Source organism: Cervus elaphus, chromosome 27, assembly GCF_910594005.1.
Source record: "Cervus elaphus chromosome 27, mCerEla1.1, whole genome shotgun sequence".
NCBI classification, from domain to species: domain Eukaryota; kingdom Metazoa; phylum Chordata; class Mammalia; order Artiodactyla; family Cervidae; genus Cervus; species Cervus elaphus.
Genome location: NC_057841.1, coordinates 23,395,456 through 24,288,724, shown reverse-complemented (window position 1 = coordinate 24,288,724; position 893,269 = coordinate 23,395,456). Strand labels below are relative to the sequence as shown.

At 45.2% G+C, this 893,269-nt stretch overlaps 3 protein-coding genes, 1 non-coding gene and 1 pseudogene across 55 annotated transcripts; 2 read left to right on the top strand and 3 right to left on the bottom strand.

Moving 5' to 3' along the window:
* Positions 1–9,323: 9,323 nt before the first annotated feature.
* Positions 9,324–69,661, bottom strand: TPGS2 (tubulin polyglutamylase complex subunit 2). The gene is made up of 7 exons (XM_043889182.1): positions 69,344–69,661; positions 48,875–48,954; positions 26,889–26,976; positions 24,797–24,925; positions 14,108–14,221; positions 12,465–12,625; positions 9,324–11,165 (listed from the first exon to the last, which is right to left on the bottom strand). The coding sequence occupies exons 1-7, from the start codon at positions 69,423–69,425 to the stop codon at positions 10,935–10,937; spliced, it is 885 nt and encodes a 294-aa protein (XP_043745117.1). The 5' UTR covers positions 69,426–69,661; the 3' UTR covers positions 9,324–10,934.
* KIAA1328 (KIAA1328 ortholog) lies at positions 69,588–510,410 on the top strand. Of its 3 annotated transcripts, XM_043889124.1 has the most exons (13): positions 69,588–69,888; positions 76,174–76,209; positions 76,927–77,069; positions 84,882–84,976; positions 144,541–144,656; positions 241,562–241,689; positions 337,023–337,696; positions 343,178–343,285; positions 397,549–397,730; positions 426,684–426,792; positions 482,273–482,466; positions 502,806–502,862; positions 510,296–510,410. In XM_043889124.1, the coding sequence occupies exons 1-12, from the start codon at positions 69,588–69,590 to the stop codon at positions 502,841–502,843; spliced, it is 2,124 nt and encodes a 707-aa protein (XP_043745059.1). In that variant the 3' UTR covers positions 502,844–502,862; positions 510,296–510,410. The 3 variants fall into 3 exon arrangements, with proteins under 3 accessions (XP_043745059.1, XP_043745060.1, XP_043745061.1); XM_043889126.1 differs by lacking the exons at positions 69,588–69,888; positions 76,174–76,209 and adding an exon at positions 74,870–75,003; XM_043889125.1 differs by lacking the exons at positions 502,806–502,862; positions 510,296–510,410 and having other exon boundaries at positions 482,273–482,947.
* On the top strand, positions 98,213–99,298 carry LOC122684790 (annotated as a pseudogene).
* On the bottom strand, positions 474,024–474,096 carry TRNAE-CUC. Its single transcript has one exon. It is a non-coding gene; the product is annotated as a tRNA-Glu (tRNA).
* On the bottom strand, positions 506,440–820,043 carry CELF4 (CUGBP Elav-like family member 4). Of its 50 annotated transcripts, none has more exons than XM_043889174.1 (14): positions 819,494–820,043; positions 739,133–739,215; positions 581,531–581,609; positions 538,236–538,364; positions 537,570–537,649; positions 537,002–537,145; positions 536,079–536,226; positions 534,170–534,319; positions 529,804–529,869; positions 527,751–527,834; positions 522,735–522,818; positions 517,882–517,960; positions 517,301–517,472; positions 506,440–508,625 (listed from the first exon to the last, which is right to left on the bottom strand). In XM_043889174.1, the coding sequence occupies exons 1-14, from the start codon at positions 819,777–819,779 to the stop codon at positions 508,599–508,601; spliced, it is 1,611 nt and encodes a 536-aa protein (XP_043745109.1). In that variant the 5' UTR covers positions 819,780–820,043; the 3' UTR covers positions 506,440–508,598. The 50 variants fall into 50 exon arrangements, with proteins under 50 accessions (XP_043745109.1, XP_043745110.1, XP_043745112.1 ...); XM_043889175.1 differs by having other exon boundaries at positions 527,751–527,831; XM_043889177.1 differs by having other exon boundaries at positions 581,561–581,609.
* Between the last annotated feature and the right edge of the window lie 73,226 nt (positions 820,044–893,269).

The window sequence follows — 893,269 nt, the reverse complement described above, 5'->3', positions numbered from 1 at the left end:
CCTCTGAAGAACCTCCACCTCCGAAAACAGGGGACGGTCAACAACTGCCATTGCTCAGTAGTGTCGGACTCTTTGCAACCCCATGAACTGTAGCCCACCAGGCTCCTCTGTCTATGGGATTCTCCAGGCAAGAATACTGAAGTGGGTTGCCATTCCCTTTTCCAGGGGATCTTCCCAACCCAGGGATTAAACCCAGGTCTCCCACACTGCAGGCAGATTCTTTACCGTCTGAGCCACCAGGGAAGCCCAGTATTCAAGGGGGTGGTGTCAAAAGATGGTCAGGTCACCAATTCTATCAGTGTCTCATCTCCAGAACCTCTGTGACCCTGTGTTCCTGAATCTGAGAAGGTATCATGTAGAGACAGGATGCAGTCGTGTGGTCTGAAGCGCTGAAGATAATATATTCACCCCACTGGCCTTTGTGACTGTGCCCAGCCCCGCCCCCCAACCTTCTGTGTCTCCACTCTCTGGGAGACAGGGAGCTCTTTCAAACAGGCATTTGTCAAATAATACGTGAGTACCCCAGAGAGCCTAGAACCTGCAAAAGTTAGGTTTGTGTATTCCAGACAGCTGAGTTTATTTAATCACTTTATTGAAAAGGGTGCATAGGGTATTAATGTTTATTTCCTTATGGTTCTAAATAACGTGTATTATATTCCACATGTGGTTTAATGGTTTGTCAAAGCCTCAGCCTGGAATATGAACATGGAGTTTCTGTATCACTGGGGATCATGATGGGCAAAGAAAAGGAAGATGAATTTTTTTCCCACACATTTAATGAACAAATATTTTGATGCCCTTCCAAGGGTCCCTGGTGTTCCGCTGAGAGTTACTGCTGTAGAATAAAAGGTCACATTTGGAAAGAAGTGACTGAATAAATCTAATGTTAATTTTAATTTTATTTTATGGATTAAAATATTCTCAGAGGGAGCAAGCTAAGTCATAATTTCTTGGTTACAGCGAGGTAAAGAAGGCCTCCTTTTACTGGAAATTGGTTAGTAGTTTGCAGTGAATCTGAGTGATTTTCTTCTGTAGTTCATTTCCTCTTCTTGTCACCATTCATTCTGTCTGCCTCTACTGGTGTTTTTAATTCAAGAAGTTAAATTTTTCTTAAAGACTTTTGAGAAGCATTAAAGTGAATAGTACTTTGCAGTGTGAGATGTTGCTAATCGTGCTGGTCATCACTATATGTATTCTTGTGCCTATTTCTTAATCTGGGTTGAAATTACAAAATTGCTGGTAAAGAAAGGCAAATATCTTTCTTTTAAAGATACCTGTGTTTTAGTTTCTTTGGGGTCTTGAGGGTTTTTTTTTTTTTTTTCTATTTAAGAAATAACTTACTGAGAAGGTTTAAAGTGGAGGGGAGGGTGCACAAAGATGTAACATGCTTATGGATGGGAAGAATACTATGAAAATTACTATACCATTATGCTCAGGCAATCTACAGATTCAGTGCAGTCTCTATCAAAATACCAATAATGTTTTCACAGTAGTAGAACAAATAATTCTAAAATTTTATGGGAACACAAATGACACTGAATAGCCAAAATGAACAAGAGAAAAAACAAAGTTAGAGGCATCATAGTCTGTGATTTCAAACTATACTACAAAGCTATGGTCATCAATGGTGTGGCACCATTACGAAACAGACACATAGATCAATGGTACAGAATAGAGAGCCCACAGATAACCTCACACTTACATTATCCATCCGTGACAAAGGAGGCAAGAATATACAATGGGGAAGATACAGCCTCTTAGATAGTGTTGGAAAAATGGACTGCTATGTGCAGAAGAATCAACCTGGCCTACTCTCACACCATACACAGAAGTAAGCTTACGGTGGATTAAAGAGTTACATGTCAGGCCTGAAACCACAAAGCGTCTAGAAGAAAACATAGGCAGTGTGCTGTTTGTCATCAGTCTTGGCAATATTGATTTTTTTTTTTTTTTTTTTTGCTCAGGCAAAGGAAACAAAAAATAAATGGGACTACACGAAATTAAAAAGCTTTTGCACATTGAGAGAAACTATACCCAAAATGAAAAGACCACTTACAGCGTGGGAGAAGACATTTGCAAGCAATATATCTGATGAGGGGTTAATATCCAAAATATCCAAAGAATGTCTATAACTCAATGTGGGAAAAGAAAACTTGATTAAAAAATGGACAGAGGGCCTGAATAGACATTTTTCCAAAGAAAACATATAGATGGCCAACAGGCATCTGAAAAGATGCTCAACATCATTAATCATCAGAGAATTGCAAATTAAAGCTACAATAAAATGTGTTGGAATGGTTATTATAAAATACAAGACAACAAATAACAAGTGTTGGGGAAAATGTGGAGAAAAGGGGAACTTCGTTGGTGGGAATGTACATTGGTATAGCCACTATGGAAAACAGTATATAGGCTCCTCAAAAAGATTAAAAAGAGAACTATGATATAATCTAGCAATTCCACTCATAGGTATTCATCTGAAGAAAGCAAAAACACTAATCAGAAAAGACATATGCACCCCTATTTTTATTGCAGTATTATTTATAATAGCCCAAATTGGAAGCAACCTAAGTGCCCATCAGTAGATGAATGAATAAAAAGATGTGATATATATGTGCACACACACTGAGTGGTGTATTAGTCATAAAAAGATGAAATCTTGCCATTCTGACAACAGGGATGGAACTAGAGAATATTATGTTAAGTAAAATTAGAGAATGACAAAAACTGTATGATTTTACTTGTATATGGAATCTAAAAATGAAAACAAACAAACATAATAAAACAGAAACAGATTCACAGATATAGAGAAAACAGGTGGTTGCCTGAGAGGTGGGGGTGGGGGAAGGAGAGAAATGGGAGAGGGAAATTAGGAGGTTCAAACTTCCAGTTATAAAATAAATGAGTCACAGCTATGAAATGTACAGAGTGGGGAATATAGTCAATTACATAATATTTCTTTTACAGTGACAGATGGTAACTAGACTTATCATGGTGATATTTTGAAATGTATAGAAACATTGAATGGCTATATTGTATACTAGGAGCTAACATGAAGTCATAGTTCAATTATACTTTAAAACAAACTCTCGGAGAAAGAGGTCAGATTTGTGGTTACCAGACGCAGCAGGTGAGGGGAGGAGGAATTGGATGAAGGTATTCAAAAGGTACAAAGTTTCAATTATAAGATAAGTAAGTACTAGGAGTGTAATATACATGATAAATATGGTTAACACTGCTGTATGCTATATATAAGGTTGTTTGGAGAGTAAATCCTAGAAGTTCTTGTCACAGAAATACTTTTTTCTGTTTCTTTAATTTTGCATCTACATGAAATGGGTGTGATTAAACTTACTGTGTAATCATTTCATGATGTATGTAAAATCAAATCATTGGACTGTATACCTTAAACATATACAGGGCTATATGTCAATTATATCTCAGTAAAACTGGAAGAAAAGATGCTCCACCGAGGCCGAGCACAACGCGTGACAGATATGGCATGAATCCACCAGAGGTAAGCGGACACCTTCTGTCCCTGTCTCAGCAGCAGGTCTCTTGGACCGAGACAGGTCCCTGCAGCACCTGGACTATTCACCTGGCCCCGCTAAGCAGAGGCCCAGGCTTTTGCTCTATCACAAAAAAATCCAGAAAGCTCATTTCCCTTCAGAGACTCCTTGACAGCTTCTGCCTAGCGGGACTTTCAACACTGCTCTGCTTTGTGGGAGGGGGTTCCACTGGGTGACAGTCATATGCTTCTGGGCAGGGCTGTGGGCTAGGAAACAGAAACAGTCATCCTTCCCAAAAAAATGTCTGAATCAAGTACACAGTGGAATAATTGTATTTTTGTAAACCCCAAGTTTCAAGTAAGAATCTGAAAGGTAGCTGTATAGAGAGATGGCTGCCTGGGGACGCTTTTGGAGCTGCTGTATCCAGCCCCTGAGAAACAGGTGTCCTTGATGGTATGCTGGTTGAGGTCGTTTTGACTGGAGCTCAGCACACACCTTGAGTGGTAGACCTGGCTACAGAATTAGAGTGATTTAGTCAACATCAGAGAGCTTCCCGGCTCAGAAGATTAGCTATGAGATTGAAAGTGACAATCCCACTTCTGACAAGACACATCTTTGGGCTTCCCTTGTGGCTCAGATGATAACCCACCTGCAATGCAGGAGACCCAGGTTCGATCCCTGGGTCAGGAAGATCTCCTGGAGAAGGGAATGGCAACCCACTTTCATGGACAGAAGAGCCTGGTGGGCTCATAGTCCCTGAGGTTGCAAAGAGTCAGAGATGACAGAGTGACTAACACAATACACGTTTCCCCGGTATAAACCACCCTCAGAAATGCAGTCTCAGTGGAGGAAAATGGGTTCTAATCCAACAGCCTGTCGGTATGTGGTATGAAAAAAAAGCTTTTCTCTCTCTCTGTGGATGAAAAACTTGTTCTCAAGTTTGTAAAGGTTATGAAAATTTAAACAACTTCCTAAATTAACATCAGAAAATAGAACGTCACCTTTGGGTGAAAGTAAACTTTAGAAGCTTGTGTTTATAGAAAAATGTTGAAGGTGATCTCCCAGTGTTTCAGTGGCCAAAAACATGCTTTGTGAAGACAGTAATTAAGGCCTCAGCAGTCTGTTTTAGAATCACATGTTTAAAGGAAAATAGCATTTCTCATTAAGTGATTCAGTAAGCATATATTCTATCAATAAAATCCCAGCCCTCCGTCTTGAACCTGTGTGGACACGGTCCTGAGCCACCTGTGGGAGCAGGTGTGCCTCAGAAGCCCCCAGACATTGAAACACAGACCCTCAAGTCCAGTCGAGAGCTCCATCTCACCCAAGGGGTGGCCTCGCTTAAAAAGAACATTCACACACACACACACAAAAATAACATTCACAAGTGTTGAGTTGGGAACTGGAGCCTTGGCAAAGGTAAGCTGTTTCTCCAGAGGCTTAATCTTGTCCTCACTTCGCAGTTTTGTCTTGAGGGATGAGGTCTCTCCCTCTGTTGGCCTGGAAATGTCCTGAGGGTTGTTTGGGTTCCTGCTCTGGTGGATCTCCAAGATACTCTTTCTACTGCGAGAAAAGAAAGAGGCAACTGATCCCCAGAGGAAAAGCAGGTGATCTGAGAAATGTCACTTCTCAAGTGGTTACTTGTGAGCTCAGCAGCGTTTCTCAGTCAGGCCCACCTGCTCCCAGGGAGGGCGGAAGAGACGAAGTGCTTTAAGGTGCAGGCTAAACATCTTTTGCTATTAAAATTTTTTTTAAAAAAGATGCAGGAAACCTGTTCTTTCACATTCTGCAGCTTTCCACGCTGGAGACACTGTACAGCCCTAGAAACTGAGCTGCTTTGGGGCCTTTGTCTCCAATGTGGGGGGAAGCCCAGAACCCACAGAGGCCGATCTGCAGCCAGGACTGCGGGCCCTTGTGGGGGAAAGCCCAGAACCCACACAGGCCATTCTGCAGCCAGGACTGTGGGCCCTTTTCCAAGGTACATAGTGACATGCTGACTCATCCTGGGCTTGCCCTGTGAGCCAGAGGTTGTAAAAAGAATCTTTAAAGTGTTAAAGGATGCTGTATCTTAGAAAAGTATCTGAAGTTGAGTAAATGTCCCTGTTCTTTGTTGAATATGGTGGTGGTGGTGGTTTAATTGCCAAGTTGTGTCCAACTCTTGTGATCCCATGGATATATAGTCCATCAGGCTCCTCTGTCCATGTGATTCTCCAGGCAAGAATACTGGAGTGGGTTGCCATTTGACCTTCCCAACCCAGGGGTCAAACCCACATCCCCTGCACTGCAAGCAGATTCTTTACCATTGAGCCCCCAGGGAAACTCTTTGTTGAATATAACATGTTACAAAAGGCCTTTGCGGCAGTTATTCTGAGAATTGTGAAAATAAGCCATGCATAGTCCAAGACAGGGTTGCCCAACAGAACATTCTGTGATGATGGAAATGTTCTATCTCTGCCCTATTCAAATGGCAGCTACTAGACATACATGATACAGAACACTTGGAATATGACAAGAGCAGAATTTTGAAGTTTAATGGCTATCTGTGGCTAGTCACAACTGTACTGGACATCACAGGTCTGAAAGAACACATATTGTTATGTACTTGTTGCTGTTTATTCATCCTGTATAAAGTTTTTCATGTGAAATTGTGTATAAAATTGCTTTGAGGTAGTGTTCATCAAGACCTTAAGATCAGTGTTTAAGAAGCTATGTTCATTGCCTGCCTACATTGTGTTCTGAGCCTTGTGGGGCCCTGTCCTTGGTGGAGACTTCTGTGATTGGCATTCACTGCCATCCATCAAATACTCACTCTTCTCTCCCAACACATCCCACCTAGATGATGCACCGTCTCCTCGGCAGAGACCACATCAGGCCTGTGTGTGTGACCCAGGGATGTATGCCATGGCTGAGCACACATCTCCAACAGCCAAATCCACCCTGTAATAAAGCTTTACAAAGCACCACTTCACTTCTTGTGTTGTTTTCGCCATGGCCCTCACTACTGCATTCAGGCCCGCTCTCAATAGATATTATCTATGTGAGATGAACTGGTTGGCTGTTGGTAAGTGCTGCATTTACCAGAGTGCGTACTGGTCAAGGCTCAGGTGCTGGGTGCCGTAGGAAATGTACGGATGTGTAACCACAAAGATCCCACTTCTGAAACCACAAGGGACACTGATAAACAAGATTTCCGAGTCACAGCCAGTGGGTGCAAGAGGCAGGCTAGGAGATGTGGTTTGGATGTCAAGACATGGGCATATAAGCAACATATTTCATTGTGACAGAGGCTTCTGAAAGAGGTGGTTTCTGAGCTGGATGCGGATGTCCTGCCTCTAAAACACAGCAGTGGTTGCATTTTGAGAGTTTAAATGAATATATAAGCGTTTCCACAGCTTTTTTCCCCTCATTATTGGGTAGTCTGTTTCTGTTGGGTCTATCCTGGATGTAAGTATGTGGCAGCTCCTAATGCAGCACACAACTGTGAACTAATTGATTTTAAGTGTAATCTACTACTGTTTCATTTGGCTCCACACGAAGCAGCATGGTTGGCAGTGGTAACCCTCTGTCCCAACAACCACTGAGGACACAGGAAACAAGGCAAGACGATCAGGTTAACGGAGTGGTTCGGGTGTGAAGCGCTCCCCTGGAGTGGGCTCTCCTTGAGGACTCAGCTTCTCAGATGCTCCGAGGTGGAGGCGGACTGGAGCTGGACCTGGGGAGGAAGACGTGAGATGGCTGGCCAGCACTGCAGGTTGGAAACTACAGGTGTAAAGTCACAGAAGGGGGAACCACACTGGTGTTTTGGAAGGAAAGTGAGAGGGGCAGTAGGCAGAGGCTGGCTCGTACAACGCTAACGGCTACAAAGGTTGCAGCCACGTCACACTGGAGGAAGGGACCAGCCTCTGTGTTCTCACCTGCGTATTTAATCTTCACGATAACTCCGTAATGAAGGCTGATGCGTTAACCAGAGAATGCTTGGTGGTAAGACAGAATCCCGTCTGGGTTGGCTTAAGCCAAAGAAGGAAATTCATCACAGCATCCCAGTTTCAACTGGTCCTCACCCAGTGTCATCAACTCTGGTCAAGGAGGCAGAGTTAACTACACAAATGTGGCTACTGGGGACATTGTACAATATGTCTCCTGAACAGAAAGGTTAATACGTGTTGTAATCCCTAGAGCAACTGCTAAAACAGAATGCAAAGAAGTATAACTTAAAAACCAACAACTAAGTTAAAAATGGAATTATTTAAAAACTAAAGGAGTAAAGAACGGGTATAGATAAACTATGGTTGATCATAGGTCGGTCGTTGTTGAAACCAGGTGATGGATAGATGGGGATTCATTATACTATTCTTTGTAAATGTTTAAAACTCTTCATGATAAAAAGCTTTTAAAATGGATGTATTTCAAACAGAAACTAAAAGGTCCCATGGTTCTCCTGTTCCAATCACTGTGTACGAGTCACTGGACTGAAAATATTTTGAGTTCTCCACGCAATGAAAGCAAAACCACCCAGACCCATTAAGTAGAAAGTTTGACAGTCTGTGAACATTATTGTCATCATTGTGGTTGATTTAAAGTCCTGATGCTTGGAATCTTTCCTCGCAATTTTGATTTTGGCGGTCTGGAGGAGACCTGGGCATCTTGTATTCTGTACCCAACCCCAGTGACGCTGATGCATGCCCACATTTGGGGAGGACAGCTTCAAGAGGTGTTCTGTGGATTAGCCTCTGCAAGCTGCCCCTTGTCGTGCCTGTCCTTGGCCTGGGTACCTCCCTGCCTCAGGACGTGAGCAGCACGATGATGTGGCATTTCATGTACAACCTGAGCTACATCAGTGCCTCGTGAAGCATCCTGCTTTTATTCCCATTCTGTGATTCCAGCACAGACTCTTTTTCCTGGGCGGGTGATTTATAGAAGTGCCTACTGCCATTTTAATTGCTTTAGTTTCAAAATATTAACATCCTGGTGAGCTTTTCCCCCATGTAATCCTCTTAACCTGTTGTCTGGAGTCTTTCACCAGGAGTGCTCCCTTCCTCCTTCACCAGGGCCAGCTTCACGTGTGTGTGATCTGTACAGTCATGCAAGGCCCCCGCACTCAGACGGTCTCACTTTTGGTTTAACGCTCTCCTGACACTGCCTTGAAATTCCTTGTTTTGTCTTTGAACTGTGTAAGTCAAGGTATGGTGAGACAAAAGTGTGTACACGTGAGCAGAGGAGATACGTGCAATGTGTTTGTCCCGTTCTTACCACTTTTCACTTACAGCCTTTGTGATTCCCAGGAGAACAGAATTCCAGTGGGCCTACCATACAGGAAGAGATTCAGAGTTTAAGGCAAGTTTGTCATGTCTACAGCTGAGAAGGTAAGGACACGAGGCCCCAGAGGTCGTGCTTTCTATCTGAAACAGATTTCATTCAAATACACAGAGAGGGTAATGGCATTCTAAGAACCGTGAGTGACCATGGAACCCATACCTTTCCCTTCCTACTCATGTTACTTTCCTGTAATAGCCAGCCACTTACACTGAAATGAGGACACGGAAGAAAAGGAAAACCGAGGGCAGCTCCTAATTTCTCTTTCCTGCAGTCCTTCCTTACTCCCCGCTAAGTTGAGACTGTGTACATATCAAAGAGTGAAATAAAGGTTGAGCTAGTTGTGTGTTGTTTCCACTGTTTTGGTAAGAATGAGACATATATATACATACAACAGATATGAAATAATTGTGTGATTTTGCTTTCTGAATGTGAATTAAATGCTGTTATAGTGACATTTAAAACTGCAATAGCCCAAAAGTAGAAAGATGAATGATAAAATTGTAATAATTTAAAACTTTAATTTTTCCTGGAATAGCATTGGGTATCAAACAAAAAAATCTGTAACAAGTTGTGAGAAGAAAGGGAAAACATTTTCGTGCTTTTCGTGGTAATGCCTACTGGAATTTTGGAGATAGGGCCCCACACCCTAATTCTGCACTGGGCCCTGTGTATTAGGAGCCAGCCTTGCTCTTAACTGGTCTGCCCCTCCTGAGGCGGTCTCAAACCTCCCCACAGTGGAAGCCGCTTCTGTCTGCAAGCCCTCTGGGGACTCCAGCTGATTGTCGCGGGCCTGAAGGGCACCGTGGCTTTGGTGGCTCCCCTGCTGCTTCATTTGTGAAATTCAGAATTGGACCAGGACTGATGCAAAATAATTCAGGGGCTCCAAAAGCACTAGGATACCCACCACATTGGCAGACAACACAAATTCTCAGTCCCCTTCTAGCCTGGACTTGGGGAAGCAGCCAAATGCTGGGCTCTCTCATCTGGCACTGCTGGTTCTCCCTCTGATGAGTTCTGGAAGAAAAATACTGCGGAAGACTAACTATTATCCTTGTCACCTGGGCTCCTCTCTGCCCTCTTCTGCCACTCTGTGAACTGCTGAGCAGCTGTGAGTAGGCAGAGCAGGTGGAAGCTCCTGCCAACAGCGACTGATTCCATCCAAACTCTTCACAAAGAATCCTGGCAAAGCAATGCTTGGGAGGCCGTGTTTTCATGGTACAGTAGAATCACTTCTTAAAACAATGTGAGAAAGATAATTTTGGCAAATGTGCAAATATCACATCACAAAACTGGAAACAAGAAACTTTACAGAAAACTGATGAAGATGAAAAAATATATAAAATTGAAAATGAGCAAAGCAAGATCTGCTTGTGGGGAAGGATATAAAAAACATAAAAATGTATCTTCAGGATTTTACGAGGAACATTATAACCCATCGAACTATGAGTGTTTAATATTCTCTAACAAAAATGAGCTGATCTGAGTAAGGGTAATGCAAAAATATTGTAATGTAGTGCTACCCAACAGAACTTTGTGTGATGATACAAATGTTTCATCAAAATACAGAATCCATTAGCCACATGAATATATTATACCCAATGTGGCTAATAAAACTCAATTTTTAATATGGCTTAAATTTAGCGGCTTTAAAAGTGGCTACCAACTTGAACAGCATCGTTCTAGTGCCTCCTAGGTCAAAACCAGTGGTTTCTTTGGGGAACCTCTGTAACTACTGCTGACGGGTGGCGGGGGGTTGGGGTAGAAAGAAAAGATAGCTCTTAACAGATCTACTTAGTCACCTACATAAAAGCTTGCATTCCTCACAGCTCCCAGGAGCAGTAGACGGCACAACCTGCTGTAATGGGTATGCAGGAAGGATTCTTGGGGAGACCTGAGTATGCCCTTCCAACTCCTGGCTCAGGCCAATGGGAGTAAAAGGCCTAGGATTCTGTCATTCAGATGGGGAGAGGAATCGCGTCTCAGCCTTTTGGCTGAGATCAAGTGCAGACGGAGAGAGGACTGTGGTTCCACACACAGACTCTGAGGTTGGGCCATGCCCGGGGCATCTGTGCATGGACGTCACCACTGTGGGGAGGCAGAGGGGGATGCTCATTTCCGGACAGGGTTTCCAGACCCAGAGGAGGATTTGGAGGTGGAAGCAGGACCTGAGGGCCCTTTCTGGCCACCTGCAGGCTGAGCAGGCCCTTTCTTCTTGGGGATTATGGTCTTGTTCTTGCTCTTGAACACTTTGCTAGGATCCAGCTTGTTCACAAAGGAGTCTGTCTCTTCAGTGAGGAGGTTTGTGTTGTAGGTGATGGGTTTATACATGTTGAACCATTGCTGAAAGGCAGAGTTGGGAGAGACGGTCACAATTCAAAGGAGACAAGCATGTGCTCATGTTCTTTAGTGGAGATAGAGGGGTAGAGAGCTGGGGAGATGAGGCAGAGAGTAAAAGTTTTCATGAAAAACTGCCTCTAAAATCTATCAGCACTTCCTTTGGGTAAAAAGGAAGACACACATTGCTTTATGGGGTCTTATAAATGGACCTTTAAATAGAGCAGGATGAGGATGAAGAATCTGAGTAAATGTGCTTCCTTCTAACGTAGTGAGCCCTGAGCCTGGGATACTAGGTCCCCAAGGTACAGGGTATAGTGTCCTTCTAACACCGGTCTCTGCCCCTCGGGTGGATTGAGTAGCATCCTTCCCATGGGGAAAGAGCAGACCAAGACCAGAGCCGGCTCTGCTGAGGGAAGCTGCCTGCTCTCTTCCTGGGCAGCTGAAGGCAAAGGGCATCTACACTTATTGATGTTCATTGATAATAACCACCCGCTATGTTGCCTGGATGATGTCATTATCATGTGCCATTTGAGCAAGGTGAGGTCCCCTTGATGAATACATACAGGGAACTGAGTCCCTCATTTTTTGCCACCTGGGCAAAAGTTCTTCTTGACACACCTGGTGTTCTCAAACAAGGCAGTCTATCAGCATTATCTGACATCTGTATGTTTAAAATGGTATCTAGGTCTATAGTATAAATGAGGCACATCCATATTTTGAAATACCAAATATCAATGCAAGAGACAGCTCTCTATATATGGATAGGGAATGAGCTCCAATGTGCAATTAAGTGAAAAGAAGGTGCAGAACAATGTGAACAGTGTCACACTTGTGACTTAGGAAAAAAGAACCCCAAACTGTATGCGTGAGTGCTTTCCATCCAGCAACATAGCTCAGTGAGGGCACAGGAGACACCAACAGCGGCTGCTGGTGGGGAAGTGGATGGACAAGGAGCCAGAGAATAAGAGACTGATTGTTCTTTGTTCTTGTGTGCGTGTACTGTGTATCCAAAACCAGCCATCAAACCTAAGCCCTGCCCCCTCCCCAGTTCATTAGAAATTAAAACTCCCCAGATGAGTCTGAGGACTAGCCAAGGCTGGGAACCACTTAACTAGATTAGCATGAAGTGCTGTTGTCCACCTGAATTGGAAGCACCTACTTTGTTTATTGAAAATGCAGGTTCCTGGGCTCTACCCAGATCTGCAGAATCAGATGAAGAAGTTGGGACTCTGCAACTTAGGCATTTCCTCAGAAGATTCTGATACGTTTTGCAGTTTGAGGTGACAGGGAGTCCTCCCTTACCTTGGCCTGCGGGCTGACGCCGTAGCTGGTGAAGGCGTACTGCCACTGGGGCAGGCCCAGGTGGGTGATGAGCAGGCGGTAATAGGCAGTGAAGGTGTCTGTGAGAAAATGCCAGTATAGCGCTCTGTCCAGGAACCAGATCTCAGTGTCCTGTGCTAGTCCTGAAAGAGCAGACAGAAGACATAAAGGGACGGATTAACACTTTTTTCCTTTTATCTATAAAGTCAACATCTACTCATGGTTAAAACAAATTTCAACAGTAAAAGGAATGTAAAAGTTCCCATTTTCCCCTTCCAACCTCCCAGCTCCGTTCTCCAGTGGCCACTGTCAAGGCTTCTCTGATATTCTTTTACAAGTTCTTGATCAGTCAGTCAACTGACCTATCGCTGGGCCCTGGCCATCCGTGCCCTCAGGCTGCCTAAGGAGCGCTGATTTCCTGTGTGGACGCGACGCTTCCCTTCCCCCAACAGCTACAGGCTGTGGGCTCAGCCTTCCTGATGGAGACACTCTGAGGAGCCCTGGCTTTCTCAGGAGGTCTGAGAAGGCTCCCCTCTCCTGGGACTCTTGCCTGTGCAGTGGTGTGCTGTGCTGGTGGAGCTGAAGCACTGCTCTATCAGCTCCTGCCTCACACGTGCTTCTGCCCATCCATCCTTACTGCTGTGGAGGTCTCTCCTAGCTCATTTCCTCATCTCTCCTCTCTAATGGCATCCGTCCTCCAGTAGCCTCCTCTTCCAGTTCTACTCGTGGTCACATTTTCACTTGAATCCTGCCGTATTTGTGCTAAATAACCTTGACTCCCCCCATACTTCCACAGAATGGCCAAACTCCCTCACCTGGCTTTCAGGACTCGGCACAAAGGGCTTCTGGCATCATCTCCCCTCATCCCCAAGATGAACCCAGTGGCCAATGAACTAAAATTACCTGTCATTTCCCTCAAATCAGTTGCAGTGTTCCACGGCATGGCTGTTACCCATCTCTGCGTGGATGCCCTCTTTTGCCCCACCCTCACCACCCGTATCTCATTCCAACCAATATTTCAAGATGCAGCTCAAAGCTGCTTCACAAAGACTCCTCCAGCAGGAGATGGTCTCTGCTCCCCCCGGAAGTAAATCCTGGTGTGTCTTCTCACCCCTTGCAGGCAGAGAGGTACCTGAAGAGGGCTGCACCTTGTCCACCTCTGGACTGAACTGCTGTCAGGGGTGGCCTATGTCCAGTGGCAGCCACTGCACAGGAGGTCAGAGCCTTTTTCCCTCTTAGACTGAGGTTTAGTAATTCAGGTTTTTATTGCTGTTAAACTGCCTCCATAAAGAAGTATAAGACAGTGCTTTTCCTGGACGCTTTTCTAACACATGAACCAGCTAGAGGAGTTATTAACAGAGTAACTATTTATTTTACTTTTTATTCACTTATTATCCTAATCTTATTACTCTGCAGTAACTTGCAAATGACAGTACCTTAAAAAGACTTAATGGACCTGGAGGGAGGATGCTCAGAGAGGACCTAAGGGGCTTTCTCTTGGCGTCTACCTGAGACCCTGCAGCATCTCAGGTCAGGGAGGAGCATGTCTTCTGTGGGATGGCTGGAGAGCAAGGTCAGCCAAGGCCATTCCCAGACTACAGAACTGCGCCTGCCATGATTCTTACCTGGTTTCCCTCTTTTGTAGACAAGGCAAACCTTCCCATTCCCGTTGCAAGGATCCAACTCAAATATCACGCTGCGAGAATCAAAGTGAGGCTTCTCTGGCTGGTTCTCACTGGCTGCAAATCCAGAAGTTAATGGTAATGTTTAAACACACTCAGCTCAAACATACTTACTCATCCAGCTTTGCTAGGATGAAAAAAACAGAGAGGGAAAAAAACCTTATCTCAAACCTATTCTTAACTCTCATTTTCAAATGTGGACCAGTGTATTGTCCACTCTAAATGCCCTGGGTCTTGTTCTTGGTCTAAGTCTTCTGTCAGGGCCCTGCTGTTACCGACAGACAGTGTCAAAGAATCCAGGGGTAGGTGCCATGAGGACAACAAAGTGAACTTCCTGGGACGCGTGAAGTCAGAGGAATTGGAACAATTTCTTTTTCCCCAGATAACTGCTTTCCCCTCATTTATAGCACTTTATGATCTTTTGATTAGAATCTTGTTTCTTATGTCTAAAATGTATATTTGCAGTTATGACCCTATTAAAGTATTTTGTGTCTATGCCTTTTGTCAATTATTGACTATACAACATTCGGCAAATTATGCAATGTCTGAGTTCCTTATATTACTTGTTTTTAAGAAGTGATAATGTGTACCTAATAGAGTTTTCGTGAGGACTGTCAGAAATTTTATATAAAGCCCATACTCAATAAATATTAGTTACTGTCATTAATTAATAACAGCATTAGTTAAGGACATGAGTCCTAGGGTCGCTCAGAAGATAAAGAATCTGCCTGCAATGCTGGAGACCCAGGTTTGATTCCTAGGTTGGGAAGATCCCCTGGAGGAGGAAATGGCAACCCACTCCAGTACTCTTGTCTGGAGAATCCCATGGACAGAGGACCTTGGTGGGCTACAGTCCACGGGGTCACAAAGAGTTGGACATGACTGAGCGACTAAGCACACGTAAGCATAATATAATTGTGTGTGTGCTCACTTGTGTCTGACTCTCTGTGACCCCATGGACTATAGCCCACCAAGGTCCTCTGTCCATGGGATTCTCTGGACAAGAATACTGGAGTGGGTTGCCATTTCCTCCTCCAGGGGATCTTCCCAACCCAGAGGTCAAATCCTTGTCTTGTGCATTGGCAGGCAGATTCTTTACCACTGAACCACCAGGGAAGCCCATATTATAATTATAACATTATAATTAATGCTAAGTCTGGCTCTGTTAGAAATACCTGCCTAGAAACCAAATATCATGGTGTAACAGAAAGAAGATGAATTCTTAGAAATGCAAGCACCAGAAGCCTCTCCTGCTTCTTTCATTACAGCAATTATGCATAAAGATTAGTATTAGTCACTGGGTGGAGAAGGTCTACAAACCTAGGAGAGATTGGATAAACAGAGTATATAGTGTCTGTGATCTGCACATACACCTGTGTGTGTGGGCACAGGCACTCAGTCGTAGTCGACTCTCTGCAACCCCATGGACTTTAGCCTGCCAGGCTCCTCTGTCTATGGAATTTTCCAGACAAGAATACTGGAGTGGGTTGCCATTTCCTTCTCCAACCTATGTATATATAATTTTATATAAGTGCATTAGTATTTACATTTTTAACTAAAAAGGTTTTTCTTTTTTAAAACATGGCTTTCCTCATCTTATATGGTCCTAGACACACATATAGGTATACATCTAAATTTTTTCAAGATTGTTTATTATATAAAAATTGGATACCATACAGGTTACCTAAATCTCACCTTCTATATAACAGTACCATGTGGAAAGCCCTCTAAGGTTTGTAATTCTAATGTGTTAATGGCTGCCTGACTCAAAGTGGGTGCCCCCTAATTTACCCTGCCAGTCCTCTACTGATAGGCATTCACCCAACATTATTCTGCTGCAAATGCTACAGTAATCATCTCTGTACACATCCTTTTGATCAAGTACTTTTGTTACGTGGACAGACACCCACACAGTAGAACGGACATTGCTAGACTGCTTTTTGAAAAGGCCTTTGTTTTTGAAAGAATTTGGAATGTCTGAAAGGGGTTTAGCATTCTAGGTTGACACTTTTTTCCTCTGAGTATTTTATCTTTTTTTTAACCAATTGAATTTGCTTAAAGAACACTTTTATTTTTCTATGTATCTATTTTTTCCTCTGGTCTAGCAGTATGAATATTATCATAACTTTTTAAAATTGGCATATACTTGATTTACAATGCTGTTAGTTTCAGCTGTACAGCACAGTGAATCAGTTAAATATTACCCTCTCTTCTTTAGATTCTTTTACCATATATGTCATTACGGAATACTGATTGTTTCCTGTGCTGAACAATAGGTCCTTATTAGTCATCTGTTTTATACATAGTAGTGTGTGTCAATCCAAGCTCCCAATTTATCCTTCCACTCCCCAGTATTTCATTTTGACTGAATTGTTTCCAATGAGAAATATGCCATTATCCTCATCTTTTTCCTTTGTATGGAACTGTCTCTTCCCATTAACAGCTTTGAAGATCTTCTCTTCATCCCTGATTTTGAACGATTTGATTATGTTTCTTACTATTATTTCTTCATGTTTCTTATTCCCAGCTTGTTGAGCTTCTTAGATACGGTTTAAGTCTCCAAGAAATTGGTATAGTTTTGAGCCACCATTTCTTGAAATATTATTTGCTAGCCCAATTACAGGGACTCCAGTTAGACATATACCATTTGCTGTCCCTCAGTTAACTGATGTTCTTTTCATTAAAAGAATTTTTTAATTTTTTTGTGTTATTTTGGATTGTCTACTGTTATATCTTTAAGTTCTCCAGTCTTTTCTTTAGCAATGTCTAAGTTATTGTTAGTCCCATCCAGTGTATTTTTCATCTCAGACACTAGTTTCATCTATAAAAGGTAAGTTTGGATTTCTTTTTTCCTAACTGCTATGTCTGTATAAATTTTTGAACATATTGAATATAGTGATGACTGTTTTAAAGTCTGTATCTGCTGATTCTAAACGGTGTCTCAAATCTGGATTGGTTTCAACTAATCAGTTTTTCTCTTCCTCACGGTTATTTTTTTCCTTCTTTTTTGCATGCCTGCTAATCTTTGGATGCCAGAAATTGTTACTTTTGCATTGTTGAGTGCTTTATATTTTTATATTTCTACAAATATCATTAAGCTTTGTTCTGTGATAGTTAAATGACGTGAAAACAGATACTTTTGGGTCGTAGTATTTGTCAGGCAGAACCCAAGACAGTATTTAACCTAGGGCTATCTTTGCCCCCATTCCTGAGGCGGGACCCTCCAGAGTACTCTACCTGGGGTAAGCTGTGAGGTGTTTCAGCCCGGCTGGTACAAACAGGCATTAGGCCTGGTCCTGTGTGAGCACCAGGCGCTGTTCCCGCTCATCACCTGGGGCCGTCTTGTCCCTGGGCCTCGGGCAGTATCTTCACATGCGGTGCTCATCAGTTCTCTGCTGAATACTGGAGGAGGGTCCTCAGCAGTTCTCTATATAGCTCGTTCCTCCCCGTTACTCAGTCCTGTGAGCTGTCTTCACCCAGCTGGGCTCTTAGTTCTCTCTTCCTAGTTAACAGGTGCAACAGGCTCTGCTTGGTTTCGTTCTCAATGCCGTCAGCCGGAAACTTTCAGATAATAAGCTAGGGGCCACCTCATTTGTTTCCCATCATTCAGAACTCATCATCCTTCCCTGCATGATGCTATCTTGAAATCCATTGTTTTACTTTTTTTTACATTTGTTTTTGTTTTTTGTTTCAGGTGGGAAGCTTGGTCTCTGCTATTTCATCTTGGATGAAATCAAAAGTTCAGACTGTAGGCTCCTACCAAGTTTTAGCAGCCCTGACTGATGCTATCTGGGGTTTACCCTCAGGCAAAAAGTTACAAAAATAGGAAAATCATTCAGTGTGATTCCCTTCTACCATTTGTAGATGCCACTCCAGTTTCTGCTTATATCTGGTTACTCTCTAGTCCTTTTAAGTAATTATCTTAAAAATTTCCTCAGAGTTTAGAGTATTATTTGCACAAGTCCTGATCTGTTTGAAAGATAGTATGCCTTATGACCAGAATCATAAGGTCAAATCTACAATGTCCCTGTTACTAGTTCTTTGTTGAATTTTTAGTTTTATCTTCATTTGCACATTAGCACATTGTCTTATAGCTTGTGCCTAATAATTTCATCCGTGGGAGTACCAGTGGATCTCCTCCTGTTACATTATTGGTGCTAGTTCTTCTTCATGGTGTTGTGTTTATTCATGTGCCTGGTTCATATTCAGGAGGATTATTTTTGAAAAATTGTTTATAAAAACAATGGGGTCTAGGATAATGTTTTCTTCTTTTAGGGAAGAAGTTTGCTTTTATATGAGTTTTATATTGAGATATAATTCATCTACCATACCATTTACTCATTTGAAGTGTACAAGTCAATGGTTTTGAGTGTACGGACTGAGCTTTGCAACCATTGACACAGTCACTTTTCCCAACATTTCCTTAGAGTGAATGTGTGTGAGTGAATGCCAGGCCCCCTAGGATATTCATACTGGAATCAAATTAGTCCAATTTGGGGATTTAACATTTTCTGGGGTGCACGTGTGACTTACACCTGGACTTCAGTCCATGTGAAAAGTGGTTATTTCTGGTTCATCATGTCTCCTAAGGTACAGCTCCCCCCGTGCTAACTGAAAGGATAGGGTAGCTTTTATGGGTGCTCTAGTTTGTAGGTCCTACACTCCGTTTTATTCTCCTAGTCTCATATATGGGTCCAATTCTCAGCCTTTCATAGCCTCATTGCTTCTTTTGAAAAGGATAGTGTATCCTAGGCAAGAGCAAGCCCAAACATTGAGCCTCTTCCCTGGATTTCTGTCTTCTTCTGCATGTTAATCTAGTGCTACCTCATCATCTTATTAGCTCTTTGGTGATTTTTGTGTGTTGCCTGACTTTTCAGTTGTCTTCAGCAAGAAGGCTGCTCTGAATTACCTATCTGCCTTCACCAGGAGGTCTCTTCATCAGCCTAAGTATGCTCCTGAAAATAATACATAGGTGAGCTTTGCTTTTTATATCAATCTGATAGTCTCTGCTTTTTAAAAGGGAAATTCAATTCCAGCACACTTAATAAAATGATCAATCTGTTTTATTTTATTCCTCTTAATGTTCTGTTGCCTGTTTTATAATGTTTCTTTTCCCTTTTTCTTACTTTTACTCATGTGATTCAACACTACCTTTATTAGGTTAGAGATTCTAAAGTAATCTTTTATTCCTTTAGTGGTTATCTTCCTTTTTGTTATGCTTGCATGACTGGATTCATACGATTCTACCTTTATTTGAAAATAATAGGCCATTGTTTCTCTAACCAAGTGTGGTAAGCAGAATTCTAAGATGGCCCCCAAGAGTCCTACTCCTTGATATACACACCTTGTATAACCTCCTCCCCTGAGAGTAGTCAGGACCTGTAACAAAGGAGTGATCATTCTCTTGATTAGGTGACATTATGAGACTACTGTAGCAGACAGCTGACTGACAAGCAAGCTACCATGTTGTCAATCATGTGGCAGTCTCGGTGAGCTGAGAGTGACACCGGACCAACAACCAACAAGAAAACAAGGACCAAGTCCCACAGCTGCAAGGAACTGCGTAAGGTCAACCACCAGTGAGCCTGGAAGAGGCCCCTATCCTCAGGCGGATTCACAGCACCAGCTGACACCTTGATTTTAGCCTGTTAAGACTCTAAGCAGAGGACTCTACTAATCTGTACCTGAATTTTTAACTCATGAAAACTGTTAGATAAGAAATGTGTAGTGTTTCAAGTCAGTAAATTTGTGGTAATCTGTTATACAGGAAAAGAAAACCAAGACACTAAAGACACTCTGTTTTCCCCAAAGTGTACTATTTCTTTCCTCCAGTAGGATGAGACCTTCCACTTTCTACTTCTTTTCCTCTTTGTCCTATACTTTCTACTGTAAGGACTCTCTGGAACATTCTTTGTATTAATGCTAGGGCTACTGTAACAAAGTACCACATACTGAAAGGCTTGAAGAGAAATTTGTTGTCCCATGCCTCTGGAGGCTGCAGATCCAGGTCAAGGTTGGTTTCTCTTGAGGGCTGTGGAGAAGAGTCTGTTCTGTGTCTCTCCCCTAGTTCCTGGTAGTTTGCTCGCAACTTTTATTTTTATGTTTATGCTTTCCTTGGTATGTAAAAGCAGGACTCCATCTCTGTCTTCATCTTTACATGACTTTCTTATGTACCTATATTTCCCAATTTCCCCTATTAAAAGGTTGCCAGTCATACTGGATTAGGGCTCCACCTGACTCCAGTATGACCTCACCCCAACTACTTAGATCTATTAATATAATGACCCTATTTCCAAATAAGGGCACAGTCTGAGGTAGTGAGGTTAGGACTTTAACATGAATATTTGACACAATTTAACCCATAACGCTTTTATATCTTGCTTTTGTCCTATTTTTTAGGTTTAGCTGAGACAGTCCATTTAAACATATTCCATGCACTATGTATGTCTCTTTTCCAAGAGTTCTTATGTAAAAGTTGTATACAGTCCTGAATTTTGTTGTTCAGTTGCTCAGTTGTGTCCGACTCTTTGCGACGCCATGGACTTCCCTGTCCTTCACCATCACCCAGAGCTTGCTCAAACTCATGTCCATTAAGTCGATGATGCCATACAACCATCTCATCCCCTGTTGTTCCCTTCTCCTCCTGCCTTCAATCTTTCCCAACATCAGGTTCTTTTCTAATAAGGCAGTTCTTTGCATCAGTTGGCCAAAGTATTGGAGTTCAGCTTCGGCATCAGTCCTTCCAATGAATATTCAGGGTTAATTTCTTTTAGGACTGACTGGTTGTATCTCCATGCAGTCCAAGGGACTCTCAAGAGTCTTCTCCAAAACCACAGTTCAAAACCATCAATTCTTCAGTGTTCAGCCTTCTTTATAGTCCAACTCTCACATCCATACATGACTACTGGAAAAACTATAGCTTTGACTAGACTGACCTTAGTCAGCAAAGTAATATCTCTGCTTTTTAATATGCTGTCTAGGTTTGTCATAGCTTTTCTTCCACAGAGCAAATGTCTTTTAATTTCTTGGCTGCAGTTACCATCTTCAGTGATTTTGGAGCCCAAGAAAATAAAGTCTCTTACTGTTTCCACTGTTTCCCCATCTATTTGCCATGAAGTGATGTGACCAGATGCCATGATCTTAAGTTTGAATGTTGAATTTTAAACCAGCTTTTTTACTCTCCTCTTTCATCTTCATCAAGAGGTGCTTTAGATCCTCTTTGCTTTCTGCCATAAGAGTGGTGCCATCTGCGTATCTGAGGTTATTGATATTTCTCCCAGCAATCTTGATTCCAGCTTGTGCTTCATCCAGACCAGCATTTTGTATGATGTACTCTGCATATTTAAAAGCAGAGACATTACTTTGCCAACAAAGGTCTGTCTAGTCAAGGCTATGGTTTTTCCAGTGGTCATGTATGGATGTGAGAGTTGGACAGTGAAGAAAGCTGAATGCCAAAGAATTGATGCTTTTGAACTGTGGTGTTGGAGAAGACTCTTGAGAGTCCCTTGGACTGCAAGAAGATGCAACCAGTCCATCCTAAAGGAGATCAGTCCTGGGTGTTCATTGGAAGGACTGATGTTGAAGCTGAAACTCCAATACTTTGGCCACCTCATGCAAAGAGTTGACTCATTAGAAAAGACCCTAATGCTGGGAAGGATTGGGGGCAGGAGGAGAAGGGGATGACAGGATGAGATGGCTGGATGGCATCACCGACTCGATGGGCATGGGTTTGGGTAGACTCTGGGAGTTGGTGATGGACAGGGAGGCCTGGTGTGCTGCGATTCATGGGGTCACAAAGAGTTGGTCACAATTGAGTGACTGAACTGAACTGAACTCTGCATATAAGTTAAATAAGTGGGGTGACAGTATGCAGCCTTGATGTACTCCTTTTCCAATTTGGAACCAGTCTGTTACCCCATGTCTGATTCTAACTGTTGCTTCCTTGACCTGCATACAGGTTTCTTGGGAGGCAGGTAAGGTGGTCTGGTGGTAAGGTTATGTTCCTGAACAGTAACATTTAATTTAGTCTTCTTTTTTTAGTCTTAATTTACATATTTCTTTATTCAGGCTGTGCTGGGTTGTCACTGCTGTGCTTGGGTTTTCTCCAGCAGCAACGCACAGACTCCCAGTTGCAGTCAGTGGCTTCCATTGTGGCGGAGCACAGACTCTAAAGCGTGCAGTTCAGTAGTTGTGGCTTGCAGGTCTAGAGCATGGGTTCAGTAGTTGTGGTACACACGCCTAGCTGCCCCATGGCCTGTGGGATCTTCCCTGTCCATGAATCAAACCCGTGTCCCCTGAATTGCAAGTCAGACTTAACCACTGGACCACCAGGGAAGCCCAGTCTCTTTCATAGGAGGTTCACTAATGTCTTGTTTCCTTTCCTCTTTATAGAGCCACATCTAGAGATCTCCATTCCATTCCATTTGTCTTCAGGTTAGAGTATTTATGTTCTTGAAGTTTTACACAAACTTTAATATTCTTTTAATAATCTGAGAGCTGTATTTGGTCTATATATATAGGACTCTTGATTTTCACTCCTTTTCTCTCAACCTGTTTATGCTTTATCTTTCTTACTATCTTCTAGTTTTCAACTGTTGCAGGTAAGAAGACTGATGTCAGTCTGATTATTCTCTCTCTATAAGTTATTTTTGCCTAGAAGCTTGTGATTTTTTTTTCTGCATCATGTAATGTCTAGGTTTCTGTTTTCTCCTGAATTCAATTGGAGTCCAGGAGAGCCCTTTCAATCTGAAGATTGAATAATACAAATTTTCCTTTATTATTGCTTATTTGTTATTCCTTTTGCATTTATTCTTTTTCCCTTTATTAAGCACCTAGAATTCCACTGGAAGGTCACCTGATTGTATTTTCCGTTTCTCTTATCCTTCCACTTTTCCTGTCATTTCTCATATTAAAATGTATTTTATCTGTGCTTTTAGATATTCTTGCACTTGCTTTTTCAGGCTATTAACTGAGGTCTCAATATTTATACTCTTATTCAACTCATCTAGTCAGTTGTTTTTTATTTTTTTCTATAGGAAATGTTTGTGCTGTCTTAAATGTCAAAGTGTTCTTATTCTTATTTTTATTTAGGTGTTCATCAGTGTCCTCTAGCAGTGTTACTTCTCTGGTTGTATATTCTAATATTTCTTCCTGATTGTCCTCTTTCTAACTGCTAAGTCTCCTGAGGAAAGTCAGCATTTTTAAATTTAATGAAACTTAGAGTTGTTGAACTGTATGATAAAGCATGAACCCAGAAGGTGCCAGAAGCCCAAGTGACTTTTAGCTCCATGAATACGTAGGACAATGTGGTCTCTACCCCAGCTCAAGTCCTATGCTGAGGTCCCATGAAATCATTTCTGTCATTTAGTCTACTGCTGCCTATCAGCCTCAAGGGCAGGGTACACCCATTCCCCTTATTTACCAGCCTCTTTGCCTTTGAGGGAGTAGAGAGCCCCAATATACACACACAAAGAAAATGTGACCTTTTTCCCACTCATGAGGATTCCATACATTTCTGAGTGCAGGTTCTTCTCAGGGCCCAAAACTTTCCAGTCTCAGCCCCTGGATTCCTCTTCTGATTATCCAGCTGCTTGTCCAGTTGAAGGAGAAAGACTATCATCAGTTCTGTCAGAACTTCGATGCACTCCAAGGCATTAGTACTAGAGATGCTATAGTTATCTACTGAATATTCATTCTCCCTTTTAGAACTCCAGTTCTACTCCAATTCAATTTGAAGAGGCACTACTACACAGCTAAAAATACTTACCTCCTCAAATTCCCTTGCAGGGATGGGTAACCTTCTGACTCTATTCTGGCCAATGGCTATTGGGAGGGGCTTCTGAGAAAACTACCATTTTCCTGACAAAAAAGGAAATATTCTGCCAAGAGACAGTTATTTTGCCCTTTACTCTTCTTTTTCCTGCCTGGAACACAGACTTGAAGCTTGGAGGTAGAACTGACATTCTTCAACCATGAGAATGAAAACCAAACCCGAAGGCTGGTGTGCCAGGAATCCAGAGACTTTATCATCGAGTTTCTCAAGCAACTACACCAGCCTAGTTCCAGATTCTTATTAAGAGAAAAATAAACTCCTCTTTAGTTTAAACATTGTAATGGGGGTCTGTTATATGCAGCCAAACACAATTCTGACTGAAGAAGTCCTCACTTATACATAATTGATTATAGCTTTAGCAGCCATTTGAATTTAAGCCATTTCAATCAGAAGTGGCCAAGAGCCTGAAGGGAGACAGGAAGCTGCACTTAGATTGCCACGGTCCCTGAAACGTCTCAACACTGAAATGTGGGCTGAAGTTTAATCCATAACATTCATTCACTTATCAGAATTCATTAACTGTCTACTATGCGGCAGGGACTGCAGTGGGTACTGGATACAAAACAAAGACCCCAACCCTGGCATTTTCTTGATGAAAATTTCCTTTTTTGACACAGGCTGTTTTTATTTGTTTGTTTGTTTTTAACCTTACTCCATGGTTCAGAGAAGCCATGAGTGGGAAGGTTTTGAGTTTAGGGGAACAAGTTACAATGCTACAATGTCTTTCTATTATTTTCAATATTATAAAATGGAAACAAGCAGGTTGATTTGTAACTCAAAGCAGAAGTTCCCCCAGTTACCTTCTTGTATATCGTCCTCCAGGTCTGCCAGAGTTGGTGCGTTAGGAAGTGAGTACATGGAAGACTGGTTGAGTTGAGTCAGTTTTGAGATGCTGTTAATTGCCATGCTGCCCAATGGAATGGTATGTTCTATGGGAATGTTAACAAAAAGAATTAAATGGAATAATAAGCTAGTTACCATGGTCAACCAAAGGGCATCTGCTTGACTAACTTAAGACCAGTTATTATTTGATCCCAGGGCTGAGGAATTGAATGGAAAGTGGAAAAAAGAGAATCAATGTACTACATGCTCTGAAGCACCAGACTTTCATCTTTTATGCAAAAAAAAACACAAAAACAGCTGGGGCCTTGAGTGAAGAGTCCCCACTGCATGTGTTAGGGTGGAGCACCAAAGTAGATTTTAAGAGAGGATTCTCAAAAAGAACTGTGAATTTTAGGGTTGGAGCCTGTTTGAAGATCAAAGGACTGAAAAATATTTTTGCTCCCATCATCCAGAATGAAGGATTATACTTTCCAAAGTAACAGTTTTAATTATATAACTGACCACTTCTACCCTTCTTGTCATAAGCTTTCACTGTGGAAACTATCTCCCCCTTTACTTGTCATTTTTTACTCAGTGGAGCAAATTTTCTTGAAAGCCTTCTTGCTTAGTTCCAGTTTTCTGTGATTCATGTGCACAAAAAAGATGATCTATTTTTCTTATCTGTCATACAGAATCTTCATAATACAGGTGCTGGGCATGGGGTGGTGCACTAAGACTTGGACATATGACTGCTAAAATACTGGAATGACTGAAGCTGGTGTGTAGCCTGGAATGTCCAAGAAGAAGAGACCACTAAGGAAGGAGGTAAACATCAGAAGCTGCCGGTGCTAGGTTTTCTGTTAATGATTTTGGCCATCCAGTAAAAAATGGGTATGGCAATGGGGATGAGGATAAGAAAATAGGTTGGGAGGATTAAGTTAGAAAAAGTATTAATAATGAATAGGGACTCATAAAACCTTCATGAAATGTTTCTTTTCTGAAGTAGGCTTCTGAAAGGGTTAGCCTGTCTCTCTGATGTGGGCAAGGGAGGATCTGACAGTCACTCCAGCCTCTGGCCACTGTCTTTTGGTGACACCATGGTTTCTAGACCATCAGAGGTAATGATTCTAAGTTCACGTTAAATGCTTAGGAGTAAGTTATAAAGTGTGCCTCTGGTCAGCTGAGAGAGAAACAGGAAGGTTTGGAGAATCACCAAAAAAGTGAACTCAGGAGGTAGAGGCAGTGAAGGGTCAGTTCTGTAGATCTGCTGGGCTGCAGAAACTACTCATCCTAGTGGCAGCAAGAAGAGGTGCAGGGTGATTCCCAAGGACCAAAGCAGATCTGGGGATGTGGCTGGAGTCTGGAGATTATAAAGTCCTCTTAAGGACAGAGAAGTCTGTGTCAGGAATGAGCTGTACCCCAGTGGCTAGATCAGGATTTCCCAGCCTATGAAATGTTACTAGTGCTTTCACCTAAATGTGTAGCACTGACCTTCATGCCTGCATAATGCCTGAATCTCTTACATGTACCAAGTTTTGAGTCCCCACATCTACACCAGAAGTGTTTATCCTGGAAGTATTAAATACCAGGATGATAACCTGTGAACTGAGGTGGCGGATAACTTAGACTGGGGAGATGTGAGGGAGAGGTCAGAGCCCTGCGATCTCCAGCCTGCTAGGAATGAAGGGAGGAGCCCCTCTTATGACCACCAGAGACTGTCATTGCAGCTCACCCTGAGGAGACAGCTCCAAAGCGGACTCCTCCAAGGCTTTAATTTCAAGGTAGCTCAGGATTTTTGTGTAGTGCTTAATTTTTCCCAACATCTCAGGCCAATAGGAAGCCTCTAACTTTAGCTTCTGGTTAGGTACTGGGCAGACCCTGGCACAGGGGCCACAGAGGTGGTGGGTGAGGCAATGATGGCACAGGTTACTGCTGGGAGATGATCACAGCGTCTGGATACCCCCATACACTGTCCACATTCAGACTCCTGAGTTGTAAAGGCCCCCAGAATCGTTTCCCCTAAGCTCTCAGCCAGGGAAGTGTTCCTTCACAGCAAGAAGGCTGACTCACCATCCAGCTTCACATTCCACGTCATGTGGAAGCCGTTGGTCATCAGGTAAAAGTTCTTCAGATCCTCAGGCAGCACACAGTTATTCTTCTAGAACCACAGAGCAGCTGAGTGTTAGGTCAGGGCTGAAGGAGGGTGTAGGGCTATGCCTCAAAGCATGTGGGAACTATTTCAGATCCCTAAAACTGAGTAATTACCTCTAAAACTGGAGAATTCTGGGATGAGATGGCCACAAAGCAGGCTCCTCGACTCATGTCACTGACACACAATCTACAGCTATATACTGAACAATAATTTCCTTTGAGAGAAACCCAGAAACTAGCTGAGTGACTCCTGTTTACCAAATTGAAAGTCTGTGTGCCCAACGCACAGTGAGGCCCATCAATACTAAAACATTAGAGAAAGATTACAGATTCATTAAGGAGATGGGTGGCTCATGGCCTAAGAATCCCACAGTTTCTGAAAGCTTTCAGTAGCCCCTTTAAAAGCAAAAGGTGAGGGCTGGGCGTGGTGAGTTGTTGCAGACTTCTTGTTCAGATCCTTGCTTCCTGAGGTCAGGTCATGATCAGATAATGATGTCCCTGTTAATCTCTACCAGATGAATGTTCTGTCCTGACCAGAAAGGGCAAAGTTGCAAGGCACAACTTTCACCCTCCAAGGTCCCAGTCCTGGCTAAGAGGAGGCAGATCTCAGCTGGCAGCTCCTCAGGGCCAGGTTCCCGCCCAGCTGTCATCCCTGAGGAAGCCAGGCACCCAACCCAACTGGCCCTCAGTCTCCTCAGGCTGCCCAAATGGGGAGACCAGGTCTCAGACTGTGACAGACGGTCACTGCTAGTAGATAGCAGAGACAGCATGTGGGAAGAGGGTTACTGCTGCCTCAAGGCCGGGGCCAGGGCTAGTAGAGAGCCTTACCGAGGGCTCTGGAGCCCTGCAGGACGTAGCCCCTAGTCTGTTTCCTGGGCCCTTCAGCTCACCCGCTGGCCCAAGGCTGGGTGAGCTGGAGGGCCTCTGGAAGGCGGCCTGAATCTGCCTCTTACCTCACTCTCCACCTGATGACCACCACGCTACTGATCACTGACTGAACTACTTCCCCAGTGGCCCCTCACTGACAGTTACCAGTGGGCAGGGCCTACTGTGGTGCTGACCAATAGCTGAGCAGGACAACTAACGGTCTCTCACTGACAGTTGGTTGTGGGCGGGACCCACGGAAACACCGAGCAACGGCTGAGCAAGGCCTGCGGCCCAGTAACAGGGTGCAGAGCAATGAGGCCCAGCATGGCCACCTGCTAAGGGCCGTGCTCATCCTGCGCTGTTACATACCCACTGGGTGAACACGAAGAAACTTATACTGAAGTGGGTATGCGAGGCTGATCACAGTCTCACCCTAAAATCCACTCTTGGAAGGGTAACACACAACCAGAGAGGAACTCACAACCCCTAGATTCTCCCTGAGCAAAGGGTTTGGACCCTGCATGTGACACCTCAATTTTTAAGACTTCTACGTGAGAGATGGGCCTCCATAAATCTAGCTCTGAACGCCAGTTGGGCTTGGATCCAAGAGACCCACACGGCCACAGTGAGCTAAGAACAGTTTTCAGTGGGCTGCTATGGACTGTGGCAGCGGGATGGATGAGCACTGCCCTTAGCAGGCAGCCCCTGCTGTCTCATTGCCCCACACTGCAGCGAGGCAGCAGGCATTGGTCAGACCTCACTGCTGCCTCAGCGGGCACCCCCCACCCCAAGCAACCAACCGTCAGTGAGTGACCGTTAGGGAAGCGATTCCAGTCACCTTTCTCCCCTTTTGCTTTTAAAGGGGCTTGCTGAAAGTTTTCAGTAACTTTGGGGTCTTGAGGCGTGAGCCATCCATCTCCTTGTATGAATCTGTAATAAACCGTTCTCTGTTCCAAACTTGAATATTTTAGTACGGATGGGCCTCACTCTGCATCGGGCACACACACTTGTGATTCAGTAACATTACTATGGATATACCCCCAGGGTCTAGTGCAGAGACAGTAGAACTAAAATGCCCAGTCTTTTCCTTAAAGAAGCCTATTTGCTTATCTTAAAAGCTTTGGCCTGAGGAGCAGGCTTCTAATTTTAGCACGCATTAAGATGCCAACTGTAATCCTCTCCAGAGACCAGAGAGGCCAGTGGGCACCATACCATCTTCATGCTCTCCTTCTGCCTCACGGATATCTTCTGGAAAGGAGCTTATACACATGCCTGGCACCCCAGGGGCTGCCCAGGGGACACACTTGACTGCCTGGCTCTGCTGGCCAACACAGCTTATGTTCCCAGGTCCCAAAGGGCTCTAATAAACAAGCTATCCCACCAGGGCACAGGGCAGAGGCAGCAGATTGAAATACCCTGTATTTCTGTGAAAAGAGCCTGTTTGGAGATCTTAACTGCAGCCTCAAGTTTATAATTTAACATCTACGAGCCAACTAAAACCCTCTCCAGAGACTGCAGAGGCCAGTGGGGGCCACCTTTGCACTCTCTCTCTGTACTGCCCCAGGTCACCAGTGTTTCCAGGAAGGAGGCTGTGCAAACCTCTGGTGCTCCAGCTTTTGTGGCTGCTGCTCACAGGACACATCCCTTGATAACTGGCTGTGGTGAGCAGCAAGGCTTGTGTTCATGGGTGCAACAGGATGGTAGCAAACAAAGAAAAAACAGTTCTTAACATGCTATCCACCTAGGGCTCAGTGCAGAGGCAGCAGACAGAATGCCCTCTCTTAGTTCTCCCCTGAAAGAGGGCGTACGTGCATATTGTAAGCTACTGTTTGAGTGCCCAGTTTCCAATGAGCCTGCATCAAGGTGCTGAAATTCTCTTCTTTGGGACACTGACAGGTCATATTATACCCTCAACTACTGGGAGCCACTAAGAGCAAAGTAGGCTGAACATTCAGAAAGGTCTGATAGACAACCAAGAACCAGGGCAGGATTAAAAAGGTTCATCTCTTACATAAGGTCACTCTACTTCTTCAAGACTGGCTGTTGTAGCTAATGCATTGAAATCAACAGAGTGTCAAGAAAAATGAAGAAACAGATAAATGTGTTCCCAGTGAAAGAATTAGATAAAACCCCAAGAAAAAACCTAATGAAATTAAGATAAGTAATTTAAAGATGCTCACAGACATCAGGGGGACAATACATGAAGAAAGTGAGAATTTCAACAAAAAGAAAATACTAAGCAGAAATCACAGAGGTGAATAATATAACAACTGAGCTGAAAAATTCAATAAAGGCATTCAACAGCAGACTAGATGAAGTGAAATAAAGGATCAGTGAACTAGAAGACCGGGTACTGGAATTCATCTAATCAGATCAGCTTTAAACAAAAAACAAAGAGCAAGAGTGAATAGAGTTTAAGAGATTATAGAACAACATAAAGCTGATCAATACTATACACCTTTATAGGGCTATCAGAAGAAGAGAGAATGGGGCAGAAAGTTTATTTGAAGAAATAGTGGCTGAAAATTTCCCTAAAGTGGGGAAGGAAACAGATCCAGGAATCCCAGAGAGTTCCAAAAAAGAAGAATCCAAAGAGACATTATAACTAAGTTTTCAAAACTTAATGACAAGGGAGCCCCCATAAAGCTGTCAGGAGATTTCTAGGCAGAAACTTAGGCAGGCCACAAGATGGTGGCACAATATATTCAATGTGCTTGAAGAGAAAAGAAAATGTGCCAACCAGGAATATTCTACCTGGAAAAGCTGTCCTTCAGAAATTAAGGAGAAATAAAGTTTTCTATACAAGCAAAAGCTGAGGGAGTTTATCACCACTAGACCTGCTTTACAGTGAACACCACCAGCTTTACAGCTTTACAAGTGAACATTTGAATGCAGAGTCCCAAAGAACAGCAAGGAGAGATAAGAAAGCCTTCCGCACTGATCAGTGCAAACAAATAGAGGAAAATAATAGAATGGGAAAGACTAGAGATCTCTTCAAGATGATAAGAGATACCAAGGGAACATTTCATGCAAAGATGGGTTCAATAAAGGACAGAAATGGTATAGGCCTAACAGAAGCAGAAGATATTAAGAAGAGGTGGCAAGAATACACAGAAGAACTGTACAAAGAAGATCTTCATGACCCAGATAATCACGATGGTGTGATCACTCACCTAGAGCCAGACATTCTGGAATATGAAGTCAAGTGGGCCTTAGAAAGCATCACTATGAACAAAGCTAGTGGATGTGATGGAATTCCAGCTGAGCTATTTCAAATCCTAAAAGATGATGCCATGAAAGTGCTGCACTCAATATGCCAGCAAATTTGGAAAAGTCAGCAGTGGCCACATGACTGGAAAAGGTCAGTTTTCATTCCAATCCCAAAGAAAGGCAATGCTAAAGAATGCTCAAACAACAACACAATTGCACTCATCTCACATGCTAGTAAAGTAATGCTCAAACTCCTCCAAGCCAGGCTTCAGCAATATGTGAACCGTGAACTTCCAGAACTTTAGAAAAGGCAGAGGAACCAGAGATCAAATTGCCAATGTCCACTGGATCATCGAAAAAGCAAGAGAGTTCCAGAAAAACATCTATTTCTGCTTTATTGACTATGCCAAACCCTTCGACTGTGTGGATCACAATAAACTGTGGAAGATTCTGCAAGAGGTGGGAATACCAGACCACCTGACCTGCCTCTTGAGAAATCTGTATGCAGGTCAGGAAGCAACAGTTAGAACTGGACATGGAACAACAAGACTGGTTCCAAATCGGGAAAGGAATACGTCAAGGCTGTATATTGTCACCCTGCTTATTTAACTTGTATGCAGAGTACATCATGAGAAAACGCTGGGCTGTAAGAAGCACAAGCTGGAATCAAGATTGCTGGGAGAAATATCAATAACCTCAGATATGCAGGTGACACCACTCTTATGGCAGAAAATGAAGAAGAACTAAAGAGCCTCTTGATGAAAGTGAAAGAGGAGAGTGAAAAAGTTGGCTTAAAACTCAACATTCAGAAAACTAAGATCATGGCATCTGGTTCTATCACTTCATGGCAAATAGATGGGCAAACAGTGGAAACAGTGGCTGACTATTTTGGGGGCTCCAAAATCACTGCAGATGGTGACTGCAGCCATGAAATTAAAAGATGCATACTCCTTGGAAGAAAAGTTATGACCAACCTAGACAGCATATTAAAAAGCAGAGACATGACTGCCAACAAAGGTCGGTCTAGGCAAGGCTATGGTTTTTCTAGTGGTCATGTATGGATGTGAGAGTTGGACTATAAAGAAAGCTGAGTGCCAAAGAATTGATGCTTTTGAACTGTGGTGTTGGAGAAGACTCTTGAGAGTCCCATGGACTACAAGGAGATCCAACCAGTCCATCCTAAAGGATATCAGTCCTGAGTATTCATTGGAAGGACTGATGTTGAAGCTGAAACTCCAATACTTTGGCCACCTGATGCGAAGAGTTGACTCATTTGAAAAGACCCTGATGCTAGGAAAGATTGAAGGCAGGAGGAGAAGGGGACGACATAGGATGACATGGTTGGATTGCATCACCGACTCGATGGACATGAGTTTTGATAAACTACGGGAGTTGGTGATGGACAGGGAGGCCTGGTGTGCTGTGGTCCATGGGGTCGCAGAGAGTTGGACATGACTGAGTGACTGAATTGAACTTAATTGAACAACAAATATTAAAGGGTCTTCTTTCAAGTGAAACAAAAGGGTGATAATTGGTAACAGGAAAAAATATGACAGTATAAATCTCACAGGCAAAAGTTAAAGTATAGTTAAATTCAGAATAATGTTGTCAGGGCAGTGGGTTAATCACTGAAAGACAAAGCATGAAGATTAAAAGACAAAGCAGAAAACAACCACCGTAAAGGTACTAAAGGTGGTGCTTGTGGGAAAGAACCCACCTGCCAATGCAGGAGATATAAGAGATGTGGGTTCAATCCCTCGGTTGGGAAGATCCTCTAGAGGAGGAAATGGCAACCCACGCCAATATTTTTGCCTACAGAATCCCCATGAACAGAGGAGCCTGGTGGGCTACAGTCCACAGGGTCAAAAAGAGTTGGACACGACTGAAGTGACTGAGCACGCACACACAGGACACTTAGAAGCACTAAAACACACTATAGTTTAGTGGTAAAAGTAACTATAACTACAATAATTTGTTAACAGATCCACAAGATGAAAAAATGTAAATTGTGACATCTTTTTAAATGTGTGGTGGGGAAAGTAAAACCGTAAAGCTTTAAAATGCATTCAAACAAGTGGTGATCAGTTTAGATTGCTACATTTAAATATAAGCCTCATGAGGACCACAAAGAAAAAACCTATAGCAGACACAAAAAAGATAAAGAGAAAGGAGTCTAAGCACTCCATTACAGAAAATCATCAAATCACAAAGGAAGAAAGCAAGAGAAGGAACAAAATACAAAAGAATTATAAAATAGCTAGAAAACAATGAACAAAATAGCAGTAAGGCAGTACCTATCAACAATTATTTCAAATGCAAATGAAATAAATTCTACAATCAAAAAACAAAGAGTGACTGAATGAATACGAAAGGAGGCCAAGTTATGGAACTATGTTTTCTACAAGAGATTCACTTCAGATGTAATAACACATAAACTAAAAGTGAAGGGATGGATGTAAATGGAAATCAGAACAGACTTTTGAACTCTGTGGGAGAATGTGAGGGTGGGATATTTCAAAAGAACAGCATGTATACTATTTATGGTGAAACAGATCACCAGCCCAGGTGGGATGCATGAGACAAGTGCTCGGGCCTGGTGCACTGGGAAGACCCAGAGGAATCGGGTGGAGAGGGAGGTGGGAGGGGGGATTGGGATGGGGAATACGTGTAAATCTATGGCTGATTCATATCAATGTATGACAAAAAAAAAAAATAAAAAAAATAAAAAATAAAAAAAAACCTAAAAAACAAAAAAAACAAAAAAAACAAAGAAAGCTGGGATAGTTATACAAGAGTCCTACAAGAGACAAAGAGGGGCAGTATAAAGGGGTCAATCCAACAACAGGATATAGAATTTATAAATATTTATGCCTCCAAGACAGATAAAGCAAATATTAACAGACCTAAAGGGGAAACAGCAACACAATGGAACAATGGATATAAAGACATGTTAGACTAGATTGACATTACATTTACAGAATATTCTATTGAAAATCAGCAGAATCTAGATTCTCTCAAGTGTACATGGAATAGTTATAACAGATCACATGTTAGACCAGAAAACTATTAACAAAATTAAGACTGACATCATATTGAGTATCTTTTCTGTCCACAGTGGTATGAAACTAGACTCAGTTATAGGAAGGAAACAGGAAAATTCACAAAAATGTAGAAATTAAAAAACATGCCACTGAATAACCAATGGTCAAGGAAGAAATCAAAAAGGAAATTTTTAAAAAATATCCTGAGACAAATAAAAGTGGAAATACAATACACTAAAGCTTACGGGATGCTGCAAAAACAGTGCTAGAAGGGAATTCATAACAGCAAGTGCCTGTATCAGGAAATAGGAAAGTTCTCAAGCGAACAGTGCAACTTTACCCTTCAAGGAACCAGAGGAAAAAGGGATAAACTGAGACCAAAACTAGTACAAGTCGCCAGTACTGAGTGACTGTCACTCTCTCTTTTACTTTCACTGGTAGCCTAGTGGTTAAAAATCCACCTTTCAATGCTGGGGACATGGGTTCAATCCTTGGTTGGCGAACTAAGATCTCACATATGAAATCTTAGCCACTCAGTCGTGTCCAACTCTTTGTGACCCCATTGTGTGTAGCCTGCCAGGCTCCTCTGTCCATGGAATCCTCGAGGCAAGAATACTGGAGTGAGTAGCCATTCCTTTCTCCAGGGGATCTTCCCAATCCAGGGATCAAACCTGGGTCTCCTGCACTGACAGGCAGATTCTTTACTATCTGAGCCACTGGGGAAGCTCAGGATCCCACAGGCCATGGGGCAACAGCCTGTGCACTGCGACGGCAGAGCCCACGGGCCTCACCTAGAGAGCCCGTGAGCGGCAGCTACAGAGCCCATGCGCCGCGCTGAAAGATCCCACGCATCTCAGCTAAGACCTGATGCAGCCAGAACACAAACACACACTAAAAACAGCATATGATCATCTCAATAGAGGTCAAAAAAGCATTTCACAAAATTAAACATCCAGTCATGATTAAAAAAAAAACAAAAAGCCTCTCAACGTGAGGTAGAGAGGAAACATAAGTTAGCCTACAGGAAACATCATATTGATGGGTTAAAAGCTGAAAGCTGTTCCACTAAGATCAGGAAGACAAGGATGGCCATTCCTGCTAAGTTTATTCAACACAATATTGCAAATCCCAAGCAGAGAAATTAGGCAATAAAAAGAAACAAAAAGCATCCAAATCAGAAAAGAAGTAACATCATTACTATTGGCAGATGACATGGTATTACATAGAGAAATTCCTAAAGACTCCCCCAAAAAACTTTTAAAACAACAAATGAATTAAGTAAAGCTGCAGGGTACCAAATCAATATAAAAATTTTGTTGCTTTTCTACCAAGAATAACCACCTATCAGAAAGAGAAATTAAGAAAACAATCTTATTGACAACTGCATCAAAAAGAATGAAATACTTAGGGATAAGTTTCACCAAGGAGCTGAAAGACCTGCACACTTAAAACCTACAGGAACATGTAAGAGAGACCCTCTAGTTTTGATGATGCTATAACAAAGCAATCACTTCTGTAAATTTCAGAACCATGCTCATAACTTATTTCCTGAAACAAATTATTGGATCAGTGAGAACTGATTAAAGTAAAAAGTATATACTTCTAGAGATTTAATGAAATGAATTGAATAGTTCTAAAAGTTCTTAAAAAGAAGCACAATAGAATATAAACAAATATTTCATATGAATAGCAAATCATCCAAAAAAGCTGTGATTCCTTTCAGGAGGTACTAGGAGCACCCATTAAATTTTAAGTAACTCACACCTCTGCATGCATCTGGCCAGTCTTTTCTAGCCAATCAAACTACTGAACACAGAAGGATGAGTTCTCTAATTACTTTTCTTTCTTCTTGTCATGTTTATACATGCAGAGGGGCAATTTCCAAACTTTCTGCTTACTGGACCCTTTTGAGATGTGATACTGAACACTGCTTGTATCAGGTTTGTTTAGGTCACACTGTCAGTCAATTCCAGGTACCCAATGTGTGAAGAAGTTGAGTGTAACAGGACGACCTGAATTTATTTCCCAATTCTGCAACAAGCTGAGTGACCTTGACTGTCAAACTCTGTGAATCCAGGTTTAAGAATAATCTCTAAGATTGAGTCTATAAAAGACTGGAGGTGGGAGAAGTTAGGAATCTGGCAGGAAGAGAGAAGACTAGGTAATAAGGGTAATTACTATGGTTTCAGGGTACAGTATCTTGAAGATATGTGAGAGGCAAGCTTCAAAAGCTTGCAGGTAATTTTAAGCAATATTTTTAAATTATTAAGAAAAAAAATAAATTATTAAGAACACAATAGCTTCCTTGGTGGCTCAGTGGTAAAGAATATGCAATGCAGGAGACGTGGGTTCAATCCCTGGGTCAGGAAGATCCCCTGGAGAAGGAAATGGCAACCCAGTACAGGATTCTTGCCTGGGAAATCCCAGGGACACAGGAGCCTGGTGGGCTACAGTCCATGGGGTCACAAAAGAGTCAGACACAACTTAGTGACTAAACAACAATACAAGAGCTGTCATTTTAAAGAAACAGGATTTTCATTTTCTTGATCTAAGAACTAAAACATGCATTCTGATCATTTTTGGTTTTTTTTCTCTCTTCACCATCAAGTTCTCAATTTCAGAGATGGGTAACATAAAGAATTCTCTGACTCCTTGCACTAAACATTTTTTTCCTGCTTAGTAAGTTATTTCAAGTTTACGGCTTTCTCCTAATGCCTCCAGTATTGCACACTGTCTGTGCTTTCTGAGACAAAAGTGTGCATGCAAAACAGCTTTCTCCTGACCCATGGCACCCTAGTACAGGAAGTCGATAGTTATCAGTATTCTGACAAAGTTCTTGCTCCTTCTGTCATCCCCAGAGGTCAGCATCCAATATGAGATGCTGGTCACTAGTGCCATCTAGTGGTGGACACAAGGAACCTACTTCTCAACCCAGATTCCGTAAGATCCCCTCTGAGAAGGTCTGGGGGCATTGTTCACCTTAAAGTTCTGCTGGAGAATTTCAATAGTAGTGACTATAACACACAGTATTTATTTCACTCAAAAAAGAAATTTATTATGCTAATACTTTAAAAACTTACTCAAAATTCATAAAAATAGAAAAAAAACCAGTGAAATAAAGAGTTTAAAACATCTAAAATACTCACATAAATAAGCAAAATGTCAAGCAGACCAAGTTCAGAGAAACAGTGAACACGCTCTCGTTTTCACAGCAATCACTGTGGCCTCAGCTGGGCCGCCTCCTTGCTGTGGACCTCACCCCTGGCAGCCCAAGTGGCGGGTCCTGCAGTACTTCCAGCCCTTCCTTCTGAGCGCGGCTTCCAGGGCGGAAGCCACCTTTATTTTTACTTAAAACATTTAAAAAAAATTTTTGTTAATAAATTTATTAATTACATCATTCTTTATTTTAAGAGTGTTTTATCATGAGCAGTGGGATATAGAAGACTGACCTAATTATCATTGCTTTCTCTCTTCATGCTTGGCTGAGTAACTGAAGTCTCCAGTTGCTTCAGTGAGGGCAGATGAAGGAGAAAAACAGGAAAGAGCCTGCAGATGTCAACCATTCCACATGGCGGAGGCTGGCTGTGGGAGGGACAGGTGTGTTCTGTGGACACGGGGCTGAGCTGCAGGGGCATCACGTGTGGGTGGCTCCTGTGCCCTGGCCGGCAGCTCAGAGATACTGCCGTTTTCACTTCTCTCCTGCACAATGTGGGAAGAGACTGCTCTTCTGCAGGGAGCAATCTACTCACTTCAGAAGGGTTCTCTTGCCAGATTTAGGGTCAGTCTCTATTTTTAGGGGATGAAAAAGAAGGGGAAGGAGAAAGACTGGCAGAAAGCAAATGGCAGTCGAAGTGTAAGGATGAGAGAGGATCCGAGAGAAAGTCAGGAAGGGAGAGAAACTCTGCTGACCAGTATGTGAAGTAAGAGTGGCATCCCCACGGGACTGCAATCTCCCTTTATCCCAGTGATGACTCGGTTACATAATTCCCAGCTTCTGATTTTTTTCCCGCCTCCTGAGGAGGCTATTTACAATAATTTCTTTAAGCTCTGCTAGAAAGTCCACCACAAGCTGTGTTACTGCTTCATCATCTGGACGGACTGAGCCACTCTGATGTTTTGGGAGTCACCAGCTTGATTCCTGGAGCCTTCCTGAGCACTGCCTGAGCCCGTCTATGGCCTCCTGCTCACTTGCTGTACGTCTGAGAATCCTGTGCCCCATCGTTCCCTGTCTTCCAGAGGCCACTTCACTAGGAGGTGGGGGCGGCCAGGGACGGAGGATCAGTTCAGCAAAGAGCCACAGCCAGAACATGGAAATCATTGTTTCTGTAGGTGCTTATCCGCAGTGGGCAGACTCCTGTGAGTCCATGTGCAACAGAGGCAGACGAAGGGCTGCCTAGAATGGCCACTGAGAGGAGCACTGAGACCTACCTGGAAACCTGAGGCAGGGACGCCTGCACCTACTGAAACTCCTCCAGGGGGAAGGGCTGTGGAAGGATGGGGTGAGATCCCGGAGAACTCTCCACTGCATTCTCAAACTCCTTCCTAAGGAGAGGGGGAGGCCTGGTTAACCAGAACCTGTTGTCTTGGTGGCTGGGGTATCCAAGCTTGGGGACAGAGCTGAGTTGCTGAAGACTCAGAGGAGAGGCAGCCACTCTCTCCACACAACCATCAGTCTCCCTCTCAAAATACACGTAAGGCTGAAAGTTTTATTTTTGTCCTTAGTTTTGAAGAGATGGGGAAGACCCTCTCAGGCAGTTGCCGATCTGGAGGGAGGAAGAGAGGCACTGGAGAGCGGGAGGGGACTTAGCTGTCACAGGAGAACTTCGGGGGCAGAGTGAGCGCACAGTGTGAGGGGCCATCGTGACAAGCTGCTGCAGGCTGCTCTCTCCCATCTGGGATGCTGACAATGCATTCAGAGCAGGGGCATGTGAGGGCCACGTCTGCAAGAAGGTTCAGAACCCACCCTGCAGACTGTAGAAAAAGTGAGGCTAAAAAGAGAGGGGATGATGTTCTGCCAAACTGTTTGGTCTCCTGGGCCATAGTTTCATCATTAGTAAACTGAATTTTTATCTGGAAATTGAAAAGTCTAACCAATCAAGAATTGTACTGCACTCTGGAACTATGAAGTGTCACTGAAATATTTAAAAACAGAACTCTCCTGACCCTGGGATGCTATGAGAATTGAGGCAGACGCCTTCACAGTGCACAAAAGATGAAAAGCTTGGTGCAGACATTCCACGAACTACCATCATTATAAAAGGCAGATTGCAGGCACAGGGAATGTGAATCATAAAACTGCACAAAACCAAGCAGATTGAAACTACTGTTTAAAGAACAACAACAACAAAAAAGTGAGATACATTAAAATAAAAAGAGGAGGTTGTCCATTTTTTTTTCTAATTTTAGGAGTCTGCAGCAGGTATAGATAGCCGTTTAGAGTTTAGTTTTAACATTTTCTTCCTACATTTGCAGCAAATAATCATGAAATATTAGAAGTGGATGAATCTTTCTATAACACTAGCTCTAAACAAGACGGCAGAGTAAAAGGATATGGAACTCACCTCCTTCCACAAGTACATCAAAAATACATCTGCAAATGGAACAGTTCTCACAGCACCCCTGCTGAACACTACCAGAAGACCTCACACCCCTGAGAGGACATAAAAGAGCCCCATGTAACCAGGTAAGAAAAAAGAAAAGAGAAGGGGAGCAGGATGGGACCTGCACCCCTGGCGGGGGGAGTGTGGGGGAAGAGGAAAGGTTCCCACAGGATGAAGCCACTTAAGCAGCAGGGAGAGGAGCCGGGACAGAGAGCGAGCTTCAGAGGCTCAGAGGAGAACCCAGCAATCAGGCTGCGAGAGGCAGGACAGAGCAAGACTTGCAGAGGGCCCGCACCACTGCCTGCATGCCCTAGCCTGAGACGCAGGTCTGCTGGTGTGAGTGGGGCTGGCACTGGAACCTGGGGAGTAGAGAACAGATATGGGAAGGGGACTGCTGCTGGCTGTGCAGAGATAGCCTGAAACGGCTGGAGTGTGGTACAGCTGCAACCGGAGGTGTTCACGGAAGAAACCCAGGTGGGCAACAGAAGCAAAGCGCCACTGTTAAGTGGAGCATGAGGTGGGGGGCGAGGCTGGCATTGTAGCCTCTTTCTCTGTGTACTGGCCCCGCTTCTGCGGGCCCTGTGAGAACATGTCTTCCTAGCTGCTGCCTCAGGGGTTCCTGCCTCCAAAGGCTCTTGTGGCCCAGTCACCATTTCGGGGGTGCTGGGAGTAAATGCCAGCAGGTTGCCCACTCGCAGAGGTGGGGCTAAAACCATAGCTGAGCCTCAGAGGCCATGAAACTTGGGAAGTAGGGCTGAAATCTAACCCTGTGGTTGTGCAAGCCACAACCTTACACTCTGCCACTGGCTTTGTAAACTCAGTGCCTGTAGGACATCAGAGTGGACACTGGGTGTGTCCATGGCTGGAACGGGTGTGGCATCAGCAGTCATGGGCTTTGTGGGCATGTGCCCTGGGGACTGGGCTGGGCCAGGGTCTGCGCTGCCTTTGTAGCTCCTGCTGTGGTCCAGATGAGTGATGGATGTGGTCCCGGGACCTGACTCTGGTTGAGCTGCACTGGAGGTCCTGTGGAAACAATGCCTGGGGGACCCCAGGGCCGGTTGCTGGCATTCCCAAGGTTGAGATGGGGCCCAGGGCAGTGCTGGCAACAGTGTACTTTGTAAGGCGGCAGAGCAGGTGTCAGGTGACACAGCAAAGTGCACTCACGTGGAGAACAGCTCTGGCTCTTCTCCCAGTGCGAGGGCTCCAATCCCATCCACCTCCCCCAAGAGCTCAGGAACGGATCTGGGGCTTCCACTCCAACAGCGGGAGAACAGACCCAGCTCCCGACAGGGCGGCAACAACCACAGAGCAAGGAGGAAGCCCTGATCAATAACCAGGGCAGGCTCTGGCCGCCACATCACCAGTCACTCCTCCTATCAGGGTGACAGTGGCCAGCATACACTGAGGAAAGAGGCAACAGGAATCAACACCAAAAACAGCTCTCACATCAAAAAGTATTAAACCTACACAGGCTACATAGGGATGCTCCTCCATAAAAATAGCCCTCCAAGACCACAATAGATAATTGTTTCTCCTAAACTCATATAGCAAGAGAAATATAAGTAAAATGAAGTAGAGGAACCACTCTCGAATAAAAGATCAAGAGAATTCCCCTGAAGGAACAAGCAATGAAACAGACCTCTTCTTTCTAATAGACAACGAGTTCAAAAAGGAGATAATAAAAATACTGAAGAAGTTAAGAAGGACTATCGAGAGAAATGCACATTACTGTAAAAGGAAACTAGAAACTATAAGGAGGAGCCAAGAAAAATTAGAAAATTCACTCACTGAGACAAAAGCTGAGCTAAAGGTAATGAAAAGCTGAATGAATAATGCATAAGAATGAATAAATGATCTGGGAGATAGAATAATGGAAATCACCCAGTCAGAACAGCAGACAGAAAGCCAAATTTAAAAAAATGAAAGCAATATAAGAGACCTACGGGATAATACAAAGTATGCCAATGTACACACGATAGGAATCCCAGAAGGAGAAGATAAAGAAAAGGGGATTGAAAGCATATCTGAACAAAGTGTGACTGAAGACACCCCAAACACAAAGAAGGAAACAATATCCAGGTACGAGCAGCACAGAGGGTCCCGAACAAGGGGATGCAAGCAGACCTCCACCAAGACATGATAAAGACGGCCGAAGATGAAGGCACAGTTCTAAAGGCAGCGAGAGAAACACAAAGAGTTAATTACAAGGGAACCCCAACAGGGCTACCAGCTGATTTCTCTACAGAAACAGCTGCAGGCCAAAAGGGAGTGGGGCAAGATATATTCAAAGTCCTGAAAGGGAAAAATCTGCAATCTAGAATCCTCTGCCCAACAAGATTATCATTTAGAATAGAAAGAGAGATTAAGGATTTCTTAGATAAGCAAAAATTCAAAGACTATAGCAATACTAAACCTATCTTAAATGAAATATTAAAAGATTTTCTCTAAATAGAGAAAGTAGTAAGAATCTACAGGAAAGAGTAAATCACTTAAATAAGCCAGTACACTGATTTTAAAAATAAAAAATTTCTGTGAAAGTGATAAACATAAAGAACAGCAAAAGGATGAATATGAAGATGTAAAAGAGGGTCAAAATCATAAAATGTGGGAAATAAGAGTAAGAAAATGTAGATCTTTTTTTTCCAAGAATGTGTTTGAGTCTATATGACTACAAGTTTAAGGCAAGTAAGTACAAGGAGTTAACAAACTTGAAAACAGGGTAACCACAAAGCAAAAACATACAATGCATTCACAAACACCAAAGAGAAGAGAACAAAAGTGTAAAACAAAAGAAAATCATACAACTACAAAAGAAAAAACAGAAAGGGACAAAGAAGAAATATAAAATCAGGAAAATTTAAATATAAAATATGAAAACATGAAAATAGGGTTTAATATGGCAATAAATACATATCTATCAATAACTACCTTAAATGTCAATGGGCTAAATGCTCCAGTCAAAAGACACAGAGTGGCATATTAAATAAAAAAATAAGAGACTACAATATGCTGTCCACAAGAGACCCACTTTAGGGCAAACGACAAACACAGACTGAAGTGAGGGGAAGAAAAAAGACATCTTGTGCAAATGGAAATTACAAGAAAGCGAGGGTCATAAAACTCCTATCAGGAAAAATTGACTTTAGATCAAAGGCTACAGAGAAAGATAAAGAAAGACACTATATAAAGATAAAAGGATCGATACAAGGATAGGATATCATACTCGTTAACATGTATGCACCCAACCTATGTACTGTACGCTCATGCTCAGTCATGTCCGACTCCTTGCACACCCAATATGATGTTGCTGCTCAGTCTCCAACTTGTGTCCGGCTCTTCGTGACCCCACAGACTGCAGCACACCAGGCTTCTCTGTCCCTCACCATCTCCCAGAGTGTGCCCAAGTTCATGTCCAATGAATCAGTGATGCCATCCAACCATCTCATCCTGTCACCCTCTTTTCCTTCTGCCTTCAATCTTTCCCAGCATCAGGGTCTTTTCCAATGAATCAGCTGTTTGCCTCAGGCAGCCAAAGTATTGGAGCTTCAGCTTCAGCATCAGTCCTTTCAAAGAGTATTCAGGGTTGATTTCCTTTAAGATTAACTGTTTTGATCTCCTTGCTGTCCAAGGGACTCTCAAGAGTCTTCTCCAGCACCACAGTTTGAAAGCATCAATTCCTTAGTGTTCTGCCTTCTTTACTGTCCAGCTCTCACATCTGTACATGACTACTACAAAGACCAAAGCCTTGACTATAAGGACCTTTGTCAGCAAAGTCATGTCTTTGCTTTGTCACACAATGTCTAGGTTTGTCATAGCTTTCTTGCCAAGAAGCAATCATCTTATAATTTCATGGCTATACTCATCATCTGCAGTAATTTTAGCACCTAAACACCAAATATAGAAGCACCCAAATACATAAAAATACTAACAGATTTAAAGGGAGAAGTTGATGGCAATACAATAATACTACGGAACTTTAACACCCTACTCACATCAATGGACAGATCTTTGAGACAGAAACTCAACAAGGTAACAGAGATCCTAAATGACAAAATAGAACAGTTATATTTAGTTTATATTTCCAGGACATTTCATTAAAAAAAAGCAGAATGCACATTCTTTTCAAGTGCACATGGAACATTCTCTAGGACTGATTACACCCTAGGGCACAAAAGAAGCTTCAACAAATTTAAGAGTATAGAAATTATTTCAAGTATCTTTTCTGACCACAATGGTATGAAACCAGAACTCAACCACAGAAAAAGAAATGAGAAAAAAAAAAGTTATATGGAGACTAAACAATATGCTATTTAAAAACCTACAGGTCAACAATTAAAGAAGAAATTAAAAAAAAATAACTTGAGGCAAGTGACAATGAAAACACAACTATACAAAATCTATGGGGTGCAGCAAAAGCAGTTCTTAGAGGGAATTTCATATCAATACAGGACTTTAAGAAACAAGAAAAATCTCCAACAACCTAATCCACCACCTAAAAGAACTAGTTAAAGAAGAACAAACAAAACTTAAAGTCAGCAGAAGGAAGGAAATAATATCAGAGAGGAAATAGAGATTAAAAAACAATAGAAAAAAATCAGTAGAAACCAAAGAGCTGGTTCTTTGAAAGGTTAAGCAAAACTGACAAATATTTGGCCAGGGTCACCAAGAAGAAAAGAGAGAAGATTCAAATAGTGAAAATAAGAAATGATACATCAGAAAGACAAAAAACTATAAGAGAACATTTATATGTCAATTATATGAACACTATATGTCAACAAATTTGGCAACCTAGAAGAAATGAACAACTTTCTAGAAACACACAGCCCACCAAAACTGAATCAAGAGGAAACAGGTGACTTGAAAAGACCAATCACTAGAAATGAAATAGAGTCTGTAATTAAAAAAACAAAAAACAAAAAACTCCCTACAAGAAAGTCCAGGGCCAGATGGTTTCACAAGCTAGTTTTACCAAACATGCAAGGAAGAACTTACATAGATCCTTCTCAAACTGCCAAAAGATCAAAGAGGAAGGAACACTCCAAAGACATTCTAGGAAGTCACCATCACCTGATACCAAAACCAGACAAAAGGTAGTACAAAAAGAAAATTATAAGCCAATATCTTTGATGAATATAAATGCAAAAATTCTCAATAACATATTAGCAAACCAGATCCAGTAATACATAAAAAAGATCATATATCACAACAAAGTTGGGTTCATGCAAGGATTAAATCATACAAGGATGGTTCACCATATGCAAATGAATCAATGTGATATCCTACACAGTAAAAGGAAAGATAAAAACCACACAATCATCTCAATAGATGAAAAAAAGCATTCAATGAAATTAAATACCCATTCATGATAAAAATTCTTACCAAAGTGGGTACAGAGGGAACATATTTCAACATAATAAAAGCTATTTACAACAAACCCATGGCTAGTACTATACTCAACAGTGAAAACCTGAAAGCATTCCCACTAAATTCTAGAAGACAAGGATTCCTATTCTCACTACTTCTATTCAACACAGTATTGGAAATCCTAGCCAGAGCAATCAGACAAGGAAAAGAATTAAAATTCACACTGGTGCTTGTGAAGTCACTTCAGTCATGTCTGACTCTCTGCGACTCTATGGACTGTAGCCTGCCAGGCTCCTCTGTCCATGGGATTCTTCAGGCTGGAATACTGGGGTGTGTTGCCATGCCCTCCTCCGGGGAATCTTCCTGACCCAGGGATCAAACCTGCATCTCTCACATCTTGTGTTGGCAGGTGGGTTCTTTATCACTAGTGCCAGAAGCCCATTTCAAATTGATAAGGGAGGGATAAAATTGTCATTATATGCAGATGGCATGATACTATATACAGAAAACCCTAAAGACCACACAAAACAAGACTGGAATTGATAAACAAATTCAGCAAGGTAGCAGGACACAGGAATCAGTTGCATTTCTTTAAACAGACAATAAAATATCAGAGAAAGGAATGTAAACAGTCCCTTTGAAAGTCACATCCAAAAAAAAAAAAAATACTTAGGAATAGCCTCATCAAGAAAGTGAAAGACTTATATGCTGAGAACTACAAAACATTAGTGAAGGAAACTGAAGATGATTCAAAAAACTGCAAAGTTATCCCATACTCTTGGTTTAGAAGAATTAATATGGTTAGAATGGCTATACTACCCAAGTGCAATACACAGATCCAATCTGATCTCTATCAAATTACCCAAGACATTTTTCACAGTGCAAGAACAAATAGTTCTAAAATTTATATGGAACCATAAAAGATTCAGAATTGCCAAAGCAATCCTAAGGAAAAAGAGCAAAGCAAGAGGCATAGCCCTTCTAGACTTCAGACAATACTAAAAAGGTACAGTAATCAAAGCAATGTGAGACTGGCACAAACACAGACACATGGATCAATGGAATAGAATAGAGAGCCCAGAAATAAACTACACACCTCAGATAATTAATCTTTGATAAGGGAGGCAAGACTATAAAATGGGGAAAGACAGTCTCTTCAGCAAGCAGTGTTGGAGAAATGGAACAACCAGCTGCATGTAAATCTGTGAAGTTAGGATACACCCTCAGATCATACACAAAAATAACTCAAAATGGCTTACTGACTTAAAACTGTAAGACACGACATAACAAAACTCCTAGAAGAGAATATAGGCAAAACATTCTCTGAATAAATCATACCAATGTTTTCTGAGGTGTCCCCAGGCAAAAATAAACAAATGAGACCTAATCAAATTTAAAAGTTTTTGCCTAGCAAAGAATACCATAAACAAAAGGAAAAGACAACCTAGGTACAAACTGGGAGAAAACATTTGCAAATTCTGCGACCAACAAGGGCTAAATTCCAAAACATACAAAGAGCTCACACAGCTCAATAACTACAACAACAACAACAAAACCCAGGGACTTCCCTGGTGGTCTGAGATAGTTAAGAATCTGCCTGCCAATGCACAGGACATAGGTTCCACCCTTGGTCTGGGAAGATGCCACGTGCCTCAGAGCAACTGGGCCCGTGCACCACAGCTACTGAGGCCGCGCGCTGCAATCACTGCGAAGCTTCCCCCAACTCACTGTGTCTGAAGAAAATGGCCCATTGGCTGTCTCAGTTAGTTAGAAATCTATTTCTCTCGTGCATACTATACCCTTTAATTCTTCCAGTTTGCTGACGGCTATTTATCCAGCTCTACATCTGTAATCTCCTCAATGTCACTCTAAGCTAACTGGGAACTCAAAAAAGTTGCATTGTCCAGGAGGCAGATTAGTTCCCAGTGTCACTAGATATAAAAAGCAGTCATGGAAGGCATGCTACAAATGAATAAACCAAGATATCATAAGTAAAACTGGAAAAATGCACCAAGTCATCTTAGAGAATTCTGGGAAATATCTGGTATAAGACACAAGAAGACTATGCCTCAAAAACTACCTCAATAAATAAGTGACATAATATGACACAGCTTTAATGGTGTTCCACCCCAGAAAATGCATTCCTGTCCTCTCATCCTCCCATCCTGACCTATGAACCTGGGTTTCTAAGCTAGGAATCTCCTCTTCAGCAGACAGAAAAACTTAATGTTCTCATTCTTACTGAGTTTCAAGGCAGTTCTCCCTAAAGGCCTGACTCAAACCTTTTAAGAATCAGAAGGAATGTAATCCACGAAGTCTACAGGCCTGGCTGGCATAGCCACAGCTGTACCAGCACCATCAGCTAGTAAGAACTTAACAGTAGACATTGCTCTGGAATTTCGTTTTCTCTTAGGTACTGTGAGTAAAAATGGGAGCGGGAGCTGAGTGAGTCCATGCTAAGAGCTGAGGTGCTGCTGAGCAGAGGTCATGGAGAAAAACCTTAGTTACCAACTACTGATATGCCAGTGAAACCACTGCTCAGCCCTGGGAGGGTAGGAGCTCTTCGCAGGGACTGACCATGCCCATATTCCTGGGGGCTGCTTGGCTGGCGAGGGCAAGGCTGCCATGGTGTTGCCCTCTGTAGGAGGGGTAGTCTGGTAGAGCAGAAAGGGCGTGTGCTTAGGGGCAGACAATCCAGGCTCTGCTACTTGGTGGCTATGTGGCCCAGGACAGAGTCTTTGACCTCTCTGACCCTCAGATTTTTCATCTATAACACAGAGATAGCGACACTGATCTTGCCGGGGTTATTATGAGGATTAAATGAAATAATTCACCTGATACGGCAGCAGCACTCACTCAGTGACAAGGTGACCTAGTCAGATCCCTTTGCTGCTTGCTACTCAGCCACAGTTACTTTCCAAAGCAGAAATCTGACTTCTCTACTTAAAGCATTTCGGTGGCTTCCCTTGGTAAATGGAAAGAACAAAGTCCTGATGATCTGAGAAGCCCTGAATGTCCTGGTCCTGTCCACCTCTCTCCTCCATTCTCCTGTGCCCTAGACACGCGGACCCTATTTATGCCCTCAAAAGTGTAATCCTTCCTATCCTGAAGCCTTCACACAGACTCAAAGCATCTTCTTCACATATCTCATCTATCCGGTTAACAACTTCTCATAACTTCTTTGGGAAAAATATTCCTCAACCTCCAGACTAGGTCAGGCCTCCTGACAATGCTCCCTTAACCTCTCTTTTACAGAGCTTGATCTGCCTTGTAATTATACTTGGGATGACTTATACTATGTCTCAGACAAGATCAAGAGGTAGGAAACTGTGTTCTTTATTGATTACCCCGAATCTCTAGGTCTCAACATCAAGCACAATGCCTGGCCCATTTTATGAGCTTAAATCTTTTACTGAATAAATGAATGAATCAAAGTTCAGAGGAGGGTTGGAAAGCATTTGCTATTAATCTGGTTAGTACTTCTCTGCAACACTTAACCACGTTCTGCCCAGCATGCTTATTAATATTTAATTCCTTCTTTCCTAGGTGGATTTTCAGCTTTGTTGTGTATATATACAACTTCAAATGTTCCACTGCCTCCTTAAGACAGGCTCAGAGGAGATGCTCCGTGTTGGAGAGATGGCATGGAATGGAAGGGAGTGTTAAACGCCCTGAACAGAAACAGAGAGAAAGATGAACTCTAACTTGAAGGTGGCTGTGGCCTGAGATAAGAAAAAGTTTCTTGTCCACTCTTTCCTTCTCAGGGGCATTTAAGTTGACCACTCATTGTTGGGAGGTGAGGATTCAACAGGGTGACACTTACTTGTTCCCATGAAGAAATCATATGACGTTCAGCAGGTAGTTTTTCTATGATGGTCACCTCTGTCACACCTGGGGATGATTCTGAAGAGGAAGCAGAGAGTAGAGTAGTTGGTCCATTCTCACATATTTCTACCAGAAAGGGTAATGAACTGTTGAAGTCTGCTCTAGGAATACCAGATCCCTCTGAGGAGCATTTGTTACCCCTGTAATAAAAGCAGCTGGTCCCTCAAAAGCAGTCGGTTCCATAAGCTAAGACCATGTAGTCTTCTAGTGATAATTATGCCAGTATCCTTTTCACATATCAAAGTTTTCCTCAAGTTTTCAGAAGAGTCAAATCTTGGGATGCAGCAACAGCCCAATACACTAGCTAAGAAATCGGGACTCCACCATCCTAGTCACGCTTTATGCACTCACCAGCTGTGTGACCTTAGAGGAGTGCTCACTTCCATCTGCGTTCAGTAAGACAAGAATTACAACAATACTTTCCTCAATAAGTGAAGTAAAAACAGCAATGAAGAAACAGAAGAGGACACAGAAATGAAGATACTTTGTAAAAGTAAAAAGTACCATATACACAATTTTTCTTCTGCCTTCTGTTCAAGGTTCTTTCTAACGTGCTGGGAAGCACGGTACTGTGGTAGAAAACCAGTGAGCTTCAAGCCATTTGACCTGGGGTGATTCCTTGCTATGCACCCTGACTGGTTAGGATGGAAGACACTGTTTTATCCCTTTAAGGGTGGTCTCATTTGGCACTGTTCCACCAAAACTAAGACAGTAGATAATAAATGCCATTACTCAATTTTACAGCAAGGACACCGAGGTTGAGAGGTTAAACCACAAAGCCAATCCTCTGACTCCAAGTATGGGTCTAGTTGAAAAATGAAGAATACGTTCAAAAGTCACTACATGCCCCCTGGCATAGCCCGTTACAGCAATTATCCTACGCAAATGCAGAGTCTAACTTTAATTAGTCTTGGCAACCCACCACCCACCTGCAATAGGACTGAAGAATACAGAATTCTTGGCCTACAACACAGCTGGTTACAGAGGGATGTCATCTGACAATACTCAGCGCAATCTAAGGCCTAGGGCTACAAGAGGACACACACATAATGTAAATACCTGACATTAAGTTTTGCTGAGGCATCCATTTCAAATACATTCATCTTGAATAAACAAATTGCCAGTTGTATGACACAGTTACTAACTAAACAACTAGATGAGGAATGAGGCCACCCCCCACTCACGAAGTTCCCCTTTTAGAAAGCCCTGGGTAACCTGGATAACTGACTACTTGAATGAGCCACCTTTTCCCTTCAGGTGTCCTAATTCCCCCTCTGAAGTTTTAAATCCACCAATAAAGTGTAAACCTGCAGAACCCTAGAGACCCAACTCTGGGGCCCTAACAAAGGCAAAGACCCTCTGGCTGTGTGGCTGTGGGCATACCATGTACCCTCCAGGACCTGTGTATAATAAAAAAATTTTTTTCAAGGTTCCCCAGTGATTGCTGCGGTGTATCTTCAGTCATAACAAAAGCCACAATGTTTGGTCCAATCACATCAGCTTCAGTCCAGGAAATGTCTGTGGGGCTCGTCCAAGTAGTACAGGCCTAGATGAGTGCCTCAGGTCTTCCTAGCCGACAGCAACAGTATCAGTAAGTAGGCTGAGGGAGACACAAACACACCACTCTTCAGCTTGTAACAGACCTATGTGGAAGGGCTACAGGCTGAGACAGAACTGCTGTGATGTAGCACAGATGACAACATATCATTTTTAATCTTTGTACATCTCCAGGATAGGACAACATGCTGACTCTAAAAACTTTCATGTAACAAGTTGCTTGGGAAGTACCCACTGCAGAGACTCTGCTATCTAAAATTTCAGCACTGATAAGGAGGAGGTATGGGGGTGAGGAAGACAGGGACACACAATAAATCCCACTTCTATAATGCTGTATTTCTGGGAACTGCTGTAAGTTATTTCACTGACAACAATCATGTGAAGCAGGCATCAGTACTTTATTTTAAAGATAAGGAAACAGGTTCTGTGATGTTAAATTAATCATTTCACAGAACTAAACCTCTGATCACAGGTGCAGGTAGCAAGCCTGATGTTTTCTCTACTGTATTGCCTTAGTAGTTAATTCCAACATGAGGGAAAGTTTTCTTCACACCACCAAGCAATTCTCAGACATCAGCTGAATGTTCTACAATTCAACTCAATCCTGACTCTACCAGGAGAAAGCCTCAGATCCCACAGGTTAAGAGCTTATTCCCACAAGCCTGCCCTTACTCCAGATGCTAACTGTAGGTCTAGGTTGTTATCTGTGCTTCTGACAGACTGGCTATAAATCAGGAGTTCCTATGATCTTTCCCTTGGGTTTGATGAGTTTGATACAGGGGCTCACAGAACTCAGGAAACCCATTTACTCACTGGAATACTGGTTTATTTTGAAGGCTATTACAGATCAACAGGGAGATAAGATGTGTGGGGCTGGGTCCTGAACAAAGGGGCTTCTGTCCTTGTCGAGTTTGGGGCCTGGCACAGTGGCATGAGGAAGTGTCTGGTTAACAGACTGGAAGCTCCCTGCACTCTCTCCTTTTGGTTTTTTATGGCGACTTCATTACACAAGCATGCTTGACTAAATAACTGGCCATTGGCAGATGACTCAACCTCCAGACTTTCTCCCCTCCATGTAAATCAGGTGGGGGAGTGAAAGTTCCAACCCTCTAATCCTGGTTGGTTCCTTTGGGAACTGGCCCCATCTTTAGGTTACACAAGGGCTTTCCAAAAAGTCACCTCATTAACAAAAGGCACCTTCTTTCATCAATTAGGAAATTCCAGCGGTTTTAGGAACACTGTGCCTGAAACAGTGACAAAGTCTAAATATATATTATAAAACATAATACCACAGATAACCAAAAACATCATAAGGATATTTAGAAATAATAGCAATAACAAGCTGTGTTTGGTTTATTATTAATAATATGTGACTTGAGAAGTAGTATCTGACTCAGTTCAGATGTTCAGTTGTGTCTGACTCTTTGCCTCCCTGTCCGTCACCAACTCCAGGAGCTCACTCAAACTCATGTTCATTGAGTCGGTGATGCCATCCAGCCATCTCATCCTCTGTCATTCCCTTCTCCTCCTGCCTTCATTCTTCCAAGCATCAGGGTCTTTTCCAATGAGTCAGTTCTTCGCATCAGGTGGCCAAAGTATTGGAGCTTCAGCTTCAGCATCAGTCCTTCCAATGAATATCAGGAATGATTTCCTTTAGGATGAACTGGTTGGATCTCCTTGCAGTCCAAGGGACTCTTAAGAGTCTTCTCCAACACCACAGTTCAAAAGCATCAATTCTTCAGCACTCAAGCTTTCTTTTTGTTCCAACTCTCACATCCATACATGACTACTGGAAAAACCATAGCTTTGACTATACACACCTTTGTGAGTAAAGTAATGTCTCTGCTTTTTTATATGCTGTCTAGGTCGGTCATAGCTTTTCTTCCAAGGAGCAAGTGTCTTTTAATTTCAAGGCTGCAGTCATCATCTGCAGTGATTTCGGAGCCCAGGAAAATAAAGTCTCTTACTGTTTCCATTGTTTCCCCATCTATTTGCCATGAAGTGATGGGACCAGATGCCATGATTTTAGTTTTTTGAATGTTGAGTTTTAATCCAGCCTTTTCACTCTGCTCTTTCACTTTCACCAAGAGGCTTTTTAGTTCTTCTTTGCTTTCTGCCATAAGGGTGGTGTCATCTGCAGAGTCCCCAAGATGATAGCTAACAGTGAATGATGTTGGATTCGTGATCTCCAAAGAAGAAGATTTAGCTTCAGGATCAGGTACCAGGCTTGATCACTCAAAGCTTTTGTGTGGCACAAGTTTTATTATAGTGAAAAAGGACAGAAAAAGCTTCTGACATAGACGTCAGAAGGGGGAGAGAGACTGTTCCACTCAGGTTCTTGTTAAGAAGAAAAAAATGTCCTTGAGCAAGATGCATTGTTATTATATAATCATTAGTACAGAGTTTAAGGAAAAACAAAAACATACCCTTGAGCAAGAGGAGTTTTGCTGTGTTATCATTAGCTCTGGACTTAAAGAAAATAATGTCTTATGTGACTAAGACAAAACAATGTAGAAAAAAAAGTTCGTCCTTTTCTCCTCGAGAGCCCCTTACCCCTTTCTCCTTCTCGAGGGCCCTGGACTCCTTATCAACCTACTTAAGAATTAACTCTCTCATTCCCCGCTTCTTTTTCTAGGAGAACACGGCTGCCAAGGGAAAAGGGGTATTGCTCTCATTCTGCAGCTACTTCCTGCTGGCCAGGGGCACAGGCCCTAAATTGTTCTGGCAGCGTATTCTCCTTACCCTCATATTGAGGGTCTCTGATCCAGGGACCCCAAGTATAGTTGGAGGAGGTTGTGGCATTCATAGGAGCTTAACAACCATTTGTAACATAAAAGCTTTCAGACTGTTAGAAACAAACCCCATTATACAGTTACCGATGTAAGGCAAAAGAGTCATTAAACCAAGTTAAAATATAATCAAAATTAAAAGTCACATTATGTTCATAGTTAAGGTACAATGTGTTATACCAGTCCATTTTAAGATTGTTAGATGTCATCAGATCAAGAAGAGGTGTCACATATGATTGTTGCTGGTGAAGGAATTCACAGAGTTGAAGAAGAAAGTCCTTTCCTTGAAACACAGAAACCCACCATGGGAAGCTTTCAACTAATGAAAAGGGGAGTGCTGCACAGACTCAGCAATCAGACATAGACAATTCTACTCTCCTGCCTTTGTGACCAATGACAAGCATTTATGAGCTGCCTGGCTGGAACAGTCCATATGGCAGAGTATGAAATGAAATACTGAATGAAGAAAGTCAGGTCTTCAGACACAGCATAGTTTGCTCTAGATACCTATGGCATGCCACGGATGAATACTCTCTGTAGTAACTTACTCCAAAGTTGGGTGCTATCACTTTCTTCCTTCTCTGCCACCCATAGAAGTTCCCTATTGAGAGGTGAAGTCTATTTCTCTGCCTCTGTGAAGAGAGGTTAACAGGGGTTAGCCTGTCACTTCCCTGACCAATAAAATATGGCAAAGAGACATCATGCAAGTTCTAGACTTCAAGACGGCTGGCAGTTCCTGTTTCCTCTCTTTCTGCTCTGAGCGATCACAAACTGAATCCAAGCTACGCTTCTGGACAAAGAGGCCATGCTGGGGAACCTTGAGGAGCCAGATATGTGAGTGCTGAAGCCATACTGGACTTCCAGTCGAGTTGAGCCTAAAGGTAATTCCAGCCCTAGCTGCAATCTATTGCAAACGCCTGAGATGCGAAATGCAGACAGTCCCACCTAAGCCCAGTCAGCCCACAGCACTGGGAGAGAGACTAAATTGCTGTTTCAACCCACTGTTTTGGGGTGGTTTGTTACCCAGGAATAAATAACTGGAACTCACTCCCTGTAGAAAACAGTTTCTGAGTCAACAATCTCAGATATTTAATGAGGATCTGGTATGTCCTCAGCTTGGGAAAAATTTCTGCCAGAGATTAGGAATTTAAGGAGATACTATCTCAAGAAATTCATTGCCTGGTTAGACAAACATGAATCAACAGTGAAAACTTCAAGATAATAATATTACATATTAACTTGGGTAATATAGTGACCCTGTGGGTCACAGGAATTACAGTTGGAGAGAGGTAGATAAAGACTGGAAAAGTGATGGAAATGCCATAAACTATGCATAGCTAATCTGGGCCCTGAAGGATGGCACGGCCGTTCCTGCAGACTGGCTTGATTAATACCTACTCCTGCTCCTTCCTAGCGTGCTTTCCTGTATTTTATTGACTGCTGGCTAAAGACTACATTTCCCAGATTCCACTGAAGCTAGGCGCCCTCTGGAGGCCAAGTTTTCTGCAGGGAAACCCGCTGGCATAAAACCTGGAAGGAAAGAAGGAGCAGGTGAGGTAGAGGGGTAAGTAGGGAGATGGGCTCTTTTTACAAGCATAGTTGCAAAGGTATTTGATCTTATGGGATTGAGAGTTGTAGTGTGGCAGAAGCAGCAGCAATTTCTCAATTCTACAGCTTCCTAGCTGCAGGGATGCCCCATTTAGCATCCCCTTTTCACAGTTTGGTTGGTTCTCAGCCTAGAATCTGCTCTGTTTAATCTCCCAATGATTCTATAGGCTAACGCCTCTTAAGTCCTTCCTGCCTTAACTAGCTAGAGAGTATTTCTAGCCTTTAACAAGCTATGTATTCTATGGTCTGCCACTAACAATCCTGATAGATAAGAGTTTGCATTTGCGGGTTCACCTTCAGGACAAATCAATGTGTGCAGATCAGAGGAAATGGTCATTAATATGACTTAAAAATTGTGGCCATAGAGCCAGACAAAAAGTAGTAGAGGTTCTGGAACCCAAGATTCCAAAGTCGTTAAAGGTCTTTAGAGACAGAAAAGAAAACTTAAGTCTATATAAGATTATTCAAAGAACAAGAGTTTATAACACAAATCAAGAATTAGGTAAAGATAATAATACATGATGCTAGGGCTTGAAGGTGAGGCACCTGGAGGGCTTGGGGGTGGGCATGTAGAGTGGAGTAGACTGTACATGGCCAACCTGAGGTTCTTTAGAAGGACCAGCTTGTAGGGTTCATCTCTGACTGATGCTGGGAATCTGGCCTCTGCATGTATTCTACGTTGATAAGGTTGTTTTGTCAATCTGCCTAAACCACTGAAAATCTGCTTTCCTTTTGAGAGTCTAAAATTTGCATGGTGTCATGGGCAAAGCTCATAATTCCCAGGAAATAAATAAAATAGAATCTGAATAATAAGATAAAGTCTAACTTTTTTTTCCCTTTGGCCTTGGTCTAGTTTCATTACTTATAGGATACCATGTGCAGAGATCTTGTACCTAGCCCTTCAGATCACAGTTCCTCTTGCAAGGTAACTGCACCTAACACTTTAGCTTGCCTCCCACATCAGGTTCGGGTTTTGCTAAGTTCTAAGGGAACAGAGTAGTTATCCCCTGGAAAGTCGATTCAAGTTCAGGCTATGCTTTTAGACAACCCAGTGGTTACCCTAAAACCTGTCACACACTAACCCCTGCCACCCTGCTACCCACAGGATCGGGGTCCCTGGAGCAGGATCATATAGAAATCATAGACATGATCTATTCCAGTTGCCCCAACTGAAGAAGTTAGCCTCTCACAGATGGGAACAGTTTTATGAGAGGGGGGGAAGTCTGGTGGATATGCAGAACTTCCCAGACCCAAGTCACAGAAGTGAGATGCTACCCCTGGGGCTCCTGCCCCAGGAGAGGAGTTGACAGTCCTCACCTGAGCCTTTCAGCATGGGACAGGGAAAATCCTAAATGTTTACAGATTCCCGGTATGCATATGCCATCCTACCCACACATGGGGCCATTTGGAAGGAAGGAGGTGTGCTTACTGCAGAGAATAAATGTGTGAAATGTGGCTTAAGCATACTGAAGTTCTTAGAAGGAGTACAGCTTCCAAAACGGACGGCAGTGATTCATTGCAGGCCTCATACAAAGGGAATACAGAGGTAAAAAAGGGAAACAAAGCGAATACAACTGCCAAAAGGGCGGCCCAGAGCCTGCAACTCGGCGACCACCCCTCATGCCTCAAAGGTGAGATCCACGCAGTCATTCCCCAATCTACAGAAAGGAAGACTTAGATAAAGACTGAAAACTGGGCTTCAGCAGAGATCTAGAGGACCGTGGTGGCTAGCTAACGAGCACAGGCAACACTTGTTTTCCCAAACTGCAGCCTGTCAAGCCATCAGGAAGGTTCAAGACTCACCACAGGAGGGAGGTCCTAAATAATTGGTCAGTTGAGCTCATGGTTAACTCCAGGTATTAAAACTACAATCAGCTGGATAGATGAGACATGCCCAGCTGCACAATGAACACAACTCCCCAGACCAGACCCTCCAGAGCCCCTAGATAAGGGCCATTCAGACCAGAGGGACATTTCCTGGAGAAGACTGGCAGATTGATTTCACTGTCATGGCAAGAGTACTGGGCATTTTCAGGGATCTCCTGGCACTAGAAAACACAATTTCTGGGTGGACACAAGCATTCCCTGCTAGAACTGAAATGACAGCTGACGTGGCTAAGGCATTACCAAAGATATAATCCCCAGGTTGGGGCTCCCAGGATCCCTGCAAAGAAATAATGGTCCAGCATTTGTGTCTCAAGCGATGATGGAAATGCATGCCCTGGGCATAAAATGGACCTTGTACTCAGTCTGGAGACCCTCCCCACCCAAACTGTCAAAGAGAGATCCAATCAGACCCTGAAATGGGCCTTAGCCAAGGTATGTCAGGAAACTCAAGAAAACTGGCCCTAGTCTGCATGTGGTTAGCCCCAGGGGATAAATTAAAATTAAGTGTATTTGAACTTGTAACACACACACATAGTATACCCATTTCCCAATCCCAAGAGTAGGGACACCTTAACTCTGCTGAAATGGAATAACTCAAGTATGCCCCCCAGGTAGGAGAAACCATGAAAACTCTCACAGAAGATGGTGACCAGGTGCCCGCACCCACTGGCCTGGCCCTCCACCTCTTCCAGCCAGGAGCCTGGGTGAACCAAAAAATCTCAAAAACCAGCTCATGCCTAAGTAGAACAGACTCTTCTTGGTGAGCCCTAACCACTCACTCTGCCTTGATGTTGTAGGCATCACTTCACGGGGACACTGTACTTGAGGGAAGAGGCCCCCAAGCCCCAACCTGTAGAGAGACAACCTGGGGCAATGGCCCCCTTGATGACTCGTGATGCTAAGACCTGAAGCTTCTCTTCTAAAAAACAATCAAAGCATGACTAGGGAGATACAGCCCCAGCAGTGAGCCTCGACATCAGGGCACACTTGGCCATAGGCAGAAAACCAAGATACTTACATTTTTAGGAAAAATCTGACATGTGACCATTATTCTTTTGTCATCTGACACATAACCACTGTTCTCTTCAGCCATTTATCTTACATTGTCTGAAGTCATTTGCCTCCAAAAGTAATAAAGCAGGCTGGGACCTAGGACCCTTTGCTGCAGTGCTGCAATGTTTGTACCTGGACACACTGCTCCCTGAGCAACAAAATACATAGAAACTATACAGGACTAAAAACAACTGTGTGCATGTGCATTTGGGGCAAACTCTAAACAGAAGATACAGAGTCCAAAAAAACTCAATTGCCACTTTTGAAGTTGTTTGTTGTTTAGTCACCAAGTGTGTCTGAGTCTCCAAGTTGCTGAGTCGTGCTGGACTCTTCCGGGACCCCATGGACTGTAGACCTCCACAGAGAGGGTGCAACCAGCACTGAGATCTGAAGGGCAAAGTGGGGCAGCCTGGTGAGTACTCCACTCACCCTCCCCAACCAGAACCCTACAAAGCAGCCCCGCCCCTGGCTGTGGGAGAGAGTTAGACTCTGGAGTGTGAGCTGGCTTCTTTCCATTCTTCACCAAGTGTGTCTGAGTCTCCAAGTTGCTGAGTCGTGCTGGACTCTTCCGGGACCCCATGGACTGTAGACCTCCACAGAGAGGGTGCAACCAGCACTGAGATCTGAAGGGCAAAGTGGGGCAGCCTGGTGAGTACTCCACTCACCCTCCCCAACCAGAACCCTACAAAGCAGCCCCGCCCCTGGCTGTGGGAGAGAGTTAGACTCTGGAGTGTGAGCTGGCTTCTTTCCATTCTTTGATCAAATAAAACTTTCCTTTGCTTCTGAACCAAACTCGGTCTCATCCTACTGGCTCTAATGATACTGGGCAGGAAGACCCTTTTTGGGGCCCAACTTGAAAGGGTTGGTAACAACAAAAGGCTGATTGTTTTGCCTACATGAGTGGCCCCCAATAAAACCCCTAGAATTTGGGTCTTAGGCCAGCTTCCTTGGGCAGAAACACTGCACACATATTGTAGCATTTCACCACTTGAAGAAGGAGTGTACTCTATGTGACCACTCACTGGTGGGAAAATTTCAGAAGCTGATACATGGCTTCCTCTGGATACTACCTGATATGTCAAAGGTCAGATTTCCAGGGTCCAACTGATTGACAATAAATTATAGCTGGGAGTCCTGTGTCTTGTGAGTCCTTTTAATGAATCATTGAGACTTGTGGACAGTTGTGAGACACCAGAAACATGTATCCACCTCTTCATTTTAAATGTTTTATTTGTTTTAGTTATGTTTTGGAAAATAGCAAATAGCTGGGTTTTGTGAGCCAGATTTAAAATCTTTTTCTATTACTAGGTGACTTAAGCTCATTCATATTTATTTTTACAAGGAATATGTTTGGTCTCAGTCTTATCATTATATTTTGTAATTACACATATTATATTACACTTGTTATGTTTCTTTTTGAAATGTGTATCGTTTGCTCTTTTCTTTAAAATATTTTGAGGAACGGACTGCTTTCTATTGCTTCATGATAAACTACCACAAATTAGCAACTTTAAACAGCACCCAGGTCACAGTTCTGTAGCTCATAAATCTGGCACAGCATGACTGGTCTCTCTGCTGAGGCTGAAATAATTGATCTATATTTCTATCCGTCCAGGCAAACCGACTGCTCAAGTGTCAGCTGATATATTCTCCTTGGGTGCTCCAGGTCATCTTCCATTCCTGTTACTGGCAGAATTCAACTCCTTGTGGTTGTAGGAATGAAGTCTTCAGTCCTTGCCTGCTGTCAGCTGGGGACATTTTCAGCCTTCAGAGGCCTTTATGATATACTTTATCATGAGTTCTCATCCATCTTCAAGCCAGCAACAGCATAACAAATCTTTTTCATGCTTCAAATCTCTTCGACTTCCTCTTCTGTTAATAGCTTGTTGTAAAGTGCTCATGGAGTTAAGGATAATCTCCCTTTTTGCTATTTCACACAACAAATCACAGGTGTTATACTTCAGGAAATCTTGAAGGGCTATTTTTGAGATTCCTTTTATAAAAAAAATAGCCTTACTGAGATATAATTCCACACCATAAAGTGTTCACCCCACTGAAATGTATACTTCAGTGATTTTTAGTATGTTCACAAAGTTGTGCATCCTTTCCTGAAAAAGTAACCTTGTACCATCCTCCATTCCCCACTCCAAGCATTCTGGCAGTTTACTTTACATCTGTACATACTATAGATCATATAAGTGAAATCATAAAACACATGGCCTTTGTAACTCTTTTAATTAGTTTTCAAGGTTAATCTATATTGTAGCATGGATCAGTACTGTATTTCTTTTATTTGCCAACATTTTCTATTGTATGGACATACCACATTTTTCAGATCCATTCATCAGTTGATGGACACATGGATTGTTTCTACTTTATTACAAATAATGCTTCTGAGAATATTTGTGTACACGTTTTTGCATGTGAATATTTTCATTTCTCTTGGGTATATATCCAGAAGTGAAATTGCTGGGTCATATGGTAACTAGCTTTTTGAGGAAGTGTCAAACTGCTTTCCAAAGTGGCAGTGCCATTTTACATTCCCACCTATAGTGAATGAATATTTCAGTTTCTCCAATTCCTTGCCAAGACTTAGGTTTATTTATTTATTAAGCAGGCATCCTAGAGGGTGTGAAGTGGTATTTGGATTGGATTATTTGATGTTTTTGTTAAGTCATATGAGTTCTTAAGAGATTTCATCCATAAACCCCTTATCACATATGTGATTTGCAGTCTCTCCCTTTCTGTGGAGTCTTTTCACTTTCTTGATGGTATCTTTAAAAGCACAAGCATTTTAAATATTGATGAACCATGATTTAGCTATTTTTTTTTTTTTTTTGTTTCTTGTACTTCTGGTGTTAGATCCAGGAATCTACTGCCTAATCCAAAGTCATTAAAAAACCAATTCAAGGCCTATGTTTTAGCACATACATTTAATCTAAGATCCATTTTGAGTTAATTTTTGTATCTGAATTGAGGTTGGGGTCCAATTTCGGTCTTTTGTATGTGCCTATCCAGTTATAAAATATGTTGAAAAGACATTTTCCCTCATTGAGTTAGTTATTTAGATATCCCTGTTGAAAATCACAGGGCCATCCTATTCCACTGATCTATACTTCTATCTTTATACCACTGCCCCAGTGAAAACTACTGTAGATTTGGAGTAAATTTATTGTAGTAATATATACATTAATATCTGCCATGTTAACTATTTTAAAGTGTACAGTTAAGTACACTTGACATTGTTATATAATTATCACCACTATTCATCTACAGAACATTTTCATTATTCCAAGTGTAGTAAACTTTCAAATAGTGAAGTTTAAGCCCGCTAACTTTTGTACCTCTTTTCCAACTTGTTTTGGCTATTCTGGGTCTCCATTTTCAATTTTAGGACTGGGTTATTTGTCAATATCGGAGAGAGAAGCAGTTGACATTTTCATAGGGATTGTAAATTTAATCAATTTTCAGTGTATGGGATTCTAGGAATATTAAGACTTCCAAACTATAAACATGTATTCCAGTTTGTTTAGATGTTCTTTAATTTCTTGACATAATGTGTGTGTAGTAGTCAGTGTACAAGTCATGCACTTCTGTTAATTTATTCATTTATGCCTTACTTCTGTTAATTTAACTCTATACTAAGTATTTTACTGTTTTGACCCAATTGTAAATTGAATTGTTTTTATATGTTTATTTTTGGACTGTTCATTGCTAACCTATAGGGTGTTTGTTTTTTTTTTGTGGATTTCTTAGGACTTTTTTTTTTTTTTTAATACATGGAGCATGTTATCTGCAAATAGCTCTTCACTTCTTTCCTTCCCACTTGTATGTTTTTATTTCATTCTCTTGCTTAACTGCCCTGACTAGAATCACAGTAAAATGCTGAATAGAAGTGATAAGAGGGGAGTTCTTATTTTGCAGAAAAGAGAGAATACAGCATACCCGAGACTGCAATATTTAGAGACATCTGCTTGTAAGGTTGGTCTTTGGTTGGCATCTGGGAACTTGGATTTCAAGAGGATTTCTACCATTCCCTGGTAAGAGTAGCCCACTGTACCCACCTGTTATTGCAGACAATATGGTTTATGCTGAACACCTGCTTTCCTCTGGGAGTCTCAAATTTGGTACATATTAGGTAGAGGGTGTCTACATAATGGATTTCCAATAAAAGGTATGGACTGGGTCACATGAGCTTCCCTAGTAGACAACATTTCAGAGGTAGTGTCACATGTAGCTGGAATAATTAAGGGTGTCCCATGTGATTTCACCAAGAGAAGACTCTTGAAAACTTATATCTGGCTTACTTAATGTCCCCACATGTGCCTTTCCCCTTGCTTCTACTGTAATAAATCACAACACGACTGCCTCTCAAGTCTTATAACTTCAACTTGGTGTGGTGCTGGCGATCCCATGAACATTTGTCTTGTTCCTGATTTTACTGAGAAAGTATCCAGTTTCTCACCATTAAGTAAATGTTGGCTGTGGGTTCTTCATAGATACCCTTCATCAGCTTGAGGAAGTTTGATTTTTGCTTTTATGTTTTCATTCTATCTCACAATTCAGGTATGTTCTGTCATCAGAGAACATACCTTGTATGATATAAATTCTTCAGAATTTATTTTGGCTTGTTTAATGATCTAACATATGGTTTATTCTTGAGGTTACTCCATGTATCCTTGAGAAGAATTTTTTATTAGACTGTTTTTGATAGTGTTCTACAGATGTCTGTTAGGTAGAGTCAATTTAGTGTTGCTTAAGTTTACTAGTTCCTTGTTGACTTTCTGCCCAGCTGTTTTATCGACTGTTGTTAAGTAAGGTATCCTCTGAGACTATTATTGTTGAATTATCTATTTCTCCTTTCAACACTGTCAGTTTTTGCTTCATATATTTTGGACCTTCATAGGTACATATATGATAATTGTTTTGTTTTCCTGGGCATTGATACTTGTTATCATTATGAACTGTCCTCATTTGTTTCAAATAATGAATTTTGTTTTCAAGTTTATTTTATCTTATGTTAGCATAGCCACTCAAGCTCCACTTTGAGTTCGATTTGCATGGTATATTCCAGCCCCGCCCCCCATTTTCAGTTTTAACCTGTTTGTGTCTTTAAATACAAAATGTGTTTCTTGTAGACTAGGTATATTTCAATCATGTTTTTGCTTTTCTAAAATCGGATATCAATCTCTGCCTTCTCATTGAAGTGTTCAGTCCATTTACATTACATGTAACTACTGATAAGGTTAGGATTTATTTCTGCCACTATGTTATTTCTTTCTGAGTCCTCACCAGCAATGTTTTCAGAATTGCTATAGTCAATTTCTAATATCAGTCTGTTAATGGTGATTTATTAGACTTTCCTCTATCAAATTTCTGAAAATTCTTCCAGCTTCCACTCATTTCCCAGTTTCAAAGATGCTTCCACATAGGTATATGTCACAGGAGAACCCATTTCCAGGTAACAAAATATATACATTAGTTTACTATGCTGCATAAGAAACTACCATAAATATAGTGGTGGTTAAGATGGAGGACACTATCCTCTTGATGGCCATCAGCTAGGGGGCTGCTCTCAGCTCCTACAGACTAGTCGCAGTTCCTTGCCACTGGTCCTCTCATAGGATCTCTCACAACATGGCAGCTTAGCTTTTCAAAGTCAGGAGGAAATTCATCTGACTTCTACATTCTCTTATAGAATGCCATGCTGATTATGTCAGGCTACCTAGGATAATGTCCCTTTCACGTCAGAGTTAACTGATTAGGTACTTTAATTACATACACAAAAACCCTTTGCCTTTGTCATATAATGTAACCTAAGCCATGGCATGACATCCCTCCTTTTGACAGGTCCTGCCCATTCTCAAGAGTAAAGGAAGCACTAGGTACAGGTAGCACTAAACATCACCATGGACACCAGCAGACGGTCAATGCTGAAATCAGACTGATTATACTCTTTGCAGCCAAAGATGGAGAGGCTCTATACAGGCAGCAAAAACAAGACCGGGGGCTGACTGTGGCTCAGACCAGGAACTCCTTATTGCAAAATTCAGACTTAAATTGAAGAAAGTAGGGAAAACCACTAGACCATTCAGGTATGACCTAAATTAAATCCCTTAGGATTACATAGTAGAAGTGAGAAATAGATTCAGGGGATTAGATCTCATAGACAGAGTGCCTGAAGAACTATGGATGGAGGTTTGTGACATTGTACAGGAGGCAGGGATCAAGATGATCCCCAAGAAAAAGAAATGTAAAAAGGCAAAATGGCTGTCTGAGGAGTCCTTACAAAGAGCTGTGAAAATAAGAGAAGCAAAAGTCAAAGGAGAAAAAAAAAAGATATTCCCATTTGAATGCAGAATTCCAAAGAATAGCAAGTAGAGATAAGAAAGCCTTCCTCACTGATCAATGCAGAGAAATAGAGGAAAACAATAGAATGGGAAACACTAGAGATATCTTCAAGAAAATTAGAGATACCAAGGAAATGTTTCATGCAAAGATGGGCTCATTAAAGGACAGAAATGGGATGGACCTAACAGAAGCAGAAGATATTAAGAAGAGGTGGCAAGAATACACAGAAGAACTATAAAAAAAAGATCTTTATGACCCAGATAATCATGATGGTGTGGTCACTCACCTAGAGTCAGACATCTTGGAATGCGAAGTCAAGTGGGCCTTAGGAAGATGCTTAGGAAGCATCTCTATGAACAAAGCTAGTGGAGGTGATGGAATTCCAGCTGAGCTAATTCAAGTACTAAAAGATGATACTGTGAAAGTGCTGCACTCAATATGCCAGCAAATTTGGAAAACTCAGCAGTGGACACAGGACTGGAAAAGGTCAGTTTTCATTCCAATCCCAAAGAAAGGCAATGCCAAAGAATGCTCAAACTACCGCACAATTGCATATATCTCACATGCTAGCAAAGTAATGCTCAAATTTCTTTAAGCCAGGCTTTAACAGTACGTGAACTGTGAACTTCCAGATGTTCAAGCTGGTTTTAGAAAAGCCAGAGGAACCAGAGATCAAATTGCCAACATCCGCTGGATCATCGAGAGAAGCAACAGAGTTCCAGAAAAACATCTACTTTTGCTTTATTGATTAGGCAAAACCCGTTGACTGTGTGATCACAACAAAATGTGGAAAAATTCTTCAAGAGATGGGAATGCCAGACTACCTAATCTGCCTCCTGAGAAACAGGTATGCAAGTCAGGAAGCAACATTTAGAACCAGATATGGAACAATAGATTGGTTCCAAATAGGGAAAGGAGTATGTCAAGGCTGTATCTTGTCACCCTGTTTATTTAACTTATATGCAGAGTACAGCATGAGAAATGCTGGGCTGGATGAAGCACAAGCTGGAATCAAGATTGTTGGGAGAAATATCAATAACCTCAGATATGCAGATGACACCACCCTTATGGCAGAAAGCGAAGATGAACTGAAGAGTCTTTTGATTAAAATTAAAGAGGAGAGTGAAAAAGTTGGCTTAAAACTCAACATTCAGAAAACTAAGATCCTGGCATCTGGTTTCATCACTTCTTGGCAAATAGATGGGGAAACAATGGAAACAATGAGAGACTTTTTTTCTGGGCTCCAAAATTACTGCAGATAGTGACTGCAGCCATGAAATTAAGACGCTTGCTCCTTGGATGAAAAATTATGACCAACCAAACAGCATTTGAAAAAGCGAAGTATTACTTTGCCAACAAAGGTCCGTCTAGTCAAAGCTATGGTTTTTCCAGTAGGCATGTATATATGTGAGAGTTGGACTATATCTGAGCACCGAAGAATTGATGCTTTTGAACGGTGGTGTTGGAGAAGACTCTTGAGAGTCCCTTGGACTGCAAGGAGATCCAACCAGTCAATTGTAAATGAAATCAGTCCTGAATATTCATTGGAAGGACTGATGCTGAAGCTGAAACTCCAACACTTTGGCCACCTGATGGGAAGAAGTGGCTCATTTGAAAAGACCCTGATCCTAGGAAAGATTGAAGGCGGGAGGAGAAAAGGACGACAGAGGATGAGATGGTTGCATGGCATTACCAAATCAATGGACATGAGTTTGAGTAAACTCTGGGAGTTGGTGATGGACAGGGAGGCCTGGAGTGCTGCAGTCCATGGGGTCACAAAGAGTCGGACATAACTGAGTGACTGAAGTGAACTGAACTGAGAACTGGAGGTCATCTTAGAAATTTGCCCACTAGTTACTCTATAGTTACATCCTTTTAAACATCCTTTTGTCATAACAGAAAATAACTGGTACATCATTCTTAAACTCTCCTCCCACCTTTGGTTTAGTCTTATGTGCATGTATTTATGTATGTTTGTGTGTATTAGTCTGTATGAAAATAATGCTCAGCAGAAGTCTTTTTGCAGAAGGTTCCCCAATCTATATTTGATAAAATCTGTCCTCTAGTAGATTCCTCAGGATGGGTTCATGGGTGGAGAATTTCCTAAGTTCTTTTATTTGACAGACAGTTTGGATAGATATTAAATCCTGGGCTCACGTGTTCTTTCACTGAATTTTCTATACTTGTTCATGTATTTTAATTTTGTTTAGAGTTTAAAGTTTTCTTCTACTTCAGTTCTTTTTTGGGAAGAGTCTTCCTCAGTTGTCTGTTTGACATTTTATTTCCTGATTCCTGCATTAATTCTCTATGGGTTTTACTTTTCTCTCCTTCATTTTGCAATAGGGTGTCATTTAAAAAGATTTCTAGGTTAGTGACACTAGTTTCTCATTTCTGTTGGTTGTTGCAGCTAGCCTCTTTGGCTAGAATCATTTCTGGGTCTGTTTGCTTGCCAAGGATTCTTCTGATGGTGAGAGAGTGGGGCAGGAAAAATTATGGTCTGGTCCTATGGTTTGTTGCTTTTTCTCTTTTTAATCTGTTACTTTGCACATTTGGTATTCTCTGTCTTTAAGTAACACTGAGAGTTTGGTTTTGGATAAAAATGTAGTTGCAGAGTTATTGCATATATTTTTGGAAGGAGATTTTTGGGAGGTTGCTTACCATATACCCATCACTGACTTCAGCTGCTTTGCTTTAAAAAATCCTCTTAATATATTGTCTTTTCAAACAAGAAAGAAATGTGAAAACATACAGGCATACTCGTTTTACCGTGCTTTGCTTTATTGTGCTTCTCAGATATTGCTTTCTTTTTTTATTTTACAAATTGAAGATTTGTGGCAACCTTGCATTGTTAGATAATGGTTAGTATTTTCCAGCAGTTAAGTATTTTAAAGTTAAGATATGTACATTTTTTAGACATAATGCTATTGCACACTTTAATAGAGTGTAAACATAACTTTTATACACAGTGGAAACCAAAAATTTGTGAGACTCACTTTATTAGGATATTCATTTTACTGCAGTGGTCTAGATCCTAATTCCCAACATCTCTGAGGTATGTCTGCAAATGATTTTCGACTTGTGATTACTAACTTGAAATTATTAGGTTTTGACTACATTTATAAATAGACTGCTTACAGGAGGCTAGACTTCCTATAAATTTAATTACCAGAGTTGTTTAATTCCTTAGGTAGGTTTTAACTTGTAACTGTTAGCAGTTTGCCAGACATCTGAAATACATAATAGAATATATTAAATGCATCAATGAAATTTAAAATATTTATAGACATTTAATTATTTAGGCCTTTAAATCAAACTGACAGTTTAAGGGACATTTAGTTAGCTTGACTTGAGTAGATTAAACATTTATTAAAAGGAAATAATTTATTTAGAGAAAATTTTCTAGATTTATAAAGACACTAATGAAATTGAAGCTCCAATACTTTGGCCACTTGATGCAAAGACAGTGAATGTTGGGAAAGATTGAGGGCAGGAGGAGAAGGGCTAGAGAGGATGAGATGGTTGGATAACGTCATCATCTCAACGGACAGGAGTCTGAGCAAACTCTGGAAGACAATGAAGGACAAGGAGCCTGGAATGCTGCAGTCTGTGGGGTCACAAGGAGTCGGATGTGACTAAGTGACAGAACAACAACAATGAAGTGTGTCTGTGGTACAGCAAGACCTGCCTAAGTCCAGAAGTACAAGAAGCAATAGGGCAGAAGTCTGGGTAAGAATAAGGAGACAAGATATGAGTGGTCTCGGTGATTAGCTCTCTCTTCGCCCGACACTCTAATTTCATTTCTAAAACTTATCGCTTCTCCCAAACACATCAGGATGTTTCACACCTCATTTACTGTTTTAGGCACCGAGGAATATCAATTCAGTCACTCAGTCGTGTCCCACTCTTTGCGACCCCATGAACCGCAGCATGCCAGGCCTCCCTGTCCATCACCAACTCCGGGAGTTTACCCAAACTCATGTCCATTGGGTCGGTGATGCCATCCAACTGAGGAATATAGGGAAGAATAATACAAAGATCCTAATCTCATGGACTTCAACTACAGAAAAGAGACAAATTAAAACAAACAAATAAATACATAATTTCAAACAGTGGCAAGACCATGAGGATTAAAAAAAAGTAGGATAAAGGAAGACAGTGATAGGGAACGGTGTTACTGGAACTGTATTCTGGGAAGGCTCCTCCGAGGTTGTGATATTTAATCAGAGATCTGAATGAAGTCAGAGAAAGACATTCAGAGGAAGAGAATTTCAGATGGAAGGTCTAGTAAATTGCAAAAGCCTTGACGTGGGAACAAGCTTGGTGGGTTTATGGTACAACAAGGAGGCGACTGTGACAAAAGCAGAGTGAAAGTAAAGTCAGAAAGACAGCTGAGCGTAAATTATAGGAGACTGGTGTGTCATGACACAAAATCTAGATTTTTTTATGAATGCCAAAGGAAGGTATTGAAATGTACTATTTGGCCTGCTTAGACTGCCTTTCTCCTCCTCGGTTATCTGGCTAACTTCCACTTGTCTTTCAAAATCAGCATCATCTCCTGTGGGACATATTATCTCCAGATAATATGAATCGCCTCCTTCTGTGTGCTACCTCTGAGCAATAACGAATGACTGAACTGTGTGTGTGTCTCATTTCATTGCAGAGTAGCTCTAAAATTTAACGTAGTAGTAGGTAGTAAAGAAAGGTTCCATAAAGGAAAACCACCCATTCAACGGTGCAAACCTTCACTTCTCTGGACCAATTCAGGTACCATTCACACGGAGGCGCATGGGAACCGGTTGCCCTGGGAGGTCGACTGTAACATTTTCCCACCTCTCTCTTGCCACCTGAGGCCAAGAAGGCTTCTCAGGACAGCCAGCCTCCCACTGTCAGGGGCCTGCTGTTTCCCCTTAGCACATCTATTCCCGCATCCTTCTTGGGCCCTGTGGTGGGATTTCGGATGGGGTGACCTTCGGGCTTCGCGTCTCTGCATCCACACTCCCGGCAAACGCTTCCGTGGCCCAGTCAACGCACCTTCTAAACAACGGGACTTAACAGCCGCGATGTCCACTGGCCTAGACAGTCCAGCTCCCGCCGCGCCTCCGTGGCACACCCTTCATCCCGCAGTCGCCCTCACGCCCCACCCCCCGCCCCGCCCCACTCACCTAGGATGCGAGTGACCCCCAAGGTCAGCTTCTCCAGGTGCGGCTTGCTGCTGCCCAGCAGCGGGGGCGGCGTCTCCTCCATGTCTCGCGTCCCGGCTCCGCGTGCGGCCGGGGAAGGGGAGGGGACCGGGCGGGGGAGCGGGGCGGGCCGGAGGGCCGGACACCGCCCGGGAGGCGCGGCCGTCAAGTTCGCGGCATGCCGGGACTTGTAGTGCTCGGCGCCTGAGAGGGCTACGGGACGGAGATGAGGGGCCCGGGCTGCTCGGGCGGTAGTAGTCCCCCGAGGAGCTTGTTCCCGCTGCCCCGGCGGGTGCTCCACGCCACGCCGCCGGGACCCAGCGACCCCTCCGGCCGGACCGTCCCGCCCCGCCGGGGCCGGCCGCGCAAGCGGGGGCGGACCTCTATGTCGTGTGGCCAATCCGGACCGGGCCTGGGGGCCGGGGCGGGGCGGCCCCGGCGCGACGCCCCGAGTGGCGGTTGTTTCAAGATGGCGGACGTGGCGGGCCCCTCCCGCCCGGGCGCGGCGGCGTTCTGGAGCCGGGACTGTATCCTTTGCCCGCCTGACAGGGGGCGCCGGCGCCTTCCCCGGGGCGAGCGGTCGCGAGGGACTCGAAGCAGAGGGGAGAAGTTCGCTGCGGACCCCGGGGGCGGGGCCGTGCTGTCGGGCCGCCGGGCAGTCCCCTTGCTTGGGTATTAGGTGGCAGAGAGCCTGCACTGTTTCTCCAGGCTGGAGTTCTAGACGTGGGCACTCGACCCAAGCTGTTTCCCTGCCCTCCTTGGCGGTGAGCTCCGGAAAGACGGCCTAGAGTCGGGGGCTGGAAGGGGCCCTCTGCCTGAGGCGACCTCCGGCCGGCCGGGTCTGTGCGGAGTGAGCTTCTGGAGGAGGGCATGGTGCTGTTTGGTCCAGGATCTTTTCGTCTTGGTTTAGGAGTATCCCTGGCCTGCGCTGTTAGGAGCAAGTCAGGACCTCGTCGGACTTTAAAGCCTGGCAGTGACGATGTATTTTCATACTTAGATCTTCAGAGAATCGTGGGACTTGTTTTCACACGGACGTGATCTGGTGATGCTGATGATGGAATCAGATGCGATGCAGATTTTAGGGCCTGGGAGTAGTGTTGATTTGTATGTAGGTGGCGGGTCGCCGCTAGCAGGGTTGAATCAGTTCTTGGATAGTTTTATGGTAGAGAAGCGGTGGCGCTTTTATCCTTGGAGTAATGAGATGTGTGACAAAACCGGTTCTTTTCCTTGCGTTAGGTACACTGTTCCAGATTGATCTTTGGCCCTGGTAACTTGCTTCATGTTCCAGGAGAGTTACCTGGAAGGAGGGCATTCAGTGTGTTGGATACCCACGGAGGCAAGCCTTTTTGTCTGTTTGCTAGGATTGGCCATAGCATTGTTAGAGGCATTGCTGTTAACTTCTGAATCGTTCTTTGCAGGTTCTCCTTAGCTAGTCAGTAAAACTTAAGAAGTTATATTATCAGTTCCCCTTGTTGGATTACTAAGATTAAAGTGTCATGCCTTGAAGAGTGGGGTATTTTTGCATTTCTTGCTGCTGAGCGTTTGGTGTTATGGACTTTCTAAGCATTATTACCATTTGTGTATGAGAGGTTGGTGAGCATCAAGTGAAATCGTGATCCTACACTGTGGATAAAAAGCACACTGATACACTGTGAAAATTAAATATTTTTTTCTTTACCTGTCAGGAGAATATGTGCATCGGGAGCAACTGGACTGAATTAGAAGTAAGGAAATTGGGATGAGTCTTTCTCGTGAAACATTGCCTCTGCAATGTTAGAATTTTCTGATAGAGATATATGAAGATTATTAACTTACAATGTGCTTCTTCAATGTAATCATTTCCATAACCATCTATGTGGCTTTCGTTATTATTCCTTAACTTTCTGTATAACCAATGCTATTGTGCTGATACGAAATGTATAAGGATAGTGTTCTGATATATAGTAGAATGTATGTGGGGTGTGGATAGGGGAGACAGTTTGTTGCAGTGGGTATGATTAAGTTAATAGGTGTGTAAACAGAATCTATGCTCTTGGTCTTAGCAGCCTTGTACTTAATTATTTATGTAATCATATTACTCCGTATTTCATATAGATATCATATAGCCTTCCTTTTCTCTTACATTCTCCCTGACTGTAAAAATTAACGTAAAATACTCATCTTTGCAGTGAAAGTGAGGAGTTGAAGTTATTTGGGGAAAATGGTGGTGATTACGTTCTGTAGAAATTCAGATGTTTGAAAGGAATTTCAAGGTTACCAGTATCACCTGTTTCCCCTCCCTATTCCACATAATGACCAATTAATATCCAGCCTTAAATATTTTCATGTTAAATTTCTGTAGGACTTGAAAGCAATGTCATATATGAATTTGTTACTGAATCTTTGCTAAAAAACATAATTATGAATCATTTGATTTGGTCATGTGTCTTTTGATCTTTCTGTAAAAAAATTTTTATTGAAATGTCTTTTGATCTTGATCTCTTTTCTCATTACACTGATGACTTCCCAGACCACCCCTGAAGTTCTTATAGTTAGAACTTTCAATAGAAAAATGCCAAAAAGTATATACCTGTAATCTGGTATTCTTTTCACACTATTCAGAGATTTTCAGTGCCTCACCTAAACAATTGGAGAAGTATGATTGAGAGATTTCCATTCCTAGATGTTTCTATCATGTGAGGACAGGTCATCTCTGACTGAAGGTCACCTTTTCATATTGTTGTTTTTATGAGTTGTGTATCTCCTGCACAGTATGATTCAGCAGTGCTATTTTGCACAAGGTATTTCTTTATACCCAGTGTGTAAACAGTGATATGCCATGTTGTCATTTTATGGCTTAAATCTACAAGTGAAATATACCCACTTTGGCCATAAACTGCTTTCCTTCTTCATTATAGCCCTTGGTAATATCAAAAGAAATTAATATTTCTGCAGTATCTAAATTTGATTGCTGAAGTGCACTTAAGTGTATTATCTTTAGCAGTATTATGAACTTGATATTAACAAATATGAACTATAAAGGACCTGGTCAAAGCATTGCAGTAGCTATAATCTCTGCCATTGAGTTTTCAATTAAATAGGGACTTTATGTTGATGTTAAAATAACATCAGTTCAGTTCAGTTGCTCAATTGTGTCCGACTCTTTGCGACCCCATGGACTGCAGCACACCAGGCCTCCCTGTCTGTCACCAACTCCCGGAGTTTACTCAAACTCATGTCCATTGAATTGGTGATGTCATCCAACCATCTCATCCTCTGTCGTCCCCTTCTCCTTCCACCTTCAATTTTTCCCAGCATCAGGGTCATTTCAGATGAGTCAGTTCTTCGCATCAGGTGGCCAAAGTATTGGAGTTTCAGCTTCAGCATCAGTCCTTCCAAAGAATATTCAGGACTGATTTCCCTTAGGATGGACTGGTTGAATCTCCTTTGCTGTCCAAAGGACTCTCAAGAGTCTTCTCCAACACCATAGTTCAAAAGCATCAATGCTTCAGCACTCAGCTTTCTTTATAGTACAACTCTCACATCCATACATGACTGCTGGAAAAACCATATATGTCAGGAAAATCATTATGGTTAGTAATGATGATACACATATTGCTGATAAGTGATTCATACTCACAAGGTTATCACAGAATGGGAAGTACCAAGTTTATTTTCTTCACATCCTGTTGCTCTAGAATAGGTATATTTATTTCTCCCTACCACTTCTGGCTTGGGTTTCTGCTTGCCACTTTAATTTCGGAAGCTTGGGTGTTAAAGACTCTTTATAACTTGCTGTACTTACCCTATTGAGGCACTTCTAGATGAACCAAGTGGAACTAAGGTGACACAGAGAACACGATAAGAGGTCCAAATTGTGTCTCTTTAACTTTCCCATGAAATATACATTTGTTGGGAATTGGTATTTGAAGAAGGTAAATATTTGGGTTCTCAAAAATAATGAGGTGAAGACAGATTACAAACAATTAGAAAATATAGGTTGGATGGAGGCAATTTCAAATATTTTGTCTTATTTATAAAAATTTCTGTTAAGGTCAGTTTATTTAGTGGTCTTATATTTGAAAAAGAAATTTGGTGTGGGTGTAACTAGTAGGGTTTGTCTGCATATTTTGCATAGGACAAAGAGAGAAAGACAGCATTGAGAGTTGTTGGACAGTGCCTCATGGGATTAAAGAAATACCAATTTAATTCGTTCCTAGATGGTTTATTATGATCCAGGCATTCTTTGATCTTAGAGATACAACATTGAACAAAACAATGCAGATTTTCACTGGCTTCGTGCTTACATGTTAGTGAAATGAAATTAGTTCATGAATAAGTAAAATAATATTATATGATTATGGGTGCTATGGAGAAAAATAAAGCAGGAAGAGAGGGTAGCTGTTAATGTCATGGGGGTCTTTTGTGTTTTGATAACTGTTGCTTTGTAGTGTTTTGAAACCAGGAATTGTGATGCCTCCAGCTTTGTTGTTCTTTCTCAAGATTGCTTTGACTAATTAAGGTCTTTTGTGGTTCCATCCAAATTTTAGGATTGCTTATTTTACAATATTTCTGTGAAAAATGACATTGGAATTTTGCTTTGAATCTGTAGATTGCTTTATGGACATTTTAGCAATACTCTTTTAATTCATGAACATGAATTTCTTTCATTTTTCTTCAGTTTCTTTCGTCAGTGTCTTATACTTTTCAGGGTACAGGTCTCTTACCTCTTTTGTTAAATTTTCTAGATTTTTTTACTCTTTTTTTGATGCAATTTTAAATTGGATTTTTTCCTCCTAATTTGTCTTCCTGATGGTTATTCTTGTATAGATTTTTATTTATTGATTTTGTATTCTGCAACTTCTGTTTATCAGCAATCTGAATGTGATTATTCTAATAGTTTTTCAGTAGAATCTTTAGTGTTTTCTGTATGTAATATCATGTCCTCTGCAAATGCATGTTTGTCAAAGGCTTCTATAGTTTGTTTTTCTTAAAGGAATAGGAAGCAAAGTTATTAGCTTAGAGTAAAGATGGGGGAAATGGTATCAGGTTGGAGGAGGAAAGAGAAAGTATAAAATATTTGATGAGCTTCTGAGTTGAGCAGACTCCTTTGTGGATGATCTAGAGAAGTGTAGTATGTTTTCCAGGACTCAGTTATGTCAGCTTTCCATAGGTCATCCTTGGAGATGGAGAATATTCTGCAAATCCATCCCTCTTTTATATTTTAACTGAGGGCTCTGTCACATGGAGCTTGTCCTGAGTCATCTTGAAATTTTTCCCCTCTGTACTTTTTCCCATGTGTGTATTTCCAACAGCAAATAATTAAACAGTTACTGAGGAGTCCCAGAGGATGTGAAAAATGAATCTGCTGCTAAAGAGTCTGCACAATTTCAGCTTGTAAAGCTTTTGTTTTGGATTGGGTGTCAGTGAATTTAGAAATGCTCCACTCCAGTCAGTATTAGTTACAGTCAATTTCCTTGGACTAGTAGGTCTAATATTTTGTTTGTTTACTTGTCTTATATGCCTCCTGAAATTTTCTGTGCTCATCCCTGATGTCTGAGGAAGTTTAAAGTTTTTAGAGGCACTAGGTACCAGCCAAAGTCTTGAAGCTGGGACAGTGCATATGCTGCTGAGGAGTTCTGAACCACCTAGCAAGTCAGACAGTAAGCACCACCATTGTGTTCCTTAGTTTCCTCCGGGATTCTAGGCATTTCCAGTCAACATTTCTTGAAAAGATTCCATTTCTAGAATTGGTTCTAAACTGAAATATATTGGCTTTCTAACATGTTTTATCCACTGTTTTATTCCTGTCTGCTCCCAGGAGGAAATAGTTAATATTTGATTTGTCTACAAATTTTGGAAAACACAGTATTTCATAAAGTAATACAAAACTTTGGACTTTTCTATGTCATTTGAAAAATAATTGTTTAGACACCTGCTTCCTGTATGTGTAATAGAAGGTTATCAAATGGTAGACATACCTGGATTTAAATCTAGTTCTGAATAACATTTTATTTCTGAAAAGTAAACTTTATTATATTGGTTCCCTTTCTATATCGGTGTTCGGCTCAGCTGGTAAAGAATCCGCCTGCATTGCAGGAGACCTGGGTTCGATCCCTGGGTTGGGAAGATCCCCTGGAGAAGGGAATAGCTACCCACTCCAGTACTCTGGCCTGAAGAATTTCATAGACTGTATAGTCCATGGGGTCGCAAAGAGCTGGATACGACTGAGTGACTTTCACCCTTTCAAAATTTCTCCTTTTGAAATTCGAAATAGTTCTTTTTTGTCTTAAATTTCTTCCACTTGTTAAATAGTAGGGCTTCTTGAGACATTTCATGAATGTACTGTGGAAGAATAAAAAATATTTTTGTGTTTGCATAATTGAGCTGCTCTTAAACAGTATTTGTTCTTCAAAGCTAAAACTCATTTTGAAATTACGTATTCATGCCTCAGATAACTTGTCAGTTCACCAAAGATGAGCACGATGGAGTGTTTAACTCCTTGTTTAGAAAAGGAAAGAAAATGAGAGGAAACTACAGCAGAATTTATAGTGCTGGGTATGTCATTTGGGAATAAGCATGGATAAAACTTTAATGGAACAAGGCATTCCAGCATTTTTACAAAGCAGATAGTTGTGAATATATAAAGATGAACTTTAAAAGATTATTAATTTTGCTACATTTAATTACATTACTTCCTAGTTTTGTTTTTAAAAGCTAGTTACAAACTTCTAGCTCAAAAGAAATTGCAAATTACAGCAGAAGTACAGAACAACAGCATTTGGATGTTGGATAATCTTTTCTAGTATTTTCCTTTATGCCTTCCTGCATAGTTTCTGATGAAGAACAGTCAGTAGTGTATGTTCCAGGTATGATTTTCTATATTAATTTGGTAAACTTCTTTGCTTCTTAAGAGTTAGAAGAAAATAAAACATTAGGACAACTTTGTAGGTATAAGTAGATGCAGAACAGTTCATCAGAACCTAGTTTTTTTTTTCTTTTTTTAATATTTGGTGTGACCCCACTAAGATTTGAAATATTGCCTTATTTTAGGATCTGGCTGGCAAGTCAGCTTTTGATGAATTTATAGAATACTTCGTTCATGGATTAGCAGATTCTTTTGTTACTTTTCATGTTCAAATAATAGTCTAAATTTTATATTTCAAAGAAAATGTATAAACTTCATGACGTAGGGTTTATGTAACAGACTTTGAAGTTTACTGGTTGTTATGAGATGAGTTGTAAAACTGAACCATTGGAGGCACATCTAATTAGGTGAAAATTCAGATTTTTAGTTTCCAATAAGTTAAGGTACATATGGCATGTTGTAGTTTATTGGTTTTAATGTGATTTACAAATGTTCACATCCCCTTTAAAAAATATTTCAGTTGAATCTCTAATGCATTCACAACACAGTCTTTTCATGACTCGTTATTTAGTGCCAGAGCCTGAAAATTAAGTTTATAAAGAGATTTGCCTATCAGGTGCCATACAGTAGAGGGTATCAAGGAAAAGGTTGCTAGGGGGAGGGTTTAAAAGAATGAAAAGATATAATTTTGAAATCTTGTTTTGATGGAAATCCTTAGGAATTTCTACAGAAGGAAATATCAGGTCAAGACACAAGATGCTGAATCCAAAAGCTGATGTTAAAGTCAAGACCTCCAGGGTGACTGCTGCTCCAGTCTCCATGGAGTCTTTAAAAGGTGCAGGAGATTCAGTTGATGAACAGGTCAGTAATTTCTTTTTTTCTGTTTTATTTTTTTCCTTATTCTCCAATCTTTATAAACACTGGCCAATGAGTCATTTTTCTGTGCTGGCCAATGACTGATAGGTCAGTGTGGAAGAGTCCTTGAAAGAACATTAGGTGATCTACAAGTATTTTGAAAAGATACAGAGGATTCAGGGATGCTTTATTAATATTTAGTATGAATATAAAGTATATATATTACTCAAAGCTTTTGTTACAGAATGTTCAGGCTTACTTTAAGCCTAAGTTAAGAAGCGTTTATTGTTTTCATAAGTTTCAGAAAACTTACATCCTGATCTGTGTGGTGTTAGTAAATCAAATTGACAGCAGTTTTTTAAATTTTATTAGGTATTCTTTATGATTTTTGTTCATGTAAATATGTTAGTTGATAAATAATCCTTTGCATATAAGAAAACGCTTTGTTAAAATTAGCATATATTATTATTATTATTTCCTTCACTTGTCAAATACTATCATGAAGACTTTATTTTTATCGCTCAGTCATTTATTTCTCCCTTGTCTGTCTTTGCCTCTCTAACAGTGTCTCTACATTCCTTTGGTACGTGCCCTGTCTAGTTCGTTTATTTTACTTTGCATGTGTGCTAAGTCACTTCAGTCATGTCCGACTCTTTGCAACCCTATGGACTGTAGCCTGCCAGGCTCCTCTGTCCATGGGATTCTCCAGCCAAGAATATACGAGTAGGTTGCCATTTCCTTCCCTGTTATTTTACTTTATATTTTGTCTTCTCAACCAGAGGTTAAGTCAGGGTTTGACAGTCTATGAGTTGTAGGCATCTGCTTTTCCCTGTTTTGTGAGTCAAGTGTTACTGGAACACAGCCTTTCTCTTAACATTCTTTTAATGTCATCTTACTGCTGCTTTCGTATTACAGTGTCAGAGGTGCTGTAAAGATGTATGCCTACAAAGCCAAAATCCTTTACTATTGAACTCTTTATAAAAAAATGTTTTTAAAAAAAAAAATGTTTTACAGTACCTGGTTTATGTTCTTGAGGAAATGTTCAGTGTCTAGTTTTGTTACTTGTTACTCTTGACCCTTGAACAACACAGGTGTTAGGGGTGTTGAACCCCATGCAGTCAAATATCTGCATATAATTTTTGACTCCTCCAAAACTTCTCTAGTAACTTACTGTTGAATGAAAGCTTTGCTGATAACATAGTTTACACATATTTTGAGTTTATATGTATATATACATGTATTTTACACATTCATGACACGCCTAACTTTTTCCTTAATTTATTTTTATATATTTCTTTAGGGTGTGTGGTTCATTTACAAGTTTTTTCAAATTGTCTTAAATCTCCAACAAGTTTTCCAGTGTATTTATTGAAAAAAATCTGCTTATAAGTAGACCTGTGCAGTTCAGACTCACGTTGTTAAGGGTCAACTTAACACGTTGGGTCAACTTATCACGTTTAGTTATCTACAGGATTTAACTGTGATTAGCTCAAATCTTGCATGGGCTTCCCAGGTGGCTCAGTGGATAAAGAATCCACCTACCAATTTTGAACTGTGGTGTTGGAGAAGACTCTTGAGAGTCCCTTGGGCTGCAAGGAGATCCAACCAGTACATCCTAAAGGAGATCAGTCCTGGGTATTCACTGGAAGGACTGATGCTGAAGCTGAAACTCCAATACGTTGTCCACCTCATGCGAAGAGTTGACTCATTGGAAAAGACCCTGATGCTGGGAGGGATTGGGGGCAGGAGGAGAATGGGACGACAGAGGATGAGATGGCTGAATGGCGTCACCGACTTGATGGACATGAGTTTGGGTAAACTCCAGGAGTTGATGATGGACAGGGAGGCCTGGCGTGCTGCAATTCATGGGGTCGCAAAGAGTCGGACATGACTGAGCAACTGAACTGAACCAATGCATGAGATGCAGGAGATGTGGGTTCAGTCCCTGGGTTGGGAAGATTCACTGGAGGAGGAACTGGCAACCCACTCCATTATTCTTGCCTGGAAAATCTCATAAACAGAGGAGCCTGGCAGACTGCAGTCCATGGTGTCACAAGGACATGACTGAGCTCAAAAGTCCTGTTATGTTGCTTATATCCGCAGTATATCCACTTCACAAAAGCTGTTCCCCATTAATCTCAGCTGCTGACAACCGCTAACCTGCTTTTAATCCCTGAATATTTGTCTGTTCTGAATATTTCGTATAAATGAAATAATGTACTTTATGGTCTTTTGTGACTGGCTTCTTTCACTTCAAGGTTCATCTATGTTGTATCATGAATCATTGCTTCATTCCTTTCTATGGCTCAGTGCATGTTTTGTTTAACCACCAGTTGAAGGACATTTGGATTGTTACACTTTTTGGCTAATATGAATATGCTCCATCAGCATTCATGCACAGATTTTTGTATGGATTTCTGTTTTCAATTTTCATGGGTATATATCTAGAAGTAGAATTGCTGGGGCATGTAGTAATTCTGTTTAAGCTTTTGATGTACTGCCAAAGTAGCTATACTGTTTTACATTCTACTAGCAATGTATGAGAATTCTAGATTCTCCACGTTCTCACCAACGCTTTATATCCATTTTTTTTGTTTATAATTGTAGTAAATTTGAAGTGGTATCTCATGGTTTTGATTTGTATTTTCCTAATGGCCAGTAGTGGACTTCACTGGTAGCTCAGATGGTAAATAATCCACCTGCAATGCAGGAGACCCAGGTTCGATCCCTGAGTGGGAAAGATCCCCTGGAGAGGGGAATGGCAACCCACTCCAGTATTCTTGCATGGAGAATTCCATGGACACAGGAGCCTGGTGAGCTACAGTCCATGGGGTTGCAAAGAGTCGGACATAGCTGAGTGACTAAACACACACACACACACACACACACACACACACACACGCACGCACGCACGCACGCACGCACGCACGCACGCCAGTAATGATCATCTGTTTATGTGCTTCTTGGCCATTTGTATGTGTTCTTCTTATTGATGAGTTGTAAGAAGTTATTTATAAATTCCACCTCTGAGTCTCTTATCAGATACGTTATTTGCAAATATTTTCTCCCATTCTGTGGGTTGTTTTTTTTCACTTTTTTATTGGTGTCCTTTGAAGCTTAAATGTTTTAAATTTTGATGAAGTTCAGCTTACCAATGTTTTTCTTTTATTGTCTGTGCTTTGCTGTCGTGTCTAAGAAATCATTACCTAAACCAAGTTCTCAAAGATTTATACCAGTATCTAAGAGCTTTGTACTTTTAGATATTACATCTAAGTTTTGATCCATTTTGATTTACTTTCTGTAGATGGTGTGGGTAGTGACCCAGCTTTATTCTTTTGCATGTGGATGTCCTCTTGTCCCAGTATCATTTGTTGCAAAGACTATTCTTTCTTTGTCTTGCCACCCTTGTTGAAAAATCTTTTAATCATAAATGTAAGTGTCTATTTCTGTAATCTCAGTTCTATTCCATTGATCTGTATTTCTGTTTTAATGCCAATACCACTCTGTTTTAATATATTGTAGCTTGGCAGAAGGCTTGGAATCAGAAAGTGTAAATAGTCCAAGTTCTTCTTTTTCAAGGTTGTTTTGGCTATAATGGGTCCTTTGCATTTCCATAGGAATTATGGAATCAGCTTGCCAGTTTCTGCAGAAAGTCAGCTTGGGATTTTGGTAGCAATTGTGTTGACTCTTTTTAAAAAAAAGTTGAAAAATACAGTTGATTTACAATAATGTGTTAGTTTCAGGTATACATCAAAGTGATTCAGTTTTACATATATGTGTTTATAATTATGTATGTGTGTATATATATACATATATTTTCTTTTTAGATTCTTTTCCCTTATAGATTTTTGTAAAATATTGAGTCTAGTTCCCTGTGCTATACAGTAGGCTCTTATTGGTTATCTATTTTATATATAATACTCTGTATATGTTAATCCCATAAATTAAGTGATTGGGAATCTTTTTTTTTATTTTAATTTTTTATACAACTTTAAAGGTTACTTTCCACTTACAGTTATTACAATATATTGTCTGTATTTCCCGTATTGTACAGTACATCCTTGAGCCTTGCACCCCATAGTTTGTATCTCCTACTCTGCTACCCCTACCTTGTGTTAAATCTTTAGATCAATTTGGCGAGTACTCTCAGCTTTATAATATTGTCTTCTAGACCTTGAATATGGTGTGTAAGTTGTCTATTTATTTATATCTTTAATTTCTTACAGTGATGTTTTGTTGTTTTCAGTGTACATGCCAAATTTATTTTCAAGTTTTAAGTATTTTATACTTTGTGATGCTACTATTAATGAAATCGTTTTCTTAATTTCATTTTTGGATTTTTGACTGCTAGAAACATAGTTGATTTTTTATCCTGTAACCTTTCTAAATTCATTGATTAGTTCTAATCTAATAGCTTTTTGGTGATTTTCTTACAATTTCTTATATACAAGATTATGCCATCTGTGAATAGAGATAGTTTTATATTTGCCTTTTCAGTTCGGATTCCTTTTATTTCAGTTGTCTCGTAAAGAGATTTAAAAATGTGACAAACCTTATTCCAAATCGTTTTTTCATACTGATAGTCTTTTGGTTCAGTACCGATTATTGAGGGAACCATTCATTTCTGCATTGAATTGCCATGATGCTATTATAAATCAAGGAGAGACTTAAGATTTCACTACAAGTCTGGCATCTGTGAGAGGAGAAGGAAAGAAAGATTGACAGGGAAGAGGCTCAGACTTCCTTGCAGTCTGAGATAATATATGAGAGATGTATTATTCTTCCCTTATTATAGCATAGCATCTTATTTGGTAATCTCTAATTTTGTGTTTATCATTCTGTTGTTTCTCTTTATCAGAGGTTGACAAACTATTTCTGTAAAAGGCCAGATGGTAAATGTTTAGCCTTTGTGAGACACATGGCCTCTGTCTTAATTATTTAATTCTACCATGATAGTGTGGAAAGTGCCATATGTATGTCAGTGTATAAATGAATATGCATGGCTGTGTTTTAATAAACTTTTTTTTCCAAAAATAAGCTTTGAGCCAGATTTAGCTTGCAGTCATAGTTTATCAACTGCTGTCCTATATGGTGTAAACACGTATTTGTTTTTCAAACAATGGTGGTGGTGTAGTCACTAAGTTGTGTCCACCTCTTGCAACCCTGATGGAGTGTGGCCCACCAGGCTCCTCCGTCCATGGGATTTTCCAGGCAAGAATACTGGAGTGGGTTGCCATTTCCTTCTCCAGGGGATCTTTCCCAATCCAGGGATTGAACCCACGTCTCTTGCATTGCAGGAGGTCTCTTCTCAGCCACCAGGGAATCCCATAGTTTTAAGTATATTTCCAAGTTTTTATGAACGTTCTCATCATATTGTCTGATTTGGTTTTTTTTCATTCAGTATTATGTTTCTGAGGTTTATTTATGCTGCATGTTGTCATATTTAGTTTCTTTTCACTGATATTTCAATCAGGGTTTACTCAGTTATTTCAACTGAGAGTATGTTTAGTATATAAAAATTTGTTAAACTGGTGCTGGAGAACTGAAAGGCAAAAAGGGCCACACTAATTTATCATGTAGGTAATAACAGCAAGACACAACCACCATCTCTAGAGTTGGGAAAACAGAACAAATCGGAATTATTAAAACCTCGAAACTTGGAGGAGGGGCCACTTAGAGCTGAAATTTGGACCTTTGATGATGGGGAACTAGCCTAAGGGGTATTGCTGTCTCCAAGGAGACGTGACAGGCTGGTTCTGTGAGGCCTGGAAGAATCACCAACTGGAATGGGTTGTTCTTGCCAGGGTGAGGATCTCTGGCAGGGCCAACACTGAGAGAGACAGAAAGCAATAGAAAGGAATGTGTCCTTTCTTCCTCTCAGAGCCTCTCCTTCTCCCTGTTGGTAGAGCTTCATAGAGAACAGGCTTCCCTGGTGGTTCAGATGGTAAAGAATCTGCCTGCAATGCGGGAGACCTGTGTTCAGTCCCTGGGTTGGCAAGATCCCCTGGAGGAGGGCATGGCAACCCACTCCAGTATTCTTGCCTGGAGATTTCCCATGGACTGGAAAGCCTGGCGGGCTGTAAGTCCATGGGCTCACAAAGAGCTGGACATGACTGAGCGACTAAGCACAGCATAATAGAGAATGATGTGGCAAAGGAGAATTGAGGTTTCCAGAGCCTCAGCCTCACAAAACAAAGCAGGGTGGGGTGGGTTTGAAGATGGATTAATGTCAACTAACAATCAGTAGCTGCAGAATTCCATTGTATAAACATACCACTGTTTAACTTTGGTTGACAAACATTTGTGTTTTCAGGTTTTTGCCTGAACACAATGCTGCTGAAGTTCTTGCCTATTTGCAAGAGTTTCTCTTTTTTGTTTACTGAAATCTCTTAATGGGTTTTCAGCGATTTTTCCCTTTGTCAAATCCAGTGACTCCTTTTAATATTCTGTTTTTTGATTATTACCACTGTTAACCCCACATTCTTCTTAAAACTTTTTTCTCCTACAATATTGTATGCTTATGATCCTCCTTTTGTCTTTTAAGTTACCAGTTTTAATTTATTTTCTTGGATTAGGAGTTGATTTTTAAAAACTAGTATTTTTTTCTTAATTTTAAGGAAAATTTTAAAACATAGAAAAATATAAAGAAAATAATAAAAATCTAAACATTATGGATAGCAGCATATGGCTGAATTTTAAATTTTTATGTTTTTCTCTGACTTGAGATCCAGACCCACATTTCCAGCTTCCTGCCTAAACATTTCCTCATGAATGTCCTCCTGGCATCTCAAACTGACCATATCTAAAATCTAAAACCAAATTCATTTAATGTTTTTTTTTTTTTTTTTTTTTTTACCATGTCTTGTTTCCCATTTCCTTTTTCTCGCTTATCTTTCCCATCTTTGGCTAACAGTGCTTCCAGGATCCATTTTAGGGGTCTTGGATTATTCTTGGCCACGTGAAGTAATTGGACTGATTTACTTTGTGGTTGCATAACTGCCAATGCCAAAGATTATTTTTTTAAGCATTCCTTTTATGTGTTAACTGCGGGTACCTTGTGAATTCCTAGATTTCATGGCTTTAAAGGTCCCTCTTTGATGTTCATGTACTAGGAGAACTTTTTATAGTTTAAGAGGTAGGATAGTACAGTGGGTAAGAACATAGACTGTGGAATCAATGCTTGAATCTTGGTTTTGCTACTTAACTGCTATATTCCTAGGCAATATATGTACCCTCACTATAGAATAGGAATAATATCTACCTAATAGCATTGTGGTGAAAATGAAATGTATTAATAAGCATAAAATACTTAGAATATTCCTAATAACACTAGATATAACGTTACCTAGTATTACTATTACTCTTTGATCTAATACCCTTTGGAATGAACCTTGGGATATATTGAGAGCTTAGAGACTGGTGTCTCTGCTGCCAGCCTTAGTATACCTTCAAGCAGCCATGGGACTGTGGTGTCAGAAGGGATCTCAGTATCTTCCATTAGGTGTTTGTTTCTGTGACATTCACCAAGGGAAAGTTGTTTCCTTATTATTCCCTAATACTTAAGCAGGCACATTTGTGCCTGTGAGTTCTTACTCTCTGCTTTTCCTGTGTAAATTTCATGATGTCCCCTGGTGGACAGCCGTTCCTTAACCTGTTTTGAGCTCACAGTAGGTTTAAATGAAATAGATAGTCTTCTAACAAATAAAAGAGATCCAAGAAATTTCATCTCCTGTGCTAATTTTAAGAAATTTCTTGAAAAGTCTTGAAAATTGTTTTTTGTGAAAGTTAATCAGAATGATTTTTGTTTGTTTGTTTTAGAGTTTCTGCAGGGGAGAAATAAAGAGTGCATCACTGAAGGATTTGTGTCTTGAAGACAAAAGACGCATTGCAAACTTAATTAAAGAACTGGCCAGGTGAGACAAAGCCTTATATGAAGTGTATTAGTATGTGAGAGAGAATATTTTTTTGAAAATAGAAAATTAAAAATATGTTCTGATGTCATCCTGTCATTGGTCTTATGGGAACAAAGACTTTTAGAAAAAATAATATTCTGTGGTGCCAAAAAGAAAAGTAGAACACACACACACACACACACACACACACACACACACACACACACACACAAACATAAAATGGAAAAGAAATAAACAGCAGAACAAACACTCTCCAATTTGTGTTTTCTGGTTTATTCAATTTCCCAGTTGTTTCATAGAAATATCTGCAGCGGTCATGTATCAAGAGGGAACATTTTGAAACTTAGCTCTTCTGTTGATGTAGGTTGATATTGTTGTAATCAGAGGCATAGCAGTTACTTTTGGTTTTGCTTTAGCATCTGAAATGGAAGAGAACATTCATTTTATTGTCATCTTTCACAAGAATACTTGTCAGTTTGCTAACTTCTGATAGTTTCAAATAAGGGGTTTTCAATTTTGAGAGAGTTCTTAGCTGTTTGGATGTATTATTCCAGTTTATTAATGATGTGTTTGAAGCATATTTACTTTGTATAATTTTTTCTTAACATACATGTCACGCTTTGAGATCTTAATAAATGAAGATGTTTGTATATATAAAATATAAATATATCTATAATATAAATTATAAAAGTTAAGTTTAGAGGAAGGCCATACCTAAACATTGATAAAATAGTACTAATTTTTATCATTGAATTGTATGTTTGAATATAGTAGGTCTTTTTCTTCTTTCTTTTTTTTTAATTAAAGATAGCTACATGAAATGTTTCATCTTAAGGCCTTAATAATGTTTGTAAAGGATGTTCTAGATAGACTGAAGTTAAAAATTACCTTATTAAATCATAGAATCACAGGTATAAAAGACAAAAACAGTGATATTTGGGGGATTAGATTACAGAGTATGAGAATTCAAAGTACTGCCTTAGTCTGAATTTGATATGCCACTTGATTAAGCAGTAACCTCTTTAACTGGAATTCTTTGACTATTCTGCTCCCTGAAGTAGACTTTTCATTATCTCAAGTAGTGTTTTTTATAATGAGAAAACGTTTGATTCTTAAACATTTAATTTATGATCATCTTACAAGGCATTTTTTTTCCTTTTTTTTTTTTTTTTTACCATGGAGAGGGATGTGAATGTCCTTGCAGCTATTACAATTAGTTTGACATCATATGTTAATAGTCCTGAATTGCCTTATTGGAGAAGGAAATGGCAACCCACTTCGGTATTATTGCCTGGAGAATCCCAGGGACAGAGGAGCCTGGTGGGCTGCTGTCTATGGGGTTGCCCAGAGTCAGACATTACTGAAGCGACTTAGCAGCTGCAGCAGCAGCATTGCCTTATTGTTCTGATACATGTTCAGCTTCCAGGCTTAGAGAACACTTGACATCTTAGAGCATATTGTTTAGGTTTCAGTAAACTTCTGCTTTCTAGCAAAGTGTAAAATTCTTGGTAGAGTCTCAGTGTGTTAGTACAAGATTACTACAAATTTGACTGCTAAAAATCCCCATTACCACGATCAGTTCAATTCAGTCGATGAGTCATGTCCAACTCTTTGCGACCCTATGGACTGCATCCAGGCTTCCCAGTCCAGCACCAACTCCTGAAGCTTGCTAAAACTCATGTCCATCAAGTCAGTGATGCCATCCAACCATCTCGTCCTCTGTCGTCCCCTTCTCCTCCTGCCCTCAGTAGTTCCCAGCATTAGGGTCTTTTCCAGTGTGTCAGTTCTTCGCATTAGGTGGCCACAGTATTGGAGTTTCAGCTTTAACATCAGTCCTTCCAATGAATATTCAGGACAGATTTCCTTTGATTTGATTGGTTTGATTTCCTTGCTGTTCAAGGAACTCTCAAGAGTCTTCTCCAATACCACAGTTCAAAAGCATCAATTCTTCAGCGCTCAGCTTTCTTTATGGTCCAACTCTCATATCCATACATGACTACTGGAAAAACCATATCTTTGACTAAATGGACCTTTGTCAGCAAAGTATTATTATTATTATTATCTCTGCTTCTTAATATGCTGTCTAGGTTGATCATAGCTATTAATTTCATGGTTGCAGTCACCACCTGCAGTGATTTTGGAGCCCAAGAAAATAAAGTCTCTCACTGTTTCCATTGTTTCCCCATCATTTTGCCATGAAGTGTTGGGACCAGATGCCCTGATCTTAGTTTTTTGAATGTTGAGTTTTAAGCCAACTTTTTCACTCTCGTCTTTCACTTTCATCAAGAGGCTGTTCCATTCCTCTTTGCTAATTACCATAAGGGTGGTATCATCCGCATATCTGAGGTTATTGATATTTGTCCCAGCAATCTTGATTCCAGCTTGTACTTCAGCCAGCCCGACATTTCACATGATGTGCTCTGCATATAAGTTAAATAAGTAGGGTGACAATATGCAGCCTTGACATACTCCTTTCCCAATTTGGAACCAATCTGTTGTTCCATGTCCAGTTCTAACTGTTGCTTCTTGACCTGCATACAGCTTTCTCAGGAGGCAGGTAAGGTGTTCTGGTATTCTCATCTCTTTAAGAATTTTCCACAGTTTGTTGTGATCCACACAGTCAAAGGCTTTGGCATAGTGTATAAAGCAGAAGTAGACGTTTCTCTGGAATTTCTTGCTGTTTCTATGATCCAGTGGATGTTGGCAATTTGATCCCTGGCTCCTCTTTCTTTTCTAAATTCAGCTTGAACATCTGAACATTCTCAGTTCAAGTGCTGTTGAAGCCTGGCTTGAAGAATTTTGAGCATTACTTTGCTAGCATGTGAAATGAATGCAATTGTGTGGTAGTTTGAACATTCTGTGGCTTTGCCTTTCTTTGGGATTCAAATGAAAACTGACTTTTTCCAGTCCTTTAGCCACTGCTGAGTTTTCCAAGTTTGCTGGCACATTGAGTGCAGCACTTTCACAGTATCACATTTTAGTACTTGAAATAGCTCAGCTGGAATTCTATCACCTCCACTAGCTTTGTTCATAGTAGATGATTCAAAAGGCCCACTTGACTTTGGACTCCAGGATGTCTGGTTCTCATTGTGATTATCTGGGTCATGAAGATCTTTTTTGTATAGTTCTTCTGTATTCTTGCCACCTTTTCTCAATATCTTCTGCTTCTGTTAGGTCCATAGCATTACTGTCCTTTACTGTGCCCATCTTTGCATGAAATGTTCCCTTGGTATCTCGAATTTTCTTGAAGGGACCCCTAGTCTTTCCAATTCTATTGTTTTCCTCTATTTCTTTACATTGATTATTTAGGAAGACTTTCTTGTCTCTCCTTGCTATTCTTTGGAACTCTGCGTTCAGATGGGTGTATTTTTCTTTATCTCCTTTGCATTTAGGCTTTCTTCTTTTCTCAGCTATTTGTAAGTCCTCCTCAGAGAACCATGTTGCCTTTTTGCATTTCTTTTTCTTGGAGATGGTTTTCATCACTGCCTCCTGTACAATGTCACGAACCTCTGTCCATAGTTCTTCAGGCATTCTCTCACATCTTATCCTGTGAATCTATTTCTCACTTCCACTGTATTATTGTAGGAATATGATTTAAGTCATACCTGAATGGTCTAGTGGTTTCTCCCTACTCTCTTCAATTTAATTCTGAATTTTGCAATAAGGAGTTCATGATCTGAGGCACAGTAAGCTCCCAGTCTTGTTTTTCCTGACTGTATAGAGCTTCTCCATCTTTGGCTGTAAAGAATATAATCAATCTCATTTCGGTGTTGACCATCTGGTGACGTCCATGTGTAGAGTCTTCTCTCTTTTTTTTTTTTTTCCTTTTTTTTTTTTTATTATGATTTTTTTTTCCAGTGGGTTTGTCATACATTGATATGAATCAGCCATGGATTTACATGTATTCCCAATCCCGATCCCCCCTCCCACCTCCCTCTCCACCCGATTCCTCTGGGTCTTCCCAGTGCACCAGGCCGGAGCACTTGTCTCGTGCATCCCACCTGGGCTGGTGATCTGTTTCACCATAGATAGTATATATGCTGTTCTTTTGAAATATCCCACCCTCACCTTCTCCCACAGAGTTCAAAAGTCTGTTCTATATTTCTGTGTCTCTTTTTCTGTTTTGCATATAGGGTTATCGTTATCACCTTTCTAAATTCCATATATATGTGTTAGTATGCTGTAATGTTCTTTACCTTTCTGGCTTACTTCACTCTGTATAATGGGCTCCAGTTTCATCCATCTCATTAGGACTGGTTCAAATGAATTCTTTTTAATGGCTGAGTAATATTCCATGGTGTATATGTACCACAGCTTCCTTATCCATTCATCTGCTGATGGGCATCTAGGTTGCTTCCATGTCCTGGCTATTATAAACAGTGCTGCGATGAACATTGGGGTGCACGTGTCTCTTTCAGATCTGGTTTCCTCAGTGTGTATGCCCAGAAGTGGGATTGCTGGGTCATATGGCAGTTCTATTTCCAGTTTTTTAAGAAATCTCCACACTGTTTTCCATAGCGGCTGTACTAGTTTGCATTCCCACCAACAGTGTAAGAGGGTTCCCTTTTCTCCACACCCTCTCCAGCATTTATTGCTTGTAGACTTTTGGATAGCAGCCATCCTGACTGGTGTGTAATGGTACCTCATTGTAGTTTTGATTTGCATTTCTCTAATAATGAGTGATGTTGAGCATCTTTTCATGTGTTTGTTAGCCATCTGTATGTCTTCTTTGGAGAAATGTCTGTTTAGTTCTTTGGCCCATTTTTTGATTGGGTCATTTATATTTCTGGAATTGAGCTGCAGGAGTTGCTTGTATATTTTTGAGATTAATCCTTTGTCTGTTTCTTCATTTGCTATTATTTTCTCCCAATCTGAGGGCTGTCTTTTCACCTTACTTATAGTTTCCTTTGTAGTGCAAAAGCTTTTAAGTTTCATTAGGTCCCATTTGTTTATTTTTGCTTTTATTTCCAATATTCTGGGAGGTGGGTCATAGAGGATCTTGCTGTGATTTATGTCGGAGAGTGTTTTGCCTATGTTCTCCTCTAGGAGTTTTATAGTTTCTGGTCTGACATTTAGATCTTTAATCCATTTTGAGTTTATTTTTGTGTATGGTGTTAGAAAGTGTTCTAGTTTCATTCTTTTACAAGTGGTTGACCAGTTTTCCCAGCACCACTTGTTAAAGAGGTTGTCTTTTTTCCATTGTATATCCTTGCCTCCTTTGTCAAAGATAAGGTGTCCATAGGTCCGTAGATTTATCTCTGGGCTTTCTATTCTGTTCCATTGATCTATATTTCTGTCTTTGTGCCAGTACCATACTGTCTTGATGACTGTGGCTTTGTAGTAGAGTCTGAAGTCAGGCAGGTTGATTCCTCCAGTTCCATTCTTCTTTCTCAAGATTACTTTGGCTATTCGAGGTTTTTTGTATTTCCATACAAATTGTGAAATTCTTTGGTCTAGTTCTGTGAAAAATACCGTTGGTAGCTTGATAGGGATTGCATTGAATCTATAGACTGCTTTGGGTAGAATAGCCATTTTGACTATATTGATTCTTCCAATCCATGAACACGGTATGTTTCTCCATCTGTTTGTATCCTCTTTGATTTCTTTCATCAGTGTTTTATAGTTTTCTATGTATAGGTCTTTTGTTTCTTTAGGTAGATATACTCCTAAGTATTTTATTCTTTTTGTTGCAATGGTGAATGGTATTGTTTCCTTAATTTCTCTTTCTGTTTTTTCATTGTTAGTATATAGGAATGCAAGGGATTTCTGTGTGTTAATTTTATATCCTGCAACTTTACTGTATTCATTGATTAGTTCTAGTAATTTTCTGGTAGAGTCTTTAGGGTTTTCTATATAGAGGATCATGTCATCTGCAAACAGTGAGAGTTTTACTTCTTCTTTTCCTATCTGGATTCCTTTTACTTCTTTTTCTGCTCTGATTGCTCTGGCCAGAACTTCCAACACTATGTTGAATAGTAGTGGTGAGAGTGGGCACCCTTGTCTTGTTCCTGATTTCAGGGGAAATGCCTTCAATTTTTCACCATTGAGGGTGATGCTTGCTGTGGGTTTGTCATATATAGCTTTTATTATGTTGAGGTATGTTCCATCTATTCCTGCTTTTTGGAGAGTTTTAATCATAAATGAGTGTTGAATTTTGTCAAAGGCTTTCTCTGCGTCTATTGAGATAATCATATGGTTTTTATCTTTCAATTTGTTAATGTGGTGTATTACATTGATTGATTTGCGGATATTAAAGAATCCTTGCATTCCTGGGATAAAGCCCACTTGGTCATGGTGTATGATTTTTTTAATATGTTGTTGGATTCTGTTTGCTAGAATTTTGTTAAGGATTTTTGCATCTATGTTCATCAGTGATATTGGCCTGTAGTTTTCTTTTTTTGTGGCATCTTTGTCTGGTTTTGGAATTAGGGTGATGGTGGCCTCATAGAATGAGTTTGGAAGCTTACCTTCATCTGCAATTTTCTGGAAGAGTTTGAGTAAGATAGGTGTTAGCTCTTCTCTAAATTTTTGGTAGAATTCAGCTGTGAAGCCATCTGGTCCTGGGCTTTTGTTTGCTGGCAGATTTTTGATGACAGTTTTGATTTCCTTGCTTGTGATGGGTCTGTTAAGATCTTCTATTTCTTCCTGGTTCAGTTTTGGAAAGTTATACTTTTCTAAGAATTTTTCCATTTCATCCAAGTTGTCCATTTTATTGGCATAGAGCTGCTGGTAGTAGTCTCTTATGATCCTTTGTATTTCAGTGTTGTCTGTTGTGATCTCTCCATTTTCATTTCTAATTTTGTTAATTTGGTTCTTCTCTCTTTGTTTCTTAATGAGTCTTGCTAATGGCTTGTCAATTTTGTTTATTTTTTCAAAAAACCAGCTTTTAGCTTTGTTGATTTTTGCTATGGTCTCTTTAGTTTCTTTTGCATTTATTTCTGCCCTGATTTTTAAGATTTCTTTCCTTCTGCTAACCCTGGGGTTCTGCATTTCTTCCTTCTCTCGTTGCTTTAGGTGTAGAGTTAGGTTATTTATTTGGTTTTTTTCTTGTTTCTTGATGTAAGCCTGTAATGCTATGAACCTTCCCCTTAGCACTGCTTTTACAGTGTCCCATAGGTTTTGGGTTGTTGTGTTTTCATTTTCATTCATTTCTATACATATTTTGATTTCTTTTTTGATTTCTTCTATGATTTGTTGGTTATTCAGAAGTGTGTTATTTAGCCTCCACATGTTTGAATTTTTAACAATTTTTTTCCTGTAATTGAGATCTAATCTTACTGCACTGTGGTCAGAAAAGATGACTGGAATGATTTCAATTTTTTTGAATTTTCCAAGACCAGATTTATGGCCCAGGATGTGATCTATTCTGGAGAATGTTCCGTGTGCACTTGAGAAAAAGGTGAAGTTGATTGTTTTGGGGTGAAATGTCCTATAGATATCAATTAGGTCTAGCTGGTCCATTGTGTCATTTAAGGTTTGTGTTTCCTTGTTAATTTTCTGTTTAGTTGATCTATCCATAGTTGTGAGTGGGGTATTAAAGTCTCCCACTATTATTGTGTTACTATTAATTTCCTCTTTCATACTCGTTAGTGTTTGCCGCACATATTGCGGTGCTCCTATGTTGGGTGCATATATATTTATAATTGTTATATCTTCTTCTTGGATTGATCCTTTGATCATTATGTAGTGTCCTTCTTTGTCTCTTTTCACATCCTTTATTTGAAAGTCTATTTTATCTGATATGAGTATTGCGACTCCTGCTTTCTTTTGGTCTCCGTTTGCATGAAATATTTTTTTCCAGCCCTTCACTTTCAGTCTGTATGTGTCCCTTGTTTTGAGGTGGGTCTCTTGTAGACAGCATATATAGGGGTCTTGTTTTTGTATCCATTCAGCCAATCTTTGTCTTTTGGTTGGGGTATTCAACCCATTTACATTTAGGGTAATTATTGATAGGTGTGGTCCCGTTGCCATTTACTTTGTTGTTTTGGGTTCACGTTTATACAACCTTTCTGCATTTCCTGTCTAGAGAAGATCCTTTAGCATTTGTTGAAGAGCTGGTTTGGTGGTGCTGAATTCTCTCAGCTTTTGCTTATCTGTAAAGCTTTTGAATTCTCCTTCATATCTGAATGAGATCCTTGCTGGATACAGTAATCTAGGTTGTAGGTTATTCTCTTTCATTACTTTCAGTATGTCCTGCCATTCCCTTCTGGCCTGGAGGGTTTCTACCGATAGATCAGCTGTTATCCTTATGGGAATCCCTTTGTGTGTTATTTGTTGTTTTTCCCTTGCTGCTTTTAATATTTGTTCTTTGTGTTTGATCTTTGTTAGTTTGATTAATATGTGTCTTGGGGTGTTTCGCCTTGGGTTTATCCTGTTTGGGACTCTCTGGGTTTCTTGGAGTTGGGTGGCTATTTCCTTCCCCATTTTAGGGAAGTTTTCAGCTATTATCTCCTCGAGTGTTTTCTCATGGCCTTTCTTTTTGTCTTCTTCTTCTGGAACTCCTATGATTCGAATGTTGGGGCGTTTCACATTGTCCCAGAGGTCCCTGAGGTTGTCCTCATTTCTTTTGATCCTTTTTTCTTTTTTCCTCTCTGCTTCATTTATTTCCACCATTTTATCTTCTATCTCACTTATGCTATCTTCTGCTTCCGTTATTCTACTCTTGGTTGCCTCCAAAGTGTTTTTGATCTCATTCATTGCATTATTCATTTTTAATTGACTCTTTTTTATTTCTTCTAGGTCTTTATTAAACAGTTCTTGAATCTTTTCAATCTTTGTCTCCAGGCTATTTATCTGTAACTCCATTTTGTTTTCAAGATTTTGGATCATTTTTATTATCATTATTCTAAATTCTTTATCAGGTAGATTCCCTATCTCCTCCTCTTTTGTTTGACTTGGTGGGCATTTTTCATGTTCCTTTACCTGTTGGGTATTTGTTTGCCTTTTCATCTTGTTTAGATTGCTGTATCTGGAGTGGGCTTTCTGTATTCTGGAGGTCTGTGGTTCCTTTTTGTTGTGGAGAATTAACCCAGTGGGTGGGGTTAGATGATTGGCTTGTCAAGATTTCCTGGTTAGGGAAGCGTGCATCAGTGTACTGGTGCGTGGAACTTGATTTCTTCTCTTTGGAGAGCAATGGAGTGCCCAGTAATGAGTTTTGAGATGGGTCTATGTGTTAGGTGTGACTTTGGGCAGCCTGTATGTTGATGTTCAGGGCTATGTTCCTGCGTTGCTGGAGAATTTGCGTGGTATGTCTTGCTCTAAAACTTATTGGCTCTTGGGTGGTGGTTGGTTTCAGTGTAGGTATGAAGGCTTTTGGACAGTCACTTATTACTTAAAGTTCCATGTAGTCAGGAGTTTTCTGGTGTTCTCAGGTTTTGGGCTTAAGTCTCCTGCCACTGGATTTCAGTTTTATTCTTCCTGTAGTCTCAGGACTTCTCCAACTATACAGCCCTGATAAGAAAACTTCTAGGTTAATGGCTAAAAGATTCTCCCCCGTTAGGGACACCCAGAGAGGTTCACAGAGTTACATGAAGAAGAGGAGAGGGAGGAGGGAGATAGAGATGAGCAGGAGGAGAAAAAGGGGGACTCAAGAGGAGAGAGACAGATCTACGCAGCTGTCTGTTCCCAGAGTGTTCTCCGTGGCCCAGTCACCTACAAAGATTCACAGAATTGAATTGGGAAGAGAAGGGGAAAGGAGGAAATAGAGGTGTTCTGAGGTAGAAAACAGAGAGTCAAGATTGGGAGAGAATAATCTTCGGTTTAAAAATAGGGCTTCTCTTCTTTTTTTTTTTTTTTTGTAAGGTTATAGTGTATTGAAAATGAAAATTAAGGAGTAGTAGAGGAGTACTAGAGGACTTTAAAAGAAATAAGAGAAAAAGAAAAATAGAAAATAGAAGAGAAAAAGGAAAGAAAAAAAGGAAGAAAAAAGAAAAAAAAGAAAAAAGAAAGAAAGAAAAAAAAAAAATTTTTTTCCCCCTAATTAAAAAATCGTAAAAGTCTATGGAAATGAAAGTTAAGGAGTAATGGGGGAGTAATAGGGGATTTTAAGGAAAATAAAAGAGAAAAAATAAAAAATAAAAAATAGAAAAAAAGAAAAAAAAAAAGAGAAAAAAGTAAAATTGTATCTAGGAGTTTCTCTGGAGCTGTTGTGGTCAGTGTGGGTTCGGCTCAGTTTCAGATAGCTCCTCGTTCCAGCTTACGCTTCTCGATATCTACAGGCCCCTTCCGGTGTAGTCAATGTTTCCTAGAGGGATTTTAATCTGTTGCACCAGTCCCTTCTGAAGCGGTTCCCTTTGTTTATTTGGCTTCTGTTTGCCGGTCTCTTCAGAGCCTCATTTCCGCCCTGACACAGGCCGGCGGAGGTGGACTCTTACTCAGGTAGCTAGTTCCGTCGCGCTGCCGGGAGTGGCTGGCGCTATGGGGACGGGCTTGCGCCGCTGGGTCGGGCTGGCGCTGCCGGGAGGGGTTGACGCCGCTTTCTCCGTCTGCGCTGCTCAGGCTCCCGGCTGTTCTATATGGAGCGCGCCCCGCGCTGCGCGAGGTTCCAGCCCTCGGGTGTTCCACAAAAGCGCGGAAGGAAAAGCTGCGCCTGCTCTCTGTGCCTTCCCCGTCAGAGCGGTCCAGGCAGCCAGGGGCTTGGTGGGCGCACTCTACCCAGGTGTGGCGCGCCCACTCCCTTCCACGGACCCAGTCTCAGTTTCCGCTGGCGCCAGTCGCGTGCCTGCGCCTTCTGCCCTCCGCGTCCCCAGCCCCAGTCCCCGCCCGCGCCGGTCGGGTGCTGCGCCCTGTGTCTCGCCGCGACCTTCCCCTCCCCCCTGCCTCCTGCCTCCGGCGGGGCTGGGCCGGTCCGCAGCCTGCGAGCTCCTCTCTGGACCCTCTTGGTCTCTGTGTTCTGCGAGCGGCCGGCAGTGTGTTCGGGCCGGTTAATTTTCTCTCTCTCTTTTGGTCTCCCACAGTTCAAGTTGGCAACTCACAGAAGCTCCCTCCGATTTTCCTCAGGGCACTCAGGCCCGGACCCTACCCCAAGCAATGCCGCCTAAGAGTTCCCGGGACGGATCTCCGTCCTTAGCTCTTTTGTCTCACTTTTTATCTTTTATATTTTGTCCTACCTCCTTTCGAAGACAATGGGCTGCTTTTCTGGGCGCCTGATGACCTCAGCTAGCGATCAGAAGTTGTTTCGCGAAGTTTGCTCTGTGTTCAGTTATTCTTTTGATGAATTTGTAGGAGAGAAAGTGGTCTCCCCGTCCTACTCCTCCGCCATCTTGGCTCCTCCCCGAGTCTTCTCTTAATGTTGTTGGAAGACGGTGTTTGCTATGACCAGTGCATTCTCTTGGCAAAACTCTGTTAACCTTTGCCCTGCTTCGTTTTGTACTTCAAGGCCAAACTTGCCTGTTACTCCAGGTATCTCTTGACTTCCTACTTTTGCATTCCCGTCTCCTTTGATGACAAGGACATCTTTTTTTTTTTTTTTTGGGGGTTAGTTCTAGAAGGTCTTGTTGGTCATCATAGAACTGTTCAACTTAGGCATTACTGGTTGGGGTATAGACTTGGATTACTGTGATATTGAATGGTTTGCTTTGGAAACAAACAGAGATCCTTCTGTCATTTTTGAGATTGCACCCAAGTACTGCATTTCAAACTCTTTTGCTGGCTATGAGGGCTATTCCATTTCCTCTAAGGGATTCTCACCCACAGTAGTAGAGCGCAGTTGTGCAGTAGTTTGAGCATTCTTTGGCATTGCCTTTCTTTGGGATTGGAATGAAAACTGACCTTTTCCAGTCCTGTGGCCACTGCTGAGTTTTCCAAATTTGCTGACATATTCAGTGCAGCACTTTCACAGCATCATCTTTTAGGATTTGAAATAGCTCAACTGGAATTCCATCACCTCCACTAGCTTTGTTTGTAGTGATGCTTCCTAAGGCCCACTTGAATTCACATTCCAGGATGTCTGGCTCCGGGTGATTGATCACACCATCGTTATTAATTGGGTCATGAAGATTTTTTTGTACAGTTCTTATATTTTTTTTTTCCAGTTCTTATATGTTAAGTGTTTATTTTTTATAAAAAAAAATCTACCAAGCTGGTTCCCAATATGGTTTTGCTATTTCACAGTCCCACTAGGAACGTATGAGCATTCCACCATTCTGCATATTCAATAACTCTTAGTATTGTCATTTCTCTAAATTTTGATGATTCTAATGAGTATAGTGATATCTCCTTGTGGGATTAATTTGTGTTCCTTCAGTGATTAATGTGTTCATTGGCCAGTTTTCTTTTGTTAAGTGTCTGTTCACATCTTTTGCCTTTTTTTTACCCACTTACCCTCTTCCTTCTTGATAGTGAAGTATTAGAGTTTTTTATATATTCTAGATGTAAGTTGTCAAGAATTTGGTTTTCCCCCCATCCTGCAGCTTGCTTTTTAATTCTCTTACTATTTTCTTTTGAAAAGCAATTTTTAAAAATTTTGCTCAACTTTCATTTATCAATTTTTCTTTTGTGATTCATGTTTTTAGTGTTACATGTAAGAAACCTTTGCCATCCCATGGTGGCAAAATGTTTTTCCTATATCTTTTTGCAGAGTTAGCCTCAGCCTCCTTGTCAAAAACCAGTTGACCATATATGCATGATCTCTTTCTGGGCACTTTATTTTATTCCATTGACGTGTACCCTTATGCCAATACTATACTAACTTAATTATTGTTATTTTTTCAGTTAAGTCTTGAAATCTCATTGATTTTTTTTTGTTTGTTTTGAAAATTATTTGGGCTCTTTGAGGTCCTTTGCATGCCACTAAATTTTAGAGTCAGCTTATTAATTACTAAAAGAAAATTGTCTTCTGGAATTTTGTGTGAAGTATATGGAATTTGAGCTTCCTGGATAGCTCGTTTGGTAAAGAATATGCCTGCAAAGCAGGAGACCCCTGTTCAATTCCTGGGTCAGGAAAACCCACAGGAGAAGGGATAGGCTGTCCACTCCGGTATTCCTGGGCTTCCCTTGTGGCTCATCTGGTAAAGAATCTGCCTGCAATGTGGGAGACTTGGGTTCAGGCCCTGGGTTGGGAAGATCCCCTGGAGAAGGGAAAGGTTACCCACTCCAGTGTTCTGGCCTGGAGAATTCTGTGAACTTTATAGTCCATGAGGTTGCAAAGAGTTGGACATGACTGAGTGACTGAGGTAAATATGAAATTTATTTCAGGGAAGATCCAGGGAAGCCAGTGGCTCAGTGGTAAAGAAGCTACCTGCCTGAGGCGCCCTTGCAGCATCTCATGCAAGTGGGTCATGGCCGGCCCTGTGGGGGGCGCAAGGCCCAGGGCCCTGGACCTGCTTCGGGCTCTGCCTCGTGTGAGCCTGGCTAACTTGAGGCTGAACCCAGGCTCCAGGAAACTGGAAAGACGACGAAGAGGTCAGAGAAGAGGTAGGAAGTGTGGCAGGGGCCACAAGGGAGAACGTCAGAGAGGAACCTGGCCCCGGCTGGGCTTTGAAGGAGGCCAGACTCCATTTTACCTTCGAATCCCAAAACACGGGTTTAATGAAGGACACAGCTTCAGAGGCCAGTATCAGCCTTTGAGTCTCAACAGGCTTCAGTACCTGATTGACTTGGGCCGTGTTTATCCCACACAACCTATTGACTTAACTCAGCTGGTCAATGGGCGAGGTGTTACCATCCAGCCATCTAAAAGGGACTATGGAGTCCAGCTGGTAGAGAAGGGCGCTGACACCTTTAAGGCAAAAGTTAACATCGAAGTTCAGCTAGCTCCTGAGCTGGCCATCGCCGTCATCAAGCTGAATGGGGGTGTCGTCACGACCGCCTTCTAAGACCAGTGAAGCCTGGAAATTCTGTGCAAACCCATCCCATTCTTTCTCCGTGGGCAACCCATTCCCAGGCAGATGCTCCCCCCACAAGGCACTAGTGCCCTACTACACTGATGCGAGAAACCGAGGCTACCTGGCGGATCCCGCTGGATTTCCTGAAGCAAGACTGGAGCTCGCCAAGAAGTACGGCTGTATTTTACCCAACATCACTAAAGACGAACTTCAAAATGCTCAGTACTCGGAAGGATCCACGGCAGATTTTCTTTGGTCTGGCTCCAGGATGGGTGGTGAACATGGCAGACAAGAAGATTCTGAAACCTACGGATGAAAAGCTGCTTGAGTACTACAGCTCCTGAGCTCCGTCCAGGGGAGTCAGTGGTAGGAGGGCACTGGAAGGGGCGGTGACACGTGTTTCCCATTGCATTGGCTCAGTTTATGGTTCTGCGACGGATGATGTTGTCTGTGTAATCACGTCTTTTTTTTTTTTTTTTTAATCAAAATTGAAAATACAGTAAGCAAGGAAAAAAGAAGCTACCTGCTGATGCAGGAGTGCAGGAGTCAGAGGTTCGATCTCTGGTTCGGGAAGATCCTCTGGAGGAGGAAATGGCAGCCCATTCCAGTATTCTTGCCTGGCGAATGACATGAACAGAGGATCCTGGTGGGCTACAGTTCATGGGGTTGTACAGAGTTGGACACGACTGAGTGACTGAGCATGCATGCATATGGAATTTGCGGATCAAAGTGAGAAAAATTGACATACACTGAGTCTTCTAATCTGTGAATGTGTCATGTCTCCATTGTTTTTTTAAATTTTCATTTATTTTTTCCTGCATGATTTGTAGTTTTCAGGTACGGGTATAAAATATGCTCTTATTTTATAGTATTTATTCTTAAGTATCTTATGTTTTTGATACTACTATAAATCATGTAATTTTAATTTTATATTATACTGTATGCTTAATTTCATTTCTAATTTGAAAGCAACAGAATTGAGCTTTTAATATTGACTTGGTATCCTTCAACTTCTTAAAATTCACTTGTTATAGTAGTTTTTTTGCAGAGTGTTTTGTATTTTCCACATTAAGCATCATGTCGTCTACTTATCTAAACAGTTTTTTCGTTCCAACCGATAGGTACTTTGCTTTCTTTTCTTGCTCTTTGGCATTGGCTGGGACCTCCAGGACAATGCTAAATGAAAGTGAGAAGAGGGACATCTTTGCCTTCTTTTTCTTATCTTACCCCTTTCACTGTTAAGTACAATGTAGGCTGTTGGTTTTCTGTAGATGTTCTTCATCACGTTGAGGAGGTTTATTTTTGTTCCTAGTTTGGTGAGGATTTTTTTTTTTTTGTCATAAATTGGAGTAGAATGTGTCAAATGATTTTTGTTCGTGTACTATGCTGATAACATGTCTTTTCTTTTTTCCTCTATTACTGTGATAAAATACGTTGGTTTTTGAGTGTTTAAGTTACCTTGCTTTCCTGGTCTAAGCCTCATTTGGTCATGGTGGTTTTTGGTTTTCTTTTTTCTGTGTTACTGAATTTGATTTACTAATATCTTATTAAAGATTTTTGTATCATGAGAAATGCTAGTAGTTTTCATGAAATGCCATCATGTATTTATTAAATTTTATGTTTTTTTTTAAATTTTATGTTTTGATTATGGTAAAATGCACAGAAATTTTACCATCTTAACCATTTTTAAGTGTACAATTCAGTATTATTAAAGATATTCACATTGTTGTTCAGCCAGTCTCCAGAACATTTTTCATCTTGCAAAACGAAAGCTCTATGCCCGTTAAAATTCCCCAGTGCCCCCCTCTGCCTGCCCATGGCAATCACCATTCTACTTATTCTGTCTGTGAGTTTTACTATTCTAGTACCATATTGTGGTAAAATACATATAATATAAAACTGACCTCTAGAGACATTTGTTGTTGTTGTTCTTTAGTCACTAGGTTCTGTCCAACTCTTTGCAACCCCATGGACTTCAGCACACCAGGCTTCCCTGTCCTTCACTGTCTCCCTAAGTTTGCTTAAAATTAGGTCCTTTGAGTCAGTTATGCCATCCAGCCATCTCATCCTCTGTCGTCCCATTCTCCTCTTGCCCTCAATCTTTCCCAGCATCAAGGTCTTTTCCAGTGAGTCAGCTGTTTGCATCAGGTGGCCAAAAGTATTGGAGCTTTAGCTTCAGCACCAGTCCTTCCAATGAATATTCAGGGTTGATTTCCTTTAGGATTGACTGGTTTGATCTCCTTGTTGTTCAAGGTACTTTCAAGAGTCTTCTCCAGCACCACAGTTCAAATGCATCAGTTCTTTGGCGCTCAACCTTCTTTATGGTCTAGCTCTCACATCCATACATGACTACTGGAAAAACCATAGTTTTAACTAGACAGACCTTTTTCAACAACGTGATGTCTCTGCTTTTTAATACACTCTCTAAGTTTGTCATACTTTTTCTTCCAAGGAGCAAGTGTCTTTTAATTTTGTGGCTGCATTCACTATACACATTGATTTTGGAGCCAAGAAAATGAAATCTGACACTGTTTCCACATTTTCCCCATCTATTTGCCATGAAGTGATAGGACCAGATGTCATGATCTTTGTTTTTTGAATGTTGAGTTTCAAGCCATCTTTTTCACTCTCCTCTTTCACCTTCATCCAGAGGCTCTTTAGTTTCTCTTCACTTTCTGCCATTAGAGTGGTGTCATCTCTGTATCTGAGGTGTTGATTTTTTTCTGGGCAAATCTTGATTACAGTTTATGAAGAGATATTTAGTACACTCACAGTTTTGCACAGCCACCACTTTTAAGCTCTAGAACATTTTCACCCTAAAGGAAACTGTACCCATTAAGCAGTTGTTCCCCATTCTCACTTTCACCCTAACCCCTGACAGTAGCTAATCAGTTTTCTGTCCATATTGATTTGCTGACTCCTGATATTTAACTGGATTCATACAATGTGTGGCTTTTTGTGTCTGATTTCTTTCACTTAGCATACTATTTTCAATGTTGGCTGAAAAATACTTCATTGTATAGATACATCATATTTTGTTTCTCCATTCATTTGTAGACATTTGGGTTTCTACCTTTTGGCTTTTGCGAGTAGTGCTACTATGAATGTGTGCTAAGTCACTTCAGTCGTGTCTGACTCTTAGCGACCTCATGGACATAGCCCTCCAGGTTCCTCTGTCCATGGGATTCTCCAGGTAAGAGTACTGGAGTGGGTTGCCATTTCCTCCTCCAGGGGAATCTTCCCAACCCAGGGATCAAACCTATGTCTCTTACATCTCCTGCATTTGCATACGGATTCTTTACCACTGGCACCATCTGGGAAGTGCCACTGCTATGAATATTCATGTACAATTTTTGTTTGAACACGTTTCAGTTATTTTGGTTATACATCCAGGGGTGGAATTGCTAGGTCTTAGTTATTCTGTGTTGAACTTTTTGGGGAACTACCAATCTTTTGGCCAACAGTGAATAGGAACTGAAGAGCCTCTTAGTGAAGGTGAAAGAGGAGAGTGAAAAAACTGGCTTAAAACTCAGCATTCAAAAAACTGAGATCATGGCATCCGGTCCCATCACTACATGGAAAATAGATGGGTAAACAAAATGGAAACAGTGACAGACTATTTTCGTGAGCTCCAAAATCACTGTAGGTAGTGACTTGCAGCCATGAAATTAAAAGATGCTTGCTCCTTGGAAGAAAAGCTATGACCAACCTAGACAGCATATTAAGAAACAGAGACATTACTTTGCTGACAAAGGTTCATTTAGTCAAAGCTATGGTTTTTTCCAGTAGTCATGTATTGATATGAGAGTTGGACTATAAAGAGAGCTGAGTGCCAAAGAAGTGATGGTGTTGAACTGTGATGTTGGAGAAGACTCTTGAGAGTCCCTTGAACTGCACGGAGAGCCAACCAGTCCATCATAAAGGAAATGAGTCCTCAGTATTCATTGGAAGGACTGATGCTGAAGCTGAAGCTACAATACTGTAGCCACCTGATACAAAGAACTGATTCATCGGAAAAGACCCTGATGCTGGGCAAGATTGAAGGCAGGAGGAGAAGGGGATGACAGATGGTTCAGTGGTATCACCAACTCAATGGACATGAGTTTGAGTAAACTCCACGAGTTGGTGATGGACAGGGAAGTCTTGCGTGCTGCAGTTCATGGGGTTGCAAATAGTCCGACACTACTGAGCAACTGAACTGAACCACTTTAACAATGTACAAAGATTCCAATGTCTCTACATCCCCACCGACACCTGTTGTATTTCATTTTTTTGAATATAACCATCCTGGTAGGTATAAAGTGGCATCTTATTTGTGATTTTGATTGCCGTTTTTCTAGTGGCTAATGATGTCACCATTTGCATGTCTTCTTTGGAGAAATATCTATTCAAGTCCTTTGCCCACTTTTTAATTGGATTATCTATTGTTTTGCTGTAATAATTTTATATATTATGGTTTTTAAAAAAAATTTTTTTTATTATTATTATTTTTTTTTCCAGTGGGTTTGTCATACATTGATATGAATCAGCCATGGATTTACATGTATTATATTATGGTTTTTTTAAAAATAATTTTTATTTGGCCATACCATACGACATGCAGGATCTTAGTTCCCTGACCAGGGTTTAAATCCATTATCCCTGCATTGGAAATTCAGAATCTTAATCATTGAACCACCAAGGAAGTCCTTAAATCTCTCTTCTTTTTTAATGTAGGCATTTACAGCTGTGAATATCCCTCTGAGCATTGCTTTTGCTACCCCCTATAGGTTTTGGTATGTTTACTTTTCATTTTCATTTCATCTCAAAGTACTTTCTAATTTTCTTTCTTGTTTTTTATTTTGCCCATTTGTTGAGTGTGTTATTTAATTTCCATATATTTATGAATTTCCATTTTTCTTTTCCTTGATTTTTAGCTTTATTCTATTGTACTGGAGAGAATACTTTGTATTCCTTTAATCCTGTTTAAATGTATTGGGGTTTGTATTTTGACCTAACATATGTTAATATGTAGTCAGTATGTTAGTCATATGTTAATATGTAGTCAATATAGATTGAAGGCAGGAGGAGAAAGGGATACAGAGGACCAGAAGGGGACAACAGAGGATGAAATGGTTGGATGGCATCACTGACTCGATGGATATGAGTTTGAGCAAGCTCCAGGAGTTAGTGATGGATAGGGAGGCCTGGCATGCTGCTGTCCATGCAGTTGCAAAGAGTTGGACACCACTGAGCAACTGATCTGAACTGAACTGATGATTATCTTGGAGGATGCTCCATGTGTACTTGAAAAAAACATGTTGATTCAACTGTTGTTTGGTGGAGTGTTTTCTATATGTCTTTCAGATCTAGTTAGTTTATAGTGTTGTTCAAGTCCTCTCTTTGCATTGGTGATTTTTCACTTCAATGTTCTGTCCATTGAAAGTAGATTATTGAAGTCTCCACCTAGTATTGTAAAACTGTCTATTTTTCTCTTCAATTATGTCCATGTTTTCTTTATATATTTTGGGGGCTCTGATGTTCGGTATTTTTACTTTTATACTTTTTATATATTCTTAAGAAATTGACCCATTTATCAATCTATGGCATCTGTCTCTTTGTCTTGTAACGTTTTTTTTTTTTTTTGAAGGTTTATTTTGGCTGATGTTAGTAAAAAAAAAAAGAGAAAGTCATTTCTCTTTTGGTTACTATTTGCATGTTATTTGCATGAAATAGCTTTTTTCCATATTTTAGCTTTTGTCTTTTGATTTAAAGTGAGTCACTTGTAGACAACATACAGTTGAATTATTGGTTTTTTTTATAATCCATTTGCCAACCTCTATTTTCATTTGATGAATATAATTCACTTATATTTAAAATAATTTTTTGTAAGGAAGTACCATTTTGCTTTACACATATGGATATGTATGTGTATATGCATGTGAGTATATATACATACATATATGTATATATATATGCAGGCATACTTCAGACTTATTGCAGGGTCCAGACCATCACAGTAAAGCAAGTATCATAATAAAGTGAGTTACAAAAACTTTTTGGTTTCCCCGTGCACATAAAAGTTATATTTATACTATACTACAGTCTGTTAAGTGTGCAATAGCATTGTGTCTTAAAAGAATGTATATACCTTAATTTAAAAATACTTTATTGTTAAAAATGCTAACCATCATCTGAACTTTCGGTAAGTCATAATTTTTTGCTGGTGAAGGATTTTAGCACAGTGTTGATGCCTTCTGACTTCAGGGTGGTGGTCACTGAAGATTGGAGTGGATATACCAATTCTTAAAGTAAGACAGCAATGAAGTTTGCTGCATCAGTTGACTCTTCCTTCTACTGTGCTGATTTCTCTGTAATGTAGCATGCAGTGCTGTTTGATAGCATTTTTTGCATGTAGAACTTCTTTGAAAATTGAAATCAGTCCTTGTTTCAAACGCTTCTCCACTTTATCAACTAAGTTTAGATAATATTTTAAACCCTTTGTTGGCATTTTAACAGTCGTCACAGTAACTTTACCAGAAATGTATTCCATCTCAAGAAATCACTTTCTTTGCTCATTCATAAGAAGCAGTTCTTTTTCCTTGAAAATTCAATCATGAAATTGTAGCAACTAACTCACGTCTGTAGGCTGCTTTCTGCTTATAGTTCTCTTGCTGTTTCTACCACATGTGCAGTTGCTTTCTTTACTGAAGTCTTGAACCCTGCAAAGTCATCCTTGAAGGTTAGCATCAGCTTCTTCCAAATTCCTGCTAATGTTGATACTTTACACAAATGTTCTTAATGACACTTTAAGAGTGAATCCTTCACAGGTTTTCATTTACTTTTCCCGGATCCATTGAAGAAATCACTGTCTTTGGCAACTTTCAAAATGTAATTTTTAAATAGTAAAACTTGGAAATTGAAATGACTCCTTACTGCAAAATAAATGTTGTGTTAGCAGGCATGAAAACAACACTAATCTTTGTATATCTCCATCAGAACTTCTGGGTCACCAATCTTATTATCAATGAGCAGTAATATTTTGAAAGAAATCTTTTTTGGAGCAGTAGTAAATCTCAACAGTGAGCTTAAAATATTTAGTTAACATTATAAACAGATGCGCTGTCATTCAGGCTTTATTGATACATTTATAGAGTGCAGGCAGAGATTTAGCACAATCCTTAGGGGCCCTAGGGATTTCAGAATAGAAAATAAGAATTGTCTTCAACTTCAGGCCACCACCTGCATTACCCTGTAATAAGAGTCAGACTGTCGTTTGAAGCTTTGAAGCCAGGCATTGACTTCTCCTCTTAAGCTATTTGAACTCTGGACCATAGAGAAGGCTGAGTGCCAAAGAATTGATGCTTTCAAATTGTGGTGCTGGAGAAGACTCTTGAGAGTTCCTTGGACAGCAAGGAGATCAAACCAGTCAATCCTAAAGGAAATCAACCCTGAATATTCATTGGAAGGACTGGTGCTGAAGCTGAACTTCCAGTACTTTGGCCACCTGATGCAAAGAGCTGACTCATTGGAAGAGACACTGATGCTGGCAAAGATTGAGGGCAGGAGGAGGAAGGGGCGACAGAGGATGAGATGGTTGGATGGCATCACCAACTCAGTGGACATGAGTTTGAGCAAGCTCTGGGAGATGGTGAAGGACAGGGAAGCCTGAAGGACACACCTGAAGGACAGGGTGTGCTGCAGTTCATGGGGTCGCAGAGTCAGACACTGCTTAGCTACTGAACAACAAGTGCGGTATCACAACCAGAAAATTGATACTGATAGAATTCATCAGCCTTGTATAGATTTCACATGTACTTGTTCAGTTCTGTGCAGCTTTGTACCGCAGGTGTAGATTTGTATACCATCTCTGTAATCAAGATACAAAACAGTTTTGTTATAAGTCACTCATGCTGTCTTTTTATAAACTTGTATGCTTCCTTTCCTATCACTTTCTCCTTCCCTAATCCCTAGCAACCATTGATTTACTCTCCATTTCTATATTTTGTCATTTCAAGAATGCTATATAAATGGAATCATAAACAGTATGTAACCTTTGAGATTGGCTTTTTTCCATTTATTGTAGTTCTTTTTAAATCCATCCAGGTTGTTGCCTGTATTAATAGTTTGTTTCTTTTATTCCTGAATAATATTCCATGCTGTGAATGTACTACATTTTATTTAAGCATTTTGCATGTTAAAGGATTGTTTTCAGCTTTTTACTGTTACAAATGAAACTGTGAATTTTTATGTATAGGTTTTTGTGTGAGCATAGTATTTTCATTTTCTTGGAGTAGTGTGTCATAAATGCATGTTTAAGTTTTGTCAGAAACTGCTGAACTATTTTCGAGAAGAATTTACCATTTTACATTCCCACCAACAGTGCAGGAGAGATTTGCATCCACTGCATTTTTGCCAACGTTTGTTGTAATTATTTTACAAATATGTAATATATTTTATATTATAGCCATTCTGATAGCTATTTAGTGTTATCCATTTGTGGTTTTAATTTGCATTTTTCTGATGTTTATTGATGTTGGATATTGCTTCATGTGCTTATTTGTCGTCTTCAGAGAAATATCTGTTCATCCTTTTTGCCCATTTCTTGTGGACTGTTTGTTTGTTTTTTTTTAATTGCTGAGTTTTAAGAATTCTTTGTGTGTCCTTTATATAGGCCCTCTGTTGGATTTGTAGTTTGCGAATACCTTTCAGTAGCCTGTAGGTTGTCTTTTCATCCCTTTCACAGGGCTGTTCATAGAGCAAACATTTTTTATTTTAACTAGGTCTGGTTTTTCAGTTTTTTTCTTTTTGTGGACCATGCTGTTATTTTAAAGACTAAGAACTCTTTGCCTAGCCTTACTATCTGAAGATGTTCTGCTGTTTTTTTTTTTTTTTTCTGTAAGTTTTGTATTTTGTTTTAAATGCATGATCCATTTTGTATTAATTTCTGTATAAGGTATGAGGCTTAGGTTGCAATTTCTTTTTCTTTTACCTACTGATGTTCAATTGTTACAGCACCATTTGTTAAAGTATTTTTTATACCTTTGTCAGAAATCAGCTGGACACATTTGCATATGTCTCTTTCTCAATTCTCTTTCCTGGCCCACTGATCTATGTCTCTATCCTTCTTCCAATTGTCTTAATTTCTCTTGCTGTATAGTAAGCTTTAATATTGGATAGAGTGATTCATCCTACTTCATTCCCTTTCAAAATTATTTTAGCTCTTCTAGTTCTGTGCCTTTTCATGATAATTTTTGAATAAGATTGTAAATGTCTGTTTAAAATCTCTGCTAGTATTTTAATAGCTGCTACATTAAGACTATAGATCAATTTTGGGAAGAATGGACATCTTTACTATGTTGAATCTTCCAGGCTATGAATATGGCAGGACTCTCCATTTACTTAGCTCTTTGATTTCTTGCATCAGCATTTTATAGTTTTCAGGATATAAATCATATATGTGTTTTCTCACACTTATATCTAAGTAATTAATTTTCTTTGGAGCAATTATAGATAGTATTATGGTTTAAATTTTTATTTTCAGATTTGTTATTTCATATATGTTTGCTCTTTAAAATATGATTGAAATTTGTGTTTATCTTTATTCCCGGAGCCTTGCTGAACTCACTAGTTCTGGAGGTTTTACTGTTGATTCTTTGGGACAGTGACAGGCATGTTATTTGCAGATAGGGATAGTTTCACTGCTTTCTTTCGAATGTGTATGCTTTTTCTTACCTTATGATCCTGTCTAGGACTTCCAGTGATATGTGAATAGGAGTGTTAAGAGAGGATATATTTACTATGTTCCTGATTTTATGTGGAATGCATTCAAGTCTGTCATCATTGTGTGATGTTAGATATAGGTTGAAGAAGTTTCCCTCAATGCTGGGTTTTGACTATGATTGCCTACTTGGTTTTGTGAAATACTTTTTCTGCCTCAGTATCATATGAGCTTTCTTTAGCTGTTGATTTGGTGGCTTATATTAATTCATTTTTAAATGTTGGGCATGCCTTGTATGCTTGTCATAAACCTCACTTCTTATAATTGTTTTCTATATTGCTAGGCCTGCTTTTGTAGTATTGTGTTTGAAATTTTTATTTATTTATTTATTGGCCATGCATGGCTTGTGGGATCTTAGTTCCCTAACCAGGGGTGGAACCTGGGCCCCAGCAGGTAAAGCAGTTAAAGCAGTCCTAGCCATTGGACCACCAGGGAATTGCCTGTTTGGAATTTTTACATCAAAGTTTCTAAGGGATATTGGACTGCAGTTTTCTCTCTGTCTCTCTCTCTTTTTTTTTTAATTGCATTAGTCTGGTTTTAGTATCCTGGTAATGCTAGCCTTATAAAATGAGTTAGAAGTATTCCCTCCTTTTCAGTTTTCCAGGAGAAATTGTTTGAAATTGGTGTTAGCTATTCTTTAATTATTTAGTAGAATTCTCCAGTGAAACCATCTGGGCCTAGATATTCCTTTTTAAAGAGCTTTTTAATTACAACTTCAATTTGTTTAATGGTTACAAGATTATTTAAGTTGTCTGTTTTGTCTTGGTTGAGTTTTGGGAGTATGAGGCTTTTGAGAATTGTTCCATTTCTTCTAATTTATGTCATCATAAAGTTGTTAGTAGCACTTCCTTGTTATCTTTGTAATGACTGCAGGGTCTGTAGTGCACCATTACTTGTAGTACTTGTACATTCTGTCTTTTATTTTTGTTAAGTCTTGCTAGGTTTGTCAGTATTAGTGATTTTTTTTTCCCCAGAGAACCAGGTTTTTGTTTCATTGATTGTTCTCTATTTTTCGTGTTTTCAATTTTATTGAGTTTTTTGCTCTTATCTGTTATTTTCTTACATCTTGTTATTTTATATTTATTTGTTCTTTTCTGGTTTCTTAAAATAGGAACCTGATACTGTTTTTTCAGTAGTCTAATATTTAGTCTCTCTTGTTACTGCTCTCAATGCATCTCACATATTCATTTTCATTCCCTTTTGTGTATTTTTAAAAATTATTTCATTTGAGACTTCCTCTTTGACTCAAGGATTTTTTGAACTGTTGTGTAATTTCCAAACATTTGGAGGTTTTACTGTTGTCTTTCTATTATTGATTTCTAGTTTGGTTCTCTTATGCTAAGTGAAAAGTTTAAAAAAATTTTTTGAGGTTTGTCTCATGGCCCAAGATATGGTTGATCTTGGTGGGTGTTCATGAACGCTTGAAAAAAATGTGTGTAATTATATTCCTAGTTGATATTGAAAAGCCTGGTTTGTATTATCTTTAGTATGTTTCCTTATTTTGTCTAACCGTTCTGTATGTAATCCTCCATCTCTGCACTGCTCCCTCTGCTACACAGAAGCTGCTTCATCCTGCCGGAACTTGGACTCTGTTTCCGTCCACCAGTCTCCCTCTCGTGGACCCCCTTTCTCTCTGCTTGTATTCCAGCACACCAGTCCAAGCTGAACTCCACCTGGTGCGGAGTTCTTCTTCACTCCACTTCATGTCCTCTTCACTCCACTCTGGTTCTGACTCTCCTTGTTGGGACGTTGCCACTTCTTGGATGTCCTCTCCTCTTTCCTCTGATGAGGCTTTGATACCCCACACCAAGCCACCCCTTTGCAGTCTCGTCCTCCTTACCTTTCTCTGGCTCTGACCTCCACGTGTTGGTCCTCTCCATTGTGTGGAGGCCCTCTCCGTCACCTTAGGCTCTTGCATTTCACCAGCCTGTGCCTTCTTGAGGATGACCCTTCTCACTCTGCCTGGGCTTGGGTACTGCCCTCCGGGCTGCTTTCTGACTGTGCATCCTTCTCATTCTCCTTGGGTTGTGATAACCTACTTCAGGTTAAGCCTTTGTGTGGATGCTCTCTTCACCCTGTGTCCTCTACACCAGCACCAATCCCTGGTATAGACCACTCTTCACCATACTAGGACTCTGAATCTTGATGCTGGATCACTTCCACTCCGTTGGAAGGATACCCACCTCAAACACTTAGGCTCTGATACACATGCTGGGCTACCCCTCCACGTGGCTGCTCTTCTCACCTTATTGAGCCTGTGCTTACCCTGCCTTGTTGGCACACTGCTCAGCTAGCTTGGCCACTGATATCCCGCTGGGCAGTCCTTCTCTGCACTTCTTGACCTTACTTAGAGGATTCTGACTCTGCCCTGTGTTGTGGTTTTAGGACTTAATTGTTTAGGAAGAAAAGGAAAGTTGAAAATGAAGAGGAGAAATAGGAAATGAAAGCTCAGCATTCACTTTAGAAGAGAAATAAGTTTTCTCTTTGAATAAAGGACATTTAGATGTTATATTTATATACTTTGCTTTTCAACTTGTGTCCCTTAAAATATAACAAGAACTCTGATTCTTTTGTGTTCTGCCTACCTTGCCTTTTTTTTTAAACTAATATGCTTTTGAATAAATAGAGAAGAATGAAAAAGTATTACTAAAAGGTTATTAGGAGGCCGAAGTCTTGAAAGTTGTTTTCATTCATGTTTTTTCAATGAAAATTAGGTATAAAGAATGGAGAGGTTGTTTCAATTGTGATAAATGTCAAGTCAAATGGGAAAAGCACTGGAAGATTTAGAAAATCTTACGTATTCATATGTTATATTCAAGTATAGCATGCTTAAGAATTTTAGCCACTATGCAAGTCTATGAACATTGTTTTGGAGAGAAGTCACTGGGTGCTTAGTATACAATGTTGACCATTAGCAAGCATATTTTCATAGTTCTGTAATGCTCATGAACTCTCAGTACAACATACAAAGCAAGTAGTGTGTTTTCAATTAGAGTGACATTCAATATAAGGGCAAAATGATAGCTGTAGCTTTTTTTTTTGGTTTAATTATATAGTTTATTTGATGCTTATATTTGTTAACGAACATGCATGCATGTATGTTGAGTCATTTCTGACTCTTTTGCGACCCCATAGACTGTAGCCCACTTGGCTCCTCTGTCTGTGGAATTTTCCAGGCAAGAATACTGGAGTGGGTTGCCATTTCCTACTCCAGGGGATCTTCCTGACCCAGGAATTTTGCATCTCCTACAATGGCAGGAGCTTTTTTTTTTTTAATGTTTCCTTTGAGATGAAAAGTATTCTTACAAAAGCATAGCCTTTTTAAATAAAAACATGGCCTTGACTTTAGCAGTATAAGTAGGAAAACCAAATGTATCCAGATTCCAAGACTGACTTACCTGTATCTTGGAGGAGTTCATTGAGAATCTGGCTGTGAGGTCCCTTTTAGTCGGTATCTTCATTGGTGTTATGTGTGCTCTCGTGCATATGATATCAAAAAGATTTCTGCATGATTTATTGTTGTTTCTAAATGAAAATAAATGTTAATAGGAGGTATAAATAAAATTCAGAATTGGTATGAGAGGTTGCAAAATGGTTTCATTCAAACAGGATAGAAGACTGGTGACAAGTACTGGTTATTAAATGTCCGGGATAAAAATAAATTAGAAATTCATTTTGGAGAATGGCTTACTGGTTAAGCCTAGTGGAATTAATGGAAAAAAAACAAACATGGTTCTTAGTTAAATTTAACCTAAACATGAGCAAGCAATATTATGCTGTTTGGCAAGAAAACAAATAGATAAAAGCACTTGGTATGAGTTTTTAATCTATAGATGCCATCTTAATAATCTGTATGTGCTCAGAGAACTTTTTCATTTCTGTTAACTATGCTGATAAAATAATCGAATACAGATACAAATCAAAATTTGCAAGCTAATGGATAATACATACTGCAGAGATAAGTTAGGAATATTATGTTATTTAGTTTGTAGAAGAGAGTATAAAAGATAACTTTATACATAGGTTTCAAGTAAATGAAGGTATTTCCCTGAGGTGTCCAGCATTGATTTACATTTGCAGAAGGATAAGCGGAATATTGATTAATCTTTGTAAGAGATATTAGGCTAGAGAAAAGTCTTTTTGTTGAAGATTGCTGAATTGAGTAACCTCAGAAAGTCTTACAATAAAATTAATGAATTGTTTTAATGGATGGAAAAAGTTGTATCATTTATAGAGAGTTGAAAAATGAATGGCTCTGCAAAATATTGTAGTTTGTGCTGAAAGATGGTGACAGTTCCTTGTTTATGCATTTGCATTTTTTTTTTACTGAGATTTCTAAGGTGAGGAGGGGTACCACAGACTAATGCACAAAGTGTATTATAGCTTATTCCTTAAAGGAAAGAGAAAGTTTTAAAATACTCTAGGCCACAACTGCAGTCTTTGATGTATATGAGCCATATTCTAAGACGCCTTAAAAACCTCCACTATTTCATGTCCTGAGCCCACACTGTCAAAGAATGCATTGTTCCCTAGTGAATACTTGTGCACTAACTCATTTGAGGACAGAGTTCTTTTTTAAGCTCAGATACTCTGATTTTTCCCAGAGGACAGTTTGCTGTTTCTACTTGACATTTCTTAGAAGAAAAATAGAAAGTGTAGCACCATTAGTTTCCACTGTAAAATGAGTAGATCATCATTATTTTATATTTATTCTGGTCTTTTATTTTTTAAAACCAATCATAACTTTTTCGTTCATAATTAAAAGTACATTACAGTCCAATATGAAAGGTAGATTTTAATTTTTCAGTGACTCAGTTTTTTGTTTTCCCATTTGAAGCCTTTATGGATTTAGAAGGGTATAAAAAGAATTTAGGGGCTTCCCTGGTGGCTCAGATAGTAAAGAATCTGTCTGCAATGTGAGAGATGCAGGTTCAATCCCTGGGTCAGGAAGATCCCCTGGAGAAGGGCAGGGCAACGCACTCCAGTATTCTTTTATTCTTTATTTTTTTTATTGGAAGATCATTGCTTTACAGAATGTTGTGGTTTCCTGTCATCCATCAATAAGAGTCAGCCATAGTTACGCCTGTGTCCCCTCCCTCCTGAGCCTCCCTCCCACCTCCCTCCCCATCCCACCCTTCCAGATTGTCCCAGAGCCCCTGAGTCATACAGCTAATTCCCACGACTGTCTATTTTACATGTGGTATTGTAAACTTCTGTTACTCTCTCCATACATCTCATCCTCTCACTTCTCCCCTACCCCCATGTCCATAGGTCTGTTCTCTGTGTCTGTTTCTTCATTGTTGGCCTGAAAATAAATTTGTCAGTACCATCTTTTTAGATTCCATATATTTGCATAAGTATATTAAGAATCCACCTGCAATGCGGGAGACCTGGGTTCAGTCCCTGGGTTGGGAAAATCCCCTGGAGAAGCGGACAGCTACCACTCCAGTATTCCGGCCTGGAAGATTCCATGGACTGTATAGTCCATGGGGTTGCAAAGAGTTGGACCCAACTGAGTGACTTTCATGATATTTTTATGTCTCTTTCTGAGTTACTTCTTTCTTCTTACTTTATATAATAAGCTCTAGGTTCATCTACCTCATTAGAACTGACTCAAATGTGTTCCTTTTTTGGCTGAGTGGTATTCCATTGTGTATATGTACCACAGCTTCTTTATCCATTCATCTATCTATGGACATCCAGGTTGGTTCCATGTTCTAGCTATTGTAAATAGTGCTGCAGTGAACATTGGGGTACATGTGTCTTTTTCAATTTTGGTTTGCTCATGGTATATGCCTAGGAGTGGTATTGCTGGGTCATCCGGTGGTTTTATTCCTAGCATTTTAAGGAATCTCCATACTCTCTTCCATAGTGGCTGTATCAGTTTACCGTTCCCACCAGCAATGCAAGAGTGTTCCCTTTTCTTCCACACCCTCTCCAGCATTTATTGTTTGTAGACTTTTTGATGATAGCCATTCTGACTGGTATGAGGTGGTATCTCATTGTAGTTTTGATTTGCATTTCTCTGATAATGAGCGATGTTGAGCATCTTTTCATGTGTGTGTTAGCCACCTGTATGTCTTCTTTGGAGAAGGTTTTTTTTTAGGTCTTTTCCCCACTTTTTGATTGGGCTGTTTTTTTTTTTTTTTCTGATATTGACTTATGAGCTGCTTATATAGTTTGGAAATTAATTCTTTATCAGTTGTTTCATTTACTACTATTTTCTCACATTCTCAGGGTTGTCTTCTCACCTTGTTTGTAGTTTCCTTTGCTATGCAAAAGCCGTTGAGTTTAATTAGGTCCCAGTTGTTTCTTTTTGTTTTTATTTCCATTTTTCTTGGAAGTGAGTCATAGGAGATCTTGCTTTGATTTATGTCATTGAGTGTTCTGCCTGTTTTTTCCTCTTAAGAGTTTTATAGTTTTTGGTCTTACATTTAGGTCTTTAATCCATAATCCATTTTGAGTTTCTCTTTGTGTAATGGGGTTAGGAAATGTTCTAATTTCATTCTTTTACATGCAGCTGTCCAATTTTCCCAGCACCACTTATTGAAGGGGACATCTTTGTCCCATTATATATATTCTTGCCTCCATGTCAAAAATAAGGTAACCATAGATGTGTGGGTTTATCTCTGGGTTCTCTGTCTTGCTCCATTGGTCTATATTTCTGTTTTTGTGTCTGTACCATACTGTCTTGATGACTGTAGTTTTGTAGTATAGTCTGAAGTCAGGAAGGTTGATTCCTCCAGCTCCATTCTTGTTTCTCAAGACTGCTTTGGCTATTCAGGGTCTTTTGTGTTTCCATATGAATTGTGAAATTTTTTGTTCTAGTTCTGTGAAAAATGCCATTGGTAGTTTAATAGGAATTGCACTGTATCTGTAGATTGCATTTGGTAGTATAGTCATTTTCACAGTATTGATTCTTCCTACCCAGGAACATGGAATATCTTTCCATCCGTTTATGTCATCTTTGATTTCTTTCATCAATGTCTTGTAATTTTCCATATACATGTCTTTTGTCTCCTTAGGTAGGTTTATTCCTAGATATTTTATTCTTTTTGTTGCAATGGTGAATGGGATTGATTCCTTAATTTCTCTTTTTGACTTTTCATTGTTAGTATATAGGAATGGAAACAGTTTCTGTGTATTGACCTTGTATTCCATGAATATGCTAATTTCACTGATTGCCTCTAGTAATTTTCTGATAGTTTTTTGGGGGTTTTTTATGTATAGTATCATGTCATCTGCAAACAGTGAGAGATTTACATCTTCTTTTCTGATCTGGATTCCTTTTGTTTCTTTTTCTTCTCTAATTGCTATAGCTAGGACTTCCAAAACTATGTTCAATAATGGTGAGAGTGAACACCCTTGTCTTGTTCCTGTTCTTAGAGGGAATGCTTTTAGTTTTTCACCATTGAGAATAATGTTTGCTGTAGGCTTATCATATATGGCCATCACTATGTTGAGGTAGATTCCTTCTATGCTCTGTTTTTGAAGTATTTTTTATCGTAAATGGGTGCTGAATTTTGTTGAATGCTTTTTCTGCATCTGTTGAGATGATCATACGGTTTTTATCTTTCAATTTGTTAATGTGGTGTATCACATTGATTAATTTGCATGTATTGAAGAATCCTTGCATCCCTGGAATAAACTGGACTTGATGATGGTGTATGAGCCTTTTAATGTGTTTTAAAATTCTGTTTGCTAGAATTTTGTTGAGGATGTTTACATCTGTGATCCTCAGTGATTCAGTTCAGTTCAGTCGCTAGGTCATGTCTGATTTTTTGCGACCCCATAGATGCCAGGCTTCCCTGTCCATCATCTACTCCAGAAGCTTGCTCAAACTCACGTCCATCGAATTGGGGATGCCATCCAACCATCTCATCCTCTGTCATCCCCTTCTCCTCCTGCCTTCAATCTTGCCCAGTATCAGGCTCTTTTCCAATGAATCAGTTCTTCACATCAGGTGGCCAAAGTATTGAAGTTTTATCTTCAGCGTCAGTCCTTCCTATGAATACTCAGGACTGATTTCCTTTGGGATTGGCTGGTTTGATCTCTTTGCAGTCCAAGGGACTCTCAAGAGTCTTCTCCAACACTACAGTTCAAAACCATCAGTTTTTGGGTGCTCAGATTTCTTTATGGTCCAACTCTCACATCCAGACATGACTACTGGAAAAACCATAGCTTTGACTAGATGGACCTTTGTTGGCAAAGTAATGTCACTGCTTTTTAATATGCTGTCTAGGTTGGTCATAACTTTTCTTCCAAGGAGCAATTGTCTTTTAATTTCATGGCTGCAGTCACCATCAGCAGTGATTTTGGAGCCCCCCAAAATAAAGTCTCTCACTGTTTCCGTTGTTTCCCCATCAATTTGCCATGAAATGATGGGACTGGATGCCATGGCCTTAGTTTTCTGAATATTGAGTTTTAAGCCAACTTTTTCACTTTGCTCTTTCACTTTCATCAAGAGGCTCTTCAGTTCTTCTTTGCTTTCTGCCGTAAGGGTGGTGTCATCTGCGTATCTGCAGTTATTGATATTTCTTCTGGCAGTCTTGATTCCAGCTTGTGTTTCATCCAGCCTGGCATTTTGCATGATATATTCTGAATATAAGTTAAATAAGCAGGGTGACAGTATACAGCCTTGAAGTACTTCTTTTCCGATTTGGAATCAGTCTGTTGTTCCATGTCCAGTTCTAACTGTTGCTTCTTGACCTGCATACAGCTTTCTCAGGAGGCAGGTAAGGTGTTCTGGCATTCCCATCTCTCTAAAAATTTTCCACAGTTTGTTGTGATCCACATAGTTGAAGCCTTTGGTATAGTCAATAAAGCAGAAGTAGATGTTTTTATGGAACTCTCTTGCTTTTCTCGATGAGCCAAGGGTTGTTGGCAGTTTGATCTCTGGTTCCTCTGGCTTTTCTAAATCCAGCTTGAACATCTCTGGAAGTTCACGAAGCCTGGCTTGAAGAATGAGCATTACTTTGCTCGCGTGTGAGATGAGTTCAATTGTGTGGGAATTTGAACATTCTTTGGCATTGCCTTTCTTCAGGATTGGGATGAAAACTGACATTTTCCAGTCCTGTGGCCACTGCTGAGTTTTCCAAATTTGCTGGCATATTGAGTGTGGCACTTTTGTAGCATCATATTTTAGGATTTGAAATAGCTCAACTGGAATTCCATCACCTCCACTAGCTTTGTTCATAGTGATGCTTCCTAAAACTCACTTAACTTTGCATTCCCAGATGTCTGGCTCTCGGTGAGTGATTACACCATCATGGTTATCTGGGTCATGCAGATCATTTTTACATAGTTCTGTGTGTTCTTGCCACCTCTTCTTAATATCTTGTTCTTCTGTCAGGTCCATACCATTTCTGTCCTTTACTGTGCCCATCTTTGCATGAAATGTTCCCTTGGTATCTTTAATTTTCTTGAAGAGATCTTTAGTCTTTCTCATTCTATTGTTTTCCTCTGTTTTTTTCAAATTGATCACTCTGGAAGGTTTTCTCATCTCCTTGCTATTCTTTGGAATTCTGCATTCAAATGGGTATATCTTTGCTTTACTCCTTTGCTTTTGGCTTCTCTTCTTTTCTCAGCTATTTGTAAGGCCTCGTCAGACAACCATTTTTCCTCTTTGCATTTCTTTTTCTTGGGGATGGTCTTGATCACTACCTCCTGTACAATGTCTTGAACCTTCGTGCATAGTTCTCCAGGCACTCTATCAGACTTAATCCCTTGAACCTACTTTTCACTGTCACTGTATAATCATAAGTGATTTGATTTAGGTCATACCTGAATGGTCTAGGGGTTTTCCCTACTTTCTTTAATTTAAGTCTGAATGTGGCAATAAGGAGTTCATGATCTGAGCCACAGTCAGCTCCCAGTCTTGTTTTTGCTGACTGTATAGAACTTCTCCATCTTTAGCTGCGAAGAATATAATCAGTCTGATTTCGGTATTGACCATCTGGTGACGTCCATGTGTAGAGTCATCTCCTGTGTTGTTGGATGAGGGTGTTTGCTATGACCAGTGTGTTCTCTTGGAAAAACTCTATTAAGCTTTGCCCTGCTTCATTTTTGTACTTCAAGGCCAAACTTGCCTGTTATGCCAGATATCTCTTGACTTCCTACTTTTACATTCTAGTCCCCTGTGATTAAAAGGACATCTTTTGGGGGTGTTAGTTCCAGACGGTCTTGTAGGTCTTGATAGAACCATTCAGCTTCAGCTTCTTCAGCATTATTGGTTGGGGCATAGACTTGGATTACTGTGATATTGAATGGTTTGCCTTGGAAACGAATGAAGATCATTCTGTCATTTTTGAGATTGCATCCAGTACTGCATTTCAGACTCTTGTTGACTATCAGGGCTACTCCATTTCTTCTAAGGGATTTTTGCCCACAGTAGTAGATATAGTCGTCATCTGAATTAAATTTGCTCATTCCAGTCCAGTTTATTTCACTGATTCCTAAAATCTTGATGTTCACTCTTGCCATCTCCTGTTTGACCACTTCCAGTTTACCTTGATTCATGGACCTAACACTCCAAGTTCCTATGCAGTATTGTTCTTTACTGCATCGGACTTTACTCCCACCACCAGTGACATCCACAACTGGGTGTTGTTTTTGCTTTGGCTCCATCTCTTCATTCTTTCTCTTCAGTGATATTGGCCTGTCATTTTCTTTTTTTGTTTTATCTTTGCCTGATTTTGGTATCAGAATGATTGTGGCCTCAGAGAATGAGTTTCGAAGTGTTCTTTCCTGTGCAGTTTTTTGGAAGAGTTTCAGAAAAATGGGCATTAGCTCTTCTGTAGATGTTTGATAGAATTCCCCTGTGAAGCCGTCTCATCCTGGGCTTTTGTTTTTTCTGAGATTTTTGATCATAGTTTCGATTTCAATGTTTGTAATTGAGTTTTTCATAATTTCTGTTTCTTCCTGGTTCATTCTTGGGAGGTTGAACTTTTCTAAGGATCTGTCCTTTTCATCAAGGTTGTCCATTTAATTAACATATAGTTGCTCATATTATTCTCTCGTGATGCTTTGTGTTTCTGTGTTGTCTATTGTAACCTCTCCTTTTTCATTTCTAATTTTGTTGATTTGATTTTTCTCCCTTTTTTTCTTGATGAGTCTGGCTAGTGGTTTGTCAGTTTTTTTAATCTTCTCATAGAACCAGCTTTTAGTTTTATTAATCTTTGCTGTTGTTTTCTTCATTTTCTTTTCATATCTTTCTGCTCTGATCTTTATGATTTATTTCCTGCTGCTGACTCGGGGTTGTTTTGTTCTTTTTTTCAGCTGCTTTAGATGTAGACTTAGGTTGTCTGTTCAGTGCTTTTCTTGTTTCTTGAGGTAGGATTGTATCACTATAAATTTCCCTCTGAGAACTGCTTTTGCTGAATCCCATCCCTTTTGGGTCATCATGTTTTCATTGTCATTTGTTTCTAGGAATCTTTTGATTTCCCTTCTTATTTCTTCAGTAACCTCTTTGTTATTTAGTAATGGATTGTTTAATCTCCATGAGTTTGGTTTTTTTTTTCCCCCTGTAGTTCATATCTAGCCTCATCCCATTGTGGTCAGAGAAGATTCTTGATACTATTTCAATTTTCTTAAATTTACTCAGGCTTGATTTATGGCCCAATATGTGGTATATCCTGAAGAATGTTCCATGTGCGCTTGAGAAGAAAGTGTATTCTTCTCCTTTTGGATGGAAAGTCCTGAAGATAACAATAATTACCTTAAATGTAAAGGGATTAGATGCACCAACCAAGTGATACAGACTGGCTGAATGGGTACAAAATCAAGGTCCATATATATGCTGCCTACAAGCGACCCACTTCAGACCTAGAGACACATACAGACAGAAGGTAAAAGAATGGAAAAAGATATTCCATGTGAATAGAAACCAAAAGAGAACCAGAGTGACAATCCTTATTTCAGAAAAAATAGACTTTAAAATAAAGAATATTATGAAAGACAAAGAAAGACACTACATAATGACCAAGGGATCAATCCAAGAAGAAGACATAACAATTGTAAATATTTATGCATAGAAGCATAACATAGAAGCAACTCAATACATAAGGCAAACATTTACAGGGATAAGAGGGGAAAATCCAGAGTAACACAACAATAGTAAGGGTATTTATCACCCCACTCACACTAATGGACAGTTCATCAAGACAGAGAATCATACACACATACACACAAATAGAATTTATAATAGGTTATATAGTAAATTTCAAAAAAAGAAATAAGGAATTCTTAAGTTGCTTTAGGTAGAAAGGCATTCTCTAAACTTTAGTGTATCTTGATGCTGTAAATCAGTTAGTATTTCAAGATAAATTCTCAGATTGTGGATTCTGAGATGTGCAATTGAAAGAATATTTTTTGAGTGCCTCGCGTGCTCTCAACAGTCTTTCTCTTTGTTCTGGCCAGAAACAACTTACTAAAAGAGGTTATTTTTTCTGTAGCATTTACTTTTTTTTCCTTCTTTTTGACCTCTGGAAATGTGTACAGTGCCATATGAATGTGGCCAAGCTTGTCTGATCCTGCTGAATATACTCAGAATTATGCCTGCTTGACCTGCGTAGAATTTTGCTTGGGTCACAGTTTGCTTATAGAAAGTTGAAAGGCCACAATTGTTGGTATATGTGATACGTATGTATATGCTGTTGCTTTTTGGTCTTTTTACCCATGGGTTATACATATGCTGATTATTTTCTTTCATAGTTTATTTTTATATTATATGCCTCTTGAAATGGATTCAGATTTATTAGATCTTAATAGGAGAAAGAAAATCATTGAGTTAAGGGAAGAGTGAAGAGCATAGGTTACCATAAATTCTTATATTAAGATTTTACTAGGTTGCTGTCTCAAAATTGGAACTATAGTTTGAAATAAACCATTTGAGTTTTGATATTATCAGGGTAGTGCTTTATAACTGAGGGTTATATTAATTATGTGGGTTTTTTAAACTTTTAACTTTAAACTTTTAAACGTTTTATTTTAATTACATGGCTTTTATTGAAAGCAGTTGTTGAGTATTTGCTACATGATAATCTACTTTTGCAAAGCATTTGTGGAAGAGATAATCAGTTTTTGTCATAATATGTTATACTTCATTTTTTCTAGTACTTTTGAAAGTAGTTGCTTAAGACACAACAAAGGAACTGGATAATATTGAGTGATACTGTATGCTAGCTCTTACAGAGCCAGAAATTACATCTTTATTCACTCCATGGTATATCATGCCCTTTAATTTTAATATATTGAATAATTAAACAACTGTTAAAACTATCATCATGTTACAAAAAAGCTGCAATAAAATAAAATCCCTGTTTGACACTCCCCCTCATTCCCCATACACATACTGTTTATGTTTGGATAGAGTTTGTTTATTTTTAACTTTTCATTTTGAAATTATTTATGACTTAGAAAAATGTTGCAAAGGTAGGATTTCCATATATACTTTACTCCTCTTTCCATACTATTAACATTTGCATTACCATAGTACAGTTATCAATACTAAGAAATAAACAGTAGTGCAATACTATCAACTGAAATATAGACTTTATTCGCATTTCACCAATGTCATGTCACTGACAGCATTTTTCTGATCCAATATTCAGTTCACTGTGTTAGTCACTCAGTCATCTCTGGCTCTTTGTGACCCCATGGACTGTAGCCCACCAGGCTCCTTTGTCCATGGAATACTCCAGGCAAGAATACTGGAGTAGGTTGACATTCACTTCTCCAGGGGATCTTCCCCACCAAGGAATCAAACCCTGGCCTCCTGCACTGTAGGCAGATTCTTTACCATCTGAGCTACTAGGGAAGCCTCATTCAGTAGCTCACATAACATTTAGTATCTCACATCATATTTAGTTGTCACATCTCCTTAGTCTTCTCTAATCTGTGATAGTTCTTTGATCCTTCATAACCTTGACACTAATCAGATATTTTGTTCATTGTCTTTCAATATGGATTTGTCTAGTGTTTTCTCTTTATTAGATTCACATTATGCATTTTTTGCAAAAATACCAGAGAAGTGATGTGCCTTTCCAGTATGTCATAGCAGGGGCTACCTGAAATTGATATGTCTTTTTCCTGATGATACTAACCTTGATCACTTGATTAAGGACTGATGCTGAAGCTGAAACTCCAATACTTTGGTTACCTGATGTGAAGGACTGACTCATTTGAAAAGACCCTGATGCTGGGAAAGATTGAAGGCGGGAGGAGAAGGGAACAACAGAGGATGAGATGGCTGGATGGCATCACCGGCTCGATGGACATGAGTTTGAGTAAGCTCCAGGAATTGGTGATGGACAGGGAGGCCTGGCATGCTGCAGTCCATGGGGTCACAAAGAGTCGACACGACTGAGTGACTGAACTGAACTTGATTAAGGTGGCTTCTGCCAGGTTTTTCCACTGTTAAGTTTTTCTCTTTTTAAATTAATACTAAGTTAAATAAGGAGGTCATTAGACTTAGCAGACTTTAATGCCTCAGTAGCCTAAATAAGCTAACCAAAACGTATATGTATCAGTGCTTTAATGTTAAGAAATCAAAACTTAAGGGCAACACATCACAAACAGCCACCTAGGCTTTCCTAAATAAAGCAGTTGCTTACACTATAGCCAAGAAAATACTCCCCTTGCTTGGCTTCTAACTCCTCTCTATAAAAATCTCTTTCCTAGCTCCTGTGGGTAATGTAATAATGCCTCAGTTTATTTCTCAACATTAATAAATATCATAGTTTCATGGGTTATTGTCTAAACTTATTTATTTTGTTGTTAAAATTGTTTCAGCTTTGAAAATTGGGAGATGTTAGGAGAATAATAAGAGTTTTCAAAAATAAATTGAGACATATTATATTTTTAAGACTTTATTTGAGCAAAAATCCAATAGGGAAGCCCTAAACTGAAAGTGGTGAGGAGACCTTTATGCTCAAGAGTGAGGGGAGAGACTTTATTATAGAGCAGACTCAGAAGCAAAGCAAGGTAGATGTTTGACTGGCTGTAACTTAGTGGTGGTGGTTTAGTTACTAAGTCGTGTCCGACTCTTGCAACCCCATGGACAGAAGAGCCTGGAAGACTATAGTGCATAGGATTATCCAGGCAAGAATACTGGAGTGGGTTGCCATTTCCTTCTCCAGGGGATCTTCCCAACCCAGGAATTGAACCCTGGTCTCCTGTATCATAGGCGGATTCTTTACCAAATGAGCTACATGACTGTAGCTTAAGTGGTTGCCTTATTTTGGAGAAAGTAGATGGCTGTTTGTGATAGAGTGTCGTTAGATTTTGATTTCTTCACCTTGAGGCATTATAGGCATAGGTTTAGCTTGCTTAAGTAGGCTGCTAAGGTACTAGAAGCACCTCAGTCGAATGGCCTCCTTGGTTAATTTATTTAACAGGAGACAAACCAGATATATAAATATGTTTAAATAATTGCAAAGCTAAGTGTAAATGGCTGTAGAGATTGTTGCTCCCAACCTTACACTTAAAAATAAGGTGGAACAAAATGCAAGCTCTGGACATTTCTTAAAACAGAGCTCAATTTAACCAACTAACTCAAAATCTCCAGAGAGACGCAGGCCTACAGGAAAAGATGAGATCTGAGCATTAGCTTATATGGGCAGACGCCTCTGAAAATGGGTGAGAACATTTCAGTTACATAGGCAGCAAATTGGGAGAGGCCAGATGTGGGCAGGTTAGAATGGGGAGCCTCCTTTGGCAGCAAATATAGGAGCAGCTTGGGCTCTTTTGCAGAATTTCTCCACAGGCCCCACGTGATGAGAGCTCTGTTGACCTATCCCTCTTGGCACAGGCCCCGGAGGAGGAACAGCAGTTGTTATGGAAAGGGTACAGAATATTTCCTGGATCCTTCTCCTGTATCTTTTCTATGTAGCAATAACCATAAGTTTAGGAAGAGGGATTCCTTAAAATACAGTCCTTATGATACTGGTAAAAACCACTGAAGCTGGGGATAGGCAGAAAATAACTTGGGGGCAGGACAGGGTTACATGCTGATCTCAGAACTATGGAAAAGAGACAGAGACACTTCTAAGACTCAGGTATGCAGGGTCTGATTAGCACAAGCCTAATCCGAATAATAGAGAACACCCCTCCAATAATAGAGACTCACATGTCTAGACTAATAAGTATCTAATAAAAGTAACAATTCAGTACTAATGAGAACTTCACAAGATACAGACCCCTCTAGAAGGGAAGACCAAAAGCTAAGCATGGAGCAGACATTGCAGAAAACATGTGGTCCACCTGAGGGGGTGTATCCCTAGAGAAATTTGAAGCCTGTGGTATACTGAGGGTAACCACGGCAACAGTAAACCTTAAACCTGCCTAACGTGATTAAATAAACACAACCCCTATGCTAAACACCTAGCCAAAGGAAAAGCCTGCCCATTACCAAGCATAGAGATTATTTGCCTCAGTCTCTACTGTCTATTGCAGATATCCAGATACCAATAAAACTGTGAGTATATGAAAAGGCAAGATAAAGCATCATGTTGGAAAGAGATAAAGCAACAGAAGAAGCAGATGCAGGTGGAATGATCTGAGGACTTCAAAATGACTGATTAATATGTAAAAATCTGTATTAGTTATCTATGGCTGCCTAACATAATCATAAAATTTTAGCAGTTTAGAATACTAGTAAGCTTCCTAGAGGCCCTATTTTGTGAGAGGATTTGTGAGAACCAGTCTTAATCTCTTTAAAGTGCTTTTTGTTTGACTCTATTGAGGCATCAACTTTGATTTTTCTGAGGTCTTAAACAGAAGTTATTACCTTGGCTTTATCTCCAGAGCTTGTTTTTCCTGGCAGTGTCCTGGTTTTTCAGTCTACTAAGATAACATTTAATTTTAGCAGTTTTGCTCTCTGGAGAGGCTGGGCGTTTTTGAAACTATGAAAATCCTGCCTCATTTTTGTTTAAATAGCCTTTCCTTCAGTGTCTCTCTCTCTCTTCTCCCAGTTTACTGTAAACACAAGGAAGAAGCCAGCTAGCACTTTGAACACTTTACTTGGAAGTCTCCTTAGGTAGATCAGTTACTCAGTTTATTAGGCACATTTCCTCCTTTCCCTATTTCTAAGGTTGGTAAACTTTCTGCCATCACATGTCTTACTTTCTCTTCCTGCAGTTTCGAGGTATGTCTCTTTGGGGCTGAGTTTCTAGAGGCCTCGCTTAGTTTTTTTTTTTTCCAAAGGCCTTTCCACATGGTAGATTACAACTTGGCAACTGGCTTCTATCAGAGTGAGCCAAAGTAATCAAAAACAAAAATCACTATATTTTGGTAACCTAATTTCAGAAGTTATATTTAGTCAGTTTTAATAGTCACCAGGTCAGCCCATACTCAAGGGGAGGGAATTAAAGAATAACAAGACGCAGGTATTACTGGGACCCATTTTAGAGGCTGGCTACCACAGTAACATTGTGATTTTCCTAAATTTACTTGTTCTAATATATTGTCTGTGATTCTTTAATATTTTTACATATACAGTCATATCACTGACACATAAAATTTTACCTGTTCCCAATCTGTATGCATTTTATTATATTTTCTTTAATGATTGCACTGGCTATGACCTCTAGTCATTATTGAGCAGAGGTAGTAATAGTTGACACTCCTGACTTATTCCTGAAGTACAAGGAAAGGGACAAAGTGGTTTTTTTTCATCCTTACAGATATGTATGTATGAGATGATATATGTAGATAAACATATGTATTTTTGTACATATACATATGTATATACGATATGATATATGAGAAAAGAAGAGAAAAGGCAAAGAAGAAAGGGAAAGATATACCCAACTGAATGCAGAGTTCTATATAATATCGAGGAGAGATACAAAAACCATTTTAAGTGAACAATGCAAGGAAATAGAGGAAAACAATAGAATGGGAAAGACTAGAGATCTCTTTAGGAACATTGGAGATACCAAGAAAACGTTTCATGCAAAGATGGGCACAATAAAGGACAGAAATGGCAAGGGCCTAACAGAAGCAGAGGAGATTAAGAAGAGGTGGCAAGAATACACAGAAGAACTATATTATAGTGTATTATACTTGTTTATCCAATAGTCATGTACAGATGTGAGAGTTGGACCATAAAGAAGGCTGAGTGCTGAAGATTTGATGCTTTTGAATTGTGGTGCTGTAGAAGACTCAAGAGTCCCTTGGACTGCAAGGAGATCAAACCAGTCAGTTCAGTTCAGTTGCTCAGTCGTGTCCAACTCTTTGCGACTCCATGAACTGCAGCACGCCAGGCCTCCATGTCCATCACCAACTCGCAGATTCTATCCAAATTCATGTCCATTGAGTCAATGATGCCATCCAACTATCTCATCCTCTGTCGTCCCCTTCTCCTCCTGCCCTCAATCTTTCCCAGCATCAGGGTCTTTTCAAATGAGTCAGTTCTTCGCATCAGGAGGCCAAAGTATTGGAGTTTCAACTTTAACATCAGTCCTTCCAGTGAATACCCAGGGCTGATCTCCTTTAGCGTGGACTGGTTGAATCTCCTTGCAGTCCAAGGGACTCTCTCAAGAGTCTTCTCCAACACCACAGTTCAAAAGCATCAATTTTTCTGCGCTCAGCTTTCTTTGTAGTCCAACTCTCACATCCCTACATGACTACTGGAGAAATAGCCTTGACTAGACGGACCTTTCTTGACAAAGTAATGTCTCTGCTTTTTAATATGCTGTCTAGGTTGGTCATAACTTTCCTTCCAAGGAGCAAGTGTCTTTTAATTTCATGGCTGTAGTCACCATCTGCAGTGATTTTGGAGCCCAGAAAAATAAAGTCAGCCACTGTTTCCACTGTTTCCCCATCTATTTGCCATGAAGTGATGGGACCAGATGCCATGATCTTAGTTTTCTGAATTTGAGCTTTAAGCCAACTTTTTCACTCTCCTCTTTCACTTTCATCAAGAGGCTCCTTAGTTCTTCAGTTTCTGCCATAAGGATGATGTCATCTGCATATCTGAGGTTATTGATATTTCTCCTGGCAATCTTGATTCCAACTTGTGCTTCATCCAGCCCAGCGTTTCTCATGATGTACTCTGCATATAAGTTAAATAAGCAGGGTGACAATATACAGCCTTGACATACTCCTTTTCCTATTTGGAACCAGTCTGTTGTTCCATGTCCAGTTCTAACTGTTGCTCCTTGACCTGCATATGGATTTCTCAAGAGGCAGGTCAGGTGGTCTGGTATTCCCATCTCTTTCAGAATTTTACAGTTTATTGTGATCCATACAGTCAAAGGCTTTGGCCTAGTCAATAAAGCAGTAATAGATGTTTTTCTGGAACTCTCTTGCTTTTTTGATGATCCAGCGAATGTTGGCAATTTGATCTCTGATTCCTCTGTCTTTTCTAAAACCAGCTTTAACATCTGGAAGTTGATGGTTCACGTACCGCTGAAGCCTGGCTTGGAGAATTTTGAGTGTTACAAACCAGTCAACCCTAACAGAAATCAACCCTGAATATTCATTGGAAGGGCTAATGCTGAAGCTCAATACTTCGGCCACCTGATAAGAAGAGCTGACTCACTGGAAAAGACCCTGATGCTAGGAAAGATTGAAGGCATAAGGAGAAGTGGGCAGCAGAAGATGAGATGGTTAGATAGCATTACTGATTATGGACTTGAGTTTGAGCAAAGTCCAGGAGATAATGAAGGACAGGGAAGCCTGGTGTGCTGCAGTTCATGCGGTCGCAAAGAGTTGGACGTGACTTAGCAACTGAACAACAACAGATATGGTTTTTTATGGGTATTCCTTATTAGAATGAAGACATTTCTTTAGTTCCTAATTGTAGAAGAGTTTTTATGCCTTTTTTTCATTTAGAGATGATCATGTAAGATTTCTCCTTTATTCTGTTATATATCATATTGCCTCTTATGCTTTGTTCCTTGGAAAATGTGTTTTAGGTCTTTTAAAAGATGAATTTTTATTAATTTTCTCTCTACCTAATCTTTCATCTTGTATTCAGATTCATTTTTGTCATTTCCATTTTTGATGTCTAACTATTCTATTAATTTTAGAGGAAATCATGTCTTCTACCTTTTATCTCAGATTTCTTAGTTCACCTAGAGTCTTTAACCACTTATACTTGAAGGGAAAGAAAGTCATTCCTTAATAGGAATAGAATATGCAGTTCAATTCTCATTTACTTTTTTAAAGTCAAACTCTCTTTTTAATTAATTGCTTATTTATTTTTGGTTGTGCTGGGTCTTCACTGCAGCGTGCGGGCTTTCTCTAATTGCAGTGAGCGTGGGTTACTCTTTGTTGTGATGCGTGAGCTTCTCATTACGATGCCGTCTCTTGTTGTGGGGCACAAGCTGTAGTCTCACGGGGTTCGGGAATTGCAGTACCTGGGCACAGTAGTTGCATCTTGTGGGCTGTAGAGCACATGTTCAGTAGTTGTGGTGCTCGGGCTTAGTTGCAACACCTATGGCATGTGGAGTCTCACCGGCCCAGAAATCGAACCCATGTCCCCTGAATTGGCAGGTGTATTCATAACCTGTTGGTCCTTTAATGGACCAGAACCTGGTGGTCTGGAGTCGAGGATGAGAGAGTGAAAGAAGGAAAGAGGCTAATATTCCCTGGGTTATGTAGCCAGCTTTCGCGCTCCAGGGAATCAGCCAGAAGTAGAGGGTTAGAGAGAGAGAGAGAGATGAAGAAAGAAAGAAATACACGGGGACCCAAGTTCTGATGGAGCAAAGGTGTTTTATTGAATTCTGTAAGAGTATATATACCAGTGACTTCTTTAGATAAAGATCAAGAGACCAGACTTTACAAGTTTACAAAGGAAGCAAGGAGCAATAGAGGCCATAAGGGCAAGAGGTGATCCATATGAAAAGAGGGTCATAAATAGTTAGTTTTCACTGTATGGAAAAGCTAATGAAGGAAATCCTATGCAAGCATCCCATCTCTTTGATCTCTGTCCTGCTCCTCTTGTCTGACATGGACTGATAAGGAACAGAGGGCTCAAGAGAGATAGGAAACAGCACACAGGAAGCCTCCTGTTAAATGCTTCCTGACATTAACCACTGGACCACCAGGGAAATCTTGATTCTTTTTAAGATTTTCTGTTTTTTCACTTTTTAAAATTGAGGTATTGTCTGTACAATATTGTATGTTTCAAATGTACAACATAGTGATTCACAATTTTAATGGTTATATTCTCTTTATTGTATTACGATATATTACCTATAATTCCTTGTGTTGTGCAGTATATCTTTGTAGCTTATTTATTTTAAAAATAGTTTGTATTTCTAAATCCTTTACCCCTTGTTTGCCCTTCCTCCCTCCCCTCACCCCTTCCCTTTCTTCACTGGTAACCACTAGTTTTAGATTCCACATGTAAGGTGATATCATACAGTATTTGTCATATTCTGGTTTATTTCACTTAGAATAATATCTTCCAAATCTGTTTATGTTGTTGGAAATGGCAAAGTTGCATTCTTTTTTATGTCTGAATAGTGTTCCATTTTGATAGTCAAGTGATAATATAGACTGTCACTTTCACTTTTTTCATACATATTTACCATGTCTTATTTATGCATTCTGGATGCTTAAGTTGCTCCCATATCTTGGCATTTGTAAATAGAACTTCAATAAACACTGAGGTGCATGTATCTTTTCAAATTGGTGTTTTTGGTTTTTTTCGGATATATACTCAGGAGTGGATTTATTGGGTTATATGGTAGCTCTGTTTTTAGTATTTTGAGAAACCTTTATAGTTTTTGCACAGTAACTACACCAATTTACATTTCTGCCAGCAGTCTATGAAGGTTCCCTTTTCTCGATAACTTTTGTTACTTGTTTTCTTTTCAAAGATAGCCATTCTGAAAAGTGTGATATCTTACTGTGGCTTAAATTTGCATTTCCCTGATAATCAACAATGTTTAGAATCTTTTCTATGTGCCTCTTGGCCATCTGTATGTCTTCTTTGGAAAAATGTCTATTCAGATCTCCTGCCCTTTTTTTAATCATTTTTTTTTTTATGTTGTATGAGCTTTTTATATATTTTGATTATTAACCCCTTATCAGGTATATCATTTGTAAATATTTTCTCCCATTCAGTGAACTGTCTTTTTATTTTGTGGATGGTTTCCTTTGCTGTGCAAAAGCTTTTAAGTTTAATTAGATCGCATTTGTTTATTTTTGCTTTTGTTTCTTTTGTTTTAGAGGATAGATCCATAAATATTGTTAGGATATATGCCAAAGAGTTTGTGGCTATATTTTCTTCTAGGAGTTTTATGGTCTCCAGTATTACATATAGGACTTTAATCCATTTTGAGTTTATTTTTGTATATGGTGTTAGAAAATGTTCTAATTTCTTTGTTTTGCATGTAGTTGCCTAGTTTTCCTAGATCCATTTACTGAAGAGACTGATTTTTATCCTTTGTTTATTCTTGCTTCCTTTGTTGTAGATTAACTGACCGTAAGTGCATAGGTTTATTTATCGACTCTTTATTCTGTTGCATTGGTCTGTGTGTATTTGTTTCTTCGAGCCCCACTCTGTTTTGGTTAGTGTAGCTTTGTATTAATAGTATAGTCTGAAGTAAGAGTGCGTGTTGCCTCCAGCTCTGCTCTTTCTCAAGATTGTTTTGGCTATTCAAGGTCTTTTGTGTTTCCTTACAGTTTTTTAAGTTATTTGTTCTAGTTCTTTGAAAACGCCCTCTGTATTTTGATAGGGATTGCATTGAATCTGTAAAGTGCCTTGGGTAGTACAGTCATTTTAGCAATATTAATTCTTCCAGTCCGTGAACATGGCATATCTTTCCATTTGTCTGTGTTGTCCTCAATTTCTCTCATCAGTATCTTACGGTGTTTTGAGTACAGAAACCGTTTTGTTGTTTTTGTTGCTCAGTCCTGTCCAACTCTTTGTAACCCCGTGGACTGTAGCCCACCAGGCCCCTCTGTCCGTGGGGTTTCTCAGGCAAGAAGACTGGCATGGGTTGCCATTCCCAGGGAAGGTCACATCCCTGGGATCTTCCTGACTCAGGGATCACACCCGCGTCTCCTGCCTTGGCAGGCGAATTCTTTACCACTGACTGAGCCACCAGGGAAGCCCCATTTTGCCTCTTAGGTTGGTTTATTCCTGCTCTTTAAAAATCTCTTGATGCAGTTGTAAATGGGAGTTTCTCCTTATTTTCTCTTTCTGATTGTTTTTTGTGTATAGAAATGTGACATATTTTGGAATATTATTTTTGTATGCTGCAGCTTTACTGAACTCATTGATGCACTCTGGTACTTTTTTGGTGATGTCTTTCGAATTTTCTATATATTTTCATGTCATCTAGTTTTACTTCTTCCCAATTTAGATTCCTCTGATTTCTTTTTCTATTTTTTTTCTAGTGTATTCACAGAGTTGTACAGTCATTACCAAAATCAATTTTATAACATTCTCATTATATCAGAATCCATGTACCCATTATATCCTATACCCATTAGCAGTCATTCTCACTTCTTACCAACCTTGCTGGCCTTAGACAGCCACTCTAGGTTTGTTTAGACAACAGAACTCACTGAGTTTTTGTCTCAGTGAATTTGCCTATTCTGGGTATTTCTTATAAATGGAATTATACAATACATATAATATGTTGTTGTTCAGTCGCTAAGTCGTCTCCAACTCTGTGACCCCATGAACTGCAGCACACCAGGCCTCCCTGTCCTTCACCATCTCCCTGAGTTTGCTCAGACTCCTGTGCATTGAGTTGGTGATGCCATCCAACCATCTCATCCTCTGTTGTCCGTTCTCCTCCTGCCCTCAGTCTTTCCCAGCATCAGGGTTTTTTCCAGTGAGGCAGCTCTTCGCATCAGCTGGCCAAAGTATTGGAGCTTCAGCTTCAGCATCAGTCCTTCCATTGAATATTCAGGGTTGATTTCCACTGGGATTGACTGGTTTGATCTCCTTGCTGTCCAACAGACTCTCAAGAGTCATCTCCAACACCACAATTTGAAAACATCAGTTCTTCAGTACTCAGCCTTCTTCATGGTCCAACTCTCACATCCATACATGACTACTGGAGAAACCATAACTTTGGCTATACAGATAATATATGTGTAATATATAGTCTTTTTAAACTACTTTAACTTAGGATGATGACTTCAAGATTTATTCCTGTGGCAGCATGTATTGGTACCCATTTCTATTTATTGCCAAATAATATTAAATTTCATAGACAGTGCCACATTTAACTTATCTATTCATTTGTTGATGGCATTTGGGTTATTTGTACTTTCTGATTTTTATGGGTAATGCTGCTGTGATCATGTATATATAAGTTTTTCTGTGGACATAAGTTTTGTCTCTGTTGGGTATATATCTAGGAATGCTGGTTGAAATAGTAGCTCTTTATTTAACTTTTTGAAGAACTGCCAGACTATTTTCCAGAGTGGCTGCACTGTTTTCCATTTCCACCAGAAATCTATGAAGATTTTCATCTGTCCTCTTACCTGATAGTGTTGAACGTCTTTCCATGTGCTTTTGCCTATTTGTATATCTTCTTTGAAGATGTATCTATTCAGATCCTTTCAAATTGGGTTGTCTTCTTATTTTTGGCTTCTCAGTGTTCTTTATTTACAAGTCCTTTATCAGATATATTATTTGCAAAACTTTGATCCCATTCTTTGCATTGTTTTTTAATTCTGATAAAGTCCAATTTATTTATTTTGTTGTTGTTGTTGTTGCTTGTGTTTTTGGTGTTATATCAAAGAAACCAGTGCCTAATTTAAGGTCATGAAGATTTATGCCTATGTTTTCTTATAAGAGTTTATAGTTTTTGCTCTCACATTTTGGTCTTTAATTCATTTAGAGTTAATTTTTGTAAGTGATTTGAGTTATAGGGGCCCAGATTTATTTTTTTGCATGTGTACAGAAAGTTGTCCCTATACTACATGTTTTTTTTTTTTTTTTGACAGATTTTTTTTTCCTGATTTTTTTCTTTTCATTTTTTTTATTTTTTTTTTTATTTTTTTGTCATACATTGATATGAATCAGCCATGGATTTACACTTATTCCCCATCCCGATTCCCCCTCCCACCTCCCTCTCCACCCGATTCCTCTGGGTCTTCCCAGTGCACCAGGCCCGAGCACTTGTCTCATGCATCCCACCTGGGCTGGTGATCTGTTTCACCATAGATAGTATACATGTTGTTCTTTTGAAATATCCCACCCTCACATTCTCCCACAGGGTTCAAAAGTCTGTTCTGTATTTCTGTGTCTCTTTTTCTGTTTTGCATATAGGGTTATCGTTACCATCTTTCTAAATTCCATATATATGTGTTAGTATGCTGTAATGTTCTTTATCTTTCTGGCTTACTTCACTCTGTATAAGGGGCTCCAGTTTCATCCATCTCATTAGGACTGGTTCAAATGAATTCTTTTTAACAGCTGAGTAATATTCCATGGTGTATATGTACCACAGCTTCGTTATCCATTCATCTGCTGATGGGCATCTAGGTTGCTTCCATGTCCTGGCTATTATAAACAGTGCTGCGATGAACATTGGGGTGCACGTGTCTCTTTCAGATCTGGTTTCCTCAGTGTGTATGCCCAGAAGTGGGATTGCTGGGTCATATGGCAGTTCTATTTCCAGTTTTTTAAGAAATCTCCACACTGTTTTCCATAGCGGCTGTACTAGTTTGCATTCCCACCAACAGTGTAAGAGGGTTCCCTTTTCTCCACACCCTCTCCAGCATTTATTGCTTGTAGACTTTTGGATAGCAGCCATCCTGACTGGCGAGTAATGGTACCTCATTGTGGTTTTGATTTGCATTTCTCTAATAATGAGTGATGTTGAACATCTTTTCATGTGTTTGTTAGCCATCTGTATGTCTTCTTTGGAGAAATGTCTGTTTAGTTCTTTGGCCCATTTTTTGATTGGGTCATTTATTTTTCTGGAATTGAGCTGCAGGAGTTGCTTGTATATTTTTGAGATTAATCCTTTGTCTGTTTCTTCATTTGCTATTATTTTCTCCCAATCTGAGGGCTGTCTTTTCACCTTACTTATAGTTTCCTTTGTAGTGCAAAAGCTTTTAAGTTTCATTAGGTCCCATTTGTTTATTTTTGCTTTTATTTCCAATATTCTGGGAGGTGGGTCATAGAGGATCTTGCTGTGATTTATGTCGGAGAGTGTTTTGCCTATGTTCTCCTCTAGGAGTTTTATAGTTTCTGGTCTGACATTTAGATCTTTAATCCATTTTGAGTTTATTTTTGTGTATGGTGTTAGAAAGTGTTCTAGTTTCATTCTTATACAAGTGGTTGACCAGTTTTCCCAGCACCACTTGTTAAAGAGGTTGTCTTTTTTCCATTGTATATCCTTGCCTCCTTTGTCAAAGATAAGGTGTCCATAGGTCCGTAGATTTATCTCTGGGCTTTCTGTTCTGTTCCATTGATCTATATTTCTGTCTTTGTGCCAGTACCATACTGTCTTGATGACTGTGGCTTTGTAGTAGAGTCTGAAGTCAGGCAGGTTGATTCCTCCAGTTCCATTCTTCTTTCTCAAGATTACTTTGGCTATTCGAGGTTTTTTGTATTTCCATACAAATTGTGAAATTCTTTGGTCTAGTTCTGTGAAAAATACCGTTGGTAACTTGATGGGGATTGCATTGAATCTATAGATTGCTTTAGGTAGAATAGCCATTTTGACTATATTGATTCTTCCAATCCATGAACACGGTATGTTTCTCCATCTGTTTGTATCCTCTTTGATTTCTTTCATCAGTGTTTTATAGTTTTCTATGTATAGGTCTTTTGTTTCTTTAGGTAGATATACTCCTAAGTATTTTATTCTTTTTGTTGCAATGGTGAATGGTATTGTTTCTTTAATTTCTCTTTCTGTTTTTTCATTGTTAGTATATAGGAATGCAAGGGATTTCTGTGTGTTAATTTTATATCCTGCAACTTTGCTATATTCATTGATTAGCTCTAGTAATTTTCTGGTAGAGTCTTTAGGGTTTTCTATGTAGAGGATCATGTCATCTGCAAACAGTGAGAGTTTCACTTCTTCTTTTCCTATCTGGATTCCTTTTACTTCTTTTTCTGCTCTGATTGCTCTGGCCAAAACTTCCAACACTATGTTGAATAGTAGTGGTGAGAGTGGGCACCCTTGTCTTGTTCCTGATTTCAGGGGAAATGCTTTCAATTTTTCACCATTGAGGGTGATGCTTGCTGTGGGTTTGTCATATATAGCTTTTATTATGTTGAGGTATGTTCCTTCTATTCCTGCTTTTTGGAGAGTTTTAATCATAAATGAGTGTTGAATTTTGTCAAAGGCTTTCTCTGCATCTATTGAGATAATCATATGGTTTTTATCTTTCAATTTGTTAATGTGGTGTATTACATTGATTGATTTGCGGATAATAAAGAATCCTTGCATTCCTGGGATAAAGCCCACTTGGTCATGGTGTATGATTTTTTTAATATGTTGTTGGATTCTGTTTGCTAGAATTTTGTTAAGGATTTTTGCATCTATGTTCATCAGTGATATTGGCCTGTAGTTTTCTTTTTTTGTGGCATCTTTGTCTGGTTTTGGAATTAGGGTGATGGTGGCCTCATAGAATGAGTTTGGAAGCTTACCTTCATCTGCAATTTTCTGGAAGAGTTTGAGTAAGATAGGTGTTAGCTCTTCTCTAAATTTTTGGTAGAATTCAGCTGTGAAGCCATCTGGTCCTGGGCTTTTGTTTGCTGGCAGATTTTTGATGACAGTTTTGATTTCCTTGCTTGTGATGGGTCTGTTAAGATCTTCTATTTCTTCCTGGTTCAGTTTTGGAAAGTTATACTTTTCTAAGAATTTTTCCATTTCATCCAAGTTGTCCATTTTATTGGCATAGAGCTGCTGGTAGTAGTCTCTTATGATCCTTTGTATTTCAGTGTTGTCTGTTGTGATCTCTCCATTTTCATTTCTAATTTTGTTAATTTGGTTCTTCTCTCTTTGTTTCTTAATGAGTCTTGCTAATGGTTTGTCAATTTCGTTTATTTTTTCAAAAAACCAGCTTTTAGCTTTGTTGATTTTTGCTATGGTCTCTTTAGTTTCTTTTGCATTTATTTCTGCCCTGATTTTTAAGATTTCTTTCCTTCTGCTAACCCTGGGGTTCTGCATTTCTTCCTTCTCTCGTTGCTTTAGGTGTACAGTTAGGTTATTTATTTGGTTTTTTTCTTGTTTCTTGATGTAAGCCTGTAATGCTATGAACCTTCCCCTTAGCACTGCTTTTACAGTGTCCCATAGGTTTTGGGTTGTTGTGTTTTCATTTTCATTCATTTCTATACATATTTTGATTTCTTTTTTGATTTCTTCTATGATTTGTTGGTTATTCAGAAGCGTGTTATTTAGCCTCCACATGTTTGAATTTTTAACAATTTTTTTCCTGTAATTGAGATCTAATCTTACTGCACTGTGGTCAGAAAAGATGACTGGAATGATTTCAATTTTTTTGAATTTTCCAAGACCAGATTTATGGCCCAGGATGTGATCTATTTTGGAGAAGGTTCCGTGTGCACCTGAGAAAAAGGTGAAGTTGATTGTTTTGGGGTGAAATGTCCTATAGATATCAATTAGGTCTAGCTGGTCCATTGTGTCATTTAAGGTTTGTGTTTCCTTGTTAATTTTCTGTTTAGTTGATCTATCCATAGTTGTGAGTGGGGTATTAAAGTCTCCCACTATTATTGTGTTACTATTAATTTCCTCTTTCATACTCGTTAGTGTTTGCCGTACATATTGCGGTGCTCCTATGTTGGGTGCATATATATTTATAATTGTTATATCTTCTTCTTGGATTGATCCTTTGATCATTATATAGTGTCCTTCTTTGTCTCTTTTCACAGCTTTTATTTGAAAGTCTATTTTATCTGATATGAGTATTGCGACTCCTGCTTTCTTTTGGTCTCCATTTGCATGAAATATTTTTTTTCCAGCCCTTCACTTTTAGTCTGTATGTGTCTCTTGCTTTGAGGTGGGTCTCTTGTAGACAGCATATATAGGGGTCTTGTTTTTGTATCCATTCAGCCAATCTTTGTCTTTTGGTTGGGGTATTCAACCCATTTACATTTAGGGTAATTATTGATAGGTGTGGTCCCGTTGCCATTTACTTTGTTGTTTTGGGTTCACGTTTATACAACCTTTCTGCATTTCCTGTCTAGAGAAGATCCTTTAGCATTTGTTGAAGAGCTGGTTTGGTGGTGCTGAATTCTCTCAGCTTTTGCTTATCTGTAAAGCTTCTGAATTCTCCTTCATATCTGAATGAGATCCTTGCTGGGTACAGTAATCTAGGTTGTAGGTTATTCTCTTTCATTACTTTCAGGACGTCCTGCCATTCCCTTCTGGCCTGGAGGGTTTCTATTGATAGATCAGCTGTTATCCTTATGGGAATCCCTTTGTGTGTTATTTGTTGTTTTTCCCTTGCTGCTTTTAATATTTGTTCTTTGTGTTTGATCTTTGTTAGTTTGATTAATATGTGTCTTGGGGTGTTTCGCCTTGGGTTTATCCTGTTTGGGACTCTCTGGGTTTCTTGGAGTTGGGTGGCTATTTCCTTCCCCATTTTAGGGAAGTTTTCAGCTATTATCTCCTCGAGTATTTTCTCATGGCCTTTCTTTTTGTCTTCTTCTGGAACTCCTATGATTCGAATGTTGGGGCGTTTCACATTGTCCCAGAGGTCCCTGAGGTTGTCCTCATTTCTTTTGATCCTTTTTTCTTTTTTCCTCTCTGCTTCATTTATTTCCACCATTTTATCTTCTATCTCACTTATGCTATCTTCTGCTTCCGTTAGTCTACTCTTGGTTCCCTCCAAAGTGTTTTTGATCTCATTCATTGCATTATTCATTTTTAATTGACTCTTTTTTATTTCTTCTAGGTCTTTATTAAACAGTTCTTGAATCTTTTCAATCTTTGTCTCCAGGCTATTTATCTGTAACTCCATTTTGTTTTCAAGATTTTGGATCATTTTTATTATCATTATTTTAAATTCTTTTTCAGGTAGATTCCCTATCTCCTCCTGTTTTGTTTGACTTGGTGGGCATTTTTCATGTTCCTTTACCTGTTGGGTGTTTCTTTGCCTTTTCATCTTGTTTAGATTGCTGTGTCTGGAGTGGGCTTTCTGTATTCTGGAGGTCTGTGGTTCCTTTTTATTGTGGAGGATTTACCCCGTGGGTGGGGTTAGACGATTGGCTTGTCAAGGTTTTCTGGTTAGTGAAGCTTGCGTCAGTGTACTGGTGGGTGCAATTTGATTTCTTCTCTTTGGAGAGCAATGGAGTGCCCAGTAATGAGTTTTGAGATGGGTCTATGTGTTAGGTGTGTCCTTGGGCAGCCTGTATGTTGACGTTCACGGCTATGTTCCTGCGTTGCTGGAGAATTTGCGTGGTATGTCTTGCTCTAAAACTTATTGGCTCTTGGGTGGTGGTTGGTTTCAGTGTAGGTATGGAGGCTTTTGGACAGTCACTTATTACTTAAAGTTCCATGTAGTCAGGAGTTTTCTGGTGTTCTCAGGTTTTGGGCTTAAGTCTCCTGCCACTGGATTTCAGTTTTATTCTTCCTGTAGTCTCAGGACTTCTCCAACTATACAGCACTGATAAGAAAACTTCTAGGTTAATGGCTAAAAGATTCTCCCCCGTTAGTGACGCCCAGAGAGGTTCACAGAGTTACATGAAGAAGAGGAGAGGGAGGAGGGAGATAGAGATGAGCAGGAGGAGAAAAAGGGGGACTCAAGAGGAGAGAGACAGATCTACGCAGCTGTCTGTTCCCAGAGTGTTCTCCGTAGCCCAGTCACCTACAAAGATTCACAGAATTGGATTGGGAAGAGAAGGGGAAAGGAGGAAATAGAGGTGTTCTGAGGTAGAAAACAGAGAGTCAAGATTGGGAGAGAATAATCTTCGGTTTAAAAATAGGGCTTCTCTTCTTTTTTTTTTTTTTGTAAGGTTATAGTGCATTGAAAATGAAAATTAAGGAGTAGTAGAGGAGTACTAGAGGACTTTAAAAGAAATAAGAGAAAAAGAAAAATAGAAAATAAAAGAGAAAAAGGAAAGGAAAAAAAAAGAAGAAGAAAAAAAAAAGAAAGAAAGAAAGAAAAAAAAATTTTTTTTTTTTTTCCCTAGTTAAAAAAATCGTAAAAATCTCCTTTCAAAGACAATGGGCTGCTTTTCTGGGCGCCTGATGACCTCAGCTAGCGATCAGAAGTTGTTTTGCAAAGTTTGCTCTGCATTCAGTTATTCTTTTGATGAATTTGTAGGAGAGAAAGTGGTCTCCCCTTCCTACTCCTCCGCCATCTTGGCTCCTCCCTATACTACATGTTGAAAAGACAATTCTTTCTCTTTGATTTTCTTGGTACTCTGATTGAAAATTCAGTTTACTATAAAAGTGTTTATGTTCTGTATATCTATATGTCTGTTCTTAATGACAGTACTGCAGTCTCTTGATTATTGCAATTTTGAAGTAAGTTTTAAAATTGGCAAGTATGAAATTCCCATGTTTTTCTCCTTTTTCAGGAATATTTTAGGTATTCTGAGTCACTTTCATTTCTCTATGAGCTTTAGGATTGGATCAATTTGTCAATTTCTGCAGATAATCCTGCTGAGATTTTAATAGAGATTGAGTTGAATTTGAAGACTGATGTGCGGAATATTGCCATCTTATCAATATAAAGTCTTCCAGTCATGAACGTGTCTTTCCAGCTTTATAGGTGTTTAATTTCTTTTCACCATATTTTTATATTTTTCAGTAGACACATCTTCCTTCTTCTCTTGAATTTATCCCTTTGTGTTTTATTTTTCTTGATGCAAATATTCAAGAAATTTTTTCCTTAATTTTTTGGGAGGTTGTTTATTGCCTGTGTATAAACATATAATTGACTTTGTATATTAATCTTTTATCCTGTAACCTCACTGAACTCCTTTCTTAGCTCTAATAGTTTTTAAGTGGATATTTTAGATTTTCTGTATATAAAATCATGTCATATAAAATAGAAATGGTTTGAATTCTTCCTTTATAATCTAGACACCTTTTCTATCTTTTCCCTACTGAATTGCTGACTATAATCTCTTAATATAAAGTAGAATTGAAGTAGTAGGAGCAGACATTTCTTGATTTGTTTGTGATCATAGGAGAAAAGTGCAGTCTTTTATGTACATGTGTGTATGCGTATGTATGTGTATATGTATGTATTTAGTGATGGAAGCCCTTCTTTTACACCATGCATTTACATTTGCTCAAAAACAATATATCCCTTTCTCTGCTAGGTATCCTGTGAAATCTAGGATATCTCATCTCTAAATTTTACCCACTAAGTTAATACTGAGAATTTATGAAATGTAACCAGCATTCTCTGCTTTGAAATGTGAGATATCAATCAGGGAAAGAAATTTATTTGATTGACCATTGCATGAGCCTTAACTAATTCTCTTTGGGTTAGAAACTTTACTGCCTTCACCTTGTCTTTCATATTAGTGTGAAAGTACCTTTTCATGGAGTTCCTGGAAGACACTGGGGGTGTATAAAACCATAAAGTAAATCTCTTTCTTGAACATTAGTTTTACTAAAAAGTAAAGAATAGATGAACATGGGGAAACTTTTTATATTAAAACAGAAAAGATTGTTTTATTGAGTAAAATAAAAAAATTATTTAGGGATGTTTAAGCTAAAACATAAGGCTTCAAAGAAATTGAGGCCTTTTGGCATGGTTTTCAGCCCAACCATGCAAGTCTTAAGTGTATGAATTCTCTGTTCTTATTAGATAAAAGAAGTACAATTTGTGGACGTTATTGAGAAATATTCTGGGACATTAAACAAATGTTGAAATGGTGATTTCTTACTTTATGAACAGACTATTGTCCTTCTTGTGAATAATTAACAAACCAACACTGGGAATATCCTCTTGTCCAGAGTTTTTAACTTTTCTATCCCTGTTAGTCAAATATTTCCCTTTGTTGTGTGTATTTACATTCTTGTTTTGTTAACTAGCTTATTGCTATACTCTAAATTAGATAGAAGATTAGGTATTTTTATGTTACTTTGTGGCCTGAGAATGCTTTGATAAAAAATGTAGGTCATGATACTGGATAATTTCTCATGTATACACCTCATGGGAAATATTGAACATAAATTAAACGAGAAGACATATTCTAGAGTGGATGTAAAATCTTGAGTTTGTTTTATTGGCAAGCCCTCAGCATTTAAGACTGTATTAATATAGTTGCTCTTATTAACTATGCTAATAGGCCACAGAGAAGCCATGCATATCTTTAGATAGGCCTACAGAAGTGTTGGCTTTTGTGCTTAACACAGCTTGTTAATTTTATAGCCTTCCAGAACATAATAATCACTAATGGGTAGTCTGATCATAGTGCATAAGAGAAAAGATTTTATTTTTTTTTAAAAAAGCTCTGTTTGAATAGTGTAGCAACAATATTTTTAAACATCTCTGGAAACTAAATTTAGAAAAGAGTGGTTTTTCTAGATAGAGTATTTTAAGTTTTGGGGAAACCTCATCATAGCCACTGGCATTATGAAATATATGTACAATCATTTTTTGCCCTTAGTGATCCCTATAGTTTTCATGGATTTTCTTTACATTCAGCAAAGGGAGTAAGTAAATGTTGAGGTAGATGTTCTGACCTAGCAGGCTCTAGACATATTTTGTGAATTTACTTTGATGTTAGGTCAATGCGATAGTGGACTTTTTTTTTTTTTTTTTTTTTACTTTTTTTATGACCTTGGAAGCCTTGCTTTCTTGAAGAAACAAATCTGTGGTCATTCCTCATATTTCTGTGGCTTTTATGAATGGGATTGAAATGACAGTGGACCATTGTGAGGTTCCTTTTGGATATCTCATAACTGGGTAAAGTTACTATGATTATTTTTTCCTATATTAGGTATTTGGCTAATATTTTTTAGTAAGCAAATGAAAATAAATGTTCTCTTACCTACTTAAGGATTTTCCTCCTCAGCCTTATCTTCAAGATCTTACCAATCTAAAGGGAGAGATTTGTCCACATATTTTCTCACCTTGAAAGTGTTTATTTATTCTCTGCTTACAGTATATAGCAGTACCTATTTCATCTTTATTTTATGCATAATTCTACAGATTCATCACTTGTTTTGTTTTATATTAACCTCATGCTAAATTTTGCATTTTTACAGTTTATAATGTCTCTTATCCTTTGACACTGCCTCTTTCAGCCTTTGACTATGGCTTTTGCATAGATTACAGTGTTTTATGCCTTGTACCCAACCAAATGTTTGATGACTTCTTTTTTATTTCTTTGCAAATGCCCTCCATGTTTGTAAAGGACATATATAATTTCAGTATATTTATAGTATAGTGAAAGAAATTATAGAACTTAAGCTGGAAAGAATTTTTTTTTTGAAAGAATTTTTAAAATTGTCTAGTCTAGCTTTTTTTGCTTACAAGTGGGAATATTGATACTCAGAGAAATAAGCATACTTTGCCACAGTCACTATATATATGTGGTTTTCTGATTTACAGTTTGGGGGTGTATTTGATTTGGAACAGTTTCCTACAAAGGTATTTCAGGAACTGGTTGATAGATTGAAGAGGAGTGATTTGGATGGTAGAATTAATTAATGGTTCAAATGTTTGACAGTTTTAGAAAAAACTTAGAGGCAGTGGAAAATTACTGTGAAACATGTTAGTGCAAATGTGGTTGAGAATACTGACAGGAAAAGGGAAGGCATTGTAAAAAGATGGCAACAAGAGAGGCAGGATAACCTGAAACCAGAGTATAAATCCTCTGTGTATATATGTATTTGTTCTTTGTTTAGTTTTCTGGATTCCTTGTAATTATATCAGTACTAGAGATTATCCTCTTAGAAAGAAGGTCCTGAGTCCCATTCATGAGCCTAGTAGTATGCTACATGTAAATGATAGGAGTTGGGAAAATGATTTGAATGTCATGATAAGCAAGAGAAAATAAATCTATTTTTTTAAAACATTGTATGCCACGCACTTTCACACAAATGAATTCAAAGATGCAGTCAACTCTTGAACATTCAGAATTTTAATTTTCCTTCTGTTATCTCACTGATCTTATCGCCGTCTAGTCACAAAGGAGAGGCTGTGGGGTCCATGTTATTCAGAAGCTGTTCTGGTAGAACACAGGCGACGGAAGAGATAAACTTAGATGCTCAGAGAAAAGATTTGGGTTCCCTGTGGATTTCACTTACCCATATCCCAGTGTAATCTTATAGGTTAAAATGTATTGTACTCTTTTTGGAGAATTAATCACCAGTAACATAAATTCAGAACCAACATTTCTGTTCATAGAGTAACATGAAAATTAAGGTTGTCCTCTGTTAAGGTAAGTTTTAATGTTGTTGTTGTTTAGGTTTTTTTTTTTTTTTTGGTTGGGATGCTTTTCAGAGTTAAGCATTAAAGATACATATTTTTGGTCAGTGTTATTAACGTCACAATCCTTTTTGAACTAAGAATAAATGTGCAGACCTTTTTTATGTTAATTCCATTTAAAAATTCCAGTCCAGTCATTTATATGTTACTGAGGATTGCAGGATATAGTACCAGGAGATAGTAAAATTGCCCATGCATATTTAGTGAAATATTTAAGTGATATATATGTTGTTTATTTTATTGTTAGGATTTAAATAGAAGTATGGAAAAAATCTAAATCAATATAAATTGTGCCTATTTGATAATGAAGAGATGGAATCTTTGTATTAAATATTTTTCTGTCCTGGATCATAATTGGGAACCCATAAAGTATAGGACTTTCTATATTTAAGACAGTTCTGACTATTGCAAAAAATTCTTAATGTAAAAATCACATACACATTTTATTACAAAGGTTTGGAAGATTCCCTTCTGAAAGGTTAATTTGAGAAGAAATTTTAAAGACATAAAGTATCCCCGAAAAAACCAGCACACTTCTGGAAGAAACCTAGTTTTGGTAAACCACAGCTGTCGGCACATATTTTATTTTATTCTCATGGGCATTTTCTTTTCATTTACATTTCTTTCAGAGTAAGTGAGGAAAAGGAAGTGACAGAAGAAAGACTCAAAGCTGAGCAGGAATCATTTGAGAAGAAGATCAGGCAGTTGGAAGAACAGAATGAATTGATCATCAAAGAAAGGGAAGATATCCTTTTTGAAAGTCCTCTTTTTTAACATTCAGAAAGTTTGACTCTTTCATGAAGAAAACGTAAACTCCAGAGAAATAATTGTTCTAATTTATAACTGAGTGTAAATCTGCATGGGCTGCCATTTCGCGGTAATCAGAACGGCACTTGGCAGCATGTGGTGAGGCTCCCTTTGTGCTTGATGCAGCCGCCCAGCTGTTCCCCTGCTGCTATACGGTGGAGCACGCATTTGTCAACTCAGAGAGACAGTCAGGAACCTGGGCATTAACATGTAGTGCTGGAACTTTATTAAATTCTGGTCCACTACTGTAATTGAGCCCAAAACATCTTTGTCTTTAGTACTCTTTCTGGCTAAAGCTTTGACAGTTCTAAGGCATTCTACTCTAGTGTCGTTAAAAAAAAATCCGTTGTAGGTTATAGATGTTGTAATTGATAGATATTTATACTGCAGCATAATACCACCAAACTGTTTTCATGGAAGGGAAACTATTGGGTGTAGAATTAGAGGGGTGTGTGAGTGTAAATACGTATGATTGCGTTATTTGTAAGAAAATAAAGTAAAAACTGAAGTTTTATCTTAAGGATTGTACTTTAAGGGATATATGAGTTGAAATAAGTATATTGCTGAAATTGTTTTGACTGGGTACAATTGCTTATCTTTGGGTGTTTTTGCACTGATAATTGTCAAAAAAGAGAAGTGATTGTCCCTAAAGTTAGGATCCTGGATCTGCCAGGGTATGTGAATTCCTGAAGGAACCATTGTTCTTATTGTCAGTATCATAATTTATGTGATTTTAATAATTATTTTGAAGATTCTTTGAGTGTCAAAAATGATCACATATTGACAGTAACTATACCTTTGTGAAAACAAGGCAAAGAGAAGTATGAAGATAAATTAACTCACTGGGTAAAAATGCACAAAAAGTAACTATTAAAACTGAGATCTGAAGTTGCATTTTTCAAACAGTGGGAATGTGTGATTGCGCAAAGATTAATAAAATCAGAATTCTCCAATTTGATTTGTGGAGTAGGACATTTGTTAGTTTTATGGGCCCCCTCAGTTCAAAGGAGTACTTTTCCAGTTATATTTGTTCTTTGGTACTTGGGTGATCTTGAGCCTTCGCTTTTCTTTGCTCTCATCGACTCTATCGGCCCGGTTGTCAACTCTCAGGCAGTCCCCCGTTGGTGATTTTCATCTTGATGCTTTTTTCTTTTGATTGAAACAGCACTGTTTAGTCAGAATTTACAACTGTGCTCAGTCAGTGTTAATCTTTCACTCTGCAAAAGGAGTAGTGACTCAGGACCCTAGCACATTCAAGAAAAGGTAGACCAGGAGTGCTTTTATGTGTAACGGAAGCTCGCTTTATAGGTCTGTTACTTTGCATGTAACAGTTCTGAAGATAAGTGGCCACTGGCATTGCTGTAGTGGCTTAAAGTTTTCAGTGATGGGTCTATAGAGTTCTCTTAGTTTCTTCAAATGATTGTGGGATTACAGGTTGCAAGATGGTTGCTCCAATTTCAGTTATTATGTCTGCATTAAGGCAGAAAAAAAAAAGGAAGGAAGCCGTTCTGGTAGTTGTGACTCCCTGTTCATTTTTAGAACACATGCAGTCTTTGTCAGGGCATTTCCCCCTACGCTGCCACCCAGCAGTCTTTCATGAGACATTTGTTGTCCTGAACTTTATCATGTGGGCATGCTAATCTGCAGGGGAGGCTGAGAAAGTGAGCATTCAGCTTGTCCAATTTATACAGTGGGAGGCAGCAGGGAAGGGGGTTGGAAATGAAGTCAGCCTTCAACTCTGGTAGCAAAAGTAGGGGAGATTAAAATCACTTTTTGTATACGGAGGAGGTGGTGATACCTTGATCTTCCTGGGAGGAAAAAAAAAGTATTGTGTCCAGTGGAACTGGGCTGAGAAATGAGATGAGAGATGAAAGAGATCACAGACAAGTTAGAAAGCCTGGCTACAGTTAGAATGGGACCTTGTTTATCTGGTGCTAGCCTAACAAAAAAAAAATGTGTGGCTATATGGTAAAGCACAGTTTAACTTTGGTGAACTATTACAATTAGCACTCTCTGGGTCAAGATTAATTGTTTGTAATATCGAAGCAGTCTACATTCAGCATGATTATGGACAGAATAATTTCTTCTGTCAGGCTGAATATTAAGATATGCTCAGGTGATTGTAGTGACACAGTATTTCCTTTTTTTCTTAGCACGTAGGTCAACCCACTGCCATGGGCCAAATCTGTCAGGTGCCAGCTAAGTGCAGCCACACACATTCGTTTATATATCTTCCATGGCCGTGCTTCCACTGCAGCTGCAAGTGGTGCAGTTGCAATAAAGATCTTGTGACCTGAAATATTTACTATCTAACCCTTTACAGAAAAGTTTGCTTACTCCGATCTAAATTGTAAGATTAAAAAGTAAAGGAAAATACAGTCAAAGACTTAGACATGAGTCATATTAGACCTATTTTGATAAAAGATTGATAAAGATTGATAAAAGATTGATTGATCTTTTTGATAAAAAGATTTGACTTGAGTATTATTATTGTGAGTGAAGATTGGAGTAAATGTTAGACCATGTTCAAAAATTAAAATAGTTTAGTGTAATTGGTTTAAGATTTTTTCGAATCACCTAAAGATAAGTGGTATTTGTGGAATTTGTCAAAGAAAAGAGAAAGGAAGATACGATTAAAAAACAGTGAGATCCATGTCTTTTTTCCCAAGTAGATTGCTCAGGTATGAATCTCCTTTACCAGTATAAACCTGTCAAAGGTTAATATAGGTGATTTTACTGTACATAAAACTCTGTAAAACTTAGAAACATAAAACAAGGATATAATTTAAAACCATATAATTTTAACTACAGATACATTTACCTATCATACATGAATGATTCAGATTCACATACATGAAATGAGATAATTTCAAATTATTTTAAAACCTTTTTCTGCATGAGGAACTATATGGATTCTGATTTTTGGCATTTTAATGATGTGTTATCCTAATTTATGGGGTTCTTTTGTTGTAAAAGTCCTAATAATAGGATTTATTGATTAATTATATGAACCCAGACCAGTCCCTTAGTAGAAAAGAGTGATGCTATTTTACATGTTTTCATTTGGATCAAACTTTTGAAGGATTTGTTCTTATGCTAATTAGAGAATTTATTACTAAAACATAAATACTCTTAGTAGTTTTCAGTCTTTGAACAAAGAAAACTTGTTTCCTGAGAAATTAGCTATGTAAATGAATATTTCATTTACAAAGTCTAGCAATCTGATGAACCTAGGAGATTTTTCCCTAACTAAATGTGTATGAATGGGGAGGTAAATCTGAAAAGGACAGAATAATTTGTCCAACAGGAATAATTCTGAAACATGTTAGCATGTAATAGTGTAAGACACAGAGGATGTAGCCATTATAAATGTTGATTAATATTTGAGCTGATTGTAATTCCAGAATATATGTCTCAGGTCAGGATGGTATCAAAAGCTTACAGAAGGAAAGTAAAGGCTGATGTTTGCTGACTTCCCTCTTTTAACTGACAGAGCAAGGGAAGTGACAGACAAGAAAGCACAATGGGCTTTAGAGTCAAAATTGTTTTAATACTGATGAACTGTCTGACCTTGGGAAAGCTACTGAACGTTTCTGACTGTTTTTTCATCTATAATATATGGATAGCTAATAATGCCTTTTTTTGCAGGCTTGTTGAAATTTGGTAGGTTCTTTATGTGTGTAAAGAATCTAGCAGTGTTTCTTACTTTGGAATCTGAAACAAAGATAGCAGTTTTCCTTATTACTATGATTAATTTAGATGAGGAGTGAGTTAACCTAGCTCCTTTGTTTTTCAACTCTTCCTTTCTTCAGTCGGTTTTGGATGGTTTTCATTTGGTTAAGCAGATGCTTAGGCTGCTTAGAGGCCCAGTAGGAGAGTGAAAGGACTTCCCTGGTGGCTCATAGAGTAAACAGTCTGCCTGCAATTCAGGAGACCTGGGTTCAGTTCCTGGGTCAGGAAGATCCCCTGGAGAAGGTAGCGGCTACCCACTGTAGTATCTTTGCCTGAAGAATTCCACATCCATGGACAGAGGAGCCTTGTGGGCTAGTCTGTGGGGTCACAGAGACTCAGACACAACTGAGCGACTAACACTTTTGGTTTTTCAGGAGAGTGAAATCAATGTGCTTTGTCTTCTGTTTCTATGAAGGAGGAAATCTTTCTCTCTCATTTATACCAGTTGGGTGCTTATCAAGGGCAAATCAGGTTTTACTTCCCTCTCCCAGAAACCAGACTGACAGGAGTGTTTGTTTTCTTTTCTTTCTGATCTGTTCCATTATCTCTCTGACTGAGACTTGGTCAATTGAAGAGGTTTAGAGGTACTTAGAGCTTAGATCCTTGAGCCCACTATATCAGAGGTCATTTTAAAAACCTTGCTCTGGGAAGAAAGAGTTTTAAAGGAACCAACCTTAACCTTTTTGAGGAATATTTTAGAATGAGCCAAAGATCTTAGTATATCTGTTGAAATTAGGCTAGAGAAAACTCACAAGAATTTCATCTAATTTTGTAAAAAGAAATCATTTATTTGAATAGCAGTAATATTTCAGAGATATTCAAAGCTTTCTATTTAACTATATGCATCTCTGCTACATGAGCCAGACTACCACGATCTGATAGACTTTTGCCAAGAATAACAACCATACGGTAGGAAATTCTATCACAGATCTGGTGCAGAGGTCTTGAGTAGGTAGGATAATAAATGGAAATAAGTTTCATAAGAAAGGAAATGAACTTCAAAAGAAAGGGTTAGTCTTCTTTTTCTAATTAAAATTTCTGGTCCTTCATAAGAAAAGGCAGGAGTTTCTCCAGTCTTAGAAACAGTTTGGGGAGAATTAAAAATGTAAACTTAGTGAAGATGCCTGTAGGCAGAGGAGAGGGTATTTTGGTGCCTGGCAGTGTGGTTGTGGCATATGAATATAGCAAAGTGTGTTGCCAGACACCTTATCATAAGCTTTGATGAATCTTGGCCTTTTGAATAAATATTGTTTTTTTTTATGTTTACAAATTGAATTATGGTGATAGGATGTATTTGGCATACTTGGATAAAGTCAGTTAATTCCATTTAGCAAGCCCTAGGCAATATTGCTTTACTAATCTAATAACTATCTCTAATACTGTGTAAGTTGTACTTTTGGGGGCTTTTTTATTTGCTCTGTGGTGCTGTATAACTTTAGCAGGTTTTGGACCATTATTATTGTATATTATCAGGATAATATTGTCATTGTAAATCATAATAACAGATTAAATAACCCTTTACCATTGTATTAAGAAGAAATAAGCATGCTTAAGGAAAGAACTAGTTATTACTAGTGTTATTGTTGCCTGAGCTGTTCTTGAATATTATTTTGTTCTCTTAAAAATACTTAGATATTAATGCTAACTGAAGGGAGAAATTGATGATAAATGTTTGCAGAAAGTAAAAAACTATATAAAATTTTATCTATGTACTTCACTTCAATAAGCCTTTAGAGTTTAAGTTACTCTGTTATACTACTATACTACACTACTCTGTAGTGAGTTATATTTACACATTACTTTTCTGGACTCATCCAAGATGAAAGTAAAAAGAAATACTCCTTACCTACTCTGGTCCCCTAAATAATGCACTTTTCTCACATGAAAATTCTTGAGGCTATCACACGTATAATATTAAACTCATTGTCTGGGATCTAGTTTGTAAGTCCATTAAAAGCAGAAAATTAGAAGTAGGGAAAGAAGCTACAGTGAGGATATTGAAGCTGACAGAGTTAGCTATTAAAACTATTAAAAACCATATAAAAACTGAAAATGTACAGCAATCTAGAACTTCTCCCCACCTAGATGTATCTCAAGACCATCCTGTATGAAATGCAGCACACTGCTTAAAATTTGTAATTCTGTTACAAATTTGATGCCTGATTCTGAGGCATCAAAATAATGGCAAATTGTTTTTATCCCATTACCTTTTTTGTGTATGTCTAGTACTTCTATTAGTAAGATGTCTTACATTTGTGTATGGGCTTCCTTGGTGGAAGCCCATAGAGGGTAAAGGATCTGCCCACGATGCGGGAGACCTGGGTTTGATCCCTGGGTCGGGAAGATCACCTGGAGAAGGAAATGGCATCCCACTCCAGTACTCTTGCCTGGAGAATCCCATGGACAGAGAAGCCGGGCAGGCTACAGTCCATGGGGTCGCAAAGAATTGGACACAACTGAGCGACTTTCACTTTGACTTTTCTATTTACAGAGCACTGAAACTTATACTTTTTAATCTTCACAATAACCTGGTTAAGATAGGTGAATCTGATGCTCTTTTCCGTTTTTTTACAGATAAAGGTACAGCCCATTGTAGGGTTAAGAGTGAAATCTTAATGACAGGAAATATCTTTACATCAAATTATTTCTGTAGCTGTGAACAATGCAAATAACAATAGGCCTTACTTTTCTAGCCTGGTTTATAGTTAAAGCAAAATTTTATTTAAAAAATTGTAATATAAGAGGGATGGGATGGGGAGAGAGGCGGGAGAGGGAGTCGGGATGGGGAACACATGTAAATCCATGGCTGATTCATGTCAATGTATGGCAAAACCCACTACAGTATTGTAATTAGCCTCCAACTAATAAAAATAAATGAAAAAAATAAAAAATAAAAAGAAACAACAACAAACAAACAAACAAAAATTGTAATATATTTTACAGTGCTTTTTTTCCAAAGTTGGTTTAAAAAAAAAATGGCAGCGGGCTGGGGGTGCTTGGCGGAGTACATACTAGAGTGTAACCTAATTATTCAGAAATCCAGATATGTGGGATGTTCCTGAGATTCACTTGTATTTTGGCTTTTCTATTCAGTCACCAAGTCTTTATCATTTTCCCTCTGAAATATTACTCTTAACCCACTGTCTTTAAAAAAAAAATTGTTAGGGTAGAATTGATAGGCAGTATTGTGTTAGTTTCAGGTGTATAACAAATCAAATCTGTTACCCACTGTTTTTTAGCTTCTTTTCCTATATAGGCCATTATAGAGTATTGAGTTGAGTTCCCTGTGCTATACAGTAGCTCCTTAGTAGTTATCTTTTTTTTTGATATAAATTTATTTGGCTGCATCAGGTCTTGATTGTGGCAGGTGGGATATCCGTTGCATCATGTGGGATCTTTTGTTGCAGATGCACAGACTCTAGCTGTGGTGCACCGGCTGAGCAGTTGCAACGCAAAGGCTCTCCAGGTGTGGCACGCGGGCTCTAGAGCACACTGGCTCAGCAGTTTTAGTGCAAGGGCTCAGCCGCTCTGCAGCATGTGGGGTTCTAGCTCGCTGACCGGGAATTGAGCCTGCATCCCCTGTGTTGCAAGGCAGATTCTTAACCACTGGACCACCAGGGAAGTCCTAGTTGTCTGTATATAGCAGTGTGTATATGTCAGTGCCAACCTTCCAGTCTATCCCTACCCCATCCCCCAACCCCACCCCGTAACCATAGGTTTATTTTTTATATCTGTAACTCTATTTTTGTTTTGTAGATAAGTTCATTTCTAGCCTTTTTTTTTTTTTTTTTAAGATTCCACATATAAGCAATATCATGATATTTGTTTGACTTCACACAGAATGAGGATTTCTAGGTTCATCCTTGATGCTGCAACTGGCATTATTTTGTTCTTTTTATAGCTGAGTAATATTACATTGTATATGTGGATAAAGAAGGTGTGATTGTCTTTTGCTGTTTTCACTGACACATCACTGCATTCTTGTGTAGTATCCTTTGGCCCATCTCCATTATCTTCCGCTGTCCTTTGATTGACTTCATTTTACCACTGTTGCCAGGTTAATCTTTCTTAAGGACTATTTTTATTACATCACTTGGCTTTTTAATAACTTGCCTTGGCTTCTTATGGCCTAAAGTATCAAATATATATTCTTAACTTTGACATTAAAGCCCTCTGTTTCAGATGCCATGTAATATATGTTATCTTCACTTTTATGACTTGTGTGGCACCTACGTACTAGATAGGAAAAACTCACTGTTTTTTTTTTTTTTTCCCCCGCTTACTGCAGTGTGTATTTCTTTGTCATTGTTCCTTTTGCTAGCTTTCTTTAAGACTTTAGGACTTTTTTTATGAAAAATTTTTAGCAGTATTTGACTCTTAGATCTCTTTAACTATTCATACCTATGCCAACAGCCTTGGGCATCTGAGGTGTTCTTTCAGCAGTGCTGGATTTTGAATAAGAAAGTTGACGTCAGTCTTGGGCCAGCTACTTTATCCCTTTCTGACTCTACTGCAGTCGCTGAGTGCAAGAGCATTTCAATTTCATTTTAGAAGAATAATTTGCAGTTGCTTTAGACTTGAATAGTAGAGAAGCGAAGGCTTTGAAGAAAAGAAGATACTGTCTAGCCAAAGGGGATCTATATTTGAAAAAATGTTTTTTGGTTTGTTTTAAGGCTGGAAAAGAATGTGAAGTATATTTATATGTTGAAACAAATGTGCTAGGACATGATTAAGATCTGCTTTCCATCTCATAGTACCTTTTCTGATTTTTAGTTTTTCTTTCTGTGAAAATGAAACAAGTCTTAAAGAAATCTTGATAAATTTATCTAACTGTTAAGCTTATATGCTTTGGAGTACTGAAATATGAGATTGTGCTTTTCAGCCACTTGCCCTCTATTTTGGGCTTAGCAAGGTTTATTTGTTTATGTATGTTTGTATTTGTTATTTTTGTATTTGCTATGGACTGACTTGTGTCCCTCTAAAAATACATGTGTTGAAGCCCTAACCCCCTGATGTAGCCACCTGGAGACGGGTTTTCAGGGGGTGAGTGAGGGCTTCCCTGGTGGCTCAGATGGTAAAGAATCAGCCTGCCCTGCAGGAAACCAAGGTTCGATCCTCGATTCGGGATGATCCCCTGGAGGAGGGCGTGGCGAGCCTCTCTAGTATTCTTGGCTGAAGAATTCCGTGGACAGAGGAGCTTGGTGAGTTACAGTCCATGGACTTGCAAAGAGTCTAACACTGCTGAGTTACTAACACCTCACTAAGGTTAAATGATGTCTATATGAATGGGCTGTAACCCAGTAGGACCCTAGCCTTATAAGAAGAGAAGGGGATCTCTCTCCCTCCCCTCTTCCCATCCCCCACAGGTGAGGACACAGTGGCCATCTGAAAACCAGAAGGGGGCTGTCACCAGAAACCAAATCCTATGGGACCTTGATTGGATTTTCTAGCCTTTAGAATGGTGAGAAAATAAATTTCACCCAGTCTGTGGTATTTTGTCATGGCAGCCTGAGCAGATTTAGATAGTATTTAATATGTCCTTAGTTCTTCAATATTTTTATTCTATGTATATGTTGAAAAATCCTTTTGGTGTACCCTTGAAGGGTACACTAAATTTCTAAATAATTAGTACGTTTTCGGATGTCGTTCTCTGGTAATTTTCTCTTATTTTGGGGGCTTCCCTGGTGGCTAAGATGGTAAAGAATCTGCCTGGAATGCGGCAGACCCGGGTCCAGTCTCTTGGTCGGGAAGATCCCCTGGAGAAGGGAATGGCAGCCTACTCCAGTATTCTTGCCTGGAGAATTCCATGGAGTGGCTGCCAGGCAGGCTACAGTCCATGGGGTTGCAGAGAGTCAGACATAACTAGTTCTTTGGTATTTTTATTCTGTGTATATATCAAAAAAACCCTTTTGGCTTATCTGTAGAAGGGTACACTCAATTTCTAAATAATTGATATGTTTTCAGATATCATTCTCTGATAATTTTCTCTTATTTTTAATCTCCTGGTTGGATATTAATGCACTTTGAACAGTAATTTTTAAAGTATTATTTTGTAGTTTTTAATGAGATTTGCTTTTAAAGAGTTTTTGACCTTACTGTTTGAGATCCTTTTAACGTCTGTGGTGTACTATTTTATAATCAAAACAGCTTTACTTTCCAGGTTTGGTTTGTATAGTGTTTTGGTTTCTTTGACTTGCTGAAGGCTCTAGGTATGAAGCCTGAGCCCCTCCATAGAGCGATTTCTGTGTTGCTTTGTGTGGGTGACACTGGGGTTCAGATAGATGTGCCTTGGGGCTTCTAAAGAGCCTGAGTGCCTGAAGTAGTCACTTGTTTTTGATGCCCATGTGTAAATAAGCTAAGCAGACTGAAATTCAAAAATACTGATTTTCTACATTTCTGTTTAATTTTTTTTAGTATTAGTTCTATACTGGGTAAAAGATACTAAATCTGTTTGGCATAACTTAAAATTACTTTGGGAAGTTTCACCAGTTCTTGCATGAAGAAATAGGCTTTCTATAAATCAATTGCATAATAATTATTGTTGTGGAGAGTTCATTATTTCCTTTAGCCTTTTACATTACTCATCTTCTTTAAAGGACTGTTCTGACGTAATCTCTTTGGCTAAATCCATTTGCCATACCACAGCTTGTAATTGCTTTAGATTTGAAGAATATGATGAATGGCTTTATTATTCACCAATAGCAAATTGTCTTTCTTAGTGTTCTTAACCTCAGTGAGGCCTTCACTTTCAAATAGTTAAATGATTAAATGATTCAGATGGTACTATTCTCACCTCTGGTAGAGACTTACATAATAGCATTTCCACTTTTAGTTTTATTGTCATGTCCAAGATTTTACATTTCCAGCACTTTAATTGTTCAGATGTAGTAAATATAGTTACGGTATAGTCATGTAATGAAAAGAAAATTAACTGAATATCTGAAATCAATCTCCTAATACATAAGATGGTAAGGATTGTCAGTTTCTCCTGATTTCATTATGTTTTGTTAATAGAGAACTCCCAGGCTATTCAGCTGTTTTCCTGAATGCTCAGGCTGGTGAAAAATGGAGAAAGAATCCTTTCTATCAGAAGTCTTACACAGTCCTTGAATTTCTAAATAAATATGACCTAGAAAATGCAAATATCTAAAGATAATACTGATTTATCTTCCAGTTGGTGTTCTAGTTGGTCAGTTTTTCAAATAGTAGTTATAATGTGTGTGTCATTTTTTGGCCATCCCTTTAAAAGACCTTAATCTACACAAAGGCCGTTAAACACAGGAAAAATGGCAATAAGAAGAGGAGAATACAAGAAAGAAATGAAACCAGTAGAAAAGAAGGTTAGAAGGAAATAATAGGAATTATCCTAATGAGAAATTTGCACTAGAGAAAGTTTGACAGTTGAGAAGAGAGCCTAGCGATATGCTGATAGAAGTGAACAGTTATTAGTGCCAGGAAAAGCTGCCAAACATCTACCTCTGCCTCACATAATAACCCCAAGGTATATCTACCTCTGCCTCACATGACAACCCCAAGGTGTCAGTGCTCCAGACTGAGAGCGCAGGGAGTAGTTTAACACTCTGGAGGCAAAGGGAAGAGGAAGTTTTAGTGTGATGGTAGGTGTAATCATTTAGAGATAGCACAGCCTTTATAAGTATCTTCTCAACATAGTATTATGCAGTAGTCTGAGATGGCTTTTTAAATGAAAAATCTATGTGAAAAATGCTTTTGTAAACTTCTGTCTAGTTAATTAGAAATTGGATGTCTCAAATATGAGTTATCTCAGTATGTGACATAACAAAAACACTAGGATTTTGGAAAGAACACCAAAATCATGAAATCATGACTTCATTTTTGCCTTTAAACTAGATATATGACCTTGGATAAACTAACCTCTGCAAGTCTGAATTTTATCATGTTTAACATGTTAATAACATCTGAACTCTTTTCCAAAAAAGGTGATCAAGACTATGAAAATTCTATAAAAATTTAAAGTCTACAAAAATATTTTCTCGCTCTGAAAAGTTTTATAATGTACAAATGAATATGAAGATAATATATGATTATTTTATTCTTTATTCCCTCACACATTTAAAAATGTTATCATTTCAAGCATTCTGTGAATTTTAATGAACCTCTTTTTGTACCAAGGCAAATGCTATTATGATTCTTTTTCAAGTTATATTGAAAATATATAAAAATATATATTTTACTTCATATTTTATTTTTTATTGAACTAATACAGATTTGTAGCATTGTATGTCTTATATTTGCAATATTGTACTTCTACTTCTGTATATGTTGCAGTGTGCTCATCACCAAAAGTTTATTTTCCATCATCACCGTACAGTTGATCCCCTTTGCCTGTTTTACCCTTCCTCTCCAGGAACCAGTACTCTTATTCTCTATATCTACATGTCTGTTTTTTGTTTAGTTTGGTTTGTTCATTTATTTGTTCTTTATTGGTTTTTTATGTTCCACATATAAGTAACATCACATGGTATTTTCCTTTCCCTATCTGATTTATTTCACTTAGGATATATCTGTCTATCTATCTATATATATATATTTCATATTTTCTTTATCTAGTCATTTGTTAATGGATACTAGGTTGTTTCCATATCTTGGCTATTGTAAATAATGCTGGAATGAACCTAAGGGTGTAGGTATCTTTTTGAATTCTGTTATCATATTCTTTGGATAAATAGGCAGAAGTGGACTACCTGGATCATATATGAAGAATCTCCATCCTGTCTTCCATAGTGGCTTTACCAGTTTATGTTTCCACTAACAGTTTATGAAGGTTCTTTTTTTTTCCCGCATCCTTCCAACACTTGTTATTTGATTTTGTTCAGTTACTAAGTCATGTCTGACTCTTTGCGACCCCATGGACTGTAGCACGCTAGGCTTCCTTGTCCTTCACTATCTCCTGGAATTTGCTCAAACTCATGTCCACTGAGTCAGTGATGCCATACAACCATCTCATCCTGTTGAAAGGTTGTTGCTGAGCTGTGAAGGTCGCCGGGATTCTTGGGCTCCGCAGGATAAGAATTCAGTCTGGGGCCGGTGACGACATTTGATCACTCAGTGCTTTTGTGTAATAAAGTTTTATTAAAGTGTAAAAGAGATAGAGGAAACTTCTGACATAGACATGAGAAGGGGGCAGAAAGAGTGCCCCCTGCTAGTCTTTAGCCAGATGTTATATAGCTACTAGCAGGCTGGTGATTAGAGAAAGGAAACGTCTCAGAACTCAAGAGACGGGCACCAGGCCGCTCACCCACAGCATGCGTTTTGGGATAACATGGCACAAGGTGGGTTGTCCTGGGCCATAAAATGACTGACATGAATCTTGAAGAAAGGCAGGTTTCCAAGCAAATACATAGTCTCATTAAGATAACTTAAGAGAATATTTGCATGAGTAAAACATACTGGTTTGTCAAGTCACTTTTGAGTCTTAGGCAGAACCAACTTGCAGACAGAGTCTAGGATAAATACATAGTTTATTAACATAGCTTAAGAAAAACATTTCCATAAGAAAAATGCGTTGGTTAGCTCAAGGTTCGAGAAAAGTTCAGGTGAAACCAGGTGTCCTTATGGCAACACAGAATTTTAAAAGAAGCCTCTTTTTAAATGTGCATAGAGAAGGGGGAAAAATCTAACACTTGTATTTTGTTTCCTCCTGCTGTTTAAGAGAGAGATAAAAAGTGTCTGACACTTGCAGCCTATTTCCTCCCTTGGAAGAGCCCTGCCCTTCCTGCCTGTTACCCTCTCACTGTGTTGCCCTCTTCTCCTCCTGCCCTCAATATTTCCCTGCTTTAGGTAATGAGGACATTTTGGTAATGTTAATTCTTCCAGTCTAGGAGCATGAAATATCAGTTTCTTTCAATAATGTCTTAGAATTTTCAGTGTGCAAATCATTCACCTCCTTGGTTAAATTTATTCCTAAGTATTTTATTACATTTTTTGCAATTATAAATGCTGTTGTTTTCTTAAGTTTTCTTTCATCTAGCTCATTGTTAGCATTTAGAAATACAGTAGATTTATGTATGTTGCTTTTGTGATCCTGCAACTTTACTGTATTCATTTATTATTTCTAATAGTTTTGTTGAAGTCTTTAGGATTTTCTATATATAAAGTCATTTCATCTGCAAATAGTGACAGTTTAACATCTTCCCTTCCAGCTTGGGCAGCTTTTATTTCTTTCTTGCCTAATGGCTCTGGCTAGGACTGTCAATAATATGTTGAATAGGAGTGATGAAAGTGGGCATTGTTGTCTTATTTCTTATCTTAGAGGAAATGCTTTCAGTTTTTCACCATTGAGTATGATGGATTTGTTATATATGGCCTTTATTATATTGAGATGCATCCCTCTATATCTAGTTTATTGAGTTTTTATTATAAATATGTGTTAGATATTGTCAGATGTTTTTCCTGTATCTATTGTGATGATCATATGATTTTTATCCTTTGTTTTGTTAATGTGGTGTGTCATTTTGATTTGTGGGTGTTGAACCATCCTTGTGTCCTTGGAATGAATCTCACTTTATTATGGCACATGATCTTTTTGATGTGTTGTTGAATTCAGTTCACTAATAGTTTGTTGAGTATTTTCGCATCTATGGTCATCAGATGTAGTGGCCTGTAATTTTCTTTTTTGTGTTGTCTCTGTCTGGTTTTCTCAGAGTAATGTCAGCCTCATAAGATGAGTTAGGAAGTATTCTCTTCTTCTCAATTTTTTTTTTCTTTTGGAATAGTTTGAGAAGAATAGGTACTAAGTCTTTGAATGTTTGATAGAATTCATCTGTGAAGTGACTGGACTTCTTTGGAGTGGTGAGCTTTTTGGTTACTGTTTCAGTCCCTACTAGTGATTGATCTATTCAGATTTTCTATTTCTTCATTTTTCAGTCTTTGCAAGGTTGTATGATTCTGAGAATTTATCCATCTCTTCTGGGTCATTCAGTTTGTTGATGTGTAGCTGTCCATGATATTATTTTATAATCTGTTGTATTTCTGTGGTATCTACTGTTGGTTTTCTTCTTTGGCTTCTGATTTTAAGGGCCTTCACTCTTTTTTTTTTCTCAGTTTAGTGTAGCTAACAGGTTTGTCAGTTTTGTTTATATTCTCAAAGAACCAGCTTGCTTCATTGATCTTTTCTACTGTCTATTTAGTCTCTACTTCATTTATACCTGCTCTGATATTTATTATTTTCTTCCTTCTATTAACTTTGGACTTCAGTTTTTTTCTTCCTTTCCTGGTTTCTTTAGAAGTGAGCTTAGATTGTCTATTTGAGATTTTTCTTATTTCTTGAAGTAGCCCTGTTTCACTATAAATTTCCCTCTTAGTACCACTTTTACTGTATCTCATAGATTTTGATATGTCATATTTTCATTTTTGCTTGTCTCCAGGTAATGTTTGGTTTCTCCTTTGATTACTTCATTGATTCAATAGTTGTTCAGTAGCATGTTGTTCAATCCCCACATGTTTGTGATTTCTCTAGTTTTCTTCTTGTGGCTGATTTCTAGTTTCATTCCATTGTGAACAAGAAATATGTTTAATACAATCATCTTATTAAATTTATTGAGACATGTTTTTATCCTAGTATATAGTATATCCTTGAGAAAGTTCCATGTGTACTTGAGAGGAACTGTCTTCTGCTGCATTTGAGTGGAATGTTCTAACAGATGTATAGAATCCATCTAGTCTAGTGTTCCATTTAAGGCCTGGGTTTCCTTGTTGACTTTCTGTTTGGATGATCTATCCATGGAGGTGAGTGGGTTGTTATAGTCCCCTACTATTATTGTGTTGCTGTCAGTTTTTCCCTTTAGAATTGGTAATAATTGTTTTATACATTTTGGTTCGCCTTTGTTAAGTGCATATATATTAGTCACTCAATGTTTTCTCAATGAATTGGCCCCTTTGTTACTATACACCATCCATTTTTTGTGTCTTATTTCCATTTTTGACTTGAATTCTATTTTGCTAACGTGAGTATGGCAACACTTGCTTCTTTTGGCTGCTGTTTGTTTGGAGTATCATCTTCCCTTCCTTCACTTTTATCCTTTGTTTGTCCTTAGAACTGACATGTGTCTCCTGGAGGCATCATAGAGTTGGGTCTTGTTTTTAAATCTGTTGAGCCACTCTGTGTCTTTTGATTGATGAATTCAATTCATTTCCATTTAGGGTGATTTTGATAGATGAGGACTTAATACTGCCTCTTTATCTTTTGTTTAATGGTTGTTCTGTATCTCCGTTGTTTCTTTTCCCTTGTATTTCTGACTGCCAGTTTGGTTTGGTGATTTTCTACATTTTTTTTTTTTAGTTTCCTCTTTTTTTTATATTTGTGCCTGTATATATATGTTTTATGATTGACCTGAAGTTTGTATAACATGTCTCATGTTTAAAATAGTCCTTATTCTGCTGATAGCATCTTGTCTTTATTTACCTATGGGAGTTCCATTCTTTTCCACTTTTATGTTTTTGTTGTCTTAAATTATCCCTTTTTATGTTGTGAGTTTGTTACCAAATGGAGATAGCTATAGTCATTCTTTTACTCTCTTTTTTTTTCCATTAATTTTTATATTTTAATAAAATCTTTAAAAGTTATTCTGATAGTTTCAATTTTCAGGTTCTGTTTATCACCTTGCTCAACATTTTATGTATTTTTCCTGTTTTGTTTCTGCTAGAAGAGCTCCTGTAAACATCTCTTGTAAGACAGGTGTAGTGTTGATGACCTCCTTCAGCTTTATTTGTCTGACAGAGTCTTTATTTCTCCTTCATATCTGAATGACAGTTTTTCTGAATCTTGGGTGACAAGTTTTATCTTGCAGTATTTTGAGAGTGTCATTTGTTCCCTCCTGGCCCATAGGATTTCTGCTAAGAAATCTGCTGATAGCCTAATGGGGGTTTCCTTGTAGGTTATCATCGTTTTTTCCCTGGCTTCCTTTTAAATTCTTTGTCATTGACTTTTGACAATTTTAATATTAAATCTCTAGTAGAAGATCTCTTTGCATTGAGGTAATTAGGTGTTTTCTTAGCTTCATGGACTTGTATGTCCATTTTCTTCCCCAAGTCTGGGAAGTTCTTTAAATAAACTCTCCTCCCTTCCCCTTCTCTTCTTCTGGGATACTCAGTTATCCTAATGTTGCCCTTCCTGCAAAATGAACAGCTCTGTAGGATTTCCTCATTTATTTTTTTAAGTGTTATTTCTCTTTCCTTTTCCATTTGTATCATTTCTGTATTTCTATCTTCCAGCTCACTGATCCTCTCTTTTATGTAGTCTGCTCTATTTCTAGTGCTTTCTGGTAACATTCTTAATCTTGTTGTGGTGTTCTTCAGCTTAAGAATTTGTTTGATTGATTCTTGTTTTGATTCTTCTTTATAGTTTCAATCTCATTGGTAAAGTATTCCTCTTATTAATTAGTTGTTAATTAATTAGAACTCATTAAGCTGCCTTTCTGAGTTTTCTTGTTGAACTTATTCGTGACAGCTATTTTGAATTCTCTGTCAATTAGATCTCATCATTCCGTAACTCAAGTTTGGTTTCTGGAGAATTGGCGCTTTCTTTTTATGGTGTGGTGTTACTATGGTTCTTCATGTTGCTTGAATTGTTCCTCTGCCTTCTCATTTATATTAACTGACAAGTTAGGAGTTAGTTTCCTTTCTTTTGTTTTCTGGTAGGTGGCACTATCACACAAGCTCTTGGCTTCTCTACCTCCACTGCCTTTATATTTTAGAGTGGCAATTTGCAGCCTCCACCATCTCTGTAAGAGGTATGGCTCCTTGCCTTCATTATTGCTTCTTGTGCCACCAGGGTTGTTGCTGCCTTGCTTCTTCCAGAGCCACTGTGATCCGTCAGAATGGTGGGCTCTTTGCTTGAGTGATGTGACAGGCTCTGCTGTGAGGTGAGGGGTGCAATGATGAGGCAACTGGGGTTGCGCCACGTTCATGGTTGTAAAGCTTGTGAATTCCACCATTGTAGATGTGGGGGCAGAGGCTGGAGTCGTGGGCACCTCAGCACTGGAGGGGCAGGGTCCCAGGCCGCAGCCCACTGCTGCCCAGTTACCTGCAGCCGTGGGCGCTGGCGCAGTTTGGTGGCCACAGTCGTGTGCACCACCTTCCCCGCTGGTGCTGGGTTCCCTGTACCTGTGGGCCTTGCTGCCATAGTCAGAGGGCCAGGACTGCAGGCACCGTCTCTGCTGTTCCCTTGGTTCTGCCTGCTCTATGTGTTTCAGCTCACCCGCTTTTTGATGTCCACATGTACAGAGTTATCCAGCATCCTGTTCTATTGGGCAGAGGCACCTTTGTTGAGTTGTGGATGTTTACTGGTTGTAGATTAAAGTGGGGGAACAAAGGTAGTTTTTCATTCTGCCATGCTTCTGAAATCATTCTATTTAATAAAGCTTTCAAAAATTGCCTTTTATTTCAAATGCTGTCTTCTACTTGAAGTTTTTGTTGTTGTTGTTGTTTATCTTTAGAGTTCTTATTCAAATCTCTGTTACCCAGAGTGGCTAGGTTTCTAGTTTTTGAAGAGTATAGTTTTTGAGCAAAATATTTTTTGATCATATGGGTGAGCATCCTTTAAAATTTTTAAAGCAATTTTAAGGAAGCTTGTTTCTACGAGAAATCAGGTAGGAATTACTAAGGAATCTCATGTTCTGACAAGGTGTAGAAGAGATCACAAGGAAAGAAGTGTAGAAACAAAGCTGAAAAGGCTAGCATTGGATGGAGCGTACTTAAGGATGTTTTATGAATCTGTGTCATGATTAATCTGCCTTGTATATAACAAGAAACATCAAGTTAACAGTAACCAAAACAAAGTATATGTTTGTTTATTTTTCATGTAAAAGACATCCGAGTTTTGGCAACTTGAGGCAGATATGATGACTCCATAAATTTTGGGGGAGCTGGATTTTTTTTTTTTAATTTTTTTATTAGTTGGAGGCTAATTACTTCACAACATTTCAGTGGGTTTTGTCATACATTGATATGAATCAGCCATAGATTTACACTTATTCCCCATCCCGATCCCCCCTCCCACCTCCCTCTCCACCCGATTCCTCTGGGTCTTCCCAGTGTACCAGGCCCGAGCACTTGTCTCATGCATCCCACCTGGGCTGGTGATCTGTTTCACCATAGATAGTATACATGCTGTTCTTTTGAAACATCCCACCCTCACCTTCTCCCACAGAGTTCAAAAGTCTGTTCTGTATATCTGTGTCTCTTTTTCTGTCTTGCATATAGGGTTATCGTTACCATCTTTCTAAATTCCATATATATGTGTTAGTATGCTGTAATGTTCTTTATCTTTCTGGCTTACTTCACTCTGTATAAGGGGCTCCAGTTTCATCCATCTCATTAGGACTGGTTCAAATGAATTCTTTTTGACGGCTGAGTAATATTCCATGGTGTATATGTACCACAGCTTCCTTATCCATTCATCTGCTGATGGGCATCTAGGTTGCTTCCATGTCCTGGCTATTATAAACAGTGCTGCGATGAACATTGGGGTGCACGTGTCTCTTTCAGATCTGGTTTCCTCAGTGTGTATGCCCAGAAGTGGGATTGCTGGGTCATATGGCAGTTCTATTTCCAGTTTTTTAAGAAATCTCCACACTGTTTTCCATAGTGGCTGTACTAGTTTGCATTCCCACCAACAGTGTAAGAGGGTTGCCTTTTCTCCACACCCTCTCCAGCATTTATTGCTTGTAGACTTTTGGATAGCAGCCATCCTGACTGGTGTGTAATGGTACCTCATTGTGGTTTTGATTTGCATTTCTCTAATAATGAGTGATGTTGAGCACCTTTTCATGTGTTTGTTAGCCATCTGTATGTCTTCTTTGGAGAAATGTCTGTTTAGTTCTTTGGCCCATTTTTTGATTGGGTCATTTATTTTTCTGGAATTGAGCTGCAGGAGTTGCTTGTATATTTTTGAGATTAATCCTTTGTCTGTTTCTTCATTTGCTATTATTTTCTCCCAATCTGAGGGCTGTCTTTTCACCTTACTTATAGTTTCCTTTGTAGTGCAAAAGCTTTTAAGTTTCATTAGATCCCATTTGTTTATTTTTGCTTTTATTTCCAATATTCTGGGAGGTGGGTCATAGAGGATCTTGCTGTGATTTATGTCGGAGAGTGTTTTGCCTATGTTCTCCTCTAGGAGTTTTATAGTTTCTGGTCTGACATTTAGATCTTTAATCCATTTTGAGTTTATTTTTGTGTATGGTGTTAGAAAGTGTTCTAGTTTCATTCTTTTACAAGTGGTTGACCAGTTATCCCAGCACCACTTGTTAAAGAGGTTGTCTTTTTTCCATTGTATATCCTTGCCTCCTTTGTCAAAGATAAGGTGTCCATAGGTTCATGGATTTATCTCTGGGCTTTCTATTCTGTTCCATTGATCTATATTTCTGTCTTTGTGCCAGTACCATACTGTCTTGATGACTGTGGCTTTGTAGTAGAGTCTGAAGTCAGGCAGGTTGATTCCTCCAGTTCCATTCTTCTTTCTCAAGATTACTTTGGCTATTCGAGGTTTTTTGTATTTCCATACAAATTGTGAAATTCTTTGCTCTAGTTCTGTGAAAAATACCGTTGGTAGCTTGATAGGGATTGCATTGAATCTATAGACTGCTTTGGGTAGAATAGCCATTTTGACTATATTGATTCTTCCAATCCATGAACACGGTATGTTTCTCCATCTGTTTGTATCCTCTTTGATTTCTTTCATCAGTGTTTTATAGTTTTCTATGTATAGGTCTTTTGTTTCTTTAGGTAGATATACTCCTAAGTATTTTATTCTTTTTGTTGCAATGGTGAATGGTATTGTTTCCTTAATTTCTCTTTCTTTTTTTCATTGTTAGTATATAGGAATGCAAGGGATTTCTGTGTGTTAATTTTATATCCTGCAACTTTACTATATTCATTGATTAGTTCTAGTAATTATCTCGTAGAGTCTTTAGGGTTTTCTATGTAGAGGATCATGTCATCTGCAAACAGTGAGAGTTTCACTTCTTCTTTTCCTATCTGGATTCCTTTTACTTCTTTGTCTGCTCTGATTGCTGTGGCCAGAACTTCCAACACTATGTTGAATAGTAGTGGTGAGAGTGGGCACCCTTGTCTTGTTCCTGATTTCAGGGGAAATGCCTTCAATTTTTCACCATTGAGGGTGATGCTTGCTGTGGGTTTGTCATATATAGCTTTTATTATGTTGAGGTATGTTCCATCTATTCCTGCTTTTTGGAGAGTTTTAATCATAAATGAGTGTTGAATTTTGTCAAAGGCTTTCTCTGCATCTATTGAGATAATCATATGGTTTTTATCTTTCAATTTGTTAATGTGGTGTATTACATTGATTGATTTGCGGATATTGAAGAATCCTTGCATTCCTGGGATAAAGCCCACTTGGTCGTGGTGTATGATTTTTTTAATATGTTGTTGGATTCTGTTTGCTAGAATTTTGTTAAGGATTTTTGCATCTATGTTCATCAGTGATATTGGCCTGTAGTTTTCTTTTTTTGTGGCATCTTTGTCTGATTTTGGAATTAGGGTGATGGTGGCCTCATAAAATGAGTTTGGAAGTTTACCTTCTTCTGCAATTTTCTGGAAGAGTTTGAGTAAGGTAGGTGTTAGCTCTTCTCTAAATTTTTGGTAGAATTCAGCTGTGAAGCCATCTGGTCCTGGGCTTTTGTTTGCTGGCAGATTTTTGATTACAGTTTCGATTTCCTTGCCTGTGATGGGTCTGTTAAGATCTTCTATTTCTTCCTGGTTCAGTTTTGGAAAGTTATACTTTTCTAAGAATTTTTCCATTTCATCCAAGTTGTCCATTTTATTGGCATAGAGCTGCTGGTAGTAGTCTCTTATGATCCTTTGTATTTCAGTGTTGTCTGTTGTGATCTCTCCATTTTCATTTCTAATTTTGTTAATTTGGTTCTTCTCTCTTTGTTTCTTAATGAGTCTTGCTAATGGCTTGTCAATTTTGTTTATTTTTTCAAAAAACCAGCTTTTAGCTTTGTTGATTTTTGCTATGGTCTCTTTAGTTTCTTTTGCATTTATTTCTGCCCTGATTTTTAAGATTTCTTTCCTTCTGCTAACCCTGGGGTTCTTCATTTCTTCCTTCTCTAATTGCTTTAGGTGTACAGTTAGGTTATTTATTTGGCTTTTTTCTTGTTTCTTGATGTAAGCCTGTAATGCTATGAACCTTCCCCTTAGCACTGCTTTTACAGTGTCCCATAGGTTTTGGGTTCTTGTGTTTTCATTTTCATTCATTTCTATACATATTTTGATTTCTTCTATGATTTGTTGGTTATTCAGAAGTGTGTTATTTAGCCTCCAGGTGTTTGAATTTTTAACAATTTTTTTCCTGTAATTGAGATCTAATCTTACTGCACTGTGGTCAGAAAAGATGACTGGAATGATTTCAATTTTTTTGAATTTTCCAAGACCAGATTTATGGCCCAGGATGTGATCTATTCTGGAGAAGGTTCCGTGTGCACTTGAGAAAAAGGTGAAGTTGATTGTTTTGGGGTGAAATGTCCTATAGATATCAATTAGGTCTAGCTGGTCCATTGTGTCATTTAAAGTTTGTGTTTCCTTGTTAATTTTCTGTTTAGTTGATCTATCCATAGTTGTGAGTGGGGTATTAAAGTCTCCCACTATTATTGTGTTACTATTAATTTCCTCTTTCATACTCGTTAGTGTTTGCCGTACATATTGCGGTGCTCCTATGTTGGGTGCATATATATTTATAATTGTTATATCTTCTTCTTGGATTGATCCTTTGATCATTATGTAGTGTCCTTCTTTGTCTCTTTTCACAGCTTTTATTTGAAAGTCTATTTTATCTGATATGAGTATTGCGACTCCTGCTTTCTTTTGGTCTCCATTTGCATGAAATATTTTTTTCCAGCCCTTCACTTTTAGTCTGTATGTGTCTCTTGTTTTGAGGTGGGTCTCTTGTAGACAGCATATATAGGGGTCTTGTTTTTGTATCCATTCAGCCAATCTTTGTCTTTTGGTTGGGGCATTCAACCCATTTACATTTAGGGTAATTATTGATAGGTGTGGTCCCGTTGCCATTTACTTTGTTGTTTTGGGTTCACGTTTATACAACCTTTCTGCATTTCCTGTCTAGAGAAGATCCTTTAGCATTTGTTGAAGAGCTGGTTTGGTGGTGCTGAATTCTCTCAGCTTTTGCTTGTCTGTAAAGCTTTTGAGTTCTCCTTCATATCTGAATGAGATCCTTGCTGGGTACAGTAATCTAGGTTGTAGGTTATTCTCTTTCATTACTTTCAGGACGTCCTGCCATTCCCTTCTGGCCTGGAGGGTTTCTATTGATAGATCAGCTGTTATCCTTATGGGAATCCCTTTGTGTGTTATTTGTTGTTTTTCCCTTGCTGCTTTTAATATTTGTTCTTTGTGTTTGATCTTTGTTAGATTGATTAATATGTGTCTTGGGGTGTTTCGCCTTGGGTTTATCCTGTTTGGGACTCTCTGGGTTTCTTGGAGTTGGCTGGCTATTTCCTTCCCCATTTTAGGGAAGTTTTCAGCTATCATCTCCTCAAGTATTTTCTCATGGTCTTTCTTTTTGTCTTCTTCTTCTGGAACTCCTATGATTCGAATGTTGGGGCGTTTCACATTGTCCCAGAGGTCCCTGAGGTTGTCCTCATTTCTTTTGATCCTTTTTTCTTTTTTCCTCTCTGCTTCATTTATTTCCACCATTTTATCTTCTACCTCACTTATCCTATCTTCTGCTTCCGTTATTCTACTCTTGGTTGCCTCCAAAGTGTTTTTGATCTCATTCATTGCATTATTCATTTTTAATTGACTCTTTTTTATTTCTTCTAGGTCTTTATTAAACAATTCTTGTATCTTTTCAATCTTTGTCTCCAGGCTATTTATCTGTAACTCCATTTTGTTTTCAAGATTTTGGATCATTTTTATTATCATTATTCTAAATTCTTTTTCAGGTAGATTCCCTATCTCCTCCTCTTTTGTTTGACTTGGTGGGCATTTTTCATGTTCCTTTACCTGTTGGGTATTTCTTTACCTTTTCATCTTGTTTAGATTGCTGTGTCTGGAGTGGGCTTTCTGTATTCCGGAGGTCTGTGGTTCCTTTTTATTGTGGAGGATTCACCCAGTGGGTGGGGTTAGACGATTGGCTTGTCAAGGTTTCCCGGTTAGGGAAGCTTGCGTCAGTGTACTGGTGCGTGGAACTTGATTTCTTCTCTTTGGAGAGCAATGGAGTGCCCAGTAATGAGTTTTGAGATGGGTCTATGTGTTAGGTGTGACCTTGGGCAGCCTGTATGTTGACATTCGGGGCTATGTTCCTGTGTTGCTGGAGAATTTGCGTGGTATGTCTTGCTCTAAAACTTACTGGCTCTTGGGTGGTGGTTGGTTTCAGTGTAGGTATGGAGGCTTTTGGACGGTCACTTATTACTTAAAGTTCCATGTAGTCAGGAGTTTTCTGGTGTTCTCAGGTTTTGGGCTTAAGTTTCCTGCCTCTGGATTTCAGTTTTATTCTTCCTGTAGTCTCAGGACTTCTCCAACTATACAGCACTGATAAGAAAACTTCTAGGTTAATGGCTAAAAGATTCTCCCCCGTTAGTGACGCCCAGAGAGGTTCACAGAATTACATGAACAGGACAAAAGGGAGGAGGGAGATAGAGATGAGCAGGAGGAGAAAAAGGGGGACTCAAGAGGAGAGAGACAGATCTACGCAGCTGTCTGTTCCCAGAGTGTTCTCCGTGGCCCAGTCACCTACAAAGATTCACAGAATTGGATTGGGAAGAGAAAGGGAAAGGAGGAAATAGAGGTGTTCTGAGGTAGAAAACAGAGAGTCAAGATTGGGAGAGAATAATCTTCGGTTTAAAGATAGGGCTTCTCTTTTTTTTTTTTTTGTAAGGTTATAGTGTAGTGAAAATGAAAATGAAGAGTAGTAGAGGAGTACTAGAGGACTTTAAAAGAAATAAGAGAAAAAGAAAAATAGAAAATAAAAGAGAAAACGGAAAGAAGAAGAAAAGAAGAAAAAAGAAAGAAAAAGAAAAAAAAAAGAAAAAAAAAACAAAAAAAAGAAAGAAAGAAAAAAAAAAATTTTTTTTCCCCCTAATTAAAAAAATCGTAAAAATCTATGAAAATGAAAGTTAAGGAGTAATGGGGGAGTAATAGGGAATTTTAAAGGAAAATAAAAGAGAAAAAATAAAAAAGAAAAAATATAAAAAGAAAAAAAAATTTTTTTTTCCTTACTTAGAAAAAAAAAGTAAAAATATATCTAGGAATTTCTCTGGAGCTGTTGCGGTCAGTGTGGGTTCGGCTCAGTTTCAGATAGCTCCTCGTTCCAGCTTACACTTCTCGATATCTACAGGGCCCTTCCGGTGAAGTCGGTGTTTTCTGCAGGGATTTTAATCTGTTGCACCAGTCCCTTCTGAATCGGTTCCCTTTGTTTATTTGGCTTCTGTTTGCCGGTCTCTTCAGAGCCTCATTTCCGCCCTGACACAGGCGGGCGGAGGTGGACTCTTATTCAGTTAGCTAGTTCTGTTGCGCTGCTGGGAGGGGCTGACGCTGCGGGGATGGGCTGGCGCTGCGGGGCGGGGCTGACGCTGCGGGGAGGGGCTGGCCCTGCGGGGGCGGGCTGGCGCTGCCGGGAGGGGCTGACGCTGCTTTCTCCGTCTGCGCTGCTCAGGCTCCCGTCTGTTCTATATGGAGCGCGCCCCGCGCTGCGCTAGGTTCTAGCCCTCGGGTGTTACACAAAAGCGCGGAAGGAAAAGCTGCGCCTGCTCTCTGTGCCTTTCCCGTCAGAGCGGTCCAGGCAGCCAGGGGCTTGATGGGCGCGCTATCCCCAGGTGTGGCGCGCCCACTCCCTTCCGCGGACCCAGTCTCAGTTTCCGCTGGCGCCAGTCGGGTGCGCGCGCCTTCCGCCCTCCGCGTCCCCAGCCCCAGTCCCCGCCCGCGCCGGTCGGGTGCCTGCGCCCTGTGTCTCACCGCGACCTTCCCCTCCCCCCTGCCTCCTGCCTCCGGCGGTGCTGTGCCGGTCCGCAGCCTGCGAGCTCTTCTCGGGACCCTCTCCATCCCTTTGTTCTGCGAGCGGCCGGCAGTGTGTTCGGGCCGGTTAATTTTCTCTCTCTCTTTTGGTCTCCCACAGTTCAAGTTGGCACCTCACAGAAGCTCCCTCCGATTGTCCTCAGGGCACTCAGGCCCGGACCCCAGCCCAAGCAAGGCCGCCTAAGACTCCCTTCCCGGGACGGGTCTCCGTCCCTAGCTCTTTTGTCTCACTTTTTATCTTTTATATTTTGTCCTACCTCCCTTCGAAGACAATGGTCTGCTTTTCTGGGCTCCTGATGACCTCAGCTAGCGATCAGAAGCTGTTTTGTGAAGTTTGCTCTGCATTCAGTTATTCTTTCGATGAATTTGTAGGAGAGAAAGTGGTCTCCCCGTCCTACTCCTCCGCCATCTTGGCTCCTCCTCGGAGCTAGATTTTTTTATCTTGGCATTCTAAGTTTCAGCCATCACGTGCACATTCTAATCACAGGATGGAGTGTTATTAATAATTTTGAAAGGTTTGTTCTCAATTTAAATTTCAGTTTTCAATGTTGGATTTGGAAATACAGCTGATTTCTGTATATTGGCTTTATATCTTTTGACCTTGCTGAATTCTGATTTGTTAATTGTTGTATTACAGATTCCTTTGGATTTTATATGCAAACAGTTATGTCACCTGTAAATGAAAGCGATTAGTTTTTTTGGCTACTCTGTCTGCCTTTTATTTGTTTTTTTTGCATTACTGCAGCACCCCCAGCTAGATATTTAATAGAAGTGATGAGTGAGAACATCCTGGTCTTGTTCTACATATTAGTGGGAAATATTAATACATCCTTAAGATTGACTTAGCTATAAATAGCTATAGGATTTTAATAGATGCTATTTATCATACTGAGGAGTTTCCATTTTATGTCTAGTTTCCTAAAGTTTCTTTTTTTTTTCATTTTTAAGTTGTGAATGGATATTGATTATTCATAGCCCTTGACATTTGATTACATATTTATTTATTGTGTGTTTCCCTCATGGGAAATCATTTTTGTCTTGTGCACTATTGTGCATTGAGAATTTTGTATAATACTTAGTACTCTGTATGTACTCAAAAGAAAAAATACTTGTTACATGAACAAATTGTTAAACATCTGTGAGTTACTTGATCAGACTCTGAAGAGAAAACTTGTACTTTACTGTCAAAACTGCACGATCATAGCACTCTACCACCACCTGGTGATAGTGTATCTAAATTGCAGTAAAAGCTTGGGAGGTGAATAAACTTATGAGAACTGAAACTGCAAATGATGGACTGATGTGACAGTTACAATTTCAAATAAATAAATATTCATTATGTATAGCAATACTGTCTCTGAGATTTAGCAAATATTTTTCACATTTGGTAGGTGTTAAAGTATTTTCTCTTTTCCTGGATGCTAGGAAAGGATGAAGGATCAGCTTAATTACTTATGTTAAAGACACAAAATAAATTGTGAAAGTTGACACGAGTGGGGGGGAGCAAAGGCATTTCTGTATTTGCATTCATGCCCTGTCAGCATTCCCTTGCTCTTAGATGTTAGCCAACCTGAATTTTAAACAACAGGGATTTTCCAGCTTGTTAATCTCTTGCACTAAATATTTAATATATTGCAACAAAATCCACCTAATGGCCAAGAAGGAAACTTTAGGTTTGTTTTTAAATATCCAATCCAACTAATTCTGTAGAAATTGCAGAATTCACTGAGATGTAAATGTAGAACTGAGTGGGATTTATCTCTTTTATTATGCGGCATCTTGGAATGAAACTGTCTATCCTGTATGCTGTATGATTGACCAGTGTGTATTTTCTCTCCTTAGGCTCCCTTCAAAAAGAAGAACCATGTGCCACGTATATTTTGATACATTTTTAAATGCACTTCAAATATTAAAACTTTCTTATTGATGTTAAATGGTCAGTTTTGTAAAGTACTGATATTTTGGAATAAAAGTTAGCCCTTTTTATGATCAGAATACCCTAGGGTGATAGTTTTGGGAGTACTGTTTTAGTAATAAAGATTATAGTGTGGATAAGTTCCCTACAAGGCCCCATGATGGTAATACCCCAAGATTTTGTCGTTAAAGAAAACTGCTGAGAGGCAATAATTTTTTTTTGTATGTGTCCCGTTTTCATTAATGCATGGTAATTGATGGAGTTGCAGTGACTTGTAGCAGTAATGAGTTCTAAACATAATAATGCACTCTTTTCTAATAAGTGAGCACTGCTGGGGTTTAAAAGCATACTAAATCAGTTGCTTTAGTATGAATTTATTAGTTTTTTTCAGCATTAGCTTTAATAGTAGTTATTTACATAAGCGTACATCCCATTAACCGCCATCAGGGCTGGAAAACATGCTGAACTGTTCATATTTTCATATAATTATTGAACATAATGGTTTCATTTGCATTTCTAAACAGTGATGTTTCTGTCAGCCTTGGAAATAGTGTCTTTACACAGTCCCTATTTCACATCCACTTATTTGACATCGTTAAATTTTATGCTAATGTGCTTCCCTAGAATATCATCAGTGGGACAGATGCTAGTGCTTTAATATACAAATCAGGGATGCTTTTCCATCCTCCACATGGCAGAGCAAGTTTTTAAAATCTGCACTTTTAGATATAGAGTCTGTCTCCATAGAAATAGGTCTATGAAGTAAAATTTTTAGGGTTAAATGTTATAATCTGATTTTCTCTTCAAAATACTTCATTATGAATAGCTATTTACCTAAGTTTAGTTTTGTTATCTTGAATGAGGCAACGAGTCTTAGTAAAGATCTTGTTGCATGTGAATATTTAGAATTCTGTTTCTGAAATATTAATCTTCAGATGCATGCTTTTCAGTGCCTTTGAATATATCAGGCCACAGCATTAGTTTGGAAGTATTCCCTATGTTTTTCTTCCTTTGGTTTCTGAACCTAGATTGTAATATCTCATGGTGGAAGCTGTTATGTTAATGCTGTTGGGTATCTAAGCTTTTTGAATGCACCTAGAAACTGTTCAGTGTAAAAAATTGTCATGTGGTGGGAGCAGAGTACAGGGTAGGATGCCGAAAGCATGTCAGTGAAGTCACAGAACAAATAATTGAAAGGACAGGTTTTCTGGAGAAACTCAGTGCCTTTTGGACATCTGTACATTCTATTAGCTTTTGTTTCTCCAACGTCGTGGATGCTTTTGTGAATTTTGTCAGTTGGATGACTGGAAAAGCTTAAACGAGCAACCAACTAAAGGATTGTTTTGGGAGTTGATTCAGGTCTTCTTGGGACCACCACTTTTGGGGTTTTTTCCCAGCACCTTCTTTTCATGTGTTCTTACAGCTCAGGGCAGCATTTTACTGTTGACGCTTAGTTGGACCTGCGGTGCCAGAGCTGACTCTGCAAAGTTCAAAATGCAAGGCTGGCATTCTGGCAAGATAGGCTAAAGAAACAGTTTTAAGAGCTCTTGCCCCAAATTACTTGCTAAAAATATTTTAGAACTGATAGAGCATAAAACTGATGCAGCATAAAAGGATTATTTGCATATAAATGTTATTTGGCTTACCAGGTCAGGAGGCAACTGAAATTTTTGTAAGGACTTCTGTTCTTTGGGGAATTTCCAGGGAAGAAATATGATAAGGGTTGTGAAGAAACTACTAAAGAGGTTGAATTTCATAGCTGAACTTTTTAATGAATTTCCTGTACTGTATCTTAAAATAGTCTGAGATTAGTCCTTCTCACAGTGATGGAATCCTTTAAACTACGGTATTAAAAACATTGGTCATGCTCTTCTATCTAAGTTGCTAGGTAGACATTGTATGTGAAAACTTTTAGAAAGTTCTTAAAATCTAGTCTTATTTTAAGCAAGGCAATATTTTCAACTATTTGTAAAGCTGTTTTTATGATTGCATTCTTCAGGAGGGAAGCTTCTTTTGGTGGGGTGCAGTTTTTCACAAAACTAAAAAAATACATTCCCTGTCACCAAAAAATATTATTTATCTTTTTCCTCCCTGTTCTCATTTCTCTCTGTTTGATGGCAGGAGGTTTAACATCAAAAGGAAAATTTCGTCTGCCTATTCAGTTTTAAAGTGTCCTGGTATTTAACTGGACCACTTGCCCCTGAGCATCTCTTTTGCTATAGAACTTTACTACCGTCAGTGTAGCAAAGGAGGTGACTGGTGTCTGAGTCCTGGCTTCAGAAGGATAGAAGATTTCTAAATGCTGTGTTGGGACACTCTGTAGGTTTCTTATAAAGTTAAAAATTTGAGACAAAGTCAGGTATTTTCCATAATGTGCCAGCAAGTAAGAGGATATTACCTGTTTGGTTTTACTTATTTTCTCTTTAATGGCTCTGGGAGCACAGTTACCACTACCTTTTAGAAATGGTGCAAGTACTTTGAAATAAACGTCGAGCACTGTGGGATGCTGATTGCCATGTGTTCTGCAAAGCTGCAGGGACTTTTTGGCATCTGCTGTGTTGCACCTGTTTAAGGAAACTTTGGGCTTCCCCAGTGACTCAGCAGTAAAGAATCTGCCTGAGATGCAGGGGATGTGGGAGACGCAGGTTTGATCCCTGGGTCAGGAAGATCCCCTGGAGAAGGAAATGGCAACCTACTCCAGTATTCTTGCCTGGGAAATTCCACGGAGAAAGGAGCCTGGCGGGCTTCAGTCCATGGGGTCGCAGAGTGTCGGAAACAACTGAGCAACTGAACACACACAGTTCGGTTCAGTTCAGTTGCTCAGTCATGTCCAACTCTTTGCGACCCCATGAACCGCGGCATGCCAGGCCTCCCTGTCCATCACCAACTCCCGGAGTCCACCCAAATCCATGTCCATTGACTCAGTGATGCCATCCAACCATCTCATCCTCTGTTGTCCCCTTCTCCTGCCCTCAATCTTTCCCAGCATCAGGGTCTTTGCAAATGAGTCAGCTCTTCGCATCAGGTGGCCAAAGTATTGGAGTTTCAGCTTCCACATCAGTCCTTCCAATGAACACCCAGGACTGATCTCCTTTAGGATGGACTGGTTGGACCTCCTTGCAGTCCAAAGGACTCTCAAGAGTCTTCTCCAACACCACAGTTAAAAAGCATCAATTCTTTGGCGCTCACTTTTCTTTATAGTCCAACTCTCACATCCATACATGACTACTGGAAAAACCATAGCCTTGACTAGATGGACCTTTGTTGGCAAAGTAATGTCTCTGCTTTTTAATATGCTGTCTAAGTTGGTCATAACTTTCCTTCCAAGGAGTAAGCGTCTTTTAATTTCATGGTTGCAATCACCCAGAAAAATAAAGTCAGCCACTGTTTCCACAAGGAAACTTTAATTTAAGGTATTTGATTTTTCAATTCACATATTTTATTTTTCCATTGCTAGATAGGGTAGTAATTACTCTTAAAATTGTCTAGCCTGACATATATATTTACAAACATATATCTGTTCATTGCTCCTCAAATGATTAGTTCTAATATTTGAGGACACAGGAGGAATGTTGGGAATACTTGAAAATTAATGCCTTATTTAATTAAAAAAATTAACCTATTTTTCCTGACTTTAAAAACAATACATGTACATTATGGAATATCAGAATATTGCTTCATTCTTGATTTCATCAGTGTGGCATATTTTTGTTTTCCTAGTTCATCATTTAATCATCACTTGAGTAGCTGAATGGTTGCAAGTAGGTCTAATCTGACATTAAGTGAAAGCATTTTTCAGATCTCTTGCCTTTAATTTTGTATCAGTTATGTTTTATTTAAGGCAAAATATTAAACATGTTTTAAACACAACAGAAAAGTCAGCCAAAAGATATTTAATGGTATATAGTTACAGTAATGCTTGCCAGTTCAATTGTGTAATGTATTTGCAGAAGTTCTCTGCTCAGCTCTGTGGTTCTGCTTTCAAGTGAGGAGGGTGAGGGATGACCCAAAAGAAAGAAAAATCTGCAATTGATATGATTTTAAGGGAAATATTGGGAAAAGAAAATTTCTGTGCTTTATTAAGCCAAGTGGTTAGATAGCTCTGGGATGTGTATAATTAACTCCAAAACTTCAGGTTCCTTCTCTGAAAAGTGAGACTCATAATGCTATTTATTTTGAAGAGTTGTTTTGAAGATTAAATGAAATAGTGCATGTGAGTAGCCACATTAATCACTCAAACACTGTTATGTAATCTGTCGTTTACTTCCTTGAAGTGGGCAATGCTAAAGTGGCCCTGCTTTGCTTCACTCGCTTTCCTCTCATCTTGTAGTCCCTTGCTGCTACAAGCTCACTCCGTGGATTTGTAGTGTCAGCGTCACCTACAACACCTGGGAATATGTTAGAAACGCAGAGTCTTAGACTTCATGCTAGATTTTATTTTTTCAGAATCCACATTTTCATGAGATCCCTGTATGGTAGAGCAGTGTTTGTACTAATTTCTTGCAGTAAGAAATGTTGAGCAGTGGAGAAATTAAAGCTTTCACTTTATTTTCTAAGTTCTCACTTTCCATTTTATAGCTTTGGGTAGTGAAGAAATGTGTGTATGAGAGGAGTGCATTGTATTAACTTGTATCATGCTGCTCTTAGGTGTGTTATTCTGCAAGTGTCAGATATGTACTGTAAAGCTTCTCTATGCCTATTGATTTTTTATGTACCTATTTTATCAATTATTGAGAAAGAGGAATTGAAATTTCTGAGTATAATTGTGGATTTATCCATTTCTCCTTGAAGTTCTATCAGTTTTTGCTTCACATATTTGAAAGATCTGTTTTTAGTTGCGTATAGTTGGAGATGGTTATTTCTTCCTGATAAACTGACCCCTTTATCATTGTGACATAACTTGCTTTATTCCTGGTAATATCTTTGCTCTGAAATCTACACTGACTGTGGTAGCTTAGTCAGTGTAGCTTCTTTTGATTAGTGTTACCATGGTATGTCTTTTTGTATCCTTTAACTTTTAACCTAATTCTGTCTTTATACTTAAAGCACATTTCTTGTAGCCAACACATAGGTGACTCTTGCTTTTTAATCCAATCTGACATCTATACCTTTTGTTAGAGAATTTAAACCATTTACATTTTGTGGTTCTTGATATGTTGCTTTTGTGTTTATCATTTTGCAGTTTGTCTTGTTTGGTCTTTGTCCCTCTTTTCCTTTTATCCTGCCTTCTTTTGGATTAATTGAATATTAAAAATTTTTATCTCCTTTCTTGGCTTATCACTTTGTTCTTCTTGGTATTTAATGGTTACTCTAAGAAGCATATGGGCGTCCCTGGTAGATAATCCACCTGCAATGCAGGAGACGCCAGTTCAGTTCCTGGGTCAGAAAGATCTGCTGGAAAAAGGATAGGCTTACCCACTCCAGTATTCTTGAGCTTCCCTGGTGGCTCAGCTGGTAAAGAATCTGCCTGCAACGCAGGAGACTTGGGTTCAATCCCTGGTTTGGGCAGAAACTCTGGAGAAGGGAACAGCTACCCACTCCATTATTCTGGCCTGGAGAATTCCATGGATGTCCATGGGGTCTCAAAGAGTCTGACAGAGGTGAGTGACTTTCACTCACACTAAGAAGTATATATTCACCTAACTAATAGCAGTCGACTTTCCAGTGATGGAGTCTACCATTTTAACTACCTTACAATAGTATAATACTATTTCTTACTCCCTGATCTTTGTGCAGCTGTCAAGATACATTTTAATTTTATCCTTATACCTTACTCTTTTTGTTAGACAATCAGTTATCTTTAAGAAGGTTTATATAATAAGAAAATATACATTTACCTGTGTAATTATCACTACCAGTGCTCTTTGTGTATTCCCTACCACTTCCTCCTGCTTGATAAACTTCCATTGACATTTATTATTTGCCTGAAGGCAAAAGGAGAAAGGAGAGGCAGAGGATAAGATGGTTAGATAGTATCACCAACTCAGTGGACATGAATTTGAGCAAATTCCAGGAGATAGTGAAGGACAAAGGAGCCTTGGTGGGCTACAGTCCATGGGGTCACAAAGAGTCGGACACCTATGAGTGACTAACACTTTCACTTCACTTAATACTCCATTGCTTTTTATCTCTTAATGGTACTTAATTGCATGGCAGTACCACGGTTTGTTAATCTACTCGTATATTAAAGGATGTATTGGTTGCTTCCATTTTTGGGTGATTATGAGTAAAGCTGTTATAAACATTCATGTTCAAGTTTTGTGTGAACACAAGTTTTCAAATCAATTAGGTAAACACCTGGGAGAATGTTTGTTGGATTGAATGGTAAAACTAGATTTGTAAGATACTGCCAAGTTCTCTCCCTTAAGTGGCTGCAACATTTTAAATTCCCACCAACAATGAATTAGAGTTACTCTTGCTCTGCATTCTCACCAGCTGTTGTTATTTTCAGTGTTCTGGCATTTAGCCATCCTAAAAGATACGCAGTTATAGCTCACTGTGGTTTTTAATTTGCCTTTCCTTAATGGCATTTGATTTTAATCATGTCTTCATATGTTAATTTGCCACCTGTCTATGTTCTTTGGTGAGGTGTCTGGTAATATCTGTTGCCTATTTTTAAATTGGATTTTTTTAAATTTTTGAGTTTTAAGAACTTTATATATATTCTGGATACAAGTCCCTTACCAGGCATGTGATTTGCAAATTTTTTTTTCTCAGTCTTTGTCTTGTCTTCTCATTTGCTTGCTGTGTCTTTAGCAGAGCAAAATTTTTTAATTTTGGTGAATTCCACTTTTATCAGTTTTTTTTCTTGCATAGTTCATGCTCTTGATATTGTATCTAAAAACTCATCAGCAAGTCCAAGGTTATGCATAGTTTTTCCTATGTGTTCCTTAAAATGTTTTATTACTTTGTATTTGACAGTTAGAGCTATAATCAATTTTGAGTTAACTTTTATAGGGTGTAAAGTCTCTGTCCTGGTTCAGTTTTTTATTCACTTGTTTCAGCACCATTTGTTAGGAAGGCTGTCTTTTTACTAGTGTGTTTCCTTTGCCCCTTTGTAAAAAATTAGTCAACTATTTTTGTGTCAGTCTGTTTCTAGGCTCTTTCTGTTCTGTTGATTTATGTATCTGTTCTTTCACCAATTCGGACAGTCTAGATCACTGCAGCTTTACAGTAAATATTGAAATCCTATAAGGACAACTTTATTTTTCATTTTCAGAATTATTTTGGCTCTTCTAGTTACTTTGTTTATCAATATCAATTTAGAATCGCCTTGTTGATATTTACAAAAATGCTTACTGGGATTTTAATTGGGGTTGTATTGAATGAATGTATCAGACTAGAGAGAATCTGCATCTTAATATTATTGAATCATCCAATTCATGAACATGGTACATCCCTCAATTCATTTAGATCTTTTATATTTCTTCTGTGAATTTGTAGTTTTTCATCTACAGATCTTACACATATTTTGTTAAGATTTCACCCAAGTAATTTAAAAATATTAATTGATGTTATTTAAATTTTTCAGATTTTGCTTTTTAGTTGCCAATATAAAGGAATTCAGTTAACTTTAGTATGTATGTTGTCTCTGGGTCCTGTGACTGCTAAACTTACTTACCAATTTTATGAAGTTTATTGTAGATTTTTTGGAATTTTTTTTACTTAGGTGATTGTGTTGTCTGAAAATAAAGACAGTTTCATTTTTTCCTTTCTAATGTATATGCTTTTTTCCTTGCTATCTAGCACTAAGTAGAACTTCTAATATGATGTTTAATAAAAATGATGCTAAAGGACATTATTGCCTTGTTCCCAGTCTTAATGGGAAAGCATTTAATTTCTCACCATGAATTATGATTTTAACTGTAGGTTATACATGGGTACCCTTTAATTAGGTTAAAGAAATTTTCTTTTATTCCTACTTTGCTGGTCCTTATCACAAATTGATGTTGAATTTTGTCAAAAGTTGTTTGTGTGTCAATTGATAGGATCGTGTAGTTTTGCAGATTTATCCTGTTAATGTGGTGAGTTACGTTGTTGTTTAGTCTCTCAGTTGTGTCTGACTCTCTTGCCACCACATGAACCAATTTTTGTTTTTCTCTCTGTGTTACCTCAGTGTGACTTTGTACAGAAAAGTCTAGAGTATTTCGCCTGCTTTTTAAAATTTCTTTGTTTTCTTGTAGAGCAAGCCATCTGCGCTCTAAAACATCTAGTCAAGAAACACAAACCCAAATAAATTATATGAGCCTGTGTAGTATAGTGGTTAAAAAAAATACATTTTGGATTCTACACAAGGACATGTTCCATTTTAGCTGTATGAATTTTATCAAGTTATTTTTTAAGCTTCATTTTCTCCATCCATATTCCATGAATATGTAACATTCTACTTCATATGGTTCCTGAGAAGGTTATATGTGATAATGGATGCATATAAAGGCTTAGCATAATGCTTGGTACATATCGAGTTGGCCAAAAAATTCATTCAGGTTTTTCTGTATGATGTTATGGAAAAACCCAAATGAACTTTTTGGCCAATCTGATAGTATAAGCACTCAGAAAAAGCTCCTTGATGCTGATGATGATACCATTATCATCATTGTCATTAGTTTTAATTACTGCTACTGCTATTAAATATTTCACTGAGAATAGGAAAATATCGTTTTTGAAGACCTTATAAAAATATTTTTTTTTGCTTTATACATTTTAGAATTTAATTTCTTAAATTGTAGTAGATTACTGCTAAGACCTTGAAATACTCTTTTCCCTTTAAATCTCTCTTAATCTTGTAGTTGGGCTTCCCTCGTGGCTCAGTGGTAAAGAACCCATCTGCCAATGCCAGAGAAGTGGGTTTGATCCCTGGGTTGGTAAGATCCCCTGGAGTAGGAAATGGCAACCCATTTCAGCATTCTTGTCTGGGAAAGCCCAATGGCAGAGGAACCTGGTGGGCTACAGTCCATTGGGTCACAAAGGAGTTGGACACGACTTAGTTACTGAACAAAAGCAACAATCTTATAGGTAAATCTTTGTTTTAATGAATTCTTTAAAATATTCACATTCATTTTCTGTTGCTGCTGTAACAAATTATTAGTGGGCTAAAATCAAGGTATCAGCATGGCTTAGATCCTTCTGGAGTTTCTTGGGGATACTCCTTTGTTTGTATTTTCTTCTCCAACTTCTAGAGTCTGCCAGTATTCCTTGGCTTCTGACTGTGTCATTCCAACCTATTTTTCTGTCATTGTATCTCATTCTCTGACTCCTTTTTCCTCTCTTTTATAAGAACCCCTGTGATTACATTGGGCATGCCCAGATAATTCAGGATAAATCTTCCCATCTCAGAATTCTTGAATTAATCAGATTTGCAGAGTCACTTTTTCCAGGTAATGTATTTAACGTATTCACAGATTATAGAATTAGGACATAGAAATTTGAATGTACCCTTATTCTACCTACTATCCTCAACATTCTGGCCCCCAGAGATTCATGACTGTACCATATGAAAATATATTTACGTCATCCCAACATTCTCAAAATCTCAACACATTACAGTATCAACTCAAAGTCCAAAATTTCTTCTAAATCTTATCGTGTAAATTAGGCATAGGAGAGGCTTTGGGTATAGTTTTTTTCTAACATACTGTTCTACCATCTGTGAACTTGTAACACTCAAGAAATAAGTTGTCAGCTCTCAAAAGACAATCATAGGGCAAGATGAAAATTAGACTGTCTCTCAAAAATATAGGAAATGGAAAGAGACTTGGAATTACCAGGTTCAGGCAGTTTTGAAATCCTGTCTGGCAAGTTCCATTAGCCTTCAATGCTAGGGACAAAAACATCCTCTTTGATTTGAGGCTCCACCCTTATGCACTCATGTCTCTGCCCTTAGTATCACCCTTCCTTTTTCACGAAGGGTAGTGCATGTTTTCAGCTGAGTAGCTTCATTAGGCTGTGTCCAGCCTGTGTTGTTTTGAGAATCCAGAACCTTCTTTTATTTTGTCTTCTCTCTGTCCTTTTCAGTAAGTTGGCAGTGTTTCTGTTCATATGGCAGTCTCAAGAACCTGTGTGTTTCCTGTGTATGTCTTGGGGATTCATTCTATTAGACCAGAGGTTTCTCCACATATCTTTCCTGTGTGATCCCATCTCTGTACCTGGATTCTACTTCAGTGACTGCAGGAGTCCAGAGTCACATGCATACTCTCTTCTAAGATCCCTCTGTTTAACTGAATACTATGACTTTTTGATCCTCCCAAGGCACCACCAAAATGTTGCCCATCCATGTGTTTGAGTAGACTCCTCTTTGCTATTTAATGTAACATTTTCAAGGTTTTGGGGATTAGAATGTGGACATCTTTCTGCTGCTGAAGCATTATTATGCCTACCATAGTATTGTGTTTCAATTTTTTAAAAGTCCAGGAACATTGATAATAACATGGTATGTGTGTGTGTGTGTGTGTACGAAAGTGAAAGTGAAGTCGCTCAGTCGTGTCCGACTCATTGCGACCTCATGGACTGTAGCCTACCCGACTGCTCCGTCCGTGGAATTCTCCAGGCAAGAATACAGGAGTGGGTTGCCATTTCCTCCTCCAGCGGATTTTCCTGACCCAGGGATTGAACTGGGGTCTCCCGCATTGCAGGCAGACACTTTAACCTCTGAGCCACCAGGGAAGCCCATATTTATATATATATATATATATATATATATATATACCTACAAATATATATATGTATATACATACTTGCAATCAAATCATGTCATGTCATGATAGCTGTTATTCAGTAGTGCAGTAAATATATTTTGGGTCTGTTATCTTGGGCTTCTGGCCCCAGTTAGATTCATTTTTTAACACAATGGAAATAACTTCGTCTCTGCCCATCTATACTTCTAGTCCAAATTAAAGGGTACAGTTCTACTTTCCTGTGACATTTAAGCATGAATTTGCTTTATCTGAATTTAAAATATTTGTATAAGTTACTTAGGGTGCACATGATTTATTTAACTACATTTTAGGCTTTTAAGTTTAAACTGTTGTTTTCATGTGTCTTAATTTAGCTTTCTTTTTGCTTTATCTGGTACTGTACTCAGTAGAATAAATTCTCATTGAAAGACTCGCTTTTTTTTTTTTTTTTTTGCCTCACTACATGACATGTGGGACCCTACTTTCCCAACTAGGGATTGAGCCTGCTTCCTCCTCACTGGAAGCACAGTCTCAACCATTGGATTCCCAGGGAAAACCTGAAAAACTTATATTTTTATACTTAGTTTCAAATTTGTTTTAATTTATCTAAGCTTCATCAAATGTTATTTTCCAAAATTTTATGACATAATCCAAAAATGCCACCAAATATTTTAAAGCCTCCCATTAGTCAGTCTGATTTTGTAAACATCTGGCAAGTTTTTGTTTTCTTTTCTGGTGCATTTCTTTCCTTTAGCACTGGTTACCATTGTTTTACCAACAATGAAATATATTTTTAGTACTTAATATCTTTTCAGCAGCTAATGCATTTTCAGCCTTTAATCCTACTTTGAAATATTAAGTTATTACTTGGTAGTAGATGTTCACTGCAGTGATTTGAGGGAGAGTAGTTGTAACCATTTTTAAAGAGTGCAATAAGGTTGCATGTAATCAATTATTATTTTCTATAAGCATTTGTTACTGCTACAAACTTTAAGAACAGTTTCTTAGTTTCATGTGCATAGAGTTGGGAAGCAATTTGTCATTTTTATGATTGTAAACACTGTGTATGACTATTCTCAGCCTTTTTTCCTACCAGGCTGATAATATCTAATATATTTAATCATTTCTATGATGTGACTTTGAGAAGTAAAAGAAAGTAGCCAGGTATCAAGATTACCTATGGTGATAAGAATGAATAATGGATAGATGGACAAGAATAGTGACTCCTTATTATATTATTTTTATAACTCAGAAAAGTGAAACTCACAGAAGTTATCTAATTTGCCTGAGGTCAGTCAATTAGTTAGTATTCCAGCTGGGTTTGGATCCGACGCTTGCTGAATCCAATTTACCAGAGACACTTTTAATACTAAAGAAGCAGTTGGTTTTGAGATAAGAAATTTAAAAGGTAACATAGTTTTATGTATTGTAGTGAAATAAGGTGTTCCAGTCAGTTGTAATTTTATGTGTATATACATATTTTATTTTCCATGACTCAAAAAAAATAATGTGTAAGTAGGCGTTCCTCTATATTTCCAGAGTTACTACAAAAGATTAATGTTTCAGTGGCAGTCTTTGCCATATGGTCAGCTACAGATCATAATATTCCCATTATATACTAATAGTCACTTAGTACATTAAGTGCCTAAAAGTCAGTTTTACATGGTTTCAAATACTTTATTGACTTATTTTTGTTTATGCTCTGTCAATTTATCTTTGTATTAGTTGACTCCATGTTATATAGCCATCTTATCCTGAAATAAGTCTTCTCTTTAGTTAACCCATTTTCTTTCTTTTTATTTATTCATGCTATTGTCTATTTTATATTCTACAACAATGTTTATTCTGTATCAAGCTAAGTCTCTCCCCTACTAAAAAGAATTAATCCTCCCTAACTTATATTATTACAAAAAAAGGTCTGACCCAGATAATCACAGTGGTATGGTCCCTTACCTAGAGCCAGCCATCCTGGAGTGTGAAGTCAAGTGGTCCTTAGGAAGCATGGCTATGAACAAAGCTAGTGGAGGTGATGGAATTCCAACTGAGCTATTTCAAATCCTAAAAATGTGCTGTTAAAAAATTGCACTCAATATGCCAGCAAATTTGGAAAATTCAGCAGTGGCCACAGGACTGAAAAAGGTCAGTTCTCATTCCAGTTCCAAAGAAGGGCAATGCCAAAGAATGTTCAAATACCTCAAAACTGCACTCATTTCACATGCTAGCCAGGTAATAGTCAAAACTCTTCAAGCTAGGCTTCAACAATATGTGAACCAAGAACTTCCAGATGTACAAGCTCGATTTAGAAAAGGCAGAGGAACCAGAGATCAAATTGTTGGATCATAGAAAAAGCAAGAGAATTCCAGAAAAACATCTACTTCTGCTTCATTGATTATGCTAAAGCCTTTGTGTGAATCACAACAAACTGGAAAATTATGAAAGAAATGGGAATACCAAACCACTTTACCTGTCTCCTGAGAAACTTGTATATAGGTCAGGAAGCAGCAGTTAGAATCAGACGTGGAACAATGAACTGGTTCAAAATTGGGAAGGGAGTACGTCAAGGGTCTGTATTATCACCCTGCTTATTTAACTTATATTGAAAAGTACATCATGCAAAATGCCAGGCTGGGTGAAGCACAAGATGGAATCTAAGTTGCTGGGAGAAATATTAGTAACATCAGATATGCAGATGACACCACCCTAATGGTAGAAAGTGCAGAGGAACTAAAGAGCCTCTTGATGAAGGCTGAAACAGAAGAGTGAAAAAGCTGGTTTAAAACTCAACATTCAGAAAACAAAAGTTGTGGCATCTGGTCCTATCACTTCATGGCAAATAGATGGGGAAACAACGGAAACAGTGGCAGACTATTTTCTTGGGCTCCAAAATCACTGCAAATGGTGATTTGCAGTCATGAAATTAAAAGACACTTGTTCCTTGGGAGAAAAGCTATGACAAACCTAGACAGTATATTAAAAAGCAGAGACATCACTTTGCTGACAAAGGTCTGTCTGGTCAAAGCTATGGTTTTTCCAGTAGTCATGTACAGATATGAGAGTTAGACCATAAAGAAGGCTGAGTGCCAAAGAATTGATGCTTGCAAACTGTGGTGCTGGAGAAGACTCTTGAGAATCCCTTGGACAACAGGGAGATCAAACCAGTCAATAACAAAGGAAATCAATCCTGGATATTCAGGGTTGGAAGGGCTGATGCTGACTGAAGGTTCAATACTTTGGCCACCTAATGTGAAGAGCCAACTCATTGGAAAAGATGCTGATGCTGGGAAAGATTGAGGGCAGAAGGAGAAGGGGACGACAGAGGATGAGATGGTTGGATGGCATCACTGACTCAGTGGACATGAGTTTGAGCAGACTCTGGGACATGGAGGACAGGAAAGCCTGACATGCTGTAGTCCATGCGTCCCAAAGAGTCAGAAACGACTGAGCCACTGAACAACAGAAAACTCACACTATTAGGAGATGTTTTTGCCTTATTTTAAAATATTTTATTAGTTGCTTATATATGCAGAGTTGTGTGTACTTATAAATATTTTTGCATGAAAATAGTTCTGCAGTTTGTTTTCAAGTACATATTTATTTTTTACTCATTCCTGTACAGATTTTCACATATATATTTAACTTATCAAAAATTTGAAGTTAATATCCTTTTTCTTCATTCTTCACCAATAGAACACATTAATTCTACTAACTGCTCTCCCGTTTATATGTTGTCATTGTTACATATTTGAAATCTAGGGTTTTTTTTAAAGCTTCTTTGAGTTACAGCTTAATAATATCTCCACAAATTGTTTCTTCCATCTGAGACTTTCTACCTTTGTAACTTACCTTCTGTTTTGAGTATGTTGTTTACCGTTTCTTTTTGTTAGGATTTCCTGGTGTTTATTCACAGTTTTGTCTTCAGATGTTCTTATTTTATCTTCATTCTCAAAATGCTCATTTACAGATACATTTTGTCAGCTCGTTGAACATACCATTCCACTGTCTTCAGTTTTCATTTTGTTCTCATAGAGTTGTCTTTTTTGCATAATTCTCAGTTCTCCTTTATCTGTTTTTTTCTGTGACTTCTTTGTGATAACTCTAGGTGTGAATTTCTACTTATTCTGCTTAAGATTCATTTGTTATCTTAAGCTTATAGCTTTTCTTTTCCTTGCTAGCAAAAAAGGTTTTGCTAACAAAAATTTCCTAGTGGAAATTCATTATTTCTCTAGGTATTGCTGTTGCTCCTTTCTTTGATTCTTTGCCTTCAAGAAACTTAGTAGATTTATTTTAGATCACTTCATTCCATGCTTCCTATCCTTTCATCTCTCTTCATATTATTGTTTCTCTATGCAGCGTTCTGGCTTTTTCAGGTTTTTCCCGAAATCTATTTGTCTCTTTATTTCTGTCTAAGTTACTACGTTAAATAGATTAACTGAAAATTTAAATTTCAGTCATTGTATTTTTGCAGCTAAAAAGTATTACTAGATCCTCAAGTCTTTTCAGGTATAATTGCTTTCTCTCCTCTGTGTTTCTCCTCTATGTTTTCTCTCCTCTCCTTTATACTTTCATCTTTTTTTTCCATTAGGAATGTTAAATAGGTTTTGTTTTACATTCCATGAGAAATTATTTCAAAATGTGAAACCTTTGTAAGCCTGTATCTGCTGTCTGTTGTTTTGCTGATTCTTAACTCTTGGTGTTTGTTGCTGTTACTGAATTTGGAGCTATAAATTACTTACTTGCTTTGTAGTTTTATTTTGGGGAACTCTTTGAGGTTTGTTTGTGATCAAGTTAGGTTTTTCCAATATAGATTTGGGTTTGTTTTCAGCTCTCTTTTGGGTGCTCTCTATAATCTGGAGTTTCATCTTACACCAGCTGAGTAGTATAAATTTTCGCTGAAAATGTACAAGAAGGTTGCCTCATGATAACAAACTATTTGGTTGATCCTGTAGAGTCAGTTGAGCTTTTCATTTTCATGCCATAGTATCTTTAGAGTATAATGCAAATGTATTATAATACGAAAAAAGAAATATAAGAAACAAAGGCTGCTCAGTTGAGTTTGTCTCTTTCTTTGTGTGCCAAAGCTTGTAAGTGTGTATTCCATAAGGAAAGGCATTTTGATGAGACAACCAAAAATCTTGGACATAATTATGAAAGAGAAGGTTAGGTGTTATCTTTAAACTCTAATACTTTATCTTCATAAAAATCTCACGAAATCTTTTAAATTTCATGAACTGCTTAAATTTCTGGAACTTTAAATTGTTTTAAACTTTAAATTTAAACTCTTTAAATTTCTGGAACTGCTTAAATGAATTTAAAATGTTACAGGATACAAAATGTCTATCACAATGAACAATTGAAACTGAAATTTAAAAAATAACATTATTTATAATATCTTCTCCACAAATGAAACAGGTATTAAGTATATGCAGGATCTATATGCTACCAACTACAAAATACTGACACAAAAAATCAGAAGGAAACCTAAATAAATGGATTGACCAACCATATTAATGGAGTAGAAGATTCAGCATAGTGAAGATGTTAAATATCCTGGAATTACAGATTGCTATCAAAATCCCAGCAAAATTCTTTGCAGATCAGAGACAGGGAAATTCTAATATTTTATGTGGAGAGCTAAAGGAGCTGGAATATCTAAAACAAATTTTTAAAAAAGGACTTCCACTACCCAGTTTAGCTAGAGTAATCTAGTACATTAGTGGCAGAAGGTCAGATCCATAGATCAGTAGATCAGAGTAAAACTAGACGTGCACAGTATGAACAGTGATTTTTGACAGAGGTGCAGTAGTGACCTTAGTTAGGGAAAGAGTTCTTTGATATGACACCAAAATCATCCATAAAAGAATATATGATTAATTAGACTTTATTAAAAAATTATCTGTGCAACACACTAATAAAGAGAATGAAAAAAAATACAATAGACTGGGGAAAACATTTGAAAGTCACATATCCAGCAAAGGGGGATATATAGTATTCAGACTATATAAAGCCATATCAAAATCTAACAATAAGAACATTTTTTAAAGGTTAAAGATTTGAATTGAAGTATCTTTTTCCTCTATCTTTTTGAGTTCTCAACTGGTACCACTATAACTAAAGCCAGATTAACAAAAGAAAAACATACAGATTTATTTAGCATTCAGTTCAGTTCAGTTCAGTTCAGTCACTCAGTCGTGTCCGACCCTTTTCGACCCCACGAATCGCAGCACGCCAGGCCTCGCTGTCTATCACCAACTCTCGAAGTTTACTCAAACTCATGTCTGTCGAGTCAGTTATGCCATCCAACCATCTCATCCTCTGTCGTCCCCTTCTCCTCCTGCCCCCAATCCCTCCCAGCATCAGGGTTTTTTCCAATGAGTCAACTCTTTGCATGAGGTGGCCAAAGTACTGGAGTTTCAGCTTCAGCTTCAGTCCTTCCAGTGAACACCCAGGACTGATCTCCTTTAGGATGGACTGGTTGGATCTCCTTGCAGTCCAAGGGACTCTCAAGAGTCTTCTCCAACACCACAGTTCAAAAGCATCAATTTTTCAGCGCTCAGCTTTCTTCACAGTCCAACTCTCACATCCATACATGACCACTGGAAAAACCATAGCCTTGACCAGATGGACCTTTGTTGGCAAAGTAATGTCTCTGCTTTTTAATATGCTATCTAGGTTGGTCATAACTTTCCTTTGAAGGAGTAAGTGTCTTTTAATTTCATGGTTGCAATCACCACCTGCAGTGATTTTGGAGCCCAGAAAAATAAAGTCTGACACTGCTTCCACTGTTTCCCCATCTATTTCCCATGAAGTGATGAGACCAGATGCCATGATCTTAGTTTTCTGGGTGTTGAGCTTTAAGCCAACTTTTTCACTCTCCTCTTTCACTTTCATCAAGAGGCTTTTTAGTTCCTCTTCACTTTCTGCCATAAGGTTGGTGTCATCTGCATATCTGAGGTTATTGATATTTCTCCCGGCAATCTTGATTCCAGCTTGTGCTTCTTCCAGCCCAGCATTTCTCATGATGTACTCTGCATATAAGTTAAGTAAGCAGGGTGACAATATACAGCCTTGACGTACTCCTTTTCCTATTTGGAACCAGTCTGTTGTTCCATGTCCAGTTCTAACTGTTGCTTCCTGACCTGCATACAGGTTTCTCAAGAGGCAGGTCAGGTGGTCTGGTATTCCCATCTCTTTCAGAATTTTCCACAGTTTATTGTGATCCACACAGTCAAAGGCTTTGGCATAGTCAGTAAAGCAGAAATAGATGTTTTTCTGGAACTCTCTTGCTTTTTCGATGATCCAGCGGATGTTGGCAATTTGATCTCTGGTTCCTCTGCCTTTTCTAAAACCAGCTTGAACATCTGGAAGTTCACGGTTCACGTATTGCTGAAGCCTGGCTTGGAAAATTTTGAGCATTACTTTAGTAGCATGTGAGAAGAGTGCAATTGTGTGGTAGTTTCAGCATTCTTTGGCATTGCCTTTCTTTGGGATTGGAATGAAAACTGACCTTTTCCAGTCCTGTGGCTACTGCTGAGTTTTCCAAATTTGCTGGCATATTGAGTGCAGCAGTTTCACAGCATCGTCTTTCAGGATTTGAAATAGCTCAACTGGAATTCCATCACCTCCACTAGCTTTGTTCATAGTGATGGTTCCTAAGGCCCACCTGACTTCACATTCCAGGATGTCTGGCTCTAGGTGAGTGATCACACCATCGTGATTATCTGGGTCGTGAAGACCTTTTTTGTACAGTTCTTCTGTGTATTCTTGCCACCTCTTCTTAATATCTTCTGCTTCTGTTAGGTCCATACCATTTCTGTCTTTTATCAAGCCCATCTTTCCATGAAATGTTCCCTTGATATCTCTAATTTTCTTGAAGAGATCTCTAGTCTTTCCCATTCTGTTTTTTTCCTCTATTTCTTTGCATTGAGTGCTGAGGAAGGCTTTCTTACCACTCCTTGCTATTCTTTGGAACTCTGCATTCAAATAGGAATATCTTTCCTTTTCTCCTTTGCTTTTTGCTTCTCTTCTTTTCACAGCTATTTGTAAGGCCTCCTTAGACAGCCATTTTGCTTTTTTTGCATTTCTTTTCCATGGGGATGGTCTTGATCCCTGTCTCCTGTACAATGTCATGAACCTCCGTCCATAGTTCATCAGACATTCTGTCTATCAGATCTAGTCCCTTAAATCTATTTCTCACTTCCACTATAATCGTAAGGGATTTGATATAGGTCATACCTGAACGGTCTAGTGGTTTTCCGTACTTTCTTCAATTTAAGTCTGAATTTGGCAGTAAGGAGTTCATGTTCTGAGTGTTAGTTTTATACAATGTAGGTGCCTTCCTCAAGACATGAAGACCTGCAGAAATGATTAAACTTGATTGTTTTTATTCTTGGTTTGGTGAAGTGTGGAAAGTCTTGGTAAAATGTGATAGAACAGAGTTGTACCAAGTGTAGCAAACTGGGGGAAATCTAGCAAGGCCTCTTTGTTCAGGTTGTGTTCTGTGGTCCCTCATCTTTGGAGATAAGGCTGCGCCTTTTCTCTCCCTCTAGGTATAAGAAAGGCACTTTTCACACAAGGTGACCTGCTTCAGGGGAATGTCGAAAAGTTGTTCCTGTGCATTTCATATCTCAGATTCATTCAGTTTGAAATATTCAGTATGTCAGGGTGCCACATTTGAGGGCAACATGTCTTGAACACCATGTCAGACACATCACCAAAGATAGCATACAAGCGGCAAGTAAACACATGAAAAGATGTTCAGCATTTTTGCTCACTAGGAAGATGCAAATTAAAACCACAGTGAGTACCATTTCACACCTACTTGAATGGGTAAAATTTAAAAATACTGACAAGTCAGTGGTCTCAGTGATGCAGAGGAACTGGAATTCTCAAAAATTGCTGGTGGTTATATTTTGCTCACTAGGAAGATGCAAATTAAAACCACAGTGAGTACCATTTCACACCTACTTGAATGGGTAAAATTTAAAAATACTGACAAGTCAGTGGTCTCAGTGATGCAGAGGAACTGGAATTCTCAAAAATTGCTGGTGGTTATGCAAATGGTATAGCCATTTTAGAAAACATTTGGCAGTTTTTTATAAAGTTACACATAATTTTATGTATGTCTCAGCAATCCTATTTTTAGACATTCCCAGAGAAATGCAAACTTACAGCATAAAATCTCATATGTAAATGAATTGTTGTTCTGTCACTCAGTCGTGTGTGACTCTGCGACTCCATGGACTGCAGCTGGCCAGGCTTCCCTGTCCTTACCATCTCCCAGGTTTGCACAAAGTTGTGTCCATCACGTTGATGATGCCATCAGCCATCTCATCCTCTGTTGCCTGCTTCTCCTCCTGCCTTCAGTCTTTCCCAGCATCAGGGTCTTTTCCAGTGAGTCAGCTCTTCGCATCAGGTGGCCTAAGTACTGGGGCTTCAACTTCAGCATCAGTCCTTTCATGGGATCTTCTGGGTTGATTTCCTTTAGGGTTGACTGGTTTGATCTCTTTGAAGTTCAAGGGACTCTCAAGAGTATTCTGCAACAACACAGTTCAGATGAATAGAGCAGCACTATTCATAACTGTCAAAAACTGGAAGCAACTCAAATACATTTCAAGGAGTCAATGCATTTGCAAACCATTTGGTGGAATTATTATTCAGCAATAAAAAGAACACACCATTGTTATACACAAATCTCAAAGCAGTGCTAATCTGTGATTGCATGACCCACAGTTCAAGGACATGGAGTTCTGCTGTAACAGTGAGTAGTTACTGGATGAGTCCTTTCCTGCCATAGTTCTTAGTTTAGATAACTAACTCTTCAGATAGCATGGAATTACTCAGTCCTTTTATTGTAGGAAAGGACAAAAAAGGAAAAGTAAGCAACTTTAAATAGGGAGCTCTGAACTTTTTATGTGAAGTGCTTAAATACATGAGTATACATTCTGTGAAGATAGTTCATGAGTGTATTAGGTAAGCTCTGTTTCTGTTTTGTGGACCCTGTGACGCGTGTCGAGTCAGGCGTACTTGCTGCTGATAAAATCTAAGATCGGTGTGAGACATCTTTACCTACCTGTTGGTCATAGAAGTATTCTGCCGGGTGTTCTTGTAAAAGTTGTACAGCTTTGGCTTTTATGTCTGAGCTAAGAAATTATCTTGATATAAAATTATATATATGCTCTGAGATAGGGATTATGGTAGGTTTCTTTCTGTATAGCTGTACTGTTGTTTCAACCCCATTTATGGATAAATTTCTCTTTACCCACTGTTGCTGTGTCATCTTTGCTGATGATAAATATTTATTTCTGGACTCTGTGTGAGGTATTTTTTTTTTTTATGCTGGTACAACTCTATATTGAATACTGTAGCTTTATAGTAAATGTCCAAATAAATAAAGTAATAAAAATCCTTCATTTAGTTTTTTATCAAGATTGTTTTGGTTATTCTAGGCCTTTCCATTTCTATATAAATTTCAGAATCAGCCTAACATTTTTTATTTAAAAAAGAAAACTTTGCAGGGATTATGACTGGGAGACTTGAATCCATAAATTAGTTTGCAGAAAATTGACATCTTAATATTGTCTTCCGTCTCTGAAAATATTAACATCTCTTCATTTATTCTTTTATTTTTCTCACCAGTGTTTTAAAGCTCTCAGTGTAAAGGTATTGCATGCCTTATGCCAAATGTATTCCTGAGTACTTTGTTTTTTGACCCTGTGATACATGGACTTGTTTTTTTTTTTTTTATTTTGTTTTTTGTTTCCCAGTTTGCAGTTAGCAAAGAAAAACATAATTGATATTTGTCTATTGATTTTGTATACTGAGACCTTCTTCAGTTGATTTAATGGTACTAACAGGTTGATTTCTTGGCATGGTCTACCTAAATAGTCTGTGGTTTACAAATGGAAGTAGTTCTTCCCTACCAGTTTGTATGCCTTTAATTTTTCTTATAGTTTATTTTCCTGGCGGGACATTCAGTACTCTGTTGAATAGAACAGACATTCTTCCTTTTTTCCCGGTATTAGTGAGAACATTCAATCTTTCGTTATATACTATGGTGTTAGCTATGAGCTTTTCATAGATTTCTTATCAGGTTGAGTAACTCCTAGTCCTCGTTTTCTAACTTTTTTTTATTGTAAATGGATATCAAACTATACTGGAGGCTTATTTTGCATTTACTAGATTGTATCATATAGTGTTTGTCTTTTCCTCAGTTAGTATGGTGAATTTCATTGATTGATTTTTCAAATATAAGTTTGAAATGTATTCCTGGAACAATTCTTAGCTGATCATGATGTAGTATCTTTTTAAAGATTCCTGGATTGAAGATACCTAGGATTTTTATTGTAAATGTATGGAGTATATTGTTCTGTAATTTTTTAAAATACTTTTTTAAGTTTTGGTGTGTGGTTATAGAAATCTAATACAGTGGCTAGGGAAATATCCTTCATCCTCTCTTTCCCCAGAAAGTTTTTGTAAGATTGATTTTATTTATTCCTTCCATCACTGATGGAATTCACCAGTGAAGCTTTCTAGCCTGAAGTTGTCTTTATTGAAATTAATAAAAAATTTAATTCCTTTGATATATTAAAAGCTATTTATATTTTTTAATCTATCTTGTTTTAGTTTTTATCAGTTGTGTTTTTAAGGAGTTTCCTTTTTATCTCTGTTGTTGCATTCCTCAGCATACATAGTTCATAATATTCCATTACTCTTTTAGTTCAGTTCTTTAAAGGTGTTACTCTATTTTCTTTTGACTTACATTGTTTCTGATAAGAAGTAAGTTATGATTTGTATCCTTTTTTACTTGCATGTAATTTTTCTTTTCCTTTCTCTCTTTTCAAAGTAGTTTTACTCTGCTGTGTCTAGGTATGACTTGCCTTCCTACATGGAGTTCACTGAGTTTCTTGAACCTCATTTGTATTTTTATATTTACGTTTCTATTTTTCAATTATTGGAGAAATTTTCAACCATTATTTTTTCAAAAAGGTTTTCTTTCACTTTTCTTATCCTGGGACTTCAATTTACTTATTTGTGTATCTCCTAATAGTATTTCATAGTTCACTGAATCTATGTTAATTTTTTAACTCATTTTTTCTTTCTGCGTTTTAGATGAATGTGTGTTAGTCACTCAGTTGTGTCTGACTCTTTGTGACCACATGAACTATAGCCCACCAGGCTCCTCTGTTCATAGAATTCTCCAGGCAAGAATACTGGAGTGGGTTGTTATTTAATAGGTATAGACATGACTGAGCGACTTCACTTTGACTTTTCACTTTTATGCATTGGAGAAGGAAATGGCAACCCACTCCAGTGTTCTTGCCTGGAGAATCCCAGGGATGGGGTCGCACAGAATCGGACATGACTGAAGTGACTTAGCAGTAGCAGTAATATGTCTTAAAGCTCACTGACTCATTCTTCTGACATTTCTAATTTGTTTTTTAATGCCCAGTGAAATTTTAATTTCAGAGACTGAAATTTTCAATTCTAATACATCTGTTTTGTAATTTTTTTATTTTCTCCTCCTTTGTACAGATTTCCTCATCTGTTTGTTCATTATGAATATAGTCATAGCAGCTACTTTAAATCCATGTCAGATAACTCTAATGTCTGGTCATGTTAGGGTCAGATCTGCAATGATTACCTTTATTGGCCACATTTTAATGTAATTTTGGGTTATCTCCTTCATATTGTGAATGATATATTGTGGACAGGTTGTATTCTGTTGTATTCCTCTAGAGAGTTTTGAATTTTGTTTTGTTTTGCCTAAACTCTCTTTTTCACACTGGACAGTAGATGAAATCTTTGCTCAGTTTGTCTTGTCCTCACTAGGCTGCTTGGATACTATATGTGTAGTTTAGCTGTCAGCCCAGAGATTTAAGCATAGTTTAATACATAGAATTTGTATACTTCCTTTCTCCTTCCTAGAATATTCCTCCTCAGTTTCCAGCTGCCATTGTCATCCTTAATTCTTTTGTCTAACTTAACAGCAACTAAGACTGTTTTTTCAAAATCCAGCCATTTTGCTGAGCATCTACTGGAAGTTAAACTCTGGTGTGAAAGTGAAGTGGCTCAGTCGTGTCTGACTCTTTGCAACCCCATGGACAGTAGCCTACCAGGTTCCACCGTCCATGGGATTTTCCAGGCAAGAATACTGGAATGGGTTGCCATTTCCTTCTCCAGGAGATCGTCCCAACCCAGGGATTGAACCCGGGTCTCCCGCATTGTAGGCAGATGCTTTACCGTCTGAGCCACCAGGGAAGTCCCTACACTCTGATAAAAAGCCTTAAAAACAGGAAATTCACCCATTATTCTCATTTGCTTTTTCCAGATGGCAGTTCTCTTCCAGTTTTCCTTCTGGTTAACCTCTAGTGCCTTGAAATAGCTGTTTATATATTATATATAAATATATTATATTTATATTATATATAATATATAAATATATGTATAAATATAAATAAATATATAAAATATAATATATAATATATATTATATATATATTTATGTATGTATATAAAGTATGTATAGTATCTTGACATCTGAGATAGTTGTTTAATATATATAGATACACACACACGCATATATATATATGTATATGTGTAGTATCTTGACATCTGGAACTTTAAATTGTTATCTGTAGGAGGGTTGGTTCAAATCAAACTACTTCACCATTATAGAAAATGGGATTTTCTTTTATTAAGACTTATATAACATCTATAGTGATACCTTTTATTCCTTGTTAGTAATTAGTGTTTTTTCATTTTCCTACTAGTCTTGCAAAGATCTTATCAATTTAAATAATGTTCAGAAAGCCAACAATTGGCATTCTTAATTTTTCTTAATGTCTGTTTTCTATTTTCTTGATTTCTGTTCTTATATTTATTCTTTCCCTCCACTGACTTTGGTCTTAATTTCTTAATCATTTTCTAGCACCTTAAGGTGGAAACTGAGATCATTGTTTTTAAGCCTTCCTTCATTTTTAGCATAAGCATTTAAATACACTGATATCTATCTAAGCTCTGATTTACCTGCATGCCACAAATTGTGAAATTCTGTATTTGCATTATCATTGGGTTTGAAATGTGTTTTTAAAAGTTTCTCTTTTTTTGACATGTGAGTTATTTAAAAGTATATTGTTATATTTTCTATTTCTTTATGCTCTATATAATTTTACCCTTTAAAATGTAATGAGACTTACATGGGCATACCTCATTTTACTACACTTTGCTTTATTGCACTTCACAAGTACTGCATTTTTTTTTTTTTTAAATTGAAATTTTGTGGTAAGTCTGCATTGAGCAAGTCTATCAGTGCTGGTTTTCCACCATCATTTGCTCATTTAATCTCTCTGTGTCACATTTGATAATTCTCATAGTATTTCAACCTTTTTTTTATTATTGTCATATTTGTTATGGTGACCTGTGATCTTTAATTCTACTACTATGACTTGTTGGAGGCTCAGATGATGGTCAACATTTTTTCGCAACAAAGTATGCTTTAATTTGTATAGTTAACATTGTTTCTTTTAAGATATAATGCTCTTGCACTTAATAGGCTACAGTATAGTGTTAACATAACTTTCATATGAAACGGGAAACTAAAAAGTTTGTTGAGCTTGCTTTATTGCATTAATTTGTTTTATTGTGGTGGTCTGGAACCAAACTCCCAGTATCTCTGAGGTGTACCTACAGCCCAGTATGTGGTGTATGTTGGAGAACATTCTGTGCATTTGTAAGAATGTATATTTTACATTTGTTGAAGTAATGTTTCATAAATTTAATTGTCAGTTGGATCAAGGTGCTTGATGGTATCATTTGAAGCAGTGTTACTTGGTATATATACCTTTATTATTGTTATATGTGCATGCTGTTTTTCTCCTCTTACTATGAAAATGTCTGTATCGGTGGTAGTACTTCTCTTGAAAGCTGTTTTATTTGATATTGATATGGTCACAACTCTTTTAAACTTACTGTTTGCATAACATATCTTATGTTATGTTCATTCTATCTGTTACTTTTATTTCCAGTGTGTCTCTTATATGCACATATAGTTGGGTATTCTTTTATTTAGTCTAACAATCTCTGTATTTTAGTCATGTGTGCTTAGTCTATTCTATTGATTTATTTAATGGTAAGGTTGAATTTAGGTGTTCCACTGTACTATTTGTTTATTCTTTGTTATAGTTGTGTTTTGTCTCTGAAGCAGCTTTCTTGTCTTATTTTGAGTTAGTTGAATATTCAGCCTGTTATATTGCTTCCTCTATTGGCATTTTAGCTTTATCACTTTACATTATTGTTTAAGTTACTCTAAGAATTACAATATGAAGTTTAAATTATCAAAAGCTACATAGAGTCAGTATTGTTCTATATCTTGTCAAAGGAACCTCGCAAAAGTAGAATAACATTTACACTCTACTTGTGAACCTTAGTTTTAGTTTTTGAGATCACAAAAAGTTTTAGTCTTTGTTCAGACACTAAAACAAGTTATTTGGAAGCGGGTGATGTTTTTCAGTTCTTGCTTTGAAGTTTCATTGGAGTATGTGTCTATCAGTCTTTATTATAGGGTTAAGTTAGACCCATTATTAAGGCGTCACCTCTCTGAGGACCCTGTCAAATGCCTTTTGTGTTACATAGTTTCTGTACTCTGACTGATGGGAATGCTGCCTGTTTTCATCCCTGTAGGGTTTCTATGTGGTTCCCTGTTAAGACTTAGTAGATTGCTTTTTCATTGGTTCAGATATAGTAAGCTGGCCTGTGAATGACCTTCTGAAATGATTACATCTAAAATGTTTACATTTGGACCTGTTGAGGTAATATTTCTTCCTTTTATGCATGCCTTTGTAAAAGGGAACAGTTTCTTTTTAGCTCAGTAGAAGTCTAAATAAGTTAGACTGTTACATGTTTAATGGTGACCACAAGTGTTGAGTTAATGAGCATATGACTATACTCAGGTTTCATCCTTTAAGTCTGTTAGGTTGGAAATGTATTTCTCATAATAGATTATTTCCGAAGCAATTTACACATTGCTCTGAAAGGAGTCTTGTTTCCTTTTGGTTTGGTTATCATAATTCTACTCTTAATGTTTGCATAGCATTGTAATATATAGATATGTTAATGCATTTACAGATTGATTGTTGGACATTTTTCATACTCCCTTGTTTATTCTTGTGTGTGTAAATTATTTTGAAAGAATATCCTGTTGTCATGCCTACCCCCACATACCTCATGAGGTAAAACTCATCTGATATTTTTGCACTCTTCTTTGACCTCTTTCTTTTTGTTCCCTGTTACAGATTTTTTGCTGTTTAAGTGCTATTTGGTGAACATACTTTTGTTATCTTGGTTTAAAGTGTATGTTTAACATTTAGATATAGAACTTTGTTACAGTGAAAGAAACTATATTAAGTCTTGGAATACCATTCTTAACCTTTTTTTTTTAGTAGAGTTAGTGCTTCCTCTATGTCAAAGAGTAATGTAGAAATTTATAGCTGAGTTTTTTTTTTCCCCCTCTTACCTTACTTTTCATTTCTAAACACTCAAGAGCCAGAGAAGAAATTCATATGGAAATTAGAAAGTATTTTGAACTTAATGAAAATAAAAACACAGTGTATTAAAATCACTTGGATGCGGTTAAAGCAATACTTAGAGGGGAATTTTTAGCAATGAACACCTACTTTAGCAAAGAAGAAGAGTCTCAAGTTAGTAACCTCAGCCTTCACTTTAAAGTAGAAGAAGAAAAACAAATGAAATGAGAACTTTTCTGGAGAAATAGTATAGTAGAGATCAAGAAGGAAATCAATGAAAGAGAAAAGCAATAGATAAAAATTAGTGAAGCCAACATGGTTCTTTGAGAAGGCAATGAAATTGGTAAAACTTTATTCATACTGTTGATCAGGCAAGAAAGAGAAGACATTACAAAATCTATAATGAGATAGGTCTCATTTCTACAGATTCTACAGATATTAAAAGAATAGTAAGAAGCAACTTTGTGCGTTAAATTTGACATCTTACAGATGCCCATCAGCAGATGAATGGATAAGGAAGCTGTGGTACATACACACCATGGAATATTACTCAGCCATTAAAAAGAATTCATTTGAATCAGTTCTAATGGGATGGATGAAACTGGAGCCCCTTATACAGAGTGAAGTAAGCCAGAAAGATAAAGAACATTACAGCATACTAACACATATATATGGAATTTAGAAAGATGGTAACGATAACCCTATATGCAAAACAGAAAAAGAGACACAGAAATACAGAACAGACTTTTGAACTCTGTGGGAGAAGGTGAGGGTAGGATGTTTCGAAAGAACAGCATGTATATTATCTATGGTGAAACAGATCACCAGCCCAGGTGGGATGCATGAGACAAGTGCTTGGGCCTGGTGCACTGGGAAGACCCAGAGGAATCGGGTGGAGAGGGAGGTGGGAGGGGGGATCGGGATGGGGAATACGTGTAACTCTATGGCTGATTCATATCAATGTATGACAAAACCCACTGAAATGTTGTGAAGTAATTAGCCTCCAGCTAATAAAAAATAAATAAATAAAAAGCAAAGGAAAAAAAAAAAAAGAAAAATCTCAGGGAGACAACATAAACTTATGCCTAAAGCAACTAGAGAAAGAAGAACAGACAAAACCCAAATCTAGCAGAAGGGAAGGAATCATAAAGATATAAATGAAATAGAAATGAAGAAAATAGTAGCAAACATCAAAAGCTGATTCTTTGAAAAGATAAATAAAATTGGTAAACCTTTAGCCAGACTCATCAAGAAAAAAGGGAAAGGAGCCAAATCAATCAAGTTAGAAATGAAAAATAAATTGCAACCAACACCACAGAAATACAAAGGACCCCAAGAGACTACTATAGGCAACTATGTTATTCAGTTGCTAAGTTGTATCTGACCCTTTGTGAGCTCATCTACTGCAACAGGCCAGGCTCCCCTATCCTTCACTATCTAATGAAGTTTGCTCAGATTCATGTCAATAGAATTGGTGATAGCATCTAACCATCTCATCCTCTGCTGCCCCCTTCAACTTTTGCCTTCAGTCTTCCCAGCATCAGGGGCTTTTCCAGTGAGTGAACTTGCCACATCGGGTGGCCAAAGTATTGGAGCTTCAGCTTCAGTATCAGTCCTTCCAATGAATATTCAGGGTTGATTTCCTTTAGGATTGACTGGTTTGTTCTCCTTGCTGTCCAAGGGTCTCTCAAGAACCTTCCCCAGCACCACAATTTGAAAGCATCAGCCTTCTTTATGGTCCAGCTCTCACATCCGGACATGACTACTGGAAAAACCATAGCTTTGATTATGGAAAAACCAGACATTTGTTGGCAAAATGATGTCTCTGCTTTTTAACATGCTGTTTAGGTTTGTCATACCTTTCCTTCCAAGGAGCTAATGTCTTTTAATCTCATGGCTGCAGTCACTGTCCACAGTGATTTTGGAGGCCAAGAAAATAAAATCTGTCACAGCTTCCACTTTTCCCCCATTCTGTTTGCCATGTTGTGGTGGGACTGGATCCCGTGATCTTAGTTTTTTGAATGTTAAGTTTTAAGCCAGCTTATTCACTCTCCTCTTTCACCTTCACTGAGGGGTTCTTTAGTTCCTCTTCACTTTCTGACATTAGAGTGGTATCATCTGCATATCTGGCGCTTCCCAGGTGGTGCTAGTGGTAAAGAACCCACCTGCCAATGTAAATAGATATAAGAGATGCAGGTTCAGTCCCTGGGTTGGGAAGATCACCGGAAGGAAGGCATAGCAACCCACTCTAGTATTCTTGCCTGGAGAATCCCATGGACAGAGAAGCCTGGTGGGCTATAGTCCATAGGGTCACAAAGTAAGAGTCGGAGAAGACTGGAGAGACTTAGCATGCATGCATGCATCTGCATACCTGAGGTTGTTGATATTTCTTCTTGCAATCTTGATTTCAGCTTGTGATTTACCAGCACAGCATTTTGCATGATGCACTCTGCATGTAAGTTAAATAAGCAGAGTGACAATATAAGCCTTGTTGTATTCCTTTCCCTATTTTGAACCAGTCTGTTGTTCCATGTCCGGTTCTAGTTGTTACTTCTAAAATGGATAGCCTAGAAAGTGAAGTGAAAGCGAAAGTTGCTCAGTCGTGTCCTACTCTGTGTGACCGCATGGACTGTACAGTCAATGAAATTCTCCAGGCCAGAATACTGGTATAGGTAGTCTTTCCCTTTTCCAGGGGATATTCCCAACCTAGAGAACGAACCCAGGTTTCCCGCAAAATGGATAAATTCTTAAAATGGTACAGTCTCCCAAGACTGAACCAGGAAGAAATAGAAAATATGAGCAAACCAGTTACAGGTACTGATATTGAACCATAATTTAAATACTGCCAACAAACAAAAGTCCAGGACCAGCTGACTTCACAGGTAGGAATTCCACCAAGCTCTATATCTATAATATTTTTAGAAATGAACTTGTAGTTTAAAACTCTTACAGAGTTTTAAAGTCTTGAAGTCTTATTAGTTCAATCAGACAAGAAAAGAAAATGTATACATATTAGGAAAGAAGACATAAAAAGCTGTCTTTGTTCAAAGATGACATGAATGTCCCTGTAGAAAATTCTGAAGAATCTACCCCCAGATTCCTGTAATCTAATAGCAAGGTTATACGATACAAGGTTACTGTGTGAAAGTCCATTGCTTTCTATATACCAGCAATGAGAATTGAATTAGAAAATTGAATTAGCAATTAAAATCATTTGAAAAGGCAAGAGAATTCCAGAAAAAAATCTGCTTCATATATGATAAAGCCTTTGATCATGTGGATCACAACAAACTGTGGAAAATTCTTAGAGAGATGGAAATACCAGACCACTTTACCTGCCTCCTGAGAAATCTTTATGCAAATCAGGATGCAACAGTTAGAATCAGACATGGAACAACAGACTGGTTCCAAATTGGGGAAGGAGTTTATCAAGACTGTATGTTGTCACCCTGTTTATTTAACTTCTGTGTCGAGTCAGGTCAGTTCAGTCGCTCATTCTGACTCTTTGTGAGCCCGTGGACTGTAGCGTGCCAGGCTTCCCTGTCCACCAATTCCTGGAGCTTGCTCAAACTCATGTCCATCGAGTCGGTGATGCCATTCCAGCCATCTCATCCTCTGTCGTCCCCTTCTCCTCCTGCCCTCAATCTTTCCCAGCATCAGGGTCTTTTCCAAGGAGTCAGTTCTTTCTATCAGGTGGCCAGAGTATTGAAGTTTCAGCTTCATCATCTGTCCTTCCAATGAATATTCAGGACTGATTTCCTTTAGGATTGACTGGTTTGATCTCCTTGCAGTCCAAGGGATTCTCAAGAGTCTTCTCCAACACCACAGTTCAAAAGCATCAATTCATTGGCACTCAGCTTTCTTCACAGTACAACTCTCACATCCATATATGACTACTGGAAAACCCATAGCCTTGACTATATGGACCTTTGTCGATGCAGAGTACATCATGGAAGTGCCAGGTTGGATGAAGCACACGCCAGAATCAAGATTGCTGGGAGAAATATCAATAACCTCAGATATGCAGATAACACCACCCTTATGGCAGAAAGTGAAGAGGAACTAAAGAGCCTCTTGATGAAGGTGAAAGAGTAGAGTGAAAAAGCTGGCTTAAAACTCAACGTTCAAAAACATGAAGATCCTGGCATCGAGTCCCATCACTTCATGGCAAATAGATGGGGAAACAGTGGAAATAGTGAGAGACTTTATTTTCTTGAGCTCCAAAATCATACTCCAGATGATGACTGCAGCCATGAAATTAAAAGACATTTGATCCTTGAAAGACAAGCTGTAACAAACCTAGACAGCATATTAAAAAGCAGAGACATTGTTTTGCCAGCAAAGGTCCGACTAGTCAAAGCTATGGTTTTTCCAGTAGTCATGTGTGGATGTGAGAGTTGGACCATAAAAAAGGTTGAGCGCCAAAGAATTGATGATTTTGAACTGTGGTGTTGGAGAAGACTCTTGATAGTCCCTTGGACTGTAAGGAGATCAAACCAGTCAATTGTAAAGGAAATCAGTCCTGAATGTTCATTGGAAGGACTGATGCTGAAGCTGAAACTCTCATACTTTGGCCACCTGATGGGAAGAACTCACTCATTAGAACTGACCCTGATTCTGGGAAAGATTGAAGGCAGGAGAAGAAGGGGGTGACAGAGGACGAGATGGTTGGACTGATTTCCTTTAGGATGTCATTTCTGATTCAATGGACATGAATTCGAGCATGCTCTGGGAGATGCTGCATGCCAGGGAAGCCTGGCATGCTGCAGTCCATGGGGTCGCAGAGTTGGAAATGACTAAGCAACTGAACAACAACAGTAACAATAATCAATATGTTCATGACTAGAGAAAAAGAGAAATAGAAAGAAATGCATTCCTAGATATAAGTCTAACAAAATACATACAAGATCTAAGTGAAGAAAACCGTGAAATTCTGATGAGCACAAGCAAAGGAGAACTTAAAAAACAGAGGTTCTGTGTTCAGCTATGAAGACAATATTTTGGAGAAGTTGGTTCTCCCCAGTTTGGTCTATAGAGTCAATGCAATCTCAGTTAAAAACCGAGCAGGTTATTTTTTGTGTGTTTACAAACTGATTCTAAGGTTTATGCAAGGTGAAAGACCCAGAAGAGCAAACATGTTATTGAAGAAGAATAAGTTGTAAGACTGATGCTATCCAAATTCAAGACTTAACTAACTATAAAATTATTGTAATCAAGAGATTGTAGCATTGGCAATAGATAAATAGATCAGCGAAACTAATGAGAATGCCTAGAAATAGGTTCACACAAATATGGTGATCTGATGTTTGACAAAGGAACAAAGACAGTTCAGTGGAGAAAAGATAGTCTTTGCAATAAATGGTACTGAAACTACTGGAGAGCCACATGCAAAGAAATGAATCTAGACATAAACTTTTTATCTTTTATAAAAATAATGGGTCATACACCTAAATATAAAATGCAAAACAGCAAAACTTCTAGAAGATAGGAGAAAATCTATGTAATCTTTGGTTGCATGGCAAGTTTTAAGATATAACACCAAAAGCATAATTCATTAAAGGAAAATCATTAACTGGGACTTTATTAAAATTTAAAACTTCTCCGTAAAAGACACTGTTAAGAGAATGAAAGGACCTGATAAAGGACTTAAACCCAGAGTGTATAAAGAACTCTTAAAACTCAACATTCAGAAAACTAAGATCGTGGCATCCAGTCCCATCACTTCATGGGAAATAGATGGGGAAACAGTGGAAACAGTGACTGACTTTATTTTTTGGGGCTCCAAAATCACTGCAGATGGTGATTGCAACCATGAAATTAAAAGACAGTTACTCCTTGGAAGGAAAGTTATGACCAACCTAGACAGCATATTAAAAAGCAGAGACATTACTTTGCCAACAAAGGTCCGTCTAGTCAAGGCTATGGTTTTTCCAGTGGTCATATATGGATATAAAGAAAGCTGAGCACCGAACAATTGATGCTTTTGAACTGTGGTGTTGGAGAAGACTCTTGAGAGTGCCTTGGACTGCAAGGAGATCCAACCAATGCATCCTGAAGGAGATCAGTCCTGGGTGTTCATTGGACAGACTGATGCTGAAGCTGAAACTCCAATACTTTGGCCATCTGATGCGAAGAGGTGACTTATTTGAAAAGACCCTGATGCTGGGAGGGATTGGGGGCAGGAGGCAAAGGGGATGACAGAGGATAAGATGGTTGGATGGCATCACCGACTCAATGGACATGAATTTGGGTAAACTCTGGGATTTGGTGATGGACAGGCAGGCCTGGCATGCTGCCATTCATGGGGTCGCAAAGAGTCGGACACGACTGAGCGACTGAACTGAACTGAAGAAAACTAAGGACTCAACCTTAAATAATGGCAAAAGATACAAACCAGCACCTCACCAAAGAAGATACAGTGGTGGTAAATAAGCATATATGGAAAGATGCTCAATATTTTATGTCATTAGGTAGTTGCAAGTGTAAACATAAACAAATACTATTACACACCTATTAAAATGGTTAAAATCTAAAACACTGATAGTACCAAGTGCCAATGAGGATGGGAGCAACAAGAACTGTTGCTGGTAGGAATGCAATATGGTACAGCCTCTTTGGAATATAGTTTGGCAGTTTCTTAGAAAGCTAAGCATAGTGTTAAAATGTGGTTCAACAATCATATCCTTGCTATTCACTTGAATGAATTGAAAGCCTATATCCACACAGAAACCACTTCCCAACACTTGAACGCAACCAAAAGTTGTTCAGTGGGCAGATAGATAAACAAATTGTGGCATATTCATGCAGTGGAACATCACTCATTGATAAAAGAAATGCGCTGTCAGGCCTTAAAAAGACATGGAAAAACTTTACATACGTATTGCCCAGTGATAGAAATCAATCTGAAAAGGTTACATACTGTGTGATTCCAAATATATGCGTCTGGAAAATACACAACTGTAGAGACAGTAAAAATATCAATAATTTCCAGGGACTTGGCTTTGAGAAGGAGGGAAGGATGAATAGATGGAGCATAGGGGATTTTTAGGGCAGTGAAACTCTTCTGTATGATGATAAAATGGTGGATAGATGATGTTATGCATTTGTTAAGTCCCATAGAACTGTACAACACAAAGAGTGAACTCTAATGTAAACTATTAATCTTAGTTAGAAATAATGTGTTAAGATTTGTTCGTAGATGTAGCAATGTACCACACTAATGCAACCTGTTAATACTACGTTAATAGGGGAAACTTGAAAGGGAGGCTGTGTAGAAGAGCTCTCTGAACTTTCTGCTCAATTTTTCTATAAACTTTAAAATTTCTCTAAAAGATAAAGTCTATTAACTAAGGGAGAAAAAACTTCCCATAAAGAAAATTTCAAGCCCAAATGGCTTCACTGGTGAACAATGCCAAGTATGTAAGGAAAAAACACTGCTAGTGTCTATTGACGGCCCCCAGTATCACACTGTGTTGGGTGTCCCCAAGATCACCCCCAGGTTTAGTGATTTGCTAGATGGATCCACAGGACCCAGAAGTCATACTCATACCTACATTTTTTTAAAAACAGCAAACTATACAAAAGCAAAAGCAGTATGTATAAGTATTATCTACCAGGGAATCTTGCTTGATTCTAATAATCTAGGGTTTTTACTGGGATCACTGTAGTTACTGAAAGTAAGTATTCACTATAAACCATGTTGTTTGCACCAACTGTCTAGACAAATCAAATTGGTACAGTGCAGTTCAAGGCTCCAAATGTGCAAAACAACTTTTTTAGAACATTCTAAGAGTTCAGTTCCCAAGAGCCAGTCACAAAATCAGACACTTCTGGAAGTGTACAAGATTTGAGCAAATTAAGCCTGTACATGTTCCTACACAAGCTTTTTCTGAAATTTTTTCTAGAAGCTCCCAAATTATTACTTACATTATCCTGATAGGAAAGCCTGATGAAGATACTACAAGAAAAGTAAATTTCAAGCCAGTATTCCTTGTTATTAACATAGATGCAATAATTCTCAACAGAATATTTGCAGATTAAATCAAATAATATAGAATATATGTAATTATCATGACTAATTTTTTTCTAGAATGCAAGATTTATTTAAGATTCCAAAATCAGTCATTGTAATTCACCATATTAACCAAAACAAAACAACTATATGATTATCTCATTATCATATCATATCATATCTCATTATCTCATTATCACATCATATAATATGATTATATGATTATCTCAATAGGTAGAGAAAAAATATGACAGAATTCAACATCCCTGTCCTATAAATGCCTCTGCCAACTATAAACAGAATTTCATTAACCTCTTCTAGGGTATTAATGAAAAATTGGCACTCATACTTAAGTGGGAAGACTTTATACTTTTCCACTTAAGATTAGAAACAGCCTGGAAGTTGGAAGTAGAACTCCTGATCATCATTTTAAGTTCATTTATGATTCTTTACTTTCATATTTGTATGGAACTTGCACAGTTCAATGCAACAAATACATTTTTGGGAGCAGGATACTATTATATCATCCATATGTTGTTTTTTTTTTCCTCCTGGTATTTTGGTATCATTTGTTGCATTTAATTTTATATTTATATAGGCATTGTGAATAATGGGATAAGACAGAATAAAAGTAATGTATTAGAAACTTTTGAGTAATTTTGGTTTTGCTCTGTGAAACTCGCTGAAAGATATTAATGTCTTTTTGGTTTAAAACTCTTCTGAGTATAACCAAATTTTTTTTGGCTTAAAACTCTTCTGAGTATAACGAAATTTTTTAAGTGGTCATGTTATGATTCTTAAGTTTAGTTTGATTTAAGAGGAGAAGTGGTGCAAGATTAAAATAATGATAGGTGACTGTAGTGTTTTGAGTAAGAGTGAACCATATTTAACATTTATGGTACTTGGTTTCAAAATGTTTAAAACATTTTTTTTTTCTCCTGTAGGTATTGGTCCCCTAAAGAGACAGGGACCCAGGAGATGGCTCAGGTATTTTTGGATAAGTTAAATACGTTGTGAATGTGTTCAGTTTGACTTGCATGTAGGTCTTTTGGAATATGTCCATTTACCAAAATAGTAAATGGAAATTTGCCTATAAGACTCAGGTGAAAAGTCAGAGTTGTATATATATGCTTGTGTGCGTGCTAGGTGGCTTCAGTGATTTCTGACTCTTTGCAACTCCATGGACTGTAGCCCGCCAGGCTCCTCTGTCCATGGGATTCTCCGGACAAGAATCCTGGAGTGGGTTGCCATGCCCTCCTCCAGGGGATCTTCCTGACCCAGGGATCAAACCCATGTCTCTTATGTCTCCTGCATTGCAGACAGCTTCTTTACCATCTGAGCCATCAGGGAAGCCCTTCATAACACATACACATACATACACACAGTGGCGCTAGTGGTAAAGAACCCTCCTGTCAATGCAGGAGACCCAGGTTCAGTAAAGATAATACAAGAAAAGTAAATTGCAAGCCAGTATCCCTTGTTTTTAGTCCCTCTGGTGGGACTTCACAGAGCGGAGAAGAGGCTCACTAGGGATTAATGAAGATTTATCAGAGGAATTGACTCTTGACTTGGATCTTAAAGCACAAAAGACTTTATCTAGTAGAGAAGGCAAAAGAGAGAATGTTAGACAAAAGGAAAAGCACGTGAAAAAGCATCGAGATGTAAACAGGTGTGGCATTGTTCAGAGACTAGTATTGGTGGATACTTACAGTATAGCACTTATTAATCAGCTTGCAGTTGTTTATCCTAGTGAACAGTGATTTTCTTATTAAATGTTTAAATGTTCTTAAACTTTTTCTATAAAATGTTTACTTTTTCTGTTCCTCAGTGCCTTGCACAGTATTTAACACATAACAGATACTGAGTAAATATTTCTTGAAAGAATGACCATAATATGCACAATATGATAAATGGTACTTCTTTTGGGAAGGAGGGTTGCAAGAGTTGATGAGACAAAGAAGACTTCGTATAAAAAAAGTCATTGCATTGAGACTTGAAAGATGAATAGAAAATTACCATGCCAGCAAGTAAAGGGCTAAAGAAAGATAAAGGAATTCTGGACAGAGGGACATATCCCAAGATACAGAGATACAGAGAACATAAAGAGTCGCCCTCTGTAAAATGGAAGCCGCTAGCTACATGTGACAATGTAAATTTAAATTAATTATAATTGAATAAAATAAAAAACTCAGTACCTTAGTCACCATGTCGTATTTTAAATTGCCAATTACCCACATGTGACCAGTAGTGTATAGGATGACTACAGAACATACACATCATCACAGAAAGTTCTGTTGGATAGCACTGTCATTATGTGTTTAAGAAACTTCAGGAGTTTGATTTACTGAAAGTACGGGTTGCAGCGGTAAAGTGGAAGTTGTAAAGCAAAGTGGAAGGAAATGATGCTGGAAGGATAACCTTAGTTCAGATCACTGAGGGTCTTGAGTTGCAAAGGCCTTTGGACTTACCCTGTGGGATATCAGCTTGGGGGCAGGAGGGTGCTCTCAGTGTTCGGTTTTGATAATTGAGGGTAGGGCCTGGTAAACTGATCTGCTTGGTGTGGTGAAAGAATCTTTTCAGCAGCAAGACAAAAGATAGATTAAAGGGTGAAATTAGTGTTCAGAAGCTTACTGTGTAGTAGAGCAGGAGTTCAGGTGGGAGAGATGCTAAAATCTGAGCTACATCAGAGGTGATGAGGATAGACAGAAGGAGACAGACTTGATAGCTATTTAGAGGTAGAGTAGGGATGATGATTTGTTGCAGAGCCAACAGAATCTGAGTGACTCTGATTTCTGGATTAGGCATGGGTAGATAGATGGGATAGGTAGATTGGATAGGAGATATATGGGAAAAAGCAAGTTTTAAAAACATAGAAAGATTATGACTTTAATTTTAGCCACACTAACTTTGAATATAAGTTCAAGCTAATTAAAAAAAGAGTCTAGAGTTGGGAATATAATTTAGGACCAGACATGTGCTTCTGGGAGTCAGAATATAATTGAAGCTTAGACTTTGGGTGAGATTGCCCAGAAAGAACATATAACATGAAGAGAGGTAAAAGTCACAGTCAGACCCTAACTCTTATTAGCTGTAAAAAGATAGGACCTTAGAATGAGAATGAGAAGGAATAGCTAGAGACAAAGGAATAGTCTTAATAAAGAGTGTGTCAGAAGAAGCTGAAGGAAGATAGCATTTCAAAAGAATTACTTGTACAGAGAAGTCATGTAGGAGAACCATACAATATATATTGAATTTGTTGAAGAGAAATACGTGTAGAGTTTCCTAGGCATTTTCATATTCATTCCTGTATTGTTAGAAATTATAATACCCTGAACTACCATGTGAATTCAGATCTTCATTTGAGGTAAATTTGTAAAGGTCTTAGAAGTAACAGAACAGCTATGGTAACTTCAGCCACATAGTAAGTTCCCCTTACTTCATCTGTAAGATGATAATACACTATGGTGTTTTAACTATTATGAAGGTCAAGTGAGAGAATAAGAGAAAAAGTGTCTTATAAACCCTAAAATTAACTTTTTTTTAAGTTTACAGAATTGTGGTTACTTTTAGGTGAAACCTATGTTTAATTAAAGGTTAAGAAGATGGGAGGGAGGATTTTAGGTGAAGCCAGAAGACATAAAGACATATGATGATAGAATGTTAGAAATTCTAGAGGGCCAGTTAGAACTGTATGAACAGTAGAGTTATGAGCCAGGAAAGAGTAGGCCTGGGCTGAGCAAGGAAAAGAAATAGAATATTTGTGATTAGCAGACCATTTGATTGATACCTTTTTCCTGGGCAAATCTAGACACTAAAAAGGTTTGAAGCTGTTTCTGTACTCTACAAACAGATCACTCTTCCTTAGATATGTTCATACTAGTTACAGTAGTTACAATTTAGCCTGCTTGAAAAAAAAATTGACTCAACACATTTCTTACAAATGATTTCTTTGAAATAGTTGTGAAGGTTATCTGGTTTTCCTTCTCCTGTTTCTTCATCCCTTTGATTTCTTCTCCTTTTAATAGTTTTCTGAACCCCTTTTTCTCTTGTTTTAGTTGTTCTCTGAAACCCTCATCCTTTGTAGCTTTTGAGGGCAGGTCTTCTGGGTGTGGAGTTTCCTAGGCATTTTCACATTCATTTTACCATGAGGTGAGCTCCTTGTTCCAAGACATTCTGTTTTCTGGGGTCTAACTGATTGGATAGAAGGATAGATTATCTGAGAAATTATTATAATCTGATCAAGAATAATTGAAATTCTTATTTTAGCATATCTGGTTAGTATGGTTCTTTGGCCTCTAGAGATGTAAATTCTGGCAGATCTAGTAGAAAACAGTACGCAGTGTCTTTGCATTGTTAATAGGAAAGAGGAACACCAGTTTCACTCGCTTGCTTTTCTTTTTTCCACCCTGCTCACCCTCTACGCTGAAGGAGAAGAGAGGAGAAGGGGACAGAAGGAAGAAGGCAGATGGACGCACTGTGGTTGTACAGTGATGAACATACTAAGTCCTGTTCTGTATTCCTTCATTCAGCGCATCCCTTGGATGATCTTCTTTCCTATGGTTAATGTTATACAGATGCTAGGCAAAATTATTACTCAGCTGTGACACTTTAAATTTGTTTCTTTTCTTTTCACTGAAAAGTGGACTAGGAACTTGTTCCTTGACATTAAGAGAGTGAAATCTCAGCTAAAAACATGTACTTTGTCTAATCATTTTACCCCATATTAAATAATAATGTAAATATAAATTCATCAAATGGGGGAGAAGAGACAATGCTTTCTTACAGAAGGATTTCAAATAATAAATGTAGTTACTCCTTCTTTCAAAAGGTGGAGCTTAATTTCCATCCTCTGCTCCTAAGATACTCTCATTTATTTGCATTTCAGAGAATAGGGGATGAAAGGGAAAAGTAACCTCGCAGTGGAGAAACAGCAAGCACTACCTTAACCAAGCGATGGCGGCTCACACCAGCAGTCTTGCGGCTCTCAGATAGCCCTGCTGGGGTCGGGTGAGATTGGCGCCTGCTGCCTCTGCGGTATGCTTTTCCAGAGTCCATCATCCCATTGCAGCAATGAGAAAAGCGTTCAACAAGCCCAAACTGGAAGCTGGCCACTGTGCCTCAAAATATTCAAAGTCACAGAAAACAAGGGAACTGTTACAAACTACAGAAAATTCAGGAGATAACTCAATGTACCCTGAATAGGACTGTGGAATAGAAGAAGGACATGAATGGAAAAATTAGTGAAATTTGATTAAACTCAGGAGTTTAGTTAATAGTAATGTAACAATGTTGAATTCTTAGGTGTGCCAAATACACTACAGTGATATAAGATATTAACAATAAGGAAAACTGGATGAGAGGTGTTGGGGAACTCTAGTAACTTTTGGCAAATCTAAGATTATTCTAAAATAAAGCTTATTAAAAATAAATTGATCATAATGCTGTGGCAGAATTGCTGCCTGAAGACTGCCTGCTGTGAGCAGAGACAATTTAGAAATAGTAATAACTTCCCCCTTGATACTGTTATGTTCACTGCCCTTTAAAGGAGAGAACTAGTCTCTAAAGGGAGTGCCCTTGTAGGGACAAGTAGGTACGGTTCAGCACCAACAGTTCATGCAGTACATTTAAAGTCCAGATTGCTTCTTGCCCAGAAGTATTTACCTAATTCAGGAGGAATTGTATAAACTAGGCTAACATTCATGGCCAACCCCAGTATGATAGAAGAAGTTACTCTTCTTCCTTCCATTAGTGTTGCTTTTAGGAGCACAGATGGGGCAAGATATATATGGTAGTGGTACTCATGATGTATTAATTATGGTTGTTTATAGTACCATCATGGGATGGAGATAAAGGTCTTGACCAAAACAGAATGATGGAGTGATTAAGAGTATGGACCCTGGTGCCATACTGCTGGGACCCAAACCCTGATGCCACAGATTTTAACTGTGTGATCCTGAGGAATTTATTTAACTTCTTTGTATCTCAGTTTCTTCATCTGTAAAATAAAGTGTTAAATGTACCTCATTTAATATCTTCAGTATTAATTTAAGGTATTAAAGGGGTATTAAATCTAGAACAGTGTCTGACATGTAATAAGTACTCAGTAAGTGTTAGTTATTCCTGTTGTTTTATTACTTGTAACTGTCAAGCCACCGTGTGGAATATAACTGCCATGATATGCTTTTTAAAATACTTTAAAATGATTTTTTTCCTGCTTTCTTCAAAATTTTCCTTTGGCTTTGATTTTTAGCAATTTGACTATGATATGTGTAGAGAGGGGTGTGTGTGTGTGTGTCTCTGTGTGTGTATGTGTTTGTGTGCGTGTGTATCTGTGTATGTGTGTATGTTTATCCTGCTTGGAGTTGTTTGAGCATATTTTGTGTGTGGTTATGCCTATGACCTTGGAGAAGGCAATGGCACCCCACTCCAGTACTCTTGCCTGGAGAATCCCATGGATGGAAGAGCCTGGTAGGCTGCAGTCCATGGGGTTGAGAAGAGTCAGACATGACTGAGCGACTTCACTTTCACTTTTCACTTTTATGCGTTGGAGAAGGAAATGGCAACCTACTCCAGTGTCCTTGCCTGGAGAATCCCAGGGACAGAGAAGCCTGGTGGGCAACAGGCCATAAGGTCACCAAGAGTCTGACATAACTAAAGTGACTGAGCATGCACACACCACCTTTATTAAAATTTTATTTTAATATTTCAGGTGTTCTTTTTTTTCCTTTTTCATTTATTTATTTATTTATTTTTTCTTTTTCATTTATTAGTTGGAGGCTAATTACTTTACAGTATTATGGTGGTTTTTGCCATACATTGACATGAATCAGCCATGGATTTACATGTGTTCCCCATCCTGATCCCCAGTCCCACCTCCCTCCCCATCCCATCCCTCTGGGTCTTCCCAGTGCACCAGCCCTGAGCACTTGTCTCATGCATCCAGCCTGGGCTGGTGATCTGTTTCACACTTGATAATATACATGTTTCAATGCTATTCTCTCAGATCATCCCACCCTCACCTTCTCCCACAGAGTTTAAAAGTCTGTTCTGTACATCTGTGTCTCTTTTTCTGTTTTGCATATAGGGTTATCGTTACCATCTTTTTAAATTCCATATATATGCGTTAGTATATTGTATTGGTGTTTATCTTTCTGGCTTACTTCACTCTATATAATGGGCTCCAGTTTCATCCATCTCATTTAATTTTTCAGGTGTTCTTTATCTGCCTTTCATAATGACCACCACTTCCTTTGAGTTCTGTGTCCTGTCTCTCCTTAAAGAGGCTTGTCACCCTTTGGAATTCACTTCACCTGATTATCTTGTGACCTGAACTCTGATGGGCCCAAAATAGTTCTACAGATTCCCTGGCTCTTTCTCACTGTTAGTGTGGGAGCAACATTCTCTTGAAACTTCCTGCATTCCAAGCAGAGTGGACCTCCCTTATAATCATGATACATCTTTTGTACAGGAGTTAAATAGTTCTAAGAAAAAATACTTCATATATAGAATTGCCTTTTCTAACTTTGAATCTAATAGTAGTAGGTTTTAAAATAGTAGTAGCAATGCTGAAATGAATGGATGGGAGCTTATTTTTAATAGGCAAGGTGAGTCCCACAAAGAGATGTTACAAAGTATGCTGTGTGATGAGGTGAGCTGTGCGCCAAGATACTTTGAGTCTGTGGTGTTAAAAGAGTAGACCGCCTATTGTACTCTGCCTGTAGATATGGAATCCACTTTATAATTAGTGTTCTACAGATTATTACATCAGATCAAAGCAATGGCAAATCAATTTTTCTTTAGTTCTCCTATTTTAAATATAGGATGAATACAAAAGATGCCATTCAAAATGAATCTGAATATTATGGTAGAGTTTCAATGTTATAATAGTTCCGTAGCAACTCACAATAATTGCTAGTATTAAAGTAAAAAAAAAAAACTTCTTTCCAAAGTTGGGACCCTACACTTCACCAGAGTTATCAGTTTTGCTATCTCATGCCTTTATGTTTATGCCATTATGTGTATTTCCCCATTGATTGTACATACTGTCACATGGATTTTTCTTTCCAACATGAATCCAATGAAAAAGCAAAAAAAAAAAAAAAGAAGACAAAGAAAAGAAAAAACAAATCTAGGACTTGGATTTGTAAAGACAGTTCAAGACATCTTGACCTTTTCCTCTGCAAGTGTTAAGAGGACTTCTGATTCTGGTTGGCTTCACTCTTTAGGTAGCTTAGCCTGATGACACATTTGAAGATTTGTTTTTCTCTGACTTTCAGAATTGTGAAATACTCATTTATTCTCTAGATTTTGTTTTAAACCAGAAATAAAGTAGTAAATAATTTTCTGTTTTGCAGTGTTTTTGTTGTTCTTTGCTTTAGGGAATCTATACTATGATATAAATTTTTGAAGATTACCCAGCCTACCTATTTTATTCTTTTAAATTGTAGTTTTAACATGTAACAGTTTACTCACACTTTTATATATTCTATAAGAATGGCTTTTCTCCTTAGAATTCTACCTTGCATATTATATTACACAGAAAGTGTGATGTATAATTTAAGAAAATCAGTTATAAAAAATTTAAACCATATGCATTTAAAAGTAAGGCCCCTTTCCCTACTTTATATCCACGATATAACTGTTCTATCAGTTTATTTTACCAGGGGAACATATGAGAAAATATATATAGTATGAACAAAAGTAAGTTTTATTGAAAATGAGCTTATGATTATAATCTTATTATCTTTATGAACTGGACCATATTAGGTACCTTAGTGACCATAAACATTTATAATAATCTTTTGATTTTCATTAAAAAGTTTGCAATTTTATTCAAGTATTTCTATGACTGACATTTATTGTAATTACCTAACTTCTGGTGACTCAGGCAGTAAAGAATCCACCTGCAATGCAGAAGACTCGGGTTTGATCCTTGGATCAGGGAGATACCCTGGAGAAGAGAATGTTAACCCACTCCAGTATTCTTGCCTGGAGGATTCCATGGATGGAGGAGCCTGGTGGACTACAGTCTGGGATCACAAAGAGTGGGACACGATTGAGCTACTGATACTTTCACTTTCAAAGCCCTGAAAGGGAAATTAAATTCAACAGTGAATGTGGGAAAGTAGCCCCACAGCATATTCTGAAGCACTTGCTCTGACATCAGAAACAGGAACAAAGCTGAGGTGCTCTGTCTTATGTGAGTTTTGCCTGCAGAATTACTAGAAGATGAAAACTGTTAATGATATTGGAACTGGTTTCAGATTCTACTTTTTAATCAGTATATAAAAATGATCAAAGTATGTTCACCCTTGGATTTTCAGCACTCGAGTATATATGTTTTATGTCTGCATTAGGTATTTTAATGCCCTTTTCATTTGCCTTTTGACCTCAGAGGGACAGATGTCTAGACTTCAGTATAGAGCATCAGGACCTCAGTAAAAAATTGAGGGTACAAGAATAAGAAAGAAAAACGAAGCAGGATTTCTTTAATTTGGCCAATTTTATTTATTTTCTAGAGTGGAGATGAAGTGATGGATAAATAGAGTCTCTTCTTTGTTCTTCCAGCTTTGCAGGATTTTCCTAATCTCTGTGTTTAAGTCATTTTGTTTGATACAGCTTTTGATTGCCGGCATGCTAAGTCACTTCAGTCATGTCTGACTCTTTGCCAGCTTTTGCTAGGCTCCTTTATCCATGGGATTCTCTAGGGAAGAATAATGGAGTGGGCTGCCATGCCCTCCTCCAGGGGATCTTCCTGACCCAGGGATGGAACCCCCATCTCTTAAGTCTTCTGCATTAGCAAGTGGGTTCTTTACCACCAGTGCCCTCTGGGAAGCCCTAGTTTTTTATTAGAGTCCCATAATTACCCTTCTCTGCCACTGATATTCGTGTTTCTGCCCACAAACAAGGGATCATTCCATTGCCATGATGATTAGTGATGTTTAGCACCTCTTTGTGTACTTGTTGGCCATTTGTATATCTTTTGAAAAGGTCTGTTTAGGCTCTTACAAATAGCTGTGAAAAGAAGAGAAGCAAAAAGCAAAAGAGAAAAGGAAAGATATTCCCATTTGAATGCAGAGTTCCAAAGAATAGCAAGGAGAGATAAGAAAGCCTTTCTCAGCGATCAATGCAAAGAAATAGAGGAAAACAACAGAATGGGAAAGACTAGAGATCTCTTCAAGAAAATTAGAGATATCAAGGGAACATTTCATGGAAAGATGGGCTTGATAAAGGACAGAAATGGTATGGACCTAACAGAAGCAGAAGATATTAAGAAGCAGTGGCAAGGATACACAGAAGGACTGTACAGAAAAGATTTTCATGACCCAGATAATCATGATGGTGTGATCTAGAGCCAGACATCCTGCAATGTGAAGTCAGGTAGGCTCTAGAAAGCATCATTATGAACAAAGCTAGTGGAGGTGATGGAATTCCAGTTGAGCTATTTCAGATCCTGAAAGATGATGCTGTGAAACTGCTGCACTCAATATGCCAACAAATTTGGAAAACTCAGCAGTGGCCACAGGACTTGAAAAGGTTAGTTTTCATTGCAATCCCAAAGAAAGGCAATGCCAAAGAATGCTCAAACTACCGCACAATTGCACTCATCTCACACGCTACTAAAGTAATGCTAAAAATTCTCCAAGCCAGGCTTCAGCAATACGTGAACCGAGAACTTCCAGATGTTCAAGCTTATTTTAGAAGAGGCAGAGGAACCAGAGATCAAATTACCGACATCTGCTGGATCATCGAAAAAGCAAGAGAGTTCCAGAAAAACATCTATTTCTGCTTTATTGAGTAGGCCAAAGCCTTTGACTGTGTGGATCACAATAAACTGTGGAAGATTCTGAAAGAGATGGGAATACCAGACCACCTGACCCACCTCTTGGGAAACCTGTATGCAGGTCAGGAAGCAACAGTTAGAACTGGACATGGAACAACAGACTGGTTCCAAATAGGAAAAGGAGTACGTCAAGGCTATATATTGTCACCCTGCTTATTTAACTTATATGCAGAGTACATCATAAGAAATGCTGGGCTAGAAGAAGCACAAGCTGAAATCAAGATTGCTGGGAGAAATATCAATAACCTCAGATATGCAGGTGACACCACGCTTATGGCAGAAAGTGAAGAGGAACTAAAAAGCTGCTTGATGAAAGTGAAAGAGGAGAGTGAAAATGTTGGCTTAAAGCTCAACATTCAGAAAACTAAGATCATGGCATCTGGTCCCATCACTTCATGGGAAATAGATGGGGAAACAGTGGAAGCAGTGTCAGACTTTATTTTTCTGGGCTCCAAAATCACTGCAAATGGTAATTGCAGCCATGAAATTAAAAGACGCTTACTCCTTGGAAGGAAAGTTATGACCAACCTAGATAGCATATTAAAAAGCAGAGACATTACTTTGTCAACAAAGGTTCATCTAGTCAAGGCTATGGTTTTTCCAGTCGTCATGTATGGATGTGAAAGCTGGACTGTGAAGAAAGCTGAGCGCTGAAAAATTGATGCTTTTGAACTGTGGTGTTATAGAAGTCTCTTGAGAGTCCCTTGGACTGCAAGGAGATCCAACCAGTCCATCCTAAAGGAGATCAGTCCTGGGTGTTCACTGGAAGGAGTGATGCTGAAGCTGAAACTCCAATACTTCGGCCACCTCATCCCAAGAGTTGACTCATTTGAAAAGACCCTGATGCTGGGAGGGATTGGGGGCAGGAGGAGAAGGGGACAACAGAGGATGAGATGGCTGGATGGTGTCACCGACTCAATGGACATGAGTTTGAGTAAACTCTGGGAGTTGGTGATGGACAGGGAGGCCTGGCGTGCTGCGATTCATGGGGTCGCAAAGAGTCAGATACGACTGAGCGACTGAACTGAACTGAACTAATTCAGGTTCTTTGCCTATTTTTTAATTGTGTATTTGTTGTGGTTATTGAATTGTATGAGTTCTTGGTTTTTTTTCGTTTTTTTTTTTTTATGTTAACCCATTATTGAGTATGTGGTTCACAGATATTTTCTCCTATCTCATAGGTTGCCTTTTAATTTTGTTGATGGTTTCTTTTGCTGTGCAGAAGGTTTTTAAGTCTGGTAGAGTCTTGAGTTTTTTGGTTTTGTGTTTGGTCCAAAACATCATTGCCAAGACCAATGTCAGGAAGCTTATCTCTGTGTTTTCTCCCAGGAATTTTATGGTTTCAGGTTATAGTCAAGTCTTTAATCCATTTTGAGTTGGTTTTTGTGTGTAGTGTAAGATAGTGGTTCAGTTTGATTCTTTTGTATGTGGCTCTCCAGTGTCCCCAACACCATTTATTGAAGAAACTGTCCTCTTCCCATGTATATTCTTGGCTCTTCTATCATAAATTAACTGACCATATATTCATGAGTTTATTTCTGGACACTATTCTGTTCCATTGATCTGTGTGTCTTTTTTTTTTTTTTTAATATTTATTTATTTGGGGCTGCACTGTCTTTGTTGCTGCACGCAAACTCTTTCTAGTTACAACGATTGGGGGCTACTCTCTAGTTGGTGGTATGTGGACTTCTGATTGTGGTGGCTTCTTTTGTTGAGAAGCACAGACGCTATAGAGCATGGACCAGTAGTTGTTGCACATGGTCTTAGTTGCCCCAAAGCATGTAGGATCTTAGTTCCCAGATCAGGAATTGACTGTATGTCCCCTGCATTTGCAGGTGGATTCTCAACCACTGGACCACCACTGAAGTCCCTGTGTGTTTGGTTTTATGCCAGTACCATACTCTTTTGATTATGATACCTTTCTAATATAGTTTGAAATCAAGGAGCACAATGCCTTCAGCTTTGTTCATCTTTCTCAAGATTGTTTTGGCTATTTGGGGTCTTTTGTGGTTCCATACAGATTTTAAGATTGTTTTATTTCTGTGCAAAATGCCATTGAAAGTTTGATAGGGATTGCACTGAATCTACAGCTTGCTTGGGGCAATATGGACATTTTAACCATATTAATTGTTTCAGTCTATGAAATGGAATACTTTCCATTTATTTGTGTCTTCATTTTCTTTCATCAGTGTCTTATAGTTTTCAGTATACAGACCTTTCACCTTTTTGATTAAAAATATTCCTAAGTGTTTTATTCTTTTTTCATGCTATAGTAAATGCAGTTATTTTTTCTTAATTTCTCTTTTTGATAGTTTGTTGGTATTGTGCAGAAATGCAACAGGTTTTTGTATATTGATTTTGTATCCTGTAACTTTACTGAACTTATTTGTTAGTTCTTACATTTTTTTGGTGACACCTTTAGAATTTTGCTTCTTCCTTTCTGATTTGGATGCCTTTTACAGTTAGCTCTCATATCCATGGGGGATTAGTTCCAGAATCCCTGTAGATAACATCGATGCTCAAGTCCCTTATATACGACAGTATAATTGACCCTCTATTCTCATATATAGAACCTGTGGCTATGGAGGACCATCTATATTTCATTTTCTTACCTGATTGCTCTGGCTGTCACTTCCAGTGGTAATTTGTTTGTTTTTTTTTATTTAATAAATCAGTGAAAGTAACAATATGGAAGCTTAGGGAAAGGAAAAGTAAATGTTATTGCAATATGATAAAGTAAATCTGTGATAACTATGTGCTTTTATTTAATGTTAGTCCAAGTTAGTTTCTCTTAAAATCCAAGGAAATTTGCAGCCATAGTTTTTCTAGTTCTCAGCTAAGCTCTTTGCAAACTACAGCCTGCAGGTCAAATCCAGACTACACCCGCTTTTGTTTATTAAGCATGTTTGGAACACAGCCATGCTTATTTGGTTACATATTCTCTGTGGCTACTTTTACACTGTAATGGCTCACAAAATATGAAATACTATCTGGACCTTTAGAAGAAGTTTGCCAAAGTTGACATGGAAATTATCCACCCTAAATGAAATCTCTAGGTCCAAACAGTCTCCCTTTTCTGTCTTAATCTGTTGTGCTTTTATTACCTACCATAATTTCTTTTGTTTTTCCTCTCTTGCTGATTCTGATGTTTAATACTGCTTATATGTGGAATTCCAACTTTTCAGTTGAAGAATTTGTACCCTTATCTTTCTGAGGAAAGCAAACCATTATAGTTCTCTTGGTAAATTAGGAGGAAATTTACTTTTGTTTTACTTTTGCATTTATGCTTATGTTTAAACTTTATTGGCCAGTCTGTCTGCCTGAGCATGCATATCTTCTTCCTTGCTGCATTTTCCTGTATTCTGCTCACCAGTTCCCTTTTCCCACTTATCCAGACTTGAAGTCCCTTACTAAAAACTGCAAATTTGGAGCTTCTTTGGTATAAGCCTTTTAGTTTATATTTTAAGGAAAAGGGCAGCTGCCCACTTGTGAATAGATACCCAGATAACTCCATCTTTGCCATTCCAGGTAGCATATGACCATCTGATGCATTATGTTATCTGGAACCATATAGTTGATTAGCTGGGATTTTCATTTTAGTTTGTTATGGTTTTGTTATGGACTTGTAAGAAACAGATCAAAGAAAGAGGAAAACTTCTGACTGGGAGAGAAAGAAGTCCTAGAGCTTTAATGCATGGTGTGGTGAATTTAGATAACAAAGCTGTATTATAATTATTAACTTGGCCAAGAGAATAGATCTTAGTTATTCTCACCACAAAGAAGAAATAATCGTTATCTGACATGATAGAGGTGCTAAGTCTCGCTATAAGGCAATCATATTACAATATATGTAAAGGTATCAAATTAACATTTTTTGTACACCTTAAATGTATACAGTGTAATATGTCACACTTACTTTAGTTAAAAAATAAAAGTGTGCACACACACACACAGTAGAGAAAGTGGAGTCTCAGCACTTTGCAGCCCCTTGTCCCCATGAAGCAGCCAGGCTAGTCTGTGTCAAATGCATACTATATGTGCCTATTTAGATGTCAGTGGAGATAGCTGAGAGAACAGGGAACATTTTACCAGAGAATTTCTGGGTGCTTGGCACTTATTACGTGGCAATATACATATATTAATGGGTTACACACTGGTTTTCAGTAGAAATCTGTGATAAATAACCCTATCATAGCAGGTCTTATAAAGGCACCATCATTAAACCATTTCTTCTGCAGGTTGTAAGTCACTGTAACCAGGACACTCAGTTTAGTGCTTTATTATACAATTGAGGAAGAAACATTAACTCTCTGTCTTTTTTTAAATGTTTGTCTAATGAAATATATACGTCCCAGGTATATGACATAGCATGAGTTGCTAAGGTGTTTATTGTACACACATGCTGTTTTACACACGTAAATGAAAAAACAGTCTTATATTTTATATATAAAAACTTATGTATATATAACATCCTGCCCTTTTAGGAATTAATATTTAGTCATATTTTATCTCATTTATCTTTTGTGGTCATTCTCTCTATTGTTATCCATTGTGATCCAAGCAGATTGTGTTCTAATAAAGTTAGAAAGACTAACAAAATAGCAGCAGTTTTTTTTTTTTTTTTGGTAAATAAGTGTTCCAGTTAATTCACTGTAAAAGACCTATACTTTGGTGGCAGGAAGGTGGTTTTTCTTAACTCTACAGAAGTGCAGAATAGGTGGAGGTGGAGCCTGGGCCTTTGTCAGAGTGGTTCACACCATTGCTTCTCAGACTGTAGCATGTGTCAGTCACCTGTGTGGCCTGAGAAAATGCAGACTGACCCACATCTGGGAGGGTCTTGGGATTTTCCATTTCTTAAAAGCTCTCAGTTGATTCCAGTGCAGTGGTATCAGCTGAAATACCAGATATGGTTGTCAAGGCAGAGCAGTGGCACAAATTATTTGGTATGATTAATAGCTTGAATAGGAAAAATGGCAGAATGTGTGTGTGTGTGTATGCATAATAAATTTTGTGTTACATATGTATATAAAATTTTCCCCTTCTGATTTCTTAATAATGGTTTATAACAGAGAAGAGAGCCTTTCTAAAAGGAAATAGAAGTTAGTAATACTCCCATGAAAATAAACACATAAAACATGTTTTTAAGTTACAAAACTTAGATAATTACTTATGATTACTCTTGTCCTATACACAAATATAGTAGAGGCATGCATTTTACTATTTATGATACAGTTCTGCTAAAAGACATACATGTTCCTAAAAATCACACTGCAAAATCATACCTCCAAAACCACACTTATGGGAAAAAATTACATTTAGAGGTACAACACTCAAAAAGTTCATCAGTGCAACCCTTTTTTATAGTTAATAAATGCATAAATATGTCTCTGTGTTAGTTACTCATTCATACCTGACTCTTTGTGACCCTATAGACTACAGCCTGCTAGGCTCCTCTGTCCGTGGAATTCTCCAGGTAAGAACACTGGAGTGCGTAGTCATTCCCTTCTCCATGGGATCATCGCAATTCAGGGATTGAACCCAGGTCTCCTGCATTACAGGCAGATTCTTTATCGTCTGAGCCACCAGGGAAGCCCAAAATGCATAAATACTACAATAAATGTGGCACTTTACCTTGAAAATACCTGAAGTATGCTAGTGGAAGATCCCCTAGAGGAGGGCTTAGCAACTCACTCCAGTGTTCTTGCTGGGAAAACCCCATGGACAGAGGAGCCTAGCGGGCTGCAGTGCGTGGGGCCACAAAGAGTCGACCAGTCAGGTGTGACTGAGCAGCCAGTGCTGGTGAAAGTGGACACTGAAAGGGACTGTAGCTTCTGAGGTATGGTCAAGTGGTCGGAGAACAGTGCTGAGATTGGATGGAAACTTTTAACACTAGATGTGGGTGGGTGTGGCCATAACGCTGGGTTAACTGCCTTGGCTGGTAGATGTTTGGGGCATGAGGCATGTTGGTGTGTTTTTGTGTATTTCTAGTTGGCTGCCATTTTCTCCCTGCATCTAGCGTTTCTCATGGGTGAGAGTCACCTTGTGCTTAAGTTATTTTCAAATACATAAAATGCGGTGAAACAAATCTGTGTGTCCAGAACAAGCGTCAGAACCAACAGTATATAACGTTTGACACTTTTCTTGGAGAAATAAAACTTTTTATTTTATTGCAATTCAGTTGCACAGTCACCAGGGGGAGTAGTAGGTTCACATTTCGCAGCAGCACTGACCAGTGCTTTTCTTAGTTTTGCAGCTGCACATATGGTAGATTATTATCATTTTATGGTTACAGTTATAAGCAATTTGGTAGAAAACGACAGCTAAATTATGCAGTGTTACTTTTATTTGTTTTAATTTTGTAATCTAAATATATATATATTTTTAATGAGGAAACAAAAGGCAGAATAATTTTTAGTACTAGGAGTAGCCCTTCCTGTGTCTTAGTCGTGTGCCACCCCGTGGAGCTAGCATTTCGTTTTTAACAGATTTCTTGTGTATGATAGAAAGTGAAGCATATAGCTGAGAGGTTATGTTTGTATTCTGGGGCGTGAATGTTTTCAGCAACATTATCATAACTCTTACTGCTTATTAAAAAGGAGATTTTGCTGGCAGTTGGATTGAAAAATACATAAATTTAAAAATCTTCTACCATTTCCTAGAGCTAGAACAGTCTCAGATTTTATTCCAGGAGCCATCTCTAGAAATGATGCCAAAGCACATGTACTTCCCTGAACCCCATCAGAATTTGGTGCTACTTGGAGTGCCTGCTGGTTACAGGCATCATGGCCCATCTACGTCTATACATATAGCCCTTTTTTTAATTGAAGGGATGTGCCAGACAAAAGATGTGCAGAGTGCCTTCCTTGGTTGTTTGGGACTTGTGTATGCAAAGGGAATGTGAGATAATTGATACTTCACACCTGTGTGAAAGGCCAGAGTGGAGAGTCATTGCTTTTAAGTCATTTTAAAACAGTTGTTGCACAAGTGGTATAGATGGCCCTAGAAAACAGTTTGTTTGGGGGTTATAAAACTGAGTATTACTGTCATCTTATTGATGCTAGTTGTAAATAAAGAAGAAATTTTACATTGATGGATAACATAGTCCTTAATTTTATTCAATGTGATTTCTTTTTGTTGTCTGTGGTACCCTAACTTACTTCACTTGCAGTATAGCATGTCATTTTGGGTTCATTTCAAAGTGTAATCAAGTCAGGAACTGATTATGCACTATTATTGTTTAGTAAATTTAGTATATTGTTTATTGTTAGTATATTGTTTAGTAAATTTCATGTTTCCTTCACATGAAACTGTTGTGTATTAGCATTTTGAAATAAAAAGTGACAGCATTCAACAACAATGTGATGGCGCTCTACCTGAGAGTGGGATGAAAGCTTTTGGAGCATATTGACTTTGGTTACTTAAATTAAAAACTCAGCATTATGATTTGAAAATATTGAATGTGATTTGAGAAATTAGGGGTTTAACAATTGTCTTACCTACATTTTATAAAACATATAGGGTCAAATATGTGCATGCACTCTGCTGCTATAGAACCTTAGTCACTTTGCTGGACTAGTTGAAAAACAGAAACTTGGGGATCACCAGCATATATATTGTATTTGAGCTATGGTTTTATATAAGGTCATGGGAAAAGGTGTAGTAAATAGGTTCCAGGACATTATCCTAAGGAATATTTGCATTTAATGGGGATAAAGTAAGGGCAAGTCACTGAAAGAGATTTTAAAAGGAGTAACTGATAAAGAAAAAGCTGAATGGGTTAATAACTCAGAGACCAGAAGAGGGGAAAAGTGGCCAGCAAGGAAGATAAAATCAGGCTGTTATACTTGTTGTTGTTGTTCAGTTGCTGAGCCGTGTCTGACTCTTTGCGACCCCATAGACTGCAGCACGCCAGATTCCTCTGTCTTCCACTATCTCCTGGAGTTTGCTCAAATTCATGTCCATTGAGTCATTTTTATATTTAGCAATTAATAAATTAGAGGATATGTGTCAAGAACACAGTATAAATAAAATGACAGGACAGGAAAACATGGTTTTAGGCCAGAATTGAAATGGACATAAGAATTAGAGATAATGATTATGGATTAAGTTTTTAGTGTTTTGGTAATGCTAATTAGCTCCTCAGGAAGAAAGTTTTATGTGAGGAGGGAGTTTCTTATGATGCACTTAGTTGAAGGCTTATGAGAGGGAGCCAGAATCTGTTGAGATCATGAGAAAGACAGTATAATTAATAGAACTTGAATCATATAGAAGAGGGTGCAGTTAGAAATATAGGTGGAGAAATTTGTCTTAGAAAGCATTCCTTCATTCACTCATTCATTCAGCATTTATTGGATGCAAAGACATGAGGGGATGATGTATTGAGATGAAAGCTGGGAATGTTTAACAAGGTCATGTTGGCCATCTGCCTTTTCAGTGAAATAGGATGTACTTAAAAATGAGTAAATTGATTGCTTGCAGATGCAGTTGCTTAAGGTATTACCATTCCATTGTGAGTCTTTTTAAATCCACATCAGACAATGTTATAATTTGTGTTTCAGCTGTCAAACATAATTCAGAAAATTTAAGAGGGGAAAGGAAAGTCTGTTTATCCATATTTGTATTCTTTCTGTTCTTCCTTCTTGATGTTCCAAAATTCTTTCCTAGTTAGAAAATCTGTAGCCACTCTTTCAGAATAGATATAAATTGTCTTAGTTGTCTTTTGTCTGAGAATTTCTTGATTTCTCCTGCATTTCTGAAGGATATTTTTGTTGGACACAGGATTCTGGGGTGGACAGTCCTTTTCTTTCAGCATGTGAAAAATGGGCCACTTCCTTCTGGCCTTCATATTTTGTGGTGAAAATCAACCATCATTCATTTTTTTCTTTAAATGAGGTTGCTTCTCTCCTGCTTTTAAGAGTTTTCTTTGTCTTTAGTTTTCAAAAGTTTGACTATAATGTGTCTTGGCATGGATTTGGGGGAGTTTATCTGGTTTGGGGTTTGCTTGACTTCTTGACTGTAGGTTTACAGTTCTTGCCAAATTTGGGGAATTTTCAGGTGTCAGTTCTTCACATATTTTTTCCAGCTCCACCCTCTTTCCGATATCTTTCTGGGACTCAGTGGCAGGAATGCTGGATCTTTTACTGTAGTCTCCTCAGATTCCTGAGGCTCTGCTCATTTTCTTTTTCTGTTTGTTTTCTCTTTGGTATTCAAACTGGGTAAGGTATTGTTCTGTCTTCAGCTTCACTAATTCTTTCCTATGTCCACTCCTTTCTCTTGTTGAGCCCATCCAGGAAGCTTTTTATTCTGGATTTTATATTTTTCAGTTCTTAAATTTCCATTTGATTGTTCTTTATATTTTCTGTTTCTTTACTGAGACTTTTTTCATTTGTTTTAAGCATGTTTGTAATTGCTTGTTGAAGCATTTCATGATTACACTTTTAAAATCTGTATCATTTCAGTACTGGCATCTGTTGGTTGTCTTTTCTAATTTAGGTTTAGATTATCCAGATTCTTGGTATTACAAATGATTTTTAACTGTGTTCCAGACATTTTGGGTAGGTATTATGTTGTGGTCTTATTTATATGATCTCTTTTAGCAGACTTTTTCTGACATCACAGCAGTGGTGAGAGAGGAGACTCCACCTCATAACTTTTAGGTGAAGGTGGAGGTTCAGGGTCTCTACTCAGCCTCATCAGGGTGAGGTGGGCACTTAATTACTGCTGGGTAAGGGATAGATGTTCAGCAGTGTACTAGAGCTCTGCTCATGCCGCCCTAGCTGTGGACAGGGGCTTCCCAATCGGCCTCCACTGTTACTGCTGATATGTCGTGAAATTCTTGGCTTTGTATTCAGCTTCCTCTGACATCACCCCAGCAGGGAGGGATCTCTCATTAAAGGTAGATGGGAGTGGAACTTCAAGCCAAGAGATCTCTGTTAGTAATCATGAGGATGAAGAAGTTGGGGAGGGAGTCATTAACGTCAGTCTTCCCCATTCAGTCTTCTCTGACCCCTCTCCAGCAGAGAGGGATGGGGCAGAGGCTCCTCCGTCCATGGGATTCTCCAGGCAAGAATACTGGAGTGGGTTGACGTTTCCTTCTCCAGGGGATCTTCCCGACCCAGGGATCGAACCCAGGTCTCGCGCGTTGCAGGTGGCTCCGAGGTTAAAGTGTCTGCCTGCAATGCGGGAGACGTTGGTTCGATCCCTGGGTCGGGAAGATCCCCTGGAGAAGGAAATGTCAACCCACTCCAGTATTCTTGCCTGGAGAATCCCATGGACGGAGGAGCCTGGAAGGCTACAGTCCACGGGGTCGCAAAGAGTCGGACATGACTGAGCGACTTCACTTTCAGTTTCACTTTCACTTATGTTTATATTGTATATCATGACCATACTTTTAACTATACTTAATGAGACAAATAGGGTAAATTTTGCTTACTTCATCTTGTCTGGAATTAGAAATCTCATTGTACTTTAATTTTACTCTTAAAAAATGTTTTTTCTGGCTATGAACATTGACTTAATTTTTGGAACATATCCTGTTATATTTTGATGCTTTGTGTGTGTGCTGCTAAGTTGCTTCAGTCATGTCGACTCTGCGATGCTGTGACCATAACCCGCCAGGCTCCTCTGTGCATGGGATTTTCCAGGCAAGAATACTGGAGTAGGTTGCCATGCCCTCCTCCAGGGGATCTTCCCAACGCAGGGATTGAACCCACATCTCTTATGTCTCCTGCATTGCAGGCAGGTTCTTTACCACTGGTGCCACCTGGGAAGCCCATTTAGATGCTTTACCTTTGTCCATAAGATGGTATATCCCCTTCCAGTGCAGACATGGGTGAATTGATTTATCTAAGACTGATTTTTCAAAAATAAAAGATCACTACTAGACGGACTGAATATATAAAGCTTCTGCCTCCTAGTGGAATTGCTTAAAATAGTCAAAGAATTGAATAGAAATCATTGGCTCTTCAGCTCATTACTTTTGAAGTTTATGGTAGCTTCAGTTCTCTGTTGTTAAGCATATGTAGGTAAAATCCTAGGTCTCAGGGATTGTTCTTTTAAATGTGTCCTCTTGGATTAATTTATTTAGTGGTCAATATTGTTAAAAAATAGTAAATCAGAAACTTGACTCCTTGATTTTATTGACACTATAAAACTTTTCTCCTTGAATATTTTGGGCTATTTCTCTATAACTTCTTGAATGGAGGGTCAAGCAAATAATCTGGTTCTTTACCAGTTTTTAAAATGCCATTCTGCTAAACAGTTCACATAAGCTCAATTATATTAGGAACCAGTGAAGTGAAGTTGTTCATAAAACGCTTTATTACCCTGAGTCTTTGCAGCATTTGCTGGGTTTAGATAATAAACCTGCACATAGAAGTTACTTAATTTTTCTCTGTGCAATAATTTACATTTGTGAGCAGTAGCCCTAGTAATTTTCAAAGAGGGAAGAAATGAGATGTTCCTACTACTTTTTCCAATTTAACCTTAAAATGTTAGATGTGATTCCATTCTATAAGAACTCTCCTTTTTTACTCTAGTCATGAATACTATTAATATTCTATGGAAATCATTTGATTTTTACTTTGAGTTATTGTATTAGTCATATTTTCATACTACATTAAAAAGTGCTTGCATCTTTGGTGAGGGTGCTCATCCCCAAGGCCATAGCTAATGGTCTACAATGTTAAACTGAGTTCAGAAGTTATACTGCAGACTTAAGTCTTAAAAATGGGGATGGATATCTGTTTAAAAGTAGAAGAGACAAAATGTGGTTGTTCATTTTTTTTCTGTGGACTTTCCTACAATATAAATTCTTAGTCCCTACAGATAATACTTGCTAATTGTTATGACTTCAGTAGTCAGCCACAGTAGAAATGTATTTCTGTATAGTTTTTTCCCAAAACAAAAGTGAAAGTGTTAGTCGCTCAGTTGTATCTGACTCTTTCCGATCCCATGGACTATACCCCACCAAGTTCCTCTGTCCGTGGGATTTCCCAGGCAAGAATACTGAAACAATTGACCAAAAAGAGAAAAAGCATCATGTTGTAAGGATAGATTAAAGAGAAGAAGCACAGAAGTTGAATACTGTATTACACTTCAACGTAAAGAAGGAGTCTGGGAGGGTCTTGGAGATGATATGCACAGTGTGGTCCCTGGACCACCGATAGCATCCCTTAGAAGCTTGTTAGAAATGTAGAACCTTAGGCCCTACCTCAGATCTTCTGAATCAGTATCTGCTTTCTAACAAGATTCACAGGTGATTCCTGTGTACAATACTTTAATCCAAACCTCAGCTCACTGGCAGAGTGACTAACCTTGGGTAAGTATTTAGCCATTCTGGGCTGAAAATTTATTTGTAAAATAAGACTACTAATAGTAGTTTGTTTTTTGTCTTTTGATGATGGTTAAATATGACAATTTCTTTAAAGCACTTAGAAGTGTCCCACACGCCAGCAGAGGTTATACTGAGGTATCAGTTTTTCTTTTACCAACAAATCTGTTTTCATTTGCAAAAATTGTCATTGAGTGCCAAGCTAGATATATAATTTGGACCTCAGTGTTTATCTCGGGAAATGTCTTCAGATATTCTAATTCAGGTATCTATTCCTGGTTGTAAGCATTTAATTGTGCAATAGGTGATGGTGGTCTGTCTGACTCTTATAAAAGAACTTAATGAGGACCTGAAAAAGGGAGAGATGAGAAGCACAAAGCTGATGTGAGCTGGAAGATGAACTGTGTAAGGGAAGCGTAGTGCCCCTGGATTACTCCGTGTGGAAAAGAGATTTAAGGGACCTCCTACAGTCATTTTACATCCACTCAGAAGTGGATGATCTTACACAGCAGCATAAATAGTTCAAGCAGACAAATAAAGACATATGAAGAGAGAGAGGCGTGTCATATATATTGATGTTGATAGTTCATGAAGGGTTTTAATTTAATGACAAGAACAAAACTCCTCTTCTTGAAAGTAGGGAGCAGAATGAGATGACTTCTTTCTAAGGTGCTTTTAGCCTATTCGCTTCAGTCTAGGGAGCTTAGTGTGCAAATCCTTTTCAGTGGTCTGTGTTGTCAGGAATTTACCCCTTTGGAAATTTGAAATTTTCAAGTGTTCATCATTGTTACCATAGTTTGCCTTATTAAAGTAGCTTCTGGTGAGGGGAGGGGTGTGATAACAACCTTTTTTTCTACAGTTCTAGGCTGGCTTCTATTGGAGAAGGCAATGGCAACCCACTCCAGTACTTTTGCCTGGAAAATCCCATGGACAGAGGAGCCTGGTAGGCCGCAGTCCATGGGGTCGCAAAGAGTTGGACACGACTGAGCAACGTCACTTTCACTTTTCACTTTCATGCATTGGAGAAGGAAATGGCAACCTACTCCAGTGTTCTCGCCTGGAAAATCCCAGGGACGGCGGAGCCTGGTGGGCTACCGTCTATGGGTTGCAGAGTCGGACATGACTGAAGCGACTTAGCAGCAGCAGCAGCAGCAGGCTGGCTCCTATAACTCAAGAAAGGTTGTATTGATTTAAAGCAACCTTTCAAATGGCTGCTTTAAATACTTACCCTGCAGGTCTAGTTGCAACATGGAACCTTTACACAAAAGATATGTTTTAAGCAGGTTAGAAGAAAGATAAAATGTGTGACTTTCACTAGAAATGTTTTTGCAACCTTGTCTTTAACATTTACCATGATTTCTTGAAAAAACATATATCCTTAGAGGAATATGTGGAAAGGAAACTGGTATTAAGAAATTAAAATTCTAAGCAACCTAGTACATTGATAGCCTGCTTTTTAAGGTATCTGCATATGAACTTTTAAATAAGTTTTAAAGTTGGAGAAATAAATTTTGGGTCTTCATTTACGTAACTGATTTTCTGAAAAACCTCAGAGTTCAGTGATCTGAGCAAAGACATGATATAAAGACTCTTAGTTCCAAGTCTTTCTCTGCCGCATTTTCTGTGACTCTACAAGAAATAAGGTAAAGACTATAATGCTAAGAAAACTCCCATAAAGCTAGTTATTAATGTATACTCTAATTAGATATCTTTTAATGGCTTGAGTTTCTCAAACTGAACAAGTAGAGTCCAGAAGAAAATGGGTGAGGCATTTGACTCTTTTTTTACTTGTAAGTGTCCATAACATTGAGTTTTCCCCTGTTTGATTTGGAGATTTATTTCCCTTCCTAACAGGTTACTACTGTCAGGAAATTGAAAAACACTGTGGCCATGCACCTAACTTGCCATGAATTTCTCTTTTAATTAGATGGAAAATTTCAGACTTGTATCAGTGCCCCAGCACAGATCACAATTTAGTAAAAGGGTATCAATATTCGTGTGAAATTCTTGTCTGGCTCTGCTAGTCAGCTCATCTTGGTATCAGTTTTCCTTTTACCAATAAATCTGTTTTCATTTGCAAAAATTGTCATTGAGTGTCAAACTAGATATGTAATTTGGACTTCAGTGTTTATCTAGGGAAATGTGCCCCTTTTTTGGAAAAGGGAAATAAGGTAATGATTGTAGACTGAGAAATATAACATGGTCAGAAACCATATTTGCTTCAAGATATGAAAATCTTGTGATGTCAGAACAATTTAAAGTTTTTAATAAATTTGTATTTTTAGATGTCTTCTTGGCTACAGACCACACAGCCTATCTTTGGTTTGTTTTGATTCCAATCCAAACCTCACATGAAATCGAGGCCCTCCTTTACTCCTTTACTTTTATGCCTTTATTCATTCCTCTAACATTTTTAAAATGACTGCTATGTACTAGAGAGATAGCAAGATTAATATACTATGATTTCAGAAACACACAGGCCACTTTGAGGGATAGTAATATAATCATATAGTTTTAGCTATATCTATTTACTGTAATAAAAGTACTTAACTCTGCCTGAAGTTCAAAATTAGAAGGAAAAGGTGACATAAAGCTAAGTTTGAAAGGATAAGGAGGAACTTCGTAGAATTGGAATCAGGCAAAGCATTTTAAGCAGAATATATAGTATGTGCTGTCTTTATGTATTAAATAGTATGTTGGGGTACATAGTGAAGGGAGTCCCTGCCATAGTGAAGATCTTTGAGTTCTAGATTCCCTTGAAAGCTTGTGACTAATGGATGGCACAAGGTGACCCTGAGTAAAACAGCTCTTTCTTTCCAGGATCTTCTCTCTGAAGTGAAATAGAATCTGTCAAAACAGTGGGGGAAGTTGTGAACAGACTTATATTCTGGTGAGAGTCAATGTAGCTGCCTTAACATCATCTTTAATGGGTGTGGCCTCTGCAGCATTGCCCAGTTGTACACATCTTTTTATCAGTCCCTCTTCTCTGCCTGCCTTTTAGATATTGTTGTTACATTGGCCTTCTTCTCTTAATTTGAACATTTCTTTCTCCAAGAGGGTTTTCCTGGTTCCTCAGTTATTTGGGTCCCCTTAGGAAGTACTTGCATAGGACTACATTAATGTTCTTGCTGTTGCTTTCATTATTTGTTATCTTAACTATGTGCTTGCTTACCTGCCCTCCTCGTTGGATGACAAGCTCCCTGCAGAAGACAGTGTCGGTCTTATTCATCACTGTATGTCTAGTACCTGGCACAGTCTGGGGTATTAATGTACTCAGTAAATATTGTCCAATAAATATTTATTGAGCACCTGTTATGTAGGCTAAGAAATTCAGCAGTAAACAAAACAAGTATTCCTGCCCTCATGGTGCTTATTTGTTGAATGAATGAAAGAAGGAACAAGCAAACAAAACTGAATCCTTTCCTAGACAGTGTTAAACACTCTCATGTCTTTGGCCATCACATACAAAATGGTTAACTCCCAAATCTCTGTTTATGTTGAGCTGTCTTCTCTCAATTCCAGGTCCAGGGCTTCAAGTGTCCCAGCTGGCCATCTCAGCGAATTGCTCCCCAAACATCTCCAACTCAGTATGTCTAAAGCTCCACCCCTTCCCCCATACCTTTTGTTTGTTCTTCATTCCCTATCTTGATAAATGGAACTGTGTATCATACAACTTTCTACTCAATTCATAAGTTGATTTTGTCTTAAATTTCCCTCTTCAGCCAAATCCCCACCATTTCTTACCATTGTTACTTTGATTCAGACCCCTCTCATCTGTTGCTTTAGACTGTTGTAGCCAGTTCTTAACTGATTGCCTTCATTCCATCTTCAAGCCCTCCAATCCACCATTCACATTCCTACTAAAGGGATCTTTACAACATACAGATTGGTTGCAAGATGTCAATGGGTTCCATAAAAATAAAATTCAAATAACTTAGTATAACATTCAAGAGCTGGCCCCTGTTTGTCTCTGCAGCCTCTTCACTCATTCTCCTTACTCTCAACCAGTCAGCCACGCATGCCGTCATATTTGCAGTTCCCTTAATGTGCAAATTGGTTTCATTTCTCTATCCTTTGCTCCGGATGACCTTTCAGCCAAGGGTACTCTCCTTCCTTCCTACCCTGTGCATCTGTAAACTCCTTTTCCAGAATTCGTTTCATTTAATGTAACGAAAGAACACAGTGAAGATTTTTTTTTACAACTTTTTATTATGACAGTTTTCAAATATATCAGTTCAGTCACTCAGGTGTCTGCGACTCTTTGCAACCCCATGGACTGCAGCACACCAGGCTTCCGTGTCCGTCACCAGCTCATTGAGCCTGCTCAAACTCATGTCCATGGCATCATCCAGTCGGTGATGCTGTCCATCCATCACATCCTCTGTCGTCCTCTTCTCCTCCTGCCCTCAATATTTCACAGCATCAGGGTCTTTTCCAGTGAGCCGGTTCTTCACATCAGATTGCCAAAATATTGGAGCTTCAGCTTCAGCATTGGTCCTCCCAATGAATATTCAGGACTGATTTCCTTTAGGATTGACTGGTTGATCTCCTTGCAGTCCAAGGGACTCCTAAGAGTCTTCCCCAACACCACAGTTCAAAAGCATCAATTCTTCGGCGCTCAGCCTTCTCAATGGTCCAACTCGCAATACATGCCTACCAGAAAAACCATAGCTTTGACTAAATGGACCTCTGTCGGCAAAGTAATGTCTCTGTCGGCAAAGTAATGCCTCTGCCTTTTAATATGCTGTCTAGGTTTGTCATAGCTTTAAAGTTATGGAGCAATCTGCCATGCTTCCAGTTTTCCCCTTTTATTTGCAATGAAGTGATGTGATCAGATGCCATAATCTTAGTTTTTTGAATGTTTTAAGTTTTAAGCCAGCTTTTTCACTCCTCTTTCACTTTCATCAAGAGGCTCTTTAGTTCCTTTTCACTTTCTGCCATGAGGGTGGTGTCATCTGCATTTCTTACAAGGGATTCTTGCCCACGTTAGTAGAGATAATGGTCATCTGAATTAAATTTGCCCATTCCAGTCCATTTTAGTTCGCTGATTCCTAAAATGAGACGTTCACTCTTGCCATCTCCTGTTTGACCACTTCCAGTTTACCTTGCTTAATTCATGGACCTAACATTCCAGGTTCCTATGCAATATTGTTCTTTGCAGCATCGGACCACCAGTCATATCCACAGCTGGGTGTTGTTTTCGCTTTGGCTCCATCTCTTCATTGTTTCTGGAGTTATTTCTCCACTCTTCTCCAGTAGCATATTGGGCACCTACCAACCTATTTCATATATATAGAAAGGTTAACAAACTCGTGCAGTGAACCACCCTATACCTGCTCCCTAGATTCCACACTTGTTGACATTTTGCTCTTTTTGCTTCGCCTCCTCATATATGTATTTATATATGTCTATATATATATGTACACAAATCTATGTACATATTTATGTTTTATTTCTATTATATATTTATATAAATAAATTTACTTACAGATATAAAATTTATTTTGCACTTTTTCTTCCCTAAAGTGGTAGCTGCTATATGTCACCCTAAATATTTCACACTCATAAGAATAATATTTCTCTTTATAAACAATATTATAAACCACCTAAGAAAATAAGCAGTAATTCTATAGCTTTTCCTGAGTCTATATTCCAATTCTCCTAATTGTCCCAAGAATGTCTTTTATAGCTATTTCTCTTGCTGAGCCAAAATTCAGTCTGATTGATGGGTTGTATTTGGTTGTGTCTTTGATCTTTTAATCTAGAATAGTCCTTCCCTCTTTCTTCCACATGACTTGACTTTTTGAAGAGTTCAATTCAAGTGCTTTGCAAAATCTCCCACATTGTGGATTTGTCTGATTGTTTGCATGTGGTGTAACTTATTCCTTTGTTTCTTTCAATTTCTGTTAAATGGAAGTTAGATTTCAGATTTGGTTGGATTCAAGTAAAGCATACTTGGCAAAATTATTTCTTAGGTGATGTTGCCTGGTTCAGACACTAGGAAGTACATAATTTCTGCTTTTTTTACTACTAGTAATCCTAAATTAATTTACTTTGTTTAGGTGATCACTACCAAATTTTACCATTTAAAGGTCATTTTCTTCTTTGCTGTAAATAATTAATCTTAACACCATATGAATTTCTTATTTATTAACCTTTTACCTACTGATTTTAGTATCAACTAATGAACCTCACCTGAATTAAGTTATTACATTGGGGATTACAAAAATGGTGATTTTTAAAATTTGACCATTCCTTCTATATAATTAGCATTTTTCTGTAAAGGACTTTAATTTTTTCCCCTTTCATTCTTTTCTTCTTTTGTGAAGTATCACAGTAGACTGGTGGATTTTTGTTTACTTAATTTGCTACTAATGAGTCATTCTTTCTGATACTCAGTTTATCCCAGATTTGGCCAAAAAGCCCCAGCTGAGAGGGACTGAGAGTCTCCTTTAGATCTGCTGCTATTTCTCTTGATATGCCCTCATCTATTTGTTTTAAACACTTTCTTGCATTAGAATAAGGGTTTAAAGATTACTTTGTACTTTCCCTGTCCCAGCCATTGAAATCAGCCTTTTTTCTAAGGAGTCTTGGTTCCCTAAAAAGGAGTTGTTTAAATATATATATATATATATATATATATATATATTTTTTTTTTTTTCTGTTTTGTCCTCTCCTGGAGACCTTCTTCATTTCATTTTGTATTAGATCAGGAATTACATAGTAAACCACCAGATTCAGGTGTCCTAGACATCTGAGGCAAGGATGGGATGGGGTAATGGGAGTGGTCTCCGCTGCACCAGAAGAATTCTTCCAGTTTAAGACAGTTGCTTAGGCAACATGCTAGTAGCATATGCTGTCTTCTGGTCCTTCTCCTTCCACCCTTTTCTCTCGCAGAATTTTTTTATCTTTCATTTCTCTATTCATTTGCCTCAATCTCTAGTTTTAGTATTTTTCTATATAATGCGTTTTGGGGGTTAAAGGCTTTAAGCTTTGCAAAATCACCATTTCCAGCAGCTGTTTCAGCAAATTAATTTGATGTTTAGGTTTTGATATGATAGTGCTTAATATTAATTTATTTTTCTGTTGGGAGGCTTTATTTCTTTGATGAGATCGTGAGGACTGCTGTTTCTCTCAGTTCTTAAATCACAGTTGAGCAGACCTGCAGTGCTGGGTTCACATCATGGTTGGTCCGCACCTTCCCTTAGGTTGAATTTCATCCATCTGTTGCATTCTGCCCTGTCTGTTGGCCAGGACTGAGTTAAATATGTCTTCTTTCTCGGTATCTCCCCTCCCCCCACCATCAGTTAAGAATGCATTTTACCCACATTTTCCTCACATAAATCTCTCTCTACAGATGGAGGATTGTAGTCCCATTGTGCTCAGGAGGAAGGAGAATTACTGTTTTGCATGTACATATATTTTGGATTTTACAGGAAAGGGGAGGGCATTTCAAAATCTGGTAAATCAATACAGATATAAAAAATTGATAAAGTTAGGACTGCCTGTTTTATATTCTGCCACATAGCATGTATTTAAATGAATTTGCCTATAATTTGCCTTCAAATGCTGACATTTAACTCTTAGGCTGTATAATTGTGCTAACTTTTTCACAAATAAAATTCATATTCTGTGTCCAGGCTAATATGTTCATCTACTATAAACATTATTGCCTATGGTAACAGCTAGAATAAAAAAATTCTTTTTATATACACCATATAGCTGGCAGAGACTCTTGGGACCACCACAAATCATTCCTGTGTTTTTGAGACTGCCGAGAAAAAGTGTGGGAATGTAAAACCAACCTGGTTTGATGTAGATTGACTTTGAAAGGATATTAGCTTATTTAGACCACTGTTCATTGTGTCATTGTTGTTTTTTAAGATGCTGAGTGTTAAACATTCTCTTCTATTTAATATATTCTTTAGCTTAGTAACCAGCCTTTCATTATGAACCAGCTCCTATCCTACAAGTCATCTCTGGCTCCTTTTTTGTTAAAGGTTAATAATAAGAATAATGAAGCAATTGGTTATTTATGCAGTCAGGATTGGCAGAAATTATTAGAATAGGAATCTGCCCAGGAGCAATGATTAGGTTATGAAAATGTTAAGAAGAATACTGAAGCCAGTCACCATTTTTGACATTTAAGAAATACTATTCCCACCCTTAATCATGATGGCCTGTTATAAAGGTATTTATACAGACTAATCTCATTGGACAGTAATTTTATATCAATAGCATTCATAATTAGGTGTTGAAGGGAGACTCAGAAATGATCTGAAAGAAAAATGGGCCTGGGGAAGAAATTACCACAATGAGAAGTAGGGAACAGAGAACTCACCCTTGAATAAAATTACCTGTCTCCCAGATACCTGATCTATGAGTTTGAGTATCTTCTTCTTGAGTATTTTGCAAGTTTGAGAAGCTGTGGGAGAGAGTAACCCCAGGTTAGGTTGCCGTGTTCTACATGCTAGACTGTAAAACACGTATATGGGAAAAATTTTTTCTGATGTTGCTTTTATTAATGAAGTATTGACTTAACTGACATACAAAACCAAAGAGAGCCAAATCTAATTATAATATTATGTTTAGTATAGTTAGAACTTTCTATGTAAATTAGGCAGTGATTGCTTTGACCAAAACAGTTTCATCACTTCTACTCTGAATTTTTTGTTAACAGCTTTATTGAGTTATAATTCACATACAATAAAAATCACCTGTTTGCAGTATACAGTTCAGTGGTTTGAGTATATTCCCAAAGGTGTGCAAAGACAATTATCTAATTCCAAATCATGTTCATTACCTCCCCCACAAAACTTATACCCATCAGCAGTTTGCTTCCTATTTTCCTTCTTCATCTTTTGTAACCACTAATATACTTTCTGCCTATATGGAATTGCCTATTATGGACATTTATCTCCCTGCCCTTTAACACATATAATGAGTATTTCAGAAAATTAGAGAAGGGGGCAGGAAATAAACATGGATAAATATAGCTCTTATTTGTGATCTGGTATACTTAAAATTGGTAAAGAATCTGTCTGCCAATGCAGGGGATGCAAGAGACATGTGTTCGATCCCTGGATCTGGAAGATCCCCTGGAGTAGAAAATGGCAACCCACTCCAGTATTCTTGCCTGGAAAATTCTATAGACAGAAGAGTTGGGCGGGCTTCAATCCATGGGGTCACTTCCACATGACTGAGTGACTTAGCACACACAAATACACACACATACTTGGAATTAAGTTTTCTTTTCCCTGGCTCATTGGAAGGTATATTTTAAACAGCAACCGTAGCATACATAAAATATGTAGCCTTTTGTGTCTTACTTCTTTAGCATATAGTGTATTCAGGGTTCATTCATACAGTAGCATGTAGTAATACTTTGTTTCTTTTATGATTGAAAAATATTTCATTTTATAGGTGTACCACATTTTGTTTATCCATTTATCACTTGATTAGACATTTGAGTTGTTTTTACTTTTTCACTGTTATGAATAATGCCACTTTGAATATTCATGTACAAGTTTTTGATGTGAACCTATATTTTCAGTTCTCTTGGAGAATTGGAGTGGAATTGCTGGGTCTTACAGAAACACTGTGTCTAATTTTTTGAGACATTGCTAAATTATTTTCCAATGCAGCAGCTTTGTACATTCCTCTCAGCTATGTAGGAGGGTTCTGATTTCATCATATTCTTGCCAGCACTTGTTATTGTCAGTCTTTTTGATGATAGCCATCCTAGTAAATGCAAAGTGGTATCTCAGTATGGTTTTGATTTCCATTTCCTAGTGGTTAGTGGCTAATAATGTAAAGCATCCTTGCTTACACTGCTTAGACATTTGTATATTTTCTTTTGGGAAATGTCACAGTCCTTTGCCCGTTTTTAATTAGGTGATAGTTTTTATTGTTGAGTTACGTAACACCTTCATGGCCTTCCCAGGTGGCAATAGTGGTAAGGAACTGCCTGGCAATGCGGGAGATGTAAGAGATGCAGGTTCCATCCCTGCGTCGGGAAGATCCCCTGGACGAGGACATGGCAACCCACTCCAGTATTCTAGGCTTGGAGAATCCCATGGACAGAGGAGCCTGGCAGGCTAGAGTTCATGGGGTCACAAAGACTCGGATATGACTGAAGCAACTTAGCATGCACATACACATAACATCTTCATATTTATGGATACCAGACCTTTACCATTTGTTCAGTTCAGTTCAGTTCAGTCGCTCAGTTGTGTCTGACTCTTTGAGACCCCATGATGATTTGCAAATATTTTCTATCATTCTAGATGTTGTCTCTTCAATTTCCTAATAGTGTCCTTTGAAGCACAGAGTTTTAAATTTTTAACTCCAATTTATTTATTTATTCTTCGTTGCTGTGCTTTTAGGTGACATTGCCTAAACCACAGTCACAAAGATTTTGCGTTTATGAAGCTTATAGTTTTAGCTATTACATTTAGGTCAGTGATCCATTTTCAGTTAGTTTTATTTATGGTGTGAGGTGGGGGGCCAACTCTTTTTTGCATATGCTTGCATTTGTTCTTACTTATTCAAATTTAAAGATTTGAGAAAGAAATATTTAAATAGGAAGAACACTGTTACTCTCTGGAACAATATTGTGTCACGACTTTGAGGGGCACGTGTGCTGCGTTCATCTGAGGACTGCACTCACCTGCACTCTCACCAAGTATGGCTGCATTTCTGCCTCTGTGTTGTTTGTTGAAATCTGAAATACTACCCTGCTGGATGCAGTTTAAATCCATTTATTAGTTTTTTCCCTTAATTTGCAATCTCACCTCTTCAGTTACAATATAAAGAATGCCAAGAACTTCTAAGTCTCTATCAGAAGTATCTGTCAGAACAGCAGGAGAAGCTCACTATGTCTGTCTCGGAACTTGGTGCTGCTAAAATGCAGGAACAACAGGTAAGTGTCTTACTTCCTACCTTGTTCTTTGATGGATCAACCAGATGTCAGAAGAGTCATTTGGCCTTTTACTTTAATTGTCTCACTGTATACAGTGTCTTTAGATGTGCGATTACAGTGTGTGACTGAGGTGGTTTAATCTACTTCCCTGTTTCCTTTTCCTCTCCTGTTCTGGGGCCCAGAGGTTAGGAATGATTTCTTGACCAGGCTCTGCATCAGAAGGGAAGCTCCTGGTTGTATGGAAGCACAGCAGGAGTGATAAAGACAACCCAGTGTTCTGTTACTTAGTGACAATCAGGTGGGCTCTTTTTTTACCCATAAACCTCTTCTAATTCATGTTCAGAGTTTTAGCATAATAAAAGTGTCTTGGTGACTTGTAAAAGCTTTAATTAGAGAAACTGGAATAGTTAATGTGATTTAGTATTTGTATATACTTATTAATCACATAAGTATATATGAGTGTGCATTAACATTTGTATACCTACTATCAAATAGTATATATTACCTAGCTAAATGAAAGTTCAGATTCCTGCCAGCTGTGATGTGAAACAAGCTCTGAAGATCTGCTTCTTTCTCTCTAGCAAGTGACACCAGATGTCTTTTTCACATCCAAATGAATTTAAATCTTCAAATGGATGAGGATACCTTTTGTATTAAAACACTGTAGGAAAAAAGCTCTGTGTATAGTAGGGTCAAAGTCACTCATTTTAGTATTAAGACATTGATAATGTACCCATTGTCAGTGTAGATTCCATCCTGGTTATGGCTCAGTAGGTTGAGCACAGCTACTTTATTACTAATTCTTCATTATCCAGGTTCATTTTCCATTTATGCACGGATGGACAACTTTCAGAAGGATCATCCTGTGTTTTCTGTTAAATTGTACAGGTTCAGGTTCTGTATTGATTGCAAGGATAATCCTTTCCCTTTGACTAGTAACAAGTCCTGAGTGGTTTTCTGTAATCCTTATAAGTTTTATTCAACCTAAAGACACCTGTCTCAGGTGGGTTAACAGTTTTGGTCAAGAAAACTCCAGTTTTGAACCTCAGGTTTCGACATGCCTGCCTGCGTGCTGAGTCACTTCAGTTGTGTCCGACTTTTTGCGACCCCTGTGGACTATAGCCTGCCAGGCTCCTCTGTCCATGGGATTCTCTAAGCAGGAATACTGGAGTGGGTTTCCATTTCCTTCTGGCGATCTTCCCGACCCAGGGATGGAACCTGCATCTCATGCTTCCCTTGCTTCGGCAGGCAGGTTCGTTACCACTAGTGACACCTAGGAAGCAAGTAAAAAGAAAGAATAATAACTTTGCTGAAATGTGGTATATCTTAGACTTTTAATATACCCCCCCTTTTTTGAAGTCTACAATATTTATAAGAAAAAACCAAAGTATGAGCAGTTTATTTGTATTCTAACTTTTGAAAAATTTTCTTTGGTTCTGTTTCCTGAAAACTTAGGCTATAAAATGAGGCAGAGAAGGTAGCAGCTAATGTTTGTCTGGATTTGTTTTGCCACTTTACAAAAGGGCAGGTGTATTTTAAGGTGGCCCTTGTCTATTGCTCTCATGAGTGGGCTAGAGAAAACTGTAGCATGAAGTTCAGACTTCTGAGCTCTGCTTTTGCATTTCCACTCCCTCCCTGTCCATGACATAGGTGTTACAGGGCACAGAAACATTGACCAGGGTATTGGAGGAAAGGCAGAGGGACTTTCCAATCGCCAGTAGTTAAGGATACAGACTGAAGGAGGAAATGGCAACCCACTCCAGTATTCTTGCCTGGAGAATCTCATGGACAGAGGAGCCTGGTGGGATACAGTCCATGGGGTCACAAAGAGTCGGACACGACTAAGTGACTAACACACACAAATATAGAGACTGAGAGTCAAGAAATAGTCATTAGGAGACTCTAAAGACATCTAGATTAAGGAGGCCCAGCCCTTATTCTGTATACTTCTGGAAAGAGGAGAGTGAAAAAGCTGGCTTAAAACTCAACTTTCAAAAAACTAAGATCATGGCATCGGGTCCCATCACCTCAAGGCAAATAGATAAGGGAACAGTGGAAACAGTAACAGACTTTATTTTCTTGGGCTCCAAAATTACTGCAGATGGTGACTGCAGCCATGAAATTAAAAGACACTTGCTCCTTGGAAGAAAAGCTATGACCAACCTAGACAGCATGTTAAAAAGCAGAGACATTACTTTGCCAACAAAGGTCCATCTAGTCAAAGCTGTGGTTTTTCCAGTAGTCGTGTATGGATGTGAGAGAGTTAGACCATAAAGAAAGCTGAGCACTGAAGAACTGATGCTTTTGAATTGTACTGGAGAAGACTCTTGAGAGTCCCTTGGACTGCAAGGAGATCAAACCAGTCAATCCCAAAGGAAATCAGTCCTGAATATTCATTGAAGGACTGATGCTAAAGGTGAAACTCCAATATTTTGGCCACCTGATGGGAAGAACTGACTCATTGGAAAAGACCCTGATGCTGGGCAAGATTGAAGGCAGGAGGAGAAGGGGACGATAGAGGATGAGATGGTTGGATGGCATCCTGGACTTAATGGACATGAGTTTGAGCGAGCTCCGGGAGTTGGTGATGGATAGAGAAGCCTGGCATGCTGCAGTCCATGGGGTCACAAAGAGCTGACATGACTGAGCGACTAACCTGAAGTGAACTGAAAATGAGGCGGGAGGGAGTAAAACTTCCTCAAGGAATAGTGTTTTATGTTTAAACTAGTGATTCTTGGATGTTTCCCTAGCAGCCAGTCATAGTTAACACTGCCTCTCTTACTTAACCTTAAACTTGAGGAACAAAACTGAAAAAAAAAACAAAAACCACAAATATTATAAATTGTTGGTCAAGGGTATAGAGAAAGTATATTCTCAAAAGGAGATACTTTTGAATTTTCCTTTTAACTTTATCATGAGAAAATTTTAAAACCGTGTTTTCAGGAAGTGCCCGGTGGTCATACCACTTGTAGGCTCTACTGTTTGAACCTGGAGGGGAAAATAAGTTTCCTTTTGAACTCCATGTGGCAGTTGTCACCTATATTACCTGATTGTTCTTTGTGACAGGCTTCTTTTAGCTAAACCAAGGTAAGCACTTTCTCACTCAACGTCTTGGAACCTGGGTGAATTTGGTGGACAAGTCTACTTGCTGTCCGTAAGGGCATCATTCATTGTGAGCACTCTGAGTGAGGATGTGCTGACGTTAGATGTCCTCTTTATGTGCTCACAAATAGACTGCTCATCTCTATCATAGAACCATTCTTATTCTTTTGTAATCACTGTTCATTCATCCATCTCTTTCACCAAGCTTTTTTGAAAACAAATGTCCTGTTGGTTTTTGTACACACAGAGACTAATATATTTTAGCTTAATAAATACTTAATTTTATTTAACAAAATTTAATATGGTACATGCTATGTACTGGTACTGTTTTTAGGTCTTTCAGTTCAGTTCAGTTCAGTTGCTCAGTCGTGGCATTTGCTGTAAAGCTGGTTTGGTGGAGCTCTTCAACAAATGGTAAAGGATCTTCTCTGGACAGGAAACACAAAACGGGTGTTTAACTCGAATGCAAAATAACAAAGTAAATGGCAACGGGGTCATCAGTTCAGTTCAGTCGCTCAGTCGTGTCCGACTCTTTTCGACCCCATGAATAGCAGCATGCCAGGCCTCCCTGTTCATCACCAACTCCCGGAGTTTACTCAAACTCTTGCCCATCAAGTCGGTGATGCCATCCAGCCGTCTTATCCTCTGTTGTCCCCTTCTCCTCCTGCCCCCAATCCCTCCCAGCATCAGGGTCTTTTCCAATGAGTCAACTCTCCGCATGAGGTGGCCGAAGTATTGGAGTTTCAGCTTCAGCATCAGTCCTTCCAATGAACACCCAGGACTGAGCTCCTTTAGGATGGACTGGTTGGATCTCCTTGCAGTTTTAGCTCTTAACGTACATTAAAACATTTAGTCCCTCAGTAGCCCAGTGAAGTTTTTTACAGAGGAGGAGCCCGAGGCAGAGCAGGAGATTTGTCCAAGTCATTTAGGTAGCAAGTTGGGAAATCAAGCAGCTGCTGTTTAGTTACTAAATTTTGTCTAACTCTTTGCAACACCATGGACTATAGCCCGCCAGGCTCCACTGTCTGTGGGATTTCCCAGGCAAGAATACTGGAGAGGGTTGCCATTTCCTTCTCCAGGGAATCTTCCCAACCCAGGGATTGAACTCATGTTTCTTGCCTGGCAGGCAGAATCTTTAACACTGAACCACCCGGGAAGCCCTGGGAAATCAAGATATGAACCCAAACAACCTGACTCTGTATTTTCTTGAGAGAAAGACAAGAACAACTTGAGATAGCTAAAAAATATATATGTATAGAAAATTTCCTTTAAATGCCCTTGTTTCTACAACTAACCCTCTTTTGGGTCTTAATCTGAAATCCAGTTTTTTGAACACCAGAGCACAAATCTACTAGAGATGGTGAGAAACACTGTTTGATTTTTCTGTGAGTAGCCATAATGTTAGGTAGACATAAAATTTTATTTGTTCTCAAAGTAAGGTTTTTTTAAACTCATGTTTAGATTTTGTGATGGAGGTGCAGCAATTCATTTTTCATGAGACGTTCATTTGACTTTAAGAGACTTTTTCAGTTTCTTCTTTGTGTTGGTTGCCATGTGGCTCAAGTTGCTTATTATAGGTTTTGTGTATAGTTTTATTAAATCTGCAGTTCTTAAGAAGAATGCCCTAGCTTATGGTTTTCTTTTTACTTCTGCCATTTGGTTGAAAAGAAGTTGCTCCATTTACAAAGTAAATTTTTTCCTTGCTTTTCCCCAGTCTTCTTTCTTTCTTTGCCTCAAAGATGAATTTACATTCTCCATTCATCTTGTAATTTATTCAGCCTTACAAATTCTTCACTGTGGAATCTAGAAAGATGTTTCACTTACTCTATTTAGACTGAGACACCTCACTGATGTGTGTCTGTTACTACATTTCCTGATCCTTAAGAAACAGTACTTAACAAATATAACATTGGTGCTTGGACATGGGAGGATCCAGTAACTGTAGTTTTGATCAGTGTACATTTTAGAATATAGCTGTTCTTATCACAGGTGAGTGTTAATTTCTTTTTCTATGAATCTGAACTTAATGTCACCTTAAACTATGATGCTTATAACTTCTATTTTAATCTTTTTATAAAGATATTTATTTGTATCTATTTGACTGTGCTGGGTCTTAGTTGCAGCAGGTGGGACCTTTAGTTGTGGCATGTGGGATCTAGTTCTCTTACCAAGATTTCAACCCAAGCCGCTTGCATCAGGAGCATGGAGTCTTAGGCACTGGACCACCAGGGAAGTCCTCTATTTTAATCTTATTTGATAAGCTGTATGATTTCAGGAATGGCATAGTATTTCCACAGAACTCTTTATATTAAAACCTAGGCTGCATGTTGAGTAGCTTTTCCCACTGAAGTTTGAAAATGTTCCTATGCAAGATTGCCTTACTGTTTTTCTCAACTCTTCATTTTTTTGCCAAGTGGGTATTAAAAGGTAGATTTAGAATCATCTTGAGATTTCTCCCTTTTCTACCAAATGGATAAAGTCTCCATTACTTTTTAGCCATGGGCAGTGGATATTAATGAATCTCTGTTGTTCTGATCTGGTAAAGGGCCTTTTATAGAAATTTTTCCCATGATTACTTGTTCTGTGTTTCTCTATTTAGGTCTGGGTCATGGACTAGACAGAATCTGAACCATAATAAAGATAAATCACTGCTGAGTGCATGTTTAATTGTTTCTGTGTTTCTATTACAGCTGTCTCTACAGTTTGTTAAAAGAGTTTTATAGCATTTGGGACCACAATGTCTTGAGACAACTTCTTATACTGTGATTATTTTCATATATTCTTTTGGTTAAAATTTTTTGTTTAACTACCACATATAGGCATGCAGTAATAAAGCTCCTTACCATTCTTCTTCTTCTAGTACCTTCTATCTGATTTACTTATGTATTTTAATATGTAATATTTATTTTATTTCTGTCTATACTAAGATATCTTTGAATTTGTTATATAAGCCCAGATTTTCTTGGTAGTCCAGAAGTGTCACCACACTTCTAACTGACAAAGAAGCCAAATCAAAAATGTCATGCTCTTTGGATATCTGTTACATGTTTGACTCAAGTGTACTACAGAAGTCTTCATGGAATAAAAGATTTGTAGATAGAAAAAAGATGTGATTAACAGCTAACTTCTCATCAGAAACAGTAGAAGAAAGAGGCAGTGGGATGGTGTATTCAAAGAGTTGAAGGGGAAAAAAACTGGCAATCAAGTAAAACTATCCTTCAACAATGAAAGTGACAATAAGACTTTCCTAAATAAATAAAGACAGAGAGAATTTATTGCTGGCTTACCTGCCTTACAATAAATACTAATAGAAGTCTGTTCAGATGAAAGAAAATGACATAGACAGTAACTCAAATTCACATAGAGAAATAGAACACTGCTAAAAGTAATTATATATCTTTCTTTTCTTAAATAGACAACATAAAAGTCACCTGAATAAAACAACAATTATAAAACTGTATTGTTGAGCTTATAAGATATAAATCTTTGTGTGTGTGTGTATGTGTGTGTACTTGCACACAGGGAAGAAGAAGGGAGCTCTGTTGGAGGAAATTTTCTCTGTATTACTGGAATAAGACCGTCTCTATTCATTGACAACATAATCTTATATGTAGAAAATCTTAAGAAATCCATACACACACACCACGCAAACTGATAGAATAAATGAGTTCAGCTGGTTTGCATGATACAAGATTAGTATGCAAGTCTGTTTCTATTTACTATCAATGAACAATTCTAAAATGTATGTATTTAAGAAAAGCAGTGCAACAAAACACTGAAAATAATAAAGAATTGCTAAGAGAAATTAGAGATCTAAGATACTATTCCATGTTCATGGACTGCAGACTCAATGCTATTAAGATGGTAATTTTCCCCAAATTAGTTTATAGGTTTGTTGCAAACTCCAGCAGATTGCTTTTTCACAGAAATTGATGATGATCCTAAAATTTATATGGAAATGCACAGGGACACTAATAGAAATAATTCGTGAAAGAACAGCAAAGTATAAGATCACTGTTTCTAACTTTAATCTTTACTCTAAAGGTACAGTATGTAGATAGAATTTTAACTTGATTTGCATGTCTTTTGACCCCTGATGAAGTGGCTTCACTCCCATGTTGTGTTATGTTATTCAGTTCAGTTCAGTCACTCAGTAGTGTCCAACTCTTTGCTACCCCATGAACCGCAGCACGCCAGGCCTCCCTGTCCATCACCAACTGCTGGAGTCTACCCAGACCCATGTTCAATGAGTCGGTGATGCCATCCAACCATCTCATCCTCTGCCGTCCCCTTCTCCTTCCCAGCATCAGGGTCTTCTCAAATGAGTCAACTCTTCCCATGAGGTGGACAAAGTACTGGAGTTTCAGCTTCAGCATCAGTCCCTCCAGTGAACACCGAGGACTGATCTCCTTTAGGATGGACTGGTTGGATCTTCTTGCAGTCCAGGGGACTCTCAAGAGTCTTCTCCAACACCACAGTTCAAAAGAATCAATTCTTCGGTGCTCAGCTTTCTTTATAGTCCAACTCTCACATCCGTACATGACTACTGGAGAAACCATAGCCTTGACTAGATGGACCTTGGCTGACAAAATAATGTCTCTGTTTTTTAATATGCTGTCTAGGTTGGTCATAGCTTTCCTTCCAAGGAGTAAGCGTCTTTTAATTTCATGGCTGCCGTCAACATCAACAGTGATTTTGGAGCCGAAAAAAATAAAGTCAGTCACTGTTTCCACTGTTTCCCCATCTATTTGACATGAAGTGATGGGACCAGATGTCATGATGTTAGTTTTCTGAATGTTGAGCTTTAAGCCAACTTTTTCACTCTCCTCTTTCATTTTCACCAATAAGCTTTTTAGTTCTTCACTTTCTGCCATAAGGGTGGTATCATCTGCATATCTGAGGTTATTGATATTTCTCCTGGCAATCTTGATTCCAGCTTTTGCTTCCTCCAGCCCAGCATTTCTCATGATGTACTCTGCCTATAAGTTAAATAAACAGGGTGATAGTATCCAGCCTTTATGTACTCCTTTTCCTATTTGGAACCAGTCTGTTGTTCCATGTCCAGTTCTAACTGTTGCTTCCTGACCTGCATACAGGTTTCTCAAGAGTCAGGTCAGGTGGTCTGGTATTCCCATCTCCTTCAGAATTTTCCACAGTTTATTGTGATCCACACAGTCGAAGGCTTTGGCATAGTCAATAAATAGATGTTTTTGTCATCTATTGTCTGATAGTCTATGACTATTGTCAATAAATAGTCCAGAAATAGATGTTTTTCTGGAACTCTCTTGCTTTTTCAATGATCCAGCAGATGTTGGCAATTTGCTCTCTGGTTCCTCTGCCTTTTCTAAAACCAGCTTGAACATCTGGAAGTTCACGGTTCACGTATTTCTGAAGCCTGGCTTGGAGAATTTTGAGAATTACTTTACTAGCGCGTGAGATGAGTGCACTTGTGTGGTAGTTTGAGCATTCTTTGGGATTGCCTTTCTTAGGGATTGGAATGAAAACTGATCTTTTCCAGTCCTGTGGCCACTGCTGAGTTTTCCATATTTGCTGACATATTGAGTGCAGCACTTTCATAGCATCATCTTTTAGGATTTGAAATAGCTCAACTGGAGTTCCATCACCTGCACTAGCTTTCTTCATAGTGATGCTTCCTAAGGCCCACTTTACTTCACATTCTAGGGTGTCTGGCTCTAGGTGAGTGTGAGTGATCACACCATCATGATTATCTGGGTTATGAAGATCTTTTGTTACAGTTCTTCTGTGTATTCTTGCCACCTCTTCTTAATATCTTCTGCTTCTGTTAGGTCCATACCATTTCTGTCCTTTATCGAGCCCATCTTTGCATTGGTATCTTGGTATCTCTAATTTTCTTGAAGAGATGTCTAGTCTTTCCCATTCTGTTTTTTTCCTCTATTTCTTTGCATTGATCCCTGAGGAAGGCTTTCTTATCTCTCTTTGCTATTCTTTGGAGCTCTGCATTCAAATGGGTATGTCTTTCCTTTTCTCCTTTGCTTTTTGCTTCTCTTCTTTTCACAGCTATTTGTAAGGCCTCCTCAGACAGCCATTTTGCTTTTTTGCATTCCTTTTTCTCGGGCATGGTCTTGATTCCTGTCTTCCTGTGCAATGTCACGAACCTCCATCCATAGTTCCATCAGGCACTCTATCAGATCTAGTCCCTTAAATCTTTTTGTTACTTCAACTGTATAGTCATAAGGGATTTGATTTCGGTCATACCTGAATGCTGTAATGGTTTTCCCCACTTTCTTCAGTTTAAGTCTGAATGTGGCAATAAGGAGTTCGTGATCTGAGCCGCAGTCAGCTCCCAGTCTTGTTTTTGCTGACTGTATAGAGCTTCTCCATCTTTGGCTTCAAAGAATATAATCAATCTGATTTCGGTGTTGACCGTCTGGTGATGTCCACGTGTAGAGTCTTCTCTTGTGTTTGTCAAAGGGGGTATTTTCTATGACCAGTGCGTTCCTTTGGCAGAACTCTTATTAGCCTTTGCCCTGCTTCATTCTGTACTCCAAGGCCAAATTTGCCTGTTACTCCAGGTGTTTCTTGACTTCCTCCTTTTGCTTTCCAGTTCCCTATAATGAAAAGGGCATCTTTTGGGGGCATTATAGTAAAAAGGAGATTATCTAGGTGCCCTTAACCTAATTACATGAGAAAAACGAGGGTTTTCCCCAGCCAGGAGCAAAAGAGAAAGTCAGAGAGTTTTGAAGCATAAGAATGGTATTCAACATATCATTGCTGGCTTTGAAGATTGAAAGGATTAGAAGCTGAGAATTGTCTCTGACCAATAGCAAGGAAATAGTGACTTAAGTCTTGCCACCACAAGCAACTGTATTCTGTCAACAACCTGGGCTTGGAAGCAAGTTCTTCATCAGATATTTCCAGTTAGAGCTTAGCCTAGCTGACACCTTGATTTCAGTGTTGTGAGAAATTAAGCAAAGAATCTAGTCAAACTTGCTTGCACTGCTGACCTGTAGAACTGTGAGGTAGTAAATTTGTTTTATTGTAAATTGCTGTTTGTGGTAATTTGTTATACAGAAATAGAAAACTTCAGTATCCAAGAATGTAGTACTGCCATAAAGATGGACATTTAGATCAATGGTACAGAATTGTGGATTCAGAAATAAACTCTAGCAATTATGGTCAGTTGATTTTCAACAAAGGTGCCAACACAATCCAATGGGTATAAAATAATCTTTTCAACAGGCATCAATAGGACAATTGGACATGTGCAGAAAAGGTGAATTTAAACCCTTCACACCACGCACAAAAATTAACTTCAACATTATTTGAACATTGAAGACACCTTTTTCTAAACCTAACTTCATATATTGATCTTTCTCGGTGTCAGATTTTGTTCTTCAGGTGCATATTCTTTATGCATATTACAATGACCACCTGAACTTCAGTATTGGTCACAGTATTTCAATTAGTCTTATGTAATTAATAGTAACCAGAAGTACTGCCTTTAATTAAGAAGAATAAAGTATTGCTTTTATGGTACATGAAATCTTTAATAAGAAAAAAAACAAAAAGCAGTGAATGTTCTAGTATTCAAGTAACTATAAAAATCAAGAGATCTTAAAATAGTGCCTGAAGCTTTGCTTTTTGGAACCATAATATTAAGACCATTTTGAAATGTCTGGATATCTTGCTGGTAAATTCACTGTGCTTGTAGGATTGATTGCCAGATCACTTTAACAGCTGTACCCTTAAGTCAATAAACAATGCTAGTCAATAAAATATATACTCTTGATAGCCAAGGAAACAGAATAAGAAATACTACCCTTGACAGATGGGTGAACCTAATAAATCTGGTATTATATCAGTTATGTTGCAAAGATTCTTGGTTTAAGGGAAATTAATATTAAAAGTGTTTGTAGGATTTATTTTGACATAGATTTATTTAAAATGTGGTCCTGTGGTATGAATCATCATAGCAAAGGTCGTGGGTGCAGGCACGGCTGTGTGGTCTGCATGTAGCATACTGTGCTATGTGAATTTTGAATCCTAAGATGACTATGCCTATTGAATTTTTGTGTCACTATGGGGATTGAGCTAAGCAAACAATTAGAAAGCCAATTCCTGTGTCTCCCACCACCATCAATCAGATACATTCTTAAGCCCAGTAAATAGAATTTCAGGTTATCTGCTATTGTAATGTCCTTCACCTAGGAAGTAAACTTAAAATTTGATGATTTAAACTTGTATTTATTGTAGAAAAATAGATGATACAAAGAATGTGAGAGAGACTGACCAAAGAAAGTAATGCTTTACCAAAATGCAGAAGAATTAGCTGAATATAAATGAGGATAACTCTAATAAAGATGAGAATTCTCAACTCTAGTGGGGAACATGAAGCATGAAGATTCACACTTACTGTCCCTGACTCATCATATATTATCTGGTCTGGAAAGAGTAAGCTCTATCACTGTGAGAGATCAGAACCCTAAGTATAGTGAAAAGGCAAAACCACACAGACAGTAAAATGATCTGTAGTTGCCTGCAGTCAGGGAGACGGAAGGCGGGGATATAACCAGAACATTTGTCAAAATCCATAGAGCTGTGTAACACAGAGACACAAAGAGTGAACCCTAATGCACACTGTTGATTTTCTGGACTTTAGGTAATAATAACTTATCACTATTGACTAATAAATTGTAACAAATCCATGGGACTTCCCCGGTGGTCCAGTGACTAAAATTCCTTGTTCCCAATGCAGGGGACCTAGGTTCAATCCCTGGTCAGGGAATTAGATCCCACATGCCACAACTAAGATCTGGTACAGCCAAATAAATAAATAAAATTTTTAAATAAATTGTAATTTAAATAAATTGTAGCAAATTTATTGCACTAATGGAAGATGTTAAGAAATCAGGGAAACCATGAGGAGAAGTGAGGGAATAAATGAGAATTATCTGTTCAATTTTTAAGCCTAAAACTGCTCTTTAAAAGTCTGTTAATTTAAAATGTACAATGAAAGTAAAGTACATAGTTTAAGTTACTCTGAAGTTATTTGCTACCAAGATTTATTTTCTATTTTAAACAAACTACCTTCTCTGAAATATTGATTGGAATACCACAAGTGAGCTGAGCTAACCGTATAACATCTGTATTTTAGGCAATTTAGTTTTACATATTTAATAAGTCATTTAATTAATGTAACCAGACTTTCAGATACACCTACTCTAAAGATGATGTATTAGTCATCTATTCTCTGTAACAAATTACTTCAAAAGATAGCAGCTTAAAACACACTTATTATCACACAGTTTCTGTGGCTCAGAATTCCAGTCAAGTCTTGGCTGCTTCCTTTGCTTCAAGGTCTCCTGCAGGCTACAGTAAAGGTGTTGACAGCCTGGTTGAGGATCCACTTCCCATGCTCACATGTAGTTGCAAAGAATCAGTTCCTTGTGGGCTATTGAACTGCAGGCCTCAGTTTCTACCTGACTCCTGACTGGAGGCCAACCTCAGTTCCTTGCCATGTAGACCTCTCCACTGTGGCTGTTGGTTTCATCAAAACAGGTAAGCCAAGAAGGCATTAGCATCTACTAACAAGACAGAAGTTCCTGTTTTTTACAGTATAACCTAATTGTAGGAGTGACATTTTATCACCCTTGCTGTAATAGAAGCAAGTCACGCCCCTGTCTGTGTGCAGGGGCGATGTTCACACACAAGGACACGAGTTGCAGGGGACGGGCTGCGATCACTGGGGCCATCTGAGAAGCCGCCTGCTACAGGAGAAATTAAGCAAATGGTATGCCATAGTGGGATTTGAGTATCTGGAAATGAGTTAAATTCTCAGGACATATTTCTCTAGTTAAGTCTACTTTGTTTTATGGAAATTTATATCTTTATTTTCTGTTTTCTAGATACTTGATTTCTCTGGTGTTTAAGCACAGTTGACCCTTGAACAATGTGAAAATTAGATTTTTAAAAAATTTTATTTGAGTCATATCAGAACTTAAAGGCAGAGACCCCCAAATCAGCTGGTTTTTCCTCGTTAGGCTGGAGCAGAGTTTAAACCAGGGCAGGGCCACTCCAGCCTGGCCACATCCTACTCTCTCTACATTCTGGTCCCAAGTTTGTTTGGTTGCAAACTGTGCTAAACCCCCACAAGGTTGAAAATCTGCATATAAATTTTGACTTCCTAAAAAACTTAACTGCTAATAATAGCCCACTGTTGACCTTTAACTGATAGCATAAACAGCTGAATAGGACATATTTTGTATATTTATTACATACCATATTCTTATAACAAAGGAAGCTAGAGAAAAGAAAATACTATTGATGAAATCTTAAAAAGAGAAAGTACATGTATAGTACTGTAATATCAATACTGTAAGTTTACATCTGTTTACAAGATGAATTGGCTATCATTCAGTTCGTATATCAGCATTGTCTTATATAATACAAAACACTGTAGATGTTACATATATATAAACACTAGCACTAGACATCAAAATGAAAAGATGTGAAAAAGAAATTGATCAGGTTTAACAACTCATCCATTTTTCATGAAGAAGCAACAGTGTGATTGTTTATGGTAGTCTAGTGTAATTGTTAATGATTGCTTCGTGGTTGCCTAGTCTATACACCAAAGAATGAATCATTGTCAAATAAAATTCTTATTGCATACAGTATTACAGTCATCTTCATAATACAATATTGAAAATATTGTTACTTTTAAAAATATTTACCTTACATTGACATGAATCAGCCATGGATTTACATGTGTTCCCCATCCTGAACCCCCCTCCCACCTCCCTCCCCATCCCATCCCTCTGGGTCATCCCAGTGCACCAGCCCCGAGCACTTGTCTCATGCATCCAACCTGGACTGGCGATCTGTTTCACACTTGATAATATACATGCAATGTATGGCAAAAACCACTACAATATTGTAAAGTAATTAGCCTCCAACTAATAAAAATAATTGGGGGAAAAATAAATAAAATAAAAATATTTACCTATGATAATAGACTGATAACACAGTTTCTTGAATTATGAGAGACAGTAATATTCTGTGAAAGCAAAATTATAAGATAGTGAGAAAACTGACACATTATTAATTTTATATTAAATATCACACACCTTATGCCTATGTGAGGAAAGGCTATCCAACACAAGTCTTGCACATGATATTCTGTATAATGAAAACTTAGGGGATTATGATGATGACCCAAAAAGGTCTCACACAGTGCTCACTGAACAATTATTTGATTTTCACATGAGCATACCCACACACACCCCAGATTGCTTTGTTTATTAACTCTGATGATTATTTACTATTTGTTAAGTGAAAGTGGATCATCATAAAGGTGTTCACCCTTGTTGTCTTCCTGTTGGCTAGGCTGAGGAGGAGGAGGTGGAGGGGTTGTCCTGCTATCTCAGGTGGTGGAGGTGGAAAAGACGGAGGAGGTGGAAGGGGACTCAGGTGGTGGAGGTGAAAAAGACGGAGGAGGTGGAAGGGGAGGCAGGAGAAGCAGGCAGACTCAGTATAACTTTAAGGAATTATATCCTAATTTTTTTTTTTGCTTTTTCATTTCTCTAAAAATGTTCCTATACAGTACTAATTCTTCTACTCTTTGCATTCGTTTCAGTGTCTGAATAATAGAATGGTCCATGTCATAAAATAAGTTAAAAGCACTCTTGAATAGTTTGAACCCTTCTGCCCGATTGTCTAATGCAATCTGTTTTCTGGCACTGTTTCTTCTATATCTTCTTACTCATCCTCTGATTCTGACACAACTGATCTTCATCAAATTGTCTTCTGTTAATCCCTCTGGTGCAGTGTCTGTTATTTCTTGAATTTTTCCAAGATCTTTGTCTTAAAACCCTTCATCCCCACTCCCCCCACCCCTGATATCCACAGTCTCTTTTATGATTTTCTTGATTGGCTCTGTCATGAAGCCTGTGAAATCATGTACAACATCTGAACAGTTTTCTCCAGCAGGCATTTACTATTGCAGGCCTGATGACTTTTAGGACTTTTTCTGTAACAATGATGGCATCTTCAATGGGGTAATCCTTCTAGACTTTCATAGTCTTCTATCAGGGTTCACTTCCATAATCTTGACAAGCCTTTTCATAGAGTACTGTATGGGATGAGCCCTAAAGGTCCTTATGACCTCCTGATCTAGAGACTGAATTAGAGATGTTCACCTGTATTTGGGGGCAAATAGACTACTTCAGTGGCTTCACTATTGAACTTGTAGGGTTCTGAGTGGCCAGAGGCATTGTCCAACATCCAAAGAACTTTAAAAGGCAGTCCATTACTGGCAAGATACTTCCTGAGGTCAGGGACCAAGCATCAATGGAACCAGTCCAGAAAAGAGTTCTCATCCAGGTCTTCTTGTTGTGCACCCTAAAGACTGGCAGCTGGTGTTTATCTTTTCTCTTCAAGGCCCAGGAGTTAGCAACTTTATAGATAAGTGCAGTCTGGATCAAACACCCCACTACCATTTGCACAAAACAATAGTGTTAGCTTTTTCCTTCCTGCCTTAACTCCAGGTGCTCACTTTTCTTCCTTACTAATAGATGTCTTTTCTGGCATTTTTTCTAGAATAGGGCACTTTCATCTGCATTAGAAACCTGCTCAGGCAGATATCCTTTCTCCGCAATGATTTCTTTAATGGCATCTGGGAGCTCGTCTGCTCCCTTTTCGATGATAGAAGCTGCTTCTCCTGTTATCTTGACATTTTTCACACCAACCGTCTTTCTAAAGTTATCAAACCATCCTTTGCTGTCATTAAATTCTCCAGTTTTAGATCTTTCACCTTCCTTTTGCTTAAAGTTGTCATATAATGAGTTATTTTTTTAAAAAATCATCTTAGAGTCTATTGGTATGCCTTTCTTATAACCATCCTGCAACTACATAAAAGCTGCATTTTCAGTATGAGATAAAAAGGTATTTCACAAAAAGCATGAGGTTTTTGCGTCTGCTGGAATAGCTGTGGCAATGACTTTACAAATTTCCTTTTTCTTTTTTACAATGGTCCTTAACGCTAGATTCATTTATTCTATAATGGTGGATAGCCGCAGCTGCAGACCTCAATTTAAGGTGCATATCAAGCAATTCAACTTTTTCTGGTAGTGTCATGACTTTTCTCTGCTTCTTGGGACCACTTCTGGGATCATTAGTAGCATTTTGTATGGGTCCCATGGAGTTATTCAAGGTTTACAGTATTGCACTAAACATGATGAAAAATACATGAGAACCACAAGAGATCACTTTTTTACTAAAAGTTCCACAGTTTACTGGAGAGACAAACTGCTCATGCAGAGATGATGAGCCTCACATGGTGTTCTAAGCAGACACTCGTACTTGTAACACTGGAGCACATCGCAGTAGCATTAGGAGGTGACTGTGAAATTATTACAGTAATACACATATACAGTTGATTTATGCAGTTATGATTTAAAACTGAACCTTACAATTGTTTACATTTCTCTCAACTGTGATTGGTGCCATGTACAGTATGTTTGTGTATTTTGATAAATTTTATCAAATTTTTTATCAAATCAAATTTTTTTAATTTGATAAAATTGTGATACATTTTAATGTTTTGTGATAGAAATGTATATTTCATGGTAGTGAATGATAAACTAGTATCTACATATATTTTATGCATTCATGACATACCTTTTTCTTAATTTTTTTTTGTATTTCTAGGCTATGTGTTTCCTCTGTTTTGTCAAATTGTTGCAATTCTTGAACATTTTTTCCAGTATATTTATTGAAAAAAATCCACATAGAGGTGAACCTGTGTAGCTCAAATCCATATTTGTCAAAGGTCAACTGTATATGAATTTTGTGTTGAAGATGCTGTCATGGTAGCTGACCAGTCTGTGGAATGAATTATTCTTACCAGGTTTTAAATATTTTACTTTGCTGTATATTTTACCTGTTATTATCATTGCCTTTTTATTATTTACTGGGACACCTACACAAATTATTATAGACCAGTTGATACCAGTGTGAGAGAAAGGATCAGCCTCTGTATACTCTGTTAAAAGTCATGGGTACCTACTCCAAATCTTCAAATCAGGCTGAATATAATACTAATAAATAATTATTTGGTGACATACTACAAGAACATGCTAGTTGAAAGCCAAGTCAGTATAATAGACATGTATTTATTATTGTCTTAATGTTAATTGTTTCAAGTCACATTGATAATTGATAGTGGGTGTACAGTTTTATATATACTTGCATATTCCACAAATATTTTTTCAAACCAGAAAATCTATTGACAAATGCAGTCTAGACATTATTGTCTGGTTTTTGACTTGAAGAAATATGTTTTATACTAGTAGATTATAGAGTTGAAATGAAATCTGAAAAGTGTTTAAACTGATAATAACATTAACTTTGTATGTTCTCTACATTAAGTATGATTGGAATACAATGGTTAAAATGCATTGAACAAATTTAGGTTCATGATCACTCTTTTAGGAGCCAGTAATGTGTGTCCTTATATTTGACTCCTTATTTGACATTGATTCCCCATCCTAGATCTCAGAAGGCTATTATGTTGTTCATTTATTTCAAATAACTTTGGCTCTAAGACTGTGCCACCTGGAACAGACCATCATGTGCTGGGAATCTAGTACTCAACAGATTGTCTCGGTATTTCATGATTCTACTTATATGAGGTTTCTAAAATTGTGAAATTCTTAAAAACAGTGCAGTGGTGGATGCCAGGGGCTGGAAAGGGGGAAAGGGGATTTACTTTTCAATGAATATAGAGTTTTACTTTTACAGGATGAAAAAGTTCTAGAGATCTGTTATATAGCAGTGTATATGGTTAACATTACTGTACATAGATTTGAAATGGTTAAGATGGTAAATTTTATGTTGGTGATTTTGACAATTAAAAATAGTCTCAGCCAAAGTGTGAATGCATGTTAACTCATGCAGTAGAATGACTTAATATAGAAACACTTCTATTGTATGTATAAGCAGCTATGTTGGTAGTACTTGATTTTGCAGAGTTAATATCAACATGCTGAGATAAGAAATGGAATGGGATCTAGACCAGTCTTTAATACTACATTGATATCTTTCTGATATCTTTTAAATATCAGTCTGAACTCTTTCAACCTAAGCTGTTGATCAAAGAGCCTTTCTAAGCTGGAAGGACTTCCCAAGTGGTAAAGAACCCACCTAAGGAGACTAAGAGACACAGGTTCAATCCCTGGGTCGGGAAAATCCCCTGGAGGAGGGCATGGCAACTCACTCCAGTATTCTTGTCTGGAGAATCCCGAGGACAGAGGAGCCTGGCGGGCTATGGTCCATAGGGTCACAGAGAGTTGCACACGACTGAAGCAGTTTAGCATGCACTAGCTGGAAGAAGTCCTAAATACACTGCCACGCATTTTGTATGGGAATACTGAAATTCATATATCAGATATTACTGACCAACCAATTTGACAGACACTGTGCAGGAGGCTTCCCTAGTGGCTCAGAGGGTAAAGCATCTGCCTGCAGTGCAGGTAGACCTAGGTTCAATCCCTGGGTGGGGAAGATCCCCTGGAGAAGGAAATGGTACCCACTCCACTTATTCTTGCCTGGAGAATCCCATGGACGGAGAAGCCTGGTAGGCTACAGTCCATGGGGTCGCAAAGAGTTGGACATGATTGAACGACTTCACTTCCCTTTGTGCAGGTGAATACTAAAATATAATGTCTGATTGCTTCTGTTTATGGAGTCAAACCTTCTTATAACTTAATCTTCTTTCAGGTGCCTTTTAGCTGAATTAAATTTCAAGTACTTTTGCCACCTGATTTTTACAGTTTTTATTATTCAGTAGATGTTGTTATTTATTCCCTTAATTATTGACTTTTTTGAACCTTTGCTAGCCTGTTTGTTGCTTTTTTTTTCAAATTAATGTGATTTTTGAGCCTTAGTTTATTATTTGATTAATCCTGTAGTTATAGTAATAATGCTTGCTGTCTGATTAGAGATTTTAATGTTTAAGTCTATAAAGATTAATTTCCTTATATGAGAGAAAGAAACCTGAAACAGTAGGTAAAGATGAAATTATTTGACAAATGTTTATAGAGCATCTACTATGTGCTCACTGTTCTGAGTTCTCTGGGTATACAACCTACCCTCAAGGACCTTATAATCTCAAAGACAGTTCAACAAAAGAAAAAAATTAAATTTTTGAAATTTCAGATAATGACAAGTGCTTTGTGTTAAGTGATTGGGCAGGGAATACATAACTGAACCTTCTGAGAACATCAAAACATAAAAAGTAAAGCTGAGATACAAGATGGCTGTGTAAATGAAATAAAAAACAGTAAGAAGAAAATTGCATAAACAAGTCATGAGACTGTTAGATGACATCTCCAAATAGTTAACTGCAGGCAGAAAAGACATGACTGTCACAAAAACTAGGGCAATAGAAGAGAGTTTGTGCAGAAGTCACAGGTGACTGAGAAGAGCTGCGAAGAGTCATCCAGTTCACTCACCTCTTTTCTGAAGCCATATCTATGTAGCTGTCAGCTCATTTCAATAATTGTTGTGGCCATTGCATTCCCTTTTATTGTAACATCTCTCTGGTCCCTTACTAAACTTTCTCCATTACTGTTCATTATTTCTTGTTTCTGTCTCTTTTCCCCTTTCATTCTTTGACTTCTCCTTATTTCCTTTGAAATATCTAGATGCTTTTCAAGTTCTGATCCCTCTCTCAGGCTCTTCTTTCCACCTTCCCATCAGTCTTCCTACTCATGCAGAGAAACTCACATTGTTTATATCAGTTGCAGATGGAAGGCTTGCTAAGTAGAGGTTTTCACCTGTGACTATATGACAGAATTACTTAAATAACTGTTTCATTAACTCCACTGCTGTTATTTTGATGCCACACTCTCTTGGGGTGGCAATCCCTGACATTTTTCACTTCTTGGTTTCTCTTTAGTTAAGAGTCATTTTCTGTATCCACTTTTATAATCACATAATTTAAGAATCTACTCTTATACAGTGTAGAGTTGTGAATAAACAACTGGTTTACATCCTGCTGTTACTTGTTACACTGCTGCTGCTGCTGCTGCTGCTGCTGCTACGTCACTTCAGTTGTGTCCGACTCTGTGCGACCCCATAGACGGCAGCCCACCAGGCTCCCCTGTCCCTGGGATTCTCCAGGCAAGAACAGTGGAGTGGGTTGCCATTTCCTTCTCCAATGTATGAAAGTGAAAAGTGAAAGTGAAGTCGCTCAGTTGTGTCCGACCCTTAGCGACCCCATGGACTGCAATCCACCAGGCTCCTCCGTCCATGGGATTTTCCAGGCCAAGAGTACTGGAGTGGGGTGCCATTGCCTTCTCCCCTGTTACACTGAGGTGACCTCATAATCTTTATCATAATCCCAGTAGCCACTATTAGTCAATCATTCTGAGTTGACACAAAACTTTTTTATCATTCCTGGTTTAATGATCTTCCTAGGGATTCCAGACAGGATAGAATAACTGGAACTGAACATATGCACTTACCTTAAATAAATGACTGGACAGGATATATTCTACAAAAGGTTTTCAAAGTATTGAACATCAGACTGAAGTAGAGCAATCCCTAGAAGAGGAGAAACAAACTAGATGAACAATACAGTTGCCTGGGGATGCTACCTAGAGAGAGATTCCAACTGGCAAGGCAGAGAGGGAAACTCAAGCAGAGACTGGTGGTCTCCTTGAGCTGGGAGGGTGAAGAGGCCAAGACAGAGTGAATACTAGAGAGGTGGGGCAGAATACTAGCAAGGTGAGAGCTGCAGTTTGAGAGTGCTCCAGAGATCAGCAGAGAGCCTCAAGTTTTAAATTAAATAATGATCAATATGTAAGTAAGAGAAAACCTAACAAGTCTGGGGAAAGAACTGCCAAAAGAAAGAACAGTCCTTGGAACTTATGTTAGGCTGAAAATAGATCCTGTTTCTATCAGCCACATTGGCATCAGGTACAGTGCTCAGAAGGGTGTTGCCCCAGTAGATGGGCCGGAACAACCCTAGACTAAAAGGATTCTTTTGTTGTGTTATACCTAATGAAGCTTAAAAGTAATAGCTGATAGGATCAGACTGTTTACAGGTAGGTTAACTATATCCAGAACAAAGCATAAGCACATTTGTAGCTCAAGTATAAATACAAAAATATCCAACAATCAAAAAGGTAAAAGACACAGTGTTTTACATCCAAAAAAAAAAAGGCCATCCCTGTAAAGAAGGAGGAGAATGTCACCCAAAATGGGATAAAAGCAACCTAGCAATGACAGAGACAATGGAATTAATAGACAAAGACACTAAACAAAAATTGCATGTTTTCAAGAAGTAGAGGAAATATGAGCACATTAAATAGAAACAATACTTATGTTTTAAAGTCTCAAATGAGACTTATAAAGATGAAAACTGGAATTTCTATAATGAAAAATACATTGAAAGGGATTAACAGTGAATTTAACGTTGCAGAAGGAAGGATCAGTAAAATGAGGACATATAGCAATATAAATACCCAAAATGAAACAGAGACAAAAAAAGACAGAAAAGGAATAGAGCATATGTGAGCTGTAGAACAACTTCAAGCAGTCTAAGATATGTGAAACTGAAGTTTCCAAATGAAGTTAAGGAGAAAAGAAAATAAATATTTTAAGAAATATGATCCTGATTTTTCCAGTATGATGTATATTATAAACCCATGGATGTAACCAGATGAATGAATTCAAATCACAAGAAACATAGAGAAAGCTCTATCAAATCAAATAATCAAATTGCTTAAAATCAAGCCAGTGATAAAGAAAATTTCATAAAAACAGCCAGAAGGTTAAAACACTACATAAAGAGGAATAAAGATTCGAGCAGATTTTTTTGTCAGAGAAAAAGTGGGAAAATAGTGAAACTATCTTTAACTTACTGAAAGAAAAAAATGTCAAGCTAGAATTTTATACTGAACAAAACATATCTTTCAAAAATGAAGGTGAAATGCTCTTTCCAATTATAATAGCTCAAAAAATTGTTCACCCACAAACCTGCATTATAAGACATATTAAAGAAAGTCTTTTAGACCAGAATAAATGATACTGGGTAGAGATATGGATTTATACTAGTAATGAACACTATAAATGGTAGCTTTGTGAGCAAATATAAAAATAATTTTCTTCATTTTGTGTTACTCAGTCATGTCTGACTCTTTACAACCCCATAGACTGTAGCCCATAAGGCTCCTCTGTCCATGGAAGGCTGCAGGCAAGAATACTGAGTGAGTTGCCATTTCCTTCTCTAGGGGATCTTCCTGACCCAGGAATGGAACCCAGGTCCCCTGCATTGAAGGCAGATTTTTTTACCATCTGAGCTACAGGCAAATCATATTATTTATTTGTTTAAAAGACCATTTTACTCATTTAAGAAAAGTAATATAATGTGGGGCTTATAAGGTACATAGAAGCAAAATATTTAACAGTAGTACAAAGACTGAGTGAGGATTTGTAAGATTTCTTATATGATGTCTGAAATGGCATAATATCATATATGACAAACCCACAGCAAGCATTACCCTCAATGGTGAAAAATTGAAAGCATTTCCCCTAAAATCAGGAACAAGACAAGGGTGCCCACTCTCACCACTACTATTCAACATAGTTTTGGAAGTTTTGGCCACAGCAATCAGAGCAGAAAAAGAAGTAAAAGGAATCCAGATAGGAAAAGAAGAAGTGAAACTCTCACTGTTTGCAGATGACATGATCCTCTACATAGAAAACCCTAAAGACTCTACCAGAAAATTACTAGAGCTAATCAGCGAATATAGTAAAGTTGCAGGACATAAAATTAACACATAGAAATCCCTTGCATTCCTATACACTAACAATGAGAAAACAGAAAGAGAAATTAAGGAAACAATACCATTCACCATTGCAACAAAAAGAATAAAATACTTAGGAGTATATCTACCTAAAGAAACAAAGGACCTATACATAGAAAACTATAAAACACTGATGAAAGAAATCAAAGAGGACACAAACAGATGGAGAAAAATACCATGCTTATGGATTGGAAGAATCAATATTGTCAAAATGGCTATACTACCCAAAGCAATCTATAGATTCAATGCAATCCCTACTAAGCTACCAGTGGTATTTTTCACAGAACTAGAACAAATAATTTCACAATTTATATGGAAATACAAAAAACCTCAAATAGCCAAAGTAATCTTGAGAAAGAAGAATGGAACTGGAGGAATCAACCTGCCTGACTTCAGACTATACTACAAAGCCACAGTCATCAAGACAGTATGGTACTGGCACAAAGAGAGAAATATAGATCAATGGAACAGAATAGAAAGCCCAGAGATAAATCCATGAACCTGTGGGCACCTTATCTTCAACAAAGGAGGCAAGGATATACAATGGAAAAAAGACAACCTCTTTAACAAATGGTGCTGGGAAAACTGGTCAACCACTTGTAAAAGAATGAAACTAGAACACTTTCTAACACTGTCCACAAAAATAAACTCAAAATGGATTAAAGATCTAAATGTAAGACCAGAAACTATAAAACTCCTAGAGGAGAACATAGGCAAAACACTCTCTGACATAAATCACAGCAGGATCCTCTATGACCCACCTCCCAGAATAATGGAAATAAAAGCAAAAATAAACAAATGGGACCTAATGAAACTTAAAAGCTTTTGCACAACAAAGGAAACTGTAAGCAAGGTGAAAAGGCAGCCCTCAGATTGGGAGAAAATAATAGCAAACGAAGCAACAGACAAAGGATTAATCTAAAAAATATACAAGCAACTCCTGCACCTCAATTCCAGGAAAATAAATGACCCAATCAAAAAATGGGCCAAAGAACAAAACAGACATTTCTCCAAAGAAGACATACAGATGGCTAACAAACACATGAAAAGATGCTCAACATCACTAATTATCAGAGAAATGCAAATCAAAACCACAATGAGGTACCATTACACGCCAGTCAGGATGGCTGCTATCCAGAAGTCTACAAGCAATAAATGCTGGAGAGGGTGTGGAGAAAAGGGAACCCTCTTACACTGTTGGTGGGAATGCAAACTAGTACAGCCGCTATGGAGAACAGTGTGGAGATTTCTTAAAAAACTGGAAATAGAACTGCCATATGACCCAGCAATCCCACTCCTGGGCATACACACCGAGGAAACCAGATATGAAAGAGACACATGTACCCTAATGTTCATCGCAGCAGTGTTTATAATAGCCAGGACATGGAAGCAACCTAGATGCCCATCAGCAGACGAATGGATAAGAAAGCTATGGTACATATACACCATGGAATATTACTCAGCCATTAAAAAGAATTCATTTGAATCAGTTCTAATGGGATGGATGAAACTGGAGCCCATTATACAGAGTGAAGTAAGCCAGAAAGATAAAGACCATTACAGTATACTAACACATATATATGGAATTTAGAAAGATGGTAGTGATAACCCTATATGAAAACAGAAAAAGAGACACAGATGTACAGAACAGACTCTTGGACTCTGTGGGAGAAGGCGAGGGTAGGATGTTTCGAGAGAACAGCATCGAGACATATATATTATCTAGGGTGAAACAGATCACCAGCCCAGGCTGGGTGCATGAGACAAGTGCTCGGGCCTGGTGCACTGGGAAGACCCAGAGGGATAAGGTAGAGAGGGAAGGGAGAGGGAGGATCGGGATGGGGAATACATGTAAATCCATGGCTGATTCATGTCACTGTATGACAAAAACCACTACAATATTGTAGAGTAATTAGCCTCCAACTAATAAAAATAAATGAAAAAAATGGCATAATATCTCTTGAAGGTAGGCTATGATAGGTCAAAGATATATGTTAGGAACTCTAAATCAATCCCCGAAATAATACAATGACCATTATAGCTAATAAGTCAACAAAGTAGATCAAGTGGCATCATGAGATAGTGACAGTTTAGGAATAAGGCAGGGTTATTTTTTTTCACCTCTGTTCAGCTTTGTATTGGCGGGTCTAGCCAGTGCAATAAGTCATGAAAAAGACATAGAGAATGTAAAAGAGCTAAAACTATCTTTACTTGAAGATGTCATGCTCAAAATGTAAGTCTGCATAAACCATAAGTATGCTATCAGACTTTCTATGTAATTCCAAAAAAAAGGGGGTTGGGGACTACTAGAAGTTATATGAGTTTAGGAAGTTTGCAAAGTACAAATCAATTTATGGAAACCAATTATATAGCGTTTATATGAGGTATTGAGGGTAGTGAAAATCACAGAGATAAGGAATAGAGTTGTTGCCAGGGGCTGTGGGGTGGGGAAATGGGAGGCTGTTGTTTAATGCACATATAGTTTTAGTTTTACAAAATGAAAACAACTATGAATATGGATGGTTGACAGTTGAGCAACATTATGAATGTATTTAATACCACCAAACTCTGCACTTAAAAATGATTAAGATGGAAAATCTTATGTGCATTTTACCAAGATAAAGTTTTAAAAATCAACTATGTGTCTGCATTTTAACAGAAAAGTAAGATGTTAAAACTTAAAAACATTTTAAGTTTTTAAATTGTAAAACTATTTTATAATACCATCAGAATATATGAAATTCTTAGGGATAAATGTGACCTGTACTCTAGCAACTGCCCTGCAAAAGATTAGCACCCCATACTTTGAAAGACATACTGTGCTTGTGGATCAGAAACCAATATTGTTAATATGTCAACTCTCCCCGAAGTGACCTATAAAGTCAGCTGATACCAGCTGAAATTCCAGCAGGCTTTTCTTATAGAAATCAACAGCTGAGTCAAAAATTCATCTTACAGTAATTAAGACAGTGTGGTAATGTAAAGATAAACAGATCAGTGGATCAGAACACACCCATTCAGGGACTTCCCTGGTTGTCCAGTGGTTAAGACTCCACGCTTCCATTGCAGGGGGCTGGGATTCAACCCCTGGTCAGGGAACTAGGACCCTACATGCAATATGCCCCTCCTCAAAAAAGCAGTAATAGGAGAAAAAAAAAATACAGCATCCAGAATTAGACCTACTTATCTATTATACCTCAGCTTAAATGTAAAATCCAAAGCTATAAAACTTCTAGAAGAAACCATTAAAAAAAAACAAAAAAAAAAAAACTTTTTCTCATTGAGTTAAGGAATAATGTCTTAGAATCAATACCACAAGCATGATTTATGAAAGAAAAATTGATAAATTGTCCTTCATCAAAAGTAAAAACTAGTCTTCTAAAAGTACTTTGGAGAGGATGAAAATACAAATCACAGACTCTAGGAAAATATTTATAAGTCACATATCTGATATCCAAAGTATATGACGAACTCTTAAAACTCAACGTTAGGGAAAGGAACTAAGAGTCTAGCCCTTTACTGCTTGTAGATCTTTGTTGTTGGTTTTCAAAGGGAGAGAGAATGGGGAAGAAAATGCAAGTGAATTTTTTCCATATTTACCCTGTTTAAAATATCTTCAATACTATGGCATTTTGTCTCCTATGTTTTGTCTCTTATATTACAATGAGGTAATAGGTTGTCTTTAGTTTCTGTATATCTTACCATTTAGATTTAGAGCTCAGTGTTGGGGACCACTTAGCACTGACTTCCAGCTGCTAATGCTACCCTAGTCTCTACTCCAGAAATCTCTATCCACTCACTTTTCTTAGACTACCAAGGAGTTTCTTTCAAAGTATTCATAAAATGCCATGACTTTGTCCAGGCCCATAGAGTGAGCCAGTGGTAGTAAAGACTTAACCCAGACTTGGTCATCTGAAGGTCAGTGCCCTTTTTGTTTTACTCCAACTGCTTGGTTGAAATGAGTCTAGGGTTCTAATTTTTGCTCTTCCTATTCAGTTATGTGAACTTGATTCAGTCATTTAATTTCTCTGATCTTCCATTTTCTCAGATGGAAAATGAGAAAGTAGATTGAAAGAGAGGTAAGATTCTAAGGCTTTTCATTCTTTCTATTATTTTCTTATCCTTCAGTTCTTCTTCATGTTTCCTGCCCTTTGCTCAGCAATTTTCTCCCCTCTTTTCTCTTTTTACCACCAGTGAGCTCTCCTTGTGAGTCAAGTTGTGTAAAAGTTGTCATTATTGAGTGACATGTGTACCTCACAAACTCTTAGATTTCTCCTGAGCATTCCTCGCTGACTGTAGCCCTATTTTCATGTCTTCCCACCAGCAGGATGTCCCTACAGTTCTGTTTTTTTCTGTTTCTAAAGCACACCATACTCTAAAACTGAAAATCAATTTTTATCATTGTCATCTTGAACATACCCAGCTAGAAAACTTACTTCTAAATTTGCACAGGCAGAAACAGTTGTCTTCTCATTTTTTTACTCCCTGAGATTTCTCTTATTCAAGGGTAGTTATTTAATGACAAGTCTGCCCTTTTCTATAGCTCCAAAGTAATCGTTGGAAAAAATTGCATTTCTTTAGAACATTTTTCTTTTTTTTTTTTTAACTTTTTTTTCTTTTTACATTTCTTTTTAAGTGAAGGATAATTGCTTTACAGAATTTTGTTATTTTCTGCCAAATATCACCATGAATCAGCCATAGGTATACATATGTCCCCTCCCTTTTGAACCTCCCTCCTATCCCCCTCCCCATCCCACCCTCTAGGTTGTTACAGAGCCCCTGTTTGAGTTCCCTGAGTCATGCAGCAAATTCCCATTGGCTCTGTTTTACATATAGTAAGTTTCCATGTTACTTTCTCCAAACATCTTACCCCTTCCTTCCTCCCCCTCCACCCAGCCATGTCCTTAAGTCTGTTTGAGCACTGATGGAATTGTATGGTTGAGGGAAGGGTGCATGGCAGGACTGCACAGTTTTAGTCCTAGTGAGGAAAAAACTAGCTGTGGAGGTGCTGAGTACAAGAGTAGCTGTAACCTTGTTTTTATATTGCCCTGTAATCCTGATGCTCTTCATCTTCAACTCACACTGCCACTTTGTCATTCTTCTACATTTATATTAACCCGATTTGGTTGTGCATCATCATTTCTCAGGAATTTTCTTGCACAGAAGCTTAAATCACTAACCATGCACTTTCGCTTAAATAGAAGCCACTTTTCAAAATGTAAAACAGGACGTTTCCATTTGTGGCTAGGAGGTGTAGTTGGAAAGCCTGTGGCTGCTTTAATTCTGGTACTTTTCTTTCATGAATCTGATGTCCGTGTGAGAACACTTCCACACCATCCAGCCTTCTCCAACTTCCTTACCCTCTTCTCCCCTTCCACACAATCAGGCCTAACATTTCTAGCTAGCTTGGGACTGTGTTAATAAACCAGCCATTACTTCATTTTTAAATAATATCACCATATATGCATGGGTGCATGCTCAGTTGCTTTCAGTTCAGTTCAGTCGCTCAGTTGTGTCCGACTCTGCAACCCCATGAATCGCAGCACGGCAGGCCTCCCTGTCCATCACAAACTCCCAGAGTTTACCCAAACTCATGTCCATCGAGTCAGTGATGCCATCCAGCCATCACATCCTCTGTCATCCCCTTCTCCTGCCCCCAATCCTTCCCAGCATCAGGGTCTTTTCTAATGAGTCAACTCTTCGCATGAGGTGGCCAAAGTATTGGAGTTTCAGCTTCAGCATCAGTCGCTCCAGTGAACACCCAGGACTGATCTCCTAGGATGGACTGGTTGGATCTCCTTGCAGTCCAAGGGACTCTCAAGAGTCTTCTGCAACACCACAGTTCAAAATCATCAATTCTTCGGTGCTCAGCTTTCTTCACAGTACAACTCTCACATCCATACATGAAAAGGGAACCCTCTTACACTGTTGGTGGGAATGCAAAACTAGTACAGCCGCTATGGAAAACAGTGTGGAGATTTCTTAAAAAACTGGAAATAGAACTGCCATATGACCCAGCAATCCCACTCCTGGGCATACACACTGAGGAAACCAGATCTGAAAGAGACACATGCACCCCAATGTTCATCGCAGCACTGTTTATAATAGCCAGGACATGGAAGCAACCTAGATGCCCATCAGCAGATGAATGGATAAGGAAGCTGTGGTACATATACACCATGGAATATTACTCAGCCGTTAAAAAGAATTCATTTGAACCAGTCCTAATGAGATGGATGAAACTGGAGCCCCTTATACAGAGTGAAGTAAGCCAGAAAGATAAAGAACATTACAGCATACCAATACATATATATGGAATTTAGAAAGATGGTAACGATAACCCTATATGCAAAACAGAAAAAGAGACACAGATATACAGAACAGACTTTTGAACTCTGTGGGAGAATGTGAGGGTGGGATATTTCAAAAGAACAGCATGTGTACTATCTATGGTGAAACAGATCACCAGCCCAGGTGGGATGCATGAGACAAGTGCTCGGGCCTGGTGCACTGGGAAGACCCAGAGGAATCGGGTGGAGAGGGAGGTGGGAGGGGGGATCGGGATGGGGAATACGTGTAAATCTATGGCTGATTCATATCAATGTATGACAAAACCCACTGAAATGTTGTGAAGTAATTAGCCTCCAACTAATAAAAAAAAAAATAAAAAAATAAAAGAAAAAAAAAGAAATAAAAATAAATAAATAAATAAATAAAACCATAGCCTTGACTAGATGGACCTTTGTTGGCAAAGTAATGTCTCTGCTTTTTAATATGCTATCTAGGTTGGTCATAACTTAAAACATAAAAGGTCCTAACTTAAAACATAACATAAAAGGAGTAAGCATCTTTTAATTTCATGGCTGCAATCACCATCTGCAGTGATTTTGGAGCCCAGAAAAATAAAGTCTGACACTGCTTCAACTGTTTCCCCATCTATTTCCCATGAAGTGATGGGACCAGATGCCATGATCTTAGTTTTCTGAATGTTGAGTTTTAAGCCAACTTTTTCACTCTCCTCTTTCACTTTCATCAAGGGGCTTTTTAGTTCCTCTTCACTTTCTGCCACAAGAGTGGTGTCATCTGCATATCTGAGGTTATTGATATTTCTCCCAGCAATCTTGATTTCAGCTTGTGCTTCTTCCAGCCCAGCGTTTCTCATGATGCACTCTGCATATAAGTTAAATAAGCAGTGGTGAATGGTATTGTTTCCTTAATTTCTCTTTCTGTTTTTTCATTGTTAGTATATAGGAATGCAAGGGATTTCTGTGTGTTAATTTTATATCCTGCAACTTTACTATATTCATTGATTAGTTCTAGTAATTTTCTGGTAGAGTCTTTAGGGTTTTCTATGTAGAGGATCATGTCATCTGCAAACAGTGAGAGTTTCACTTCTTCTTTTCCTATCTGGATTCCTTTTACTTCTTTTTCTGCTCTGATTGCTGTGGCCAAAACTTCCAACACTATGTTGAACAGTAGTGGTGACAGTGGGCACCCTTGTCTTGTTCCTGATTTCAGGGGGAATGCTTTCAATTTTTCACCATTGAGGGTGATGCTTGCTGTGGGTTTGTCATATATGGCTTTTATAATGTTGAGGTATGTTCCTTCTATTCCTGCTTTTTGGAGAGTTTTAATCATAAATGAGTGTTGAATTTTGTCAAAGGCTTTCTCTGCATCTATTGAGATAATCATATGGTTTTTATCTTTCAATTTGTTAATGTGGTGTATTACGTTGATTGATTTGCGGATATTGAAGAATCCTTGCATTCCTGGGATAAAGCCCACTTGGTCGTGGTGTATGATTTTTTTAATATGTTGTTGGATTCTGTTTGCTAGAATTTTGTTAAGGATTTTTGCATCTATGTTCATCAGTGATATTGGCCTGTAGTTTTCTTTTTTTGTGGCATCTTTGTCTGGTTTTGGAATTAGGGTGATGGTGGCCAGCAATCCCAATTTTGGGCACACACACTGAGGAAACCAGATCTGAAAGAGACACGTGCACCCCAATGTTCATTGCAGCACTGTTTATAATAGCCAGGACATGGAAGCAACCTAGATGCCCATCAGCAGATGAATGGATAAGGAAGCTGTGGTACATATACACCATGGAATATTACTCAGCTGTCAAAAAGAATTCATTTGAACCAGTCCTAATGAGATGGATGAAACTGGAGCCCATTATACAGAGTGAAGTAAGCCAGAAAGATAAAGAACATTACAGCATACTAACACATATATATGGAATTTAGAAAGATGGTAATGATAACCCTATATGCAAAACAGAAAAAGAGACACAGAAATACAGAACAGACTTTTGAACTCTGTGGGAGAATGTGAGGGTGGGATGTTTCAAAAGAACAGCATGTATACTATCTATGGTGAAACAGATCACCAGCCCAGGTGGGATGCATGAGACAAGTGCTCGGGCCTGGTGCACTGGGAAGACCCAGAGGAGTCGGGTGAAGAGGGAGGTGGGAGGGGGGATCGGGATGGGGAATAAGTGTAAATCTATGGCTGATTCATATCAATGTATGACAAAACCCACTGAAATGTTGTGAAGTAATTAGCCTCCAACTAATAAAAAAATTAAAAAAAAAAAAAAAATAAGCAGGGTGACAATATATAGCCTTGACGTACTCCTTTTCCTATTGGGAACCAGTCTGTTCCATGTCCAGTTCTAATTGTTGCTTCCTGACCTGCATACAGGTTTCTCAAGGGGCAGGTCAGGTGTTCTGGTATTCCCATCTTTTAGAATTTTCCGCAGTTTATTGTGATCCACACAGTCAAAGACTTTGGCATAGTCAATAAAGCAGAAATAGATGTTTTTCTGGAACTCTCTTGCTTTTTCGATGATCCAGCGGATGTTGGCAATTTGATCTCTGGTTCCTCTGCCTTTTCTAAAACCAGCTTGAACATCTGGAAGTTCACGGTTCACATATTGCTGAAGCCTGGCTTGGACAATTTTGAGCATTGCTTTACTCGCGTGTGAGATGAGTGCACTTGTGTGGTAGTTTGAGCATTCTTTGGCATTGCCTTTCTTTGGGATTAGAATGAAAACTGATCTTTTCCAGTCCTGTGGCCACTGCTGAGTTTTCCATATTTGCTGATATATTGAGTGCAGCACTTTCACAGCATCATCTTTCAGGATTTGAAATAGCTCAACTGGAAGTCTATCACCTCCACTAGCTTGTTCGTAGTGATGCTTTCTAAGGCCCACTTGACTTCACATTCTAAGATGTCTGGCTCTAGGTGAGTGATGAAACCATCATGATTATCTGGGTCATGAAGATCTTTTTTGTACAGTTCTTCTGTGTATTCTTGCCACCTCTTCTTAATATCTTCTGCTTCTGTTAGGTCCATACCATTTCTGTCCATTATTGAGCCCATCTTTGCATGAAATGTTCCCTTGGTATCTCTAATTTTCTTGAAGAGATCTCTAGTCTTTCCCATTCTGTTGTTTTACTCTATTTCTTCGCACTGATCACTGAGTAAGGCTTTCTTATCTCTCCTGGCTATTCTTTGGACCTCTGCATTCAAATGGGTATGTCTTTCCTTTTCTCCTTTGCTTTTTGCTTCTCTTCACAGCTATTTGTAAGGCCTCCTCAGACAGCCATTTTGCCTTTTTGCGTTTCTTTTCCATGAGAATGGTCTTGATCCCTGTCTCTTGTACAATGTCATGAACCTCCATCCATAGTTCATCTTGTCTATCAGATCTAGTCAGTTGCTTTAGTTGTGTCCAACTCTTGGCAGCCCTATGGACTGTAGCCCGCCAGGCTCCTCTCTCTATGGGATTCTCCAGGTAAGAATACTGGAGTGGGTTGCCATTTCCTCCTCCAGGGGATCTTCCCCACCCAAGGATTGAATGCACATCACCAGTGCCTCCTGTATTTCAAGCAGATTCTTTACCACTGAGCTACTTCCTATATTCCCAGATATAGGAATTCTCATACTTAATAAGAACTTACTTTAACTAAATAATTAAGAACAGTAATGAATTGCTGAATTTTATATTTTTATGGGAAGAATAGACTTTCATGAGTCTATTTCAGTGATAGAAATAAATAGATAGGCAGATACATATATACCTATATACTTGGGTAGTTGGGGAGGAAGGGTTGTTATTTACAGTAAAATTTTACAAGGCCCACTGGTAAATGTGATAGGAGTGCTTAAATGGGAAAGTCATTAGTTTGAAACCATTATAGAAAAGATTGCATCAAGCAAGAGTTATCAGTGGCTGCTAAATCTAGAGCACAATGAAGAGGAGCAGGATATTTTCATGGTCTTTAAGTGTCTCCCCTAAGACTGCTTATTAATTGTAAGGAAGAAAAAGAAAAGATAACAGTAATTACACCACATGGAGAGATCGTGTCTCCAGGTGTTCAACTCTGAGAACACGTCACCTATTCAGTATTCTCTGCAAAAGCCCACAACCTGAATCTAAATCTTAAGGAAACATCAAACAGAAAATGACAAACTTTCTTCTAAATAAAGGAGGGAAGGGACTGTATATTTCAAAAATGGAAATGTCATAAAAGACAAAGGTGATGGTAGTCTTTCAGATTAAAGAAGAATTAAGAGATGAAAACTAAATGAAGTGTCTGACCATGTTGGGAGGTGTATAGTTCAAGGATATTATTAGATAAACTGATAAAATTATGTGGCTGATGGGTTAGATAAAAATTTGTGACATTGATAACTGTATTGTAGTTACACATGTAAGAAAATTCTTGTTTTTAAGAACTGCTCAGTGAAGTATTTAGGGATAAATGGTCATGATATATATGTTACTCTCAAATACTTCATAAAATATTACATATGTATGGATGTAAATACTTGAATCCATGAATGATAAAGAAAATGAGGTATAATGTAAACTGTGTAAATCTGGGTAAAGGGCATATAAGTGTTAATGTACTTTATTTTTACACTTTTTTATCATTTAATATCATTTCCTTTTTTCTGTTACTCATTTTCTCTTTTTCGAGATGTATTGACATGAAATATAAATTTTAAATGTACAGCATAATGATTTGATATATGTATGTGTTACAAAATGATTACTGCATTAAGTTTAATTGATATCATCACCTCACATAGTTACACTTTTTTTCTTATTATAAGAAATTTTAGCACCTACTCTCTTAGCAGCTTTCAAATATATGGTATGGGATTGTTAACCATATTATGTTATACATTACAACTTCAGAACTTACTAATCTTGTAACTGGAAGTTTTTCCCTTTTGACCACCTTCACCCAAATGATAGTTTATAAATAACTTTTACAATTTAAAAAAAATGTTTAAGACTAATTAAAGCCTTTGTCTATCTCAGAATTAATGACCAATCTCATATCTTTTATAGAAATAATAATTTTAAAGTCCTATGACATGGCTACTTTAAATATTCTATTTATTTTTGCAACTATGATTTTTATATGTATCTTAAATATATGCTTACTGTTTTTCATGATAGAAAACCTCTGGGCTAGACACATCCTGGAATATAAGTAAAACAAACACAGCCTGAGAAATGAGTTGTGAATCCAAGTACCCTATTTACTAGAACAAGTGGAACAGCTGGAGCAGTTCTGTGCCATGGAACTGTCTGTGCTAGCGGAACTGTTCTTAGTGTGCATTTTCCAACATGGTAACACATAATGAGCGTGGCTGTGGAGCACTCGAGCTGTGGGTCAGTTCTGTTCAGTCGCTCAGTCATGTCCAACTCTTTGTGACCCCATTGACTGCAGCACTTCAGTCTTCCCTGTCCATCACCAACCCACAGGGCTTGCTCAAACTCATGTCCATTGAGTCAGTGATGCCATCCAACCATCTCATCCTCTGTCCTCCTGCCCTCAATCTTTCCTAGCATCAAGGTCTTTTCTAAGGAGTCAGTTCTTTGCATCAGGTGGCCATTAAGTATGGGAGTTTAAACTGCAGCATCAGTCCTTCCAGTGAATATTCAGGACTGATTTCCTTTACGATTGACTGGTTTGATCTCCTTGCAGTCCAAGGGACTCTCAAAAGTCTTCTCCAGCACCCCAGTTCAAAAGCTTCAATTCTTCACACTCAGTTTTCTTTATAGTCCAACTCTCACATCAACATATGACCACTGGAAAAACCACAGCTTTGACTAGATGGATCTTTGTCAGCAAAGTAATGTCTCTGGTTTTTAATATGCTGTCTAGGTTGGTCATAACTTTCCTTCCAAGGAGCAAGCGTCTTTTAATTTCATGACTGCAGTCACCATTTGCAGTGATTTTGGAGCCCAAGTAAATAAAGTCTGTCACTGTTTCCACTGTTTCCCCGTCTATTTGCTGTGAAGTGATGGGACCAGATGCCATGATCTTAGCTTTCTGAATGTTGAGCTTTAACCCAGCTTTTTCACTCTCCTCTTTCATTTTTATCAAGAGGCTCTTCAGTTCTCCTTCACTTTCTGCCTTAAGGGTGGTGTCATCTGCATATCTGAGGTTGTTATTTTTCCCACCAGTCTTGATTCCAGCTTGTGTTTCATCCAGCCTGGCATTTCTCATGATGTCCTCTGCATAGAAGTCAAATAAGCAGGGTGACAAGTACAGCTTTGATGTACTCTTTTCCCAATTTGGAACCAGTTCATTGTTCCATGTATGGTTTTAACTGTTGCTTCTTGACCCGCATACAGATTTCTCAGGAGGCAGGTAGTATGCTCTGGTATTTCATCTCTTTAAGAATTTTCCATAGTTTGTTGTGATCCACACAGTCAATAGCTTTGGCATAGTCAGTAAAGCAGAAGTAGATGTTTTTCTGGAACTCTTGCCTTTTTTGTTATCCAGAGGATGTTGGCAATTTGATCCTCTGCCTTTTCTAAATCCAGCTTGAGCATCTGGAAGTTCACAGGTCACATACTGTTGAAGCCTGGCTTGGAGAATTTTAAGCATTACTTCTGCTAGCATGTGAGATGAGTGCAATTGTGTGGTAGTTTGAACATTTCTTTGGCGTTGTTTTTCTTTGGGATTGAAGTGAAAACACCTTTTCCAGTCCTGTGGCCACTGCTGAAATGTGGGTAATGAAACTGAACTGTTAATTTTAATTAGTGTAATTTCAATAGACACACATGGCTAGTGACTACCATAGTAAGTAGTGCCATTTGGGTGTGGTGATTAATACCTTGATATGAGAAGTTTATAAGTTCCCATAATCAATAAGCTGATTATTTAAAGAGATGAGCTAGCCATGGTTGGGCCTAACTAGCTTAAGTAAGATCTGTCCTTTTCAGAAAGATTCTTTGATGTTATTGCCTATGTTTTAACTATACTAGTAAAAATTTAGTGTTGAATAATAATGAATCAAACCCAATGAAACCTGCAGTGTCAAAATTAAGTGTAATTATTGCAGTTCTGCATTTTACAATTTATAGCATTTGCCACCGAAAACCCAAAGTAGATGCAAGACTTCTGTTTTACTGACTTACTCTGATTAAGAGACTTACTGGATACATGGGGATATAAAAGAGGAAAGAAGAGAAGTAAAGATGGATTGTTGGATGGACAAGAAAACAATGCCAGGTATTCTATTCTAAATACTGCAGGAGGGTTACATTAAGTCTCTTTTATCAAATGTGAACAGACCTGATGTTATCTAAGGTTCCTTCCAGCTCTAACTTCTGTGATGCTAAATCGTAAGACTACTGAGCAGGAGGAGATCTCTGAGACTAGAGCAGTCAGATTAATTTAGGATTTGGAGTTCAGTGTTTGACTGGTTTTGTTATATGATTGTAATCCCCAAACCATATGAATGATTTCTGTATTGCTAAGTACATTTATTTCATTTCAAACAGGGTATTCATTAAAAGAAAGCTCTGATAAATACTGTACTCTCTAGAGTACGGTATCTTCCTGGTTACTTTGATAGCTTTTTAAAAAGTGATTGAGATGCTTTTTAATACACTACTTATAAAGGCAGTATGTTGAGAGAATAAGCTAGAAGGAAATATAAAGATAACTTGTGTGTTTTCTGAATACAGCACTCTAAGCACTGAAACTTCTCAGTCTGTTGTTCCTGTCTTTTACTGTGTATCAGTAAGACCTTTCATTGGCATTGGGAGTAACACTGTTCTAGTTGTGATGTGAAAAGCTCAGCTTCTCTGTTCACAGATGCCAAATTGAATCTTGGAGACAGAGTTTCAGGTGAAATAGAAAGAGATAGCTTTATTACTTTCCCAGTCAAAAGGGGAACACAGTAGGCTAACCCCTTAAAAACTGAGCCCCCCTCCCTTGTGAATAGGGAGAGCTTATATAGTCAGGCAGGGGAATGTGATAAAGGATAAAGGCAGTAATACTCTTGCATCCCTTCTTTCTTCTGCACAGTTTCAAAAGGGTAGGGTTGCTGACAAGATTAGAGTGTGTGCAGGATCTTAAGGTCTCCTAATCTTGATGAACATCCCTGGCCCCTTTATCCTGCCTCAGGTAGTTTCCTGACTATTCCTCCTTTGTGGGAGTTCTGTTTTGCCCCTTGGAACTCAGGTCATGGAAACTGGAGTCTTGGCTGTAAGAAATGGGGGATAAAAAGGCCTCCATGTCGAGGAACCCCACAGGACCCTGCTTGGCATCAGGAGGACGTACTAGACTCCACATATGGTCCTATTCACAGCTGAGATTTATTGCAATGAAAGGATACAGAGCAGACTCTACAAAGGGAAAAGGTAAATGGTGTGAAGTCTGGAGAAAATCATGTACAACCTTAAAAGAATTTTGTCAAAGTGGAGTCACACCAGATGTACTTGTTACCTGAAAACTGGGTTCACCTCTTGGTGGGTCTCAAGCAAGTAAACAAAATGAAGCCAGACATCAGGCGAAGGGAAGGTTTATTTTTACTTGCAGCGACTAGGAAGAACATTAGGAATTTTTCCCAAAGCAGTGTCTCCCTGAACAGCAGAATAGGAGAAGTTTTAAGCTTAGAGTACATCACGTTTTTAAAGCAATTTTGTTTTGTTTTGTTTTTTAACTTTCCTTTAAAGTTCTAGTTGCCTGGTCTCATTGGGGTCAAAACAAATTCTCCAGCTCTGATTCAGTTTTATCTTTTCCCCTATAATATATTTAACTCTCTTGCTTTTTCAGTGATCTGGAGGATGTTGGCAATTTGATCTCTGGTTCCTCTGCCTTTTCTAAAACCAGCTTGAACATCTGGAATTTCACGGTTCACATACTCCTGAAGCCTGGCTTGGAGAATTTTGAGCATTATTTTAGTAGTGTGTGAGATGAATGCAATTGTGCGGTAGTTTGAGCATTCTCTGGCGTTGCCTTTCTTTGGGATTGGAATGAAAACTGATCTTTTCCAGCCCTGTGGCCACTGCTGAGTTTTCCATATTTGTTGATATATTGAGTGCAGCACTTTCACAGCATCGTCTTTCAGGATTTGAAATAGCTCAACTGGAATTCTATCACCTCCGCTAGCTTTGTTCGTAGTGATGTTTCCTAAGGCCCACTTGACTTCACATTCTAAGATGTCTGGCTCTAAGTGAGTGATCACACCATCATGATTATCTGGGTCATGAAAATCTTTTCTGTACAGTTCTTCTGTGTATTCTTGCCACCTCTTCTTAGTATCTTCTGCTCCTGTTAGGTCCATACCATTTCTGTCCTTTATTGAGCCCATCTTTGCATGAAATGTTCCCTTGGTATCTCTGATTTTCTTGAAGAGATCTCTAGTCTTTCCCATTCTGTTGTTTTCCTCTATTTCTTTGCATTGATCGCTGACGAAGGCTTTCTTATCTCTCCTGGCTATTCTTTGGAACTCTGCATTCAGATGGGTATGTCTTTCCTTTTCTCCTTTGCTTTTTGCTTCTCTTCTTTTCACAGCTGTTTGCAAGGCCTCCTCAGACAGCCATTTTGCTTTTTTGCATTCCTTTTTCTTGGGGATGGTCTTGATCCCTGTCTCTTGTACAATGTCATGAACCTCCGTCCGTAGTTCATCAGGCACTCTGTCTATCAGATCTAGTCCCTTAAATCTATTTCTCACTTCCATTGTATAGTCATAAGGGATTTTATTTAGCTTATACCTGAATGGTCTAGTGGTTTTCCCCACTTTCTTCAATTTAAGTCTGAATTTGGTAATAAGGAGTTCATGGTCTGAGCCACAGTCAGCTCCCAGTCTTGTTTTTGCTGACTGTATAGAGCGTCTCCATCTTTGGCTACAAAGAATATAAGCAATCTGATTTCATAGGTGTTCATTGGAAGGACTGATGTTGAAGCTGAAACTCCAGTACTTTGGCCACCTGATGCGAAGAGCTGACTCATTTGAAAAGACCCTGATGCTGGGAAAGATTGAAGGCAGGAGGAGAAGGGGACGACAGAGGATGAGATGCTTGAATGGCATCACCGACTCAATTAACATGAGTTTGGGTAAACTCCAGGAGTTGGTGATGGACAGGGAGGCCTGACGTGCTGCAGTCCATAGGGTCACCAAGAGTTGGACACGACTGAGCAACTGAACTGAACTGAAGGAAAACTTTAAAGGAGGTAGTATAAGTGAGCTGAATTGTATATCTTTCATAGTGAGGAATATACTGTATCTTCCTTAACCTGTAGCTGTGATTGAAGAAATAGAGGTCTATACATGTAATTTAAAAGTTGTGGAGTTTAAAGTTTGACTGAATAACTAAAGTCATAAATAGAGCAGAAAGTTTATGTCTGAGGAGTGCAATTGGTAGTAGGGATCAGAGATGTTTTTATTTTTCATTTTACTTCCTATAACTTGGTATTTTTAGTAATACCCAGTATTTCTCATGCCTGAACTAATACCAGTCAGCCTACTTTTGAATTAGGTTTGGCTTTGTTCATGCTAAATCAGTTACTGAATCATCCAGCTATTACTTTTCAACATCCAAAGTTTTACCGGTATTTTCTAATATTTTTATCCCAGTGTGCCTGTGCCTTTTTGTATTCCTCTCCTGCCATTCCTTTACTGTTCAATCCACCAACTTTAATCAAAGCCCTGGTTTTATTTTTATATGTGTCAAATAAAAATCTATTCCAGTATAGAAGAATCACTGATACATTAGCAAAACAACAACATGAAGTGACAGCTCTTAAAATGAAAAGTGCACATATGATGAAGCTGCTTTGTTGGTAGTTCTGATAAACATTTTGTGAACTTTTGTTCAAAAGATTTCCTTAAAATGTACCTTTCTCCTATTTTTCCTTTGTTGGACTATAAGAAAGTTCTCCCTTATCTAGTGGTTTTCAGTGAAATTAAATTTACTTTTCTCTAGTTTATCTTTACTCAAAGTAAAATGTATAACATCTACAGAAGGCAGGAGAATTCCTTATTGTTTCAGAAGTTGGATGATGGTGATAATAACAGTGGCTATTATGTATTGATCATTTGTGTGTAATTTGTTTTATAAACACTATCTTTTATTAATCCTCAAAATACCATAAGTAATTATTATCTACTCCTTTTCATAAATGATGAAATAACTTTTCTAAGGTTAAGTAATTTGCCCAAAGTTAAACAGTTAGTGTTGGAGACGTTATCAGATAACTCTAAAATTCATTCTTTTCCCACTTTCCCACTTTATTAAATTCATACCTATTTTAATAACAACAATAGCCAGTACTCATATAGTACATACTTCATACTAGATTCTATATTAGAGTTCTAGCATTAACATTTGCAGACTGAGAAAAGCCCAAGAATTTTCTCTGAAGTAGCGCCTTTATTTTTCTGTACTCATTGATGTTTCTAATTCCAAGAGGGATTATAATATATATTTCATTCAGCTTTAACTAAACCAGGAGGCTGAAGAGAGCATTCATTACCTTGGCAAGGTTTTAGGAGAAAAATCCTATGTCTAGAGTTAGATATTCAGATCTATTCAAGCCCTGTCTGTGTCTAACCTGGACTAACACACTTGGATGTGCCTTCCTGTTAGGTCTGTGACACGGTGGGACATTCAGATATGAGGAAGCCACTCTGGGATTCCTGGTTGATGCTTTTACTTTCCAGTATTAAATTCCTTGCTTCTTATTAAGGTTGTCCCCTTATTCCCTTACTCCCTCTCCCAAAAAGTTGCTTTAAAAAGAAGAATAATAGAAGTATTTTGGTCTCTTTCTTCAGTTTTACCCAGTGACAGTCTGACTTTATAAATTCAGACACTTGGCCATGAAAAATTCCTGTTTAACCCTGATTATTTTAACACTTTTGATTTAGGAAAAAATTTAATTTCCCTTTATTTTTTGTTTTTATTAAGATTTTGTGATTTGTGCAGCTGGTTCCTCTGGACCTTCATAGAAGCGTCTACTTCTGTGACTTATAAAAGACATTTTAGAAAGTTTATACTCCTGCCACATTGAGGAAAGCCCACTATTAGAACTAAAAACTGGGCAAAAATACAAAAGTAACTATTTAAGTAATCAAAATCCGACAGTTAAAACCTAAAGGGGCAACCAGTTCAAGGGTGAGTTAAATTAAAACTTGAAGGGGGAACCAGTTTGTGGGTCAGTTTCCTAGTGTTTTATTTTATTTTGTTCCTTGTTTCCCTGTGGTTTTTCCCCTAGTCATAGAGATGGACAACAGTGGCTCTGGAAGTTAAAACTGATATAAGCCTCGTTTTTCTATCCAGAGAAATCAAGAAAATGGGTCCTCATTTGAATAGTTTGAGGGAGAATCTTTACGTTTTTCCTGCATTTCTCAGCTTTGTTCCTAAGACCCAGTTGCAAAGCTGCAGCTATAGTAGAGGTACTACAAAAGACACCCTGTCTTTCTTGCCAAATAACCCAGGAAAAGTTACCTCTGTGATGAAAACACTGGGGGAAAAGTCATAAAAAAAGAGAGCTGGGTAGGGCGTCCCCTCATTTGTGACCATCCAGCACACGTGCTAGTTTGTGCGTGTCACACAGACCCGCAGCAGCACGGCACGGCGTTTAAGTGGAGTGCAGTGAGAACTACTCCTCAGAGGAGACGAGAGGGAGCTTGTCTGCATCAGGCTGACCTGACTGCCTGTCAAAACAAGTTCTCTAGCAGATTATGAAAGGGCAAAGGATTGATAGTCAAACAGCATAACATTTAAAATGTCGGGGGTATAATTCAGAATTACGCTACCTACAAAACCCCAGGAAATTATAACCAGTTCTCAAGGGAAAGGACAATAGATATCAACCCTAAAGTGACCCAGATTTTGAAATTATCAGGAGGAGACTTTGAAACAGCTTCTATAGCAATTCTCCATGGCACACATGTAAACACTTTGAATGGATAAGAGTTCTCAGTAGAGAAATAGAAACTGTTAATAACAACCAAGTGAAAATTTTGGAACCGAACAATAGAATGTGTGAAATTCAAGTTCACTGGGTGGGCTCATTAACATAAGGTAGTGACAGAAGAAAAAAGTTGTTAAACCTAAATTTTCAATAGAAATTATTCAGTTTTTAAAACAGAAGAAAATTTTGGAGAAAAAGAAATGAATAGAGCCTTGAAACCTAATTTATTCCCAGAAGGAAGACAAATAATACATAAGAAAAGCTGGAAAGAATGACTGATTCGTTTTTTTTTTTTTTTTTTGCCTCTTCAATTGGAAGGTCTATTTATTTATTTTTTTCCCAATTATTTTTATTAGTTGGAGGCTAATTACTTTACAATATTGTAGTGGTTTTTGCCATACATTGACATGAATCAGCCATGGATTTACATGTGTTGCTCATCCTGATCACCCCTCCCACCTCCCTCCCCATCCCATCCCTCTGGGTCATCCCAGTGCACTTGTCTCATGCATCCAACCTGGACTGGCTATCTGTTTCACACTTGATAGTATACTTGTTTCAATGCTGTTCTCTCAGATCATCCCACCCTTGCCTTCTCCCACAGAGTCCAAAAGTCTGTTCTATACATCTGTGTCTCTTTTTCTGTCTTGCATATAGGGTTATCGTTACCATCTTTCTAAATTCCATATATATGTGTTAGTATACTGTATTGGTGTTTATCTTTCTGGCTTACTTCACTCTGTACAATGGGCTCCAGTTTTATCCATCTCATTAGAACTGATTCAAATGTATTCTTTTTAATGGCTGAGTAATATTCCATTGTGTATATGTACCACAGCTTTCTTATCCATTTGTCTGCTCATGGGCATCTAGGTTGCTTCCATGTCCTGGCTATTATAAACAGTGCTGCAATGAACATTGGTGTACACATGTCTCTTTCAGATCTGGTTTCCTTGGTGTGTATGCCCAGCAGTGGGATTGCTGGGTCATATGGCAGTTCTATTTCCAGTTTTTTAAGAAATCTCCATACTCTTCTCCATAGTTGTTGTACTAGTTTGCATTCCCACCAACAGTGTAAGAGGGTTCCCTTTTCTCCGCACCCTCTCCAGAATTTATTGCTTGTAGACTTTCGGATAGCAGCCAGAATGACTGATTCTTAAGGAAGAAAAAAGAATAAGCCTTATGTAAGATACAAATCAGGGTAAACTTTTTTTTAAAATCTTGGGATTTTAAAGGTTATACTTTGCAAGGATATACTCAAGAATGTCAGTTTGCACAAAACTGTCTTGAAAATAAAGTACTGAAACATTTTCTCTCATAGAGATTGCTAGTTGCCCACCTATTATCTATTAGTCCTTATTTCTTCTTAAATGAATGCCAGTCTTATTGAGAGTAACAGTGTCTCTGGATAAAATCTGTACTACTCAGCCTCTTTTGCAGTGGGGTGGTCCTGAGATCCAGTTCTGGCCAGTGAGACATAAATAGAAGTTGTCTCATGGGGCACAACAATTTCCTTCTAAGAAATGCCCTTAAGAGAGCCAGGGGGTAGGGTTGGGTGAGAATAAAGCAGGCTCCACTGTCTGCTGCACTCTTTTTTTTTTTTTTAATTGTTTATTTTAATTGGAGGATAATTACTTTATAATACTGTGGGTTTTGCCATACATTGACATGAAGCAGCCATGGGTGCACATGTGTCCCCTCATCCTGAACCCCCTTCCTACCTCCCTCCCCACCCCATCCCTCTGGGTTGTCCCAGAGCACTGGCTTTCAATGCCCTGTTCATTTCATTGAACTTGGACTGGTTATCTATTTTACATATTGTAATACACACGTTTCAGTGCTATTCTCTCATATCTTCCCACCCTTGCCTTCTCCCACAGAGTCTGTTCTTTACATCTGTGTCTCTTTTGCTGCCTTGCATATAGGGTCGTCATTACCATCTTTCTAAATTCCATATATATGCGTTAATACACTGTATTGGTGTTTCTCTTTCTGACTTACCTCACTTTGTATAATAGGCTCCAGTTTCATCCACCTCATTAGAACTGACTCAAATGTGTTCCTTTTTATGGCTGAGAATTATTCCATTGTATGTGTGTACCACAACTTCCTTATCCATTTGTCTGCCGATGGACATCTAGGTTGCTTCCGTGTCCTAGCTATTGTAAACAATGCTGCAATGAGCATTGAGGTACATGTTTCTCTTTCAGTTCCGGTTTTCTCAGTGTGTATGCCCAGCAGTGGGATTGCTGGTCATATGGCAGTTCTACTTACAGTTTTTTAAGGAATCTCTGCACCATTCTCCATAGTGGCTGTACTAGTTTGCATCCCCACCAACAGTGTTCCCTTTTCCCCACGCCCTCTCCAGCATTGTTTGTAGACTTTTTGATTGCGGCCATTCTGACCAGCATGAGATGATACCGCGTTGTGGTTTTGATTTGCATTTCTGTAACTCAGATGGTAAAGAATCCGCCTGCAATGCAGGAGACCCGGTTTGATTCCTGGCCGGGTAGATCCGCTGGAGCAGGGATAGGCTATCGGCTCCAGTGTTCTTGGGCTTCCCTGGTGGCTCAGCTAGTAAAAAATCTGCCTGCAATACAGGAGACCTGGGTTCGATCCCTGGGTTGGGAAGATCCCCTGGAGAAGGGAATGGCTACCCAATCCAGTATTCTGGCCTGGAGAATTCCATGTACTGTCACAAAGTCCATGGGGTCACAAAGAGTTGGACCTGACTGAGTGAATTTCACTTCACTTCAATGATGAGTGATGTTGAGCATCTTTTCATGTGTTTATTAGTCATCTACATGTCTTCTTTGGAGAAATGTCTGTTTAGTTCTTTGGCCCACTTTTTTGATTGGGTTGTTCATTTTTCTGGTATTGAGCTTATGACCTCCTTGTTATTTTGGAGATTAATTCTTTGTCAGTTGTTTCATGTGTTATTATTTTCTCCCATTCTGAAGGCCGCCTTTTTGCTTTGCTTATAGTTTGCTTCATTGTGCTGCACTGTTTTTTTATGCCTCTTTTTATCCTGTGTCCAGTCTCTTTTCACTATGATAGCAGTTCTCAACCAGGAGTGATTTTGACCCCCAGGGGAAATTTGAGTGTCTGGAAACATCTTTGGTTGTTATAACTGACAGTTGCTAATAGTGTCTAGTAGGTGGAGGCCATAGATATTGGTAAACATCCTATAGTAGACAGGACAGTCTCCCACAACAAAGAATCATCTTGTCCAGACGTCAAGAGGTCAAGCTGAGAAGTTTTGCTTTATAGAATGCTGACCTGATGTTGAGATTGAAGAGCCATTTTGTGAGTAGAAGGTAACAAGTCCATGCTGAACCAAACTCTAGAAGGAACTGAAGCCCTGATGACAGCGCACAGTGCTATATCACAGCCACAGACTGTTTCTTCCAGAGGCCTCGTACAAGAAAGAGAAAACACCTAACTTATTTAAGCTAATGGACCTCTCTTTCTCTTACACATTTAATAACTGATAGAGTATTTATTTAGAAATTGTTAGCCATAAAAACTAGGGCAACTAAAATATAAATAGTCTTGAAGAGGTCTCAGGCATTGAAGAGAATAGGAAAAAAGCTTAGCATGGAATACCTGGGAAAAGAGGTGTAGAAAGTACACGTGGTGAGTAGAATCCAAAAATCTGGGAAATGTCAGAATTATTGTTATAATTTTGCCTGTTGTTGAAAAACTAAAGCTATCTTTAAAGGCATTGTGCTAGAATTTGGTCACCTGAACTTCCACTCTATCTGTAGTTAGCTTGGATCACAAAGGGACTTAACTGCTTTAGTCTCTATTGCCTGGGGCTTCAGTTCCATTCAAGGAAAAGTAATGGGGGTTAAGCGCTGTATTCACTGTGGAAGGATAAGAGGTAGCCATTGGTTGAGCTCTTTGGGACCTTTTCTGATTATGGCGGCAACATCAAAGCTAAAACATCATTTCTAGCCTTGGAGCTCAATTAAAATGATGCTGTCATTTGAGATCATGCCACACTATCTAAGGAACTAAAGCTGTTTGTTCTGAACAAAAAGAGGATAGAGGTATAGTAACAGTTGCTGGAAACAAAAAATGGAAAATTCAACATAAAAAAGCCCCTAACCATGAAATTGCTTCATGTTCTCAAGAAGATGGTATTTCTTTGCTTTAGAAATGTTTGTTTGAAACTGTCACAGAGTAATGCCATACTCACCTATATAGGAACCCTTTAAGTAGCCATCTTTGGGATGCAGGAAGCTTAGGGCACTTGTAAATTTATACTTGTGACAGCCTGATTCTCACTGCAGAATTCTAGGTGTGAAAGTGTTAGTCGCTCAGTCATGTCTGACTCTTTGAGACCCCATGGACTGTAGCCCACCAGGCTCCTCTGTCCCTGGAATTCTTCACGCAAGAATACTGGAGTGGATTACCATGCCCTCCTTCAGGGAATCTTCCCAACCCAGGAATGGAACCCAGGTCTTCTACATTGCAGATGGATTCTTTACTATCTGAACCACCAGAGAAGCTTAAAAACACCCTCAAATATTCTAATCTATCCTCTTAGTATTGTGGGAAATTCTGTGTCAGTAAAAGATATAGATTTTACCCTATAGTCTGTGTCTAAAGATTTTAAAAGATTTAGATCTGTATCTAAGGGTTTCAATCTAATGAAGCTAACAGCAAACAAAACTGGGTCTGTACACTGTCGTCTCAAAATTAGTGTGATTGGGCTTCCCTGGTGGCTCAGACGGTAAAGAATCTGCCTGCATTGCGGGAGACCTGGATTCCATGACTGGGTTGGGAAGATCCCCTGAAGGAGGGCATGGCAACCCACTGCAGTATTCTTGCCTGGAGAATCCCCATGGACAGAGGAGCCTGGTGGGCTATAGTCCATGGGATCGCAAAGAGTAGGACACAACTGAGCAACTAACCACAGCACAGCACAAAATTAAATTCTCAATTTCCCTTCCAAACCTGTAATTCTCTCATTTGTCTAGCTCAGTAAATGGCATTCCTGTTCCTTCTGTTTCTCAGGGGAAAAAAATATTTGAAGTCATAATTCACATTTCTCTTTTTCTCTCACCCCACATCCACTTGCAACCCATTCTAAATATATCCCAATGACTACCACTGCTTACCACCTTCACTGTTCCCACCCTGGTTCAGGTCCAATTTTCACCAGGATTACCTCCTAGATTTTTACCCAATTGAAACGAAAACCTATATTCACATGAAAACCTACATTTGAATGTTTACGATTTATTAAAAACTGAAGACAATCCACATGGCTCTACTCAGCAAAAAAAAAGACTGAAGTGCTGTTGAACACACTACATGCATGAATCGCCAATGCATCATGCTAAGTGAAAGAAGCCAGACTGAAACTGTGAGTGCATTTGTATGACATTCTGAAGAGGAAAACTACAGAGACAGAAACAGTTTGAGAATTTGTAGGGCTGACTACAAAGCACAAGGAGCTTTTTTGGTATGATGGAAATTTCTTGATTTATTATAGTGGTTACCCAACTGTACTCATTTCTTAAAACTTGAAGAACTGTAGGCTTAAGAAGAGTGAATCTTACTGTATGTAAATTATATCTTAATTTAGAAAAAAATGAATTATCTGTCTGTAATAGCAAAAGACTCTTATTCAGAGTTCTGTATGGGAAACAGAAACCACTTAAGATATTTTAAGCAAGAAGGAATTTTATACTAGGAATAAAAGCTTTGATAAGGCTTAAGAAGTAGGTTTATGTTGGACTTCTGGTGATGACTTCAGGATAGTATAGAACTAGTGTACTTGGAGCGTGACCCTTTGAGACCATCCCTGGAACTGCGCTGGAATCAGAAACATTGCATCTACTGCAGTGGTCTCTGGACACCCAGGAAACCACAGAACAGACTCTTACCAATGAGACCGAGGGGTTAGGGAGGCAGGTCAACCAGCCATTGGTGCTTCTGCTCCTGCCACTGCTGCTTCTTAGCCCCAAAAGACTGAAAAACGTTCCCTATTTTGTTACTGCTGGAGAGAATTTTCATGTCTTCACCATTGTCCTTGCCAGCAGAGACAAACAAAATCATGTGAAATAAGCAGAACCTAATTGACATCTAGAGCCCTGACTAATAGAAGGGAATATGTAGCTTCTCACAGTTAACAATAAATGGAGGGTGAAGTAAGCCATGCCTCAGTGGTCAGCACAATGTCTAAGCTTCCATCAGTAAGGGACTGTTTAATGAATTACGGTGTGTTATACAGGAGATGGAGGATTGACCCAGGTGGCAGTTATTCTGGAAGCTGCAGTATGTAATTGCACTGTTGAATTTTGGTTAATAAATTCTGGTGATTTAAGTATAGAACTCTTAAATCTATACTGAAGTCAGTATATTGCAGTTTCTATAATCCTACTTTTAAATTTGTGTTGCAAATATTGCTGTCTCTTGAAAATAGTTAAAATAACTTCTCTTTTTCAAAATTAACTTCAAAGGTTACAGGACAAGTTAAGCTTCCTAATACCCAGAATGCCATACATAAATTTAGAAAACAAAGAGTTTTTTTTAAATGGCAAAAAATATAGAGGAGATCTTTAATAACTTTTTACATGAGAGAAATCAACTACAGATAAAGGATTAAGTTTATATAGAATACATAGTAGAACACAGCCTTCTCTCTTGACTGTGAAACCCAAGTGCTGCCTTCCAAGTGGTGTGAGGTCACTGTTCTTAGAGGTGTGCCCTGATGTCCCCTCACATGTTGCCTTCTGGATAGCTGGTGTATGTACATGCTCCTGTGTGTACATACACCCTCCAGAATGGGTTTGAGTAGACTCATTGCAAACTTAAAGCTCCAGGGCAAAGTATTTTAGTTTGTGAACACAAGCCTGTTAAGTTCTGCCCTCTTTCACCCCCACAGAATAAAGTTCAAATTAAAAAGTATCTTTAAGTAAAAAATAAGCTGTTTTATTTTAAAGTGTAGGAGCAATGAGATGAGAGTGAATTGCCTCCAAAGCTAAATGGCCAGACTTCCTTTAATAGAGTTTAATTATTTTTATAGTTTTTCCCAAATGAGGACTCACAATAGCCATTTTAAGTAACCTAAAGCAGCTCTTTCATCTTCATTGCAAGCTTCAGACCCTAAACAAAGCATGAAGCGGGGTAGTGCACTGTTAAATTTTCAAATTGGATTTTTCATTATGTTTTATGATAACTTTTTATTTTTATCAAGTTGCATCTTGGCCTTCTGTTTAGACTCAGGAAGATTTATGGCAAATGATCTGGGTGCTTATTTGGACAAACAATTGCAATAAATCAGTTTACTGTTTCAATAAAATGTTATTAATAGAACACATTATTCTGTTCAATATTATGTTATCTTTAAAATTAAGCAGAACATTAGTGGCAGTGAAACTAGTTTCAATCAATACATTCCTGTAATGAAACCTATTGTATAAGGAACTTTTCTTTTTGAGGAGGAAAAATGTCCTTAGTACAACTACCAACTTCTGACTCTAGAGGTGTCATTTCATAGCTTCTAAAAGATCCTATTTGGTAGGATTTCTTTGTGTTTGTTTTGGTGTTAAGATAGTTTCCTGAAAGTTACCTTACAGCAGTTAAAGCATAAATGTTCCTTAAATGCTTTTTTTGTTTTTAATTGAAGAATTTAGTTGGCCCTTGACCTAGTAGGGACTCACTCAGGTGTGTGCCTCAATGAAATTGATGTCAGAACTGCTTTTGACACTCAGCACCGTTTCTCTTCTAATGGTATAGAATTTCTGGTTAAATTTCTTATTGGAGTAGACTCTTGAGAGTACCTTGGACTACAGGGAGATCAAACCAGTCAATCCTAAAGGAAAACAACCTTGAATGTTCGATGGAAGGACTGATGCTAAAGCTGAAACTCCAATACTTTGGCCACATAATGCGAAGAGCCGGCTCATTGGAAAAGACCCTGATGCTGAGAAAGATCGAAGGCGAGAAAAGGGGGCAGCAGAGAATGAGATGGTTAGATCACATCAGTGACTCAATGGACATGAATTTGAGATAGTAAAAGACAGGGTAGCCTGGTGTGCTGCAGTCCATGGGGTTGCAAAGAGTCAGACACGACTTAGCAACTGAAGCAACAACAATAGATTTCAATTTTTCAAAATGCATATAATGATGAGAATTTACTAGGAGTGAGCCATAAAGGGTGATCTTTAATCACCCACTGTACTTGCTGTTGAAATTTTAGAATGATGGCTTTAAAATGAAAGGTGCCTAAGTCTCAGGCTGGTACTGCAGTCTTAGGACACCACTGTCCAGAGGTTGGCACGTTGTTTCTGCTGCTGTGTCCTGTTTAGAGAGCAAAGTGCCTGGGAGAAGGCTGCTATTTAATAATGCCATGGAAAATTAGAGACCTTTGGATGTTAAATTGCATGTATTTTCCAGAGGAAATCTCCTAAGAGACACTTTATGCTTTCACTTGGTTCGTAGTACTATCATCACGTGGCAGTTTAAGGAGTGTGGAGACTTGTCAGAGTTCCAAGTTTACTCCTTTACTTCTGTCACTTTGTATTTTTAATCTGAATGTAAGAAATAGAGAGTATCCTGGTGTGGTTTTTTTCTCATTAAATTAAATTATTGTTTTGGGAGATGATAGTTAAGATGAAAAAATAGTTATGAAAATCTAAGCCATCCTACATATTCTACCGGCTTAGGATAACGTTTCCATAGCCCATCAGGCACATAATTTGATCATGTTGCTGTATGACTCTCTTAGTAAACAAGTGAATTCTGAGTCCTTTGAATACCTCTGCTAACATTTGATAAAGTCACACTCTCTTCCTCCTGTAATCTAAAGGCAGATGGTTACCATACTTTTTTATACCAGTGGGAGACTACTTAAAATCTTCGTTGTGGTAAAGCATAAGGTAGCAAAGAGTTCACTGAATTCTGGTATTTACCTCTCTTAGTTCTACCTCAAACCCTTTAGATGTTACATTTCTGATGAAAGATTTTTTGTGTTTGACTCTGAATACCTGGGAACCTCTGGGCTTTACTGGTCTACAGCTGACAGTGATTGTGTGTGGAGATTTTGGCAGTGGGTGTCAAAGAGAGGTGACCATTTGGTTGTCTCTGATTGTCTTGTTTTCCCCTACAGTTTAACATTATCTGTTTGTGAGGTTATCTGTAGTTTTGTTTTTCTAGTAATAGTTTTATCTGGCTTGGTATTAAGGTAATTCTGACTTCATTAAATGAGTTGGAAATTGTTTCTTCGTTTTTCTATTTTCTACTTTTTTGGTAGAAATTTCTTTAATTGACGTGGTACAGTTTCTTTACGTGGAACTATTAAGATGTTCTCTTTTTTCTTCCATCAGTTTTGGTAATTTCTGTCTTTTAAGGAATTTCTACATGTCGTAAGTTGTCATATAAGTAGCATGAAGTTGTTCATTTCTTTATAACTTGGTAGTGTCTGTGGCATCTACATCTGTGTGCTTGTTTTTCATTTTTTATTTTGATGATTTGTATCTTTTCTTCTTAATCAATCTTACTGATTTTTTTTAACAGAAGAGCTTTTACTAGATTCTCTTTATTACTTGTTTTCTATATCATTTATTTCTTATGTTTGTTTTTCCTTCTACTTAGTTCAGCTTTAGTTTGCGTTTCTTTTTCTGACTTCCAAGATTGGCATTTAGATTGTTGGTTTGGAACTTTATTCTTTTCAAATATAAGCATCTTTTTAAAGTTATGTTTCCCTCTGAGAATGCCTTTACCTGTATCCCACACTTTTTATGTTGTAAAGTTTTTTTTCCTGAAATATTTTCTAATTCTCTTTGAACACTTTATAATCATTTATAAATTTTTCTTAATTTCAAATATTTTCAGATTTCTCAGATAGCTTTCTGAGGAAAATGGACTCTCCACAATTTCAGTGTCGAAATTATTGAGACTTGTTTTATAACATCTGTGATATGGACTCTCTTGCTAAATATTTATCTGCATGTAAAAATAAAAGCCGAGCACCGAAAAATTGATGCTTTTGAACTGTGGTGATGGCGAAGACTCTTGAGAGTCCCTTGGACTGCAAGGAGATCCAACGAGTCCATCCTAAAGGAGATCAGTCCTGGGTGTTCATTGGAAGGACTGATGCTGAAGCTTTAACTCCAATACTTTGGCCACCTCATGCGAAGAGCTGACTCATTGGAAAAGACCCTGATGCTGGGAGGGATTGGGGGCAGGAGAAGAAGGGGACGACAGAGGATGAGATGGCTGGATGGCATCACCGACCCGATGGACATGAATTTGGGTGAACTCCAGGAGCTGGTGATGGACAGGGAGGCCTGGCGTCCTACGATTCGTGGGGTTGCAGAGAGTTGGACACGACTGAGTGACTGAACTGAACTGAACTGAACTGAACTGAAAAACAACCTAATCTTCAATTATTGAGTGGAATATTCAAAATGTAGCAATTGGGTTAATGTTTTTACTAGTATTTGTTTAGGTCTTCTATATACTCACTGATTTTTAGTGAGCTTTTTCCATTGTTGACTGAGAGCTTTGAAAGCCCCAGGTGTGATTGTGGATTTGTTCATTTCTCTTTTTATTTTTACCCATCTCTCCTTCACATGTTTTGAGTTTCTGTTATCAGATGCCTTTACGTTTAGGTTTATAATGTGTTCTTGGTGCCTTAAGCTATTCCATATTGAAACATGTTCTTTATCCCTGATAATATTACTTGTTCTGAAATACTTTGTATGATATTAATATAGCCACTCATCTTTCTTGTAATTAGTATTTGTATAGTGTATTCTTTTCCATCCTTCTGCTTTTTCTTATATTTGTCTTTGAAGTAAGATTCTCATACGTAGCATATAGCTGGACTTATCCTATCTTACAATCTCTGAGTTTTCATAGGACTATTAGTGACTGTGCTCAAATCTAACATCTTGTAATTTGCTTTCTATTTTTCACCATTTTTTCTTTAGTTTTTCCTGCCTTCTTTTGATTAAATAGTTTTAGCATTATCTCCACTTGGGGCTCTTTTTTTTTTTTTTCTTTTTTGCCTCTTTGATCAGGTCTTTATTCATAATTAGCTGTATAAAATGATTTGACCCTTATGGAATGCACAATATAAGTTCATTCAGCAGACTGCTTTTTTCTGTGGTCGGTTTCTTTTCTGTGGGCTTCTACTCAGCTGGTGGTTTTTTGGTCACTTGCCATTTTAGCCCACAAAAGGCCTCTCCTGCTTCCTAGTACCAGCAGCCTTCTTTCCTTCCTTCTCCACCACAGGTTTCTTCCCTGGAACCCTCTTCTCATCTGATTTGGCTGCTGACACTGCCGCTGCCTTATCCATTCAGAGTTTGTGATTCTTGTCCTGGGGAAGAATGGTGTTCCATCCAGCATGTGGTCTTTGCATATGGGTTTAGCGTCAGCATGATTCTTAAGTTTTTCAGGGGATTCTTCTTCAGGACTCTGGGATGAATCTTCTTGTGTGCCGTGTGCTCTTTGGATCTCTGGGCTTTTCAAGATTCTGCTGAGGTCTGTATTGAGCATCTTGTGCATGGAAAGGTTGTGGTTACTCTTGAGAGAGGCAGCTTCACACCAAGTGCCATACACTTCATCTAACTTGTGAAAAATATTTTCAGTTCAAATGTAGAAACATCTCACATACTCATGAGGAGTAAGTTTCAAAATGTTCAGTTTGTATACTGTATTGGTGTTTATCTTTCTGGCTAACTTCACTCTGTATAATGGGCTCCAGTTTCATCCATCTCATTAGAACTGATTCAAATGAATTCTTTTTAATGGCTGAGTAATAGTCCATGGTGTATATGTACCACTAGTGCATATATATGGAATTTAGAAAGATGGTAACAATAACCCTATATGCAAAACAGAAATAGAGACACAGATGTACAGAACAGAATTTTGGACTCTGTGGGAGAAGGCGAGGGTGGGATGTTTCGAGAGAACAGCATCGAAACATGTATATTATCTAGGGTGAAACAGATCACCAGCCCAGGCTGGATGCATGAGACAAGTGCTTGGGCCTGGTGCACTGGGAAGACCCAGAGGAATTGGGTGGAGAGGGAGGTAGGAGGGGGGATTGGAATGGGAATACATGTAAATCCATGGCTGATTCATGTCAATGTATGACAAAAACCACTACAATACTGTAAAGTAATTAGCCTCCAACTAATAAAAATAAATGAAAAAAAAAATGTTCAGTTTGCTTACATTAAATAGAGTGATTCCAGGCATGTTTCTGACAGCCTCGATAATACCCTTATCCTCATTATAGATGACGTGGGGTCTGCTATACTAGAGATGATGACAGACTCTCATTTGGCTTTGCCAGCTCTCATTAACTGTGAAGCATAGACCATTATGATACCATTCCAGGCCTTAAATTTCTAAAGAAGCATAACAGCCTCCTTAGTCGTCTTGTAGCCTTAAGCGTTATCTTCAGCCACCAAAGGAACTTCAGGAATGACCTCAATTTGATAACTTTTAGACATAACCAGCAAAATGGTAAGGCCGAGGCAGCCAGGGCAGAGCAGATGGCATATCACTTCTGTGTTTTGTTTGCTCTGTGATGCTGATGTTGTCAGGTTCTGGTTGGCGCAAATATGTGGCCCCATGATACCTATTTCCAAAAGCAACCCCAGCCAGAACAGTGAGTCCCACTGCCTCGAACTCTGGGAATTGGAGCCACAGCCCAGCCAGCACCCAAAGACTCAGCAGTGGTTTGATGACCTGCTAATTCACTGACAGTGTAGGGTTGTCTGTTGTTTTGTGCAAGTTGATGTGAACAAAATTCACAATATCTAGTCTAATGAGAGCCTTGAACACAGCAGGTGAAGTGACATTTTTGCCAGATGACTTCCTTTTCAGAGAACTCTGGTTATCAAGAGATGAGCACATGCCATGGCAGGGAGAGGAGAAGGCCTCCACGGGGAATGCTTGGGCTCTTTGTTTTAGATACATTTTAAATAAGAAAAAAAAATGCTTATATTTTTATTTCTGGAAGTTTGTTTCCAAGTTTCTGTCTAGTATTGTTTATACCTGAAGATATATGTTTATTTGTTTGTTTGTTCATGGCCATATAGATTACTGGTAATAAATTCTTTTATCTATCTGAAAATATCTATTTCACTTTCAATTTTTAAAGGAAATTTTTATACAGTTCTGGCTTACCCAGGTGTTTTTGTTTTCTCTTCACCACTTTAAAAATATTCCATAATTTCTTCTGGTTGGCTTTTTTTTTTTTTTTTTTCAGTTTTAAAATTCTTAGCTTATATTTGATTCTTAACATGTCATCCAAAGATAAGCAGGCTTAGCTGGGGTGCAGGTACTTAGGTTTTTTTTTTTTTTTTTTTTATTAGTTGGAGGCTAATTACTTCACAACACTTCAGTGGGTTTTGTCATACATTGATATGAATCAGCCATAGATTTACACGTATTCCCCATCCCTATCCCCCCTCCCACCTCCCTCTCCACCCGATTCCCCTGGGTCTTCCCAGTGCACCAGGCCCGAGCACTTGTCTCATGCATCCCACCTGGGCTGGTGATCTGTTTCACCATAGATAGTATACACGCTGTTTTTTTTTTAATGAGATTTTAAAATAAGATTCCTTTATTCTCTTTCTTTGTCTGTCATGTGTTTTTTTACTGTTCCTACTCAAAAGCTATCTGTCACTAGTTTTTAGCAAGTTGATAATGCTGCTCCTTGGTGCTCTTTGTGTTTCTCTGCTTGGGAGTTACCAATTTAGGTTTGTAATTTTTCATCCATTGACTGTCATTTGGTTATTACTTGTATCTTTCTTTTGTCATTATGTTAATGTTTTTCTTTAAAACCAAAACAATGTTGTGCTTATTTATAATAGATTATTAAAAAGTGTCGTGTGCTAATTTCATCATTTGTTGTTTGCATTCTTTTTCTGTTAATTGACTAATCAAATTTCATCATATATCTTATAATCTTTTATTGGTTGTTCATTGGTATATATGTTACATTAATGAGTATTTTGTTGTCTTCCTTTACAGAATGTCCTAGCAGACATTTAAGTTATTGGTAGATCTTGACTTTTTAGATGAGTATTTTGTTGTCTTCCTTTACAGAATGTCCTAGCAGACATTTAAGTTATTGGTAGATCTTGACTTTTTAGAAGCTTATGTTTAGTTTTATTAGGACTAGTCTGTAGTCTGGTCTTTTTTCTCTAGCAACTGTTTTAGCTCTTTCTGTTAGCTCTTTCTGTGTTCTCAGTAGGACTGAGTGAGTGTCCTGGGATCAGCTATGACTAGTCAAAACTTGTACATCTCCCTGTTCTGTGTGACTTCTGGAAATTGTTTTGCTTACAACTCCCTTGTTGTTCTTATCCCAGGCTATTGCAGTTTCATTCTGCCCATGTGCCGTCTTGGCATTCAGCAAAAACTCAAATGTGCAGATTACTCCGCTATTTTCCTGAGCAGCTCTCTCTCCTCCGGTACTTTGTTTTGTAACTTCTGGCAACCTCAGCCTCCCTGAACTCTGACCTCTGTTTTCATAACTCACCAAGACTTTTGTGTTCTGCTTCAGACTCCCCTCCCTGCCACATAGTCTAGAATGTTTGTCCAAACAGAAATCCAGGGACATTGTATGGCTTAGCTCATTTATTTCCTTTTTCAGAGATCGTATACCTTTACTACCTGTTGTCCAATGTCTGAAAACAGTTGTTTTATATATTTTCTCTACTTTATAGTGGATAGGTAAGTGTATCCCCTTCTGTAATACCCCATAATGGAATTTTTTATGGAAACTATCTTTTAAATGTAGTTTTTAGATTTAGCATGCAAATTTAATGGCATTCTTAAGAAAACAAAGAGGCTTTATGGAGGGAGAAAATATATTGTGAGTGTAATAATATAAGTGCACAGTTAACAAAAACATGTAGGAGATACAGTATTGAATGGCTTTTGCTCTTTTAAAGAAGGTAAGAATTTAACCTCATGGACCAAAAATATACTTAAATGAGAAAATTTAAGGGAAGAGAAGCTACATTTTTGTCAGATTTATTGTAACTTGTAATTAAAGAGAGCCCGAATGGATGTATAATAGGAACCTTGTGAAGAATACTTATTTTGAGGGTCCATAATAATAAAAGGGTATAGAGATTTAAATAAGAACTACAGAAATATAAATATTTCCTAAAGTCTTGGCTTTCAGGCTAGAAACCAAATTTCATGGTTTTGACTCTAGATGCAGTTACTTTGGGCATGTCTTTTAGCTTTATTAACATATCCTTATAGGAATTATATTTAACTCAACAAAAATAAACTCTGACTTCACCCACTAAAAGATTCTCTTATCATATATTTCATGTGCCTTCATGATGCAATGCTTTGTGAAAATCTGTTAATCCCTGAAAGGACAGAGAAATGAAATGTAGTTATGGATAGGACAGTAATCCTCTGTATCCCAAAGGTTTGTGTCTCTTGTAATAAATAGATCTGATCTTAAAAGCAAATTCAGATGAGTATGAAAGTGGAAAATTCAATCAACATTGTTGAACAAAAGAGCTGAAGCAGGTACATCTGATACTGTGCTGGGCTAAAAATGCTGAAAAGTAGTTGCTACAAAATAAGAATAAAGGGGACTGCAACAGAAGTGAAAAGAACTCCAAGTATATTTTCCTCTGTTAGTTATATAAGTAGACCAGAGGGAGGCTTTAAGGAAAAGATAATTTATGAACAGAAGGTACCTACTGTAATGGAAGTGAATTATTCCAATATTCACAAAAAGAAGATCAATGATTGATGCTTAACCAGTCATGGAGAAAGAAGCCAGAGCAGGAAAGGAAAATCTGTGTGGCCCACTGAATGAAGTAAGGAAATGGAAAACATCTGAACACTCTGTCGGCTTTAAAAAGGGCACAATGTGAAAGCTGCGAGTTAAGTTCTATTCGGGGCAAAATGAGGACCGCAGCCTGAGAGACGACGGCACCTCAGATAGCTCTGAGAAACTGCCCTGAAGAAGCAGAGCGGAAGGTCAGTATATATGAGATTTTGATGAAGGGGGAGTACATGCAGTCAAGCACATACTTTTCCAAAAGATTTCTGGTAATCTCATGAAGATTTTGCCAGTCACAAGGAACAGGCATCACCATGAAGTATTTTTAGTGTTTTTCTAGATACAGGGAGCTACAAGAATTGGGCTTATTAACTCTCTCCTGAAAATATCTAACTATCTGAAGATGTTTCCTGCCAGTTTTTCCCCTAGCACAGAGGGACTCATTACTACCCTCCACCCTGAACTGCTTTCAGGGAGTATTGAAGGCCAGCAGTTATAGCAGCTTGTGATTTAATCCTTGTAGAGGTAAATGACAAGTGCCAATTTGTAGTTGACACCTCACTCCCCACAGCCAGTGGAATCCATTCATGAAATCAGGAGACACTTGCTAGCACATTGGTTCTCAAAATGTGTCTCCTAGACCAGCAGCATCAACATCACTGGGGATATTTTGTAAAAATGCACATCCTTAGGACCCAACTCACACCTACTGAATTGGCAACTCTGGCAGTGGGGCCCAGGGATCTGAATTTTTTAAAAATATTTTATTATTTATTTGATTGTGCTGGGTCTTAGTTGCAGCACACGGGACCTTTCATCTTCATTGTGGCATGCAGGATCTTTAGTTGCAGCACATGAACTCTTTCTTGTGGCACGTGGGATCTAGTTTCCTGTCCAGAGATAGAACCCAGATCTCCTGCATTGGGAGCTCAGAGTCTTAGCTACTGGACCATAAGGGAAGTCCCAAAAATATACATTTTAATAAGCCCTCCAAGTGATTTTTGTGGTGGTGAAGAAGACTCTTGAGAGTTCCTTGGACTGCAAGATGAAACCAGTCAATTGTAAGAAAATCAACTCTGAATATTCATTGGAAGGACTGATGCTGATGCTGAAGCTCTGATACTTTGCCACCGAATGCGAAAGGCTGACGCATTGGGAAAGACCCTGATGCTGGGAAAGATTGAAGGCAAAAGGGGAAGGGGTCGGCAGAGGATGAGATGGTTGACAGTATCACCGACTCAATGGGTAGAATTTGAGCAAACTCTTGGAGCCAGTAGAGGACCGAGGAGCCTGGTGTGCTGGAGTCCATGGGGTCCCAAAGAGTTGGACTCAACCTAGTGACTGAACAGCAACAGCAGCCAGGTTCTTCTTATGAACTGTAAGGTTTGAGGATTTCAGTGCTCATGTAATAGAAATAAATGTCTTCTGTTGATCAAACTTCTAGTGAGTCCTAGGTCATGCAGTGTTTTATAAATTTGTTGTTCAGCAGCTCAGTCATGTCTGACTCTTTGGAACCCCGTGGACTGCAGCATGCCAGGTTTCCCTGTCCTTCACCATCTCCCAGAGTTTGCTCAAATTCATGTGCAGTGAGTCCGTGATGCCATCCAACCATCCCATCCTCTGTCATCCCTTCTCCTCCTGTCTTCAGTCTTTCCAAGCATCAAGTTCTTTTCCAATGAGTTGGACCTTCCCATCAAAATATTGGAGCTTCAGCTTCAACACCAGTCCTTCCAGTGAATATTCATGGTTCATTTCCTTTAGGATTGACTGGTTTGATCTCCTTGCTGTCCAAAGGACTCTTAAGAGTCCTCCATCACCACAGTTCAAAAGCATCAATTCTTTGGCTCTCAGTCTTCTTTATGGTTCAACTCTTACAACCATGTGTGACTACTGGAAAAAACATAGCTTTAACTGTATGGACCTTTGTAATGTTTCTGCTTTTTAATATGCTGTCTAGGTTGGTCATAGCTTTTCTTCCAAGGAGCAAACATCTTTTAATTTCATGGCTGCAGTCACTGTCCCCAGTGATTTTGGAACTCAAGAAATTAGTCTGTCACTGTTTCCATTGTTTCCCCATCTATTTGCCATGAAGTGATGGGACTGGATGCCATGATTTTAGGTTTTTGAATGTTGAGTTTTAAGCCAGCTTTTTCACTCTCCTCTTTGACCTTCCTCAAGAGGCCCTTTCATTCCTCTTCGCTTTCTGCCATCAGGATGGTGTCATCTGCATATCTGAGGCTGTTGATATTTTCCCCAGCAATCTTGATTCCAGCTTGAGCTTCATCCAGCCCAACATTTCACATGACGTACTTTGCATGTAAGTCAAATAAGCAGGGTGACAATATATAGCCTTGACGTAATCTTTTCCCAATTTGGAACCAGTCCGTTGTTCTATATCCAATTCTAACTGTTGCTCCTTGACCTGTATACAGGTTTCTCAGAAGGCAGGTAAGGTGCCCTGGCATTCCCATCTCTTTAAGAATTTTCCACAGTTTGTTGTGATCCACACAGTCAAAGGCTTTGGCATAGTCAGTGAAGCAGAAGGAGATGTTTTTCTGGAATTCTCTTGCTTTTTCTATGATCAACAGATGTTGACAATTTGATCCCAGGTTCCTCTGCCTTTTCTAAATCCAGCTTGTACATCTGGACATTCTCAGTTCACATACTGTTGAAGCCTAGCTTGAAGGAATTTGAGCATTGCCTTGCTAGCATGTGAAGTGAGTGCAGTTGTGCGGTAGTTTGAACATTCTTTGACACTGCCCTTCTTTGGGATTGGAATGAAGACTAATCTTGTCTAGTCCTGTGGCCACTGCTGAGTTTTATAAGTACATCTTCCTAAATTATCCTCTTGGTATAGATAGGTTAGAAATATCTTCTGTTTGAAGAAATAATGAGTGTGCCTAATCACACAAGTACTAGAAAACAAGAAAGTCTGTAAGATGGAGACTGACAAGCCTCTTTCTTTGTCATCATTTTTAGCCATTGTTGTGTACTTTTTTATGATTTTTCTGTGTAGATAGATTTAAACTAATTTTAATTTTAGAGTGAGATAATCAAATATACAAATTTTTGCACAAAGATGCGTCCTTCAAGCTTAAAGTAATTTTTAAAAACCCATTTGAACTGTACTAAAGTGATTTTTTTTTTTACTATAGTTTTTCTGGTTTTAAATGTTACTCTTTCTTTCCTCTCTTCTCTACTCTTCCCTGCTCCTCTCTGTGCCCCCTACTTCTCCATAACACCTCAGCTTTCTCCCCTTCCCTTTCCCTCCGAGTATGCCTTCAGAGAAAAGAGATTTTGTGTATAGAGAGAGGTTTGGCTTTATGAATATTAGGAAGGTCTTATGTTAATGAATGTTTCTATTTTCTTAATAGCACCCTGCCCCCCCCCAAAAAAAAAATTCTCAGTCTGTTTCATAAGCACTTGATTACAGATATGTTTGATGCTGCCTAACAATTTTGCTTAGAAAGCTACCCTGTGACAGAAGCCACACTTGATCAGAGTGGTTTCTGGAGAACATAAAAAGGTAATATTGTTTGTGACAACTTTGGAAAATGCCTTTCTTGTGGGCTGAAGTCGGCTACTTTAGCAGTCTTTCATAACCAAGTTAACAAACATGTACAGTTGTTCATTTATTTTTCTAAGAAATACATTAAATATCTTATGGACTAGTAACCATACTTTACACTGGATACCCATTGCACCAACCTGAAAAGTATTAAGTGGGAGAAGAACTCTAACTATGATTAATATTTTATTAGTGCAGCAAGATTTGCAGGTTCAGTCGTTTTTCTCAAGAAGCAGATTGCCTTGTCCTTCTCTCTAAGAGAAAGTTTTTATTCAGAGATTAGTCAAAATGCATGGACTGTGATGTCATTTAAATCACTAGATGGTTCAGTTCAGTTCAGTTCACTCGCTCAGTCATGTCCGACTCTTTGTGACCCCATGAATCGCAGCACACCAGGCCTCCCTGTCTACCACCAACTCCCGGAGTTCACTCAAACTCATGTCCATCGAGTCGGTAACGCCCTCCAGCCATCTCATCCTCTGTCATCCTCTTCTCCTCCTGCCCTCAATCCCTCCCAGCATCAGGGTCTTTTCCAATGAGTCAACTCTTCGCATGAGGTGACCAAAGTATTGGAATTTCAGCTTCAGCATCAGTCCTTCCAATGAACACCCAGGACTTATCTCCTTTAGGATGGACTGGTTGGATCTCCTTGCAGTCCAGGGGACTCTCAAGAGTCTTCTCCAACACCACAGTCCAAAAGCATCAATTCTTTGGCACTCAGCTTTCTTCACAGTCCAACTCTCAGGGAGAAACCATAGCCTTGACTAGATGGACCTTTGTTGGTAAAGTAATGTCTCTGCTTTTTAATATGCTGTCTAGATTGGTCATAACTTTCCTTCCAAGGAGTAAGTGTCTTTTAATTTCATGGCTGCAATCACCATCTGCAGTGATTTTGGAGCCCAGAAAAATAAAGTCTGGTTAGGACTTAGCTAATATGCTTGATTGACCTGGATGCTGTCTCTGCTACTAAAGTTGTGCCAGTCTTCCTCGGTGAGACTGAGGGGTGGATGCCCATTACATACAGTTCATTTGGACACATGGACCATGTTGAACAGATGATGGCAGGCATAGACATTCCATGCAATTTGACTTGATCGGTACTTGTTGAGATATATAGAAACATGAAGATTATTGCCAGTAGGCCAGTCTCTGCTAATAGGCACGTGCTCTGTGTAATTGGAATCATCACCCAGGGTCACCACCTGGTTAAGATGCCTGAGTTCTCTCCCTTCTATCTCACAGGAAAATTGCTCAGAGAATTCAGCTTTGTGTTGTTGCTATACGTACCTCTTCCCTCCTATCCGCAGCAGCATTTTAGGACAGGCTTCAGTGATCAGGGCTTCTCCTACTTTTTAGACTTTGTCTAGATTAAAGAGCTGATTTAAACTTTTGTGCTCTGTAGACTGTTTCCATCTAAAATAATCATCCTAATTATGACCTCAGTAAAAAAATGTCCAAAAATTTTCAGTATACAATAAGTCATAATGATTTCCAGACCTTAAAAAAACTATTATAAACTTTCCATAATTAATTTTTCATTTGAATATTGATTGTTACTCCCTCTTAGCGGAGAAGAAAGCAACATCTGACCCACTATTTGAAATGCTTGTTTTTCTTCTTTTTTCTTATAGCTAACTTTACCTCTTTCTACCTATTTTCTACAAATTGTACTGTTTACTAGTTACATATTGCCATAAGCATTTAGGACTTTGTGCAATAAATCTCTCCCAAATCAAATTACTTTTCAGCCAATAGGCTCTAAAGGCCTATCAACATGATAAGTTGAATTTTGGCTCTCCCATATTAATGACATGTTTCTGTCATAGCAAAATCAAACTTGCAAAGATGACAGAAATCTTGACACAAGTAAAGATGTGGAAAGGGTACATTGAGCCTCTGTCACTTACCCCAATTATTCGTCATCAAATAGCCCTATTTTTAGTCTTATGCTACTTATAAAATGACAGATGACCTTGTCATTTGTTTCTAATTCGTCTCTTTCCACTAAAAGGTGCCTTTTCATTACAGCAAGCTCTTTATATTCCTGATGACTCCAGTACTTAGGTCAGTACTACAGTACCTAGATCAGTGCTTTGTCCATGGTATGCATTCAGAGAGGGTAAGGGTAAGGTGAAGTCGCTCAGTCGTGTCCAACTCTTTGCATCCCCACGGACTGCAGCCTACCAGGCTCTTCCATCCATGGGATTTTCCAGGCAAGAGTACTGGCGTGGGTTGCCATTTCCTTTTCCAGAGGATCTTCCCGACCCAGGGATCGAACCCAGGTCTCCCGCATTGTAAGCAGATGCTTTACCGTCTGAGCCACCAGGGAAGTCTGCATTCAGTGAATGGTAGTTAATAAATTAATGTTGTATTTTTATTATAAAATTCACCCATTTTAAGTGTACTATTTGATGATATTAATAAATTAATAGAGTGTACAACCATCCAGTGTACATCTGGAGTATACAACAGTCCAGTTTTATGACCAGCATTGGTCCGTTAAGGACCATGCCTGCTAGAGGCTCCCTCAGGCCTAGTTGCAGCCATTCTTATTACTACCTTCAGGCCTAGGCAACAACTAATCTGCTTTCTGTTTTATGCATTTGCCTTTTCTGGACACCTCATATAAATAGGGTCATACAGTAGAGAGCTATTTGGATTAAGTTTCTTTGCCTTAGCATTTTCTTGAGGTTCATCCATGTTGGAACATGTTATCAGTAGTTTGCTTTTTTATTGCTGAATAGTATTCCATCTTATAGATAACATCACATTTGGTTTCATAATTCACCAGTTAATAGGTCCACCAGCAACTGTTCTCTCTCTCTCTTTTTTTGGCTTGCTTTAAACACAGGAATATCTTTACTCTGCCTTCATTGTGAAGAATAGATAAGAAATTCTTGGTTGACAGTTAATTTCTTTTGGGACTTTGTGCCATTCCATTGCCTTTTTGCTCGGTTTTTGATGACCTGTTAGTTGTTAAGTGTATTCTCTTTTTTTTTTCCTGCTATCTTTCCATTTATTTGTGTCTTCCTCAATCTCTTTGTTTTTGTTAAATATATTCTTGTTCCCTACATGTAATGAGTCAACCCCCTTCCTTCTTTGAAGATTTTCTTTTTCCTTGACTTTAAATAACTTGACCATAACTTGTGTAAGTGTAGATTTTTTATGTCTGTCCTTGGAATTTGTTGAGCTTCTCGGAGGTGAAGATTAATATTTTTCATCAAAAAGATATTTGACTCATTTTTTCAAATATTTTTCTCCCCCTGCCCCCCATTCCTCTTTTCTCTCTTTCTGGGACTACCATTTAATGTAAGTAGATAATCCTGAAAGTGTGACAGTGTTAGTCACTCAGTCGTATCTGACTCTTTGTGACCCCACAGACTGTAGTCTGCAAGGCTCCTCTGTCCATGGAATTCTCCAGGCAAGAATACTGGAGTGGGTATTCTTCAGGTGATCTTCCTGACCCAGGGATCAAACCTGGGTCTCCTACATTGCAAGCAGATTCTTTACCATCTGAGCCACCAGGGGAGTCCTAGTTCCCCACTGTTAAATCTTCTCCTTTTTTCCCCTGGGCTTCAGATAAGATTATCTCTATTGATCTACTTTTAAGTTTAGTTTTCTTTCTTTAGCTACTTTGCATCTGCTGAGGAGCCCTTCTATTAAATTTTTTATTTAGCTTATTACACTTTTCAATTCCAGTATTTCCATTTGGTTTTTTCATATATATATTTTCCCTCTGACATTATCCATTTGTTGTCAATATTCTACTTTCCTTTAATGCTTTAAACATATTTCATTTTAGGTCTTTCAACATTTATAATAGCTCTTTTGACTTCTTTTTAAGTCCAATATTTCAGCTTCCTCAGAGACAATTGTTTTGTTTTGTTTTGTTTTGTTTTCTTAGCATGGGTAACCCTTTTGATAGCTTATAGTGAACGGTGTCGGATTCGTGATCTCCGAAGATTTAGCTTTGGGAACAGGGACCAGGCTTGATCACTCAAAAGGTTTTGTGTGGCAGAAGTTTTATTACAGTAAAAAAAAAGGACAGAGAAAGCTTCTGACATAGACATCAGAAGGAGGATGAAGAGTATCCCACCTGCTAGTCTTAGCAAGGGAGCTATATACTTTTTCAATTGGCTATTAGCAAAAAATCAAAAGAATGTCTCAAGGTTGTAAAGGTCTTACCGGACCCACTCCCTCAACATACACTTTAAGATGACAGGATTAGTCAGAAGGTTCTTAAGGAGAAACTTGTCCTCAATCAGGATACACTGTTGTTATGTAATCATTAGTACAGAGTTTAGGGAAAAACATATCCATGAGCAAGATGAGTTGTTTTGTTGTGTAATCAATAGCTCTGGGGTTAAAGAAAAAAATGTTTTATATGATTAAGATGAAGGAATGTAGAAAAATTGATTTGGCCTTTTCTCCTCCTCAAGAACCCCAGCCCCCTTTCTCCCCCTCAAGGGCCCTGGACTCCTTATCAACCACCTAAGAGTTAACTAACCACCTAAGAGTTAACTCTCTCACTTTCCTGTTTCTTTGCAGTTCTTGTAGTTTCTTCATTTAAAACTGGATGTTTTATATAACATATTGTAGCAAATCTGGCTTCTTGAAGGTTATTTTTGCTGCTGTCTTTTTGTTTGCTTTGTGACTCACCTGTGTTACTTTTGTTGGCTGCATCTCTCCTGCGTGTGTGCCATTGGGGACAGTGGTGAGTCCACACAGTTATCAAATAGCTAATGATTGTTGACACATGTGCTCAAATACAGAGTCAGCATGGCTTCCACCCCTTGCTAATGGATCTGTTTGTGAGTCGGGAATCCTTTACACTCTGCTATACCTTTTCATGTTGCTATTTCCTGAGCTAATAGTAATGTAAATTCATGCACTGTAACATTTCAAGCATTTTGCTTCCTAACTTCATATAAAACTCTATATAACATTCACTTTTAAAGAAGAGAAGATTTCCTAGACATACCATTATTCAGTTATAAAGTATCCTTTTCATCTTTAAAATATATAGCAGTAGTCCCTGAATTTGTGAACTTTGTGAGACAGATAAAGTGATAGTTGGAAGCATTAAGTCAGCCATAACTAGCATGAAAGGGAGCCATTTCTACATGGATTTGGTGATTCACATTGAAGGTCATTGTATACTGATAGTGCTTTCTCTTTGTCAAGAAGGTTACTTTTGGTTATTTTGGTGTTTGGCCTTCAGTTCCTTCAGTTTTAGGCTGTGTCCTTTGTGACTTTGCAGCACTTAGTTATATCAGCCATAGACTGATATTGTGCAGATTGTCTCTGATGGTCCTCAGTGTGGATTCCTTTATAGTTATTTTGCTCAGGGGATGGCACATTCTCTTGTTTCTTTCCAAATACTTTATTATATCAGTCTGCTCCTCAATACTTGAAACTTTGCTTTTGCATGTACTGCTTGATGTTTTTGAGCCTGGATGCTTAGACATTTGGGGGATGTTAATTGTTTTCTTATATTGATAAGTCCACAATATATTAACAAAAGGATAGCGAAGCACAGCATTGTAATGTTACACCCTTGGGGAATTGAGGTAACTGGTGGTGGTTTCAGGTGTGTGCATTTTATAAATTCCTATGTGTCTCAGTTCAGCTAGGTATAGTTTTCTGTGTTCAGATATGGGTTTCAAAAAAAGAACTGTTCAGAAGCGAACATGAAATTTGCATAGATTATTCCCTAATATATAAATTATGTTGGGACAAAGCAAACTTTCCCCAAAAAGTATTATAACAGATTGGCTGTATTCTGGATCAGCAGTCCCCAACATTTTTGGCACCAGGGACTGGTTTCATGGAAGACAATTTTCCCATGATCTCGGGGAGTGGGGGGTGATGGTGTTGGGATGATTCTCATAAGGAGTGTGCAGCCTGGATCCCTCACATGTGCAGTTCACAGTAGGGTTCATGCTCCTATGAGAATCTGTTGCCTCAGCTGATCTTACAGGAGGCGTCGGAGCTCAGGCAGTAAAGCGAGTGATGCAAAGCAGCTGTAAGTACAGATGAAGCTTCTCTCACTTGCTTGCCGCTCACCTCCTGCTGTGTGGCCCAGTTCCTAACAGGCCACAGACCAGTGGTCAGTGGCCCAATGGTTGGAGACCCCTGTTCTAGATGATTTGGATCAGGACTTCCTAAATAAACTGTCTGTGATTAAAGGAACCAGTTTTCATTATTTTTGTTCATCTCTATGGACTAAAAAACTTTTAAAACTTAATAAAAATTAAATACTATACAATGAAATGTGACATAAAATTTTTCTTTAAAGTTTCAATAGACATAAATTATATTTTAGTAAACATAATCTGAACAGACACAACATAAGTTTTTCTTAAAAATTCATCAAAAGTGTGTGTACAGATGATTAAGAGAATGACTATTATGTCACTTTTTCTTGTTTGCAGTCATAACATTAAAAAATGTATGTGTGAAAGTACAGTTTCCATACTTACTTTGAATGAGTGCCAGCTATATCAATAATACTGTTAATTTTGAAAGTTTTCATTATTAATATGATGTATAAGCTTACTCCTTCATTCATAACCTATGCAGTCTTATTTGCAGAGGCAATATGATACTCACAGGTAACAATATGTATTTAAATTCTTTCTGTTTTCTTTTCTTAACACGCAGAGAAATAGCACATAATACTGCTAGGAATGGAAGAAAAGATTTTAAAGCATTTTCAATAGGCTTAGATTATTCATCCCTAACTTTTAACTTTTTGTCCAGAACAAAGAAAGTGGTGGTATATTTCCTTGATCTTTAACCAGTTTCAACAATTTTTTAAAACTATAGTTAAATTGAAATTCTTTCAGTTAAAGAAATGGATTTTCTAAGTATACATGGATCTTCTTTTGATGGAAAATAAAATTTGAAACATCTAATTTGAGAAAAGTTCAATGTTAATTTTTCACAGATATGCAGTATCACAATCATCATAAATAAATTTTATTGAAGATATGGAATATGATATAATCCCTAGTGACATTGCTCTTCCCAAGTACTGCCATTCATTTTTGCTCTTCAGTCCAATCTGCCATTGAAGACCATGTTGGGTTTCTACTTTGCAAGGAAGTAGTAAAAATCAGTTAAAAAAAAATAATAACCAGCAATATCAGTAAAATAAGCTAGATTGTGAGTAGCTGTGAAAAGAAGAGACATGAAAAGTAAAGGAGAAAAGGAAAGATATACCCATTTGAGTGCAAAGTTCCAAAGAATAGCAAGGAGAGATAAGAAAGCCTTCCTCAGCGATCAGTGCAAAGAAATAGAGGAAAACAACAGAATGGGGAAGACTGGAGATCTCTTCAAGAACATTAGAGATACCAAGAGAACATTTCATGCAAAGATGGGCACAATAAAGGACAGACATGGTATGAACCTAACAGAAGCAGAAGATATTAACAAGAGGTGGCAAGAATACACAGAAGAGCTGTATAAGAAAGATCTTCATGACCCAGATAATCATGATGCTGTGATCACTCACCTAGAGCCAGCCAGACATTCTGGAGTGCAAAGTCAAGTGGGCCTTAAGAAGAATCGCTGTGAACAAAGCTAGAGGACGTGATGGAATTCCATTTGAGCTATTTCAAATCCTAAAAGATGATGCTGTGAAAGTGCTGCACTCACTATGCCAGCAAATATGGAAAACTCAGCAGTGGCCACAGGACTAGGAAAGGTCAGTTTTCATTCCAATCCCAAAGAAAGGCAATGCCAAAGAATGCTCAAGCTACCGCACAATTGCACTCATCTCACACGCTAGTAAAGTAGTGCTCAAAATTCTCCAAGGCAGTCTTCAATAGTACGTGAACTTCCATATATTCAAGCTGGATTTATAAAAGGCAGAGGAACCAGAGATCAAATTGCCAACATCCGTTGGATCATTGAAAAAGCAAGAGAGTTCAGAAAAACATTTCTTTCTCCTTTATTGACTCTGCCAAAACCTTTGACTGTGTGGATCACAACAAACTGTGAAAAATTCTTCAAGAGATGGGAATACCAGACCACCTGACCTGCCTCTTGAAAGTCGCATGAAATAGCCGGTGTCCAGTTTAGTTAGAGGAGCCCACTAATAACCCGTGTGTGCTGTGCCGTGCTCCGTTGCTCAGTCATGTCCAGCTCTTTGCAACACCATGAACTGTAGCCCGCCAGGCTCCTCTGTCCATGGGGGTTCTCCAGGCAAGAACACTGGAGTGGGTAGCTGTTCTCTTCTCCCAGGAATCTTCCCAGCCCAGGGATCAAACCCAGGTCTCCCACAATGCAGGCGGGAGCCACCAGGGAAGGGAAAATGTATCTCATGTACTATTTGGGACATATGTATACTAAAAAGTTATTTGTTTGTTTATCTGAATTTCAAATTTAATTAGGAGTCCTGTATTTTTTTAAAATTGTGTTTATTTGGCTATTCTGGGTCTTCGGTGCTGCTCGGACTTGCTCTAGTTGTGGTGAGCAGGGGCTACTCTCTAGTTGTGGTGTGGGAGCTTCTCATTGCAGTGGCTTTTCTTGTTGTGGAGCATGGACTCTAGGGCACTTAGGCTTCAGTAGCTGTAGCACACAAGCTCAGCAGTTGTGGCTCTTGGGCTTAGTTGCTCTGCAGCATCTGGGATCTTCCTGGATCAGGGATGGAACCCATTTCTCCTGCATTGGTAGGCAGATTATTTACCACTGGACCACCAGGGAACTAGGAGTCCTGTATTTTTATTTACTAAAAATAGTTTAGCAAATATGAAGACTATATTTTGCCTACTATATAGATGCATAGATTACCTCATATTTTCTTCAGAATTTTAGTTTTTGTTTTTATGTTTAGGTCCATAGTTCCTTATGAGTTAATTTTTGTGTGTGGAGTGATGTAAGGGTTGAAATTTTATTCTTTCCTTATGGCTCTTCTGTGGCCCAGGATCGTTTGTTGAATATGCTGTCTTTTCCCCCATTGAGTTACCTTCCTCCTTGTGATAGACACACACTAAGGTGACCACCGATGTAAAATATCCTTGTACAGTTCCTTCCTTTTGAATGGGAGTGGAACTTGTGACTGGCATCCAGCCAACAGAATGTGACAAAGGTCAAAGAATTTTGCAGATTTAAGGCTCCAAATTGGTTGATCTGAATTAATCAAAAAGGAGAGCCTGAGTAGCCTGATTTAACCAAGCAGAAGTCCTTAAAAGAGAGAGAGAGCCCTCTCTGTAAAGAACTTTGTCCTGCTGGACCAAAAGAAGCAAGCCTCCATGGATTCTACAACTGCAAGGATGTGAATCTGCCAACAACTACATGAGTCTGAAAGAGAACTGCAAGCCTCATATTTGACTATGGCCAATACTTTAATTGCAGCCTTTTAGGATTCTCAGCAGAGCACCCAGTTAACAGAAGCTAGGAGATAATGAGTATATGTTGTTTTAAACATCTAACTCTGTGTTAATCTGTTGCACATTAGAAAGCAAATACAGTATGTTTGTCAAAAGACAATAGATCACATATATGTGAATCCATTTCTGGACTTATTACTGTTTTCCAGTTCTCTCTCTAATCCTAATGCCAGTGCCACAATGCCTTCAATACATAGCTTTATAATAAATTCTGAAATTAAGCAGTATAAGTCCTTCAGCTTTATTCTTTGTCTTTGAAATTGTTTTTGCTGTTCTAGTTCCATTGAATTTCCATATAGATTTTAGATTAAACTTGTCAACATCTACTAATGAATATACTGGGATTTCATTGAAACTGTAAATCAATTTGGGAAAAACTGACACCTTAACTGTATTGAGTCTTTTGATCCGTGGATATAATCTCTCCATATATTCAGGTCTTCTTCAATTTTTCTCAGTAGTACTTTTTAATTTTCATGGTATGATAATGTACATATTTTGTTAAACTTCTCTCTAAATTATTTCACATCTGAGATTTTACTGAAAATAGTATTGTTTCTTTAACTTCTAAAATTGATTATTTTCTAGCATAGAAATATACCTTATTTGTGTATATTGTCTTTATTCCCTTGCTAAACTATGATTTTCTCCATATATGATCATGCTGTCTTTATATATTGGCAGTTTTATTTCCTAATTTCCAAACTCTGTGCCATTCATTCATTTTCCTTATTGCACTGGCTAGGATCTCTAATACAGTGCTGACGAGATGCAAAGAGATGTGCTAAGAGTGGGCATTTTTGGTTTTTTTTCCCAATCTCATCTGACATGCATTATTTCTTTCATCATTAAGTCTGATTGTAGCTATGGATTTTGTGGAAGTACCCTTTACCGAATTAAGGAAATTTCTTTCTTATAGTTTGCTGAATGGTTGTTGAGTTTTCTCAAATTCTTTTTTTGCTTCTATCAATGTGATCATTTAATTATCTTTTTTTCCTATTAGAATAGTGGGTTGATTTTCAATTGTTAGGCCCATCTACCTTTTCTAAGTTCCATTTGGTCATTTATATTATTCTTTTTTATTGTTATATTTAACTTGGTAACATTTTAATAAGAATTTTTGCATTCATGTTCTTAAAGGATATTGGTTTATAGCTTTCTATATTAAAGCTTTTTATAATGTCTTTAGTTTTTTTATCAGCCACACAAAGTTGCCCATGTTCCTCTTTCCTCTATCTTGTGAACGAACTTGTGTAGGTTGGCATTACTTTTTACTTAAATTTTGAGAGAATTTGTCAATAAAACCATCTGAGCCTGAAGTTATCTTTTTGAGAAGTTTTTAGTTACAAATTCAATTTGTTTAATTGATTTAGAGCAAATAAGTGTTCTGTTTTCTCCTGATCTGTTTTGGCAATTTGTGTCCTTAAAGCAATTTGTTTACCTAGGTTGTCAAATTTATTGGCATGAAGTTATTCATATTTGTTTGCTATCTTTTTAATGACTTGGATGTGTAGTGGTATCTCTCATTTCTAATACTATAGTTTTTCTCTCTTGATCAGTCTATGGAAAGTTTCACCTTTTCAAAGAATTTGCTCTTGTTTTCATTTTTTATCTATCTGTTATACTTCATTCATTTCTGCTCTGATCTTTATTATTTCTGTCCTGATTGCTATAGGTTTAGTATATTCTTCTTTTTCTAGCTTCCTAAAATGGAAACTCATGTTATTGATTTGAGATCTTTCTTGTTTTCCAAAATAGGTGTTTAGGGCTATAAATTTCCCTCTATACACCATTTTAAGTGCATCCCCTAAACTTTGATGTCTTATGTGTTCATTTTCATTCAGTTTAAAATACTTTCTAATTTCCTTTATGGGTTCTTAAACCCTTATACTATTTAGAAGTGTATTGCTGAATTTTAAAATAATTGGTGATTTTCCAGATAGCTTTCTGTTATTGATTTCTTATTTAGCTTATTTGTCTCAATGTCGGTTCTTTTTGTTTTGTTGAAACTTGTTTTTATTGGTTCAATGTATAAGTTATATTGGTATTTTTTTCAAGCATACTTCAAATGAATATGAATTAGGTTGAATTAGTTGATAGTCGGACTTCCCAGGTGGTAAAGAACCTATCTGCCAATGCAGGAGTCTTGAGAGATGTGGGTTTGGTCCCTGGGTTGAGAAGATCCCTTGGGGTAGGAAACGGCAATTCACTCCAATATTCTTGCCTGGAAAATCCCATGGACAGAGAGGAGGCTGGTGGGCTACAATCCATAGTGGGGCTACAAAGAGTTGGACACCGCTGAGCAACTGAGCACAGAATTGATAGTCTCATTTGTCTTTGATAACCGTATTGATTTTTTGTCTTCTTCCTCTATCACTTACTGAGAGTGTTGAAATCTCTAACTTCTATTGTTTGTTTTCTATTTTGCGATTTTATTTTTGTCATTTTTCCTTCTTATTTTAAAACTCTGTTACTAGGTGCATACTCCTTTGGATTGCTTTGATACTTTGATGAACTGAACTCATTATCATTATGAGAAGTCTGCATTTTTCCCTAGCGGTTTTATTGTTCTCAAGTCTACTTTGTCTAGCATTCACAAAACCATTCCAACTTTCTTTTTACTTGAGTTTGAATGGTACACCCTTTTCTATTAAGTTTACTTTTAATCTTTCCCTGTCTTTATATTTTGTATGAGTTTCTTGTAGACAACATATAGTGCAGTCTTGCTTTTTTAATCCAGTCCAAGAACCTTGTTCTTTGATTTGGAGCATTTAAGTTCATTTACATTTGTTATAGTAATTATTGATATGTATAGTAAATATTGATATGTATCAATATTGATATTGATATGATTTCTCTCTGCCCTATCTGTACTTTTTCTTTTTGTTCTTTTCCTTTAGGTTAATTTTTTATGCTTTAGGATTTATCTCCAATATTGACTTATTAGCTGTACTTCTATATTTTGTTTTCCAGTGGTTCTAAGTTTTACCATGTTCACCTTTAACTTACTACATTTTACTTTATGTATTTATTATTACACTCAACAATGTATTAGGCACCAAGTGTTTAATCGTTTGATCATGTCCAGTTCTTTGCGATGCCATGGACTATAACCCCCCAGAATCCTATGTCCATGGAATTTCCAGGCAAGAATATTGGAGTGGGTAGCCATTCCCTTCTCCAGTGGATCTTCCCAACCCAGGGACTGAACCTGGGTCTACATTGCAGGTGAATTCTTTACTATCTGACCCACCAGGGAAGCCCATTCTACTTTTCAAATACTGTTATTCCATGTTATATATATAAACCTTATGTCAGGATGCTTCTTTCCTTGTGCTATTGTTGTGAAACATTTTGCTTCTACATATACTTAAAATGCATTATATTACTACTGCATTGCAGCTGCTGCAAAGTCACTTCAGTCATGTCTAGCTCTGTGCGACCCAATAGACGGCAGCCCACCAGGCTCTGCCGTCCCTGGGATTCTCCAGGCAAGAACTCTGGAGTGGGTTGCCATTTCCTTCTCCAATGCATGAAAGGGAAAAGTGAAAGTGAAGTCGCTCAGCCGTGTCCGACTCTTAGCGACCCCATGGACTGCAGCCTACCAGGCTCCTCTGTTCATGGGAGTTTCCAGGCAAGAGTACTGGAGTGGGGTGCCATTGCCTTCTCCTACTACTGCATTAAGCAATCGATTATCTCTTAAAGAGATCAATTAATGAGAAAGGAAAGCCTTTTATATTATCTTAGTGATCATTTGCTCTAAGTTACTAATTGTACCATTTTAATTTTCTTCCAGTTGATTCAGATTTCTCTTTGGTGTAATTTTCCTGTGTTGAAAAACTTTGACATTTCATGTAGTACAGGTTTGCTGTCAGTGAATTATCATAGCTTTTGTTTTACTGAGGAATGAAAAATCATTTCCTCTTCATTTCTGAAAGATATTTTTACTGGATGTAGAATTTTAGGTTGACAGTTTTATTAGCTCTTTGTCACCTTTCCTTTTGGCTTGCATGATTTCTAGTAAGAAGTCTACCATAATTAATGTTCTGTAAGTAATGTTTCCTTTTTCTGTGGTTACTACTGAGTTTTTTTTTTTCTTTTCACTAGTTTTCAGTTGTTTTATTATGATGTGCATTGATGTGCTAGTGCTAAGTCACTTCAGTCATGTCTGACTCTTTGAGACCCCATGGACTGTAGCCTGCCAGGCTCCTCCATCCATGGGATTTTCCAGGCAAGAATACTGGAGTGGGTTGCCATTTCCTTCTCCAGAGGATCTTCTCCACCCAGGGATTGAACCCAGGTCTCCAACATTGAGGGCAGACTCCTTACTGTCTAAGCCACCAGGGAAGAACTGGAATGGTGGGCTTCAACGGCCATCTCCAGGGGATCTTCCTGACCCCGGATCAAACGCACGTCTCTTACATCTTCTGCATTGGCAGGCGGGTTTTTGACAACCTGTAGCACCTGGGTATGGTTGTTTTAATATTTTTCCCATACAGGCTTTATTGAACTTCTTCATCAAATTTGAAAAAATTTAAGCCACTATTCCTTCAAGACAATTTTCTATTGTCCCACCCCCACCCCCATTGTTTATTTCTGATACTCCAGTAAGTATAATTGTGTATACATGCATGCATACATACATGCATGTGTATAGATGGAAATACAAATACATAAAAACATTAGGTGGTTTGATATTTTACAAATATTCCAGTATTCTGTTTCTTTCTCTTCTCCCCTCTCCCCTCTCTCTCACTGACCCACTTATCTTCTTTCTCTCTCTGCTTCATTTTGGATAGTTTGTCATTCTATATCTTCATGATCACAGACCTTTTCTTGTGTGGGTATCTAGTATATTAATTTGATGAAGTGAAAATTTCATTTGATACATTGTATTTGTCTTCTCTAGAAATTCCATGTTTAAAAAATATTTTTTTTACATTTCTCTCATGTTTCCCATGATATCTTTGAATGTATTTGTAATAACTCATTTAAGTTCTCCTTTTTGGGCTTCACAGGTAGCACTAGTGGTAAAGAACCTGCCTGCCAATGCAGGAGATGTAAGAGATGCAGGTTTGATCCCTCAGTTAGAGAAGGAAATGGAAACCTACTCCAGTATTCTTGCCTGGAAAATCCCAGGGACAGAGGAGCCTGGCAGGCTACAATCTACAGGGTCACAAAGAATTGGGCATGATTGAATCGACCTAGTATGCAAGGTCCATTTTAAATAATTCCATCAGTTATCCTTTAGTTCAGTTCAGTCACTCAGTCGTGTCCAACTCTTTGCAGCCCCATGGACTGCAGCACGCCAGGCTTCCCTGTCCATCACCAACTTCTGGAACCTTCATGTCCATCAGTTGGTGATGCCATCCAAACATCTTATCCTCTGCCATCCCCTTTTCCTCCTGCTTTCAATCTTTCCCAGCATCAGAGTCTTTTCAGATGAGTCAGTTCTTCGCATCAGGTGACCAAAATATTGGAGCTTCAGCTTCAGCATCAGTCCTTCCAATGAATATGCAGGACTGATTTCCTTTAGGATGGACCGGTTGGATCTCCTTGCGGTCTAAGGGACTCTCAAGAGTTTTTTCAAACACCACAGTTCAAAAGCATCAGTTCTTCAGCACTCAGCTTTCTTTATGGTCCAACTCTCACATCCATATATGACTACTGGAAAAGCCATAGCTTTGACTAGACGGACTTTTGTTGGCAAAGTAATGTCTCTGCTTTTAACATGCTGTCTAGGTTGGTCTTAGCTTTTCTTCCAAGCAGCAAGTGTCTTTTAATTTCATGACTGCAGTCAACATCTGCAGTGATTTTGGAGCCCAAGAAAAGAAAGTCTGTCACTGTCTCCACTGTTTCCCCATCTATTAGACATAAAGTGAGGGGACCGGATGCCATGATCTTAGTTTTTTGAATGTTGAGTTTTAAGCCAGCTTTTTTACTCTCCTCTTTCACTTTCATCAAGAGTCTCTTTAGTTCTCCTTCACTTTCTGCCATAAGGGTGGTATCATCTGCTTATCTGAGGTTATTGATATTTCTCCCAGAAATCTTGATTCCAGCTTATGCTTTATCCTGCCGAGCATTTTGCATGATGTACTCTGTATGTAAGTTAAATAAGCAAGCCGGTGATATACAGCTTTGATGTACTTCTTTCCCAATTTGGAACCAGTCCATTGTCCAATGGCTGGTTCTTACTGTTGCTTCTTGACCTGCATACAGATTTCTCAGGAGGCAGGTAAGACGGTCTGGCATTCCCATCTCTTTTAGAATTTTCTACAGTTTGTTGTGATCCACACAGTCAAAGGCCTTGGAGTAGTCAATAAAGTAGAAGTAGGTAATTTTCTGGAATTCTCTTGCTTTATCTATGATCCAGCGGATGTTGGCAATTTGATCTCTGATTCCTCTGCCTTTTCTAAATCCAGCTTGAACATCTGGAATTTCTTGGTGCATGTACTGTTGAAGCCTAGCTTGGAGAATTTGGGACATTACTTTGCTAGCATGTGAGATAAGTGCAGTTGTGCAGCAGTTTGAACCTTCTTTGGCATTGCCTTTCTTTGGGATTGGAATGAAAACTGACCTTTCAGTTTTCTCTACTGATTGATTTTCTCCTGGTTATGGGTCACATTTTTGTTTCTTCATTTGTCTAAGAATTTAATGTCATACATTATGAATTTTCCATTGTCTCCATACTGAATTTGGTTGTGTTCTTTTGCAAAGTATTGAGGTTTGTTCTGGACAGCAGTAAGTTTGTTTTAAGATTAGTTTGATTAGTTCAGGGCCTACATCTAAGCTGTTTTAAAGTAATTCTATGATGCTGTGAAAGTGCTGCACTCAATATGCCAGCAAATTTGGAAAACTCAGCAGTGGACACAGGACTGGAAAAGATCAGTTTTCATTCCAGTCCCTAAGAAAGGCAAACCCAAAGAATGCTTAAACCACCGCACAATTACACTCATCTCACACGCTAGTAAAATAATGCTCAAAATTCCCCAAGCCAGGCTTCAGCAATACGTGAACCGTGAACTTCCAGATGTTCAAGCTGGTTTTAGAAAAGGCAGAGGAACCAGAGAGCAAATTGCCAACATCTGCTGGATCATCGAAAAAGCAAGAGAGTTCCAGAAAAACATCTATTTCTGCTTTATTGACTATGCCATACAAAGCCTTCGACTGTGTGGATCACAATAAACTGTGGAAAATTCTGAAAGAGATGGGAATACCAGACCACCTGACCTGCCTCTTGAGAAACCTGTATGCAGGTCAGGAAGCAACAGTTAGAACTGGACATGGAACAACAGACTGGTTCCAAATAGGAAAAGGAGTACGTCAAGGCTGTATATTGTCACCCTGCTTATTTAATTTATGTGCAGAGTACATCATGAGAAATGCTGGGCTGGAAGAAGCACAAGCTGGAATTAAGATTGCTGGGAGAAATATCAATAACCTCAGATATGCAGATGACACCACCCTTATGGCAGAAAGTGAAGAGGAATAAAAAGCCTCTTGATGAAAGTGAAAGAGGAGAGTGAAAAAGTTGGCTTAAAGCTCAACATTCAGAAAACAAAGATCATGGCATCTGGTCCCAAAACCTCATGGGAAATAGATGGGGAGACAGTGGAAACAGTGTCAGACTTTATTTTTTTGGGCTCCAAAATCACTGCAGATGGTGATTGCAGCCATGAAATTAAAAGACACTTGCTCCTTGGAAGGAAAGTTATGACCAACCTAGATAGCATATTAAAAAGTAGAGACATTACTTTGCCAACAAAGGTCATCTGGTCAAGGCTATGGTTTCTCCAGTGGTCATGTATGGATGTGAGAGTTGGGCTGTGAAGAAAGCTGAGCGCTGAAAAATTGACACTTTTGAACTGTGGGGTATTGGAGAAGACTCTTGAGAGTCCCTTGGACTGCAAGGAGATCCAACCAGTCCATCCTGAAGGAGATAAGTCCTGGGTGTTCATTGGAAGGACTGATGCTAAAGCTGAAACTCCAATACTCTGGCCACCTCATGAGAAGAGCTGACTCATTGGAAAAGACCCTGATGCTGGGAGGGATTGGGGGCAGGAGAAGAAGGGGACGACAGAGGATGAGATGGCTGGATGGCATCCCCGACTCGATGGGCGTGAGTTTGAGTAAACTCCGGGAGTCAGTGATGGACAGGGAGGCCCGGCGTGCTGCGATTCGTGGGGTCGCAAAGAGTTGGACACGACTGAGCGACCGAGCTGAACTGAACTGAACTGATGGTGTGGCCCCTTTGTGATATGTTTTGAGTGCTTGTTGTATTCATGAGACTCTCTAGTCTGGTATGAATTCTGCCTCACTTGTTTTGTGAATTATTCTTTTTGCAGATCTCCACAATTATTCTTTCTCTGGAGTTCCTCATGAGTTTTCATTCTTCACATGCACAGATTGGTATTCAGCCAAAGACTCAAGGAGACCCTCATGCTCTCTTGGGTACATAGTCCCTCAACTGCTAGCCATTTCTGCCTTGCCCAACTCTAGTCTCTGACTCCTCAAGTCAGTAAGATTGTTCGGCTCCATTTGTGTTCTTTCTTCTCTGTGATGCAATTCATAAGTTCCTTCCAGCAGGAGACCTAGGCTATTGTTGAATTCCCTGAATTTTGATTCTTTTCTCTGAGACGTCACATTTCTTTTCTCTCTGCTACTTGTTTCCTACTCTCTGTAATGGGTTTTTCCTACATTTTATCAGTTTTTCTTATTTAAGTTTGGAGGTTAGTTTCTGACCTACTCAGAACTGGAAGCAAAAATCTGTCGCTTTCCAATCTATAGATTCAATGCAATCCCTGTCAAGTTACCAACGGTATTTTTCACAGAACTAGAACAAATAATTCCACAATTTGTATGGAAATACAAAAAATTTGAATAGCCAAAGCAATCTTGAGAAAGAAGAATGGAACTGGAGGAATCAACCTGCCTGACTTCAGGCTCTACTACAAAGCCATAGTCATCAAGACAGTATGGTACTGGCAGAAAGACAGAAATATAGATCAATGGAACAGAATAGAAAGCCCAGAGATAAATCCACGAACCTATGGACACCTTATCTTCGACAAAGGAGGTAAGGATATAGTGGAAAAAAGACAACCTCTTTAACAAGTGGTGCTGGGAAAACTGGTCAACCACTTGTAAAAGAATGAAACTAGAACACTTTCTAACACCATACACAAAAATAAACTCAAAATGGATTAAAGATCTAAATGTAAGACCAGAAACTGTAAAACTCCTAGAGGAGAACATAGGCGAAACACTCTCTGACATAAATCACAGCAAGATCCTCTATGACCCACCTCCCAGAATATTGGAAATAAAAGCAAAAATAAACAAATGGGACCTAATGAAACTTAAAAGCTTTTGCACAACAAAGGAAACTATAAGCAAGGAGAAAAGACAGCCTTCAGAATAGGAGAAAATAATAACAAATGAAGCAACAGGCAAAGTATTAATCTCAGAAATATACAAGCAACTCCTGCAGCTCAATTCCAGAAAAATAAATGACCCAATCAAAAAATGGGCCAAAGAACTAAACAGACATTTCTCCAAAGAAGACATACAGATGGCTAACAAACACATGAAAAGATGCTCAACATCACTCATTTCAGAGAAATGCAAATCAAAACCACAATGAGGTACCATTACACACCAGTCAGGATGGCTGCTATCCAGAAGTCTACAAGCAACAAATGCTGGAGAGGGTGTGGAAAAAAGGGAACCCTCTTACACTGTTGGTGAGAATGCAAACTAGTACAGCCGCTATGGAGAACAGTGTGGAGATTCCTTAAAAAACTGGAAATAGAACTGCCATATGACCCAGCAATCCCACTCCTGGGCATACACACCAAGGAAACCAGATCTGAAAGAGACACGTGTACCCCAATGTTCATCGCAGCACCGTTTATAATAACCAGGACATGGAAGCAACCTAGATGCCCATGAGCAGACAAATGGATAAGAAAGCTGTGGTACATATACACAATGGAATATTACTCAGCCATTAAAAAGAATACATTTGAATCAGTTCTAATGAGATGGATAAAACTGGAGCCCATTATACAGAGTGAAGCAAGCCAGAAAGATAAACACCAATACAGTATATTAACGCATATATATGGAATTTAAAAAGTTGGTAACAATAACCCTATATGCAAGACAGAAAAAGAGACACAGATGTATAGAATAGACTTTTGGACTCTGTGGGAGAAGGCGAGGGTGGGATGATCTTAGAGAACAGCATTGAAACAAGTATACTATCAACTGTGAAACAGCTCGCCAGTCCAGGCTGGATGCATGAGACAAGTGCTCTGGGCTGGTGCACTGGGAAGACCCGGAGGGATGGGATGGGGAGGGAGGTAGGACGGGTGATCAGGATGGGGAACACATGTAAATCCATGGCTGATTCATGTCAATGTATGGCAAAAACCACTACAATATTGTAAAGTAATTAGCCTTCAACTAATAAAAATAAATGAAAAAAAAATCTGTCGCTTTCATTTGTAGTATTTTTTCTAGGTAATAGAATTATTCTAAATTTAAAAATCATTTGTAAGTTTTATTATTGTCTCCTTGAAGATAAAGTGCCTGTTTTTCTGTTGGCTTTTCAGAATTTTTTATTTTTTATTTGATTTTGAGCAGTTTTACTATGATGTGCTCTGTGGATGGATTTTTGCATTCTCTGTATTTATTCTCCTTTGGATTCACACTACTTTTTCAATTTTTGGCTTGATAGCAGCTTCAAAAAATTCTCTGCATTCTCTCTTCAAATATTCTCCATTCTCTCTTCTCCTTCTAATATTATAATTATATTTATTTTAGGCTTTTGTCATCCTATTTTACAAACTTGCTGAGATGTTCTGTCCCACATACCCTGTACACGCTCACATATACCTTTATCATGAATGAACTCCAATCTGTCTTCCAAAATTTAGTCTAAATGTCCCATCTTTTATGAAAATTACCAACTTGCCCTTCCCCTACTAATGACGAAAGTAACCTCATTAATGATCCTCATCTCTTTGCAATGACAATCTTATCACAAGAAATATTTTCCTCCTTAGCCAAAATTTGGGGGCCATGAATGTTGAGACTCTTACCAAGCTTTGTACTCCTGGAAGCTAGGGCAGTAACTCACAGATACTTCCAGATCTTCATCCTCCCCACTCACTCCAATTGCTAGCCTATACCTTTGGGTAAAATTATAGAGCAGGAGGAGGATGATAATACCTAATATCTTTATCCATAGCATTTTGTTTATAAATACTCTTCCTTCTATTGTTAAACAAATACAGCTTTAGCTGCAAAGGTTTTGTTTATTCCCATGTATCTCACATTTAATGACTTTTAAGAAATTGGGGAATAAGTGTAAATCTATGACTGATTCATATCAATGTATGACAAAACCCACTGAAATGTTGTGAAGTAATTAGCCTCCAACTAATAAAAAAATTAAAAAAAAAAAAAAGAAATTGGTCATTCTTTTCAAAATGTATCCTAACCTTTTCTTCTCATTTAGCACTAGAGCAGCACTCAAAAGCATGGAAGAAAAGGGAAATAAGTTTAAGTATTTTTAAAAATAGTTCTAGAACTGTATTTGTTTGAGAGTATCTTTTACACATTGCAGCACACCATTAATAGAAAAAAGATTGGGGAAAACACAAGTAAGTTTCCATTTTTGAAAACCGTGCTTGTCCAAAATTTTCATAAATCTTTCTTCTGAACCTAATGTTGTCTTTCTCAAAATATGTCAGCCTTGTTTATGACATGAAAGTCAATTATGTCAAGACTGATTTTTTTTTTTAATAACTCAAAGTAAGATTCCTGAGGCAGTTGCCTTTTATTCAGGTATTATCGCTTATAACCAGTCTGTTTGCCTATCCCTAATAGGGGTTGATACGGCACACGTCCTGTAGTCTTTCAGTATAGATTCTTGTTTTAAAACCTTTTCATGGAACAGTAGTACAGTGATCTGCTTCAAGTTTAAACTTTCATCTCAAAAGCAAAAGGTGCTCTTGTTATTTACTGTTTCACAGCGTGTGTGTGCTAAGTCAGTTCAGTTGTGTCCGACTCTGCAACTCTGAACTGTAGTCACCAGGCTCCTGTGTCCGTGGGGTTCTCCAGGCAAGAATACTGGAGTGGGTTGCCATTTTCTCCTCCAGGGGATCTTCCCAACCCCAGAATGGAACCTGCCTCTTTTATGTCTCCTGCATTGGAAGACAGGTTCTTTACACTAGCACCACCTGTTTCACAGATCCAAACCAAATAGACATCGAGATCCCTATTTTTGCTGACTCTCTATAATGTTGGAATTTTCCCTGCACTTATAGATATTGGAAAAAAGTACTTATGTAAAAAGTAAGTGGCTCCTGCAACAACTACAACACATTTTATAGTAGGTAAAACTAAGTTATCAAATTCCTTAGGATACAAGTTAGGTCATTGAGCTGATGCTGCTCCTGCTTCCTGCATATTTGTGTGTTCCACAAATATTTATTACTTTAAGTATCTTTTATTTATAAAGACCAGTGTCATTGAAATATGAGATTGAAAGTAATATTGCCACTCTCCTCAAGTTCTGTACAATGTACTGGGGATGGCGAAAGTATATGCAAAGAATATTTGTCAAGCACCTATTATCTCTTACTGAGATATAGCAATGAACAATAGTAATGTATCTTTTGAGGTCATTGCCCTCAAAGATTTCATTGTTTCCACAAGGAGAAGTGTACATTCTTACACATTACAAAGGAACACAGAGATGAGAAAACAACTAATTATGATGGAGCAGGATGAAATAAATACAATAAGGGACTGAACACAGTAGTCCTGGGGTGTCTCCTAGGGAAGGCACAGCTCATGTGAGCTGGGGAAACGGAACTATAGTGGAAGGAAGTGGTACTAAGCCAGCCTTAAAACATGAGTAGAATTTCAAAGCTTAGGAAAAGGAGTTAGGACATTTGAGTACCAGGAAATTGTATCACTAATTTTATCTTTTATTAATTCCTAAGTGAAATCTTTTCTCATGATTTTTTACAATAAACTAAAATAACTAGTAAAAAGTGTACTGAACTTTTAGAAGTTGGGATTTGGTACTATATAATTAGAGGACTGGTTGTTGTTCAGTTGCTCAGTCATGTCTGACTCTGTTACCCCATGGACTACATACAGCTCACCAGAACTCCCTGTCCCTCACCATCTCCCAGAGCTTGCTCAAACTCATGTCCATCGAGTCAGTGATGCCATCCACCCACCTCATCCTCTGTCGTCCCCTTGTCCTCCTGCCTTCAGTCTTTACCAGCATCAGGGTCTTTTCCAATGAGTCAGCTCTTTGCATCAGTTCAGTTCAGTTCAGTCGCTCAGTCGTGTCTGACTCTCTGCGACCCCATGGACTGAAGCAGGCCAGGCTTCCCTGTTCGTCACCAGCTCCCAGAGCTTGCTCCAGCTCATGTCCATTGAGTCAGTGATGCCATCCAACCATCTCATCCTCTGTCGTCCCCTTCTCCTCCTGTCTTCAATCTTCCCCAGCATCAGGGTCTTTTCTAAAGAGTCGGTTCTTCGCATCAAGTGGCCAAAGTATTGAAGCTTCAGCTTCAGTATCAGTCCTTCCAATGAATATTCAGGGTTGATTTTCTTTAGGATTGACAGGTTTGATATCCTTGCTGTCCAAGGGACTCTCAAGAGTCTTCTCCAGCACCACAGTTGGAAAGCATCAGTTCTTCAGCGCTCAGCCATTTTTATTGCCCAGTTCTCACATCTGTACATGACTACTGTAAAAAACACAGCTTTAACTAGACAGACCTTTATCAGCAAAGTAATGTCTCTGCTTTTTAATATGTTGTCTAGGTTTCTCATTTCTTTTCTTCTAAGGAGTAAGTGTCTTTTAATTTCATGACCGTAGTCACTGTCCACAGTGATTTTGGAGCCCAAGAAAATGAAGTCTGTCACTGTTTCCATTGTTTCCCCATCTGTTTGCCATGAAGTGATGGGACCGGATGCCATGATCTTAGTTTTTTGAATGTTGAATAGTTTTTTGAATTAAAGTAGTAAGAATTCTAAAAAATCTTGAGTTCCCAAAGAAGGCTTGCCCTCTTAAAACTCAAATCTCTGCAGTTTGGTAGTTCCTTGTGCATTCAGAAATCGTTGGATTTTTTAAACATTTTTGATATGTAGATGTTTATATGGAGGGAAAAATGAATGTGGAAGACCCTAATCTTTAGTAAAAGGACTGTGATTTACTTCGAGAAATCTTAATATAACAAAGAGCCTGGTTTTACCTCCCTCTTATTTCCTACAAATAAACTATAGTTAATATTTCTTGATATTTCATAAATGCTCTTTTTTAAGATAGTTATTTTCTAGTCTCAAAAATACAACACAAATGCTTTTTCCCTCAACCAACAACATAAATGCATTCTGCCTTTCCCTAAAGGGACAGTTGATCATGTTCAAATAGTATTTTTATATTTTCTAGACAGTGTGTTAGGAATTTTTTGTTAAAGCTTTCCTTCGTTTGATGCAAACTAGTCTTTTTTGGTCTTTTAAAAGAAGAAAATGTACACTGAAACATCTACCTGCATGCTGTTTTTGTTTCCATTTTTGAGCCTGACTGTTACGGAAGGGGTGGATGAGAGGACAGTGAATGCGCCAGGGGAGGTCTATTAGCAGCCCCGGGTACTCTGTCTAAAGGTAATAATGCCAGTGGGTGGGGCAAGACGATAGTTGGTGTAAGCTCTAATAGACCATTTTCTTGTGCTGCATCCCTCACTGAAATCAAGTACCGTGGGCTTTATTATTCACTATGTCTTATTTTCATTTTGTACCTGTGAAGATTATCCTCACCACTTCTAATTTGTCTCATTTTCTCTATAAAACTATTTTGCCTGTTTTCTGATCTTTACTAAGTAATTAAAACTAGCCTTGTGCATGTTTCCTCTTGTAGATTAAGAAAGCCATGTACAAAACTGCTTTTTTTTTTTCTTTTAGTGATTAATATCATATATGTGGAAGTGATTTGAATTGGTACTACTGTGATGTATTCCTATGATGAATGTTTGTCCCATCCCATCAAAATATTTAGGACTCACCTCACAACCGTATTTTTGTCTTATTCAATATTATTTGTTTCTCTCCCAGATTGAGTGAGCAGATTGATAAATTTAGTTGCTGATGTAAATTCTTGAGCATATGAGCCAAATACAGCAGTAGTGTTAAGACAGAATTTGCTAGGAAAATTAGAACCAAGGGGCATTTAGTAACTTTGCAGTATGTCTGTTGGTTGATAAGTGAACATGTACTGACAGGTACAATTTCTCATCTATCTTTTTCTTTTCTTTCATTCCCTTGGGGTATAGCAACCCAATCCTTGGGTTTTTCAGCCCCTAAAGATGGCATAAACTATAGAGATCATCAAACTCAACCATTTTATTAACATTTAAAATTATCTAAGAGATGTAAAATGGTTTACCAATAATAATAGAACTCCTAAGTAGCAGTGCTGGAATTCTAATCAAGGTCTTTTGACCTCAAGTATACTGTCAATTATTCTGTGCTCTCTATTCATTTTTATAGCAAGTCAACACATGCCAGCTTTGAAAAAATGCAGTAATGATTAAAGAGTATGGGGTTTAGCCTTTTCTGAGTCTGATAATTACTATTAAAAATTTTGCCAGGCCCATGGTGTAGATAGTGAAGACCAGGGAAGCCTAGAGTCCTGCAGTCCATGGAGTTGCAAAGAGGTGGACACGACTGAGTGGCTGAACAACACATGGTGTATCCTAAGTATTGGTTCAGCGTTTGGTATCTGTTGCTAGTATTTTGTCTTTCGTACAATCTTATGTGCCTATCTTCTTGTAAATCTCATAATTATTGACTTTAATGCCTTTCAGATTCAATAATCCTAGGTTGTGCCACAGTCCCTATGGGAACTAGAATAGTTATTAGAGCCTTGCAAATGTGTTTGACTGCCACATTCTGTTATTTTTCTCTTCCACTGATGGCCTGCAGCTTCAGCGGCTGTGCAGTGGAAAAGCTTAAACCTCGAGGGCCCATTAGATTTAACTTGTTTACTGCGTTGATATCTATATGTTAAATGACAAGAGAGTTCAGGTTATTGAATAATTTAAAATTCAGCTCTAATTGGTGTCATATGACCTGGAAAAGGCCATGGATGACGCCAGGAGCATGCTGAGAATTTCTTATAAATAATTCATCAATTAGATGATTCATTTGCCTGGATGTCTTGCTAAATGCAAAAGTTTGTAAGTTATAACTGATGATATAACACCTGTAAGTATTTAGTTCATAACGCTAGAAGGTAATCTACCTTGATGATCTTCTAGCAGAATCTGCCAGTGTAGGAGAGTTAATTGCACTGGGGAGAAGGAACATTTATTTGGGATGAGACTTTGGCAAACCATACAGTGCAGCTGTTGCATTACGTAGCTTCTGTCAGCTTGACAACTGGTTCTTGTAAGCTCACTAAAAATGCAGCAAGTCGTTCTGTGCCTTACTCCATATTAACTCCAAATGTTCTGGATAATACAGTGACCTGCCCCTCACACAGTAGTTTAAGTTTAGAAATATTTCGCTTCCGGATTTCTGATTTCATCATAAAATGAAGAACAAAGGGGGAAATTCTGAAGTTACAAAATGATTTTTATTCTTATAAGGCTATCAGTGAGAATATGAGGTTTGTTAATAGGGTGTTTGCTAGGATAGTAAATTATTATTTACCATTAGAGAAATGAATACCAATAAGATCTGTTGGTACTGTTGGCTAATCCTGTGGTTAACAACTCATAAATGCATTCTAAGTAATCTCTTCCTAATTATGCAAAGTAAGTAACAACCTGTTGCAGGAAATAATTATTGCAGTTTAGTTTGCCTCTCTCCTTATGGCTCATAGCAAAGATTGGCTGAGCTCGTAAAAATGATTTGGGCATATTTATAAAACATGACTGTTTACTTTTTGATGCTATTTTCATGAAATAATACTGTAGTTTTTATTTTTTATTATGTGAGAACACAGGAAAGCCCTAGATTATCCTAGGAATGTATATATTCATGTATGTACAACACATCTGTGTATGCTTTCATGCATGTATACAAGGTCACATCATAAATGTTTGTTAAAAAGACATCCTTTATTTTCTATGAAGTCTTTAAAAAATATCTGTCACATTTTAACAAGGGATCTTAAAGAAAACGCAACTCAGAAATTTACCAATCTTCAGTATCAGAAAATTCTTAGTATCTCATATAAGTCTGTCACACTATTTTTAAACCTTATACATTTCTCATTGGTGTTTTTTTTATCTACTCATTGACTTGTGTCTACCCAAGTTAAGGCACATTATGCTTCTACTCTGTTGTAAGCCAAGTGTTGCCAGCATTTTCTCCTCATCTTTCTTTTGTGCTGTGAATCCCTCAGCATGCCTTGTCAAAGATTTTATTGGCTTCATTTCTGCCACATCTAGAGTCTAAAGATGTAGCCAAGATTGTGGTACATTTTGTATAAGACAAATCCTAATATGCTACTATTTTAAACTTACTGTTTTCCATAGATCATTTTCTGTCTAAACTTTTTTTTTAATTTATACGACGTGTTTTTCCTAAGTATATGCTTCTACATGGTTTTCTGCTAAATATCATCCCATTCATTTCTCTTGTTATAATTTTATTTAATTATTGGCTGTGCTGATCTTCACTGGTGCACGAATTTACCATTGTGGCTTCTCTTGTTGCTGAGCACAGGCTGTAGGCACTGAGGCTTCAGTGATTGTGGCTCACAGGCTCCAGAGCACTTGGGCTTCAAGTAATTGCAGGCCCAGGAGTTGTGGCACACAGGCTTAGTTGTTCCACAGCATGTGGGATCTTCCCAGACCAGGGATCGAACCCGTGTCCCCTGCATTGACAGGTGGATTCTTAACTGCTGGACCACCAGGGAAGTCCCTGTTTATTTCTGAGTAAGCAGTCGATCCAACTCATTTTCATCACACAGAAAACATATAAATAGATAGCATGTCCCAAGTCATATTGTTTAGTTTGTTTAGTTTTGAGCATATCCCAGGATATTCATAGACTCCTTTAATTGGAAGAGTACTCAACATAATTATCAAGTTCAGTTGGCAAACCATGGCATGCCAGATCTAGCCAACTGCATTGTTTTGTACAACTCACAAACTAAGAATGGTTTTAACTTTTTAAGTGGTTAGAGGAAAAAAAACTATTTCCTGAAATGAGAAAATTACATGAAATTCAAATTTCAGCATCCACAAATAAGGTTTTTCTGGAATAGCTGTTGATTTCACAGTACAAAAGCAGTATGTACTGCAAAGTTTAAAATGTTAGGTGTCTGACCGTTTGCAGAAGAAACTTGCTGACCCCTGCTATATAGCTATGAGAATATAGCCACATGCAGCACCATATATGAACTTGACAAATATAATGCTGGGTGAAAGAAATTAAACAAAAAAGAATGTATATCATATGATTTTATTTATACTTCAAAAATAACCAAGTACAACTGAACTCTACTATATATTTCAGCAGAGAAGTGTTAAAGCAAAGGAGAAATTCTCATAAAAGTCAAGATAATCATTCCCTGTTTTGGCAAGAGAGGTAGAGAGTGGTGATGGCTCAGGTCATCAGAGGTCTTCTGCGTACGGAAGGGTCATCTTCTGTTACATTGGGCATTGCCTTGTGATTATTCACTAAGCTGATCTTATTTGTTTTGTGTACTTCTATGTTTATGGTATTTCATACTAAAGAAATGTTTTAAAATCTACAACAGGAAGTAATGTGTAAGTATTTGGAGTAAGTCTCAGGGTTTACAGTGAGACATAGCCCCATGTCTGATGTAGAGTATTGACATGAGCTTGGAAAAGTTGTGTTGATTCCTTGAACTTCATTTTCTCATGAGTAAAATGCCAATTAATACCTTACAAAATTGCTGTTAAGAATAATAGGTTAAATATGTAAAACGTTTAATTTAGTGTATGGTAAACTCTGAGTTGAAAACAGCCAAAGTGACAGTGTGTTCTGGGAGCATGTTCTGCATTTAGTGTTCAGTGAAGGTGATCAGTTAGAGCTAAGTAGGCTTATCAGAAATAGTTTGCATGAAATTGTCTTCTCCAACCTTCATTTTTCATTTCTCATTTTCAGTCCTTTAAGAATTACTTTGAATTATTTAAATATATTGGTTCCAACAATAACTTCATAAAAGAAGATATCCAAATGACCAGCAAGCATATGTTCATTAATATCATTACATATCAGGGAAATGGAAAATAAAGCCATTATGATATTTCAGTACACATACATCAGATAGACTAAAAATGAAACACACTAGCAAGTATTACTGTGTATGTGAAGTAACTGCAACTCTCTTAATTTGCTGATGGGGATGTGAAACAGAATGATCACTTTAGAAAACTTATTGGCTGTTTCTAACAAAGTTAAATATGTGCTACATGACTTCAAAGAACAGAGAGTATTGTATGAGAATATTCATAGTGGCTTTATTTTTAATAGTCCTAGGCTGGTAAAAACCTAATCCAGTAAAAAGAATGGGTAAACAAATTTTGCTTAGTTCATACAATGAAGTACTATGCAGCAATGAGAAAAGAATAAATTATTGATATACAAAGCAACATAGAAAATACTCAAATATTATATTGAGCTTAAGAAGCCAGGTACAAAAGAGTAGCAGGCAGTATAATTCCATTTATATTGAAGTTCAGCATAGGTAAAACTAATCTGTGATCATAAGAGTCAGAATATGGTTGCTCCTGGGAGTGTGAGGATGTGATATTGACTAGAAAGGACACAAAGGAACTTTCTAGGATGGTGGAATTGTTCTATAATTTGATCTGGGTGATGATTACATGGGTAAATGCAAGTAAAGATCTATGCATTTTATTATGCATGTTATGCCTTCATTTTTTTTTAAAAAAACCTAATGGTTTTTAAGTTAGTGTTATATATCTGAAAAATTCATATAAAAACCATATGCTAGAGACAGCAGTTTGGGATTCATTGTTAGTTTAAACCTTAGTTAAGAGAAGTTATATTTGTAAATATATAGAAAGCATGAAGCAGAAAGAAAAATACATCTGTTTCATTTAGGCCCACTGGGACTTGCATGTGTTCCAGAGGCAATGTTTTTCAACTCCACTAATAAAATAATTTCTTATATTCATATTCCAACAGGAAGTTTTATTTCTTTTCTCTTCTTCCTTAGTAGCTCGTGATTCAGCCTAATCATGGATTGTGATTTTCTTCTCTTTAGTTACTGTGACCTGTAACCCAATTTGAATTTTTCTCCTAAGCTGATACAGTAAGCCCAGAGTTATTGAGAATGTACTTGCTGTGTGCAAGCCCCAGTGCTATACATATACATATACACCTCCTGCCTTCAGAATTTGTTGTGGCAGGGAAGTCAGTGATCATAACAGTAGTAGTCCTAGGAAACTTTTTAAAAATATGAACTTTATATTAAGCGCTGTCCAAAGCACTTTGTATATGAATTATCTAATCATCACAACAACCCTAAGAGACAGGGCAAGATGTTAGTGTAAGGCTGACATACTTTGTATGAATGAGAAAAATGGAGAATCTCTCCGTTATCTCAAGAAGTTCAACTCTGGCCCTACTGAAAACCTCACTATAGCAAAATAAAGATTGATAACTGATTTCATTCTCTTTTAAGACGATTTAGAGATAATCTGTTGTAACTGAACATGCCCTAGGGTGATCTCACCCCCAACACACACACATACATACGCACATGCACCACAATATTCTGCCTGAAAGAAGTTTGGGTAAATAGAAGGTTTGTGTTTCCTTTTTGTAAATTAGTACCCTTATAGATAAACACTCTTGATAACTGCTCATCTGTCTCACCACAGTGTTCAGTTTTGATGTAGGTGCTATTTTTAATCCTTATTTTACTGTTGAGGAACCTGAGGCTCGGGTAAGTTGAATAATATTCTATATAGTTTTTTATTGCTGTATAACAAGTTACTACAAACCTAGCAGCTTAAAACAGCACACATTTGCAGCCTCATAGTTTCTGTGGGTCTGTGAGTCTGGCACAGCTTAGCTGGATCCTATGCTCAGGGTCTTAGAAGGCTGCAGTCAAGGTGTCATTTGGGCTGTATTCAGCGGGGAGCTCTAGGTCCTCTTCCAAACTCACAACGTTTTTCACAGAATTTATTTTCTTGTATGTGTGTGGTAGATGCCTTGTTTTCTTGCTCCCTGTTGCCTGGAAACTGCCTTCTGCTCCCGAGGTCATTGCCATATGAGCCCGTTCATAAGCCCTCCCACCCTGTATATAATGGTTTGCCTCTGCTGATCCCAACCCCCCATTCCTTCACTCCCCTATGTCTGTTTTCCCTTGGCAACCACAAGTCTGCTCTCTATACTTGTGAGTCTGGGATTCTCTTCAGCTCAGTTCAGTACCTCAGTCATGTCTGACTCTTTGCAGCCCCAGGGACTACACCACGCCAGACTTCACCAACTCCCGGAACTTGTTCAAACTCATGTCCATCGAGTCCATGTTGCCATCCAACCATCGCATCCTCTGTCGTCCCCTTCTCCTCCTGCCTTCAATCGTACCCAGCATCAGGGTCTTTTCCAGTGAATCAGTTCTTCGCATCAGGTGGCCAAAGTATTGGAGCTTCAGCACCAGTCCATCCAATGACTATTCAGGGCTGAGTCTGGGGCTAGCAGAGGCAAATCTTACATATAGAATGGGCAAAAACAAGTTCCTACCTTCTAGCACAGGGAAGTATATTCAATATCCTGTGACAAAACATAATGGAAAAGAATATGAAAAGGAGTATTGGCTTTCATATTCTTTTCCATTATGTTTTGTCATAAATGAGTCACTTTGTAGTACAGAAGAAATTAACACACATTGTAAATCAACTATAGTTCAATAAAATCTACCAAAAAACAAAAAAACCCTCCCATGACACAATAGCTTATTTCTTCAAGACCAGCAGGAGAATCACTGACCTTGGAGAGAGCACCAGAGCGGCTATGAAAGGGCTTACATGAGTAGGTCTGGCCCACATGAAATCATCTTCCTTTTTGTTAATTCAGAGTTAGCTGGTAAGGACCTTAGTTATATATGTAAAGTCTATTTTGGCATGTATGTAACATAACCACAGGATTGATCACTGATCATATTCACAAGTTCTACCCTGCTCAAGGCGAGGAGATAATACAGGGTGGGGACACCAAGATGATGGAGATCTTGGGGACCATCTTAGAATTTGCTTAGTGATACGCACAGTTCCCTAGCAGGTAATTGGCAAAGCAGTGTTGTCTTTGAGCAAAGCACGCATGGAAATCTTCACATCGAAGTGCCTCTCAAAAACATAGATGCTAACTACCAAAAAAAAAAGTTGTTTTAGAAATCTTCCAAATACCGATCCTTTGTGAATAATGTAACAATCAGCACCATTAAAGTAAGTGTAAGCTTTGTTAGTACCTAAGAATGCACATAATATAAATAATGTTAAGGAACAAAAACATGAATAAAAAATACTACATACATGGTATCTACTGTTATATTAATGATACGTGGATTAGAAAATATATGATGATGTAAAATAGTTGATTTATGTTTCTGGACTCAAAACATTTATCTGTCATTTTAAAAGTATAACCTTTAAAAAGTCAATTTATCATACAGAGTAGCAGATGGTAAACATTTCTGCTGACAGTAAGTGCTGCAGAAGTTCAGAATAGGGGAGATTAATGTGGACTAGAGTTCTTCCTTAGGTGTAAAATAAGGTTAATTTTTTATGAGGTAGTTTATCATAAATTTTGCCCCAGAACTAGTTCCTTTTATGTAGTTTGTCATCTGCTCAGTATACAAGATTGCATGCCTTCTATGAAGAGACCCAGGTCATCTCCACATATGTGGCTGATTTTCATTTAAATAGAACTCCTTTAACATTGTTTTAGAACCTCACTTGAAAGCTTGAGTCATTGTACTAGCCCTCTTTCATTATAGGCTAGGAAACATGGCATTGCTATATATCTGTTAGTTGATACTTTTTACCAATTAGTTCTTCATTTTCAACTATTGCAAAATAAATTGGTGGGATTTTTCCCCCCATCTCTGCTAGGGATCTCGATTATTCATTCTTCCTATATCTCTAGAATACATAACCATCTCAACTGTTTATGAGTTAGTCCTTATTTTAAAAGTTGTGGCAAACTGAATAATGGCCTTCCAAATACGTCCATGTCCTTTTTCCTGGAACCTGTGAATGTCACTTTATATGGCACGGAGGCTCTGTATGACAAGAGACTTTACAGATGCCATTCAGGAACTTAAGATGATGAAATGATCCAGGAGTCCATGGGTAAACCTGATGTGATCAGCATGGTCCTTACAGGAGGGACAGAGGAGGAGTCTAACGGCCCACGGTGCAGACCAGTGGTTCTCAGAGTTTGGCCCCAGGTTGGCAGCACCACCCAGGAGCTTGTTAACAGTGCACATTTTTCGGCTCTACTCTAGAGTTACTGAGCTGAAAACTCTAGGGAGTGAGCCAAGCAATTCACATTTAACAAGCCCTCCAGGTGATTCTGATTCGTGCTAAAGTTTGAGCATCATTGCTAAAAACTCAGTTTTGCTCTCCCAGTAGAACAAGCTTGAGGCTAAAATGCTGGGGAAGCTCACTCTATCGGCTTGTCAAAGGTAATTTGTGACTGCTTCCTTTCCGCCTGACTTCTGTCAGACTGTAATCACTTGAACAGCCTAATTGAGAAATCACTTATGTTTATAGCTGAAATTGAATATGTTTTATATTTAAATAACTACTTTTGATTAGAATCATATTTTGTGGAAAGTGGTTGGTTTTATCTGTGTACTGTAAAGATGTTTATAAAAACTCATGAAATTTCTAGCAGTAACTAACATCCTATTCAGTATAAGGTGAAATGTTTTACATCAACTCTCATGCTGTGTAATGGCCAATCAAAAGGTATTTAAGGTGGCTGAATGGATTTCTTGGCTTAGTATTCAAAATTAAACATTTTAAGACATTAACATTTAATGTTTTTCTTCTTCTCAAAGTAGATGTTATATAACTCTTATTATTTGCAACTCCTGAAGTCTTGCTTAAGCAGTGAGTGGCAACACTTTCTTTTTCTCTTCTTTGTGAATTTACTGAAATATAGATTGTTTGAAAATGAGTTTAGCCTTGTGGCACATATCTGTTTAGCTGTGAATACTATCTTTATTAAGAAGACAAAAACACAGCTTTGTCTTGGTAAACATGTGTCACTGATTTCTGAAGAGTCAAAAGAACTCCCTCTATTGTGCTCTTATTTGACAAGTTATCTTGTGGTTCCTTTTAGGTATCCAATAGGAAAAGCACTCTCCCGTCTACATCTATGGAACTGGATGGTTCCTACTTAAGTGTAGCCAAACCACAGATCCACACTCAAACCAAGCAGAGGCCTAAGTCTGCAAATCAGGACTCAGCTTTGGAATCCCTTGTGGAATTTAGGAATAATTCTTTGAAACCAGCAACCCTTCATTATTCCAAAGAGGATATGAGCAAGGTGCCCTCAGAGACCAGAGCAAGTAATTACAGATCCCCAGGGAAAAAACTAGCAGACGCAGTCCCAACAGAGAAAGCCCCTCCCAAAGAACTGAAGATGAAGGAATGCCAGCACCTTCAGACTCCTCCGTCTAGTCAGTGTTGTGGCCATGGACTTTCTGAAAATGCAGATCATGTTCACGAGAGCCATCCAACAAACATGGGCCCTCAGCATTCTAAGACACACCTGGACTCATGCAGGTTTTGTGGGCTTTCCTGGGCGTCTATGATGCATGGCCACGGGGCACTGCCACCTAATGAAAATGATGTCAGAAAGCAGCTCTCCGAAGATAGAAGGCAGCAACTTATGCTTCAGAAAATGGAGCTGGAAATTGAAAAGGAGCGCCTTCAGCATCTGTTGGCCCAGCAGGAGACAAAACTTCTCCTGAAACAGCAGCAGCTTCATCAGTCTCGACTGGACTATAACTGGTGAGTTCTGTCTGTTTTTTCAGCTATACCTGTAGTTGGGAGAATACAGTATAAAATGACAGCTGGGTTACTCTAACAGATGTAGGAACAGAAGTTCCTCAGAATCTTGGTTTGCTCAAGATGCATAGCAGCTATGACTTACAAATAAATTGCAGTCTTTTGGGAAAGAACTGAAAGATTACCTTGTCTTCCAAAATGTTAGCTTAGAATATCTACTTCTCACCTGTCCAGTGTAGTTTTGGCTGGATTCTAAAGACAGTATTTTTCAACAATGTTACCATTACACAAAATACTTTGTTATTTGATGTCATTGTAGAGAATATTAAGCATTAAGTAAAAACTTAAAGTTTTAGGATGTAAAATGAGACTCACTGTGACTAGGTTTCATCATCCCATATAACAAAGAGAACCTGCTAAATTCAACCTTTTCTGGTTACGAAGCATAACCTGTTCAATAGCCAATTATTATACACCTTCCCACATTTAAACTGCTCTTCCTCTGACAATTTTTCCCTAAGAACAATGTTTTAAAAGCTAAAGCCCTATTTAATATCATGTCGTGTTCATTATAGTTTTACATACAAAGTCAAAGTTTGTTATCTTAATTTCAAAATAGTAATAGATCAAATGCAATTGTATTTAAACATAAAAAAATATGGCATTTATGTCTTTTTATAAGTAAATTTCAAGGAAAGGGTGTGTGTATCTGTGTGTGTGTGTGTGTGTGTATCCCTGCCATTTTCTTGGTCAAGCATACCTTTTCCCCTTTGTACACATTCTTAGACATGTTGATCCTTGGACACCTAGTATTAGTGTTATTTTCTTTTACTTCTTGGAGTTAGTTGTCTTTGACTTTCAGATCCTGCTCCATGTTTTTAAATCCTCATGTCTTTGAAAGTTCAGTCTTACTTGTTTTCTTCAGTGCAGTGCCGACTTCCCTGGGAAGCAAACATGATCTTCCCCTTTCTCCTCCTTTATGATCAATTTTATTCTTCACTGTTGAACCTGGAGGCTTTTAAAGTAAGTGAAAATGAAGCCTCTTGTAACAAGATTGTCACCAAAGGCTGAAATGTTGCTGCAGTTTTATGACCCCAATCTCTGATTCTCCAGTTAACGTGTAGTTTCTCCTGAGAACTTCATTCTACAAACATTTATTGAATGTCTATGTTATGTGAGGAATGGTTCTAGGTAGTTGAGATAGGTAAAAGAATTAAATGCAGACTTTAAAGAGATCACAGTCTAGCAGGGGAGAATGGATAATTTTATGTTAGGCATCATGTTCATTTGAACAGCATTGTATATTCAAGTAATGCTCCTTAATGATAATAAAGTGCTTGTTGTTCTCTTGATCACCCTAGCTTAGATGAAAGCACCATGAAACACAAATTTTGAACAAGTTTTGTGTATAGAGATTTCTTAAAACTTTTTATTTTGAAATAATTGCAGATTGATAGGAGTTGCAAAAATAGTACAGAGATTCTATGTGGCCTTCACCCGGTTTCTCCCAACAGCTACATTTTATACAAACATAATATATTGTCAAAGCTAGTAAATTAACATTGGTACAATGTGTGTGTGTGTGTTTCTGTGTCACTTTATCACATGTGAATTTGTGTAACCACCTCCACAGTCAAAATGCAGAACTATTTCAGCACCACCAAGATTTCATTTGTACTATGCTGGGATTTTTTTGTTTTGTTTTTTAATTTTGTATTGGAGCATGGTTGATTAACAATGTGTTAGTTTTAGGTGTATAGGAAAGTAATACACATACAGATGTGTATTTTCTTTTTCAAATTATTTTCCTGATTAGATTATTACTGTGTCCTCATCTGTTTTTAATATGTGTTATTTATATATTTGGTTGGTTGCACTGGCTCTTTGGGATTCCCTGGTGGCTCAGATGGTAAACAGTATTCTTGCCTGGAAAATCCCTCGGATGGAGGAGCCTGGTGGGCTACAGTCCATAGGATCGCGAACAGTCAGACACCACCGAGTGACTACACTTATTTTTTGGACTTCCCTGGTAGCTCAGATGGTAAAACATCTGCCTGTAATGCAGGAGACCCGGGTTCCATCCCTGGGTCGGGAAGATCCCCTGGAGAAGGAAATGCAACCCACTCCAGTATTCTTGTCTGGAGAATTCCATGGACCGAGGAGCCTGGTGGGCTACAGTCCATGGGGTTGCAAAGAGTTGGACACAGCTGAGTGACTTCACTCACTGGCTCTTCAGTTGTGGCACATGAGGTCTTCCATCTTTGAGTGATGTGAGGCATCCTTAGTTGCAGCATCTGAACTGTTAGTTGCAGCATGCAAATTCTTGGTTGTGGCATTCTGGTTTCCTGACCAGAAATGGAACCTGGGCTTCCTCTATTGGGATCGTGGAGTCTTAGCCACTGGACCACCAGGGAGGTCCCTGAACTATGCTGTTAGAGTCACTCTTCGCCCCCATCTGTGCCTAACCCTGGGATCTCCTAATCTTTTGTCTATTTCTAGATTGTTATTATTTTAAGGATTTTATGTAAATGGAATTATGCATAATATTGAATTTTGATATTGGCTTTTCTCATTCAGCATAATGCTAAGATCCATCTAGATTGTTACGTATATTATACCTTTTGACTTCTGAGTACTATTCCATGATATAGATATACCATGGTTTGTTTAACCATTTATCTATTAGACAGTTTCCTTGTTTTCAGTTTTTTTCAGTTACAAATAGAGCTTCCATGTACATTCTTATACAAGTTTTTGTGTGGCCTAAGTTTTTTGTTTCTACAAGTGAGAACTAGGAGTATGATTGCTAAATCATATAAGAGATCATATTTAGCTTTTACTCATTTAGTTTACAACACAGGAGACCCAGGTTCGATCCCTGGGTCAGGAAGATCCTCTGGAGAAGGAAATGGCAACCCACTCCAGTACTTTTGCCTGGAAAATCCCAAGGATGGAGAAGTGTGGTAGGCTATAGTCCATGGGGTCTCAAAGAGTCAGACACGATTGAGTGACTTCACTTTCATTTAGTTTAAAATACTTCTCCTACCAGTAACATGAGAAAGATCATTTCTCCACACCCTTGTCAGCATTTGATTGTGTCACAAATTTTTATTTGATGTGTTCTGCGTCTGTGTGTAGTGATATTTCATTGTCATTTTAGTTTGCATTTTCCTTATGGCTAGTGATATTCAATATCCTTTCATTTGCTAGTTTGCCCTTCTTCCATTCTTTTTAGTATCGCTTGTCATAGTCTAGCTGGATTGTTTGAATTGTTTTCCTGTTGAGTTTTGAGAATTCTTTATATATTCAAAAGATATAAGTCCTTTGTCAGACAGGTAGGTGGATTTGCAAGTAATTTCTCCTAGTCTCTTTTCTTTTCAATCTCAAAAGGATCTTTCACAAAACAAAAGTTTTTAATTTTGATAACAGTTCATTTTTTATTTTTATTCCTTTTAGATTGCATGAAGTTTTTATGATGTCCATTGCATTTTGTTAAGTATCTTTTATGGGATAATTGACATGGTTGTTTGACTTTTTCTTTTTTAGCCTGCCAATACAGTGGATTGCATTGATTGATTTTATATATATATATATATTGACCTAGCCTTATATCCCTGGAATAAATCTCCTGGGTTATAGTGTATAATACTTTCTATGCATTCAGTTCAATTTAGTCACTCAGTCATGTCTGACTCTTTGTGACCCCATGGACTGCAGCACACCAGGCTTCCCTATCCATCACCAACTCCCGGAGCTTACTCAAACTCATGTCCATCGAGTCAGTGATGCCATCCAACCTCTGTTGTCTCATCCTCTGTTGTCCCCTTCTCCTGTCTTCAGTCTTTACCAGCATCAGAGTATTTTCCAATGAGTCAGTTCTTCCCATCAGTTGGCAAAAGTATTGGAGTTTCAGGTTTAGCATCAGTCCTTCCAATGAATTTTCAGGACTGATTTCCTTTAGGATGAACTGGTTTGATCTCCTTGCAGTCCAAGGGACTCTCAAGAGTCTTCTCCAACACCACAGCTCAAAAGCATCAATTCTTCAGCACTCAGCTTTCTTTATAGCCCAACTCTCACATCCATACATGACTATTGGAAAAACCATGGCTTTGACTAGATGGACCTTTGTCGACAAGTAATGTGCATTAACAATTTCTTTTTACTAATATTTTGTTGAGAATATTTACATCAATATTTCTGAGGTCTGTAGTTTTATTTTTTCATACTTTCTTTGTCTGGTTTTGGTATCAAAGTAATTGTTGTTCAGTCATGACTGACTCTTTGCAACCCCATGGACTACAGCATGCCAGGCTTCCCTGTCCTTCACCAACTCCCAAAGCTTGTTCAAACTCATGTCCATTGAGTCAATGATGCCATCCAATGATCTCGTCCTCTGTCGTCCCCTTCTCCTCTTGCCTTCAATCTTTCCCAGCATCAGGGTCTTTTCCAGTGAGTCAACTCATTGTCATCTCTCAACACACAAAGATATTACATAATTATTGACTATATTCCCCACACTGTGCATTTCATAGCCATGAGTCATTTATTTTGCAACTGAAAATTTCTACCTCAGTCTCCCACACCTCTTTCTCACCTCCCATGACCCTTCTCTCCTCTGTTCTCTATGTCTGTGACTCTGTTTCTGTTTAGTTATGTTTGTTCTTTTGTGTTTTTTTTGTGAAATCATACAGTATTTATCTTTCTCTGTATGACTTATTTCACTTAACATAATACTCTCCAAGTCCATCCATGTTGTTACAGATGGCAGATTTTATTCTTTTTATGGATAATACTCTGTTGTATACATATACTACATCTTCTTTATCCATTCGCCTATTGATGGACACTTATGTTGCTTCCATATCTTGGCTATTCGAGTAAATAATGCTGCAGTGAAAACAGGGATGCATATATCTTTTCTAATTGGTGTTTTCGGTTTCTTCAGATAAATACCAGGAGTGGGATTGCTAGATCATATAGTAGTTATATTTTTAATTAATTGAGGAATCTCTTGATTTACTGAAGAGTCACTATACTGTTTTCCATAGCAGCTGCACCAATTTACTTTCCCTGCAGCAGTGCACAAGTATTCCCTTTTCTTCACATCCTTACCAGCACTTGTTTTCTTTTTCACAGTGACCCTTCTGACAGGTATGAGGTGGTATCTCAGTGTGGTTTTATTCTCATTTCCCTAGTGATTAGTGATGTTAAGCGTCTTCCATGTGCCATCTGTATGTCTTCTTTGAACAAATGTCTATTCAGATCCTCTGCTCTTTTTTAACCTGGTGGTTTGGTGTTTTATTGCAGAATTGTATGCTTGTACTGTTTTGATGACTGTAGCTTATAATAGAGTTTGAATCAGAAAATGTAATGCTCCCATCTTTGTTCTTCTTTCTCAAAGTTTAGCTATTCAGGCTCTTTTGTGGGTCCATACAGATTTTAAGATTGTTTGGTCTATTTCTATGTCTAAATTTATTTTTACAGGTTAAGGACTCAAGCTGTATTTAAGTCAAGAGAACTGGTTGCTAATAAAGAGATTACTAAACCTCGAGAGCTCAGTCTGGATGTGAATGGGAGTGGCTCTGGACCAAGGTAAATTTGGGCGGTTGGTGAAGGCACACTATATAGGACACAGATCTTAAGGATATGCTTGGTATATATTTATAGCTTCATACTGGTGAATCTAGTTTTCTGATCACATGTATAAATATATTCACATTATAAAACTTTGAAAAATATTGATAAGTGTAAAGAAGAAAATAAAAATCTTTCATAATCCTTCCATTCAGAGACAGTCCTTTGAACCCTTTTTCCCATTCTGTCTCTTTTATGACATTATTTTCTATGTTACAGTAGGGATTATGCTTGTACAGAATTTATTTTTTGCTTTTTTCAGTGTATCATAATTTCTGATGTCCTTTTTAATGAAAAACTTGATGTTAATTCATATAACAAATATTTATTGTGTGACAGCTATTACTCAGTATTTATCAATTAACCTGTTACTAGATAATATAGGCTTTTAAGTCTCAAAGAGTTGGACATGACTGAGTGACTTTTACTTTCACTTTCATTATAGATTACGTTTTGAAGAAAATTTCTGTAAATACATTTCTTACCTTATCTCCACCTATTTCCTGGGCATAGATTTCTGTAAGCAGAACTACTAGCTTAAAGTACATGTGAATCCTTTTAAAATTCATGATTCACATTGCCAAATGGCTTTTCATGAAAGTTAAATCAACTCAAACTCCCAAACCAGTGTTTAAGAATGCTATTTTCATGAAATATAAAGAATTTTTGGCCATTATTTTTTCAAATGCATTTTTTTTCCTTATTCTCTTTATCCTCTCCTTTTGGAACTCTGTTTACATGTATATTACCATAGATCTTTAGTTATTGTCCCACAGATTGCTAACTCTCTGCTAACTTTTTAAAACCTATTTTTCTTTATTCGTATTGAATAATTTCTATTGATCTGTCCTCAAATTCATCAATGCTTTTGTTGTTTCTGATTTGCTTGTAAGCCCATACAGAGATCTTTTTGTTTTTTTAATTTTGGATACTGGATTTTTTGGGTTTAGAATTTCCATTTGTATGTTTGTTATACTTTCTATGTTAAATTTTTCTATTTTATTCATTACAGGTGTATTTGTTCCTTAAACTCTTTGTCTGCTAATTCTAACACCTGGTTCATCTTGAGGTTTGTCTCCATTGATTGAATTTTCTTTGAGTTGGTCATGTTTTCCAGTTTCTTTATATGTTTAGTAATTTTGGATCATTTCCTGGTCATTGTGAATAACTCTAGAATTCAGTTATATAGGCATATCTCATTTTTTATGCTTCACTTCATCATGCTTCACAAATAATTTTATATTTTACAAATTGAAGACTTTTGGCAATCTTGCATCAAGCAAGTCTTTCAGCACCATTTTTCCAACAGCATCCATCACTTTGTGTCTCTGTGTTACATTTTGCTCATTCTTACAATGTTGCTAACATTGTTACTGTTTTTCTTGCTAATAGTAGTAGTATTATATTTGTTATAGTGCTCAGTGAACTTAGACTTTACTATTGCAAAAGAATTATGACTTGCTGAAATCTCAGATAATGACTAACTTAGCATCTTTTTAGCTATAAAGTACTTTTTAATTAAAGCTTGTCATTTTTTTAGATGTATGCTACTGCACATTTAGTACACTAACAGAATGTAAACATAATTTTTATATGCACCAGGAAACCAAAATATTTGTCTGACTCCATTTTTTGCAATATTGACTTTATTGTGGTGGTCTGGAACCCAAACTGCAATGTCTTCAAGTATGCCTGTATTTATCTGAACAATGATAATATTTTGTGTACGTGTGGGCAGTTAATTTAACTGAACTCCAATCCAAGTTCTGTGTCCCTGGAGTAAGTGGTGATAATAATCACCGTTGAGTTATTTTAACTTTAATTGCGATGCTTGAGTCTGCCCTGATCATGGGCTTCCCTCGGAGCACAGCTGGTGAAGAATCCACCTGCAATGTGGGAGACCTGTGTTCGATCCCTGGTTGGGAGGATCCCCTGGAGAAGGGAACCAGCTACCCACTCCAGTACCTGGCCTGGAAAATTCCATGGTCTGTATAGTCCAGTCCAGTTCAGTTCAGTTCAGTCGCTCAGTCGTGTCCGACTCTTTGCGACCCCATGAATTGCAGCACGCCGGGCCTCCCTGTCCATCACCAACTCCCGGAGTTTACTCAAACTCATGTCCATTGAATCGGTGATGCCATCCAGCCATCTCATCCTCTGTTGCCCCCTTCTCTTCCTGCCCCCAATCCCTCCCAGCATCAGGGTCTTTTCCAATGAGTCAACTCTTGGTTGTTGACTCTTCAACAATGAGGTGGCCAAAGTATTGGAGTTTCAGCTTCAGCATCAGTCCTTCCAATGAACACCCAGGACTTATCTCCTTTAGGATGGACTGGTTGGATCTCCTTGCAGTCCGAGGGACTCTCAAGAGTCTTCTCCAACACCACAGTTCAAAAACATCAATTCTTTGGCACTCAGCTTTCTTCACAGTCCAATTCTCATATCCATGCATGACCGTTAGAAACACCATAGCCTTGACTAGACGAACCTTTGTTGGCAAAGTAATGTCTCTGCTTTTTAATATGCTGTCTAGGTTGGTCATAAGTTCCCTTCCAAGGAGTAAGCGTCTTTTAATTTCATGGCTGCAATCACCATCTGCAGTGATTTTGGAGCCCCAAAAAATAAAGTCTGACACTGTTTCCACTGTCTCCCCATCTATTTCCCATGAGGTGATGGGACCAGATGCCATGAACTTACTTTTCTGAATGTTGAGCTTTAAGCCAACTTTTTCACTCTTTCATTTTCATTTCACTCTTTCATTTTCACCAAGAGGCTTTTTAGTTCCTCTTCACTTTCTGACATAAGGGTGGTATCATCTGCATATCTGAGATTATTGATATTTCTCCCGGCAATCTTGATTCTAAATTGTGCTTCTTACGGCCCAGTGTTTCTCATGATGTACTCTGCATATACGTTAAATAAGCAGGGTGACAAAATACAGCCTTGACATACTCCTTTTCCTATTTGGAACCAGTCTGTTGTTCGATGTCCAGTTCTAACTGTTGCTTCCAGACCTGTATATAGGTTTCTCAAGAGGTGAGTCAGGTGGTCTGATATGCCCATCTCTTTCAGAATTTTCCATAGTTTATTGTGATCCACACAATCAAAGGCTTTGGCATAGTCAATAAAGCAGAAATATCTATTTTTTTTCTGGAACTCTCTTGCTTTTTCGATGATCCAGCAGATGTTGGCAATTTGATCTCTGGTTCCTCTGCCTTTTCTAAAACCAGCTTGAACATCTGGAAGTTCACGGTTCACGTATTGCTGAAGCCTGGCTTGGAGAATTTTTAGCATTACTTTAGTAGCGTGTGAGATGAGTGCAATTGTATGGTAGTTTGAGCATTCTTTGGCATTGCCTTTCTTAGGGATTGGAATGAAAACTGAACTTTTCCAGTCCTGTGGCCACTGCTGAGTTTTCCAAATTTGCTGGCATATTGGGTGCAGCACTTTCACAGCATCATCTTTCAGGATTTGAATAGTCCATGGGGTTGCAAAAAGTTGGACAAGACTAAGAGACTTTCACTTTCATTTTTCAGGATGCTTGAGTCTGCTCTGATCATGTATAAGTTCAGGGGTTAGCCTGAACGGGCAAGATTGTTACATAGAATTTAAGGCTTTCCTATTTCTCTCCTCTCCAAGATTTTTCACTTTTTAGCTCCTTTTGTCTCTATACTTTTGTCTCCTATACTCTATCCTCTCGTTCTTTAAGCCTGCTTTCAGCTAAAAACCATTAAAAAACTTGGAAACTCACCCAGAGCCACTGTTTTCTTTCAAGTGCTGCTCCTCTGGCAGCTTCTGCCTGCTGCTGGCCACACCGCTTTTCAGTATGTTCGTTATTTTTTTCCTCCCAGGTTGTCTAGTTGTTACATGTAGGAGATTTGGCCCTGTAGAAGCTCCTCAACCATTATCAGGAGCAGAACCAAATTCTCGTTTTTGCACAGTTTGCTATAATTAATTTTTTCAGTTGTAAAATATACGTAAAATTTGCCATCTCACCCATTTTTTAGTTTACTGTTCATTAATAGTAAACATATTTATATGTTGCTCCCAAACTTCTAATTTCTCTCTCCTCGGCACGTTCCCCTTTGGTGATCATAAGTTTGTTTTCTACGTCTGTGACTCTATTTCTGTTTTGTAAATAAGTTCATTTGTGTCATTTTTTTAGATTCCATATATAAGTAATATCATAGGATATTTGTTCCTCTCTAACTGTCTTCACTCAGCATGATAATCTCTAGGTCCCTCAATGTTGCTGCAAGTGGCATTATTTTATTCTTTTTTATGGCTGAGTAATACTCTGGTGTGTGTGTGTGAGAGAGAAAGAGAGACTGTGATGCGGTATATAGTAGACATCTTTATCAATCCATCTGTCAGTGGGCATTTGGATGGCTTCCATGTCTTGGCCATTGTAAACAGTGCTACAGTGAGTATTGGGGTACATGTATCCTTTCTTTTCTGTACTGTTAATATCACTTCTAATTTTTAAATTTTTATTGGAGTATAGCTGATTTACATTATTGTGGTAGTTTGAGGTGTACAGCAAAGTAAATCAGTTACACCTGTACATACATCCCATGTCGGCCACTGCGGAGTGTTGAATAGAGTTCCCTGTGCTATGCAGTGGGTCCTTATCAGTTACCTATTTTATATACAAAGCAGGTGTGTATATGTCAGTCCCAGTCTCCCAGTTTCTCACACCCTGCTCTTACCCACTGATAACCGTAAGTGTGTTTTCTGCATCTGTCACTTATTTCTGTTTTGTAGATAAGTTCATTTGTATCCTTTTTATAGATTCCACCTATCAGTGATATCATATGCTATTTGTCTCTTTTTGCCTGACTTACTTCACTCAGTATAACAATCTCTAGGTGCATCCATGTTGCTGCAAATGGCATTATTTTGTCTTTTTTATGCCTGAGTAATGTGTCATTGTATATATGTATCACGTCATCTTTATCCATTCCTCTGTTGGTGGACATTTAGGTTGCTTCCAAGTCCTGGCTATTGTAAATAGAGTGCTGTGATGAACATTGGGGTGCATGTATTGTTTTGAATTATGGTTTTCTCTGGGTATATGCCCAGGAGTGGGATAGATTGCTGGGTCATATGGTAGCTCTCTTTTTAGATATATATACATATAGTCATCTTTCTTAAATTTCATGATTACATTAGAAACTGACATGGATTTCTTTAAGACATGCAGATTCTCACAGGCACCTGCTTTCCACTTTTGAGGATGATAAAGAGGTCAATATCTTAATGTTAATACATCAATTTTTCACCGGATAGGAAACCTGAAAGGTCTCCTTTGTCACAGAATATACAATGGTCTTCTTCAGAGAAATGTCTGTTTATATCTGCCCATTTGTTGATTGGGTTCGTTTTTGATATTGAGCTGTATGAGTTCTTTGTATAGTTTTGGAGATTTATCCCTTGTCAGTTGCTTGCAAATATTCTCTCCCATCCTGTATGTTGCCTTTTCTGATTTCCTTTGCTGTGCAGAAGCTTTTGGGTTTAATTAAGTCCCATTTGTTTATTTTTATTTTTATTTTCATTACTTTAGGAGAGAGATCCAGAAAGATATTGCTATAATCTATATCAGAGCATGTTCTGCCTATGTTTTCCTCTAAGAGTTTATCTTGTCCAGCCTTGCATTTATACCATTGTATATTCTGGTCTCCTTTGTCACAGATTCGTTCTCCCTAGGTGCATGGGTTTATTTCTGGGCTTTCTATCTTGTTCCATTGATCTATATTTCTGTTTTTGTGCCAGCACCAAACTGTCTTGATTACTGTAGCTTTGTAGTATAGTCCAAAACCCAGAAGTCTGATTTCTCCAGCTCCATTTTTCTTTGTCAAGGTTGCTTTGGCTATTTGAGGTCTTTTGTGTTTCCATACAAATTATAAAAATTTTTTGTTCTAGTTCTCTGAAAATTGCCATTGGTAATTTAACAAGAATTGCCTTGACTCTTAGATTTCCTAGAGTGGGATGGCCACTTTAATGACCCTGAGTCTTCCAACCAGAGAATTTTATATCTTTCCATCTGTTTAGTCATCTTCGATTTCTTTCATCAGCATCTTACAGTTTTCAGAGTACAGGTCTTTTTTTCCCTTAAATAGGTTTATTTTCAGGCATTTTATCTTTTTTGATGTGATGGGAAATGAAATCATTTCCTTAATTTCCCTTTCTGGCCTTTCATATATAGAAATGCTACATGTTTTTGTGTATTAATTTTATATCCTGCAACTTTACCAAATTCATTGATGAGGTCTAGTAGCCAGCTCTTTGGAAAAGACCTTGATGTGGAGAAAGACTGAAGGCAAAAGGAGAAGGGGGCAGCAGAGGATGAGATGGTTAGATAGTATCACTGACTAAATGGACATGAACTTGAGCAAACTCCAGGAGATAGTGAAGGACAGGGAAGCCTGACGTGCTGCAATCCTTGGGGTTGCAAAGAGTTGGACATGACTTGGCAACTGAACAGCAGCTTTCTGGCAACATCTTCTCCGATTGCTGTGGCTAGGACTTGCAGAACTATGTTGAATAAAAGTGGTGAGAGTGGGCATCCTTGTCTTTTTCCTGATCTTAGGGAAAGTGCTTTCAGCTTTTCATCATTGAGTATGATGTTGGCTGTGGGTTCTATTATGGCTTCTGTTATGTTGACATAGGTTCCCAATATTTGTCTTTTTGTGGCTTGCTGTAGTTTAATTTTATTTTATTATTGTTGAAATCAAGCATGTACATAGTTTAAAAAGTCAGTTGTTTAAGAAGGCTTATGCAGAAATAGTGGGGTGCTCTACCATTCATGGGGTCGCAAAGAGTCGGACGTGACTGAGTGACTGAACTGAACTGAACTACCACTCCTTCTTACTCTCAGTGTCCACTCATTAGAGATAAAAGTTTTCACTGCTTTGGATTTTTTTAATCTATTTATTCTAATATTTATATCCATATTTTAAAATATCAGACTAAAGCAGGCAGTAAGTATTGACTTTCTGCTATGAAAGATGAATTAGTTAGCTCTCACAGGTAACGATCTACATGCCGTCTCCCTCTTTTCTCCTTTTTCCCTCCATTCCTTCTTCTCTCTCCTTCACTCTTTTCCCCTTCCTCTCTCTCTCTCACATACATACCCACACACATGCTATTTCTTTTGTCCACTCAGTATAGCTATATCACAATTTGTTTGCCATAAAATTATAGATATTTTCTATATACCTGAGCCAGCTACTTTGCAGTTATTAAATTTAATTTTTATATAATTGTTTTTCCAGAGTTTAGAAATGCTTTAATTTTCCATGCACTCATTCATTTATTAATCCACTGAAATATTCATAATATTTCTCACTATATTCTAGGCACTTTCAAGACTTTGGGGTAATATAACAGTAAACAAAACACCAAAATTTCTGGCCTTAGAAGTGTTGTGTCTTTCCATTCCCGAATTTACCCAGAATGTATAATTATCTGAATATATTCAGATGTATCAGTTATTCTATCATATCTCTTTATTTTTTTTAATATTTCCTCTTGGGCCCTTCCATAGTTCTGCTCTATTCCGAACTGGTTTTTCTCTAAGCTTGTTGTTTAGAGATTTCATCCTGAAATTTTCCTTATCCATTATCCTGGAAGTTTTCTTAACTGTTCTGTACTATATTCCTCTTTTGCTGGTTCACATGTCCACTTTTTGGTTTATACTCGTCTTCGTTAATCGTGTCCTTCAATAGCTGACAAGGAGTACAGAGGCAACAATTTTTTGAGACTTCCTACCTCTAGAAAATGCCTTACATCTTTCTTCACATTTAATGTATAGTTTAGCTGCATGCAGAATTCTTGGTTGGTAATTAATGTTCCTCCAAGGAGATTGAAGGTTATATTCTATTATCTTCTAGTTTCTAGTATTACCATTAAGAGTTGGTGCAGTTTGATTCTCTATCTTTTTTATGTGACCTATTCTTCACTGTTCTCCATGGACACTATTAAAATCTTATCTTTCTTTGCATTATTCTAAAAGTTAATGCTGATGTGTGTCAGTTGGGCCTTTTTTCATTTGTTACACTATTAGCCAGATGTTGAATCTCTTGGAGTCGCTCATTTTATTTTTTTCTCTTTTATTTTATACTTTCTAAAAGACTTCTTGAAGTTTATTTTTTTATCTTTATGTTAAATTTTTTGTACTATTATTTCCAAGAACATTTTGTTACCGAAATTAAAAAAAAAATAAAACCCATCCATCTTGCAATGTCTTTTCTTATCTCTGAGGATTTTAATAGTTCTTAAAATTTCTTTTTCTTCTAAGGATCATTGTGTCTATTTTCAACAAGTTCAGGTTTCCTTTTTCCGCATATGTCTGATGATCCAGTTATATTTGCAAACAAAACAGTGGAAAGCTATTGAAAGTTCTCAGTATATATAAGCAGGGCTTGTCAACTGATGGACTTCAAGCCAGCTTAAAACTCAGCATTTAAAAAACTAAGATCATGGCATCCAGTCCCATCACTTCATGGCAAATAAATGGAGAAAAAGTGAAAAAAGTGACAGATTTTTTTTTCTTGGGATCTGAAATCAATGCACATAGTGACTGTACCCACAAAATTAAAAGATGCTTACTTCTTGGAAGAAAAGTTATGACGAACATAGACAACATAGTAAAAAGTAGAGACATCATTTTGTCAACAGAGGTCCCAATAGTCAAAGCTGTGGTTTTTCCAGTAGTCATGTACATATGTGAGAGTTGGACCATGATGAAGGCTGAGCACCGAAGAATTGATGCTTTCAAATTAAGAGTTCCTTGGACAACAAGAAGATCAAACAAGTCAATCCTAAAGGAAATCAACCCTGAATATTCATTGGAAGGACTGATGTTGAAGCTCCAATACTTTGGCCACCTGCTGTGACAAGCCGACTCCTTGGAAAAGACCCTGATGCTGGGAAAGATTGAGGGCAGGAGGAGAAGTGGGCGACAGAGGAGGATGAGATGGTTGGATGGCATCACCAGCTCAAAGGACGTGAGTCTGAGCAAACTCTGGGAGATACTGAAGGACAGGGAAACCTGGCGTGCTGTAGTCCATGGGGTCACCAAGGGTGGACGTGACTTAGCAACTGAACAACAGCAACACCAACCATTTAGCCAGCAAATACTTCAGTTTTGATTTTTCAAATTGATTGAGTTTGAACTTACATGTCTGATTTCTGGGCTTTTAAAATATTGCAATATCTCTTTATTTGTTGTCCTTTCCTCTTTATTTTTCTATAACCTCATTATTTTGTGTCTCTCTTTTTTTGTCCTTTTACAATTATTTGAGAGATGTCAGAAAAGAGTAGAGGTTTATTTTCAATCAACCATGTAAATTGGCTCTCCAATGTTGATTTGTATAGTTAAGGAATATTTGGGAGTTTAATAGAAAGATGGAATCCTATTGTAATTTTCAATTATTCAGTAATCAGTTAAGATGAATGTTTTCTACATATTTATTAACACTGTGTTTCTTTGTAGAATTTTTATTTCCTATCTCTGTATTTTCTGTGTAGGGGTTTTATATTTCTTCTTTAGTTGATGTGTAAGAACTTTTATTATATTTGTTTTTAACTTAAAATAATTCCATACTTATTCTTAGTGCTACTCGTGTTTACCTATATCTTCATATATTTACTTGCTTGCTGTGGTAGGAAAAGTATATAAAATGCCAGTAAGTCCAAAGAAAATAAAACATACCCATGATATCATCTAGAGGTAATCCTAGTATGTAGCTTCTAGGTCTTATTTTTTAAAGTATGTGATGCGTGTTTATATTATACATTTTGTCTTATAATTCACCTTATTTTTAGTTAAATGTTACCTAAATTTCAAAAGAACAGCACTTTTCCTATTAAAAGTAAAACATCCAAAGACACATTAAGAAAAAAGCAGTCATCTTTCATTCACTATCCTGTTCCCTATCCTGGTTGTCTTGGTAGAATTAGTCTTAGCACTCTAGTGTTGATTGTTCATAAAAAAGGTATACCTTTTTTATGCTTACATGTATTAATATGTGTGCTGTGCTAAAAATCATTTCAGTCATGTCTGACTTTTTGCAACCCTATGAACTGCAGCCGGCCAGGCTCCTCTGTCCTTGGGATTCTCCAGGCAAGAATACTGCAGTGGTTTGCCTGTACTCTCCTCCAGGGGATCTTCCCAACCTGGGAATCGAACCCACATCTCTTATGTCTCCTACATTGGCAGACAAGTTCTTTACCTCTAGCACCACCTGGGAAACCTGTTTTAATATATATAGCATCTATGTACATTGAGATCAAACTGAACTCATTACTTATTAGTCTTTTTTAATTCCACTTAATGATGCGCAGAGTCGGACCCGACTGAAGCGACTTAGCAGCAGTAGCAGCAATGATACTTTAATGGACATTTGTCAGATTCTTAGAGTTTTTGTAAAACTGTGGTAAGCAGAATAATTGTCCTCCAAAAACATCTGTGTTCTAATCTCTGGAAGCTCTGAATATAATACCTTACATAGCAAAGGGACTTTGCAGGTATGATGGATGGAATAGACTTTGAAAGATGGAGATTATCCTGGGTTATCTGGGTAGGCTGCTCATTCTAATCACATGAGTTCCGAAAAATAAAAAACCTTTCCTTACTGTATCAGAGAGATAAGACGAAAGGAGGAGGAGAGGTTTGAAGCTTGAGAATCACTTGGCCTGCCCTTGTTGGCTCTGAAGATGGAGGAACATTGTGTGACCAGCCAAGGATTGCAAGGACCAGCCAAGGAAGCTTGGAACAGTCCTCATCTGATAACCCACAAGGAAATAGGGATCCCAGTCCTCAAACTACAAAGAAAAAGGTTCTGCCAGAAACCTGAGTGAGCAAGGAAATAGATCCTCCCCTACAACCTGCAGAAAGGAACATAACCCTGCTGACACCTTGGTGTTAGACCTGTGTCGCACAGGTCTGTCTGTAGTCAGACCTACAGAATTATAGAATAATACATTTGTGTTGAGTCAGTAAACTTGCAGTTTGTTATAGTGGTAAGAGAAAGCTAATACAAATCCTAACTTATTTCCTATAAATGGGTAATAGTTCATGGCTTCTGTAGACACTGTAACTTTTTCAGCACTTCTATTGTTGAACATTCAGATTATTTCAAATTCTTTACCAGTGCACAGAGTGCTATAATAAGCATGGCTGTACTTAGACTCTTTGTTCTGGTCCTTTTATTTTTTTAGGGTAAATCTCCAAAAACAAAATTGCTAGGTCAAAGGCTATTGTTACATAAGTGTATTTTATGTAATGTACAATTATAAATTATAATAATCCATGTCAACTAAGATCATGGCATCCAGTCTCATCACTTCATGCCAAATAATGGGGAAACAATGGAAACAGTGACAGACTTTATTTTCTTGGGCTCCAAAATCACTGCAGATGGTGACTACAGCCATGAAATTAAAAGATGCTTGCTCCTTGAAAGAAAAACTATGACAAACCTAGACAGCATATTAAAAAGCAGAGATTATTCTGCTGACAAAGGTCCATATAGTCAAAGCTATGGTTTTTCCAGTAGTCATATATGGATGTGAAGCGATAACCAAGGCTAAACACCGAAGAATTGATGCTTTTGAACTGTGGTGTTGAGAAGACTCTAGAGAGTCCCTTGAGCTGAAAGGAGATCAAACCAGTCAATCCTAAAGGAAGTCAATCTTGAATATTCATTGGAAGGACTGATGCTGAAGCTCCAATACTTTGGCCACCTGATGCGAAGAACTGACTCATTGGAAAAGGCTCTGATGCTGGGAAAGATAGAAGGCAGGAGGAGAAGGGGCAACAGAGGACGAAATGGTTGGATGGCATCAACCAACTTGATAGATAGGAATTTGAGCAAGCTCCAGGAGATGTTGAAGGAAAGGGAAGCCTGATGTGTTGCAATCCATGGGGTCGCAAATATTCAGACACGACTGAGCTACTGAACAGCAAATGCCAACTTTTTTTTTTCCGAAAGGTTGTAGCAGTTGATACTCACACTTGCAATTTATGAAAGTGTTCATTACTGCTCTCTAGGTAGGTGTAGTGAATGCTTTGGAAACTAGTGCTTCAGTCTAAGAGATGGGCATGTTTTAAAGTTTAGATGTATCTGGGCATGCATGTCCTACATTCAAGTATTTATGACAAAAAAATAAGGAAAGACTATGCACTGCTTCCAAAAAAATCTTTCCTAATATGCCTTTAATAAGACCGTAGATCTTTTAAGATCTTAATACACTGCCTAAAAATTTGAAGAAACTCTGGCAATGGTTTCAGAAGTCTGACTCATTGGAAAACCAAGAATTCTCATTCAACAGTCCTTAAATTATCTAATCTACTATGAGATTAAAAGAAGTATAGGCAATGAGTTCATTTGTCTCCTTGATTCACTTGGCTGTAGAAATGATGTTGTCTCCACTAGTCCCAGAAAGAGTTGGAGGTGAGTCAAGGGAGAATTGCATACAGCCTTGAGCCACCTTTCCATTAGGTTGGTAGGAAGGTAATTGTGATTTCACACCATGAATTTTAAATCATTTTAACTACGCTCAAACACATCTTTATTAATCAAAATAGGAACCATTACAACCAACACAGTTTTGCCAACAAGAAATATGTTTATTTCTGTAGTGTAAAAATCCATCTTCAGGATTCAACAAACTCTTGGAAAGCATTTTCTGCCTCTTGCTGGTTGCAGAAGCATTTTGCCTGCAAAAAGTTGTTGAGATGCTTGGCGAAGTGGTAGTCGGTTGGCAAGAGATCAGGTGAATATGGCAGACGAGGCAAAACTTTGTAGCCCAATTTGTTCGGCTTTAAAGCATTGGTCATGTAACATACTGTCATGGAGAAGAATTGGGTCCATTCTGTTGACCAATGTCAGCTGCAGTCACTGCAGTTTTCAGTGCATCTCATCGATTTGCTGAGCATACTTCTCAGAGGTAATGGTTTTTCCGGGATTCAAAAAAGCTGTAGTAGATCAGACAGGCATCAGACCACCAAACAGTGACCATGACCTTTATTTGGTGCAAGTTCAGCTTTGGGAAGTGCTTTGGAGCTTCTTCTGTATCCAGCCACTGAGCTGGTCATTGCCAGTTGTCGTGTAAAACACACTTAGCTTTGCACATCACAATCCAATCAAGAAATGGTCCATTGTTGTGTAAAATAAGAGAAGATGACACTTCCAAACAACAATTTATTTTGATTTTTGGTCAGCTCATGAAGCACCCACTTACCAAGTTTTTCACCTTTCCAGTTTGCTTCAAATGCTGAATAACCATAGAATAGTTGATGTTGAGTTCTTTGGCAACTTCTCGTGTATATTTAAGAGGATCAGCTTCAGTGATGGCTCTCAGTTGGTCGTTGTCAACTTCCAATGGACAGCCTCTATGCTCCTTATCTTCAAGATTCTTCTCTCCTTTGCAAAACTTTTTGAACCACCACTGCATTGTACACGTGTTAGCATTTCCTGGGCCAAATGCATTGTTGATGTTGCAAGTTGTCTCCGCTGCTTTACAGCCTATTTTGAACTCGAATAAAAAAGTTGCTTGAATTTGCTTTTTGCTACATCATTTCTTTAATCTAAAATAAATATAAAATAAACAGCAAGTAATAAATCATTAGCAAAAAAACATAAACCAAGAAATGCACATTAAAATGATGTATAACGTAACCACATTTATTTAAGAATGTAGTCCATTATCAAATGGCAAAGTTCAACAATGTAAAACTGCAATTACCTTTGCACCAACCTAATAGGGTGATTTAAACAAAAATGTCTGCTGACTTTAAAAATGTAATCAAGAAGTGTTATGGGAAATGACCTTCTTTCTACCTTGCAGGCTCTTTGATTTTGCCAGCAGAACTCCCTAGATAAAATTTAATTTTAAGCTGAATTTTCTTTATTTGGAAATTTAAATTATCTTAAGTATAAAAATATTCTGTGTATTTAAAGTATTAAACTTACTCAAGTGAGGCATTAAAAATTTGGAACTAAAATAAATGAGATAATGAGAAAGTGAAAAACATATTTTTTATAATTAACAGCTCATTTTGAGTTAATTATATACCATTACCAAAATGTAATTGCAATTTATTTTCTATTATCTGTGGAAAAAATCACAGTCAAGGGAGCTTACATTGCTGCTTTCCTGCATAAATGGTATAGAATGAGAATAAATAAATATGTGAGGACTTAATGATAAATAAGAGCAAATAGCAGAGCACAGCTGAGCTGAACCATTGGAAGATAACTATCACATGAAAGATGTTAATGACTTAAAAAGTCACAAGCAGTTCTGATTGCATATAGGTTCTCTGGTTTGATTTTAGTTTGCTTGATGTTTTTGTTGACTATGCAAAGATGACCCTTATAAAGGAACATTTTTTGTAATTCTGCAGATTTCTAAAAATCTTACCATTTTTGTATGTTGATATAACAGTGAGTAACTCAACAAAAAATTTATTAAATACCTGCTATTTTTTAAAAAAATCTGACTTTGCTAAATACTGTAGGAAATATAAGAAGCCCCTAGTAGTAGAGTAAGGCAAATATATAAATATTTATCATCTATAAAGAATCTCTGCTCAGTCATTCAGTCATGTCTGACTCTTTGTGGCCCCATGGACTGTAGCCTGCCAGGCCCCTCTGTCCATGGAATTTTCCAGGCAAGAATGTTGGACCAGGTTGCCATTTCCTACTAAAAGAGCTTTATAAAAGAAATACAAAAAAGTTAAGAAAAAGGTTTTTGGAAGTGGTAATGTTTAAGATAAGTCTTAAAATATAGGACAGAATTGTGGTAGGCTGTGGAATATCTATAGGTGTTTGTGTATGTTGTGGGGGTGTGTGTGTGTTTCTGAGGGGAGAAGACAGGGAAAGAGTCTCAGGAGAGGAGGGCAGTCCCAAGTCGGGCACAGCATCAGACATGCTTCAGTGTGACACTTTAGGAGTTAGGGAAAGTGAGACAAATGATTACATTAGTAAATTAGATGAAAGGGTTTAAATATCAAACTGAGGAATTTGGACCTGTATGATTGGAATAATTTTAAAAAAGTAATGAAAAAGAACTGATTTTTTGACAAAAATGATAAAGCTGATTTTGAAGACCAGTGGAATAAGAATGAAGAATTCCAAGTTTTGTCTTTCCAGTAATTAGCCATGTGACTTTAAAGATCGTGCTGTGTGCCTCACCCTCCTTGCTTATGAATGAGAGTTAACTTGATTTTTATTAAGTTTCCCATCTCTAACACTGCTGGGAAGAGTACAAATTGCTGGAGCCGCTTTGGCGGTCAGCTTGGCAATGCCAGTTCACAGTTATTTTTTACTGTGAATGCTGATTGGAATAGCAACTCCCCTTCTGATTATCTTCCCCTACCTTCTAACTTTTCTTCATTTCTTTGCTCTTTGTAACTCATAGATAACCTGTTGGCCTAAAGAATTGCTTGTACAAAAAAAGAGTGTTTCTCTGATTTCTCTTTGAAAACCCTTCAACAACATTACTGACTAACGTGGATGGGAATTACTGTCATCTTCCTTAGGCACATTAGAGAAAATCAGTAAAACTGTAAAATAGGACTCAGAGGTACCACAGTATAAAGCAAAGCTAAACTAAAATGAGAAAAATTGTCCTATTAGTTGAATGTTCCACAGCTTTGAAAATAGAGAAATTTTCAGGGATTAGTGATCTTCCTGTCCTCTTTCAATTTTTTTTCTTTTTTGAGCTGTAAAATGAAAATCTGTTTCCTCTTCAGTACTTTCCTCTAGACCCACACATTTTAATCTTTTAAGATCCTTTGCCTTTTTGATAAATGTAAAAATCATCACTTAAAATCACTATATGACCCAGCAGTTCCACTCCTGGGTAACGTACATTCACACAAAGACTTCTGTGTGACTGCTCAGGGCAACATTATTCAGAATAGCCAAAAAGTTAAAACAAGCTGAATGTCCCGCAGCTGGTGAACAGGCCAGCAAATGTCATGGATCCATTCAATGTAATATTTGACAATAAAAAAGGGGCAAAATACTGTTACACTCTACAGCAAGGATGAACCTTGCAAACGTTAACTGAAAGAAGGCTGTCACAAAGACCACAGATTGTGTCTTTCCATTTATACGAAATGTCCAGAAAAGGCAAATCTATAAATAAAGAATATGAATTAATGATTACCTTGTATGGGTGGTGAGAATGGGGATGAACAGCAAAAACCATGAGGTTGCTTTTGGGGGTTGGGAGCTATTATAAAATTAGATTGTAGGGATGGTTGCACTTAGTAAGTGCACCTACTAAACATACTAAGAAGTACTTTAAATGGGTGAAATTTTATAGTTTGTTTATCTCACTAGAACTTCAAAAAAGTGTCTTCTTTTTTTAGTATTTATGCAATACTCAAAGATAACTAAGAATAAAAGAAATTGTACAAAGCTTTGCTTTGATGCTTTCAGACTGCATCAGCCTTTCTCTCTTGTTCCTCAAGACTTTTCTTTCCATTTACCCCTTCCTACAGTTGGGAATTGTTTTTAAAACTTAATTCTCTAAGGTGACATCCCATTCTGTATTTATAACAGGTAAAATTATATGACAAGCAGGAGCAAATACTATTCAAATCCTATTTATGAGACGTAGTCCTTGGTGAATGACAGTTTTATTTTTAAAAACTATAAAGAGCCAACAATTTTAGGAGATAAATTTGATCAATATATAACTTATTAAATCAAGTTTTCTTTTGCCTTAATTTTAAGCATTATGGGATGGAAGCATGTCTTCAATATGGTGCCTGTTCCGTCTATGCCTTACCATGTGTCTTTGCCTTATCATGACCTCACATAACCTTCAAAAGCTAACCTCTCATATTCCATACTAGGGCACCTCCCTTCTCTTCCCTTGGTACAGACAGGTTTTCAAAAGATAGCTAATAGATGGAAACATAAGGCTGCTTAGATTTCTCCCAAGCTATTGTCTACACATGCTTTGTTACTTTGCAGATTAATGGCACTCAAATGTGAAAAGACAAACATTTGCCCACTGTACATGGTATAACATAACCTTATTATTTCTTCATGTGTAGTATATACATGTTCTTGGCTCTGGATCATTTTTAAATCACATTTATCATCTTTGTACATTTGTGATAATAAATATTTTCTGAACTGGAAAGGCATAGATTTTTCAGTGTTAGTTAATGGGGCTTCATAGCATTTTCCCAAGGTCTGGTTTACATGTACATGGTGGTAGAGGATAGAGAGCAACGTCTATAGAAATTAGAAAAATCTCCTAAAGAATATTGCCTCTACTACTGGTTAAATACAGGGAGCTGAATAATAAATTGCACAAATGTTTATACTTCATCAGCTGCACAGAAATGAATAAAATGGTGATTTTTCATCTTTCACTCTAAGGTACTTACAGAAAGCTCTGGGAAAGTAATTTTCTCCCAGCCAACAATATTAGCAGGATTGGGGAGTTAGAAGTTTCAGTGCAGTTTGCTTTGACAACCTCATTCCCAGATTTGTTTGGAATAAGAGCTGTTTGATTTCTTTTTAGACAGTAACTGCCTATCCTGTTCCAATCTGAAACATATGGGTGCTTGTCACAATATGGAACAGAGGTGACATCTTGGAGAGTGAACATTGTTTCCCAGAAAAAAGAAAAGCAGTAGTCTTAGAGGTGCCAGTTGGTTTAAAAAAATCATTTATTTTTTAGCATTTTTTACAAACCCCATTAAATAGAGATTAGTATGAGGCCTACAACTGCAGACTTAATTATCATGTCAGATCTTTTATAGAATACAAATGACTGTTTCTGGATCACTCAGTTCAGTTGCTCAGTCACATCCAACTTTTTGTGACTCCATGGACTACAGCATGCCAGGCCTTCCTATCCATCACCAACTCCTGGAGCTTACTCAAACTCATGTCCATCAAGTCAGTGATGCCATCCAACCATCTCTTCCTCTGTCATCCCCTTCTCCTCCTACACTCAATATTACCCAGCAACAGGGTCTTTTCTAAGGAGTCAGTTCTTCATATCAGGTGGCCAAAGTACTGGAGTTTCAGTTTCAGCATCAGTCCTTCCAATGAATATTCAGGACTGATGTCTTTTAGGATGGACTGGTTGGATCTCCTTGCAGTTCAAGGGACTCTCAAGAGTCTTCTCCAATACCACAGTTCAAAAGCATCAATTCTTTGGCACTCTGCTTTCTTTTTGGTCCAGCTCCCACATCCATACATGACTATGGGAAGAACCATAGCTTTGACTATATGGACTGTTGTTGGCAAAGTAATGTCTTTGCTTTTTAATATGCTGTCTAAGTTGGTCATAGCTTTTCTTCCAAGGAACAAGCATATTTTAATTTCATGGCTGCAGTCACTGTCTGCAGTGATTTTGGAGCCCAAGAAGAGTCTGTCACTGTTTCCATTGTTTCCCCATCTATTTGCCATGAAGTGATGGGACTGAATGCCATGATCTTCGTTTTTTGAATGTTGAGTTTTAAGCCAACTTTTTCACTCTCCTCTTCCACTTTCATCAAGAAGCTCTTTAGTTACTCTTCACTTTCTGCCATAAGGGTGGTGCCATCTGTATATCTGAGGTTGGTGATATTTCTCCCGTCAATCTTGATTCCAGCTTGTGCTTCATCCAGCCTGGCATTTCGCACGATGTACTCTGCATATAAGTTAAATAAACAAGGTGACATTATACAGCTTGACGTACTCCTTTCCCAATTTGGAACCAGTCTGTTGCCCCATGTCCAGTTCTAATTGTTGCTGCTTGACCTTCATACAGATTTCTCAGAAGTCAGGTCAGGTATTCCGTTATTCCCATCTCTTTAAGAATTTCCAGTTTGTTGTGATCCACACCTTCAAAGCTTTAGCATAGTCAGTAAAGCAGAAGTAGATGTTTTTCTGGAATTCTGTTGCGTTTTCAATGATCCAGCAGATGTTGGCAATTTGATCTATGGTTCCTCTGCTTTTTCTAAATCCAGCTTGAACATCTAGGAGTTCTCAGTTCATGTCTGTCAAAGCCTAGCTTGGAGAATTTTGATCATTACTTTGCTAGTGTGTGAGATGAGTGCAATTGGGTGGTAGTTTGAACATTCTTTGGCATTGCCTTTCTTTGGGATTAGAATGAAAACTGACCTTTTCCAGTCCTGTGACCACTGCTGACTTTTCCAAATTTGCTGGCGTATTGATTGCAGTGCTTTCACAGCATCATCTTTTAGGATTTGAAATAGCTCAAATGGAATTCCATCACGTCCTCTAGCTTTGTTCATGGTGATTCTTCTTAAGGCCCACTTGACTTTGCACTCCAGAATGTCTGGCTCTAGGTGAGTGATCACACCATCATGGTTATCTGGGTCATGAAGACCTTTTCTGTACAGTGCTTCTGTGTATTCTTGCTACCTCTTCTTAGTATCTTCTGCTTCTGTTGGGTCCATACCATTTCTGTCCTTTATTGTGCCTATCTTTGCATGAAATGTTCCCTTGGTATCTCTTAATTTTCTTGAAGAAATCTCTAGTCTTCCCCATTCTGTTGTTTTCCTCTATTTCTTTGCATTGATCACTGAGGAAGGCTTTCTTATTTCTCCTTGTTATTCTTTGGAGTTCTGCATTCAGATGGATATATCTTTCCTTTTCTCCTTTACCTTTCACTTCTCTTCTTTTCTCAGCTATTTGTAAGGCCTCCTCAGACAACCATTTTGCCTTTTTGCATTTCTTTTTCTTGGGGATGGTTTTGATCACTGCCTCCAGTACAGTGTCACAAACCTCCATCCATAGTTCTTCAGGCACTCTATCAGATCTAATCCCTTAAATCTATTTGTCACTTCCACTGTATAATCATAAGGGATTTGATTTAGGTCATACCTGAATGGTCTAGTAGTTTTCCCTACTTTCTTCAATCTAAGTCTGAATTTGGCAAAAAGGAGTTCATGATCTAAGCCATAGTCAGCTCCCAGCCTTGTTTTTGCTGACTGTTTAGAGCTTCTCCATCTTCGGCTGCAAAGAATATAATCAATCTGATTTCAGTATTGACCATCTGGTGATATTCATGTGTAGAGTCTCTTTGTGTTGCTGGAAGATTGTGCTTACTATGACCAGTGCATTTTCTTGGCAAAACTATTAGCCTTATGACCCAATTGATAAAATGTATCCAGGCCTTGATTCCATGTTTCTTTCTACAAGTATTAAATATATAAGCCTTTTCTGTGAAAAGAATCTGTAAATATATTGTCGCGTTTCATTTGTACAACTGAAGTATTTGCATATAAGTTATTTTACACTGGGAACAGGGAGTAAGAACTAAGACAGAAATGGATAGAAACCAAAAGCATTTCCCAAAAACATCACGTTGACGTATAATGCTTTTATATGCCTGCAAAAGAGAGGAAGCAGCAGGATTAAGACAAGTGATTGTTGGATCCGTTTATTTATTCTTATTTTCAGAAGTCCCAAGAGTTCTCTTTGAAAGGATATAAAGTTTTTAGGTGCCATAAAAATTTTTAATTTTTAACACAGTTTCAGTTGGCTTTTCTAAGTGCCTGGATATAGTTTAAAAAGTGATTTTTGGATTCAGAACAATTGGATATGCACAGAACAAACACATATAAATGCAAAAGTTTAAAAATCAAAGCATTCTTTCATTTGTGGAAGTGTGTCCATAGGAACTCCTAGATAGGTATGGTAACAGGCAGGTGTGGAGGGGGGGCGGGTAGGTATTTGAAGGGAAGATGAAAAGAAATAAGGACTGTGTTTCTGAGCATACGTTTTGATCATAAAGGGTCTGAGAATGTGGTTGTGATCTTAATTATTCTGTGGTGGTTTGCAGTAGGTGGATGCCTTTCTCAGAAGAAAAGGCTATTTCATATGAAACGGTGCTAATTGATAACCCTAAAGTGAAAATTTTTTATGTTGAACTCAACTCGTTTGATTTCCTCATTGCTCCTGTGGTGAAGAGGACTGATTTCTGTGTTGCTTTTGCTGTTTGGCATGCTCTCTTTTGGTAAGTAGTGTGTACAAGCCTTAACCCTATAACCTTGAATCTGAACCCTTGGCTACTTGGTGGAAAGAGAATCTTTCTTTGTTGTATCATGTTGGATGGTAAAGGATTGTATCGGTCAGGGTCAACCAGAGAAGCAGAACCAGTATGCGATGAACTGCACAGGTTGGCTAGGCCAAGTCTGAAGTCAAGAAGGCAGGCTGTCAGGAAGGGCAAGCTGGAACTCTCAGGTAAGGGCTGAATCTTCTGTCCACAGTGGGGACATTTTTCTTTTTCAGGAAACTTTGGCTCTGCTTGGAAGACTTCTCAAGAAACTGAATCAGGGCCATCTAGATTACCTAAGATTTAATGGATTTTAATCACATCAGTAAAATACCTTAGTTTAGTGATTAATGAACTGGAAACTGTAGCCTAGCCAAGTTGACATATAAAAAAAGACCGTTGTAGTCCACCCCTTGTCAACTTGGCACCTATACTCATCTTAAATTGTACTTAATCTCTAAATAGAGATAATAGAAAAAGCATACTCCCACCTAACATGATAAAACCCTCCCCAATACAACTGAAAACATCCTTTCCCCAGAAGCGGAGTGAAGTTCTTGGGTCATGGTCACGCTTCTCCATGACATCCTTTCATTTCAATGCTGTAATGTAAAATTAATTATTATTAATGCATCTTATGTTAGATAATAAAGAGATAAAATAGAAAAGTCAAAAAATTAGGTTAATATATGTACAGAAAGATACTTCCCAAAAAGGAAGAAATACTCTTAACTATTACAGTCCTCATTTCTGCAGCTGACCACATGGATATAGCTGACATTTATAACTACTTTCCTCTACTACCCATTCCATAATTCCCTTTGCTGTCAGCAAACACTTCAGCTAATCATGGCTCTTTGTCTGATGCAGTGACCCAAACTTTCACTCCTGAAGAGGTGGGCCATTAACAGTCATGCCTGAACTGGATTTCTGTCACCTGCCATTGACTTCTCATCATAGGATACTCTAAGGGACTTCCTGCATTCCAAACAGATTCCTCTTCTCCACTGTGTAATAGCAACTCATTTCCCTCTCAGTTGTTCAGTCCCTAAGTCGTGTCTCATTCTTTGTGACCCTATGGACTGGAGCACACCAGGTTTCTCTGTCCTTCACCATCTCCTACAGTTTGCTCAAACTCATGTCCACTGAGTCGGTGATGCCATCCAACTGTCTCATCCTGAGCCACCCTCTCCTCCTCATGTACTCAGTCTTTCCCAGCATCAGGTTTTTTTGATCTTTCCCAGCATCAGTCTTTTCCAGTGAGTCAGTTCTCCACATCAGGTGACCAAAGTGTTGAAGCTTTAGCTTCAGCATCAGTGCTTCCAATGAATATTCAGGGTTGATTTCATTTAGGATTGACTGGTTTGATCTTCTTGCTGTCCAAGGGACTCTCGAGAGTCTTTTCTAGTACCACAGTTCAAAAGCATTAGTTCTTCAGCACTCAGCCTTTAAGACATGGGAATGCCAGATCACCTTACCTGCCTCCTGAGAAACCTGTATGCAGGTCAAGAAGCAACAGTTAGAACCGGATATGGAACAATGGATTATTTACAAATTGGGAAAGGAGTACATCAAGGCTGTATATTGTCATCCTGCTTAATTAACTTATATGCAGAGTATATCATAGGAAATGCTGGGCAGGATGAATCACAAACTGGAATCAAGATTGCCAGGAGAAATATCAACCACTTCAGATATGCAGATGATACCACTCTAATAACAGAAAGTGAAGAGGAACTAAAGAGCCTCTTGATGAAGGTGAAAGAGGAGAGTGGAAAAGCTAGCTTAAAACTCAGCTTTCATAAAGCTAAGATTATGGGATTCAGCCCATCACTTCATGGAAAATAGGTGGGGAAAAGTGGGAAAAGTGGCAGATTTGATTTTCTTCTGCTCCAAAATCACTGCAGCTAGTGACTGCAGCCACGGAACTAAAAGTGCTTCCTTCTTGGAGAGAAGGAGCAAGAAACCTAAACAGCATGTTAAAAAGTAGAGATACCATTTTGTGGACAAAGGTCAGTCTAGTCAAAGCTATGGTTTTTCCAGAAGTACATTATGATCAATTCCCCTAGCCTATACAGTAATCCCATAGCTCACAGGCATGAGGAGCCCAGAGTGGGGGGGTGGCAGTGTCATCCTCCAGATCAGTGGGGTCACAGCTGTGTCACCTGGTGGAAACACTCCTGACTTTGGAACAAAGACTCCTAGACCAGTAGACCATGGGGAAAGGAAGCAGAAAAATCGCTGATGGATCACTTGGGGCGATAGTGAGTGTAACGACTTCCAGTCTGTCCTTTCCTGGACCTGTGAATCATGGCTGCGGGAGAAACAGCACCACATATTGGATACTGATTAAAAGCATATTTAGAGCATTCTAGAGGACCTTTCTCCATCCTGACAAGGTATTGCCTTCTAGCCAGTGCTGTTGCTGAGTCATTAAAGGCCATTTCATTGTTCTTCGGGATAGTGGGGGATGTGCTAAGACAAGTGAATTCCATAGGCATGAGCATATTGAAGCACTTAATTTGCTGTGAAGTAAGTCCCTTTATCAGAGGCAATGCTGTTGTGTAAAATATCGTGCTGCTGGATAAGACATTCTGTGGGTCCATGAATGGTAATTTTGGTGTAAGTATTGTGGGCACAGAAGACAAATCCATAGCCAGAGTAAATGTCTATTCCTGTAAGATGCATCTCCAGCCCCATGGCAGGTACTAATACTAGGTATCTACAACCTATAAATTGAAAAAAGTCAGAGGGAGAAATTAAACCTAAACAAAGGCATAAGGCTAGAATGAATGCTGTGGTAATAGAGTCTGAGATGTTAGTATATATACATGTTTATGTATTGTCTTAGTCTGTTCAGGCTGCCATAAATACCAAAGACTGGGTGGCTTAAATGAAAGAAATATATTTTCTCACAGTTCTAGAAGCTGGAAATGTGAAATCAGCATCCGCACGTTCAGGTTCTGGTGAGCACCACAATAAGTGTAGTTACAGTGTCTCCATACATAGTTACTAACTAGATTCCCCATACTGTATATTTTATACCTGTGCCTCATTTATTTTGCAACTGGAAGCTTGTACTTGTTAATCTCCCTCATCCATTTCTTCTACCTGCCTTTGACAACCACCTGTTTGTTCTCTGTATCTACATAATATAGATTACTTCTTTATTCAGTCATCTATTAATGGGCACTTGGGTTTAACATATCTTGGCTACTGTAAATAGTGCTGTAGTGGACATAGGGGTGCATGTATCTGTTTAAATAGTGTTTTCGTTTTCTTCATATATATACCCAGAAGTGTAATTGGTTGTTTATATAGTAGCTCTATTTTCAGTTTATTGAAGAATCTCCACACTGTTTTTCATAGCAGCATCACCAATTTGTATTCCCACCAATACCATAAGTGTTCCCTTTTCTGCACATCCTTGCCAACACTTGTTATTTGTCATCTTCTGTTAATAGCCATCCTGATAGGTGTGACATGCAGTGTCTTTGTGGTTTTGATTTGCATTTCCATGTTGAGCATCTTTTTATTTGCCTACTGGCCATTTGTGTGTTTCTTTGGAATGATGTCTATTCAGGTCTTCTGCCCACTTTTTAATTGGGTTGTTTTTTTATGTTGAGTCATGTGAGTTCTTTGTGTATTTTGGATATTAACTCCTTATCAGCTATTCATTTGCAGATATCTTCTTCCATCCTGTAGGTGACCTTTTCATTTTATTGATAGTTTTCTTCTCTGTCCAAAAGGTTTTCAGTTTGATATAATCCCATTTGTTTATTTTTGCTTTTATTTCCTGTGCCTGAGGGCAAATATCAAAAAAAAAAAAAAAATATTGGTAGTATTGTTGTCAAAGAGCATACTCTCTGTGTTTTCTTCTAGAAGTTTTATTATTTGGGGTCTTACATTTAAGTCTTTAATCCATTGTGAATTTATTTTTGTGCATGGTGTGAAAAGTATCATCCACTTTGTTTCTTTGACCATGTTGTTGTTTAGTCGCTAAGTCATGTCTGATTCTTGCTACCCCATGGACTGTAGCCCGCTAGGCTCTCTGTTCATGGGATTTCCCAGGCAAAAATACCAGAGTGGGTGGCCATTTCTTTCTACAGGGGATCTTCCCGAGCCAGGGATCGAACCCACATCTCCTGCATTGGTGGGCAGATTCTTTACCAATGAGCCACTGGGGAAGCCCTCTTTGGCATGTAGCTGTTCAGTTTCCCCAACATTTTGTACTGAAGAGGCTTTTCCCCATTGTGTGTCCTTGTCTTCTATGTCATAGGTTAATTGCCCATATTAATATGGGTCCATTTCTGGGCTCTCTATTCTATTCCAGTGGTCTATGTGTCTTTGAAACTTTACTGGAAATCTAAAAGCCTTCCAAAATAAAAACTATATTTTTAAAAACAGGAAAGTATAAAGACATAATAACAAGCAAATGAAACACAGAAAACATAGTTTTTTTAGAAGATTAATCTTGATTTTAAAATGTATTCACTAGTCTGTGACTTAGTGTGATCTCATAGTTGCTGCACTACTACAGCAATAAGAAATGACGGGATTGTAAAGAGAACTTCAGTGCACTGAATCTCAATGACACCCAGTAAAATATCCTCCATAGAATATTAACTTCAAGTGTTTTATTTTTTTATTTGCTTTTTGTTTCCTTATAAAATGATACACAGGAATTACTTTGGCTAAGCTAGAATGGGAAAAAAAATGGGTTTATTGCTCATGGAAGATGAGAAAGATGAGTAATTATTTTGAATTCCTTGTGGTTTGGTGTAAGGTTATATAATCCTTATTCTTTGTTAATGAAGTGAAGGGCAAAAATGCTGGATGGTGCAAGAAAGTAATGGTTTTATTAAAGAAATCAAAAGGTCTTGTAGTTCATCCAGAGAACCAGCCAGGAAACTCATAAAGAGAACCAGAAAAGGCTCTAGTTCTACATGAAAGTGAAATTTTTACCCACGAGATAGTTTACTACTCTGATAAACTGCAGAAATTTTGCTCTATTTGTCTTTCAGTCATAAGTGTTTTATGTGAAAACAGGTGTCTTTGAGGAAAAAGTGGAAAAGGATACCATTTTAAACTCCACCTCAGCAGAAAGGTTGATGCTTTCCTAGAAAAAAAAAATGAAGAAACTTAATATAAAAGGAATCTGGAAGTGCAAGACTGTGAGCAAGTGGGTAGATTTTAGAAATTTCAGGCTTTCTTAATGGGAAAAGCACTGTCAGGTAGGTGGCAAATAGAAAAATATGTCGCTATAAACAGAAAAAAGAGTCTATAGTCTACATACTTATACAATATAACTTGTACCTTTTTAAGGTTAAAATATATGTTTTAGAATTGGAAGAAATCAGTATTTTTATACACCATTTTTTTTTCCACATGAGCCAGATAATCAACATTCTTATCTTGGCTTTCCTATGGGGATTTTTAAAATTTATTATTACTTTTTATTGAAGTATAGTTGATATATAATATTCTATGTTATACATGTACTATATAATGGTTCATAATTTTTAAGGTTATGCTCCATTTAGAGTTTAAAATATTTGCTGTTCCCTGTTGTGCAGTGTATCCTTAAAGCTTAATGTATACAAAATAGTTTGTCCTCCTTAGTCCTCTACCCCATGCTCCTACTCTCCCCACTAGTAATTGCTGATTTGTTCTCTATATATGTGAGTCTTTTTCTTTTTCATAATATTCACTAGTTTGTTGTATTTTTTAGTTTCTGCATATATGTGATATTTTGTCTTTTTCTGACTTATTTCACTAAGCATAATACTCTGAGTCCATCAACGTCACAGATGGCAAAATTTCATTCTTTTTTACAGTTGACTAGTTTCCATTATGTGTGTATATATATGTGTGTGGGTATATATATATATCACACACACACATATACATACATACCACATCTTTATCCATTATCTGTCAACAGGTGACACTTAGGTTGATTCCATATCTTGGCAATTTTGTGAACAATGCTGCTATGAACATTGGATGCATGAATCTTTTTAAAGTAGTATTTTTGTTTCTTTCAGATACATACCCAGGAGTGGAATTGCTGAGTCATATAGTAATTGTTTTTATTTTTTTGATAAAGAAGTTGTGCTCTTGAAAAGTCATAAGTAAATAATAAAAACCAGACTATGAAGATGAAATTTCACAGTTTTAGAGTTTAAAGAAACTGTAGAGGCAAAATCCAAGTCTCATTTTATCAATGTGTAATCTAAAGGAAAAGAAGAAATTCAATTATCATTAGGGACATGCCCAACAATTTTAAATCACAAAAACAGTAAAGAAAACGTTTTAAGTTCTAGCAGAATCAAGAAAATCTACTATTGTCTTTTATGAGAATAGAGTTCATCAGGTATTTCATGATTCTCTTATACCCATGTGGAGACATGTAGGCCTGACATACTTCATAAGAAAGAAGTATGCCATCATTAAAACCTCTGTCTATATCGTTATTTAAAAAAAAAAAAAACCTGTTGAGACTCTTTGAATCAAATTATGCATCTAAGTGTGAAAATATGACTATAGGTCAGATTTAAGAGAAAAGGAACTCTCACTTGTTGTTACACTAGAGAGCATTTGGATAAAATCAAAGAGAAAGGACCACTGGAAATTTTATTTCACTCTTAAGAAGTCTTCTTGACTGCCTCTTATTAGCGTTTCATATCCTAAAAGGAGATGAAGACAATCATAGAGTTGACACATTCATCCTACTTCTGACAAATGAAAAATTGATAATAATTAAAGGTGTAACCAAAGGTTAAGAAAGGCAAAGAAAAGAGAAGCATGATCTTCTGAGCTGAGAGTCAAAAGGGTAAGAGTTGAAAGAGCTGTGAAACTCAAAGTATAATTCTAACCATGCAAGCATAAATTAATTGAATAATTTAGAGAGGATTCTTCAGATCATCACTGCAAAAATAGAAGATATGTTTGAAGAGTAAGGTTTAAGACGATTTCAAAGAAAAGCAGGAAACTGTCGAACATACTAGAGCCAAAATAGGTTTAGGATTTTAAAACATGTCATGGATAAATGGAGTGACTGATTTGATACTGTTTAAAGGATTAAGTGCAAACCAAGAACAGCCTTATTATTTAGGACCTATGATGTGTTAGGAGCTTCCCTGGTTGCTCAGACTATAAAGAATCTGCCTGCAATGCAGGAGACCCATGTTCAATCTCTGGGTCAGGAAGATTCCCTGGAGAAGGGAATGGCAACCCACTCCAGTATACTTGCCTGGAGAATCCCGTGAAGAGAGGACCCTGGTGGGCTATAGTCCACAGAGTCGCAAAGAGGCACAACTGAGTGACTAACACACATGATGTGTTAACACTCTACCATGTGATTATTTTTCTTCTCAAGATGAATTATCTTTGGTCTATAAAGAGTTGAACAATGATTGGTACATGAAAACTGAAGCAAAAGATAGGTGAGGAGTTTACATATATACTTTGATATTGACATATTAAAATCAACTCTTCTAGCTTAGTTTATCTGCATCTCAGGATAATAACAATCACTCTAAGTAAGAATATTTGTTGGTAACCTTGAAGATTTATGGAAAACTGTGGAGGTACCAGGAGGATAGATGGTTAAACTTCATTAAGAAAAGGAAATTTAGAGAGTGAATTCTGCATATTAGATGCCAATGAACTAGATATTGATTCTGAACATGTTTCTTAATTATAAAATGATTTATGATCTAAGAAATTGGATTGAATATGTGGTTACTACTCTCTCCTACAGAATGCCACTAAGATGACAAAATAAGATGTTTGAGAAACCCAAGCTTAGGCATTTTCAAATGCATTTGTGCTCTGTTGCTCAAAACCAAAACTGCATAAACCACCTTGACTTTATTTCCCTTTTTTCTTCACCCTCCATATCTAGTTCACTAATAAATATTGTTGACCCTACTTCTAGAATCATCCATTTTTCAGTCCTCTGCTGAGAACCCTGTACTGGCTTCTGATCATATTGAAACACAGACCCAAGCTCTGCCAGGCACTCCATGACGCGGCCCTTGCATGCCTCTCGGAGGTCATTGTACAGAGCTGTCCCTCTGCCCAGGATATTCCGGCCACAGTGGCCTTTCAGTTTCTCTAACATGCTAAGCTGATTTTCATGCCAGACCCTTTGTTTACTCTGCCTGGACTGGTCTGTCACTAGATTCTTACATGATTAACTTATTATTCATCAAGGAAAAAGCAGTCAGCTGTCACTTCTCATTTTGTATATTGGCAGAAATTAAAGAATGATAACACCCATGCCTGTAGGGCTGCAAGGAAAGTGACAAAATGCATGTATCTGTTGAAAATATAAATTATTTTGTAGGCCAGACTTACTCCACACTTAAAATTGTACATGTAGAACTGAATGAAGGTAAAAAGTGCAACATATAAAAACTAGTGGGATGCAGATAAAACAGTATGATGCTGTTAAAGTGCTGCACTCAATATGCCAGCAAATTTGGAAAACTCAGCAGTGGCTACAGGACTGGAAAAGGTCAGTTTTCATTCCAATCCCAAAGAAGGGCAGTGCCAGTGAATGTTCAAACTACCGCACAATTGCACTCATTTCACATGCTACCAAAGTAATGCTCAAAATTCTCCAAGTCAGGCTTCAACAGTACATGAACCGAGAACGCCCAGATGTTCAGGCTGGATACAGAAAAGGCAGAGGAACCAGAGATCAAATTGCAAACATTCATTGGATCGTAGGAAAAGCAAGATAATTCCAGAAAAACATCTACTTCTGCTTTATTGACTACAGTAAAGCCTTTGTGTGGATCACAATAACCTATGGTGCCATGAAATTAAAAGATGCTTGTTCCTTGGAAGAAAAGCTATGACAAACCTAGACAGAATGTTAAAAAACAGAGACATTACTTGCTGACAGAGATCTGTCTAGTCAAAGCTATGGTTTTTCCAGTAGTCATGTGTGGATGTGAGAGTTGGACCATAAAGAAGGCTGAGAGCTGAAGAACTGAGCACCACTTTCGAACTGTGGTGTTGGAGAAAGCTCCTGAGAGTCCTCAGACTGCAAGGAGACAAAACCAGTCAATCCTAAAGGAAATCAACCCTGAATATTGACTAGAAGGACTGATGCTGAAGCTGAAGCTCCAATACTTTGGCCACCTGACGTGAAGAGCTGACTTATTAAAAAAGAGCCTGCTGCTGGGAAAGATTGAAGGCAGGAGGAGAAGGGAACAACAGCGGACAAGATGGTTGGATGACATCCCTGACTCAGTGGACATGGATTTAAGCAAGCTCAGCAAGATGGTGAAGGACAGGGAAGCCTGGCGTGCTGCAGTCCATGGGGTCGCAAAGTCAGACACAACTGAGTGACTGAACAACAAAGAGGGAATCTTATAGATGTTAGTCCTCTTCATGGAGCTATGGGTACTGAAGTCCATGTTATAACAGAAATAATGGAAGAAGCAAAGGATATTTAACCCCATCCTATTAAACCACCATTTTTGTGGATGGGGCTCAGGCATCTCCGTTTCTGGAAAGCTCCCAGCAGATTCAGATGTCTGGTTTTAGAACCAACTAGACAGAACCCTTTCTGTGTTCAAGTGGTGCCTATCGTGTGAATTACTTCAGAATTCCTACATGTTCTACTATACTATAAATGATGTACAGTAAACATTTTATTATTATGCTATTGTCTTTATCTCTAGCAAATAGTTCTTATGTATTTTTATGGCCACTGGAAATTCCGAGTTATGTCAGAATTGCCTTTGTTTTCCAGAGCAGGTGTGTGCCAAAGGTGGCTGAGTAGTGCTCTCTGAAGTCAGTCTTTCGAGCCGTCTTCTCATCCCTTGATTTTGTGCTTGCAGAGCCTTTGAGTAGTGTGAAGGGAGCTCACATCTCTAACTGAATGAACTAAGAGACATAATAAGCTGTCATGATTTGTTTTTCATGACCAAGTAGCTATTATATATTCATAGTTAGCAACTCCCCGCTCCAGCCTCTCACTTTTCTTCAACAAGCAGTTCAGTGTGACACGTAGCAGTGAAGTTTTTGATGAAACACACTGCACAGAAGCCTTTTTGCCAAACAGCACAACTCAACAGAGACTAGTTTTCAATTTAACAGAATTTTAGAACTATGGTTCATCTGGTAACCATACAGTAATGCCAATAGCAATAAACGTTATTTGGGAAAAGCATGCGAAGGACTTTGTGTAAATTATATGTAACTATTAACATTAAGGTAGCATGATTGATTTCTTTAAATGAGTCATATTGAGGTAGTTAAAGGCTTTCATTTTATCCTTATACTCTGGGACTTTTCATACTGTTGGAGGGTTCTGGGTCAAATGGGTGCTAGGCCATGGCCCATACAAACTATAATAAAACCACAATTTTATAGCTCAAAGCTGGCTGCTCTAATTATGGGTCCTTTTAACTGTTTTCTTTAAACCTCTCTAAAATGCTATATTTTTCTTTTTGCCCAGCTTTCTATTTATTACATTCTCATTTATTTCAGCGGGTGATGGTTCTATGAATAGTACCCACTGGCAAAAAAAAAAGGAGGGATTTCAAAATTGTTATTCATTTACCCAGAGCTTCCTGCTATCAGTGGCTATGAGCCAGTTCTAAGACCCCTGTGGTGAAGAATGGTGTGTATATACTTACAGTCATATTAAGTGTATGAAAACATAAAAGATCTTGTAGTATGCTGATGTGCCCGGGATTTTTATAGAAAATTTGTTGATTCTAAATCTCACATTACCAGTTTGGTTGTCTCATTATATAACCATAATCAAAGCCTTAGAGGGAGATGCTTTGTTCTGTTTGTCCAAGGAGATGAGGAAGCCTTTGATGACCTCTTGCTAATTGATATTACTCAACAGTCAGATCCCAAACACATGATTCTGTAAATGCCAGAAAATGGGTTATTTTTGTGATGATTGCTGATCAGGCGAGGTTAATGTGAGTTTCTTAAATGAGTAAAAGTGAAGGGCAGTTTGGAATTGGAACTCCTGATGAATTCTCAAGGTGTTTATTGGAAGGCAAGCTTACTTCAATAAATGGAGAATAGGAATTCTCTTTAATGTAAATGATAGAGTCTGATCTCGGAAATTTTGGATGATATTTTTGAAGTTTGTCACAAAACTTTTGTTGAGAATGCAGGGACTAGGCTCCTTTTAATCATGCTGTTATCAGTGATAAGAGCCAGAAGACTTCCTGCTTTACCCTCAGACTGAAATTCATGAGCTTCCTTTGGTTAGCTGCACATTCACAGAAACTTGATTTCCTATAGCCCAGACCTGGAAATCACACAAAGGTGTGCTAAGTCCACACAATGGAAAACTACTCAGAAATAAAAAGGAATGAAATATTGATACACACAAAAGCTTAAGTGAATCTCAAAGATGTGCTGAATTAAGGAAGCCATAAAAAAAAAAAAAAACTGAATCTTAAAAAAAAAAACTGAATCTAAAAAAAAAACCTGAATCTTATTTGATTTTTTGTACATGGCATTCAGTAAAAAACAAAGCAATAGTGATAGAGAATATACCAGCTGTTGCCAGAGTTAGGTTAGGGGTGGGGAAAGTGACTGCATGTGAATTTCATAGTAGAGGGAGTTTTTTAGCGTGCTAGAACAATTTTGTTTCTTCATTGTGGTGATGGTTTAAAGAATCCACACGTGTGTTAAGAGTCATAGAATAATATACCATACCCACAAAGGTCAATTTTACTGTATACTAAGTTTTTTCATTAAAAATTTTTGCAGGAAACTTTTTCCTGCCATTGATTCTCTAGAATCTTCCATATTGATGCTAGAAGAGCATGTTGGTAATTATTTCCATGAACTCATCATTTATCATGCTACACAGAGTAGCAGTTCTCAAGTATTCTGATCTCAGGACTCCTTTACAACCATATACTTTATGGAGTTCCCCAAAGAACTTTTATGTATATTAAATTCATTTAATGTGGGTTATATTTATTACTGTACTAGAAATAAAAGCATAAAAATAAACATTCATTTAAAATAATAATAATAGTAAGTAAACTCATTGCATATAAAAAATGTATTTTCCACAGCAAAAAAAATTTAGTGCAAAAAGTATCATTGCTTTACATTTTTGCACATCTCTTTAACGTTTAGCTGTTTTCTCACTGCATTCAGTATGCTGTGATGTCACATGTCAGGTATTCTCACTGTACCCTCGTGAGAGAATGAAAGTGAAAAAGATAGATAATATCTTAGTATTTGCGAAAATAATTTTTACGTTCTCAGACCATACTTTTAGAACCACTGCTTTAGAGATAACAGAAACGTGAACTTGTCCTCACCCTGCATCTTTAGTAATACTCTGGTCACCATTAGACCTTGTGTTTTTTTAAAGAAATATTTTCAACCACAGTCCTTAATTGGTCACCATAAGGTTTTTTGACATTTCTGATAAATTTATTGATCTTTAGTACCTTGGATTGGATTGGTCTATTTTAAAATTTTGTATTCACAGCTCACTGGCAAGATTTTTTGGCATACTATAAATGTGTCCTCCTTTTCTCATCTTATACCAGATTTTGAAGGTTTTTAAGTGCATGCTTTGATGAAATTATGGATTATAGATCAAGAAATGACTACAAATGGTCCACAAGCCAAGAAAGAGGTAGCAGTGAACTAACTCAGAGTTCTGTTGTTTTCATTCCACAAATGTCTTCCAATGATAACTGTCTCTTCAGTAGATGTGTGTTGGACCTCTTCTCCGATGTCCACCCCCATAGATTGAATGCATTGCTGGAGGTGCAGAAAAGAGAAGAACATGGTAACTGCCCTTAGGAAACGGATTGTGTAATGGGCAGTCTATGTTTCTTCGTTTATATTAAACTGACATTTTCATCCTCCCAACTGTCAGTCTTCTTTTACATATTTCTAAAAAGTTAAAAAATGCACATTCCACATTAAAATGTGCATTAATTAGCTTCAAGAGCTATTTTCCTTATTGAAGGCCACAGAGAAATTCTGAAGGCATTTCTAAGATCACTGCAACAGAACTCTAAATTAGTGGTTTGGTAATGGATACAGCACAGTGTTCTATTTAGCACAGCTTCATCACCATTCTCTTTTTCTTCACTCTCTCTCAGTTCTTGCTGCTTCTGGGAAGAATAAAAATGAACATCTTATAATTAATAAAATTCCAGCTACATTCCCTTTGGTGAGGGAGCAAATTGTAATCTAGTGACATCTTCAAGTACAAGCATACCTTCACTAAAAATGAGGTCTGCCCTAATTTCTAATTATATGGTGAGTGAAAGTTGCTCAGTCGTGTTTGACTCTTTGTGACTCCATGGACTATACAGTCCATGGGATACTCTAGGCCAGAATACTGGAGTGGGTAGTCTTTCCCTCCTCCAGAGGATCTTCCCAACCCAGGGATCAAACCCAGGTCTCCCGCATTGCAGGTGGATTCTTTACCAAATGAGCCACAAGAGAAGCCCAATTTCTAAATATATGGTGAAGATCCCATATTTGTGTGAAACACTGACCTCTCTCCAGAGTTCTAAGTTTAAAACCCATCAGGCATAACCACTTCATGGTCCAGTAGTGTATCTCAGACCCACATAGCTCCTGCATCAGTGCCTCGTTCACATTCCCATCCTATTTTCTCAACAATTTCACAGTATCAATACTTCTCAGACATTTTTGGGCTCTTTCTCTATATGTTTAAAGATCCTTCAATAGAAAACAACAAAAACTGCTCATCTTTGCCTTGCCATTGAACCACTGCCTTATCTTTTTCCAAACATCTTTAATAGCATAATCTACATGGTCTATGCTTCTGCTTCCTCATTTTCCATTTAGTCCTCTTCTACTGAATCATGGTCATGAGTATCCTCCTAATTCCCAAATCTTTTTACTTGTTTTCATTCCTCATCCTACTTGACTTCTCAGTACCTAGCTTCACTGCCAACCTTTCTGACATCTCTTTCAGTCCCTTGCTTTCTTTATACTATTTGTTCTTTCTCTGCTTTTCTCCCTTTTGGAAACTCTCTCCCTATTGCTTTTGCGTCCCCACTCCCATAGAGTATTTTACTTTTCCTTTGCCTCTACCTACTGTTTAAGTAGTGACAATTCCATTCTCTTCCCTTCAATCAGTATTATTTCTCACTGTGGGAAGTTTAATTCATTCAAGTGACTTTAGATCATATTTCTATGCTGATAACTCTAAAATCTTTATCTTAGGTCTCAGCTTTTCCCTCCTGAGGCCCAAAACTGTCCTTATAATTGCACGATAAAGTTATCTGGCCCAAATGACATAGGGTCCCTCAAATTCAAGGTTTTCAAACTATTTATCTCTCCCACTACACCAATGACCTACTCTTTCTCCATCATTTTCAGTAATTATACCATCCATTTATTTAGCTAGTCTGTAATAACTTATTGAGAAGTTACAATGTACTAGATGTTGCTCTATTTTAAATGCTTCATTTAATTATAATAGAAATAATGATAATAAATGCGGTTGATAACATTTATGTAGTACTTATGTGCTGAGTACACCTTTGTGTATCTTACGTGTTAATTCATTTAATCCTCACAACAATCCTACACACTGTTACTTACCTCATTTTAGAAATGAGGCGATTCAGCTCAGTAACTTTAGTAACTTATTTAACAACTCTATCAGATAAATAGCTGTAGAGTGGCCAGTGCTGTGTGACCAAAGCTAGTATACTAAACTACTAAACTGTGCTAACCAGGGCCAGACCCTCTCTCTCTTACGCCATACAGATCTAAATTACGTGTTTTCTGCTTGCAAATTATTTATTGTCTTCTAGACATCTTTATTCTACCAAACATACCTAAGGGATTTGATATCCTTCCATAAGTAAATTCTATATGAGGATGGCTACATCTTTTGGAACCAGGGACCAAGCCAGTGCCTTTTGTATGTCCTAGGTTGCTCAGTCATGTCTGACTCTTTGCAACCCCATGGACTGCAGCACACGAGGCTTCCCTGTCCTTCACCATGTCCCAGAGCTTGCTCAAACTCATGTCCATTGAGTCGGTGATGCCATCCAAACATCTTGTCTTCTGTCATCCCCTTCTCCTCCTGCCTTCAGTCTTTCCCAGGATCAGGGTCTTCTCTAATGAGTCGGCTCTTCACATCAGGTGGCCAGAGTATTAGAGCTTCAGCTTCAGCATCAGTCTTTCTAATGAATATTCGGGGTTGATTACCTTTAGCATTGACTGGTTTGGTCTCCTTGCAGTCCAAGGAACTCTCAAGAGTCTTCTCCAGCACCATAGCTCAAAAGCATCAATTCTTTGGCACTCAGCCTTCTTTATGGTCCAACTCTCACATCCTTACATGACTATAGGAAAAACCATAGCTTTGATTATATGGACTGGCAAACTGATGTCTCTGCTTTTTAATATGCTATCTAGGTTGGTCATAGCTTTTCTTTCAAGGAGTAAGCATATTTTAATTTTGTGGCTGCAGTCACCATCTGCAGTCATTTTGGAGCCCAAGAAAAGAAAGTCTCTCACTGTTTTCACATTTTCCCCATCTATTTGCCATGAAGTGATGGGACCAGATGTGATGATCTTCATTTTCTGAATGTTGAGTTTTAAGCCAGCTTTTTCACTCTCCTCTTTCACTTTGATCAAGAAGCTCCTTAGTTCCTCTTCACTTTCTGCCATCAGAGTGGTATCATCTGCATATCTGAGGTTACTAATACTTCTCCCAGCCATCTTGATTCCAGCTTGTGCTTCATCCAGCCTGGCATTTTGCATGATGTACTCTGCATATACGTTAAATAAGCAGGGTGACAATATACAGCCTTGATGTACTCCTTTCCCGATTTGGAACCAGTTCATTGTTGCATGTCCGGTTCTAACTGTTGCTTCTTGACCTGCATACAGATTTCTCAGGAGGCAGATAAGCTGTTTTGGTATTCTCAGTATATGTGTGAGTGTGTGTATGCTGTATAGTATATGCTGTTAAATTATCTTTTCTTTTAACTGTCTTCTTACCTCATCTGATTCATGACCCCTCACTCCCTTCTTGGAAGCTTCTTGTTATTTTTCAGCTCCCTGTGAAAAGTGAAAGTGAAAATCACTCATTGTGTTGGGACTCTTTGCAACCCCATGGACTATTCTTCAGGCCAGAATACTGGAGTGGGTAGCCTTTCTCTTTTCCAGGGGATCTTCCCAACCCAGGGATTGAACCCATATCTCCCACACTGCAGGTGGATTCTTACCAGCTGAGCCACCAGGGAAGCTCAAGAATACTGGAGTGGGTAACCTTTCCCTTCTCCAGTGTATCTTCCCAACCTAGGAATCGAACCAGGGTCTCCTGCATTGCAGGCAGATTCTTTACCAACTGAGCTATCAGGAAAGCACTTCGCTTATACTGCTAACATAACATCTGCCATTGTATGCTCATTGTTGAGCTAGCTGTCTCTTCTTGTTTACCTGTAAATATTCAAGGATGTAGTCACTTATTCCCTCGTGTACTTCCATACTCAAACACAACTGACACACAGTAGGCTCTCAGATAATATTTACTTGATGTATGGAAATAAAATTTGTACTGTGATTTTGGAGTGGTAACATAAAGATCTGACAGTATATCAAATACTTCATTTTTGTAAATTTATTCTTTTAACTATTTGGTTTCAAAATATTTTGTTCATTGACAAGTCCGTCTCTGGGGAATATGACAATTTAATTGCGACATTGAGGAAAATTATTTTTAAGAGTTATAAGCATTAGGGTTATATGCCATCTGGCTTCACATTCATTGGTAGCCAAGTATGCAGAGAAATGTTAACTAGAAATTCACAAAATAAGAAACCATGAATTCTTCCTTTGGAAATAGCAGGTGGAATTAAATTATATCTTACTGGACCTCCTTTTGCTACTCCTGTTTCAGAATCATTTACCACATCAGTGGATCCATAATATTCCATTTACAGACCAAGCAGACCATTTTTGCTGGATTGATTCATTGAGATGAACAGCTGAAACAAGTTAAAAATCCATCATCACATCCCTGCATAATTTTAAAATGAATTTAGTTGATATTAAACAGACATTTGTTTTTATTGTCTCAAAGATTAGACTTTTCCTCTAGTAAAGCAGAATAATGTATCTATATGGTGTTCTAACTTGAACAGTACATAAAGATTAGTAAATAAGGCCCCATTAAAAATACTTATAATGTAAGTAACATGAGTCCCAGTAGCATTTCTAATGTCCATTAATGCTTATTCTGAGGATCAGAGCTCATTTTACTGAGCCATTTAGTCAAACCGTGTGATTATTTAGAAAGTTAATTCATGCATACTAAAATCTAGCTTAAGTAATTCAGAGGGTAGGAGGTAAAACTCTATAGAGACGATAGTCCTTTTTGTTATTTAATGATCAGCCATAATTAACTTGCAAATTTGAAATAATTAGAACAAATTAAAGGTATTTAACTTTGCCTCCCTAAAGAAAAATTCAAATTGCACCAAATGCAGCTTTAAATTATTCAAATCTCAGAGGTCTCGGCTAGATTTTTTTTTATAATGCCTTTTCTATGATGAGAATACCAATCTGCTTTTTGTCAGAAGGCATCCTATCAAGTAATTGTTCTTTGTGTTTAATAAGTGACAGCTCTTCTTCTTTGTAAAAGTATTCCAGTCTCTCAAGACTACATCAGCATTTCCGTGGCATTTTAATTCAATAAAACAAAAGGTTAATGTTTTTCTGCTTTTTAAGGAATGCAAATACAAGTGGTATTCAATTGGTCCTGAATGACATTTAAAATTTACTATTGAAGTTCAGGCAGACTATCGCGATATTAGATTTGGGAAAAATAGAAAGAAAAGTTCAAGGAGTATTGGATTACTAGAATTTTACTGAACTTGAAGAACTGAAAATGTGTTTTTCTTTCCCCATCCTAAATTGGAGCTACTCAGAGTTTCCCATCTAGTATTTTATAAGATTGAAATATGGAGATATAATTCAATAAAATCTTAATAACTTAAGAATGACTTATACAGTGTGACAGTCCTAAATGCTATGAGTTTAGGCATTTGCTATCTTGATTTTGAGCATTTTACCATCACTTTAACAGCTCCAACAGATACCAGTTAAGAACAGCAGAGAATTATTTCTAGTAATTTCATCATATCAGTGAATGATGTCTTATATTAGACAGAGACCCTCAGTGAATTTTGTTCACATTTTATCTGGACTGTGTGAGAAACACTGATTATCTGACAGTTAGGTTTTGGCTTTCTGGTCTCTCACACAGAAAATGAATGGTCCGAAATGTGTGCACAGTGAGTGGTTCTTCAGCTTAGTACCGGATTCTATGTAGGTTTGAAAACAAAATATAGTTTATAATTTTGATATTATCTCAGCATATCTATGGAAAAGTTTCTTTGGTAATTCTTTTGCTGTTTTAACTTTATTTTTTATCAACTTTAAGTATACATTTAATTAAAATGTACGAGAAGTTTGTGTTGTAACAAATGAATATACCTGTGTAACAGCCCAATTAATATAAAAAGTATCCATTGTTCCAGAGAGTACTTTGCTCTACTTTCCAGTAAGCCCCTCACAAACCCCTGACTCAATGATCTAATTTCTGTCACTTAAGACAGCTTTGCATGTTCTAAATTTTCATACAAATGATATCATACAGTATGCGTATATTTGGCATCTTTTACTCACTGTATGTTTTGGAGATCTTTGCTTGTTGCTGCATATTTCGTTAGTCCATTACTTTTTTAATTCCTGAGTAGCAGTGCATTGTATAAGTACCCCACAACAAGTTTATCAATTCATTTGTTGATGGACATTTACATTGTTTCCAGATTTGGGCAGAAAACAGAAAATCTGAACTTCTGTAAACATTTGTGTGCAAGTCCTTTATAGACATATTTTCTTTCTCTTAAGTAACCAGATAGGGATAGAATGTATAATATTCTAAGTTTATTCTTAACTATACTTGAAACCCCCAAACTGTTTTATAAAGTTGTATAAATTTGCAGTCTTAACCACCAAAGTATCAGAATTCTATTTACATCATGTCATTGCCAGGACTTGATATAGTCAGACTTTTTTATTTCAACCATTTTGGTGGCTGTTAAATGGTACCTTATTGTGTTTTAATATGCAGTTCTCTGATTACTAATGATGATGACCATATTTTTTGTGTGTATGTGTGTAATAAAGTTTTATTAAAGTATAAAGGAGATAGAGAAAGCTTCTGACATAGGCATCAAAAGGGGTAGAAAGAGTACCTGCTTGCTAATGTTAGCAGTGGAGTTATATACTCTCCAATGAATCCAAAGAATGTGAAGACCATATTTTAATGTTGCTTTTGGCCATTCGTTTATCTTCTTTTGGAATGTATCTATTAAGATCTTTCAATCCTTTTTTTAATTGGGTAAATAATCACTGAACATAGAACTCTTTGCATATTTTGAATCAGATGTGTTTTGTGAATATTTTCTCCCAGTGTGTAACTTGTTCATTTATTTCCTTAATAGTCTTTTGAAGAGCAAGACGTTTTTCTTGATGAAGGTTGAAAAGATATTTTTCTTTGTTTTCTTACAGAAGTTGTGGGTGGTGTAATGTAGGACTCAAGGTTCATTCTTTCTCTACACAGATATACCATTATTCTAATACCATTTGTTGAAAAAAAGGCTATTTTTTTCTTCATTGAATTGCCTTATGCCTTTTCAAAATCAGTTGAATATGTACACCAGTGATCACACATTTATGGATTTCTATTTCATTGATCTACATGTCCAGTCTTCTGGCCATGTCACACAGTCTGAATTACTTTAACATTATAGAACATCTTGAAATAAATTGTCTTCCAACTTATTTTTCTTATTAAAAATTATTTTAATAAGAAAATTCTTAATTATTTAATAATAATTTTCTTTTAAGAAGAAAATTCTTAATTATTTTTTAGCTATTTCGGTTTTTTTCTTTACATTTTAGATTTAGTTTATTGATTTCTATTAAGGAAGTGAAATTGTGATTGGATCAATTTAGGAGAATTGATATCCTAAAAATATTGTTTTCTAATCCGTAAGCATGGTATATCTCTAAGTTTATTTAGATTTTTAAAAATTTACCTCAGTTATATAGTTTTCAGTGTAACAATCTTGCACCTTTTTCATTGAATTTATTAGTAGTATATAGAAAGAGCATTGCATTGTTAATATTTACTTTATATACTACAGTCTTGCTAACTGCACACACTCTAGCAGAGCTTGCTTGTTTTCTTTGTTTGTTTCGTAGGTTTCATAGGATTTTCAGGTTCATAGTCAGGTGAACGGCCATAACAACAGCTTTCAGGCTTTCCAAGCTTCATGCTTTTCGTTTCTTATTTTTAACTTGCTGTGTTGGCTAGAACTTTTAATTCAGTATTGAAGAGAAGTGATTAAAGAAGACATCCTTGCTTTGTGCTCAAGGAAAAGGCATTCATTTATTCACCAGTTAATATAATGTTAAATATAGATTTTTGATAGTTGTTCTTTATCAGATTAAAGTAAGCTCCATTTTTTTAATTTGAACATTTTTATAATTCTTGATGCTATTACCAAGTAACACTCCAGAAGGGTTGTATCCGTTAACTGTAGGACTAGTAATGTATGGCTAAATATGTATGTAATAGTAACATATAACTGAATTTTCATGGTAAATAAGTTCCCTAGTTTGCTTAGTTTTTATTTTCTCAAAGGCTTTTCTTACATTTAATGATATAATCATATGGCTTTGCATCTTTATTCTTTTTTTTTCCCTTTATTTATTTATTTATTTTTTCAGTGGGTTTTGTCATACATTGATATGAATCAGCCAATCTTTATTCTTTTAATGTGACAATTTACATGGATTTCTAATGTTAAGCCAACATTTTATTTTAGAAAAATACTCATTTGGCCATTATGTAGTACCTTTTATATATTGCTGCATTTGATGTGCAATTATTTTGTTGAGGATTTTTGTGTCTATGTTCACAAGGGATACCAGTTTGTAATATTACTTTATTGTAATAACTTAATAAGCTTTTGGTATCACATATTGATATGAAATGAGTTGAGAAGAGTTCCCTCCTCTTTTAGTTACTGAAAGCTTGTATAAAATTAGTAATATTTCTTCCTTAAATATGATAAAAGATATCAGTTATCTGATCAGCTTTCTTTGTAGGGATGTTTTGATTATGAATTCAGTTCTTTTAATAGATATGAGACTATTCATATATTTCCTGTTTCTTCTTGAGTCAGTTTTAACAAGTTGTTTCTTTCAAGAGATGCGTGCATTTCATTTCATCTTAATTATTGAATATGGTGGCATAAAGTTGTTCATGAGATAGCCTTAATATTCTTTTACTATCTGTACCATCTGCAGTGATATCCCCTCTCTGGTTGATGGTATTCATAAGTTTTTTTTCTTTTTCTTAGTTTGTCTTGGATTAGGAGTTTTATCGGTTTTGTGACTTTCAAAGGACTGGCTTTTATGTTTTTATTGTTGTCTATTTCATAGATTTCTACTCTTCATTGTTTCCTTTTTTCTACTTGCCTTCTATCTAGTTTGCTCTTATTTTTCTAGCTGTGTAAAATGGAATCATTGACTTTTTTTTGGCCATGCTTTGTGACATGCAGAATCTTAGTTCCCTGACCATGGATCGAACCCATGCCTCTGCTTTGGGAGCATGAAATCTTAACCACCAGATCACCAGGAAAGTCCCATTATGTCACTGACTTTAAACTTTTCTTCTTTTCTAGAAAAAGGATTTAAGCACTTACTTTCTGTATCTCTCAAATCTTAATAGGTTGTATTTTTGTTGTCACTTATTTCAAAATGCATATTAATTTCTCTTGTGAATTTTTGACCCATGAGTTATTTGGAGTATGTTAGAAAACTTCCAAATACTTCATACTTTTCTAGATATCTTGTATATTGGTTTTAATTTAGCTCCATTATAGTTCCATATTCTATAGGTGTTTATCCTTTTGAAATGTATTGAATTTTATTTTATGACTCAGCATCTGATTTGTCTTGGTCATATTCCAAGTGTACCTTTAAACATTTATAGTCTATTGAGTTATAATGTTCTGTACATGAAAATTAAACTGATGAGTAATGTTATTCAGATTTTCTGTAGCCTACTAAATTTTTTCCCTGTTTCTGTCAGTTGTTGACAAGGAGAGGGTAAAATCTCTAACTATAATGGTGCATTTCTCTACCTTTTCCTTCCTCTTATGAGTTTTCTATGTGTATTTTGAAACTGTTTTAGATAATGCATATTACTTGGGAATGCTATGTATATCTGATGATTTGTCCCTTTAATCACGATGAAATATTTTAATGATGAAATATTTCTCTTATCTTTGGTTCTACTCTTTTTCTTAACGTCTACTTTATTTGAGATCATACACCACTCTAGCCTTCCATGTGTACTATTCGCTTGGCTTACCTCCTTCCATCCTCTGTGTCAGCCTATTTACCCTTATACATTTGAAGTATGACTCTTATAAACAATATGTGGCTTGGGTTTTGCATTTTTCTGTAGCCTAACAATCTTCCTTCTATTTGATGTGAGTGTTTAATTCACTTTAATTATTGATACTATTGGATTTCCTTCCTGCTAATATCTATTCTCTGTTCCTCTGTTTTTCCTTTTCTACTTTTTTGGGGAGGAGAAAGGGAGAATAGTAATCTTTTTCCATTTTTAAACAATTTCTCTATTATTTCATTAGCTATAGCTCTTTGATTTCCTTTAGTGACTTCTATAGGGATTATAATATGCTTTCCTAACATATGAAGAATTGATGCTTTTGAACTATGGTGTTGGAGAAGACTCTTGAGAGTCCCTTGGACTGCAGGGAGATCCAACCAGTCCATCTTAAAGGAGATCAGTCCTGGGTGTTCATTGGAAGGACTGATGCTGAAGCTGAAACTCCAGTACTTTGGCCACCTCATGCGAAGAGTTGATTCATTGGAAAAGACCCTGATGCCGGGAGGGATTGGGGGCAGGAGGAGAAGGGGGCGACAGAGGATGAGATGGCTGGATGGCATCACCGACTCGATGGGCATGAGTTTGAGTAAACTCCGGGAGTTGGTGATGGACAGGGAGGCCTGGCGTGCTGGGATTCATGGGGTCGCAAAGAGTCGGACACGACTGAGCGACTGGGCTGAACTGAACATATTAAAGTCTATATAATACTAACATTGTGTCATTTTATGTAGACTAAAGAACTTTTGTATTATATATTTACCTCTCCATTCTTTGTGATATTATTGTCATATATATTACAGCTCAGTGTATTATAAATTCTCTTCTTTAAGCATGCATTTACCTTTTGATGGGGCTTCCCCAGTGGCGCTCGTGATAAAGAACCCACCTGCCAATGCATGAGATACAAGAGACGCGGATTTGATCCCTGGGTCAGGAAGGTCTCCTGGAGAAGGAAATGGCAACCCTCTCCATTATTCTTGCCTGGAGAATGCCATGGATAGAGGAACTTTGCAGGCTACAGTCCATGGGGTCGCAGAGAGTTGGACATAACTGAAGAGTTAGCACACACACAAATATCTTTTAATGACATTAAGGGAAGAATAAGAAAATACAGAGCTTTATATTTATTCACATATGTACTATCTCTGATGCTTTTCATTTCTTAGATCCAGGTTTCTAACTAATTCTTTCAACCTCAAAAACATACTGTTTCTTGTAGTGTATGTCTGCTAACAACACATTTTCCCTGTTTTTGTTTATCTGAAAATGTTATTTCTCCTTCCTTTTTTTGAAGAATATTTTCATGAGATACAGAATTCTAAGAAATTTTAGGTTTTCTTGATTTTTTGTTTTTTAGCACTGTGAAGATATTGTCTACTATCTTCTGGCTTTCATTGTTCTTATGAGACGTTAGCTGTCAAAATCATTGTTTTGTGTGTAATTGAAATTTTATCTGGTCGTTTGCAATCATTTTTGTCTTTGGTTTTCAACAGTTTGGCTGTGATCTGTGGGTCAATGTTTTTCATCATATATGGGAAACAACCTTCCATTATTTGTTTAACATACTATTTCAAGTATTTTTTCTATTTCATTTTCTATCTCTTCTCCTTCTGCAACTTCAGTAATATTTGTTAGGCAGCTTAATATTGCTTATAAGATCTCTGTCGTTGTTGTTGTTCAGTCGCCAAGTCGTGTCTAACTCTGCGACCCCGTGGACTGCAGCATGTCAGGCTTCCCTGTCCTTCACTATCTCCCTGAGTTTGCTCAAACTCATGTCCATTGAGCCGGTGATGCCATCCAGCCATCTCAACCTCTGTTGCCCCCTTCTCCTCCTACCCTCAATCTTTCCCAGCATCAGGGTCCTTTCCAGTGAGTCAGCTCTTTCACATCAGGTGGCCAAAGTATTGGAGTTTCCGCTTCAGCATCAGTCCTTCCAATGAATATTCAGGGTTAATTTCCTTTAGGATTGACTGGTTTGTTCTTCTTGAAGTCCGAGGGACTCTCAAGAGTCTTCTACAACACCACAGTTTGAAAGCATGAATTCTTTACTGCTCAACCTTCTTTATGGTCCAACTCTCACATCCATACATGACTACTCAAAAAACCATAGCCTTGATTGTATGGACCTGTGTAGGCAAAGTGATGTCTCTGCTTTTTAATGTGCTGTCTAGGTTTGCCATAGCTTTTCTTCCAAGGAAGAAGACTTTCTCACAGCAGAGGTAGCCCAGTCAGAACTTAGTGTAGAGAGTGCCTGTACAGAAGTATGTTGTTGAAAATACCCAGAGCAGTGTCGTGGTGATTGGCACAGGAGGGATGGCTAGGGATTATGACAGTGGTGATGGGATATTTTCATACAAGAGGACTAATTAAGTAAATGATTATATTAAGGAAATGGTAGCCAAGTTTCTTCTCTGTTACAGAATGGAGTTACATATATGGAAAGGTAAAAACCTGAAATGAACCCTGTTGGTTTGGGGTTTGAATTGGAGATACTAGTGTAAACTCATGATTTTCAATATGTTTACCTAGATACATAAATTAATGCATATGTACATTCATACATGCATATAGTCTCTTACCCTATGAGAACTGAGGAACAGTGATAATTCAATTCTATCAGCTTTAAAAAAATTAAAAGATATTAATATCAGATCTCCTTGAAGAAATGGCTTATTCCATAACTGAACCAGAAATTGGACAATATAGCAATTATTTAGAGATAGAATGACTAAACTGTACCTAAACTGGCCACTGGAGAAAGGAAGAAAAGATTTCATAGGTATCTGTTTCCCTATTCTATCTTCTAAATCAAGTTTTGTTAAATGACTCATGCCAAAATTTGAGTAATTTGTATTGATTTTCTCTCTTGTGCTTTCATTTTCTTAAAAATCTACCTTCCCTTCCCTAATTTTCATCATACCATAACACCCCTTTCCTTCCTCTGCCCCCCAGCATTTTATAAAGGTGGCTTACAGAACCCCTGTCTCACAGACATTAAACTCTTCTCATCCTCAGCCTTTTCACACGTGAGAAATGATTTCTCCCATTCTTAGCCATAGTTAGTGATTCTCAGTACTTGCTGGACAGTGGAATTACCTGTGAAGCTTTAAAGGAGGAGAAAGGGAGGCATGCCATGTGACTCACTCCAGACAGATTCATTCCATTTCTAAGAGTGGGAAGGACCGCCCATCACTCTTCTAAAATGTTTCTCAGATAATTTGAATTGTGTATCATGCTGTGAATCAATGCCTCAATTTGGCATCTTTTCTGAGAATGTTACTCTCCGGGCCATTTTTTCTGTCACATCTGGCAAACCACGCAGACTGTAGTACCAGCATTTCCCGTCTTCCTCATTCCAACACCTCAGACTTTTTTTTTAAGCTCACAGTTTGTTTGTTTTTTTTAATTGAACCAACATCTCAAACTTTTAACTATAATTTACTCTGCAGCAAACTTCCTCCTCTATGTGAATCTCAGAGTATCTGATCTTACAGCCAATTCTTCCTTTTCTTTGTTTTCTATTGTCGACTCACTAAACTTGACATCCACTCAAAGTCGCCTCCCCCCTCACATCTCCTAACCCCATTCTGTGTGATTCCAGTATCCATGTGGTTGATCTCTCTGTTGCCATAGCTAAGGAGATTTGTCTTCCACAGTTCACTCCAGTTTTCTTTAGCCATATCATCCATGGCCATGTCCAGAGCTTGTTCTCCCCTCCTGCGTTTCCATCACAGAAATCACTGACTGGCACTCCCTTTATACCCCACCTCTTTCCCCTGAGTCTAGTCATGTTTTCATTTCTCACATGGACTATACCAAAAGTGTTGTTTGCTTTTCTTGTTGTTTTGTTTTGTCTTTGTTTTACCTTAAAGAGACATCTAAACCCTTCACTTCTCCACTTTTTTGCCAGTCTTTCAGTCCCCTCTTTGTCTTCCTTTTTTCCCCATGTACACTCTAGACCAAATGATTGGCCTAAACTCTTCTTTTATCAGTATACAAATTTCCCTTGACCTCTAGTGTGAAGTACCCTCCACATAGAATCCTAACCCTGGATCAAGCTCTCAGGCTGCTTTCTCTGCTTTTACATCTATGCCCCTGAGCCCCAAAGCAAATTTATAATTTCTAATTCTGTTAGGCTGTCAACATGGCAGGACAATGTTATTGTTGTTCTTGGTCATTTTACCTTGAATTCCCTCGATACTGGGTCTAAATCACTATTGTTCTCCTCAGTACCCATTTCTTTCACTCACAGGAATGGATTTACCTCCTCCTTCACCAGCGAAATTGAAAGGAAAGCACGTACTTTCTCAACTCTATCTCTCTCAACTCCACAACCCTAAAGTCAGTCAGCCAATAAGCAAAAAGCTGCAGGGTTATATTGATCCATCTGTTCTCTTGAACTATCTTTCCAGATGTTTCATAGACACCTCAAACTACATTTAATCCCCATCCCCCCACCACCTTCTCTCTACTGCTTATCCACCCAAATTCAGCCATTCATTCTTAAGTCATTCCTGTCTCTCACTTTTCACATTCAGATACTTATCAAATTCTACCAATTTTAAATCCTAAATATATTTTAAAAGTTGCCTCCTTCCCATTTCTACCACTTCTTCTCTATTTCAAACTCTCATCATCTCTCATCAGAGCTGTTTCAGCAACCTTCCCACTCATCCAGTCCATTCTCTAAACTGTGCCAGGGTAATTTTTCATAAATTCAAGTTGGAGCATGTCATTTTTCTCCTTAGAGCCCTTTAATGACTCCATCTTGCTGACAAGATAAAGTTCAAGCCCCATGATATGAAAAACCAAACCTTTAATGACCTTACCCTCCCCATCTGTCTTGCGTCACCCTCCACTTGTGCATACCCTATATGCAAACTTGATGCTATAACAGTACCAAACTTTTTAAGTTGCCCAAAATATATTATGAAGTTTTGATATTTAGTATATTCGCTAATACCATTTCCTTCTAATACTATATCTTTCCATCCTCCTATCCTTCCTTGTGTGTGTGTGTTAGTCACTCAGTCAACTCTTTGCGACCCCATGGACTATAGCCTGCCAGGCTCCTCTGCTCATGGAATTCTCCAGGCAAGAATACTGGAGTGGGTTGCCATTCCCTTCTCCAGTGGATCTTCCTGACCCAGGGATTGAACCCACATCTCTTATGTCTCCTGCATTGCAGGTAGATTCTTTACTATCTGAGTACCAGGGAAGTCCTTCCTTATCCCCTACTTATCCACCAAGATTTACTTTAAATGCTTCAGGAATTTCTCTTCAGTTATGCAGATAGAGTTAAATGCCCTGCCTTTGTGCCCCCATAAACACCATGCTGTGAAAAGCTCCTAGAGTGATGGGAATACCAGACCATCTTACCTGTTTCCTGAGAAACCATCTTACCTGTCTCCAGGTTTCTCTTCAAGAAGCGACAGTTAGAATCTTATATGGAGCAATTGATTTGTTCAAGATCAAGAAAGGAGTACGACAGGGCTGTCTGCTGTCACCCTGTTTGTTTAATCTATACGCTGAGCACATCATGAGAAATGCCAAGCTGGATGAGTTACAAGCTGGAATCAAGAAAGGTGGGAGAAACATCAATTAACGTCAGACATGCGGATGATACCACTCTAATGGCAGAAAGTGAAGAGGAACTAAAGAACCTCTTGATGAGGGTGAAAGAGGACAGTGAAAGAGTCAGCTTGAGAGTAAATATTAAAAAAAAAACTAAGATCATGGCATCCAGCCCTATTACTGCATGGCAAATAGAAGGAGAGAAGGTGGAAGTAGTGACAGATTTCCTCTTATTGGGATCCAAAATCACTGCAGATGGTGACTGCAGCCTTGAAATCAGAAGACAGTTGCTTCTTGGCAAGAAAGCGATGACAAACCTAGACAGTGCGTTGAAAAGCAGAGACATTACTCTGCTGACAAAGGTCTGTATAGTCAAGGCTATGGTCTTCCCAGTGGTCACATACAGCTGTGAAAGCTGGACAATAAAGAAGGCAGAATGCCAAAGAATTGATGCCTTTGAACTATGGTGCTGGAGAAGACTCCTGAAAGTCTCTTGGACAGCAATGAGATCAAACCAGTCAATCTTCAGGGAGATCAACCCTGAATATTCACTGGAAGGACTGATGGTAAAGCTGAAACCCTAGTATTTTGGTCATCTGATGCAGATGACTCGTTGGAAAAGTCCCTGATGATGGGAAAGACTGAGGGCAAAAGGAGAAGAGGGCATCAAAGGATGAGATGGCTGGATGACATCACTGGTGCAGTGAACATGAACCTGGGCAAACTCCGGGAGATGGTGAGGGACAGGGAGGCATAGCATGCTGCAGTCCGTGGGGTCACATGGGGTCACACAGCTGGGCGACTCAGCAACAACAACAACAAACACCATGCATATTCCTGAATCATAGCATGTGTCATATCATATTAAAAATGATCTGTTTTGCATTTCCCTGTCAGTCCAGTAGTTAAGACTCCATACTTCCAATGCAGGGGGCATGGGTTTGATCTCTGATTGGGAAAGTTGTGTGTGCCGCACAGCCTGACCGCCCCCCGCCCCCGCCAAAAAAAAAGCATGTGTCTTCATGTCTGTCTCCACCAATAAAATCACTTTGAGAACAGGAACCAGGTCTTGCTCGTGTTTGTACACCCAGCACCTAGCACATAACAAGTCCTCAGTAAATGTTGTTTTCCATATTTGCCAACCCTAGCCCTGTTGTATATATGACTGTGTCCTCAATAGATATCTAACGAATATATAAATGAATGACTTGGCAATTTATTGAAGAGGAATAAGGAAAGCAGAATTTGAAACAGCTGAGGTTTTTCATCTTAATAACAAGGAGGATGGTGATACATTAAATGAGAATGGAAACAGAGAGGAACTAGTTTCAAGATAAAGATTATTTATTGCTTCAGCATGAGTTGGTTTTTGGAGAGGTGGGAAAAGACATCCCGTCACAGCTTTTTGACAGATTCTTGAACAGGTCAACAGTTTTGGAGAGCACTGTGGGCGAGATGAATCTATTTATAAGTCATAATTGAAGGAAGATACGATGATGTGGCAAGGATCGCTCAGAAAGTACCAAGAGGGAAGAGAAAAAAGACAAGGACAGAATCATCAGGAATGTCTGCATTTCAGAGAGGGAAGTAGAAGTTTTCCCAATAAAAGAACTGAGCAGCAGCCTCCTAGAACTAGAAAACCAATCAAGATGTGTGTCATGAACTCCAAGGGAAATAAGTTTTAAGAAAGGAGTCAGTTGCTGTCAATGTGGTCTTGTAACAAGCAAGATGGTTCAAAGAGAAAATGCCACTAGACTTGTTCTCTAAAATATAGCTTTAGTAGGCACATCTATTAAAATTATTTTCTAGAAGCTTGACAAAGAAGGAGAGAGATTATAGTAATACAGAGGAGATTGTGAAAGTTTTTGTTTTATAATTGCAAACATACATGCATTTTGTAAGAAATTCAAGTATTCAGAAAAATATAGATTATAGAAATCTTTCCCTCGGTAACTCTATTTCTACTTCTCTGGTTTGTTATTTATCCATCCAGAACTTAGAAAATATTTTTGTATATTTTTTTACAAAAATGAGATCACAGTATACCTTCTGTTATTGCAAATTGCTTTTTTCTAACTGTATACTATGTCATGAAGTTTGTTCACAGTCGTGTAGAGAACTACCTCATTCTTTTTTCTCTTTTTTCATTTATTTTATTTATTTTTTAATTGAGGTATAGTTGATTTACAATATTGTATTAGTTCAGGTGTGTGTCATAGTGATTCAAAATTTTTATAGATTATGTTTCATTTAAAAGTGAAGTGAAGTGAAAGTTGCTTAGTTGTGTCCAACTCTTTGTGACCCCATGGACTATACAGTCCATGGAATTCTCCAGGCCAGAATACTGGAATGGGTAGCCTTTCCTTTTCCAGGGGATCTTCCCAACCCAGGGATCGAACCCAGGTCTCCTGCATTGCAGGCAGATTCTTTACCAGCTGAGCCACAAGGGAATTCCAAGTTATTTGTAAAATAGTGATTATATTCCCACCAACTTTCTCCCACCTGGTGGGTTGTCTTTTGTTTCTTCAGTGGTTTCTTTTGCTATACAAAAGGTTTTAAGTTTAATGGCTGTTGTTGTTTAGTCACTAAGTCACATCTGACTCTTGCAACCCCGTGGACTGTAGCCCATCAGGCTCCTCTGTCCATGGACAAGCAAGAATACTGGAGTGGGTTGCCATGTCCTTCTCCAGGGATAAGTTTAATTAGGTCCCACTTTCTTATTTTTATTTTTATTTTCTTTGCCTTAAGAGACAGATCCAAAAAAAATATTGCTACAGTTTATATCAAAGATCATTCTGCTTGTTTTTCTTCTAGGAGTTTTTGTATATAGTGTGAGAAATTTTTCTAATTCCACTGTTGTTTATGTAATTCTGTGGGGTAACTTCTTAAAAGTACAGTTGTAAGAGGTTAGGTGCACTTTTACCTTGTAGTGACAAATCACTCACCAAAGGGTTATCCCAATTTGCAGTTTCCCCAGTGCTATAATAAAATCCTCGTGCCCACACTTCCTCTGACACTGAGTATTATTATAACCTTCCCACTTAAGGGAACAGTTTTTGGATTTAGGTTTTTTATTTTTAATGAAACATCCGGTCTTATTTGTAATCCTGGGAAAGCACAGAGAAGTTTGTAAGTAATAAGAAAAGGAGATGATTGGCAGGGCGTAGTCACAGAGGGCATGGGTCAAATGGTACCAAGAGTATGAGTGAAAGGTATGATTTTTTCTTGAGGTTTCTTTTATAATTTTATTTTTGGCTGTGCTGGGTCTTCATTGCTGCACAGGCTTTTCTCCCGTTGCGACAAGCAGGCACTGCTCTAGTTGTGGCTCACGGGTTTCTCGTTGCAGAGCGTAGGCTCAGGAGTTGTGGTGCTCGGGCTTAGTTGCTCCACGGCATGTGGAATCTTCCTGGATCAAGGATCAAACCTGTGTCTCCTACATTGACAGGCAAATTCTTTACCACTGAACCACCAGGGAAGCCCCCTCTTCAGAGATGTTAATAGAGGAATAGTAGATGGGTAAATTTGGAAGTAAATGCAAATGAAAGAAGAAAATTTTTGTATAATCATCTTTATTTCAGAGAAATTAGAATCCAGGTTCCTAAGATGGGATTTGGAATGAAGGTACAGACAAACCTCTGTGTAAAATGGAAGGGAGGATTCAGTATTGGGAATGATCAACACTGACTAGTATCGGGAGCATGAGTGGCCTGAGAATGTATGTCTTGGGGGAATCCAGTAGTCTTGGTGATGTTAACTTTTCTGTAAGAAGAAGTAGAGATGTAGTTGTTGAATTTGCCAGGATTTGGGACTTCTGGCTTGAGGTAAATTTATTTTACATTCACAATGATGTAGTTTTATTCTCCCTATCTTCCTGCCACATGAAAAGTAGTTTTATGAGCTAAGATACACGTCCATTGGCAGGTCAATAAGGAAAAGTGACCCTTGGGTTCTGGTAAAAAAAAAATTTAAGCTCATAAATTTAATACACTGCTTTATGCCCATATAAAACCATACTGCTAACAGTTTAAGTTTCTTTATACCACTCTGAACATAAAGCTATATAATGTATTGACTTTTATTAATAAATTATGATGTGAGCAAACATTACTAAAATTTCTGATCCACACAAAACAAGCTCAGTGACTCTGACAGGTTTATGTGATTTGAATCCTGGTCAAGTGCCTCTTGGGATTCATAATGGATCTAGTAATACTCCATCAACTTGTTCTAGTCTAAAGATTGCCTCTCCTTCTGGGAAGTTTAAATATTCTAGTTTTTAGAATATTATTCTTTAAATAAATTCTTTTTCTTCATTTTAATTTTCACATTGTTTATTGTCATAGGGAAGACAAAACGAAAGTATCATGAGATTGTGGTGAGCTTCAATTAGAAGGAATAGACTGGTAAAATAGTAAGAGATGCACATCATTATAACATTTCTCTCTAAAAAATGAAATGTTCCAAGAGGAATTGTGCTAATGGTGGGAACATATTTTACTAGAGAGAAAAACATATGCATGTGTGTTTATTTTCATTAAAATTTCTTTTACTCCATATTTGCCTTGCTGACTTTATAATGAAATTATATGAGGACAGAGACCAATTCTCCCACATGCACTATAGTACTATTACTCATATACTCTGAGTACATAATAAATACCATAGCAATCGAAAACAAGAAACACAAATGCATTTTGAAGCAAACTGGTGATATTTTAATCCCTTATGTTCATTTTTAGTACTCAGAAACATTTTAGTTATGCAAGTCTTGTTTTAGCACACTTTTTATTTCTACAGATATTCTGGTTCTTAGTCATAGTCTATGGCTTTATTAGCAGTTTCATGAGTCTGACGCTTATTTCCCCAACTCCAAATATAAACTTTTGAGGATAAAAACTACATCTACAGAATTGTTTTGGCAGGACATAGAACAGGTCTTCAGTAAAATTTTTAAATTATACATCAATAAAAAATAAGAAAAAGTTTCTAGTGCCATGAATTGCATTTCAACTCATGCTGAATTTATATGCTTTTTTGCGGTCCATTCCCCCTTCTGTGCTCTCTATAGCTCATTCACGTTTATTCTTTTCAGTTTATTGAAGTCAGAGTGTGATGACTGGACACTTGGAACATCATCGTCCAGCAAAAAGTGCCAAGACTCCACTAACAGTGGAGGAAGTAGAAGGGATAAGAAGACAGTTGGGTTTCAATCGCAGATGGAAGATGATGCCCTGTGGACCAGTCAGAAGAAAGATGCATGTCGACCCCAAAGAGGTGAGCTCAGCATCTACAGTAGCGAAATGGGGAGCTTTGGTGGTCAGGTTGCTAGGGGCCGCTAGCCATCAACTCCAGATGGTTTCCTGTAACCCTGGAGCAAGAGTTAAACATGTTACAAACCAGCATGCACCTGCAAGGCCACAGGTAGCACGTGTCCTGGATCAGTGAATTGCATCAACAGTTCCTCTTAGAACACTCATGAGAAACTATCTAATGTGTCCCTCTTTTGCAAGCAGCTAACTGTAAGAATTATTCAGCAGTAAATATGGTCATAGACACAAAATAATACTTAAAACAAACAAAGAGGACCAGTATTGAACATAAATCTTTGCTGGGAAAGTAAACTCTAACAACTGCAATTAATCCTCAATTAATTGGAAATATGAGGAGGGTGAAAGAGAGGTCATTGTGGCTAAAACAGAACCTCGTAAATCTTAAACCTGTATTGCCTAGTAGTCTTTGAAGTACCAGTAATTCTTTCTATTTTATATGTGGTAGATATTTTAAGAGAAATCAGTTATGGAATATTAAGTGAAGCAGTTAAATTTAATTTCATATCCCAGTTGTTTCTGAAGTGACTTTTGGTTTAATCTCTCCTGAAATCATTAAAGGAAAGACTCTGGGACAGAATGGAACAAGTCTGAGCTTCATTGGTCAGAAGATGTGCAGAAAGCAAAGGGCCGCAAAAGGTCTCAGAGCCCACTTCTGTTCACTCCTCTTTCCCAGACATCTTTCTTTCCTGTTCACAGTCATTAACCTCGATTTCCTCTTTGTTTACCTCTTTTTCCTGGGCAAGCTAGCAGTGTCCACTGCTAATGTTAACCAACCGACTTTTCATAATCTCTCTAGTCACTCTCAACATTTATTTATTTGAGAATTGGACAGTGCTTTATGAGATCTTCCTGGGGCTTCCCTGGTGGCTCAGATGGTAAAGAATCTACTTGCAATTCAGGAGACCCAGGTTCAATCCCTAGGTTGGGAAGATCCCCTGGAAAAGGAAATGGCAACCCACTCTAGTCCTCTAGTCTAGAGAATTCCATGGACAGAAGAACTACAGTCCAGGGGATTGCAAAGAGTCAGGCACCACTGAGCAACTAATACTTTCATTTTTCTGAGATCTTCTAGGTATACTACTCTCTCCCTTTGCTCATCAACTGCCAGCTTTGCCACGTTTTTTGTTTTAATTATGATTAATCTAAAAACCATTTAGTCCTCTCCCAGATCATTAAAAGAAGGTAATTAGTCCAAGTTTCACAATAGAGACTATCCACAGTTTGAAACAAGAGCAAAGATACATTTCGTTTGACATAGGACAAAAGTTCTGCAGACCTCTACTGTTTTAGGACAACTTGGAACAACTCTTGTCTTTTTAGACTTTGCTACCAGAAACAGAAATGAAACTGAGGAGACTTTGTATCTGAGATGGAATCTTGTCTACTTTGTCTATTAGTCATCCTTCAGAGATGGGGCATTCTTACTTTTGGCTTCTTCTGTTCTTAGTCACTGCACTTTGGAGAGTGGAGAACCAGTCAAAATTGCTGTGGTGGTTACACCACAAGGCTCAACATAGTCTTCTGTTAAACTGACAACAAACTTGTGTTGTGTGTCAGCACTAAAATAAAATAGCAATATGAGAAAAATGTAGTGTAATAGCAAAGGGACAAATAACTTGTGTTATTAGCTGAGACCACAGCAACATTAGAAAGCTGCAATTGAAAAGGCGCTTTGAGAGAGGTGCCATCAGGCCAGGCCCACTGTGGAGGTTCATCTCTCCCAGGCCCAGCTACAGAAGCCGGAAGTCTACAAAGGGCTTGTGTCCCCCCTCCCAAAAAAAAAATCAATTTCTAATTTGAAACAAAATCATTTTTGACTAACAGGGATTCAGAACCCATTACTTTTTGCTGTGTAGTCTGCTGACATTTCAGCACTTTCTGTTGTGCACAATGAATCCTAATAGTCATTTTATAATGTTACTAGACCAATCAATTTAACCAAGAGAAAGCTGTTACAATTCTGCAGTTTCCAGGCACAGTTTTCACTCATGGTTTATTTTTTTCATTACTCTTTTTTTTTCCTTCCCCTTTTTTTGAGGGGTCGTGGGGGAGGATTATTGCATTATAGTGAGAAAAATAGAACATTTTTCATCTTTTTAAAAGAGTTCTGCTTCAAGGTATTCACAGCAATTATTAACTTTTTCTTCTACTCGCAAGAAATGCTGTCTTGTATTTTTCCCTTCTTTTATTTTAATATGGAGAGAAAAGCAAAATGATGGTATCACTGATCACTGAGGAGCTGAAGTTGCCCCTTCAAGCTATTCTGCCCGTTGCAGGGCTGGTGGTACACACAGATCACAGTACAGGGCAAGGTTGCTGCACTGGCATTTGCAGTGAGAGACAGACTTTCCCAAGGTGTGCGGTAGCAGGATCAGACACCCTGTTTAGCATAAGGCCAATGACCTAACACTAATTGCCTAAGTTACACTGCTTGGTTTAGCATCTCCTTAATTGCTTTCCCCCCTTTAGCATGTCTGAATTTTTAAACATATTATTCTTCTGTTTCATATCCTTTGTTACTTTTGCTGTCCTTTAATCATTAAGTACTACATAGGACATTTACTGCAGGACCATTAATCTTTATTATCAGTCTCTTACTCCCTTACCTCTCCTATCCGCCTCACCATTCTGTCAACTTTATTAATACCAAACACATTAAAAAAAATAAATAAAGGCCTGATTCTTATCTCAAGAAATAACCTTGTGATTGTGAAAATATCAGTACAGTACAGTACTGTCAGAATTATGTTTGAGATGTAAATTGTGTTTCAATCATCAACGCTTGGAATGTTCTTATTTGCCTTTATTGAGCTCTGTGGAACAAGGAGACTTACTAAGGAAAATCCAGACTTGAATCAAGAACTTTTAAGGTGGCAGAGGCCAGCACAATATCATAAAATAATTATCTTCCAATAAAAAAAAATCATAATTTACAAAAAAAGAACTTTTAAGCCAAAAGCATAAATTTAAAAACACTCTTCATTCTTCTTTTTCCCTCCCTACTCAGCAGTCTTTTCATTCTCTCCTAGCTTGCCTAGACCCTCTCCTTCCTGAACAATCACTGATTCTCATTCCGGAGTCCGGCTGGAAAGCCACTCCAAAGCCCAGTACTGCGTTTAGAGCTAGCTCCTGTTTGTTTCTCTGTAATCAATTTCTCACTCCCCTTGACACCCTGACAGGGTTTGAGAAAGGCCGAACCTAGAGTGACTGTGGTTTTCATTCTGTATGTCCTCTAACTGATATGGATAAGAGGCTTATGGAAGCTTCCTGTTGGGAGAGACTGACTGGAGGAAACTGGGTCTTGTTCTAATGGGTCTTGTTCTAAATCTTTAATCGAATTTTCTGTTGATGGGCAGGGCTGTGTTCCCTCCCTGTTTGACCTGAGACCAAACTATGGTGGAGGTAATGAAGATAATGGTGACCTCCTTCAAAAGGTCCCGTGCACCCACTGCCTCACTCAGTGCCCCTGACCCTGCCTGTGGGCCACCACCGACCCATGCCTCCCCTAGAGACTCCTGGACACTCACAGGCTCGTCTGGGTCAGTCTCTTGTGGGGTCACTGCTCCTTTCTCCTGGGTCCTGGTACACACAAGGTTTTTGTTTGTGCCTGCCAAGAGTCTGTTTCCCCAGTCCTGTGTAAGTTCTGTAATCAAATCCCACTGGCCTCCAAAGTCAAATTCCGTGGGGGTTCTCAGTCCCTTTGCCAGATACCCAAGTTGGGAAATCTGTTGTGGGTCCTAGAACTTCCCTAACAGTGCAAGAATTTCTTTGGTATAATTGTTCTGCAGTTTGTGGGTTGTCTGCTCGGTGGCTCTATGGTGGGGTTAATGGCGACCTCCTCCAAGAGGGCCACAGGCTGTGTGACCCAGGTAGCTGCACCCAGAGCCCCTGCCCCTGCAGCAGGACCCTGCTGACCCGTACCTCTGCAGGAGACACTCAAACTCAGTTCTGGCAGTTTGAAAAATCAGAATAACAGAAAAACATCTGCTTTATTGATTATGCCAAAGCCTATGACTGCATAGATCACAACAAACTGTGGAAAATTCTTCAAGAGATGGGAATACCAGAACACCTTACCTGCCTCCTGAGAAATCAGGTCAAGAAGCAACAGTTAGAACCAGATGTGGAACAATGGACTGGTTCAGAATTGGGAAAGGAGTACGTCAAGGCGGTATTTTGTCACCCTGCTTATTTAATGTGTATGCAGAGTACATCATGCGAAATGCTGGGCTGGATGAAGCACAAGCTGGAATCAAGATTGCCAGGAGGAATATCAATATCCTCAGATATGCGGATGACACCACCCTTATGGCAGAAAGTAAAGAAGAACTAAAGAGCCTCTTGATGAAGGTGAAAGAGGAGAGTGAAAAAGTTGGCTTAAAACTCAACATTAAAAAAACTAAGATCATGCCGTCCAGTCCCCTCACTTACTTCATGGCAAATAGATGGGGAAACAGTGGAAACAGTGACAGATTTTATTGTGGAGGGGGGGGCTCAAAAATCCCTGCAGATGGTGACTGCAGCCATGAAATTAGAAGACGCTTGCTCCTTGGAAGAAAAGATGTGACAAACCTGGACAACATATTTAAAAGCAGATACATTACTTTGCCAACAAAGGTCCATCTAGTCAAAGCTATGGTTTTTCCTATAGTCATGTGTGGATGTGAGAGTTGGACTATAATGAAAGCTGAGCACTGAAGAATTGATGCTTTTGAACTGTGGTGTTGGAAATGACTCTTGAGAGTCCCTTGGACTGCAAGAGGATCCAACCAGTCAATCCTAAAGGAAATCAGTCCTGAATGTTCACTGGAAGGACTGATGCTGAGGCTGAAACTCCAATACTTTGGCCACCTGATGCAAAGAAATGACTCCTTGGAAAAGACCCTGATACTGGGAAAGATTGAAGGCAGGAGGAGAAGGGGACAACAGAGGATGAGACTGTTGAATGGCATCACTGACTCAATGGACATGAATTTGAGCAGCTCTGAGAGCTGATGATGGACAGGATGGCCTGGTGTGCTACAGTCCATGGGGTCGCAAAGAGTTGGACAAGACTGAGCGACTGAACTGAACTGCATCTAGAGTAAGTTGGATTTACCTGATTGATACTGTACATGCCCTGCATTTTGTCTCTCAGTTTTTTAGTTTATATAATATACAGCAGCTATCACTGGTTGAGACTCCCTGAGAGACTCCCAAATGCATTTTTCTTTTACTGGAAGTGAAGGAATAATCCCAAATGAGGAATAATCTCTGAAGTTCCTAGTTCTCCCTCTAAGTAAGCCCATGCTTGCAATGATCTAAGTGTTCTTTGCAGCCCATGTTGGATTAATATGGAGGTCCTGATTTTAAAAATAAGCAAGTGGGAGTATCTAAAGTACAGAAACAATTTCCATCTTGCCCCTAAGGAGCACTTATTTATGTTTCTTTTACTATTAGCATTATTATTATATGTCTAATCATTAGAAAGGATGCCACAATACCTTACTTCTGGTTCCCAGTAGTCTGAGAAAACAGATTTGTTAAAACTTGATACTTTCATCATCAGAACACAGAAGACAAGCAGACTGCAGAGCTATGAATAAACCTAACCACGTAGATTAAATCATCCTGCCTAGCCCACTCAGAAAAGAAATTCAATCACAAGAGACCAACATTCAGAGCTGAAGTTGCTATGTACTGAATAGTCCATTAAGCCAGAGGCTCCACATTTCCTATCCTCTGTGATAGAAGTATCTCAAAATACCGCATAATATACTTACTTATTATGTATGTTTTGTGTCTTCTCCCAAGAGAATATAAGCACTTCTTATTTTCACCATTGTTTCCACATCTCCTTGAATGTTGCTTAACACATGGTCAGTTCAGTTCAGTTCAGTTCACTCAGTCGTGTCCGATTCTTTGCAATTCCATGAATCGCAGCACACCCGGCCATCCTGCCCATCACCAACTCCCGGAGTTTACTCAAACTCATGTCCATCGATTCGGTGATGCCATCCAGCCATCTCATCCTCCATTGTCCCCTTCTCCTCCTGCCCCCAATCCCTCCCGGCATCAGGATCTTTTCCAATGAGTCAATTCTTCACATGAGGTGGCCAAATGATTGGAGTTTCAGCTTCAGCATCAGTCCTTTCAATGAACACCCAGGACTGATCTCCTTTAGGATGGACTGGCTGGATCTCCTTGCAGTCCGAGGGACTCTCAAGAGTCTTCTCCAACACCACAGTTCAAAAGCATCAATTTTTCGGCTCTCAGCTTTCTTCACAGTCCAGCTCTCACATCCATACATGACCACTGGAGAAACCATAGCCTTGACTAGACGGACCTTTGTTGGCAAAGTAATCTCTCTGCTTTATAATATGCTATCTAGGTTGGTCATAACTTTCCTTCCAAGGAGCAAGCATCTTTTAATTTCATGGCGGCAATCAACACCTGCAGTGATTTTGGAGCCCAGAAAAATAAAGTCTGACACTGCTTCCACTGTTTGCCCATCTATTTCCCATGAAGTGATGGGACCAGATGCCATGATCTTAGTTTTCTGAATGTTGAGCTTTAAGCCAACTTTTTCACTCTCCTCTTTCACTTTCATCAAGAGGCTCTTTAGTTCCTCTTCACTTTCTGCCATAAGGGTGGTGTCATCTGCATATCTGAGGTTATTGATATTTCTCCCGGCAATCTTGATTCCAGCTTGTGCTTCTTCCAGCCCAGCGTTTCTCATGATGTACTCTGCATATACGTAAAATAAGCAGGGTGACAATATACAGCCTTGGCATACTCCTTTTCCTATTTGGAGCCAGTCTGTTGTTCCATGTCCAGTTCTAACTGTTGCTTCCTGACCTGCATATAGGTTTCTCAAGAGGTGGGTCAGGTGCTCTGGTATTCCCATCTCTTTCAGAATTTTCCACAGTTTATTGTGATCCACACAGTCAAAGGCTTTGGCATAGTCAATAAAGCAGAAATAGATGTTTTTCTGGAACTCTCTTGCTTTTTCGATGATCCAGCGGATGTTGGCAATTTGATCTCTGGTTCCTCTGCCTTTTCTAAAACCAGCTTGAACATCTGGAAGTTCATGGTTCACATATTGCTGAAGCCTGGCTTGGAGAATTTTGAGCACTACTTTACTAGCGTGTGAGATGAGTGCAATTGTGCGGTAGCATGAGTATTCTTTGGCATTGCCTTTCTTTGGGATTGGAATGAAAACTGACCTTTTCCAGTGCTGTGGCCACTGCTGAGTTTTCCAAATTTGCTGGCATATTGGGTGCAGCACTTTCACAGCGTCATCTTTCAGGATTTGAAATAGCTCAACTGGAATTCCATCACCCCCACTAGCTTTGTTCATAGTGATGCTTTCTAAGGCCCACCTGACTTCACATTCCAGGATGTTTGGCTCTAGGTGAGTGATCACACCATCCTGATTATCTGGGTCATGAAGATCTTTTTTGTATAGTCCTTCTGTGTATTCTTGCCACCTAACACATGGTAGGTGCTCATAATGTATTTGTTTAATGAATTAATATATTACAGTTGACCCTTAAACTACTCAGGGCTGAGCTGCCAGAATCCCCTTACGTGTGGAATCCTTTCAGTAGTAAATACTGCAATTCTACACAGTATTTGGTTGATTGAATCTCTAAGTGTGGAAGAACTGTCTATACAGAGGGCCACCTCTAAGTTATACTTGGATTAACACCCACGTTTTTCAAAGGTCAGCTGTATATATATATATTAAATTTGTTTTCTGTGTCTTTGCCTTATTTTTCCACAACAAGGATCTAATCAATGAAATCTTTGACCTCAGTGCCTACAATGATTTAATGGTTTAAGAAGTGTACGTGCTGGTCCCTTCAAAGCCCTTATGTTGATTGATTGGTAATATCAGAGATGTCAGTGAAGTAGGGGTCTTAAAAAGCAGTGCTTGAGAGCCAAGAATACTATGGGTTTTCTTCAGTTTCTTTTATTCTAACTGAGATTTAATTTTTATGCAATAAAATTGCATAGGACTGAAGAGTGCAGTTTGATAAACCTTGACACTTATATATACCCACATGGTTAAGAAATAGTGCATTTCCATTATTCATGAGGGCTTCCCTGTGTTCCTTTCCAGTCATCCCCGTGAGGCCTCTCTCCTTGGTTTGCAGGTGGCTGCCTTCTCAGTGCGTCCTCACATGCCCTGTTTGCTGTGAATGTGCATCCTTGGTGTGTCTCCCTTTTCTTATAAGGACAGAGTCTTACTGGATTATGGGCCACCCATATAACTTCATTTGACCTTCATTACCTCTTTAAAAGGGCTTCCCTGGTGGCTTAGATGCTAAAGAATCCATCCGCAATGTGGGAGACCTGAGTTCGATTCCTGGGGTGGGAAGATCTCCTGGAGGGAAGGCATGGCAACCCACTCTAGTATTCTTGCCCGGAGAATCCCCAGGGACAGAGGAGCCTGGCGGGCTACAGTCCATGGGGTCACAGGAGTCAGACACAACTGAGAGACTAAGCACACAGCACATAGCTCTTTAAAGGCCCTGTCTTGAAACATAGTCGCTTTCTGAGCTGTGCTGGGGGTTAGGACTTCTGCATTTGAATTGCCTGGGGCGGTGGGGTGGGGTGGGGCTGGAAGCACAATTCAGTCCATAAGTTACTCTCTTTCCAATCTTTTTATACCCTTTACTTATTTCACTGTACTCTCTAGGATTCTATTAACCATGTAGAATAAAATGGTAAAGGTGGACTTCATGCCTTGTTCCCAGCGTCACAGGGAAGGCAGACTGTCTTTCACCATTAAGTATGATCTAAATGTAGGCTTTCTGTAAATGCCCTTTATCAGGTTAAGAAAGTTTCCTCCTCATTTGCTGAGGGCCTTTATGGTAATGAGTGTTGAATTTCATCAAGTCTTTTTTTTTTCCTGCACCTATTGAGATGATCATGTGTTTTCTTCCTTATTCTGTTAACTTGATGAATTACACTGATTGGGAAATACTGGTGCATAACATCCTTTTTTTTTTTTTTTCTTTTGGTAATGACCTTGTCAGGTTTTGGTATTAGAGTTACGCTAGCATCATGAATGAGTCAGGAGCATGTCAGCAAGATGGCAGCATAGGGACTTCCAGGAGCTTGTCCTTCCCCAGAAACACTGGAAAGCCTGGCACATACTGTCAGAACCCACATTACCAGAGCTCTGGAAGATGGTGAATGACTTATGGAAACCAAGCAAATGCTTAGCTGGGAAAAAGACCACTGAACCATGGTAGGAGAACTTAACAAAGTTTCAATTTATCCTCACCCTGCTCCCTTCTACAGCCTAGCTGCAGTCTTACAGATGACAGCCGAATTCTAGGTGTGAGCACCTGGTCCCAGAGGAAGCAGACCTTATTCTCAAGGAGTTATGTTTATCTGTTTCAACCTGTCTGTGGATTTCCCAAAGGGCTGATACATGGAGACCACCTTTGTTTTTCCTACGTGTAAACTTTTTCAAGACAGAGAATCAGCTGTATGTAGGACATTCCCTGAAAACATTGAAAGCCAAATGAAAACACCACTGCCACCTGGGGTAAGAAATAACAATTGAGACAAACAATAGACAAGTAAAAGCCAACACACCTAGGTGAAATGAACACAGACCTAAAATACACAAAGTACCAAAACTGACTTAAGAAAAGTAAAGCATCTGAATAAACCTGTTAGCAAATAGATTAAACCAGTAATCAAAAAGCTCCCAACAAAAGCAAGCTCAAAATTGGATGGCTTCACTGGTGAATTCTACCAAATAGTAAAGAAGAATTAACACAAATCTTTTTCAGACTCTTCCCAAAAATATAGCAGAGGAAGGAATACTTATTCACTCATTAAAATGAGTGAATCATTTTATCAGCATTATTCTGAAAGCAAAGTCAAAGACATCACAAGAAAACTATAGACCAAAATCCATTGTGAATATAGATGAAAACATCTTCAACAAGATAAAAGCAAACTGAATGCAGCAGCATATTAAAAGAATTACATATCATGATCAAATAAGATTTAGCCCAGGAATTCATCATACAGGTGGTTTATCATATTAAAAGGTATTTCATAATAAAAATGCCATATTAATAAAAATAAAAAATATAATCATATTAACACAGAAAAATCATTTGACAAAATCTGACACTCCATGATAAAAACAATAATAAAATAGGAGTAGAAGGAAACTTTTTCAACATAATGAGGGACATCTATGAAAAGCCCACAGCTAATGTTGTATTCAGTTGTGAAAGACTTCCCTCCAGGATCAAGAACAAGCCAAGTATTGCCACTTTTGCCACTTCTATTCAACATTTTACTGAAAGTTTTCTATTTTTTAAGAAGACATCGACAAAAATTTGGCAAGAAAAAGAAACAAAACCTACTCAAATTGGAAAGGAAGAATTTAAACTGCATTAGCAGATGACATGATTTTATATAGAAAATATCCTATAGAGTGCAAAAAAAAAAAAAAAAAACTACTAGAACTAATTGCACCAAAGCTGTTAGAGCTAATAAATGAATTTAACAAAGTTTCAGAATAGAATTTAGCACAAAAATCTGTTGTATTTGTATATGCTAGTAATGAGGAGTACTGAAAAGGAGTAGGAAAACAATTCCATTTATAACAGCATCAAAACAATATAATATGTAGCAATAAATTTAACCAAGATTGCAAGACTTGTACACTGAACAGTTGCAAGAGATCAAATTGCCAATATCCACTGGATAATAGAAAAAGCAAGGGAATTCCATAAAAACATCTACTGCTTTTTGACTATGCTAAAGCCTTTGACTGTGTGGATCACAACAAACTGTGAAAAATTCTTAAAGATATGGGAATACCAGACCACTTAAACTCTCTTGAGAAACCTGTATGCAGGTCAAGAAGCAACAGTTAGAATTGGACATGGAACAACAGACTGGTTCAAAATTGGGAAAGGAGTACAACAAGGCTGTGTATTGTCACCTGTTTATACAGCTTATATGCAGAGTACAGCATACAAAATGCCAGACTAGATAAAGCTCAGCTGGAATCAAGATTGCCAGGAGAAATATCAGCAACCTCAGATATACAAATGATAGCACTCTAAAGCAGAAAGTGAAGAGGAACCAAAGAGCCTCTTGATGAAGGTGAAAAAGGAGAGTGAAAAAGCTGGCTTAAAACTCAACATTTGAAACACTACAGTCATGGCCTCTGGTCCCATCACTTCATGGCAAATTGAAGAGGAAAAAGTGAAAGCAGTGACAGATTATTTTTTCTTGGGCTCCAAAATCACTGCAGATGGTGACTACAGCCAGGAAGTTAAAAGACATTTGCTCCTTGGAAAGAAAGCTTTGAGAAACCTGGACAGCCTACTAAAAAGCAAAGACATCACTTTTCCAACAAAGGTCCAAATAGCCAAAGCTATGCTTTTTCCAGTAGTCATGTACAGATATGAGAGTTGGACCATAAAGAAGGTTGGGTACCAAAGAATTGATGCTTTTGCAGTGTGGTGCTGCAGAAGACTGTTGAGAATCCCTTGTACTGCAAGGAGATCAAACCAGTCAATCCTAAAGGAAATCAACCCTGAATATCCATTTGAAGGACTGGTGCTGAAGCTGCTGCTAAGTCACTTCAGTCATATCCAACCCTGTGCGACCCCATAGACATCAGTCCACCAGGCTCCCCCATCCCTGGGATTCTCCAGACAAGAGTACTGGAGTGGGTTGCCATTTCCTTCTCCAATGCATGAAAGTGAAAAGTGAAAGTGAAGTCACTCAGTCATGTCCTACTCTTTGCGACCACATGGACTGCAGCCCACCAGGCTCCTCTGTCCATGGGATTCTCCAGGCAAGAGTACTGGAGTGGGGTGCCATCGCCTTCTCCAGGTGCTGAAGCTAGAGCTCCAATATTTTGCCCACCTACTGCAAAGAACCAACTCATTGGAAAAGACCCTGATGCTGGGAAAGATTGAAGGCAAAAGGATATGCGGGTAACAGAGGATGAGATAGTTAGATAGCATCACTGATTCAGTGGACATGAATCTGAGCAAACTCTGGGATGTAATGAAGGACAGGGGACTCTGGCATGCTGCAGTCCATGGGATCATAAAAAGCCAGACACAACTTAGCGACTGAACAACAATAGCAACAAATCAATGAATTTAGTAAAATCTGTATTAAAGTTAATATACAGAAACCCCTTGCATTCCTATATACTAAAAATGAAAAGTCAGAAAGAGAAAATAAGGAAACATTCATGTTCCCCATTGCAACAAAAAGAATAAAATACCTTGGAATAAAACTACCTAAGGAGACAAAACACCTGTATGCAGAAAAACTATAAGACACTGATCAATGAAATCAAGAATGACACAAATAGATATACCATATTATTGGATTGGAAGAATCAATATTGTGAAAATGACTATGCTACCCAAAGCAATCTACAGATTCAGCACAATCCCTGTCAAATTATCAATGGCATTTTTCTCAGAACTTGAACCAAAAAGTTTACAACTTGTATGGAATCACAAAAGACCCCAAATAGCCAAAGCCATCTTGAGAAAGAAAAACAGAGCTGGAGAAATCAATCTTCCTGATTTCAGACTGTATTACAAAGTACAGTTATCAAGACAGTATGGTACTAGCACAAAAGCAAAAATATAGGTCAAATGGAGCAAGATAGAAATCCCAGAGATAAACCGACACACCTGTGGGCGCCTTATCTTAGACAAAGACAAATATACAATGCAGAAAAGACAGCCTCTTCAGTAAGTGCTGAGAAGCTGGACAGCTACATGTAACAGAGTGAAATTAGAACACTTCCTAATACCATACACAAAAATAATCTCAAAATGGGTTAAAGACCTAAATGTAAGGTCAGAAACTGTAAAACTCTTCTAGGAAAACTTAGGCAGTGCACTCTTTGACATAAATTGCAGCAAGATCCTATTTGACCCACCTCCCAAAGTAATGGAAATAAAAAAAAAATAATAAGCAAATGGGGCCTAATTAAACTTTAAAGCTTTTGTACAGCAAAGAAAACTGTAAGCAAGATGAAAAGGCAGCCCTCAGAATGGGAGAAAATAATCACAGATGAAGCAACTGACAAAGGATTAATTTCCAAAATATACAAGCCAGATCAATAGCAGAAAAACAAGCAACCCAATCAAAAAATGGGCAGAAAATCTAAACAGACATTTCTCCAAAGAAGACATACGTATGGCCAACAAACACATGAAAAGATGCTCAACATCACTCATTATTAGAGAAATGCAAATCAAAATTACTATGAGGTAGTGACTCCCACCAGTCAGAATGACCATTATCAAAATCCTACAAACTATAAATGCTGGAGAGGGTGTGGCAAAAAGGGAACCCCCTTGTACTGTTGGTGGAAATGTAAATTGATACAACCAATATGGAGAACAGTATGGAAATTCCTTTTAAAAACTAGGAATAAAGCTACCATATGACCCAGCAATCCCACTACTGGGCGTATGCCCTGAGAAAAAAATGCCTAATTGAAAAAGGTCTATGTACCCCAATGTTCATTGAAGCACTATTTACAATAACCAGGACATGGAAGCAACCTAGATGTCCATCAACAGATGAATAGATAAAGAAGTTGAGGTATATATATATATATATATATATACACACACAATGGAATGTTACTCATCCATAAAAAAGAACAGATATGAGTCTGTTGAAATAAGGTGGGTGAACCCAAGAGAAAAACAAATATTGTATGTTAATGCATGTATATGGAACCTAGAAAAGTGGTACTGATGAACGTGTTTCAGGGCAGAAATAGAGATACAGGTGTAGAGGTGGGTCTTCTGAACACAATGGGGGAAGGAGAGGGTGGGACAGATCGAGAGGATGGCTAGCGTTGACGTCATACACTACCGTGTGTGGAGTGGATAGCTGACGGGAAGCTGCTGTGCGGCACAGGGGGCTCAGCCAGCCTGGCACTCTGTGATGACCGAGAGAGGTGGCATTGGGGGAGGAGAGGTTCAAGACGGAAGGGATATATGTATATATACATACATACATGCTTATGGCTGATTCATGTTGTTGTGCAGCAGAAACCAATACAGCATTGTGGAGAAACTACCCTCTAGTTAAAAAAAAAAAAACAAAAAACGAAAATGTAGTACATATATATAATGAAATATTACTCAGCCATAAAAAGGAATGCAGTTGTGTCATTTGCAGAAACATGGATTCACCTAGAGATTGTCATACAGAGTGATGTAAGTCAGAAAGAAAAAAATGTTGTATAGTAATGTATATATATATAAAATCTAGAAAAATAATAAAGGTGATCTTATTTGCAAAGCAGAAATAGAGACACAGACATAGAGAACTAATGTATGGATACCAAGGGGGAAAGGAGATGGGTGGGATGAATTGGGAGATTGGAATTTACATATATACATTACTGTGTTTAAAATACGCACTGAGGAAACCAGATCTGAAAGAGACACGTGCACCCCAATGTTCATCACAGCACTGTTTATAATAGCCAGGACATGGAAGCAACCTAGATGCCCATCAGCAGACAAATGGATAAGAAAGTGGTGGTACATAAACACAATGGAATATTACTCAGCCATTAAAAAGAATATATTTGAATCCATTCTCATGAGGTGGATGAAACTGGAGCCTATTATACAGAGTGAAGTAAGCCTGAAAGATAAACACCAATACAGTATACTAACACATATATATGGAATTTAGAAAGATGGTAATGATAACCCTGTATGCGAGACAGCAAGAGAGACACGGATGTATTGAACAGTCTTTTGGACTCTGTGGGAGAGGGCGAGGGCAGGATGATATGGGAGAATGACACTGAAACATGTAAATTATCATATGTGAAATGAATCGCCAGTCCAGGTTCGATGCATGATACAGAATGCTCGGGGCTGGTGCACTGGGATGACCCAGAGGGATGGGATGGGGAGGGAGTTGGGAGGGGGGTTCAGGATGGAGAACACATGTACACCCATGGCGGATTCAAGTCAATGTATGGCAAAACCAATACAATGTTGTAAAGTAAAACAAATAAATAATTTAAAAATTAAAAGTAAAAAAAAATAATAATAATAAAATGGATACCTAATGAGAACCTACTGTGTAGCACAGGGAACTCTACTTAGTAATCGGTGGTGACCCACAGGGGAAGGAAATCCAAAAAGGAGGCAATTTATATAAGAAAAGTGAAAGCGTTTGTTGCTCAGTCATCTCCAACTCTTTGCAACCCCATAGACTGTAGCCCACCAAGCTCCTCTGTCCATGGAATTCTCTAGGCAAGAATACTGGAGTGGATAGCCATTCCTTTCTCCAGGGGATCTTCTCAACCCAGGGATTGAACCTGGGTCTCCTCCATTGCAGGCAGAGTCTTTTTTTTTTTTTTTCCATTTTTTCATTTTTATTTATTTATTTATTTTTATTAGTTGGAGGCTAATTACTTCACAATATTTCAAAACCCACTGCAGGCAGATTCTTAACCGTCTGAGCCACCAAGGAAACACCAAACATGTGTGTACATATGGCTGATTCACTTTGCCCTCCAACAGAAACTGACACAGCAGTGTAAAACAACTGTGCTCCAGTGAAAAGAATAGTCAAGAAATCAAAAATTAAAATGTGCTGTGTGCTCAGTCACGCCGTCATTTCTAACTCTTTGCAACCCTGTGGAGTGTAGCCCTCCAGGCTCCTCCAGGCAAAAATACTGGAATGGGTTGCCATACCCTCTCCCCAACCCAGGGATTGAACCCAGGTCTCCCGCATAGCAGGTGGATTCTTTACCATCTGAGCCACTAGGGAAGCCCAAGAATACTGGAGTGGGTAGCCAATCCCTTCTCCAGGGCAACTTCCTGACCCAGGGATCCAACTGGGGTGTTCTGCATTGCAGGTGGATTCTTTACCAGCTGAGATACCCAGGATGCCCCAAAAATTAAAATAATAAATGTATTTTTTATTCATGCCAAGAAAAAGAAAAGTTAGAGAACAGGTAGAGAAATCAGAACCCTCATACATTGCTGCTGGGACTTTAAAATTGAGGAGCATTGTAGAAAACACTTTGATAATTCTTCAATGCATGAACATAGAATTACCGCAAAACTTGTCAGTTCCACTCAAATGCTTTCAAGCAAATCTTACACACATGTGATCATAACAACTCTATTCATAATATGTAAAAGGTGGGAGGAACCCAAATGTCCATGAACAAATGAATGGATAAACAAAATGCAATATATCCATACAGTAGAACATAATTTAACCATAGGAAGGAATAAACTTCTTATCCATGCTACAGTGTGGATATACCTCAATGATATCTTGCTCAGTGAAAGTAGTCAGACACAAAAGACCATGTTGATGGAATCATGTTGTATGATTCTATTTATATACCCAAAATAGACAAAAGACATTAAGTGGTTCACAGCAGCTACGGGAGAAGGGAAAATGGAGAATGACTGCTTACTTGGTACAGGGTTTCTATTTAGAGTAGTGAAAAGTTGTGGAACTAGAGCATTGCAATGGTTACACAACATTCATTATAATGCACCTAATGCCAGTGAATTGTACACATTGCATGCATGCATGCTAAGTCGCTTATGTTGTGTCTGACTCTTTGTGACCCCATTAACTGTAGCCCACCAAGCTCCTCTGTCCATGGGATTCTCCAGGCAAGAATACTGGAGTGGGTTGTCATGCCCTTCTCTAGGGTATCCTCCTGACCCAGGGATCAAACCCGCATCTCTTGTGTCTCCTGCTTTGACAGGGAGGTTTTTTTTACCACTAGCACCACCTGGAAAGCCCCTAATTGTACACGTTAAAATGGTAAATATGTTTTTTTACCACAATTTTCTTTTTAAATAAGTCAGAAAGTCTTTTCTCCCTTTGTTTCCTAAAAGAGTTTGTGTAAGAAACTGTTGGCCCCGCCATGGAAGGTCAACAAGGAGAAGTAGGGGTATGAAAAACTACATATGAGAGGTTTTGAGATTTTTAATAGACCTGAAACGGCACCAACAGTGTCCACTAGTTTTCCATGTGACCATACATAGTTACAAGGGAGAGCAGGGAATACAGTCTACCTGTGTGCATTGTGGTGGATAACTAGCAGCCTCTGTCAGAGCAGCGTTCTTCAAAATAGCCCCAAACCAGAAACACTCCAAATGCCCATCAGTCACAAAGGAGATAAGTCATAAATGCATGCAATGGAATACTGTATAGCAAAGGAAATAGACTGCAGGTATGTAAACCAACATAGACTCATCTCACAGACATAATGTTGAGCAAAAGAAGTCTCAAAAAGAATATGAATATATATATATATATATATATATATATATATTTCTCTTTGTAAAAAGTTTTAAAGCATCAAAAGTAAGCCACATTCTGGGATGCATACCTAAAGTGGTAAAACTATAAAGAAGAAAGGGAATAATTATGAGAGTAGTGGCTGGCTCTTGGAGGCAAAAAGAGATTGTAATCAGAGATGTGTATTGGTGATGCTTCCAGGTGGCATGCCGCCAGTACTTTTTCTTGATCTAGAAAGAGCTTACCCTGGTGTTTTTTTACTGTTTATTCTTTAAACTGTATTGAATACTATAATATAACTCAACTATTTTAAAAAATGCAAAATGAAACAAAGGCCCAGAAATGGAGTTTTCTTAAACATTGAACTCAAGTTCTCTTATCATAAGATGTTGATTGATGGATGAGCAGACATATCCCCAGCTCTGTATAAATAGGACATGATGCATTATATTCAATTCCATCTGTGTATGCAAAGATATATGTGTTTATTTACATAAATATATTCACATATATTTACATATGTATAAACATATGCCTTTATGTGTGAAAAGTATCAGCCTAATGGATGATAGTCTTAACAGCACTTTTGTTTTTAAAATGTGTACGTTGTATGTGTGTGTATGTGTGTGTGTGTTTAGAGAGAGATATATCATTCTATGAATATGCATTAACTATATGTAATTGTTGGTATCAGTTCAGCCACTCAGTTGTGTCTGACTCTTTGCGACTCCATGAACCACAGCACGCCAGGCCTGCCTGTCCATCTCCCGGAGTTTACTCAAACTCACGTCCATCAAGTCAGTGAGTCAACTCTTCATATGAGGTGACCAAACTATTGGAGTTTCAGCTTCAGCATCAGTCCTTCCAATGAATGTTCAGGACTGATTTCCTTTAGGATGGACTGGCTGGATCTCCTTGCAGTCCAAGGGACTTTCAAGAGTCTTCTCCAACACCACAGTTCAAAAGCATCAATTCTTTGGCACTCAGCTTTCTTCACAGTCCAACTCTCACACCCGTACATGACCACTGGAAAAACCATAGCCTTGACTAGATGGACCTTTGTTGGCAAAGTAATGTCTCTGCTTTTTAATATGCTATCTAGGTTGCTCATAACCTTCCTTCCAAGGAGTAAGTGTCTTTATGTCAGGAAGCATTTAACAAGAGGCTTCCTGTGTGCTGTTTTGGATCTGTCAGGAACCCTCTGTCCCTTATTAATTCCTGAAAATTCAGGAATTAAGAGGAGAGGCACGCCTTTCCCGGGGCTGAGGAATCCAGGCATTTCTCATTACGGTGATAAGTACCCTCTTCCTTCTTATGAACCATATGGTAAAAGGAGATTGTTTGCAACTTTCTCTTTGATAGGGATCATGTTATGTTTTGTAAATCTGGAATTTTAATCTTTGCTGAGAATGACTACCTTGTAAGACAGTATATATGCCCACACCATGTTGATTAAAACACCTTTGCTCCGTCAGAGCTTTGGTCCCCGTGTCTTTGTTTCTTTCTCTCTCTCTCTCTCTCTCTTTCTGGCTAATTCCCTGGAGCACGGAAGCCAGCTGCATGACCCAGGGAATATTAGCCTCTTTACTTCTTTCACTCTCTCATCGTTGACTCCGGACCACCAGGTTCCGGTCCATTGAAGGACCAACATCTTTTAATTTCATGGCTGCAGTCACCATCTGCAGTGATTTTGGAGCCCAAAAAAATGAAGTCTGACACTGTTTCCACTGTTTCCCCATCTATCTGCCATGAAGTGATGGGACCAGATGCCATGATCTTAGTTTTCTGAATGTTGAGCTTTAAGCCAACTTTTTCACTCTCCTCTTTCACTTTCATCAAGAGGCTTTTTAGTTCCTCTTCACTTTCTGCCATAAGGGTGGTGTCATCTGTATATCTGAGGTTATTGATATTTCTCCCAGCAATCTTGATTCCAGCTTGTGCTTCTTCCAGCCCAGCGTTTCTCATGATGTACTCTGCATATAAGTTAAATAAAAATTGTTGGTATACTTAATATTAAATCAAATTTTATAGAAGGAATAAATATTAAAAGCTGATAAATAGCTTTCTGTAAACTTAATAAGGAATAGAGCTTAAAGAATTAACAAAAAGAGGTAAATTTGCCCTATGCCTTAGAGCAATCATTCTTAACTTTTTGGGTTTCTTTCAGAATTTAATGAAAAGTATGGTCCCTTGAACCAGAAAAATGAATGAGCATATATATATATATACGTTATTGTGCCTGTAATTATGAGGGATTCCTCATACACATAATTCTGTGTTTTTATGAAGAATATAGAAGTCCCTGTACTCTATTAAAATTTCTTTAAAAAGTTTTTCCCATCAAATATCAATTGTCTCAACCAAGCTTTTGACAGAAGTATCAAAACAGAGATAAAAAGACTAATGTTCAAGTTTTCTGTAATAGTGACTAACAAGTTATTTCTCTTATTACTACCAGGCATTTCTTCTTCCCCCTTGCCTCAGCCACAAATCCCTCCCAGTTGTTTCTCTTCCTATTACTTTTTTTTTTTTTTAAGATATTCAGCACTTTATCATAAAATAGACTTTGTTTTAGATATTTCCCAGCTATAGGCTAATGTCAGTGTTCTGAGCACACTTAAACAAGGCTAGGCTAAGCTCTGATGTTCATTATAAGTGTATTTTTTTATTTTTAATTGGAGGATGATTGCTTTTCAATGTTGTGTTGGTTTCTGTGTACAACAGCACTAATCAGCCTTAAGTGTGTGTGTATGTGTATATACATACATACATATATATGTGTATATATATACTCCCTCCCTCTGGAGCCTCCCTCCCGCCCCCACCACCTGTCCCACCCATCTTGGTTGTCCCAGAGCCCCTGGTGGGCTTCTTGTGTTACTCAGCAGCTTCCCACTAACTTTCTGTTTTACACGTGGTAGTGCATGTAGGTCAGTGCTACTCTCTCAGTGCGTCCTACCCTCTCCTTCCCCCGCTGTGTCCACAAGTCCATGTCTCTATTTCTGCCCTGCAGATAGGCTCATCAGTACCAGTTTTCTAAATTCCATGTCTTCCCTTCCATCACCCAGGATTCCAGCCAGTAGTTGTAGTCATGGTGAACTGCTTTTCCTGCCTCCATTCTCTCTGTTCCATTCTGTTCTAAGCTCTGTTACAAGAATAATCTCTCCAAAGATCAGTGTGGATTTTTTTAAATTGTTGTTGCTGCTTTGTTTCATTTTTGAGCCCAACTAACTCAGTGTTTAGGAGTTTGCAATTCAGAATCAAATAGACCTTAACTGCATTCAAAGCCCAGCCTTATTCTGACCAGCCTGTGTGATACTGGACAGGCTGCTTGCCCTTTTCACAGTTTCCACTTCCTTATCTATAAGATGAGGACAATAATAAAATTTACTAACTGCATTTTGATTTCCCTGGTGGCTCAAACAGTAAAGCATCTGCCTACAATGCGGGAGACCTGGGTTCAATCCCTGGGTGGAGAAGATCCTCTCGAGAAGGAAATGGTAGCCCTCTCCAGTACTCTTGCCTGGAAAATCCCATGGACGGAGAAGCCTGATAGGCTACAGTCCATGGGGTCACAAAGAGTCGGACATGACTGAGTGACTTCACACACACACATAAAGATTAATAAGATAATACAGGCGAAGTGATTTAAACTGATTAACAAAGGACATAGAGCTCAAGAACTGTTTCCTGAATTTATTAAATATTTAGCTATAAGGTTTTTTAATTTAATGCTTTTGTGAACTCCATGCTCCCTGTTCCTTTCTTTCAAAATTCCACCTCCTGCATCAGATCTTCCCTAACCCTAAAGCTAGATGTGATCTCTCCCACTTCTTAATTCCTCAGACTTTTCATATTATATTTTACAGCAGTTTAGCATAATGGTGAAAACTCTGGGAGCAAATGTTGGTCACTTACTAGCTTTGTGACCTTGGGCAGGTCATTTAAGTCCCCTACAGTTTATTTTTCCCATCTGTAAATTAGATATTAAGAAATAGTATATGTCACAGAGGGTTTCTATGAGGATAAATGTAAGTAATGTTTAGAAGTGGCAAAACTATAGAGATGGAGCTGGAAGGGGATGTGAGCAGAACAGTCAGAGAGAAGAGATTGACTATAAATGGGTATAAGGAAAACTTTTGGAGTGATGAAATGCTTTAAAATTGAATTACAAAAACAAGTAAATGCATGACAAAAATATTAAAAACTGGCTATGTAAATTTACTACTATTTATCAAACTGTACACTTAAGAGGGGTACATTTTATGGTATTCAAATTATACTTCAATGAAGCAATTTTTTAAAAAAGCAAAATGAATATATGGTATATGGAAAAGGCTTAGAACAGTAACAGACACATACTAAGCATACTGGCTGTTTTTAATACCTTATACTGTTTTATGCTGCCTTGAGTTTTTTATGGTTCTTCACCAGATTGTTCAGAGTGTCTCATTTCTTACTCACATCTTCCTTCCCCTCTCCATAAACTAAGCCTGAATTTAATCCTGGTACTATCCCCTGTGCATCATTAGGTACTTGGTAAACATTTACTGACTCATGCATTGTATGAACTGCTGGAGTTTATGTCCACTATTAGAAAGTACTGGTTTGGGTTGAGGGTCCCACAGGTTTGTGTATAAGAAGTCTGAATTGTGCTTTTGGCCAGCTGGTCTTTTACATCTCTACATGATAGAGAACAGTCAATATTGAGTATGGCTTTTAAATACCAGGATTTTGGTAATTGTTTTGATGCTAATCTCTACAGATGTAGGCCTGGTTTTCTCTGGTCACAGCTAAACCCTGCCATTCCCTGAGTTAGCATATGGTATTCCTGATCTGGTATTTCTAACACATCAAAGCTGTCTTTTCAGATCGTTTGAATATTCACCATTTCCTCAAAGAGATAGTGACTCTTCCCAAGTAACTTCTTTCAGCAGTTTGGGCAACAGTTTCCTAGGAACCAGAAGAAAATTGTGAATGAGATTCTTATAGTCTTCCAAGAAAAATACAAGAGTGTTTTGTGTATTTTTGGAATACACAAAGTATTCCACATAATATTATGTGGAAAATAACATTAAGAAGAAGAAGGAGAGAGAAGGATAAGATGGCGGAGTGGCAGGATGTGGAGTTCACGTCTTCCCACAGAGGCATCAAGAATACATCTACAAATGGAACAGTTCTCACAGAGCACCTGCTGAATGCTGGCAGAGGACCTTGGACACCTAAAAGGACAGGAAAAGATGAAAGAAAGGGAAAGAAGAGGAAGCCAGACAGGATCTGTGGGTCTGGGTTGAGAGGGTGAGGAACTGGAGGAGAGGAGAGGTTCCTGCACCCAGGGGATCCTCCTCACTGTGAGGAGATCAGCTCAGACAGAAGGAGGGGCTTGGGGCCTGGAGGAGAGTGCCGCAGCCGGTCTGTGGCAGGCGGGACAGAGTGAGACGTCCACAGGCGGGCTGTGCGTAACCCTGCGTACCTCAGCCTCAGACATGCGTCTGCCGATGTGGACGGGGGCAGATGTGGTGTGCCGATGTGGTGTGGAATGTGGGGTTTGGAGAAAAGACCCGAGGAAAGGACTGCTGTTGGTTGCCTGGAGACAGCCTGAGGGGACAGGAGTGAGGAGCTCCACAACCAGGAATACTGCTGGAGGAAGCCCAGAATGCCATAGAAGTGAAGCCCCACTATTGAGTTAGGCATGAAGGGCAGAGCTGCCCTTACAGCCTCATCCCAGTCGGCTGCTGCCTCCCTGACTCCTGCCTGGGTGAGCACATGCACCCCAGTCAGTTGCCACCTCTGCCCCCTCCCACCAAAGCGCCAGTGCACCTCAGTTGCTGCCTCTGCCCCCTCTCACTTAGGTGAAGAGCAGATGCCTGTGGGTGGCCCATGCACAGTACCACCTTTTCACAGAGGTGAAACCCAAGCTGAAGCCCAGGGACTTTGCAAGGAAGGAAGAAGGTCTGAAATCTCTCCCTGCTGCTGCACAAACCACAGATTAAATACCTGAGATGGTCTCCATAAATTCAGCACCTGTGGAACAGCTGAATGGACAGGTACCCCCACAACTGAGACAGGTCTGGTTGTAGCAGCTGTGGAACTTGTCGGCACATACACTCAGGAGTAGACCAAGTCAGAGTCCAAGCTGCCCCCGTAGTGCCTGCAGTGGGTCCAGATCCAGGATTCCTGCAATCCTGAGACCTGACTTGAGTGGATTTATGCTGGGGGCCTGGTGAAGACAAAGCCTGATAAGACACCAGGGCCAACTGCTGGCATCCACACTGTTACAGTAGGGCTGAGAGCAGTGCCAGCAACACAGGAACTTGGGAGCTCACGCAACAGGTGAAAAATGACACGAGAAAGCATACCCACAGATGAGCAGCTCCGGAGGAGGGATTCTCAGTGACTTCTCTCCCAGTGGGAGTGCCCCAGACCTGCCTGCCTTGCACCACAGGTGAGAAGCACAGCAGGAATAAGATCTGGGGCCTCTGCTACAGCAGCTCGGGAGCAGACCCTGCCCCTGACAGAGCAGTGAAGATTACAGAGCAAAGGGGAGCTCCCCCCAGGCTCAGCATCCAGGGCAGGCTCTGGTCACCACACCAGCCAAACCCCCCTACCAAGGGGATAATGGCCAGCATACAGTGAGGAAAGAGGTGGCAAACATGCATACCGAAAACAGCCCTCTCGCCAAGCAGCACACACACACAAACACACACGTGAAAAATAGCCCTCTAAGGCTGTCTGAGGGTCTGGAATGGGGTGGAAGAACTGCCAACATTTAGTCTGGAAGGCCAGCAGGGCTTAGGTAAAGGAGCTCCAGAGGGCTGGGGGGAACAGAGACCTCACTCTTGAAGGGGACACAAGATTTTACATTCACTGGGACCTAGCAGAAAGCAATACCTCCATAGGAACCTGGGTTATACTTACCCAGGGGTCTTGGAGGGTCTCCTGGAGAGACAGGGATCGACCATAGCTCACTGGGGTGACAAGGACATTGTTAGCGGAGGCATCAGGGAATGTTAATTGGTGTGAGCTCTCTCAAGGATCCCCAGTTTGGAACCACTCAACAACCTGTGGTTTCCAGTTTTGGAACGCCTCCAGTCAAGCAATCAGCAAGAGAGGAACACAGCCCTACCCATCAGCAGACAAGCTTTCTAAAGTCGTACTAAGCTTACAGCCATCCCCAACACATTCCCTGACACAGCCCTGCCCACTAGAAGGACAAGACCCAACTCCACCCACCACAAGGCAACATTCCCTTCCACCAGGAAGCCTGCACAAGCCCCTGAATGGACCTCACCCACCAGGGAACATATACCAGACGCAAGAGGAACTACGATTCTGCAGCCTGTAGAAAGAAGACCATAAATACAGTTAGACAAAACAAGTCAACAGAGAAATATGTCTCTGTTGCAGATGAAGGAACAAGATAAAAACCTACAGGAACAACTAAATGAAGAGGAGATAGTCTACCTGAAAAAGCATCAAAATAATAATAATAAAAAAGCAAAATGGCTGTCTGAGGAGGCCTTACAAATAGCTATGAAAAGACTGGAAGCGAAAAAGCAAAGGAGAAAAGGAAAGATATACCCATTTGAATGCAGAGTTCCAAAGAAGAGCAAGGAGAGATAAGAAAGCTTTCCTCAGCAATCAATGCAAAGAAATAGAGGAAAACAACAGAATGGGAAAGACTAGACCTCTCTTCAAGAAAATTAGAGATACCAAGGGAACATTTCATGCAAAGATGGGCTCAACAAAGGACAGTAATGGTAGGGACATAAGAGAAGCAGAAGATATTAAGAAGAGGTGGCAAGAATACACAGAAGAACTGTACAAAAAAGATCGTCACGACCCAGATAATCAAAATGGTGCGATTACTCACCTAGAGCCAGACATCCTGGAATGTGAAGTCAAGTGGGCCTTAGGAAGCATCACTACGAACAAAGCTAGTGGAGGTGATGGAATTCCAGTTGAGCTGTTTCAAATCCTGAAAGATGACACTGTGATAGTGCTGCACCCAATATGCCAACAAATATGGAAAACTCAACAGTGGCCACAGGACTGGAAAAGGTCAGTTTTCATTCCAATCCCTAAGAAAGGCAATGCCAAAGAATGCTCAAACTACCGCACAGTTGCACTCATCTCACATGCTAGTAAAGTAATGCTCAAAATTCTCCAAGCCGGGTTTCAGCAATACGTGAACCATGAACTTCCAGATGTTCAAGCTGGTTTTAGAAAAGGCAGAGGAACCAGAGATCAAATTGCCAACATCCGCTGGATCATCGAAAAAGCAAGAGAGTTCCAGAAAAACATCTATTTCTGCTTTATTGACTATGCCAAAGCCTTTGACTGTGTGGATCACAATAAACTGTGGAAAATTCTGAAAGAGATGGGAATACCAGAGCACCTGACCCACCTCTTGAGAAACCTATATGCAGGTCAGGAAGCAACAGTTAGAACTGGACATCGAACAGACTGGTTCCAAATAGGAAAAGGAGTACATCAAAGCTGTATATTGTCACCCTGCTTATTTCACTTATATGCAGAGTACATCATGAGAAACGCTGGGCTGGAAGAAGCACAAGCTGGAATCAAGATTGCCGGGAGAAATATCAATAACCTCAGATATGCAGATGACACCACCCTTATGGCAGAAAGTGAAGAGGAACTAAAGAGCCTCTTGATGAAAGTGAAAGAGGAGAGTGAAAAAGTTGGCTTAAAGCTCAACATTCAGAAAACTAAGATCATGGCATCCAGTCCCATCACTTCATGGCAGATAGATGTGGAAACAGTGTCAGACTTTATTTTTTTGGGCTCCAAAATCACTGCAGATGGTGATTGCAGCCATGAAATTAAAAGACGCTTGCTCCTTGGAAGGAAAATTATGACCAACCTAGATAGCATATTAAAAAGCAAAGAGATTACTTTGCCAACAAAGGTCCGTCTAGTCAAGGCTGTGGTTTTTCCATTAGTCATGTATGGATGTGAGAGTTGGACTATAAAGAAAGCTGAGTGCCAAAAAATTGATGCTTTTATACTATGGTGTTGGACAAGACTCTTGAGAGTCCCTTGGACTGCAAGGAGATCCAGCCAGTCCATCCTAAAGGAGATCAGTCCTGGGTGTTCATTGGAGGGACTGAGGTTGAGGCTGAAACTCCAATACTTTGGCCACCTGATGCGAAGAGCTGACTCATTGGAAAAGACCCTGATGCTGGGAAGGATTGAGGGCAAGAGGAGAAGAGGACGACCAAGGATGAGATGGTTGGATGGCATAACCAACTTGATGGACATGGGTTTGGGTGGACTCTGGGAGTTGGTGATGGACAGGGAGGCCTGGTGTGCTGTGGTTCATGGGGTCGCAAAGAGTCTGACATGACTGAGCGACTGAACTGAACTGAACTGAAAGATCCAAAATCTTGGAAAAAGAATGGAGACACAGGCCAGCAAGGTACAAGAAATGTTTAACAAAAAGATAGAAGATTTAAAGAACAAACAGAGGTAAACAACACAATAACTGAAATGTGGAATACACTAGAAGGAATCAGTAGTAGAACAACTGAGGCATAAGCGCAAAGAAGTGAGCTGCAAGACAGAGTGGTGGAAATCACTGCTGCAGAACAGAATAAAGGAAAAGAATGAATAGAAATGGGGACAGTCTAAGAGACCTCTGGGACAACATTAAACACACCAACATTTGCATTGTAGGGGTCCCAGGAGACAAAGGGCCTAAGAAAATATTTGAAGAGTTTATAACATGGGAAAGGAAATAGTCACATCCAAGAAACTCAGAGAGTCCCACACAGTATAAACCCAAGGGGAAACATACCAAGACACATATTGATCAAATTAACAAAAATTAAATACAAAGAAAAAAATATTAAAGCAGTAAATAACATACAAGGTAATACCTGTAAGGTTATAAGCTGATTTTTCAGCAGAACCTCTGCAGGCCAGAAGAGAGTGGCATGCTTTATTTAAAGTGATGAGAGGGAAAACCCTACAACCTAGAATACTCTACCCAGCAAGGCATTCATTCAGATTGTACAGAGAAATCAAAAGCTTTACAGACAAGTAAATCTAAGAGAATTAATCACCACCAAACAGCTTTACAACAAATGCTAAAGAAACTTCTCTAGGCAGGGTGAAAAGAAAACAAAAAGAGACCACAGCTATAATAGAAACAAGAAAATTAAAAATGGGAAAGCTCATTTGCCTAGTAAAGGCAAACATAGAGTAAATGTGGGAAATCATCCACACACAAATATGATATGGTACAGATAGATAATGGAATATTACTCAGCCATAAAAAAGGAAAAAATAACACGGACCTGGAGATTGTCATACTGAGTGAAGTAAGTCAGAGAGAAAAAGACACATATGATACTACTAATATGTGGAATCCTTAAAAAAATGACACAGATGAACTCATTTCCAAAACAGAAATAAAGTCACAGATATAGAAAACAAACTTATGGTTTACCAGGGGGAAGCAGAAGCAGAGGGCAGGGATGAACTGGGAGATTGGGATTGGCGTGTACACACTGCAGTATATAAAACAGATCACTGGTAAGGACCTACTGTCCAGCACAGGGAACTGTTCTCAGTGCTCCACAGTGACCAGTTAGAAAAGAGTCTGAAAGAGTCGAGTTATGAATATGTAACCACTGATGCATTTTTCTGTTCAGCAGAAGCTAACACAGCATTATCGACCAACTAAATTTTTTAAAACATTTTTAAAAAATGAAACATTAGCCAGAGATCTTCCTATAAAAAGAATCTATCAAAAAGATGATGCTAAAAGATGTAAGAGATGATCTGCAAGGCCTTTTCAGCTTTATCATGAGAATTTGATATGTGAAAAAGCTCAATTATATTTTTAATAAATTAAAAGTTGGAAATTTTTGTTAAAAATGTTTTTAAAAAGAGGAGAAAATTATTAAATAAATAATAATAAAACAGAAACAAAAGATTTTTCTTTCCATGCCATGTTACTACTTAGCATTCCAAAAGTAAAACGTAATTACCAACTAAACCTTGCTCGTTAGAAACAGAAACCAAATCAGCCCTGGAATGGTTAGTTGACCATCTTACTTGTTTTAGCCCAATGTTGAGTTCTTTAAAAGAAGCGTTCACAATTTATGCCTACCTTGAAAGTTTTCTGGGGGTAGAATCAATTTAATTTGGAGGGCTTAAAGGTACAAATTTTCTGTATTCTATTTTGTCAAGGAGAGGAAAGAACTTTTCTTATGACAGTTAAAAGGAGCAAAATAAAGCAATCTACTTTCTTGGGCGTTTTTACCCTAAACGCAAATCATCAGGACTTTAATCATCAGGTTTACCAATCAAATCTCTAATTAGTCTGTTATTGCACACACCCACGTTTTTAAAAACAAGATATTGTGGACCACTGGTGTTTATAAAACCAAAACAACCCACCGAGCTTTCCATCTGCCATTGTTGCATTTCAGAGGGGAAGAGAGCTTACTTCTAAAGCTTGGGGATTCCTATAATCTCGCATATATTATTCATGATAGACTCTTGCATTTTCTTTTATTGAATGCCCAAATTATTTCCTTTATTGTACATGCAGGGACAGTGGCAGAATTTCGAAAAGATGCGTCCACGTCTCCTATGACAACAGGGAGCCAGAAGGAGCCTGTGATCCCAGCTACGTCATCCTCCCAACATGACAGCTCCCGGTGAGTTTCAGGGGTTCTTTGCCTTACCATTCTCCAGGTGAGAACTTCTGCTGTGTTATTTAACAAAAAGTGAAAAATTTTAACAGTTCTTAATGTCTCCAACTCAAGAGAGAGGCCCTTATTTGGAAGCGTCTACATACGACCAGGTAGAACTCCTGGAGCCCTTTCCTTTATCCTTAATTGGTAATGGTAATTGACAGGGTTTCCATGGAAATGCAAAGCTAATCTTACCTTTCATCAGAAAATGTTTAGGAGCAGGTCCTACCCAGTTTATCCTGAAATTGTTATATACTTGGACTGTAAGCTTAACTTACTGAATCAATTGATACTGAAAACCATAGTGGGTTTTGTACTACAGTTAAATGACTGTCAACATTTACTTATACCAGAGACATTTGAGGAGCTAATACTTTGATTGGCCTTTTCTACAGTCAAGAAAAGAAATATGTTATTAAAATTTCTCATGTCTAGTAAGCCAACTCCTATATTATACATTTAAGGCTGAATATATAAACATTAACACCAAAAGGGCATGTTTGTGTTTCCTTGGGGATATGATTTTTTAAGCACTTAAATTCCTAGCATCTTATCCAGTAAATATAGATTTTAAGACTTAATTTTAAAGAACTTTTGGGAAATGACTCAGCACAGAGGATAATAGTAATGGAAGAGTTAAGGTAAAGAGGAAAGGCAGTCTGGGTTTTCAAATGAATTTCCCTATCTTTGATGCTAAGATCTTGGATCAGATCTTAAACACTACTCTAATGTGTTTTTGATGATTGCACTTCAATTTCGTGAGAGGCATGAAAAAGAATAAAATGTTTCCCCAGTAAGAGTTTTATAGAACATCTTCAGCACACATTTTCTGAAATGACCATATCAACTTTGTGGAGTTTTACAAGCCCAGGTTAAAATCGCAGTGAAGACTCATATCTACAGACCTTAAAAAAAGGATTCTTTCTCTGTTAGTTCTTAATGCTGCAGATGAGCTAGATACAGATTCTCAGAAGCTTCTTAAATAATGAGCATTTGGCTAAATGAAACAATGTGCAGCACCCCAGATTTTATCCTTAACAGTGCGTGATGGCATATTATAGGTCTGCAATACAAAGTGCAGAGTTGAAAAAAAAAGATTCGTACTATGAAAATCAGTTACCAAGAAAGCACAGTGGTTGCTTTCCAGACTTCAGAATCAAGATTATTTGAATTATTTTTATTTCAAAATGTAGAAAAGGAATTTTTATAGACTACTTTTACATATAAGCTTTTAATGCAAAAGGAAAGCCCGTTATTCTTCATTCCAAGAAACCTTTGACAGTACTGAGAAGAACAAGAATAAAAGCCCTTTCCTGTCTACCCAAAATTCCAAGAATTGTCAAGACCTGCAGAAAAGGATGGGAATGGAACAGGGGCCGTGGGAGACAGTTTTTCCTTTGTTCTCTGAAAAGTGCTAACACCTAGGAGAGTCCCATATGGGTCCATGTGCAGGTGATAAAACCCAGCGTGGCAAAATCATCTTTCTCATTCACAGTGTAGGTTGTTAATTGTTCTCTCTGCTGCCTGTCAGTGTAATGTGAAATTTTCATTCCCCATTCAAGATGGGGAAAGTTGTGGCTGAAAATGTTAACATTTGCATTTTTATTTGTTGATTTATTTAAAGGACAGCCTCTCCTACAGCAATCCATCACTTGGTGACACCCCAAATATGAATAATGTATTGTAGACTTGCGGTTACAATGTGTAATAAGTGCTAGAGACAGTAAAGGAATGTTAACTATGTTGCAAATGTAATATTTATTGACGCATAAAGTTTATTGCTTTCGAGGTTCAATAATACTGACCATAGGACATTAATATCACTTATCCTGATTTTAGCAGGGCACCTTTGTGTGTGAAAATATTCATCTATCTCATGCTAACAAAATAAATACGTAATTTACAGCACAAGCAAAGAGGGCTTTATAGTTTTCTGTGCTGAGAGTGGCAATTCTTCTGTCTTTCTGTTTTACATCTGGCCTCCAACGCTGATCACACACCCCTGAGGTGTCCAAGAAAGTGGGCATCTTGGCATAAGAAGGTGGCACCACTGAACTAAACAGTGCCATGCATTTCTGCTGGACTGGAACAGGCAACACCCCTAGACCATGACACCTGAAGAGAGGACTGGAGGGACTTTTCTCCCGGTCATTCTGAATACCAGTGGGTAGGTGCACCTTTGCTCACAAAGAAAGTTGAATAAATACTTTTCCTGACACGACTCTGAGTCAGAGTTTACCCAATTCTGCTTGATCTTCTGGTCTCCAGTGAGGAGCCAGAGCTGGGCAAGTTACCAGTGAATTTGTTATAAGCAGAAATGTTGCTGATAATTAACCCTTTGGGGCCTTCTAGAATTAGTTGTGTCTGTTGCCAGCATAAAGATCATATAAGAAATATCTGAGATCCAGAGCAGAAGAAGTAATGTTAATTAGCAACCGTCAGCTGAAATTGTCATCCCCATTAAGATGCAGAGTTATGTATTTCTTCGTTATAAATAACCTTTCTAATTGTACTTGATGTATGCCAATTTAATCAAAAAGCATACTTGCAACAGGCAGATATTTGCATTAATGTAACTTTGAATCTTCAAATCTTTTATTTCAGATTTGAGGAGAAAAGTCTATTACATGCTGTATATTTTTTAAATGTTGGTATCTTTTTCTATTCAGATATGTATATCTGGAACATTTTATATTAAAATGAAGACAATATCTTGTGAAGCTGTTCATTGAAACAGAAGTCTTGGGAGGTGGGAGGGGGAATCGGGATGGGGAATACGTGTAAATCTATGGCTGATTCATATCAATGTATGACAAAACCCACTGAAATGTTGTGAAGTAATTAGCCTCCAACTAATAAAAAATTAAAAAAAAATAAATAAAGTATTGGTGGAGTTTCCGTCGGTCTTATGACAACTCAGTGATGATTGTGTTAAACTGATAAATAAAGACAAACACCAGGCCTGCAGCAGCAGTGTTAGTCACTCAGTCCCTGAAGTAAAAGGTTACTAAGGCCCCCTTCTTGCTGTTCTTCCCTGACTCAGAAGAGCTAAGGCCAGTACTCTTAAATTTTCTTTTTTTCCTGCCTCTGAGATGTGAAGAGAAAAAGACAGATCTCACCAAATCATGGCCAATTAGTGAATTTTTGGAACTGGAGCTGTGGTTAGCCTATTTCTAGGATGTACTATTCACCCCAGTAGTCTAGGTTTTTTTTCAGAAAGATTAGTTTATATCACAACAGCAAGTTGAAGTTTTCTGTTTTACTTTGTTTGGTTTGTTTTTTGATGTATGTCATGGGAGATGATTTTGTAGAGCTTATTTTTCGTTGAGGGAGGTTGGGAAATATTTGTGTATGTGCTTTAAAGGACTTAATAGCTTATTGGGGAAACTTTAAAAAAAAATAATAAGCTGAATTTTTTTTTTTTTTGAGGCCTTGGCCCTTTGCTGTAACCATACGCCTAATGTGTTCCAAAAAATTTGCTGTAAGTTTCCACCTTGCTGAGCTTTTTATAGAGCAACTGCCAAGACACACTTGTGCTCACAGGCTACTGTTCACACGCAGCTGACTTGAAAGTCAATTGTGGAGACTCATCCACTGAAGTTGAGATTGAGGGACCCAGGCGTTGCTTCTTAACTATTTGGATGACTTTTACTTCTTTTTTTCTTTTTTCTGATCCCAAATTTCAGTGTTTTTTCATTCATTCACACTGTGTGAAGCTTGGATTTAGTTCTGAGGTATAGGCACTAAGCCCATAAAACTCTGATTTAGATTAATAATCTGACAGACTGACTTTAAGGGTCGGAATTTGTTTTTATAACTTGATAGGAAGTTAATCTAAGAGAAAGGAAAGGATTGTGTTTCCATCACACACACAATGGCCAGATTGCAACACTTTCTTGCACTTGTGCCCAGAATCCTATCACAAAATCTTTTTTTTTAAATCAGAACTTTTCCTCACCTAGACATTCACACATATATTTTTAGTACCTAACCAGATCCCCTCATATGCCTAGCACATAACAATGTATTATTCTGCCAAGGTGGAGAGAGAAGAACTAAACTAAAATCCATAACCTCAAACTAGAGCCTTGCAGGCACTACTTGGCTTTATGTGGTCTGTTTGAACAGCAGACCTCACTGCCTCTATACAGTAGAGCATATGAGTGGTGACCGTATGTGACGATACTGGCTTCTATTCATTGGATGCCTGTTGTGTATCAGGTATTGTGTTGGGCATGTTCAGATATGTCCTTTCATAATATATGTTCGTACAAATTACATGTCATTGTAAAGCTCTTTTTAATGACTATTAAAACTCATTTTCAAAGTATTGGATTTCTCTTAGAATTTTCAAAATGATTTCCAAAAGTGTGAACTTCTAGGCCAAGGACTATTATTTTAACTTTGTCTACCCTCAGAATAACACTTTCACAGTACACATAAAGCACCATTCACTATAACATTTTCATTTTGTGTATATTGTAAATAACAAAATAAAAACAAAACTTAATGAACTCCAGGAGATAGTGAAGGACAGGGAAACCTGTCATGCTGCTGTCCATGGGGTTGCAAAGAGTCAGACACAACTTAGCAACTGAACAACAAAATGAAATACTGCACAAAATGATGACAAATAAAAAGGGATAATGTGGAAACTTTAGAAAAGAATTGGTTGAATATGTAAAAGAAAATATGAAGTTATAAATATATTTATCTTCCATATCAGGAGATGAAAAGCTCAGCCATTCAAAAGGATTTTTATTTAAGCCAAGTTGATAAATTGAAATTCCCTGCTAGCAGGTGCATTAATACCAAGAACAGTTGCATGCATGGAAATTTTTGTGTGTTTGATGAAGAGATGTTGCTTTTAATTAAGCCATGATTTGGGACTGTTACTGTAATTCCCACTGTTAAAAGCCATTAATATAATCATCCATTCCTCTTGTACACACTGCTTATAGAGTGTGTAAATTAAGAAAACAGAAACAAATAGGCTAAATAGAAATAATAAAGACATAGTTTAATTCCAAGAAATGAATTCAACTTGAGGAAACCTGTCAATACATTCTTGACATAGAAAGAACATACAGTACAGAGAAAGTACACATCATAACAGCTTACATTTACTAGCCACTTAGAGTTCTAGTCCTTGTCTCAGGAAATCTCTGTAAATTCTAGGTGAAGGGATTATAAGAGCTATTTTACTGCTCATATGTTTCTATATTTTCTATATGTTTTATAACAACAATGTATTACTTAGGTAACTTTGAAAACAATATTTAAAAGAAAACAAAGGGCATACATTCATAGGAGGGAAACCCACTTCATTATTTTACACTCTGTAGTGCCAAGTAGTTGCAAAAAACCTGTTATCCTTGGAACATATGACATAATTCTGTTATTCCTTTGTTGAGCCAGCAGTAGGTGAGGATTATGCTTCCTCGGTGGGTCTTCTCTCGGGGACTGAACTGTGGAAAATGCTGTGATTAGTGATATCTGTTCAGTATTTTCAGTTTCTTTTATCATTTCAGTTCTGAGCCTCATTTAGACTTGCTCATTTGGTCCAAGGTCATCAAATTCCCTTCACTTCTGTATTAAGAAATATTTGTTGAGTGTTACTTCCTGTCCTAGTCACTTAAATGCTTTTATAAAAATGATATATGGGCCTAATGTAATCCTCACAATCATGAAAAAGTAAAGCTCAGAGAAGCAATTACAGAACATTTAAGAGCCAGGGGATAATAATTTTAACACCCAGGTTAATAGGCCTAGGTTTCAATGCTAGCCTGTGTGGTTTTGAGCAAATCCCTTAGTTTAATCTATAAAATGGGGATAATAATATCTCCCTCATAGGCTTGTCATTAATGGTTAAGCAAGATATATTACATAGAGTACCAAGCACGGTCCTGGTACATGGCTAATAGGAGCTGTCATTGTAGAACTTGCCAGCACCACACAAGCAATAGGAAACAGAACTCTGATTTGCACCTTGCTGTTATAATTCAAAACTCTGTGTGAATTCCCTGACAAAAGGTTAGGAATAGGGTTAGGCTCATCTGAGAGTGGGCAGTACTGCTGCATTTTTTAATATTTACCATGTAAATGCTCTTGCAAACATACCTGAGCCTGATTCCTCATGTGAAAATAAGAGTATTAATAACGACCTTGCCAATTTGCTCAGAGGATTAAACATGACTAGATATGCAAAGCTTTAACTTGGGGCTGGGTAACAATATGCCCTCAGTGTTAGCTTCCTTTTCTGTGCTCTGGGCAGCAGGATTTTGGGGGGTACTTGGAACACAGTATATGTGAATGACAGAGAGTCCCCTTGCAAAATGCACCGAGTGGCAGAGCTGTACAGAAATGTGGCTTAGAAGCCAGCTGAATAACCTGCATTCACAGTTACTGATAATGGATTTCTTTCCATAATTAGCCCTTTGTAAAAATTCTGAAAGGGCTTAATTCCCTTTAGAGCAGTGGTTCGGAAATCTATGTGCACATTGGAGTCACTTAGGAATCTTTGTCAAAGTAGCAGTTTCTAGGCCTTACCTGGGTTAATTGAACCAGCATTGCCAGGAATGGGCACCAGTGATGTACAATTTTTATTTTCCCGGATGACTCCGACATACTTGGTCTAAAGACCAAGTATTTGGAAGCCCTACTCTGGAGCTGCCCATCTTCTCACTGCCCAACCCCTGCACACTGACATTCTCCCTTTCTCCTTTCTGCCTCTCTCCTGTCCCAGGGCCTCTCCCGTCCGTCAGCAATTTTCTGTAGCAATTGTCATTCTCTCCCCAAGAGACTATCAGGATACACTGGTAAGCCTGCAGTGAAAAAAAATTATTAAGAAGCCCTTGAAGAACTCCATTCACCAATCTCAATTGTTGAAATTGGAGACTAATCACTGGGACATATTGTTGATGGCTTTCTTCTCTATGAAGTATATGGACACATCATTCTATCCATGAAGGAACTCTCAGCAAACAGGAGAAAGATGCCTAAGGAAATAATTCCTAATGTTTTCTCCCACTTTTCTCCTTCTCTGCTTTATCCTTTTTTCACAGTACTCATCACCTTCCAGTATACTGTATAACTTACTGATAAATTTTGTCATCTGCCTCACCTGTGTCACATGGAACATAAACTCATGAGGATAAAGATTTCTATTGTATTCATTACTGCATCCCTATGCTGAGCAGGGCCTGGCTCATGGTAGACATTCAATAAAATATTTATTGGATGAATGAAAGAATGAATTAATGATCACAAAATGGATGTTTCCTTTTATTTATTTATTCAGCCACACCATGTGGCTCCTGGGATCTTAGTTCTTCAACCAGGGATCGAACCCAGGCCCATGGCAGTGAAAGTGCCAAGTCCTAATCCCTGGACCACCAGGGAATCCCCCAAAATGAATGTTTCCTTTTAAATTTATCAGTTCATACATTAGTGTAGACAACAATTTTCCTTCATTTCTTCTCCATAGCTACAAAAGAATCATGTTTATACCCAGCTAATATTAATACATTTGTTGTGCTTCATTTATTTCCCAGAACTTCCTCACATTTTCATCTACTTGAAGATTTTCCCACTGTATGAGAATTGGAAATGTTTTAGGTTGTCAGGAGGTTTCCAGACTGGATGACAGCAAGCTCTCAATTGTGACCAGTTTTGGCACGTTCTTTGCGTTGGGATTTGTTGCTTCCTTAACATCTCACAATTATCTTCGCTAAGTGAATGTAGAGTGTATACCACTCCATTATCTTGTGTTCATCCATATCCTAGAGCTTCTTCTAAAGCTCTGCTTAGGCCTGCGGCTAGTTTTCTGTTTTGGTTTCCTCAAGTTAATATCCTTACATGCAGACAGGCAGCATGGCTTACAGGAAAGGCCTTGAGAATTAAGGTCCAAAGACCTGTATTCATCCTGCCTCTTTGCCTAGCAGTGGCAAAACCTTGACAACATGGACCCTCAACCACATGGACCTCAGTTTTCCAGCTGTCCATCCTATGTCTAAACCATACCCTCCATTTAGAGATAAGGTCAAAATGGAAACATGTACATCTATGTCTTGATTTCAGAGTAAGTTACACATTTTGAGGATAAAGTAATGGAGAGATGAGTATTTTTTCAAAAATAATTAAATAATTGATTTCAGAATAACATAGTTTAAACTTCTCTTCAAAATCTTTGGGTTTCCTGCTGGCCAGTAGCTTAGAAATGCTAAGGAGATAAACCAGCTTGGCTCCACATCATTCCAAGCACAGGGACAAGCAACCCGTGGGTATTGCTGGCCTTCCCAGTGACAGGAGGCCAGGTGTAATCTACGTTTCCTGAGAGTAAGCTCCGTGAACATGTGTTTACATCTGAAGTTTTTTTTCTTTTTTGAGGTTTAAATGAAATTGTATCTGGAAAACATTAGATTTTACTTTAGGAAGGACACTCGGAGTAAAACAGAAAAAAGTTAGTATCCTTGAAGTCCAAATTAAAGTCACTAGTCATGCTGAAAAAGGTGACTGGGTATTAGTGTAGGCTACATACTTTGTCATAGGACAAGAGTGGTCAGGATTGTGTGTGATGGTGCCAAGTATGCCACTGAGTAAAATCAAAGACAGTATCAACAACAAGACTTGCTATGAAAAAGACAGAGAATAATGTAGCAGTTAATAGTCACTGACTAATGCATTTTCAGCTCAGTTGGACATTTTTGCACACTGTTTATGTATTCAAATATATACATGTGTTATATTGAGTGAGTGAGTGAAGTCGCTCAGCCGTGTCTGACTCTTTGCGACCCCATGGACTGTAGCCTACCAGGCTCCTCTGTCCATGGGATTCTCCTAGCAAGAATACTAGAGTGGGTTGCCATTTCCTTCTCCATATATGTTATATATACTACTTTTAATATATTTAACATTTTTCATATTTTCCCATAAACTATTTGCTTTTGATATTAATAAGCCCCTCCCCCAAAAAAGAAATTACAATCCTTTTTTTTTTTTTTCACTTTCAACCTATCTTCTCTTTATTTCTTATGGAGAAATAGATTTTAGCATTTTGCATTATCTACAAATTTTTGTGAGTCTAACCACAAAACTTGAGACAGGTACACAGAAATTTCTTGTAAATAATAAAGGGAAACACATGAATATTGTTATTTTCATTAGCATTAATACACCTTTTTGGGGACTATGTATGGGCCACTTGGTGTACAGATCCTAATGTTACCCATGAAAGAAAAAGTTCAAGTTGGTCTTGAAGCTCAAGAGTAGTTGGCCAGTGCATTACATATTTACTTACCAAGATTTTCATCGATTTTCTTTCTGTTGTGGGTGCCTACTGAAATAAGACTGTTACTAAGATTGAAAGCTCATCATCTCGTTGCTTTGTACCCACCCCTAAATGGCTGTAAAATGATCAGCTTGTCTGGAAGGTAAGCCTCTTGGCCAGCAAGGGGAACATGATTAGTAGTACACATGAGAGGGTGTTTCTTCCTTTGGGAAAGCTGGGAAATTCTGAAGTGGATTGTGACTTGTATTAGAGTAGGGACCCTGCTTCAAGCTTTCCCTGTCATAGGACATGAGCTACTTGAAAACCAGAGCCAATCATTAGAGCCGAGAAGGACAGACCAGGACATTCCAGACCAGGACAATGAGTAGAAAGCAGACAGATCTTGTTTGTAATCACAATAAAAGGCCTGCCATCAGTTGTGCTTCTTGGAGAATTCATCCTTTCCACATTTTGACAATTTAAAAATCACCTGGATTAATGTTCATATTAAATAATAATAATAAATAAAGGATAAAAGATAAAATGGATGGGATTGTTAGCCATGGGATTGATTTTTAAATCTTATTTAGTAAATAAATAAAGGGTGATGGAAGTTGTACCCTAGGGATTGTCTTCTTTCTGTGAGTCTGAGTAACCCTGAGAAAGTGAAAGTGAAAATCACTCAGTCATGTCTGACTCTTTGTGACCCCATGGACTATACAGTCATGGAATTCTTCAGGCCAGAATATTGGAGTGGGTAGCCAGTCCCTTCTCCAGGGGATCTTCCCAAACCAGAGATCTTACCTAGGTCTCCCACATTGCAAGCAGATTCTATACCAGCAAAGCCACAAGGGAAGCCCAGAGTAAACCTACTGAGGCATTTTTTAAGAGCCAGAACAAAAGCTAGAGCTGGTGCACCATGCCATTTCACAATGAGTAAAAGGATGTTAAGTTTATTTTCTTGTTGAGGGCTGTCTCCTCCCCTCACCCTGGAAGAAATGTGTACAACAAAAGTCGGTGCAGTCATGTACTTGGCACGTGGTATAACCTGATAAATGCTAGAAGTGTCAGGCCTTGGGACACTTGTGCTACCAGGTGCAGCGTGGACCGATCACCACAAGTGGCATTCTGTGTGGACTGTCACTCGGCTGCCTCTACATGTTCTTCGTTAATGAATCCGTGCCCTCCTGCATGTGGAGTTGGTGGTGCAGTGTGCCCCAGCTCGGAGACTTTTCAGTCAGAGTGTGTCTTCATCCTGTCCAGCCCCATGTCTGCTGTCTTCACTATCTCCGCTCCTGACTGAGAAACGAGCTGCTCCTAAACTAGAACTTCTCCATGGACCCGCTGTTACACCGCACAACTGACCCCTGTCTTTGGGCATTGGGAAGAAACAGAGTGATTGTGCAAGAGCCAGATTCTGGTAAGAGCTGAGGTGTTGCTGCATCTCAGGGACAGATCCTAATTGTCACACAGGCCATTGGTTTACAAAAGGAACAAGCTAACTAGTGGCAGAACTAAGACTGGAGCTGGCCCCGGAGCCAGTGGGAGCCACGGCACCCTGAACAGCTGGAGAGTTAGGGGTCGGCGGCACCGCTGGGACACGGTAGATGAGCCACCCTGAGCCAGGCTGCAGTTTCCCATCACTCCTCATCCCTTGTGGCTCAGCTGGTAAAGAATCCGCCTACAATGTTTGAGACATGGGTTCGATCCCTGGGCTGGGAAGATCCCCTGGAGAAGGGAAAGGCTACCCACTCCAGTATTCTGGCCTGGAGAATTCCATGGACTACAGTCCATGGGGTTGCACAGAGGCAGACACGACTGAGAGACTTTCATTTTACTCATCCAGGTGCGACTGGAGCCCAGTGGCTTCTCCAGACCTGTCCTTCCAGTCCACTGAAGCTTCACCAGCTTGTCTCAGTTCTTTTATCTGCCCCCTTTGAGTATAAATATTTTTGTCAGCAGCAAATTGTTTCTACAGATATACAGCTATAGGTCACATGGCACTGACTTTTATTCAACCCAGAAGGTTTCATGCTACGACCAGAGTACTGTGTCATTACCTCAGCAAAGTCTTTTGTATCAATGTGAGGATTTCAGCTTCACACCCTGCAGACTTCATGGTCTTCTGTGCTCTCTTTGCCTCTGTTGTGGCATAAAGGGTAAATCCCTGTGTCCCGTTCAGCTTACATTGAAAAAAATAAAGTTGATCCATTTGAGATCTCCAAATAAAGACAGATAAAAATCTATAGGCAAAAAGCTTTTATTAAAGAAAAAAAGAATTATTTTCAGCTAATATGGCTTTCCATATGGATGAGTTTGGTCTCAAGGCACGAAAGAGGAAAAAACTTCTGTGTTAACGTTGGCCTCTGGTCCTATTTCATTATTACATATTATCTTTTGACTTTACTGATTGAAACACAAGGTGTCCTCAAGTGTTTAGGTATCATAAAAATCAGGCTGGGGCCAAGATCTGTTTTTAACCAGTCACTGCTAGCAAAGAAATTAAAGTTTCTCCTTCAAACAACTGTTGATTTGAAAGAGAGAAGGAAACATTGTAGTAGAGAAAGCTGTCAGTTTTAGGAAATGTCTGGAATAAGTTAATAGCAACCAAGGTAGAAACAAATCAGAACTTATTATTTAAACTGAATATTTGATTAAAACAATTTTTAAAATGAAATAAAAACCTTACATATGGACGTTTGCCATATCAAGGCTTAAGATCAAAGATATCCCAGAATTAGAGTTATAGCTTAATATCATAAATTGTTTAATGTTAACTGCTAAGAGATATATTCATTTAACCTTTGCAAAAAGTATGAAATACTGTGTGACCTATAAATTTACCTTCTTGCCACCACCTTCAGCCTGTGGCCCCAGTAAGGTTGAACTGCCCAATGAACTCAATTGGCTATGATCACTCCCTCATGATACCATCTGTCCTCCCCAGAGGGCCGTTGTGTAGGGGCAGGGAAAGCCATTTGAGAATCTGTTTGCTAATTAATTTTTAAAGGAACTGACACCAGTGATTGGCAGCAATCACGTCAACATTTACGCTTAGTTGGGACAGTTGTAGTGATAATATATATTTTTTAAAGTGACATTTTAAACCACCTATAATCCTCCCACCCACTGTATACACCACTGTTAATATTTTAGTCTTTCATGTATTTCCTTCCAGTCCTTTTTTTTCTTTTACATCTTATATACTTCTCTTTTTTTAAACTAACTTTTTCTAAATGGTGAAATATCTGGAAGTTTAAAAGCAAAAACTCTTCTTTGTGTTAATCATCCCATGAAAATTAGCAGTGCTAAATAAAATCACCTGGATAGACCTGTCAGCAACATTGATTGTTGGAATGAGAACGTACATGTTTCTCTTATAAGTTACTTTAGAGATGCTATGATATGATTGTTTCCAATAAAATGTCTCTTCTTTTTTCTTTATTGGATTGATACACAAATTTAATGCAAAGTATAAATCACTGATATAAAATATATGCATATTCTAAACATGACTCTTACATTTGTCCTTTCGATGAAAAAATATGTATTAAAGTTAAATCATACAATTAGAATGAATTTCTTTGTAAAAGAAAAAAAAATTGATCAAGTGTGATCTTCCTGGTTAGGAGTACTGCAAGACCAAGTTTTGCTGGAGTATACCACTCCTATCTGGGCTTCCCAGGTGGTGCTAGTGGTAAAGACCCTGCCAATGCAGGAGACATGAGATGCGCTTCTGATCCCTGGATCAGGAAGATCCCCTGCAGGAGTGCATGGCAACCCATTCTTGCCTGGAGAATCCCATGGACAGAGGAGCCTGGCAGGCTGCAGTCCATAGGGTCACAAAGAGTCAGACATGACTGAAGTGACATAGCACACACACTCCATTCCTGTCTGCCCACTGCCATTCTGCTTTGGCAGTTTTCAGGATTAGAGGCAGCTTTGACAAGCCATATCGCTTTACCTTGTGGCCATCTGGAGTTTGAGCTAAGAAGCTCAAGCTAAGCCCCAAGCCTCTCTTAAGACACCAAAGTGAAGTTGGATTTGCATCTTAGATACCCCATTTATTTATTCTTTTACCTCCTTCCTTCCATTTATCATTAACTTTGACCCAAACAAGGGACATCAGGCTTAGGTACTGTGCTGGCCCCAGGTCAGCTCCAATGAACCAGAAGATCTTCCCCTTTCCACCAGTCTTCAGTCTTTCTTACTGACACTGCTTATATTTCAGTATCAAATTTATGGTACTTTTCCTTGCCATCCAGTTTTCTAAATTCTTCCAAATTAGGATAGATTGCTGATCTGTCTGAGTCTTGTTACTGCCAGAGCCAGTGGCCTCCCCAGTCTTGGTGATCCTGTTGAAACTCCAGTTTCTTCCCCCTTAATTTCTGCTTTTTCCATTCCATGTGTTTACAACTGAAATATTTTCACCCTATTTGGCTGCCCTTGTTTTCTCCTCTATTGACTCCCCTTCTCTTCCTTTCTTTCTACTGAACCATTCTAATTTTTCTAGCATCAGTGAAGCCCACTGAAAGAAGTTAGAGAAGTAAATCAGATATAGTTTCTTGCACTGTTTCTTATCCACACCTGCCTCCCCAATAGCACAGGATAGAGGCAGGAACACTTGATGCACTCTAATCGCATCTATTTTAGTGGTCTGGGTCAGAGGCATTTTCATTAGGAGGATTTCCTGGCTACTGTAATGTCAGGCAAACATGACTTGTATTCAAGCATATCAGCTGTTCCACCAGTGGCATTCCATTTAGTAGGGGAGTTGCCTTTTTCAGGGTACATACTATTTACTGTTGCTCTTACTCATCCCAAAAAGCTGGATGTTCCCCCCCTCTAATTTTCATCCAAGCTGTCACAGACTATGACCAGTTGGGGGTCATACATTAACCAACAGGTACCTCTCTGTGCAGCTGTGTCCAGAACTAGGGAAACAGTCTGAGTCCACAGTCTTGAAAAATCATTGAAGTGGTGACGTTTCTGGGAGCTCCCTGTACTTATCAACATAGTAGGTGAGCTCTTTAACTATATGCCCCCCAGTTTCTGTTGTTTCACAACTTTGCCCTCCGCCAACCTGTATCACCTCCTTTGTGACCAGAGGATGGAAAGGTATAATCTGTTAAGTTAAACGGAAAGAATCTGAGGACCCTTTCTTCAAAGAACTTTCATACCAGCTTGCTTCCAGTCAGTCCAAGTCTCCCAGCTTCAGCTGTGGCGCTGAGAGCAAGCAGTACACCTTAATCTCGAGCCCATGCTGTCCCCACTGACACTGAGTTTTGCCTAGACCAAAGGTCGCAGCCTGTGGCATACGCGTAGGGAAGCTGTGTCTAGGGGTGGGGCTGTTTTGTTTTGTGTGGGGTTGTTCTCCCTTACAGGTACATATGAAGTTTAGGAAGTCCATCTATCCATCTTGTCTTTCTTTTTGAAAGTATAGACAGCCATAAAACAAAACACTACCGTTTAGTCATGTAATCTTAAATTCTAAACAATGTACTGATGAATTATTTATGTTATAAAATGTTTTTTTCAATAATGTGTAGCATAAAATGGGATAAACGCATATCATACGTGCCCTGAACTTTTTAAAGCACAGGCTAATAAGCAGGGTAACCTGGCATCATTCTGGCCTGAAGAGTTCACAAGCAAGCATTTCTCCTTTCAGTGTTAGTTTCTGCATTGTGCTCCTCGGAAGTCAGCTTACTGCTTCTGCAGCTGGAGCCTTGCAGGTAACGTTCTTTAACTTCAAACTGTCTAACAGTGCTTTTCTCTCAAGATAACCAAGGTTGGGGTCTATAAATTTCACTTGTCATTCTGGCTTCCAGACATATTCAATTAGGCTTTAATTCATAATTAGTTGGAAGCTACAATTCCATAGAAAAAAGGACATTTTATATTAAATGACAATTATCCAGCTTCATGATTTCACAAAATGATTAAGATGCTAGAAAATAATTAAGATATTTTAAGTTTCCCAATACTGAAAAATAGAGCCATGGGGAGCTGTGTGTAGCTCTTGTTACAATGACAGAATAAAAGAAATTATTCTTAAATAATTTTATTTTTATAGTTGCATATATTATCAGATTTGCCCAAATTTTCTTTCCATATCAAAATCTCCAAGATCCACTACTTTGCTTGCACATGCATGTGTGTGTGCTAAGTCGCTTCAGTCGTGTCTGACTCTTTGCGAACCTAAGGACCATAGTCCATGAGGCGCCTCTGTCTGTGTGATTCTCCAGGCAAGGATACTAGAGTGAGTTGACATGCCCTTCTCCAGGGGATCTTTCTGACCCAGGGATCCAACCTGCGTCTCTTATGTCTCCTGCACTGGCAGGTGGGTTCTTTTCCACTAGCGCCACCTGGGAAGCCCACATTGCTTGCAAAGTTATAGTCTTTAATGAAAACTGCCAAAGAGCAAGAGCAAAAGGCCAGGAGTAAGGCATTTCATAAACCTTAAGTGGTGAGTTGTTGAAGAAGAGGGTTGGGTAACTGTCAGAAGGCTCTTTCTGTTAATGGTAATATCTTTGTGTGAAAACTTAACTCAGGACTGACAGCCAGGAGAGAAAATCATACAGGTCCACAGTCCTTCATCCAAAATTCTTAGAGCCAAATGTATTTCAGAATTCGCAAAATTTTAAAGTAACATGGTTTATATACTATATTGGATACAGTATAATGTATGATTATTCACATTAAATGTAATAAACAATACATATAAATTGCCTCATACAAGTTCAGGTCAGATTTTACAACAAAATAAATTTGAGTTAGATCAGATATTGCTACCAAAAAGGTTATTAAAAGACTTTCACTTTTTATTAATCTTAAGATTTTACAATTACAGATAAGGATTCTGTGCCAACGTCATCACTGTTGGACATTTTATTTTATTTATTCCTAGTTCAGAAATCCCCATAAAAGGCATTGTCTCTGCTTTCCTCTAAATTATTTCTTCATATTGTTCTCTGAGACAGAGGCTATACAGATTTCAGGAGGAGCTCAGTAAGGAATTTCAAATCCATTTGAGTTAAATATTCAGAGACAGAGAGCTAAATTAAATTGTTTTTACAATTATTGTCTTATTCAAGAAATAAAGATTCATAGGGCTATTTCGTGAAAAACAGGCTTTCTCATACCCCAGTTTCCCAGCAGCCAAGTGCCCTCAGGGGATGTGCCCCCTCAGTTTCCTGTGTGTCTTTTCAGGGATAGATACACAGGTATAGTCTTGACTGTGTGTATGAATGTGTGCACTGTAGAACTTACCTTGTTTGTTTAAATCTATACAATGTCCCACTGTATGAGTGTACCACAGTGAATTTAACCAGCCCATTAATGAGTGAATATTTGAGTTATTTTCAGTCTTTTATGATTGCAGAGTATAATGCTGCAATGAATATTCCTATATATGTCATTTATACATGTGTGAGGATATCTATAAGATAAATTCCTAGAAATGTAGTTGTGGGTCAGAGATAAATTCACTATAAATTTTTATAGATATTGCTAAATGGCTTTAATAGAGGTTGTACAACTTATAGTCCCACTTGCCCTATTTGAAAGTGCCTATTTTATTATACTTCAAAGAGTATAATCATAAAGTTCTTTGCCAATCTAAGAGGTGAAAATTGTATCTTTTAGTTATAATTTACATTTTCCCTGTCATGAGTGACGTTTTATATTGTAGTCATTTGTATTTTCTACAAACTATTGTTCTATTTTTTTTTCACCAATATGTTAGTCTTTTTTCTTTATATGTTAAAAAAAGTGTAGTCCTTTTGTAATATGTCACAAGCATTCTCCCCAGCTTCTCTATCATCTTTTAACTTGGCTTCTATGACATTTTTTTCCCCATGCAGAAAACTCTCTCATGCCAATAAATTTTCAGGTCCCTTTCAATTGGTTCTACTTTTGATTTGTCTTTAGTCATGTCACTCTACATTCATTCGTGTAATAGTTTGTTATGATAGCGTAAATGGCACATTTATCCAGAGTTCTTTTCTGATCTTTCTAGCTAATCTCCCTTTCTCTGCCTATATCTTGCCTCCTAACAACAATTCAAAATTAATAGTAATAGTAATTGTTGTTGTTGTTCACTCGCTATGCCATGTCTGACTCTTTGCGACCACATGAACTGCAGCACACCAGGCTTCCCTGTCCTTCACTATCTCCCTGAGTTTGCTGAAACTCTTGTCTATTGAGTTAATGATGCAATCCAACCATCTCATCCTCTGCTGCCCCCTTCTCCTTTTGCCCTCAATCTTTCTCAGAATCAGGGTCTTTTCCAGTGAGTCAGCTCTTTGCATCATGTGGCCAAAATATGAGAGCTTCAGCTTCAGCATCAGTCCTTCAATGAATATTCAGGGTTGATTTCCTTTAGGATTGACTAGTTTGCTTTCCTTACTGTCCAAGAGACTCTCAAGAGTCTTCTCCAGCACCACAGTTCAAAAGCATCAATTCTTGGACGCTCAGCCTTCTTTATGGTCCAACTCTCACATCCATACATAGCTACTGGAAAAACCATAGCTTTGACTAGACGGGCATTTATCAGCAAAGTGATGTCTCTGCTTAGCTTTCATTTATTGAGCACTTATATGCCAGGCATAGTGCTAAATGCTTTGCAAACATTATCATAATTCCAAAATAAACATTGTCTTTGTCCCCGATTCAAAGATAAGGCAACTGAAGCTTGGAAAAACTAAGCATCTTGCCCCAAATCAGTTAGAAACTGGTAGAACCAGGGTTCAAATATAGCATCAGACTTAGGAGCCTGAGCTCTTACATTACCTTAAAGTGTTTTTATAAAGAATATAAATTTGGAGCTATTACCAGAAATACTGCAGTAATGATCAGCCCTATAAAGATGATTAAGGTATTATTCTCCTTGAAAAGCAAAGTCTTGAGCATGAAGATTCCCAAATTGTTAACGTATTTATTCACTTTGTTATTGCCTGTTTCTCATTGGTGTCAGTAAAGCTATGCCATTGAAAATAGATAAGATAGAATGGCCATCTATTTGAAATATATATCCATGTGAATTTGGCACAATGAATTGTTCTACTTTGCCGAAAGTCTCTAGCTACAACTTTATTTAATTGATAATGACTTATCACAGTAACAGTTTCATCAGCTGTATTCATTTTTAAAAGCCCCAGCACAACTGACAATATTAACCTTGTAGATCTAGATGTTGAGACCACAAGTTTGGTTTAAAAATAGGAGTTAAACTTCTCAGCCAACATTTCAGTTTAACTGACACTGTGCATGCTGAGTCGCTTCAGTCGCGTCCGACTCTGTGCAACCCTATATGATACCACAGGGCTAATAGCATTGAGAAAGCAGGAGAGAACTATAGGAAGTCTTAATTTCTCCAGTTCCTGTGTCAGAGTGATGCCTGGACTCTCCACACCTTGCTTGTAATCCGTGGGGACTGGTTGTCATGAATGTGAGAAAACAGTACATATCATGTGAAGATCACTGATACTTATCTGAATTCATAGTATCTCAGAAAGGAAGATAGATAGATCTTTATAAACCTGGCTAGATTATGGCATGGTAAAAGCAAACCTAATTTGAGCTGTTTTATCACAGAATTCCTGAAGCCTTCACTGTGTTTTGCCATCTTATTTCTGCTCATCAAAGCCAGTTATGTTGACATTATCTTGTATGAATTTAATAGAAAGGAAGTTTGAGAAAAGCATACTTTAAAGGAAATATTTTCAAATTAACTGTCCTTAAATCAACACTAGTGACCAAATACTGATTTCTTCCTTAAGGTAACAGAATAGGAATACTAAATACAAAATATAGCTAGAGTAAGACTAAAGCTATGGAGATTCTTTAAAATTAGAGCAATGGCATCTCATAGAATATAATACTGCTGTAGTTTACCTACAAGAATTGTGTGGATCTCTGTGCATTATTGTGGAATTATCTCCAGAATATTTTATTAAGTAAAAAAGCAGATCATAAATCAGTACATAAACTTGGCTCAATTTGTTTTTAAATACATGTGTGTCAATGTATGTTTAATTGTATATGCATGTATAAGCATGTAACTATATAAAAAATGTTTAGAAGGATATATACTAAACTGGTGATCTCTGGGAAGGGGAATGAGATTTGTATTTGGGTAGGAGATGAAGGGTTGAAGGGAATTTTATTTTTCTCTATTTAATTCTATATATTTAAATTTTTATAGTGGAAACATGCTCTTAAATTACTTGAGCAATTATATTTTTTAAGAAAACTGTTGTGACAGAGTAGTTTCATTCATTTTTTCATCCAGTGCTTTAGATTAAGAATACGATGTTTCATGGAGTGGGGGATGGGAGAGAGTGTCAAGGGGGAGGGGACATATGTATAATTATGGCTGACTCATGTTGTTTGTTGTACGGCAGAAACCAACACAAAATTGTAAAGCAATTATCCTCCAATAAAAAATAAATTGTAAAAATTGCAATGTTTCTTGCCCTTATAGTTTCCAGTGTAGTGAGGGAGACAGGCATTAAACAAATAATTCCAAATTGTGATAAATGCAATCAAGGAAACTAGCAGATTATTATGAGAAAAAAAGAGCTACAGTAATCTAATTTAGACAGTGGAGTTAAGGAACGCTTTTCTGAAGCAGTGGTATTTCAGTAGATATCTAGTAGGATGAATTACAGTTTAAAAGGAGAAAAATAAAAACCACAATGAGGTACCATTACACACCAGTCAGGATGGCTGCTATCCAAAAGTCTACAAGCAATAAATGCTGGAGAGGCTGTGGAGAAAAGGGAACCCTCTTACACTGTTGGTGGGAATGCAAACTAGGACAGCCGCTATGGAAAACAGTGTGGAGACTCCTTAAAAAACTGGAAATAGAACTGCCATATGACCCAGCAATACCACTTCTGGGCATACACACAGAGGAAACCAGATCTGAAAGAGACACGTGCACCCCAATGTTCATCGCAGCACTGTTTATAATAGCCAGGACATGGAAGCAACCTAGATGCCCATCAGCAGATGAATGGATAAGGAAGCTGTGGTACATATACACCATGGAATATTACTCAGCCGTCAAAAAGAATTCATTTGAACCAGTCCTAATGAGATGGATGAAACTGGAGCCCCTTATACAGAGTGAAGTAAGCCAGAAAGATAAAGAACATTACAGCATACTAACACATATATATGGAATTTAGAAAGATGGTAACGATAACCCTATATGCAAAACAGAAAAAGAGACACAGAAATACAGAACAGACTTTTGAACTCTGTGGGAGAAGGTGAGGGTGGGATGTTTCAAAAGAACAGCATGTATACTATCTATGGTGAAACAGATCACCAGCCCAGGTGGGATGCATGAGACAAGTGCTCGGGCCTGGTACACTGGGAAGACCCAGAGGAATCGGGTGGAGAGGGAGGTGGGAGGGGGGATCGGGATGGGGAATAAGTGTAAATCTATGGCTGATTCATATCAATGTATGACAAAACCCACTGAAATGTTGTGAAGTAATTAGCCTCCAACTAATAAAAAAATTTAAAAAAAAATAAAAAATAAAAGGAGAAAAATAGATTGATATTCAAGTGTTTATCTTGTTAATATTCTTAACTATTCATATGTATTATATATACTCTTCTGTATTAAAAAGTAAGAAGGAAAAAAAAAAGAGAGAAAGCAAAGAGAATGAGAGAGGGAAAGCATTCCTAATGGATAAAATAGAAAATATGCAGGTTTTAAGACAGGCAATAACTTATTCATTCCAGAAATAGAAAGAAGACCATTGTAGCTGGATTATAATGATTGAAGCAGAAAGTCATATGTAAAATGAGAAAGGAGAAACAGGTGGGAGAAAGGACATTCAGGGTCTTGTTACCTGTATTAGGGTTCTCCAGAGAAATAGAACCAATTAGGAGAGAGGGGGGGGGGGAATGTGTGCATTATTTTAAGGAATTCATAAATTATGAGGGCTGGAAATTCAGGTAAGAGTTGATGTTTGCAGCTGGGACACTGAAATCCATAGGGCAGACCAGCAGGCTGAAAATTCAGGCAGAATAGCTATGTTGCAGTCTTAACGCAATTCCTTCTCTTATAGAATATCTACGCTGCAGTCTGAAGACAGAATTTCTTCTCTATTAGGGAACCTCAATCCTTTCTCTTAAGGCCTTCAGTGAGTTGAATGAGCTCTCCCCCCACCACACACACTATAGAAGATGTGTATGTGTGTGTGTATTAGTTGCTCAGTCTTGTCCTACTCTTTGTAACCTCATGGACTGTAGCCCGCCGGGCTCCTCTGCCCATGGAATTCTCCAGGCCAGAATAACAGAGTGGGTTGCCATTCCCTTCTCCAGGATTATAGAAGATAATTTTCTTTAAAGTCAACTGGTAAAATGTTAATTAGATCTAAAAAGTATTTTCTGGACTGCTGTTTGACCAAACAGTTGGGTATTATATCGTAGCCAGGCTGACATAGTACTTACCCATTACACTGCCCATGTGAGCTGTTTTATACTTAAGTACAAGGGGATATCTATGAATGGGATTGACGGGATCCATTTTGACTTTGTAAAAGTTCACTCTGGTTGCTATGGAAGAGAGCAGGCATGAAATGGGAAATGGTTGGGGCTATTGCAGTAATACAGATAAGAGATGATGGAACTGGGACCCAAGGATTGAAATGGAATAGGAACAATCAAACCGACAATATATTTAGGAAGCATAACCAACATGACCTCACAGGGAAGAGGAGCATAAAGAGAGGGAGGTGTTGAGGATGACTGTAAGGTTTTCATTTACTAATGGAGTGTATGAAAGAACTTTTGTTGAAATGAGAAAACTGGAAGAGGTAGAACCAGATTTAGCCGTGAGGAAACGGTAGGTATGGGGCAAAGATGAAGACTTTGGTTTAGGGAAAGTTAAGTTAGAGATCTGAAAGAAGAGAGTGAAAAAGCTGGCTTAAAACTCAACATTCAAAAAACGAAGATCGTGGCATCTGGTCCCATCGCTTCATGGCAAATAGATAGGGAAACCCTGGAAACAGTGACAGATTTTATTTTCTTGGGCCCCAAAATCACTCCAGATGGTGACTGCAGCCATGAAATTAAAAGACACTTGCTCCTTGGAAGAAAAGCTATGACCAACCTAGACAGCTTATTAAAAAACAGAGACATCACTTTGCCAACAAAGATCCATCTAGTCAAAGCTATGATTTTTCCAGTAGTCATGTATAGATGTGAGAGTTGGCCAATAAAGAAGGCTGAGTGCCAAAGAATTGATGCTTTTGAACTGTGATGTTGGAGAAGACTCTGAGATTCCTTTGGACTGCAAGGAGATCTAACCAGTTGATCCTAAAGGAAATCAACCCTGAATATTCATTGGAAGGACTGATGCTGAAGCTGAAGCTCCAATACTTTAACCTCCTGAAGTGAAGAGCCGACTCATTAGAAAAGACCCTGATACTGGGAAAGACTGAAGGCAGGAGGAGAAAGGGATGACAGAGATTGAGATGGTTGGATGGCATCACTGACTCAATGGACATCATTTTAAGCAAGCTCCAGGAGATGGTGAAAAACAGGGAAACCTGGCATGCTGCATTCCATGGTGTCGCAAAGAGACACGATGGAGCAACTGAACAACAACAAAATTAGAGATGTTTCAGGATGTCCCAGTGGAGAAATCATGTAAATGATTGGATTTTTCAGCTTGAAATGAAGATGATAATTTTGAGAATTGACACAGGTGTTATGTAAAATACTCAGAGTGGCTCAAAAAGAAAAGAGAAGAAAAGCAGAAAAGAGACCTCTAACCTAAGCAGTGAGGAATGTCAATATTTTTAAGTTGGATAGAAGAAAAAGATCTAGCAAGTTATCTTAAGAAGTGGCCCAGAAGGCCAGAAGAAATTCAGGAGGTTGTAATGTCCCAGAAACAAAAACAGAAAAAAGTGTTTCAAGAAGGGCAAATATGGTCAATTCTGTAGAATGAGTTTAAGAGTTCAAAATAATTGAAATGTCTGCTAGATTTGCCAAAATGGAGGTTTTCCTGGTGACCTTGGAAAGAATGGTTTCAGGAAAGTGGTCAGGAGAAAGCCAAGTTGACTTGATTGCAGAACAAACAAGAGGTGACAAAGAAGAGACAAAGTGAAGTGCATGCTACCATTTCAAAAAGCTTGTTATAGAAGCAGAAGGGAATGTGGGTTAAGTGAGGATTTCTTTTTAGTTTTGTACTGTGGAAGTTTTCAGATGCACACAAAAATAGAGAGAATATAATGGACCCATATGATTTACTGAGTTTCAGCAACCTTCATCGTTCACTATTTCCTCTTAAGCCCAGACATCATATAATTTTACGAATACATTCTTTAATATGTATTTTTAACAGATAATGATGTTTTAAAACATAACCACAGTACCACTTACACACCCCAACAAAATAAAAATTCTCTAATATTATCTAATACTCTATCCACATTCAGTTTTTCTTCATTTCAAGCGTACATATTTAGCATTGATTTTTTTTAAATCACTATTCAGTTAAAGTCTACATGCTGCATTTGGTTGATGGATCTCTTAAATCTCTTTTAATCTATAACAAGTTTCCCTTCTTTTTTAATGCCGTGTATTTGTTGAAATAACTGAGTCATTTGTTTTTGTAGAATTCCACACTTTCTGGGATTTACATAATTATATCCTTGTATCATTTAGCCTTTTCCTCTGTACTTTACATTTCATGTGAATTGACAAATTGGATCTAGAGATTTGATTAAGGTTTAATTGTTCTTTAGTAAAAATACTTCATAGGTGATGCTGTGTACTTCCTGTTGTAATATATTAGGAAGAACATAATTACTAGTTGTCCTGTTTTCGTGATTTTAAGATGAATCAGTGTACTTAGATGATGTCATCCTGATCCATCTATTATAAAGGTCACTATTGACCTTTCACTTAGGGATTTAGCAGCCACTGATGATTGCTAACTAGATTAGAGGCTGCAAAATGATGACTTTTCTATTGTTATTCCCTCTTCATTTATAAGATATGATTTTTCTATAGAGAAGGACTTTAAGGATTTGTTTTTAATATTGAATTGTACCAGGTAATGCTGTTGATAATTACTTAATTGAGAGAGAAAAACTGATACTGAAGAGGAGGAAAGAGATGATCAAGTGATGACAGTCCCCAAGAAGGTGACAGGGAATGGGATTCAGAGCAGGTAAGGAAGGATCAGCTTTTGTTAGGAGACGGTCCACTCCTTCCATTATAAGGGAGGGTAGAAGGGTGGATGCAGATGCAAGGAAGCTGGTAATTGGGTGGTCAGAAGAGTAATTTAGTTCCTTTAGTTCCCTGTGGTTATATTTTTTTCAGTGAAGTATACAGCAAAGTCATTGACTAAGGTCTGGAGAAATTGGGGAAGGAAGTAGGGGAGCAAAATTTTAATTCTGCTTTTATGTTAAAGAAAACTTAAAACAAAAAATTTCTGTAAAACCAATGGCTTTATTGGAGCCTGTCAAACTAAAATTATTTTTCCCTGAAAATCTTATCATTCAAAAGGATTCCTGAAAGCTAACCTCTTTGATGGAAGAAGAAATCAAGAATTTGTTCCAATACACTATTCTGTTTGTATGTTCTCTATTCCCTCCTGAGATTTTAACTTCATTCTTTAAAATTAAAAAAAAAAAGGCATTCTCCTTCCACCCTGGTTGTTGTTGTTGTTCAGTCACTAAGTTGTGTCTGACTCTTTGTGACTCCATGAATTGCAGCCAGCCTTCCCTGTCCTTCACTATCTCCCCGACTTTGCTCAAACTCATGTCCATTGAGTCAGTGATGCCATCCAGCCATTTCATCCTCTGTTGCCCCCTTCCATCTTGCCCTCAATCTTTCCCAGCATCAGGGCCTTTTCTAATGAGTTGACCCTTTGCATCAGGTGGCCAATTTATTGGAGCTTTCAGCGTCTATCCTTCCAATGAATATTCAGGGTTGATTTCCTTTTGGATTGACTCATCTGATCTTCTTGCTGCCCAAGGAACTCTCAAGAGTCTTCTCCAACACCACAGTTCTAAAGCATCAATTCTTTGGCCCTCAACCTTCTTTATGGTCCAGCTCTCACATCCATACATGACTACTGGAAAAACCATAGCCTTGACTATAAACCTTTGTCAACAAAGTGATGCCTCTGCTTTTTAATACTCTGTCTAGGTTTGTCATAGCTTCTCTTCCAAGGAGCAAGCGTTGTGGTTTCAGTCACTGTCCGCATTGATTTTGGAGCCCAAGAAAATGAAATCTGTCACTATCCGCATTGATTTTGGAGCCCAAGAAAATGAAATCTGTCACTGTTTCCACTTTTTTCCTATCTCTTTTCCATGAAATGATGGAACCAGGTGCCATGATCTTAGTTTTTTGAATGTTGAGTTTTAAGCCAGCTTTTTCACTCTCCTCTTTCATCTTCATCAGGAGGTTCTTTATTTCCTCTTTGCTGTCTGCCATTAGAGTGATATCATCTGTGTATCTAAAGTTTTTGATATTTCTCCCAGCAAACTTGATTCCAGCTTGTGCTTCATCCATTCCAGCATTTCACATGATGTACTCTGCATATAAGTTAAATAAGTAGGGTGACTATACAGCTTTGATGTACTGTTTTTCCAAATTTGAACCACTCCATTTTTCCTTGTCCAGTTCTGTTGCTTCTTGACCTGCATTCAGGTTTCTCAGAAGGCAAGTTAGGTAGTCTGGTATTCCCCACAGTTTGTTGTGATCCACACTGTCAAAGGCTTTCGCATACTCAGTGAAGCAGATGTCTTTTTAGAATTCTCTTGCTTTTCCTATGATCCAGCAGATGTTGGCAATTTGATTTCTGGTTCTTCTGCCTTTTCTGAATCCAGCCTATACATCTGAAAGTTCTTGATTCACATACCCTTGAAGCCTAGCTTGAAGGATTTTAGTATGACCTTGCTAGCACATGAAATGAGCACAATTGTGTGGTAGTTTGAACATTCTTTGGCATTGCCCTTCTTTGGGATTAGAATGAACACTGATCTTTTCCAGTCCTGTGGCCACTGCTGACTTTTCCTTTTTTTTTTTTTTCATTTATTTTTATTATAATTTTCCAAATTTGATGGCATATTGAGTGTAGCACTTTAAGAGCATCATATTTTAGGATTAGGAATAGCTCAGCTGGAAATCCATCACCTCCACTAGTTTTCTTCGTAGTAATGCCTCCTAAGGCCCACTTAAATTCACATTCCAGGATGTCTGGCTCCAGGTGAGTGATCACTCATAGTGGTTATCCAGTTCATTAAAACCTTTTTCGTATAGTTCTTCTGTGTATTCTTGCCACCTCTTCTTAAGTTCTTCTGTTTCTGTTATGCCCTTGCCATTTCCGTCCTTTATAGTGCCCATCTTTGCATGAAATATTCCTTTGGTATCTCTAGTTTTCATGAAGAGAGCTCTAGTCTTTCCCATTCTATTGTTTTCCTCTATTTCTTTGCATTGTTCACTTAAGAATGCTTTCTTATCTCTCCTTGCTGTTCTCTGGATCTCTACATTCAGTTGGGTATATCTTTCCCTCTCTCCTCTGCCTTTGGTTTTTCATCTTTTCTCAGCAATTTGTTAGGCCTCCTCAGACAATCATTTTGCCTTCCTGGCATTTCTTTTTCTTGGGGATGGTTTTAGTCACCATCTCTTGTACAATGTTACAAACCTCCATCCATAGTTCTTCAGGCACTCTGTCTACCAGATCTAGTCCCTTGAATCCATTCGTCACCACCGCTGTATAATCATAAGGGATTTGATTTAGGTCATACCTGAGTGGCCTGGTGGCTTTCCCTACTTTCTTCAATTTGAGCCTGAATTTTGCAATAAGGAGCTGAAGATCTGAGCCACAGTCAGCTCCAAGTCTTGTTTTTGCTGACTGTGTAGAGCTTCTCCATCTTTGGCTTCAAAGAATATAATCAGCCTGATTTTGGTATTGACCATCTGGTGATGTCCATCTGTAGAGTTGTCTCTTATGTTGTTGGAAGAGGGTGTTTTCACTAACATTGTATGGAGACAAATGGTTATTAGACTTGCCATAGTGATCATTTCACAGTATATGCAAATGCCAAATCACTTTGTACTACACCTGAGCCACACTATATACTACACCCTGGTGGGTTAGATTGTTATCCCCTGTTTGTTCCTTTTACCTTTAATTTGCATGTGCTATGGGGACCTCTTTTAAGAAGAAAATATAAATCAAACCTGAAGGTAGAATTTGTTTTAAGACTTAAGCTTACTTATCTGACATATAAGAATGAAATAGAATCATTGGTATTTCCAATGACTAGTGTGACTTGTACAACTGATATATCTGTTACCCTTTTTGTTAGTTAATTCTTGATGTTGACTTGGATCACATTGATAAACATTTTTTAAAAGCGTGGTTGTTTGCCTCTGAGATTTATTTTACCCTGTGAACATCTCACTTGTCTATTTGGTCCCTGAGAAACTGAAAGTGTGGATTGCCATACATGAATACATGCAACTTTTTTCTTGTAACTTTATTCTGGGTGTTTTGGGAAATAAATGTGTTACGTTCTGGCACCTCTAGAATGCAAATCCCAAGTATATTTCCAAAAGTGTTACTAAACCCTAAGCAAAATAATTGTTTTCAGGCAAGGTTAAATAGCTCCAGTGGCAAAGCATAAATACCATAAGGAAGCAAGGTACTCTCTTAAGGCATATTATTTTTTTAATTATAATATAGTTGATATATAATATCATGTTGGTTTCAGGTGTAGTATATAGTGATTTGGCATTTGCATATAGTATGAAATGACCACCTTGGTAAGTCTAATAACTGTTTGTCCCCATACAACATTATTGCAATATTATTGCCCATATTCCTTATCCTGTACGTTATATCCCTGTGGCTTATTTATTTTATAACTGGAGGTTTGTACCTCTTAATCCCCTTTTCCTGTTTTATCCATCCACCCCTCTCCCCTCAGACACCCATTCACTTGTTCTCTGTATTTATGATTCTGTTTTCATTTTGTTTTGTTTGTATTGTTTTTTAGATTCCACATATAAATGAGATCATACAGTATTTGTCTGTGTCTGACATTTCAGTTAGCACGATGCCCTCTGGAATCATCCATGTTGTTGTCAGAGGCAATTTTTTAATAGCTGAGTAACATTCCATTGTGAATAAGTGTCTGAGTGTGTGTGTATGCATATACACATATATATAAAAGATATAGTGTGTGCGTGTACATCTATATATACATGCACGCACTGTATCTTCTTTATCCATTTATCTTATCAGTGGAGAATTAGGCTGCTTCCAGATCTTGACTGTTCTAAAGAATGCTGCAGTGAACACTAGGGTACATATATATATCTTTTCAAATAACTGTTTTTGTTTTCTTTGTGTAAACACTCAATTCCAAGAGTGGAATTGCTGTATCATACAAAGAGCCTTCATATGTTTTCCATACTGAAGTATGAAAACATACTTCATACTGTTTTCCATAGTGGCCACACCAATTTACAGTCCTACCAACAGTGCATTCTACACATCCTTGCCAACACTCAACTATTTGTTGTACTTTTGTTAATAGTCATTCTGACAGGTGTGAGGTGGTATCTCATTGGTCTTTTGATTTGCATTTCTCTGATGATCAGTGAGGTTGAGCATCTTTTCATGTGTCTGTTGGCCATCTGCAGGTGTTCTTTGGAAAAATGTCTGTTCAGATCCTCTGCCCATTTTTTAATTGGTTTTTTTTTTTTTAATGTTGAGTTACATGAGTTCTTTGTGTATTTGGATATTAACTTCTTATTGGATATGTTTGCAAATATCTTCTCCCAGTTAGTATGCTGTCTTTTCCTTCTGTTGATGGTTTCCTTCGTTGTACAAAAGCTTCTTAGTCTGATGTAGTCCCATTTGTTTATATTTGCTTTTTTTAATATTGCAAGTGATTTTATTTTTAACTAATATATAAGAGATTCATATTCATTGATTTATATTACTCTATCAAAAATGTTTAACTCTTTTTATTTCCCTTGCCTGAGGAGACATATCAAAAAAAATTTTTTTTCTCCTAAGAGTGATGTCAAAAAATGTATTGCCTATGTTTTCTTCTAGGAGTTTATGATTTCAGGTCTTACATTTACATCTTTAATCCATTTAGAGTTTACTTTTGTATATAATGTGACTTAGAGCATGTTCTTCAAGCTTGCTTTTGAAATCCAAGTCTAGATCAAGGTGCTTCCTTTTCCAACCAAGATGGAGTAACAAGGATTGAATTCATTTTCCCACCTGAATGAGTAAACAAGCAGACAAAAGACATGAAACAACTGTTTTCAAATATTGCATATCAAGGACAGTTATCCATGAAAAGAGGAGAAATAAGTGAGGTTAGCTCTACAATTACATTTCTAGACCATGAATCAGGAACCTCCATGGATCCCAACAAGTTCACTGACTTGAGAAGGCAGCATTGGAATCCTGATGATGCCAAGGTGGCTAGTGTTTGCAGGGCAGAGGAGTGGATAGGAGAGAGCTACAAAAAGAGAGCACTCTAGATATCTCTAGTGTCTAAAATTGCTTAAAAAGCTAATACTGGGAGGAGCATCAACACTCAATTTAAAAACAAGGCAAATGATTTCAGGTGGTTTTCCTTGACTCAATGAGTTGACTGATGTTTTGGATATGGTTCAGTTGGAGTCAGTGCCAAATCCATACCAGTGACTGAAGAATTACCTTCCGTGAACATGAACGTCTATGGGAAACAATTACAGGCAAGAATATTTTCAAGAAAATGCTACATTAATACCTCCTGAAGTAGAATCTGCTAAGATGTATTACAGCTGATGGTGGCAAATTATGTGTGGAGCTGAAAAAGATTTTAATTAACCCTATTTACAAAGCTTGTAAAAAAAAATAAGGTATTTAAAATGTGGTTATTTATCCTTTTATTTGTCAGCAGCTACTTTGAGGAAAATAGTTTAATTTATTATGTGTTATTGAATCAGTAGTGTCAATAGCCAAATATATTTTTTCTCATGGCCTTAACCACCATCAGTTCCATGAGTTTTTGATATAAAGAATGAATATCCTGACTTGCCGCACAGTAGTTCAATGGCTTAGAAGTGGTAAGGACTTTTTGATTTTTTTTTTTTTAGTTTTGTGATTTTCAGGGGTGGGGACACAGATTGAGATTTTTCTGAATAAGAAAAATCCCCTTTGACCTCTATTATTGAACACTTGATTCACCTTGAAAATTAGCTTTTGTTGCATATTTGACAATGTTTCTTAATGAATTCAACCTAAAATGATAAGGCAAAACAGATGCTTATATATAAACTGGTCCTGTGATAGTCATTTTAGTGACAGCTAACTTCGTTTGAATCACAAAAAAATACCAGGTTTTTTTATACTTCTCATGCTGTCAAAAGTTAAAAAAAGGAAGAACTTCATTCTCATACAAATTTATAATGAATGTGATTTCTGAGCTCAACCTACAGTTCCAGGAATGTCTTCTGTCTTGGATGCAAATGCAAAGAAAGGATATTTCTGTGTTGCAAAATTTAACTGTGCAGGTCTACCTAACCATCAATTGGAGTGATTAGTCTTTAGTGTAATGACATGTTAAAAGGCAAATATTAAGAGAAGAACCAAATTGAATTCTATATATTATCAATTAAAATCATATTCTTGTACATTAATATCACTATTTAATGGTACCTATCTGCATTTTCACATATGAAATATATTTTAAAATCTCATTGTAGATTAGCATTAACAAATGAACATTTTAAATTTGGATGATAGGAAACATTAACTTTGAACCCCAGTTAAATGAAATTATCTCCTCCCCAAAAAACAATTCTTTTCATTAGTGGGCCTGAATGAAAAAGAAAAAAGTATACTCAATTATTACTCCATTTTAAATTTTGTCAATAAAAACTTTGTGGAATTTGTTTTCTCTCTTGTTGTAGAAGAAAGTCTTCTCATGAATTTTGCTTCTTGGCTAGCAAAGCCTACAATATTTACTATTTGATTCTTTACAGAAAAACATTTCTGACAGCTTCTCTAGGTAGCAGATCACAGGCTTTGAACTAGAGCGTTGACCACTACCCAGGTTCCACACTGCTTGCTGGGTAGGACATATATGGGACTGATCCAGGTAGCACTGCAAATACTTTGAAATTTTAACTAGTATTGTAAAAAAAAAAAAAAAAAATTTGTGAAAACAATTTGGAACCGTGTCCTGAACCAATCCTGGTTGAATGCCTGCTGCAATAGAACATAACAAAGCAAATCAACAGTCTCTTTAGAATTTAAACAAAACCAACTTACCAGGTGGCAAAGTGGTAAAGGGTCCACTTGCCAGTGCAGGAGAACCAAGAAACATGGGCTTGATCCCTAGGTCAGGAAGATCCTCTGGAGCAGGGAATAGCAACCCACTCCAGTATTCTTGCCTGAAAAAGTCCATGGACAGAGAAGTGGGGTGGGCTACAGCCCATGGGGTTGCAAAGAGTTGGACACGACTGAGAGATTGAGCACAGACAGGAGCCAGATGACATAAATTTTCAAAATGTTCAGGACACAGTCTGAAATTACTCAGCATATGAAGAACTTTGGAAATCTCAACTTACAAGAGAAAAGACAATCAATATATGCCAAACCTTGGGATTTATTAGACAGCATTAAAGCAACTGTCATAACCATGCTTCATGAAGTAAGGGCAAACACACTTCAAACAATGGAAAGATAGACAATCTCAGCATAGAAATAGAAAATATAAAGAGCTAAATGAGTATTTTAGAACTGAAAGAGTAACTGAAATTTTAAAATCCACTGATGAGCTTAATGGCAGAATAGAAATGATAGAGGAAAGGGTTATTAACCTTGTAGATAAATCACTAGAGATTATCTAGTGTGGACAACAGAGAGAAGAAAAAAGACTGGAAAAGATATATAAAGAGAACCTCATGGACCTGTAAAAATACCAGAAAGAGAAAAAGAAATTAGAATAAAATATTTCATATTCAGTAAAGGACACTAGAAAACAAGAAACTCAGCAAACCCAAGCAAGATCAATTCGAAGACGTCTCTCCTAGACACATCATAATTAGACTTGTAAAAACTAGAAAGAATTCCAATACTGGGAATTGCCAGGAAAAAAATGGTGTATATCATATATGGGAGCAATAATTCAAATCTGTATATTTCTCATCAGAAACCAAGAATAATAGAAGTTTTAAAGGGCTGAGGGAAAAGAAAGATCAACTCAGAATTTTAGCTCCGGTGGAAATATAATATCTTTGAGGGGAAAAGAAATGAAGACACTCTCAGATGAAGGAAACAGAATTTACCACCTGCAGACCTGCTCTATAAGAAATGCTAGTACTTCAGATGAAGAATTGGAAAAAGATAAATAAAACTGTCCCTATTCAAAGATGAAATGATGATCTACACAGAAAATCCCATGTACTCTACAGAAAAGTTCCTAGAACTAAGGGAGTTTATTAAGGGATACAGGATAAAAGACCAACGACTCAGAATTCAATAGTACTTTTATATACTAACACTGAACAATTGGAAACTGAAATTAATGCAACAGTGCCATTCACAATAGTTTCAAATAACTAGAACAGTCTACCTTTAAGTAATATTAATGCATTTAATGTATGGTATAAGACCCACTGGCTTCCCTGGTGGCTGAGTGGTAAACAGTCCACCTGCCAGGAATCAAGACATGAGTTCGATCCCTGGGTGAGGAAGATAACCTGGAGAAGGAAATGACAACCCACTCCAGTATTCTTGCCTGGGAAATCCCATGGACAGAGGAGTCTGGTGGGCTACAGTCCATGGGATCGCAAAAGAGTCAGACACAACTTAGCAGCTAAACAACAACATATAAGACCCATACAACAGTATACTCTCACTTTCCCCCTCCCAGCTTCTGTGCTATTGTTATTGTACATTTAATTTATACATATGTTATGAATGCCCAGAGAAGGAAATGGCAACCCACTCCAGTACTCTTGGCCTGGAAAATCCCATGGACGGAGAAGCCTGGTGGGCTATGGTCCATGGGGTCACAAGAGTCGGACTTGGCTGAGCAACTTCACTTTCACTTTTCACTTTCATGCATTGGAGAAGGACATGGCAACCCACTCCAGTGTTCTTACCTGGAGAATCCCAGGGATGGAGGAGCCTGGTGGGCTACCGTCTATGGGGTTGCACAGAGTCAGACACAACTGAAGTGACTTAGCAGCAGCATGTTATAAATACCAGAGAGCAGTTTGGGGTTCACAGCAAAATTAAGAGAAAGATAAAGATATTTCTCACGTACTCCCTGCCCCTACACTGCATAACTTCCCCCATTATCAACACAGCCCACATCAACAGGCCCCACTTGAGAGGTACGTTTATTATAACTGATGCATGAGCCAACATTGACACATCATTATCAGCCAAAGTCCATAGTTTACATTATGTACACTCTTGGTGGTTTACATTCTGAATTAAGGCAAACTTATGATGGCATGTATCCATAGTTATAGTACGATACAGAGCATTCTCAGTGCCATAAAACCCCTCTGTGCTCTGCCTGTTCATCCCTCTCCCCCAGCTCCTGTCAGCCAGCAATCTTTTTACTGTCTCTGTAGTTATGCCTTTTCTAGAATGTCATACAGATGGAATCATTCAGTGTGTAACCTTTCCAGATTGGCTACTTTGTCCTAGTAATATATATGTAAACTCCCTCCATTTTTTTTTATGACTTGATAGTTCATTTGTTTTTAGTGCTGAATAATATTCCTTGTCTGGTTGTACCACATTCATTCACATCATTATTTGTCCATTTACTTTCTAATGAACCTCTTGGTTGCTTCCAAGTTTTATCTGTTATGAGTAAGGCTGCTGTAAACATCTATATGCAAGTTTTTGTGTGGACTAAGTTTTAAGCTTTTGGGTAAATGTCAAGGAGCATGATTACGGGACCATAGGCTAAGAATATGTTTAGTCTTCTAAGAAACTGCCAGTTTGTGTTCTAAAGTGGCTGTGCCATTTTACATTTCCACTAGCAATAAGTGAGAGTTCATGCTGCTGCACATCCTCACTAGCAATGAGTTTTGTCAGTATTCCAGATTTAGGCCATTTTCATAGGTGTGGTAGAGTAAGAAGTGGCAACCCACTCCAGTATTCTTGCCTGGAGAATCCCATGGACAGACCATGGGGTCGCAAAGAGTTAGACCCAACTGAGCGACTAACACACAAACACACACAGGTGTGGAGTGGTATCTCATTGTTTTAATTTGCATTTTCTTGATGACATAGATGTGGGCATCTTTTCATATGCTTATTCGCCATCTGTATGTCTTCTTTAGAAATATGTCTGTCTGTTAAGATCTTTAGTCCATTTTTTTAATCAGATCATTTGTTTTCATATTGTTGAGTTGTCAGGGTTCTTTGTATATTTTTGATAATCTTTTATCGGATATGGATTTTGCAAATATTCTCTCCCAGTTTGTGATGTATCTTCCAGTTCTCTTGACATTGTCTTTTGCAGAGCTGATGTTTTTTCATTTTAATGAAGTCCATCTTATCAATTATTTCTTTCATGAATAGTGGATTTGGTGTGGTGTTTAAGGAGTAATTATTATACTCAAGGTCATCCACATTTCCTCCTATTTATCTTCTAGGAGCTTTATAGTTTTGCACTTTGCATTTTGAGTTAATTATTGTGATAGGTATAAGGCCTGTGTCCAGATTCATTTTTCTGCATATCTAGTTGTTCCAGGCTATCTTCAAGTATGTATTGAAAAGGTTATCTTTGCTCCATTTCATTGTCTGTGTTCTTTTGTCGGAGATCAATTGATTGTATTTATGTGGGCTCTGTATTCTGTTTCACTGATCTACTTGTCTGTTTCTTTTTGCCAATACCACACTCTCTTCATTACTGTAGCTTTATAGTAAGTCTTGAAGACAGATAGAATTGGTCTTCAACTTTGTTTTTCTCCTTCATTTCTGTGTTTTATATTCTGGATCTTTTGCCTCTACACATTAACTTTAGAATCAGTTTCTCAATATCCACAAAATAGCATGTTGGGAATTTTTAAAATTTATTTATTTATTTTAATTGGAGGCTAATTACTTTACAATATTGTAGTGGTTTTTGCCATACATTGACATGAATCAGCTATGGGTGTACATGTGTCCCCCATCCTGAACCCCCCTCCCACCTCCCTCCCCATCCCATCCCTTAGGGTTGTCCCAGTGCACTGGCTTTGAGTGCCCCGTTTCATGAATCAAACTTGGACTGGTCATCTATTTCGCATATGATAGTATACATGTTTCAATGCTATTCTCTCAAATCATCCCACCCTTGCCTTCTCCCACAGAGTCCAAAGGTCTGTTCTTTATATCTGTGTCTCTTGCTGTCTCACATATAGGATCATTGTTACCATCTATCTAAATTCCATATATATGCATTAATATACTGTATTGGTGTTTTTCTTTCTGACTTACTTTATTCTGTATAATAGGCTCCAGTTTCATCCACCTCATTAGAAGTGACTCAAATGCATTCTTTTTAATAGCTGAATAATATTCCACTGTGTATATGTACCACAACTTTCTTATCCATTCACCTGCCAATGGACATCTAGGTTGCTTCCATGTCCTGGCTATTATAAACAGTGCTGCGGTGAACATTGGGGTACACATGTCTCTTTCAGTTCTGGTTTCCTTGGTGTGTATGCCCAGCAGTGGGATTGCTGGGTCATATGGCAGTTCTATTTCCAGTTTTTTAAGGAATCTCCACACTGTTCTCCATAGTGGCTGTACTAGTTTGCATTCTCACCAACAGGGTAAGAAGGTTCCCTTTTCCCCACACCCTCTCCAACATTTATTGTTTGTAGACTTTTTGATAGCAGCCATTCTGACTGGTGTGTAATAGTACCTCATTGTGGTTTTGATTTGCATTTCTCTGATAATGAGTGATGTTGAGCATCTTTTCATGTGTTTGTTAGCCATCTATATGTCTTCTTTGAAGAAATGTCTGCCAAGTTTTTTGGCCCATTTTTTGATTGGGTCGTTTATTTTTCTGGTATTGAGCTACATAAGCTGCTTGTATATTTTTGAGATTAATTTTTTGTCAGTTGCTCCATTTGCTGTTATTTTCTCTCATTCTGAAAGCTGTCTTTTCACCTGGCTTATAGTTTCCTTCATTGTTCAAAAACTTTTAAGTTTAATTAGGTCCTATTTGTTTATTTTTGCTTTTATATCCATTACTTTGGGAGGTGGGTCATAGAGGATTCTGCTGTGATTTATGTCAGAGAGTATTTTGCCTCTGTTTCCTCTAGGAGTTTTGTAGTTTCTGGTCTTACATTTAGATCTTTAATCCATTTTGAGTTTATTTTTGTGTATGGTGTTAGAAAGTGTTCTAGTTTCATTCTTTTACAGGTGTTGGCCAGTTTCCCCAGCACCACTTGTTAAAGAGACTGTTTTTTCTCCATTGTATATTCTTGCCTCCTTTGTCAAAGATAAGGTGTCCATAGGTGCATGGATTTATCCCTGGGCTTTCTATTTTGTTCCATTGATCTGTATTTCTGTCTTTGTGCCAGTACCATTCTGTCTTAATGACTGTAACTTTGTAGTGTAGTATAATCTGAAGTCAGGCAGGTTGATTCCTCAAGTTCTATTCTTCTTTTTCAAGATTGCTTTGACTATTTGAGTTTTTTTGTATTTCCATACAAATTGTGAAATTATTTGTTCTAGTTCTCTGAAAAATACCGTTGGTAGCTTGATAGGGATTGCATTGAATCTGTAGATTGCTTTGGGTAGTATATTCATGTTCACTATATTGATTCTTCTGATCCATGAACATGGTGTATTTCTCCATTTATTTGTGTCATCTTTGATTTCTTTCATCAGTGTTTTATAGTTTTCTATATATAGGTCTTTTGTTTCCTTAGGTAGATTTATTCCTAAATATTTTACTCTTTTCATCACAATGGTGAATGGAATTGTTTCCTTAATTTCTCTTTCTGTTTTCTCATTGTTAGTGTATAGGAATGCAAGGGATTTCTGTGTATTAATTTTATATCCTGCAACTTTACTATATTCATTGATTAGCTCTAGTAATTTTCTGGTGGTGTCTTTAGGGTTTTCTGTGTAGAGGATCATGTCATCTGCAAACAGTGAGAGTTTTACTTCTTTTCCAATCTGGGTTCCTTTTATTTCTTTTTCTTCTCTGATTGCTGTGACTAGAACTTCCAAAACTATGTTGAATAGTAGTGGTGAGGGTGGGCACCCTTGTCTTGTTCCTGACTTTAGGGGAAATGCTTTCAATTTTTCACCATAGAGGATAATGTTTGCTGTGGGTTTATCATATCAGGTTGGGATTTTGGTTGGGATTATGTTGAATCTGTAGTTAACAATACTATCTTCTTATCCATGAAAATGGAATACCTCTTCATTTACTTAGTTCTTTTTTTACTTTGTTCATCAGTTTTGTAGTTTTCCTCATATATATCTTCTACCTAAGATTTATACCTAAGCATTTCATTTTGCATTGTGCTAGTGTAAATAGTATTTTTATTTCAAAAATCTATCTGTTGGTTTCTGCTGTACTAGAAAGCAGTTGACTTTTGTCAGTCTTGTATGCTGCAACCTTGGCTATAATTGCTTATTAGTTTTAGGAGGATTTTGTTGATTCTTTTGGATTTTCCACATAGAAAATCGTATCTTCTGTGTACGAGGACAGTTTTATTTCTTCTTTTCCAGTCTGTATACCTTTTATTTACTTTTCTTGTCTTAATACATTAGTTAGCATTTCCAATATGATGTTGAAAAGGAGTGGTGAGAGGATATTCTTGCCTTGTATATGAACTTAGTAGGAAAATTCAAGTTTATCAACATTAAGTATGATGCTAGCTGTAGGTTTTTTGTAGATATTCATATCAAGTTGAGGAAGTTCCCTCCATTCCTACTTTACTGGGAGGTTTTTTTTTTTTATCACAAATAGGTGTTGAATTTGTCAAATACTTTTTCAGATCTATTGCTATGATAATTTTTGTTAACCTATTGATGTGATGGTCCACATTTATAGTTTTTTTTTTTTTAATTTGAATCAGCCTTGCATATCTGAGATAAATCCCACTTGATTGAGGATTTTTGCATCTATGTTCATAATAGAGGTTGGTCTACAGTGGGTTTTTTTGTAATGCCTTTGGTTTTGATATGATAGTAATGCTGCCTCATAGAATGTGTTAAGAAGAATTCCCTCTGCTTCTGTCTTCTGAAAAAGGTTGTAGAGAGTTGGTATAATTTCTTCCTGAAGTGTTTGCTAGAATTCACCAGTGAACCCATCTGGACCTTATGCTTTCTGTTTTAGAAGATCTTATTAATTATCAATTCAATTTATTTAATAGTTAAGGCCTATTCAAGTTGTCTATTTCTTCTTGCCAAATCTTGAGATTTGACAGATTGCATCTTAAAGAATTGCTCCATTTCATCTAGGTTATTACACTTGTGAGCGTAGTTCATAATATTCTTTGACTATCCTTTTAATGTCCACAGGGTCTATAGTGATATATTGTCTTTCCTTTCTGGTGTGAGTTATTTCTTCCATCTGTTTTGTTTTTTTCCCTTAATTATTTGTCTAAAGACTTACTGATTTTAGTGATTTTTAAAAGAACTAGCTTTTTGTTTCATTGATTTTTCTCTATTGTTTTCTGTTTTCAGTTACACTGATTTCTGCTCTACATCATATTATTTCTTCTCTTCTGCTTACGTTAGAATTAATTTTCTCTTCTGTTTCTAGTTTCCTAAAGTAGATACTTAGGTGACTGATTTTAGATTTCTTTTTTCTAATGTATGCATTCAATGCTATAAATTTCCCTCTAAGCACCACTTTCACTGCATCCCACAAAGTTTAGTATGTTATGTTTTCATTTTTATTTAATTCAAAACTTACTTAATTTTATCTTAAGATTTCTTCTTTGACCCATCGGTTATTTAGAAGTGTAGAGTTTATTACTCTGTGCATTCTGGGATTTTCCAGTTATCTTTCTGTTACTGATTTCTAATTTACTTCCATTATGTTCTGAGGGCAGACAGCATATGATTTATATGATTTCTAGTTTTTCAGTTTGTTAACATATATTTTATGGCCCAGAATGTGGTCTTTCTTGGTTAATGTAAGGTTAATTTTTATGTTAAGGTGTGAGATTTGTGCTACAAGTTCTTTTTTTTGCTCACATATGTCTAGTTGTTGCAACACTATTTGTTGAAAAGATTATCCTTTCTACTCAATTGACTTCGCATCTGTAAAAACCTCAGTTTATTATATTTTTTGTCTTGATATATTTCTGGACTCATGTTTTTCTGTTAATCTGCATATCCATTCTTCACTAATACCACATTGTCTTGATTAATGTAGCTTTACAGTAAGTCTTAAAACCATGTTGTATGAGCTATCCAATTTTGTCTTCTTCTTCAAAATTATTGTGACCATTTTAGTTCCTTCTTCTTCCTATGTAGGAAACTGAGTCTCAGATGAAAAGGTAAATATTATAGAAAGACATATATAACATAACTAAGAAATTTTACTTTGTTATGTTTGCTTTTTAATATGTTATATCAAAATTGTTGATTAGAGGGTCTCCCATATACTCATTGATGTTCTGGTAAATTCTTTAGCCTCCCTTCAAGTTGCACTGACTTCGCATAATATTCACTCTATGACTTATATGCATTTCAAGAAGAAATATATTAAATTAGGGTTAGCAGAATCCTTTCATGATAGCACCTTTGCTGAATGGAGAACAAGAGACAGAAGGTAAGATTCTGCGTATTACCCTCAATCCAGTGTCTGCACCTATCTGTCTCTGCACCTATCTGTCTCTGCATCTATGTGAGTAGTTCTCCTATGAGATCTGCAGTCTCACAGGCACGTTCAAGACTACCTGTTTTTCTTTTCTTTAATTTAAAACTTTTTGTTTTATATTGGAGTGTAGCTGATTAACAATGTTGTGATAGTTTGAGGTGAACAGCAAAGTGACTCAACCATACATATACATGTATGTATTCTCCTCCAAACTCCCCTCCCATCTAGGCTGTCACATCACATTGAGCAGAGTTCCCTGTGCTATACAGTAGATTACCCATTTTTAAATATAGCAAAGTGTACATGTCCATTCCAAAGGAGCCTCATTTTAAATAGTGGAAAAGCAGTATAAAGCTTAAATTTACCAACTTAACCATTTTAAGTATACAGTTCAGTTAATCACCCTTTGTCTTGATGGTTGACAAGTAATTGTAAAGCACTTATAAAATACACTGTATCTTCTATTTTTCAGAAACCTGAATGCCAGCCTAGGTTTGCTTTAGCAGTTAAAAAGTAGAAAACTTTTAAGAGGAACTCTTTTAGGATTCCTGAGAAGAAAGACCTATTCTAGGACTCCTAGCCCAGTGTGGCAATTGGTTATCCTTCTACCTTCTTTATGAATTCATTCTTTCTTGGTACTATTCCTTTTCTCCCACTGAGGTAAGAATAATATATAGGGATATAAAGAATCATAGTGTTACTCACTCAGGCATGTCTGACTCTTTGCAACACCATGGACCGTAGCCCACCAGTCTCCTCTATCCATGGGATTTTCCAGGCAAGAATACTGGAGTGGATTGCCATTTTCTTCTCCAGAGGATCTTCCTGACTCAGGGATTGAACCCACGTCTCCTGCATTGCAGGCAGATTCTTTACCATCTGAGCCACCAGGGAAACCTCAAAGAATCATGAGAAGGAAATTTTTTCTTTTATTTTTCTTTTTTAATTGGAGAAAAATTGCTTTACAATGTTGTGATGACTTTTGCTGTACAATAACACAAATCAGCCATAAAACTTATATCCCTTCCTTCTTGAGCCTCCCTCCCCTGCCCCATCTCATTCCTTTAGATCATCACAGAGCCACCTGTCTGGGTTCTCTGTATTATATAGCAACTTCTCACCAGCTGTCTGTTTTACAAATGTAGTGTATATCTATATCGATGCTACTTTCTCCATCCATCCCAGTGTTTTCTTCCCCCACTTTGTCCACAAGTCCATTCTCTATATCTGTGTCTCTGCTCCTTCCCTGCAAATAGGTTGTTGCTGTTCAGTTGCTCAGTTATGTCTGACTCTTTGAGACCCCATGGAATGTAGCACGCCTGGCTTCCCTGTCCTTCACCAACTTCCAGAGCTTTCTCAAACTCATGTCCATCGAGTCCGTGATGCCATCCAACCATCACACCCTCTGTCGCCCTCTTCTCCTCCTGCTTTCAATCTTTCCCAGCATAACGGTCTTTTCTAATGAGTCAGCTCTTCGATTCAGATGGCCAAAGTACTGGAGCTCCAGCTTCAGCATCAGTCCTTCCAATGAATATTCAGGTCTGATTTCCTTTAGGATTGACTGGTTGGATCTCCTTGCAGTCCAAGGGACTCTCAAGAGTCTTATCCAACACCACAGTTCAAAAGCATCATTCAGCATTCAGCCTTCTTTATGGTCCAACTCTCACATCCATACATGACTACTGGGAAAAAACGATAGCTTTGACTATATGGACCTTTGTTGGCAAAGTAATGTCTCTACTTTTTAATAAGCTGTCTAGGTTGCTCATAACTTTTCTTCCAAGGAGCAAGCATCTTTTAATTTCATGGCTGCAGTCTCCATCTGCAGTGATTTTGGAGCCCGAGAAAATAAAGTCTGTCACTGTTTCCATTGTTTCCCTACCTGTTTGCCATGAAGTGATGGGACTGGATGCCGTGATCTTAGTTTTCTGAATGTTGAGTTTTAAGCCAACTTTTTCACTCTCCTCTTTTACTTTCATCAAGAGGCTCTTTAGTTCCTCTTCACTTTCTGCCATAACGGTGGTGTCATCTGCATATCTGAGGTTATTGATTTATTTCCTGGCGGTCTTCATTTCAGCTTGTGCTTCATCCAGCCCAGCATTTCACATGATGTATTCTGCATATACGTTAAATAAGCAGGGTGACAGTATACAGCCTTGACATACTCCTTTCCCAATTCTGAACCAGTCCGCTTTTCCATGTCTGGTTCTAACTGTTGCTTCTTGACCTGCACGCAGGTTTCTCAGGAGGCAGGTAAAGTAGTCTGGTATTCCCATATCTCTAAAATTTTTCCACAATTTGTTGTGATCCACACAGTCAAAGGCTTTAGCATAGTCAATGAAGTAGAAGTAGATGTTTTTCTGGAACTCTCTTGCTTTTTCTGTGATCCAGTGGATGCAGGCAATTTGGTCTCAGTTCCTCTGCCTTTTCTAAATCCAACTTGAACATCTGGAAGTTCATGGTTCACGTACTATTGAAGCCTGGCTTGGAGAATTTTGAGCATTACTTTACTAGCATGTGAGATGAGTGCCATTGTGTAGTAGTTTGAACATTCTTTGGCATTGCCTTTCTTTCTGATTGGAATGAAAACTGACCCTTTCCAGTCCTGTGGCCACTGCTGAGTTTTCCAAGTTTGCAGGCCTATTGAGTGCAGCACTTTCACAGCATCATCTTTTAGAATTTGAAATGACTCAGCTTGAATTCCATCACCTCTACTAGCTTTGTTCATAGTGATGCTTTCCTAAGGCCCACCTGACTTTGCATTTCACGATATCTGGCTCTAGGTGAGTGATCACACCACTGTGGTTATCTGGGTCATTAAGATCTCTTTTGATTAGTGTTTCTATGTATTCTTGCCACTTATTAATCTATCCTGCTTCTGTTAAATCCATACCGTTTCTGTCCTTTTGTATGCCCATCTTTGAATGAAATGTTGCTTTGGTATCTCTAATTTTCTTGAAGAGATCTCTAGTCTGTCCCATTCTATTGTTTTTCTCTATTTCTTTGCATTGATCACTTAGGAAAGCTTTCTTATCTGTTCTTGCTATTCTTTGGAACTCTGCATTCAGATGAGTATATCTTTCCTTTTCTCCTTCGCCTTTCCCTTCTCTTCTTTCTCAGCTATTTGTAAGGCCGCCTCAGGCAGCCATTTTTCCTTTTTGCATTTCTTCTAGATTCCATGTATAAGCATTGCAATATGATATTTGTTTTTCTCTTTCTGACTTCCTTCACCTAACAGACTCTAGGTTCATCCACCTCACTAGACTGACTCAAATTCGTCCTTTTTATGGTTGAATAATACTCCATTGTATATATGTACCACATCTTCTTTATCCATTCATCTGCCAACGGACGTCTAGGTTATTTCCCCATGTCCTAGCTATTGTAAGTAGTGCTACTCTGAGTATTGTGGTATTTGTGTCTTTTTCAGTTATGGTTTTTTCAGGGTATATGCTCAGTAATGGGATTGCGAGGTCATATGGTAGTTTTATTCCTAGTTTTCTAAGGAGTCTCTATACTGTTCTCCATAGTGGCTGTATCAATTTACATCCCCACCAACAGAACAAGAGTGTTCACTTTTCTCCACTCCCTCTCCAGAATTTATTGTTTCAGGTTTTTTTTATGATGGCAGTTCTTACTGGTGCAAGGTGATACCTCGTTGTCATTTTCATTTGCATTTCTCTAATAATTAGTGATTTTGAGCATCTTTTCATGTGTTTATTGGCCATTTGTACATAAGAAAGATTATAAACAAATATTCCCTATAAATATAGATGTTTTAAACCCCAAAGTAATCATACAGGTCTAATTTAAGAGTAAATGTAAAGAATAATTCTATGTACCCAAGCAGAATATATTCTAAGAATTAAAACATGGTTGCTATATATTTTAGAAGCCAGAAATAGAATATATCTCAACAGTATATCAAAGATAAAAATATATATTATCATTTCAGTCTATACTTAAAAGTTGTTTACTTGGTAGAATTAACTTTTCATTTCTGATTTTAGTAAGCCAAAAGAGAAAACACTTCTTAATGTAATAAAGAATATCTAGATGGGAAATACTTAATAGCAAAAAACATAGAATAATTCCTATTAGATCAGAATTGTACAAAGGTGCCTATGAAAATTGTAGTTTTAGCAACTCCCTGGGAGTTCTAGCCAATACAATAATATAAGAAAAGGTAATACTAATATGGGAAAATAGATAAACCTTATGATTATCTATATTCGATATAACTGTTCACCCATAAAACCCATAAAAATCTATTGAAAAAATAATCTTAAAAATCAAGAGAGTTCAACAATATTCAGAACTCAATTACTGTAAATCTTGATACCAACATTAGCTATTTAAAAAATATAATGGGTAAGGGAGAGCTCATTTATAATAGCAGTGAAAAAAACTCAGAAATGTCTAATAATAAACCTGGAAATTTATGGAAACTTCCTGCAAATGTATTTCCTAGCTAAGATGATTCATTGAACACTTGTGTTTATCTCTGCTATTTCCTGAGACGCCAGTAAGATGAGAGTAAATGAATGTATTTAAAGGCATAAATCCACAAAAGAAATGGGAGAAGAGTCATCAATGTACCAGAGATTTTTATACATTTTGGAAAATGGAAAATGAATGGAGGATTAGTAACTTATTAGACAGGACAGAGGAAACTACCACAGAGAAAGCACTGAGAAGGCTTTACAAATGAAGAGAGATTGATGTCACAGAACTTTGAAAAGTTTGGGAATTAGAAGCAACGTGAACAATAAAGAGTGGTGATGTGGGGTAGAACTAAAAATAGTATGAGGTGGACTTCTGAAGCAAGAATCCAAAAACCTAGTACTCCTGCTACAGTCCATGTATGGAATATGAGTCCCAGACAACAGACTGGAGATGAATTCTCTACATAAATTCAGTAGAGAGGACTTTGGAAGATTTCAAGTAGCCCCAATGCAGGAGATATAAGCAACACAGGTTCAATCCCTGGGTTGGGAGGATACCCTGGAGGAGGGCATGACAACCCACTCCAGTATTCTTGCCTGGAGAACCCCATGGACAGAGGAGCTTGGCGGGCTACAGTCCAAAAGGTTGCAAAGAGTCAGACATGACTGAAGTGACCTAGCATGTACAGGTAGCACTGAAAAGGGGATGAACTCAAGGTCTACCAATGGAGAAAGGTCGCCCTCCTTCCCTGTTCCAGAAGTAAACCGAATCTCTCCCCCAGAATACTGAAAGTCTCTTTTCCAAGAAGCTTAATCGTCCCAGAGAAAAGACCTCCAAATTCTGAAATAAAATGACACATCCTCTTTGGAGAACAGTGTGACAGTTCCTTAAAAAGTTAACCATAGAGTTTATAATCCAATCCTTAGGTATCCACCCAAGAGAGATGAAAACATGTGTTTACTAAAAACACATACATGACTGTTCAAAGCAGCACTATTTACAGTTGCCGAAAGAAACAGCCCAATATCTATCATGTGATGAACAGATAAATAAAATGTGGTATATCCATGATTGTGTATATGCTAAGTTGCTTCAGTTGTGTCTGACTCTTTGCAACCCTGTGGATTGTAGCCTGCCAAGGCTCCTCTGTCCATGGGATTCTCTAGGCAAGAATACTGGATTGGGTTGCGATACCCTCCTCCAGGGGATCTTCCTGACCCCGGGATTGAACCTGCATGTCCTGCGTCTTTTGCATCGCAGGCAGATTCTCTACTGCTGAGCCACCAGGGAAGCCTGGTATATCCATACTGTGGCGTGTTATTTGGCAACCACAAGGAGTGAGGTGGAGAGTGACTGCTGATGGCTACAAGGTTTCTTGGGAGGGGGCAGGCAAGGAAATGTTCTCAAATTATGATAGTTGCACAACACTGTTAAACTAAAAACCTCTTGGCTGTAATGATTTAAATAGGATCACGTTTCTGTATGTATGTTTTACTTCAGTAAAGCAGTTTAAAGTTTATAAGGAAGTAGTCAGCCACATTGAATGGTGGAGAGACATGTAAAGCAAGGACTATAAAATGTCCATTGGATTTAGCAGCACAGAAGTCACTGGTGAATTTGCTGAGTTCAATTTTAGTAGAGTAGTAGAAGATGAAAGCCAGGTTGGAAAAAATTGAGAAGTGGTGTGGTTATGGAAATGTGTGAATGTCCTAAGTGCTCTTAGTTATCTAGTAAACAGGAAAAGGTTGAAGGCTCTAGAGTGGAGAGTCAGTGCTAAAAGGTTCCTGAGAAGTACAGATGGAGTGATTAGCCCTGTCTAAGAGAAGGATCGCTTCCTTTCATGTAAAAGGAGGAAGTGATAAATGCTGAAACACTTGGAAAGTGACAAAGGGAAGACAGTTTTTCTGTTATGACCCCTTTCTCTGAAATGGGAAGCAAGACCATCTGTTTAGCCTAAGTTGTGAAAAGGGAAATGGGAAGGGCAGAGCAGCTGATTAGAGAAGTACAGTAGCTCTGCAGAAAATGTTTAGCACCCACTTAAGGTTAGTAACTGGGAATCTATATTGGATCTGCTGTTTGTATGTTGGCTAGTTTCTTTAATCTTGTTTTTTTTACACTAAGTTTACCAACTATAAGTCACAGAAAAGACAGACATTTGGTTCATGCAGTGTTATGATTTTGCCAGATGTCGGGGGTGGATAAAAATACAGGGGACGTGTTTTTAGAAGCATTGTCAAAAGAGTTTTGGGAATGCTAGGCCGTGAAATTCAAGTTAAATAAGAGAGAAAAAGGTTGGGAAGAATGTATGCTATTAAAAGTCCCACCAGGACAGAAATTTGAGCTGTCTTGTTCACCACTTTGTTCCCAATTCTTAGAACAATGATTGTTTGAATTAATGGTCCATTGAGACCAGTGGGCAGAGATGGTAGGAGTAGCTGAAAAAACAAGCTTGAGGGTAAGATGTGGGTGTCAGGAAGTAGTGGGATGTTTGAATTACTCAATTCAGAAGAGAGGCTGTTCACAAGCTCCAGGATATAAAAAGAAAGATTTGCTGAGAAAATCTATTTTTTTTTTCCTTTTTTGACCATACCCCACAGCTTGTGAGATCTTAGTTCCCTGACCAGGGATTGAACCCCGGCCCATGGCAGTGAGAGCACCAAGTCTTAACCACTGGACCATCAGGGAATTCCCTGAGAAAGTCTTTGACCTGAGAGGTCAAAGAACTAAGAGTACTGGTTGAGTGCCATTCATGTAATGTTGACGTTAGCAAGTGTGATGGTAACAGTTGAACTGAAGGAGAAGACTAAATCAAGTGTTATCATCATGATTGAGAGTGTGTGGGTAGATGGATGACATAGATGCAGAAAGGTTAAGGGTGGTATAGCAGATGACAGGATCCTCGGAGCAGTAGAGGTTTAATGAGAGACCAGGAGAATAATGATCAAAAACCAAAAATGGAAGCAATGATGGTCCAAATACTACCTCTTGACCCTAAAATTCATAGGGTACGTTGAGTATAAGCAGTTCTCACTGAGAAGAATGTAGGGGAGGCATTGAACTCAGGAAAGAGCCAGGTTTCAGTTAAAACAGGAGATGGAGGAAGTACTCTAAGAGGAGGACAAAATACAGCTGAGTATCTCATATGATGAAAGTTCCAGAAGCCGTGGGGGCATGGGAAGTGATGGGTAAAAAGGGTAAAACTATAAAACATATAAGGATAGCAGTGCTCTGCTAACTTGGGATGAGTTGAAGTGGAGAATACCCTATGGGCATTGACTAATTTAAAAAGGAATGAGAGATACAGCTGATTTAGTCTCAGAAGGGGCTTCCGTTCAGCTCAGCTGGTAAAGAACCTGCCTGCAATGCAGGAGACCCCAGTTCAATTCCTGGGTTGAGAAGATCTCCTGGAGAAGGGAAAGGTTTCCCACTCCAGCATTCTTGGGCTTCCCTGGTGGCTCAGCTAGTAAAGAATCTGCCTGCAATGCAGGAGACCGGGGTTCGATCCCTTGGTTGGGAAGATCCCCTAGAGAAGGTATCAGCTACCCACTCCAGTATTCTGGCCTGGAGAATTCCATGGACTCTATAGTCCATGGGGCTGCAAAAAGAGTTGGACATGACTGAGCAACGTGTTTTTAAAAAAAGTGTTAAAGTCTCAGAAGACCTTGGACCTAACCTAAGCTGTCCTCAGTAGGGGACTGGTTAACTCAGTCAGAGTGCATCTGGGAGACAAAGTAACCTGAAGTCATGAAAATGATATAAAAAATTTATACAGAAAAAATATTATCGACATTTAACTGAAAAAGTAGTTTACACAGTCCATATGTATATTATCTTTTTTACAAAAGGAAAACAAGAATAGATGGATGAGTAATACTTTCATAATGTTTGCAGTATGTTGTAATTTTTTAAAAGACTGGCTTTTCAAAGATTGAAAACGCTGCTTATAGAGGAAGGTGCTAAACTTAAGCCACAGAACCATTCATTTTGTCAGCAAATATTTAACTCCTACATTATATCAGATCCCATTCTTGGCCCTGGAGATAATAACACAAACAGAATAATGACCTATTCTCATCACTGTTAAAAGAGAAAAGCAAATAAGCAAAATCTGAGTGAAGAGTGTCCAAAGGAGAGAATTCAACACACACACAGGCCCAGAGGTAGGAGTCAAGCATCACAGTAGGTTTGGGGCAACCCTGCGCAGCTGGGCTGGTGGAGAGGAACAAGATTTGGAGGGAAAAGAAAGAAGAGTTCTGTTTTGAGCCTGTCACACTGCCAAGTGGAGATACCAGGCAACAGTTTGGTGTATGAATTTGGAACTTGAGAGCAAGGTTAATGTTAGAGCAATACATTTAGGAGTCATTGATATATTGATGTTATTAAAAGTCATGAGGATGAAAAAATAAAAAAAAAAAAGTCATGAGGATGAATGAAATTACCTAAGACATGAGAGCTGAGGATTAATCTCTGGGACATTCCATCATTTAAAAGAAAAGAGCAGAGAAGGGTAATCAGGAAAGGCCTACTGAAATCACCAAAGATGAAAAAAGAATGAAAGGGGAAAGCTCCTGCATCACGCTTCGCTTTCTACCCAGTGCAGCTTATGGGATGGACTGTGAAATTGTTTCATTTCCTGGCCTTGTACTAATATCCTCAGACACCATGTGAGACCGTCCCTTTCTTAAATTGGTGGCATAGAGCCAAGTCAGAGCTTCAGAGGCTGCATCCTCCCCCAGATATCTAAATGCTCCCCCGGATATCTAAATGCTAGGTCAGAAGCAAACAAAACAGGGAAGAGAGCTCTAGGTAGATAGATTAATTCCGGTATGGCCAAGTTCAGATTGCTTCCTGGATGGGACTGGCACAACAAACCAAATAAGCCTTCTGCTTGACACCTTTCCATAATGAAACTGTTAAAGTCAACCTGTGTGCCTAGGTGACCCATGAATACTGGCTCTTTGAGGTGCAGGGCAAGAAAGGTCAACATCATCATGCCTGTGGTTAACATATAGTCTGATTTTGTCAAGGGATGGTATTTTATTGATTTGAATAAGTTGTATGTCCCTTTACATTATTTGAAAACAAAACGTCCCCATCAGGGTCAGGCCAGGGTAATCAAATCCTGTCACATGTCACCTCAGCAAACACACTGCTCTTTATTGGTAGTTAGTACAAAATACCATGGGAATTCACTTTTTATTTTGCTTTATTGCATATATAGTTCTGGCGTAAAGTTGGGTGACTTCTCAAGTGTTGGAGTTTAATATAATCCTTGCTGTTTTATTGCTTTTTAATCTGCCGGATTATTTGGTCTTTCCTGATAGCAAAAGTACTATGAAAATATTTACTGAACAAAATCAGCTGTGAGCTGTCACTGAAATCCAAGTCCCTGCCTACCGCAGACTTCCTGGTTCTTCTGCCGCAGTGTAATCCATGACTGAATGTGGCTTCAAGAGAAATGGAATTTTTATGATGACAGCAAACCAATGAAGATAAGCCTTTGTACTTTAGGGTAGATGAAATTGTTGGTGAAGATAGCCCCATTGAATAGGAGTATGGCAGTGTTCACACTGAGTTATAACTAATCCTACTATACTTTTTTTTTCATTTATTTTTATTAGTTGGAGGCTAATTACTTTACAATATTGAAGTGGGTTTTGTCATACATTGACATGAATCAGCCATTGAGTTACTGTAGTTGGAAACAGCAACCGTTTTCTTCTTTTACTGTTCCTTTGATTACACATCTTTTTTAACTTGATGGAAAGATTAAAGATAAACTAGTCTAGAAAGTTGAGGAAACTGTGTTAAAAGAACACTTGGCTCTGCCACCCAGTTGCTTTGTGACTCGCAGCAGTTGACTTCTGCTTCTCTGAACCTCAGTTTCTTCATTGGTAAAATGAGAGAATCATTCCAAATTATGTCTCAGACCCATTCTTCAGTGGTGGGCGTTACTGGCTTTAGCAATACCCAGTTCTCCTCTCTTCCAATCCATGACTGACTCTGGCCAATGAAATGTAAGAAGAAGTGTTATATCACATCCTACGTGGCTATGGAGAATCTTTGTAAGATTCTTCAGCTTCTCGTCCCTGCCAAGACAACAGTGAAGCTCACGTTACCTCGTGAAACAGTGGAGTTACTGTCTGCCTGCACCTGCTTTGAGCACATAGCATAAGAATGGGATGTATTTAAATTGTATTGAGCCACTGGAATTTTGAGGTTAATTTGTTACTGCTGTGTAACCTAATTTATCCTAACTAATACAGCAGATCTAATTCTCAGTGCTGTTGTGAATCACTCTATAAATATTTTTTTACTATATTGCATCTGAATAAAAATACTTTGAAGAAATTTGAAGCCCACAACTATTTTTCAAATGATTAATAAGTTGGTACCTTTAAAATCAGTCTTTAAACTCAAAGTTTTATTGTTACTCTGAATTTCAATTTGCATCTCTGAATTGATTGATTTCTGGTGTAATTCCTAATCCCCAATTATTTTAGTTCTATTTTTTAATAGAAAAGGCAACTGGTTTAATTTGTTTACTTAGACTATCTCTACTTGTTTTGTAGACAACAAAAATTTGAAATTGTATTTAAAAATAGGCTTCCCATTGTTTCTGATTTTAAACTAAATTAATGGTCTATATGAAGAGATGGATATTAGCACAACATTGTTACGTGCCTCCAAGGAAAGTTCAAACAAAGCCTGTTCCTTGGGCATGAAGTAGGTCTGTCTTGCTTGTAAACAGACTTTCTTAGAAGCTGGTATCCAACTCACTCACTGGCTTGCACCCTAAATAAAGATGTTTTAGTTGAACGCAGAAATCGTTGTTTTGAATGATAGAAGCAATTGTACTGAAACATTGGCTTAATGCTATGTGAATAAAAGCTGCAAAAAATTTTCTGCTAAAAAAGAAAATTTTCTACTAGAAAGGATTTCAACTTATAGATTTTCATACCATAGAAAAAATATGACATTTCCATGCCTGAAATGCTAGTCTGATTTTGACTGAGACTTAAGGGCCAGGTCAGCTATATAACTTACAAGATCAATGCAAAATGAAAATCTTTTGTTCAAAAAGTAGGATAAAAAATGTGGTTAAAGGTACTAAACCACAAAGTATGTTCCTTTAAGAAGAAATTTAATTTCCTTTAAGAAGAAAGTAGGAAAGGGACCTGAAGAGACATTTCTTCAAAGAAGACATACAGATGGCTAACAAGCACTTGAAAAGATGCTCAACATCACTCATTATCAGAGAAATGCAAATCAAAACTACAATGAGATACCACCTCATACCAGTCAGAATGACCATCATCAAAAAGTCTACAAACAATTCATGCTGGAGAGGGTGTGGAGAAAAGGGAACGGTCTTGCACTGTTGGTGGGAATGTAAACTGATACAGCCACTATGGAAGACGGTATGGAGACTCCTTAAAAAGCTAGGAATAAAACCACCGTATGACCCAGCAATCCCAGTCCTAGGCATATACCCTGAGGAAACCAAAACTGAAAAAGACACATGTACCCCAATGTTCACTGCAGCACTATTTACATAAGCTAGCGCATGGAAGCAGCCCAGATTCATCCATCGGCAGATGAATGGATAAAGAAGCTGTGGTGCATACACACAGTGGAATACCACTCAGCCATAAAAAGGAATGCATTTGAATCTGCTCTAATGAGGTGGACAAAACTAGAGCCCATTATACGGAGTGAAGTAAGTCAGAAAGATAAATATTGTATACTGACACATACATATGGAGTCTGAAGAGTTGGCACTGATGAATTTATTTTCAGGGCAGCAGTGGAAAAACAGGCATAGAGCACAGACCTGTGGACTAGTGGGAGGAGAGGAGGGGAAGGGGGATGTGTGGGGAGAGTCACATAGACATTCACAGCACCGTGTGTGACACACAGCCAGTGGGAACCTGCTGTCTGACGCAGGGAGCTCAAGACAGGGGCCCTGCCACAGGCTGACGGGCGGGGTGGGCTGGGAGATGAGAGGGAGGGGACATGGGTGTACCTATGGAAGATTCTTGTTGATGTATGACAGAAAACCACAGAATTCTGTAAAGCAATTATCCTTCAATTAAAAATTTTAAAAAACACATGATATATGAATAATATCATAAACCTACAGTTAGCAAAAAATTATATTTTGATATCATAATTTTATATAATATAATAAATAGTAATACTCTATTAATGTGATAACTTGGTTGATCATAAAATTTTTCTGGTCCACATTTCTTCAAATTCATTTATTAGATCATCAAAGTTTATACTTTTAGCAACTTTATTTTAAGTGATATAATTAAAAGTAGATTAGTTGCTCTTGGCAAATGAAAGATCACACATAAATTTTGGTGATTTTTAATTTTTAGAAGGATCTTTCTGCTGATGCAACTGACACTGGAACTGTTAAGAATATTTTATAGACTGTGACACCATTTGGATAGATTTCTAATAAATTATTTCAAAATATAAATTTTAGTATGTCTAAAGCTGATGCTTCTTATGGAAAAAATTTTTTAAAGATTTAACTCTTCATACACATTAATTTCATATGTGTTTATCAATCTAAATTTGTACAATGCCATTTTAATGTTTTCTCTAGCATTTCTTGTAACTTGTAGAGGTCATGCAAGAGACCAAAAGTCACTTGATGGTTTGTAGATAATTCAAAATGCCTATTATGCTTTCTATTACCGTATCTTAAATTACAAAGAAAAGTGAATTTTAAAACTGTACTCCTCATTTATCTGTTCATTTGAAGCTGCATATAAAAACAATGTTCTTTTCCATCAAATGCAGTAATCTTTATATTTAATTTCTATTTCTCAACCAGTGGATATTTGCTTTGCAATGTTGCAACAGCATTTAACATCAGAGATTCTAAACTCTTTGAAGAATCCTAGTATCACCGTGATATGCTATGTTACAGTGTCCACATGCATGCTTTTATTTTGTAATTTACTGGCGTTTATTGCCTAAGCACTGGCAGTTCTTAACTCCACGCTCAGGCCAGAGAGCTAATATTCTCACCTTGGGAATAAGAGCTGGGAAGAAGGCAAGCCAGCCTCCCGCCAGCGCCACCACCACTGCCACTTCTGTCAGCGTCACGTGACTCATCTGGGGCCCTGCACCAGCACCCCCACACTGCTCTGGCGGGAAGGTGCACACGGGCAGGAGCCAGCTATCTGGCATACACACAGTGCTGCGGGCCAGATCCCACACATTGCCCAGCGTACCTCCTCTCTCACATGCATGCTTCCTTGTTCCATCAGACTTTATCTCTGATAGACAAGGTCAGAGGTAAGATCACTAAGAATTTCAAGACAGCCACAGCAGAGCCCTGAGCTGTGTGTGGAGCCCCGTGCAGCTATGCAGGTCACACATGCCCTGCGTAGGCTTCACGTTCTGTCCATAGAAATGATGTGACCCTTTGTGTGAATGAATGTGGAGGGAGATCCTTTTGTGCCTTTGGCTTCCAATACTGGAAATAAAAACAGTGAGATGTGGATGAGATGTTATCGACCATAATTTGTTTCTCTGCCTCTAAACTGCTCTAAGTTTACTTTTTTATAAAAATGTTAGACACTAAGGCACTCCTTCTTTAGAGGGATTTCTTTAGTTTCAAGTAAGAGTTCCTTTTCCAAGATTCTTGAGAAAGTGGGAGTAGTATATCAGGACGAAATTAGCATTTATTGAATACTTATCACATGTTGATTTATTGTTGTTGTTCAGTCACTAAGTTGTATCCAACTCAGTGACCCCATGGACTGCAGCACATGTCCTTCTCTATCTCTTGGAGTTTGCTCAGATTCACGTTCATTGATTTGGTGGTGCTATCAAACCATCTCATCCTCTGCTGCCTCCTTCTCCTTTTGCCTTCAGTCTCTCCCAAGCATCAGGGTCTTTTCCAATGAGTCAGCTCTTCACATCAAGACCTAGATGGTGGGAAAGATAGAAGGCAGAAGGAGAAGAGGGCAACAGAGGATGAGATGGTTTGATGGCATCATCAGTTCAATGGACGTGAATTGGGCAAACTCCAGAAAACAGTGAGGGACAGGCGGGCCTGGCATGCTGCAGTCCATAGAGTTGCACGTGACTCTGTGGACATGAAGAGTTGGACTTGACTTGGCAGCTGAACAACAAAAACACTCTGCATATAAGTTAAATAAGCAGGGTGACAATATACAACCTTGTCGTACTCCTCTCCTAATTTTGAAGCAGTCAGTTGTTCCATGTAAGGTTCTGTTACTTTGAGACCTGCAGACAGGTTTCTCAGGGGACAGGTAAGGTGGTCTTAAAGAGAGATTTTAGCAAGTCTCTCTGACGGCAAAGACTTTGAGAGGCAGCTTTAAAAGTGCCCTGTGTGTGAATGCTGGAAGCAAATGACCTAGGTTCAAATCCTGACTCAGCGGGTAGTGGCTTCTTGCTAGACAAGTTACTTCTCAGAAGCTTAGTTTCTTCATATAACTAACGGGGACCTACCTCATAGGGTTGTGTAGAGGGTTAAATGAAAGGAAGATAACATGTAAAGCGCTGAGAACAGAGCCTGAAATTGGTGGCAAATGTCACTACTCATATCGTTACTGCTACCGTGTTACCTTGCCCACTCCACAGTCTCTCTTCACAGGTTAGTAGTCAGCAGAAAAGAAGGGCTTATTAGAGACAGACAGATAACAAGGCCCTTCTGGTGTTTACCTTCCCTAAAGTTCCCAGAGAAGGCCCTCTTGTGTATGATGTGATCTGTGATCTGATTCTTATCCTGGGCAGCCCATCTCTGTGGTCTTTTTGGATTTTAATGTTCTGCCAACGTGATCATTTTCTGTCTGGCTTGTATGTGTTACAGGTATGAGACATCTCTGTTGGATTTGGTTCAATCTCTGAGTCCAAAGACTGCTTCGAAACCGCGGCCCCATCGCTCCAGAGAAGCTGGGTCATGGAATCACAGTACTTGCCGACTCAGTCCTCTGAAATCAACCTGGAACAAGACCAGGGCCGGCAGCACCCCCGAAGACCTGGAGGAGAATCAGATTCTAGAAGATATCTTTTTCATTTGACGCTGAAGCATGTGCTGCAGAGTTTCCATCAGAGATGAGTGGGTGTCTTTATGTACCGATATAGGATTTTAAATTATTTAACTGTAATTGTGTCTCTCCTTTCACAGGGACCTATCTCACTAGTATCCTGTTATGTATGGAATTTAGAAATCATTCTAACAACCCAGGGTGTTTCTGATTAGACCAGTCAGTAGGTAACACATTAAGGGTGGGTGAGGGTGGAGGGCAGTAGCCTTTGTGTGCTAAGCAGAGATTAGAAAATTAACAAAGGACACAGACTGCATGGCAGAGGCCATTGTTTACTCAGCCTCATTCAAGAGTGTTTCCTTTTCAATATTTTGCTGGAAAAGTTGGGCTGTGTTTTGTACACAGGGAAAACCTTTCCACTGAAAGATGCCTCTGGTTTCAACAAAGCCCCTTTGTAACATAAGCAGTTTTGAAAACGTAGACCCTTTTACCTCTCCCCCCTGTTTTCTTACCACCTACCTCTTTGCAATGCAGTCAGTTAATTCTGAAGTTGGAGTCGGTGCCCTTCCCATCACAAGCAACACTGAGGGCCAGTCGTGAGTCAGCCTCTGCAGTCATCAGCCTTGGCAGCTGCCCACCCCATACCCTAGAGTGCTTAATGAGCTAGAGAGATCCACCCCCCACACCCCAGCCCTTGGAAACTGGCATTAGATTACATAAGAGAGTGCTACCCCAGTGGAGGCGCCGGCCAAAATGCTTGTTCTCCCATCTGCCATTTCCTTGGGTAAGTTAGAGCAGTCTCTCGGTATCTTTCCTTGATCCAAGTGTCTGTCTTATTCACCCTCGTGAACTTCCGTCAGTGGCTGCAGGCTCATAAGCTTCCTGGCCTCCCCTCTTTCCCCATGAGGAGCTAGAGCCCTGGTCGACCAGGCCTTGCGTGTGCTCTGCCCAAGGCCACTGTCTCATGGCCCCACAGAACCACCTCCTCTTGCCAGATAATGTTCCCCCCTGCTCTCCCACTGGGCCCCCCAGAGAAAGCCTGTGGAAGAATTACACCCAAAACTCTGATTCTCAGCTCTCCTGTTTGACAGAGCTCTTGAGCTGGGTTGCTCTGCCTACAGAGGGCTTTAGTGGACTCTAGCAGCATCCCAAGCTGACGGGCAGTATCGTGAGCCTGGTAGAGCCAGTGAATTGAACGCTTTCCAGTCCTGGGAAGCAGGGGGGGACGTGTATTACTCAATGGCTTTATTTGGTGTGGGGGGTGTTGCTTTTCTCACTGTCCCTTTCACCAACCCCAGACGTGAACTGAGACTGTCAGTCATTATTAGTAGCCAAGGTCAGAACATGCAGGGCAGCCTGCAATTAGTGAGAAACGTGGTTTCCTTGAAGTCTTTATCAAAACTAGATTATTTCAGCCTACAGAAGCCTTCCAGAGCAGCTTCCATGTCTGGATAAATCCAGATCTCATTGTCTTTTCAGACTGGGCCCTCTCACCTCGGCCCAGCCTTCCTTCACTTGCATCTTTTTGTCCTTTGGAGGAAGGAATATAGCCTGCCAATACCATATGCTCAATCTGAGGGAAATATCAGGTCAGGACAAACTAGCTATAGTCATTCAGTTGAAAATTATTGCAGATTACAGTCTTCTCTGAAAGTTCACCCCTGTGAAAGTAATTGAATCAGTGCCATCCCATTCCAAAAGCCTTTGGAAAATAGGCTTTTCTTGGTGTGGCAAAAAAAAGGGGGAGGGGTGAAAACAAGCTGAGAGCCCTTGGCCACTTTCTCAGTTAAAGTTAGATTTCTGAGCTATCTTTCTGTTCTCCGTGTGTCATGCCCACCTTAAGTACACCCAGATCCTTCAAATCATCCACAACCACACTTCCCCCTCCTGGACACCAGTGTCCTTACTGCTCTCTGGAGTGAGAGGATGCCAGAAAGACCACGAAAAGGCCTGTGATGTCTTCAAGAAACTTGTTTGCCTTTACAAGAATCATAAGTAGGCTCTAAACTAAAGGCTTTGGGGGTCACATGCCACAAAATGGAGTTTAACTGCTTGCTTACCTCTCCTGAATGAGCAATATGAAACAGCAAAGATGGATTTTCAGCAGAGCATCAATCAACCTGTTTTTCATATGCCACAGTCCCCCACCAGTTGCCTTTCTCTATCCTGTAGGCATTTCCTGGATGTCAGAGCAATAGGATGTGAATTTGTGTCTGGTCTAATGTCTTCATTATGAATTGAACAGTATATGTTAACATTTCAATCTGTGTCTCACTTTGAGATCTATATATATATATGTATGAAAAGGTTGTTGTAGAGCCTCGAGGCTTTTGTGGAGCCCGGAGGCTTAACCTAATTGCAGACTAAGCTACCAAGGGAGAGGGTCGGCACACAGGGATCTGCCTTTTCTCTCAGTAAGCGCTCCCGACAGTGACTGGGATGCAGTTACCCAGCCTCCAGCCACTTCCCCAAAGCAAGGCTGGACACGACACATGCGGGGGTTGCTGCTGGTGTTACCACTTCCCCACCCTGCCTCCCACCATTCTAGGAGAGAAACGCCAGTCAACATTTGCAAAATGGGGAAGGACAAATGCCAACAGATGCTCCTTAAGTAGGGCCCAAGGTGCGTGATTTCAAAAGCCAAGTCTGCCAAGGGAAAGGTTTTCCTGGCGGTCACCCTTCCTGGAGGCACGCTTGTGTTCACAAACCTGACCTCCATGGTGGGGGCTTGTCTAGAGCACCCCGAATGTTGTGGGAGGAAGGGGCTCCCTCCTCCTCCAGGGGCCCTCCTTTCCCTTGACTCTGCTCTCATATGAGAGATTTGCTGGTCTCAGACGCCAGGGAGGGGCCAGGCCTAAGGAGCAGAGCCAGATGAAGACTACCATCGTTAGGGTGGGGGCTCTGACAGACTCCCCCTAACTCACCCTCTATCCCCACCTCAGGGTATGTTATTTTTAATGTGGGCCAATGTTTCTTTTTATGAGGTTTTGTGGTAATAAATTATCTGTATGGCTATTTTCCCCATGTGGTTTTGATACTGAATTGCTCCTTGAACATCCCTCATCAGATAAGTGGAGTTTAGCTTGAAAACAAAAGCAGAGCCTTGGGTTATCACTTCACTTAGTATTTGTTAAAGCAACAGGAGCTTATGGTCAATTGAAAGAAGCCCATGTCTTGTAGGTTTCCTGGCTGACTCTAGCTCGTGCCCATCACATAAACACTAAGGCTATGTGGTCACTAGAATGGAGGATTCAATCTCTGTGTACTGCTGAGCCCCTTCTATGTCCCTTTTCACAAAACTGCTCAGTAAAGAACTGTCTTGGCACTTGGACACAGGAAAAATAGTCCTGGAGGAGAAAATGGCAACCCACTGCAGTAGTCTTGCATGGACAACCCCATGGACAGAGGAGCCTGGTGGGCTACAGTCCATGGAGTCACAAAAAGTCAGACACGACTTAGCGACTAAACAGCACACAGTTGACTTTAGGTGCTGGGAAAACACCAGCGAGGGCTCGCATGCCTGAAGTGCTGAGTTTTGAGATCACATCTGTGGATTCAACTAAGACAGCTAAAGGCCCTATCCTGTCCCTGCTCCCCTAGCCAGCTTGGCACCTCCCTCTGAACCAGGAGCCTTTGCAGCTGCTCCTCAGAGACAGAAGTGATGAGAGCAAAGTCACCACTCAAATGGCTCCCAAGCTGAAAATGAGCTAAGTGGTGTTTGACCCGATTGAAGTAAGATTACTCTTGAGTCTAGGAACAAGGCCTGATCCTCAGAGGAAGAATAAACACAGCTAGAGAGCCCACTTCATAAGTTAGTAACCAGCCGCACGGTTCCTTCTGAGTTTCTCAGATTTGCTATTCAAGGTGGGTTGTTCCTGAGCCCCTAGGGTTCCATTGTTCCATTCAGAACTGGGACATTTTACCCTCTCAGGCTTCAGCCTCATAGCTCACTCACATTCAGCTCCACCACATACATGCTCAGAATTGAGCAAGCACCTGGAAAATGTGTCTGGGTCCTTTTCTGCTCTCCTCACCACAATTCCATCACCTTCCAGAGTCACAGAAGTCTGTGGCTGGATTGGACCTTAGAGCCCATAAAATCCATCACTTTGATTTTACAGATGAATCAAGTTCAGAGAACAGTGAGCTCTCATATCCTGCCAGTGGTAGGTCTGGCCACCAAGCGAGGACCGCACCCTCCCCACCCCCGCCCCGCCTCCGCCACTGCAGGACATCACTCCTTTGATGTATGTTCGAAGATGAACGTTTTTAAGAATCTCAACTAGGATTGAACATTCCACCGCCATCTCTTGTGAGGTGAGCTTTTGTAGACTGCTTGGACCAAAGCGGGCAGAAACACAGCATGTCCTTTCTTCAGGGGATTTAGGTTGGTAACCCTCAAGGAGTGAATGCCACCGTCTAGAACTTCTTTCTGTTCATGGAGGTGGAAGCCATGGGAAGATTAAAGAAAATCCCTGGGAAAAAGCTAAATCCAGGTGGCATGATGGACATCACTGTCTTCTGTAAATAATAAAGGCTATTATAGCCCTAGTTTGGACTTCTTCTAAAAAGACAGTTGGCAAAATGAGAGTGAGGTCCACCTTCAACTGGCTGGGGGAAGTGGTAGATGTAAAACCAGTAGGAATGACCTATATCATACATTGTCAATAGGGCAGCCAAGTACTTTGACCATGACCTGCCAAAACCCAAGCTTGTCTTCATTGGTGGTTTCGGTCAGTTGAGTGGCTCCCCTGGACCCATCATTGTGTCACATGTTGTTGACCCCACAAAGGAAGAGAGTAACAGCACAGGTTATGGAACTAATTGGGCTTCCCTGGTGTCTCAGATGGTAAAAGAATCCACCTGCAATGTAGGAGACCTGGATTCGATCCCTGGGTTGGAAAGATCCCCTGGAGGAGGTCATGGCAACCCACTCCAGTATTCTTGCCTGGAGAGTCCCGTGGACAGGGGAACCATGGAGTCACAAAGAGTGGGACACGACTGAGCGACTAAACACAGCACGTGGAACTAATTAGACCTTATCCAAATCTCAGTTATTCTGCTTCCTAGCTGATTAATCTTAGGCAATTTATTAACCTGTAAAATAAGGAAGATAATGCATGCCTCATAGGAAGGTTATAAGAGTAAAATTCAATGAGATAATGTACGTGAGCTACTCAGTCATGTCCGACTCTTTGCAACCCCATGGACTGAAGCACACCAGGCTTCCCTGTCCATCACCAACTCACAGAGCTTGCTCAAACTCATGTCCATCAAGTTGGTGATGCCACCCAACCATCTGACCCTCTGTCATCCCCTTCTCCCGCCTTCAATCTTTCCCAGCATCAGGGTCTTTTCCAATGAGTCAGTTCTTTGCATCATTTGGCCAAAGTACTGGAGTTTCAGCTTCAACTATTTCCTTTAGGATTGACTGATAAACAAGAGTTATCTCAGTAAATTTCCCAGTGACTGGTAAACACTATAGTTTCAGATAGCAAATTGCTGGACTGAGTTTACTTAGAATTTGTGGGAGGAGGCAAAAAAGTAGGGAATTGTAACCTGGGCTTGGGAAGAATATCTAAGATGGATGGAGGATGGGGAGAGATGTGGTAGGTGGGAAAATACAGAAGCTGAATGCTCATTGGCGAGAAAGCTCAAGATGTGTTTTGAAAGAATGCCTTGGTGGTCCCAGCTAGTAGTTGAGGTTCCAGACAAGAACACATGGGCATGCGCTGAGAGATAGGCCAGGCCCAAATTGTGAAGACTGCTGGATGCCAGGCACTGGAGTTCCATCCTTCAACAAAAAGCCATGAACTATTTTAGAATCACTTGTTCAGAAATATCTACCATGCAGGAGTGTCAGGCTCTATGGGGGAGCGGTGGTGTGGATAAGAAAGGGAAAGAAGGAAACCAGTACTGCGTGCCTACTAAATGCTGAGCAAGGTCTGTAGATGCCTTACCTCATTTAATCCTAAAACTTGGGTGGCAATATCCCCCTGTTAGAGATAAGGAAACTGATCTTGGAGAGGTTAGGTGTTGGGCCTCAACTGCTAAACAGTGGAGCTAGAAGGGGCTGGGAGACAAGTGTCAAGTTCTATGGGTGTACTCCTTGTTCCATACAAGTCTTCCTCTAGCCTAAGCAGGGAGCACTTTAGGCAGAGACAGCTGTTGCACAGGTCAGATGAGGTGCTGGGAGACCTGTCACTCCATCCTAGGATTGGATAGAAGACTGTAGAGTGGAGATGCTGCTATTAGGATTAGGCTTCCTAATACCACCTCCCAAGATTGGACCGAGGGACAGCCCACCCAGAGGAGAGTTGGGACGGCAGATCAGACAACCTAGGATTCATGTCGCTTGCCAGGGACTGAGTTGGAAAGAAAGACCTTGAATGAAGTACTTAAATCAACCTTGCTCTGTTGAGAATGTGCACAAAATGAAGTCAGATTGCCCCTGGCTGGAAAGATAAATAACAGAGCATTAAGGAGAAAGTGATGAGCATGGGACACAGAAAAAAGTCAGGACTTGCTCCATTGAAGCTCGCTTCATGGAAACATTGGACGGGAGGGTTGATAAGATGCTGAACCCCAGTAGTGGCAACAGTGATATCAAAGAGGAAGATCTTACAGGAAAATAAGAAATTTCTACGAATCCTCATAATATGCTGAAGGGAATGTGAAATGGTACAGCTGTCTTGGAAAACAGTCTGTAAGTTCCTCAAAAAGCTAAACATAAAGTTACCATATGACTAGCAATTGTACCCCTAGATATAGACCCAAGAGAAATAAAAACATTGTTTAGTCGCAAAGTCGTGTCCGACTCTTAAAGTCTTCTCCATCTCTTTGCGGCCCCATGGACTACAGCGTGCCAGGTTTCCCTGTCCTTCACTATCTCCTGGAGCTTGCTCAGACTTATGTCCATTGAGTCGGTGGTGCTATCCAACCATCTCATCCTCTATTGCCCCCTTCTCCTCCTGCCCTTAATGTTTCCCAGCACCAGGGTCTTTTTCAATGAGTCAGCTGTTCATATCAGGTAGCCAAAGTATTGTAGCTTCAGCTTCAGCATCAGTCCTAATGAACATTCAGGGTTGATTTCCTTTAGGTTTGACTGCATTTGCCCTCATTGGAGTCCAAGGGACTCTCAAGAGTCTTCTCTAGCACCACAGTTTGAAAGCATCAGTTCTTCCGCACTCAGCTTTCTTTATGGTCCAACTCTCACATCCGTGCATGACTATTGGAAAAACCATAGCTTTGACTATATGGACCTTTGTCAGCAAAGTGATGCTTTGCTTTATAATTTGCTGTCTAACTTTGTCATAACTTTCCTTCCAAGGAGCAAGCATCTTTTAATTTCATAGCTGCAGTCGCCATCCGCAGTGATTTTGGAGCCCAAGAAAATAAAATCTGTCACTGCTTCCACTTTTTCCCTATTTGCCGTGATGTGATGAGACCACATGCCATGATCTTCATTTTTTGAATGTTGAGTTTTAAACCAGCTTTTTCACTGTCTTCTTTCACCTTCATCGAGAGGCTTTTAGATCCTCTTTGCTTTCTGCCATTAGAGTGGTATCATCTGCATATCTTGATTTCAGCTTGGAGTTCATCCAGCCCAGCATGATGTACTCTGCATATAGGTTAAATAAACAGGTGACATATACAGCCTTGACACACTCCTTTCCCAATTTTGAACCAGTCCATTGTTCCATGTCCAGACCTAACTGTTGCTTTTTGACCTGCATACAGGTTTCTCAGGAGGCATGTAAGGTGTTCTGGTATTCTCATCTCTTTAAGAATTTTCCAAAATTTGTTGTGATCCAAACAGTCAAAGGCTTTGGCATAGTCAATAAAGCAGAAGTAGTATTTTTTCTGGAATTCTTTTGCTTTTCCTATGACCCAATGGATGTTGGCAATTTGATCTCTGGTTCCTCTGCCTTTTCTAAATTCAGCTCAAACATCTGGAAATAAAAACATGGGTCTACAGAAAATTTTTTTCATGGATATTCACAGCAGCATTATTTATAATAACCAAAAGGTAGAAACAACCCAAATGTCTATTAGCTGATTAATGAATAAACAAAATGTAGCATATGGACACGTGGAATATTTGGCAATAAAAAGCAGAGAAATGCAACCTGCAACATGAATGAACCTTGAAAGCATAAAGCTAAGTAAAAGAGGCCAGTCAAAAAGACCTCATATAGTATGATTTCATTTACATGAAATGTCCAGATGGGCAGAGCCACAGGGACAGAGTCTATTAATGGTTGCCTAGGGTGGTAGGGGATGGGGGTAATGGAGAATGACTGCCAAAAAGTGTGGGATGTCTCTTAGGGTGATGAAAACTTTCTAAAAATTTATTTTGATGGTTGCATAACTGTGACTATACTAAAAAACCACTGACTAAACTGTACTTTTTAAATTAGTACATTATATGGTATATGAATTAGATCACATAAAGCTACCACAAGAGAAATGTCCTGGGGTATTGGTTACTGGGTGGCAAGGAGTGCTGGAAAGTCACGAGCAAACACCTCATCTCCAAGGCTCTGAAATGGCTTGAGTGAAAGCTTAGATTTGTGAGGTGTTGGGGAGAGCGATGCATCCACAATTGCTCATCTTAGAAATCAGCTTGTGAAGGAAGGAGAGACCAGAAGAGCAGATGGAAGAGAAAGTTCGGATCAGCTACAGGGAGCTTTTCCAAGTTAGGGGGGCCTCCCCTCGATTCCCAGACTGGTCCCGCAAGGTGTTACCAAGAATCCATGAGCAATTTTCATGATTTGAGAAAGACTGGTGGAAACCTTCTGTGTCTGCAGAGAAAAGCTGCACCGGCCATCTGTATTACTTCTTTATGTTGTAATTAATAAGTAAGTAATCTTTATTACTCCTTTATGTTGACCTGGAAGTCACTCTGTCAGGGTGTGATACCCTTGGTTATTGTTGGCGGGGGGGTCACCTCTGATTTGTGGCATATCTTTATCACAACGCATGAATCTGTGCTTAATAAACATGAATATAAATCTATATATGCGTTTCAGGAAACTGTTTCCCTACATGGGGTGCATGGGGGAATCATCAGAGGAGTTCCCTGGAGATTCAGAATTCAGGGACTGTTAGTAACAGGAGAGAACCAAGCCATGGATGGGAAGAAATTGCAATAGGGGACAAAAATAACGTCACTGCAGGGTAATGATGCGGGAGGGGCAGAAAGAGCCAAGGAAGAAGGACCGGAAAGGGAGGAATGTGTGTACAAAACCTCGGGCTTATGGAGTAGAGGCCAGTGGGTGTGCCAGGAAAGCCTCAGAAACTCATGAAGCTCTTCCCATGGGCCAGACTCAGGGCTGGGCCCTGAGGGTCTTATTCAATGGCCTCTTTTCATACTTTAAAAAAACTACTGCATGGGGTTCTTCTTGTAAGTTACCTCAAATCCTTAATGGAATGAGACTAGGCACACATCTGTGCACACCTAAAATTTGAGGGTGACAACATTGGCACCAATAATGCAATTGTTTTAACAAGACTTACCCAAGGTCGTCAGAGCATCGAGTGGAGCATCCCAAGTAAACAGACTTGGAAAGAGGATTGGGAGGGTCATTTCTCATGTCTCTGCTCTCCTACCCTCAGTCTCCAAGTAGCCCCAAGTCCTTCTACTTATTGGCCTGCCCACTGCTCACTTTTCTAGTACAATGGTCTGTTCGTTGACTTTCCTGTTCAGTGGCCCAGATTCATCCTCACAGGTGTGACTTCACCTCTCTCTGCTTCACTCTTATCTTTAAATGGAGATTGCAATGGAACCTACCTCACAAGGTTATTGTGAAGGTTAAATAAACAAATGTCTGGAGAGCGCTTGGCAGAAAATAAATCAGTGCCCAGGGAGGGTAACCTGTTATGACTATCCTCCAGAAAACTACCAGGATTGTCATCACATCACAGCCTGGCTCACGTGAGAGGTAGTTTTCTATCGCCCTTTGAGAGCCTGGACTTCGAGCACAACGCACAAGGCTCTTGGTGATTTGGCTTGCTGCAGTCTGGAGACCTCCAGCCCCCCTTTCCCGCTCTCTCTCTAGACTTCTGGGCTCCAACCACCGTGAGCTTCCCTCAGCACCTGAAGGCACTATAATGTTCGTTTCCTGACCTTCTTAGGAGCTGTCTTGGCCCTTGTGCACGCATCAGCCCTGTGTACGCAGTGGCACTGTGCTGGGTTGCCTATGTATCTGATTCCTCCTGTAGGCAAAGGTTGCATGACGGCCAGACTAGGATGTCACTCTTCTTCATCAATGACTCCCCAGAGCTCAGCGTGGCTGCTGGCACCTGCAGGCTCTCAGTCCTTGTTTCCCAGCTAGATGGACAGGGAAGGGGCTGGGAGGGAGGATGGGTAGGAGGGAGGGAGGAAGGGAGGGAGGGAAGACATGAAACAGAGCTGTGTTTCCAAAGTCCAGCCCTCTTGGCACTTCAAGGCTGCTCGCAACTCTCACGAGGGAGAGTGGGGCCTGGGACGCCGCCACTACACCCCCACACTGACGAGCCTTTTCTTTCCAAAAGAAATCTGAGATTTGTAACTTCCCGGCCTCAAGTCCAGAGGAGTCTGCAGTGCTTGTGGGTCAAGGAGCACACCCCTGAAAGAGACACCCCAGGTTCTCTGCACCTCACCCGCATCCCTTTCCACCTCCCCTCCCTCCCTGCATTCTGCTCCCCTTGCCACCCGCAGCCTTTGGGCATCTCCCGAAGACACACTGCTTCTTCCTGCCTGTGTGACTTCCGAGCCCCTCGCTTTCCGATGGATCTTTCCAGACCGGCCTCCGCTGTCTCTGCCGCCATGTTTTCCTGACTCCTTACCTCCAGGCAATCCTTTCTTTCAACTCCTTCCCTCCAGTATCAACTCCTTTCCGCGCTTCCGTTACAGCCCACCTTCCGGCTGGGCTGTATTGTTCTGTGGACTGCTTATCCGCCTGTTGGAATGTTAAGTGTCTAAATGCAGCCTACAGTGACCGCTTGTGAGCTATATACATTTAAGTAAGCTACTTATACCCACTAAGCCTCCCACGTGATAATTTATAGGATTATTTGTAAAAATGGAGATGCCATCCCTACCTTACAAGTTTGGTGCCTGATGTGCTGACCTAGCCCTGGAAACCAGCCCAGGGGAAAGCCAGACGATCAGGCCAAACTGTCCATGAATGTAGGGCAGGCAGGGTGTCCGGAGGAGCCCGAGGAGGCTCCGAGAGGGGGCTCCTTGGAAGAGAGGGAACTGGGAGGCCCAGGAGGGAAGTGCTCTGTTGGATTTGTGAGCAGTAGAAGAGGTGGCTGGCTCGAAGCCCGGGCCTCGTCTGAGATCTGGACAGGGCGTTGGCGCTGGCCTCTCCTGCCGCTCCTCCACAGTCCACAGCTGCCGACCATGCCTGGCACGTGGCTGGCACTGCCGCAGAGACCACAGCCGTGGCTTGGGCTGCCAGGAGGCCTGAGGCCCGCTGGGCGGCACACGTGCAGCAGTTGTAAACTTTGTCCTTCTCTTCCCCATATTTTAGCCACTTCCCAAGTGGTAAAGAATCCGCCTGCCAGTGCAGGTGATGTAAGAGACACGGGTTCAATCCCTGGGTCAGGAAGATTCTCTGGAGGAGGAAATGGCAGCCCACTCCAGTATTCTTGCCTGGAGAATTCCATGGACAGAGGAGCCTGGCGGGCTACAGTCCATGGGTTGAAAGAGTCGGACACAACTGAGCGACTTCACCACCACGACCAGGTTCTGCGGGGGCTTGTCTGGTGCCGAGGGGAGTGGCTAGAGGAAAGGAAGTCACTCCCCACCTCTTGTGGCTGCCGGTGGAGACAGGATGAACCCCAGGCCGGGTTGGTGGCATTCCCCTCCCAGCTGGAAGTGATTTAAGCTTGTTGGATTTATATAACACTGAGGAACGGTAAACTGTGTAAATTTGCTATGTTTTCCAGGGACAGTTATTTATGGAGGGGCATTTTTAACTCAAGTGCAGAAGTGTTAAATCATTATAATAAATCCATGCTATTCAGAATTTCTTACATTGTAATAAATTTTTTCTAAGCATGAATGAGAAGATCCATGCTTCCTCTAATATACCATTATGTATTTCTTCTCAAAATGACACAGCTTACTATATCAACTTGGAGAATAATAGAAGATTTACTGACTTGGAGGGGGAAAAAAAATGTTGAGTAGCAGTGAGTCTGAGAAGGGACTTGGGAGTGTGACCCCCACGCTGAACTTCTCTCGAGTCTCCGCTGGCTTCTTCCCCAGCCACGTGCAGCCACAGCAGGGGAGGACCTGGCTGGGGGCGCCTCCCTGTGATCTCCTGGCTGAGCCTTTGAACAGAGACATTCAGCCAGAAATCCAGTCGCCTTCTGTTCTGTCCTGTCCAAGGGGAGGTGTGGGGATGAGGCTCTATGAGAAATGAGAGCTCTCTCCCTATGATGTGAAATCCCTTCCAGAAGCATCAGTCTGGCTAGAGAGCTCCCCTGCCCACAGTCCTCTCATCACCTGCCTCACCCCTCTCCTCACCTGGATGCCTAACTGGACCAGAGGATTCACAGCTTTCATCAGATTCTCAAAGGACCCTAGAATCCAAAGAATTCAGGAATCACAGGTCTTCAGGAAACTCAGAAGCATCTTTGTCCACTAGGTACCAGACAAAGTCCAATGGCGTGGTCCTGGCAGCACCCGGGAACTATGTCAAGCTGCAGTTAACGCGCTCAGAGGTGGATGCAGGCCCAGAGGCCTGAACGGCAGCCCCTGAGACAGGGACTTCTGACAGCATTTCCCAGAATATAAGATTTTATTGCTGAGCAAGGGCTGGAAGGAAGAAAGGAAGATGCCCTGGACCGCGGAAGAGTGTCAAAAGCACGGAGACAGAGACCCCAAGGTAAGTGAGCTCATGGACAGCCTTGGAGGCTAGTTCTGGTGGTTAAGCTTGGAGAGCAGCAGGGCCCAGTGGAGAGAGACCAGCTGAGATTCCAGTATGCAGCAAGAGCGTCCCGTTTACCCAGGGCTCCGCCGGAGGCTGGGCTTCAGGTCTTAGCTCTGCCGCCAAAACTGTGTGACACGTGCAGTTTTCTTCACTAGTGCAAACTCAGTGCCTGACTTGCTAGATGTAGACAGCACACACCTGCACAGCCGGCTCACAGATGACGTGGGGATACAGCGAAAGGATGCTTGGGTATCTGCTGGGTGAACAACTGTGAGGCACTTCCTAAACATCAGGTGCTTTTATCATTTATCTGATGGCTGGTAAGGGGCGATGGGCCCTCTGAAGCGTGGAGACCTGGGGCTTTCATGACAACCAGGCAAAGCTAGCCCGGCCCACTCCCTACCCGCGCTTACCTGGACCCGCCACCACCCCAGGCAGTGCTCCCAGCCCTCTTCTCGGCCTCCAGGAGGGCAGCCCACTGCACGCCTGCCCGTTTCAGAATGCTGTTTACCTCCATCTCTCTCCACACCTTGGGCTGCCTTCCCCAGAGTCGGGACTGTGCTCTCATCACCACCTCATACCCTTGTGCAGAATCGGACCCCAGCCTTGAGGATGGTCCAGAGAAGACTGAGTCAAGAACGATTCCGGAGCGGGGACCCTGGAGCTGTGGTCCATGCACCTGCATCACGGGCGCCTGCGGGCTGCCCACAGCCCTTCCTTCTCCCCTCCCATCTCCTCTCTCCACCTCTAGGATTTTCAAATCTGTCCCTTCTCTCTTCAGAACTAAAGATGTTGTGTTTCTTGCTTTGCTCATCAGGCTGTTCCTGAGTGGGGGTGGGAATAGGCACCCCCAGGAGCCAGGATGGGGTAGCAGAAACCACGGTGGCCCCATCTCACCACCCATGACACGCGCTGCTCACTTCCATGTTGGAGGGTCTGTCCTCTCAGATTCCCAAGGGAGTAAGGGTAAGCGGTAAGGTGGGGGGCGTGGGGGGTGGTCCCTGCAGCACCCAGTCTAGATGGCTGACAGTTCTCAGGCTGACCCAGCTGAAAACTGGCCACATTTTTGTTTTCAAACATTTTATTTTGAAGTCAGACCTACAGAAAAGTTTTAGAAATAATACAAAGAATTCCTGTACATGAACGCCCTTCACCCATATTCCCCAGGGTTAACATTTTAACTCAGATTCACTCTATCTCACACATATATAATGCATATATCTCATACATGTATTATTACTTTTCTTCTGAAATATTGGAGAGTAAATTGCAGACCGACTACTCTTCCTTCCCCTAATAATTCAGCATGTATTTCTTAAAAATAAGGACATTCTCTTCCATACCCACAGGACAATGATTGAAATCAAGAAATTAACATAAATAGAGCACTATTTTCTAATCTGCAGACCAGATTTAAATTTTTTCAATTTTCCTTTTTTTTAAAATTTTTTTAGGTTTCCTTTCCTCAAATCATCCATGCTCGCCTTCTCCCACAGAATCCAAAAGTCTGTTTTATACATCTGTCTCCTTTGCTGCCCTGCATGTAGGACCATTGGTTTTGTCTTTCTAAATTACATATATGTGTGTTAACATACAATATATATCTTTCTCTTTCTGACTTACTTCACTCTGTATAATAGGCTCCAGGTTCACTAGAACTGACTCAAATGTGTTCCTTTTTATAGCTAAGTAATATTCCATCGTGTATATGTACCACAACTTCCTTATCCATTCACCTCTCGATGGACAGCTAGGTTGCTTCCATGTCCTAGCTATTGTAAACAGTGCTGCAATGAACATTGGGGTGCATGTGTCTCTTTCAATTCTGGTTTTCTCAGTGTGTATGCCCAGCAGTGGGATTGCTGGGTCATATGGCAGTTCTATTCCCAGTTTTTTAAGGAGTCTCCACACTGTTCTCCATAGCGGCTGTACTAGTTTGCATTCCCACCAACAGTGTGAGGTTCCCTTTTCTCTACACCCCCTCCAGCATTTACTGTTAGTAGACTTCTTGATGATGGCCATTCTGACTGGCGTGAAGTGATACCTCATTGTGGTTTTGATTTGCATCTCTCTAATAATGAGTGACGTTGAGCATCTTTTCATGTGTTTATTAGCCATCTGTATGTCTTCTTTGGAGAAACGTCTGTTTAGGTCTTTTGCCCACTTTTTGATTAGGTTGTTCATTTTTCTGGTATTGAGCTGCATGAGCTGCTTGTATATTTTGGAGATTAATTCTTTGTCAACCTTACTTATTTTTAATTGAAAGAAAATTGATTCAGAATATTGTATTGGCCTCTGCCATACATCATCATGAGCCAGCCATAGGTATACATGTGTCCCCTCCCTCCATAACCCCCTCTGACCCCGTCCCACCGCTCTAGGTTGTTACAGAGCCCCGGTTAGAGTTCCCTGAGTCATACAGAAATTTCCCATTGGTTATCTAGTTTACATATGGCAGGGTATGTGTTTCCATGTTACTATATCCATTCATCCCACCCTCTCCTTCCTCCCTGCCTCCCATGTCCATAAGTCTGTTCTCTATGTCTGCATCTCCACTGTTGCCCTGTAAATATGTTCATCAGTACTATCTTTCTAGATTGCATATATATGCGTTAATATATGATATTTGTTTTTTTCTGACTTACTTCACTCTGTATAATAGGCTCTAAGTTCATCCACCTCATTAGCATTGACTCAAATGCATTCCTTTTTATGGCTGAGTAATATTCCATTGTATATATGTACCATAGTTTCTTTATCCATTCATCTGATGGACGTCTATGTTGCTTCCAAGTCCTAGATATTGTAAATAGTGCTGCAGTGAACACTGGGGTACAGCTACATGCCATTCAAATCCTTAGTCTTCTGCTGTGTTCCCACCACCCTCTTTGATGGTCCCAGTGCTAGGAGACAGGCTGGAAAAGGAGACAATTATTGTCCTCAGGACCTTCAGCTGGAGAGGGAGCTAAGGACTCAGAGCATCACAGAACAGTGTAAACAAGGGCCAGTGAAGTGTCTCCACCCTTAGGGCAGCAGGAGGCCAGGAAATAGGTGCTTAGTTTGAGCTGGAGACTTCTGAAGCAGATGGAACCTGAACCAAGGGCGGGAGAATCTGAATGATCAGAAACTTGGGAAAACAGGAGACTCTGTGTCCACAAACCATCTCTGAGGGCCCCAGTAGGACCAGAACTACCAGGCTTCCTTGTGATTCCTGGTCAGAGTTGGGGAAGCTGAGGCACAGGGGCCTTGCCCAGCGGGCACAGGTGTGGGGTGCTTTGGGAGGGCTTGTGGGAGGCAGCTCCCCCATCCCCGCCACTCCACGCCACTTCTCATTCATTCAGCAAGCATCACTGAGCACTGACTATGTGCCGGACACCGAGTTCAATGCTAAAAGTACAAAATGCTCTCAAGTAGTTCTTGATTAAAGGGGATGCTGCAGGCCCAGAGGCCTCGTCAGGTCCCCCAGCTCTCAGGACAGGATCGCAGGGGTCCTCTACCCAGCTGAGAGCAGAGCGGAGTGGCGGGTAAAACCCTGCTCCTCCCGGTGCTGTCATCTCATCCAGGTGCTTCTCATGTTGAGAGCTTGGCTCAGGACACTCGGGCCTTCCCTCCTCTGCACCCCCTCTTTCCCCTCCTAGCACTTAGCAGAGAGCTCTGGACACAAAGGGACTGGGCTGAGTCCTTGAGATCCACCCAGGATACCTCGCTTTGCAGAGGAAGAAACTAACAAGGAGGTCTGAGATTTTCCACACTGGTCCTGTCTCCACGCCTCTGTCCTGTGGTTAGGTTGCCTGTCTTTGTTTGAGGCTTAGAAATACAGTAAGTCAGAGGCTTCTGCGTGAAGACTTCTTACACCTGTGCCTTGGAAAGGTAGCCCCCTCCAAAGTCATATGATGGTTATAAGCCTGGGACCTGCTATCTGGGACTGGGCTCAAACCCCAACTCTGTCAAACCAGGTGACTTGCAGCACCGTCGCTTAAGTCCGTCTGTAAAACTGGGTGTAGGCTGGTTGGGAAGGTTGCCTGGGATGGTGTCAGTGAAGTAGCCAGGATGCTGCCTGGTCTATCAGTAATGGCTTCTTTTTAGACAAGGCCCTGTGTCTTCCCGAGCTTGTTCCCCGCTTACCTGAGGCATCTTGCAGCTCTTTAGCATGTCTGGGGTCCTTTGTTCCTCCATAACCCTCTCCCTCGGGATCTGTGTAACCCCTGCTCACCCTGCTACACTCAACCCAAGTGTCTCCTCCTCACTAGTCTGGCTACTGGCATTGTCTCATCAGGGCTACCCTGGGCCCCTGCACAACTCACCGGGCTGTCCTGCAGCCGTCTTTACCAGTCAGGGAACCCGTGGGAGGGGACAGTGCAGCTGATTTTGAAGCTGGGATCCACTATTTGCTTGCAGTGTGATTTTTTTTTTTTAACTTCTGTATTGTGGTATAGTCAATTAACAGTGTTGTGTTAGTTTCAGGCGAACAGCCTGAAACTGTTGAGGGGGACTCAGCCGTACATATACATGTATCCATTCTCCCCCAAACTCCCCTCCCCTCCAGGCTGCCACACAAGACTGAGCAGAGTCCCATGCGCCATGCGGTAGTTCCTCATTGGCGATCCCTCTAATATAGGGCAGCGACTTGCAGTGTGATTTGCAGTAAGTTATTTACCTTCCCAAGCCTCTAGTTGTTCATCTCATAGCACCTGACAGGATGACATCCCGGATTCGATGGCACGCCCACAACACACCTGGCCTTGTGCCTGGAAGGTGCCTGCTTGTGTAGTCTTCATCCCTGCACCCCCGGTCCTTAGCACTGAGTGGGCACTGGATGTGTGCACTCGGTTGAGTTTTAAAGGAACAAATACACTCCCAACCCAAGGTGATTTGCATTTTTAAAAAAAAGCAGAACTAATTAAGGCCCTAGTCTCACCCAAAGTAAAAGGCCTAACGACAGGCTCTGAGGTCCTGAGCGGGGCAGGGGTGCAGCAGGGCAGGGGTGTGGGGTCTGCCCTGTGGCCCTCATGCTGGTTTCCAGGGGCTGCCTGTGCAGAGCGAAAACGCCCCACAGGAGCCTTGCTTCCGAAGCCCCTCTTTGGACCCCAAGAGGGCCCTGAGCGGGAGGCAGAAGGGAGGTGGGTGGACAGCACCCAGCTGCCCTGGATTTCCTGCCACCCTAATGCCCAGAGCTGAGCCCCAGGACGAGGTGGGAGAGAAGGGCAACAGCCAAGAGGGTTCATGTGGAGACTCTGGAGACGAGGGGCATCTTTGTGCCTTGGTTAGTGGAGTCGGGCACCTTCAGAAATGGTCACAGTTTCCCCTTGATTTGGAGTGATGGTGAACCAATTTGCGTTTATCTTAACAACATGCTTATAGTTTTATCCAGAGTTTAGCGTGCTGGGGAAAACCAAGCTGACACAGCTCAAAAGGGTTTTGAACTTCAGGTAGCAGCATAAAATGTTAATAAATGCTCCATTTATTTCCATTTACTTTCCTCTCCTTGTTAATAATAAAAGCTAACCAGGCCTTTGGGGTTTCCTCTCTCCCTCCACTGTCCCCACCATCAGGGGGGAGAGGCACCGCCTGCATGCCCTCACCTGTACAAGCACTGGGCCAGCCCAGACAATCCAGGGGGCAGGGAGAAAAGGACTGGCACCTGTGTCAATAGAGGCGATGCCATTTCCTAAAGGTAAAAGTAATATTATTGAGGAAAAAAAGTGAGAAGGAGGGACAGGACAAGAGAGACACGAGAGAAGGGGTGGAGGGAAGCAACTGTGTGGAGAATTTACAAGTGAGGGAGACAAGACACGGAGACGAAGCCCAGCTCTGCAGACAGCCCTGGGCTGCAACCCCGCCACTGGGTCATCTCGGTGGGGACTTGACCTCTCAGAGCCTGGTTCCGCATCTGTCAGATAGGGCGATGACAGCAGCCTCAGAGAATCGGATGGGATTATAATAAGCAGCTCTTCACAGTGTCTGGCTCGGCACCTCAGCAGTGACGGCTCCCCCATGCCTCAAAGGGATGTGCCCCGCTGATGAGTGTGCTGGAAAGGACCTGGTTCCCCTACTCAGCCAGGGGCTTCTGAGCAACCCCACGCCTGGGCTCACTGCCTGGGAACCCCACCAGCCAGCTTCGGGCCTGGGCACGGCACTGCCAGACTCTGGGTCTCTTTACTGATAACTGAGTTCCTTACACCAATGCACACACATCTGCACCCTAAAGACCAAGGTAAACAAGACATCTGGTAACACTGGCTACCTTTGGAGACAGGAACGGGTGACTGGATTCAGGGGTGGAAAGACTTTTTATCATATGCTTTTTCATATTTTTTGAATCTTGAAATGTATCTTATGTTATCTATTCCAAAAACTAGATAAAATTTTTTAAGCGCAAAGACCAAACTAACATGCAGCCTGAGGCTCTGTGAACCGGGAGAGGATGCCTGCAGACACTGACAGCCACAGTGGTCTTGGGGAGGCTCATGGGGAAAAGAAAGGGCAGAGAGAGAGGAAGGGGCAGAGGACCATCTGTGAATAGGGATCCCCAGGAAGGTGGGTGAGCAGTGAGAGACAGAGAGGTGTGCACCTGAACATGACGAGTTCTCTGGGGGTATCACAGGCTCACTGAACTTAGAGAAGATGATGGGAAGTGGTCTGGTACCAACTTCAAGCTCACTTGGTTCGGACGTGAATTGTCAGTGGAATGGGACTAAGGGAAGGGAAGGAGGAGGGGCTCAGAGCCTGAATTACTCATTCTGAGTATTTGTACTATTCAAGAATTTACAACTCGGGACGGGGCATGGTTGTGTGTGGCTTTGTCTTCTTTACTCCTTACAATTCTTGGGGGTGGGAGTGTATTGGTATCCCCATTTCAGAGATAAGGAAACTGAGGCTCAGGGAGGTTAGGTCAGTTTTCCAAAATGAAAGCAGGGGTCTATACATCTCTTCAAAGCCCATGCCTTTTTCACTCTGACATGCAGTCTCCCACCCTCCTCCTGGTCTGGGCAGATCGTGGCTAGATGTCCACAAAGATACAACCTAGGATGGAGACGATCAGGGTTCCCTGAAGAGAAGAGGAGCTAGGTTAGTGTGAGGGAAAAGAAGTTGGGGTGATAAGGAGGGCTCTGGGGTGCTGGCTGTCCACTAGCCAGGTCTGGGAGCCTGGGGTCTGGGAGAGCTAAAGACCAGAGACTGATGGGGTAAGGGAGGATCTACAGGGAGAAGGGAGCACAGCTTAGGGAAATAGGGGGGGCAGTAGAAAGAGAAAGCTAGAAAGTAAAAAACTGACATTCAGCTGAGAGGAAAGGGAGTGTCGGCTACCCACTCATTCCAACTGTCCTCTTATTCCTTTAAAGAGTCTGCAGAACACCTACCTCTTTGAAACACGCTTTCAGTTGCCTGCAATTTGTCCTTCCTTCCTTCCTTAACTCATTCATCCCTGCAGGCAGTGGATCAACATGGACTGAACGTCTAGCTGACTAGAGTGAACAGTCGATGGAAGGTAGGATATCGATGGTAGCTAATAATTTCTGTTTGGGGGAATTCCACTTTGGGAGAGAGACAAATGGCACTCACACAAAGGCTGATGCTGCCATTTCAGGCAGGGCTAGGGCTGCCACTTCAGGCAGGGCTGGGGCCATGACCGTGCTGCCCAGATGTCCCCTTACCATCTTATTCAGCTGGGAAATGTCCATTTGGGTTCAACTGGGTGTAATTCGAACACTGGCCCTGCAGACCTTGTGCCAGGAGGAGCTGCAGATTCACGTGGTCTGGGGGCAGCAGAACATGGAAGATGGATGTTGGACTTGGAGGCATGCTTGTGGGTGGGAAAACTCTAGGATATCCATGTGTGGCTGTACCAGTGCCCTGTGTGAGGAGTGGGTGGGATCCAGCTCAGAATAGGGACAATGTTGGATCTTTATAGAAACCCAGAAGGAGATGAAGTGTGAAGTGAAGTGAAAGTCGCTCAGTCGTGTCCATCTCTTTGCGACTCCATGGACTATACAGTCCATGGAATTCTCCAGGCCAGAATACTGCAGTGGGTAGCCTTTCCCTTCTCCAGGGGATCTTCCCAGCCCAGGGATTGAACCCAGGTCTCCCACATCGCAGGTGGATTCTTTACCAGCTGAGCCTGCAGGGAAGCCCAAGAATACCGAAGTGGGTAGCTTATCCCTTCTCCAGCGGATCTTCCCGACCCAGGAATAGAACTAGGGTCTCCTGCATTGCAGGTGGATCCTTTTTACCAACTGAGCTATGAGGGAAGCCCAAAGGAGATGGAAGCTATTAACTCAGTGTGTGTGTGTGTGTGTGTGTTAGTCACTCAGTCTGATGCTGTGACCCCACAGACTGCAGCCAGCCAGGCTCCTCTGTCCATGGAATTCTCCAGGCAGGAATACTGGAGTGGGTTGCCATTCCCTTCTCCAGGGGATCTTCCTGACCCAGGGATCAAACCTGGGTCTTCTGCATTGCAGGCAGATTCTTTACTGTCTGAGCTACTAGGGACGCCAGAGGTCTCAGTGAACATTCTTCTCATATTAACATTGCACAGAAAGCAAGGGAAAGAGAGAGAAGGAAAGAAAAGTGAGAGAGAAGATGTGAGTACAGAAGGGTGGATGAAGAGCTGAGAGGTCTTTGAAAGTGCTGCCAGGGCAGGGGCTGGAGGGAGGCCGGGGCACCAGTGCCCTCCTGCGCGTGAGGCTGGGAGAGGCCACAGGGAGGCCCCAGGCTTACACAGCAGGGGCGCAGCTGCCCGACAGGCCAGAGCGTGTCAGTGTGGCGTCGACAACACTGAGGGGAAACAGAGGTGTCTGCCAATGAAATGACTTGATAACTGGGATTTTCTTCAAAATAATCAGGGAATCGATGCATGTTAAAGCCAAGTGCTGTGTACACAGGGGGCTGCTATGCAAGTATCTCTATTTCCATTATGTGTGAAATAAACAGTTTATACGAATAAACAAAAAGTCTTTAAAAAAAAATAGGGAAGCGGTGAAGGAATCACACACTGTAGGTAGAATATAGCCGACCCTCCATATCCACGGAGGAAGAAGCCACAAAAGCAGAGGCCCGACTGTACTGCGCCATTTTGAGCATCCACAGACTTTGCTTATCTGTGGGGGCCGGGGAACCCATGACCTGAAGATTCCAAGGGATGACTGTACTACCAGAGGAACAGAAACCATAGAATATAAGCAGAAATGAATGAGAACCGTGTCTTGGGTTTTCTTAAATAACACTGCAAATCAGGGGTTCTTAACCAGGGGGTGATGGATGGGCTGTGGGACCCCTGAACTCCCGGTAATCATGTGCAAAGTGATCCGAGAGTTTGCAGCAACTTTTCAAGGAACCTCTGGTGCCCCCCATACCGCCCCCCCCAACCCCGCAGAGGCTAATACATTACCTTCCCTCTTAAATGTGTGGTGGGTGGTTTTAAATAAAGGTTTACTTTCTAGAACTGGCGTATTCACACCTGGGCCCTGTGTTTTCATCTCTCTTCTCAGCCGTGCCTGGAACAGAGCAAAAGAGGCCAACCCACTGCACAGACTGCTCCTTGGGGATAGTTCCCCGAGGCCCCGCTGCCCCTGAGCCAGAGCACTGGAGGTGGGGGTACGCTGTGCCGGAGAGAAGGGGACCCAGCGGGGAAGGGCTGGGGAGGCCGGTGGGGCTCCCTGGGGTCTGAGAGAGTGACAGGAGGCAGTGTGGTTGAAGCTGTCATCCTCTGGCAGGCACAGTGGCTTTCAGCTGCAAATGTCCAACAGAAACCATGGTTTTGAATAGTCTGAGGCTCAAAACCCAGAGAATTTCGTAGAAAATACCTTTCTGTTCCTCACAGGGTCGCGTAACTCCCATTGTGACATCTACCCCTCGCAGTGAATTCCTCCAAGAAGTCCAGCTCCCTAGAGGCTCCCCAGAACTGGCAGGTTAAGTGTGGGTTATTTCAGAGGACAGGGAGGGTTTCAGCTTAGAACCATCTCCACGCTGAAGCTAAGGCTTGAAGGCCTGCCCCAGGTCCCGAGGAGTGAAGGCCCTTTCTCCCCAGGCTAGCATCTCCCCAGGCTAGCGTGGGACGCATGGGAGAGGGCCCTGCCTGGGGACTGAGGTGCGGGGCGAGGAGGGAGGCAGGGCCCGGTGCTGCTCCCCGCCACTGCCCCCCCACAGGGGACGGGGAGCTGAAGCCATTCCCCACCTCTCACAGGAGGGCACAGACAGACAGACAGACCTGTGCCTGCCAGGACTCCCATCATCTCCCCATCCCATCACATACGAGGAGGAGATGGGAGACACTTGGAGGGGCCTGCCTATTCCTAGACAGGTCTGCAAGGCTAGAGGCTGGGCCCTGGGGACAAGATGGACTAGCGAGAAAGGGCTGTCCCAGGATGGAGTGTGACAGACGAAGCCTCACATTCCAGGCTGTTGTGCACCTGGGGTCTCACCTCAGGAGGACCTGCTCCCTCCCTCCTACTTCCCCTCCCCCAGGCCCTACCTCCGGTCTCCTGCCTTGGGAACCTCCCCCCACCCCATACCTTCCTGCAAGCCTCCTGTGGCACTCCCGGGTGTGGGTGTGGACATCTCCCTGCCTCCCTCTCATGATACAGAGATGGCAGCACTCCAGGCTCCTCCCACCAGAGCCCCGTCTCTGCGGATCACCTAGAACCTGAGTCTTCTCCACCCAGAGAAATGTCAGGGCAGTGGAAGGTGCAAGACCAAGAACAAAACGCCCCACGGCAAGTCTGGGGTGTGTGGGGTTGCGTCTTCCCCTCCCTTACCGTAGGTCCTGCCTCCAGTCTCCTTCCTCAGCCCCTCAGAGCACATCCCCCAACCCCAACTCAAGGTGTTCTCGCTTGTCCTCCTTCCTGCTGGGTGTGGGCCCTGTGGCCAATCCTACAAGGGAAGCCAGGAATGGGTATGTGGTGGAGACTTTCAGAGGTGCACACCAGTAAAGAGAGACTTTTCTAGACGGTCCAGGCAGCAGACTGACTCCGTGCAGGGAAGAACCAAAGCTACTTCCAGTGGACCAGCCCGAGGGCACAGACCCGGCTGGCCAGACTCCAGGAACCACAGACCACCATGGAAGAGCCTTTTTTTTTTTTAAACTGTGCTTTATTTAGGGCTAAGCTGGAGAAAGCGTCATCCAATAGTTACAGAAGGTTACAAGGAGCTTTAGGGAGTTGAGTGTGAAAAGAGCAGTTGTACTGAACTGCAGCTGTTTTTTTTTTTTTTTTTTTTACAACATCTGGACATCCTAAAAAGAAGGAGCCAAGAGAAAGAAAAATAAAATTTTACAAAATAATAATTAACCAACAAAATAGAAAGAAAGGAAAGGCAGAAGGCCTGAGAGGAACCAGATAGATGTTCTAAAGCAGAAAATTAAAAAACATGGTAGGTTCAAGGGCCTCCCCGCCAGGCCTCCAGATGAGCTAGAGGTCAGTGAGGAGGGTGTCAAGGCAGAAGGTCAAAGCAAGTCTTCCCAACGGTGCAAATAAATTATAATAAATATGTTATACTTTAAAATATATGTGTTCTTAAATAATTCAGTGTTTTTTTCTGATTCTGAGTTTTTTTAAGCAATGTCTTTTTTAACTGCTCTAAAGTCATTTACCAAAGATAAATATCGTGCTTTCATTAAATAGTTTTCCTTGTTTTTTTTCTCTATCATTACAATTAAAAGTCCTACAAAATATGCAAATTTATTTACAGAAAAACAGAGCCGGCATCATTTAAACATCCCTGTTTTTCAAAATTCCTTGTAAACAGTTTCAGAAATTCTTCAAAGATTGTTTTTTTTTTTTTTCTCTCTCTTGTTAAGGTTTTTGTGTGTGTGTGTGTGTTGTTTAGTTGTTTTAAGATGAAAGTTCCCAGGTCTCCCTTGCCCGGAAAGTCTCTGGAGCAAGCATGGAAGGCGAGTGAAGCGGAGTTGTCCAGGGCTTGCGCGGAGCGGGCGAGCGCGCGCAGCTCCCGGAGCGAAGCGAGGCGGGGGTGGCGGCGGCGGCGGGCCTTCCTGCCAGCGGCGCGGCCTCCACCGGCGGTGGGCAAGCCCGAGGCCCACGGTTCTGGGCGGGTCCGGCCTGGCCCTCGGGGTCAACGGCGTCCAACAGCACTCGCGGGGAGAAGGGATTGATGCTCAGTCTAAACTCTACAAAAGTACAGTCCTACAACATCTGGGATTTTAGCAATAACGCTAACTTCTATAGGATTTTTTTTTCTTTTTTTTTTCTTTTTTGCTTTCCTCTAATTTTTCTTCTATTATATAGGTATTTTAAACTTCTCCTTTTTAAAATTCTGTACAACTATTATGATTTTAAGAGGGGGGGAAAGTTAGAAGCATTTACAGACTTTTCACAACAATTATCTTGCCTTGTCAGTCCCCTTTGTTCCCCTCCTTTTCTCACACTTCACAGTTAACGAGTTTTCGTATTTTGTTGCTTTCCCCAAATATCCACCAATTTGTTCATCTTAACAGCTCCATCCTGACATATAATACAGAAAACCGTAGGAAAGTGTCATAGACTTGAATGAGGGTAATCAAAGCGCCTCTCAAAGTATCAAAGAACTATTATCTTGCTGTTTTAAAAGCATTGAAGCATTATTTTTCCTTTTTTTAATTTTTTTTGTTTTTTGTGGTTTTTTTGTTTTTTTGTTTTTTTTAATTACATTTTTTCATAGAATCGCTCTAAGCTGTTTCAAGAACAGCCAGGAGGCAGGAAGGAGGTTCTCCTCCATCCCCCCTCTATTTGACCTAGAGCTACACATCTGCAATAAAAAGTTTGGTCCTTTGGTCCCTAAATAGCTAAAGGAATGACAGATAGAGATGCTCAGCGGCGACCTCCCAGCCGCCCCCCCTGGGGACCAGGCCCCGTCAGCCACACCGCTTGCCCCAGCCTGCCTCAGGCGCCCACGGGCTGGAAAAGCCCCGGGGATCGGGAAGCAGCGGCCCTTCCCAGTTCCCAGCCCTGCAGTCTCCCCACCTTGTCTCAAGTTATTTTGTTTTAAAGTTGCCTTTTTTGTTTTGTTTTTTTTTCTTCTCATTTTTCTTCATCTTCTTCTTCTCTTTGTCATATATATATTTTTCCCCCAAACACGTGCCCTCTGAACTCCATAGACGCTATACTTTCCTTGAAGAAATGTGACAGTCACAGAGTGTGTCTGGAGTCTTCAGCTTGATTGATATTGGCTGATATGTCAAAGGTGTCATCCAACAGTTCTCATTTATAAATATATATAGAGAGAGGTTTGTTTTTTAATGTAGCCCGTTCAGCATCCTGCCCTAAAATGAAGAAAATCGGGGCTGATTAAGCCAAGAGAGGAAATGCAAAATACATCCAAACACCAAAAGGAACCTGCCTCTGGGGGGTTAGGGTGGGAGCTCTGGTGGGGGGGGGGGGGGGATGGCGGGAGGGAGGGAAGAGACCAGTATGAGAATTAGTCATGATCATGATACATAAAAAAAGAAATCGACTCTTGTATTCAGAGTAAGAAACCACTGGGAGGGCTATAGGTGATGGCTGTAGCAGAGGAGAGGGTTTTTGATTTGGGTTCCTTTAGAGTTCTGGATTGGGGGATGGCTAGATCTAAGGGAAGAATTTGTGACTGTGGGGCATGAATTCATCGTTAAACTGACCTCTGAGGGATCTAGCCCAGATACAATATGTATACAGAAGCCTAGCAAACAAGATGGCAAAAATCTAGCAGCCAAGCCCGCTCCTCCCCACAATCTGTGACATGAATTTTGTAGAACCCTTGCCCAGTTTCCAAGCGAACCGCCTCTTTTCCAAGGTCAGTAACTATTTGCGAGGCTATGTATATATATGTATATCTGGATATATGTGTAGAATATATTCACCTGCACATATGTGGATATACATGGATATGTGTGTATGTATATGCATAGATACACACATACACACACACGTAATGTTTTTCTCATACATGCCAGGGAATTTAGAGGAAAGTCAGCACTTTGAGGAAGTGGATGGGAGAACCTAAAAGAAGTTAGAACGGATTTAATCATCAAAGTTAAATTAACTCAGACAATTCTCGATTTTGTTTTGAATGGTGGCTTTTTGGTGTTTTGTTTTGCATTTCAAAGAAAAAAAAATCATGATCTGACTAGAATCAGAAGGAGAATGCTTAACCATTGTGAATTAACAAATGAGACTCGTCTCCATTCTAGCAAGCAGCTTCCACTTATACATGGGGGTGACTGGTTACATCAAGAGAGTTAGAACTGCAAAGCCCCCAACTGAGGGGACAACGTCATGCGTATATCAATCCATGCTGGCAGGTTTTTCACACTGTTGATTCAACAAACAGCAAACCGTACACAGCAATCTAAACAATTACAACACCAAATAAAATAATAATAAAATTAAAAAACACTTGTCAAGGACCCTTTTTCAGTTGTAAACAAAAAAGTGCATTTTGCTTTTGTCAGTACTGTTTTTTCAAACCAACCAAAAAAGCCCTCCCCAAGCCCCAGGTCCCCCACCTCCCCTCCACACATTTAATTTAGCAGAAGTAGCTACAATACAAACCTTACAATTGTGACCGGGCTCTCTCTCAGAGGCCTCGGGCTTTGAGCTCTAGTTTTTTGGTTTAGAATTTTTTTTTTTTTATCATTCTGTTACTGTAGAGATTTTGTTTTTGTTTTTCCTTTTGAAGTGAGATTTAAAATAGCCTAACTTGAAAAAGACCAGACCTAGAAAGTGTCAATTGAAAAAGGCCCCCAAATTTCTAGAAAAAAATAAAATCACAATATTTTCAAGTGCAAGTAAATCAACCACGCATAGATACTTTTAAGGTGTTTTCCTTATTTTTAAGAAAAAAAAATAATGGTTTGCACAGTTAAATGATCCCATGTCCGATAATTCGGGAATTCATCTTTATTTTTACTATTTTTTTTGTTCTTTTTTTTTTTTTTCTCTATGTGACATCTAGAGAAGCATAAAAAACGCTGAACAAGAAAAACCAAACAACAGAAAGTAAAACCACTGCAAGCACCAAGAACGAAACGAAAATGAGCACAGCAAAAAAGATTGTGGCAGCACAAAAGTCAAGAAAATGCACGTGTGATCATGACTGGCCAATCATCAACTGATACAACATCCAAGAAAAACGCTCCAATCACAGCACCTCCACGAAACTTGACGGCAATTGTCATGCAACCGATTCTTAGCCTTGTTACATGACGCCATCATGTCACACTGTGAACTTTGAGTTGATTTGAACTTACGGATGGGGGACTGTTTTCTCCACTCTCATGTGATTACGTGAACTTTATTCCTAGCTCAGCGCGAGACTGTGGTGGATTTGACTGGCCCTGGTTGGGTTGTTGGAATTTGATTGAATGACAAAAGAAGAAAAGATTTATATATATATTTATATATGTAGAGAGAGAGAGAGAGAAAGAGAGAGAGGACAAGAGTGTGGGTAAGGCGGGGAGGAGGAGGAAGGGTGGGAGGGGTCGGGGATTGTGGGGAGCAGGGTGGGGGGACAGGGAGAGTCGGGTTGAGGGTGAAGACGGGCAAGGAAGAAGTTAAAACAAAATTAAAAGGAAAAATATTTATACAGCACCAGACCACAGCATCAATCTAAAAGCTCGATGAGAGAACAGCAGTCAAATCATAAGAGAACGGAAAAAAACCCAAAAGGATGGAGGAAGCGGCAGACGAACGACATGGGCACGTCAACACGCACACGCACGCACGCACGCACACGCACACACGGTTGCTGATGCAGACAGGTGATACACTGTGAACAACAGCAGAACCTCACACAGGGCCACTACGGGCATCCGTCATGCTCCGGGGAACAGGAGGGAGGGCGTCGGCAGTTTGGCGAGGAGGCCGGAAAAAAAGAAAACAGCCCCTCAAACCACCTTGGCCGGCGAGCAGGTCAGGGGGACACGCTCTCTGCTTTGACCCCCTCCTTGATTCTTTCTCTCTCCCCCAGGGGCCGATCGCGCCTCGCCTCCCCAGCCTTCCTGGCTGCAGCCTGTGGTCAGCAAGGGGAGCCTGACCGGGTGGCTCCCATTTGCCGGGTGGGTCAGAGGCTGCCTAAGGCGACCGCTGTGTCCGGGGGTCTGTCCAGCAAACACTCGGCTGCCCGGGACGTTCCACACCCACGGCCACCCGGCCTCCCACCCGTCCCGGCCCGCGGTGGCCACCATCCCCAGGGAAGGGCGTCCCCGCTAAGGGCACCGGGAAGCTGCGGGAGGCCACAGGCCGGCCCCCTGCCGCTTGGCCTTGACCCTCGGTCCTTAGAGCCTTTAGAGAACCAGCACTCTCAGTGGGGAGATTTAAAGTCCATCACGGCAGTGTTCTCGGAATTCTACAAACACACCCTGGCATGGCTGATGTCGTGTTTCACGGCTGCCTTACTCTGCTTTGCTCCCAAGGGGGCCCAAAGCGAGGCGGGGTCCCGAAGCTCTGACCCAGGAAAGGGTCACGGGGGAGGCTAGGGCGCCCTGGAGGGTAGGTTGCAGGGAAAAGGAGAGTCCACTGGAGAAGAGCAGCTATGGGCCTGGCTCCCTGCCGGTCTCTGCTGCTGCCGCCACCGTGCTCTCTGCTTCCCCCCCTCCCTGCCTCCCCTGCCTCCCCCTTCTCCGCTTCTTCACACCCCACATCCCCCCCGACGGATGACTTTCTGGACTGACCCTTCTCACTGTCTTCTTTACTGATGGAGCCCTAACTGGTGCAGGCTGAGATCCCCCTCTCGGTGAAGCACCATCCAGTTACTCCAATTTGCGTTGTCTTGAACACGCTTCATTCACCATTTGGCGTCCTCTGCCTCCACCCAGGGCCCTGGGGGTCCCCGGCCCCACCCCTCCTCCTGGTTACCCCCGAGCTCGCTCCCCAGCCCCTGGTCCCCTGCAGCACCCCGGCCTGTGCTAAGCCTGTGCACCAGGCTGGTCTCCAATGTCCCCGGCTTCCACCCATAGCGGCTCCTGCTCTCAGCTTTGGGTTTCCCTCAGGCTGTGTGGAAGGGAAGCCTGAGACTGTGAAGTGTCGCTGTGGATAAGATGCAACATAGCTGAGAGGTGACAATTCTAAGCCTAAATCTGGCCCCCGGCTCTGCCTTCTCTGAGGAGCCAGGGCCTCTCTGCCTGCCAGCCGGCCGGCTGGCTCTTCCTGCAGCAGATCCCCCTCCCTGAGACCAGGGCCCACCAAGCCCCGCCTGCAGCCCCAGCCCCTCCACAAGGAAAACCCGTAGACCCAGCACCCACGAGAGCCAACTGGCAGGCTGGTGGGGTGGGAGAAGAGGCCTCAGAACTGGGGGGTGGCGGGGGGGGGGGCGGGGGGGGGGGACTCCCTAGTTGTCCCGTGGTTTGGACTCCGTGCTTTCACTGCCCAGGGCACAGGTTCAATCCCCGATGGGGGAACTAAGATCCCACAAGCCACGCGGCACAGAGGCACCAGGTGTCACCACGCAAGTGTAACTAAGGGGCCCCCAGGGACTCCCACCCAGTCCTGGGACGCCCACTCCTCCCCGCCCCGCGGGGTTCCTTCGCTGGCTGCCAGCTTGCCTCCAGCCTCCCTTCAGTGCCTGCCTGTGGTCGACGCTGGGGATTCCACACAGCCCCTCCCCAAAGCTCTCACACACACTTGGCCCCAGCACGTAAACACACTCTCACACTTAGCCTAGGGAGGCTCCCCCGGGTTCCGCTGGCTGGCCACTCCCTTCACGTGAGACAGTGGCCCCTCTGCCTGCCGTGACCCCTGCCTGGCCGCCCTCTGGAACAGCCTCTCCGGGCCCAGCCCTAGACGTGGCAGCAGGGTCACTGACCAGCGTGGGGAACTTGAATCAGGCCTGGGAAGCACCCCCACCCCCCACCCCATGACCTGGGTGAGGAAGTTATGGTCAAGTTGAGCCAATTTAGATGCCAGGTTCTAAACACAGCTGGCCTCTGGCCAGAGAAGGCTCAGGCCCAAAACCACAGCCCAGCACCAGGCAGGTCTGACCTGAAGCACCCGTGCCTGCAAAGCTCGGAGCAGACTCTGTGCAAAAGCACACTCAGATCTAAGCCCAGGGTCCAGAGACACAGGGCGGGGCTCCCAGGATCCAGAGACACGGGGCTCCCAGGGAGTCAGACCCGCCACTCAGCACGTTCTCCCCCTCAGCTCTCCCCCTGCAGAACTGCACAGCCAGGCACCTGCCCTCAGCTCAAGCTCAGCATGCTCCAAGGTGGGACAAGGGACTTGGGTGTCTTCCTGGACCGGATATCATGTTTCATGCTTCTGCCTGTTTCCTTCCTCTTAGTTTCCCAGTAAAGATTTCTTGGAGAAACTCCCATCTTAGCACAAGATAAGGGGCAGGGGCTGCAAGGATGCCAGGAACCCACCTAATAGGAGGCACAGACTGCATCCTACCCAGGCCTCGTTTCAGGGAACCAGAGCCCAACCACACTTCCCTGCCCGCAGCTGCCCTCCCAGGGCCCCTCTCCTTCCCCAGACCCCCCTCACCCCAGTTCTGATTTGACCACCTCTAAGCCTCTGTCTTCACCACTGGCTCGGAGATCCCCCTCCCCGGGCCTCTTCACGCCTAGCCATGTCCCCTGAGCCCCTGCTCAGCTGACCTCTGTCCTTCTGAGCAACCGGAACTCATCATCTGTAAACATCCCTTGTTGGTCTGTAAAATCATGCAACTTTAAGCTGCTTTTATAGCTGCTTCCTCCCTCCCTTGCTGGCAGCAGCCACTTCCCACTGCAGTCCCCGAGTCTGGCCCTTAGCTGGCACCTACCTTCGGTTATAGCCTCTAACAGCCCTGGGCTGGGAAAGCCTGAATGCACCATTTGTTAAAATCCCGTGAATGCAGCCAAAGGGTCAGCCTGAATGTAGGACTTACATGTTATTGTTTAGTCGCTAAGTCACGTCCAACCCTTTTGCGACCCATGGACTATTGTCTGCCAGTCTCCTCTGTCCATGGGATTCCCCAGGCAAGAATCATGGAGTGGGTTGCCATATCCTCCTCCAGGGGATCTTCCTGCCCCAGGGATTGAACTCACATTTCCTGCATTGGCAGGCAGATTCTTTACCACTGAGCCACCAGGGAAGCATAGGGGTTATGTGACATCACAGTGTTTGTAGGGGACTGCCTAGTGAAGGGGTAGTCAGTCGATGGCTGACCCCAGAGAAAGGAGATGTTGTGATGTGTCCCCTCTGGTAGTCAGGAAACTCTGGGGTAGGAGAGAGTGGGACGAGAATACAGGGGGTTTTATCATTCTCCCTACTTGAAGGAAGGGGTTAAGCAGCCTCCCGCCAAATCATGACTCAACCACTCAGTAGCTGATTGGCAAGTGACTTAATCTGTGTGTGCTCCAACTGTAAAACGGGAATAACAACACTGCCTACCTTATAGGCAGCGACAAGTATACAGTTATGTCTCAGAGTTGCTACCTACAAGAACAAAGCCTTGAGCATGGTGAGCATAGTGGGAAAACCTGTGGTTCTCATCTTTCCTGGCTTTTGTATTCCCTGGTGGAAGAACCACTCTGCTTTTTAAACTACTCCCCTCAAGTCCCCCGCCCCCGCAATTACGACTGCTAACTGGTTCTACCCTGAGGGCCTCTTCTTACCTTCTGTCCCAAACAAATCTGCCTCCCTCACCCCTTCCTCTGACCTAGATGTCCCCTCCTTCCTTGGGTCTTACTTGCATCGAGGTCTACAAGGCTAAGACAGGCTGCTTTCAAGGGAGCCACAGAATCCCAGGGCATGAGCCCCCAGCATGCCCCCACCTGAAAACTTCTGATGGCTCCAGCACCTGGGTTTCATCACTGGAGAAATGGAAGCCCAAGAGGGTAAGCACCTTGACCCAGGTCATGCCCTGATGGCAGAGTTAACCTATTGAAGAAAATGTGCTCCATGTCACGAAAGGGCACTTCCACTGCACTGGTCCTCCCTCCTCTGGAAACGTGCCCTCTGCACCATCTGCTGGCTGCCATAGAGCCAGAAGCTCCACGCGGGCAGGATGGTGACATGCATCTCTGCCTCCCGTAACTGAGCACAGGAAAGTGCCCACACTCTGAATGGACGGGTGTGCGTGTGTGCACGCATGCGCATTTGTGTGTGTGTGCGTGCGCACCCGCACGCGTGTGCTCATGCGCATTTCATGCAGACCAGAGATGGGCAGGGGCAGGAATTCAGGAAGCAAGGGACACAGACTTTGCTTTTCCAGTCTTGCTGTGAATAGAGGCTCAAGAAACCTCTTGGAGAGAAGGTGAGTATGGCTGCTCCCAGGTGGACAAAAGGGGTCCTACTGGCAGTTCGGGGATCTGAGAGGAGACTAGGAAACTGGAGCCCTCCCTCCCAGACTCCAGACTCTGACCCTTCACTGGGAGGTGTAACTGTCACGTGACTGACCTTTCTCGCAAGCCCTCTCCATCTCAGGTCACAACTACTCTGCCCTTGCAGCCCCTCCGGCCAGAAATCCAAGCACCATCCTAACCCTCTTTCTCTCACACCCCCTTGAATTCCTTCCGAACAGCACCAGCTCCTTCACAGCACCTCGAGTGACTGCCATCCCCCTGGACTGAGCGGTCCAGGCACTAGACCTCTGCTTGTGGCCCCACGGTCTATCAACACAGAAGCCAGCGATCCTACTCAAATGCAAGTCACCCACAGCCCTCTGCCTGCAGAGCTCTCCAGTGGCTCACTTAGCCCTTCATTTCAGCGGAGACGCTCAAGTCCATGCAGTGGACTGGGTTCCTACACGAGGTGGCCCTCCTCACCCCTGGGATCTCCTTTTCTGCTCCCCCAGCCCCCAACCTGCCATAGCTCTCCATCATCTCGGCCTACTGCTGGTCCTTGCACACACCACCTTGCCCTCACCTTGGAGCCTGTATACCATACCCCTCTGAACCCTGGCACGGCTCCCTGCCTTCCCTTCTTCAGATCTCTGCTCAAATATCACTTTCTCAGCTAGGTCTACTCTGACTACCTGATTTAACTGTAACCAACAATTTCAATACCCTATATAATTTACTCTTTGATCGTATGTCCTTGTTTGATATCTGCCTCCCTTGCTAAGGACAAGGATTCTGATCAGTATCACTCATGCTGAGCACCTAACAGTAGCTGACGCACAGAACTGTGGAAATGGCAGAGGGCTGGCAGCCTGGTCCTGGCCCGGGAGCAAGCTGGGATGGCAGGAGGGCACCGCAGTGGGGAAAGCCAGGCTGGGGGTGAACTCTTGATGACCAGGCAAATCTCCCACCTCACCCTGCCCCCGACCCTGCCCCAGGAAGCTGCTTCATCCAGGGGAGTAAGTGGCCTGGAGGAGGAGTGGCCTGATGGTGCCTCCAGCTTTAAGGCAGGACTCAAAGAGCTGGGAAAAGTGACACCTCCACTCATCACGGGCTCTGAGAAGTGGGCAGGGTAAGTGGCCCCAGTCCAGTACATACAGTCACCCTCCTCGGCCTCTGTCCCCTCTTGTTTTGTTTTGTTTTGTTGGTAAAGTTCTCTTTGAAAAGTCCTGTTCCCTCCTCTCCAGACTGAGCTGTGGGGAACTGGAGGGGTGAGGTGGTCAAGTGTTGACAGGCCTCCAGAGCTGGAGAGTGGAGAGCCAGGGAATCTGGGAGAAGGCCCCAGCACATGTCTATAGCTCCCCACCACAAAGCCTATGTCGCCCAAACTCGCCTGGCCCTGAGCTTGCCATCGGCTCACCCTAGGATTTTTCTGGCAAACAAGATTGCCAGTGTAGACCTTCTCAAAGCAGTTCCCTCCCTCCTGCCCCCTCTTGGCTTTGCAGCAGGGGGCTGGCCATGCCCATTTCTGCCTGGGATGACCACAGCTCTGCGCCTGCCCCCTGGGAGCAGGTCGAGCTGGGCGCAGCGGGTCCAAGGCACAACGAGGGTCCTGGCAACAGAGGCCAGAGGAGGCGGCGGGTCCGTCCGGTATCAACCTCCCCAACCTCCCCCGTTCCCGCGCCCCGGCCGATCCCGGTTACCTGTGCGAGTCCTGGTCTCCCCCGGGGGACGCTCCCGCTGGCGCTCAGTACGGGCGATTGGCGTCTTTGGGCCGCTTCAGCTGCACCTTGAGCCTCTTCATGCCGATCTGGAAGCCGTTCATGGCCTGGATGGCGGTCTGCGCGCTGGCCGGGTTGTCGAAGCTCACGAAGCCTAGCGAGACACGAGGGACGAGGGCCTGGGTTTCCACGGGGCCGCCCCTGCCGGAGGGGGCGGGAAGGGGAGGGGGAGAAGGGCGGGCGCCTAGGGCCGGGGGGCGGGGCGGGCGGAGGCCCCGCCCACTCCCGCCGAGCCTCCGGGGCCGGAGCTAGAGGCTCCGCCCTTCTCGGCCCCCGCCCCCCGGCCCCGGCCTCGCACCCCTCCCTCACAGCCCTCGTGCGCGCGGCCACTTCCGGGGCCCGCGCTGAGGAGGCTCCCGGCTCCCCGACCCGCGCGGGCCCAGGAGGGCCGCCCCCTCTCCGCCTCGGCTCTCGGCGGCGCCGCTATCCCGGGCGCCCTCTCCCCCACCCCGGCCGGCCCCGGCACCTCAGCCCCCGCCTGCGGTGGGAGAGGGCGGACACACCTGCGGGCGGAGGAGTTTATTGGACACTGTCCTCCCTGACAGGAGGGGGCCTGGCAGCGGGAGGGCACGGGGGGCCGGCCTGGGGAGAGAGAGGAGTGCGAGGGGAGGGAGGGGAGGCGCCCCGGAGCGAACGTCGCCGCCGCCGATCCCAGCCGCCCCCGTAGCGAGCGCCGCCGGCCGCGGGCCGGGGCCGAGGCGGGGTCCCCGCCGCCCCTCCGCCCGCTCCGTCCAGGCCTAGGCCCCCCCCAGCCAGGCTCCGGGTGGCCACCCGGGTCAGTCCACACTGGCTCGCGTGAAACGCCACCTCGCTCCCAGAGGCCGGTCGCACCACCCTTTTATGTTTAGTACAGCTCCATCCTGGGAGCAGCGGCTCTTGCCCTGGACTAAGCACGCGCCCACTTGACGCGTCCCCTGTGAACCACTCATAGCACTGATAATGATGTAACAGTAATAGTACAAATTGACCCTATTAGTGAAAGTTCGCTGAGAGCCTTCTCCGTGTACTACAGGCTGCAGAAGTGCTTGTCACATGTTCACTCCTCCCAACATCCCAGGACAAGGATATAGAACCATTCATGGCTCCCAGTCACCTGAAGCAAGCAGCTCCCAGGTGGGACTGGATTAGGTTCCCAAAGTTGACACCTTTTGGAACTTCGAATGCATCTCCTATTTATAGACTACACTACATCAGCATTTCCCAAAACAGCTCTAAACGGTGCTCCTTGAGAAAGGACTTTCTGTGGTCAGGTGGGTTTACAGCCAGGTCACTCTGGAACAGTTCCTGGCACATTAACCAACAAAAACATCCCCCTCCCATCCCAACTTCTCTCTTCTTTATGGCTTTTTTTTAAACCTTGTATTTTCTGGAATTTATTTGACTTTGGAGGCTGTTTCTGTAGTAAAATGGACTTAGATCCTGCAAATATGAAACTAAGCTTGGCAAAGTTTCCTGGCCATCCTGCAAATGTGCATTTGGGGCGTTTGTCCCCAAATGGCCATTAGATATATAAGGGATAGATGTACAGACCCTGCCAAGGTAGAAAGCTGTTTCTTGGTTAACTATCTGTGGTCCCACGGTCCTGCCTGAGACCCCTCCCTCACTCTCCCCATGTGGTGACCCTTTTTCACCTTAACCTCCACCCAGACACTACCTCTTCTGGCCTTTTTTCTCTTTCTCCCTCCTGCATTTCTGCACATTTTCTCTTGCAACCATGCATCATCAAAGACGGGGGAGGGATGTCTGCAGGTACATGTGAGTGTACTCGAAGAGGGCTAGCATGTGAGCTCAGATGAGACTGGTCACAGCTGGGCTCAGGGCAACATATCCAAAATCTGTATTCATCTATACACCTAAATACACAGGAAGGATTTCGGATTATCCGTAGTTAGAAATCAGTGTGAGTCATCTTTACACCTCCCCCTCTCATGCCCTCCTGGCCCATCCCTTCCCCACAAAACTACAGTCAAGCTGTCAGCAGAGCAGTTTTCAAATGTGTGAATGGTGCATCTGTTACATCGCTCTCTTTTTAGGCAAGCTAAAAGCCTCCCTTCCTACCAGGACAAGATAACCTAACTGTTGGTGACAGCTCCCTCCCCAACCCCCCCCCCCCCAAAAAAAACAAACAAATATGGGCGAAGTAGGAAAGAGGCGGAACAAAGATAAAAAGGGCCGGAGATGCTGTGTAGGGCGAAGGTGTAAAAGGAGAGAGAGAAGTTCTGGGAGGAGGCAAGAAGCCCAGCTTCAGGTTGAGTATTAGAAGCCTGGGGGTTGGGAAGGGTTCCAGGCTCAAGGAACTTTTCTTCCTGAACGTTCTTAACTGGCTAGCAGTCAGGGCAGGGAGCATCTCCCCGCTGGCCCCCTCGGCAAGGCTCTGGGCACCATCTCCCATGTACCTGGTTTCCAGGGCTGTGTCCTGTCTCCTAGAGCCCTCTGCCCCATTCCTTCCACCCCTGAGAAGGCACCCGCCTCCCAGACCATGAAGGCTGTGCAGGCAGGATGCCCTCCTGGTGGCCCTCCAGCCCGTCCTCCAACGCAAAAACCATTTGTGAGGCTCACGAAGGCCTCCAAAAGATTCTGTTTATGGTCATAAAGAGCAAGGGAAGACTCTGAGGAGTTCATTTTCACAGAGGACCACGCGTGGAGCAACATAGCCCTTTTAGGGAGAATAAAAGGGGCCCTAGCACCTCCTGAAGGTCCACTCTGACTAGGTCCGTCACATGGAATATCTTGTGTAACGTTCACAGCATCACTGAGAGCTGACCCCTGAAATCCCCACTCCACAAATGCGGACACTGACCCAGAGAGTAAGCGCGCCCGTGAGTGCATGCTGGGGAGACAGCACAGGCTGGGCTGCCAAAGCAAGGGAGGGAATCCAAGAGACTGAAGGAGGAGTCACTGGGCCGGCCCGCTGGGCGGGATCCTGGCCTTTCTCAAGGCTGGTGGGTGTTTCAGTGCTAGATGTTTGTTCAGGAAGAGAGAAAGAACCAGAGCAGAGGTATACGGGGGAGGACTTCCAGAAAAGTAGGGCAAGTCTTTGCTGGAGAACTTGAATGAGCTAACGGCAAGGATAATCTGGGGTTGACTGGAGGGAGTGGCACAGCATAGATGCCAAGGGAAAAGGCTGCAGACTGAGCCTGCTCCAGCCTGGGTACCCAGCAAGTCTGGGCTCTTTGCAGTTTTCTTCTGACTTATGGAACATCTGAGGCTTACTTAGAGACCAAATGCAGCTGATCTCCAGTCTGCTGTTTTTACATACATAACTGTAATTTGTCAGAAGAAACACCAAACAGTGGAGGGGTGCACCCTGGTCTTTTCCTTTGGCCTTGTTCTCCCATCCCCCAGAGAAATGAGCTGCTGGGCAACCGTATGCCTCTGAAGTACCACGGATTTTTAGTGGCAGCTGCTAGAAGGGAAGGGACACTGTGCAAAGATCTTGACTGCCTTGGGGAGCATCATTTCCACCCCGAAGCCCTTCATGGACCTGGAGAACTGATCTCCAAACTGGAATCTCTTTAACACATGCTTTCCGGCACTTCTGCACTTTTGTACCTTTCCCCCTCCCCCATCCCCAAGAGGGGACCCAGGTTCCCTGGTCAAATAACGATCCTATTCTGTCTCATAGCCCCTGAATCTGGGGGTCATCCTGGAGGTGCCGGGCTGACTCAACTCTGGTTCCATGTGTGGCTGTCTGGGGACCAGAATCCTCAATTCTGGGGGACTCAGGAGTAGATCAGACCTGAGAAAGCAGCTCTCATGGAGGCAGAAGAGGTGGGAGAGGAGCTGTGGTGGAGTGGAGAGGAGAGGTGTGGTGATGAGGTGGGTTTCCAGGAGGTCTGAAGCAAACTAAAACTCGGGAAGCCCAGCTGAAGTGGAATTTCAGATAAGCAATAAATACTTTTTTAGTATATCTCCAATATTGCATGGGACATATTGCACATAATATTTGGGACATCTGTGTGTGTTAGTCACTCAGTCATGTCCGACTCTGTGACCTCATGGACTGTAGCCCACCAGGCTCCTCTGTCCATGGAATTCTCCAGGCAAGAATATTAGGGTGGGTTACCATTCCCCTCTGTAGGGGCTCTTACCAACCCAGGGACTGAACCTGGGTCTGCCACCTTGCAGGCAGATTCTTTACCTTCTGAACGACCAGGGAAGACTCATTTGGGACATATGTATACTAAAAATATATCTGTTACTTATCCAAAATGCCAGTTTAACTAGGTATCTTGTGTTTTATCTGATAGCCATACTCCTAGATCCTCCCAAGTCCTTTGTCTCCCGTCTAACACTCTGTTCAGGAGAATTTCCCAAAGGTATCTTCATCCCATTACTCCCTCATCTTCCACTGCCTACAGCACCATATGAAGCATCCTCACCTGAATGATTGAAACGCTCCCCGGCACAGACTTGCCCTCACAGCTGGTCTCCCCTGAACCTTCCTTTCTCTCCAAAGCCTCCAATTTCCTCATCCACTAGCCTCTGACTCTCCTCATCCCAGCCCCCATATGCTCATCCATTCTATTTCCCCCTGCTTGGAATTCCCTCCCCTTCTGTCTGCTTGCATCCACCTGCCTGTCTCATTCCTCCATTAGTTGGTGCCTGGCAGATCTCACTGCCATTGAATAGATATGATTTTCATCTAAGCTCAGACCTGAGGCTTCCTGAGGGCAGGGACCAGTTTCCTCTTCCTGATTCCTCGACAGTTTCACTCTGGTGGCCTGAGGGGTGGGGGTTCGGGGAGGACGGTGCATTGGATGGCAAGAAGGGAGCAAAGAGCAGGGTAGACAGAGAAGGGGGGCAGGCGCAGGACAGAAAGATGGACAGAGGAGGCCAAGGGGCCAGTGGGGTAGGGACTTCAGTCAGGTGAACCCCCCACCCCAAGGATCATGCTCAGCTTTGACCCCCAGGGCCACTGTAGCCTTGAGAGGAGAAGGGTGCTGGGAGAATGGCTGTTGTGAGGCTCTGCCCCCTGCCCCTCCTCCTCCTGCCCACGATGGGTCCCTTCCCTTCTCAGTTGGTGGGAATTGAGCTTTGGGGCTGGGAGAGGAGGCTCTCCCTTGGACTGGGGGTGGTGGGTAGGAGACTGGATGGGAGTGGGCAGGGAAAGCCAAGAAACCAAAGAACGGAAGAGAGAAAAGGGTGAGAGATGGAGGCTGGAGGCTGGGCACAGGAGCACTTGGGAGTGGGGGCGCGGCGATGTGAAGAAGCATGTTAAAAGCAGTTGGACACCGGTAAATTGGTGCGAACACCACCCTGTCCTAGGTGAAGTTGGTTTGTTATCTTTACCCACCAAAGCATTTACTTTGGTTAGTCGCCCGATCCACAAACACTTTCGAGGAGATGACATTACCGAAAGGGAGGAACATCTGCATCAGCTCAGCGTCCCCAAACTCCTGGGGCAGATGGTAGATGAACAGGTTACAGCCCTCGGGCCCTGCGGTGGGGGGGGGAGGGGGTCGGGGGAGGAGGGATGGCGGGGTGGGGGAAGAGAGAGACAGAGGAGAGGTGAGCGAGTTAGGCAGCGGCAGCAGGGAGGGGTAGGGGCGAGGTTAGGAGGGGGGTCTCATCCAAGGTCCAAAAGCGGCCACAGAAAAGTGGGGAGCTGCTGAGCCCCGGGTCTGAGCTCTGGTCTCCACTCTGCCCTCGAGCAAGTCTCTGAACCTCTCTGTGCCTCAATGGTCTTTTCCGCATCACAGGGTGCCTGGCAGCTCTAGGACTCCAGGGGTGTAGGCAACAAGTGAATGGGGTGAATGTGCCTGGTTAGTCTTGGAGGAGAGATGCTGAGGAGAGGCAGTGGGTAGGGAGACCTGCCCAGCACCTCCCCCACAGGGGAGGATGGAGGGAAGTGCTGGGGGCAGCCCTGTCTCTGCAAGCCTCACTCCCCATTGTCCCCCAGCCAAAGGCAGGACTCTGGGCCTGGAATGCCCATCCTCTGTCCTGGCCTGCAGCCACTCTTTCCCACTTGATCCCCAAAGGCCTTACCCTCCGCTGCCCTGAACCTTAAAGTTAGCCCTAATCTTGAAGGTGGAAACCAAGATTTATCCCACCTGCTCCAGCAAGCCAGGTAAGCAGAAAGGGCTTCATAGAAAGGTTTCGTGATGGGACACCCACAAGCAAGGGTACCACCAGCTTCATCATATAAAAGACTCCCCATTTCAACAATAAGAGCCCTGCCACTTCTGTAGTGCTAACTGCATGCCAGGCTGCTCTGTACACTTTATGTATATGTTAATTCACTTAATCCTTACAGCTGTCTTGAGGCTACTGTCATCCCCACTTCACAGATAAGAAAGCTGAGGCCAGAGAGGTTAAGTCACCTGCCAAGTCACGTAGCTAGAAGGTGATGGAACCAGGATATGAACCCAGACCCAGGCTGTCTGTCTCCATGGTCTGCATCCTCCTCTCTCTCTACTTCCCGATCATAAATTTCAGTGCCCCAGAAATCCTGAATCCTCTTGGATTCCAGATAGCTAAATTTCCAGATAGCTAAAGATTTACATGTTTCTTTTAAAATAAATTTTTTTTATAAAAATTAAAACATACTGGCAGTTTCTTTCAAAATTAATTATGAATTTGATGGGGGACTTTGTAATTTCCTCATTTCTGTCTCACCGCAGCAAAGATTTGAAGCGACAGATGGAAGAGTGTTACAGCTCTGTTACAGCTCAGTTTAAATGCCAGACCCATGTTACAGCTCAGTTACAGCTCAGTTTACATGTTTCTTTTTAAGTGACCAAAAGGCTGAGTTTTAGCTCTTTGAATGAGAAATCTCTCCAAGCTGCTTCCTCTTTTTCTTGCATCTAAAATAAAGTGTGCCACATAAAACTTGACCTTTTAAACTGTGTGTGTGTGTGCTCAGTTGCTAAGTCGTGTCCCGTTCTTTGTGACTCCATGGACTGTAGCCCACCAGGCTTCTCTGTCCATGGGATTCTCCAGGCAAGAATACTAGAGTGGGTTGCCATTTCCTACTCCAGGGGATCTTCCTGACCCAGGGATGGAACCTATGTCTGCTGCATTGCATGTTGACTTTTTACCACTGAGCCACCTGCGAAGCCTAACTACTTCTGACATACTTCTGACTTCTATTTTTACATCTTCCATCTATTTCTGTGCCCTTGAGGGTCATAGCTGATAGCTAAGAGTCCTCTGACCACCAAAGCCTCCCTCTGAACCAATGAGCTCCTCGCCCCTGGTCCCTGCCCCACACCATCTGCCCATCCCTACTCTCTGGCCTCCACTCCCTAGACGGCGCTTTCAGAACAGGTGCAAGCGAGCTCCCTTACCCACTGCCAGGGGTCCTGGTGCAGAATTCCCCAAGCCCTGGTGGCCCTTCCTCCCCACCACACCCACCTCCCTTCCCCTCCAACCATGGCATGTTTTCACTGGCTCATACCCTATGGATGTGTCCCTTGATGGTTCCCAGCTAGATGTGAGTCCCCACAGCTCTGGGGCTCCCACAGCCCATATTCTGGGCAATACTGAGGCTCTTTCTCCAGTAGGTCTGGGAAGATTTCTCTCCAGCCAGAAGGGGGCACTTTCTAGGGGGCAGGAGCATTTGCCTTCCCCATACTCCTACTCTGCTCTCCCTGCACTCTGACACCCACCTTGAACTTGGGGGCCTCCCTACAAGCTCAAGTCCTGCAAGCTGCTTGGATGTTATTTCTGTTCTCCTTAAAAGAGACGAGGAGCCTCGAAGGGCAGAGTCTATGCATTCAGTCCCCTCAGCATGGTGTGTGGCTGAGCCCCACAGGGCCAGCTCTCCCAGTCCCAGGCTAGCCCTCTGCCCCTCACCCCCAACAGTGGGCCTACACATTGTCATTCTCGGGCTACCCTGGAGCCCTCAGTGCATTCTCTAATTCCCAGATTATCGAGCATCCAGATGGCACAACCATAGGACTTTGGATATCAATCTGGTCCAATCCAGCCTTCGGAGAAAAGAGAAATGGAGCTCCAGAGACAGAAAGTGATGGGCCTGGAGTGCACCATGTCCCCTGGCACAACAACCCAGGTGGTCTGGGGCAGGCATCCTCAGGGGCTTCAGGCATCTGTTCTCAGGGTCAACTCAAAGACAAGGGAGCTGGAAGGTGGTTCCTGCCCAGCAGCCAGCATGTCCTGGTATCTCAATGGCATTGACACAAGTGGTGGTGACCACGTGGAAAGAGGCTAACCACTGGCATGCCTGGAGGAACACAACCTTCTTGTTCATGCCTCATGCAAAACTGGACATGGCTTTCGTCTGGCTCCATCCCACTCCATTTCCAGGCTCACCTCATACTTGGCAGCACCCATGCCTTGCCTTTGCTCCTGCTGTTCTCCCTGCCTTGGATACCCACCTCCCCATCTCCAAATCTGAAGACTTCAGGACCCCAAAGAATTCCCCAAAGACCCCACTCCCAGCACCGTGAGTTCACCCCTGTATGCAGTGTACCTCTCTAAAGATCTAGGTTCACATCTCACCTCTCCCTCTTCCCTGCTCCCCCAGGGTACCAAAGTCAGGGAGGATGGGGACAACAGTGGGAGGCCCCCCTGTCTGAGGGGAGGCCAGAGTGGGGACTGGTGTTGCCAGAGTGGCGACACAGGGTCTGCTCTAGGGAGCAGGGCATGGGGGTGGGAGGGCCTGATGCTGCTCTGAGATGGAGAGAAGGTACGTGGAAGAGTTCAGAGCTAGATGCATGGGCTGGTACAAAGTGTGAGGTAGCGGGTAGGACAGGGAGCAGATGAAGGGGATGGGTTTACACCAGTGGTAGGGGCTGTCATGTGTGTTGGGGCAAGCAGCACTGATCTGCAGCTGTGTGTGTGTGTGTGTGTTTGTGTGTAGAGGCCTCTGAGCCACAGGCCAGAGTGATTCAGGGCACTGACTACAAGGTAAGGGAGGGTCAGCCTGATGTCACAGTGGTGACAAAAGCAGTAAGGGCCCTTGGGCACAGTTCTGGGCCTGAGATGGGCAAAGCTGGACCCCACCACTTGTGACTCTGATCTGACTGATGTGGTGCTGGAAGGCACAGACTGGAGGGAGGAGGGCAGGGCAGGCTCCAGGGCCACAGCCCAGGGAGGGGACCTGCTGGCAGAGGCAGGCTGATGCCCTATCACCCACCCCCATTTCACCGATGGGCTCGGGTGTGACTTGGAGCTGCAGCAGCGCGTGGCTGCAGGAGCGAGCAGGGGGCCTCGCTGTGCACCCAGCTGGGTTCCTGCGGCTTGATCTTCACGGGCCCTGGGAAGATGGTGACACAGGTCTTGGGAGCGGCCCCCTGCACGTGAAATGAGAGAATGCCTCACGTACAACTTTGGAGGGGGTGACCAACTGGTGAGAGAAGGGCGGCATGCACAGTGAGAAATCAGCAGGTGACTGCTGGAGTCTGGAGACAGTCTTGAGCTAGGTGATCCTCACACCCCTCCAGGGAGTGATTGCCACTGTCCTCATTCTACAGGTGAGGACGCCAAGGCTGAGAGAGGAGAGGCCGAGCTAGGACTCGAACCTAGAAGGGTTCGCTTCAAAGACCAGGCTCTCAGCTGTCCAGGCTCTGGGGCCTGTTTGGGACCACAGAGCTTTGGACTAACAGCCAAACTAGGTCGTTTCTAGGACTAGCCCACCTCCCATAGCTGTGGGACCATCTGCTGCAAGGACTACAAACCAGTGATCTGGAAACCAGCGGACCTTTCTGGCCATGTGGGCTACTGAGTGGGTGTGGTGGCCTCACTGGCAGAGTGACCCTTTTCATGTGGTGGGAGACAGGACCCCATCAAACTGGTCTCTGTGAGCTTGGACTTGTTATCCAGTCCCCATGGGGCTCCAGACTCTGCAATGGGAGGACTCTTAGGGTCTCGAGGAGGTTCCAGCATCTGAGGCCCATTGGCCTGCTTCCCTGCTCAGAGCAGGGCCTCAAAGCCAGCTTTCTGGGATCCCCTTATTTTGCTAGGCCTACACCAGAGCACCCCATCCCCTCACCCACCCTTGGATCCTGCCCTGGGAGCTCCAGGTGGGCTCTCCTGCTCACCGAGAGGGCAGAGCTTCTGTCCTAGATGGAACTGGTCTCCCCGCTCCTGCCCACCACCCCAGCCATAAGCATCCCTATGTCTCCCCTTCCTCTCCGCTGGACAAACACTGCCCATTGTGGGAGGGGCGACTCCTGGACCCTGCCTCCTCCAGGCCCCCACCGTCCTGACCTCCCTCCACTGGGGTTTGCAGAGTTGCCTGTGACATGCACCTCCACTCCACCTCTCACAGTCCCGCAACCCCCCTCACCCTCGGCACAATGCAGATGTGGTCACTCTGCCAACAGAACACCACCGCCAAAGGCCTGGGGGAGCAGCCTCTTTGGGGGGAGAAGGGGGAGGGGCGTAGGAGCCCCACTGGCAGACTCACCTTCTCTCTGTTGCTGGGGGATCATTGGAGGTGGCTGAGGAAAGGCCTGGCTTATCTGACCATAGGCAGCAGGGTAGGCGGCTGCTGGAGGACCCAAGGGAAGAGGCAAGAGCGAGAGACGGTGACAGTGACACGAAGAGAGACGGGTGACAGGCAGGAAGAAAGAGAGACGTTTCAGTGGTGAGCAGTCAAAGCAGACCAGTGAAAAAAATGCACTTTTAACATAACGTCGGTTTTTAGCAGTAATGAAGGACAAGCAGCAAAGGGAAGACTAGAAGTTGCATACGTGCACTGGTGTGTGTGCATGTGTGTGCATGCTGGTGTATGCATGTGTGTGCGCATGTGTGTGTGCATGCCGGTGTATGCATGTGTGTGTGGGCATGCTGGTGTATGCATGTGTGCATGCCAGTGTATGCATGTGTGTGTGCATGCCGATGTATGCATGTGTGTGTGCATGCCAGTGTATGCATGTGTGTGTGCATGCCGATGTATGCATGTGTGTGTGTATGCCAGTGTATGCATGTGTGTGTGTGCATGCCGGTGTATGCATGTGTGTGTGCATGCCTATGTATAAATGTGTGTGTGCATGCTGGTGTGTGCATGTGTGTGTGCATGCCAGTGTATGCATGTGTGTGTGCATGTGTATGCACATGCCAGTGTATGCATGTGTGTGCATGTGTGTGTGCATGCCAGTGTATGCATGTGTGTATGCATGCGTGTGTGTGCATGCCGATGTATGAATGTGTGTGTGCATGTGTGTATGCATGTGTGTGTGAATGCTGGTGGGTGCATGGGGGAGGTGAGTTTAATCTGCTACAAGGAACAACCCACATGTGCAGATAATCCACAATAATGGATAATCAAAAACATCAGAATGGAAAGGATGGCCCCACACCACCTGGAACCCACCAGGTTTCCCCTTCTCTGAGCCCTAGCTGCCTCGGGCTCACACAACCTCACCCGTGCTCAGATGGCACCTGTGTGGGAGGTGGGGAGTCACCCTAGGTGTGAGCTTGGCCTCTGGAATCCTGCCAGTGGCTGGTTCCCCAGGGGCTGAGGACTGAGTTGAACAAATCTGATGCTTTCTATATTCAAATGGAAAAAGGGTCAGAGGAGGCACAGGACTGGCTAGACCCTCCTCAGCCTGGCCTGGCTCCCGAAGGGGTTTAGGGGGCTCAGCAGGTGAGGAAGAGAGCTTCCCCTGCACTCTAGGTGACAGCCAGCTCATGCAGACCCCCATATACCAGGCAGCCCCATTACCCTCCGGGGAGACACTGCCAGCTCATCTGAATGCAACGAGGAGAGGGACCCTGATGGGGCCAGACAGCAGGACCCTGGCTGGCAGAGATGATTGTGGAGGGTGTGTGTGTTTGCACACATATGTGTGTTGTCCAGCCCAGAGGCAGGAGAGAAGCTTGGCTGACAGCTGACCTTGGGCTTCCCACAGTAGCTCATCACCTCCCCATTCAGTGACCTGAGGCTACCTGCCCGCTTCTCCTTTTTTCTACCTTTGGCGGCCTGTCCTCCACATTCCTGGTCTTCCTCGCTCGGGCCCCACTCCTGTTGCCTGTGTGTGGCTGGGAGTTGGAGGGAATGGAAGCTGCTTCCCTTCCTTCAAACAGTCATCTGTGCTTTCTGGGACAGTGGCCCCCCAGCTCCAGTCTCATGTGGTGCTGCTGGGAGGCTGGTGCCCCTGGACAGACCCGCCCTGGCAGCACCATGCGGGTGGCACATCTGGCCTCAGAGATGCTGCTTCACAGCAAGGCTAAAGCTTAGCCCAGCTCACCAGTTCAAATGGGGTTCTGAACCCCCACCACTGCCAGGATGAATGAGGGTGAGGTAAGCTCGGCCTGATCACCAAAGGACGCCTGCAGAGAGCGAGGCAGCCTGGTGGAGGGACCACAGCTCCCTGTCAGTCCCTCCCCACTCCCCCGAACCCCCACACTGCTAAGCCCAGGCTTGGGTGGGGCGGGGCATTGGTGCCCAGGCACAGGGAGGTGCCCGCAGCCGGGGACCACCGTGGGGACCACCGTGGGGACGCGTGGATACTAACGACCTGCATACTGCTGCACTCCGGCGTAGGCCTGCTGCAGGGGGTCCGCGGCCGTGGGGCTCTGCGCTGCAGGGGAGCCAAAGGGCAGAGGTCAGCAATGCCTGCTCAAACCAGCCCCTCCCCCGCCACGCCCCTGGAGATGCTGCTGCAGCCACACTGCCTTCCCGGCCACCGCGGTCCCTGTCCTGTAGCAGGACATCTGAGGCAGGCTCCCTGAATGGCTGGGAGGGGGCGGCCCTTTCCCCAGCCTGGGGCCCTCAGAAGGGTGGTGGGCTGCTCCCCCTGGTTGGGGGCTGTAGGCTGCCGCTTTGGGGGGCAGCAGAAGGTTTGGGGGGCTCATGCAGAAGGCTGGGGAGGGCGGGGAAGGAGACAACAGGGGGGGCTTGACCATGAGGGGCTGGGTGGGGGGACACCTGAGGGATCTGGTCCTGGAGAAGGCCTGTGTGAGAACAGGCAAGGGGGCCAGAGGCTGTCAGGAGGGTGGTCTCCTCCTCACTTAACCCTAGTCCCCAGTGGAACTAGGGGGCAGAACCTGAAAGAGCATGGAGGCCTCATCCTGACATTCTCTCTGGGCCACCCACGCCTGCTCAAATAGAGGGACCCCCTCCCAAATTCTTTAGGAGTTTGCATGAGGCACACAGGTCTTCCACTCCCGGGCATGCCCGTGGTAGGACCGACCACACAATTGAGATCTGCCCCACAAATGATATCTGTCTGTCCACAGACACCGGGGAACCAGAAGACCAAGGGCCTTATCACACCCAATCTCATGATATCCACCAGGATATCCACCGCCCAGTGCCGGAGCACCAGAGGCTGATACTTTGGCAAGCAACCCGGGGAAGCTGGACCAGGGAACAGGCTCGGTTCACTTCTGTTGCCTTTGTGGTGTCTGCAGATGTGGTGGGCAAAAGTCTGGATGGTGCATGGACCAACGGTGAGCTCTGCCTTTGGTGATGCAGGTCAGTGATGACCGAAGTGGGAGTGGGCTGGCCTTGGGGGCCCAGGGAGGTGGGTGGGGAAATATCCAGCCTCATTACCTTTGAGACCAGCTGGAGAACACAGGGAGATAGAAAGGAAACCATCCAGGTTTATCTGCCTGGTGACCCAAGCTAGCCAAGCTAACTGGCCATGCCAGGCTCTGGGGCCAGTAGACCAGGAAGAATTCCCAATCCTCCTGTCTGAGCTCCCTCCCCTGAACCTCTCAGTAAAGTCACACCAGAATGATAGCACTGGGTGTCAGGGGGGCAAGGGAAAGTCCTGGGCCAGAGGTCCTCGGGGGAGGGCACAGCTCAGAGGGGTGAGCTAAAGATGGGTAAGGATGCAGGTTCCTTCCCACCTGGGGTTGTCCAGGACAAAACCTACCCCTCTGTTTCACCCAGGGTGGACACTGGAGAGGCGGTGGTAGTGGTGGTTGGCCACGTGACCGCCTGCTCCCTCCCCACCTGACTCTTGCACCAGCCCTAGCTCCCTGGAGAGAGAGAGCTATCTTGCTTGTCCTCGTGGTCTACCCAGCTCCGGAACTGGCCTTTATACCATCTAGAAAAAAGATATCTCTTCTTTGGGCAAAGTTTGGGCCCTACGCAGAACAGAAGGTGTACGACTTATACGGCAGGTCCCTCTGCAACAATGCTAGGATCACAGCAAGTGCTCAGCAAATAGTGCGACGTAGCGAGGAATGAACAGTCCTTATTATTTCAAAAGCCACCCCTTCATGGTGTTATGTGGCAGAAAAGGCCACACTGTGTGCTTCCAGCATGATCTCGAGGGCAAGAGGGGAGAGTAGAGATGCTACCTGGGGCTAGGTAGTGGAGAAAAGCATTTCAGAGCCTCCTCTCTACTTCTCTGCTTAATGGCCTCATTAGTAACTGCCAAAGAATGAACACTTTGAAGGATCTCGCTCATTATAGCAGCTCCAAACTCCACATTTAAAGATGGTAAATGAATTTTTTTAATGTACTACTTTTTTCCTTTCCTTCCCTTCATCCCTCCCTCCTGCTTTGGCAGGGGATTGTTTATGGGATGTGCCAGATTGTTACAAATGGGGGAGAGAAACCTTTCCAAATTCCATGAGGGAAATAGTTCACAGATGTTGGTGGGGGTGGGGAAAGAACAGGTTTGTCAAAATCCAGAGATCCAGATGGGCCTGTGGGCAGGGAGGGGAGGGGGCGGTGAAACCACTCAGATGTGCTGGGGACTGTATCTCCCAGCCCACAAGCCTGAGTGAGGAGGAGCCCAGGAACCTGAGATGGGTGGGGTCTCTCCCATCTCCAGCTTGCCAAGCCCCTCCCAGCCTGGAGCCTTCGCCCTTCAACAACACTCCAGATTCCCCTCTAGGCCCTGTCACTTCATCCTCTAGGCTTCTCTGACCTCTGTGCTATGCACTGAGGGGTGAGGTGTGGGAAAACACGGGGAGGGGATAAACAGCAACTCTAAGTTCAAAGTCAGGAAATTCTCCTCCATTTCTCTCTGGCTCGGTAACCTTGTCCTCTGCTGCTGGTGGAGCTTGTATATTCTCTGGGTGTCTGGGTCTCACTCCAGAATGCTGAAATCAGAATCTGGGCATCTGTGGGTTTGCACAGTAGATTCTGGTGGGCAATAAGAGTGTGGAGCACTAATGTGCCCCCCAAGGCTGCCCTCCTCTGCTCTAGTTGGGCCAACGTCCTTACACTCTCTGACCCACCAGGATGGCCCCTCTGCAGCACACTGCTCCTTGCTCATCCATGCACAATGAACTCTCCCTTCATTTGAATCCTTAAGCATCTCAAGTCAGAGAACACTCACTCTTGATGAAACTCTGCTGTACCATATTCTGTCGATGCATACTGTACTCCTGCCTGGATTCTGATCTCCTCAGAGATCAGACCATGTCCTGCCCTCCTTCTGGGGCCCCCCTTTCATCTGTCACAGATTGGGCACTAAATGAGGCTTATGGGGACTCTGTGACCTCATTACCTGCCCTCCAAGAAGGAGGACACAGCTCTCATCATCCTATTGCATTGCCTCTTACCGGTCTACTCTAGAGCTTTGGGCCCACCTTCCCTGTGCCAATGCAAGTCCACCCTCAAGACCAGAGAGAGGCCCTGCTTCAAGTCAACTGGGCAGTCTTACCACAGAACTGCCAAATCTTAGAGGAACAAAGTTATTCAAATTTTAGAGGAACAAAGAGAGAGTCCCTTGGACTGCAAGGAGATCAAACCAGTCAATCCTAAAGGAAAGTAGTTCTGAATATTCACTGAAAGGACTGATGCTGAAGCTGAAACTCCAGTAGTGTGGCCACCTGATGCAAAGAAGTGACTCATTGGAAAAGACCCTGATGCTGGGAAAGATTGAAGGCAGGAGGAGAAGGGGACAACAGAGGATGAGATGGTTGGATGGCATCACTGACTCAACGGACCTGAGTTTGAGTAAACTCTAGGAGTTGGTGATTGAATGGGAGGCCTGGCATGCTGCAGTCCATGAGGTCACAAAGAGTCAGACACGACTGAGCCACTGGACTGAACTGAAAGTTATTCAAGGGCAGGCCTCCTGGATCTTCCTGTGTGCCAGAATTCAAGCAGGACCCAGGAGCTGTCCAAGGTTCTGGTCCTCTGTTCAAGGTGCTGACCACAGTTTTGGTATGCAGCAAGGGACCGAAGTGGTGGGTACTAACCAGTCTAGCAATCTATATACCTCCACTTCCTTCCTGGAAGAGTCTTTTCCTACTTAAAACTAAATGTAATTATTCTTTTAGCATCTATACCCTCACTTCTTTGGGTCAAATTCACTCTCAAGTAATTTGCAGTTACTAGCCTCTCTTTTGGAGAAGGCAATGGCACCCCACTCCAGTATTCTTGCCTGGAAAATCCCATGGATGGAGGAGCCTGGTGGGCTGCAGTCCATGGGGTCTTGAAGAGTCAGACATGACTGAGCAACTTCACTTTCACTTTTCACTTTCATGCATTGGAGAAGGAAATGGCAACCCACTCCAGTGTTCTTGCCTGGGGAATCCCAGGGACAGGGGAGCCTGGTGGGCTGCTGTCTATGGGGTCACACAGAGTCGGACATGACTGAAGTGATGTAGCAGTGTAGCAGCCTCTCTCTACCTGGTTGAAAAACTCATCTATTCTCTTCTCTCCCCCGAGGGAGTCCCAGAAATGGTTTTTTTTCTCACCCATCAGACCGACAAACACCCATGGATCTGTCTTCTCTCCCATCAGAAGCTCCCTGAAGGAGGGCAGGATCTCTCCCTGATCACATTTGGGGTTCCACCAAAGAACAGACAGAGGGAAGGAGCCACACATTCCCGTGATAACAGTGAGGGCAGGGACAGGAAAGGATGAGGAGCATGCCGCATGGAGAAGGAAGGGGTACCAGATGTGCTTACCTGGGTAGGGGTGGATGCCATTGGCAAATACAGCTTCTGCAGCGGGTTGCCCATTGGCCTGTGGGGGGAGGCCGGTGAAGCCGTTCACCCCAATGGGGGACGGGATGCTAGGCACGGCTGGTGCAGTGATGCCCGGAGGGGTGCTGCCTCCTGGTTTTAGAGGTGATGAGGGGTGGAGGAGGGGAGACAGGCAGAATAAAGGCAATGAAGGTCAACCCATGGATCTCCACCCCCTGGCTCCAAGGGCCCGGGCACAGACTTGGACCTCACACATCAACTCAGTCCAACCTGTGAATCAGGCCTTGGGTTATCTCCCTATGTGTAACGACTCTACTCATCCCAACTGTATCTATTCTTCAAATTGGAGTCCAAATCCCACCTTCTCTACAAAGACTTCTCTGACCACTGACTGCTCAACCTTGGAGCTGCAGCACATAGACCTCTAAGTGTCCATGACTTTGACCACAGTCGGTCTTCTTTTAGTCTTTTTCAATGGTTCGTGCTCACGCCAGCTAAGTCAGGATGGACTGGTCCTTGTTTGGCCACCAAGGGGATTCTAAGCTGTGGCTCTGCTCTCTGCTATCTTGACTGGATCACTGATGGGCTGATCTGCCTTCCCATGAGGGAGTCTTGATACTCAGGTGGAGGGAGTCTTAATTGTGGTACTTTCTTGCATTGAGGGAGAAAGGCCTTTGCAGAGTTCAGATTCAGCCCTTTTCATATACAAATTAGACACCCTGGCTACCTCCAGTTAAGACAATGGTGATGTCACTATGGTGAGGGTAAAGTTGGGATTAGATGACAGCACACTGCCCTCCCTACACCAGGTGTGGATAGCGTCTTTATTGTACTGAGGACCCAGAGGCTGGGAAGGGCCTTCCTCTTCATGTAGGAAGCAGAGAGGGTCTCTCTGTGGATAAGGACCTGAGGTCATCAGGAGTGTCTCCAGGTTGGGGATCAGAGCTGTGGGGTGGTGCTCAAGTTGAGGCTAGAGATGGCACAGCCTTTTATAGTTTTTAGCTGGGAAAGGAATAGCTCCTGGATGTTGGGAATACTGCTACTATGGCCTGAGAACAGAAAGCCAAGGAAGCTTGATGAATGAGAGCCCAGCCCTTGGAGCTAGACAGGGATGCTTCTCTTTGAAACTATTGGCACTTATGGCCGGCCACACATTTCTTTGAAGGGAGCTATCCTGTGCATCACAGGATATTTAGCAGCATCCCTGCTCTCTATCAGATTACAGTACTCCTTCAGTTGTGACAACCAACAATGTCTCAGGACATTGCCAGATATTTGGGGGCAAGGGGCAAAATTGCCCTGGTTGAGAATCATTGAACTGGATAACAGCCAAGATCCAATTAAAAACATGCTTTGTAAGTAGAGCTGTTTTCAACCCCTCTGTCCTTTAGCAACTCTTGCAGTTCTCTCTTGCTTGTTCTGTAGTTGTCTTGAAAAAATCAGTGAATCTAGGTTGGGTTAAAGGAAATTGAAAAATGGGGCTCCTGTGGTTGGACCAGGGACCAAACAGGGCCACAAAGTGGGCAGGGCTCTTCTCCCTCAGACCTCAAAGGGAGATGTGTTCATGTCAATTTCTTTCCAGATCTCTATACTACAGATCAACATGAACTGCTTCCTGACATGGCTTAACAACTCAAGTGAAACTGTCGCCACTCTGAAATCGTATCTTGGATAGCAGGGGTTCCACATCCCATCTTCCCATGGGTCCTCAGGAATTAGAACATTTTTGAGACAAACTGCTCAAGGATGATGCCGGCACTGGTCCCAGACACTGGGTGCTCTTGACCCAGGATGGTCTGTTCGTAGCCGAAATTCGCCAAACCAAGGTACCAACCTGGGTTCAGCAGCTTTCCTGCTAGGCCAGGCCTCGTGTTGGTACCTGCCCACTCACCTGAGGTTGGGGTCATGGGTGCGGCTGCCAGGCCGTTCATGTTGAGGGCCGCCATCTGCTGCATCTGGGCGGCGGCGAAAGCAGCCATGGGGTTCAGGTAGCCGCCCTGTGCGACTGACGCCATTAGGGCCGCTTGCTGCTGCATCAGCTGGGGCAGAGGGAGTGGAAAAAATATCATGCGCTTCCAGGAGGGCGGCCCTCCCCACCAAGGGGTCATTCAGCTCCTGCTCCTGGAGACCAGCTCCCAGGCCATCAATCCCAGGGAGCTCAGATGCATGTCTCTCCTCCCCTCTCCGAGAGCCCTGAGCCTTCCCCACACCTTCCCTAGTTCTCAGGGCTCCAAGGGTGCCAGCCAGTCCTGCGGTTCATGGAGATGTGACATCCAAAGCTCTAGAGACACCTGGATGAGCTGCTGTAGACCTAACTTGGCAAGGTTTCTGTTTGGGATGGTCCTAACTTCGAGTCTGCAGGGTAGAGGTTACAGGAGCATCCTAAATGAAACCCAGAGGTGAGCAGGAACTGGGAAGTTGGTTGAAACTGGCCATTTGGACACTGCTGAAGAAGCGAGGTGAGTTTGCAGTGTTAGAACCAGAGCCCTGGCCTACCTTAGTGCCACCGGTGTGGGGGTTGTGGTCACAAGTCCAGGAAGCAGCTGAGGGGCGATGCTGGCAGAGCCCGCCCCCATGTGGGAGAATGGGCCTGAGAGGACCTCAGGGGAAGTGTGGGTGAGGGGTGCTTTAAAGCACCTCACAGGATCCCTGCTAGGAGTAACCAGAAGGTGGAAGGACACCCTTCCCTTGAGTGATGGCAAGGGTGGGGTGGAGTCAGCAAGACCTCGAGCCTCTCTCCCTGTTCCAGTCAGCGCTTCCAAGGCTTTGCGGAGAACTGCCACCCCGGCCCCGCCCCGCTGGGCCCCCACTTACTGCCTGTGCGTAGGCGCCGTAGGCCCCGAAGGGGATGGCCATGGGGTTGAACATGCCCATCTGGCCAGCCATCTGCTGCATTCGCCGCATTGTGCGCTCCTTGTCGGTGTCGGCGAACTTGACCACCAGACTGGATGAGGCTCCCTGCAGCCGGGACTGCACGTGAGGCCCACCAGTCCTGCCCCATCCGCCGCGGCTCCCTGGCCTGGGCCCACCCGATCCTCTCCACGGGGTGCTTTGGGGGCGGGGGAGGGGAAGGGGGCAGGGTAACAAGCACCAAGCCTCACCAAGGAGTCTGGAGCTTAACCTTCCTGCAGGATTTTTCTACCTAGGTGACCTTGGGCTACTTCCTTAGCATCTCTGGGCCTCAGTGTCCTTGTCTGAGAAATGGGATTGTTGGCAATGCCTTCCTGTCTCCTGGGGAGGCTGCGAGCGTGCTTTGCGGGCACGCGTTTGGCACCGTGTGGCGGCGCCAGGACAGGCGGGGTCTTGAGGATGTGTGGGATGGCAGAGATGTCTGGGTCCCTCATTGCCCCGTCTCGCACTCCCCAGGGTCGGCCACACTCACCGGCATGGTTTGGCTGCCGTGCAGAGCATTGATGGCGGCTTGTGCCTCAGCGTGGGAGGAATACTTCACAAAGGCGCACCCTGGGGGGACGGAAGAGGCTGAGCCAAGGCAACTGGACCCAGAGAAAGGTCAGAGAGGCGCGAGGAGTGAAAGACGCGGCACGGGAGGGGCCGAGGGGAGAGGGCGCCTCCCAGAGGAAAGCAGAGTGAGACCCAGAAACACTGAGAGACACGGACAAACACAGAGCTACACAAGGAGGCAGAGAAAGACCTGGGCCGGCCAAGGATGTCAAAGGACCCTTAACTGGCCCCGTCCCAGTCTGGACTCGGATCGAGGCCTTTCCTTCCTCCCAGGCCTGACAGCTTCGCACCTTCCAAGCAGCCTTTCCCCGCAGGCCAGACCAGGCCAGCTCCAGGGGGCTCTGGACTCTGCTAGTAGGCTGGCTAGAGACCCGCGGCCTCGCCCCGCCCGCCCCCTCGCCCCGCCCCTCTTGCCCCGCCCCTCTTGCCCCGCCTCGCCTACCCTCTAGCCCTGCCCTACCCACCTCTAGCTCCGCCCCGCCCACCCTCTCGCCCGCCCCTCCCACTTATAGCTCCGCCCACCCTCTTGCCGCCCCACCCACCTCTAGCTCCGCCTCGTCCACCCTTTCGCCCCGCCCCCACGCACCCTTGCTGTTGCCGTCGGGTCCGCGCAGAATGGTGCACTCCTCGATGTTCCCAAAGGCCTCGAAGAGGCGGCGCACATCGTCCTCAGACTGCTGCTTGTTGAGCATACCCACGAAGAGTTTTCTATCTTCTGGAACAAAATTAGGAGATGCTTACCCGGGCCAAAGACCCGGAGGCGCGGGGTCGGCCCGCGGGAGGAGGAAGGGTTACGGAGGGGAAGGGTAGGAGCTGGTAGGGGGCAGGAGGGGGCTCACAGCCGGAGGGGAGGGATAACAGCGAGAGGGAGACGGGTGGGAGGCGGTGGGACACCGCTCGAGGGTAGGAACGACCAGGTGAGGGGATGGACGAAGCGGGGTTGGGGGCAGAGCCAGAGGGGGAGGCGAGGCGGGAGGGGTTGCGTCTGAGCAGGGGCGGGATTGCAGCGACTCTGCCCCTTCCGGCCTTCAGGCCGGGCCAATGGGCTGGCTGCTCAGCTGTGGCCCACAGGTCCTTTGGACACCCCTGCATCCTCTTCCTCCCTCCTGTTAGACACTCACTGTCTTCCTCAGCCACTTTCACCCCCAGAGGCCAAAATTAATTCACAACTGGCAGGTGGGCCACAGGGCCTATGTACACGCTCTTCTCTCTGCCTGGAGTGGGCTCCACATCACAAAGCTGAATCCTCTAATGCTAGGTCTCCGCTTAAATATTGCTTTCTCATCAAAACCCCTCTTTCTGCTTCTTCATTCTCTGTCTCAACCCGTCTTCTGGTGCAAAATTCCAAGGACAATTATTTACTGCTTCGCCTGAGTAGTGAGTTTCTGTCTAGCTCCCCATCCCTCAAAGTAGGCTCCCCTAGCGAAGAGGCTAGGCCTCTGCTGGAGTGGTGGTAGAGGCACCTAGTAGGCCCACAGGACTGAGCTATGGAATGAATGAATGCATCCTCGTTTCTGCCTCACATGTTCTTACCTCCATCTGGTGCTCCCTCTTCTTGCCCCTTCCTATTCATTCTACAAAATTCAGTCCTGGGCACTTTGGAGGACCCAGTTTCTGAAGACTGGGCTCCCTCAGCAGACACCCACCCACCCCCCCCACAATTGTGTTGAGTACCAAATGGTTTGTTGACAACACTCAGATGTGAGCTTAGGGTGACAGGGATTACATTAGGCTGTGTGGATTTGTAGTAGCTTATGACTGCAAAAATGTTTCCCATCCCACAAGCTCCTATTGCCCTGTGACTTTCACTCCTCCCAGGGAGATGGGATCTATGTTTCCTCCCCTTGAATCTGGGCTGGGCTGTGACCATTCTAACCTATAAAGAATGGCAGAAGTAACACCAGATGCCTTCCAAGGCTGGGTCATAAAAAGGATCAGCTTCCACTCTCTGCTCTTTCAGGGATGGTTGCTCTGTGGAAACCAGTCACCATGCTGGGAAGAGCCCCTAACTGGCCCACACCAGGAGTCCACACAGAAAGGAGCCCAGGCCTCTAGCTGACAGCCAGCATTAGCCATCAGACATGGAGTGAATGAGTCCTGAGATGATTCCAGCCCCCAGCCCGTGAGTCTTCCAGCCGAGGCCCAGACAGCCTGGAGGAGAGACAGGCCTTCCAAGCTGTGCCCAGCCTGAATTCCTGACCTACAGAATCCATGAGTGTAGGAAATGGTTGTTTTACACCACTCCATTTGGGGCTGAATTGTTAAGTAGCCATAGTTTGCTGGAACGTGGTCCTCGTGGTGGCAGACACCCACTCGATGTTTGTTGACTATTCAGTGACTGACATGCACAGCCAAGGCTGCAGAAATGCATACTCCAAAACTGCAGACAGCCATGTGTTCATGGTTTCCACAGAATGCAAGGGCAGTCCAGGCCCATGTCCTTCTGGATCCAGGGTGGTTGGTACCTTCTGCCCCAAAGCACTCCCATCACCCACACTGCCAGGAGAGTTCACGTAGAGATGGGGGCTGAGTGGGCTCTGGAGCAGAGGAAACCTCCAGGTCCTACCAGGCTTCACAGGCCACCCTAGAGTCCTCCTCTTCAGGAAGGCTGACTGCTGCCCTACTGGTACCCCAGCCTGGAGCACTCAGCACTGGGCAAGCTCTCCCTGACGAGGTGCTCCTTCCATGCCCACACGGTATCAGTGCCAGTTCCTGCCACCAGGGCTGGGTCAGGACACACAGGCTTGGACCTCCACCATCAGGGCGGGGGGCTCCAGCTAAAGCTCTGGGCTTGGATTCCACTCAGATGCTCAGGCCCTGGCAGGGCGGGGCACACCCCACCCCATCTCCAGCCCTCACCAACTCCAAGCTGTGTGCTGGGGGAAGCAGAGACTGTGGGCCTGAGCGGGAGTGGAAGGGGTGAAACTGAGGAGGGATGGAAGGCGATGGATTCATACAGAAAAGGGAGGGACAGAAATGGCAGAGACAGAGGAAAAAGAATTAGAAATAAAGAGCCGAGAGAAGAGATGGACAGAAGGAAACGGCAGAGACAGAAGTGGGAGGGAGAGGGACTTAGGTTTAGCTCCCAGAAGCACAGTGACATTTTACAGGAAGTAAACTGAGTTTTGACGCCTTCAGTGGAGCCTTGAAACTCTGCTCCCAGGTCATCGCCGTCTTCCTCCTCTCCCAGCACCTTTTAAAGACTCTGAGTTAATGGGATTGCTGGGAAGACAAAGAAGTGGCAACCTGCCCTCTCCTCATGCCTGACCCTCCTGCTCAGACACTGCCTCCCAGGAAGGACCTGGGAGGGAAGAGAAGGCCCAGCCTCCCTGGAGCCAGACTCGGATGCTGCGACTGCATCTCCTTTCCTGACTTCTGAATGTGTTCCTCTGGTTTCATTATGACAGCTTTCTGGTTGCATTAAAATTCATTAAATCCCCACGTGCCTTTCTAGCCAGCCACTTCCCTTTTCCAGGTTTTTTTTTTGTTTTTTTTTTCCTAATTCCTTCTTTCCCTCCCTGAAGTCATCCCTTACTGCCGATTCTTGGTTCTCCATCCTAAACCTGGGTCCTTCTCAAGGCGAAGGGGACCAGGCTCCCCCTCTTCCTGACTGTTCAAATCTCCCTTTCTGGAAGGCCACCAGGAACCAAAGAAACCTGGCTATAGGCTCACTTCTGGGTGATCTTGGATTGACCCCACCCGGTGCAAAGGTTTATTTGTTTCTAGGTTCCTCTTTATTTTCAGTTGGCTTTGGTGCCGGGTGAATGATTCTAAGGCTTGTCTTTCAGACCAGGGAGTGAAAAGACTCTTGAGTCTGAGAGTCAGTCTCCTCTGGCCCAGGCCCCTGGCTCACCCTCCCGCCCTGCTGCCTTTGGCTACATACTTCCTTACCCACCTCGGTGTCAGAAATGGGAATAACTAGGCCCTCCTCATGTGGATGGTAGACTCCCAGGATGTGCCGCAGAATGAAGCAACCAGCAGTAGTAGAACGGCGATGACCCTGACCTGGGGTTCTCTATCCAAGAGGAAGAGGAAATGAAGCTCCCCCGGCCCTGACTCAAGGCGGCAGAGGTCACATTGAGGGGCAGAGGGGAGACCAGAGGCTCCACAACTGGGGGAGGAGGGCTAGAAGTGACAGACTGCAGCAGACCCGGGCCGTGGCTGCCCAGCTGGGATGGACAGCCTCTCCCTGTGTCCCCACCTCCCCAGCCACTTTCCCGAGGTGCTGTCCCCAAACTGTGTCAGACGACCACCAATGACACCACTGCGCTGCTGTCTCGGACCTTATGCCAACCTAGGGGGAGTCTCAGAGGGTGACTGCATTTCCTCGGCCACTGCCCTACCCGCACCATCATCCACACAGACTCCCGTGTCCCGGGCCAAGCTGAGAAGTCCCTGCCCAGAGCCCTCCTGCCTGAGGGATGCAGGGTCCCTGGGTGACGGCGGGGCTAACCCTCAGCCTGAGCCCATTTTAGGGTGTGAAGCTGTGGTTGCTTCTCTGAGGAGATGTTCAGGCAGGTCCTGCTGGGACTGGGCCACAAAGGCCACCTTCACGGAAGGTCAAGCCAGGAAAGACCTCAGGGCCAGGGTGTAAATGGACTGAAGGTGTCCCTGAGTGTGAAGTCGCTGAGACAGTGTGGGAGTGGTCACCTCCAGGGACGCAGGAGGCTGGTCTCTAGCCGAGTAGGTGGCTGTGTTAAGCTCACCTTCCAACTTCTGGCAGGTCTGTAGGGGCTAGTCGGGGAAGGGGCTGTGGCAACACCCTGAAGGCTTCCTGGAGGAGGTGGCCTGGAGTTACGATGTCCAAGGCTCAGGAGCAGGATCACCAGGCCCACAACAGAATGTGAGCAAAGACTAAAAGATGAGAGGGCCCTTTTTGGTTGTTCTTTTCATTTGCTTCCTGCCTGGGGGTCCGGGGAAGGGGTGGGGAAGTTTGGGCTTTGCTTTCCCAGGTGCCTCTGGCCTACCCTACACCCACCCTGCCCCCAACACACACGTCTCCCAGTCCTCTGGTCTCCGGAGTCTTCTTCCTTTTCCCAGAACCTCAATCTAATTCTGAGTTTCAGTTTCCCAGCCTACTAGCACTGGGGGACACCTCCAGGAAGCCTTAAGTGCCAGTGAAAAGGCAGAGGAGTCTAGTTGCCAGGATCTCATGCTTGGAAAAGACCCTGATGCTGGGAAAGATTGAGGACAGGAGGAGATGGGAACGACAGGATGAGATGGTCAGATGGCATCACCGACTCAGACGGACATGAGTTTGAGCAAACTCCGGGAGATAGTAAAGGACGGGGAAGCCTGGCGCGCCGCAGTCCGTGGAGTAGCAAAAAACTGGACACAACTTAGTGACTGGGAAGCAACAACAGCATGCTTGCTCCAGTCCCTCCAGGAGGGAAACAGACTCCTCTCTCATCCACTCAGAATATCCAGGTGGAATGGGGCTCTGGCTGGAAGGCTTTGCATTTTAAAAGGAGAGCCCGGAAAACAGAGAAGCAAGACTCTGATGGCAAGATGAGGACAGGCTCCTATGGGGCATATTTCAGGGTGCTGCCTCAGGGCCCCAGACGTGCGGGGAAGCATCTTGCTGGCTGTGCAGGATGAGGGGCCCTGAGCGGGGCGGAGGCGGGTGGCAGCCGCAACACTTGACTTGCCAAATGCCAGCGCCCTGGCTCTAATGCTCCAATTCCGGTTTAATTTTCAAAATTTGATTCGCTCATTACCATCGGCATTAAACAATATTTCCTGCTTAAGGATAGATGGCTGCCGGGGCACCGTGGACGAGTGCTCAGATGGCTAATGCCTTTTATGGCTGCAATAGACTTTTACTGTTCTCTTCCCTGCAGCTGCCAAGGGAGGGTTTGTGGGGGACCTGAGCTGGAGAGAACCAGGAGGCCCAGGGCCACGGTGGGGAAACATTGATTTTGAGTTCTGTGGCTAGTGGGGTGGGCAGGGGGGTTGCTAGGAGACCAAAAGAACCGGGCTGGGTGGGTCTTGTAGGACCACAGCTGTAGGGAATGCTCTCCACAGGGCCCCTGGAGGCCCGAGGGCAGCAGTCTGGGGACTGAGAAGAAAATTCCAGACATTCACAGTGACTGAGTCAGAGGACTGTCTCCACTCTTGTGCCTTTGGCCCTGGGGGTGGGGAGGACTGGGCCAGACCTCAGAGCCCCAGGTGCTCATGCACCTGCCCCTTGGCTGCTGGCAGAGGCCATGCCGGGCCCTCAGCATCCCTTCAGCTGTTCACTGTGGGACCAGGGGACTTCCCGGAGTGCCTCCTGGATCCCAGGACCATCTGCTCTCCCTGGGGAGTGATCTTGTGCCTGAGGTCCCACAGGGGAAAGACTGGTTCCTTCTCCCTGAATTCACCCGTGGATCAGGGAAGACCTTGAGAGAAAACACATAGACTTGACAAGGGGTCGGGACCGGCTGGGGGAGAGGGGGCAGGGGGAAGGATGGTGGGGGGAAGGAAGGAAGGGGCCGGGGCATCTTCCAGGGAGTAGCTGAAGCTGTGTGTCAAATCCTGGTTGACTGGGCCCCCTTATGCAAGTCACGCACCCTCCCTGGGCCTCCATTCCCTCATCCATAAAAGGGGAGAGTAATCGCACCCACCTCGGGGATGAGATGAGTTGAGGTACCTGAGATTTTTAGCCCAGGGCCCAGGACAAGTAGAATAAGTGCAGTTCTGTGCTGGTTTCAGCCAGACCGCTGCTCACCCACAGGGGCGGCTTCTGCTGGGATGGAGAGGCCCACCCCACCCCTGGGGCGTGGAGTGGACCCCAGGGACACTGATCAGACACCTGCCTGAGGGTCAGCCTGAGAAGCCGGGTATACCCCCACTAAACAGCAGTGGTTTGGGGCAATCTCTGAGATGCTCCCCAGCATCCTCCAGGCCCCAGCCTAGACTGATTCACAACAAGAGTCATTTCCTTGAAGTTACATCGAACCCTGCTCTGGGCCCTTTCCACTGCCCCGACCCATCAAACACCCTGGCTCCTAAGGGGGAAAGGAGCGTCAAACCGGACATCCAAATTGAAATCTGTGTCATTTTCAAAGCTGCCGACCCCACCCTAAGTCTGGAGGCCTCCCCTTCCCCCTTCCGGCCAGCCCCGAGGTGGGCAACATGCAGCCTCACACCTGCCTTTCAAAGAGGGGAGCAGCAGGCAGGGCTTCGGGTCTGCGCCCCCTTCCTCTCCTGCCTGGGGGGCCCGTGGCTGCCTGCTTTCCTTCGGGGGATCGGGAGTTTGCAGCATCGCCATCCACACGGGGGTAAGGGCCTGGATTTGGGTCTCTCTGCAGCCCTGCGATCAGGTCGCCTGCCCCCTGAGAGCCAGTCCCTTCACCAGGTCACGAGCCAGGCCTCAGAGAGCTCCGCACGTGAAGTGAGCCTGTAAGTAAGCAGTGTGAGCCCTGCTTCATTCCCACAACACACAGCGTCGGAGCCAGAGCCCGGCGCAGCGGAGGATAAAAGCGTTCCTACTTGGGAAGAAGGCTGAAGGAGACATCAAACCAGATCAAAGGCTGCTGGGGATGGGGCGAGGAGGACCCTCAGCTGCTCCGGACCCCAGGGGAGGCGGCGCAGGGCCTTGATCTGCCAAGCTCCCTGCAGACACATACCTCTGATGTCGGGGCTGGAGGAGGAAGAACTCAGCCACTCTCCCCCACTCTTATTCCTTCAGCGGAGTCTGCCTTCCAAATGCTTCGGGATGGGGCTGGGGCCACGAGAGTCCCTTCCTCACTGTCTCCTGACAGGCACCCAGCTCCTGCCGGCTGCTCTCCGCACAGCCCCACACGAGTGTCAGTTACAATCCAGGCAGGTCCTGTCTGTCTCCTGCTCAAACCCTGCAGGGGTTCCCGTCTCACCGAAAACAAGGCTTGTGAGGGGCTGCAGGGGCACCCCGCACTCTGACTCCCCCGACCCCTCCATCCCTCTGCTCAGACACACACAGGTCTCGTGAAGTCTCAGGGATGCTCCTTGCACGCCCTGCCCCAGGACACTGACACTGCTCCTCCTCCTCTTGTCCCCAAGATTGTGTGCTTGGCATCTGCAGGATGCTGAACTCCAGGAATCCTCCGAAAGCAGGAATGAGTGGGCAGCAGCCATGGTGCGGGCACAGAGCCTGTCGTGAAGAGCTCTGTGGGCATGGCAGGGGGAAGGAAGGAGTTTACAAGGCTTGAGCCCGGGCACTAGAGGATTCACACGCAGGGCTTGCAGCATGGAAGAGGCATGTGCAGAGGCAGGGAATGTGACAGGCACAGGCTGAAGAGTCGGGGTGATACACACACCCCCTCCCTCCTTCCTCTTTACCACACACCGCATTCTCAACACTTCCCCTGAGACCCCAGCCTGGACCCTGACCGCTGACCACAGGAAGCCTAGCCTGGGACTCAGACTCTGCACGCAGGCTCCTCCTCACCCATGTCCATCCTCACTGCCCACCACGTCCTCCCTTGGCTCAGCCTAGCTCCTAAGTCATAGCACCGGGGGTTCTTCTGTGGTCCTGCTGGACGCCGAGGGTCACCCACCTCGGTGGTCACCCCAGTGTCTTCATGACAAGAGCCAGTGGCCCCAACTCCCTCTACCAGAGTCTCCCCCGACAACACTGCTCCCTCTCGGGGCTCCTCGGTGCCCCTGCCCGAGGGAGGCCACAACTCTGACTCACTCACTCCAGGAGGTGGTTATAGGAGGCACAGTACTGATAGAATAGTTCTCATTTAGCAAGTACTTACTGCACATGTGTGCTCGGTCACTTCTGGTGTCCAACTCTGCGACCCCTGGGACTGTAGCCTGCCAGGCCCCTCTGTCCATGGGGATTATCCAGGCACGAATACTGGATTGGTTAGCCACTCTCTTCTCCAGGGGCTCTTCCTGACCCAGGGATCAAACCCACATCTCTTAGGTCTCCTGCGTTAGGCAGGTTCTTTACCACTAGTGCCGCCTGGGAAGCCCATTTACTGGACCTCCAGCACAGAAATAAACCCTTTGCGGGTATAACGAATATTTTATTATTTCCACTGTGTAGATGAAGAAACTGAGGCTCAGAAAAGTTAAATATCTTTCCCAAGAACACACAGCCTGTCACTGGGGGAAGCCAGGACTCAGACCCAGATGGTCTGAACGGAGCCAAGCTCTCAGGTCACCCTCCTTCTTGGTAGAAGACCAGGAAATGCTATCTGGAAATCTCTGTCTCTTTTCACTCTCCACTCCTCCGGGTCTGCCCAGATAGAGGACAAAGGCCTAAAACCTCCATTGCTCTACGTGGGCCGGGGCTTCTGATCAGAGTCTGGAAGTGGGGCAGGGTGGGGCCCTCAGAGGCTGCTGCTCAGCTCAGATGGAGCAGGCTCCGGTGAGTCCCAACTGCCCAGAGACCCTCAGACACAACTCACAGTCCCTCCCCGGCTCCCCTCGCCCCTCCTCTTAGAACAGGGCCCTCTGGAAGTCTCCCAGGTGACTAAAGAAGTCAGCTCTGTCCTGATGAGTCCTCGGGCCTTCCTCTGCCTGGGATCTAGGCCGCAAGGTCTCAGACCTGCTGACAAGATCCCCTCGACCTGCAGTCCATGCCCCTCCGGGCCCTTGGTGCCTTCCCCGGGACAGAGGGGTGGCTCTGTGCCCTTGGGGGCTTGCAGCACGTCTGAGGAGGCAGAACTGGAATCTGGGGGCCGTCACCATCCCAGGGGGCACAGATGGCCCCTGCACCCTCTTCTGTTGCCCTCTGTGAGGGGATGGACAGGCTTGGGTGGAAGGTCTGGAGGCCATAACCACATCCCTCGCTGCCTCCTTCTCTGGGCCTCCGCCCTTGACCCCCATATCTGTGAGTCTGCGCCAGGCCCTCCCAGCAGGAGCCTGGGGCCCAGGGTGGTGCTGAGTAGAAGTCACCTTTCACGGGGGCGGCAGCGAGGCTGGCTCTCCAGGTAGCTGATTATACATTTGATCTGCTACCTTATCCTTCCCAGGCGCGGCGCACGACAGACGGCCCCGCGTTCTGCGGGGACTTCTGCAGCCGAACCCAGTTGTCTGGTGGGGTTTCTGCTGGCGTCTGGCGCGCTCTCCAGCATTTCACCCATCACAGGATAATTTATAGCATAATGGCGCCTTTTTTCCTTTATATCATGCAGGAGCATAAATTATGACCAGTTTGTCCTCAGCTCTCAAGGAGACAGACAAAGCCGGGCTTTATTCCAGCAAAGGGGGGCGGTTTCTGCAGGGGGTGGGCAGGGGCCCGGTGGTCCACAGGGGAGCGGGGACAAGAGGAGGAGAGACCAAGGAACATCTCGTTGAGGGGTACAGAATCAGAGGCAGCTGCAGATGGTGGGGAGAAGTAACAGCGTGCACTCTGTTAACCGTGGAGGGGGCTCCTATCCGCTGCACAGCCTCTAAGCCTGGCTGCGGGCTGACCCTCACGTTGGCCACAGATCTTCCCACAGCCTCACGGAGAGGGTGGTGCTCATGGGCCCACCCCATCCCCTACCCCCTGCCACTCCCAGAGACAGAATGCAGCGTGCAGTGCCCAACAACCTCCCCCTTCTCTGACTCATGGCACGTTTTCCACACTGAGGGTTGGGCTTAACTTCCCACGGGACATGGGAAGAGCTGCCTGTCCTCCCAGGGAGGTGCAGTCACCTCAGAGTCAACCTCACTAGTCTAATACAGCAGGGTCATGCCTGAACCCAGAGGCTGCAGCCCCCAAACCCAGCCCCCACTCTTTGGCGCTGTGACATGGACTTCCGGTGACCCTGGGTGGGGATGACACTGCTTGAACCCTTGGCAGGAGACCCCATCTTCTGACCTCCCGTGTCAGGCTCAGGAGGCAGCCTGGAAGAAAATTCCCTCTTTTGCTCCCTGGAGACCCTGCCCAGACAGAGTCCTGCCCCTGAAGAACCACTTAAAGCACAGCCTTCCAAGGATAACAGCAGGAGTCTTGGATCTTGCAAGATGCTGGTTCTCAGCCCTGGCTGCTATAAAATTTACCTGGGGGGTTTCAAAACACAGATGTGCCCAGCCAGCCCCTGAGACAGAGATTGGTCCAGGCATCTGTGTTTTTGTTTTGGTGTTTTTCAAAAGCTATTCAGGTGATACCAGCACCTACTCAGAGTTGGGAAGGGCTGGGATGGGTCTTCTCCAGACTGCTCCTGGTCATGTCTTCTCTGGCACCCCATCTCTGCTCTCAGCCTGCCTGCAGGAGCTCAACCCTTCAGAATAAAGGGTTCTGTGTGTGTTGGTGCTGGGGGACGGTAGCACCCACCTTCTCTGCCCTGACACCTGAACCTGGGCATCCCGCCATCCCTCATGGGGTTATCCTGAAAAGACATTGTTCTAATCTGGGCAGGTTCCCAGGTGGCACTGGTAGTAAAGAACCCACCTGCCAATGCAGGAGATGTAAGAGATGTGGGTTTGATCCCTGGGTTGGGAAGATCCCCTGGGTTGGGAGGAGAGCATGGTGACCCACTCCAGCATTCTTGCCTGGAGAATCCCATGGACAGAGGAGCCTGGTGGGCTACAGTCCGTAAGGTTGCAAAGAGTCAGACAACAACAGAAGTGACTTAACACGCATGCATAGGAAGGTAGGATGAGGAGGGATTAGCGGGCTTAGGAGGCCTCCCTCCCTCCTTCTCCCCTCTCTTGTGCCCCTCTCCCCTCCATCCATCAGGCCAGCCCATCTGTGAGAGGAAGGTCCCAGGCACCTCTTTCATCAACCCTACAGTTTCTTTCCTATCCATCTTTGTTCTCGCCACTGAGCCCTCCAGGAATCACCACTGTTCCCACCCCCTTCCCCTTGGAACAAGATAGTCCAAGCTTAAGTACAGGACTACTCACTGTATTAACTCATGGCTGATAATGGACTGCAGATAGACACAGAGATGGATGGATGGCAGACATGATTAATAGATGCCAGATACCCAGATTAAATGTTGGATGATAGATACACAGAGAGAAAAATGATTGCAGAAAGCAGATAGATTTATGATCGATGGTACATAAATAGTGATAGGTAAATATGGATGGATGGATGGCTGAGATGTTTCTGAGGACTTCAGATAATGGGGTTGAAATGTAAAAGGTGAGAAAACTACTCATGGTCACTCACACCTGTTGGGGTATGAGCTCTTAGAGGAGCAAGGAGCCCTGTTCTGCTCAAGACCTGTCTTAAACCTCTGCTTGTCTGATGGGTTTGATGTTAGCGTAGGTTGCTGGTTTCCTGGGGATAGCCAAAGCTTTGATACTTTGCCTCCTGAGCCCCTGAGTGACCTCAGCAGGACCTCCCTTCCTGTCTGTTTCCCCCCTCCCCTGGATGCATGCTCCTCAAAGGCCAAGGCCACTCCCTCAGAGCAGGTTGGTTTTTGGAGTGGGGCAGGCTGAGTTGGCCCCTGCAGTTAGATGGCAGGTGTTAGCCCATATGGCACTTGCAGATTCATCCATTCACTCCCTCCGTTGGGACCCATGCCCTCAGAGAGGACAATGAGGGCTGACTCATCTGAAGCACTCACCGCAAGCCAAGCACTGCTCCCAGCACTTTAATTTTATGGGGTGGGAACCACAGTCACCCCTATTTTTCAGATGAGGAAACTGAAGCAGAGAGGTTTGGCAACTTTCTGGAGGTCCCAGAGCTATTAACTGCAGGGTTTGGATTTGAACCCAGGTCATCTGGCTCCCAAGCTTTCATCTACCACGCAGAAGGCACCCCTGGTGCTCTCGGAGAGTTGCAAGGCTCTGCTGGGCTCAGGATGGAACATGGCTCTGGGAACTGGGAAGAGCTGCCCGATTTGCAAGATGTCATTATTTCTAATGAGTAATGAGATTGTGAGGGGAGTGTCAGTTTCCTTGAGAGAACAAATTATTTTGAAGGGTGGAAGCATATTAACTAGTGGTGTGTGGCTGGCACTGCTAACTACAGAGGACCCTGCTCTTGTCACTCAAAGGGGCCTCTGAGCTTGGTGGGACTTGGTGACCGTGTGACAGCCCTGGACCCCTTCTATTATCTTCTAGTCAGTCATGCAGTCAGTCAACAAACTGTGTGCAAGGTATCGTGCTGGGAGATATAAAAGGAGTCGATCTGACCCTTGGGCAAGAGAGTTTCCAAATCGGGGCTGGCCTGGCCTATGGAGGGTAGGCAGAGCAGGCCGGGGGCTGACAGAGGGGCAGCTGCACTGCAGAGCATGAAGACTTTGCCCAGGTGGGTCGTCACGACCACTGAGGCCACGGGCACTGAGGTGCCCGCCTCCCTCCTCCAGGAAGAGTTGGGTGGGTGGGTGAGGAAAAGGAAGGAAACCCAGGATGGGAGCACAGAGCAGAGAACGCAAAGAATTTGACTCAACTCCAGGGCCTGTGTGCTGCAGAACTGTGTTTTGAAAAGCCAGACACAAACCGCCCACTGACAGGTCTGGGAGGGGCTGTGGCTGGAAGCGCCAGCACTGTGGGCTCATTCAGGCCTGTCTGGGAGCGGAGGAGGGCGAAGACCCTGGCTTGCTGGCTGGAGCAGCCCCCTAGCCGGCCCCCAGTCCTCCTCACTTGGCCACAGCCAGACTCTTCTGCAAGGGCTGGTGCAGCCTGGGCACTTCTGGCATTCTGCCCACTTCTCACTGCCGTGCTGTGTAAAAACATGCTCACAAACCCATTTGACAGGTTAGTCCACTGAGGCTCAGAGAGGCTGAGGAACAGGCTTCCGCTCACTGGAGCAGTATGTGGTAGACATGGGACCAGAACCACAGGCCTCTGCCAGCTCTGGAGCACAGGATGGAATATGACTCCCACCCTCCCACCCCAGGGCTGGACTCTGTCCTTTGGGTTCTCAGCCCTTGGACTCAGCATTGCCCTCTTCGGGGAGGTCTCTGAAATGTAGTTGCTTATGTCACCTCAACAGGAATGTTTTTACTAGAAAATGTGCCCTATGATCAAAGGGACCCAATAAGCATTTAGGCCTGAGAGTGGAAAAGGAGATGCGTGAAGGCACAGGGCTGGGAGGTCGGGGTCGGGGGGGTCGAGAGGGGCCGGGGGAGGGGTGGCTGGTGGCTGGGAGAGGGGTGATGCTGGTGCTGAGCTGGGGAGGCACCAAGGGTGGGCAGGCTGGGAGGAGAGGGGCAGGTAACGTGGCAGGACGTGCAGCGGGGACAGGTGTGTGTTCCATTTGCTACAGCAGCCCCAGAAAGGGGCCCCCCACCTCCAACCCTGGGCTTAAGGTGAGAAAGAGGAGGCTGGAAAGGCTGATAGAGAAGGAAGAGGAGCAGGGAAAGACACGGACTCTCAGCCTAGGTGCTGCCTTAGTGGTCACAGGAAGAGGTCTGCACCAGCCCCGTGCCCCTGTCCCCTTTCTCTCCTCCCAGCTCCCAGCAGCCAAATGGTGTAGGGCAGTGGGGTCCTGACCTTGGGGTCCCAGGCACCTCAAGCTTTGTCTGTTGACTGCATCAAAAAATGCTTCACCTCTGGGTAGATGTGACAATTTTTCAAATGCGTATAGATGCTGTTGTGATTTAAGAAGTTGCAATTCATTTAAAAGCACTGCCGGCTTCAAGGTAGCTTATTGCCATTTTGCATTCTCTCAAACAATGGATACCCAAAGTAAAACATCTGTCAAGGAGGGGTGCTGATGAATTTTTGATGTTAAAAATGGCTCTTAACCTTGAAAAGTCTGGGCATGCTGATCCAGGGAGGGCAGCGGGAGCTGGAGGAGCCGAATCCCACCCCCGTGGCGCTCATTCACAAAACAGCAGTGCTGTCGGCCAGGGAAGGGGGAACACAGTGGATGCGGGGAGCACCCAGCACCTGCAGTTAGGAAAACTCAAGCTCATCCTTTGATGCATCCAGAAGAGCCGGAATGGTGGTGGAGACCCACAGCAGCTTCCAGTTAAAAACTGGGAGTGGATGGTGTTTAACTCTGTCGATGCCAGGAGGGAGCTTGCTGTCTTTTCACGGCAGGAAGTTCCTAGCTTAGTGCCCCAGCTGCACATGCTCACTTGATAAATGTTGTCGGAATGAATAACTGTGACCCACGTATTCATGAGGAGACATAGTCTGAGCGCACATAGACATGTCTCTTTCCCTCCCACACCCAGCAGGACCAGGGTCTACTTTCAGCAAAGATAAAATGAGAACCCACGTTGGGTTTAGTGGCTGGAGGCCTGGATTTTGTTCCCACCGGCTGGGAATTCGGAAATTCCCAGGTGGCGCTAGTGGTAAAGAACCCACCTGCCAATGCAGAAGACTAAGAGATGCGGGTTCGATCCCTGGGTTGGGAAGATCCCCTGGAGGAGGGCATGGCAACCCACTCCACTATCCTTGCCTGGAGAACCCCATGGACAGAGGAGCCTGGCAGGCTGCGGTCCATGGGGTCACAAAGAGCTGGACACGACCGAAGCCACTTCGCACGCCCGCATGCGCGGCTGGGATCAGCTCTGATGGGGGTGGGGCTCAGCCTGGTCGCATCGCCTCTCCTGGGCTGTGGGGTAACTGGGCTTGCAGTGGTGTGCTGACCGTGGTCATGGGGATTTAGACTGCTTCTGATCTAAAAGAATGATACAAATAAACTTATTTACAAAAACACAAATAGAGTGACAGACACAGAAAACAAACATGTTTACGGGGGTGGATGGGAAGGAGGAGAGGGAGCGATTAACTGGGAGACTGGGATTGACGTGTACACATGACTATACATAAAACAGATGACCAATAAGGACCCAATGTACAGCACGGGGAACTCTCCTCAACACTCTGCAAAGGCCTATGTGGGAAAAGAACCTTGAAAAGAACCTTAAAAAGAGTGGATTTATGTCTATGTATGACTGACTCACTTTCTGTTCAGCAGAAACTAACACGATATTGTAAAGCAACTATACTCCAATAATAATAAGAAGAAGAATCTCTTTGAACATCTAGCTGCTCCGAGGGTAGTTACCTGTGCTCCTCTGCCTGCTCCCATGCCCACCCCCCCACACTGGGGACATTCCTTCCAGGTCACCAGGGTCCGAAGGTGTCCCTGAGAGCATCCTTTTTGGCCAGCTCTACTCGGGGAGCACCCATGATGAGTTCCAGCCCTCTTTCTAATCTTCGTAAAAAGCTGTCCGCAGTCTCTTGTCCCAGCATGGCAAAGGCCCTGTGCTCCCCTTGAACTGGCGGCTTCTAGAGCGCGAACGGTGGACCCTGAGAGGAAGAGGCTTGCTTTCCAGGACAGAAGCATGTTATCAAGGCCCTCCAAACCCTTAACCGAAGGACTAGGAGGTCTACGGTGACAAGTCAGGACCTCTGACAGCAGGGGGAAGATGTGTGATGGCTTAAGACAAGATGGCCTTCCTAAGACCCTCAAACCACCCTTTGGAACCGCCCATCGGTTCTGCGTTGGGTGGGGCTGAGCTTGCAGAGGGCTTCCCAGCGAGATGCCCGCTCCCTGCCGCCCGGAAGTGACCCACGCAGACCTAGTACTTAGCACAGCCCTTGAGATGGAGGAAAGTTGCCTGGTTATTAGCGGTGCCTAATGATATTTGCATAGATTAACAGACTTTAATGCAATCATGAATGCCACAGTCCCGAGAAAATAATGAAGAAATCCATTACAAAGTCATAAAGTAACTAAGTCAATACAGTAATAATTTGATCCCATATTAGTAATAATTTCATCTCCTGCTGCAAGGCGATTTTCTAATGTGCACCGATTCTGAACACTTTTATAAATTTCACCTTTGTTTGAGATAATTAATTAACAAAATTTAAAAAGTATACTGCTGGTATTTTATACAATAAATTAGTCATTAGTCTAAACCGGCAGGCTATAATAAAACTTATTAAGATGGATGTGCTCGGATTGCTAACTTCTCTTCAAGTGGCCTATAAACCTCTCTTGGGCAAACCCAGGGTCTGCCTAGTAGCAGTGGTTCAGGTGGACAGTCTGGACCAACAGAAACCCGTGATGTAGTAGGGAGGGAACTCCCAGCTGTCTCCAGGCACTGTCTTAGTTTCCTAGGATGGCCACGACAGAGCACACAAACTGGGCATCCTAAAGCAACAGAAATCTATTCTCTCACAGTTCTGGAGGCTAGGCATCGGCAGGGCTGTGATTTCCCTACAGGCTGTCGGGACGGAGACTTCCTGGCCTCTCCCCAGTTTCTGGTGTGTATCGGCAGCAATCCTTGGCTCTCCTTAGCTTGCAGGGTTATCACACCAGTCTCTGCCTCCATCATCACGTGACGTCCTCTCTGTATGTTCTGTGTCTCTGTGCTTGAGTTCCCTTCTTCCTCCAGGGGCACCAGTCCTACTGGCTCCATGTTGTTATTGTTCAGTTGCTCAGTTATGTCCAACTCTTTGCGACTCCAAGGCCTCCCGGTCTTTCACTGTCTCCAGGAGTTTGCTCAAACTCATGTCCATTGAGTCGGTGATACCATCCAACCATCTCATCCTCTGTCGCCCCCTTCTCCTTCTGCCTTCAGTCTTTCCCATCATCATGGTCTTTTCCAGTGAGTCAGCTCTTTGCATCAGGTGGCCAAAGTATTGGAGCTTCAGCTTCAGCATCAGTCTTTCCAGTGAATATTCAGGGTTGATTTCCTTTAGGATTGATTGGTTTGATCTCCTTGCTGTCCAAGGGCCTCTCAAGAGTCTTCTCCAACACCACAGTTCAAAAGCATCAATTCTTCGGTGCTCAGCTTTCTTTATAGTCCAACTCTCACTGCCATACATGGCTACTGGAAAAACCATAGCTTTGACTAGATGGACCTTTGTCAGCAAAGTTGATCTAGGGTCCATCCTAATCTGACATGACCTCATCTGCCCTTGATTATATTGGTGAAGACCCTATTTTCAAATAAAGTCACATTCTGAGGTTCCAGGTTGACATGAACTTTGGAGGGACACTATTTAACCCACAACAGGCACCAGGGCCTTCTGTGCTCATTGCCCCTCCTTCCCCAGGAAGGAAGGGATAGAGTCAGGCTGAGGGGCTGAACCTGCCAGATGAAGTGGGAGCTGGCTATTGAAGATTCATGGTTTCCTAGGAGGTTCTCTGACAGGCTAAAGGGGGTTTGTGGACCCCCTGAAGTGGTCAGCACCATTTTATATCTATGAGTATTTCTCCTGGAGAGAGGGTTCATAGCTTCCATCAGATTCTCAAAGGACCCCAGTGGATTCTTGTCTCATTACCATGCAAAGTATGCAGGGGTCATGGAGGGAGGGATCACAGAAACTAATCGACCAGGCAGCTGACAAAGAACCGACAAGTACACAGTGTGTACCGTGTAGGATTCGGGATTCAGGAAGGAAGCTGTTGGAACCTTGGTACTATCATCAATATGATGGCAGAGGCAGGGGGAAGACGCAGCGGCTCACGCAACACTACATCTGGAATGAGACCTTCACTAGGGAGATGTCTTCGGGTTGTGAATGTACAGTCTAGCATCTCATCCTCCAGACCAGCTGTGGGTCATGAGTTCACTTAAAATTCAGCTTCTATGACTTCCCCTCCCAACCAGGTCCTAAATAAAAATATTCAACAGAAGGGCACAAAGATGAGCCCATCGATGTCTCCAGGTACCTTCTTCCCCATTCGTCCAGCTCTAAGGCAACCTTCACCATAGGCTGTCTTCAAGACTGATGAGCTGCCAATTTTTGGAATCCAGACTCTTCACCTTTAGAAAACGTGAACCCTGTTCATTTTCAGGCTCTATAATGCCCCAGTAGGTGACATGATGTAGGTTAGGCCCAGCAGCACTCACTTAAGACAGGTGCCCAGCCCCCAACCTACCTCATTCTGGGTTCCTAACTCACCATCACTTTCCCCTAGTTTGACAAATTCATTCTAGAATGTTGCCAAAGGTTCTCTTCAAGATTGATAAGCTGCCAGTTTTTGGAATCCAGCCTCTTCACCTTTTGAAAACTTGAGCCTTGTTCCTTTCCAGGCTCTATGATGCCTCAGAGATGACCCCTGGCTGCTCCAAGAGCCGGTTTGCCTGTTTCATCTGTCTTCCCAGGGCTGCAGCTCACAGTTGGCTCTGACCCGAGAGCCAGTCTAATTTACGGGGCTAGGTTTGCTGGCCTTGCCTCGTTTGGGTGTTAATTCTCTTTTTACAGTGTTTACCTACATTTCTCATCCTGAAGGCCAGTCTCCTTGCTGGAGAAGATGGGAGAGATGCAGAAGTTAAACTCTTGTTTTCTCTTAGACATCAGTTTACAGTTTGATTTCCAAGCAGATATAATAGGTGAGTCTCAGGCAGGAAGGCCACCGGCCACCCCCTGCATGCCCCCACTGCCAGAGGCACCGCTGTAGCCCTGGCGGTGCCCATCTTTCTGTACCATGTGGGTATTTGGGTGAACGCCAGTCCTCTTTCCATCTCTGGGGCTCCACTTGCAGTTGGACGGTGGGGGAGGCGTTTCTTCATGCTGTGCCCCCTTCTTTGCAGGTGTCTCCCCTGGATGATGGCTCGGCCCATCCCTATGTCTGTCCCAGAGGCGCTGATTGAGAAGGACTCACTGACCCAGCTTTCCACCTCCTGTTTCCTCAAGGACATTGCCCAGTGGTCACTGGTGCCTAAGAAGCCCAGACTTGAAACTTTTCAAGAAGGAACTGCAACCGAGTTTGGGATGAAGGGAGTGAATCACAAGCTAAAAGGACTACTTTGGGGGTAACTGAGGAGCACTCCATGAATTCAATGCCAGTGGCCCCACGGAGGCTTCCCTGGTGGCTCAGTGGTAAAGAAGCTGCCTGCAGTGCAGGAGTTGCAAGAGACACAGGTTCCATTCCTGGGTCAGGAAGATTCCCCTGGAGGAGTGCATGGCAGCCCACTCCAGTATTCCTGTTGGAGAGTCCCATGGACAGAGGAGCCTGGTGGGCTACAGTCTATGGGGTTGCAAAGAATTGGACACAACCAAACAACTAAGCAAGCCTTCATGCAGGGCCCCACGGAGGGTTGTGATGAAGCTAAACATATTGGCACGGGTCAGAGAACACTGAATTCAGAGAGGGCCCAGAAAGTGCGAAGGGAAAGGATGCTCTCTTGGAGGTTTAGGGAGAGGACATCGCCTGTTTTTGGAGTTCCTGCAACATGCACGACATTACTATGGTGATGGTTGCTCTGCAGATGAGGAAACAAAGGCACGTAAAGAGATTAAGAGGCTCACCCACAGCTGCACAGTGAGTAAGAAGGAGAATTTTATGATCTGTACCCACACCTAGGTAGGGCCTGGGGAGTCTTCCACCACCAGTGGCAGGAGTGGGACACCCAGCTCTCACTCTTTCCCCAAGTGGAAAGGATGGGGTGCTGGGGTGTGGGAGAGGAGTCTGGGTTCTACCCTCATGCATCGCCATGGAGCTGGAGCTGTGTGGCCTGCGTCCAGTGCAGTCACTTCTCTGGGCCTTTGTCTTCTCTTGGAAAGAGGCGTGTGGGATTGCTGAGGCCCACTGACGTGGGGAGGGGCCCTGTGAGGTGCTCTGAAGCCTCAGGGCACTCAGGACACCAGGAACACCCCCAGCCCCTTCTCCGTTCCTCCCTGCTCACTCTTTGCCTCCTACAGGACCCCTCCCTCCAGCCACTTGGCAAACACACGGGCAAACTTGCCTCTGGGCTTGTGCCATTCAGTTATCTGTTTTGTTTGTTGGTTTTTAATGTATTGAGTGACTCTATAATTTATTGCTCAAAGTGGGACTCTTGTTAGGTTGAAAGGGGATACTATTCACAATTAGTACAGGAGAATCTACACCTCTGGACCTGTTCTGGTGCACTGGGACTCCTGGGTGCCCTAGTTTCACGCTGTTTCCCTCCCTCTACTGATCTCTGCACTCCCCATCTTGAAAGCCTGTGTAACACCCCTCCCTGGAAGCCCTCCTTGACTGCTCCAGTCCACACCAATGACCCCCCCACCCCGCCAAGGCACAGCCCCTGGCTCTGGTTCTATTCACGGTATAGCATCATTTTCTTAAGGGGGGTCTTTCTCCTTTCAGACTGGGCAGGGTGGAGGCTCTGGGATCTGTAAGCCAGCAATGTATGGGAAAGCACTGCCCCCCCACAAACACCACCCCAACCAAAGGCTAAATCAAGAGCACAATCTCTCCTCTAGGCTCTTCCTACAGACCCAGGGCCTTGTGTGAATGGGGGGAGAAACACACCAGACAGAAACCAGACACAAGAGCTCTGACCTGGACCAGAAATCAATTAGGGCAATATCGACAGCAAGGGGAAGATAAGAAGGGAGCAGGGGAAATCAAAGGCTGACAGCCAGGGGGCCAGAGGCCAGTGGAAAGTCAGCAGGAAGGAGGGAGATGATTATAGACTCCTCTCTCTCCTTTTCGCCCATCGTATTCACAGGGCAGATGGTCTGCGAGGCATAACGTGTGGCTGAGGGCACTGGGAACCCCTACCCACTGCTGGCCAAGGGGTGTTGGATCCCATCATCAGGTTCATCTCATTGGGGTAAGCGTTGCTGTCTTCAGGACTCTCTTCTAGAATGCAAAGTCTCTCATCCCCTGTAGTCAGCCTCTAACACTTCAACACACACGCCTTTATCAGATGGCGTTCCCCTTGCCTGCAGCTGCCTCAGAGCACTTGATGATGGTGGAAGGGGGGGATGTTCCCCCGAGACAGGCATCCTTTTAGGCAGCTGACCCTTCCTGGTTCTTTCTGGAACACAGCATTCTTCTTAGAATTTTTTTTTTTTTAAGATAAATTTTACCAACAGGGAAATGTATATATATCTTAATTGTAATCCTTAAAAAAATTTTTTTTACTGCACCATGCAGCATGTGGAACTTCCCTGACCAGGGGTCAAACCTGTGCCCCCCACAGTGGAAGCATGGAGTCTTCAACCACTGAATCACCAGGGAAGTCCTAACTTGATATGCTTCGCCATACACAAACCGTGATGTGCCCCACACTCCTAATCAAGATACAGACCATCCCCATCTCCCCAGAGGCTTCTCTTGAGACACTTTCCAGCAGCCCGGCCTCCTCGAAGACACGCAGTATCCTGACTTTTTTCGCCACAGTTGGGACGAACTGTTCTAGAACTGTATTCATAGTTTGCTGATGCGGGTCTGCTCCTTGCACTCAGCGTAATGTCTGGGAGACCCATCCACACCTCCCTCGCACTCTCCAGGCTGCCAGAGATGGTGAATGGTTCTTGGGGAGCCGGGAAGGGGACCCTGGCTGACACGCGGCTCGCCTTAGCTCCGCAGATGGGCAAAGGGTCAGAGGTGTCCAGTGCCGTTAGGGTGAGAGGCCCGGGAGGGTGGGCTCTGAACCCAGGGCCACAGGACCTTAGAGGGACAGTGGGTGAGAACTGGGGTCTGGAAGCGTGTTGAGAGGGTGCACAAAATAGCGAAGGATGCACCCTCTTCCAGGGAGACAGACTGTAGTGTCTCTCACCGTGTCGCCCACCACATACGTTCGAGCCACACCCATCTCTCCTTTGTCCCCGCGGGACCTCCGAGCTGTCCCCTGCTTCGCCCTCATTTATCGTCTGCCTCCACAGTAGCAGCCAGCACCGACTGAACCCGGCCCTTCTCTGCTCACAGCCACCCAGGGCTCCCTGTTCCGCTCTGAGTAACATCCGAAGCCTTTTAAACGGTCTTCTGGAGACTGCGTAGGCTCTGCTCCCATCCTCCCCAGCCACTCCTCCTGTGTCCTCACTCGTCCCGCGGCAGTCAGGCCCGGCCCCGGCCTGACCTTGAACACCGGCTGACAACCGGCAGCCATGCCTTTGATTGGGGTTCTTGTTACTGTCTGCCCGTCCCCTGGCCGTGAGTCCTGGGACAGCGGCCCAGTTCTTAGCAGAGGGCCGGGTGGTGCTCATTAACTGTGTTGACACATGGAACGGATGAATGAAAAGATTTCCTCGCCTTCCCAAGCGGCCCCGTGACCCAGAAAGGTTAAGAACCTCTAGGCAGGACCGGAGCAGCCTGGTCAGTGCCAGGCCAAGGATGGAGGGTTCCCTGTGGGGGGCAGAGAGGCCGGGGGACAGGCCTGGCCAAGCAGACAAGAGGAGGCACGGTGAAGCAAAAAGGGGGTCTGTCCTTTTCAGAACAGGAGGCTAGGAGCTGCTGAAGGCAAAACCTCTGGGGCTGTTAAATGCACTTGTTGCGAAGACTTCCCTGATTTACGTTGGTTCCCTGTCCCCATGGGGCTTTCCTGATAGCTCAGTTGGTAAAGAATCCACCTGCAATGCAGGAGACCCTGGTTTGATTCCTGGGTCGGGAAGATCCACTAGAGAAGGAATAGGCTACTCACTCCAGTATTCTTGGGCTTCCCTGGTGGCTGAGCTGGTAAAGAATCTTCCTGCAATGCAGGGAGACCTGGGTTCGATCCCTGGGTTGGGAAGATCCCCTGGAGAAGGGAAAGGCTACCCACTCCAGTTTTCTGGCCTGGAGAATTCCATGGGCTGTATAGTCCATGGGGTCGCGAAGAGTTGGACACGACTGAGTGACTTTCACTTTCACTTTCCTGCCCCCACTCATAGAAGTGGGGTGGATGAAGAGGGGTGCTGAGGGCATGGCTGGGGGCCTGGGCATCTCCGGGTTAGGAAATTCCTGAGATCAAGTGACCTGGGGTCTGGAGTGGGGATCAGGGACCAGGCAGAAGACCTGGGAGTCTCGGGGACCCCTTGGAATCCTTGCCCTTGGAGTGTGTGGCTCATGGAGACAGGAGGAGCCAGGGTTCGGGTCCCGGGACTGAGCTCCTGGGAGGCAGGTTGGCTGAGGACCGAGACGGTGGACTTGGCCGGCTCCCGCGGTCCCCGCTGGACTCCAGCTCCCTCGCTCCCTCCCGCATGTCACTTAATGTTTGCAGTTAAGTATTTACAGATATGTTCCCATGGCAACTGAGGCTTCCAAGTTACTCTCACAATTCCGTTTTCTCAAATATGCTTCTTTGGTTGATTGCACAGAGTTTTCCTGGAAGCCGGCCAGGCCAGGGAGTCGCATTTCCAGCCCCGTGCTTCTGTGCCTGACCCTCCCCCTCCAGATTCCTATGCTGTGACACCCCCCCACACACACTGCCTCCCGCTCCCCCGCCCGCCACGTCTCACCTTCTAGATAAATCCTCCTGGGGCCCTTCCTCTCCCAGTTGCTGTCAGGCTTCTCAGGACCTGAGCTTGGAGCCTGCTCCCCTCCCCAGCCTGGAGAAACCTGAACCTGGAGGCTACCCCTGAACTCCTTGAGGTTCCTTGAAGGAGGGGCCTTCCCCCTTCACCTCTGACCTCTGGGCCTGGTAAATGTAACCCCTGTGTTGTAGATCATCGCTGACTGCAGGATCCCAGGCAAGGATCCCCCATCTCCGCACTTTCACAGCATCATCTGCGTGGTCCCTGTCCTCTACCCCCAGACACCCACACCAAGCCCCTGCTCCTGGCGAGGCACGGGGCAGGATGCCAAGGTACACAGAAGAGCAAATAGAGCCCCTGCCAGCTCAGAGCTCACCTCTGAGTGGGGAGAGGAGGACGGTGGATGAGAAAAGGTCAGGGCAGTGGTCTGTGCCAGGGATAAGATAAAACAAGGTGGCAGCCGGGGCATCTGGGGCGATCTCAGTTGGCAAGTCAGGCAGGCCTGGATGAGATGGATGGATGGGTAAGCTGAGATGTGATGAAAAGTGATTATGGGGGAGAGGGAACAGAGGCTGCAAAGGCCGGAGCAAGGATGTCTAAAGAGCCAGGAGGCCAGGGGAGCTAGCGCCAGGGATTGAGGGAAGGGGTGGCGGAGGTGGAGTCATGGAGGCTGCAGGACGACTGGACCAGGGAAAATAAGGGCCTTGGACTCTCGCTTAAGTGGGACGACAGGAAGCCTCTGGAGAGATGCACAGTGGAGAAACGGGCTCTGATGGGACCACTGCGTGGAGTGGCCTGAGGAGGCCAAGGTGGAGGCGAGGAGGTGGAAAGAAGCTATCAGGGCAGGGGAGGCTCATCTTGGGCGGGGGGTGGAGGGAAAGGGCCTCAGTTAGAATGAGGGGCCACCCCCGGGCTTCCACCACCCTGGCGTCCTCAGGCACTCCTGTCCCTGCCTGATTCGTCATGCTTGTCCTCCACCAGACCTGAGGAGGCAAGGGAGCACCCAGCACGGCACTCCCAGAGGGCACGGCCATCGCTTCCCCACGGCCCAGACTCAGTGCTCACCCAGGGCTCAGGAGAGCCCCGGAGGACAGGCGTGCTCCCTCCATCCCACCGCACCCGCAGTGGCTTCAGGCAACAGGGGCTTGGACCAGATGGTTTCTCCCAGCTCAGCCTTGCCTGACCGAGCACTTGCCTGACTCTCCTGTTCTGAGTGGCCCCTCCTCCATTTCCAGGAGCCCCAGGGGCCTGTCTGTGGAGGTACCGGCAGCCTGAGCCCAGCCTGAATCGTCGCTCTGTGTCGGACCCTGCTGGGAGCAAGAAGATGCTGACTCTGCTAATGGTTCATTGAGTGGCCATATCTCTATTAAAGATGATTTAAGTCACAGGCATTTAATTGACGTTATAACTGTGATATTGGAAACAATGTGTTCTCTGGTCACTGTGCATCACGGGGCATGCATGTCTCTCTGACATGCAAGCCTTCCACCATCGGCCTTCTCCCCGCTCTGCTGTCCTTGCCACCACCATGCAGACCTCCTGCCCGCTCAGGCCCAGGCAGGCACAGGAAAAGGCAGGCGGTCTGTGTGGGAAGGTGGGCCTGCCCTGGTGCTTCCCCCCGGGTCTGGCTTGGGAAGATGTGTGGGCTGAGGCTACACTCTGACCCTCAGGAACTTACGACCTTCTTGAGGAACAAACACATACCTACACACAGCACACACAGAAAGGAGTGTACAGAGGCCCGAGGAGGCTGGGGAGAGCTGGTGCCAGCAGGGAGGGCTTCCTGGAGGAGGGAGGCTTTGAGCTGGACTTTGTGTCTGGGTAGGACTTGGAGAAAGAATGAAGAGACAAGGGCTGAGAGCCAAGACTTTGGAGTCACAAAGTCCAATCCAGTCCTTAACCATTTAAGTTTTGTGCGGCTATGGGTTTCCCCAGTGGCACTAGTGGTAAAGATCCTGCCTGCCAATGCAGGAGACCTAAGAGATGCGGGTTCAGTCCCTGGGTCAGGAAGATCTCCTGGAGGAAGAAACAGCAACCCACTCCAGTATTCTTGCCTGGAGAATCCTGTGGACAGAGGAGGCTGGTGGGCTACAATCCATAGAGTCACAAACAGTTGGACACAACTGAAGCGACTTAGCAGGCATGCACGGGCAAGTAATTAAAGAACTGTAAGTGCCTGCCTCATTTCTAAGATTGGCCCCTGATCTTATCATTAAAGTGGAGACATCACCTCCTCTATTCTGGACACTAATGCTTCTCTTAGAGTGGCCACACAATAAGGTGAATCGCAATAGAGCTCTTCATTCTGGCTCTTCCTAAGTCTCTTTGTGCCCACCCTGTTCTCTCCTGGAGGGGATGAACAGCTGGGGCCAGATTGAGGGGGCTCTTGAAGGTCAGTCCAAGGGAATAGGAAATAGGGAAACATTCTGTTGGGGTGGCCAGAAAGTTTGTGAACATCTTACAGAAAAATCCACATGAACCTTTTGGCCAACCCGATGGATTCTTGAGTTTGGGTTCAGAGTATCAGGTTAGTTTGAGGAATTCTGATCCGTGGGAGGTGCGTAGAATCATGCAGCTGAGGATTTCAATCTAGTCCTTACCCTTTAATTTTTGGGTGGCTGCGGGCATGTAATTTAGTCCTTTTGAACCATAAATGCCTCATTTGTAGGGTGTCATCGTGGGAGGAGCTGGAGGTGGAGACGCCCAGCCAGGATGGTTGCTGGTGCTCCACCCCCACGCCCCACCCTCTGGCACCACACGCTTTAGCAGCCTCATCATTTCAGACTGGTCTCATGCCTGCCTGCCTCCACCCACCTTTCTAGAGGCCTTCTCCAGCAGTAGCCAGGGTTCCAAGAGCTGGACTTGGGCTCAAAGTTACTCATAGATGCCATCCCATTGCATCCATCCCACGAGCCCCCTCTTCTGACCTCTGAGAGCCCTTCTCACCTCTCTTACCTCCCTGAGCCCTGAACACCTTTGTGGGAGGTCAAGGAGCTGCCACCCTTCCAGGAGGGGCAGCAGCTGAAATGAGCTCTCATCTTCAAGGGTCTAGTTTCCATGGCTGAGGGCAAAAGTCATTCAAAACTACAGACAATCTAAAAAATCGTGTGATCCACAGACTTGGATAGTGTGCATGTTATTTTGCTTGGGCTTTGAAATATATGCCGACTTTCATACCGAGCATGTTGGATGCTAAGGGAATTTGGCCATTCTAGAAATAGTCTTAAGAATACACTGGAAGGACTGTCTGATGCCTGCTGGCCCCTCCTTTCTGGGGAAGCTACATGGAAAGTGAAAGTGAAAGTGAGGGTCGCTCAGTGGTGTCCGACTCTTTGCGACCCCTGTGGACTAACAGTCCATAGAATTCTCCAGGCCAGAATATGGGGTGTGTAGCCTTTCCCTTCTCCAGGGGATCTTCCCAACCCAGGGATGGAACCCAGGTCTCCCGCATTGCAGGTGATACCAGCTGAGCCACAAGGGAAGCCCAAGAATACTGGAGTGGGTAGCTTATCCAGAATACTGGAGTGGGTAGCTTATCCCTTCTCCAGGGGATCTTCCCGACCCAGGAATCCAGCTGGGGTCTCCTGCATGGAGCTACCCGTGTAACACCCCACCACATCAGAGCCTTCTCTCTCACCCCTGCTTCTACCCTCTCCTGCCACTGGAAGCGGATGGGGAGCGTGGAGCTCTGTCAAGTTTGCGTAGGACTCGAGCCTCCATGTAGGAGGTCAGAGGCTCACACTGCCTTATCACGCCCCTCGCGGTCACCTCAGCAGGCAGCCCCCCCATCAGCACGCACGTCAAGCTCAGATGGGGAAGCAGGCTGAGCAATTGGCAGACGGCCTAGGAGGGAGGATGCAAGTCAGGGACCACATCGGCAGGGGTTGAGGTGACATCGGCCAGCATAGGACCCCCCACCCAGGTTTCCTGGAGGTGGTGTGGGGGAGAGATGGGGGAGAGAGGGACAGGACTAGTGAGACAGAAGCACGGGGACTTTGGGGGGTGCACAGCAAAGTTTCCTGGGGGCTGAAGATGTGGAGAAGCAGGACTGTGGTGGGGCCAGCCGGCTAGACCCTTCTCCTAGACCTGCTTCTGGGAGCCTTCGGGAGAGCGGGGCTGGGGGCTGCAAATAGCCCTCCTCTCCCAGCTGGGCTTCCTCATCCCTTCTCCTCCCAGGAGGCCTTGGCATGAGGCAGCCAGGAGCACAGCTGTGTGGGGACCAGATGTACTAGCCAGGTCAGGGCCAAGCGGGCATGAAATGGAGGTGTGGGTAGGTGCAGAGTGGGGAGGGGGCGCCATCCTGCAGGAAGGGGGTGAGATGCAGGGAATGGAACCTCGGAGCATCATATGTGGATGGCCTCTGGAAGGAGAACAGAGGAGAAAGAAAGCTGGTGGAGGGGGCTGTCAGGAGCTGGCGGCAACCACCCCAGGGTTCTCAGCCCCTTCCTTAAGTCTCTCATGCACGCGCCCTGGGGTGAATGAGAGCCGGTCAGGCTGGAGGCAAGGGGCAGGGGTGGGCAGGGCAGAGCATCAGGACCAGATCGCTCCATCCTCTCCTCCTGCCCACCCTGAGCCACCCCTCTGCTCCCAGGCGGTGCCCAGCCGTCTCCATCTTCTCTGTACCCGCAAGAGGTTAACATTCAAAATCCTTTCCGAGGACTCCTTCCTTCACTCCCTACCCTTCACATCCCCCTCCAAAAAGGAAAACAGTCGTTGAAATTGAAAAATGGTGCTCAGTGAAGGGTTTAAAGACATTTTGAATTTAAAATATATTTTAAAGGTCATTTTCAGCAGTAATTATGTTATAATGGTGGGGCTCTTAGCAAAAGGCAGAGTCCCACAGGAGTTAAGAGTCTAACCGGGAAGCGGCGAGAGCCTCCCCCCCACCGCCCCTGGAACCCTCAGAACGGGGCTGGGGGACGGAAGGGGGCACAGCACCCTCCCTTTTAGAGTCAGTGCAAGGATCACCACCATGGGGTCCCCAGGAACAGGGGACTACACAGTTAAATGTGGCCCTGTCACGGAGGGGTCCTCTGAGCCCCTCCCCCAGAGGGCACCCTCTGGGCTTCTTGGCTCCCAGAACCCTCGTGGTGGCAGACACCGGGGGGTCTGGCCCCCCTTCTGTCTTACCCATCCCCCCCACACAAGGGATAGCCTTTCCTTCTGCTTCCAGGCTCTGGGGGCCTCCCGTTGGCAAGCTCCCCGGCCTACCCTGGGGCCAATCCCCCCTGGCCTGCTGGTGAGATGAATCCATGGCTTCCACTCCCAGAGCTGGAGGGATGTTCCCGAAAGGAGCCCAGTCTCCGCCCTTCTAGACGATGGCTGCTGTCTACATTTTTGGGAACCGATTGAGGCCACGACTACACTGGCTACCTATTTAAGCCTCACCGCTTTCTATCTTACATCCCCAAGGAACAGCCCGCCCACCCCTCGGCCCACTTTTCTCCTGTCCGTGACTGCACCCATTCTCTGCAGGAAGCCTCACCCACACAGATGCACAAGCTTGTGGAAGCCACACACATGTTGAGTGCCTATTGTTAATTCTGAAAGGGTTGGCCTGGCCCCAGGGGGTTCCTGAAGAAGACTGGCAGGCAGGCTGTGGGGAGAAGAGACAAGGAAGGAGGGCAGTGGAGAAGTGTGTGTGTGTGTGGGCGGGGGGGGGGGGGGGGGGGGGGGGGGTGGTGTCTGGGCTTGTAGGAAGAGCAGAAAGGGCTGTTGGAGGTATTCCAGGAGGGCTTCCTGCAGGAGGTGTGAAGGGCATGAGCACATGGGCAAAGCAGCAAAATAATGAAGAGCCAAGGGCAGTGAATAAAGATATAAGTTGTGGCCTCTGCTTCCCAGCTAGCTGCGGACACTGCCAGCCCAACTGGGGAGAGGCAGGTTCGCTCACCAGGTTTCTGCGGGTCCCCAAAAGCACCAAAGCCCCGGCTGGCTCTCGAGTTAGGAGCACAGAACCTGCCCGGGACCACGTTCTCTGCGCATCGCTCAGCCTTCCTCTTCCTCAAGGCTGTGGCACGCAGGTGGGGGCTGGTGGTCCCCTGGTTCCCAGGGAGGAGCCGGAGGGCGGCGGGGAGGGGGTTGATGGAGTCCTGGCTCTCAGACCAGAGCCCTGTAGGCAGCGCGGAGGATGGAGGAAGGCAGGAGGAGGCGAAATATAAAAATATCCGCGAGAAGTGCGGCGCTGGGCTACAGTGTTATTAAACTAAAGCATCTTATAAAACTCAAGCCATTAATAACAGGCTGCTGCCACGTCGGGGTAATTTATTCAAATTGCGGGTCCCGGATAGAGGAGCAGATGTTTCAGAGCTGCTGGTGTCACGGAATGAGCTCCAAGGGGGGAGGGGGCGGCGCCGAGCTGGGGAGAGGGGCGGGGAGGGGTCCTCAGCCGCGCTCAGCAACACTCCCCGCCTTCCTAGGAGGTGGGGACCTCTCCCCGGGCTGCCGGAAGCGGGAGGGGGGACCCCGCGGGGTGGTGGTGGGGGACAGCTAATTTAGCTCAACAAGTGCCAAGAGAGAAAGCCAGGGGCAGAGGGCAGGCAAGCAGGGCTCCCTGCCTAGAATGCCGCTTCTCCCACCGCATCTAGCTGAAATGCCACCTCCTGCTCCAAGCTGTCCTAGGTTTTTCCACACTCACTGCTTGGTGCTGGAAATCAGAGGGTCCTAGGCTCCTTCCAGGTGCACTACCCACCAGCTGGTGACCCCAGCAAGTGACCCTCTGGGCTTCAGTGTCCTCTTCTGTCCAATGCCCAGTATTACCTAAGCCGCGGAGTTGGGAGAAGGGGAGACACAAGTCACCCACAGGCAGGACCTGGCCCGTGGCAGAGAGGGAGGGGTTCAGGCCTGTGGATTTCCTGCACTGCACCTGACGGCCCTCACTTGAGGTCAGCTTAGTGTATTAGAGGTTTTTTCCAGTTTCCTCATGGTCTCACTGATTTCACCCCAGTCCCAGCCAAGAATCCACCTGCAATGCGGGAGACCCTGGTTCTATCCCTGGGTTGGGAAGACCCCCTGGAGAAGGGAAAGGCTACCCACTGCAGTATTCTGGCCTGGAGAATTCCATGGACTGTATAGTCCATGGGGCCCGCAAAGAGTCGGACACGACTGAACGAGTTTCACTTTCAGCCAAGAGTCGTGTTAGCGGGGCTCATCTGTCTGAGGTGTGGGATGCATACAATGGATGCTCAATCAGAGCTTACAGAACAGAGCCGGGTGGGGGGTACTGTAGGGGTAGGACTTCGGGGCCTTTCTTCTCTGATGGGAAAGAGGCAGCGAAGCTCTCACAGTCCTCCCCTTGGGCTTCCTTCAGCACTGTCCCCTGGGTCTTTGTAGGTGGATCCTAGTACCTGGATCCTAGTAGGTGGTCAGGGCCTCAGGCTCAGGGTCTGGCCGCAGTTTCCAGGACACAGACCAGGAAAGTTGGTGGCTCTGGGGGTGCAGAACTCTGGTAGGTGAAAACCCTCCTGCCTAATTTTACTTTTCTGGCAAAGCACACACCTTCCCCACGAAGCCGTTTCTGCCTCTCATTGGCTCTTCTCCCGGAGTGTTGGATGCGGGGGCTGGGGGGTGAGGTGAAGAGTCTGAAGCCCCACCAGCAGGGAACACAGAAGCGGGGCCCGGCAAGGTCTGGGTGCCCTGAACTCACTATTTAAAATGGATGAAAAGAGATTTTTCTCCTCTTTTCTCTGTCTGGCAGATCTGGAGGCCTGCTTACTGAGTGGACTTAAAGTGGAGCTCAGCCTGATTGAGGATGCTCTGAAACGCCCCCCTTAGGTGTCCAGCATCGTGCTTGGGTTCCCCTTGCTGACAAGAGGTCTCCAGCGGCCCCTGACGGGGCGGTGAGCGGTGTGTGGAGACGGGGGTGACGCTCCAGAAATGTCCCAATTGGAGGCAGACACGTCTCTTCCCACAGGCCCCACCCCGATGGTACCACTACAGCGTGATGAGAGAGTGAAGAGGCCCTTCTGTCCCTCACACAGCCCTGACCTGAAATGACACCACTCGAGCGACGTCCTGTGCGGGAGAGATGCCCTTGGCGGGACAGCGTCCCTGCCTTTAGCAGATGCTGATGCCCGAGCAGGGGGCCTACCCCAGCCATTTCTGGTCTGGACTGGGGGCCGCCCCGGACAGCAGGCTGGGTGGGGGATTGGCTGTCAGGAGCCTGGGGGAGGGTGCGGGGGCCACCCAGAGTCCTTCCCCTAACACCCCAGGGGAGGTGAGGGGAGGCAAGACTGTGATGGCAGGAGGGGGCTTGCTCCCCTCCACCCCCACCCTGGCCATCCCCCAAAGTGGCCCCTGCCCACCTGGCTGGGAGCTCATGGGCAGCCGCGGAGGCAGTGTCTCTGCTCCCTGCAAACTGGACCTGCTCACAGCCCAGGGTTCATTTCAAGCGAAGGAGAAAGCGCAGCCCCGCACTCCAGGGCGATCAGCACACTCTGTGATGAATGGAGCCCGTGTCACTCAGTGAAAATGAATATTTCTTTGCGATAATGGCCAGATGGTAGCAACTCTCCGATCCAAATTAAAACATGCATGATAAATGCCAGGAAAACAGAGGAAGACAAAACCCCAACCTGGAGTGAATTCTCTCTATAAATCTTCCCCCTGCGCCCCCTCCCCCTCTACCACCGCGGCCCTGCTAATAGTCATTAAATTATTAAGACGCACTGCAAGGAGAATGCCAATGTCAGCGGCATCCGCCCCGCTGCCCACGGCTGCCCCCTGCCTGTGGACCAGGCTTTGGAGGGCCTGGGGTGGGGGAGATGTAAGAGGGGGCTGCTTTTTCGGCCAGCAGAGAGCTGAGAGGTAGAGAAAGTTCCTGTTTAGAGAGCCGAATGGGAGGCTGGCCTGTGAGGCCCGGGCAGGCAGACTTGCCCCGATGAGACACTAACACCCACTGCCTGACTTTGCGGCTCAGAGAGAGAGAACAGGAGAGGCGTTCTGAGCCAGAAAGGGCCATCTTTCCAGGCAGGGCCTGGATGGCTTTGGGGCTTGTATTTCATGGTGACAAAAGGACTCTTGAACTTAAGAGTTTAATTCCCATGCCCCCTGCCCAACCCCCTCACAGCTGGAGGCCGGAAGAGCCTCTCCCGAGTCTCCTTGACACCTTGTCCGGCCCCGCTGCAGGTGACCAGCCTTCCCATGTCCAGTTTTCACCAATCACCAGTTCCCTTCATCTTCCAGAAGACCCCCAGCTCTTTAGCGGAGCATTCCCTGGAACCCTCTTCTTGAGTCACCCGGCTTCCTCATTTTCCCTGGATAGGGTTTATGCCACAGGGCCTGAATCCTGGTGTCACTGGTTTCTCAGCCTGAATTCCCTCCAGTAGGAAGCCTCCTCCAGGAAGCCTTCCCTGACTGCTTCCACCCGTACAGCTCCTCCCCTCTGCCAGTTATGGCGCCTGCTGTCTCCACTACCCTTCTGGTGCCCTTGAAGTCTAAGCTGATCTCCTCACCAGATTGAGCTTCTCTAGGACCCAAAGCTCAGCAAAGACTTAAAGAATCTGGATTAAAGAATTCTGGAATCCCCCACACATTTGTCTTTCATGGTCAGCTCTCCAGGGGCGGGGATCATCTCTCTGCATTTCTGAGTCACTTGCAGTCAGCCATTCACATCCAAACCTTAAGCCTCCTAAGTCACCTGGGCCTGTTATCCAGTTGGGATGTGGCATCTGGGACAAGACATCCATGAGTCAGCATCATGGGCTTGTCTCTGATGTGATCGAAAAGAAAATCTATGCTGGCTTGTCCCTGCTGCCCTCCAGCCTCTGCCAAGCCTTCCTTCTCTCCAGGCCCAGCAGACAAGACCCTGAGTGCCCAGGCTGGCTCTCCTCTGCCAGCAGACGTGGAGTGTCTCCACCTGCCCCTCCCAGCTAACCCTCAGTGCTGAGAAGGACCACATACGGGCTCATCTTGTTGCTGCCTTTGCACCTTAGAAAGTTCAGCTTTGGACCCTCCCCAAATCCCCCTACACCCACCCCCATTCCCAAAGGGCATCAGGGAGGGGAGTGAGGAGCTGGAAAGCTCATTCTGAAGGCTGTGGTCTAACTGCATCCTTTGTGCCTCTGAGGCATGGATGCTGGGCTAGCATTCTCTAGGTCTCAGCACCACAGCCAGGCTTGAGAGAAGGCAGCAAGGTCCTGCCTGAAGGGCTGAGTGTGAAGGCTGATTACTGACTGTATGATCTTGGGCAAGTCACCTCTCCTTTCTAGGAGAATAGGGGTGACGCTTGGCCCACCTTGCAGGGCCAAGACTGGTGCGCTCTTACTGGAGGCTCTGGGTGGCCTAATGGGAGAACCGAGGTCCCTGCTGGCTCTCTCCATCTTCCTTCCAGAGTCCGGGCATGGCTTCAGCAGCAGCCGCTGCAGACACTGCCTAGATCCCGTGTGTATTGTCCTGAACTGGGTGGGGAAGGAGCAGGGCTCCTAACAGCAGACAGGCACGTCTGATCAGGAAGACTGGGCAGCGGCTTCTGGTAGAGAAACAAGCCCTGGGATGGGCCTGGTGAACTGGGACTGGAGGGTGAGAAGAGACAGGTCGGCCCCAGATTCAGACTGCCCATGCGCCACATCCAGGACTTCTGTGCCCTGGAATACGAGGAGCAGGGAGACCCACAGTGCACCACATCTGGTCTTACTGCAGGGAGTGAACCCTCTTCTGCATCCAAACCAACTCTACTTTATTTTTAAAAAGATCTAAGATGCCACATATTTGCCTCCTCTGCCTCTGTTTTCATGTCTTTGTGGCACAGTCCAGGTGCTACCTCCTGGTAAACCTGTCATCCCAATTATCACCTCCTCCAGGAAGCCTTCCTTGGCTCACCCTGTTTTGGTACATTCACACGCACAGTACAGCTCTGGCCTTGGGAAGTATGATTTCTCTTGGCACTTCGTTGATCACACCTTGTCAACGGTCCTCACCCCCATCACCTCTCACCGCCCGAGGACTTGACTGCAAGAATAGAATAACCACAGCAGATGTCAGGGAATATTCCACAGCTAACCAACTGCGTTCCACCTATGGCAGCTCCGAGGGGGTGTCACCATCCCCTTTGCAATAGGAGCTGGTGAGAGATTGTTGTGGGAGGGGCAGGATGTGTGGGTGTGATGACCAGCACCATCTCTGCCCATCTCTCTGCTCAAGCTCCCTCCCCACATCCGGTTGAGTCTTCCTAACCTACTGTTTGGAAAGCATGACATATATATATATATATATATATATATATATATATATATATCCTCTCACCCTCTGCCCCAAAGCCTTAGATGGCTTCCCTTCACCTAAATGTGTCAGTTTAAAGCACCTTCTGGAAATCACTGCTCCCATATCCTGCCCTCCCTCATTCCCGCCTCTCGGGATCCTCGAAGCAATCCTTGGCTTGGGCTATTTTCCCACCTGGGAAACTCTGCCTTTCCTCCTGCAAATCCTCTCCCCATGAAGGTCAAGCAGGGGTCACCCTTTCTAATCTCTCTGGTCTTCACTGTCTCTCCCTGCCTCTCACCCCCCACCTCCCCCTGCACAACCTCACGGCTGCCACGTTGCTATCAGGCTGTTTCAAGTGGGGTGTGTCGGGGGCCAGGGGGGCACTGGATGGGTCTTGCCTGCATCGGGGTTCACTGGAGGCTGCGCTGAGGACTACCTGGTCCAGGAAGGACTGCCTGTGACATCCTCTCTCACCTCCTGCCGGTCTCCTGAGGAAGTGTGCATCCACCTTCTACATTGTGCACACATTGCCCGCAAGAGCACTCCGTGGGACAGCGCGGGAGACGGGGAGCAGTGGTCCCCTCTGTCATCCCTGTTCCTGTTGTCGGTCCCTTCAGCCTGGGCACACGCGAGGCAGCTTTTAAATATCATCCAGGAGCCCATTTGCAATGATTAATATCCCATTTCCCCTGAAACAGTCCTTTGCTAAATTAGCCGGGGGCCAGAGGGAATTTGGTGAGGAGCCACGAGTCTCCACTTAACTTGCCGAATGGATTAAAAGAACTTTAACAACAAAATGCAGATCAATCAACACCCCTTCCCCCAGCTGCAAACCTAAAGTCCATTTAAGCTCAGCAGGTTTGCAGTTAATTATAATTTCGCACCTATGGCAGGAGTTACCAAGGTATTTATAATGTGCGTCTGCCCCACGGGGGCCCTCTCTAGGGACGCTTTTTCCCAACAGCCACTCTCCTTCTCCAGCCACAAAGACCTGTCTTCATGCAGCTGCTGCTGGGTTCAGTTGTGTAAACAAGAGGACCTTTTTGGAGTTTTAAATTTTCTTTTTAAAAGCAGCCTGGGAAAGAAAGGAGGCAAAGATCCTTTTAAGTCAGAAGGAACAAGCGTTATGGAGAATAAAACCCCAGGACAGAGGAACCTTACACCAGCAAAGACTGAGGGCAGGAGGAGAAGGGGAAGACGGAGGATGAGATGTTTGTTGGATGGCATCACCGACTCGATGGACATGAATTTGAGCAAGCCCCAGGAGTTGGTGAAGGACAGGGAAGCCTGATGTGCTACAGTTCATGGGGTCGCGAAGAGTCAGACACGACTTAGCGACTAAGCAGCTTGGAAATTCCTAAACAAAAGTAAGCGAGATTATGGTCAGATATGTGGTAGAACTTCCTGTCCACCAAAGAAACCAAGCCCTGGGTGGGGCACTTGCCCTGGTGATGAGATGTCTGATCTTCATTCCTCCCCAAAGGCATAGGGCCCCTGCCCCAGGCTGCTCGTTGAGTACCACCACTGTCTGGGAAGTGGGGACGTGCTGCCTTAGATCTGACACGAATTTCCTGAGCTGAACATTGTAATGCCTTTTCTTTAAACATCAGTCCAAAATAAATCAGGGACGTGAGGATACGAGAGATCTGCTGGGGTATCAACTCTGGGGCTAGCGTTCAAGGGAAAACATTACAATCTACAGCTCAAGAAATTCCGGAGGGAATAGGGCAGGACAGGCTGACAAAACAGGATTTCCGAGCTCTGAAGGAGGCTGAGAGAGGCCAGGAGACTTTCCTTCTGGATGGTTTTTAAAAGCAGGAGGGCCATGTGAGAGGTGGACTGGGGCGGGGGGACCGAGGGGGATGCGGCTGGACACAATGGCCCCTGAGACCCCTCCAAGGCACTGCGTGCTATGTCCTGGCCTGGCCGACCGGGGCAGTTAGTTGTCCCCCAGTCAAAGGTTCACCTTGACCCTTCGCTCCGGGGCCCTGGGGGCAGACACAGCTGTGAGAAGGGAGCATGGTGTTGAACTTGATGACTGAGGAGCTGAGGATGTGGGGGTCTGCAGGGTCTGGGGGCTGTGGTAAGGAAAGGCACCCCAGTGCACCCCCATCACACACACGGTCAGCAGCCCACAGCAGAGCGCACACACTGCCTACCCCCAGGGGCTTCTGTGGGGCCACAAAAAGGTGCGGGGGGCAGGGGGTGTCTTTTGCTCTGAGCTGCGGCTGCTTGGGGCCTTAGTCACCGGACCCCTTCTCAGCGCAGTGTCCCATCCTCTGGCTGAGGTGAGGTGGCCTCCACTCATTTTGAGATCTCTCTGGCGGGGTACCAGCCAAGAGCCCCAGAGTAGAGGTCAGGAGGTGCTGAACCTGGGCGGACACTCCTGATGCCCCAAAGCGGAGAGACTGGGCCCAGGTGGGGTGGCGCCCTTGCTCCGGGACTCGACTTCCAGACAGTAGCTTGGCTGTGGCAGAAATGAGGCGGTTCTTGGGGTTGCAGTCTCTGCCCAGCCCACCCCCACCCCCAGGGGAACCTCACCCAGGACCTTCTGCAAGGGTTCACACCTGCCTCCAAGCCTTTCCTGACACCCTCCCCCCCCCCCCCCGAAACTGCACCTTGGGTCAGGTCATCTGGAGTAACACCATTTTTTAAAATCTTGTTTCCTACCATCTTGGCATCATTTCAGATGAATCCTCAAGATGCTGTGGCCCCTGGCCCTCATCTCATGTTTTGTGTACCCCCTCCCACCTGGGACCTAGCAGAACCCCGAGGGGCCTCTGTCTCCCTGGAAGCTTTGGTGGAGGGAGTCATTTGTTGCCCCTCGAGACTGAAAAATGGAAACTTCTGTATATTGAGTTTTCCGAAAGCAGAGCCATTTCATCTGCCGCTTCTGAAACTGCCTAAATAAAGTATGGGACTAAATAGCTAGAAAAGTCTGGACGTGAGAAACCCAGCATCGGGGGGTCAGCAGGATGGCCTGGCTCTCCGGGGCCCCAGAACCTGAAGGTGAAACCCACACCCCTCAGCTGGTCCCCGAGTGGATCCTCCAAAGCCTCCCAACTGCACGTGGTCTGGGACTGTTTAGAAATAAAATAATGCTCCGAGGAGAAATGCGGAACTTAATAGGATTTTAAAAGCGGCAGGAACCGATGGGGCTACAGATGGTGGAGGACCGAGTCGGCCCCGGTTTTGTGGTGGGGAATGTGGCCTCGGGGAGGGTCTCGGAGCCATCCACAGCCATCAGGTCCAACCTCATTAGCTGGCCCAGCGGGACGCTGCTGCCACGCGCGCCGGCGTGGTGAGGGGCCCTGAAGACGCTGGTAAACGGACAGGGAGCAGCAAGAGCCTCAACGAGTCGCAGGGCTAAGCGACTGGCCCGCACCTGCTTTGCACCGAGTGGAAATGAACATCTCACGGAGGGGCTGCCACACTTGCCTCCAACTCTCCCTGCCTTCCTCATCCTGCCGGAGAGAGACTGAGATAGGCGGGGGATCGGGCTGGTGGAGAGACCAGACGTGGGCTCCCAGGCTCCAAGTTTCCCTATGTCAGGGCGGGGGGTCATGGCTGAGGCTCAGGGCCACTCCCCTTGACCTCTCTGGAGCCTCCCTAGGCCCTGAAGACGGCGGGAGACACAGGACTTTATAACTATAATGGGGCACTCAGCCTTCCTGCTGTTCCGCACGTACCCTCCCTTCCGTGATCACTGGCCTCCATCCAGCATCCCCTCTCCGGATCAGTCTAAGCTGCCCCTTTGCCTCCCTTGCTTGGATCTGATGAAGGCCCCCTCCAGAAAACATGCCCGAAGGACCAGGGAGGGGTTGGGGGAGCCCCCTGGTGGTCCCCACTCGGGCATGACCACACCCCCAGCTCCGGCCTCCCACTGGAGGCTGGAATGTGCCTCTGTGGTTTCCCGTTCAAGTCCTGGAGGGGTGAGAGCGTGGCGGCCATCCTGCAAGGCGCTCTCAATGTTGCTTCCGTCCCCACCTCCGCAAGAGCTCCTTGGTGGCCCCTGCTCGCTCTGAGGGGGTGGCCCCCTGGGTCTCAGAGTCCCCCCTTCTGCAGGTCTCCCTCCCAAGCCCTCTTGATTTCTAACTTCTCCAACCCTTCAGCCTGACATCTCGCTGTTTGTTTGTTTGTTTTCTTCCTGTCATTTCATGTTGATGAGATAAAACCTGATGAAGAATCCTGTCTGTGCCCCACCCCCAGTCACTGGATCCTGGGATGGGCTGGGGGGACACTTAGTTCCCGCCTCCCTGGGAGCAGCTGTGGAGCTGGGTGTGTGTGGGTGTCTTTGTCGGCATGGGTGGACAGCTGGATGGTGGGAAGGTGTGTGAGTGCACCCCGCTAGGGGCTCCTCCATACATAGCCCGGATGAGGCCCCCATTTGCTGAACCTCCTGACCTGTAGCCGGCTACTGGGTAGAGGTGGGGGTGGTTTCTGGCGATGGGGCCAAGCGTGGCAGGGGGTAGTTCCGAGGGGACAGCTCACTTCTGCTGGGGTGTGTCTAGGAGTGGGGTGGGGTCCGGCCAGCGTCCACTCCGCTGGCTCAGGTCTCAGCCACTCCTTCTCTCCTCAAGGGCTCCTACTTGCCTGCTGACTCTCTTGAGGGCCCCCTGGGGGGTGGAGGTGGACCCCAGCCCCAGCCTCCTCCAGTTCAGTCCAGGGTCCCCAGGCAGTTTTGCTGCCTGAGGCCAGCTGCCCAGAGCCTTCTTTCCTGAAAGGAGCCCCCACAACCTGTCCACAGGAGCCTGGCTTGGAGTGGGGTGGGGGGCTTGTCCTGTCTTGGGCCGTAAGGCCCACCCTGGACTGAGAGTGGGGTGGATGGGAGGGGTCAGGGCTGCGGGCACCACCCTCGAAACTGAGAGAGGGCCCCCGAGGCTGCGGAGACGCTGACCGTGAAGCCCCTCTCAGGGCCGGTCAGCTGGTCTGCTGGGAGACTCGGGACATCACGGGGCATGAGCGAGGAAGCATCCTGGCCTCTGAGATGTCAGGGTAGGTACTGGCGGGGGTGGGGGACCCACCTGGTGTTTCGCTGTCCCCGGCCTGCCTGGCTCCCCTGTTGGCTTGCTTCTTTGGGGCTGGGGGTGAATCTGAGCTGAATACAATTTGCTCCAGGAAGCTCTGTGGGGTTAACAGGATCCTCCTTGCAGTCGGGGTGGTTCCTTCTCCCTTGGTTTTCTTTCACAGCTGGACCCCTGGCTCTTGGAGGTCTTGGGGGCTGCCTCCTCTCCTCCTGCCCAGGGGTATTAGAGCTCTGATGCCCTCTGTCCGCCAGGTCCCCACACAGGGTCAGTGGCTCCTGCTTCTGACGGAGACACGCGCGCCCCCTCGGCCGTGTGCTTGGGCTCCATTATCACTTCGTGCCCTCCCTGTCTCCTGCCGCGTCTGCAACTCTGGGTCCAGTTTTCACCTCTGGGAAGCCCTCCCTGCTTGCTCCTCAGTGAGTGCTCTCTTCTCTGACCCCTGCAGCCCTGGTCTCTCACGTTTTATGGGTAGGTCCCGGAGCTCCTTGTCCAGCCGGGACCTGCCTCCCTCATTTACCTTGAGAATGAGCCCAGAGGTGAGACAAATGCCTGTGGCACCTTCCCATTGTCCCCGGAGTCCGAAAGACTATTCTAGGAGTCTGAGGAATGCAGAGCATCTGGGTGCTGCTGACTGACAGGCAGGGCTTTGAATTTTGGCTCGGCCGCCACATAGCTGTGTGATCTGGAACAAGTTACTTGGCCTCTCTGGGCCTTTGTTTGTACCTTTAAGCGGGGCCAATAACTTCCACGTCCCAGAGTTGTTGTATGGGTTACGTGTGTTTGTTTAAGAATTCCCCCGCAGTCCAGGGGTTAAGACTCTGTGTTCTCTCTGCCAAGTGCCTGGGTTCAATTCCTGGCCGGGGAACTATGATTCCACAAGCTGCACGGTGCTCCCAAAAGGAAAATAAATAAAACAAAATAAATGCTGGCCCTCAGTGGGTGCTTTGTAAACACCAGCTTCCCTGGGAAGTGAGCTCTCCCATCCTTGGGTGAAGACGTGGAGGCCCAGAGAAGTGGTGTCCAGGCCAGAGCTCATTTTGCACAAAGGTGGGGCTAGAACCCAGGACCAGAACAAGAACTGCCGTCCTGTACTCTTCCTGGGGAGCCCCGGCCAAGCACCCAGCCTGTGTAACCGGGGATGAGGAGAACCAGGGTGGGGATAAACCCCCCTCTCCCTCCGGGACCCCTTCCTCTCGCTCCCACATCTGTGCCCCCCAAGTCTCCCCGGCTCCCAGCCATCTTCCTCCCTACCTGCTTTCTCCCAGGCCGTCCTCTGCCTTCTGCCCCTTCCCCTTCTCCTTTCTGGGCTCTTCCTTTCCTGTTGGATTTCTCCTCCCCTCCCCCTCCTACCCCTGCCTCCATCTCCCCGTCTCCTGTTCCCATTGGTTTCATCTTTGTTAATGCCCACCTCTCCCCCATTCCCCTCCCTCTGCAGAAGAAGTATTTAATGGATATTAAATTATTTTAAACTTTCTTTTTTTTCCAAAGAGCTTGGTGATGATGCTGACTCAGGATCATCTCACTGTCTAATATTGAATATGCAATTAATAGATAGATGTTTAGGTTTGGCTCTCTTTCCCCCACCCCACCCCCACCCCCACCCCCTTGCTACCGCAGGAAGGATAAAAAAGCTGATTAATCTGGTTTGGGGCAAGTGTCAACATGGGAGATATATGGGAGAAAGGAGATGAGGTTAGCAACTTGGAGTCGGAGAGCAACTGCCTCCAAGGCAAGTGAGGGAGAAATGGTTTGTGTTGGAGCTCAGCGCGGCGGGCCTCCCGACACTTGGCTATGAGCCTGGGGTAAACGGGCGGGACTCTGAGCTGGTGGTGGTGGCGGAAGGCCCTCCCTGCACTGGGCCTTCTTCCGGCCACTCCACCGTCCCCAGGTGTGGAATGTCCCCTCCTTCAATCAGCTCAGGTGCCACCTCCTCTGAGGCCTCTGGCTGCCCCCACCTCAGGGACCCCTCCTCTGGGGGTGTGGGTGCCGCCTGCCTTCTGAGCTCCCTCCCTTACATGACAGGTGTCCCCCAAAGGGCCAGGGTCTCCGCTGACTCCTTGGGGTTCCCTACATGGCAGGGGCATTGCCGGAGGCCTGGCCCTGGGTGTTTGAGGAGCCTCTGTGGGCAGAGAAAAGCGAGGAACTGGGCTGCCGGGAGGGGGCAGGAGCCAGCAGTGTGAATCAGGTGATTTCTGCACAAACCCTTCGCATCCAAACCGTTTCTGCTCACCGACTGACCTGTCTCCACCTCCACGATGGGGGTCCCCAGGACGGGACGCCCTCAGGGGGCCACGGGGACGCAGGCCTGTGCCCTGGGGCATGGGGCCTCTTCGGGCAGCACCAGGACGCGGGTTAGGCTTGTCGGGTGTGATTCGAGGCCTGGGTCCGGAGGGCCACAGAGGCCTTGTACCCAGGTGGGAGACCTACTGGGCCTCCGAGGGCAGCGACCTGTGCTGGAGGGACCCTAGACGGCACCCCCCACCCGAGGGCAGCGACCTGTGCTGGAGGGACCCTACACACCTCCCCAGGGTGGGCAGGCTACCTGTGGCCACACTCCAGGACAAGGAGCTCGCCTCTCAACTTTGCGAGTAGCTTTTGTCTATATGCCTTCAGGCTCTTAACTTCCTGGAAAATTTGGGGGGAGGGAGGGATAGGGAGAGAGATGTCCCTCAGTGCCCAGCTGAGCTGAGCTGAGCTGAGAGTGACTGTCCAGGCCCACTCGGGAGGGCCCAGGGGCAGAGGGCACTGGCGTGGGCATGGAGTGGGCATGGTGCCCGGTCAGAACCCGGGATGGTGGGTGCTTGACAGAGGAAGCTGGAGCCTGGCCTGGTCCGGCCTCTGTGTACAGTGGGGGTGAGGCCACGCTGGTGGAGACAGCAGAGCCTCCCCTCAGGGAGCGGGGGCCTGCGTGTGTGGGTGAGGCTGTGTGTGTCCTTCTGCTCTGTCCCTTCCAGACATCAGCCTGTCTGCCTGTATCTAGGTCCGGATCTTGGCCAGAGTGGCCCCACACCCCCAAGGGCAGCCCTCCTCAGACTTGCCCATTCTGGCCTGAACTTTCCACCGCAGGCGTGTTCTAAGTCACTTCAGTTGTGTCCGACTCTTTGCGACCCTACGGACTGTAGCCCACCAGGCTCCTCTGTCTGCAGGGGAATTCTCCAGGCAAGAATACTGGAGTGGGTTGCCATGCCCTGCTCCAGGGGATCTTCCCCACCCAGGGATTGAACCCTCATCTCTTCCCTCTCCCGCATTGGCTGGCGGGCTCTTTACCATGGGCACCACCTGGGAAGGCTGGGGAAGGATTGAAGCACATTTCCTCCCTCCCATCCTGGCGCCCTTTCAGCCAGTCCAGTCCCATCACAGTGGGGTTCTCCTTCCTGACATGGAGGTGTCTTAAAGGGGGCAGTGAAGCGCCCAGGACATCCTGCCCATTGACTCACAGAGAGGAAGGAACCCCAGCAAAATGCAGACCCCAATCCACTCTACTCCTCTTCAGTCTGTCCCCACACCAGCCACCCAGGGCTCCAAAGGCCCATCCCAAGCCCCAGCCACGAGGTCCCCAGGGGGCTGGAGGCAGCGGCAGGGAGTTGCTGCAACCCCCTCCCGTGGTGGAGGGGGAGCGGGAATGGAGGGAAGGGAGGGGCAGAGACAAGTGGGCCCTCACGTGAAGGGGGCTGGCGCAGGCAGCTACTACCTCCTCGACTCTCGCTGTCCGCCGGTTTCACCTGGATCGGCCGGTTCATCTGTAACAGAACACAGGGGGCAGCATTAGAGCAGGCGCGCCTGCACCCCGAGGTGCGCGGGTGTTCGAGGGACACGGCACACTGCCCACTCCACTGACGCCGACACCCGCGCCCCCAGCACTGGCGCAGCGACAGACTCAGACGTGAGGGTCTTCACTAAAGCCCCGCCCCCTCCCCTCCCCAGTGCGGTCCCCAGGGCCCCCCTGATTTCAGGAGGGTTTCTCAGGATTGAAGACCCTGGGGTGTCGCCTGCCAGCCGTGAGCAGCTCTTGCTAACTGCGATGTCGGTCCACCCAGGACACAGCTGGCTTTGCCGAGTTGGTCTCCGGCCGAAACTGACTCCTGCCTGGCTTGGGGCCTGGCAGCGAGCTGCGCCCCACCTACTGTGCCGTCCCCCAGACGCCGAGGGTGGGTCCCAGGGGTGCCTGAGGCTCTGGGCTGCGCAGCTCCTGGTTGGAGCAGAGCTCAGGGTTGGGGCTCCAGACTGCAGTCAGGCTGTCCCCTCGGTGGGGTGGGGGCGGCATGCGCGGGGTGGGCAGCTACTCGTCTCCTGTGATGTCCGGGTGCCAGGAGGACAGCAGGGGGCACCGCCTGCCTCCCCATCTCCCAGCAGCTGGCCTCTCGGGAGGATCCGTTCAATGCCTCATTCAGGCCACTAGGGGGCTCGCGACTCCAAGGATCCAAGGCTCCGCAGCCTGTTTTTAATCCTCCTGCTGCCGGAGGCATAGGATGGGCTAGGAGGCTCTGAGGTCCCAAGATATTTCAGACAATAAAAACGGGAGGAATCGCGCAAATGGAATCGAACTTTGCATCTCTGCCCATGCTTCTGCGTGTCACGTACCTCCCTGATCCCTCGTCCTACCTGCATCCCTCTCCCAAATGCACCCCGAGAGGCAGGCAGGTACTAAACGCCCCATTTGATAGATGCAGAAACCGAGGTGGGGCTGACTAGTGCCAGGATGTGCCTGAGAACCCGGGTCTGCCAGGGCTATTTGGGGGCTTTTTGTTCTGTACCAGGGGACTTTTCATTGCCACTTCCCCTAGTGTCTGGAGGAGGCTGGACTAGCCCGTGGCAAGCTTCCTCCTGGTCTAGGATTCTGAGCAAGTTTTGGCTGCGACAGGATGACTGGGTGGGGGAGCGTGGGGGCCCATGACTCAGCAAGGTGAAGACGAAGCCGGGGAAGGGCAGAGTCACTCGAGGAAGGACAGAGGCGGGAGGCAGGGCACGGAGCAGTGGACCAGGAAGCTCGGGTGGCTGGGGGCAGGAGAGGATGCTGGGAGGCCGGCCCACTGAGAGGGGTTGGGTGCCACCGTTTGCTCGGAGGTCCCCACTCGGCGCCCCTCATGGAGCCAAGGGAAAGGAAGGTGCTGGGTATGTAAGCTCAGCCAGCAGAGTTAAGCGTGCAGTACGGGGACCTCCGATCACAGAGAAGAATGAGGGACATAAGGAAATTCCCAGCTTCCTTTCAGGGGCCCTGACTCCCCCATAAACCACCTCCTTTCCAGTCTTTGAGAAAAAGATCCAGGAGGCCGAGCAGGCATCTGACTCTGGGAGAAGGGCTCTCTCCCCGGTTTCCCTTCTATGCCTTTGGAGGCTCCACACCCACCCCTTTCCGGGGCTCTCCCCTCTTCTGGAACACCCCTTCCCCCCCTGGCTCACAACCCCCACCCCTACCCCCAGAGCTTCAATGGTCTCTTACTCCAGAAAGGCTCCACGGCTGACCTGGGCCCAGTTCTGGCCACTGTACTCTCCTGGATGAATTTCTATGGCTTTCTTGCTTATGTAATTTTTATAATTCTCTGAGGAAGGTATTATTCTCTCTTTTTCCAATGAAAAGCTAAGCCCCAGGAGTGGGAGGTCTGGGACGCAGCCAGGGTTGATAGGCATGGAGCTAACACGATGAGGGTGGGTTGGCCTTCATACATTTCATCTCATTTGACCCCAAGCTGCCCTGGAAGTGGGGCTTCCCAGGTGTTGCAGTGGTAAAGAAGCCACCTGCCAATGCAGGAGACTCAAAAGATGGAGTTTCGATCCCTGGGTTGGGAAGATTCCCTGGAGTAGGAAATGGCAACCCACTCCAGTATTCTTGCCTGGAAAACCCCATGGACAGAGGAGCCTGGAAGGCTACAGTCCATAGGGTCACAAAGAATTGGACACGACTGAGTGGGCACACTGCACTGCTGCTCTGGAAGGAGGGGATGAAGGGAAGATGTCCTTCTGGCAAGGGGCGAGTGGGTCATCACATTGACTACAACTTCCTCAGCCTAGCCCCCCAAATCTGGGCCCCACCACCTCTTGTATTATTTCATTCCTCATGGCCCAGCCCTTTCTCCCCTGTATGTTCCTTTGGCCTGAAAGCTTCTCTCCCACAGCCCCGCCGGCCTCTTGCCCTTGAACCTGAAGTCTTCCTGGTACTCCAGGGGGAAAGGCCCTGCAGGAATTCTCCCTTTTCCATATAGAAGGTACAGTCAACATCGGGCATTGAGTTGCAAGGGGGCCACTGCTCTGTGACACCTACAGGAACACAAGCAGCTGCTCCAAAATTATATTGTCGGAATATGACCACTTCCCCTAGGGTGTATGCAAATAGAGAAGCTTTAGCCACGGAAAGAGTTTCTGAGAGGTTAAGAAACTCTCCTGAGGTCACACAGGTGGTCAATGGTGATCAAGATGAGCCCAGGACTCTGGACACTGGGCTGCTTGTTCAAAGATGCTGGGAATCAGGCCTGACAGGCTTGGGGAAGGTCTGGGAAAGTTCAAAGTAGAAGAGCAGGTGGGGATGGGGGTGGGGTGATGCAGGCTTCTCCAGGGAGGACTTGGGGTGAGCAGGGGCAGGCGGAGGTGTGTGAACCAGAGTTAGCCGAGCTCAGTAGCTTGGAGACGAGGGAGGGAGGAGCCCACAGAGGAGACTTCATCCCTGGGGCCAGAGCAGGCCCAAGCCACCCCCGAAAGCTTAGGTCAGGGGACCCAGGAGGGCGTTTTCCCTGGCAGTTTGTTTCTGAGTCCCGCGGCAAGCTGTCTCTTTGTGGGAGCAGAGGGGGTGAGTCCTATGGATTGACAAGGGCTGGGGCGGGGGGAACTGTTTCTGTTGTGAGGAGACCCATTTTCCATGGTAAAGTAAACAAGGCAAATGGAATCTGCCTGTGCCTGGAGCCTTCCCCTGAGGGAGCGCCCCACCCTCAGGCAGCCAGCCACTGGGCCCACTGTCCTTGGTACCTGGGCGTTTGTGAATGCTCCGCCCCAGATCATGGACTCAGTCTTGGTTCTCTTCAGCCCCCCGCTGCTCTCCCACAAGCCCTCCCTGAGCTGGCCAGCCCTGGACGGTGCTCCCAGATCTCCTCCATCGCTGGGATCCTGGCAGCAGGGACCCAGGGGCTTGTCCAGCCTCCCACCTGCCCTCGGCCATGGGCCAGGCACCCGCGGTAGAGCAGAATTGACTTGGCTCCCATGGACCTGTGGCTCCCGGGGTCATATTTCACATCCCATTATGATCTAGGGATGGTCAGCATCCACATAGCCTTCGTGGGGATGGCAGGGAGTGCCTGGCTGGATGGAGAGAGAAAATATGGTCTGTGCTTTCCTAATTCTCAGCAGAAATAAAGTGTCAGGATCAGCCGGGAAGATTTCTTAGCAGGCTCTGTACTGACGCCTCGGGCCTGAAGGGAGACCTCCCTTCTTTGGCCAGTGTCTCTCTTCCTTGTTCCAGACTCAGGCCCTGTCTAAGCCTGCCTCTGTCTTGGGGAGAGGAGGCCAGACCATGTCACAGAGATGGCCTTGCGAGGCAGAAACGGTGAGGAGGGGGAGAGAGGATACTGGGAGGAAGGCAGGAGGGGCGGTGGCCACTTCCTTGCCCTTCTAACTTTGACCGTGGCCTCTGGATCTCTCAGCCACATGAGCCCCAGGGCCTCCCTTGTAAGTGAATGTCAAGGATGCTGGAGCCTAAGTCTCTGTGTTTTTCCTCTAGACCATCCCTTGCTCCTCTGTCCAGCCGTCCCCCTCAGCCATGATATTGTCCTTCTGGGTGGGCTTGGGGCTGGAGGCAGGGTCGTCAGCCTGGAGGTCATCACCCCATGCACCCTGTGGCCTTCAGGACAGGTTGGGTCTCCTGGTACCTGAGCTGGGCTGCCGGCAGGACAGGTCAAGCATGAAGCCACCCTCATGCTTCCAGGGTCAGCCCTTCCAGGGACATTGCTAACTTTTGTTGTCATCAACTGTGTTCCTGCTTCCAGCCCGGGGGGCACCCTCAGGGGGAACGAGTGGTCCTGGCCCAGGACTGGGGCCTTCCCTGTCCTGCTGTAGCCAAGGGTGGGCGGCAGGGCTTCTTCCCTCCCAGGCCCCTTCTGCTCTGGCTGGGTCTCCCTTCCCCCTCCCCATCTCTGCCACTTTTTGCGTCAACACATATCCATGCATTAAACAAGACATTCCATTAATTTCTTCATCATCATAACTTAAGCTGGGACATACCCTTTAAATATTCATTCAGCTATGAAAACTGGGCATTAAAATTTTAATAATGTCAAGCTCATTTGAACCGGGCTCCTTGGGGACGATTACAATACAATTAGAATAAATATGATGATTGAGCTAGTCCAAGGGCTTCACCTGTCTGTCCAGCACGGGTCCCTGTGGAAGAAGAGGCCTGTGGCCAGTGGGCAGACAAAAAGACTGATGGACAGACCAGCCAGATCTTTCCTGACACCCTCTAGCCCTCCCACACCCCACTCATCTCTGCTCTGGGGGCCCACGTGGTCCTCCCACCGACCCCTGCGGCTCTCTGCTGCCCACTGTGGGCCACGGTGCTGGGCCCTCCCTCCACACCTGGGAAGCCGGCCCTGATTAACCATTGTGGTTTCGGTTATCCTTTCCCTTGTCCTCCTGGTACAACTCCAGCTGTGCTTCTGGGCTTGTTCCTGTGTGGCAGCCATGCCCACCACCCTGCCCCCCCGTGTCTCTTCTCCCTGGCCCTGCAAGGGGCTCCTCAAGGCTGGGATGAGACCACACCAGAGCAGGGCCAGCCTGCAGCATGGGCCCCTGAGTGCCCACAGGTGTTCTGCCATCAGACCAGAGATGGGCTATCTTCACCCAGCTATGCTTCTGCAATGATCACCTTCCTGAGGGCTGGCATGGAGGTTTTGGGGGGAGAGCTGAGCCCACGTCCCCGCCTCCCATGTCCCTTACTGTCCAGCCCTTGCCTAAGACAGTGCTGGCGAGGGCCCCGCTTCTCTGGGACAGCCCTGACTGCCCGCAGCCTCCCTTGGGCCCCCTGCCCCTGAGCTGGGTCCCCCTCCACCTGTCTTCTCAGGACCCCGAGCCCCCTGCTTCACACTAGGCCCCAGTGAGCTGACTGAGAGCTGTCTCAGAAATAAAAAAGAGCCGGGAAAGCTCCCTGTCACTCCTCCAGAAATAAAAAAATAAAAAAGTGAAGTGAAAGTGTCAGTAGCTCGGTCGTGTCCAACTCTTTGTGACCCCATGGATTGATTGTAGCCCTCCAGGCTCCTCTGTCCTTGGAATTCTCTCAGCAAGAATACTGGAGTGGGTTGCCATTCCATCCTCCAGGGGATCTTCCTAACCCAGGGACTGAACTCAAGTCTCCTGCATTGCAGGTGAATCTTTTACCATCCAAGCCACCAGGGAATGGCCACCCACACCCTCCTTCTCCTCAACAAGACTTCTTGTCCTTCCAGTAAGACTTCACTGGTTATCTCTCAGCTCCCTGGCCACACGTGGCCTATCCTACTCTCTCTCTCTCTCGTGTGTGTGTGTGTGTGTGTGAGTGTGTGTGTGTGTGTGAGTGTGACAGACTGGGAAAGTCACTTGTTTCTCAAACAACAGCAGGGACCTGATTTCCTACTCCCAGACTCCCAGACTCTAACTCAGGACTCTTGTCTCCTGGAGTGTGTGTGTGTGTGTGTGTGTGTGTGTGTGTGTGTGTGTGTGTGTACACAATGCACCCACACCCATGCTTGAGTAGTACTTGTGTGACATCACAGACCTCATGAAGGAATTTCTTCAGGTTGGGGATGGAATTAAATGAGATGAGAGAGGAAACTAGTGCAGTGGTCTCACAAACGTCTGCTTCCTTGTTGTTTGCCAATCTGTGGGCCAGAAAAGGTCTGGGCCAGTGCCCTGCATGAGGCTAGGGGAGGGGGAGGATGGTGGGGGTGGCAGGGTCACCGTGGTGGCCTGTGGAGATGGTCAGCATGCTCTCCAGTGGCAGCTGAGCCCCTGGATGTACTTTCAGGGTGGGTGTCCAAACCTCAAAGCCAAGGGTCCTTTCTGGCTCCTTTCGGGGTATGTGGGTACCTGGTAGTATGCTGTTCCCTGCTTACCCGAAGGGCTCACATCTCCCCAAACCAGGAAGCCATCTGGTAATGCTGATTCTTCCTCTTGCCCAAACCCACAGCCTGCCAGCTAAGAGCAGGCAGCTCTTAGCTCTGTGTGCACCCACCCACTCCTCAAACCTGGCCCTTACTCTTCCTCTGTCCCCCATCTGTTCTCATCCTCCCAGAGAACTCAGCTTTTACACTGTCTGTCCCCCACCCTAGCACACACAATGGCCATGGAAATGGTGAAGAAGCAGACCCTGCATTCTGGGCTTGTTTGGACATCTGTGCCCCAACCCCAGTGGCATCGCAGCTCTGGGAAGAGAGACAATTTGCAGGGCTCGTATGGTGAAGAATCTGCCTGCAGTGCTGGAGACCTGGGTTCTATCCCTGCGTTGGGAATATCCCTTGGAGAAGGGAATGGCAACCCACTCCAGCATTCTTGCCTGGAGAATCACATGGACAGAGGAGCCTGGTGGGCTACAGTCCATGGGGTTGCAAAGAGTCGGACACGACTGAGCGACTAACACTTTCACTTATTCATAAAGCAAGGGAAAAGTCATCATTAGAGCACTAAAATATAAAGCTTTCCCTTTCTTTCATGGTTTCTATCTTTCTTGACTTGTCATGGTATTTTTTTTTTTTTTTTGCTAAGCTATTTGATGTCATTTTAAGTAAAGAAAAATATAAAATTTAAAGTATTAGCATGGATTCTACCATTCATCTTTATTTTGTGTGATGCCAGTTTTAAATGCAAACATCAGAACATTTAACTCCTATGCAGAATCACCAAAATTATACAATTTCCGTTTTTGTGGCTCATGCCTGGAGGGTGCCTTGAGGAGAGAAATGTAAGCTAGACTCAGGAAGGTTAAGAAGAAAGAGGAGGTCCCCTCAGGCATTGAGACCCTCAGAGGAACCCAGAGCCCTGTGCTGTATCCTGGGGGTGGGCTGGGTTCCCCTTTCCACTGACTCCAGACCAACCTGGTACAATCAAGCCCAGGGTGGGCCCTGGGAACTCAGGCCACACTTCACTTGTGCCCATGGCCCTAACCCACGTGGGCAGGTGACCCTCAAGGGTATTTTAAAGTCTGTTTCAGAGGTGCATTAGTCACTTGCTACAATAAGGTCTCTGTTGACCAGACATGTCACAGCGCTGAGCCAGGGGTGGAGGGGGGGCCCACAGAGATAGTGGGCCTGACCTGACCCTCCCTAAACCCCACCCAGACCATTGCTGGCTGGCCTAGAAAGCAAAAGGATTGCACGTGGGGGCCAGGATGTATGTGGATCAGGCAGGGAGGAGGCAGAATCAATCATAAGCAGAGTCCCCAAGCCCCCCCTACACGGGCTTCTTCACGCCACGGACTACACTTATGAAACCCAAGTTCAAGGATAACATTGTAAGAATTTCAAGGTGGCAACTGCAGAGCACTAAACCCCAAGGATGGGACCCTTCTGAGGGGGGAGGCCTGGGTGACAGCACAGAGTGGGGGCTGCTGGTGAGGCTGCCCTGAACACGGTGCCTTTCTGCATCCCCATCACCTTGCAAGCTTATCTCCAGGCATCAGACATTTCCTTGACCATCACGTGTTTTCAGGTGGAACTGTGCACAAGCTCCAGAAACAGAGAGTGTTACTCAAAGATTTATCTCTTAAAGATGACCTCTGGGTAATTTGTGGAGGATAGACTGAGATTTTCCAGCCTCTGGTATAAATGAGGAGGCAATCATCCAGTACGGATAGAGAAGAGAACCCCTGAATGGGTCTGTGGGGACCACAGGTGGGCTGCTCTTCAGCAACCCTGCCCTCCACCTGGATTTTGCCTTTGCCACTCTTAGCAATTCATAATGAACAAATTAATGAATGGAGGGATTGTTTCTTTAAAGCCCCAGAGGGCAGATTTTGAATTCCAGGCTCCTGGATTCCCCAGGCTGTGCACAGTAGGCCCTCAGTAGCCTTGGAAGGAAAGGATGAATCCCTTGCTCCAGGGCTCCTGAAGTCCCCTCGAGACATGGAAGGGGCCTGGCAGAAGTGGCACACACTATTTGCAGCTTGTTGTAAATACACTGTTCTAATCACCTCCTTAATAAATTGCATATGGTTCACTCCATAGAGAGGGGTGAGAGAGTCAAGAGATCCTGTTGGCTGTCATCATAAAGTTTGACTCAAGGACACCCAGCAGTGATTGCAGAGTGACCTTTGCTGGAGCCCCTGACCATGGGCCAGACTCTGAGGTTGCTCTGGTCAGGCCAGATGGTGGTACCGTTCCCAGGGCATGAGGGCAGGTCCCAAGCCCGCCTGTGGGTGCAGGGCGCTTGCTGCCCACCACCCCCCATACCTCCTTCAGGTCTCAGCTACTCTGCCCCTACCTTGAAGGGTCGCTTCAAGCTCCCCTTTCTTCACTGCCTTGCCATAACTTAGGACAGTTATGAGCAGTATGGTTCTCAATTTGTAGATTTATTTGTTTAACGTTTGTCTCTTCTTTATGAGGGAAGGCCCACATGGATCTGTTCCCACCGCGCCTGGCACGCAGTAGGTGTTCAGATGCTCACAGAGCAAATGGATGAAAAATCAATGTGTTAGTCGCTCAATCATGTTCAATGCTTTGCCACGATATGGGCTGTAGCCCACCAGGCTCCTCTGTTCCATAGAATTCTCCAGGCCAGAATACTAGAGTGGGGAGCCATTCCCTTCTCCAGGGGATCCTCTTGACCCAGGGATCGAACCTGGGTCTCCTGCGTTGCAGGCAGATTCTTTACCATCCGAGCCACCAGCATTTGCCCTCTAATGCACCTGTCACCAGCATCGCTACCTCCTGCCTCAGCCACGCCCTGGCGGCAGGAGGGTCCAGAGGCTAGAAGTGGTCACCCGCCGAACAGCCCTATTTCTGGTCTAGAGAGAAAGGCCTTTAATCCTCCCTCTTCCAGCAAAGTGGAGATGTTGTACCTTTGGATTAGGAAGGGTTTACTGAAGCAGTGATCATGGTTTAGAAAGACAGCCAGTGAGCGCAGACCAGACAGAAGAACCCGGAGGTTATTGTTAAAATATGCAAATCCACAGCCCATTGAAATGCAAACCCTCCAGATAAGATTTTTAATAAATCTGGTTCTGCTCCCACTCCCCGCTTCCAGGAGGCCATCTGATGCTTGTTGGGTCAGGCATGTAGGCCCTGTCAGCTCTTCACCCCTCTCCTCGTTTAGATGGTCCAGCTCACGGCTGCCCCTCAAGTGGTGGCAAAGGGGCCGCCTGCCACCCAAGGCCCCCAGCTCGTGCCCTGACACAACACGGGAGGTCACCGCTGGGTCACCCATAGGGACATCGCACCCTCATCCTTCCCATTCTTCACCTTCATCCTCACCTCCACTCATCCATCTGAAAAACAGAGTCCCAAGCCCTTGCGCCCTCTGCCAGGGGGACTGCCGTGCGGATCCCCCCAGGCACAACTCGCACTCTGCCAGTCTTGGCCTCTGGACTCACTGTGGTCTGCTGCCGTCCAAAGTGGCCTTGGAGGGGATGAAGGAGGGCGATGGAGAAGCAGCACAGGGGCCCGAGTGTCTTAATGCCCGTCAGGACAGGAGTGTGTGTGGACCTGCGTGGGCTCCGCCATGTGCCTGGATGTACGACGGGGAGGCATGCGCCACCGCGGCAGATGACAGTTCTCAAGTCCTCCTCAACTCCAGACCTGGGGCTGACCACACGCCTAGGCTTACCTCCCTCCATCCTCTGGGACACCAGATAAGCCAGGGGAACAAAACTCAAGGGGTGGGGAGGGTGTGGGGGGGAGGGGAGGGGTTCAGGGCAGGAACAATCGCGGACCACGCCGGTGGAGTTCGGAGAAGAGCCAGCCGGGCGCCAGGCAGCAGGGACTGCGATGTGCAGACAGGTCAGGTGGACGCAGGAGGGTCTGAGCCTGTGCTGTGGGCAGTGGTGTCCCCTCCCTCCACCCCGTCAGGTTTTGGCAGTAACAGCATTCCAGCAGGGCCACGCTGGGAAAGAGCAAGGGCGCAGCGCGGGCACAGGGCAGCGGCGCCGATCGGGGTGGACGTTTAGATCAGGAACGGCCTGCGCTGTCTCGGCATCGGGTCTCCTCCCCATCCGCGGGCAGGTGGGGGGGCGGGGGGAGCGCTCACGCCCGCAGTGAGGGGTGGGGCAGGACGCGAGAGCCTGTACAACCCGCACCTCCTCCGTGGTCCAGCCCCACAAACAGACCCCGGCAGTTGCATAGCAACAGGCTGCTCTGCTCCGCAGTGTCCAGCGAACAGCGGCGGCGCTGACGGAGCCTATTGGTGGGACTGCCTGGGGCGGCCCCCTCCCCTCCCCTCCGCTTTCTTCTCTCTCTCCCCCGCCTCTCTCCCAGCCTCCGCCCTCTCGGCTCTCTGGAATCTAAGTTTACAGAATGCTTTCCCCTCACCCACTGGGTACAAACAAAGGAGGTGCTCCCTCCCCTGGGCCGGTTAAAGGTCTCTCCTGCTTGTTTCCAAAGGGAGGGGCTCCCGGTCAGTTCTTAATTTCCCTTGTCCCCCCCCACCCCCGACCACTGCCCGTGGGGTGGGGGTTAGGTCCCCCCTGCGTGGATGGATGCTCCTCGGGGCTGTGGCAGGTGAGGTTGGGGGAGGGGGCGCAGTGAGACATCCCGGAGATGCAATAGCGCGGCTGGACTCAGCCCCTACCCAGCGGGCAGGGCTTCCCAAGTCCACGCGGCCAAGGGCAGCCGGTCTCTTTGTCTCCAAGCCCCACGTCCGTCTCACCCGCTCCCACCAAGGCGCCGGAGCTGCCCTGGCTAGGGTGGGAGGACCCTTGTGGTCCTAATTACCGTCCGCTGCCGCGGAAACGAAGCTCATTAGCCTGCAGGGCCAGGCTGGGTCGCTAACCCTCTTCGGGGGAGTGGGGGTGTGATTTGAAAAAAAAAAACAAAACAGCAGTGGATAGATGGATAATTCTGGATGAAACGAGCCCTGACTTCTTTGGGAGGCCTGGATGTTGATTCTAGCTCTGCCACTTACTTGTGCCATGAGGTGGGACCGTGACCGTCACTTGACCTCTTAGGGTCTCATCCCCGGAGTGTGGAGAACCCCGCAGTTGTGAGGCTCTTAGAACAGGGCCCGGCACCTAGTAGGTGCTCAGTAAACACACGATGGCACCTCCCTTCCCCCCCCACCCAGACTCCTCATCCCCCAGAGCCTCTCCCCCACCTGCCCCATCTCTGCCCTCTCTGCCCTGTTCCCCGCACAAGGAGGCACAGCAGACCTTCCCTGGGGAGCCCACTGCCCAGTCTGCAGAAGGGCCTTGCTGAAAGGCATTCAAGCCCACTCTTCCTGGGCCGCATCCACGCAGGGCGCCTCTGCCCTCAGCCCCTCAGCCCCTCAGCCCCTCAGCCCTGCACTTGGCCGGGACCCACCACCTGGAAGTCCCTTCTTCTGCTCTGGCAGGGGCTCTTCAGTACCTGCTCCCACACCACAGCAGTGGGGCGTGCTTTTTTTTGCACGGGTGCCCCAGTTCTGCCCTGGCCAGCTCTAGTGACCAGAGAGGAAGTGTTCTCAGCTCCCCATCCCCTCCTTTTCCTCTCATCAGCCCAGGTAGCAGAGCTCCATAGGGCAAGGCGAGCCCACCACCCAAGGCTTCCCTCAGCTGTGCGGACCATCCAACCCTGAGCATGCATGCATCTCCCCAGGGTCCTCGGCTCGGGGGCTCTGGGCCTTCCACAGGCAGCTATGTCCAGCTGGGTCTGACCTTTCCCAGCCCACGTGGGGCCACTGCCTTCCTGTGTTGGACCTGGCCTCCTCTGTGCGGGCAGGGATGAGAAAGGGAGTGGGCAGCCTGGCCCTGGGGGCTGGATGGAGACCCCGGCCTGTGTGACCCATGGCCCACCTTCCCTTCTGCTTTCCCCATCTCCCTGCAGCCCACCCCTGAGTCTGATGCACTGAGTCCTCCTCTACCGCTTGCCCCACCAGGCCACCCTGGACTCTGGACCCTGCTGCCAGGTTCAGCACCTACCCCCGTGAGCAGAAAGGGGGCTTTCTGCATCGCTCTCCCCCAACTGGGGACCCCTCCTCCCTGTCTCACGGGGCTCAGTCTCAGGCCTGGAAGGACAGTCTCCAGGCAAGATAAAGGAAAACAACAAAACCCACACCACAAAAATGACAAATCTAGAGGAAATTGCTCTTAGTCCCACACCACAGTCTGACGGTGCCAGCCAAGCGCAAACCTGAGTCATCCTAGAAACAGCACCGACATTGGCTTTTTGGAATTTGTTTTGTCTCTGGGCTTTAGATTTAATCATTCCTTCTTTCTCTCTCCCCCTCCCCCCACCGCCTGCCTTTGCCCCTTGCTCTCCGTTTGCTAATACGAGCCTGCACCGCCAGCTCATCCAAGTCTGTTTTCCTGGCATTAATTAACACAGCGCTCCAGCCTCCAACAGGCTAAATGATGAATCAGGTTAAATTCCAGACAACAGCCGCACACCGCCATCAATTAGCCATCTCCGGGGCAGCTTCATTAATAAGCATCGATCATGGCCCTCCTCCTGGAACACGCCAGGGTCTCTGGGTCACGGGCACTGCCCACGAGTGTGTCAGGCTTAGGTGTGAGTGTGATCACGTGTGCGTGGGCACTGGGGCACCTGATGGGGGTGAACACCTGAGTGTGTATGCAAGACTGCGGGTGTGTGGAGGGAATGGGTGGCAGAGGGGATGGTGCGTGTGGTATGGGTGTGGGTGGGTGTCTGTCAGTGTCTGGGGATGGGGTGCTAAGTACAGGGGTTCGCTCTCCACTCTATTGCCTGCCCCCCTGGCTGGCACTGTGCCCCTCTGCTTGCCTACCCCTGTCCCCCTGATGGTGGGGTTCTTCCAGGAGCCCCTGGCCCCTCTCCCCTCCCCTGCCCTTCCTCAGAGACTTTGCCCAGCCCCTTCTCTTCAACTTGCACCCCATGGAGGCAACCCTAGAATCCCTCTCGCCATCACCCCCCTCTTTTCCCTTGCATCCTGGGTCCTTGCGGTCTCTGGCCCTTGGCTGTCCCCAAGGTACGCACGACCTCCAGCCCAAAGCTGATTCCCTGGGTTGTCTGGCACCAGGACCACCACTGCCTCTGCCCAGGGCCAGGCTCACAGCCTCCAATAGCTTCTGCACCGGCAGGGCAGGTTGGAACCCAACCCTCTTGCAGGCACTGCTGACCTCCACCTGGACGGTCCCCTCACTCTGCCTCACCCCACATTCCTTGCAGGAAGTAGGATGATTCTGAACCAGGAGCTGCTGGGAACTCCTCAGAGACTCTCCCTACCCAGGGGCTAAAGCCCACCCCCTCACAAGGAGACAAAGTCCCCTTTGGTCAGATGGTCCCTGCCTCTCTGGCAGCTTCGACGTCACGGGCCTGCCTTGCTCTTGGGACAGCTCCCTGCCAGATGGCGGTCCCTGTTGACCGCGGATGGTGGCCGCAGCTCCCCTCTCCCTGATCCTGTGTTCACGGGGTCCATAGGGTCGCAAAAAATCGGACATGACCGAAGCGACTTAGCACGGCATAGAGCTGCCTCCCTGACTTGCAGTAATTCTGAGCCGGCAGCCTCAGCGGGGTGCGTGCTCCAGAGCCTTCTCAAAAGAAAACCTGGTTCGGAGCAGAAGGCTGTAGTCACCCTCAGCCTTGCGCGCGGGGCGCTTCGCTCTGCGCAGAGAGCCATGCGCCCCTGATGCGCGCGCCAATGGGGATGGACGTGGCCTCCCCAGGCGGCCACAGTGGATCGTCTCCTTAAAGGTTAATTAAGAATCTGAAGCCGGCCGGCGTGGTGCGGCCGGTGATGGCGGATGTGGCGTCTCTCCAGACCATTAAACACTAATTAGGTTTGGAAAGTCTATTGAGCTCCCGAGGTCTCATCAAGGCGGGCGCTGGCCCCCGGGTGCCCTTCGAAATGCCAGAGCTGTCACCCTCCGACCCCCCCACCCCTCCCCAGCCGACCCTCTAGACCTGCCCCGCGACCCCTGGCTTCGGGCGGGGTCCCGCTTCATTTCTCTCCATCTTATTGTGTCTCCCTGGCCCCAGCTGCATCACCGCCTACCCTCCTCCTGTCGCTGGCCTGGCGGTGTCCCTGGACCCTTGGAATATCTTCCTTCTCCTTGCATCCCTTTGCACTCAGGCGGCAACATCGCCCCTGTTTCCTCCCCGGTGGCTTGGAGAGCTGGTTAGAAAGGGGCGTGCAGTGGGCCCCCACCCCAGTCTGGTGGACAGAAAGCTGAGGGTGTGGGCAGAGCGGGCCTGGGCCCTGGTGTGCAGAAAGGAGGGTGCAGTGGAGAGATGGGGAGACCACCTGTGCCCCACACCCCCTCCTCAGGATTCTCCCCACCTTCATCAGAGCCTGATTTAAGAAAGGCTCCCTCTTGAGACGTCCTGGCCTCTGAGCTTCCTAGGGGCTGGACTCCACCTGCGTCTGGCAGAGGCCCTCTCCAGCCTGTTTGCCCAGAGACCTGGCTCCTTTGAGGCCATCCTTTACCCGCTCCAGTTTCCTTCCCAGCCTCTGAACTCAACCAGTGCAACCAGGAGGAAGCGGCTCCTGACAGCATTCATTCATTCATTCATTCATTCACTCATCAGTTCACACCTCTGATTTAAACCCTGCCTTGGAGAAGGGCATGGCAACCCGCTCCAGTGATCTTGCCTGGAGAACCCCATGGACAGAGGGGCCTGGTGGGTTACAGTCCATGGGGTCGCAACGAGTCAGACACGACTAATAATATTAATGAGCTACTAATATTGATTAATTAATGCTAATAATGAGCTACTAATATTTTCACTTTCACTTTGTTCTCAGAGGACCTAGGGAGAAAGTGCCCCTCTTAGGACACTCCCTCAGTCACTGGTGCTCCCCTGGCTGGACGGCAGGATGAGTTGGGGGATCCTTGGAAGTCATTTTTTCCTTCCTGTCCACCCCACCTCCCCGCCCTGCCACACCTTTAGCACAAGTGGCTTGTCAAGAAGTGAAGGGATTTCCCCCTCAGTGACAGAAGAAGGCTCATGTCCAAACCCGCCAGGAAGAAAGACGGCGCCACACGCCTCTGGGTCTCCCAGGCCACAGTGTGGAATTCTTGGTTCGGTTCTTCTAGAGAAGTTGTGAAGTAGAAATGCTTGTCCCCTGCAATCCCTGACCGTATTTTATGCTGACCCCCTGCCCTATGTTTGTGAAAAACGTGTCTGAAAACCATCACTGTCACTGTCACCGCCTGTCACTGTTGTCACCGTCACCGCCTCAATTATTGTCACCATCACCACCACCACCGCATCTTACAAATACGAATAGGATACGGCTTAATTCCAAGGGATGTCACTACTGGTGGAATTCTGGATGCTGGGACAGGCAAGGGGACGTCTGGGGTGAGGTGGAGCTCTCTTGGGGCCCCTCACACCACATGGCATAGATAGCCCTTGACACCTTTTTGTTCATGTGATGTCATGAACAGTGCAACTGGCTCTGCTATGACTAGCTGTGTGACCTTAACTCAGTCACTTAACCTCTCTGTGCTCCAGTTTCATGGACTGGAAAATGCAGGATAGACTCCCCTACCTTCACAGGATATGTTGTGAGCAGAACAAATATGTGCCCCAGACACGGCCTGACATAGGTTAATTGGTTTCCTTCCATGTTTAGACAATGCCCTGCACCCCTGCTTCTCCCCACAGAAGACAGGGAAAGGAGCTGGGCAGGGTCCCAGTCATTCAGGCCCCTCTACCCACCTTGGGTCCTGACTCCAGGGTCCCTCACACCCTGTGACAGGCAGGGCTGAAGTGGGCCTGTGGGCGCGGGTGGTGCAGCCCAATTTCACAAGCACAGAGTATTATGATTGCATTGATTTCCATCATAAATCATATTTCCTATCTTCTGCCTCGCTCTCCCGCATGCCCCGAGTTAAGCCTTGGTATTTTCTTTAGCGGCTGCCACTGTCAAACTTGGAGATGATATTAGGATAATGATGATAAATTTTACCCTGCAGCCAAGCCACTCCCTCTGTGGGGGGGAGGGGACCGTTTGTCCCCCCAAATGGATCCCTTTATGGAACGCAGGGACTCCTGCTGAGCTTTGGGAGGGAACTCACCTAAGCTTGAATGTGAAGGTCCTTGCACCTTGACACGCAGACACATATGTGCGCATGAGTCACGTGTGTGCAAAGATTTGGAAGTTTTCTTCTCTGGCGTATTTCATGTGGACACGTGATGCTCTGGCCAGTGACACCTGGCAGGGGGCAGTGGGGAGGGCAGGCTGTGGGGAGGTCTGTGCTGAGCTTCCCGAGGTGCGGCCGCCCTAGTCTCGGGGTTCCCAATGACTTGGGATTCTGGGAGTCCCGGGGTTCTTCTTGTACAATGCATCTCACATCAACCCTCGTGCTGACATCTGGGCTGGCGAGGTGGGTGTCAGCACACATTTCTCTACAAAGCTGTGGCTCAGGAAATGCAGTCAACTCCTGGCTAGGGCATCCTTTCTGACCTCAGAAATGCCGCATCTGTTTGTAGGGCGAAGCTGGTAATATGGCTCTCTTGAGTCTTGGAGCTTCTGCCTCTGCCAGCTGGGCTGGGCTCAGCTCTGACTAAACTGTGGGCCCCTCAGGAGAGAGACAAAGATACGAGGTCCCGGGTGCAGCATCAGAGCATTTCTCAAGAGGCTTTGGGGTGTGCCCCATGGGGGGACAGTCCCAGGAGACGCTACGGGTTCTCTGCAGTGGGGACTGGCCTTGGAGCTGGAGGAGGATTCAGCAGAGATGTGGTCTTGCGGCTGCCTGTTCATTCACTCACCTACTCACCCAGTTAACGAGTGTTCCCAAGTCAAGTGCCCTTTCCTGTCCACCAGGCCCACAGGCCAGAGAGGGAACCTCAGCACCCTCTCCATTGTCTGCACCATGTCCTGCTGGACTGAGATCCCTGGGTGGGGAACTGGCGAGTTTTCTCAGCTGGTTGTGCTAAACACGTCTGGTTCTTGAAGAAGGTACCCCTGCTGATGGAGATTATGGCGACGGTGAATCACCGACTCAGGAGATGATGGGCGTCTAAGCCCACCACCCATGAGATACTGATGGCAATCTTACGGCACCCTCCAGGGCTCAGTCAGTCCCAGCTTGTATGCCTCCCATGATGGGGTGCTCACTCCACCCATGAGTCTGATGTTTCTACTAAATACATTTTCATGGATGTCAAGCCAAAGCCTGAGCCACTTGCAGCTTCCCCTCCTTTGCTCCCCCTGCTTTTGTACAGAAAATGCCTAATTTCTCTTTTTAATGATGACTTGTCAAAGTTGAGGTGATGGTGAGAACCATCTTGGAGACTAGGGAGCAGCACTAGCCTCTGGGACGCCCTGGGGTGGGGTCTCAGTGGGATGCGGTGGGTTAGGAAGCTAGGTGTCTGCAGATGGGACTGTATCCTACAGGAAACACCTGTGTGTGAATGCCCAGCTCTGTGGTATGGCTGTGTGTCTGGCAGGCTGGGCTCTCCCTGGGAAATCAGTGGCCCTGCTGGTCCCAGAGGAGCAGAGGGGTAGCATCCACTCACGACACCAGCTCAGGGCTCTAACTGCTGCCCACGGGAGGGGAAGTTTGTGCCATGGGGTGCAGACATTCCAGTGGAAATAGGCAGGGTGATCATATAGGGGGCAAGACCACCTGTTTGGACCCACATTGTCTGGAAGCAACTTACATGAGGATGGTTGGGGGCAGGGTGGGGGCATCACACCCTCTCCAAAGGGCTGGGAAGTGGTGCCTGGAAGGTGTCAGGATGTGGCAGGAGTGTCCTGCTCCAACAAGGGGCCAGCCACCTGGCAGCTAGGGTACTGCCACCTGTCCCCTGGGAGGGCTCCAGGAGATCCTGGCTGTGTCTGCACACACGTTCAGTTGGGCCCAGCAGCCACTTCATTCCTTCTGACATTAGGATTGTATGATGATGATGAAAGAAAGTTGCTCCCAGGAGCCAGAGAGGCTAAGGTTTCCATCACAGCTCTGTCACTTACTGACTGTGTGACCTTAAATGGCTTACTTGACTGCTAAGCTTCAGTTTCCTCATCCATAAAAAGGAAAATGATGATTTCTACAAGTAAAGGTTGCTGTGAGTAGTAAATAAGATATTCACATGAAGCTGCTAACGATGCTTGCCTCAGAGCAGGTACTTATCTCTCTGATGGATTCCTGAGGCCACTAGGCTCAAGATCCTCCACCTCCAAGAAGTCTGCCCTGATTAATCCCACCCCTCTGGGGCAATCTGTGTCTCTCTGCTGAGATTCGCACCCTCTCTTTGTCTGTCTAGGCTTGGTGCGTATGTGTGTGTGGGTGTGTATATGTGTGTCCCAGTCTCAGAGGATGGAAGAGCATTGCAGCTCACCCTAGATGCCACCTTCAGCTTCTTTCCTCCTTCATCCTCCTCTGCCCAGCTTCCAAGAGCCTGGTTATTCTGTCCTGAGAGGGTTGTGGCCATTTTGCACACATACAAAATGGCCACATACAGGAATTTAGACTAGGGGAAAATAATAGTGTTCACATGCATGCACACACACACACACACACACACACACAGAGTGGCATGTGGCAGGCTCTCTACCTTCTCCTAGGTCCTCCTGTCTCTTGCTAGCAGTCCCTGGGGGCCTTCAGTGACAGCAACCTTCTCTGAGCAGCTTCAGCTTGGTTGGGCCCTGCTGGTTCAGGGGCAGCCTTCCCCTCTCACAGAATAACTGACCTCACTTCTCTTTTCTGTTGTGGCGGCCCTGGTGGGGAAGGGTCCCTGCCTCACCGGATCCGGGAAGCCTCCGGGAGGCAGAGCGGAGGAGCAGTGAGGAGCAAGCATCCTTTCCTGCCCACCACAGGCTCTACAGTCACACTCTGCCCACCCTCCTGGCACCGGACATGTCCTGGGAGCCCTGCCCTTCCCAGGAGGCACAGGCTAGAGTTGGGGGAGAGAGGCTGGGGTCGCTGCAGCCAGCTCCTGGTCTTGTGGCCCTGGGCGAGTTATCTTCTCTGAAACGCCGTGCCTTCATCTGGGAAATAATGGGGAGGGGGGTAGATAAAAGCTACTGTTTGAGCTAGTGTATATAAAGATGTGTTGTGAGTCTCGTGGGACAAAACCAATGCAACAGAGTGTGTTTAATTTTACCATTCCTATTAGTGAGAGGAGGCCCCTTGGGTTGAAGCACGGGGTGGATTACGTGAGGGGCCCCCAGTGTCCTGTCCCCCAAGTGGTCCCCAGGGTGTGTGTGTCTGTGTGAGCATGCACGCTGGTGGAGGCCGCCTGTGGCGCCATCCTGGGGCTCACATCAAAGGAGGGAGTCCTGGAATCACGTGGACACATCTAGACGTGTGAGCTTGAACCTAGGTGCAGTGTGACCACAGGAGAGAATGAATGGTGTGCTGAAAACAGACCAAGGCTGAGTGGAAACACACAGAAGGCATTTGCCGTGATTATGTTTGTGCTGAGCTATGAATAGTGTTTTCTGTCCTTCTTTCCTAAAAATTTTCTTTGGTGAGAAGAGGTAAAAGAAGTGTGAATGCAAATGACTGCCTCTGTGTCCATATGTGTCTTCTGGAGTTTTATTGTGAGGCACCGTGTGCATCTGAGTTGGGCCATGGTGTCAGGACTGGCCAGCGATGATTCTGTGTGTGTGAGGAGCAGGGGTGTCCCTTCTCCGTGTGACATCCCCAAGGCTCCCAGGAGCCTGAAACCTCAGAGGGCGCAGTGTTCCACATAACCACCAGATGGCGGCCGGGTGCAGTCTAAGGGTTCAGCTCTGAGGGTTTGGGCCAGGCTGGGCTTTGTGTTCAGCCTCACACACACACACACACACACAGAGCCACACACAGAGGGGCATGTGGTAGGCTCTCTACCTTCTCCTAGGTCCTCCTGTGGGCCTCCTTCTTCTCCATGTCTCTCTGTGGGCCTTCCCGTGCTCACAGAGGTGGGGAGCGTGTGTGTGTGTGTGAGACCATGTGTGTGTGTGTGACTGTGTGTGTATGACTGTGTGTGTGTGGTGTGTGTGTTTGTGTCTGTGTGTGGTGTCAGTGTGTGTGTGGTGTGTGTGTGGTGTGTGTGGTGTGTGCATGTGTGTAGTGTGTGTGTGTGGTCTGTGTGTGGTGTGTGTGTGTTGTGTGTGTGTGGTCTGTGGTGTGTGTGTGGTGTGTGTGTGTGTGGGGTGTGTGTGGTCTGTGGTGTGTGTATGGTCTGTGGTGTGTGTGTGTGGTCTGTGGTGTGTGGTCTGGGTGTGTGTGTGTGGTGTGTGTGTGGGGTGTGGGGGGTGTGTGTGTGGTGTGTGTGTGTGGTGTGTGTGTGTGGGGTGTGTGCATGTGGGGTGTGTGCGTGTGTGGGGGTGTGTGTGTGTGGTGTGTGGTGTCAGTGTATGTGTGGTGTGTGGTGTGTGTGTGTGGTCTGTGTATGTGTGGTATGTGTGGGGGGGTGTGCATGTGTGTGGGTGTGTGTGTGTGGTGTGTGTGTGTGTGTGGTGTGTGGTGTCAGTGTGTGTGTGTGGTGTGTGTATGTGTGTGGTGTGTGTGTGTGGTGTGTGTGGGGGTGTGTGTGCATGTGTGGTGTGTGTGTGTGTGGTGTGTGTATGTGTGTGGTGTGTGTATGTGTGTGATGTGTGTGGTGTGTGTATGTGTGTGGTGTGTGTGTGTGTGGTGTGTGTGTGTGGTGTGTATGTGTGTGGTGTGTGTGTGTGGTGTGTGTATGTGTGTGTGGTGTGTGTGATGTGTGTATGTGTGTGATGTGTGTGTGTGTGGTGTGCGTGTGTGTGGTGTGTGGTGTGTGTGTGTGGTGTGTGATGTCAGTGTGTGTGTGTGGTGTGTGTGGGGGTGTGTGTGTGTGGTGTGCGTGTGTGGTGTATGTGTGTGGTGTGTGGTGTCAGTGTGTGTGTGTGTGTGTGGGGTGTGTGGTGTGTGTGGGGTGTGTGTCAGTGCATGTGTGTGGTGTGTGTGTGGTGTCAGTGTGTGTGTGGTCTGTGGTGTGTGTGTGTGGTGTGTGTGGTGTGTGTATGTGTGGTGTGTATGTGTGGTGTCAGCGTGTGTGTGTGTGGTCTGTGTGTATGTGGTCCGTGTGTGTGTGTGGTGTGTGTGTGTGGTGTGTGCATGTGTGTGGTGTGTGTGTGTGTGTGTGTTCACGGGGGGACCACCTGATCGCAGGCCTGGCACCTGTGCGCGCACATGCTCTGTGACGCCGGCTCCCCCGGAAAGTGCGGGCAGACACGCTGGTGGCTGCCGGTGGGTTACGCTGACCCCACCTGCCTCCCGCTTCCCAGACGCGCACCTCTTACTGCGGCCAGGCTGCCCCCAGCGTGGTTTGTCCCTTTCTCCTTTCCCCAGGACCAAAACTGTTCGCCTTGCCAAGAAGGCTCTGTTTCCCTCCACCTCGACCCGTGTGCTCCAGAGACTTCCGCCTTGGAGCCCCTTTTCCAGGAAGCTAAGCAGGTCTCCCCGGCTTGACTACCGGCTCCCGCCCGCCGGGCGGGGTGTTGGGCCCAGCTGCCTGCTCGAGAGGGTCCGTTCCTGACTCTTCCCAGGTGCTGAGCCCTGCAAGGGCGGGATGGTGTGCAGTCCGGAGCCAGGCACCCAGAGGAGGAGCCAGGTGAAAAGCCAGATCACCGAGGGGCACACTTCCCCCGCTTGCCTGCCCCACAGGGTCCCAGGGAGCTGGTGCCAAGGACCGACTGTGGGAGGACCGCCTCGAGCGGCCCCTGGGCCACAAGGCCCAGTGACTTCGGCTGCGGCTGAACCCTGGGGTGCTGAGGGAGAGGCGAAAGTGGTCTGGTGGAGTGATGGGCTCCTGGGGCTGTTTTTAAGACCCAGAGGTGGGCCGCCGTCGGCTCTCTAGGCGGGGAGGGAAGGGGGCAATGCTCCTTAGCTGCAGCAGGGGGGTGACTGTCAGACTCTGGAGGACGCGTCCTCACAGAGGAGGCTGGGTGGGAGCTCTGGGAGCTCACGGCGGCGGCCGTGTCGCCATCGCGATGCTCTCTGTAGGTTTTGCTGTGTCTGCTCTCCGTGCGCTGACCCCGCGTCACACTTTGGCAAAGGGTTTGCAGAGGCGTGCGGCCGCTAGTGAACCTGAAGACAGGCGCTGCCACCGTTCCCGCATGAGGGGCCTGTGGCTGGTGGGGTGGGGGCGGTGGTGCTCGCCTGGGAGTGGCCTTGCAGCCTCCTGACGACATTCCCCAGGGCTGGCACCCAGGGGTCCTGCCCCCCGCAACTCCCCGATTTGAAGGCTCGGAGAGGGGAGGGTGTCTTTCCCCACCCCGTCGGTGCTCAGCGCCCCACGTTCTGTTCGACCTGCTGGAGCCCTCTTCCTGTTGCTTCCGAGTCTGCACAAGCCCAGGTGTGGAGGATGCGGTGAGGAGGGGAGAACTGAAGCAAGGGGGTGCAGAGGGGCTGTGAAGTGTGAGCCCCTGGGAAGATGGATGGCTCGTCTCCAAGGGGACTGGAGTCCCAGGCACGTGGAGCTCCTCGAAGCATCCGGTCCCAGCCTCCCAGCAGGTGCCCCTTCACCCACCCCACGCCCCGGAAAAGGCACTGCAGGAGAGCAGAGAGATTGCCTTTCTTTGTATCCTAATTGTTCTGCAAAAGTCTCTAAGTGGGAGACTGAGTGGGGGAGCGGGAGACAGGAAGTTGAGAGAGAGGGATGCGCCGGAGAAAGTGAGAGGGAGAGTGAGGCAGAGAGGCGGGCGGGCGAGGGCAGAGCGAAGGGCGAGCCTGAGAGGAGGGCGTGGCCTCCGCCGGCCTGGGTCTCAACCGGGTGGGGGGCTCCCCTGAGGGGTGGCGCTCGGGGCGGTGGAGGATGCCTCGCAGATGTTTAAATTCACCCAGTGCTTCGGTGAGGGGATGGGGCCGGCTTTCTGCTCCGTGGAGTGGTGCCTGGGGAATCCCCGGGACGACTCCTTGGGGAGGGGCGGGGCTCCTGGGGAGCTGGAAGCGGAGGAAACCACGGGGTGGCCCCCCCCAACACCGCTGCGAGCACCTGCCTTTTGGGAGGACTCGGGCAGGCATCTCCTGCTGCTCTTGGGTGAAGGGAAATTGGAAAGAGGATCCAAGAAGGCTGGGGATCCCAAGACAGAAATGCAGGAAGCCTGCGGGAGGCTGAGATCTCTCCAGCTCCCCCCATCCACCCCCCCACCCCAACCTGAGCTCCCCCGGGGATTCACGCTTATTCCCTATCACGCCCCCAGCCCCCGCAGCACCCGGGCTGAAGACCGCGCAGCCCCTCCCAGCGTGTGCCTGACCCGCTGCCCCCCAGGAGTTCTGTCCTAGTTCCTGGAGTGGCAGCTGGGCAGGTTACACACATTTAATTACTAGTAATTAAAAAACTGATTACTCCAAATGGCGCCTTCCCGGGGAGAGGCGTGCGGTGCCTGTCCTCCGGGCCCACCGTGAACGCCATCCTTGGGGCGTGGGGCAGGGAGGTCCCACTGTCACCTCCCTCTGCCAGGTAGGGGAGGGGGGTTTCCCTCCAGTGCAGAACAGTGCCCACCTCCTCCGCCTGGCCCACCAGCTGCCTGACATCACACCAGCCGAGCGTCACCTACCGGATGAGTCACAAGTCCCCTTCTTCGAGTCCTCTTCTGAACGCACACCCCCAAGCTAGGAGATGTGCTCAGAACTGGCACATCAGAAGGAAGGTGCCTCTACGGAGGCCCAGGGGAGACAGGGCTCGGGGCCCCTAGGGAGGAGGCAGGAGCTGAACTCTGGCAGGGAATGAGTTCGACAGTTGTCAGTTTCCTAGCCAGCCTCCTGGAATTGACTTCCTTTAGTCATCATATGACCACAGTGCGGTGGGTACTTTCTGTGGGCCAGGTATGGAGGGCCCAGCCCTGATGGACCGTCCTATCTCCCCCAGGACAGGAGGTGGACCTTGTGCGTAAAAGTGAACTGTGTACAGATGATGGTGAGCTGTGAAAGGGCTGCTGGGCAGAGAAAAGTGTTGGGGTGCAGTTTAGATCAGGCAGTTGGAGAAGGCATCTCCGTGGTGATACTGAGAGTGAGGGGGCAGGGGGAGGAGGGGAGGGCTCTTGGTGAACCGAGAGCTGCTTGTGCAGAGGGAGGGGTGGGGTGGGGGGCAGGGCTGAGGAGCTTCAGGAAGACTGGGGCCGCTGTGGGGGCACAGCAGGCTGGGGCTGGGCTGAGATCAGTGGGGCCCCGGGATGCCATCCCAGTGAGTCCTTACTGGACTGGGAGTCCCCAGTGGGGAGGCCCTGATGGGGAGTCCTTGATGAGTGTGAAGGGGGCACCTGACCTGAGCTGCAGAGGATGCAGTGGAGGGGAGGTGGGAGGGGAGTGAGGGGGGTGAGAGGTGACCTGGAGATGGGTCTCTAGGACCTGCTGATGGAGGGCTTACTGCCCGAGGAAGCAGTGTCCATCCTCAGCCCTTGCCTTCAGAGGAGGCCTCAGGGACTTGCCAGGATGCCCAGCAGTGGGGGCTGCAGAGAGACCTGCAGTCTCTGAGGCATCGATGGAAGAGGAGGGGGAGCCGAGAGCGCTCAGGGTACACCAGGAGTCTCCACCCCGCTGGCCACGTGGGTTGGTAACAGCAGCTACGCAGCGAAGCTTCATCCGTGGCCTCACATGGGAAATGCTGACACACTGCTACGCTCATCAATCAGGGGACGTGATGCCAATTACTCATTTACCAATAAGGAGTTTCAGGAACCGCCCTGGCCCTGCACCAGCCTCTCTGTGCCTGAGAATCTGCTCCTATCGTGGAGACTGTCCTGGAGAGGGTGGCTCTGCCCCCTCTGACTGGGCAGGTCCTCCTCACCCGCAGAGAGGACCAGAGCCGCTGCACACGCTCTGCTGGGGGTTCCTCCTGGCCCTGCCCCCACTCATTTCCACCTGGGATCTTCAGAGCCAGCCCTACCCCTGCCCACGCTTGCCCACACTTATCCTACCCCTGCCCACACCTGCCCCACACCTGCCCACACTTATCCTACACCTGCCAACACCTCTCCTACCCCTGCCCCACACCTGCCCACACTTGCCCACACTTATCCTACCCCTGCCCACACCTGCCCACACTTATCCTACACCTGCCAACACCTCTCCTACCCCTGCCCACACCTGCCCACACTTGCCCACACTTATCCTACCTCTGCCCACACCTGCTCACACCTGCCCACACTTATCCTACCCCTGCCCACACCTGCCCACACTTATCCTACCCCTGCCCACACCTGCCTACACCTGTCCACACCTATCCTATACCTGTCCACACTTGTATTACCACTGCCCACAACTGCCCACACCTGTCTTACACCTGCCCATATCTGTCTTACACCTGCCCACACCTGTCCACACCTGCCCTATACCACCCCACATCTGCCAGACCTCCCTGGCCCTACAGGGAGAGGAGTCTCAACAGGAAGTAGGACCGGTGCCATTGAAGATTTGGGGTGCAAGGGTGCGCAGGGTCTGACTCTAGAGTAGGTTGCGGGTTGGGGGTGGGTCCTGGTGACACCAAACTCAGATGAGACACACATGAACCCTCTGAAAGTTGTCCAAAGTCGTCATCCCTCCCACTAGGGTTTGTCCTCCCGACTGGCTCCTCACGGTCCTGTCCATCCCCACAGCAGGTCCGTCTCACTCTACAGCCCCCATGCTTCCCAGCACGAAGGCCCCGGAGTCCAGGGGGGCCAGGCTGGATCTCCCTCCCCTTTTCCATCTGCCTGGACCCAGAGCTCGAGGGACAGGACCAGGGCTTTCTAAAGTCTGGGGCGGAATTCCTCTGTGGATTTGCTCAGCATCCCAAACAGTCCAGGACCCCAGGACCAGTCAGTCCCCAGCTCCCTTCATTCCTTTCACCCCCTCCTTCCTTTCTCTTCTTCAAAGATGCTTTACTATCCCACACACTAAAGTGAGGCGTAAGCCCACCTTCTGCTCCAGGAAGACGGGAGGGCAGCCCTGGGGCAGCACGACACTGAGAGCTGCTGTCCCCAGGGAGAGAGGGTGAGGATGGGCAGGAGAGGCGGAAAACCCCAGCCCCCACTGTGCTCCCTGCTGCCCAGAGCCCCAGGAATAACCTGGTATGAAGGTGTGTCTGTGCCCATGAAGAGAGCCCCAGGGGAAAGTTCTGTGCCACTGTGGGTGACGGGTAGGAGAGAAAGGCTGGACACAGGCAGATGGGACCTCACTTCATGGAATCCACGCCAGGGAAGGCCAAGACAAAGTGGGTGGTTGGGGGGAAATCTGCGTTATTCCATTTCCTAAGATGACTTCTGCTCTCCTTGCCTTAATCTGAATCAAGGATGCCTGCTAAGTCACTTCAGTCATGTCTGACTCTGTGACCCCTTGGACTGTATAGCCCTCTGCCCATGGGATTCTCCAGGCAAGAATACTGGAGTGGGCTGTCATGCCCTCCTCTGGGGGACCTTCCTGACCCAGGGATTGAACCCAGGTCCTTTATGTCTCCTGCATTGGCAGGCGGGTTCTTTACCACTAGCCACCTGGGAAGCCCTCTGATTGCCCTAGTCTGCCTTTATCAAAAGTCCTGTCATGTCAGAACAATAAGTGCTGGAGAAGGTTTGGAGAAAAGGGGGTCCTCTTGCACTGCTGGTGGGAATGTAAATTGATACAGCCACTGTGGAGAATAGGATGGAGATTTCTTAAAAAAAAAACAACTAGTTTTAAAACTACCATATGACCCAGCAATCCCACTACTGAGGAAACCATAATTGAAAAGACACATGTACCCCCAATATTCACCGCGGCACTATTTACAGTAGCTAGGACACGGAAGCAACCTAGATGTCCATCAACAGATGAATGGATAAAGAAATTATGGTACATATAATATATGCAGTGGAATATTACTCAGCCTTAAAAAGGAATCCTTCCCATTTTTGAGTCAGTTCTAATGAAGTGAATGAACCTAGAGCCTATTACACAGAAGTAAGTCAGAAAAAAAAACCAAATACCATATATTAATGCATATATATGGAATCTAGAGGGGCTTCCCTGGTGGCTCAGATGGTAATGAATTTGCCTGTAATGCAGGAGACTGGGTTCGATCCCTGGGTCGAATACTCATTCCTGTAGTCTTGTCTGGAGAATTCCACGGACAGAGGAGCCTGGTGGGCTTTAGTCCATGGGGTTGCAAAGAGTCTGACATGACTGAGTGACTAACGCACACACAGAATCTAGAAAGATGGTACTGTTCAACCTATGTGCAGGACAGGAATGGAGATGCAGACATAGAGAACAGACGTGTGGACAGTGGGGGAAGGAGAGGGTGGGATGAACTGAGAGAGTAGCGTGGAAACATATATATTAACGTGTGTAAAATAGATAGCCAGTGGGAATTCTCTGTATGACGCAGGGAGCTTAAACCTGAGGCTCCATAACAACCTAAAGAGGTGAGATGGGGTAGAAGGTGGAAGGGAAGTTCAAGAGGGAAGGGACATGTGTATGCTTATGGCTGATTCAAGTTGCTGCATATGCAGAAATCAACATGCTATTGTAAGGCAATTATCCTCCAATTAAAAATAAATAAATTAATTTTAGAAAAATATTGTGGAAGAGAAAAAAAAGGAGTCCTGTCAAGTCAGAATCCCTTTTACTCCTGTTGGCTCCCCTTGGGAATTTTCCATCCACTGTGCCCACCCCCTGACCCTGCTCCTTGCTTGACTGTAAACCCCCCCTTGCCCGGGCTATCTTTGGATCTGAGCCCGGGTCTAAACTGAAGTCTTTTGTCTCCCACTGCAACAGTCCCGGAAATAAAATCTGCTTTAACTGCTTTAAGCACTGTCCAGCTCTAGTTTTATTTTGACAGCCCTTCTCAATCCCAATCGGGTTTCCACATTGCAAGATCCACCTTCAACCAACCCCTGACCTTATAAATGCCTCCCCCTTGTGAGATAGCATTAAGGCCATGAGGATGATGGGCAGTGGACTTGGCTTTGCATGATCAGTGGGTTATTCCACTAGTCTTTTAGGGAGACAGGCTGAAATCACATGGTTTTCAAGAATTCTTTGCCATCTTGGAGTCCAGAAGATTTGGAATGTCTGGTTCTGCAGTTGTAACATTTCTCATCTGAGACTCTAGAATTCTGGGATCCCCATTTCCAGGGTTCATGCTGTGTCTGACCTGAGTCCTGAGGGTCACCCAGGGGTAGGAGGATGGGTCAAGAGTTTACCCCAGCAGGGTTGCAGGCCTGATCTTTGATCTTAACCACCTCCTCCAGGGAGCCCCCACCCAGAGGGCTCCTTCCTACTGCCTTCAAGGTGACCTGAGTCTTCCTGTCGGTCACATCCTTACCCATTTCCCCCCTTCTTCTTTCAAGATTTTATTTTTGGCCAGGTAATTAGCATAGCTCTTCTCATTAATATTATATTTAAAAAAGAAAAGGTGAAGGTGGGGGAGAGAGGAGGTTGGGAGGGTGGGGCTTGCATATGCCAGTAATTGTCTTGACAGCCGGAGATCCCGGTGCAATGAAAGTCTACTTTAAGTGGCCCAATTAGCATAAGAAACGGCTCGCCAAAAGTTCTGAAGGCATCATGTTGATTAATGCAATTTATCTTGCAAACCAGCGGCAGACAGCTGAATCGCTGCTAATGATTATTATATACATTTATACACATTATGTACATGCGGTTCCTCTCCGAGAAACGGCATCTCCCCCCTCTCCTCCTGCCTGTGCCCCCGGCCCAGTAGACCCCCGCACTCGGCTCCCCCTGCCCCAAACCTCCGCCCAGGTCTCCAAAGTGTCTCCTGCGTCCTCAGCTGCCATTGACCAGTTGCCGAAATGGGTTGCCTGTGATTCCAAGGGACTGGTTTTACCCCGAGTTTGAGCTGGTGTCTAGAAAAAGCACTTTCAAGAAGAACTTTCACTGCTTAGGTAAAGCTCCAGGTGGCCAAAGGAGTGGTCCGAAGATGAAGTCAGGATAGCGAAAACAGTCTGGACACAAAGCAAGATTCTAAAGGCTCGGCCGGCGGTGCAGTCCGAACTAGGGGTGTCTGTTATCTGATGCTGCCAGCAGCCCTCTTCCTTCCTGCTCAAATGTCCAGGTGTGAACTGAGATCCTGGGTTCCACATCAGGGTCCTGGTAGCTGCAAGGGCCAGGCCAGGGCTCTGTAGGTGGGGCTCTGTCTGGGCAAGGCCAGGGCAGACCACCAACGCAAGTCACCAGACAGAGGGGCCATGACAGCTGCCAGTTCTGAGTGTTCATCTCATTCCAGGACCGTCCTCAGAGCTTACACATTCCACTCCTTCAGTTTCCCACCTCACCTGCTGCTCGTCCTACAGAAAAGGAATGTGGAGCCCAGGCAGCCTGGCTCCAAAGCTGGTGCGCCCTTTGTCACCCTTCTCAGCAGCCTAATTCAGGTCAGAGTCTGGGAGCTGGATCAGAGGTGGTGGAGGGTGGGGAACTGGCTCAGACGATGGGAGCTGCCACTCAGCTCATCACTCAGGTGATGGGAGCCTCAGGTAGGAAAGACTTCTGGAAGGAGGTGTGGGACTCCGCCAGCAGAGGGGAGGCACCTGGAAATGCAGGGAAAGACAGAAGCTATGGCGCAGAGGCGGGGTTGGAAAGGATGTTGCCCTTGGTGTGATTCTGTGCCAGGGGCGGGGATGACAAGGATGCATCTCAAAGGAACCTTTCTCAGGGGGCTAAGGGGCCGGAGTAAACTTGATTGGGTATATGGTTTTACAGATAGAGTACAATTCCTACGGGGCAGACTGAGCAATCCCAGGGGACAGTGGTGGAGCAGTCAGGTTGGCTCCTGGGAAGGATCTGAGATGATGGCGTGTGGTCCTGGGAGAACTGAAAGGGCCTGGAGCTGGCTGACAGCAATGAGGTGGGCGGGGGAAGGACCACTGGGGATGGGTCACCAGCAGGAGGGACCAGGAGTCATCTAAGGGGACTCAAAGGCTTGATGGCAGTGACGTCATGGACAGTAGTCGGATATCAGGAGGGCAGATGGCGAGGGTCAGGGAGGAGGGGGAGGTGATGAGCTCGAGTTTAAGTCTGCTAAGATTTAAGGTGCAGATGTCAAATGGACCAGGGGGGTGGTGGAGACTGGACCTTCCTTAGGATGGTGATTGGAATGAGGAATGTGGGTTTGGAAATTGTTTTTTTAAGACAAACTCTTAGGGGAGGACCCAAGCTTTGCTGAGCACCTCCTGCATTCCAGGCAGTACACCAAGAGCTTAATTCCCCTCCCGATAACTGTAGGAGACATGGTGTTCTTGTCCCATTTTACAGACAGTCAAACTGAGTCTGGTGATTAGCCTATGAAGGTCTTGAGGAGTAGAGAGAACAAGCCTGGTCTCACTGGATGCAGCCCGGCTTGGCGTTCACTGTGGGGGAGATGGGTCACTGCAGACTGAGGGGTGTGTGATCAGACTGCGGGCTGCAGTGGACCTGGACATTTCCACCCACATCTGGGGGAACTTCGAGACCCCTCCGTGAGGATGTTTCTTCCATGGGCCTGTGAGTGGCAACACACAATGTAAACCAGATAACATCCTGGTCCCTGTGAGTAGGTAAAAATGTGCCTATTCTCTCAGCAAATCCCTGGGCCTTTTTGGGCCAGGTTCTGAGATTGGAGGCTGCAAGGATTCATTTGGCTTCTGAATCCCTGACCCTTCACCCTGCGGCTTGTGATGGTGGTGGAGGTCCCAGGCCCGGGCTCCAGGGTGAAGGGGGCCCACCCAGGCCTTCCCCCTATGCCGCAGTCTGTCTCCATTGGCCGCAGGCGCCCAGCTCAGCACGGGGCCTAGTCCCAGGGCCTCTCTGGAAATGTTGCCGTGGCTATGCTGAGACTCCGGATTTTCTGATTCAGGCAGCATCCCCCTGGCCCAGGAGAACACCCCCCACCTTCTCAAGGAGCACCGACCTGTGGGTGAAATCACCTTGGGGCCATCCTGACCACTCTGTTCAGCTTTCCCTTTTTAATGGGAAAATATAGTGTGGCACTCATCCACTTTAAAAATGAAAAACAGGGGACATAAAACTTGATTTAATAAAGACACCAAATAATAAAATATTCTTCTGTTCTGGGTTATGGTAATTGAAAGAAGAGTGACAAGAGGGTCGGGAGGCAGCGAAGAGAAAAGCGGGGAGGTGTGTGGAGCGGGGGCTGGGAGAGAGGATCCGACAGGCAGACAGATGGACGTGGAAGGAGACAGGGGCAGGACAGAGGTGCAGAGAGAAAAGGGAGTGGAGGAGACAGCGCCCGGACCCCAGGACATGGGGGACCCTTGTGTCCGGAAGGGCCTCACCCAGGAGGGCCCCTGAGGCCCAGCAGAGGCTGTGCCTGTCCTGCCTGTTCTGGCGGAAGCCTCCCCAAGGTCCTGAAAGGCATCATTCTAGGAGAGAAGCGTGGGGGCCTGGAGTTTTGGCAACTTGCTCAGGTCTCCAGCTAAGCCACCTTTCGACCTTGCTCCTGCTGACCCTGACCCTCATTTCTCTGCCAGCTGGCACCCGGGCCCGTGCCAGGCTCTCTGCACAGATGTTCACACCCCACACCTCTGCTCTGCACCCCAGGGCCTTGGCCTGTCCGCACAGCTCACCTGAGTGGCTACAGCAGCCTCCTCGTGGGCCCTCGGACCCCCCTCTGCCCTCCTGCTGGCCTCCATGCTGCCCTTCTCGCTGGATCCCCTGCCCAGCTGCCTCCAGCCCCCCTCCCATCTCTTCTCCCACTTGCCCTGGGCTCCAGTCATTGGTCCCCCTGGGTCATACTGGGTGCGTTTGTGATCTGATGTCTTTTTGGCCTGAAATACCAATGGGGACCATGATGGGAGCCTTAGAGGAGGGCTTGAGGGTGTCGCGGGAGGCTTCCAGAGAAGCTGAGGTCTGAACTTGGGACCGGAAGTCAGATGAAGTCTAAGGGCATCCAGGTGAGGTAATAACCAATGCAAAGATGAGGAGGGTGAAGGCTGGAGCAGGACGGGTGAGGGCAGAGGTGGGGCAGGGGAGCCTGGCAGGGAGGCAGACCGCCCCCCTCAAATTATCCTTGTCTGTGCTCCCCTTTGTCTGGGTATGCATTACATCTGGCTTTGAATTGGCCGGACACAGGCGCAGTGGTCCTGCGCAGGTGGGCGGCAGGAGGGCCGCAGGCCCCCCCAGGGCTGACCCGCCTGCTTGCAGGCTGTGCGCAGTCAGCTCCGAGTTGCCTGATGGGCCGCAGGCTCCAGGTGAGCACATAGTGTGCCTGCCTTGTTCACTTTGGCCTGCCACACAGTAGGAGCTCAGGAAAGACCTGTTGAGTGAGTGAAGGGGTGGTGAGTCTCAAGGAGAAGGATTAAAGGCCAGGCACCCCGGGAAGAGCTGGTCAGTGGGTCTCTCCCAGCCTGGAGCTGAGCAGCCCTAGGCTGTCTGGACCCCAGAGCAGCCATCAGTAGTTGCCTTCAAGGTTGCAGGTTTCTGCTACATTCGCTCAGGTTTGCCTACCTCCCCTCTCCAATCTCCAGCCACACCATCTGGGCCTGACCCAGGGATGGAGCTGATAGGAATAGAATAGGATGGTTGTAGATAGAATACAGATAGTTGTAGATGTCCCAGTAGGGGATTATAGATAGGGAGGGAAATCCAGGGAACATTGGGAGACCACTGTAAGTTAATGATCGCTCGAGAAATCTATCGGAACCAAGCAGGTTGGCTTAACTGTAAAAGCGTGAGATATGCCCCAGGTCATGTGAAAGAAAAAGTGTTACCACCTTTCTGCTGATTTGAATAAGTGCTATGACAGCCCTAGTTTGATCTAATAGGGTCAGACATTCTCCTGCCAGACGCAAAGGAGGAGCTAGTGATGCAAGCCTGATGTCTACTAAAAGAATGAGGAAGAAGGTGGTCTTTCCCCCACTCCCTCACTTTCCTTTGATTATAAAAATGTAGCTCACTTGATCCTCGGGGCAGAGCCAGCTCATCTGCCTGCTTGCAACTCTCACAAGTGTCCTATATTAATAAATCTACTTCTTGCCTATCATTTTGCCTCTCACTGAATTCCTTCTGTGCTGAGACACAAAGAACCTGAGCCTCAGTAAGTCCAGACCCCAGGTGAGTGATTCCAGTGAAAAGACCGTGGGTTCAAGTCCCAGGGAGAGGTGCATGGTTTCAAGAGCCTCAAGGGCAGCAGAGAGCTGAGGGCTCCAGGTTAGCACCATGTCTTCACTGCTGGGCCAGGGACCTCACCCCCAACATTGCCAACACCTGCACAGTAACAAGCCCTCCTCTTGTGGAGCTCTTCTAGCGGAGAAATCCCCATGTGGTCTCTTGTTAATAACATTGTGAACCAAGCCCCACTCAAGACTGGGGCTACTGATATCATTCCCATTGGACAGATGAGGAAACCGAGGCCCAGACAGCAGAAATCACATACTTAAAGCTAAGCAGTTGGTCGGAGTGGAGGCTGTCTGGAAGAGGCGGCCCTGCTCCCGCGCGTGCGCTTAGTGATCACGATGTCCTTCTGGAGGAGGGAAAGGCCCCTGCTGGCTTGATGTCTGGGTTCTGGCCAGGCATCAGGTCTGTGGCTAAGTTCTGGGGGATCATCAGGGGGAGGCCATGGGAACTGCCTGGATTTTGCAGCCAGATGGCCTGGAGTTGACTCTTAGCTTCAATCTGTGGGTCTCCATGGGTCATCACAGGTGAGAATGGTGCTGCCTTCCTTGCCATGGGCTGAGGGTCCATGAGGACACGTGCTATACAATAGGGCCTAGTGCAGGCTGGCCCATCTTTTCAGGGGCTCGCTCAATTCCAGCTATTACTAGCAGCCCTCACAGTGGCCCCAGCAATGCAGGGCACAGATTTGTTGTTGTTAAGTCGCTAAGTTGTGTCCAACTCTTTCGTGACCCCATGGACTGTAGTCCACCAGGCTCCTCTGTCCATGGAATTCTCCAGGCAGGAATACTGGAGTGAGTTGCCATTTCCTTCTCCAGAGATGAAAGAGAGGACCCAGGGGTCAAACTCTCGTCTCTTGCATCTCTTGTACTGACAAGCAGATTCTTTACCACTAAGCCACCAGGGTCCAGATTAGGCCTTGAAAAATGCATCTTGAGAAGGCGATGTTAGTACAGGACTGTGACTATCGTTTGCACAGGGGTGTCAATCTTTGGAAGCGCTGCATCCCTGTCCTGGATCAGGCTCAGCAAACTCCTCTACCCGAGGGGCAGAGTTCCACCAAGAACTCGCCTGGGACTCTTGGGTTAAGGGATGCGCCAGACCTGAAATTGCTAAATGGGTTTTTAGGAACTTGACCCCCTCACCCCATTATTGCAGCTGCCCAAGTGGCTCAGGCTCAACCAGGGGAACAGGCAGAGCTCTGAGGTCTGGCAAACACAGGCTGACCGTTAGTGACGTTACTTAGACTCCTGTGTTGATGACTTCTGAGGACCGCACACCTCCTGGATGTGCAAATCAAGCCCTGGGGGCTCGCAGAATTAGCCTGCTGGGCTTCCCCTGGCTCAGAGGTGTGACCCCGGAGCCGAGGCTGGTCCTCACCCAAGGAAGGTAGACCCCAGGGCAGCGAGGGGGAGGGGGGGCTGCCCCGCGGCTCCCCTCAGCTCTTCGCTCTCTTCTGGCCTTTTTTCTTCCTGAGGGGTCACTCCTGCTCATCAAGGACACTTTAAGTGGCTTTTAAAGCCTTGGCTCACGTCTCCACGTTCAGGCTCCCCTTGGAGATGCCCAGCCGAGAGCAACCTGGCCCATTAGAGCTGCTCTAGCAGCAGGCCCCGCGGGAGGCAGGAGAGGGGCTGGGAGGGGCCGGGAGGACTCCTTCCCTCGGCCTCTGAGACACCCGCTGGGCAGGGAGAGGCCAGGGCAGACCCAGGCGGAGCTTCAGAGGGTGGGCTGTGAGCACCCTGATGCCCAGGGGCATGAAGATCGGGCCAGGCCATGATGCCAGGGGAGCAGAAGCCAGAGGGTCGGAGAAGCCCCGCGGTGAGACCCCACCTGGACTCGTGGTCAGACAGAGGACGGCGAAGCGTCTGTGCCAGGTGGGCGTGAAGGGCAGTGCCCCTCAGGCCTGGTGAAAGGCAGGGAGCTCCGAGGAGGGACAGAAGCGTGGCCCTCCTCCCCCCCCAGGACCCCCAGGCACAGGAAAGCTCTTCACTTGCCAGTCCGCTGAGCAGGCTCCTTGGGCCAGACGCCGCCCTTCTCTTCTCTGTTCCTGCTCCGAGATTTGTTTGTTCCAGCCACGAAGCCCTCCTCCTCCTCCTCCTCCTCACACCAAATGGCATTTAAATGTTAATCAAGTCAGGGTGCTGCCATGCAGCCAGCAGCCGAAGGTCAAGGCTGAGCCTGAGAGGCCGCCCTGCCTGAGCTGGGCTTGGCAAATCCTGGGGTCCTTCACCCCGGGGCCTGGGGCTGGCCAGGCTCCTGGCTTTTAGGAAGGGACAGGGTGGGGTCTGGGAGCAGGTGCAGACCGTCTTGCTGGGCACCCTGCTGCCAGGACGCAGGGAGGACCTCGGGGCTGCCCCGGCCTGGAGCGAACTTACCCTGGACTTCTCTAGGGGTGCCCATAGGGCCCCCTGGACCCTGCTTTCCTCGTGGTCCCTCCCCCAGTTCTCTGACAGTCCCCCTCTGTCCTATGTCTCCCATGGCCTTCCCCTCCACCTCTTGTCCATCACCTGCCGGCTCTCTGTTTCCTGGCCTCTCTGGCCCTCCTCTCTCACTCCACCAAATCTCTGGGCATTGGTACCCACGCGCTCAGGGCTCAGCAGCGGTTTGGGCAGCCCCAGGTCTGGATGATGGAGATGGTGAGCCTGGTGGCCAGTAGGGTCCTCTCTAGACTCCGCTAGTTTCTCCCTCCATTTTCTCCTCCGGTTCCCTCTGAAACTCTATCCTTTCTCTTCAAGTCCACAGAGGGTGGAATCCCACCTCTCCAGTGGCTGGCTGGAGGCCACAAGAGCAGAGATGCCCATGGGTGCAGACATTGCCAGACTTTTGGGGCCCTGAACCAGCCCACGCAGTGTCGTGGTGGGGCAGGTGTGTGCTCATGGGGAGAAGATGCCCAGCTGGGTGAGGTTGGGAGATGCTGAGCCTGGCTTTTGTGCCTCAAAAGAGCCATTAGGAGCCGTGCAACAAAGGAAGGGAACTTCTCACTCGGGCAATATTTCCATGTACAGGGATTTATCACCTACCAGGACACAGACAAGAAATAGGAAAGGAGGAAACATTTTTCCAGGTATCCAAAATCAACATAAAGAAAATAAGTTACAGGGTTTTTTTTTTTTAAGTACAAAGCATTTTTCATATCATAGATTTTCTCAGGCCTTCTCTTAGAGCTTTATAACTCTTACTTTAGGCAGAATTGTAACATACAAGAGCTCTCAGCATACAAGAGCCTGGAATTAAGACTTAGAGGGGCTGCAGGTGTGATGAGAGAGGAACCTGGTAGAAGTGGAAACTTGGCAGCTGCCAACCACCTTGCAGGGAGTGATCAGGGCTATCTTGGGTGATTCAAAGTTAAGTCTCTTACAGAGGCCTCTAGATGGGGTTTGGGGCCCTAATGTTGTCTCTGGAAACATCTCCTGCATGGTGACCAGCCCCTTCCCACTGCTGGGCACTTCGCAGACCTGCTTAGGGCACCAGCCTTGTGCTCAGCACCTCCCCCTTCTCTGTGCTCCTCCACGTGGCCCCCTATCTGTGTATGAAGGACGGTCAGGGTGGGGGCCTCATACTGTCGCCGAGTCTCCAGGAATACACCGCATCTTAATTCCACACCCCTCTGGGTGAGGAGACTGAGAAGGGGGACAAAGGGAGCAGGCTCCTTGCCCCGCAGGGCTTCCTTTGTTCTGTGAAATTCTTCCTGGAGGGTGGACGGTCCACGTCCTGACCACCCCTTGCCCACCCTGCTGGCAGCAGAAACCCTCATCAGGAGGAGCATGTCCTCCATCCTCTAACCGAGGTTGGGAGCCAAGGCCTGGGGAGGGGTCTTGTGGAAACAGAGCAGAAGCGATTCCTTCGCTTTCCCTGAAGGCGGACAGGACACCTTGAAAACTAAGCCAACAGCAGGACACCAGATTCCCTCTCGAGAAATGGCACTTCACGGGGACGACAGTAAAATCCCACCCAGGGTCTAGGGAGTCAGCTGGGTGACTTCGGGCTCCCTCCTGACTGTGATCTGTGTGAACACGACAACGTGGTGCAGTCAGAATTTAGAGGGAGGCAGGCTTTAGCTCAGCCTAAGGAAGAACTTTCTAACCCTGAAAACTGTCTGACCATGGAACAGAATGTCTTGAAAAGGCCATGTTGCAAAAGGAAATGTTTGCAAAGGACAGGTCGCAGGTGGCGCAAAAACTATCATCGTGTTCTTCAGTTCTAAGTCCTGTGAAGACCCTGCCAAGGGGGACGGTCTCTGTTTTCCCCAAACCAGATCTTGAGATGTCCATCTGAACAAGGCTTGAACTGGGACAGAGGTAGGGTGGACCCGGAAAGCTGGGTCTAGGGCAGAGTGCCGTAGGGCTTCCCAGTGGCTCCAGTGGTAAAGAACGCCCCTGCTAATGCAGGAGACATGGGAGAGGCAGTTTTGATCCCTGGGTCGGGAAGATCTCCAGGAGGAGGGCATGGCGACCCACTCCGGTATTCTTGCTGGATAATCCCATGGACAGAGGAGCCTGGCAGGCTACAGTCCATAGGGTGTCAAAGAGTCGGAGATGACTGAGCGACTGAACGGAGCTGAACTGAACTGAAGAGACTTAGCATGCATGGAGGACAAAGTACCCCTTGGCCAGGCCTTTGTATTATCCTGGTTATGAAGCACACCCACAGTGACGCCCAAGTCATGCCCAGATGTCAGCTCTGCTGTGTCCCGGGCCCTGTGCTCTTGACTTCTACCTGCTAGTTCAAAACCCCACCCAAGTCTCTCAGGATAGATCCCTATCGCTTTCTTGCAAACAGTAAAACTGAGGCTCAGAGTTGAGAAGCTCATGTGTAGGCAGAGGCGGAGTGGGCTGCCGTCTGCCCCATCCCATCTTCCCCACGCTCCCGCCTGGAGCCCTTGCTTGGTCCTCTCCTGGCTCTGTGGGACCTGACCTGAAGCTCTGCTCCCGTGGAGATGGAGCCAGTAGAGGAGGAAAGGATATTCCCAATGGAAGACCAAGAGGCTGAACTTGGAGAAGGGAACAGCATCCTTGGGGTCCCAGAGCCCCTGGGCTGGAGACGGAGACCCGCCCACCTCACAAGCTTCAGCTGTTCCCGCTGCTCCCAGAGCCTCTCAGTCTGGGATGGATCTGGTGCCCACCCCCACCCTTCCCTTCTTTTTTCTTCTGCTTGCACCCGTCTGCCTATTCCCCATGGGGCTTCGTGGTTGGCTCCTTACTGGTCTCCCATTTAAGAGGGGTTGATCGAAAACCCCAGTGAAAATGCTAAGCTCTGTAGGATCTGGAAGTAGGGGAGCTGGGATACTGGCCTCTCAGAAATCTTGAGATGACTTAAGAGATGAGATCTAGGGGAGGAAACATGGGAGGCTGTGGGCCAGTGTCGCAGGAGGCGAGGGCGTCCCAGGCTGTTTGCTGGAGGAAGTGAGGAAGAGGGGGCTTGGGTAATAGTGGTGGTGGGCTTCCTGGAGGAGGTGTGACCTGAGAGATGGAGAGGCTGGGGCAGGTGGACTGGAAGGAAGCAGCCGAGTCATGGGGGTGGGAATGATGGGGCCTGACTGCAAACAACCATCGGAAGGGGAGAGAGGGTGCCCAGCGAGAGGGAGCCTCGACGCTGCAAAGAGTTGGGGGCTGGGCCTCTCTCAGCCTCTTGAGCTTACTTCTCGCAGCCTTGGGGGGTGGCACAGGGTTCCCAGCTGGGGCCAGGCTGGGAGGGAGAGGGTAAAGATGCTTTGGAGGTGTCTCTCTTGTCCTGCAGGAGACACTTGGGACAAAAGGAACAGGGAGCCACATCCGACTTTCTCCTAAGGGCCCTGGGGTTGGGTGCCCACCACCCACCGGGTGCAAAATCCTGGATTGTCTCCATCCTCCCTCCTCTTGAAACAGGGAAGCAGAGGAAGGAAAAATGTAAATCAAGTCAGGGAGACTGTTTTTTTTTTTTTTTCCTTAAGAGAGAGAAAGAGAACGAGAGTACAAGTGACATTTGGAGCCATAATACCTTAAAGTCAATATCATTACCTCTGATATTTACTGTCAGCTCCGTGGCGCCGGTGAAGTGGGAAAGTTCATCCATCTCTCCCTACGCCAACTGTGGCTCCCTCCCTCCCCCTTGTGCAATTCCGGCTAATTGTTTGGGTGCGTTAACACCCCCCCAACACACATACACACACACACACACACACACGTGTGTGTGTGTGCGTCAGCCTTCCTGCAGGTCAGGGGAAGGTGGGACTGGTGAAGAGGTGGGCCACTGGGGCGGGTCCTTGGACGGGGACACGGGCTGGGTGATGTGGGAGTGATGCCAGCCCTGGGATTCTCAGAGCCGGGTTCCAGCCCCCCGCTTAACACAGCCTGTGGGTCTCGGAGACTTGTCTGTGACCTGGATACAGTGACACGAGATATGTCCCAGGATACAGATTTCATTCATTTACTCATCGACCTGTTAGGTGAGAACACAACCTCCCCCTCGCTCCCCACCCATAACCCCCACACAGTGTGTGATGATGGAGGAGCTCCCCCCTGACACGTGCGCCCCATTCCCCGCTTGGCCTCCCTGCCGGGTTCCCTCTTCTTGACCCCTCGCCTTGGTACTCATCTTACACGAATGTCTCTTTCAGCCCTTCCTGCCTCTTCGGCCCTGGGGTCTTGATCCTTCCCACCAGGAGGGAGACAGCAGGGTCTGGCTCCCCGGGGAAGGGAGGCCGGGGAAGGGGACTGGGGGTGGGTGGGGCGGGCACTGTCTCCCCCCGACACTCTTGCCCCCAGCTGGCCTCTCCAGCCACTGCCTGTCCTGACGGCTGTGGCCTCGGACTGGCTCTCTGCCCAGGGACCTGGTTTGATTTCAAATCCAATTTTCTGCCATAAAACTTCCTCTCTCTCCGGGTCGGCGGCCAGCCTCCGTCACTTTCAGCCAGCAAAGTCATTTCTCCAGGCTGACCCCGGGGTTTGGGGCCACCTTGGCCGCAGAGGGAGCAGGCTGCTATGCCCGCCCCCTGCCCCCTGCCCCGCCCCCAGCGTGTGAGCTCAGGGCTGCCCGTCTGCAGGGCCCTTGCATGGCAATGCACGCACACACCTGCGTTGCTGGTGCTTTCTGGGGTGTAGGTGGGCCAGCATCATTTGTGTGTGAGCAGGTGCGGGGCTCGGAGGACCCGGGTAAACCCTGGGGCGCCCCTGTTGTGGGTGGACACGTGGTCCCTGCAGTGCCCGGGTCTGCACACAGGAGCCTGAGCAAACCTCAGGGGTACCTGCCTCTGCGGGGGGCCCTATGCTTGTTTGAGCAGCGCTAAGAAGAGAGGGGGGCAGGCTGGGGGGAGGCTCCTCTAGAGATGCTGCCACAGGGAGACGCAAGCTCCTGACCCCCCAGGCCCTTTCTGCTGCTGAGCTCTGCCTTGGTCTGCAGCGCACACCCCAGCACACACAGGCCCCCAGCACCCAAAGGGGTCTGCAGGCTGCCGTGGAGTACGAGCTGCAACAGGGAGCTGGGCTGGGCCCCAGGGCCTGGTGCGACCAAAACTCTCCCCCAGCAGTGGCTCAAGGCCCATGCTGACTCTCCCGACCCTGATCTCTCGGAGGACTGGCTCTCTGGGCTTCTGGAAGCATCTAGGAGTGGCCTGGGGACTCCACGCGGGAGGGAGAGAGATGTAGGAACAACAGGGGTGTGTGTTTCCCTGGGTTTTCTGAAGTCTCAGGGTGGTCCCCCGATGACCCCCCTCTCTCCTCGCTGGAGTTGCCCCTTCCTCTCCAGTCTCACCATCGCTGCCCGAGGTCCTCTCCTTTCTGATCGCACTGCTCACTCAGCGGCTCAAAGAGATGCTGGGCTCCGCCGTGCCAGAGGATTAGCCCTAAATCCTCCAGGCCGGCATTCATGGTCCCTCTGCGGTCTGGTCCCAGTGACTCGCCCAGGATCACCGCTTCCTCAAACCCTGTTCACAGCTTCTGCCGCAGCCAGGAGGCCATGTCCTTAGGCTCTCGGGGGGCCCAGCCATCGCAGACCACAGCCTATTCTGAGGGACACTGCCCAGGGAACGCGCCAGCGCTCTGTGTCCGCTGCCTGAGACCCTTGCCTGGCTGCTCTGTGCCCTGGGGCCTTGGGCTATGCAGACTGCAGGGAGCCTTAGCCCCATGCCTCCCCTTTGCTCTCTCTCTGCAGAGCTGCCCGATCCCGTCAGGTGTTCCTCTAAAGCAGACAGCGCCTCCTGCCCGAGACCTGGGAGACAAAGACGAGTGAGCAGCAGGCCAGGGAGACCCCTGGCCTGGACCCCCAGAGCCTGCAGCTGAAGGCCCATGACATTTCTTGGAGCTTCCTGAAGCTTCTCGAAGCTTCCCGAAGCTTCTTGTCCACTAGGTGCCATCCTGGCAAGCGTCTCTGGGCATAGAGCCCTGTCATTCCTTCCTCCGGAGGACCAGCGACCCCACCTTTCTGAGCCTAAGAAGAAGCAGGAGAGGATGGCTGCCTAGCTCCATCCAGGGTGGGGCCGTCTTCCCAGAATTATACACTAATGGACTCGTTCTGCTGCTCTGAAGCATGGGTGGGGGTTCCACTCTTCCCGCCAGCCCCATGGATCTTATCGGAACAATTTTTCTTAGAAGGTGTACACCAGGGTGCTTGCATGCAAGTGTGCTGGATCGCTTCAGTCGTGTCTGACTCTTTGCGACCCCACGCATGGTAGCCCACCAGGCTCCTCTGTCCATGGGATTCTCCAGGCAAGGATAGTGGAGTGGGTTGCCATCTCCTCCTCCAGGGGATCTTCCCGACCCAGGGATGAAACCACGTCTCTTATGTCTTCTGCATCGGCAGGTGGATTCTTTACCACTAGCGCCACCTGGGAAGCCCATATGTCAGGGTGGAGATGTCCCTAAGATTTCTCCACACTCAGGAGGGGCCGAGGAGCCCAGGTGCCCTGTGAGGCCATCTGGCCTCTCCATGTGCTAACTGTAAGTCCTCACTAAATGACCCCTACTCTGAAGTGTCCAGTTCAGCCACACACAGTGGCCACCAAAGTGGCCACGCATTCCTTGTATAGCAAGGAAAGCTATCATGCTTTCAGTGCTTACCCTAAATTTGACCCGAGCGTTTCCATGACTGGTCCTAATTTCATCCTTTGGAGGCACAGGAAACAACCTTCTTCTGTGGGCTCACCCATGGGAAAGAAAATGGTCCTTCAAGGGCGCCACGTGTGTAAGTGTCATGGGTCATGCTTGTAAATTCTTCCGTGTCCTACCTCATGCCTACCTAGTGTTTACCTGCGTCTCCCTGGGCCCCAGACCTGGTTCAACAGCACAGAGTGGAGTGGAACCAACACTTCCTCCTTCCAGATGCTTCGCTTGTCTTAACACAGCCTTAGGTGCTCCTGGATCCCAGGGCAGCAGAGTTAGACTGAGTGGGAGAATCCCACTGAGTTAACAAAGCTTCCGGAAGCTGCGTGCATGCATGTGTGCTAAGTCACTTCAGTCACGTCCGACTCTTTGAGACCCCATGGACTGTAGCCCGCCAGGCTCCTCTGTCCATGGAATTCTCCAGGCAAGAATACTGGAGTGGGTTGCTATGCCCTCCTCCAGGGGATCTTCATGACCCAGGGATCGAACCTGGGTCTCCTGCATTGATATTTTACCCCTAGTGCCACCTGGGACACCCCGGTAGGAGCTGCGCCTTCTCCTTTCCATGCATCTGCAGTTAGAACGTCAGCCCCAAATGAAAGGTCCTGAATTTCTCCCTGTTGAACTTGATTTTGCTGGAATCTGCCCATCACTTTCATCTGCTGACATATTTTTGCATTCTTATTCTGTCCTCTTGCCTCTCAGTTTTAAGCCACCTGGCCAACACATCAGCAGTCAAGTCACTGATAACAACACGGTTCAGGCCAGGAAGCAGGCCAGAGGCAACCACTTTATCTTGGAGGCATCTCCCTGGGTTGTGACCCTCCTAACTGTCACTATGCCCTAGAAACGGGTCTTCAGCCGATTCCAGACTATACTTTGTCAGTTGCCCACAAGAGCCTCAGGAGAAAACTGGCAGAGGGTCCCCCAACTCAAACTGACCTGCCCACAAGGGAGACAAATTGTCTGGCCCGGCTCCTTGGGGTGTCCGTGGTAGGACCTGAGGCTTACTGCTTCTTTCTCTAAGCGTCCACAGGCCATTTCTTCTGGGATCATGTTGGGAGCTGATACATCATGTACTCACTGGTGTGTTGTTGAGGACTCTCCCTTCTCTTTGGTGGAAATCAGACTTACGCTTGCCTTGCATGACCTCACAGCATCTTTCCCACCTGCCATGACTCCTCAAGAGATCATTAACCAAGAATTCAGTCAACAAACACTTACCACCCTTGCTAGGAATAGGCAGTATTATGCCCCCAAATTCACGGTACCAGGCCTGGGTGGTAGCAAGGTTCTGGGGTGCTCTGCGGGTCCTTTGGGGCCTGACTGCTGGCCAGAAGCCCTTGACCGTGGCCTCTGAGGATGCGCATGGTCCCTCCCCAAGTGGGCTTTCTGTGGACAGCTTCTCCGATGTCCCCTTTGCTCAAAAGTCTGTGGCCGTGCCTCTCCTGATGGAAGGACCCCTCCTCCCATGCGGTCCTCATGCTGAACAGCTAGAGACCTCTCATGATCTGAGTGTAGAAAACTTGCTGAGCAGTGCCAGGATCTGAGTACGGGTTTTCTTGCTTTGTCACTGTATTGAGTGGATGGGGGTGGAAGGGGTGGGGTTGGAGGGGAGAAGTCTGGTCTTGTTACCAGGACCTGGGATCTTGGAAGCTGGGAGGGGGCAACTAAGGCCCTCGGTTATCCCCAGGGCAGTTCTCAGGGAGTACCAGGCCCTAGGGGTGGCACCCAGGGTGACTGAGACATCCACCTGATTCAGGGGCCCAGAGAGAGCAAGAGTCGGGGCCAGAGAGGTCACATGACTGGCCTGGGGCCAGGCACTGTTCAGACCTTCAGAAGCATGTGCTTTATTCCAGGGTGCAGTTGGAGTTGGGTAAATGACGTGAAAGTGATAGTCACTCAGTCATGTCTGACTCTTTGTGACCCCATGGACTGTAGCCTGCCAGGCTCCTCTGTCCATGGGGATTCTCCAGGCAAGAATACTGGAGTGGGTAGCCTTTCCCTTCTCCAGGGGATCTTCTCAACCCAGGGATCGAGCACGGGTCTCCTGCACTGCAGGCAGATTCTTTACCGTCTAGTCTTAGAAAGAGATGCATTCTCTCGGGGGCAGGGTCCTGCTGGAGCAAGCGATTGGTTGTGGCCTGTTGACAGTGGGAGTGGGGGATGTGCCAGAGCCCCGAGTATCAGAGGGTTTCAGCCGAGGAGACGCCATCGACAAGACATCTTTTACACTCCCTTTGCTGGATACTTTGAGGTATGTCACTGGTCTCCCTCCATCGCACAACAAGCCGGGAAGACGGGGAAAAGAGGATCCAGTTTACAGGTGAGGATGACTAGGCGATTCTGAGAGACCAAAGCCAGACTGAACCCCACCTGGTAAGTGGCGTGCCTCGCACACCCCGCCCACCCACGGACGAGAGAAGGCAACGGCTCTGGACCGAATCCAGACACCGAAGAGCCACGTGACGGAAGCAAACACCCACGAGGCAGAGCCTCTTGCTCCTGGAGGATGTTGGTGGGAACAAGGAATGTTGTCATAGTAACAGTGATGATTCGTTACAGACGATCAGCAGATCTGACTATTTACTCCTTTGATTTTCTCCAGGAGAGTGGCACTTAGCATCAGCACTTTACAGATGAGGAAACTGAGGTGCAGACAGGTTCACTGGCCAACCCAAGGACGCCCAGCCCCAGAGCCCACTGCATCCCAGCACCTCCCTGCCTCCAAGGGACGGGGGCGTCAGGGGAGGAGGCCGAAACATCAGGATGGGTAGGCGCTGGCAAGCCGTCCAGCTGGGGCATCCAGCCAGCTGAGAGCCGGTGGGTGGGTGCGCCCAGGAATGAGTGGCCCTGCCAGGCTGCTGGTGGACACGAGAGAGGCCCAGGTGGGCGGGCCCATCCCCACGCCACAGCCTCGGGCGAGCTGCCCGTGGGCTCCCTGACGGCGATGATCTACAGCTGCCGGGTTAAAGGCCTGCTTTAATCGAACAATAATATTGGGGAGTGCTGAGCCACTGTACAACAGCTCTCGCCAAATGAAAAATTCCAGAAGAGAACGTGGGAGGTGAGCGATGGATGGGGAGTGTGCGTTTTACCCAAATCTACAGCAATTTACATGCTAGAGAGACAGCCGTTCCCACTGCCAAGCCATCAGCTCCCAACCACAGATCGGCCCGGCCGTCCTAGCAACCCCCAACGCACACCCTGCCCCCTGCCTTTAGTCCAGCCTCTCGCAGGCTCAACAAAACTACATTTCTTTCTTTCCCTTTTTAAAGATCATCATTTTAAGTTCCCCGATGGCAGGCTTTTTATTTTTAAAATTAAGAAAATGTGGTGAAATGCGTACACATAAAATTGATCATCTTAACTCATCTTAAGGGCTTCCCGGGTAAAGAATCTGCCTGTCAAGGCAGGAGACTCAAGAGACGCGGGTTCGACCCCTGGGTCGGGAAGATCCCCTGGATGAGGAAATGGGAGTCCACTCCAGTGTTCTTGCCTGGAGAATCCCGTGGACAGAGGGGTCTGGCAGGTGTAGTCCATGGGGTTGCAGAGTCAGACAGGCTGAGCACAACTCATCTGAACCCTCCCCTGCAGGAGGCCTGGTCTCTGATCTCCCTGCTCTCTGGCCACCACGAGGCTCCCTGCCTGCCCCCAGATTGGAGTGTTGCCCACAGCAGGCTAGTTGCAGAACTGGGGTCTCCCTGGTCTTGCCCTCGGGGGCACAGAGGTGCTCCCGAAGTCTCGGGGAGGGACAGTTCTGAATTAATCCTGATGGACAGGCCTCAGGAAGGCCAGTGTGCCCCTTCCTGCCCCTCCAGCAGAGGGCAAGCCCCAATGTGAGGAAGGCACAGAGTAGTGTTAACTTTGTCCAGTGCTGACCTCGGACCTTGGCTCTGCTTCTTACTGGGCCTGTCTGGGTCCAGTCCTGTCTCCCTGAGCTGCGGACCCTCCTCTGTGGAACAGAGACGGAGTGAGTTGGTGGCTGGTTGTAAGCTGGTGGCACAGGGCCGGCAAGCGGGTGCGACCGTGGTGTGGCCTGGCTGGCCCTGGACGTGTTTTCAGGTCGATCAAGTGTACAGGGCGGCAGTCACTCATTCATTAGCTGCAACTGCCCAGAGCGGGGTGGGGGGTCACGAAGACCCGTGTGTGTGTGTGTGTGTGTGACCTCTAAAACCTCCTTGCCGCAGAGTATAAATATTTATACAGATACCTGCCATAAATCTGCCCGCCTGGCAAACAAATGAATTGCAAGTGTAACTTTGGGAGTCTTTATGAAAGTGCTCGGCAGGGATGGGGTTGAAGAAAGAAGGGAGAATTAGGGTGATGAAGCCACGGGGTCTGGTCTCAGGGCAGGCAGCGGGGTCCCTTCAGGGCTGGTCCCCTCAGTGAGGAGAGAGGGACTCCCGGCCTGTGGAGATGGAGCCTGCCCCCTGCAGACTGAAATGTGCTGGCATCAAGGGGTGGATGCGCAAATCATCCGACCAGAACCAGCCATCCCTGACTGCCTGCTCTGTCTGAACAAAGGGCTCACTGAGTTGTCCACATCCCATGAGATGAAGGAGACTGAGGACCACAGAGGGAAGCGGCTTCCCTGGGTCGGGGAGCCAGGATGCAAACCCAGGTGTGCGTGAGGCTGGACCTGGCTCCTACCAGCAGGTACTGACTGCTGCCCGTGGTCTGGCTGGAGCTGGAGGCCTGAGTGTGGGCGAGGAGCTGGGGCTGGAGCCAAGCTCCCTTACTCTTTCACCCTCAAACATCTGCTTCTGATGACCACTCCCCACCTAACTCTCCCAGCCCCTGTCCCACGCAAGCCCCTGCCCATGGGCTGGAGAAAGCCTCTTTAATTGGGTCCACAAGAATTTTATTACCTGGGAGCTAGTTCCTTTGCTTTTCCTGTAACAAATTATCCTAACGATGTGACCTGGGACCAGATGTTAATTGCAATGGAAAGTAATCAATTTCCTTTACTGAGCCCAGACTCGGGGGCAGGTTAGTCAGAAGCAGAGAGGGGGCTCTTAATCAGGAGGGTACCCGAAGCGTCCAGCGGGCTCAGCAGCACACCCACTTCATCCCCCTCCCCATCGGCCCTCACCCCTTCCTACTAGGACAGCATCCCTACCCCCCAAACCCCATCCAGCACTTTCCTGACCTGGCAGCCTCCCATTGCTCAGACCACGTCACCTCTTTTGGCCATCTCCTTTCAGGAGCTTCCAGGGCTCCCTGACCCCGTGGCATCAGCTGAGTCCTCCTTCCTCTGTGCTCAGCCCCAAGTCCCTCCCTGGCCTGGGTGTCAGCTGCATCTCCGCTGTACCTCTGCAAATGTGCCCCCCTGTTCCTCCGGCTGTCTCCTGCAACCCTGCCCCGCATGGCGTGCCCCTGCCTGCTCCCACCAATCTGGCCACAGCACCGTCCTTCTCTGGCTGTCAAGGCTTCCGAGGGTCCAGTGATGGGTGCGGGAGAATTCCAGGGAGGCCTCAGAGACCCTGGCCTCCAGCGCTTTTCGGCTCCTCGGCGTGCAGGGTGCAGGATGGGGGGGGGGTGCTGGCTGAAGACTCATTTCTGAAGGTCTTCAAAATGAGAGAGAGGCACCAGAAAACAGCCATGAGGGAGGAAATGGAGAAAATGAAATCAATGTGCACGAATGGGCTGATAACCCGAGTCCTGGGACTGGGCTGTCGGGAAAAGGCAGGTGTGCTAATAGTTTGAGTTATTCAAGCCAAATGCTTCTGGGGTTAGAGATGGACCACCCTCCCCCATCCTCCCCTGTCTGAGAAAGGAGCACTCATTCATGAGGGCAGGGTGGGGGACAGAAGGAGGGCAGACAGGGAGAGGGAGGCATTCTTGGCCAGCCCTGGCTTGGGTCCTAAGACGCGGGGTCTGGCCTCATCTCATCGAGGTTCCATCGGAGTGGGGCAGATGGACAGGGCAAGCGGGCAGCCCAGGGAGGGAGGTGGGCACTGGCTGGCCATAGGGGTGGCCAAGGACAAACTCCTCCGGCTTTACAATTTCCCTGAGAGTCTACAATTCTATTAAATAGGATAATGGATTTTAAAATGCCCCGAAAAGCAGAGAGTGCTGTAAGATGGGCGGCATTATTGTTATTAACAACCACATCCTTCTTGGAACGTTGAGAGGATATAAATCAGACGACGCTCGCAATGAGCAAGTCCCTCGGAAGCATTCATTGCCATGAAATAAACACACATATATTATAAACCCCAAATTAAAGGGAAATAGCACTTGGGGGTAAGCCCTGCTTTTTAGATTTTAGAGTCTTGTGAAAACCCACAGATGCTGGGCGAGCAGATCTCCCAGGACACAGTGAGGGGGCACCCAGGAGAGGAGTAGCGGGGTATACGGCCCCCATGTCAGCACAGGGGGCAACATGGGGCTTTTGGAAAGCCGGATGGCCCCGGGCAGCCAACACCTCCTGATTTCATGGCATAAACTCGTCCTTTGCACCCTTCGAGGCTGACGTGTCTCTTTCTCCGGAGAGTCCCCACTAACTAACCTCCCACTCTCTTTTCTCAGCCCCCTTGGTCTTCCTGTTCTTGTGTCTGACCATGACACCCTGCTCTTCAGCACCTGCTGTCCTGACTTCCGTAGCCGGCACTGCTGATGCAGGGCGGCAGAATTGGAGGTGCAGTGGTCATCCGAAAAAGGACTGGGGGCTGTTTTTTCCTCTCGTACCTCATTAAGCTCAGCTTCTAATTACGTGTTAATGATGCTGGCTGCCTTTTGCCTTTCGTAGGCTGGAGTTTACTGCAGTGTCTTTAAATTTAATCACCTCCATAATGGCCAGCTCTGGCATCACAAATAAGAGGCCGTGAGAAAAAAAAAAAAATACAGCCCATTGCTCCTGAATGAGCCGGCAAGATCTGGGGCCCCACTGAAGCCAGAAAAGCCCTTCACTATCTCCACACCCTGGGCAAATCCTAGGATCTGAATTCGAGGGTGAGCCACTGGTGACAGGTGGACCCTCCCCAAACTGGTGTGATTTCAGAGATGCACAGAGAAACTCTCCTGACCTCACCTCCTCCTTAGACCAGCTGCCCTCTCTCTCCCAGCCTGTCAACCACCATTGCTCTCTGCCCACTTAGCCTGCTACTGACTCTCTGGGGAAATTTCCATTTTCCCCAGCGCCGTGTGGTGCTGAGGTCTATGCCCTGGGCCTTGGGTTACAGGTCTGTGTGCAGCCTCCCTCTCCCCACTATTCCTACCAAGCTGACACCCGTGTCCTCTCCCAACTCCACACCCACATCCTTCTCTCTACCTGGCTATTTCTGACACTCTTTTGCAAGGACTCTTTCCTTCATTCCTCCATCTGCCACCCATCCATCCATCCACCCACCCACCCATCCATCCATGCACTCACACACCCACCCACCCACCCATCCATCCATCCATGCACCCATCCACCCACTCATCCACTCATCCACCCACCCATCCATCCACCCACCCATCCATCCATCCATGCACCCATCCACCCATCATCCACCCATGCACCCACCCACCCATCCATCCATCCTCGCACCCACCCACCCACCCACCCATCCATCCATCCACCCATCTACCCATCATCCATCCACCCATCCATCCACCCATCCACCCTCCCAGCCACCCACCCATCCACCCATCCATTCATCCATCCATCCACCTACCCATCCATTCATCAACCCATCCATTCATCCATCCATCCACCTACCCATCCATTCATCAACCCATCCATTCATCCATCCACCCACCTACCCATCCATCCATCAACCCACCCATCCACCCTCCACCCATCCATCCATCCATCCATCCATCCACCCACCCACCCATCCATCCATCCATCCATCCATCCACCCATCCATCCACCCACCCACCCATCCACCCAACCACCCATCCACCTATCCATCCATCCATCCACCCAACCACCCATCCATCCACCCAACCACCCATCCATCTATCCATCCATCCATCCACCCATGCACCCATCCACCCACCCGCCCATCCACCCACCCATTCATCCACCCATCCACCCATTCAACCAACCACCCATCCATCCATCCACTCATTCACTCACCCATCCATCCATCCATCCATGTGTCTATGCACCCAAGCAGGCTTATCCATCATTCATCCATCCATATCCATCTATCTACTCATCCAACAACCCATATTGAGGCCATATATAATGCTGGGCCCTGCACTGGTACTGGGTTAGGTCTAGTCCCAGTCTTCAGGAGACCACATTAGAGTAAACAATGTAGATAATCTATTAGGCGATTATGTCATAAAGTCAGGGAAGGCTTCTGGAGAAGAGGAGCTTTAAAGGACAACTCACCTTCTGTCTAGGCTCAGCTCAGGCCCCCAGGCTCCAGGCTCCAAGCTCTTGGAATGCTGAAGACTGTATCATACCACATGGGAGCTCCAGAAGGCAGGTGAGCTCCCTTAGGTGGAGGAGGCTTGCCAGTGCCCTCAAGTAAGGGCGGACCCCTCCATCACACTAGCACTCCCTTAACAGGAGGGAAAGGAAAGTTTTGCCTCTGCCATTTGAATAGGATCTTCCTGATGCCAGAGTGATGCCCTTTATTCCTCCACATCTCTTTCCACTGCCCAGGCCAGGACTCAGATGTTAGAGTTGGTTTTAAATGAGCTCATGGGATATCCTGTGACTGATTGCTGACCCCCAGCTGCCATCTGGATTAAGACTCAGATTCCTGTTGGTCCCCAAACCCTCCCTCCTGCTTGACCCACTTCTTACACCTAAAGAATTCACAGCAAGATCCTGTCCTGCCCCAGTCTCAGCCTGAGCTCTTTGTCACTTATCAACACTGACTGGATACTTATTGATGGGTCCAGGGGAGGCAAGGAGGGGGAGGGCAGAGACAACCCAGGGGCTTGTGAAGGAGGTCTCCACCTGCTCCAAGAACCCGGGAGCAGGAGCCTCGGGCTTGAGGGGTGGCCCAGAGTCATACCCAGCACTGAAAGACCATTCTTTACATTAAATCTTGTGGTCTTTAAAATGACCTGCTAAGGATGTTCAAGTGGAAAAAAAACAGAAATATTTACATAGAACTCATGATGTGCCGACACTGACTTCTGAGTACTTGGCACCAGTTATCAGAGGACAGCCTCGTACTGATGAGATGAAGACTATTACTGTCCCATTTCAAAGATAAGAAAACCAAGACACAGAGAGAAGAGACAGCTTATCCAGGCCCACAGAGCTGGCATCAGCAGTCAAGCCTGGGTGAACATTTACCCACTCTTCTGTTTCATCTCTCCTGGTAGAAGTCATGTACTTCCCCAGTAGCTCAGTTGGTAAAGAATCTGCCTGCACTAACGGAGGCCCAGGTTCAATCCCTGGGTCAGGAAGTACTCTGGAGAAGAAAATGGCAACCCACTCCAGTACTCTTGCCTGGAGAATTCCATGGACAGAGGAGTCTGGCGGGCTACCGTCCATGCGATTGCAAAGCGTTGATAGAAGTCATTTGTTGAAAATGGGAAACATGGATCCAGGGAGGTTCAGGGTCTCCCCACAGTCACAGCTGGTCCATAACCCAAGCAGTCTCCATCTCAGGCCTGGCAACCACAGACTGGGGCTCCTCCCCTCTGCCTTGTACCCTGGGCTTGGGAGAAGTTTCACTGTTTCCAGAGGTCCTGTTTATTCCTTCCAATGGTGCAAAAGCCAGTGAATTTACACACACACACACACACACAGCACGTGTGCACGCTCATGCATGTATAATGCCTTTTCCATCTGCAGTGCAACTAGCAAGCATGCTTTCCACTCTTGAGAACACAAGAGAACCAGGAAGTAGGTCATAAGGGGCCCTAAGGTTTATTAATCCCTTCATTGATTCGACAAATGTAAAATATTTACGGTCCATGTATTAAAACTCTTGTGCGCTTTTCTCCTGGATAACCCACTCCAGGGCTATTAACCACTAGTTTACAAACAGTGTTGACAAGCTGCTCCCCGCTCCCCTCCCCAGAGAGGTGAGAGCCAGGATCGAGTCACTACTATCGCCCGTGCCAGGAATGGAACCTGGCACTCATACTCCTGGATAACTCAGTGAAGCCTAGTGATTCTGGTTTCCATCACCAAAACTGATGAGCAACTGGTTTAACGAAGGACCAAGAGCCACCACCGCGAGGAGAAGCAAGAACCTCCAGACCACACTGTGGTCACTGACTGTCCAGAGACCAATCCACACCCTCTGGCAGTCTTGACTACAGCACCCTGCAAAAAGCATACTCGAGTCAGGAGGAAAACTTCAGGTGATGTTTTTATACTGAATAAGAAAACGGCACTGGAATGCATTTTAGGAAGATGTTTCCTCCTAATAGTTAAAATGAAAGTTTAAAAGTTTGGATGCTTGAAGGCGGCAATCTTCAGCCAGCTGAGAACTCTATTATACATAATCCTTAATTTCCAGATGGTTCATGTATAATACAGAAGTCTGTAATACACAGCCCCAGGATTTCTTCCTCCCATGCCAAATGCCATGTGGCATCTGTAAACCCCTCCTTACTTTTCAAAGCACGTCCACATCCGTTATCTCGTCTGATTCCGGTGATAGTCCCGTGATGTGGGAAGTCAGGTAGAAACCTATTATTTTACAGAAGATGAAACAGAGGCCCAAAGAGACCCCAGTTCTTATATGAGGGACCCCAGGTCTTGACAGATCTGCATGGAGCCAGGGCTCCCGACTTGCAGCCCAGGGCCTGTGCTCCCTCCTGAGTCCCTCTCCTTGCTTGCTGACCAGGAAGGCAGGACCCTCAGCAGAGAGTGAATTCTACCTCAGCCCACCACACCTGTCCTGTCTGGGGGCCCAAGTGGTTCCTCCCATCTCTGGCAGACTTTCCAGACACCTGGCCACTCTGACTGCTTCTGACGAGCTCTGCAAAGCCTTTCCTCGGTTCTGAGGGGTCCTGCCTCCTCTAGCTAACTGTGAGATGGGCAGAAAGGCTCCACGCTGGGCACAGGGTGGGGCGAACGCAACACGGGGAGAGAGAGAGAGAGGTAGGTGGATAGATAGATAGGGAGATGATAGATGGATTGATGAGAGAAAAGTTGTGCAGGTTAGGGGATGGGGGGGGACAAGTTTGGCTTCTCAAGTCTGGTTAGCTTGCTTATGGGGGTGGGGGAGGGGAGACTGTCCTTCCTGAGCTGCTAAACGCTGTCACAAAAACATTTATTAATATGCAAATTCTAAGTGGCAATCTGGACCCAGTCGGGTTGTGCTAATTTGCACATTAATATCTGTCTTCAGGCCGGCCGCTGCTGGAGGGGGGAGGCGGGAGCGGGTGGGGCTGGGACTGGGGACTGGGGAGGGAGGAGCTAGGTGGGGCAGGCTGGAGGGGGCCTGGTGCCCCTTCCCGACAAAGCGGGGCCTGCAGTAGAGGGAGGGGGATTCACCTTGGTTCAGCAAGTTCAGCCCATGATCAAGGCGGGACCCGGCTCTGGCCTTTGGCCCTTTCGGGTGCCTGAAGTCCTCAGGGCTATGTCAGGAGTCACGAGAGGAAAGGGAGGCTGCAGAAGCCTTAGCTCAGAAGGGATGCCGACACTGACAGCTCAGAGTGAAGGTGGTAGGAGGGAGAAGTGGGGCACACCACAGGACCCGGCAGGGCTGTCCTGGTCCCATTCACGGAAATGGGCATCTTGTGGGCGGAGGAGGGGCTCAGGAGCGCTCCTGGTTGACCTGTCCCTTCCTGGACCCGGGCCCATCCTCCACACCCAGGGAGCTGGCCTCTTCTCTCTGCCCTCTGCAGTGGACTCCTAGCCCCCATTCTGCATCCACGAGCTCAGAGCCATTCATCTAAATTTGCTGGGTCAACTGCATCCCAAACCTTCTCTCCCCTTGCCCCTGTAAGTACAGTTACATTTGTCGGACTGAGTGTCAGACTTTTATGTTAAGAAAGTGATGGTCACTTTTAATGGATTCAGCGATGGTGGTAGCGGCACCTACCGCTCTTGATGGGATGTCAAGAGAAAAGTGGGAGCCGGGTGCAGTGGCCTCTCCCGACCTTAGCTGGTCCATATCCCCGGGTCATCAGACAGGCCAGTGGCTGTCTGAACTGAAGTGCCCCATCCCTTCCAACTCCCCCAACCTACAACACACCCTCCTGCTGCCTGACTATGTGTTGATAAGATTCATTCTCCAAACCCTGCTCTGTGCTGTCAAACCCTGTCGACACCCTGCCCAGGAGGTTTCTTTCTGTGTCCCCCTGTGCCAGCCACCTGCAGTTTTGAATGCCTCTCTGCTTCATGTGTGAATCTTGTTTCTCTAGCTACATGGGGAGCTCTCTCCTCGCCAGTTTGTGGCAGGGACCACACATGTGGTCTGGGTTAAACATACACTTATCTGTTTTCCAAAGCATTTTTGTCAGTTAATACCTTTCACTTTTGCTGAAGCCCATGGAATGGCCTCGCTGTTACTTCCAGACACTAAACTCATAGCGCTCAAGCACATTTACTGTTACTTCACAAGTTTAGATTTAGGGGTTCATTTGAAAGTGAGTGAAAGTGTTCGTTGCTCAGTTACATCCAACTCTTTGTGATCCCATGGACTATAGCCCACCAGGCTCCTCTGTCCATGGGATTCTCCAGGCAAGAGTACTGGAGTGGGTTGTCAATTTTCTTCATCAGGGGATCTTCCCAACACAGGGACCGAACCTGGGTCTCCAGTATTGTGGGCAGATTCTTTACTGTCTGAGCCACTGGGAAGCCCAAGGATTCACTTCAGTTCAGTTCAGTCGCTCAGTCGTGTCCAACTCTTTGTGACCCCATGGACTGCAGCACATCAGGGCTCCCTGTCCATCACCAACTCCCGGAGTTTACTCAAATTCATGTCCATTCAGTCAGTGATGCCATCCAACCATTTCATCTTCTGTCATCCCCTTCTCCTCCCACCTTCAATCTTTCTCAGGATCAGGGTCTTTTCAAATGAGTCAGCTCTTCACATCAGGTGGCCAAAGTATTGGAGTTTTGGTTTCAACATCAGTCCTTCCAATGAATATTCAGGGCTGATTTCCTTTAGGATGGACTGGTTGAGTCTCCTTGCAGTCCAAGGGACTCTCAACAGTCTTCACCAAGAGGAGTCACTTACTTTGTCAAAATAAACTAAACTTGCAATTCTGAGGATGGCCACCAGGTGGTGATATGTGCATTTGGTACAGCCTTTCTGCTCTGAGCATTTTTTTTTTTTGGAGACAAAGAATGTATTTGTGTTTTTCACATTTCTAAAATTTTAATTTACCTGTCTGTATGCTACAGGCATGTCCACTCCCACCCCCAAAAGACTGTCTACTATGAGACTGACAAATGGACAAAGAGGATGATAGTATCTTGTGGTGTGTGCTGAAATAAACCATGTTCTAGAAGCTTAGGGAAAGGGATAATCAGCCCAAAGAAGGAGAAGCCTTCACAGAGGAGGTGACATCAGAATTAAGCAAGTACGAAGAAAACCAGAGTTTTCCAGGAATGTGTGAGTCCACAGAAAGGAAGGAGCTTTCGGCAAGAAGAGGTCAAGTGTATAAAGGATTAGAGATGATGATGGGAGAGATGAGAAGGGATGTTGCTGATGGGAGAGCGTTCTCGGAAGAAGAGCAGGGGCGGAGGGCCTTCACAGCTCCTGAGCGGGACCACCGTGAGCCTGAAACACCTTCCCTCCCGCGTGGGCGGGCAGCATGGAGCCCATCACGAAGATGGAAAGTGGGTGAAAGCTGAATGTGCCAGCCTTCAGTGCTTGGAAGCTGAGCTGGAGCTGCAGGGTCCTGGGAACTGAAGGAGGATGATGATGCAGAGATGCAGAGAGGCCAGCCTGGGAACTGGAGGGAGGGCTGGAAGGGCAAGGAAGGGAGGGGTGGGTGAGGCAGAATCTGAACGAACCACACTGAACTGTCCTGGTCGGGAGGCAGCGTAGGTAATGACGACTGTTCACCAAGAGTGAACACGCGCTTTCCCACTCGTTGTCCTCAGCAAAAGTCAAAGTAGAACTTTTGATTGGATTAAATTAACTTGAACATGGCGCCATTAAACAGGAGATTGGAAAGTCTTAGAAAACAAGCCTATAAAGCAGAAAAAAAACCACCTAGGTACAATTTAGTCCCTTTCTCAATAATCTCTAACTGTTATGGTCCTAAATAGTTCCTGTTTTCCCGAAATTGTTTCCCCTCTAGGGTGTCACGAAGAAACCCTTGACTATGGGCTCACCCTTCAGTCCGCTGTCACACCTCAGGGTGGATACAGTTGGGTTCTGTGAATTCTCTTTGCAATAAAAAGTTGCTATTGCCTCTGATGGGGTAAGTCTGCACTTTCTAGCAGTGACCTAAAGAAAAAGCCACCAGTGGAGAAAAATGAAGACCGTGCCTCTCAACTGGCTCTGGGGCTCTCTCAGCTCCTAGTTTAACTGGTGACGTCAGAGAGATGGGGTCCCTGGGGCTGCATCTGCGGCTAAGAGCCCTTGGGGACCTCCCTGGGGGATGTCTGGATAATGCTTTGGCCCTTGCCCCAGGCACAGATTCTAACAGCGCAGGCAGGGAGACAACTCCGAGTGTAACAGCGCAGGCAGGGAGACAACTCCGAGTGTAACAGAGCAGGACCCTATGAGGCCTTCTGGGGGCTGATTCTTACCCCCCGACCTCTGCTTTAGATCCTCTCTGAGCTCCTAGGTTCCTGATTCACATTTCCGGAGCTGTTTTAGAGATGCTATTAATAAAATCCCCACCAAATGGAAGAAGTTAACTGTTTGATGACCATGAGCATGGAGCCCCCAGACCTACAGAGGTCTATGGATTGGTAACATTAAGCCCTGCGACACCATCCAGTTACCCCACCATTAACCAATCAGACAATTGCTCACAAGCTGACCACGTAACTTGGGATGCCCCTCCCTCATCTTGCCTTTAGAAAGGCTTTGCTGAAGCCCGTTAACGGGTGTTTCGAGCACTAGCTGCTCCAGAACGCCTTGCTTGGTGCCCTGCAACACAGGCTGCACTTTCCTTCCCGACAACCTAGTGTCAGTAGATTGGGTGAGTGGACCCAAGTTTTGGTTCAGTAATGCAAGTTGCTCTGGTCCCTTGTCCTGGACGTGATTTGTGTCCAAGACTCTACAGCAGAAAGCTGAAGGCGATCCCTCCTTTCCTGCCCTTCTAATTTCCACTGTGCCAGCAGCCAGGAGGTCAGGGTCAGCTGAGCCCCTCTGTGAAGCTGAACCCATATGTCTGGGCCAGGCCCTGCATCCCCCAGCAGCAGTGGGGCAGGGGCCCTCAGAATCTGTCCCCTGAGCACTGGCTGGGCCCTGCCCCTGAGATCAGGACTTTGGATGCCCAAGACTACAGCCAGTCAGCTGCTTCCTTAACCTCCAAGTCCCCTCTTGCCACCCAGATGCTCGTGCTCAATCCTGGAGGTTCACGATCCAGCCACCGCCCTGATGCTAAGTCTGAGCCAGGTCCCTGCCCCCCAGGACTGGGTGCAGTGGTTCCTGCTCAGCCTCCTTGGATGGACCCAGAGGCTGGCTAGGGGACACTGGACTGGCAGCTTTTCCGGCCTCAAGAGGCTGGTGGAAGGTCCAGAGCTGGTTGAAACTCCAGATTCTTGTACCCTGGCTGCTCCTTGTGGGCTGGACCTCATTTTTTGCAGCATCCTGAGCAGACTACCAGCATGTTCTGCTTTCCATCCCAGCCCTCTGCTCCTTCCAGCTGTAATCCCCAAAGATCAGTGCCTTCACCACACCTCACTCCCAAAAGGGAGCCTAGGGTGGGCGTGGGGGGCACTGACCCTAGAGTCCAGCAGAGCCCTATCTCCCCTCAGCCTCCTGTTTCCCATCAGATGACGATGCTCTGCATCCTTACATTGGGCTTCTCAGGTGGCGCTAATGGTAAAGAACCCACCTGCTGAGGCAGGAGATGCAACAGATGCAGGTTCAATCCCTGAGTGAAAAAGATCCCCTGTAAAAGGAAATGGCAACCCATTCCAGTATTCTTGCCTGGAGAATCCCATGGACAGAGGAGCCTGGCGGGTTACAGTCCATGGGGTCGCAAAGAGTCAGACACGATTGATGTAGCTTAGCACACATCCTTACTTACTGTCCTTGTCCCTGCTTTAATGCAATAGCCCCTGGGGATCACGGTGAGGTAGGTGGTAGTTTCTTTGGGGCTGATGTTCACAAGGGGATGGACCTCTGAGGTGGGAAATGGGGGTGTTCTTAAAAAAAGGTGGGGATCGGCTGCCCAGGCCAGCAGGGCCCATTTGTCAGGCTTGATTCTGAGGGTGCCAGAAGCTGTGCACAGAGGTGGCAGTGGGGGGAATATGGTCCCCCTCTCTGAATGTATGGCATGACTGATGCAGTGGACATGAACTTGGGTCAACTTTGGGAGATGGTGAAGGCCAGAGGGGCCTGCTATGCTGCAATCCATGGGGTTGCAAAGAGTCGGACATGACTGGGCAACTGAACAACAACCACTCTGAATGGCCACCCACCAGCCTCTGACTGCTGCTCTGCTTTTCTGGCCTCCTCCTCCCTCTCTGCTCCCCATCCTCCTCCCTTCTCCTCCCTCTTCCTGCTCTTCCTCCCACAGGGTACCAGCAGTTCCTGGGCCCCAGAGGTGACCTCAATCTGGTTGAGTTCGAGGCTGGGGCCCCTCCCCTCCGGCTACAGATATCCTTTAGGGCCTGTTGTTGGAATTCATTAGCATAGCAGGCCACACAATAGCTGTTGGAAGGGTTGTTTTCAGTCGCTCAGTCCTGCCCAACTCTTTACGACCCCATGGACTGCAGCTTGCCAGGCTTCCCTGTCCATTACCAACTCCTGGAGCTTGCTCAAACTCATATCCATCAAGTTGATGATGCCATCCAACCATCTCATCCTCTGTTGCCCCCTTCTCCTCCTGCCTTCAATCTTTCCCAGCATCTTTCTCAATGAGTCAGCTCTTCGCATCAGGTGGCCAAAGTATTGGAGCTTCAGCTTCAGCATCCTTCCAACGAATATTCAGGGTTGATTTCCTTTAGGATGGACTGGTTGGATCTCCTTGCAGTCCAAGGGACTCTCAGGAGTCTTCTCCAACACCACAGTTTGAAAGCATCAATTCTTCAGTGCTCAGCTTTCTTTATCGTCCAACTCTCACATCCACACATGACTGCAGGAAAAACCATAGCTTTGACTAGACGGCCCTTTGTCAGCAAAGTGATGTCTCTGCTTTTCAGTTCGCTGTCTAGGTTTCTCATAGCTTTTCTTCCAAGGAGCAAGCGGAGGAACTCTGCAGGAGTGGGGGTGCTTCCCAGGACCTCCACGAGGCATGCAAGGGCCCCTGTCCTCTCCAAGGGTTCCCTCTTCCTCTCCACCGCTTCCTCCCAGTACCCTCTGCTTCTGCCCAGAGCACTCAGCATTCTCCATCCTGACCCCTCTGGCCCAGGAAACCATCCCTGGCGCCCTGGAGGGCAATCTTTGTTCATCGGTGGACAGGCATTTCCGGGGTGTCTGCCGGGGCACCTGGCTCCCCCCTTAGCCTTCCTGAATTCCGGGTGATGCTCCCAGCCTTCCCCCTCCCCCTGCCCCAGAGCACAGTCAGCCCGGAATGAAACAGAGTGGGAGCTGGCCTCCCGAACCCTTGATGGCCAGTTTAAAGTGAGAGGGAGGCGGTGGTCAATGAGTGAGCACTAGTAACACACCTGGCTGGATCCACGCCCCCAGATCCAGCAGGGGCAGGGAAGGTGGTGTGCAAACCTCTCTCGGGCCGCCCAGCCCTGCCCCCTGAGGCGAGCCCACACCGCACGCGGCTGGTCCGGCTGCCAAGCGCGGCAGGCCACAGGAACGCGAGGCTCCTAAAATTTATGGCTAGACTTTATGACAATGGAAATATTTTTTTAATTGAGGTTTGCACCACCATTACACTGCTAATTTAATTATTCCCTATATTTCATCCGTCACCATCTGATCCTCAGGAAGCAACTAGCTTGTCTTCTTGACAAGAAAGCACCAAATTGATTAAAAGCGTGTGTGGGAGCAGGGGGCTGGGCTGTGATTTGCTTCGTGTGGCCGGACCTCTGGGTGCCCAGGGGAGGCAGAAGGCAGCGGAAAGCAGAGAGCAGATGTCTCCTCCCCACCCAGCCCAGTGCGGTCACCTCCCGTCAACCCGCACCCTGCCGTCACGGTCACACCCACGCCCACGCGCACACAGGCGCTCACCCTCACACACATGCTCAGACATATTTACAGACATCGCCTCAAGTACAGCAGCAAAACACTCGGCCCCACCCACACCCAATCTGTCTCCCGGGCCACGTGCAGGGAATCCACCCTGGTCCCAAACACACAGGCGTGCACACGTGCACACACACACACATACACACACCCCCGGAGAGTCTCACACGGCTGCCTTGCAGAGGACACTGTCAGGACCCCGTCAGGAGCTCTCTCCCTCAGGGCAGGCCCATGGAGTGATCTGGGGATCGGGGTTCGCTTCTGCACAGGACTCGGGGTCTTGAGCCTGCCTTATCCCCTGGGTGAGGGGTGGGGTGGGGGCGGAACTGGCTGCTCTGGTCCAGCCATCGCCCCAGGACATGTCATGAGATGCCTCCGCCTGCCCCTCCGGGTGAGCTGGGGGCACTTGTCCACGAGGCGTGGCCGTGCGGGTGCCCGCAGTGTGGCAGGGGGAGGTGCCCGGGGCAGTGTGGCAGTTTCTACACTGGGTCCTTTCTCTTCTTCGTTCATGACACCCTGATGCCCCTGGAGCCCCAAGAATGAGAGAGCTGGAAACACCACTGGCCGCCCCACAGCTCTGGCCTGCACACACAGCATCTCTGGGCCGTCCCAGGTTGGGTTTGATTTTCCAATTTTGTGCAGGTGGGTCTTCTCACCCCACCTGGAGGGCAACTGTTCCCAGGCGGTTGCGGGGAGGAGTGGGGGTGGGCATTATTCCTCTCTCTTTGCCTCTGCTGGGCACATGGCCCCCGGTTAAGTCAAGGCTGGTGGGCTGGGACAAGCCCCCTGCAGGGTGACTGAGGGCACCTGTATTGTGCTGCAGTGGCAGAGTGGCTGGTGAGCAGGGAGTGGGATGGGGCAGAAGTATGGAAGGAGGGAAGGAAAGAGGGAAGGAAGGAAGGAGCCGTCAGAGCCAGACCACATGGTGGGAGGGGGCCAGACGCGGACTAACGGAGAGGAGCGAGGTGGAAGTGGGGGCTGGGGGAGGGGGCGGGGGCCGCCTCCGCGGGGCTGCCATCAGTCATTGTGAAAGCTGCAGGTGACCGGTGCAGGCCCAGCAGACCCCTGACCCAGCCTGATCAATCCTAATGGAATGCGGCAGAGGGGCAGCCGCCGGAGGGTGCGGGCCGCCCGTCCGCCCTGCTGGCCCCGTCCTTGTAACTTTGTCAGCTGTCACGGCAGACCGGAACGCACTGGCTGCCCGCCTCCGTCATGTCTGGTCTCGTCTGGCTGGACGGGCTGCCACCAGACAGGGGGACACGAGGCAGAGGGGGGCAGGAAACCGATGACCTGGGGAGGGGGCCCCAAACCACAGCCGTAGGTGGCCGGAGACAAAGCACTAAGGAGCAGGCAGAGAGAGGCTTTTGGACAAAAGTCCCCGATCCGCTAATTCAACACTTGTTTCCTGAGACAGGCAGAGAGGCAGTGACCCCAGGCCTTCTTTTAACCATCAGGACACACGAACACATCCTCAGGCAAATCGCCCCCTTGGAAGCGCAGCCCCTGCCCACACCTGCAGGAATCAGCGTCCCTCTCTGCCCTCTGAAGCCCCACAGTAGCGTCTGTCCTGCTTACTCTGAACTCAGGGGGCCGCCTTCCAGGCTCTGAGTCACATAGGACAGGACCCCTGTGCTAGTCTCTGGGTTCGAGCGGTCCTGCCTTCTGGCCTAGGCGGCCTGGAACGTTCCTGTCCTTGCTGTGATCCGCTGGTGTGCCCACTTCTCCCATCAGATCAGGGCTTCCCTGAATTGTTCCTCTCGAGGCCCTGACTCTCAGCACGAGGGGCGGAACCCGGCTGCAGCCCAACTACCTTGGGGTTCGGGGGCGAGTGCTCCTCTCCTGAGCCCCCTGGGCTCTGCGTGGGGCCAGGCGCACAGTACAGGCTGCGGCAGGGCTGGTCTCCTGAGCGCCGGGTGAGGATCAGGGGGAGGACGGGACTCAGGAGAGGTGGGGCAGAGGGGGAGAGACGGAGCTGGGCAAATAGGATGCAGGCAGTTGAGGTCTTTCCCAGCTGCATCATCCTGCCTGCTGCACCGCACCCTGAGCGCCTGTATCCAGGGCATCACTGGTCCCAGGGCTGCTTTTAGTGAGAGCAGGGAGGACTCAGTGATGCTGCCTGCAACTGGGTCACAGGAATCGAATCTGGGGGACCCCGGGGGCTGTGGGCCTCTCTGCTCCCTTCAACTAGAATTACTTCTGTGATGATGATTCAGCTGCGAGTGTTCAGATCTGCTCTTCACTGTGGTGGGGGAAGCAGGGGAAATAAAGATTTTCCCAGAGAACAGGCTGGAAGCTGAGTTCAGTGCAGGGGCGGGGTGGGGGGCTGCATCATCGCCACGGGACCAAGATCCCTGTTGTCCCCCTCCCCACCAGGTCTCACTCAGGAGGCACAAGAAAGTGCTTAGAGCACCACCCTCAAGCCATCCTCATTTTAACTCCCGGGTTTGCACTTGGCCATCCGTTTTGCATACAGGCAACCCCTGAAGGTGCTGTTGAAAGGCTCCTATTTATGTGCACAGGCTGTGAGAGACATCGTGGGAGCCTGACCCACATCCTGTTGAATTTGACCCCTAAGAACCCAGCTAAGCTGAGCGAAGAGAGCAGAGCCCACTGCAAAGCCGGGGTCTGCCTTCCTGAAAACAGCAGGCTGTTTCCGCACTTAGAAAATTCCTTTGTGCTCAGTGGGATCTGGCAACTCTTCCCAGTGGGCCATTTCCCAGGAATTTCTGGTCCCCAAAGAACTGGACCTGAATGTGCAAGAACACATTCTGCAATGTAGAGACTCAGACCCATTTTGTCTGTTACAGTGATGTGTGTAGGCACACACACGTGGACAGGTACACAGATACACACACACACACCCCTCACACTGCATCTTCTGCAGTCAGAGTAAGCTGGGGTCTCTGTTTTGGTACATCTGAGAGACCCTCCTGAAGAAGGTGAGCTTTGAAGAAGACAATAGGGTTCAGAGAGGAGAGGATGAGGGAGGAGGCAGAAGAGAAGCAGCCTGCTGTGCTAATCAGGATGTTTGGGGCCCTTCAGGTCTCAGGCCAAAGTCACTTCAGAGGGGACTTCCCTGCCACTTCAACTCAAACTGCCCCTTCCCTTTCTGCCCTGACACCTGCCTCATCCTTTGTGATGATATTAGGAGGGAGGGTCTTTGGAAAGAAATGAGGGTTAGATGAGACCTTGAGGGTGGGGCCATCATGATGGGATTAGTGCAAGAGAAGAGACAAGCAGAGACAAGAAGAGACAGCAGAGGGCTTGCTTCTCTCTCTGCTGTGTGAGAACGAAGTGAGAAGGTGGCCATCTGCAACCCAGGGAAAGAGTCCTCACAGGCAACCAACCCTGCCAGCACCTTGCTCTTGGATTTCTCAGACTTCAGAACCGTGAATGATAACTTTCTTTTGTTTCAGCCACCAGGTCTGTGGTATTTTGTTACACAGCCTGAGCTGACTGATGCAGGCGCTATGTATTGAATGAACATGCGGATTGGGGGAAACAGAACAAAGGTGTGGAGATCAGCTCTGTTCCTCTCAGGAAGACCCTCGTGTTCTCCCATGACCTCTTGGTCAAGGGGTGACCAGCTTAGCCCGGCAGCCAGCAGAGGAAGCCCACCCCAGACCCCAGACCTATCCTGATGGATGTTCTGGAGACTTGCTCAAAACCATTCAGAATCGTGACAATCCATGTTATACAAAGGGGACAGTCTTTGCTTTCCAGAGATTGTCAGGCTGGCCAAGAATTCACCAAAAATCCCTTTGGAGAATCAGCTGTCTCCCTGCTTACATGGGAATCTGATACAAACTGACCTTTGGGGGTCAGACTCTCACCATCAGGGGGTGCTGTCCAGCCCCACGTGAAGGAGGTGGGGGGGGGGGAGGGGCCGGTGTTGGCAGGAACCAGAGCTCTGGGCACCCAGGTCCAGGTCAGAGTGGGCAAGACTGGACTTGGGCTGCTAGGGGTCCCAGGAGAATACAGTGCATATGGATGGAGATCCTGGTCATGGGCACAAACCCACCAGAAGAGGACTGTGGGTGGGGGTGGGGAGGCAGGGGCTTCCTGCCAGAGGACTGGTTTTTGGAGTTGGGCCTGGGTGCCTAAACCAGGGTCTGAGTCTGTCTCCAGGATGGGGGCGCCCCTCTAGACTCCTTCACCTCCTAACTGTCACTCCCTACCCCAGCCTTGGCATCCTCTGAATGTGAGCTGCATACTGGGGAGCCACACACGCTGAGTGCAAATAAAATTAAATAAATGATATTCCTCTATATGCCGTTTCTTTCTTTTCTTCTTTCTTTTTGGAAACAACACAATTGCCACAGCAAAGGCCAAGGGAAGGGGAAAAAAAAGGAGAAGGTAAAAACACCCCACCTCCTCAGAGCCCAGCGCCAGCGGCCGGCTCTGGGATTTGCATGACAAAAGCACTCGACAAACAACAACAAATTGCCAGCTTGTCGGAGGCCGCGGGGCGCTCGCGACAACTGGCGCGCTCTCCGGGCGGCGATCGGCTCCGGGGCCGCAGGAGGGGCCCGCGGCAGATGCTCGGGACCTGGGCGGCAGGCCGCGATGCCAAGGCAGCCGTGACCGCGGCCCCCGCGCGGGAAGGGCAGGGCGGAGGGCGTGGGCGGGGCAGCCTGGCGCAGATCCCCCAGGGGGCAGAATTGCCCCTCTTTCTCCTCCTGTTCACAGTCCATCGCCTGGCCCCCTGACCTGGCCTGCTCCCTCCGGCACACCACGGGGGCACCGCGGGAGCCCACCCCAGGCGGGCTGTGGGATGAGGTCCCCGCCGACAGGCGGCCCTCGGTCCCACGTGCCCGCCGATGGGCAGGGCTGCCCCTCCGTCCCTAAGGCTGGGCTGGGGCGGGAGAGCGCGCCGGCCCCTCTCTGCCTGGGTCTGGCTCCCCCCACGTGAGGCCCGGGCAGATGGCTGGTCAGAGCTAAATTGATTCATAATGATTTGTGTCTCTCCCCTGCCCGGCAACGGGTAACTTTTCATTAGAGACACAGATGTCTTAATAACGCTGTGCCAGTGTCCTCCCAGGGCAGCTCCAGCATCTACTCCACACCTCTGCAGACAGGTGGGGGTGCAGGGGGTGGGGTGGGGGGACTAGAGAGCGACCCCCTCCCCCACCCAGAGGTGCCAGCCCAGCAGGGTGGCCACCTCCAGGCCCCAAATGTGTGTGGCCCATGAATCTGAGCAAACTCCAGGAGATGGTGAAGGACAGGGAAGCCTGGTGTGCTGCAGCCCATGAGGTCGCAAAAAGTTGGAAACGACTTAGCGACCAAACAACAACAACAACAACAACATTTCCCCACCTGGGAGCTCCTGACCTGCCCACTGGGCCACGGCCTAGCCTCTGGGCTGTGTGGGTGCCCCCAGCGTTGCTCCTGGAGCCCCTCCCATGGTCCCTCACTCCCTCCCACCCTCCCTGCCGGTTCCCAAGGCCTGAGCCTGCGAGCCACCACCACTCACAAGGCCTCTGCCGCTCCTCTCATATAATCCCCAAACTCTAGTCCCCCAAGTCTGCCCTGATGAATATTCTTCCATAATGGAAAGTAGCTGTCCAGCCCCTTGGCCATGGGGGTCATCCCAGCTGCCTGGCCTCGCCCACTCTTTCTCTGTCTAAATATGCCCACATGAAGGTCTACACATCTTCTCAGCAGAGCTGAGCACAGGGGTGGATGGGTATCACTCTGGTGGTTTCTCTGCATCCTTCCTGTAACTGCGCCCCGTGCTTGATGGATACTAGGAGCTCACCTGGTGATGTGTCGACAGAATGAGCGGTTTCTCCCACTAGTGATTCATCATCTTGGGATTAGGAGGCCCTCTCTGGGCTCCGCTTGTAAAACATCAACCCCCAGAGAGGTCAGGTCAGGGAGGGGTGAACACTAGGGTCCCCGTCTCCAAGTGTGATGGTATCCCCTGGGGGTTTTCAGACTGGTGGGGGGAAGACTCCTTCAGCTGCTGCAGGTGCTGAAGGTTCACCCAAGCCTGCTTGGCTGGCAGGAGCCAGCTCTGCCGGCTGGGCGGGCGAGGGGGTTCGGGTATCACACACCAGTACCAGGCCCGGCTCTGATGCCCCTGGCTGTGGTGGCGACGCTCCCACCAGAGGAGGAAGGAGCTCTGCCCTCAGTGCTCCCTGCAGCCGTGCCAGCCTGGGAGCCAGGGCCCCCACCCCACCCCACGTCCTGCTCTCCTGTTGCCCTGCCGCCTCACTGACCCCAGCCACTGTTCCTCACTCTTCGTTGGAACCTTTGGTCATCTCAGTTCCACCTGCCGTTCCATCTTTCCCTGGCCTTGCCTGTCTGCGTCGGTGCTAAGTCACTTCAGTAGTGACCAATGCTTTGCGACCCTGTGGACTTTAACCTGCCAGGCTCCTCTGTCCATGGGATTCTCCAGGCAATAATACTGGAGTGGGTTGCCATTTCTTCCTCTGGGGATCTTCCCAACCCAGGGATCGAACCCGGGTCTCTTATGTCTCCTGCATTAGCAGGAGGGTTCTTTCCCACTAGTGCCACCTGGGAAGCTGTCCTTGCCTATCTAGGTAAACCCAGTTCACCCCTCCAGGACAGGTTATGGACGTGTCTTTTCTGTGAAGGCTAGTTCCTTCTCTCCATTCAGGCTATGAGCACAAGGCCCCTGACCTCTCACATTTCCCTGGGACCCAGCCAAGGTGCCTTTGTGTGACCTCGTGGGATGTCTCCCGTGAGGTTGGAAGCCCCTCTGCTCTCCCCACTCTTCCCCGCCCCTACCCCCTGACTCCTGACCTCAGATTCCCTTGAGCAGCCCATGGCTGCAACCATAAGAACGTGCTGCGAGGCTCCAAGAACGTGCAGTTACAAGACGGGAACCCAAATTCTTGTCCTAGCTGTGCTGCCCTTTTCCCATCTGTACATTTTGGCTGTTGAGAACATGCGCAAGATGGTGGATGGGAAGAAGCTCTGAAAAGGACTAGAAACAGGCAAACATAAACAAGGATGAGTCACGTCTGAAGGGTGGGGAGTGAGCCGCTCTGAGCGCCCGGAGCTTGCTTGGCTCTCAGCTTAGTAGGTACTTAACCAGCGCTGGTGGAGGGAATGCAGTGGCCCTTCTGGGAGGTGGCAGAGTTGAGGATGGTGGCCGGGTAGAGCAAGGGTCACTTGGAGGCCATGGCTGGCGTCAGTCTGGGATAGCGGATTAGGGTTCTTTCTCCCGGGGCCTTGTGGGTTCTGCACTGCGACTTCAGCGTCACTGACGGCACGGCCAGGCCACCGAGTGCTCCTTGCAGACAGCCCTCCTGGAGGAAGCCAAGAACCCATCCTTTTCACCTCCCCTGGCATCTCCCAGGCACACTCGCCCAGCTCACGTCTTTTGTTTTTCTTAATTAAAGTAGCAAGAGCCAGGATTCCGTCTCAGAAGGGGCAGCCTCGTGTCTGGATGTCTTCATCTCGGCTGTGCCATTGTTGTGCCCGCCTGCGTTGGCAGCTGGATGCTGGGGCTCACGAGACCCAGTGGAGAGAAGCATGCCAGGGCCCTGACCCACTGCGACTCAGCCTACAGTTCTCCCTGCTGCCCCCGTCACCTCTGCGGGTGTGTGTGTTAGTCCCTCAGTTGTGTCCGACTCTTTGCGACCCATGGACAGAGGAGTCCACTGTCCATGGGATTCTCAGGCAAGAATACTGGAGTGGGTTGCCATTCCCTTCTCCAGGGGATCTTCCCGACCCAGGGATCAAACCAGTGCCTCCTGCATTTCAGGCAGATTCTTTACTGTGAAGCCACCAGGGAAGCCTCATCACCTTTAGCTTCCTGCAAACCCTCACCCCTCCCAAACCTTACTGGGCCTTCCACTCTCCCCGCTGCGATGCGGAGTGGCTGTCAGCACTGGGCACCTGGGTGTAAGCCCGACTTTCTGGGTTCCCACAGTGCCGGCAGCACCTCACCTCATTCGAGGAGCCCAAGGTGCATCTGTGCACAAGGAATCTTGGTAGACCCTTCACTCCTTCAGGGAAGCTTGTGGGTATACTGTGGTATGCTGGGCTGGACAAAGCATGATCCCAGGAAAGCCCCAACTCTGGGAGTTTCCAGTCTAAACTGGGAGGGGGCAGGCCCAACTGGGTAGCTCAGGGAAGGTCTCCTGCCTTCTGTAGGCTTTAGTTTCCTCACCTGCAGATTGAAGGCATTGGCTGGAATCTACACAGTGTGTCTCGAGGGGCTCTGGGGAATCCACAGAGGCACAGTCTGAACTCTGAGCCCCTTCTGGCCACTTTCTGCTGAGCTGCATGCACGGGTCATGCTGTCTGGAAATGGGGGCCCAGGATGGGGAGACACTGTCTGGTCATAAATAATGTCTGTGGAAGAAACCGGTGAGGCAGGTACTGCTGGCGTTTCATCAGAGAAGAGCTGCAGCGTCAGCTGCGGGGAGGGGGCGCTGAGCTGGGACTGGAACCCAGGTCTGTCTCTGAGCCCCGGGAGCTCCTGGGAGCCCTGGGCACTGACCCCAGATGGGGGGCAGGAACCTTGGACGTGTTTGCTTTGACCCAAGGTCGCTCTGCTCTCTGCAGCAGGGGCTTCTTGGGCCCTCTGTCCTGGTCTTAGGCTGCGTCCTCCCTCCGGTCCCTCCTCGCCAGGCCTGGGCTGGACAGCAGGGCTGTAAAGGGGCCCCGGGCCCCTCCGGAGTGTGAAGGGCAGGTGCGTCAGAGAGGACGAGTGTGCGGGCCCCACTGCTGGGAATCAGGGAGCGCTTTTATGGCACCGGAGGCCTGCACCACCCCCTTCCCTGTTAATAACAGTCTGGCCAAAAACTGCTTCCTCCTCTATAGTTCTGGACTTTGGAGGTCAGCAGGAGGTGGGGCTGGGAGATGTTAGCTAAAGCGGCAGGATTGACCAGGAAGGGAGGCGGGGCTGGCGCGTCTCAAGCAAGAGGGCTGTTCTATTCTGGGCGGTGACTTCTGCTGAGAAGGGGTCCTCGCTGCCCAGCCGTGGCCCCACACCTGGGGCTGCTCCGTGGCCTGGCTCTGGACTGTGAGGGGCCGTGGGGACAGGACCTGCTTCCATCTTGAGTTAGAGGCTGGGCCAGGATCCATGGGAAGAGGTGTTTAGCTGTGTTACAGAGCGGCGGTCAGTTTCCTCCATCCCCTCCTCCCTGGCCAGCAGGGGTCCTCCCGAGGACGGGTAGGTGGAAAGGGGCAGAAATGAGTCCATGCAGACACTGCGTGCCGTCCCTGGCGTTCACCTCCACGGCTGGGGGCCTCGAGGGGAGGAGGGCTTGGTGGGCAGGGCACCGCCTGCTTGCGGTCCGCCCACTGCCGCACGAGCCAGGCAGCCCCGTGCTCTTCAACTGTGCGAGGCGGGGACCACATCCCCTCTGGGGGGCTCCCCCACGGTAGGCCTGCCCCTCCCCTCGCTCCAGGAGACCCTCCTTAGGGTCAGCATCTGTGAGGCCATCGTTCTGCGCCAGGCGTTGGGCCAGACGACAGCGTCCGAGCTGATTCATGAGCCCAACAGTTCACAGCTATTTCTCATTCAGAAATACTCAGTTGCCAGCAAGAAGCTGGGCATCGGACGGGGCTTCTAGTAACAACCGGACGACTGTCTGCTACGAAGGCCCCAAGTAACGGGAACACAGGGCGCCCGAGACCCTCCAGCCCCTGTCCGCTGGCCCACGGTGGGTGTGTCACGGAGCCGCACCCCTGGAGCCCTTGCACTTCACCTGCCTTCCTAAGCACATGACGCCACCCATGACCTGCAGGCGGGTGTGAGAGCTTCGTCTGGGTGGCCGGTGGGAACACTGCGATCCTGACCCCTGAACACACCTGCTCGTCTAAGTGGCCGGGGGACACCAGGCAGATGAATTTCGAGCTCTTGGCATCGGTCTCACCAGTCACATCCTCCGGGGCGTCTGCTCCGTCTCCTACATTCCCTGACGCGTTGCTTCCTGCCCCGTGAGCTGAGCCTCACTGCTTTAGGTCACTTGGGGGCGGAGATGCCGAGGGAAATAACAACTGTCAGAAGCCGACTGGAGAGGGGGTTCATTCATAGGTCAGCTTGGCGAGGCTCTGGCACTTAGGTAGCCAGTCACACACGCATCTAGGTGGTGTAGTGACAACATTTTGAAGACGTGGGGAACATCCACATGGATTGACTTTGAGCAAAGGAGACTATGCTCTATTATGTGGGTGGGCCTCATCCAAGCAGTTGAAAGGCCTTAAAAGCAAGTGGAGCTTTCCCTGAGGAGGAGGAATATCCTGCAAGACACCGATGATGCCTCCCGCCTGAGAGCCTCTGTCTACTATTGCTCACGGATTTCAGACCCAGCATTACCCTCCCAGTCGCCTGAGCCAATCTCTTGAAATAGACCTTTTAATACATATTAATATATATGGTGGCTCAGTGGTAAAGAATCCGCCTGCCAATGCAGGAGACGCAGGTTCAATCCCTGAGTCGGGAAGATCCCCTGGAGAAGGAAATGGCAACTCATTTCAGTATTCTTGCCTGGGAAATCCCATGGACGGAGGAGCCTGGTGGGCTACAGTCCATGGGGTCACAAAAAGAGTCGGACATGACCTAGAGACTAATCAACAATGTAGATTATGTATGTGAGTATGTGTGTGTATTTCCTATTGGTTCTGTTTCTCTAGAGAACACTGCTGATACCTCAGGGCTCAAGAACCCTTCAGAGAGATGCATTTCTTGTTTTCATGTTCTTTCAGCAAATTGTTGTTGTTGAGTCGCTAAGTTGTGTCTGACTCTTTGCGACCCCATGGATTTCAGCACGTCAGGTTTCTCTGTCCTTCCCTATCTCCTGGAGCTTACTCAAATGCATGTTCATTGAGTCGGTGATGCCATCCAACCATCTTGTCCTCTGTCATCCTTTTCTCCTCCTGCCTTCAATCTTTCCCAGCATCAGGGTCTTTTCTAAAGAGTCGGCTCTTTGCATCAGGTGGCCAGAGTATTGGAGCTTCAACTTCAGCTTTGGCCTTTCCAATGAATACTCAGGGTTGATTTCCTTTAAGGATTGACTGGGTTGATCTCCTTGCAGTCCAAGGGACTGCAAATACTTAGAAACAAATCAGGAGGACTTCAGTAATGGAAACTCATTCGCGGTTGCTCTTAAATATGTCCTCTTCCTCACCAGCCTGCACGTCCAGCCCGTTTCTCAGGCCAGACTTAGAATTCTCAGTCCATTCCATCTGCTCAGATTCCTAAAGGCAACTTGGATTCCGTGATCCCAGACCTCGAATGCATGAGGTTCGCTGGGCTATATTTTTAAAAAAAATTTGACTGGTATCTATTTTACTGTTCTGAGCAGATGATGTTCTTTGTTTATGAGAGAAATTAGGCCAAATCCAACTTTTCCACAGATGGAGAAACCTGAATTATTTATCAGAGGATCATGAATTTGGTTCTGGCAAATGGCAGGGCCGAGGGCGGCTGATTTGTGTTTCATTGTTGGAACAGCTTGCTCCCAGCAGGTCCGGGGCAGTCTTGACGCAGAGCTGGCTCTGGGCAGGGACTGGTGGTGGAGACCTTCCCGTGGCTAATTCTGCTGGGCTCCACTGGTTCCCAGAGGCTGTGGGAGAGGCCCTGATGAGCACTCTGACCAGCCACTGAGATGCTCCAGCTTCAAAGGGGTGCAGCAGGTGGGCCCAGGTGGGTCTTCTTCAATCAGAGAAGAGTGATGGAAATAGAGATGGTGGTCGTTACAATTTCCCTTCTGCCATTAGGCCATTCTTTCCTTTAAAATTGAACCGTGTTGTGTAGGCGCTGTGTCTGGTGGCTCAGCAAGCAACTGGGAAGGCCTTGTCCTGGCTCCTGTTGGGTGTAGCATCATGGGAAAGAGTGGGCTTTGCATTTATTGGGGAAGACCTCAGAAAAGCACCTTTCGGCGTGAGCTGGACCATCTTGGGAACTAATACTAACTTGTGTTGACCTAGCCCTGATCACAGGTTGAGTGCTGTCCAGGCATTAGCTCATTAACCCTCAGAACAGCCCTGTGAGCCAGTTTCACAGACAACACAGCCAGGGAGAGTCCAGGTGCTTGTCCAAGACCTCCCAGCCAGTGAGCCACAGGGCCCAGCTCCGGATCCCATGTGACAAGGATCTGGGGGTTCCCTGGCACCAGCCAAGGCCCAGAAAGCCCCCAGCCTTTAAGGTACTTATAGATGATTGGAGAGATAGAGGAGGAAACCACTCAGCCTCGTTCCCACTGACCATACTCTCACCGACCACGTGTCCCACCTCCTTGGTGCTGTGGCTGTCCCCAGCCTTGTAAAGAGATGAGAACTTCACATTTCAAGCCTGGAGTTGCCTTGACCAGGGCCTTCGGTGCCCTGTGAGGAAGCAGAACCAGGCCCTAGGTCTCCCTGCCTGTCCAGGTATGTCACTCCCTGGCCATGCTGCTGCTGCCGCTGCTAAGTCACTTCAGTCGTGTCCGACTCTGTGCGACCCCATAGATGGCAGCCCACCAGGCTCCCCCATCCCTGGGATTCTCCAAGCAAGAATACTGGCGTGGGTTGCCATTTCCTTCTCCAATGCATGAAAGTGAAAAGTGAAAGTGAAGTCGCTCAGTTGTGTCTGACTCTTCGAGACCCCATGGACTGTAGCCTACCAGGCTACTCCGTCCATGGGATTTTCCAGGCAAGAGTACAGGAGTAGGTTGCCATTGCCTTCTCCACCCTGGCCATGGCCTGGCCTTTAAACCTCACTATGAGTGTTCCCAGGTTGCTGGGGGCCTGGGACAAATGCTTGCATCTCTCCAGGCCTCAGGCTTGGGGCATCTGGACTCCTGGGCTCTGGGCTTCCTTCCCGTTTTATTTGCAGGGACACTTGAAAGGGGGCCAGTCCTGTCTCCTGCTTTAGTAGGAATGAGCAAGGAGGCTGCCAAGGTGAGTGTTTAAGTGTTTGATTTGGACCATTTTAATGTGCATCAAGTTTGATTAGCATTGCCTTTCAGGTTGCCCACGTAGAGAAGAGGCACTTGAGCCCCTGGACTCTTGCTCCTAATTCTCAGCACTCTGGCCCCTCTAACTGCTCGGGATGGACACCTGGCTCCTCACCTCTGGCCAACCACCGCCTTTGGCACCGCCCCCCCCCCCCACCATCCTGCTGCCCCCTCCTTGACCCCTCTTGCCCTTAGGTCCCACGGGGTTGGTGTTCTCTCCTTGTGGCCTAAGCAGGAGCCCCTTTCCCAATCCTTGCAGCTCAGAAGTGGCAGGGACGTGTGGGTATGGGCTGGGGTGGGGGACAAAGCTCTTTGTCCTTCTTTATTTCAACAAAGAGCCAGGGTCTGGGTGGGGGAAAAGGTGAGGAGGAAAGACAATAAATAAGAGAGAAATCGAAGCTCAAGTCAAAGGGAAATTCTAAAATTCAAAATGGTCAGCCTTCCTCCTCTACAGAACTCCCCCCACCATCCTCTCTGCCCAGTTCATTACACCCTGGGCACAGCAATGCTGTTCCTTCTCTGGGCAGCTGTGTGCCCTTCCACCACCTACCAAGTTTAAAGTCCTTTCCAGGCCTAACTCAAGGGCCCCCTCTTCCAGCCCCCGCCCCAACCTTGTCGGGACCTCCCTGCCCTCCACGAGCACCCAGACGTTCACCCCACTTCCCGTGGCTGGTGTGGCTTGGCGTCTTCTGCCTCCCTGGGCAGGGGGCTGGAGGGGTACCGGGGAGGGAAGGAGGCAGACAGAGAAAGAGCAAGGGCAGAGAGACAGGGAGGGGTGGGGGAAAGGGTGGCAGAAATGGGGAGCCCAGAAAAGGAAGAGGAAGGTGACTAGACACAGTCCCGGGACAGCCAGGGACTTGGGCCTGAGTCAGCAAGTTTCACCCACAATCTCTTAAGCATCTGTCAGGCCACCGCTTCCCCGCCCCCCCGCCGTGAAAGGAGCAGCCGCTGCGAGAGGGAGCCAGAGCGAAAGCCTCATTTAGCAAATGAGGGAAAAGCTTAAAAATACCGCAAGGAGTCACCCTCCAAGAAGGCGAGTCCACCTCCTCTCCTGCTGCTCTCTGCACCCCTCCCCCAGGCCAGCCAGGCCCAGGAGAGGGGCTGGCGACAAACAGCTGGAGGGGAGGGTGGGGAGCAGTGCTTGCACGTGATGTGGTGTGCCACGGGGGCCGCGGGGCAGTGCGTGGGCTGCTGGGGTGGCCTGTGTGGCTGGGCAGGTGTGTGATGGTGCAGAGCCGGGAGGCCTGGCCCTGCCTGTGAGCGCCGCCCTCCAGGTGTGGGCTTGTGACGGGCTGTGACCGGGCAGGGGCAGGTGACCCACGCAGGCATGGGGGCGTGGGTGCTGTCCTGTGTGTTTCTGCCTGGCAGAGGGCGTGGCGCTGGGCAAAGTGTGACACATGTCAGTGTTGCCATCAGTACACATTCAAATGATGTGTGATAGAACACTGTATGAGAAGGATGGACAGACGGACATCATAGCGGGGAAAGCAGTGCCCAGATCTTCTGGGCTGCGACTGTCCTCAAGAAACAGGTCGTCACCCCCTCTTCGGAGCGGGTCTTGGCTACAGGCTCCCCCAGATTTGGCCCCAGTTCTCCCTTCCTGTTTCTCCCACCTCGGCTCTGGTGCCAGCGGCTGGCCTTGCTCTGGCCTTGCCCCTGCCGGGAGGCCACCTGTCCAGGAAGCCCAGGATGGTTCAGAGCCAACAACGTCTTCTCCTCCAGTGGGATCTTGACCACCGTTCGCTCATTCTATCGTCCGCTCCCAGGGCCTGGCCAGGCCTGCCGGCCTCACCTCCTTCACCCCCACAGCAGCCCCACGACCCAGGTGCAGCTGACCGAGAGACAGTGACAACAGGAAGAGGCCACGGCACGTGCTAGCGGACAGTGAGGCGGACCTACCATGCTCCTGCCCAGCTCCCGGCCAGTTCACTGCCCGACGGGAAGCAGAGGGCCCCAGCCACGGGATGGGGGCTTCTCTGCTCTCTGGATCTCACCCCATAGAGGAGAACGCTCCCTTTTCTGAATAACTCACCCAGGATTCCTTTGAGCAGGGTGTCTCTGGAGTTGAGTTTTTGTGTGTTTTTTTTTTCAGGTTATTAATTCACTGACAAACAGGCTGGATGTGGTCTGGGGATGGGAGTCAGGGAAGCAGACTTGGAAAGCAGGGGGCCTGGCTTTGCCCGGTTGGAGTGTGTGCACACCTGGATGCCCAGGAGCCAAGGGTCCTTGCACACTTGGGCTGCATGTGCCCATCACCCCTCACCCTCTGGTTCTCGGGGAGCTGGGCTCACAGAGGATTTGCCAGTGTCCTGGGAGGGCTCAGAGAACTAGGACGGAGGTGTGTCCCTTGCAGCCAGGGCCAATGAGGACACGCAGAGTGTGAAATCTGAGGTACATGGGAAGCCCCTGCCCTCCCAGTGTTTGCCCTGTGAGTCCGCCCTGGTGGCAGAGACACTGCCATCGGCACTTAATCTGGGGTTAAAGCACTGCCCATCCCGAGTGCTCTGCAGTGCTTAGTAGCTCAGTCATGTCCGACTCTTTGCAGCCCCGTGAACTGCAGCCCACCACTCCTCTGTCCATGGGGATTCTCCAGGCAAGAATACTGGAGTGGGTTGCCATGCCCTCCTGCAGAGGATTTTCCCAACCCAGGGATCGAACCCAGGTCTCCTGCATTGCAGGCGGATTCTTTACCAGCTGGGCTACCCGGGAAGCCCTGCGTATCCCTTGCACTGTGCTTTTCCTTCCTTGGGTATTGCAGTATTTTTTATTCATTCTGCTCTACCCTCGGAAACACCTTTTCTATTTGTCCCACCAAACACGCCCTCCTGTCCAGGCCCCAGCGCCTGTACCCGCCCCTTTGGCCCACGGGGACTCCTCCCTGCTCTTAGCTGGCTAGGCCGGTGTCTGAAGGCGGGGCTCATGCCTCCCCTGGTTGTTTCCGGTAGATCCTATGAACTGTTCCTCGTGGGATTTGTTTTTCAGGTACTTCCTTCACCGTACCATCAGGTCGTTTTCACCAGCCATTGAATGTCTCATCACTTTAGTGCTGTCTAGAGGTCCCATAGGTTTGGGTGTCCTGGTGGTTGGCAGGGGGATTGCCTCACGTGGGGGCCTGTTCCATGGAGATAATCCCCTCTCATTGGTTCAGTTGTTGTTGTTCAGTTGCTAAGTTGTGTATGACTCTTTGTGACACCATGGACGGCAGCACGCCATGCTTCCCTGTCCTCCACTCTCTCCTGGAGTTTGCTCAAACCCATGTCCATTGAGTCGGTGATGCCATCCAACCATCATCCTCTGCTGCCCCTTCCCCCCTTGCCCTCCATCTTCCCTAGCATTGGGGTCTTTTCCAGTGAATCGACTCTTCCCATCAGGTAGCCCAATGGTCTGCAGCCTCAGGACCAAGCTGCCCACTCTGGGACAGACCCCCTCCTTCCCATGTGGCATGCACACCAGTTCTTGTGTCTACCCTGTCCAGGGTGGGGGCACTTCCCTGGGGTAAGGAGACCCAGAAGACCCTGAGAACGAAGATAGAGGGGTGTATCTCTTATAGGCAAGGCCAGTGAGGCCCCTCTCTGTGTTCCCAAATGCAGAACAAGCCTTTCTCTTTACCACCATCATTTCCTTCATCTATGAAACCAGGTGGAGAGCGTAACACTGGCTGGGTGGGTGGGGGTGGGGGTCCTACGATTGCTTCTGGTTTTCAGAGCCTGTGGCTGTGCCCTCCCCTCTTAGAAGCAGCTGGAGCCCCTCTCTCCCTACCCGTGGAGGGAGAGGCCTGTGGCAGGGGTGAAGTCTGAGAGCAGAGTCCCTGCATGAAGAGCACTGTGAGCTGAGCTCCTGATTCTGGACCCCCGTCTGTCCCTGTCCTTCCCTTCACATGTCCTTTCCATCATTTTAGTCAAGAGTGGGGCTGGGGAGGGGGCTGGCTGGCCCCCCTCCAGTCAGGAGTGGAAAAATCCATCACGCACCTAACATATATTTTAAAATAACTTACATGCAAAACACCCCCACGCTCCCATTTCTGTGTCTCAGATCTGATTATCTGCAGCTCTCTCTCTCTCTCTTTTTTAATAAAAAATTGCTATAAATCTTTTTGTCACAGGAGATATAAGACGCAGGTTTGCTAGAGAAACTGCCTTGCTGAGTTGTTTTGTAGATGGTTTGGTGCCTGGCTCTGGTTTTCTTTTTTTTTTTTTTCCTTTACTCCCCTACAGCTCAAGCTGAATTTCAAAGAAGATGAGAGTAAAGGAGAGATATCTCTGGTTGGCATTAAAGAGGGAAAAGAAGTTAGCAGGGCTGATGACACCCATCCCTTCTCATCCCAGGAGTCTCCACATATTGCCACCACACCACTTCCAGATTTGGTCAGTGGGATCCACCACGTGATACAGGTCATTAAATCACTCCTTTCGTGTGTGTATGTGTATGTGTGTTAATTGCTAAGTCGGGTCTGACCTTTTTGTGACCCCATGACTGCAGCCCGCCAGGCTCCTCTGTCCTTAGAATTCTGTAGGCAAGAATACTGGAGTGGGTAACCATTTCCTTCTCCAGGGGATCTTCCTGACCTGGGGATCAAACCTGTGTCTCTTATGTCTCCCACTTCGCAGGCAAATTCTTTACTGTCTGGGCCAGAAGGAAAGTGCATCCTTTGCCTCCCACATATGTCCCTATCTTCTGGCTAAGACTGATATCATGTGCTGTGGGCCCTTTGGGACTGGGAGGGAAGGGGGATGGGATATTGGGGAGCCTAATCCATGGGGCCTCCAAGGGCCTGAATCACAGACAATCCACAGATGGACAACTTGGAAGGTAGCTGTTTACTGGGAAGTTGTGCCAACACAGCTGACCCATTTGTTAGCCTGGCCACAAAGCAGGTTGAAAGGAGAGAGTATTCCTGCCAGGGCTCCCCTGGGGGTCAGGGTTGAAGGCAAGGGAACCCAGCAAAGCTGCCTGTGGAATGTGGCCCTCTGTGCAGGGCCCTCCAGGCCTCATATTCGGCAGGTGCTCAGTGGGCTGGGGAGGCGATGTGTGAGGTGTGTCTCTGAAAGAGAGGCCGGGATAGGTCTTGAGGGGTGGGAGGGGGAAGGCGGTGAGCCAGGGAGTGGAGGGGGGCATATCTGGGGGTTGGTGAGAGAGACCAGTCTGAACAAAATGAACATCTGCTGCTGAGCCGCCTTCCAGTTCATCCGTCCAGGCAGAGTCAGCCTCACGTGGATGCCCCTCAGGGAAGGAGCCTGGCTTAGGGAGAAGGACACGGATCTTTGGGTGGGTAGATGTACCACTCACTGTTCTGTGGGTCTGGGCCGCTTTCCTACATCTTTGTGCCTCAGTTTCCTCACTGGCATAGCGAGGATGATACTGTCTTCAGAGTTACTATGGGGATTAGAGGACCCTATGAAGCTACTCCCGGCTTCCCCTGTGGCTCAGCGGTGAAGAATCCGCCTGCAATGCAGGAGGTGCAGGAGATGTGGGTTCAAGTCCTGGGTCGGGAAGATCCCCTGGAGGAGGGGATGGCAACCCATTCCATTGTTCTTGCCTGAAGAATCCCATGGACAGAGGAGCCTGGTGGGCTATAGTCTATGGGGTTGCAATGAGTCGGACACAACTGAGGCATTAGCATGCACCCACGCCTGGAGCTACCCCACAAACCTAAAACTGGGTGCAGAGGGACTTGGCAGGTGTCCCCGCCTCCAGCATCACTTCAGGGAGGGCACTGCAGGGCGTCTGCTCCAGGCCCCTCCAGGTCTTCTTGAAAACCAGGCAGGTTTCGCCAGTGCAGAACGAGTGAGCAGGACCCAGCGCTGCGCGGCCTTTCCACAGCCTGCGGTCTCCCGGGCCGCTGCCAGGGGAGGTGTCTTTCATTTGTATTTAATAAAGTCCAGTAATGCGGCAGTGTGTGAATCACAGTATAACACACAAGAATGGATACCAGATAAATGTATATGGATGTGTGTGTCTATCTATATATACACGTGTGCACAGGTTTATTGGGATTTTCAGGCCCACTACTGTTATTAATCTGATTCAAAGCCTGCAGCCTGGTTTAATATATTAAGTGAAATGGCAAGTCTTTATCCGTCTTTGCCTCCTCCTGCTCCCTACCTTCTGTCTGCTCTCCAGGACAACACCATGCATATGCCATATTAGATTCCATTTTGGTCCTGTTCTGATAAGCAGGAGATTAAATAATGAATGAGATTCCCATTAGCTGGATTTTTTTTTGGGCATATTTCAGGCAACCTTTTCCCTTTTTAATCAAATCGGCTCCGTACCGCAGAATATTTTTACATTGATTTGAAAGAAAAGGATTTTTAAAAAGACCCGGTTACACTGACATCGCCATGTGTAGGAAACTTGGCTGGCAGAGTCATGGGCAAGGGGAAGGGGCTGGAGTGAAGCTGGAGGGCAGCAAGTGGGGTCTGGAAAAGCCCCTGCTCCATCCACCTTCCCTCTTTCCCGCCTCACTCCTTTCCTCTTCTTTTCCAGATTCTTCTGCTCTTAGACTGAGGAGCTGGTGGGGTGGGGGGGGTGGGGGGGTGGGGGGGGGTGGCGGGGACGGGAGTGGGGAGGTGCGGTGTGGGGAACACGTGGCTCCTTTGTTTTTGTTAGAAAGCAGGACTGTTCATTGGAATGTTATCCCAGGCATGGTAAGAACTATGTGTAAGGTGCCCATCCTTCTGGAAGCTTCCTTCATTTATCTGGGGCCATTGCCTTCCTCTTAAGAAGACCCTTTCAGAGGCTGCGCAAGGGACCCAGAGCCCCAGTTCCCGCCCCCCACCCCCCGACCCGGGTGCTTCTCATCCGCCCTGACTAAACACGTGTCCTTCGTGGAAAAACGAAGGCGTTTTTGTTTTTTGTTTTTCCTCTAGGGGTGGATAGCAGAGGAGAAGGCCTGGCAGATCTGAAGACCTCATCACATGTCACTGTTTGGTTCTTCCTGTTTTCCAGACGTGCAGGCAGAGTTCGGAAGACCCAGGTTCCAGGCTCCTTTCTCTGGGGTCCGGCTGGGAATGCCTGGACTCCCGTTTGTTGAGTCCCAACCACATGGGAGGGAGTGTGATAGGTGATGTAGGGTTGGGCTTCTCCCCAGACTTCAGGCAGGGGCAATCAGTATCCACAGAAGGGATGAAGGAGACCGGGGCTCAGCATACCCAGTCACTCGTCCACAGGCCGCAGCTGCTAATAAGCACGAGGGTCTGGATTCAGGCCTGGGCACTCTCTCACCCGACCCAGGATGGCTGGTGGGGTCCCGTGGTCTTCCTGACGCACAGTGTCCGTTGCTTCTGGCTCTGTGGCGTGTGAGGTTGTCTCTGCCCCTTCCCTGTGCTCCCAGTCCCCAGAGCTGGTCTCTCGGCTGTGTGTTCAGTCACTTCAGTCAGGTGCAACTCTTTGCGACCCCATGGAATGTAGCCTGCTAGGTCCCTCTGTTGGTGGGATTCTCCAGGCAAGAATACTGGAGTGGGTTGCTATGCCCTCCTCCGGCCTCTTGGCTACAGGGGATAAACTGAGGGGGTGAGATGAGAGGGTGGCAGCTGCAGTAGCCATAACCCAGTCCCACAGGGGCTCCTCTGGACAGCAGATGGGAGCGGTCTGAGGACTTGCCATGGGCCCCCTGCACCCTGGTCTGAAGATTCGCCATGGGCCCCCTGCACCCTGGTCTGAGGACTCGCCATGGGCCCCCTGCACCCTGGTCTGAGGACTTGCTATGGGCCCCCTGGACCCTGGTCTGAGGATTCACCATGGGCCCCCTGCACCCTGGTCTGAGGACTCGCCATGGGCCCCCTGCACCCTGGTCTGAGGACTTGCCATGGGGCCACCCTGGTCAAGACACATGGGTTGACTGTCAGTGGAGGCTCGGGAGGGGGCCTGGCTGACTCCTAGGAAGTCCAAGGTCATGAGGAGGAATCCGGCACCTGACCTGCACACCTATATCCTGAAGAACGTGACTCTCCCCAGCGATTTTCCACGCAAGCACTTTCCCACTTTCAGACATGACTGAACCGAACTCACAAAGCAGTTTCTGCTCCTCCGTTCTCTGAGAACCCCGGGGCTGCTGGCTGATAAGAGGTAGGCGGTGGGATACGCTGGATCCCACTGACGGGCTAACTGGGGCCGACGGGCAATGCAGAGAGTTGGGAGGAATCGTGGGGACTTCGTGGGCCCCCACGTGGATGCTTCCAGGCTGGGGCAGCTGATCCCTGCACGGGAAGCCACCTGTGTGCCGTGGGACATCCCTGCTCTATGCAAGCTCCGCCCGCTCCTCCCTCCTACCCCCCGGCCCACGATCAGGGCCAGGCAGACCCCACCTTACCCAGCCATCGAGGTTCAGAAAGCCTAGGGTGGGGGCTACATCCGGAAGGGGCTGGATGGCAGGGGGCAGGGGGTGTGGGGACAGGGCCTGGGCAGCGATGCCCTCCCAGCCTCCCTTCGGATTCCCAACAGTGGGGCCATTCATGGCCGGTGACAGGCAGGAGGGATGGAGAGTGAGGGTCTGCTGGGGAAGACAGACATAAGAGACACTGGCCGACACCTGAGACCCACTGCGGGGACAGAGCTTCAGTTTACAGACGTTCCTTCTGCTACCCTGTCCAGACCACCAGCCCTCCCTGGCTCCTCCTGGGCAACTGAGACACACAGCTTCACGACCCTTCATCTGCGGGGCATCAGGGCCACGCGCACCCTGGCAGAGTATGCTGCTCAGGCTGGGCCTGAAAGCCATGGTGGTTGGCTGTTAGTCCTGGAGACAAGGCTGTGGGAGGCAGAGGCGGCCTCGGGGACATTTTCAGGTGTTGACTGGCCAGGGGCTGCCCCTCCCTGTGAAGATGTGCGTGAGGTCCTTGGGAGAGTGTGACGAGTAAAGGACAGAAGGAGGAGATAAGAGAAGGGAGCTGTGGACAGCCCCCCTGCCCCCCACGTCCCTGGCAGCTCGGGCTTACACAATCCCTGGTCCGTGTTCCAGGTCCAATTAATCTCTGCTCTCCCCTGTCTCCTTCCTTCTCCTGCTTCTGAAGACGAGGGAAGGAGAGTGTGCCCTTTTGGCTGATGTCTCTGCTGAATTATTTGAGAGATGAGACTTTAAATGGATGTTTAAAGGGCCAGAGGCCCGGGCCTCTGTGCCAGGGCGCCCGAAGGTCTGGTCCTGCAGGGAGGTGTTGGGGGGTAAGCCCTGCCCTCTGCCTGCCCCCTCGCTGTGCTGCCAGGACCTCAGACTGATGACCCAAGGATGGGGCCTGACACCTCTGGTGTGCTTGGGGGACACATGTGGGCACCCTGCATGGGTGTGTGCTGGTGGACACTGTCTCAGCACACAGATCCGTACACAGTTTGGACACACAGTTCTGTGGACACATTGGGGAGACGTGGATGTGGCACGTGAAGGCTCTGTGTGTGCCTGGCAATGGTCTTTTGTGCACATGTGTGTAGGTGTGACTGTGTGAATCAAGGAGTACGTGAGTGAATGTTCACATCCCCATATGTGAGCTGAGTGAGGAGGGTCTGGCAGGGGTTGGCCTCGCGGCCTGGCAGAGCTGACCGGCGGGAGTGCCCTCTTCCTGAACTTCTGGTTCTGTGACATCCAGAGATTTCAAGAGGGGCTGTGCTCCCAGAGACAGAAACCAAATTGTCCACACTTGAAGGAAAGAGTCTTGGGATTTCTTCTGAGTGCAGATAATCTAGAAGATACGAAAGACGGTCCCCAAACGTGACAGCTGTGTGTGTCTGTGTGCACGTGAGACTGTGAGTTTGGTACAAGCTGATCCCATGACAGCCAGTGGTTCCTGGTCATGTGTGTGTGTGTGTGTGTGTGTGGAGAAGGAGACAGGAGGGTCAGCTTTGCTCAAACCATCTCCAGGACACAAGGCTGTGGGGTAACTTGTCTGTGAAAGTGGAAGTGTAAGTCTTTCAGTCGTGTCCAACTCTTTGTGACCCCATGGAATACACAGTTCATGGAATTCTCCAGGCCAGAATACTGGAGTGGGTAGCCTTTCCCTTCTCCAGGGGATTTTCCCAACTCAGACACTGAACCCAGGTTTCCCACATTGCAGGTGGATTCTTTACCAGCTGAGCCACCAGGGAAGCCTGACTTGTCTGTAGGGGGTCACTTCTGCTCTCTATTTCTCACACTAACTCCTCTGGTGGGTGAACAATTTTGGGAGTTGACTGACACTTAGGAGAGTGAGATATGTGAAGTCCTACAGCGTCTACCAGGTCCAGCAGATTGAAAGTCTCTGAAATCCAGAACAGCCAGCCCTGAGGCAGACCTCTGCCCCAGTCTTATCCAGAAAGTGAACGTGTTAGTTGCTCACTTGTGTCTGACTCTTTGCGTAGTCTGCCAGGCTCCTCTGTCCATGGGATTCTCCAGGCAAGAATACTCAAGTGGGATCCCTTCTCCAGGGGATCATCCCTACTCAGGGATCAAACCCGGGTCCTCCTGCATTGCAGGCAGATTCTATACCATCTGAGCCACTAGGGAGTATTCAGAGGGGCAGCCAGATTTGGGGCTAGGATGGATGAGGGACTGGCAAACCTCCCCACGCACCTAGGTCACTGCCCTCAGGGGTGGGTTCAGCTGTTGACTGGCCCTTGCTCCCAGCCAGGAGCTCTGCTCACGCCACCTCTCCCAGCCACTGTTTCTCCATGTTCCAGTGGCCTGGTGCAATGAGGGTGCCTCCTCGTCATCTGCCTCCTTCAAGGAGCAAGTCCTGGCCACTCAGCACCTCTTTCTTTGCTGTGTGTTGATTTTTTACCACTCGCTCACGCCTGTGCTCATGATGGTGTTCAGTGGTGTTCTACTCTTTGCAGCCCCATAGACTGTATGTAGCCTGTTGGGCTACTCTGTCCATGGGATTTCCCAGGCAAGAACACTGGAGCAAGTAGCCATTTCCTCCTCCAGGGGATCTTTCCGAGCCAGGGATCCAAGCCGAGTCTCCTGCATTGGCAGGCAGATTCCTTACCCCTGAGCCACTTAGGAAGCCACTCAGCCCTGTAACTACCATACCCTGATCAACCATACACATGGCTGCCAGCCAGGTACTGGGGAATGAGAAAGGGTGAACTTCAATTCAATCTCACACATGTTCACCAAGCATTCATTGTGCACCTACTGGGGATTAGGTGCTGAGAGTCCATTGCTGGACAAGACAGATAGGGTACCTCCTTTCACAGAATTTATAACCTAGTGCAGATTGCTAATGGTGTGGTTATAAACTGGAATGTCTGGTGCCATTTCTAATATGGGAGTGGGGAGATGGTTGGAACACACAGAAGGTCTCCAGGCTGGAGGTCCCTGAGACACACACCTAATCCCAATCAGAGTGGAAGCTTCCCAGGCGGCGGCAAGGACAGCATTTTTCTTCTTGCCAACACCTCCACAGTCCTTATCCCAGATCTGTCTGGGTTTTCATAGACTATGAAAGGATGGATGGATCCCTAGATGGATGGATGGACGCATGGGTGGAAAGATGGATGGGTGGATGGGTGGGTGGATGTTGCTTATATCTCATTCTGCTCTCTCAGCTCTGGAAGCATGGACTGCTCAACCAGGTCAGGACTCAGTGTCGGGTGCCAGTAGCGACACTCACTGCCCGCCCCCGGCTCTTCCCAGGGGGTGGGAGCTGGGCAAAGGCGCCTCCCCTCCCAGCCCAGGCTGTGCACACACATTATTGGCTTGCTCCTCAATCATGCCTTTTCCAGCTAGCCGCTCCTGTCACAGCACATCTTGTTAGCCCTGGAGGCTCAATGAAATGGAAATTCATGTTTAAATTTAAAAACAACATATTGACCCTGGGAGCCAGTGATGTCTACATTTTTAATAACTTACTCAGAACGAAGGCTTGGATGAGCACGTGTGCTTCTTCGTGTGTGTGTCCCACATGTGTGGACTTGTGTGTTGCCTGGGGTGTGTCTCTGCATTTGTGTATGTGGGTGTCGGTAGTGTTTTCACTTGTGTCAGTGAGCGTCTGTGTGTGTCAGCATCTGCTCTGAAGTGCTGTGTTGTCTCATCGTGTGGTTACAGCTTTGTGAGGCTGTTGTGGGGTGTGTTGGAAAGGTTTGATTTGACTGGGACGTGTTCGGGGAGCTCAGAGAGCACCTCGCCCCTTCCCTCTCTTGGCAGAATCAGCATCCACCCCTTGGGACAAGTGCTTCCTTCCCACTCAAGCCCTGCAACCTTCCAGAGCCCCATTCCTCAGGAGGCCCAGGATCTGGCCCAGTACCACCAGCTGTGTGGTTGAGCTAAGTGCCTGCACGCTCTGCACACCCTAGGTCGCCTTTGTAGGGTAGGTGGCCACAGTAAGACCCTAGTCACCTTTGTAGGGTAGGGGGGCACAGTAAGGCCTCAGAAAGGCCTATCCTAGGGTCTGTCAGCTGTAACGTTATGATTCCTACTCTCCAGTCCAGTCTGATCACTGTTATCCTGTTCCAAGCATAGGTGTTGGGTCATTGACACTTTTTCTGATTTCCAGCCTGATACAGCAGAGGTAAACACCAACCCTACATGCATGGCAGGGGCTCAGCAAACACTGGCTCATTGACTGAAATAGTGTGTCGTCAGTTTCAAGCATCTTATTCCTTCATCCATCCATCCATCCACCTACCATGGGTTCATTTTACATTTCTTTCCTTCTTACTATACTCAAAGGCAGCTCACCTCTTGAGATGTTTTCAGCCTACTAATGAGGATGGTGTGTAGGGAAGAGCTGGGTAAGAAAGAGCCAGGGTGCTCTGGGAAGGGCTTGGAGGAAGAGAGCATGTGCGAGAAGAGATTTCATGAGGGAGGTGGTGGGAGTGGAACTGAGCCCAGACGACTTGATTGGTCAGATGGGGAAGGAAGGAAAAAAGAAGGGGCCCTCTCTGGTTGGGTGCGTGGAAGCATGTTTGGGTAAGAGCATGGACAAGTAGGGGGCAGCAGTGGAGAAAATTCAGCCCAACTACCCATCCGTGGCCTATAGCACTTTCTTTCCCATCACCTTGCAGTTCTCTCACTAACCTTAGTTCAAAAGCAGAGAGGCACTATCGTCTGTCTTTCAGAGATGGGAAACTTGGTCCAGGATGGTTGAGTATCTAGCCCAAAGTCACACAGCAAGTGTGTGACAAAGTGGGGACCACAACCCAAGTCTCTGGACCCAATGACCTGGAGTCTCCTTCTCAATGGTGAGATAAAGAATCCATCCAGGAAGTTTTTAAAGTCTTATTTTTTAACTTTAAGAGAAGTGGGAAAGGGTCTGCGAGCACTTTGTTTCTATTACCTATTGAAATTTGACATAATGCCTTGGCAGCTCCCCCTTAATATTCTGCTGTATATGGAGCCTGACGATTTCCACCATCGAATGTGACAGGTTGGGAAGATTAAAAAGAGGAGCTAAACTAGCAGCAGTTGGAGATGAGGAAAAGTAGCACATTTATGAATAATTTCAGCTGAATCCTCACAACACGACACTCCCTGGACAGAACACATTCATTATCTTATTCACCACGACTACTGCAATATTAGTGATTTGTTACCAAATCAATTATTAATTCATACAGGAGAACGAGGCCCTGTCACTTAACTCTTCTCTGAATGTTGGGCCCAGGGTGGGATGGGGGCGGGGACAGCCAGATTTAACCTTCATTCCTTGGTTTGGACTCTTCCAGAATGTGGAAGGACAGCTAAGGGTGGTGGCAAGTGAGAAGTCTGATTAGAGGGAGCATCTCACACCCCTCAGAGCTGTGTTCTGAAACAACAGACATCCAATACAACAGAGCAGTGCAGAGCCTAGAGGTCGGTCGGGGCCAGCTGAGGACATCCATCCATCCATCCACCCATCCATCCATCCACCCATCCACCCACTCATCCACTCCATCCATCCAATTATCCATCCAGCTTTCCATCCACCTATCTGCCCACCCATCCACCCACCCATCCATCCATCCATCCACTCATCTGTCCATCCATCCATCCATCCATCCATCCATCCATCCATCCATCCACCCACCCATCCACCCACCCACCCATCCACCCACCTACCCATCCATCCACCCACCCACCTACCCATCAACCATCCATCCATCCATCTATCCATCCACCCATCTGTCCATCCCTCCAATTTATTGCCTGCCATCTGAAGTATCTGACTCAAATATTTGGCTCTGTAATCCTCCCTCCTCTGACAACCCATGCACACCCTTCCAATTGTCAGAGCCCAACTCAAGTGATCAACTTCCAGGACACCCCCCTACCCTTGATTTTCCAACTCTCCAGCTCCTATTCCAAGAATTCTCCAGCCCTTCACTCAACATGTATCCACACTTGACTGAACACAGCTTTCACTTGAATTGTCTTGACTCCTTAGCTCAAAATTCCTCAAAGCATCTTGGGACCTGCTTTATACCACCTGGTCTGTTCTTTAAGAAGGCAGATCCCAGAGCCCCACCCCAGACACACTGAATCAGACCTCTGGGGCTAGGGCCTGGGAGTCAGCCCTTTAAAAGAGGACCCAGGGAATCCTTGGGCATGCTTCTGGGCCAGCCTGAGACCCCCCTCTGTCTTCTCAGGCACCACGCCCAGTGCTGGGCCTTCAGACAGCTGAGGGGCTATAGACTTCTGCTCATCCAGGGCTTGTTAACAGGCTGTGGTTCTTCCTTGCTCTGCACGTTCCCTGTTGCTATAACACATGTGCTTGGTGTTGAGGAGGCAGAAGCGCAGTGTTCTGGATCAGGGAGGCTCAGAAGCAAGGCAGGTGGAAATGCTAAAGGTGGCAGTGTCTCCCTGGGGAAGAGAGAGGGGAGGAGGGAGGGAGGGAGGGGAAGAGAGGATGACGTAAAGAGGATGAAAAGGAGGGTGAGAAGGAATGGGAAGAGATGAGGGGAAGGAAAGGAGAAAGTACAGAAGAAGAAAGAGTAAAGAAAAACATGAAAGGGGGAAAGAAGGAAAGGCAGGAAACAAGGAAGGATGGAAGGAAAGAAAGAGGAAATAAAGAAGCCACCCCCATCAGGTGAGGCTGCCCATAATCCCTGGTGAACCAGCTCAGTTGTAGCTTTCTGGACAGAGAAACTGGGCTTCAAGGGGAGGAGGGGCTAGGCTAGGAGCCAAGTCTGGGAGTGGACAAGCTTATCGGCAGGGGTGGCTCTGGCTGAGTGGAGTTGGGGAGTCACCCCCAGCCACTCCCTAGCCCAAGGATAGCCCCTACTTTCCCCTTCTCGTCCCTGTTTCTCTAACTCGACCTGTGGAAGTAGTAGAAGTGAAAGTCGCTCAGTCATGTCCAACTCTTTGTGACCCCATGGCCTATAGAGTCCATGGAATTCTCCAGGCCAGAATACTGGAGTGGGTAGCCTTTCCCTTCTCCAGGGGATCTTCCCAACCCAGGGATCGAACCCAGGTCTCCCGCATTGCAGGTGGATTCTTTACCAGCTGAGCCACAAGGGAAGGAGTCTCCTCTTCCTGGGTTTAGGGTCCCTTCCCATATCTTCCCAGGGCCCTGCCAGCAAAAGACAGCAAGCCCAGTGAACACCCGCTGCTGGCCAGGGGGTTAGCAGCGACCTAGGAGGGTGCTTCTTCCTTGACCAGTGGCTGGAACCCTCTCCCAGGAGAATGCCCTGCCCCAGAGCCCACCAGGAAACCAGGAGAGAGAGAAAGCTAGGAGGACAGAGTTACAGGTGACAGGGTTACAGGGATCCCAGAGCCCAGTCCGATCCTAATCTCAGCCCCTTTCGGACCCTGGCAACCCTACCCAGATGTCCTGTCAGACCCTCTGGGCATCCCAGTCTCTCTGCAAAGACCACTTAGAGCCCAGACCTGGCTAAGAAAGGTCACCTGCTCATAATGAATTGTGTGGGTGATAAGTTATCTGAAGGATGGTCTGCAGGATGTTTTGGGGCCAACTAAGTCCCAAGTTTCTAAATCCTTCCTCTTAACCCCTCAGTTCAATGGCTGGCACCTGTCCACACCCTTGGTGTATGTGATTTCCTGGAAGTGCCACCAATTAGAGCTATCATGGAAACTTATCTCTCCTTCAAGGCAAAGTGGTTTGACCAAGGACCCCAGCCAAGTCCCCGCCTGGCCTCTCCTGTGCCCCCTGAACAGAGCAGGGAGGCAGCAGTCAGGGTGTGGTTGTGGTTGCCAACAGCCCCAGTGCCCCGCTCCTCTGGTGCTAATTACCACTGGAGAAATAGACAAGGGAGCTTCCCTGGCGGCTCAGTGGTAATGAATCTGCCTGCCAATGTAGGAGACTCAGGTTCAATGCTTGGGTTGGAAAGATCCCCTGGAGAAGGAACTGGCAACCCACTCCAATTTTCTTGCCTGGGAAATCCCACGAACAGAGGAGCCTGGTGGGCTGCATCAGGGAGTCGCAAAAGAGTCGAACGTGACTTAATGACTAAACAACATCAACAACAACAACAACAAATAAACCAGGGGGGAACATCTTTGAAAAATCCAATTATTGCATTGGTCAAGTATGGGTGGGTCTGATTTATTCAGAGTCCTAAACCCTGAGCACTCAGGCTGTCCTGGGGGTCACTCTTGTAGGCTCTGCTCCCTCTTTTCAGGACCACCCTCTCCTCTGAGCCTCTAAACATTGTCCCAGTTTTCTTAGACTTGGGCTCTGCTTGTTCCCTAATCCCTTGGAGTCATAGGATTTTCAGAGTAAAGAAACTTTAGGGATCACCTAACCCTATGCCCAAGGAGCCATGAAGAAGGAACCAGAAGGTTTGGGTTCGGCTCCATTCCCCCACTGTGTTGGCCAAGTCGAGCTCGTCACCTCACTGACCTTTTCCCCATTTTCAAAATTTAACATGGGATGAAAACCTATCCCGGCCTGCCTCATATGGTCACTGTGAGGATAATCAAAAAAATGCTGCAAACCATCTCCCAAGCAGGAGGAAGGCCACTGAACAGTCTTTTTAGAGGAGAAACTCATGCCCAGAGAGACTCAGTAACCTCCAAAGACGCATAGCTTTCTCAAGCCGCTGGCTGGGCGCCCACTGTCAGGAAGCACGTGGGTCAGACCCTGAGAGCCAGACTGACCTCCGGGCCAAGGTTAGCTGCGCTTGACAATCCTCTGGAAGTCTCGGCTGACTTGCACGCTAAGCCGGTATCTGGCATGGAGCTGGTGCACAGAGTGGGGTGGGGTGGGGGCGTGGATGGAAGGGACCTGCTGGATCCTTGTGATGACGAGGCTGCAGCTCAGGGTCCAGCCATTGAGTGCCTGGGCTGCCGGGCCCCTCTGTCCTCAAGTGCAGGCAGTGCCCTGTTCCTCTTTCTTTCCTCAACGCCTAGTGCAGGGCCTCACACCCACGAGGAGCTCAATCAATGTGATGGAACATATAGGCTAATTGCTAATCAATATTGGTTTTACTTTTCTATGTTTGATTACATGGGTTTAACAAATGAATCGCATGTTTAAGTGATGAAACTGCATTTCTTTAAAATGATTCGAGAAGTATCTTTGTGTTTGCAACTCAAGAAAGATGTACTGGGGAGGGGCTTCATCTCTCTGGAATGTTCCACTCGGGGGACCGCAGGCCCTCTGGGAATCAGGACAAGAGGCTTGGGAAAACGGGCTAGGGCTGCGGTCTGTGACCCCAGGAAAACCTCCTACCAGGGGCCTGGCCTCAGGGCTGCTGGGGGGGGCTAGAGTGGAGGCCAAGCCTGAGGATTTGCAGCACTCCTGGATGCGTGGAAGCCCCTGTCCCACCCTTTCCAAAGGGAGCGGTCAGACAGAGAGAGAGCTTGGAGCTCCTATGGGGGAGAGGACGGAGGAGCTGCCTTGAGTTGTGCTCAGGGCGGGGAGGGGAGGGAGGTGGCCTTTGTTGCCTGGACCGCTGGTCAGGAAGTCAGCTGGGCACCCTTTACCTGGCAGAGTGGAGACCAGAAAGCCCTCAGGTTCCAACAGTATAAGATCCAGGGGATGATAGGGTCCAGTCAACACTGGGAGGGTCCCTGCAGGATTAAGGGCAAAGAGAGACCCCATCCTGCAGGGTTCCTGGCCCGTCTGTTTCTCACGGTCCCCGGGGCAGGGCCAGTTCACAGAAGGATCGGGGGAGGGACTGCGCCCTGTGGTGGCACAGGGGCAGTGTTAGTCCTCTGCAAAGGACTCACAAAACGGCCACTCCCAGCTTCTGGCAGCTGCTGTCTTGAGCTCACAGGAGCCAGCGTCTCCCCTAGTCCAGCAGCACGTTGATCCACCAGCTGTTGGCACCCCGCTGGCGGGCTTGGGGGTGGGGAGTGGGCAGAAGACTTTTTAAGTCCTGATCTTGCCCGAAGGAGGCCGGCCGTGCAGCGGGGGGCGGGGGGCACAGGCCCTCCAAACAACGGAAGCAGCTGCAGGGGCTGCTCTCGTCTGGTGCCCGATGTCCCGCAGCCACTGGGAGAGGCCGTGTGACCTCAGGGTGCTTGCTCAGACCCTGGAGCCAACCCAGTAGGGGTGGAATTCTGACTTCACCCTGCACCAGCCACGTGACTCCAGGCAGCACTTTCATTTCTAGGCGCCTCTGTTTCCTTATCGGGTATAAGGGATAATGGACTTCCCCGGCGGCGCTAGTGGTAAAGAACCCGCTTGACAATGCAGGAGACCTAAGAGATGCAGGTTCGATCCCTGGGTCAGAGAGATCTCCTGGAGGGGGAAATGGCAACCCACTCCAGTATTCTTGCCTGGAGAATCCCATGGACAGAGCAGATTGGAAGGCCTCAGCCCAGAGGGTTGCACAGAGTCGGTCACGACTGAAGCGACTTAACACACACACACATGCACATAAGGGGTAATAGCACTTAGCTCAGAGGGCTGCGAGGAGGAGGAGTGAATGAAGTAGCTGAGAATGTGATGCCGCCTGTGGACGGGATCCTTGGGGGAAGGCTGTGTGTAGGAGGTGGGACTTGCGCCCGTGGCCAGAGGGGGGCATGCAGGGAACTGCCTGCGCTCAGTGAGGAGGTGGGATGGGCTGGGAGTCCTGTGGGGGGCGCTGTGTCCCCCTGCTCCTGCCAGGATGCTCTGCTCAGCCAGGCAGGGGTCCAGGTGGTGTACGCGCCCTCAGGATGGCCCAGCTCCTGGCAGAGAACAGGGTCCCCCGCTGGTGCCCTGAGCCTGGGAGGCTGGACCTGCCCAGAGGTATATGAGTGCTTCAGACAACAGGCAGATCAGCAGCTTCTTGAACATACGAAGGGAACTCTCGGAGCACAAACTGCAGACCTGGAGCACCCGACACTAGGAGGAGGTGTGTTCGCAGTGACCCCAGCTCCCCGCCTGTCTCCTGGTCTCCATGGAGCCTCGAGTGTCTGGAAGCCTGTGAGGGACTGCAGGGCCTAGCCTTCCCCAGGAAGAGCCTTGTGCCATGTCTTACAGCCCTGTTCTGGTCCAGCTCGAGTCTGGGGCCTTCCCAGTTTCCTTGGCCGATGTCCCTGCCTCCCCCAACTCACTTGTTCCTTGTTTTCTTTTCCACCATTTTATCCAAGTGTAGGATCCGCTGGATTTTTGGTCCTGACCTTCCCGACTCTAACCCCGCTCTCTTGGCTGTGTGCCAGCCCACATTCTGCCTCCCAGCCCGTGGTGGGGGGTGGGATCTCCTTGTACCCCCAGTTTGCAGAGGTAGAAACGAAAGCTCCGAGAAAGCAGCACAGGCAGCGCTGTGACCAGAACACGGCTCGCTGGCTCCCCGGACAAAGCTCATCCTTCTCTACCTCCCTGGACTCTGGCTGACCTGGCTGCAGACTGCAGTGGGGTCTCTGCCACCTTCCGAAATGCAGGGGGCCTCTCTGCTGCTACCCCGGGTTAAAGCTTTTCTTTAACCACATCAGTGCTCATGTATCTCCGCCTGCAAAGGAGGAGGCAGCCTTGGGAGTCCTCCGGCTCTGATCGACGGCCACCCCTGCTCTTGATTGTGTCATGTGTGTGAGTCATGTCTCCCCAGCCAGACAGTGACCTGGCCGCCTGCCGCGGCAGCCACGTGTTCCTTCCTCCAGAGCCCCGTGGCCCGAGCGCACAGTGGGGACTCAGCGGGAGCCGTGAGTGATAAATGGATTGGAGACTCAGGCGTGAGGGTGATTGAGGTCAACCTTTGCTCTCTGTGTAGACAGTGCGCTCCTGGAGCAAATTAACGGGCCGGCAAACCCAGGACAGTCACGTGCAGCCTCTGGAATGTGAACTGTAAACAGCTGATGTGAATTCAAGCCTCCCTGGGTCCATGTGGATGAGTGTGGCCTGGTTCTCTCCATGGAAAGCAATCCTCACGCCTCCCCCACACCCCCCGGTCACCCACGTCAGTGTCTTTTCAGAACCTAGCAGAGTGTGAGCAAACACGGAGGAGATATTCCTGGATCCTTGCCCTTAAGAGCTTTCATTTCCAAAAGCTAGTCCTTTGTGTCTAATTCAAAGCCCTCTTGCTGTAAGAGATGCCACTATGCCGGGGACGACAAATTACTATGCCCATTAGATAGGTGGGGAGACTGAGTCTGGGGGCAGGGGATTGCCTCAAGATTACAGAAGGGGCTGGTGCCTGAGCGGGGACCAGACTCTTTAGCACCCCTCCCTCCATCTGCAAGCGCAGGGCGGTGCAGCTGGCGGGCTGTCTCACCCTGGGATGGCCGGGCAGTGGTGACCCCTGTGGCCCATTAAGAAAAGAGTTGTTTTTTCCCTGCTGCCAGCCAGACGGCCTGTGAAACAAACAGGATATTTACCAGGGAGAAAGGAGGAGCCAGCTGGCTCCCAGTGGCCCCTACCCTTGCACTCCTTGTAGCTTTGACTCCAAAGCCCTGCCTTTATGAAGGGCACCATTCAAAAGGCAAAGCTGCTCCTGCAAGTGTCAGGAATACGTGGGGAAGCTGGGAGTGGAGACTGGAGCCTGGGGGAGGGAGCAGCTGCAGCCAAAGAACGTGAGACTGAATGTGTGTTATTGCGCGTGGGAGCATGTCAGTGAATGTGTGCGAGTGTGGATGTGTGTGTTCCCGCACGTGGGGAGGGGTGGGGAGGGAGAGTCCTGTGACTAGGGGATGCTGCCTTTTCCAGCTGCCCTGGTGATGTTCATGGCCACAGAGAAGCCTGTATCCTGCCATGTTTTGTCAAGGAGACTGATCAGAGCTACCCCAAGCTACTCCCTTGCTTTACTTCTCCAGCAGAAACGACCCACATGTGCTCCTGCCCCTCCTAGCTTCTGCAGTGAGCACAGCCACCCCACAAACCTCTTCTGGGCTTTTCATAGGACATGCAGTACCCTACCCTGTATCTTCTTTCTCCAAGCCACGTTCTCGGATACTCGACAGGGCTGGGAAGGATCCAGGAGCAGCTGGTGCTCCCAGTGTGCCGGTCGTTCAGGTAGAATGGACACCCCCGGCTGCTCATCAGCCAAGACAAGCCCATGCAGTGCCCCAGGGCAGTGCTGAGAGTTCTAGAAGGTGGGCTGGGGGCAAAGGAAGCCGACATGGGTGGGTCCTGACCTTGGCTCATCCAGGTCTGATTGGGCTGTGCAGGTTTTCCTGGTGAAATAAATGGCACCAGGGATTTGACTAGAATTTCTCAGGTCTTGGAAGGGTGCTGACTCTAGGGAGGACTGGCTGTCACAGGGAAGGGAGTCCCCTGTGGGACCAACCTGGGTTGGGAAGGCTTCCTGGAGGAGGTGGGGTTGGAGGTGGGGCTGGAGATGAGTCTGCAGTGGGGTTCAGAGATTTTGTGGGCAGAGGTGGGGCCTGAATTCAGCGCCCTTGAATTCATCCTTGGTGGAGCACGGGACGCCTGCCTTTCTATTCTCTCCCTGTTATTGGCACGTGTCTCCTCTGGTCACTGGCCTGTTGTCCTCCTCCAGGCCCCCAGCTGGGAGACGGGGTGAAACTACTGTGGTGAGAAATCAGACTAGTGGAGGTACCCGTAGTCCTGGCAACAGATGCGGCCTTGGTCTCCTGAAGGCCCGCTGAAAAAGCAGGGAAGCCTGCCTGTCCTCCTTTCTCCTTGTCGCCACTCAAACCCTTCAGGGGAATGGCTTTGGGAGGCTTCCAGGAGACTGGCTGTGGCTGAGACTGTCACGGATCTTTCGCTGGGGTTCATCATGCTTCCCTGTCCACCTCTTGGTCAGATGCCAGGCTGCTCATATACCAGGCCACCCTCTCCTTTTCTCTGAGTGTTCCCCTCCTCCACCCTCCTAAATCTCTTCCTCTGAGAAGCCCTCCAGGATGTATGGTGCCTGGCCTACTGAGACAACTCCCCGTTCCATGAACTTGGGATGGTCCCAAGTCACAACTTTCTCTAAGGTTGTGGCTCCTGCAAAGCTCTGATTTGCTGGTACTCTCTGCCCAGGAATGATATGTTCTTGGCTTTATCCCGAGAAGGCCTAAACGGTAAAGTGACAAGATCTAAGACACAGCCCAGCTGTGCACAACATATGCTATGCCAAGGAGCAGTGGGCTATTATGGGAGGCTCTGGGGAGTAGTGACATCTAGAAGGAATGGAGGCGACTGCTCTGCCCAGGAGGAAGAGGTGCAGGGGGACTCAGAACAAGCACTAGGCTTGTCAGCATCAGAGGGAGATGAAGAGGGAAATGTGCCTCCCTGTTTCCCACCCTGGACGGTCCTGGCCTGGCTCTAGAACCTGGCACCTCTTGCCTGGGGTACTCTGAGCTTCATGAGTGTGTGCAAGCAACATTGTTTGCTTATGGGCTGAGTTGCTTCAGTCGTGTCTGACACTTTGTGACCCTATGGACCGTAGCCCACCAGGCTCCTCTGTACATTGGGAATCTCCAGGTAAGAATACTGGAGTGGATTGCCATGCCCTCCTTCAGAAGATCTTCCCAACCCAGGGATCAAACCCAGGTCTCCTGCATTGCAGGTGGGTTCTTTACCCACTGAGCCACCTGGGAAGCCCAAAATGAAAGTGATGGCTCAGATGGTAAAGAATCCACCTGCGAGGAGGACTACCCTGGGTTGGGAAGATCTCCTGGAGAAGGAAATGACTACCCACTCCAATATTCTTGCCTGGAGAATCCCTTGGCCAGAAGAGCCTCATGGGCTATAGTCCACGGGATTGCAAAGAGTTGGACGTGATTATGTGACTAACACTTTCGTCAAGCAACATTGCCCAGGCTATTACTAAAGGTTTGTGCAGTCACCTTGCAGCTGGGGTAAGGCTTCCCAGCTGCTTGGTAGGCATGCCTGTGGCCACCATGGGGGCAGGTCTCTCGTGGCTGTGGATGAGGGGTCACATCTGCCATCCCCTGCAGTTCCCCCAGCCTGGCGGTTAGGATGGTCTGCCCCATCCTCACTCCCAAGCCCCCGCTGTCTCCCGCCCCAGCCCCTTCACATACCCTCTCCATTCTGGCTGGAAGAGGAGGTCCAGATTCCCCACTCACTCCCGAGGCCTGGGCCCCAGAGACCCCTCTCCTGCTCCGTGACCTTGATGTCACTGGCCACCTCCCTGGCGTCCTCTGTTCTTTCAGACCCATGTGCATCCTCTCTCCCCCCCACGTCTGGCCCTCATCCCGGGCAGGTTCCCTCGCGCCCTCCCCAGGAGCGTCCTCTGACCTCTGACCACTGCAGTCCACACGGCTGGCCCTCCATGCCCAACACTCCTCTGTCTTAAAGTCTGGGCTCCTTTTTGGACACACAGTCTCGCCCTGTCTTGCCGTGGGACCCAGCTGTCAGGTGTGACCGTGGGACTCCGGAAGAGAAAGATAACTTATTCCAGCGATCTGAGCCTCCCATCCTGGTACGGCCAGGGCTGGCACCTGAACATGCTTTGCCCGTGACTGGGAAAATGAATCATCTGACCATGATGTCACCTGTCCCTTGTGGGCTGGTGACTCGGGCAGAATCCCTCAAGTTAAAATGCGGAAGTTGTGTACACATCTATTAATATCTCAGCTTTGCAGCAAAGACAAGGCCCTTCCGGGTTCTAACCCTTTCCTTGTGCCTCAGCCAGGATGACTAAAGGGGTCTCAGAACAGCTACCTCAAGAAGATCCCCCCCACCTTATCTCCAAGTTTGCCACCTGAACCCCCCCCAACCTCACCTCCCTGCGTGCCTCCTGAGCCCCCTCCTCCAACTTCACCTCCGAGCTTGCCACCTGACTTTATTTAATTGCCCCCCGGCTTTATCAGTACCTCCTAGATTAGAATACCCGAGACCTAGAAAATTCATAATCACGTGATTTTTTTTTAAAGAAGAAAGGACAGGAGAAAAAAAGTGCATTGCCTTTCCACCGAGTTGTTCATAATTACCTAATTAGAGTGGGCACCGTGCACTTGTCCATGGGGAAAGAAATCTCATAGAGATTCAAGAAGGAAAAGTATGGATTCCCTGGGAGAGCTCTAGGGGCAGGGACCGGCTCCCCTGGCAAAGGCTAGACCATTTGTATTAGCAACAGCTAAAGTTGCTTGGTGAAAGCAAGCTGGGGCCGCTGTCCTTGCCAGCCGAGGGACGTGGTGGAAGATGGGCACGGCCCGGAGCACAGAACAGGGCTGCCTGCCGAAGGGGCTTTGGTCTGTACGTCGATTCTCTGTTGGGTGCTGGGAGCGGGGGGCTCCATCCCTCAGAGAGGATGCAGGTGAGGGCACTGTCAGCGGTGGAGGGACAGACAGCAGGCCGCTAGTGGACACAGCCCCTGCCCTCGAGTGAAGGTGGTCCCCGCTCTCTGTGGCTGCCCGCCCCCTTCTCAATATCTCACCTCCCAGCCCGATCTGCCCCCAGACATGGATCCTGGCCGAGGGGAGAGGCAGGCTCCCTGGCCCCCTGCTCCCGCTCCTGAATCCCGCTCCGTGATTCAACCACCGTAAGACGTGGTAGTGTGCTGTGAGGTGAGCTGTCGGACGGCAGCCCCGACCGCCATTTTCAGTGTCCCCGGAAGAGCGGGCGTGGACAGAGAACTGGGTGGGAGACAGACTCCAGGGACGCTGGTCCTCTGCCTGCCACGGGCACTCGAGGTGACTGAGGGGAAGCCAAGCCCCCCTCTGGGCCTCAGTTTCCCCTTCTGTAAAAGGAGAGCGCTGGCCCCAGGTGCCCGCCTTTTCAGCCCCCGGCCCTGGTCCTAGGCTTTGGTGGTGGGTTAGGGGCTGGACAGGCCCAGGGTCTGGAGGAAGACAGACTGTCCTGTGACAGAACCTTAAGAGGGACTCAGGAACACAAAGACCTTTCTGGTGACCAAGTGGGGGCTGAGCTATGGGAGGGCCCATGGAGGGCCACCTGCCTGCTAAGTCACTTCAGTCGTGTCCGACTCTGCGACCCCATGGACTGTAGCCTGCCAGGCTCCTCTGTCCATGGGATTATCCAGGCAAGAATACTGGAGTGGGTTGCCATGCCCTCCTCCAGGGAACCTTCCTGACCCAGGGATCAAAACTGTGTCTCTTACGTCTCATCTCCTGCTTTGGTAGGCAGGTTCTTTACCATTAGTGCCCCCTGGAAAGCTCCAGAGGAAGCCACGATGGCCACAAAAACAACAGCAAACCTGCAGAAAATTGAGAGGGACAACTTAGCTTCCCAAGCAGGCTGAGCAAGGCTGGGCTTGATGGCTTCTAGAGCACCACCTTCCTTTTTCCATCTGAAAGGCCACAGAACCTCTCTGCTCAGGGAGGCGAGGAAGGAGGTCGCAGGGTGTGGAGGGCAGGGGGCAGGGCAGCCTGATGGGGGTCCTGTTTCCTTGAGACTCTCATTAGGACACGTGGACAACAACTGGCCAGGCCGAGTGGCGTCACCGCCTGTGCGGTTTGCTGCACATTAAATTCATTATTTTAACAGGTCAATGCCTCTGACAGATATTCATTTGTGGGAGATGAGCACGGCTGCTTCTTTAATCCCCATGGATTACTTGGCTCTTCTGAAAGGCGATACCAGTAACTTGCAGAGACTTTAATCCCAATCACTCCAGACTGTTTACAAGGAGGAAAAAAAAAAAAACCTGCTCACATGGAGCTGAGCGCCGTCTCCCAGTCCTGCCCCTCAAGGCTCAGCCTTGGCAGGGACACGGAGAGACTGAGAAGGTGGGCCCCACAGGTGAAGCCCCTGGCCCCAGCAGCCTGGAGCCCACCCCGGTGGGCGTCTGGGGAAGGTCCTTGTTCTGCCGAGGCCTTAGCTGACTGGGGGTCCTAGCTGACTTTCTGAACTCATTCCTGGTTTTCCCTAAAGATCTCGGCAACCCAGGTGGGAAGCAGCACAGGAGGCCCTTTGGAGGGAGGCCGATGTTCAGCTCCCCCACCCCCTCCCCCCAGGGCTGCTCGGGCCACTGCTCTGTGGATGCCCAAGGCCATGATGGACCTGCCGGTGTTGCCAGCTGGGCCCCTCTGGGGAGCTGAGTGCCTCGTGCAGTTGCAAAGAGGAGGGGACCCGGAGAGCCTCGGTACCGCAGAGTGCTCGGTGAGACACTGATAGAGGACGGCCTGCCACCGGAGACCTGCTATGCCACGCTCTGCTTCCTCGTGGCCTCCAGACTCCCCAGACCCCTCTGCCAGGCTTGACTTCTATTGGGGAACATGTCCAGGGTGTGTGTGTGTGTGGGTGTGGGTGTGTGGTATGTGTGGTGTGTGTGTTGGGGTAGGTGTGGGTGTGTGTGGGGTGTGTGGTGTGTGTGTGGATGTGTTTGTGTGGGTGGGGTGTGGGTGTGTGTGTATGTGTGTGTATGTGTGTATGTGTGGGTGTGTATGTGAGGGTGTGAGTGGGGTGTGTGTGTGGTGTGGGTGTGTGTGGTGTGTGAGGGATGTGTGTGTGGTGTGGTGTGTGTGGGGTTTGTGTGTGTCTGGGGTGTGTGGGGATGTGTGTGTGGGGTGTGTGTGTGTTGTGTGTAGTGTGTGTGCGGGGTGTGTGTGTGGGGTGTGTGTGTGTTGTGTGTAGTGTGTGTGCGGGGTGTGTGTGTAGGTGTTGGGGGTGTGTGTATGTGTGGATGTGTGTATGTGTGGGTGTGAGTGTGGTGTGTGTGTGGTGTGGGTGTGTGTGAGTGTGTGTGTGGTGTGTGTGTGTGTATGTGTGTGTGGGGGTGTGTGTGTGTGTGTGTGTGGATGTGTGTTTGTGTATGTGTGAATGTGTGTGGATGTGTGTGTGTGTGGTGTGTGTGGGTGTGTGTGGATGTGTGTGTGTGTGGGTATGTGTGTGTGGGGAGTGTGTGTGTGTGTGTGGTGCATGTGTGTGGGGTGTGTGTGAGTGTGTGTGGGTGTGTATGGTGTTTGTATGGGAGGTATATGTGAGTGTGTGTGTGGGTGTGGTGTGTGAGTGGTGTGTGTGGGGTGTGGGTGTGTGAGTGTGTGTGTGTGGTGTGTGTGGGTGTGTTTGTGCTCATGCATTTCTGTGCACAACTGTTGTGTGCATGACCTCGCCTGTCTGTGAGTGTGTCCAGCCATGTTCTGGGGGCACCGGCTACCTGTCCAGTGGATGAGTAATTAATTGGAGGGTGATAAAGCGATTAGCCCCAGAGCTTTCGAAAATAATGAATGAGGGTCCTGTAGATGTCAATATTTGAAAATACTAATTTAAGGCCTATTAGCTGAAACAAATTTTAATTAAACAGGGAATAATCAGGGTGATGAGAGGAAAATAAACACTTCGGCCAGTGACTGAGTCCTCACAAATGCGGGGAAAGAGAGGGATGGTTTGGGTCCGGAGCTTGGACCTGGCCAGTCCTCACTCGGGCAAGGAACCCAGGATGGGCCGGGGTCGGGTAAAGGGGCTGACACCACACTTCTGCTCTGGGTTTCAGTCTTCTCATCTATAAAATGAGAGGGGCCCCTGGGGCCATTCTCTATAGACTTCCGACTGTGAGGAAGGAGGGGTGGGAGGAAGCAGCTAAGCAGAGAGGTTCTACTCTGCGCGTATCCACTGGGCTGTGGCTTGTTCCCAAGGATGTCTCCGGGGTGTCAGCCCACAGGCGCTGGGACAAAAGAGCTTGGACTGTATTCTTGTCCCATGGACTGTACTGCACCCACAGAACAGTCCTTGGGACACATAGGCCTTTGGAAGGACTCACTACTTGGGTTTTCCTGAATAGGCTCACGTAATTCCCTATAATCTCAGTTTGGTACAAACTTTAAATCTGCACGCCCAGGAGGAAAGACCTGCTGTGAGTGGGTCACATGGGAGAGGGAGTCTGCTGGACAGGTTACTGTCTACCCTGCCGGTGGGCACCTAGGACTCACGACTGGATGCTTTTCCAGGGAGAGCGCCCTGATTCAGGTTTCCCTCTTCCCACACACACTGCAAACAATGTTCTCACAGAACCCCCTACCTGCCGCCTGCCACAGGTGTGAGTTGCTCCAGAGCGAAGCCAAGGGTTGGGAAGGTGTGTGTACACATGTGTCTGTACATTTGTGTGTGCCTGTGTCTCTAAACCTGTGTTTATGTATGCAAGTCTGTGTGTATGCAGGCCAATGTGTGCTTGTGTCATTGAATAGCTACATGTGTCCACAAGTATATGTGTGTGTGTGTGTGTGTGCATTTGTATGACAAGGGTCCTGGAGTTTCCAGGTGGGCAGCACCACCCCCCACAGGATTGCCCCCTTCCCAGGGCTTCAGCCCCACCAGGCAGAGGCAAGAACTTAAGCTCACACCACAGTGGCTTTGCTTGGTTATTTATTTATAACCCACCACATTCCACAAATGGTCGGAGGTGGAGATCTTGATTAGTCTGGGGCTCCCCTCTGGCCTCACACAGAGGCTGCCCTCTCAGGCTTACTCCAGGAACCCAGAACAACCTCATCTCTGCTGATGACAACACCCTTGACTTCATCCTTCCCTCCTTCTGCCTCCTGAGTCAGGCACCCACCTGCAGTTTTTGCTCCCCACTTAGCCGCCAGCAACCTGCCTGGCCCCTCAGCCTCCTGACTCTGAAAAATTCCAGGCCAGCTGGTTCCTCCCAAGATTGCGCCCTTTGCCCCATACTTCTCCTCCTGTAGCCTCTTTGCCCACCTCCGGGACTGTGGTCGGGACGCTCACTCTCCTGTCCACCCCTGGCTCTGCACCCTGTCCCCAGACACCCCCAGCCTCACTCTGAGCCTGCTCTGCGGGCCAGAACCACATGACCTCCTGCCCAGCCCCTGCCCCTACCTCTGCAGCTGAGCGGAGGCTGGGGGCGGGGGGGCGGGTTGGCCCATGCTCTGAGTCAATGCTGCTGGAATTGAAAGTTGCCTAATAACCTGGGGCCCCTTGGAAACTTTTCATCTCAACACGGAGACTGATTAAATAGCAACAAAAATAAATTATGTATACATAGGGTTGTAAAAGCATCCAGAGACCAGAGACTTGGGGTCTGTGCCTCATATAAATGCAAATACTGTAATAGCATTGCCGTGGTCCCCACCCCCACCCCGCACACACCTGGGGAGGGGAAGGTCAGAGCCAGGCAGGATGGTGTATAGCACAGCCGCCCCTGAGCTCAAGCCCGCGGGGACTTGAAACAAAACCTGAAGCCAGGCATGAAACCCAAGCCAGCGCAGAGAGAGACTGACCCCAGATAACGAAGGTTTAAGGCAAACAAAGGGATACAGGAAGCGGTTGATGTGTCTTGACTTTGCGGGCAGGGGTGGGGGTGCAGTGATGGGAGGGGTGATAAGCAGGGAGTCGGGGAGCCTGTTTTCCTGGCTCCACAGCAGATATCACCCCCTGGCCTCTGCCAGAGATGCCCCCATCCCAGGGGCTGAGCCAAAATGACCCCCCTTCAGGATGCCCCACCCATGCTGCTCTCCTCCTGGGCACCCCGCTCCCCAGAGGAGGTGTTCATTGCTTCTCCTCACCCTGGGGAGCTTGTTGGGCGCTCACATTAGCAGCTCTCACTTGTGCAGAAGGTGGGACAGGAGCTTTTTATAGCTGCAGGTGTCTCTGGGCGGGGCTGCCTCCCTGAGGCCTCTTCTGCTGCCAGCTTCCCCCTCAGCCCTGGTTCAGGAAATGCATCCCTGGGCCCAGCTACTGGAGGCCTGGGCACTGGGTCCCGCCTGGGTCCAGGGATGAGAAAGGGCAGAAAGGTCTCCAGACCCCAGTCCTGTTGGGCGTCAGTGTGAGTCATGTGCCAGGGGCCCCCTCCATGCTCCTCTGCCCTGGGACAGCTCTCTCCTTATTCATCATCTGCCCACCGTCTAGTCACTCCATGACCTACAGTAGGTACCCAGTGAGAGCTGGCCAACTGATTGGTTACAAAGTCATTCTGTGGAGGACAGGTACTTTTTATCCTGGAGGGCTACCGTCCCTTTCTGATTTTTGTGTCCCATTCTCCTTCCATGAGACAGCTGCTGTCTCCTTTAAGTTACCTGAAACCTCCAAAAACCAGTCACTGTAATGAGATTAAAGTATTAAACATCCATGGCAGGTGAGCTTAGCACTTTATACTTTGCAAAGTGCCATCTTATTAAATCTCTCATCTTCCTAACACATCCGCAAGGCTGTCGGGGCAGGCACCATCATGCCCAATCTACAGATGAGGAAATTGAGGTCCCGAGAGGCTTGGCTGTGCTCACATAATTAGGCCTCCTGAGTCTTAGGCTGCCGTGCTAGGGAAAAGCTGTAGAGGCATGAAATAGGTCTCCCCGCCTTGAATGTTTAATTTTCCACTGATGGCAAGGAGTGAGAAGCACAAATGATGCCTGTCCATTGCAGCCTCTGCAGGGGCGGGGAGGCTGGGACACCTGGCGCTTAGTCTTGGCTTCTACCTGGTCTTTCCTTTGGGTTCCCTCCTCCTGGGTCCCTGACACAGTGGCTGAAGAGCAACCAGCACTGCAGTGGACCCCAGCTCTCACCTGTGCACCTCATCTGGGGGTGCTGGGGAAGGCTCCAGGGTTCACCCAGACTGGTCCCATCCCAGGAGCCCCCCATCCTCACCCCTACATCCCACCTGGGCCCAGAGAGGGAGACAGGAAACAGGAAAGAGGGCCTCTGTGCTCCTATCTATTATTTGAAAGGACTAAATTAGAGAAAGAAGGATTCAACAAATAAGAGAAATCAGGGCAGGTGGTACTGTCCTCCATCTTTATAAACAACAATAAACAGTGCGATGAAGGCTAAGCGTGGCCCAGCCAAGCAAACCCCCACAGCAGAAGGGTGGAGATGAGCTGTAAGAGGCCACACAGGCATTTTTAGATGGCAAATGCAGGGGAGAATATAACTTGTTCTCACTCACACAGTCTGACATAAGTGTCTGACCAAGACTGTGTGTCCATGTCCTACTGAGAATGACCATTAATGCTTCAGGGTCAGTGGCATCATTCAAGGCAGGGTCCTGGACTCCTCCTGGAAGCCCCTGAGGACAGCCCCCAGGAGCCATGCCTGGGTACCCTGCTGTGGCCCCCCCGGAGAGACGGGCTCTGGGGCCCCAGACCTGTGGTCAGCCCTTCCTTCTGATTCACACTCTTCTCAACATACCTTCTTATAGGAAGTTTTCTTAGATCGACCTCCTGCCTCTGATGATTTTCTTACCATATCCTCTCGGCACCTTCATACTCTTTATATTTTATGCTCTTTTGATTTGTTCTTGGTTAGATGTGAACTTGTAAGTACTGCCAAATTTCCTTCTAACATCCGGCTCCTGTTCTAATCATGGGCTGTACAACATAGTAATGACATTGCCATGTACATGTATTTCTGACACTCGATAAAACTAACGAATGGATTGAGTGAATTGCATGAACTGCCTTCAGAGGTGAGGAGTGATGTAAAGTGTGCCAGTGGGGTGCCACCCTTGCACCTCCACAATCAATGACTCCCACGCTCATCTGTCCAGGGAGGTGACTGTGCTCCCAGGGATGTGAGAACCAGGGTGGGCTTTAGAGACCCTGTGGGCCCACGCCTTCTTTCTGCAGGAAAGGACACTAGGGGCTGTCCAGGGAAGGATCTAGCTCACCCAGCAGTTAGAGGTGGCCCGCCTGCAGACCTGGGCTCTGGTCTTGCCAAAACAGTGTATCAGGTGAGGATTTCTCCTCTGTGGGGTCAGCCTTTTTCCATTGTCTGGTCCCCGACTAGACTGGATGCAGCCTGAGGCCAGGATCACATCTTCCTTTCTGTCTATGTCCCCAGAGTGTCCCACAGAGCACAGAACACACAGGTAGGCAACTATTAGTAACATCAAAACCATTGTTTTGGGAAATTATCTTAAAATGCCATGTCCTGGCCATGACTATCTTTGTCTGGGAACATCTATAAGTACCAGCCAACAACAGAATGGGCCACCTGGCAAGTGGGGAGTAAGTAAACCTGTAGGAAGGCGGGTGCAGGTAAAGTCTGGTGACCATGGGTGAGAGATGCCAGGGAGGGATTCCTAGAGCACAGGGGGTGGGACCACAGAATATTGAACTTTCATTCTCTCTGTGGTTTTATGATCCTGCCCCTCTGAGCATGAAGGGACAGATGGAAATTGGTAGGGTGACTTGTGTCTGGAACCCTGGAAGATGGCTTGCTGTGTTGAAACCAGCCCTTGAGATTGGCCAGCTCGTGTAAGACTTGAAATGCCAGTGAGAGGCAGAGTTCGGAAGGCTTTAAATAGAGAAATGTTAAATTGAGTGTCCAGGACATGGGAGGTGCTATTTAGCATCCTAGGTGCCAAGGGTGGAAGTGGTGGTGGTTTAGTTGCTAAGTTGTGCCTGACTCTTGTGACCCCATGGACTGTAGCCTACCAGGCTCCTCTGTCCATGGGATTCTCCAGGCAAGAATACTGGAGTAGGTTGCCATTTCCTTCTCCAGGTGCCAAGGGTAAGACAGAAAAATCAGGCCTGGTGTCTGACTTCACTGAGCTTACAGTTTTGTTGGGGAAAAGAGAAGCTGCCCATAAACTCTGAAACATAAACCATAAAAGCAAATTAATAACGAAGAGTTCAGAATAAAGAGAGAAGCTGTGTTTCAAGGCCATACACGATTAACCACCCAATGACGGGTGTAGACAACAAGGCCTGGGGTTACCCAGAGGAGGAGGGGGCACCCGCTTCTGGCTTCAGGGCTCGTGCAAAGCTCTGGAGGCTGATTTCCAGCATTTTCAGTCTGTTAACTGCAGTTGTGACCATAGGTATTTGACTTCCAGGGACCATCCAGGGGAGCCCCTTGATGGCTGGAAAGCCCTGAGCCATTCCTGTGGCTTCCCAGGGGGAGGGGCATATCACCCATCCTCTTCACCCGAGTGGCTGTCTGTGGCTCCTGTCCCTAGAGCAGAGTGACAACCAAGGGGCTTGGCCATTGTTTTCCCTGCCCTGCCTGCCTCTGGGTGTGAGGTCTGCGCCTCATTACACCAGCAAGGTGTGGCATGGACCTGGGGGCAGGCTGGTACCTCTCCCTAGGGGGCTAAAGGAGCAGTGGAGAGGCTGGCTCCTACAGGCTGGTCTGTGGATGGCAGGAGACCCAGCTGCAATCAACAAACACCTACAGCCAGCAGACTGTCCCAGCGGAGAGGGTGTGGAGGGGACTCTGCTCCCTGTAGCCAATGCCTTGAGTGTCCTCACGCTTGGTTTGGAAGGCAGCTCATAAGCTCACCCTTGAACAGGCCACCCAGCCCCCAGCCCCCACCTTCATATCCCAGCCGATGCCCCGAGCAGGGAAAACAAGCTTGTCTCCCTTTGCTGCTTCTTGTTGTCCCTGGGGGAGGATGGCAGCTCGTTGGTGCTGGCAGTATGGATCTGGATCTTTGGACCACCACCTCTGAAACCCCGGGTGGGAAGAATGACCAGTCCACAGGAGGGGAAACTCTAGGGGGCATGGTGAGGGGCCAGAACCAGGCCCTGCCCTCACTTGTAAGGGTTCCCATCTCCCTCAGCCCCTGTTGGGTCTTCCCTTGGCCCCTCTTTGGGTGCTTGGGGGGTGCTGCCTCTCACAGCATCCCACGTGTCAGGGCTTAGATCCTCAGTATTCTGGCTGCCTGGGAACAGAACTCCTTACTAGCCGAGCTGAGACAAGGGGGTATTTTTTCAGCTGCATTTTCTCCAAGAGAGGAACAGGAGCAACTAGAAACCATGGGGACTGCATATCTTGCAGGAGGCCCAGGGATCGGCAGGCTGACTGGTGACCACTGCCTCATTCCCTGGACCTGGACGGGCTGTGAGTTTTGGGGGGTGCTCCTGGCTTGTGGGCCGTGTTTGACACGTCACTGCCCTGCGTGTGCGGCTCTAGTCTGGGTCTGGGCAAGGCTGCCATGCTTTCCCCTCTCCACAGCCAGCGGCAGCTCCTACTCCTCTGGTCTGGTGTCTGCTCCCTTGGCCACTAAGTTTCTCTCCCTTGTGGTGGAAGGTCTCCCATTCTCGGTTCTCTTTGCCGAGCTGAATGAGACAACTGACAGGTTTTGAACTTAACAAATGATCAAGCTCTTCTCAGCTCGAGATCTCAGCAACACCCACTTGCCTGGGTCCTCTGCGATGATTCATCACTCAGGTGCCTCCCCCATGCCCCCACCTCATCACACACCTACCAGGTCCCCGCTCCCTGGAGACTCCCAGAAGAGGAAGCCGCTCCCCTGGGTTCAGTCTTGATTGACACCCTGGTCTTCAGCGAGCTAGCCCATCCCAGTGAGTCTTTCCCAGGGAGAGCCCAGCGGGACCCCTGGTCTCCCAGGCAGAGCCCCACCCCAGCCTTAAGGCCACCTGCAGGGAGGGGAGGTGAAAACTAGTGGATAGGAGGAAATGGGCCCCAGAAGGTGGGGGTCACAGAATGCAGGGGATGGAGGGTGGGTGGGCAGTGCTCTGGACCCCTGCCTGGCCTCCCCCCCTCCGCTCACCTCCCCCAGGAGCTGGGGAGGGCAGGCAGAGTGAGCTGAAGGCAGCAGGAGTGACTTCATATCTTTGTTGCTGTAGCTGCTGCGCTGAAAATAGTCCTCTCTAGGGCAGGCTGGCTCGGGGTGTGAAAAGCTTGGCTCCCAGGGAGCAGCAGGAACCAGCTAGAGAGAAAAATTAACCACAGGTCTGGCGCTTGCTTGCCTAGCTGAGGAACAGAAGCATCAACCCTGCCGCCCTGCTTACCGCTGAGTTTTAAGATGTTGGGGGGACTACACGCTCACTCTACACAGTTCACGGCGACCCTCTGTGCCTCTCCGTTTCCTGAGGGCTTCTTGTCCTTGGGAACTAGAAGCTGCACACCCGGGCATCTCTACTCTGGACACAGGTGGCAGTGCCCTCTTTGGTAGGGGGAAACTGAGGCTCAGAGAAGTTAATCAGCCTGTTTATGGTCACACCGTGCTTCCCTGGTGGCTCCGTGGTAAAGAATCCGCGTGCCAACGCAGGAGATGCAGGTTTGATCCCTGAGTCGGGACGATCCCCTGGAGAAGGAAATGGCAATCCACTCCCATTCTTGCCTGGAGAATCCCAAAGACAGAGGAGCCTGGCGGGCTACAGTCCATGAGGTTGCAGAGAGTCAGACATGACTTAGCGAGACCCCAGAGCTTCCCCAGCAAACACTGGAGGCTGCACAAGGTCTCCAGTCTCTGTTGCTGTCTCCCAGCTGCTGCCTGCTTCCTGCACAGGAGGGCAAGTGGTGTGAGGACCCACGCCCCCGGTGCTCCTGGCGGGGTGGTCAGAGATGTAGGCATCCTCCCCACTGGAGGGAGTCTCTCGGGGCCAGATGGAGCCGGGGCACTTCCCTACCTCGGCCCAGGGGCCGGCATCTCAACCCAGCCTCAGTGTGATCACCGGTAAGTTTGTCTATTCCCAGCACGATCCCCACCCTCCATTTCCACCCTAAAGTACACTAGATAATTAAGTCTCTCTCAGGCCTCCTCAGTATTATGCAGATTAATTTATTATTTAAATCTGAATAGAATATTAGCTCATTGTCTTAATAGTTCTGATAAACATTGGGGGGGTGGCACAGGATGGAAATCCTCCCACTCACCCCTCCCCCATCAGAATGGAAAGACCCCTCAGGCTGGTGTGTGTGTGTGGGGGGGGGGGTGCGGCTCTAGACCCCGGGGTGCACAGGCGGGTTTGTGCACATGCAGGGTCCTCCGTGTTCCCTACACAGCTCTCTCCACACAGGCCCAGCCTTCTGCCCAAGAGAGAAAGAAGTGGCAGGTGGGGAATGCAGGAGCCACAGAGAGTTTCTCAGTCTGGAGGCTCTACCCCTGCTGTCTGGACAGGATGGGGTGAGGGGGCAGGGTAAGAGTGCAGGAGACAGCTTCTGGGTGTCCGTCAGCAGAGGGGACTGTGGTCTGAGAGCTGGGAAGTCTCTTAGCACTTCAGTCTGCCCTTCTCAGAAATGGTTCTGCTGAGGAAGGACCTGGTCACCAAGGGTGCCCTGGTGGCTGAGACAGTCAAGAATCTGCCTGCAATGTGGGAGACCTGGGTTCGATCCTTGGGTTGGAAGACTCCCCTGGAGAAGGGAATGGCCACCCACTCCAGTATTCTTGCCTGGAGAATTCTAGGGACAGAGGAGCTCTATGGGCTACAGTCCATGGAGTCACAAAGAGACAGACAAAACTAAGTGACCAACACACTTCATCACCAAACAATCCAGAGAGAGCTGTTGGTGGAGTTGGCTGTGTTGAGGGAGGTCCTACAGACACTAGAAGTGTGGGGTGCAAACTGTCCTGGCTTTACCAACACTCTGCCTCCCCACCCTATCCCAGGGGACCCAGGCAAGGCCTAGGGGGCCCCTTCCTGTGAGGCCTGCCTCCTCCTCCGTCAACAGTCTCTGGCAAAGAGGAGTTCAGGCTCATCCTTGCTGCTACCACCTCCTGCAGAGATGTCCTCTTGGCCGCCTGATCTCCACAGCACGTACAGTGATAATAAGACCCTTAACATTGAGATCAGCACAGGAAAGGAACTGTGGGCCTTCCACTAGGCATGCCTGTTATGGACTGATTGTGTCTCCCCAGAGTCCTACCTTGAAGCCCTAAACCCCAAGGTGATGGTAATGGGATGAGAGGCCTTTGATGAGTGGCTGATTTAGATGAGATCATGAGGGTGGGGCCCTCATGATGGGATTAGTGCCCTTGTAAGAACAGCAAGAGACAAGAGCTCCATCCCTCTCTGCCAGGTAAGGTCACAGTGTGAAGCTGCAAGCCAGGGAGGGTTGGGTGGGGGTGGGGGGCTCTCATCAGGACTTTGATCCTGGACTTCTCAGCCTCTACCACCATGAGAAGCAAATTTCTTCAGTTCGAGCCACTTAGTCTGTGGTATTCTATTACAGCAGCCTGAGCTGACTAAGACAGTCACTCTCTGTAGATGTGGAAACTGAGGCCAGAGAGGTCAAGTGTTGCCCTTTGGCTGCAGAGGGGGTGGGTGGTCACAGAATAAATGATGCGACTGGTGCTCCAGGTACCGTGCTGCACACTAACACAGGAGTCAGTGTCCACCTTGGGGGTGCCCCGGGTCAGGGCACAAGAGGACTGCCATTTGGTCCTGTGCTCAGAGCCCTGACAGGGTAGAAGGTGTCTCTTCACACATAGAATAGACACAACTCAATCCCTGAAGGATGAGGAAAGCGGGACCACGACGAGGTCATGGATATGACCTCCACCAGCCCTCCTGGGGGAGGGGAGGAGGCAATGCCATGTGCCTCCACGTCTGAAGCTGCCCTGGCTGCATCCTAACTCGGGAAGGGTCGGTTTAGGGTCATGTTTACCCTAGTGCTCCCCACCCCAAGGTCTGGAATCGAGTGGGTGCCCTTGGCACAGACAGTATTGAATCTAGCCAGGAAAAATATATGGGACACATCGTGTGGCTGTGGTTTCTTTGCACCATCCAGTCACACAGCTGGCAATTAATTTCCCCTATAAATGAAACACCTTTCATATCACTTTATCTGGAGAGCTTGAATTGACAGCAGCGGGTGTAATTTATACATACTTTTTACCCATCTGTTAGCATTCAGGCTTCAGGCTGCTTGCGTTTTTTTTTTTTCCCCCTTCAATTCTCTCCCCAAATTGAAAGGATTAGGTTAGGATTAGGTGAGTGTTTTAACCAGATATTCACAAAGATGGATGGCGGTGCTTCCAGACGGCCGGTGCCCAGGGGAGGCCCTCACACGATGGTGGCCAGGTGGGGCTCAGTGATCTGGGAAATTGCCTCCACCTGAGAGCCAGCGGCCCTGCAGTCCGAGGCTGGAGCTGCAGAGGGCCTCGGGGACTCTCCGGGCCGCCCTTCATTTTACAGACGAGAAAACTGAGGTTCAGAGAAGCAAAGCGACACGTGCAAGGTTGAGCAGCTGGTCAGAGGCGGAGCTGGACGGGGGTCTGACTGGAGAGAGCGCCAGCGGGAGGCCTGCTCCATTTTACCTGACGGAGCAGAGGGGCATGGATGGGGCCCCGGCAGTGTTTGGCTGGCCAGGGTACAGTTCCTCCTGCCCCTTGGTGTCCAAGGACGTGGACACAACCCAACCTCAGGCTCCCGGGATGTGAGAGATGAATGCTGTGGGCCCGGCCTTTGGAGGTCAAGGGCAGACCTCTGGCCTTCTCGATGGCCCACCTCCGCCTCTCCTGGCTATTGCAAGGTGTCTGTGATCACTGCCTCCTTCACCCCCTCCCTCTTGCCTAGGTTTAGCCCTGGAGCCATCAGCAGTGTGACTCTGTCTGGTAAGAACCAGTGAGATAGTTCTATATTAACGCAGGGGCCTGAGGAGATTTGGCCATTAAATGTTACATTAGACCCAAGGTGTCCTGTACATGCTCCCGGTGGAGTTTTTCAGGCAGCCTTGGCTGGGGGGCCTCAGCAAGGGGGAACGTGCTGGAACTGACAACCAGGTCGGGGGTGGGGGGGGGGGGAGGTGGATGCTGGGCTGTGCACTCCCCCTGGAGCTCTGAGGACATCCTGGAGAACCGCGGAGGAAGGGCAGGCGTGTCCTTGCCTCCCGTTCAGCCCCGGCGGGCCCTGCTGGCTATGGCTGAGTGCCCAGTTTGTCCCCAGCCCAGCAGGGCAGCAGCCCAGCTCACCTCTCAGTCCCGGGCAGCCCTGATTTCGCGTCTCCTACCGTCTAGGAGCTCATCCTCCTTATTGGACCAGATGTCCCGAGTTTTAGCTCCAAAAATACACACACATGGAGGTGAGGGAACAGACAGAGGAGAAGCTGTTTCCCTTTCCAGGGAGGACGTGAGACCTGCAGGGAATAATTAGTGAATAGCACTGGCTTAATCAAAATACAACTAACTGCCTCCTACGGGGCAGGTGATTACTGTTTGAGTGGCCAGGAGGGGAGACATGGCTGTTGGCTGAAGTCAGCTAGTCTTCTTGTCATCCTAAGTACCCAGCTGCCCAAACACCTACATCACCCAGCTAAATACCCATCCACCTAACTCCCCACCCACCCAACTAGCCATCCATCTGCTTGTTCTCCTAGGATCCTGGGTAAACCATGCAGTCTCTCTGGGCCTAAGTTTCTCTGCTGAAATGGAGATAAGAATTCTCCCCTGATCTCCTCTTGAGCTTGTTAAAGGATCTGATGGACCTGAGGACGATTCTGGCAAGTGGTGCAAAGAATACAGATATCAGACGGTGGGTATATTAACGATTGTTACCATTACTACCACGCTGCTGCTGTCTAAACCCTTCCTGACTTGAGATCTTGGCCGACTCTCCCCTCCCTTGGACCGGTGACTCTGCACATCCACGGAAAGGAGGCTTGGGAACTTGTTTTAAAGATCTCCTCTCTGCCCTGCAGGGCGGGGCAGATCCTGGAGGAAGCTCAGCTGCCCCGCCTCCTCCCTGCAGGGCAGCTGGCCCCTCCCCCTCCCAGAACACGGCCACGGGAGGAGGAGCAAAGCGGGGAGGGGGGCTGTGAGAGCGTTAAAGGCCCGGCAGGTTGGAGGGAGACCGCAGACGGTGCTGGTTGTGCTTGTGTTTTCCAACGTTAGGGCCTCAGAACCAGAAAAAAAAAACAAACTGGGAGCTTTAGAACCAGGAGGCTAATTGTTCAGATGGGAAGATATTTACAGTAATGGGGCAATGAGGAAGGAGGTGCCCAGTGAGCAGGGTGGTTTTGACTGGAGCGGCCCAGTCCATCCGGGGGATTTCTGGGGGCAGCCTGGGGGCCGTCCTATTGAACCGGGTGATCTACCTGCGGTTACCCTCTGTCTCACAAGTCACCCGCCTTCGGGGAAGGCGCGCATGAAACAGAAGCGGACATCTCCTCGCCCAGGGTTTCTGGAGTGGCAGCCAGATCACCTCCCCAGCCAGCACGAAACACGTGGCCCTGGCCCAGGGAGCCTTCTATTCTTTAAGGCCCAGTCAGTCGCCCTCTCTCAGGAAGCCCTCCTGACTACCGCAACTCACAGGTGTTCTCTTCAGACCTCCTGGATCTCTGAGTCTGAACTGCAGAGACCCCTGACCACACAGCTTAGAGGTCCGAGCTTCTCCTAGTGATGGGCTCCCCATTAGTGCCCGGCACAGGACTGGTCATGCTGCTGGGCTCGCAGACTTGGGAAAGGAGGACCAATTACATCTGGGGGTGAGGGTGGGGGGTGCTTTAGGAAAGTGGTTGAAGTTGGGGAGGAGGAGAGGGATAAAAATCATCAGCAGCTCAGCTGAAGGAAGAAATTGGAAAATCCAGGTGACAAGGGCTCCGTGGGGCCCCAAGCCTCAGGCCCCTCATTCATCTGCCTGCTCACTGGGTCTTGCCGTAAACAAATGAAAACAGACATTGAGAATCCACACTCAACATGCACCAAACTCGATCTTAGATCGATTATGGCTAGTCATTTGAGAATATTAAAAAACTGCAGATCTCAGAGGGAAAACATCTTTCCTTTGAAGCAGAAAATGGCCCTTTTGCAAATTAATGGCTGGGTGGGCCAAAAGCCCCTCCTGGAAGGGAGAAGGGGGCCCGTCAATATCTCAGGAGAAGCAGTAGGGTCTGGCTGGGGTGATGAGCTCACGGGGCCAGAGACTGCTGAGCCGAGCTAGACGCAAACCACAGGTGTGCTGTGAGAGGGCCCAGCAGTGACCCTGCAGGAGAAGGAACCCAGACAGGCTGCCTTTGGTCAACAGAGCCCAAGTCCAAATGCCAGGAAACAGGTCGTGCTGTGCGTCTCTGGACGTTCCTTAAGAAGTGGCTGGGCAGCCAGTAGCGTGGGCTGCGGGAGGGGTGGGAGCTATGTGCACAGGACTGCAGGCGACTTGGAATCTCAGACTTCTTCAAGAAGCCGCTGGGCCGGGCTCCATAATCTCCCTTGCCTGCTCTATTAAGCTCTCCCCCTCGCCTGCACAGTGCCCGCTACCAATCACAGAGCCGTCTCTGTCTCCTGAGGCGCTGGGTTGGTTTACACCTATCTTCCTGTCTGCTCCATGCTCCAAAATTCTACCTGGTCCCTAAGCCCCCCCTGACTCCCCAGCACATGGCCCTAAGGCACACATGGCCCAACACTGGGCTGCTTCTTGTCTGTCCCCCCAACTGTGAGCTAGCCAGGGGGTGAGAACCCTGGCTCTCTGTGACACCCGGTGTCCCCTGTGGGCCCTGGTGCATTGTGAAGCTGGGTCCCCGGTGGATTTTAGTTAGTGCCAGACCATGAGGCCATGCAGGGGGTGAATCCTCACCCGTATCTGCCTGGACACCTCCTGGGATTTCTTTCTTCTCCTTCCTTTGCTTACAGAAGTGGAAGAAGACAAGGTGGGAGTCATCCTTCTGCTTAAAGGTAGATGCACAAGGCAGCTCTGAGTTAATGAGCAACGTCTTCCAGCTGCACCCCTACCTTGCCCCTACCCCACCCCAGTGCCAGCACACAGAGTGGGTAGGAAGAGGAAGATGAGGCGTCAATTCCCCAATGGCTGGAGGCAGGCCACCAAGCTCTGTCCCTTGAAACCCTCAGGAAGAGGAGTCAGCGCTCCTGCCCCAATCTGGGAGAGTGGGGAGCAGAACCCGAGCCCTCTGCACCCACGGCTCCCCTCGGGGGCGGGGGTCGTCAACACGGAGGCCGAGTCTCTTCCCACACCCACAAGCCCAGCCCCGTGTGGGTCCAGTTTCATCCAGCCTTCATCTACCAGGTATGCACTGCCTACCACAAGATGCCGGCAAGCTGTCAGCTCAACAAACATTCATGCCTGCATATTCTGAGAGCAGAGCCTAAAACAGATGCTAAAATTGAGAGGTTTATGTAACTGAATATAGCCCGATGACACAGTCATGTGTGTCCGTGAGATTCTCCTTCTGATCTGTAAAGCCTGACCTTGAATCCCAGCTCTGCCACTTATGGTGCTGCAGGCATGTGTAGTCAGTCGCTTCAGTTGTGTCCGACTCTTTGTGACTCCATGGACTGTAGCCCGCCGGGCTCCTCTGTCCATGGGATTCTCCAGGCAAGAAGACTGGAGTGGGTTGCCATGCCCTCCTCCAGGGGATCTTACCGACCCAGGGGTCAAACCCGCATCTCCTGAGTCTCCTGCATTGCAGGCAGATTCTTTACCTGCTGAGACACCTGGGAAACCCAATGTTGGTGTGACCTGGGACCAATTACTTAACTTCTCCCTGTCTCATCACTCCCATCTGTGAAATGAGCCACTGTGTCAACTGCATGTTAGACCTGACCTATTACACTGTCGTTTCCTGGGTTCCTGCTGTGTGTGAGATGCTGAGCCCACCGCCCTGGGCCCTGTGGTGTTTACCCTGCACGCAGGGCCCTCACAGCCCTACGGAGCCCCTGAGCATGGAGGAGACCAGCATCCGGGTCAGATCTGGGAACACCACAAACGGTCAATCAGGAGCTGCTGCTTGAGGTGCTGACGAGCTCCCTGAGAAAGGCCACTGCTCGGGGAGCTGGAGGGTGTCATCTCTGAGTCCTTCTGTAGCACCGGAGTCCATTTACGGGGAGGTCACTTATGAATATTAAACTCTTTGCTCCAGGCTCCGCAGAGTCCCGCTGCCCTGCTCTACCCAAAAGTCAAGGTTACAGCCCAAATAAACAAAGCTGCCCTTCTCCAGAAGAAACACACTGTCTCACACACACACACACTCACACTCACACTCACACCTGCAGTATCTGAGGGGGAAGGAGGAGGGGGAAGTGCAGGGGTTGGGGCAGCTGTTTCCTCACCCCTGGCTCCATGGGGAGGGGGTGTCCTGGCCTGCAGGCTCCCCCGACTTGCCTCCCCTGCCAGTTTCTCAGACACACCAGGCACGGCTTCCCCAAGCAAGTGGGGTCTGACTTTACAAACAAGAGAGGGAGCTTCCAGGAGAGGGAGCTGTTGGAACATCCTGGGAGTGGGAGGCACTGGGTGGGCCTGCAGCAGGCACACAGGGCTGGCTAGAGCCCTGGGCTGGGCCCGGCCCTGCGGGAAGCAGGAGGGACCCTGCGGATGGGTCTAACTTTGGTGCACTCGCTAAAAATGCAGCAAGCCTGAGGGTGGGGCCGGGAGCCTTAGCGGCTTCCTGAGAGGCTGACTCAGGTGGCCACCGAGGGCAGGCTGAGAGAGGGTGGATGAGACCCTACTATGGCACAGCCCCCCCATCTACTCCCACTCACACCCAAAGAGAGGCCCCCGGGGCTGCTCTCAGCCCCAGTGAGCATGACGAGGGCTTGCCCCGCTCCATCCCTCCCCTGGGGACAGAAATAGGACTAGGCAGGGCTGAACAGCCTTATCAGGAGGCTGAGTCCCCAAGGAGCGTGTGGGGCCAGCTGAGGAGGGGCCTGGGGTCCAGTGGTCAGGGCTGGCATCCAGGTGCGGGTGTGTAACTCGGGGCTGTCCCGCGCGGGACGCTGCTACCGCCAGACAGCTGGGCTGAGTTACAAGGGCACAATGATTAAGGTGGCTAAGCCAAGGAGAGAGTGAGGGGACAGGGCGAGAGAGTCGGGGTGACAGACACTGGGAGACAGAGGCAGGGAGTGGGGCAGAGGGACAGACAGACTGGCAGCGGGGACAGACATACTGACGAGAACTCGGAAAGAAGGGAGAAAGGGGAGGGGTGAGTCGGATTCATTCCGTGTCACCCACAGAGCTTCTCCTGGAAGCTGAAAGAGGATCTGCTGAAGAAGAGACGATGGTGGAGAAGAGACGGTGGCAGCTAGGATGCCCAGGGAGCTTTCTGGGGTCCCTTGGTCTGTCACCACATCACCATCCTCCTCCTCACTATTACTATCTACCCTTTGAGTATCTGAGCCGTGCCAGGCACCCCATGTGCGCCAGCCTTTATCCTTCTACATCCCTACCTCAAAGCTGGTGTGAAGATCTCCACTTTATAGAAAGGGGAAGGGGGGCTCTGACCTGCGACTTTCTAATACCATCTTCCCCTTAGGCTTGTTCACTGCTCCACAGAAGTTTCCAAACACAGAGGGTTTGCCTCAGCAGGAAGAGACCAAACTGGGCCTGCGAGGGTCTGTCCAGGTGGGCATGTGTGTGTGAGGAGGGGGCCAGGACAGTTCAAATACCACAGCCCCCCATTTACTTCTGACCTCTCACCATCCACTTGCAGGTGCTGGATAGATCGGAGAGTGCGAACCTTGGGTTCTATGTCCCAGGCCAGGTAGAGGTGGTAGCCCAGGCTGCTCCTGCCCCTCCTTTCCCTTGCATAGCCCCAGCCTGAAGGGGTCACCCCAGGTCTGGGTGACTGGTGCCAGCCCCCCAGAGTCCTCACCTTGGGATGCTCCCCTGGGAGGATGGGGACAAGGAGCCAGTTAGAACTGGGAAGAGAAAATCTCTTTTCGCTACTCCCCAGTGAGGCTGTGGGTCTCACCACCGCCAGGCTCCCTGTTGGGGGGAAGGCAGGAAAGCCTTGGGCTGCCGATCCACAGGGTCGGGCCTGAGTCCCAGCTCTGCCACTCAGCAGCTGTGTACCTTCAGTGAAAGGTCCTTAACCTCTATGAGACAGCTTCACTGCCTTTGAAATGGTCCCAGCCTCCGGGGTGGATGATCAGATGAGAGTCCATGTGATGCACTCGGTCCTGGCACACAGCTGCTACTGCTGCTGCTGCTGCTAAGTTGCTTCAGTCGTGTCCGACTCTCCGCAACCCCATGGACTGCAGCCTACCAGGCTCCTCTGTCCATGGGATTTTCCAGGCAAGAGTACTGGAGTGGGTTGCCATTGCCTTCTCCACTGGCACACAGCAAGACTCGGTAAATATCTGCTGACATCTCTTTAATCACGAGCATCATTGCTTTGGCTTCTCACACCTCCTCTCTCCCTACTCCTTAGCCCCATCCCCTCTCCCTCAAACTGTCATGCCTGTTTTCAGAGGGTCTCCAGGCGCTGTGCCTCTGCTATGCTTGGAGCCACTCATGGGAAGGCCACGCGGCAGTGAGGAAGAGGGAGCCAAATTAATTCAGTTCAACATTCCTGAGCGTTTTCCCTACAGAACCCTGTGATCAGCACCAGGCATGTTAGACTTTCTTTTCCCCTCAAGGAGCTTCTACCAAATAGGAGGAACATGGGGCATATATGAGTAACTTTCACTCACTCACTCATTCATTGACCACTAAGCTTTCCTTCACGATCATCAGTGATCTAGCAGGGTGTGATCAGTTGCAGGAGTGAGGAAACAAGAGTAGAATTCTGCCCGGGCATGAGAAGTGGAGTAAAATAAAAGATTCAGCCTCATAAAGGGAGGGTCCCATTCTTGGGAGGCTAATGTCACACCATGGGGGCGCCTGTGCAGCCACTGCCAAGGGGCTCCGGGGCCCAGGAGCCAATTAGCAGACACACAGATCCTGAGTTACACAACCTGGTGTTATCACAGAGGGGATTCACTCTTACCCTCATGGTCAAGGTTTATGAAAAGCCTTGTGTGCCTTTTTCACTGCATCTCTCAACAGCCCTGGGAGGCAGCCGGGTTGGGGCTGAGTGTCCCCGGCTGTTCCTATGGACACTACACAGAGAGCGACATGTCTCACCCACAGTCCCCTGCAGTGACTGTCACAGCCGGGACGACACCCTGGCCTCCCTTGGGTCTAGGACTCCATTTAGGCCCCATTGTCCCCACCCGGGCTTTCTTCTCCAGGAGCTGGATGGAGGGGGTGACTGCTTCCATTCACCTCCCTGGGCAGCTCGTCCCCCATCCTCAGGGGGCCCCTGAGCAGCCCCAGCAGCCCCAGTACATCCTTGGCCCCTGGAAAAAGCAGAACCCTCTGTGAAGCTCAGCAGCAGTGCCTGGGGGTTCCAGGGGCCCTGGGGGCGGGTGATGGTATCTGCACCCTCCCTCCCTTTGGCATTTGACCTTCTCTTCTGATTTGCATTTACCCCAAGTGAGGTCGGGAGCAGTGCTCCCAACCTTACTGACTGTCTTGTCTTTTCTGGGGGCCTCATCGGGTCCTCAGTCCGTCATCCCACCCCCGTCCACGTGCTCCGTACGGGCTGACTGCGCACTCTTGACGGCCAGCACCCCAGGTGTGTATCCCCCTCACCTCCCGCCACAGGCAGCTCCATGTCCCCCCAGGCTCCTGGGCCCCCCGCCCCCATTCTGCTGACAGGAACGTGTCTTCCCGGCCTGCACGTGAGGCCCTCAGCGAATCCCACATTAGAACTAGCCAGAGCTGTGAGGCTGCCAAATGGCCAGTTGGGTAGAACCTGGAATGGTCGGTAAAGAACTTCCTGGCTCTATGGCGTCACCACGCATCCGCTTCCGGCCTCAGGCTCACAGGAAGGAACCAGAGTCCTCTCGCAGAGACCTGGAGGCAGTGATGACGGTGGTTGCCTGAGGCCTGGGCAGGTCTCAGGGACCTTTTATTTGTCCTCTGGGAGGTCCCAGGCCCGTCTGTGGAGAATGGGATGAGGCGCCCCCAACCCCCTGCCGCCTCCCTGAAGCCTCTCAGGCCAGGGCAGCCCCCTCCATGGCTGACGCCCCGGCTCGGCCCACCTGCCACCCCCCCCCCCCCCCAAGCCCCGCAGTTGTCTCTTCAGGAAGGTTTTCTTCTTTCCCCCACTCTGCTCGCTTCCCCCAGGGGGGTGTCTCGCTGACAGGCATTCGCTGGCTGGCGGGGTCAGGAGGGGCAGCCGCCCGCACGCCCCTCCTCTTGCGCGTGGGCCCCGGGAACAGGCCGTGGCCCCCAGCCGAGCTCCAGCATCTGCCTCGAGCCGCTCTGACCGCCTTCAAGGGCACTGCCAGGAATAGATGCGGCCACCCCGCCGCCCGCGTGGGCCTGGCAGCCTCAGCCTGCCCTTTCTCCAGCCTTTCTGTGCACTTCCCAAGGAGCGTCCCAGCCGACATACAGGTGAAGGCTCCGTGGGATGCCGCCGCGTGCTGGGTTGTTCGGAATGTGCAGAGCCGTATCCCATGAAAGCCCAGCAAACGCTGCCCGGCCACCTCTCAGCCACCAAACTGCAGCCCCCCACCACCCTGGCCAGTCACCCAGTGGGTCTGTCCGAGCGGGAGCCCTTATTGATGGAGCTGTACCTCTTGGATTCGTGGCCCAGAAACCAAGTCAGGGAGATGAGGTGCTTGCTTACTCACAGCTGGCCACTAACCACAGCGCCTCACTCCAGTCAGGAGCCCTAGGCGTCTGCAGGAAAAGTGACACTCTGGGGCCGGAAGAGGGCAGGGCGCCAGAGAGAATGGGGCACCTGAACCCCTCTGAGAGAAGAGGCGGGGCTTGGTCCCAGGACGCAGGGATGAATGGGTTACCTCTGAGCACCACTGAGCGGAACAGTAAGGCCTGGGACAGGGGTGCCCATGAGGAACAAGGAAAGGGAGAGGGTGGGCTCTGATTACATGGAACCCAGGGAAAGAGATGTCAAGGCACTGGAAACTCAATCTCGACTCTGCTATGAGGCTGCCAGTGTGACTCCAGCGGGTGGAAGAGATTCTGCCACCAGCCACGGCCATGCAGGGTTTATGGAGTGGCGCCTTGACACCGTGGGGCAGGCCCTGTTCTAGGATCCAGAAAGAGCAGAGAGAACAAGTTTCCTGCTCCCTTGAAGCACACGGAGAGAGGTCAGCATGCAGGTCAGGATGGGACAGGTCAGGTGGAGGTGGACACAGTGAAGCAGAGGAACAGGAAGAGGATGGTGGCCCTGGGGTCAGGCATAGCTGTTTTCTACTGAATGGCCAGGGAAGGCCTCTCTGGTAAGGTGACACGTGAGAAAACACTTGGAGGAAATGAGGGAAAGAACCAAGTGATTGGGTGGAAAAAAGAGTGTTCCAGGCAGAGGGCAGAGCAAGTGCAAAGGCCCTGAGGCGGGGGTGTGCTGGGCTGGCTGGGGGAAGAGCCGTCTACACCCTGTGGAACCAAGTATGTCACAAGAGTGTCTCAGCTCACTACCCCAAGATCAAACTTCCTCAAACAGAGCCTCTCCTGCCTTCACGCTCCCATCTTTCCCCCTCCCCCAGGCAGGAGAGCTGAGACGCCTTTGCCGAAGGGTGATCCAAACATGGAATTTGGAATCTGGGCACAGCCAAGAAGGGGAAAAAATATGACTCTGAATTCTTAACCTCAAGGTGTGTCCCTTATTTAGTGTGAGGCTCTTTTCTCTGCCCACTGCTCCTTCCTCCATGTGCAGGACTCTGGGCCTATCCCCTGGGAAGACAGAAGGGGAGCTGAAGTCCCTGAGTGTGGAGGGAGTCTTGGGGAGGAAGGCATGAGGGCTTCCTGGAGGAGGGCCCCAAGGAGTGTAAGCCTTCGGAGTGGCCAGGCTTGGGGCAAGAGAGGAGCAAAGGCTTAGGAGATGGATGACTGTGTGTGTGTGTGTGTCAGGAGCAAGGAGAAGCCAAGAGGCCCCATGGCAGCTGGAAAAAAATTCCCCTGTAAGAAAGGGGGAGGGGTGGTAATGTTCTAGAAGGGCCTCGTCCCTTCTCTGTTAGCTCTCGATTCCTACTGTGCCTGTGTCTGTGTTTCTGAGTGAGTCTGTGAGTCTGCGTGCATGTCTCTTTCTGGTTCTCTTCCATCCCGTCTCCGAGCCGCCTGCAGCCTCTCAGTCTCCCCGCGGTGCCTCTTTCTCTGTCTGGCTGGCTCTGTCTCCCTCAGTCTCCATCTCTCTCTTTCCCTCCCTCTCTCCTCCCGCCCCCCTCTCCTCTTTCTCTCAGAACAGGAAGAGGCCTGCAAAAGAACTGCGATTTCCCTCCCGCCCGCCTCCCCACCCCCTTTCCCTCCCCAGGTTTTTTCTCTGCTCCTTATTCAAGGCAGATAAAGTGCACACAGCTGCTCCCAGCTGAAACGGGCCTTAATTGCACCCCCGTTGCCATGGCGATCCCTGATGATCTCCGTGGCTGGAATGTTGCCCTCCGATCTCCCTGCTGGGGCCTCCGGGCTCCGCAGCCTTGCTGGCCCTGGAGCTGCCCCCACGCGGCACCCTGGCAGGGCAGCGAGGTGGCCCCGAGCACCTTCCCCCTCCCCCACCCTGGTCTTGGTCACTCCTCGGGACATTCTGGGGTCCAGAGCAATAATGCACATGCTCCTGGCCGAGGACAAAGCATTCCACTGTCACTACCTAGGCCCGGGTTTTAGGGGTGGGAGGGACCCTGGTCAGAGCGCTGTGCTCTCGGCTTCACCCCCCACCTGCAGACGTGCCACAGCCACACCCGGGGTGAGCACAAGAGCTGTCAACGCGAAGCAGCCTTTTCACTGCAGTTCCCATCTGCAGAGCCCCTGGGCACACGAAGGTGGTGGCCACTGCAAGGGGGTGGACCCAAAGACCCTTCCTACAGTGGCACGGTTCTGCAGAGGGATTGGTGTGGGAATCAGGCTGCCCCAGCCCCGCTGTGGAAAACCAGGGTGGGGGAGGGTGGTGCCTACACTGGGCACCTCAGGGGGAGAGGGGCACCCCAGAAGGATGTGCCTTCTGGTGCCTGAGGGGCACCCTGTGGTCCAGGTAAGTAAGCCCTATACAGAGTGGTGGGGTGTGTGCGCATGCGTGTTGTGTGCCGCATGTGCATGTATGTTGAGTGCATGTGTGTTGTGTGTACACGTGCTGTATGTGCACACATGTTGGATGTACGTGTGTTGTGTGCATACTTGCTCTGTGTGCACACGTGTTGTGTGTGTGCATGTGTGTGACCTCATCCACATGTCTGCTTTACACTCCCCTCCACACCACCCTCCCTTGGCATCCAAGCTGGACCACACTAGACTGTGTGTTCACAGCTCAGAGGCTCCTGACAGGGGTCTCGGGGAGGGCAGCATACTTAACACCCCAGTCAGCACACCCTGAGGAGGCAGCAAACGCGAAGTGGGATTGCTCTGACCAGTCCGGGGAGACCTGCCACTGGCCCTGGTCCTCTTCCATCACCACTCCACCCTCTGGGTACCAAGCCCAGCTCTGGTCTCATGAGACCTACACGAAGTCAGGTTTCTGAACCCTTGGCAGACCTGGAGGTGGGGGTGTCCCAGCACTTTCTGTCTGAGCTCTCCTCTTGCCAGGCAGGCAGGTGGGCCAGGCCCCTCCTTCTGGTCTGTGTCAGAGCCCTGGATTCTGACTGGACACCCCTGGCCCCTTCCCTGGGTGGCATGTATGACCTGCTTGGCGGCCAGTAGGTGAGCCCAGGGGGATACCAGCCAAGATGCCCGGCATGGAGCATCTTTGGTGGCCCTGCTCTTTTCCAGTGATGGTGACAATGGAACGCACCCCACCCTTAGCCCCGCTGGGGGTATAATAACAGTAATCATAGCAGTGGGAGTAGCGATAGCTCCTGCTTATTAAGTGGCGGCCACGTGTGAGGGACAGTGGGTAGAACTGCACACTCACCATGGCCAGTCCTTGAGGCCAGGACTGTGAATGTCACACAAATGTGAAACACATCACCTGCCTAACCAAGGCCACTGTGCTGTCGATGGCCATGTGTGCGGGACCCTGAGGTGGACCCTGAGTCCACATCTGTGCCGCCTCAGCCTTTGGTGAGCAGTTTACCCAGGATCTGGGAGGCTCTTAGGCCCAGCGCCTCCTGCCTGCAGTGAGACCACATGCGGGTTGTGTTGGAAGCAGCAGGAAGGCTTTCTGCATGATTCTCTGTCAACGCCCCCACCATCCAAGTGCCCGCCCCACCATTAACCTCGAGTCCACTGGACGCTGCTCTCAGGTTATCCTCTCTCGTGCGGACCCCACGCTAGGAGATTTTCCATTGATATTTGCTTTCAAACTGTGGTGCTGGAGAAGACTCTTGAGAGTCCCTTGAACATCAAACCAATCAGTCCTAAAGGAAATTAACCCTGAATATTCATTGGAAGGACTGCTGTTGAAGCTGAAGCTCCAGTACTTTGGCCACCTGATGCAAAGAACTGACTCACTGAAAAGACCCTGATGCTGGAGAAGATTGAAGGCAGGAGGAGAAGAGAGCGACAGAGGATGAAATGGTTGGATGGATTCACTGATTCAATGGACATGAACTTGGGCAAACTCCAGGAGGTGGTGAGGGACAGGGACACTTGGCATGCTACAGTCCATGGGGTCACAAAGAGCTGGACACAATTTAGTGACTGGAAAACAGCAACAACAACTAAGTGAAGGTGTGAAAGACCAGTACTTCTTGTCTTGACTTGGGGCCTCAACCTGACTTCCCTTATCTCACCCCTGCAATGACTACAGAATTCATCTCCTCTCTTTCTGCCCAGCTGAGACCCCAACACAGTCCAAAGCCAGGTCTCCACAGCCTGAGTGAACCTGAGACAGGGCTGGCATGGCTGGTCTGCTCAAGTCTGCTCTAGGCTCCAGAAGGACCATGCTGCCTCTAGGTCAGTCCAGGTCCTCTGGAGGAGACCGGGCCCCTGCCTCCACTCGAATACTCCTGTTTCCTCAACATGGTTCCTACAGCTGGCCATTGACCTCGAGGCTTCCTCTGCCTGGACCACCCTTCCTCTTTTGCTCTATGGAAATAATATTCCTTTTTGGTCTCACTTAGTCGCCAGCACCTCCTACTGCATTCGTTTTACTAAACTGACCACCTTAATGCCATGTGCTATTGCTATTGGCTGAATGAACAGATGAACATCGAGGGGCGTCCAGAGAAGACAGGCCACATGTCTGGGGTCCTCCCTAACTCTCAGCTCAGCACTAAGATTCTAACCAAGCCCGGGTCAGCCCTCGGAGCTATAGGAGGTGGCATGCCCTGCTCTCTGGAGGAGAACCAGTCCCTGCCAGAACCCTTCGCTTGGTCTGAAGGTGCTTTCCAGACTCTAAGGACAAAGGGCTGACACGTGAACTGGGGAAGATTTGGAGGGAGAGGTCATTTCTGGTGGAGGGACCCTTGGGGCGACGTCATGGAGGTGTGACTGAGCCACGCCAGCCCTGTCTCAGGTTCACAATGTAGGGTGACTGACAGGGAGCAGGTTGGCCAGCCTCGGATGGCCAGCAGGGTGAGGGTAGGACCACCAAAGCTCCAAGGCACTGGTTATCACCGGATGGACGGCAGCCTGGGAACAGGGGTGGCTGCTGAAAGAAAATGCCTGGAGGAGCCTGTGCCTCACTTTTCCTCCTGATGATAAATAAGGCAACATAGAGAAGCTCATTTCTCTAGAAGGAATCGTGGACTCCTCAAAGATAGGGCCCAATTTTCTCCCCCTCCTCTCTTTCTGTCACCCCCCATCTGCTCTCAGTCAGGCTGACCTTGGGCCTTGCCTGCAGTTGCACGGGGAGACCTTGGAAGGCTGCTGTCCAATGAGCTCACATCGTGCCCCCACCCCACCCCACGCTTTCCTCTCCATTCATCTGTCTTTCTAGCCAAAAACCAATTTCCTTGCCTCCAGACAAACCAATCACATTAGGAAAGGGATGGTTGTAATTCATGCGAAAACAACACAAAACAAAACAGAAAGCAGAAACAACTTTGCAAAGATCTGTCCCTTAGGATGCAAAAAAAAAAAAAAAAGAAAAAGTAAGTCCCACCGGGTGGAAAGCAGCTTCTCATTGTGAAAGATGCTGGCAGGTGCCAGAAGCCTGGCCACACCTGGACACAGCGCTGGGAGGCAGGCGGAGTGACTGTGTTCGGCAGGGGAGCCTGGGACCCTGGAGGCTCACTGTAATGGTGCCAGTCAGACCACCTGATTCCCCAGTGACCCCTTCCTGGTTGGACAAGGTACCGCAGCTCTTTGCAGGTCTCCTTCTTGCACCCTTAGCACTTGTCTCAGAGCAGCGAGCCCCTCACATCTCACCAGGCTCACAGAACAGGTTCTGGACGTGCTAAGGACCTTAAGGAGGAAAGCAGCCATCAGTTAACTCACAGCCGTTGACCCCGTCCCTCGCTGTGGCCATGCTGGGAGGACACAGGTATCCACCCCTGGTGTCAGTCCCTGCAGGGCCAGCATCCCTTCCCACCCCTGCTGGTGAGAGCGTTCTCCAGGGCTGCTCAAGGTTTGCATTGCTAAGTGGTACTTTGGGAGAAAAATATCTACATTCGTATATATTTCTCTGCCTCTCCACTCAAAAATCTCTGGGCTTTTAAATATGAGAGCCTTTTATTTCCTTAAAACAGCAGCTGCTTTCATTTAGTTTGATGGATTTAAAGCCTTTGGAGGCGGGAGGAGCGGATGGGAGGCGGTGGATTTCTCAGGCTACCTGCTCACACCCTCCAAAGGATGAAATGTACCTGGCCCACAGGATATGGAAGCTGGGCAAAAATGCATCCTCCCTCCTTTCATCTTAAGACTTAGGATTTAATTTGTTCTGAGGATGCTGGTGAGTGAGATTCCCCCTTTTAAAAGTTTCTCTACCCAGTCTTCTCCCTTCCCCCCTCCTCGGTTCCAAGACTCGTTCCTGGATTCCCCTTGCTGTTCACCCTGCTATTTCCTTATCCTCCTGGGACAACACGGCCAGGAGCTGGGGCCACAACTAGGCTCTCCTCAGTGCCACTCTCCTGGCAGGAAGGACCAAGCCTGGGGTGGGGTCTCCCCAAGGGCTGAGAACCCTTCCCTTTCAAGCCCTGGAATCTGAGGAACCGGGGCTGGAGCTCTGAGCCCAGAGCTGCTACTGCTTCTGCCCCCATCTCATGGCTCGTCTGCGGGTGGGGTCTCAGAACCGGCAGATGTGTGATGAGGCGGAGGACAGACGGTGATCCTTGTGCAGACCCCCCACTCGAGACACAGGGCATCTCAGTTCACAGGGTCATGGGTCTTCCTCGGAGAAGTGGCTGATCATAAACTCAGCTGGGAAAGGCTGCCCACCTCGCCAGGGCTCTGTAGGGAGGCCTCTCCTGACCCCCCAGAGAGCTGGAAGTTTCTCCACCCTTGGCTCTTGTGGCTCCTCCCTCCCTTTCAATCTGTCTCCCCCTCCTGACCGGAAGCTCCTCAAGGGCTGGGCATCTCTTTTCCTCTTGTATCTCTAGTGCCACGAATTGCAATGAGAGAGTCCTGTGGCTGATTCTGAGCCTGAGGCTTCTGTTCAAGGCCTCTGGAGTGTCTGGAGCTCCCCTTGGCACCCGTGGCAGAGGGACCCTGTGCCTCCAGCCTGCTTCGGGGCCAGCACTGTCCTCTTCTGCTGCCCACCTTCCCCGAGGCTTGTCTGGACTCAAGTTCTTCTCCGGGCAGCTACCTTGGTCTTCCTCTCCCCTCCTGAGGCCCTGTCTCCATCTCTACATCCTGACACACCCTCCATCATGGTTCTCAGTAGGAACTCAAGAAAGGGGCTGGATGGGGGTGGGCCTGGCCCGTTCAGGCCTTGTTTTTGACTTCACTCACTCGGGCTGGCACTTTCTCCATCTCACTCCTCGTCCGCCTGGTCAGTCAGCCCAGGCCTCTTCTTCCACAAACACTCGGAGCAGGTGCTGGTTTGTTGAAGACACAGGCTGGCTTCCTCCAGCCTAGATTCCACCCTCCCTGGATGGACCAAGGAGGGGTGAGGCTGAGCGTCTCCATGCAGGGCCCTGGGTTAGCGTCCTTCTAGTCCTGCCCTGAACCCCACCCCTGCACTCTGACAGCACACGGGGTTGCCGAGGAAATCTTCTCCAAGGGCTCAGGGCCACCCGGCTCCTTGAAGAACTTGAAGACAGGACTATATCTTGCCAAAGGGCTTCTGTTGCCCTCTTCTGATTGGATCCTCCTGGGTCAAAGGTGGGGAGGGAGGGTCTTCTTAGCCCCCATTTACAGGTGGGGAAGCTGAGGCGTGGGTGATCAGGTGATCACAGTCGGGAGGAGAAGAACCAGGACTGTGCCCTCTTGTGGATGCTCACTCTGGGGCCCGTTCCTGATGAACCACAGTAATGCCTGGGTGAGGGATGGAGACTCACACTTCCTCTCTCAGCTGCCCATCCAGGGATCTCTTCCACTAGGCAAGGGGCAAGGCCTGTGACCCGGCCTGGGGACCCTCCTCCTATTCCAGGGCTCCATGTTCTGGGATCCAGCCTCCATCTCACTTCTCCACTCTATTCCTCATCCTTGGATGTGATGGACAGTGAGCCATCTTCAGAGGCCTACAGAGTGAGCCTAGGTCACAGGGCTCCTTTTCCGAGGCCTTCTGTCATTGGCCCTTCCTGGGAGCATCTCTCCTGGGGTGGCATCTCTCCTGAGAGAGCTTCTGAGACCTGCCCCCACCGCAAAGGTACAGTGTGAGTGCCAAGAGGTTGGCTCTATTACTGGATGCTGCAGAAGCCAGGCTGTCTCCTGGGGACTGGCAGGGCCTCTGGGTATTTGTGGCTCTCCTTGAGGGGCAGAGGAGCTGGTTCCACGTGACCACTGTCACCTCTATAGCCTGCTTGGTGCTGCCTCCAGCAGATGGCCCATGGTGGCCCCTCTGTGAGCCCTGGACGACTGTTGAATCTGCTGGTCTTCCTCCTCTTCTGAGGGGTGTCCTCTCCTGGAAGCCCCCTCCAGGGGTGCCCTGAGACCTGTGGCCAAAGTCCTGTTAGCTCTCTGGGTGTGATCAGAGCTTGGAGAGAGGAGGGGGAGGAGGCTTCGCCAACCCACCTCCCAGGCAGCTGCTGAGCAAATCCAGGGAGTTAATAGGAGCCACACGAAGCCCTTGATTTGCTCCAGAGATCAAGGGTCAGCCTGAATAACTCATTAATTAACCGAGCAAGGCTTCCTGCTATCGACAAGGTCTGGGAGCTCGGCCTGGGAGCAGACCTCACATCCTGCAGCCAGAAGACCATTCCCAGCTCCCCCTCCCCCTCCTTTCTTTCTTCCAACTCAGTACCCGCAGACCTGGGAGATGCCAAGAAGGCCATTCCACCCTCTGACCTCAGCTTTCCAAGGCTCTGGCCTGGCAGGGTTATGAACTTTGACCCTTCGGCTTTTAGGCTTGACCCATGAGCTGTCTTCCTGCTCCCTTCCCTGCCCACTGTGCCCAGCCTTCACGGGCATCATAGATGCTCCAAGGATCCAGGCGCGCACAGGCACCCACACAACCTTCCAACACTGCTCTTGGACGTCTATCACCAGGGAGAGGACATGACGAGCTGATTCACACCGAGGCTGTGGGCTGATGGTGTTGGGAGAGTGCGTGGGTGGTAATTTCATTTAAACGAAGTTCAAGCTTTGACTTGAATGGTGTAAGCTCTAATGGTGGGATTTCAGCAACAGGGAAGGTTAGGCGGCAGAATCCTTTTGGTCAGGAGTTCTTCCCCATGGCCACTAAGATCATGGAGTAGGGGTGGCCTCTTTCCGTGACTATGGCCGAGTCTGCTCTATCCTAGGCAGTTTTTCCTCCCATTAGGGTACAGCTTCTTTGCCACAGATGTGAATATCTAAGCATCTGCTTTGGCTACCTCCACACCAACCCCTGGCAGCACCTCTGAATTTTCCAAGTGCATGTTCACACTCCCACATCTGCGAGTGTTCTTTGCCCTTAAAAGGATGCACCCACAGAGGAGACTTCTCCATGGAGGAGACTGGCCACCCAGGTGTTGCTGGAGGGAGGACCCTCTCATCCCCCAGGAGCTCACATGAAGGGAGCACCACAGGACTCGGTTTGGACAGAGCTCTCCCAGCATGGATACAGCTTTCTTCAGCCTGCTATTTCTGGAGACCAAGACAGGGGAGACCTTGATACAGTTTGCAGCACCTCTGTTATTCCTTGCAGAGCTCGGCTCTGCCGACTGACATTTGCACAGCCCTCTGCTGCTTGTAGAGTCAGCCGTTTCTGGAAGGTCTCATCGCTGGCTCTAGAGCCCGTTGCTGTTTGTAGAGTCTGTGGTTAGCAGAACCAGGCCTGACAAGCCGAGCTCGTCACTAGCCCCAAAGCTGGCTTCCACTTGTAAAGTTTCTTGGAGTTTGTGGAACCTGATATTGCTTGCAAAGCTCAGGAGAATCTGCAGAACTGAGAGCAGTTTGTAGAGCCTGTGGTCTGCAGAGTCAGTCCTTGCTTGCAGAGTTCTTTACCCACTTTTGAACCAGGTACCGTTCTTAGGATCTGTTGTCTTTAGCAGATGCTGGCTTTGTAAGCTGAGTTCATCAGGAGCTACAAAGCTTACTGCTGTCTGCTGAGCTTGCTCTACTTGCAGAAACATCATTGCCCGCAAAGCTTCTCTTGGTCAGAGAACCTGGGGTTGTTGGCAAGTCTGACATCGCTTACAGGGTTCACCACCGATAATAGAGCTTGGGACACATTCTGGTTCTATTTCCTATGCCTGTATTATCCACCTTGTGGTGAATTTTTAAGGACAAGTGTCCATAGCCTCAGGTTTTGAAGTGTTTTCTTGCACTTGTGGGTTTAGGATTCTCTCCAAGATGCCTGGCATATAGAGACCCCACATCATTCCCTCTGGTCTCCATGTATCCCATGATCTTGGCTCAATGACCAGACTCAGTTTCCTCTCTAAAGCCAACATGCTCTGAGTTCTCTCCCTCTCAGAGCTAACAGTCTGTATGATCAACTCTTCCATCTTTGCTCAGAGCTCTTGAACTTCCAGGCAGGTGCCTGGGTTCTCATCATTATTGGCTCAGTAAGATCTGATGTCCTTTAGCCTATGTGCTCTCCTTAGCATAAAGACCTAATGTTTTTGTATTCTCAGATGTTTATAGAATTCATGTGAAGCAGTGGTAAAGAATCTGCCTGCCAATGCAGGAGAGGCAAGGGATGCAGGTTTGATCTCTGAGACAGAAAGATCCCCTGGAGATGGCAATGGCAACCCACTCCAGTGTTCTTGCCTGGAAAATTCCATGGACAGAGAAGCATTATGGGCTATGGTCCACGGGGTCACATAGAGTTGGATATGACTGAGCGACTGAGCACACAGCATACACACACAGAATTCATGGATGTGACATCCTGCAATGAAAGAGTAAGGACTGGACAGAAGCAGGGCATCTGTGTCGCATATGAGGCCAATTCCAGGCCCTGGGGGAAAGCCCTGTGAATTTGGCCTCAGAAACTGGAAGGATAACTCATGATTATGTTCATCAGAGCTGCCTTATGGGCCTCTGTGCCCCTCTGGGACTGGGAGGGGGTTGTTGGCGCTCCTTGAGCAAGACTGTCCTTGGCTGCAGCTGTTGTTGTTGTTCAGTTGCTAAGTTGAGTCCAACTCTTTGTGACCCCTTGAACTGCAGCATGCCAGGCTTCCTTGTCCTCTACCATCTCCTGGAGTTTGCTCAAACTCACGTCCATTGAGTCGGTGATGCCATCCGACATCTCATCCTCTGCCACCCCCTTCTCCTCCTGCCTTCAATCTTTCCCAGCATCAGGGTTTTTTTTCTAGTGAGTCAGCCCTTCACATCAGGTAGCCAAAGTATTGGAGTTTCAGCTTCAGCATCAATCCTTCCAATAAATACTCAGGGTTGATATAGGATTTAGAGTTTTAGGATTGACTGGTTTGATCTCCTTGCTGTCCAAGGGACTCTCAGGAGTCTTCTCCAGCACCACAATTTGAAAGCATCAATTCTTCAGTGCTCAGCCTTTGTTATGGTCCAACTCTCACATCCGTATGTGACTACTGGAAAAACCATAGCTTTGACTAGATGGACCTTTGTAAGGAAAGTGATGTCTCCGCTTTTTAATACGCTGTTTGGCTGCAGCTGGCATGCCCCAACCAGTCCTGGTCACCCACGGACCCATTCAATCTGTAAAACTATACCAACTTAGGACCCCTGTGCTGAACTGAGTGTTTTTGCTTATTTATTTATTTTCGGCTGTGCTGGGTCTCTGCTGCTGTGTGCCAGCTTTCTCCAGTTGTGGCAAGTGGGGGTGACTCTTCGTTGCAGCGTATGGACTTCTCACTGCAGTGGCCTCTCTTGTTGTGGAGCATGGGCTCTAGATGCATGGGCTTCAGTAGTTGTGGCACCTGGGGTTGGCTGCCCCACAGCATATGAAAGCTTCCGAGATCACAGATTGAGCCCAGGTCCCCTGCATTGGCAGGCAGATTCTTATCCACTGTACCACCAGGGAAGTCCTGGGCTGAGTGTTTATTTTTTTTATGGGGACATAGTCTTTTAAACACACCTGTCCTCAGAAGAGTCTGGAGGCATGATTTGTCACATGGAGGGACTTTTCAGAAAACTGGAAGGAAGATCAAATAGCAATTTCCAGTTTCTTCTTACTGAAATCTAGCAGTTCCCATTGTAAATGGATAGACAGCAGTGAGCAAGGGTGACGGAGTACAAGGAACTGACCCTGATGTCACCAGCATTTCTTCAGGGATTTTCCTCAGTATCACCATTGCCCAGGACTTGCCACAGCTGAACACAGTGAGTCCAGGTAGAGACCTTAACACCAAAGGTGTCTGTTCTTAGGAAATCTGTGCTACCAAAAGTCAAGTCAGAGGTGGTCACTCCTTTTACATAAAGTGAAAGTGAAACTGTGCAGTTGCGTCCGACTCTTTGCGACCCCATGGACTATAGCCTATGAGGTTCCTCCATCCATGGAATTTTCCAGGCAAGAATACAGGAGTGGGTTGCCATTTCCTTCTCCAGGAGATCTTCCCGACCTGGGAATCGAAACCGGGTCTCCCGCATTGCAAGCAGACGCTTTTACCATCTGAACCACCAGGGAAGCTCATAAGGAGCTTGTCAAATAACTCCTGGATACATTTGAAACAGAACACAGTCCTTTCCATAGGCCAGCTACATACATCCATCTCTTAGGCTGTGACAGGTTCCCGACCAGCTCTCACTTCTGCCCCAGAGACCCCAGGAGGCTGCCACTGAGGACCTCACTGGACCAATGACCCTCAATCCACAATCCATGGATGGGGCTTAAGCAAATGCTTTCCCTTCCTTAAAGCTCCATTTTTTCTGTCCTTTGTTCTTAGAAGAAAATGAGCTCTAGATACAGTGCACTGTTGGCTTTGTCCACAAGGCCCGAGGCAAGCGCTGCTCAGGAGATAATTCAGAGTGCTAATGGCATACAGATGCATGCTAATTCATGTGCGCACACACAAATTAGGCTGCAATTATCACAGGAACTATTCGCTAATGCTGGTTACCATTCGAACCATTACTCAGCATTGGTTACTGCAGACGGCTGGTCAGTATGGCTCAGCAGGAGGCCTGCCTCTTAGGCAGACTCGGAAACTAATGGACCCTTGAGTCAACGTCAAGTAACAGCCTCTCGCTGCTTCCACATGGGAAGTGGGCCTCCCAAGGCTGACTGTGGGAACGGAACAAGCCTGCTGGAAAATGACAGTCCGATCTCATCGGGGGAAGGAAAAACCAGCGACAAATACCACATAATACACTGTGGAGTTTGTGTGGAAGGCCAAGGGGTAATGCAGAGGTATGTACATTTGTGGCTAGCTCGTTCCTGGCTGTCTCCTGTGTGCTGGCGAAGTGTGAGACTCGGAGGATGAGATGTAGGCTGATAAGTAACTTGTAAAACAAGAGCCACCCACAGAAGCAGCCAGTTAACCCACAGGCGTGGGGGCTGATTCACTGCTGAGTCCTGGAGGGATTCACCCGGGTCCCCTGGAGAAGGCGGGGCTTGAGCTTTAGAGTCAAGGTTGGGACCAATTTTAGTGCAGGCGGGAGGAAGGTGGTCAGAACGCCTGCCAGGCTGTGTGGTCGTACATCAGAATGGCTACCGAGACACAGCGGGAGCCTCTGCTCCGCCAGAGGTTGCCATTACCACCTTGTCTTGAGGGTTCCACCAAAGGAGGCATGTGTGTGCGTGCTAAGTTGCTTCAGTTGTGTCTGACCCTTTGCAGTCCCGTGGACCTGCCAGGCTCCTCTGTCCCTGGGATTCTCCAGGCAAGAACACTGGAGTGGGTTGCCATTTCCTTCTCTGGGGATCTTTCTGACCCAGGGATTGAACCTGCATCTCTTATGTCTCCTGCGTTGGCAGGCAGGCTCTTTACCATTTGCACTACCTGGGAAGCCCAAAGGAGGCAAATTTTATAGCCAAGGAGTCAGAGCAGTTTAAGAGATTACCTCTGAAGCAACACGGTTGGGTTAGAATTAGCTTTCATGTATGTCTGTTGGTGAAGGCACTCAGGACAAGGCAGGGTTGGGGGTAAGTGAGGGGTGGTCTCAGTGGTACTGCTGAAACAGCTCCTGGCATGGCCAAATTCCTTCCACCAGAGAGGGGAGTATGGCTGGTCAGTGATGGATGCTTGGTCCACAGTGTGTGTGCAGCAGAGCAGGAGCCGACAATGAGCTTCACCCTGACTACTGAGTGCTGGATTCCGGGGAGCTCCCAGAGCCCAGGGGAAGTGGGAGGGGATCTGGGTGTTGCCCTGTAGCCATCTAGTCTCCCCTGTATCACAAGGGCTCCTCTGGCACTACCTGATCATCTCAGGAGGGAAAATGAGAGGGGTCCAGTGGCCCCCATGCCCCACTTCCCTTCGAGCAGGAAGCTGGGGATCCCCCTGCTGACCTTGGTGACACATCTTTTCTCTCCACCCTCCTCCTTGCTTCCCTGGAGGACTTCCTGTCAGGCTGGCCATCTATGAGCCCTGCAGGCATCCTGACTTCTCTGCCAACCCTCCCCCTTGTGCATGTGCCCTGAAATCTCCAAGGCGCAGCTGGGTGAGCTCCCGGCCACCAGAGTCTAGAGCGGAGGCTGCAGCAAGGCGCCATTAGCATCCACTCTTCTCTGCTGAGCTGGGACCTGGGGCACCCATTTTGCTGAGATGGGAGTGTGCTAGAGGGAGATGGAAGAAAAAAAAAAGCAAAGCCTGTGTGCATGAATAGATGGCCCGATGTGACTTATCTCAGCCAACTTGGGGCGCACGGTGTGGAAGACCCAGGCTAAACCCCACAGTTCTTTGCAGAGCATTTCGGGGGAGCCCTGCCTGCACTCTGCGGACAGCGGGAAGAAGACCCAGCCCTTGTCTTCAGGGAGCCACTGCTCCAGCAGGCACGATGAATACACAGAAGTCCCCCAGGACTGTCCTTGATGGTTTTGACAGGAGTGGGGACATAGTTTGTGGGTGCAAAGTGAAAAATCAGAACCTGTTGTGAAATTACTAAGAATTTAGAACTGGTGACAGCAGAGCATGGAATCAAGTGCTGGCCCTCTGAGCATGGGGCACCTGCCCGCAAAGCTGGCTGGGGAAGAACAGGTCAGGAAAGGAACCGTTCTGCTGTGCCCCAGCCCTGCCCATCCCCTTCCTTCCCTGACCCTCTAGGACCAAACTGGCATCACCCACCGGGGCTTGGATTTTTCCTTGGAAGGAGCTTCGAAGGACAATGGCCTCTGCTTTCCTCCACCCTCTCCAGACCTGCCCAGTGCTCTCACCCTGAGACCAGGGCAGTCCAGCTCCCACCCTGCTCAGCACTCAGGCCCCTGAGTGATCCTGCCAACCTAGCGCTTATTTACCTCTGCCCCCCACCCCAGCTGAGTGGGAGGCAACATGGGATTCCTCCCTCCATCCCTGCAGGGCCATCAAGTCCCTCGGGAGGCCTCCCACGCTTGGTGGTAATGGCATCTCCTGTCCCCTCCCTGACAGGGACACACCACGGCCGGTGCCACCCCAGGCCCCCAGGCCCCTCCTCCTGACCCCAAATTCCAGTTGCCCCTCCCTGATAGGCCCCCCAGCCCCGGGGCACATTTACAGAAATGCCACTCAGCAGAACAACCCAAATCGAATGAACGTTCCTGGGAAAGCTGCAAGCTTCCAAATTAGCGGTGCATAATTAGTTTCATGCAGAACCCTCTCGGAAGCGCTGGGCGCTGGCTGGTGAGACAGACAATTAGTTTCTGCGAAGAGGAAGTGGAGGAGAGCAGGGAAAGATTGTGGGGAGCGGGGCGGGGATGGGGTGTCGGGACAGGGGTGTGCACTGAGGGAAAGGCAGATGCATTCAGGTAGCCGAGGCTCTTACAGCCCACCCAGCAAAGCGCAGCCCTGCCTCTCCAGGACGTTCTGGCTTCAGTATACACTCAGGCGGGCCCTTCCAGGCTGCTGGGAAGACGGAGACTCTCTGGATCGCGCTTGGGCCCTCAGGGAAGACAATGTGTTTGTGCACATCTGCCCCGTGACTCAGGACTCTGGTTGGCCTGGGGTTCTGCCGTGGAGGCGCGGCCTGCAGAGCAGCTGGCGGGGACTCAGAGCCCTTGTGCATTCCAGGGCTCCTGGCACCCCGGATCCCAGCGGCCCCACGAGGGGAGGCGTCTCACGGCTGGAGACCATCCAAGCCCGGCTGCAGCTCGCCGAGGCTGGTGCACATGGGGCCGGGGTGACAGCGTCGTCACCAGACTTTCAGAACATAGCGTGCTCCTCCCACTCCACGCGGGTGATGGGCTGAGAAGAGAACCTTGACCTGCTGTCCTCAGAGACACTCCGGCGATAACCACCTGCTTGGCGTGCATTCCCAGTGCGTGAACAGGTCCCCAGAGACTTCTCTGTGGACCCTCCCAAGGCCCCCAGGACCCCTCCAGCCACCCCGTCCAGGCCCTGCCAGGCACTCTCCCCTCTCTGCTCCCACACCTCAGGGGGCCGGCACGTCCCTTGAAGCACCAGTAACACCACACAGCTTCAGTCGTGTCCGACTCTTGGTGACCCCATGGAATGTAGCCCCCCAGGCCCCTCTGCCCATGGGATTCTCCAGGCAAGAACACTGCAATGGGTTGCCATTTCCTCCTCCAGGGGATCTTCCCGACCCGTGGATCGAACCTGTGTCTCTTAAGTCTCCTGTGCTGGCATTGGCAGGCAGGTTCTTTCCCACTGATGCCACCCTGACGGGTTCATGACAGTTCTCCATCCCCAGCCATGGCTCGAAGGCTGGACCAGCCCCCTCTGCCTCACTCACCCACCCCTGCCCCTCCAGGCCTAACAAGAGTGATGGTGGCGACTTCTTACCCACTCAGCTGCATCCTCTCGATGGTGGGGGGGAGGGGGCCCCAGCATGATGCTGACGGCGGAGGTGAGCTTCGGAAGTCTGCTCTCCTCTCTCACCCCCAGGTAACCAAGGGTGGGCTCTGAGTTGGCCCTGGGAAGGATGGCAGCACCAGCCTTGTGTCCTTGGAAGAGGCTCCGCCTCCCATCCCCCAGCCTGACCCACCCATGAGACATCACGGAGCCCAGGGCAAGACAACATGGGCGCGGCTGCATCTCCCTGTGGTCCCGGGCAGGTCTCTCCACCTCCACGGGCCTTACCTAGTTTCCCTGCCTATCAGTTGTTGATAACAGTACCTGCCCCACCCCTCCTTCCTCAAGGTTTTGTGGGGTCAGTGGCAGTAGAATATTACAGGCTTTTGATCGCTGCCACCGTGCTCCCCACTCCCAGGGGTGATGGCTGAGCCACGTGGAGGCTCAAGTTCACTACAACGGCGAAGCTGGCTGAGAGCTCGGGAGGGTGGTTATCTCTCAGGCTGGGGTTCTGCTGGGTCTCTGGTCCCAACCGTGGGGCCTGCTCGAGGAGAGTTCTTTACGTGGAGGCATGCCGTCTTTATTGCTTATTATATATTATTTATTTAGTCTTAATTTATAATTGCATGATTGCCAGAGGATCTTAGCGCCATAGGGACAGAAATGTGCTGCCCAGTCCTCAATAAAGAATGCTTTTCCTGCCATAAATAAACAGAATAGCCAATCAACTACCCATCAAATTGCCTGGCCCTGGCACAAACAGAACACCACTAATGAGACACAACACGCATTAGCTTAATGCTTTACCAGGGGAAGCAGGGTGGCCTCTGAGTGCCAGCCTGGGCCACAGGGGCAACTGGAATGGGTGGGTGTCCATGTGGGCACTGGGGGCGGGGGCTCCACCTGTGAGCCCCCCAGTGCCAACCAGTCACCCCAAGGAGTTGGGGCTCATCTCGGTGGGGTCACTGCTGTGGGTTCACTTTGACTCAAGTCATCAGGGATTGACCCGTGTGTCCAGTCGTGTACTGGGTGCTGTGGGCACCATCCGGGGAGTCTGGTGTTTGTTTTGGGAGATACGATTCATGAGTACGATGTGGGTTGGAGCATGAGTGAAATCACGTAGCAAGGGCCGGGGAAGTTTCCTGATGTTGGCGGGTGGGGTGGGGGGGGAGTCCAGGAAGGTTGCCTGGAGGAGGAAGGCATGAGCTCCTCCTTCAAAGACAAGCGAGAAATGAGGGTGAGTGCATTCAGGTGAGAGTCACAACACGGGCCCAGGAATGGAGGGAGGGAGGAGCAGTGAGCTGGCTGCCGAGATGGGTGTCCAGGGGCTGACACTGATGCTGGGAACAGCCGGAGGATGCAAGTGCCGAGGGCTGGGGTGGGAATCTGGGCTGTGCTTGGCAGCACCGGGGACTCATGGAGGGTCCCGGAGGTCTGGGGAGATCAGCATGGCAGAGCTGAAGCCTCTGCAGAGCAGGTTTACCCGAGGTCCTTTCCTGTCCGCCTTCCCCTGCCCAGGCCGCCAGGGACTGGGCTCGGGAGGAAGGTGGGGGGCACAGCTCCCCCTTGCTCTGTCTGCTCTTTATCACTGTCAGCTGCTTAAAGTCAAGCCTGGGCAACCACCTCCCCAGCAGAGCTGAGCTCCCCGAAGATAAGATGAATGTCTGCAGGCCACAGAGCTGCGATGCTCTAGAGGAAGTGGAAGGGGAAGAAGAAGGAATAAACACCCGTCACATTAATAAGAGTTGGGGAGAAGTGAGGGGCTGAAGCCAGGAGTCTCCAGATGGTGTTTAGTGAAATGACAGTTTGGTGCTTAAGAGGAAAAATGGAACCGTGGGATGCTGGGAGCTTCGATCTTCGTGGGGTGGGGGTGAAGGGGGGGCATGTGAACCCTGTGTGAGACCTGTGCCCACAAAGGCCTGCCCAGAGCCCGTTCCGGGTCCCAGCAGTGAGGGAGAAACACCTCCAGGATGTCCGGGAGGGGTCCCTTACAGGAGCTCTGGTCCTGAGGTTTCAGGGGCATATCCACCCACACATTCCAACATCCTCCCAGCCTCTGAGAAATTAGCAGGCTAATACTTGTGCCAACGCTGTGCCCACAGGGATTGGCGGGGCCCAGCCCGTATCCTCTCAGAGCAAGTGGCCAGGGTGAGGGACTGGCCAAGAGGTCATGTCACAACATGGAATTTGAGGAACGCACGGGAACTTCTGGGAATCCCGGATAGGGAGCATCCTATCCAGCCTTGTCCAGACTGGGGAAGGCTTCCTGGAGAAGCCAATGGCTGGGCTGAGTTTGGAGTGTCAACCAGGGCTTGGGATACAGGGGGATGCCAGGCAAAGGGGAGCAACAGAGCAGAGCATGGGGTGTGATGCTGTGCAGAAAGCAGAGAGCCAGGGGTTCCTGGGCCCTGGGGTATCCCTGGTGCCAGGGAGGAGCTGCGGAGACGAGCTGGGCCAAGTCAGGGATGGCTGGGGGAGGGCCTGTCCTGTTCACTGGGAGTGTGGCTGCAGATCTACCCAGTCCCCGCTCCTTGGTCTACCCCAAGTGCCCTTCTGTGGGTTAAACACAATGCGCTTTCAGCATCCATCCTTGAGGGCTCAGGCACTTTCTCTGCTCTCCCCTGAGGGCAGAGGCCTGGAGCCTGGCAGCTGTGGGGAGGTACCCAGGGGAGCGGTGGGTCCAAGTGGAGGGAGGCCATTTCTCTTGGCTCCAGCTATCCTAGCGGAGGCTTTGTTTGTTAACTCTGGGGAGCTGCGACACTCTGGGACCCACAGTCCGGCAAAGGCAAGATCCCCCTTGTGGCCCAGGCTGGGGATGACGTGGCAGGGAGGCTGGTGTTGGGTGGAGGCTGGTAGGGGGGACAGGCAAGGGAGGGGAGCAGGAGACAAAGGAGAGAGCGAGGCAAGGAGAGTTGAGGAGTTGTCGCTGGCTCCGGAATCCATTCTGCGTCGATTTCCCCCCAAGTCACACAGCTGCCAGGGTTCAGACAGATGCTGTGATTAGCATTTTAATGCATTTCAGAGGACCTTGTCCAAACTACTCTGGAAATCAGAAATCAAGAGTTTATCTTCAGCTGTCCCTGTAGAGCAACCTTCCCTTTTAATTCTAAAAGGAGCCAGAGGAGAGCGTGCATGCACATGTGTGTTTGTGCACCCAAACGCGGGCGTGTGCCTGGGTGCCAGAGTGTGCACGCCTTCCTGTATGTATGTTTATGCATACACACATGCATCTCATACGGGTACAGAGCTTCCTGCACACACACATGCCAGGCGCCCTGGTGTACGTGTGTGGGCACCTTTGAATGTTGAGTGTGGGTGTTTGTCTATGCATGCCCACGGACAGTTCGCGCATGCATGCTTATTCTTCACGTGCCTTTGCAAGTGTGACTTCATCCAGGAGCACTCACGTGGAAGCGGGGGTAGCTGGACATGGGATGAAAACAGGTCAGGGCTGAGTGACTCGGGCTGTCAGGGCGTCTGGGCCTCAGGTCATGGGAAATGCATTTCAGAGGCAGCTACAGTGGCCTGGCTTCATCCCAAACTCGGGTTTCCAGACAACACAGGCCAGCCGTATTTTTGAGCAGAGTGGAATTTCTGGAGTTAGAATTCCACTTCCTTTGGACAGTGCTGGCGTTGCAGCCCAGCTTCTGAGATGACTCTGGAGCCCCGCACGGGGGCGGTGGAACAGCTCCTGGAGGGTCAGGCATGGGTGGGGTCAGGAAGTCAGGAGCCGCTCCAGATACATTCTGTGGGGAGGGGGCTGCCCCTCACCTTCAGGCTGGCTGGCACCAGCCAATCAACTGGCTTCAGATGGAAGGGTTTCCTTCTCGTTCCTTTGTCACCTTCCCTGACCCTCTCCCCTGGGAGGTGTAGCTCTCAGCTCTAAACCCAGGTTTCCAGGACTCCCTTCCCAGGCCACAGACAAGGGAACATTGCTTTCCTCTACGGGGGAGAGATACCTATTCACCTGGCAAGATGGTATCAACTCTTAGGGATCTGGGCAACACCAGTGGCTCCCTTCTCAGGGTCAACTAAAACTCCAAGCCTTTAACCCCTGCCACACCAGCTCCCCACGTAGTGTCATTACGGTGGAGTATTAACTTGTAGTCTCACGGACCCCCAAGGTTGCTCTGGACTCCATGGAGTGGATGGCACAGTGATGGGGGTTGGGGGTGCTTCCATTAGAAGGCAGGCAGGGAAAAAACAGACAGTTCCTTGTGAATTTGTTTAATGTAAATACACCCTCTATTTATCTTTGGATGTTAATAAATTCATGCATTATTACAAAATCCCTCATACCAGCAGACCACGCTGTGTTAGATCAGCTCGCTTTAAGAGATTTCCTGTTGGCAGGATTCAAAGCCCACACCTGCAGCCGGCCCAGGCACAAGGATTTAACTAAACGCCACAGATAATTAGATCAGTTAACCTCGCAAATTAAAACAAGCACATCGCATTAGCTCAGTTTATCCTAAAAGAAAATATTAAGTTCCCCCAGATAAGTCCTTTAATAAGAATGGAGGGAGACAGCACGTATTGTCTTTCAGGACCTATGGGCAGGAGGCAGGGGGGCTCAAACAGCGGTCAGACAGTGGGATTGTCTGATGGGTGACTGATCAGGTTCTTGCCTAGTGATCTAACAGGGTTGGAAATGTCTGCAGATCATCCAGGTGGGGTGTGGGCTGAAGCACACAAACAGTGGGAAAGCTCCACGGGGTCTGAGAGGCGTGAGGGTCATCAGTGGGATCTAGTCTGCTCTGCAGGTTCGCAATGCAGGAGAATCCCCAGGGACACCCTGGGAATATAGAGAATGGGATTCACTCCATCAGGGGAGGCTTTCCAGAGAGGCAGTGACCCACCCACTGAAAATTCCTTTTGTGTGAGATGCTCGACACTTAAGGAGTTGGTTGAAGTCTTTGTTTGAACCCACCAAGTCAGAATGGAAGGGGTAATCTGGACTTGAGAAGTCAGTCTTTGTAAAATCTATAGCATAAAACATTTTAAGCAACAAATAAAGAGTGTAGACAATATTACTGTCTGTAGGAATATGTTGTCTACCTAAGAGACCAACAGCATTTACAAGTGGCTGTTTCCACCGTCACACCATGGCTGTGCTAATCACACACACTTTGTATCTGTTCATTAAAGCAGGCTTGGCAGGACATTAACTTGGAAGCACTATTGGATCGTCTACTCAGAAGCCACAAAACTGCACTGAGCAACCCTGTCACATGGATGCTAATGGGAATGGGTGTCCCCCTAGCGCTGCTGAATTGGGCCGGGTTGACCAGATGACCAGATTCATCAATCGTGATGAAAGCTGTGTTGTAAATGAGAAAGGACCCGAATGTGGCATCTGGGCAGAGCCATGCCCACTGTCCACAGACCTTCACAGACCATGTACCCTCTTTGGGCTACTGTGTTTCCCACGCACAATGGTGGGGAGAGGATGGTGCTAAGGCATCGCCCCTTCTACTTCTCTGAGGGTCTCTGGCCGTCAGGAAGAAAACATAATGGTAGAGAAGCATCTCATTCATGGATCAAACTCCTGTAGCCTGAGAGGAGGAATGAAAGTCTTCCAACAATGCCAGACAGACAGTGTGGGTGCCCAGGGCTCCCAGAGTTGGATGGGCACTCAGATCATGGCAGGAGACCTTGTAACATGTGGATTTGCAGGCCCACCCTGACCTCATGCCTCTGCATGTGTGTGTGTGTGTGTGTGTGTGTGTGAGAGAGAGAGAGACAGAGAAAGAGATTAAACCTCTATGCCCTGCACTTGTAACAAACTTGAATGTCTCAGAAACTTCCATGTGCAGCCAGGTGGTTTGGGGACCTCTTCAGCACTCTCCTTCGGATGAGACAAGCCCTCCAAGTGGTCGTGTCGGGGGGAAGTCAAGTTCCCCTCACCAGCTTCAGGGTCCAGAGGAAGCCAATTTCCCCTCAACCCCCCTCCAGCAGGCCTTCCCAACCCCAGAGAGTAGCCCCTGCCAACCCAGGCCTGAGGTGTGCCAGCTGCACTCCCTGAGGCTGTCACTCTCCTACCCTGGAAGCTTCGATAGCTCCCAAGTACCCGAAGAGACTGAATTGCTCAGTGAGATGTTCAAGACCTTCCCCACTGGGGTCCCGAGCCTCCTCTAACTCTAGGACCCCTCAACCTCTTTCTGAGAGCTCCAGGAGTGCAGTCTCCCTCCTCCGTCCTCCTCGATATGTGCATCACCTCCCTGGAATGCTGTGCCCAGCCCTTCTCCATCCACCCAAATCCTGCCAGTCCTTCCCAGGACAGCAGCCCTGGTGCTCAGGGAAGCGAGGCTCAGAGAAGGCACCCCATAGACACAGCTCTGCAAAGCTCCCTGACTACTCAGAGCTCTACACTTCAGCCCAGGGTCCCAACCCATTGTCCCCTGACCACATGGCATATACATCATTTCCCCTCTGCAGGAGAGGAAGCCCCAGGGCAGAGGGGTCCTTGCCCTCTCCTCGTGCCCACCTGCCAAGCAGCACCTACACAGGGCCAGGCTCCTGATGGGTGCTCAGGAAACACCAATTGAATGAAAAACCTTCTCTCAGGCTCTGAACGGTCCCAGCTGTCGGATGCCAGCTGTCAGAGCTGCTGGGAGAAGCCAAATGCATATTCATTTCAGATCCCTGGGTCGCCCTGCCTTGAAGGGCCTTCTGGACCATCTGAAACCACGTGGATGCCGGGATCGTGCAAACTGTCAGCACGGACTTCACTAACACCTCTTGGGGACTGAGGGGCAGAAAGGAGCCGGAGCCTCTCCTTCCAAGTACAGCCAGGCCTCAGCCGGAACAGGACCAGGGGTCTCAGGGATGGTCCCACTGCTCCTACATCTGGCTTCCTCTCACTGAGGTACATTGGTTCCCCACGTGGCCGGCCCTCTGTCAGCCATGGAGCTGTGTGACCTGGGCCAGCTCTCTGCCAGTCCAGGGCAGGAGGGGTGGGGATGGACAGAGGGGGCCACGCCAGGGGACTCCCTCCTGGGCAGGGTGGGGGTGCAGGTGATGGCCACAGCAACGGCGGCAACAGGGGGCGCCCATTATGGAGTTGCCACGTGCACACAGGGTGTTCATCACTTTGCTGGCATCATTTCACGCAGCAGTCCCTGGGGAGAGGCACTGTTGGCAGCCCAGGGTCTACAAGGAGGAAGCCGCAGCACAGAGGGTGAAGTGGTTTGTGCAGGGTCACAGAGCTCAGAGTGGCGGAGCTGGGTTGGCTGAATTTGGGGCCTGAACCTGCCCAGAGATGTGGTGGGTTCCGAGTATCCTCAGAGAAGGGAGAGATTGGGAGGGCTAGGTGGCCCTCCTCTTGGAAGCAGGCTGGCAGCGCGGGTCACAGGTGCAGCTGGGGTTGAGGACTGGGTTGGCACTGATGCGCGGCGGGGCCATTTATGATGGAGACCCAACCACGGCACAGAAAATCACGGTCTTGGCTCACCTCCCAGAAGTGAGTCGTCCAGCGTGGGGTTGCCTGCGCTGTCCTCCTCCCGAGTCTCCCCCACTGCTCCCCCTCCCCACCCCCCACCTCCAGAGACTCAGTCCCAGCTTGAATGCTTCTATGGCGGAAGGCTCACTCCCTCCTGGGACAGCCCATGCCCTGGGGAGTGGCGAGGGCTGGGTGGGCCTTTCTGGTGCTGCAGGCTGAGCCCAGACGGAGGGCCTGAGGAGCCGAGGGCCACACAGGCCAGCCGGGGGCGTCTCTCACCCCTTCCCTCCCTATGCTCAGCGCAGCCGGGTGGAAGTTAATCATGCGGGCACATCCTTCCTCCTCAGGTAAGCCTGGCACAGAGTACACACGCCTCACTCCACACCCCCAACAACAGGCCAGAAGTACGGCTGCTTCTGTTTCTGAAAAGTCAAGTCGTCACCCCGAAAACCGGCGGGGCTCTTTCAGAAGGCATGCACCCCCCAGGCCCCAAAGTGAGCATGGGGACCTGACCATGGGATCCCCGTGACGTGGGGACAGCTGGGGGGTGGCATGGTGGCTTCTGACTAGTATTTAAGCCACATACAGGGGTGCAGAAGGATACCAGTCCAAGAGAGATGTAGAAGATAAAAATATGATAGCTAAGGGACTGAAATCTTCATCCCTCATGAAGGATTTCATGGAATTAGAAACCATGTCAATAGTTGGATGGAAGCGCTGAGTCAGCAGTGCTGTGTTGAAGAAGCAGTTCTTAGGATACTCTCTTTCTGAACAACTCTTTCTGAGTCGGCCTCCTCACACAAGCGTCAGGTCAGGATCTGAGCGCAGGATCTCTGCACGCTGCCCAGCCTGCCCTTCTGTAACCCCACCCATCTCTAGGAGGCTAATGGGGGGGACTCTCTTGGCTCCTACACATTATCCATCCCCTTTCCCCCCTTACTGACCAAAGCAGGTTTGATCATGGCAGATATATGCCTCTTTCGTGGCTAGATATTCCTTTTCTCAGCCTCCTTTGCAGCCAGGGTGGTCATGGACATGTGAGTTCCTGTCTAGTTGTGTCTGACTCTGCAACCCCACGGACTGTAGCGTGCCAGGCTCCTCTGTCTGGGCTTCTCCAGGCAACAATATTGGAGTGGGTTGCCATACCTTCCTCCAGAGAATCTTCTCGACCCAGGGATCGAAGCCATGACTCTTATGTCTCCTGCTTTGGCAGGCAGATTCTTTACCACTAGCGGACATAGTTCTGCCTAATGAGACCCACACAGAATTCTACCGGGGAGAGGCCTTGGGAAATCTTTTGCATTCCTGATAAAATGGACAGACACAACTGGACTTAACTCTGCTGGACTGTGGGTATGACGCATGGAGCTGAGGCAGCCATTTTATAACCATGAGCAAAGAGGCTGATGCTGACGTTATCCTGTCAAGCCAACATCAGATCCTGACTCCATGCTAATGCAAAAATCCAAAGCTCCACTTGTTGAAGCCACTGCAGCCAAACACATTTCTAACTAACAGGGCAGTCACTGAAACTGAGGTTCAGAGAAGTTAAGTGACTCTCCAAGGGCACACAGTCAGGCTCCAGGCAGAACTGGGGCTGGAATTCAACTCTGTTCCCCATGCAGAATAAAGCTTCTCCAACCCAAAGGTAGGTTTGGTGTGCGGTGACGGCTGTGGGGCCACTGCCCTGCCTCACGTGGCCCCCCGGGGAGTCTAGCAATCACGCCAGAGCCTCCTGTGGGAGCAGCCTGGTCTTGACTTTGGGGTGACAGAAACAGAAGAAGGTGACCCCATTCCCGCCCTTGTGATGCTCGGGTTTTCCACAGGCTTGGCCCCACAGGGTGCGGTGGAAGAGGAGTGGGCCCTGGAGCCAGACCCCTCCCTGGTGAGTGAGCCCCTCCCCCTCAGTCTCCTCGTCCATCAAACAGTGCGGGCGGTACTTACACGAGAACGCGCCCATGTGGTGCTGTTTTGACAGATAAATGAGAGAATATTGTGAAGCGTCAGGCCTTCAGGGAGTTCTCAGTGAGTGGTGGTTGTCACCCTGTGGTACTTCATCACTTCCCATTTGTGTTTCTGGGGTCACCATCTGAAAAAACCCACTTGCATTCAAATGCTTTTCTGAAGTCTGCTTCTGGGAATACTTAAACAAAGTGTCTTTGAGAACCTCAAGTTAGGCCAGTGGTCCCCAGACTTTTCGTGCACATGATTCTCCTAGCGATCTTGTTAAAATGCCTCGGGGTGCAGGCTGAGGGACCTGGCTCAGCTGGTCTGGGTGGCGCTGATGACTCTGAGCATCTAATAGGCACCTGGTGATGATGCTCTGGGCCCAGGTCCACACTTAGCCAGGGCTTAGACCTCCAGTTCTGCTGACCTTGCTCAGACCAAGGGGAGACCGATGTGGCCTAGGAGAGCGGCCTAGGAGAGCTTCCTATACGATGGTAGGGCTTGGAGCTAAGTCCAGAGGCCCTGGAGGACTGGGGTGGGTGGGCAGGGGGAGGCAGGGCCTTCCCAGGGAGGAGGGAGGCTAGGGATTGCTAATGCCCAAAACACGCCTAAGCAAGCAGGATGTCCAGGACCCATTGCCTGGAGTTGACTGAGGCCTGCAGGCTGTACGGGCTGGACATTCTGAAGGGCAGCAATATGAGAAAGGCCTGCTGCTTTTCCCACCATAGTCTCTCCAGTCAACCCCTAACTCTGGGAGGACAATTCAGACCATCCTGGCTTCCCAAAGTCTGCCCCCCAACTCCCTTTCCAGTTTCCTCTCCCTGATGCACATCTGGGCTGGTCTCCCTGTCCACGGGGTCCTTCATGGTCTCCCTGTCCACGGGGTCCTCACAGTCCTTCTCTCTGAGATGTAGTGAGGCTTAGAATTCAAATCACACCGTTGACCATTCCTTAATTTTACTGTCCTGAAACTATCTCATGAATGAGTTAGGAGCCACTGGAGGTTACTGTGCCAGAGGACCCTGGTCAAGCACACCCAACATCACTGTTCTGTCCTTCATGGCAATCCCTGGATTTATAGCACTCCACAGCATCCGAAGGGCTGACACACAAGATTTTCACTATGGAACTAGGAAACAGGCCCAGGAAGGTCATGAGGCTCGTCCCAAGTCATCCAGCAGCTTGCTGTCATTCCCACAGGCTGTAAGCGCTCTGGAAGGTGGAGCAGAGCGTTCTGCTGGGCGCAGAGTGGACACCACAGTCTCACAGGTTGCCTTGTGTCCACCCAGCCAACAGAGCAGGAGCCCACCTGCATGGCGCCCCCTGGTGGTCCCATTGAGAACATACCACAAATGCCTTCGCTCAAAACACACACTAGGGCCACAGGGAACTGGGGCCCTGAACTCCAGCCCTTTTCTCTTTGTAACTATTTTCAGGAAGATCTGAAGAACAAATAACCACAGTGTCTTCCGCCATCATCACCTAGGGTTGCCCATCTTTGACGGGACTTGGCAGCCCACCGTTCTGCAACGATGCAGGCCCACAACGCAGACGCCTGGCTCTTTATTCTTGCCCACGCACGCCCTCTATAGAGGAAACCCTGCCAGTCCTAAAACACATCCATTCCCACAGCAGGAGTTCACACAGGGAACCCGCTTCCCTGCCTCGTGCTCTGGTGAAAGGTCAGCAAACCCTCAAACAGCCTCACTTGGTCTCACCTAGGCACTCCACTGAGACCCCCTCCCTCCACCCCTGCAGCTGACACACGTGTGTGGGGAGACCCCTTCACTCCGGTCACCCCTGGCCGCCCAGACACACACGTGCCAGCTGCCACTGGCCAGGCCAAAGAGCCTTCTACACAGTGTTTCCTCCAGGCTTATCAGACAGGCTTATCCTGTCTTATCAAGTGTAACCCTGCAGGTTGAGCTAAGCTGAAAACTTTCTGGGGAGCCGCGGGGCATGGGGTGATGTGGATGGAAGAGGAGCCCTGAGAATGGATCTGCTGGAATGCTTCTGGGTGTTGCCAAGGCCCGCGAGGTCAAGGGGTAGAAAGAGAAGCCGTCCCCTGCCCCTGCCCACCGCCCAGCTCTGAATCAGCTCTGGGCAAGAGAGCGGGTACAGAGAGCACTGGGTGGGCAGGACTCCAAGCCCTGAGAGGCAGAGTTAACGCTGTGTGTTAGTTGCTCAGTTGTGTCCGACTCTGCGACCCCACGGCCTGTAGCCCACCAGGCTCCTCTGTCCATGGGACTCTCCAGGCAAGAACACTGGAATGAGTGGCCATGCCCTCCTCCAGGGGATCTTCCCCACCCAGGGATCAGACAATGGAGCAGCCTGGAAGCAAAGGGCTGGGCAGGAAGAGGAGGCTGAAAGAAAGCCAGGTGCTTGGCTGAGAGCTGGTGGACCTGTGGCTGGTGAGGGAGCTGCGCTCAGCTGGGCCCCTGGGTGACTGCAGCCTGAGGGGTTTCCAGGCAGGCGGTCAGTCTTTATGTCACCATGACAACTGGGCCAGTCTAGGAAGCACGTCAGAGGGGGAGGAGCCTGGAACTGGGAGGCCACCGCGGTGGGACGGGGCGGGCTCCTCCAGGACACGCTGGTTTGTCCTAAGGCCTCTCGCAGCTGAACTCCTGGGCATTTCCCATCACTGCCACTTTTTGTCACCTAAAGCCATTTTCTGGATCACGAGCGGTCTTCACACGTGCCTCCCAAACCTTCAGCTGTGTCTTACTCATTTGTCTGATGCCCCCCTCCCTCAAAAGAAATGGGCACAAGCAGGTAACCTGTACACACTGCTGCTGATGACTGGGCTGATGGCAGTCATGGGCCAAACGATACCTGGGTGAGTGCTGAAGAAAGTGGAGGAATTTCTGCCTGGTTTCCTTAGGAAGAAACCTGAGCAGAGGGCAGTGGGGGAGGCGTGGGGCCCAGGGGCAGGGATGGACACGGAGGCGGGGGTGCAGCCCTTCCCTGAAGCTGTCCTGGAGCCAGCCCTCGGGGGCAGGCAGTCTGGCCGCTCTGCCTCGGGGAGACCCCGAGCTGACCCTCGCTTTATTACACTTGTCACAGATGGAGTCGGGCTGTGGAGGCCAGGAGACACCTTCCTCCCCTCGCCCTCCCCTCCCCTCCCTCTTGGCTTCAGCAAGGTGAGTAATGCCAAGTCTATTAGTCTCAGAATTGTAGAAAATGTCAGAGGGTCCAGAGCCCCTCTAGACCACACCCCCTTCCACAGTCCAGAAGGTGGAGGCTCAGGGTGGCTCTGAGCTGAGCGTTTTGCCCCAAAGTACCTGGTTTGTTTGCGGCATGTGGGACCTGGTACCCAGGTTCCCTGACGCCGGCCCAGGCTCTGACCATCACCTCACGTGGCCTCTTATTTATCCCTTCAACTTAGAGATGGTGGCTGTGGACACAAGGCTCTCTGGGTCCTTCAGACAAATCTGTGAGAGAGTCTTGCTGAGGACAGCCCATGGCCAGGCCTGGGTTCTGTCGTGGGGGTCGCAGGGTGGGTGTGAGACTCACTCCCTGGAAAACTGGGGACCCCCCACACCCAGGTGAGCAAAGAGAAGGGCGCACACAGACACAGGGCACAGCTCTGGTGGGAGGAGGGCTTCGCGACCTGGGAGGAGGGGAGGGCAGGGAAGACTCCCCACGGAAGCTGAGGGAGGTGGGACCCGGGACCCCGGCGTGAAGAGGACAGGCAAGCTGAGCGTGCTGCGGATGCAGACGTAGCTCCGGATTTCAGGCATTTCTGCCTTCTCTCCTGGAAGCCCGTGCTCCCTCCTGCTGGGAGAGCCCTGGGAGGACACCCTGTGGGCTCAGCTCTGCCCCAGCCTGCGGTGTGGTCTGCGGGGAGCGGAGGGGTGGCTTGGCTGGAGACGCGCCTGCCCGATCCGCTTCCGGTCAGGATGGGGACTCTTCCAAAGGGGGGCTGGAGACCCCCACACGTGGGTGGGTGAGGGAGGCCCCAGCTCTGTCACAAGTGAACGGCAACTCATGTCACCCGATCTCAGATTCCGTGTGGGTAAAACGAGAAGACTGAGCGACACGTTGGTGCTGAGACCGGACAGCCTGCAGAGAGGAGTGTGTGAATGGCTGCTCAGAAACGCCTCTCAGCCTGGAGGGGAGCCTCTGTCCTCTTCTGCCGCCCACTGTCCGCTCGGTGCTTACGCCGTTTGAGCTTGTGCCCCCCGACAAACCCTCCCACCTCTAACACCCTGAGGACCCCGGCACTTGTCCCCCAGGTGATTGAGAAGCAAGGAGTAAGAGAGACGGAAGCTCCCCCCAGGGCCTCACTGTGCATTTTCCATCTGCCCTCAGTCCCAGCACAGGGCCCTCGGCACCACTGACATTCTGGGGTGGGATGCTTCTTTGTTGTGGGGCTGTCCTGTGCGCTGTGAGATGTTTAGCAGCATCCTAACCTCTACTTAGATACCTGCAGCATCTCCAGACAATGTCCGTAGGTCTTGTTGGGGGCAAATGTGCTCCCTGTTAAGACCCACTGCCCTGAAAGGACAGATGAAGAGTTTTCTGTAGAGAATATGGGGAAAGAGAGAAGACATGTCATTCATTTCCCCCAGAGAGAAAAAGAAAAGAGCATGAGGCCAGTGGGGAGAAGCAGAGGAAGGGCTGGTGGGATCCCCCCACCCCACCCAGTGACTTAAACACTGCTGTGTTTAAGACCTTTCTCTCTCTGCCATGGAAGGGCCACAGGGCTGCCCTTAATTCAGTGTTACAGGTTGAATTGCATCCTCCCCTCCCCCCAAAAGATGCAGAAGACCGAACCCCCAGTACCTGTGAATGTCACCTTATATGAAACAGGGTCTTTGCAGATGTAATCAAGCTGGGAGGAGGAGGGATCAGGTTGGGCCCCAATCCCATACAACTGGTGTCTTTATCAGATGGGGGAATTCGGATACAGAAATAGACATGCATACCAGGAAATTCACGTGATGGCATAAGATCACCATTTACCAGCCCAGGAATGCCCCCGAGGCTACCTGAAGTGAGGACGGAGGCATGGAACAGGTCCTCCTCCCAGCGCTCAGAAGAAATCAGCCCTGCCAACACTTTGATCTTGGTCTTCTAGCACCAGAACTGTGAGACAATACCTCTCTGTTATTTTAAGTCATCCAGCCTGTGGGACTTTGTTACAACAGCCCCCCAAACCAGTAGCAAGAAGGACCACTGGACCAGGGAGTTGGAGGGATGCATGGACCTGGCTTGTGATCCCATCATCTAAATCAGAGACAAATGCTGCTGGGACCCAAACTCACCACATAGAGACTGAGCCTACAGGACAGACAAGTGGAAATACATCACATCTCTAAAATGAAACGCTTTGCGCCAATCGCTAGAAGTTGTAAAACTGCCCCGTACATGCTACCTACATCCATCATAAATTCATCTTTAGTTTCTGTTATCATATCACTGTCTCTGGGGACCCCTGTCTTGTCATCATTTGCCCTTTATAATTTATTCATCTTGTTCTTGCCTGCATCCTTTCTACTTATCATTCATCTTTACAGTTAAACATAAAATTAGACGGATCCTTCCTAGGTGGGGCTGTCAGGAGGGAGATGGGCCTCACCAGGGAAGTCCCAGGTGAGCTGGTGGCAGTCCCATGAGAGCCCCCTATGGGTGTTGGAGGCAGAGGTGAGTGGGGAGAAGGAGTCAGAGGGAAGGTGTGCGGGAGAGGCCAGTGAGAAGGATAAAGGGGAAAGGATGGGAAGTGAGAGGGAAGAAGAGGAGGAAGGTGACCAGAAGGGACAGAACCGAGGAGGAAACAGGCACAAACAGAAAGATGAAGATGGGCCTCCAGGAAACAAACATGGGAGGAAGGGGGAGCAAGGAGGGCACCCCAAGACCACGGTTCTGGAAATCCAATTGAGTCTTTCCCTTTTTTAATTTTCCATTTTAACATCTTTCCTGGCAAACTCAAAGAAGGTCACATTGAATGTCCATGGAGATGATGCGTCCTGAGCAGCAGGGACCCGAATGGGGAGGTGTGATGGCAGCGATGGCGCTTGTTGACCAGGCTGAACCGGGGCCGGGGTGGGGGTGGGGGATGGCCATGGAGGAGTGTTCGGGCTTGCTTTGTACTCTCAGGTTGCTGGAGTCAGGGCACAAAAGCCAATCTTTAACTAGTGAATTGGAACTTTAATGTTTACCAAGCAGATACAGCTCCCACTCGCCCCCGCCTGCCTCCCCCTGCCCGCCCCCTCTTCTCCCTGCTCCAGGCTCCTGCTAACTGGACCACCTCACGGCCCCTCGGCAGCCCTGGCGAGGAACCTGGTCTGCTGCCCACGGAGCCTGGTTGCCCGATCAGAGTCTCCTCCCAGAGGGCCTGCAATCCCAACTTTGGAAACATATGGGCTCTTCCTGGAAGACAATTCCCGGCGAAGTCCCAAAGGCAGGGGGAGTTGGAATTGAGCAGCACGGGCCTATTTTAAGGAACAGAATTCTTCTGCGAGGCCTCCTGTGCCTACTCAGGCCCCAGGGAGCCGTCCAAGCAGACCTCTCCTGTCCGGCTCACGGCTCCTGGCCTGTCGTGGGCACCTCGTCTTTTAGGTTGGTTCTCAGACCACTGCTCTTATCTGACACCCTCACCTTCCTTCCAACTTTCTAGTGCCACCTTGCCCAGATCCTGAACACACTTTTGAGCAACTCTTGATAACTTCCCTGGTGGCTTGGACAGTAAAAAATCTGCCTGCAATGCAGGAGACCTGGGTTTAAGCCCTGGCTTGGGAAGATCACCTGGAGAAGGGAATGGCTACCCACTCCAGTATTCTTGCCCGGAGAATCCCATGGACAGAAGAGCCTGGTGGGCTACAGTCCATGGGGTCGCAGAGAATCAGACATGACTGAGTGACTAACAATGACCCCATAGTTTTCCGGGTACCCTCTAAAGCAACTGGTGGCCCTAGAAAGGAGACGTAGATATCCTGGGTTTTGGTAGCAGAGCTGGTGATGGTCCTTTCTTGACCATTTATTGACTGTGTGACCTTGGGCAAACTGCTTAATCTCTCTAGTCTGGGGTCTCCTCATGTATGGGGGATACTCATGGCATCTTCCCCACAGGGAAGCTGTGAAGATAAAATGGGGTAATGGGGGTAACCTGCTCGCATCACGCTTGTCAGATAGTAAGTGCTTAATAAGTATTAACTGTTATCATTGAGCTATTTTCTACTCTGCCCACTTTATGATAGCGTGCTGTCTTGTATCACTGATGTATGTGTGACTTCTGTCTCCAACTTGATGGACAGCTCCAAGAGAGGTGGGAATGCAATTTTCTTATCTCCATGTCTGCCTGGATGCCTAGCACAGTGCTCGGCACACACACAGGAAATTCTTGTTGATAGGTTGAGAAACCATGTGGACGGTTACCCTATAAATGATGAATATACACTGGGGATGGAAGAAGGTGGGCTGAAGAGGGCAAGGGGTCAGGAGAGAGAGTGAAGTTGAGTGTGAGGGAGAGGTGGAGAGTTTCAGAAAAGCAGAATCACTTCCTGGATGCTGGCAGAAGACCCTGCTTGAAGGGACCCTGATGAGGCTTTGTGGCTCAGTAATCTCATTTTACTGAAGGCATGCCAAATTAAGAAACAATAATCCATTTGTAACACTGGTCCAGGGCTGACTCCATCAGCCATCCCAGAGGCTTTGGTTAGGCTGGTTCCCAGGGATACTGACCTCTGACTTGTACAAACAGCCACTGTAATGTGGTTTCTGAGCTTCCACTGATCCTAACAGAAATGTCAGCTCCTCTTCCCAGTCCCCACATGAGGACATGTGGGAGGGGTGTCTCTAGCTCTGTCTCTGTTGTTTGGTTATTGTTTTTGGTGATGGGGGTGTGCATGTGTGTGCCCACAGATGACAACCAAGGCAGTGTTCCCTGCTGTCAACAGGATACTAGCCCTGCAACTTGCTGGGAAACAGAATGGACTGCCAGTCCCATCTCCTCCCCTCTGCCTCTCTCCAGTGAGAAAGTGGAGGACTGATTTTAATTGATTGATGTTAATGGATTTTGAAGTCTGGAAAAATGCCTAAATTGCTGAGGTTACCAGTTTCCAGGTTCTTTTTTTTTTTTCAATTTTCTTCTTCTTCATCAGACAAGGAGTGCACTCACCAGGGCACCTCGGGTGGTGACTCCAGACAAGAAGAGTCCTCTCTCTGCTCCCTAACCAAGCAGCCAGTCAGCCTGCCTCAGCTGATGGTGACACCCATTATATGGTCAGGTGGGAGCACTTTGCTTGGTCCTGTCCCAGCATTTGCCAGCGGCTCACTTTCTCTGATCTCAATAATGATACCAAGTCCTGCTTTCTGGAATCCAAATGACTCCACTTTAAAATCTGGTCACTTTGTTTTTCATTAATCTCCATGTGAGTTTGTGCATGGACAATGTGCCCTAGGAAGTTTGAGCTGCAATCCTGTCTTTTCTCCCCGTCCCTCCTGCTGTGGGCTGTGCCTGCCCTGAGAATTGTGATGGAGTCTTTGAGGCCTCGCGTCTCCCAGTCTCCCTGTGAGGCCTCTCGTCTCCCAGTCTCCCTGTGAGGCCTCTGAAAAAATGACAGCCTTCCAGGCACCGCCAGGGGACTCTGGGCTGTGTTTTAGTTCCACTGGTGGCCTCTCTCCTCACCCCTCCCACCTCCCAACATACATTCACTTTTTTTTTTTTTTTTCTTTCTTCCAAACTTGCCCAACTTGTCTTTGTGGTTTCAGAAAAATGCCACTGGATCTCCCAGTATGAAGGATTAGCACAGATTATGGGGAACAGTGTTAATTATCGGTGGAAGGGGGGCAGGCGCGTTGCTCCAATGTGCTGCTGATTTCCCCTGGGCCTTTCTGTCTGGTAATAAGCCTTCTTTAATCTGGCAGGCCCCTTGGTGAAATCAGCACCACGGACAGTGGTATTGATTGCTTCTGAGAAACCATCACAGCTGCTCAACCAAATTACCTTTGATATGTGACCTTTAATGTAATTACTGCAACATCAAAGTATTTCTATAAATTATTAAAGAACTAATACACTCCATCATTTAGCTATTCTATTATATGTAAAATAAACAACCACAAGTTAATGTTAGATCCTGAACAATCCACACTTGCTACTGAAATTCTCCCAGTTCCCAGCCTCTCCCTCTTCAAAACCCTAAGCCTCCCCCCTCCCAGCTTCTCTTTCTGTTTCCCCATCTAATTCCAGGCTTTTAGCCATCACGAAACTCCCCAGCAATCTCTCTCAAGCTGATGAAGGGCCTCCCATAACAATGTGGTATTTTCTATTCCATTTGGGTGGCTCTAAAATATCTATCACAATCTCCCCCAAAACAAAGTACCATAAACACTTTATTAATCAGCACAAGCCTTTCTCAGAAGCCTTTGATTATCTTACAATATGGCTTTATGCCTCACACATAACATGGGGCGATGTGGAGCATATTTCTGCCATCTTACAGAGGGCACCCAGAAAGTAATTACTATAATATATGTGCATGTAGCCGCGCCACTAAAAAACCAACTGGGGAACGACCACCGTGCCAGAGCGGGGCTCCACACAAAAACCTGAGCGGGGCACGATTTCCATACATTTGCATCCGCGGGTGTGTTATTAAGATGACTCAGCCCCGTGCTTTGCAACCACAAATAACAAACACAGTACAAAGGCTGTCTTAATGGAAGGAAGGCCCTCCCCACCCCTAAACGGGTAAAGAAGGCTCTCTGATGCAAAGGAAGCCTGCCCCCGACCCGGGTTGGGCTTTCTCTCTGTCTACCTGGTTAACCTTTCCCGCTGCGGGGCAGAAATAGAAACGTGTGTTTACATACGGTTTGCTTGGTAAGAATGTAAACATGCATGTGTAAATATTGGTGAGCATACATATTAGAACACACGTGCTTCCCTGCAGTGTCCATTGTATAAGCTTAAACAAGGTACATCTTAAAATTCTTTATGCCCACAAACGCTCACATCTTTCCATTTATCTTTAGATACTCGGCCAGCCGTATATCTACCCCCCTCCCGCCCCCGCCCCCATCTCTCTGAACCCACAGGAGAGACCGCGCAGACCCTTGACCCGGTCTACACTTCTTATTTTATGGTGATGAACTAGCCTCGATAATAGCCATGGCTGATATCACACCCAGTTAGGGGGGCCATAAATAATTCTCTTCTCCCCCGCACAGAAGCTATAAACCAGGGCTGAGGCGCGATAGTTTATCAAAGACGAGGGCTGGCTCCTTAAATAAACCGCGGTGATCTCACTCGCGGCGCCGCGCCCGGGCGGGTAGGCGCTCCCTCCCGCCCCGGCCAGGCCCCCACCCCAGGAACCGCGACTGTCCGACGGAGATCCGCGGGTGTTCGCGCGACTCCGCCACCGGAGGCCCCGCTCAGGGGGCCCGGACATCCTGCGTCCCCACCCCGGGCCGCCCGCGCCGGCAGCGCGCGGAGCCGAAGCCCGATCGGCGGTGCCCGGGAGCGCCAGGGGAGAAGCCGCGCCCGGGCTTCGCGGCAGCGGCCAAGTTCGGCCCCCCCGCCCGGGGTTCCGTCGGGCCTGGACGGCCGGGTGCGCGGGCCGCCAGGCGAGGTCCGGGCTCGGCGCCCACGCGGCCGTTTCGCAGCCCGGCGCCTCGCGGCCGCCGGGGGCCCGAAGGGCGGCGCGCCAGATCCGGGGCGAAGGCCCTCGCTCCCCGCGCCGGCCGCGCCGCCGCCCGGCCTCCCGAAGTCGCCCCCTGTCGGCGCGCCCGTCGCTCGCGCCTCGCCGGGCGCCACTTACCCCGGGCAGGGTCTTCTGCTCGTGCAGTGCGCTCTGGGCCTTCAGCGCTGACTCACGCTCGCAGTAGGTGAGGAAGGCGCAGCCTGGGGAGGGAAGCAAGCGCCGAGAAGGGTCAGTGGGGGCGCCCCCCGGCCGCCCACGCGCCCGCCCGCCCGGCTCCGGCCCCTCCCCGCTCTCCGTCCCTCTCCCCACCTCTCTTCTCTCTCCCGTGCGCTCTACTCGAGCTTTCCTGCCTCCTCGTTTTCCCCGGTGCCTGCTTTTCGTCCCTCTCGTTCGTTGCTTTTCTCTTTCGCTCCTTGGGCGAAGTCTCCCCACTCAGCATCCCCCCCTGCCACGCCCCCTCTCCCCGCGGGTCTCTTACGGTCCCCGCGCCCCGGGGGCGGGGGGGGGGGGCTGCCTGCCTCCGTTTGGGTGCTCTGCTATTTCAGCTCCAGCCCCATACCTCCCAGAAAGGGGCAGCTTCTACCCCGCACCCCCAGCACCTCTGGTCACTCTTGATCACGAACTCCTCCTGTTCTGGCCCCCTTAGGAGGGATGAGGCAGGGACCCTCCAGGCCTTTCAAAGGCTCCATCTGTAAGGAGGATCCCAGGCCAGGCTGTTCCTAATGAAGTGAACCGGGCTGTCCGTGTGTCCCCCGCCCCAGTCGGCTGTCCGGTCTGCAGTGCTATCTTCACCCCCCTCCTGGAGGGCTTGGAGACCAGACCCCCTGTCTCTAACTCCCTGGGGGACTCCAGCCGCACTCTGCGCTGCCTCAGTCTTCCCTCATGTGAACAGAGGGGGTTGACTAAAGGGTCTGCAAAGTCCCATTGCGTTTTCCCCTTGCGTGATTCTGACAGCACCTTACCAGGAAATCTGGATTTTACAGAGCACCGTGCCTTACTCAAGGGGTGACTTTTTAATGCTGGCCCTTCAGGCCCAGAGACAAGGCAAAGAGAACGCCTGTGGATGGGAGAGTCCCCTCAAATTTCTCCGTGTCAAGGCTTCTCCCTGTGCCTGCAGACGTGGCTGACGGTGTCTTAGGGCACTTAGGGCCTTATGGAAGGTCAAGAAGTCAACTTCAGCCAACAGCAGGCTTGAGTTTCATGGGGGCGCAGTGGCCTCAAACTTTCCAAAGTTACCCGAGGCCCCAGAGAAGGCATCCTGCAAACCGGCCACAGTCTCTGTTTCACTCTCTTCTTTCTCTCCCATATTTCACTCCCTTCCCCATGATCTGACTGCCCAACCATCTGAGTTCACCACTGTCCCCACCTTTCCTTTGCTCTCACAGTCTTCTCACACACTCTGCATTTTCACATCTCCCAATCCCATCCATCTTTCAAGAATCTGGTCAAGGTCCACCTCCTCCAGGCAGCCACCTTGACTGGTCTGATCCAGTTTAAGTCAACCTCCCTTCTTAACTGCCCACAGCTGGCCAAGTGGTCATTCTCATGGCCATTTAACAATTATTTCCTGAGCGTCCTTGTGGCAATTTCTGTGGCAGGTCCAGGAGCCCAGGCCCTCTTGTAGAAGGCTGGTAGGAGCCTTATCATCAGGCTCCGTGTAGCATCTCATTTCCCTGGGCATAAAGTGCTCCCAGCGTCCTCTGCAGTTGCTGACTTCCCCATCACCCAGTAAAAAGCTCCCTTCCCAGGTGGCGCTAGTGGTAAAGAAAGCGCCTGCCAACGCAGGAGACGCAAGAGACATGGGCTCAACCCCTGGGTCGGGAAGATACTCTGGAGAAGGAAATGACAACCCACTTCAGTATTCTTGCCTGGGAAATCCCATGGACAGAGCAGCCTGGTGGGCTACAGTCCATGGGTTTGCAAAGAGTCGGACACGACTGAAGTGACTTCACACACTGGTATCCTCCTCTTCCATTTTAAAAACTGGTCCTGCCTCCCTTCCCTCCGAGCTTCAGAGAGGAGATGGAAGGAACTGTATGTGTGAGGGAGACACAGAGATGGGGAGAAGGAAGCAGGGAGACAGAGCTCTGCACTCCCAGGGGCTCTCCGCCTTCCCATCCTCCTCCTCCTGCCTGTCCGGAGCTGGGAGGAGCTGTGAGTACCACGGAGCCTCTGTCCACTGCATGTCATCCCTCCCCAGCCAGACTCTGGATCACCCCTCCTCCCCGCTCCCCGCTCCCCGCTCCTCCTTCCCCGGTCGTGGCAGACGGTTATTGATGGAGACACTTGGGGACTGAAATGAATAGCGGTCAGAGGCCCCCGTGACGTCGGCCCTTGTGCTGTTGCCTGCCTCTCCCGGGGCCTCTTTCCTCTTGTCCCCTCACTGGCCTTGTCCTCCGCCCGTGCCTGCCTGCAGCCGGGAGGCGGCCGCTGTCTCGCTGCAAGCCGGCAAGCCAGCTCAGGACAAGGTCAGGGGCAGGTTTGGGGGAGGAGGAGGGAGGCAGGAGAGGAAAGGGAGGAGGGGGAAGGAGAGGAAATGGCCACACTGTCTCTGTGGCCCAGGATACCAAGGAAAGGATTTCAGAAAGAAAAGAGAAAGAAAAAAAAAGAATCTGTTGCTTTTGTCCAGCTTCCAGGAATCCTTGCCACAGTTTTTTTCTTTTCGTTTGAGGGAGAGCTCACAGCTGTGTTGTGAAGCAGAATCTGTGAGGGACCCTCAGGCCCTGCGTGACCTCCCCTGTCGTCTCCACCTCCCGACTTCACCTCCTCCCCTTGCTCCCCTGCTCACTCACCCGTCTTTCTCCTGCCTCTCCGCCCTGCCAGGCACACTGTGCCCCCGGACCTTTGCACCTGTGGTTCCCTCTGCCCAGAAGGAGCCCGGTCTGCTGTCTGCATGGCCGTCTCCTTCCTTCCCCTCGGGTTTCGCTCACATGTGACCTCTTCAAGGATGTCTCTCCTGACAGCCTCACTGAACGCAGCACCCCTCAGCCCCACAGGACACATTCCTGCTCTCTGACCCCTCGTCCTGCTGGTGCTTCTCTTTGGCAGCCCTTACCCTGAAATATTAACATTGTTTGTTTGTTCCTTGATTAGTGTCTCCCTGGCTCAGATGAGGTCAGGACTTGACTTTGTTCTGTTTCTGCTTGGTTCTCAGTTCCCAGAAAGGGGCCAGGAACTCAACGCACGTCTGTTGAGAGCATTGAATCCTGAACACCTCGGCTACTTTGGGGGTGCTAGAGGATGGGGGGACTTGGGAGTGGTGCAGGGAGCTGATCAAGGCCCTGAAGACCTAGAGCCACACTGGACTTCCATACCAGGGGGGTCAGAGGTTGCATGTGAGAGCTGATGGGTGGCCCGGGCAGGAAGACTTTGTTCCCGAGGCCTCCTTGAGCCCATCTGCTCAGGCCCTTGACAGCGTGGTTGCCATCGTGGTCCTGCTCTCATCCCCAGCAGATCATCACCCCTAACGGGGCTGATACACACAGACAGGAAGCTGTGCTCGGCCAGGGCTCACTTACCGGTTCCTCTCTCTTGAGTCCCAGTCGTCTGATCTCTAACTCCCTTCAGAGGCTGGTGGAGAGAACTATTAAACAATAAGCGAGCGTTAACAACCTCTGCAGAGCTCTCTGATCGCAGAGTGCAGTGAAAACACAGTCACTCTGGTGGATGGGAGCGGGGACTCAGAGAGGCAGAGTCCCTCCTGGCCCTCTGCACCTCTGTGAGGACGGACCAGTCATACATGGGGGCCAACTGGTGCCCACCCACCCGGCCTGCTCAAACCATCTCTTTGGCCAACCAGGTGCCCTGTCTGATAGTCTCCTCTTAGGAGAACTGTCTCACTACAGCTCTATAAAAAACTCAGAGACGGACGTGCAGGTGTTAATTGCTGGCTCCAGGTGCTTGAAAGGACCTCGTTGGCTCCCTTGCTGGGGGCAGAACCCCAGGAGTGGCTGCTCGGTGGAGATGGGACTTCAGCTGGGGATTCTGCCTTCACAGGATACTGCAGAGTGCAGTGGGCCTGGGTAGAGGTCAAGGTGGGGGCCCTTGGTGGCCAGGGGGGAGAGGGGTCCCAAGCCATCCTCCTGGACATTTGCTGAACTGTGACTTCCTGTCCTCATCACCGCTTCTCCCAGGAAACTGAGGAGGGGGCTCCGAGCTGTGAGGGGAGTCACTAACTCTCCCAGGCTCACCTCCTGTAAGAAGCCAAGGTATCCCCAGAGACATGCCCTGTGAGGCCCCTTGGGAATGCTCAGTCTAGTTGGGAAATGGGGTTCTTTCAGGGAAACAGCCTCGTTCTGATCCAAGACTGGTGGGTGGAGGGGAGAGTGAGGCTGGTACCAGGCTCTGCACTTCAAGGCTGAGAAGCTCTGATGATGGAGAGCCCCTCCCAGGGATGGGGCTGGTGGCACAGACATCTAACCTTGCCTTCAGGCCCAACACTTGCCTTCCCAAGCCTGATCCTGCCCATATCCTTGTGCTCACAGCAAAGGGAACACGGATCACCTGTCGTTGTTTGGAGAAACAATAAAATTGAAAACCATCTAAAGATTTCTCAGTGCCATAATGCTTTTATGTTTAAACTGTGGAATACTCTACAACAGTCAATAAGACGAAATGGTTCTAAATGTCCAATGTGGAAAGGCGCATTGTCAGATGGGAGAAGCAAGTTGCACAGTAGCAGACACCACGTGTGTACATCAGAGACATCTCCACGACTCCCACACGCACCCATATCTGTGCCTACGCCATAGCACAAGGTCTGTGAGAACTCCCGCCAAGCTGAAAACAGGGACGAAGGGGGTAGCGGATGTCTCTCATGACTTCAACATTTTTTGTTTTGTTTGACACATTTAGACCCAGAATGTATTCATAATGTCACTTATATAATTAACTTTAAAGAAAAGAAACTTTGCTGAAAGAGGAAGATGGAGTGCAAAGGGGGTGGGTGGAAACGAGTGAGCCAGATAGGAGGCAGGACCCGTTTCGAGGAGATGGACAAAATTCTCTGGACGTTAGCCTCCTGGCAGGTTCTTCAGGAAAGGCATTATCATGGTGGGTCCTGTGATGGCCCTGGGTCAAAGCTTCCTCTCAGCTCTGGGACTCGAAGCAGATTCTCTCCGCCCAGCAAGCTGTACATGGTATTCGTTTGGGTCCTGTGGCCCCTGAGTCCCAGAAGGTATCTGGGCTGGGCTGAGGATAGACTCCATGCTAGGACATAGAGGCCTCCCTCCCCCCATACCTGGCCCGCTCTCCAGTTTATCTGAGACCCAACTGGGTGTGTGGCGCTGATGGTGGGATCTGAGGTGAAAAGTTGCGGGAGTGACTCAGAACCTCTGGGTGAGGTCTGACCTCCTCTCCCCTCAGCCCCTGTCTTCTCCATCCCCCGGTCTGCGATGTTTGTCCCAGCTCCAGCTCATTACCTGACTCTCCCACCCTTCAGAATCAAAGCTTTCTAGCCACAGCCTCCTGAACATGGGAGTGAGCGGAATAGAACTGCAGCCTAGCAGGGTGGGAGCAGCTTTGGGAATTCATCAGGGTGGGCGTGGGAGCAGGCAAGTGTCACACTTGCAGAAAAGTCACGCCCAGTGCGGGCACCCGCTGCTTATCCCCTGACCTCCCTGCAGGAGAAGGACCCCTCTGGCCTCCCCAGACCTGCGTCTCCTCTGCTGCTCCCGGTTCTACTGCGTGCGCTGGACACAGGTCCACCCTCACATTTCCTCATGCGGCCTTCTGACCTGTTCCTTCACCGTCCTTATTTACTCGTCCTTCTGTCCAGCAGCCTCATGTCCCGTATCCTTGAAGAGGCTGTCAACTCCGTGATGTGTGGAGACAGCTTCTTCTACAGGGAGGCTGAGCCTCTAGCCCGAGGGAACTGAGAAGGATGGGGGAACCCGACTGAAGGTTTGGGGCTCCGCAGAGAAAGCAGGAAGCGCTGAGGGCGGAGGAGGAGAAGGGTGTGGCCCCCGGGGAGGAGGTGAGCCAGCTGGGGAGGCAAGTGGAGTGGGCGTCGGCGGCTCAGGAGGGTGGCAGACGCCCTGCTCCAGCGGGGCAGCCGGCGCTGACGGTGCAAGGGCGCAGCTGATTCCTGAGAAGCTGGGCGGGGTTGGGGGGGGTGCTCTCCCACGTGAGGGAAAAACACAGCGCCGCAGAATTAATTGCACGGAGATGGCAGTCATTTACAAAGCCCCCGTGTGCGGGGATAAAAGGCCTTGTCATTGTGAAGTGAAGGAAGTACAATTTTCTGCCCAGCTCGGAACAGGGCTGACGCCTGCCTGGGGTGTAAGCGCTGCGGAAGGGCACACTCCCGAGGCGCACCTCCTCCCACCCCAGCCGGGCCTTGGCTTCCTACTAATTGAATTACAGAATTAGCCAGAGGAAGGTGGCCCTGGAATAGGAAGATCTGGACTTTAATAAAACATCAGATCCTCAGGCCCTGCATGTGGCTGGCCTGGAGGAAGCGAGGGGAAGCTGGATGTGAGAGGGGCCAGGGACGGGGACGGGAAACCGAAGCCCACCAACCAACCAGGTAGACCCAAGGGGCAAGGAGGGGCTCCCTGTTCGGAGTGATTTTTCTCCGCCCGGAATCTCCACGCATCCGCCTGCGGTGGTGCCTGAAACCCCACCTCAGCCCATCCTTCCTTGGTGATTCTCCTCCCAGCGTTCACAAAACAGACGTGGGCCCCACCACAGAGAAATCGAGGCAGACTGTCTGGGGGTGGATAGAGCGAGGGCGAGAGGGAATGTCTTCCAGCTTCCCTGGAAAGAGGGTTACTGGCTTTCTGGGAGCAGGTCTGTCCCTCCATCCAGTCCCTGCCTCCCCCTGCTCTGGGTGAGCAAGAACTGCCTCCAGGGTACCTCTTGGGTCAGATGCCCCCTTCCCGCGTGTGGGACAGACACCTGCAGGGTCAGTCCTCGCATACATACTCTGCCCCTGGGGATCTTTCCCCCGCCCCCCCTGCCCCCGGGTCTGGGCCTGCCCTGGGTCTGCGCCTTCTTCAAGACCCAGCGCTTGTGTCCTGCTCTTCAGCGAGGGCCCGAGAGCCTACCTCCGCCTGGTGGTCTCACCTTCTGTGGATTCCTTTACAGCTGCACCCTTGACCACTATTCATGACTTGCCCCAAGGGTGAGCCCCGTCTACCCCTTTAATCTGTGAGCACCTTGAGAGTCTTGAGAAATAAACCACGGGGCTGGCCCTGCAACGGTCTCTGCCTCTATTTTCCAGTGCCCAGCCACAGGCTGGCTCCTTTTGCCATCTCCCCAGGACCTGTTCTATCTGTTCCAGTTTCCTCAAGTCATTCCATCTGGACCTTACTCCCTCCCTCCCCCTCCCCCCGGGAGTTCTGAGGCTCTTCTCTCCATAAGAGAGGGACGATGATTGTCCACCCACATCATGACGCTCTTGCTTCTCCACCTCCATCAGGGGAAACCTGAGCCTCAGAACCACACCCTTACCGCTGTTGCCTCCTCCACGCCTCCCTCCTTTGGACCTCACTTGTCCTTCCAGGGGACTTCCTTGGTGGTGCAGACAGTAAAGCATCTGTTTACAACGCGGGAGACCTGGGTTTGATCCCTGGGTTGGGAAGATCCCCTGGAGAAGGAAATGGCAACCCACTCCAGTACTCTTGCCTGGAAAATCCCATGGACAGGGGAGCCTGGTAGACCATGCAGTCCATGGGGTCACGAAGAGTCGGACACGACCGAGCAACTTCACTTTCACTTGTCCTTCCAGGAGTGACTAAGCCGCCCTTCCTCCAGGAAGCCTTCCTTGACTACACCAACATCTCTTAAAGTCCTTAGCAATGGCCCCTCTCATTTGGCAGTTAGAAGACACATCTTTGTCTCTCTCACATTTATATGTGTCTGTCCGTGGGGAAATAGTGTACTCTAGGAGCTGCCAACTCCAGGGTCCCCTTCTCCTTGCAGTGACAGACATCACTGAATGCAGTGGTTACTAAAACCCACTGTGGGCCTGGCTGGGTGAGAGTGGGGAGATGGCTGACTGTAGGAAAAACTGTGTGGAATGGGTCTTAGATGGGACTCCCCCTGCCCCAGCTTGGGCCCCCCGGAAATGGCAGGAGCCATCCGTCTTCCTTCGAGGAGGCCTGGGGGGTGGGGATGATGGGGCCACTGGCAGGCGGGGGAGGTGGCTTGTGCCCTCAGCCAGTGAGTCAGGGTGCTGGCCTGCTCCCTTCTGCAGGGCCCTCCAGCACTGAAACCCCACCCTCGGCCCACAGCCTGCTTCCAGCCTCAGCACTGCCCTCCTGCGTCAACTCTCTTTACACCAGAGACTGCGGAGGAGTTTGAACTCAGGTGAGCTCTGAGTTCAAACGTTTCTCGGAGCTAAGCGGATGGTGTGGTGTGAGGGACTGGGCCTGGCTCCCCGTGACTGTCTCAGCTCTTCTGCCCTCTGCAGCCACAAGACGCATGTGAGCACGGGGCTGTGGGACCTCCCCAGACCTAGACTGGGGAGCCCCAGGGGATGGGACCAGTCCTCTCTCTCTTCCTGCGGGCACTGGGCCAGGCCCAGTGAGTTCAGACCCAAGGACCTAACGGGCTGTGGGCCTTGGAGGATGAAGGCCCAGTGGGCAGGCCTTTGCCAAGTGCCTGTCCCTGCCAGTAACCCTTGTTTACCCTCTCAGCGCTGGAGAATTACATGTCTTGTGTTGGCTGCAACATCTTTATGGCACTGTGAAAAAGGACAAGGAGCGGACATGACATATTGATGGCCTCTCCCCTTTCTCAGCAAAGAGTTCTCGGTCTGTGGCTGGAGCTGACGGGCCCGCGAGGCTCAGGGGTTGGGGACGGGTCCCGGGAAGGTGTCCGTCAGCCCTTCTAAGGCCCAGCCCTCGAGTCAAGTCCAACCTGCTTCATGACACACGCGCTGGGTTTTGCTCGCGCCGTCAAGCGGCTGCCCCTGGGCCCCGGCTCTGGGCTGGCAGCGCCCGCTGTGCCCAGGATGCACCAATTTCCCCTTTGGTCTTGCAGGGAGTTTTTAACTCTCCGCCATGCTGTCATGCCTGCGAGCTCGTGATTCTTACACCTCAGGGCAGTCTGGGGTTTTATAGCATCTGACAAGCGGGGGGAGCCTGTGTGACCCGTCCGGTGATGGGACAGAGACCTGGTTTGGGGCTCAGATCCTGCCTTTCCCTTCTGAGCCCCTGGGCAGGGTGTCAGGAAGTGTGAGTGGGGACCCTGGGGGCCCCGATGCGAGATGTCATCCCTCCACGCCCCTTCCTCTTTGCAACCGGGATTTGGGGTAAGGGGCTCAGGGATATCTTCTTTCTCTTCCTCTAACGACCCAAGGGGAGACAGCTGGGCTCTCTGGGGGGCTCCCTGGACCGCCGACCCCTGACCTCCCTCTAACCCCCGGGTGCCGTCTCCAATGTAAGAGTCAGGTCGTGGGCGCCTCCACAGACAGCTCTATCTGAGCATCAAGGTCGGATTTGAAATGCGCGTGGGGTATTCGTTCCTTCCACAAACACCAAGATAACAGCTCGAGCTGAGAAACTGAACTCTGCCTGCTTCTGATGAACCTGGCTTAGATCTTCCCGCTTTTGAATTTTCTTAGTTCAGGGTGCCCCTGCTGAGACGCTAGGTGGGACTCCGTGGGAAGCGACCACTGCTCACCGGGCCCCACGTGAAAGGGGCTCTCCAGGACCTCGTTGCTGTGACCCCAGCAGTCGCTAAGCCAAGCGGGGTAGGGCCCTTGAGAAAGCGAGTCCGTCTGACTGACCTGAGAGGCAGACCCGGCCTCCGCCTCTGCCCTCTGCCTGCCCCTCTCCACGCCTGCCTGCCTCTGGGTGCCTCTCCCTCCTCGCCTGTTTGGCCAGAAGTGCAGAGCCTTGCTGGCTGACTTCGGCCTTGCTGCTGACCCACTGGACTCCTCAGGGTGCGGGGCTGACATGGGGCTGGAACTGAGCCCCCAGCGTCCCCAGTGTTTGCCGGACGTGTACAGGTTCTGTGCCCACAGAGGAGCCAGGTGAATACTTTTTGAGCTGCATAGAACTCCCCTTGTTGGAGCTTTACCTGGTTTTTGGACAGGATAAATTGGCGGGGTGGGGCGGGGTCACTTCCCCCCCAGGATCCCTTTCCCCATGCAGAGGAATCCCTCCTTGGCATGACCCCAAAGCCCCGGGCCCCCAGCCCGCAGCTGTCCCCAGCCCACCCACAGACAGCTCTCTACCCCCACGATGTCCGGTGGGGTGGGGGTCAACCTCTCTGACTCCTTCCTCCTCTGAAGGAGAGGCCATCAGACTCGACAGGCAGGGGGCTGATGAGCCCCTTGGTCCCTTCGGGGGTCATCCTGAGCCATGCTCCCCACAGCGGGTGTCATGTCACCCCTGGGCCTTTATTCCTGCTCCTCCCTGCACCCCCAGGCTGCCTTCCCTGCTCCTGGGTCCTCTTCCAGACCCGCCGGCCATCGGAACCCTCCGCAGCCTCCCCGCAACGGGCCCTTTCACGTCCAAGTGTCTGAAGCATGAAAGCAAGAGTGAGGTTGAACAGCTTTCCGCTGTTCTCATTTGGGGAACTTCTCCCCAGCTAGACTGCAGCTCATGGGGCTGTGTCTCTCCTCCTGTAACCATGGCAAGCCCTGGGATGGGGGCTTCACCAGAGCAGCTGAACTGTTCAGAGTTAGGGGGAGGGCGCGCCGCACCGCTTTGATAGCAAATGGGCACCCAGGATCCACCGGTGAGGTGAATTAATCTCACCTCTCTTCTCCGGCTCCTTCCTAACAGGCCCTAATTCACTTAAAGAACAACAACAAAAAAAAATAGAAGCACACCAACCAAGAAATTCCGACCTCAGCATCCAAGACAGGCTATTTTGAAAAGACCAATAGCCAGGAGTCCTATATTAACAGGATCAATGTTTGGAAAATGTGATTTTCTTTTTAAAAGCAGAAAAACAATCTCACCCAGTGCAGGCAGGCCATGGTCCAGCTCTCGGTGGAGGACGCTGTTCCCTCATGATCCCGGTCACTTAAGCCACTCTTCTGGCCAGGCTTTGGGCCTCACCCAACGTCAATAAGATAGGCTCAGTCACAGGCATTTAGCAATATTTAACCTGAGGGCTGTGGCCAGGAAGTAGTCAGCAAATGTGACTGGGATGTTGGCTTCAGTGTGTGAGCATCGAGGCTGGGATGACCCCCACCCCACACGCCCACAGAATCCATCAAGAAAGAAGGCTGAACTAACTAATCGGTTCACTGGTACTCAAGACTCAACAAACCCTGTGCCTGGGATCGGGGTACTGTCGTCTGTGGATGGAGCAAAAGTTGCTTCATACCTCGTTCATTCATTCAGTCCACGACCATTTATGGATAGACCGTCATTTGCCAAATGATGAAAGACATACCCCCTTCCCTCTTCTTCTCCTTTCTTTTACCTTCCTCCCTCCCTCCCTTTTTTCCCTCGTTTCTTTCTTTCCTGCTTTAAAGGAGCTGCCAGGTAAACACACTTGCAAGGCCAGGTAGCATGCCTGCAATAAGAATACCCACTCAACCAAGGTTGGTGTAGGGCTCAGCAGTGGCATAAATGATAACAGCAAACACTTGGTGATTTGGGGTTGTATCTTGGGCACTGTTCTGAGTGCTTTACATGTACTGTCTCATTTAATACAGTAACTGTACAATGTAGTACAATTCTCCCCATTTTACAGATGAGGAAACTGAGGCACCCAAAGATGAAAGACTTGCCCAAGGTCTTGTGGTAAGGTCCGTGGTGGAGCTGGGCTGTGACCTGGGCAGGCTGCCTGTTGCACATGTGACCTTAGCCATGGGCTCTGACCCTCGTGGAGGAGGACACTGTGCAAGGCCTCCTGACTCTTGAACCCAGAGTGACCTCCAGCGAAAGATGTGCTAGGAAAGAGCTCTATGTGGTGGCACTAGTGGTAAAGAACCTGCCTGCAAATGCAGGAGACATAAGAGACGTGAGTTCGATCCCTGGGTTGGGAAGTTCCCCTGGAGGAGGAAGTGGCAACCCACTCCAGTATTCTTGCCTGGAGAATCCCATGGAGGGCTACAGTGCATGGGGTCATGCAGAGTCGGACACGACTGAAGCGATTTAGCACATGTGTGCAAAGGTGCAGACGTGTGTGCAGAGGTGTGAGTCTGGGGCCTCCGGAGTTGTTTAGAAGGCTGGAGCCTCTGAGGGTAGGGCCCCTTCAGAGCTCCCCCAGACACCTTCCCAGCACCTTTCCTTGGCTTTCCCCATTGTCCATTCTTCCTTTCCTCTTCTCTTTTCTTTTCCCTTCCTTCCTTCCTTTCCTTGTTTCTTTCTCCCCACCCCCCACCCCCACTTCCAACATCCACCCTCCCTCCTTCCTTCCTTTCTTTTCTGGCCCCACGACCGGGGCCCCTTATTTTCTCCTGTCCATCTATTCCATTTCCATCCTGACTCCTCCAGGATACACCATTTTTTTCCGTCTGGAAACAGCAGTCACATCTGACCCCGGGGTGTGCCTCTAGGAAAACCATTTAACCCCTGTGGCCTGACGGCCTTCATCAGTAGGATGTCTGAATCCTGGGAGATGGCTGAGGATCTGGTTCCAGCAGTAGCCTCTGTCTTCTTCCTGAAGCCCCCTGGGATTGGGCCGTGTGTGTATCCCCCCCGCCGGCCTCAGGTTCCTTCCCCGGGAAGTGGGGACAATGACGCTTATCTGCCGGGGTCGTGGGTGTCCAGCAGAGTGCCTGGCATACAATTAATGGGGAGGATTACTATTGCTGCCATTTTCAGTAGCAGCAGTTGTGATGTGATGCTAAAGATTCCCCACAGTGTGAAAAATAGCTTTGGCATTTATACTGTCTGCTGGTGTCTGCTGGCTTTGCGTGGGACCTGCGCGTCCCCCGCGTAGACACTCACAGGGACTGGGGACCCCGCGTGTGCTTCCGGCCCCGGCACAGGCCGGCTCGCTGGGGGCAGGCTGACTGATGGCTGGCATTGACAGCCTGGGATGTGAGTGTGTTTTGTTTACCTCATGGATCTAATATGCTAATGACAGGGAGGCAGTAATGAGCTGGCAGGGACCTGGGTGACAAAGAGCTGGCTTCATGCTTCCCCAAAGAGGCACCTCTGTGTCGATTGTTTCTTTTGTGAGAGGAATTGTTAAGACCTGGGAATGTGAGCTGGGAGAGCTGGGGAGAGGAAGTCGGGGGTGGGGGGTGTCTCACTCAGAAGTGGTGCAAGACCTGCCATGGGGGGGTAGTGGGCCCCCCACTCCCGAGGGTGGGCACGGGCTCCTCCACCCTGGTGGGGAGAGGATGGCTGTGGACTGGGCACTCTCATCCGTGTTCCTCACTCAGTTCTCATAGGGCCCTGTGAGCTCTCTGATGGCAGAGCGGACCTGCTCACCGTGGACCCTGGTAAGCCCTGCTCCCGGCACGTGCAGTGGCTGGAAACACCAAATGCCCCGGTTTCACATTTGGATGCCAACCAAAAACAATCTCGCGATAGGTGAACCCCAGCCTCCAGCAAGTCACCAGCTCCCTCTGGACCTCAGTCTGCTTTTCTGTGAAATGGGTCTGATTTCCCTGACCATGAGTTGTGTCTCCAGCATTAGCACAGTCCGGCACAAAGCAGGTTCTGGTGTATATGATGGATTTGTCAGTAAGTGAATGAATGGGTCCATCCTAAAGGAAATCAGTCCTGAATATTCATTGGAAGGACTGATGTTGAAGCTGAAACTCCAATACTTTGGCCATCTGATGTAAAGAGCTGACTTATTTGAAAAGACCCTGATGCTGGGAAAGATCGAAGGCGGGAAAAGAAGGGGATGACAGAGGATGAGATGGTTAAATGGCATCACCGACTCAATGGACATGAGTTTGAGCAAGCCCCGGGAGTTGGTGATGGATGGGGAGGGCTGGCGTGCTGCAGTCCATGGGGTCGCAAAGAGTCGGACACGACTGAGCGACGGAACTGAACTAAACTGAATGAATGGGGGAGGTAAGAGATTGGGCAGTGTACCTCGTTCGTTTACAGGAGAGGAGAGGGACACGTCTGGAGGTCAAGGTGAGGCTCCCATCCCAAGAGCACACATTGGTCTGCGAGGGAAACAGCTCAGGCCTGCCGCCCGGCCTCCTGGAGGGTAAGCCTGTGAGAGGGCCACCCTGCAGGGGCGAGCAGGCTGAGGCTGGGTGCTGGGCGTGGAAGGTCCCAGAGAGAACATGCAGGGAGCAGACTGTCCGCAGACGCAGGAGTGTTGCCAAGACTTTGCAGCACGTGGAAGGCAACAGGGAGAGCAGACTCATGCGAGTGGGTGGGGGCCGAGTCCACGCAGCATCCGCCCCCCACCTGGGAGACAGGGGGGCGGCCGGCAGGGCCAGGGGAACCAGAGGTGAGGCCTGACCCACTCCTGTGTCCTAGAGGCATGCATGGTTCTAGTTTCCCTTCTCACTGCTCAGGAGGGCCTGGGGGCTCGGTGAGCAGGGCCAGGTGGGACCAGCCTGAGGCCTGGCCTTGTCACCTCCATCACGGGGCTGACTTGGCAGCTGCCCGTGCCTCAGTCTTTGCACCCTCAGATTTCCCCTTTCTCTTGGCTTCCTAGAAATGTCCTTTAGACCTTTGCTTGGCCGAGCTGACTGAACCCTGTAGTCAGGAAGGCCAGCTTGGGGAGCTGAGGCCCAGAAGGAGGGTTGGAACCTTGGGGTGGTTAAAGGAATGTCTGCTGGGCTGCCCACTCCCTACCCCCCACCCCCCAGCAGCGGTGGCCCCTCTGCCACTGAGCAGGGGACCCTGCCCCCTGCTTTACACACCCGGTGAGGGGTGGACACTGGTTTCACATCAGGATGCCGACTGACCGAAGGCAACCTCTGGATAGGTAAACCCCAGCCTCCAGCAAGTCACCAGCTCTCTCGGGACCTCAGCCTCCTTTTCTGTGAAATGGGTCTGATATCCCTGCTCCCAGTGGGTGCTGCCTGTTTTCATCTGTGGGTCTGTAGATAGCGGTGGAGACGCACGCTGGGGAATTGGCCTCAGAGGTCCCCAGCGGTGCCAGACATGGGGCCCAGAGGTCAGGCTGGGTGAGAGCAGGGGGTCCAGGACTGGGGTGAAGAGAGGCAGGGATACAGACGGAGACCCTGGATGCAAAGGCCCCTCAGCACGAAGTGCGAAAGGATCCAGTGGGCCCTGCAACTTGGATCAGAGACCAGACAAGGTCGCCAGCCTTCTGGGGACCCCGACTTCCCTGCCTGTAAGATCCTGGAGGAGCCCCAGATTCCTGCTGACAAACTTCCCGGGAATGAAGACAGGAGGCCGACTGCAGAGTTCTGGGTGCTAATCCTGCTTCACCCTGTGCCTCCATCACCCTGAAGGCCCAGGTGGACGTGGTTGAGCCCCCAGGTCCTGGCAGGCCTCTGGGGCCGGTGGCCCTCAATTCTTTTCCCTCATTGTCTAAGGGCACCACCTGCTCTTTGCCCAGACTGGCCTCGGGAGGGAGGCGAGGACAGGAGAGGAAGACAGGCTGCCAGACAGACCCCAGTGACACCACCCAGCTTGGAACAGAGGAACATGGAGGAAGCTGAGAAAGGTGGCATCCCACCCAGTGGCCAGGGGACCGCCACGGACAGCATGGGGGAGCAGGGGGCCCTCATGGAGGCAGGCATGCACCCTTGGGCCTTTACAGAAGGATGGGGAAGGAGGGGGCATGCCACCCCTGGTGCCAGGAGCGAGCTTGCTCTGTGTGGGGCCCGCGGGGCAGCGGGCACCGGAAGTGAGGTGGTACCCAGTGTCGGGCCGCACGGGTGCAGCCCAGCCTTGCCCTCTCCTCCCTTCCCCTTCTTCCCTTCCCTTCATCACCAGGTGTCTCCCCCCAAACTGGGGTAGGAAGTGGGGTAGACGCATGGGGGCTCGACTTTGCACATTCCCCCCTGGTTCCAGGGGCGCAGGCCGCCTCTGCCTCCCAGGGCCAGTTCCCCCTTGAACCGCGGACCACAGAGCTGGCTGTTTTAGTCCGCGGGTCTATATATAGCGATGGAGATGCACACTCTGGAATTGGATTTGATGTAGCCCTCTGGACTCGAGCTAACTTTTGGGGAGTAGTTTTCTTGGGAGCCTGCCAGTCCAATTCCTCCCTCATGAACACTAATTACTGCACAGACCTTCTCCATGAAATCGGCGCTGAAGCCATTTCCATCTAGGCGGCTCTCCAAGACGAAATTTTTCTGCTGGGAACCGACAGCCGCAAATAAACCTACCATCGACTTAGCAACGGAGAGCAGGAGCGGGTGGGAGGCGGGGAGGGAGGAGGGACGCGGGGAGAGTGGGGGGGGGGGGAGGACTCCGAGGAGAGGGCCAGGCATCTTTTCTTCCTTCTGTTCTTTATTTTGCAGAAAGGGTGTAATCAACACTCAGGAACGGTGGGACAGGGAGTCTGGGGAGATGGCGCGGTGGCCTGGGAGAAGGGGCTCTTGGCTGTCTGAGCCTGGCCAGGGCCCTCTGTCCACTGCTGGGCACTGCGGTGAGAGAGTCCCCCTTCCCAGCCTCTCCAGTGTTTATTCCCGCCTTCCCCACCGTAGCCTCCCTGGTACTCCTGCAGGCCTGGCCCATGCCTAGCATCCTTGGTCTCGCCTCACTGAGGATGGCTGCCTTACGAGTTCCACCCATGATCTAGGGCCTGGGTACCATCCTGTTTCTGCCAGGCTGGGCCTCCTTGACCCTGCTAGGCAGCACCAATCCCTCCATTCTGAACTCCAGGGGTTGTGCCAGGCACCCAGCAGTGGGTGGGGTCTGTTCTGTTCTCTGCCCCCCTTGAAGTCTGCACATCAACTGCCAAGGAAGGGGTGGGCACTAAAGTTAGGTGGGTAGCTTACAAGGGCAGGTCCTTTTGGGTGCTTCACCACACCCCTGAGATTAAATGCCTTCTTGATTTTTTTTCTCAGAGAGCTCAAGGAGGATGTTCATGGTCATTTGTTACTTAGGAAGGGGCAGGGCTGGGACTTAAACCACATGAGTCTGCATCCCAAGGTCAGATGCTGCTGTTCGCTCTCTCCTGGCTCCCCTGGCACGGTTCTGGGGGCACTGTCTGCTTCCCGCCCACCTCTGTCAAAGGCGAGCCCAGGACTGTGCACTCAGCCCCGGTTCTCAGAGTGCTTGCATCTAAAGGGCAGGAGAACTTTCCCGCTGAGGTTTCTCAAGGTCTGGGGCAGGCCCAGAGAGCTCTGTGATCACTGGCCATGTTTCAGTTTCCAGCACTCCAGCCAATAAAGTCAGAGAGGCCCCCAGAGCCTGCAAGGGTCATGGCATGCTGCACCAACCTGGCCCTGTCAGCAGAAGCGCTGCTCCCTCCCTTGGCAGAGCCCGTTCTGTGTTCTGTGCTGAGGGACACGCTGCACTACGATCCCAGTCCATAAATCACCTCTCCCACATCCCTTAACTTCTGTTTTCTGAGACCCACAGCCCAGGATAAGGCACCCTCCCAAGTCAGTTATGCAACCAAGGCTTGGTGAATCCCTTCACCTTTCTGGGCCTCAGTTTCTCCATCCATCAAATGGGCACAACAATGCCTGCCCTAGTTCCCTTACCTGGGTGGAGGTGGGGAGTGGTGTGTGTGGCAGGGGCATCACTGGAGATGGCAGTAGTGTTACCTGGACATTGGTCATTTCCCTCAAGGCCACTGTCCCACACACCCAGCTTCATGCTCACCCTGGACCCTCCTGACCCCACCCACCCATCCAGGGTAGATGGGTGATGTCAGAGCTCACTCTCCTCTCTAGCTGAAGCTGAGAGACCTCCCATAGCAGGGGGGGGGGGGCGGGTGAGGAGGGGAGAGGAACCCCTGGAAGAACTCTCTCTTAAGAGACCCCTGGGCCAAAAATCAAGAAAGTAAGACCCTGGGGCCTTATTCATGAGGAGAGCTATGGGGCCGCACCAGGTGATCTCTGGCTTTTCCCTCTCGGGTGTCGAGTGGGGCCCCCACACTGCTTGCTCTGCCACCTTAGCGGTGGTTTGGGGCAGGTTTCTTAGCAACTGCCTCAGTTTCCTCACCTGTAATATGGGAGACTAAGAACGCTCGCCTCTCTGGGTCGATGAGGGCTAAATGAGAACGCCTGTGCCAGTGTGGGGTCAGTGCGCTGGGCAGTGTCTGTAGGCCGTAAGGTCCTGGCCAGTGATGGAGTGCGTCCCGGTGAGCACTGTGCATGCGCTTCCTCGCTTAGTAGAGTAGTTCTGCTTTCACTGTGCGTGTGTGCATGTGTGTGCGCGTGCGCATGTCTCTGTGTGTGTTCATGTGTGCACATGTGTGCGTGTGAGCACGTATGCATGTGTGTGCACGCGCGCACATGTTTGTGCATGTCCCTGTGTGTGCATGTGTGCCTGTGTGCACGTGTGTGCACGTGTGTGAGTGTGTGTGCATGTCTGCGCATGTGCGTGTTTGTGCATGTCTTTGTGTGTGCATGTGTGTGCATGCATGCATGCACGTGTGTGTGTGTGTGCGTGTGTGTAAACGTGGACTCCCAGAGGCAGGACCAGAGCATTGCCTCACTTGGCATCTACGGAGCCGGTCCCAGCTCCCAGCATCTGGCCACTGTGAGAGACTCCTCAGAGGACCGACCTGAGCTGCTAGGGAGGCCGGTGACCACCAGGCCTGGGGCCCCCAGGGGCGGCGGTCCTCAGGCTCCAAGGGCCCCCGGGGTTAAGCCTGCTGAGGTGAGGGAGGATCTGGAGGTTTCTGGTCGAGGAGAGGAGGGAGCCAGCTCTCCTGGCAGGGACTGGGATCCTCTCACCAGCCTTCAGTCTGGGTGGCTTCACCGGGCCAAGATGCTTGAGCCTGATGAAGGCCAGCCCGGCCGACCCACAGCGCAGGGAAGGCAGCCGGGCTCCACACACCCTTCCTTTCTACAGCTCTTGTGTGCTCTGGTTTCATTTCCCCACTTAGATTCCTGGTTTATCTTCTTTCATAAAATCCTAACCTCCCTTCATCAGAACTAAGCCTAGCACCCATCACAAAGGCTGCCCCAAGGCGGGTGTGGCAGCGGGTATGTCTGTCCTGGATGGAGCGCAGGTGCAGTGGGCTTTTGGGGACCAGGTGGGGATGGCTGTGGGGCCAAGCCTTTTCCATCTAAGGTCAGTGCTCTCCTCCCAGGGAAGCACCACCAGTGAGCATCCTTGGGGGTGGGTGGGGTGGCAAAGAGAATCCTGGAAGCAGGCAGGGGAGCAGGGCAGTTAGAGATGACAAGCTTTGGTATCAGACAGACCTGGGTCCCTGTCTGGGCTCTACTGCATCCTGGCTGTGTGATCTCAGGTGACTTACTTAACCTCTCTGAGCCCCACTTTCCACGTTGTACAATGGATTTGATGTAGGCCTGTTGGAACAGATGTGAAGCTCCCTGTGCGGTGCTCACGTGTTTTTCGTGATGCCACTGAGCAAGGGTGTCCTCTGGACTGTGCTGCCCTGGGACAAGTCTGGGACACCAGGGCGGCGGCCTTGGCCCCGTTGGTAGGGGTTCCCTCCTGGGCTGTGGGCCCGCTGCGCCTTCCAAAGTCTCAGCCCACGTCTGTGTCTCCCCCTCCCCTCCCCACCCGCTGCCGCCCCCCTGTTCTTTCAGCATTCTCTGTTCCTTCTTTCAGGCAGGCAGCTGAGCAGAAAAACAAATCAAAGTTGCCTGCATGTCTTGGAGCCCGCGATGCTCCCACGAAGCGATCCCTTGCTTCCCATTACCCACCCCAATAACTCTTGTATATGGAGTGTGAAATAATTAGCAGTGGCAAAAATAATTTAGGAAACAAGAAGAAACTAATTGTATGAGCTTGTTTGGGGAAAACACAGCCGACCAAAAAGCCCACAGTGTCTGGAGGCCAGGGCAGTCTTGGACCGGCTCTGCAGAGGTCAAGCCCCTGGCTGGCCCATCGGAGGGGTCCCTTGTGAGACCCTCTCTCAGGACCGCTTTCTTCACTCGGATCCTCCAGGAAGGGCCCAGTGCCGTGGCCAGGACAAGCCATCCCCTTGGGCCCAGGGTGACTTCTCAGAACACATCGACAACCTCCACTCAGGCCATCCCATGGAGGCAGGTGGGAGGGAGGCAGTTATGTGGGGAGGTTGGGGGCAGTCTATGTGGTCACATGGCCTTGGCAACCTCCCTGAACTTGGGCTGGGGCCGCAGGTGGGCTGGAACGTTCCCGTTCCCTCTCCCACCCACCTGCCTTCGCTGCTCAAACTCCCCAGCCCGGAAGGATGGACGCCCGGCGCACAGTGAGGAGTTAGCATGTCCGGACCATGTGGAGCCTCCCTGGGAAATGGGGGAAACAGCCAGTGTCTCCTGTTCCCCGGCCCTCCTAACTCTGAAAACTTTGCTTCCTCCTTGCGTACATGTCCAGCTCCTGGGATCCTGCCCATCCTCCACGCCAGTGCTCCTTGCTTTCTGGGAGGTGGAGGGTCAGGCGCCCTGAAGTTTCCAAGTGACAGATGAAAGGAGTGAGAAAGGGATGGTCTCAGGGTCAGGGGATGAGGGGCCAGGGTGAAGAAACACTGCAGACGATCAGAGTCACCAGCAAGGCAGCTCTGGGTCTGACCCGGGTGCTATGTCTCGCCTTCCTTGCTGAGCTGGATGACTCAAGTCACTGGCCTGGATCCTCGTTGAGCGCATTGTTGGCGTACTCTGCTCCCAGGGACCCTGGTGAAGGTCCTTGAGGCCCCCTCCCCTCATCTGAATGACAGCTGGGCCCCGGGTGGGGAGGAAGCCTCTTCTTCACCCCACCCCACCCCCTTAGATAAGGAGCATTTATCCAGTTATTTCTAAGGACAGAAATCTCAGATCTCCCCCTCTGAGCTCCCGTCTGCTATCTCCTCGCTCATCTTCTTTGTCTGGGCTGTTAACGACAACCTCCTAATTTGTCCCTTGGCTTCCAGTGTCTGTCTCAGGCCAGCACGGCGATCATCCTGAGGCCAGCTTCTGATCTGTCACTTCCTGGCTTTGAAAGCTTCCGTGACTTCCGATTTCCTCTAAGATCAGCACTTATTTCTCAGCCTTGCCTCCTTGGTGCCATTGGTCTCTCCATCTCTCAGGTCTCGACATTGGAGAAATTACTTTAAACCTTCACTCCATGGTGAGAAGGCAACCGTCTGAGAGCCGATCTAGGTTCATACCAGGTCGGCCCTCCCCTTTGCTGTTTTCACCTGGAGTCACAGTGGCTCCCCCACAACCCTTAAGCCACAGTGGCCCAGTGTCCATCTCCCAGACACACCACTATCCGCTGAGCATCACTGCTTGGAGGGCTTGTGGTGCCTGGGGTTTAACTTGTGCAAAGCAGTGACTATTATTTTGCTCATTGTTGTTGTTCAGTTGCCCAGTCATGTCTGACTCTTTGTGACCCCATGGACGGCAGCATGCCAGGCCTCCCTGTCCCTCACCATCTCCCCAAGCTTGTCCAAGTTCATGTCCATTGCATCCGGTGATGCCATCCAGCCATCTCATCCTCTGATGCCCTCTTCTCCTTCTGTCCTCAATCTTTCCCAGCATCAGAGACTTTTCCAATGAGTTAGCTGTTCACATCAGATGACCAAAATTTTGCCCATTCCTGTACCCATTCTCCTGGATCCCAAGCTAGAAAGTAGGGAGCACTGCCTCCTCCTTCATCTTGATGTCCTCTGAAGTCATTGCCAAGGTGGGTATCTCCTCTCCATTCTGCCCTTGTCCAGGCCCAGATTTCGTCATCACCAGCTGCGTTTCTCTCCTGCAGTTCCCAAGAGTGGCCACCCCATCCCAGTGTCCCTGTGCAGGCCTCCTTGGGGCCTCTCCTGTCTCCTACTTCTTTTCCCTGATCTGGCTGAAATCTGGTGCTGAGTTGCCCTGGCAAATGAGACAGGGTGGGTTTGGTCAGGGTTGTGGAGCCAATGGAGATTGTGGCTGTTGAGCCCCGGGGGCGGGGGAGTGATGTGTGCACGCTGTCCGCCTGGGACCAGCACGTGGGATGAGGCAGCAGAAAGCATTTGGAGTCAGGAGGGCGACTCCCCACAGGCAGGCTCCTCTGGGCCCATTTGCTGTGCTAATTGCCTGACAGAATTACAGGGCAGGTGTCCAGGACTTGGGCTGTGGTCTCATCACACACTCGGCAGCTGAGGTCTTTGTGGGGTGGGGGGTCGGGTGCAGTGGCGCCCTGCCCCCTTCTCCACCTCCTGCTGGGATGATAGATGGTACTAGGTATGCACAGGTCGGGCATGCCTGTTCTCCAGGCTGACAAATGCCACAGGTGCAGCTGCAGGGGATGCGAGCCAGCTGCTCCCATCACATCTGTGATGGGATGTTCAAGGTCACGCTGTGAGCTCAAGTGGTCTGGTGGGCTGTGGGCTTGGAGCCCCCTACTGCCACTGATGGGTCCCCTTAGCTATCCGTCTCTTCCTGGCTGGGGAAGCAGAGGTGGGAAGTGGGGAGGGTCCTTTGCTTCAGAGTCAAGCTTTCTCAACTGTGCATATGCCGACCTAAACCCTGAGATTAGAGTCTCTCTTCTCGGGGTGAGAACAGCCACCTCTGCAGCCTGCAGCTCTCCTGCCCCTGGGGTCACTTCTCCAGCTTCCCCAACATCTCTGCTGCATCCTGCTTACCTTTCTCCTGCCCTGATGTGGTCTTCACACCCCAGAGCCCCGTTTTGTCTTTTCTGGGATACCAGTCTCCCTCTCTCTCCTACTGGTGGGGCAGAGGGGATCAGCCATTGAAACGGACTTCAGCTTAGCTTTCCCCAACTCACTTATGCAAACATAAACTTGATGGAAAAATATTATCCATTTCATGTCCTCTCTTCCAGTTAAAAAAATATTAGCACCTGCAACTGTCCATGGTAGAATGTGGAGGATATCGATTTCATACAGAATGAAGTATTTGGATATTTCGAGTTCTGGAGTGAGCACTGTGAAGCTGAAACCTCTAGGTACTAGGTACTCGGTGGCTGTGTGGAAGAGCCATGTGGAGCAGCAGGGAAATACAGAAAACAGTACCTAAGTGTCTGGCACCCCTCAGACCTGATCTTTGCTGTTGTTCAGTTGCTAAGTTGTGTCCGACTCTTTGTGACCCCATGAACTACACCACACCAGGCTTTCCTGTCCTTCACGATCTCTTGGAGTTTGCTCAAATTCATGTCCATTGAATTGGTGATGTTATCTAACTGTCTTATTCTCTGCCACCCCTGTCTCAGTTTGCCTTCAATCTTTCCGAGCATCAGGGTCTTTTCCAATGAGACGGCTCTTCGCATCAGGTGGCCAGAGTATTGGAGTTTCAGCTTTAGCATTAGTCCTTTCAATGAATATTCAGGGTTGATTTCCTTTAGGTTGATCCCCTTCCTGTCTGCTGTCCAAGGGACTCTCAAGAGTCTTCTTCAGTACCACAATTCAAAAGCATCAATTCTTCAGCTCTCAGCCTTCTTGATGGCCCAACTCTCACATCCGTACATGATTATCGGAAAAACCATGGCTTTGACCATACAGACCTTTGTCAGCTGACTGGCAGACCTGATCTAACTGAGCCTTAATTTTGTTATCTGTAAACTGGAATAGAACTTACTAGACAGGTAGCTCCTTGGACCAGTGAGGGCATGATACACAGTAGGCATGTACTAAGTGTTGAGTTAAACTGGGTCAAAGTAGAGACCTTGAAACATACAAACCAGCTTGAAAATTTACAAAAAATAAGATGATATCCAACAGTTTGATATGATCCAACAGTTTCTCTCAGCTGTATATTCCAAAGAAATGATGACCAGCCTCAAAATAAATATTTGTACACATATATCCAAAGCAACACAATTCCCAACAGGCCCAGAGTAGAAACCACCCAAATTTATGTCAACAGATGAATGGATAAACAAAGCATGATATACCCACACAATGGAATATTATTCAGCCCAGAAAAAAGAAGGAAATTCTGATCCATCCAATATGGATGAACTTTGAAAACATTATGCACGGTGACAAAAGCCAGATGCGAAAGGTCACATATCGTATGATTTGTGTGAAACATCTGGAATATGTACTTCAAAGACACAGGAAGAAAACCAGTGGTGGTTGGGCACTGGGAGGAAGTGGGAATGAGGATTAACTGCTTAAGGCAGATGGGGTTTCCTTCTGGGGTGATGAAAACATTTTGGAACTTGATAGAGGTGACGCTTGTACAACAGTGATTGTACCAAATGATGCCCAGTTGTACACTTTAAAATGGTTAATGGTTAACCTGGAAAAAAAAAAAAAAGAGGAAAGAAAGCACCAGGGGGAAATTAACACACTAAAGCACACGACCTCTGTCCTCCCACTCAGGCTTGAGCAGAAACTCCAGGCTGGGCTTCTCCGTGCACAGCAGGCACGGCCTTGCCCTAAACGAATCGGACACTCTTTAGGCCTGCTGGCCACACTACTGCAGGGACGCTGACCTTCTTCCCCAGTGCTAGCAAGGGTCCACGGTCCCTAGCTCCTGGGCACTTGGGGTGCCCCAGCTCTGGGGCTCCCCTGCTCCTCCAGGCTTCCTTAGTGACCCTAGCAAACTTCCCTCAGCCACAGCTCAAGCTCTGGCCAAAGAGGTGTCCCCATTTCCCTAGTGGAAAGCCTTTATGAGCTGCCCGCTCTCTGCCACAAGGATGTCTGAAGCCTGAAGCTTAGCTGGATGCTAACGGAAGCGCCATCCTTGGAGAAGGAGACTTGGCTTGCCGTTGGCCCTGGCTCAGCCTTCCCGCTCGCCCTCTAGACTGAGGCCAAGGTGCCTCCCTGTGAAATTGTACAACAGAAACTTCTCCTCCCTGGGCATCTGTTTTCTCTTTGGAAATGCCCTCCCTCCTTTTCCAGATGCTCCTCCCTGGCCTGCCCACATGCGACCCCTCCCATCACAGCACTGAAACAGCCAAGAAGATGTGACCAGTCGGAGCAAACCCCAGGATGGACCTGAAAGGGAGGTAGGGGAAAGGGTGGCTCCCTGGGAATGGCTCTGCATGTAGTCCAGCCTCTGGTCTTTGACCAGGGCACCGCTTACCACTCACCATCCCACCTCCTGGTCATGGAGGGCTCCCCAGCCTTCCCGCTCCCAGTTCCCAGGCAGTGTAACTATCTGTTGAACTGGTATGTGTGTTAGTCGCTTCATCGTGTCCAACTCTTTGCGACCCCATGGACTGGGGCCCACTAGGCCCCTCTGTCCATGGAATTCTCCTGGCAGGAATACAGGAGTAGGTTGCCATTTCCTTCTCCAGGGGAATCTTCCCAACTCAGGGATCAAACCCAGGTCTCCGGCAATGCAGGCAGATTCTTTACCATCTGAGCTACCAGGGGTTCCTAATGATGAATAAATGAAGTGGGTGGTGAGGGAAGTGTTCACCAACCTCAACGTTCCCTGAAATACATATGTTTAGAGCCAGAACTACAAGCTTCCCTAGTCACTCATTCACCCATCTTTTCAACACCCAGGCATCAGCTGCTCTCATAAGTCAAGCACTGTGTTGAGCCCATTCCCGCTGTGCACAGCCCGGGTGACCGATGCCTGAGTCTGGATTCCCAGGGTGCACCAAACACCCTGAGAGGGACCGGTCACCCCACCTCCGGGAGCCCTGCCCAGGGCTCTTATCATCATTCTCAACCCAAGGGCTTTGCTTCCCGTGTTCTCCTCTTGGTACCCCGCTCAGCCTGCGCCTCCTTCAGCGCACGAGGCCCAGACCCCTCACCCCACACCTGCTCTCCTCCAGCTCAGCCTGGGACCCTGTTGGTCTCACACCCTGGCTGACATCTCTCTTACCCCGTGTACAGCCTCTGACTACCCAGAAGCTTAGCTGGATGCTCACGGTCTCACCCACACCTGACTACCCAGGTGTGGGTCTCCCCAAACTGTCAGCCCCGGCAGGGCAGGGGGCACAGATTCCACCCCCATATCCACTGCAGCACTCAACACTCAATAAATATCTCCAGCTGGTAAAAAAAAAAAAGGAGTGTCGCTCTGTGAGCTAAGTAGCTGGATTCCTCTTTTCCTCATGGCTCTCTGCCGTTTTCTTCCTTTCTTTCTTTTTTTAACCTGGAGGGAATACAACTTCAGCATCTCCACCCACTTTATAAATACTTTGACAAATGGTTTCTCTGCTGCCATGCTTACCCCAAGCAGGGGCATCTGTCATTTGGGAAGCGACTGTGTACAGCCCTTCCGACCTTGAATGCAGAGTCAGCGGCTGGGGGCGAGGTGGAGGCGGGGGCAGCCGGGCCAGCGGAGTTCATCAGGCCCAGCATTTACAAACTGAGAAGGAAGAAAGAAAGGCAGGCAGAAAAACCCTACCCAACTCACAGAGTAATTGTTGTCTCCTTGGCAACGAAGCTGCAGCCTGGGGGCCCTGGACTCCGGCATCCTTCCTGGGTCTGGGGAGGCGAGGGACAGCTGGGAGGGTGTTTCCCACCCTCCTGTGGCATTTGGCAGGAGGATCTGTTTTCAAGTCACTCCTCAGCCACCTTGATTGTTTCCCGTTGGCGTCTGAGCTGCAGTTCCTACTTTCCAGCCCCGAGTCCTGGCAAGAAGTGGCGAGCATCTCCATGGGAAGCATGGTGGGAGGCGCCATCTATAGGACCCGCACTCCAGGCTGGCTACCCTCCCAGCCATTTTTCCTCACCATCGGGGCTTAGCTCCAGGAGGTAACTGTCTCCTCCACCTCCTTGTCCTTTCTTGCTGTTGTCTTGTCAAGAAATGCACTTCTCCCTGGCAGTCTTGCAGAAGGACTTGGCCTCTGGGGCCCAGGATTGTGTCCTGTGGGGGCAGGGGGCTGAGGGAACGGGCATTCTGAGATGTGTGGGGGTGCCTGGGGCTGAGAGAGGGTTGGTGTGGCTCGCTAGCACGGGGACCCAAGCAAAAGTGAGAGGAAGGAACGTCCATCTTCCTCGCCACCTCCCAGCCAGTGGACAGGCTGCGTGTGGGCCGGTGGAGACTGAGATGGACCAAAGGCCTCCCTCCCTGGCCCCCCGTGTGGACCCCTTCATCCTCCAACGGTAAGCTCCGGCCTCCCTGCCTCCAAGAAGCCTTCTCTGGCTGCACCAACTCGAACGGCACATCCTCCCCTTCTGCCTGCCGGGCTCTCTCCCTTAGGGCCTGTCTGTCGTCTGGGAGGTGGGGAGACCCCCAGACAGGGTGGGAGCAGCCTGGGAGTGGGGCCGAGCCTTGTCCTCATGGGCTTCTCCACAGTCTCGTGGCTGTTCAGCAAACGTGTCCACGGTTGGGTTGTGGTGTGGGCTTCCTGCATTTGGAGCCTCCCTTCAAAGAAAGCCTCCCAGAACCATTGGGCAAGGTGAGGACCATTCTTACTGAATGTGTCTGATTTTCTCTGTTCTTACATTCACTCACCCAGACTCTTCTTAACAAGGACCAAACTTCTCTCTCCTATTTCATCTACTAGGTTATTCTATGCAATTCGGCTCCTGAGTCATACCCGCTCATTGCCACCACCATGCCTGTGTTCACATGATCCTAGCTTCTCTACATGTGACACATCATTGACAAGCATTTATTGAGCACCTACTGTATGCATAGGCCTGTGCTAGATGGTAAAGAGAGGGAGAGGGAGATTTTTTTCCCTGGGTATGGTATTGACCTCAGGGAGCTCAGAGTTCACCTGAAGAGCAAAGCTGATGCACGAACAGTCAAATTGTAGTGAAACTGTGTTGGCCACTCATCTGACATTAACCCACTGGGCCCCGGGCCCAGGCCCCAGGAGGCCCTGTGGTGAATAAACAGCTTAAGGAAAGCAAAGGGAATTAGAATTTTAAAAACCTTCCGGTGGTAATAAAATCTGGAGTGTAAAATGGGTTAGGAAATTTATTTTTTCAATATGTGATTTTTTTCCCTTTCTCCTCTGAAAATCCACATATCTATTTCGCTTCAGGTTGGGGCTCCTTTAAACGGTTTTATTAAAAAAATCATTTACTCTGGGCTTTTCAGTTCAACTTTAACTGGACCGGGTGGAAATTAAAAAAAGGATATTTTTAAAATAAATTATATAAATTACGGCCCTAATTATAAAAGAACTTTAAAAAATGTATCCAAGCAGTACCAGAAAAATCTTTAAAAAAAAAAAAAGCCCCATTTCCCTGTTCCATTGCAGGAGCATAATTTAGATACTTTGAACAAATCTCTTCCCCTGGAAGAAGCGGGCACTCCAGGCCCATTTGCCTGTGTCTCTTTCTGCGTGCCATTATTATTTGATAACTTTGGGCTTAAATCTGCATGAGAACCAATTATCTCTCTTTGTCATCGAGCAGGCTTGCTGTTCGGCGGTGGCTCTTATAGCGTGGTGAAGCCTGCTGGAGCCCGGAGGAGGCGGATTTGCGGTTTAGATCACGCTCCTCTCGCCTCCCCCGTGGCTCCCCTTAGTCTTTTTATTTTTTCTGCTTTCCACCACTTTCTGATGCAACAAGTCCTCCTCCCCCTCGGCCACGTGCTTCTCTCTGCCCCCTAGACTTCTCCCTAGCCCGGCCTCCTTCCTGGAGAACCCCATCCCATTAAGGGTTTTCTCCCTTCTCCCGTCTCTTGCTGACCCAGGCTTCCTGCACAGGACTGAGATGGACAGGCATTTCTCGACCCATCCTCCAGTGGGGGCCTACGTGTGGGTCTTTTATCTCTGCAGCTAAAAGGAGGAAGCATGGGGACCCTAACACCAGAGGGAGGCAGGGCCCCAGCTCTGTGGCGCTCACCGTCTGCCCTGGAGACAGAGCAGACCCAACTTAAGGGATGGGAACGAAAGGCTGGTATTGGATCAGGACCTCGGCGGTGAACTGAGGACATTCCAGGTGGAGAGCTGCCCTCCCTGCTGGGCCCCGCTCAGGCCTGGGATGTTGTTGCTCTCGTTCCTCCAGCAAGAAGAGAGCAGAGGTGATGAGCACAAAGTGGGTGAGGGACCTCAGCCCTGCCTGATGGACTGGACTGGGTGGAGGGGAGGAAAGAGCTCCAGGGCAGAGGCAGACCCAGACGGGATGGGAGTACTTCATCCCATGGGAAAGCAGGCACTCAGTTCCCCGCTACCTGGATTGGACAGTGTGCCTGGAGGCACTTGATATACTTTGGTGGAGTGAATGAATGAATGAATGATTGAGGCTATGAAGGGAAAAGGTCGGGGAGGCTGAAGATGGATTGGTGGGGTTCAGGTGTGTTAGACCTTTCCTGGTCCAAATGGCAAACTGCCTCTTCCACAAAAACAAACAAACATTTCCTGACTTCCCATCACCCTAAGCACAGGACCCCCAGACCCCGCCTTCCTGGTGCACCAGGCCGTCCCTTCTACTCCCTTCCAGGCCTGTGTACTCATATTCCCTCTGCTGAGGACTCTGTCCCCGCCTGGATCTTTATTCCACCACTTTTAGACATTACTACCTCTTGGAATTCCTGTTTGATCCCAAAGTCCAAGTCAGATACCTGGATGACTCCAGTCCTCATTCCCTTCTATTCCTGGTGCTGACCTTAACCTGGCTCCCGGCCAGTAAAAGGAGACCCGGGGGAAGATAGGGCTGCCCTGACCACTGCCACAGATGAACCCTTATCCCATTTGGACATTTCACACAAAACATAAATGACCCTCACCAGTAGCTAGAATTAACTACACGTGGACCAGGCATTGCAGTCAGCATTTTGTAAGAGCTGAGAGGTGGAGCTGGTAAATGACTGACTCAAGGCTAAGCATCATAGACAACACAGAAAGCTGATTTAGAACGTAGGCAGATCTGGCTCCAGAGCTTTCCGTTATACTTCTGGTCATGAAGGCCTTGGACTCGGAGAGGGCGGCTCACGCCGCAGCAGCTGTGACATGGGTGGTGTGATCCTGCTACTGCCCTTGGCGGGGAGCTCGGCACCTGAGCAGCTTCACCTGTTCACCAACCTTCCCTCCCTCGGGGGATGTGTTAGGACAATAACAGGCCTGTTTCGTCTCCATGTGAGACTGTGGAGGCCTGAGAGGCTGTGGGGACTGTGCCTTCTCCTTTTGGCATCACACCCCCCGTCACACACTCGTGTGCCCACACACCCCATCCCAGCACACACCCTTCACATATTCATGTGCACACACATGCACACACATCCCATCCCAGCATGGGGACTGGGGTGCACACGCATGCACACACACCCCATCCCAGCATGGGGACCGGGGTGCACACGCATGCACACATACCCCATCCCAGCATGGGGATCGGGATACACACGCATGCACACACACCCCATCCCAGCATGGGGATCGGGGTACACGCGCATGCACACACATCCTATCCCAGCATGGGGCCTGGGTGCACACGCATGCACACACATCTCATCCCAGCATGGGGACTGGGGTGCACACGCATGCACACACATCTCATCCCAGCACGGGGACCGGGGCGGGGCAGCTGGTTTTGGAGGTCTCTGTCTTCCACCTATCCCTGAGCAAGCCAGGAATGCTCTGAAAATGAGTGACTCCCCCCTCCTCTGGGTTGGAAGGCTGGAATTGGCTCGCTGAATGCCCTGCTCCCTCTCACCACTCACAGAGTATCCAGCAAGGGGGCAGCTGTTTGCATCTGGGATTCAGGCTCATGTGCGTTTTTGCTGGAGGGAATACACTCTACTTTTTTAAATGAGGGCTTCCTGGGAGGTAATGGGAAACTCCACGATTTTTGCAGGAGGTGTTTTGGGGAAAAGAGTATTGTTCCCAGAGTGGCTGCCAGAAAGGGGCCGGCCAGATCCTCCCAGGAACTGCCCAGGAGAGGTGAGCTCCACTGGGTTTCTCCACCACTCAGCCCACTGCAAGGATCATTCTTTAGTCACATTTTTCTGTTGCACTTTGAACACAGAATATCACATATACAGGGACCCTTTCAGGCTGAGGCAAAGCGGGACAACTGGTCACCCTCTTGTCCAGCACACTCCTCTGAGTGTCTCTGGGTATAGCTCCTCAGCTTGGCTGGGGACACCCCCTCTCCACCTTCACTTGCCTCCCTCACTGGTAGGGAGTCTTGGAAACGACTTGTCATGGGTGCCCAATGGCGTGCAACTGGGTGATGGAGCACAGCTCTATGTACACTGTGTGATGACTTCCTGCTCTGTGGACCCCCTGGGGCCAGGGACAGCACCTTCAGTCCAGGTTTAGATCCATCACCCTTACATAGACCTCTTTGAAGCAGACCCCCCTGAGTCTCCCAGAGGCTTTGGATGGGGTGTTGCACGGGGGATGGCAATTACAAGCATAGGTGGGGGCCGTAACTGGGGGATTTGCATCTTGTAATGATGTAAGAGACAATGCTAGGACTGTGGGGGTCCCCAGGCCTCTAGAGCATGGCCATCACGGGGCCCCGTCAGGCCCTCCACTCTCCCTTGCTTGGCCACCCAGCTCTTGACTCAGTGCTGGCCACCCCTGGGGACTCCGTGGCCCCTGGGGAAGGTCCTTTTGGTGGCTGCTCCCCGGCCTCCCACTGCTGGCTGGCAGGCAGACAGGCGGGTGGGCGGGTAGGCTGAATATTACCCCTAAGATAAATGAAGAAGAGTTTCAGGCCTTATTGGATTATAGTTTTTATTGAACTTTATAAATTCCAATTAGCAGACCCCTGGGCAATAAGCGACACGCAGCCCATGGCTCACTTTATGGTGTGATTATGACCCTATTTATCCTGCCCTGAACGAGAAGTATTAATGGAGGAAATGGAGGAAAGGGGGCCCAAGAATACATAAAACAGACATTGGTGACACAGAAATAGACAGACAGGGTCAGAGAGAGAAAATAACCTCTGAGCAGGCAACGGGGGATGGAAGACCAGAGGTGCCAGGAGCCCACGTGCCCGGAGCCACGGCCAGCCTGGATGCCCTCCTGGCCTCCCTTCCAGGGCATGGAGGCCCCTGACCTCTGATGGCTGCTGGGGCCGGGAGAGCACGCTGACCCTGCCAGCCCTGGGCCATTTGTTCAGGCTGGAGTCTGATCTACTAAGTGCAGGGCCTCGGCGTGGGCACTTGCCCTGCCGGGCAGTCCACTGCCTCAGGAGGCCCTGACTCCACGGTTGAGCAGCTTCGGGGCAGCCCAGTGGGTTTCTTAATGCTTCAGAGGCGCCTCTTGGCCTGTGAGAATCTGATGGACGCTGAAGGCATTCTTCCTAGAAAAAGGTGCCTAGTGTGTGCGCGTGCCTGAATGCATCCACAAGCTATGCACACAAACAAGACATTTTGCATACAGTTTGGGGAGGGGGGGCGGAATTGGATCCCTGAAAACTGATTATGGCTTCTCCCTTCCCCAGGGGACTGAGAGCCTCAGGTGAAGAATCTTGGAGATGGAGGAACAAGACCTGTCTCTTGTTAGTTCTAGTTGGAGGTGCTAGGAGCCCACAGAGAGGCGGGCAGCCTTTAAGGGTCTGACCACGGGATGGAGGAGGGGGTGCCCTTTGGATCCCACCTTATTTTCCTTTCTTCTTGGACACTGGGGTTTGTCCCCACCCACTCAGCTTTAAACCTTTAACAGCTGGGACCCAGAAGACGCTGCCTCGCAGGGAGGGCTGGGGTGAATTGACAGGTTCACCCAGAGAGGGCTGGGGTGAATTGAGTTGACAGGGTTAGGGGTGGCCACACTCTCCCAGACTGAAACCCTCCCTGTATTTCCCGGGAGGAAGAAGCAGGTTTGGGGCCACCACGCCTTCCTCTGGCTTGTTTATTCCTTTCTCCCCTTTCCGTGGGTCATCTTTCTTGGAGGCTTCAGTTGAACATTAAAAAAGAAAGAAAAAAAAATTTCTCCTATCAGCATTTTGCCATTGTGTGCAAGCAGGAACACAGAAGTACCCGAGGAGTCTTTTGTAGTTTGAACAGAAAGAAAAATGCTTCAGGTGTTTGTCAGTCTGCAGCAGTATGTAAATAACATGCTGAGATCTGTGGGCAGCCCAACGTGGGTCTGGCTCCCTGGGTCTATTAGGGGTCACTGAGGATCCTCACCGCAAGTGTCTCCCCAGCTGGCCTGGGCCTCGCCCGCCCTCTGCGTTGCTGTGATTTATGGAGCCCTGCCAGGCCTTGTCTCACTTCAGATAAGAAGCATGGATGCATGTAAGCTCCAGTAGTCATGAACCAGCCCAGCCTGGACTTTCCTGTTTCCTGTCCTCAAGAGGGAGAGCGAGTCAGGGGGCCTGAGCAGGAACCGGGGACTGAAGTGAGGGGGCCGGCCAACTGGTGGGAGACCAGGTGTTCTCTTGAAACCCTGGGAGAAACCTGGGGTAGGGGGAGGAGGTTCAGTGGATACTCAGGTAACAAGATGCGTTGCCCTCACTTCCTTGGGTAAGACTAGGGCTTCTGGAGATCTCTGGCCCCCAGGGAAGTCGGGGGCATGAAGGAGGGACCACCCCTCATCTTGCCAGGTCTATATTCTCTGCCCTCATTTCCTGGGCACTCACATTGGCTGAGCCTGACCCCAGAAGAATAGGCTGCCCCTTCCCCTGGCCCAAGCTCCTAGTAGAAGCTTCTCCTTACTGCCCACTTCCTGGGCAAAGGCCAGCAGTGCAGAGGCCCGGGCCTGGGGCTGCAGAAAGCCCGCCAGCGTGCTATGGGCATTTGCACCCTTCGGAGGACATCTTATGGGCGTAGAAAAGAAGGCCCAGAGAGGACTGTTGGGTCAGCCAGTGTGTTCAAGCATTAAAGAGAGCTTTGGGTCTGGCTTTGCATCTGGTTTCTCTGGTCCAGAAGGCCTCTGGGTTACCTATGGATCTGGCAGGTGGAGGGTGACAGACTTCAGATTTTTTCCCTGAATAACTGAAGCCAACTGGGCCTGGATGGGCAGGCAGTTGACAGGGACTGAGAGCAGAGCCTAGAAGTCACTGGTCCTCTCTGTCCATACCTTCTAGCCTGGCCGGCTTCCTGGAACCCAAAAGCCCTTTTCAAAGCTTGGAGCCTGCCTAGAGCTGCTGGCACAAACCTGGGCTAGGGCAGAGACTTCAGCCCAATCTTACGATGTGTTTTGGATCATCCCTTCCCACTCAGAGGCAAGAGTCTTATGACATCACACATTTCTTGGTGGCACATCATGCTGCCATGGCCCTAGTGAATGTTCAGTCCAGGGTTTGAATAAGTAGAGGGTCAATGCCAAGGCTTCAGGTGTTGGGATGCACGTGAGTGAGCACTGGGAGCTTGGGGGCTTTCCTGGCCCATCTACAACCACATTTCTATAGCCCTCCAGGCCCCTGGTCATGTGGATGAGTCCTTCATAGAATCAGGAGAACCTTGGGATCCTTTGAAACAGTTTAAGAAACCATTTGCCCAGGCAGCCTCCCACACTGGGCTTGGGTGCTGGGGATGGGATTCTGGGAGTCTGGTAGACTCCCAGGGTAGGACCCCTGGGGCCTGCACCAAGGACCCTCTCCTGCTTCTGGAGCCCAGGGCACAGAGTGGGCAGAAAGGCAGGGCTGGCCATCACAAAGCCTGGCTATAGCCCACCTCTGCCAGCAAGTTACCCAGTGACTGTGGCCCTGTCTCTCCCCTGGCTCCCTCACAGCAAAGCGAAGGAGTTGGCATGGCTGATATCTGAGGTCTGTGCCAAGCCTAAAATATGCAGATGTCCCCCCTCTGATGTTTCAGGCACGAACACAAATTAGCACGTGTGGAAAACTGTGGATGAGTAATAATGGCCCCCCAGCCCCCCCGCCCCAAGCACACACACATTCTTCTCTCTCTTCATGCCCCCCTGTAATAGATCATACAGGATGGATTACATTAATTTTCTATAAACTATATCAACTTGAGTGACATGTCCTTAAGGGTTGGCTGATTGATATCTACAATGCGGTCTTATAATCTAAAATCATATTAATATTAATATTAAAGATTTTCTGTCCTTTACGCGCACCATTAAATCTGGAGTATAAGGTGAAATTGACAACATACATTTTGACAGCTTATCTATAATAAATATGCAAATCCTGATGCCCACATGTCATCACAGATGCTCCACAGCTCTCTGAAGATCAGAGCCTGCCTGTCTCCCGCGTGACATTTCCAGCGGAGGATCAGAGCACCCGTCTAGGTGGCAGAAACTGCGCTGGGTGCGCCTTTGCCGGCGGTGACCCCGGCCTCTCTTGTCTGCTGTGAAAGCCTGTCCTTCATCCTGCCAAGCAGGCGGGAGGGCTTGAGGAGTGACAGGCATGAAGAGCTGGACGCCATCTCACGTACCCTCTGGAACACAGAAGACTCCAGCTTCCCGTTTTTCTTAAGTCACAGAAGGACTTTTGATGTCTTCTCTACCCCCTCTGGGTACAGCCGGTTGTCATCCCTCAGTACCCCATGAGTTTAAGAGATGGGGCTCCTGAGTTGGCAGCCCTGGGTCAAACCTCATCTCTGCCACTAACCTATGTTCTTAACCTCCCGTAGCCTGTTTCTGCATCTGTAAGCAGAGAAAGGAAATGGGACTTCCTTCCCGGTGGAAATGCGAGGACTGAATGAGCTCATAGAAGCCAGGTGGCCTGCACACCAATTGATGCATCACTAAAGGGTAGCTCTTAGATTTTCTAAAGAAGTCCCACTTTCTCTGACCCCTACAGTCCTTCCTGTCCCTAAATCCCTGCCCTTGTTGTACAGATCCTACCTCTCAGCACACTGACCATCCCAGCTTCTTCTCTGCGTCTGTCCTGTGCCAGATGTGAGCTCCAGGATGGACTCCTGCCTCTCCCTGAGCTCCCAGTCCCGGCCCAGGACCCAGCTGGAGCAAAATGGGACATGGAGTGAGATTGGGACAAAGAAGTCAACTGCAGGCGGGCACATCTAGTCACCTCTCTGCTGAGACTCTCCTAGGTCCGACTAGATAGTCATGTGTGTGTGTGTGCATGTGAGTGTGTTGCAGGGGGATGATGAAGTGAGCCTGGAAAATGCATTATCCTTCTCACTAAATTAACAGTGAGGCTGACAGGAGAGCTGAGGAAGTGGTGTAGAGGAATTTTCAACAGGTGCAGGACTGTTTGTGTGAGAGAGCTCCAGGCCATCTCAGTGGTCCCTACCCTCACCGTGAATCTGCCGACACGCCAGGTCCTGGGGCCGTATTTCTGAGCACTCTCTTCCTTCCAGTCTCTGTGAGCCCACCTGGGCAGGCAAATCCAGTCTCCGAGGTTTGACCCATCAGTTTGAGCCTCCTCAAGTTTCCAGCATTGTATTCAGCGCTTCCCGGTTCACCCTCCTCCACAAAACCCTCCCATATCAGGCCAGCCACACGGAGGGCTTCTGTTTCCGAACTGCATGATTTCAAGTGTGAAGAACCAAAGGACAAGGTTCCTGGTCACCTCCTTGTATTCTTCCGTAATTGCTTGGCAGTGGACAGATTTGTGCTCCCTAGCTAGACTGAGAATGTGGTGGGTGGGGATTGTGTCTTTCTTTCTGATCCCCTGAGCTCACCGTGTGGCCAGGGACATGTGCAGGTTTGGACCCTTCAAGCCTCTGGATGGGAGCTGGCACAGACATGAAGACCCCATGGATCTGAAGAAGTCTTCAGAGGCTCATTTGTCAGGCATCTCTAAAAAGGAAAGGTCAGAATTGTCCTAGACTTACTCCTCTGAGTCTCTTTGGGGGCCAGGAGCAGGGTTCAGAGGAATCCCAGAAGTTCTTCTGGGGTATCAGAAAGTCCATTCACACCGCCTACCTCCCCTGCAGGGTGATGGCCTGGAGGAAGCTCCATCGTTTGTTTACCACTTGTGCCTCTGGGTCCCTACTCCTGGGCTGCCCGCCTCCCCCGCCCCCCACCACCCCCAGCCCTGGGATCCTGAGCTACACACCTGCAGTCCTGACCAAGGGTAAGAAGTTTGGTGACCCAGGCTGGGGAGACAGGCTGCAGGAGGAGGAGTACCACTGCTGGGAGAGCCGGCTGGCAGGCACTGGCCCAGCTTGGCTCTGGGAAATTCAGGCCCATCACAGGATGCTCATCAGCTCTCTCCTGCAGCTTAGGCAGCAAGCAAAATGAGTCCTGGGGGAGATGGTGAGACCCCATGGCCTGCAGAGGGGGACCCCACCCGATAGAGCTTTCTTGGTTCCTCTACCCTTTGTCTCAATGAGTCTCTTGCCACAAATACCTTCCAGTCCTTCATCCCCATGTAAAACTTGAATCTCTACAGTGTATTAATGTATCAGATGATCAGTCATCTACAATTAATCAGTCAGCAAGAGGCAAAGACTGGAGAGGAAGAGTGATGAAGAGGAGAGCGCATGACTTTGGGTAACTCACTCAGGCTCGCTGAGGGTCCACAGTACCTGCCCTACCGTTACTGCCATATTCGTTTGTATCTTCAATTGTCTTTCAACAGATTCTTACTGACTCTGAGTTACACAGGCTTCTCTGGGTGCTGTGGATGGGCTGGGGCGGGGGGAGGAGACAGACTTGCCCCGGCACCCATGGAACCTGTCTTCTGGGGCTACTGAGGAGGTTAAATGAGCCACTATTTGATGATCACCAGGCAATGGCACCCCACTCCAGTACTCTTGCCTGGAAACTCCCACGGAGAGTAGCCTGGCAGGCTACAGTCCATGGGGTCACAAAGAGTCGGACATGACTGAGTGACTTCACTTTAGACTTCACTTGGTGATCACCAGGCCCAGTGCCTGGCAAACAGTGGTATGTTGTATGACATAATGTTGCTTCCTCTCTCTGCCTTGAATGAGTCTCATCTGGCTGGAGAAAAAAAAATGCCACTTAAAGTAGGGCCAGATAATATTATGGAGGAGGGAGAGGTAAGGAAATGGGTCTTGCAGAGGGGTTACCTGTGGGGTTGCTGTCTGGAGGTGAGGGTCGCGGGTGACCGGGTGGGTGGGAAGAAGGAAAATGGCTTCAATGCCAACCCCAGGAGTAAGGAGTCTCGCCTTTTAAAATCTCTTTCTCCCCTCTCACTCATCTCTTCCCTTCCCCGCCGGTCTCTGCCTCCCGCTCCTCCCTCCTCCTTCCCACAATTAACCCCAGGCTGTCGCGATTGCTTCCCGCGTTGACAAATGTCTCTCCCCACCCGCCACCTCCTTTCAAGAAAAAAAAATTTTGTGTTGACTTGACTCGACAAGCCCTAATCCCTGACTCAGCTCCCACTTCTTGTTGAAACCAAAGGTAAATTCTCGGTGGCCGGCGGGGCGGCCCGGAGCAGCAGGACCCACACGGGATCCTGCTGCCGCGGGAAATATTGATATTAGCCGACCTCTGGCGCCGGCCGCCCGCGGTGAAAATAGGACGCGGGGCCAATCAATTACCGAGCCATTAAGGGCAGGGAGGCGGGAGGGAGCGGAGAAAAGACGGGGCTCCCCACCCCTCCGCCGGGCCTCGCCCCCTGGGGGTGCGGAGCCGCCTCCCGCGCGGGGCTGCCTGCGCGCCGCTCCGACCGCGGCCCCCGGCGGTCAGCGTCAGTGACCCCAGCGGGCTGCCGGGGAGACCCCGGGGGCCGGGGCGGGCGGGGTGGCGCGGAGTCTCCCGCGCGGGCTGGTCCGGCGCTGGGGCGGGCTGGCGTTCTCTTTTGTCTGCACCTCCCGCGCTCTCGCTGGGATCCCGCTCTCCAGCCCCCAGCCTCCTTCTCTTTGTTATAACCTCTCCTCCCCGCCTCGGTGCGGCTAGCTGGCTAGCTCCTCGGACCACCCTTCCGTTGTTTTTGTCGGCCTCTCCCTTCTTCCTGAGCCGGCCACAGGGTGGCTCCTGCTTCCCGTCCCCCCGCAGTGTGTTCCGAGCCCCTCGGGCACTGGACCAGCCGCAGCCAGGCTGGGACAGTGGATGGGGGGCGGTCCCTCGCTTCGGATTTCATGACCCTTACCATCTGTCTTCACCCCTAGCAACCCACATCAGGCCCTTCCGCTTTGGGGTCAGGGACTTCTGGCAGCCCTTCCCAGTGTTCATGTGTCCCTTCTAACTCAGACAATAGCCCCACGTTAGCGGAGGACCCCCACATCGAATCGGGAACCGGCTACGCCTTGGGAAGACAGGGCCCTTGGCCGCTGGGTTTCTGGGGTGGGTGGAGGAGAGTGGGAGCCACCGTCTGTATTTGGGTGGGTGGGGGTTCTGTGATTCTGTGACCAGGTGGAGGCCAGCAGGTGGGAGCAGGCAGGCTGTGGACTTGAGCCACTGTTTAAAGTTTCTCTTCTGGAGCTGACCTTTCTTAGCGGTGGGGAGGGGCGAGGAGGGGATGAGCTGTTGCGCTCCTTTGGGGATTGGTTGACTGATCTATACTATTTCCTGAAACTTCCACAGCTTCTTAGACAAACAAATGGCATGCATGAAAGCTCAAATTTGTAAGATATGGTTTTGGAGGGGAAAAGTCATACTTTTACTATTTTAAAGATAAATCCCGCACTTTGCAAAATCTAGAAGAGTAAAAAGCACTCCTTTTCAAAAGTTCTCTTGTTCACAGGTCTCCAAGAGTGGCCCCAGACCTTCAATATGGGGCCATGGGCCTCACCTGGGAATCTGTTAGAAAGGCAGGTTCTCAGGCCTTACCCACTGATTGAATGAGAAACTCAGGGGGAGGGGCCCGGCCATCTGTGTTTAACAAGCCCTCCCGGGGACTCTGAAGAGCCCTGAAGTCTGAACACCGCTGACCTCAGTTTCCGCTGGAGATAGGTGGGTGGAAATGATTCTTCCACCTCTGGAGAAATGGTGGTAGACAGCCCTCGCTCGGCCAGAGGGCTGGGACTTGGTCTTAGTGTGAGGAAGGCTTTAAGGGTATCAGAGGGGCGTTTGGTTTCACGGCACAAGCACCCCTTTATGGAGGTAAGTATTCCGTTTAGAGATGTGGCATCTGCCTGGCTGTGAGTCTGCTTATGACCTGTGTGAGCTGGCAAGGTTCTGGATTTTTGAGGCCCTTCTGGCCTTGGCACTTGGGGAAGTAACTTGGGGGTATAACCACTTACATTGGAAAGCAGGATGATTCTTTAAGACTGATTTCTTTTTTTTTTTACTTTGAAAAACAGCTTAAAAGCAGCTTGTTGTAGAGCTGTATCGTTTACACCCACAGCCTACCTCAGGGTTGTGACAGGTGTCCTTTGAAATACAGGCTCCCAGGCCCCCTGTCTGACAAATTGGTGCCAAAGTCCAGGGGGAAGGAGGTTCCAGGACCTTGGGGATCTCATGGATGAAGCTTTGGTGTCTTCCAGAGCTTCCATAGAAGGATGGCTATAGTTTGAACTCCCAACTCTCTCCCTAGTGGGCTGTGTGGGACCTTGGACAAGTCCTGTAACCGAAATGTCATGAAAGAGCCCGAATTGTAAAGGTCACCACCGGAATTCAGAAACCAGTGTCTCTGGGCCCCAGTTTCCTTATCTATAAGTGACCAGTTGGAACCAGGAGCCTCTTGAGCTGGAACAAACCATAGCTAACACTTTTAATGAATATAAGCCCCCAACGGCTTAACATCAATTTAGCAGAGTCCTCAGCGTGCTGCAGTGGTCTTCCCACCATCCCCACCCCCTTCTCAGGAAGATGAGCCAGTCTGCCTACAAATGAACACAATCGTCAAGAAAAAAATAGCAAGCCCTGTGCTTTGCAGAGCCCATCAAATGCCAAAAAATGACACCTGAGCTCCCTAACATCAGCTCATCACCATCAATCAAACTTGCGACCCTCTGGCTACAGGAAGCCTTTCCATGGAGGCCACGGGTGTGGATCCTGGGGTTTTGAGTCTTGCACCAGAGAAGGGTCACCCACCTGGGTTGACCGAAGCGGGAGAGGAGCTCAAGCCTCCAGCAAACTTTTTTTTTAACCCTCCATTACCCAGAAAACAGAATTAATTAGAACCCTCCCTTTTCCGAGAACCTGGGTTAATCAAGGTTTATATGCAGTAATTTTTTCCCCCTAGAACAGTACACTGAAGCCATGTCTCCACAAAGAACACAGTACTTAGTGAAAGTGCTGGGATGGGAATGGATCCTCGCTGAGCTGGAACCGAGACAACCCTGATGTTTCCCTGAGTTTCAGCTCTTGGTGGGTAAAGAGGCAGACTCTGGGCTCCTGGGGGAGGGAGGACACAGGCTGGCTTTCCAGGCTGGCTCTGGGTAGGGGTGGGATAAAAAGCTTCCTATTATTTTGTCCAAGAGGCCACATCCGGGCACTGCCCTGCTCATTTCATGCAAGTTCTGCCTCTTCCAAGGAGCCGCCCCAGCCACGGCCCCTCGGTCACTCTCCTGTGACCTTCCACAAGCTCTCAGCCTAAACAGCACAAATTTGTGCTTGGTTTCAGAAGGTCACATGTTTCTCCTTAAATCTTCCATGAGTGTGTTCCCCTGAATCCCCCCCCAACTGGGTTTTAGATTCTTTTGGGCTTGGAGAACTCATGGGTCTCAGACAGTTTCAATGCACAGTGGGTGCTTACAATCAGACAGACAGAGCTAGAAGGATCCTTACAGATCAGCTCATCCAACCTCCAGTTCACAGGTGAGGAAACTGAGGCCCAGAATGCAGAGTGACTTGTTGAAGGCCTCATAGCTAGTCAGTGTCAGGGCAGGAATTGAAACCCAAGGCTCAACAAATATTGAGTATTTTTCTGATTATACACTATGTTAGTAAGGAGGTTGGGAAGACAGGATTTAAAAAAAAAAGATTTAGTATGAACTTAACTTGGTACAATCTCTTTGGAAGCAGATATCAATCAAATGTGGGATGCTCAGAAATCATTTTACTTGTAAGAATTTATTTTACAGGTGGAATCACACAAGTGTGCAGTTGATGTACACAAAGATAGCAACGAGTGTGCTTTGTAACAAAATAAAACACAGAACTAGAACTAGAAATGGAAAGGTCTCTCAGTGGGGCCTGGCCACATTAATTAGTAAATATCTGGATACCTGAATACTTGGCATGTGTGCCAAGTCACTTCAGTAGTGTCTGACTCTTTGTGACGTGATGGACCATAGCCGGCCAGGCTCCTCTGCCCATGGGATTCTCCAGGCAAGGATACTGGAGTGGGTTGCCATGCCCTTCTCCAGGGGATCTTCCTGAACTAGGGATCAAATTCATGTCTCTTCAGACTCCTGCATTGGCAGGCAGGTTCTTTACCACTAGCACCACCTGAGAAGCCCAACTGAATCCTCACAGCTACTAAATGGAATACAATGGATCCACATGAGTGTCCGTCTGGAAAGAGCCGAGATGGACTGCAGAGTCAGAAATCAAGGTGCACAGCGGTGTGGGGAACACATCCCAGTCTCCACAATAGGAAGTGTCCGTGGTTGTGTTTGCATTACCTGACTGTACTTGACATATTTCTAGAAGAATACACAGGAAACAACTCCTTCTGACAAGTCGGATGGGGTCTTGAGTGGGAGGGAGAATCTCACTTCATTGTGTAGCCTGTGCACTTTTTACCATGTGCGTGTGTTATTCTTATAATAATAATAATACTGATTTAAAGCCTCAGCACCACAGTCTTCCAGTTCAGTGTTTCCCTTCACTGTACCAAGCTGCCTCTCTTGCTGTTATTCTGTAAATTGGTAACTTGAAGCCTAAGTGTCATAATTTCAAGTAGGTGTGTGTTTATGTTAGTCATTCAGTCGTGTCCAGTGCTTTGCGACCCCATGGACTGTAGCCTGCCAAGCTTCTTTGTCCATGGAATTCTCCAGGCAAGAATACTGGAGTGGGTAGCCATTCCCTTCTCCAGGGGGTTTTCCTGACCCAGGGATCGAATCCTGATCTCCAGATTCTTTACTGTCTGAGCCACCAGGGAAGCCCAGTTTCAAGCGGGTAATAAACAACAAACAAGCCATCTGCTCTTAGCTCATCCCTTTTCTTTTTAAGCCCCAAATTGTGCTTTTTCAGGGAATTGAAGCTCTAGGGTGGTACACTCCATGTGGAGGAGGTGCAGTAGAGTTAAGAACCAGCATCTCCAGCCCAGTACTTACAAGGCAGTTTCCTCACGTGCTCAGTGCCTCAGCCTCCTCATCTGTAAAATGGGGATAATCACATTTCCAGGATCCTAGGTGAGTAGGAGCAGAGTTCCCCCTCTGTCCACTGCCCTGTCCCAGACCACGGGAAGAAGGTGCCCGTGAACTTGAAGACACTGTCTCTGACCTTGGGGAGTTCAGACCTGGCTGGACGCCGCTCAGCAGGAAGGAAGCCGATAAACAAGGGCACGGCCAAGGAACCCAGCACCTGCTCCCGCGTGGTGGAAAGTGGGGAGAGGAATAAGGGCAGGGGCAGGGGGTGGGGAAGGGAGAAACAGACACTCCAGCAGGTGAGACAGCTGGTTGCCTCACCTTCCCCCAGGCATGGGAAGCCCTAGGTTTTTGGATTTTTCTTTGCAAACAGCTGGCAGATTTCTGGACAAGTCGGGATGACCTTTGGAGAGAGATTGTGGTGTGATACTGGTTGCAGGAAAGGAAACTAGATTCTGTTCCTGAGGGGGGGCGGTGTCCAGCACTCAGCTGCCACCCAGCAACCACTGGGGCCTGGGTAGGAATTGGACTCACTCCTGGTATCTCCAGCTGAAAAATGCAGGTGCCTGGGTCTCACCTCCAGGGATTCTCATTCTGTCAGTGCCGAATGGGGCCTGCAGGGGGCTGAGACATGCAGTTGGGTCCCAGGAGGCTGCTGGAGACCGTCTTGTGGGTTTTCTAGTATGGGGTCCAATCACAGAATGGATGACAGTCAGTGCACTGATCCAGACGATTTTGGTTACATCAGAGCTGACTCACTGCCTAACTGTTATTGTCTCTGAAGACCGCATCTCCCCACCCCAGCCGGTACCCAGTCGATCTTACAAAGAGGCCAGTGAACCAGACTCATTCCTCCAGATGAAGGTGTAATAGTGACTATTTATTCATAATAAGACGAACACTCAGGCTTTTCCTACAGATAATCTCAAATAATTCTCACCATGACCCTCTAAGGTTCTGACAATTACTGTGTCTGTTTTACGGCGGGGAGTGGGGGTGCAGGGAAGTGAGGCAGAAAGGGGTTCAGGAACTTGGCTAAGGTCTCTGGTGGGTCACCCATCTCCTCAGTACCCTTGCCGAGTGCCACTCCCGCAGACCCCTGGACCCAAATAGGCCTCCCCATATTGGAGGGGCCTGGCTGTCCCTGACTGTGGGCCTCCTCAGGCAAGAGACCAACTCTGCAGCTCCAGAGGATGGGAAAGCCTTGTCTCTGTCTGCACAGCAAGGTGCTTTGAGAACGGCAGGGGGTGGGCATGGCCATCTCCGATTTTTTTTTCCCAACCCCTCCCTGGATTCCCGACCCGGATGGATGGATGGATCATATCTGCACCCTGGGGCAGCCACTCTTTGTTTCCCTTCCTTTGTTCCCCTTCCTCCTCCTGCTGGTGACGTGGTCACCTTCCCAGGAGATAATGCCCGTGTGGTTCTGTCCTGACAAGCCCTTTCGGCCCTATCTCTAATCTTCTCTGGGTTTAGGATTAATAGACTTTTTCCTCGTTTGGGATCAATAAGCACAGAGAGAGAGAGGAAAAAAAGGAAGGAAAGAAGTCAGCAGGATTAAAAAAAAAAAAGCTGATAAGAATCTGGTCCAGGTCTTAGAACCCTGATGTTGCCAGTGGTATCTTTCAGCTCCGGAGCCGGTGGAGGAGGGGAGCTGGTGACAGAGGCCCCAGGACCCTCAGCCTCAGGTCAGACCAGGTTCCAGCCTGAATTTTGGCCCAGGAAGGTTCTGAGTCCTGGGTTGCCTGTCCTGTACACCCTCCCAAGTTGGCAAAAACTCTTCTCTCCCAGCAGCTAGTCCCTGATGTTCAGGAGCCGAGTCCCCAAACTGCCATCTCCTACGTTCCCAAGATCCCTCAAGGGTGTGGACCATTAGGCTGAGCTTGGCAACCTGCAGCCCCAGGGCCCGAGCTCTTTCTCTGTATTTCACCAAGCCTAATGGAGACTGCACATGTCCCCTTGGTGAGTCTGCACAGGGAAAATAAAAATAGCACCTCGCTGCTTTTAGCGAGAATTATATCCACTCCGTGGGGCTAACACTGGTTGCCGCATGCCGATCCGCAGCTCTGATTAGCCTTTGATTAATAAAAAATGGGGATGGGAATCAATTATTTATTTAATAACAGCAGTTTGTTTTAAAGGCAAAACCTTTAAGAAAGCGGAGGACTCCGGGGTGGGGGTGGAAGTGGGGTGGGAGGGGACTGGTAGAGGGTCTCTCTGGGGAGAGGTTGGGGAATGAAGGGTTTCCATGATGCAGTTGGTGTTCTCCTGTGCTGGGGCTAGAGGACCAGTTCCATCAGGCTTTCAAGACATAGGATGCAGCACGGAATGAGGGGAGCCAGGCCCCAGCACCGGGGGATCCAGAGCAGCACAGGGGTTCGGGAGGGTTTGGTCCGCTTTGATTACTGTGGGGTGACAGATGCATGACACCAGCCCCCTCGGACCCTCCCTCTAGCCTCTGGCCTTCATCTCTGGCGTGCTAACCCTGGGAAATCTCCTTGAGCCAGGCCTGAGCGTGTGGTCCCTGCCGATGGACGACAGCCCGCCTTCCTTGCCCTGGACCACTTCCGCCAGCATGCCAGCTCCCCTCTGTCTGGTCCACCCAGGGGCTTGTCGGCCGGCCCAGCCAGGCCCTGGCTCCTCCCCGCCATTACTCAACTCGCTTTCTCCTTGTGGAGGGCACTCCTGCTGATCTCCGCATTTCACAATCATATCCATTCATCAAGGCCAAGATCGAAGGACATCCCGTGCGGCAGCTCCCCAAGCCATCCCTCAGGAGATGGCCTTTCTTCTTCTGAATGCTCCCGGCACTTTGAACGTGTGTTCCCGTGGCAGTTTGGGAAAATGAGGCTTTGTACTTGATTTCTTTGTAGGTATTTTGAGGGCAGAGACCAAATCTCAGTCACCTCTCTAACCCCTGCCCAGAGTATGTGGAATAATGGATGGAGGGGGTGGAGGCTCTCTTTTGGGGAGACTGTACCCCATTTACATCTGGAGTAGCTTTCAGATTAAGAAACTGGCCTTCAAGGGAAATGAGAACAGCCTCTTCGAGGGACACAGAGGAAATACGTGCTTTTGTACTTGAGACAAGCAGATTAGAGTACCTGGTCACGATTTTAACTTTTTTTTTATTTCTGGAAGATAAGGCAGGAAAAAAAAATTGAGTGACACTTTGTTAATTTTCTAACAAAAATGAACCTAGCCTTTTGCCTATGGAAACAACTACCCTTCTCCCTCGACCCTGATATTCAGACTCAGTTTTCTCATCTGCCAGTTGGGATGATAATCTCTGTTCCACCCCACTGTGGTGGTGCTGGTGAAGTGGTCACTCAGCTGTGTGTGACTCCTTTGGGACCCCATGGACTGTAGCCTGCCAGGCTGCTTGCTCATGGATTTCCCAGGCAAGAATACTGTAGTGGGTTACCATTTCCTTCTCCAGGGGACCCAGGGGTCGAACCTGCATCTCCTGCATTGCAGGTGGTCTCCTTCACTGGCAGGTGAATTTTTTACCACTGAGCCACCAAGGAAGCCCAATCACTGGGCAGTTACAAATCGTGCATGAGAGAAAAGTGAAGAGAGAACTTTGCGAAGGAGAAAGTGCTTCACCCGTGGACGTGTAGTGTCTGTTTAGATGATTACGAATCACCTAAAGTTATTGTCTTTGGGATCCTTTGGAAAGAGGGGTGCCCCCACAATTGTTCAGGCGTCCAAGTCCCTTTTCCCGTCTCCATTATCTGGATCACTCTCATGGAAGTTAAATTTCCCAGAACGGTCTGGGCTGTTGCCATCTCTTTCTTCTGAGTTTACTGGTATGGGTAGCCGTTTCCAGCGTGAAGCCTTCCAGCAAGCAGGCTCAGCCACTCCAGACATCACGGCCTGCAGCCGGGGCTGGGGATGCAAGTTTGAGGCAGAACCACACGTTTGCTTATGCAGTACTTTGAATTTTCTGAAATGTCTGCTTTCACAGACGTTATCCCATGGATGCATCCCTGGCTGGGGCCGGATTTGCTGAGCCTCACAAAGCCTGTGGGGTTGGTTCTTCTGCCTCCAGAGTGGACGGTGAGACATTTGAGGGTGAAGAGTTTTTCTCATGGAGTTGATGTTCCTGCCCCCAAACCTCCCCAACCATTGACCTGCATAGTAGGGGCGATGAGCGGAGTGAGGGATTTCTGATTCAGAGAACCAATCACCTGGTAATTCAGGGGGTGGATTTAAGAAACACGGTCATCTGGGAACGCTCAGCTCATAAACCAGATGAATTAAGGGTGACTATACACACGGCAGATGATTTTCTCCTTTCTAAAAGGATTCCTTACAAGGCTCTTCTGATGAGCAAACACAGCACATTTCAAACGGGATTCATTGTTGAAAAAAAAGAGAGAAAAAGAGGAAGACGACAGAAAAGAAGATAATAACAATTTGCATTCACTATTTCAGGAGCAGCACTTATGAAACGTGAGGCCCACCTGTTTCTCATCAAAGTGCCTGCAAGTCCCTCTCCTGGAGAAAGTGGGGAGCTGCAGAGACAGGAAGAAAACTTGGGGGACAGGAAGAGAGGTGCTGCTCTGATGGAATCTCTCGTCCTCTGGCTTGGAGGAAACCTGTCACCTCCCGGCTTGGGGTAGGGGCGGGGAGTAAGGGGCGATCTGGGCAGCGGGGCTTGCATTGGCCAACGCCCCACTGTGAACTGCCCATGGGGTGTGGAGCCCCCAGCCAGCTCCATGGGGCTTATGGCGGAGTTTTTCCAAAGACAGAGCTGCTGACCCTGCTGGGACCACGGACCTGGCCACTGGGTCGTGGTGAGCTCCTCCCCTCTGGTTCATTACTGACGGGCTCCCGGCTTTGGCAATATTTGCCTTATGGCATCAGTGCCGCGTTTCCCGTATTCACATAGTTAAATTAGTTAGCTGGATAGAAACCTCAGAGATGATGTATCTAGTTGTCAGTCGTGACTTGGTGCTAATGGCACTACAATTTGGTTACAGCCCTAGCCGTCATTAATCATCGGCCCCCAGTCGGCTGCATCTGGGGTGCCGGGGATGGGAGGGCGGGGTTGGCAGGGGCGGAGAGGTGCCCACAACCAGGCTGGGCCTCTCGCTCTTGCTCCGGGCCGCGCTCAGGCCCCGTCCCCGGGCAGGCCACTGTCCCTCGGTTCCCACCGCCACCAGCGTTGCACACCTCTATTTATTAGCATCATGCTACTTATGCTAATAGCAGACCGTACACTATTTCTGAGCGAAAACATCTGCTCCAAGCAGCCGACTTTCACTTACAGAAACTGATTTCAGCTCAGTCAAGCAGATAAACAGAGAAATCAGAGCAGGTGGCTGAAAGTGAAGGAGGAATTCTCAATTCCTGCGTTCAACCGATGAACTTCACTAAAGCCATAATTAATATTCAGATAACTATATTCCGACACATAGAATAAACAAGATCATTTAAAGGATGCAAAATACATCCCCAGGGCCAGAGGGGAAGGAGAGGGAGGGGAGGAGAGGGGAGGGAAAGCGGAGGACTGAATATGAATGCAGACACTTCCCGGGCTGGCCTATTGTCTGCATGGTTTCAGCCTCGGAGAAGTGGAGACACGCCTCACAGAACCCACAAGCCCGGGTGTTTGCAGAACCCCTTCCACAGCCGCAGGGGCTCAGCCACTTACAACACTCTCGGCAATAAGGGGTCGGGGTGCAGCGCCCCCAGCAGGGCTGGTGGAAACTGCCTCTGCGCTGTGGCTCCTTCCTCAAACGCAGGCCTTCTCCTGGATGGAATACCCTGCTGGCAAGCCTTTCTGCCTATAGTCAGCAGTTCTAGAATTCAAACGAACATCTCTGTGTGATTTGGATGAGGCTGAATCCAATTCTTTATACTCAAAGCTACAAGAGAGTATATACCGTATTGAGTTAAGTGTTTTCATTGTTTTTTCCTAGTTGGTCATCGCAGAAATGAGACTAACGCTACCATCCGGGACAAATTCTGAAGGCAATTATTCCCGTTCTCTGAAGACCAGTGGCCCCAAGGCTCTGAGGAGCAGGCTTGCCAACCAGAAGACAGTCCCCACATGACTTGCCGATGCATGTGGCGAGATCCTGGACCTGACTCACTTTATCATGTTAGCATAGGATGAGAGTGGGAATAACAAGTTAATGGAACCCATCACCTGATATGGTGCCATGCACACTCCTGTGTGTGTGTGTGTGTGTGTGTACGTGTGTATGCTCACGCACATGCATGCCTGTGTATGCATGCATGGGCCATGTGTGTGTGTGCTAAGTCGCTTCAGTTGTGTCTGACTCTTGGCAACCTTATGAACTCCAGCCAGCCAGGCTCCTCTGTCCATGGGATTCTCCAGGCAAGAATGCTGGGGTGGGTTGATCACCTCCAGGGGATCTTCCTGGCCCAGGGATAGAACCCAAATCTCTAATGTCTCCTGCATTGGCAGGTGAGTTCTTTAACCCTAGGGCCACCTGGGAAGCCCCACGCATGGCCTGTGCTGTGCTGCGCTTATTCGCTCAGTCATGTCCAACTCTTGGCAGCCCTGTGGACTGCAGCCGGCCAGGCTCCTCTGTCCATGGGGATTCTCCAGGCAAGAATGCTGGGGTGGGTTGCCATGCCCTCCTCTAGGGGGTCTTCCCAACCCAGGGTTTGAACCCAGGTCTCCCACATTGCAGGCAGATTCTTTACTGACTGAGCCACCAGGGAAGCCCATGCATGGGCTATAGGTGGATAATTTATGAGTGAATTTTTTGAGTGTATACTTGTGCTGTGAGCTCCGAAGGGACAGTAAGTGACCAAGGTCCTGCCTGTGGGATCCAAACCAGCCCTGAGCCTAGAGGGTGAGGCAGGCACCAGGACAGGGGGACCCCGAGAAGCCAGCCTAGGTGAGCTCTGCTTCGCGGGATCTGTGCAGGCTGAGCTGGGCCCCGTCTGAATCCCTTCTTGACATCCCAAGGGACAGCAAGATTCATCCCTGGTGAGCAGGCCCTTGCTAACTTTTGCTCAGCTCTTTTTCAGTTCCCGTAGCTGCAGGGACCCCGTGGCTAAACAACGATGACAACAAAATGTTATTGATGACTTTAATTTCCACTTGGGGGACACATTCCTCTCCCTCCCCACACCCCTGTGCATATGTCCCTTACTTGGAGAACAGTGTTGACAAAGCGGGAGCCCCAAGCTGCGTCCTGGGTGCTGTCAATGCTCCTTTGGAACCACTTGCTTTGTGGTTGAAATTTCCCCCGATGCCTGGAATTCTTTTTTTTTTTTTTTTGGTTTCCTTGGAAATGACTCTCTCTCTGAATCACAGCTGTTTGCAGCAAAGGGGGGAGGTGGGAGGATATTCCCTAGAGGGGCGCTGGGAGGGGTGGGGATGGGAGCAGCCAGCCTTCCCCAGGGAACGCTGAGCACTGTGCAGGCCACCGGGCCTGTGGGCTGAGGCTGCTGTTGCTCAGGGAGCCCGGGAGACAGACTTTAGGGCAAGAGGTGGGGCGGAGCCTGGACCACCAGGGACTCTTCCTCGCCTGCAGCGTGACTGGCTTCTGCGTGTTTTCCTGGCTGCCCACTCCGCCCCGGGCAGCAGCCATGGGCTCAGCTGGTGTCCCAGCTTCATGGCCTTCGTGGGCTCCTGCGTGGGCCTGTGGCTTCCTATACCTCTTTCCCTAATCTGAGCATCACAGCATCTGTGTGAGGTTAGCCAGGCAGCGGTTTCTGACTGCATTCACAGAGGCTGAGGCGGAGCCATAGTGAGGTGGTGATCCACCCGAAACAGGGGGTGAGTCAGCGAGACAGGATGGCAGCCTGGGACCCCGACCCCTGACCCCTGACCCCCAGCTGGCAAGTCCGATGCCTTTGCACACAACCTGCAGACATGCGTGTCCAACTCACGGAGCCCCGGCCACTCCCTGGGGCTCGCGGCCTCTCTCATGCACATACAGCTCTTGCACACACAGCTCCGAGGGGTGGGGGGATGTTTCTCTGGCTGCCTGGGCTGTGGGGTAGGGAGGAGGCAGGCCTTGCCAGGTGACTGACTTCCCGAGACTAAGACACTTACACCGGGGTAGACGTGGCCCGACACGGGCCGACAGGGTCTGCAGTGGCTCTGCTCTCGTGGGCCTGGCACCGCCCTTCAGCAGGGCTGGTTGATGCCGGCCCCCAGCCTGGTGTTCCTGAGCTCCTCTGGTCACTCGGTCCCCCTTCCCCGGCCCCTGTGCTCCTTCCCCTCCGCATCTACTTGGCCCTCCATCTCTTCCCCTTCTCCCCTCGCCTCTCCGGCTCTGCACCCAGGTATCACCCCCTCGATCATCTCTGTCATCTGAGTCTCCAGACTGTCATCTCCCGAACCGGACATATGCTGGTGCTCGGAGCCAGGAGGAGAGAAGCTGAATTCAGACCCACATCCTTTGGGGTTTTGACTTTCACCCAGGCTGGGCGGAGGTGGGTCTGCAGATGCTCTGAAGACCTGGGCACCTCAATTGGGAATGGCGCCTCTGTTCATGAGACTGGGGGTCCCGGGGAGGTCCTTGGGGGTGTCTTCTTCCCTGGTGGCTCAGCGGTAAAGAATCTGCCTGCAGTGCAGGAGCTACAGGAGACACAGGTTTGATCCCTGGGTCAGGAAGATCCCCTGGAGAATGGCATGGCAACCCACTCCAGTATTCTTGCCTGGAGAATCCTATGGACAGAGGAGCCTGGTGAGCTACAGTTCATGGGGTCGCAAAGAGTCAGACACGACTGAAGTGACTTAGCACGCATGCATGGGCTCACGCTAGCCTCCTGCACGGCGTGAAAACGAAACAATCTGCAGAAGAGCAGCCCAAGTGGTAACTGCCCAAGGCCCTTCTCCCTGGGGCAGGAAGGATGGTTTCCAGTAGGGTTTGTAGACGAGGACGTGGCTCCCCTGTCTGCAAAAGGACATGCAGATGGCAAGTCTTTGGGGCCCGTTTCAGACTCCTCTCTCCACCTCGACTCCACAGAGGCTGGTAGGAGCTCTTTCTACCCTCTTGGTTGGCTGTGGGGGGTTGGGGAATGAACCCCAGAGGTGGTGACAGATGGAGGTCCCCTCCCTTTGCCTTCTCCAAATAGAAACTACTTAAGACTACCCTCATTTTATGCACAACCAGGCTCAGGTTTATCTTGGGAGGAACCTGTTTTATTCAACTGCAGGTGCCACCTTTGTGGACGTGCCTGATTCTGGGGCAGGGGCGGGGGCCGGGGCGAGCCATGAGATTTCTCTCGCCCACCCAAGCATGCCCCGGTGAGCCGCTTGGGTAGCTCTCCCGTCTGGTGTCCCATGGCAGGCACACCCTGTGTGGATGTGTGAGTGTGGACAGGTCTGTGCCCACCCCCTGAGGGCCCCAGGCTCTGGATGCAGAACCCGGGCGGCCCCTCTCCAGTCCAGGTTGTGCAGTAGTCCTGACGCCCTCTGCTGGCCGCGTCTGAAAACGCAGCCTCCCGCCCGCGTCTGGGCGGGGCCGTCGGAAAGGGAGGCTTGCCGGACAAACAGGGCTGGCCAGGCGGGATGGCCCTGGTCTCGCCCTGGTCTCGCTCTACGGGCCTCGCTGAGGGCCTCGCTCTCCGAACCACACGCTTAGGGCTGGGACCCCTTTTCTCGTCTCTCCATGGGGGAAGGACCTTCGTGCCTGGGACTTCGTGAGGTCCCGGACAAGCCGTCCTACCTCTCTGGACCCCGTTTTGCTCAGTCAGGTCTTGGCCACCCTTCAGAGCCTATTTCACACGCCGGTTCCTGACTGTGGTCGTTCCCACACAGGACTCCGGCCATCCTGGAACGTCCATCTCACCTTCGGTGGCTGAGGGCTTGGATCTCTCTCTCTCAGGCCCTCCAGTCCTTGAGGGCAGAGATCCTTTCATATCTTTTCTCTTTCTGAATCCCCTGCAGCTCCCACAAGCTGGCTTGACACACAACAGGCACTCCACAAATACCTGTTGAAATGATTTCTGTTAAAATGTCTGCCTTGGACCAGAAATTCCCTCAGGTGCCACCCCGACGCTGATTCTTTTTCGTTCCAATTGTCGCGTGTGGGTTGGTCTCATCTCCCAGGTGAGACTTTCGATCCTGGAGGGCAGGGTGTGAGGGAATAACTGTCCTGCTGCTTCAGTGAAGAGAGAAAGCAGTTTTGACACTGCAAAACAGTTATGCACACGACTCTCTCTCCCTTCCAAGCAGGACATCTTTAGAGCAAAATACAAAAATCTAGGTTGTAAAGAACGTGTAAGGTCCAATTCCTTTTCTGTTTCCACCCACCTCCTCTTCCATACGCACCTCTCCTAATCTGCACCCCCCCCCCCGTCACCGCACCCACAGGGCCATCCTGTGCAACTTCTCACCAGCTCATTCCCCAGCCCCTGAACTGCACGAGTGTGAGGTGATCCTCATGTGTCATCAGAGTCCCCCCGCTACGTGACTCTTCTCCAAGGCTGTCCCAGCACAGCAAACACACTGCCTCCTGGAAACGGCAGTAACAGCTAAGGTTTATTAATAGCTCGCAGTGTGCCGGGAGCCACGCTGAGAGCTGTGTGTGTGTATCATCTCACGGAATGCTCCTAACAACCCTCTGCCACGGCTCTATTATTATCTTTGTTTTATGAAGAGAAGGCTGAGGTACAGAGAAGTTAAGCCACTTGTCAAAGGTCACACAGCTTGAGAGGGGGTGAGGGAGAATTTGAATCCAGGCAGTTTGATTCTGGAGTCTGTGTTCTTAACACTGTTCCTGGTGGTAGGAGGCCTGGGGTGGTAGACAAGGGCTCGGCACCTCTGGGACACCCACCCACTTACACACACACACACACACACACACACACGGCATAGTGAAGCCCACACGTACCCACACACACTCAGGTTGGCATGTGCACGTATGACACCCTCGCTTCCTTACCTGCCTGCAGTAGTTTATAGCAGCATCATCTGATAGGATTTTCGGCCCCGCACGGCAGGTTCTACGTCTGCACTGTCTGGCATGGTAGCCACTCGCTACTTGTGGCTACTGAACATTTGGAATGTGCCTAGAGCGACCGAGGAACTGCATTTGCAATTACACTTTAATAAATGGACATAGAAATAGCCACACGTGGCTGGGAACGGCCCAGCTGGTGACATCGTGGGGTGGTTGAGAGGATGCAGGACTCTGTATGGCCATGTGGGACTTCACAGTAGATGCGTGGTTACTGTTACCACCTGCTAGTGATGCTCTGATGCGTGGGTCAACTCTGCCTCCACCTGTCCTCCCATCTAGCCACCCATCACTTTCTTTTTCTTTTTTCAATGCTCTACTTTACTTTTATTTATTTTAATTAATTTATTTTTAATTGAAGGATGATTGCTTGACTGTACCCATCACTTTCTTAGAGGGGGCTTTTGAAGACCACCCTCCTGACAGGGGGCTCTGACCCAGACATGTCTATGATGGTGACAGGAAGGGGGGTTTGACTCTGGGGTCCCCCAGGGAAGCTGTTCGGGAGCCGCAGGCCAGGGGAGGGCGGCCTGTAGCCCTGGGGGGCCCTTCCACTCACAGGCTCCTTCACCCCGATCCAGGCTCTCAGAGACTCCCAGGTGCCTGGGGAATAGTTCAGCTCTAATCTGTAAGTAAAATATCAGCTTATTTCCATTGTGCATTGCTTTTGTTAGTTTTTAGCTTTCAAAGAGAGAAAAGAGGGCCAGCAGTCTGTCTCAGGTGTTTGGCGGTGGCTCTGGGGGCCACATGGGAGTCCCCTGCAGGGTGTTTCTCCTCCAGGGGTTCGGAGCAGCCACGAGTGAGGCTGGGCTGGTGGGTGTGCAGGCTACAAGGACATGGTTGGTGGGGCAGGCGGGGTAGGGCGACTCAGCCACTGCAGCAGCAGGGAGGAGGGAGCCGGGCGACCTACATCTCCGCAGAGAGTCCGGCTGACTCACCCTGGACAGCTCCTGCTCGCCGTCCCAGGTGGGAGGCCACCGTGGCATTTTGGGAAGGAGACACTCCCGAAAAGGGCAGTGGCAGTGGCCTTGGCAAAAGCCAGAGTGGAGGGAACTACAGCAGGAGGGATTTAAGTGGGAGCATGAGAAGGACAGATGCAAGATAAGCTCTGTGAGCCGGTCCGAGGGGGAACCGAGGCAAGAGGAACAGTCTCCTTTGCTGCGTTCGTTAATGACTAATTGAGCACCAGAGGTGTCTGGCACGGTAGTAAAACCCTGCTCAGAAGTTGGGGAGGGGTGGAGGGAGGAGGGGTCTCCCAAGACCCTGTCTCAGGCTTCAGGCATGCTTGACTCGGTGTGCATCATAGTGACTTCACTGCTGCTCAGACCACACCGAGGAAAAACAATAATCACATCTATGAAGTCTTGTTTAATCTGTCTTATAATGAATAACTTTAAGTATGGGCTTCCCTGGTGGCTCAGACAATAAAGAATCTGCCTGCAATGTGGGAGACCCGAGTTTGATCCCTGGCTCGGGAAGATTCCCCTGGAAGAGGAAATGGCAACCCACTCCAGCATTCTTGCCTGCAGAATGCCATGGACAGTACAGTCTGTGGGGTCGCAAAGAGTCGGACACGACGGAGCAACTAACACTTCCACACTCTCACTTTCTTACATTTATACTGCCAGCCCAGATCTTTACTCAGCTCCAGGATCATAATCCACCTGCCTTCTTAATGTTGCCACTTGGATGTCTAATTGGCATCTTCTTCTCAACCTGGCCAAAATGGGATTTTGATCTCCCACCCTTAAAAGGTGTTCCTTCCTGGTAACTGGCACCACCAGCCATCAAGTGGCTCAAATCATTTGGGGCTCCCCGCTTTCCTCTCCCTCCACATCCAATCCATCAACAAATCCTGGGACCCCCTATCTTCCCAACACACCCTGAACCCATCTATTTCTCTCACCATCACTGTCCCATACACACCCTCATCATCACTCCCCTGGCTCCCTGCCTCCCCGTCTGCTCTCCAAGAGTAGCTGGTTTCCCATAGCAGTCAGAAAGATCTTTGTGAAATGTCTGTGAGATCAGACAGTTTCCAGCTTCTCACTGTACTTAGAATACAATTCAGACCCCTTCTCGACCAAGGAGATCAAATCAGTCAACCCTAAAGGAAATCAGTCCTGAATATTCATTGGAAGGACTGATGCTAAAGCTGGAACTCCAATACTTTGGCTACCTGATATGAAGAACTGACTCATTGGAAAAGACCCTGATGCCGGGAAAGATTGAAGGCGGGAGGAGAAGGGGATGACAGAGGATGAGATGGTTGGATGGCATCACCGACTTGATGGACATGAGTTTGAGCAAGCTCTGGGAGTTGGTGATGGACAGAGAAGCCTGGCGAGCTGCAGTCCATGGGGTCGCAATGAGTTGGGCACAACTGAGCGACGGAACTGAACCGAACTCAACCTGCCAAGCCCGACACCACTTTCCCCTCCCACGTCCCCCTCCCCATTACCCCCACAATGCTCCAGTCACAGTGGTTTTCCTCCTGTTCCTTGCACACATTCCTGCCTCTGGACCTTTGCATCTGCTGTTTCCTCTGCCCAAAGAGCTCTCTCCCTCCATCTTGACTTGGTACTTGGAGCTCAGCTTCACTGTCAGATCCTGTGGTAGAGATGCTCTTGGCTCACACAGGGTGGAACAGCTTCAGTCACTCCATACATCATCCATACATTTTAATCCTCAGCGTGGCATTTAATTTTTATTTTTTAATTTGTCATCTAAGTCCTCTCATGAAGATATAAGCTCCAGGAGAGCCAGGAGTTGTGTCTCCAGCAGCTAGATCTGTGCCTGGCACAGGGTGGGTGATCGATAACTATTTGTGAATGAATGAATTATTTAATCCTGATGGTGTTTGTCTGAGAAGGCTTTTTGCCTGGGGTAGAAGTGTGAGCTCATGAATGTGTTTCCTGGACCGGCTCTTGTGTACGAATTGCAAGACTAATTAAACTCATACATATTTGTGGAAATGCAAATATAATTTTATTTACCAATGACTGTAATAAAGGTAAATGCTCCTTACTTAAACAAACAATTCACTTTGGGAATAGAGCTGTAAACAGAAGCAATAAATAAACACTCGTTATTGAGTGCTTACTGTGTATCCACTGAACCTCAGGAACTGGCTCTCCTCATCTTCCATCATGTTTATGCGTGAAGAAGTTCCCATCCCTGGATGGGGGACTTGACCACAACCGGGATGGGCACCCTTAACCAAGCCTGTGGCTCTTGGGGGGTGCTGCTTGGCATCCTGGCTCTGTCATTTCCTCCGTGTGTGACCTGGGAAGTTACTTAAACTCTCTGTTCCTTGTCTGTTTCCTTGTCTGCAAAATAAAGATGGAAACTAAACCTTCCTCCTAGGAGAAACGGGAGTACGAAATCACACAACACAGCCGAGATGCTTGGTTTCGTGCTGAGCGCTCGGTAAATGATGAAGGCCTGTTAACCATTTCACTTATTATTCTATTATTATTACGCTTATTACCGTTATCCAAGCCTGTTCTAGATGTTTCTATATATTCTCATTTAATTGCCACGATAACCCGTGGAGCCTGTGTTGTTATTCTCGATTTACAGGCTGGGAGCTCAGCGCTCAGGAAATGAAAGACTTGCGGTCATCATCCACTGCTCAAGCATGAAAACTCAAGTCTTTGGACTCCAGCTGAAGTGCTCTCTCCATGGCGCCACCACTGCCTCCCCTAGTTCCCTGGGAGAAGCTGGCGCTAGTGACGGCCAACCATCACTCCGTTTCCATTTCAGCTTATGACCAAGCCCCAGTCACAAGCAGTTCAATCCCTCTGTGGGCTCATCACGGCCAGTTACCTCCGACCCCCGACTGGTCTCTTAGCAACTCCTCAAATCTTCCCACGTTTGCCCATCCGCCTCCAAGAGTCCCTCGTAGTTGTGCAACCCTGGGCTTTAAATCCAGCCTGAGCTTTGCCTCGTGGCTGATATACTGCGAAACAGGAGGTGTTCTCAGAGGCGATTGGTTTCATCTCCATTCTCGGGTGAGAAAGTGCAAATCTAAAAAACCCAATGACTTCCTGCAGGGGTCCCTGACCCAGAACCCAGGCCTTCTTCCCACTTCCAAACCCTGAGCACAGGAGCTGTGTGCAGCCCCCTTGACCAGGCACACAGTGGTATCGGCTGCTGGTGGTGGTCGGTGCGGGGAGGCTGTGTTTCATATGCTTCGGGTGTCATTTTCCCCAGTGTTATTTCCTCTCGAGACTGTGAGCCTCTGTAGCCGGGGGCTGTGGCTCTTCTTCGGCTTCTGACACAACATGAAGCCCAGTGCTGGGCGGGCTGGAGACAAGTAACCTCGGTGTGTGTTGCTTCTGAGCGGAACTGTCAGCCAGACCTAAGGAAAATCACCGTGACATTCACAGGAGCATCTTTGGGAAATGGAACCACGGGCGCCTTTTCTTCTTCTCCGTCCCCATCGTGTTAATTTTTTCTATGAGTCTTGCTCATAATGGGAAACATTTATAGTAAACTTAATGTTAAAAAAAGCGACTGGCCTGTTCCAGGGCCAGGGGGACAGTGCCTTCAGGTGAGTGAAGGCGGTCACCATGGATGTGTGCTGGAGGTGTGTCTGGCCAGGGCCTGCAGGAGAGTCTGCTGGGAGCTCACGGGTGAAGCAGAGGTGGGCTGGACCCAATGGACGTGCATTGGCTGGGGGCTGGCGCCGTAGATCGGAGGCCCCGGGTGGAGGTTTGCGCTGCTGCTGAGGGAGCCAGCGTTCCTGGATGATCCTCTGCAGAGGGCCAGCCTTTGGGCTGAGCGGGGGGAGGGAAGAGGGTCACAGGGCGGGGACCGTCTGAGCAGAGGTGCAGAGCTGGAGCCGGTCTCCCAGGAAGCGGAGGGGCAGCGAGGCCAGGGGCAAGCGTCCGGGCTGCGGATTCTCTCCCTTCTTTTTCTTTTTCGCTTGTTATTCAGCTACAATTCATCTCAGGCTTACTGTGTTCCAGGCACGGTGCCAAACGCTTTGCCTAGATTACCGCATTTCATACTCAAAATAAACCCATTTAGACAGTTTATAGGTTCCCATTTGCTGGAAGAGGAAACTGAGGTTGGCCCAGGAAGTAAAGTGACTACCTTGTTGATGGAACAGCTGGGGTGTGACCTCAGGACTGCCCGTCTCACAGCCCCTGGCCCCCTCTGGAACCTCGACCCTCTCTGAACGGGATCTCAGGGGGCTGGAGGGGAGGTGCTGAGCACAGTCATGACCAACAGCAGAGGTTTGGGAACAGAACAGTGTCGCCCATGTGTGTGTCTCTGTGTGCGTCTATGTGTGTATCTGTGTGTCTGTGCATGTATCTGTGTGTTTATGTGTGTGTATCTGTGTGTTTATGTGTGTGTCTCTGAGTATCTGCGTGTATATGTGTATGTCTCTGTATCTGTGTGTCTATGTGTGTCTTTGTGTCTATGTGTGTGTCTCTGTGTGTCTGTATGTCTCTGTGTCTGTGTGAGTATGTCCGTGTGTCTATGTGTCTGTCTGTGTGTATCTGTGCATCTCTGTCTGTATCTCTGTGTGCCTGTGTGTATCTCCGTGTGTGTGTGTCTATCTGTATGTCTATGTGTCTATGTATGTGTCTCTGTGTTGATGTGTGTGTCTGTGTGTGTCAGTGTGTCTATGTGTGTGTCTGTGTGTCTATGTGTGTGTCTGTGTGTCTATGTGTGTCTGTGTGTGTCTCTGTGTCTGTGTGTCTCTGTGTGTGTCTGTATGTGTCTGTGTGTCTGTGTGTGTGTCTCTGTGTGTCTGTGTGTCTGTGTGTGTGTCTGTGTGTGTGTCTCTGTGTGTACCTGTGTGTCTGTGTGTGTGTCTCTGTGTGTATCTGTGTGTCTGTGTGTGTGTCTCTGTGTGTGTCTGTGTGTCTGTGTGTGTCTGTGTGTCTCTGTGTGTCTGTGTGTGTCTATGTGTGTCTGTGTGTGTGTGTGTGTCTATGTGTCTGTGTGTGTGTCTGTGTGTGTCTGTGTCTGTGTGTGTCTGTGTGTGTGTGTGTGTGTGTGTGTGTCTGTGTGTGTGTCTATGTGTGTCTGTGTGTCTGTGTGTGTCTATGTGTGTCTGTGTGTCTATGTGTGTGTGTGTCTGTGTGTGTGTATCTCTGTGTGTGTCTGTGTGTGTGTGTGTCTATGTGTCTGTGTGTGTGTCTGTGTGTGTGTGTCTGTGTGTGTGTGTGTCTGTGTCTGTGTGTGTCTGTGTGTGTGTCTATGTGTGTCTGTGTGTCTGTGTGTGTCTATGTGTGTCTGTGTGTGTGTCTGTGTGTCTATGTGTGTGTCTCTGTGTTTGTGTGTCTGTGTGTGTGTGTGTCTGTGTGTCTCTGTGTCTCTGTGTGTGTGTGTCTGTGTGTGTGTCTGTGTGTGTCTGTGTCTGTGTGTGTCTGTGTGTGTGTCTGTGTGTCTGTGTGTGTGTGTCTGTGTCTGTGTGTCACTGCACCTGTGTGCACCTATGTCTGGATGAGTGTATCTGTGTGTGCACCCACATGTGTGAGTGTGTGAAGGGAAAATGTGACAGTGTTTGGTCAGGACCCTTTTTTAACTGGTGGGGAAGTCATGGGGCTCTGGCAGTCACACGGCAGTCTGAGGCAGGGGCCTTATGTCCAAGCACGTGGTCCTGGCTGTGGGGAGGTTGTCCTCTGGGGAAGAAGGCTGGGAGGGTGTCCAGCTTCGAGGCAGGAGGGAGCGGCAATCTGGGCTGGGCACTGACCACTGGCTGGGGGTCCCCACAAGGCAGCTCTGGAGACCCCCGAGCTGTCCTCCAGCTGCAGAGTGTCTGCCCCATTTTCAGGGAATTCTGAGGTCTGGGGCGGAGGCCAGGATCCTCATTCCTCATCAGATTTCCCGGGACTTTGGATACAGGTGACCTGGGAAAGGCTGGGCAGGGTGGAGGTCTGGCCTTGGGTGCGGGAAGACAAGGCAGGCTCTCCTGAGGGCTCGGTGTGCGCGGGGGCCGCCTGCTGCGGGTCGTGCAGGAAAATCCAGATGACGACCCTGGATGTGGGCAGAGGGCTGTGCCCTTGGAGTCCAGGGTGGCGGGTCCCTCCAGATAAGCCCACGACCTCGGAGCCCGGGGGCAGCAAGGACAGCCTTCCTCCTGCCTGGCCTTGGAGCAAAGTGAGTTCATACAGGGGCTGGGCTTACGGAGAGCCTGCCCTTCCTGCCTGCACCCCAGGAGCTGGATCCACCCCAAGTGGCCCAGAGATGAGGCGAAAGAACCGGGCCCCTGCAGCTAGATGCAAGGGCAGGGTTCAGGGACTCTGCACGCCCGGACAGAGGAGCATTCAGCCAGGAGCACTTCCTGGGAGCCCCACCCTGGCCTCCTGCGTGCTGTCCTTCCCTCAGGACTCACTGCTTCCTTCCCTCTCAGCGCTGCCTCTGGCCTTGCTGGTGGGGTACGAGTGCCGTCTGCTCCCACCCAGATGGAGGCAGTGGGGAGGGGGCCCTGTCTCTTCACATAGCTGCAACCCCACCCCACCCCAGCTCCCCGCCTGTGTCTCTCTCTCTCTCCCTCTTTCACACACACACACGGCCCCACACTTTCGGCTGTCTCCAGGAAGAGCTGGGTGCTCAGGGCTGTACCTGGGGAAGCTGTGGGCAGAATGTGAGAAAAACGCCACAGATGGCCCAGTCGTGCAGCCACGAAGCAGTGAGGTCTTGGGAGGACAGTTTCCCTTGGCGTCCCACTGCCTCAGGCTGCCCACACCGCCCGGGTGGGGACCCTGCCTCCCCCCTGACCTCCTCACTCATCCCCCATACCCGGGCCAGAGGCCCCACAGAGACCTCCCCCACGCACACTGGCAGAGAACTGCAGGAATGCCCAGCCAGGGAGTTGGACCCACCTTTCTGCTGTTTCTCACATGCACTTGGTAGAAACTCTAGTCCTAGGCTTATAATCTGTCACTTACAGACTGGCCCACCCGGGCCCATTACAGCCCCCATATGCTCGCGTCCATTCAGCACATCCAAGCACGCACGTCCACACGGCTCCTGGCCTGGGCCTCCCTAGCTGAGACTGCAGTGTGCTTACATGGAGGTGGTGTGCATGCATGTATTTACACACACACACAGACACACACATAGACACACACACCCCGTTCTCACAGGGCTCCAGGGAAGGGCTCCAGATCCCAGCGCTCTGCTCAGACCCAGAGCCTCAGGATGGGAGCTGAGATGCTCCAGCTGTGAGATCCCCTTGGGCCTCCTGGGCACAAGTTTTGGGATGAGGGAGCTTTGTGGCCGTGCAGGAACAAGCGAGAGCCCCCGCTGCTCTCTTCCTTCCCTTTCCAGAGCCAGGGCAGAGACCACAGGTCTCTACAGCTGAGACACACACACACACGACCCACACAACATCAGCACACGGGTTACATGCACACAGGATGCAGCAACGCCAAACACAAGGAGACAACACGCATCCACGCAGCACTCCTCCAGAGGACACCGCACGCCAGCAGCTGCCACACCGCGGCCGTTCACAGCCGTCTCCATGATCCCCAGAGCTGCACACGGAGCCTCACCCCTCGCAGCCCGTCTGCACGTTAAGGTCACATGGAATGGGGCAACACCACACACACACACACATACACACACACACACATGGCCTCCAAGGGCAGCCCACAGCGTCTCCTGTCCAGCAGGTCCGGCCCACGTCTCTTCATGGAAGAGAAGCCCCACCCCATTATTCTGGCAAAGTCTCAGTTTCCATATGCTTTGTTCATCCTCCAGGTGGTGAACACTTAGAGAACTCCTCAGGATTTTATCCTTGAGAAAACCATAAGTTTCCCATTCTCTGATGAGCTCCTTGTCATTGCTAACCCTTTGCTCCATGGCATGGGTGTGTGTGTATTCTCTTAATATGGATGCACAGGGCCACTTTGTCTGCCAAGCCTGGAACAAGTGTGGCTCCATAGACCCACGAGAGCCCTGCAGGCCAGGAACAGGCCTGGCTGGATAGCAGAGGGCTCGCTGTGGGAAGACACCCTTCCACGTCTCTTGGAGCCACAGAAGAGGCAGCCTGAATGCTGGCCTCCAGGACAGACCGGCTGCAACCTAGACTTGTTGTCTGATCCCTTCCAATCACTGTTTCCTGGAGGCACCTCTTTGCTCACAGGCCTGGCTTTAGCAGCTCTAGACCAGTCCAGGGCAGATATATGGGGCTAGAGGGGCGGAGGGGGAGTGGGGTCCTTGTAAGGTCTGCTCCAAACTTCTCCAGGACCTTTCTTGGTGTTGGTCAGATGAGAGGAAGCTTGGCCAGGCTCCTGCAGGTGGACACGGAAGGGCAATGGCAGAGGGAGTGTTCTCAGCAAACGCCTTCTGTGGATTTGCTGATTTCTAATGAGGATTCGGCCTGGACTTTTGTGAGGTTCCTGGGCCACACAGGCACTGAGGACTTTTGGCCTTTGGCCTAAGAAGGCTGAGAGGTGAGCTGAGGGGTCAGCGGGTCCCCTCCCTGCCTGTGCGCTGGGCCTGGGTCAGCCCTTTCTCTAAACCAGCTGGTTTTAATTCTCCTGCTCAAGAGGTATGGGGCTAAATTGTGCCTGTGGCCTTGTGGTTAATTAAGCCTTGTTGAGGTCTGGTGTTTTCGAGTGTGTGCTTCCATGTGAGTGCATGCATCTATGTCTGTGTGCATACCTCTATTGTGCATCTCTACGTGGGTCCGTGTGTGTCTTTGTGTGTTTCTATATGTGCATCTGAGAAATGTATTTATATATGTTGTTATACCTGTATTTTGGGGTGTGTGTAGTCTGTTCTCAGTCACTCGGTCATGTCCGACTCTTTGTGACCCCATGGACTGTAGCCCACCAGGCACCTCTGTCAGTGGGATTTTCCAGGCGAGGATTCTAGAGTGGTTGCCTATCTCTTCTCCAGGGGATCCATATTCAAGTGTGTTCCTATGTATGTCCGTGAGTGTATATTTCTTTGTGTGTCTGTATATATGTGTGTCTGTGTATATGTGTATCTCTAAGAGGGTGTATTTGTGTGAGTTACCTCTGTGTGTCTGTAACGTGTACGTGTACTTGTGTGTGTGCACGTGTTTTCAGAGCCTCTGTGAAAAATGGTGTGGAATGATTTAAGAAAACGTTAGCCTGTAATGTCACAGGGCTTCAGCATCCCCATCTGTAAAGTGACGGCGATGGGAGAGATGATTTTTTTATTTACTTCCATAAAGGGAGCTGCAGTCATGGAAATGAGGTGGGCTTGAGAATATGACAGATTTGGTTGCAAATCCTGGCTCCGTGTCTCTGTAGCGTGTAAGCTCCGTCGAGTTGCTGCTCTCCGAGCTTCCGTTCCCTTGGCATTCAAAGGGGCACCGTGACACCTCAGTCACAGTTTCGTCACGAGGATCGGATGAGATAAAATAAGCAAAAGTCCTATGCGTGCCATGTGGTAGGTCCTTTGTCAATAGTATATCCTGTCCATCCTTGGGCCCTGAGGTCAGCGCGAGCAGCCTGTTTCTGACGGAGCAGGACTTTCAGAGCTCCCTGTGGTGTGATGCAGGTGCCGGCACTGAAGACATGACATGACATTGAGCCTGGAGATTTTAACTTTCACGCCTTGCTTCCCCTCCTCTCAGCTCCTTCCAACCTCACAACGACCCTAAGAGGTGGGGTGAGCAGGGGTCACTGCCGTGATTCTAGAGAGGAGAGAGCTCTGAGTGGGGCATCCAGACAGGGCGAGGCCCAGGTGTCCAGCTCCATGGTTGGCACGCCGGCCACTTCTGCAGCGGGCAGTGTCCAGGGCCCCAAACACTGCCTGCTCCCAGGGCCCCCCCTCAGAGGATCCAGGTTCTCTTGCACTGTCAGGCCAAAAGGAAAAGAGATTTCTCAAGACCCCCAAAGCACAGAGACCATCTACTGGACAGATTCAAAGAAGGAGCCTTTTGCACAGAATCAGAGGAGGTGGCCGGCGGCCGATTCTACCCTTCGGAGGAATCATGAAGGAATCATGGCTGGTCAGTCGTTGAGTTGGCTCCGATCTGCCTGTAAGGAGCAGATGCCCCCTTCCCCCATGTGGATGGCCAAGGCCAGATTCAGTAGCTGTGTCACCCACCTCATGTATAGGATTTGACTCTAAGTGATGCTTGCTGGCTTCCCCAAATCCAAACCACCCCAGAGCAGAGTGGTGTGGCCCCAAGGGCAGGGGAGCAGATGCCCTGGAGTTACTGAATGGACTCAGTCTCCCAAGAAGATGCACTCAGCTGCACATTTAACTTTGCACAGGTTGGTAGGGAAACAAACAAACCGAACGGCCATTCCTTAAATCATTGCTGCCCGTTCGGCCAGCGGCTGCCCAGCAGGCCAGGCCCCAGGAATCTGCCTGCTTGGCTAGCAGCCAGGCCTCTGCCCCCTCTGGTTTGCCTGGGCCCCTTCCCTGGCTCACCAGCGCCCGTTCTGAGTCTGAGCCGCTCTGCTGAACCCTGGCAGGATTTGACCAGGTTGTAATTTTCCTTCATGATCCCTTTTTCATTTTTCTTTATAAAAAAGGTATCAACTGTACCTGATTGCAAGAAGGATGAAAGAGGTAATAGACAAGAAAGCACTTTACAGATTAAAATGCTATATAAATGGAAGGCATAGTAAAACATAAATGAAATATATAATTTAACATCCATGATACAGTCTATAAGATGCAAGGTCTGACTTTAAATGACCAAAACACCTTTGGCACATAGGTTATATACGTATGGTAAATGGTAAGATATAGGACTTAATTTGGTATATAACGTGATTTAGAGTACATACTGTGATCCGTTGGATTATATAATACCTTATGACATATCACATTCCTAGCACAGAGGAAAGTAGAATCAAAATCAGTCGACATTAGGCTATTTCGGCATTCAAAACACCAGCCCCAGATTTGCGATTTTAACAGCTGAAGCTGGGATGGCGAAAACTAAAAATATGAATGGGGAAGACATCTCCATCGACCGGCAACATGGCCCACAGGGCGAGGGTCCGTGGGACGGAAGAAACCCCAAGAATAGGTCTGGGGAGAGGGCCTCTTGGGAGGAGGTGGAGGAGGCCTGCTTGGCAGTGATTGTTCCTACTATTTATGAGGCCAGATGAGGAGCTATAGGGCTTGCCGTGGCCCCCGAGTCTGCTGATTAGCTGGAGATTATATTGATGATGTAATAAAAATTCACTTTGTCTATTAAGTTTCACCAGGACAATCAGGAGAGATTAGATAAAAATCAGAGGAAATGAATAATAGAATGGAGGAGAAAAGCCATGAGCCTCCCTCCCTGCCATGGTCGCTGTGGGTCTCCCCTTGCCCTGCCCGCAGCAGGGTCTGGGTCCAGAAGCCCCCAGCCCCACACCCAGGCAAAGCTGAGCTGGCAGCGTCCCCGGGCTGGAGCTGGGCTGCTCTCCGGGAGGGACTTGGTGCTCCAGATACGGCGCTGGTTTAAGTTTACTGACTGTGTTTAATATTTGATTAGACCTCTGGCTTGGCAGCCTCCTGGGTGCGCAGGCCCTGCCGGGAGCCAGGCAGGGTCTCAGCCCCTCTGCTGCCTGCATCCTCGGGTCCTGCGGCGTGGGGGCGGGGGGCCCATGTCCATGTCCTGGCCACGCAGTTTTAAGCCAGGCTGGTCCATGCCTGAGAGCAACCAGAGGTCTCCTGGCCCCACGGTGTCTCTCTCTGGCCTGGCCTGTGCCGGAAATTCCCCCCTTAGGGATGTTTCTTAGGGTTACAGCCTGGGCTCTCAAAGGTCCCGGAACGAGGCACATGTCACCAATGATGGTGACGCATTAAGGTCCATTAGCCGCTAGGGGTGCATCTGCCCAGTTTGATTTGTCAGATCAGCAAGAGGCAGGACTTGGAAGGGACATGAAAGGGAGGTCATTTGGGTAGGGGACTGTTGTCCCCTGAGAGCCTGGGGCTTGGGGCTTGTCCCCTGGAGGGGCTCGGGGGAATGCAGAGGAGGCTGGGTGACAGTGACCTGGGAGGGCACCGGAAGACCGTGTCACTGACCTCCACGTCCCTGCGGGGAGCAGCCAGCCGTGTGCAGTTACTCCAGCTCCCTGGCAGAACCCAGTTCTGATCCTTTCCTGAGAAGCCCCAGGGGTCGGGATGATGCCAGGGCCAAGCTCTATGGCAGGCCTGAAGGAGGAGTCTCCCTCCCCTGAAGAGTGGGTCACAAACACAGCCGCATTCGGGCCCCTACCGGTCACCTCGTCTCTTCCTGCTCCTCTGGGCTGGGTTTGTCTCCCAGAGAGGAAGGAGGTGCCCCGATTGCTCCTCTGCAGTAAATGTGCTGCCCGGGGAGCCTGGCGCCCTTGCCCTGGTGAGCTGTCCACCCTGGGAGCGGCTCCTCCTGGAGTCTGCCAAGACTCCTCCGGACACAAGACCAGCGTCCCCCCAGGAAACACTGTCCTCGGCTTCCTCCCACTGCTTGGCTGCCTGCAGCCACTCCTGAACTGGGGGCCCCCTCAGACGAAGGGTGGGGGGCCTGCAAGAGACTCTTACCTCTGGAACCCCCAGTTCACCTGTCAGGGCGTTCAGCTGAGTAAGCCTGTGGGGGACAGTCTGGACTCCTGCCTGGGTGACAGGAAACATGGGCAAGGGTGGAAATATTTCATGAGTAATTTCTCAGCCCAAGTGGGCTGCTGTTGGGACAGCTGAAGGACACTGCAGCCCCAAAGCAGGTGAGGCCTGTCCTTGAAGGTCCTGTGTGTGTCCCCAGCTCCCTCACACGTATCTGCAACCCCCCTACCTACCCTTGCCCCCATCTCTTCTCCCTCAGCCGAGCTGGTAGTGGGTCCAGATTTATTCAAAGTGAGACATTCCTTTATCCACCAGCCAGAGAATGAGACTTCACTGCAGTGGGACAAAACCGAAACATAATGGAACAAAACGAAACAAAACAAGCAGGCCTTCAGCGAGCCAACCTCCCTGCCCGACTCAGCCGCAGCATCCCAGCCCGGCTGTCCCCACCCTCTCTATCTGGGAGCCTGGGACGAGCCCCCTGGGCAGGAGGCTGGTATCCTTATCTGATGTCTCCCCTGTGGAGGGCTGCTTTCATTCCCCATGCAGGACACCCACATTGGGTAGTCTCCTCTCTTTGTTGGTCTGCTTCTTCCTAACACACACAGTTATTTCATGGTGGTGACGGTGGAGCTTCACCTTCTGGGGAGAGAACTTGACCCTCTGGACACCTGAGTCACGTGTGAATCTGCCTCCTCGAGGGAGCCCTGTTTCTGCCCCATCATCCCAGGTTCTTCCTGGTGCAGGGCATGGTGTGGCTCCCCAGTTGGAATGCCACACTTGCCCTCTGCTTTGCAGAAGGCTGCCCCCAGCCCCAAGGTTGGGAGTGTGACCCCGTACTCCTCCTGGGGCTGGTCTGGGGTCGTCATCCTAGCAGCCGACTGGAGCCGATCCATACCCCTGCTCCTGCCCCAGCAGGATCCTCTGCCAGCCTTAGGGGACCCTCTTCTCCTGGCTGCGGAGCTTCTGCTGCAGACCAGCCCGGCTTTGCTGACCCGGGTCAGAACGCTCAAGAGTTACCGTTTGACTGAGAAACTTGAGAAACTCAGGAGAAACACACCAAGGCTTTGGAGACAGCGTGAGTCACGGACGGGGGTCTTGCTCAGATGAAAGCCGGAGCCTGGCCGCCCCCTGCTCAGCTCTGTGGCCACCACCCGGGGCCCCTGATCCCATCTCTCCCCTCCTCCCCCGGTCCAGTTGTCTGCCACTGTGACCTGATCTGCGGAGTGGCCCCTCCCTGCCACCTCCGGGCACACTTTCCCTGTGGAGACACTGCCTGGTCATCTCTGCTGCACTCCTCTCTCTGGGGACCTGCTCCGGCCCTTGCAGCCCCAGGCCTCACCCTCTGCTCCTCATTCCAGTGGACTTTCAAAGCTGCCCAACACAATCACAACAGAATTGACTCGAATAAATCTAATAACTCACTTATTGAAATCATCAAGATGAGAGCAAAGAGGAGGTCTTGGTTTTCCCGAAAAAGAATTTTAAAAACTGCAAGAGGAAATGAGGCCTGGCAAGAAGCCAGTGGTGGCTCCTGCTCTGCGCCCCTCGCTTGATGGGACCTCGGTTGGTGCCCTGGGGTCTTGGCTAGACCTGAGGGGGCGGGTGAACCGAATGATCACTCATGAGTTGGCCCTGCAGCCGGGCCTGGATTGTCAGGAACACGGTCGAGTGTGCCAGTGTGTCTTCTGGGGGGCATTTGGGGAGCCCTTTGTGGAAGCTGAGAGATATAACAATTCAGAGCTGGACCCGCATCAGACCCCAAAGTATGGAAAAGATTCTGGTGTCCCAGCATATGGAATGAAGAATAAAACCCATACTAAACCATACACTAATTATTCATGTTTGGAACGAAACAAAACACACACGCATTCAGAACTACAGCACTTTCTCTGGATTTTCTGATTCTCCTCTTATTTCATGTTGATGCTGTTTGACAGGCGCCCTTAGGTGCAGGCTCAGGGTCCCATGAAGCCCACTCCTGCACGGGGCTCCCCCGTGTAAGAGGCAAGCTTTCATCATCCTGTAGGGGTAAGGAGTGGGGTACAGGGCCAAGTCAGGACTGTGGCAGGATCGGTGTCTGGGCTTCAGGGGCCCGGCTTGAGAGTCGGAAGAGGGCAGGCGACCGCTGGAGGAGTGGGGAGCCCTCCCACAAGCACAGTTTGGGGGCTCCTCCCCAAAGTAGGGAAAGTCTACAGGAGAGGCCCAGCTTCTGGGTTTGGGCTGTTCTCCTTGATCGAGGCCTTGGGGCCCAGGAGGTGGTGAGGCTCTGTGAGCGAGGCGGGGGCGCCCTTGGGCGCTAGGACCTGTCTTCCCCCAGCACCTCTGTGGCCACACCCAGTGCCTCGTCTGGGTCAGAGAAGGGAGTGGAGAGCAAGGTGGAGATCTGAGAACTGTCCAAGGTAGCCTAGAATAACGAGGCAAGGCCGTTAGCCCCGGGGGGGTGGGTGGGTGATTGAGCAGAGACTGGCCAAAACCCTTGATCCCAGGGACTGGGAGTAAGCGCCTGGCAGGGCTCTGAGTGTGCCTGAGGCCAGGACGGGGAGACAGGTGGCCTGTCTGCTGAGCCCAAGTGCTCCCATGCCAGCCACCCGAACTACTTCCTCTCCTTCCTCTTCATCAAAGGTATCTCCCCTGCACCTGCAAGGCTCTTTTCCTGTTATCCACCGTCACCCCACTCAGGGACCCGGCCTCTAAGGCAGTCTCCCTTCCAGCTGCCGCCACAGGCTCTGGGAACAGAGAAAAGAAACGAGCCGAAATGTCAGCTCTGTTCTCTCTCAGCCAAGCCCCCAGCCACTGGAGTCTCTGCTGTCCACTCCTTCCCCAGAACATCCGCCCTGGTGCTGCCCAGGATGGCCGAGGAAGACCATGCATGGTGTGACCTGGGCTCCGGCAGGAAGGCCGTGAGGGGCCAGGGCGGGCCTGCAGTGATTCCAAGGTCAGGGACGCACGGCCTTCCCTTTTCTTCCTGCTCACTGTGCCTGGAGGTGAGCCTCAGTGAGCAGGAACCTTCTACAGTCCAGACCACTCCAACCCCACCGGCAATGCCGGTGAAGCAAGACCTTAAGCCTCTGGCTCCTCTGGTCTCAAGCTAGTCACAAGGTTGGTTGGATTGGGTGTCTTTTTCCCTGGGACCCCCTAAGCTGCAAAGGGTACACACTGATATCCCCTGGGGGCCAACGTCCCTGCCATGTACCTGGCGATGCGGCTCCAGGCTCACACCGCCCCTCAGAGATGGACCTCTTCACCCAGCAGGCTCAAGGATGCTCACTGTGCTCCATCCGATGAGACCAAACCAAGCCAAGTATCGATTTGACAGAAAGATATGGATATGTTAGGTGGATAATGGTGAGGGGATCCTATTTCTTTCTTTTCCTGTTCAGAGAACACCTCTCCTCCACCTCACCCCGTTGGAAAGCAGAGGCCGGATGAAGGAAAGTGTGCTCACTGGTCACTCAGGGACACCTCGATCTCCCTGGGCTCCTTCCAAGGGTTCAAGACCAGGGAGCCTCTGGGAGCAAGGTCCCCCTTTCCCACCACGGCAAACACTCTCGACGTCTTCGCCTCTCCATATATTCTTAGAACCAGTCAATATGATTAATTTTACATGGGCCTAATTTCCTGCTTTTGCCACGGAGTCCTCCCAGCCTCGCCCATCAGCAGCGACATGATACAGTTTCTGGTTATATTGGTCAACCAAGATATTGATATTATTAATAATGGATATCTATATGCTGACCTTTGTCCACACAACTGAATCACTCTGGGCTGGCTGTCACATTTCTTTAAGAGGTATTGATAAGCCCATTACTGGAAGGGCATGTACAATCTTAGGTGTGTGATTTCACTCACCTTCAAGTATCTCCTGTGCAAATCTACCCTTGTTGGGTGAGCTGGTGTGGGTACGATGCCATGTGCAAGAGGGAGTCTGCAGGTGTGTGCTCGTGTGGTGAGTGTATGTGTGTGTGGACATGCGTGTGTGAGTGTGCGTGTGGATGTGTGTATGTCTGACTTGAACACCGGCCCTTTTAGAGCTGATCAAATAGTCAATTAGAGCATTATAGGGAGGTAGCAGAATCAGAGAGTGCCTACAAATACACTGTGATGTAGTGTTTGATCTTTGGATGCCTCTTGTCTCCTAGGACTAGCGCAGGAGGCTTGGCTTTATAAGGATATTATTAGGTTGATGCTTCGTTCTCTCACTGTACCTGCCAGGCAAGAGGCAGCGCTCACTGGGACCAGTCTGGCCAGAAGGTGCCACGGGGAGGTTCCCTGAGGGCCACGCTGCAAACTGGACTTTGGGGCCCTGCTGCTCCCAGCCTCGGTCTCTGAATCTGTGCAGTGGCAGCAATGCATCTGGCCAGAGAGGGAGTTTGACTCAGCTCAGCCTCCCAGCCTTCTGCACGGAAATTCCCAGACACTCCATAAGGCCTTGATGTTCCATACACACTGGGAGCGTGGCCCGTTGCCTACTAGAAGGTTGCCCTGGTAGAATGCACGTATTGTGTGCCCACGCGTGTGTGCACAGAGGCACACAGATCTCATCGCGTCTCTCCGTAACTGCTGTCATCTCTGTCATTCCTACGTGGGTGGACAGCGTGTCAGGGACAGTGCCTCCATCAAATCTGTCTACATTGATCCGTTCCTGTTTGGACCCAGACACAGTCACTTGTTGGGGGAGCCCCCTCTCTTGCCCCTGTAAAGGGGAGCCAGCTAGCTAGAGAGATCTTTTGGATCCTCAGACATAGTGTATGAATAAACCAGACATGGATTAATTAGGTGTGACTGCATCATTAAATTAGAATAATGAACAAACAGCCATGTATGGCATTCAAATCTGCCTAGAACAACTCCAAAGGTTGCTTTCAAGTAAGTCACCTGTCAGTTTATAGGTTTGGGGGACTCTGGAGAGTGAGGTTCCTGTCATACCTTGAGAAGTGGACTCATTAGGCACCAACTATTCCAGGCAAGGACCATTCTTCAGCGGACACCCAGATTCTACCACCAAATCCAAACAATGGCTTGGTTCGATACAGCATCATCTATGCACACTTTGGCTGTGAGCATTTCTCAGAGTGAAATATGACAGTAGCACGGTGCTCAAGAGACAGGAGGGAGAAGTTAAGAGGTGTGGGCAGCGGATGTGAAATGTATCGATCCCGTAATATTTATGTGGATGCGCACATAGACGCTTATGCACGTGCCCCCACACACAAACACACTCACACACACATACACACACACATCTTTTCTTTTCTTTTGCATTTCCATGAAGTCTGTTCTTATTCTGTTGACACTCCCCATTTCAGCCAGATAGATCTGAAGATGAACTAAGTCCCAGTGGTGTAATTTTAGAAACAGCTGCGCAGCGGCGGCCCCATGCCCTCGGTGGGCAACACCCCTCTCCCTCCCCATCCTAGGATGGAGCGGCTATGCAGTAAGATGTGTTTGTCTTTAACAAAGAGGAAGAAGCAACAGCTCAGAGAAAAGGAAATGAGAAGGAAGGTCGCTTGCCTCACCTCGAGCAGTGGGATAGCCTCATGCAAGGGGGCTTTGTTATAGCAAGATCTGTTAAGTAATCAGAAACCTTTGATCTGGAGCCGCTCTTAACAAAGGTGATAATTAATTAAAGCAGAGTGTATTGCACTAAAGTAACATTGCGGTCAGTTTATGCGCTGTCCCGAGCCGGCCTTCGGAAGTCTCCGTCAATTAAACTCTTGTTGGAGGCCAGTTCATTATCAATTCCGCCCCCCCCAAGCTTTGATCAATATTTTTTGGCTGTTCCATCCTCGCAGAAGCAGTACTGTGTCTGTGTCGGCGAGGGCACTGGTTTATTTACATCTTGCAGATAGCCACGTAGGATTTGTTCCTGAGCTGAGCTGCTGGGAATCGCTTCATTTGAGTGTCAGTCTGCTCATGCTGGCGGGGAGATACAAGGGAGGATAAGGGAAACCAGAGGTGGAGCGCGCAGAGGGGAGCAGCCCCTTGAACGCACGGTCCTGAGCGCGTCCGCTGCTGCTCCCAGAGGGACTCAGAAAGGAGGGCAATTGCCCTGGGGCGGCCCACTGACTGCTTTGTTGGTTTCTGTGGGCAGAGCTGTGGCTTGGGCTTTATACCCATCCCGGGACCACTGGAGATCGGATGAGTGGAGATGGAGGAAGCCCTTAGGACAAGCACATCAACTCTGGAAATTCCTCTGTCACTATTTCTACCCCATCATTGTCCTTTTGCCCTGACATCTTTAACCACACCCTCATGTCACCAAGTGGAACATGGATCTTTCTCTCCAGGCCCACTGTGGGATTTCTGAGCGCATCTTAAGTAACAAGGGGGGAAAGAAAAGAGGGAGATGGAAGAAGATGATAAAAGGGCCTCAACAGAGCTGGGGGCTCTGTTCCCCTCACCTAGGCTATTTGGGCAGGATTAGATGCTTCCTGTGATTCTTGAAGATATGTGTATTTGAAGGGCTGCAGAAAAGGTGAAAGTAAAGGAAGTGAACATGTTTTCCTTGCAGAGAGCCCAAAAGGTGGGCCACCAGGTCCCTGCCACCTCCGCATGCATTCAGGTTAAATGCAGCCCTCTGCTTGCCAGGGCCTAGCTCGACTGACATGACCAAGTCCTCTGTGTGTGTGTGTGTGTGTATGTGAGAGAGAGAGAGAGAGAGAGAGAGGAAACACTACAAGAGGAAAGAAGGACTGGGATGCCAAGGGGCAGCAGGTGGGGTAAAGAATGCAGTTGGTGGAGGGAGTGATCCCTGCAGAGAGCTGGGCTCTGTGGTTAGCCACTGAGATCTTGGATGCAAGGTCATTTCTAAAACGAGTCAATAGGTGAGCAGAAGTGGGCAAGCCTTTGAAGAGCAATGAGTGAGGGGAGATGAAACCTCTCCCCGACCTGGACATTTGGGTGGGGATATCAGGCTGATGAACAAGAGCACACCTCCACACTGGAACTTAGATCATTGACAGATCCAAGCCACGAGTTCTGAGGTGGAGCATGCACGTTAATCACAAGGACAGTGTTATTCTCTTTTCTCCATCAACCATCTCCCTGACCACACATACAGCCTTGCAATATGAAACTATCCCTAACATCATCTCCACGCCACTTGAATTCATCATGTCTTCCCTGCACACACACACACACACACACACACACACTCACTCACTCACATTTACACCAACACCCACGCAGGCTGCAGCAACTTCCCTCCCCCAGCCCTCCAGTACCCAGAGACACACACAGGTTTTCACACCCTCCAGCTCTTCTCTCAGCATGTCACATGGGATTTCCCTTCCAAGTTCAGAAGCTGCTGCAGTTTCAGCCACTGTAAACCAGTGCTCCCAGCTACTGACTGGCATTTGGACCTCCCAATTTTCAGTTTTCTTTTTTTCTGCCTATGATGTTGGAACTTAATTTCTATTGCCTCTTCCTCTCCTCTATGGAGTACTCATTCCAGATCTTCTCCAGTGGGATCCCTCCTAGGTCCGTTTGGAAACTGACCACCTTCCGGTGATGTGGAAGGTGTGAGTTGTGCAGTGTTTTTCCCTAATCCGTCAGAGGCAAATGAACCCAGCTGTTTTCTCAACCAAAGAGGTGGTGTCTTGGCTATCTCCTCAGGCCTCACTCAGAAACTCCTCTCCCATCCTGGTCTATAAATTACAATAACGAGAATGATGGTGATAATAATGACAGTGACGGCCTTTGCTCCAGTCACTGGAGTGTGCTGAGATCGCTGGGTATTAGGAATGCCCCCTGAAAATAAGCTCCTTGAAAGCACTCTGAAAACTTTACAATACACAGAACAGAGGGGACGTTTGCATATCTGTGGCATGCATTTTTGTAATTGTTTTCCTTTGGGTTGTTTTTAAGCTATGACTTCATTCAAGAAAAGCTTTTCTTTTTGTTTTATTTTGGTTTTTTGTTTGAGAAGCCACAAACATCAGCCAACTGGAGCAGGTGGAGAGAGTGAAAGTATGCCAAGGGGGTTCTTTCAACCCAATCTAGAATTCCCATTAAAGCTGAGTGGGGGGGAAAAAGAGTGTTAACATCTCCCTGTTGAATTGCAGTAAAATCTAGGCCAGCCCTGGTTCCCATATGTGTGGGATGCGCTTAGTCATGCTTGCACATGGATGCATGTACGTGCACATGTGCAGATTAATTTATTTCTCTCTGTGTGTGTGTGTGTGCACACATGTGTTGATTCTCAGGAAGTGTGATAAATGAAATCATGCACAACCAGCAAATAACCACCAGCATCTTAAGTAAACTAATCATTTCCCAGTAGTTTTTTTCCTTACTCCTAAATAGAATACTTAGCAACATCTGGAATTTGGAGGTTTTTAAAAAAGGGGCTGTGGTTTAGATTTATTTTAACTTTGCAATGATTACTATTGCTAATTTTCTTTAGTGAAACTTATTTTTTAAAATATTTTTCTTCTTTTTTTTACTACAGCATTCTCATTTTCCATCTCTTTCTCACAAGGCAAATCTTTCTTTTAAAAGCTAGATGTGTGTGTCCAGCCACTCTGCCAGTGTCTTTCCCTGGACAGAACAGAATTTTTATTTTTCCAAAGTGTTTTTTTTTTTTTTTTAAGTTCATCTTAATTGAGCTGATGACCATGCTGATACTTTGGCTTCCCTGTGTCTTAGACTCATTTGAAAACAGAAATCAGATAGAACCTCACTGGCTTTAATTCACCTACCTCGGGAAAAAAACAACGAGCTCTCTCAGCTAAAGTCAAGCAGCGGAAACTCGGTGATTTTCTTACATCTTACACAAAACTATGAGACATAATTTTATGAAGCTGGTCACAAATCACCCAAACATAATCATAACCCTTGCCCTTTCCCTTTCCCCCAGTTGCACTCCAAATCAAGGGGCCTGAGGAATTTCCTACTCAGATACCATCGAAATGAGAGGTTGTGAACCTGACGATGAGTATATTTCAAAATGATATACTCTCCAAGCTCAATTCACAGAAGGTCCCATTACTCTGTCCCCACCCTCCCTCTGGATGTAGTATGAAAGTATGAGGGGCTGAAGTCCCTGAAGCTGTGGCTCCCAGATTGGCAGCCCCCGGGGCTGCTAGTGGAGTATATTTTCCTTCATGTAGTTGAGGAAAATCTCAATGCAGAAGGGTTATCCAGGCCACAGATCTGTTCTGACTAGTTAACAAGAGGGACTGTGATGAGGACTCGGCTGTTTAGATTAAAATGCATTGCAGGCTCTGGGAACAAGCACACATCAGTAGTAAAGGCTGTTTAAACCTTTGGGGACAGCCCTATGTTTAGATTACATTAATTCATAAATATTATACTAAATACCACTTAAATTGGACTTAAATGACTTCAAAGATAATGCATTATAATATGGCTATCCAGAGAGCACTAGTCTTTATGTCTCCCAGTAACTCAGTCTTTGCTGCCTCCTATCCTGCTAGACAAGACCAAAGTTATGAATGGATTGTGGCTTGTTCATGTGTGATCCACTAACTGCATGTGTGTGTGTTAACGGTCATGACTATGTGTGCGTATGTATTTTCAGCCCTGCCTCTCCTCTCCAGAAAATACAAGGAAAAAAAGAGAAATAAATAAAAAGTGAGAGAAGGGAAGAATTAGACTAGTGGGCGACCTGTTTCTTCCTCCAAAGGAGAACATATCTACAGGAAGAGGCAACATTGGTCCTCAGCTCACTTTTGCTGCTACCCCGGGAGTTTACCTCTCTCTTCTTTAATCAATAGCACAATGTCTTTCTCTTTGGAGCCTGGAAAAACAATCTTTCTCAAAGTGCTTCAAAGAGGGGAGAAAAGGAGGCTCTGAGTTGGCTGGGAGAGTTTGCATTAAACTGGATTGTCTTTCCTAGGTGTTGTTTCTTCAAATTGTTCTGGGCTTTTTTTCTTTCTTTCTCACTCTGCCTGGCACCCAGATCTGCCTTTGCCCATTTGCTTTCTGGTCTCCAGGGGGTGAATTTACCTTTACAGTAATCACCCCAGTCCACAACTGCTATTTGCTGCCTCCCCAGCCCAACAGCCTTTCTCTGATACGGCTGAGTTTGTTCCACAACACCCACCTACTCCCTCCTCCAGACTCCCAATTTGACTGGAGTAATTGCCTTTTAAGGTTCACTCTACGCATGGCAGGTATTCCATTAACCCTTAGAACTCTTTCCTTCTTTAGTTACCAGAGATGGCAGGTGGCCAACAAATGGATACCCACCTGAAATCTCATGCACTTAATTTAATTTTTACTTATTTTTTTCTTCTTCTCTTAACCAATAATATACTTATTCCATCCACACTGGAGGCCAATATCCTATCATGTCTCTCAATTTTATCCCAGTCTGATTCATTAGAAGTTAGAAATTCAAGCAGGGGAAAGAAAAAGCCACAAATATACCCTGAAACCAGGCTTAACAAAGGCACGTTTCTATCTCTAGCCTCATGTTATAATTCAGAGTTGGGGGAAATCTAGAAGCCAAATGCAACCCTCATTCTTCAAGCCTCATCATGCTTTTTGACTTAACAGTAATTAATCACCAATGGCAAGCGAGTAATTTTTTAAGGTGGCCGGAGGCTTATTTTATCAGGATTAGCTAATAAATCAGGCTGTATCACTGAAGGAGGAGTTCAAACTCTTCTAGGACTGAATAAACCAGCCCTCGGAAACTGTCTCATTTATTCAGCTCTCTCGGATCTTCCAGGCACTGTTAGGGACATTGTGGCCCAACCTTGCCTATAAAAATCCAAGGGATGGAGAGGCAGGAAGTTTCATAGGGAAAAATATATGCTCAGGCTCTGAAGGGTGAGCTTTGACAACGAGGCACCCAGAGCCAAAGGGCCTGCCTGCCCCCGACTGAGCCAGTTTAGGGGAGGAATTATTTAGAAAATGAAGTTTGGCTTGACCTAGGAATTCTGGCCAGATATGTGTATATATATATATATATATATATATATATATATATATATATATATATGATGTGTTACATATGATACCACTATATCTTAACCTTCTCTGCCTTCCTGATGTAAATAATGATAATTCTACGTCTTTACTATAATAAAAGGGAGCCCCTAAAACCATCAGAAACAGAGTGATGATACCAGCAGGGGTCTTGAGAAAAAACCAAGGAATATTGTTTAAGATTATCTTCATTTAAAATAAAGAAGCAAAGAAAGTGCTCCAACCCAGATCTCACAGGGAGCTCAGTTCTTCACAACTGTCTTTTTAACCTCTAGTGGATTCTGATTTTTTTTAAACTTTAAAATCTCAAATCCCCACATGAACCTATCATTAAGATGGGCAAAGAATTTCCCTACCTCTGCTTTTTAATTTTCATTATTGCTATTTTAAAATCTGGGGACATATTAAAGTGACAAAGGTTTGATGCAAACCTTGACTAGCTTCTAGGGAGCTTGATTGGAAAGGGAAAAACTACAGAGATATGGTTGTCTTGAGAGGGAGGGTGATAAAAGGGGAAAACAAATATTATTTTGAAGACTGCCTCCCCATTCCAGCTTTCCAGTTTCTCTTCTGAACAGACAGACATTTTCTCCATATTGAATAAAGGTTGGTTTCTCTTTCCATTACAGCCCCCACCCTCACCCCACCCCAACAAACCCAGTATATTTCCATTCTGCTGTGTTTTTGTGCTACTCAACATGCCATTAACTTTAAGATTTACTCCTCAGCAGGCAAGCTGGAAGATGCTAAAGCCAATAAAAACTGCTCTCTGGGACTCCAACTATGAGGAGTTTGGAGCTCTGCTTAGTATTCGGATGAAGGGAGGGCTGGAGAAGGAGGGAGGTTGTGATAGTGAAAACCACTGCTGCTCAGAGAACCAGACAGCTCCGCACTCTGCACCTAATGTGCCGGAGGATCAGCTCTGTTCATAGCCCATTTGTGGCCAGGGATGAGGCTGCTCTCTGTGTGTGGGTGGGTGTGCGTGTGCGTGTGTGTGTTTTCATCTTTAAAACCACCAGCTCTAACACAGCACCTTCAGCAGCTCTCCCCACTACTGTTTATTAAAAACGGAACGTCCATACACATCCCTTACAACTTCCTTAGCCCGGTGCTCCCTCTCTGCCTGACGATCAATCTCTCTCAGAAAGCATTTAACTTGCCCACACAGCTCCAGCCCAGATTAATTCCCGCTGCACATCCTATACATTACTGTTAGGGAGCAAGCACTGGGCTAATTTCGTCACCCACCAGCCACCCACACACATTCTACAACTGAACACGTTTGGGGCTCTGCCTTAAAGATAATAAAACAAGGAGAAAACAGGCAGGCTGCAGACAATTCCCATGACCACTTTCCTAAAAAGTTGCTGGGTTTTAATTCTTTGATCATTCTGATTCCCCCTCCTCCAAGCACTCACTAGCAATGATTGCTTCAAGGGAGAGAAATAATGTACTATAAACCTCTCTGCACGGTGAGTTTGGGATAATTTAGGATACACCCTCCAAAATGCCTATCTTTCACACACACATTTTTTCCCGAAGCCCTGCCTGATTTCTTGAGAAGGGGGATCATTCAGGCTTCCCTGACCCCCCCACTCTACCCAGGGGATGGCTGGTTCCTTGCTAATTCTTGCCTTAGGTTTTGTCCCTCTTTCCTTCAAACAACCAACCCCCCACCACCTCCTCCACCACTCAAACCACAACCGGATTATTCAGGCACACGGCTCGACAGGGAGAGTTTACTGTCAGATTGATAGCGAAATAAAAATATCTCTTTGAATTTGTCACCTTTCTTCTTTTTAGACGGCTGCGCTCCCTGCTACTCTGACCCGGAGCGGAGAAGGAGAAGACCATCTCCTGTTAGCATTTTCAGCACCACGGCGGTGGACAGCACCCTTGGTTCCTGGCCGGCTGGAGAGCCCGCCAGTCCGCTCAGCGTCCCGGGCTCGGCCGGCGCAGCCGTCCCCATCCCAATCTTTCAAGTCGCTGGACCCAAAAAGCCAAGCCCTGATTTCTCTCGATCCTCTCTCTCTCTTTCTCTTCTTCTGCTCCCGCTTCTCTCCGCACGAAACCGCGTCTATCAGCTTCTTGCCCAAAATCCAGCCTTGCCCCAGCGAACAGCTTCCCCATGCACCCCAGTCCCGGTCTCCGCTGCCCGAGCGCCTCCCTCCTCGGCGTCCGCCCGAGGCTCCCTCTCGCGCCGTCTCCCGCTCGCTCTCTCGCTCGCTCGTCGCCGGCCGCCCGGCCCGCCCGCCGCTCCTTCTCCCCGGCAAAGTTGGGAGGGAAAGGTGCACTCACCTTTGTGCATGCCTGTGAACCTGTCCTTCAGAACCGTCAGCTCGTAGATCTTGCCGAACTCCTCGAAGAGGGGCTTGAGGTCCTTCTCGTCCAGGTTGCGGGGGATCTGCCCAATGAACAGCTTGATGGCATCGTGGTCCTTCATGGGAATGGTCGACGGGTTCCCCGGGCTGTGGCTTAATCCGTTCATGTGCCCGGCGCTGCCCGGGCTGCTGCCGAGCCCGCTGGTACTGAGGCTCGCGTTGTCAGCCTGTCCGTTTGCTAACGTGGCCATCTTTATATACATAGAGAAAATCTTCTTTCCTTTTATTCTTTCTCGCTCGCACTCTCTCGCTCCTCTCCCTCGCAAGCTCGCTCGCGCTCACACACGCACACGCACACACACACTCGGGTTCTCTCCCCCTCGGTTGCTCCACACCTCGCTCTGCGCTCGCTCTCTGCTCTCTCTCTCTTTCTCCTCTCTTCTCTCGCTCGCGCTCTCTCTCCTCTCCCCCCTCTCTCCCTCCCTCTCTTCTCTCTCTCTCTTTCTCTCTCTCTCTTTCGGTCTGATCTGATTTTTTTTTTTAAATTTTTTTTTTTTTTTTTTTTTTACATTGAACAGACAGGATCTCTGTCCTTTCCGTTTAAACAGCCTGGACCGGTTCAAGTTCGCAGTCAGACCAGGGGTGGGGGCGGCGAGTGCGCGAGCGCGGCAGAGGGGGGCGCGGGGCCGGGAGAGGGTGAGATGCGGCGGGCGTGGGTCGGGGGGGGGGCCCGGCGCGGCGGGCGGCGGCTGGGAGCCGGGCGGCGTGGGGCGGCGCCGGCCCCCCGCGCCTCCCCCGTCGGCGGCCCCGGCGAGCGGCGGTGGTACAGTCCGAGACGGCCCCCGGCTATAAATAGCGCCAGGCGCATGGCTCTTCGGGAGGCGCTGAGATTCCGGGCCCGGCGGCCGCGGGGAGCGGGTGCCAGTTAGGAACGGGGCTGCTGGTCTTCTCTTTTGCGTTTTGGGGGTTCTTTTTGTTCATAGCAGCAGGTGCAACTTTTTGTCTTTTCTTAACAAAACAAACAAACATTGATTTTCATTTTCTCGTGGGTATGTAGGGGGGCGTTATCCACCGAGCTGCGCTCTATTAGGGCGCCAGGCGGGCGAAGCAAAGGCTGGGATGGCGGGCGGGGCGGCGGCGAAGGTAGAATGGGCGCTTCTTTTCCTCCCATCTGGTTCCCTTTATTTATTTATTTAGACTCGAAAAAGCGAGCCGGCTTGGAGGAAGTCCGCCCAGCGATCCGAGTGCGCATTGATCAGTGTCGAGAGAAAAAAAAAGCTACATAAATATATATTATGTGGATAAATCTATAGACAAGAGCTCTCTCTCTCGCGCGCGCGCTCTTTGCTTTTTTCCCTCCTCGCATCCCCAACCTGCCAGAGTAACCCCAAATCTTCGCCCTCCCGCAAAACTGTCTACCGCCAACCGAGCTACCTGGGGAGGACGGGTCTGGGGAGCAGTCGGGCCGCGCCGGGGGGCCGGGGCGTAGAGATTCGGGGCCCGACCCTCGTCCCAGCCCGCCCGCGAAGGCTGGAGGTGGGTGTTTCCGTCCGGGACGGCCTCCCCGCCCCGAAGCGCGGCGGCTGCACCGGCAGGCGGCTGGCGGGAGGAAGGTAGGAGCCGGGCGCGTCGGCCGCTAGCCCGGCGGGGAAGCAGGCAGCTTCTGGGCGCGGTGGCCGGTGAGCCAGCATGAGGGACTGGCTTGATTTTGCCCTTGTCTGCTTTACTGGTTCAAATTGAAAAAAAAAAAAAATTATTATTATTATTCTTTTGTAAATCCACCATCAAAAGAAATAAAGTCCCCGAGTCGCTCTCCGGGCTGCGGCCGGACTCAGGCACCCGCTGCGTGCGCTGCCCGCCTCGGGCTTCGTTTGCAGCACTTCCCGCTCCAGAAGTGCGAGGCTGGGCGGCACGTCTGCGGGAGAGGGCCGAGGGTCCGGCCGCCCAGCCCGGACTCCGCCGGGTTCCCCATCCGGCCCGCGGTGGCCGGGACGTCGGCTGCGCCGGCGAGGGAGTGGCTGGCACGGGAGCTGGGTTCGAGCAGCCCCGCCCCTGGGAGCCAAGGCTGGTGGTGAACTTGATTGGGGAAAGCAGATTTTCCTTTTTAATGATATTTACCTGCGCCCCATGCTCTCCTACATTTGCGTTTCCAGGACGGCCTCTTCTCGGCTTCAGAAACCCAACCAATTAAGATAACGCGCCCGCTCCCTCGCGGGTTGCGGGGCAGAGCTGATGGTGTGACCCTGGGCTGGTCCCCGTCGGCCCCTTTCCGGTGTTTTGGGTTTCTCTCTCTTTCAGCCCTCGGCTGACGTGACGTTACTAGACGATATGTTAAAAATTTAGTTAAGGAAATGAGACCCTAGCTGCCTGAAAACCGAGACCCCGCCCGTTTGGTTACAGCCACGACGCCGCCAAGCGCTCCAGCGCCGGAGGAGGCCCCGAGGTTCGCTGCCCCAGGCCCGGAGTCCAGCCGGGACACCTCTCCTTGACGATCTGGGGCCCAGCCCTCACAGCAAGTACAGTTCTGAGAATTGTGGAACTTCATCCTTTCATTTTAAGACACTCCTGCCTTTGCTTGATGGAATCCTGTGTAAGTAGAGTGGGTTCATAACTCGGTTCAGGGCTTACATTATCCAGTGTTATCTGATGGTCTATAAAAGGCCCAAGTTGAAGGAATGCAACAGAAACTCACACGGAGAGCTTCCCTGCCATGTGGCTGTGGGCTTGGCCTGCCTGTGAAGTGCTCTAATAAAGCACCGTGTTCCTTGTAGCCACACGGAGGGCTTGAGCTGGTGGCTGGGAGATGAGTGCGTATGTCTGTCAGAATTATGGGTGCTTGTGTGGTTGCAGTGTAGTTATGTACCTAGACCCTGTTTGTGTCTATACTCTGGGTGTGTGTGCGTGTGTGTGTGCACCCACTGGGCTAAGACCTCCCTGTCCCCTTTCCCACAGGACGCATCAGCAGAGGCCAATAACTTTGTTCAAAACATCACTTCCAACATTATCCTGTGGCACTGATACTTACTCCCAGAATCGCATGACAGAGTGGAATGTATTTTCTGCCATAAAAGGGGAGTTTAGGAGAGTGATTCCTTCTTGAAGCCTCTTTTTCTCCCTGCCTCCCCCCCACCTGCCAAAGTGAAGTGAGGACCAGGGGAAGTAAAGACAGTGAGCTGAGGGGGGCTGGGGAAAGAGGGGCCTACACAGAAGAGGGAACTGAGGTTCATGGTCCACTTCTTCCTGACCCCACCTCAGCCCCTTCCCTCCAGGTTCAAATAAATTATTCACAGGCATTTCATTATTCATATTTTATTATTAATAATAATAGCCAATACATAAATAAAAGCAGCCCCTGGGCAGGAGTGAATTGGGGCATGGAGTTGTTACTGAAGGGGGACGTCTGGTTATTTCAGAGGCCTGCAAAGACTCCTTGCTCGTGCCTTTCTGCGCATCTGCCTCCTGCAACCTGGTTGCTCTCCACAGCCGGACCCTGGACCTGAAGCTCTGAAGAGCCTCTTCTTCCCTAGGGAAGGTTCCTGACTCTCCCCTCTCTCCCATCTGAGGATGGCTTATTTTGGATCTGGGCTGTCTTCCCTTGCACATTCTTCAACTTTTAGCTCCAGGGCAGGTGTGTGGTGAAACACCCCACCTCCCCCCAGCTTCCTGGGCCAGGAGCGGCTTCTGCCAAGGCTGGATCTCTTAAAGACGCAGTGAGGATCTCTTCGGCTCCCTCCTTTCAGCCACAGCCGAAAGATAGGGTTACCATGACACAGACAGGTGTCTCAGGACATAAAGGGCCCCTGAGAAGAGAGTAAAGAATGTGGTTCGGTTGGTGCTTTGGCCTCCTGTCCTTGATCGCCTAGAAAGACTTAAATATTTCTAACCTTCAATCATCAAAGAGAAATGTAATTAGAGGAAGATGGGGGCAAAGTATGAGTCACTGTGGCATTTAAACAGATTGAAAACTTTTTCTGCAAGTGCCACTTCATGGCCACAATTGTTCCATCCATTGAGAGGGAGAAGGCTGGCAAATGGAAGGGGAACTGGGAACAATTGCTCCTCATTTGCTCTCTGCCTTTGGGGTTTACATGTTGATGCTGATTCATCTTTGGGGATGTAAGGCACCCCATCCACGTGGTGGGAATCCTGGCTCAGGGGGTATTCTTGTGTAGCCTCTTGCTTCCTGCTGTCACTTCCTTTTGCCCCCTCCTCCTTGAGAAGGGAAGAGGGCCTCATTGTGCTCAGCTCCCGACCAGCTGGGGCACATTACTCCCCCCGCTCTGGTACCCACGGAACCACATTTGCAGCTCTGGCCATGACCACACACCCTCAGACCTGCACAGGCTCTCCTGCCTGTGAGTCTTCTTTCTCAGTTGAGACTGGGACTTGGTGGAGGGCGGTAACCAAGCCATCTGGATAGGCAAGGGCACACAGCAGGTGCTAGGGTGGAGTTTCTAGGTCCCTTGGGGGCAAGGCTGTGTTCATTCAAGTAGACTCTAAGGATGGGGGGCTGCAAGGCCTTGGGCAAACTCTCTCCCAGAAGGAGTTCAAAGCCCAGGGTGAGACACAAGCAAGGTAGAAGTCGCATAGCAACTTGGCTTAGTGGCACCCACTCAGTCATTCTTGCATCGATCCAGCCCATCCTCTTCTCCCCTGGCAGCAGCAGAGAAACGACAGACCTGGGAAGACCCAGCTATCTTATTAGAAAGACCAAAGTCATCCCAAGTGAAAAGCCCCAGAACAGCAAACGGCAACAGATGGTTAAATGTCTTCCTGGCCGTGGAGTTCCACATCTACACGTGAGAAAACAAGAGGATGATCCCGAGCTGTGTGTGGTGATCTGTGTTGGGGGTAGCAGCCTTGAGAGAAAACGGGCCCTTGGGAAGGCAGGATGTGGAAGGGTAGATGGCCAGAGAGCTGGCTGATGGCCTGGCCCTAGGGCTAGGAGGGCAAGAAGTGTCTGTTCTTGAAGATTTTGTTGAGAGCCAGCTGAAAACAGAGCTTCGACCTGATGGGGCTCCCCCAGCAGAGACCAGACCTCCAGTTAAAGTCCTTCTGGAGTGAACTGCTTGCCCAGCCCTGCAGAGGGCAGTGAGGGGAGGTTGGAGAGAGAGAGAGAGAGAGAGAGAGAGAGAGGCTCAATTGCTCGATGTTTGGGCCAAGAGACTGATTCAGAGAGCCCGGTGACCGCATAAGGGCAAGATCCAGTCGGGGGCCAGAGGGAAAGGTGCGGGAGAGTTGTGCCATGGGATCCTGGAGAAGGCGGCGCTGCTGTGGGCAGTGGCACCCAAGGTTGGCTAGCTGGTGGGGTGAGCTCTGATCTGTCCCTGCAGGAAGTGGTGGGTCCACTTGGGATGAGATGAGAGAGGTTGAGGCAGTGGGTGGAGCTGCCGGGCCTGGAAATGACAAGGGGCTCGGGGCTCTGGGCTCTGCAGGATGCCGAAGAGGTGAGGCTCTTGTGTTGAGGCAGGTAGGGTGGGCAAGATGAGGCTTAAGGCAGCCTTGGACGTCTGTTTTTCTGTATTCCTCATAAGCCCAGGGGTTCTGTTCTTGAATAATTTGGGAAGGTTTCGTGGTATAAGGAACAATAATTGAGGTGGGAAAAAAGAGGAAAACAGCATCTGCCTTTTCTCAGTTAATTAGCAGCCTCCTGCCACCCAGAGTGTCGGTCGAAGGGCTCCCCTCTCCTGTCCCGAGCCCTCAGCAGGCCTGGCCAGGGGAGTGAACCCCTGGAGGGAGGAAGAGAATTGGAGGTGGTCCCCTGTGTGTTTGGGGAAACCCAGGGACTCCCCAGAAGGGATTGGCTGCTTCCTGGAGCTCAGGTGAGTGGGAGGGCTGATAAGGCCGGGGCCTCTGGGCTTCTCTCCTGGCTGGCTGAGCCCCTCGGGACATGTGGCCTTGGTCTTGTGGGAGCCCCTGGGTCTGGGCAGGGCGGGGAATGCCATGGGGAGTCTCCCGCCTTTGGGTCAGCATGGGTGTGCCCTCCAGATTCCCGTTCCAGGCTTTCATGCCGATCCAGGCTTTGCCTCACTTTCGCTGAGAGCGGGCAGGAAATAGGGCAGGACAGACAGACCTGGAGATGCTGTCTCTGGAATCCTGCTTCCTGCATCCCAAGTTGAGCTGGGCCAGCCTGAAGTCAGTGGGAGGGACCTAGTCATGCCTTTCCTGGGTCTCAGCTTCCTCCTCTGTAACATGGAGGCTGGGGTCCTTTCTGCCACCCTCCTTTCCTTCCTCACATCACATCCAAGAAGGGGAGACAGAACCCGGGAGGCTGACTTATGGTTCTCATGTAAAAACTGTTACGGTAAGAATAGAAATTGAGGGTCAAAATGGGTGACAGAAAGGTGTAGAGAAAGTTATCTTATTTGAACTGAAGGGTTGGGAGTTTACTCTTTATCTTTTCTAAACACTTAATTTTTTTTCTTAGAAAGGAGCCAGCACTCAGTCCACCAGGAGCAGGTATTTACGACTGCGTTTAGGTGAAATTGGCTTCAAGTCCTGCCTCTCCCACTTACTAACTCTGGGACCTTGGACAGGTTCTTTAGTCTGTTTGTGGCTCTGTTTTCTTATGTGTGAAATAGGAAGAGGAATAGAAGCTTCCTCATTAAGTGGTGATGAGGGGTAAATGAGTAGATGCAGGGGAAGTGCTTAGATCAATGTCTGATCAGCCAGTATTGTCAGAGCATCACTATAGGCTGTGGGTAGGGAGCAAGGGGGGCACTGAGGGGCTGGCCCAGGGCCCTCCACATCCTGCAGAGGAGGAAGTGTGCCCCCTCCAGCTGGGGCCTGAGTGGGACCCACAGTGGGTGCCCTCACTTGCTGCCTGCTTGTTTCTCAAGGTGCTCCTGGGAGCGGGCATCCTTCAGGGTGAGCGAGGCGTCATCTGCACCTCTACCTGGGGCCTGCCCTGGGTACCGGCTGCTGGCATTCTGCGGCCCCTTCTTACCTGTGAGGTGTTGCTGCAGCAAGTCCTTTTCATTGTGATGTTTTACTAATTAGTTTTTAATTATGTTAATTTATTGTACATGAGCCCTGAGGTTTTCAGACACTGGGCTCACTTTAGAAGCTGGAATAGTGACTTGTGTTTATTACACACCCAGCGCTGTGCATACATGTCACTTTCTCAGGGCTGTGATTTCTCTGATAAAGTTGCTGGATGGATAGCTTCTATCTGCGCTCTCTCATCTGAATTCGCCCTACTGCTGCCAGGCTCCCAGGCTGGCACGGCACCTTTCACATAGTTTTGGGGGTTAAGAAGCCCAGCATTCTCTGGCAGTGGACCTGTGCTGCTGACCTGGAGTGTGGTGGCTGGAGGAGATCCCAACTGGAAGGGAGCTGGGGAAGGTGAACTAGCAGGACATTTACATCAGGCTGGTTCTTCACAGGGTTGTTTTCCAGGGGATTCAGAATCACCCATCTGTGTGGACCCCTCCTGAGGCCTCACCCAGCAGCTGAGGGCTGACAAGAGCTTGACAAGGAATCTGCGGCTGTCTGGTCTGGGGAGAGTGAAGCAGAGATGGGCCGCGGGTGGAGAGGGCCCATGGCACAGTGAAGGCCAGGGCAGGATGTGGGCTTGTGCTCTGGGGTGGCAGGTGGCCATGGGGTAGGGGTTTGCAGCAGGCTGAGCCCACAGGAAAGACTCAGGGTAGGAACTCTCTGACCATCTGTTAACACAGAAGCGTATTATCGATGGCACAAGACCGGGACAAAGAAGGTAAAGACTGGGTATTTATGAAGAAGGAAGAAATCACCCCTTACCTCCAGCCCAAGAATGTGCTGAGTGGGATGGACACTTTACTGGGCCCATGTCCCACAGGTCATTTCTACATTCAAAAGCTGAAGGTTTGCTACCACTAGGAATATTTAAAGAAGGTGCCGTAGGTTTTTAAGAACCATCCTCCTCCCAGCAAATAATTTCCAGATGGCAACCTTCTTTTAATAAGTTTAAAGTCTTTCAAAGTGTTTAAGCAAAGTTGTATATGTAAATTCTGCTCTCTCACTAAGCAGACACATTCATATAAATCTTGTGCAGAGTAAAATTTAAAGAAACACAGTCTATAAATACAACTGGGAATTTATTGCTTTAAAATATGTATATGACTTTGACTATAGAGACATATATGCATAGTGCATGCATTGTATATAGAAACAGTCTGAACTTTGGAATCAGACAGGTCTTTAACTTATCAGCCACAGAAGTCCTGCTCTCAGCCTCAGTTTCCTCATCTGAAATATGGGCATGATAAAATTGCATATGATTGTCATAAAGAGGCAATCTTTATGCCCTAAAAGGTAATAAATATATCATGTTTGCCACACTGCCATTAAAAGTGAGCTGTGATTATTGTGAGTGGATTTACTAAAAAGTAAACTAAGGCTCTCCTTTCCAGGGATAAATATAAACTGTAGCTGGAAATAGCATTTAGACCATGTGTAACAGGACATGGGTATTTTCTGAGGAAGAGGACAGTTGGGGTTTCTCCTCAGTGGTCCTCCCAGTGTGTTGGGGAGATAAAAGTGATATAAGCATCTGGTTGTGGGTGTAGTATTGTGAAGGTGTTTGGGGGAGCAGAGCCCATGTCAGGGAGGGGCCCCATGGGTTTCTCCCCACCCAGCAGTTCAGCAATGCTCACTTCATTTAGGCTTGGGAAGGGCCCACACTGTAGCACACCTAGCACCCCCCGCTGCCTGGGAGCCTGCACCCACTCATCTGTGTGCAGACCCCGGGAGGCTCCCCCACAGACCTGCATGATCGACCCCCTCCCTGGGAAGGAGCGGGTGGGCAGCCTCTGTGACTCACTCCCTGGCTCTGTGCCTTGTAGCTGAGTCACAGTGTAATTGATCCCTCCCCGCCTGAGGTTCCTGCTCTCCTGTGGCCCAAAGCAGGGTCATTTCCAGACCGGGGGGTGGGGGTTGGGGGGGTTGGGGAGGCCTGGTTGAAGGGGCCTGGCTGGGGAGAGGCGGTCTGTGGCGGGAGGGATGGGTTGTCAGAACCTGAGGGTGGCCCCGAGCCGGTGCAGACTTTTCTGGATGTCTGCTGAGGTGCTGTGCTTGCAGGAGCCGGGGCTTGGTCCACCGCCCACCACCACACTGTGGTGTCCCCATCAGGGCAGGGCTGTCTGTACGAAAGCTACTGTAGGAAATAAGGAAGGCAGTGTTTGGTCTCCGGGCGTCTCCTTGAAGCTGTTCGTGGTGTTTGTGTTTCAAGGAGGAAGGTGCCTTCTTCTTGGATCCAAACTGAGTTGTGGGCTTGGAGGAACGGAGGGATGGGAGGTGGGAAGTTGGGAACGTGTGGTCCACACATCATACCAGGGCAACTTCATGTCATCCTTGGCCTGGAAACAAAGAACCACCTCTGGTTCTTTCATCAGTATGAAATCGGAAACTGACCAGCCGGATGAAGTCCTCTTGGATAAAGTCTTCCTGGCCTGGTGGCAGAGGATGGAGTAAGGTAAGCTCTGCCAAGGTCTTCACCAGTAGACAGATCCAGAGTGTGGTCTGCAAGCTCCCTGGCCAGCGTTGTCGCACCAGCCCTGCCCTTGACCGCATCACTGCCCCGCCTGGGATAAGTCATGTGATCACTTTTGGTTTCCTCATCTAGAAAATGGACATACATTTCTCCCTGTGTGCCAGAGAACGATCTAATGAATATATATAGCTCTAAGAAATAATCAATCATATTGTTATAAGCCTGCCTCCTCTGTATATCCCAGTTCCTTGCTCTTGTCCTGCCTGAGATCCACACGGAAAGACCCACTGAGTCTTAATGCGTGTTCCCAGTCCCAGTTCTGAGATGATGCCACCCCACTGAGGGCAGCGCGGAGCCTGGATGGGCTTGATGCCAGGAGTCACTTCTGTGGCTGTCAGATAACAGGGAGCCTCAATCCTGGCTCTGGTGGAACTCGGGCAAGACTCACTGTCATTGGGCCACGTGCTTCCCCTCTCTGGGTGTTATTCTCTGAATAATGGGATGGGGACTGTAATCCTTGCTCTGCACAAAGGGTGGGAAGCAGGCAGAATCAGCGGCAAGGAACAACAGAATTGCTTCCCGGAGTGTAGGGTGCTTGTAGTCATCTACCTGGCCCCGCCCACCCCATCCTGCCTCCCTACAGCCCCGGCCTGGGAACAGCCCTGAGAGGAGGGAGCGGCTCGCTTTGCTCATCCTTCCTCCTTCCCCTGATTATTTCTCCCAATCACACTTAATAGCCGCCTGGCTTTTGGCTGCAGCCCGGTATATAATAACCTGCAATTATTGTCCACTTAAGCTGTCCCCAGGGCCTTGTCGGTTGCGCTGCCCGGCCCTGCACGGCCGGCCTGCTGATTTCTGTCAGTCAGGACCAATGAGAAGAAAGCTCTCAAGGGCTGGTCTGACAACTTGTTTGGCAGGGCCGCCAACTCCACGGCTGTGGCTTCATCAGAGATGGGGCCCCCTCCAGTCACACCCTCATCTGGCCAGGAACCTCAGTTTTCTGGGGCCTGACCCTCTGGGTCGTTCCCAGCCATCCCCTCCCCGTGTCCTCTGGCCCCTGCGTTTATGCACACACTGTCCGCGTTTAAGCTCCTTTGCCTTTGTTTACCCTTCCCTGGTGCTACCAGCTGCTTGCTTACTACTGCTCCGCCTCCTCTCTGCATCCCATGAGGAGACGCTGGCATTTTACAAATCAGGCCACTGAAGATCAGAGAGGTTAGGTGTCTTTCCTAGGGTCACATAGCCAGGAAGTGTCAGAGTGAAAAATCCAAATTGAGTTGACTGATGCCACAGCCCTCTGTGGAAGTCCTAACCTGCCCTGGGAACTCTGCTCTGTGCCACCTCCTTCGACCAGCTGTCTCTACCGCTGCAGTGGCATTGGTTTCTGCTACTCTGAGACCCTTATAGCCCTTGAGTTGAAAGTAGGTACCCTTGGTCCTATGTGGGCACAGCTCACCCGTCCTCCACTGTTTTGATTCATAAAGCATCTTTCTGCGCAGATGGGATAAAGCTGAGCTTTGGTCCTTGTTCACATCTTCCTTTCCCAACTTTGATCTGTATCCTCCTGAGTGTCACTGCTAGGGCCCGATCCTTGCAGCTCCTGACCAGGGCCCTCCCCCATCTATCTGGTTTAATCTCTCTGACCCCACGGTGGTGATGGTGATGACAATGATGGTGGCAAAAGTCCATTTCTAGGCTGCGAAACAATAGGCAGGGTCTGGGCCAGCACTGAGAGATGCCGGAAATGGAGGCTATTTTCTATTTTCACACCCCTGAGAATCTAATAATGAAATGACCAGGATCACAAGGGGGAGGCCTGACTCTGAATGAGTCCCCTTATCCTGAGTGCTGGTCATCTTGGCGTGTGTCTGTGTGTCTGTCTGTGAGTATGCCCATGTGTGTGTTGACATGGTCTAGAGCAAAGAGGTGACCACGGGCCATGGGGCCTGTCGGGGTCTGTGGTGAGCAGAGTCAGGGGTCTCCTGGACAATCAGCCAGAGGACCTAGGGCCTGAGAGCTTTGAAGACCACCATGTCCAGAGGGTGCCCTGGCTGTGGTCTTATTGGCAGTCACACTGGGCCCTGGGCTGCCCGTGGAGGAGGTCCAGATGCTTAAGACCCAGTCTTCATTGGGTCCACCACCTGTCCAGGCCCCAGTCCACCCCGGGGATACTCCCTGTCTGCTTCCCAGCTCACCCTTTGCCTGAATATTCTTACAGGCTCTTGTATTCTTCAGTCCTTTGTCTCAGCAAGAGGGCTTTGTTGGAAATGGTTTGGGGGTAGCCTGAGGGGGTAGCTCTGGCCCCTCGAATCTTACCAGCTAAGTCCGAGGCTGGCCTGAAGTTGGTGTCTCAGGAAGGAGCAGGCCTTCCCTCCTCTCTGCTACCCTAGCTCATGTTCCGACGGGGCAGAGGCCTCCAGCCACACCGGTGCCCACACCTCCCTCCTCCCCCGGTGGCTGGTGTGCCTCTCTGGCTGGCAATGCCCCTGTCCTCGGGTCCCTGGCCCTGAGCCCTGGGGTGAGACCTCTCAGGAAGGGCTGGAAGATCCTTAGGCGGGGGCAGCAGGTGAGGACAGGGCCAGAGCCAGCCCCACCAGCTGCCACCTGCAGCCGCATTCACTTCACCCTGACGGGGCAAACACACAGTGGCCTTTATTTTCTTTAGTTGCCGTTTGACTCTCCCGGCCTAGCTCTTCCATGCCAGGGGGAGAGGAAGGCTTCAGGAGTGTTCATTAGTGGTCAGTCACTCGGATTACTATTAGTGATCAGTCTCATATGGGCAAATTCTGCATCTTTGGAGGGTTTTCTCTTCTCCTCTGTAGCCAAGATATCATCTGAGATGCTGTGACGGGGGGGAGGGCCCTGGGCTGTCCTGTGCAGATGTCTGGGCCTCCATGGGCTCCTGGGGGATCTCCATCCTGGGGGTCCTAGAGTGGGAGCTGACAAGTTCCCCTGCCCACCAGGCCCCAACTGGACATCATGGTCCAGCCTTTGAGTGCCCCCCACCACACCCACCTACAACCTCTCCCCCTCCCTCACCCAGGGGGTGGGGGGCATACCCTGGCTTCCAGGTTTCTTTCTGTGTTTCCCACCCCAGATGGCAACCAGGTAACTTCTGGAATTCTCCCACACCTCAGGCAGGTAGAATGGACAGGGAGAAAGAATGGATGAAAACATTTGTTTAACCCCATCTTCCTGCCTAAACCCACTCCTCTTTTGTACACAACCCCTTCCCAGCTGCTGCTAGTGGTTAAAGAACCTGCCTGCCAATGCTGGAGACACGGGTTAGATCACTGGGTTGGGAAGATTCCCTGGAGGAGGGCATGACAACCTGCTCCAGTATTCTTGCCTGGAAAAATCCCATGGACAGAGGAGCCTGGCGGGCTACAGTCCATGAGGTCGCAGAGTCGGACACGACTGAAACGACTTAGCTCACACGCACCCTCCTAGCGGCGGCTCCACATTGCTCAGAGCCACCCAAACAGGAGGTATTGCTCAGCACCCAGCTTTTAACTTCCTTTGAAAATGTGCTTTTCTCTCTCTCCCTCCCATCTCTGCTTAAGGCCCAGCTCTGGGGTGGGACAGGTATGCTCTGTAGTGAGAATGCCTGTTCTTTCTTGTCTTCATTCCTGGTTCTTCTCCCCAAATCAGGAAGGCTCCTGTAGTCTGTTCCCTCCTACTGCTGTGTCTGGGGGCACTGGGGGATGGCCCTTCCACCGAGGGGCCAGCCTGGCACAGCGCCAGGCAGCAGGACAAGCAGCCCTGTTGGGAAGCCACAGTGAAGCCGGGTTTGGCAGAGTCTGCTTATAACACACACACAAAACCAAATATATCCCTCTGGGTGGCTTTTAAAACTAGTTTTGATCATTTGAAGAGTAAATCCTTAGCTACTTAGAAAGCTTGACAATCTAAAATGATTCATTTGTCAAATATTTAGGTTAGTTGAGATTTAGCATTTCCTAGTATGTAGAAGAGGCGTGACTGTAAATTGATCAGACAAGTTTTATGTGTGAGCTCTAATGGGCTCTAAACCACGTCCTTCACTGAGAGGCAGGCCCTGAAACAGTGCACACCCTCCCGTGTGTGCCCCACGTGTGTGTGTGTGTGTGTGTGTGTGTGTTTGTACACGGGCCCGTGTGCATGTGTCCACGTGTTTGTCAGACACACACGGGTGAGCACCTCACCCTTACCGGGGTTTATTATATTTTCTTTGTGTTGCTAATGCTTTTGGCCTCTGGGGGTGCTATATATATACAGATACAGAATTTGAGAAACACAGGATTTTCCACCTGAAAGGAACCTTAGGCATCTTCTAATCCACTTTTCTCATTTTACACATCCGGCAATTAACATCCAAAGAGGTAAAGTGACTTGCTCAAGGGTCAGATATAGAAGCCAGGGTGCTCTCATTTTCTCTCTCTCTCTTTGATGCACACGTGCACTTAACCCTCTAGTTATAAATGCCCGTCTCTTCATTGTTCAGCACGCCTTTGTTTCTTTCCCTCTCTCCCTTGTGCTTCCTTTTCACCCTGTCTGTCTTTCCTCCTCCCTCCCTCCTCTGTGTTCCAGGGTTGACAGCTGAGACCACATGGGCAGTGGAGATGCTGGCTCTCAGGAAGGCTGCCTCAGCACCTGGCCAGGCCAGGGCCCACGGGGAGGTCGAGGCACAGTTCGCAGGGAGCCTGGGGGAACGGTGCCTCTGCCCTGGGGAGAGGCACAGAGGTGGCAGGGCTGGTCAGCTCTGCTGCCCTGCAGGGTGCTCTCAGCCTGATCCTATTTCTCTGGATCCCTCCCAGGGAGAGCTGATGTTCTCTTAGCGGGAGGAAACGGGTTTCCTCCTGTGTCCCTTTCTCAAGCCTGAGCCATGTGGCCTCCAGGTGTTTTTTTAGGGAAGACGGACACGTTCCTTGCCTCAAGTCCAGGATGTGCAGGAAAGCTCCCCCTCTAACCCTGCTATCCTGACGCTGATGCTGAAGTTTGGCTCTCTGTCTTTGACAGACCCTGTGGAATGACCGTGGCTCCAGAGAGACTTGGAATCTCAGATTTGGCATGGGGCTTAGGGGTCATCTTTTTCACTGCCACACACATTAGCGGACTTGATTCCCTAGCACCCCCGAAGTCTCTCCGGTCTGCCTAATCTCCTCCAGCAATGGGCTGGTTCCTTTAAAAAGGCCTGCCCTGACTCCCTTCTCCCAAGATGGTCCCATGTCTTTCTGTTCCCGTGGCTGCCCTGGCTTTCTCTACTTTGCTGTTTCTCATCTGTAATATGCTTAGAGTGGCTTTTGTCTTTCCCGCTTGATCCAGATTATTCTTACTAAGGCCATCAGTGGCTTCCTTGGCCAAATCTAGAGACTACCTTTTTTAGCTTTTGTGTTAATGCTACCAATCACTTCTTTGAACCATCTTCCTTCTCTTTTATTAGTTGTTCTCTCTTTGTTCTCCTACTACTTCTCATTTGTTCCCTAGACTGAGCCCTTTCTCTGTTCATCCTTAAATGCTGGGTTGCCCTGGTGCCAACTTTCAATTATCTGTTTTTTTTTTCCCAAGGCTTCACAGTCTCCTAGGGTACAGGCTGGTAATTCCCTGTAACAGGCTGAAGGTGCCAATAACACATGTTCAGTCTTCTCTGCTTTCCTGAGCTTCAACCTCTTATTGACAGCTTCTGGGGTTTTCCATCAAAAGACCCTCAGACTCAGAGGTTCTCTCTTCCCATGAGAAAAAAAATCCCCCCACGTGAGGTCCTCATTTTAGCCTTGTGATCTACCAGTCATCTCAGCCAGAGTGTGAATCACTCCTGACTGTATCATCTCCCTCATCCTACAGATGCCCTTGGCCACCACGTCCTGCCAACTCTCTCCACATCCCCTCTCCCCCCACCAGGCCTGCATATTCTCTCTCACTTACCCTATTGCTGTGGTCTTATAACCAGTCTCTTTGTCACTGGCTTTACCTTCTCTGATCCACATGCACTTCATTCTGCACACAGACTGGGCTTTCTAAATCCTAGATCTGGTCATGCCAACTCCCTCCTCAAAAGCATTCAGTGACTCCCCATTGCCTGTAGGATGGAGAATAATCTCCTAGACTTGTTATTCCAGGACTCTCATAACTCCCGCTGTCCCCTCCACTTCTCCTTCTGAGCCTGTCTTGTCATGTTCCCCGCCCTGTGCTGGGTGCCTCAGCCCCAGCTGGCATCAGCCGTATCCTCACTCTTTTTTATAGCCATCTGCACAATGGTTATTAATCGATTAAGCTACTGGGTGATTCCTCCCTGCTCCCCCAGCCCTGGTAAACTCTAAGCTCCTCAAGGGCACAATGATGCCTTTCTTGTTCAGTTCTCTACCCTGGAGCCTAGCATCCTGTGTGCCCAATAAATCCTTAATGACTGCGTGACTGCTGAGCTTCAGATATGTCAGTCTGAGTAGAATTTTGACCCTGTAGTAAAGTATTCCCAGGTGGGGCTAGAGGTAAAGAACCTGATTGCCAATGTGGGTAAGAGATGTGGGTTTGATCCCTGGGTTGGGAAGATCCCCTGGAGAAGGAAATGGCAGCCCACTGCAGTATTCTTGCCTGGAGAATCCCATGGTCAGGGGAGCCTGATGGGCTACAGTCCATGGGATCGCAAAGAGTCAACCACAACTGGGTGACTGAGCACAGTTGAGGAATAGAGTGCAGAAAAAGTTGTCCCCGTTAGAGTGGTGACTTGATGCAATGTTGAGTTTCAGGAAGATTGGCTGTGGAGCTTCAGGCAGGATGGCGTAGCGTCAGGTGGTATCAGGGTCTGGGGACTGGCAACAGTGCAGGTGTGAGGTGCTGGTCTGAAATGAGTGATTTTCCCTCTCACATCCCATATACTTCTGATGGAGAGTCCGGGAGATGGAGTAAATTTGTGCATAATTGAAAATGAACAGAATCCAGGAATGAGCTTATAATAAACTCAGCGCATAACTGTGAAATGACCTTACCTTATTGTGGGAAGGCTCTTTCTAAATCTGTTCTTGTTTCATTCCTTGGTCTCTATCTCCACCTCTTTCAAGAGTGGAGACCAGAAGAGATGTTCACTGCTTGGAATAGTATTTCTGTCTGATTGGCTGCCAGTTCAGGTTGTTATTCTCTATAAAACATACGCACCTTTCAGATCTCACCTCTGGAGACTTCTACCCTGAGAAGAATTTCTGTGATAGGATCAAGAAGCACCCGCTCATGCGTCTCTCCTCTGGCCCAGCCCAGTGACAAGTTAGGAGGCTGCTTTTCTGCTCTTTGTTACACTGGGTTCTGCCCCATCCCTCTAAAGCAATCTTATAAATCATTGATGAGAATATTTCTATTTTTGTCTTAAATATCCTAGCCAAGAAAAGCCTTATGAATACTTTCCAAATCAAGTGCTGGCATTGCACGATGCCTCCTCATTGATGGCGGCCCCGTTTCATTGTTTTTGCACTTCTTGGCTCTTCCATCCATGCCAGCAATGCCAAGTCTCAGCTTGGGGGAAGGGGCTGACCCTGGCATAGAACCCTCTGTGGCCTCTATTTCTTGGGCAGAAGCTTCTTCCCTTCTTTGTTCTCCATGGCTGCCCCCAAACTTCTAAACCTTGCTGTGTGATAAATTATGATGAAGTTAGTCTCAGTAAGGATTCCTTCTGCCGTCCGACCTGCCTCTGAACCACCACCTTTCCATCCCCATTGTCATCCATTCTGTGCCTAGGAATTCAGCTCACTTGCATATTAACCTACATTTGAAGGCATAAAGTTCCAAAATTAAAAAGACCCTATGTGCTGTTTTAGTCGTGTCCAACTCTTGTGACCCCATGGACTGTAGCCCATCAGGCTCTCTGTCAATGGGATTCTCCAGGCAAGAATACTGGAGTGGATTGCCATGCTCTTCTCCAGGGGATCTTCCCAACCCAGGGATCGAACCCACATCTTCTGCATTGAAGGCAGATTCTTTACCATCTGAGCCACCGGGGAAGCTACTGGAGTGGGTAGCCTACCCTTTCTCCAGGGGAACTTCCGGACTCAGGAATTGAACTGGGGTTTCCTGCATTGCAGGTGGATTCTTTACCAGCTGAGCTACCAGGGAAGCCTACCCTCTCCTATAGTCCATTTTAAACCCCAGTAGCCTGTAAGGATAATGTAGTTCACCAACAAGTTCTGAGTTTAGCACTGGGCCTGGCACGTGGTCAGCACTCAGCAAATATCATTGAGTAATGAATTGGGAAATAAATGAAAGGCCTAAAGGATTAGAGGCCCTACACACTGGATCTCCTCCTTTGCCAGAAACCATCTGGACCTGACGTCCTAAGATGGGGAATACAGGGATTTTTGAGACTGTTTATTTGTCTCTATTGAGAAAGTGGGATTCCCTGGTCGCTCCTAGACGGTAAAGAGTCTGCCTGCAAAAGTAAGATGGTTCCAGTGCATCATTCCTGATTACTCTCAACTTTTTGGACTTTAATTTTTCCTTGGAATTCACGTTAATAATTTACATTACTTGTTCCTTACTTGTGTATTGTGTATTTTCTTTGGCTTGTGTATTGTTGTTTAGCTTGGTTCATCTGAGTAAGTCTTGTATTCCTGACCAGAGCAGAAGCACCCAGAGGGAGAAACTGTGTTCATTTACTCAGTAGCCCAACTGCAAGCTTGTTTAGCGAGTAGTTTAATAAATGATTTCCGACTGATTTATGGAACAATGGGCCTCAAGCCTGATATCCACTTTCATTTTTACCCTTAGAGGTTAGAATCTAAGCCCAAGAAGAAATACACTATGTATTTTTGATCCCCATTCGTCATGGCTTGCATGTTGTCTGTCTGATAGCACTAAGTGTTACAGATTCACATAGTCTATTTAATTGTGTGAGTATATAATAGGAAGAATGTCAGGCAAGTCAAAATTATCCAGGGCACTAGATGATTTCTATTACATCTTTGCAATAATTATTATTTTTTTTTTTGCCATTTTATGTATTTATTTATTTATTTTTTCAGTGGGTTTTGTCATACATTGACATGAATCAGCAATAGATTTACACGTATTCCCCATCCCGATCCCCCCTCCCACCTCCCTCTCCACCCGATTCCTCTGGGTCTTCCCAGTGCACCAGGCCCGAGCACTTGTCTCATGCATCCCATCTGGGCTGGTGACCTGTTTCACCATAGATAATATACATGCTGTTCTTTCGCAACATCCCACCCTCACCTTCTCCCACAGAGTTCAAAAGTCTGTTCTGTACTTCTGTGTCTCTTTTTCTGTTTTGCATAAAGGGTTGTCGTTACCATCTTTCTAAATTCCATATATATGTGTTAGTATGCTGTAATGTTCTTTATCTTTCTGGCTTACTTCACTCTGTATAATGGGCTCCAGTTTCATCCATCTCATTAGGACTGATTCAAATGAATTCTTTTTAACAGCTGAGTAATATTCCATGGTGTATATGTACCACAGCTTCCTTATCCATTCATCTGCTGATGGGCATCTAGGTTGCTTCCATGTCCTGGCTATTATAAACAGTGCTGCGATGAACATTGGGGTGCACGTGTCTCTTTCAGATCTGGTTTCCTCAGTGTGTATGCCCAGAAGTGGGATTGCTGGATCATATGCAATAATTCAATGCTTCAAATAATTCATATCTTGATATTTTGATGATTGTTTCAATAATATTCTTTGTTGTGGTTTACTTGCCAATGGGGAGTGATGACCCAGGAACTCTGGAACTGTCCATCGGTCCATACAGATTGAATTGAAGCTCACCATGGTCAGTGATGGGGCACATTGCCATCAAGACCATTCTCTGCCTCCATGGCGCTTACAGGGCTGGGGGAGGCAGATGTATTCCTGTGGCTCAAGGCCAAGTGCTATAAATATTTGAGCATATAGAGGAGGATGAAGTTACTCCTCATCAGGAGACTGATGAATGCCCCATGTACAAGTCAGCATTTGCGCTATGTGTTGGAGGAGAAATCTGATCTTACAAGCCAACACTGTACCTGATCCCTAGTAGGTGCTCCATAGATGTTTGTTGGCAACCTGAGAGAAGACAGTACTGTTTTAGGAGAAGGGAAAAATGAGTGGGAAGGGCAAGGCTCATCTGGGATGCAGTGGGTCCTGTTCTGGGTCTGTAGCTGAACCTCAGGTTGTCAGAGCCAGGAAGGAGGATAAATCTGAGTGGTTGGTTGGAGGCTGAGTGTCAGAGTTCCTGAGTGGAGCTGCTGATTTGAAACTTCAATCAGAAGGCAGTGGGGGTCTCTGAATGTGTTGGGGCACATCGGGGCTGTGCTTCAGTGGGGTCAGGCTACATTGACGAGAGGGCTGTGTTGGGATGGATGGGGCTAGAAGCAGGAGAATCACTGTGAGGCAGTTGTAGACAATCGGGTAAAGGGTAGCAGGGTCCTGAACCCCAGTGCTAGCTGTGGGTGGCAGAGGGGCTTTGTCAAGGCAGAAATTGCAGGACTGGGAGCTATCTTCATCAGCAGTTTATCCTTACAACCTTCTCTCCTTCTAATGTCATCTCCTTCATGTGTCTGGCACCCTGCACCTCCTGCCCGATAGGGAGGCTCTCAGTAATGGGGGGAATTGGCTTTAGGTAGGTGAGTGTGGATGTAAGTATACTAAGGTCCCTGCTGCTGCTGCTGCTAAGTCACTTCAGTCGTGTCCGACTCTATGCAACCCCATAGACGGCAGCCCACCAGGCTCCCCCGTCCCTTGGATTCTCCAGGCAAGAACACCGGAGTGGGTTGCCATTTCCTTCTCCAATGCGTGAAAGTGAAAAGTGAAAGTGAAGTCGCTCAGTCATGTCCGACTCTTCGCGACCCCATGGACTGCAGCCCACCAGGCTCCTCCATCCATGGGATTTTCCAGGCAAGAATACTGGAGTGGGGTGCCATTGCCTTCTCCACTAAGGTCCCTATTTATTTATAATTAGTTATTTAATGTCTTCCTAGGATCTAGGATTTGAGGAAGACAGTGTGAATGTACATGCACATGTTCTCCCTACCAAATGAGGCCTGCAGTATCAGTGCAATTTCTTGTTCAGCAGCACAGCTGAAAGTCAAAGCTTTGTGGGTACATGAGTGGGTTTGAATCTTGACTCTTCCAGTGGCTCGCTGCATGACCATCATCAAATTACATGTCAGTCTGAGTCTGATGTTCTGAGTTTTAACCTTCTTATCTGTGGAGTTGAGGTGAGCATCATGTGCCTCCCAGTTTTGTTGTATGAACTGAATGAGGTCAAACATGTCAGATGCTTTGTGTAGCACCTGGGCCACAGGAAGTGCTCAGATGGATACTCAATATCATCAGACTCTTTATATCACTGTGACTTATTATTACTCCCTTGGGCATCAGTGGTCTGGTTGCGAGGGTCTCTCTGTGTGGATATCCTAACCATCCTAAGCCTTTGCCAGTTAATCCTGTATATGACCACCTACTTCATTGACGAGATAAAGAAGCACATATGTTTCCTCAAGGCACGACTTCATATCTGATATTCTCCTGAGTCAAATCTTGCCCATTTTGACTAACTGACCCAGGAGAAATACCAGCAGATGATAAAGGTTGCTAGCATTTCCATTTAGGACTCATTCATTAGGAATACAAAACAAAACATGACCTCTGTTCTCAGGGACTTCCTATAGGGGAAGGGAGGCACAGACATCTGCACAAATCATTGCAGAACAATGAGGCAGGTGATAAAAAGGGGTGGATGGGGTGCTGTGGGAGCACCCTAAGCTAGGTTTCATCTGAGTCAGGAAGGAGCAGGCTTCCACCTGGCAGACAAGGGAGGGAGGCATTGTGGCTAGTGGAAGGACTGGTGACCCAGAAACACGATGTGTTGATAGATGTTGGAGAAACCCCAGCTAGCTCAGTAAAACCAGACTATACTGTTTCTCATGAAGAAGACAAGAAAAACAAGTGTTGGTGAGGGAATAGAGAAAGGGAGCCCCTATACACTGTTGGTGGGAATGTAAATTGGTGCGGCCACTATGGAAGACAATACAGAGATTCTCCAAAAAATTAAAAATAGGTCTAACATATAACCTAGCAGTTCACATCTAAGTATACACCCAAAGGGAATAAAAGCAGGATGTGAAAGAGGTATCTGCACCTCCATGTTTATTGCAGTGTTATTCACAATAACCAAGATGTGGAAACAACGTAAGTGCCCATTAGCAGATGAATGGGTATGGTGACATATATATAAAATGTATGAAAGTGAAAGTGTCACTTGCTCAGTCATGTTCCGCTCTTTGCAACCCCATGAACTGTAGCCCACCAGGCTCCTCTGTCCATGGAATTCTCTGGGCAAGAAGACTGGAGTGGGTTGCCATTCCCTTTTCCAGGAGATCTTCCCAACCCAGGGATCAAACTCGGGTCTCCCACATTGCAGGTGGATTCTTTACCATCTGAGCCACCAGGGAAGCCCAAACATATATATATATGAAATACTACTGAAATATATATATATACTGAAAATATATAAATATATATATATTAATATATATTAAAAATATATATACTGAAAATATATATACTGAAATACTACTCAGCCTTGAGAAAGAAGGAAATCTTCCCACTTGTGACAACAAGGATGGATTTCAAGGACATTATGCTAAGTGAGATAAGTCAGACAGAGAAAGACAAATATCATATTATATCACTTAAATGTGGAAAGTAAGAAAACTACATTCACGAAAATGGAGAGTAAAATGTTGGTTAATAGGGGCTACAGGCTGGGGAAATGAGAGAGACGTTGTTTAAATACATCTTAAGAGATCTAATGCACAGGATAGTGAATATAAACAATATTGTATTATAATCATCAAATTCCTAAGAGACTAGATCTTAATTATTCCCACTACAAAAAAGAAATAACTAGATGACGTGATAGAAGTGTTAACTACCACTACAATGGCCATCATATTATATTATATAAATATATCAAGTCAACGTGTACACTTTATATTTAACAATGTTATATGTCAAATATATTTCAATAAGAATTGAAATTAACTATATTAACCCTAAAAAAAAATCTGTGGAGATTCTAATGGGGCATTTGCATATCAGTAATGATCTGACAAGAAAAATGGAGAGAAGGCACAAAAGCGGGTGGACTGGGAAAACTCTTCATGGGCCATTCAAGTGCTCCTCAGATCACTTCCAGATTGTTATCACTTTCTCCTACAACCAGTCTTTATAGTCAAGCTATGTGCCATATTTCCTGGTGTGAAATGAAAATGAAAACTGAATAACTTCTTTTATTTTTACCAGATTTATATTCAGTGTCTTAATTTTAATTTTCTTTTATTCCTCTTTTACTCTGCAGAGAGGTATTCAGTGTCAAAGACTTTCCAGCTCAAAACAGAGTTACAGATGTAGAAAATAAACTTATGGTTACTGAGGGGTAAGCAGGGGAGGGATAAATTGGAAGATTGTGGCTGACATATACACACTACTGTATATAAAATGGGCTTCCCTGATGGCTTGGTGAGTAAAGAATCTGCCTGCAATGCAGGAGACACAGGAGACTCGGGTTTGATCCTTGGGTTGAGAAAATCCCTTGGAGGAGGAAATGGAAACCTCTCAGTATTCTTGTAGGGAAAAATCCCATGGATTTACTCTCAGAGTAGCCTGGTAGGCTACAACTCAAAAGGTCACAAAGCATTGGACATGACTAAGCTACTAAACACAAGCACATATATGAAATAGATGACCTATAAGGACCTACTGTATAGCACAAGGAACTCTACTCAATGCTCTGGAATGGCCTATACAGGGAAAGAATCTAAGAAAGGAGTGTATATGTGTATATGTATAACATTCACTTTGCTGTGCAACAGAAACTAACACAACATTGTAAATCAACTCTACTCCAATAAAAGTTAGGAGAAAACAGACTTTCTGACTCCATCAGCTGAGGGCATCACCTCCATTCAGCCCTATCTCCTACCCTCAGCAAAGCGTGACCAGGGTAGCAGTTAAATAGCTGTCCCCGAGTGAACTCTGACAGCCCATCCCCCGACCTACCCAAGGCTCTCTAACCAGCCTGTTGCTCCTAACTGGTGCTCACACCCTTTGTGATCCTGCAGGGGGAAGTGGGAGCTGCCCAAACATTGCATCTGAGAAGAGTCTTCAGAGTGTCAAGGAAGGTGCTGTGTACCATGAGGACCCTGCTGGCTTCCAGAACTGCCCTGTGACTGCAGAACAGATAGGACTTGCCCCGGGGAACTTTGCAAGGGCCTCAGGTTCCATATGAGGCCTTGGTGCCGTTCTGGTCTTTGATTCCACATCTCACTTGTATTCCTTTCCGTTTCTGCTAAATGCCGAAGGACCAAGTGGGAGCCATTGATGTTGTTTTCCCTGCTGACTGAATGAACAGATCAGCTTCTTTCTCCAGGCATTCAAGGGCCGTGCGATCTAAACCTTGCAGACCCTCTGGTGTCTTTTCTGTCTCTCAGTTTAAATGCTTTGCCCTGGTCAGGCAGTGTCTGATGTCTCATTTCCAACAGGACTCCTCTGAGCCTGTAGCTCTTGCCTCTGCCTGTATCATGCACCCCATCCCAGTCTGCTCATTCTTTGAGACTCAGACACAGGATCAAACTTCTCATGAAAGTTCTTCTGGCTTTTGTGCCCTTGCTTCTTTTCAGGGATCTAAAATGGGAGCCCTGAGAGTGTTTAAGGGCTGACAACTCAGATGGGAACCTTAGTGTTAATTCATCTCCATAAATGTGTTGACTTCCCAGACTACTCCATCAGCTTCCGAATGATGGGTACTTTGTCCTCCTGTCTTCTCTGAGATGGTCGGCATAAGACAGGATGCAGGAATGTAATCAGCTCACGTGGCTTAGCAGCGGGCTGCTCTTGTTTATTCTGTTGACTCTTTATTTTCATTTGCAGAGAATGAAGTCTGAAGTATCCCAGCCTTGGAGCTTTAGGGGTGCTGGGCAGGCATTTGCTGCATTCTGATGTCCAGGCAAGGTCATGACCAACCCTCTGAGCAGATTCCCACACACCCCTTCCTGGCAGCCTCTGTTGGTTGCCCCCTCTTGGGAACTGTATTTGGCAGAATTCGAGGGGGTCTGTCACATGCTTGGCCATAGGTTCCACCCTAGAGGGCCCTGCATACAGTCTCCCCTGTGCTAGGTCCTGGGGGTAACAGGGAAGCATCCAAGAGGAAGACTCGGATCCTGCCTTTGGAAGCATGGTACATGGTTTCCATCCGAGGGCAGAGCTGGGAGGATAGGAGATTTGGACAGGCAGGGAGACCCTGGGAGTGTCCTTTCAGATGTGGGAGAGGCTCTGAGCCTGGTTTCCTTTTGCCTCCAGTACAATTCCTTTGTGGTCTCTTCTCTCTGGACCTCTGTTTTCTCCTCTGTCACATGGGTATAACCAACTGCTCATTGATCTACAGGATTGTGGGATAATGATTTGAGGTGATGTGTGAGGGGAAATACAATTTTGAGGTTGATGGGCAGTCTCTGATTAAAGGATCAGACCCTCTCTGCCCTTTGCATAAAGTTAGTGTTGCCTCACTCAAATTTATACTCTATTATCAGTTTTACCATTTTCATTTTAATAGATTGTTAGCTGAGTGGGTTATACTCTTTATTAAAACTCCTTTTAAAAAAACTGCTAAATAGATATATGGTTAATACATTGTAGAAATATGCAACTGTATCAGTTCGTCATACAAGGACCCATTCTCTGAGTATGAGTGTGTGTGTGTGTGTGTGTGTGTGCAAGTCATACCATGGGGGCGACTCCTGGCTGTAAAGGAATCTGGAGATATTGAGGAGCATCAGTTAGGAGGTCTGGGGTTCCCTAGTCTGTCACTTTTAAAATCAGCTATGAATGGAGTAGAACTTGGAGGGGGTGCCCTGGAGCACTTGGGAGTCTAAACCAGGGCAAATTTAATTTGGAAAGTAGTTGTTTGTTCTTGAACATCACATTACATTCAGGTAAAGCTTCTTTCCCAGCTGTGGAACAAAAGGCTGTCCTCAGGCCTCGGAAGGCAGGAAGAAGACCCCCTGCAAAAAGGGCCTGTATTTGAATGGAGTCCATTTGGAATCAGACCAAAGATGTCCTTTGGATCAATGAATTTAAGGCCCACTCTTTCCTATTTTACTGGGATTCTTAAGATCAGAGTGTGAGCTTTGAAAACTTGACTGATTTTACTGATTTGATTGATTGATTGATGGATGGTGAATTAATTAAGTGCTCTAGCCTGCAGATAGACTCACAATTTTAATTTGTTGCCAAGATTTAAAAAGTCAGAGACTTCAGAGGTCTGGACCCATTAAGTCCTCACTCCTGGTGCTGAGCATAGAGGGTGTGAAGCTTTCTGCAGTTGAAGCCCACTGCCCAGCTGCCTTCACATTTTAGGCCACATGCCTGGGCCTTGAAGTGCTTGTGTTTGCAGCCCTGAGGTGGTCAGCTGCACCAGTGGGTCTCTGTGGGCACTTTTATGTTGACAAGTTAGAGGTATTATGTACACCTCAAACCCTTGTCTTAGCTGATTACAACCAGCTTTCTGAACCGAAAGCAGTCATCTCCTACCCATTGCAAGCTCCTGCAGTTTCTCCAGTGTATTTCCAAGTATGGGTCCTATGGACTCAATGCTTGTGCTCCCCTAAATTCATGTGTTGAAATCCTAACTCCTACAAAGTATTAAGAGGTGAGGCTTTGGGAAGTGATTAAGCATGAGGGTGGAGCCCTTATGAATGGGATTAGTGCCCTTTTAAAGGGATCCAGAGAACTCCCTTGCCCCTTCTGCCATGCAAAGACACAGGGAGAAGATAGCTGTCTGTAAATGATAGAGTTGGCTCTCACCAGACACTGAATCTGATGGCACTTTGATCTTGGGCTTCCAGCCTTCATAGCTGTAAGAAATAAATACTTGTTGTTTAAATCTCCCAGTTTATGGTATTTTATTATAGTAGCCTGAACAGACTGAGACACTGGGTATGATCCAGCAGCCAAGTAGACTTGGGCAGGGGAGGGAGCAGGGCTGAACATGGCTGGATTCGAGAAGCATTAAGGAGAGGGATCAGCTTCAAAGGTGGTTCAGATGGTGAAGTTGCAGAGTGGAATTAAAGACTGTCCTGGACTGGGATTCTGCAAGGAAATATGATGAGCTTATACAACTGTCCCATATTTGAAACTTCATTTGGCTCTTCAGATATAAATTTTCTAGAAATTTTGCCCCTATAGAAAAAAAAAATCCCCCCAGAGGCATAAAAAGTATAAGAGAATGAAAATATATGTAATCATACTTTAAATATATTTTTCCATAATACTGGCACTTAAAAATTTATGAATGTAAACACTTATTAATTATAAATTGTTGATAATATGTGCATAGAGATGTGAAAATATAGAACAAAGTCATATGCTTTCAGTACAGAATGAAGAGATCTTTATTTAAAAAGTTATATCTTTTGTAGAATAGGGCACAACCATTTTAGATACTCAGAATCCTAGATCAGGGAACCTCTTAAGGCCCTGGAGCTCTATGAAAATGCATCTCTTTATTTTCCATCCAGTGAAATGGTTAAACAATTCTGTAAAACTCTGTTCATTGGTTACGCTGTCTCTAGCTGTGCTCTAACTAGCATTGCACTAAGAATTGCATTTTTCTCTCTCCTGACTTAGATTTAAATCTTGCAATCACTGCTGGGAAGTGAGCTGTATCATCTTGAGAAATCAGACCACAGACACGGGCTTGCAGCTGGCAGGCTGGGTCATCTTTAATCGCTTAACCCTTCATATCAAAGGATGGGTTGTAGCAGTAGATTCTTCCTCAAGAATTTGCCATGGCATATTTTCTCAAGGAAAAGCTGAAAGTTAAAATGAAACTGAGTATGCACAGCAAGAATCTTGCCTTACAAATGGTTGTTTGTGCCTATACACACAACTGGTTTTATTGTGTATATCTCCATATAACTCTTTCTTATGAGCATGTGTCCATGTCTGGGGGTATGTGTAACTGTGATGTGTATGTACAGTGATTTATCTGAGACTATACAATGAGTCTTTGTGTGCATGTGTGGATGTAAGTATGTGAGTATGTATGAGCATGTGGTGTGTCCAAGGAAAATTCTTCCTTATCTCATAAAATAAGATCCAGGCTATTTAAAACTGGCATAGCAGATTGTTTAAAAAATTCCCTTTTTGTATTTACACCCTCTTAAACTGACTCTGCACTTGGCTGTACTCTTTTCTTCAGTCAATGGGGCATTACCAAATGTGACACAGACACCTGAGAAGCAATTGCACATTGAAGCTGTCTTCTGCTGCTCTTGGAAGCCTCAACCCGAATAATGTCAATGAACAGGACAAGTCTGCTGGAGACATGTGGCCCAGTGGCTCCAGACACCCCACCTAACAGCCACTACTAACTGCCAGACATATGGATGAGGCCATCCTAGACCAAGGAGTTCTCATCCCACCTGTGACCTTTATCAGCCACAGGAGTGATCCCAGGGAGACCAGCAGAAGAACCACCTTGCTGAGCTCAGCCCAGATTGCCCACTCACATAATCTTGAGTTAATATGAAATAAGTGGTGTTTCAGATTACTAAGTTTTAGAGTAGTTTGTTACATAGAAAGAGTTAATTCACTGATCTAGTTGGTAGTAGAGAGAAAAATTTCCCTGTTGGAGGAAGGGGTGTTTGTTAAGAATTTCTAGGCATAAATCAAGGGAGACATGTTGTGTTGTGTTTAAACACTCTTTGTAATCCTGTTCTCACCTTATGAATTTAAAAGCATAAAAATTAGCTCTATTGGAGGACCCACCTTTAATTTTCACCAGAAACGAATGTTAACAAGACAAGCATGGGCATAGGATGGTGGTGCTGGCATGCTCCAACAGTTCTTCACTGAGTCCTTGGGAAGAAAGCCAAAGAGAATCAAGCCCAGGGAGGATGCTGCACTACACAATCTATGTGGAAGCTACGACTTGCTCTTGGAAGTGAAAGAATTCATCTCATCCTGGCTCCCAGTCTGTCTCCATGGGGTGGGCATCACTTCAGCATCTATTACCCAGGAGCTCACCCCAGGCGTATGACTCCTTGAAGAATAGCGCCTATAAAATGAGACTCTGAAAGAAACAAGATTCTCTTCCCTGCCTGAGGCTTGCCTTTCGGGAGCCTGCCACCTCTTTGCATAATTGACTCTAGGGATGATTGTCCCTCTCAAGGGAGAACATGTGTACTTCTAGGGACAAGACCTTTACCCTGCAGACCACAACAGTAAATCAAGATATAATGATCAGCCTATTCTAGATGGCTCTACTTACATTTAGAAGCAGAGGTTGTGTGAGAAAATTCTTTCTCTCTCTCTCTCTGTGTAAATGTAAGAATATTGGCTCAGAAGTTAGGGCGCATGACTTTTGCTTTCCCAGGTTCAGTCTTATTTTATAAGAAATTCCTACTTGGTGTGATTTGAAAGAGTTTAGGGCAGAATGCAATCTGCTAATTGCATCAGTGCTTTGGATCGAAAGATATTTTATTTCTAAGAATCCTCTTTCAAAACACAGGAATATTCACAAACCTCTGTTATCTGTTAACACCTAGATAGGAAATCACAGAGGTAAGGCAGGGGGTAGAGGTTTTGGAGCTCTTATGGGAACCCTAATGGATGTGTGGGCACCAATACTTATTACTTTTCATACTTGAGGTTTCATTCAAGCTCGGACCTGCCCGGCCTTCTTGCAAATAAATACATCTTACACACTGCCCCAAAGCATGTGCTACGTCAATTAGCTCAAAAGGTTCAGTGTGACCGACTTTCTTTCTTTCTCTTTGTAGATTTAAGAATATTATAGGAGAAGAAAGTAAATTGAATTAATTATATTATCATTTGAGTTACCAGAAGAGAAACTTGCTTTTTAAAGGAATAACTCTCTCCAAGCCCTATGCAAAGTCCTTTACAAACTAGTGTGTATTATTACAGTTCCAATTTTCCACATAAGGAAACTCAGATTCTTAACTGGAAAGTTCTAATGTCTCATCTACAGCTGCTGGTAAATGTCAGAATGAAAACTCAAATACAGCAGGCCTATCTGATGTTAAAGCACTGCTTTTATTATTTAAGTAATTTGTATGAAATATTTCAACCATACAGAAAATTTCAAAGAGCAACACAGCAAACACCTGTGTGCCCATCACCCAATTTTATTATTAATGCACAGTAATATTCTGCTGGATCTTGGGTTCATCATCCCTTTTAAAAGATAGTTTTATTATGTAGTTCAGCTCTGTTCAGTGGCTCAGTCATGTCCAACTCTTTGCGGCCCCAAGGACTGCAGCACACCAGGCTTCCCTGTCCATCACCAACTCCTGGAGCTTGCTCAAACTCATGTCCATTGAGTCGGTGATGCCATCCAACCATCTCATCCTCTGTCATCCCCTTCTCCTCCTGCATTCAATCTTTCCCAGCATCAGGGTCTTTGCCAATGAGTCAGTTATTATATATGTGGATTTCTAACATTTCTTAACAAACAATATAGCTTGGTTGGTTACTTTAAACTTTTCAGAAAAAGAAATCTTATGGTCTATAGTTTCTGGAACTAACTTTTTTCCCCAACAATATAGTATTAACAAGAGTCAACCATATAGTTATATGTAGCTGCAGTTCATTAGTTTTGAGTCCATTATAATATTTCACTGTGATGTACTCTAGAATTTCCTTATCCATTTGGAATGTTTCCAGATTTTCCCCAAGAATAGTATTGCTATAAATCCTTTTGTACACTCTTCCTAGTGCACATATGTGCAAGTTTCTCTTGAGCACATACCAGAAATGGAATTTGGGGGTTGTAGAATAAAAGGCTATTTAATTTTATAAGATAAAGCTAAATTCTTTTTCAATGAGGTTTTACCAGTTTACTCTCCCCCCTGGCAATCCTGTGTATCCATACTGTCTCTAACATTTAATATCATCTTTCTTAATTTTGTCAATTAAATGCAAGGCAGACACAACTCGTTACGCAGTTCCTAGATATTTTCTTAAGTGTTTATTGGCCATATGTGTTTAGCCTTCTGTGAGATGGTTCTTTATGTCTTCTGTCCCTTTCTTTCTATCATCTTGTTTGCTCTTTTCTTACAGATTTATAGTAGTTCTTTGTATATTCTCGATACTAATCCTTTGTTGATAGTATGTGTTGCAAATACATTTTTTCAATCTGTAATTTATCTTTTCCTTATTGCGTGTGTAAAGTACATGTTGACACCTTCTCTATCTATTTGACACCTCCCCCCATTTAACACTATTAACTATTCCCAGAACAAAACCAACTTGACATTGTCTTGTATTATATTGCTTAACATATTGACATTTGTTCCCATGATTTCAAGGAACTATCTACTCAACATGTGTTAGTGTCCCAGTGGCGGATGAATATGCTCAAGGTACTTGGTTGGATTTTAATAGGGGGCTTCTGAGGCCTAAGATAGTGACGTGGAAGAAATATTTCTGGGCTGGGCAGCCACCACCCTTCATCTCTTACCTGTCTACACCCACCGCTCTATGGGCAGCTGAAATATGTTTAGGATTCACATCTTATAGAACTCTTCTGAAATACAATTCCCCAGGAAGCTTTCATTTTCCTCCAAGTAGTAAAGCTCCCACTTCCTGATAGTTTCGGAGATAGGTTTTGTTGTCATAATGCTTTCTCCGTGTGCTGCTTTGCAATCAGAGTTTTCACCACTCAATGGCTCCATCACCGAGCAGCACATTACGGCAAACGCATATCCGTTTGCCTCCACTATTGTCATAATCAAAAGGCGGGGCTACGCTGAAATATTTGCTTCGTGCATGCATATCTGTTATCCGAAGGGCCTTTTAACCTAAATGGTGTGCTTTCTGTAATGTCTTCGGTTAATGAATGGGTCTGTGAGGGCCTCAGAGCGGTGCAATGTGGGAAGAACGCTATAATTTCTTTTTAACATGCAGGAATTCTGAATACGAGAAAATGCATGCCAAATTTTATTGCTTCTAAATCTGAATAATTGTATTTCTGGGCTGTGCATCTGGGTAGATAATAAAGCCACAAAACAATTTAATGAAACATATAAAAAATAAAATGACATTACTAAATATTATAATATGAAGAAACTATTTTTTGCATATTGTCACCTAATCTTTCAACCATATAGCAACAAATAATGCAACCATAATTGAAAGTTTTATTATCCATCTGAGTAAATTGAGCTCAAATTTACCTTGTTCTCGTTAGTTGGTGGGCAAGCCTATTGGGGTTACTGACAGGATTTCATTTTCGTGGTGGATTATTTTTTTCTCCTTTTCTATGGAATCTAAAGTGGTCAATAAATAGCCCTGCTGCTTAATCGATTCTGAACCCAGCTCTTCAGAAGCCACTCCTCGGCCCTGTGACCCATGCTGGCAGCCAGCCCTGTGTCTACTGAGTTTCAAAAACTGGCTCCACGTATCATGAGGCTTCCTGGTCCTAAAGCCCCACAGACACACCAAGGACCCAAAGTCTTTTACTCTCTGCGGCACGCTGTGTTCCAGTCACACTCTATTCCTGCAGCCCTGCATCTTCTATGGCAGGAATTTCATTGTGTTTCTTGAGCAGAGACTGGAAATATGTTGGCTAGCGTTGGCCTACCCCAGAGATTTCTCATTCCACTTTTTCAAAGGTCCATGAGCCATCTCATGGCATGGGATGGGGTCAGAGTTGTACCACAGCAAGAACCCACTGGTATTTCTGATCTTGAGACCCTCCAGTAGCCTGTACTGATGGAACTGAAGCCTCTGAATTTTCAGGGCGGGCCATTGGGCATGGGGGATGCCAAGACTTGTGGGAAAAGCTCTACTGATTTCAGTAGTAATTTTTGGTTATGTGAATTATAAAATATTCAGTTTTTTCCTGGAGCCTCGATTTGGAGAATCTTGTCTGTTTCCCTGCTTCTGAATCTGCTGCAGTGGGCCTCTTGACTGTCCAAGTCATGGATAGATCCCTGGGAGACAGGATGCTTCTTCATCAGGCAGACTCTGGGACATCTCAATGTGAGAAAGCCCAGGCCCCAGGCCTCATCACTCTTCTTTCTTACTCCTGGGATGCCTTTCATCCTCCTTATCTGCAGGAGAGACTAAAATTAGGCAGGTGATCCTTCCCGAACTGTTCTCCCTTACAGAACCCAGGAATGGAGTCTGACCCTATTCCATTAGAGTCATCCCCCCCCACCCCCCCACCTCCCCACCCCTCAGGGATCTTGCCCTCCTTTCCTGCCATTTACCTTAGGTTAGTCCTATTCTAGATCATCTGTGCTCAGTTGCTCTGTCTGACTTTTTGTGACCCATGAACTGTAGCCTGCAAGGCTCCTCTGTCTATTGCTATGGAAATCTCCATAGAATACTGGAGTGGGTTGCTATTTCCTCCTCCAGGGGAATCTTCCCAACCCAGGGATTGAACCTGCATTTCCTGCATTGCTGACAGATTCTTTACCCCCTGAGCCATCAGTTCCATGCTTCAAGGAGATGGGGTTGGGGATTATCCATCTGTTTGCTCCTGAAGCCCTGATGTGCTTATGTAGACATACCCAGACCCTTATCCTCTACCTCCAGCTGCAAATACAAAAGGGTGAGTTGGGGGCGGAGACCCAGCATCTCTGGCCTTATTGTGGCTGGATGCTGCTGATTCATCACCAGTTCCCTCCACACACTTCTCTCCAGGCAGAGCAAATCCCTGGGGGCACATTGGTTATGCTTTCCATCAGCACACAAGTCCTCAGCTTCTTGAAGTCCCATTAGGATTAAGAAAGCCTCATCACCCCAAAACCCCACACTCTGTTGACAGCAAGGTCATGGTGATACTTTGGAGAAATTATTTTCAAAGGAGACTTAAAAAAATATATGCTACTTGCTGTGTGCCAACCTTTCTGACTCATCCTCAGATTCTGGAGGGAAATGGGGGTAACCAGAAAAGGTGAGATGGAGATGACTCTTTACTTTCTCTTGCCCTTTGTGTAATTTAGTGTAAAACTTTGAAAACAGTGGATTGGGCCAATCTTAATTTGCCTAGTAGCTCCTTGGGGACAGTATATGCTCGTCACTGCCCGCAGTGGTCCTGACATCTCCCCAGGCTTCCTTGCCTGGGTTGGGGATGGAGATGAGAAGCTGGGGGCATGGGCATGGAAGTTGCTGAGGTCAGGGTTTGCTCACCCCCTGGTCAGATTCAGCCAGTCTGTGGGATTCCAGCCCATGTGTTCTCACCATGGTGTGCAGGGCAGGGCAAACCAGAGCTCCTGCAGTGTGGGAGCTCTAACTTAGGGGTGAATTTAGCCCACTTGACCACAGAGCTGAGTTGTCCATCTTCTGTTTTTGACCCCGATGGCTCTGACGGGACAAGGGGGAAAGACCGAGACTGATGTGCCTGATACTGTGAGGGGGGAGAAAATGCTCCCAAATTAAAGTTGGGGAGCAAAGCTCAACAGCAGCATCATGCTTTTAGAAACACATTTTTTTTCTGAATTGTATTAATTTTTTTTAAACTGAGGTAAAATACACAAAAAATTTACCACCTTAACCATTTTAAAGTGTACAGTTCAGTAGTCTTAAATGCATTCACATTGTTGTGGAACCAACATCCCTAACTCTTTTCATCTTGCAAAACTGAAAATCCGTACCCATTAAACAATTCCCCATTTCCCTTTCTCTCCATCCCTGGACAACTATCCTTTATTTCCTGTAGCTATGAGTTGACTCCTCTAGATACCTCATATAAGTGGAAGCATACAGTGTCATTTTATGATTGGCTTATTTCACTTAGCATTATATCCTCAAGATTCATTCATGTTGTAGCATGTGTCAGAATTTCCCTTCTTTCTCAGGCTAGATAATATCCCATTGTTTATCCTTTTGTTTATCCATCCATCTGTCAAAGAACACTTGGGTTGCCTTTACCTTTTGGTGGTTGTGAATAATATTGCTATGAAAAGGATATGCAATATTTATTCAAGATCTTGCTTTCAATTTCTTTGGGTATATACCTAGAAGTGGGATTGCTGGATTACATGATACTTCTATGTTTGATTTTTTTAAGGAACTGCCATAATATTTTTCATAGCAATGGCACAATTTTATATTCCCAAGAACAGGGCAAACAAGGGTTCCAAATTCTCTGTACTTGAAAATAGCCATCCTAATGTATGTGAAGTGATAATCTCATTGTGGTTTTGATTTGCATTTCCTTAATGATTAGTGATATTGAGTATCTTTTCATGTGCTTATTTGCCATTTGAATGTTTTCTTTTAAGAAATGTCTATTCAAGCCCTTTATCTATTTTTAATCCTTTTTTTCCGTTGTAGGAGTTCTTTATATGTTATAGATACTAATCTCTTATCAGATATATGATTTGCAAATATTTTCTCTCTTTCTGGTGAATTGCCTTTATACTCTATTATGTCTTTTGATGAACAGTTTCAAATTTTGATATAGTCCAATTTATTTATCTCTGTTTTTGTTGTCTGTGCTTTTTCTATCCATTGCCAAATTAGATGTTGTTAAGTTTTCCCTTATATTTTCTTTCAGTAGTTTTTATGTTTAGGTTTTTTATCTATTTTGTGTTGCTTTATATGGTGCAAAGTAAGAGTACAACTCCATTCTTTTGCATGAGCATACCCAGTTTTCCCAGGCTTATTTGTTGAAAATTATTTAATCATATAAGTGAGAATTTATTTCTGGGCTCTGTATATGATTACATTGGTTTATACATCTGTTTTTATGCCAGTATTGCACTGTTTTGATTACTGTGGCTTTGTAATTAGTTTTAAAATATGGAAATATGAGATCTTAAACTTCCTCAAGATTTTTTTGCTGTTGTTCATTCAAGCTCCCTGGAATTTGCATATGAGTTTTTGGATGAATCTATTTCTGCAAAGGCCATCATTGTAATTTTGATAGAGATTGCATTAAAGTTGTAGTTTGCTTTGGGTAGTATGAATCTCTTAACTACGTTAAGTCTTGCACTTGATGAGTACAGGATGTCTTTCCATTTATTTGTACCTGCTTTAACTTTTTTCAGGAATGCTCTGTAGTTTTTAGTGTATGAATCTATCATTTTCTTAGTTAAGTTTATTCCTAAGCATTTAATACTTTTTGATACTATTACAAATGGGATTGTTTTCTTAATTTGTTTCTTTTGGGGGGGTTCATTGTTAATATATAGAGATGCAAGTGATTTTAGTGTGTTGAATTTGTATTTTCCAATTTTACCGAATATGATTATTATTTCAAATAGGTCTTTCCTGTGTGGAACATTTAGGGTTTTCTACATGTAAATAAGTTTTAGAAAGTTTTAAACAAATAGTTTCTACATCAGTCCTCCAAGGGGTTTTCTTACCTCTCACCTACTTTTGCTCCTGGTACCCATTGCTGCCTTCATCGGTGCTTTCTTTGTTTCTAGTAATGTCACCTCTCTGATTAACCAGTTTCAGTGACTCCAATGTGTTTCTGGTAAACTCAGGGGAATGCCCCAACTCCTGAGTGGGGCTTGGAAGGCCCCTCATGATCTGGCCCTGGCTCCAGAGGCCCTGAACATGCTTCTTCGAACATGCTTGCTTGCCTCAGGACCTTTGTCCTGTTCCCTCTGTCTTAATGCCTGTCATCTCTCTGACCTCAATTTCGGGCTCACTCTGTGTGTAAGAAAGCCTTTTGACCTGATAAACCTGGGTTAGGAGACCATGGCACATGGGTCCGCGGGAACCTGTGCTTTATCCCATGGTGTATCCACAGAGTATTTTGGTTGTTTATTTCTGTATATTTCCCAACTAGACTGTGGTGTCTGCATACAGGGGACTGTTTACTCCTTAGTATATCCTCAGTGCTCAGCACAATTATAGACACAGAGAAAGTACTCAGGAAGGACATGTAATGTGCAGCTTTGGAGAGGAATGATTCCATTCTCCAAGGGAAAGGAGGCAGCTCGGCCTGGAAGTGAGAGGAGTTTCCGGGGGGCAGATTTCCCTTTCTAATCAATCAAGGTTAGAATAATTATAATTACTTCATATAGTACACATCAAACCAAATCCATGCAAATAATGTTTATTGAGGGGTTCCCTGGTGGCTCAGGTAGTAAAGAATCTGCCTGCAAAACAGACCCGGATTCTGTCTCTGGGTTGGGAAGATCCTTGGAATAGGAAATGGCAACCCACTCCAGTATTCTTGCCTGGAGAATTCCATGGACGTTGGAGCCTGGATGGCTACAGTCCATGGGATCACAAAGAGTTGGACACAACTGAATGACTAACACATACACACAGACACACAGACACACACACACACACACACACAATGTTTATTGAGCATGTACTACAATCCTGTTCCTGTTGGCACACCAAGATGGAAATGGGTAAGATAAGGAGAAATATTTACCTAGAGATTGATTAGGATGAAACATCCTAGAGAAGAAAGCAAGGACACAATACACAAGATACACAGAATTCAAGAAATTGTGTGGGCAGGGGATTAAAAGAACAAAGGAAGATGGAAAAGGTTTGGCAATGTAGCAAGTAGACAGTAACCCAGTGTCCTGGGGCATAGGACCTCCAACAAAGGCTGTAAAGTGCTTCATGCTCAGGCACAAACCACAGAAGAGACAGGAGTGCTGCTCTGTGTCCCAGGGTTAAGGAGGGACCTCGCTGGGGAGAGGAGGTGGCCCTTTTCATCAGCCCCAACTTTTCTATCTCAGTCATCATATGGACTTAGGACCAGAGCCTCAAGAAGGAGGAGGATGCAATACGATGTGATATTGTGGTTTATTAAGGTGCTAGGCTTATTTTTATAAGAATGTGGTTTATTAAGGTGCTAGGTTTATTAAGGTGTGCTAGGCTTGGTGCTGGCCCTTGAATGACTGTCTCATTTTTCTCTCAATAACACCTACAGGCACCAGCGCTATGTGACAGATGAGCAACTGAAGGTTGTAGACTTGATCCACTTCACAGTGATAGGCACATCTGGAGAGAGTTACATTGACTGTATAAAACATTATAAGGATACTTGGGGACTTAATAACCAGTTTGGGACTGGAGGCAACTTTTTCTTTTTGAAGTATAGAGGAGGTAACATGTAAAAAGATATATATATATATATATTTTTGGAAACTAGAGAAAACTGTTAAAATTATAATTTCAAAGACTTATCTCCTTATTATTAATATTTAAAAAAACTCAGGTAAAAAGTGTCTTCTACTCCCCTGCTGTGTACACCATATTCCGTTCAGCACTTTGAGAGCCAGCAAAGAAGGTGGAGTTGAGGTAGCCTCACAGACCTGATGGTGGATATATTTTCCCACACAAGTGTCAGCTCTGAAATTGCTGGGTATTTTCTTTTGTTCACAGCTGTGTCCTTAGAGGCAAAAGCATGTAGTTTTATTAATTTTATTTTATTAATTTATTAATTAAACCATCAATACACAAAAGTTCATTCACAAGAGACAGTTAAAAACTGCAAAGTGACATGAAATCCAGAACCAGGATGTACTGTTTGAGTACTATATGCCAAGGACTGTACAAAATGAAAATGCTGATACCACTTGCCATTACTGGAGAAGGTCAGGGGCTGCCATTTGCTTGTCCTAGATGTGGACCTGGAGTTGGGTGTTGAAGGATGGACAAATAGGAATAGGAAGGACTGTTCTGGATGTGGGAGGGGCTTGAGTTAAGCACAGGATGTGCAAAGGATGCTGAGGATGGATGAGCAAGCTGAGGCTTCAAGACCTGCCTGGGATGTGCTGCTCAGGGAATAAGTGGATTTAAACCCAGGTAGTCTGATTCCAGAGCTCAGTCCACATTTCTCTGATAAAGTTAGTTGATAGCTTGGAGGAGGAAGGCTGCGACGATCTATCTCAAAGGCAGGGAGGAGCTGTGAGGTGTGATGTCCTCTGATTGATACATATTTCTTGTCTATGGAGGTCTTCTGCACCCAGGAAGTGAAGACAGTATATACCCTGCCATTTCTAAGGAAATAGTGAGCATTAATTAGAGAACCAGTTGGGAATTCCTTGGTGAAAAGTAATGCACAAAGATGGAGCATTTTTGTACCAGTCAGTGGTGAAAAATAAAGGGCATTTCAAAGAATATTCTCATACAACTTGATTTTTGCATAGAGGATTCAGACAGACTGCTTTTGCAGACTTAAATAATCCCAGGATAAAAGGTACTATATAAATGCAAAGTATTATTATTATTATCCAGCGGTAGAAAAGAAGGACATTTCAAAGAATGTTTCAGTAGAATACAATTTTGTTTTGCACAGAGAGTTCAAGGGAAAAAGCTTTATTTTATAGACTTAAATAATATCATTATGGAGCTACAGTAAAATAAATAATACAGATATGGTGTTAAGATAAATAATACAGTTAGGAGGCTTAAATAAATAATGGTGGAGAGAGAAGAGAAATTAAGAGTCCTGGGAGAAGGCAGGGGGAGATGCAATTTTGAATTATAAGTGGTAGAGAATTGAGGTCCTAAAGTCCTAAAATATTCAGGATGTTTCTACGCTGACCAAAAAGATGGCAGCGGATAGTTCACAATTCAGTGGCTGATCTGACAGTGTTTTTAGTAATAGACTTTTTTAGTGATAGTCTTTTCCCATTGTTTCAGCGAGTGCAATATCAAAATTTTTGGCTGAAAAGTTAAAAGATAATTAAATCCATCATTCTATGACATTTACACACAATGACATCCTACCCCTACTCCCCTAACCCTTGTTCCTTGATCCTCTATTCCTTGTCCAATTATGGAAAAATAATGACCTTATTTTCTACAAAATTCAGACCTCAATTTCTACAAAATTCCTGTAAAAAGTCTGTCCCGGCCTGTACCCCTGAGAGCACCCCTGCTTTCCTCCTCAGTGGGTGTGGGTCTTGTCCGCCTTTTGTGGCTCTGATGTTCCTTTAGGGTTTGGGGTCCCATCTTTTTAGAGAGACAGGGTTACAACTTTCCAGGCAGAAAAACTGAAGCTCTTATTTAGCCATAAACTTTAGCAGGGAGACCTGGTAGACCTGAATTCTGAAGAGAGTGACATGGAGTCTCTGGGGCAGGAGCAGAGGGTGGAGGGGGGGGGGGGGGGGAGGGCGAAGCTGCAGATGAGCACAGTGGGTGCTTCTGAGCTTGGGATGAAGACCCCCAGACTCAGGCTCCTGCAGGTGGGATCTGGAGCCCAAAGGGGACGAGGGAGGGGGACAACTGAAGGCAAGGTGAGACTTGATCCTCCCAAGGAGAGTGTGGGATTCTGAATTCTCCAGGCTGTGAGAAGAGGGAATGACTGCAAGGTGAAAAGCCCAGAAGAGGTTCAGACCTATGCTTGGGGACAGAGGGATTTCTTGGAGGGCCAAGCCCTTGAAGTCTGGGGCAGTCCCATCCTGGGAGGGGGTGTGGAGTCTGGGCTGGAGGTGCAAGATTTTAGCCTGGACTAAAGCCCCTTGTGCCTTCCACCCCAAGTCCACAGACTGGCAAACTGGGCCCTCCCTGTATTGGAGAGACATTTTCAGCTCTTGAAACAAGAGGAGATTTTTCTCAGAAGCATCATTTTCCTGCTGGGGGCTCTGATTCTCCATCCAGATGTACTTAAACGCCCAAGTACCATTGTGCTGGCAAAGAACAGCATAAGGGAAGCCCCATTTTCCAGAAGATGGGGTAGGGTCTCTCTACTGTCAATGGCTCTGTCTTCTTACTTGTCCTTCAAAGCCTAGTGTCACAGCCTCCTTTAGCCTGACCTTGTCTCCCTCCAACACAGTTTCTGCAGCCTGGTTGGATAAATGCTTGCATTGTCACTTCTCGTATACTCTCTTTTTTCCTTTCTCACTCAGTAAGTAGACAATGGCCTCCTATCTTCTCTTGTCTCTTCCAGATCATTCTACTCAGGTATAAGGCATGCAGTATTTATTCAGTGGAGATTTATGAGAGACGGCAGTGGGGGAGGAGAGGGAGGGGGGTGGAGCAAGCCTTCTGTCCTCAGGATGTGGCCATGCCCCTCTGAGCTTCCTTACTTGGCTCTTGAGGTCATAGGTCAAGTTGGGCAACCCTACAGGGAGACAGTCAGGAAAAGCCTTGGGGTGGGGTGGGGGGCACTGTTTCCTTGGGAACAAAGAGTTGGATGTGCTGTTATGTAACTTTGAGGGGAAAGAAAAAACACAACAAACAAAATAGAAAGGCAGGGAAAATATAAATAAAAAAGAGTGCAAAGTTTTATTGTCAACTGCTGCTGTCACCTCCTGGAACTACAGTCGTATCTAAGAAATATGTGACATACTAATAGGAAGTAATTTACCCAAGGATGTTTTTGTGCCTTGAATTGCCTTCCCTGCTCAGCTGCGGGGAACTTCGTGAGTGTATATGCATGAGAGCGGGCGAGGTGCTTCAGAAACTTCCCAATTTGTGCACAATGTGACTTTTATAAGGCCATTAAACTCATCTTGGGGAAAAGTGCTCCAGAAAACAGTGATCCATGGGATCTCAAGGAGCCCGTGAAGGCAGACAGAGATGGCGAAATGATGACCGAACCCTCGTGGCTAAAGTGACTTTGAGGTGGAGGCTGTTTCTCTGCTCACCCTCCTGCCCACCCATGGTTTCTTCCTCTCCCTCTGCCCTTGAGGTGCTGCAGTGGCTGAGTGGCCTTCGTCTGTACTGCTTTTGACCCAGAAGGCACTGCCTTTTTCTCTTGCTGTGGTTGGGTGGGACCTGAGGTTGGGACCCAGGTCTAGGGGGCTAAGGTCTCAGCCTGGAAGCAGCCACAGCGCCATTTCTGACCTTAGGGGGTTCGTGGTGAAGCTCGGATGCGACCTCTCACAGGCTGTGCCCACAGATGAGAATCCAAGCTTTTAAGATCCTCAGTGCTGGGGGAGGAAGGTCCAGAGAGGAGAAATGTACAGGGAAGGAGGGTGGAGACAGTGGGGAGGGTAGCAGAGATGGCAAGAGAATGGAAAGAGAGAGAGGAGTGAATAAGAGAAGTGTACAGTGGAGGCAGAAAAGGAGGACAAGGACGAAGGAGAAGAAGACACGGATCAGGAGACAGTACTGCTTATGTCTTTCTCCTCAAATGCCTGCAGATGCTTGTTCAGTAAACATAGGCAGGGCCACGATCAGAATATAATCAGAAGAAAGAAGCCACGAAGAAATGAACAGCACCAAAGGCAAGAGATTTGTCCGCCAGGCGGGTGTGGCCATGAGGAGCGCAGGTGGCCGTGTTGAGATCTCCAGGCAACTTCTTTGATCACGTCCCTCTGGCTCTCAGGTCCCACCGCGGTCCGCCTGGGGCAGGGCATGCGCAGTTCACAGTCGCTGGGCGGCCCGGAAGGCGTCCTCCTAGCTGCGCGGGGCCGCGGGAGGCCCTGAGCTTCCTGCCCGGCTGGGGAATCGCCTGAGATGAGAAGCCAGGGAGCGGGTGGGGCAGGCCTCTGCCGCCTCATCGCTGGACCAGGAAGCAGGCTCCGTGCACAGGGCCACTGGGAAGGAGCACCCGAGGGTGCTCGGTGGGTGTGGGAGACTGGGCGGGGACAGGACAGGGAAGGAAGCAGGGTGCCTTTAATTTGTTCTCCTGCCTGTCTCGCTCTCTCTGTGTCCTAGCTTGGGAAAAAAGAAATGAGCCCTTTATCAATTTTTAATAAATTGAAATGACAAATAATCCATTTAATAAATTATTAACTGAGAAAATTACTGAAAACTGAAATATCAAACAATCGTGAGCAAATGCTCGGAGCAGTGTGTTTATTAATAACAAGTCTGCCTCAGGAGAGCGCTGATGCTGTGGTTCTGAGGTGGCTGCTGTCCCCACACCGACTGCGGCCTGGCGTGGGAGGGGCCGGGCGCTGGGGCATCCTCGGGGTGGGGACACACGCTGGTGGAGCAGGTAAGGTACCCTGGGAGCTCACAGATTGACAGCTCGGACAGCTCTTGGGGAGGTGGTACCTGGATGTGGCACTTTGATGGGCACCAGGGTGAAGTCCCCAGTTTCTGCCATCATGGTCTTGGAAGGGAGCCGCAAATAATCCCATCCCTGGGGCTTAGTGTTTTAAATCAAAAGCTACACGTTCAGAAAAAGTTGTGTGTGTGCGTGTATGCACGTGCATGAGATTTTGTATATATAAAGGATGACGTCAACCCACAATCTGCCTGGCGTGATGATCCGCTGAGCTGGCTCTCCTACAGCAGACCTGACTGCCCACCCTGGGGGCTGGGGGGGGTGCTGTGTGGTGGCAGAGGGCCTGGCCGGGGGTCTGGGGCTGGGGAGACTCCAACACTGGGCAGGGAGGGGACACGGGGTGGCAGTTTTGGAAGTCCTTTAGCAAAATGCCCTTGATGCTCCTGAAAGGCCATTGGGGATCACGGAATCCAGGCCATTATTCACTCTGAGAAATGGAGGTTCAGAGAGGTGGGTCTCGTCTGCCGTATCAGCGCTAGTGATGGAGAGGCAGAGCCGGCTAGGGCCCGGGTTCCTGGTCAGATGCCGTTTCTATTATGGCTCCAGGTCTCAAGCTGGTTCTAACTTTCTCGTCCCTGAGAAGCCTCCCTTTCACTCCATTGCTTCCTCTCTGCCCTCTCGGGGCAGAGATCACACGTAGAGTCATACAGATCTGTCCATGGTCTCTGGCTATGGAGGCATCACCGCATAGCTGGTGGTGGTCTTCCTTGCATTGCCTGGGCCTGTAGTCCGAGACCATAGGCATCATCTCCTCCTAAGCCCTGGCTGTCTCTAGAAGCAGAACCAAGCCTGCCAGCCTGTGTCTGCTCTCCCAAGGCTGCGATAACCCGGAAACGTGGTTTCTTCATGATAGCCCTGCTGTGGGGCTTGGAGCCGGGCAGGTGACCTCCTTGTGTCCTAGTTCTTTTATCTGTAAAATGGGGATAATAATAAACAGGGTAATTTGATGGCTGGGAATGAAACAGTCCCATTATAAAAATACAATGCAGCAGTTCGGGCTGACAGGCTGTAGGCTTGAAGATGGTACTGCAATGGGTATTTTTAGGAAGGAGGGAAAGGGGGGGAGGGATGGGTGGTTTATAAATGTTTGTTGCATTAAAAAATGTGCTAGTTTGAATTGTGCAGAACAGAGTATCATTTGTTTCTAGAAAAATTCACTGCTGTGGAAATGAATTAGTTTACATTGAATATGTGATGGTTCAGAGAAAGGGATATTAACCCAATTTGCATTTCTTTGAACTGAAATAAATTATCGCCATGTTTGCATTAGTTGGGTCAACTGAATGTGATGGGACAGACCCACAGTGGTGAGGGCTGGCCCTGGGCTCAGAGTGTGACAATGGGGTCGAGGAGTGCAGATCAGCAGGCACTCTTCAAATCAGGGCTAATTAACCTTTTGAGGGGGGACTTTGACCCCTTTGGGGGTCTGGTGAAAGCAACTGGCAGACCTATCCCATACAACTGCGTAGGGATCTGACACTGAGTCCTTTGGCCTGTCCTGGTCCAAAGAAGCCAATGTCTATTGTTTTGATGTCTCAAGCCCAAGTCATAACCCACATAGATTTCAGTTTCTGAGGTCTCTCCCATCTGTGGAGTAAAACAAGACCCTGGTCCTGAAGAAGGGGACAGCCAAAGACAAGCTTATGTGTGTACTCAGAGCTGGGGGCGGTGGACATTTCAGACCATACAAGACAGTCCCAGCTAGGAGAAGGAGCTGACTATGCCACCTGCCGGCCTGTCAATCACAAAGACTGGCTTGGTGGGCGTGGCTGGCAAGCCACAGCCCCCTCTACCTTCACTTCTCCATGCCCAGGTCTGCTTTAATTCCATGCTGCGCCAAATAAAAGAGTGTCTCCCACGGGCAAGGAGGTGCCAGTGTCTGGCTTTCTCCAAACCTGGCCCTGGCCAGCCCCCAGGAGAGTTGAAAGGCAACATCAGGGCTATGAATCAGTGAGGGGGCAATTGGTGAACTCATATGTTGGTAATGGGCTTCCCTGATAGCTCAGTTGGTATAGAATCCGCCTGCAATTCACAAGACCCCTGTTCGATTCTTGGGTCGGGAAGATCTTCTGGAGAAGGGATAGGCTACCCACTCCAGTATTCTTGGGCTTCCCTTGTGGTTCAACTGGTAAAGAATCCACCTGTAAAGCGGGAGACCTGGGTTCGATCCCTGGGTTGGGAAGATCCCCTGGAGAAGGGAAAGGCTACCCACTACAGTATTCTGGCCTGGAGAATTCCATGGACTGTATAGTTTATGGTGTCACAAAGATTCAAACATGACTGAGCGACTTTCACTTTCAATATGTTGGTGACAGCATATGCGGATAGTGATCCCTATTGTAGATGGACACTGAAGGTATTAGTTGCTTAGTTGTGTCTGACTCTGCAACCCTGTGAACTGTAGCCCACCAGGCTCCTCTGTCCATGGACTTCTCCAGGCAAGAATACTGGAGTGGGTTGCATTCCCTTCTCCAGGGGATCTTCCTGACCCAGGGGTGGAACCCGGTCTCCTGCATTGCAGGCAGATTCTTTACCATCTGAGCCACCAGGGAAGCCCATAAGGTAAATCCAGAAGAAAAAACATAAAGGTAAATCCAGAAGAAATGGAAGCTATTCACAGATACATGCCTGGAATTGGCTGTTATCTTTTGGACCAGAATAGCTTAAGCGACCCAAAGACTGTAATATGGGGGGAGAGAGATTGTGAGATGGAGAAAATCACCTTACCTTTCCCCAGTAGAGGGTGGCAGAGATAGCTAGTTAGCAACCAGTGGCCAGAGAGCCTTATTTAATGAGTCCCCTACTTGAACTTCCTTTTATTGGAAAGAGACGACTGTAGGACAATAAGATGATAAGGAAGAACTTAATTTAAAAAATAACTTCAGGGTGAAGATCCTTTTGCATCACTTTTCTGCTTAAAACCCATCCATTGTGCTTTAGTGCTGTCAGGCTAAAGCCCAAGCCCCCTAACTCAGTACACAACTCACCCATCCTACTTGACTGGTGGTATTCAATTTCCTAAATGATTCACACCCTCTATTATCGCTAAACCTCTATTTCTGCTGCTTTCTTTGCTGGGGACATCCTCTCCCCTTTCTCATGGATATCATGCCCTCTAGGCAGTTTGCCCTTGTCAAAGGACAGAAATGGTAAGGACCTAACAAAAGCAGAAGATATTAACAAGAGATGGCAAGAATACACAGAAGAACTACACAAAAAAAGATCTTCAAGACCCAGATAACCACGATGGTGTGATCACCAACCTAGATCCAGACATTCTGGAATGCAAAGTCAAGTGGGCCTTAGGAAACATCACTATGAACAAAGCTAGTGAAGGTGATGGAATTCCAGTTGAACTATTTCAAATCCTAAAAGATGATGCTGTGAAAGTGCTGAACTCAATATGCCAGCAAATTTGGAAAACTCAGCAGTGGCCACAGGACTAGTAAAGTTTACTTTTCATTCCAATCCCAAAGAAAGGCAATGCCAAAGAATGCTCAAACTACCACACAATTGCACTCATCTCACACGCTAGCAAAGTAATGCTCAAAATTCTCCAAGCCAGGCTTCAACAGTATGTGACCCATGAACTTCCAGATGTTCAAGCTGGATTTAGAAAAGGCAGAGGAACCAGAGATCAAATTGCCAACATCCGTTGGATCATCGAAAAAGCAAGAGAGTTCCAGAAAAACATCTACTTCTGCTTTATTGACTATGCCAAAGCTTTTGCTTGTGTGGATCACAAGAAACTGTGGAAAATTCTTCAAGAGATGGGAATACCAGGTCACCTGACCTGCCTCATGAGAAATCTGTATGCAGGTCAAGAAGCAACAGTTAGAACTGGACATGTAATAACAGACTGGTTCCAAATCAGGAAAGGAGTACGTCAAGCCTGTATGTTGTCACCCTGCTTATTTAACTTATATGCAGAGTACATCATGAGAAAGGCTGGGCTGGATGAAGCACAAGCTGGAATCAAGATTGCCAGGAGAAATATCAATAACCTCATATATGCAGATGACACCACCCTTAAGGCAGAAAGTGAAGAAGAACTAAAGCGCCTCTTGATGAAAGTGAAAGAGGAGAGTGAAAAATTTGGCTTAAAACTCAACACCCAGAAAACTAAGATCATGGCATCTGGTCCCATCACTTCCTGGAAAATAGATGGGGAAACAGTGGAAACAGTGACAGACTTTATGTTTTTGGGCTCCAAAATCACTGCAGATGGTGACTGCAGCCATGAAATTAAAAGACACTTGCTCCTTGGAAGAAAAGTTATGACCAACCTAGGCAGCATATTAAAAAGCAGAGATACTACTTTGCCAACAAAGGTCCATCTAGTCAAAGCTGTGGTTTTTCCGGTAGTCATGTATGGATGTGAGAGTTGGACGTAAAGAAAGCTGAGTGCAGAAGAAATGATGCTTTTGAACTGTGGTGTTAGAGAAGATTCTTGAGTCTACCTTGGACTGCCAGGAGATCCAACCAATCCATCCTAAAGGAAATCAGTCCTGAATATTCATTGGAAGGATTGATGCTGAAGCTGAAACTCCAATACTTTGGCCACCTGATGCGAAGAACTGACTCATTTGAAAAGACCCTGATGCTGGGAAGGATTGAAGGTGGGAGGAGAAGGGGCCGACAGAGGATGAGATGGTTGGATGGCATCACCAACTCAATGGACATGAGTTTGAGGAAACTCCGGGAGTTGGTGATGGACAGGGAGGCCTGGCGTGTTGCAGTCCATGGAGTCGCAAAGAATTGGACATGCCTGAGCCACTGAGCTGAACTGAACTGGACAAGGTTTGAGCCTCTGTGATAATACTCACTGCATTATATTATTGGCAGTAGGAGAAGCTGATGGGGACCAGCCAACCAGTGGGCTCCTCAGGGCAGAGTCATGACTCAATTCTCTGTTGGGGCCTGTGGCCAGCCAGCCATGTGGGAGGAGCTTGGTAAATGCATCTTGAATGCCTGCATCCCTAAGGTAATGAATGGCTCAATGAAGAAAAGGACCTCAGTTTCATTGTCCTGCCCTTCACCCAACCGATTCCCTCTATAACATCAAGTATGGCTTATATTTACTAATCCTCTCTCATCTGTCAAGTGGGAACACTACTGTCTTCCTGATGATTTTTGTGAGGGAGAAATGAGTGAATTCACATAAAAAGCAGTGCCTGGCATTCAGTAAGTGCTCAGTGAATGCACAGTAATATTTTTCTCTGTAAATAAGTTTGCTCTTGTTTTTCAGTTGCTAAGTTGTGTCCAGCTCTTTGCAACCCCATGGGCTGTAGCCTGCCAGGCTCCTCTTCCATGGGGTTTTTTCAGGCAGGAATACTGGAGTGGGTTGCCATTTCCTTCTCCAGTAAATAATTTGAGAAACACCAAACCCAGAGTTGTCCTGGAAATAAGAAATGTCACCTCTTTTAGCTATTAGACCCACCATTAACAGCTTGAAAATGCTTCTAGAAAGTGACCGCTGGAAAAATTAGCATCAGACCTGGGACCAGGAATCAGACTTTGGGAGACTATGGGGACCCACTCAGGCTGCCAGTTCTGCCAGGAGTCGCCTGGCCAATGGTGGGCAGGCAGGGCTGGAGGAAACTCCTAGTGGAGCCCGTGCCAGTCCCTGGCTGGGCTTTACTTAAGTCAGGGGAAGGAATTCATGCTGGGTAAATGAGGTAATGAATGTGCAAGTGCTTTGCAAATTGCAAAGTGCTATACAAATGTGAAGCATTGTTACACTCATCTATTTCTCTTCTTTGTGCTCCTAGGGTTTCCTAATGGGAACTCTTTTTGAAAGTCCTAGGCTGGCTTTCTGTTAACTAAAGGAAAAGAACATGTGCAGTGTGGTAGGAAGCGGGGGGGGGGGGGTTCCTGTGCACCCCAAGAGTAGCAGAAGTCCCAGCTAGGAAAGGGGAGGGACTTGCTGGCGACAGGAACTAGGACATGAAAAGGCTGAACATTGTGTGGTGATTAATCCCTCCCAACCTGGACCATTTCCCAGGGCTGGGCTATCCTAGAACTGCTCAAATCACTCTAGAGAGACAGGTTGGCTTGTGCTGAGAAGGGTGAGTGCAAGCCCAGGGCCCTGGTGGCTGTGAATAAGCGTGGAGTGTCATGGGCAATGTCCCTAATTCCTGCCTCCTGCTTTGCCCAGGCCACCGAAAACCATCTCCAGCTGCTTTGTGCAAAAGACACAGAATGGCCTGGAAGAGGGAAGAACTCGACCCTAACATCCTTACACTAAGCTCATTTGCTTCTAACTGTGCCTAGCCGGCTCCTAGGCTTCCCTCCCCACCTCACAGCTGTGGGTAACCAGGCGACTGCAGAAACTCATGATGGTTTACATCTCAGCTTCAGTAAGGTCCAGCCAGCCTGGACAGAGGAGCCTAGGCACCAGACCCATTTCCTAGGCCATTGTTCATGAGTTTATGATTAAACTCAACTTGCTCATATGTTTATTTTACCAGGAGCCGAGTAGTCCCACCAAGAGAGAGTCATGTGAAATCTCAGCCTCTCAGATCCCTCTAGGGTGTAAGAATGAAACCTAGCATGATTGCAGAGATAATCATGAAGATAATGTCTGTGGTTCTTCACAAGAGTTGTGAAGAACTCCTTCAACTCCTGGAAGCTGCCTACACCATTGGCTTCCCAATGGTGGAAGCCATTGGGAAATGGAAAGCTGGAAACAGCAGATAGTTCCTAAGCTATGAAGCGTAATCATGAAATGGGAATCATGTCCCCATATCCGCTTGTTCATTGCTTTATACCCAGCACCTGGCACAGTTCCTGTAGACTAGGGTCTAATATGTTTGTTCACTTAGTGAATAAATGAGTGAATATGAGTGGATCATCCCAAGGCAAATTTCAAAGGTCTCAGTAAGACAGTGTTGAAATAGGTTTTTGCCCAAATGTCAACTGATTTTCCCATGGTTAACCACATACATCGTTTCCTCAAACAAATGGGTGTGACTTAGAGAGGCCATTGAAGATGTAAAAGGCAATGTAGGTGGTTGAAGAATTTCATAAACTGAGGACAGGAGCAGGGAGTGAGCATGGCATGCTCAGGGAACAATGAAAACTAGAGGGGTCAGATGTTAAACTCCCACTATTTGAGTCAATGGTTTCTTTTTTTTTTTTTTTTAATTTTTTTATTAGTTGGAGGCTAATTACTTCACAACATTTCAGTGGGTTTTGTCATACATTGATATGAATCAGCCATAGATTTACACTTATTCCCCATCCCGATCCCCCCTCCCACCTCCCTCTTCACCCGACTCCTCTGGGTCTTCCCAGTGCACCAGGCCCGAGCACTTGTCTCATGCATCCCACCTGGGCTGGTGATCTGTTTCACCATAGATAGTATATATGCTGTTCTTTTGAAACATCCCACCCTCACATTCTCCCACAGAGTTCAAAAGTCTGTTCTGTATTTCTGTGTCTCTTTTTCTGTTTTGCATATAGGGTTATCATTACCATCTTTCTAAATTCCATATATATGTGTTAGTATGCTGTAATGTTCTTTATCTTTCTGGCTTACTTCACTCTGTATAATGGGCTCCAGTTTCATCCATCTCATTAGGACTGATTCAAATGAATTCTTTTTGACAGCTGAGTAATATTCCATGGTGTATATGTACCACAGCTTCCTTATCCATTCATCTGCTGATGGGCATCTAGGTTGCTTCCATGTCCTGGCTATTATAAACAGTGCTGCGATGAACATTGGGGTGCATGTGTCTCTTTCAGATCTGGTTTCCTCAGTGTGTATGCCCAAAAGTGGGATTGCTGGGTCATATGGCAGTTCTATTTCCAGTTTTTTAAGGAATCTCCACACTGTTTTCCATAGTGGCTGTACTAGTTTGCATTCCCACCAACAGTGTAAGAGGGTTCCCTTTTCTCCACACCCTCTCCAGCATTTATTGCTTGTAGTCTTTTGGATAGCAGCCATCCTGACTGGCGTGTAATGGTACCTCATTGTGGTTTTGATTTGCATTTCTCTAATAATGAGTGATGTTGAGCACCTTTTCATGTGTTTGTTAGCCATCTGTATGTCTTCTTTGGAGAAATGTCTGTTTAGTTCTTTGGCCCATTTTTTGATTGGGTCATTTATTTTTCTGGAATTGAGCTTCAGGAGTTGCTTGTATATTTTTGAGATTAATCCTTTGTCTGTTTCTTCATTTGCTATTATTTTCTCCCAATCTGACGGCTGTCTTTTCACCTTACTTATAGTTTCCTTTGTAGTGCAAAAGCTTTTAAGTTTCATTAGATCCCATTTGTTTAGTTTTGCTTTTATTTCCAATATTCTGGGAGGTGGGTCATAGAGGATCTTGCTGTGATTTATGTCAGAGAGTGTTTTGCCTATGTTCTCCTCTAGGAGTTTTATAGTTTCTGGTCTTACATTTAGATCTTTAATCCATTTTGAGTTTATTTTTGTGTATGGTGTTAGAAAGTGTTCTAGTTTCATTCTTTTACAAGTGGTTGACCAGTTTTCCCAGCACCACTTGTTAAAGAGGTTGTCTTTTTTCCATTGTATATCCTTGCCTCCTTTGTCAAAGATAAGGTGTCCATAGGTTCGTGGATTTATCTCTGGGCTTTCTATTCTGTTCCATTGATCTATATTTCTGTCTTTGTGCCAGTACCATACTGTCTTGATGACTGTGGCTTTGTAGTAGAGTCTGAAGTCAGGCAGGTTGATTCCTCCAGTTCCATTCTTCTTTCTCAAGATTACTTTGGCTTGCAGAAGAAGGTAAACTTCCAAACTCATTCTATGAGGCCACCATCACCCTAATTCCAAAACCAGACAAAGATGCCACAAAAAAAGAAAACTACAGGCCAATATCACTGATGAACATAGATGCAAAAATCCTTAACAAAATTCTAGCAAACAGAATCCAACAACATATTAAAAAAATCATACACCACGACCAAGTGGGCTTTATCCCAGGAATGCAAGGATTCTTCAATATCCGCAAATCAATCAACGTAATACACCACATTAACAAATTGAAAGATAAAAACCATATGATTATCTCAATAGATGCAGAGAAAGCCTTTGACAAAATTCAACACTCATTTATGATTAAAACTCTCCAAAAAGCAGGAATAGAAGGAACATACCTCAACATTATAAAAGCCATATATGACAAACCCACAGCAAGCATCACCCTCAATGGTGAAAAATTGAAAGCATTCCCCCTGAAATCAGGAACAAGACAAGGGTGCCCACTGTCACCACTACTGTTCAACATAGTGTTGGAAGTTTTGGCCACAGCAATCAGAGCAGAAAAAGAAGTAAAAGGAATCCAGATAGGAAAAGAAGAAGTGAAACTCTCACTGTTTGCAGATGACATGATCCTCTACATAGAAAACCCTAAAGACTCTACCAGAAAATTACTAGAACTAATCAATGAATATAGTAAAGTTGCAGGATATAAAATTAACACACAGAAATCCCTTGCATTCCTATATACTAACAATGAAAAAACAGAAAGAGAAATTAAGGAAACAATACCATTCACCATTGCAACAAAAAGAATAAAATACTTAGGAGTATATCTACCTAAAGAAACAAAAGACCTATACATAGAAAACTATAAAACACTGATGAAAGAAATCAAAGAGGACACAAACAGATGGAGAAACATACCGTGTTCATGGATTGGAAGAATCAATATTGTCAAAATGGCTATTCTACCCAAAGCAATCTATAGATTCAATGCAATCCCTATCAAGCTACCAACGGTATTTTTCACAGAACTAGACCAAAGAATTTCACAATTTGTATGGAAATACAAAAAACCTCGAATAGCCAGAGTCAATGGTTTCATTCAAGACTTTCTGATCTCTTAGAAAACTACATTTAATCTTTCCTACTCCACCCCTCCCTGAAAGGGCATTTAAAAACTGCAATTAGAATTGAAGAAAGTCCATAAGTCATTGTCTGGTCTTGCTGTTCCCAATCTTCAGAGTGTATCAAAAGCATCTGTGAAGCTTTAGGAGCCATAACTGCCCAGGCTTCATCACAAACCCCCTCCATCAGGCCTTCTAAAAGTAGAGCCTGGGGTGGGGGTAAGTTGCAAAAACATCATGGTTGATATTGATGCTCTGAAGACAACTAGCCTAGTTATTCATTTCACACAATTCATCGAGTATTTTCACAACATAAAAAGCATTGCTTTTTAAGATGGTACTTCCTAATTTCTGGAGTTTCTTAAAGTGTGCCCCCAAAGTGGTTTCCACATCCCACATGCCTACCACGTGACCAGGTAGAGAGCAGAGGGACCCTCAAATTTTCCACAAAGAGCAGCATGACTGTTTGCCCTTGCTTGTTTAGGTTGGATGTATCGCTAAGAGTGTGGACACGGCATAGGCGAGTTTGGTTGGAGGTGGTGGACAGGTAGAGCCTAGGGCTTTGGCCAGAGGGACTGTCAAAAGAGTAGGACACCTGTGGCCATTCTCCAGAAGTGTCAAAGGCAGTGTATTCCAGGCCTAATCGACTTACTCATTTATTTTTCCTTCATTCATCAGTTGTTTACCGAATGCCTACTACACGTCACGCGCTGCAGACACCATGCTGTGTGAGATGGCATCTCTCTGCCTCATGAAACTGGCAGTCGGGCTGGGATGTCATGGGCAGACAGAGACAGTGGATGTCAACAAACAAATCATTTTTTTTTCTTTTTTAACAAATAATTTGTATACAGATTTTAGTAAGAATGACAGTCACTAGAGAAAGCCTCCAACCACTTTTCACACTGTTTGCATTCCACTCAACCCTACATGGGTCAGTGGGTGAAGCCACCCACCTCCCATGACATACTGCCCATTATGCCTGGTTTTTGCTCAGCTCTCCATCCTCCTCCATCTCCCTCACTTTCTCTATATAATTTACATTTTAACGTGTGCTGATGCTAAATATTTTACAGATGAGGCAGCTGAGGTCTGAAGAGCACATGACCAGTGAGTGGGGTGGTGGGCTTGGCTTCGGGCTTTGAAGCCCACCTTGTCCTTCTTCTTCAAGTCTCTACCCACCTCTCTTCAGTCCCCAGAGCAGATTGCCTCGGTTCCTTCTCTATTTAATTTTCTTTATTACAGTCAAGACTTCAATTAACTTTTCTCTGTAGAATGACTGTATTAGGCAAAAGTTTGTGTGGGATCCAATAAAACGTCAGATGATATTGAACCTACGTCAGGCAGAGCCTGCAGCGTGATAAGTTATTATGTGTAAATGTTACAACTTTATTTTGAGGAGAATACATGTGTACTATCAAGCTGTTTTATGGATACGCAGTGTGATTGATTACAGCACGCAGATCTGTCGCAACAAGATAAACTCAGATAGAATAGACTGTGGATAGTTAGGCCTCAGCAGTATGTTATCAAAAGACGACTCTAGGAATGATAATTCCTCTCATTTCAGCAATTTCTTGATGCCACTCCCCAGTAAAAATCCATTTCGAGAGAGCTGACTTCTGATGCTGGGGGCAGGAGTGGGGGATTCCTCTTCGCTCTTGGGTCTTTCTCCATTTGTTCAGCAACAAGCCATAGTAGGTTGTGTTTGCCATCAAAGCTGCAACTACAGCTGGGACTTGACCCAAAGTGGGCAGGTGTTGGGGGTGGGGACCTAGGGCTGCTGCCTTGAAACAGCCTATTTGTCAGCTAACAAATAGGCAAATGTGAAAAAATGGCCATGATTTGTATAGCACATAAAATAGTTGGGTAAAAATGGATTACATCAAGTAGTAGACTATTTTGCAGATCAGCCCCAAGCAACTTGTTGCTAAAAAATAACTGGATGGAATTCATCAGCAGCTTTTCAAATAACCATTTGTTTGTGAAACAAAGAGTTGCTTGCTTGAATGACTTAAATCAAGCTCAAACCTGCAGCTCTTCCTTGAGGCCATTGCTGACTCCATGGGCGATATGGTGACCTTCTTTGAGCTCCTCTAGGGTCTGGGCCCACGCTTTAGATACTGAGTCACCCATGTGCATTCCCTTGGATCTCCATCCTGAGTTATGACTTCTCTTTGTTACACACTTTTTGGTGATTATGGAGAGGTGCCATGGTGCGGTGGAAGGGAGTTCTAGATCTGAAGGGCAAAACCCTGTCCTGGTATCTTTCTCTATTGCCCATGGGTTCCCTGACTCCGGGCAAGGCACTTCTCCTGAGCCACAGCCCTATCATCTGAAAAGCAGGGACGGTGACACCTGTCTTATCCATCTTGCAGGATTGTGAGAAGCAAGCGGGCACATAAAATATTTGAAGGCACTTTCTAAATCGTGTAGTCCTACCTGAGAAATACTTTTGAAGTCCCCAAGACCACTGCACTTGCCTTGGATACCTGCCATATTTTTATTTTCCTGATCAATCATCTCAGATCTCAGCTTCTCTTATCAGGGAGTCCAGTTCCTTATTTCTCACCCATGGCCATGCACGAAAGTAGGGAGACAGAAAATGGAAAGCTCTACTCACCATGACACAACAGCCTGGGGATGGCACCCTTACTGCATCCTGGGCTACAGCGCCGGTGTTGTCTGTGGGCCCTTTCCTGGTACGTTCCTGATGCCCTTGTGGGTCCAGATCCCTCTTGTTCAGTCACTCAGTTGTGTCCAACCCTTTGCAACTCCATGGACTGCAGCATGCCAGGTTTCCCTGTCCTTCACCATCTCCCAGAGCTTGCTGAACTCATGTCCATTGAGTCAGTGATGCCATCCTGACAACCATCTTGTCCTCTGTTGTCCCCTTCTCCTCTCCTCACCACCATTTTTGGGGTTTCCTATACTTGGATCCTCATTCTCACATGCTTAGCCACTGTTTCCCCAAAGTGCTTCTCCAGAGGGACTGGGTCCCGAGGCATTTCCAGTTTCCTCACAAAATCACCTTGTCCCCATGAGACTTCATAAGCTCTAGGATTCATCCTGGGTCACCAGTTTGCCTCCATCTTCCCTGTTGTGAGGTGCCCTTTGGAGTTCCAGACATCCTTTCTTGCTAGAGGTTAGCATCCTGAGTAAGAGCAAGGATTCTGGAGATCAGCCTGCATCAGATCAAACTCCGGTCTCACCATTTCCTAGCAGTGGGACTTTTGGAGAGTTACTTAGTCTCTCTGAACCTCAGCGTTATCATCTGTAAAATGGAAATAAAATGGTACCATGTCATAGGATTTCTTTAAAAATTAAATATTATATATAATGTCCTTGCAAATGTCTGGCATGAAATAAGAACTATAGACATGTTATTAGCTGTTATCTATTATGACTTATTGGGACTACCCTGTGGCTTATGTGGTAAAGAATCTTCCTCCAATGAGGGAGACCTGGGTTTGATCCCTGGGTCAGGAAGATCCCCTGGAGGAGGAAATGTCAACCTATTCCAGTATTCTTGCCTGGAGAATTACATGGACAGAGGAGTCTGGCAAGCTATAGTTCATGGGGTCACAAAGAGTGATGAATACTCTTTTGTTAGTCTGAGTGACCAACACACATGCATACCCACACACATTATGACTGATCATGGTCACAGTGATCCAGACATACAAGTTCCCCTACTCTGAAGTTGTGCTGCAGGGATTAGGGTGTGGGCTGTGTCCCCCTCCAAAGGCTCCTGGACTCCTAATACAACTAATGAAACTTAGTCCACATCCTTTGCTTCCATGACACTTGCCAAGAGCTAGATCTCCTAAAGCGAACAGAAAGGGGCAGAGGAGAAGTTGTATCCATTAGCTTTTGCTGTGCAAAAAATCATTACCAAAATGCAGGGGTTTAAAATGACAACTGTTTATTGGTCCATGGTTTGCTGTTCTGGGCTGGTTCAGCTGATCTCTGCTGGATTCTTCTCAGGTGTCTCTTGTCACCTGGTAGGGTGACTGGTGGCTTGATAAGCTGAGATGTTCACTCACATGTCTGAAAGTTGGCAGGCTATTGGTCAGGAATTGGCTGACTGTTGCCTGAGGCTCTCAGGTTCCAGAAGGTTAGTTGTGTTCTCTTCACACAGTTGTTTCAGAGTTGCAAAGATGGCAAAATAAGAAGCTATGAGAACTTTTTAAAAATATTTATTTATTTGGCTGCACCAGCTCTTAGTTGCGGTATGCAAAATCTCCAGTTCCCTAACCAGGGATCGAACCTGGGTCCCCTGCATTGGGAGCATGGAGTCTTAGCCACTGGACCACCAGGAAAGTGTCTGGTGGGCTCTGTGGTAAAGAATCCACCTGCTAGTACAAGAACTTTCCAAGCCTAAGCTTGGAAATCACACATTCTTTTGGTCAAACCCAATTCTTAATGGAAGATACTTGGCTGCTAAGAATTTATGGTTATTAGCAGTTAATTACGATAGTAAACCCTTTGCTTAAGACAGTGGACTCTTTCTTAGTTTCCATTTGCATTCTAAGAGGGCCGGTAAATGCATCTTTATTAGTGGGACTCACTCTTTCTTTTAAACTAATTACATAGCCACTCTGTGCCAGGCACACTGGCTACAGAAAGATCAGGTGGTCAGAGAATACTCAGGGAGAAGGGGGAAGGAAGTCTGGAAGGGCTGTGCTTGTATCTGGTTGGGGCTTAGCCTTGTCTAGAGGCAGGAGAAAGGCCTTCCTGAGAAAGGGAAGTTAAGCCTGAGTTGAAGGATGTCAGGAGATAGCTGTGTCTGGAGTTCAAGGGGAGTAGAATGTAAGGATCCAAATGAAGTTATGGAAGAAGGTCACCCTGTCTTGCTCCCTTAGTTACAAGTGAGAACAGTGAGGCCTGAATTCTTCCACATTTAGAGGAAGAGCAGAGATCCGGGCCTCCTGGCTGCCCTGTCTTGATTTGTACCTAGAATTAGGTCAACAAATACATTTCAGCCAGAGCTGCCTTGGAAAGTCCATCACAGACTCAGTCAATTTCAGTCTCCGATTCCACCCCCCAATAGGAATTTCACATTTCCTCCATCCCTGGCTCTCATATCCCATGTATCTCTAAAAGCAAAGATCCATTCTGGACTGGCTGGTGAGGAACCCAAACAGATGACCCTCTTCATGCCTGGTTGTGTGACCTGTGGACCCATGCGGCCTCAGGCACCTCCACTATGGGCCATGCCAAGGGACCAAGCCCAGCCTCCAAACTGCAGGTAACACGTCAGAAGATGCAACCACCAAGAATTTCATCAGATATTGTTTGGTTGCAAAAAGGTGCAAGAAGCCATGAATCTATCAGTAGGCAACTGGGACACTTGGATCCTGCCTGAATTAGAAACATGCTACCCAGCAGGATACTGGCTCTCCTTTTGGCCTTAATTTCTAGCTGAGGACATGGACTGTCCCCAGTCTGACAGAAGTCAACCATGACCTCCACCCCAGGCCATTGTGCAGCACTTTGCTCTACAGCCTTCAAAGCATCCTCAAGACCATCATCTCATGAGACCCTCACAAAACTCTATCCAGATGCCAGATAGAAAAGTTCTCATTGAGTACATAAAGAAATAGAGGCTCAAAGGGGCTTGGAGACTTGCTCAAAGCCTCCAGTTAGTAGGAACTTGATCCACAATATAAGGCCAAGTCTTGAGCCTTCAAGAGTAGACCTTTTATGGAGAAAAACAGAACAAACAGCTTCTGACTTGGCAACAGACCATATCCTCAGGGTCTCCTGCCCCCTGTACAGGTCTTGTCAAACCCAGTCAGCCCAGGTGTTAATACATTCTCGAACCCTTCTCTCTCTCTTTTGGGCTGCATCATGAAGCATGCAGAATCTTACTTCCCTGACCAGGGAACCTGCTCCTCCTGCAGTGGAAGCACAGAGTCTTAACCACTGGAAAGCCAGGGAAGTCCCCACGAGCCCTTCTCTTTGATGTGACTTCCTTGAATGTGACCTGGCCTGCCTACATCCTCTGTATGATGCTTCCAGCCCCACATAGCCAGAGCAGGTGGAAGCAGAGGATACAAGACTTATTGCATGACACAGACAGTATGTCTACCCTACTAGGGGTCAGTCTCTGGTGGGCGGGCAGGGAATCCTGGAGCTATGCCTTGTTTAGCCGAATCAATGCACACAGATTGCCCAGCTGTTAGACACGGAGGAAGGACCGCAGGGAGCTCCTGGGGAGAGGAGGTCTGTCTTAGAATATCTGACAAGGGGGTGGGGATTAGACTCCCTTTGTGTTGTAGAGAGCAGATCTAGGGCAAACCGCTGAGAGTGCCAGGAAGCAAATTGTAATCCACTGGGAGGAAGAACTTTCTACCCCTGCAGAACTGCCCAGAAGGAGAAGGCTTTGTCTTCTCTGTCATTCAGGGGAGTTGCCAGTCCCATTGCTGAAGAGCAAGAGCTGACAGAAGACGCTTTTTCAGTCCAACTGAAGCCCATCAATTTCTCTTTATTAGGCCCAACCATTGGTCCTAATTTTAGATTCTGGAGCGGCATCAAATAAAGCTAATCACTCTTGCGCATTTTACAAGAGGGGCTTGTAAATGAGTTTCTAATTGGTGGAATTTCAGGCATGGTTATAAAGTGCAATGAAGAATTTCAGGCCAGTGGGGAGATATTTTGGGGAAGTGTGGTCTTTTCACAGCCCTTAAATCATGCCGCAGAGCTGACCAGCCACCATCAAGTGTTGGACGAACATAGGAGAAATTCGCTTAATGTTCAATTGCTGAAGATTCTTTTGGTGGGAACGAAGTGGCATCAGTAGGGCATTAGAAGTTTTCTTGGAGCTTTGGTGAATGTCCCTTGCCTTTTAGACTCTGATAGTGAAACTGAGGTTCCCAGTTTAGGAAATGGTAGGGGCAGGAGGGGGCTTGCAAATGATCCATGCATTTGGTCCTGCATTTGCTTGCAGAGATTTGTGGAAAGAATGAATGTAAGTAGTGCTTACAACATCCACAGGCTGGGTCTGAGAGGAGTTCTACCTCCTGGTACTGGCCATGGAAGTCATTACTGGAGGTGCCCTAGCTTCTGCCTTTGTGGTCATTGTGAGTTGAGAGCAACGTTCAGTAGGACCCCAGAGGTATTTGAGCTTCCTGCTGGAAGTCGCAGCAGGGACCGGTGACGCTGCCGGCGAGGTGTGTGTTCAGGATCTCTGCCTCCCCTCTCTGTATCACTTCCCTTCTGCCCTTTTCTGCATGCACATTGTTTTGTATCACACAGGGCCCCAAGTATTGTGGAAGCAGAAATATGGCTCTGTAGCTGTCACTGAGGTGCTAGGGGCTTACTCTATGCAGCCTGTATGCCCAGCCCGGAAGCTGGCACAGTCAATTTCCCAGGTGTTTCTTGCTTTCCCCATTTTCCTTTTTTTTTTTTTTTTTTTAACCAGCCAGCATTACTCCTTCTTTCTGGTGATAGCTAGAAAACATAGCCTGGTTCTCTATGCATGTATCCATCCATTGATGCAGCCACTCATCCATGCATCCAACTCATTCATGCATCCATCCATCCATGCACACCTGCATTTGACAAGCACTTGCAGGCTTTCATATAGAGTCAGAAGCTGTGTTAGGCACTATAGGTAAAATGTGTTAGGCACTCAAGGTAAAATGAGGTGCTTGCATGAGTAGCTGAGAGACAAGCCTCCAAATATACAAGTTCAGTACAATGAGACAGTGACTGCAACAGAGGTTTGTGCAAAGGGCAGGAAGACCCAGGGAAGGCGTGGCTGCCTGTGGGACTCAGGGAAGGTGTGAAAGGAGCCTTGATAGATGAGTCAGCATTTCCCAGACAGACAAGTGGACAGAGAGCGCTCTGTGCAGGGTGCAGAGGTAAGCGGCAGCATGCTGTTTAAAGCGAGCTTCTAAGGGGGCAGATTCTGCTTCAGCTTTTGCTCCCTCTTGTGCATCTGCTCATAGTGAATGCTTGTCCTTTCTGGAGTGCACAGCTTTGCATGTATCATTAAGTTTATACACATGAATGAATTTTTTACTTTCTAGCAAAGTAATACATGTACATGAGTTACAAAATTCAAATTTATGTCAGGACTTACCAGAAAACCTGGCTGTTCCTTCTACCTCCTGAGTCTTAATCCCTAGAAACACCATTTTCAACTTTTGGAGCGCTTAGTACTGCTATTTACCTTCATGTTTCTAAATATGTTATTACATGGTTTTATCTTCCGGACATGATTTTTTTAAAATTTCTATCTGCAGAAGTGAAGGCTTTCTCTCAGCCGATACACCACCCCTTCTCTTTCTTCCATCCTCCCAGCTTAGTTATATTGCAATCTTTTGAGTGGATTTTAATATTTTAGTATGTATATTTATGAAAATATTCATAAAGGGATACAAATATGATTATTTCCATTCTTAAGCAATCTTTTGTTTTTGTAAGAGCTAAAAATGGTTTAATAATTTTTCTAGCTTTCTATATTGTTTTTGTTGTTCAGTCGCTAAGTCCGACTCTTTGTGACCCCATGAACTGCAGCATGCCAGGCTTCCCTGTCCTTCACTATCTCCCTGAGTTTGCTCAGACTCATGTCCACTGAGTCAGTGATGGCATCCAACCATCTCATCCTCTGCTGCTCCCTTCTCCCGCCTTCAATCTTTCCCAGCATCAGGGTCTTTTCCAATGAGTCAGCTCTTCACATCAGGTGGCCAAAGTATTGGAGCTTCAGCTTCAGCATCAGTCCTTCCTATGAATATTCGGGGTTGATTTCTTTTAGGATTGACTTGTTTGATCTCCTTGCTGTCCAAGGGACTGTCAAAGCACCGCAGCTCGAAAACATCATTTTTTTAGTGCTCAGCCTTTTTTATGGTCCAACTTTCACATCTGTATATGACTACCAGAAAAACCATAGTTTTGACTATACCTACCATTGATTCTTTCCCAGGTTTTCTGGTAGAGGTACTAAAATCCCTTAGACAAACCCACTGGATGACTGAGTGGTGCTGTTTTTTCTTGAGACCATCCCTTTGGGGCTCCAAGCCCTAGCTCCATTTGATTTGGATTGGCCCCTTCTGGGCCCACAGCAACCCTCCTGCCTCAGTTTCCCCTGCAGTACTTTCCTCTGGAAAAGGAAAAGACCTCCTTCTTCCAGGATCTCATGTCTTCTTTGTTTCACTCTCTTACTTTGGTGAAGATCCTCTTCCAGAAGCTTTTCATGAAAACACACATGGGGGAAAATTTTAAAGCTCTTTTTTAAAATTGGAGCATAATTGCATGACAATGTCGTGTTGGTTTCTGCAATACAGTACAGTGAATCGGCTATATGTCTGCATATATCCCCTCCCTCTTGAGCTCCCCTCCCACCCTCACCCATCCCACCCCTCTAGGTCATCACAGAGCACGGAGCTGAGCTCCCTGTGCTTTATGGCAGCTTCCCACCAGCTATTTATTTTACATATGGTAGTGCATACAGGTCAGTGCTACTCTCTCGATCTGGCCCACCCTTCCCGTCCCCCTCTGTGTCCCATGTCCATTCTCAACATCTGCATCTCTATCGCCTCCCCGCCCCCCCACAAATAGGTTCATCAGTACCATTTTCTAAATTCCACATATATGCATTAATAAAGGGCATTTGTTTTTCTCTTTCTGACTTTCTTTACTCTGTATGGCATTCTCTAGGTTCATCCACATAGAGCTCTTACATGTCTGAATATGTCTATTATCTCTTCACATTTGACTTACCAGTTGGCTGGATATAGAATTCTAGGATGGAAATGCCTCATTTTGCAATATTTCAGACTCTAGTGTTGCTATTGAGAAGTCTGGTGTTTTCCTGATTTCTAGCCTTATAAGTGAGATCTCTTTTCCATCCTTCCTTGGAAGTTTTTATTCCTACTCATTATCCTTGGTGTTTTGAAATTTCACAATGAGATACGTAGATTCACATCTTTTTGTCATTCACATATTTGACCTTTTGCTAGAATCTTTATACCTGAAATTTCATACACTTTAGTTCTGGAAATTTCCGTGGGATTTATTCTTTGTAATCACCTTTCTTGTTCTCTCTGGGCTCTCTTATTGAGATGTCTATTAAGAAGCTATTGGATTTCTTTGAAGGATGCTTTAGTTTCCTTATTATTTCTTTTCTTCACTCCATTTCACTGTCCTTTGTCTACTTCCCAAAAGATTTCTTAGATTTATCTTCTAGAAGTCTATTTTATTTTTCATTATATTTATTCCATATTTAACATCCGTACACTTTTCTTTTCTGACTGCTCTCTTATAATAGGTTTCTGTTCTTGTTGCATGTCTACTTATTTTTCTTAAGATATTAGCTATAGTTTTTTTTTTTAAAGAATTTCTTTTGCCTCCTGCTTCACCTTTGTTTCCTGAGTTTCTTATTTTCAATTTTTGCTGTTTTTTGTTGAAATTCTTCTTAAATGCCCGCTGATCCTTGACTATCTATTCATATTTCAGAGTGTGGAGCCATGGGACTGACTGGAATTCTGTGATTATGGGTGGGCCTTTTTGACTGATGGGCTTCATTGTGGCATGATCGGGTCTGGGACATTTTGTTAGTCAACTCACAAATATCAGGCCCTCTGATGATAAACCCTCTAGCTTTTGGTCTTATTGTCAGTATTCTGAGACCCCAGGAAGTGAAGGAAATGGAATATCTCATTATTGCATCTTTAGACTTGACTTTATGTGGCTGCTAGTTCTAAAGGAGACAGGCTTGAGGCCTGACCCTTAGACCACCTGTTTTTAGGGAAGAGGAAGATGATGAAGTTAATGAAGGGGACAGAGGAGTGGCCAAGAGATCCAGGGAGGGGGAATGATCAGCGGCCCCGATGTTCACTCAGTTTTCTTTCGGCAGCCGTTGAGCATGTTACAGTGGAGGTCGGATCTAGCTTGTGGGAGGGAGCTTTGGGATTCAAAGTTATGAAACCTGTGTGCGTGTGTGCCTAGTCGCTTCAGTGGTGTCTGACTCTTTGTGACCCTATGGCTGGCAGCCCAACAGGCTCCTCTGTCCATGGGATTCTCCAGGCAAGAATACTGGAGTGGGTTGCCATGCCTTCCTCGAGGGGATCTTCCTGACCTTGGGTTCCAACCCACATCTCCTAGGCTCCTGTATTGTAAGCAGATTCTTTACTGCTGAACCACCTGGAAAACACAGCTTGTGGGAAAAAGGAGGGAAATGGAGGAAGGAAAGCTAAATGGCTCTGTAGAAATTAAACTCTCCATCTCACTAGAAAACTTGTCCTTCCATTGGCATTGCTGGCTCGAGTTCACATTCCTCCCAAAGGATCTGAGTATATTCTGGAGAAATAGGGAATGCATACACATCAGCCATCAGAAGTGATTGACAGGAGACACCAGGGATTCTTAAGTGTATGAAAGTAAAACAAACACTTTATTTAAGGAAAAGGCAACTTGGAAAAAAAAAAGCCTAATAAATAACTCAGTACAGCTGGCTTAAGCACTTTAAAGCCAGTGTCTGTGATAAGCAATGAAAACATTAATATAAAATGCTTCACCATAAATGAGTACAATTCAGGCTGATGTATTGCAGCTGAGCCGGCTGTTGGATGGCATGGTTTTAAAGCAATGTTTACAATTGGTATCTTTTTCCTTTGGTAACTAGAGGAAGGCAGAAATGGCTGGAAGCCTTGCCAGGGTGTGGCTCGGAACCTTGGAAGGGTGGGAGCCTGCCGGGCGCTGGTCTCCCTCTATGCTCCTAACCAGCTCAGGACAGGGCAGGCAGGAAGCTCAGAGCAGGGCGGTGTCAGGCCAGCATGGAGAATGGGAGCCTGGGTCTCATCAGTGGCCAGCTGTGAGATCTGCTAATGGGGGGCCAGGTTTCCGGGCTCTCTGTCTCTTCAGCTAGTCCTGGAGGTCACAAAGGGTGTCCCTCGGGTATTTTGAGACCAGTGCCTGCCCCTGCTAACTCCCTGCTTCTCTGTCCTGCAGCCTCTTGGCAGTGATGCCCTTTGAGCTCGGTACCCCCAAAGTGCATGCAAAATAAGCCTGTGTTTCATTTCGACATTTTAAAATTTATAAAATGGAGGTGAAAATGCCAATTGTTTACCATGTCAATGTGGTTATGGAAGAATTAGATAAAATGTCATATGACAGAATATAAACTTACCTTTTTAAAAACATGTGAGTAATCTGATAATCATCCTCTATTCTGTTCAGTTCAGTCGCTCAGTCATGTCCAACCCTTTGCGACCCCATGGATGTCAGGCTTCCCTGTCCATCACCAACTCCCAGAGCTTACTCAAATTTATGTCCATCAAGTCGGTGATGCCATCCAACCATCTCATCCTCTGTCAGCCCCTTCTCCTCCTGCCTTCAATCATTCCCAGCATCAGGGTCTTTTCAAATGAGTCAGTTCTTCACATCAGGTGGCCAAAGTATTAGAGTTTCAGCTTCAGTCCTTCCAATGAATATTCTAGACTGATCTCCTTTAGGATGGACTGGTTGGATCTCCTTGCTGTCCAAGGGACCCTCAAGAGTCTTCTCTAACACCACATTTCAAAAGCATCAATTATTCGGCACTCAGCTTTCTTTATAGTCCAACCCTCACATCCATACGTGACTACTGGAAAAACCGAAGCTTTGACTACACAGATGTTTATTAGTCCTCTATTAGGTAATAATAATAATAAGAGCAGTTCACGTTTGCTGAACCCCTACTTCATGCCAGGTCCAAGGTGAGCACCGAGTGCTCCATCCTGGGGATGTAGCCACATGTTTCCTGTGGTCCTGGCTCCGTGCCTATGTGGACAGTCTTCTCACAGCCTCTGAAAGCCCTTTATTTTTCCCTGGCTCAGGCTCCGGGCTTCCGCCACGGCTCAGCAGGTTAAGAATCTGCCTGTAATGCAGGAGACACAGGAGCTGAGGGTTCCCAGGAGAGGGAAATGGCAACCCATCTAGTATTCTTGCCTGGAGAATTCCATGGATAGAGGAATCTGTCCTATGGACTGGTGGGCTACCAGTCCATAGGGTTGCAAAGAGTTGGACATGACTGAAGCAACTCAGTATGCAAACGCATGCATGCATGTACACATGTCTCAGGCTCCACTAAGATTCTGCTTCTCCTTTGTTGCCAACACCCATTTATCCCAGGTTTCCGGCAACCTTGCTGGTTGGCTGGGGAACTGGAGCTGTTTTGCTTTGTTCTTTATCATTGTTTTCATGACATAAACTACAAGGCCCTTACCTTAATGTGTTCAACTATCAATCATTACAGGGAAAAATAAAACAGAAGAGATGATGGAGAGGTCAAAGATGCTGGGTTCTTTTGGTGGCTGTTACTGGCTAGTGGTTCCTGAATTCTTTCTTAACCGATGATGCCAAAACTTCCCAAGGAGGGTCTGGAAGCCTCTCCAGCTGTGTCTGTGTTCTCACCAACAGTCCATGATGACTTGGAAGCAAGGCCAGACCACTCAGACCCACTGCTGACCCCTCTGGCTACAGGCTGCCAGGGCTGGGTGCCACCCCACCCTTCTAGTCCCATATCAGGGGAGGAATCAGGCTGCTTCTCTGGACCCCAGCGTTTCTTTTCTCTCTGGGCTCAGATAAACTTACACTGTTTCCTGCTAGATTCCTGTGGCTTCTGCCACAGGTAACCGCAAATGGAGTGATTTAAGACAGAACAACTGTGTTCTTTTACAATTCTGGAGGTCAGACGTCTGAGCCAGGCTTCACTGGGCTAAAATCAGGGTGTTGAGGTGAATCGTTCTTTTTTGCCTTTTCTGGATTTCAAAGGCCGCTCACATCCTTGGCTCCTGGCCCCCTTTCCTCTCCAAAGTCCACCATGGTGGCTGAGTCCCCACCGCCTGTCACCCTGATGCTGACACTCTGCTTTCCTCTTCCCTTTAAGGACCCTTGTGATGACATTGGTTTCACCTGACTAATTCAGGCTCATCTCCCTATTAAAAGTCAGTTAATTTGCAACCTTATTTCATCAGCATTTAATTAATTGCTTAAATCCCTCCTTCAGGAAGATCCCCTGGAGAAGGGAATGGCTACTCCAGTATTCTTACCTGGAGAATCCTGTGGACAGATGAGCCTGGTGGGCTACAGTTCATGGGGTCAGAGTCAGACACAACTTAGTGATAAACAACAACAAATGTGTGTGTGTATGTGTGTGGATATATATAATTTCTAAGATAGAGGGGGAAGGGTCATTCTGGCAACCCCCTCTCAGTGGAAGGCCAGCTACTCCTCCAGACACGGTCAGGCTGCACATCCAAGGCGCATCGCACAGTTCTGAGACCAGGTTTCGGATCCACCACTATGTCATTTTGGATAAGCCACCTCACCTCTTCAAGCCTCAGTTTTCTTGTTTCCCTGATGGGAAGACCTCATCTGAAGAGTGAGGAAAGAAAAGTACCAGATGTGGAATTCTTCTTCCTTTCACTACTTGCCTCTCCCCACCTTTCACGCTCATTGTCCACTCTTCCTTCTCCTTGCTCTTAATTTGCTTCATTCATTTCTAAAGAGTCCAGGAATAGCATGTTGCTATTTTCAGGACCCCCTCCTTCCATCTCTCTCCCTCCCCCCTTTCTTTCTCTCTGTCACACACACACACACACACACACACACACGTACACACACATGTACACACACATAACTGGTTTGTGAATGAGAGGAGCTAAACCCACAGAGGGGAGGTTTAGGCAGTGGCGTTATGGATGGAGGAGGGGAAAGCCTTGGGTCCAGAATCATCTAAATTGATCACTCACACAGTTTTTGGATTTGAGAGCCCATTCCCCAGGCCCAATGCTGCTTTCAAGCACTTTTTTTTCTTCTGTTGGGAAAAGTGATAGCTGAGTGGCATCACAGAGTAGGAAGGGAAGAGAGGGATTTTTCAGAGGCTGAATTCACCAAGAGTGATTTCTGAACCAAAAACAACCCAGACAACTCCCGTCCCTACCAGAAAACCTCCACATAAAGGACTGGGGAAAAAGCCAGCTCTTCAGCACTCCTGGATCACCTCTGTGCTTTTTCCCAGACCCCAATTATAAATCTGAACCGAACAGATGCATTTCTATGGAAATGCATTAAAATATTATTAGGAACAGCTTTTGCCTTAGTGGTAATAAATCCATACCTGCAGTCACCCTTCACTTCTTCCTAACTCTTTGATAACTTGGAAAATATAAATTCTGCTCCAGTGTAGATTTAAGCAAATGGTTTGGTGCCCTCCTTTCCTCACTCTTCTGGTCTGGTCCCTCTGGATCCACTTGCCCCACTTCCCAGGCACCGTCCAGGATGGGGCATGGGGGCCGGGGGATAGTGGAGAGCTCAAAGCTGCAATCACTGACCCTGACCTCCAACCCACCACGTGATTGTGAAGGACTGAGTCACCTTAAGTGCCACATGTGGTCGGCTCCTTCTAAACGGGCCTCAATGATCTCTGCCTGGTGGTTCAGACCCTTGGTGTGGGCTACACCTAGTGATTAGCTTCCAATGAATAGAATACTGTGGAAGTGATGGAAGGCCATTTTGAGATGAAGTTATAACAGGTTGACTTTCACCTTGCTAGCCCTCTCTTGCCTTCTCAGCTTGCTGGTTCTGATGAAGCAAGCTGTTGTGGTGGTGAGACCCACAAGGCAACGACCCAGGAGTAGTTTCTGTATGACGGCCAGTGGGAAACTGAGACAGATCCTCAGTCCAGAGGCCCTCCAAGAACCTAACCCTGCTGACAACTCCTGTGTGAGCTTGAGGCCAGATCCTGCCCTCTCTGAACCTTGAGTCGACTGTGGCTCCAGATGAGACCTGGATTGTAGTCAGTGAGATTCTGGAGCAGAAGCTATGCCTAGATTTATGAGTCACAGAAAAAGGAAAATAGTGAAGATAAATAATAAATATGTACTGTTCTAAGCCTCTAAGTTTTGAGGTAATTTGTTGTGCAGCAGTAGACAACTAATACACTCCTTATGTCGCTAATCTCTGAAATGGACCATTCCCACCAGTGCATCTAAGTACAGCAGGACAAATGCGTATTAAGACACATTCTAACACCAAATGTGGTTCAGTGTTTTTTATTCTGTAATTTGTATTTGCATCAGTAATAGTCATTGATTTATTCCCCGAATACTCGCTGAGTGCCAATTATAGTTAGATGCCTTGCTGTGAACATAGGCTACAACAATGCATACAGTATTCTTGTTTCCTTCGGTGAGCTCACAGCCTTTGTGAGGGGAGTGATGATACTTTGGAAACAGAGTGAAGTGTAATATATTAAAGGTCTGAAATACCCTCAAAATGGTTTGGAAGTCTGGATGCCATATACAACCTCACATAACAAATTGCTTACCAAAGTAGCAAGAATTCTTGGTGATCCTATTCCTCCTTTGTCAGTGGGAGTGCGAACAAGAAAGAATGTGTTCAACAAGAACAGAAAGCTTAGAATTTGATGGGATGCTTGGGTATAGCCCTGAAGTGTGTGTGGATGCACTCTGGGATTTTGAACTCAAGTCCTAGGACACATTTTCAATAGGGTTCCCACAGCATTCTAGACACTTGGCTCTGGCCCCATGATCTCCTACATCCATGACAATCCCTGCCTTTCATGCTATTCCCAATTCCTCCAAAGTTTTCTGTGATTTCTCCTTCTCACCTTCCCAGAGTCCCTGGAGCCCTAACTAATAACGCAGCACCAGATTCTCTTTGGCTTCATGTATGATGTTTATTCTCCCACTCAGTCCTTTATTCAACAAAATGAAATGGAGGCTCTGGGTCCCCCAGAAGGTGAGAGCAAGTGCTGGGATTGTTTAAAAAATGGACTGAAAAGACCGTGGTTGAAAATCTGTTTAAGGAGTGGTTGGTCATCTACAATGACCCAGATCCTAGGTTCACACTGTGGTAGGAGAAGGGAGGTTTAGTCTCTGGATAAATTGAACCACATTGGCCCAAACTCTGCATCACGGGCCACGATGGAGGGTCAGGTTTGATGCCTTAATGAAAAGAGTGCTTAAATGAAGACCATGCTAGGCCTGTGCTAGTAGCTTCATTGCTTCCATGTAGGTGAGACTTGGATTGATTTTTTTCCATTTCTGACCGCTCACTACTCCCAGTATTGACCGCTTGCAGAACATCTCTGCTTGGAAATTCCAGCATTATTGCAATCACAACTATGCAAAATCATGCAGCTTTTCCCAGCACCATTTTGGTCCCCATACATCCAGGCATCCTACCTCAGGGCCTTTGAACTGGCTTCTCTCTCTCTCTCTCCCCATATTGCCATGGCTTCTTCACTTCAAGCTTTTGTTCTGACTTCACCTTTATGATGTCTTCCTCTGATCATCTTATTTAAAATTGCAACCCTCATTTCTCTCCCCTAATCTTGAACAACAGTTGGCATATAGTCCTCCCTCAATAAATGTTTTTAGAACGAGATGTCTGAGCAGAAGCTGAAAGCCTGCGTATTTTTGGTATGTGTGCTAAAATATATATAAGATAAAGTTTGCCATTAAAACCATTTTTAAGTGTAGAGTTTAGGGACATTAAGTTCAGTCACACTGTTGTGTAACCATCACCAATAACCATTTCCAGGACTTTTTCATTATTCCAAACTGAAACTCTGAACCCATCAGGCAATAACTCCCCACTTTCTCCCTTCTCACAGCCCCTGGAAACCACATTCTACTTTCTGTCTCTCTGTATTTGACTCCTCTAGCTATCTCATGTAAGTGGAATCATACAATTTTTTTGCATAGTTTATTTCACTCAGCAAAATATTTTCAAGGTTCAACCATAGTGTGACATGTGTCAGAATTTCCCTCTTTTTATAGCTGAAAAGTATTCTATTGTATGTATAGATCACATTTTGTTTATCCATTCATTTGCTGATGCTGAAAACCCATGTGTTTTGCAGAGATGATGCCTGAAGGACTAGAATGTGAGACAACGAGAAGGCTCGGTAACCCCTTGGGTTTCTCCTGATGGCTAAGATCCACTGGGCTGTTCCTCCCACAGGTTTATGGGGCTTACCCTCGCAAGGGAGAGGTACTTCTGAACCGTGAGAGGAGGCCCCAAAACTCTGGGTATGGCGTTATTTTCCTTTCTCCAGTATTTCAATAGAAGCTGGAGACAGAATTTATGAGAGCTGTGAGGATGAGTTATCTACCTTATGGTTCATAAATAATTAAAAAATGAACTCTATATCTCCAAACATTATTTATATCAATTCTTTATTGAATAGGTGACTTCAGGCTAAACACGTAACACCAAAAAACAAAACTTGAAAAAAAATGAACAACTATAGCCAGGAGCAATGGAGAAATCACTTTGCTAGTGGGCCCAAGGGAATTTCCACCGAGCGCCTGTGCGGCTGTGGGCTGGCAGGCCCCAGGAACACGCTGGCAGATGGGGAGCTCTCTGGACCCTTGAGAGGGCACTCACATTCACTCGGCCTTGGCATCTCCTCCTTCAGCTTCTCTTGTTCTGACTTGTGTCCTCTTGTTTATTCTATTTTCCACCTAATAATGTACCCAGAGATGCTTGTCGTTTTAAAGAGATGTATCAGTTTTTCTTCTGTTTTGACCTTGTACCCCAGGCATATTTTCTTCCTTCTTGGATGTGTTTGGTGCAGTTCTGGGCACTCAAGGTGCTTCTTAAGACAATGGAGGGAGTCTTAAGCACCCTTTCATCTATTCTCCTCGCACTCACTCTCTCTCCAGTCACCCAGAGCTTCATAGAGCACTCGAGGTGAACCATGCTACCTGCCTCCCAGGTGAGGCCTTTCCCAGCTGCCCTGAAGGCAGGACAACTGGGTGAGCATCTATCTGATTCCCTGCTTGGATTGCTGTGTTATGGGGAAAAGCAGCATTTGACTGTAAATGGCAAAATGTGGAATAAAAGCAGAAGAATGATGAGTTCCAGGGGAGGTGTTTGGAGCTTGGGATGGCTTAAGGATCCATCCCTCTGGGAGCTTGAGGAGATCCAGTGACCAGTCCCATAACCATCAGAGATGGAATCTGGAGGGGAGGAGGAGTCCCCAGTTAGGACCCACAATGTGCTCTTCCATAGAAGATGTTGGGGCTTAGGGTACAAGTAGGACAGCATCACGCTCCAGTTCTTTAGGGCTTCAACAGGCTCCTGTGGGCTGCCTGTGGCCCCAACCACCACGCACAACATGGTTTCTATGGGAAAATGCATTTTGAGTACCAGGAAACTGACATCCACTCAAACTTTTGGAACAGAGCCTGCTCTTAAGTTGGAGACTGCTTGAATACCACATTCACAGCTAAATTATATGGATAGGCCTATTTTTAAGATATATGCCTATTTCCAAGACACTCAGCTTATATAACAATGGGAATCGGAAGAAAGAATTGGTAGAAGTCGTGTTCTTGGTGGAGAAGGGGGAAGATGTGTATATTTGCTGTGTAAAAAGCACAGTTCTACCTGGCAGGAGAGTAGAAGACACTGAAAATATCTAAAACATTCTCTAGGTTTGTGTGGCTTGACCCACATAGTCTTTCTTTTAAGCAACACCACACCCATATGGTTCTTAATTTTAAGACCAACATTTGAATTCTACAGTAACAAAGAAGATTGAGTTAAATTTAGAGGGTAGGGTGTGAGCAAGGTCTGCATGCTACAGGATGTGCCCAAGTCATGAAGTATTGTTAGTTTCCTGTCTCCCTTTGGTGTGTGGGCTTTCAGGATGGGCCCATGATGACCAGCCAGCGCCAACTCCATTCCCTGGTCCCAGGGGGGCTTTACCTGCAGGAACTGGCAATAGCTTTGTGCCATTTTTCCAGGACAATCAGTTATTCATGGTCAACACCCACATCCGTTGATCATTAACTCAGTGTTAAAAAAACCTTAGTTCTCCCAAATCTAAAAATGAACTAACCTAGATTCACTTCATTTTACTTTATTTCAAATAACTCAATTCAACTCAGTAATTCATGAAGTTAAATTTAACTACTTTAAATCAACAACCCAAATCGGCTCAGATGAGAACTGAATTCAATATTCTAAGCACTGGTAAAACCACTCTAGTTGGCTGGTGGCATGTTCTTAACTATGGAAAGTCACGAAGCTGGTTCAGTTGGCCTTTGGGTTGGCAGAGAGATGTGGGATGAATCGTCTCCTCCTCTCCAACTGTGTGTATTTTATTCATAGACTGCCCTTGTATCCTAGACAAAAATAACTAACGTAAATGCTGTTGTTTTTCAATTGTGAATTTAAGAAACAGAATTTTAGTTCTGATTCATGCCTCGTGTTTGGAAGAGTAGTTGGTGTCTCATGACAAGAAAGATATGGAGGAAGATGGGCAGGGCGGGTACCTGAATTCTTGGGTACTAGAAGCTGGCTCTTCTCCATGGCATGATCACCATGGCATCCACACCCCTTCCCTGTGCCTTAGTGAGGAGGTGGCCTCCATACCCAGGAAAGGAAGACTCCTGCAGTATGTGTAGCTTCTCCATGCCTGGCCTGTTCATCAGTAGAGGTCTGTTTTCCAGAGGAAGAGCTACCCAAGCCTAGAAGGACAGATCTGTGTTCTAATAGGGACAGTGAGGAAAGGAGGTAGGAAGGAGGATGCTTTCTTATATCCTAAACATCGTGAAGATGAAGAACTCCAGCAGAAAGGCAAGAATACTAGGTTCTGGGTTCGGAGGCCTCAGTTCTGATAATTGCTCTGTTACGAACCAGCTGGGTGATCGTGTGCAGATCTCTTTCCTTGCATGGGCAAGCTGATTTGCTAATGAGTCTTTTAACTCTTCAGTCCAAACCAGTGGTGGCGCCTCTGGGAGGTGCCTGTGTCTCTGGGCACAGCATCTACCAGCTCCAGCAGTGGACGGCTGGAGCAGGAGGAGCATTAGGTTTACAGTTCTTCACTTTCTGCATATTCCTGACCCAGCTGGTTAGCGTTTAGCTGCCTGGCTCCATGAACCAGTTAGAATCTGAAATTAATAGTTTGGTTTCTGTAGCTCTAGATGTCACTGCTAAATTTTTTCCTTAAATACAGGCCCCATCTCTGCCTTCAGCACCATCCTGGTTCCATAAATGTATGCCTGGGTCTGTATTAATCACTTTTCATTCATTATCTCATTTAGTTTTTACAGTATTTCCCCAGGGAGGTATTCTGCCCATTTTTCAAGTGAACAGGCTGGATTTCAGCCCACATCTACCTGATTTGGAAACTCAGTCTGATAAGCCTTATTGATACAAGCCTCAAGGAGGATTTCTGCTGCTGTTTGCTACCTTGTCATCTAGTCTTTTGGAAGGGACTGAATGCTGTCTTGAAACCCAGGCCACTTGGGTTTGACCTTGACTCTCTAGCAAGTTTCTGCCTATACTCTGTAATCCTGGACCTGTTCCTTGCCTCCTAAGCTAGTGGACAGTTTCTGGTTCTAAATGAACTGAACACCTCAGGCTAGGATGTTGCCCCCATCCAAATTTGATAACACCGGCCATTTAGCCCATGCTGCTGAACCTCTTTGGCCTCTGAACTGGTGGTCTCAGGGCCCACTGGAGCC

Bases quoted from the DNA above. Each gene is read 5' to 3' on its own strand.
- KIAA1328 (XM_043889124.1), top strand. From the start codon at position 69,588: ATGAGGGGCCCGGGCTGCTCGGGCGGTAGTAGTCCCCCGAGGAGCTTG. The intron at 337,697-343,177 runs GTGAGTTCTGTC...TTATTTTTACAG, and splicing joins TCTCGACTGGACTATAACTG to GTTAAGGACTCAAGCTGTAT. The intron at 426,793-482,272 runs GTGAGTTTCAGG...TATGTGTTACAG, and splicing joins TCCCAACATGACAGCTCCCG to GTATGAGACATCTCTGTTGG.
- TPGS2 (XM_043889182.1), bottom strand. From the start codon at position 69,425: ATGGAGGAGACGCCGCCCCCGCTGCTGGGCAGCAGCAAGCCGCACCTG. The intron at 48,955-69,343 runs GTGAGTGGGGCG...CTTCCTCTTCAG, and splicing joins GGGGGTCACTCGCATCCTAG to AATCATCCCCAGGTGTGACA. The intron at 12,626-14,107 runs GTAAGAATCATG...CTGCTCTTTCAG, and splicing joins CTACAAAAGAGGGAAACCAG to GACTAGCACAGGACACTGAG.
- CELF4 (XM_043889172.1), bottom strand. From the start codon at position 819,779: ATGTATATAAAGATGGCCACGTTAGCAAACGGACAGGCTGACAACGCG. The intron at 538,365-581,530 runs GTGAGGGCCCAC...ATTTTGTTCCAG, and splicing joins CCTGCGCCAGCCCCCTTCAC to AAGATAGAAAACTCTTCGTG. The intron at 522,819-527,750 runs GTGAGTCTGCCA...CCCCCACCGCAG, and splicing joins CCCCCAGCAACAGAGAGAAG to GGCCCGAGGGCTGTAACCTG.